Source organism: Callithrix jacchus, chromosome 5 (assembly GCF_049354715.1).
Source record: "Callithrix jacchus isolate 240 chromosome 5, calJac240_pri, whole genome shotgun sequence".
Lineage (NCBI taxonomy): Eukaryota > Metazoa > Chordata > Mammalia > Primates > Cebidae > Callithrix > Callithrix jacchus.
The window spans coordinates 97,136,346-98,277,242 of NC_133506.1; the positions used below are offsets into that span (position 1 = coordinate 97,136,346).

The 1,140,897-nt window shown below is 42.8% G+C and overlaps 14 protein-coding genes, 5 long non-coding RNA genes, 1 other non-coding gene and 6 pseudogenes across 128 annotated transcripts; 12 read left to right on the forward strand and 14 right to left on the reverse strand.

Moving 5' to 3' along the window:
- Nucleotides 1–38,365: 38,365 nt before the first annotated feature.
- On the reverse strand, nt 38,366–68,251 carry LOC103793155 (uncharacterized). The gene is made up of 6 exons (XM_078375423.1): nt 67,984–68,251; nt 67,265–67,575; nt 66,692–67,082; nt 59,719–59,788; nt 42,877–42,992; nt 38,366–38,913 (listed from the first exon to the last, which is right to left on the reverse strand). The coding sequence occupies exons 1-6, from the start codon at nt 68,249–68,251 to the stop codon at nt 38,609–38,611; spliced, it is 1,461 nt and encodes a 486-aa protein (XP_078231549.1). The 3' UTR covers nt 38,366–38,608.
- Nucleotides 66,926–74,713, forward strand: LHX1 (LIM homeobox 1). Its single transcript, XM_002748287.8, has 5 exons — nt 66,926–68,479; nt 70,423–70,649; nt 70,745–71,022; nt 72,422–72,587; nt 72,952–74,713. The coding sequence occupies exons 1-5, from the start codon at nt 68,310–68,312 to the stop codon at nt 73,329–73,331; spliced, it is 1,221 nt and encodes a 406-aa protein (XP_002748333.1). The 5' UTR covers nt 66,926–68,309; the 3' UTR covers nt 73,332–74,713.
- A 4,353-nt stretch (nt 74,714–79,066) lies between these two features.
- Nucleotides 79,067–186,186, forward strand: AATF (apoptosis antagonizing transcription factor). 2 transcript variants are annotated; one of them, XM_002748315.6, is made up of 12 exons: nt 79,067–79,320; nt 80,317–80,508; nt 83,104–83,526; nt 83,994–84,131; nt 118,474–118,588; nt 120,353–120,554; nt 121,071–121,235; nt 122,619–122,702; nt 147,039–147,106; nt 148,986–149,066; nt 158,920–158,991; nt 185,914–186,186. In XM_002748315.6, the coding sequence occupies exons 1-12, from the start codon at nt 79,230–79,232 to the stop codon at nt 186,047–186,049; spliced, it is 1,767 nt and encodes a 588-aa protein (XP_002748361.2). In that variant the 5' UTR covers nt 79,067–79,229; the 3' UTR covers nt 186,050–186,186. The 2 variants fall into 2 exon arrangements, with proteins under 2 accessions (XP_002748361.2, XP_008995254.1); XM_008997006.3 differs by lacking the exon at nt 83,994–84,131.
- Nucleotides 186,187–206,436: 20,250 nt separating this feature from the next.
- ACACA (acetyl-CoA carboxylase alpha) lies at nt 206,437–514,191 on the reverse strand. Of its 24 annotated transcripts, XR_013535729.1 has the most exons (59): nt 513,704–514,191; nt 460,435–460,576; nt 459,249–459,334; nt 437,252–437,298; nt 434,063–434,315; nt 402,936–403,068; nt 401,338–401,476; nt 395,882–395,991; nt 395,031–395,112; nt 393,920–394,018; nt 392,494–392,600; nt 388,196–388,306; nt 381,842–382,051; nt 377,338–377,508; nt 376,203–376,364; nt 375,699–375,862; nt 373,209–373,359; nt 372,363–372,466; nt 368,516–368,597; nt 367,962–368,107; nt 367,097–367,247; nt 365,350–365,484; nt 364,851–364,997; nt 363,867–364,055; nt 362,493–362,593; nt 361,023–361,111; nt 355,055–355,179; nt 347,118–347,231; nt 345,776–345,889; nt 343,757–343,846; nt 341,992–342,110; nt 331,230–331,253; nt 328,460–328,603; nt 327,595–327,691; nt 326,557–326,664; nt 321,561–321,617; nt 321,279–321,323; nt 314,281–314,322; nt 313,056–313,271; nt 312,086–312,241; nt 308,859–309,062; nt 302,432–302,587; nt 300,247–300,393; nt 283,700–283,969; nt 277,650–277,747; nt 273,707–273,827; nt 272,310–272,420; nt 252,391–252,534; nt 251,690–251,810; nt 247,769–247,865; nt 244,620–244,716; nt 243,300–243,435; nt 234,197–234,374; nt 232,225–232,337; nt 228,596–228,759; nt 219,036–219,190; nt 218,208–218,378; nt 210,254–210,390; nt 206,437–208,820 (listed from the first exon to the last, which is right to left on the reverse strand). XR_013535729.1 is itself a non-coding variant. In XM_035300748.3 (58 exons), exons 2-58 carry the CDS (start codon nt 460,534–460,536, stop codon nt 208,697–208,699), a joined length of 7,302 nt encoding a protein of 2,433 aa, XP_035156639.2. In that variant the 5' UTR covers nt 460,537–460,576; nt 513,704–514,191; the 3' UTR covers nt 206,437–208,696. The 24 variants fall into 24 exon arrangements, 22 of the variants coding, with proteins under 22 accessions (XP_035156639.2, XP_035156633.2, XP_054113003.1 ...); XM_035300748.3 differs by lacking the exon at nt 228,596–228,759; XM_035300742.3 differs by lacking the exons at nt 228,596–228,759; nt 331,230–331,253.
- C5H17orf78 (chromosome 5 C17orf78 homolog) lies at nt 471,870–493,900 on the forward strand. 4 transcript variants are annotated; one of them, XM_054257039.2, is made up of 7 exons: nt 471,870–472,036; nt 474,751–474,867; nt 476,099–476,344; nt 487,846–487,971; nt 490,206–490,330; nt 491,098–491,212; nt 493,674–493,900. In XM_054257039.2, the coding sequence occupies exons 1-7, from the start codon at nt 471,979–471,981 to the stop codon at nt 493,751–493,753; spliced, it is 867 nt and encodes a 288-aa protein (XP_054113014.1). In that variant the 5' UTR covers nt 471,870–471,978; the 3' UTR covers nt 493,754–493,900. The 4 variants fall into 4 exon arrangements, with proteins under 4 accessions (XP_054113014.1, XP_054113016.1, XP_078229930.1 ...); XM_054257041.2 differs by lacking the exon at nt 487,846–487,971; XM_078373804.1 differs by lacking the exon at nt 476,099–476,344.
- LOC144582635 (mitogen-activated protein kinase 6 pseudogene) lies at nt 483,186–484,928 on the reverse strand (annotated as a pseudogene).
- Nucleotides 514,192–514,358: 167 nt separating the features above from the next.
- TADA2A (transcriptional adaptor 2A) lies at nt 514,359–586,744 on the forward strand. 13 transcript variants are annotated; one of them, XM_078373797.1, is made up of 17 exons: nt 514,359–514,392; nt 519,142–519,260; nt 523,087–523,276; nt 531,946–532,052; nt 534,650–534,709; nt 544,222–544,313; nt 546,966–547,123; nt 549,290–549,378; nt 552,039–552,111; nt 566,751–566,814; nt 570,020–570,063; nt 574,462–574,572; nt 576,434–576,505; nt 578,573–578,705; nt 579,266–579,309; nt 582,221–582,294; nt 584,448–586,744. In XM_078373797.1, the coding sequence occupies exons 4-17, from the start codon at nt 531,993–531,995 to the stop codon at nt 584,631–584,633; spliced, it is 1,260 nt and encodes a 419-aa protein (XP_078229923.1). In that variant the 5' UTR covers nt 514,359–514,392; nt 519,142–519,260; nt 523,087–523,276; nt 531,946–531,992; the 3' UTR covers nt 584,634–586,744. The 13 variants fall into 13 exon arrangements, with proteins under 13 accessions (XP_078229923.1, XP_054113007.1, XP_054113012.1 ...); XM_054257032.2 differs by lacking the exon at nt 523,087–523,276 and adding an exon at nt 539,348–539,422; XM_054257037.2 differs by lacking the exon at nt 523,087–523,276 and adding an exon at nt 539,348–539,422 and having other exon boundaries at nt 586,351–586,744.
- Nucleotides 521,885–522,301, reverse strand: LOC108591779 (leydig cell tumor 10 kDa protein homolog pseudogene; annotated as a pseudogene).
- Nucleotides 558,548–559,415, reverse strand: LOC103793159 (mitochondrial transcription rescue factor 1 pseudogene; annotated as a pseudogene).
- An 11,066-nt stretch (nt 586,745–597,810) lies between the features above and the next one.
- DUSP14 (dual specificity phosphatase 14) lies at nt 597,811–621,301 on the forward strand. 2 transcript variants are annotated; one of them, XM_003732954.6, is made up of 4 exons: nt 598,142–598,327; nt 599,448–599,509; nt 618,308–618,397; nt 619,981–621,301. In XM_003732954.6, the coding sequence occupies exon 4, from the start codon at nt 620,076–620,078 to the stop codon at nt 620,670–620,672; it is 597 nt and encodes a 198-aa protein (XP_003733002.1). In that variant the 5' UTR covers nt 598,142–598,327; nt 599,448–599,509; nt 618,308–618,397; nt 619,981–620,075; the 3' UTR covers nt 620,673–621,301. The 2 variants fall into 2 exon arrangements, with proteins under 2 accessions (XP_008995263.1, XP_003733002.1); XM_008997015.5 differs by lacking the exons at nt 598,142–598,327; nt 599,448–599,509 and adding an exon at nt 597,811–597,868.
- On the reverse strand, nt 601,006–601,500 carry LOC100406089 (small nuclear ribonucleoprotein Sm D2 pseudogene; annotated as a pseudogene).
- A 1,169-nt stretch (nt 621,302–622,470) lies between the features above and the next one.
- SYNRG (synergin gamma) lies at nt 622,471–720,599 on the reverse strand. 50 transcript variants are annotated; one of them, XM_054257043.2, is made up of 24 exons: nt 720,448–720,599; nt 718,986–719,085; nt 708,658–708,698; nt 704,218–704,336; nt 695,302–695,432; nt 693,927–694,032; nt 693,259–693,370; nt 689,779–689,985; nt 688,266–688,499; nt 687,234–687,311; nt 681,961–682,157; nt 680,898–681,146; nt 678,125–678,258; nt 674,848–674,966; nt 674,573–674,635; nt 663,474–664,433; nt 651,431–652,024; nt 649,570–649,733; nt 648,645–648,698; nt 648,054–648,150; nt 645,415–645,563; nt 628,097–628,207; nt 627,730–627,765; nt 622,471–626,363 (listed from the first exon to the last, which is right to left on the reverse strand). In XM_054257043.2, exons 3-24 carry the CDS (start codon nt 708,692–708,694, stop codon nt 626,232–626,234), a joined length of 4,083 nt encoding a protein of 1,360 aa, XP_054113018.1. In that variant the 5' UTR covers nt 708,695–708,698; nt 718,986–719,085; nt 720,448–720,599; the 3' UTR covers nt 622,471–626,231. The 50 variants fall into 50 exon arrangements, with proteins under 50 accessions (XP_054113018.1, XP_035156660.1, XP_078229887.1 ...); XM_035300769.3 differs by having other exon boundaries at nt 704,218–704,339; XM_078373761.1 differs by lacking the exon at nt 718,986–719,085 and having other exon boundaries at nt 651,431–651,886.
- Nucleotides 715,899–716,764, reverse strand: LOC103793162 (small ribosomal subunit protein eS1). The gene has a single exon (XM_035300785.2). It carries the CDS (start codon nt 716,737–716,739, stop codon nt 715,945–715,947), a length of 795 nt encoding a protein of 264 aa, XP_035156676.2. The 5' UTR covers nt 716,740–716,764; the 3' UTR covers nt 715,899–715,944.
- A 120-nt stretch (nt 720,600–720,719) lies between the features above and the next one.
- Nucleotides 720,720–725,754, forward strand: LOC144582636 (uncharacterized). The gene is made up of 3 exons (XR_013535733.1): nt 720,720–720,750; nt 721,324–721,449; nt 725,569–725,754. It is a non-coding gene; the product is annotated as an uncharacterized LOC144582636 (long non-coding RNA).
- Nucleotides 724,271–753,181, reverse strand: DDX52 (DExD-box helicase 52). 3 transcript variants are annotated; one of them, XM_035300783.3, is made up of 15 exons: nt 753,075–753,181; nt 751,851–752,049; nt 745,042–745,172; nt 743,872–744,057; nt 742,087–742,230; nt 740,648–740,759; nt 739,326–739,398; nt 738,261–738,464; nt 736,150–736,240; nt 733,151–733,273; nt 732,883–733,033; nt 732,630–732,705; nt 730,898–730,969; nt 728,826–728,918; nt 724,271–724,867 (listed from the first exon to the last, which is right to left on the reverse strand). In XM_035300783.3, exons 1-15 carry the CDS (start codon nt 753,159–753,161, stop codon nt 724,810–724,812), a joined length of 1,800 nt encoding a protein of 599 aa, XP_035156674.1. In that variant the 5' UTR covers nt 753,162–753,181; the 3' UTR covers nt 724,271–724,809. The 3 variants fall into 3 exon arrangements, with proteins under 3 accessions (XP_035156674.1, XP_035156675.1, XP_002748362.1); XM_035300784.3 differs by having other exon boundaries at nt 752,960–753,181; XM_002748316.7 differs by lacking the exon at nt 730,898–730,969.
- Nucleotides 753,182–753,248: 67 nt separating this feature from the next.
- LOC128932261 (uncharacterized) lies at nt 753,249–754,459 on the forward strand. The gene is made up of 2 exons (XR_008481904.2): nt 753,249–753,453; nt 753,590–754,459. It is a non-coding gene; the product is annotated as an uncharacterized LOC128932261 (long non-coding RNA).
- A 2,104-nt stretch (nt 754,460–756,563) lies between these two features.
- Nucleotides 756,564–761,778, forward strand: LOC108591574 (putative ribosomal protein eS26-like pseudogene; annotated as a pseudogene).
- A 30,725-nt stretch (nt 761,779–792,503) lies between these two features.
- Nucleotides 792,504–853,394, reverse strand: HNF1B (HNF1 homeobox B). 5 transcript variants are annotated; one of them, XM_035300788.3, is made up of 9 exons: nt 852,876–853,394; nt 847,808–848,007; nt 841,632–841,818; nt 839,321–839,556; nt 817,274–817,434; nt 811,400–811,532; nt 807,157–807,351; nt 805,262–805,380; nt 792,504–793,452 (listed from the first exon to the last, which is right to left on the reverse strand). In XM_035300788.3, the coding sequence occupies exons 1-9, from the start codon at nt 853,217–853,219 to the stop codon at nt 793,432–793,434; spliced, it is 1,596 nt and encodes a 531-aa protein (XP_035156679.2). In that variant the 5' UTR covers nt 853,220–853,394; the 3' UTR covers nt 792,504–793,431. The 5 variants fall into 5 exon arrangements, with proteins under 5 accessions (XP_035156679.2, XP_035156677.2, XP_035156680.2 ...); XM_035300786.3 differs by having other exon boundaries at nt 841,632–841,896; XM_035300789.3 differs by lacking the exon at nt 807,157–807,351 and having other exon boundaries at nt 792,936–793,452; nt 841,632–841,896.
- LOC128932262 (uncharacterized) lies at nt 793,177–795,818 on the forward strand. The gene is made up of 3 exons (XR_008481905.2): nt 793,177–793,306; nt 794,033–794,130; nt 795,646–795,818. It is a non-coding gene; the product is annotated as an uncharacterized LOC128932262 (long non-coding RNA).
- LOC144582637 (uncharacterized) lies at nt 815,242–817,731 on the forward strand. Its single transcript, XR_013535734.1, has 2 exons — nt 815,242–815,415; nt 815,604–817,731. It is a non-coding gene; the product is annotated as an uncharacterized LOC144582637 (long non-coding RNA).
- A 73,007-nt stretch (nt 853,395–926,401) lies between the features above and the next one.
- On the forward strand, nt 926,402–929,096 carry LOC108591780 (uncharacterized). The gene is made up of 2 exons (XR_004743348.3): nt 926,402–927,594; nt 928,791–929,096. It is a non-coding gene; the product is annotated as an uncharacterized LOC108591780 (long non-coding RNA).
- Nucleotides 929,097–950,895: 21,799 nt separating this feature from the next.
- Nucleotides 950,896–959,510, reverse strand: LOC100408271 (TBC1 domain family member 3F-like; annotated as a pseudogene). The gene is made up of 9 exons (XR_013535735.1): nt 959,403–959,510; nt 957,898–957,964; nt 957,656–957,737; nt 956,552–956,637; nt 954,515–954,624; nt 953,256–953,304; nt 952,603–952,723; nt 951,794–951,888; nt 950,896–951,290 (listed from the first exon to the last, which is right to left on the reverse strand). The product of XR_013535735.1 is annotated as a TBC1 domain family member 3F-like (transcript).
- An 11,533-nt stretch (nt 959,511–971,043) lies between these two features.
- Nucleotides 971,044–1,007,479, reverse strand: HEATR6 (HEAT repeat containing 6). Of its 12 annotated transcripts, none has more exons than XM_017972519.4 (21): nt 1,007,242–1,007,479; nt 1,005,560–1,005,636; nt 1,004,651–1,004,758; nt 1,002,483–1,002,623; nt 1,001,905–1,002,020; nt 1,000,960–1,001,074; nt 999,481–999,582; nt 998,492–998,629; nt 996,221–996,528; nt 995,299–995,476; nt 988,732–988,938; nt 988,264–988,363; nt 985,571–985,926; nt 984,668–984,790; nt 984,104–984,190; nt 978,892–979,026; nt 977,609–977,731; nt 976,467–976,591; nt 975,510–975,606; nt 974,242–974,446; nt 971,044–971,980 (listed from the first exon to the last, which is right to left on the reverse strand). In XM_017972519.4, the coding sequence occupies exons 4-21, from the start codon at nt 1,002,540–1,002,542 to the stop codon at nt 971,409–971,411; spliced, it is 3,147 nt and encodes a 1,048-aa protein (XP_017828008.1). In that variant the 5' UTR covers nt 1,002,543–1,002,623; nt 1,004,651–1,004,758; nt 1,005,560–1,005,636; nt 1,007,242–1,007,479; the 3' UTR covers nt 971,044–971,408. The 12 variants fall into 12 exon arrangements, 8 of the variants coding, with proteins under 8 accessions (XP_017828008.1, XP_078229936.1, XP_078229935.1 ...); XM_078373810.1 differs by having other exon boundaries at nt 971,044–973,545; XM_078373809.1 differs by having other exon boundaries at nt 971,044–973,548.
- Nucleotides 1,007,480–1,011,377: 3,898 nt separating this feature from the next.
- Nucleotides 1,011,378–1,015,731, reverse strand: LOC103793164 (uncharacterized). The gene is made up of 3 exons (XR_001911969.3): nt 1,015,606–1,015,731; nt 1,012,543–1,012,691; nt 1,011,378–1,011,578 (listed from the first exon to the last, which is right to left on the reverse strand). It is a non-coding gene; the product is annotated as an uncharacterized LOC103793164 (transcript).
- A 45,538-nt stretch (nt 1,015,732–1,061,269) lies between these two features.
- LOC100415219 (C-C motif chemokine 3-like 1) lies at nt 1,061,270–1,063,114 on the reverse strand. Its single transcript, XM_002748328.6, has 3 exons — nt 1,062,954–1,063,114; nt 1,062,151–1,062,265; nt 1,061,270–1,061,759 (listed from the first exon to the last, which is right to left on the reverse strand). Exons 1-3 carry the CDS (start codon nt 1,063,027–1,063,029, stop codon nt 1,061,669–1,061,671), a joined length of 282 nt encoding a protein of 93 aa, XP_002748374.1. The 5' UTR covers nt 1,063,030–1,063,114; the 3' UTR covers nt 1,061,270–1,061,668.
- A 12,031-nt stretch (nt 1,063,115–1,075,145) lies between these two features.
- Nucleotides 1,075,146–1,076,968, forward strand: LOC100385441 (C-C motif chemokine 4-like). 2 transcript variants are annotated; one of them, XM_002748330.6, is made up of 3 exons: nt 1,075,146–1,075,297; nt 1,075,858–1,075,972; nt 1,076,566–1,076,968. In XM_002748330.6, exons 1-3 carry the CDS (start codon nt 1,075,222–1,075,224, stop codon nt 1,076,651–1,076,653), a joined length of 279 nt encoding a protein of 92 aa, XP_002748376.1. In that variant the 5' UTR covers nt 1,075,146–1,075,221; the 3' UTR covers nt 1,076,654–1,076,968. The 2 variants fall into 2 exon arrangements, with proteins under 2 accessions (XP_002748376.1, XP_008995290.1); XM_008997042.4 differs by having other exon boundaries at nt 1,076,397–1,076,642.
- The last annotated feature ends 63,929 nt before the right edge of the window (nt 1,076,969–1,140,897 follow it).

Genomic DNA, 1,140,897 nt, shown 5'->3' on the forward strand with positions numbered 1-1,140,897 from the left:
AGTGGCTGACCTGGCACAGCCAGCATGGTCTCAGTTCTGGAGAAGCTCTGGGGGCAGCTGGGGAAGGAGGGGCAAGTGGAGTGCAAGAAAAAGAGCCCCAGCTCAAGCCCCAGCCTGCTGATGGCATCAGCTTCCGTCCCCACAGTGCCTGTAAAGGGCTATTCCTCAGGACCCAGGAGTCCCAAACACCAGTCCAAAACCCTACCCCTGACCCACCAAGGGATCTTGAGCAAGTCACCTTCCTTACCTGAGTCCCAGTGTTTTCTCTCCTATAGATTAGAACTGTCTGGGCACAGTGGTTCACGCCTGTAATCCCAGCACTTTGAGAGGTGGGCAGATCACCTGAGGTCAGGAGCTCAAGACCAGCCTGGCCAACATGGTGAAACCCCATCTCTACAAATACAAAAATTAGCCGGGCACAAAGGTGGGTGCCTATAATTCCAGCTCCTTGGGATGCTGAGGCAGGAGAATCACTTGAACCCAAGAGGTGGAGGTTGCAGTGCACCAAGATCATTCCAGCTTGGGCGACAGAGTACAACAAACATTTCCAAGGATGAGGACCCCTCAAGCATCACAAATATACATAACACACTCAGTGATTTTTCACAAAGTTCATGAGCATCCTGGCCAAGAAATGAAACATTACTGACTCCTCAGAAGACCCCTTATGCCCTTCCCAGTCCCTACCTCCCCAAAAGGTAAAGATTGTCCTGACTGTTAACACTAGATTGCTTCCCCTGTTTTCGGAACCTTGAGGCTCCCTTTGCAAACTCTACGAAATGCTCTTTCGATTTTAGTATCTGTGGGAGCCCGCCCCCAAGATGATCTCACCTGCTGGAGTTCACGCCCTTGTTAATTTCCTCCTGCATTGAATCGGGGTAATCTTTGTGACCAATAAAGTATGGCAGAGGTGACAGCGCATGGCTTCCAAGGCTAAGTCATCAACAGCAGGTGGCTTCTGCTTGCTCTGTTGGATCACGGCTCTTGGGGAGCTGGCTGCCCTGCTGTGAGCTGTCCTATGGAGCACGCCAGGTTAAAGGGAACCGAGGCCTCCCACCAGTGGCAGGCAGCACCATGGCAACCATGTGAGTGCGCCATCTTGGAAGCAGATCCTCCAGCCCCAGTCAAGCCTTCAGATGGCTGCAGTTTCCACTGACATATGACTGTAACGTCACAGGAGACGACAGAGAAAAGACGACAAACGTCACTCTGAGCCAGAGCCACTGGCCAAGCTACTCCTGAATTCCTGACCCATGGAAACTGAGAAATAATGAATATTTATTGTTGTTTTAAGCGACTATGTTTTGGGATAATTCGCCTCACAGTAATAGTTAAGTAATACAGGATTCATTGATTGAGCAAACACTCAATGAGCCAAACCCCTAAGGCATTCTGTCAGCCTTTAAAGGAATTCATTTTTAAAATGATCATGGTATCAACTCACACTTTCATTTTGGTCCTTTTGATGAAGACTCAGTTCAGGCTAAGGACTGGCAAGAACTTCAAGGTCCCTGCAGGATCTGAGGCCCCAAGTTTGGGCCAGAGTGGGGAACTCATGTTGACTCAGTTGACTTCTAAAGCTCTTTTCATGCAAAAATCCCAGATTCAGAGACTTTCAGGGGCCTGTCTTACCAGTCCCTGCCTCCTTCCATGTGGTTGGGCAATAGAATGTGATAGTGAGAAACCCAGGCTCCAGCATCAAGCAGGTCTGCGTTCGAAACCCGGCTCCTCCTCTTCCAAATCCATGTTACCTCCTCAAACAAGTAGCTATACTTCTCTGAATCTCAGTTTCCTCATCAGAAAAACTGGAGAATGGACACCTGGCTCCTGGGCTGTCATCTGAAGAGGAGATAACACATAGCTTGTGCTTGTGATGAGGCAGCTGTAATGATCATCAGACCACAGACTGGCTGGGTGCTCTTGGGGGTGTCGGGGGACTGTTCTCCTCTCACCTAGCCTGCCCCTCGGGTGGCCCCATGAGTTTGAAAGGCCAGGTGAGCATATGGCCACATGGCAAGACTTGGATGGAGTGGGGCCGTCTTCCTCTCCCTCATTAGCGTCGCCCGGGGGCCTGCTCTCTCCTTAGCAAAGGCCTGGATGACGAAGGCCACAGCCTATTAATTGCGGTGACAGTGATAAAGGAAGGGGGGAGGCTGCTATTTGTCTTGCCCGTAACCTCTCGCATCATTCCAAGATGAATGAAAACTCATTTTCTGCTTTGATTCAGTCTAATTTCTCTGGGCTCTCTGGGCCTCATGGGGGAAAGGGACTCGCTGAGGAGGAATGGAGGGGAGGAGGAGAAGGGGTCAGAGGTCACAGAGGGAGGAAGATGGGCTCCACTAGGGAACCAAGATCTTGGTGGGGGGAGTGATTAGAGCGTTTATTCATTAAGCGGACAGTGGGCGGGGCTTACACAGGTGCTGGCTGAGTGCATTCACAAACTCATCTGGTGAAGAGGGAATCAGCTACCCACTTCACAGATGAGACAATGGTGGTGGTTGGGAAAAAATGGCTGGCACAAGTTCACACAATCAGTGAGGGTCAATGCCTGGCTTCAGCAGGGAGGGGAGTCTGGCAAGGGCCCTTGCTGGCTCTTTCCCAGTCAGTCAGTTGGTCAGTCACTCACAGCATGGCGTCCCACCTGGATGAATGACTTTATCAGCTGGAAGTCCCATGGAAGGGAAAGGTTCATCCAGGTAGGGAAGCTGCCAGCCTACCTGTCCTTTCTCCCTCAGGGGACGGGAGAAGGAGAGGGGCGAGGAGATGGGGAATGGACCATTGTGTCCATCAAGGAAAAAGACTGGCCAAGAAGGGACTTGTGGAATCACCATTTTCTCTGCTGCAAGATGGAGCCAGCAGTCCCTGTCCCCCAGGACCATAGGGTGGCTGCAGAGGGGGTGACGGGCATGTGTCTGAGGGTGCTTCACCCCCACTACTTCCTCTCTGTCAAAAGGGGGAGGCAAAGCAGTCATCCCAGATATTTGACCTGCTTTGTCCTAGGTTAACCATTTCCAGGGGTCCATCTACCCCTGAGTCCCTGCACCTGCATCCTGATCTATCACCTGGGTCCCCTTTGATGGTCCAGAGGTTTCCTTACCACCTCAGGACACAGCCCTCTCCCAAGACTCAGCCTTTCTCTGACACACAGGACATCAATCTGTGGGCAGAGAGTGCCCCAATTGGCCTCAGGGAGGGTAAGCTGGGAGGGGCAAGATGAGCGGGACCCACAGTGGCTGACCTGGCACAGCCAACGCAGTTTCAGTTCTGGAGCAGCCCCAGGGGAGCTGAGGAGAGGAGGAGAAAGAGACTCAGAGACCCAGAGAGTGGGAGAGGCCTGGGTCTGTGACTTTCCTGCGAAGGTGGCCTAGCAGCCCCAGGGGAGCTGCAGGGACTGTGAAAACAGTGGGGAGACCCGAGGCCAGCTGCCAGCTCATAGGAGAAACTCAGTTCACTGTATCCAACAAGCGTCACGCAACATCCTCCCAAGGCTTTAGGTCACGAGGTGGAGGCACTGCAACTGGGAGTTATTTTCTGATGGTGCAATGCAGGAGGCAGCATGGGCTCTGAAGCCCAGCAGCCTGACGTGAGCCACAGCTCTGCTGTGTGACCTTGGGTAAGTTGCTTTGCCTCTCTGGACTTCACTTTCTCTATCTGTAAAATAATCTTCCTCATATGGTTATCAGTTCACTTACATAAATCGCAGAGAGCATGTGTCTAAGTGGGTTGGTACCAGCCTGAGCCTGGGTTGTGCTCTGAGGGGCTAGAGCCAGGCTAGGAAGGGCTGGTAGAGGTGTGCATGAGAAGTGAGACAGCTGAATTGTGTCCCCCTCACCCCCCACCAAACTATGCCATCCTCCCATCTGCCCCAGATCTGAATTGCAAATGACCTTCCTTTCCCCACCACTCCAGCTGGAGACAGCTGAGTCCAGAGAAGATGTGTCCCTCCCCCAGTAGGGCGCACTAGCCTTGCTCTGTCTCAAAGGGTCTGCAGGCGGAGCCCTCAGACCACAACCCCTTTCCAGGATCCTGAGAGAGGAAGCAAGGCCCAGTTAGAGCCACCTAGCCTGGTATTCAGGGCCTTCACAGCCTGGCCCCACCTTCTCTCTCTGCTCCTGCAGGAAACCTGCTCCATCACCATCCCCATTCCCACCTCCCACCCTTCTCCATAGGCTCAGCCTAAGTCCTATGCTAATGAAGGGAAGATAGAGGACCTTTGTTGAGTGCTTACAGGTACTGAAACAGCAGTGACAGGTGCCAGGCTCTGGGGGCTGTATTATAAGCATCAGCTTGGATACACCTCCTACAACCCATGAGGTATGCACTGTTGAGAATACCATTCTGTAGATAGAGGGACTGAGACTCAGAGAGGTTACATCCCTCTAGCAGGTGGCAGAGCAGGGACACACAACCACATCTTGCTCCCTCCAGAGCCCGGCTCTTAACCATTCCTCTGTCCAGCCATGAAGCAGACCCTGCATAAAATAGGAGAAATGAAGTCAGGGAGCCAGGACCTGTAATGAAGGAATAAAAGTGCTTCTAGAGGTAGTCACTCATTCACTGATTTGATATTTACCAAGCATCTACTAGATGCTGGGCACTCAGAGATCATTTTAATAACGAGAATAACATCAATGGTAATAACATTAGTGATAGTGGTAATGCAAAAACTATTGCTGACGTCTTCTGAGCTCCTGCGTTGTGTTTGGCACTGTGCTAGGTCTTCTGTTTGCAGAACCCTAACCTTTACAGCAGCCCTGCAAGGCAGTTATTATTATTATCGCCACCCTATAGACGAGTCCACTGAGGCTCAGAGAGCCTGTGTCTAAAGTCACTTCGATTTCAAGCATCTGAGCGAGAATTTGAATCCCAGCCTGGCTTTGAATAACAACAACATTCATGAGACTGCCTAGCATCTATTGAGTACTTTCTCTGTGCCAGGCAATCCGCTAAGCACTCAAAACAATCATGTAAGCCAGGTGTCGTTATCATCTCCATCTTAGTGATGAGGAAACTGTGGCTTGGAAGTTAAGTAAACTGCTCAAGGTAATGGACTGAGTGCATAGCACAGCCAGGATTTGGAGCCAGGTCCACCAACCTGTGTGCCTCTGTTTTCCCACACTATCCCTCAAGGAGAAGGCTGTCTAGAGGAAGCTGGTGGCTCTTGAATCAGCATGTGGAAGAAGTGACCCAGCAATCTGGAGCACCCATATTGGATGGCTGTGTATGTGACAAAGACACCTTTTAGGAGAAGCCACTGAAATTTGGGGGTTTACTTATTACAGCAGCCAGGCTTACTTAAAGAACAATATATTCACTCCTGGTTCATACTTTTTTTTTTTTTTTTTTTTTTTGAGACAGAGTCTTGCTCTATTGCCCAGGATGAAATGCAGTGACAATCTTGGCTCACTACAACCCCCGTGTTCTGGGTTCAAGCAATTCTTATGCCTCAGCCTCCCGAGTTGCTGGGACTAATAGTCATGCATCATCACACCCAGCTAATTTTTTTGTATTTTTAGTAGAGACGGGGTTTCACCGTGTTGGCCAGGCTGGTCTCAAACTCCTGACCTCAAGTGATCTGTCCACCTCAGCCTCCCAAAGTGCTGGGATTACAGGCATGAGCCACTGCACCTGGCTGTGGTTCAAACTTCTCAGTGGTTTCCTCCATCTGAAGAATAAAGCCCAAACTCCTGGCCATGGGCTGTAAGACCTTTCACAACCTGGGTTCCACCACCTTTCCCACCCCAACCTTTAAAACTGTGTTCCATCACAGAGCTGCTGTATTCCCTGACAGCATGGTCTTCATACTTGTGGGTGTTTACACATGCTGACCCTCTGTCTCAAGCACTATCCTGCACTTCTCTTTAGAAAATGTTTATTTACCTTTCAAGACCCATTTTCCATATGACCTCCTCACTGAAATCTTCCCTTCCTGTAGCAGAGGATGTTGCACCCACAGAAACCTCCACAGACATGATTATCAGAGTGCATTGTAATTATTTGTTCCTATATCTAATTCTCTGACCAGACTGTGGACTCCTCCAGTACTGGACTTGTGCCCCATCAGTTTTTTTTTTTTTAATCACCTGTGCGTTCCAAGATGCTTACAACATAGAAGGTGCTCAGCAAAGACATGGCTGTATGGATAATCTGGCAAACAAGCAGAAAGTCTAAAGTCTATGCGCCGAGTTCTGCAGGGCTTAGCCTCAGACATAACTTCCTCCACAGAGATGAAACTGGAAAGTCTGTTTCCTGCCCTTCAAAGACAGAGTCCTGGCACGGGGGCTCATGTCTGTAATCCCAGCTCTTTGGGAGGCCAAAATTGGTGGATCACTTGAGGCCAGGAGTTCAAGACCAGCCTGGCCAACATGGTGAAACTCTGTCTCTACTTAAAAAATATATAAAAATTAGCCAGGCATGGTGGTGCGCGCCTGTAATCCCGGCTACTTGGGAGGCTTAGGCACAAGAATCTCTTGAACGGAGGAAAGGGAAGTTGCAGTGAGCCAAGATTGGGCCACTGCACTACAGCCTGGGTGACAGAGCAAGATTTTGTCTCAAAACAAAAACAAAGTAATACAAGCCCAGGGCCCCGGAGGAAGAAGGAATCCTGTGTCCTCTCTTGTCTAAAGTCTCTGAAAATTCCTCCCATGGTCTGAACCCAGATGACCTCTGAGGGCTCATTCTTAGACAGGGGAAAGGACTGAGGCGAAATGACGGCTTCTAGACTTAAGCTGACTCATTCACCTGCTTCAAGTCCTACTGGGAGCAGAAGGCCTGGCCTCAGCCTCCTCCTGGATAATCATGGGCTGTCTCCCGGGTAAAACAGGCCGGGGTTCGAATCCTGGTCCTGCCATTACTCAAGGGACTTGAATATGTTGATCATATCCCTGTTTGTAAAATAGGAAAATACCACTCACACGGTTTTTGTGGAGACCTACAACATTTCTTATTGGTTAGATCTGACATTTTCTAACCTGAGGATGGGCGTCCCAGCCCCAGGACATCCTCTCCTCCTTCCTCCTACCACCACCTCCATCCCTGCTGAGACCCTCCATCTTCCCAAGAATCTCAGCTGCTTCTGCAATGAGTTTGTGCTGGATTTTTTTTCCTTTCACCAAGTTGTGAGTGGGGACACAGCTGAGTCCCTTGGAGTTTCAAGTAAAGAGAGAGTCTGAGACTTGGAGAGATAGGGAAGGGAGGGGGGTGACCAAGAAAGAAAGGAAACAGGTAAGACAGGAACATTTTTAAAACAGAGCTGGCCAGGCAGGGTGGCTCACGCCTGTAATCCAGGAACTCTGGCAGGCCAAGGAGGGCAGACTGCTTGAGCCCAGGAGTTTGAGACCAGCCTGGGCAATATGGTGAAACCCCATCTGGCCAAAAAGCACAGAAATTTAGCCAGGCATGGTGGCACACACCTGTAATCCCAGCTACTCCCAGCTGAGAGGGGAGGATTGCTTGAGCCCAGGAGGTTGAGGCTACAGTGAGTTGTGATCATGTCACTGCACTCTAGCCTGGGCGACAGAGCAAGACCCTGTCTCAAGAAAACAACAACAACAACAACAAAAACCAGAAACAAGGACCAAGACACTCAGGAACACAACAGAGACTGAAAGATGAAGACAAAACGGAGAAAGAGAAAGGAGGAGAGAAGCGGAAGTGGAAAGGTGCAGCACGGAGGAAGTGGGGCGGTCAGAGGGGAAGCGGAACAGGCCGCTGACCAGTCTGGCAAGGACGGGGCCAAAGTGAACACCTCTGGGCCCCCGGCTGAGCATGGCTTTCAGCCTCAGAGGGTTCTGCTGCTGGGAAAGCAAAGCCTCTTCTCCGAATGAATTTGATATTCAATCAATGAAGATTAACTCGCCCAAGGTAAGGAGGTTTTTACATCTGTAAGGAAGTCAAAGACGATTATGCAGATGAGAAAAATTACCCCGAGATGAGGAGCGTCTCATATATGATAATTATGTGAAGGGTAGACTCCCATGCTGATTAGCATATCTCCAAGACCAGACCCAGATGGAGGAGGCAGGAGGAGCAGAGGTCACCAGGAATCCCCCTCGGAGCGGTGGGTTGGAGATGTCCCAGCCCCTGATGGTCCTATCTGGAGAAGAGGACACGTCGCCACGGTAAGTAAAGCCTAACTGGAGCCTTGACCCTGCAGTGTCCATCAAGCTGCCTGGGCCAGAGCAGGGCCACTCAAGCTTTTATATGAGTATGAAGCCCCTGGAGATCCTCCTCAGATGGACACAGGCTCTGATCTGGGGAGGTCTGGGTGAGGTTCTGCTCTTTTTTTTCTTTTTTTTTGAGACAGAGTTTCGCACTCGTTGCCCCAGCTGAGTACAGTGGCGTAATCTCAGTTCACAACAACCTCTGCCTCCTGGGTTCAAGTGATTGTGTCTCAGCCTTTCAAATAGCTGGAATTACAGGCGCTCACCACCACGCTTGGCTAATTTTTGTATTTCTAGTAGAGACAGAGTTTCACTGTGTTGGCCAGGCTAGTCTTAAACTCCTGACCTCAGGTCATCCTCCCACCTTGGCCTCCCAAAGTATGGGGATTACAGGCGTGAGCCACTGTGCCCTGGCTTTTTTTTATTTTGAGAAGTTCTCACTGTTGCCCAGGCTGGAGTGCAGTGGTGCAATCTCAGCTCACTGCAGCCCTGACCTCCTGAGCTCAGGTGATCCCCCAATTCCACCCTCCCAAGTATTATAGCTGGGACCACAGGCACACACCATAGTGTCTGGCTAAATTTTTGTACCTTTTGGAAAGACAGGGTTTTGCCGTATTGGCCAGGCTGGTCTCTAACTCCTGGGTTCAAGTGATCCACCCACCTCGGCCTCCCAAAGTACTGGGATTACAGGTGAGAGACACTGTGCCTGGCCGGGCTCTGCATTTCTAAGAAGCTCCAGCTGATGCCAATGCTGCCAGTCCCCGGCCCACAGCAGCTCTGTGGTTCTCAGCCCTGGTTGCACCCTAGCCAGCTGGGGAACATAAAACGTGGATTAATGCCTGGGGCTCACCCCAGACCAACTCAATTAGAACCTTTGCAAGAAGAACCTGAACACTGGAATCAAAAAAAAAAAAAAAACCTCAATGATTCTAATGCACAGCCAGGATTAAGAACCCCTGACCTGAATGCTGCCTGGAACCCTGAGAAGTCCATGAATCTATTCCAAGTCTCCAGGGACACCCAGGCCCCAAGACCCTCAGAAGCCAGAGGCCTGGGCTGGGGCCAGGGCAGTGGCTGTGGAGGAGGCAGGGAAGAACAGAAAATGGTTGAGTAACACAGCATGGGAATGGGCTGAAGATACCTCACTAGATGTGCTGGGGAGCCTTGAACCACAAAAACCAGCTCTGGTGTATGAAATACCTGCTGTGGACTAAGCCCTGCACATGTGTTCTCTCTGACTCTTAAATGGAGTTATTTTCATCCCAATTTGACAGATGAGGAAGTTAGGCTCAGAGAGGCAGTGATTTCCCCAAGGTTGTAGAGTTGGGATTTGAATCCAGCTGGGTCTAAAACCCTGCCAAACTCAGGCCATTGCCTCCTACCCACCGGGGAGGGCCCTGGGGTTAAGCTTCTCCAGGGAAGTGAGTGGCTGGCCCTGGACCCTAAGGCCTGACTGAGCTAGGGGGTCCCTCCTGGCTGCTATGCCAGGGGAAGGCCAGCCTCAGGTGATGAAGGGGAGTGAGCAAGGACTTGGAAGTCAAATAGCCCTGGGTTCAAATCCTGGCTCTTCTGAGCTGTGTAACCCCAAACAAGTCTTTACCCTCTCTGAGCATCTGACAGGCTCCTCCGTGGCCAATAGGGATGAGAGGACCAACCTCACAGGGTTGCTGAGAGAAGGGGATGAGGCCAGGTATCTCATGTGTGTGCCATGGATTTTCCTCTTTTGAGGGAATGAAGGTTGGCCGAGCCAAGGCTCTAGGGCTCAACAGAGCCCATCTCTTTGGGGCTTTGGCAGGGCTGCCACGGGCTCCTTCTCTCCTTTGGTGTGATGCCAACAGTAACCTAGTGCTTTCCAAATGATGTACCACGCCTGGACCCACGCCTGTGTGAGTCTGCTCTTTGCTCATCACCACTATCCCACCACACGACAGCATCAGGTCTGGTCCCTCTGCCTGAAAGACCTTGGGGTGCAGGCCCCAGCCCTCTCCCATAGCAGATGCCCCATTATCTACTGGTGGGCAGGGGTGGGGACCTCTACAAAGAGAGGCAGTGGGCTGGAACTAGCCAGCACTAGCCAGCCTTCCTGTCCTCTCCCAGGAATTCCCCTCTGAGAACCATCCTGTGTCCATGGCAGCTGAGTGTGCGGTTCTTGTCCACTCATCAAAGTGTGCACTCGGCCCAGAAGGAGCTTCTTTAGTTAATTGCTGTGAAAGCACCATGTGTGTTGTCAGGGAGGAACTTGCCTTCTGAGGGCCTCAGTCTCTAGCTCTATAAAACGGGGACAGTAATGGGTGCTCAGTGAAGGTTCAAGCCCTTCCCCCTCTGAACACACAACACCCCCTCACCACCAACCCCACCCCTGGCGCCCTTTTGGCTACCATTCACTCAAACAAACAGAAACCAGGGGCTGGGCTATACTGACTCAGAGGTCAGGGGGCCCCAGTCCTCACCTGTGTTTCTATTTCCATATAGTTCCCCGGGATCTCTCCCTCCCAGCCAGGCTAGTGGAGGACAAGGATGAAAGGGAGAAAGAAGGGAAAAGAAAAGGGGCTGCAGAGGGGGAAGCTGAGAGCTGCACCCATGTCCCGGGTCTCTGTGAATGCGTTCCTCTGTTTTATGGATCTGTGACTCTCCCTCATCCCCCTGTCTCCCTGCCGTCTGTCCTCCCTCTCTCTCTGTCCATGGATGTGTTGATGTATTTGTTGGGCATCTGGGTCTGTGTAGAAGTGTATCCCTCTAACTTCGCGCATGTGCATGCTGTAGCTGTGTGTGTCTCCTGCTCTGCGTGCGTATGGGTATGTGTACCCTGTCTCTGCATGGATGTGTGTATAGGTCTGAATGTGTGTGTGTGAAGCCGGGGATTGTGTCTGTGTACATGTGCATCTGGACTGGAGTCTGTCGAGGTGTATATGTTTGAATGTGTGTATGTCAGCATCTACGGGGGTATCTGAGTGTGTCTGTGTGGGTGCACATCCATGGTGTATGCAGATCTGAGTGTGTCTAGGTGAGTGTGTACTAGTGTGGAGGGGTGAGTGGGAAGGGATGAGTCAGCAGTGTGTGTGTCTGCATACACCTGTGTGGGTGTGTGACAGTGTGTGTGGGTGTATCAGCATCTGGAAGGGTGGGGTTATCAGCATGGAGGGTGAGTGTGTGCATATGACTGTGTGTATCTTCTCAGTACATGGGATGTAGGGTGTGTGTGTGGGTGTGTCTGGGAGGAATGTACTGGTGCAGGGGGATGTGAGACTGGTGAGTGTATAGTAGTGTGCTAGGTATGAGTACATGTGTGTCTGTATGGGGGTGTCAGTGTATGGAGTATGTGTGTGTGTCTCTGGGTCTGAATGGGCGTGTTTCAGCATGTGAGGAGTGTGCATATCTGTGCATGAATCACTGAGTGTGTCTATCAGTATCTTAAAGCAGGGCCAATGTGTGTCTGCAGGGTGTAGGGGAGTGTGTGGCTGTGTCTGTGTGTGTGTCTCTGTCTGTGTATCTGTGTAAGTCTGCACTTCTCCGGCTTGGCTGGGCCCCGGCACTGTAAATCCATCAACTCTGCATGATTTTGTCAATTCTGACAGCTAACTTCAACATGACGACAAATCTGGCCCCAGAGGATATTAAGCAAAGACACATGAGCCTATAATTTTCTGCTTCCACGTGTGAGATGCTATAATAATCAAAAGAAAATGAGTTTCTAACTACCCCAGCTCTTTGTGCTGTTGCCTTCATGCCGGCTGCACTAATTGAATCACCCGGCACCACTGTATCAATGGTAACTTGGGTATTGGGGAGTAATCAGGCGTGTGGGGGGGACCAGCTTGGAGAGGTGCGGGGGCTTTTGTGAAGGTCCCATCTGCCTCATGCACCAAAGCCGCCAGCCGTCCGCCCGCATTTGGCTGGACAAGGGAGTGACTGAAGGGCAGCCCCTCACCCAGGGAAAGGCCTGGGAGGGGATGCCTGGGGGATGGGGCACCTGTACCCAGATGCTGCAGCTCAGGCCCCTTGGTCCCAGAAGGAGAATTGTACAAAAATAAGAAAGTTCCAGGCTTTGGAGATCAGCCTACCTGGGCTCAACCCTGGCTGATGGCCTGTATGTCATGTGATTTCTGGGGCTTGGTGTCCTCATGTAGAAAGTGGAGCATCTCATCTAACTCACAGGGGCATAAACACAGATTAAGCACCCTCGGTTGCCTTGCGGAGAGGAGGCACTTGGAAGTTGTCATTATTTTTACTGTTACTGAGTGTTGACAGTGCTTTCCCATGCTTTATCTGTTTGTCTCTTCATAGTGTGAGATAAGGCTTATTATCCCATTTTATTTCTGAAGAAACAGAGGCTCAGAGAAATTAAGTAACTTGGCCACTTGGGAGAAACACATCTCTCTCTACGTACAATTGCAGGGGCTCGATCAGGATATATGTGTGTTTTCAAAGGAGAAGGAACAGTCCCTTATGACTTCTAGAAGTCCCCCCAGCAGTCCTGTGACTCACTAAAAGTCATAATCACTCACCCTGATATAGCAGTTGCCATGGGGGCACTTACCGTGTATTAACTCATATAACCCACATGATGAGTTTATGAGGTAGAAACACAATTATCCCTGTTTTATAGATGAGACTAAAGCACAGAGTCTAAGTAACTCTCCCAAGGTCACATGGTTCGTAGGTGGTAGAATTGGGCTTTAACCCTGGGAAGTCGGTCTCCACAGTCCTCATTTTGATCTATCATTTCTCCTTCCTCTTAAAAATCCAGTTGTGCCCCACACCCACTTTTGCCCCTCAAAGTCTTCTAAACCGAATGCTGCATTTGTCCCTAAGGGATCATTCCTCCTCAAGTCAGGCTGCAGAGTGGAATGGAAATCCCTCCATCCCCAACCTCACTGTGCACCCCCACCCACATCAAGGCATGTGGCTGTCTAGCTCAAGCCACCCCATGTGGCTCTCTAGCTCATGCCTTCCACTCTAGCTCCCAGCCTCCACCCCTGCAGCCCCCTTTTCTTTTCCCTTCTTTCTCCCTTCCAACCAAATAGCAAGTGTTTGCCAAGCAGCTGTTTATGTTCCTGGACCTGGATGGAGAACTGAGGGCTTCAGAGAGGAAATTAGTATAACTCCGTGCTTTTGTACAACAAAGCTTGAAGCAGTAGAAAGGGCACAGGCTTTGGAGACAGGGAGATCTGGGCTCTGATTTTGGCACTGCCAACTGACTAGCTGGGGTCCCTTGGGCTTGTGGTTGAACATCTCTGTGGCTCAATTTTCTCAACTATAAAATGGAGACATTTTCCCTCCTAAGATCAGAAAAAGGGCAAATGTGTCTGCTGTTATCACTCCTATTTCACACTGCCCTGAAGATTCTGGCCAGTGCAATAAGACAAGAAAAAGAAATAAAAGACATACAGATTGGAAAGGAAAAATAGAAACTATCTTTATTCACAGACAACATGATTGTCTTCATGGAAAACTCTAAGAATCAACCAAAAAACAAAAACTAGAACTATTAAGTTTAGCAAAATTTCAGAATAGGTCAATATACAAGAATCAATTATATCTCTACGTGCTAACAATAAACAATTGGAAGTTGACATAAAAGAACATTAATCCTACCTCATAAGATTCCTAGAAGGAGTCAAAGGAAGTAATATTTATCTAGAAATATTTAGCTTGTGTGCTTCTTGATAAGCTTTCTTGAGAGGGGAAGAAAGGCTGAATAAGAATGGCATCCAACACCCATGCCCTCTGTCTGCACCAAAACCACAGAGAGGAAGTATTTCTGATGCATCCTCAGTGGTTGTGCCTATTACAAATCTTAGGGCTTTATCCACAATTTGGAAAGGCGGGACCTGGGGAGATGACTCATCAAAATCCGGGGCTCCTGGGGGAACATGTTGTCATGAACACATGAACGTCGTCCTTCGTGGTGGTCTGCCCAGAGAGGGAACAGAGAGCCAAAGCCTGTATGCACTCCTCCTCCTGTCCCTCCACCTGCTCTTTTGTCTCATCTTTATGTTATTCTGCATACCTGCTGAGCTAGACCCAAAATATACAATGCAACCTGAACAAATCTTAGGCCAGTTGAAGCCTGGATCACATCCCAAAGAAACTCTGATAGTCTCCAAAAGCACCGATTAGCAATGAAGGCTTTGCAAAATTCTTGAACAAGTGGCAAGGTGGAGAGAGAAACCCTGTCATACAACAGACAGCAAAACTCTCTCCAAATCCTCTTAAGGCCTGTCTTTCCCCAAAGTGTCATAGGTCATACACTCCTCCACACCTTTTTTCCTTTTTCCTTTGTCTCTCCTAAAACTCCAGCTCTGCTCTCTCTTGCCTTTGCCTCTCGCTGAGGAACTGGATCAATTCTGCTCTGCTCCAGCTTTTGCTGCTAACTTTATGCTTTTTCTTCAGTGAAGCATCTTCCGCTTTGTATCTGTATCTGTCACCTTGATCAGCTCAGATGTGGGAACATGGCAGAAGAAAGGCTGTAAATATTCACATCTTAATATTTTGGTTCCTGCCTCATCAGAAGCCTTCAAGGGCCTCACGGCTTTGTAGCAGTAGGACAAGTATAGATGGCTGGCTACACCACATCACAGTGACGTTCTCTTAGAGGCTGGTCTGAAGTACTATAGATGCAAAGTGGAGATTCAATTCCTTCAACAGGCAGGCATCAAGAGGAGGTGACATTGAACTGGCGCTTGAAGGATGAGTAGGCATTCCCCTGATGGGGGGAAAGGGAAGAGGAGGGAACAGCTAGACTTCACCTCCTCACTTTTCTTCCTCTTCCTTTTCTTCTTCTTTCTTCCTCTTCCTCTTCTTCTCCTTCTTTCTCCTCCTTCTCCTTCTCCTCCTTCTTCCTTTCTTCTTCACTGAGTTTTGCTCCTGTTGCCCAGGTTGGAGTGCAATGGTGCAATCTTGGCTCACCACAATCTCTGCCTCCTGGGTTCAAACAATTCTCCTGCCTCAGCTTCCCAAGTAGCTAGTATTATAGGCATGCATCACCATGCCTGGCTAATTTTGTATTTTTAGTAGAGATGGGGTTTCTCTATGTTGGCCAGGCTGGTCTCAAACTCCCAACCTCAGGCAAACCACCCGCCTGACCCTCCCAAAGTGCTAGGATTGCAGACATGAGCCACCTCACCCAGCCCAGTATCTTCTTTACTACCCATCCTCCCACCAATAGTCTTGTGAGGTGGATGTACATGAATATTCCCATTTTACTGAATTGGAGGCTGAGGTCCAAGAAGAAATGAACTTGTCAAGGTCACCCAGAGAATAGTTGGAGCTGGTAAGACTTGAATTCTGGACTCTGTGGCTTCAAAGCCCTTTTGATGGGCAGGTGGAGGGAGAGGAGCAAGAACTAGCCCCTGTGATGGGAGGGGTGGGGGTGGAGTGAGGAGGCTCTGGCCACCAGGATGTATGGGTGAGACCAGTGAGGTGCAGTCAGTGTGTACAGCACATCACCATTGTGGCAGAGGTGGGAAAGAGTATACATATTTACTTATTTTTGGATAAAACGTCTCTGAAGGACACCCAAGAATCTGGGGACACTGGTTCCCCTTGGGATAGAAACTGGGAGTTGAAAGGGAGAAACAGGACACTGGGGTAGATGTGGAGGGAGACATTCCACCCTCTTTTATGCTTTTTGAAATTTGTTGTTGTTGTTTTGAGATGGAGTCTCGCTCTGTTGCCCAGGCTGGAGTACCGTGGCTCCATCTCAGTTTGCTTCAACCTCTGCCTCCCGGGTTCAGGCAATTCTTCTGCCTCAACCTCCCGAGAAGCTGAGATTACAGGTGCCTGCCACCCCACCCAGCTAATTTTTGTATTTTTAGTAGAGATGGGGATTCACCATGTTGGCCAGGCTGGTCTCAAACTCCTGAACTCAGGTGATCTGCCTGCCTCAGCCACCCAAAGTGCTGGGATTACAGGCGTGAGCCACCACACCCGGCCTGTTTTTTTGTTTGTTTGTTTTTGGGACTGAGTCTCACTCTGTTGCCCAGGTTGGAGTGCAGTGGCACAGTCTCGGCTCTTGTTGCCCAGGTTGGAGTGTAATGGTGCAATCTTGGCTCACCGTAACTTCTGCCTCCTGGTTCTAGCAATTCTCCTGCCTTAGCCTCCTGAGTAGCCAGGATTACAGGCATTTGCCACCACACCGGGCTAATTTTGTATTTTTAGTAGAGATCGCTTCAACTCGGCCTCCAGAGTTCAAGCAATTCTCCTGCTTCAGCCTCCTGAGTAGCTGATATTGCAGGCATGTGCCACCATGCCCAGCTAATTTTTTTGTATTTTTAGTAGAGGTGGAGTTTCACCATGTTGGCTAGGGTGGTCTTGAACTCTTGACCTCAAATGATTCACCCGCCTCAGCCTCCCAAAGTTCTGGGATTACAGGTGTGAGCCACCTCACCTGACCACTTTTTGAAATTTGAATCATGTGAATGTGCTACTTATTAAAAAAAAAAAAAAAGCTAAATTGTTCTTAAAGTACATTTAAAAATAAACATTGCACAGTCAGATTAAAATCCAAACTCAAACAGTCCCCGGCCGCTGACCATGCACTTGAGGGTCACCTGGGGTCTTGGCTGTAACCCCTGTTGTGGCCTGGCTTTGCTGCAGAAGGGATATGTGTGGGGTCTAAGTCAGTGGCAGGGCCCTCGGCTGGCTGCCACCACGGCCACTCCCCTCCAGTCTGATGGGTGAGGAGCTGTCAGACAGAGGAGCGGAGTGCTGCGGGAGAAACGTCCGAGATGGGACAGGACATTTGGGCAGTTGGGGCCGATTTGTTGCCATTTTCACGGGCAGACTTGTGAATTAAATGGCATGAAATTGAGCACAGACCAGGATCCCCCCCAGAGACAGGGCAGCCCCCGCCCAGGAGGGGAGAAGGCAAGGGGGTGGGAGTGGGAGGGGTGGCCCCACTGCACGCTCAGCTGCTTCTGGGTGCAGATGGAGAGAGAATGGAAGGGGGCTGGGCTCAGCTCCTCCTCCCTGGCCCCTCCTCACCCTCAGCTCTCCTCCAAGAAGCAGAGGGTCTGCCCGACCCCAGCGATGGGCTGAGCCTGGACTGGCTCCCTTGTGCCCAAGCACCCCTGGGAGTCGAGGCTGTGGGGGCAGCCCAACCAGACACCCATTCAGGGGCCCCTTGGCACGTCTCTGCTTATCTCAGCACATCTCTGCTACCATTTTTGCTCAGTATGAGGAATGAGGAATAAAGGGAGGTAGAGCCTGCCGCTGCTTCCCTGGGTGGATAGAGAAGCTTTTGTGCCAGGAAGAGTTGGAGGTGGCAAAGCATCCAGTGAGAGGGATGAGGCTCGTGGGTCCCGGCTTGGCTTCTAACTGGGTGGCTCTGAGTGAGTTCCTTATCCTTTCCTCAGCCTCCATCTCCTTATCTGTAATAATAATGATAGCAACCCTGGGCCTGGCGCTGTTCTAAGTGGCTTGTGTACTCTGCAGCAATTCATTCCATCGTGATAATACCTTATCGGGTAGCACTGTGTCACTTACACCCCCATTTTACAGATGAGAAAACAGATCATCTGGCCAGTAAGTGGTGAAAATGGGATTTTTGTTGTCACCTTGGGGAGTTGAGGGGAAGATTACATGAGATCATGAACACATATAGTTTACCCACGGTGTGTGTATGACGAACGTCATCACTGCTGTCATCACTGATCCACTTGCCTGTGGCAGGGGACAGGGAGCTCAAAGGCAAAATCTTTCCAGATCATCTAGTTTACATTTCATGGACTTGACAGATGGAAGACAAAGGCCAGGGAAGGGAAGTGACTTGCACAGGGTCACTTGAGCTGGGCTAGGACTGGAAGGGTTAGTGAACCGAGGCCTTGCTCTCCAGGCCCCTGAGAATATCATGGGGCTCTACCAGTGGGTGAGAGCCTACTTTACTTGCCCATGAGAAGAGGCATAGCCTGGAATTTCAATTCTCCTGGGCACGGCAGGCTCTAAGTTCTTCCTCCCAGGCGGGAGTGAGACCTAGCCCCATCCTGGGTGGGGTTAGGGGAGAAGACTGCCTTGGTCTGCCAGCCTGGGCACCTCCTGCTGGGCAGAGCTTTGCCCCACAATTAAGAAGGATGTGTTTGCTTCAGCGCCAGGCCCCACGAGCCTGTGAAAGCCATGAGGAGCTCTGCAGGTGGCCGGGGGAGGACAGGCCCCATGATGCTTAATAGGACCTAATCTCCGCCAGTGTTGTCGGAAATGAAAATGAAAAACAGCCGCGATTTTGTGGTTTAAAAATTAGCATGTGTGCCTACATCGTAAGCCCCTGGCCTGCATTACCATACAGATTTATCCCCAGCCCAGCACGCGGCCAAAATATGTAATTACACACAGGCTCGGGGTAGAAAAGTTGCTCTCCTCGTTGCTATCTATATAATATGGATTTTTAAAAATGAGAGCTAGGTCTGAAATTTTGTGAGCGACTTACTTCACGAGGTATGCTGCCCATGGCATTGGAGGAGAGGGAAGTTCTCACCCCTCAGCGGTATGTGGGAGGGGTGGGCATGGATATGCCAAGTTCAGAACCATCTCCCCAGAGTGGGGGAAGAGAACAAGGAAGGGAAAGCCTTGCCATGAAGTGCAATGCTCTCTATGCTTGGGTCCCACTCAGTGTTCTCATTTACATCCTCTCCAATCTGCACAGGAAACCTGAAAAGTAGGTATCCTTGTCTCCACTTGAAAGATGAAGACACTTTGGGAGGCTGAAATGGGTGGATCATTTGAGGCTGCAAGTACAAGACCAGCCTGGCCAACATGGCAAAACCCTGTCTCTGCTAAGAATACAGAAATTATCTTGGTGTGGTGGCACACACCTGTAATCCCAACTACTCAGGAGGCTGACGCATGAGAATCACTTGAACCCAGGAGGCAGAGATTGCAGAGAGCTGAGATCAAGCCACTGCACTCCATCATAGGTGACAGAGTGAGACTCCATCTCAAAAAAAAAAAAAAAAAGAAAGATGAGGAAACTGAGGCTGGCAAGTGGTAAAGCCCAGAATTCAAACTCAAGACTCCAAAGACTGTGTACTTTCCAATGTGGCTCCCAACATCAACTGATGAACAGAGACCTTAGTTGACTTCATTGGGGTAGGTTGAAGAGGGTGATGGATGCAGGAGGCATGTATCAGTGTTCAAATATGAAGACTGAAGAGAATTGGGGTCTTCACATAGGGATCGATGGTAGTAAGGGAAAGAAAAACAGCAATCCCAACCATTACCACAAAACTAACACCTAGCAGCTATAACAAATGAATGATTGGTGGAGTGAATGAACCAAAGCCCTAAAATAAAAATTGGCCTCCTTGTTCCTGGTTGGGTGGGGAATAATGCCCAGATACTGAGAGAGAGGAATAAATCAATGTCACAATGTGGGATCAATGTCCCAATCCAGAGTTGGACAGGACAGGGAGTTCCAATGTAGAAATCAATACCCCAGTGGAGATTTGGTTGAGGTCATCAACGTCTCATGTTGGGGATCAATGTCCCAATAAAGAGGTGGTTGAGAGGAATTGATGTCCCACTGTATGGATGGGTAAGAAAGTCAACATCCCAATGTAGAGATCAATGCCCCAATTCAGAGTCGGTTAAGGAAAATCGATGTCCTAATATGGGGATCACTGTTCCAATATCAGGATCAGTGGCAGTCAGTGATATACAAAAGCGGTGGTAACAATGATAGCCAAAGTCTCACCACAGAGATGGGTGGGAGTTCATGTCCCGATGTAGACACTGGCTTGCCAATATGAAGATCAATGGGACACCTATCTGTGACTTCTAGGCTTCCCTTGGAGCTTTTCTATTATTTGTTCTAAAGGGATGATGGTTCCCAGGGTCCCTACTCTAGCTAAGTCCTCCATGGTAGAGAATTTGGGATGGTATCAGCGTCTGCCACCATATACCCCAGCCAGGTTATCCACCGTAGCTCCTCTTGGAGTTCCCGTTGGCCTTCTGTAGCCCATCTCCAGAGACAGCTTGCAAATGAGTCCTAAAGAGCCCAGCAGCCTGGAAGAGGCTACTTACTTTCTAGGGATTATTTCCTGCAAGGAGACCAGGCCTCTGGCTCCTCCCGATTCAGCCCAAACCAGTAACAAGTGAGATATAGTCACAGCCAGTCGCGTTCTCACCCCTTGGCCTGATATGTGTTGAAAAGCCACAGTTATCCATGTTACTTAACATTGCATCTGTCATTTGAGTGATTGCTTCCCCACATTTTACAGCTGAGAAAAGCAAGGCCCAGAAGAGTAACTAGGTGGCCACAGAGAAGTGGCAGAGATGAAACTGGAAGCCTGATCCCCACCTGCCAGCTCAGCCCTTTTCCAGCTGATCAAGGTTGATGTAGCAGAACACCCCTGCTCCTACCCTAAGTGGGTCCTGGGAGTGCGTCCTGCAGTTTAGGCAGATAGGTTCAAAGTATCTCTCCCCACAACTTCCACTTCCCTGCATCTCTCCCGTCACCTCTCAAAGTCCCCAAAGGTCGGAGACAGGACAAAGGTCCCTGTTGCTCTCCAGGGTTGGCAATGGAGTTGAGGGTGAGATGTCTAAAGCCTCCCAGCCTCAGCTGCCCCAGGGGCTTAAGCGAAGGCTGTGATTTTTCTCTTGCTCAGACAAAGGCGGGGCCTATGGCATCTGTCGCTGACTCTTGTGTCTTGCAGCTGCTCTGACAGTCAGACCCAAGGCAGGTGCCAGTTTGGAGAGGGAGGGGCCTGAGCACCCTCACATGCACTGAAACTCCACTTCTTCCTCTCACCCTGAAGAGTAAATGCAGTGACTCCTGCTGCCCTGCCCCACCCCAACAAGCCCACCTTGTCCCTCCAAGACCTAGAGTTTGGGGGATAAGGCCCATATTTGCCCTGGCTCTACTGCCTCTTTCCCAAGCACTTGTCCCGCCAAGCTCTGCTGCCATTGCTTTTGGGCACCCTTGCCCAGTCAAGAAGGAACTGGGGGGAGGGGCTGTCTGGGGATGGGGGATAGGGACCCTTGTGCCTGATGGGAGGTCTCTTACTCAAGTTTCCCTTCTAGGATGAGAGGGTTTTCTGCAGGCCTCTGGAGAGGGTGGAGGCTCCAGTTTTTCAGACTGGGAAGGGGAGAGGAGAGGTATACAAGCTCACAGAGATGAGCAGACACTGCTGGAAGGGAAGAGAGGCTGGGGTATTGTCAGATTAGGTGTGTGTGAGAACATGAGAACACACCCCCCCACACACACAGGCATATTCATGCATATTTTTGCAGATATACATGCATACATATGCACACATGCACACGCACACATGAAGCCATGTCACACGTTGGAAAAGTGTTTCAAACCTAACAGCTCTCTGTGTTCTCCACCTTTTCAAAAATACTTGTTTATTCGCCTATTTATTTAAATCACATTACAACCCCATCCCCACTTTAAAGAAAAGGCGAAATTTTTTTAATTAAAAAAATGTTTGTTTTTAATACTGAACAAAAAAAATGTAAAATGTTTAAAAGAAAATGTCTAAGGCAGCCAAGACTCCTCCATTTGGGCCACTAGCTGTAAAATCTATGACTGCCCACGTATTTTCCTGTTAATTCTATGAGCAGGGAGAATATGGTAAGGGCAGCAGTGGAGCCAGCAGGAGGAAGATGGGGGTGGCGAGAATATCCCTATGAAGAAGAAGATGATACAGGCGAAAAATAATATTTCTGTGCAAGCTGCTTGGTGGGGAGAAATGTAAATTGTATACAGAGATGCTCCTGAGCCCCTCCCCAGTGCAAACCTCCAGACTTCTTGCTCCCGCTCCCAACCTCCCAGCCGCCTCCCTCTTCTCCCTGTCTGTCCCAGGCCTCTCCTTCCCTCCCTCCCTTGTAGCCCCCACCCCTCCCCAGGGCCCCCTCCTCAGATGCAATCCCCCTGCTGTAATTTCTGGGGGAATTGCTTCATCTCGGGTGCAGATATATTTGTGTCAAGGTGCAGCTGCACAGATAGCCTTCCTCTATGCATAGTAAGAGGGTTTCAGAGAGAGAGGTTGTGCCCAGAGCAAGGCCTTATCAGAGCAAGCTGCCTGCCATTTATCTGATTCCCCATCAAATAGGAAAACGGGCCTCAGGCTGCTGCTTCCACTTTCCTTGGGAAAGCCATGGGGGGAATAATAATTTACTCCAATCTTTTTGTTTCCAGCGCTCACCTTCAGCCTGACACAGCCTCTCCGCCATTCCCCGCTTCCAGCAACGCCAGCCTGGGGGTGCAAGGTTGAGCCCCAGCCCCCAAGGGCCCACCCCAGGGACACCCCCAGAAATGCCCTTGCTGGTTGAGTGGACCTTCATAATGGATTGGCACGAGCTGGAGAAGATACCCTTTGGCATCAGGGAGTGCAGTACAGGAGAAGGGGGGCAGAGACCCGGCGGGGAGCAGGGGAGGCTTGGCCTGGCTGCAGGGGGCCTGGCTTCCTTCCCAGCCTCCACACATACACAGATCCCCCACAAGTACTCACTGTGTGTGTGTACGTGTGCGTGCTCAGGCGCCCAGATGCACATGCAGTCCTTGCATGAGGACCTGTCGGTACCTTTATCTGTGTGTCTATCCATCTGTCTGTCTGTCTGTGTCTGGGGAGGAGATGAATGGGGGCTGGGGGCAGTTTCTGTTCTGTGTCACAGACTCTGACCTCCCATCTCAGTTCACAATCCCAGCAGCCAAGAACAAGCCCAAGACAGGATGACAGGGACTGTCTGAAAGGGAGTGAGCCGTGGGGGAGGGAGGGGTCCCAGCCGGGCCTGGCGGTCCGTCGTTTTGCCTCACCCTCCCTGGCGAAGGCAGCTCCAGGGAGCAGCAGGCAGCCCATCTGGTGCAGGAGATGCAGAGAGGTGGGCAGTGGGGAGGGGGCTGCTCCCCACAGGCCGGCCATAAATCACAGTTATGTGGCCAGGGGGCAGGGGGCAGCCGTAGCAGCACACGCAGGAGGAGGCAGAGAGGCCAGGGTCAGGTGCAGCTGTAAATTGTCACCTAAATGCTTCCAAGTGAAGGCTAATCAGAGCATGGTGACAGAACAGCCCCGGCCCACCCTGCCCCAGTGGGCACACTCATGTCTGTGCAAGCACATCCACACTCACAAATACAAAAGCACGCCGGGATATGCTCTGCATACAAAGCAGTACACAAAAAGGTGTCACCTCCATACCTAGATACACAGACACCTGTGCTTTCGACTGCCATGTGTGCCTGTGTTCAGACACACACTCCCAGGCAGTCCTGTACCCATCGTGCTCCTTCAGAACCAAGGACACAAAGATTTACCCAACACCCCTGGGTGAGTGCGCCCAGGCACAGATGGACATAGAGAATGGAGAGCGGATACTGTCCAATGCCTGGGGCTAGCATGATTTGGAGGGCAAGTCCCCCACAGGGAAGACGTTGCAATGAAAAGAGGTAGATGCGCTGAGTGGAACTCGGCCACCCCAGCTCTGGAGCCCCAGTGACTATGCTCTCCTCCCAACCTCTCCCTGGCTGGACCTTCATCCCATTCAGCAGCCTTTCTCTAGAAGGTCATTCCTCAGATGTGAGGAGCTCACACTGCTGTTTGATCTCTGCCTACACCCATGCTGGAGTAAGGCTCTTTCATTCATTCACTTTCATCTCTTAGGCATTGTGCTAGGCTCTGGCAATAGAGTGCCCCACCCTCAAATGTAAAACCTAGTAGAGAAGAGACGAATGAGCAGGTGCTTACAGCACGTGGGAATCCTTGCTGCCAGTGAGGCTAGCCCAGGGCAGTCAAGGCACGGCAGAGGGGGACAAGGGAGCCTTTCTGGAGGAAACTATGTCCCAGCTGAGGCCTAACACGTGGAAGCCAGCCAGGTGGAGAAGTGAAGAGAAAGGGAAGTCCCAACCCTACCGTGGCAGCAGATAAGTAAGGGAGGTGATAGGATGGCCCTTGGCATGTAGTGAGACACCCCACAAGGCATCCACCTCTGAGCCTGGAAACCAGCAGTGAGACTGCTGCACTCCCTTACCTGGACTCCTCAAGGGGCACCCAGCTTGCACCTCCCAGGCTTCCCTGGTGACCTTCATTGCCTGTTCTCCACGCAAAGGCAACCTGACCAGAGGGAGAACTGATAGCTGGACCCAGCCTCTAGCAGATGCCATCATCAATGGTAAATGCTACAAGGCTGAGGAGCCATGAGGGGTGCTGAGAACAAAAACACTGAGCCCCCTTTCCCAGCCCTCTTCTCTCAGGCCTCCTGGACGTCCCCAGAGATTCATCGAAGTCTTAGATTCATTCTCCATGCAGAGACTTTTCAAAGTGTTCAGGGTAGCTCTTTGAGTTCCACAGAGGGCCTGGGATTGAGGGTGATGAAGATGGGTTGAAAAGCAGGATTCTGGGGCCCCCAGCCTCTGTCTAACCCTTCATCTGCTTGCCCCATTGGGCTCCATAACAGGACTGCATTTGAACAAAGAACTCCATGTGGGAAAAGCACCAACCCATAGGACAAAGTCCAAAGATAACCTGGCATTCAGCAACCCTCCAGACTTCCCCTCCCTGCCCTTACTCCTGTGACTCAGCCCAGGGGTCTCCACAGCCCTCAACACTCCCCTGCTCTCTCGTCCCACCAGCCCTCCCACACACACCAGCCCCTGTCTCCCTCCCACCGTGCCCCACCCTGACCCTCCCCCAGCCAAACTCCAACTCCTCGTTTTCATTTCCTAACATGCCTTGAGTACCTGCAACATACACGCACTATCTCTTGTAAGTGTCCCCTAGAGAAGTCTGGGAGGTGTAGCTGCTTTTTACAAATGAGAAAACTGAGGTTCTGAGAGCTTAATCTGCTCAAGGTTACTGTGACCTTAGGAAAGCTGCAGGAAAGCTCATTCTGGGCCTGACCTAAGCCTCCAGGCATAGAATTGTCCCCCTCCCCCTCTCTTCTTTCCCACCCAGAATGACCATGGAGCAGGTGCTCTCCTCCCCTTATTCTTGCACTAAGACTTAGAAGAAGGTGCAGGTTTCTGGAGGTCAATGGCCAGAGGTGAGAAAAAGGAAGAAGAGGACCTAGGCATTCTCAGAAGCAGAGAGTAGGGGCACAGAGCCCTGGCCATGGACCAGATGGCCCCAGGGGAAGGGGTGCCTGTGGGTCACATGTTCATAAAGGGAGGCCTGGCCTGGCCATGATGGCCATTGACATCTTCAGGTATGAGTGTCCGTCTCTTCATTTTTTTTTTTTTTTTTTTTTTTGAGACAGAATCTCACTCTGTTGCCCAGGCTTGAGTGCAATGGTGCAATCTCGGCTCACTGGAACCTCCGACTCCCTAGTTCAAGCAATTCTCCTGCCTCAGCCTCCCGAGTAGCTGGGATTATAGGTGTGCGCCACCACACCCAGCTAATTTTTGTATTTTTAGTAGAGATGGGGTTTCACCATGTGGGCTAGCCTGGTCTCGAACTCCTGATCTCTGATTATCTGCCCGCCTTGGCCTCCCAAAGTGCCGGGATTACAGGCATGAGCCACCACATCCAGCCAAGAGTCCTATCTCTCTTAAGGAGGTGGCTCCTTGCGGTCAGGTAGAATGAGAGAGAAGAGAGCAGAGCCTCAGGCTCTCAGGCATGCTTCCGAAACTCTTGAAGCCCCAGTTTTCTCATCTCCTCAATGGTAAGAATGATATTCATCTGGGAGGCGTAGTATCTGTCCAGGATTGTTGAGAGCATTCAGTGTGACTGCGCCAGGAGCCTGTGCAGTGCAGGCCCTCCACACTTGCCCATGGTTCCCTCCGGCCCTGAAGCATGAGGGTGGGCTATGCGCTTGGTAACTGATGGAAATGGCTGGGTCCAGGACATCACATCTGGAGGTAGCTGGAACTGCAAAGAGCCTCTGCCCTGCACCTGGCTTGCAGGTGACATGGTGTGAGCAAGGAGTCCTTTTTTCTTCCTTTATCCACTGCCTGTCCTCTTTTGCCCTGGGGAAGGACGAGCCCTTTCAGAGTTTAAGTGGATAAAGAACACGGAGCAGCCCCTTCCCAGCTGGGTCAGGGTTTGTCTTCCTATGTAGGGCTGCCCCTCAACCCACACCCCAGCCCAGCCTCGAGAGGCCTCTGATCCCCCTCATGGATCACTGCAAATGGGCCTGATGCTCTCCATTGCCACTGCAGACAACAGCCTGATACAAATTGGCAGGCAAAGGAGGGAGCAGTCGATACGGATTAGAAACAGAGACCTCCCCTGGCCTGGAGCCTGGGGTCCCATTGATCAGCATCTTTGCTGAAGAAGCCAGCTTGGCCAGTGGCCGGTGGGCACCCAGGTGGGGGCCGTGGCCTCAGCCCGCCACCTTACCCCACCACAGAGCCCTGAAGAACGAGTGCACTGTGTAGAGGAAGGAACAGAAAAGAAGGAGAGGCAGGGGAGAAGTGAGCGGGCATCCCAGCCCCAGCCCCAGCCAGCTCCACACCTCCAGCAGATCCAGTTTTTCTTGGTGTTGAGAAAATGGTCAGCAGCTTGTCACACTCCAGTGAGTCTAAACAGCCCTCTGGAAATGTTGTTGAATTAAATCCAAATGCAGAGATATCCATATACATGCCTGCCCCTCCTCCTGTCCCTTCCTGAAACACAAACAGGAAGGGCTGCATACCCACCATGCCATCCAATTCCATCCAAAAGCAGTTGTTGAGTACCCATGTGTGCTAGGCGCTACAACTATAGACAGCTTCATGCCCTGAGGAATAGACATCTCAGAGAAAAGACAAACATGGAAAGACATCATCACAGGGCTGGGAAGGTGCACTTACAGAAGTACAAGCAATGTATAGAGGAAGGAGTAATGAACTCGGGCTGGGGATGGCACTTCTCACAGGAGTTGTCTCAGCAGGGTTTCTAAGGATGAATAGGAGTTTGCCAGGTAAACATGGTGACAAGTAGATTGCTATCATGTTGCCTCCCACCACATCTGGCCACACATTGGGCTCTCCTCCCCTTTGCTGCCTGTGCACTTTCCACTGCGAGTTTCTTTCACTCACAACACCCTCTGTGCTGTTTCACTTGCCTAAAATGTTCTTTCCCTTCATCCCTGACTATTCTCTAGTCAACTGTCAAGGCTCACCTTAAAGAACTATCTCTCCTGAGAGAGCCACACCCCCACACCCCTAATTAGAGACAGCCATAGCATCCTACATCTTCTGTTTCCTAACTCTAACACACTTGTATTTGCTTGCTTGCTCCATGAGGGCAAGGACTATATTGTACCTTACCATACCTGAGACAGTGCCTGACATGTTTCAAGAGCTTGCTTGTTGGTTTGTTTGCTGGCTGGCTGGCTGGCTGGCTGGCTGGCTGGCTGGCTGGCTGGCTGGTTGGTTGGTTGGTTGGTTGGTTGGTTGGTTGGTTGGTTGGTTGAGTGGATGGATGAATGGATGGATAGATGGGTGGATGAATAGATGGATGCATGGATGGATGGATAGATGCATAGATAGATGCATAGATGGATGAATGGATGGATGGATGCATAGAAGGATGGATAGATGGATGGATAGATGCATAGATAGATGCATAGATGGGTGAGTGGATGGATGGATGCATAGATAGATGCATAGATGGATGAATGGATGGATGGATGCACAGATAGATGAATGGAAGGATGAATAGATGGATGGATAGATGCATAGATGCATAGATGGATGAATGGATGGATGGATGCATAGAAGGATGGATAGATGGATGGATAGATGCATAGATAGATGCATAGATGGGTGAGTGGATGGATGGATGCATAAATAGATGCATAGATGGATGAATGGATGCACAGATGGATGAATAGATGGATGAATAGATGGATGGATAGATGCATAGATAGATTCATAGACAGATGAATGGATGGATGGATGGATGCATGGATGGTTGCATGAATGGATACATGGATGGATGGGTGGATAGTTTGTTCAAGAAGCTAAAGTAAAGAGAAATTAGAACTGAAGAGGTATGTGGAGTACAAGGGAGTGGGATAACTATGGGAGAATCATGGGAGATAAAACCGAAGAGTCTGCCAGGGGTGGGATTGTGGAAGGTCCTGTAGCCATGCCTAGTACACATTGACATACAAAGTGAATTCTAGAACCTTAGCAGTATGTTCTGGAGATTGTAGCATCTTTGAAGGGGTAGAAAGTAGATGATACCTTTTCTCCCCGTCATAAGGGTCAAGGTCAACATTTCTATAACAAAAGCCAGGTTAGTAAGGGAAAAGCATAAAATTTATTTAAGCAAAGTTTTATGTGACACAGGAGACTTTGGAAATGAAAACCCAAAGACTCAGAGAAAACTGTCTATTTTTACATTTAGGTTCAATGAAGAATGGACAGCCATGTAGAAATGTGACAGAAAGAATATGATCTAACAGTCAAAGACTGAGTGGGGGAGCCCCACAAGGCCTGTTTGTTCAGATTCTTCTTGGCCTCTCTGCGTTGCATTCCCTCCTCCCTGGTATAGGGCAGGACCCCCTCTGGAATGAGGATCTTATGACCTGCTATCAGACAAGGTAGGTCAGAGAATTTCTTTATGGCCAACTCCTACAGAGAAAGGTGGGGGAGAGGTAAAGTAATATTTCTAGTTTCTATGACCCGCCTTGGAGAAGAGGAATTCTAGTTTCCATGGCCTGCCCTGGGGGAGAAAAGAGAGCAGGAGGAAAAAGGGCAGGAGAAAGTCAGAGAAAGACTTTGTTTCTGAGGTCCCACCAGTGTCCTCCAGTTCAAAGTACTCAGCATGCCAAAGCACCAAACTTTGGGGTATCATTTTCTAAGCCCCAAAACCTTCATTTTACGAAGGAGGAAGCTGAGGTCCAGAGAAGCAGGGCTTGCTATGAATCAACCAGAGGACAGAAGCAATGGCTCTGCTGAGATTATACCCCTGGGCTTGAGCTCTTGGTCTGGGCCCTTTCCATGGGCACATTTAGCCTCCTGTATCCCAGGAGGCATTAGATGTGATAAGATCTTCATGGGTCTCCTAGGTTGGGCCTTCCTCTTTGGGTATACTGCTAAAGGCCATGTGCTATGCTCCCATGCACACAGAACCTGTATCCATCAGAGCAAGTGACTGAAGTGCAACTTAATCTAGTTTCATCCAAAAGGGGAGTATTGGCCTGTGTAACTGGAAAAGGCAGTGCAGTTGATTTCAGGTGCAGTTAGATCCAGGCACTCAAGCAAAATCACCAAATCTTACAACTCTGTCTCTGTGTGGCTACATCCTGTCCTCCTGATGAGTTTCCTCCATCTGGAGCAAGGAGGATGAGTGGGGACAAATGGCATGACCTCATGGAACTGGTAAGATAGAAAGAGGGAAAACTTGTCTCTGTATATAAAATCCCAGCTAAATCTTTCAGTGGTTCCAGCTCAGGTTCAGTCCCTGTGCTTAGAAAAATGGGGCACTATGATTCGGCCATCCTAAATTTCTGGATCTCATGTCCATGCTAGAGGCCATGAGAGGGCATGGTACAGTGATTGACAGCTCATCCAGTGAAATGGGAAGGAGAGGACATTACTTCAAAGGGAAGGGGTGCTGTTCAGAGCAAGGGAGGGACGCTGAGCATCAAAGATAGCCACAGCAGTCCTATCCCGATGCTGGATAGCAGGGCAGCCCCTGGATGAGTCTTTGAATATAATAATAACAGTAAGCCGGGTGCAGTGGCTCGTGCCTGCAATCCTAACACTTTGGGAGGCCAAGGTGGGCAGATCAGTTGAGGTCAGATGTTCAAGACCAACCTGGCCAACATGGTGAAACCCCATCTCTATAAAAATTAGCCAGGCTTGGTGGTGCATGCCTGTAATCCCAGCTACTCGGGAGGCTGAGGCAGGAAAATTGCTTGAACCCGGGAGGCAGAGGTGGTAGTGAGCTGAGATGGCACCACGGCACTCCAGCCTGGGTGACAGAGCAAGACTTCATCTCAATAGTAATAATAATAATAGCTTTCAGAGTATTCTATACAAGTATTCTGCATACATTGTCTTATTTAATCTCATTTAAACTTGGAGAGAGCAGGTTTGAGTCCCAGCTCTGCCATTTATCAGACCCTGGGCTTGTCACTGAAACCTTCTGAACTTGTTTCCCATCTGTAAGATGGGAAGAATACAGCCCATCTTCCCGAAGCCGGAGGGAGGGTTCCCTGGAAACCATGAAGCAATACACAACGTTAAGAGTAGGAAAGTCTCCTGGTAATGCTTGCTCACTGATCCTGGGGACAGACAAGGAACCAGGAGACGCTCTGAGCAAACCAAAAGGCGTTCGGGCCAAAGAAGCAGGGGGCTGACTTCCAGCCTGATGCCCTGGGAGCCCTGGGCTGCAGAGGGCCCGCCTGGCCAGGCCACTCTCCACACAGGTGAGAGGGGTGGAAAGAGAAGTGAATGGGTCACAAGGCTGGGCAGGAAGAGAGGATTTTTCACTGTAAAATGTTCTGAAATAATTCATATTTGCTTTGCAGGATGGTGTTGTGCGCTGTCAGCTCTGTAATAACTTTTTGGCCTTTATTTACTGTTTTGCTTTAATGATTTCATGTTTCTCCAGTGTCCAGAATTCTCAGTGTCTTGGAACACATGATGGCACAGAAGACTCGGGCCATGGTAGGCACGGAGGGAGGGGGTCATGTTCCCCCACAGACCCTGCTAGTCTCCGGGAGATGGCAGAGCCTAGAGCAGAAAGCAGAGGCTGTCAACCTCTGTGCAGAGTTACCTGTGAGCACCAATTCTCACAGCACCCTAGGGAGCTGGTAATATTATCTCACAACACCCTAGGGAGCTGGTAATATTATCTCACAACACCCTAGGGAGCTGGTAATATTATCCCATTTTACGGAAGTGAAAACTGAGCCTTGGAACAATCACAAGACTCACCCCGATCTTGTGTGACCAAGCCAGGATTTAAACACAGGCCTGTTGGTGGGTCTTCAACTTTAGTACATGTAGAAATTACCTAGAGATAATCTAAAATATAGATCCGTAGGACCCAACTGAGAAGATGGAATTCAGTAGGTCTAGGATGGGGCCTGAAGCTCTGCATTTAACAAGGAGCCCAGATGAGCCAGAACCATAGGAACTCAGCGGTGGCTGGGACCACACTAGTCACATAATCAATGGGACCCAGTTCCTCAAGAATTATGGTCCCATGACTGGCCCATTATTTCTCACAAATGTCCCATCAGCTACTCCTGTCCCTCTGTCATTCTCCATCCTGTATCCCCGAGGGCTTGAACTCCCCCCCAACCCCCAGATCTCTAGCCCCTTCTGTGAAGCTGGGAGAAGAAGGGGAAAGGAAGGAAGGGGAGGCTTTCTTGGTTGCCATGGTGATTCTCCACCTCCCAGTCTGTGGAGGGAGGCAGCTTCATTGTGAGCCTCCCGCCAAGGCCTGGAGGGCAGCAAGCTGTCCTGGGCTGGGAGGATGCAGAGGGGTGGGAAGAGGACTCTAGTCACTGGGGAGAGGGGAGCAGGGGAAGATGGGCTGGGGAACAAGGAGGAGGACCCTCGGCCCAGGGCAGCCGGAGCAGAGAGCCAGCCCCTCCAGATGCTGGGGCTGCCAGCCTTCAGCCCAGGGGACGGAGAGGGGTGTGTGCAGGAGCTGAGGCTGACAGGGCCTGATGCTCCCTGAGCCCAGAGCTGGCAGAAGACCCGAGGCAGGTGGTGGCAGAGATGCAGGGACGGGTGAGACAGCTAGCGAGGCTGGCGCAGGACAGAGTCAGAGCCGTGAGGGCTGGGAAAGACCAGGACACAGAAAGGAAAGAAGAGATAAAGAAAAATAAAACAAAACAAGAGAACTCCTCAAGGACCCCAGGCCATGGACTGCTCCCACTCCTAGCAGGGCCTGAGCTGGCACAGCCTGGGGTCCCAGCCTGCTGGGCTGGGCTGGGCTGGCAAACCGGATGGCACAGGCTGCAGCAGAGGCAGATGGAGCAAGGAGGGGCCTGACCTGCGGCCCGCTGGGGAATGGCTGGGATTGTCTGTTCTTTGGAGCCCTCCCACTGTCCCCCAAACCTCCTGCCTCTGGGAGCATGGCTGGGAAACAGGGAGGAAAAAAAAGAAGCAACATTTTGGAGCCAGCGTCTCCACCTCCTCCTGCTCCATGCTGGCTTTCCTTCCCTGCCAGTGGCACGTGCTGCCTGCTCCCAGCCTGGCTCTGGCAAAGACCAGGACGTTGTTGGGGGGCTGGGGAGTGATGGAGGGGAGAAGGTGGGAGAGGCGGGAAAGATGCTAGGAGGCCACAACTCAGAGGGGAGGAAGAGGAAGGAGAAGAGAGGTCTGCAGAGGCCACTGCCCTCCAGCAGTGTTTGTGAAGCAAGCACTTGCTTTGGTGCCAGGCCCCACTGAGTACTTCACGGGTATTCACTCATTGACTCGTCCCAACAGTCTTACTTCATAGGTGCTGTTGTTCTAATCCCCATTTCATAGACAAGAAACTGAGGCAGAGAGGGGTTGAGTGACCTGCCCAAGCGACAAGCTGGGAATCAGCAGGAAAAGGGTTTGAACCTAGGAGAGGTTCCCAGGTCACTGTCTCAGCCACCACACTCTCCTGTCCTTCAACCCCCTCACCCACATGTTGAGTGTTTCAGTATTTTTTTCCTTCTTACCCATCTTTTCTCAGCATTTCTCCAACCAGCCTTTATTCCTTCTGGTGGCGTGTCCCAGTCTGCCTGGGTGTCCAAGCCAGCAACCAGGACATGAGTGGCCGGGAGCAAACATATGACATGTGTGGACACATGGACATACAGACACACATGCACGACTGCTGTGGAGTCCACCGACATGAATGTATGTACACACCCATACAGAACGAGTATGCACATCCGTGTCTGTGTACATGCACATGGGTCCATTCGCACATGTGAGGCCACCATCCGTACCACACCCTGGGTGAGTCTTCAGTGCTCACCCACAGAGCATTCACTGTGGCAAAATAATCCCAAACAATAGTTGAGCCAAAAGAAATCCATTTGGCTTTGTACAAAAGCACTGCTTGGCATATGGGGTTTTTGGCAATACGTTTACCTTTCTAGGTTTAGCTCGGGCTGATGTGGCTTCCTGCATGTCAACCTCTGAAAACCTGCCAGATGCTAGGCCCTCAGCAAGGCACTTCCCAGGAGTCTCTCCACACCTCACAGCAGCCATGAGGCAGGGCTTGCCGTCCCCATTTTACAGATGAGAACCCTGAGACTGAGTGAGTTGCCATTTGCGCAGACTCACAGGGAGAGTGAAGATTCGAACCCCAGGACAGCTCAAGGGTCAGTAAAGCTTGAGTGTCTGCAGGTGGGTTGGTGAGTCAGACATGTGACCTCCCAGGAGTGCTTCATCTGTCTGGAATGTGGCTACCTCACCGTCTGTTCACGTCTGGGCCCCCTCTTCTGTGGCCAGGCTGGTGGGTGTGGAGGGGCTGCAGTGGCTCACGCTGAGCTGCCCTCTAGAAGGCCCCACACAGGGCCAGGTGCAGCGAGGTATGAAAAAGGCTTTTCCCCAGCGGTGACAAACATAATTGCTCAGACTATACAAAGACCAGAGAGACTCATCATCACCACCTAGATACAAGCATATCCATTCCTTCAGCATTTCTCAAGCACCTACTATGTGCTTGGCATTTACTGGACTCTAAAGACAAGGTGAACAGGAATCAAGCTTGGACTCTGCCTTTCTTCCAATGGCTTAGGAGAACTGTTATCAGATGTGGAAATAGCTTTCATTGCATGGCTGAAAAATCCTGAATGCTGTAAGAGAAATGCAGGTGAAAAATGAGAGTCTACTTCCAACTGGGGATATCAAGGTAGCTCTCCTGGAGAAAGAGGCTCCTGATGGGTCTTGAAGAGTGGGTATGATTTGATGCAGTAATGAAAGAGCACTGTTTTAAAGACACGGTTTCTAAAGAGCACAGTTCAAGACGTAGGGTGGGAAGTTGGGAGGTGGACATAGGAAAAGCAAGTAGCTCCATTTGTCTGTGGCAGAACTGTGAAGGGTGTGGTGAGAGGTAGGTTAGGGTCAGATGACAGAAGATCTTGACAAGCAGAACAAAGAGTTTGGACTTTATAGATAAGAGGGAGCCATCAAAAATTGTTGAACAGGGGAAGTCCTTAGGACCTGTTTTATTTAGTCTAATCTGTGGTTGTGGACAAGGTAATAGATTGGAAATATACATGCATGCACACATACATATACACATACACATACATGTACATCCTTAGAAATGTGCCGACATGACGGACACTCTAGTCACACCTATCATCCCAGCACTTTTGGAGGCTGAGGTGAGGGGATTGATGAAGCCCAGTTTGATACCAGCACAGGCAACGTAGTGAGACCTTATCTCCAAAAAATGAGGATCACTTGAGCCCAGGAGGTTGAGGCTGCATTGAGCCGTGATCGTGCCATTGCACTCCCACCTGGCTAATAGAGTAAGACCCTGACTCAAAAAAATATGTACAGACACATATGTACACAAATGTACAGCTAAAAAGCAAAGGATTAATTCCTGAGCCCAGCTATTTTAAAACTCTGAATTGTATTTATTTATTTAAACATGATTGGGTGTGGTGGCTCACGCCTGTAATCCCAATACTTTGGGAGGCCAAGGCAGGCGGATCACCTGAGTGAGGACAGGAGTTTGAGACCAGCCTGGTCAACATGGTAAAACCTTGTCTCTACTAAAAATACAAAAAATTAGCTAGGTACCTGTAATCGCAGCTATTCAGAAGGCTGAGGCAGAAGAATCATTTGAACCCAGGAGGCGGAGGCTGCAGTGAGCCAAGATTGTGCCATTGCACTCCAGCCTGGGCAACAAGAGCAAAACTCCATCTCAAATAAAAAAATTTATATATATATATATATATATATATTTGCAAATATGCTGAAAAATTAAGCTGCCTCTCACCCCATATCCCAGGCCCTCACTGCCTTGTGTCTAAAGCAAGCACAGTGACCAGTTTAAGAGCTTCCTTCCAGAGACTCTGTGTTTAGACAAACAAATATCCAGCTGCATTGTTATTACGTACATTTTTCTGCACCTTGGTTTTCTCATGTAGTATACCTTGGAGACCCTTACACATCAGTACATGGAGGGCTTCCTTGGTCTTTTTAACAGCAGTATACTACTCCATAATAATTGGACATTTACATTATTTCTGCTCTTTTGCTCTTTCTAAAAATGTCGCAATAAAAAATCTTGTCATTTTGCTTGTCATTCATTCAGGCATTTATTGAGCACCTACTATGTGCTGGGCAGCATTCTATGTGCTGTAGATAGAACAAAACAGGCAGAAATCCCTGCCCTCGTGGAACGTGACTTCTAGTGTGCACGTGCCAGTACATCTTCAGGATACATTCCTAGAGACGGAGTAGCCGAATCAAAGCATCCGTGCATTTTAAAAATTGAGTAGATAAAGCCAAATCCCCATCCCCCTAAGACAGATTCTACCAACTTACCCTTGCAATGTATGAGAATGCCTAATTTTCCCACACTTTTACCAACAAAATGTTATCATATATTTTTATCTTTGCCAATGTGACAGGTGAAAAACAACTGTAATTTTAATTTGTATTTCTCTTATGATGAGTGAGGTTAAGCATCTTCTCATATATTTGAGAGGAATTTCAAGGCTGGGCATAGTGGCTCACACCTGTAATCTCTGGTGGAAGGATCGATGGAGCCCAGGAGTTTGAAACCAGCCTGGAAAACAGGGAGCCCCCATCTCTACAAAAAATACAAAAATTAGCCGGGCATGGTGGTATGCGCCTGTAGTCGCCTGTGGAGGCTGACACGGAAGAATCACCCACTGCAGTTAGCCATGATCATGCCACTGCACTCCAACCTGGGAGACAGAGCAAGACTCTGTCTCAAACAAACAAAGCAATTTCAGGCCCTTTCCTGTCAACTTTCTGGTATCTTGGCTCATATTTTTATTAGATTGTGGATATATGTCACACTGAGCTGTGGATTTTTTTTTTCTTATTAAAGAAGTTAGCTTGCCAGGAGCAGTGGCTCACTACTGTAATTCCAGCACTTTGTGAGGCCAAGGCAGGTGGATCACAAGGTCAAGAGATCAAGACCATTCCAGTCAACATAGTGAAACCCCATCTCTACTAAAAATACACACACACACACACACACACACACGAGTGGTGGTGCATGCCTGTAGTCCCAGCTACTTGGGAGGATAAGGCAGAAGAATTGCTTGAACCTGGGAGGTGGAGGTTGCAGTGAGCCAAGATCATGTCACTACACTCCAGCTCTGGTGACAGAGCAAGACTCCATCTAAAAAAATAAAATAAATAGCTCTTTGCCTGTGGTATGAATTGCAAATGTTTTTCCCCAGTTTATCATTTGTTTTTGGACACTGCATGTGATGGTTTTTTTTTAAATGCAGACTTGTAAAATGTGAAATAAAATTTAAAAGGAATTCTGCTCATATACAACTTTGCCTCCCTATGGTGCAGTGTTTGTTAGGACTGAAAGAGATGGGGGCCAGTGCAATGGCTCACATCTGTAATCGCACTGGGAGGCCGAGGTGGGCAGATCACTTGAGGTCATGAGTTCAAGACCAGCCTGGCCAATAAGGCAAAACTCCTCTACTAAAAATATAAAAATTAGCCAGGCATGGTGGCATGGTCCTGTTATCCCAGCTACTTGGGAGACTAAGGCAGGAGAATCACTTGAGCCTGGGAGGTGGAGGTTGCAGTGAGCCCAGACCATGCCACTGCACTCCAGTCTGGGCAACAGAGCAAGACTTGGTCTCAAAAAACAAAACAAAACAAAAAACCTTATATATATATATATATTTATCTCCCAACATAATATTGGGTTCCATTAATAAATGCCCATGGCACATGTTCTGTCCAGGTGCAGTGGCTCACACCTGTAATCCCAGCACTTTGGGAGGCTGAGGCAGGCGAATCATCTGAGGTCAGGAGTTTGAGACCATCCTGGCCAACATGGTGAAACCCTGTCTCTACTAAAAATATATAATTAGCTTGGCATAGTGATGCACACCTGTAGTCCCAGCTGCTAGGGAGGCTGAGGCAGAACCGTTTGACTCCAGCAGGTGGAAGTTGTGGTGAGCCAAGGTTGTGCCATTGCACTCCAGCCTAGGTGACGAGAGTGAAACTCCATCTCAAAAAAAAAAAGGCAACCATTCTAGCAAAGGAAGATGAGAGTCCTATCCTTTTCTGGAGTTCCATCTTAAGAGGTCTTTGGACAAAGGGGAGCAAGCTCAGAGGAGGGTAACCAAGAGGGTGACTGTGTTTTCAATCAAGTCACATAAGGAACGGCAATAGAACTGGCACCTTCGAGCCTAGAGCAGATCGCTGTCTGTGAATATCATCTGAGGCAATGGGACTAGCCTCATGACACAAAACTGGTCCCTATGGTGGAGATTCTGGGAAGCCAAGAGTCAGACAATGGGGCTCTTTTCAAGGCAGAGCTGTCTGAAGGTGGAATAGCCTGTTTTGTGAGGAAGCAGTTCATCACTAGAGATGCACACACCGGAACTGGATGACCACCTTTCAAAGATGCCAAGGTGCCTTTCAAAACTCCTTCCAAGCCTTTGAGAGCTCCTCGTTCTACAAGAATACAAGAAATATTAAAATTTCTCATTTTACAGATGAAGAAAAGGGGGAAACTGACATGCATTGAGCACCTACTTTGTCCTAGGCACTTTAGGCATTTATGACTTGATTTTGAAGGATGAGGATCAGGGAGGTTGGGTGGTTCACCTAAGGCTGCACAGCAGTCTAGAACTAGAATCCACTTCCCCAGACTCCAATTCTAGAGCTCTCTCCACTGAACCTCCTGTCGCTGTTGAATAATTAAACATGTGTTCATTGCATGTTTATTGCATACCTATTCTGAATCAACACTAATGTAGTCCAGAAAAGCATATTTTTCTGGAAAATAACATACAGGATATTTGTAAAGTCATGGGGTCTTTGCTCTGCAGAATTTCACTGCCTAGTGGGCAAGTACAGGTGCCATCTCTGCTTTGCTTGATTTAATGTGAATCGTGTCCCAGAGTTGTGCAACATGGTAGCCCCAGATAGGCTGATAAGGAAATATGAGGCAATTTGGCAAGGTTTTTTTCTCTTATATCAAGCTGATGTCTTCGGTTTTTCAGCAGGCAAGTTTTTAATGAAATCACATACAAAGTGCCATGGGAACACAGAGGCATGATTAACTCTACAGGGAAGTGAATCCAGGAAAAAGGAGGTGATGGCTGAGCAAGGCCTTGAAGGGTATGTAAAAAAATGAAAGGCAGAAGAGCGTATATGTATATTCATGCCACAAACATTTATTGAGTAGTTCCAGGTTTCCAGGGATAGGTGAATAATTCACTGTTGAGTAAGGGAGACAGACAAATCACCAATAAGTTGCTGTAGCGTATAAGTGTAACTGTGAAAACGTACTCGCCAGGCAAAAGTGGTGGTAGCTCCTTCTGGAATAAAGTGAGGGGTCTGGGAAAGCACCTGGAGAAGTAATATCTGAGATTTTAGGGACAGAAATAAATATTTTTTAGGCTGATAATAAAAGGCAATTGGGAAAGAGGGAAAAGCATTCTAAGCAGAGGGAAGGCCATGTGCTAAGTGTCTGACCCTTGAAAGATGATTCACTCTGTCTTCGGGTGCCCAAAGCAGATCTGAAAGGCTTGAGATGAAAATGTTGGCATGGTAGGCAGCCAAGTTGGAGGTGGAATTGACATACAGGCGTTTGGCCAGGACCCACCAGGTTTCCAGATGAGTGGGGAAATGGCATTGGTGTGCATTGGGGTTGAGGAGGCTTAGCAACCTTCTCTTCAAAGCCATGCCCCAGATTGAGAACTGGAAGAGAAAAGTGTGAGCCATAAATCCCCAGCTCCTCCTGCTGTGCCCAGCACTACAGAGCTAGGAGTCTCCACCAGCTCTCCAGTCCCACTGCTGCGACCCCAGCTAATCCAGCCTCCTGGCCCATCTGACACACGCTTCCACTTAACATTTTGTTAGCGACTCTATAAATGAGCTCTCCCTGACCTTCAATCCCTGGCTAATTGCTGGTTTCATGTACAAGACTAGCTTAATTTTACGTGATAATTACCTGAGAGTAGCAATACATATGGCATTGCATGTTCGAAATGTCAGGCCTGGAAATCCACCAAGTGGCCACAGGCAGGGGCAAGGGGAGGAAGCAGCCAGGGGCCACGAGGAGAGACAAAAAATGCAGACACCCAATGCAGACAGAACTCCAGGGAAGCAGGGACTGGCCTCCAGCAGGGTTCAGAATCCTCAGCCGGCCAGTACACCCAGGGCACAGGCCAGAGGAGCGTGCCACAGCCACACGTGCACATGTGCACATCTCGGAGAAACACCAGCCAGGTCAGAGGCATGGTTCATACCCACTTTCGGTCACCCTTTCCACATACGCTCGCTGAGCCCCTACTGTGTGCCAGGCAGTGTACAGGCAATTGCACTTGTTTTAAACTCCCACCCGACCCAGGGAAGGTGGAAACGTGGAGGGTATGTGTGAGTTGTCACAGTTATTTGGGGGATGCTACAGCCACTGAATAAGCAAGGCCCAGGAATGCTAAATGGCCCACACAGTCCCATTCAGTGAAAAATTGGCCTTCCTCTTGCTTGAGCCCAGGAATTCAAGACCAGCCTGGGCAACATAATGAGACTCCATTTCTAAAAAAAAAAAAATTGAAAAACAATTATCTGGGCTCGGTGGTGTGCACCTGTAGTCTCAGCTACTCAGGCTGAGGCAGGAGGATTCCCTTGAGCCCAGGAGGTCAAAGCTGCAGTGAGCTGTGTTCTTGCCACTGCACTCCAGCCTGGGCTACAGAACAAGACTCTGTCTCAATTTAAGAAAACCTCCCCAAATGCCTGTGGTGGCCCCATTGTGAAACACTCTGTTGTGAACCATCACATCTAAGCCAGAACCTCAGCCCAGAAGAAGGCAAGAGTTCTCTGGGACAAATGGGGAAGGAAGACAATGGCAAGGAACTGTGCTACCTGAGAGAGTAATCGAAGGGAACCCAGGAACACGTGGCAGGTGAACTGACAGAGTCCAGAATTCAGAGAAGTCCTCCCTTTAAAAGTGCCATTTCAGAACTAAGCTAGTCCGGGTGCGGTGGCTCACACCTGTAATCCCAGCAATTTTGGAGGCTGAGGCAGGCAGATCACCTGAGGTCGGGAGTTCAAGATCTGCCTCACCAACATGGAGAAACCCGTCTCTATTAAAAACACAAAAAAATTATCCAGGTGTGCTGGCACATGCCTGTAATACCAGCCACTGGGGAGGCTGAGGCAGGAGAATCACTTGAACCCGGGAGGCAGAGGTTGCTGTGAGCCAAGATCATGCTATTGCACTTCAGCCTGGGCAATATGAGTGAAACTCCATCTCAAAAAAAATAAATAAATAAGAAGGAAGGAAGGAAGGAAAGAAAGAAAGGGAGAGAAAGAAACAGGAAGGAAGGAAGGAGAGAGAACTAAGCTAGACACAAAAGGATTAACGTGGCAGGATTCCACTTCCATGAAGTATGAGAGGAGTGAAAGCCATGGAGAGAGAAGTGAAAGGCTGCCAGAAGCTGGGGGTGGAGGGGAAGATGGGGAGTTTTGCTTAATGGGTACAGGGTTTCAATTTGGGATGATGAGAAAGTTCTGGAGATGGACAGTGGTGATGGTTGTGTGACAACGTGAATGTACCTAATGCCACTGAACTGTACACTTCAAAATGGTGGAAAATGGTAAATTTTATGTATATTCTACCACAATTTTAAAAACACAGTGTTTACAAATCTTAGTTGTACACCACCGCCCCCCGCCCCAAAAGGGTCATTTCAGCTGCATTCTGAGGAAGGGGCAGGACACAGCTCATCCATTCATTTGCTGCGCAATAGTTGAACAGCACCTGTAAGGCACAGGTGTGGAAGAATTTCTGTCTTCTGCATCTCAGGTTGGATAAATAAAGCAAGGTCTCTTCCTCATGGTGCTTCAGTCCAGCTAGCAAGAGAAGCACATCTCTCCGGTACACAGGAGAATGAATCCAGAGGGAGGACCAACACAACTCAGTGGAAACACAGCGAGGAGAAAGGAAGTGCACCTGGGAGGACACGGGGAATGAATGCTCTTTGGAGAAGTGGCTATGACATGCTCTAGAGAGGTGGGCAGCACTTGTACAGGCTGACATGGGGGAGAAGCCAGCCCAGAAACTGCCTCTTTCCTGGACTGACTCTGGCCCCAAGGCCCATTTGGGGCAAAGGAGCTATTTACTATAGGAAGTGAAGACCCATTTTTCTCCCAGCACCTTTGGTGCCTAGAACAGCACTTGGCATGAAAATAAGTAAGTAGGAAACGGTATCTGTGTGTGTCTGCACCACGTGCCACACACCTGGGTACACACATCCCCTGCAGAGAGACAGCTCAGGTCCATTTTTCCTCATCACTCCAGGGAACAGGGCAGGGCAGGGAAGGTCTAGGGCCCTATGGTGGTGGGGCAGGGGAACATGGGCAAAGAAGGAGAAAGGGTGCCCCGGGCCCCTGGGAGGGCCATTCTGTGGGATGCCCAGGTGCACACACACTCGGAGGCACACAGGCCACAGGATCAGATAAGAGGCACAGTCCCAGATGAAGGCAAGTTCTAAAAACCCCTTTAGCCTCCTCACCCATGGAACTGTGGACTCCTAAGCTGTGTTGGAGTAAATTACTTGCTTAATGAGATTTCAATTAACAAAAACAAATTAAAATCACTTTGGTAATTAAGCTGCTGTGAACCTCGCCAGCAGCTCTCCCTCAGACCTCAGATTTCCATGGGGAAGGACCTGGGAACAGGGGTCCACTTGGACTCAGGCAGCAGTGCTGCTGGGACCTTGGCAGGGCAGGGGGCTCCCCACCTTGGGGCTTCCACCCCGGAAGCTGCAGCTTCCTGAAGCCAGAGTGGGTGGAAGGGAGGGGGCAGTACACAGCAGGCAACATGGGCTCTAAACTTACATTCATCATCAAAGCCCTGCCACTTGGTGGTTGTGTGACCTAGGACACATTAATTAACCTGTCTGAGCCTCAGTTTCCTTGTCTGCAAAATGGGGTAATACTAGTAACCGACATCATTGGGTTGTGGGAACATTAAAGGAATGAATGCTTGCAAAAATTTAGAGGCTGGGTGCGGTGGCTCACACCTGCAATCCCAGCACTTCAGGAGGCCAAGACGGGTGGTTCACAAGGTCAGGAGTTCAAGACGAGTCTGGCCAAGATGGTGAAACCTTGTCTCTACTAAAAATTACCAAAAAATTAGCCGGGTGCAGTGGCAGGCAGGAGAACGGCTTGAACCCGGGAGGCAGAGGTTGCGGTGAACTGAGATCACACCACTGCACTCCAGCCTGGAGATAGAGTGAGATTCTGTCTCAAAAAAAGAATTTAGAAGAGGGCCTGTCCTACAGCAGAGGCTCTTGACTCACTTTACCCTGCGTGGTGCTATGGAGGATTTCTCTAGCCTTATGATTTGCCTTGTCCTGAACCCCAACCCCTCCAGCCCTTTTCCTCTGAGTTAGGTGAATGAGGATCTACCCACAGAGGCTCCCTTGGAGGTGAGGTTTCTCCAAGTTCTGGCCCACCCAGGCCCCCATCTCTTTTCATCAGAGCCAGCAGCTCAAATCTGGGAGCCATAACACTCATGTCTCTTGAAGAACAAACACTCCTGTCTCTGGATCACAAAATCACCCCCACTCTTCCACATGGGAGGCCTGGAGGGTTTAGTAGTGCTGATATCACTGGCCCCATTCCGCAGATGAGGAAAAGTGCTTGACGGCTTACCTAGTGGCTCGAAGACAGCAGCAGTGCCCAGTGCTGGCCAGAATCCAAGGAGGCCGCATTCGAATGCCATGCTAACGAAACTGTGACCAAGTGCAGCCTTTCTGGAGAGCACAATGCTAAGTGTGTAAGAAATTGAAATGATTAAAGTTTTAGATTTTTTTTGTTCTTAAAAGTTTGTAGCATTTACACTTTTGAAGTTATTAGAGCAAAAACTACACTAAGCCTTTTGGGACAGCAGTGTGTGTGTGTGTGTGTGTGTGTGTGTGTGTGTGTGTTTTTATATATAACATGTTTTATTTATAGATATTAATATGTATACACAAGTACATATACACACACCCCAAATGCCAAATGTCATTTTTCTCTGTGGTGGTAGAAATTACAGATAGTTTTCGTTTACACGTTCATTCACTCATTCACACAACAAATATTTTTATTTTTATTGACTTTTAATTTTTTGAAGACAAGGTCTCACTGTTGCCCAGGCTGGAGTGCAGTGGCACGATCTCAGCTCACTGCAGTCTTGACCTCCTGGGCTCAAGCGATCCTCCCACCTCAGCCTCCTGAGTAGCTGAGTAGCTGGGACCACAAGTATGCACCACTGAGCCCAGCTAATTTTTTATTTTTTGCAAAGACAAGGTCTCTCTGTGTTGCCCAGTTGGTCTTGTGGTCTTGGACACAAGCAGTCCTCCTGCCTCGCCCTCCCAAAGTGCTAGGATTATAGGCATGAGCCATGGCGTCTAGCCAACAGATATTTTTAGTGTCTGTAAAACAGCACAATGAACATGACAGACTTAAATCCTGTCTTCGGGAAACTCATGGCCTGTTGATGAAGATGGACATTGGACACAAGACAAGGTGAATACTATAGAAGAGGAAGGGTGGGGCCGCAGAAGCCCATCACAGAAGGAGGCGATGGAGGGGGTGAGGTCTGCCATAAACATTTAATTCTTTTGTAATTAGACTAAAATAAAACAATTTATACATTTTTTAAATGAACCCCAGGGGTCCCATAACTAGTTAGTAACAGAACTGAAAGTAGAAACTAAAAGCCTTCTGGCTCCCAGGCAAACGGTTTTTTTTTTTTTTTTTTTTTTTTTAATTTAACTGACACCCATAGCCTAGAAAGTTTGAACAGCATCCTAGTCTTCAGTAAAAAATATCTCAAAACTCTCAAAGGAGATGTCGGTCAGAGGTGGTTGTATCATCTATGTACCTCATGTCAGATAGAGGAGATGTCCCCATTCATACATCCATGTCATCCAAGATGTTGGGTACACACACACACACACACACACACGCACACACACACAAAACACCTCTGACTCCTGACTCCTCCTGGCATGCCCTCCTGCATTTGTGTGGCCTTTCTGGATGATGAGAGATGTCACTGGGATCCTGAAAGGCTCACTCCAATTGGCCATGCACACACACCCCATGTCACATGGTACTGGGTCAATGGGCAGTGGGTATCTCACCTCCCCTCATCTCTGGAGGAGTCCCATACATTGCTTGGTCTCAGTGGCCCCAGTCTCCCTGCTGGCTGATGTCCAGTCCCCCCACTGGTTGATCTCCAGTCCTGTTTCAATCCACCCTGACTGGGTCTGCCATGCAGGCACCAGGCAAAAGGGAGAACATCTCAGCACCCAGAACCTCCCACCATCTGCTCCTTCCCGCTCCCTGAGAAGCGCTAATCTCCCAGGGCCTTTCCCCAAAGGCTCCTTTGCCCAGGGGAAGGTGAGGGCAGTTGCCATCCTCTAAGTGCTCAGCTTGGGTGAGGGCTGCTGGAGCTGCGATGCCCTCCACCAGGAGATCCCACTCGATGCCATGCTCTGTCCCCTCCTCCTCTCAGACTTCATGTATCATATTTTGTGCTGACTTCAGACAATCAAGGGAGGAGGACACAGAGTTGTACTTTCCAAGTAGCTGGCAACCCTTAATCAATGTTAATTGGCTCTAATTAGCATATGTTAATTAATGATATTTACTACAAATTAAAGGTATGAGTGTTCCCAGAGGGTTTCCTGTTCATCCAATTAGTGCCAATTAGTTGCAATTAACACGTGTAAATGAGATTCCATTGAACCCAAAACAAACAGCACAGAATCTCTCAGATTCCCCCTTGCACCTTTTCAATCTGCCAGAGGAGGGGGGTGGAGCTTGGAAGGTGAAGGAGAGACAGGAGAGAGACCCTCTAGGCTGATCTCTTGTAGCAAGCTGACCCTCTCACACACCAGGAATGGGAGCAGGCAGAGCCACGCAGGGCAGAGCAAGCCCCTGAGCATGCCCTGCTGCCCCTGGCTGCCCCTAGGGAGGGCTCCCTGGAAAGGGCCCTGGCCTTGAGATGCTCTTTAGAGCTAGTGGCCATCCCTCTAAACCTGCCCCTAGCTCTAAAGTGCATGGCACTTTAACCCAGTGCATGGCACATAATAGGTGCTCAGTAAAAATAAAATTGGGGGCCAGGCACGGTGGCTCACGCCTATAATCCCAGCACTTTGGGAGGCCAAGGTGGGCAGATCAGCTGAGGTCAAGAGTTTCAGACCAGCCTGGCCAAGTTGGTGAAACTCGATCTCTACTAAAATTACAAAAATTAGCCTGGTGTGGTGGTGCACACCTGTAACTCCAGCTACTCAAGGGGCTGAAGCAGGATAATCGCTTGAACCTGGGAGGTGGAGATTGCAGGGATCCAAGATCATGCCACTGTACTCCAACCTGGGCAATAGAATGAGACTCTGTCTCTATATAAATAAATAGGCTGAATTAATAGTTGGTTTATTTGTATCAAGTTCCAATACCTTTAAATATATAAAAGTAAAGGGTATAGTGGTTTTTTTGTTTTGTTTTGTTTGAGACAGAGTCTCGCTCTGTTGCCAGGCACCAGGCTGGAGTGCAGTGGTGCAATCTCAGCTCACTGAAACCTCCGCCTCCCAGGTTCAAGCAATTCTCCTGCCTCAGCCTCCCGAGTAGCTGGGATTACAGGCACATGCCACCACGCCTAGTTAATTTTTGCATATTTTTAGTAGAGATGGGGTTTCACCATGTTGGCCAGCATGGTCTCAATCCCTTGATTTCGTGATCTGCCCACCTCAGCCTCCCAAAGTGCTGGGATTACAGGCGTGAGCCACCAGGCCCGGGTGATTTTTTTAAAGCATGCAGGTCTTCCCAAGGGGACTACCAAGGAGCAAGGTAGTATTTGCCTCTCTGATGTAATTTTAATACAATCTATATATGTCCACAGAGATTTTACTTCACTGCTAATGCTATTTCTTTTTTACTCAACTACTCACTGAGGCCCAAACCTCTGTCATGGTTTGGGCCTCAGAGAAACAGCTACCCTGAACAGTCAACTACTCCCATTAGCCAGCCCGATGGGTCACGTCTGTCATCCCAGCCCCATGGCTCACACCTATAATCCCAGCACTTTGGGAGGCCGATTCAGGAGGATCACTTGAGGCCAGGAGTTTGGGACTAGCCTGGGCTACATAGCAAGACCCCATCTCTATCGTTAAAAAAAATGCCACCTCAAATTCTCCACCACACAGAACCCTCTGTGAAACGTGATCATTTCAGATTGCTTCAGCGTCCCCTTCCACAAAGCAAGGGAGTATGCTGAGATGGCCCTAAAACCCTTTCGACCTGATGTTCTAGGATTTCGGAGGTCCTCTGCAGAACGCTGGCCCCACTTCTCTGCTGATAGGCAACCATAGGAAGCCTTGGTTTTCCTCCTTTGTGGGGGATCTGTCCTATCTGTGATGGCCTAACAGTTCCTGCTTACCCTCAGACCTTTCTCACTGATTCAATGTCCTCTTCCGCCCCCACCCAGACCTTTTCTGGGATAGTGATGAACCACCAGACATGGTCCCCAAGAGATGAAGCCTCAGAAAAAGTTCTCCATCACCCCGATGAGACCAAAGTTGATTTGGAGGCCAGGGGGAGGACCGCAGCCAATGGCGCTTGGTAAAAAGGGTTCAACTGGATTAACTTCAGGGAGGGGCATGAAGCTGCAGGATGGATGTCTGTCCTGAGGACTCTTGGGGCTCACTCTTTCTTCCCTGCCACTGCACCCCACCCCAGGGCCAGTGGGACATGTGGGAGGGGGTCTGGAAGCAAGTGAAAAGGATCCTCTGCTGAGTGCTGGTCCTCTCAGCAAAAATACAACTACCACAGTTGGATGCCTCTCCGGGCCAGGCACAGTGCTAAGCCATTGACATGATTTCCATTTAAACGGGGTGCCATTTGCTCTATCTTTATGTCCACGTGCTGTGGGCATCTTTGGCTGCACCTGATCAGCTTTGGGACTGATGATCAGCCAATTCTGGCCATAGAGCAGGAAGGTTGCAGTACATGATGAGGAAAATGCTGCCCACCATGTCTTCTCCATCAGCGCGCGCGTGCACACACACACACATACACATACATACACACACACACCCTCTTGTGTCTCTTGGCCAGGTGGATGCTCTCTTCTCTCTCAGCCAGGGCTCAGACTAGATCCAGGGAGAGGAGGCTGCCACTAAGAAGGCCACAGGAAAAAAGCTAAAGGAATCAGGTACCTGAGTGGGGCAAATTCTCAGCTTTCTTTTCTTTTTTTCTTTCTTTCTTTTTCTTTTTTTTTTTAAATGAGACGAAGTTTCGCTCTTGTTACCCAGGCTGGAGTGCAATGGCGCCATCTCGGCTCACCGCAACCTCCGCCTCCTGGGTTCAGGCAATTCTCCTGCCTCAGCCTCCTGAGTAGCTGGGATTACAGGCTTGCACCACCATGCCCAGGTAATTTTTTGTATTTTTAGTAGAGACGGGGTTTCACCATGTTGACCAGGATGGTCTCGATCTCTTGACCTCGTGATCAACCCGCCTCGCCTCCCAAAGTGCTGGGATTACAGGCTTGAGCCACCGCACCCGGCCCCCTTTTTTTCTTTCTTTTTTTTTTGAGACAGAGTCTTAGTCTTTTGCCCAGGCTGAAGTGGATGGCACAATCTCAGCTCATTGCATCTTCTGCCTCCCAAGTTCAAGCAATTCTCCTGCCTCAGCCTCCCAAGTAGCTGGGATTATAGCAATGTGCCACCACGCCTGGCTAATTTTTTTTATTTTTAGTAAAGACGGGCTTTCAACATGTTGACCAGGCTGGTCTCGAGCTCCTGACCTCAGGTGATCCACCCACCTCAGCCCCCAAAGTGCTGGGATTACAGGCGTGAGCCACCGCACCCGATCTAAATTCTCAGCTTTCAAAGACAAGAACATTGCCTCCAACCCAGCAATTCTGGGTGCCCATGAAACTCGAGGACGGAGCAAAGGGACACAGGTAAAGTGTCTGCTTTTTATCCCACTAATGCCTCTTGAGAAGTGATATCTCTGTAAAGCCAAAGTTCCTGAGATAAGGTTTAACATGACCACTTTGGAAGGAAAAAAAAACCCTTGGCTCCAGGAATGTAACAACAGAAAATAATTAAGGTCTAATAAGGTCAGTGTTCCACCTTAACACCTTTTCAGTTCCACTTAAAACCTCTACTAATTTGCCAAGAAAAACCAGCCTCACTTGGGTCTTATTATTTGAATCACGTCCTGTCTCTTAATTTAAACGAGAGACTCACATAAGGAATTTTTTTTTATTTTAAATTACAATGCCGACTTTCTTCCAGTTGATTACGGTATATGACTCTCTGTTGGAAGGCCATTATTTTTTGCTATGATTTACAAAGCATTTAAAGCGAAATCAATGTAATAAATATCGAAGTATTGTAATAGATAATTCCATATATCTAACTGGAGACACAGCACAGCCCTGGTTGAGGCAGTCAGGAGATGAGCAGGGTGAGGATGGGGTGGGGGAGACACCTGGTATCCACTCTTCTTTTTTTCTCCCCTTTTCTTTTCTCTGCATTCATTTAGCCAGGATTCACCCAGCCCTCCCTAAGACTCTGCACACGGGACTTGGGACTGCGGGGAGTCGTGGGTGTCCAAGATGCATCCTCCAGAAGCCATGGACTGTTAGGAGAAATTCCTCTGCAACAACCTGCTGGTGAATACTGGAGGCCACCGTGGGGAGGAGGCCACACTAGCACCCTCTAAGGAGCTGTGATGGGAGGAGATTTCTCATCACAGTAGAGGAGAGGTCTGGGTGGTGGTGGAGGGTAGGGGGCAGGTCAGGAAAGGCTTTTGCTAGCATCTCCTTCTTTCTTCTCCCTGCTCTTCCCCTCCTCTTCTTAACTCCTCCTTTCCCTCTTCTTCCCCTCCTCTGCCTTCCTCTCATTCCTGTCTCTTTCCTCCCTGGACGAAGCTATCTCTAGGCCTCTGGCAGCAGCCAGTACCCACTGGCCTTTGACGGGATGAGCTCAGCTCAGGACAATCAGCCCAGCATTTGCCACCATGAAAGCCCCCAAGGAGGGGAAGAGGGTGAAGGTGGATAGGGTGCCCAGGCTTCATCCACCCTCTCAAGCGTGTGACCTTGTGCTCACCCCCAGTGACAGAGCCCATAGCAATGTCTGCAGGGCTGGTCACTTTAAGCCTGCCTGCCCCAGGCCAGGGAGCAAATTTCAAGCTGCCCTCCTTTCTGTGCACCCCCATCTCAAAAAGGACCCAGAAGCAAGGGGCTCCAGCTAGCCCCTGACCTGCCGCCCCACAGGAGCACCCCCTACCCCGCCACTTCTTCCTGGCCTCAGAGCCATAGTGTGTGGCTCACACACCTGCTCCCAGTCGGGCTCTGCCCCCAGGTTCCTGGCTGGATTTAGAAACTCATGCCCCCCAGTGAGGGGGCACACACGGGCCACCAGCTCTGGGTGGGCCCAGATAACACCCGTCCTCCACAGGTGCTGTGCTCCGCTGCAGAGCTACTTGAGTGCTGGAGATCTTAGTAAGTGCTTTGTGGACTCCACGCTGCAGCTCGTGATGTGGTATGGAGAGCCCACTTTCAGCAGATCCCAGAGAAGGAAGATGTATGGTCCCTCGCCGTCCCACCCCAAGCCTGAACCAGCCCCAAGTCCCCAGCTCTGAACAGATTTCACCATAAATCCCAGGAGGGGACGTACAGAGGGAAAGGGAGCAGAGAAAAGAGATTTACAGCGAACTTGCTTCCTGACACCTCTTTGGCCCATCCCATAAAATAACAATATCACCAGATAAATCACACAGTCTCAGGGAACCTCGCCCGTGTCTTTGTGGGGTCTTTGAGGGGAGATGGGGGAACATGGTCAGAGAGGTCCACCCAGCTGTGTTCTCCCTGGCAAATCAGTTCCAGCTGGCCTGAGGAGATTTAATCCCTGGGCTATGTATGGGGTGGTGGGGTAGGAATGAGGTAGGGAAGAAGAAAGTTGGCTATGGATACTCAAGAGACAGCATAGCACAAGAGATTCAGCATGCGCTTCGAGCAAATCCCAGCTCAAATTCCTAGCTGTGTGGCCTCAGACAAGTTGCTTAACCTCTCTGGGCCTTGGTTTATTTGTCTGCAAATTCAGGGCATTTGCATGGAATAATGTATGGTGCTTAAAATACGAGAACTATCATAGACACAAATGTTTTCTCTCATATAGGATACAAAATACTGTGGCCATGTTGCCAGCAGAGGGAATCGAATGTTGAACCCTCCACAGAGACACCACGCTCCCTTGTCCTCTCTGGCTATTTTCTCAGCCTTGGTCTTTGAGCTTAGAAAGGCAGGGCTCTCCATTAACTCACAATGTTTCTTCCTCTCTCCAGGCCTGTTTCCCATCTATAAAATGAGGAGGTGGAAAGTACTTGGTCTTTAAGGCCCAGTCCATTGTTAAGATAAATTCTCAAATCAGGAGCAATTTCTAACCTTAACCAAAGGGAGCAGGCAGGACCCAGACACCGCGGGTGGTGAGGCCAGCTGAGACTGGCATGGGCATGCAGCCCAGGGTGGATGTTGTCACTGTCCCAGGAAGGGACTGTAGGGCTCCATCCAGCTAGTCCCACAACTCTGACCACCCCAAGTGAGAGATTTCTCTGCCTACAGCCTGCATGGCCATGGACACCGCCTGAAGCTAAGGGACCTTCGCCCAGAGAAAGCGCTGTGTTTCCAGAGCTGGGAGCTGGGTGGGTGAGGCTCCATCCAGGCTCATGCGTCATACCTGGAGCAACCTCACGCTTCCCTTCCTGCCTGTGCAGTCCCTCGTCCCAGCAGTCCTCCCCAACCCTGTGTCTTCCCCTCCCTTCAGCATCTCCAGCTATTAAGGATGATGGCTTGGGTCTGGGCTCCAACCTTCCAGCCTCCGCCCTCTCTCTCTCCGTCCTTCCTTCTTTCCTTTCTCCTCCTGCTTTTCCATCTTCTCCTTGTACTTGATTTCCTCCCCTCTCTCCTTCCTTCTCCAGTTCCTCCCTTTTCCTCCTTCACTGTTGGATTTCCGGCCTCTCTGTTTGATTTCTTCTTCCTCTTCACCACTCTTCATTTCTTTCTTTCCATCCTCCTCCCAGTCCTTCTTTCTGCTCTGTCACCTCCTTCGTTTTCTTCTCTCTCTGGCTGACTCAGGGGAACGGAGGTGGCCCTATCTGGAGGGAGGGGTGAGTGTGTTAGGGGTGAGGGTGGCAGGCTTGGGGGGGCAGTGGTCTGGCCTGAGCCCCTCCGGTATTGCTCCAGCCCTAGCTGCAGGAGGATCAGGAGTTCACCCGCAGGGCAGCTGTCAGCGGCTCAGTGGATGGATGAGTGAAAGTGTAGGGGGTGGGAAGGCGAAGTTGCTGGAGAGGGGGCCCTCTTTAAATAAAAATGAAAGGAGCTTGGTGGATGAAGTAACAGGGACAGTTTCATAATAAGCCTTGCCCAAGGCACCTCTGCCAGGGGACCCAGCCCTCCTGCCCACCTGCCTCCAATCCTGTGCCCTGTCCCCATCCCCAAAGTTTCCTTCAGCACAGAGGCCTGTTTGTTTCTCTGATACTTTGGGCAGGCCAGAGAGCAGGCAATCCCCCCACTCAACTCCCCAGAACCCCGCCCTGGCCTTCCCCATCTCCCACTGTGGGGTGGCTGGGATTGGAACCCTGGGCAACCTGCTCACAGAGTGATGTCTGGGCAGATTAGCACCCCAAAGCTGGCAGGGCTATTAGGAGGCCTTTGTGGGGGAGGGGATGGGGGGAGGTGAAGGGGATTTTCCATTCTCTGAGCAACTGGATTACACAGTCAGGGGATCAGGGAAGAACTGCTACTTAAGCTGCCTGTGCCCTGGCTCTCCGCCTCTCATGGGCTCAGCAGGGATCTTAGCAAGCCCTGCCTTGCCTGCTTTTGAAGAATCTTTTTGTAACTTGAATCAGGTTTAGGGGCAAAACCCAGTCTCATCTCCTGCCTAGCCCTGAGCTATTACACCAACCAGGAGCTCAAGAGGGCTCCACTTACCACCACCTCTGCTGAGCCTCACCTTCCACAGAGCCCCCAGGTCTGGAGGCAGATCTGGAAGGTGTGACTCAGAGCAGTGCAGTGACTTGCTCTGAGTCATGCCACGAGTGAAAGGCAACCAGGATAGCTCCCTGTCCGTGGACTGGATTTATGGGAGCATGTTCTCTGCAATGAGCCAGGACTATGCCAGGACTGGAAGGAGCCCAAGACTCTGCTGTTCCCCTTACAAGAAGGAAATTTGCAGGCTGGGCCCGGCAGCTCACACCTGTAATCCCAGCATTTTGGGAATCTAAGGCAGGAGGATTGATTGAGCCCAGGAGTTCAAGACCAGCCTAGATGACATAGGGAGACATCTTTACAGAAAAACGTAAAATTAGCCAGACGTGGTGGCATGTACCTGTGGTCCCAGCTATGTGGGAGGCTGAGGTGGGAGGATCGGTTGGGCCATGATCATGCCACTGCACTCTAGCCTGGGTGAAAGAGCAAGACCCTGTCTCAAAAAAAAATGAAGGGGGTTTGTTGCTGAGTTTTTTTGTCAGCCCAACATGTGTTAGATGATGGGGAACTCCACTCCCATTTGTTCTTTCAGGCTGCAGAAGACCAGACCACAGCGGATGGTGAAGAAGACGAGAAATGTGGAGGAGATTAGGTTGAAAAAGTCCCAAGTCTTAAAGCCTGCTCCCAGCCTTATCACTAACTTGCTGTGTGCCCCTGGACAAACCACCTCTCCTCTCTGAGCTTCAGTTTTCTTATCTGCAAAATGGAGGTAAAAACATCTCTTTCAAGCATTGTCTCGAAGGGTAAATAAGACAAGGTACTAGAACAGCATCAAGCACAGCCCCTGGCACATGTAGCTGTGCCCTCAATAACAGTGGAAGCAAAGTCTTTTCCCCAGGAGCTCGTGGAATCAGAATCTTTCACCCAGGAGCTGTGCCCACTCCCTAGGGTAGGAGGACCTGCTACACAGCCACACAAGTGGTTCTTCCCACCAGGAGGGCAAATCCGTCAGATTCAGCAAGATTGGCCTCCTCGACCTCGTATAAGGTTACTGGGGGGTCATGACCCCATAGCTGGGGTCCACTTTCTAGAAACAGTCCTCACACAAGAGTCCCAAAGACCCCCACCCTAGCCCTGTGTGGCCCCTGAAGGCCTTTTACTGACAAAGTGGTCATCTCTGACCTTCCTGATGGGCCTATGCTCCTTCCAGCCAGAAAATGTCTCTGATCCCATGACCCCTAGAAGCCCTAACTTGCTAATGGTTTTATGATCTTCCCTACAGAATTCTTTTTGCCCTCCATATCCCCAGTCCCTTTCAGTAGGTCTTAGTCAAAATAAACAACATTTATGACCAGAGCAGGATTCAAGGTCTGCATTGCAAACAAATGCAGAGCTCTTTGAAGGTGCCCGGGGAATCCATCACATCCTGGGGTGTGACGTTCCCCAGGCCCAAGGGGAGGTGGGCCCCGGGAAGGGACTCAAGCCTGGGAAGCTGGGCCCCATCAGAGTTTGGAATCTGAGGATCCTGTGCTGCCTCTCCCTCCTCAGCACGAAGCTCATCCTCCATGCAAGAGGAGAAAGGAGGGGAGAAGAGGGACTGGGCATGACATGGGAGGTCCGGTGTGCCCAGTGACCTCTCCTACACTATGTTCAAGGCCCCCTTGGTGGCCAGGACTTGACTCTGTATGTCATCGGGGAGAAGACAAAATGAAAGGGAACAGGGAACATAAAAAGATAAACAGAAACAGGCAGCAAACAGGAGTGAATGAGAGGGTTAGAGACCAAACCCTCGGCTCTCAGGCCCAATCCTACTCTGGAACTCACCTGGACCGAAGAGCTGCCACCATGCCCACATTGGGACAATTTTCCTACAGAAAACTCATCCAAAACTCTCAGCAGGCCAGTGTAACTAAAGGGGGAGAGGGAAAGAGAGAAGCAGGCTCCCTTCTGAGGCCTGAACAAGTGATGACACAGAGGGAAAAATGGAGGCCCTTCATGCAGAATGAAACCCCTCTCCTCCATCCCACCGCACATGGGAGGCAGAAGCCCTCGCCACACGGTTCTAAACAGCCTCCAACAGAGAAGGGGCCCGAAGGCGGCAGCTCAGGCTGTCTCATCTCAGCTTTGCCTTCTGCATGTGCTGTGGATGACAGGCAGTCTTCTGTGGCAGGTGTGGCCACGGAGCAGGTTTGTTTTCAAGGGGGACTGGCCCTGCCTGGGGAACTGTTGGTGGAGAATATTAATGTGGGATTCCCAAAGGCCCAGGTCTGAGAGCAGCTTTCTAGGACACACAGCTTAATGTGTTCTTCAGCACCATGCCAGCGTCCAGAACTGGGGCACTGGCCTGGGGGCTGGTGTTCTCTGATTCACGGCTGAGCTTGGGGGGCAGAGGGAGAAAACTTTCCTTCCTCCTGGAGCCTGTGCCTTATCATTTACCCTGCTAAAAATATTACGCCATCCAACGGGTTGGGTGAGGACCTAGCCAGGAAATATGTGTGGGTAGCAAAGATCACATTTAGCAGGTCCCCACGTATAGTATTTGTATGTGGCATATAATTAATGTTTGATGAGTGAGTCAGAGAGAGATAAATTGGAAAGGAAACAGACACAGAAAGAGAGCTGGAAATGCAAGTATGAGTGTTTCCAGGCTAAATATATTTTGTTTGAAATTATTCTTTGCCTAAACTGAAGGAAGAATAATTTTAATAGCTTTTAATGACCTTGTACAAGTAAATGTAGGTGTTTCAGCAGGGTGCCCTGGTACCCAGCACAGTGTTTTTTGTATAGAGAGTCCTCCAAGGCATAGAGCTTTTGGTCTAGAAGAGCCTTGGAGACCGTCTCGGCCGGTGGGTCTCAACCTCGGTTGAACACAGGATCATCTGGGGAGCTTTACAAAAAAAATAGTAAGATACTAGGGACTCACCTCCCAGAGATGCTGATCTAACTGGTCTGGGGTGGAGCCCAGGCATCTCTATTTTTTGAAAGCTCCCTGGATGATTCCACTGTGCATCCAAAGTTGAGAACTGCCCATCCAGTCCCATTCTTTTTTTTTTTAAGACAGTTTTGCTCTTTCACCCAGGCTGGAGTGAAGTGGCCTGATCTTGGCTCACTGCAATCTCTGGCCCCCAGGTTCAGGCCATTCTCCTGCCTCAGCTTTCCGAATAGCTGGAACTACAGGTGCCCAACCATACCCAGTTAATTTTTGTATTTTTAGTAAAGACAGGGTTTCACCATGTTGGCCAGGTTGGTCTCGAAACCCTGACCTCAAGTGATCCACCTGCCTTGGTCTTCCAAAGTGCTAGGATTACAGACATGAGCTACCCCGCACCTGGCCCCAGGCCCATTATTTACAGATGTGGAAACTGAGGCCTAGAGAGCAGTTTGCCTAGATCCACACAACTAAGTGGCAGCAGAATCAGGACCAGAGAAGCTGATCAGGCATCCTGACTCCTGTACAGCTCTCTAACACATCTGTCAAATGAGCAAATAAAAGGTGGATCCTCCTTTGGAGGCATCTCTGTCTGTAGAGACCAGCTGCCCAACCCCCTCTCCCACTTGTACATTTTCATATTATTTTCATCAGAGGGTAGACAGGCTGGCATCTTGACCCTGATCCTCCAGCCTTCCCATCCTGAAGACTTCAAGGTTCATAGGACAAACACACAGTTCCCAGTTCAAAAACTGTCACTGCTCTGTAGCCATATGGTGTGTGTCAGTGAATGTCAGTGTACTCCCCAGAGTGTGCATGTGTGTATGCAAATGTGCACATGCACACTTCAGTGAGCACACATCCTTCCGGGCACATCAGCACTTGGCAGTGAGAGTACCAACATGTGTACACATAAATATCCACATGTGGGATGATAAGCACGTTGGTGTTAGCATCCGTTTATGCAGCAGGGTAGGCAGGTGTGTGTGAAAATGTGTAAATGTACCAAAGACTTTGAAAAGCTGCCTGGGTGTGCTGCTACATGTATCTGGAATCGTGTACCAGTACAGAAATCTGAATCTCCATTTCTAAAATCTACATTTACATTTACCTGTGAAGGCATGTATATGAAAATATGAACATGGCTGGCTGACCGTGTGACTAAGTGTGACTGGCAATCTGTGTTTGCAGGGTGCAGGTTTATGTGAGAGAGAAAGGCTTCTGCTGTTTCTATCACACTTCCCCTAAGTAATCACTGGGAAATACATGTGTTGGAAAACGATCTTTCATGCTTAAATATATCTCAGCATATATAAATGAAACATGATATTGTGCGGACCGAGATGCTACACATTAACATTGTTTATCATTGATAGAATTAAATAACCCATGCAAGGCCTCAGTAGCATTTCTTACAATTTTATTTAACACTGTTTTGGCCAAGCAGCACTTGGCAAACATACATATGCACTATGGTTTACTGCAACAAATGCACAATTTGTAGGACATAAAACACACACAGGAGGAGTATGACAAAAGAGCGTCGTCTAAAAATTCCAAGTGGCCTCATCTTTCTTTGGGGCTCATCTTATTCCCCTTCCTTCCCCAAACCTGCCTAAAGCCCATCCCGTCACACTTCCCTAGGGGGTCTCTGCATTCATGCTAAAGAGAGATAAAGTGGAGGGTGAGGATTTGAGGTGGGGGAAGAGATAACACTCCATGACCTGGTCTCTGGAATGTGTCTACTCCTCCCCAGTCTGTCAGAGGCAGGCCCAAGCCCCAGCATGTGTTAAAACTAAGACACCAAAGAAAGCATTTTTTATAGATTCTGCAGACTTTCACATTGACTGTCATAGTTACTCATTCAGAAGGAGGAAAAGGAGCATTGTGCTTATTGTACTTATCAAATTGGTAAATCCTTCATTAAAAGATACATAGAAATGGTTGCTTCCTTCCTTCCTTTTCTTTTTTAAGATGGGGTCTCACTCTGTCACCCAGGCTGGAATGCAATGGTGTGATTCTCAGCTCACTGCAACCTTTGCCTCCCAGACTCAAGTGACCTCCCACCTCAGCCTCTTGCCCACTTTTCTTTCTTACGGGGAAACTATATCCTTCCTGGAGCCTAAATGAGAATAACCTTGCACGCAGTTACAGGCCTGCCAGCATACCTTTCAAAATTCATGCTGGCCAATGGACTAGAATGTTAGCTAAATTATGAATGGCCTGAAGGAAAAGAAAAACTAAGAGCTGGAGAAGCTGGGGTCTTCATCTACAAGACCAAACTTGAACCTGAGCAAGATGGTAGGACTACCAATGACCATCTTACTAGCTGAAAATGTAAAATGCTTCCTTCCTTATCAGCCCCTGAGCAGTAAAGAGAAATCACATTTAGTCCCCTGACTAGATGGCACTTGTAGGTCTTTTCAAACTTGCCAAGGACCTTCTTTATCTCCCAAGAGTCAGGCCAAGATCACACAGGGAACCTCAAAGCTCTGTTCCCTAGGATCTGTTTTGTTTTTTTAATTTTTAATTTTTGGAAATGAGGTCTCACTGTGTTGGCCAGGCTGGTCTCGAACTCCTAGCCTCAAGCAATCCTCCCATCTTGGCCTCCCAAAGTGCTAGGATTATCGGCCCGAGCCACAGCACCCGGCCCCTAGGATCTGTTTGTAATCATCCCTGGGTTTACAGCACTACCAAGATTGAGACAAGAAACCCTTTCCTATGCTTTCTTTTCTGTGTTCTAAGTTTCTCCCGCAATTTTTTCTCCTATGGAGACCCTTTAGGACTGTGAATAAACAAGGCCAAGTCCAACTTAAACAGCAATTGGACTTACTCCACCCCCTGCCCCAAATCCTTTGCCACCAGCAATAAGCAGTCATCAGAGCTATCTTTTTAGACAGCCCCCGGCCCCTCTCCAAGGACCTGCAGGGCTATCAGCCAACCTGCTTGGGGGACAGCTGAATGTCAGCACCAGAAAGTATTGTATCATCTTCACCCCGCTGAAGTCAGGAAGAAGGCTCTCCAGAGCCTGGTGCCATGGGCTGTCTCCTGAGTGAATACAGAAGAAAAAAAGTTTCCTAACATTTGGATTCAAAGTAAGAACGGTGAAAAGCACCCATCAGTGTGCGTGCACCCCTCAAGCACACACACGCACGCACATACACACACACCCTGTCCATGCAGACAAAATCATGAATCATCTCCATGGCTGAACGTTTTAGTGTTCAGTAATATTCTCAGAGGCCCAAGGTTTTCAGCCAAATCCCAGGTCTGTGCACAAGGACACTGCATAAATCCCTCCCCTTATGAAAGGCCAGTCCAAGCAGATGGGACCACTCTTAAGTAAACTGTGGAGCCCTCCCTTCATCCATCTCAGAAGGAGCAGCAGGGGCTGGCCCTCCCAGCCCCAAGAGGAGCAGAGAGCAGCAGAGGCTGTTAATTCTTGAGGCTAACGTTCACATCTCCAACTTCTCTCTCTGAGGGAAGTGTCCATTTGACTACACAATCCTCCCTCCCTCACCCTCCCCCAAGGGGAAATCAAATCTTGAAGTCAGACTGGAGGAGCTGCTGCCGAACGCAAGCATGGGAAAGCTAGGGGCAAGGGTAGGAGGCGGTGAGGGGCCGAAAGGCTCCTCAAACCCAGTTTCTTTCCATGCTAAGACTGGGGAAATAACCTCTCGGCAACTCCACTTTCTGATAACCGGCTCATTAATATTTATTAAACAAAAGGTTTTTTAAAAGAAGAAAGGGCCAGATAATTAAACACTCAGCGGAGGTAGATGGCATCAGTTGGGCTTCCTCCACCCTGTTCTCAGTGCGGCCCCCACCCGCAGCCGAAGCCGAATGTGTACCCTGTACCATCAACCTCCCCAGCCCCTGCTCATCTCTCCAGGTATGTCAGGAAGAGACAAGGCAGGTGGATGGAGAAAGAGACAGACTCAGGCACCCCAGGTGCTCACCAGGAAATGCATGGACTGTGAAATTATACCAGGGCTGGACAACTTACCACCACACTGGAACCCTTGGGGTACTGAAATAATTAACTTGCTAATCAGCTATACCTTGCTCTTTCTTTCTTCCTGGAAAAAAACAATTGCAAATCGCCTTCCCATCAGGTTCCCATGTCAGTCACTTGGAGACCAACAATGCTTTTGAAGAAATACACACTCTGCCACCATGTAGACCAAAATGGGTCATATCAAGTCAGGCTTCTCCTCCCCAACCCTTCCCACTAGGCCTCAGGGAGCACACAGAGACATAGTGTTTCTGGAGATGCAGGGTTTTTTTCCCGTCCATGGCACAGATCTTTTCCATCTCTGCTAAGCTTTCTCACTTTCAGCTCTCTTTAGCCTGCTTGCTGGCCCTAAACAGCCAGGATCCATGTGGAGAAAAGAGGATTGATTAGAATCGTAATAACGATCGCTGGCATACGTCCAGTGTTAGTGTGCACAAAGTGTTTTCACACATTATCTCATTCGGTCAGAGGAGGTCAGAGCTGGAAGGGACCTCAGTAATCATTTAGCCGAACCCCTTCATGTTACAGATGAGACAACTGAGGGCTGGAAAGAATAAATGCCCTTACCAAAGGCCGGGGACAGCGTAGCCAGGTCCCCGCGCTCCTTGTCTAGGAATCCTGTGCTGCTTCTGACCCTCTGACAAGACAGAAAGAGCATGGTCACATTTTTGCTCCGCAGTAGATACTAAACAAGTAGATTTTAATCCAAAAATGAAAAGAATAGGACATGAGAATGAATAAAAGCAACTCCTGTAAGAAATGATTTGAGGGGGGCAGCTGGGAATGGGGAAGACAATTAGTCTGAGTCCTGAATAGAACATGTAAATTAACAAACTTCCCCCTCTTTTGTCCCCCTTCATCTCCCCACTTCTCTCCAGGTTTAAAAATATGAACATTATGCAGTTTGGAATCTAAGGCTTAATTTGGCTGCAGGTCCCAGGAGGAGAGGGAGTCTTTTCTTGGTTTCAGATCTGGCACCTATGCTCCCAAGGGTTGGCAGCATGACAGGCTTGTGTGTGCCTATGTGTCCACTCAAGACATTGGATTTAGCAGTGAAAACCAGGCATCTTGATCCTTTCACAGATCAGATGATTTGCAAATTAATGGGTCTTTTCCCCCAAGGCTCTGAGGAGGTTAAAAAAGATTTCTGGTGAAGTGGGGGTGGAAAAATATAAAACGGGGAAAGGAAAGAACACTGAGCTGGGATTCTGTCAGGAAAATACTTCCCTTTGAATGGCGCTTGTGCGTGGACAGGGGCCTCTGTATTTCCATGGGGCTGTCGTGCCCCTGTTGCCCGAGCCTGTTGGAAGGTAAGCGGTTCCTTTGTGTGTTCATTTATTACTAAGCCCAACTCTTTTCCCTCTAAAACTCCTTCTTCTCCCTGTTGAGCTGACCATGCTTCTGGATTTATGAAGAGAGATGTTTTAGCAGAAATCCCCCAGAGTGTCCCATCAGCCCTAAATCCCAGGCCCGCTCACCCCCCCAAGACCCCATGACACACAGCATGCCAACACGGCTTCCTCTTGCCTATGCATTAGCCATCCATTGTGGTAACCTGACATCTCTCACACATAAAACCGTAAGAGAGAAATAAAATATCTGTCTCTTGGCGAAAATAAAGCTTTGCCTCCCTCCTGATGTATAGGATATAAAATAAAGCCTCGGCTCCAATAGTGGGTTTTCCTTATGCCAGAGTTGCCTTTGCACACACGGAGACAATGAAGACGGATGGTTTGGGACGAGGCCCAGCCTCCTGGGGCCGCCTTCACCCTCTTCTATTATAGTCTCTCCCCCCTCCCCGCCTTTTTCTTTCTTCTTCACTTTCTTTCCTTTCTGGCTTGGATTTGCCTTTTATATGCCCTTCTCTTTCTTTCCTCTGGAACTTTATTTCTCTTGCTCACTTTCTTTCTAAAGCTTGAGAGAGACGGTGAGAAAGGAGGCAAGTTTCTCACCTTCCCACCCATACCCGCCACCTGTCCTCACCTCCCCTTCTCTGGACCCCCAGCTCTCTCTGGACCACCAGCCCCTATGACTCATGTTGCTGCTACTGCTTGGGGATTTGCTTTGGTCAAATGTACAAATGTTCCCAAGGGGCAATTAAAAATGTGTTTAGTGGGTGGGGGGAGTGGATTTTTTTCCAGGGAGCTGCCCTTCCTCCCTCCTTTCTCTCTCTGGGCTGGGTGGTTAATAGATCTCAGCATTTCTTTCTTTAGCCTCTGAGGAGGCCAGCAGAGCAAAGCTGCCACCTGGCAGGGGTGAGAGTTGACATTCACTTCCCAAACCCAAGCCTCAAAGCTGCATTACCAGACAGACTGTGGGCATTGGGCCCCTTCCAGCCAACTCAGCTACCCAGGGGACCATCATGTCCCAGGCCAGTCTCCTGCCTCTTCTCCCCAGTCCTGAGAACTGAGGATGCTGTGAGGGAACATAGGGGGCCTTCCCTGCACTCACACAGAGAGACCAGAACTGTTGCCCTCACAGTCACAGAGACATGCCCACCTTCCTGCCTCTCACACACTTGGTGTTCCTTCCCAAAGTGCATAGAGCCCACCTTTCCCGCCTTTGTCCCTGGAGGCCTCCCTCTTGCCAGGTGGCAACTGCGCCCCTCTGTGCTTCTGTGTCTCTCAACCCAAGTCTGAAAGAAGGGGGTGCAGGGTCTGGGCCCCTGTGGGGAACAACAGGGGAGGAGGAGCTTTGGTATTGCAGGGGGGTGAGAAATGTCCCAGGGGCAGGGGCACCTTTCAGCTTCTGAAACTGATCTCCCCAGGTGGAGGGCAGTAGAATGGCTTCAGTGTGTGACCACAGCACCCTAACCCTTTATTAATGCTGCCCAAAACCTGGAGGGGGAAGGAAGGCAGCAACATCTATGGAACTCTGCCCAAATGGGGTCGGGGGGGGGGGGGGGTGCAGGGCTTAGAGCTGCCAAGTCCAGAAAAAAACTCAATCCCAGTCCCAAAGGTCGTTAGCTTTGGGGTTCTCTCTCTCTATCTCTCCGCACTTGATCTCTCTCCAGATATCAGCAGTGACCACCGCCATTAGGTAAGGGAAGAGAGTCAATTAGTGAGAGGATTAATTACTGTGAGGCACAAGCCCCGTTTGTCTTCCTTACTGGGTGTGTGTTCAGACAGAGGAACACGGGCACGCACCCAAATACACATTGTTGTCACGCCGTCTTAGACGTTTTATTTGTTGGATTCCTGCCCAGAGCCGCTTTTCCACGGGCGCGGTCTCCCACCAAACACGCTGCCTCCTTCTCTCCGCACGCGCGCCAGTCCCAAAGCCGCACACCCCCAGACCCGCGGGACGCCCCCTCCGTGCCTACAGGACCCTCGGCTCCCGTCCCAGCCGCCTTCTTCGTGGCTGGGTCTCTTTTCTGGTTTTTTCCTCCACTCCTCTCCGCATTTCCGTGACCAGATGTCTCCTTCCTCTATCCGCGCCTGCTTTTCCGCATTCCATCTCATCTTTTCCCTGGTTTTCTGCCTTTATTTTCTTTTCCTGTCCCTCTCTCCTCACTTCTACGTCTGTCTCTTTCTTCTGTTCTTCAGCTCAGCCTCTCCCTCTCGAGATTATCCACGTCGCGTCTTTGCTCCGTGGCGCGGAGCTGACTTGCATCTGGGACCTCCACGCTTGACCTCGCTCTTCCGCCTGCCCCCTGCCTCCCCGCCCTCCACTTCCCGCCCCACCCCACGCCCAGCGCTCGTGGGAAGCCCGAGTTGTTTACCCAGGCCAGGCACACACCGTGACGCACTGGGCTGCCGGATGCTGCCCTTTCCCGGTCCGGCGGTCCCTGCTCCCCCTTAACCTGCCCAAGCCCCCCTTGCTTAGAAAACAGGGCCAGGCGCAAAGTGTACACTGGAGGAAGGGGCCAAGCTCCACCCCCACAACTTCTCACCTTAAATAGTGCGATGACCTAGGAATCTCAGGCAAGCTCTCTACCTTGGGCTTCCTGGCCGGGAAAGTGGAGATAGTACCCTTCTCTTCCAAGCCTCCGCCCCACCACCTTGCTATACGGCTCAGGGGAGACCGTGATACAAACTCTAAAGTACTGCACAGGAGTAGATCATTTCCATGAGAGAGTGATAGGTGAAATTAAGGGCATTTAAGTCCGGAGAGAACTACAGGGGAAGGAAAGGAGGGAGACTTTGGTGCTCAGATCCGAGTGACCCCGTCCATGCGGTTCCCTGCGTTGCATTACCTCGTCCTCACTGTGTCTGGGCAAAGTTTGCGTGGCCTCTGGGACCGGCAGAGTCCCGAGGTGCTCCGGGCTGGCTCCTTCCTCCCTCCTCCGAGACTGCGTAGCTGGGTGTGTACTCAGCATGGGGTAACCACCTGGAGCCGGCTCCGCCCCAGGCACCTCCCTGCGGGGTCTCATCACTGTTTTCTGGGCCTTGGGCTGGGTCTAGAGCCGAAGGGAGAGGAGGGAAATGGCCAGGGGCGGCCACCACCCTCGGAATCTATAGCAGCCGAGGGTGACTGAGCAGGCTCGGTCCAGTGCCTAGCGTCAATCTGAAACCTAGGGGTATGGGGGGCGGGGAAGGAAAGGAGGTGGAAGTTCGAGCGGGGCACCTTCAGGCTCCCCAAACTGCAGGACAGCTGGGGAGGGCTGACAGAACCCTCTCCAACCCGGGTTCTGACCCGGATCGTCAAGGAGCTTCTCAAGAAGAGAAACCTAGACTGTGAAAGCCACCTCTTAGGCCCTCTGGGGCCGTATCCGGGGGTGCCTGGGAGAAGGGTGGAAAGGACTCTGCAATCACTGAGCTATCAGTGAAAATGACCCCTTCAGCACCTGGTCCAGAATGTACCGGTCCCGGGCGGTGTAAGTGGCTGTGGGGCTGTGGGACTTGGAGGACGTTGAGTAGGAATGCGCTTGTGTAGTTGAGGATGCAGACAGTAAGTGTGGCCGCGAAGATGAGGGGGAAGGTTGGTGGTCTTCGCTGAACGGACATCGGCTTAAATGCAGAGCTGAGCTGAGCGGCTTCGGAGATGGCGAATTGAGAAAGACTGGTCAGTTTTCTCTTCATGTCCCTGCGACCGATTATGTTTTAAAATGAAAGCTCAATGGAAACGAAAACAAAACAAAACCCACCATTAGTCTACTGTGCTGTCCCGGTGGAGGAGTTAAATCTGGACTCCAAACCTAGAATCAGGAGGCAAGAGGCGCACTCTGCGGAGCGCTCCCGGACCCCTTGTAGACGCCAGGGTTGGCTCCTGCGGGCCTGTTTACTGAGCCATCTGGACAACAGGACGAACAGAGCCTGACGCCCTAGAGCGAGCGTCCTGTGCTAACCCTCAACTCCCCTGCCTCGCTGGTCTGCCTGTGGGGAAGAGCCTTCCTTCCCCAACACCTAGCTCCCAAGGTTCTTGCACCCCCAAATGGTTGGGGCAACCCCCTCCTGCCCACCGGAGGGAAGCGACAGGCCTTGGGTTGAGGAAGGGCCGGCAGCCGGTTCCAGCTGTCGCCCGGTAGGTCCCACTGACCGCCCCACACTCCACTGTGACCCCTCTGCTTTGCATGAGAAGGAGCCCAGCTGGGGCGGGGGCGGAGGCGAGCCACCCGGGACTGGGGCTACTATAGGTTCCAAAAAGGGGCGGTTGGGTCGAAGGCGCTGGCGGCGAGAACCAGGACAGCTGCGGGGACCGGAGGAGGGTGAGGACAACCGGGCTGGATAGGCCCCCTCCCCGCAGGCCTCACGCAGCTCAGCAGGCTGGGAGGCGCCTGGGGGTCCGGGCGGAGGAAGTGAAGACCCCGTGCCATACGGCTTCTTTTGGCGTTTCCTGGGATGCCCGAATCCTTCCTACTATCGGTCGGCTTCCGCCGGGAAGTGCCGGGTCCGCTGGAGGAGCGCGAAGCGGAGTCCGAGCCCGCGGAGCCCGCCCGCTAGGTCGGAGAACCGTCTTCTCGGTGCACCGGGACCTGGGAGAGATCAGCGGAGACCGGCGGCGCGCGGGAGCTGATTAGTTCCCTGCGTCCCTCCGGCCCGCAGCTGGCAGCCCACAACTGTATATGCAAGAAGGTGTGGAGAAGGCGTCAGGGTCCCGGCACCCAGGGGTCAGGGCAGAACGCCAACGAGTCGCACTGCAGGTCTCTGCGGCTTCGGTTTCCAGTGACTTGGTGACGCCGGCGGCAAGGCGGGGGCTGCCTGTGGGCCTCGGGGTTGCTGGGCGGTGCGGGCGGAGTCAGCAAAGGGGCGTTGGCAGAGCCCTAAAACCCCACGGTCCCACGGAGCGCAAGCCAGATTCGCTGTAGCAGCTTCCCTGTTCGTCTGAAGAGGGTATTCCATCTGCACAGCGGGACTCCCTGCCAGCCCGGGGTCACTGCGACTGCGCTTCCTCGAGCATTTCCCCCATTTCAGCCTCCGTCTGGTCTGCGCACCGCGAGTGGGGTCCAAAGGCCGATTCCACAATACCAGCCAGCTACGGAGGGACACCCACCCTCCTTGCCTTCCATGTTCGGGCCAAATGCGCCTTCTTAGCACCCCCTCCCCCGAAACACCAAAACGGGGGGCAAAAGTCGGACCGCCCAGCCCAACCACCTTCAGACTCCACTTCAGGAGAAATCCTGGTTAAGCCCACCCAGAACAGCTGTGGTCGAAACGGAATTTGGGGTTTGACTTGAGTGCTCCGAAGAACTAGAGTAACTCTTCCAGGCGAAAGCACTCTAGACCAGGATCTGTCCGCCACCTCTGAGCAAATGCACCCCCAGGGGCGGCGGTCCGGAGTTCCCAGCCAGAGCGGGATTAGGGAGTTTCGGGTTCACCCAGGAGTGAAGTATGGAGGGTGTGGTCTGCTGTTCTCTGGGGAAGCCGGTGCTAACCCGAAGCCTGGACAGGGGAGGACTGGAAGCCGGGCACACGCTGCCCATGCACTGCACGCCCATCTCCTGTAGCCTCTTCCTGGCGTCCCGGCACCCCCTTCCGCCTCCCCTCTTCCCATCACCACGATCACCACCCCCGGCCGCCGCTGGAGCCCCCGGTTTCCCGCAGAGTCGTTTGTTTTTGTACGTTAGAGGTGTCTCCGGATCACAGTTTTCTCACAACTTTCTCGCCAAGATTGCAACTCCTCGCCCGAGGCGCTTCCCGGTCCACTCCTTCCCCCACACCAGCGCCGCGCCTCCGGTCTCCCCACCCCCACCAGGAAACCGCCCGAATCAACTTTGCGAGAGTGCTCTGCGGGAGAAAGACCTTCAGCTCGCCCAGGACTCGGACCCTGTGGACTTTGGATGGATTGGGGGAGGGGGCATAGAAAGAAGGACGGGAGGAGGGAGATTCCGCAGCTAATCGCCTCCTCCCCCTCCAAAGATGTGCGCTGTGCCTGGGACAAACTTCCAGGTCAAGAAAGAAAAGGGGGACAATACCAACAGCCGCTGAATCGCAAAGCCCACCTGTGCAGCGGAGCCGCCTGTGATTCCGGACCCTGCTACACCCCAGCCTTCCACAAGCCTTGGTCTTGAACTATCCCCACTCTGCAGCAGAACTCTGGCCTCTGCCTGCGCATGATTCCCTCTCGCTCTCTGTCCCTTCCGACGAAACCGACGCCTTACCGGAGCAGGAGGGGTTCCAGGCACGGTGCTGCCCGCTGTCCGCGCCGCGCGGGGCCGCGGGTGCCGCCGCCACTGATCCTCTAAACGCGGTCTCCGCGCACTCTCCCGGGCCGGGGGATGCAGAATGGTTTACAGAGGGACCGCGAGGCGCTGATTGGTCGCAGGCCGCAGTGACGTCGGCGGGCGCTGCATTAAGGCGAGGGGGCTTCCAGAGCTCAGCCAACAGCCAGGAGCAGTGACCGAGCCGCCGGAGCTGGGGTGAGACGCGCCGGGGCGGCGACTGGGCCAGGAGACCAGGGACCGAGGGACGCGCGCCCGGGGAGGGCCAGCAACTAGCCGCGGCCCGGGCGGCGATAGCGGCGGTCGGCGCCGAGCCGTTCCAGCCGCCGGCCTACTGTAGCTGCTGCGCCAGGACATTTTTTTAAAAAGCTCTCCAAGCTGCCCCCCTCCTCCCCGACTCCTCCCGCTGCAAAAGAAAAACAAAAAAAGGAAGGAGGCTAGAAAGGAAACCCAGGTTTGCCACCACAACGAAAAAAAGAAGGGGAACAGGAAAAGGACAGAAAGTCGAGCGACTGTGGGGTTAGACGGAGGCAGCTGGAGCGTGGGCCGAGCGATGCGGGTCTGCGCGCCCAGGCGGCCGCGAGCTGCGACTGGAGCCACGATGCACGGCCAGGCGCGGTGAGAAACCAGCCCGTAGTGCCTCCCGAAGGAGCCCGGGCGCAGGGAGGGTCGCCCTGAACACACGGAGGCCTCCAGGCAGGCTAGGGGCCGAGGTGACTGGGCTGGGGCGGTAGGGAAGGAACGAGTGCGCCTGGCTACCTCCGCCCGGAGTCGTCCCTCTCTGTTTTCGATTGACACAAACACTTCTCCAATAGCGGGGAAACCTAAGCAACAACAGCAAGCAACAACAAGATCTTCCTCCCACCCTCCCTTCTCTCCCTCCTCTCCGCGGTCTCCCCTCGCCCCCTCCCCCAGGCCCAGCGCGGGCCCTCGGCGCGTCCGGACCCGCGGTGCGATGCCGGCAGTTTAGGATCCAAAGCTTCTCTGCTCCTTTTGTTCTTTTTCTTTTTTAAAAAAGAGGGGGAAATCCCAGTGGTGGGCAGCCTGGCACGCACACACTCGCCCTCACACCCCGACAAAAGCAGATGCACTTTGACTTCTGACAGCTCTACCTCAAGCCCGGGAGAACTCAGCGGCGCTTTCCTCGCAACCCGAGCTCGCCGAGTCGTCTTCTTCTTCTCCGTTTTTATTTATTTATTTCCGTTCCCGCCTCCGTTCTCGGTGACCTTCACTCCTCCGCGGGCTCTGGGCAGAAGGGTCGGATTCTAGCCCGCCTGAGACTTCTTTTTGTCGTCCCGGGAGCTGAGGTGGCGCCGCTCCGCCCCGGGGCCCTGGGACTCCCCGGCTGCACACTCCACCGAGGCGCCCCCGGCCCCCGATCAGCCTCGTTTCCTTCCCCCTACTTTGATTTCCGGGTGCGGGTTTTGGCTTGCTCGGCCGAGTGTGTCTCCTTTTTTTGGAGAGGTTGGGGAGCTCGTGCCGGTTGTCTTCAGGAGTCATTCCCCGGGCTCTACTTTGCCCCTCTCTCTCTGGGCCTCATCAGACCAAACCAAAGACCATGGTTCACTGTGCCGGCTGCAAAAGGCCCATCCTGGACCGCTTTCTCTTGAACGTGCTGGACAGGGCCTGGCACGTCAAGTGCGTCCAGTGCTGTGAATGTAAATGCAACCTGACCGAGAAGTGCTTCTCCAGGGAAGGCAAACTCTACTGCAAGAACGACTTCTTCCGGTGAGTACTTTCCTCCCACGCCTCTGCTGCTGCCTCCCCGCGGGCCCTTCCCAGCCAGCTTCGGATCAGAGGTTAGCGTGGCCTCGCCGCCCAGTTAGGAGCTGCTTCTAGAGAGGGCAGCCAAGTCCCGCGGGCGCCCGCCTCTCCGCCAGCTGGCGCGCTGGGAGCCCGGGACGCGGCCCTGCTCGCATCCTGGAAACTATGGATCTGGGTTTGGCTGCACGTACGTGCCTAGGAAGAAAGGGTCTGAGCCTGCCTCAGCCCAGAAGCCCCATCAAGCTTGGAAGAGACAGGGCAGCCTCAGGCGTCGTAGCCCGGACTGCTGTCTTTCCCCGAGCCAAGCTCTGCAGCGACTGCATTCTCCAGGCCTTCGGGGTTGTTTGCCCTCCAGGCTGAGCCCAGGTTCGCTCCCAGCCACTATCTTTTCCCACCCTGAGCGGTCTTGGCGGGAAGCGCAGAACCTTTTGCGTGGAGTGTCTGCCCAGTCCGCGGCAGGAAAGACCTTGGCCTTAAGGCAGATCCTGAACGCCTGGGGGGTCTTCCCCAACCCTGGACCTGCCTCCCAGTGCAGACCTGGGCAAATTGCTGCACTGTAGCCTGCGAAGCGTCCGGAGTTTTTTCCTGCTTCCCTGGCTGCCGAAATTGGCCAGTGGTTCGGCTTCAGCCCCAGGCGACTCCGACTCGCGCGAGCTCCGCTCAGTAGCCCTCCTAGGAACTGCCAGCCACAGCCAGCACCCTCCTTGCTGAAACCTGGGGGAAAGCCGAGACCCCCAGCTTGCTGGTGGGGAGACTTCTCTCTACTCCCCCTATCCGTTTAGCATTTTGATTATATTACGTTACACTCACAATTTTGCCGCTCCATCCACGCAAGCACATAAGTCAGCAGCGAAGAACAGGCGCAAATGCAAATTGTAATTTCACCCAAAGGATGTGAAATCTCAGTTTATTCGGCTGACTTGGGGTTTCTGCTTTTCTGAGTTTGTGATCATAGTTCAAACCAGGGAGCAGGGAGGAAGAGGAATTCAAAGCCACTCAGAGCGCCAAGGCGCCCTATCCCCAGTGCTGTTCCAGGACTCGTGGCTGGGTTTGGGTTGGGTGGACCGTGGAGCAAAGCTTCGTGCTCGCTGGTGTTTGGGGAGAACGCATGGACTGATCCTCTGAGCCTCCGCGGGCTGCTCCGGGTTTTCTCTGCAATGACTTGATCATAGAGGGAGGGTGGCAAACAGTACTCGTAGTACCTGCTGCCAATGGGTCCCTGAGGCCTGGCTTCCGCAACCCGCTGCAGGGCGCCCAGAGCCAGCTCTTGTGGCTCCCGCTTTCACCAACTTGCCCCGCTTTAGGCAAGCGCGTGGCGGCGGGGCGTGGGGGGGGGGGCTCTAAGGCCCCTACGGCCATAGCCATGGTGGGGGGCTCTCCGCGGCTATGTTTGTTTACCCACAGCGGGACTAGACCTCACCATCCCCACGTACACGGGTCCTTTTGCGATGAAAGAGAGAAAAGCGGTGCTTCGGGCACGTTTATATGGAGCTCTAATTAGAATTTGACTTTTCTGAATCTAAACGGAAAATAAGTGTCCCCTGTTCCCCTCCTCACAGGTCACTGCCTTGCCACCTTCTTTAGACGATGCTTCTTTTCCCCTGGGATGAGGCTGGGCGTGAGGCTGGGGCTTGCGGGGTAGCTTGGGCCCCTGGCTCTAACCGCTTGTATCTCCTCCCTGACTTTTCCCTGGTGCCACGCTCTCTCTCCTGCTGCCTCCTCACCTGTTTAATCGGAATTCTGCCACTCTCTCTCTCTCTCTCTCTCTTCCCTTCTTTCCCCGCTCCATTCCTCCTCTCCTACTTCCTCCACTTTGGACATCTTTCCCCTCTCTCGCTATCATCTTTCTCCCCGTCTGTCTCCCCTTGTCCCTGGCTGACACCCCCCTGCCCTCGCCCCCCCTGCAGGTGTTTCGGTACCAAATGCGCGGGCTGCGCGCAGGGCATCTCCCCTAGCGACCTGGTGCGGAGAGCGCGGAGCAAAGTGTTTCACCTGAACTGCTTCACCTGCATGATGTGTAACAAGCAGCTCTCCACCGGCGAGGAGCTTTACATCATCGACGAGAACAAGTTCGTCTGCAAAGAGGATTACCTAAGTAACAGCAGTGTTGCCAAAGAGAACAGCCTCCACTCGGGTGAGGCTCCAATTCCCGACTGGCTAGGGCAGGCGGGTCCTGGGGGAGGAAGGCTCGCCAAGGCCCGGGCTTACCTGTCCCTTCCCTCTTCTCAGCCACCACCGGCAGTGACCCCAGTTTGTCTCCGGATTCCCAAGACCCGTCGCAGGACGACGCCAAGGACTCGGAGAGTGCCAACGTGTCAGACAAGGAAGGGGGTAGCAACGAGAATGACGACCAGAACCTGGGCGCCAAGCGGAGGGGACCGCGCACCACCATCAAAGCCAAGCAGTTGGAGACGCTGAAAGCCGCCTTCGCTGCTACACCCAAGCCCACCCGCCACATCCGCGAGCAGCTGGCGCAGGAGACCGGCCTCAACATGCGCGTCATTCAGGTCAGGCCCCAGCAAGCCTCTCCATCCCACAGAGGCCCACACTGCCACTCTGGGCACCCAGGCCGAGCCCAGGAGGGCCCAGAATCCAGAGAGAAGTGAGAGATGGAGTCTGGAGGTGGGGTGTCTAGACACATCCCGACCCTGCCGCACCTGTGAAATGCCTGATGCCTTCCAGCATCTAGAAAGCTCTCTTCCCAGCCCAACAGAGGCGATAGTGGCAGTGGAGGGGGAGGGATGGGAGCTCAGCCAGAGGCTGTTGATACTCAGGAGAGAGCTGGGACCTCTCTTTCTGCACACACCCCACCCCAAACTCGGGTTTGGAAGGGTCAGAGAAGTCCCAGTGTCCACCAGAGTCAATCAGTTCCTCTGCCTTCTGCACAAAGTGAACTCCTTCTAACTCCAGCTTTGTGATCACTTGCTTCAATTAGACAAGCCCCAGATCAGGGACTTCCCCTCTAAAGAGAGGTGGTTCCACCTAGAATCAGTTCTGCTTCAAGCAGTTTGGAGTGAAATAGGGAGGAGAGGCCTCCTGGAGGCAGCTGGGCCTGCGGGTGGAAAGGAGGTGAGACTACTGAAGCTCCAGGCCAGAGGGAGTCTCTGGCTCAGTGCTGAGTATCCGGTTCACCGGGCCTGGATGTCCTGCGTGGGTGTGGGTGGATGTGCCAGCCTGGGAGGCTAACTGTGCACATGCACATTTGTGCAGGTGGAAGGCCCTGAGTCCTGCAGGAGACTGAGAACCTGTGTGCATGGATGAGAAGTTGTGTGTCTGTGTCACTATTGGCAAGAGGCTGTGGATAAGTATGTTTGGCACTGTGAGATGTGCATGGGTGTGACAAGGAGATTGTGGGTTTTGGTATCACAGGCTGTTTCTGTGTCTGACACGGTTGGGGGGAGGGTTGCTGCAAGAGACCGTGAAATGGAAGCTCGGTGTGTGTCTGACGTTATTTTGGAGAGGCGTAGTGTCTCTGTGTGTACAGCCCCGGAGAAGCTGTAACTGTGATAGTGTGACTGTTAGAAAAACCCCAGCTATACCACAACTGCCCCCCCACTCCAGACAGGGCAGCCTGTCCAGGTCCTTCTGTGGGATTCCTGCTCACCATTGGCTCAGGGCCCGCCCTGAGTGGTCCTAGTCAGAGATCGCACTGTCACCACTACCCTATACACTACACTGAGACACACACACACACACACACACACACACACACACGAATCTGTCAGCTTGGCGGTGGAGGTGAGACTGCTGAAGCTCCAGGCCAGAGGGAGTCTCTGGCTCAGTGCTGGGTATCCGGTTCACCGGGCCTGGATGTCCTGCGTGGGTGTGGGTGCTGGCTAGGCCGGGAGCGCCCCGGGATCGGGGGATGGAGTCTCGGTGGCCTCACGCCGCCGCCGTGTGCTGTAGGTCTGGTTCCAGAACCGGCGCTCCAAGGAGCGGAGGATGAAGCAGCTGAGCGCGCTGGGCGCCCGGCGCCACGCCTTCTTTCGCAGTCCGCGCCGGATGCGGCCGCTGGTGGACCGCCTGGAGCCGGGCGAGCTCATCCCCAACGGCCCCTTCTCCTTCTATGGAGGTGGGTGTGCGCCGACTGGCGGGGCGCGGCCAGGTCCGGGAGGGCTTCGCTGGAAGCGGGTGGCTGCGCGGGGTCACTGGAGAGTCGGGGCGAGTAGGGCGAAGGCTGGGAGTAAATCAAGGGGAGGCGGCGGGACCGAGGGCCCAATTCCCGGCCTTGAATGACGGGGGTGGCTAGTAAGGGGCAGCTCCGGAGCTTGCGCCCAGTCTCCTCCCTGCAACCAGGCTCGCGGGGGCGCTCCGCGGCCCGCAAGTTCCGCGAATGGCCTTCCCCAGCCCGCTTGAGGGCGCGCCTTCCCTCCGTGGCGCTCCCGCCCGCCCCCGGCCCGGCCCTGAAGTCCTGCTCCCTCCCCGCCGCTCCGCAGATTACCAGAGCGAGTACTACGGGCCCGGGGGCAACTACGACTTCTTCCCGCAAGGCCCCCCGTCCTCGCAGGCCCAGACGCCAGTGGACCTACCCTTCGTGCCGTCGTCTGGGCCGTCCGGTACGCCCCTGGGTGGCCTGGAGCACCCGCTGCCGGGCCACCACCCGTCGAGCGAGGCGCAGCGGTTCACCGACATCCTGGCGCACCCACCCGGGGACTCGCCCAGCCCCGAGCCTAGCCTGCCCGGGCCTCTGCACTCCATGTCGGCCGAGGTCTTTGGGCCCAGCCCGCCCTTCTCGTCGCTGTCGGTCAACGGTGCGGCGAGCTACGGGAACCACCTGTCCCATCCCCCCGAAATGAACGAGGCGGCAGTGTGGTAGCGGGGTCTCGTACGGTCGGTGGAGTTCGTGGTTGTACAGAAATGAACCTTTATTTAAGAAAAATAGAAAAAAGAAAAAAACATAAAAAGCAAGTCCCCACCCCCTTCCTCCAGCCTCAAGAACCTTTCTCCTTCTGGGGAGACCAGATGGAAAAGGGGGACACGAAATAGGATCCAAATCGGCCTCGAGGTGGGACTAGGATACATGCACTGGCTGCCGAGGTGCAGAACTGGGGCTCCCCAAGGGAAATGCAGACCTCTCCTTACCTCCCACCTGGACCCGGATCCGTGGACAGACCCCGAGGGCTATGCGCCCGGAAGGCAGGCAGCGAAAAGACGACCATGGCAGCGGTGGGCGCGCACAGCCATTGGCGATGCCAGGAGCCGTGGGGAGGGAGGCCGTGAGCGCAGCCGGGTGAGGGACATGAAGCGACCCAGGGCGCTCCCCTGCCAGCCAGGAGGGTTCTAGCTCTGGCGCAGCCCTTATTAGTGTTGTCTCAGAGTTCAACAACAGTGACGACAAACTTATAGCTTCAGAAACGCCGACCTGCCGTGCATCAGGTGGGACTATATATATACATATATTTTTTGTCTATCTGGATTTTTGGTTTTTGGTTTTGCCAAAATTGCAAAATTCTAAATGTAAAGCCCTCAGTATCAACTCTTCTACCTTCACAAAACTACACGCACACACATACACACATACACGGACACACCAGATAGGATGGTCTCCAGTCAGACCACTCAGTAAAATGACTTGAACATCAGCTATACAAGAAAAATACTCTACCTTCACACACACACAAAATTTAAAAAAAGACTATTGAACTAAAAACAGTCAACTGTTTACGTATAATGTTAAATTCAGGAGTTCAGTGTTTTACTAATATATCCTGTTTTGAAACCTCTTGTTCGAAAACAAAATGTTTTGAGCAATCAACCAAAATTGTTCCTTTTCTTTTCCTGTAGATGTTCTGACAGATTTGCAGGGCTTTCGGCTCACTGTGCTAGTATGTAAAAAGGTGTTTACACGAGGCAAAGAGAAAACATGCTATTCAGACAGTTGCCAAATAGAATAATTATAGCACAAATACTGTAAAGGTGCCTGGCACCAGCAACCTGAGAAAGTGTTTTAAAACAAAAAGTGTTACAAGTTTAAAAAAAAAAACATCTTTGCTAATTTTTTGTCCTGTTGAACATTCATGGAATTGTTAATATGACTTATATAGACCCACACAGGTTTTATTTTTGTGTCTTTAAAATAAAAGTCCAAAATATTTAAATTTTATGGTCAAATATGCAGTCAACAGCTGCTACTTTTTTCTTTATATATTAAATTTCTCATATGTCTTTTATTGTTCTAATAAACCTAAGCTTGTGTGACCTCCAGTGCATATTAGACCATTCACTGTATGAAAGAAAACATGTTGAATAAATTTGTGAGTTTTTAATAAAAATAAAAATCTGATGTTTAGATAATTGGTGTTATTTGATGTTTTCAAAGGGGAGCCCTGATAGGGAACTGAAGAGGTCCTCAGAAGCCAGATGGAAAAGAGAGGCAGCAGGATTGGGGTGATATATCTGTTTTTGCCTTGGCTGTGGCTGAATCCTTTTGCTAATGCCAGCCAAGCTTTTCTCTGTGGCTTCCTGCTGTTATTAACTACAGATTTGCTTTCTGTGGATTTAACTGACACCATTGAAGAGATTTTTGCTGATAAGTTAATATAGAATTTGAAATAGAAATCAAATCCATGGCTAAAAAATGAGTGGTCCAGGTCTGTGATTAGGCATGAGATCCAAGGTATTCCCTCTTTCACTCTCCCTGCACATGCAAAACTGGGCTTGTGAATATCAGATACTTGTAAATACATAGTTAGATGTGGTCCTTTTCAGTTTCAATTCATTTCCCATAGATAATCCGGCTTTCTAATTTGGTGGTTTGAAAGGTAATGTAAAATGAATGTACAGTCAGCTAGAAATGAAATACTTTAATCCTTTCACAGAACTGATATGAAATTGTTGTTTTATAGTATTTGTTACCTTTGAAGTTCCCCAGAAGGAAAACTATTTTGCCTGGCACAAGATACATATTAAGTTTCTCTGAAAAATGAACAAAGAAAACGAATATAGAAATAACATTTCAACTGGGAATTGCCATACGTTCTAAAAGCTCAATTCTTTACAGTCCTTCCCTAGACTTGGGAGAAATTTGAATATTTTATCTACTGTGAAATATTCTTATAGATGTGTGTGTTTTAATATCAGATGCTATTAAGAGTTCCAGAATTTCTTTTCCATATCACCTAGATTTCACCCTGGATTATTTTCTTATTTAAAAAGTCAAAGGTTTGACATTAAATGGTATATAATTTCCAGTGCTGTTTTCAAATTTTGTTAAGACACAGCCAAGTTTATCTTTCCTGCAGAGAAGGCTTTAAAATAAGCAACATTTCACTGCATCCATATGATGGCTTATCTAATGGGGGAGGAGGCTATCCGGGAGGAATCTGGCAATGTTCTTTCAAAAATAAAAATTTATGAAATACAAAGGTGAATCTGGAAACTCCTAGCCTCTGCATGCAGTAGATTTCTTTATTTGCTTTATATGCAATCGCTGGATCGGCTTGTTTTTACCTTTTTAGCATTTATATACATTAAATCATAGCTAACTTATTCATTATAGCCGCTACTCCCTAGCCCCCTTTAAAGACAATCATTTAACTGAACTGGGCTCATTGGGAAGCTGCATTTTCCTATCAAGGCTGCTGAATTATTTAGCAGCTTTATTGTGAAATCGGGGTATTTAATAAGAAGCGTTTCGGAGTTGAGCGCACGATGTGGATTCGATTCTTCTAACTCCGTGGCAGTAGCGTGGTCTCTCCCCTCGGCGCGGGATTCTGAATCCTGGCGAAAACCCGAACAGGTGGCAATGCTCAGCAGTCAAATTTGGAGCTGAAGGCTCTGAGGAGGAGGCCTGGAAATGTCAGGGCCTGTTCTCCTCCCCATCAGTGGTGTGCTGCCCCTCTGGCCCTAAGGTGCGGGGACACGCGGCACCATCCCTAGGCGGAGCTCCCGCGGGAGGCATAGCAGGAGGGAAGCGCCACTGCGGTCCCCTCTAGCCTGGAAGGGCAGCCTGGTTTCTCCCCGCGGCCATCTTAAAGCACCACCTCTGTGCCTCCCGCCACCTGCCTTCAAGGTTCCAGCGGCGGGGAGCCACCATCTGCTCTGGCAAGGGAGCTGAAGCTCACCCACCCAACTTCTCTGGGCTGGCTGCCGCTGGAGAGCTGCTCCGGGTGAGGCACTTGGGCAAGTATTACCCGTGGAGAGCCAGGACAGGCATTGCCAGGGGCTGGGGCCTGAGGGTGGACAGCATCTCAGGAGGGGCAAGTGGGAACTTGGTTTTCCTAAACTCTTGAAACTCCTGGTCAAGCGAGCAGACAGTTGTTTGGGACAATTGGAAGGTGTCGCTCCTGCCCATCATCTGCTGTGCCTAATCACCTGCCACTTTGCAGCCCTCAGAGAGCAGGCAGAGGGACTGTCGACTGGGTGTCTCAACGCCTTCTCCGGAGAAAGCTGTTCTGTTGGGGAACTGCTCGACCTATTCTCTTCTGCCTGTTCCTCTGATCTCTAGAGCAGTCAGAGGTTGAAACTCCTTGCCACAGTCCACTCTCCATCTCCTACCCCATCAAGAAGCCCTTCCCCCACCATCTCAAGACACTGGAATTCAGGTAGGGAGGGGCCCCCAGAGGGAGTATTTGAGAGTTTGCTCCATTGTCCCACGCCTCAACTACTCTCAGTTGCATCTTAATTCCTAGAATTATTTCCTCTTCCCTCCACTTCTGGAGTCCTCTTTCTACCTTCAGTATAAGCCCAGGCAAGCATTTGGGGGCCCTGGGATGTGTGTGACAGTAGGACAGTCTTGATTCCTTGCTAAAATGGCTTCCGAAGTCAGTAGGGACCAGGACAGGGAAGGGAGAGTAAGTAAACAGGTCTATGGCATTTTCTGCAGAGTGTTTGCCCAGCACAGCCCCCAAATTGGCCAGCAGTGTCCTGTTTGCTTGACAGCTTAGAAGTGGTCTCTGCACTGCCCCACCTCCCTTTCTCTCTTCTTCCTTCTCTTTACCTTGAAGGCCAGGTTTCTAAGCATTATAAGTGCCCAAAATAGCAAGGGAAGAGGAATGCAGGAAGTGGTTTCTTAAATGTGGGGTTTGAAGCCCAAGGCAATGGCACCTCACCCAGGCCCAAGTAGCACACTTTTGCTCAGGAGGCCCAGATGCAGGCACAAGACTGCAATTAGAGGAAAACAAGAAACTGTCCTCCTAGGCTGAGTTCTCTTATGAATGGTAAAAAGCAGTTTTCTTCTCCTGAGTCCCCTGCCTAGCCTGGCATTCTTTTCCTTCCATATCTGAGGGCAGTTACCCTCAGACAGGTTCTCCTTCCCCTCTGCAGCCCTGGCTGTCTTCATTCTTCAAGAGTCACTTTACAGGGACATGGAGCGGGCTCCACTAAAGTGGTGTCCTCTCATTGCTCTTGACCCTGAGGGCATATGATTGTGAAAGTCAGGAATCCTCTCTTCCCTTGGTTTCCATGGGAGACAGTGGGAAGCTGAGGGTTCCTCAGTGTTCAACTGTGGGATCCAGCTGGCCTGGGTTGTACCCAAGAAGGGGGACTGCCAGAGTGCACCACTAACGTCTCTTTTCTGGATCCTTTTGAGGCAGATTCTGTTTAGAGGATTCTAAGTCTCTACAGGCAACATCCAACAGATACCCTAAGAATAGACCACTTTGTACTCACACTTATCCCTTATTGCTGCTTCTGTTTACATGTTTATCTACCCTCCTAGGCTGATCACGGTGGGGAGAGAATCCAACTTACTTATCTTGTATCTTATCTAGCAGTGCCTGCCACATAGTGGGCAGTCACGGAATGCTTGATGAAGGAAAGAGGATGTAAAGGGATTGTGTTTTTCCGGGTGCAATTACATTTATACTATTAAGTCTATATTTTAAGTCTGCCCCTCTAACAGTAGACCTGAATTTTTCTGCATCTGTGCACCTGTTTAAGGTGTCTGAGTATGCCCTCATCTCTGAAATAGCAAAGATAATCAATACCGAGAGGTGCGCAGTGGAGTAATCCACACCCCACCCCCTTTTCCTTGCTCAGGCAAGGATACTTGGAGAAACTACAGAAACTATTTTTTAGCCACAGGGATTCCTAAGTATTCCCATTAATAAAGACCCCAGCAGTCCGCCGCACACTTACACATGCATATCTCTGACACAGGATTCCTAAATCCTGGCCGCTGAAGGGCGGGAGGTGTGTGCCCGGCCTCAGACTACTCTAAATTGCGAAATGCCAAACATGTTTTGGGTCCCAGTCTCTGCGTGCCCGACTGCGCACCCGCCGTTCGAGTAGCTTACGCTTTACTCCCTCCTCCTTCCCAAATCAGCCACGGTGGGCCACGGCTACGCTACGCTTTATTCCTAAGCGAATCTCGCACAAATCTCGAGGCATATTTTGTTCATAGGGATACTGGCCGCGCGCATCGCAATCCCGGCTCAGCGCCAGAAGCGGTCACGTGCCCTCGCGCGCTTCCCCACCGCCTCTTCTCGCGCGCGCACGCCCTCACACACGCGCCCGCACCGCTCCGATCCCTTCAACCTTCTGCGCGCTTCCGCCTTCATCCTAGCGACGCCGTGGTGACGCACAGGCCCCGCCCCCTCCCGCGCGCCTCCCGGAAGTTGCCGGTCCTGAGCTGTGGGGTGGCCTCCGCGTCGTCTCTGGCGGTGTCGGGGAATCGGATCCGGGCGAGAGGAGCAGGCGGGGAGGGAGCTTCGGGGCCGGGGGTTGGGCCACACATTCACGTGCGCTGAGCGGAGTGGACCGGGACCTGGTGACGATGGCGGGGCCGCAGCCCCTGGCGCTGCAACTGGAGCAGTTGTTGAACCCGCGACCCAGCGAGGCGGACCCTGAGGCGGACCCCGAGGAGGGTGAGGCCCGACTGAGGCAGGCCACGTGCGGAGCGGTGGGCCGGGCCCTGTGGGGCCGGAGGGAGGCCTGGAAGGGGCGTGCGCAAGGCCGCCGGGCTTGTGCTCCTTCGCTTGGCTCAGAGGAACCTCGCCTCCCGCGGGGGTGGCCCCCGGGCGCGGGAGGAGGGCTTCGGCTTCTTTTCACTTGTACTCGAAACTTGGTGCTCGGCCGGGGGGCGGAATAGACCGAGGGCTCAGGCCAGGAGGAGCTGGCCTTCGGGTTCACTTGCTCCAGGGCTGTTGGAGGGACCCAGAGAGTCTGCTAGCAGGTTGGAAGTTAGCTTTGAGGATGCCCTTATACTGGCATTGCATTAGAAAGGGGAAGAAAATCGCATGTTTTTAACTCTGGCTGACCTTAAGAACTAAGTTGGAGACTGATGGAAGGATTCTCTGGTGCTGTTTAAGCCTCTTGAGGTCTCAAGACACTTGCTTCGTGGCTGATGACTGAGACTGCTGTTCTGTAAGCTGATGTTGAGAGTCTAGCTGGGAGTAATCCTGCTTTAGAATTGAGTCGGAAGTGTGAGAAAGGGAGAATAAGGACGGATAAATATGAGTGCTAAACCGTGTCTTAGGAAGATCAGTTGAAGGAACCCGGGGCTTTTTAGCCAGAATAAGCAAAGAAAACTCCCCGAAGAATGGGATGGAGTGAGGGGAGAACGTGATGGCTGATTGAAGACATTGGAGTGGCTGTCACACATGGAAGAGGAATTCAACTAGTTTGATAGGATCCAAGGTATAGAAATATATCCTACTAGTAGATGTGGGGAGTCAACTTTCTGTTTAGAAACAGCAATAAGACAGTGTTCTACTTTGGGAGAGAATGAATTTCCTATTCCTGGAAGTTGGTGGGGATTTTGCAGAGGATGTTCAAGTATGAGATGAATGGGTCGACCAGGGTCCTTATGAAAGTTTCTGCTAACCTGGAGAGTCTGATTACTTTTCCCTCTCTCCCAACAGCCACTGCTGCCAGAGTGATTGACAGGTTTGATGAAGGGGAAGATGGGGAAAGTGATTTCCTACCAGTGGGTAGCATTAGAAAACGGGCATCAGTCTCCCTCTTGGACACAGACAAAAGGTATTCTGGCAAAACCACCTCTAGAAGAGCATGGAATGAAGACCATTGGGAGCAGACTCTGCCAGGATCATCTGGTGAGTAGACATTTTTGCATGGAACTCTTTCTTCCCTAATTTTTTATCATTAAAATCCTTGTCACCCCCTTCCACCGCCATGATCTCAGCAAGACTACTCTGCATCCCCCTACCTGTTATCGTAGGAGAAACTGTTGATTTGGTATTAGAAAGGGTAAGAGGTTACTTCATTTCACTTCATAAGGAATCTAAAGCCCAGAGTGATTAAGTTGCTATACTCCTTATGTTCAGACTAATGGCTCACCCTAAAATGGAGTGACAGAGGAGGCAGTGGATACTGGATATTGGAGAGGGTTATGAGCTGAAAAAGCACTGTGTCTGATGAGCATGTTACCCTCGAATTGCGACCCCTGTCCTTTGGTTTTTCAGGTCTTGCATTGAAGCTCTGTGTAATACTAGTTATTTGTGAAACTCATTTTTTGCCATTGTAAAAAATCACATAATCCTTCTTTTCCCTGCAAAAGAGTTAGGAGTCTGTGTGCTTATAGTTTTAAAGAATTGTAAGTTTCTCAGAGTGGAAGAAAGGGCTAGATATGGTGATTATTGAGAGAATGGCATTTGTTTTCCTTTAGAAAGGTCAGGGGTGTAGTGTTGAGAATCCACAGATAATATAAAATAAACTATCATTTAGGTTATAGTATCTATGATTTAGTCCTTGATGTAGTTCTGGGAGCTCCTGATAAGCTGATTTCATATTCTTTGCCTAGAGACTGATAAAGGGACCAATCATGAGACAAATATAATATTTATCAAGTTCTCACCATGCATCAGGAACTGACTAGCTCTACAATTTAAATTCTAAGAGCCTGGGACACAGTAAGTCCTCACAAAACAATTTTATAACATTACCTGGAATTAGACAGATTTTTATAAAAAATCATCACTACGTGTATCACCTAATTTAATCCTCCCAATCTCCCAGAAGGTTATTACTACTTAGTCCCATTTTACCGATAAGAAAATTGAGGGGCAAGTTGGTTAAGTAACTTTGCTCAAGGTCATATAGTTAGCAAAAGAACCAGGATTCAAATGAAGGCCATCTGACTCCAAGATATATAATTTAGTAAACACTGTATGGATGTTTCTTAATCTGAAAAATGGCATACATTCAAAGAATTTAAGTAACAATTTCTGTTTACTGTTTTGGCACTTAGTTTTTGTGTTTATATTTTTGACAGCTTTGTCTGTGTCTTAAGTTTATGTCTAACTCTTTTTTTTTTTTTTTTTTGAGATGGAGTTTTGCTCTTGTTACCCAGGCTGGAGTGCAGTGGCGCGATCTCGGCTCACTGCAACCTCCGCCTCCTGGGTTCAGGCAATTCTCCTGCCTCAGCCTCCCGAGTAGCTGGGATTACAGGCATGCGCCACTATGCCCAGCTAATTTTTTGTATCTTTAGTAGAGACGGGGTCTCACCATGTTGACCAAGATGGTCTCGATCTCTTGACCTCATGATCCACCCGCCTCGGCCTCCCAAAGTGCTGGGATTACAGGCGTGAGCCACCGCGCCCGGCCTGTGTCTAACTCTTTAAAGAAGTGCTGAAGACCCATCACATTTTCCTAAAATCTTTATTTTATTGAAGAAAGTTTTTGGAAACTCATCCCTGGATCTAAGATTCATGGCTTGCAACACATGGGGATTTTATGTTCAACCATGGAACAGGTTGGATAAACTGTCAAAAGCTCTAAGTATCAGATGATGCTCTAAGCATGAGTAAAACCAGGAGCCTTAACTTGCACTCTGTCTACTATGGGATCAAGATCAGAGTCCTCATGAAAGACAGAGACCCTTCTTGATTTGGTTCCTGAGCAACTTTCTGGTCTCATCTCCCATCACTTCCTGTGCATTCTGCACTCTAGTGCGGTTTCATGTTTTTCTTACCCTTCTTCGTCTCTGAGCTGTTCCTTATGCTTCATAAGTAAAATTATAATGTCTCCTTCTCCACATGAAACCATCCCCCACCTTTCCAGGAGAGTCAGGTGGTTCCATCTCCATATACTGTGTACTAATGGCATTGTCATGTAATTATTGACATGCATATCTACCACTCCTACTAGACCATGAACTCTTTCCTGCAGGTATTAAATTCTATTTGCCTTTCCTTAGCCTCTGGCTCATAATAAGTGCTTAATAAGTATTTAGTAAATAGGGCACATGGGTGTGATAGATTATACATTTTTTCAGATCAGGTTTGGGAAAACTGTTAATTCTCTAACACTAGCTGAAATGTTACTGTTCTTCAAGGGCCATACCAAATGCTAGCTCTTCCTTATAACTTAGCTTAAATTCACTTGCCTCACCATTAAAATGTCTCACTCTCTGGGTTACTGAAATTTTGTCAAAGCACTTCTGATTCTTCCTTAAGTTGTAATTTTGTGAGTCTGTCTTTCCCACTAGTTCCTTTTGTTCTAGTTATCTTTGCTTCTCCCTTAGCATTTTAGAGATTGAAGATGTGTAATGAATATATTTGTTGCATTGAATTGAGTACAATAAGATATTTTTCCTCCTGATGCCACAGTGCTTTAGTTGAATTATTTGGCTTGATATTTTTCTCCAGGTAACACCCATTTTTCTCTTTCTTCCCTCTCTTCTTGTTCAGATGAGGAAATATCTGATGAGGAAGGGTCTGGAGATGGAGATTTAGAGGGACTGGGTCTGGAGGAATCTGATGAGGATGACCTGAGTGCTGCTGAGGAACAGGAGTCTGGTGACCATAGGGAAAGCAAGAAGAGCAGAAGCAGCTCTGCCAAAACACCATGCTTCAGTGTCCAGAGCATCAGTAACTTTGAGAAGTTTACCAAGGGAATGGATGACCTTGGGAGCAGTGAGGAGGAGGAAGACGAAGAGAGTGGCATGGAAGAAGGGGATGACGAGGAATACTCCGAAGGTGAGAGTGAGGAAGAGAGTGAGGAAGACAGGGCCAGAGACAGAAACAGTGAGGACGATGGTGTGGTGATGACCTTCTCCACTGTCAAAGTTTCCGAGGAAGTGGAAAAAGGAAGAGCCGTGAAGAACCAGATAGGTTTGTACATGGTTTTGCTGATTGCCTGTTTTTCAAAGTATCTGCATTTGGTCTACTTTTCATTTGTTTGTTTGGCTATTCTCTCTCTCCTGTGTCCTTTCAATTAGTTTGTGACATGCCCCACTTACCTAGAGGCCTAAAGCCCTCTTGCTGTATGCTTAGCCAGCCATTTCTGCACTGAGCTGCTTAGCTGGTTCTGCTCTAGTACTTCCGGCAACTGGGGAAGATTGAAGAGTGTTTTCTCCTCTCCTTGGGTTTTAGCATTCCCACTCTGCTGTAGCAAATATTTGCTTCATAGATACTGAATTTATTTCCTATAATAGAGAATATTTGTTTCCATGACATAAAAGTGCTAAAGCTGTGGTGCTTAGAGACTGGTGTGGTTTTCTGTTCTTCCCCGCCCCTGCTACTTCACCCCTAGAACATTTTATTATTGAGGAATGGGATTCTCTTTTCTTCTTTCTCAGCACTGTGGGACCAGCTCTTGGAAGGAAGGATCAAACTACAAAAAGCTCTGTTGACCACCAACCAACTTCCTCAACCAGATGTTTTCCCATTGTTCAAGGACAAAGGTGGCCCAGAATTTTCCAGCGCCCTAAAAAATAGTAAGAATACGTATGTCATCTTGAGATGCTTAAAACCACTTTGTCAAATGAAGACAGCTTTGATTGAAGTGGATTAGGAGCTTAAGCCATGTTTATTCTGCTTTCTTCTTGCCTGCTCTTGTTCTCCCCTCCCCATCCCCGTTGGCTTTCTCAGTCACTTCTTTTCTTTTTTTTTTTGAGACAGAGTCTCACTCTGTTGCTCAGTCTCAAGTATGGTGGTGCAATCACAGCTTACTATAGCCTTGGCCTTCTGGGCTCAAGCAATCCTCCCCACCTCTATGATCCTCCCACCTTAGCCTCCCGAGTAGGAGGGACCACAAGCATTGCACCACCATGTCTGGCTAATTTTTAGATATATTGTAGAGACAGTGTCTCACTGTGTTGTCCAGGCTGGTCTCATACTGCTGACCTCAAGCAATCCTCCCACCTTTGCCTCCCAAAGTGCAGGAATTTGAGATGTGACCTACTGAGCCTGGCCCTGAGTTAATTCTTTAAAGCTCAGGGGACACTGTTTGAAAACCCACTGGTGTACAAAGGGAGAGAAAGAATGTCTAACTCAGCTCATTAAACTTGGTTGTATCGTGTGCTTAAAAGATGCCTCGAGAGGTTTTTAAAACCATGTGCTAAGATGATCTTATTTATATCTTTGAGTGGCATAGAGGACTGCAGAGGGAGGAACACATTTTAGAGGAGAGTTACTGAGCTATAAAGAATTCAAGAAGAGAAAAGGAATTGAGAGACTATTTGGTTCCCAGTGTCTTCATTTTACACATGAGAGGATTGAGACCCAGAATGACTTGCCTAAAGTTGCAGAGCTTACTTGTGTATGGTAGAGATGAAGCTCCAGCTCCTCTACCCTATGATGTAGGAGTCTTCCCTCTGTACCACACTGCCTCCTGTGTGCTGCTTGCCTGTGTGCCCAGTGGCACCGAAGGACTGGGCAGAGGAAGATTTAGGGTGAGTGTGCTGTGTTTGGGATATATATATATATCTTTTTTTAAAGATAGACAGTCTTGCCACATTGCCTAGGCTGGTCTTGAACTCCTGGGCTCAAGCTGTCCACCTGCCTTGGCCTCCCAAAGTGTTGGGATTACAGATGTGAGCCACTGCGCTCAGCTGGGGTCAGTATGTCTTCTTTGCATGCTGAGACTTCGTGTTTTCATTTGTTCTTTAAACCTTGTTTTAATTTTTTATTTTTGGTGATGGAGTCTCACTCTATAGCCTGGGCTAGAGTGCAGTGGCACAATCTCGGCTCACTGCAACCTTCACCTCCTGTGTTCAAGTGATTCTCCTGCCTCAGCCTCCCGAGTAGCTGGGATTACAGGTTCCTGCCACTATGTCCAGCTAATTTTTTGCATTTTTAATAGGGACAGGGTTTTACCATGTTGGCTAGGCTGGTCTGGAACTCCTGACCTCAGGTGATCTGCCTGCCTCGGCCTCCCAAAGTGCTAGGATTACAGGCGTGAACCACTGTGCCCAGCCTGAAACTTACTTTGTTGGTATCACGGAGTGGAGTTGGAAGGGACTGAGAAGGATATCTAATTTGGCATTTGCCTATAGGTAGAACCACCTTAAGCCATTCGAGATCAATGTATAGGATTTCCAGGGTAGGGAGTTCAGTGAACGTTTCTCATAGGTGCATACCTGATGTAATTAGGAGTGGCTTCGTAGAGTCCAGTTTTTTTGTTTTGTGTCTTGCCATACTTGAAATGTGCTTCTTCCCCCCTGGGGAGTCTGGACAGTTCTTCCAGAAACCATGTGTAGCCTGTGAGGGTGAGGTAGGCTGTTTATATCTCCTCCCCTGTCTTTGCCTCCTTTCTCTCTCTCAAATAGATGACAGATTGATCGTTTTCAAGTCTTTTGAGGTTTTGGAGCACTTCTCTGCTGTTTTTAGTGCCCTAGTACCCTACTTCCTGTGCCTTTGGAATGAGACCTAGACTGCTCTAGATTAAATGTTTTAAACGTTTCACAATAAGACCTTTTTCATTTTGTTCCTCATTCTTCTTGCTTGAGTCTTTTTTATTTTTAAAAATACATCTTAAAATATAGATATTGTAGGAGTTAGTCAGTGTCCAGTATAATGGACACATATTCTTGGATACCCTTTAATTTATTTTTTTTTATGGGGCAGGGTCTTGCTCTGTTGCCCAGGCTGGGGCAGTAGAGAGATCAAAGCTCACTGCAGTCTCAAACTCCTGAGCTCAAGCGATCTTCCCGCCTCAGCCTCCCAAGTAGCTGGTACTACAGGCATGAGACACCATGCCTGACTAATTTTTTCTTTTTTGTAGAAATAGAGTCTCACTATGTTGACCAGGCTGGTCTCAAAACTCCTGGTTTCAAGTGATCCTTCCATGTTAGCCTCCCCAGAATGCTGGGATTACGGGTATGAGCCATCATACCCAGCTCATTTAGTTTCCTTAATCATTGTAATGTTATTTAACTTGTATTTTGTTCTGATCTTTTTACTCTTTTTTGTACTTAACCAATTGCCTCTTTGCCTCATTGGTGAATCTCAATTAATCTGTCAGTGTCTATTAATCTGACAGGGTGGATTGTCATGGAAGAGGAAGAAGAAAGAAAGTTTGTTTGGTATTACATATTCTAAGAAGGGAGGGTAGGGAGATTTCTACTAACCAGAATTTCTGTGAATTTGAAGAGTAGCTAATTTTTGTCTGTTTCAGTCTTCTTGCGGCAATATGGCATAATATGTTGTATATTCCCCTGTCTTGGTAAACAGAGTTTAAGAAAAAATTATTGGCCAGGTGCAGTGGCTCACGCCTGTAATTCCAGCACTTTGGGAGGCTGATGTGGGCGGATCACCTGAGGTCAGGTGCTTGAGACCAACTTAGCCAACATGGTAAAATCCATCTCTATCAAAAATACAAATATTAGCCAGCCGTGGTGGTGCACACTTGTAGTCCCAGCTACTTGGGAGGTTGAGGTAGGGGAAAATCACTTGAACCTGGAAGGCAGAGGTTGCAGTGAGCCAAGATCATGCCATTGCACTTCAGCCTGAGCAACAGAGAGAGAGAGAGAGAAAATTCTTGGGCACATTACTTCGGAAGACCAATTTATATGGTGCTATATATATAGCTGGTGAATTTGTACCGACCCCAGAACAAACCCTGTGACTTACTGTCTTTAATTAAATCTCTTTTCAATTTGCTTGGTCTTACAGAATAAAGTCAGACTGCCTTGGTTTAGATTTCATCTTAGCAATCGATTAGCCATGTGACCTTGGGCAAATTACTTAACTTCACAGTAAAATGGGGATAATATGGTTGTGAGGATTAAAGGACATAATCAGTAGAAAGCATTAGCACAGTGTCTGGCACACATCTCACCGTAAATGTTAGGTACTAGTATTATCTTCTTCTGCTCAAAGGCATTTGGCAGTGTTCAACCATGTGAGCAATCACTCAATATAGTATACCTGAGCATCACCAGTCTTCAGTATCTTTTACTTTTTTACTAGTATTTAGAGTCTTTATATAATTTAAATTAACTAATTGTTCTGGAAAGTGTTACAGTTTACCAATACTAATAATGCAGTGTTGCCTCTTAAAAGACACTATGGAAAGATGGCTACAGATTTCCTTATTGCCAGAGCCAGCTACTACCTCCTTGAAGTGTTTAACTTTGCCTTGAAATACTTTTCTTTGGCTTGGTGACACTACCTACGCAGTTTGGGTTCTACCTTTCTGATCTCTTCCCTGGCTCTTTTTGTAGCCTCTCAATTTTCATTGCATTTAGAATCCTGTCTTCTGGTTGTGTTTTCTCAATATAGTCTCTCCTTGGCACTGTCACTTACTCTGATAGCCCTTCTGTGGCCTCTAAAATAACAGACTTCCAGCTGTATTCTAGCCCCAGTAAACTCTTGAGCATCATGCCTTTGTGGCTCCAGCACCCGAACTCTACTTTTCAGAAACTAAATGGCTATTTCCTTCCTCTCCACACGCCACCCCAAACACATGAACAGTCACTTTGCTGTTACATGTCGGTAATTTAAACTCTTGAACCATGGAAGTAATTTCAAAGACATCATCTGATGTTTTAGTGGCGGCAGAAGTGGTAAGTCATGGAGTAATCTGAACAAAATTAGGGGTATTCTGTGCACAAAACCATTTGTTTAAAAAAGTTTTCTTTTCCTTTCTTTTAAAATTTTCTACAGTATTAGGAGGTATGTCTTTTATGTTGGTGGCAATAATATGTAAGGAAGAAAGTAAGTTAAGGAAACCTCAGCATGAGTTGTTTAAAACTTTTCATTGTGGAATGTATTAAATTCATATAAAAGTAGAGAAACAGCACAATGAGCCCCCATATGCCTTAACTAGCTTAAGTGATAATCAACTCATGGCCAGTCTTATTTCATCTGTAGCTGTAACAACCCCGCTTACCTTCTGGATTATTTTGAAGCAAATAATGCACATCCCCTCATCAGTAAAATTATAATACCATAATCCCACATAAAAACATTAACAGTAATTTAATAAACATAACTTGCCTGGCACAGTGGCTTACGCCTGTAATCCCAACACATTGGGAGGCCAAGGCAGGTGGATCATCTGAGGTCAAGAGTTGGGGACCAACCTGACCAACATGGTGAATCCCCATTTCTACCAAAAATATAAAATAATTAGCTGGGTGTGGTGGCGGGTGCCTGTAATCCCAGCTACTTGGGAGGCTGAGGCAGGAAAATCGCTCGAACCCAGGAGACGGAGGTTGCAGTGAGCAGAGATCACACCATTGCACTCCAGCCTGGGATAAAGAGTGAAACTTCATCTCAAAAAAATAAACAAAAAACGTAACTGATTTGTGGGGGCCAAATTGTGAGTCCATGTCTTTTTTTCTTCTCTCTTTTCTGTAAGACAGAGGGCCCTAGAAAGAGTATTTCTGTAACAGATACTCACTGTCTTCTTCAGAGTTTGCTCTATAGCTTTAAATGAAGTGATTAAAGGAAGGCTAAACTTCAGTCATAACAAGTTGACCTTTTAGTGAAATGCATGTTATTAATGTATTTAATGAGATGCATTACAGACTGCAGTGAGCACCATGTTTCATTACAGGTCTAAAATGCAGTATCGTTAAAGACCTTTAATAGAAACAATGGTTGACATTTTGATATTTCCCATAAGCAAAACATCCTAGAACGCAATATAATGTAATATAAATACAGAGGAAGTATTAAGATTTTTTACTTGCCTAAGAGTATGAAAACAAATTTCACTATTAACAAATCATATTTTGTTTGTACCCTCTCATTTCCCACTTCATAGTTACCCTCTCATATCTTTGTGGTCCTTCCCCAAGACCCCCAATTATTTTGACTTGACTAGACTAAAATTTTTATTTTATTTTATTAATTTGAGATGGAGTCACATTGTGTCACCCAGGCCAAAGTGCAGTGGCGCAACCTCCGCTCGCTGCAACCTCTGCCTCCTGGGTTCAAGCAATTCTCCTTCCTCAGCCTCCTGAGTAGCTGGGACTACAGGTGCATGCCACCATGCCCGGCTAAGTTTTGTATTTTTAGCAGAGACAGGGTTTCATCATGTTGCCAGGCTGGTCTTGAGCTCCTGACCTCAGGTGATCCACCTTCCTTGGTGCTGGGATTACAGACAAGCCTGAGCCACTGCGCCCAGCGACTAGACTAAAATTTTTGATGGTAATTTGTCCTCAGCAATAATAGACACCTTAAAAAAGAATGTTTTAAATTTTGCATAAGCTATGGGAAATTATGGAGTCTTGATAGATAATATTTTGTTTTTAAAGTTTTGCTTATTTTTAAGTAGCAAAACATTTTTTTTTTTGCTACTTTTGTTTACATGGTTTAAAATTCAAAAATACTAAAAACTATACAGTGATAATCCTGTACCCCTGCCGCCCAGTACACTATCCCATAAGCAACCAATTTTTATCAGCAGAATCTCCCCTTTAACTTAGTTGCCTTAGGTGACAAATCCCTGATCACTTATTTCAGAGTTCTCTCAATTAACACTTTATGGGTTCATGACAGAGTTCTCACAACCATCTGTAGAAGCTTGAAATATTTTTAATTGCTTGGGATGGTTTAAGAATTGCTTGGGACAAAGGCACTTGCAACCTCCTCCAGAAGTGTAACATTGTATAGGCTTAAGGACCCTTATTGTTGCAGACTTCATCTAGCTAAGATGATGTGAATAAGATTGATATTTTTGTTTCAGCCGATGGCTATCATTTTTTAAAATAGCTTCAGTGTTCTAATTATAAAAATATGTCATGCTTATTTCAAAGATCAGAAAATACACAGAAGCATAACAAAGAAAATAAGGATTAGCTGTGATCCTACTGCCCAGAGATAACCATAGGTGTCATTTTGATGAATACCTTTCCAGACCTTTTCACGTGTGCACACACACACATACCACACTTAAAAAAAAAAAAATGGAATCATATAAATATGTACTATTTTCAAGCTTATTTTTTCTACCTAATTCATTTCAGTATATTTAGATGTACATCAGCAGTTTTAGGAGCTACAGAGTATTCCTTTTTATAGAAACAATTTAGTTAACCAGTCTGTATTAATGACTCAAGTTTATTCTAGCTTTTCGCTTGTATAAAACATACTTTGATAAACATCCTTGTACATACATACTTGTGCAGTTTGTCTAAAAGTAGCACTGTCCAGTAGGAATATAATGCAAGACACAAGTAATTAAAAAATTTTTAATAACCGCATTTTTTTAAAGAAATGGGTAAAATTAATTTTAGGTTTATTTAACCCAATATATCAAAAAATTATTTTAATATGTGATCAATATAAAAATATTAATGAGATATTTTGCATTCCTTTTTTCATGTTAAGTGTTTGAAATCCAGAGTATGTTCTATAATCACAGTTCATCTCCACTGGGACTAGACACATTTTGAATGCTCAGTAGCCATGTGTAGCTAGTGGATGCTGTATCAGATTGTACAGATCTACATTCCCTGGAAATGTAGTTGTTGGGACAAAGGACCCATACTTTTTTTTTTCTTTTTTGAGACAGAGTTTTCACTCTTGTTGCCTAGGCTGGAGTGCAATGGCACAATCCCAGCTCACTGCAACCTCCACCTCCTGGGTTCAAGCGATTCTCCTGCCTCAGCCTCCTGAGTAGCTGGGATTATAGGCACCTGCCAACCCACCCAGCTAATTTTTCTATTTTTGGTAGAGACTGGGTTTCACCCTGTTAGCCATGCTGGTTTTGAACTCCTGACCTCAAGTGATCTGCCCCCCTCAGCCTCTCAAAGTGGTGGGATTACAGGCCTGAGCCATGGTACCCAGCCTTGTACATTGTTTTTTTAAAAAAGCTTTTAGAATATATTGCCTAATTGGCCCCCAGAAGAATTGTAACAATATAAATTCTCCTCTGCAACAGTTGTTTTCCTATACTCCTACCTCCAAAAGGTATTATTGATCTGTTTTTCCTACACTGTAGGTGGGAAATGAAGGCAATCATTTCTTGATAAGTTTACATAATACCTGTTACATAATACCATATATTTACATAATACCTGTTAGCGTTGAAATAACATATGCTGTGTTTTATCTTTGTATTAGAGAGTAGTAAGTTCTGTGTAGGAAGACTTTCCGTCCCTTTTGAGCTACAACTTGGTCCAACTTAGTTAATCAGGCATTTATATAATGTAGTGAGTAAAGCTGGATCACAGATCAAGAGCTTTTCCAAAGTCACTAGGTGGTGGAACCAAGAGGGGAGCTTCAGATTCTTATGCACTGATTCTACCTACCCTGAGAAAACGGTCACAGAGCCATGGGAGCTAAGAGCAGCTTAAAAACTACTGATACCAGTCTAGCTAGAAAATTCATTTTACTGTTTTGGGGTTGGATTTCTTAGGAGTGAGAGTTGTCTTCAGCACCAGAAACAATTTTTTTTTGACTGCTCCATAGATAGGGCAGGGCTATCCCATAGGCAGAGTGATCCAGAGTAGCTCAGAAAAATAATTTTTAATAGCAATGAGTTAGGTAAGAAAGTTGCCCTAACTTGGAGTAGCTAGTAGTTCCATGGCAGGATCACTGTGTCACTATATTCGTAGTGAAGTTGTACATATCATTGCACAACGGAGCTTCTTTATACATGCATTTAATTAACTGAGACATAACTATATGTGCCTGGCCAAAAGAAAAAGAGGGAGAGGCTGGTCACAGTGACTCATGCCTATAATCCCAGCACTTTGGGAGGCCAAGGCAGGCAAATCACCTGAGGTCAGGAGTTCGAAACCAGCCTGGCCAACATGGAGAAACCCCGTCTCTACTAAAAATACAAAAAAATTAGCCAGCTGTAGTGCTGGATGCCTGTAATCCCAGCTACTTGGGAGGTTGAGGCAGGAGAATGGCCCGAACACGGGAGGCAGAGGTTGCAGTGAGACGAGATGGTACCATTGCACTCCAGCCTGGGTGACAACAGTGAAACTCTAAAAATGAAAGGGAAACTGTTTATATAGTGCCAGTAATTCTGCCTGCCATTTTATTCATGAAGTATGCATGAAATGGCAGGTGGAATCATTTATTGTCTTGGCTGTTTTTGTTCTTGGGTACCTCTTTAGTGAGCATCAATAAACAGAATATCATTCTAGTGCTTAAAGTTACAGCATGCAATCGTTGTAGGATGGTTCCTAAATAGAATCATCTATGTTTAATTGACAAAGTGCTGTATGGGCTAATGTCCGAGGGGAAAGACTGTGTTCAACTTACTGAAAGGCAGCACAATTAATAAATCCCTTATATATTATGGACAATATAAGGGATTTTCAAAGTGGTTTTGTTAAAACTTGATTTTTTGCTTTATGCTCAGACTTTAGAACCTAATTGCTGCATAAGATGATACTCTATTATTTATGTCTTAAAACCTGTTCTTAAATTGTTTTATTAAAATCACACCAGAATAAGATAAATATACAGAAGCCTTCAGGAAGACAATACTCCTTTGACTGACATTCAGTGTCATTTGTTTTACTTCTGTAATTTTAGATAATTTGTTTATATCTCTGTCTTGATTTATTTATTCTCCAATATGAAAGGTGAGACTGCTGCTAACGGGATTGAGAATTGACTATCTAGCAACATGGTGGGCATACTTGATGAAGTTTGATGGAGTGGTAGGCTTACAGCCTTGACTGGGATGAGTTTGAGAGAGAATGGAATGGCTGGGCACAATGGCTCACACCCATAACCCTAGCACTTTGGGAGGCCGAGGTGGGGGGATCACTTAAGCTCAGGAGTTCAGGACCAGCCTAGGCAACACAGTGAGACCCTGTCTCAATTTTAAAAATTAATTTTAAAAATATGAAATAAACAAAAAAGAGAGAATGGGGAAAATGAAATAGTAAGGTTAGGCAACTCTTTGAAGGGATACTGCTTTCAAGAAGAGCAGAGCAATGGGACATTCGATGGTGAAGGATGTGGTCAGGAGAGGGGTGTTTTGCTTGTTTGTTTTTAAGGTGAAATATCAGCATGTTTGTATGTTGGTAGGAATGACCCAGCAGAGAGGGGGAACTTGATGATGCAGGAGAGAGGGGGACATCTGCTGTCACAGTGTCCTATAGTGCGTGACTGGAGATGGAGTGGAGATGGGCCAGTGCACAAGACTGTTTTAGATAGATGGCAATGTGGACTGTCTCAGTCTGGCAGGTGGGAAAAGAACATAAAAAGAGACTCAGGTGGAGTCTGGGGAAATTCTCTTTGAGTTGTTCAATTTTCTTTGAAATAGAAACCAAGGTCATAAGTTGCGAATGAGGAATGGAGAAGAGGTAGTGGGAATTTTGAGGAGAAAGTATGAAATTGTCATTTCATCTTCTTTCCACTACAGTTTTACATTCTGCCCTGCAACTGCAACCAGGATTCCAGTGCTTTATCTATATGTTGACCCAGAGTGGAAACCCAGTAAACTAGGCTGGGTGTGGTGGCTCGCACCTATAATCCCATCACTTTGGGAGGCCAAGGCTCATGGATCACCTGAGGTCAGGAGTTTGAGACCAGCCTGACCAACATAGTGAGACCCCGTCTCTACTAAACATACAAAAATTAGTTGGGCATGGTGGCAGGTGCCTGTAATGCCAGCTACTCAGGAGGCTGAGGTAGGAGACTCACTTGAACCCAGAAGGTAGTGGTTGCGGTGAGCCAAGACCATGACACTGCACTCCAGCCTGGACGAAAGAGCAAGGCTCTGTCTTTAAAAAAACCAAACCAAACCAAAATAATAATAATAAACTGCATTTACAGTGTAATTACCATGTAAAGAAGGTAGACTACTAGGACAGGGAAGAATTGGAAGATTATATTTTCTTCCCTGTTTTTCAGTCATGGCTCCTAGCCCACTCAAAGGAGAATATTCCTAGTTCAGGTTTTTAGTTGCTCTCCATTACTTGCTTAAAATCATGCTATTTTTAGTCTGCTTCCTATTAATTTATTGTTTTCCCCTTAGTTTTCTAATTTTTTGCGCCCCCCCCCCTTACGGCTCAGTTTTATCATCTCAATCCTTTTTTTCCTTAACTTTAAATCCTGCCATCTCTTGTGTTAAATATTCCATTTTGAGCTGGTTGTTATCTGCGAGTAGTGCACAGCTGTATTCTCAGGCCTCTCTTTCATTGCTCTTCTGGAAAGAGCTACTGCTTTTGGGCTTTCAGGCTCTCTTCTGTTATCTCAGTTTACCTCATCAGTTTTCTGCCAAACATGCATCGAGAGTAAGTTATCTGAGTTCTTGTAGGTTTGAAAATACTCTGCCCTCATTCCTTGTTGATATATTCTTGTTTGATTGGGTAGACCTTTCTAGATTGAAAATTACTTTCCCTCAGAATTAGAAAGTATTGCCTGTACTGGTTTCCTCTTGCTGCTGTAACAAATTACCACAAGCTTGGTGACTTAACAGCACACATTGATTATCATATCGTTCTGGAGGTCACAAGTCCTAAAATCAAGGTGTCAGCAGGGCTTTTTTCCCGGAGGATCTGGGGGAGAAATCTGTTTGCTTGCCTCTTCTACCCTTTGTAGGCGGCCACATTCTTTACCCATGGTCCTCTTCCATCTCCAAAGCAATTCCATCTTTCCAACCTCTCCTTTCCTGACTCTGACCCTGTTGCTGTCTTCTTATAATGACCCTTAGGATCACATTGCACCCACCTGGCTTATCCAGGATAATCTCCCCATCTCAAGATCCTTAATGTTATCTACAGAGTCCTTTTTGACTTTTGGATATTTTACTGACAAAAGCCACTTTCACATGTTCTGGGGTTTAAGATGTAGATAGCTTTTGGGGAGCGTCATTCAGCCTACCATGTGCCTTATTGTCTTCTACCATACCGGTGTTTTCCAGTGACAAGGTATAAATTTTGTTCCTTTGTAGATGACTTATTTTTGCTCTCTGGGCATGTTTGCAGTCGCCTTTTGATTATTTTTTTTTCTGTATTTGTATTTTTTATTGAGGGAGAGCCTTGGTCTGTTACCCAGGCTGGAGTGCGTTGGTGCAGTTATGGCTCACTACAGCCTTGAACTCCTGGGCTGTGACCCTCCCACTTCAGCCTCCCAAGTAGCTGGGCCTCAGGTGCATGCCACCATGTCCAGCTAATTTTTTCTTCGTTTTTTATTTTTTGTAGAGATGTGGTCTTGTAGTGTTCCCTAGGCTGTCTTTATTCTTGATTTTTTTGAAATTGCCTGAAGAAATGTCTAAGTGTGGGTCATTTTTTCTTTATTATGCAAAACATTTACCAGTAAGTATGAAGACTGGGGTCCTTCAGTTTTGCGAAAATCTTTTCTAATATTTCTTTGATAATTTCCTTCCTTCCATTTTTTCTGTTCTCTTAGATTTTAAGCCTGAATTAGTGTTGTATCACTTACGTGTTATTTAACATTTTCCATCTTTTTGTGATTTTACCATGTTTCTGTTCTGAAAGGTTTTCAAAGCCGATTTCCAGAGTAAAAAAAAAAATTTTTTTACTTTTTATTTTAAGCTGCTAAGTTCATGTTTTATTTTATTTTAAGATCGGATCTTGCTGTGTTGCCTAGGCTGGAGTGTAGTGATGTGATCATAGCTCACTACAGCCTCAAACTCCTGGGCTCAAGTGATGCTCCTGCCTCAGCCTCCCAAGTAGCTGGGGCTGCAGGTGTGCGCCACAGTTCCTGGCTAATTTTTAAAAATTTTTTAGTAGAGATGAGGTTTTACTATGTTGCCTAAGCTGGCCTCCCTCCTTAGCTTCCCAAAGTGGTGAATTACAGGTATGAATCGCCATGCCCAGCCTAAAAATTTCTTTTTAAATCATATTTTTAATCTTTAAGGGGTCTTTTGTTTCCTGAGTGTTCCTTTTCTGTATAGTTAATAAGAGTATATTATGTAAATTTAAAGTTTTTTTGTTTTTGTTGTAAAGTCATTTTAATTCCTGGAATTGTTCCTGTCTCTACTAGATTTTTTATTTATCTTGGACATTTTCCTTTTTGCAGGGGAAGGGAGGGAGGGGATAGAGATGGGGTTGCCCACCATGTTGCCAGACTGATCTCAAACTCCTGGCCCTAAGTGATCCTCCTGCCCTGACCTCCCAGAGTGCTGGGATTATAGGCATGAGCCACTGTGCCCTCATTTTAAAATTTGTATCCAGGCTGAGTATGGTGGCTCACGCTTGTAAATCCCAGCACTTTGGGAGGCCGAGGTAGGTGGATCACAAGGTCAGGAGATTGAGACCATCCTGGTCAACACAGTGAAACCCTGTCTCTACTAAAAATACAAAAATTAGCTGGGTGTGGTGGAACATGCCTGTAGTCCCAGCTACTTGGGAGGCTGAAGTGGGAGAATTGCTTGAACCTGGGAGGCGGAGGTTGCAATGAATTGAGATGCACCACTGAACTCACTTGCCACAGAACAAGACTTAGTCTCAGGAAAAAAAAATTTGTTTCAAGTTATAAATGTATACAATTGAAAGAGTTGGATAATTCTAGGAAGCTTGTTATAAAAACCAGTAGTTGGCTGTTTGTGTGTATCATCTCTGTATCATAACCCTTTCCCCTGAAGCAACAATTATATTTTGTTACACCTTTTTCTTTTTTAATTCATGGATTTCTCTAATTAACATGGTTTGTTTCTACTTGATTTTTCAGTTCTAGGCATTACCTGTTGACTCCTCTTTATAAAAATGAAGATTTAGCTCTTACTCCTACCACACTAATGCATACTTTCTGGATATGTTGTTAATTTGTCTCTTCATAGTTATATTGTCATCTGGTTAGATCAGTGTTCCGTATTTATTATGTCTGTAAGTATTTCTCACAGCTGAGCCACGTAATAAATATACTATGATTATTTTCCTTTCCCATACATGGTTTTGCTTTCTAGAGTTAATTATTACATGTTTGTTTGTTTAGTTTTCTATGTAGTAATTCAAGCCCAAACTTTTCTCCTGTTAGCTAAAGCTCAATTCTTAAGTTGCATCAAATATTGTGCCAGTTTATGTTCCTTAAGAAGTCTCTCCCAGAGCTTTTCCACCTGCTCTCATCTGGCCTGTTCACCTTCTCAGGTACCCAGCTGTCATGCTGGGATCTGCCTTCACCATCATCCTGGGGGTTACCTTAGCTTCTTGCTTCTGTGGATCTATCTATTCCAGAGTCTTTCTTGTCTACTTCCAAGTTTTGTTGAATATCCTTTCATAGCTTGCTTAGAAAGGGCGTGTGGGAGGTAAATGATTTTAGACTTCAGTTGTCTGAAAATACCTTTGTTCTCTTATTGTGATTGATCGTTTGTATATAGGATTCTATAGAATGTTACATGGTATTTCAGCTTCTAAAGTTGCGATTGGTAAGTCAGAGCTGTTCTGATTCCAGATCTTGCTTTTTTTTTTTCTTTTTCCTTTTTGGAAACTTTTTCTCTTCAATTTTTCATCCCTCCCTCTCTCTTCTAAGACATTTCCTCAGCTTTATTTTCAGTCCTTTCTATTGAGTTTTAAAACTTTCTTCTGTCATTTTTTTCTTTTTCTTTCTTTCTTTCTTTTTTTTTTTGAGATAGGCTTTCACTTTGTCACCCAGGCTTGAATGCAGCGGCTCAATCTCAACTCACTGCAGCCTTGGCCTCCTGGGCTCAAGCAATACTCCTGCCTCAGCCCTACAAGAAGCTGGGACTACAGGTGCACACCACCATGCCTGGCTAATTTTTTATACTTTTTGTAGAGATGAGGTTTTCCCATGTTGGCCAGACTACTCTTGAATTCCCGAGCCCAGGTGATCTTACCTGCCTTGGCCTACCTAAGAGCTGGGATTACAGGCATGAGCCACTGTGCCTGGCCTCTTCTATGATATTTCAATTTTATTTTATTTGTTGTTTGGGTTTTTTTTTTTTTTTCTTTTTTCGAGACAAGGTTTCACTCTTTCACCTAGGCTGGAGTATAGTGTTGTGTGATCATAGCTCACTGCAGCCTCGAACTCCTGGGTTCATGTTATCCTCCTGCTTTAGCCTCCTGAGTAGCTAGGACTACAGGCGCATGCCATCCCACTTGGCTGTTTTTTATTTTTTGTAGAGATGAGGTCTCGCTGTGTGGTCCAGGCTGGTCTTGAACTCCCGGCTTCAAGTGATCAAGTGATCCTTCCTCCTCAGCCTGCCAAAAATGCTGATATTACAGGTGTGAGCCCCAGTGCCTGGCTCCGGCATAATCTGTTTCCTCCAAGCTGCCTTTTTTTTTCTATTCCTTTAACTCCCGTATAACATATTACATGTTTTTCTCGGATACTTGGTGATCCTTTGAGCTCTCTGTTGATTTTTAAGTGTAGCATACCAAAAAGTTGGGAACTTTGTATGTTGGATGGGGCTTTTAGTGTGTGGTTTCCATTGTAAAGTAATCTATCTGGGCCATTTTGGGAAAATTTCCTGATGGCAGTATCTTTAGATGTTTGCTCTTTATGAGATCAAAATCTAGAGGACTTCCAGTTTCCTGCCTGGTAGCCAACATTCTAGGAGTGAGTAGGCTTGGGGATCTCAACATTCAATCTGCAAATTTCAGCTTAGTCCCCGTTTTCAATATTATGCCTTTGCCCTTAACTATGTCTGGAATCTCCCTGTCCAGAGACCCTCTCTTAACTCTCTTCAAGGATAAACCTCTAAATTTTGGCCTAAGTAAGAAGATACAATATTTTAACCATTCCAGTTGTTTTTGGGCCTGCTTTGATCTCCTTTTCTAGAGGTGCTGGGCACTGCCAATTCCTGAATCCTCTGCATTCTGTTTCTGGACTGCAAGTGGCGTCGCATCTAATTCTTCATTGCTAGCACCCCAGTCTTCTTGCTCAGGTTAGCTAAGTCAGTTATTATTTATTCATTTGCTTTTTCAAAAACTGGTTTATTTAGGTATAATTGACATAATAAATTGCCCATATGTCTGGTGTACAATTTGACATCTGTGTACACCCAAGAAACCATTACCATAGTCAAGATAATGAACATATTTCTCATCCGCAGAAGTTTCTTCAGCTTTTTTATAATCTTTCCCTCCCAGTCCTCCGTTTGTCCCTAGATAACCACTAAATCTGCTGTCATTGTAGATTAGTTTGCATTTTCTAGAATTCTATATAAATGAAATTATACAGTTTGTGTACTTTTTAGTCTGGCTTTTACTCAGCATAATTATTTTGAGAGTCCTTCATAGTTTTTCATGTGTCAGTAGTTCGTTGCCTTTTACTGCTGAGTAGTATCCCATTGTATGGATGTACCACAATTCGTTTCCAGTTTTTGGCTACTACAAATAAATCTGCCACAAACATTTGTATACACGTTTTTATATGGATGTAGACTTTCATTTCTCTTGTGTAACTAAGAATAGAATGACTCAGTCGCATGGTAAGTGCATGTTTAACTTTTACAGAAACTGCCAAGCTATTTTCCAAAGTGGTTATGCCATTTTGCTTATATACCAGTAGTGTATAAGCAACCAGCAGTTGCTCCACTTCTTCATAGCATTTGGTATATTCTTAATTTTTAACATGCTAATAATAATATAGGTAGGTTGCAGAACTGAGTTGCTATCCTGTCTCTCATTCTTTGCCTTTCTTTTGTGGGTTTATTTCTTTTAAAAGGTACTTTCTAAAAAAGTTACTTTAATCAGTGGAATAGAATAGAGTTCTGAAATAGATCCATACAAATAATGAGCAGTTGATGTTTAAAGGTGCAAAGTCAAGTCAGTGGAGAATGTATAGTTTCGTTTCTTTTCTTTTTTAAAGAGATGAGGTCTTCTTTTCTGGAAGCTGATGTGCAGTGGCACTATCATGGCTCACTGCAGCACTGAGCCCCTGGCTCACACAGTCTTCCCACCCTAGCCTCCTGAGTAGCTGGGACTACATGTGTATGCCATCATGTCCTGCTAAATCTTCTTTATTTTTCTTAGAGGTGAAGTCTTGCTATGTTGCCCAGGCTGCTCGAACTCCTGCCCTCCTGCCTTGGCCTCCCAAAGTGCTGAGATTACAGGCATGAGCCATCATTCCTGGCCTAGATAGTCTTTTCAACAAATGGTGCTGCGACAGTTGTGCACTCTTCTTCAACTTTTACCTCATACTTTATATAAAAATTTAACACAAGACGGTCAATTTATATTGACATAAATATAAATCATAAACTATAAAGTGTTTTGAAAAACACATGGGAGAAAACTCTTCATGTCATTGGGTTAGGCAAAGAGTTCTTAAATACAGTATCAAAAACAGAATCCATAAAAGAACAAGTAGCTAATTGGACTAAATCAGAATTAAAATCTTTTGCTCTGTGAAAGATATGTTAAAATAATGAAAAGATAAGCTACAGACCAAGAGGAAATGTTTGCAGATCATGTAATTAATAGTCAGCTAATGTCCAGAGTGTATAAAGAACTTTCAAAACTCAGCAATAAAAAATACCCATTCAAAAAAAAAATGGACAAGAGATTTGGACACTTTATGAAACACAATATATGATGGCAAATAAGCACATGAAAAGATGTTTAACTTAATCATTAGTGTTTAGCAAGATGCAAATTAAACCCACATGGAGATAACCTCTACATACCTATTAGACAGGCGAAATGCAAATACACACCTGACAGCACCAAGTGTTGGCAAGAATATAGAGCAACTGGCACTTTCATACATTGCTGATGGGAATGCAAACTAGCACAGCCACTTTGGAAAAACAGTTTGGCAGTTTTTAAATAAAGCTAAACATATACCCATCACATGAGCCTGATCCAGTAGTCTCTCCTCTCAGGTATCTAGCGTAGAGAAGTGAAGACACATGTTCACCTATAGTCTTGTGCATGCATGTTCATAGCAGCATTATTTACAGTCACCAAAACCTGGAAACAGCCCAGATGTCCTTCAGTGGGCAAGTGGAGAAATAAATTGTACATTAGTCAGCAATAAAAAGGAATAAACTATTGATACATGCAAAAACATGGGTGAATCTCAAAGGTATTATACTAAGTGAAATATGCCTGCCTCAAAAGGTTATATACTTGGAAATTCCATTTACATGACATTCTGGAAAAGGTAAAATTATTGGGACAGATCAGTGGCTGCCATGGGTTAGAGATGGGGGAAAGGTCTGAGTACAAAGAGGCAGCCCCGCTTTCTTCTTTCTTTTCTATGAGTTTCTATTTTCCTCTCCACTAATCTTGTTTCCTTGGAGGATTTTCCACCTGTTTTCCACAGTGACTCACTGTTGAACCCTTCAGCTTGGCTTGATTGTTGTGTACGTTTTGCTTGGATTGAGGGAGGGGGTATATGTGTGCTTATTCCCAGATAACTCTGGGAATATTTCCTATGGTAATGGATACATGATACAGTACTTCTAGGGATAGAGGAATGGGCTACATCAACCTATAGTGTCATTTTTGCTTGAAATATATATATCTTTGATACTAAAACCTTACCCAGAAGAGAATAATAGATTACACAGTCTTCTAGATTTTGATGTGGGTTAGAACTGAAAAATGAGATGTCTTTAAACTCTTTCCTTCTCTCTTTGATAAGTGATATAATGTGGTTTGGACACTCAGAGATTCCTGAGATTCCAGGTTCTGGTTGATGATTTACTGCAAAATTGCTTATAAATTGAAGTAGAAAATGTTTTGCAGACCTGGCAGCTTTCTGGCTTCACACCCATTTGTCACCCAGCATTTCCCTTTGTGTATAGAACAAGAATTAATTAGGCTGCACTGCAGGAAAAGTTTATGGCTATAATTTATATAAGATGAATTTTTTTTTAAGGAGACAGCATTGTTTTGTTACACCTATATACATATAAGTATGTGTGTATATTAAGTATTTTTTTCCCTCTTAAAGCCGTGTCTGTAAGCTTCTGTGGTAAAATTTTTGTTTGTTTGTTTGTTTCTGTGGTAAACATTCTTTTTTTTGCTTAATGCAAGATGGTAGGGTAATAGATGCATTTATTGTGATTGCTTTCAGATGAAAGTGTTGGATTTTTTTGTTTATTTGTTTCTTGTTTTTTAATTCTTTGTCTACTTGTGAGAACACTCAGTTTCAGGTTTGCATTTTAGACACTGGTCAGACTTGTCTGGTTTCCAGAGCTTTGTATTTTTCTATCTCTTGGAAGACTTGGGATTCTGTCTTTCTTAGGGTCTTGCTCATTCAATTAATGTTTTCATAATCAATGCAAGTCAGAACTTGCAATTTGTTCCTGATTTGCACATTAAAGAGCTCCATTAATTAAGAATCCTGGTGTTTGGCATGTTCCCGCAGGATCTGTGCATTATTTACATGGTGAAGGTGCAAGATGCAAGTTTCTCAGTTGTAGGGGCAATTGCAGTTAATCCTGCTTTTTCTTTCTTTTTCTTCTTCCTTTCTTTCTTTTTTTCTTTTTGCTTATAAGTAACAATTATTTCACAACTCATTGAAACTTCTTAGGGATACATTGTACCAAAATAGGAACACATGGTTCAAAAGAGAGGGCCATGGTGAAAAAGTAGAAAGTAAATCCTTTGTTTAAAGGAAAACATTTTCCAGAAGGTATATAACATTTATGAGGTGGCCCCTACTTGGCTAAATGTATTACAAAGGTATAATAATGTTGAGTTGTAATTCTGTATATTATGAATTTGTGGATTTTTCCCCCTTGATAATAGTAGTTGTACTGATAAATGAAGTCGCCTTTCATAACCCACATAATCTCAGAAATGGAGACAAGCATAACCCTATGCTTATGTCAAACACCTGTTTTGTAATATTCCTGTTCAGTTGCTTTTGCATGAAATGACTTTTCAAGAGCATTCGGGTTGTTATTGTTTCTTTTGAAAGCCTTTGTCTAAGCCAGTGGTGGTCTTCATCTTGATGTGTAAGAGAGTGTAAAAAGCAGTTGGAAACATGAAATCAGATCAGTGGTCCAGCAGGTTCCTCCTTTCTAGTTTTAACCATCACTAATGCTTATCTATTCATAATATATTTTCCTAATACTAGCTAGTCTGTCTCTATAAGTATCACTAGAAGCTGCAAAGCATTTTCGAAAATAATAGAGACTTTTTCCCCCCCTGGTATTTATGAAAGTTGCTAAGGGTTTTATGGGACTTAGTTTAATTTGTCCATATGTTCTTCTATTAATTATGTTAAAATGTATATACAGCTGTACATCTTCACTGTGAAAAAAGTGTAAATAGTATAGATATATATAAAGGAAAAAGTAAAAGCTCTCCTCGTTTTCCAGATTCCCACATCTACTTCTCAGGGAAAACATTACTAACAATATATGTACATGTATATGTTTTATACATGTCTAGAAATTGTTGTTAATATGTATATATTTTCCTCCATTTATATTTTCTTCTGTGAAATTTTAATGACAATTTGACAAGGAGAGGAGGTTGGGGATGGTGGGTGAGGAAAAAAAGACACAACATAGGCTGTAATGTTACTTTTGAATTTTCTGGCCGACAGGGTGGCACACAAGCATCTGTAGTCCTAGCTACTTGGGAGGCTGAGGTGAGAGGATTACTTGAATCCAGGAATTTGAAGTTGGAGTGAGCAATAATCATGCCGCTGTACTCCAGCCCAGGCAGCAGAGCAAGACCCTGCCTCTTAAAAAAAAAAACTATCTTAGAGAAAGTCTGTATGTCATGATACCTTAAGACATAAAATTATCTCTTGATTATTATAATATTATAATTGTTATATTTCTAACCTGTCCCCAAATAAGTTTGCTCATATGACCTGCTTTGAAAGTTTGCTGTACATGGACACACGTAACTTTAGCTTGTGTTCTTAGGTAATTTTAAATGCCTTTTATGTAATATTGATTGTTTTGCTTGATGTTTAATTTCAGATCTACCAGTTCCTATTTTTCTTGGGACAGTTGAGCAAATTTGCTTCTGAAAAAATCCAAAAGGCTACTATTTTAAGAAATTCATACCAGCTATTCCCACAGTTTTATACAAGGAAAATATTTACAGGTGGAGAATCTGCTCAGACAGTCTCTTAAGGATTACATCCTAAAGATGAGGCATAGTATATGCTACACAGATGTCAACAGTGGTGAGGGTTGAGGGTAAGGGCAGAGACATTCTAACTCAACAAGTTAAAAAGCATTTCTGGTGTCTCCAGTAAGATGCACAAGATAAAAGAACATGAGTAAAAAGAAATTAAAAATAAAAAGATGGCATTTTGAGAATAGGGATTAATTTTCTTCTGTCTTGATATTTTTATTGTGCAAATACAATGCTAGATGCCAGTATATGCAAAAATAACAAAAGCGCTCCCATTTGTTAATTGTGCACCACCTCCCATGTACTGTACTAAGCCTATCGAACATCTCATTTAGTTCTCACAACAGCCTGTGCAGTAGGCTCTAGTAACTGTGTTGTACAGATGAGGAAATCAAAGCTTAGAGAGAGATTAGATAACTTCTTTTGGTCACATGATTGGTGAGAAGCAAAGCCAGTGTAGAAACTGAGGTCAGCTCTGTCTCCCAAACATTGCTGTTGGCCACACTGCCCAGTCACTGTGCATCTGGTTTAACTTGACTCTTTTATCGGAGGGTTTTCTCTCCTTTTTAAAGAAAAGTATGAGTAACCATAGATATGGAATAAATGTCACAGCTTAAAGGAATGAAGGCAGGAGAAATATGGAGATGAATTTGTTGTAGGACAGAGGTTTAGAGCACCTCTGTTTTATTTTTCTAAAGATGCTGCATGCTGTTTTATTCAGTAAAAGGTAGACTTTCAGGAGATGAGTTGATCTAGTCCTTCTCTAGGTAGATAAGACCTTTTTTAGGTGATAAATAATGGGTTTTTTCTTATGATAAATTATAAGTGTGTAGTATGTATTCATTGTATAAAATTTAGAAAATAGCCAAGCAGGCTGGGCATGGTGGCTCATGCCCGTAATCCCAGCGCTTTGGGAGGCCAAGGCGGGTAGATCACCAGAGGTAAGAGTTTGAGACCAGCCTGGCCAACATGGTGAAACCCTGTCTCTACTGAAAATACAAAAATTAGTCAGATGGACGCACCTGTAATCCTAGCTACTCGGGAGGCTGAGGCAGGAGAATTGCTTGAACCTGGGAGGTGGAGGTTGTAGTGAGCCAAGATTGTGCCACTGCACTTTAGCCTGGGCAACAGAGCGAGACTGTCTCAAAAAAGAAAATAGCCAAGCAAAATTAAGGAAATATTTCTTCCCTAATCCTAGCAGCTAAGAGTTTTTTTGTTTTTTCTTTTTTTAAAATATTTTGGTATATGGTGAATATCTTTTCCACCACTGTTTTTTTTTTTCTTGGTGGGTATGTACTTAGAACAAAAATGGGACTCTATTCTGTAATTTGTTTAGCATTCTATTTTTTTCTACTTAACAGAGATCATGAATATTTTCCCCTGTGCTTAAATATTATTCTATAGCATTCTTTTTAATGATAGCATAGAGTTTCCATTGTGTGGATAGTTTAACCAGTTCTTTATTGTTGGACATTTGAATTGTTTCCAGGTTTTCATTTATATAAATAATGTAATAAACATAATTATTACTAAATCTTTACTCATATGCATGCTTACTTTGTTACATAAAGTAAATTTCTAAATGTGGAATTAGTGCATTTTCTAAGAATATGCAAAATTTTAAGACTTTTATCTATATGACCAAGTTGCCCTCCAGAAAGTTGTATTTGTAGATTTTCACCTTTTTATGTGATTGTCAGTTTTTCTTATTCTTGTCAACATTGGATATAATAATTTTGTTTCATCTTGTCACTTTGACAATTGGTATCTGGGAAATGGTGTCTGTTATTTTAATTTACATTTCCCAATGTTTAATGAAGACAAACATTTTGCCCCCTTACATTTATTGGTCCCTGCTATTTCTTTTGTGAATCGAAAAATTTTGAACTAGTGCTAGAGATGGATGATCTCCTTGTCAGTCAACCTTAATGCCACTGTAATTCTCCTATTTTTATTTCAATCTGTTTCTTCTTGTTTGGTTTTCTGGAGTTACATCTACCTCAGAAGACCTCTTTGTAGTGTTGAAGATCTTTATTTAATCTTAATTGCCTTAAAAAAATAATAAAAGTAAAACTTGTTTGTTGTGAAATGTTATTTTTTTCAGACAATACTGAGTCTACTTCTCCCCCCCAAACAATGCTTAATGAAATATATAACATAGATTGTGAAAGTATTCTTTTTCCTACTCATAAAAGTGTCCTCTAGAGACAGCCATTTTAAACAATTTATCTATCTTCCAGGTATGTATGTCAATTTAAAAATTTTTTCAAAACATAAATGAAATCATGCTTTACATCTTCCCATGTCAATGCCTGTAGGCCTACTTTTTCTTTCTTTAAAAAACATGTTTGTTGTATTTGTTTTTTTTTTCTTTTTGAAGCATTTTAAAGTAAATTACAATCATGCCATTTGCCTCTCAATATTTCTGTGTGTGGCTCTAAAAAAGGAAGATGTTTCTTAATAACACTATCATCTCACCTAAATATTCCTAATCCTATATGTGCACTTCATATTCAGATTACTTCATTTAGTCCAGAAAGTTTTTTTTTTCTTTCTCCAGTCTAAGGTTTAATTCAGGTATAAATAGCCCAAAAAGTTTTTTATGGTTTGGTTTATTTAAGCCACGTTCCATTTTATCCTAATCTTTTCAACAGCTGCACTAAAAGTTATCTGGCTAAACTAGAATTAATTTAAGCAATCCCCTATAAATGGACACTTAAGATGTTTGCAGAAACTATTATAAACAATGCTGAAAATAACATTTTTGTACCTACCTCTTTGCTTTAAAATTATTTCCTTAGGGTTAGTTTCTAGAAGAATAGTAGGGTCAGGAGCTAGGCATGTGTAACACTTGGATACATTTTGCCAGATTGCTTTCTGGCTGTGTCATGCTAACTAAACTCATCAGTGGTGTACACAGAGTACCCCTTCCTCAAGTTCTTTCCAGCATCAAGCAATATCAGAAAAATGTCCCATTGTTTTGAGTTTTTATTTAAAAAATTATTTTTTTTAATAAGGCTAAGCATCTTCTCTGATATACGTGGGCATTTGAATTTTAGAGACTATTAATCCATTTGTTATCATTCTTCTTTCAAATTCAGCAAGTATTGCTTTATCTTGCCTTACTGGACCTGCTTTCTCTCCATGTGATGTGGACTTCCTTTAGTTTCTCCGCTGTTTTTTCAAGTGTGGGAATCAAATTTGGACATGACATTTTAACAGAATCTCACTAGTGTTTTTCATCATGTGATAGTATTGGGAAAGGAAGTTTTGTCATTTTTTTAGTAATTGAAAATTTCATTACACTCTGTTTCCCAGATAGTTTTGATACATAACCCTCAAGGGTACATTGATCTAGAAAGTGAAAACTGTACAATTGTTTTTTAAGCTTATAGTAATGTTTCATTTTCTGTATCTGTAAAATGGTGATTCAATAATAGTATCTATTTCAAAGGATTGCTGTGAGGATTTAAATGAGTTAATACATATAAAGTGCTTAGGTGAGTGTGTGATGGTTAGTAGGTCCTAACTAAGTATTATCTATTAATCTGCATAGTGATAGTACAATCTTTTAAGGGTATAGCTCTTGGGCCACAGTATTTGTTTTCCTCTTCTTGAAAGGGTTATATGTATAAATACAGTACTATACATAACAGTTCTTTGAAGATGTGAAATCTACGTGTAAAAAATACATACCAAGAAAGATATTAGGATTTTATTTTTTCAGTTATTCATTCAGTAACATAGAATCTACCATTTGCCAACACCAGACATACCCAAGTGAGTAGTTAGCAGTTTCTGCTCTCAAGGAGCTCACAGAAAGGTATAGTTATAGAGAAGCTACGGTTAAAGCATATTTAAGGGTTTTTACATAAACACAACCTCTCAACGTGTTTCATTTTGGGTTGGAGAATAAACAACCCTTAGTCTTACTAGTATTAAAAGAAACACAAAACAATCTCATTTTCTGAGTCTCGGTTTTTCAATTTAAGTAATGGTAATTACTAAATTTTCAGGAGAATGCATTGTAATGTGCCTAGCAAAAGTTGTTAATTAGTTTTGTTTTTAAATTCCTGTCTGGCAAAATGGTTTTGAGACACTTAGGAGTAGCCTGTATGTCTTATAGTTGGTATGCTAAAATAAAATCTTGTTTGACCACTTGCCTAACAAAAGGTCAGCTTGTTGAAGACACGTAGTTGATATTAAAGTTAGGAAGTATGTGGTCTACATTTCATTTGCTTGTCAGCATTTAGATTTGGAAACGGTCATGTAATCATATTCTGCCATACGACTTAGGCAGCATCACTCTGAGATGAAGAAAACATTTGTAGAATACCTTTTATGGCCCAGGTGATGTGTTAGATGCTGGATGACAGGCTAAGGCTGCCCCGAAGCAGCTTTCAGACTCAAAAGTACAAAATGGTAAGTCTTGTAACAATATGAAGGATCCTGAGAGAGGAGTGATTAATTCTGCATTGGATCCCTGTTTTAGAAAGGTATTTTCTGAATCTCCATTTTCATCAGTTTTTTTCTAGATCCATACTATAGAGGAAATCTGGTCATTTGGTTAGAGACAATTTCACCACAGCAGAGGCTGCTTTTTTTAAAGACGTGATGTGAAAGAGTCAGACTTCTTAAAAATCAGAGGGGGTTACTTGGATTGTGGTTCTAATTTTATTTCTTCACAGTTTTTTAAGTTTTAATACAATTTTAAATTATAAAAGTAATATACGCTTATAAAATATTCAAACAGTTCAAAAGTATATCAAATAAAAATGGAAGTATCCCCACTCTTCCTGGGTAACTGCAGTAAGACAGTTTAAACAATTACAGAACTTGTAAATAAACTTGGTTTTTAAGTACCTCATATTCTGAACATTTACTCTTTTCTGTTTAAAGGGAGTAAATTTTCCTTTTTGGCAAAGTCCTCACCGGTGATGGAGGTTGTCTAGGAACTGTGAAGTGGAAGGTAACTGTAGTAGATTTCAGAAAGTACATTGATCAGCTAGATTGCTGTGTCCTATAGGGCTTTTTAAGGATTTATTGACACACTTCATCAAGGTATTTGAGAGAGTATTCAGGGAAACCTAAGAAATTCTGCAGTTCTTTTCCCTTCCTTATAAATTCATGCCTGGTCAGAAATTACAGCTTGAGTGGGATGTCCCTCCACAGAACTCAAATGCACACTATCTATCATGTTACTTAGTGTGGCAGTAATGTAAAATGGTAAGAATTTTTTTTTTGCTTCTTTCTGTGAGGAGACTCACCCAACATATATTTCATCATATGTCTTTTTATCTCTCTCTTATTTCAACTTCTACTTACTCCCCCAATTCCCCACATCATTCTCTTAAGAGAAAAAATATAAGTTTGTCCACTGAGTCCTCTTTGTTATTTGATTTAATATATCTTGGGTTGAATGTTTCTCACAAAACCACTTTGCATTCAGAATTAGCCTATCAAGTTGTTTCCTCTGTAGACTCCTCCACAGATCGCATGCCTTTACTGTGGTGCCCACTGAGATATGAAAACCCACGTCTGCTTTTGGCTTAACCTTCTTGATTTTGGAGCATAAGTCTCTATGCTCTGCTTTGGAAAAGTTGTCTTTATGGTTATTTTGTACCAGTAAAAAAAATTCTACTTTTAGTCCACAGAACTCACCAACATACTGGGGCAGAAGTCCTCACACTATTCCAGGTAAAAGCATGGTCCTCATAGTAGCACACACATTTATCTAAATCTGAATATATATACACACATACCTGTATATGTGTATATACACGTGGATATGTAAAAATTCTAGTCGGGCATATGTTGGAAATGATAGTAACTTATCCAAATGGTTGATGTTAAGGAATTTGTAACCCGCAGTCCTGTCTCTTACTGGTAACGCCATTCTGCTTGGGGAATATAGAACAAGCCCAAACAGTAATACTGACAGAATTCGGAATTATGATACAGTGGAGCCTTCACGTAATTCTTTGTTGAAGAAGTTAGGGCCTAAATGTTAAGGCTTATTGTTATTCTGAGTTGATAATCTCTGCCTTGCTTTAATAATTTTTCCTCATGCCTGGGTAGCCCGCGAGTTGCACAATAATCACTCACACAGCTTTGTAATCAATGCCCAAAGTAATAGGATTCCTCTGGCCACCGGCAATTAATAAATTTGTGTCTTTTTTAAAACACTAGCAAGTCGGGCCTGAAATACGACTGACTGGCTCTCCTCATTTGCATATTTATTGCAGTGGAAAAATTCTTACCAGATGATTGATGCTGAGCCTGCCTCTTGAATTCCAAGCAGCACATTATTATGAAATGAAAAATGCCGGCCATACAGTTGATTAAAGTTGAAGACAGTGGAATCGGTGTTTTTTAAGATTGTGGGAGAATTAAAGGCATATTTTAATAGATGTTGACAAGAAGTGAACTAACAAAAGCAAAGCAAAGGATTTGCTTGAAAAGATTTAATCAAACGTCTTTCTTGGGGGATTAATTGCCGGGGATGACTAGTGCAAGTGGCAGGCTTGTGTGGATTTGAATGAAAAGTATTGTTCTCGGGCCAATATATCGTGTGTCATTTTGACCTATAGTTTAGCTCTAGTTCTAGAGTTACTTTTGAAGGAGACAAAAAATGCTCTTGTAATCTGTAAATTCCAAATCAATGTATTTATATGGGGTAATATGAATGTGGGAGTTTGTGTGTACTTGTACATAAATAATTGTAATGTTTACATATTTATTTAAAAACAACTATATAGATATTTGAAAACTGATAAGGTAAGCTTTATTTACTTAATACACTCACTCTTCCTGTTCCCACTTCACCCCATTGCTAGAAATTGTACTTTATTGGTTTATAATCTAATTAATGAACTGTGTGTCCATGCTCAAACTTATTCCCTGCTTACAGTTTTGTTTATGTCAGACAGCCTAGATGAATCAGGGAAAAAAATAAAGCTGTTAGGTGAAAATGGTTTTTAGATTGGTGACATTTTATATATAGAATGCTTGCATATGGGTAGCATATAAATGAATACCTAATATAGGAGACTGTGAATACTATTCAATCCTAGTACAAGCAGAGCTTAAGATTTGTACTATGTGAAAGATGATTTTTGATAGAAATATGTTTTACAGCATTTAAAAAAATTATAAAATACCTTAACATTATAATAACACAGTTACTGTTTTTACCTTATTTCTGTGAGATCCACAAGAATTGATCCACATTTTATAAAGGATCGTCCACATTTTATAAATGAGAAAATTGAGACTCAGATTAAATTGGTCCATTCAGCATAACATGACTAGTTAGTGGCAGTGTCAGTTAAAATTCAGGGCTCTAACCCCCAGTAAAGTACTATTTACATTTATTCTCTACTGAAAATTATTCCTAAAGCTGGAAGCCAGATGCTTAGGATGAATCTTGGTAATATGATGAGGCATATGTCCTTCTTAATCTCCTCTTAAGGGAAAGACCTTTGGAAATGGACCATGTAGGGTAAAATAAACATATATATTCTTGACAGTATCCATTTGTTTTGTGGCCATGTGCCAAGAGGAGGAGGGATGAAAGTATATGAATCTGCTGCTTTTCTTAACTTTTAACTCTTCTAATAATTGGGAGAAAAATTAGAGGTGAGTTACAAACTGTTGATTCATTCTATTTATTATTCATAGAGTTGAACAACTAGAATTCAGCCCTGTATGAATAATAGAGAGGATTTTTAGAAAAAAATTGTTTGTTTTGGTTGGGAAGAATTCACTGTTGGATTTGAGTCTCCAGGAAAGAGTCTTTTCTCACTCTTGTCAGCTCTGGTTTGGAGGAGACCTACCATCTGCAGCAAAGGATTGTCCCATTGTCTCAGGTTTTACATGCCAACTAGAAGGAAATGCAGCCCTTATATTGCAAAGAAATAAGAATCGTGTTCTGTCTTCTAAATCTCTCTATAGGAAGTTGTCTACATATTGGGCCGCTGGTGACATTTACTTTGATAAACTTTTTTTTTTTGGTGGTTAGAAGCGCAGAATTGCAGATTTCATCTCTGGTAGGTCTCTTGACACTTTGATGCATGGTAGTGCTATCCCTGAATGGAGCCTAAACACTTCAGGGCTACTTTCTGACTGGGTGAAGGGGTGTATAAAATGAGAACATATGAGAGAGTATTAACAGAAAGGCACATTTTGATTTACTGATACTGGCTCTCTGCTTTCTTGTTGGATTGATATGCTGCCTAATATATCTGCAATGGATTTTTTAAAAACTGACTTGAACAAAATAAAAAGGCTCGGGTAACTACTTGAAAGTGGCCCTTAAAAGTTGTAGTCTTTCATTGGATGTTTTCATAATTCTTGGGTATGCTACATGTTAGAGTCAGATTCTGACTTGCGTGTTGGGGACAAGCAGCTATAAATAATATAGACAGCTTTGCAGCTTATTCGCTGGGTAGTTCTCGATTTTATTTTTTAGATCATGGACACGTGGTACTTACAGGAATTAAGTGCCAGATACTTTGTTCTTCTTGTTCTTTTAATTTTTTTTTTTTTTTTCAGACAGGTTCTTGCTCTGTTGCCAAGACTTGAGTGCAGTGGCATGATCATGGGTCACTGCAGCCTCAAACTGCTGGGCTCCAGTGATCCTCCCACGTCAGCCTCCCATGTACCTGGGACTACAGGCCTGTGCCACCACATCTGGCTGATTTTTTTTTTTTTTTTTTTTTTGTACAGCCCCGGTCTCACTTCTCACTGTGTTATATAGGTGGGTCTCAAACTCCTGGGCCCAAATGAACCTCCCCTTTGGCCTCCCAAAGTGTTGGGTTTATAGGTGTGAGCCATGGTAACCAGCCTAAATTTTTCATTGTGGTACAAAACATATAACAAAATTTACTGTCCTTACCATTTTTAAGTGTACAATTTAGTAGTGTTAAATATATTCACGTTGTACAACCAATCTCCAGAACTTTTTCATCTTGCCAAACTGAAACTCAATCCATTAAACAACTCCCCATTTTCCTCTTTCTCCAAACCCTGGTAACCACCATTCTGCTTTTCTCTGTGATTTTGACTACTATAGGTACTTCATATATCAGAAATAGTATTTGTCTTTTTTTTTTTTTGAGATGAAGTTTTGCTCTTGTTGCCCAGGCTGGAGTGCTGTGGCATAATCTCAGCTCACCACAACCTCCGCCTCCTGGATTCAAGCAATTCTCCTGCCTCAGTTTCCCAAGTAACTGGGAGTACAGGCATGCACCACCATGCCCGGCTAATTTTGTATTTTTACTGGAGTTGGGGTTTCTCAATGTTGGTCAGGCTGGTCTCGAACTCCTGACCTTAGGTGATCTGCCTTTCTTGGCCTCCCAAAGTGCTGGGATTACAGGCATGATGAGCCACCGCACCTGACCTGTATTTGTCTTTTTCTATCTGGCTTATTGTACTTACCATAATGTCCCCAAGGTTTATCCATGTTGCAGCATGTCAGAATTTTCTTCCTTTTTAAGTCTGAATAATATTTCATTGTTTTTTTCTTGTTCTTTTTGAGTAGGCTCAGTTTGAAGGATTATAGACGACTCTTTTCTATACAAAGATAAACTGGGATGATGGGATTATTTATTATACTCTGGTTTTGAGATATTTTTAGGTGCTTTTTTTTTTTTTTTAGATGGTGTCTCACTCTGTCACCCAGGCTAGAGTGCAGTGGCGTGATCTCAGCTCATTGCAACCTCTGCCTCCCAGGTTAAAGCGATTCTCCTGCCTCAGCTTCCTGAGTAGCTGGGACTACGGGTGTGCACTACCACACCCAGCTAATTTTTGTATTTTTAGTAGAGATGGAGTTTCACTGTGTAAGCCAGGACGGTCTCGATCTCCTGATCGTGATCTGCCCTCCTCAGCCTCCCAGAGTGCCGAAATTACAGGTGTGAGCCACCACACCCAGCCCAGGTATTTTTTTTATAATGGTGGTAAATAGACATGACATAAAGTTTATCATTTTAAGTGGACAGTTCATTGTCATTAAGGACATTCACACTGTTGTGCAACAATCACCACCATCTACCTCCAGAACTTTTTCATGATCCCAAACTGAAACTCCATATCCATTAAACAATAATTCCCCATTTCCCCTCTTCTTAGCCACCGGTAACTACTATTCGACTTTCTGTCTCTATGAGTTTAACTATTTTAGGTACCTCATGTAATTGGAATTATACAATGTTTTTCCTTTTGCAACTGGTTTATTTCACTTAGACTAATAATTTCAAAGTTCCATCTGGGAATTTTTAGTGTTTTTTTGTTTTTTATTTGTTTATTTTTTTTTGGACACGGAGTTTTTTGCTCTTGTTGCCCAGGCTGGAGTGCAATGGTGCAATCTAGGTTTACCGCAACCTCTGCCTCCCAGGCTCAAGTGATTCTCCTGCCTCAGCCTCCTGAGTAGCTGAGACTACAGGCATGCGCCACCACACCTGGCTGATTTTTTTTTTTGCATTTTTAGTAGAGACAGGGTTTCATCATGTTGGCCAGGCTGGTCTTGAACTCCTGACCTTAAGTGATTTGCCCTCCTCGGCCTCCCAAAGTGCTGGGATTACAGGTGTGAGCCACTGAGCCCAGCCTGGTTTTTGCTTAAGATAGAGAGCAACTGGTTGAGAATCTTGGTTTGGAACAAAGGCATTTTGGGTTTTTTAGGTGATAGTTCTGTATTACAAATTCTCCCATGTGGTATGATATGCATACAGAATTTAGAAATGATGTGATCAAAGATCTTATTTTAAACAAGGAAATTATATTTATATGGTTTTCTATGCAGATTATTTGAAGGAATGCAAAATAGTTGTTGGACCATTGAGTTCCTTCTGACTAGTCTCAGATGGCTTTCTCAGGTAGGTTGGTTCTCAGGCCTGATGTTGAAATAGAACGCTGTAATATGAAATTTACATGGAGAACTTGTCTAACTCATGTATTGGTGTCCTACTGATGTAAAAGGTTTGGATATAAACTAGTGAGAGGGCTACTCATACTGGACAGGGTAGAAGCAGAAGCAGAAAAGAAAGAGTAAGACATAAAAATCATTTAACTTAAGTTTGTGTGGGCTATAGTTTGTGTGGAATGTATAATAAAATCGAATGTCAGGATTGTTGAATGGAAGTAGGGATGCTTATGAGACTAAAGTTACGTAAGTGGAAGAGGGAAAGAGTGATAGAAGCATGGCCAGAGATAAATGGGCAATTATTAGTGACAGTAAGAATGGAAAACAGAATTCATCAACTAATTAAGCATCTAGAATAAGAGCACCCAAATGTGAGTGATCCATGAAAACACATTAAACAATGCACAGAGGTTCAGGCAGGGAGAGGTATTAGGTAGAAAAAGGTTCTGTTTCTGACATAGTATGCTGAAGGAGTGATGGAAAAACCCCATGAAGATTTTCCAGTAGTTGCTGGAAATGGGAGAGTTTGATTATAGGAGAGGTGTCTGAATTCTTTCAAAATATAAATGGTGACTCTCAGTGTCTAGTTAGCCCCTTTAGTAGAGTTATTCTGATAGAGAAGGTAAGAATTCTGTTGTCAGAGGATGAGTATTGTTTTTTGGGGGATTTTCTTTGGAGACAGGGTCTCAGTCTGCTGTCCAAGCTGGAGTGCAGTGGCATGATCACAGTTCACTGTAACTTCAAACTCCTGGGCTCAAGCAGTCCTCCCATCTCAGCCTCCCAAGTAGTTGGGACTACAGCACACACCACTATACCCAGCTGGTTTTAAAAAAAAATTTGTAGAGCTGGGGTCTTACTGGGTTAACCAGGCTGGACTCAAACTTTGGTGCCCAAGGAATTATCCCATCCCAGCCTCCCAAAGTTTTTTTGTTTGTTTATTTTTGAGACAGAGTCTCACTCTGTTGCCCAGGCTGTAGTACAGTGGCATGATCTCAGCTCACTGCAACTTCCACCTCCCAGGTTCAAGTGATTCTTCTGCCTCAGCCTCTTGAGTAACTGGGATTACAGGCGCATGCCACCATATCCGGCTAATTTTTGTGCTTTTAGTAGAGATGGGATTTTGCCATGTTGGCCAGGCTGGTCTCGATCTCCTGAACTCAGGTGATTCTCCCACCTCTGCCTCCCAAAGTGCTGGGATTACAGGCATGAGCCACTGCACCCAGCTTCCAAAGTTCCGAGATTACAGGCACAAGCCTTGCCCCTGGCTGAGGATGAGGTTTGTTCTGTATGTGTGGTGTTTTTTTGGAGACAGAGCCTCGCCTTCACTCTGTTGCCCAGGCTAAAGTCCCATGACATGATCGCTTGCTCACTGCAGCCTCAACCTCCTGGGCTCAAGCAATCCTCCCACCTCAGGGTCCGTCCAATAAGTAGCTGGAACTACAGGTACGCGCCACCATGCCTGGCTAAAATTTTTAATTTTGGGCCGGGCGCGGTGGCTCAAGCCTGTAATCCCAGCACTTTGGGAGGCCGAGGCGGGTGGATCACGAGGTCAACAGATCGAGACCATCTTGGTCAACATGGTGAAACCCCGTCTCTACTAAAATTACAAAAAATTAGCTGGGCACGGTGGTGCATGCCTGTAATCCCAGCTGCTCAGGAGGCTGAGGCAGGAGAATTGCCTGAACCCAGGAGGCGGAGATTGCGGTGAGCCGAGATCGCGCCATTGCACTCCAGCCTGGGTAGCAAGAGCGAAACTCCGTCTCAAAAAAAAAAAAAAAAATTTTTTTTAATTTTGTTGTTGTTGTTAGAGCTGGGGTCTCACTATGTTGCCTAGGCTGGTGTTGAAACTCCTGGACTCAAGCAGTCCTCCTGGAAGACCAGTTTTTTTTGTTGTTGTTTGTTTGTTTTTCAGACAGAGTCTTGTTCTGTCACCCAGGCCAGAGTGCCATGGTGCAATCTCGGCTCACTGCAACCTCTACTTCCCAGGTTCAAGCAATTCTCCAGCCTCAGCCCCACTAGTAGCTGGAATTACAGGCACCCGCCACCATGCTCAGCTAAAATTTTTTTTTTTTTTTTTTTTTTTTTTTAGTGGAAACGGGGTTTCACCATGGTGGCTAGGTTGGCCTCAAACTCCTGACCTCATGATTCACCCGCCTTGGCTTGCCAAAGTGTTGGGATTACAGGTGTGAGCCACCAGCTGACCAGTTTTTATTCTAATAGTTTTTACTCATAGACTATATACGTAATCTTGACCAGCTATATTACAGATACATCTTATTGGCTACAAGGAGAACCAGGTGAGAGTATATTCTCAATGCCCACATTTTTAATATACAATTCAGTACTGCAAATAGAAAGTCATTAGCTTGGGTTTTCATATGTGAACAGGAACTTTCCATAGGGATATGTGTTGAGAGATGGAGTGAAAAATGTGGCAGCTCAAACCAGAGGCAAATGAGATCTCCTGGGGGCAGGGTGGAAGGTGGTGGTGGTGGGGATTCCTAGACAAAGTCCTGCTCTTTAGGAGAAGAGAAGGAAGTGCCCAAGGAGCTGATTGGGAGAAGGAATAGTCCAGGAGGTCAGTGGGTAACCTGTAGGAAGATACCTAAGAAACACCACCAGCAGAACAAATGAATGGTTATAGTGACAGACAGGGGAGAAGTTTGGAAACTTAACACATTTAAGAGCCGACAACGTATTGGACACTTACTATTTGCAGACACTTTTCTAAGCACCTTACACACATGATCTTGCTTGTTCCTCACAACAGTCCTGTGAGGTAGGCATGTTGTTATTTCCATTTGGGAATCTATATTTCACAGAGTATTTAGTTCCTGTGTGTATCCTGTGCCTCCCCTTCACTCCCCACAGCCAGAACTCTCAGGAGTCATGAGTTATAGGCATCACCTACTTTGGAGAATTATAGGTAATTAATTGTCCTATTCTCTGTCCTTTATTTCCCAGGTCACAAGGCACTTAAAGCATTGTTGAGGTCCTTGGTAGATCTTCAGGAAGAGTTGCTTTTCCAGTACCCAGACACTAGCTATCTCGTAAATGGGACAAAGCCCAATGCAGGAAGGTAAGAGAACAGAACCATGGAGTTGCTTATTTTCTTTTTGTTTGGATTAGTTTCCCATCATTTATGAAAGAGAAATTCAAGTTCTTTTCAGGCAGATATTAATGTTAGTAATATAGAGTCTCTTGTGTTTAACTTGTGGTCAGAATGGCACATAGTTGGTGATTAGATTTTAGATTTTTGTATTTAGTTGTACCTGATATGCTTTTTGGTCTTAGACAAAAGGCTTGCCTTCTCTTTAGATCTATTGGAATTAGAAGATAAAAGCACTTTCTTTTTTAGAGATGGAGTCTTACGCTGTCATCCAGGCTGGAGTGCAGTGACATGTTCACAGCTCACTGCAGCCTCAAACTCCTGGACTCAAGCAGTCCTCCTGCCTCAGCCTCCTATGTAGCTGGGACTGCAGGCATTTGCCACCATGCCTGGCTGTTTTTTTGTTTGTTTGTTTTTTGTAGAGACAGGTCTTTCTGTGTTTCCCCACCTCATCTTAAACTGCTGAGCTTGAGCCATCCTCCTACCTCAGCCTCCCAAAGTGCTGAGATAAGCATGGGCCACTTCACCTGGCCAAAAGCACATTTTAAATATTAATGCTTAATTAGTGTTTATGAAACCTTCTGTGCCCATATCATAGATTCGAATCACCAGCCGTCTCCTTTGAATAAAAGCCGTTATTTTGAAAGATGGAAAAATGTCAGAAAACAACAGCAAAATAATCATTTTTCCCCCTGAAATTGTTACATTTAATGATTTTCCCCCTTTTGTTTACACCTGCTATGGATACCTGCTTGCTTTTTTTCCCTTGGGCTTGTCTTTAATTTTTTGTCTACTGAATTAGTTAGGAGGGCAAAAAGGAAGCTCACATTTATTGAGCACCTATTATATGTTGGGGTTAGTAATCCAGTGAGTACAATTAGCAGATGGTTGGAGGTTGTATTACATTGTCATGGCAGTTGCATATATGGCATTGCAGGCTAGTTAGTACTAATTCTGTTGCCTACCACTTTGAGTTTTCTTCACATTCAGCTTCTCTTCTATTTGGTTCAACTAATATTATTTATCTTTCCTAAACAGTTGGTTACAGAGAGACACATTTCCCTTATTGATCTGGGGATTGAGGTCATAGAAATATGATTATATGTTTCATTTTCAAAGATTGTTCTATAATAATACACTCCTGGGTTATACACATTTCTAATAATTTTTTTAAAACTTCATTTATTTTGATGGTTTGCTTATCTTTTAAAAATATTTTGGAACTAGTTCTTTTTATATTTATTTTAAAAGTTACATGAGGCTGAGCATGGTGGCTCATCCCTGTAATCCCAACATTTTGGGAGGTCCAGGCGGGTGGATCATTGGAGGCCAGGAGTTCGAGACCAGCTTGGCCACCATAGTGAAACCCCATCTTTACTAAAAATACAAAAAAAAATATTAGTTGGGCATGATTGCGCACAGATGTAATCCTAGCTACCCATGAGGCTGAGGCATGAGAATTGCTTGAACCTGAGAGATGGAGGTTGCAGTGAGCCAAGATTGCGCCACTGCACTCCAGCCTGGGCGACGCTGTCTCAAAAAGTTACACTAGTTTTTGATTGATCTTATGAACATTCTTCTCAACAGTAAAAGCTATCCTCATATCTTTGGTGTTATTTTAAATGGAGACAGAACAGGAGGCCTAAATATTCTCTCTCCTTTATGTGAGCCTAGTTTTTTAAATTTAAGTAATGTTTGTTTACATTGGTCGTAGTATTCTTACTGGTTTTCTAGTGAGGAAATTTCTAGTGAAGATGATGAGCTGGTAGAAGAGAAGAAGCAGCAACGAAAAAGGGTCCCTGCAAAGAGGAAGCTGGAGATGGATGACTATCCCAGCTTCATGGCAAAGCGCTTTGCTGACTTTACAGTCTTCAGGAACCGCACGCTTCAGAAATGGCACGATAAAACCAAGCTGGCTTCTGGAAAACTAGGGAAGGCAAGTGTGTGTATGCATGCATGTATGTGTAAGCTAGGTTGTGGCAACCTGAAGCAATTTTAAAAAATTGGAACCACAGCTCATTTATATGGATGTTGTCATGTTGTAATGGTAATCATTCATTTGTATAGCAAAATCTGCTGAACTTCTGGCACTGGGGTTTATACGATTCAGACTTGGGATTTTAACTTTATTATAATGTTTTATCCTTAAAATTGAGGCCTTATAAGTGTTCAAGTGCTGAAAATACAAAATACTTTAAAGGAGTGAATTTCAAAGCAATAATTATTAAAGTATCAGAAGTTAATTTCTGTGCATAAAAAAGTGATATAACCTGCTTAAGACTAACTTTTTTTTTAAGAACAATTATAGCCACTCACAAACTCAGTCCTTTACAGAAAGTCTCTCCTGAAAAGACAATTGTCTCTCTGGTGACACAGAAAGACGGAGAAACCAATGCAGCTGCCTTCAGCACTGATTTTCTGCATTATCTGACACTGCTTAATGTTGTTGCAGGGTTTTGGTGCCTTTGAACACTCAATCTTGACTCAGATCGATCATATTCTGATGGACAAAGAGAGATTACTTCGAAGGACACAGACCAAGCGCTCTGTCTATCGAGTGCTTGGCAAACCTGAACCAGTAGCTCAGCCTGTCCCAGAGAGTTTTCCAGGAGAACCGGTAATAACTCTGTGATGCAGAGTGATTCTGGGGAATAGTTTCTATGAGGCTAATTAGCTGACAAACTTGTAGCTGTTACCTGTTTGTATAAGACGTTAGTGAGAGAAAGGACAGCAACACTACTTTGCTGGATTGTTGAGAGAAACTTGAGTGTATGTTAGAGGAGAAAGTTTTTAAAAATGGGGCTTCTATCAACTCCAATGTGCCATTGTCTCTTAATTTTGAGTTTGATGCATGAGTCTGGTAGTGGAAGCAGTCATAATCCAGTTTTCAAAATCCAATTTTAAAGCTACTTCTGTAGAAATGCCAGTATTGAAACAAGTGTGTACTTTAGGCTCAATGTTTGCCATTTAGGTACTTTAGAACGGGTCCCAAAGTGGAATAGTCAAATTCTTTTGTTTAAAGGAAACATTTAAATTTTTTTAATTATAGAAGAAATATATACTTAATGCTTTTTTAGTTTATAACAACTTAAAATGAAAAGTAAAATTCTCTACTCTGAAAATTTCACTCCTCAGGTTTTACCAGTATTAATAGTTGTAACAAGTTTTTGTTTCTTTTCTATTTGTGTAACTATATTATATGTATATATATATATATATATACATACATACACACACACACATATATACACATATATATATATACGTATATATACACGTATATATACACACACACATATATGGTTGCCTTTAACTAAATGAGATAGACATTTATGTGTATATAAATATGTAAAATACTACAAGCGTATTTAAAGTCTTGCAACTTTCAAGATCTAATGTATCCTAGATACTCTTTCCATTTGTTACCTAGGGATCTACCTCATTTTCCTAATGACTGCAGGGTATTCCATTTATGGATATGCACTATCATTTATTCAACAAGGGATATTATGTTGCCTCCAGTTTTAGAAACAGTACTACAGGAAAGATTCCTGTACATTTATCATGTGTTCGTATAAACACGTAGGTAGATTTGTTGAAGTAGAAGTGTTAAAGAAAAGACACCGAATACTGATAGATGTTGCCAAATTGCCTCCAAAAAGGCTGCATTAATTTCCAGTCCCTCCAGCTGTGTTCTTTAGTACTAAGTGTTGCCATTCTTAGAGGTGAAAAATAGTATCTTCTCATTCCAATTTACACATACTTAATTAGAATGAGGGTAAATATGTTTTCATATGATTATTTATGGTTCTTTTTCTGTCAACTGCCTGTTAATGTTTTCGCCTGTTTTTATATCGGACTGTTTCATTTTTTAATTTTAAGAACTTTTCATATCTTAAGGAAAACAGTGCTTTGACTATTCTACGTATTATTTATAGTAGCTACATTAGTTAGATAACCTTACTGGGATTTAGTCTTTTCTTACTCCTTGTTAATGTAGGAGATCCTTCCTCAAGCCCCTGCCAATGCTCATCTGAAGGACTTGGATGAAGAAATCTTTGATGATGATGACTTTTACCACCAGGTGAGACTTATACACTCTCTTGTTACAAAAGGGTTTAGCATTTTAAAGCAGCTTATAGAATTCTCTGAACAAAAACGTTGCTTATTTTGGAAGGATAGAGTCAGACAATGATTAGAACTCCCACATTCAAAATTGACTTATGGTGTCATTGTGGATTTGTTGCTTTTCTTCCATTTATGTTTTCCCTTTGAAATGAAAACAGCTATCATTACTTTGTTAGTTGTTGCTTGTGTGTAAAATATCTGTAAAACAGTTTTAGGTTTTTCGTTGAGTCAAGTGGTTTCTTCTTTCGGAGCCATTTTTGAGGATGGAGGATTTGTTAGGTGTTTGGTTTGTCTCATTACTATTAGAATGGGACGTGGAACTGGAGGGCTGGGATCCCAGAGTTCTTGAATTGCACTACTGATTCTATTACTGTTAAATCTTATTCTTAATGTCGTTTTGTGCCCGTTGAAGTCAGTTAAGTATGTACTGAGAATGTCTGCAACTGTTGATTATAATAAGAGTATAGTGCATTGAAGACAGAACTGGTAGAAGTTGAAATATAGTCCAGTTCTCAATATGTTTTCACAGACTCCCTCACTTTTTTCCCTGACATTACTCTCTGCAGGCATGCTGTTCTTTTTAATGATGCCTGCTGGAGACTATTAAGATAGACTAAACATTCGGGCTGTTCTAAAGAACTGAAATAACTTCCTGTATTCCTGAGTCTCTTGATAAGTTATACTTCTTAATAGAGAGTGTGTTAAGCTTGCTGTACCCTTTCTAGCTTAGTGGAGAATCAAGGACTCTGTTCAGCAGTGATATGCCAGTTATTGTTCAGCCATTGTTTATCAAGATAATTTTTTTCTCTGTCAAATTTTTAATGTGCTAACTTTTGCCGAATAATTTGTGACTGCTTGTTGAGGGTTTAGCCATGACTGCTGTACTGTGTATATGGATATGAAGAAAGGGACTTCTCAGGAAAATTACATGTAAAGTCAATATAGAACAAGTGATTCTATATTAGGGATACCTCTGGTTTTGCCCTAAGAAGAGAAATATTGACTTTCTGTTAAGTTTTTAATTCATTCTGTAATGTTTGATAAAATTATTGCCATAAGTAAGTCTTAAAAGTAATGATGAGAGGGTATAGGAAAAAGGATTGGTGTGGCTGCTGCTGTTCCCTGTCAGAAGTCCTGATTCTTTTTTCCTCTTCTCTTATTATATTCATTTGTCAGAAGAGTAAGGAACTCTATTTTGTTCTGGAGTGTCTGAGGAAGTACCTGATATAGGATATTAATGCTGTATAATTGTGTGAGATCACAGGAGACAATCAAAAATGTTCCAGTCCTCATTAATTGAAGTGTACATTGTTCGATGGAAAGTGCATCATAAATTAAATAGGCTTAATAAAATAAACTGAAATTACTGGGGAGAAGTTGCCTCTATTGGCAATCCTTACTCTGAAAAATTTTTTTTTTTTTTTGCCTGGAGGTTCGTTTAAAAAGAAGTAGCATTACTTGATTGGCCCTTCATCCCAATTAATAATTTTAACTTCGACAAATTCTGATTTCAGAGTTATGACTAGTCACATCTTAGCTTTTCCCCTTGCTGGTTAATTGGGGTGCTGGGGTTAATCTAAATTAAAACTTAAACTAATAGAGGTCAGCAAGGCAGCTGAAACACCTGAGTGAAACAAATGGGGCTGCCAGGCACAACTTTATCTTGGCTGTTTCCCAAGAGGGAAGTGGCAGCAAATTGGAGTTGTTTCAGCCTTCTGTAAAGGTGAATGATGGGTGACACTTGTTAATGTACAGCATCTCCGGAAGCATTCCAGATTGCTTTGCTGCTACACCAACTGCTGCCATCCATGCAGAGTCAGTAGGAACTGGACCAGTTGCCAACATCTGGCAGCACAGCAAGGAATGGGTGCAAGTCTTGAAACCCTGCAGATTCTAAATATGGTGCTTAGAACTGTGCAGGCTTTAATCACTTACCACTCTTTGGCAGCAGGCTACGACAGCTTATCCTAGCCTCGTACATCACATTCCGACATCTGCTGAGCTGCAAGGCAGCTGCACATTCATTTTCTTTTCTTGCCTTTTCTCTTTGCTTCCCATTCCCCTTCTTCTTCCCACTCCCTCTACTCTTCAGTTTTCCTCCCCCCTCCCCAATATGCTTCTTGGGAGAGATGATCTATAAAGATTACTGCTTCATTGTGTGCAAGTAATTGTGGTGATGCCAGGCTCTTGACAGACACAAGGTAGCACCTGTTCTGCTGACCTGGTTAATTTCTTCTGTTGAGTGGGATTTGCCAGAGATTGGAGCTGAAGCCAATTCAACGATAAGCCTAAAGAAAATGGCTGTATGTTTTCTGTCACCTCCCAATTAAATTGGCTTCATAAAGTGCTTTCCTTTATTTGTTAGAGCAGTAAGCCTGAGCTAAGGGTTGCATTCAGAAGTAGTTCAATATATTACAATGGGCCTGTGAGTTTTCATTTGTGTATGTGTGTGTGTTTTTTTTTAACATGGTCATATGGAAGAGCTGGGTGGTGAATATAATACATTTCAGTTTTTTTAAAACCATACTTGAAGCCAGACTTTTTGGGTTCATGTTTTGTAAAGAAGAGATTATAGCCACATTGAATTTTAATGTTCCATTGTAAGGGTTTAAAGGCTTACTTGGTTAATTCAGGTGTCTTGAAACTGTGTAAATGCTCTAACTACTGAGAATGATGTGTGGGGTCAGAACACTCCCCCTCTACACACACGTACTCATTCACAGTTTTATTCTTTGTTTCTTAATGGGCTTTAAGTTACTATATAACTTTTAAAATATATTTGTATTATTTAACAGTGGTACGTATGTGTGTGTGTGTATGCATATGAGTTTTTGTATGTTTTTTAACATGGTCATAATGAGTTTCACATATATGAAAACTTACATATGTATGCATATGTATGTATGTGGGCCATAGAAGATAGTATCTGATATCATAAATAATCTTATTTTTAGAGCTGAAAAGAACCTTAGAAGCAACTGAGACCCTGAGAAGTGACTTTCTGATATCATAGAGTAGAAGGCAACACTGGTAATTAATCTCAGGATTTCTTAGACCAAGTCTTGTTCTTTCCATACCTTTATTTCTTAAATATTTCATTATTGAGCCATAAAGAGATTTCACTGTAGTATTATGGTTTTCAGTTTGTTAATAAGTAAGCTTTATTTTCATAGGACCAGAAAAAGTATTTTGTGTTAGAAAGTAATTTTTTTCCTTAGAAGGCAAATGATTTATTGAACTTCTGTTACTTAACAATTTTAATGAAAAAATTAGCTTTATAGTTTTATTACCAGTTTGGAAACTGGAATTGCTGAAAGTTTGAAGTATAGCCAGTGGTGAAGGTTTTATGAGAGGAACTGTTCCCCTGCTGCAGAAAAGTATTGCAGGATTTTACTTCCAAACGGAATTACTTTACATTTGGCCTATTTCTTGTCAAAGCTCATTCCTAAAGGCAATTTCACAAAACATGAAGGTTGTAAATGACCATGAAGGATGAGCCATTCAGAAATGTTTTCAGTATCTGTTTGTTATTGTCATGATCCTATCTGCTACTTTATAACATTAAGTTCTCTTCAGATGTGTTGTTTGTGTCACCGTTTATGGCTTTTGTTTTGTTTTGGTTTTTCATTTTATTTTTTTGTTTTGTTTTAAAACCATCAGATGATCTTTTTTAAAGAATCAGGGAAGGACCAGGATTTGCTAAACACTAGTGGCGTGCCAGCCCCTGGACTAAGTAGATAGGTACTTGGCATGTGTCTTGGTTTAATCCTCACAAGATCCTCATATTGCAATATAACTGCACTTAGCAATAAGCTATATAAAGTGACTGGTTTTATTCTTTTCATATCCCAGATCACAAACTAGTTTCTTGTCACTTCATGAGATATTTTGTTCTGAAAGGACTAATTGAGCCTAGATGTCGACAGATCAATACCTAGATTTCTAAGGGTTCATTAGGATTTTGTATGTTCCTTCTAGCTCTGTTTAGTTTTGATCTGGTTTGTCCCGTCACTTTGAATCTAACCAGGAGTGTCTAGAGAAAGGCATAATAGGTTTTGCTCTTTTGATGACCACTTTGATGGGTTAAATTTCTTCTTTCATTTGCCATCAGGACACGTCTATAACTGACATTGCCACATGCTGAACTTTTGTATCTAAGACATTGGATAATGCCATAAACAAGTAATTACTAATTCAGTGAACTATTAAAAGTCGATAATGTTGAGAAATAGAGAAGAGGCAGGCTTTCTGACAAGATAGTTTAATTTAATTGGTGAGTGATTAATATGGACAGGTGATGTGGTAGAATTATATGCATTTAGATTTCAGTGTGAATAAGAGATGTCTCAAGCTACCCTTATGTTAATGGTGATAGATATTTTTTTATATAGTTCTTGTTTTTATGTATTTATTTTGTTTGTTTGTTTTTGAGGCAGGATCTCACTCTGATGCCCAGGCTGGAGTGCAGTGGTGTGATCTCAGCTCACTGCAACCTCAACCTCCTGGGCTCAGGCAGTCCTCCCACCTCAGCCTCCCAAGCAGATAGAACTATACATAGGCATCACCACACTCAGCTAATTTTTGTATTTTTTGTAGAGACGGGGTTTTACCATGTTGCCCAGGCTGATCTTGAACTCCTGGGCTCAAGCAAATCCCAAAGTGCTAGGATTACAGCTGTGAGCCACAGCGCCCAGTCTGGCAGGATGATATTCTTACTATTGGCATGTATCTTTCCAGTGGTTCAATTAATGGTTAATAACATGTTTTAAAGTCTGATTTGAACCTGCCTCTATCGATGAGTTGTTGGATAATATATGCCTTCTGTTAGGACAGTATTTTGTTTTTAGTTTTACTTTAAAATATTGCTGTTATTTGAGATCTGGATAGTGTTTCTTAAAAGTTTGGTGAAACTTATTACACATAGATTTATGATTATTTTAGAGAGGACATATGTATGAAGTACATGAATTTTAAAATTGTCCAGGCATGGTGGCTCACACCCATAATCTCAGTATTTTGGAAGGCCAGAGTGGGTGAATGACTTGAGCCCAGCAGTTTGAGACCAGCATGGGCAACATGGCGAAACCTTGTCTCTACAAAAGCAAAAAAAAAATGAGCCGGATGTGATGGCACATGCCTGTAGTTTCAGCTACTTGAAGGCTGAGGTGGGAGAATTATCTGAGACCAGGAGGTTGAAGCTGCAGTGAGCCAAGATCATACCACTACACTCTAGCCTGGGCTACAGAGACCCTGTCTCATAAATACATACATACATGAAAATTTTAAATTGAAATTATGATTGAAGATATAGCATGGAATTAGGTTTATTGGGGCATAGTAATGGTGTTTTTTTAAAAACTCAAAGAAAATACCTACTGGGGACCAATTAAATTCCAGTTTTAATAACTGCAAGATTATTTTATATACCATGCATAAGAGTTTTATTGGAACTACATGGTAGTTTCTGCTTCTTTAAGACATTTTCCACCAACAGCGCTGCCATTGTATATCTGTCAATGTTTAGACCCAGGTATGGCATCAATATTAGCATTTGGTTGCTAGCTTGGGCTCACTATTTTGGAAGCTGCACAGAACAGGAAGCAAAAGCCACTTTTTAAATGCAAAGTCTAGAAATTTCATCAAACAGGAGTGTCAAGGTAAGGTGCACACGACTGGCCCTCATTTCTTTCGGCTTTCTTGCTTTAAAAAACATCAGAGCATGACTTTAGTACTACTACTTTGTTTAAACAAAGGTAAAACCTCAGAATGAAGCCTAAAACAGTACATTTTACAGGGCTAGCAAGGAACAAGATAAAAATTGGCTTAGAAGCATTGAAGAAACTTTTTCAAACACAAGTGATACCTGGAGAGTTTGCTAGGCAAATATGTGGCCAAAATTACCCTTTTTATACTAATAAGCTCAGTGTCAGCTGACTGAGTATAAATTAAACACAGGATCCCAGCAGTATTTTAGCGGCCTCAAGTACAGAATTTGGCACTCCTCAAGAAATGGAGACATTACCACTTCACTAAAATAGGCATCGGGTCTCCGTATTAATGTGTTGCTCCTTTAAAAGTAAAGTATAGGAAAAAAATGACTTAGCAAAGAAAGGGGAATTTTCTAGGCATCTTCAAAAATATGTATGTATTGTGAGAAAATCTTCACAATCTACACATCTGACAAAGGACTGATAACCAGATTCTACAACAAACTCAAACAAATCAGTAAGAAAAAAAAACAATCCCATCAAAAAGTAGGCTAAGGACATGAATAGACAGTTCTCAAAAGAAGATATACAAATAGCCAACAAACATGAAAAAATGCTCAACATCACTAATGATCAGGGAAATGCAAATGAAAACCACAGTGTGATACTACCTTACTCCTGCAAGAATGGCCGTAATCAGAAAATCAAAAAACAGTAGCCACTAGCATGGTTGCGGTGAACAGGGAACACTTCTGCACTGCTGATGGGAATGTAAACTAGTACAGCTGCTGTGGAAAACAGTGTGGAGATTCCTTAAAGAAAAAAGTAGAATTACCATTTGATCCAGCAATGTCACTACTGGATATCTACCCAGAGAAAAGAAAGTCATGACTCGAAAAAGATACTTACACACTCATGTTCAAAGCAGCACAATTCATGATTGCAAAATTGTGGAGCCAACCAAATGCCTGTCAGTCAAAGAGTGGATAAAGAAACTGGTATGTGTATGGGATGGAATACTATACAGCCATAAAAAGGAATGAATTAACAGCATTTGCAGTGCCCAGGATGAGATTAGAGACTATTACTGTAACTGAAGCAACTCAGGAATGGAAAACCAAACATCATATGTTCCCACTGATATACGGGAGCTAGCTATGAGGACACAAAGGCATAAGAATGATACAGTGGACTTTGGGGACTCACAGGGAAGAGTGGGAGAGGGGCAAGGGATAGCAGACTACAAATATGGTGCAGTGCACACTGCTTGAGTGATGAGTGCACCAAAATCTCACAAATCACCACTAAAGAACTTAGTCACATAACTAAATACCACCTGTATCCCAATAACTTACAATTTGGATAGCATCTTTGGAGACCATCGAGTCCAAATTCTCTTTTTGCAAGTGAGGAAAATGGAGCCTGAAGGAAGTATGTGACTGTTGTAAGATTACCCACTTAGTGAATTAGGACACTGAAACCTGTGTTCTTGCTCCCAGTTTGATTTTCTTTCTGGCACTTTATAGTCCCTTTTGATTGGACAAGTTTGAAAATTCTTTGAGCATTTAATTTTTAAATCTCTATCTGTTTAGGAAATCTGAGATCTACTATATCTTTTAGCACTCTGACAATTCACAAGTATCAGTTTTATACAGTTGTAAGCTTTATTCAGTTAACATTTATTAGTCTGAGCATGGTGGCTCACATCTATAGTCCCAGCACTTTGGGAGGCCAAGGCAGGAGGATAGCTTGCATCCAGGAGTTCAAGAACAGCCTGGGCAATATAGTGAGACCCTGTCTCTAACAACAACAACAACAAAAGAACACCTTTATTATGCCAGATGCTAGGTTTATAAAGGCTAGTAAGACCAAAATCCCTGTCCAAAGAATTTGTGTTACCTAACAAGAGTGAAGATCTAATTCTCTGTAGTCACAAAATCAAGAGTGATCAGGTATTTGATATAAAAATGCACATGTGGTTCTCTAGCATTCTCACAAACATGCCTCAAACATTCATTAGCTTACTGGTTTACCCTTCAACATATGCATGATCTAATTCTACAGTAATTTCTCTATAACGTGTAAAAGGCCTTATGAGGCGCTATTTGACATAAACATTGGATAATACAAATTCCATATTTTCCAAGAATATAATCATTGTTGGAAGTCAGATTGAGATGCTGGTTTCCACTGATACTTATTTCAGGGTAGAAGAACCTTCAGATTGATGATAGGTAAAAGAGGGTTCATTTTGCTATTGTCTGCCTTTGTGGATGTTTGAAAATTTCTATAATAAAAAGTTAAAGATGAAAAAGTCATATTTCCTTTTTCCTTCCATTCGTCCAACAATTATTTGATTATTTCTGTATATTTATTGAGTAACTACTGTCCTAGGCTGTGCTGTCTAATGTAGTAACCACATGTGACTGTAGATTTAAATTTTGGTTAATTTAAAAAGAGTAAGATAAATGGTTCAACTCCTCAGTCACACTAGTTGTATCTCAAGTGCTAAGCAACCACATGTGCTAGTTGTTGTTTTATTGGACAGTGCAAATGTAGCACATTTCCATTACCACAGAAAGCTCTCTTGGAGCTCTGTTACAGGCTGGAAGAAAACAAAGTTCCTGCCCTCATGAGCATTCATTCTGGCTTAGTGGCAGGATAAAACAGGGAACTACATTGTGACGAATGCAGTAGAGAATGATGAAACGGGGTATGGTGAAAGCGAACCATAGGATAGGGAAGTGATGGTTACTGTTTTCACTTAGGGTGTTTAGGAGATAAATATATTTGAGCAGAGACCTGAGGAAGTGACAAACAGAGCTATGCAGGTGTCTGGGGAAGAGCGCTAGGGACAAAGGGGTTGATGGCAAGTGCACAGACTCTGAGGCAAAACCGAGGCTAGCTTGTTCCAGGAAAATCAGTGAGGCCAAAGTCACTGGGGAACGGTGGGGGAGAAGGCAAGAAAGAGGATGGTAGGAGAGGAAATCAGAGGTGATGGGAGGCCAGGTCCTGTGAGACCTTGTAGGCCACTGGAGCACTTGGATGTGGATGAGATGGGAAACTACCAAAGGATTTTGAATATAGAAGAGTAGTGTGATTTGACTCATATTTTAAAAGGATCACTGATGGCTGTGTCGAGAGTAGACACAAGAGAATACGGGACAGGGTGGTAGACAGGGGACCAGTTAAAAGACTCTAGTGATAATCCAGGCAAGAAATGGCAGTGGCTTAAACTAGAGTGGTTTTGGAAGAGAGAACTGGTTGGATTCTGGATTTATGTTGGAGGTTGAGCTGACACAGGATTTGCTGGTGGATTGTATGTGTTATATGAAAGCGAGTAGTCAGGAATGACTCTTAAGGTTTTGGTCTCAGTAGTTGGAGGTATTAAGTTGCTATTTGCAGAGATGGAAAAAAACAGTGAGAGAAGCTAGTTTGGAAGAGAAATCAGGAGCTCAGTTTTGGTTATATTCTCCCAACCCCTGTGGACCTATATTGGCTTTATTTTGGTTACAGATTAGTTATATTGTTTATGATACTTCTGCCACATTCATGTAGAGTTGTTGAGGGAAGATATATATATATATAAACGTGTATGTATTTGGGGTTCATGGGAAGGTCCAGGCTGAAGGTATACATTTGTGAGCCATCAGCATATAGATTGTTATTAATACCATGAGACTGAATGAGATTACCTAGAAAATGAAGGTAGAGAGAAAAAGAGAAGAGATTTAAAGCCCAAGTCCTGGGACATTCAAACATTTATAGACTGGGGAAATGGGAAGGAGCAACAAAAGTGGTGAAGAAGGAGCAACCAGTGAGCTAAGAGAGAATAGTGATTTTCCAGGTTGCATGTAAAGAAAGTATTTCAAGGAGGGGATCGCTTGAGCCCAGGAGTTTGAAGCTGCAGTGAACGATGATCACACTACTATTCTCCACCTTAACAGAATGAAACTCTGTCTCTTACCAACCCCCTCCCCCACAAAAAAGGTGAATTCAGTATCATCCTGATAACCCAAACCAGACTAAAACATCACAAAGAAAATATTATAGTCCAGGCGCAGTGGCTCATGCCTGTAATCCCAGTACTTTGAGAGGCCAAGGCAGGAGGATTGCTTGAGCCCAGGAGTTTGAGACCAGTCTAGGCAATGTAGTGAGACCCTGTCTCTATAAAAAGCAAAAAATCTAGCTGGGCATGGTGGTTCTTACCTGTATGTAGTCCCAGCTATTTGGGAGACTGAGGTGGGAGGATCTGCTTGAGGTTGGGAGGTTGAGGCTGCAGTGAGTTGTGATTGTGCCACTGTACGCCAGTGTGGGCAACCCTGTTGAAAGAAAAGAAGAGAGAGGGGGAGGGAGGGAGGGAAGGAGGAAAAGAAAAGAGAGGAGAGAGAGAAAGAGCGGGGGTTGGGAGGTTGAGGCTGCAGTGAATTGTGATAAAGAGAAAGAAAGAAAAAGAGAAAGGAAGGAAGCGAAGGGAGAGAGAAAGAAAGAAAAAGAAAGAAGAGGGAGGGAGAGAGGAAGGGATATTGAGGATGTAGTGAATTGTGATTGTGCAAAGAAGGGAGGGAGAGGGGAGGGGAGGAAGGGAGGGAGGGAAGAAGGGAAGGAAGGAAAGGAAGAGAGAGAAAAGGAAAGGAAGGAGGGAGGGAGAGAAAAAAGGGAGGGAGGGAAGGAGGAAAATAAAAGAGGAGAGAGAGAGATAGGGGGTTGGGAGATTGAGGCTGCAGTGAATTGTGATAAAGAGAAAAAAGGAAGGAAGGAAGGGAAAGGAGAGAGAAAGAAAAAAGAAAAAGAGGGAAGGAGGGAGGAAGGGATGTTGAGGCTATAGTGAATTGTGATTGTGTAAGGGAGGGAGGGAAGAAGGAAAGAAGGGAAGGAAGGAAAGGAGAAAGAGAGGAGAGAAAGGGAAGGAGGGAGGGAGGGATAGAAGGAAGTGAGGGAGGGAGGGAGGGAAGCAAGGGAAGGGAGAGAAGGGAGGGAGGGAAATAAATTACAAACCAGTATGTAAAAGTCAGCAAAATACTAGAGGGAGGGAGGGAGGGAGAGAGAGAGGGAAGGAAGGAAGGAAAGAATTACAGACCCATATGTAAAAGTCAGCAAAATACTAGCAAACAATCCTACACCAAGAATTATATACGCTGATAAAGAGCATCTATGAGGGCCAGGCGCGGTGGCTCACACCGGTGATCCCAGCACTTTGGGAGGCTGAGGCGGGTGGATCATGAGGTCAAGAGATCAAGACCATCCTGGCCAACATGGTAAAACCCCATCTCTACTAAAAATACAAAAATTAGCTGGGTGTGGTGGCGTGCGCCTGTAGTCCCAGCCACTTGGGAGTCTGAGGCAGGAGAATTGCTTGAACCCAGGAGGCGGAGGTTGCAGTGAGCCAAGATCGTGCCACTGCACTCCAACTTGGCAACTGGCAACAAAGTGAAACTCTGTCTCAAAAAAAAAAAAAAAAAAGAGCATCTGTGAAAACCACAAATTACATCATACTCAGTGACCAGAGACTGAATGCTTCTCCTAAGAATAGTGGCAAGGATATCTGCTGTTGCCACTTATTCAGCATTATACTAGAGGTTCTAGCCAGGGCAGTTAGATAAGAAAAAGAGATAAAAGACATCCAAATTGGAAAAGATGAAGTAAAACTATCTTTCATTTGCAGATGTGATCCTATGTATAGAAAGTACTGACTGGGCGCAGTGGCTCATGCCTGTTATCCTAACACTTTGCAAGCTGAGGCAGGTGGATCAGCTTGAGGCCAGGAGTCGAGACCAGCCTGGCCAATATGGTGAAACCCTATCTTTACTAAAAATAGAAAAATTAGCCGGGTGTGTTGGCGCACACCTGTAATCCCAGCTACTTTCGAGGCTGAGGCAGGAGAATTGCTTGAACCTGGGAGGTGGTAGTTGCAGTGAGCCAAGATAGCATCACTGCACACCAGCCTGGGCAACAGAGTGAGACTCCGTCTCAAAAAAAAAGGTACTAAAGAAGCCACCAAAAAATTACTAGAGCTAATTAATAAATGAATTCAGCAAAGTTGCAGTATACAAAGTGAATGCACAAGAATCAGTTGTGTTTCTATACACTAGCAATAAATGACCTGAAAAGGAAATTAGAAGAATAATTGTTCTTACAGTAGCATCTAAAATATCTAGGAATAAACTTAACGAAGAAGGTGAAAGATTTAACATATGAAAAATGGCCGGGCGTGGTGGCCCAAGCCTGTAATCCCAGAACTTTGGGAAGCCGAGGTGGGTGGATCACGAGGTCAAGAGATCGAAACCATCCTGGTCAACATGGTGAAACCCCGTCTCTACTAAAAATACAAAAAAAAAAAAAAAATTAGCTGGGCATGGTGGCCTGTGCCTGTAGTCCCAGCTACTCAGGAGGCTGAGGCAGAAGAATTGCCTGAACCCAGGAGGCGGAGGTTGCGGTGAGCCGAGGTCATGCCATTGCACTCCAGCCTGGATAACAAGAGCGAAACTCCATCTCAAAAAAAAAAAAAAAAAAAGGAAAATTATAAATATTGCTGAAAGAAATTAAAGACCTAAATAAATGGAAAGCTATCCTATGTCCATGGATTAGAAGACTTAGCATTGTTAAGATGATGGTACTCCCCACATTGATCTAAAGCTTCAAAACAATCCCAATCAAAATTCCTGTTGCCTTTTTTCTCTTTTTGCAGAAATTAACAAACTGATTCTAAAATTTGTATGGAAATGGAAGGACCCCAAATAGCCAAAACAATCTTGGGAGGGGGGAACAAAGTTGGAGGACTCACACTTTCCAGTTTCAAAACTTACCACAAACCTCCAGTAATCAAGACATTGTGGTATTGGCATAAGGCTTGGCATATAGATCAATGGAATACATTTATAGTTAATTGATTTTCACCAGGAGTACCAAGACAATTCATTGGGCAAAAGAACAGTTGTTTCATTTTGTTTTTTAACAAATGGTGTTGGAGCAACTGAATATCCACATGCAAAAGAATGAGGATGGAGCCTTCCCTCACACCTACACAGAAGTTAACTTACAGTGGATCATAGACCCAAACATAAGAGCTAAAACTATTAAACACTTAGGAAAAACCAGGAATAAATCTTCATTCTGCAGGTAGATCAAGTAACATGAGGGCTGAGAGAAAGAACTGATCTTGGTTTTAGCCAGTGGAAGCCATTGGTGACCTTAACAAGAACGTTTTTGTTTTGTTTTTTTTTTTTTTGAGAGGAGTCTCACTCTGTCCCCAGGGCTGTAGTGCATTGGGGCTCACTGAAACCTGCATCCCAGGCTCAAATGATCCTCCCACGTCATCCTCCCCAATAGCTGGAACACCTGGCTGATTTTAGTATTTTTAGTAGAGTTGGTGTTGTGCCATGTTGCCCAGGCTGGTCTCAAACTCCTGATCTCAAGTGATCTGACTGCCTCAGCCTCCCAAAGTGCTGGGATTACAGGTGTGAGACACTGCATCTAGGTGACAAGAACTCTTTTAGTAGAGTGGTGGAGAGGGTTCAAGAGAGAATGGGAGGAGGGCAGGCATGGTGGCTCATGTCTGTAATCTCAGCACTCACTTGAGATCCGGAGTTGGAGACCATCCTGGCCAACATGGCGGAACCCCGTTTCTACTAAAAATACAAATAATTATCCAGGCGTGGTGGCGCACACCTGTAGTCCCAGCTACTTGGGAGGCTGAGGCAGGAGAATCACTTGAACCCAGGAGGTAGAGGTTGCAGGGAGCCGAGATCGCACCACTGCACTCCAGCCTGGGCAACAAAAGCAAAACTCCATCAGAAAAACAAGATTGAGAGGAAATAAATTGGAGACAATGAGTACAGACAACTTTGAGGAGGTTTGCTGTATGGGAATAGAGAAATGGGACAGCTCCTGGAAGGTTTGAGAGAGTTTTAGATAGGAGATGTATTTTGTATGTGGATGGAAATGATCCTGTAGAGAGGGAAAAATGGACGTTGCAGGAAAAAGGTAAGAACTTCTGGTCAGTACCTAAGTAGGGAGGGGTTGGTGTGACGGATAGAGGGAAGACAGGATGTATGAACACAGTTGCAGGGAGGTAAGGGCTGAGAGCATGTGCAGAGTCCTCATGTGAGTACCTCTGTATTATTTTATGTTATTTTTTATGAATGAAGGAGCCAAGAATGATAAGATGTAGGAGGAGATGGGGGTTTGAGAAAAGAGAGGGTAAGAAAAAGTCACCTCAGAGAGTGAATGGACTAGGAAGTCATAGTTGCACTGTCAGGTAGCTCAAAAAACCCACAGAAGGTTACTGGTGATGATATGAGAGTGAGGCCAGCTTGCAAGATCTCATCTTTTCTCTCACCACATTCATCCATGTGGATGCAGGTACTGAGATTTAACATGGCTGGGGGTTTTGCCGAGGAAGTACAGGTGAATAAACCCTTCCCCACACTTCTGAGATTAAAAATCTGAAAACTCATAGCTTTTGTTTAAGTTTGGCAAACTATTGTGCTAGCAGCACCTGATCTGAATGAACATGAAGCTACGTATAGGCTTGCTTTATTCCCTTTATGTGGGAATATGTATTTTGCTACAGAAATTTTGTGTTTGACTTTGGGGTGCTGCCCCAGACTCTGCTGACACATTTCTGACATATGCAGCGTGTTACCCTTCTAAAATACGAAACATTCTGAATTCCAAAATACACCTATACTTAAAGGATTGTACAACAAAGGGACAGCTAGCAGGGGAGTTCAGGGAGTATATCAGGCATGATTATCCTGATGGATTCTGGAATCTCATTCACCTGAGTAAGAAGGAAAGCGAGCCCAGGAAGAGAAGAAGAGGGATGCTGAAAAGGTAGCAGGATTGATGGTTTATGGATTCTGGGAGGCTGAAGAATTATTGGCATCTGAATGCTAGAGGGAGAATGCTGGAAATACAGGGAGAGATTAGTTTCAGCTGGGCTTTTGGTTCTTAAGGGACATAATTACAGAATACAAGTTAGTACTGCCCTTTCACTTTCTTGTGAATCCTTCTCTAGTTCAGAATGACTTCCTTTTTATTCTTTAAACACAAATGACATATCATATAGTAAAAGAAACCTTGCTAAATAAGGAATGCTAAAAAATAGTAGCTGAGCTGGTATCCAAGAGGATCTATAACCCTTCTTCCTACCTTTATTGTAATGGAGGGGAAGGTACCCACCCAAGACATCCATCTAGCGACCAATGGGCAGAATTTTTGAAGTGGAAACTCTTGGAAAATCTAAACAATAGCATCTTCCATACATTGTTACTTTTAGTATTGACTAGAAAGTCTAACTTGCTGGGTATAGTGGCCCACTCCTGCAATTCCATCACTTTGGGAGGTCAAGGTGGGAAGATTGCTTGAAGCCAGGAGCTTGAGACCAGCCCGGGCAACATAGAGTGAGACCCCATCTCTATAAAAAATAAATGGTAAAAAAATTAACCAAGAATGGTGGCTTACACCTGTGGTCCCAGCTACTCAGGAGGCTGAGGTGGGAACTTGAGCACAGGAGTTCAAGTCTGTACAGTAAACTATGATTGTGCTGCTGCACTCCAGCCTGAGTGACAGAGCAAGACCCTGTCTCTTAAAAAATATATAAAAATAAATAAAAATTTAAAAAGGTTTCCTTAAATTTAAAAAAAGAAAAAAGGGGGGCCAATGGCTGTTGCCTGTAATCCCAGCACTTTGGGAGGCCAAGGCAGGTGGATCAGCTGTTTGAGACCAGCCTGACCAACATGGTAAAACTGTGTCACTACTGAAAATACAAAATTGGCTGGCTGTAATGGTGCCTGCCTGTAATCCCAGCTACTAGGGAGGCTGAGGCAGGAAAATCTCTTGAACCCAGGAGGCTGAGGTTGCAGTTGAGCTGAGATCACACCATTGCACTCCACACCATTGCACTCTAGCCTGGGCAAAACTTCATCTCAAAAAAAAGAAAGAATGGTATAAGTCAGTCACTTACTTCTTGTAAAATTCCTTTTATTTGTTGGAAACAGAAAAGCAAATTGGCAAGAAGTTCTTTAGCATTCGAATTGCTTAATTCTTACTCTGTCTTCACTCATCAGGGCCTAATACTAAGAGTGATTTACTTACACTTCTAGTTAATAATTAGACATTGGGAGACATTATATATCATGCCTAATGGAATATATGGGGTCTGATGAGAAAGTTTTCTGTGTTGACTAATAGATTTTAATCCAAATGGCCAAGCTTAGTGAAATATTATGGCCTTTGAAGTATTTTAGGGCTTTTGATGAGAAAACAATACTGTTTTATTCAATGAATGAATTTATCATTCCTTCCAAATCACAGGCCTTAGCACTAGCTCCCGAGTGGAGGCACGCTGCAACTTGGAATCAAAAAGTGGAAAAACTAATCAAATCCTTAAAGACCAAGGGCAATGAGGCAGAATTAGGCTGACTTTTTCAGTGGTAGCCTCTGGCTATACATTTTCTCTTACTTGAGTAACCAAAAGTGAACTATTTGTAACTTTAGTATTAAGATGCTTCTTAGACTTTATTTGCACATCCTGATTTCCTTTCATTCTTCCCTGTATTGTTCTTGTAAATATTGCACTTCCCCTTGCAAAGGTGGCTGCTTTTCATGCTTGTTGACAAGATCTAGAAGACTGATTGCTACTTGACTTTTTGATTTTAGGAATATTATTTTGAGATAGGATCTCACTCTGTCACCCAAGCTGGACTGTAGTGGTGCAGTCATAGCTCACTGCAACCTCACATTCCTTTGTTCATGTTGTCTTTACATCTCAGCCTCCTAAGTAGCTAGGACTACCTAGCCACCACACCTGGGTAATTAAAAAAAAATTTTTTTTTTGAGACAGGGTCTCACTACATTGCCCAGGCTGGTCTCAAACTGCTGGCCTCAAGCAGTCCCCCTCCCTCAGCCTTCCAAAGTGTTGGGATTACAGGCGTGAGCCAGTGTGCCCAGCCCTTAGAAATATTATTGAATAATCACTGTATGCAAAGGCAGTGTTGGAGCTCCAGGTATTAGGGGTGAGAGTTTGCCTTAGACGTATCCCCTGCCTGCAAGAAGCTTATAGTCAAGCAAACCAGATGACGTTATAAGCATAATAACCAGAATGCTTGGTCATTATCTTATCTGGTTGTAAACATCAGTAACATGTAAACCTATATCTTGTCTGGTTATAAGCATAAATAACCAGAATGCTTGGTGAGGGTGTATTGAAGAATTCAGAAGAGGGAGAAAAATAATTTCAGGGAATTAGAGAAGGCTCCAGGGAAGAGGACATGGCATTTGATCTGGGCATTCAAAGAAGGATAGCCAGGATTTTAGATATTCTGAGTTTGGGAGAAGGCCTTCTACATAAAGGAATTGGGTGATCAGGGATTTTGGGGGAGCTGAGGGTCAGGGAAAGGGAATCACAGGTAGTTCAAATAGAAAAATGGTAAGGGAGAGGATGACTTTTGCTCCAATTTATCATGGTCTAGTTTGGAAAAGTTCTATAGCCAATAGCATACTTTTTCAATGTATGACTTACCATTTTTGTGGATTTTCTATACTTGTTACATTTTTATCCTTTCCCTCTTACTTGTTACACATCTTATTTGTTACCTACTTTTGAAAATCAGTAGAAAAGAAAATTGAATTAGTGTACTTGTTGATTGTTAGCAGCTGTGGCAATTTAGCTGTAGAAGATGATTTATTTTAACTTAAATGGGGTTTAGGGATTATCTATGAACATGATCTGATGTTCACAATATTTCTGTTTATTGAATACTTATGTTTTGGTGAGTGCTTTTATCATCTTCTTAATTCCCAAAACAACTTTATGAGCTATAATTACCACTATGAGGAAACTGAATCTCAGGGAGTTCAAGAAACTTGTCTGAAACTACACAGGTAGTAAGGGGCAGAGCTGGAATTCAAGATAGGTAAGTCAGACTCTTTGGCAGATAGTTACACTTGAACTGTGCAGCACACACTTCACATAAGTGAAAATTGATACCTAGAAGCATTAGATCTTAGAGAGTGGGAGATGGAAACTTGTAACTGGTATTTGACAAGCCTATATCATAGGCCTGTTACACTGTAGAGTCTTGGATGGTGCCAAGATAACTCAGTGGGGAATAGTCTTTGCAACAAATGGTGTTATTGGATATCCACATGAAAAGAATGAAGTTGGACCCCTACCTTACACCATATACAAAAATTAACTCAAAATGGATCATAGACCTAAATATAAGAGCTACACTATTAATTATAAACCTCTTAGAAGAAAACATAGGAATAAAGCTTCATGACCTTGGGTTAGACAATGGTTTCTTAGATTGCAAATCAAAACACAAATGACAAAAGAAAAAATTGGACTGCATCAAAATTAAAAACTTTTCCGCTTCAAATGATACTATCAAGAAAGTGAAAGACATTACAGGAGGGAAGTGAATAAGGGACTGGTATCCAGAATATATAAAGAACTCTTACAACACAATAACAAAAAGACAAATAACCTCATTTTAAAATGGGTTAAGGATCTGAATACACAAATGGCCAGTAAGCACAGGAAGATGCTCTGCATCATTAGCCATTAAGGGAATGCAAATCAAAGCCGCAATGAGAATGTATCACACCTGCTAGAATAATTGTCAGTCAGTGTTTACATAATTATTACTAAGTTAATGTTGTTCTCAAGTGTCTTAGTCTGTTCTGCATTTCTATAAAGGAACACCTGAAAATGGGTAATGTTTTGAGGAAAAAAGGTTTCTTTGGCTCATTCTTCTGCTGCTGGGAAGATTGGGCTTCTGGTGGAAGCCTCAGGCTGCTTCTGTTCATGAAGGAAGGTGGAGGGGAGCTGGCATGTGCAGAGATCACGTGGCAAGGGAGGAGGCTAGAGGACTGAGGCATGCCAGGCTCTTTTCAACAGCCAGCTCCCGGGCTCTAATAGAGTGGGAACTCACTCACTCCCCACAACCAAGGGAGGACTTTCATCTATGCACGGCCCAGACAACATTGAGAGCAAATTTCAACATGAGCTTTGCAGGGGACAAACATCCCAACTATAGGAACAAGTGCCATGTTATGCTTATGTTTTTCTTACAAATTTGTTTTTTCCTTGAGTTAATAATGCCTGTTTTTAAAAGATTTGCTTAGTTTTCTGTGTTAACTATTGCTGTTTTTCCCTATATACTCCACATGCCTTGAATATATAAAATAACCTATCCTTTTGCACCTCCCTCCTACTTTTTTTCCCCCTTGGAGACCTCAACCTAGAGCTCTCTGGGCTCTTCTGGTATGGCTGCACAGCAGGCCTGCTGGCTGGATTCCTGGGACTTGCCTTTGCTTCGTTCCTAGTTAGACTTCTCTTTTCTAATATCTTATGTCTTGATTTTTGTATACTCATTTACTGAAGTACATCTTCCTGTGAAAGAGTACATAGAAAGTAAACTGTTGAATCCTTACATGTTTGAAAAATGCATTTATGTAACTCTCATTATACTTGGTTAATAATTTGGCTGAGGAGGTGGAGGTCGCAATGAGCTGAGATTGCACCACTATGCTCCAGCCTGGGTGACAGAGCGAGACTGTCTTAATAATAATAACAGTAACAAGGTTGTATATGGAATCTGAGTCTGGAAGTCATTTTCCATAGAATTTTGAAGGTACCTTGCTGTCCTGTGCTATCTGCTCTTGCTGTTGACTTGTCTTTTCCCATTTAGATTTTCATTCTTTAATATGTAGGGTGACCGTATAATTTGTTTTCAGAGATGGAACATGTAAGGTGCTAGCCCGACAGCATATTAGGAAAACAGGTATAAACCAGGACTTTCTTGGGTAAACTGGGACATATGGTCACCCTCTTTATATGTAACCTATTTTTTCTTTAACTGCTTAGGATCTATCTCCTCTTTACTCCTGTGCATTTCATGATGATGTATCTTGACAAAGGCCCTTTTTTATTTGTTACACTAGGTCTTCACAGGTGCATTCCTATTCTTTCTTCGATTTTGGAAAATTTTTGGTATTACTCCAAACATTTTATCCCAGCTTTTGTTAGTTAGATATTTGACTTTCTGGATTATCCTCTAAATTTCTGTCTTGTCTTGCAAAAAAGCAAGAAGATCTTGTTGCCTTTTGGTTTTCTTTTTGTTTTATCAGAGCTTTTCATTCATTTACGTTCTTCTATTGGATTTAAAATATTTTTCTGTTTAGCACTTATTTTCCCGTCTTAGTTGTTTTTCACAGTATCCTGCTTTTATCAGAGTATACCCTCTTCCACTCCTCTGGGATATTCATTGTAAGTTTTGGGGCTTTTTTCCTCCTTTTTAAGCATTTCTTTTCTTCTCTGCATTGCTTCCTCTAGTCTCTTTTCCATTTGCTTGGTTTGTGCATGAGGATTCCCTCAGACACAGGCGATCCTTAACTGTCCATATTTAAGAATAAAGCATTAAAGTTTATTATTTGGAATCTCTGAAAGCTGGGGAGAGCTTTTGGCTTCTTCAAATATAATTATGTGGTAAACTGACCTCTTTGTTAAAGTAGCCTTGTATGTCAGAATTTGTATTTGTTTTCTTAGTTTTCTATATGTCTATTTGTTTGTGCTGCTATACACAGACTGGGTAATTTTAAAACAGCAGAAATTTATTTCTCACAGTTCTGGAGGCTGTAAAATCCAAGAACAAGGAGCTGGCAGTTTCTGCAGTTTCTGTTGTCTGGCGAGGCCTGCTCTCTGCTTCCAAGATGGTGCCTTGGTGCTGAATTCTCCTGAGGGAATTCACATAGGAGAAGGTGGAAGGGCAAAAAGGACAGACTCCCTCTATCAGGCCCTTTTAGAGGAACGACTAATCCCATCCACGAGGGCAGAGCCTGCATGACTCAGGCACCTTCCAACACTGTTGCATTGGGGATTAAGCTTTCAACATACGGATTTTGGGGGACACATGCAGAAGACCATAGCAACTTCAAAATCTAATTTTGGGGGTGGGGGAGCAGACACCATTCAGTTTCTTCTAGAAAAGACTCTTCTGCTTTCCTGCCTAGGAAATTATAGCATGGGCTGTTAGTTTTCTACTAAGATGGGCGAAAGGGAGGTGTTTTAGAGATTAACAGAGCTTTTCCCTTTTACCTCATTCCAGGCTTCTTTGCCTGGTACCCTCTACTCTGGACCTTTTGTGGTTCAGTCTTTCCAAAGAATAAAATTTCTTTTCTCTCAGCAAGGGGAGGGAGGAGGTAGAGGTGGTTGTCACTTTGCTCTGTGGGATAATGGAGAAAGCCCAAGTGGTTCTGCTCCTTCTCTTTTTCCCACCTTGCGTGGTAGCTGCCAGAGAGCTGATCCTCACGGGAATTCTGTGGCCTAATACGGTTGTCTTCATCTTCACCTTTATTCACTTTGGGCATTTGGGTGATAACTCCATCTTCTTACTGTCTTGAAAAAATTTATGAAAATATGCACTCATTAGCTCTCCCTTTCTCTTTTTTCTTGTGGGTTAATATTTATTTTATTCTTCAGCTGTCTCTTAGAGGGGTTGAGAATTGATAAACTAATGTGTTCAGTCTGCCATTTTTAGCTGTTAGCTGTTTCTAGGGTGCATTTTTTCTAGTGTAAGTATTACAAATGTTGATTGGATGCTGAATAGTACTGTTAGTACTTTTCCTCTTGTATATTGGTATGGGTTAAATAGCTTTCTGTGGCCGACCTGAAAACCTAACCGTATCTATGATTTTCCTCTAGAACTAGAGGTATAATCAACCCTTTCTGAATTGATTATCCAGAGGAATTTTAACGGACTAGAGCAAAAACATTTTATCTCTCTTTCCATTTTCCAAATCACATAGAAAATTATTACAAATACTAAATCATCATCGTTGAAATACAAAGCTCTAATAATTGTAACCGAAACTTGAATTTTAGTAGGAAAGTTTATTTGTAAAGTTAAAGCTATACAAATTAAAATCAGAAGCAAAATCAGATTCTTCAGCCAGTATCCCTAAAGCTTTTTTTTTATTAGTGAGTTTTTTGAAAACAATTTTCAAATTAAATTTAAACCCAGTGATAGTGGTAGCTGTGGGAAATAGTAATAGCCATGGGAATCATTTGTTTAACTGTATTTTTTGTTGTTCCTTTCTTTTTCTTACTGTGGACACAACAGAATCTTCTGAAATATTGTACTGAATAAACTTGACCTAGCCAGATAGACCAATAAAACAATCTTCCAAGTCATGAATGACTAGGAATAGTCATGCAAAGCACTTGTGTGTGAAAATGCAGCTCAGAATATGTATAGTACACAAAGTGCTTGAAAGTAAATGCTACACCAACTTGGTGTTTGAATTGCAGAGACCACTGCAAGTGTAATAGATCCACTTGTGAGCTCCAATTTCCAGCCTTCAGCAAGGGCCTAGGAAGCTGTCTTCCCGTGTTGGCCCTGTGGTGCTAGGGCAGCCTTCCATGAGTGCTTGCTCCCCAGTGACCCTGACTGCCCAGTCTCAAGGGAGCTGAGATGATTAGGAAAACCAGGAATGGTTGTTGTAATCTCTTGTGTGGCTCAAACAAGGTAAGGGCAATGAAATGCAGTTATTCCATTATTTTCCTTCCTTTTTATTTTTCTTTCTCTTCTTTTTCTTCTTTATTATTATTAACCACTCCGCCTCACTCCCCCTACTCCTTGCTTTTGACAGAATATTGACTAGGAACCAGAAGCCTATTTCTGCTTAGCCTTAAGGGCCGCTGTTTACACAGCAGCGGTGTTACATAGGTTTACTGTGTCGTATGTCTGTGTAACACTGGATTTGGATCTTGTATTTAGCTGCCAGAAGTGACTGTGATGAAGTAGGAGAGATAAACTGATAGATTGGCTGCCAGAAAGATGTTGGGAATCAATCAGATAAACAGGGTAGAGAAATAGCTTGCTGTTTTCTAGTGATAATAAAACCAGCCGCTTCTGGTCCCTGCATTCTTAAACATAATTGCTGTGGTAATAATGTCCAAAATAAGCAAACGAAAAAACATCACGGGAGGTTTTCTAATTGCAAGTGAGATATCTTTTTCCCTTTTGCATTAGAGATTCATCTTTTGGAAGTGAATATTTTTATAAATTTGTTTTACTTCTTCCAGTGCCTACTTACATAAACAAATGAAATTAGAAAGAGACCTGCTTTCAAAGGAATTTATTCCTCTTTCTTCATCTTCTCACAGGCTTCAGCTATTTGATTTGGTGAAATATATCTATTGCCACCATGCCTCACCTACAAAATAATTGCTAATCTTTATGAAGAAACAAGTTTTAGGGTCAAGCCTGTATTATTGTCAGATGATCAGCAAAACTAGTTTATCTTAGCATCTTCTCCTAAATTTCTCTCAGAAGATTTTTGGAATTTTAATCCTATTTCTCTTTCTCTCTAGATAGCACTTGTAGTTTTATTATCGTCATTTAGAATTCTTCTTCTTAGTGTTTAACTTTAAAATCCATTGCTTCTCTTCACCCAGGACTTTAAGATCCAGTGCAGATTCTTAAGTCTGTATGAAAGGTACAGATGTAAATTTCAACTGGGCGCAGTGGAGTCAAGATTAAGATGACAGTAGGAGAATCATATAGAATCACTCCTGTGGAGTTAATTATATGGGATGAGAGACTAGTCCTCTGTCATATATTTTCAGTATACACAAATCACTTTCTTTAGGTTCCCTCTTCAAATTTTTGTGTCTATGAATGTGTTGGTAACATATGTAGTAGCTAAATCACTTAATAGCAAGCTTGGTAGAGTAGCAGCTATAGAAAACAAGAGGATGATGCCCACACTTTTAATTATATGCAATAAAGGCCTTTTGCCTGAGGAAGACCTTCCTGACTGCTGGAGGTTATAGTTCAGAAGTTAACCTTGCACCATTATCCTATTGGTGAAAAGCTGGTGCATTTTTCCCTTTTTGCCACACAGCCCTCCCACCTGACCTTTTAAAGATTCTCCATTAATATTGATGGAGTAGACAAAATTAATTATAAAAGCAATGAAGGGGGCTGGGCATGGTGGCTCATGCCTATAATCTCAGCACTTTGGGAAGCCGAGGTAGGCAGATCACGAGGTCAGGAGATCGAGACCATCCTGGCTAACACAGTGAAACACCATCTCTTCTAAAAATACAAAAGATTAGCTAGGCTAAAGATTAGTAGTGGCACGTGCCTGTAGCCCCAGCTACTCGGGAGGCTGAGGCAGCAGAATCGCCTGAATCCAGGAGGCAGAGGTTGCAGTGAGCGGAGATTGCACCACTGCACTCCAGTCTGGGTGACAGAGTGAGACTCTGTCTCAAAAAAAAAAAATAATGAAGGGAATGTTGCACACTCATCGATCTATTTGAAATGAACTGCAGTACAATAAGTCTTCCAAATGGGCTTCTGTTCTTGGCTACTGCTATAGCCACCTTTTTAAAGATATATAAATATGAAAGGGTTAATGGGAATTCAGTAATGCTCTTGCCATTGGGTTGTCCCTTATTGATTGTAGTTTTAGAGCTGTCACTATGCCATTCAGAATTCCTTCTGTCCCCTTTTAAAGTCAGTTGTACTGGAAGATGATAAATACATCTGTTGCTTTCCTTTTTCCCCTAGCTCCTTCGAGAACTCATAGAACGAAAGACCAGCTCCTTGGATCCCAACGATCAGGTGGCCATGGGAAGGTAATCTAGATATGCTTTCTGTTGATGCAAACGGCCAATATAATAGTTTCTCCTCTTGAGTCCCTTTAATTCTACCTGCAAAGCAATGATTGGTCCTATAATTACTGAAGTTAAGCAAGATAATAAGAGCTAGAAAGACAATGTGACCAACTGTTTACCCTACATTGCCTTAAGTACAATTTGAAAAGGAATTGTAAAACACCTATGTGTTTGTTTTTAGAGTTTGTTTTCCAGAGTTTTTCTTATGCTCTTTGCTCCGTAGTTTGTATTGCGATTGTATCTGTATCAATCTGTTGACCAGTGGATACAAAGCAGCCACCCAAATGTGTGCTCTCAGCTGTCAGAACATGGCACTTTGCACAACAGGTTCCTTGCTCTCAGTCGAATCTGCTTTGTTAGAGTCTGCCCTAATTTAGACCTCCACCCCTTCAGTAAAAGCTTCAGCACAATTAGAAATGGAACGTGGCAGCATTACCCAGATGTCGGGTTAGAATATAAAGTAGTGAAGGAAGGCTCTTGTGTGTATGCTTCATCCTGTGGTTGGGAAATAAAAAGTGCATTTAGAGTGCTACCTAATGAATAGTGTACATTTAAATAGCCATGAGCCATAATTTGCAAAAGCATGAAAGGAAACAAAAGCTGAAAGTGCCAGAATGGGATTCTAGGCAGAGCAGCCTTTCGAGAAAGCAATGAAAAATTTGTGTTGATGAAATAATTTTGAGTAAAATATTTGAATTTTATGGTAGAATGTTGTTGATATTTCGTTTATCTCTGGAATGTTATGGAGAGCTGTTCACTATAAATTTAATGTGATAGAGCAAATTGCATTTAAGTGGTGATTATATTGTACATTTATCTGACTTTACAATAAAATAGATTATGGTAATTAAGATTATATTAAGATTACAGTAATTGGATTTCCCTAGATTTTTTTTTTTCTGATGTTGAGTTTTCGTTATATAAATCAGGTAAGATGACTAGCTGCTGCTGCTGTTTCTCCTTTTTCTTTTTTTCACTTTTGTTCATATGAGCAATTCATGAAGATTTTCTTAGCCTAGTATCCCTTATTGAAAAATTAATTCCTTCTTATCTAAAATGACTGTAGAATATGTGACTCTTTTTTGGATTCTGATCCAAACAAGCCAAGTGTAAAATTGAGACATTCCAGGAAATGTGAAGACTGACTGGATATTTAATAATAAAGAATTATTGTTGACTTTTTTTTTTTTTTAGATGTGGTAATGGTGTTGAGATTATATTGAGAGGAGAAGAGTCCTTATCTCTTCTCTTGTATAGCGACATATACTGAAATATTTATAGATGAAATGAAAATTAACAGTTTAAAACAAGTAAAACAATTAAATATAAACAATTTAAAACAATTAAAAACTAATATCAGTAGTGGGTAATTATTTAAAAATTAGCAAAAATTTAGAAAGCATAAGAAAAAGCACTGGAGGATTACCAAAGGGAAAGTTAGATTTAAAAATTCTTACACTCAAACCAACCAGCAGTTGCAACATTAGTAACAGAACATGCTGCATAACTAAAACATTAAAAAGAAACCCAAGCAGCTATGCTCAGTTTGATGGGTCTGCCTACAGACTGGTAGATTTAGTGCTTGTCACAGCAACTTCAAATACTAAGGAGCATTGTTAACCAAATTTGCTGTAGAATTTCCCAGCTGCCATTTGTTTTTTACCATTGCACAAATCCTGTTCAATTGATTAGTTGGTCTGGCCCCAAACTAGCTTGAGGAACTTGATGTAGGTTGATGATTTCTTTCTGCAGGGTTGTTAGTGAGAAAAATTCCAATTTGTCAATACGTATAACTATTTCTGTTAGTGATGGTGCATAACATTGTTTGTGAATTTTCCAGGCAGTGGCTTGCAATTCAGAAGTTGCGAAGCAAAATCCACAAAAAAGTAGATACGAAAGCCAGCAAAGGCAGGAAACTTCGGTGAGTTACTTGTTGGAAAAATGTCAACATATATTGTATGTGTATCTCCTCTTGCATTTGGGCTGTTAGGCTATGTTTTCTTTTCTTCTGATGATTCTGTTTTTAAGGATCAGGAAAATAAACCAATATTTGAAGGTTTATTGCAACTCAGGTTTTCTTATTCCAAATGGAAATATAGTTTCATTGACTTTTATGCTACTGTTATGAATAGATGGGTGAAATAATGTATGCATTCCTTGAAAGAGAAAAAATAAGAAAACAAAAGTAAGATAGTTGAAATTACATTAATTTTAATTTATATAGAATGATATAAAAATGTTACGGCCAGGCGCAGTGGCTCCTGTACTCAGGAGGCCGAGGCAGGAGAATCACTTGAACCCGGGCAGCGGAGGTAGCAGTGAGCCAAGATTGCACCACTGTACTCCAGCCTGGGCAACAGAGCAAGACTCCATCTCAAAAAAATAAAAAATAAAAATGTTATTGTCTTATTGGTCCATTTTCATGATGCTGTATATGCACACAGTATGTTAAAAAGACATAAATGAAGGACTGCAAGGAATGCTAACAAAGTTATTAAATGAGATGGGAAATAAAATGTTTATGGGAAAATAGAGAAATTTCTGACTTAGGAAAATCCTCCCCTGTGACCTCTTTAAGGAGTTTTGTAACGGTACAGATGAGAAGGAGCAAGAGTAGAAACTGGCATCGCTTTACTTTTAGACTCGGTAACTGTCGTGTATGTGCGTGTGTGTGTGTGTGTGTGTATGACACAATATCATCACACAAAGTCTCAGTATCAAAGAAACTACCTGTAATTCAGATGCACACTGAGAAAATCTTAAACTTGTGTTAGGATAGTTTTAGGCAGATGGTTAATCCCACATCCTTTTTAGAACCTACCTATCATTAAATTCCCTTTAGACAAATGTGTGTCTATCTGACTTTTTAAAGATCTTCAGAGAAGTAGATTTCTCAATTACTTTAATTAACTTGTTTTAGTATTTAACAAAACTCATCAGGAAATGCTTATTTTTCTTTAACTTTGCAAAAGTACAAAGTATAATCAACTTTGGAAAGTATCATCCTTCGATTTAGTGTCTCTTTTTTTCAGTCTCAGGTTAAATTGTTATAATTTGTTAATTTCCAAATCTTCATGGTTCTCTAGGTTCATGTTTAGAGGTTAAGAACATGGATTTAAGAGGCAGACTGCCTGAGTTTGAATCCCAGCTTTAACGTTGATTAGTAATTGCTTTGGGCAAGGCCCTTAAACTCTGCTAGTTTCTTCATCTGTAACGTGAATATGACAATATACAAGCCTTGAAGGGTTGCTGTGAGGACTAAATGAATAGTGTATGTACAGCTATTACAATAGCGCCAGGTACATAGTAAGCACTATATAAGTGTTTGTTGCCATTACTACTGTCATTACTATTGCTATCAGTATTCCAAGGTTGAATCAGTCTCTTTTCCTAGTGTTCATTTATTTGCTTACTGACACGTCTTTTCTGTACCTGTCTCCCCCCTGCCCCCGCTACAAGGATTTAAAGAAGAATGTTACTAATAGTACTTCTAGGTGACCAGGCTGGATGATTACCTTATTCTTTATTTCTGGGATCAAATTTTTCTCCACTACTATACTTTTAAAATTATAATTTTATGAGGACATAAATGTTCTGTAGAAGGAGGAGCTCGAGATTTCAAATCACCAGACTTGGGTTCAAATCTTGTCTCTGTCTGGCAATATAATTTTGGTTGTTTTTTATTATCTGGGCCTCACTTTTCTCATTTACTGTGTAGAGATAATAATCCCTGCTTCAGGGATTTGGTATGGGAATTAAATGAAATCATGTGTAAATATCTGGTACATAGTAGGCATTCAAAAATTTTGATTTATCAGTTTGAAAGAAAAAAACAGGATTTTTTTAAAGCACAGATTTTTATTTTAATGAATTCAACTAATTTCATTAAACTGTTCATTACAGGTATGTGTCAATGCAATAAGATACCTTTGCTTTTGCAACATTTTGATAGCAGTGGAGATTCCCACACATTCCCATATATCCAGAGGTAGTAAAATCTTATTCTGGCAACAGACAAGCAAGAGGCATTGTTTTTAAACAGGGTTAAACATGAAAATATAGTAAGTGGTTTTAGTGTCCTTCTCCTTCCAAGAAGATGGTCATTAGATGGTAGGTGAGACCCAGTCTTCCCTCAGGGAACATTCACAGTTGTCCGTGGTATCTGTGGAGAATTGGTTTCAGGATGTACAAACACTCCCACACCCCCACCCCTGCAGATACCAAAATCCACGATGCTCAAGTTCCTTATATAAAACGACATAGTATTTGCATATAACCTACACACACTCCCTGTACTTTAAATTATCTCTAGATTACTTATAATACCTAGTCTAGTAGAAATGCCATATAAATAGTTGTTACACTATACTGTTTAGGGGATAATAACAAGAAAAAAAATTGGGACATGTTCAATACAGACACAACCATTTATGTCTTAAGTATGTTTGATCGTGGTTGATTGAATCTGTGGTTGCTGAACCCACAGATACAGAGAGCCAACTAGTCTGGAGAGGGTGGCAGACCCTGGCCGACTGAGGTGCTATGTGGGAGCTGCAACAGTAGAAATAATCCTGCAGACTGCTCCGGAAGACTTGCACAAGATATGACATCCTCACTGAGGCTAGAGAAATTAGTAGGCATTTGCCCAGTGAAAGCAAAAAGAATGTGTGCAAAAAGGTTTGTAAGCTTGAGAGATTGTGGGGTCCATTTTGGAAACCGCAGTTATTTTGTTTTGGCAGAGACTTTTGTAGCAAACTGAGATTTGAACTAATTGGTCTGATTCCAGAGCCTGTTCTTCTAATCTTCAGTGAGTTGTTTCACTGGCAGGACCAACTGACCTACATAGGCACCAAAAGTGAATATGAGAGAATAGCAGGAGTGAAGCTACATGCATGTGCTAGATCATGGCCATGTTAAGAATTTTGGACTTTATTCTGTAGACCGAGTCCTTGAAAGATTTTAGGCAGAGGAATATTGTTACCACATTTTAGAAAGATAATTGGCCAGGCGCGGTGGCTCACGCCTGTAATCCCAGCACTTTGGGAAGCCTAGGCAGCCTGATCACTTGAGGTCAGGGGTTCAAGACCAGCCTGGCCAACATGGTAAAACCCTATCTCTACTAAAAATACAAAAATTAGCCGGGCGTGATAGCATGTGCCTATAGTCCCAGCTACTGGGGAGGCTGAGGCAGGAGAATCGCTTAAACCCAGGAGGCAGAGGTTGCAGAGAGCAGAGATTGCACCACTGCACTCCAGCCTGGGCGACAGAGCAAAATTCCGTCTTTAAACAACAAAAAAGACAATTCTAAGGGATTTTCTATAAAGGACTAAAAAGTTATGAGAGCAAGGCCTGGAAGAAATAGGAGATGACAGATTGAGAGACATTTAAACAGGTGAGTAGTTATTACTTAGGAGTGACTGCCCATGAAGAGGTAAAAGAAAGTCAGAAGGCTGGAATGACTCCCAGGGTTTCAGGGAACTAGATAGGTCTTGGTAGTAATCAGAGAGCTGTATAAGAGATAGGCTGTGAGAAGAAAATCTTTTTTTTATTGTTTTTTTGAGGGAGGGAGTAGATTCAGTTTCTGAATATGTTGAAGTTTGACACAACCTTGAGGAATCCAAGTTGAGATATTTTTCAGTTGAGAGAAGGATGTAGGTGTTTATTAGTTGATAGTTTGGCAACAGTTTAATTGCTGTTTCCCAGGAAGGTACAGTGTGACAAGAATGCAGAGTGACAAGAATAAAACCCTGAAGAATGTCAACATATGTAAGATAGACAGGGTAAGAGAAGCCCATAAAGAATGCTGAGGAACAGTGGCCATTGAGGAGGAGGGCAGGGGAAGTTAGCGACAACACTGAATACAGGAAAGTGTTTAGTAAGGGGTCAGCAGTGCCTGGTGCCTCAGAGAAATCACCAAGGGCAGCATCGGTTCATTTGTGATCACATTTCTTCACATGAAATGCCTTTGGTTCTTGAAGAATTCCAGAAACTGCAAACTAAAACTGCATGCTTGAAAGGCCTCTAGAATTTCTTCATAAACTTTTACTGCCTTGATTGGTTTGTTTCATAAAAGCCTTTGGAATCAAATTGATGTGCCATCAAAAGGTTTTGTACCGTTCCAGTTATTAAATGTAGAGGGGATGAGAGAAATAGAAAACCACCACCAGGGAAACCCCATAGTAATATTTTTTGCAGACAAGGTCCACCAATAGATGCTAAAATCAATGGGCAAAAGTTTGAGGAGAGACTATATTTGTATGGTCTTTAAGTACCTCCCTCAAGATATTTGTCCATTACAAAGAGAAACATCGTGGCTTTACAATAATCTAACAGATGCCGCCTTAACCTAGTGTTCAAGATGAACATCACCAGTAAAAAGACGTATCTACACCCCCCTGTCTTCAGTAGAAAGATACAACATCATTTCTGTGGTATTCTTGTCAAAAATGCCCAACCTTAATCTCATCATAAAACCAGCATACAAATCCACATTGGGAGACACTATACCAAATAACTGACCAGTACTCGTCAAGTGTCAAGATAATGAAAAAACAAAGACTGAGAAGCTGTCATAGGTTGCAGGAGACTGGGGAGACATCATAACTAGGTGTAATGTGGGTCTCAGGAGCCTACAATTATTACAGAATAAAAATGTTTTAACGTCATAGATAAGTTTATGTGTGTTGAATTGGTTTGGGTTTTGTCATCTTGTACTCACCTGGCTCTTCTTGAGACCGTAAATGTGAGGATGTGGTCAGAATCATAGAGTGGTCTTTACTCATAGCAATAGCATAACAACTAACATCTCCAGAACTCCCAGGTCAGGCACTGCTAAGCAATTTACATGCAGAGGCAGAAAGAGCACAAGCTCTGGAGCCAACTGCCTAGGTTTGAAAGTCGACTTTTCCATTTCCCAACCTTGAGACTTTAGACAAATTACTTTACATCTCTGTGCTTCAATATCCTCATCTGTGAAAGGAGTATAATCATAGAAGTGACATTTCATAGGGTCGTTATGCAGATTAAATGAGCTAATTCATGTGAACTAACATCCCCAGCGTTACATAGTTAGTGAGTAGCAAACTGGGATTTGAACTAATTGGTCTGATTCCAGAGTCAATTCTTCTAACCTCTGGATGTTGAGTTGTTTCACTGGCAGTTCCAACCCTATACAGGCACCACAATGACATCTTGGCTACCTTAGCATTCTTTCCTAAAGGGTTAAACCAAGGGGCCCCCCAGGCTAGATGAGAATATTATAAACAACTTTCTTGAGTTAGACTTCAAGAACAGACCATGTATGCCAGCTGTCATCACTGATACTAGGTCACACCATGGAGTAATTTTTGCTCTTTTTTTGTGATAGGGTTGTATATATAAGACTTTCAGAAATATTGTAGCAAAGATTAACATTACCTTCTGGAAACGGTTTAAATAATAACACATCATTAGTTTAAATGATACAGCCTGGTCAGACTTGCTAATTGGATGCTAGAAAATAACCTTTAAAAAAATTTGGGTTTTTGGAAATACAGTAATTATAATTATTGATTATCAGTATTCTACTCAGCATTGTAAGTGGATCTAGTTATGATTTAATCAGAAATCATAATGTAAATGGATCAGACTCCCAAGCCTTTAATAATGTGATGTCTTACTTTGTTGGTCTGTTCTTCCACAACAAAATATATTTATCTTTTCTTAGTATGGTTGGTAAAAGGTGATTTAATATTAAAACATGCACCCATTTTCAGTGTACTGATTAGAGGAATCCATTGCACTAAGTATACTAAATAGTCTTTAATCTGACTTCTTTGTAAAGCCTGTATTTCATCATGTAGTTTTAATAGTTATTGATGATATTGTATTAAATGTAAAGATATTCTACAGAGCATTTCTATCTAATAAAAATATTAATGTATATTATATATGCAATTTTAAATGTTCTAGTAGCCACATTAGAAAAGTAAAAAGGTGAACTTAATTTTAATAGCAAATTTCATTTAACCCAATATATAAATATATTATTTCAACAATTTACTATTTTAAGAATTATTAAATGACATATATTCTTTTTTTGTCCCAAGTCTTCAAAATCTCGTTTGTATCTTATGCTTAATTACAGTACATCTCAATTCAGACTAGTCACATTTCAAATGCACAGTAGCCATGCGTGGCTAGTAGCTACTGTATTGCATAACACAACTGTAGGGTATAGTTCACAGTCTTTGTCCACACAGCCAAGTATAGTAGTCATACTTTCAGATGGACACTGAAGTTTAGTGAGGCCTAAGGACATTAAAATATATATGTAATTAACAGTATTTTTGCTTTATATTTAACTAAAAAGGTTGCTCATACGTTGACACAACTTTTGGGAGGGCATTTTGACTCAGTCAAGTTTACATATACATACCTTTCAACTCAGCAATTTTACATCTAAGAGTAATGTTTTGGCTGGGCTTAGTGGCTCATGCTTGTAATTCCAGGGAGGCTGAAGTGGGAGGATTACTTGAGCCCAGGAGTTCAAGACCAGCTTAGGTAAAAGTGAGGTCCCATCTCATAAAAAAAAAAAAAGTATCTATTAGGTATTAGCCAAGCATTGTGGCATACACCTGTATTTTTAGCTACTTGGGAGGCTGAAGTGGTGGATCACTTGAGCTCAAGAGTTTTGGTCCAGCCTGAGCAACATAGCAAGACCTTTCTTTGTCTCTTTAAAAAAATAAAAAAAATAAAAAAAAATATATATATATATAGTATTAATTTTTTTGGTGGTTACCAGAGGCTGGAAAGGGTAGTGTGAAGATCAGGGGAAGAAGAAAGGTTGCCTAATGAGTACAAAACTGTAGTTAAACCAGAAGGAATAAGTTTTAGTGTTTGATAGCACAGTAGAGTGACTATAGTTATCAAGAATTTACAGTATATTTCAAAATAGCTAGAAGAGAAGATTTGGAATGTACCGACAAAAGAAATTATAAATGTTTGAGGTGATAGATATCCTGGTGACCCTGATTAGCTCATTACACATTGTATGCATGTGTCAGAATACATGTACCCCATAAATATGTACAATCACGTATTAATAAAAAACTTTAAAAATTATACATTAATTTTATAATTAGAAGCTAACAAGCAGACTTCAAAAAAAATTTATGCGACTGGACATGATGGCACTTGTCTATAATCCCAGCACTTTGGAAGGCTGAAATGGGAGGATCACTTGAGTTTAGGAATTTGAGACCAGACTGGACAATATAGCAAGACCCTATCTCTAAAAAAAAAAAAAAAATTTTTTTTTAATTAGCCAGGAATAGTGGCACATACCTCTAGTCCCAGCTATTTGGTGGTGGTGGGAGCTGGGAGGCAGAGGTTGGGGGGATGGTTTGAGCCTGGGAAGTCAAGGCTATAGTGAGCCATGATCACACCACTGCATTCCAGCCTGAGTGACAAAGCAAGACCCTATCTCAAAAAACAAAACAGAAAACAAGGTGACATAGAGGCCTTTTTTCATTTTATAAAAAGTGAAGACTTAGACTGGCTATGGTGGCTAACACCTGTAATCCCAGCACTTTTGGAGGCCAAGGCAGGTAGATAAGTCCAGGAGCTCAAGACCAGCCTGGGCAACATGGTGAAACCCAATCTCTACTAAAACTATACGTATTAGCTGGGCATAGTGGTACGTTTCTATAGTCCCAGCTACTCTGGCCAGTTTTTTTTTTTTTTACTCTTTGTAGAAACAGGGTCTTGCTGTGTTGCCCAGGCTGGTCTTGAACCCCTGGGCTCAGGTGATCCTTCTGCCTCAGCCTCTCAAAGTGCCCAGGTTATAGGCATGAGCCACTGTGCTGCCAACTGCATGTGTTTTGTGTGTGCTTTGTTTTTTAACTTTTGTCGGGTTTTTTTTTTTGTTTTTTTTTTTTTGAGACGGAGTTTCGCTGTTTTTACCCAGGCTGGAGTGCAATGGCGCGATCTCAGCTCACCACAACCTCCGCTTCCTGGGTTCAGGCAATTCTCCTGCCTCAGCCTCCTGAGTAACTGGGACAGGCACGCGCCACCATGCCCAGCTAATTTTTTTATGTATTTTTAGTAGAGACGGGGTTTCACCATGTTGACCAGGATGATCTCGATCTCTTGACCTCGTGATCCGCCCACCTCGGCCTCCCAAAGTGCTGGGATTATAGGCGTGAGCCACTGCACCCGGCCCTATTTTATGCCTTTTCTATTACTTTTTTTCTGGTGTAGGGGGTACAGATAGGGGTATTACTGTGTTGTTCAGGCTGGTTTTGAACTCCTAGCCTCAAGCATCCTTCTCCTTGGCCTCCCAAAGTGCTGGGATTACAGGCATGCGCTACCATACCCTGCCAATATTACTTTTATAATGGGGAAAATCTTATCAGTATTATTCTTGTAAAATTTATTTGCTGAGAAAAAGAATTACCTTTGAGAGGCAGAAACTGGGGGTGGTATAATAAATAATTTAATTATTTGACATGTAAAAATGTTCCTAAAAGTTTAAAACATTGTGTATTAAATACATGAAAATATCACATTTTGTTTACAGATAGTGTTTTGTGCTAGTAGAATTTTTTTGGGGGGTTAGATTTTACTTTTTGTATATAGAGAGGGCACATCAAAATGAATAGAAAAGGATACCCCTTTGAATTATTGTTGGTATGATTTGGTCTGTATAAGGTCATATGTTTTCTAGAGAATCTCAAATATATCATACAAAAAAAACTTTTTTTTCCAGTTGGGTAACGTAGCTGATGTAGCATAAACTTCCGTAGTACCTAGATTGAAGATCTACGAATCATACTTACTGTGAACTCAGTTGTGCATCTCCATTTAAAGATGGGGGAAATGAAAGACCCCATGGATTTAGTGCATAGAGATGCTGTGGAATTGCAGCTGCCTTTTCTGACATGGGGAACCAGTGTCAGTGAGTGAGAGTGTTGGTGAGGTGTTGCATTCAGATGCTATACCACTCACTACCTATGCTGCTGCCAGCAGATTACTTTTATGACATCTATTAAAATGAAAAATGCTTAAGTTATATGTAGAGGAGGAAAATGAGGTAGTCAATTCCTCATTGTCTTTAGTCTGGAATTATATTTAAGGTTTGTATATTGCTCAGCAGCACAAGTGTACCTATTCTTTTTTGGGGCTGTGATATAAATGAATCTGTGTTGAACTGTCATTTACAGTAATCTGTATCAGACTTTTCTCCTGTAGCATTAAGGAAAATGGGGGAAACGTACCAGTCACCCCTACATATTCGTGAGTTCCACATCTGTGGGTTCAACAAACCATGGATTGAAAATACTCAGGCATGGGGAAAGGATCATTGTGCTGTACCTCTGAACAAGTGCAGACTTTTTTCTTGTCGTTATTCCCTGAACAATACATTATAACAACTATTTACATAGCATTCATATTGTATTAGGTATTTTAAGTAATCTAGAGATGAGTTAATTATGTGGAAGCATGTGTGTAGATTACATGCAAATACTATGCCATTTTACATATGGAAATTGAACATCCATTGGATTTTTCTATCCATGGGGATTCCTGGAACCATTCCCCTACAGATACCAAGGGATAACTGTAGTTGGTCATCCAACGGCAGTGCTAAGTGCCTATGAATTTTTTTCCTATCCCGCTTTGTAGCCAAATGTTCCAGTGATCAGTTCTGGAGTTTGTTAACTCATGGAATGTGTTTCCTCTACTAGGTTAATAGTTACTAATGTTGCCACCTGTTTGCTTCCTGCTTTATTTAGGTTTCATGTCCTTAGCAAGCTGCTGAGTTTCATGGCACCTATTGACCATACTACCATGAATGATGATGCCAGGTGAGTAATGGATTAATTATGTGTCTCAAATGGCTTCATGACAGCCTGATATTGACCTGTTCTACAGCCTTCGCCCTCTCCGTTTCTTCTTATCAGTTAACCATTTGTCATTCTCATCATAGTAAGGGTCACATCTCTTCACCCTCATAATTGCTGTAAAACCAAACCAGAAACTTGCATAAACCTCAGTTCTGCCTTTGGTGATTTGTTTGTTTTTCCTGTTTTGTTTTGAACTTTAGCCCACCTGCCTGGGACATCTGAGCTCTCTAGGACAGGGCGGGCGGCTTATATGTTTGCTGTTTCTACTTGCAGCTGTTGTGCATATTCTTTCCTTTTGAAAGTGGTTCTAGTGAGTGCTCTGGAGATGTACATATGTTGTATTTGTTGGGGATTGTGAGTGTTTTTACAAAAGATATATATATACTGGCCAGACAAGTAATCCCAGCACTTTGGGAGGCCGAGGTGGGTGGATCACCTGAGGTTGGGAGTTCGAGACCAGCCCAGCCAACATGGAAAAACCCCATCTCTACTAAAAATACACAATTAGCTGGGTGTGGTGGGGCATAACTGTAGTCCCAGCTACTTGGGCAGCTGAGGCAGGAGAATCGCTTGAACCCAGGAGGTGGAGGTTGTGGTGAGCCGAGATCACGCCATTGCACTCCACTTCTGGGCAACAAGAATGAAACTCCGTCTTAAAAAAAAAAAAAAAAAGGATGTATATGCTTATTTTCTAAAGCTAAAACAAGGCCAAGCATGGTGGCGCATGCCTGTAATCCCAGCACCTTGGGAGGCTGAGGTGAGCAGATCACCTGAGGTCGGGAGTTCAAGATCAGCCTGACCAACATGGAAAACCCTGTCTCTACTTGAAAATACAAAATTAGCCGGGCATGGTGGTGCATGCCTGTAATCCCAGCTACTCAGGAGGCTGAGGCAGGAGAATCGCTTGAACCTGGGAGGTAGAGTTTGCAATGAGATCGCGCCGTTGCACTCCAGCCTGGACAACAGAAGTGAAACTCCATCTCAAAAAAAAAAAAAAAAGAAAAGAAAAAAGTATACTCATAATATGACTATTCAGAGATAACCTTTTTAAAATAACAGTTTCTTCTGTATGTATTAATTGACATTCTATAATGAAGAGCTTCCTCTTCTCCCTCATTTACTGTTTATTTTTTCATTTATATCAATATGGACTCATGTTTTCCTATTTTATTCAATGAGTTACATTTATTTTGATGATAAAATTGTCCCAGATAGCGTAAGGGCCTTCAAACTGGCTTGCGTCCTTCAAAGTTGTCTTCAGTCATTCTTTGAATACTTCCTTACTTTCTGGCACCACAAGATGTTTAAGGCTCACTTTAGACTTTTCATCTTCCAGCCCTGAAATTAGTCTTTTTGAAGGAGCCTGGTTCTGTTTAGTAGTTCTTTTTAATGGTATTTAGAAACCAAGATCTAGGTACTGGGGGTGCTCCTCATTAGTGAGTATTGTTATTTCTAGGCCCTGTCAGCATACAGAGATAGAAAATGTATGTGTATACATTCACACATACACAGAAGAACACTTTGAACATCTCACAGTATTTCATTCCAGTTTTTATAAGTTCTCTTTCAGTATGTTCCTGTTTTTCTTTTTTATATAATTGAAATGATATTTGGGAAATATTTTATATACTGAGAGCATTTTCATGTCATTAATTTAAAAATTTTAAATGACCAAATGATATTGTTACAGTATTTATTTAGCCATTCACTGGCTGTTGGACATTTAAATGGCTTTTAATTGTCATTGATGTAAATAATGCTGTGAGGAACATTTTTAAACATATTTACCAAATGAAATTATTGGTCATAATAAAGGCACAGGTGGTTTTTGCTAGTTTTATCCCTCAAACTACATATAACCTTTTTATTTAAGAGTATCTTGTTTGCTACCAGATGCCGTCAGATTCCCCCCCCCCCACCTTGCCTGAAAAGTATGAGATCTGCGAATTTTGGCAAACACTATTATTATTTTTTATTTGGTTTATTCGGTGCTTTGAGCACAAAACAGTTTATGGATGGTTCTGAGTACATTTATATCTAGCTTTGAGATCCCCATCTGCTGTCCTGTGCTTTGCAAGTGCATGTCTAGATATGGCTGTGGTTTTTTTTGTCCGTTTCTAGATCTAGCCTGTTTAAAAATTGCAGAGTAAAATGAGTGCCTCTTAGATTCCCTGTCAGGATGCCATGAAAAAGTTGCATCAAGAAGAAAGCAAAACTAGATTTTGAAAATTAAACCAAACCCTTTAAGGTTACATTATTATCCCAGGCATAAAATGAAACCTGGCTTATAAATTAGTGGCATCTTTTGAACATAGCACTATAAAATCATTCAGAAATCAATGGTATGCCATTCTTAGTTGGAATTTTACTTGAATCCCTTGAGGAGTAGTTTTTCCAGAATCTTATCTATATTCACTCAATTTTTGAAGGTCTACTATTTGCTAGGAATAAAAATTATTTGAATATGACTCTATTAGGATTAATTTGGGTATGGTCTATAAGAAATCTATAACCTGCCTACAGAGGCATAAGCAAATGAAAGTCCATCTTTCTGACAGGATAATTCTAGCGGTGAGAGGCAACTGTTGGCCATGGCTTTTGCTTCTCAGTGGTGTTCAGACCAACATCTCTTGGTCTTTTCCCTGTAGTCCCAAAATGGCTGTTGCAGCTTATGCCATCAAACATGCGTTCAATGCAGGAAGAAGAGGAAAGAGCTGTGCCAGCTTGCTAATAGGTAAATGATGAACTTGAACAAAAAAACAAAGCTAATAGGTAAATGATGAACTTGAACAAAAAAATCCAGCAGATGACATATTTTTCTACTATGTAAAGAGTTTTTACAAATCTCTAAGAATATCCCAATAAGAATAATAGACACAGCACATCAACAAGCAGACTTCAAAATCAAAAAAGAGGGCCAGGTGCAGTGGCTCATGCCTGTAATTCCAGCACTTTGGGAGGCCATGGCAGGTGGATCACAAGGTCATGTTTGTTTTTAATCAGAAAAGTAAAACTTCCCCAGAATTCTCTTCAGCAAACTTTTTGTATTTCACTGGCCAGAACTGTGTTACGTTGCCACTCCAGGTAGAGCAGGCAAGGGAGAAGGGGTTGGGAATGTGTTTGCTGGGTGACAGTGACATTTATAAGGAAAAAGGGGTATTCCTTGTAGACTGATTGCTAATTACCAGCATTGTTCTCCAGCTGGTTTAGCTACTTAAGGAATGTAATAATAGTCTTGTAGCTGGAGAACTGAACATTGTTTTTACCAAAGTGCACGCCATTCTCATTATGTTTTCTAAGGATAGAGAGACGCGTTCATATCAACTGCTCGTGTTTTTGGTTTGAATAGGCCAGATTAACTATGGGTACAGTAACTAGGCATTAGCTCTCTCTCCTAGTATCAAAACTTTTGGAGCCAGTAGGTATTATTAACTTTATCTTAAGTTAAAAAGGAAGCAGTAATAGCTTGTCCTTTGCTTTTCCTTAGTGGAAAAACGAAAGTGGAAATAATCTAGTACCATTCCATTCTGTGTCCCATTTGTACACCACAAATAGGAAGCTTTTATAATTGTTAGAGTATCAATATTACTGCATGCTACTTTTCCTCAAGTAAATAGTTTTGGTTTTCCTAAGTTACACATATATCATTCTTGGCGTGCTGGGGGCATAGAGAATTTTTTTTTAAATGATTTTCAGGTAGTAAAGGACTTTATAAGCATGACTACAGGGCCAGAAACTGTAAGGAAAAATATTAATAGACCTGACTACATAAAAGTCACTGAAAAAGACATCAAAAACAAAGCTAATAGGTAAATGATGAACTTGAACAAAAAAATCCAGCAGATGACATATTTTTCTACTATGTAAAGAGTTTTTACAAATCTCTAAGAATATCCCAATAAGAATAATAGACACAGCACATCAACAAGCAGACTTCAAAATCAAAAAAGAGGGCCAGGTGCAGTGGCTCATGCCTGTAATTTCAGCACTTTGGGAGGCCATGGCAGGTGGATCACAAGGTCAAGAGATTTTGGCCATTCTGGCCAACATGGTGAAACCCTGTCTCTACTAAAAATATAAAAATTAGCTGGGCATGGTGGCATGCACTCGTAGTCCCAGCTATTCAGGAGGCTGCGGCAGGAGAATCTCTTAAACCTGGGAGGCAGAGGTTGCAGTGAGCCAAAATCATGCCACTGCACTCCAGCCTGGGCAACAGAGCAAGACTCCATCTCAAAAAAAAAAAAAAAAAAAATCAAAAAGAAAAATGTCAAGGGCCAAAAATCAAAGAAATGCAAGTTAATATAATGAGATTTATTTTTATTATTTTTTTTGAGACAGAGTTTTGCTCTGTTACCCAGGCTGGAATGCAGTGGCACTATTTGGGCTCACTGCAACCTCTGCCTCCTGGGTTCAAGTGATTCTCCTGCCTCAGCCTCCTGAGTAGCTGGGACTACAGGCATATACCACCATACACACCACCCCCCATTTTTGTTGTCCTTATTCAGTTGGAAAATATGAAAAGGATTAGTAACACCCAGTGTTGATGATGTAAGGAAAAATGCACTTTTGCATACTGTTGTTGGAAATGTAATTGGCAAAATCTTTTGGAAGGACTATTTGACATTGTGTTTCCAACTTTTTTAATTTTTTTGAAATGGTATCTTGCTTTGTTACCCAGACAAGTGTGCAGTGGTGAAATCTCAGCTCCCTGCAACCTCCGCCTCCTAGGTTCAAGAGATTCACCTGCCTCAGCTTCCCGTTGGTCAGGCTGGTCTCGAACTTCTGACCTCAGGTGATTTTCCTGCCTCAGCCTCCCAAAGTGCTGGGTTTACAGGCATGAGCCATCAATCTTGGCCTTGTTTCTGACTTTAAATGTGTCTGTTAACACAGAAAAATCTACTTGTAGGAGTTAACTAAGGAAATAGCTATTAATAGTTACCAAATACATTTGTGTCAAGGATCTTTATTGCTGTATTATTTGTAGACAAATAAAAAAATATCCAAATGACCCAAATTAAATAATCACAGTAAAATCATTCAATGAATTTATTACCTTTTTTTTCTTAATAGAGACAAGGTCTCACTATTTTCCAGTCAGGAATGCAGTGGTGCGATCATAGCTCCCTACAGCCTCCAATTCCTGGGCTCAAGTGATCCTCCCACCTTAGCCTCTTGAGTAACTGGGACTAACAGGTGCACACCACCACACTCCACTAATTTTGATTGTGGTAAAATACATGTAACAGAATGTCCTGCCCTTTTGATTTCTTGTTCCCAGAGACACCTCTGCTTATGGTCCTTAGCTTACCCACATCCGGAAGTAGAAGCCCTTTTCTTCTTAGCTGCTTCTTAGTTCCAGTTTTTATCCTTCCACACATGTGCCTAAATTGGATTACTGCTCAGTGATTTTGCTGGGGGGGTGACCTGTCCAGTTGTGCATCCTTGAATTCCCCCCCCCATATCCCTTTTCCAGTTTGAAATCAGTAAATATGCCCTTGTTTGACTTAAATTGAAACTGGAATGTAGCTTATTAAGGGAGAGAGAGAGAGCTTTAACACAGGGTATTATCATGGTGGAGAAAGAAATGCTATCTTTAAAAGGATAGTGGCATCTTCATTTTGTTTCTCCTGTTTTGTGTTGTGAATAGTATTATCTGTTTAGTTAATTTCTGCTGATAAAAATTCTTTTCTCATGCTAAGAATTTTTCTCTTTGAGGGATCTATTTACAAAAAAAAAAAAAAAAGACAACTTTTAAAATGCGAAATAGCCAGGTTGTGTGCCTGTGTTGCCAAGTTTCCCTTTGGGACATTTCCTTCAGGTAGACGTTGGACACTGATTCAATGCTTTTGGGTCTCCTTTGTTAGTGAAAATCTCATGCAAACCCTGATACTTTCTGTGTGTTGGTCTAGTAGATCTTTACTCTTCTCCATTATGAGGTTTACAGGTGGTTTGTATTGCATGCCTGATGAGCATTCCTAATACTGAAAGAAAACAAAAGAAAGCCCAATTTGTCTGTGTATTATGTGTTTGCCTGCAAAGGAATAGGTTACCATGAGCCTAAAAATGATCCCCGACTTTGCTAAACCCTTGATACTGTTGACACGGGGCAGCTCAGCTCCCAGGACGGCATCATCTCTAAGAGGCAAAGGACCACTTGATTCTGTAGAGATAGAGCTATCAGTGGCCTAAGGAAAAGAAAAGGCTTGGCATCTCATTGGTAGAGAATCCTCTAAGTACAGTATCACCAGCAAGAGCAGATCAGTACTTTACTTGCATGATTTGCAGGCTGTTGTTCACTTCTCTATTGTAGTTATTCTGAGCTCATCAAGAACCTTTTAGAAACTGCTTATATTGCCTAGTGTGAAATCCCACCACGCCCCATGCTGTTAGACCAGAGGGAGTATGATGTGAATATTAAACACTCTGTGTGGCCCGGTGCAGTGGCTCACACCTGTAATCCCAGCACTTTGGGAAGCTGAGGCGGGCAGATCACCTGAGGACAGGAGTTTGAGACCAGCCTGACCAACACGGAGAAACTCCAACTCTACTAAGAATACAAAATTAGCCAGACATGGTGGCGCATGCCTGTAATCCCAGCTATTCAGAAGGCTGAGGCAGGAGAATTGCTTGAACCCAGGAGGGGAGGTTGCAGTGAGCCGAGATTGCGCCATTGCACTCCGGCCTGGACAACAAGAGTGAAACTCCATCTCAAAAAAAAATTCTCTACATATTTCAGAATATCACATGTACCCCATAAGTATATACACATGTTATCTATTAATAAAGAAAAAGAAAAGCCAGTATTGGATACTATAATGGTTTGAATCTGTGTCCCAGGCAAATCTCATGTTGAAATGTAATCCCCAGTGTTGGAGGTGGGGCCTGGTGGGAGGGGACTGGATCATGGAGTGGATTTCTCATGAATGGTTTAGCACCATTCCCTCGGTGCTGTCCTCATGACAGCGAGTTCTTGAGCGATCTAGTTGTTTAGCAGTATGTGGCTCCTCCCTGTCCCCACTGTCTCTCTTGCTCCTGCTCTGGCCACGTGAGGCATCTGCTCCTCCCTTGCTTTCCGCCATGATTGCAAGCTTCCAGAGGCCTCACCAGAAGCTGGACAGACCATGCTGCCTATACAGCCTGCAGAACTGTGAGCCAATTAAACCTCCTGTCTTAATAAATTATCCAGTTTCAGGTATTTCTTTACTGCACTGCAAGAATGGCCTAATACAGATGCAGTCCAAAAATAAAAATAAAATAAAATAAATGCAGATGATCTTTTACTATAGTTCTAACAAAGTGAAGAATTTGGGGTTATGGAAATAAGCATCTGCTTTTTGCCTGTGTTTTTGACAGACCCTCTGAGGCAGACTTTTAAACAAGTTAATTGTCATTTGTTGTATGGATGTAAGTCACTAAAATGCTAGTGTGAAAGAGAAATAAATACTGACTGAGACCCCTGAGACAGGAAGAGATGTGTTCCTCAGAACTGACCACTGACTCAAATTTGGGAAGGGGCATCCATGTGAACCTGCTCTGTTGGCATGGGATTTGGTTGTCAGGATGGAAAGGGTATGGTGACAGCAGTCAGCTTGATGCATGCCAAAGAAAGTAGTTGTCTGCCTTGCATTAAGTGCTGCCTCAAGGAGACATTACTAGATAGACTTAATCCTGGTACTGTCTGTTAAAAGTGTAATTATTGAATTTTTTTAGTAGATTCCCCCCTCATTCCAAAAATGGTAGCAAGATTAGCATTTTGCTGGTACTCAATTCCTTTGCAAATAACTTAAAGAAATCCTCAATATGTACAGCAAGAGTTTCCATTTTAGCTCCCTGTTCTGTCCCCAAAAATAAAAAAACCACCTTTCCCACTCTTTTTGTAAAGCTGCTGGCATTAAAAAAGAACAAGGAGAGGATCCTTTAATGATAAGTACTGAGCACCAAATACATTATTGTTTTACATCTGGAGTTTTTAGAAAAGAAATGTACAAATATAATCCAGCCTTGTAAAGTGCTTTGTCAACATCACTGCCACGTTGTTCTTGAGATGCCTTGGTATAATAGAATTCGTACAGGCAATTTATCTTCAGCTCGCCATTTTTGTCTATGGGTCTGCACCCTAAATATGGGCATATTCTACCACTCTACTGATGATACTCTTTTCCCCCAGTTGGTAACCCAGAGGTTAGTTAAACCATTTCTTGCTCCCCCTTACCTATATTTAATAGGAATATGCACTGAATCATGGTGAGATCGTCTGGCATAGCTTGCTGAGCATTTGAGAACACATCAGCTAAAAACCCCTGAAATACCCTCCATTGAGCGTTTTCTGTTGGTTAAAAACTTGCAGGCAAGAATGGTTAGAGTACAAATGTTTTCTCTAAGGCTTCTTATCTCCTAAAAAGACACAGGTTATTCTGACAGGTGAAACAAGACCGGGCAAATATGCAACATTGATCTAATCAGCAGGAACAAGAGCAATGTTTTAACTGGGGCTACCTTTTACCAGCGTCATTAAAGGCTCCCATTACTCTTTTATTAGAGGTTCCCTCTCTTCCTTATCAGATTATAGAATGAACATAACTCATGGCAGTGATTTGATCTCTTGTTAAAGAGGATTACAGCTTTGCATTACCTCGGATTGACACAGTTTATAATTCGCTTGTTGATTCTCAGGCGGGTAGCACCACACGTTTGACCCCCCAGCAGTGCTGAGGGGAAAGGACTCACATATATCATCATTAAAGATGGTGGCCAGCACAGAGATAGGGGGCACAGGGCCTTCTTCCTCCAGTAATGTCAGAAAGGACAAAAGAAACACTCTCAAGTTCAAACCTAAGGCTTAGGCCAGCATTTTAAAACTGGGTTGGAAAGAAAACACTGCTGTTGTTTCTTCTCCTTTTCCTGATTTGCTGCTGTTTGGTCTCTTATTTTAGAGAATTTACGTTGTCAAAATGAAGCCTTGGCTCCAAGCAGGAGGTAGAGTGATAAAAGCACATCTTCTAGAAAGAGATTTGTAGATGCTGAACAGATAAAGTCTTCCTCAAAACGGGCCTCTTTGACTATAGTTCTCATTTCTGCAGTTGTATTCTCGCCGCTTCTTCAAAGGATTATCCATCCTTTTTCCCCAAAAGGATATTTCACATTCTTTAAAATGTGTGTAAATGTTTCTCTTAAGGAGTTGTTTTAAACTTTTTATTATTATTGGCTTTCTGAATATATTGCAGTATCTTATAGATATTGTATTAATCACAACTAAGTAACCTTCAAGTTACTTGTGAGCAGGTAGGCAATAGCTAAGTTTTTTGACTTGATTTAGTTAGTCACAACTATGTTATAAATGTTTCCCACAGTGATCACTGAGCCAACATTAGATTGCTAAGATACCATTTCTGTTTCTAAGTGCAGTTGTCCTTCACTCTGATTTATCCACTGTAAGTTTGTCCCCTTTGTCTGATGGGCAATGAAATGACATAGAATAATGACATCATATTTCACTTACTGAGCATTTACTATATGCCAGACATTGCCCTGAGCCCTTCACATAACATTTTCTTTTTTTTGAGACCGAGTCTTGTTCTGTTGCTAGGCGCCAGGCTAGAGTGCAGTGGCGTTATCTTGAATCACTACAACCTCCGCCTCCCGGGTTCAAGCAATCCTCCTGCCTCAGCCTCCCAAGTAGCTGGGACTACAGGCGCGCACCACCACACCCAGCTAATTTTTGTATTTTAGTAGAGATGGGGTTTCACCGTGGTGGCCAGTATGGTCTCTATCTCTTGACCTAGTGATCTGCCTGCCTCGGCCTCCTAAAGTGCTGGGATTACAGGCATGAGCCACCGTGCCCAGCCCATTTTCATTTGTTCCTTATTAAAAAAAAAAACAGTGATTGACGTTATCTACATTATATAAGAATATTAAGGCATTGAACAGTTAAGTAACTTGTCCGGTTGAACAAGTAAGTAGTGGAACTGGTATATGCATCTAAGAGTGCAGCCCTTAACCCCCACTTCTATTTCCAAGAAGTTAACAAGCTTTGAGAAATACTTGGGAATGATGTGCCAAAGGGAAGCCCCCACCCCACCCCTAGTCACTCTTTCAAAAACTTCTTTGGGGAGGAAAAAAAACGACTTTGGACTAAAATACTTCCCCCACCCTTTCTTTTATAAGAGAGAGATTTTCTATGCAGGAAGATTTGGCCTGTCAGTAATTCATATTTGAGTGTGAATCACTGGATTCCCAAACCTGGTTTTATGTTCTATCATTCTGGTTACAAAGACTTTAGACCTCATAATTAGCTTTGAATCCTGATCTGGTATATTTAATCAGTTTATGCTTATAATTCTGTTCTCTGCCATAGTCAGGCATCTGTCACCTACTTTTCTTAGAGACAGTATCTTTTTCCCTTATAATAAAATGGTACATGCTTATGGAAGAAAATTTGAAAAACATAGAAAGGATAAAGAAAAATGTGTCATCCTCCTATTAAGAATAGAACATTATTGAAATGCAAATCAAAACTACATTGAGATACCACCTCACGCCAGTTAGAATGGTGATCATTAAAAAATCTGGACATTTTTAATCAACAGATGCTGGAGAGGATGTGGAGAAATAGGAACACTTTTACACTGCTGGTGGGAGTGTAAATTAGTTCAACCATTGTGGAAGACAGTGTGGCGATTCCTCAAGGACCTAGAAATAGAAATTCCATTTGACCCAGCAATCCCATTACTGGGTATATATCCAAAGGATTATAAATCATTCTGCTATAAGGACACATGCACACAAATGTTCATTGCAGCACTGTTTACAATAGCAAAGACCTGGAACCAACCCAAAGGCCCATGAGTGATAGACTGGACAGGGAAAATGTGGCACATATACACCATGGAATACTATGCAGCCATCAAAAACAATGAGTTCATGTCCTTTGTAGGGACATGGATGAACCTGGAAACCATCATTCTCAGCAAACTGACAAAAGAACAGAAAATCAAACACTGCGTGTTCTCACTCATAGGTGGGTGTTGAGCAATGAGAACACACAGACACAGGAAGGGGAGCATCACACACTGGGGTCTGTAGCGGGGATATAAGGGAAGGACAGCAGGGGGTGGGGAGTTGGGGAGAGATAGCATGGGGAGAAATGCCAGATATAGGTGATAGGGAGGAAGGCAGCACATCACACTGCCATGTGTGTACCTATGCAACAACCTTGCATGTTCTTCACATGTACCCCAAAACCTAAGTTGCAATTAAAAAAAGAACATTATTAATACTTTTACATGTTTTCTTATAGAAATTTTTGTGTATGTATTTTATACAGATATACACATGTGTTTGAATCTTTTTCAGATTAACTTTATAGTATAAGCATTTTAATGATATATTTTTAAAAGCATTTTAATAGTATAATTTATTATAGAATATTATCATTGGACATTTAGGTTGCTTGCAGTTGCTTTCCTTTATTTTCAGGTAGTGCTTCAGTGAGCATATATATACAGAAATCTGCATTCTAGGTTTTGCTGTGTCTTTAGAATAGATTTCTCAAAACAGATTTCTTGAAGAAAAACATTTTTCTTTATCCTTTCTATATTTTTCAAATTTTCTTCCATAAGCATGTACCATTTTAATTATAAGGGAAAAAGATACTGTCTCTAGGAAAAGTAGGTGACAGATGCCTGACTATGGCAGAGAACAGAATTATAAGCATAAACTGACTAAATATACCAGATCAGGATTCAAAGCTAATTATGAGGTCTAAAGTCTTTGTAACCAGAATGATAGAACATAAAACCAGGTTTGGGAATCCAGTGATTCACACTCAAATATGTAAACTTTCTAATGATTCTTGATGGGTTATTCTAAGTTACATGACTCCTTTCTTTTCAGCTGAGGTTTATGTCATTTTATCTTTGCTAAGAGGGAAAACTATCTTTTTCTTTTTTCTTTTTTGAGCCAGAGTCTTGCTCTGTTGTCCAGGCTAGAGTGCAGTGGTGCAATCTCAGCTCACTGCAACCTCCACCTCTTGGGTTCAAGTGATTCTCCTGCCTCAGCCTCCCAAGTAGCTGGGACTACAGGCATGTGCTATTATGCCCAACTAATTTTGTATTTTTAGTAAAGATGGGGTTTCACCATGTTGACCAGGCTGAGCTGGAACTCCTGACCTCAGGTGATCCGTCCTGCCTTAGCCTCCCAGAGCACTGGGATTACAAGGGTGAACTGCCGTGCCTGGCCAGGAGAGCTGTCTTTTAAAAATTATTTCCTATTTAGTAATGATAAAAGTTACTTATTGTTTTTAAGTTCATAACAAATGACACCTTATTGAGGACCTGTAATGTAGTAGGCAGTGGGCTATAATCTAATGTTTATTTTCTCATGTAATAGTAAATTTGAAGAATATTAACCATTTATTTGTATCATTTGCAGTTCTGTTTTTATCCTTTGCCCATTTTCTTTCTGAGTTTTAGCTTTCCTTTGTGAATTTTCTTCCTGTATGAATTCTCTACATTATGGTTATATAACATTTCCTGGTTTTTGTAGATTTTTGCATTTTGCTTACCTGTCAATATTAGTGATTTTTATTGGTCACATAGAAGTTTTACTTTTTAACCTAATTAAATACATAAGAACTTTTTCGGGGAATGTTTTTCACTGTTTTGTGATTAGGCAATCTTACCTCTATCCTGGATTGATTACCGTTCACCTATATTTTATTTAATTTCATCTGACTTTTTCCTTTCTTTTAATCTATTTGGAACTTTATTTTAATATATTGCTCAGTGATCTTCACTTTTTATTTCTACTGCCTCTTTTTTCTTCCCTGTAGAGATGGGGTCCTGCTATGTTGCCCCAGCTAGTCTTGAACTCCTGGACTCAAGTGATCCTCCTACCTTGGCCTCCCAAACTGCTAGGATTACAGACATGAGCCACCACCCCTGGCCTTTTTAATTTTCTTTTTTAATTCCCACCATGGACTATTACACTAACAGCTTATTAACCAGTAGTCTCTATTCTTCTCCATTTTGTGTTTGTTTCATGGCCAGATTCACCGTCCTCAGATTTCACTTAGAGCGTGCTACTCTTTCCTCTAGAATAAACCCATACTCTGAAGCCTGCCAGTCAAGGCCATCCATGACTTGTTACCTTGCTACCATTCTCTCCTTATTGCCTATTTCACTCCGTGTTCTGTCTGGAGCAGGCACCTGCAATCCCTGGGGCACACTGTCTATTCCGCATGTCCGTTCATTCTGCTCACTTAGCCTGCAGCATCTCCCACCTTCATCTCACTGTTGTTTCCTGTTGAAATACTCAGTCACGAGGGCACCAGCCTTTCTATGGAGACTTCAGATTCTACACCTCACTGTACAGGTGGCTTTTTCTTCTTTGAACTCATTCTATTTGTTCCTCCCTAACAGTATTTATTACAGTTCACAAATGCACTTATTAGGGTTTTTTTTTTCTTGCTAAGAATGTTCAGTTACAAGTCAAAGAAGTATGCCTGTGTTTACTGTCATCTTGTTTTTAGTATTATCAGGATTTATGTTCATGTATTTGGAATAATATTTTTTAATTTCAATTATAGCTTGTCTTATATAGCATTTTATAGCATTTTAGTATTTGCAAAACACTACTTGAAGGTCTTTTTCCAGTTGTCAGCTTTGTCTAAGCTCAGCAACTGCCTTAGTATTCCTGAGCATGTCATGCCCTCGCTCCTATGCACTGCCTCCCTGGGAAGGCTTCTTTATATGCCATGCTTTCTTTCACATAGTGAAAATAGTCCTCTTGTTCACTAAATTCTTGAGAATAAAATGTTCCTTTTAATTTGTTAATTTCTGAGGACAATTTTAAATGTCATCCCTAACAGATAATTATTTAAATAAACAAAATTAGGCTGGGCGCAGTGGCTCAAGCCTGTAATCCCAGCACTTTGGGAGGCCGAGGCGGGTGGATCACGAGGTCAACAGATCGAGACCATCCTGGTCAACATGGTGAAACCCTGTCTCTACTAAAAATGCAAAAAAAAATTAGCTGGGCATGGTGGCGCGTGCCTGTAATCCCAGCTACTCAGGAGGCTGAGGCAGGAGAATTGCCTGAACCCAGGAGGTGGAGGTTGCAGTGAGCCGAGATCACGCCATTGCACTCCAGCCTGGGTAACAAGAGCGAAACTCCGTCTCAAAAAAAATAAAATAAAATAAAAATAAACAAAATTTGTGTTTTCACATCTGTGTATTACACCACTATCCCTCAGCATGAAATACAGACATACCTGTTGCTGTGCAAACTTAAAAAAAAGTTGGATAGAGGCTTCCTGTCTGAGATGCTTTTAAAGGCCTCTGCATACGTTCATTTAGTTTGCTGTTTAGAAGATTATGTTTGCAACTGTCCTATAAGATGAAGATGAGTTTTTTGCCTCTTTTGCTGAAATCTCTCCAAATTATCTCATTTCTTTAACATTCTCTCTTCTGCTTCCATGTCACTTTGTCTGGGTCCATATTATATATAGCGTCTACCACCAGGTTGCTTCCTAATTATTCATAGGTTAGGTCTCCATGTGAAAGCATCGTGCTGCTTGAGGGCCAACGCCTTATTTTGTTCTTAGCTCATGGCCATGTCGGAAAAGCCCCAGAATGAAAGGTTCTACTCTGGGACTTCTCATTCCCAACCCTTTGCTTAGTGGGTTTTTTTTTTTTTTTGGAGACAGAGTCTCTCTCCTTCACCTAGGCTGGAGTGCAGTGGTGTGATCCTGGCTCAATGCAATCTCCACCTCCCTCATTCAAGCGATTCTTCTGCCTCAGCCTCACGAGTAGCTGGGACTACAGGCGTGTGCCACCACGCCTGGCTAATTTTTTGTATTTTTAGTAGAGACGAGGTTTCACCATATTGGCCAGGCTGGTCTCAAATTCCTGACCTTGTGATCCGCCCGCCTCAGCCTCCCAGAGTGTTGGGATTACAGGCATGAGCCACTTCACACAGCCTTTAAGGTCATTTTTACTTAAGATTGAACCTTGAGAAAAGATCTCTCAAGATTACTCTTACATTTCCATCACATTCAAGAGCGTAGACCCTAAACTTTGTACATGCTATAGGTTTTCTCCTGCTATATACTATATACTATAGGTTTCTCCTGATATATACTATAGGTTTCTCCTGATATATATTATAGGTTTCTGTGCTGTTTAAATCAGGTTTGGTTCTAGTGGCCTTCCTATAAATTATTACAGGTCGAGGATCACCTATGGGGAATTCTTGGGTCCAGAGGAATTTCGTATTTCAGATTTTCTTGGATTTGGAAATATTTACATTATCCCAGTTCAGCGTGTCTAATCGGAAATCTAAAGTGCTCCAGTGAGCATTTTCTTAGAGCATAGTTAGCATCAGTGCTTAAAAAGTTTCAGATTTTGGAGCATTTCAGATTTCAGATACTTGGATTAGGGATACTCACCATGCAGTAACTACGGAACATGAAGAGCACCAGCAGAGCTCTGCAGTGATTTATAGCTTCCAGTCAGTTTTCTGGACTGCTTTCAGGCTTTGTTTTCTTTAAGAAGAAACCATTTTTGGAATGGGTTCTGTAAGTGCATTAACAAAGTATAAAGGCCTGGCTACCTTTTTTTTATTTTTAGTGTTGGTATTAAGTGTCAGCTAAGAAAGGATATTTAGATGGAGGACCTTGCCTGTTATACTTGGAGTTCAAGTTGCTGGCAGCACCTGGCAATGGGAAACTCTCACCAGCCACCCTTGGGCGTGAGGTCTTGAAAGAGCCAAAACCATGCCCCACGCCCTATCATAGTCTCCCTGGGGAGCAGAACACTTCATAAACATTAATTATTTGACTCCCGCTGGGCACTTCCACGTACAAGGTAAATGAGACTGAAGGCCTTTCTTCTACAATATAGATGAGGAAACATCAGCTCAGAGAGGGAAATTACTTGATCAGAGAGGGGTGAGCAGGCGTGGGCCCCAGGGTGTTTGGAGTCTCAGTAACTGACCTGCAGCAGCAGTGGTGGCTGCTGACACCCAAGAGACACAGTCCTGTTCATTTCCCTTTCTGCTTCTCAGAGGTAGGCGTTGGGCCTTTTGTCTCTTGTGTGGAATGTGAAATGCTGCAAAGACGAGCAATTGTTCTTCAATGCTTTCTGCTCCCCTATAAGAAAGAAGAAATCAATACACATTTTCTCATACACATACTTGGCAGCACTCTGCTTCCTCTTCCACAGCTCGGTCCTACAGGGGGAAGCACAGCTATGCAGCCAGACAGACTCTCCAGCGGTCAGGGGAAGAAATGCAAACTACTCACTTTGCACTTAGCAGTCAGGATTTTTAGAGCCACCCATGTAACTGGCTGAGGTAATCAAACTGCTGGCTTCAGGGACTAGTTGGTGAAACTGGCATGGGAGAGACCCTGTTACAGACCCCCTGTTGCTGGCCTGCTCAGTGCTGCTGCCGAAAGCTCACTGGCAGGCGTCCAGGACAAATGCTCCTTTTGCTGAATTTCTCTCTATATTGCAGAGCCAGGGAGGAAGTTCTTTGAAGGGTACTATTAAAAAACAAAAAGTATGGACAGATTGAGAGCAGCCTTTAGAAAAAAAAAAATCAGTTAATAGGCATACAGTCCAAACAAGAGCCCCATCTCAGACTGGATTTTATTTTTTCATCAGAAAATATGATATGGATATCTGTAATTTTGTCTTACAGCTCGCTGTCATTAAACAGTTGTGCAGTATGTGAATAAAAAAGAATTTGCTACCATTATTAGGAGAAATGGCAGCTTGGGTGTCAGAAGAGCCTTGCGAGACAGGAGATGAGTTCAGGGCTTGGGAGTGGGGGAGAGGGCTTGCGGGGTCCTTTGCTCGGAGACCATTAGACTTTTAGAGTGTGTGGGGGGTCACCAGGGGAGCATGTCGAGAGGAGAGAGGAAGCCGAGAGCAGAACCTGGGAGAAGGAAGGCAGAAGACAGCCAGGAGAACACGTGCTCCTTGAATGCTGGGGAGGAGGGTCCGGGCGGGGCAGCTGGCCAGCAGCTGGAAGGGCGTGCTCCTGAGGCTCCAGCCGTCCTCTGTGTCCGGACTCGCATTGCAGAGCTGGCACTTAGCGTTTGCTCACTCAGTAGTTGCTCTTGTGCACTTAGATTGGTACCAGATTTCTAAGCAAAAGAAACCCTCCCAACTTTACCAGAAGTAATAGCAGAGTGCCTTGCTGAAACTCTGTGGGTTGACATTGAATACCCTCACTAATTCCTGCATGTTTTGCCCCCAGAAAAGTTGAAGTTAAGCTAGAGGTGAGTGATGCATCCTGTGCTCCCCCAACACACAGACACACACACTCAAGCCCTGGGTTGTTGGGCAGCATCCTGATACGGATACAAATGTAACTGGAGTGTCAGTCTCACCTTCCATGTGGTTGGAGGAAGTGATTCACGTCTAAGCAGTGAAGCATCCCTGGCTTTTAACAGGAGCTGTTAGAGGGGCTGCTGTTTGAACAAGGAGCTTCATCTTCCTGAAGCCAGCAGTCACAAAACCGTAAACACAACACTGGCCAACTCTATTGCAGGGACCGTGGTGGCTTGACGTTAATATTAAACATCTCCAGCAAGGCAGAGAGCTCTGCAGCCCAGCTCCGGAATAAAAATAAATAAAAATAAAGAGAAACCCTGCTAAAAGCAGTGTGATGATTTGTCGTCTTTCCTTTGTGAGGCCATTTGTCTTCTCTCACATCAAATCTGTTATAAAACAGTCAAACTGTGAAAGTGGAAATCATCCCGGGAATATGGAATATTAATGCGCAGGAAGGAGCGGTCCCCCTTTTGTCTGAAGAGTGGCTCCTCCCCCACCCCCCTTTTTTTGCAAGTCCACTAAGGTAAATTATTTTCTTTAAAATAATATGGAAGATTTGAGGCTGGTGGTAGGGATGGTGGAAGTTAGGAGTGTTTTTCTTCCTTTGTTAAAATGCAGGGGATTTGTAACCAGCTTGAGTAAGGACAAAGCACAAGTGAGAAGAAAACCTGTACTCCGTGCAGTCCCTTTCTCACCCCTGTCCCTCTTCCCTCTCCTCCCTGTTCCCCAGCCTCTCAGTTCCTTTGTTTGGGGCCTGAACCTGCTTCTTGGAACATTTATAAATCTTGAGTCTGTCTGATCTTTAGGAGACAGGCCACAGGCCACGTGTCACCACTTGTAATTTAGAGCTGTAGGGCTAAAAGCTTTTGCAGAGGTTTGAAGGACCTAGTTCTGACCTGACCAAAAGAACGAATTGGAACAGACCTTCTAGAGTCTCCTTCAAGCACTGGGGAGGAGGGTGATGAGAGCAGACACACCAGGTAATTTATGGGCTCCCCTGGCTGGTCGTTGGGTCCACTTAGAAATGAGTCATGTACTGCCACCTTGTGGCAGCTTTGGGTGGCTGCAGTTTGGTTGTTTTGGAACCTTGTGATGAGTTCAGCTAGTGTCCAATTGGACATGATTTGCCTTGTATCTAGATTTAGGTAATTACTGATAGATGAGGGGTGTCTCTCAGTTACTCTTATGTTGCTAATTTGATCCTGTTAAGAAATAAGTCTTAACTGGAAGAAGGTTGCTTGCTTTCCCCTCTACCTCCTTTCTTTGGTTTGTGATTTTTTTGTGGGGGTTTTGTTGTTCAGGTTTGGTTTGGTTTTTGGTTTGGAATTGTGATGAGATTTCAGGAAAGAAGCCCGTGATGCTCCTTTGCTTGCTGGGGGATAAGAGGAGAGTGAGGGAGACCTAGTACCGACTTTTTGGCCTTATTCAGAAGTCCAGGTTTTTCTTCTGTAGTGATTTCTGTGTTTTCTGACTAAATACTAACTCCTTGTAAGCACCGTCTTTTTACTTGGGTTACCTTCCCAGCAATCCAGACTTCTTGGGGAGCCAAGTTCTTTCTTTGTTTCTTTTTTGTTTGTTTTGATATGGAGTCTCACTCTTTGGCCCAGGCTAGAGTGCAATGGCACAATCTTGGCTCACTGCAACCTCCGCCTCCCAGGTTCAAGCAGTTCTCCTGGCTCAGCCTCCCGAGGAGCTGGGATTACAGGCACGCACCATCACGCCTGGCTATTTTTTGTATATTTAGTAGAGACAAGGTTTCTCCATGTTGGCCAGGCTGGTCTTGAACCCGTGACCTCAGGTGATCCATCCACCTTGGCCTCCCAAAATGCTGGGATTATAGGCATGAGCCACCGTAGCCCCCATGCCTTGAGGAGCTAAGTTCTAATGTGTGTTGCCTGTGTGTGAGCCTGTTCCCATGACAAACACAGGGCTGCCCCTACCACACAGCCCCAGGAGGACAGGGCAATTACCTGCCATTTGGATCAGTATGTTTCTCCTTGTAGGTCAAAGAGACACTTCTCAGCTATCTTTCTCTCACTTGTAAAGTCACTGATAGAGAGTAGGACGGATTAGGGTGGGGAAAGCCAAATAAGTGATGAAAGGAGGGTGCCATTTCGTCCCTAGTGTTGGTAGGGAGCAGCCATAATGCATTCACACGGGTCCTCAGCATGTTGCTGTCTCACTCCGTTTCTCATGATCGTAGATGACGATACCATTTATGCAATGGGGGCTTTGCTTAGCGCTCTAAAAACAGTATGTTTTTACCAACAGTATATTGTCACCAACTTACTGATGAGGAAGCCAAGATTCAGCAGGGCTAAGTAATTTACCTAAGGTCCTAGACCCAGTAAGGACCCAAGCCAGAGTCAGAACCAGCTCTGACAGCAGCTTCCAGCCCCTCCGCATTTATGATGCCATGCTGCAGGCCGTGGAACAGCATTCGCCTTGTTCTGTTTAACTATTCAAGATGTGTATTAAGCTGGCTTCTCTGTTTAAATATAGAAGAAAAGAAAGCTGCTGTCCCGTGATCTGTAGACATTTTTAAGAGGAAACTGGAGGAGTGAGTAGACTTTGCCCTTTGACATGTTGGTCTGCTTTGGTTTCTGGCAATTAGAATGAAGGCACATGTTTTATTGGAGAAGGATCCCTTTGTTCGGTGCCATTAGCACGAGCTAAGTGACAGTTGTCAAGCCATCTTTTTCCGAAGACATTTGGGAGACCCTGGGCGTACTGGCAGATAAAACAGAAGAGAGTGGAGGCCTTGGGAAGACAGAGAAGTATGAGTTCAGAGTGCAGGAGAGATGGAGTCCTGCTCCCCTGGCTTCGGCTCTTAAGGGCTACACCAGAAATGTTGGGATTGGCTTGAAGGTTCTGAGGACCTTGCTTCTGGAGCTTTGGCAAAATAGAGGGCTCAGAAGAGTGAGTCAGGATGGCAAGCAGGCTGGATCACAGGAGGAATGGAGGGAACTGAGGCCGCTGAACCTGGAAAGGAACAGATTTAGTTAGCTAAAGACATCAGATAGTTGACATGCTGCCACAGGGAATAGTGGTCAATCTTACTTCTCTCCTGGCTTTAGTGGGACAAGAGCCCATGGCTGTGAGTCCCAGAATGGCAGAATTGGCTTCAGCAGGAGGAAGAGTGTGTTTGTGTCTCCCTAGATGGAGTGGTTTGTCAGAGACACACTTAATGCATGTATTCACCTTCCTGATCTAGCTTCTGCTATGCCTTTCATGTCTTTGTAAACCTCCGCAAAACCTAACAGAGTTCAAATAAGCATTCAAATAGTTTTAATTAATTGATTATACCTGTAGTATGTTAGATTTTGAGGCCAGGAATCCTATACATCTAGTACATGTTTAAGCTTCCACCACACTAAGCAAATTGTTTTCAAACACAAATGTAAAAAAGACAGCGTCAGTACATCACCAATAATTTTAAAAGCACACATCTGTCATCGGCAGCCACACTGGTCAGTGCAGAGCAGGCGTGCATGTGAATCTCTGCACTGACCACATCTGGGCAGATTCTACTCGCAGGGTTTCAGATCGGATCCAGACCCTGCTAGCCGTGAGCGCTGCTGTGATTGGAACCCTTTTCCGACTTGCCTGTCATGTGCTTTCTTCATTTCTCTTGAATCTTCGATGTATATATGGGGTTGAGCTAAGGCAGAAGCAAATGCTACAGCACTTTTATGTGCAGTGTGGGAGAGGTAGAGGGCTAGAAAGGAAAGAAGGGCCAGGACATTCTGGGATGTGTCTTACCTATTAAGAGAGAACCCCACTCCTAAGAAGCAACAAGTGAACAATTTTTAATTAGTCAAAGGCAAATATGTATACCATTTTATTTATTTGTTTATTTTTAATAGAGACAGGGTCTCACTATGTTGCCCAGGCTGATCTCACACTCCTGGGCTCGAGTGATCCTCCCACGTCAATGTCCCAAAGTGCTGGGATTAGAGGCATGAGCCACCACACTTGGCCTGTGTGTCAGGTTTAATCTGGAAAGCAGCAATATTGTCTCCACTGGCTCCTTTGGAAGACTGGTGTGTAATACTTGCTTGGAGACCACGATGTGCTTTGGGAGGCTGCCCAGGCTTCTTCAGGGGGCAGTGGGATGGCCGTACTCTTCCCACCATCCACCTGTCTTTGGCCACAGGAGTGGGTAGGTACAGCTCAGGGAAGCCTTGGAGGCTTGAGGGTTTCAGGGCCAGTGTAGGAGGAGTGCGGTCTTCTGTAGAGTGGATGGTAGAGTTCCTTCAGAATCCCCAGTGCTGCAAGCTACTGACCTAGCAAATTGAAAGCCCCACACAGATCATTTGCAGGTTTAATATGCTCCTTTATACTGTTTGCCCAAATGACGTCTTGAAAGACAGTGATCTGTGTTGCGGTCGGGTGAGGAGTGCACATGTGGAACTGAAGGGAACATTCGGGTCCACGTCCGTGAGGGGCTGCATTCTTACACACATACACCCCCCATTTCACTCAGAGCTTTTAAAACTTACCTGCCACTCAAGAGATTGCAGGTCACAGCTAGCTACCATGTGCATACTTTAAGTCTCTTCAGAAGAATCACATAATAAATAAGCCAAATCTTAAGACAGACACACACATGCGTGTGCACACACACACGCACATTCTGTCTTTATGAAAAATGGCTGCTAATCCATGATCATTTTTTTTCTAGAAACAGGTTTTATGATAATATAGTTAAAAATATTAAATTAGAAAATGCCTCACTAAGGGTTATAAAACCTTACTACACTAGAGATAGGTAATTATCCCCTCTACAGCCTAAATGACAGTTTAAAAGAAATAAAAATGTTAGTGCTCATTACTTGCTTTTGTAGGTTGCAATAAAGGGTAAGTTAAATTTTAATTCAAGGAAGAGCCCCTGCTATCGACCTTCTACCTCAGGTCCAAGTCCTGTTAATTACTCCGGAGGCTGCTCCCCTGCACAAAACCAGCGTAACACATTGTCTGCAGTGCACCCTCCCACTGCCCAGGAGCGTGTGTGTTGGGGGTGGGGGATTACACATCAGTGATTCACATCTTGGTTCTTAATGTGATAGGGAGCAGGAATTATGTATGTTAGAAAAAAAAGTTCATTATGCACATAGCCTTAAGGGGACCTTGGGTATGAAAGTATACACTTACTCTGGAGAATCCGAGGGAGACAAGGCCCACCTGGAGAATTGGTAGTTTAGCTTCTCCACATGGCTAGATCCCGGTTGGGAAGATGCAGCCAGGAGACAGGTTCCTGCAGGAGAAGGCGGTGGCCCTCGGTCCCATGGCACCTTTTTGTAGCCTCGTCTTTAGCTGGAGTTTTGTTTTTCTTGCGAAGGGGTGAGGGCTGTGGACGTGTTTTGCTTTTTTTCAGGATGTCTTTGCCTTTCCCTAAGCACTGAGGCACCCGCCTAGGTTTGAGGGAAGAACTGCTCAGTGCACCCTGCAGCCCAGTCTTCAGACTGGGGCACGCAGAGACTTTCCAAGGGGAAGGTGGACACAGATAGTCAGGAGTCAGTCTCAGGCGTGCGCTTTCCTAAAGCTGTCTGCCCCAGAGCAGGCCTGCGCTTGAGGGCACGGTCTCCTTTTACCCTTGTCCTTCTCCAGCCTTGAAAAGCCTCCCTCCAGCCCATCCTTAAAGTGACAGGGACCTCTAGCTACCACAGGAAAACCTCCAGGTCCCCAAACACAAAGACAGCTGGAAATAAGGGTACAGAGATTAAGAAAGGAAATGCCTAAGGACTGGATGACAAGCCCTGTGCGGGCCGGGTGTTTCCGTGTCTTCATTTGCAGCACAGTCTCAGGAGAACATGAGTTGAATTGAGTTGTCAGTTGGTTGATCATTTGGTGATGAGTCACTATGCAATTTGTGCGTGTGTGCCACATAATTCAGAAAGAATGAAAAGAACGAAAAGAATCAAGTGGCATTGCTGTGACAAAACTCTATCATTCCTATCTGCATGTTTATATGACAGCATTTCTCAGTGCTTATGTCTACAAAAAAAACAAAAAATAGGAATGCTGAACCCTCCTTCATTCTAGCAATAAATAATATTCCTCCATGAATCCATGAACAAATGGAGGGAAAAGCCTCATCCATATCATTAAGGGGTACATTTCCAGTAACATTTTACACAGGTGTGGATATTAAATTTTCATGAAAATTAGAATATATTGTATCATGTTATTAGGATACAATTGTATCGTTGTATCCCAATAATAACTCGATCCAGAGGAAAATGTTAACTACTTAGAGCCTTATAATGTCAAACACTTAAAATGTTTTTATCTCAATTTTGTTGAATTTTGAAAATATCAAAAGTGTTTTTATTTACAGACTAATGTGGCCAAGAAGTATGATAAAGGTGATGGCTAGAAGACACTTAAGCATAGAACCGTTACACTAGGACAAAACTCTATAGGGGAAAAGGCAGATGGAAATAAAATTTTTTTAAAAAAAGGATGCTATAAAATGTCCAAGTTAAAGAGTTTATGTGTCAGGCTGGGCGTGGTGGCTCACACCTGTAATCCCAGCACTTTGGGAGGGATTACCTGAAGTATATCACCTGAGGTCGGGAGTTTGAGACCAGCCTGACCAACATGGAGAAACCCCATCTTTACTAAAAAAAAAAAAAAAAAATCAGTGGGGCATGGTGGCACATGCCTGTAATCCCAGCTAATCAGGAGGCTGAAGCAGGAGAATGGCTTGAACCAGGGAGGCGGAGGTTGCGGTGAGCTGAGATCACCACTGCACTCCAGCCTGAGCAACAAGAGTGAACCTCTGTCTCAAAAAAAAAAGAGTTTATGTGTCACTGTGTTAACTTAAATGAATAAACAGTGAGTATCAAGGCACTATGGCACATAGATTCCGTTGCAGGCATTACAAAAGTTCATATTCTCACAACCTTCTGGTAATTATATATTTTGTAACTATTTAAACTTATGGTGAAAAACCTTATAAAAATATGCAACCTTCCCTTCTCCAACCTAGCAAAGAGGCAGGCCAGCTGCTCAGGGCAGGAGCCAAAGCCAGGATATAGGGGAAGGGCTGAGGCCAAGCTGAACCCCTGGAATCTGCAGCAGGAATGGGGTGGGGTAGCATGGGGGGACCTTCATCCCAGTGGTGCTCCTAGGCCCCAGGGAGGGTCTGCTTTGTCTGTCTCAGAGAAGGGAGTGGAAGAGTCAGCCAAGAGGCTGTTGCCATGTTTTTCATGAGAGACGGTGAGATCTGAGCTAGTGGAAGCCTGGAGGAGCTGTGAAGTTTGAGACACTTTGAAGGTAAAAACGGTCACTAGCTGGTGGTAGTGGGTGAGGAAGACATAAAAGTAGAAATTGCTTGGGGACTTTTAGATTGAAGTAATCCCCTATTCATATTCTGTCTCTGTGAAAATGTTTTAAGAACCCAGACCACTCAGCTTCCCAAGTTGCCTTGCCATGAACAGCTGCATATGTTTGTCAGCTTTGCCCACCTGAGTGTGAAATGATGTTCTATGAAAACATGGGTTTCAGCATTTCACTCTCTGCTCCTGACACGCGAACCCTGCTGCGGACAGTAACTGCTGCCTTCGGCCCCGGCGTTGCACTGATATTGCGCGCAGAGTGGAAGCATTTGCTCAATGGTAATGATGGGGTCTGGTGCAGGCAAGCACGGCGAGGCTGGGAAGGGTATGATTGTGAAGCGCTAAATAGCATCGCGCCTCTGCATTTCCCTCTCATCAAACGTTGTCGTCTTAAAGTCACACTGTCCTTTTGTCATGGCGACTCTCCCTTTCACACCATTTAATATTTTGTGTGGAAATGGCTGGAGAGACTTGTCTTTACTGGCAAATAGGCAGGCCATAGTGTGATGAAGTGCAGCCTGCACCGGGCATCAGGGTGTCAGTGTCACGGAGCTGGTGATTTGGGAGCCGTGGGTTTGCATTTGGTCTGGGGCTGCCTTCCACCTTGGCAGGGCTCATCTGGGCTGACTGAGGGCGAGTCACGTGGATGTGCGTAACAAGAGCAAAAGAGATGGGTGGAGCTCGGGGGGCACCTGTGTCCTTTGTCTGTGGCCTAGGGGCCTGCTGGGTAGTTCAGGGTGAAGCCACCAACACTCTCTTGGGATAAAAATCCTGTAATAAAATTGGAGGCCTCTTTTTTTCTGGCCTGTGCTTTCACTGCCTGTCTGTCCCATGCTCCCCAACATGATGAAGCTAGCTTACATTTGTGGCTTCCGGAGTTTCTTCCTTAAGCTGTTTTTCTTTTTACTTTTTTAAAGCTTTGATACTCTATTACTTTTGCTGGTTTTCTCATTGTGGTGCTTCTGTTTCTATACACAACTATAGTAGGGTGACTTCAAAAAAAAGACCAATGGGTTTTTGGTGTTGAAGCTTTGCTGTTTGAAAGGTGGGGTTTTTTGGTTTTGTTTTCAAAGTCGGATGTGCCCATGCTGACCCTCAGATAATGAGAGCACTTTTAAAAGCTTGTTTTCCTAACAAGATGGCAGGCTATAATTTGAGTTCGATCTTGAGAATATCCGAGCAGGTGTAGATTTCTTCTGGGGCTGCTGACTCCTGGCCCATTACCTCAGCCCTGTGTGTGCCTGACCTGTCTCTGTGAGGTCTACTGGCAGGGCCTTCTGCAGAGCGTGAACATGGATGGCTGCCTCTGTGGCCACGTGCTGCACACCCACCTCCCTGGTGGCAGGGATGTCCTCACACAGGTCTTACCTGCTTGGAACCTCATGGCTCCCTCATACCTCTGCAGGGAGGATCTGCTCTGAATCCACAGGGGAAAGGGTTCTGGAGCTTCTGTCTCAATGATAGGAAAGATCCGTGCCCCATCCAAACCCCTTTCAGGATTTCCAGGCCTTGGCAGATGGCTTTGGCCAGATGTTTGTGTATGTTACCTTTCAAAGCAGGAATAGTGGTTGAAAGTGGTCATTTACTTTTCTTTTTAGGGGCCAAGACACTGGCATGTTACGATGGTTTTAATGTTAAAAACCCAACTTTAGACATAAATTAACCCATCATATGATTTATTAGACTGAGAATAGAGACAGGGCATCTGGGGAGTGGGGAAGAAGCTTAGTTCTCCTCCTCAACAACCGCACAGATGATAGTGATTGGAATCTTGTTGCTGGGTCATTTTTATTGTTTTTCAAGTACTGCCAAGTTCAAGAAAATGTATGAAGACTAAATTACATCCCCTACATCCCATGCCCGATTGAATCCTCCTCACCGGGTGGCGGTCTCCTACATCCTATTAAAATATTCAATCTTGTTTTCTTACTTGAAGAGCCTGTCTGCAAAGGGCAAACTTACAGAACACTCATTCCCTGGAGACAGGGTGTCTGGCCACACTGGACTATTTCCGTATTTTACTGTTTGATTGGGTTTCTTCCTTCTGTTGTGTTTGTGAGTAAGAAGCTGCGGGTGCATTTTTAATTCCATGGTTGTTTTTTCAACTGAAGAAACAGATTGGGGTATTTCCCAGCTTCTGTGTTCCTTTTTAACCTTGAACAGTGAACCAGTGTGTTAACCAGTTTGCGGTGTTTGTCTTCTAGGACAGAGCTGTATCGCTCTCTTTTTGGCCAGCTCCACCCTCCTGATGAACGCCACAAGGGTAGACATCACCCACCTCCGACACCCAGCGGCACCATGGCTGGTATGGCTGCTTGTCCAGATGGAGGAAACCAGTGACTTTACGGGGATGCGCTAGCAGGGAAGTCCCTGGGAAGGTGCTGCGTTCAGAACATGTGCCTGATACGTGCAAGGGCGCCGCCCCATGCCCCAACCCCACCTTTAAACATCACAAATAAAGAGCATTGTTACTGCTACCACCACTTGTGATTTCTTAAGAGGCTGAGAGTCAGTCTGATTTGGCGCTTTAGCGGATCACGCATTTATTGGGTTTTCTTTTTTTCTAGTCCAGTGGCCTCCTCATACAATATCAGACTTCACATTTTCTTTATCCATTCACCCATATGGACATGCAGATTGTTTGCATAGCTTGACTGTTCTGAGTAGAATGAGTGTGTGAGTGCAGATATCCCTTCATTCATTCATTCTGAGGCAGAGTCTCGCTTTGTCACCAGGCTGGAGTACTGTGGCATGCTCTGGGCTCACTGCAACCTCTGCCTCCCAGGTTCAAGCAATTCTCCTGCTTCAGCCTCCTGAGTAGCTGGGATTACAGGCGTCCACCACCACGCCCAGCTAATTTTTGTATTTTTAGTAGAGACGGGGTTTCACCATTTTGGCTAGGATGGTCCCGATCTCTTGACCTCATGATCCACCCTCTCAGCCTCCCAGTGTGCTGGGATTACAGGCGTGCGCCACTGCACCCGGCAGGAATGTCAGTTTATTTGTATATATACCCAGAAATGGGATTATTGGGTCATAGGGTGGTTGAATTTTTAGTTTTTTAGTAACTCTGTACAGTTTTCCGTAACAGCTATGCCAGTCCACGTTCCTACTTGCAGCATGCCAGCGCTCCCTTTACCAACACTTACCTTCCATCTTTTTTTTAACCATGTTTTTATTGCTATATAATAGTTGTACACATTTTAGGGGTTTATCTTTTTGGTAGTAGACAGTATAACAGGTGTGAGGCAATGTCTTGTGGTTTTTCTATGCATTTCTCTAATGATTAGTGATGCTGAGAATTTGGCCATTTGTATGTCTTCTTTTGAGAAATGTCTGTTCAGATTCTTTGCCCATTTTTGAAGTGGGTTATTTGTTTTCTTGTTATTGAGTTGAGTTTCTTATATATAAAGAAAATGGGGCATAGGTGCACAGTGTAATATTATTCGGCCTTAAAAAAGAAGGAAATTTTGACACCTGCAACAACGTGGTTGAACCTGGAAGACATTCTGCTAAATGAAATGACCCAAGCACAGAAGAACAGAGACCACCTAACCGCAATTATATGTGGAATCTACAAAAGGCCGACTCAGAACTGAATAGTAGAATGATGGTTAACAAAAACTGAGGGGGTTGGGGGAGCAGGGTATATGGGGACATGTTGGTCAAAGGGTACAAAGTTTTAGATCAAAGGAAGTTTTTCTTTTTAAGATGGAGTCTTGCTCCGTCACCCAGGCTGGAGTGCAGTGACGCAATCTTGGCTCACTGCAGCCTCTGCCTTCCAGGTTCAAGCGATTCTCCTGCCTCAGCCTCCTGAATAGCTGGGATTATAGGTGCGCGTCACCACACCCAGCTCATTTTTGTTTTGTTTTGTTTTTAGTAGAGACAAGGTTTCATCATGTTGCCCAGGCTGGTCTCAAACGCCTGACCTCAAGTGATCCACCTACCTGAGCCTCCCAAAGTGCTGTAATTACAGGCGTGAGCCACTGCTGGCCAGAGGAGTTTTGAGATCTGTTGTACAGCAGGGTATAGTCAATAACATATTTTTCAGAGTAACTCAGTAAATTTCAAATGTTTTACCAGCTACTCTGGGCATACTGCCTATGGGGTAGCCCTACTCTGCAAGGAGGAGTTTTAAAATAATAACAAATTTAAAAGGTTTAATTTTTTTTTTCTGGTGAGACAGGGTCTTGCTCTGTCTCCCAGGCTCGAGTGCAGCGGTGTGTTGTGATCATAGCTCACTGCAGCCTCTACCCCTCAGGCTCAAGCAAATCCCCTCCCACCTTAGCTTCTCAGGTGGCTGCGACTACAGCTGTGTGCCACCACGCCAGGCCGGGATGCTGCTGAGTGGCTGATGTTTAGTGGTTTATATGGCTCTGGAGAGCAGAGAGGCCCCCAGAATCCTAGAAGTTTTGTAATTTGGAGCCGTGTGCCTACTGTCCAAATACATGGTTGTTTGACTTTTTTTGTCTCCTCTTTTCACCTATAAAGATTGTTCCAGAGTCCGTTTCCACTCTCACCATTCCTAAATCACTTTATTGAGATTAGCTCTGGTGTAAATCTAGCAGGAGGAGATGATTCACTTGTTTTTCATCCAAAGGTCAAAAGCTGGAAATTAAATTCCCATAAGGGCAATTTATTGGCTTGCTGTGGTCAATATGAGTGAAGATGATCCTGAATAAGTAATGTGGGCATGAGTGGCCAGCATGCCGGACTGAACATCTCATGGGTCCTCTGCCCAGCTTGTTATTTAGAGCTATGGGATTAGAGAAGCAATGTTGGTTCCAGGCAACTGAGTTGAGTTGCAGTTACTACTTGGGCTCTTTGTTGTTTTCTGAGACAGAGTTTCTCTCTGTCACCCAGGCTGGAGTGCAGTGGTGCCAACCCGGCTCACTGCAACCTCCATCTCCCAGGTTCAAGCGATTCACTCTGCCTCAGTCTCCCAAGTAGCTGGGATTATAGGCTCGTGCCACCACGCCTGGCTAATTTTTGTAGTTTTAGTAGAGACAGGGTTTCACCATGTTGACAAGGCTAGTCTCAAACTCGGGACCTCAAGTGATCTGCCCGCCTCAGCCTCCCAAAGTGCTGGGATTACAGGTGTGAGCCACTGCGCCTGGCCCTAACTACTTGCTTTAAAAGTTGAGTTTTGGGCCGGGCGTGGATCACGAGGTCAAGAGATCGAAACCATCCTGGTCAACACGGTGAAACCCAGTCTCTACTAAAAATACAAAAAATTAGCTGGGCATAGTGGCACACACCTGTAATCCCAGCTACTCAGGAGGCTGAGGCAGGAGAATTGCCTGAACCCAGAAGGCGGAGGTTGCAGTGAGCCCAGATTGTACCATTGCACTCCAGCCTGGGTAACAAGAGCGAAACTCCGTCTCAAAAAAAAAAGTTGAGTTTTGATATTGCTTAGAAATGTCAAAACCAAGGGACAGATTTTTGTGTCCAGAAACCCTCCATATCATTGCCTTGGTGTCGGGGACTACCACACAGTGCCTTTGGACTGGACAGCAGAAGGGAGGCCCCACGTCACACATCATCTGCATCACAGTTGAGTTTTAACATAAATATTTGGGAGGCCGAGGAGGGTGGATCACACAATCAGGAGTTCAAGACTAGCCTGGTTCAGATGGTGAAACCCTGTCTCTACTAAAAATACAAAAATTAGCCGGCCACAGTGACAGGCGCCTGTAATCCCAGCTACTCGGGAGGCTGAGGCAGGAGAATTGCTTGAACCCAGGCAGCAAAGGTTGCAATGAGATGAGATTGCGCCAGTATACTCCAGGCTGGGCGATAGAGTGAGACTCTGTCTCAAAAAAACAAAACAAAAACATAAATGTATCCGCTGAGCTCAGGATGGGACGGATAGGAAGGAGGAGGGTTTTTTCATCTATATTAATTGGACCTTGGTATGTGGTGACTTTTCTTGTCTCTACAATCACCTCTTTGGCTCTACTGTCAGGGAAATGTTTAATTTTCAATGTGTCTCCAGTTACCCAAAAGATCAACAAAAATAGGAGAATTCCCCCACATTCACTGCTTTCAAAATGATCACCTTTTAAAATACACAACATCCAACATTGTCCATCTAGCCTTGAGGGTTCCAGATAATGCTTGGTAGGACAGCAAGGAAATGACCTCAGCAATGAACTTCCTATGAGCCTGACGCCAACCCAAGTTTCCTAAACAGATAGAACCTTTGTCCTCGTTACTCTGGTAAGAAAAGGATTTGAACAGGTACTTCAAAATACTTGGAGTCCAGCAAGTTTAATTAAAATGAGTTAAAAATGAGAGATGAGAAAAAAGGAACTGACAGAATTTTCTTTCACTAAAGGGAGGCTTGCATTTTAAAATTCAGAAGACCACCCTCCTTCCAGCCACGAATAAATTGGAAACTATTTTAATTGACACGGATACTGCAATTCAACTGTTACTAGAAAGACAGATTAGTTGATTGATTTGCATTTTAATAAAACTAATACTTTACATTTTGGTAGCTAATGCTGATTTTTAAATGAGTTGAGAACAGTTATCAAGAGTTTCAATCCAGAGCCCTTTTTCAGTGTTGACTGAAGCATTCCTCTCTTTTGTGTGGAGTTTGCGTTTATTTTATTTTTGCCCAGCTGACTGCTTCACACGCGACACTCATAAACCATAGACCTTCAATATCTCGCCAATAAGGCGAAGCGGTGAGCTGGTCACACTGAAACGCAGCCACAGCCACAGCCCCACCTGCCCGGGTGTGCACCAGAGATGGGATCTGGGAAGAAGTGCAGTGGGCCTCCCTTCAGTGGACTGAAAGTGCTGAGGCTGGGTTTTTGTCTTATTTCATTTTGTTTTATTGTTTTATTTTTGAGACAGCGTCTTGCTCTGTCAGCAGGCTGGAGTGCAGTGGTGCATTCTTAGCTCACTTGCAGCTTTGATCTTCTGGGCTAAGGTGATCCTCCCACCTTAGCCTCCTCAGTAGCTGGGGCCACAGGCACACACCACCATGCTGGCTAATTTTTGTATTTTTTGTACGGATGCGGTTTTGCCATGCTGCCCAGCTCAAACTCCTGAACTCAAGTGATCTACCCACCTCGGCCTCCCAAAGTGCTGGGATTACAGGCATTGAGCCACCACGCCTGGCCCCACTTGTCATCTTTTGTACTTTGTGGTCCTCTTCTGTGTCTAGAGCCAATCATACAGAATGGCCCCTGTGGTTCTCAACAGGGGAGGAGCCAGGGAGCCGTTTGCAGGGAAGACTTGGTTTTTACTTCTGGACTGTTTGAAATGTTTTACTTATCCTAAAAAACAAAATCCTCATACAGCCACATCTGCCACCCTACATGCATGTATACCAGCTGAGAAGCAGTGCCACACAGTATTCTGCATTTTTTTTTTTTCGAGACAGTCTCTCTCACCCAGGCTGGAGTACAGTGGCACAATCTCAACTCACTGCAACCTCTGCCTCCTGGGTTCAAGTGATTCTCCTGCCTCAGCCTCCCAAATAGCTGCGATTACAGGCACCCACCACCATGCCTTGCTAATTTTTGTATTTTTGGTAGAGACGGGGTTTTACCACGTGGGCCAGGCTGGTCTGGAACTCCCGGTCTCAAGCGATCCACCTGTCTCGGCTTCCCAAAGTGCTGGGATTACATGTGTGAGCCACTGTGCCTGGCATTCTACATTTTAATATTAATAGTAACATCAGATTATTTCCATGTTTTTCCAGATGTCATACTTTCATTACTAACTAGTCATTCCGTTGCAGCCTGTGTCAATATTTCACCAAATCCCCTGTTTGGGGACGTTTACATTGTTGCTAGGTTCCTGCTCGGAACATACAGGATAATAGTACAGGAGAATATCTGTGCATAAAGCTTGTTTATTGTAGTTTTGAAAACTTGTTTTTCTTGGCATCTGTCTTTAGGAGTAAAATGAATCAAGTGAAAGGGTCTGTGTGTTTTTAGGGCTCTTGGGACGTCATGGTGGCGTCAGGGCCCTCGTACACTCCCACTCACCTAGGCCAGGCCGCCTGTAACACAGGGCATCTGGGAGCTGGGAGGACACTGGCCCTGGAGTTTGATCCTGGGTTTATGTCTTGCTCACCAGGGACCCCTTCAAATCAGCACACTCCTCTGGGAGGATTAAAGGGCTGCTGCCTGTAATGTGCTTGGAAATGATACTCCAGTGAAAGATGGTGGAGAAATAGAAAGTGACACCATCATCTCCCTCCCAGGCCCCCAGATTTCACCCGGGCTGCGGGATCACATATAATTTGCTCTCCACGTGCCCTGCTGTTCTCTTGCTCTTGCTGCTTTCAGAGCCTTCATCCTGGGGCCTTCCGGATTGGTTTTTCTTGTCCTCTAGACTTTGGTTTTGGTGTGCAGCCATTTCTCTCCAGGAACACTGGCCAGGCCTCACTATTGAGCATCATTTGGAACCCCTGGGCGTGTGAGAAGATGCAGGAAAGCCAGTCCCCACGCGCTCCAGCAGCTGATCCGGCATCACCAGCTTTAGGATGCAGTTTCCTTTTTAGAGGTCAGTTTCCTGCTCTCCACACGCATTGCTAAAACCCCTCCAAGAAGACCGCCTCTCTCAGTCTCACCATTTAATCCAAAGAGAGCAGAGTTTGAGGCTCAGAATTAATCCAAATATGATGTTGGTTATAAAGCTGGGTGCCAGTCCCCAGGAAGAGAGCAGTCACTCTGTACATGGAATGTGTTAATGCCAAGATCCGCATCTCCCCGGAGCCAGGCACACAAATGAGGTAGGCGCATGCCTCAGCAAAACCTCGCAGACAGTAGAGGTGAAGGGTGTCAGGAAGAGCCTGAGGCTGGGTGCAGTGTGGGTGTTTTTTGCCTGGACCACGGCCTGCCCCTCTGGCGACACCAGAATAATGGTACTCTCTATAAGTGCTGTTCTAGCCGGGTGCGGTGGCACCCAGCACTTTGGGAGGCTGAGGCGGGTGGATCACGAGGTCAAGAGATTGAGACCATCCTGGTCAACATAGTGAAACCCCGTCTCTACTAAAAATACAAAGATTAGCTGGGTGTGGTGGTGCGTGCCTGTAGTCCTAGCTACTCGGGAGGCTGAGGCAAGAGAATTGCTTGAACCCAGGAGGAGGAGGTTGTGGTGAGCCAAGATCGCGCCATTGCACTCCAGCCTGGGTAATAAGAGCAAAACTCCGGCTCAAAAAAAAAAAAAAGTGCTGTTCTATTGCCTGTGTTTAATAAACACAGATGCAACAGTGAGCCTGGCCCAAAACGAATGAACTTTGTTTTCTGTATCTCCGTTGGTGTTTTTACTTTTTTGTTGTTTTGAGTCAGAGTCTCACTCTGTTGCCCAGGCTGGAATGGTGTGATCTCAGCTCACTGCAACCTCCACTTTACAGGTTCAAGTGATTCTCCTGCCTCAGCCCCCCGAGTAGCTGGGATTACAGAAGTGCACCACCACGTCTGGCTAATTTTGTGTGTTTAGTAGAGATGGGTTTTTGCCATGTTGGCTGGGCTGGTCTTGAACTCTTGACCTCAGGTGATCTTCCTGCCTTGGCCTCCTGTGTTTTAAATTTTTATGTATGTAGCTGGGCACAGTGACTCACGCCTGTAATCTCAACACATTGGGAGGCCAAGGTGGGAGGATTACTTGAGCCCAGGAGTCTGACCTCAAGATCAGCCTGGGCAACAAAGTAAGACACCACCCTCCGCCATACAAAAAATAGAAAAAAAAAATTAGCCAGGTTTAGTGGTGTGCACCTGCAGTCCCAGCTATTCAGGAGGCTGAGGTGGGAGGATCACTTGAGCCCAGGAGGTCAGGGCAGCAGTGAGCTGTGATCGAGCCACTGAACTCCAGCCTGGGCAATAGAGCGAGACCCTGTGTCACAAAATAATAACACAATGTATGTATGTGCATGTGTATTGGGGCATTGTGCTAGAAATTAAAGGTTTCCTTCATGAAGAAAACCATTTTCTTTTTAAGTTTTCCGCATTTTCTTTCTTTTCTTACTTTTTCTTTCTTCATAACATTTAAAAAAGAATTGCCAGCAATTTGGTAAGTTCATTAACTAATTCTCTTTTAAGTCTGGGCTGCACATCACCCTGCTGACTGGTGTGGATTCAATTTGTCCAGCAGTTCTGTCGATGGAGCCCTCATTACCCGCTCCTGGTGTGTGGAGGAGAGCCGGGTTGTAATGCAGCCTGATGGCGCCTTATCTAACTTTTGTTTTTCTTGTAGATCTATAGATTTCCTTTACTGTGCTTTCTCGCCCATCGTGTGGGGTCTGCCAATAGGATCATTGCCTCAGCTGCATTTGTATTCCTGAGAAGTTTACTCGGTTTATTTCCCCTCGGTTTATTCTGGGATCTCGGAATTCATTTGTTGAGGTCAAGGATGCCATATTCTCAGGAAAGGAAAATGTTAAAGAATGTGAAAAAAAAAGCAACAGTTGCACATCACTGATAGGGTAGAAAAAAAATATAAGGATCCCAATAGACAACCTGATGGTAACACAGGAAGGGTCCTGCCTGCCCCTCCCGCCCTATCTGCCTCTTTGAGACTGGATTGGAAATGAGCTCCACGTGTGCAGATTCCTGGCCCTCGAGGATGGCCGCTCCTCTTTTCTGTGATCTACCGGTCTCTTACTACCAGGTTCTAAGAGGGGCTTAGGAACACATCGCTAGTGCTGGCGTGGGCTGGTGTGATGTTTTGAGTAGAGGACACGTGTGGATGAAGGCTGGAGTTATGGAGAGAATCCTGGACTAGAAATCAAATCTGCTGGGGTCTGACCTTGAGGAAATCACTTCCCTCGAGGTCCTCATTAGTGATCTGAGCTCATGGCTGCTCAGGACTTTCTCATTCCGAAGCTGCTGTTTCTAAGTAAAAGCAGCGCCGCAGACTTGGGTTTAGTGCGGTGTGAGAATGTTGTTCAAGTCCATTCCTTCAGGTATTTCTTGACCTCTGACTGTGTGACAGGCACTAGTTGAGGCTTAGCAAGGGGCTCTTTCGGCAGGTGACCCAGATTCTAGGTGGTTTCTGCTGCCCTGCTCTTCTGTAGCATCTGTAGACTTGGGTCTCATCAAAACCCGCTGCCCCCACTGCAGTTGCCTCTTAATCTTGGCTGGAACTCCTGGAAGCTCGGGCTCTGGAGCCATTTTCATGCTTAGCATCATTTTCCCAAGGTTCTAGGAAAAAGCAGCCTGGTGGGAGGGCAGGAGCCCCGGTGCTCAAGGCCCTTACATCCTGGGGCTTCAAAGTCTGGCTCTGAGAGGCACCTCCAGGAACACCAGGTGCATTAGGATGCAGGTGTCCTAATACCCAGCGCAAAGCAATTAGCCTGCTGCTCTGCAGTTTCTGCCTTTCCCTGCGAGTGTGGCTCCAAGTTTGTATTCCTTTGCTCACGTGGCCAGCACCTTCCTCTCTCCCCTGGCCTGGGGGCTGCAGGGGGTGCTGTTCCAACTCTAGGAGTGGCCTGGAGCATCTAGACCAGAGCTGTCCAATGGAACTTTCCAGGATGATGGGAAGGTAATCCGGCTGTTCTGTGCTATCCCACATGGTAGCCCCCAACCACATGTGCACTCGCAGTGTGGCTAGCAACTAATGTATGGGACAGTTCAGATCTGTATATTTTCCAACTTTTTGTGAGGCACAGCAAGTGCCAAAATTAAAGATGAGGTAAATGGTCAGCAGGTGGGGTGGCAGGAGCTCCAGCTGGCCCAGGGCTAAGGGGCTCGGTGTCTTCACACACCTGTGCCTGCCCTGGCAGGCTGGGTGGAAGGTCCTGATCTAGACCTGAGCGTGGGCTGGTGGTGTACCCTGTCTCCACCAATTTCTTGGCCCTGAGACCTGGGGTAAGTGAAGGGCGTAGGGAAGAGGCGGTTTTCTGCGTCGGTGTCTAGGGTGATCCTGGGAGCCTAAGAGGCTGACTCAGTCTCCTCTCCTCCTGAGGGACTAGGCTGGGAGCTGACTCCCTGATGCCATAAAATTATTTTCCAGTTTGACTCTTGTGTCCTTTAAAGTTGTAGCACACTGCACTTGGTTTTAAGAGCTAAATGTAAGGCGAATACGGAGCACTTTAAATGTGATAACTCCTAGTTCACATTGTTTGAGGAGATAAGCAGAGAGGAGCAGGTGCTTTGAATTCACTTATCAGCGTTTCTGCAGGCTCCTGTCCCTCCGCACCCCCCGCCGTGGGTGCTGTGATGTTCCACGAGGATCTTGGAAATGGAGGCTTCCCTGGGCTGCAGGGCCACTGTTTCATCCACTCACCTTTCTGGTAAGTTCGGGGCTTTGTTCCCAGGAGTGCTTGGGCCCCAGATGTGTATCTGGGAGGCTCCTGCCAGGTAGGGCAGGGAGAGGGGCCTGGCCTGGGAAGTAACCCCCTGTGACTGGCTCCTCAGGCCTCTGGAGCCCTGGGGAGAGCTTGCATTTTAAGGTCACATCTCCATCCTCCAGGAGAAGGATGGGGGGGGCCGGCCTTAAGTCCTAGTTCTCAGGTATATAATTAAACAGAGATTTTCCTTCCTGAAGGCACAAAAAGAGGCCAAGGACAGCCTAATTGAAACCTCCAGATTGCTTTCTCCAAGAGTGGCCTGAGCAAGTGGGCCAAAGTAGATTTGCAGCTCTGGTTGGTGGGGTGGCCTGAGCCAGCAGGGCCCAGGTCCAGCTGCTGACGCGGTCCACAGAGGCTGGCTGGGGGAACCTCTGCCTTGCTTCTTTTTAGGGTGAGCCTTTGGTTTTCCTGGCCCAATGGTGCAGGGAGGGCACGTGGGGAGCTGGCAACACACACTGGCCACCACTGACAGCTCCTGCTGTGCTAGCCCCCCCGCCGCCTCCCAAAACAGCAGCCACAGTGACTGGTCTCCAGTGCCATCAGAAATGTGCACTGCTTTATCTACGAGCCTGTCCGCCAGGCTGGCTCTTCCAAAGTCGCTCATTACCAGATAAGTGATGGTAAAATAGTGATGCTTTATGAATTGCGGATATGGCTGCTAATTAGGTCCCAGGCATGGGTTTTTATACCTGTTTATACACACTTGCTCCGAGCGGAAGGACTTTCTCATCTCTCCTTGCCTCTCCCCCACCCCCAGAAGAGAATTTCAACTTTAAGACAAACAACTTCATTTACAAGTGTGTCTCTAATTAGCTGCAGAATTAGGAAAGCTGAGCTTTCCCCCATAGATCCGCTCAACCCTCGAGGGAGACTGGTGGAATAGAGAGAATCGCATTTCCAATTATTTTGTTGAATTGCTAATTTAGTTATTGTGCCTGGTGTAATTGTGATGGGTATTGGGTGTGCAATTCAATTTGTTTTAAATATTTGTGGGAAGGCTGATCAGTAATGGAGCTGACCTATTTTGTGGCCCAAATTGAGAAAAAAAGACTAAAACACAACAGCCACAAAGATATAGTTTGTTTCCATTTTTATTTTGATCTCTCTCATCCCTCTTAAGACCATTGATGGAACAAAAGGATTAAATTGAAAGATGACAGCACTTTGATCTCCTCCTCTGAAAGCTCCGCTGTCCTTGGTATTTAGTATGCAGGTATTTGAGGGCAGAGTTTAGGTGCATTCCCGGAGTTGAGTAGTTCCTGCCTCCTAAAATTGCATTTCTGCGTGTGCCTGAAAGTGATTTGAGGCATTTAACTTTCAAATAGTGTGTAAAGTAGTGGACGTGTATCTGCAACAGATAATACAAAGCCATGAGAGCCACAGTGGCGCCACTCCTACTGGGCAGAGTCTGTAACCTTCCCTCCAGGCAGCCACATACAGGGGTTGGTGGCCAGGAACCCCACCCCACCCCACCCCAGGCATTTGCACAAAGCTCGCTCCTCGGGAGCACTGCTCCTGGTTGGTTTGAGCCTATGCAGGTGAGAGGAGGGCTAAGTGACAAGTTCCCTCACAGCTGGCAGTGGCTCTGTGCAGCTCCTTGAAGGCCAAACTCCAGTTTCCCTCTTCAGCCAGTGTCTGGACCGGGAAGGGACGGATATCTGTAATGTAATCTTGTTTAGGTGTCTTTTGGATGCTAAGTCATAAACTCAGCCTGGGCCTGGGCCTGGGCCAGGGCTGTGGCTTGAATCAGAGCTCTGCTGGGACCTGAGGTCACAGAAATAGATGGCAGGATCCAAGCCTTGGACATGTACGGCCAAGGTTGCTCACAGGTGACTAGAACCCCTCACCCTCCACAGCATGCCGCCGGGCCTCCTCAGACACAGGCTAACTAGGGCTTGGTTGGACAAGATCTCAGGGTGGCAGCCCAGAGCAGATTTTGAGAAAAGGTCCTAATAAAATGGGTCATAGATGCAGCTGCTGTAATGAATTTGATCCTAAAGGATTCATTTTTTAACTCGATTAGCTTAGCAAGGTGCCAGGGTTGATTTCTGGGCTTAGCTGCTGAAGAGAAGCTTAAACTTCATTACTCCTATGCGAGAGCTTGTGGGGACCAACAGGAGCAACTCAGCCCCAGGTGGATCCCTTTTAAAAAGCTGATGGCCGCAGCTGCTGATCCTGAGTAGGGGCTGGGTCCCATGTGAGGACAGACAGGAGGGCAATCACTGAACCAGCCAGGCTGGAGCCGAAGAGAAACTGGCAAGCAGCTAGAGCAACTGGGATGTGAGGGGGAGGGGGCTTTCATGGAAATAGTTGCAGAGCAGGAGGGCAGGCTGCTGGGTGTCACTGGTAAGGTCCATGTAGCCGCTAGCCCGTGTGGTGGTGGTGATTTTTGAGATGGAGTCTCACTCTGTTGCCCAGGCTGGAGTGCAGTGGTATGATCTCTGCTTGCTGCAACCTCCACCTCCCTGGTTCAAGCGATTCTCCTCCCTCAGCCTCCTGAGTAGCCAGGATTACAGGTGTGTGCCACCACGCCTGGCTATTCTTTGTATTTTTAGTAGAGATGGAGTTTTGCCATGTTGCCCAGGCCGGTCTCCAACTCCTGACCTCAGGTGATCTGCCTGTTTGGCCTCCCAAAGTGCTGGGATTACAGGCATGAACCACCGTGCCCAGCCTCAATTTTTTTCCTACAGTGTTGTTATTGAGGTAGAATTTACATACCGTAAAACTCACCTGTTGTAAATGTCCAATCCCATGGTTTTTACTATGTCTGTGGAGCTGTGCTGCCACCAACACATATTTAGGTCACTCTCATCACTCCACAAGTTCCCTTGGCTTTGCCGGAACTCCCTTTTCCCAGCCCCGGGTATGACCTTATCTGCTTTCTGTAGCTATAAATTTGCCTTCCTTTCTGAGCATTTCATTGAAAAAGACTCATACCATCTGGAGTGTTTGTAACTGGCTTCTTTCACTTGTCATGAGGTTTATGTCTCTGTTCTAGCGTATATCAGTAGCTTATTCCTTTTGATGGCTGACTAGCCTTCCGCCGCGTGGATATACCGGATTTCCTTCATCCACTTGCTTACTGATGAACACTCTGATTGCTTCCAGATTCGGGCTATTGTGTATGAAGCTGATAGGAGCAATCACAAGTCTTTGTAAAACATGTTTTCATTTCCCTTGGGCCGATACCTAGGCATGGGATTGCTGAGTATGAAAGCTTATGTTAGCTTTTTAAGGAGTTGCTCTACTGTTTTCCAAAGTGCCTGTGTCACTTTACATTCACACCAGCAGTGCACGGCTCCGACTTCTCCACGTTCCCGCTGACACTTGTTATTGTCTGTCGTCCAGTTACAGCCTTTCTGGCAAGTAGTGGACTCCTGTTGTGGCTTTCTTTCCCTTTTGACAAATGATAGTGAACATCTTTTCATGTGTTCATTATTCATGTATCTATCTTCTTTGGTGAAACGTCTATTCACATCTTTTGGTCTAATCTAAATTGAGTTGCCTTGTAAGGATTCTTTGAATATCCTGGATTCAAGTCCTCTATCAGATATATGGTCTGCAAATATTTTCTCCCAGTCTGTGGCTTGTCTTCATTTTCTTCATTGTGTCTTCGGAAGCACAAAAGGTTTTAATTTTGATGAAGCCTAATTTATCAATTTCTTTTTTCTTTTATGGATGATGTCATATCTGAGAAATCTTTGCCTAATCCAAGGTCACAATTTTTTGCTATGTGTCTTTTTGTAGATATTTTATACTTATAGCTTATATATTTAAGTCTGTAATATATTTTGAGTAAATTTTTGCCCATGGTGTAAGAGTCTAAAAATATAACTTTGTGGCTGGGCTCAGTGGCTCATGCCTGTAATCCCAGCACTTTGGAAAGCTGAGGCAGGCGGATCATGAGGTCAGGAGTTTGAGAGACTAGCCTGACCAAATGCCATCTCTACTAAAAATACAAAAATTAGCCAGCCATGGTGGCACGTGCCTGTAATCCCAGCTACCCAAGTGGCTGAGGCAGGAGAATCACTTGAATCTGGGAGGTGGAGGTTACAGTGAGCCGAGATCGTGTCACTGCACTCCAGCCTGGGTCTGGGTGACAGAACAAGACTCTGTCTCAAAACACACACACACACACCTTTGTGCTTGGATATTCGAATGTCTTAGCACCATTTGCTGAAAAGGGTATCCTTTCCGTCATTGAATTGTCTTGACTCCTTTGTGGAAAATCAACTGACTCTGAATGTTAGGATTTATTTCTAGACTCTCAATTATGTTCCATTCTGTTTGCTTGCGTTTATATTTGTGAACGTGTTGAAATCAGGTAGTTCAAGTCTTCCAAATTTTTATCAAAATTGTTTTGAGTATTCTGGGTCCTTTGCATTTCCATATAAATTTTAGAATTCATGGCCAGGTGCAGTGGCTCACGCCTGCAATCCCAGCATTTTGGGAGGCCGAGGCAGGTGGGTCACGAGGTCAGGATATCGAGACCATCCTGGCTAACGTGGTAAAACCCCTTCACTACTAAAAAATACAAAAAATTACACACCTGTAGTCTCAGCTACTTGGGAGGCTGAGGCAGGAAAATTGCTTGAAGCCAGGAGGTCGAGGTTGCAGTGAGCCAAGATTGTGCCACTGTACTCCAGCCTGGGTGACAGAGTGAGACTCCATTTCAAAAAGAAATTAGGATATATCTGTTAATTTCTTCTTTCTTCTTCTCTTTCTTCCTCCTCCTCCTTTCTTTCTTCTGCTTCTGACAGGGTCTTTCTCTTATGCCCAGGCTGGAGTGCAGTGGTGCAGTCACAGCTCTCTGCAACCTCAATCTCCCAAGCTGAAGACATTCTCCCACCTCAGCCTCCTGAGTAACAGGGACTGCAGGCACATACCACCACACCCAGCTAATTTTTTTTTGTTTTTTGTAGAGATAGGATCTCCTTATATTGGCAGGCTGGTGTTGAATTTCTGGGCTCAAGTGATACCCCCACCTCAGACTCTCAAAGTGCTGGGATTACAGGCATGAGCCACTGTTCCTGGCGTAAATTTGTTAATCTCTGGAAAAATGTTTGCTGGAATTTTGATGAGGATTACATTGACACTATACATCAATGTGGGGAGAACCACCATCCCAGCGACACTGAGTCTTCTTATCCATGAACATGGAATATCTTTTCATTTGTTTTTTACTTCATTTTTCTCAGCAGTGTGTGTAAGTTCAGGGTATGTGTCTGTATTTCTTTTGCAAAATTATTATGTATTTTGTTTTTGATGCTATTATCAATGAAATTATTTTCTTAATTTCCAGCCTGAATGATTGCCTTTAGTATTTATACTACTTTAATATCTTATAAAGCTGGTCTGATAACAATGAATTCTCTTTTTTGTGGAGTGTCTTTATTTCACCCATACTTGTTTTAAGGATAGTGCTGTTGGATATAGGATTCTTGTTTGACAGGGTTTTTTTTCCTTCTTGTGGCACTTCGACTATATTAGCCCACTGCCTTCTGGGGTCCATTGTTTCTGATTAGAAGACAGCTGTGATTTATTTTGTTATTCTTCTGTAAATGATAACTTGTTTTTGTCTAGCTTCTTTTAGAATTTTTATCCTTCAACAGTTTGGCGATGAGGTATCGAGGTGTAGGTCTCTTTGTTTATCCTACTTGGGGTTTATTGAGCTTTTTGGATCTGCAGATTCATGTTTTTCATCAAATTTGGGAATTATACAGCCATTATTTCTTCAAATGTTTTTTTCTGCCCCTTTCTCTCTCCTGGCGCTTTCATTACACATATGTTGGTAAACCCACTGTTGCTGCACAGGGGTCTGAGGCTCTATCCATTTTTCACTCTTTTTTCTCTCTGTTCTTCACATTGGATAATTCTATTGCTCTGTGACTTCAAGTTCACTGATTTTTCTGTCTTCCCAAATCTGTGTCGTCCCTCTAATTTTTCAGAATTTCTTTTAAATATTGTGATTAATATATGATTTCCCACTTTAACAGTTTTCTTTTTTTTTTTTTTTTTTTGGGCGGGGGGGAGGAAGGCAGGAAGGAAGGGAATAAGGACGGTAGGGAGGAAGGAAGGGATGAAGGAAGGAAGGAAGGGAGGAAGCGGGGAGGGAGGGAGGGAGGGAAGGGAAGAAAGGAAATCAAGCAATGAAAGAGACATTGCCGACCTGGATCTAGAGGTTTAAAAGTTGATTTCTTTTTCTTTGAGAGAAGGAAAGAAAAAAAAAAATAAGTAAAGGAGAGGAAGAGAAAGAGGGAGAGTAAATGGAAATATTGCTTTATTTTGAAAAAAAGTGGGTATTAATAATGGCCAATCAATGTTTCATTTAAACTTATGGGTAGGTGTGATGTGGTATTGGCAAGAATGTATATTTTGTGTATTTGAAGTGGAGAGCTCTGTAAATATTTATTAAGTTTACTTGTTCTGGATCTGAGTTCGAGTCCTTGATATCCTTATTAATTTTCTGTCTCATTGAATCTAAGTCTCCTATCTGGGTGTTAGGATCGTTAGCTCTTGTTGTTGCATTGATCCTTTTACCACTATATCTTTGTTGCTTTAAAATCTATTTTATCCGATACGAGAATTGCAACTCCTGCTTTTTATTTATTTATCATTTATTTTTGCTCTCCATTTGGTTGGTAAATCTTTCTCCATCCCTTTGTTTTGAGTCTTTGTGTATCCTTGCCTGTGAAACAGGTCTGGATGTAACATGCCGTTGGGTTTTGGCTGTGTCTTTTGATTGGGAATTTAGTCAATTTAAATTTAGGGTTACTGCCATTTGATGTTGACTGGCTGTTTTATCCATTCGTTGGTGTAAATTCTTCTTTATGTTGGTGCTCTTTACTTTTTGGTGTATTTTTAGAAAAGCTAATACTGGTTGTTTCTTTCTGTGTGTAATGCTTCTTTCAGAAGCTCTTGTAAAGCAGGCCTGGTGGTAATAAAATCTCTGAGTTCTTGCTTGTTCATAAAAGATTTTATTTTTCCTTCAGTTGTGAAGCTTAGTTTGGCTGGATATGAAATTCTGGGCTGAAGGTTCTGTTCTTTGAGGATGTTGAATATTGGCCCCGACTCTCTTCTGGTCTGTAGAGTTTCTGCCGAGAGATCTGCTGTAAGTCTGATAGGCTTGCCTTTGTGGGTAATCTGACCTTTCTCTCTGGCTGCCCTTAGTATCTTCTCCTTCGTTTCAACCCTGGTGAATCTAACGATTATGTGCCTTGGGGTTGCTCTTCTTGAGGAATATCTTTGTGGTGTTCTCTGTATTACCTGGGGTTGAATGTTGACCTGCTTTGCTAGTTTAGGAAAATTTTCCTGAATAATATCCTGAAGGGTATTTTCCAGCTTGGATTCATTCTCTCCGTCACATTCAGGTACACCTATCAAACGTAAATTTGGTCTTTTCACATAGTCCCACATTTCTTGGAGACTTTGCTCATTCCTTTTTATCCTTTTTTCTCTAATCTTTTCTTCACATTTTATTTCATTAAGTTGGACTTTGACCTCTGATATCCCTTCTTCTGCTTGAACAATTCGAGTGTTTAAACCTGTGCATACTTCTCGGAGTTCCTGTATTGTATTCTTCAGTTCCATTAATTCACTCATACTCCTCTCTAAGTTGTCTATTTTCAATAGGATTTCATCAAACCTTTTTTCAAAGTTTCTAGTTTCTTTACATTGGGCTACAACATGTTCTTTTAACTCACCGAAGTTTGTTATTATCCATTCCTTGAAGAGTGATTCTGTCATCAGGAGGCGCTCGTTCTCCATCAAGCCTTGTTCCATTGTTGATGTGGAACTGTGATCATCTTTAGAGGGAGAGGCGTTCTGATTTTGAGTGTTCTCAGCTTTTTTACGCTGGTTTCTTCCCGTCATTGTAAATTTATCCTCCTGTCGTCTTTGAAATTACCAACTTTCAGATTAGGTCTCTTGAGTGGACGTCCAGGTTGTTAGTTCCCAGGGCCAGAGCAGCGGCGTTAAAACTGATGGTGCTTTTCTGCCCAGGATTCTCCTGTCGGGCTTCCTTCTTGTTTCCGTAGTAGGCGACTCTGCCTTCCCGGGGCTCCAAACCTCAGTCAGAAAGGGAACCCGTCCCGTTTACTCTGCGCTGAGCGCTGCCGCATCGAGGTGCTGGGGGAACCGCTGCGCCGACCACGAGAGTCACACTGGCGACTCGTGTGTTTCCACCACTGGGGGATCTTCTGCTCCGTGAGCGACCAGACTTTGTCTGAAAGTGTGGCGTCCTCTAGTTCTCTGCGCCTTCCCTGAGAGCTGCAATCCCGGGATGTTAGCAATCGGCCATCTTGGATCGTTCCCAACAGTTTTCAAGTGTATAGTTCAGTGACCTTAAAAATAGTCACATTGTTGTGCAGCCATCACCACCATTGCTCCAGAACAGTTCATCATCCCAGACTGAAACTCTGTACCCATTCAACAATAACTCCCAGCTGGTACAGTGGCTCATGCCTATAATTCCAGTGCTTTGGGAGGCTGAGGCAGGAGGATTGCTTGAGGCCAGAAGTTCAAGATCAGCTTGGACAACATAGTGAGACCCTGTCTCTACAAAATATATATGTGTGTGTGTGTGTGTGTGTGTGTGTGTGTGTGTGTGTATTTAAATTAGCTGGGTGTGGTGGCTAGTCCCAGCTAGTCTCTGCTATTCAGGAGACTGAAATGGGAGGACTGCTTGAGCCTGAAGTTTGAGGCTATAGTGAGCTACGATCATGCCACTGTACTCCAGCCTGGGCAGTGGAGTGAGACCCTGTCTCTAAAAATGAAAACAGTAATTCCCAAGTTCCTCCTCCCCACAACTCCTGGTAACCACTGATCTACTTTTCTGTTTCTGTGAATTTGATAATTTCTGATACCTCATATAAGTGGAATCAAACAACATCTGTTTTTTGTGTGTCTGGCTTATTTCACTTAGCATAATGTCTTCAAGTTTCATCCATGTGGCAGCATGTATCAGAATTTTATTCAGAATGTGCTTTGTTTGTTTTGAGACAGGGTCTTGCTCTGTCACCCAGGCTGGAGGGCAGTGGCATGATCATGGTTCACTGCAGCCTCTACTTCCCTGGGCTCAGGTCATCCTCTCACCTTAGCCTCCCAAGTAGCTGGGATGGCAAGCATGTACCACCATAACTGGCTAAGTTTTTTGCAGTTTTTGTAGAGATGGAGTTTTGTCATGTTGCCCAGACTGGTCTTGAACTCTTGGACTCAAGCCAGCCACCCACCTTGGCCTCCCAAAGTGCTGGGGATTACAGGTGTGAGCCACCATGCCTGACCAGTTTTTTTTTTTCCCTAAAATAAGGGCCCAAGGTTGTCCTACCTGACCCTTTAATTCAATAAATGTGTGGTTTTTTTTTTTTTTTTTTTTTTTGAGATGGAATCTTATTCTGTCACTTAGGCTGGAGTGCAGTGGCGCAATCTTGGCTCATTGCAATGTCTTCCTCGGATTACAAGTGCATGCTACCACACCCAGCTAATTTTTGTATATTTAGTAGAGATGAGGTTTCACAATGTTGGCCAGGCTGGTCTCGAACTCTTGACCTCAAGTGATCCGCCCGGCCTGGCCTCTCAAAGTGGAGGGATTGAGCCACCACACCCAGCCTCTGCTCATTTTCTTTTTAAAAAATCTTATTTTTTAAGCCTAGCTTCATAGGGGTCACTCTTGTGCCTGATGGTCAGCCAATGATTTAGGCAGATGTATCTTGAGCCAGTGAGGCTTCTACCTTCTGCTGATAAGTGTGTGTGTGTGCAGGCTGGTGGGTGGCTGCATATTTAAAAATTCAGCAGTTGTGAAATCTGCCCTGGCTTTTACTTTCTTCTGGGCCCTCTGGCATTTCTTCTTCTTGTGCTCATAGATCCTGTCAGCTAGGGCTATGTAGCAGCTAGCTTGGGCCTTCTCTAAAATCTCTAACAAGGGCCATGTGGCCCAGTATTTACACTGAGTTATCAGAGCATTCTCAACTTCCTGTATGCTGAGAAGAGTCTTCTGAGAAGGACAGTGGACTCTGGGCTTCAAAGCCTTGGAGCTGTTATCCTCAATAAACAGCTGTGGTCTTTCTTGTCCCAACCCTAAAGACATTGTCTTTTGGAGAGGACATTCCCGCCAGGACTCCCATCCAGCTCTCAGCAGGAAGTTTCCCATCCTGAAAATCTCAACAGAAATTAAAAAACTGATCTGCCATGGGGTTCCCGCATTTTGTAGCCTGTCAGAATTTGACCTTGATTCAGCTGATAAGACAGGGCTGGCCAAGGCCAGTTTTTGCTGCCTATCCATCATCTTTATGCATGTTCAGGAGACAAAGGGTGTTAGGTGTTATCGGGCCATGGAGGGGTGTGCCCCATACTGAGCCCCTGCTAAAGCAGAACAAGAGATGAGGTGGCTGGGCATGGATTAAAATGACAAACTAACTCTGAAACAAATGTAGAGGTTTATTTCAACAAAATGTGTAAAGAGTGCGCCTGAAGCTCCTGCTCATCACGGTATGTGTCCATCGAATTCTGAGACAAGTGAAGGCTGTTTTGTGAACGAAGAGAACAGATAATATGGCAGTCTCCATTCAAGCAGGTCTTGGTCAATATCCATTTATACTCCTGCCTCAGTAGCCTTGCGCGTGTTGAGGGGCTGTGGGAATGTCAGACTGCTCATGTTCTGTGGCTCCAACTTGAAAATTCCTCGTCTAGGGTAAGACCTACAGTTCTGGGGATGGGGGAGGAGGCATTACAGGATTCTAGAGAGGAAGCATACTCGTTTGTGTCATAATTTGGCGGGGAGAGGGAGGTAAATGAGGGTAACCCACCCTGCCTCTGAAGCAATGCCTGGACTGGCCTCCTCAGGGATGTGGGACTTCATACCACTTGCAGGTATGTGGGATTTGATTTATTGCAAAAAAGTATAGAATAATCTGGTGAAAAATGCATCCAATTCTTACTAGGTAAGCAAATGACCAACAATGGTCAATGCATTTTCCTGAACTGAAAATTGTCCCCCACTACTCCATGCCCTTTTCTGAAGGTGCTGAACACCCGCACCTCCCACCAGGGCAGCCAGGCTGAGGCTCTGACTCTGGGGGGCTGTCTGCTCCACACCCAGCCATATGGGGCCCGTCTGCAACCCAGAGCCATTGACAAGCCCATCTGCACAACTTCCTCCTGAAGAAGGGGACATGGAGCTCGCTCGTGTGTAAACTACAGGGTTAAGGCTCAGAACTGTAGCTTGTCCAAGAGCGTTCATACCACTGCTTCTCCGACACCTTATCCTCCTCAGTCGTCAGTGAAAAATGCAATTAGTGGCAGGGTGCTGCCCAGCCTGGTTACCTGCCACTCCTGCTTTAGGAACAGGGGAATCAGGAAGTTGTTTTCTTGAATAAACTAGGAGTCGAAAGTAAACTCTACCACCCGAGGGAGGCCCCTGATGCTGGTCAGGAGGGGCCAGTAAGCCTGGAGAACAGCAGCACCATGACTGAGTTGTAAAGAATCTTAAGGACATGTGGATTCTGGGTTTCTGGAAGCCTCCCTCACCGGGAAGGCCAGCTCCTGGTGCTGAGGGCATAGCTGTGGGGAGACCTGCGCATCTGCTGCCTGTCTACATTCTGGGGAAGAGACAAGACCCAAAGAGAACAGACCCAAAGAGAACAGAAATGTCAGTTGCTAGGACAGTAATCCTAGGGAACTAGGAACTAGGGAAGAGTGACTCTGAGGCACCATTAAGCTCTCAAAACCATCCAAGCTCCAGGCTTCACAGGAACAATTTTCCAAGGCCTCAAAACAGACTATCTGGCTGGCTCTCCACATAGTATAAGTAACTAGTTTCTACCAGTGCAGAAAGGGTGGTTCTCTCTGGTTCCTCCTCTGCCAACTCAGGCTTCACTGTCTGTGGGACCACTGGCCTTGCAGCTCCCAGATACATGCGACAGCTAGTCCAGCAGTGATATGCAGGCGAGAGGCAGGGCAGTGACCTTCCCCTTTGTCCTCAGAGACTGAACCCAAGGTTGAGGTCCCCTAAATTAAGAATAACGTGGTCTATTTTCTTTCTCTGCTTCTTGGCTCACAGTTTTGCCCTCATCTTTGAGTTCCCATGGAGCTTGCAGTAGATTTTATGCTGATTTTTCTTCATAAAAGGTTCGTGGTGTAGTTAAACTGGGAATCATTCCTCTCCAGTGCCTACTGTGTGCTGGGCTGAGAGCTGAGGTCATAAACAGTGGACTTGAGGCTTGTCCTCTCCCAAGCCCTCCTCTGCACCTGTGGCTGCGGCTCATGGGGCCAGGAGTGAGAGGGGCTGCTGACTGCCTGGCAACTCCTCATGCTCCCCTATGCTGGGGGGCCAAGGGCCTGTCAGGACAGGAGGTGCAGCCCTGCTTTGGGTAGTGAGACCTCATGGTACATGTCTGTACCTTTCATTGCCTTCTCAGTCCTGTGCAGGGAGTGAAGGACTAGGCCCAGCCGGGGTAATAAATACTGAATGGGGTAGGTGTGATGGGTGGGCTGGAGGGGATTCTGTGATCTTACTCCCAGGATGTCATGCATAACCTAAAACACTCAAGGGGAAGGAAAATGCCACTTTGACTCCAGTGCTGGGTCTCCTGTGCCTTTCATTACAGTGGTTGCAGTTGTAAACAGTAGCTCTAGCCCTTTTCTCCAGGGACAGGGCAGGGATAGGCAGGAAGCTCCTCCTACGTGGAAGGGGAATCCATCGTGGAAAGGATCCGTACGACTTCTGCTCGCTGAGTGGGTGATATGTGTTGGGTCATATGGACGATGGAATCCATGGCAACCTCTGGATTGGCCTGGACCAAGCTGAAAGGAAGATTGGGAATGGTGAAGAAAAGAGAGGCAGAAGCGTCTAGCTCAGGACAGCTAAAGAACTGCCCAGTAAACATCTGTGCACTGTCCACTGCAGACATTTTAGTCACTGCCTCACCTTGTTTCCCTACATTACAAACATCCAGCCAAGGTAGTGCAAGACGAACCTGAAACACTTTGCTATGCTGAAAGAAGAAATTTAAAACCCACAACAAAAACAATGTCACAAAGGCAGCCTGTGTGAAAGGGGCTCCCACTGGCTAAATCTAGGATAATCCGAGCATCAAAATAAGCCCAATAATGAATCATAAAACTTCATGAGTCTATACCAATAATGAATGTAGCAATGAATTGGCAGGAGTAAGGGCTGTGTGGAGGGTTTGCTGGAGTTGGCAAGTTCTCATTTTGCAAGCTCACTGTAAAGACTGCACCAGGCAAGAATCTCCAGAGGGAGATTTTAATGAAAGCAAGATTCTTGCATGGCCTTAAACTGTCTTCCCACAGACTACTTATTAGGTGCAAAGGGGGGAATCAGTAATTACACAGTAGAGAAATGGAGCAACATCTTGACCAGGGGATAAAACTAACGTGAGGAGGGGCAGATGAACCCCATGTTCCCCTAGATGTGGTATCCTGTGAAGGTTCTGGCCAGAGCGCCTCACCTGTATCTCATCATGGGGAGACATCAAACTCAACATCAGCAGTGTTCCACAGATGGTAGATTTCAGATAGTTTTTAATCAGTGTTAAATTTACAAAAGTGGATCATTTTGTGATGGCTATGTAAAGGTACATAGCCATCACAAAATGATCCACTTTTGTAAATACATCCCTATTCTCGCAAATGCACACTGAAATATTTGGCGGTAAAGACCCTGATATATGTAACACCTGTAAGTAGTTCGGAAAAAGGAGAAATATGTACACGTTTGGAAGAGTGCAGGCACACTCACCAGTGATAGCAAGGGAGGGAAAATGGAGCAGGCGAATCAGTACAGATATCACATATAGGTGTGTTCTTCGTATTGTTTTTAATTTCATAACTTTTCCGTACGAAGCCTCCAGAAGAATACAGCTGGCTCTTGGCTGGAGGAGGGGAGGAGGTGGTAACCACCACACATACAATCAGCTTTCCTCCCAGAGCCTTTCATCCAGTTTGAGTATCAGCATTCAGAGCTAAGAGGTGGGCACAGTGAACTAAGCCTTCATTGAGCCGAGATTAATAAGTGCCCCTGGGGAGCAGTAGCTGAAAAAGAATTGGGCTTCAGGGCCAAATCTGTACCTGTGGGTCAACTACAGCTGTCTCAAACAGCAAGAGACTGCAGAGATTGCAAAGTTTCTGCGATCATCTCATGAATTTGTTTGGAAAATTTTTTATTCCAAAGAAATTAGCCCCTTCTCTATCGGAGTTCCCCATGTTGGTCTCACCTGCGGATTTGCTTGAGGACGTAGTCTCTGCTGATGCATTTGATGTTTTCCTCTATCACGGAGCGAACGCCATCCTCCTCTGTCAGCTGTTTCTCCAGCCACTCCACCAGATCTTTATTATTGTCCCACACATAGGCCTGCAAACGGATGACTCTTGGTCAAACACCAGGGGTCAGGCCAGGCCTGGACACCCTGACTGTTCAGGATTTGGGGTGCTTACTCTAACAGCGTGCTCCGTGTCCACGATTCTCCTTCACTGTTGGCATTGTGCAGGACGAGAAGTAGGCCTCAAGGCAGGAGCTGTGCCCCTTCTCCTTCCCTTCCTTTACAGACACAGGTGCACAACTGAAGCCTCCACTGGGCTCTGCCGAGAGCACTGGTGCTCATACCCTGACTCTGTCCTGTCAGACTCTAGGGGCCTACCTATGTGACAAAGGCTAAGAGAATTCAGTGACTTGAGAGAACCAGTTAAAAGCCCAAATTACTTAGTAAAGTGCCACTGAGAGGGTGAGGCTGTTTATTTGGTGTTTTGCTTTCAGAGAAGCTGAGACACATGCCTAAAGTGTAAGTCTCTAGTCCCAGCGAGGCCTGGCAGTCACCCAATCAATTAAGTCTCCTGAGATAGATAGAGTTCACTGTCTTTCAGTGAGGCATGCACTGTGGACTGATGGGAGGGAAGTCTTGTTGCCAGGGTAGAGCCACCAGGTCAGAAACCTATGCCCCATTTTATTATCTATGAGAGTATTCGAAAGGATCAAGACGTCTGTAGCCCTGAAAGTCTCAACAAACTACCTTGCACCTCCTTTTCAAGATAATTTAGCTGAGTATTTCCTAGGTGGTTGACTATATAATAATTCAGGAGTGTGTTAGAAGCCTAATAGCCTTCTCCTTGCTCTCTTCTCCTCTCATTTTCTTTAAAAATCATTTAGGAATCGTTTTGTTAATGGTTTCCGGAAAACCAAGTACCACCATTAGGGCTCATTCATATTTATGTCATTTTGTTTGGGTAATTAAACACAAAGCTCGTCATTTAAAGGTGCGCTATCCTTCTCTGTTATCACTAACGAAGTCGAAGTCAGAATGACAATGAGTTTGGCACTGTAATTTAATAGGTGGGTGCGTTGGGGACTCTGAGGCTTTGAGGCTTGAGAAGTGGCTACAGGAAGCCTGTATACAAGCAAGGTCACCAAAGCCACAGCTGTGACTACTGGGCTGCAGAGGAAATGTTTTCATCACACCCTTCAAGAGGCCTCAAGCAGTACAAAACCGGGCTATTTTCTAACCATCTCATGCCTTCAAATATCATGGTTTCTTTTCAGATTCTCACTTCCTGTCTGTAACTTAGCTGCCGACTTAGTTGTGACTGGTTATTTAATGTCTGTCATTCATTGACTTCTGTTTCCAAAAATTAAGGAGTTCTTTACATTGGAAGGATGAAGGCTCCCCAGGATTAAGGATCAGCAGTATGGCTCTTCTAGTTCTTTGTCTATTTCTTTTGCTGACTCAAATGTGCACAGTTCTGTTTGTGATCACTGATAAGCAGATTAGCAATTCTTCAGCTGGGGTGCTGAACGAGCTCTCCCTCTGTGCCTGGGTCAGGACTCCCAGCATCTCTCAAGGCTAAACTGCCTTGAGAAAGTGTTTTGCGCCTAAGGAAAGGAGGTGCCACATCAGCCCCTATCCATGAGGCAGGGGAAGCACTGCTTTTCCCATAACATGGTCTGAACTCAGTCTGTGACCCAGCTTGCTGCATGCCCCACATGGATGGGTCCCCCTGGACTCCTAAACACTCACCTAAATTTCAACATTTCCACTCCCATCATTGGCAATTTACACTTGTGCTCCATGGTTTCAGGACTTCTACACATTCCCCTACTTATGAAGACTGGGGTAGTTGAGGGGAGAGAAAAATAAAACAATAAATGTTTCTTGGGTTTCTGAATGGGAAAAAAAAAAAGAAATCCAAGATTTTTAGATTTACCCAAGAATCCCAAAGCCTTTAGTTTGGGAGAATATTTAATACTCTTATTAATCATTTTTAATCCGTTTGCTTTTAATTAAGAAACAGCATGATGCTTTCCTATCAACATATGCCAGGGAGCAGATTAATTGTGGCTTAAGATAACTCTCCTTGATTGGTGTAATGTATTAGCTAACGAGATGTCTGCTTCTAACGATGCTTAGACACTACACTGGAAAGCCAGCTACCCTCTAGAGAAAACTCTTCTGCCTTCCCCTCCTGCAGCCAGAGTATGCTAGGTGTTTAAATTAAACATTTTGAAAAGTTCCCAGACAGGATTAGAGCAATGCATTCTGAGTTTTTTCAGATGCTTGAAAATATGGGCCCTATATAAAAGATCTGCTGTTTACGCAAAGTACAACTGGATGACAATGACCAAGCCAAACCCCAACAGACGACAGCCTAATACATGAAGGAAAGGGGTCTCAAATCCTCATCAACTGCATGCTTAGCAAGAATAAACAAACTGATGTACCCATAGTGCCAGTGTTTGTTCTCAACGGACCTGGGAGGGTTACTATACTGTGGTGGGCTAATTTGTTCCACCTGGAAAAAGCAAGCTCCCTTCTACTAGGTTATGGAGTCCACATTTTTTTTTTTCCTAGAAAGGGTCTCACTCTGTTGCCCGGGCTGGAATACAGTGGCATGATCACATCTCACTGCAGCCTGAAACTCTGGACTCACGTGATCCTCCTACATCAGCATCCTGAGTAGCTAGGATTTACAGGTATGCCCCACCATGCCTGGCAACATTTTTTTGGTAGAAACAGGGTCTCGCTGTGTTGCCCAGGCTAGTCTTGAACTCCTGGGCTCAAGCAATTCCCCTGCCTTGGCCTCCCAAAGTGCTGGGATTACAGGCGTGTGCCACTGTGCACAGTCAGAGACTACAATTTCTTGTTTGCTTTCTTAGAACAGTTATAAGACTCATTAATTCCAGTCACCCAGGAGAATAGGCCAACCTTATTCCCAGGAAGAAGCCATTATTACTTCCCTCCTTAAAATTATGAAAATGGATCTGGCACAGTGGCTCATGCCTGTAATCCCAGCAATTTGGGGGGCTGAGGTGGGGAATTGCTTGAGTCCAGGAGTTGGAGACCAGCCTGGGCAACACAGCAAAATCCCATCTCTACAAAAAGTCAGCCAGGTGGGGTGGTATGCACCTACAGTCCCAGCTACTTGGGAGGTGAGGTGGGAGCAGAGGATCACCTGAGCCTGGGAGGTTGAGGCTGAAGTGAGTCGTCATACCAGTACACTCCAGCCTGGGCAACAGAGTGAGATGAAAAAAAAAAAAAAAAAAAGAAAAGAAAATGTGGCCAGTCATTCCTAGTATTCCAGCGTGGACTTAAACAAATGTGATATACTGGGTTGTTAACCTCATGACAGGCCTGGGCCCACATGCCACCTGTCTGCCACTCATCTGTATCAGAACATTTTATAAATGTCAATAAAATATCAATAATTCAACATCACAACAGTGGCCTGTCCTACAATGAGTGTTCAACAGACACTTCCCTCTGCATCAGCGGACAGTATCTCAGGCACTACTCAACCTCACTAATTTTATGTAGTAATTAGTCTATCTCACAACATCTAAATGGCCCGTTTGCAAAGTTTCATTTCTAACATATTGGATAGCTGTTAAGTCCTCCTTAGACAATGGTTCAGAAGGCCAGGGAGTGACCAGGGCACAACCTGATGGATGTGAGCCCTGATTACTATGCCCTACCAATAACTCACTTTGGGAGCTACTTGGAGACACCTCCAGCTAGGGAGGCTCCTCCCATTTCTGCCCTTCTAGACTTTGAGGAAACACGAAGCCTGATGCGGGTGGGAATGGCATACACATCCCAGGGTTTACGCGTATTTTGGAAAGACATTTTCAATACGCTTACACTTGCAAGGCTAAGCCCTATCCAACAGAAACCCAGGAAAGGATGTGATTTTTTTTTTCCAGAGGCTTTAGAGTACAACAGCCAAAGGCCATGTGGGCTACGGTGGCCACCAGACCCCACCCTCCTGTGAGCCAATCCCATCTCAGCTCCAGGCCCACAGCAGGGCCAAGCAAAGCTTTCCAGGTTCTACTTTACCTCCTTCTTGCCTGGCCCTGTGTGAAAAGTTTGGTGTATGAGACTTATTCATCAGTAGCCTGAGGCCAGGTTTTGAGGTCTGGAAATAAGTGACCCTATCAATAGTGCTTTTTCCTCTATGATCCTCACAGGGGCTTCCAATTTCACTTGGAAATCCAGAATAAGAGTGAGTGGGTAGGTGTGTGAACAGTAAGAATGCACCATGGCATCAGGATGTGGACACATGAGAGCATGTCAAACCAAAGAGCGTCTGAGTGCCCACTCTGCTCAGGAGCCAGCCCCCTTTCCACTGAGGCCAATCAGCTGTACATCTTTAAATCAGTCTATGTTGCTATTATTTTTTTAACCTTCCTCTTCTAACATGGAGGCAGGGAAACTAGCATATTCCGAATGTCTATGGAGCACCAGACATTGTGTTCCATAATTTTTCTTTTTGGAGACAGAGTCTCAACTCTGTTGGCCAGGCTGGAGTGCAGTGGCACCAGCATAGCTCACTGTAACCTCAAACTCCTTGGACCAAGCGATCCTCCTCCCTCAGCACCCTGAGGAGCTAGGACTTCAGGTATGTGCCACGACACCCAGAAAATTTTAAAAAAATTTTTATAGACAGGGTTTTGCTTTGTTATCCAGGCTGGTCTCAAACTCCTGGCCTCAAGTGATCCTCCCACTTCAGCCTCCCGAAGCACTGGGATTACAGGTGTGAGACGACACATCTGACCCATACTCCATATTTTACTCATCATGTTATTTAAAACTCACTGAAGCCCATGACATAAACATCACCCCCATTTTACAGATGAGGGAATGGTGGCTTGAATGATATGCCCATGCCAGTAAATGACAAAGCTGGGATCTCAAAGTTTATGAGATTTCAAAACGCACATTCTCATTGTTCCATGTGGAGTCCTAATCTCAATTTTTACTACTGGGGTTTGCGAAGCAATCGATCAATCAGCCTGTTTGAAAAACCACATACTTCAAATTTTGGATTTAAGAATCAAGAGAGAAAACATGCTCAGGATACAAATGTGTGTCACATTCTTATGACCCAATTTAAACTACTGTTCTTGTTATTTTCATCAAGGAGCTGTAGTGATGCTTTGCTTCTGCCTGCAGTGAAACTATGAACCATAAACCCTTCTGTTTTCTACAGTAGGATTGTCCCAGTGGATTCAAACCAACTCCCATAACTCAAGGTAACAGATACCTCTAAGGGAAACAAAAGAATTACAGTGCTCAGTTATATAACATTACCGTGTCTTCAATTTTCTGTCCCAGAATCTCTGTTTTCAGAATTAAGATTAAGAAAACAAATTCTCTGCAACAAGAAGAACACGCAGCATGGCTACTAGATGCCTATCATGAAATGTCTTTTCTTACCAGTAACCAACCATGATAAGGGTTAGAGGGCCACTTCCTGGGGCCTAGCCGGGGTCTAGACTCAGTCTTTGCACTTGAGAAGCACAACACACAATATCTATCGTTTGAAGAACCAAAAAATAAAAGGTGGTTTAAACCATTTCCAAACAGCGAGCAGATTCGACATCACGCCTTCAGAGGCACACAGATGGCTTTTGAACACTGCAACCCTTTCTTCTCTCAAGGGCACTACAGATTTTATCACCCACCCCACACTAAACTAGGTCCTGCTGAGTCTGCAGAATATGAAAGGAGGTTTCAAAGCCACATGCCCTGACATCATAGGATCACCCGTCCTCACGTTCACTCCTCGGCTTTCCTCTCAGAGAGCTCAGGAGAATGCTGCCTTTTGTAGCTGGGCATAAGGGAAATAGCCTCCATGCTCGGCATAGTTGGCTGCCAGTGCCTAGGCAGCCTCCTTCTGAGCTATGGGGCTGGAGCTCTCTTCTGTATGTCAGTTCCAGCCAGGAGCTTGTACATACGTGGCCAACTGTTCTCTCCATTGATAAGAGATGGCAATGACCTATTTCTTCAGACGCTCTGTCCCCCTGGGAGCAGGATGCTAAGGAACAGCTGAAGGGCCTATCTATTTGCTTCATGCTTGGAGGGAAGCTATTCCTTCTCCTCATCCTAGTGCCTACTGAGGCTGGACACATCCATTAGTGACTAATGTGGTAGGGAGGCGGTGCAGGCCTCTCCTGGCCACACTCACACACACACACACACTCCATTTACCTAGCCGGCCACTCTTAACTGGAGAACAACCTCTTATTTTACACTTGCGTGACTTTCAATGCCAACTTCCACTAGAAGCTGCCAGTAGCCACTGACAAAATTGTCTCACTCAATTATGATGCCACAGACTGACCTTAACCTGAACCAAATGTCAGAGAAGGCTGTGCTCCCCGACTGCACATCTGAATTATTTATCCAAAGAAGCTTTTCAGTTGTAAAAAAAAATTTAAAAAAAAGGGCAGACTTAACACAAAGGTGAATCCTAGAAGCACCCCAATTCACTGGCTTTAAAACTGACAGCAAAGCTTCGAGTTCCTCCTTGAGAATGATTAGCAGAGGCTTCAAGCAACACTTTCTAGGCAGAGGCCAGAGAGCCCTTCTTTGTGGACCAGGATGCTTCAGGCTACCACCAGCCACCCAGCCCTCCATCAATACTCTAACCTGGTAGCCACCAAATGCTTTTGATCACATAGCAATGAGAAAGACAAATATATTTTGAGCATATATTACCAATATTCTGATAAAATGTATATATGATTAATCCATCTATTAATTACTAATAAAGGGTTAATTTCTTTTTGTTAGTAAAAATAAATAGAAATAAAAATTCCAACTTTTTCTTCCCATCCTCTACCAAGGAGTGTCTTGTGCAGCCCACTATTCCAGGATCAAATGCCAGTGCTCTTGCTGGGTCATCCTGGCCTGAGTCCTGCCCCATCCCCAACACTGAGGCTGCAGCACCAGGGACACCATCTCAGCAGGGTCACTACTCTAGGTCATGAGCCCTCTCTATGAGATCGCCCCAAGAAAATGCCAGCTTCATAGATCCCTTCACTGCCTAAGGGTGGACGCTTCTCCCATCTCTGATTGGAAGTCAGCAGCTCTGTAGTTGTAGTCATGGCATCGCCTGCCTATCACATCCTGTCAGGCTTCCGCTCTTGGCCCCTCCAATTCCCTTGTCACTCCAGTGCTTAAAATGCCTGAGGGGTTTCCCACAGGCCTCAGGACAAAGTGCAAACTCCTGCACGATCATGCCCCTGCCCCTTCTTCCTACCAGGCACTCAGTCTCTGAGCCACCCTAAAACAGTTACAGGATGCTCCTTCGATGCTTGCTACTCTTGCTTTAGAATGATGCTAGTCCTTCTACAGGAACACTCCTCCTAAGCCCTGACCACCCCCAAATCCAGCCTTTTCCCCTGGTTCATTTCTGCTTTGTTTTCCAGCCTCTGCTGAGCCATCCCTTACTCCACAAGGCTTCTTAGACTCTCCCACATCCTTCTCAGAGAGGGTCAAGGGTCCTCTTTCTGTGCTCTGACTGTGCCCTTTGCCATGTTTAACATGGACCTCTTATCTGTCTCCCCCTCTAGACGGTGAGCTCTATGTGGATAGGAACAACATCTGCCTCTTTTACTATGATGCCCCCAGAACCTAATGCAGTGTCTAGTACACGGTAAGCATTCAAAAAGGTTTGTTGAGTGACTATGAGCTGCAAATATGCCCTACTACCTCTTCTAATAAGATGTCATGGCATGACACGTTAGGGGGAGTAGCTGGGGGAGGAAACAGCTTGGAGCTCTGTTTCCCTTCCATTCCTGCCCTTAAGAGGCCTGTAAACTCTTAGCTGGCGGGCCTCGCAGCCCTCAGGTGATGTGAGGAACTCAGAAAAAGGCTTCTCTGTGAGTGTGCCACTTACCTTCACTGTTCCTTCTACTTCTACAAACCAGCGCCTTAACATGGCTTGAATCTGGCCATCAGTCAGCTCAGGGTTGGCATTGTGGATTTTCTTCTTGACCAGGTCCTCTAGCAGGAGACGCCTCAGCCTCCAGTAGAAGAAGGTACGGGATGTTTTCCAATCCAGGATATCCTTCATGGAGAGACGAATAAGCTTAGTCAGCCCGGTCCTAATTCCTGCTCAATGCTCAGTCTGGAGAGAAACCTACAGGCACAAAAACTGATTCTCCAGGCAAGCCCTTCACAGACCCAAGAGCTGGCTGTAAACTTCTAGCACTTCCAGCTGTCCCCCAGGGGAGAAATGCAGTCACATGCCCTGCTGTTTGCAGCACTGTGCACAGCCCTGGGCCTGGCCAATGCTGATCCCACACATGGCTGAGATGTTCTGGGAAAGAGGCTGTGAGTTCCCAGATAATCAGACTGGGAGAAATTGGTTTTGAGATGGATCAGTCAACTTGCAGATCAATTATGAATTAGCTGCTGCAGAAACCTTGACCCTACAGTAACCCATATCCTGAGGACCCGTCACCAATGAAGGCACATGTGACTCAGTTTCCCACCAGTAAAATGCAGCTTGCCTCCTAAGGAATTAATGGAAGTCTAAATTTGAAGGGTAATAGATATAGAAAAAGCAAAAATATTAAAAATACTGAAAATGTTTTGATCTGCAGAAGTTGTTTTAATTTGGCCTTTGTAGGCTCCCTGCGTGTGAGCCTGTGTGCATGACACACACACTTGCTCGCCTGTGGGCCTCTGACAAGTTGGGAGAAGTGGCAACCCTTGTACTTACGTTAATAACACCCTTCTCCTGCATCCGGCCTGGTGTGTCATGCAAGTCAGCAAACTGCACGGCTACCTGATGGTAAATGGGAATTAGGAATTCCTCCCGCTCCTTCAACTTGTTCTCCAACTCCTTCCGCTCAGCTGTACTTAGCTCTGGGGTGCCTGCAATTAGATACACCTGCCTGTCACACTCTGTAGTGACCAGGAATCTCTGCATAGCAGCAGCCACAATCACAGGAAGCTTAACATCAGCCTGCCCCCACTTCCCTCTGTGTCCTGGCTTTCCACTGTCTTCTCTGCTCTTTGCTGATTAACAGGACCCTACAAGATGTGAGACCAGTCTTTATCTTGCCACAGGAAGCCCAAATGTCCTCTTTTCCCTGTGGCAGTCACAAGTGTGAAGGCAGGATGACAGCCCCTCTCCTATGCCTCTCCCTGAGCAGGTGCAAGCACCCACCCAGAGGCATGCAGCATCTTGCTGATACCACCTTCCCGAGGCCAGTACTTGCACAATGACACCATGCCCATCCCTGCTGACCAGCATCAAAGAAGCTGGGCTATTCCACATGTGGGGTGTGGTGAGGGCACCCCTAAGCTCCAAGCACAAACTAGCAGCTCCTGTTTCCCAGTGTACATGCCAGTTACCTGCTAAACTTGGCAAGGACCTGAATAACTCCTAAAGGTACAAGCCATAGTACTTCATGGTTTCCAATCTCAAGTTTGTATTCGTTTAACCTCTAATTAGTAGAACTCAAGTGAATTAGAGCCAGATGGGTGTGTCTTGTGTTAGCTCAGTGGATTAGCCTGTGGTCTCCCGCCTGGGCTGCTACTGCCAAGGCCAATCCCTGACCGAGTGACAAAGACATTTTACTTCTTGGGCTAAACGAGAAGGAGGATGTAAAAAGAAAAAGGCAGTCAGCAAACCTCATTTGGATCACTGCACACGGTACCCTGACTCAACAGACAAGAGACTTTGGAACTCCTTATAACACTCCAATCAATAGTGTCCCAGTAGAGGTGTTGCTATGGTGTGCTTTTCTTCCTAATCACTCTCAGAATGGGATCTGCAATCAATATGGAAAATTTAGCTGCCTGCCTAGTAAGGAGGAGTAAGTCTAGCTGAAGGAGCAATAGGTGACAGCCCCTGGTGTTAGGGACAACCTGAAGTGCTTTGTCACCAAAGCTGACAAATAAATACATAAGCACAGGTGATAGGATGCAGAAGAGGAAGGTCTATTTCAAGCATGCCTGTCTGGGAACAGGCCTTGTTTTTTACACCACAATGAATCATATGCCATAAACAGCCTTGGGTTGCTGACTGAGCCATAAGTATTATATGTAAACACAGGTTAACAGGAGGGATGTAACTATAGTACTTAGTTTCATTTTTATGAGTTTTTTGGATGCTCAACTCCACCTCTTTCTTTAAGCTCATCGCCATTTTAAAAGTGTGATGAAGGTGCCACTGATCTGCTGCTTTAGGCCCTGGCGCCTCAGCAGCCTTCCTTCCAAAACACCTAAACGGCATGAAGGCACCGGGCCCCACACTAAGGGATGACACAAAGGCCCACGCATTCTAGTGTAGATCTGCCTGGAGGACTGATGGCAGGAAGGCTGAGGGGTCAAGGGCTGGCTAGTGTCTTCAGAGATGAGACATTCTCAGAACACCCTCAGTAGGGAAGCAAATGTTTTCCCTCTTCCACAGAAAGAAACCAAGATTCCCTGGAGAAATAGCTGACTCTAGGGCTGAGGCAGGGAAAACATCAGACGAACCTGGGGAATGTTGTGACAAAAAGCAAGGAAGCCCTCAAAAAATGATGAGGACATGTTAGAAAAATGCAGGAGCCAGTTTTGAATGTGTTCCCACTGGCCAAATCTGGGACAATGAGCACTCAAATAAATAATGATGTTTATTACCAGACAGAATATTTGTGGAATGAAACTAGAATCTACCAGTTCACCCTCATAGAAGTAATTAAATGAGGGAAAAGGGAAAGGGAACGCTGTCTCTTCTAGCAGAAGTGTAGAGGAAATGATGGAATTAGAAAAATCACTGTTTTACAAGCATCACAGTAAATTATTCTGCCAAGAATCATGGATGTCAAAACCAGTGGGTTCAAGTTTGATAAGAAAAAGGATATTCACAAAGTCAAAATATTCCTTACAAATCACTTAATAATTACAAAGGGGAAAATGGTAACTTTATAGATTAACCTAGGGAACAACACCTTAAACAAGTAGTTACATTATCATTACCAGTAGGACAGACTGATACTGTGACTCCTGATGGTGTCCTGAGAAGGACAGAACATGACTTCCGCAACATTCCTGCCCCAAAAGCAGAATCAGAATCTAACCACGGGGAAACAGAAGACACCCAAATTGAGGAAACGCACCCTTAAAAAATGTGAAAATTATGAAAAACAAAGTTCGAAGAATCAGTCCAGATTAGAGGGGACTAAAAATACTTGACAATGATCTCAGGCTGCCCCCTCCAAAAAAGAAAAAAATATCTAAAAAGGATATTGAGACAACTAGTAAACTTTTAATATGAATCATGGATTAGACAGTAGTATAAATGTTTATAGTTCTTGATTTTGATAAATGTATTGTGGTTAAGTATGAGAAAGTCAGTGTTCTTAGAAATACACACTAATATTTATGACTAAAGAAGCATGAGGGCCGGGTGCGGTGGCTCATACCTACAATCCCAGCACTTTGGGAGGCTGAGGTCGGTGGGTCACTTGAGGCCAGGAGTTTGAGACCAGCCTGGCCAACATGACAAGACCCTGTCTCTACTAAAAATACAAAAATTAGCCAGGCATGGTGGCACATGCCTGCAATCCCAGCTACCTGGGAGGCTGAGGCACAAGAATTGCTTGAACCCAGGAAGAGAAGGTTGCAGTGAATCGAGATGGCCTCATGTGTGCACTCCAGCCTGGGCAACTGAGACTCTTTTCTCAAAAAAAAAAAAAAAAAGAGCATGAGGTCCATAGATTACTTTCACATGGCTCAAAGAAAATGCATATGTATTTGGAGCAAGAGAGAATAAATACATGTATTTATTATTTGAGTGTGCAGAAATAATAAAGCAATGGGATCAGATATTAACAATAGGTGAATTTGAGAAAAAAGCACTGTATTATTCTTGTAACTTTTTTGTAAAATTATTATCAAAAAGTTTTTAAAATTAGGCAAGCTGGAAAGGAAAACTTATTCCTGGCTATCCAGTGCATACAATCAAGTCAAAGCTAATATTTATAGGGTACTAGGCACCATTCTAAGTGCTTTATATCTGTTAATTTATTATCACAACCACCTTAGAGACTGGTATTCTTATTATTTCCATCTTACAGGTGAGGAGATGAAGCCCTGAGAACTTAGGTAACTTACCAAGGTCACAAAGCTAGCAAGTGACAGAGCCAAGACTCAAATGCAGCAGTTTGGGTCCCAAAGCTTGTGAACACTGTTATGCTATCTCTTCTTGCTTACTTGGGCAGAAGACAAGTGCTTCAGTAGTAGTGTCCCTTTAATTTCTGAAAGGCTAAGTGATGATGGCGGACTCCTGACTGATATAGGTTCCATCTTAGTCCCAACTCCATAACTAAGACCAGGACAATGTCTCCAATAGTCCTTGTTCAGACGCAATTTCCAAGGCAGGCCTAAGATTTAAGAGTTGCTTCTCTTGTTACTGGGAGTTCAAGAACTAATACAACAATAGGTAAGGTCACAGCCCTGCTGGGAGCAAAGGGATGGCAAGACCACTGACATGGCTGAACAGGGATGAACAGTTCTAGATGCTTACAACATTCTCCCTCTCTGCACTTGAATGCACATATACATGGACCATTTATTGAGCATTTACTGTGTACCAGGCACTGCACTCGAATCTTTCAGGATCCCATAGCTCATAGTCACCAAGCACAATTCAGATCTACACACCTACATCTGCTCAGCTGTTAACACTGCTGCCAAACTGAATACTTTGGTATTACTGAGTGCTTTCCCAGTTGCTTCAGGTACATGATGTCTCATCTTTATGACAACCCAACTTTACAGCCAGGGTATCTATTTTACAGGTAAGAAAATCATGGCTTTGAAATGTAAAGGGACTTCCCAGTGACATCCAGCTCTTTTTTTTTTGAGACGGAGTCTCATTCTGTCACCCAGGCAGGAGGGCAGTGGCATGATCTTGGCTCACTGCAACCTCTATCACCTGGGTTCAAGTGATTCTTCTGCCTCAGCCTCCCGAGTAACTGGGATTACAGGTGCCCATCACTGTGCCCGGCTAACTTTTGTATTTTTAGTAGAGACATGGTTCCACCATGTTGTCCAGGCTGGTCTTGAACTGACCTCAGGTGATCTGCCTACCTCGATCTCCAAAACTGCTGGGATTACAGGGGTGAGCTGCTGCACCTGGCCGCATACAGCTCTTAAGAGGGAAACTCAGGATTTACGCTAGGGTCTGGCTCTCTCCAAACCCTGTGTTCTTCCACATTAAATGGTACTGAAGACTGCCAAGCAGATATCCTGCAGTGGCCACTGTAGGGAAACCACCTGGAGAATTGGTTTGTTGTTAGCAAGGAGTTAAGAGCAAGGCTCAGCACTGGCTGCAGAAGAGGTAGCAGCTATGGGCCGAGGAGGACAGTTTTCTGGAAACCGGGCTTTGGCTTCACTAAAGTTGGAAGGATGGGGGATGCTGGCTTCTGGGCTAACAAAGGTCTTGACCTCTCAATCAAGCTATTCTAGAGCTTTGAAAGAATAACAAAATAAACACTTTTAATGCTCTGGCCCTCCTGAGACTAGGAAGAACACAGGGCATTCCTCCAAAGCCTGCCTTGTTGATTCCTTCAGTAAGGCCTCTGATTATGGTTCAAGACCCACCTCAAAAAAGCATCAAAGCAAAACAAAGACTGAAGTGGAGAATATATGTGTTTTTAAATGCACATGAGAAGGGCAAGGATTTGTGTGCTTTGTTTTAGGGAAAAAGAGATTTTTAAAATTTTATGTTCTAAAAATAAAAGGCTGCAGTTAAGTCAGTTATATTCATGTGTTGCACACCAAGGGTCCCTCTCTCCTTGTACAGCAAAGCAGCCAGCCCCAGTAATGATTTAGGGGAGATTAACAAATATGTCAATGTCTATTTTCTGCTTAATTTAAAAGCGGCGTCTATAAAGATTTTTGACTTCTGAACCCTGTTCTCCTGAAAGAAAGAAGGTAAGAATGAGGAGGGGATAAAGAGTGATTATCCTATCATTGATCGTTTGTCAGGAGCATTTCTTATTCACTGGACTATTGTAAAAAGCTAAGCTCTCGATCAATCCTGTAAGCTCCCTGTACAATTAAATATCTTGAAATGGTTTTCTTTCTTTTCTAGCCAGACTGCAGGGCCGCAGGGTTTTTAGGAAAGCAAGTTGGTGTGTACGTGTGTGTGAGCGTGTTTAAGAATATGGTACAGAGAGAAAAGTCATTCTTTTCTAGAATCCTACAATAGGAAATGGCTGAAACAGGAGGAAAAAAAGGTAGGTTGCTCCCATCCTTTCCTATCCAAAATATAAAGTCCCTGTGCAAGTTGGGAGGATTGCCTGAAGCCAGGAGTTCAAGACCAGCCTGGACAACAAAGCAAGACCCTGTCTCCAAAAAAATGCCAAGTGTGGTAGCTCACACCTGTAATCTCAGAACTTTGGGAAGCCAAGGTGGGAGGATGGCTTGAGCCCAGGGGTTCAATACCAGCCTGGGCAACAAAGCGAGACCCTGTCTTTTCTCTCCCATGCCCCTAAAAATTAGCCAGGTGTAGTGAGGCTTGCCTGCAGTCCCAGAGATACTCTGGCAGCTGAAGCAGAAGGATCGCTAGAACCCAGGAGTTTGAGGCTGTGGTGAAGTATGACTATACTGCTGCACCAGCCGAGGTCAAGAGTATACCATCTTTTTTTGAGATGGAATCTTACTCTGTTGCCAGGCTGGAGTGCAATGGCACAATCTTGGGTCATTGCAACCTCTTCCTCCCAGGTTCAAATGATTCTCCTGCCTCAGTCTCCTGAGTAGCTGGGACTACAGGCGTGCACCACCACGCCCAGCTAGTTTTTTGTATTTTAGTAGAGACGGAGTTTTACCGTGTTGGCCAGGATAGTCTCGATCTCCTGACCTTGTGATCTGCCCGCCTTGGCCTCCCAAAGTGCTGGGATTACAGGCATGAGCTACCACGCCTGGCCAAGAGTGTCCAATCTTTTGGCTTCCTTGGGCCACATTAGAAGAAGAATTATCTTGGGCCACACATAACATGCACTAATGCCAATGATAGCTGATGAGCTGGAAAAAAAATTGCAAAAATATCTCATAATGTTTTAAGAAAGTTTACAAATTTGTGTTGGGCCACATGCAGCCTGCAGACCACAGGTTGGACGAGCTTGGTGTAGGTGAAAGAGGGAGACCTTGTCTCTTAAAAAAAAAGTCCCCATGAAATCCTAAGAATGCAATCTTGTAATTAAAAATTTTAAAGAGTTAAACAGAGAGGAAATGTCACTGATCAAACAAGAAGAGCTGACAATATTGAGATCTTATTATGCACTGGCACTGTTTAAGTACTTTTCATCTCAGTTAATCCTACCACAATACTAAAAGATCAGATGAAGAAACTGAGGCACAAAAAAGATAACTCGCCCATGGCCAAAGCTAGGAAATTGTGGAGTTGTGATTTTGGACTAGGTAATCTGGTTTATAAGCCCATGCTCCTTAAACAAAACAGTTCAAATTGACTTGAAAGTGTCTGCAGCATGGTGGCCTATCAGATGTTCCCTGGGGCCAGGATACCATGAAAAGTCACATTTCTCCTCCATGGGATCAAAAGTGAAGAAAGGCTGGGCATGGTGGGTTGTGCCTATAAAGCCAGCACTTTGAGAGGCTGAGGCAGGAAGGACTGCTTGACACCAGGAGTTTCAGACCAGCCCAGGCAACACAGAGAGATTTTTAACTCTACAAATATTTACAAATTAGCTGAGGGTGGTGGCGCATGCCTGTAGTCCCAGCTACTCAGGAGGCTGAGGTGGGAGAACTGCTTGAGCCTGGCAGGTTGAGGATATAGAGAGCTATGATCATGCCACTGCACTGCAGACCGGCTGACAGAGTGAGAATCAGTGTCTGACAGAAAAAAGAAAAAGCTGAAGAGAAACTCCCAAAGGAAACAAATGATTGCTGCAGCAGGAGGCATTTTTTGCCCAGCCATGACACTTAAGCAGGCCAGGAGAAGGCCAGCCCTAACTTGTGTATGAACAAACTACATGATTGGAGTAGGATTTGGGGGAGGTGACATCTTCAAAGCTCAGAATAAATATCAGACGGGTAGACTAAAAATTCTCTGCTCAGCCAAAGGCCCTAGGTGACCCTGTTGAAATCTTTTTCCTTTTCTGAGCTGAGTTCCTCATTTATGTAACAACAATCCTCATCTGGCATACAGGGGAAATGTTTTATGAAAGAATGTGATATTAAAGTGTTTTTAAAAACATTCTCAACTTTTAAAAAAGTTATACTTGGTGTTGGGCACCTGTAATCCCAGCTACTTGGGAGGCTGAGGCAGGAGAATCACTTGAACCCAGGAGGCAGAGGTTGCAGTGAGCTGAGAGCACGCCACTGCACTGCGACAGTGCGAGACTCCATCTCAAAAATAAGTTATACTAAGAAGGCTATGTAAATTTAAATCCAATTTTAACTTTGATGGGCCCTTCTTCCTTTTCTTAAGAAAGCAATTTGCTTTGATTGGTTCAATACTTATGATGCTAGAGATAAGAACTAGACCACCCTCCCCAGAAAGCTCCTGAACATCTCAGATATTAAAACATACTCCCATCCCTCAACCTTGAGACTTTCTGAAAAATCAGCATAAAAAAGACTGGAATCTTATTAAGATTCAGAAGTACAAACACAAGTAGCTGTTTAAAAGATCTATGTAATCACATTTTCTATGTTGAAAGAAATTTTTCTATAAAGATAGTAAGATAGGGTAAAAAAAAAAATCCTGCAAAACTATTTCTATATCCATAACAGGTGTGTCTTTCTTTACACAAAAGCATTCTTGAAAAACTGCGTAAATCAGATCCTGTTTTAAATGCCTTAAGGGAGCTATTTTATGAGGAACCCTGCAGTGAATCCTTTGGTAAGGCAAATAATCCTTTTGTAATGGGAATAATTTCTCCCAATGTATCTAGTTTTTTTTTTTTGTAAATCCCATTTTCATATATCTGCTTTTCTTCAAAGGGGGCCATACCTATCTAAATATACCCACATTTGCATATTGATTTTAACAGCCATCCTCTCAGGGGATATTTAACCCTAAAGCTCCTTGCAATAGTGTTAGTGCTCTACTGTTCATATTTTTAAAAATCTTTATATTAATAGTAAATCCAGAGATTTCTAAATAGGAATAAAAAAAATAGTGCTGCCCCTTCAGCCTTGTCCCTCTCTGTGTTTCCATGCAGGCATATCCACATAAAAAATCAGGAAATAGCATAAGATTCTCTGAATTCTTCTGGTAGAATAATGCAGTCTTCATTATTCCCCTTCCCTAATTTTCCCTCCCTATGTCTGGCAGGTCAGCATACTGGGATCTGGTCGTTTGGGACCAGGACACATTCTGATGACAGCTTTCTCTTGGGTTCCCTCTAGTTAAACGCCTGCCAGGTCCCTCTGGCCAAACATAATTATGAATCACTGCTTCCTTGGAGGAGGCAAGCCCAGGTGCTTTTATAAATACAATCAGATAAAAGGATCAAACTAAAATGACCCCTTTCTCTTCTCAGAAAATGTTGTCACTATTGCACTAAATTACACCAAGCCAAATAGCTTCTGAATCAGTGTAAGGGGTAGGTTTTCAGCTACTGCTAACGTAAGAGAGGAGGCAAGATCCCATATCTACCTCCGTGATAGAAAGCCTCGTGTTATTTCTCATCAGCCTCCTTACCACAGAGGACACAGTGGCCACAGTGCCAGCAAGGACACTCCAAGTTCAACAGGTGAGAGGCAAAAGGCCATTCACTAAGGCATGCATATTGGAACTTCTTTCTTTCCTACTTTTAACTTTCTAGGCAAAGACACACTTTTGCCTCAATCAACTCTGGCTCTTTTCAGCTTTCAGCCTCTCAAAGATGGACACAACAGTTGGAAAAACACAACTCAAATACTTTGATCACCTCTACCAGAAAGGCAGCTTAACCCTTAAGTCCCCTTAGCCCAGGGAACATTCCTTTTCCTGTCATTCTGGCTGCTAAAGGCTTTGGAGGAAGGCTTTCCTGAAGATTTTTACAGACCTCACCCACCACCACAATGTTCCAAATCTGCACCCGGGGCAACCTTGAGCGCAAAGCACCAGGCCAGGGCCAGCAGCAGTGCTCAGTCCATGCTGCCGCTCCCTGTGGCAGTCAGGGCATGTTCTGTGTGGGCGCAGTGTGGTGCTGTGTGGCAGGCTGCCCAGCTGCCTGGGAATGGGGCTACAACCAAGAACAAGTTCCCCAAAGTGGCTCCTTTGCCCAGGTGCTTGCTCTTCGTACTGAGAGAGAGGGACAGTGGGGAACTTACAATTGCTTGGCTGGACAGTTCTCTCTCCATCTAAATTGATTTGTCATTTCTCTCTGAACACAAGAGGAGGGTAAGGATCCAGGAGAGGACCTCAGGTCACAGCACTCAAGAGGCCAGGCTAGCAAGGCCGTCCCGCTCCACAGCCACTCTCCCTGCTCCTGGCCCTGTGAGGCAGTAGAAGGATGTCAGAGAGAGACAAAAAGACCTGGGAGGGCTGTGGCTCTATTTCCAGAGAAGAAATTTAATTTCCTTAAGGCAACCAAAATGGTAGGAAGTAATTCTCCTTATAACGAATCTACCAAGCCGTGGTTCTGGGAATCAGGGTCAGAACTGGTTCAGCAATGCAACACTCTAGGGCCTGGGCTTTGTTCACTTTTCTTTCTGAGGCAATTCTTCCCTTACTTCGATTAGGAATCAGTATAGGCACTAATTACATATTCTCTGTTATAATCACAGACCTGCAAACTAGTAATTCACTATCTTTCCACCCAAACTAACCATGTAAGATGACAAAAGTCCATTTAAAACAATAAAAATTCTGGAAGAGATGAAGTTAGCTGCTCAGAAGTTAAATTACACGTTCTTAGAGAATAAATAGTAATTATGTTTTTGAACACAGTTAATCAGTGGTGCACTGGTTTGTCTAAGTGATCTGTGAGCGCGCTCCCCAGTAAAGAGGCCGATTTGGGGAGAGAACGGGGACACAAGATAACATCCACTCCTATAGGCTTTCTCCTAAATCAGATTTTCTCTGTGGAATTGGCTTTAGATTACAAAAGGAAAGAATCCTTGTTTAATTTAGTTCAGGCTCAGTATTCAGCTGAGGAAAAATCTGTAGAAATCCCAAGAAAAGGAGAACACAAATAATGAGAATTCCGATCTGGGCTCTGATGTACATTTATTTTGTACATTAGATGATTAACTTTTTGGCCTCAATTTCCCAATCTGAAAAATGAGATCATTTTCACCCACTTTGTGACAAAGAATCTTGGTAGTTGGATTCTAGGCATTGCTGAAGGAGCCAGAACCATTGTGAACCCTAAAGGAACTGGGTTGATAGTATGTCCTATTATATCCAGGCTGACCTGTTTTGTCGCAGATGCATCTGCCTGTGTATGATTTCCCTGAGAGATACGGCTACTACTTCTGTTTCTTTCATATTTCCATATGTGGGATTGAGCCACAGAGAATGCTGGATACCACACATGGCCATCTGTTTTTTCTTTTTCTTTTTGAGATGGAGTCTCGCTCTATAGCCCAGGCTGGAGTGCACTGGTGTGATCTCAGCTCACTGCGACCTCCACCTCCCTGGCTTCAGCAATTCTCCTGCCTCAGCCTCCTGAGTAGCTGAGATCACAGGCTCCCAACATCATGCCTGGCAACATGTGCTTTTTCTAATGATTAAGATGAAAAGATAATGATGCAGCGAAGTAAATGCATACTCATCTGCTCCTCTTATTAGCTAGGTAAAGGTGTGATCTCTACTTTATGGCTGGAAAAACCTGCTGTTCGGAGAAGTTAAATAATTGACAAGACTCGTACTTAGTTATTCTTATTCCCAGTCCACTGCTCGTCTTCCCTAGCTGCCCTAGGCCAGCGCCTGCTTCACATTTAGCAGACTATGGGTCCTTTTTCAAGTGCCATTTTGGTCAAGGTTAAATAAATATGGTTTTCTCCAATGTGGATAGGAAATTGATAATGAGATGATTTGTAACAAATGATTAAACGGCTATCACTTGGGAGTCTCCTCCCTCTCTCCCCTTCATGTGCTTCAAAAGTTAAAAGGTGCTGGGTGAAGGTGGGAGCCACATCACTTCCCTTGAAGAGAAAGAGGCTTCATCCCCACACCTCTCACCCTCCAGCCCTTCTGCAAACAGAGAGAGGATCCCTCTCCCTACCACCCAGTTACTCTGAAGGGATGATAACAGCCATTGGGGGGTTAAAAAGAGGCAGTGAACCCCCAGTTAATGAGTAGGAATTCAGCAGGCAGTGTAAGATAAATGGAGCTCTCTCTGCTTCTGCTAGAGTCAGCATGAACTGCGGCCCTGCGGCTTGTTTGTGGCAAATGGAGTGCGCGAAATATCAAAGGGCAGTGATCCAGAAGAAGACCGACTTTGACAAATTTTAAATTGGCCAGAAAGAAAACCAGCAAAAAGAAAAAAAAAAAAGAAAGGAAAAGAAAAAGAAAGAAAAAAAGGAAAAAAAGAAAAAGGAAAATTATGCAATTTGCTGTGTCCTGCAATTGCAGCATTGCTGCCTTTGTATGGAATTAGTGGAAAAAAAAACAGCAGCAACAATCGCTGGATGCAGGGAGCAATTATTACCCATCTAAGTGAGATGCTTATCAGTGGCTGAAGCTTTTAGAGCTCTCTCTATGTACAGTTGTAAGTAACTTGCTCTTGAGCTGCAGTTACTTTAATTAAAGTGTATGGGGTTGGTCAGAAGTAATTATCCTGTTTGGAAACAAAAGAGAAAAAAATCACCTCAACAATTCCGGGCCGCAATAGATTTTAGAAACAACTTTGCCCATTTCTCGTATGTGTGCATTCCCCATAAAAGGATCAGACTGTGGTGAGTTAGAGTTATTGGTGGCTCTTACCCAATAGCAAACAATGGGACACAAACAGGGTTGATTGTAACCCAAGTCACCATGTTTGGCAGGCAACCTGACTCAGGACTCCAAATGCCTGGATGTACAGTCTCCACAGTGTAGGCAAACGGGATTTTTCTGTCTCTGGATGGTGGGAATACAGTCCACAAATGATACCTTATTAATTAAATTATTATTTGGAACATACATGAGCTAGCATCTCTCTTCTTTACTCCTTCCATTCACTGAGTTTCACTACCTTTTAAACGCAATCTCTGTTCCTTTAGAAGAAACAAAAACAAGCAAAACCAACTGACAAAAGAACCTCGAGCAGTTATCTTTACTAACATAGCAAGGGGCTCAATGGGAGACCTGGGCAGAAAATCATTGTTTTAGAAGAATCTGAAACTCATTTAGACTCTGGACTCAACACAGGACTCCCATGGTTTAGTCCTATGTTCAAATGGCAAATGCCTTCCAAAAGCTCTGAAAACAAATGAGCAACAGAGTAATGGCTGGAAGCATTAAGCACGCCTGCTCTCAGAGCTATTCCTGGCGCAGCTACTGTTTAGAAGCACACAGTGTGCAATCTTTACTTCTATTTCTCTAGCTCATGATGACCCCGGAACACCGCCTGGGTAAAGATTCCTGCTTTTCTATCCCATCTCTCAGAAATGAAGTGAGCTGTCCAAAGAAACAAGCAGAAACAGTCCATATTTAAGTCTAGCATATTCTCTGTCTGGTGAGGCCTGTCCCCAGCATAAACTCTCGCTGGACATCTTAGAAAGACGGGCTTTTTGTACTCTAAGGAAGTATTAGAAAAAAAAATCAGGTGACTTTTGCTTTTTTTTAGGGTTCACTTTCCCTATTATACACACTACTTCATTCTACCAGGGTTCTTACCATATAGAGGACAGTAAATAAAGATTATCATGAATTTGATCAAATGCTTCAGTGCCTCCTCCCCTGGCCTATGAATGCACTCATTACAAATCAGCTGAATGGCTCATTGATTTGCCAGGAGGACAAGCAGACATACCCAATCGCTCAGCCAAGTGGATGTAGACTGGGTCCACCCGACGCATGGTTTTCACCAGATCCTTTCTGCGGAATTTGATTTCTACTGTCCCTTCTGGCTCCAGAACAGATCCCCTGGATCAGAGAGAAAGAAAACAAAACAGAAATAGAAGCACTTTAAAGAAAGGAGACAACAGAATTAGGCCAGTTACAATTTGTGGACCAGGAAATAGCTTCATTATGGTTTGCCTACCTATGGTTAACAGACATCTCCCCAGGGAGAATAGTAGGCACCAGAGAAATGTCTAAGTGAGGTATGAGAAAGGCCTGGCAAAAAGCAATTAAAAGAATTCTCATTACCACACCAGTCGACTTCCATCTCAAAGGGTGAAGAATACAGATTCCACCACCTACAGCTGATAAGAGTAACAGGAATCACATTATTTTCCAGGGAAAAAATGCTGTAGGCACAGTGACAGGGGAACCACCTCCATCACTTAGACTGTACGATGAAGAAGGGCAATGCCCTCTTCTCTTCTCTTCTCCTCTCTCCTACTCTCTCCTCCTCTTTCTCTCTCTCTCTCTCTTCCCCTCCCCTATACCACAGCTGTCAGTCTGCTTGTAGGACACTGATGAGACACACTAAGCCAGGCCAAGTAGGAGGTAAAACCTTCTGTCCAGTGCTATGGAAATGAGCAGAGTCAAAGGTCTCAGGGTTACTTCTATTGCATACTAATGATATTCAATCCCCAGAAACTTTGCCTTAAAACATCTTTTAAAAAACCCACAAATTTTCTAGTTTAAAAAATGTATAGTTAATGTTTACTATGTACATGGCACTATTCTAATTACTTACATATAAATGCTTACAACAATCCTATACTCAGTCTACATCTACTATGTAGTAAGATTCTGTTATTACTCCCATTTTACAGATGAGAAAACTACAGCACGGGAAGTTATGAGACTCATCCAGATATAACACGTGGCAGGACTGGATTTGAAACCACACAGTCTGATTCCAAAGTCTGTAGAGGAATTGTCTCTGATCTGGTATCAGATGAGTTTAGGACTTAAAAATCATAAACCCCTAAGTACAGAATGTAAATAATAAACCCGTTAGCCTAGAGATTTGACAGTGAGACTACTGGACTCTCCTAAGCAGCCTTTGACATAGAAGGCTGAATTTTGGGGGACAAGAGAGAAGCAAGTGGTTCACTAAAATGATTGGAGGTAGGAATTTGCTAGGAAAATGTCAAAGAAATACGTTTTGAAGTTAACTGCTTAGGAAAGAGCTGAGAACAGACTATGAAAGGATGCCAGATTAGATCTGCTTTATTTATGTAGTTTCAGGTACCACCTCCCAACAAGCCTGAGGTTCTCCCTTACAGTTTTTTAAGGTGCTAAAAACACCATGGTCTTCAGCTTCCTAAAATGCCAGAGTGAGGACCTGGACTCTAATGGAAGGAAGAAGCTTTGGTTTGGAATCACAGAATGTGGGTGCTATAGTACACCTCAATGGTCATCCATCTCATTCCATAGACAAGAAACAGCAAAGGGATCGTAAGGACTGCTCCAAGTTTCTCATGGTCAGTCGCGGAGCTGGGTTAAAACTCTGGAACTCCAGACTAACAACTCAGTCCTTCTACTGCAACTCACTTTAAGCTCCCTATGCCATACTTAAGGAAGAGATAGTGAACAGGCACATCTGAACAGCAAATAGGAGGAGAGAATATCTCTGAGTTTGGGGTTACCTGGAAGAGAAGACTTCATGGTAAAAAAAAAAACGGGGATTACACTGAGAGGCTACTCCAGCCTGGTTTCATTCTCATTGCCAGCAGATACTATTTAGAAAGCCTATTCTTCTGAACTTGGAGCCCTTTGGGAAGGGAAAGATTCAAATAAAGTTGCCATGGCTGTAATGTTCTCCAGGAGGAAACCAACAGCTATAGGGTCCCTAAAGGCAGTGAAAGGAAATACGGAAGTCATGTTACCTGCTTTCTCGGTCGGCATACATCTCCATGTGCCGTGGGTTGATGGTGGAGTCAATCACGACCCAGGAGCCACCCCGCAGTTCAGCCTGGGGAGGAATGTAAACCAGCACAGGCTGGGAGCACTCCCTCAAGCTGTCCACAATGTAAGCACCAAACTTCAGCACTTGATCATACATATCTATGGAGGATGAGACAAATTAGAAATCATGAAATTCCTCTTCCTCAAAGCAGTACTTTCAAACACTGTTCAAGACCTCTGGCTATGGGTAGCCTCCTTATACTATGCCTACTGTTTGGTTAACCTGAAGACTAAAGGGAATATCGTATGGACCTGTATCCCATTCAAGACTCTAGAGGAGGCCGGGCGCGGTGGCTCACGCCTATAATCCCAGCACTTTGGGAGGCCGAGGCAGGTGGATCATGAGGTCAAGAGATCGAGACCATCCTGATCAACGAGGTGAAACCCCGTCTCTACTAAAAATACAAAAATTAGCTGGGCATGGTGGTGTGCACCTGTAGTCCCAGCTACTCGGGAGGCTGAGGCAGGAGAATTGCTTGAACCCAGAAGGTGGAGGTTGCGGTGAGCCGAGATTGTGCCATTGCACTCCAGTCTGGGTAACAACAGCAAAACTCTGTCTCAAAAAAAAAAAAAAAGACTCTAGAGGATCTTCGAAAGCACAAGACAGCAACAGAGAGATGCACTGTCTTTCACAAGACACAGTGTGTAAGTCTTCCAGGTTGCATTTCCATTTTATATCTTCCCTAAATTTCTGTGCTCAGGTTTCACCACATTAATTCACAGTTGCTCTACAAATGTTGAGTATTTTTCATGTCAATATGTGCTCTCCCACTACATTAAGTTTTCTGAAGGAAGGAACTATTCTAGCTCTTTTTAGTTCGTCTCATGATGCTTAGCATAGGATGAGCTCTTCAAATGTGCAGCTGACAGAAACTGATCCTTTAAAAATTTTATCTTCAAAAACTGTTTTCATCTTGGTATCCCAATAGTCCAGCCCATTGCCTGAATATAGTTAGTGGTCAACAAATATCTGCTGAATGAAAGAATGTTGAATAAATGAATTAAGATACTCTGGAAAGGCTATAAGAAAGAAAAACATTCTTTAACAGTTGCATTTTTATAAGGTATCAATGAGAATTTTTTTTTTTTTTTGAGACGGAGTCTCGCTCTGTTGCTAGGCTGGAGTGCAGTGACACAATCTCAGCTCACTGCAACCTCCGCCTCCTGGGTTCAAGTGATTCTCCTGCCTCAGCCTCCTGAGTAGCTGGGACTACAGGCGCACACCACCATGTCCAGCTAATTTTTGTATTTTTAGTAGAGACAGGATTTTATCCTGTTGGCCAGGAAGCTCTCAATCTCTTGACCTCGTGATCTGTCTGCCCTGGCCTCCAAAAGTGCTGGGATTACAGGCGTGAGCCATCACACCCAGCCAAGAAAACTTGTAAAAATACTTAGGAAATACCACACAGCCACATGAGAAGAGACCCAATCAGGGCACCATAGTAAGACCCCATCTCTACAAATAATAAAAAATTAGCCAGGCATGGTGGTGCATGCCTGCAGTCTCAGTTATTTGGCTGAGGTGGGAGGATCACTTGTGCCCAAGAGGTTGAGGCTGCAGTGATAATCTCACCACTGCACTCTAGCCTGGGTGGCAGAAGAAGACCCTGTCTCAAAAACAACATAAAACAAAATAGACAAAAAACAAGAAAGGAGCCACTTCTTCATTTTGCTGAAGAGTATGCTTTGTAGGCTGGGCATGGCGGCTCACACCTGTACTCAGAGATCTGTGGGAGGATCACTTGAGACCGGGAGTTCAAGACCAACAGAAGGAGACTCTATCTCTACCAAAATAAAAGAATTAGGAAAGCATGGTGGCACATTCTCGTAGTCCTAGCAACCCAGGAGGCTGAGGTGGGAGGATCAGTTGAGCCAAGGAGGCCGAGACCTGCAGTGAGCTGTGATCATGCTGCTGTACTTCAGCTTGGGTAACAGACTGAGATCCTGCCTTAAAAAAAAAAAAAAAAAAAAAGTACATTTTGTAATCCCTCTGAAGCCAGGAGCAGCCTGAGGAAAAGGACCCATGATGTATACATAAAGTGAGTCCCTGGAAAACTGGATCAGTTATTTATTTCCCAACTTGTTATGCACTTCCCATTTCCCAGCTCACTGAAGTCTAAACATTGCTAAAGTTTTAGGTTTATGAGTCCAGATATTTAATGAGTACTTCAGTGGAGCCACAATAGATCCTTTCTAAACACCAAATAACAGGTTCAACTGAGTTCAAACTTTCTTATCAAAGAGAGGATCTCAATTTGGAATAAATCAATTCTGGGAATCAAAGGCAAAGAAGCATTTTTCAGGAAGTTAAGAGCAAACCAAATAGAAATTGCTTTCATTGTAGTTGCTGGCAAATTAAACTGCCACCTTCTCCAAAGTAAAAATGGCTTAATATACAAACCATCAGTGAGCACAGTTCACTGCAAGGCACATGCTCCACTGCCCCAACCTGGTGTGTCAGTGAATACTTCAGAAATTCCAAGTTCCCCCGAAAACACTCCCTACTCTATGTGGAATGTGTACTCCATGTATATGATCAGAGTGAAGACATTTATTCCTTTGGGAGAAAAGCAAAGACCAAAAAAATTTACTGCTAATTACACAACTGCTGTATGAAGAGCAGGGTATAAAGGACTTTAAGCGCTTTACGCTAATTCTGTGGTTATGAAAATAATTGCTCAGTTCAAATTATTTTAACTAAATTAATTCTTTAGTGGATATTTCAACCAGTGCTACATAATAAAATAATTGTGTAATTAGCAGTACATTTTTCAGTGCTGCCAAGAGTACAGTCTCAGAACAAGTAACAGAAAAGAGTGTCCCTCAACAATATCATGCAAAGAGAGGAAATGGAAGGTACAGATAAAAGGAGGAAATAAAGCAATAAAAGACGGCACAAAAAGTCATTCTACTTGAAACAGAAAAAAAAAGTTAGAGGTAAGTGAAGACAAAGTTTCCAGCCCTCTCACTCACTTCTTCTTGTTAAAGACTTAGCTACAACAAAATCTATCTCTGTATTATAATTACCAGATTGAGATCCCAAAAAGAAGGGGAGACTTTATTTAAGATGTATTTTCATTCATCTATTTTAAAAAATACTAGATTTCATGATATATGCAAACAGTTCTGAATGAAGATGAGTGTATGTGAGCAATGTTTACTTCTGTGAAATGGACGTGGGTTCCTTTTTGGCATCATCATGGCTAGCTTATTGTGTGCCACAGAGCATGATTATGTATACACACATATAAATCACTTAATCATCAGAGCATCCTCTTACTCATATATCCAAGTTATAGGTGAGTAAACTGAAGCTTAGTTAAATAAGAGTGGTAGATATGACTCAAATCTAGATCTTGTTGGGTCTAATGTCCACATTCTACTACTTCATTCTTTTTTTTTTTTTTGAGGTGGGGGGGCACCATGGTCTCGCTCTGTCACCCAGGCTGGAGTGCAGTGGCACAACCTCACTGCAACCTCTGCCTCCCAGGTTCAAGCGATCCTCCTGCATCAGCCTCCCAAGGAGCTGAGACTACAGGTACGTGCCACCATGTGCAGCTAATTTTTGTATCTTTTGTAGAGATGGGGTTTCACCATGTCGTCTAGACTGGTCTCGCTAAGCTCAAGCCATCCACCCACCTTGGCCTTCCAACATGCTGGGATTACACAAGTGAGCCACTATGCGAGGCCTCTGCTACTTCATTCTTACTGCTAGGAGAGACAGCATGAAGCTGAGGTACTCTGCTTTTCAACATCTAATATGATGAGTAAAATAAAATGAGAAAGAGACTTGAATACATGACTGAATATTCCCAACTGTTGCTGGATTTCCTGTATGTTCAGAAATGTTCAAAACTATACTGATATTCTACCAGCTTGTGTGAGGCTAGGATCTCACTGCCAAACAAATATTTTTTGGCCCCAAGACTGTGAGTAGGAAAGGGGCATCAGGCTTTGTTAAAGCTGACGTATTTGGGACTAATATATGGTCTCCATCTCACCTGGAACACCTACCTACACAACCACAGCCCAACCATCAAAACACCCAAAAAGCAGACTATTAAATATAAACAAACACACAAATAAACTCTGTAATCAACACGCTCAGACTGAATTGCAGCTGCCCCAAACCACATATTTTGAAAGGCAGGTTGAAACACTTGGCAACAATCTGACACACAATTGTCTAAAATCCCTTCATATTTAAGAGATAAAGCAAAAGCACAGCCAAGACCAGCAGGGGAGGGGCAATCCCCAGGGTTTCGTTTAGAAATCAGTCTAGAGAATTTTAGCTAGCATAGAATGTTAGACAGCATATGCATATGCTGTCAATTCTCAGGCCCTGAGAAATGCAACGGGGAATGGAAAATACTGATAGGTTCCTCACTGGAGAGGTGGGAGCTTGGAGTTTTCTAGCATGCTGGGCAAAGCACATCTGCATGAATGGTGATCACACAACCTTTGCAGTGTGCTCTCAGCACCCACTAACCCTGCCTAGGGACTTTATTGTTATAAACATGGATAAACCATGGCAGCCACGTGTACCAAAGAAGGGAACAGGGTGGCAGAGTGTTTCCACAGTGTCCCACACTCTTGAAAATGAAACAGATCTTATTGGCTTGAGCAAGATTATCTGTTAGAAACTGAAGGTAAACATTAGGCATACACAAGCTACACATATATAATGTCTCTCCTTCGTTCATTATGACCAGCTGACACTGTATTTCAACATCCAAGTAATCAGAGACTTTAAAATAGACTTTCATTCCAGTTAAAGTTTTCAATGAATTTTTTATTGTTATTTATAACCTGTCCCAGGAAAAAATAATAAGTATAACATGAAAAGCCAACTGAGAGTGACCCTGTAGTACCAGCAGTGAGGCAGCTTAATATCACTGGGATTTGCATCCTATCAAGCTATTCATGCTGAGGCTGGGACCCTGGTGCTAATTTCTAGTAAATTTCACGCTTGATGTCTCCCTGTTGTGGGTCATTGCCGGTTCGTCTAAATAAACTGCTTCCAAATGGCTCTTCCATCTAAATATTCAGCCAGTTTTTATAATTTAATTTTGCATTATGCTGAATAGCCTTCCGGCCAGATAGAGCTCATTGGAAAAAAAGCACCAATACCATCTTGACATGCTTTTATTTATTTATTTATATTTTTACTGCTCGAATTAGACCTCCTAGGCCGACTAGTAAAGAGTTTTTTTTTCCCTCCACTAATGTCAATTTTCAGCATAGCAAGAGCTGTCTCTAATCTTTTCCTACTCATTACACACAATTTTGGAGTCATTTTACCCACAGTGCAGTCGGCTCCTGGCTGTGTGTTTGTGTGCACTGAGGGATGGCATAATTGTTTATTTTCCCTCCCTGCATAATCCCCAGCCAGTATTGAAACCAAAACTGCAAACATCTCCCCAAGGGATGTGAAGAATGACAAGAGGCCCTCAGTTTAGGTCCCTTTACATGAGATAATATGTAGGAAACACCCTGATCTGTATGTCAATATGAAAGGCACTGTTTCTCCCCGCTCCTACCTTCATAGGGATCTCTATCTTCCCCAAAGCTTATTTGTCTTATGCAAGGTATAAAATCAGCACCAAAATTAAGAAGACAGAACTGGCCCTGGTCTGTATCAGGCCAATAACTCATTTCAGACCAAGGGCAGCAGGGAGAGGGAATGGGTACTTGTTGTTTAAGGGGTATAGAGTTTATATTGATGATGATGAAAATATTTGGCTGTAGATACCAGTGACAGTTACACAACACCATGAATGTGTTCAATGCCACTGAATTGTACACTTACAAATAATTAAAATGATACATATTATATATATTTTACCACAATAAAACATGAACTCCTTTCTGAGCTCTTGAATTTCTTTTCACAATAACCAAGGACAGCCCCAAAGTAGAGGGGAAGTAGGTAGATAATAACTTTTCAGGAACCCTGACATTCAGTTAATAGGAATATACTAGTAGATCTGATTCTAGTCTTAGGCTCTAAAATGAGCCAACAGTGTTACCGGGAGTCAGACGGATCCATCTTCCTCTCCCAACTCTGCCATTTTTTTTTAGCTGAACGAGCTTGGGAAATTTACTTAACCTAATTTACATAAATCTTAATTTATGTAAAATGTGGATAACAATATAACCTACCCCTCAGAGGTGCTTGTGATGATTATGTAAGATAATACATGTAAAACTGTTAGCACAAGTTTCTGGTGAAAACAGCTCAATGAATCTTAATTTTTGTTCTTATTGTTACAGGGCTAGCAGCCAATCTGGGCCTGCGCCAAAATAAGTAGCAGAATTGAAGGTTTTCCTAGAAGTGGCACACTGGAACTTTTGAACTCTGAACTGCAGTTAGGATAAAATATCCAGGGTGACACTCCAAAGTAATGTCAGGAAGTGTGCATTCTCAATGGGTCCCCACAAAGAGATAAGTAAGGAGTAATAGCATTGCATTGTCTCCCAGGTCTAACAAAAATATTAGAGCCAAGGAATTTGGGATCAAGTGAAATCTAATGCTGAATGAACCCCATATATATGAATGGAGGGTTTCAGACCCCCCCGCAACCCTTTGATATGCTACTACCATCTTCTTTTGAACGTCCGGGCATTTTGTTTAGACATATGGATTTATCACTTTGTTCAAGACATTTTTCTTGTCTCTGTGAGGCAAAGTCTGTTTCTGACTCATTTTGACTTATTTTTGTTCTCTCAAGTGTCTAGCATAGTTCCTAACCCACAGAACTCAATAAAAATGTATAGGATTGACTTAACCATATACTCTAAATTTCTCATGGTATTTCCATTAATTTATTATCTTGGTAAAAAAATAATTCACCTTGATAATCTAAAAAAAGTAAACAATCATTAATTTGGATGTACAGTCCAAGTCTCCCCCAAGAAAAGTGTAAAATGTGGTAGTTCTCCAGCAAATATAGGCAAAGGTAAGCTTTTCAACCAAAAAAACAAAACAAAAAACACGTACACACACACACACACACACACACACAATCAACCTAGTCTACATTTTGCCAAGGAAGCCTGGCCATACAGACTCTTCCTAGCCAAGTAAGGAAAAATTGTCGGCAAAAATTTCAAATTCCTCTCACCACATAACTGACCATCTGGTAGCTTCCACAGGCTTTTCCTCCTTCACAGGCTGGGGGTGCTTCTGTCCTAAGCTATTTTTAAGTGCCCTATCGAGAGGCATTTTCTTTCTTTCCTTTTTTTTTTTTCTGAGATGGAGTCTTGTTGTGTTGCTCAGGCTGGAGTGCAGTTAGCTGAGATTGGAGGCACAATCTCAGGTGCCTCCCAGGTTCAAGTGATTCTCTGCCTTAGCCTCCCAAATAGCTGGGATTACAGGCATGCACCACATGCCTGGCTAATTTTGTATTTTTAGTAGACAGGGTCTCACTATGTTGGACAGGCTGGTCTCCAACTCCTGACCTCAGGTGATCCACGCACTGTGGCCTCCCAAAGTGCTGGGATTATAGGTGTGAGCCACCACGCCTGGCCATCCTAGGCATTTTCTTTTCTTTTTTTTAAATTGAGACAGTCTCACTTTGTCGCCCAGGCTGGAGTGCAGTGGCACGATCTTGGCTCACTACAACCTCTGCTGCCTGAATTAAAGAGATTCTCCTGCCTCAGCCTCCCAAGTAGCTGAGATTACAGGCACCTGACACTGTGCCCGGCTTTTTTTTTTTTTTTTTTTTTTTCCTTTTTTGGTATTTTTAGTAAAGACAGGGTTTACCATCTTCACCAGGCTGGTCTTAAACTCCTGAACTTGTGATCCACCCACCTTGGCCCCCCAAAGTGCTAGGATTACAGGCATGAGCCACTGTGTCCAGTCAGCATTTTCAAATCACTGTTTACTCCAAGAGTTTCAACTTCTCCCTCCTACTGTTGTTGTTGTTGTTTTTTTTCCAGACGAAGTCTTACTCTGTTGCCCAGGCTAAGGTGCAATGGCGTGATCTTGGCTCACTGCAATCTCTGCCTTCCAGCTTCAAGTGATTCTCCTGCCTCAGCCTCCCAAGTAGCTAGAACTAAAGGCACTCACCACCACGCCTGGCTAATTTTTGTGTTTTTAGTAGAGATGGGCTTTCACCATGTTGGCCAGGCTTGTCTCAAACTCCTGACCTCATGTGATCTGCCTGCCTCGGTCTCCCAAGTGCTGGGATTATAGGCGTGAGCCACCCTGTCCTATTACTTTAAAGAGCCTGGCCCTATCTTATTGCTTTAGAACCCCAAATTCTCCCCAAAACAGATGGAATTTATACTTAGTATACTCTCATACCCTCCAGGTATGTAGTCTCTAGCCTAGCATGGCCATGAATCCTCTAGTCTTGGGAGAGAGCTTCACTACTGTAAGAGGTAGTGTGTTTCCTTTGGCTCTCCCTGTAGTGTCCACAGTGGCTCTACACATTAAGGATTCTCTGTAAATGGTCATACTGGCTGCCTAATTACTTAGCAGTTCCCATAGCATGAAGTAGAGCCTTTATATTAATGGTCTAATATGCTAGAGCCACGGGCTCAGGGCTGTTGTTAGATAATAATACGACATAGCACAAATTGCCACAAAGAACTGCCTTTGGTGCTGAATTTGTTCATTTTCTTCCAGTAAATGCTAACTTCAGTATCTGTCTTGGTCACTGAAGAACATTAGGAAATAACACCAACAAAGCATATGCCCAGAAAAGAGAGACAGAGTCACAATAATTATTTCCCTAGGACCACCAGAATGGTCCAGTATCCACCTGTGAAAGGTAAATCCATAGCAGTAGGTCACCTTGATAACACTAGTAGATTATTCTGAAATTTTGTATGGAATTATAAAATGTACTTTTTTCCATTCAAGTTGTAACTCAAAAGATATCTCGGAGAGGGCAGAATCCCCAAAAAAACCTAGGCTGTTAGGGTAACCCACAGATACTGCCGAGTCTATACCCTCCCTCTGCAGCAGAGTGCCCAGGAATCAGTGATGCTCCCCCAGCCCACAGGCAGGCCAGTCACCTTTCATTCCACCAGAGAAGCCTCTCCAGTTGGCAAAGACCATCAGAGGCAGCCCTTCCCGGTTGAAGTCCTTGATGGCCTGATACGTCTTAAATGCAGAGTCTGGGAACCAAACCTGGCCAGCCTGCTGGATTATCTATTGGGAAAAGTCAAAGAAGACAAAATTAACAACACAGCTCCAGGTGGAAATCTCTTCGAGGTGAACAAGATTTTACTTATTAAAACTGAAAACTAAAAATCGAACCAACAAAAACCGTTGTTCATTAAGATCATGTTTGGAGTAAAAAAGAAGAAAGGATCTTGGATCTTTGACCTTGTCAAATACTATTCTTTTTAAGTTCTGCTTATAACAACTCTTTAGTCAAAAGGGAAGAATGTAGTCTTAAGAACCCTTGTTTGAGGTTTCTCAAAAGCAATTTTAAATGGCTCCATTATGCTACTCCTTAAAGCAAGTCAACTGTACGAGGTCTCCCAGTCCTTTCACTTTTATGCTTAGTATAGCATTTTGCTGTACTGTGGCTAATCAATAGATGCTTGATGTCACACTGCTGAATAGCCTTCTCCCTGGCCTCCCCGATTCTTCACTTTCTGAATGGTGTCAGGATGTGAAAATATAATCCATTAAAAAAAAATGGTGCCAGGCGCAGTGGCTCATCCCAGCACTTGGGAGGCCAAGGCGGAAGGATCCCTTGAGTCCAAGAGTGGGAGACCAGCCAGAACAACATAGCGAGACCTTGTCTCTAAAAAAAAAAAAAAATTTAGCCAAGTGTGGTGATGTGTACCTGTAGTTCTACTCAGAAGGCTGAGGCTGGAGGATCACTTAAGCCCAGGAAGTCAAACCTGTAGTGAGCCAAAATCACACCACTGCACTCCAGCCTGAACCATGGACCATATCTCAAAAACAAAAACAAAACAAAACAGAAAAACAAAGGGCTGTGGTGTTCACAGTTGGCATTAGGGCAGACTTCACCATTAAGTCTAGCTGTAGCTCTTCCACGTGTGTACTCAGAGAATTGGGGACCAAAGAGCCAGTATTATCTCAGCTGCCTTTCTGTAAGACCATCTCCCCAACAAAAGTATACTGTTTTCTAGCATCAACAAGACCACTGTAGAGACTTATTTAATTTTTCAGGCAGAATTTAGCTTCTAGTCCATCTAGAGTCATCTTAAAGTGAGCACATGATGTTCTAAAATCATTCAAGGCTGCTAATGCCCTTCCCTCTAAAACTGATGGGTTGCAATGCTCCTTCTATATCCACAGGCACTACGAAGGGAAAAACCCTCCAAGCACAGGCTCACAGTATACTTGAGGTGACTTACCTTGGCTTCAGAATCCAGGTTTGCTGGATCAGCTGGAATACTTAGTTCTACTGTTCGGGTTTCTACAGCAACAACTCCCACAGGTATTCCTCCTAGCCTGATAAAAAATGAGCCATGTAAGAACTCAATGTATGTCAGCATTATAGCTAGCCATTTGTTTTCCAATCCCACATCAAGACATTGGGGAAGAAACTAGAAACACAGAGACAGAGCATGGGGAATCTGATTCTTCTAGGAGTTAAATGTGACACTCTACAGATGTGATATTTACTCTCTAAATATGGTGGGAAACCACACTCAGAATCTCTCCTATTCTGAAATGTCCTGACACAAGATAAATTCAAACCAAGGGCTGTTCTAGGGGAGCCTCTGCATTTAGACTCAACAGCCTAGCATATATACATATCCCTACCTCTGTGGCTGCCAAATGAAATTTCTCAGTTCACTCTAAAGCATTTCCTTGGCGAAGATGGTAGAAAATGGTCTGAAAGGCAGTAGGAATCTGAGACTTGCAATAACTTTTAATGAGTGCTGATCTTGCTGAAATGGAGCTGTAGTTTTCTATGGAATATTAATAATGTGGTTCCAGATAAGTTTTGAGGGTACAATAGGTCATACTATTGGGCATATGGATAGGGAGTATGTGGGCATGTTATAAGGATGATGAAAAACACATGCCTAGAGTAGGGAAGTGTATCAACAAGACCTTAACTTTCTCCTTCATTGAAAAAGAGCAATGGGACAAGGATAATTTTTAGTAGTAATCATGGTGAAATCTATATTAGAAGTATATATTTAATCTCAAAGCTAGGTAAATTTTAAAAACTGTGTAGGAGCTCAAAGCCTCTGCATCTATACTCCATGATAACCTCCCAATTCGGTCCTCAAAAAGATTTTCTAGGAAAAATCAGAGAGCAAGACAAAGTATAGGGTGAATCTTTACCCTGGAAAATGTGATTCAGTCTTCATTCTCACTGTTGCATTCCTTGGGGTTGGGGCTGGGATGGGTTATAGTCTTTCATTCCCCACAGCATCTCCATAACAAACTTTTCCATGAAGGATGGCCTTTGGTTGTTAAATTGGCTAGTGAAAATGGATTCCTGTCATCACAAGAGGCCTGACAAGGGCCTGAGTGGAGACCACCCACCCCCTTGTCACTTGCCTGCACTGAATCAGAATCAAAAGCCCTCTAGACAACAAGACAACGAGCAGGAGGTACACAGGAGGGTTTAGAAATATTTCTGTTCACAATGATTAACAATCCAACTGGAAACTTGTAATTGCAAAAGCCACCCTAAATCGGTAACTTATAACTTATATATTAGGGCCCATGTGACCTAATAAAGAACATCTTTATCCGAGTATTACAGTTATTTATTGAACTTGAAAACAGCTCAGAACAACTTCTGTTTTCTATTATACTTCATATAAATTTTATCAGGCTAGCACATGAAGATGCTACATCTTGTTTTATAGTGTGTCCCTGGACAAGGTGCCATGGAATAATAAAAGACAATTTACAGCCAATAGCACACATATTCCAAACATACATACCAAAGATGAGTTTTGGCAGCACTTACAGTAACAATCCCAGAAGAATACATTTATATTTATTTCTCGAAATGCCATTGCTTTTGAAAGAAGCTAGAGCTCCATTTGTGTTTTATATACTTGTGAGTATGTGTATGTGTTTGGAGTAAGAAGTCCAGAACTTGTCAGATGGAAAGAAAGGAGGAAGTCAGAGTGAGTGTTGCAATACACAATGGCAGAGCTAACCAAAGCCAAGCTTGACTGATCTTAGTCGCAAACCAATCCCTATTCTTCTAATCATAAGGGTGAAGTATTATTCTCTTATTTCCCATGGGAGGCTCTTAAAGAACTTAACAAATGTTTGGCTTTCTGAGATTTAAAATCTGTCATTTTTCTTCAGACAGGAAAACTGAAGCAGAATAGATGAGAGAAATCTCAAAAAAGTTGGTCTTAGCGTGCTGTGAGAAATCTCTCTAACAAGCTGATACAGGTGCTGAGTATCAGCGTTCTCGCTCCAGTGCATCTCCTACTTCCAGCTCCCCAGTAGGACTTTTACCAGGCACAGAGAATACTTCTCACTGGGACCAAGAAGCCTGGGGTGAGACAAAAGACTTGAGAGTTGAAAGAAAATGGACAGGTAGGCTCTGGGACATTCAGTCTGAGCTGACTCCAGTCCAGAATCCTATTCAGAGTCACAGAGGAAGACCCTGTCTATGGGATTTGCCCTCTGATGGCTCCTTGTCACAGGCAGCTTGAGGCGTGCTGACCTGCTGTACTGAGAACCACAGAGCCTAGAATTATTTTCAAGGCTAGAATCTAAATCTGAACCCAATGTGGCATGTTTGAGAATCTTGAGCAGGTGCCACTTTTCACCAAGATAAGGAAAACTGATTGCCCCCAGAGGAAGGTGAGCTCCAGATTCGGTCCCTCAGCAGCAGGACTCTGCAGTGCAGAGGTAGATTAAGATCAGTTGTGGCAGGTGCTCGTTATAGCTAGGGCTACAGATTATTTTGTGCAGAGCTTGAGGTTGAGTGAAGCACTTCTTAGAGTGGGTATTCAAATTTAATAGAAACTTCAATTTCCCAATTGACAAATATAGGTATCTTAGCAACTTATCCAGCTTATTTTACTCACTCCTTTTTTGGGGGGGAAGGGGGCAATTCAAATCTGATTATAATCCAATACAGTACATTTGTTACTTAAATAATCTCAGTGCCATGAAGAACTTCTCTTCAGTTACATATAAAAGCAGATGAGTCTCTGATTCACTTGTCACCTATTCCTGAAAGAAAATGGTCTTAGGGAGAGGGAAAGTCATTGGTGGGCCCTGGCTATTGTAGTTCGGCTTTAGAGCTCCCAAAGAGTGTTTCTTGAAGCATTATAAAAAGGAAAATGTTGTCAAAATTTGCCTTCAGATGAAATGCATCATTTGAGTGACATACAAAATGGCAACTGAGAACTAGCATTCTAGTTATTCTGCCTTGGTCATGGCTATAATCCAATGTTCTTAGGAAGTTCAGACAAAGAGAACATTATTGGTCTATAGCCATATAGCCATGACTCTTTCCTTTATTTTTAGTCGGGAGGAAAAAGAGCCGCCAAAACAAAAGAGCTCTTACCTGGCTCTACCAACCACCACAGTCTGTGCCCAGGGCTGCATAATCTCTGAGAAAGATCCATAGTCAAAAAAGCCACTCAACCATTGACCTTTTTGGGCTACAGAAGGGAAAGAAAGAAAACAGAGAATAAGGACCGTCAATCCATTGACAGTGTACTGGAACTGACGAATTTAAGGTGGTTTGGGGGATTATTTGGGGGGAGTTTGTTGTTTTCAACTGTATTATAATAGATGGAAGCATTAGGCAGCTGAATGTTCATCTGTCTTCAGACATCATCTCCTATTTCATTTGCTAGTCTGCATAAAAAGAATCATTTATCAGCAAAAACATCATTTATTGTTAAGCGATGAGGTTCAGCTAGCAGAGAGAGTTTGCATGCTTTTAAATAAATAACTTGACTTTTTTGAAGACACTACAAACATTTTTCAAAAGGCAGCCAAGTCATTAAAGATATTTTCAAAATGTCTATTTCTATTTTAAAACTTGCCTTACAATTTTGTTTGATTCCACTGACTTTCTTTTAACCAAAGGCTGAAAACAGCCAAATAATAAGTATTAATTATCAGATAAGGATCCAAATGTGGAGGGGAAAAATAGGGACTCAGTTTCTGTGCTACGAAAGCAACAAGATGTATCTACTTTATTAAACATCTGATAAAATATAATCTTTCTACAAAAAAGGGTCACATATTCTTGACAGATAGTAAAAATACAACAGTTAAGATGCACATACTTAATGCCATTAATCTTCTTTGCACATAGAATTTCCTTCACTGGCAAGCCCCAAAACTTTTAACATGTTAGTTTCAGAAAAAAACTTTTGTTCCACAGGTATGAATGTTTGACCAAAGCCTCATAAAAGCTTCTGCAAATAAGTGTTTCATAGTTTGCCCTCTCAGCTCACGGTTTTCAGTGATTCTTCTAATTTGAACATGGCCCTCCACTCTCTAAAAACCCAAGTCCAAAACCAATTAAAAGTGGAGATCTGAGCAAGCTAACCTCTGCTGACTTAAACAGGATGAAGAGTGTTTTATCAAGACTAAACTTGTAATTACTGTGTTCTACATTCCTTGCCTCTATGGCCCCAGTGTAAAATGTGATCATCCATTTCAAAATTATCTCTCCATCGTGAGCCCAAAGCCGATCGTTTAGATTCTGGTCTCGTGTTGGGCGTCAGTTTGAAGAATATCACAGCACTATCTCCTCTAATAAATGACTTTAACTTTTCACCTAGAAGATATCTACTTTAACTTATCACTGGGAATCATCTGCTTTCTTTAACGCTTCCACTAAATTAAAATCTGAAGTCACTCGATTTGGGAGCGAGTGTTAGCTGCACATAGACAGCAGGATGAATTACTAGGGAGATGATGAAAAAATATTATCCAAAAAACAGAAAACTTAGTTTATCACAAATTTCCTTTTATTCTGTAGCTCTCATTAATAATGGCCAGGATAACGCCCCCCTATACAGACATACTTCTGTTCACCCATGAAAGAGGGGCTCAAATTTTGATGAAGGTTCTAAACCAAATTTCTAGGTTCATCAGAATACTGAATTTTAGCTTTACATTCTTGGATCATTTTCTAATTCTTACTTCAGTAACAGGCATTTGGAACTACAGAATTAACTTCAAGATGGAAATGTTTTCTTCTTTAAAAACCCTCCTGCTAGGGGTGGGAGGAGTCACTGACTATTACAGTTGTGCTTCACAGTCCCCAAAGAGTAGCTCCTACCCACTTCTGATGCAGAACTTAGCAGGCTAAGATGGCTCCCCATATTTCCCAGGAAAACACTCACTGAGTCTTATTCCAAATTCTAGAATTAAAGAGATTCATTTCATTCCCAGTAAAGTCCTGCATTTTAAGACTGATAGGTGGCTGGGTGTGGTGGCTCATGCCTGTAATCCCAGCACTTTGGGAGGCCGAGGTGGGTGGATCACGAGGTCAAGAGATGAAGACCATCCTGGCTAACATGGTGAAACCCCATCTCTCAAAAAATATAAAAATTAGCTGGGTGTGGTGGCACGCCTGTAGTCCCAGCTACTCTGGAGGCTGAGGCAGGAGAATCACTTGAACCCAGGAGGCAGAGGTTGCAGTGAGCCGAGATTGCACCACTGCACTCCAGCCTGGCAACAGATAGACACTCGTATCAAAACAAAACAAAACAAAAAAAACACTGACAGGTAATCTTAGGCTCATGGTATCATAATCTGATCTGATAATATGATAAGGCTCAGTTCTTATCATAATCATGGTACAAAAAGAAGGGGGAGGGGGAGGCGGAGTTTGCAGTGAACTGAGATCATGCATTGCACTCTAGCCTAGGGGACAAGAAGGAAACTCCATCTCAAGAAAAGGAAAAAAAAAAAACAAATGGTAGGGAAAAGATTAGTATGGTGATTTTTTTTTCAGGCTATTTAGTTTTTATACAATAGAAAGCCTAATGTAGATATTGTAGAAAAACAATGTAATAGCTATGTGACCTTATATCAATCACTCGACTTCTCTAATTTTGGTAAGGTAGTTATCACTCTTTACCTATGAGAGGTCGTAACTGCAAAGAAGATAACGAATATGGAAGTGCTTTATAGTCCCACCTGGCTTACAGTGGGTACCCACAAAGGTTTATTAAGTCTTCCTTATGAAGACCTCTTTCTCTTTCAGCAAAATCACAATGACTTTTACACTTAATAAAATACCTTCTGCAATCTCTTCTACTTTTATTTTGTTTATTTTTTTTTTTTTTTTGAGATGGAGTTTCGCTCTTGTTACCCAGGCTGGAGTGCAATGGCGCAATCTCGGCTCACCGCAACCTCCACCTCCTGGGTTCAGGCAATTCTCCTGCCTCAGCCTCCTGAGTAGCTGGGATTACAGGCATGCGCTACTGTGCCCAGCTAATTTTTTGTATTTTTATTAGAGACAGGGTTTCACCATGTTGACCAGGATGATCTCGATCTCTTGACCTCGTGATCCACCCGTCTCAGCCTCCCAAAGTGCTGGGATTACAAGCGTGAGCCACCGCGCCTGGCCATTCTACTTTTATATATAGCCTTTCTTTGAATAGTTGCAGTAAACATGCAAAAAAGAACCAATGCTTCCTCACACAGTTTGAAAAAATGGATTCAAAATATAGCAGAGGGATTTGGTGCACCGCAAAAGAACCTCCTGATAAGTAAGATTTGCTTGAACAGCCAAGTGGACTGACAAATGAGAATGTACACAGAGTTACTTCTTTTTCCTGTTTTGTTTCTAAGTTAGGTAAAATCAGCCCCAAGGCAAAGCGATAGATTAGATATATCTGGAGGGAGGGCTTATTTTCACTCCATGTTTCTATAGAATTTAAAGTTCTGGACAATCTCTTCATGAATAAATGGGCTTAGCTTACAAAGTAGCCTTCTATTAATTAGTGAAGCACGTACCAATACCATTACCAATATCATAAGAAAAGAAGGGCATATGCAGGATGGGTGCTCAGAGCTTCCTGAGAAGAGTGAAGTCATATTCTACACTGAAGGGTCTCAAAGACATTTGCTCAAAACAGAACTGATCAATCTCTTTTGGCTATAGGGATTAGATGACTGAAGATTCTAGTCCTATAATTCTATGATTTTATGGCTCATAATGAACTGTTTTAAAGTCTTTGAACCCATTAAGTAGTAAGTGCTTTAATAACAAAATAACCAGAAGAAATGTTTAGTGACTACATTGCTTGACTCAATGGTGATTGGGAAATCTCATTTTATTTTTCATTTGTTCATGAAGGATTTCCCACCTTTTTCTTCAGAGGGCTCGTTTTCAGGTCTTTCTCGTTTCTGGTACTTAGCTCTGTTTTCTTAGTCACATGCAATTGTTCAGAATTGGATAGTGATTGAAAACAAGGCTAAAAGCTGAGAGCCAGGTCCTCAAACATATACATACTTGGGTGAGGACGGCCTGCTAGCATCCATCGAGGGTCATATGGGGCCTTTGTAGGAACAAACTCGATGATTCTGTCTATAGGATCCTTTGAGTTCAGAAGAGGAACTGAACTGTGCACGCTCTAAAAGAAGATTGGAAGAGAAAGAGCACAGCAATCAGCAAACTACAGTCATAGACTCCAACTCAGCAACAACAGCTATAGACAAAGACAGCAGGGCCCACATATGGAATTACACATGATAGTCCCAATCTTCAGCTGGAAGAATCCTACTTATGTGCTAAGCCCCAAAGAACATGTACAGGTCAATATTCTCATTTAGGAGCCTGGCACAAAGAGGTGTGTTTTGATTCCTGATTTCAGTGTGCCCATGCTCTCTGGGAGGCTCCTCTGAGGAATGAACGGCTATTACAAAGGAGAAAAACCACAATGAGGAGGAACCTTAATATACTGGGATCTGAGCCTCAGGTAGGCTATGAGGGCTTCCGTGGCTGGCAGGCATTCGAAAGGGACCCAGCTAATGAAATCCAAAGACATTTTAAAGGTAGGGCTGTAAGAAAAAGAGAAATCAATAGCTTTCAGAGAAATATTTTATTAAAAAAATTCCTCCACCATAAAGACAAGACCTTAAACACAGAGGCAGTGAGCTATAGCGGAAATGACGGGCTCTGCAGGCTATGAGTGGTGGGTAGGAAGGGCTCACCTTGGGCATGTAAGACAGCCAGTGCAGGACAGTGAAAACCCCTTCAAAGTCATCACACACAGTGCAGTGGGTTACCCCATTGTTGTGCATGATCTGGATGCCCCCGAGCTGGTTATTGGAGGTGTACACTTCCCGCCCGAGGACCTAGAGAAATAGGCAAGAGAAAAGACATTGGTCTCTGTAGAAATAAAGGCATGATCTATTTCACAAGTCTCACTAAAATGGGTTATTTTCTCCACAAAACAGAGATTCCAGTCTCCATGGGTTGTTCTGAGGGACTATCTGAACCTTCTTCCTAAAAAGAAAACTTAGAAAACAAAAAATACTTTTAACAATCACATTCATGGTTGCAATTTAAAAACCGGCAAGCCCCTTTCTCTATACCAGCAACCACAGATAGGTATAGCATGCTTCCACACTCAGCTGAAACTGCAGTGGTGGGTGAGGCTGGGACCCAGAGGCACAGGCTACTTTATCACATGCAAGTCTCTTAGTGCACATACACAAAAAGGTAACATGACTATCTTTCAACAATATTTAGTGAGAAGTCTCAGTTAAAGAAACTCTGGGGACTTGGGTTCCTTGTTTTTAAAAAGGATTATTTTTTCCTTATATTTGATTTTTAATAGGTCGGTGTAAAAGTAATTGTGATTTTTGTAATTTCTTTTAATGGCAAAACCGCAATTACTTTTGCACCAACCTAACGCTGGCCCCCACACACAAGCCTTAAAGCTAGCAAAATCTTGAAGCAACTCAAGATACCTACATGAACCTCTGAGTCTCAAGTCTTCTTTGTGTGCTGGGTGCAGGGCTGTGATTTATACCCAAGCACATTTTCCCTCCTCCTTCCCTTCCAAGGCTCCAGGGAGTTCAGGGCCTCAATCCCTGGTATATCCTTGGAGGAGTTTAACCCTTCTAAGGGCAAAGGGCACCTGCAATCGGAAACCACAAAGTTTCCTTTAAAGAAGAAAAAAAGAGGAAGAATAGATATTCCTGGACTTGGAAATTGTAGGGTTTCTTTTTCCCTTGAAGACTGGTTAATAATTTCTTTCAGGGAGGGAGGTTTTCTGACCCAGCAGATTGAAGCTGGGCAGCCTGATCACTGACTATTGCAAACTGCTGAGTGTGTAGTAATTGCCAGTCATCTAGGGTAGCCCCAGAGAGCTCTAAACAGTTGTAGAGCACTTACTGTATTTTACCTTTTCTTTCTTTCCCCTCATACTTTAAAAAATAACGACAATACAAAATTTCTTCTCTACTTTTATTCATTTTCAGTCTCTGGGGAGAATCTAACAAATTAAGGGCCAGCAAAGCCTGCCTTTATATTCCCATTTTGCCCCTTCTTGTTAGGAGCTTTGAGAGGTTCCCCTGCATGTGGGGTCAGCCCCTCCATCAGGACCCTCCAAAGGTGGAAGAAGCTGGTGACCAAAGTAATAACCTCAGTGTGACCCAGCTGGCCTTGGTTCCATTTAACTTCAGCTGGGAAAGGCATAAGATACTTTTCTGAAAGGAATATGGAAAGCAAAATTGCTCTCAGATTACTGTTTTCCTTGATAAGGAAGAGCAGAGAACAAGCCTTTACAAGTAGTCCCAAGCTGGGCAACATGCTGGCAGCTCCTTTGAAGGAGCCCCGTGAACAGGGGAGACCGTATCTGACCACTGAGTTCTCATCCACCTCTCAGTCCATCTTTAATCTCAGCCCAGGCACTGCGGCTTTCTCATTCTCCTGCTGTCTCTTTCCATTTGCCCTCTCTCTGACTGATACACTGATCTCTCGGTCACTCGGCTTTCTGCTCCGCTGAGTCCATATTACTAATAACACCTCTGCCACGGCCAGTTTACCTCATGAAGGCAGGAGCACATCATTACAAAATAAACTCATAACTTTGACATTCTAGCAAATACACGCCGTTTGTTATTTTTATGGCTTTAGTCTAACAGGCAGAGGGCATTACATACCTGTTTCATTTATATCTTTAAATGCGTGCACACATGCACATTCACACATGCATCAAGAAACAAAACAGAACAAGAAATCCAAACCAAAGCAAATATCCAAAGCAGTCTGTTGATGGGGGAGCCTGGTGGAGGCAGAAACCTTGTCACTTACGGAGGCCACGCTCTGATCTGCCTCTGGTTTTATGGTTGTCATAAACCTGATGGCCCACAACCAGTCCTTCTGGGACAGACTGCCTCTCTACTAGAAGTCTTTCAGTGTGATCAGCAGTATTTTTAATTATTAATATAAAATTGGAAAGGGGGAAAAGGAATAAAAAAGGAGACACTGTGGTGACCCTGAAAATCTGATATTCACAATCTAGGTCAGGAGCAAAGTACTCCTTGTTGCCCAGAAGAGAGAGCTGGGGCCATTTTCTCCTCAGAAACACTATTTTCCTCCTATCTCCAATACCTGATAATCTCCAACCACTTAGAATCTTACACATCTCCAAAATTAGTAAGGGACCGATGAAGAACTATACTCAGAAAAAGGGACTGCTCAGCTGTTTAAAACATACTTTCTTCTGATGTCTTTGCCTCATTTAAAAGTAATCCTCTACCACTTATCCATTCTATCCCGTATTTTTACAAAATAATGGGAGGCAAACTTGGTAGGCTCAGTAACTGAGTACTCTTCCCTTTACAAGCTCAGTTAAAATTTGGATTCCAATGCTTTGGCATTGTTCTGAAAAGGCAGCAGTATTTCTATACCTCTCCTCTCCTAGGTTTAGAAGAACCAGGGCTTAACACAACCAAGAACATTATTTCTGAGCTAAAGGAGTGTTTTTCATGTGAGAAAATTCATTTAATTTCGAAATTAAGGAGAAAAATGACAGAATAGACTAAGAGTATCCCAATACCCCTCTCTAACCAGCCTTATCTTGGGAGATGTGGGGTGGGGTGGGGTGGGGTGGGGATGGACACAGAAATGAAACTGCTCCCCTAACCACAAACAAATACTAGCAATCACAGCTACTTAACAATCCGCGAAGAGAAACAGGGAGCCTCCAGTTCATCTCCAGCACCACATTTGGAGTATGCACCAGTAGAATGAGGGCGCACACAATAGCTCCTGATTTATAGGGGTCGTTGCTGACTCAAGTGGTTTTAATGATTTTAGAATACTTCACAACAAAAGCTCCAACCAAGGAAGCAGAATCTGGGTTAGGATAAAATCCATTCTGCCTAACTCTGAACCGATCATGCTATAACTGTTACACAAACCCTCATCGTTATCTAGGAAGATGAACGGAGTCCACATAGAACCACTGTTTTCTTCCTCAATGTTGCCCTACTGACCTTACACAGAAAAACTTGGGGTAAACAACTCTCATCAACATATTTTCATGAAATAGGTGAGCTGCTTTCAACAGCCTTTTAACTCTGACCTATGCATTTCTTGCCATGTTTTAGTTCCCAAATATATTCCTCTGACATTTCTACCGTACCATACAAACTTTTAATTTATCTGTCCAGCAAGCATCAATAACCACTTAACCACAGGAGTGAGTCAAACACAGGTGAATCTCCTGAGGCCTCTCTTTGTTGCCCTCCAGATCTAAGTGGAGAAGCAGTACCATGAAATATTAGGAATAGGCTCCACCTCCGGGTCCTCTGCCGAAGAGTGCCATGCTGACAAAATTGAGTAAGAGCTGAATCTGAGAGGAGAGAGGATCTTGACTCATTCTCAATATAAACTTAAGCTTCATCCAGCACTTCATTCATTGCAGCTGGCAGACCTAAGAATTAAGGGCACCACATAAAAGTCGGTGATTAGCAGAGACACAATTGCTAAAGGCTCCACCGAAGATGCTACGTAGCCTTTAGAAATGTTGAGACACATAAGAAGTACAAATGAATGCAGTCATACGTCCATGCTCAGGCCTCTGCTGCTGCTGCTGCTTATCTAGAGACACTGCAGACAGCTCAGGTTTACCACAGCTGACAGGCAATGAAAACAGCCTAATATACCGCCTGCTCTCTCCCTTAAAGCCCTTTTTGGAGATCAAGATAAACATGTTCTTCCTTTCCCCCGTGCTCCAGATGTTTGACTGAAGTGGCAGAGCATTGTGAGGTTTTGTGCAAATGAAATCACTATGTAATACTGAATGAGTGCAATATTTACTTGTCAGGATATTTGTCAGCACAGGCATTGAGATTTCCAAGTTTCACAGAGACAACTTAGCTCAATTTTTAAAAAATTGCCTTTGTCCTGACATACACATTATGTTGGGGACCCTTAGACTTACAGGCAAATATTTGCAATCATGTGCTGAAGATGAGAAAAATTATGATGCATATCAATGATGGAATAAAAAATAAAATCTATTCCTTCTCTCCCCCTTTTATTCAGTCTTTCTCCCCTTTTTAAACAATCCTTGGTGGGTCAGAACATCTTCTATTTAAGGAAGCAGGGAATATAAAAGTCCTCCTGCATCTAAGAATTAGGCTACACAAGCTGAGTCCTTGCTGCAATCCTCCCCCTTATTAGGACATTTCCATTCTCAAGAGGATTTGAGGAGGGGTTCTGTAAATTTACTGAGTAATTGTCATCACTGGACTTCATCCATGATTCTAGATATTAAATTCATTCAGGTTATTGATAAATGTTGGCTAAAGCTGAAAGAAAACAGGAGAAAGAAAAGCAGGAGTAGGGGAAAAGTGGCAAAACAGGGACAAAAGAAAGAAGAAAGGATGAGAGAGAGGAAAAGGGAGGGGGAGAGAAAAGAGGAAGGGGAAGAAAAAAATGCAATAGCTCATCTACTCAGTGCAGCTAATATCCTCCTCCCTGACCTGAGAGGACTACATTTTAAAAAGTTGACAAGTAATTCAATCTCCAATTAACAATTTTAAGTGGTGCTGCACATATCACTGTGTAAATGTTTCTTCAGGAATATATCCAAGGGTGAATGGAATTAAATCTCTAGGGAGATGGAACCAGGACCTATGTGACCATGAGGATTATTTGGGGGTTCCAAAATACAGTTTCTTAATACATAGGCACAGGGTTATATATTTTTCTCCCACCTTTATTACCACTACTGTCACTGGCAAAATGGAGTGCTGGCTGGCAGGTGCTAAGCTAGGACTGGGGTAGAGAAGGGGCTTGGTGACATACTGTGGGCAGAGGAGAGAAAAGCTTCTGACATGAGCCACAGTTGGATTCAAGACCATTTGCTAGAAGACCAAAAATCTCTCTATAAGGAGCAAATTATGAAGTGATCAGGTATGCTGAGGGATAAACTGGGGCAAAGGGATGGTGCTGCCAGTGGTAGGAAAAGAAACAATATTCAGCCAAAAAGAGGCTGAATATAGGCCAGAAATAATATTGGAAGACATCTCTTCACTGAGGTGCAGGGCTCACTGGAGAACAGAGGAATGAATTAGACAGCAGAAAGACAATAAGGATTTGAAGGTGAAGTGGATAAGAAGCAGAAATTCTTTTTTTTTTGTTTTTTAAGACGGAGTTTTGCTTTTGTTGCCCAGTCTGGAGTGCAATGGCGCCATCTCAGCTCACTGCAATCTCCACCTCCTGGGTTCAAGCACTTCTCCTGCCTCAGCCTCCCGAGTGGCTGGGATTATAGGCATGTGCCATCATGCCTGGCTAACTTTGTAGTTTTTTTTTTTTTTTTTTTTTAGTAGAGACAGGGTTTCTCCACGTTGGTCAGGCTGGTCTTGAACTTCCAACCTCAGGTGATCCGCCCACTTCGGCCTCCCAAAGTGCTGCAATTACAGGCGTGAGCCACTGTGCCCAGCTTCAAGACTCATTTTAAATGTAAAAGGTAGAGAAGAACCATACAATAGTTTGCTTGCTAAATGTATGAGAAAAAGCATAGGCTTCTAGAGAGAAAGGTGACTGCCAAGAGTAATCACTCACACCAGGGACCCACCAACTGCTCATGTAGGTGGGGACTTGAGATTTCTGATGATGAATTAATTCCAAATAGGAATTTTTTTATATTTATTTTTATTTTTTTGTAGAGACAAGGTCTTGCTAGGTTGTCTAGGCTGGTCTCAAAGACCTGGGCTCAAGCAATCATCTCACCTCAGTCTCCCAAAGTGCTGAGATTACAGGCATGAGCCACCATGCCCAATTTTTTAAAATGTTAAATAAAGTCTGGTTTATTGAGGTATAATTTACATATAGCAAAATTGTCCATCATAAGGTATACAAGTCTGTAAATTTTAATACACATAGTCATATAACCACCACCACAATCAAGATAGAGAGCATTTTCATCATCCCAAAGTCTCTTCATGTTCCCTGTAATCAGTCACCTCCCTCCACCCCTAACAACCATTGGTCTGCTTTTTGCCCCAATTGTTTTGCCTTTTCTAGAATGTTACAGAAAATGGAGTCATACAGTATATAACCTTTAGAGTTAGCTTCTTTCAGTGAGCATATTGAATCTGAGCTTCATGCTGATACAGGTATCAGGTTTTTTTTTATTCCTGAGTAGTATTCCATTTTAGGAAAGTACCACAAGTTGGTCCTTTGTTTGCCTGTTGGTGTACATTTCAGTTGTTTTCACTTTTGGGGGATTATAAATAATGCTACTATAGACATTTGTGTATAGGTTTTTTGTTTTTCTGTTTTTTTTTTTTTTAAAGCCCAACTTTGTTCAAAGTGGCTGTGCCATTTTGCATTCCCACCAACAATTTACAAGAGTTCCAATGGTCCTGCATCCTCATTAACACTTGGTGTTTGTCAAACATTAAAAAAAAAAAAATTTAGTTTTGTCGAGCTGTGGCTTAATTTTCATTTCCCTAATGACTAGTGATAAGCATCTTTTCATGTGCATATTTACCATCTTTTTATTTCTTTTGGTGAAATGTCTGTTCAAATTTCTTGCCCATGTTTTTAATTACTGGGTTATTTTATTATTGAGTTTGAGAATTCTTTATATATTTATTCTAAATACCATTCTTTTATCAGATAAGTATTTTCTAAAGATAGAAAACTTTTAAAGAATCCCTGTTTGTCAGTTGCCTCCTACTGGTTTTACTGAAGAAGCTGTGTGACTGACCACATTGCTCACCAGCGGCCAGCCCCCAGAGTCTGGTGCTTGCAGGGCGTGGCTCTTAAAGGAGAGTAGCACTGACTTCTTAGCTCTGTGGCCTTTTGGTTTGTGTTTTCTCATCAACATCTGGTGGGCAGCGATTTTATTTTTTCCCTTAGAACACATGAAAAGCCTATTATTGTCTTTTAGCTAAATTTCAAGCTTCATGAAAGCAGGAATCATCTTTGTATTGCCACAGCATAAGAACAGCTTTATACCTAACAAGCATGCAATAAATGCATCTGATCTACCACAGTTCTAAGCATTCTATAAAAACTCAACTGATTAATTTAATCTGTTCAGCAAGCTGAACTACTACAAGCCAAGCAAGTCTTTCATATTAGTATTATAATGTGTAGTGGCTTTCTGAAGCAAAAGGAGTGGTTCAATTTTCCTACCTTTTGAGTTTTCCCCAATGTAGATGCTCCTTTCCCTCCCGCCCCCTTTCAAAATTCTTTACATGGGCTAAAATTAAACTAGTAATTCTATGTATTATAAAGTCATATTATGTTAGGAATGCTCTTCTGAGATGCATAAACCTGCTTTATCTATTGAGAAAAGGCATTTTTATCAACAGGTCAGATAGAAAATGAAGATACTCAAAAGTTGATTACATGTTCCAATGGTCTTGACTTCTCATATTTGCATCTTATGCTGTTAGTCAAATTTGGGTGGGTTCTTTTCCTTACCAACACTGATTTCTCAGTTTCTTAGATGTGCATACTATTTTAAAAGGCTTAAATCCCAGACACTGAGACATTATTAAAATTAGGAACCAATCAAAAATCAGTCAGAAAATCTTCAAGCCCAGGCATGGTAATCTGTAGTTCAATCTAAAAAGCTCTTAAAGCTTCTCCTTTCTTAATTCAGCACTCCTGACTGTGTACATAAGCTGATTAGACTGTGTGATGATGGCCAATCTGAATGAGAAGGGACATAGCTAGATTTGGATCCATGTACAGGGAACATTCTCTAGATGATGAACAGCTAGGAGTCAGGTTTCTAAACAGTCTCATTTCCACATCTTTATCATATTCACAGAGCAGTCTGTGCACAGCCAGGGCCCAGGTCTGTCTTCCTTCTAGAAAAGACTGGAGTCCTTGCATTTCTAATCTACCAACATGTAACAGTTCTTGCACTTTTAATTTATGAGTGTTTAGGGGGGACCTCTCTGACTTGGGAACATACTGGCTCGGTCTAATGCTTGGAGATTATTAAACTTGGAGCTATGCTCCAATATCAAGTCTACAGATCTTTTATTTAGAAGATATGGTGCTCTAAATGCACAAAGAGCTCCCTGTCACCTTCACATTAAAGCCCCTAGTGCCTGGTAAATGGAATTATATAGCTGTCATCTCCTTTCCCCAAAGTTTTAAGAGTACAATGGGCTCATTTTTTCACACTCCATCCCAGCTTCAGAACTAAGAGACCTACTTTGTATTGATTTAAGGTCTCAGAAATAAATAAACCTGCTTCACTGCTGTGATTCACAACAAATTCATGATACACTATTGCATGATATATTTCAAGCTCTTGCTCTGGCTCTCTTTTTCCTCTGGTGAGTGATGGGGGAGGTGGGAGGTGGTAGGGAGCTGCAAAGCTGACAGCCTGATGGTTATTGGAGATGGTCGCTGACTGCAAATCCAAGAACAGACACTGTTGGAGGAGTATGGGATTTTTTTTTTTTTTAAACTAGGGGGCAGGGGTGAGAAGCTAATTTACTTGGGCTTCAGGCTGGAGTTGGGGGAAAAGAAAGGTTGAAGAGAGGAGAAGGGCTGACAGACTAGCAAAGCTTCAAGTGAACACTGATCTGCAAAGACAGAGCTATGAATATATGCAGAAAGAGAGAAACGTAAAGAAAATTCAACATATGAAGGTGTAACATACTACTGAATAGAAAATGAAGAGGACGAAGAAACCACTGCCTAAGGAACCATGTGCACAGAGACAGGTGGGCCCTTAGCTTGAGTGCAGGGGCAATGTTTTATTAGAGGCAGACAGTGCAGAGACCCTACATGCCACAAAAAGTATGAAATAGAGGCATTTCTTCCTTCTAATACTCAGGACACACCAGAATCCTGGAGGTGGAAATGGACAATGGATATAGGGTAGAGATATAATGAAGATCCACATGGATGAAGTGAGGCAGAGACTGTTCACTGAGCAAGAGGGTAATACATTCTAGCAGTGTAGCTTTTGTTTGTGTACCCTTCGGGTTTGAGTACCTAAGTCTACACTACCTTCACTGATTCCACCAAACCTTGGACCCAGTGAGTTTTAGCTGGTATCTACAAATATAGCCATCAAAAAGAACTATCCTCCAATCTTATACGAGGATCCTGACTTTTAAGTAGGCAGATGAGGAGAAAGCAGGAGATAATTGGGCTCCAAAGGTACTGCATGACACTGCAGAAGACCCCTAAGGTTCCCAGGGGTACTTCTAAGTGGAATTAAGTTTTGACTGTTTCTTTTGTTTCTTCTACTTATTTCACATTTTTAACTGGCAAAGTTATGAATCGAGTTTCTCTTCTATCTTGGAATAGCATTTTCATTTTCACTACATTTGTTCTTAAGACAAGACCAGACTCTGAACACAAAAGTACATGAGAAAGATTTTGGTTCCATTCAATTTCCAATTGGTCATATCATAAAACTGGGAGTTTCTTTGTTAAATTTGAACACTGTTTTAAAGAGTGATTAATCTCTCTGTACAGGGAAACAGACTTTAGCCAAATATAAAAAATAACTCAAATATGAATATATAGATGAATGAGATTGGTTCCAAAAGTACTGAGCTTCCATTCAGTTGAATGTTTCAAACATAATTGGATGAATATTTAGCAACAGTTTCACAGAGGAGATTCATGCAACAGTTGTGTGGTTGAAATTTTGAGGATCCTCTCACTCTCAACATTTATAATTCTAAAGGCACTTGTGATTGTTATGACATATAATGTTTACTTTTCTGTGATATGGATAAAAAAAAAAAGTTTAAAAATTTTAAATCATCATGCTCTCCAATTTCCATACCTGGTTTCACGAATATGTAATAATTTTACATATCATTAATATATAATCTAATATATAATGCCCTAATATGCAATGACTTAAAATTCCCCACTCCCTATCTATTCACTCCCCAGCCTAAAACAGTTCCCTGGCTACAGATCAATATGCATCTTTATAGCATCACAGAATACTAGATATTGAAGAGAATTTAAGATTAAGAGATCCTCTGGTCTTCTACTTAAAAATGGGGGCTTGGCCAGGCGCGGTGGCTCAAGTCTGTAATCCCAGCACTTTGGGAGGACAAGGCGGGTGGATCACAAGGTCAAGAGATCGAGACCATCCTGGTCAACATGGTGAAACCCTGTCTCTACTAAAAATGCAAAAAGTTAGCTGGGCATGGTGGCGCATGCCTGTATTCCCAGCTTCTCAGGAGGCTGAGGCAGGAGAATTGCCTGAACCCAGGAGGCGGAGGTTGCGGTGAGCCGAGATCATGCCATTGCACTCCAGACTGGGTAACAAGAGTGAAACTCCGTCTCAAAAAAAAAAGGCGCGGGGGGGGGCTTAATTCACTTTATTTTTCTTATGTAAAAACTCTGTGTTGTAGCCACAACTGGAGCCTGGGTACTCTGCACGGAGACTCTGGTGTGGGTATTGACAAGATAGTGAGTGAATTCCTGACAGGAAGTCTTGGTTGGGGGTCAGGTAGCTGTAGGTCTTAGAGATAGCACTAAAGGTGGCCTTGGCGAGGTTCCCTAGGATGGCAGTGCAGCCCCAGGCTGAGGTGTAGCAGTTATCAATACCAGCTATCATCAGCAGCTCCTTGGGCACCAGGGCCAAGATGATGCCAGTGCTCCTGGGTGCAGGGATGAGGCATACCAGCACAGAGCCTTGTAATCTTGCAAGGGATGGTGTGGGGCTTCTTCTCCCAGTAGCCTCTGTGCATGGGGACAATGAAGACCTTGGCCAGGATGATGGCCCCACAGGTGGAAGTGGATACCACCATGGAGTACTTAACACCCAGACCCCCGTGGCCACTGTAATCCCCAATGACAACAAACACCCTGAACCTAGTGCTCCTTGATGGGCAGGGAGAAGAGATAAATCTCCAGGGATTTGATCTTCATGTTCTTAAGCAGGTGGCCCAACTTGGCATCCATTCCTCATCCTTGGCCTTGTCTCCATGAGCTCTGCGGGGCCTGGGCCCTGTTCACGGCCACAACCCCAGCTCTAGATGCCACTGCCAAAGCCTCCAGGGTTCCCCATCTCAGGCACTCCCACATCTGGCTATTTTTTTTGTAGAGGGGGTCTTGCTATGTTGCCCAGGCTGATCTTGAATGCCTGGCCTCAAGCCATCCTCCTACTTTGGCCTCCCAAAGTGCTGGGATTACAGGATTACCATACCCACCTGATTTTCTACTTTAAGATGGGAAATGGATTATGCCTCCCATTTCACAAAGGGAAAACTAACATCTAAACAGATTAAAGCCCTAAATTGCTTACCTAGTTAATGACAGGGAGAAAACTGATATCAAAAGTTTTTTTTTTTTTTCAAGATAGAGTTTTGCTGCTTTTGTCCAGGCTAGAGTGCAATGGTGCCATTTCAGCTCACTGCAACCTCCACCTCCCAGGTTCAAGTGACTCTCCTACCTCAGCCTCCCGAGTAGCTGGGCTTATGCCCAGCTAATTTTGTGTTTTTAGTAGAGACGGGGTTTCACCATGTTGGCCAAGCTGGTCTTGAACCACTGATGTCAGGTGATCCACCCGCCTCAGCCTCCCAAAGTACTGGGATTACAGGCTTGAGCCACCACACCCAGCCATGTTTTGTTTTGTTTTGTTTTGTTTTTTTAATCTAAAGGTTTTGTAACTCCAAAAAGTTTTAGCATATTCATAATAGATTGTCAAACATAATTCCCAAGCCTGTATTCAATACCTTAAACAGGGTCTCAGAGCTTTCACTTTATCTAGAAGCTCTGGACTGGTTGGTACTTGTGGTAGGGTCTCCCAAATTCTTGGACTCTAAGCCATCATACATCTTAGAGTCAGAGGTAACTTCTGTAGTGGAGCTCTGTGTGGTGATTCCAACCTAGAGCACTCAGGACTGCTAGCAGAGTTAGGCACACTAACAGAGTCAAATATAACCTGCTATAGTTTTCTACCAAATTTGAGGACTATGAAATGAAAAACAAACAAAACAATCCCCCCAAATGGGGCTAGATTTACCCATATTTTGTGTATGTGTAGGGAGGGAGGACTTGAAAACTAGGGAGATCTGTCCATTGGGCAATACTTTCTGGGAACTTGTTCATAATGCTAAAGCAAGGACTACTAAGAAAGGAAGCGAAAATGCCCTCTTTAGAAAGGAGAGCTATCCCATCTGGAGCTATGGGAGTGTTGGGACTATCTATTGTGAAAATAGGTAGTTAGGGACTTTTAAAAATGCAAATTGCTAGACTGATCCTTAGAGTGATCATGGGCTATTGTATCAACAAGTCCTTGGGGACTCTCGTATACAGATGACTGACATATATACTACCCTATCACGACCGAACATCATGCCTCTCATGTTAATGGCTTTCCAAAGTGCGCTGATTGTCATTAAATACATCTATTGGGAAAGTCAACACATGAACGTACTGCCACAGTGAGGACTGCCATCTAACATTTACTTGAAGGAATTTTTGCCTTTGAAGAATCAGAGAGCATAGACAATATTGTGTTTGTATTTGCCTTCCAGAGCATGGATAAGAAACTGCAATGAGAAGGAACCCTAAACACACCTCAGAAAAGAGGATGGCAGGGCCAATGTTTTACCTCACTTAATCCTCACAATGACCCTGGTACGTAGATACCATTGTTATCCCCTCTTTTACAGGTAATAAAACTCTAACCCAGAGAGGTAAATAAATTGCCCGAGATCACACAACTAGTAGGTGGTGGAGCCAAGAATTAAACCTGGGCAGCCTGGGTCTAGCGCCTCCATGCTCACAACCTTTTTTAAAAATAAAAATAAAAATAAAAAAAATTGTATTTACTTAGAAGCATTCAGAATGTCAACAAAACAGCTGTAACTTTTTAATTTTTTGCAATTACAGAGTGGTATTCAGTGAACAGGACAACAATTATTTCATATAAGCTGCATCAGAGACAACTGAAGATGAAAAAACTACCATCCCCATATATAACTAATTTGTACTGTGCACCAACAAGAACCTGCTTTAAATTTCCATGCCAATTTACAACCCCCATACTGTACCAGGCAAGGTTAGTGGCTACTGAAAATACCACCAGGACAGGGCTGTCTAAAGACACATTCGGTAGTGTGTTAGCTATACAAAAAAAGACACGGTACAGTTTAAAAACAAATCTTACACAGCCTTATATTTCCTTTTTTTTTTTTTCTTTAAAAGGAGTGAGTTGTATACAGGAGGGTAAAATGCTTTATAGACAAGAAAAAAACCTGTGCTAGAGTCAACTTATTCATCATCATCATCTTCATCTTCCTCCTTCTCTTCCTTCTTTTTCTTGCTTTCTCAGCCTTGACAACTCCCTGTTTTGCTGCAGCAGGCTTTTCTTTAGCTCGATATGCAGCAATATCCTTTTTGTATCCTTCCTTCAGCTTCGCAGCCTTCTTTTCATAAGGCTGCTTGTCATCTGCAGCAGTGTTACTTCGCATCTCTCCCGGTTTCTTCACAACATCACCAATGGACAGGCCAGGATGTTCTCCTTTGATTTTTGGACAATACTCAGAATAGAACAGGAGGCCTCCTGAGTGCATTGGGATCCTTGAACTTCTTTTTCGTCTCCCCTTTAGGAGGGATATAGGTTTTCATTTCTCTTTCATAATGGGTCTTGTCTGCCTCTGGCATATCTTCAAATTTTCTTTTCTCTTTAGCAGACACAGTCTTCCACCTCTCTGAGCACTTAGACTGAAGCATCTGTGTGCTGCTTGACAAGTGTGCACAAAAAATGTGTATGATGACATCTTGCCTCTTGGCATCTTAGGATCTTCTTTGCCCAAGTTTAGTTATTTTTCCTCAGTAAGGTACAGAGTCGCCCAGTGCCTATCTGGCTCTCACTTGCCTTGGCGCTGTCTCTATTGTAACATCTTTAAGTCATATGAAAGTTACAACACTGCCCACCCCACAGTGAGGGCTAAGTAATCTCTCCTTTCCTTCTTGAGCCGCCATGACTTTCATGTTGTGTGTCACAGTCATGGGTGAGCATGGAGACTGTACAGTGCAGGACCCTGGTGTAACAGACAATTTCTACTCATGAGAGAACTCTGGTACTGTGCCCAACAGAGCCAGCTACGACTTTACATTTCATACTGCATAGCTGCAGAAAAATACATATATGAGATCCACAGAGAAATGTGACTTACTTGCACCTTCTCAAAAGCAAGATTAGCAGAATTTGCCCCCCTACCAAACTAACAGCCCTAGTCATACCCATCATATAATTTCTCTCTTCTTGGCAGATTCAGTGGAAATAGGGGCCTGATCTCGCTAAGGGGGATGAGAGTATAGGATATTTTTTTTTTCTAAAGAAGAAGCAGAGCTTTAAAATACCACAAGGAAGTCACATATCACCTCCTGGTGAATCTATCACCTGCCTCTCACTGCCTTTAGCATATAGCTTACCCTCACAGGCAGTTAATGTCCAGAGGACAACCATAAACTACATATTCTTATTTCTCTGCATAGATAATGTGCTCTCTCTTCCCAAGTCTGGGGCAATGGATGAAGAGCTAGTAGGCTCAGTACACACCAGTGTTCCCTTACAGTAGTAGTTCTTCCCAGACTATCTGCCGCCTAACACTATGTTAATCACACCAAATAAAAACTTATACCAGGAAAGGGAGGAAAAAATAAAGCAAAAAGGAAACTGAGAGGAAGAGTGGTGGGGGAGGGAAAGTAAATATGAATATCTCTGCAAATTTCCAGTGGCACTTGGACTTAGGAGTTTATGACTCTGCAATCATCTCAGCTGTTTAAAAGTATACCTTACCAGTTTCCCAAGTACACAGGTTGCTGCCTTTGCCAGGCCAGCATGACTCCCTTCAAGCAGGGTAATTGCCACACCCATCAGGTCTGCCATGCAGTGAGGCATTTTTAGGAATGTCACCCACAGCCTACAGTTCTTAGAGTTATGAATCTATGATGTACACTCTGAGTGGCACGAAATAGCGAGCCCCTAGAAGCTTCTCTTATTAATGGCATCATTCTCACGACATTTGAACAAACAGGAAAATGACTAGACCACCTTCTCTTAGGTTTTATAGACTACTAAGCAAAGAGGGCTCATCTTTCTTCAACACTTTTCTGACCCTGATCTATTCTCTGTCAATGAAACTAAGTCATTTTCCCTTCTACTGTTTTTGCCTTCCTGTCTACAAAATATGGCCCTGATACCATTAGCCCCTTCCAGAAGATAGCAAAGAACCACACAGATATTCTTGACTGTAAATTTCAAATAAAGCCACTTGGGCTACTTCTAATCACCGGCCTACTGCCTTTAGTGCTAATGTCAAATGTGCTTAGTAACACTCAAGAAAATCCAGATACTATATCTCATCTCAATTTGGGTACCATTTTGAGTATTTTACAAATAACTGCAGGCAATAAAGCAAGACAGACATGGAAAGAGTATACACAAATAGTGAGTTCACAGGGGGAAAAGGATAAAAACACAAAGGTGGAAAACACCTTCTGGTTTTGGAACAAAAGACACAGTGGCAAAGGATGGTGTCCATGAATAAAAAATCTAAGTATACAGAAAAACCACCAAAAGTGGGAAAAAAAAAAAAAAACACACCAGAAAATATTTATTTTATATGCAGGTTACTACTGTTGGCTATAAAAAGAAATCCTTTAAAGAGAGTCTGGAAGCAAAAGATAGGAAGGTGTAAACTAATTAAAAACAGGCTAGGCCAGGCATAGTAGCTCTGTCTGCAGTCCCAGCACATTGGGAGGCTGAGGCAGGCAGATCACGAGGTCAGGAGATCGAGATCATCCTGGCTAACATGATGAAACCTCATCTCTACTAAACGCACAAAAAATTAGCCAGGTGTGGTGGCACCCGCCTGTAGTCCCAGCTACTCAGGAGGCTGAGGCAAGAGAATGGCTTGAAACCAGGAGACGGAGGTTGCAGCAAGCCGAAATCACACCACTGCACTCCAGCCTGGGCAGCAGAGTGAGACTGTCTCAAAACAAAAAACAAACAAACAACAAGAACAAAAAAAAACAGGCTAAGGACAGGCAACATCATGTGTATGCTGAGATAGAGTATAGCCATAAAAGCCTGATGCACACATGCAATGTATTAAGTTGAAAATGCATGTCTCTTCAGCTTCATATCTATTAAAGGAACAAACAATTTACAAGTTGCTATATTAGGGGAGTATGATATGTGGAGTGTCAACCTTTTCTCTTCAAACTGAACCATGTTAAGTAAAATCAATGATGGGGTTTAGTGGGTAGGGGAAGGAAGGAGAAAAGCAGGGAGAAAAGAAGTTTTTAAAAATCTCTGCCTCAGCAAAAGTTTTCATTAAAATTTTAGACAAATGATCCCTGTGTCCTTCTCCCTTGCTGCCTGGGGCTCCATGCTATTTCTATGCAAATAACAACCTCGTGGTTTATATCTTATTATTTCCACCAGAGCTGCAGCGACATGACCTGAGACATGTAAGAGGTGGGGGTGGGGGGGAATTGGAGAGGAGAGAGAGAGAGAGAAAGAGAGTTGAGAGAGAGAGAGAGAGAGAGAAAGAGAGAGAGAGAGAGAGAGAGAGAGAGATGGAGTGGGTGTTCACTCAAGTGTGAAAAAATATTGTCAGGAGTGAGCATCAAGAACAAAAAAAAAAAATTGCAGGGATAACGTGTTTATTTCAGTCCCCCCCACCAAAACCCCCCAATCCCCCCTTCCTGCAAACCAGCACCTTTTAAAATTCATTGGGCATCAGGCGATCATGCACAATCCATCTGCTTTCACTTTATCATTTGCATTTCATGCCTCCTGGCTTTTGATGTGCTGATACTTTGATGCAGTCAGGAGACGCGCATTATCATTATTTCAATTTTCAAAGGGGTCAACGGGATCGGCACTTGCACACACAAGATTTTTTTCCCCTACAACCTCTACATACCCCCACTCCTTATTCTTCACCCCAATGTTTAACATAAAGGATGAAGACTCAAAAAGGTGGGGGTCAAAGGTTTACAGTCTAAAACTGTATATAAGCTTGCATATGTCTCCTACATTTCCACTTTACACAGGTACATACTAGGAGCAAAACAGCCAAGGCTTAAGAAAGGAGACTATAATGTTTCAAACACACAAAGACTTTCTCACACATGGACACTCAGGGAGGTACACACAGAGAGAAAGAGTGGGATCTATATGCAAGACAGACACAAAGAGACAAATCAGCACCCACACAGAAAGAGACATGCACTCAGGGTGACTTGCACACACCCAGAGTACACAATACAGAGATACCTACAGAAAGAAAGGAAGAAAGGCAAACAGAGATGAAGAAAGACACCAGCACACACAAAGACAACACGCACAAGGAGTGAGTCAGAGGAAGCCATCTGAGCATGGTAGTTTCCTTTTTCATACCTGATAGGCAAAGGGGCTGATAGGACATTCTGAACGAATCTGCATAAAATCAGTGTCTTCAGCAGCACAGCTCTATACTTAAGGGGAGCTGACGTAAAGACAGTGAAGCAGGCAGAGCAACATTAGGTAACCTCTGTATCCGATCACTCCCTTCAGCTAAAAATGATCATGTCCTTTGGAAGTGAGCATTGTTTGGTAAGTTGAAACTATGGCTTTATTTGTCTTTCCCCCTGTAACTAAGCTTTTCTTTTTACAAGCAGCCCTGTAAGCTATAAAGGTGAAGATAATGAATTTGATTAGAACAATTCAATCACATTTTAAGAAATCAATCTTTAGTGTTTCTTTATGGCACAAATGAAATTCAACTAGCAAGTTTTCTAGCAAAACAAAACCCAACATCTGCTTTTTGTAATATTTTTTGTATATAATACAGTATCTGGGAAGGGGGAAGAAACTCAATATAAGAAGATACATTTCAGAAATTAGCTCTCTGACTGGATATGGGAACATCATGGAAATACAGGTATCTTTTAAAAATTCTCTTCTCATAGATAATGGTACCTAAAATTCTCTTCGGCATTCATCAATATCTCATCCTAACAAGGTATCCAAAAGAACAACTTAAAAAACAAAAACAAAAACCCTTAAGACTCCCCCTGCAATAATAATCTTCAGTAGTAGTGGTTCACAACCTTTATTTCCAGGCCACTCTCCAAAAAGGGAGGAAGACAGCCAAGTTTGCCACTGTTAGCACTGCTGTGCCTTTCCTTAGTGGGGAAAGCAAACCCAGAGGAGGACACAGAGTTCATCTGAACGCAGAGAGCAAGCTGATGGCATCAAACGATTCCTCAAATTTCTGACATCCACAAAATCTAATTAAACAAGTGAAATTATCAACTTGTTCCTAAATGGGAATGATAGAACACTTAGTTCTTATCCTTACACTTCAAAGTCAAGACTTGATAAAAAGTTCCTGCAAGTGTAGTAAACATAATATCCGATACAATTTAGTATATGTATTAACTCCATAAGCTCAATCACCAAATCATGTTAGAGAGAGGAATGGGAAACTGAAATTTTAATGAGGGCCAACACTTTTTGCCAAGAACTAGGTACTATTTTTTTTTTTTTTTTTAAAGAGATGGGGTCTTACTCTATTGCCCAGGCTGGATTCAGACTCCTGGGTTCACTCTATCCTCTATCCTCCTGCTTCAGTCTCCTGAGTAACTGGGAATCTAGGCATGCCCAGAAGAACTAGGTATTTTACTTATGTTTCCTCATTTGAGCTCTGCATTATTTAAAGGTTTAAGTTATTATCCCCCTTTGACAGATAAGAAAGCTGAGGATTTGAGAGGTTATATAAACTGCACAAGGGTGGTCAGCTTCAGATTATTCCATTACATTTTTCTGGCCCGGAAGAGAAAATAATTTTCTTATGCTTGCAAAGATGTCAACTGCATTGTCTTTTATATATTTAGGTATTCTTAGATAGTTTTCACTCTTACGAGCAGTGACCTGCCATTATTTTCTCCCCTTTGGAAGACCTTGTGAAGTTGGATTAAAAAGGCACGAACCTTTCTTTGGAAGGGAAGATAAATCTTTACGCATACTCTTTCCCAGTAATTCATCCATGCATCCATCCACCCATCTTCCCACTCAATATTTGCCAAATATTTCTTCTATGCACAAGATACCACCATTGATGCCCTATTTGAGAGATGTATTCACATATTTCACAAAACCATTAAAACTTGATATCCTCAACACCTAGGCCAGTACCTAATTCATGATGTAGGCCTGAAATGGGAACTTGCACAACTGGAATCACAGACAGCTCAATATGTGAGTATAGTTCTCCTCACATCTTTTACTAGTAGATTAAGAAAAGGAGTGGAGAGGTGGGATAGAACAGAAGCATTCAATTAATTCTTTCTACAAAGATACTATAAGCTCTGTGGAGTACAGGTTTTATATGGTTTGTTCACTAACATATACACAGGGCTGGGAATAGTGCCTAGAAAATAGTAAGTACTCAATATAGTTGATAAATGAAATGAATGAATGAATAAAAAGGTAAGCAAGTCAATGGGCAGAAAAGATGGAGAATGATGGGAAGAGACAGACTGAGGAAGGCATGGATTGAATTGCTTCCTTCCAACCAGGATCTTGAATTAAGAATTCACACAATAATCTTCAATCAGCTATGCATACTTCTTCAAAACCCTAGAAACTTACTTTGTTGAGGGCTCCAGCTCCTGTTAGAATTAAGTGAGAATTCTCAACCTGAATGGTTCTCTGTCCCAGCCGGACAAGGTAAGCCCCAATCCCAATGGCCCGGCACGTCACCTTAAAAGAGAATAAATTCTACATGTCATATATTTATGTCCTCTCTGAAGCTTTAAGAACTAAGGCATATATAAGTAAAATCCACATTAACAGAAATAAACATTGCTTTTTGTAAAGTCTGTTTGATTGATAACATACACACATACACACACACATTTCCTAGTCAAAGAAAAGAAATTCAGTGATTCAAAATTCAGGCTGGGTGCAGTGGTTCAGGCCTATAATCCTAGCACTTTGGGAGTCTGAGGTGGGCAGATCACTTGAGCCCAGAAGTTCAAGACTAGCTTGGGGCTGGGCAAGGCAGCTCATGCCTGCAATCCTAGCACTTTGGAAGGCTGAGGTGGGTGGATTACTTGAGATCAGCCTGGTTAACATGGTGAAACCCTGCCTCTACTAAAAATACAAAAATTATCTGGGCATTGTGGCATGCGCCTGTAATCCCAGCTATTTGGGAGGCCAAGACAGGAAAACCATTTGAACTCAGGAGGCAGAGCTTGCAGTGAGCTGAGATCATGCCACTGCACTCCAGCCTGGGCAACAGAGTGAGACTCCGTCTCAAAAAAAAAAACAACTGACTGACTTTGGCAACATAGTGGGACCCTCATCTCTACAAAAAAATTTAAAAATTAGCTGGTGGCATATGCCTATAGTCCTAGCTACCTGGCAGCTGAGGCAGGAGGACCACTTAAGCCCAGGAGGTCAAAGCTGCAGTGAGCTATGATTGTACCCACTATACCCTGAGTGACAGAGTAAAACCCTGTCTCTTAAAAAAGATTCTCCACTTTGGGAGGCTGAGGCAGGAGGATCATGAGGTCAAGAGATTCTCCATCTTTGCTGACATGGAGAAAACCCATCTCTACTGAAAAGACAAAAATTAGCCCGGTATGGTGGTACACGCCTGTAAGTCCCAGCTACTGGGGAGGCTGAGGCAGGAGAATCACTTGAACCCAGTAGGCAGAGGCTGCAGTGAGCTGAGATCGTGCCACTGCACTATAGCCTGGCGACAGAGTGAAACGGAAGGAAGGAAGGATGGAAGGAGGGAGGGAGGGAGGGAGGGAGGGAGGGAGGGAAGGAAATAAAAAGAAGTTAAACTAAAAGCTAAAACAAAGTGCTAGGTTTATTTGGGAAATTCAGTTATTTATATTATCCTATCTTCCTATTATCATGCATGATTAAAATAAAATTGCTGATGTACAATTTGGGACTGAATAGCAGTGATAGGAGAAAAAAATAAACCTAGCCACACAGCCAGCTCTTCAAAAATTTCACATTCTGGAAAGATTTACCAGGCTGATGGTAATGATCTCATCATAGGCCAATGAGGATTCTCCAGCAATCATTCCAGAACCTCGAAGATTCTCGGCTCCAATTCCCTCTTCTTTCCCAATAATATCTGTTATCTTGTACCTATTGGATATGGTCATGTCAAATTATGAAGGTTAAACACAGTAACAACAAGACATTAAAAGAATAATCACTGTGAAAAGGCTGCTAAGAGAGTATTGAAAGCTTATATTTAATACCAGGGCTTTATGTGCTTTCTTTTATACTCTTCACTCATATGTCTTTCCTTCTTAGCTTGGTGTCTATTTTACCTGGAAGTAATATGGTTTAATAGAAAGAGCAAAATCTGGAATTAAGCAGATAGATTTAAATCCTTGCTCTGATACATGCAGGAGTGTGACTCTTGGGAGAGTAATAACTTCTACAAATAATAATATCTACCTTTAAGGGTTGACAAGAAAGTTAAACTAAAGCAAACAAGGAGAAGGGTTGATGTTATAGATGGCCCTCAGATTTTAGATGCCCTGTCTTACTTTCTAGAACAAGTTTCTGAAAAGCAGGATCAATGTATATCTCTATAATGAGCAATAAATATTATATCAACAATTTTGGACAATTTTACATAGGAAGAAAATATCTAAATCGAGAGGTAGTGAGAATGCTCAGCTCAGTTTCTCAAGTCAAAAATCTTCTAAGGTCAGATGAAGCGAAGGTCAGAATACTGAACTCGCATTCCTGCTCCTTCATAAATATCAGCTACATACACAAGGATCCCTGGATATAGTCCTCTGGAGGGGCAGGTGGAATGTGCGTAGAAGTGAAATGCTGACCAAGTTGTCCAGAAAGCATCCTGTGGATCTAGTGGGAGCTAGTGGGGGTCATTCATCTGTCTTCCTGGCAGGGGTTTAGGAGTGATAGCTGATAATGGGAAATGGGAAATGGGGAATGCAACTAATAAAAGTAAGGAAAAATACAAAGTTGGAAGTAGAGATGGGCATATATTATTTATTGTTCCACGTGTACCCAGAAGGCTTGGCAGTGGGCACAGTTTTATAAATTGAAATAATAAATAAGTATCCCTTAGTGGCTCTTAAACTACTTCCTCCTGCCTCCATATTTTCCGGCTCCCTTCTTCATTTCCAGCCCTCCATCAATTCTTTTTCTTTGCCCTTGCTGTTGGTCTGTGACTTTACATCTCTGCTTCCCAGATTCTGCTGTCTTTCTATTTTCAGCCTTTCCAAATATCCAATAATTTCCTAATTCTTCCTTTTGTCCTGTATCTAGACTATCCTAAAGTTATGTCAGAAATGAAGCTACTGTCCCTTAAGGCGGTTAATTAACTACATTAATTGTATATGTGTGTGTGTGTGTGTGTGTGTGTGTGTGTCTGTTGTTCTTATAAGGTCCATATAGTCAGTCAAGAACCCAGCCAGACTTGCCTGTAACAAACTCAATATTCATAGATTCCAGAAATGAAGAGTTAAAAAATATCATAGGGGAAAATTCCATTCAAAGTAGCAAGAAAAAAATGCAAAATATTTAGAAATGAGCATAACGAAATTGGCAGAATCTCACTGTAACCATATGGTGACCCAAGGCACCATGATGAACTCCCAGAAGCACTACAAGACATTTTAAATTTTTGAGAGAAGCACTATGATATGTGATATCTGTGAACTAGTAGCTTTAGGTAGTTCACAGTAGTTCACAGTTTAATATTAGAATAGTGCTACATTCCTTTTGAAAATGTCTTGTCTTTGCAAAGCTATTTTGAAGTTTCTGTGAAAACTGAACGAAGAACAAGAAGTTAGGGTGGCTATATCCAAGCTGATTCCAAGGTTTGAGATGTTTTGCAGACACAAATATCTCATTAGTAAGTAATTATTTAAGAATAAATTTTTTCAATTTATGTATATATTTTTTCAAATGATTATTAAGTTCTTAGGACACAAAAACTTATTAAGATGTTTACCTAATAAACAGAAATATTAAGTATATCTTATAGCCTAGGGTGCTATAAAAAAATTACTAAGGATGCCATGAACCAAGAAAGTTCGGGAACCTCTGGCAAAACCCATATGAAGAAAACTATCAAACTTCAAAACAAAATAAAAACAACACTCACATAAATGGAAAAACATGCCATGTTTCTTTCTGGGAAGAGTTAGTATTAGGAAGACGTCCGATCTTAAACTAATGTGTAAACTCAATGCAATCTGAATCAAAATCATTATGGAAACAATTTTGGCATTAGAAAAACATTAACCTCTACCCAAGCACAGTGGCTTACACCTGTAATCCCAGCTACTTGAGAGGTTGAGGTGGGAAGATTATTTGAGGTCAGGAGTTTGAGACCAGCCTGGGCAACATAGCAAGACTCTATCTCTAAAATAATAATTTAAAAATTAGCTACAATAATAATAAAAAAAATTAGCTGGGCATGATGGCACTTGTCTATATCCCAGCTACTTGGAAGGCTGACATGGGACAATCTCTTAACCTTAGGAGTTTGAGGATGTAGTGACCTATGATCACACCACTGCTTCCCAGCTTGGGCAACAGAGGGAAACCCTGTCTCTAAAAACAAAACAAAAAAAACTCTCTACATTAAAATAAAAGTAGCCAATGAGACTTGAGGAAAAATAAAGAATGTGAGAAAATTTGCCCCACTAGAATAGCTGAAATAGTGTGGCATTACCCCCAGAGTAGACAGACAGAATAAAAAACGCAAAAGAGTAAATTTTTAATAAATCATATTAGAGCAATTAACATTCTTTTTTTTTTTTGAGATGGAGTCTTGTTCTGTCGCCCAGGCTGGAATGCAGTGGTGCAATCTTGGCTCACTGCAACCTCTGTCTCCTGGGTTTAAGCAATTTTCCTACCCCTGCCTCCCAAGTATATGGGACTAGTTACCAGGCCTAGTTAATCTGTGTATTTTTAGTAGAGAAGGGGTTTCACCATGTTGGCCAGCCTGGTCTTGAATTCTTGACCTCAAGTGATCTGCCTGCCTCAGCCTCCCAAAGTGCTGGGATTACAGGCATAAGCCAACATGCCCATCCAAGCAATTAATATTCTTAAAAATACTAGCAGATAGATTAAATAAAAACGTTCAACTTCACTGGGAGTCAAAAATACAAGTTAAAATAACAACCGCTGTTCTTATTCCATTTTATTAATTGACAATAATCAATGTTGGCAAGGGTGAAGAAAAATTAAAGAGGGAAACAAATCCTATTCTACACTGCTGCCAGGAATGCCAATCTTGGAAAGGCAATTTAAAATCATTGTTTTAAACCCTGAAAAATTGACTTTCTGACCTGCAATTTCACTTCTAGAAATTAACCAACAAGGGATGATCAGAGCTTTTAATTCCTAAAAGTTTATATAAAACTTACATAAATGTCCCTTAAGGGGGTTCAGCCCAGAGATGTGAAAAATTAGAAACAGTCTGAATGTTCAAATATATTTATTATAATAAAATACTATGTAGCCATTAAGCATCATATGCTTAAATAATATTTTAAGAATACCTGAAATTTCCCCAAAAATAATTTTGAGTGAAAAGGATAAATTATAAAAGAAATTCTTGTTATAATCTCAATCACACAGAAAGAAGATATGTCTCTAGAAAAGACAGCAAGAGTATAACATAAATTCATAATCATGGCCTGAGGGTGAGATTGTGGCTAATTTTTATTTTTCTTCATAATTGTTTACATGTTTCAGTTTTTCTAAAATGAATTAAGTATAAATTTAACAACTTCAATCAATAACAAGATTCTTCAGTTAATAAGTGGTAGAGCTGGATATATACCTAAGACGTCTAGATTATGTCATCTTTAATGCTCTGCAAGGTTATGAACAGCTGTGCAATAAGGAAATAAATACCATATTCTCCTTTCTTTAGTCCTGACCAAATTATTCCAATACATATTATATACCTACCTGGATTCTCCTTCATCCTCTACATGTTCACAATGGACAGAGTTGAGAGCACTGACTCTCTTATAATCTTGAGGGGTCAGATATAAATACTTGTATCCCTGTGAAGCATAGTTTTTAACTCATTATTTGCCATTGTCATATAACCAGAAGATACAGCAAAACATACACAATGAAGCTTGTTCCACAGCTAGCTTTAAATTGCCACATCATTTCTTAGGTTTACTGTCTAATAGAATACTAGCACAGACAGTCCTCCTTTGAAAGATATAAGCGCCTATTTTTGCAGTCACTAACTGTCCTTGAAACAAGATACCTTATAACTGTAATTCCAAGTATATTTCATTTTCAACAGGGTTAAAGGGTCATTTTCTGATCTTTAGTGACATCTATATTAAAGATATCAACATGAAATTATAGAATTGTGTGAATTACTATTTTTTGCTCTCTCAAATCCACAGCATCATCAAAATATATACAAGAGCAAGGGATAAGAGAGAATCACAAATCTAGGAGATCCAATATTAAAATCAGAAGTCTAAGCAGTGCTGTTGATAGTGAACACTGAACTCAGATCTTTTGTTTTTTTAACAAACAATTCCTAATGCCCATTTACATTTAAAAAATTATACTAACATTTCATAATTGATTTATATGTATCTATACATACACACATCCACATACAAAGTAGATATACATATACATGGTATATGTGTTTAACTTAAGTGAATTAGTTACTCAGTTAAAAAAATAAGTAAACACAGGGACACATTTTAAATACTATGAGAAATTATGCCCACCATTTAACCCAATAAATTTATGTCCCACAGTGAGCACAACATGGAAGAGACATGAATCTGCAATTGGTCTTGCATGATTTGTGTCAAGAATGCCTGATAGCACTGAGTGTCATTAGCATGTCAGTCAGTACCCATTTACTGAGTGAGTATTATGTACAAGGTACTATTCCAGGCACTGGAAAAACAGGTATTAACAAAACAGACAAGAATTCCTACCCTTATAAAATGTACCTCCTACTGGGAAAGTCAGGAAATACACAAAATAAGTAAAATGAATAATGTTAATGGGAATAATGTTAAGGAAAAAAAATAAAAGAAGGTAGGCAGAGTCAAACTTTTAGAAAAAATAACCAAGGAAAGCCTCACTGAAAAGTGTCATTTGAGTAAAGACCTGAAGGAGCTGAGGCTATGAGACATGAAGATATCTGATGAAAAAGCACCCTAGGAAGAAGGAACAGCAAGTACAAATGCATTGAGGCATGGTATGCTTAGCAAGTTTAAGGAAGTAAAGAGTCAGGTAGGGCCAATGTGTGGAATGGTTGGGAGAGGCAGTGCAAGAAATGAGGGCAGAGTGGTACTGGAAAGCCGATCTATGTAAGTCCTTGTAGGCAACTATATGATCTTTGGCTTTTACCTGAATGAGTTGGGAAGCTATTAAAGGGTTTTAAACAGAGAAAAATTTTGTGATCTGATTTATATTTTAACTGGATCATTCTACATTTTTTTTTTTTTTAAAGCAGAGTCTCCTTCTGTCACCCAGGCTGTAGTGCAGTGGTACAATCCCGGCTCACTGCAACCTCCGCCTCCTGGGCTGAAGTAATTCTGCCTCAGCCTCCCAAGTAGCTGGGATTACAGGCACCTGTCACAATACCCTGCTAATTTTTATATTTTTAGTAAAGATGGGGTTTCATCATGTTGGCCAGGTTGGTCTCAAACCCCTGACCTCAAGTTGATCTGCCCGCCTCAGCCTCCCAAAATGCTAGAATTACAGGGATGAGCATGGCCTCATTTCCACATTCTGTTAAGAACAGACGTTGGGTGGAGCTGGGAGCAAGGTCAGAGGCAGGAAGACCTTTTAGGAGGGTATTGCAATTTGCAGGTAAGAAGAGTTAGACTACTGCTATTGCTAGTAAGTAGCAGTGGTATTGGTTAGACGTACTCAGATTCTGGATATTTTTAGGTAGGGTTGTAAACAAGATTTGCTGTTTAGATGGATGAATGGGGTGTGGAAGGGAATGTGGGGTATGCAAGAAAGAGAGAAGTCAAGATAACTCCAAGGTCATCTTTTTTTTTTTTTTTTTTTTTTTTGAGTCAGAGTTTTGCTCTTGTTACCCAGACTGGAGTGCAATGGCATGATCTCGGCTCACCGCAGCCTCCACCTTCTGGGTTCAAGCAATTCTCCTGCCTCAGCCTCCCAAGTAGCTGGGACTACCGGCGCGCACCACCATGCCCAGCTAATTTTTGTATTTTTAGTAGAGATGGGGTTTCACCATGTTGACCAGGATGGTCTCGATCTCTTGACCTCGTGATCCACCCACCTCGGCCTCCCAAAGTGCTGGGATTACAGGCTTGAGCCACCGCGCCCAGCCTAACACCAAGGTCTTCTATTTGAACAAATGAAACAACAGAGGTACCATCTGTTGAGACAAAGAAGACTGTGGGAAGAACACATTACAGGAAGATTAGAAGCTACAATTTAGGCAGATTAAGTAGAGATGTTGAGTCTGGATATATGAATCTCATGTTCAGGGGTAAGATATAAAGTTGGAAGTTTATCAGCTTGTATATGAAACTTAAAGCTTTAAAAGACTGGATAAGGCTGGGTGCAGTGGCTCCCACCTTATTCCTGCACTTTGCAATGCCAAGACGAGCAGATCACTTTGAGCTTAGGAATTCGAGACCAGCCTGGGCAACAGGGTGAAACCCCGTCTCTACAAAAAACCCACAAAAATTAGCCGGGCATGCTGGTGAACAGTCCCAGTTACTCAGGAGGCTGAGGCTGGAGAATTGTTTGAACCCAAGAGGCGGAGGTTGCAGTGAGCTGTAATCGCACCACTGCACTCAAACCTGGGCAACAGAGTGAGACCCTGTCACCAAAAACAAAAAAAAAAAACAATAAAACCAGGATGAGATCACCAAGGGAAGGTAAACAGGAAAAGAGGTGTGGTCCAGGGACCAAGCCCTTGAATCACTTTTTTCCTTCTACTCTACTTTCTATATTGGCTGCCTTGCCATACCACCAGGTGAGAGGGCACTGGGTCCTGGTGGGGTTGAGAACAGGGAGTCCAGAACTTCTTAGTCCTGCTGCAACCTCTGTGCTCCTGACATGTCTCCATTCACATATTTTTTTATAATTAAAAAAATCGGCCAGACGCAGTGGCTAATGCCTATAATCTTAGCACTTGGGGAGGCTGAGGTGGGAGGATTACTTGAGGCTAGGAGTTTGAGGCCAGTCTGGGCAACACAGCAAAACCTTGACTTTACGAAAAATTAAAAAAATTAGCTGGGTGTAGTGGCGTGTGCCTTTAGTCCCAGCTACTTGGGAGGTGGAGGTGGGAGGATCACTTGTGCCCAGGAGTTGGAAGATGTAGTAGGCTATGAATGTGCCACTGTACTCCAGCCTGAGTGATAGAGCTAGATCCTGTCTCTTAAAAAAAAATTGAGATAAAATTAATATAACATTCAACATTTTGGTTTTTTAAGTTTTTTTGAGTCTCACTTTGTTGTCTAGCCTGAGTGCAATGGCGCAATCCTGGCTCACTGCAATCTCCACCTCCCATGTTCAAGAGATTCTCATGCCTCTCCACCTCTCAGATAGCTGGGAATACAGGTGTGTGCTACTATGACTGGCTAATTTTTTATATTTTAGTAGAGATGGTGTTTCACTTTGCTGGCCAGGCTGATCTCAAACTCCTGACCTAAAGTGATCTGCCTGCCTTGGCCTCCCAAAGTGCTGGGTTACAGACATGAGCCACTGCATCCAGCCAAAATTCACCATTTTGAAATGTATAACTCAGTAGATTTTAGCATATTCAGATGTTGTGCGAACATTACCACTAATTCCAGAATACTTTCGTCAGCCCCACAAAAACCCTGTATCAGATCAATTTCCATATTTTAAAAAAGTTTTTCCATGATCTTTATTGAAGTATAATTTACATGCAATAAAATTTATCTGTTTTAAGTGTTTTAATTTGATGAGTTATGACAAATACTTATGTAACCACTACCACAATCAAAATATAGACTATTTCCATAATCTCCTGAAATACTCTCACATATAAAGACATGAAAGGCAGCAAAGGAAACTGAGAAAGAGGAGCCGGAACACAGGAAGATAAAAAGGAGACTTTAGGGTTGTGGAAGCCAACAGGAGAAAGTATTTCAAGGATGAAGGAATAACCAACTGTGTCAGATGCTACTGAATTGTCAAATAACTAAGGTGAGAACTAAGAATTCACCATAGAATTCAGTAATGTAGAATCACAGGTGACCTTGACAAAAGCAGCTACAGTGGAACGATAAGGGTACAAGCTCAGCTGAAGTGGGTTCAAGAGAGAGTGGGATAAGAACATCTGGAGACAGCAAGAACAAACAACTCTTTTAAAAATTTTTGCCTGTAAAGGGAATGAGGGAGAGATAGTGACTGGAGGGGTGTTTGTATGCTAAAAGGCCTGATATAGCAGAGGGGAAAAAGTACTAATGCACAAAAGAACAGGAGAAGTGTTGATTATACACTTAAGTTAGCAAGAAAGGAGATCAAGTGTACATGAGGATGGACTGGCTTTAGACAGAAGTAGAAACTGTTCATCCAAAGTATAGGAGAGAAGGCGAAGAGAAAGGGCATAACAGATGCAGGTACACGGGAGCTTGAGGAAGTTCTCTTCTCATTGTTCCTCTTTTCTCAGTGAATTGGGAAGCAAGGTCTGATGATATCAGCTAAGAGTGAGGAGAGGGGAAGTGGGTGTTGAAGGTTTCAGGGAAGAGATGTGAAGCCATCATCCAATCAGGAGATTGGTAAACCTGAATTTAAAGTAAGATCAGTCAACAGTCCTATTTTTTTCTCTCCATCAAAGGTCAGCTGGGCAGGTGCAGACATAGGAGCAGAATGGAGAGAGTTGTATTTAAACAAGGCACAGAGTAAACAGAGTGAGGAGATAAGCAAGTTGAGAGAGAAAGTTGAAGGTGTAGAAAAGATGGTGATTATAATGATTAATAAAAGATTGACCTTGGAATTTAAGCTAGATAGGAATGAAATGAGGTGTAAGGAGGGAGTGAAGAACAGAAGAAAGGTGGGAGGATCAACAGGTAAGTTCAAGTCAACAGGTCATGATGATTTCAAAGGATTGTTGGACTAGAGAGAGGGAGTTGCAAAGAGAGGATGGTGGGAGTGGCAAAGAGGGAGAGATACTTGAAATTGAGATTATGGGGAATGAGAGGCTGAGGTGAGGGAACAGGATAGGACCACCAGAAGAAAGGAAGTCAAGGATCCAAGAGCCCAAATTATGGGAAGGATCACCTATGTGGACATAGCAATTACCAAGAATTATCACATGACTAGTAGTACTGGACAGAGTGAGAATGTGCCAGGAACTAAAAGATGCAAAGAATGAGAGAGACTGACCAAAGCATCAGAAAACACTTAGACAAGGAGCAGTGATGGCACAGTCTGGTGACATGAGATTTAAAGATGGGATTTCTTTTCAGAGAGAAGGGAGAGGGGTCTGGAAGCAGTAATGAGGATCAAGGAGGACAGCATTCTCCTTCTGGGCTCAGTGGTACAAAAGAAAAACAGAAATCCGTCAGAACTTGAGATGGCTAACGGGGGAAGAAACGTCTTTAGAGGAGAGACAAGTTTCCAGCTAAGCAAGTAGGTTGGAGCAGAAGCTGAGGAATGTAAGGGATTTTGTGGATGATTGACCATTAGTCCTGGAAGCCACAGTGAAATAGTTTAAAAATATATATTTTTGGTTTAGCGAGTCTCACACTAAATGCATACCTACTATTTCATCTAGTGCTCAAGTAAAGAAACAGCAATCTGTTTATAGCTGAAAGAAAAACCAGGTGAACATATTAAAAAAAATAATTTGTCTCTAACATGGTGTCTTAAGGATTTTCATAAATAATTGTTTATATTTAATTGTTACCATAAGTAATGATTTTTAAACTTAAACCTCTACGTCTCCCCCACCTCTCCACACATGTAGCATAACCATATAGCACCTCGAAGTATTATCTGTTCTTAGTGTGTACCTTGTAAGGGTCCTCAGGGTCTACCCAGGCCACATGAAACATATGACGAATTTCTTCTGCCAGTCCAATTCTTGCTCCACTGTTGGCTGCTACGTAGATGCGTGGAATACCTTCTGCCCTGGCAAGTTCAGAAGCTCTGAGAAATAACAAATCCTCTTGAGGCCCAAAGGATCCAATTCGGTATGTGATGTCATTGCCAATAACAATGATATCTCGGCCTTCTGGATATTCAGGACTTTTAAGCGTCATTTTCCAAGCTACCATACCAATCTGGAAAGGCATAATAAACAAATGATTAAAAGTTTCTTACATGCAGAATTTTTTTCAGGTTCCTTGAAGGTATCAGAATATACCTAGGCACAGCCATTATGTAAAGATATACATTGCTAAAGAGCCAAACTCTATGTAGGAAACTACAATAAACATTCTAGTATACTGCTAAGTTATGTTGAGAACAGCTAGTCTACTGTGTATTTCAAAACTATCACAGTTCCTTCTTTGGGCCTGCTCAAACCAAAATCTAAATGCACTCAGGAAACATGTGGAAGAATGACATGGCACTGTTGATTAAATCTAGAATTCTCCTTTTATTGCCCTATATATACTAAGACACTGATATGGTTTGGATGCTTGTCTTCTCCAAATCTCATGTTGTGATGGATGTGATCCGTAATATTAGAGGTGGGGCCTGGTGCGAGGTGTTTGGGTCATGGGATGGATCCCTCATGAATGGCTTGGTGCCCTCCTCTGCTCTGAGCTCATGCTAGATGGGGTTGTTTGAAAGAGTGTGGCCTTTTGTGGGTGAAAGCAATCATGAAGAGAGTGCTATGAAAGTCTTGGGCACATTACAAGAGTACAAGGTAGTAGATTGCTGCCTGCCCACCCGCAAATGACATAGTATGCAAATCTTTGCACCTAATCATGTCACGCCAAGCCCCACCTCTGGTACTTGGTATCTCAGCTAAAGAAGATAAGAAGTCTTCAGGGAAAATTGTCTATTATGGGTAGGTGTTTGAGAAATCCTCGCTGCAGGTAAAGAAATCTGGCATCTGGCTGCACTACAACTCCTGTAGCAGCATCCACAACATGTACTGGGTACCAGGGCTTCATCACCATGGGCACTGGCATCTAGTGCTAGTGAGACATGGGCCCTCAGCATCACACATGGGCCCACTCCAACCAGATTATAAAGGTGGAGACTGCGGCCAGCAAGTGCTGCCAGCTGGCGGCCAAGCAGTTCCATGACGCCGAGATCAAGTTCCCACTGCCCCACCAGGTCCTGCACTGCTCTCACCCAGGTGTGACTCAAATAAACTCAAAAAAAGAAAGAAAAAAAAAAACAGTGTGGCACCTTGCCCTCCAGTTTTCTCTTGCTTCCTTTCTCACCATGTAATGTGCTGGGTCCCCCTTCATCTTCCTCCAAGATCATAAGCTACCTGAGATCCCTAACAGAAGCCCAACAGATACAGTTGCCATGCTTACACAGCGTGCAGAACCATGAGCCAAAATAAACTTTTCTTTATAAATCACCCAGCATCAGGCATTCCTTTATAGCAACACAAATGGACTAACACAGATACTATTTCCATCTTTTATGACACTTGTTCCAAGAAACCTTCAACACACAAGGAAACAGAAAGAGGATCACTTCTCATGGACTGTACGCTTTTCATGATCCAGGCTCCTTGTACTCTCCTCCAGCATTTGATAGAATCATAGAAACACTCTTTACTGGTTTGTCTCAGGTATGTTCATTCCATTTCTGCAAGAATTTACTAATGTTCAACACTGCATCCTTGTGAGGAGCTCTTGCTTTCTCCCAGCACCAGAAAACCAAAGGATGCAAAGAACTCATCTCTTGCTGCACTATGATATATGTAAATCTCTGCTCTGTTCAGCAGCATCTGGCCAGCTACACAAACAAATGATATTGACTTAAAAGGCAGAGGTGACATGTCTCTTCCCAAACCCTCATAGCCCTCTCCTGTTTTAATCCCCTTCTATATGAGAACTAGTCAATCCTTCTACTTGTGTATTTGCTAGTTCCATTTCTTTTCTGTTCACTCGTACTCTAGTTACAGCTGTAGTTTTTCATGTCTGCCTGTCTGTTTCCCCTATACCTGGATATGCAATGTTTTCCATTCTTTTCCCCCCTTTCTTTCTGTCTCTCGCCCCCCTCCTCGCCACCAAACACAAAGCCTACCAGATAAACATTCCTGGTCCTGCTTAATAGAGCCCAGCCACATCTGCAGCCTTGGTCCCTCATCCCCAGGCTGGTGCATATCACCTCATTGGGGAGCTGGACATCAAGAAGGGCCATTAACAGATGTAAATAGCAGCATCCCTTGAAAGCCACATGCATCACCCAGACTCAACTGGGCCAGTGCTCATAAGCTCTGAGTACACATTCCTCAATCCAATTGCACATCCACTGTAATCAGGCTGGTTGAAGCATTCTACACAGCTATTTGTGATTCTCAGCATTAGGAAATATATATATGAAACACCCACAAATAAATATAAGCTATTTAATATATCATACCATTGGCCAAATACAAATCAAAATGGATATAATACACAGAAAAAAAATCCAATCACTTTGAGATAAAGTATTACTCTACTCATTAAAAACAGAGAAAGGGAGAAAAAAATAGATCATTCAAAAAATAGCACAGAGAACACTCAAATATCAGGATAATTTGGTTGTGGTTTTTAAGAAGCTAGTTAATATAATGCCTGTATGAGGAGAAATATTTTATTAGCCTTTCACATGCCCCTCTAACCCCAAATCTCTTTTGTTTTTCAGGAAGGAAAAGCTATTACCTGTCAATTTTCCTCTAAATGCATTTGTAGTTAGAAAGATTGGGTTTTACACCAAATTTTATGATATATTAACCTTAGCAACCTAGGCCAGAAGCAGTTAGATATAAGCCCTGAAGAATCTACTTCAGCATTTGTGTGCTAATGTAAACACTGTGACCATGTGGCACTGGGCAGGCAAATAATACTCATCTTTCATTACTACCTGGGGACTCTAACTGTGTCACTTGGGCAGTGAGTTCAGCAATTGGCTAAGTCATTATGCTTGCAATATTGACTTCTAATTAGGTGTCAACACAGCAGCACCAAGAACACACTAGTCTTTATCAAAGTCTCTCCAAAGTGTGTTACTCATAGACCACCCGTTCCCATCTTAAAAAGTACTATTACAGCATGGAGAGTGCTATTCCAGGTTCAGTACAGCAAGATTCCTGATTGGAAGACATTCAGTTTTGAAGCAGCATGATGGACAAACATCTAAGAAAGCAACTATTATTCAATTTACATTAAAATTTAGATTTCACTGCTAATCAAAGGATAGGGCATATAAAGGTAAACATGGGCTTTGGAGTCCAACAAACTTAGATCCAAATCCAGGCGCCATCACTCACATTAACTGTGTGAACTTGAGAAAATTATTTAAGTTTACTGAGCTTCAATCTCCCCACATGTGAAATTAAGAAAATAATACCCATGGGGGCCAGCCAAGGTGACTCACTCCTGAATTCCCAGCAATTTGGGAGGCTGAGGCAGGCAGGTCACGAGGTCAGGAGTTCTAGACCAGCCTGGCCAACATGGCCAAACCTCGTCTCTACCAAAAATACAAAAATTAGCCGGGCACCTGTAATCCCAACTACTCGGGAGGCTGAGGCAGGAGAATCACTTGAACCTAGGAGGTGGAGGTTGCAGTGAGCTGAGATTGTGCCATTGCACTCCAGCCTGGGTGACAAGAGCAAGAAAGAAGAAAATACACAAAAACTTTGTCTTTCTCTCTCCTCTCACTCTGTCTGAATCTTACCCATTCCAAAAGTTTCATTCAAATTCCATTTCCTCAGTAAAGCCTCTCCCAGCCTAAAATAATTCCTCTCTTTTTCGATTTCCTACTAAGACCTCTAAGATAGACATATATATATGTTTTGAGACAGGGTCTCTCTCTGTCACCCAAGCTGGAGTGTAGTGGCATGATCTTGGCTCACTGAACCTCTGCCTCCCTGGGCTCAAGGCAATCCTCCCATCTCAGCCTCCTGAATAACTGAGACTACAGGCATGTACTACCACACTTGGCCAATTTTTGCATTTTTCTATAGAGACAGGATTTCACTATGTTGTCCAGGCTGGTCTCGAACTCCTGGCCTCAAGCCATCCTCCTGCCTCAGCCTCCCAAACTACTGGGATTACAGGTGTGAGCCACCTTGCCCAGCCTGAGAATTCTTCTGATAACTGATCATATGCTGCCTAGGATTGCTTTTGGCTTACGATCTTGAACCATTATATCATCTTCTCTAGTGCTTCCCAGGAACATTGCACATAATATGGGAATAATAAATTCTTGCTAGTTCCACAGTCTTTTTACTTTTTTTCTTTCAGTTTAATTTTTTTCCTTAGAGACAGAGTCTCGCTCTGTTGCCCAGGCTGGAGTGCAGTGGTGCAATTTCAGCTCACTGCAACCTCTGCCTCCCAGGTTCAAGTGATTCTCCTGCCTCAGCCTCCTGTAGCTGGGACTACAGGTGCCTGTCACCATGCCTGGCTAATTTTTTTGTATTTTTAGTAGAGATGGGGTTTCACCATATTGGCCAGGCTGGTCTTGAACTCTTGATCTTGTGATGCGCCTACCTTGGTCCACCAAAGTGCTGGGATTACAGGCATTAGCCTGGGACCACAGGCGTGTGCCACCACCATGCCCATATTAAACTAGTACAGAGCCTGGCATACAAAAGCCCTCAAACGATATCTATTATTAACTCAAAGGCAGCCGTTATTATTGTCATGAGGAAACTGAGGCACAAAGGAATTAAGTAACTTGTCCTTATAGCTAATGTGAATTGTTCATTTTTTTTTGAGACAGAGTCTCACTCTGTCGTCCAGGTTGGAGTGCAGTGGTGCAATCCCAGCTCACTGCAACCTCTGCCTCCTAGGTTCAAGCAATTCTCCTGCCTCAGCCTTCCAAGTAGCTGGGATTACAGGTGCATGCCACCATGCCCAGCTAATTTTTGTTTTTTTGTTTTTAAAGTAGAGATGGGGTTTCACCATGTTGGCCAGTCTGGTCTCAAACTCCTGACCTTGTGATCCGCCCTCGTCAGCCCCCCAAAGTATTTATTTTTAAAAAGATGATTTACATACACAAATGATATTTTCTTGTTTTTTGTTTAAGTTTTTAGGGTTTTTTAATTGAGACAGTGTCTCAGGCTGTCACCTAGGCTGGAGTGCAGTGGTACTCTCTGCCCAGGCTGGAAATGCACTGGTACAATCTTGGCATGCTGGAACCTCCACCTCTCGGGTTCAAGTGATTATCCTGCCTCAGCCTACCAAGTAGCTGGGATAACAGGCACATACTACCATGCCCAGCTAATTTTTGATTTTTAGTAGAGACAGGATTTCACCATGTTGGCCAGGCTGGTCTTGAACCACTGACCTCAGGTGATCCACCTGCCTCAGTCTCCCAAAGTGCTAGGATTACAGGTGTGAGCCACGAAGCCTAGCCAAGAAATGGTATTTTCTTTTTTTTTTGAGATGGAGTTTCGCTCTTATTACCCAGGTTGGAGTGCAATGGCACCATCTCGGCTCACCGCAACCTCTGCCTCCTGGGTTCAAGCAATTCTCCTGCCTCAGCCTCCCGAGTAGTTGGAATTACAGGCATGTGCCACCATGCCCAGCTAATTTTTTTTTTTTTTTGTATTTTTAGTAGAGACAGGTGTGGTGGCTCACACCTGTAATCCCAGCACTGGGAGGCCGAGGCCGGCAGATCACGAGAGCAAGAGATTGAGATCATCCTGGCCAACATGGTGAAATCCCGTCTCTACTAAAAATACAAAAATTAGCCAGGCATGGTGGCACAAGCCTGTAGTCACAGCTACTCTGGAGGCTGAGATGGAAAAATCACTTGAACCTGGGAGATGGAGGTTGCAGTGAGCAGAGATTGCGCTACCGCACTACAGCCTGGTGACAGAGCAAGACTCTGTCTCAAAAAAAAAAAAAAAAAAAAAAGCCATGATGTAATACTAACTTAGAAAAGGGCTCAGACTCAGGAGACACATTCTGAGATTCTGAATCTGAATCTAAGAGAATTTGACAGAACTGAGATTCAGCTTTCTAGCCATATATCCTTAGGTAATTTATCAACCTCCCTGTACCTCAGTTCCTTTACTGGTAAAACAGGGGTAGTAAAAATCTACTGCCTAAGTTTGTTGTGAGGATTAAAGACATGTTAAGTCCTAGGACACTGCTGTTACATAGTAAATGCATAGTATGTATGACAACTTCATCAATGGAAAAGAATGTTGGGGGAAAAACACCAAAAAAATAAGAAACAGCAAAATAAGGTGATAATTATTGAGATGATGGGATTGTATTACATTTTTTCCATTCTCCAAATTTTCTTTTTTGCACTTATATTACATTGATAACTTTAACTTTTTTTAAAAAAAAATTAACTGAGAAAAGAAAACTACCAAATTCTTTTTCACTGGGTGATAGGTACATGGGAGTTTATATTATTTATGCCCACTTTAGTGTATGTTTGAGCATTTCTATAACAAAAACAAAAAAAATTCTTTAAGGGGGGGAAAAAACTCACCAGCCTAATCAATTTCCCATATTTTAGAGGAACTAATTCTAGATTTTAATCATATTACAACAGATCTTATTTATATAAAATTTGAAAGAGATAAACATATAAAAATTAAAAATCAAGACTCACTTTAAAGAGAAAGAAATATCAAGAATTATGTTAGTTTGTTGGCTTATTTTGTTTTCTAAAAAGAAATGCTCTGCAATGATGTGGTAGAGTGTAAACATATATATATATAGGTTTATACAATATTAATATCTCTACCTGAGAAGTAACTGCTTCAATGTTTTTCTGGTCTGATGGTTAAATACATATTTATACTTTTAAAGTCAATATTTGTATAATAGACAAGAACAGTGCCTATCAGCTAAATACATATTTAGGACTGTACCACATGTATTACAAACGTACTAAAATCGAAAGCTTCTATTTATACAGAACCTTTCATCTTGAAGGGGGCTAAAGAACTTTACAAACATATGTACATAAAAAGACGTTTGCACTGATAGACAGGGAAGGTATCAATTCACCCACTCGCCTATTTCTTCTAGCAGTCCTGGGTAGGAACACATGGTGTCAACAGATGCAGGTCTGTAACAGCTGCAAAGACATATAACACAATAATCCAGTTGGGATGCACAGTCACTGAGAGGAAGCTTGCAACTTGAGAATAGCAACTGCTCTCCTCCACTGTAGAAGCACCACAGCTACTTCCAGCTTTGTGTTTTTAAATTATTCCCTACCAAACTCAACTAATCACTTGACAAAACTGAATTTGATACTGGAAATGGTTTCTGAATGTAAAATACTTTCTGTTTGATAATGAAAACTAGGTTGAAAAATGTTTCCCCCTGCCCTTGTTAGATTAAAAAAAAAAAAAAAAAAAAGGATTACAACATTCAGGAGAAATGGTTCAAAATATTCTAGCTAAGAATAGCTTCATCTCAAAGGATTAGGTCACTGCTTCAGAAGACAGTCATATTTCCCCCTCATTTAATTAGTACACTGTAAGTTTTTCAGTCAAATTGCTTTCTATAGATGGGTCTATCTATACTATATACACAATGGAGATTTCATACTGGAAATTCTACATTCACTATAAAAGTATACACAGTGTGATAATGTGATTGGCAATGTGACATTCATTGATTTCACCTAAGCCCAAGCTGCCGTGTATAACTGAAGAATAATAACTAAAGGAAACCCTATCATTGAATTCCCCCCCCTTTTGGGGGGGGTCTTCTCTTTCTCTCCAACATTTTTATCCAGGTGAAACCTGGTGAAAATGACATGCCAGGACTAAGAGCTGAAGGAAGATGGAAGAGCTAAGAAATTAACACAAAGGTAGCCTGTAGCCTGCTTGTAAGTGAGCGGGTTTATGGTCTAATGAGTTTCAGACTCAAACGGGCAGTGCCAGCATCTTCTTCTCCAATCACTGCCTCTCTCGTGCACTAACCAAGTGGTCCTAGGTACTTGCTTCAAATTATTTTTTCATTACCATAGCCGTGAATAAGTTTTAAAATATTTAATTTCAGATTATTTTTCATAACAGAACATTCCAATGAGCAGGTTTATTAGGTTTAGGGTTATCGACCTAAGCTAATTATCTTAAAAGTGAAAAAGGGAAGAGGATCAAAAGAGCTACAGTGAAGAAGCTAAGGATAAGCAGAAATAAATATTTGTTTCCCTTATACAAGTTCTAAGGCAGAAAATATTTCTTTGGCTACATTCTGATTCTGGAATGAACATGTACAAGTGAGGGAGGAGGGAATGGGGAGGAGAAAGCAAGCAGAAGAGAACAGTCTTATTTAACTGTTTTTATGTGGGTAAAATGATTTGTGCCACAGTATTTCCATAAGAAGTGGGACCATTATTTTCCTGTAGAAACACATTTGGTTTGAAAAGTATCACTGGACAGGATGTGAAAATCAAACCGAATGAATTATTCACAACCTCCGATCAGAGGTGATCATTATTTCTGATGCTCCAAACAGTGATTAGGATTCTGCCCTGATATGTCATTTTCTCGCTGAGTAACACCAGCGATACAGAAAGGCATTATCTATCTATCCATATATGTATTTTTTCTCCTGGGAGGACCTTGGTTTAATGTTACTATAACAGATAGTGAAAACATGATAATATTAACATTTATTCTGATGGTGCCCATAAATGCCATTAGTCTGACACAAAGTGTCAACACTAATGATGACCCAAAATTAACACCAAAATTGACATCAACATTAATTGTACTATCAGTGTGAACAGAATGTGCAAGTGCACACAGGCACTTCCCAAAGCTGCTGTTGTTACTACAAAATAAAACAACAATATTAAGCTCAACAAAGAAATCTTCAGGAAAAGCTAAGGGGCAAAGCATGCCAGGATTTTGTTTTTTAAGAGTGAAAGACTTATCCATCAATTCTAGCTATGCTGTGGGAAGCAGAAAGGGAATACCTTTGTCACAGTTGCCGTTCTTACATCTCCACACTTTGACTTGAGCTGTAACAATACCTTTCTATGCAGATTTAAACATGGGTTAGGCTGTGGCTGAAATGTTGATGTTATATTTATTATATTCATGCTAAAAGCCTAAAGTTTTTTTGGAAGAGTCTGTGAAAGGTATTGTTCTAATTCTGCTACTGCCAGGAAGATGACTTTCCTGCAAGGCCCTTGTGCAGCAATACAAAGAATCCCAGAATGTTAGTGCTAACCCAGACTTGGGCATCATCTGCATCATAAAAAGGAGAAAACTAAGACTGAGAGAGAAGGAATGTGAACTTGAGTTCCCTTTCAGATACATAACAGAATGTTACCTCTTCCCCCCTTTTGTATCTTGTATGGAATATTAAATCTGTACTTTTAATTATATACTATCAGAAAATAATTATCATAGTAATTTTAACTGTTAGTCTCACAATAAAACATACTTGATGAAATATCAGAAAATACTGTATAGGTCTTAAATTATATTTTTTTAAGCCATATGGCTTAAAATATAATACAGTGGAAAACATAGAAGCCAGTGGTATTTCAGAAATGGGGCCCAGGATTAATTGGTTGATATGGAAATTAACCAAGTTGGCCTACTATAGTCCCAGAAGCCTTGTCCATTAATCATATGAATGAGTGCTGAACTCTGGTGCCCCACGCTACACCTCATCCTCTGGTGTCATCTGTTGCTGTCCTGTTGTTCATTACTGCCTCTGGTTGGAGCTGTAAAGTTTCTTGACATAGGGTACTATATCACATCCTTTTTCAGTAAAATCTTACCACTCAAGACAGGTACAATATGCTGGCAAGTACATTCTTTTGTTTAAAGGCTAGTTATAGACTTACTTTTGAAAGGAACTAAGGAGCCCTCCACAAGTGCTACTTTAGTGAGCCAGTGGATGCATTATGATTTTCAAAGTCAGTTAAGGTTATTAAGCCTCATTTTGCTATAAAAAAAAATAAGTAAAAACTACTCAACCTGATGAGAAATCTCCAACACCAATAATAGTCATTCAGAAGGAATTCTGAGAAGAGTATATACATCCCAAAAGAACAGTGTCAGAAATTCCTTAGAAGTAATTCCATAGTAGAAAGACTTATTTTTCAAAATTAGCCTCCATATTTTTCTAACAAGGGATCCAAATTTGGTTTGGATGATCATTTTAGACAAAGACTTGCAACCAAATATACTTACTTAGAGTGAGAATAAAAGAACAAAAACATATAATTAAAACTATCTTACCATACATCCTATAATATATCTTTCTTTATACTTAATCTCAAGGATTCAAAATTGATTTTTCAAAGGCTTGATGAAAAATAAGGCAAGCACAAATTATGAATACTTACATATATTCATTTACGGACAATCATAATTATACATAATCATATGTATGCGACCCTTTTCTGCTAAGGATCCCAAAGCACTTACAAACATTCTCCTATCTTTAGGGACAGACTGATGGCAAAGACCCTTTTTATAAGTTGAACAATCACTGCATAGACCAAGTCCTGTTTTTCAGACCTGCTTCGCTTAGGCCTATTTCAGAACTCATCTTCAGCATAGTACAATTCAAATATGCCTCTTTTCTAACACATAACTAAAAGACTGACACTGACTTAATTCTCATATGCAGCACAAAAAAGCAAATTGATTTTGAAAGAATGAAACAAAAGAACAGTAAAGTACATCCAAATTAGCATCACATTCATGAAGCTATTTTGAGGTTGAGTAAAACAATGAAAAAAATCTAATGTTAAACTAGAAAAATATTTGGGTCCTGTGTTCATGAGAAATGGTCTACCCTTTTCTCATCCCCAAAACCCATAAGCACATACACACTCTCTATAGGCAGAGTTTTAGAACATAAAGGTTTTCACTAGAATTTGAGTCCAGGATAACCTAAGCGATTCCTTTGAGAGTATGGAAAATGTCAACCAAGTGAATTAAGACAGAGGGTTATGGAGGTTTTTCTAAAATAAGAGGTCCTTTGGGTTAAGAGGTCCAGCCTAAGAACTGTCAAAATGGATCTACTAATTAATTTCTTCTAATCTTTAAGACCTATATAAGCTCACCAACTTTCTTTCCTTACCAACTCCTAAATTGTTTTTTTGATACTCAAATTAGATTCAAAGGATTACAGTAACATGTAAGTGAGGAGCATGGTCAAAATGGTAAGATTTATTTAAGCTGATTAGTAGATGCAGGGGTATTTGTCATATCACTCTGTGTTTTTTTGCAGGTTTAAAATAAAATTAATGAGATGCTATGATTTGGGAGATACAGGATATCAGTTCACTGCCAACAGTTAAACAGTAATTAAATATAGGTATTGGTAGGGCTGAGCAGTTCCAAAACTGAACTCCTAATTCTCACTGTCCCCACCATTTCACCCCTGAGAACATAAAGCAGGACTAAAACCAAAATACCAGTCATGATGGTAGCTAGTCTTTTTTTTTTCTTTTCAGCCAGAGTCTCTGTCACCCAGGCTGGAGTGCAGTGGTGCAATCTTGGCTCATTGAATCCTCCACCTCCCAGGTTCAAGAGATTCTTGTGCCTCAGGCTCCTGAGTAGCTGAGATTACAGGCAACTGGTTAGTTTTTGTAGAGATAGGGTTTCTCCATGTTGGCCAGGCTAGTATCAAACTCTTGGCCTCAAGTGATCCACCCACCTTGGCCTCCCAAAGTGTTACAGGCGTGAGCCACTGTGCCTGGGTGGCAGCTAGTCTTTAAACTTTAATTTACACTACTGTGTAAACCTTCAGTCAACCTTCTCCTTAAAAAAAGATGTAGATCCCTGATGCAAGGTTCAACAGATCTTCAACCAAAGAGTTAAAATTGCAATTGCTTACTGTAGGAACACTATGTAAAGGCTACTATACCAACTGAAAAAAGGACACCAGTGAATCTGCCTCAACAAACAAGGCAATTCAAGAGGCTTGTGAGAATGCTAAGCTGCTGAGAAGGAAAAACCCTGACACCTAGTGCCCACCTGAAAAAATGAAGCGTTAGAGTTACCACAATTCTTAAGAGTGGTAGTGTGCGTAGAGGTAACTATCAAATTGGACTCAATTTTCAATATACTTTTCTCCCAGAAAAACTTTTATATCAAGAATTCTGGTCTTTAGTACCAACCCTTTTTTGGGTATACATCTTGCACCTAATTATTACAACTGCTCCCAAATACAACATCACAACATCGTCTTCTCGTCTGTTTTTCATTATGACAGGCATGGTAAGACAGAATGTTAAAAAGCTGCCCATGTTCTGAAATGGTAAAGAAAAACAGGGTCCTAATTTCTTCTATCATTAAAGCTACTATGGTAACTGACTCTCTAACGCATCTTTCAGCAATGCCCAATTTAGAGATTATTGGTCTAGTTCACAGAACTGATAAACAGAAATAAAAGAATACTAATAACTTATGTCAGAACAAATAAGAGCACAGTCTCAAGAAGGCTGGTATTTTCTTTGTCCTACCAGGTAAAGTTAAGTTGTTCTCTGTCTAGTCCGTTACAGCCCTTGGCTTGATCTTAGCCTGAGCTTTTTAATAATAGGATTTAGTGTGAAAAGCAGCTGCACTCTGGATTGCAAACTGTTACTCAAAATGTTCCCACCTGCAATTATAGCTTCCACCAAATGATCAAAAGAGGTTAGCAAACTGGCAGGAAAATGAAAACAATTCCTCCAAAATCAAGAAGTGGTAAAGTAGAACTGTCGGACAGCTGCATTTCTTCTGTATCCAGGCTCAGCAGCACACATTCATCTAGCTGTGTATTTACATACAGCAGCCATCACTGTAGCATCACAGCAGCTAGAATGAGATCAGTTTAGTCTATGTTGCAATCACATTTTCCTCAATCGTCATCTTTACTTGAAATTATTAAGAAAAATCCTGGACAACTAATCTTTGGAGCTATTTGCAAGTAACGTAGTTCACAGATTTGGTCTACATCTTTTTTATTCCTACTCTAAATTCATACTAAATGTAATGCCATACAAATATGACAAAGAGAAAAATGTGCTCTTCTATACCTTTCATCATGCATTAGGTGGCATTCCTTTAGTTACACCTTTCTTTATGGGGAAGGGACAACTAGGAAAATAGAAAGGGGAGAGTAGCTAATATCATATCAGAAAAGCTCTTTCTCCTGCTCTAAACACAGGCATAAATGTTCAAAATGCAGGTCACATCTCTACTGAAACAGCCAATATTCCTCCTCAAATGGCAAAGAAGTTACCTAAAACTAAATGGAACTGAATTGGTCCAAGTCCTGGTCCCATCACCATTTTACCTGTTTACTGTCCTGGAAAAAAATAAATAAATAAGAAAGAAAGAAAGACTGGCCACCCCTATAGCCAATGATCTGGTAAGTGCAGGTTTTCTGCCTTTGATCATGGAGAAAAGCACCTCAATTCACAGGAAAACTCTGCAGGAATCTCTTGTTTTACCCTTACTCCTTACATCCCATGTGTTAGCTTTCAAACCCAGAAACTCCAATCCTTCAAGGTAATGCAACACCACCCACAATGATGACCTGGTAGAGCCATCACTTTTGGTAGAACACCACATTATGATGATTTAATGTCTATATAGCACCAATGCATTTACATTGAGCCTTGGCTCTCAGAACATTAACAGGTCAATTTTTTATTCCTTTTTTAATAAAACTATTTCTCAAGGCTCTGTTCAGATGCCCATTCTCTTTGGGACAGGACAGATTTGCTCCAAATCTCATCAACATGAGCTCTTTTCATTCCCCTCACATCATTCTTGGGGTAATACGTAGAGTGCCAGGCTCATGACAAACTTGCTCTTTGGCCAAAGAAAATTAAACTGCAATAGCCGAAAGTCAACTTGCCCTGATAAAACTGGGCTCAGCATGAGGAAATACATCCTACTGACACCTCGTCATCTCTTAGGTACAGCTGTCCCTCAGAGTTCTGACTGCCGAAACTCCATCCTAATACTGGTCAGTCTCTCAGTGGACATGATCCATTGTATGTTCAAGCTATTGGTAGCAGAGTTTGATACTAATACCCCAACCTCATTCCTGTCGTGCAGTGCCCTATAATCTAGCTAAGGCCACTGAGTGACTTCACCAGCCATCCTGGGCTAATATTAGTCACTAACTGCTCACAAAAGAACATCAATCTCACTCCTCCCAAGCTCAAAGGCTCAGAAACAGCAAGCTAACACTCAGACTCAATCCTAGTCAATCATTTGACGCAAAGAAAAAGAGAACAAAGAAAATAGGCAACTAAAGAGGGAAAACTGTAGAAGAAGAAAGTGAGAACTGACAAAAACTCAAAATCTTTTGAACAAATACTACTAGCTTTCTGGTTTCAAAACAATTAAAGCACTGGACAAAGGAAAACATGTGGCTCCTATACTAGATCTGCTACTACTTATAGCTCTATCATCCTAGGCAACTGTTTAAGACATATCTATTCCACTAAGGTTTGTTAGGTCTTAAAAGGGTTAAAAAAAACCTTTAATTTTTAAAAAAATTCGTGTGTGTGTGTGTGTGTGTGTGTGTGTGTGTGTGGTCTTTGGGTACAGAGTCCCGTATAATAAGACTATTTGTATTCATACTGGCAGAGTAAACACTACATGTTCATGCCCAGGCAGCTCTGTGCTTGTAATTTCAGCAAGAACAGAGCTCTGTCCCTCTGGGACTTCACTATTCCCCCAGTCTCCACTCGCTCAAATACAGAATGAGAGCAGAAAGAAAGCAGGAGAGAAAGATCATGGCAAGGGGTTTCACACAGCACTGCAGCTAGCTTTCACATGGCCAAAAATCTCATTTTGCGTTTTAATTACATTAGTTAAAACCATTTTACTCTCAGCCCCATGTTCACAAGAGTACCTTCCATTCCTGAAGACGACACTATTCAATGAATCAAAATTTAAGTCTATCACAATGAAGCTTTTCTTTGCTGCTGAGGGGCTCACTAGGCAGATGCTACATGCAGTGGCACAAACCTCTGCTTCAACTTTGTGTGCTGACGAGTATATATCTATGCTTGTCAAAATGTTTTGCATCCTCCCACCCCATCCTCTTGACTTTGCTATTTGTTGAGGCTCTTCTTACAAGTCTGCTACTCTCCATCTGGTCTAGTGCTTGCATCCATCTTGATACCAAATCATCTACTGTTGGCATCCACTGGTATATTACTGAAATAGCCACATACCTTGTACATGTGATGAAATTTTTTGAAAAAGACTGAACAAAATAGAAACAAACTGCTTATCATTTTCAACAGTCTACCCAGTCTATTTATGGTGAACACACAGCTAAAGATTTCTCCTTCAATGGAATGAAATTTAGGTAGGGATTATATTTAAGGTTGAAATAAAAATAGTTCTCTTTTTAGATTTGTTACTGGCGCATAGTTAAAATCAGAAAGAATCATAATAATACATGGACAAGGGTATAAGAGTACAGGGCAGAATATGACTTTATACACTATTTACAGATCACTCTGAGAGAAAGGATGTCAAGACTAAAAAATGCATTATTGGGATAATTATCAAAAAATGGGTTCTCTGGTACATTCTTTTATGTTTAAACCCAATTCTGATTGAGCCCCTTCAAGAACATGTTTATCATGCTCACATGGATTGCACATGGAAAAGACACTGGAAAATGCACTTATTAATATGCATCCAAATAAGAAAAAACATTAGGCAAAACAATACTTTAAATGTTTTCATTATAGAAAATCTCAGCTGGGCGCAATGGTACACGGCTATAATCCCAACACTTTGAGGGGGCTGAGGCAGGCAGACTGCTTGAGCTCAGGAGTTTGAGACCAACATGGTAAAACCCCATCTCTAAGTAAAAAATACCAAATTTAGCCAAGTGTAGTGGTGCACACCTGTAGTATCAGCTACTCAGGAGGCTGAGGTGAGAGGATCCCTTGAGCTGGGGAGATCAAGGCTGCAGTGAGCTGAGATTGTGCCACTGCACTCCAGCCTGTGTGACAGTGAGGCACTATCTCAAAAAAAGAAAATCCCAAATTTCAGACATATACAAAAACAGGGAAAATAATCTATTTTCATGTACCTATCACCTAGCTTCAACAATCAACTCATGACCAACCCTATTTCATCTATATACCCACCCCACACCTCTTTACTTAGAAGCAAATCACTGTATCTGTAAATGTTTTAGTCTGTATCTCTAAAAGAAAATAACATTCCTTTTTATTTTTTTTTAACTGAGTTCTTTGTGTTAAAACAATACTGTTTTAGAGAGCAAAATCACAACACCATTATCACATCTAGAAAATTAATAATTTCTTGATACCCAGTCAATGCTCTCTCTAAAGAACTCTCCCAACAAGACTACTATGCTGCAGTGCTATTTAATGACCACCTCACAGAAAGCTGGTACTAGTGAGCACAGAGATAAGAAAGGGAAGAGGTGTTTCAACTACTTGCCTCATTTCCTCCTGGAAGCCTGTTCATGTGGACGAGCTGACCTTGGTCATCCAATACTAGTTCGGTGTACGTCAGCATGTCAGAAGGCAGAGGAGCGGCTGGAAGGCAGGCCTGAGTGGACATAGACTCCCAGAGTTTGATCAGGGACTAGTGGAGAAAAGAAGTTTGACTGATCAGTGACAATAATTTCAATACAGACAAAAATAATTATTAAGAGTCAATCTGGTTTGCTTTCTTTTCAAAGTGTTCCACAGAGTCTAAACATTAGACTAAATTCTCCAGCTCCCATTCTCAGTTAAGATAGATTTGTAATTATTTTTTACATGTCAAAAGTCAGGCACTTTGCCAACAAACTCAAAATACTGAGTGATTCCAAATCAGCACGAGTGCATTAACAAACAGGAAAGACCTAACACTATCCTAAGAATATTAAAATTAAAAAACTAAATAAGGAGCATCAACCCCTTAAAACAAGGAAAAAGAAAATCTTAAAGAAACTTGACAACAGAGGACTATCCAGGAAAATGACATAACAGTCAGCTAATAAAATGAAAATCCAAGAGGGCCAGAATGAAGTTTCTACTAGAGGTTCCAGGGAAGAAACCTATTTCTAATATTTTTCTTTTTTTGAGACTGAGTCTCACTCTGTCGCCCAGGCTGGAGTGCAGTGGCCTGATCTCAGCTCACTGCAACCTCCACCTCCCAGGTTCAAGAGATTCTCCTGCCTCAGCCTCCCGAGTAACTGGGACTACAGGTGCACGCCACCACTCCCAGCTAATTTTTGTATTTTTAGTAAAGACAGGGTTTCACCATGTTGGCCAGGATGGTCTCAATCTCTTGATCTTGTGACCTATCCGCCTTGGCCTCCCAAAGGGCTGGGATTACAGGCGTGAGCCACTGGGCCCAGCCTCTAATATTTTTCATAGCTATATACACAGGAATTAGCTCACTCGATATGTATGACTATTTGTAAATGCGCAGATCAATTCTGCTCAATTTTGAAAAAACAGACATACCTATTCATTTAAAAATTATGATTTCCATTTCCAACTTCCTATAAATAAATGCCTCGTGAAGTGGGAGCTAGTTCAGCTCTTTCTTTGCTTGCCTCAAAGCAACGTTTAAAGCTCAAATGACTCATGCATACCTATGCATCCTAATCACTGTGTTTATGTCTATTATATAGGAAGAATTACATCGAATGTGATTTCTATTTATAGCACTGGCATTGGGAAACAGAAGCGTCATTCAGCTTTTAGGCTAGCAATGCTATAAAAGGGAAATACTGAATGAAAGACTTTTACAGGATACAGAACTTGTAAACAAATGGTTGCATAAAGGTAATCTCTTATATCTGTGAATAACACAGGAATTCTACATAGACTATTTACTAAGATTACATATATTACTTTACTAAAATTCAAAATGTGGTGATACAGGTAGTATTGACTAGGAGACCTGGAAAAATCCTATATTCATAGATTTTTTTAAAAAAGAATGAATTCAGTATTCTTTTGATACCTTATTTATTGGTTGCATTTTCTACTGGTGATAGTCTTTCCTTGCCTTCTATTGATAGAAGAAAAATCTGCAGCATAGAGATGATTCACCATACAGATTGAAGGAATTTATTTTCATATCGAGGTTCAGATTCATTACATATTTTCTCATGCTAGTTTTTATTCAGCTATAATAAACCTCCCACAAAAGAACTTATACTTTAAACTGTGTACTATGAACTCTATATCCATTGTCTATGCTATCTATATTGATTCTCATCATATTAATCTAGGCTATCAACTAGAAACCAGGGTTATCTTGGAAAATCAGAACTAAAGTATCAGATCTTTTTTAATATCCATAATTTGAAAACAGATTTAGGAAATATACATGTAACTCTTCACACAAGTCACTGTAAACTATCACCACAGGCATATAGTCTTAGTTTAGTCTCTCCTACTCAAAAGAGACTTCTATTCTCACCATTCTTCTCATTAATTCACAAAGAATCATCCAGTTTATGAGTTGGCAGTCACCAACCCTCAAATGAAATAAAAAAGAAAACAGTGTCAAGATATTTCTTGCCCTTTGGAGTGCCCCCTTCTAGTCAAAGCTGTATCTGATGGAAATTCAGGAAAACTTTGCCTCCTTAGAACATGTCAGACCCTCCAGTTAGGCACCTTACCTGCCGAAACATCTCTGGGATATCATATATGTATGTTGTCCCTAAGGATTGCGCCTGGAACCTCTTTGATTGCAGCAGGTCTTTCGTCACATAAGGAGTATTGATTAACATTCCATGCAGTGGTCCCTGTTTGTCTCCATATGCCTGAAACATGATCTGCAGGAAAAAAAAAATGGCATGGGGAGTTAAGAGACAGAAAAAATATCAGACAGCTGCCTAGAGGGGCTTTTTTTCACAAATGTGATTTCTTTGGAAACATTTTTGGTAGGTTGAGTAGCTGAGATATGCCTCTTAACATTGGGTACTTGGCACTCTTACCTCGCCACAGATTAACCAACTCCAAAAAATATATATATAACCAGCCATGCCCCATAACTGCTCTCACTTTTACATTAGTTGGAATCAACAAGAAAGCATGATGCACATTTCACATCTCAAAGACAGACTGACCATGCTAGCCATCTAAAGTCAGCTGAATCTCATATACTCAGAAATGAAGTACATCAACTAACCAGTCTGAGCAGCCCTAGTATTGAAGTTGAAGAACAGCTATGCAGTAAAGATAATTCTCTTCTTTCCCCAATGGCAGAAGGCCAGATCAAGTCTCTACTATATCTATCAGCTGTGCTTTAAGTCCTTTAGTCTACTTGATTAGATGGTACTTCATAAGTATTACTAACTACGCAAAGCCTTCAAAGATTTCTGCCAGAAGTGAATTTCATCCATCCATCCATCTAGTTAATTCTTGTTAGCCCATGAGACATAGCCTCATATTTGATGTATAGTAAAATAACTACATTAAATTATATATTAAAAAACATTTATATATATGTATTTACTTCTCCTCAGGATACTGTTTACAACTAGGGAATAGCTCCTGCAATACCTATATTGTCACATAATGAAATCACTACGCTGGTTTTTTAATCATTTTAACTCAAATATTTCTAGAGGAGTACTTCATACTCCATATATTTAGATAGTTTTATTTGCTTATGAATATTTATAAGGGATGCCATTATTTCAATTCAATTAATATTTATTGAGTGCCCAGAGGTTGTATAACACTAAACTAGGCACTTTATGCATGGATACATAAAATATAAATTCCCAATGCAGTGAATACAAATGGAGACTGGAATGTCAGGGTATATGTATACCTACATATCTATTCAGACTTACAAAATAAGCACAAGTCTACCATTAATGAATAGATTTGTGGACCTGATACATATGCACAGGAATAGAATTAAGTACTTTCCTAAATCCTGGGTACAGTTCATCTGTGAATCCTTAGCCCCTTAGCTCAGAGGAATGAGTGTTCTGCTAATCTGTCAATCAGGTCCTGTTCTGGGGCAAACGTGTCTCAGGCTGCTGTAAAAGCCCAGAGACTGGAGCTCCCAGTCCTCTTCCACAAGGTCAATAGGAAAAGTCACACTATGGGAGGTAGAATTAGTAATGTCTTAGGAATCTGAGAGTGGAAGCAATAATGTTTTAAGAGATTCAAAGTAATAAGTAAGGCAATATGAGAAAATGCACTCAGAGCAGTAAGGTAAATCAAAATAAGAAAACAGTGTAAAAGCAGCAGGTTCCTGGAACTACATTTCTTGTCTGTTGAAAGAGACAAGACTTATAGTTATAGGGTTTGAGACTCAGTTTTGCCAAGCTTTGGGATGAAGACAGGCTGGTCATAGTTAGGCAACATAACTATGCACTGAGGAAGGGGGCTGGAGAAAACAATCTAGGTACATATGTATATTGCTGGCAGAAATTTAAGTGGTACAAACATTTTGGCAGTTTGTCAGTTTTTTATAAAGTTAAGCATATACTCGCTGTGTCCCAGCAATTACATTCTTACATATTTACCCAAGAGAAATAAAAATATATCTACACAAAGATTTGTAAATGAATGTTCACAGCAGCTTTATTAATTACTAACAGCTCAAACCAGGAAATAAAACCCCAAATGCCCATCAACAGGTTATCTTGGAAAATAGGAAAATGAGAACTAGAGTTTCAGTCCTTTTTTAATATCCATAATTTGAATATGGATATTAGGAAATATACACGTAACTACTCACACAAATCATTGTAAACTGTCATCACAGGCATGTGGTCTTAGTTTACTCTCCTACTCAATAGAGACTTCTATTCTTCCCATTTCTCCCATTAATTCATAAAGAACCATCTAACATCTGAGGTGGCAGTCACGAATCCCCAAATGAAACAAATAAAAAGTCGCAAGATATTGCCTGCCCTTTTTTTTAGTCAAAGCTATATCTGATGGAAACTCTGAAAAACCTTGTTTTCTCGGAACATGTCAGAGCTCTCAGTCACCTTACCTGCCAAAATATCTCTGTGAATATTAACATTTTGATAAATGAATATAAACATTTTGATAAATCTTAAAAATGGGGCTGGATCTGGCAGCTCACACCTATAATTCTAGCACTTTGGGAGGCCAAGGTGGGAAGATCCCATGAACCCAGGAATTCAAGACAAGCCCGGGCAACATTGTGGGACTCTGTCTCTACAAAAAATTTAAAAATTAGCCAAGTGTGGTGGTACATGCTTTTAGTTCCAGCTACTTAGGAGGCTGAGGTGGGAGGACTACTTGAACCCAGGAGGTTGAGGCTGTGGTGAGCTATGATTATAATACTACACTCCAGCCTGGGCAAGATAGTGAGACCCTGTCTCAAAAAAACAAAAAATTTAAAAATTCCATGAAATGGAATACTATTCAGAAATGAAAAGGAACATTCTCAAAATCTATGCAACATGGTCCAACTTCAAAAACATTATGCTGAGTAAAATAAGCTAGACACAAAATAGTATACATTGTTTGATTTAAATTCTAGAACCAGCAAAACTATGCTACTCTATAGTAACAGAAAGCAGATTAGTGGTTGCCTGAGGCTGGGGTTGGTGCTTTTGCCTTTGACTGCAAAGGCATATAAGAGAACTTTGCCGTGATGAGATGTTATCTACCATGACTATGATGGTACTTACATGGTGTATTTGACAGAATGAACTGAACTGTGCACCCAACAGGAGTCTATTTTATTATTGTAAATTATACCTCAATAAAGGTGTTATTTATTATTTTTAGAGGCAGTGTCTCACTGTTGCCAAGGCTGGAGTGTGGAGACATGATAATAGCTTATTGCAGCCTCAAACTCCTGGGCTCGAGTGATCCTCCTGCCTCAGCCTCCTGAGTAGTTGGTACTACAGATGCATGGCACCATGCCTGGCTAATTTTCTTTTTTCTTTTTTTTTTTTGGTAGAGACAGGGTCCTGTCTTGTTGCACTGGCTAGTGTCAAACTCCTGGGCTCGAGTGATCCTCCTGCCTCAGCCTCCTGAGTAGTTGGTACTACAGATGCATGGCACCATGCCTGGCTAATTTTCTTTTTTTTTTTATTTTTTATTTTGGTAGAGACAGGGTCCTGTCTTGTTGCACTGGCTAGTGTCAAACTCCTGGGCTCAAGTGATCCTCCCATCTTGGCCTCTCAAAGTGCTGGGATCACAGGCATGAGCCACCATGTCCGGTCTAAAGGTGGTTTTAAATGTTACTATTATTTTTTGAGACAGAGTCTCAGTCTGTCACCCAGGTTAAAGTGCAGTGGCACAATCTCAACTCAGTGCAACCTCCACCTCCCGGGTTCAAGCAATTCTCCTCTGTTTCAGCCTCCCAAGCAGCTTGGACTACAGGGACCTGCCACCACGCCTAGCTAATTTTTGTATTTTTAGTAGAAACGGGCTTTCATCTTGTTTGTCAGGCTGGTCTTGAACTCCTGACCTCAGGTGATCCATCTGCCCTGGCCTCCCAAAGTGCTAGGATTACAGGCGTGAGCCACTGCACCTGGCCTAAAATGTTATTTTTCTCTTACACTGCACATTGGAAATCAATTCACTTAAGCAATGGATTGCCCAAATCTCTTCTCCCCATTATGACTGCCTGACATCAGTGTTCATTACAGCCTATACAACAAAGACTGTACAAGGGAAATGAAACAAAATAAAACTCAAGCCAATCAACCTTACTCCTTATTGGCAAAATGAATAAATGATGTGCTAGGGCAACAGACTGATAGTAATAGGAGTTCCTGAATTTTCAACTATCTATGTAAGTTCCATTTTCTACTATAATGAACACAGTAACTAAAAACTGGCTAAGTATACGTTTTACAAGTTCATGAAAATTTGTACACATTTTATACATCATATACCTTTGACCAGCAGCCATCAAAAATATTTTTTTAAGAAACTAATTTCTGACCCATAGTCTGCTCCCGTAGAACGCTTTGCTTATTTATAATAGCACCGCTTTGTCACAGAGAAACAAATCATTTATGCCTTCTTCCATTGTGATGTACATTTCTTGGGTAGTTTGCTTTTTGTCTTTATATCCATAGTGCCTGACATACTATAAGTAGTCAATCAGTAATAAATGAAAGAACAAATGAATGAATAACAGACATGGTCCTGTATTAAATTCATATAATGATTCATTAAAGAAAAGGAAAAACAGTTTGACAATAAGCACCATGTAGGCATTAGGAGCACCAAAACTGGGTTGGAGGCTGCTCCTTTTGTCATTTTCCACCTCTAGCCACAGGCTTAAAAGTTAGTACTCATGTGGCAGTGGCTCTTGAACTCTCTCAAGTCAAGAGCCTGTAGAAGACCTCTTCTTCAGGGCTTTAAAAATATGTAGGACCCTAGGTAAAAGGGGTTCTCTTTCAGGCTGAAGGTGGTTTGTTCATTCTTTTTTTTTTTTGAGATGGAGTTTCGCTCTTGTTACCCAGGCTGGAGTGCAATAGCACGATCTCGGCTCACTGCAACCTCCGCCTCCTGGCTTTAGGCAATTCTCCTGCCTCAGCCTCCTGAGTAGCTGGGATTACAGGCACGCGCTTGTTCATTCTTTCAGATGCTTATTGTGTGCTTATGTTGTACTAGGAATAATACTAAACCCTGACTGAAGGCATCTGTGCCTTTCATGCTCCTGTGTCACCATTAGCCAGCAAGAGGGAAATCTCAGAGTTTCCTAATAAAGGAAAAGAAAAAGAAAGTAGTTATGAAGAACAAACATATTTATCAAAAACATTAAAATCTCAAGTGGCCATCTTATTTTTCACAAGAATAGACCTGCCTTGAAGCCATTGTAGAAGTTAATTAAAAACATCCCTACCCATAGAAAGCTTTGACTGAAAATGTCTTTAAGGTTGTACTAAAAAAAACATCAAATACAGCAAAAATTATTGAATACTCTTTCTCTTGGTCACCACTCAGGCTCTTGCGCACTCTCTCTCTCTCGCTCTGTTTTTAACTGCTCACTTCTGACACAATAGATTTCTCTAGCCACCTAACTGAGAATCAAAGCACAAAATGAAAGGTCATTCTGACAACTGTATAAACTGAGATTTTTTAAAATTCATCTTCAAAAGACTAAAAAATATATTTTCCGGCTTCTATTCCTGGATTTAAAAAGATATAGATAAAAACAAGAGACACATAATCTCTCCCTGGCACCCAAAGCACGGAATAGACTGAAACCCTTGTTTATGTATACTGGAGCATGTTCATCCTTTAATCAGAAGAAATGCAATTCTTAAATTCAGGCCAAAGCCCTAAAATAATATCCTAGTTCTTCAAAAATATGAACAATGGTGAAGCAACCTAAATTCAGTATCACAGTAAAGAGTCCAAATATTTAGAAACCAAGGTAGGAGAACATTAAAAGGCAATTCTCTGTTATCACAGAATTAGTGTACTGACTCACTTTCTATCTTCACATTCTCAATTTTCCAACCTGAAAATGGGCTAAAATTTGCCACTTTGCTCTTATAGAATATGTGATATCCTGAAACCTTTGAAGGAAAGAGAACAACATAATAGATGGCACAAAAAATATGATAAAAACAGAACCCAAGAGATAAACATGATAGTCACTGATGATGGTGCTCATGCTACTACACTATGCTGAAATTTTCCTTCTTTAACATAGAAGTTGGTGACACAATCTAACAATTCTCTTTCCCTCACTTGCCAATGAGTAGTTTAATTATGGTGAAAATAGGAAGGACATGTCATATCTGAGAAGATTAGATTGCTAAAATAACCCAAGAGCCCTCTAAAACAAGAGCCCCAAACTACAGAATAACCTCTGGAGTCAGGTTCACTTGGCATCTGTTGGTGCTTACCAATACATGACAAATGGCTAAGGTTTTATAACATCCATGATAGAAAACATAGGCACATCTTATAAGGCAGATTAAGTTTTTCAAATTCATACACTCATTTAAGCTCACAGAGGATAACCCCACCAGGTGACCCACTGGTATTTCTGAGTTTGGGTCTTCCATAACAAGGATGAGTGTCTTTTCTGCAGGACCAAGTCAAAACTCTGAGGATCCTGTTTGAGTATTGTACCTGTGCTGTCCTGGAGTCAGTCACTTCCTTGTATAGGCTGATATCCAAGTAATAGCCAGACTCGTTTGTCAGGAAGAGGCGGATGGGAATTGCTTTTCCAGTTGGCGTCAGGCGAATGTTGATTTTCAGTTCTGCCTGGAGGACGCGCAATTTCCACAGGCGACTTCCATACCGCATTACCATGCTCCGCACAGATTCTTCAATCTGACACAGACACATCACCAAGCACAAAACTTAAATACCTTGTAACTAAGACCTGTTTCAGGTCTGCCCATATTTGGGAAAGAAAGACTAAAAAAAAGATGTTGGTTTGTGGAGATGCACACCTTACAAAAAGTGGTCAGATAGTTTCTCCCCAAATCTATTCTTCCCTGGCAAGTCAGGGACAATTTCATGTTGGCTTGGCATTTGAGTGGTTTTCTCTGGCTAACAACAGCCAAATCTCTGCAACTCCTCCCCCTTTCCCAATTATATTCATACTCTATATCAAAAATCTGCAATATCCAAAATTACAAGCCATGGGATTTAAGAGGAAGCCCCAAATAAGAATAAAATCCCTAGTTAAATAGCTATTAAGTAGCATTTATATGCATGGTTAACTATGTTTCATTGCACTTACAGGACTTTAAATCAACACAGCAATTACCACCATCAGCTTTTTTCCATACAATTTTATTAAACTTTATAATATATGTCTCTTGGTAAATTGCACAAATTAAAGAAAGGCAATTTGTAGGTGGTGCTAGAACATTCTCTCTAAACAACGCTTTGAAGCTTAGCCACTGCTAAATCCATCCAGGATTTAAGAAGATGGAGTAGATGTTCCCTTGTTTCTCTAAGTTTTATACCAAGACAGCTTAATAATCTTAGTTTTCAGGGTTAGGTCAGTTATTTTAACCAAATAGCCTTAGACGTGATTTCTTGTTATTTATATGCTAAAGCAAAGTTTTTTTTTTTCCCCCAGTATGGCTGCACAGAACATACTGTGGCTAGAACATGCTATTCAAAATCAATGTTTCCTTAAATAAATTATCTTTCTAAAATGCTTCCTCAACTTCTTAGAAAATCTCGAGAATATCTTACATTCCCTTTCTCTTGCAGTTCTTTTTTTTTTCTTTTTTTCTTTTTATCAGTTTCCAATTGTTAAGTGGGTTTTAACTCTTGTGGTTCTTTAGTAGTATGTGCCACTCTCACAGTTTGTTTCTGCACCACAGAATTTTAAGTTAGAATGAGTTTCAAGGATTTAACTTCTCTATTATCACACTTGCTTGTTAACCAAGAGACATTTATCCATTCTTTTCTGGTGGGAACAAAAGCTAACAATGTTTATATACGGAAAATTGGCAGCTATCTATCATTAGAAAAGCAGTCAGGGCATATGGATGGTTAGAATAAAAGCAGAGGCTGATCTGAAAAACTCAGAGAAAAGATAAGCCACATCTAAAAAAAAAAAAAAAAATACAGTTGTATAGTGTCATAGGCCATGTTTTAAGTCTCCCAGCTCATCAGTCCCAGAATACTTAGGAGAAGTTTTGCTTAAACTAGATGATGAGATTTGAGTCAAATGAGTAGCCCTATCCTTGGCTTTCCTTACAGACAAAAGCAACCCATCATTAGCTTGGAATTTTGAAGGAAAAAAAGTAGAAAACTACTTCTCAGATCTCAAATACTAAGTTCAAGAAGCAAAAATCTACCAGACATGATGACTCATGCCTATAATCCCAGCACTTTGGGAGTCTGAGGCGGGAGGATCGCTAGAGGCCAGAAGTTCAAGACTAGCCTGGGCAACAAAGCAAGACCCTGTCTCTCAAAGAAAGAAAGAAAGAAAGAAAAAAAGCAGCAGCAGCAACAAAAATTCATGCCTACAATTGATCTTGAAAAAGGGAGATACTGGTTCTCCTATCTAAGGTCCATAATATCATGATAGAAAGAGTTAGAAGGAGCCAGCCACAGTGGCTCACACCTGTAATCCCAGCACTTTATGGGTGTCAAGGAGGATGGATCACTTGAGGTCAGGAGTTCAAGACCAGCCTGACTAACATGGTGAAACCCTGTTTCTACTAAAAATACAAAAATTAGCTGTGTATGGTAGTCCCAACTACTAGGGAAAGCTGAAGCATGAGAGTCACTTGAACCTGAGAGGTGGAGGTTCCAGTGAGCTGAGATGGTGCCACTGTACTCTAGCCTGGGCGACAGAGTGAGACTCTGTCTCAAAAAAAAAAAAAAAGAGAGTTAGAAGGAGCAGAAGGCCGGGCGCAGTGGCTCAAGCCTGTAATCCCAGCACTTTGGGAGGCTGAGGTGGGTGGATCACGAGGTCAAGAGATCGAGACCATCCTGGTCAAAAAGGTGAAACCCCGTCTCTACTAAAAATACAAAAAATTAGCTGGGCATGGTGGCGCACGCCTGTAATCCCAGCTACTCAGGAGGCTGAGGCAGGAGAATTGCCTGAACCCAGGAGGTGGAGGTTGCGGTGAGCTGAGATCACGCCATTGCACTCCAGCCTGGTAATGAGGGAAACTCCATCTTTAAAAAAAAAAAAAAAAGAAAAAAAAAAAAAAAAAAAGAAGGAGCAGAAACAGAAGAGCAGCCTGTCTTTATTATATCTGGGATAAAAGGTCAAGTACAAAAATGCCTTATTTTTCTCCCTTAAATTATATAGAATGCATTTTAGAATAGACTCCCAGGGAAGAAAATATACATAATACATGTGAAATTCCTTATCAGCCAAATTCTCTCCCTATAGAAAAACATTCAAGAGATATAGGTTAGACACTTTGAGAAGGTGCATTATCTCACTAAGGTCACCAGGTAATTAACATTTAGTGCACAGAAGCAGTAATTTAGCCAAAATGCTTAGTAACAGTAAAATTAATCATTCCAGGTGAGAAATCATAGGGAATAGTATAAAACAGGACCATTATTATGGCAAATATCATAAAACAGCTGTCAACAAAAGAAGAGAAAGGTTTTCATGTTTTTGTACTGCTTATAAGTGACCAGTAAGCTAACACCATACCACCTTCAGTTTTGAGAACTATTTTTTTTAATGGCTAAATCAAATTTTTGACACTGTCCCAAAACTTAATCTTATAAACATTCTATAAATTCCACAGATTAAGGGCTCAACAGCCTGAGCAAGAGTACCTGTTTCCAAGTCCAAGTGAGATAAATGTGAATGAACTTCTTACACTTGCTAGTGCTGGGAGAGAAGCTAAGGAGAAATGTACCTTTGATGGGTCCATGATAACCGTGGGCACAAAATTGAGGAAGATGTGGTTACAGTCAGTGCGGACATTTGTATTGTTAAAAGCAACTTCCAACTCATCCATGGCTTCCAGGAGCAGCCGCTCCCCTTCATTTTGCAGATATTCAAAAGAAGCTTCCTATACAGGAAGAAAATAATCAGCATTAATGTGTTTTAAAAGAGACAACATAGAAATGGCTCTTATAATCACTTAAGCAGCAGTATGCCATGAATCATAAGGCACCTAGTGAAGACATTGTGTATCTTTCACCCTAGAGTCAGTCCAGTAACCACAGGCAGGGAAGGCAAGGGCCAGATAAAAAGTCTATGTCAGCCCTTCCTCCTTACTCTTAGTGTATCATTTCCTTTCAAGAGGTAGAAATACTGGGCATCCCCATAGCTATAAGCTCAACAGAATGATATTTCACATGTGCCAAACAGAGCTATTTAGAAAGGAAAAGCTGAAGAAAGGGAATGGCTATGGGATATAGTAATAATGACCACACCAGGAAGTGCCTTGCTATATACAGACACTACCCATACCTCTAGACAGGTGTACAATGGGATCACCCCTTTCCTAACTTATCTCCTTATGCTCTATCACCACCCAATTCTTCATGTGATTTTTTTGTTAGTATGCTTTTTCTTTTCTTGAGTGCTATTACGCTTCTGCTACCAAGAAAAATCAAATTAAAGTGGAAAAAAAGCCTTCCTTTTTTATTTATTTTTAGATGCACTTTCTTCTTCGTAAAAAAAAAAAAAAAAATGCCTTTATTATATGAAATATTTACTTCTGTAAACACTGAAAGAGAACAGAAGCCTTGATTCAAAAAATGAAAATCTGATTTTTTTTTTAGGCTCTCTCTCAGCAGAAGCACAAGACCTGATTTTGAATCATGTTTAACTCTGTCCCTTCCCTCAGGGATAACATCCCATTAAACTACAGCACCCACCTTGGTGACCAGATCAGAATGTCTGATGATTGCACGAACAAAGAACCTGTAGTCTGTCACTTCTGTGCCCACTTCCACCTTGGCTGCCCCGAGATACAGGTGCATCTTGTGATTAGCACATGGAATGGCAGTGAGGTCAAAATTTCTCATCCGGTTCAGCTCTAACTGGAAAGCCAGAGCAGGCTCCAGATGACGATAGATGCGATCCTCCTCAAACTGAGTACAAGAATCAGAGAAAAAACAGCTCACAAGAAGCAGTTACAAAACTATACCTATTAAGTGAATGTAAAAGAAATGGCTGAAAACAGACACATAAGCTATGATGTGCTAATGAGCTATGTTCAAGGCTAATGCTATAGTTTACGTAAGATTAGGCACTAAAGTACCTATTTGCTTCCTAAACCTTCATCATTCATGCTTTTAAAGTGGTGATGACATGCATTAAAAACAAAAAAATCTCAGTTTCCTTATAACTCTTATAGCATTTAATGTATTTATAATTCATTTTTATATTAATTACAGACTGCTTCACATTAATATCTACTTCACATGCTAATGTTTTGAGCTTACCCTAAAAGTTTTCTCACTTATAATACCATACAAAAGACATAATACTCAACAAATAAACATCATACAATTTTTTAATTAAAGAGATATTTGGCTTTGGAGCACTGTATCCATAGATTATATAATACTTATATATTTTTTTAAAGTTGCATTTGTATATAACATTATTGTACTGTGTACTGTGTGCTTCAGTGAAACTAAATTATTTTTCTGGAATACAGGTCAACTGAGTGAATGGAGAGACAGTGTCAAAAATATAAGCCAGTAACAGGAAGAAAGCAACATGGTCTGAAGTTTTGTATTTTAAAATTGAAAAAAAATGCACACAAACAAGAGTTGAATATCAGTGAATTATTTTTACACAACAAGAATAGTCCTTTCATATCACATCATTAGGATCATTCTAAAGGACAGGTATGATTTGGAAAGGTTTCACCCTTTGTTGAGTAGCCCAACACATTTGGTTGTTTCCTATACCAAACTCTTTCAGAAAACAATTGGCTTTAGTTCTAAGACACATGTAAGGAAGGCAAAAGGAAGCACAAGTTCAATAAGAGAGAAAAGAATGGCAAGAAGAACATGTGACAAAGATAAGCCACTCTTGGGCTTTTAGGAAAAAAATAGTTTTTTTTTAAATAGGAAATAAGTCAATCCTTACCTTATCCCTTGCTCGGAATGTAAAAAATTTAGGGAATTCTCTCTGTATTAAAGAAGGGGGAAAATGTGTCAGTAGTTCATAGACACGAGTCTTTATAGTATAATAACAGTTTAGAAACATTTAGAAGACAATTTTCTAGAAAACATGCTTCTTACCTAAGCTTAGTCCAGGAAATATGAATGATCCTCTGCATAATCATCACTCTGACCCCATTTCCAAATTTGAGAATCACCATATTATAAACCTAACTTTGGTATCTACCCTCTCCCAGGGGGGAAAAAGATGTATATATTTTAAAAATCTCCCAAGTGAAAAAAAAAATCTTGCTGGGTATTGCTCTTGGCACAACCTGGCAAATAAAACCAATATACCCTATGCTGCAGTCACTGCAATAGTAGTTACTGGACTGATTTCCCAAGTTTCTCTTTAAGAAACTCTTAAAATATAAACTGGTCAGACAGTATAGAGTGCTCAGTCCATGATTTTCACATTCATTCTCAAGTCAATAATTTCAAGAGTTTAAATAATAACATTTGAAGACAAAAAAAATACAAGATGCTACCTTGGTCACTACCACTATATGTATAGGAAAGAATGAGGTGGAACTAGAGAACTTGTAATCATTAGGTCTTCCTGCTTTTTTGTAGGGCATTATACAAAAAAAAAACAACCAATTTACTAGAGCCTTATCAATTAACAAAGACGAATTCAATTAGCAGAGTTCATTAGTTCCTGAAATTTAACTTACTAACACCAAATACCCCTGTTTCTTGGATGGGAAGTTCTACTGGCAGTGCTGGAATCAAGTCATTACTATGTGCCTCTATAGGAGGTTTCATTAGGCATCTTCTTCATTATGAATGCAATATAATCAAATACTTATCAGTACAAGGCTGAGAGACCAGGACTAGCTGCCTACATATCCTGAATGAGCTTTAGGAACTACGAAGGAAACATGGACTGAAAATCTTCGGATGGCAGGCACTCTCATGTGTTGTCCCATCCAATGCTCTCAACAACCTCTAGAGGTAGATGTTGTGACCCTCATTTTATCAACAAGGAAGCGTGGCTCAAGTACATCCTCAGAATCACAGAGCTAGAAGATAAACTTGGGTCTTTCTAATGCCAGAGTCCATCATGCCCTCTTACCTCTCAAGGGCACAGTATTACATTTCTCTTCTTATTATAATCCAAATTCCTTATTTACAGAATTTCTCTTTGATGAGACAAAAACACAGAAATTAAGACTTTAAAAAAGCAGAATGCGAACAAAGCAAAACTCATGCTGTAAACCTATGGTTCTTGAATTTCCTGAAAATTTCTTGAATACATTCCATAAGTATTATACCTCACTCTCACCTTAACTAAAGCTTGCACAGTTAATAAATCTTTTCATATTTTCCTTGGTATTTTAATTGTTAGACTGCATTTAAAAAGCTGCTAGGAGCTCATTCGCCAATCTCAGGGAAATTCCTTTTTAAAATGGACTGAACTTCTCCTAATGAAGTTTTGTTCTAAATATTTCTCTGACCTCCTCCTCTCTGCCACGATAGTGAAGCATATCGGGATGACTTCAAGGTTAAGTAGAATGCATTCAACTAAGGTGTTGGTAACTATCATGCTCACGGTTTTATATAACCTAGTTTTGGTTTTACTCCAGTAAGGTACCGCTTTCAGAACATTACCTAAAAAGTAACACATGCCAAAAAAGGAAGAATAACAAAATCTTTCCATGGAACTCTTTGAAAGAAAAGGCAAGGAAAGTGATAATATGATATTTTAAGCATACACTTTTCTATTCTGCCTGAACTATTACTAGCTAATTAATTAAAATGTTTGTTTAGGATGCCACTTCTTTAATTATGTACACTTGTAGGATCAAAACCATTTCCTTTCAAAAACAAAACAACAGTAATAAAAAAATGCTTTCTTTTCCACTAAACCAATTAAGAAAATTTGTAGTAACTGAAAGGCATATAAAGCAATTTGAATGGAAATGCCTTTAATACAAATAATGAAGAAACTGACTAATTCTTGGCAGAGGTGGGCAATGACTACCAATTAGAAAAACCACTTTCATTATGGTTAGCTAAGAAAAGGCTTTTTACTTTTTTTAACTTCTGAGTAAATTTTTAGCTCCACAGTAAAATCCTCAATTTAAGTATTAAACATTCAGAACAAGAGGCAGCAAGAACCTCTGTGCAATGGAAAAGTGGGACTACCAAGCAATTCTTCGGTGACTTGGAAGTCTGAAGAACTCTTACAGAAAGTTACCTCTTTCGGCATTCAAAAACCACAGAATCACAGAAAACACAGAAAAGAAGAAATCTAAAAGTCTGATCCCATAGTTTTAGTAAATGCCTTTAACCTATCTCATCCTCATACTGCCAGTTTTTCCACTAAAAGCATTCATGCTTATTCCATCATCAATGTATTTGCTTTTCCAGCATTCTACTAGTGTCATGGGCAAATTCATAATTGAATGTACACAAAGAAAAACCCTCTTAGTGTTCTGGTACCAAAAAAACAAAAGAATGCAACATTTCACAGGAAGAAATTATACCCCTGCTGTGTTCTAATCAGCCAACCATCATCAAGACAATCAAAATAATTTGCCCAAATTAGCCAATCAAGACACCCTGCAAATCAGAGAATGTGAAAACCTGCAACAAAAAACATCATAGCTGATTATGATACTAATAATCATGTTAAAAACCTAATGAGATGAAGAAATTGGGAGCTTGCTGATGCAATTCTCTTTTACCTCAACATGCTGAGAACTAATTATATAGACTGTAATTAAAACAAAAACCCAAACCAACCCTTCTGAAACCTAATAGTTGGTCCACTACCAAACAGAAATATCTTAAAAAACAAACAAACAAACAAAAGAACTACTAATTGTGATAACTTTTCATGATAGTGAGCTCTTCCTTCAAGGTCCAAATAATCCAAAATATTTCATTTTGAAGTAGGAGTCACACAATAGTCATAAAACAACAACTCTCTCAGGAGATTTGTAAACATTTTTTGTAAATCCCATGAAATTTTACAAGAACAAAAGGTAACATTTTATTAACAGATGTAAAACTGCTTAATTTAGAATCTTATAATTTTTGGACCTAATGGGGGATAAGAAGTCCTAAAAATTTGTATTTCGATGTCCTTAGCCAAACTTTGCTAAAAAACATATGAAAAGCTTCAAAGAAAAAAAAGGCTTCATATCGCAATTAGACAGCAGTTTCTGGCCGGGCGCGGTGGCTCAGCCTATAATCCCAGCATTTTGGGAGGCCGAGGTGGGTGGATCACAAGGTCAAGAGATCGAGACCATCCTGGTCAACATGGTGAAACCCCGTCTCTACTAAAAATAAAAAATTAGCTAGGCATGGTGGCGCGTGCCTGCAGTCCCAGCTACGTGGGAGGCTGAGGCAGGAGAATTTGCTTGAACCCAGGAGGCGGAAGTTGCGGTGAGCCGAGATCGCGCCATTGCACTCCAGCCTGGGTAACAAGAGCGAAACTTCGTCTCAAAAAAAAAAAAAGACAGTGGTTTCTGCTGAGTTTTTTGGAATTCCAGACCTGAAATGTGAGTGAAACTAAGAGAGAATAAATCAGTAAATTTTAACTAACAGAAAACTGGATGGAGCTGCAGTTTAGATAGCTACAGAAATTCAAGATAACTCTTTTGCATTCAAGGCCTTGATCTTTTTTCTTTTCTTTAACATCTTGTCCATTTTTTCTTTTATTTTTTTATTTTCAGATAAGCATTATGATCTTTTTTTTTTTAACAAGAAGAATATATTTACAAAAAGAGACTTGTTTTCCTCAAACTTTCTGCTTAAATATAAATGTTAGACAGTTATTCAAGTTCCATCATGGGCATTTGATTTAACTAAGTGGTTATGGAAACAGTCAACTCCCAGACTCTTTAACACTGGTGAACACTGCAGTCACAGAAATAATCTCAATTCAGGGTCAAGAGAATTGGGCAGCAGCAGACACACCTGTGGTCAGCTTTCTGGGACGACTGTGGTTTTTTACACAAGTATTACAAAACTACCAAGTATTGTAAATGCTTATAGCCATCACTGGCATCCTAATCAGCATCAAACAATATACACAGCTCTCTAGGAACCTCCACTCTGGCCCTTAGTTGTCTTGTTCTGGTTCTGAGGCAATCTGAAAGATCAACAACTATTTAACAGCACAGCTTGCTTTATTCCACTAACCAATGTTCTTAAACCAAACTTGGTAACCTTCCTCCTCTCCTTGCCCCATCAAGTGCACATTCTCTCTTCCATTCAATAATATAGGGATTTCACAGCATAGGACAGGGATTTCACAGCATAGGACAGGGGAGGCTGCATACATTACAGTGGATTACCAAAAAGCCAGAGAGATCAAGGGATTCATCTCTGACACTCCCAGAAGCTTCCTCTTTTTCACAGTACACTAACTATGGGGCAAGCACACATCAGATGACATGACAGAGGCAAGCATCCTTCATCAATGTCAAGCTACCATTAGCAGAACTCACAGCAGCATCATGACAGTAACCCCCAGATTTGTACAGTTTCTGCCAAGGCTTCCTGGCTATTGTAGATCCTGGATTATGTAATAGATTCTGGATGGAGTTCAGTTTAATAGTTGCCCTTGCCCCCTGCAAAACCACTTATCATTTTTAAAAGGACTAATATAAAAACACCCCAACTCCTCTGCCATTCAATTCTTCAGAGCAAATCTAGTCCACACTTAAACCTTAATGTTCTCTATGCTCTAAAGCAGTTTTTCCTACACCCATGACAAATCAAGTCACTTGATAATTAACTGATTTCCCACCTGATGCCACTATAAATAGGAATCAGACAATGATTGTCAGGGAAGAACCCCCGCTGGCCTCATTTTCTAGCCGATTTTTGCCTGTACATGTCCCTATTCAACCTAAATGCAGAACTATCAGGACAGCAGAGAGGAAAATAAAGTTTTAAAGCTGTTAAGTATACTCTAGATTAATATTAGGGCATATATTTATAACTATACACCATAGATTCAGAGATAAGAGGGTTTTTGTATGTGTGTTACATAAATGAAAAAATGTCAGTGAGAACTAATCACTTTGGTTTTTAGTGGACAGTTTTAATTGATCAGTGTATCTATTATAGAAACCAGTTAATGTGCTACAGATGTGAAGACTCCATCTAAACCATTAGCAAAAAGGAAAACAATTTTACAAATTTGGTGTCATTCCCTACAATACGCTATTATTTTAAAGTCTGTGATAAAAAGCATAGTAACATTTAAGAACCCAGCACAATACTCTTCTAAAATTCAGGGCCTGGCTCTGGCATGTCTACTAGCTCTGATCAGCATCTACCAGCCACAGTGTTTATTCACGGGCTTTCATATTCTATCCCCAAGTATCAATTTTACTCTCTAAGCTCCTGATTTTTCTTCCTAAAGCCCCAGGGTTCTTTTTAAGCTCCTCATACTTCTCCACTGACTCTGTTTCCTATCTAAAGTTATTGATTGATATATATCTACACTCTGCTTGATTTCCTGACATCAATAACACAGGAGAGTCATGTAGTCCACAACATTTCCTAAAGCATTTCAGAAAATCTTAGCTCTCTTGTTTCTCTATAGACTAGACCAACGAGGTGAACTGTATGAAGGAAAACAAAATGTCAAGTGCTAGAAGCCTAATAAACAAAAAGGTAATAAAAGCAGTCACACATAGGTCCTTGAGTTTAGAAAGTCCTTTCCAGAATCTCAAATGCTATCTCCATTGTTGCAAACAGGCAGAGCTTAACAACTAAATTATCTTAATTGCTAAAACCGAACCAAACAGCCCAGGCATAGTGGCTGTAATTCCAGCTTCCCAAAGGAAGCCAAGGAGGGCAGATCACCTGAGTTCAGGAGTTTGAGACCAGCCTGGCTAAAGTGGTGAAACCCTGTCTCTACTAAAAATACAAAAATTAGCCAGGTATGGTAGTACACACCTGCAGTTCCAGCTACTTGAAATGCTGAGGTAGGAGAATCTCTTGAACCTGGTACAGTGAGCTGAGATTGTGCCACTGCACTCCAGCCTGGGTGACCGAGCAAGACTCCCTCTCAAAAAAACAAACAAACAGAAAAACAACAACTTCCTAACATCCTCTGCAATCTTACTTAGCTACATTAGAAACAATTTTTATGAAATATTTTGAATATAATCAGTCATTTTGAAAATGACATATTGATTGCAAACTGGATTTTTGGCCTTACTGCTGTCACTCTACCGGGTATGATCATATGGGTATACCACAGTTCGGATTCTAGGCTATTGACTTAATTCTCTTTTCAATAAAAATTTTAATCTCATAAATATTAACAGTTAATTCAGTTAAATGGCAGAATAAACAACAGAATGTTTAAGTTCTACTTATTTCCTGTTCCTAGGATTAACATAAGACCAAAAAGTAGCAACTTGGCTCCATTAAGGCATTTTAAATAAATCATCATTCTTTAGAATTGAGACTTCTCAGTAAAGAAGCCAAGACCACAAAATGTAACTGGCTGTTCTTGATTATTGATTCACTATGTGCACAGAAGAAATTACTAGTTAGCTTGTTTCTACCTTATTCATCTGGATAAATGCTTATGTCCACTCTTAACTATTTCTCAGAGATATACTGAGAATCCATTATAAGCTAAAAAAAGAAAAGAAAAGAAAAAACCTTCAGCTGGAACACTTGACATAAGAATTTTTAAAATATTTTTAATTAATAGAGGATGGGGTCTCATTAAGTTGCCCAGGCTCATTTCAAACTCATGGGCTTAAGCAATTCTCCTTCCTTAGCCTACCAAAGTGCTGCAATTACAGAGAACTGAATATTTATTATAATAATTTCTAAAAGAAGAGGGACCAAATATCAGTCCAGCCCTTTTAACATATATTCTGTTTAATCAGTGGCAAACAAATAAACAGTAAGTAATTTTTCATTATTGTTCCTTTTACTTACATGAAATCGCCGATCCACCTCATAGTTGACCTGTTTTCTGAAATCCTTTCAAATAAAAGACGGAAAGGAAGGAAAGACAGCAGAAGCTGGCAATTAGTAACAAAATTAAAAACAAATGAGTAAAAGATGATAAAGTACTTTTTTTTTTTTAAATAAAACTTATAGAAAAGTAGTTATTTCTCTGAATAAATTCTAGTAAGCATATGATTGCAATCCCATTTTTCATTAAGTTCTAGCAGCAGTATAAGAAATATTAAAGAGGTACAATTCACATGTCAATACCTTTTGTGCAACCAGGAAAGTAAGGCGCCGGATCCCATGGTCAACCAGGGTAGCTTTCTAGGAGCAAACATGTAAAACAGAAGATAGATGAGATTTCCATTCATTCTAAATTTTATCCCATTCAGTCCTCGTAAGGCTTTAGTACAACTAAACACCCTTTTTGGTTATCTTTATCTTAGCTTAGAACCTTCAAACTTGCAAGTGAACAATTTTCAACCTGGGTCCTAAGACTAAATCTTACGAAATAGATTTTATACTGATTTGGACAAAGCTAAAAGGGAACTTTGTGGAGAAGAAAGGGTCATATGAAGTCAACTAAATTACCTCAGTACTGATTTACATAAAGGTAGACCATGACAAAATTTCTGCTTATAAAAATCATAGTGTTGGGCATATATTCAAATGTAAACATTAATATTAATAAAGAAGCTAAATGAAATAAGGTAGAGAGAAAAGAACTTTCCATAAAACATAAAACATAGGTCCTAAACTGTTTGGATTGTAGATGTTACCTACCATCAGATAGAGCGTTCCTAGAATTCAGTCTAACAAATTGTAATCTTTCAGTGTTTCTAAAAAAGTTCCCCCCTACCTTACATGAAGGCAATTTTTAAAAAGGTTCTCTTTTAAAATTGTTAAAAACAACATTTAACAGGCCTTTAAATTTAGGAATTATTTATATCTCCATCAAGTACAGGCAACTAGTATATTAGAAGGCAACAGAAGGCCAGATGTGGTGGCTCATGCCTGTAATTCCAACACTTTGGGAGGGTGAGGTGGGCAGGGCAGATCACTTGAGGCTAGGAGTTCGAGACCAGACTGGCCAACAAGAGAAAACCCTGTCTCTACTAAAAACAGAAAAAATTAGCTAGGTGTGGTGGCACATTCATGTAATCCCAGCTACTTGGGAGAATAAGGCATGAGAATCGCTTGAACCCAGGGGGCAGAGGTTGCCAAGATCACACCACTATACTTCAGAGTCTGAGTGACGGAGGGAGACAGTCTCCAAAAAAAAAAAAAAAAAAGAAGTAAATAGACACCAGTAGTTTCAAGACAGCCACTTACATGAATTTTGAGCCTCTGAACCTAAGCCTTCCTCTTCCCTATGCTGTTCACGTATCTCCAAAGGCAGGGACAAAGAAACAAATTAATGAACTAAGTAAAAGGCACACGTTTAGAGGTCCCTAACAAAGAAGTATTATGTAACAACAAATAAAAAAGCAACCTCACCAGTTGAATGACCTGAGAAAACATATGAATAGCACAAACAGAAAAATAATGTGGACTTTCACAGGCTACATCCAGACTTAAGTTTGACCACATTTCTTGCTATAACTGTAACCAAGAGATACATGTATAAGCCAATTCTTAATATTCATAATACTATATATATATTTTTTAATTCAAATTGTCTTCCCCTTATAAGGAAGCACATTCCTGGTTTAATTCTTCCAATTTCTTCAATTCTGCTATGGCATTACTGAGTAATAAAATTAATTTTATTAACAGCATAAACAAAAGATAACTGGAAAAATTAATTTTCTAAAAGCAAATAATAAATTCTCAGGCCAAATATAAATAAATTTTAGTTTAATCACATTAAAAAATTATCTGTAATGTCATCACACGCCTTGCTGTAAATAGCCAAGTATTGACACTACAATTAGAAAAAAAATGTGTTGAAAGAAGCGGGGGTTTCTCAGTGTGGTCAGGAACAGAAACAATTCTTCTGACATCAACAAAGATTCCACTACAGTCAAGTCCTTCAAAGACAAGCATCAATAGCTATGTTCTGGCAAGGAAAGAAAATAACTTTAATAATGCCATGATTTAAAATCAAAATTGTTATTGCTTTTAAAATTCCACAAGTGGCTGACAATAACAGCAGAGCAACAGGATTCTGATTACATTGTAATAATGCGGGTCTCACAGCAAGTCCACAGCTATTACCCAGCGATTAGGCGTCAGCACCTGGAGAAACTCCATTTACACTGACTGCTTCAATCTCCTCCACAAGTCATTTACAAATATATGATCCTAATTTCTATGAGAGAAAAAAAGACATGCTGGGACTAGAAGATTATTTGGACAATTTGGATCAACTTATTTGATAGTTTAATGTGTGCTTTAAAAAAAAAACTTTTTCTAAACTGCTAGGAGCATGATCATGAAGTGAAAAACAAAACTAGTTACCACTTCATCTTTTTTTTTCTTAAATTGCTTTTCCTTCCTTTTCTATATATATATATACATACATACATACATATAAGGAGATGAAAATGCCAAATGTCCCTGGATAAGCACCGTCTCTGATGCAGTAAATAGCTTCTCTATGCTTGGAGCGTAAGCATAGTCTACCCTTACCTTTCTAAATAGCCTTAGGCAAAGACATTGGATTTCTCTGTGCTTTAGTTTCCACATCTAGTCAATGAAAAGGGTAATTTCTTATTTTTCATTAATGTTACAAACATATGTAGTGAATAGAAACAAAATGCCCCCCTTTTTTTTTTAAAGACGGATTCTTGCTCTACCGCCCAGGCTGGAGTGCAGTGGCGCAATCTCAGCTTACTGCAACCTCTGCCTCCCAGGTTCAAGCCATTCTCCTGCCTTAGCCTCCTGAGTAGCTGGGACTACAGGTGCCCGCCACCACGCCCAGCTAATTTTTGTATTTTTAGTAGAGACCGGGTTTCACCATATTGGCCAGGCTGGTCTCAAACTCCTGACCTTATGATCCACCCGCCTTGGCCTCCCAAAATGCTGGGATTACAGGTGTGAGCCACCGCGTCCGGCTGAAAATGCCTTTTTAGATCAACATGTGTTGATATATACGACACTTAGATTTGAGGGCAAGAAAAAGTGTCAAGTTGTGGTCAAATTATGGAAAAATACTCAAACATAGGCAATTAGTGCCTCAAAACCTAGGAAGAAACTTTCATAGATTATTATATGAAACAGCAGCAGCCACCACATATAACACTAAGACTCTTCCAGCAAAGATTACCTTGATCACTGGCTTTAAGTTAATACTATGTGGTCACCGGCTAAGGGCAAGAAGGAAGGTAAATTTCTGTCTACAGAAAAAGCCCCAGGCATGTTCCCTACTTTCACTTCTCTGGAAGCACCTTTTCCTCATATTGGCCACTGCAATCCCATAGTTAAAGTGCTATAACAGCATCATGGAATAAGTACTAAGACTCATAGTCATCACAAATCAACCATTTTTCCCCTAGATGTCTACCATTGGCATGACATGATGTAAATAACAATGGCACGAATTGTCTATACCACTGAATTAAATTTTGAAAACATTTACTGAGTTCTTTCTCTCAAGAAAGTCCATGGGCAAAGTGCTGTCCACTCAAAGAGAATACATGGGTCTTGCCATCAAGGACAGTTTAAGAGGACACTTTGCCATCTATGACATCATAATGAAACATAACTGTAGATTATTGTTTCAAGCATGCCTACCCTGTTCCCTCAATTAGACTGTAAGCATCTTCAGGGCTAAGAATATATTATGTACTAAAGTACCTCCATCTGTGCCCCCTAGACCTGGCATCAAATCCTTAAGTTCTAGTATTTGCCCTATCATTTTCCAGCTGGTGACCTAGGGGTCTTAATTTCTCTGAGCTTCAGCTTTTCCCCATGTGTACAACTGGAATAATTCCTGACTTATCTAACCCCATGGAATTGTGATAATATGCAAATTAAAAATTTAGGTAGGATTTTAAAAATATAAATAAAAAGCATTATTATTGCTAAAAAATGTATGCTAACCAATTAGGAATTCAAAGGAGAAACATACACTTTAGTTAGGGCTACTCAGAAGTCCATATCAAAGAGGTGAAATTTGAGACAGTTCTTAAGGAGGATTTAGAAAGAAAGGTGCAAGAAAACTTTCCAGGTAAGAGGAAGTAAAAAAGTGCACCTTAGACAGCAAACAAGGCACCTTAGACAATGAAAACTTATATCTTTTCACAAAACAGCAAAGACTACATGTTAGTCTCTCAAGAGGCTGATGATGTTGAATCTAAAGATACACAGGTATTCTGAAGGTCAGAGAAGTGGGAAAATAATATGGTAAGAGCACATTTAGTACATTTAATTTTGTGGTGGTGAGCAGATTGGAAACTCCTTGGAGGGTAAAAATGAAGGAAGATAAGTAGATCATAAATAAATCTGCTGTAGTGTCTCAGGTGTAAGATAGTAAGGGTTTGAATTAGAGATGGCAGTGAGTTTAAAAACTGAAAAGACGAGTTAGAGAAAGGGTGAAAAAGACTGCAAAGAAAAACTAACAGACCTTGGTGACTGACCAGATACAAATAAATATATACAGATTGTGAGTAGATGAGTAGAATGAAGGAATGTCAAGGCAAAAGTCAATGACATCTGAATGATTGGGAGTAAAGTATGGTGAGGTTGTGAGGTTTTTTTGTTCTGTTTTATGAGAGGATTGGAGAGGGATGAGAAGAGGTGAAGGAAAATGATGGAAAATTACATTTAGACTATAAAGTTTGATGTCAACAGAAGACATCCAAGTGACATAAAATTGAAAGAAAGAAAGGTATATAACTGATATTTTCAAAGGCGGGAAGGGGAAGACATAGAAGGGACCTGAGGGGAGTTGGGCTTAGACATGTGGGAAGTCACCAAAGAAAAATATTTAGTAGGTGATTGAAAGTTCAAGACTGGAGCTCTGAGAGAGATTTAGGAACATAACTTCCCTTAAAAACATTTTAATTATTTGAGGTCTATATCTGTTGACACACAAAGATATTCATTACCTATTATTAAATTACTTTGGGATTACCTGTTATTAAATTACTTTGGGATTCTATCCCTAAAGGCAGAACTAGCCATAGTTCTGAGAGTTATGATAAAAGACACAGCCATTATAAGTGATAGGCCTTAAACTAGCAACTGATAAAAGGACAGCTATGATACACAACCAGTCGGAAAGGGGCCATCACCAGCTTCCACCCAATCAAGAACTTACATTTTGCTGGGTAAATTCTCTGAACATAGCTGCCAGCCTGTCATCCTCAATATCACAGTCAGTTTTGATAGCCACATTGAGAATGTGAATTGGTTCATCCCTGGGAACCTGTGACTCAAGAACACAAGCCAAAGAAATTATGAGGCTGGTCAATACAGATGCAGGTAGAAGTTATAACATTTGGTAGAATACCTGAAAGAGAGATACACCCCACAGGATATTTTGGTTTGCCCACCAGGAGGAATGAGCAAATTGAAACCACTGCCCAACAACAACAAAGAGATTAAAGTAAAGCACATAACTTTTAAAAGATAAGGCAGCAGAGGCATTAGCAACAGGTGGCCCAATCTTTACTTGGCATGAACTTGAAGATCACTATGTCTCACCTTTTTTTTAACCAATAAAATGGGGGTGAAACTATTTACCATATCTCTTCACAGAATGTGAAGGTAAATGAGTGAAATAAGCCATCTGAACATATTCCCACATATTTTCTTACAATTTATCAAACAATGGAAGTATCAAATCATGAAAAAATAACATTGTAGAGAAAGAACAATTTATTTACTGATAAGTGAAATTATTTAATATAAAGACAAAGTTTTAAAACAAAATGCCTATTTTTTTCTGCAATCTAAAGTCCTCCAATTCTCTGAGGACTATGATAGTACCACTAGGCAAAAATATAAGCCATGGCTAAGAATTCCAGCCACTATGCAAAAATATGGTGAGTAAGAATTCCAGCAACAAAAGCCCAAATCCTTAAAACAATATTCAGAGATTCAGAGGCAGCTGCAATGGATATAGCTGAGCGCATTCTATACTATGGACTCCAAAATTAATATAGTTTTTTTTAAGTTAGAATTTATAGTCCACCTGTTTCCCAAAAAACACTTTGGTGAGGAATACAAAATTGGGGTACTATAAGTTGGGGTAAAAAGATGAATTCTTTCTTTTATAATAGTCCAAAGTCAGAAAGACAGTATACAAGTCCCATGTCTGAGGGAACAAAGCAGTCTCCCAAAAGAAACGTTATACCTTATCTTCATCATAAAGAGATGTGTGACCCGCCTCAGGGAATGTGGGGCTTTGGGGTGGGGAGTCAGAGAAGCAGCCCATCACTTCATCAAAGATCCTAAAAAAATATAAGAGAAACATCCACCATGAAAACCCAAGTGGCAGGAAACAAACACTGCCATTGCCAGCTGAGTCTAAAAAAATAATCTATCTTAGCCTGTGCTCAATAGTTAACTGAACAGAATCACCAGTGGCTAGAGGTGACATGCAAAATTTCACCAAGTGGCAGAAATTAGAAGGATGAATTGGTTAAACTTTAATAAACCATATATATATTTTCTTTTTTAAAAAGAATGATCTAAAGCTTTTTGGTTTTGTTTTCTTCATATGTAAGATATGAGTACTGCTGTCATCATCGGTCTTAAAGTAACAAAAAGTGCCTGGAACTGGAGCTGTGACAGACCAATGTAATTACCCCTCCCTCTAGGGTAATGCATCAGTATACATCAAGAGATAGATGCTGAATGCATTTAATCAAAAGATGTATCGTCTCTTGTGGGGCTCACTCTAGTGTTATGTTTAATTTCTCCTGACATTTCACTCATCACAGAGCAGACAGCTTCTTCTGCTAGCTACTCAGGAAAAGATGGTTTTTGTTTTTTTCTGACCAGGCTCATACTACAAGTGGAGGCTTGTAGAATCTGAATGAGAGGTAGAAATGGAAGCATATATACCTCTCCGAGGGCGCATATTCAGCAAGGGTTACATCTTTTTATCTGGCTCATGGCTATTCTGGGGACCTTTATTCACTTTGCAGAAAGCTGAGACCCCAAAACCCAGATGTCCATGACTCCCCTTGCACAGAGAGAGTTCCACAATGACTTACCTGACAAAATCTTCGAAAGTCCGAAAAGAGACCATTCCGCCCATCCGCTGACATGGTGGAGTGAATGAGTTGTCCAACAGCACGTCGCTGACACTAGCTACATGGGTCATGCCATAGTGGTTGAGGTTGGAGGAGAAGGACATTCTAAATGGTAATTCAATCACGTTCATTAGATAAGGAGGGTAGGAGCAAGGACTGGGAAAGTAACAGTAGGGAAAAGGAACAAGGAGAAAGCTCTGAAGTAGGGTCAGGTTGCAGAGCAGATTTGGTTTTTTTACCCACTATGGATAAGGTTGTTTTGCTAGATTCATGTTAACCCTTTCTTTTGAATTTCCCCATATAAACTACATTTTCATCACTCCAAAATTTCTTCAAATAGAAAGCCAAGGACTATTAGGATTTTCCAGGCAATTTTAATACAATTACATTATAACATAGCCAATGAATGAACAGCACATAGGGGTTAAAAACCATCCTGCATCTTCCCCCTCCCTAAAGCATTCCTTCCTTTAAAAGGAAGTAAGCAAGCCAAGTGAGTTGTAACTATGCAACACTTAAGGCATTTTGCTCTCTAGGAACTGTAATAGATTAAGTATTCACAGATATATAAAGGGATAGGTAGATATATGTATGTAAAACAACAATTTTAATTAAGTAATCTGAAATGGTTTAGTAAATAATTATATAAAATAAAATTGTTTATGGTACAGAAACAGGTCACGATCTATAAAAGGAACTTTACTGAGGAATTTGCTTTTTCTTTAAATGGGTGGTAGGGATAGTTATTGGGGTTACAGTTCTCTTTTTGAAAGACAGACATTTTTCAACCCCAAATTGCAAATTTTTCTTTTCATAGTTAAGCACTTCTATACCAAAGCAAAAATATCTCCATTGAAAGCCCTTCATAATTTCCAGCAAGATACAGAAGGGCAGAGCATGGGTCTCAAAGTGTGTGTAAGAATGACAAACAGCTGCTAAACGGAGATGCCTGAAAAGAACTGAACTGATTTGTTCAATCTATATATGAATCTATATATTCCTTGATGCACCTTAGCAGTATGTACTGATAAATAATACTGTAAAGTATTTCTGAATGCTTAATCAGGACAGCCTGTTAGGAAGGACCAAGCTAAAGGATGCCTCCAGGACTTGCCTGACATATTACCAGCATACTGATCTGAAGCAAGTTCAGAGCAAGGTAATGACACTTGAACTTTGGGGAAGTGCCCCCAAAATCTCCTTGAAGTATACCACCTGCGGTGTTGCAGGGGGAAGAGAGACGGTAACATGGACTTGAGATCATGGTACATATTGTACCCTATCGCAAATCATAATAAGGCAATGGAATTCCTTATAGGATGGGAGTGCTGCTCACACAGACTAAAGAGACTAACACTCCAGGTTTTTATTCCTTTGGTGAGTGATTATGGAAAAGGTACATCATCTTCTGACAGTACTTGGGAGTCAAAGGCAAAGTGGGAGAGGAAACCATTGATACCATGAATGAAACAAACAAATGAAACACACATCAAGCAAGTCTTACACATGGTGCTCACTAGAAACTGGGATTCAGAGTTGTATTAACGCAGAAGTGCTATCATCCTCCTCTTTTCTAGGATCACCAAATGCATTTACTAGAAGAGCAAGTTTGTGAGGCATTGTATCTTTTCTACCTGCTTGGCATTAGACAGGAAAGATAAAAGGGTTCCAGACAACATTTAAAGGGAACTCCCTCTGAAGAAGCTAACAAGCTATGTTTGTGGCAACCATGGGGTTAAGTAGCTTTTTCACTCAACTGAACCCCATGGGAAATATTGACTATTCAGTTTCCCCTCGCTACCATGCTTGTGGACCAGGGCGGCTGAAGGCAGGCAGCAATGAGCCAACCCCACTCACCAAGGGAAGATTACAAGACCAATTAAAAGCATTCCTTTTCCTCTCCACATCCAAATTGGGATCCAAAAGCTAAGATTAGTTTTGATTACTTAATATTTTAAAGGGAGAGGGACAAAATAAATGTAAATCTATTAATAGTTTCTTGTGTCGGTGATTATCTACAAAGACCTTGCCATCAACTTATTATTGCTTTTGCATTTTGTGGATTCAATTCCAATCAGAATTGCTATCCTCTCAAACTTGCATTGTGTTGCCTTGCTTGGTTCAGTAGACAGGAGAAACCCAAACTACTAAAATATCACTTGTGTTATGTTAGCCTGGAAACCTCTTCACAGGGCTATATACTTTTCCAATGTTAATCTTATTATAGGTCTGAAATAAAAGCTGACTATTATTGTAACACTTTAGAAAATTAACTAACAAACTGACAAAACATGAAATCAGCTATTTCTGGATCTGCACTCCTCTGAAAGGAGAAGCAAATTCAAGAAACTAGAAACTGTAAAAACTGTGAATAATTTGCCAGGATAGGAGTAACCTTAAGGGTTTCTCCTCTGAAAGCCCCAAACTACACAGAGAACTTAGCAAAACAAGATGTTGCTAGCAAGGTTGAACATAAGGCAGCAAACCCCCTATCACACACAGCTAGACGGGAGCTTCTCCATACTGAGGCTTTTCAAGTAGTGCTTTTTGAACAGCTGAAGACATGTTTTCCAAACAGAAAGAATAATTCAGTATGTCCAAAGGGGAGCTCAGGACTCCCTAGCAGATAACACATTATCATGTCAAGTGTTATGTTATTTTTTTCCTGGTTTCACTATTCCAAGATACATAAAGGTGCTTTTAATTGGAAAAGAAACTAAACATACGGTACCTGTTTAGCGTGGGGATGTTCCCTCTGTAATTAAACAACCACAGTTAGTTACTGATAGGTTAGTGAAAGCCATAATAAAAGAATTGTCAGAGCAGATACAGACCAGTCATGAGGAGCTCCAGTTTGGCAGCTCTGGCATTCAGCAGACATAATTACGTGCTCATTACCCTTCAAACCCCAGGGTGCCTCCAAACAGGCATGCTCCTAACCTACCTCACCACAGCAGCTGTTGATGGAAAGGGTCAAAATGTATTTACCATGGATTTAAAAAATAGCTCTCTTACAAAAAAAATAATGCAGAGTAGTGGTAAAACAGGCTGATGAAAATTAATTTAAGCTATATGATATGGTATATTAACTTAAGCTTCAACAGGAAATATAATTCTTGACAGGATTGATTCTTAGAGACTCTTCTTTCTTGTTCCTATTACTGAAGGTGTAATAAGGAGGTCCAGGGAAGTTGATTCCACAGCTCCTCCTACCTTAATCACTTTTCCAGGATATGTCATGGACCTACAAATTCTCCACCAAAGAAAAGTATCCAGGAATCTGATTTCCCAGCTACCTATTTTAAGTATTTTTAACTGTCCTCTTCCTCCCATGAAGGAGAGCAGGGGAGAGGGTACTGTATTTTAGCAGCTTAAAAGAACAGAAAATTATGATAAATGATTCTATGATCAGAGCAGTATAAGTTGTTAAAATTAATTAATACTTTGTAATTAAATGAGTTTAGGATCATAATGATTTTAGTTTAAAAACTCTAGGCCTCTCATAAATAAAACCTTATCTAAATCTGACTACCGTAGAATTTCCTTATAGAGAATGTGCCAAAATCATGAAAGAAAGACCACCATAAGAACAGGAAACTACAAGGCATATCTCCCACATTCTCTTAGGCCTTTGCCACTAATTCTTTCTAAAAGATTTCCACAACTAAAAAACAAACAAATAAAAACCTTTATTGTCAATGTTAAGTGGGCAAAGTAATACTTACAATTTAGGGGCATTGTAAGGGGGCTGATCAGTTGATATCTTAACCTTCTAACATTCTTTTATCAGCATTTAATCACTGTTGGGGTTTTCTAGCACACAGAGGACTTAATGGGCAGAACATAGTGGGTGGTGCTGATGATATGTGGGAAGGAAGATAGAGGGAGGAAAATGATGCACTTTCCTTGGCAGTGGAAGGAGCAGAATAGACTGAGCAGGCCATATAAATAAAAAACTGTGACATATCACTGCACACAAACTGTATACCTCATGTGATTTGTGAGTAGAAATGCTCTTTGCATCAAACCTGTATCACGGAGTGAATTCATAAGGCAGCAAGAGCAACCTCCGGGTGCAGATACCTGAACCTTTGCTGTTTTGGATTCCTTGGGCCTCTCACTCAGGAGAATGGGCTTTATTTTTTACAAGAAATCCTTAGTTATAATGCACTTGGGCCTGATCAATACAGAAAAAGTATGCACAGGTTCTAGAACAGAGGGAGGTACAGCTGAATAGAAAACTAACTGCAGATGCTAATGAGAATAATCTTCCTTTTAAGATATAAAGGATGCTAAAGAAAGAGGCCACCTGCACAGTTTCTTATCATGAATCTCAGTTCAGAGAAAACTCTGCAACCAAAGAAACCTCAGATTCCATTCATCCAGGTTTCTGGAGTTTAGAAACCAGTATAATCTCTCTCAAATGTTAACAAATTTCTTAATCTAAATGCTTCTGTAGCTACATTCTAATCCCTTTGGGAGTCTTCACAGGATGAAGGCCACGTTTTCAGTAGAAAAAGGCCTGAATTTAAAAGAACACCAATAACAACAAAAAGCCAGGCTTTCTCCATCAGCAACTCTCAAGCTCCTACAGCGAGCCCCCTGCTGCTTTGTTATAAGAATTATGCACCATCTACACAGTGTGGGGTAAAAAGCAAAAACTCCCAACATCTCTAATTTTTAAAGGAATGGTCCCAAATCAATCATGTAAGTAGGTTTAGAGTCAGCTTATCTATTTTGGTAGAAAAAGAATCTGTGGGGATGTAAGGGAGATGGATGGAAGGAAGGAAGGAAGGAAGGAAGGAAGGAAGGAAGGAAGGAAAAACTGTCTATTAACAGGTAAATATTTAGCCATGTCCATAATTATTTATATGTTTTTTTTGGTTTTTGTTTTTTTTTTAAGAAATGGAGACAAGGTCCCACTATGTTGCCCAGGCTGGTCTCCAACTCCTGAGCTGAAGTGATCCTCCTACCTCAGCCTCCCAACGTACTAGGATTATAGGTGTGAACCACCAAACCTGGCCACGACATATTTTTCATCCTATACAAGGGCTATATGGTCAAGTTAAGAATATGACAAATGACAAATGTAGAATATCACACACTACTGTGATACACCAGAAAACTAGATTAACAGACTGTACTCCCCCCCCCAAAAAAAAACGACTAAGAGAAGAATTGCACAGGAGTCAAATATTCCATTTATGTAGCTGAAAACAAAATTTGCCACATTCCACTGCACACCCATCATGCAAAAATAGTCAAATTAGGCCAGGCACAGTGGCTCATGCCTGTCATCCCAGCATTTTGGGAGACTGAGGTGGGTGGATCACTTGAGCCCAGGACTTCAAGACCAGCCCAGGCAACATCACAAAACCCATCTACATACACACACACACACACACACACGATACAAAAGTTAGCCAAGTGTGGTGGCACACAGTGTGCATGTAATCCTAGCTACTCAGGAGGCTGAGGTGGGAGGATCACTTGAGCCCAGGAGGCAGAGGTTGCAGTGAGCCAAGATCATGCATCTGCACTCCAGCCTGGATGACAAAGTGAGACCCTGTCTCAAAAAAAAAAAAAAAAAAAAAAAAAAACCGTCAAATTGCTCAATCAGTGATAAGGCAATCAAGTATATTTTCAAATACATAAATGGGATATAAATTCGCTTCTTATAATCTGCTGTTTGGGCTATTCAAAATACTTATTATAATGAATCTTCATTTACAACATTTGATAAATATTAGAACCACTTTCCTTCTAGTAGCTTAGCTTCATTTTACAGACATGATAACCAAGAAACCAAAGAGGATGCTTTCCAAGGCATTGTTCAATATGGTGTCATAAACCACAATCTAGACCTGGCATTTTCTCATCTCTTCAAGTTAGCATTCCACATCAATATAGATTTTAGAGAAGGACAAGAGAAATTCTGAGGTTCCTGGCATTAAGTCACCTCTGATTTTATTGCTCTGCCTGCCCAGAATGGCTAGAGAGCTTGCTTCAATATGAATGCAAAGTCAGAGTTGCCTCCTGCTAGCTGAACCCTCTTTAATTTAAGAAACACTGACTTCTCTGGCAGCCACAAGTTCTGTGAGCCTTTTTACCATGCCTTCCAGCTGAATTTCATTTGGCTTGATTCTAGCTGGCCCTACATAAATCTTTTATCATATAAAAATGCTCCTGATTCTTTTGCTTCCTAACTTGAAGAAGAAAAAAAAGACCCTATATGAAAATGATGGGGATGCATGCAAACAAGCAATGGTTACATCAAGCTGTGACTGAAAGCCAGTATGGGCAACTCTTGAAATCAGGCAGCAAAGCAGAATCAGAAGAGGTCGGCTGAATAACCTACTAGCAGCCACCTAACAGCAGTACCATAAGAGAAAGAGCAATTTGACTGGCTGTGACCAGTGGTGGTCTCTTTGCGTGACTATATTTCTGCAGAAGAATCCAAATCAAGAGCTGTAAAAACCATCTGAACTATGTATTTCTATTGGCATCTCCCCACCATCTCCTTGCAGTTCAGATGGCCTGATTCTATGCAGGGCTTTAGTTTATGATAAAATGATCATTGCTTCATTCATTTGCAGCCCCTCCAAAGCCCCTTCTTTGCTCTGCTGGAAGATTTTGCTCTTTCTGAAACAAGTACACCAACAGAGATACAGCATATTACTGTTGCCTACTGTATAATTAGCTACAAACCCACAGCACAAAACTACAGGGATTTACAGGTGCCCTGGATTCTGCTTTTCCTTCCCCCTGGTCTCAGCTAGTCTTCCTTGACAAGGGACCTTGGGCTACCCTAATGATATATTGAGAGTTTTAAACTTGACTCTCCAATCTTACAAGTCTAGAGTGCCAAAATAACACAGCAGAGACTAGAAGCTGAGCCATGGATACAGGAAAGCACTTTGGTAAGCACTTAAACCTGCTGAGAATCTTCTCTTTTGCCAGATACTTGTATCTTATCAGCAGACTACCCTGAATGAAGGAAGCAAGCTCTGTAAGATTTCATTTATTTATAGCTCATCCTGGCTTGCTAACTACAACAAGTGATCCCACTGCTGAAAAATGCTACAAGTTGGATGACTTTTGAGTATCTCAGTACTATCCAAAGGAAGGTCTCATCTCTGGGTGTTAAAGATTATCAGAATTCTTGAAAATGGTAGTTGGGTACTGATCAGTCATATGGAAGGCTTCTGATTTCTAACCTTCCTTACAGATAAAAAGAAAGTCCAGAGGCCACCCATTGACAGCTGAACATTGAGGATGGATGCCAAGCAGCCTAAACTCAGCCATGACCAAAACACATGTTATCAGGGGAAAACACAGCCGACCTCTTCTGGATGTAAGACATGAGAAAAGGGAAGTATCTGAATTAAAACATTATAACACAGAAGGCCAAATTCACCAGTAGCGAATAGCAGAGAAGGTGCAATGCAACCTGACTTAACTAAAGCATGGATTTCCATCTACGAAATAGGTGGAAATAAACACCAATAGGTCCTCACCCATTATATATGTACATAAACGTACAACAAAGTATACTTCCATCTCCTGCATCAAATTTGATGCTTCTTATTTGAATCACAGATTAAAGGTTAAAAAGATTACTCATGTTCACTAGTATGTATTAATTATAAAAATCATTTGGAGTTTTTAATTTTGTACTCCCAGACTGTCATATTAAATAGAGCCATACGTATAGCCACAATTTATGGGATAACATACTTTACAAATGTTTGTATAATTATAGCTATATTTTAAAAGATCAAATACAGGTTGACTGAAGAATTTGTTTTCAGATTATTCTGAGGCACTTAATATGCTCAAACCTTAGTGAAATCCTGAAGGTCAAATGATTCAATGAATTGTGCAAAATAAAGACATTCAGGATGATGCTTCAGTATAACAAGCTCTCCCACCTCCAGCACCAGTGAGTGATACTTGGGTCTCTGAATAGGAAAGAAGACAGACACATACAAAGCTTGGGCTCTAAACCCTAAGACTCACTAGAGGAAGAAGGGGAAAAAGGAATATTGAATGATATAGTTTGAGCTCCAGGATTAATTCACGTAAAACACTGGTTGAACTCTCTAAAGGGTGGGCTCACAGAATCTTCAATGAGAAAATTAGGTTCTAGAAGTCTGCATAATATAAAACACTCTCTTAGTACAGAACAGTTGCCCTGAATATTCCTGCACCAAGAAAATAACTTGAGATAGTCACTTCTGCTTCAAGAACATGTCAGGTTAAAAAATGACTCATTAAAAAAAAATCCCCTCCCCTCAAAAAAAAAAATCATGTAGCCTTTAAATGCTAAGAAGGTAAAGGAAACACATACACACACAACATACATGTGTTAGCTTAAATCAGAAAAATCTCTTTAGCTGCTGTTCAAGTGAAGGAAGGGGTAAATCCAGACCAGGAGCTTCCCTGAGTGAAGCTCTAATAACTGGATCCTCTGGTGAATAAGGCCTACAGATGCCAAATAAGTTGGAACTACAGTCTCCAGAAAAAATTTAGAAGTCTTGGGTAGAAGATCAAAAAGAAGATAATATACCTCGACTGAGGCACACCTAGCGAGAAGGATGAAACAGGAAGTCACAAAGATTAGAAATAAACTATTTAGTAATCTGCTTTTTACAAAACAGACCTTTATTGGAGTACTAGAAAAAAAAGTCAAATTATACCAAAAAACAGAGTAACCACATGTCAAGCAATGCAAAATCCTATGATGAATTAAAACAAAAATTAAAATGTACCAAATATGTTACCACTGAGCAACTTTTCAAGTATGCTAAAAACGGGTGTCTTCTCCCCTTTTAAAGGCTCCCCTAGTCGTTTGCGATATATTTTGCCTACTTCTCTAAAAATAAAAATAAGTCCTAAAAAGATACAGGTTTTCAATCCCAACAGCAACTAAGGCATTTGCCTGAAAAACAAACAAACAAAAAACTCTGCGGCTGTCAATTTGCAGACAGAGTGCCATGTTTCACCCCAACCCATGGAGAATAAGTCACAGTCAAAGACAAATTGCATGATTGAGAATTACAGTAAGAAGAGTTATAAAACAAAAACAAGGCCGGGTGCAGTGGGTCACGCCTGTAATCCCAGTACTTTGGGAGGCCGAGGTGGGCAGATCACCTGAGGTCGTGAGTTTGTGACCAGCCTGACCAACATGGAGAAATCCTGTCTCTACTAAAAATACAAAATTAGCTGGGTGTGGTAGTGTATGCCTGTAATCCCACCTACTCGGAAGGCTGAGGCAGGAGAATCCCTTGAACCTGGTTGGCGGAGGTTGCAGTGAACCGAGATCGTGCCATTGTACTCCAGCCTGGGCAACAAGAGCAAAATTCTGTCTCAAAAAAACAAACCAACAAACGAAAAAATATAAAAGCTGCCGGAATGGAATTCTACCAGATGACTCCATACGTAATAAGAGACTGCAGTCTTGCTTTGATATTACAGCTTACTAAGACACTTCTAATGATGTGCTGGACAAATTTTGTCTAATTCAAAAACATCTGGCTAGGAATGTGAAGACCAAGTGAAAGGAAAAAAAATGCAAAAAACTGGTTAAACAAAATACCTGTTTTCTCCCCCAGGAATTTTTAATCTGCCCTAGGTATGGCGGCACATGCCTGTAGTCCCAGCTACCTGGGAGGCTGAAGCAGAAGAATTACTTGAGCTCAGGAGTTTGAGACCAGCCTGGAAACATAAGACCCCATCTCTTTGAGTGTAGGAGGGAGGGGATTGATTTGTTAAACCTCAATTGGGAAAAATATAAAATTCTGCTGTTTTGTATTAAGTAAAATATGAACAATTCATATGCCTTTTCTCTATTCTCACTAATTCTTAAAGCATGCATAAAATATTGTAGTGTAACATTCATAATATCAAGTGTGGATAATTCCTGTAACTACTAAGAATAAGCAACATAAGAATAAGAGTTTTTCCTCTCTCCAAGGGCACTGCCAGTGACATTAAAAAAAAAAAAAAAAGACGACTCAGTGTGACTATCCTAATTACTTTTTGGTCTAAATTGAACTTTCTAATACAGCAGCCACTAGCCATATGCAGCTAGGGAAGTGCTTAAAGTATGGCTAGTTTATATTGAGATACACTGTAAGCGTAAAATGCATGCTACATTTCAAAGACATAGTATGAATAAAAGAAAAAATGTTAACAATTTTTATTACATATCAAAATGGTATTTTGAATGGGTTAAATAAAATGTTATTAAAATTAATTTTATGTTTCTTTTTACTCTTTTAAATGTGGCCAACAGAAAATTTAAAACAACATATGTGACTTGTATTATATTTCTATTTGACAGTACTGGTTTAGAAGTAGTGACTTTCAGTTATAGCTGTTCATCAGAATTATCAGAGGAGCTTTTCAAAGTGGTCACCTATACTCTAATCCAAAATGAATCGGGTCTTGAAAGTCAAGACTCCAATATGTGTATTTTCAAATTACCCCTCAGATAATTCTGAGAATCATTAATCTAGAGGTTAGTGGACATAATTGAGCCTTATAGGTCTGGGAGTGGAATGAATACTGGTAGCCCTCTATAACTTCTTTCTGTAGAATGAGAAACAATATGCTTTTTGCTGCTTGATCAAAACAGAAAAAAGTAAAAGTACTGGAGTTAGGGAAAAAAAGTTAGAAAAGTACTTGGCTCAAAACTAGCTAAATCTAAAAGAGCTTAGATTTCTTTTTAAGATGAGCAGGCCTGTTGTATAATAAAGACTTTGGCCATCGTCTCTGGTTCCTAGAAGAGAGACTAAATCCTTGTAATTTCCCAAGTAATAGGAGTGTCATTGTTATTTATAAGCCTCTTGGATCACACCTGAGTTTATACTAAGAGATGAGATGACTCAGGAGGGGAGCTGGTCACTAGAAAGACCAACTACATGATTAGAGGGTTGAGGGCTTTCAGCCAGCCAGACTTCTGGGAGGAGAGATTGAGTTTAATCATGTAGGCTATGATTTAATCAAGTATGCCTACGTAAGGAAGCCCTGATTTTAAAATACTTTGGACACAGAAGGTCAATGGAGCTTCTTGGTTGGAGAACACATGGATGTGCTAAGAGGGTAGAAACACTCTGATTCCACAGGGAACGAACAGGGAAGCTCTGTGTTTGAGACCTTCCCACACTTCACTGTAAGCATCTCCTACATTGGCTGATCCTGACAATAAAACTGTAGTGCTTGAACTCTGTGAGTTGCTCTGAGGGAATTATCAAACTGAGAAAATTGAGGGGACCCTCAAATTTGTAGCCAGTTGGTCAGAAGTGCAAGTGGCCAGGGGACCCCATTTATGGCCCCATCTGAAGTAGGGACAGTTTGGTTGTGGACTGAGCCCTGAGCCTGTGGCATCTAATTTAACTTTAGATGGCTAGTGTTAGAATTCAATTGCAGTACACCAGCTGGTGTCACAATAAGGTTATAAATCCAAATTGTAACAAAAACATTTGGGGGGAGGGAATATATATCTTATAAAACTAAATTTAACTAGTAAATCTGCAATAACTGAACAAGCTATACTCTGAAATTGAATATATCATTTTATAATCAAACCTGATCATTTGATCCTCAACAAAAGAACTTTAGATCCATAAAAAAACATTAAAGCAATTTAAACATTTTTCTGGTTTTCACAAAGATGATTTTATTTTTCCTTTTTATTTTGCAATTATTTTCACCTTCACAGTTACACCAATAACAATGACGGCAATAACAATAATAATCCAGCAGGTTTAAAATTACACCAACAACCAAGGGAGACTTGGTTCAGGGAGATTACAGGATTACTGTTATGTTCAAGTCTGATCTTTACCGACAGGCATGTCCAGGTGTTGGGAGGGACAGGCACAGAAGTTTTGAAACCACATCAAACTAACCAAGATTTATACTCTTGACATAGAAAGGTGAGTAAGATTTCTTAACAAAGCAGTCAAGAAGAATTTCTCTCATTTTTCAGCCAACATTCCCTCACCAAACTGGACATATCCTCAAATAAAAAAAAGTAGGACAGGGAGAACAATTAAGAAAGACAGGGAGAGTGATGAGGAGGGAAGGAAATCAGAAGCGGCCCTGCAGCCTGACTACAAATCACTGCCCAAAGGAAGAGGTAGGAGAAAGGCAGGAAGAAAAGGAGACTGCCCTGAGAATTACAGAGAGCATTAAGTATAACATGTAGTTCTCTACAATTATTCAAGGAATGCAGGAAAAGAAAGAAGACTGAGTGCTGTGCCCATGTGTGCCATGAGTACTTCACCGCTCACTGAAGGACAACCATTCGTTTCTAGAAAATGAGATTCTGAAATCCACGGAGACAAAAATGTACCAAGAGATGCTTGCTAAATCAAGGATATATGCTTTTCTCTGCCAGCCATAAGGTATTTTTGAGGTAGAGAAGTGAAAGGATATTCTGAGACAAAGAAGACAGGTACTTTTTCTGAAGATGACTCTGCTCATCTCCCAACCTCTGCTGGATCAACAGTGGCATCCAGTGGCCAAAAGTCTCAGCACAGACTTCTTTGTCTCCAGAAAGGGTTTCTATTGCTTTAGGTGAAGTGGCAATTTAGAACAAAACCATTTCTGGTGTCTATAACTAAGGTTCCCCAAAGACACAGTACTTTGTAATACCAAGTGAAGAACCAAAGGCCATAAAGAAGAAATGGAGAGGGGCAGGTTAAGATTGGCTGTGGTATTTATATTTCCTGCGGTATTACTAAAAAGAACGAAAATACAGGAGGGGGTGAACCTATGTGTGGGTGGAATTCCTAGATTTTCATTGCCTTAGAATACTTTTTAAAATATGAATCTATCAAATATTTTCCTTTTAAAACAAAAGCAATTCTGAAATAAAAATGTCCATATGTGCATTTTATTTTTTTAAAAGACATAGGAAGGGAAGAATAATGTAATTATCATGGCTTACTTCAGTAATTTATTTGAAATTAAGAAGTTTGGTTCTGAAATGTAATTTTTAAAAACTGATTGAATTTCAACTGCTAAATTCAGTTGTCTGTTTTAGGGAGATAATGAAACTGGCTCAGGTATAACCTTCCTTAACCCATAGCAAACATATAGAAAAGTAAAGCATTCCACCCAAAATTTTTTGGTCTAATTGCTGATTTAAATCGTTAAAAACAATGGTTTTCTGGCAAAGTTCTAGCAAGTAAAACACTAGTAAATTCTAACTTAAAAAAAAAAAAAACAGCTGTTTCCTCAGTGACATAATACAAGCAAGAATGCATGGAGTAGTTTTAAACTTTCATCTTACTTAGACCATAATTTGTCTCTTTAGATCAAAGAGGTAGGCACCAAAAGGCCCTTCTCTTATGGTTGATATTGTTCATTTTTTGCTCTATATTTCTAACTAAAAAAACATGGAATTGTCATACACATTACTCCCCTTGATTCTCATAATAGACCTCTGGCTGGCTCAGGTGCACATACCACCTCAAACTTACCTGTTTGGATGAGATGTGGGCAGCATGAACTGGAATTCCACCACACAGGTGTTGTCCTTAAGCTGGCGGTGTTGTACGCTGTTAAGTTCATAGGCAATATAAGCCCGTCGAACATACACCTGGTTCAAAAGTAACCCTCAGTAAATAAACTTCAAAAATAGAAATTAAGAAAATAGCCAAGAGAAAGTCTTGAAACGAGGTATCTGAGGCAGACGGTGGTCTGTGGGTAGAGAAGTCCCAAGACCCTATGTATATATATGTATCTTGCTTTAATTAATAAAGCTGGAGTCTTAATACCATACCCACGACTACTAATGAAAACGAAACTAGGCTGCCTCTGCGGGACTCCTACATGCACTACAAACCTTCTTTCATACTAACCTAAACCCTGGAGAAAGTTTCATCTTTAGCAAAAGACAGCATATAGAACCACAACTATTAATCTATTAAGAATGATCATATCAACAGAAGATAAAAGTAAGCAGTGAGAAAAATGAGAGGTGCTGATTTTGAGCCACTTAAGGAGTGAAAACAGAAGACACAAGCAATCACAGTACAGTTCAAGTCTGCTATCTCATGTCTTTGTTTTGTGTCCTCCCTGACATCCCCCACCCACTCAAAATCAGTTTTTGGCAAACCCTGGTCAAAAGCAGTAAGGCATAAGCAGTAAGACATAATTTGATATATAATATCTCAAATATATGAACTTGACTCAAGAGTTAAAGAAACAGCAAAAAAATAAATTTAAATTTAAAAAAAGAAACAGCAATAGGCTGTATCTCTGCAAAAACTGTCAGTCTAACCTCACACATTTCACAGCAAATTTGCCAGGCACATAAAATGCTACCTGAGATTCCACGGCATGGGAAGTATATAAGGAACGTTCTCATCAAATGACATGAAAACACTATAAAACACTTAAATGTTTTAAAACTTCTGGTATTTACAGAGTAGGATAATTTACACTCTACCACAGAACACAAATAAAAAGTAACACAAAAGAGCTGGCAACAGACTACCGTGATGTTATATTACATAAACTCATCTAAAACACTCCTTTCCCTCCATCTTCAAAAAACATCTATTTGGCAGCTTTACAGTGGTATATAGGACCTGCAGTTTTTGTGCTTAATGAGGTAGTGTGCTGTAGTACACACAGAAGTCTTTGGAGTCAGATTAGCCCGAGTTCAAATGAAAACTCTTCCATTTATTATCTATGTGATTTTGGACAAATCTCTTAGCCTTTCAGAGTCTCACTTTCTTCTTACTTCCTAAAGTAATTGTAGAATTAAATGAGAAAAATAAAATACCTAAAACACAGTTCATTAAATGCTATTACTTTCTTTCCTTTAAGGAAGTACTTCATAAGAGCTGCTTGACAATCCAAAACATAACTAAAATCCATTTAATTTGGCCCAAATCACACAATGGTAAGATTACATACGTTCTGATCAGCCACATATTTTCACTTTTTGTGTTACAAGGAATCCTAACTCATTATGAAATGGGAGAATTCAAATACCTGGAAAATAGAAACTTCTGAAAAATGCTGGCAGCTATTTTCCTGTGATTGGAACCTAGAAGCTGGTGATGAGTTCAGATGAAACACTTGAGTAAAGTATCTGAGTAAGCACTTAACTGTTTCAGAGGAAAAGAGACTACCCTTAAGAACCAACCTTAAGGCCAGAGAAACAGAACCAGCATGGCAGCCAAATGGACAGAAGAAACCAGCTAGAAGCAAAAACACATTAACATAAATACTTACCTCCAGAGCTGCCATCCTCACTACTTGGTTGCTGTGATAGAAGAAGTTTGGTAGGACATCAAAAATAGATGTTTCTGACAGGATGAGTTTCTAGAAGACACAAAGACAGGTTTAAGCCTTACATCAAAAGGAGAACAATTTCAATGGACACTATTTGGCATTTGAAGCAGTTAGTGAAACGTAAGAATTATGTCTGAATGCCATAACCTCTCTGTGCCTCAGCTTCCTGAGCTACAAAATGGAGAAAATAATAATACCTATCTTCATTGGGCTGTTGTATTACAGGAGTAAATACACGTAAAATTCTGAAATACTGCATTATTTGTATGCTAATGAAAGTGCTTATGACTATTATTATCTTTTCTGACATTTTTTTGTACTTTCTAAATGTTGTCTTCACTGGGCATGGTGGCTCACACCCGTAATCCCAACATTTTAGGAGGCTGAGGCAGGCAGATAACTTGAGGTCAGGAGGTCGAGACCAGCCTGGGCAACATGGCAAAACCCCATCTCCATTAAAAAATATAAAAATTAGCCGGGCGTGGTAGGGCATGTCTGTAATCCCAGCTACTTGGGAGGCCAAGGCACAAGAATCACTTGAACTCAGGAGGTGGAGGTTGCAGTGAACCGAGATTGCACCACTGTACTCCAGCCTGGGCAAGAGAGTAAAACTCTGTCTCACTAAAATAAAATAAAATAAAAAAATAAATATTGTCTCAATACTCCACTATGGTAAACCCAGATTTGTACTCTAGTTGAAACCCCGGATTTCAACTATTAACCTAATAAGAAAAAACATCCTTCTTTCCCCTCTAGATTCCCCAGGAGGAAATCTTTTTTTTAAATTGCATTTTAGGTTTGGGGGTACATGTGAAGAACATACAAGATTGTTGCATAGGTACACATATGGCAGCAGGATTTGCTGCCTTCCTCCCCTTCACCTATATCTGGCATTTCTCCCCATGCTATCTCTCCCCAACTCCCCACCCCCTGCTGTCCCTCCCCTATTTCCCCCCAACAGATCCCAGTGTGTGATGCTCCCCTCCCTGTGTCCATGTGTTCTCATTGTTCGACACCCGCCTATGAGTGAGAACATGTGGTGTTTGATTTTCTGTTCTTGTGTCAGTTTGCTGAGAATGATGGTTTCCAGGTTCATCCATGTCCCTACAAAGGACATGAACTCACTGTTTTTGATGGCTGCATAATATTCCATGGTGTATATGTGCCACACTTTCCCTGTCCAGTCTATCATCGATGGGCGTTTGGGTTGGTTCCAGGTCTTTGCTATTGTAAACAGTGCTGCAATGAACATTCGTGTGCATGTGTCCTTACCGTAGAACGATTTATAATCCTTTGGATATATACCCAGTAATGGGATTGCTGGGTCTTACAGAAAGTCTAAAGATTCCCCTGGGCCAGATATAACAATGGTATCCTTGTTTCCAGGTAGAAAAATAGAAAGTCATCCCTAAGAACATAATGTTTAAAAATAATTGTGGAAGTCCTTACAATTAGCAGTAAAATTAGTCAATAATCTCTTATAAAATGGGCTTTTTATAAAGCTTAATAGTATTAACATAAAGTTAAAATTAAATGATAGTTTTGTCTCCAGAAGAGTAATTACCTATGTATACATCTGATTCAAATATCATAAATCATTAGAGAAATGGGTGTGTGTATATATATATCAGAAATCAACTAGCCTTGTCACTTAATTCTGGTCTAGAATACTCTCTAGGTAAAGTACAAAGATATAGACTTCAATAGGACACTTCTATGAAGGCAGGCCTATTTGAATTTTAAGCTAAACCACAATCCTAATAGCATTTTTATGAAAAAAAATTCGTAAGTATAAATCATTTTAGAAAGTCAAGGCATGAAACTCCACTATAAAGAAAATCAAAATTAATTAATTGATTAATTACTTAAACTATGTTCGGGAATAAAGGAGATAAGAGTGCAGAGTGGCAGAAAAGGGCTGTGTGTGTGTGTGTGTGTGTGTGTGTGGTGTGTATATACCTGCAGGTTCTCAATGCAAAATTGATGTCCATACATATCAATAGCTGATAGGAAGATAGACTCCACTTGGTTATGGCGAAGCTCATACGATGGCAAATGGGAGGCAATAAGAACCTAGAATGAGAACAAAATAAGAGGCACATGTTCCTCAGGGAGTGATTATTCTAGGCTCCTATTAGGCAGCTCTGATACAAAAGCAATAAATATAAATCTGTAAGTGCAGGCATCACAGATAAAACAGAGACCAAGTAAAACAACTTCTAGGTCCTGTAACATAAAGCCAATGCCACCAAATACTGAATCTTAGTTGACTCTCACCATAATTTGCACTGTGGCCAGTTTCCCATGAGGGGCAAGGGGAAGGGAGAGAAAACAGCTTCAATCAAGTTCCATCAGTGTATGTGATTTACCATTGCAAAGCTGCTAGTCCTGGGGACTGCATGACTAGTTGTTAATTGGGAATCAGGTCTGGCAGGGAGCAGCTGTGGGGAAGGTGGATGCAGCAGAGCTAGCCTTTTGCAACTCTGAAGTCGAAAGAAAGACTAGGAAAGCTGCTTTGACAGCCCCAGGTACTCAGCACCAAGGAGAAGGCGTCAGGAAGTAACACCAATGCACGTGAGGGACAGGGAGAGTGAAAGCAGTGTCACAAACAAACAGTGACACGGTAGGATCTGAATACCCTCAGCAGGTCACTGAGAGGTTCAATAACTTTGAGTAATTCAGTGACATGGATACAATTGTAGAGAAAGCAGAAGGTCACTGAACAGCTTCAAATGCTGCTTCCTTGTCAATGCCCAAGCACTGAAACACAAAGGGAGTGCCAACTCTCGGCTTCCCTGCTGAAACCTTTTGGAATGGAAATGAAGACTGCAGGGTGAAACTAACTGGACTTCTCTGGGGTTGTTCTGATTGCTGCCGCCTAAGATTCATTTCATTATCTCTCTGCTTTCCACACTTGATTATTTCCTGTACACTTAGAAGTTTTCATCTGCTTCTAAGCTCCCTTTGGGAAGTAAGCAATATTGAGTCTATTTCCTTCCCTCAGTGTCCTTTCCTCCACCTGACCCTGGTTTACTAACACAGGGCTACTAGGGAAGGAAGGGAATGATAGCAGGATTTTTTTAATGGGGAAAGGGCTTCTATTTTAAAGAGACTCAGCATTAATCTTTTTCTTTCTCTTTAAAAAACATACCACATGAAAACATTTGTTCTGAGGAAAATGTGACACATATAGAAAATTGCATGTTCTTTGTAAGATGATTAGGCACAAGTTCATCGTGTCTAGGACTGCCGGATCTATGAAAGCCATCCCTTCTTTAAGAATACCAACAAATGTCCTTACCTGGCGTGCTCGAAGTGCTACTTTAGCATTGGTGGTCTTACTGAGTTGAGTGAGCTCTGTGAGAATATTCAGCAGTTCATCAGTGAGAGTAGGGTCCCGGCCACACAACTGATCCTAATTGTTAATGTAAAAAAGAACATAGATAGCCATATTAAAAAGAACAGGTGGACAGGATTTTGAAATGGAGAAAAGGAATGAAAACAAAGTAAAGATAGCTGCATTAATAAGAAAATGCAAACTTCCTGTTATTTTTACCCTAAACAATGTGGTAAAGAAGATCCCAGAGGAAGTTTGGCTAAGGAGAGGCAGCCCAAATCCCTCAGTCATTCAGAATTCCTAACGTGTTTCCTTATAAATCAACACTATACTTTTAACAAGCAGAAGAACTCATTAGAGACCACTAAAAGGGCCCAAGAGGATTCTGAGTGAGAAATAATACATTACGTCTCAAAGTTTTAAATAACAGGGACTAAAGGCCTTCCTGTTTCCTCTCCCATTTTTGAAAGAAGGTAGATATAAGGCAAAAAGAACCACTCCAGTGGTTTTCATCTCACAAACCAATTTTCAGCAACCCAGGAAGATGCAAAACAGAAACACAACAACAACTTATTTATTTATAAATACACACTAACTAAAAACACCATCTCATATCCTGGCAATTCTGTATCCCAATTCATTTCTCTTCTTCCTGTACCAAGAATCATTCCATGATACTTAAACATGTGACTCCTTAGCTGAATTAGAGGGAAAGAACAAGTTCTTACTATAGAATCCATGGTTTATTCACTATTGGGTCCTTCTTCTTCTAAGAAGTAAAAAATGGTAAGAAAAAAATCCCAATCATATTCTGAGAGAAATATCCTTACTGGAGTCCAGTAGAATATCAGTTTATTCCCTAAATTCAGCCATTATCCATGCAACTTCCATCTAAGCTAAAAAAACGGTAAATGCAGTTTTTATAAATGTCTGTCCTTTTCTGAATTTTACAGAGCTACTGGTAGTGGTATTATTAACACCACACCATATAAAATATATCCATTTAGTTACCCCTCCCTCTACTTGGAGTTTTAAATAATTGCCTTGGCTGGGCAGGGTGGCTCACACCTGTAATTCCAGCATTTGGGGAGGTCAGGACAGGAGGACTGCTTGAGCCCAGGAGTTCAAGACCAGCCTGGGCAACATGGCAAGACCCCCATCTCTAAAAATAAAATATAAAATAAAAACTTTTAAAAAGACGGAATTGCCTTTATATTTTAATAAATATGTATTCTCCCCCTACTCCAATGGGACATGAAAAAAGACCAGTCCCCAAGGGGCCTGCTTGTTAATCTTCTCCCCACCTTGATGATCAGTCCTTTTCTTGAAGAACTTCTATTTCACACTTAACCTTCCCTGTCTCAGGGAATCCCTTTATAGACATTTATCACAGCAGTATAAATAAAGGCATGGGAATTTTGGCTGTGGGGGAAAACATACTTTTTCCAAAATCCCTTCCTTCCACATCACAAGGTAAATACTTTTGAAATACTCAATGCCATTATGCTGGGAAAGTTTCTCAAATCTTTTATTTTATTTTATTTTAAAGTAAATAGTATAATGAGATTCTGGTTCCCTAATCCACCAACCAGAGGTCTGCTCTGACTGTCCAGAGTCATAAAACATATGACGGGATTTATAATTACAGTGCAAGTACTGTTTTCACCCATTTAACCCAGCTAATTCACTCATCTGGGTTTATTTTTCTGAGAAAAATAAAAGCTGCTATTAAAGTGAAGATAAATCCAGGATTCTGTTGAACATGTAGCACAGATTAGAGGACCTGTTCTACCTATCCTATTGACTACTGTCAATTTTTAGGCATAAAAAAGAAAGAGGAGGAAGAAAATGCAACTAAGTCTCACCTTTTGCTGAGAACTAATGAGCAAAATAGAATTTCAGAGGAATATGTAAAATTACTAAAAACAGGACCATAAAAAGAAGGGAAGAACTGATAAATAACAGCAGGTAGGGAAACGAAGATAAATTTTTCCTTCCTAAGTCCCTTTCCTAATGTTCTTAATAGAGCAAACATACTCCTTTTCTGAGGTACTTACTTCAAGCATTGGAATGACCCACCAAAAGGCCTAAAAACATAAGAAGTGTACTGGGTAATGCTACAACTCAGCTCCTCTGTACAAAGCCAGATTAAAGTCTCAACATCAAAAACAAAAGCCGGGTTGGGCGCGGTGGCTCACGCCTGTAATCCCAGCACTTTGGGGAGGCTGAGGCAGGTGAATCACGAAATCAGGAGTTCAAGACCAAAAATTAGCCAGGCATGGTGGCACACGCCTGTAATCCCAGTTACTTGAGAGGCTGAGGCAGAGAACTGCCTAAACCTGGGAGGCAGAGGTTGCAGTGAGCTGAGACCTCGCCACTGCACTCCAGCTCTGGGCAACAGAGAGACTGTAATCAAAAAACAAACAAACAACAACAAAAGCCAACACCACAAAATGAGAACAGTAATCACCTCCACAACCTATATCAGATTTCACATGAAATGCATTTCCTTTAAAGGAAATCTAAGTTTACCTTTAGAGATTAAACTAAAAAATTTTTAAATGGAGTTATCCTCTTGCTTAGCTACAGATCATGTTCTAACTTAAAAGACAAAACAAAGCAAAACACGTAAAACCAGTGTTTAAGAAAACACTTTTTCATTTCATCTTTCCACTGTGAGAGAAAGGGAGTAAGAAAGGGCTAAGGGAGAATGAAAAAGTATCTGTAAGAAAAGCGAACTACGGAGATTAGAAAAAAAAAAAAATGTAGGCCAGGTGTGCTCGCTCATGCTGTAATCCCAGCACTCTGGGAGGCCGAGGCAAGTGGATCACCTGAGGTCAGTTAGAGACCAGACTGACCAACATGGTGAAACTCTGTCTCTACTAAACACAAAAAATTAGCTGGGCATGGTGGCGCATGCCTGTAATCCCAGCTACCTGGGAGGCTGAGGCCGGAGAATCCCTTGAACACTGGAAGCAGAGGTTGCAGTGAGCCGAGATCATGCACTCTAGCCTGGGTAACAAGAGTGAAACTCTGTCTAAAAAAAACTTAAATTAATACATGTGAAGTAGTTAGCAAACATACATTATTAACCACTATTTTCATTAGTCTATTCTGACTTGGAAGTTTTCCATTCAAATATTTTCTCCACTGTCATCATGAATACTCAGAAAAAAAAACTGGCAATATAAGATTATGTGTAAAATAACTTTCTTAACCCTGTCTTCTCCTTCACTTAGACATAGCATTCAGGTTCTAAAAGAAAACACCAAGGTTTTACAGAACCATCCATCCTAAGATGCCAACTAACATCCAACAGGAATTTTATTACCCTCTGTCCTAGACGCAGGCTTCTTTTGGGCAACTGGACAAACCAACATCACCATCTAATCCTGGTGAACGTTTTATAACAACACCTTTAGATGGTGTCTAGGTCAGTAGATGTGTTTAGTCAATATAAAAAGGTTTGTTTAAAGAGCCAAACTGCTGATTTGGGGATTACAGGTCACTTGCAAAAATCCACCAACCAAAAGTCTGTTCCAACTGTCCAGAGTCATAAAACGAAGTAAAAATTACTATTCAGCCATACTAGTACAAAACAGTAATTTCTTGCTTTTACTTTTGACCTAGATAGTAGCTAACTACAGGAAGTAGTTTGAATTTGCAGAAATATAACAAACATGATAAAATGTTAAACCCATAGCCAAGGCTGGGCATGGTGGCTCATGCCTGTAGTCCCAGCACTTTGGGAGGCCGAGACCATTTGAGCACAGAAGCTTGGGAGCCACCCAGGCAACATAGTAAGACCACATCTTTAATTAAAAAGCAACAACAGCCAGGTGTGGTGAGTCACGCCTGTAATCCCAGCACTTTGGGAGGCTGAAGTGGGCAGATCACGAGGTCAAGAGACTGAGACCATCCTGGCCAACACAGTGAAACCCCATCTCTACTAAAATACAAAAATTAGCTGGGCATGTTGGCACACGCCTGTAATCCCAGTTACTTGGGAGGCTGAGGCAGAGAACTGCCTAAACCTGGGAGGCAGAGGTTGCAGTGAGCCGAGATCGTGCCACTGCACTCCAGCCTGGCGCCTGGAGAAAAAGCGAGACTCTGTCTCAAAACAAAAAACATCAGCAACAACAACAAAACCACAGCCAAAGTTATGCAGCTGACTGACAGAAGAAAACATAGTCCAACTTGATCTTAGTATCCTAGGCACTGAAAGCCTCTGAGGAAGGCAATTCAAAATGAAAAGAATGTGACCTTATGTGTAATGCCCTCAATACACTATTGCTCACCTGGGTAGGTAGTAATCTCAGTATCAGCAATGAACTGGTAGCTTCTTTAGTCATACCTGTACTTTTTGATATCCCAAAAACGTCATGGGGTTAGTTTAACAAAAAATTGTTAATATCACTCTTATTCAGTAAATGCAGAATCACTGAGAAAGACTTTTCTTCTTTACTTACATATTGGACAAAATTATTTGCAGTCAGATTAAGAGGAGGAAGGCAAGGTGTTGATCAGCATTTTAAATTCTCCCCATCTAAACCAAATCAGGGGTTCATATGCATTGCATTACTCATACAGAAGAATGGTTTATAGTATGTTCATGTGGACCATAACAAAAATAAGTTATAAGCAGGAAGACTACTTACCATCAAAGTGGCTAGAGGATATGTACATTGGCATCTAAACAGCTATGAAGATGTTAACACTTTGTATTTGTACCAATTAGCTTAATCTGGCCAAAGAGTTCCTTAAATATCTCTAAGCAAACGTAAACAATATTCTGAGTCTAAGCTTTTTCCTGTAAAGTTAAATTTAAGCAATAAGAAGAGCTTCCAAAAAATAAATTTACTACTGGTCTTCCAGAGTTTGTATTAAATTGTGGTACAATGTCCCTCTAAATGGAGGAAACCTGATAGGACTTTAGCCTTTCATCTGACACTCTGCTTTCCAGATAAACTGAAAGAAAGAATACCAGATGTTGGCTCAAGAGTCCTTGAGGCAAGTTACCACTGGGCAAGTTATGCTAACACCTGGAAAGGACAAAGGTACCTCTTTGCTGGAGCAGCCCATATCCCATGACACTGACTCACAGAAGGCTTATTTTAGTGATACCTCCCTCCCTGCTTCCAAAGCCCCAGAAATCATCATCTAGCTCAGCAAAGCATACTATCAACATTTCTACTTCTAGAAAGCAGAGAATGGAATGCTGGCCACATAATCATCAATCAAGAAGCCAAGATATGCAAAGAAAGGGGAACCAGCAGAGAACATAAGCTGGGGGAATCAAAGTGCTACCATGTGCAGGTGACATCTGTAAAAGGCACTAAGATTTGCAGAAAGAATAATCCAAACAACCAAAATGGCTCTTACCAGCTACTACCATTAGTGCAGATGTGGGTGAGGAGGAGGGAGAGGAAGGCAGAAAGGGGAGCAGCTAAGCATTGTCAAAGAGGAAGATATGTCTGGCATTCAGTAACATCAGATCAGAAAGGAGCACCGTCTGAGCTTTCACTTATGTTCCCTAAGTCACTGCTAGCTGGCCCTGACCTTTATCATATGAGTTAACTTCTTGATTTCCAAATCTCTAAGATGAAATAAAAACAACTGATTATTTGAAAAGAAATTATTGACATGAAAGCTTACAGATCCTCTTATGTTTACTGGGTCTCATTTTTTTTAAAAGAAAAATGTTTTGACACCAAAATAAGGAAAAGGACAAATCCCGTTTCCTGGTTCACATGTTCAACCGCACTCCTCCTCCTCCTCCTCCTCCTCCTCCTCCTCCTCCTCCCCCTCCTCCTCCTCCTCCTCCTCCTCCTCCTCCTCCCCCCCCCCCCTCCATCCTATTCACGCAAACTCAAACTCTGAAACAGCTCTTTTCTCTAAAGAGCTCAGCCTGTTGGAAAGAAAGTTTGGGTACTATCTATGCAGGTAAGAAGTAATCAGGATGACAAGGCGGGGGAAAAAAAGAACAGCGGCAAGTCACAGTCCCATTGGCTTCTGTCTGTCCTGACTGGCAAAAGCAGAAAGCAAAGCCTCAAACCAGTTCTCTGACAGGGCCCAACGCCTCTGCAGCACCCCCCGTGTAATTACACACTTGAGTGACTGGACTCTGAAGAAAATTGAAGGCCTGAGCTCCGAACAGCTGCCATTTTCTCTCTCCATCACACCAGCGTGATTACTTGAGAAATGAACAGCCCGGGCTCAAAGCTACTCCAGAATTCTCAGAGGAAATATGGCTCTGTGTTCCAATAATGAGATTCTTAAGGCAAGCGTTACTTACAATCACTCCGCAAAAGGAGCGAGCTGAGCCCCTATATCTTACAAATTAGAATTTAAGAAACCCAGCGACAGTCTTGGACGATCATTACTCTTCTGCTGCTCCAAGGATTCTAGGCTTTGGTCTATTTTTAGTGCAGAAAACTGTTAAGTTCTTAAAAAGGTAATCATAATAAAAAGAAAAACTCACCATAATTAGCTTCCTATAGAGGCAAATTCCACCCCATTCTAGGTCCAAACTCATGGATTCTTCTACCCTCCTCATCATTACCCTTTTCTGCCAGAAAGTCTTAGCTTTATCCAAGATTTAACAATGCTCTCATTAAATTTTTTTTTAAAAATCTAAATAGTCTTTCTTCCTTCTTTCGAATGAGAAAAAAAATTAGCAAGTTGCCATAGATAACATTTCTTAGCTGAAACCTGTCACCTGGGGGAAGTTGAAATATTACATTGTGCTGATATATATATTTTTCCCTCTCAAATGTATCTTCTGGTTTCCTCACAATCTAGCTATTCTAGGGTAGCAAAAGCAATGAACTCTCCCTATAATTACCTATTTTTTAAAATGGCTATTCTTAAAAATGTTACATGCTTTAGAGTTAACCAGCTAGGCAGATAACTAAATGAGTGGCACTCTTGTTAATCAGAGATGTGAGGTAGATAGTTTCCCTTCATTCTGAAGTATGAAATAAAAAATGGCTGTGAAGATGTATGTTTCTTTCCTCCATGAAAAATGATGGAAGTAAGGTACCAAGAATGCCAGTTCCACAAAGGGACAAGAAAGAAAACTCTAGGAGTGAAAAGGTGCTATAGTCCCCCAAAAGACAAGCATGCAGCAGCAAGGCAAATGCTCAGGACCACGGGGCGAGGGACTCTAGGAACAGTCCTACTATGCTAATTCTGACAACTAACTCAACCAGAACGTGCTAGGAGTGAAGGACGTGCAAGTCATCTTTAAAATGCCTTCAGCCCCTAGAAATTCCACCCACTGGCCAAATACACATTAGCTCTCCTCGCACTTGCCAGGCTTACTCCCCATTCCTCCTTCCTACTAATTCTTATATTACTTAAGTTACAGGGACAAAAATCATACATTTACTACCAATACAATAATCCGAGCTTAGATTTCAATATAAATAAAAAGGGATCAGTGAAGATGCAGAATACATTTAAATTTCTCTGGTTGGGGAGGAAAAGTGCTGGATTTCTTTTTTTTCTTTTAAAGTTTCACATGAGAGCCATTGCTTCTATCTATGGAAGAAGAGTTAAAATTAAGAGTATACTGGCTAAATAAGATGCAATTTTAAAGCTGCCATCATGATGACCACAGGAAAGGTGAAGCACGGGGCATTTCTAAACAGTTAGGAAACGTAAGTTCCCGTGTATGACTATATGCATAATGGCCAGAATAGTCCTTTTCTCACTAGAGCAGGTTCCTTCAGACCAAGGACAAAGGTACATGTGAGAAACTGTTAATCCACAGCTCAAGCCCCCTCATCCCATAATTACAAAAGGCAGCAGTTTTTTTCTCTGACCACAGCCATCGGAAGGAAAAAATACTTTTTGCATATCATCCACAGTCCTTACGAGTTCTGAAAAATGCTACTCACAATAAGCATTGTGACCAGAAGATTCTTCTTGGTGACTTGAGCGTGAGAGAAGATGTAGTTCAGTACAGTGTTCATGTCACTTTTGTTCTCTTCCCGGAGGGCGAATACACATTTGTCATAGTGACCTGCATGCCACAAAAAAAAAAACTGGTTCTCACCTGTGTATAAATGTTCACATTTACATGCTATTTGTTTTGTACTATCTATAATTTATGAGACAAGCAGTAAGAAGAAACATCTTAAGGATTTTCTTAGATGAATTTGTACAGAAACTGGCAACGTGATTCAGTAAAACACCGAACTAGCGAGTCAGGCAATTTGTATATAAGTTCTGGGTTCGAGGCCTAGCTCTTTTAGCAATTTACTGTATGCTCCTGGGAAAATCATTTTACCTTTCTGGGCCTCCATTTTATTTAACTTTTTAAAAATTGAGGAGATGGATGTGCCTTAAAGACTGAAGGATTGGGAATAACTCCAACCCCAGTCTTACTCTAAACTCCCTTGTGATTTCCTTAGAAGAGAAAGTGCTACTATTTAAAAAGCAATGTAAATATCATTAAACTTGATGATTTTTTTTTTTTTTTTGAGACACAGTTTCACTTTTGTTACCCAGGCTGGAGTGCAATGGTGCGATCTTGGCTCATGGCAACCTCCGCCTCCTGGGTTCAGGCAATTCTCCTGCCTCAGCCTCCTGAGTAGCTGGGATTACAGGCATGCGCCACCATGCCCAGCTAATTTTTTGTATTTTTGGTAGAGACGGGGTTTCACCATGTTGACCAGGATGGTCTCCATCTCTTGACCTCGTGATCCACCCGCCTCGGCCTCCAAAAGTGCTGGGATTACAGGCTTGAGACACTGCGCCCGGCAAACTTGATGATTTTTAATGTCTCCCCCAGAGCTTGAGATTCTGTTTCCATGTTTGACTCACAGAAAATAGTTCACCCTAACCAGTAGCAACAGTTTTAGCTAAAAAAATTAAAACCACACCAAACTTAGAATATCCATGAGAAGTGTGGCTGCTACCCCTGGAATCAACATTTTCTTCTTTGAGTCTTTTAAACAGCTAAGCAATGCCTCGGAATGCCAAATCTAACCCAAGGTATAGATCAAGGAGAACCTTGCATTAAGTCAAAAGGTCTGTAGGGAGACTAAAGTTATGCATATTTTCACTTGCCTTCCATAAGGCCACCAGGGGCAGGTTAGTTCTGAGTAGGAAAGCTATGTTTTACAACAGAAGCATAAGCCTCTGGTACACTTCAGTGATATCTACCATGGGATATAAGTAATATTCAGTTCTTTAGAAAACAGCTTACCTCAGAATTAAATTTCCAAGTAAAGAAGAATTAGTATTTGAATATTCTCAAGGGTCAGAATTTTATGAAATCATGAAAATAGTAAAGGATTATCACCTCAGTTCAGATTCCACATTAAGTTACAAACCAGAACAGTGGCATTCAAACTGCATTATCGTGGTTTCCTAGAATACTTGGACCACCGTAACCAGGCTTTTAACTGTTTTAAATATTCGAGATTGACATAAGCAATTTTTTTCACAAATGAAACTATATTTGAAAAACAATGGACTACAATATCAGAGAGCTGCCAATTTCATAAAAGACACATTCTGACCAAAAGAGAAGCTGCTTAAAAGTTAGCTGTTCTGTATTAATACTTTTCTCTACCAAGACTTAGCTTTGAAGTGACAACACAAATACACTTTGGCAGTAGGACCAGGGGAAATAAAAATAATACATTTACCCAGGGTGATGAGAGACATTAACAGAAAGAAAGCAATGATACTTCTTTTTTTGACTTTGAAGATCTTGCATACCAAGATACTCTTTTTAAAAAATGTTTAATAGGCCAGGTGCAGTGGCTTACACCTGGAGTCCCAACACTTTGGGCGGCTGAGGCGAGTGGATCGCTTGAGGTCAGGAGTTCGAGACCAGCCTGGCCAACATGGTGAAACCCTGTCTCTACTAAAAATACAAAAATTAGCCAGGCATGGTGGCGCACACCTCCAATCTCAGCTACTCTGAAGGCTGAGGCAGGAAAATCACTTGAATCTAGGAGGCGGAGGTTGCAGTGAGCCAAGATCACACCACTGCACTATAGCTTGGGTGTCAGAGTGAGACTCTGACTCAAACACACACACAGACACACAACCCAAAACAAAACACCTAATTATGAAATATATAAAAACATATGGTATCAGTGGAAATAAGCACCCATATGTTATTTTAAAGCAATTAAATTTTAATAGAACATCTTTAGTATCTTTGAAGACTCCTCCACAGAAACAACTACTAAGCTGAATTTTACATTAACTATTCTTTTGCGTTTCTTAACTTTTATCATCAATGTATGTATAGTTAAATTTTCCTGGTTTTGAACCTGAAAACAATGGAATCACTGTACCATTTCTTTTTCTTAACATTGTAGTTTTGAGATTCATCCTTTTGTTCAGTGTATGCCTTGGGCATCCATTTTCACTGCTGTATAGCAACACATGGTAGGGATACTTCGATGATCTACTCTACCTATGTATATTTAGATTGTTTCTTATCTTTTTTGAGATTATGAACAGTGCTGTCACAAACAGTCCTCTGTATGTCTCCTAGTAAACATGCAATAGTTTCTCTAGAGTACGTTTTCTATGAGTAAAATTACTAGGTTAAAGAATACAAATAATTTCAAGTTTATTAAGTACTGACCAACTATTTCCCAAAATGGCAAACCAATTTGTACTTCATGTACAGAAGCAATGAAGATGATGATGTGACTTTTAAATTTTTGCCAATTTCACTGTGGTTTTGGTTCATATGTTTCTAATTACTAATGGGATTGAGCATCTTTGTGTAAGTTTATGTATTATTTGTACTTCCTCTTCTGTAAAATATCTTTCTATATCTTTTGCTCAGTTTTCTATTAGGATGTCTTTAACTTGATGATTCATAGCAATTCTCCAGATACTTCTAATTCTTTTTTAGGTATATACTTTGTAAATATCTTCTCACACTTTATAGCTTATATTTTCAGTCTCTCTTTTTTTGGAGACAGTATCTTTCTCTGTCACCACGGCTGAAGTGCAGTGATGTGATCATGGCTCACTGCAGCCTTGACCTCCCCAGGCTCAGGTGATCCTCCAACCTGAGCCTCCCAAGAAGCTGGAACTACAGGCACACACCACTACACCCAGCTAATTTTTGTATTTTTTGCAGAGATGGATGGGGTCTTGCTATGTTGCCCAGGCTGGTCTCAAACTCCTGGGCTCAAGCAATCTGCCAGCCTCACCCTCCCAAAGTGCTAGGATTACAGGTTTTTCAGTCTCTTTATGGTGTATTTTGATGAACAGAATTTCTTGAGTGGGGTTTAAGTAATCAACCTTTCAACAAAATCTTCCTATCCTGAGATTATAATAACATTCTCCTAAACATTTAATAGCTTCACCTCTTTAGTACATATTTAAGTCTTTAATTTATCAGGAATTGATTTTTGTGTATACGTATAAGATAGAGATTCCATTTGTTTCTTTCCTTTTTTCTTAAAAATAACCCATTGTGCTAGTATCATCTATTGAAAAAAAAATCCATCCTTTCCTCATGATCTATAACGCCCCGTCTATCATAAAATAAGTTTTCATATATGGGTGAATCTATTTCTGGGCCACTGTGTTCCATTGATCTACAAATCTGTCCCTATACCTATATCATACTTTCTTAATTAATATGGTGTTATATTAAATATTGATATCTGATTGAGAGATCTTGTATTTCTTCGGAAGTATCTTGGTTATTGTAAGACTTGTCTTTTATGGAAATTTTAGAATTAGCATTACAAATACCCTAATATAATTTTTATTGAAATGTCAATCTACAGATGAATTTAGGAAGAATCAGCACCTAATAAATAGTGTATATTCCAATTTAAGACCTTGATAATTTATTTAAATCTTCTTTACTACTATAATCTTCTTGATTATAATTTTCTCCAAAAGAGGCTTGCACACTTTTTGTTACATTTACTCCTTAGCATTTCATCTTTTTGGTTGCTGTTTTATTAACTAATTAATTAATTATTTAGAGACAGGCTCTTGCTCTGTTGCCTGGACTGAGTGCCGTGATCCAATCATAGCTCACTTCACCTTTGAAACCCTATAGGCTCGAGCAATCCTCTTGTTTCAGTCTCTTGAGTAGGTAGAACTATAGGTATGTGCCACCCTGCCTGGCTAATTGTTTTTAATTTTTTGCAGCAATGGGATCTCACTATGTTGCCCAGGATGGTCTCAAACTCCTGGCCTCAAGCAATCCTCCTCTCCTGGCCTCCCAAAGTGCTGAGATTATAAGCATGAACCACTATAACCAGCCTGCTATTTAAAGTGTTATTTTTCCCCTCTGAACTGCTTTTCTTCCCCCCCCCCCCCGCCTCCTTTTCTTTCTTTATTGAGATGGAGTCTTGTAGTGATGCCAGGCTGGAGTGCAGTGGTGTGATCTTGGCTCACTGCAACCTCCACCTCCTGGGTTCAAGCGATTCTTGAATAGCTGGGACTACAGGCACACACCACCACACCCAACTAATTTTTGTATTTTTAGTAGAGATGGGTTTCACCATGTTGGCCAGGATGGTCTTAATCTCTTGACCTTGTGATCGCCTGCCTCGGCCTCCCAAAGTGCTAGATCTAAACAACTGCTCTACTGTAAACAAATACAGTTGAATTTTGTATGTTGACTTTTATATTTGGTAATCGTGTTAGATTTTAAATAATTTAATAAATCTGTGAATCATTTAAGGCTTTCCAAATAGACATCCTACCATATCTAACAGTGGCAGATTTATTGCTTTACTACTTTCTAGCTCGTATATCCTTTAATTCTTTTTCTCGTCTTACTGCACTGGCCAGGGCACCCATTATAGAAGTAGTGACAGCAAGCCTCCTTGTCTTATTCCTAATATTAAAGAGAATGCTTTCAACTTACCATAGTGCATGATGTGTCTTGCAGATTTTTTTGTGGATCCCCTTTACAAGATTTTTAAAGTTTAATTTCACTCCTAGTTTCTAATTTAACATCCATTTGTCATGAATGGATGTTAAATTCTGTCAAATGCTCCCTCTCCATACTGTTATCTTTAGATGATGAGCATGTTTTTCCTCCTTTTATCTATTTCATGATAAGTTATATTAACTGACCTTCTCCAGATTGATCAACCTTGCATGAGTAAAAAGGCAACTTGGTTGTAAATTATTATTTTATACATTGCTGGATGCAGTTTGCTAATATCTACATAAGGACTTTTGCTAGTCATGAGTGGTATAGGCTGATGTTAAAGGAAGTGAAAGGGAGCAAATGTTTCAAATTTCAGATAACGTTTCAAATTCTGTGGTGTTTCACTGCCATCTTGTGGCAGGAAGCAATGTCAGCAGTACGCAGCTTTAAAATTTTAGCCAAGGTATTTCACTCTTACAGATGATGTAAAATTTAGTGAAACTCTTCAGAGAAAGCCAGGGATAAAGTCTACCTAAATGATATACTAAAAAGTACTGGAAAATCTGAGCTAGCTCATCCCAGATGCCTCTGGTTCAATTCATGGATTAGCTGCTGCAAATCAAGTTCTTCCGACATGGGTTTTCTCAATTTCAGCCTCTGATGACTCAATCAACTCACAAGATACAAGGTCAACAAGATGTCAACAGGAATGGTAATCTCTATTAGAAAAATTTCCTTGGCCCTTCCTCAGAAGCACACTGGATTACTAATTTCATCAAGCTGTGTTTTGTTGTTCATTCTTTAGTGCTAGTAGATACAGAGGTTTATTTTTTAAGGGAGTGGTAATAGGAGAGAGAGTTTATTAATGAGAAGTATTGGTGACAGGAAAGGGCTTAGCTCTTACATAGTCTGAAAGGGATAGCTTGGGTTGGTTATCAGAATCAAAACTTTCTTAGCTAGAGAGTCCTTAGTAAGAGGCTTACCATTCTGGAATTGTGTCTCTACTCGCAGGTACTGCCGGAGCAGATCCATCACCACAGCCTTCATGTGGCCTCGGATGCCACTTCGGTACCTAGGCAAATAGAAAGTCTCCTCTGAAAAACCTGACAAGCCAACACTATTAAATAATAAACCCAAAGGCCAAATTTACCTCCACGACTTTCCAACTGAACTGCTTTCCCTCTGAATAAAGAACAGCCTGAAATGAACTACAAAATCAACTTACATTCTAAGCCTAAAAGAAATCTCACCATAGACAAGACCTTTTTTAATAAAGAAGACAAGACAACAAAAACTTGCACAACCCCACCTACCAACACCTTGATTCAGTTTCTAACTGCTAAGTAGAAATTATTATCATACTCTAGAATTCGCTGAGATATCTGAAAAATTTATAAGTATCTTAAAATTAAAAGTGCTCTGTGAGGCAGGGTGCCGCAGCTCACATATGTAATCCTGGAACTTTCAGAGGCCAAGGCAGGAGCATTGCTTGAGTCTAGGAGCTCCAGACCAGCCTGAGCAACATGGCAAAACCCTATATAAAAAAAAAAATGAAAACATTAGCCAAGTATGGTACCATGTGCCTATAGTCCCAGCTACTCAAGAGGCTGAGGTGGAAGGATCGCTTGATCCTGGGAGGCAGACGTTGCAGTGAACTGAAATTGTGCTACTGTACTACAACCTAGGTGACGTGTGAGACCCTGTCTCCAAAAAGTAAGTAAGTAAATAAATAAAAATGCTCTGTGACTATCCCTTCAGTATTAATAGCAACAATCACAATTACTTTTGCACAAACCTAATACAATAGGCTCCATAATCTAAGAAAAAAAAAAATGTCATACTGGGCCCTGTACCAGAAGAAAAATTAGGAGCATCATCAAAATGGCAAGGTAAAATAAAACAACACCATTTCTGTACCTTAATAACTGAAGGCCAGATGCAGTGGCTTATGCCTGTAATCCCAATAGTTAGGGAGGCCAAGGTGGGTGGATCATTTGAGCCCAAGAGTTTGAGACGAGCCTAGGCAATATGGCACAACCCTCCTTCTTCTAAAAATATAAAAATTAGCTGGATGTGGTGGTACATGCCTGTAGTCCCAGCTACTCGGGGGCTGAAACAGGAGAATCACTTGAGCCTCAGGAAATTGAGGCTGCAGTAAGCCATGACTGAGCCACTGCACTCCAGCCTGGGTGACACAATGAGATCCTGTCTCAAAAAATAATACAATAATAAATAACTGACAGGGAAAAATGTAGACAAGAAGTCAGAAATATTGAGCATGAGAGTTAGCTCTCAATTCTAAGATATTTAGAAGATACAAGGTACTTTCTAAGATATAAGGTGCTTTCTAATTTCTTGAAGACAAATCTGAGGTAAATCTCTTGGTAACTACTTAAAAGAAAGGAAGGCATGAGCATGGACAGGTCTGGGGATCTGAAGTTACAAGTTACTACCTCTGCACCAGTTGGACAATGCTCTGAGTATTCATAAAGAAGACTTCCCGTTCAGATTTCCGGTTCAATGTAGCTGCATGGCTATCTAGGATGTTGGCAATCTAAGGTATAAAAAAGGGAAGAAAATGAGGCCCAACCCAAAGCATTAGCCTCTATAGCATCACCACTAGGAATCTTCTTGTTATAACATGACAATTCCCATCTCTCACATGTTGGCAGCAGCTGGAAGTTACTGAGCATAGTTTATATAGGGGCAGATTTTATCCTGTGTCAACCTTTCCCAGATGAATTAATGACTACATTACAGAAACTATTACCTTACCAAGATCTGTTCAAGGTCAAGATCTAAACTTCACTCCCCACTTGTCTACCTATACTCCCTACATGTACATCTGCTTTATGGGTAAAGAGTAAAGATACTCCCAAGGTAGTAAGAATGTCACTGAAATAAAACTACCAATAGGCCATGCGTGGTGGCTCACACCTGTAATCTCAGCACTTTGGGAGGCCAAGGAGGGAGGATCACTTGAGCCCAGGAGTTTAATACCAACTGGGGCAACATAGTGAGATGTCGGTCTCTATAAATAATTTTTAAAAATTAGCTGGGCATAGTGGTGCACATCTGTAGTTTCAGCTACTTGGGAGGCTGAGGTAGGATGATCCATTGGGCCCTATGGGGTCAAGATTACAGCGAGCCGTGACTGTGCCACTGCATTCCAGCCTGAGCAACAGAGAGAGACCCTGTCTCAAAAATAAATAAAACAGCCAGGCATGGTGTCTCACATCTGTAATCCCAGCACTTTGGGAGGCCGAGGTGGGAGGATCATGAAGTCAGGAGATCAAGACTATCATGGCCAACACAGTGAAACCCCATCTCTATTAAAATTACAAAATTTAGCTTGGCATGGCAGCATGTGCCTGTAATCCCAGCTTCTTGGGAGGCTGAGGCAGGAGAATCACTTGAACCCGGGAGGCGGAGGTTGTGGTTAACTGAGATAGCGCCACTGCACTCCAGTCTAGCGACAGAGCTAGAATCCATCTCAAAAAGTAAATAAACAAATAAAACTACTAATATTCCTCTACCTTCAATTCATGAAAATACCTCTAATTAGAGAATAGACCAGGAACAAAGCTATATGGCCTGCATGGTCCAAGTGTGCTTTTCTCATAACCACAGATATTTTATACTTCACATACAGTACTTTCACTATTGGGTTTGTACACTGAGGTAGTTTTGTGAGGAATACAATGCTTAAAAGTATACAAGTACAACATCCAAAAAGTAAGAAAGATACAAATAGGAAGGAATCCTACAATATGAACTTGAGCATTGGTAGCCAGAAAAAAATAAAGACAGTGTTAACCTATAAATACCTGCTGGCTGGGAAACTGACAGAGGACTGATGTGATGTTGCTAGCATACTGAGCCATTTCCTTCTTGATAGACTTCTCCACATTGGGGGGAATGCGGCCAGACACACTGGTCATGATATCTTGCAATTCCAGGAGAGGCAGGGAAGGATCTCTGAGGGTTTTCATCAATCGCTCTACCCAGTCTTTTACCTAAAAAGAAAGCATTGGTAAAACAGGACCCAAAGTTAACACAATTCCCCCAAATAAAAAGATATACAGTTGTCATTTAATACATCATGTGGGAAATTGGTTCCAGGACCACCTCTCATATATGAAAATCTACACATACTTAAGCCCTACGAAACCCATGAATATGAAAAGTTGTGGGCTCCATATCCCAAAAATATTGTAATTTTGACCCATGTTTGGCTGAAAAAATCCACAGAAGTGGACCCACAGAGTTCAAAACTGTGTTGTTCAAGAGTCAACTATATCTGAATTCACTATCATATACTACTTTTTTTCAATATAAAATTTATATAATTTTCAATAGAGATAGGGCCTTGCTATGTTGACCATGCTGGTCTCAAACTCCTGGCCTCAAGCAATCATCCCATCTCAGTCTCCCAAAGTGGTAGGATTACAGGTGTGAGCCACCACACCTGGCCAACTATCACATAGTACTTTGAAATTGCAGTGTAAGCATTTAACATTGTCCCATTCTCCAGTTTCTCGAGAGAAAAAAAAAAAAAGGAGTAATCACAACAATTAAATGTGAAGTCTATGACAAGGACAAGAAACATGGATTCTTAATTTCCAGTTTAATAGAACATAGAAAAAAAAACCATGGATTTAAAGATCTCAAGTCCCATAACTGAAGGTGGGAGTTTTAGGCCAAACAGCTTTCTTTTCTTCCCTCTTAAATAATCATCACGAGACTTTCAACTGTTTTAGAGCATAAGTACCCTATTTGTACATCCCTTCTCCAAGAGATGTGATTCATACCTTGCAGCTAAAGAAAGGATCTGGAAGGCAGTATCCATTCATTACATTGACCAGATTATCCAGGACATAATGGAACACTCGATGGAGTTTCTCGCCCCTGAGTGCCGTGCTCTGGATCCGTGGCAGACTACCAGTGTGAAGCTCAGCCTGTCAACCCCAACAAGAGATCAAGTCATCTACTACTTTTGATCTATGGTACAAACACACCACTGCAACTTGAGTCATCATTCAAAATCGAGACATCCTTTTACCATACCCAGCTACCAGGCGGGAAGTCAATGGAGGAAACATTATAAGGAAATTATAGAATCTTAGTATTACAGTAACTCTTGCAAACTCTAGTTCCATAATACTACAGGTACATATACAAGGCATAAGATTAATAGGGGGCAAAGCTAAAGAAAACACTGGCAAACCAAGCACTGAAATCACTTGCCTCTCTAAACCACCAAGTTCTTTAGCTCTTAGAGAGAAATATTTGGAGTGCCTTCCTACTCACCTGCTGAACCTTGCTAGGGTTGTCCAACTGCATTTTGGCTAGTACACAGCCAGGGTCAAGAGCTGCTCCAGGTCGCTTGACGTAATGGATACAGCCAGACTCCACAGCTGTTAAGGTCATCACCATCTTCATTACCTGTAGCGAAAAATAAATTAGAGTCTAATCTGTTTTTACACAGGTGAATGCTTAAAATAGGTCAATTTTTCCCTTAGCATCTAAGTTGGGCCACAGCTAATTCAACCCAGAAAAACATGGGAATTTACCAACATTTCCTAGGGACTATCAAGGTGGGCAGTTAGATAATCTCTCAGTACCTCACTTTAGGAATTAGTAACAGTTATTGACATTCCTCATTTCTTACTTTTAAATCCATTTTGGCATAATTTATGATTTTCCTTGTTTTGTACTTGGAAAGTGAGGAACAATTTAATCTCTTCATACCAGTGAATCCAATTTAAGAAATCCAGGCCAAACGCTAAGAATCATTCTTCACTCCTCTTTCTCCCTTACCTACCAATTACCAACCCACCTGTGTATATCTTCTAAACCTTTCTCAAAAATCTTCCTCTCTTGCCATCTCTTCGGGTAAGGCCTTCTTCATCTCTGGCCCAAAGTACTTCAAAGACCTCCTAAGAGATTTACCTACTTGCTATATACCTCCAGCAAGGTCACTAACAGCAATCATTCTAGAGCCCAAATCTCATCATACTAGTTTTCCACTTAAATTGTTCAGAGATTACTCACTGCCTCTAGGATAGTGTAAACTTACTAGTATATGGCTTATAAGATCCTTCATAATCTCACATTCAAGATTTCACATTACTTCTTTATCATCTTTGTTTGTCCCTCCCCATTAAAGCTTAGTCTATGCTCAAGCCACACCAATACATTTTGCAGTTCCCTAAATACACCGGGCTCTCTTGCTCCTGTCTGTGTACATGCTATTCCTTCAATGTGAAGCACTCTTCCCTGCCCTTCTTCACCTGCTCTATTACTATCTATCTTTCAAAACTAAGATCAAATGTCTCTTCAGAGTATCTTCCCATATAAGCTTACTTTGATTTGGTTTAAGTGACCCTCTGCACTCTATGCTTAGGTCTCTTAAAATTAATCAAATTCATTACTTGTCTGTTTTGTGCCCCAGTTCCATGTATTTTCTCTCGATAGCCAGCAGTTAGCATGCATAACATTCCATAAGTGCTAGTACCTAGTATATAGTTTTAGAGCTAGAGATTCCTCATTTGCCAAAGTGTTTTTATGTGTTTTAAAAATCTTAAGGTTCACACTTCCAATTAAGCCAACTGATGTTTCTTTTTCATTATTTCCATTCTGTTATCTTTTTTCTTTCTTTCCTTTTTTTTTTTTTTTTTTTTTTTAAGAAATAGGGTGTTGACTTGTGGCCGAGCTGGAGTACAGTGGTACAATTACCATTCACTGCCATTGAATTCCTGGGCTCAAGGGATCCTCCTGCCTTCACCACCAGAGTGGCTGGGACTACAGGCATGTGACACTGTACCATGTTAATTTTTTAATTTTTTGTAAAGTCAGGGTTTTACCATCTTGTCTGGGTTAGTCTCAAACTCCTGAGTGCAAGTGATCTTCCTGCCTCAGTCTCCCAAAGTGCAGGCATTACATGCACGAGCCACTGCACCCAGCCTCCTTTCTGTCACTTTCCAGTCTTAGTCCAACCAAGCCAACCTTTTCCTACCCTCTCCTCCCATGAGTCCAGTCCATTCACCAGCCTGACCTCAATCTCAGCATAGCACTGGCCAGCAAACACATGACCTCCATCTTCTACAATGTACTGGATTAACTTCCCAGCAGAAGGTGAGCGCATCACCGATGGGTCATTTTCCTTCTCAAACACACAGGTTTTATTGCCAATCGTGATGCGATATCTAGGAGACAAGTGGAAGTATGTAAGCTAATAAAGCACCTCAGGATGTAAAGGAGAATGGTAGAGAAAAAAAATCCTGAGAACTTTATTTTACACACACACACACACACATCATTCACTGCATCTTTGTTTACAATTCAAGTAACAAAAATTTCCTTCAATAAGAATCAGATTAAGAAAATTATAGTACAACCACATAATGGAATACTATATGACTATTAAAAATAACAAGTACCACCATTTAAAAAAAACACACGCCAAGATATTGATGATGTAATAGCCAATATTTCTTGAACCCTAGCTATGTTGTGGCAATGTTCTACACATTTTCAACATGTTAATTCATTTCATTCTCATATCATAACCAATGTTGAATATTTGTATTTAAAAAAATGTATTTAAAGGAAAAACAATGTGTACATGAATGTAACTTGTATAGGCATATCTAAAATCTCTACTCAAATATATAGGAAACTTTTAACAATGTTACTTATAAAGAAAGGAACTTACTTTTCATTGTCCACATACACTGGAGTGGTAGGGAGACACATTTTTAATTGTAAACACTTTTGTACTCTTGATATTTTTAAGTGCATGTACTATTTTTAACTACAAATGAGTACCAAAAAAGCCTGGAAAAATCCCAAGAGCTAGTAACTAATAAGCAATAAGGCTACTAAGATGACCAGCAAATGGACCTCAAACAGCCACTTACCTATCCACTTCCTCCTTCATATACGTGGTGTAACTGCTGCCATCATAGGACAAGAGCAGTCCACCGTCGCTCAGTCGATGTACATCTACTTCTACACATGAGCCATTCATAATCACCACATAGGAGTTGGGGGACTGTCGAGTCACCTGTAAGGAATGAGAATGAGGGTCAGTGTATCCCTTCCAGGTACAGCTCCAAACAAAATTTGAATGTTTCAAAAATTCAGATAAGAAAGATCTGTCAGGAGGAAGAAAATACATGGCAAATAGCATCAGTGTCTGTGGGCATGGCTCAGTCCTGCTGTGAGCAAAGAGGGCATCTCAGTTGTTTTTCCCAACTGTGGCTGTTCCCTGTCTCTCCTTTATCTTGGTGGCATACGTCAAGTTGAAGAACAAAAAAAGTTTTCATTAGAACAACAAATGCTCCTGACACAAATGATGACTACAATTTTACTAACACCCCCATCCTGCATTATAAACTTTTTCTCCTGCCTCTTAACCTAAAGAAAGATAGCTAAAAATCAAGGTTCAAGCCCCAAATGAGATTCAGCATACCTTAAGTACATATTTGACTCCCTCATAGATAAGTTCAACATCTACTGTATTCAGAAGTGTATGAGCAGAAAGGACTTGACCCCTGAAAGAACAACGAGACAGACACTTACTACAAAGTTCTAACAGTTAATAAGGAAATCTAAAAGATTATCAACTGTACCATTTCCTAGAGTAATAAAAAACTAGAAAAACCTAAATGATCTTTTTTTTTTGAGATGGGGTCTCACTCTATCGCCAGGCTGGAGTGCAGTGGTATGATCTCGGCTCACTGCAACCTCTGCCTCCCAGGTTCAAGCAATTCTCCTGCCTCAGCCTCCTAAGTAGCTGAGACTATAGGCATGAGCCACTACACCCAGCTAATTTTTGTATTTTTAGTAGAGACAGGGTTTCACCATGTTGGCCAGGATGGTCTTGATCTCTTGACCTCATGATCCGCCCGCCTCAGCCTCCCAAAGTGCTGGGATTACAGGCATGAGCCACCACGCCCAGCCCTAAATGATCATTTGTAAGGAATTGATCACATCAATTATGAAAGAATCATATAATGGATTTTTTTTTTAATTAGAGTACAATACATATTACATTTGTCATCTTAACCATTACAAAATGTACAGTTCTATAGTGTTGGGGATATGGACACTATTGTGCAACCAATCTCCAGGACTTTTTCGTCTGGCAAAAGCGAAACTCTGTACCCATTAACAACTCCCCATTTCCCCCTCCCACCAGTCCCTTGTAACCATCGTTGTACTTTCTAGTTCTATCAGTATAACTACTTTTGATACCTCACATAAGTAAAACCACATAGTATTTGTCTTTTTGTGATAGGCTCAATTCACTTGCCCTAATGTCCTTAAGCTCTACCTATGTTTTAGCATGTGTCAGAATTTCCTTCCTCTTTAAGGCTGAATAATATTCTATTGTATGTAGATACCACATTTTGTTCATCCAGTCACCCATCAACAAACATCTAAGTTGCTTCCATCTTTTAGCTACTGTGAATAATCTATGAATGTCACTGTACAAGTATCTCTTTCAGACCCTGCTTTCAATTATTTCAGAATACCCACAAGTGGTATTATCAGATCATATGGTAATTCTATTTTTAATTTTTTGAACAACAGCAATGCCATTTTTCAATAGTGGCTGCATCATTTTACATTCATATCAAGAGTACACAAATGGGCATCCTAATGGGTGTGAGATGATATCTCATTATGGTTTACTTAATGATTTGATTTACTTAATGTTTAGTGATGTTGAACATGTTTTCATATATGCAAGAAAATATACAGACATTAAAAAAATGTGAACTAATAAACACTTATAAAAAATAAGTGTTGGCCGGGCATGGTGGCTCACGCCTATAATCTCAGCACTTTGGGAGGCTGAGGCGGGCAGATCATGAGGTCAAGAGATACAGACCATCCTGGCCAACATGGTGAAACCCTGTCTCTACTAAAGAATACAAAAATTAGCTGGGTGTGGTGGTAGCACATGCCTGTAGTCCCAGCTACTCAGGAGGCTGAGGCAGGAGAAGTGCTTGAACCCGGGAGGCAGAGGCTGCAGTGAGATGAGATTGTGCCACTGTACTCCAGACTAGCGCCTGGCGACAGGGCAAGACTGTCTCAAAAAAAAAAAAATATATATATATATGTATATATATACACACACATATATATATATACACATATATACACACACACACACACACACACATATATATATATACATACATACACACATACACATACTGTTGAGTGAAAAAGGCAAGGTAAAGAACAGTTTCATAGTATGCTACCATTTGAGTTTTAAAAAACCAGAAGGTGGGAAGAAACAACTATTACATGTTGATATGGTTTGACAGTGTTCCCACTCAAACCTCATCTTGAATTGTAGCTCCCATAATTCTCATGTGCGGTGGGATGGAACTGGTGGGAGTTATCTGAATCATGGGGGCAGCTCCCCCATACTGTTCTCATGGTAGTAAATAAGTCTCATGAGATCTGATGGTTTTATAAAGGGAAATCCCTTTCACTTGGCTCTCATTTTCTCTCTTGCCTGACACCATGAAAGATGTGATTTTGCTCTTCCTTTACCTTCTGCCATGATTGTGAGGCCTCCTCAGCCATATACAACTGTTACTCAATTAAACCTCTTTCCTTTATAAATTAGCCAGTCTTGGGTATGTCTTTATTAGCAGCATGAGAACAGACTAATACACATGTACATGTTTATGTCAGTTTAGGATATCTTTGGAAGGTTAGAGAAGAAATTGGTAATATGAATTTACTATAGGGGAAGGAAACTGGGTGGCCAAGGAACAGAGATAAGAGACTTTTCACTTTGCATCTTTTTTGTGCCTTTGAATTTTGAACCACATGAATGTGTTAACTGTTTTAAAGATAAGGATTAAGGTCAGTCGAGGTGGCTCACAACTGTAATCTTAGCACTTTGGGAGGCCAAGACAAGAAGATCACAAGATCAAGGGATCAAGACCATCCTGGCCAACATGGGGAAACCCCATCTCTACTAAAAATACAAAAATTATTTGTAGTCTCAGCTACTTGGGAGGCTGAGGCAGGAGAATTGCTTGAACCTGGGAGACAAAGGTTGTGGTGAGCTGAAATCGTGCCAATGCACTCCAACCTGGGCAACAGAGCAAGACTTCGTCTCAAAAAAAAAGAAAGACAGTAGGCTGGGTGGACGGGAAAGAAAGGGAGAACATTACCAAGGAGAGAAACGTTAACAAGAAAAATTTTTGCTAAAAGTAGCAAAAGAGTGATAAAGCATGGTGATAAGTTGTTAGTTAATTGGTGAATCTGAGCAAAGAAATTATATAATAATATATAGAAATTATTTGTACTATTCATGCAACTCTTAAAAACCTAAAATTATTTCAAAACACAAGTTTTTAAAATAAGTTAAAAACAAAAGCATTTTAAAAGGAGGGAGGGGGGCTTGTAGAGGAAACTGCATTTGACACATTTGTACACCAATAAATAAGAAAACTATTTAACTAGATTAGAGATTATATATTGCAGAACAGAAATAAATAGGACTGGATTGTTAAGAGGGGACAATGTATATAGGGAGTTGAAATTCACACCAAGAGATTTAGATTCGATACGGAAGAGAAACACCAAGCTGCTGAAGGTTTTACTGCATGAGAGTAACCTAGTGAAAGATACTTATCATAGGGCTTGAATAACTCCGAAATCTCAGTTCAATTTTTTACAATTTGTTTCTTTTCTTTCTTTCAGAAACCTCAAAAGGGAATTGATATAAGTCTAACAACACAGAAGGAAATAAAAGTGCCTGTGATTAAAGTGCTTTAAAATGATTAGCCGCTTGGACCATTCCTCTGGGGACTCAGGCAGAGCTTAGTCTCCTGAATCAGCATTAGATATTAGTTTAGCCCCATAGATGTCTGACCCTCTACTTGAAAGAGTCAAGAGGTCATCCTGAATATCAGCCTTAATTATTTACTTCTGAAAGGTGGTACAGGTAATACATGAAATATTTAGGGTTCAATGCTAGGGAGAAATACCAGATTTTTATCACCAGGGTTTGGGGAGATTTGATACTTATTCAGGACAGAATATCTATTGCAGCTGGATTCCAGTGTTTAAAGAACCAACCTGTTCTAACTGTGGCATAAGTTAATGTCTAGAATCTGTCATAAACGTCAATATCCCCTCTCTTTCTTGCCACCATCGTCCATGAATAACAAGTAGCACACATAAGCTTCCAGGAATGGACAGAAGAATAAATGGGTCTTTGAGCTTCAGTCCCTGTACGCAGGACCTTTGGTTAGTTTCTGTAGCCTACAAGAAACAAAGCCTACCTTTCTAAGGAGTGAAGGAAGTTAGAGATGCTATTTCGCAGGCTCACATCTGCCACATGGAGGGCCCCACACACAACCCCCAACATGGTGTCAGGTCGCTCAGCCTGAAAGGAGGAAAAAGGGCAGATCAAATGCATGGTCACTTGGCACCATGGCCTCTTAAATGAAATCAGATTTGTTGTGATGAAATTTGTTGTGATGAAACAGTTATCAATGAAAGTCTCCATTTTCATTGCCCAACTGATTTTTTAGATAGAAATGAACACATTCACTTTTAGAATTTGATTACAGGCACCATTTGAAGTGAAATGAAAAACGACTAAGACTCAAAAATAGGTTTTTGACAGAAATGAATTTAAAAATATACAAAGATTTGGCTACTGATAATCTCAAAGAAAAATAGTGTATAGCCAAAATTTGGACCTTCAAACAATTTATGTGAATCTAATAATTTTATACAAAATCTTGGATAATTTGGGATAGCCCCAGGAATTGAGGAATAAGTGGTAACTCTTGATTTAAATGAGCCCTCTCTCTTCAGCATTTGGCAGAATTTGGTAACTATGGACTAGATTTAACATTAAATGAAGAAAAAGAAAAGTATTTCAATCTCTGCATGCTTCTCCTCAAATATACCTTAGGAAATAATACTAGAACATAAAATGACTGTGTTACACAAGCACAGGAACTATTAGAGTGCTAAAATTACACTGACTCCTAGATTCTTCCAGGTAGATCAAGAACCATTTAGATTAGGATCAATTTCATTTAGTGACAGGGATTGAACGCACAAGTCTATAAAAACCCAGTCCCAGAAGCTGTTTGTGCAAGTAGAGAAATACACACCTGTACTTTTTCTGCTATCAGTCTGTCCAGCCAGCCAGTATCAATTCTGTTCATCTGAAAGCTTTCAGTCTCTAACAATTTGATCAGGTATTCAACTGTAGTTCGAAAGTCACCCCGAATAGACAGCTCCTTCAAAGCCACCACCATGTTTCTGGGAAAAGAACAGAAGCCAATCTGTTTCAGCAACAAACACTTCAATGTTTTTTGATCATTTTAAAGAACTTTCATTCCTTTGGAATCTTGAGAGGGAAGGGAGAGAAGCAGTTGCACAAACAAGGGTGCACATGTTAACTGTGCTCATTCATACACATTCCAAAGAGGAAAATTTGCAAAAAGTCAGTAAACTTATGAATTCTAACTGATATTACCATAAGAGCATCAGGAAATCAGATACATTTCATTATAATGAGTACAGAGCAAATTATAAGAAATTATAAGCAAACTAGCCTCAGCTTTTACTTACTAAGTTTCCCTTATTCCATTCATTTATTGTTAGCTAACAAGAACTAGGGCATTAATTCTCCCTATCCTTATACCTTATTTATTTTATGTATAATTTACATACAGTAAAATATACTTATTTTAAGTATACAGTTCAATGAGTTTTCACAAGTGCTTAATTTAAAGATTTCCATACAGTGAAGCAACTCTCTGGGTGCAGTCATGTATCAGCCTGACACTGCATGTGAGTGTTTTTTAAACTGCATTTTGGATATCTATGCAATGATTTACTCATTACTTTTATTACTTCCCAGTGCAAAGGGATCCAATGTTAGCAGAATTTCAAATACCATAGGGCTTTTCTCTATATTTATGCCCACTGTCTATCCTGCACAGGACAGGCACTTACTTCAACACTTATTACATACTTCATACTAATAAGACATATACTATGGTGGTAAGGAAAAAAGAACATATATACAATAATCACTTTCAAAATATATGGCAGAATATCATCAATGGCAATGAAGATACTTAAGCAAAGTCCTGGAGAGGTTGTAAGAAGGGAGAAATTCACCTCCTCACGATTTTATGAAAAATGTGGAATCTGACATGGGCTAAAAGTATAGCTGATAATTATAACTGTGAGAAGAATCATATTCCAGGTGGTCCAGGTATTCCCCTCAGCCTAAAGTATTATTCTGTTGCCCACCTCTGTTCTCCTTTCTATGTCCTCCTTTGACTTGACTTACTTCTACAAACTTTTCAAGTATCAATCTAGATGTCACTATCTTCTGGGAAGCCTTCCCAGACCCCCTCTAGACTGACTTAATTGACTCTCTGTATGATCTTACAATGAACTTAAATAATCCAACTACCATCATACTTTCTACATTGTATTTTAATTGCCAATTGTCTTATACCCTATGGATTGTAAAGTTTTGTGAGGACAAAGTTACTACTTTGGACCTCAATGACTGCCAGAACCAGTACTTAGTAGATACTCAGTAAGTATTTGTTGAATAGAATGAATGAATAGGCCTGGCACGTGTCTCATGCTCGTAATCTCAGCACTGTGAGAGACCCAGGCAGATAGATCACTTAAGGTCAGGAGTTCAAGAACAGCCTGGACAACATGGTGAAATCCATCTCTACTACAAATAGAAAAACTAGCTGAGTGTGGTGGCGGGTACTCCATCTCAAAAAAAAAATGAATGAATGAATGAATGAATGAACAAAGGAAATAGCAAGAACGATGAAGCAGAGGAAAGAAAATACAGGTTGACAAAATTAGCCAGGCCTGGCAGAGCGTGCCTGTAATCCCAGCTACTTGGGAGGCTGAGGCAGGAGAATCGCTTGTACCTAGGAGGTGGAGGTTGCAGTGGGTCAAGATCATGCCACTGCACTCCAGCTTGGCGACAGAGAAAGACTCTGAATATTATCTAACATTTATGATATAGCAGTTATATTTGCATATGCTGTTATATACTTTACAGCACACTAAGGTCTCTTATATAAGCAATGTAGACAATGTCTTTATGTCCTTTTCATAAAATGAGCAGTATAATTTTATTATTTTAAATGATTGTAAGAGTACATCATGGTGACTATGGCTCATAACAATAGACTGTGTACTTGAAAACTGCTAATAGATTTTAAGTCTTCTCACCAGAAAAAATAAAATAAAAATCTATGATTTATTTGATACCTAGTTTTTGGCCAACGATCTACCTCTCCTCAATAACAATACTGTTCCTGTGGAAAAATAAGATATCTTTAAAGCAATCGATTTTATATATTTATCAAAAATTTTGAAAGGAAAAATACTTTAAAAGGCTCAGAAGAACAATCAGAAAAACATCTGCCAAGCACTACATAATTTAACACAACACGAATGCAAGTGCAATTAAAGATATTCAAGATTTCTTCAAAAAGGTTGTTCTTATTATTACTTTGACTGCGGATCTTTCCTATTCCCATGCTCATACCTTCACTTAAGATTAACACAAATTTATTTTGTAAAATGTAATCAAATGCTATTATACTCACGAAATTGCCTCCTCTCTGTTTTCTCCCCAGGAAAAGCAATGACCGAACTGAGAATCAGCAAATTCATGAAGTCCCCCTGCAGCAGCAACACTGAAATATCCCCAAACATTCTTGTTACTGCGGAAATTTAGTTCCTGAACTGTTCCTGAGCTGGGCTTAAAACCCTGTTACAGAATAAAGAAGGAGACTGCATTATGTTTTGAAGGAAGAGAACATTTATACATTCACTGTTTAAGTTCTTTGTTAATCACACGCAGAAGCAGAAAAGACACAAAAATTATAAAGTCCAAGACCCAGTGCTACAGACCCACTGAAGACTCTATAGTGACTTAAGTGGATTAAATGACCAATGAAACAATGATCATTTACTTATCTGCTCAGAGAAACCTCTGCAGTTCCCTCTCCAGAGAAAGTCCCAAGATATTTCAGAAGTATACGCTCAGATACTATCTCAACATTAAGGTTTATTAAGAGGAGGTATAAACCTTTTAAGTGATGGGTTACCTCATCTGGATTTTCACTAGTGATCCGAGCAGCAATAACATGGCCCCTTGGGCAAGGGACATGTGCAGAATCTTCAAAATCAATGGGAGAATCGCCCCAGGGAGATACCCCGTACATCATACGGATATCTTTGATTCTATATAGAGGAATCCCCATGGCAATCTGAAAGGTAATAAAACACACATCATTAATTTTCCAGTTACTTCCCTTAAAGTGTAGAGGCTAGCCAATAATCTAAAAAATTTTTTGGAGCCACTCCCTAAAACATTCTATTTTTATAACCTATATTCTATAATCATCAACTAAGTTGCTTGAAATACAACATATCACTACAGATAAGTAGTTAGAATATTCTCCACTCCTAAAGAAGTCCCCACATTCCTAATGCAACAGACACGAGTTCCCCTCTGTTGTCATTTCTCTATCATGTAGTGAGAATGAAAATATCCAAGGGAGGAGTAAACGTTAATAGCTATCCCAAACCAGACAGCTAGAAAATCTTAATTGTGTCATAATTATCTCTTTCATCACTGTAAACCACTGGAGGAAGTAAATAAATCTTTAGTCTTTAATAGCAACCCAAAGGTGTTCTCAATGTGGGCAAACAATATTATATAAAAATATTGAACCTTATCATTAACTATTACTGCTTTCCATAATATTTGTTTCCTGGGCTGAGAGAAGACAATAATATTGACAGCAAGCACTTTACAAATTATAAAAAATATGTGTGCTACCACAATCTTGTCAAGAAAAACTTCAACCACCATTCCCCGATGCAAAATTATTTCAATAAAGAACACCAGTAAAAAAAAAAAAAAAAAAAATGAGTAGGGAATAATTACAATACAAAGTTGTGAAGCTTACTATAGCTAAATAATTGAATAAATCATACTATTAACATTTATTTCTAAAGTATGACACATTGTATTAGAAAAAACAGTAACATTCCTATGTCTGTACTACATCAGATAAACCAACCCACACATGTGTAACCCATACAGCCTGAATGAGAAATGAACATTAGGTGAGACTCAGACAGAAGGTGCTTTTCTCTTATCAGACACTGGTTAAACCCATTTTTCAGACCTCTCTGACTTCACTAGGCTCCACAACCTGGATCAGGGAGACTCACCTGGAGCTGTGCTGCAGGGAGATTGACATCAGCCACCATCTCTGTACAAGGGTGCTCCACCTGTAGCCGAGGATTCAATTCCAGAAAGTAGAAGCTGCCATCCTGGCTGTACAGGTATTCCACAGTCCCAGCACTCACATAACCCACCATTTTGGCAAGTTTCACCGCACACTCAAAGAGAGAGAAGCAAAAGTAAGTATCTCAGCGTATCCAACTGCTGAACCATTACAGCCTCTCGCTGACTCAACTATTCAGTGTGTATAAGAGCCATAAAGGCTTTTAGCCACATTAGAGCACATTTCACCCTTTCTGATTATCATACAATATCCCTGGACATGGATGAAAACCTCAATGATGAATTGGGAGAAAAGAGTATTTTTCACTTTGCATCACAAGCAATCACACCCCATCAGACATAAATGCACACAGACAAAAAAACACAGGAAAAGACTCTTGTCCAGTTTCCAGCATGTCCAATGTGCTCCTCTTCTTCCTAGAAACACAGCTAACTAGCTAGAGACTAGATTTTTTTTTTTTGAGACAGAGTTTCACTCTGTTACCCAGGCTGGAGTACAGTGGCATGATCTCACAGCTCACAGCAACCTCTGCCTCCCAGGTTCAAGTGATTCTGAGTGATGCTGCTGCCTCAGCCCACCAAGTAGCTGAGATTACAGGCATGCGCCACAATGCCCGGCTAATTTTTATATTTTTAGTAGAGACAAGGTTTCACCATATTGGCCAGCCTGGTCTCAAACTCGCAACCTCTGGTGATCCATATCCCCCTGGGCCTCTCAAAATGCTGGGATTACAGGCATGAGCCACCACACCCGGCCTGGTTAGTGACTAAGTTTTGACAAACAGGGTATCAGCACTGGTAAGTGATATGCATAACTCCTAAGTCATTCGTGTGTGTGTGTCTGTCTGTCTGTATGTGTATACATACATACATATATATTTTTAGATGCAATCTTGCTTTGTCGCCCAGGCTGGACTGCAGTGGCCCAATCTCGGCTCACTATAACCTCTGCCTCCCAGATTCAAGTCATTCTCCTGCCTCAACCTCCTGAGTAGCTGGAATCACAGGCATGTGTCACCATGTCAGGCTAATTTTTGTATTTTTAGTAGAGATGGTTTTTCATCTTGTTGGTCAAGCTGGTCTTGAACTCCTGACCTCAGGTGATCCGCCCACCTCAGCCTCCTAAACTTCTGGGATTATAGGCGTGAGCCACAACACCCGGCTCTAAGTCATATTTTGAAAAGGAATTGTCTCATTCTCTATTCCTGGCTTTTCCCTTCTTAGTCTCTGGAACATGGTCATGATAGTATAAGCCAGTTTCAATCATGCAGATGAGAACATACTAAGAACAGCAAAAAAAAGAAAGAAAGATGCAAAGTACCTGAATCACAAGATGCCCTCATGGAATAAAAAACTTCCACCAGCCCTGAAAAGCTCATCTCACACTAGGATGGGAGAAAAATAAACTTCCATTTTTTGAAGGTCCACTGTGTTTTTTGGACCTTTTTGTTATAGCAGTTCCTAACTGATAAAGGAATTAAGTACAGGTAGAATGTTGCTGTTTAAAAAAATTAAAATATAAAATGCTAGCTTACCAAAAGAGTAGTAGGTAGCAGAGAAACAAATACTGCAGGCTGGAAAGGCGATAAGTTCCTTGTCGGCATAATACAAGTTATGGTAAACTGTTTCCTACAATAACTTGAAATACTGACCACATACCAACTAAACCTTAAGAAAGATGGTCTGAGAGGGTCAGAGTGTCAAAAAAGCCAACTTCTTTTGTATCCCCCAAAACAGCAAATGAGATTATCATCCTGAAGCAACTCAGTGTCAAAGATCAGATTAAGCGTGCTGCTTTAGTTTCAGCTGGCCCCAAGATAGCCAATATAAAATCAAGGCAAGAGAGACAGGCTAAGCACAGAAGCCAGTAAATAATAGAAGAAAAGTTTCTGTATCCAGAAGAAATCTTTGAGTATGGTTAATCCAACCCAAAGCTGACTGCAAACAAATAGCCCGGAAGCTTAGTAAGTATTTGAAGGAATTGTATTTCTAAACAAACCACAAACCTGGCCTTCAAAAGCCTGCAATTGATGATTGGGATAATGTTTGTGCCCTCAATACTACACAAAAAGGAAGTGGGTTGTGAAAGTTCTGCCAAAGAAGGCATAGTCTCCAAAGCCCAACTTACAGAGAAAACTGAACAGGGAAGAACTTCCCAGAGAATAATATCAGGTGTCTTGAAGGACAATGAACAAGAGATTTACTCACTTATCATACTTCTTTGGAGTGTGCAGTAGCAGAACCAGGGACAGCCAGAAGGTCTAACTGAGGTAGTATTCTACTATTCAGCAGAGAATCATCACAATTCCTACCCAGAAAGGAGGATTTGATAACTGCTATGAACCAATGATTGCTACGTATTTTTCATTTTTCCAAATGGGAGTTATCCTGCTCTCATCATTGTATATTGGGTTTATGGTGAGGGCAGGGGAGGAATGACAAGGGGTAAATAACTTGTATTTTGGGTTGCTGGCCCATGAAAAGTCACATACATATCTAATGGAGAGGAATGTACATCATACAGAGATCTGAAATCACCTCCAGTAATAACCCATCCTGTTACTAGTTATAAGGAAGACTTCAGGCTGTCTTCCTTGGGGAAACCTAAGTGTGCTCTAAGTGTAGGAAAAAGGATGTGAAAGGATAATGGGTAGCCAGAGGAGCAGACTGAGGCACAGATTATAAAACGTCCTCCAGTGACTTTTCTCTACTTCATCATTTTAGGAATAAAATAGAAATTTTTGCTGAGCACATGGTCACCTAGTTAGGGACCACAATACCTAGCATCTTTTGTGCTAAGTATAATTGTATAACTGAATTTTGTCCAAAGGAATGTGAGAAGTGATGTATGTGACTTCCAGATTATGCTTCCATATGCTTGCCCTCCATGTCCATCTCTTCCTCCCAGAGGCTACAATGTGAATATAATCTTGTGTGAATTAATTAGCTCAGTCACAAAGATGACAATGCCCTAGAGCAAAGTTTGGGAACCTTTTTTGGTAAAGAGCCAGATTGGGCAATATAGCCTGTCACAATTATTCAGTTGCCATAAATAATACATAAACAAGCATCACTGTACTCCAATAAAATTTTATTTACAAAAACAGGCAACAGGTGAGAAATAAACCTGTTTCTGGTACCAGCTCATCTCTGAAACTTACACCTTGTTTAAGCCACTGTATTTTCCTTATTTATTTGTTTTGAGATAGCATCTTGCTCTGTCACCCTGGTTGGAGTGCAGTGGCACGATCAAGGCTCACTGAAGCTTTGACTTCCCAGGCTCAAGTGATCCTCCCACCTCAGTCTCCCAAGCAGATGAGACTACAGACATGTACCACAACACTCAGCTAACTTTTGTATTTTTAGTAGAGATGGGGCTTCACCATATTGCCCAGGCTGGTCTCGAATTCCAGGCTCAAGTGATCTGTCCCCCTTAGTCTCCCAAAGTGCTGGAATTATAGGCAAGAGCCACCATGCCCAGCCAAGCCCCTGTATTTTGAAGGCATCTTTATTACAGCAGTTCAAGAGTACATCCTAATATATACACAACATAGGAAATAAACTTCTAACACACATTAAATATATTTTCAAGAATATATTTTGATTAAAAGACAGGGTCTGGACTCCAGAAAAGAATATGTTCAGGTCTTTAAACTAGAGTTATTCCCAAGGCATCCTTCATGACTTTGACAAACTGTTTTCTATACATAAAATAGAATGTATGAACTCAAGACATTTAGAGGATTTCCAAAAACAATAATAGACTTGATTAAATTCAACTTAAGACATGATGATAATCAACCCAGTAAATGAAACTACCTGATTATGAGCTTCTTAAAAAATCAATCATGGCCGGGCCCAGTGGCTCATGCCTATAATCCCAGCACTTTGGGAGGCTGAGGCAGGCAGATCATCATGAGGTCAAGAGATTGAGACCATCCTGGCCAACATGATGAAACCCCATCTCTACTAAAAATACAAAAATTAGCTGGGCCTGGTGGCACATGCCTATAGTCCCAACTATTCGGGAGGCTGAGGCAGAAGAATTGCTTGACACCGGGACGCAGAGGTTGCAATGAGCCAAGATCATGCTACTGTACTCTAGCCTGGTGACAGAGCAAGACTCCGTCTCAAAAAAAAATTAATCACAAGATTAAAAATTTCAAAGCATTTCTCTTCTTTATCCCTAATCAAAATGTTACACTGACGTTTGTTAGAAAGCGTTAACTACTTTTAGAGCTTGACATGTTCCTTGACAATCTCTCAGTGGGAGAACAGTAAATTTTTTTTCTCTAAGAATAGGATATAATTTTATTAATTATTCAGAATTGTTGCCTAAAATCACATTATTCTCAGATTGGTACATGAACTGAATGAAAAATGTTCTGTGTAAGAAAACATAAATTATAAGCCTTTTAATATATGTACCTGTTCCATGTGTTCAAATACTGTTGGAGTAGCAATAGCAGCAGGTGCCTCTTCAATAATCTTCTGATGTCTGCGTTGTACAGAGCAATCACGACCAAACAAAGAGATAGCATTGCCATATTGGTCTGCTAAGATCTGCACCTCCAGATGACGAGATTGTTTGGCTAACCTCATCACAAATATAGGAGATCCAGGAACTTCAGCCTGAACCTGTATTAGAAAAGGGGAAGAAAAAAACCCAATTCTTATATTTTAAACATTCTATTTATCTTGATAAGCTGCTTTGATTTCAACAAGCAGAGGTCCAGAAATGTCAGGGACCATGTTAATCAGCAGAATACAAAAGTGAATAAAATACAGTCCATCCTGTCACCTTTAGTATCTTTAAGATGCTGCATTCTTACATAATCAATATTAATTGATGAATGTGAAAACATATGAACATCTGGTGCATCTAAACAACTAAATATTTAAAAACATAGACACATACACAAATCCAACAGGGATAAAATACTGCCATCCTATATTCTGTACAAACAAATGTACAACTTGTTTCAGACAAGATACTTTGCTGGTTCACATTATATCATATATGGTATTGTTGCAGCCAAGGGACTTCCATCTTTACTTTTGAAGAACATTGCCATTGGGGACAGAATTCTAAAGTGGCAACTATTTTTTTTCTCAGCACTTTAAAAAGAATCCCAATGATTTTTGGCTTTCACTGTTTCTACTGAGATACTGAGATGTCAACTGTCAATCTTATTGCCACTGTTTTGAAAGTAATCTTTTTTCATCAGCTACTTTAAGATTTTCTCTCTTTTGTAGGGGGTAGAGTGGTAGATTTACTCTGATAAACGTAGATGTGGTTCTCTGTATTTGTCCTGCTTAGGGCTCATAGTGCTTTTTGAAACTTCCTTGGTATCTTTTATCTGTTCAAAGAAATCCTTAGCCTTTCTCTCTTCAAATATGGCTTCTGCTTCATCATTTCCTAAAATATTGCTTCTGCTCCATTCTCTTTCTCTTCTCCTGAGACTTAAAGTACATGATGTTAGACCATTTCACTGTACCCCACATGTCTTTTATGCTGTTTTGCCATGTAGTAAGTCATCTCAAAACTCAGTGGCTTGCTTAGAACATCAATCCTTTATGATGCTGTCTTCATCTGGACAGTTCTTCTTCCAGTCTTGCACTTATATACATATCATCTGGTGGCTTGAGTAGGGTGGAACATTCTCACTCAAATGATGGTGATTTATGCTGACTGCTGGCTGGTAGGTCTAGGGAGCCTCAACAGAAATTGTTCATCTTCACTGCATATGGCTCCATTGCATATGACTTCTCATCCTCTAGTAGGCTAGACCAGGCTTCTTCAATGCTATGTTCCAAGAGGGTGAACACAGAAGCTGTATGGCCTCTTGAGGTCTAGGCTCTAGAATTTACACATCACTTTGGCCATGTTCTAATGGTCAAAGCAAGCCACAAAAGCCAGCTAAGATTCAAGGGGTAAGAAAATAGATGCCACTCCTGGAAGGGAGGAACAGCAAAGTCACATTGCAAAGGGTGTACATACAAGAATGGGAGGAGTTATTGGGGCCATCTCTTGCAAACAACTTACTATGGTCTACCCTATGGCCACAATAATTCACATACCTCCCACATGCAAAACAGACTCACCCCCTCCCAAGACCCCCAAAGTCTCATCCAATCATGGCATCGGGCTTGATGTCCTTTTTCTCATGAGTCATGTCGGGAAGAAAATGAGGTTCTTGCGTGCAGCTCCTCAGGTACAGTTTCTCTTGATCCAAAGACCTGGGAACTAAAAAGACAAGTTATCTGCCCCAACACTCCCAATATTTAATGATGATATTGGGAGAGAATAACTGCAAATGAGATTCCTGTTCAAAGAGGAGGAAATGGGAGAAACATAGGAGTCACTGATCCATTGCAATTCTGAAATCTGGATAGGTACATGTTGTAGATTCCGTTACTCCAGGGTCAGGAAATGCTTTTTGCTTTGTTTTGTCTTTTTAGGGTCTAGTTTGGTTCCCTGGGAGTGGGTCCTTAATCCATCACATCCCCTGCTCTTAGCTCTGTCTGCCCTCTGGGCTCCTGACTCCACTCTCTGAGAAATCTCTTTTTATTTGAAATGACAGCAGTTTACAGCTGAATAGCTTTCTGCCTGCTTCCTGTGCATAAAAGTTGAAGTCTCAGAGGTCGCTTTTCATTTTGAACTGTTTCTGGCCCTTTCAGTCCCTTGGTGCATTCATCCACTCAAGTCTCTTGACAACTTTATGGCTTTCCTATGAATCATTTCCCAATATGACACCCAAAAAGACACATCCACAACTCATGTCTGCATAGACCTCTCTATACTTTGGGCATGTCAGGTTCCTGTGAGATAGTACCCTTAAGATACTTAGGGCCAGGTATGGTGGCTCACACCTATAATCCCAGCACTTTGGGAGGCCAAGGTGGGAGGATCACCTGATGTCAGGAGTTTGAGACCAGCCTGGGCAACATGGTGAAACCCCATTTCTACTAAAAACACAAAAACTAGCCAGGGACTGTGGTGGGCACCTGTAATCCCAGCTACTTGGGAGGCTAAGGCAGGAGAATTGCTTGAACCCAGGAGGTGGATGTTGCAGTGAGCTGAGATCACAACACTGCACTTAAGCCTGGGTAACAGAGTGAGACTGTGTCTCAAAAAAAAAAAAAAAAAAAAAAACTTAGAAGCATCTTTCTAGCTGAAAGGGTAATTTACTAGCTAATAATTTAACGATTTCTGAGGCCTTAAAGTCACAGCCACTCTTGACTTGGTCTTTACTCTGAGGCATTTTTTACTTTGCAAATCTTCTGGCAGCTGGCGAGACTGGGAATGAGAAACAATTCTATTTTCAACAAGTTCTGGGTCCTGTACATTTCTGTAAATCCTGCTTGCAAGCAAAATATCTTCTTTAGCTTACCTCTCTTTTATAGTTTCTTAGTATAAGCAACTAGAAGCACTCCACAGACACTTTAAACACTTGTAGAGAGCTCCTTAACCAGAACCATGACTTCATTAAATATATTCTTTATCTTCCAAGATACCTCAGATAACATTCTTGGCCAATTGTTCCATTATTACATGGATCTTTTTTCCAGACTCCAAAAACAATTACTACACTGCTATCCCAGTCTCCCTTAACAGTTCATCATTCCTCCAATTCATGAATGTCCTCCTCACCAATTTTCCAGCCTACACCTATGAACCAGTTTTAAAGTCAATGTCATGTGTTTTACTTTTTTGTTATGACAATAGCATACCTTTAGGTATCAATTTCTGTGTCAATTATCCATTAATACCTAACAAACCACCAAAATCTTAGTGACTTGGTATAGAACCATTTTATTTGCTAATGAGTGTGTGGATCAGCATTTTGAACTGGGCACAAGCGGCAGTTCTTCTAATCTTGCCTGGAATAACTCATGCAGCTACAGTCATCTGGCAGTTCAACTGGGGTTAGATGGTCAAATATGGTCTCATTTACATGTCTCAAATGTGGTCCTGCTGATTGTCAGCTAGTAGGACTAGGAGGCCTTCACTGGGACAACTCATCTCTGCTCATGTGACCTCTCTTTCTCCAGTAGGCCAGAATGGGCTCTTCATATGGTAGTCTGAAGGCTCGCTCTGAGACTGCAAGGGCAACAACTACAAAACCATTTGAGGTTTAGGCTTTAGAAGTCATACGTCACCTCTGCCACATTCTGTTGGCAAAAAAAAAAACAAGTCAAAAGGCCAGCTGAAATTCAAGGGTTGGGAAGAAAAGAGACTCTACTTCTTGAAAGGAGGAGCTACAAAATAATGGTGCACAGTGTAGATACAAAGAAACAGGAAGAGTTATCATGAGCATCTTGCAAATAATCTCGCACATTGCTCTGTTTTTCATCCTTTTATCTCTCTTCATACTTCAATCTGAATTTCCTTCTGATCTACTTACCAGTTATTAATTCTCTTATCTTTTTCCATGTTTGTTTGTTTTGTCACCCAGGCTGGAGTACAGTGGCAGGACCACAGCTCACTGCAGCCTCAAATTCCTGGGCTCAAGGGATTCTCCTATCTCAGCCTCCAGTGCCAGTTACTAATTCTCTTCAACTGCATCTAATACGCTATATTAAATTCCTAAATTATATTGACTTTTTTTTTGAGACAGGGTCTTACTTTGTCACTCAGACTAAAGTACAGTGGCACAATAATTTTACATGTCTATTTTTTTTTTTGAAACGGAGTTTCATCCTTGTTGCTCAGTCTGGAGTGCAATGATGCAATCTCAGCTCACCACAACTTCTGCCTCCCGAGTTCAAGCAATTCTCCTGCCTCAGCCTCCCAAATAGCTCGGATTACAGGCATGCACCACCACACCCAGCTAATTTTGTATTTTTAGTAGAGACGGGGTTTCTCCATGTTGGTCAGGCTGGTCTTGAATTCCTGACCTCAGGTGATCCACTGGTCTCAGTCTCCCAAAGTGCTGGGATTACAGGCATGAGCCACCATGCCTGGCCTATAGCCTATTTTCAACTGAGTGTTTGATATGCTGCAAGAAAAATTAATAGAAATAATTTTTTTTTTTCTAAGATGGAGTTTCCCTCTTGTTACCCAGGCTGGAGTGCAATGGCGCGATCTCGGCTCACCACAACCTCAGCCTCCTGGGTTCAGGCAATTCTCCTGCCTCAGCCTCCTGAGTAGCTGGGATTACAGGCACGCACCACCATGCCCAGCTAATTTTTTGTATTTTTAGTAGAGACAGGGTTTCACCATGTTGACCAGGATGGTCTCAATCTCTTGACCTCATGATCCACCTGCCTCGGCCTCCCAAAGTGCTGGAATTACAGGCGTGAGCCACCACGCCTGGCCAAGACAACACCTTTATCACTTCCTTTATCTAGTATAGATGCTCTTTGACTTACAATAAGGTTATGTCCCAATAAACCTAACATAAGTTCAAAATGTTCTAAGTCAAAATTGCATTTAATATACCTAACCTCATGAACATCATAGCTTAGTCTAGCCTAACTTAAATGTGCTTAAAACACATCAGCCTAAATTGGAAAAATCATCTAACACAAAGCCTGTATTATAATAAAGTGCTGACTATCTCATGCAGTTTACTGAATATTGCACTGAAAGTGAAAACAATAGCTGTATGGGTACTAAAAGTAAGATTTATATTGAATGCATTATCACTTGCACACCATTGTAAAGTTGAAAATTTATAAGTTGAAATTTTAAATTGGGGACCATCTGTATATCAAATCATGGAAGACCCAGCTCATAAGCTTTTTTTTTTTTCCACTCTTGACAGTGAAGCAAGGAGTTTGCAGCTAAATGTTTTAAGAAAAAAAGAGAAGTCAAATAAAAGGTGGCATGGCACATCAGTAAAAGAAGTGCAAAGTAGATCATAATGAAAAAACTGAAAAAAAGGGAAGCTAGGAGCATGAAAAAGGCAGATTTCTGTTCCAATTTTCCATTTTTTGACACGTCATTTACTATGTATTGGTAGGAAAAAAAGAAGAAGTGAGTTAAGTATGTGAGGGTAACTCTGAGGATGAAACAAAAAGAGAGGCCCTGTCTCCCTTTTCTCTCTCTAAGATTCTAAAAAGACATCACTTCTTTGGCCTTCTCTACAACCAGTGTACAGTATGGCCACATCAACTTGGCTGCAAAGCAGAGGGTAAGGCAGAGAGATCCTACATTGAGCTTTCCTGAGTCACTCTCAGTTCTTATATACTGCGGGTCTGCCAGAGGATTCCTGTGCCAGGGTGTGGTGGCTATGCAGCACAGGCTAGAGTATAGACTGCTGGAACAGCAGGCTAGATGGGACATATGATAGAAACTCAGAGGTCTCTAGGCAATGTGAACTAAAGTAGAAAAAAGTCAGTCAGAAAGTCTGGGCCTGGCCAAGCCAAGAGCAACAATATCAGTATCATACCACGATACCACACATTACCTACAAAGTCAGCAGAACAGGGGCACAAAAATACAGAAAGGTATTGATTTTTCTTTGCCATTATGAGATCCTATAAGCCACATGCGCCATGTAAGGAAGAGCTATCTGAGAAACTGAGCACGTTTATATAAGACAGAATAACTCTGTTTGAATTACCTAATTAAATAAAACTTAAAATTGAGTTGGACATTTCATTAACCTTTTTTCTCTGCTAATATGCAGGCAGAAACTAGAGAGAAAGACAATTAGCTATAGACAAAATTAAAAATTAAATATTTTCTGGACATCCAAATTAAAGTATGAGTTAAATCATATATCTCTGGTATACATGTTAGTTCAAACAGACAAACAACAGTTTGTACTCTACCTGTCTGAAGAGGTTAGGGAAGTCATCTGCATTGTTGACTTTTCTAATTCCCTTCCCTCCTCCTCCTTCTGAGGCCTTGATCATTACTGGATATCCAACCTCTTCAGCTGCCTTTAGTTAAAAAAAAAATAGAAGAAACAGTGTTATTACCAGGGAAGGAGAAAACTGGCATTTTCTCCCTTTAAGTCATTTAGTAAGTCTAAATACAGTAAAATAGAAAGATCTGCAAGATATGCTATTAGGTGAAAGCATAAATAGTAGAACAATATTTGTAGTATTACGTTGACCCAAAAGAAATTGCCTTTTTCATAGATTTTAAAAAATGACTGAATATAGGCAATTTAATATGGTTCAATGTAAAGTAATGTCATATAGGTAAAAAACAAAATTATATATGCATTCATACACCCACATATGTAAGTACAAAGAAGTCCAGAGTACATACTAACAATGATTTAGAAAATAAAGGTAGATGTATATAAAACTTTCCTTTTTTACTATAAATATTTCTGCATTATTGGAATTTCTTGCTTATAGTATGCAGGTATCCACATTGTACCCATAATTAAAAAAAAAAAAGACATAAGTTCACTTAAAATAAGCTAATGTGGGGCTGGGCACAGTGGCGCATGTCTATAATCCTAACACTTTGGGATGCTGAGGTGGGCAGATCACCTGAGGCAAGGAGTTTGAGATCAGCCTGGACAAAATGATGAAATCCCTGTCTCTATTAAAAATACAAAAAATTAGCCGGGCATGGTGGCACATGCCTGTAACCCCAGGTACTCAGGAGGCTGAGACACGAGAATTGCTTGAACCCAGGAGGCAGAAGTCTCAATGAGCCAAGATCATGCCACTGCATTCCGGCTTGGGCAACAAAGTGAGACCCTGTCTCAAAAAATATTTTTTTTTGAGACGGAGTTTCACTCTTGTTACCCAGGCTGGAGTGCAATGGCGCCATCTCGGCTCACCTCAACCTCTGCCTCCTGGGTTCAGGCAATTCTCCTGCCTCAGCCTCCTGAGTAGCTGGGATTACAGGCATGCGCCACCATGCCCAGCTAATTTTTTGCATCTTTAGTAGAGACGGGGTTTCACGATGTTGACCAGGATGGTCTCGATCTCTTGACCTCGTGATCCACCCGCCTCCGCCTCCCAAAGTGCTGGGATTACAGGTTTGAGCCACCGCGCCCGGCCTCTCAAAAAATATTAAAACAAAATAAGGCTGGGCGCGGTGGCTCATGCCTGTAATCCCAGCACTTTGGGAGGCCAAGGCAGGTGAATTAGCTGAGGTCAGGAGTTCAAGACCAGCCTGGCCAACATGGGGAAACCCCACCTCTACTAAAAATACAAAAATTAGCCAGGTGTGGTGGCACACACCTGTAATCCCAGCTACTCCAGAAGCTGAGGCAGGAGAACGGCTTGAACCTGGGAGGCAGAGGTTGCAATGAGCTGAGATTGCAACATTGCATTCCAGCCTGGGTGACAGAGCAAGACTCCCTCTCAAAACTAACTAACTAAACAAATAAATAAAATAACCAAGTCATTCCTTTGTCAAAATATTCCAGTCTTTTAAGGTTTTGCTACATTATAAGAATATCTTTAAAATGTATCAGCAGGCCTGGCACAGTGCCTCAGTGTAATCCTAGCACTCTGGGAGGTCAAAGTGGGTGGATCACTCAGGAGTTTGACACCAGCCAGGCAAACTTGGTGATACTCTGTCTCTACTAAAAATGCAAAAATTAGCTAGGCATGGTAGTGGGCACCTATAATCCCAGCTACTCAGGAGGCTGGGGCAGGAGAATCACTTGAACCTGGAAAGTGGAGGTTGCAGCGAGCCAAGATGGCACCACTGCACTCCAGCCTGGGCAACAAACAGAGTGAGACTCCAACTCAAAAAAAAAAAACGTATCACTCCGAAAAAAGAAGATTTCAATTTTTAAACTATATCAGTTGATTAGGAATGAAAATATTTCACTCGCAGTCCCACCTCTTTTAGTGTTTCCTTATCTCTACTCTTATTTATTTATTTGTTTGTTTGTTTGAGACGGAGTTTTGCTCTTGTTACCCATGCTGGAGTGTAATGGCGCGATCTCGGCTCACTGCAACCTCCGCCTCCTGGGTTCAGGCAATTCTCCTGCCTCAGCCTCCTGAGTAGCTGGGATTATGGGCACACGCCACTATGCCCAGCTAATTTTTTGTATTTTTAGTAGAGACGGGGTTTTACCATGTTGACCAGGATGGTCTCGATCTGTTGACCTCGTGATCCACCCGCCTCGGCCTCCCAAAGTGCTGGGATTACAGGCTTGAGCCACCGTGCCCGACCTTCTCTACTCCTTTCTATGCTCATATAAACATCATTAGTATGATGAACTCAATTGCTGAGGATAGATGATCAAAGAGATAGTATAAGTGTGAAGAAAGACTTAAAAAAAAAAAAAGGGGGTATGCCACAGGAAGTCAGTAAGAAGGTAGGCCCTTTAAAAATATATGAAAGTGGGCTGGGCACGGTGGCTCATGACTGTAATCCCAGCACTTTGGGAGGCCGAGGTGGGCAGATCACAAGGTCAAGAGAACGAGACCATCCTGGCCAACATGGTGAAACCCAATTTCTACTAAAAATACAAAAATTAGCTGGGCATGATGATGTGCACCTACAGTCTCAGCTACTCAAGAGGCTGAGGCAGGAGAATTGGTTGAACCCAGAAGGCAGAGGTTGCAGTGAGCTGAATATCACACCACTGCACTCCAGCCTAGCGACAGAGTGAGACTCTGTCTCAAAAAAGAATATTATATACACATATATGAAAGCTTTAGTCACAGGTTGCCCTTCTAAACATTTTAGAAGAATTTTAACACTTTAATATAATATTAAGTAAGGAACAGAGAGGTGGAAAAACAAAAAATACTAAGTAGAAAAAAGTATTATGATTACCAAATACTACATATAGTAAGACCCAAAATTTATAATTATCATACTTATAAGTATAGGAATCTATTAATAAAGATTTTTATTAAAAAGGATGAAAAATATGGATCTGTTAGTATTATCTTTGGATGGTGTGTTTACATATGGCTTTATCAACATCTTTGGCTTTTCAAATTTTCTACCAGAAAATTCTGTTTATAACCAGGAAAAAAAAAAGGGTATTAGTCGATAAGCAAAATAGCTAGAATAGTTCCTTAAGCTTCTACTCTTTTGCAAATTATAGCAAACAAAATTCAGCATGTGCAATTCAATTAGAAATATTAATTCTTATTAAGAAGATTACAGGATGTTTAACTTAAAATGCAAACAGTATAGCAAAATTATTTGAACATTCAGCATCCCTCTTGAATTTATACCACACAAGTTGAACTCAAGCAGTTTATTTTTCTACAACAGCCTCTTTCATTATCTTTCATTATACATGGAGGCATAACAAACATTTTAAACTATTTATAAAAGTGAAAGGGGAACAAATTGGAGGAACTATATGGAAAGAAAAGGTAATGTTGGGGAAAGGATCTCCTTTTGCCTAGGTTCACGTTTCTATATGGCTGGACAATAATTAAGAGTAACCCTTTCAGTCTTTCTCCTTACTCCTTCCAAAGGGAAAAATAATAAATTAAGTGATTGGTCAATTTGGAAGGAGGGACTAAACACGCATAGCTTAGCCTCTTCCCCTATGGGATCAGCCCACTGCACAAAACATATGCTCTTTGTCAGCTCTCAGCCATACAGTAAGCTGAATAAAGCTCTCTCTCTGTAGAGGGAAGTCTGTGGTTATTCAGCACTGCCAGTAACCAGTAGGTGAGTGAGCCTGCTTAACTCTGGTGTTCAGTTTACAAATCTGATTGTTGCTACACACTTAAGCCATTTTCACCAACATCTCTGCTCGTAATAAAGCTGTTTGATCTCTTGCCTCCTGGCTTCTTGGTTCTGAATTCAAGCAGTGGACAAAGTGTGATTGTTTGTTGTCCCCACCCTCCCACACTAACAGAGGGAGGGAGAATCAGCACCTCCCTAAAACTCTGACTTAATCACCCAAGAAATGTTCTGTTCAGATGAGCAGCCTGTTTCAAAATTAATTTAGACTGTTTACATTTAAAATCACTTCCTAATCTATACTTTTTAAAACGCAAAAGGCATATGCAATCTAAAGAGAAACCAGAGTATTCTATACTTTTAAACTACACCTCCCGATCTTACATCCCTAACACCACTTTGGGTATATATCATGAGCCAGGCTCCCAATCTCCACATTTGTGACTATAATTGGTCAGTTGAAAGGTATGACTCCCTGGAGTTAGTAACCTACCTGTAGCCCATCATCCACATCTTTCACATAACCTTTTTCATATAGCTCCTGGGGAACATTTAAGATACGTTTTGAAAAATCATTTTCGTGCCAGTCCACACGAAGACCTGCAATAGACAATAGCAACTTAGGGCAGCTACAAGAGCTTCTGCTTTTGTCAATTTTCTGCTCTATCATATTTATCCAAATCTGAGAGTGGATGAGAGAAAGAAAGATGCCATAAAACCCTGATCAGTTCTTGGGGTTAGCAGGATTTAGCCATAGCATGACCTAGCAACTTGGGTTCTTACGCTGGCAGAGGTCAGGCGAGCTAACGGAGCAATTTATAAAAATGCAAAGACATACGAGACCAAAACAAACAAAAAAGAGCATGGCATACTTCTCACAGCAATTCAGCAGGCAAAATACCTTCAAACTGTGTGTTCAGGCCTGCTCCAGGGCCAAGAGGTCTGGGAAATAATTCAATCTTTATGAGCCCTTAGAAATAGAAATGGCTGTTTTATCGGCCTCAGCAGAGTCATGATTCCATGCTCTCTGAATGTCCCTGTACTCAGGCACAAGGGGAACACTATAGCCTCTCCATTTAAATAAGAACAAATTCAACCTTTTATTTTAAACTATTTGACCCAGCAGATCTGGAGAGGATATTGCAATCTCCCTGGAGAGCCAGAGTGACAAGGGTTCAAATCTATTCAGCCTCAAGACAATGGTCATTCCCATATAAAAGAGGTTTTAGCGTATGTCTGCTCCCAGTGCTTGAGTACTGGGGGGGGGGTGGAAGTTCATATTGTTATCAGCTATAATAACTGATATACACAGACCTCTTTAAGGGAGTGGTTGAGAATAAATCATTTTTTGAAAATTCTTGCCCCTCTGGCATGCCTGGAAGAAAAGTTAATTACTGGCCTCATTTTCTGCATCAAGGGCAACTGAGGTTGAATGGTTTTAAACAGTCAAAGCAAATCATCAACAGATTGTGGGTTGATATCAAGAAAACATTGACAAGTAAACATTGGCAAGTAAACCTAAACTGTTAGAGGTTTTTCCTAGTGACCGGGGCTACTCCCAGGCAGGTCCGAAGACCTAATTCCACCTATGAAGCCTGACGCTGAGGAAAATTCTAGCCTACCCAGAACACACCTAAACCCACAAAACCATGTATGTGTCTTCCCAGAGTTTCTCCAAGTTAACTCACAAGATCACTCCAGATCACATTTTAGCATCTGTGTCCCTCGAACTAAATTTATATTCCTAAGATAAAAGAATCACAAGTGTATTAATTAAGCCAGGAGAGACAAGGTACCATTACTCAACCAGCATTCCATTTCTTGTCAAGTATCCCAATACTTTTTCAAAAAAGTTAAGTCCCAAATATTCTATTGAGCTATTCTGTACTTCAAGATACAAACAAGAATTCAGTTCTTACCACTGCCACTCCAGGGAAGAGTTGGGATACCTGCAGTTTGAGCCACTATGGAAGATGCAATCTTATCCCCTAAAGCCCACATGGCCTGGCTTGGAGGACCTAAAAACAAAACAGGAAAAGAATCCTGACTGTAACACCTTGGACTTATTTCTGGCACATCTAGTTGTCTTGTATTATAGCTATTTATGTATTTGTCTTGTCCTCCCCCCAACCCTCACATCAAGGAGATCATAAATTGATTATGGGGACTATTATGTTGTGACTTATCTTTGTACCATCTATAAAACCTAACACAGTAAGCTTTTGATGCAGAGAGCTCAATAAATATAAATATATGTTGAATTAAATTCTTGACAAATCTAGCTATAATTTTGTCATTCTTCATGATCCAACTTTACCAGATGAACAAAGTCTTCTTTTTTTTTTTTTTTTTTTTCCTTAAGTCAATATCCTGAAATAAGGACTATAAAGCTTTAGGATTCAAGTCTGAAATATTATACCCTCTTTGGTCTTAGGGGAACTCAAAAAGGAGAATCATCTTTAACAAGGTTTACGAAACATACTCTTCATTTTGACACAGAGAAATACTTTGAGCTATATAACCTGTTTTTCTCTCTGCCACAATGACAGCAGAAAGTCAGAAGAAGTCTCTCTCACCAGTAGGAGCATAACCTATATGCTTAAATGCAAAGGTGCTGATTCATATTTAAGGGCACACTGCCAGGGCGTACTGAGTATTCAATTATCTTCTCTATCTAAAAACGGGTTCTTTTCCTGCATGCTTTCTTAAGGTTAGTTGCGAAGTTTTAAAAGGTCAGTGTTTTGGAAACCAAAGCCTTCTCCATATCTCATGAGAAAGGACCCAGGGACAGAAAACAAAATCAAGACGAAGTGAGATAAGCAAGGTATAAGAAATGAAAAAACGCAAGAAATGAAGAGGGTTACTCAAGAGGGTTACTCTGTTAGTAATTGAGGAAAAAGAGAGAGAGAGCGAGAGAGAGAGACCGACCAGCACATGTTAAACAGAAGAAAATCAGACTGTAGAGTCAAATGTGGGCGAAACTGACAAAAAGAATCAGAAAGACAGGAACAGTATGTCAGACAAGCTTACCCATGAAGGCAATGCCATTTTTCAAGAGAAGTTCTGGTAGTTTGGGATTCTCAGAAGCATGACCCCAGCCAGCCCACACTGCCTGCAAGGGAATACAATATAATTCATTCTTAAAATTCATATAAATCCTTCACAAACTGCATGACTCCCTATCCAGGCTGGCCCTATTTCATGAAGTACAATAGTTTCGGAGCAGCCTAATGCTTAATTCAGCTTCTATGCTTGATTGTTGGCAAACATTTTACAGAATAACAGTAAGTAGTCCATTGTGGCAAGGTATCTGAAAGGGCGAAAACCAAGCTGAAATTGATATTAAGATGCAGTTATTCTTGTTGCTCTTTAGGAAACTCAATTCATAACCTAGGCTATACAGGGTGTTTTCTAGAAATACTGGCTATCTTTCACATATTCAATTACATCTTTATTGATTACACTGCCATTTAAGTTTAGAGTTTTTCCTCTTTGGGCTTTAAGGTACCTACTCTAAACTTACTAACACAATGTGACAGGGAAGAAACAGCCTACTTCTTTAATATACCACCATCATTTAGGCTAATATTCCACAAGAAATAGGCAACTTTTACTTACTTGGGATGGCTTGAAGGTGACACAACCAGAATAAATAATCTCTGAAAGACCCTTCCAAAACTTCTGTTTGTATTAGGTTTACTTTCTTTTTAGCCATCCCATTATTTCCATCTTTTCCTTATTTGATTTAGTTATCCCATATACAGACATTTAATAATTTTCAAAAAAGATGCTTTGTAAAAATGTTCTTCTCTGGATATCTCCATGTGCCTAACAATCAAATGGCTGAATTTGGTTTTAAAGGTCACATTGGCATCTCTTACTTGTACTGGGATCCTTTTAGCAATATCAAGAATTAACTCCACATTTGCATAGTTGTTGTTGTTTGGTCCTCCAGGCACTGGCACATAGTGATCTGCCATCTTAATGTATTCTGAAAATGCAAGCAAATTAATAGAGGACACATGATTTTTCTTTCCAGAAATTTAATTGCACAGTGAAACTACGTAAAGGTCAGGGACTAGCATAAGTAACCATAGAACAAAGAGCATTAATAAGATAATTTTCAGGACCATTTAGTTGAAGGCTCTTAGTTTATTAAGTTACAGGCACTAATACAAGTTAATTCTATATTTAGAAGCTCTTATACTAAAACAGGAGGTGTCCAACATTTCACTATGTAATCTTTCTGAGGAATCTTTATGACCTCTGTATTAAGGTTGATGTGTCTGTCAGTTAGTGGCCCAACTGCAATTAACTCTATTCTGAGAAAAAGTTCTAGTCGTGACATCCTTTGTCTTTAACTGGCACTGGACCTAGAGAAAGCCCTTTTCCTAGTGCAGAGCTTGACAGAATGGAGAAAGACAGGACAGCCTGAATGGTTTGCAAACTGGCTAAACAAGAAAGGTTAGTTACAGGAGTATCTGGAAAGAGTTTATCTGGAATACTGATGGTAACAGGTAATTGAAAGAAACTTTAGAAAGATAACCCTTTCTCATATATATTTGTTGTACAGTATTGCCTTTCAAATTTGTTACCTAACATCTCTTTATCTTCCTATTCTAGCAATGACAATTGTAACAGAAGAGTTACCACATGTAGAGACTGTAACTAGCACTTTATATATACATTGTCTCATTTCTCTCATCAACCCTACATATGATACCTGACAGAAAATGATGGCTTGGAACAGTTAAGTAACTTGCTCAAAGTCCATTTCCACCATTTATATATTTATTTTAGCTTTCAAATTTCAACTGAAGCCTCCACCATTATTTATTAACATTTCTTTTATCTTATTCTTTTTTAAAAATTTAAGTTCCAGGATACATGTGCAGGACATCCAGGTTTGTTACATAGGTAAATATGTGCCATGATGGTTTGCTGCAGGGCTTAATACACATCACCTAGGTATTAAGCCCCGCATGCAATGGCAAAGCACATGAACAGACACTTCTCAAAAGAAGACATTTATGTGGCCCACAAACATATTTTTAAATAGCTCAACATCGCTGATCGTTAGAGAAATGCAAATCAAAACCATAATGAGATACCACCTCACACCAGTCAGAATGGCAATTATCTTGTTCTTACTTCTAAAAGATTTTAAGTCCTTTCTAGGAAAACATTCTACTAAAAAAAAAAAAAACACTATAATTTCTTCAAAATTAAAATAGGTTTATTGTTCTCTTTGATTATAGGAGGGAAAGCATGCAAATTATTAAATAATGTTAGATAATACAACAGAATATAACAATACTATTTTTTAAAAGTCAAAATTGGCTGGGTGCAGTGGCTCACACCTGTAATCCCAGCACTTTGGGAAGCCAAGGTGGTTAGATCACCTGAGGTCAGGAGTTCAAGACCAGTCTGGCCAACATGGCGAAACCCCGTCTCTACTAAAAACACAAAAAATTAGCCTGGCATGGTGGCACACAACTGTAGTCCCAGCTACTCGGGAGGCTGAGGTGGGAGAATCACTTGAACCCAGAAGGCGGTGGCTGCAGTGAGCCAAGATCACAACACTGCACTCCAGCCTGGGCAACACAGTGAGGCTCTGTCTCAAAAAAAATAAAAAAATACACACACACACACACACACACACACACACAATTAGCTGGACATGGTGGTGGGCACCTGTGATCCCAGCCATTCAGGAGGCTAAGGCATGAGAATCACTTGAACCCAGGAGGCAGAGGTGGCAGTGAGCTAAGATTACGCCACTGCACTCCAGCCTGGTGGACAGAGTGACATAAATAAATAAATAAAAGTCAAAATCACCTATTGTCCTACCTCAAAGACAACTAGTTTATTATACTTTAGTGAAGATTAATATAAATATACACAATATGTTTAATATTTTTATGGATACCTAATATTTCAATAGCCTATAATTCATTTGACTACTAACTTACTGATGGAAGTACAGATTATTTATAATTTGAAAAATAATAAAATAATGTGAATCCCAGTACAGCTGTTCAATTATATCCACAAGATATGTTGCTACCAATAAAACTATTGGATCAAAAGGTATTCACATTTTCAGACTCTCCCTAGCAACATGGGTACCAAATACTCTCACCTATGTTAGTTATTATCAATCTTTTCAATTTTGCCAGTTTTGTAAGTAAAAAAATCTTTAGCATTGTTTTAGTTTAGATTTCTTTTTTGTTTGTTTTTGAGACAGGGTCTTACTCATCTGTCACTTAGATGACATGCTGGAATGCAGCAGCATGATCATGGCTCACTGCAACCTTGACCTCCTAGGCTCAGGTGATTCTCTCACCTCAGCCTCCTGAGTAGCTGGGACTATAGGCATGTGCCTCTATGCCCAACTAATTTTTGCATTTTTTTGTAGAGACAAAGTTTCACCATGCTGTCCAGGCTGACCTTGAACTCCTGGGCTCAACTGATCCACCTGCCTTGGCCTCCCAAAGTGCTGAGATTACAGGCATGAGCCACCATGCCTGGCCCTCCATATTTTTAATCACTAAGATGTAATCTCTTAATCTTAAGGTACAGTATCTTCACAGATAACGTGAAGAATAAGGTATCAAGGATTTGCATCAAAATAATTGTGTATGGGGGTAAGAATATAGATGAAACTAGATTAGCCATGATTGATAACTATTGATATCGCATGACAAATGGGAAGGGGTTCCTTATTATCTTCTACTTTTACATAGTTAAACACACAGACACACATCAAAAAACACATTCATGAAAAATGCAAATCCTTAGAGGTCCAACACAAACACACAAACACACACACACACACACACACACACTCTTTCCTCAAAAGACAAAGTCTGTGCTTTTGAGGATGGAAAACAAGGGCCTCCTTGGCAAATACTATATCGCGTCTCATAGCCACCTGTAATTTCTAGAAAACCACTTGTGTCGTATCTTTATACATTTGCATATGCTGTTCTGTCTGGTATATCTTTCTCTCCCCCCCCAATTGCTTCACTATTACTAATTCTTGGCTAGACATAATCTCTTTCAGAAAGCTTTCTCTCTCTCTTTTTTTCTTCCCCCCTTTAATACAGTCTCACTTTGTGGCCCAGGCTGGAATGCAGTGGCGTGATCTACGCTCACCACCACCTCCTCCTCCTGGGTTAAAGTGATTCTCCTACCTCAGCTTCTTGAATAGCTGGATTTACAGGTGCCCATCACCAGGCCCAGCTAATTTGTGTATTTTTAGTAGAAACAGGGTTTCATCATATTGGCCAGGCTGATCTCACACTCCTGACCTCAAGTGATCTGCCCGCTTCAGCTTCCCAGAGTGCTGGGATTACAGGCATGAGCCACCCAGCCTCAGAAAGCTTTCCCTTAACCCTGCCCCCAAGAATTAGATGTCTCACTTCTGTGTTCTCACAGGACCCTGTGCATGTTTCTTTTATAGCACTTACCTCATTGTATTGAAATTATTTGTTTCCTAGAAAAAGATCACATCTTATTAAACTGTGAGTCTCTGTGTTAAGTGAATAAATGAATGAATAAATTGGAGTGCCAGGTAGAAATGAATAAGAAAAAGAAATCATGCAAGATAATTTGTATTTATTATAGATGATCCATCTGTACGATTATCCAGTGAAATAAACATTAGGATCTTCCTTTTGTAAGTACAAAACCTGTGGTGGAGAGATGTGAAAGTGTGTATCTAAATGATTTCACATAATAACATGATATAGCTTGAATATGTCCTGGCCAAATCTCACGTTGAATTCTAATTCCCAATCTCGGAAATAGGGCCTGTTAGGAGGTGTTTGGATCATGAGGTCAGCTCCCTGATAAATGGTTTGGGTCATCTCCTTGATGATAAGTCAGTTCTCACTCTAAGTTCATATGAGATCTGGTTGTTTAAAAGTGTGTGGCACCCTCCCCCCATTCTCTGTCTTGCTTCTGCTCTGGCTATGTGATGTGGCTACTACCCCTTCACCTTCCCCAAGATAGTAAATTTCCTGAGGCCTCCCCAGAAGCAGAGCAGAGACCAGCACCATGCTTCCTGTAAAGCCTACAGAATTGTAAGCCAATTAAACCTCTTTTCTTTACAAGTTACCCAGACTCAGGTATTTCTTTATAGCAATCCAAGAATGGCAATATATAATATTTGCTTTCTAATAAATTGGTGACTTCTGTATTTCTAAATAAAATGATATAATAACCTTTCTTTCCTAGGAATAATCATAATATCATTGTCTCAACAAAGAAAGAACATATACAGACTGAAGTATAAAAGAACAACTCTTTTTTTTTTTTTTTTTTTTTTTGGCAGCTTCCCAGTAGTAAAAGGTAAAGAAAATGTAAAAAACGATAGCTCTTCGGCCAGGCACAGTGGTTCACGCCTGTAATCCCAGCACTTTGGGAGGCTGAGGCAGGTGGATAACCTGAGGTTGGGAGTACAAAACCAGCCTGACCAACATGGAGAAACCCTGTCTCTACTAAAAATACAAAATTAGATGGGCATGGTGGTGCATGCCTGTAATCCCAGCTACTCGGGAGGCTGAGGCAGGAGAATTGCTTGAACCCAGGAGTCAGAGGTTGCAGTGAGCCGAGAATGCATCACTGCATTCCAGCCTGAGCAACAAGAGCAAAACTCCGTCTTAATTTAAAAAAAAAAAAAAAAAGATAGCTCTTCACATTATCTGTGGGTACTCTACCTTAAGAGATTATACCTTAGTAGTGACAACACATGGCTATAAAATAAAAAAATTTTAAAAAGTATGGAGAAGAAAGACTACTCACATCTTTCAGCTATACCAATAGTCTTTATCTACAACTATCAGACAGAGAACTATCTGAGTAAAAAGAATATGTAGAAGAATTTACAGAGTGAAACACACTTCAGTCCCAAGAGCTCTCTCCCTCAGGAGAAGGAAAAAAAAATCTCAGGCCAGAGTTTTTCTATAATTCAATATAACTCATAAGGAAAACATTTCCTTCTAAATCTTTCTACTTACATATTCCAAAGAATGTGGCATAACAAATACTTAAACACTGAAAAAGGCATACACTTGAAAGCCCAAATCAACACTTCATTAAATTTCTTCCTATTTAGCCCTAGAACAAAGGAATTTGTATTGAGGTTAACTATCGTGCAATCACATTTATATGCCTATTACTGACACATTTTCAGCAGAAATTATTTTAAAAGGATTTTATTTGGAAGTCCTGTGTTTGGGAATCCCAAGTTAACGATCTCCTACGTAAAGACTATGCTATTCCAGATTTTAGTTTTCAGAGTGATGTTTTCATAATGCATTTAATAACTCACCTGCATTGGCTTTAAGGTCTTCAGGTGTGACCATAACAACAAATCGAATTGCACGTTCATTTCGAAACATTTCATAAGACCACCTACGGATAGACCGCATGCATTTCACTGCTGCAATGCCGTTGTTAGCAATAAGAACCTGGGAGGCGGAAGGAGATGGGAATGGGAGGAAAGGGCAGAAAAAAGCAATTACAGAGGAAAAGAGATGAAAAAATTTTTGTAGATCTATCTTTCTGTGTTAAAGTCCTATTTTCAACCAAGAATTCTTGTTACTGGTCCAGACTGTTAGGAACTGACTTCTCCACGCCAAGCAATATCTTAAAATGTTAGCTAAGCAAATACTTGAGTATGTGCCAGCTAAAATACACTCCTTTCTAACTTCATTTATTTTGAGGGAAAAGTCACAATTGCTCAAATCCTGTGAGTTTATGAATTATTCTACCATACTACAATATCAATTACTAGGGAACAGAAGAAAATTAAATTCAGAGGGATGATGTATTATGAAATGAGGAATCAGGGAAGGCCAACCAGTACAAGGCCATGCACTATTCCCTGTTGCCATGAAATGAGATACCAAGCACTGAACATGTTTAAAAACCCTGGTATTAGTCACTTTTCTCCAAAATAATGAACTCCAATGCCTTAGAATTGTAGAGAATACCTCAGAAAGAATGGTCACTGTTGTAGAAAAATCAAATAATCCTGAGACTTTCTGTAAACAAACCTTTCATCTCCTTACCTGTCTTGCAGTCATGCCTCTGAGGATAACACAGACTAATAGACACATAATCTATCTTTATTGGAAGACTAATAAAAGGATGCTGCTGAAGTAATACTTTTAGGAGTAGAAATATAGGTCCCCATTCTTTAATCTTTTAATCACTGGAAGCTATTTCAACCAAGTCATCCTCTCAGCTCTGACATGGTTTAGATAAAAGTAACACAGAATTACATTTCAAAATACCTGGAATCTCTAAGTATATCATGTGGTATATTCCCTTTAAACATCTCAAATACCTGGTGGAACCCAGTAAGTCACACTGTATCAAACTCTAAGCCTTCTCTTCTGAAACTCTCTCTAGTCCCTTAGCTCTCAAACCAATGCTGTGGTACATTATCTCTCCACCAGGACGCTACAAGTTAATCAATTCCTCATCCCCTGTTGGATCAGTGCAGTCCCACCCTCACAAGATCTTTCAAAAATAACTTTTTTTTTGTTTTGAGACAGGGTCTCTCTCTGTTGCCCAGGTTAGAGCGCAGTGGCACAATCCATAGCTCACTGCAACCTTGAACTCCCAGGCTCAAGAAACCCTTCTGTTTCAGCCTCCCAAGTTGCTAGGACTCAGAAATAACTTTATAAGCACTATTTCAACTCCTTAATTAGCTATGACTAAATTATCCATGGTAAATACATATTACAGAAAAATAGTGAACTTATATTAACAGGATGCTAAGGAGGCAGAAAGGGTAACTGACATAGAGGCAAAGCCTCTAAGAATCTAAATATCAACTGGGAGCAAATCTAGATAACAAATCTAGGCAGGCATTAAACCTTATGTGCTTTTGACAAAATAATTCAGCAAGTTACAACTTACCTTCTCAATCACTTTATTTCCCCCAAAGCGGGTAACAAATTCTGCTGGAGAAGCCACAGTGAAATCTCGTTGAGAATCTATTTTCTTTCGGTCTCGGCCCTGCTTTACTAGGTGCAAGCCAGACATGCTGGACCTTTAGAAATAGAGAAGTCATGAAAATCTATAGATAGGATTTCTTCACACCATCTGTATTTTCTGGAGACCTGCTTTTCACTACCATACCCACAACAGTACTTTCACAATTGCACCCTTGTGAAGACAGCATGCTGGCAGGTCACATATTTTTCAAATACAAGAGAGAAAAGAAAACGATTCTTGCTTGTGGAAATTTAAGGGGAAAAAAAGTGTTCCTGAATAATAAAACACAACAAAGTTTACCAACAGTTGTCGTCGCAAAGAGATAGGCAAAGGACAGAATGAAATAAGAAGGTACAAATAACAGACTCAGAGACTATTAAAGTCAAAAACCAAAAGTTAGCAAGGTTGTTTCTGGATCCCGATCCCGATGTGCAGATGACCTTCACCTCTGTATCTCTGGCTTCCATCTTTCTTATGAGCCATAACTCCACATTTTAAAACTGCCTACTAAATATTTTACCTGAGTATCCCTTAGGTATTTCAAAATCAACAGCTCCAAAACAAAATTACTTAAAAGGCAGCATAATGCCATATTTAATCAATTTTAAGGTGCTACTTGTTTTCTTTTCACTTAAAAAAAAATCTGAGGCCAGGTACAGTGGCTCATGTCCATAACCCCAGCACTTTTGAAAGCCAAAATGGGAGGATGGCTTGAGCCCAGGAATTCGAGACCAACCTGGGCAACATGGCGAAAACCTGTCTCTACTAAAAATACAAAAATTAGCTCTCATGGTGTTGTGGGCTTGTAGCCCCAGTTACCTGGGGGGCTAAAGAAGGTGAATTGCTTGGGCACGGGTGGTCAAGGCTGCAGTGAGCCATAATCATGCCACTGTACTCCAGCCTGGGTGACAGAGTGAGATGGTGGGTGTCTCAAAAAAAAAAAAAATCTCTAAAATTGGTATGTATTTTACAATTGATGCCATATTAAATTGGCAGTACTGCTTTTGTTGTTGTTGTTTTAAGACAGAGTCTCACTCTGTTGCCCAGGCTAGAGTATACTGGTGGGATCTCGGCTCATTGCAACCTCCGCCTCCCAAGTTCAAGCAATTCTCCTGCCTCAGTCTCCAGAGTAGCTGGGACTACAGGCATGTACCACCACACCTGGCTAATTTTTGTATTTTTAGTAAAGACAGGGTTAACCAGGCTGGTCTCGAACTCCTGACCTCAGGTGATCCATCTAACTCAGCCTCCCAAAATGCTGGCAGTTACAGGCGTGAGCTACTATGCCTGGCCAGCAGTACTGCATTTTTTCATTAGTGGTACATAAAATAATAGTGTTTCTAATAACCAATGGCACTTTGGATTAGACAATATACAATAGTGGAAACAGCACAGGCCTGGGTTTACATTCCAGATCACTTCACTTAAATGATCTTTTGCAAATAATTCAACCTTTTCAGCTTCAGTGTTCTCTTCGTAAAATATGCATAATATTCACTGTCCCAGTTATTTACCTATTGTCTTTCAGCTCCAAGCCTACCCTTTTATGCTCTGCTCTGTGACAATGGGGCCAAGATTTGCAAACTTCATTTCCAAGACTCCTTGCTAGCTCCTTCCTGTTCTGTTCATCAAACCGGAAGGCAGAAAGGTAAGAAAAGGGCCTTCCTTCCTATTTCCCAGCTGTTATCAGCATTGCTCCAGCAATAAGAGACTTAATTCCAGTCTCTAGCTTCTTTCAACAGTCTGGTAAAAAGCCATAGAGGTACCAGTAGCAGTGGGTTGTGGCTCTTTGGCAGTCAGAATATCAACCTTGCCATAATCACTCATCCTCTGGACAACACTGCCTGGGCCTACCAATCACCTGTCAAGCCAGGCCTCCTCAAGGATCTGAGTACGAGCTACTCAAAGCTTATGGCCAGAGGTCCAGGCACCAGTCCCCAGAGGACCTCTAACAAACTCCTAGGTTCTGGTAACACTACCTCTTCCCTTTTGTTCTCCCAGCCTTAGGGGTGATAGCTACTTCTTCTAGTTATTAACTCTGGGGTATCTTAGCATGCCTTTTTTTGCTGTTGTTCTTTTATTCTTCCAACACTCAAGAAAGCAATTCTCACTAGTGAATGTTCTCTGTTAATAACACCTAGTGCAATTTCTCTTCCTGGTGACTGCACCTTGACTGATAGACCCTCCAAAAGAGTGTTCAGACAATTAAATATGATAGTGGATATAAGCTCCTTTGTACACTGTTTGATAGACAACTATTTTCTTTTTCTAGTCCCATCTTTTCTTCCTTTCCGCTACAATTTAACCTTGACGCTGCAGTAAGTTATCTTTTCAAAATAAGAAAGTATGATTAAAATCTTCCCATATGCAGCATACCATCTAGCTTTCTGTGCACATACGGTGTTTTACATATACATATATAAATAAGACCAATCTTTCTTTCTTTCTTCTCTGAGTGTCTATATACATAAAACTCAATTAGTGGGCATTTTCCCTATACCTCACATGACTTAGTGTGGCTCTTAACTTGCAAAACCACCACAGGAGCATAACAAGAAGGGACAAGGCTGGGATCACACCTGTAATCCCAGCACTTTGGGAGGCCAAGGCAGGCAGATCACTTGAGGTCAGGAGTTCGAGACCAGCTTGGCCAACATAGTGAAACCCTATCTCCACTTAAAATAAATAAATTAATTAATTAATTAAATAAAAATTAGCCAGGTATGGTTAAACGTCCAGCTACTCAGGAGACCGAGGTGGGAGAATTGCTTGAATCCAGGAGGCAGAGGTTGCAGTGAGCAGAGATCAAGCCACTGCACAACAGCCTAGGTGAAAGAGCAAGATTCCATCTTAAAAAACAAAAAAGAAGGAATAGTTCAGAGTCTAGCAGCTACTTTGCCTACTAAAGGACAACCATAACAAAGGTTATGTACTCTGCTGTTGGCACTCATCTAAAATGCTCTGTACCCTTCTTAGAGATTGACATTTCAAGCTGCTCAATCTAATAAAATTTTCTTCATCCTTTTCTATCCAGGTCTTTAGTTATGCTGCATCTGGACTGGAACTTTAAAGTTAAGAAGGACCATATAGAAAAAGAGGCCCACAAGTAGAATGATTTGTCTAAGATCACAAAAAAAGTCTGTAGCGTAGATAGACCAGAAAACCATGTTTCATGGTCATTTCAATGTTCTTCCAATTATACTATGCAACATATCTAATGATAATAAACAAATGAGGTCTGAAAACAGCACCAGGATACATGTTTTGTTTAGTTTTTTTTCAATTAATTTTTCCTTCATATATTCTTTTTAATTTTTTTATTATTACACATATTTTTAAATAAATAAAAATTATCTTCCTGTCCTTAACTTTGTCATGAACCTATTTCCTTTGGGCCCCAAATCCATGGATCATTATCAGTATCAGTGTATCAGACTGAGCAATAACATGAATGAATCTCAAAAACATCACATTCAGAGAAGGAAACCAAACACAAAAAAAGTGTATACCATGACTCCACTTTTCTGACAATGATACCTAATCTATAGTGCAGAACACTGATCAGTGGGCTGGGGCTGTGGGAACTGACTGCAAAGGGGTATGGGAATGATGGAAACATTCTGTATCTTGATCTTGTAGTAATGGTTACAAAGGTAGATGTATGTGTTAAAACCATCAAAATACATAACTTTAAAAGGTGAACTTGGCCTGGTACAGTGGTCCACATTTTTAATACCAGCACTTTAGGAGGGTGAGGCAGGAGGATCGCTTGAGCCCAGGAGTTCACGACCAGCCTGGGCAACACAGAGAGATCTCTTCAGTACAAAAAATCAAAAAATTAGCTGGGCTTGGTGGCACACGCTTGTAATCCCAGCTATTTGGGAGGCTGAGCTGGGAGATCACTTGAGCCAGGGAGGACTAGGCTGCAGTGAGCTATGATCACACCACTGCACTCCAGCCTGGGTGACAGAGTGAGACCCTGCCACCAAAAAAAAAGGAGATAAACCTTATTGTACATACATTATACCTCAACAAACCTGACTTTAAAACCCTAAACTCATTTAACTGCAGGGCATGGTGGCTCATGCCTGTAGTCCCAGCACTTTGAGAGGCCAAAGTGGGTGGATCACCTGAGGTCAGGAGTTTGAGACCAGCCTGACCAATATGGTGAAACCCTGTCTTTACTAAAATTACAAAAATTAGCCAGGCATGGTGATGCGCACTTATAGTCCCAGCTACTTGGGTGCTAAGGCAGAAGAATCGCTTCAACCCAGGAGGCAGAGGTTGCAGTGAGCTGAGATCACACATCTGCACTCCAGCGTAGGCGAGAGAGTGAAACTCCATCTCAAAAAAAAAAAAATCATTTCACTGTCCACATAAAACAGGTCCATTTGACTGTAAATTATTCCTCAATAAAGCTGGCTTTTAAAGAACTATTACTAATGATATGGAAAGGCAACACAGAGAATAAGGCTAAGGAAGTACCCACATCTTGAAAATCAGCAACTATAGGTATGGCACAATCAAACATTTCTTCATTCGTCCTCATTACCTTCAACCCTCTAGGCACCTCCACTTCGGATCCCACAAGTATTTAAAAATCTGAGGATACAAATGTCAATCAAAATACAAACTATCTGAGGACTGATCTTCTTAGAAATTTCTGTTTCTCCATTACCCCTATATACATTTAGATACCTAACCAATATCATGTGCTTTCCAGCAGAAATAAAATCTACTCTATCACAACTTGGCTTTCTCAACAACAGGAATCCACCACTGCATTATAACATTTTTGTCAGTACCAGTCCAATTCATTCCACTAAATGCAATTAACCTGTCAGTACTCCCAGTGAGCCTTTGCTGATACTGATCCTTCCAGCTCCAACCCTTAAGGTGGTAGGTAACTGAGCTTCCCCTGTGTCACACCAGAACTTGCACTTACATCTTTCCTCCTAATCACACTGGACTGTTACATGAGTTTAACATATCTGTTTTCCCTGATAAAGAAAGAGTGTGTGTTACTTAAGGTCAGATATTTTTATTCATCCCTTTAGATCAGAGATTCTTATTTATTGTTTTATCTCCAGCTCCAAAGGGTACCTGGAACAAACAGAAGCTGCTCAAACATCTTTGGGGTTTTTTTTTTTCCTTTTTTAAGACAGAGTCTTACCCTGTCACCCAGGCTGGAGTGCAGTGGCACAATCTCAGCTCACTGCAACCTCTGCCTCCCAGGTTCAAGCGATTCTCGTGCCTCAGACTCCCGAATAGCTGGAATTACAGGCACATGCCACCACACTCAACCAATTTTTTCTATTTTTAGTACAAATTAGGTTTCACCATGTTGGCTAGGCCAGTCTCAAAATCCTGGTCTCAAGTGATCCACCCACCTCAGCCTCCCAAAATGCTGAGATTACAAGTGGTAGCCACCACACCCGGCGTGCTCAAACATTTTTGAATGGTGATGATGATTACTTATTAATTATTGACAACTACACAAAATAACTACCATTTCTGAGTACTCGCTATGGGACAGATACTATGCTAAGCTCTTTACATGCAAGGCATATTAATCCTGACAATAATGCTGTTTAAGCAACATTTTACAAATGAGAAAAGTGAGGCTCAGAGGGATTAGGTAACTTGCCAATGATCATTCACACAGCCAGAGGTGACGAAACAGATCTGAATCCAACCTTTCCAACTCCAAGCCCTTGAACTTGATCCCCTACAGTACTGCCTTAAGTTACTCTGTATTGAATATGGTCACAGTTAATTACTCACTGTATATTCATGTAAAGAATTACGTTTTTAGAGCAGGGGTATACAATCTTTTGGCTTCCCTGGGCTACATTGGAAGAATTGTCTTGGGCCACATATAAAATACACTAACACTAATGATAGCTGATAAGCCAAAAAATAATAATAATAATTCATGTTTTAAGAAAGTTTATGAATTTGTATTGGGCCTCATTCAAAGCTGTCTTGGGCTGTATGCAGCCCAGGGGCAGTGGTTTGGAAACAGTTGATGGAGAACAAATTTCTTAGATCTTTGCTGACCATGTCTTCCAATGTTTATATATAAGCCCCAAATACATTCCAGCCATACTAACCGTTACAAATCTCAATTCTCTCAAGAACTGAAAGAATGCCTGATAATGTTATTAAATAAATGACTGATATGATTATACTAATCTGAGAGGACATATACTAAATAAATATAGTCTTAAAGTAATCAAAAAATTAAGATAAAATGAAACATGAAGAAAAGGGAAGAGTATTTGCCTTTCAGGAGAATTTTTTTTTGAAACTGTAAAATTTTTTTTTCATTTAAACTGTAAAAATGTGAAGATACTGGAATGTTAATTTGACTGCTCTAAGAAATAATTTTTTAATGTGCAAAATGTAGGATGAATTTCATATATTCGATTAAAAATGTGGTTTGTATCTAATAAGCAAGTTGAACTACTTTTAAGGAAATGTATTATCTATTCAATGGACTGAAAAATAATAGGTAATTTTAAAGAAGGTGAAACGAGCATTTGTAAAGCTCTGTATAACTGTATAACATCATGCAAATTTGTATGATTTTATTTTGTGAATATAGTTTCAACTTGCTAAGTAATGCAAAGAGAGGCAAACACTAAACTTACTACTTAAAGAGAATTCAGCAATTAGACTATATATTGATAGACTTTCAAGGTTTACCCCTGCTGCCATCATGCTGCTTTGACATTCTCAAAGCATCTTGAGAAAAACAAGCTTTGATTCCCCTTGGAACTTTCTGAATAAGTCAAAGTATAAAAAGTCCTCTCAAGGGAAAGCAAGAAGTTAACCAAAAAAAGGCATTCTATAAGCAAGTTAAAAGAAAGATAAGACTTTAAACACAAGCATTTTTCTTTACGCCATCCTGAAAGATTTCAAAATGAAAAGAAGAGAATAAAAAAGGATAAAGAGTACAGGAAAGGCTGGGAGCGAGCATGGCTCACACCTGTAATCCGGCACTTTTGGAGGCCAAGGCGGGTGGATGGCTCGAGGCCAGATATTCAAGACCAGCCTTGCCGACATGGCACATCTTTACTAAAAAAAAAAAAAAAATACAAAAAGTAGTTAAGTGTGGTGTTGCGCGCCTATAGTCCCAGCTACTCCAGAGGCTGAGGCAGGAGAATCGCTTGAATCCAGGAGGCAGAGGTTGCAGTGAGCTGAGATCACACCAGTGTACTCCAGCCTGGGTGGCAGAGCAAGACTCATTCTCAAAAAAAAAGAAAAGAAAAGAAATTCACTCTAGCCAAATGACCAATTTGGCTTCCCAAAGTGCTGAAATTATAGGCATGAGTCACCGTGCCTGGCCAAATTTTAATTTACACAAAAAGTTTATAAATACTCTAGTGCTGGCACTAACCATGCAAAAACAGTAAACAGTATGAAGCAATGCAAACATGTATGTGAAATTTGGCTCCACACTAAATCCGGCTTCATGCTTAACTATATATAAAAAAAATTGGCAAAGTGCAGACCTATTTCTTTACAATACTTATCTTTGCTTTAAGCAAGACTAAGAGCTTTAACTATGAAAATGTTAATTAACCAAATTTCTCCACATCTTTCTCCACTACTTACTGATTTCTTAACATTGTTTCAAAAATAACCTTTTCAAATCTGTAATTTGAACTAACTTTTAGGTAACTTCTGAGTTAGACAAAATTATTATTTTTCTCACTAATCACACAACATTTTCTGGCACATTTTGTGTGCTAATTATATGTCAACTAGAATTCTTATCCTTAGCAACCTGAAACTTTAGTGAAACCCTAAAAAGCAAGAAATCCTAAATCATTAGATATAAGCATTATAGATAAGAACAATTTCACAATTCTTAGAAATTTATTTCTCTATATCACAATTCTTTCTTAATTGGAACTGACCCAGATATTCAATAAGCATCAAAAATAACTTTACAACTTTTTTTGGTTTTGAGACAGAGTCTTGTTCTGTTACCCAGGCTGGGGTGCAGTGGCGCTATCTCGACTCACTGCAACCTCCTCCTCCCAAGTTCAAGGAATTCTCCTGCCTCAGCTCCCTAAGTAGCTAGGATTACAGGCATGCACTACCATGCCCAGCTAATTTTTGTATTTTTAGTAGAGACAGAGTTTCGCCACACTGACCACGCTGTCTCAAACTCCTGACCTCAAGTGATCCACCTGCCTTGGCTTCCCAAAGTGCTGGAATTATAGGAATGAGTCACCGTGCCTGGCCAAGATTTTAATTTACACAAAAAGTTTATCTAAAACATTTATCCCATTCACTGAACTCACGTCCTTCATTTTTAACAGTTTATTTAGATTACTTCTATAAAAGGAGATATTAGACACTATTATTTAAAGTTAGTAGCCAGTGAACATAAACTGCTCACCTAAACCTAAGTAACAGCCTTAAAGTTAAATATATTAGTATTTTTTTTGCCAATAACTCAAGACTTAGCTAACAACATGAAATTACTCTCATTTGTCGGAAAAAAAAAAAAAAAGGCACACAAACCAAGATCATTTTGTTTGAGCTAAGTTAGTAGCTTTACAACCTCCTAGGCCAAACATTGACATCTCAAAATATTTAGCAAAGACAAATATCAAATCCAGACAAAAATGTATTCTGACACTTCTGAAGGCATTTCTATTTTTATTTCATTAATAGTTTTAAAGCCAGCTTGTTTAGTAAAGTTATACTTAAGTCATGTGAACTTGAAAATTGCTTAGACTTATTAACCTTATTTATGAGCACTCTTTTATTTATAAGCCAATTTGGGTAGACACAACACATAAGTATACATATAAATGAACACATTTAGACATATATAGACGCACACAAATGAAGATTCAATGGCTTTTATCTTGGATCCTTAAGCCATGAGATAGCAATACAAGCTTGGGGGGTTTTACTTTGTTTGCCCCAGTAGATAATCCAATGAAGACGGGCCACCAAAATGTCAGATAAAGCAGTTTCCATGGCAGTTTGATACATGCAACTCCAACCCACTTTCCCATTCAACAGCAAACTCCAGATTCCAAAGAATATTGGGGCCAAACAGCACTGCAACTTCGAGAGAAAATTCTAAGGAGAGTTTAATACTAGATGTTAGAACTCTGCCTAGAGTGTCCCCTTTGGAAAAGTTGAGGTATGGAGGATCCCTGGATCATCCCACTTTGGGGTCCAGTCTTAGAATGTCAGACGTCTCTGACCTTAGGTGGGCACTGGTGCCGCTTTGCAGGTTTTCCCTTCAGGGGCGATGACCTACTATGAGGTTTCCTTTTGTCTCTGGATGAAGGCCTCAACTTCCAGCATCCTAATAACTTGATAAGGCTACACTTTCCCATGCTTCCTGTTCCACTAGAGTGATAACCATGAACTGAAATGATGGGAACTGGAGGCTGGGTGGGTTTCTATTGTCCTTAACCAGTAGAGTAGGAGAGGGAAGAATTTAGCATGAGAAAAGGTTTAAGTTGCCTGAAACATGTGCAAGTTTGCCCAAGCTGTGCCACATGTAGGGATCAGTGACCACAACTGGAAAAGATAGAAAAGAGTCCTTCAGAGTGGCCCTGGCCAGAAACCTACAGTTGCCTCTGTGTTTAAGTGCTGCCCAGTAAGGGTCCCAAGTTAGAAAGGTAAAGAGAGAGAGAGAGATTGAGATTCCCTTGTATGGAGCAAGGAAAACAAAGGAGAAAAATAAATCTCAAACTTTGGGACTACCTCCTGGCTGGCTTGGTAAAATATGTTACCAGTGGAGGATGTCCAAGTTCTTGGTGTTTTGAACAAAGAATTGAACACCACACACACCAAAAAAGCAAGGAAAGAATAAAGCAACGAAAGCAGAGACATATCGAAAATGAAAGCTCACAGCCAGGCACACTGGCTCATGCCTGTAATCCCAGCACTTTGGGAGGTAAAGGTGGGGAGATAACATGAATTCAAGAACTTGAGACCAGCCTGGCCAACATGGTGAAACACCCTCTCTATTACAAATACAAAAATTAGCCAGGTGGGGTGTTGGGTGCATGTAATCACAGCTACTCAGGAGGCTGAGGCATGAGAATTGCTTGAACACAGGAGGCAGAATTGCTATGAAACAAAATTGCACCACTGCACTCCAGGCTGGGTGACAGAGCAAGACTCTGTTTCAAAAAAAAAAAAAAAAAAAAAAAAAAAAATTTTTTTTTAAAAAAAAAAGAAAGAAAGAAAAAATAAATTAAAGCACACTCTACAGATTGGGTGCTGGCCCAAGCAAGTAGCTCAAAGGTCTGGTTACAGAATTTTCTCAGGTTTAAATACCCTCTAGAGATTCCTATTGTTACTTGGTGTACATCCTGTATAAATGAAGATGAAGTAAAGTTACAGTCATTTATTTAGGGTACATGTTATGTAAATGAAAAGGATGTTTCTTGTCATAGCTGAAGTGTTTGTTTTCATTTGATTTAATTCTAGGAAGTCCTTAGGTTCCCTGCCTCCAGGTCCTACTCACTTGCCTCATTCTCACCGTGTTCTCACACGGTGGAAGGGGCAAGGCAGATCTTTGGAGACTATTTTATAAGGGTACTAATCCCATTCATGAGGGCTCTGCCCCATGACCTACTCACCTCCCAAAGGCCTCACTTCTTGACATGGTGGTGATTAGATTTTAATATGTACATTTTGTGTGTATATATTACACAAAAACTCCAGCCCAGACTGGAGTGCAGTGGCACAATCTCAGCTCACTGCAACCTCCGTCTCCCAGATCCAACCAATTCTCATGCCTCAACCACCCGAGTAGCTGGGATTACAGGCTCCTGCCACCATGCCCAGCTAATTTTTGTATTTTTAGTAGAGACAGAGTTTCACCATGTTGCCCAGGCTGCTCTAGAACTCCTGGCCTCAGGTGATCAACCTGTCTCAGCCTCCCAAAGTGCTGAGATTATAGGTGTGAACCACCATGCTCGGCCTCAACATATAAATTTTGGCAGAGACACAAACATTCAGACATTATATATTAATATATACTTAAAGAGATATATATACTTGCATATTTTATTTCTATATGTATAGGCATGAGGTTTTATATAAAAACAATGTTATATATAAAACACATTATATATATAATTTTTTTTTCTCTAGACAAAGTTTCACTCTTGTCACCCAGACTGGAGTGTGATAGCATGATCTCTGCTCATTGCAACCTCTGCCTCCTGGGTTCAGGCGATCAAGCAATTCTTCTGCCTTGGCCTCCCAAGTAAATGAGACTACAGTTGCCTGCCACCACACCCAGCTAATTTTTCTATTTTTAGTGGAGGCAAGGTTTCACCATGTTGGCCAGGCTGGTCTTTAACTCGTGATTTAAGGTGATCCACCTGCCTCGGCCTGGGAAAGGGCTGGGATAAGAGGCATGAGCCACCACTATGCCCACCCTATATATACATTTTTGAAATATATATTTACACATGTATATACACAAAAATTTTCGATACTATACATATACACACACACACATATACAACATAGATTATACATAATATATGACACCTCAGTTACTTTGAAAAAAAAAAAACGTTTTAGAGATGGGTTCTCACTGTTGACCAGGCTAGGGTGCAGTGGCAGGAACATATCTCCCTGCAGCCTCAAACTTCTGAGCTCAAGCAATCCTCTGGCCTCAGCCTCCAGAGTAGCTGGTACTACAGATTCATGCCACTGCATCCAGCTATATTTTACTTACCTTTTTTTACCTCTTTGACTCTCAAGTGGAAGTTTTGCTTGGTTACCCTCTCAAAAGGTGGAAGAAATGGTTAAAAAAAAAGGGCAATTATAGAGGTAGTTGGGGGGAAAAAGGAACAGAAAAGGAAAAGATGATCTAAAGACAGATTTTGCCAACTCAAGTGTTTTTTATTTTCTGTCTTTGCCTAAATTTAGTTGAATTTTCAGTAATTTTCTTTAAAATAAAAACTCTACATTATAAAAACAAGCAAACAAACAAAAAAGATATTGGAGGGAGGCCAGGCACAGTGGCTTATGCCTGTAATCCCAACACTTCTGGAGGCCAAGGTGGGAGAATTGTTTGAGTATAGGAGTTTGAGACTAGCCTGGGCAACCTAGTGATACCTCATCTCTACAAAAAATTTAAAAAGAAAAAAAAATTGACCAGGCGTGGTGGTGCATGCCTATAGTCCCAGCTACTTAGGAGGCTGAGGTGAGAGAATCACTTGGGCCCAGGAGTTCGAGGCTGCAGTGAGGTCTTTTATGTCAATTCTCTGCAGGGAGGCCTGAAGAAGGCCCAAGAAGGCCTGACTCATTTTCTCCTCAGCCTGAGTTCAAACGGCAATAAGTAAGGTCTCAAAGTGAAGGAGTTCAGCATCCTCAACAACTCTAGTCTCGCTACATGTCAGAACAATTACAGCAGACACCTCTCCTAGCCCCAGACACACATTTTAAAGTTTTCTGTAAAACTACATACTACAAAGAACCAATATCCTTCCTTTACAGCAGTTGAAGAGACTTCACTGGAAATACTAGCCAAATCTAGGAAGTACATTTGATACATCTGAGGTTACTTTCATGAAATAATAGCACAGCAAGGTCTGCATGGGGTGCTTGTTTTCACCATAGTTATAAAATCACACATGGGCTCAGGGATCTTTTATTCAAATTCTCAATGTAAAATAAGGGTTTAGAAATTCAGGAGCCAATATGCCCCTTTTTATTCATTTTCTTTAAAACAAAATAGCCTTCATTTTTTAAAGATAGAAAAAAAATTATCAAATCAAATAAATTTCAGGTCTTAGCTGTTAGTACCTTACTGGTTTATATATATATAACCCAGATATGGTAGCCTAACACTTACCTTTGAAGCATGTAATATCTTATTTCCTTATTTTCCCCTGGAGAACCCTCCATATCAAGATGGCAAAGGAATGGAAGCCTTTTCTTCAGATTTCGGCCTTGTAAACACAAGCTGCAGTTCCTCCCGCTGTTGCAGCTGCTTAAAACCCAGGAGGACAAGAGATACTATGCCTTCTGCCTACTTCTTGGCCCTGCTTCAGTCAGACTAAAATATTCCTGATGGCCTCAAACTATAGTATTTTTGTCTAATTTGTTCCCAATTTTCCTATTTCCCCACCTTTCTTCCTTTTGGATCTTCTCTCCTCTACACACATAACTTACACACAAAATTAGTTGATTTCCCAAGGGAACTGAGAGGAGCCGGGGAGAAATCTAAAAGCTTGTGTAACTAGAAAGTAGATTTTAGCAGCTCTGCTTCAGTTGCAGTAAACATGTTTCAACAACAGTCACTTTCTTCTGACAGTCAACGGAGAAAAGATCCACTGCCTCTCCTGGCTGCCAGGGGGACATGACAAGGAAAGCCCAGGGCAAAAAGACAAAGTTTACATGAATAATTAAGCCAAGAAAATAATGGGGTCATGAAATCCAGAGGGAGGAGGACAGCATGGTCTAAATAGGTAATTTCTGAGATCCAATCGAAACAAATAATACCAACTATCAGACTGCACATGGGGAAAAGCAGGTCAGGTGGGAAAGAAAGCAAGTAGAAAGAAAACATGCCACTACTAGGGAACTTAGAATCAAGTGTAAGCCTCAATTCTAATTTTCAGGCCAAAGCAGTAGTACATACAGACACCTAAACTAAGGTTTTATGCACCAAAGCTTGAGAAGAAGAACGGAGCTGGTACAAAAGGGATACAGAAAAGATGTGGGTTAAACCCTTAAAAGGAAAAGGGACCCTAACAAATACTTTGGAGGTCTAAACTGGTTTAAGCAGGGAAGAAAAATCCTGCCTAGACAGACTACTTACTGAGACACATATATTATTGTGAAAACAAATTTGTCACAGACAGATCTCTTAAAGAAATAAACATTAGCTGAATGTTATATTGTAACATCATCCTGTTTTTAGCTTTTACTTAAGTAGATGCTCATGATATTCTATGTATTAGGAGAAAAAGCAATGGCAAAAAACCCTAAAGGCTTAGAATCTATAGAATGACACCTTTCTGTGACAAGTCCTCAGGTCTGTACATCAAAGTCATATCTAACCTTAATCGGGCACCATAAAAAATATTTTCCCATCAAAATGCTGGATAGAGCTAGTAAACAATCTGATGCCAACCATGCTGAAAATATATTAAACTTCCAGAAAAACCTTCCAAAACAGAAGTACACAAATGACCTGGAGCATAGATAGAAGTTAATCAGAGAGAAGATAAAGGATGACAACAAACAAACCTTGATCTTAAGGGCATCTGGACAACTTAAGTCGTAAAGACTCAAACTGCCCAAACTTGAAAGCAATTCAATCAGGCTGTAATAAAATATATCCTGTCACATATAAATACATATGTCAGCCAGCCATAATAATAAAATGGAAGTCCTGGTTGTTCTCTGGTCTGTACTTTGCATCATTCCTTCTACAATGTGCCAATGCCCATTAAGTTAGTCAAGTTTACTTTTCCTTTAAAGAACCAAGCAGACACAGAGGAGCCCTTCTATCTTATGTCTCTTCAGAATAACCTGTCTCAAAAACAGAGCACTGCAGCCTTTGTTCAGGACAGTTACAGTAGCCACAGATGAGAAGCTGCTCAATTTTACACACATCTAAGTGTCTACAAAAAGAACTTGTTATACAAGTTCAGCATTCAAAAATGCAAATAAAGCACTAAGTGTAAAATAAGGCAGACTATTTTGCATTCAACTATATCAGAAAAATATACTAAAGAGGCACACTCGGTAATCAAATTTACGCTTCCTTTCACCAAAGGGATGTTTCTACAACAACTAAACACTAACACAGCATACCCAGGTCCAAAAGCAAAGCTAGGGATCTACATAGATCTTTTATGGACACTGCTGCTCACAATCTTTCTTTAATATTAGAATACAAGAAATAAAAAGCCACATTCATTTCTCCAAATTTAAAGCATCCCCATTTTAATCTACCAAGAACAGTGTCCAACATAGACACATACCTGGCACAAAATCCAACTAGAAGCCCACACTGATCCCAGCATTGTAACATGCCAAACACCAAGGATGACGTAGCAGTTTACCCGGCAGACAGTGATGCATCCGCTAGCTTGACTGCAAAGCAGTCTGAGTGATACTGCAGCACACACACTGTGAGAGACTGTTTTACATTGGGGCTTTTACAAGCCGAGAAATCTTGGATATACAATAAGGACTGAAGCTGCCAGATCATATGGTTCATATGGTGAGAGTTTAGTTTTATAAGAAAGTATCAAATTAGCTAAGCACGGTGGCTCACACTTGTAATCCCAGCACTTTGAGAGGCCAAGGCAAGCAAATCACTTGAGATCAGGAGTTCGAGAGCAGCCTGGACAACATGATAAAACCCCATCTCTACTAAAAATACAAAAATTACCTAGGCATGGTAGCGGGTGCCTGTAATACCAGCTACTCAGGAGGCTGAGGCAGGAGAATCGCTTAAACCCAGGAGGCGGAGGTTGCAGTGAGCCAAGATCATGCCATTGGGCGACAAAGCGAGACTCTGTCTCAAAAAAAAGAAAGCATCAAATTATTTTCCGGAGTGGCTGTATTATTTTACATTCCCACCAGCAATGTACAAGAAGTCCAATTTTTCTGCATTTTCACAAACCTTTGGTATTGTGTCTATTTCTTATTTTAGGCATTCTGATAAGTGTGTAGTGACATCTCATTGTTATTTTAATTTGTGTTTTCCTAATACTAATTACTATTTGCATTTACTATTTGGGGTTTCACTATGTTGACCAGGCTGGTCTCAAACTCCTGACCTCAAATGATCCACCCGCCTCTGCCACCCAAAGTGCTGGGATTACAGGTGTGAGCCACTGTACCCAGTCATATTTTCATTTTTTTCCTCCTCTGAGACGGAGTCTTGTTCTGTTGCCAGGCTGGAGTGCAGTGGTGTGATCTCGACTGACTGCAACCTCCGCCTCCCGGGTTCAAGTGATTCCCCTGCCTCAGCCTCCTGTGTAGCTGGGATTACAGGCAGGTGCCACCATGCCCAGCTAATTTTTTTTATTTTAGTAGAGATGAGGTTTCACCATGTTGGCCAGAATGATCACAATCTCCCGACTTTGTGATCCACCCACCTCGGCCTCCCAAAGTGCTGGGATTACAGGCATGAGCCACCACGCCCGGCCTAACCTCTGAGATCCATCCCAGACCTATCCTCTGAGATCACTTGTTATGTTCACTCTGAGATCACTTTTTTCTTTTGAAAAAGGTTGATGACCTCAAAGGGTAAATGGAATTTCAGCAGTCAAGGGGAATGGCATTTCAATAAGGAAACATGACAAAGAGAGACAAAGAAGAGACTGACTGATACACAAACAGAATGATCAAAGGGCAAAAGATGAAAAGTATATGGCATTTTAGGAAACAGGCAATTGTCTACTGCAACTAGAATAAGCAAAGAGGAAAAACACACTGGGTAGAAACAAGACTAGAAAAATGAGCTGTAGCCTGGCTGTGGAAGAACTTGAATACCATGACTGAATGCTTGTAGGTAATTTACCTACCTAATGCTTATTAGGTAGGTAAATTACATAATCTCTGAGCCTGCATTGTCTTCTGGAAAATGAAGATAATTAATGCCTACTTTACAGGACTCACTGTTGTTTGGCTACATAAGGTAAATATGGAAAGCAGTTAGTGCTTGACTCACAGTAAATGCTCAATAAATGGCAGCAAAGGTTGGGGTTTATGTGTTTTCCCATGAAGGGAAAACATTATATATTTTTGAACAGATGTGAAACAGGGAGAGACTAAAGTCAAAGAAAATAGTTAAAGGCCATTGCAATAGACCAGGCTAAAGATAATGAACACCTACATAAGGTCAGTAATGGTGGGAATTGATATAAAAGATATAAAGGCAGCTAGTCCTGGTGGCTCACACCTGTAATGCCAGCACTTCAGGATGCCAAGGCAGAAGAATCACTTGAGTCCAGGAGTTTGAAACCAGCCTCGGCAACACAGCAAGGCCCCATCTTTACAAAAAAATTTTTTTTAAGAAACAAAAATGTATGCATAAAGGAAAAAAATGTAGAGATGACATGACACAATTAGTGGGTCATGATACATTTAGCAGGTCAGGATATCCTGGAACCCAAATTCTATATTCTGAACACTCTGAAGAATCTTTCCTTGATGAACTCCTAGACATTTTCCTGACTAATGGAGTCCTAGTTTCATGTCTGTCATTAGATTTTACTGGGGAGGAGGTTAGAATTTTTACTTACAAAGAATTATCAAATTTAGCATTTTGAGACAAGAACTAGGGGAGTGGTGGGAGGGAGAGCATCAGGAAGAATAGCTAATGGATACGGGGCTTAATACAAAGGGGAGGGGTTCATCTGGGCAGCAAACCACCATTGCACACATTTACCTAGGTAACAAACCTGCACATCCTGCAGGTATGCCCCATAACTTAAAATAGAAGTTGAAGGAAAAGAAAAAAAACTAAAGAAATATGAATCTTGGGAGAAAGAGTACTTAGAATAGTATGAGATACTGAACTATCGTTATTACAACTTCATTTTCATTTCAACAAACAGTAGCTCTCATCTGACAAGGGATTAATAGCCAGAATACATAAGGAGGTCAAACAACTCAATAGGAAAATATCTAATAATCCCATTTTAAAGTAGGTAAAAGATCTGAACACGCATTTCTCAAAAGGAGACATACAATTAGCAAACAGCTATATAAAAAGACACTCAACATGATTGATTGCTTAAACCCAGGAGTCAGAGGTTGCAGGGAGCTGAGATCGTGCCATTGTACTCACTGGGCAACAGAGCGAGACTCCATCTCGAAAAAAAAATCCATTTTAACTGGAGTGAGATGATATCTCATTGTAGTTTTGATTGATCTCAGCTCCCTGGTGGCAACACCATGCCTGGCTAATTTTGTATTTTTAGTTGTGATAGGGTTTCTCCATGTTGGTCAGGCTGGTCTCAAACTCCCGACCTCAGATAATCTGCCTGCCTCCGCCTCCTAAAGTGCTAGGGTTACAAGCATGAGCCATCGTGCCTGGGTGGAATCCATATTTTTTTGTTTTGCTTTGTTTTGCTTTTTGAGACGGAGTCTCCCTCTGTCACCCAGGCTGATGTGCAATGGCATAATCTCGGCTCACTGCAACCTCCGCTTCCCAGGTTCAAGCAATTCTCCTGTCTCAGCCTCCTGAGTAGCTGGGATTATAGGCGCCTGCCACCACGCCCAGCTAATTTTTGTATTTTTAGTAGAGACGGGGTTTCACCATGTTGACCAGGCTGGTAGTGAACTCCTGACCTCGTGATCCACCTGCCTCAGCCTCCCAAAGTGCTGGGATTACAGGCATGAGCCACTGTGTGGGCCTGGAATATTTTTAATAAAGTCTGTTGCACAGTTAAGGAGAACCTAAATGTTGTTTTCCATTTTACAGATGTCTTATTATGTCTGAGCTGTATTTACTTACAACACTTCTGACCCCAATTGTATGGGTTTTTCCTACATCAACAACCAGTTCTGTCCAGACACCAACTGGGAGTCTTACAATTGAACTCATATTTATATTAATTACCCAGAGTTAGCATAGATCCTACAGGTTAAGGGTTCAGTCCCACAATCCCCTACTTCAGATACCAGTTGCAAGTCCCAGCCGCCCATATTTCTGACCAACCAGGTATAAATCGAAGATTCCCATGATCCCTTCCTCAGGTTTGATAATTTGCTAGACTGGCACACAGAACACAGGAAAAGAGTTTACTTACTATTACTGGTTTATAAAGGATACAACTCAGGAACTCAGCAAGAGACAAATAGGGCAAGGTATGGGGGAAGGGGCACAGAACTTCCAAACCTTTCTCCAGGCATACAGCTCTACCGGCACCTCCATGTTTTGACCATCCCAAAAGCTCTATGAACTCTGCTGTTTAGGAGTTTTTATGGAGGTTTCATTAAATAGTCATGATTGATTAAATATCTGGCCACCTGTGATTGCTCAATTTCCAGCCCCTTGCCCCTCCCTGGAGATTAGAAAGTAGAGGTGAAAGTTCCAACCCTCTATTCCTTGGTCTTTCTGGTTACCAGCCCCCCGTCTAAAGCTATCCAGCGGCCCTCAGACCCCAGTCATCCATTAGCATAAAAGATACTTATCAGTCAAGAAATTCCAAGGGTTTTAGAAACTGTGAGGAACCAAGGATGGAGAACAAATGCTTATTTACTATCACAGTATGACATAAAAGAAACTTAATGGCCTGACCTCTGTCTTACCAGCCTCTTCTATTGCACTGATCATGCTGCCCACCTTCCATTATAGTAATAGTCAATGACTTGTAATTGCCTGAATATACCAGATATTTCACTGGTACTTCTGCACATGTTGTCTAACCGACTGGATCTACCCTTCTACACACACACACACACACACACACACACACACACCCTCACTCACCCCTAGCTTTGCTAGCCTTTTTTCTGTTCTTCCTTCAAATCCCAGTTCAAATATCTCTGAGACCTCATTGGACCCCTAACAGAACTCATCGAGCCCACCATAATAATGATTAGTACTACAGTGAGTATTAGAAATAATGTTAAGCACCTGACACAATATTTGGCTAGACATTAATATATCCTATGGGTAACAAAAACCAACTGAAGTAGTGTCATGAGATGAAGATGTGGAGAAAGGGGAAACCTCATACACTGTTGGTGGGAATATAAATTAGTACTGCCACTATGGAAAACAGCATTAAAGCTCTTCAAAAAAACTTAAAATAGAGCTTCCATATAATCCAGCAACTTCACTATTGGGTATATATCCAAAAGAAAGGAAATCAACATATCAAATAGATATTTGCACTTCATATTTACTGTAGCACTATTCACAAAAGTCAAAATTTAGAATCAGGCCAAGCGAGGTGGCTCACACCTGTAATCCCAGCACGTTGGGAGGCTGAGGCAGGTGAATCACTCGAGCCCAGCCTAGGCAACATGGCAAGACCTCATCTCTACAAAAAATTTTAAAAATTAGCTGGGCATAGTGGTGCACGCCTGTAGTCCCAGCTATTCGGGAGGCTGAGGTGGGAGGATCAGTTGAGCCTGGGTGGTCAACGCTACAGTAAGCTGTGATCACAGTACTGCACTACACCCTGGGCAACAGAGCAAGACCCTGTGTCAAAGAAAAAGAAGAAAGAAGGAGGAAGGAAGGAAGGAAGGAAGGAAGGAAGGAAGGAAGGAAGGAAGGAAGGAGGGAAGGAAGGAAGATCTGGTGTTCAACAAATCAGTAGGGTAACTATCGTTAACATTAATCTGTTGAGCATTTCAGAATAGTGAAAATAATTCAAATGTTTCTAGCATTGTGATAAATATTTAAGGTGACAAATATCCCAATTACCCTGATTTGATTATATGAATGTGCCAAACTATCACATGTAACCTGAAAATATGGACCAATAAAAATAAAGTGGGCTCATGCCTGTAATTCTAGCACTTTGGAAGCTCAAAGCAGGAAAATTGGGCCAGGCGCGGTGGCTCAAGCCTGTAATCCCAGCACTTTGGGAGGCTGAGGCGGGTGGATCACAACGTCAAGAGATCGAGACCATCCTGGTCAACATGGTGAAACCCTGTCTCTACTAAACATACAAAAAATTAGCTGGGCATGGTGGGCACGTGCCTGTAATCCCAGCCACTCGGGAGGCTGAGGCAGGAGAACTGCCTGACCCCAGGAGGCGGAGGTTGCGGTGAGCCGAGATCGCGCCATTGCACTCCAGCCTGGGTAACAAGAGCGAAACTCCGTCTCAAAAAAAAGAAAAAAAAAAGAAAACAAAGCAGGAAAATCATTTGAGGCCAGAAATTTGACACCAGTCAGGGTCACAGAGCGAGAACCTGTCTCTACAAAAAAGTTTAAAAAATTAGCCAGGGGTAGTGGCTCATGACTATAATCTGGTGTTCAACAGATCCCAGCACTTTGGGAGCCTGAGGCAGGCAGATTGCTTTGAGCTCAGGAGTTTGAGACCAGCCTGGCCAACATGGCAAAACCTGTCTCTACTAAAAATACAAAAATTTGCCAGGCATAATTTTATGTGCCTGGAATCCCAGTTATTCAGGTGGCTGAGGCATGAGAATTGCTTGAACCCAAGAGGCAGAGGCTGTAGTAAACCCAGATTGCACCACTGCACTCCAGCCTGGGCAACAGGGAATTTGTCTCAAAAAAAAAAAAAAAGAAAGAAAAAAAGATGTGCCGCAAACACATCTTGAAAAATATAAAATTAAATAAATAAATAAATTAGCTGGGCATGTGGCATGCTTGTAGTCCTAGCCACTAGCGAAGCTAAGGCAGAAGACTGCTTGAGCTCAGGAGTTTGAGGCTGCACTGATCACACCACTGCAATCTAACTTGGGTGACAAAGTGAGACTCCATCTCTAAAAATAAATAAGCAAAAAAAAGATAAGTAAAGCAAAATAAAATAAATGTAAATTTCAGGCAAATAACAAATAATTTTTTGTGTAAGTATGTCTCGCACAATATTTGGGACATTAGCTATGCATGGTGGTACACATCTGTAATCCCAGCTACTCGGGAATCTGAGATGGAAGGATCACCTGAGCCTGGAGACGTCCAGGCTGCAGTGACCTATGATCATGCCTCTATTCCAGCCTGGGTGGCAGAGTGAGACCCGTCTCAAAAAAAAACAAACAGCAGCACATTGGATAACATTGAAAGGAGAATTAAAATTTAAAAAATTTTAAAATTAAAAACAGAACAACAAAAAACAATATTTTAGACAGCTTATACTAAAAAATTCATTGTGCCTCTGAAATTCAAGATTAACTGGGTGTCCTATACTGTTATTTGCTAAATCTGGCAACTCTAGATAAATGTACTATGGTTATAGAAGATGCTAATATTAGGGGAAGCTGAGCGAAAGATACATAGGAACTCTCTGTGCTATCTTGGCAATTCTTCTCTAAGTCTAAAATTATTTCAAAATTAAAAGTCAAAACAATTAAGTTTAAAAGATTTTTAGGGCTGGGCATGGCAGCTCACATCTGTAATCCCAACACTTTAGCAGGCAGATCACTTGAGCCCAGGAGTTCAAAACCAGCTTGGACAACATGGTAGAACCCTGTCTCTACAAAAAATACAAAAATTAGCTGGGTGTGGTGGTGCATGTCTGTAGTCCCAACTACTTGGTAAGCCGACGTGGGAGGATCACTTAAGCCCAGGGAGGTTGAAACTGCAGTAAGCTATGATCATGCCACTGCATTCCAGCCTGGATGACAGAGTGAGATTCCATCTCAAAAAAAAAAAAAGATTTTTAATGACATGAGAAAGCGTTGTTATATGGGGAAAAAAAGCAGAAAACAGAGCTGTATATTCATTATAATATCCATATGTACATTTTTAATGACATCCTTAAGCAGTAAAAAAGTACGGAAAGGCCTGTAATCCCAGCACTTTGGGAGGCCAAGGCGGGTGGATCATGAGGTCAAGAGATCGAGACCATCCTGGTCAACATGGTGAAACCCCATCTCTACTAAAAATACAAAAAAATTAGCTGGGCATGGTGGCATGTGCCTGTAATGCCAGCTACTCAGGAGGCTGAGGCAGGAGAATTGCCTGAACCCAGGAGGTGGAGGTCGCAGTGAGCCAAGATTGTGCCATTGCACTCCTGCCTGGGTAACAAGAGCGAAACTCCGTCTCAAAAAAAAATACGGAAAGGAAATATATTAGAATATGAATAGTGATTATTAATGAATAATTGTATTCCTCAGTGTTTTTATTATTTTAAATACTTTTTGGGGATGGGCATGGTGGCACACGCCTGTAATCCCAGCTACTCGGGAGGCTGAGGCAGGAGAATTGCCTGAACCCAGGAGGCGGAGGTTGCAGTGAGCGGAGATCCCGCCATTGCACTCCAGCCTGGGTAACAAGAGCAAAACTCCGTCTCAAAAAAAAAAAAGCCTTGTCATAAATGGTACATAAAATGATAAAATTCATTAAATTATCATCATTAGTGCAATTAATACTAATTGTTATTCTGTAACTATAAAGTGTAGAATAGTAAATTTTCCTTTATTTTTCCTTCTCTTTCTCTATATGCTACCAAATTTTCACTATACTTTCATGATTTCCTAACTTCCTCTGAAACAAGTCACTAGTCACTGTCATAAAAAAGGGCGCATGGTAATGTAATATAATGTGACAGATTAAAAAACTTAAAGAACATAATACATAATTTGTAGTCATGGATTGGATACTTGCATGAATGAACCAGAATTTTGAGGTTCCTTGGAGAAATAAATACAGTGTGTAAAGTAGATTAAAATGTGTTGAAATAGAAAGGGAAAATTTTTTGATTTAAAAAAGATTATAAAACAGTGTATACAGTATAACCTCATTTTATTAAAAAAAATGAATATATACATACATGATGCATAGAAAAGAATCCAAATAGTAGGGAGTATCCTTTGGGTGGCAAATACACAAGGCTTTATTTTTGCTTGCTTGTGTTGTTTTAAATTTTCTGTTCTGCTTTTTTAATAAAGCATTATTTTATTTTATTATTTTTATTTATTTATTTATTTTTTGAGATGGAGTTTCCCTCTCGTTACCCAGGCTGGAGTGCAATGGTGCGATATCAGCTCACCGCAACCTCCGCCTCCTGGATTCAGGCAATTCTCCTGCCTCAGCCTCCTGAATAGCTGGTATTACAGGCACGTGCCACCATGCCCAGCTAATTTTTTGTATTTTTAATAGAGACGGGGTTTCATCATCTTAACCAGGATGGTCTCGATCTCTTGACCTCGTGATCCACCCACCTCGGCCTCCCAAAGTGCTGGGATTACAGGCATGAGCCACCGCGCCCGGCCCAGCATTATTTTAAAATATTTTTTCTAAGCTGGGCACGGTAGCTCACACCTGTAATCCCAGCACTTTGAGAGGCCAAAGTGAGAGCGATCACTTGAGCCCAGGAGTTGGACACCACCCTGGGCAACATGGAGAGACTCTATTTCTATAAAAAAATTAAAAATTAGCTGGAACACCAGGCACAGTGGCTCACACCTGTAATCCCAACACTTTGGGAGGCTGAGGCAGGCAGATTATGAGGTCAAGAGATTGAGACCATCTTGGCCAACATGGTGAAACCCCATCTCTACTAAAAATACAGAAATTAGCTAGGTGTGGTGGTGCACACCTGTAGTCCCAGCTACTCAGGAGGCTGAGGCAGGAGAATCACTTGAATCTGGGAGGCAGAGGTGGCAGTGAGCCGAGATCACGCCACTGCACTCCAGTCTGGTGACAGTGAGACTCCATCTCAAAAAAAAAAAAAAATTAGCTGGGCAGGATGGCACACACCTATAGTTGCAGCTGCTGGGGGGTGTTGGGGGGGGAGAATGGGTGGGCTTGAGCCCAGGAGTTTACAGGTACAGTGAGTCATGATCACACTACTGCACTCCAGCCTGGGCAACAGAGGGAAACCCTGTCTCTAAAAAAAAAAAAATTTTAAATATATGTGAATATATATTTTCTAACTACTATTCCTTTCTAACAAGGCTAACATTTAATTAGAGAAGAATTGCTCAACAGAACATAAGGGCTGGGTGCAGTACTTTCGGAAGCTAAGGTGGTGGATCACTGAGACCAGTCTGACCAATACAGTCAAACCTCATCTCTACTAAAAATATGAAAATTAGCTGGGCATGATGGCAAGCACCTATAATCCCAGCTACGTGGGAGGCTGAGACTGGAGGACTGCTGAACCCAGGAGGCAGAGGTTGCAGGGAGCCAAGATTGCACCACTACACTCCAGCCTGGGCAACAGAGCGCCATCTCAAAAAAAAAAAAAAAAAACAACAACAACAAAAAAAAAAAACTGTGGGCAATAGTCCACAAAAAAAAGCTCCTGCCACAAAAAAGAAAATGCAATGTGGTATCTAGGAGATGATTCCAAACTCATTAGCATACTACCCATTTCTATTCCATGCCTAGTATCATGGGAGAAACTTTACAAATTATTTCTAATTACAAAAGAGTTGAAAATTTTCTAGATAAATTCTTTTGAAGAGTCAAACATCTTATAGGCAATCTCATCTGAATTCTCAATTTTCAAAAATACTGGTAAAGTACTTTTCTTTCTAGATCAGAAAAGAAATAGGGATATAACTCAACTTCAGAGCCCTTCATGAGTGAATTTAGTTTCTCCCTCCAAAGCAGCAACTTGAACTCCAGTGACTCTTATGCTATTTTTATGTATACACAGATAACAGCAAATACTGATTGTTCTCAGATAAAGTTGTTAATCAAATATGCTTCATTTTATGTTTACCATGAAACAAAGGTCATTCAATGATTTGAGCATGTATTTTAAGACACATAAGAGAAAACTGAGATCGAGTTTCAAATACTATTGATATGGGAAAGGGACAGGGAATTGCTGGGTAGAGAAGGGCAGAGTCCCTGGCGAGGGCTCCACCCTTGGCCTGTGTCCATGGACCTAAGAGAGAACAGGCATTTCTATTTTGCATTCAAATGCAATTTGCATTTTCCAAGACCACTCTGGACTGCCACGGCCCCTATCCTGTGCCCATGTAAACCCAAGACCTTAGCGGTCACAGACACAAGCGACTGAACATCGAGAGGAGCAGAAGAACAGACCAGCATACATCAGTAGGCTGGCCAACCTGCAATGGCAGAACGACAAGGCAGACAAAGAAAGAAGAGAGGGACGTTTGGACACCAGGGGAATTCGACGGGGGGTGGTCAGAGAAGAATCTGGTCACTGGGAGGCCGGACACCAGGGGAAGACCACCTTCCCACTTCACCCTCTCCTTTGGGATCCCCATCTCGCTGAGAGCCACCTCCACCACTCAATAAAACCTGGCACTCATCCTTCAAGCCCATATGTGATCCAATTTTTCTAGTACGCTGGGCAAGAGTTCAGGATACTGAAAGCTGTCACACTGGCCCTCTGCCCTTGCGATAAAGCAGAAAGTCTACTGAGATGGTTAACACAAGCCGTTTGCAGAATGGAAAGCTGAAAGAGCACACTGTAACACATGGCCACTTGGGCTTCGGGAGTTGCAGACATCACCCCCAAAGGCTGCCATGGGGCTGGAATCCAAAAGTACTTCCCATGGCCACTGCCCCTGTCCATCTGCATACTCCCCCTAAGGGTTTGAGCAGCGGAGCAACCGAAGGAGCAAGCCACATCCCTGCCGCACATCCTGCAAGAGAGATGAGGGAACTCTCCCATTTCACTGTAACATGAAGTATACACTGAGCAAGGTAGCTCATGCCTGTAATCCCAGCATTTGGGGAGGCCAAGGCCGGACAATCACTTGAGGCCAGGAATTCAAGACCAGCCAGGGCAACATAGCAAGACCCCATCTCTAAAAAACTTGAAAAATTAGCTGAGCATGGTGGTGCACACCTACTACTCTGCTACTCAGGAGGCTGAAGTAGGGGAATCATTAGAGCCCAGGAGTTTGAAGTTAGTGAGCTATGATTGTGCCACTGAGCACTTCAGCCTGGATGACAATGAGACCCTGTCTCTAAACAAACAAACAAACAAAAAAGTCACACATTTAGCATAGGATAAAAAATATTTAAAGAAATCACACTACACTAGAGAGGAAGGAGGTAGATTTTTTAAAAAGAGCAAAGAAATCACACTAAGTGTGACTTAAAAGACCGAAATGTGGAAATAACCTGTTCCAACTGGACTTCAACAAGGAATTCAGCTTATTAGTTGACAAACTGTTTATACTTCTGTTTGGTTGATAGCATGGGGTGAATTTTAAGTATGCAAAACAATCTGACCTCAAGTGACATCAGATAGGAGCAGAGAAACTGCCAATATCCATACAACTAGATGGCTGTTATATACACTGGGTATCAAAATTAAGATGTTCACTGACTGGGCACGGTGGCTCAAGTCTGTAATCCCAGCACTTTGGGAGGCCTAGGCGGGCAGATCACGAGGTCAGGAGTTCGAGACCAGCCTGGTTAACATGGTGAAACCCCATGTCTACTAAAAATACAAAAATTAGCTGGGCATGATGCATGCACCTGTAATCCCAGCTACTCAGGAGGCTGAGGCAGGAGAATTGCTTGAACCCACGAGGTGGAGGTTGCAGTGAGCTGAGATCATGCCATTGCACTCTAGCCTAGGCAACAAGAGTGAAATTCCATCTCAAATTAAAAAAAAAAAGGTCCACATTCGGTCTTTCTTTTTAAATGTTCAGTTAAACACTAAAGAGTTTCAGAAATATATCAACCTGGCTGATATATCAACCCCTAACTGATCTTATCTAAAAATAAAAAGCCAAGTCAGTTGTCTACAATGAAGTCTGTATATTTCCTCCAAGTTATAACTACTTTTTTACTTAGGGTCTTATTTTCAAATGTTTGGGTCACAAAGCTTAGAAAGTGATTCACCAAGCCTGGCATGGTGGCTCATACCTGTAATATTAGCACTTTGGAATGCCAAGGCAAGCAGATTGCCTGAGCTCAGGAGTTCAAGACAAGCCTGGCCAATATGGTAAAACCCCATCTCTACTAAAATATAAAAAATTAGCTGGGCGTGGTGGTGCACACATATAGTCCCAGCTACTTGGGAGGCTGAGGCATAAGAGTATCTTGAACCCAGGAGGCGGAGGCTGCAGTGAGCTGAGATCGCACCACTGTAATGCAGCCTGGGCAACAGAGCAAGACTGTACCTCAAAAAAAAAAGAAAAAAGAAAGTGATTTGCCCAGTTTTTCAGTGGACTCTAGAAAATACATGATGCAAATCATCTCCATCTCAGGAAAGGTCTGTTTGTTTTCTATTTAGGCTCATCCATCATACCACTAGACTTCTCAGTTAGCACCTAAACTTGAGAGAGAGACTCAGTTTCATCTTATATTCATCTTATGTCAATTACTTCATTTGGTTTCAGATGACCTCCAATAAACATGTCTTAGGAATGTATCTGCCCCCTTAATCCATGTCACCCATGAAGGAATTGGCTATTCATTCTAGGAGCTAATCCTAAACTCGACTTAGTCTCTGTTTAACTTCAAGTTCAAAGAGACAAAAGGAGTATCTGAATCAATATCTTCATTTTTATAAATGATTCCACAGAGATAGCATGTACTGTCTAGGGTAATATACCTAATTAGTGGCAGATATCATAACAGAGGTCTTTCACCTATCAAATGAATTTGACTCAATTTAAATCACCCCAAAGGTCACCAAATCCACAAGTGACTTAAGGAATGAATTAACAGAAAATGTTTTTTTCTATTTTGGAACGTTAGCTAGCTGAGGAGTGAATTGGAACTGGCACTGTCTCCTTCCCATGCTGCTGATCACACTTCAATCCACGGCTCCTCCACAAGCTATGGACATGATTTTTGCAACAATAAGGCATGTGAAGAAATTCCAGACACTCATGCCACTGACTACACAGACTTTACGTAAGAGCCATCAAGTTTGGGAATGATTTGGCAATTACAAACTGCCTTCTGATATTACTAGCTAAGTTTCTTACAATGCATTTATCTCACCACTGCCAAACTCAGTTTCCTAATCCAACAAATGGATATTATGTTTCACATAGACTCAAACTGGACAGATTTCTCAAGGTGCTGTGTGGTTTTATGGATTTAGAGTTAAACCAGTCTTTCTCAACAGGGCACTATGACATTTTGAGAAGATTTCTTGGATGAGTAGGATTATCCACTACACCACAGAAGGTTTAGTATCACTGGTCCTTTATCCTCTAAATGCAAGTAGTCTGACCAGTCACAATCCTCCTACACACACTTCCAAATGACCTCAAGACAGAAGACCACCACCACCAGTATTAACCTTAGAGTCGACCATTAAGTAAACTATAAAATAATGTTTACGTAAAGCTCTAATCCCTTTTCCCTGCCACTAAAATACTGCTCTCTATTCCTCTTTTTAACCCAGAGATAATGCTTTGTTCACTAACTCCATAAAACCAACTTTTTCAGATAAAAAAAATAAATAAATAAAATAAAAATAACTTTGTCTGAACTAGTTATCTAATTAAGACACTTATATGGACAAGGAAGTAATGTGGAAAAGTTACTGAAATAAAATCAGGATATGAGTTTGAATCCAAGTTTTCCGGCTATTCAAACTTAGGCAAGTTATTTCTCCTCATTGGGCCTTAGTTTTCCCAACTATTAAAAAGTATTTTGTGGCTGGGTGCAGTGGCTCATGCCTGTGATCCCAGCACTTTCACAGGCTATGATGGGAGGATCACTTGAGGACAGGCATTCAAGACCAGCCTGGGGAACATAGCAAGACCTCTGTCTCTATTTAAAATTTTTTTAATTAATCTTTTAAAATAAAATAAAATGTGTTACGCTAAATTATCTCTCTGGTTTATTACAATTCTAGGAATCTGTGAAGTAAAACATAAGCGACTTGTTTTACACTTTTCTTTTGACCTCCACATAGCTAAGTGAGGGTGATCACTAACAAGCAACACTATGTAATCTCTCAGAAGCCCTGATCCTAAGCCCCAAGGATAACAGAACAATCACATCCAGCCAGATCGCATATGGATTTTATTAGAGAGTCAGTATATTTAGCATATAAAACAGAGCTGAATTATTTTATAACCCATTAATAATGAGGTACCAAGATAATAACAGCAGCAACAGTCACCTTTATTTAGGGTACACCTATAATCTGAATGCTGCTTGTGCATTACAATCACCTGCATACCTTAAAAAAATAAATAAATAAAAGCCCCCAGTTCCACGCCAAACCAGTATCAAATGATTTGAAATCTCTGGGGATGGGGCGTATCTCCCAAGTCTCCCCCAGGTGATTCTGATAAACAGGCAGAACCAAGAACCACTAATCCAGAACCCTTTAATCCAAGAACTGCAAAGCAAATGACCACAGGTTATTATCTCATACGCTAGTTATTTAAATAAATATGAATAAATAAAAACAATCTAGTGTTACTATTTACTGACATTCACAGTTACAGAGAACTGTGTTTCTAGAGAAAAAGGAGAGCTCTATTAACAAACCCTTTATTGGGAACTGGCCTTGCTAGAAACAGAATATAACTTTCTGACAATCTGATGAATCAGTTCAAAAAAACTTTCTACAGCCAAGTGCAGTGGCTCATGTCTGTAATCCCAGCACTTTGGGAGGCCAAGGAGGGCAGATCACAAGCTCAGGAGTTTGAGACTATCCTGAGCAACATGGTGAAACCCTGTCTCCACTAAAAATACAAAAATTAGCCAGGCATGGTGAAGAGCACCTGTAATCCCAGCTACTCAGGAGGCTGAGGCAGAAGAATTGCTTGAACCCGTGAGGGGGAGGTTGAGGTGAGCCAAGATTACACCACTGAACATCAGCCTGAGCAAAAGGAGGAGACTCCATCTCAAAAAAAAACAAAAACAAAAACAAAAAAACTTGCTACAAAGTTGACTACCCCTGGAGAATTCCTGTCAATCATCAAGATAGTTAAAACAATGTTAGTTAAAGTAGTACAAAGACTGAAATTCCTCAACCTAACTCTTACTTACTAGATCTCACTAAAAGACTTAGTAGGTAGAAGTGGCTGGGTGTGGTGGTTCACGTCTGTAATCCAAGGCGGGCAGATCACTTGAGGTCAGGAATTCAAGACCACCCTGGCCAATATGGTGAAACCCTGTGTCTACCAAAAAATACAAAAAATTAGCTAGGTGCAATGGTGTGCACCTACAGTCCCAGCTACTTAGGAGGCAGAATCTCTTGACCTGGGAGATGGAGGTTGCAGTGAGGCAAGATTGCACCAGAGAAAAAAAAAAGATCTAACAGGACATAAAAAATTGGAGGGGAACATACATGATTTCTGAAAAATACATTATTTCTGACTTCCTCAAGAAAGCTTTGAGTCCAGTGACATAGGAAAAGGCAAAGCAGTCTTGGCTGAAATTATATTTGCTCTTTTCAGAACATAATCAGCAAAATAACAAGACAGATTAAATAAGTAGACCATTAAACTCTTACCTTATGTGCAAGGCCAAGCCATCCTGTAGGCTAGAGATCCCCAAATCAGAGAGTGTATCTGAGCCAACAGAAGCAGGTGACAAAGAGCCCTCCTTCTCCTCCAGTAGGTCCAGCTTCACCAGGTTACTGATCTCATCCTCTGAGTTATCTTCGGACACAGAACCAATTATGAATCGAGAGTGCTGGTTCAGTTCCAGAGGTTTGGCCAAGGGAGATGATTCATCCATTATTCCTCCAAAATGAGCTCTTAGAGCTATGGAGAAAATGAAAAGTGAGAAAAGCAGGTTATGAATAATAATCTATATCTGAGGTCAGCCAGAGGTTATATCTAATAAACCACAGCTGAGACTTGGAAGCAAGGCAGTTTGAGAACTTCCTTGGCTATTCTATTTCAGGACCTTTAATTTCTAAGGGAGGAAAATTGAGATCATGATAACTATGCCTATAAATTAAAACTAGTTCCCTTTTCCTCAAAGAAATTTTTCTCAAAAAACTGTAAGCCATTCCTAACCTCATTATCATTTGGCCATGTCCAAGAGATAATTATGATTAATGGGGAAAACCTTCGAAGTAGGCAAAAGCTGCTTGTTGTGATACTGCTATTTTGGTTGTTAGTGGTGAGGGAATGAATGGTAAGGGTTTGGGCAGAGTGATGGTTGTTTGAAATGGTATTTAAACTACGTAATGATCATCTGGTTTCAAACACTGCATATTGAGGCTGCAGTGTGCTGTGATAGCACCACTGCACTCCAGCCTGGGTCACAGACCAGGACTCTGAGTCAAAAAAAAGAAAACAAAGAAAAAAAAAAAAGGAAAGACAACTATAGACATTTCCCTTTTTTTTTTTTTTTTCTTTTCTTAAAAGTCAGGGTCTTGCTCTGTTGCTCAGGCTAGAGTGCAGTGGCAAGATCCTAGCTCACTGCAATCACAAACTCCTGGGCTCAAACAGTCCTCCCACCTCAGCTTCCCAAATAGCTGGGACTACAGGCATGCACTACAACGGCTGGCTACTTGTTTTTTTGTACAGAGTCAAAACATATTGATGTTGCCTAGTTTCAAACTCCTAAACTCAAGTGATCCTCCCACCTTGGCCTCCCAAAGGGCTGGGATTACAGGTGTGAGCCAATGAGCCCAGACTAACATTTCCTGAAAGTGAATTGGAGATTACTTCAGCTGTTATCTTTAAAACTAGAATCAAATATAAAAATAACATGCAACAGAAAAAGTCTGATGTCCAAATTTACTATATATTTCTCCCTTGAAGTATTAGGTCTTTAAAAAAAAAAACAAAAAAAAACTCCAGGCTGGGCACAATGGCTCACACCTGTAATCCCAGCACTTTGTCGGGGAGGGGATCATTTGAGGTCAGAAGCTGAAGATCAGCCTGGCCAACATGATGAAATCTCATCTCTACTAAAAATACAGGCCAGGCCCAGTGGCTCACGCCTGCAATCCCAGCACTTTGGGAGGCTGAGGTAGGTGGATCACCTGAGGTCAGGAGTTTGCGATCAGCCTGGCTAACATGGCAAAACCCCATCTCTACTAAAAATACAAAAATTAACCAGGCATTGTGGCGTGTGCCTGTAATCCCAGCTATATGGGAGGCTGAAGCAGGAGAATCACTTGAACCTGGGAGGTGGAGGTTGCAGTGAGCCAAGATTGCACCACTGCACTCCAGCCTGAGTGACAGAGTGAGACACTGTCTCAAAAAAAAAAATCTTTAAAAGGCTTCCATTATTTTTGGCCAGGCACAGTGGCTCACGCCTGTAATTCTAGCACTTTGGGAGTCTGAGGAGGGTGGATCACCTGAGATCAGAAGTTCAAGACCATCCTAGCCAATATGGTGAAACCCCATCTTTACTAAAAATAGACAAAATTGGGCCGGGTGCAATGGCTCACGCCTGTAATCCCAGCACTTTGGGAGGCTGAGGCGGGTGGATCCCGAGGTCAAGAGATCGAGACCATCCTGGTCAACACGGTGAAACCCCATCTCTACTAAAAATACAAAAAATTAGCTGGGCATGGTGGCATGTACCTGTAATCCCAGCTACTCAGGAGGCTGAGGCAGGAGAATTGCCTGAACCCAGGAGGCGGAGGTTGCGGTGAGCCAAGATCGCGCCATTGCACTCCAGCCTGGGTAACAAGAGCGAAACTCCGTCTCAAAAAAAAAAAACACAAAATTAGCTGGGCATGGTGGCACCTATAATCCCAGCTACTTGGGAGGCTGAGGCATGAGAATCGCTTGAACCCAGGAGGCAGAGGTTGCAGTGAGCCAAGATCACGCCACTACACTATAGCCTGGGTGACAGACACTCCCTCCATCTCAAAAAAAGAAAAAGAAAAAGAAAAGAAAAAAAGGCAGAGGGGGGGAAAAAGGGGAAATGGGAAGGAAAAAGGAAGAAAGGGAGAGGGAGAGGAAAGTTCCAACAGACTGACCACATTGAAGAACAACAAAAGTTACAGCAGCAAAAAGCCTATTTCTTTCACATTTACAGCAGTAAATAGTTAACTTTAAAAATAACAGTAGATCCAAAAAAATAAAATTCCATCACAACTAACACAGAAAATAATGGGTGCCTTCTTCACAAGTAAGCCAGGCACTCAGGTGCAGATTCTTGCTTGCAGATTGAAGTTAGGTGACCACACACAAAACAGAAAATCCACAAAAAAGGCACAATTCTTTGATTCCATGGGAGAAGAAAGAGTTAATAAAACATAGTTCCTGCGCTAATAAGTGACAGTCTTAATAAGGCCAACTTCAAGTTCCTAGCTAAGAAGATCATTAAGGCAGCCTTCTCTAAACAGTTACATAGATTGGAGGCAACTCAGTGTAAACAGCTAAAAATCCTGTCCAACCGCACTGAATAGTGTTTCCCAGGTACAAGCTTACAAACCAACAGAAAAGAGAAGTCAAGTATGGAAAATCACTGAGTAGCTGTCCAGACACTCTAGAAGCTACTCCACAGCCTGTCCCATTTCCACTGATTCTAGTCCTGAATTGAAGAGAGAACATAGTCGAACACTACCATCGTTGGACTCCTTGTTCACTTCAGGTTATCCACCCTAAATCTGCCTATGTTCTTTTGTGGAAGTCAACTTTTAACACAAAAGCCTACAGTTTGATATTTTACAACACGAACTAAATTTTTATCACACTGTAAACAAGAAGGAGTATTATTTGTAACTGACCTCTTATAATTCTTACTGTCTGAGCAGATATCCACCTCCAAAAAGAACTAAAGAGAGAAAAAGAGAGATGTGAAGTTTTTTTTAATAAACCAATTTTTGTCAATTCCTATTTTGCTCAGCATAATACAAAGGTAATAATATACAAAGTATCTTTTTTTGGGTCAAATCTATTATTTAACTTAAAGCACAATTTTTAGCAGTTTGTTATTCAATTCTGTAACTCAAACACATTAAAGACTTTATTGTTTATGAAAATATTAAACAATAGAAAAAGCTTACCATTTCACAAAGTGGCTTTTCCATTTGTATACTCGATGAATCCATTTCAACATTTTCATTTCTAATATTTCATCAAAAAAGAGGCAGTGGGGAGAAAAGAACCACCAGATTCTCTACAATGCACGTAAGCTCTGATTATGCTTCCAAGCGGTTACACTTACCCACAAAAGTTGGGAGCCAGGGGAAAGACAGAGCTCCCATTATACTAACTCCCTAAACTGTAAGGGATCTAGCAACTCTCAAAATCCTGGGTTTGCTTCTTAAGGCCGACAATTTAAATGTATCTAGGATAGAAATTCTCAAGTCTGATTGTTTATGAATCACCTGCGGAGCTTTTAAAAATTTTACAAAGTCTAAACTCCACCCTCTATCTGCTGAATCAGAATTGCAGCTGGAGGTCCAGGGATGCCAACTTTAAGTTCCACAGTTAATGGACACTGATGCAAATACAGGCTTGAGAACCACTGATCTGGGAGAGAGAAGAAAACAAAAGGAAAGAACCTATTACACTGATAAGGAAATCTAAAACTTTCAAGAGAGGACCCCTAAATGACAAGGGACAAGATTTAGGATATTAGGATTTATCCAGTTATGGAGTCTGAGATAGTATCATTTCCTACAATTGAGAAGAGGAAGGAAAAAGTTTGGATCATGTAACCAAAGATGCAGTGAAGCTGGAGTTAAAACCTAGGACCTACTGGGCTCAAACCCTAACTCTACCGCGTATTGTAAGTGACTGCAGATTTGAACAGGTCACTTAATGTCTCTGTATATTTTACAGACAAGCCTCTTCATCTGTAAAAATAAAGTCTTCCGGTCAGTGGTGTGCACCTATAGTACCAGCTACTTGGGAGGCTGAGGCTCAGGTTTGCTAGAGTTCAGGAGTTAAAGGCTGCAGCGTGCTATGATCACACCTGTGAAAACCCATTGCACTCCAGCCTGGGCAAATAATGGGACCCCATCTCGAAAATTAATTAATTAATTAATTAAGTTTAAAGAAGATCATATGACTGCTTTGAAAACTAAGAATATACGAAAGGATTCTGTAAACTATAATGCAATAGGCCAGTGTTTTTCAAAGTATGGGTTACCACCCAGCAAAACATTAAGAAATCAACTTAGCAAGTTATAACCAATATTTTGAAAATGAAATAACATAGAAAATATAAAAATATATCATAGTTTATGAGGGTATCTATAGTTTTGTAAATTTTTGTTTCAGCTATATATAGGTCATGATGTAAATGACATTTATGAGTTGTGTCATAAAAGTCTTAAATCAACCAGATGTGATTGACTCACACCCAGCACTTTGGGAGGCTGAGATGGGCAGATCACCTGTGATCAGAGTTCAAGACCAGCTGGGGCAACATGGTGAAACCCCCTCTCTACTAAAAATACAAAAATTAGCTGGGCATGGTGGTGCAGGCCTGTAATCCCAGCTACTCAGGAGGCTGAAGCAGGAGAATCAGTTGAATCTGAGGAGCGGAGGGTGCAGTGAGCCGAGATCACACCACTGCACTGCAGCCTGGGAGGCAGAGTGAGACTCTGCCTCAAAAAAAAAGGCCAAAATGTTGGGCATGGTGGCTCATGCCTGTAATCCCAGCACTTTGGGAGGCCGAAGCAGGCAGATCACCAGGTCAGGAGTTCAAGACCAGGCAAACCAACATGGTGAAACTCTGTCTCCACTAAAAATACAAAAATTAGCTGGGCATGGTGGCACACACCTGTAATCCCAGCTACTCAGGAGGCTGAGACAGAATTGCTTGAACCTGGAAGACTCTGTCTCAAAAAAAACAAAAAGTCTTAAAGCCACAACTAGTCCTTACTCCTTCACCCCTTTATGCCTTCATCCACTTTATGCCTTCACTAGATAGCAAAGACAGCTAATTAAGTACATAAACCAATGATTCTTAAAACTGTCTCAACTGTTGGAAATTTGATAAAAGCTATGGACCTTTCTAGACAAAAATGTACCCTCATACAAAATTTTCCTTGCATACAGGTTTGGGATTCCTAAACTTCTGCCCTGAATTAGGTTAAGAACTCTTTCTAGGCCAGTCATGGTGGCTCACTCTGTAATCCCAGCACTTTGGAGGCTGAGGCGGGTGGATCACAAGGTCAAGAGATCGAGACCATCCTGGTCAACAAGGTGAAACCCCATCTCTACTAAAAATATAAAAATTAGCTGGGCATGGTGGTGCGCACCTGTAGTCCCAGCTACTCGGGAGGCTGAGGCAGGAGAATTGCTTGAACCCAGAAGGCGGAGGTTGTGGTGAGCCGAGATCGTGCCATTGCACTCCAGTCTGGGTAACAACAGCGAAACTCCATCTCAAAAAAAAAAAAAAAAAGACCTCTTTCTCTCTCCAGAAAGAGGACTAAAAAAGAAGCTGACCTTTGGGGAAGGTTCACATAATTGCTGTCTTAGCTCTAAAACAAGGCCTTTTTCCAGATCTAGTCTGCCTACTCAAAAATTATTTTCTTCATTATATCAAATTGTCAACAATGCCAAATTCTCTTTTATTTAAAAAATCTATCATATAGGCCTTGCACAGTGGCTCATGCCTGTAATCCCAAAACTTAGGGAGGCCGAGGCAGCTGGAACATGCAGTCAAGAGCTCAAGACCATCCTGGCCAACATGATGAAACCCCATCTCTACTAAAAATACAAAAATTAGCTGAGTGTGGTGGCATGTACCTGTAGTCTCAGCTACTTGGGAGGCTGAGAGGCAGGAGAATCACTTGAACCTGAGAGGCACAGCGTGACACTGTGCTTCAGCCTGGGTCACAGACCGACACTCTATAATATATATATATATAATAATATATATTTTTTACATAAATATATATTATTTATATATATGAGACAGATTTGAGTCTCAAATATATATAAATATGTATAAAATATATATTTATATAGAGAGAAATAATAAATGTATAATATACATATATACATATATATATATATATATATATAAAAAAAATGTGGCCAGATGCAGTGGCTCATGCCTGTAATCCCAGCACTTTGGGAGGAGATCACTTGATGGGCAGATCACTTGATGTTAGAAGTTTGAGACCAGCCTGGCCAACATGATGAAACCCCATCTCTACTAAAAACACAAAAATTAGCCAGGTATGGTGGCAGGCATCTGTAATCACAACCACTCCGGAGGCTGAGGAAGGAGAATGGCTTGAATCCAGGAGGTGGAAGTTGCAGTGAGCCGAGAATACACTACTGCACTGCAGACTGTGGACAAAGTAAGACTCTGTCTCATAAAAATAAATACACATACACACACACACACACACACCCCTCTTGAAAATTTTTGTGGAATACTCCCAAACTGTGCCCTATGTTCCTGAAAATGGGGTAAAGCTAATTACAGCAAATGTATTTAAGAGTCAGCCTGGGCCATGCTCAATGTCTGTAATCCCAGCACTTTGGGAAGCTGAGGTGAGTGGGTCACCTGAGGTCAGGAGTTTGAGACCAGCCTGGCCAACCTGGTGAAACCCTGTCTCTACTAAACAAAAAATTACCCAGGTGTGGTGGTGGATGCCTGTAATCCCTGCTACTCAGAAGGCTGACGCAGGAGACTCACTTGAGCCTGGGAGGTGGAGATTGCAGTGAGCCGAGATTGTGCCACTGCACTCCAGCCTGGGCAACAAGAACTAAGCTCCATCTCAAACAAACAAACAAAAAAGAAGTCAGCTTGGGTCAGGAGTGGTGGCTCATGCCTATAATCTCAGGCATTTGGGAGACTGAGGTGGGAGGATCCCTTGAGCCCAGGAGTTCAAGACCGGCCTGGGCAACATGACAAAAACCCATCTCTATAAAAAATAAATAAATAAGCTGGATGTGGTAGAACATGCCCGTGGTCCCAGCTACTTGGAAGGCTGAAGTGGGAGGATCACTTGAGCCCAGGAGGTTGATGCTGCAGTGCCATTGCACTCCAGCCTGGCCAATAGAACGAGACCCTGTCTCAAAAAAACAAAACAAAACAAAAATGTCAGCCTGAGAGATATTTATTTTCTCTTCTTTTTTATTTTTTAGACAGAGTCTCAATCTGTCACCACCCAGCCTAGATGGAGTGGCGTGATCTTGGCTCACTGCAACCTCCACTTCCCAGGTTCAAGTGATTCTCCTGCCTCAGCCTCCTGAATAGCTGGGATTATAGGTATGTGCCACCACACCTGGCTGATTTTTGTATTTTTAGTTTTACCATGTTGACCAGGCTGGTCTCAAACTCCTGACCTCAGGTGATCTGCCCACCTCAGCCTCCCAAAGTGCTGGGATTACAGAAGTGAGCCACTGTACTCGGCCCAGAGATATTTTTCTAAATAAATACAACAGGTTTTACCAAATTTAACATAGTCTCTCTTGAACTCAAATTACAGTGTATTTTCCATGCAATTCTAATAAAGAGGTAGCGATTAGTTTTTGTAGCCACTGATAAAAGTATCCATGCTTATACAACATGTCCTTGCCTCTCAAGTCACAGTAAGTTCACTTAAATGTTTTATTTTCTTCCCCCTCCCCCCCCCGAATTTTACAACCACACTTGAATGTTTTCAAAGAGAATAAGTGAATTTGCCTTTTAATTTTGTCATTTGTTGATGAATTTTTCAATGGATTTTGGTTATTAATTCAGTGATTAATAATTCAGTGATTAATAATAAAATTCTCAGATTACAGAGAATTTTACTCTAAAAACTATTTTAGTTTGTCACAAGTTTTAAATTTTAAAATAAGAACTTGTGTTCCAAATAGTGAAACAGATGCTGATTATTCAAAGATAAATAAGATTTGTCCCTGGCTAAGTGGCTATAGACACCTAAATATACAATTACAGTGATGTAATAATCTCTGAAATCACCTACAGAAAATAGGATATAAATGAAAAGAAAAAAAAGAAAAAATAAATTTAAAAAAATTTTTTAAAAGAAAAAAAAATCTCTAGGCCAGGTATGGTGGTTCACACCTGTAATCCCAGCACTCTGGGAGGCTGAGGCAGGAGGATGGCTTGAGCCCAGGAGTTTGAGACCAGCCTGGGTACCATGGCAAGAACCCATCTCTTAAAAAAAATTTTTTTAAGTTGAAAAAATTAATTAAAAATATAATAATCTCTAGGTGTCAAAACACAAAAGAAGGGTACTTTGTCCAAACAAAATGAAGAACTGGGAAGATAAGCAAGGAGGGAGAGGAAGGAGCATTCCATTTAGAAGGGACATTTGAATGAGAACCAGATGATAGAATATGCAAACTTAGGAGAAATACTTAGATATGAGTGGTTATAACAGAGCTCTTTCAGGAGCCAGCTGGAGGTTTTTTTTTTTTTTTGAGACAGGGTCTCTCTGTCCAGGCAGTAGTGTGATCATAGCTCACTGCAGCCTCAAACTCCTGGGCTCAAGAGATTTTCCTGGCTCAGCCTCCCAAGCAGCTAAGACTATAGGCACATGCCACTACAGTTGGATTTCTTTTTTAAAATGAAGTTTTGCTTTTGTTGCCCAAGCTGGAGTGCAATGGCAATGATCTCGGCTCACCGAAACCTCCACCTCCTGGGTTCAAGTGATTCTCCTGCCTCAGCCTCCCAAGTAGCTGGGATTCCAGGTATGTATCACCATGCCTGACTAATTTTGTATTTTTTAGTAGAGACAGGGTTTTTCCTTGTTGGTCAGGCTGGTCTCAAACTCCCAACCTCAGGCGATCCGCCTGTCTTGGCCTCCCAAAGTGCTGGGATTACAGGTGTGAGCCACTGTGTCTGCCCAACTTCTTTTATTTTTAAAAGAGACAAGGCTGGCCGGGCACAGTGGCTCAAACCAATCCCAGCACTTTGGGAGACTGAGGCGGGTGGATCACAAGGTCAAGAGATCGAGACCATCCTGGTCAACATGGTGAAACCCCGTCTCTACTAAAAATACAAAAAAAATTAGCTGGGAATGGTGGTGCGTGCCTGTAATCCCAGCTACCCAGGAGGCTGAGGCAGGAGAATTGCCTGAACCCAGGAGGCGGAGGTTGCAGTGAGCCGAGATCACACCATTGCACTCCAGCCTGGGTAACAAGAGGGAAACTCCGTCTCATAAAAAAAAGACAAGCCTGAACTTTAGTTTGAGACCACCCTGAACTTGCTATGTTGTTCAGACTGGTCTCAAACTCTTGGGCTTAAATGATCCTCCCACCTTGGCCTCCCAAAGTGTTGGGATTATAGGCATGACAACCAAATTCAGCCACTTTTTAATAGACCAAAAGAATATTTCTTTCTTTTTTTAGACGGAGTTTCACTCTTGTTTCCCAGGCTGGAGTGCAATGGTGTGACCTTGGCTCACTACAACCTCCACCTCCCAGATTCAAGCAATTCCCCTGCCTCAGCCTCCTGAGTAGTTGGGATTAAGGCATATGCAACCATGCCTGGCTATGAGAGAGTATTTCTTTAGGGTATAGTAGTCAGAGAAAATGACATAATGTAATTTTCTGTCCTATTTCCTATTTCTCAGTCTAGGGATATAGAATATTTTTCAAGGATGTAGCTGGTAAAAGTTCCTATATCTTTCAAGAACTTTTTAAAGAAGTCTTGCCAAACTTCTGAAAAAAGATAGTGGGTTGGGCTGATCGCTTGAGGTCAGGAGTTCCAGACCAGCCTGGCCAACGTGGTAAAACCCTTTCTCTACAAAAGACACAAAAATTAGCTGGGCATGGTGATATATGCCTGTAATCCCAGCTACTCGGAGGCTGAGGCAGGAGAATCACTTGAACCCAGGAGGCAGAGGCTGAAATGAGCTGATATCGTGCCACTGCACTCACCTGTAATCCCAGCTACTTGGGAGGCTGGAGGGAGAATCCCTTGAACCTGGGAGGCGGAGGTTGCAGTGAGCCGAGATAGCGCCACTACACTCCAGCCTGAGCGACAGAGCAAGACTCTCTCTCAAAAAAAAAAAAAAAAAGTGTTTTCTATAATAAATGGGTAGAGGAGAGGGAAAGAATATATATATTTGCTTGAAAAGGCATAAAAGCCCTAGAAGTTAAGAAATTAATAACACTAAATTTAAATGACAATTATTATAAAGAAATAAGAAATAACACTGGTTGTTTCAGGTGTGGGGAACGGGTTGGCTATAAGACAAAGGAAGGAGAATGTCACTGTACACCCTTTTGTGCTTTTTTCTTCTTCAGATGAAATCTCGCTCTGTTGCCCAGGCTGCAGTGAGGTGGCACGATCTCAGCTCACTGCAACCTTCACCTCCCAGATTCAAGTGATTCTCCTATCTCAGCTTCCTGAGTAGCTGGGACTACAGGTATGTGCCACCACGCCCGGCTAATTTTTGTATTTTTAGTAAAGATGGGGTTTCACCACGTTGGCCAGGCTGGTCTAACTCCTGACCTCATGATCCACCCACCTGGGAGTGCTGGGATTACAGGCTTGAGGCACCGCAGTCAGCGCCCTTTTGTGCTTTTAAAATGTTGAACAAGGCTGGGCACGGTGGCTCGTGCCCATAGTCCCAACACTTTGGGAGGCCAAGGTGGGCATATCACCTGAGGTAAGGAGTTCTGGACCAGCTTGGCCAACATGGTAAAACCTTGTCTCTACTAAAAATACAAAAATTAGCCAGATGTGGTGGTGTGTGCCTGTAATCCCAGCTACTTGGGAGGCTGAGGCAGGAGAATTGCTTGAACCTGGGAGGTGGAGATTGCAGTGCGCTGAGACTGCACCACTGCACTCCAGCCTGGGTAACAAAGCAAGACTCTGTCTCAAAATAAAATAAAATATAAAATAAAAAAAATAGGCTGGGTGAGGTATCTCAAAATAAAATTAAATTAAAAAATAGGCCGGGCATGGTGGCCCACACCTGTAATCCTAGCATTTTGGGAGGCTGAGATGGGAGGATCACCTGATGTCATGGGTTTGAGACCATCTGGCCAACATGGTGAAACTCCATCTCTACTAATAATACAAAAAATTAGCTGGGCATGGTGACACATGCCTATAATCCCAGCTACTTGGGAGGCTGAGGCACAAGAATCACTTGAACCGAGGAGGCAGAGGTTGCAGTGAGTTGAGATCTTCCACTGCACGCTAGCCTGGGGCAACAGAGTGAGACTCTGCCTCAAAAAATATATAAATAGGCTGGCCAAGGTGGCTCACACCCATAATCCCAGCACTTTGGGAGGCCAAGGTGGGTGAATCACTTGAGGTCAGGAGTTCGAGACCAGCCTGGCCAACATGGTGAAACCCCCATCTCTACTAAAAATAGAAAATTTAGCTGGGCATGTAATCCCAGCTACTCAGGAGGTTTAGGCAGGAGAATTGCTTGAACCCAGGAGTCGGAGGTTGCAGTGAGCTGAGATGGCGCCATTGCACTCCAGCCTGGGCAAAGAAGCGAGACTCCATCTCAAAATATATATATATAAACAACAACAAAAAAAATGTTGAACCACATGAATGTATTGTCAACTTAAGATTTTAAATAAGTTTAATAAAAAGCTTTCCCCAGTTAATTCCATGCTACTCTGATTCTTTATCTCATATCTGTCAAGAGTATTTAGCTAGACAACTGAAATGTTATTCACTTATTTCTTTAGTATGTGTCACTGTGTAATTGACTCTGGGTTATCTCCTGGATGAAAGTGGGAAGTTATTCTCTCTTCTAAAAACAAAAAAATAGAAACGGAGGTCTTCCTATGTTGACCAGGCTGGTCTTGAACTGCTGGCCTCAAGCAATCCTCCCATCTTGCTTCCCAAAGTGCTAGGGTTACAGATGTGAGCCACCATGCCCAGCCTCTTCTAATTGTTTTAGATCCACAACCCTCAACACCTCACAATGCTGGGTAAACCCTAGGCTTTCACAGGCTGCATGGTTTATCAGAATTCCAATGAATATTTAAGTTACAAAATTAGGAGACATAGACTAACTTGCCATTTCAAACATTATCCTCTGGAAACATTTAGAGGCCTCCAGGTAAAATACCATTTTGTGAATTCAAAAAGTTCTAGGATGAATCAATTTATGCTCATAATCTTAATTCATAGAACTGCATTTAGAGAAAGCCAGAGTCTCAAGGAAAAGAAATGGCTCATGGCTATATAATCTTAGCACTTTGGGAGCCTGGGCAACATGATACAACCCCGTCTCTACCAAAAAAAAAAAAAGTGTGCGTAGTCCCAGGTACTTGAGAGGCTGAGGTGGGCAGATCACTTGAGCCTGGGAAGTTGAGCACTGTCCATGACTGTGCCAGTGCACTCCAGCCTAAGTGACACAGTAAGACCCTATCAGAAAGGAAGGAGAAGGGGAAGGAAGGGAATTTCTTCCTTAAGGAAATATTGCTTAATTTTTTTGCCTTCAAGTCCTATGGATATGTTAAGGCATTATACTTTATATTACCTAACAGAGATCTATAGCTGGAGACATTTACAGGTTACAGCAAAAATTCCTAATTCCCTTGTAGTTACAACATCCTATACAGTTTTAGGGAGACAGTTTTAAGTTGAAAATAATAAAGAACTCCCAAAAATCAGTTCCCCCATGACGCCTTAAGCCAGACAGTGAGCTGCCTATAGTTGGAAACTTTCAAACATATATCAGATAAAATATTCTCTCATATTAAGTGGAAAACTGGGGAGAAAAAAGGAATTTTTTCTCCCCAGTTTTTTTTTTACTTTCCAGTACTAAATGTTAAGTTACTGAATTTTGAGATGGAATCAAAGTAAAATTAAACAGCTTGCCTTGCCAGGGCCAGGAATACCACTAAATGCTAACACACAAAACAGAACCCAGCAATTCATCTTGCTACTACTCTACTGATATTACTCTTAATAAACTTAAAAACTAATCAAGTTGGCCAGGTGTGGTGGCTCATGTTTGTAATCCCAGCACTTTGGAAAGCTGAGGCAGACAGATCAACTGAGATCAGGAGTTCAAGACCACCCTGGTCAACATGGTGAAACCCTATCTCTACTAAAAATACAAAAATTAGCCTGGCATGGTGGCAGGCACCTGTAATCCCAGTACTCGGGAGGCAGAGGCAGGAGAATCGCTTGAACCTGGGAGGAGGAGGTGGCAGTGAGCTAAGATAGCACCATTGAACATCCAGCCTGGGCAACAACAGCGAGACTTCATCTCAAAACAAAAAAATCAAGCTCCTATTGATCTACTGGTCCTCAAACAGAGGTACACAGCACAGAACAGATTTGAAATCTGCTTATAAAAACAGAAGATAGGCCAGGCACGGTGGCTCACGACTATAATCCCAGCAGTTTGGGAGGCCAAGACTGGCAGATAACTTGAAGTCAGGAATTCAAGACCAGCCTGGCCAACATGGTGAAACCCTGTCTACAAAAAATATAAAAAATTAACCAGGCATGGTGGCGTGTGCCTGTAATCCAAGCTATTTGGAAGCCTGAGGCAGGAGAATCATTTGAACCCAGGAGGCAGAGGTTGCAGTGAGCTGAGGTCATGTCACTGCACTCCAGCCTAGGCGACAGAGCAAGACTCTAAAATGAAACAAGAAGGCCGGGTGCGGTGGCTCCACCTGTAAATCCCAGCACTTTGGGAGGCCAAGGGGGGCAAATCACAAGGTCAAAAGACTGAGACCACCCTGGCCAACACGGTAAAACTTGTCTCTCTTAAAAATACAAAAATTAGCTGGGCCTGGTGGTGGGCACCTGTAGTCCCAGCTACTTGGGAAGCTGAGGCAAGGAGAATAGTTTGAACTGGGAGGTGAAGGTTGCAGTGAGCCAAGATAGTGCTACTGCACTCCAGTCTAGTGACAGAGTGAGACTCTGTCTCAAAAAAATAAGTTAATATTTTAGGAACTTTATTAATGAGTAGTATACTCTATTTCTATCACAGGGAATAACCAAATATTCATAAATGAGACCTAATATTTCTTTAGGAAGATTCCCCCAGTCTGCTTTTCAAACTTCATGAGTTCATTCAGAATTTTCAAACTTTGCTAGGCATGGTGGCTCATGCCTGTAATCCAAAAACTTTGGGAGGCCAAGGCAGGAAGATTGCTTGAGCCTAGGAGTTCGAGACCAGCCTGAGCATTACAGTGAGACCTCATCTCTACAAAAAAATTAAAAGATTAGCTAGGCATGGTGACATGTGCCTGTGATGCCAGCTACTCAGGAGGCTGAGGTGGAAGGATTGCTTGACCCCAGGAGGTCAAGGTTGTAGTGAGCCGTGTTTGCGCCACTGCACTCCAGCCCAGATGACAGAGACAGACACTGCTTCGGGGAAAAAAAAAAAGAATTTATACAACTTTATCCTATCTGAAATAACCAGTCCTGACATCATGGAATGGTAAACATTATCGTGGTTCCTTATATAAAACAGGATGAGTATGCATGCTAAAAGGATGGAATGAGTCTAAGTCTCAACACCATCAGAAGGCAAGGCCAACTGCGGCCAATCTTTAGGCACTGAATAGCCCTGTTGAAGCCACTTTTTGCTTGCCTCCTTAAACATCCTTAGACAGCCCAATCGTAGCTTGAATAAGTAACAAATTAGTAAGAGAACTGCATCATTAGAGCACACTTAACTGAGATTAACCTGCTAAACTCATAAGAATTTACACCTTACCAATCAGATTTATACTCTGTATAAGTGCAACATCCTCATGACACTATTTGTCATAGTTTCCCACCTATTTAATATCACCTTCGAATAGTCCATTAGATTCAAGTGAACACAGTACTCATTACAGCTTTTCGTTTGTTTCTTTGTTTTTTTGAGACCGAGTCTCACTGTGTCACCCAGACTGTAGTGCAGCGGTGCGATCTCAGCTCACCACAACCTCCGCCTCCCAGGTTCAAGCAATTCTCCTGCCTTGGCCTCCTGAGTAGCTGGGATTACAGGTGCCTGCCACCACACTCAGTTGATTTTTGTATTTTCAGTAGAGACAGGGTTTCACCATGTTGGCCAGGCTGGTCTCAAACTCCTGACCTCGTGATCCGCCTGGCTCAGCCTCGCAAAGTGCTGAGATTATAGGCGTGAGCCACCGCGGCTGGCCTTATTACAATTTTTTAAAATTAAAGAAACAGGCTGAGTGTAGTGACTCATGCCTGTAATTCAAACACTTTGGGAGTCTGAGATGAGAGGATCGCTTGAAGTCAGGGGTTCAAAAACAGCCTGGGCAATAAACCTAGACCACCCCCCCACCCCACCATACAAAAAAATTTTAAAATTAGCTGGGTGCAGTGGTGTACACCTGCAGTCCCAGCTATTCCAGAAGGTAAGGTGGAAGGATTGCTTGAGCCTAGATGGAGGCTGCAATGATCACATCACTGCACTCCATCTAGCCTAGGTGACACAGCGAGAGAATCTCTAAAAAAAAAAAAATTAAAAATAACTGGGAGTGGTGGCTCACACTTGTAATCCCAGCACTTTAGGAGGCCAAGGAGAGCAGACCACAAGGTCAGGAGTTAAAGACCAGCCTGGCCAATATGGTGAAACCCTGTCTCTACTAAAAATACAAAAGTTAGCCAGACTTGGTAGTGGGCGCCTATAGTCCCAGTAACTCAGGAGGCTGAGGCAGGAGAATAGCTTGAACCTGGGAGGCGGAGGTTGCAGTGTGCAGAGATCGTGCCACTGAGATCACTCCAGTCTAGGTGACAGAGCAAGACTCTAACTCAAATTAAATTTAAATTTAAAAACAGTCAAAAATAGACTGGGCGTGGGCTCACGCCTGTAATCCCAGCACTTTGGGGTTACACCCGTCAAGGCGGGTGGATCACAAGGTCAAGAGATCGAGACACCATCCTGGTCAACATGGTGAAACCCCGTCTCTACTAAAAAAAATACAAAAAATTATCTGGGCACAGTGGCGTGTGTATGTAATCCCAGCAACTCAGGAGGCTGAGGCAGGAGAATTGCCTGAACCCAGGAGGCGGAGGTTGCGGTGAGCCGAGATCGCGCCATTGCACTCCAGCCTGGGTAATAAGAGCGAAACTCCGTTTCAAAAAAAAAAAAAAAAAAAAAAAAAAAACCAGTCAAAAATAAAGGCCAGCTTCAGTGGCTCATGCCTATAATCCCAGCACTTTGGAAGGCCGAGGTGGGCAGATCACCTGAGGTCAGGAGTTCAGGAACAACCTGGCCAGTATAGTGAAATCCCGTCTCTACTAAAAATACAAAAATTAGCCGGGCATGGTGGTATGTGCCTGTAATCCCAGGTACTTGGGAGGCTGAGGCAGGAGAATTGCTTTAGCCCAGGTGGTGGAGGCTGCAGTGAGCCAAGATCGTGCCACTGCACTCTAGCCTGGGTGACAGAGTGAGACCGCATCTCCAAAAAAAATAAATTAATAATAATAATAAATAAAATAAAGTGGCCAGGCACGGTGGCTCACGCCTGTAATCCCAATACTTTGGGAGGCTGAGGCAGGTGGATCACCTGAAGCCAGGAGTTCAAGACCAGCCTGGCCAACATGGCAAAACCTCATCTCTACTAAAAACAGAAAAAAAAAAATTAGCTGAGCATGGTGGCTTGTGACTATAGTCCCAGCTACTGGGGAGGGGGGCGCGGTTTAGGAAGGAGGATCGATAGAACCTGGGAGGTGAAGGTTGCAGTGAGCCAAGACTGTGCCACTGCACTCTAGCCTGGGCAAAAAAGCAAGACTCTGTCTCCAAAAAATATTAATAATAAAATAAAATTGAAACAAACTAAAAACCAGTTAAGTAATAATCTGTTAAAGTGGAACATTAATGGTAATTACCTCAATAGTTAATAGGTATTTTTTAGCCAATCAGTCTCTAGTGTTTATTCACTTTTTTTTTTGTAATCTTACTGTTTTACGGGTTTGGAAAGATGCTTGATGCATAGATAGCTCCTATAATTATTAATCTTTAAGAACATGTCAGATAATGACACAACTTTTTTTTCTGAATTACAAAAGGATTCTCCTCTCCTCCCACAATTGAAAATACTAATTTCTAATGTATTATTCCACAGTTTCTATTTTACTTCTTTCCTCAACTAAGACCATTAGGATATTAGCCACCGAATAAAAGGATAAAAAGATTTTAAAGAAAGAAAAACACTAGCCCTAGACCGTTCAGCCAGTTCATGCGATAGGTATAAAAGTTTTCCCAGTCATTGACTGCAAAGTGTTACATAGTGATCTACACCTGAACCTGTTCACAGCACTTTAGAGAGGTCAACATCAGATGAGAGTGTGTTCTCTGAGGCTGGCTTTCACAATACCAGGTCTTCAGCATTACCTCATTATTGAAGTATAAATTTACTAAACACCACCATTTCCCAAGACTTCCTTTTTAAAAAGCAATTTAATCTTATGCTTGATGTATTTATATTATGCACTGGTGAATCAAAACAAAACAAGCCGAGCGCAGTGGCCCACGCCTGTAATCCCAGCACTTGGAGAGGCCAAGGGAGGTAGATCACCTGAGTCAGGAGTTCGAGACCAGCCTGGCCAACATGGTGAAACCTTGCCTATACTGAAAATACAAAAGTCAGCCGGGTGTAGTGGTGGGTGCCTGTAATCCCAGCTACTCAGGAGGCTGAGACAGAATGCTTGAAACTGGGAGATGGAGATTGCCGTGAGCCCAGATTGTGCCATTGCACGCCAGTCTGGGTGACAGAGCAAGACCCCGTCTCAAAAAAACAAATAATTAACACAGATGGCTTCATAAATTAATACTTTACCTTTGGAATCTTTCATATACCCACTTTAAAATGTTTAATATTCTTGGGTTCACATCAGTCCTCCTGTTACGCATTCAGTATTATTGAGAAATAAAGAAACTGAGGCAAGAGAAGTCAGAAGAGCCATTTGTAGCAAGCAGGCATATATCTGGACAGGTAAACTGTGGTGCTGCTCTCTTAGGCCACAACCCTTTTCTGAAAAGTGCCTGTCAAGCAGCACAGAAATCCTTCTCACCCCAGACATCCAGGGCACACCCCTCAAGAAGGGACAAATACGAGTATTCCTCCCTGCTGAGGTAGAAGAGACCATGTAACCAAAGACAGCATGCTTCTCAAATCTATATTACTGAATTGGGAGGGAAAAAGATGAACGGAAAGAGGGAGAATATCAAAGGAAATCAACTTCTGAGACTGAAGACGTGGTTATTAGATTTATCCGATATTAGGAAATTACCGAAACATCGCTTAAGTAGAAACAGAATCAGGAAGGCCTAGGGTATTTTCTTATTCCAGTCTTAAACTCCCAAACAAAAATACCTGAAATTAAAATATTTCTCCTGTCTGAGAAGTTATATTTTTAAATGCCTCTATAAAACCCACAAGCTACTACAAGGACACATGTACACGAATGTTCATTGCAGCACTGTTTACAATAGCAAAGACCTGGAATCAACCCAAATGCCCATCGATGATAGACTGGATTGGGAAAATGTGGCACATATACACCATGGAATATTATGCAGCAATCAGAAATGATGAGTTCGTGTCGTTTGTAGGGACATGGATGAATCTGGAGAACATCATTCTCAGCAAACTGACACAAGAACAGAAAATGAAACACCGCATATTCTCACTCATAGGCGGGTGATGAAAAATGAGAACATATGGACACAGAGAGGGGAGTACTAAACACTGGGGTCTATAGGGGGGAAAGGGGTGGGCCAGTGGGAGGGGGAGGTGGGGAGGGATTGCCTGGGGAGAAATACCAAATGTGGGTGAAAGGGAGAAAGCAAACAAAACACACTGCCATGTGTGTACCTATGCAACTGTATTGCATGCTCTGCACATGTACCCCAAAACCTAAAATGCAATAATAAAAAAAGATAAAAAAAAAAAAAAAAAAACCAAAAGGCCTTACAAGAAGTCCCTAATTTTTATAGCTGACTTCAAGTGTCCATTTAGTGTCCACTCTCCCACTCTCAAATCCAAAATAATGCTGGCCCTGATCCGGCAGGGCCTTCACGCACATTTTCCTGTGAAATCATTGGCCTCACATCAGCTTCCTACATCCCATTTCAAGTAACTTCCCTTGATCAGCGTAGCAAACGAGAAAGAGTAACAACAGGCATGTACATTTACTACGTCCCTCGCAGAGAACATAATAAAATCCTAGGAACAGGAACTGGCAGGGACAACCTGCCTGGCCCTGGCTCTCGCCACGATACAAAGGGACGGAGAGAGCAAGTGAGGCTCGAGTCTCTACACCCCATACCTCACTCTGCAAGAGAGAGAGGAGTTTCAATGCAATCAGACCCAACCCGCAACGCCCCCCTCCCACGTGGTCTTCCCCCTCTGCCGAGCGCCGAATGGAATTGGAGAGGGGTCTGGAGGGGTCACACTGGAGCTGGACTGGAGGGGTGGGGGACAAACTCCAGGCAGAAACCCTCGTCCCTTCCTAGAGGGGCCCTGCACTGCACGCCTCCCAGTTCCGGGATCCGGAGACCCCAGACCTCTCCTCGTCTCTAAGGAGGGGATCTCCAGGCCTCGGAGCTGCGGGGAGGGCTGAGCTGCCCGGCACCGGGTCTGGACCGTGAGGCGCCCGGGCCGCGGGCGGGCGGGCGAGCGGAGGCTGGGAGGCGGCCCCCTGCCTGCCGCCGCCCCTCCCTGGGCCCCAGCTTCTCCAGGTCCTAGGTAGGTTCTGGGCTGGCCCCCACCTCACCTCAGGGTGGTAGCGTGTGCGGTCGGGCGGTCCCGGAGCCCCTGCGTGGAGGCACTGCTGGGCGGGAGGAGACGCCGGTAGCTCCGGCGATGGCTGACAGACGCTCAGCACCAAGCCGGCCCCGCACACGGGGAGGGGGCGGGGACTTCGGAAAGCTGGCCCCGCCCCCGCCCCGCCCCTGCCTCCCACCTCTGCCGGCGAGCCCCACGAGGTGATTACGTCCGGGGTTACTCCAGGCCGTTCACCTCCGACCCCGCTCCGGGCTGCAGCGCTGCCAGGGCCGCCGGGGGGGCGAGGTGCAGGCCAGAGGGCTCAGCGGCAGCCAATGGGAGGGCGGCGCGGGGCGGGGCGATGTGAGGCGATGTCGATGGTCCGAGCGCGGATCTGCCATTCGGGGCCGAGCGGCTAGAGGGCGGGCGGGACGCGGGCGGGCCCCGGGCTGTCGTGGCGCCCCTGGTCGGGCCTTCGCGGCTCCTTCTGCCACAGCCGGGTGCGGGGCCAGCCCCTCGGCTCCACCTCCTGGCAGAGACAGGAGTGAGGGAAGAGGTTCCACAGGCGCCTCGCATCAGAGACCGACAGAGGCGCCCTAAGTGAGTGGCCGGGACTTGCCGGCCTGTAGCGCGGCGAATGGAACCCAGAATCGAGGCGGGCTGAGTGGGGCAGGCGGTGTGCGGGCCCGAAGGGGCCTCGTCTGTTTAATCCTAACCCATTAGCAAGAGATGGGCAATCGTGTCCACCACCTGCCCTCGTCACGCTGACTGGTTTTCAAGCCTGGGCGGGCTAAGTAACCACACGCTGGAACTCCATAACCAGGCCGCCGCTTTACTCCTCAGCCCCTAGGCAGCCCACTCGAAAGCTGTTCCACATGCTGAATCCTGGCGTGTTGAAGAGAAGCCTCAGTAAAGGAAGCTCAGTGAAAAGGGGAGTGTACCAAAGAACCACCGTCTTCTGCTTGCCCAGGGCAGAATAGTTGCCAAAAACGTTCCAGACTTTTCAGATTGGAGAATGCCTCCCGTCCTCTACTGTGGGCAGACGGAGCCTTTGAGAGGAAACCAATCAGTGTCTCTAGTTTTGCCAGTTACTTCATAGCAAGACTTTCGTGGTAGCTGTGTGTTGAAAATTAATAATAACTGGAAGGAGTCCCAACACAATACAAACATCGCGTAGGGACAGAAACAGAGAAAATTGCACTTGAGAAGAATAGGGTGAACCCTAAACCTTTCCAAAGAAGAATTTAACGAAGCACGCAGAATACCTTCTCAATCCTTACACAAGCTTGTGACAAAGGCCAGGAGAGGTGCAGAGCGTGACAGTTTGGTGGGAAGAAGTTCTATGCCAGAAGGTAAAAAGTGAATAGGATAAAAATCCATGCCCCAGGTCAGTTCTTCGGCGGAAGCTGAGGCAGGAACAAGGGAAGATCTGTCAACAGGGAACAATACTCATCTAGGAACCCTCATAATCCCTCTAGGTGGAGCTTCGCCAAGAATTTATCAACCCACTTTTAAATAATAGGGTCAAGCACGGTGGCATGTGCCTGGACTGTAGTCCCACCTACTCAGGAGGCTGAGGTGGGTGGATGGCTTGCAGTGAGGAGTTCAAGGCTGTGCCTGCACCTGTGAGTAGCCACTGCACCCCAGCACTGGCAACGTAAAAAGACCCCACCTCTAAATAAATAATTAAATAACAGGGATTGGAAGCAGAGAACTTAGGAAAGAAGATATGGACTTCACAGAACAGTGATTCATATTTCACAATAACTATATCACTGGGATAGCTATCAGTTGGACAAAGGTGGAGGGGGAGATAATTTAGCAAGACTTCCTGGTTTAATAAGATGTCTTATTTGACAGACTGAAAAAAATGGCCTGGGAAGAGGGAAGCCTTGCCTTTCCATAATAGCACTCTCTGAAGCTCACATGGAGTGACTTTAGAAAGAACTAAAAACCATGAGGTTGCCTCTTATTTTTCTTTTACCTTTCCTAGATCCTATTAAGTCATAGGAATTCTTTCCTCAGGATTTTTTTTTTTTTTTTAAGACGAAGTCTCACTCTGTCGCCCAGGCTGGAGTGCAGGGGCCCAATCTTGGCTCACTGCAACCGCCGCCTTCTGGGTTCAAGTGATTCTCTTGCCTCAGCCTCCTGAGCAGCTGAGATTACAGGCAAGCGCCACCACACCCAGCTAATTTTCGTATTTTTAGTAGAGACGGAGTTTCACCAGGTTGGTCAGGCTGGTCTCGAACTCCTGACCTTGTGATCCACCTGCCTCTGCCTCCCAAAGTGCTGGGATTACAGGCATGAGCCACTGTGCCTGGCTTTTCCCCAGGATTCTTAATGTCATTGATGTTTACCAGCTTTAGGAGCTCTATAAAACCAGGGGTTTACCCCCAAAAACTGTCCTTATGCAAAACTTCAGCAAGCCCTTGCATGTCCCGCTTTTGACCTCACTGATTATTTTAAATAATTGAGCTTTCTGAAGAACTAGCCAAAGAAAGACCTCATAAAAGAGCTAGAGTGGAAAAAAAAAAAGAAGGAAGGATGAGTTAGGATACACCAAGATCACTTACACAGAATCTAATAATCTAATCGTTATCAACAAATGCTAAGACAGCTGGGCAGAGGATGGTCAAAGAACTGTGTCTTTAAGACAGTACGACTGGAATTTCAGCAACCCCTGAGTGTTATGGTGTTGGGTGCATGCCACAACCTGCCCATCCCTACTGTACGTTCTTTAGAGCTGCTCCATGATTTCTTGCTACACAAGCTATTATATCTCTAAGAGGCGGAGGAGAAGAACCAAAGGGTGGAGAGAACTTACTATACCAGACTAACAAGTGGAAGAGAAGGGGATGAGTGGTACATTTCTAGAATCTGATACTAGAGGTCTATTATGGGCTGAATTGTATCTCAAAATTCATATGTTGAAGTCCTAACCCCTAATACCTCAAAATGTGAGTTTATTTGGAGACAGAGTCTTTAAAAAGGTAATTAAATCAAAATGAGGTCATTAGGGTGGACCCTAATCCAGTATGACTGGTGTCCTTATGAGGCGCTGGCTCACACCTGTAATCCCAGCACTTTGGGAGGCCAAGGCAGGTGGATCACGAGGTCAGGAGTTAGAGACCAGCTTGACCAACATGGTGAAACGCTGTCTCTACTAAAAATACAAAAATTAGCCCGGCACGATGGCACACGGCTGTAATCCCACCTACGGGAGAGGCAGAGGTTGCAGTGAGCTGAGATCACACCATTGCACTCCAGCATGGGCAACAAGAGAAACTGTCAAAAAAAAAAAAAAAAAACGCAGATGCTCAGCCCTGTGTGTGTGTGTGTGTGTGTGTGCGTGTGTGTGTGTGTGCAGCAGTGCAATCACGACTTACTGCAGCCTTGACTCCTGGGCTCAAGCGATCCTCCAACCTCAGTCTCTCAAGTAGCTGGGACTACAGGGACATACCACCACACCTGGTTGACTTTTTCTCTTTTAAATCATTCCTAATAATTATTCACCCTGAAGTTCAAGAACAGTTGTTTAAGATTTATCATTATTTTTCCCCTCTTTGCTGCCAGAGTCTGTTGAACAAGGTCTTCAATACCTGTACTCTTAGGACAAGAGTCTTTTAAGTCAGGCTGGAGTTGAATCAAGGGAGGAAAGAAAGTGCCTTAATAGAAAATAGAACCATGGGCCAGGTGTGGTGACTCACGCCTATATCCCAGCACTTTGGGAACCCGAGATGGGTGGATCACCTGAAGTCAGAAGTTCGAGACCAGCCTGGCCAACACAGTGAAACCCTGGCTCTACTAAAAATACAAAATTTGCTGGGAGTGGTGGCACATGTCTGTAGTCCCAGCTGTTCGGGAGGCTGAGGCAGGAGAATCACTTGAACCCAGGAGACAGAGGTTGCAGTGACCCCAGATTGCACCACTGCACTCCAGCTTGGGCAACAGGCAAGACTCCATCTCAAAAAAAAAAAAAAGAAAGAAAAAGAGGCCAGGCACAGTAGCTCATATCTGTAATCCGAGCACTTTGGGAGGCTGAGGCTGGCAGATCATCTGAGGTCAAGAGTTCGAGACAGCCTGGCCAACATGGCAAAACCCCGTCTCTACCAAAAGTACAAAAATTAGCCAGGTGTGGTGGCAGTCACCTATAATCCCAGGAGGCTGAGGCAGGAGAATTGCTTGAACCTGGGAGGCGGAGGTTGCAGTCAGCCAAGATCACACCACGGCACTCCAGCCTGGGTGACAAGAGCAAGACTCTGCCTCAAAAAAAAAAAAAAAAAAAAAGGAAAGGAAAAGAAAATAGAATCATGAAGAGCCCCCTGTCCTGGGGGGTGTCTGGCCATGATTCTAAATTCCGTAGGTAACAAGGTCAGTCAGTGATCAATCTTCAGGAGAAAGGATGGAGGAATTACTGGGATATTATTTCCTGCTGATCACCAACAGTTTATACTCTAATCTGGCTTCTGGTACTGCCATGCTTACACTTATCCTTATACCTTTGTTTATAGTGGCAGACTTATCCAACTTTTCTCCTATTTTCCGAATCTTTCTAGTCCTTCGAAGTCCCATTTTCTCCAATATTTCTTCTCCAGCTTTCACTGATCTTTCTCCCTCTGAATTATTGTAGCAATATGGTCATACCACACAGTTCAGAACTTTTATTTTTTGAGATGGAATCTCACTCTGTCTCCCAGGATGAAGTGCAGTGGCATGTTGTCGGCTCACTGCAACCTCCGCCTCCTGGGTTCAAGTGATTCTCCTGCCTCAGCCTCCCAAGTAGCTGGAATCACAGGTGTGTACCACCATCCCCAGCCAATTTTTGTATTTCTGGTAGAGACAGGGGCTCACTGTGTTGGCCAGGCTAGTATCAAACTCCTGACCTCAAATGATCCACCCACCTCTGCCTCCCAAAGTTCTGGGATTACAGGTATGAACCACTGTGCCTGGCTCACAGTTCAGAATTTAATTAGGATATAATTTTTTGTTTGCATACTGGCTTTAGATTTCCAGTTAAATCTTGAAGGCAGGGACCATCTCTTAAAGTTTGCTACCACCTTTTATAGCTCTTCGAGTAGGACTAGGTATTTCTATTAGTAAGCACTTCATTGACTGAAATAAAGATTAGCTCTGTACCTGAGAGGCCAGTCTGCTCCTGATGCCTGCTTATCCGTCTTCACGTTGTCTCTGAGAAGCAAAGCCTCCAGTGGGATATTTAACTGCTTTACAGATGAACAGAATTCATCAAGAAAGTTAGTACCTTGCCCACAGTTGTGGCTCCAGTTGTGAGATAAAAGAAAAATAAGACACAAAGTCCTTATCTGAGTACTATGTCTCTTTGCTCTGGTTAATCATTCCGGTTTATCCAGAGTTAAGAGCCTGAAGGAACTTCATATCACAAAGTCAGAAAGTGTCCTCAGGGAGGCCACTTTATAAGTCTGGTCCTAATGATGAAAGGTAGAATTGCACAATGAAGAACAGTGTGAATAGTAGAGACTCCCCAGAATGTTTTCACATGGACACAGGGTTTTCACGTGGCATTTCTGCTCTCACTCCTTCCTTATTATCCAATAGCAAACACTTCTAGTCTCTATACTTCAGCCAGTCACCAAATCTTAGCTTCTTCCTCCATAACCCCTCCAATAGGTATGTTTTCTAAATCCCTTTCTAAGTCCTATACCTCATAACTAAAAGACCTGGAGAAACTTTAAAGGGCTGTTTAAAGACAGGAAAATGAACAAGATGATTTGTTTGGGTCTTGCCCAATTGCAGGATTCTGCATTTTATTGTTGATCAGCTTTACGGCCTAGCCATCCCTAACTTCACTTTCCTCTAAAGCCGTGAAGGTGCTCCTGGCGTTTATTTCCTGCTCCTGTCCCTACTTTCTCTTTGGACTTCTCTAGTATCTCCATTATTCCTATATCAGACTCAGGTTTTTTCTGCTACATGTTTAGGCTTCCACCTGTCTTCTACCCTCAATGTCTATTGTTGTTTTTATATATGAAACATAATACATAATAAAATATAACTTAATAATTTTATAGAACCTTTATTGTCAAGAAAAATTGAGCCATCATTCAGTTTCTTTTCATCCTTTAATATCTTCTGTCTTAAAATTTTCCCGTATGTCACATCTTAGAGCAGAAGATTTCACAATGTCCTGTCTTTTTTTAAATCTCACCTCTGGGCTGGGCATGGTGGCTCACCCTGTAATCTCAGCACTCTGGGAGGCTGAGGCAGGTAGATTACCTGAGGTCAGGAGTTTGAGACCAGCTTGACCAACATGGTGAAACCCCATCTCTACTAAAAATACAAAAATTACCTGGGCATGGTGGAGCATGCCTGTAATCCCAGCTACTTGGGAGGCTGAGGCAGGAGTATCTGTTGAATCTGGGAGGCGGAGGTTGCAGTAAGCCGAGATCATGCCATTGCACTCCAGCCTGGGTCACAGGGAGAGACTGCGTCTCAAAAAACAAAACAAAAAAATCTCATGTCCTAGATCTGCAGGTAGAAAGTTATCTCCCAACACAAGTCTTGTTTATCAGTGGATGTATTGTGCTGATGTGCCCAATTTTCTTAACAGGAAAGAAAAAAGAAAGAATAAAGACAACAAAAAATCCACGAAAAGGAAATGAAGCTTAAGTCAATGAACAAGATGGCCATAATGAGCTGAATAACATAGTTTTGGGGGTGAATACAGGCAAGCAAAACTGAGAAGAATTGATTCTTGGCACTGGCAGTGTCAGTCTCAAGAGCAGCAGCGACCCTACCTGTTATGTGCTTATGTGCTCTGTGTTGTAAACAGCTTGAGCTCTTTAATCAGATAGGCCATGCTTTATTTTTTATTTTTTGAGACAGAGTTTTGCTGTTGTTACCCATAGTGGAGTGCAATGGCACGACCTTGGCTCACCGCAACCTCCGCCTTCTGGGTTCAAGCAATTCTCCTGCCTCAGCCTACCGAGTAGCTGGGACTACAGGCGCGCACCACCGTGCCCAGCTAATTTTTGTATTTTTTTAGTAGAGACAGAGTTTCACCTTGTTGACCAGGATGGTCTCGATATCTTGACCTCGTGATCCACCCGCCTCGGCCTCCCAAAGTGCTGGGATTATAGGCGTGAGCCACCGCGCCTGGCCTGGCCATGCTTTAAATCCTGTCACTAATTAGCTCTGTGACCTTGAGGAAGTGACCCCTTTCTGAGCCTCAGTTTCCTTATCTATATATTGAAGATACAAAGCCTACATTCTAAGATGGTGTTTTGGATTAAATGATAGAACCAAAATGTAAAGGTCTGGCACAGAGCTTGGGAGTTAGTAGGCACACAGAAAATATTACTTTTCTCTCCATGTCCCCATCCTCCCATTTCCTATTAGTACTCAGTACAGAACAAAGTGCTTTATGGATCCTCACTTGATTCAGAAATTGTGATTGCCGGGTGCGGTGGCTCATGCCTGTAATCCCAGCACTTTGGGAGGCTAAGGTGGGTGGATCACCTGAGGTCAGGAGTTCAAAATGAGCTTGGCCGACATGGTGAAACCCCTGTCTCTACTAAAAATACAAAATTAGCTGGGTGTAGTGGTGCACACCTATAGTTCCAGCTACTTGGGAGGCTGAGACAGGAGAATCACTTAAACTCAGGAGGCAGAGGTTGCAGTGAGCTGAGATTGCACCACTGCACTCCAGCCTGGGCAAGACAGAGTGACACTCCATCTCAAAAAAAGAAAAAAGAAATTGTGATGTTACTAAATTCATTGCCCCCTGCACCTACCCTGAGCAAGAGTGGAGACCCTGTCTTAAAAAAAAAAAAAAATCAGTGGCTGGGCACAGTGGCTCACACCTGTAATCCCAGCACTTTGGGAGGCCGAGGTGGGCGGATCACCTGAGGTCAAGAGTTTGAGAACAGTCTGACCAACACAGTGAAACCCTATCTCTACTAAAAATACAAAAATTATTAGAATGGAAACTCCTATTAAAAAAATACAAAAATTAGGTGTGGTGGCAGGTACCTGTAATCCCAGCTACTTGGGAGGCTGAGACAGGAGAATCAATTGAACCCAGAAGGTGGAGGTTGCAGTGAACCGAGATCATGCCATTGTACTCTGGGCAACAAGAGCAAGACTCCGTCAAAAAAAATATTCAGTTCACCAGTCCATCCACCCCAATATTTCCAGGTTAATGGAGCATGATCAGGGACCTTGGGATATCATAAATCCTTTACCCTTACTTGGAGGGAGCAAATGACTGTGGCCTGAGCTTCTGAGAACCAACCAAAGGGCTGGCACATGTAAGTATGCCTGCCCTCCCCCTCAGGCTTATTATTGCATCACACTGGAAAGATTCTTTGGCCCCTTTGGCAAGGATGTGTAACAATGGGAACTTGCATGTATTACAAGTAAGAGTGTAATGAGGACAATCCCTTAGAAGACAGTTTGGCATCAATTGGTAAAGCTGTATATACCCTGCATACCCTATAACCAGCTGCTACTTCTGAATTTATACCCTGAAGAAACTTTGAAAACTGCCCCAGAAACATTGTTCATTATGGCTACAAATTGGAAACAACACAAATGTCTCCTAACAGTAGAATGAATAAATAAATTGTGGTACATTCATACAATGAAATGTTACAAAGCAATGAGAATGAACAGATGATTGCCACATGAAGTAATATGGATGAATTTTACCAACATAATGGTGAGCAAGAAAGGTATGTTTCCTGTTACAAAAAACAGGCAAAACAGGCCAGGCACTAGTGGCTCATGCCTATAATTCCAGCACTTTGGGAGGCTAAAGCAGGAGGATTACTTAAGGCCAGGAATTAATGACCAGCCTGGGCAACATAGGGAGACCCTGTCTCACAAAAATTATGAGGAATTTAGCTGGGCATGGTGAAACATGCCCGTAATCCCAGCTACTAGGGAGGGTGAGGTGGGAGGACTGCTTGAGCCCAGGATTTGGAAGCAGCGGTGAGTCTTGATTGCACAATTCTGCTCCAGCCTGGGTGATATAGCAAGACTCTGTCAAAATTAAAACAAACAAACAAAATAAATGGGCAAACAAGCCAAGTGCCTGCCCCTAGAGTCTCAGCTATTCAGGGAGCTGAGGTGAGAGGATCACTTGAGCTGAGGAGTTCAAAGCCTGGGCAACACAGAGAGAGAAAGACCTCATTTCTAGAAAAAAAAAAATATATATATATATATATACATATATATGTAACATTATATATATGTATATATAAATGTACATATATATATATGTAAAACTCATATGGGATGGCAAGAATCTGGATAATACTTTTTTTTTTTTCTGAGTCTTGCTTTGTCACCCATGCTGGAGGGCAGTGGCATGATCTTGGCTCACTGCAACCTCTGCCTCCTGGTTTCAATCAATTCTCCTGCCTCAGCCTCCCAAGTAGCTGGGATTACAGGCACCTGCCAACACACCCCGTTAATTTTTATATTTTTAGTAGAAACGGAGTTTCACCATGTTGGCCAGGCTGGCCTCCAACTCCTGACCTCATGATCTGCCTGCCTTGGCCTCCCAAAGTGCTGGGATTACAGGTGTGAGCTATAGGCCTGGCCCCCTAATTATTTATATTTGAGACAGAGTCTCACTCTGTCACCCAGGCTGGAGTGCAGTGGCTCCATCTCCACTCTGCAACCTCTGCCTCCCAGGTTCAAGCAATTCTCCTGCCTCAGACTCCTGAGTAGCTGGGATGACAGGCACAGCCACCATGCCTGTCTAATTTTTGTATTTTTAGTAGAGACAGGGTTTCACCATGTTGGACAGGCTGATCTTGAAGTCCTGACCTCAAATGATCCGTGCGCCTCGGCCTCCCAAGTGCTGGGATTACAGGTGTGAACCGCCATGCCTGGCTGGTAATATGTACTTCTGATGGTGAGTAGTGACTGGGAGAACACATAAAAGAAAGTTCCAGGTCAGGTGCGGTAGCTCACGCCTGTAATTCAGCACTTTGGGAGGCCGAGACGGGCAGATCACTTGAGGTCAGGTGTTCAAGACCAGCCTGGCTAATATGCTGAAACCCTGCCTCTACTAAAATACAAAAATTAACTGGGTGTGGTGGTGCGTGCCTGTAATCCCAGCTGCTGGGGAGGCTGACGCAGGAGAATCCCTTGAACCTGGAAGGCAGAGATGGCAGCGAGCCTGAGATCGTGCCACTGTACTCCAGCCTGGGGGACAGAGTTAGACTCCAATCCCTCAAAAAAAAAAAAAATTCTGGGGAGACCTATCCAAGATGGCCGATCGCTAACATCTCGGGACTGCAGCTCTCAGTGAAGGCGCGGAGAACTAGAGGACACCACGCTTTCAGACAAATTCTGGTTGCTTACGGAGCAGAAGATCCCCAGTGGAGGAATCACACCGGTCACCAGCGCGACTTTCGTGGCCGGCGCAGCGGTTCCGCCGGCGCCTCGGCGTGGCAGCTCTCGGAGCAGAGTAAACAGGTTCAGAGGACCCACAAGGGCCCCCAGCACGACACCAGAGCCCGGCGCAGCGGCTGTGACAGCACCTTGGCGCGGCAGCGCTCGGCGCAGAGGCGCAGAGTAAACGGGACCGGCTCCCCTTCTGACCGAGGTTTGGAGCCCCGGGAAGGCAGAGTCGCCCACTACGGACACAAGAAGGAAGCCAGACAAGAGAATCCTGGGCAGAAAAGCACCATCAGTTTTAATGCCAGCTGCTCTGGCCCCGGGAACTAACAACTTGGACACCCACTCAAGAGACCTAATCTCAAAGTTGGTAAATTCAAAGACCACAGGAGGATAAACTTACAATGACGGGAAGAAACCAGCATTAAAAAGCTGAGAATACTCAAAGTCAGAACGCCTCTCCCTCTAAAGATGATCACAGTTCCACATCAACAATGGAACAAGGCTTGATGGAGAACAGCGCATCACAATGCTAGAATATTGCTTCAGGGAATGGATAATAACAAACTTCGGTGAGTTAAAAGAACATGTTGTAGCCCAACATAAAGAAACTAGGAACTTTGAAAAAAAGTATGATGAAATCCTATTGAGAATAGACAACTTAGAGAGGAGTATGAGTGAAACAATGGAACTGAAGAATACAATACAGGAACTCCGACAAGTTTGCACAAGTTTAAACACTCGAATTGTTCAAGCAGAAGAAGGGATATCAGAGGTCAAAGTCCAACTTAATGAAATAAAACGCAAAGAAAAGATTAGAGAAAAAAGGATAAAAAGGAATGAGCAAAGTCTCCAAGAAATGTGGGACTATGTGAAAAGACCAAATCTACGTTTGATAGGTGTACCTGAATGCGATGGAGAGAATGAATCCAAGCTGGAAAATACCCTTCAGGAAATTATTCAGGAAAATTTTCCTAAACTAGCAAAGCAGGTCAATATTCAACCCCAGGTAATACAGAGAACACCACAGAGATATTCCTCAAGAAGAGCAACCCCAAGGCACATAATCGTTAGATTCACTAGGGCTGAAACGAAGGAGAAAATACTAAGGACAGCCAGAGAGAAAGGTCAGGTTACCCACAAAGGCAAGCCTATCAGACTTACAGCAGATCTCTCAGCAGAAACTCTACAAGCCAGAAGAGAGTGGGGGCCAATATTCAACATTCTCAAAGAACAGAACCTTCAGCCCAGAATTTCATATCCAGCCAAACTAAGCTTCACAACTGAAGGAAAAATAAAATCTTTTATGAACAAGCAAGTACTCAGAGATTTTATTACCACCAGGCCTGCTTTACAAGAGCTTCTGAAAGAAGCATTACACACAGAAAGAAACAACCAGTATCAGCCCTTCTAAAAATATACCAAAAAGTAAAGAGCACCAACATAAAGAAGAATTTACACCAACGAATGGATAAAACAGCCAGTTAACATCAAAGGGCAGTAACCCTAAATTTAAATCGACTAAATCCCCCAATCAAAAGACACAGCCAAAACCCAACGGCATGTTACATCCAGACCTGTTTCACAGGCAAGGATACACAAAGACTCAAAACAAAGGGATGGAGAAAGATTTACCAACCAAATGGAGAGCAAAAATAAATAAATAAATAAAAAGCAGGAGTTGCAATTCTCGTATCGGATAAAATAGATTTTAAAGCAACAAAGATATAGTGGTAAAAGGATCAATGCAACAACAAGAGCTAACGATCCTAACACCCAGATACATAGAGACTTAGACACAATGAGACAGAAAATTAATAAGGATATCCAGGACTCGAACTCAGATCCGGAACAAGTAAACTTAATAAATACTTATAGAGCTCCCCACTTCAAATCCACAAAATAAACATTCTAGTCAATACCACATCACACGTACTCATAGGTTTAAATGAAACATTTATTGGCCATTATTAATACCCATTTTTTTTTAAGAATTAAGCAATATTTCTACTCACTCTCCCTCTTTCTCTTCCTCTTTCTTCCTCTCCTTTACTCATTTTTTTCTTCTTTCCTTCACTCAAAAAAAAAAAAAAAGAAATCAACTTGTAAACCTCTAGATCCAGGTCGGCAATGTCTCTCTCATTGCTTGAATTCCTTCCTTCCCTTCCCTCCCTCCCTCCCTCCCTACCCCCCCCTTCCTCCCTTCCTAAAAAAAAATAAAATAAAATAAAATAAATTCTGGGGTGTTGTAAAAAAATTACTAAGGTACATTCACTTTGTGCTATACATCATAAAAGTTTACTTTAAAATACATAGGCCAGGCATGGTGGCTCATGCCTGTAATCCCAGCACTTTGGGAGGCCAAAGAGGAGGGATCACCCTGAGATAAGGAGTTGGAGACCAGCCTGGCCAACATGGGGAAACCTCGTCTCTAGTAAAAATCCAAAAATCAGCTGGGCATGGTGGTACATGCCTGTAATCCCAGCCACTCTGGAGGCTGAATCACTTGAACCCAGGAGATGGAGGTTCCAATCAGCGGAGATCATGCCACTGCACTCCAGCCTGAGCAACAGAGTGAGACTCCACCTCTAAATAAATAAATAAATAAAAATACATAGAGTTGCTGGGCACAGTGGCTCACACCTGTAATCCCAGCACTTTGGGAGGCGAAGGCGGATCACAAGGTCAAGAGTTCAAGATCAGCCTGACCAACATGGTGAAACCCCATCTCTACTAAAAATATAAAACTTAGCCAGGCATGGTGGCATGTATCTGTAATCCCAGCTACTCAGGAGGCTGAGGCAGAAGAATTACTTGAACCTGGCAGGCAGAGGTTGTGGTCAGCCAAGATCGCGCCACTGTACTCCAGCCTGGGCGACAGAGTGAGACCTTTTTTTTTTGGAGACAGTTTCGCTCTTGTTACCCAGGCTGGAGTGCAATGGAGCAATCTCGGCTCACTGCAACCTCCGCCTCCTGGGTTCAGGCAATTCTCTTGCCTCAGCCTCCCAAGTAGATGGGACTACAGGCACATGCCACCACGCTCAGCTACAGAGCGAGACTTTCAAAAAAAAGAAATAGAGTTTGATTCCATTTATATAATATTCAAAAATAAACAAAATATTTTTAGTGATACATATATAGAAAGTTTATTGTTTTTACAAAGCATGGAAAAATAAAGATTGGGAGGAAGAAAGAGACCAGAGGACCAGAGGCACAGACATGTAAAGAGCATCCATGATGCTGGCAATGTTCAATTTCTTAATTTGGGTGATGATAACATAGTGTTCACCTTTTCTTTATTATTATTATTAAAAATATACTTATGTTCTATATATTTTTCTGTATATATGATATATTCTACAACTAAAACACTGCTGCAGCCTGGCTCGGTAGTTCACACCTATAATGCCAGCACTTTGGGAGGCTGAGGGGGGAGAATCACTTGAGGTCAGGAGTTCAAGACCCGCCTGACCAACATGGTGAAACCCTGTCTCTACTAAAAATACAAAAATTAGTCAGGCGTAGTGACAGGCGCCTGTAATCCCAGCTACTTGAGAGCCTGAGGCAGTAGAATCGCTTGAACCCGGGAGGCAGAGGTTGCAGTGAGCCAAGATCGCACCACTGAGATCATGCCACCATACTCCAGCCTGGGCAACAGAGCAAGATTCCGTCTCAAAAAAAAAAAAGAGAAAGGAAAGGGAAAAAAAAAAAAACGGCCGTGCTAGTGGCGCATCCTTATAATCTCAGCACTTTGAGAGGCTGGCGTGGGAGATTTACATGTGCCCAGGAGTTCAAGACTAGCTTGGGCAACGTAGTAAGACCCTGTCTCCGTTATGAATTTTTTTTTTTTTTGAGACAGAATCTTGCTCTGTCACCCAGGCTGGAGTGCAGTGGCACAATCTTGGCTCACTGCAACTTCCAACTCCCTCATTCAAGCGATTCTCCTGCCTCAGCCTCCTGAGTAGCTGGGCTTATAGGTGCCTGCCACCAGGCCCTGCTAATTTTTGTATTTTTAGTAGAGACGGGTTTCACCATATTGGCCAGGCTGGTCTTGAATTCCTGACCTGGTGATCCACCCGACCTGGCCTTCCAAAGTGCAGGGATAATAGGCGTGAGCCACAGCGCCCAGCCAAAAAAACTTTTTAAATTTAAAAACAAACCAAAACAAATGAACAAAAAGGCACACAACCTTTACAAAAGAGTTGCATAGTGTGCAGGGAAGGTAATTTTAAAGCTAGAAGAGGTCTTGGAAGCCATTTTGTCCAACCATCTCATTACAGAAACCAAAACAGAGGCCCAGAGAAGGCAAGTGACTTGCTCCAATAGATTTAGTCAATTACAGAGCCTAGGGTAGGCCTCCTGGCTTCCTGTCAAGTGCTCCTCCTGCAGAACCATCCTGATTCATCCATTTGGTCTCAGTTTCTACTCTCTTCCAATGTCTTATCCCTAAACTGCATATGTCATAAAACTCATAATTTTTCCCTCTAAATTTGATGTTTTTGTCGTGAGAAAAGGAGATCAGAAGAGATACACTGTACTCCACTGATATTCCAAACACTTAGAAAATCAGTGAAAATAGGCAGGGCGCAGTGGCTCACGCCTATAATCCCAGCATTTTGGGAGGCCAAGGCGGGTGGATCACGAGGTCAAGAGATCTAGACCATCCTGGTCAACAAGGTGAAACCCCATGTCTACTAAAAATGCAAGAATTAGCTGGGCATGGTGGTGCATGCCTGTAGTCCCAGCTACTCGGGAGGATGAGGCAGGAGAATTGCTTGAACCCAGGAGGCGGAGGTTGCAGTGAGCCGAGATCTCGCTATTGCACTCCAGCCTGGGTAACAAGAGAGAAACTCCATCTCAAAAAAAAAAAAAAAATCAGTCAAAATATCTACGAGTAGAGAAATAGTCTATTAGAAATAATAGAAACATGGATCTATTCTCTACTCTTGGATTTTTTTTTTTTTTTTGAGAAGGAGTTTTGTCTATAGGCATGTGCTACCATGCCTAGCTAATTTTTGTATTTTTAGTAGAGATGGGGGTTTCACCATGTTGGCCAGGCTGGTCTTGAACTCCTGACCTCAAGTGATCCACTTGCTTCAGACTCCCTAAGTGCTGGGATAATGGGCGTGAGCCACTGCGCTGGGCCTACGCTTGGCTATTTTGACTGATTAACTGCAGTTCTTCTGCTTCTCTGTGCCCAACAGTATGGCCTACTCAAATATGCAGGCTGACTTTTTTTGAGATGGAGTCTTGCTCTGTTGCCCAGGATGGAGTGCAGTGGCATGCTGTCTGCTCACTGCAAACTCTGCCTCCCAAGTTCAAATGATTCTCCCGCCTCAGCCTCCTAAGCAGCTGGGATTAGAGACGGGGGCCACCACTCCTGGCTAATTTTGTAGTTTTAGTAGAGACGGGGTTTCACCATGTTGGTTAGGCTGGTCTAGAACTCCTGACCTCAAATGATCCATCCACCTCAGCCTCCCAAAGTGCTGGGATTACAGGCGTGAACCACCACGCCCAGCCTGGGCTGACTTTAGAGCCTCTAAGTTACAAAAGAAAAGGATAGAGTGGAGAGGTGATCAAAAAAAATTCTTGGATTTCATCTTTGGCCAAGCACAAGGTCTCTTTTGGGAAAAGTGAGCTCTTTTGCCACCTTGTGACACTAATGAGAACAGCAAGAACTCAGATCAATTTCTTTGTAATTTCTACTCCTGCTCCAAGGTGGCAGCATTGTACCATGGCATCTAGGAACTAATGTACAGAAAGCTTCAAATAGAGCCAACAGGAGGGAAGGTAATGATAATACCTCAGAGGAGCAGAGAATCACGTCATCATGTTAAGGAAATAGCAAAAATCACAAAACTCAAGGAAGTCAATGGAGCGCCTCTGTCCTAATCACTTCCTCTGCTAAGAGAAGCAGGCAGTTGGGAGGGATGAATAAATATTTACTTGGATCAATAAAGATGTGAAGCATTTATGTTCCGTCTAATCAGCAACCTGATTTATCTGGTCTCTTTCTCACACAAAACTTTTTGAAAAATGTTATCTAGGCCGGATGTAGTGGCTCACACCTGTAATTCGAGCACTTTGGGAGGTCAAGGTAGGCGAATTGCTGGAGCTCAGGAGTTTGAGACCAGCCTGGGCAACACAGTGATACCCTATCTCTACAAAAAATAACCCTGTCTCCACAACAAAATCAGATCAAAGAAGCTCTGGACTGTGATAAAGACCAAGTGGATTTTCATTCTCTTTTGTGCTCCGTCTATCTATGCCATCACAAAGTCCATAGATTATTACACTAGATACTAAAAAATACAATTTTGGAAAAATCTTCAACAACAGTTATCTGTCTAGGAAAACTTTACCAAATCAGACAGTACCACTCACCTACTGTATTTAGCTCTTCCTCACAACCTCTCAGCCCAATGGTCATAGGAATGTTGTCCACCAATACTTCACTATTCAGGAGTGTGAAGATGTGCAAAACTCAGCAGATATGTCTGTGCAAATGTGAATTTATGTATGTAACTGTGAATTCTAGACATCATATGGTTCAGGGCCAGACAGGGCGGCTCACGCCTGTTATCCCAGCACTTTTGGAGGCCAAGGCAGGCGGATCACTTGAGGTCAGGAGTTTGAGACCAGCCTGGCCAACATGGTGAAACCCGTCTCTAACAAAAATACAAAAATTAGCTGGAGCAGTGGTGCACACATGTAATTCCATTTACTCATGAGGCTGAGGCAGGAAAATCACTTGAACCCAGGAGACGGAGGTTGCAGTGAGCCGAGATCATGCCACTGCACTCTAGCATGGGCAACAAAGCGAGACTCCATTTCAAAGAGAGAGAGAGAGAGAGAGAGAGAGAGAGAGAGAGAGAGAGAGAGAGAGAGAGAGAGAGAGAGAGCATATGGTTAAGGTTTCTCAATTTATGGAGGAGAACATTTAGATCCCAAGAAGTCAAGTAATTTTCCCAAGGTGATATAGTTAATAACAAGGCCTGTACTAAAACTCAATTGTTCTGATTCCTAGTCCTAGTTTCCTGCTCTAGTCTAGAAATTATATTACTTACTAGAAATCTGCACATCTTTTCAAGAAAGTATATAAATTTATGTGGCTGTGTAAGTGAGCATGCATGTAAATGTCTACGTGTCTATCTGCAAGTATTTGTTTGTAAAGCATATCAATGGGCATCTATGCCCTTCCTGCTCGAGAAACCTCTAGGTAATTCAGTTCTCTATATCAGCACCAGAAGCGAAGGCAAAAGAAGACCTCTGAGTAAATTATTAATAAGCAGAATTAGCCCTTTCTCCAATCAGCTCTATTCCTGGGTCTTCAGGAAATAGGGTAAAACAATCAGGGTGAAATCAGAGTCTCTCAGGGTCAAACTTCGTTCCAATTGTGATGAAAGCAACTAGAGTCAGGGCTATCAGGGGCTGTGACAGATTAGCAGTGGTCTGTCTTCAATGAGCATGTGCTCAAGCTAACATGGATACCATCTTGGTCTTCAGCCTAATCATTGCATACTATGATGCCAACAAGAAAGGTAAGTAATTCTCTGTAATTCTCCTGGAGAATACAGAGAGAAGCCTAGAAAGTGTTTAGGGGTCTCTTCCACCAGATAGAGATTAGCTAATATCCAGCAAGCAATACTTTCCAGAGGTAATCCCATGTATCCACTCTCCTCTAAGAAAGACTACAATTTATTCATTCCAGAGAGATAGCTGTCTGTTTCATGATGAGAGCTCTGCAGAGAATGTGGTGCACTCTTATGTCTTGTTCATGTAATTAAAAGTCTTTTCACTGTCCGATGGCTTTAGAGTTTCTTTAGAGTTACAGTATTGTTATCACCTAAGATTCCCAAATTCATAACTGTTCATAAGATATTGTCCATATATATATATATTTTTTTTGAGACGGAGTTTCGCTGTTGTTACCCAGGCTGGAGTGCAATGGCACGATTTCAGCTAACTGCAACCTCCGCCTTCAGGGTTCAAGCAATTCTCCTGCCTCACCCTCCCGAGTAGCTGGGATTACAGGCACACGCCACCATGCCCAGCTAATTTTTGTATTTTTAGTAGAGACGGGGTTTCACCTCGTTGACCAGGATGGTCTCGATCTCTTGATCTCGTGATCCACCCGCCTCGGCCTCCCAAAGTGCTGGGATTATAGGCGTGAGCCACCGCGCCCGGCCGATATTGTCCTTTTTTTCAAGGTGGTACACATAAATAGCTAGATGATGATGTTCTTGGGTGGAGAGAGTTGAGGGAAAGGGTGATATGGGGGTGGAATGGCATCATTTGCTGCTCTTTGGTAACTGCTTATTTAAAATATGATTTTTCAAAGTTTCATAAACATTTCATCTCAAAAATTAGCTAATCAAGGCTGCGCCTTGATAATACAAGGCTCATGCCTGTAATACCCGCACTTTGGGAGACCAAGACTGGTGGATCACTTGTGGCCAGGAGTTCTAGACCAGCCTGGCCAACATGGTGAAACCCCAACTCTACTAAAAATACAAAAATTAGCCAGGCCTGGTGGCATGTACCTGTAATCCTTGCTACTCGGGTGGCTGAGGCACAAGAATCACTTGAACCTGAGAGGTGGAGGTTGCAGTGAGCTGAGATCATACCACTGCACTCCAGCCTAGGTAACACAGTGAGACTCTAAAAAAATAAAAATAAAATAAATAAAATTAGCTAATTAGAATTAAGGCCAATGGCACAAGGTGCAGCAATAACAAATTCAACAAATTATAAAAATGTCACAACCGTGTGAATTATGTGACAAAAAGCATAAATAACTAAGACCTATGCTTCTGTGGAAACCTATAGAGAATCCTTGTCCAAGGTCAGACATTATAAATCTCCAAAAGTTTTATTTAATACAAGAAAGCAGATAGAACAGGAGGGAGAAGAGAAAATAAGTGGCGTTTAAGGGAATGGGTTGGTTAGTCTTTCATTAACTTACTAAGTTTTCTTAACTCTATTTCACCTTTCTTTCTCCTAAGGGTAATAGATTGGTACTCAGTATTCTTTTTTTTTTTTAAACTGAGTCTCATACTGTCACTCGGGTTGGAGTGCAATGGCACTATCTCTGCTCACTGCAACGTCCAACTCCCAGGTTCACGCAAACCTTCTGTCTCAGCCTCCCAAGTAGCTGGGATTATAGGTTCCTGCCACTGGCCACCACGCCGGGCTAATTTTTGTAGTTTTTAGTAGAAACAGGATTTCACCACCTTCAACTCCTGACCTCATGATCCAACTGCCTCGGTCTCCCAAAATGCTGGGATTACAGGCGTGAGCCACCATGCCCGGCTGGTACTCGGTGTTCTTTATTCTAGGTCAACAACTACTCTGTATGTATTTGACTGTATTCTAAAGACTTTTTTGAGGACCAGGTGTGGTGGCTCATGCCTGTAATCCTAGCACTTTGGGAGGCCGGGGTGGGTGGATCACCTGTCAGGAGTTTGAGACCAGCCTGGCTACATGGTGAAACCCCATCTCTACTAACAATACAAAAATTAGTTGGGTGTGGTGGTGCATGCCCATATTCCCAGCTACTCAGGAGGCTGAGGCAGGAGAATTGCTTGAACCCAGGAGGAAGAGGTTGCAATGAGCAAAGATTGTGTCACTACACTCCAGCCTGGGTGATAGAGTGAGACTCTGTCTCAAAAAATAAATAAATATCCAGGTGCGGTGGCTCACGCCTGTAATCCCAGCACTTTGGGAGACTGAGGCAGGTGGATCACAAGGTCAGGAGTTCAAGACCAGACTGGCCAACATGATGAAACCCTGTCTCTACTAAAAAATACAAAAATTAGCTGGGCATGGTGGCTCGTGCCTGTAATCTCAGCTACTTGGGAGGCTGAGGTAGGAGAATTGTTTGAACCGGGATCCGGGAGGCGGAGGTTGCAGTGAGCCTAGATCACACCACTACACTCTAGCCTGGGCTACAGAGCGAGACTCCATCTCAAAAATAAATAAATAGACTGGGCTTGGTGGCTCACGCCTGTAATCCCAGCACTTTGGGAGGCCGAGGAGGGCAGATCATGAGGTCAGAAGATCAGGACTATTCTGCCTAACACAGTGAAACCCCATCTCTATAAAAAATAAATAAAGTCTTTTTAGAGAGTATTTAATCTCCCAAGTTGCAAGTTTTACGAGCAGGAACTGCATTCTTTCGTATCTTCTCCTCCATTGCCCAGAATTCTAAAAAGTAAGTACCAGTAAATTCTGACTTTCCCCAATCCTCCCCCAGTTCCCCTCCTCCCCCGCTGCTCTCCCCCAGACCTCAGAGATAGCAGTTGCCAAGTGGAACAGCTGCCTGGGCTCTTCCCAAAGGACGTGAGAAGCATCAAAGAATTGCAAATGCAAGGTAGGGAATGGGTCCTTTTGGGAAAATGATATTGTCGTTCCAAAAAATTTTTACCTTTAAAAGATGTCTCATCTTCCTACTTCCTAGCCCATATCTCAAATATCCTATTTTAAGGATATGTATCCTCCCAAGAGGTTTTTTGGAAACCAATCTTTAAATTAACTGTTATTACCTAAGGCATGCCTATATTACTCAAACGGATGGAGATGAAGAAAAGGAGGCAGCACCTACCCCTTTCTGCATTAAAGAAAATCTATGAGCATTTCTCTGTGCTAAATTTACTGCTGTCACCTAGCTTCATGGGAACCATGGCAGGAAGAAAGGCAGGACTTGTATATTCGTACTATGAACATACACTGAGGCCTGGCACGGTGGCTAAGGCCTGTAATCCTAGCACTTTGGGAGGCCGAGGTGGGTGGATCACCTGAGGTCAGGAGTTCAAGACCAGCCTGGCCATCATGGTGAAACCTCATCTTAAAAAAAAAAAGAAAAAGAACATACACTGAAGAAGAAGTTAATTAAAAGGAGGAGAAAGTACAGCAGTGGAATTTAACAGGAGTCATGAATGGAAGTGGGTTAGCTTGGCACTGTTCAGATTAAAAACCAGCTTCGGCTGGGCACAGTGGCTCATGCCTATAATCCCAGCACTTTGGGAGGCTGAGGCAGATGGATCACTTGAGGTCAGGAGTTTGAGACTGGCCTGACCAACATGGTAAAACCCCATCTCTACTAAAAATACAAAAATGTGCTGGGTGTAGTGGCACAAGCCTGTAACCCCAGCTATTTGGGAGTGGCTGAGGCAGGAGACTCACTTGAACCTGGGAAGCAGAGGTTGCAGTTAGCTGAGATCATGCCACTGCCCTCCAGCCTGGGCAACAAGAGCAAAAGCTTCAAGGTCAGGTGCCCTGACTCACGTGTGTAATCCCAGCACTTTGAGAGGCCAAGGTGGGAGGATTGCTTGAGCCCGGGAGTTCGAGACCAGCCTGGGCAACATAGCAAGACCCGGTCTTTTTAAAAAATTAGCCACTACAGTGGCATAAACCTGTAGTCCCAGCTACTCAAGAGGCTGAAGTGGGAGGATTACTTGGAAATTGAGGGAGTTTGAGGCTAGAGTCAGCCACGGTCACACCACTGCACTCCAGCTTGGGTGACAGAGCGAGGCCCCATCTCAAAAAGCCAACCAAACAAAAAACGAAACCAGCTTCATTTTTCTGTCTGGTTCTTCTTCCAGAAACTCACACAGAAACCAAAAGGCCAACATTCATCCAAAATCAGACTGTAGCTACCCTGCAGTGCCTTGGGTCTGGCAGCAAAGTAAAAGTCAACCTTGTATATTTGGAGAGAAGGCTAAAGGTCAAGCATATTCTGAAGAACCTGCGAATCATTGCCGCTCCCCACAGAAACAGCTCTGCCTCCTCAAGCTGTCACCTAGTCCCCACATCCATGTTTCAGACTGGATCTCTTCTAACAGGCAAAGGTGAGACTGGAAAAGAGGAAGGGGGCAGGCACTAACTTTTAGTTGACATTCTTGAAGGCAGCTGGAGTTCAGTAGCAGAAAGAGCTACAAGGAAATGAATTATCCTCCCCTTGGGCAAATCTACGTGCTCTCTGGGAGTCAGTTTTATAGATCCCTTTTAGCCCTGATACGCTGTGATTTTCACGTGATCTCCTTTTCTGATGGGTCTTCTCTTGCAGTTTTTCAAAATTTCTTTTTTCTTTGAGATGGAGTCTCTGTCACCCAGGCTGGAGTGCAGTGCCATGATCTCGGCTCACTGCAACCTCTGCCTCCCAGGTTCAAGTGATTCTCCTGCCTCAGCCTCCCAAGTAGCTAGGATTACAGGTGTCTGCCATCATGGCCAGCTAATTTTTGTAATTTTAGTAGAGACAAGATTTCACCACATTGGCCAGGCTTGTCTCGATCTCCTGACCTCAAGTGATCTGCCTGCCTTGACCTCCCAAACTGCTGGGATTACAGGCGTGAGCCACCACGCCTGGCCAGTTTTTTTAAAATTTCATTTTAATGCACATAGTAAAATATTCAAACAGTACAGATTTATAGTGAAAGGTAAGTCCCTCTCCTACTCTGGTCTCTCAGTTCTCCAGTTCTCTATCCCTGATGGAACCACTATTATCAACTTATTACATTTCCTTCCAGAGATACTCTAAGAATATATGAATGTACGTATTTTAAAAACATAAATGATAGCATGCCATATACATCGTTCTGCCCCTTGCTTTTTCCTGTTTTTTTCTTTCCCCCTTTGGAGATGGAGTCTCACTCTGTCACCCAGGCTGAAGTGCAGTGGTGTGATCTCATCTCACTGCAACCTCCTCCTCCCAGGTTCACATGATTCTCCTGTCTCAGTTTAATTAGCTGGGATTACAGGTGCTTGCCACCACACCCAGTGAATTTCTGTATTTTTAGTAGAGACAGGGTTTCACCATGTTGGCCAGGGTAGTGTTGAACTCCTGACCTCAAGTGATTTGCCCGCCTCAGCCTCCCAAGGTGCTAGGATTACAAGTGCTAGCCACTGCGCCTGGCCACACCCCTTGCTTTTCCATTTAATAATATGTCTTATAGGTTGTTTCATTTCAATATGTATATATGTGTCCCATAATTTGCCTCATTCTTTTTAACAGTTGTATGTTATTCCACAGAATGTCTCTTCTATATTCTGTCCCCTACTGATATGTATTTTGGTTATTTGCAATCTTTTGGAAATACAAACAGTGCTGCAAACAATGACGGTATATATTATTATTTTATTCTTTATTCTTTTTTTTTTTGAGACAGAGTTTCTTGTTGCCAAGGCTGGAGTGCAATGGCTTGATCTCAGCTCACTGCAACATCCACCTCCCTGGTTCAAGCAATTCTGCCTCAGCCTCCTGTGTAGCTGGGATTACAGGCATGTGCCACCATGCCCAGCTAATTTTGTACTTTTAATAAAGATGGGGTTTCTCCATGTTGGTCAGGCTAGTTTTAAACTTCTGATGTCAGGTGATCTGCCCACCTTGGCCTCCCAAAGTGCTGGGATTACAGGACTGAGCCACCATGCCTGTTTTCCTTTTTTCTTTTAATAAATTATTTCCCCCTTTTTCGCTAGCATTCAGAATCTATATATATTCTTTTTGTGCACCTGCAATTTATCAATAAGATAAATTCCAAGGAGCAGGATTGCTGCATCAAAGGTTTGATAGTTACTGCTTAATTACCCTCTCTAGAGTTTGGTTCCATTATGCATACCTATCCACACAGTGTGAGAATGCCTATTCCCCCACAGCTGCTGGGCAGTGGTTCTTAACCTCAACCTGAAGTTTCTCTGCTTCTCCCTTTCTTCCCTTCTCTCACCCAATCATTTTGTCATATAGTTTCTGATCAATAGATTGGTGTAGGCAGTTCCTCTTTATAAACTGGCAATCCCCTAAAAACTTTAAAAACTAGACTAAAGCTGGGAAATAAGTGGATAGGCTCTCAGGATGTAACACAGGTACAGTAAGTTATATATATGCTAACATGACCTGAATATTTCACTCACTTTACGATACTTTCTAAACTTCCACATTGAAAAATTATGTGAAGAAAAACTGTTTTTTTTTTTGGGGGGGATGGATTTCCACCTCCCGGGTTCAAGCAGTTCTCCTGCTTCAGCCTCTTGAGTAGCTGGGATTACAGATGCCCACCACCTCGTCCAGCAAATTTTTTTTTTTTTTTTTGTATTTTTAGTAGAGATGAGGTTTCACCACGTTGGCCAGGCTGGTCTTGAACTCCTGACTTCAGGTGATCCACCCACCTCGGCCTCTCAAACTGCTGCAGTTAGAGGCGTGAGCCACTGCAACCAGCCTGAAAAACTCTGAAAAACTCAAAAGTGCCTGGTGCAGTGGCTCGCTCCTGTAATCCCAGCACTTTGGGAGGCTGAGGTGGGTGGATCACAAGGTCATAAGTTTAAGACCAGCCTGGCCAACATGGCAAAACCCCATTTCTACTAAAAATGCAAAAACTAGCCAGGCATGGAGGCACACACCTTTAGTCCCAGCTACTCGGGAGGCTGAGGCAGAAGAATCCCTTGAACCCTGGAGGAGTACGTTGTAGTGAGCCAAGATCACACCACTGCATTCCAGTCTGGGAGACAGAGCCAGACACAGTCTCAAAACAAACAAACAAACAAAAAACAAACTCAAAAGCCTCTGGCAGGGTTTTGAGCTTTCAACATTAATGCAAATTAATTCAATCAAATTGTTTTCCTCTTAACATGTGACACCCTGCTGTCCGCAGCAGCTACAATGGGGAATACTGGACTTAAGTCATTTTGAAGTTTGAAACACTCAGGGTGGAGTGAATATAGTGCTAGGCACTGTGGGACTTGGGGCAATTAAGGACATTAGCTCTTAGAAATTGGGACAAGGAAAACTGAGAGATTAAGGGAGAGGAGAGATGCCAAAGATCAACCTGACCTAATTCGAAACTTTGCCTTTGGTTAGCCTCCTAGAGAAAAAGAAACGTCCTCCTTCCTTCATAACATAGCAGTTGGTTCCCACATCTAAAATTTAATCTAATACTCTGTACTATTTGAGCTACGCAAAGATCAAACTGATATTTGTAGTTTAGTTTGGGGAATGAATCATCATTCATGACACACATTTTTATGAAATCATAAAGAATGAATCCCAAACAAATCTATTCATTTATTTATTTAAGATCAAGTCTCTCTTTGTCGCCCAGGCTGGCATACACTGGTACAACCTCAGCTCACTGCAACCTCTGACTCCCAGGTTCAAGCAATTCTGGTGCCTCAGCCTCCTGAGTAGCTGGAATTACAGGCCTGCACCACCATGCCAAGCTAATTTTTTGTATGTTTAGTAGAGGTGGGGTTTTGCCATGTTGGCCAGGCTGGCCTCAAGCTCCTCCCTCAAATGATATGCCCACCTTGGCCTCCCAAAGTGCTGGGATTACAGGTGTGAGCCACTTCACTTGACCCCAAACAACCAATTTATGAGTGAACTTTTGAAATATAATCCCTTCTACAAGTTTGAAACTTCCTATTCTGAAATTAAATCTCCACTGAGTACCAGGAGGCGACAGACCTCAAACAGGATAGAAATAAAAATTAGGTAAATGGTCAAAAGTGATAAAAGAGATGCCCTCTGAAGTTACCACAGTATGGATGAGACCAATCTGCATAGGAGGATGTCTCGGAAACAGTCAGAAGACAGTTCATGAAAATGTCCTCAAGTAAAATAGAAATTTGAAACTGTAAGGATGAGAATGTTCTGCAACACAAATGGTCATCAGAACATATGGGTCAACATGGAATGTAGCAAAATGACTATGTGTTATTATTTATGAAATTTGGACAAGGAAAAGACCGCTATTATCAATACTTCAAAATTTCCGTCTGGTGGAGAAAGTGGACTCATTAGGTCATCTTTTTCCTCCTCTTTCAATCATAAGATCATTCAGTTTGCCAAGCGTTTTCACACGTGCTTTCTCATTTTTATGTTTCTGATCTTCACAACACCCCTGAAATAGGTAGACAAGTATTATTTTACTATTGTCATCTTACAGATAAAAGAAACAAAACACAGAGAGCTTGTGGTGACTTGTCCAAAGTGAGATTATTTTTATTTTTAAATTTTATTTTATTATCATTTTGTGAGATGGAGTTATGCTCTTGTTGCCCATGCTGAAGTGCAATGGCGCAATCTTGCCTCACCACAACCTCTGCTCCCAGGTTCAAGCGATTGTCCTGCCTCAGCTTCCAATTTGCTGGGATTACAGGCATGCACCACCATGCCCAGCAAATTTTGTATTTTTAGTAGAGACAGAGTCAGTCAGGCTGGTCTTGAACTCCCGACCTCTGGTAATCCACCTGCCTCGACCTCCTAAAGTGCTGGGATTACAGGCATGAGCCACTGCACCTGGCCTATTTTTAAATTTTTTATTCTTTTTGAGATAGTCTTGCTCTGTCGCCTAGGCTGGAGTGCAGTGGCCCAATCTCGGCTCACTGCAACTTCCACCTTCCAGGTTCAAGCGATTCTCCTGCCTCAGCCTCCCATGTAGCTGAGATTACAGGTGTGTGCCACCATGAGCTAATTTTTGTTTGTTTGTTTGTTTGTTTGTATTTTTAGTAGAGAAGGTGTTTCGCCATATTGGCCAGGTTGGTCTCGAACTCCTGACCTTGTGATCCACCTGCCTCGGCCTCCCAAAGTGCTAGGGCATGAGCCACCGTGCCTGGCTGAGATTTGTTTGTTTATTTATTTATTTATTTTGCTGGCCATGTTTTATTTGCCCTTTTTCTTCAAACAAGATAACCGAAGATACAGACAGTATTCAATAAAATAAAATAGATGAAACAAATTCTAAGAGACTGCGATGCCACATGCTACATTTAACCTAATTTTATTCATGCTTGCCTTGGGATGGGGAACAGATCATTCAGTAAAAACATACAGTAAAAACAAAATGTCTCATCATGTACAACTTTAAAACTACAATGATGTACCTTAATTACTTCCACGCACACAAGTCTAACATTGGTTTTTATTAAAAAATAAACACAATTTTTTTTTTTTTGAGATGGAGTTTCTCTCTTGTTACCCAGGCTGGAGTGCAATGGTGCAATCTCAGCTCACTGCAACCTCCGCCTCCTGGGTTCAGGCAATTCTCCTGCCTCAGCCTCCTGAGTAGCTGGGATTACAGGCACGCGCCACCATGCCCAGCTAATTTTTTATATTTTTAGTAGAGACGGGGTTTCACCATGTTGACCAGGATGGTCTCGATCTCTTGACCTCATGATCCACCCATCTCGGCCTCCCAAAGTGCTGGGATTACAGGCTTGAGCCACCACGCCCGGCCAAAAAATAAACACAATTAAGACTTCTAGGAGCATTTTATAATAAAGTAATTCCTAATTAATTTTTCTTTGTAGATAGATCAAGCACCTCCAAAATACAAATTCCTATACACAATGAGCACGTTACTTAAAATGAACGCTTAAGTAAATTAAGTACGTGGACGGCCTTGGGATAAGCTGACATAATATATTCAGCTAGGTAGGCAACAAACCATAGTGCCAAACGGAAAAAGTGTATTTGCAAATAAATTTTTAAAACTAAGTTAATTTTTATAATTAAATACAGAAAATATACTGATTTGCTAAAATAAATAAGATGTGATGTATTAACACTTCACTATAAAGAATGCATACCAGAACATTTATAAACAGTGAATGAGTCTTATTAAGAATAGTTTACTGCCAGGCGCGGCGGCTCACCTGTAATCCCAGCACGTTAGGAGGCCAAGGCGGGCCGATCACAAGGTCAAGAGATCAAGACCATCCTGGTCAACAAGGTGAAACACCGTCTCTACTAAAAGTACAAAAATTAGCTGGGCGTGGAGGCACTCACCTGTGGTCCCAGCTACTCGGGAGGCTGAGGCAGAAGACTTGCTTGAACCCAGGAGGTGGAGGTTGCAGTGAGCCAAGACTGTGTCACTGCACTCCAGCCTGGCAACAGAGCAAGACTCCGTCTCAAAAAAAAAAAAAAGAATAGTTTACTACAATAAATGCTGGCTAAATAGAAGTGCATATTGTGAAGCACTATGGATGGTATATGTTTTGCCAAATATTTTTGTTACCTTGAGGTAGAATTTGGTACCAAATTCAGCATTCATTTTCAGTTTCTGCTGGTATCATGTGTTTTAAGAAATGTGTATAGTATGAAAAACTTGGCCGGGCGCGGGGCTCAAGCCTGTAATCCCAGAACTTTGGGAGGCCGAGGCAGGTGGATCACAAGGTCAAGAGATCGAGACCATCCTGGTCAACATGGTGAAACCCCATCTCTACTAAAAAAATACAAAAAATTAGCTGGGCATGGTGGCGTGTGCTTGTAATCCCAGCTAGTCAGGAGGCTGAGGCAGGAGAATTGCCTGAACCTGGGAGGCGGAGGTTGTGGTGAGCCGAATCTCACCACTGCACTCCAGCCTGGGTAACAAGAGCAAAACTCCATCTCAAAAAAAAAAAAAAGAAAAAAAAGAAAAACTTGAAAATACTCAGGAATGAAAAATGTCTTCGGAAAAAACAGATATTTTCATGCAATTATGTACAGTCTCACTGTGTCAATTTCAAGGCAAGATTTGTTTCCTGTAAAACAGATCATTGTTCTATGAGAGAATGTTCTTTACTTGTCTTAGCGCATTGCTTTTGTTTCCTCCTGCGTTGCATTATTTTGCTTTAGTCTTTATTTTTGTGTGCAAATGACATGCCAGTTAAAATGAAAACTATCTCACAAGTAGGAAAAGAAGATCTGGATTTTAAAAACCAAGAACTAATAAAATCCTTACTAAATGGCACCATCTGATTCAAGTAAAAAATGACTTCTACACTAGTAATAAAAAAAGACAAAACACACATTTCATGAAGAATACAAAGATAAATGTCTGCTGAGTGTTTTAGTTCAGATGTTTCAGAATGCTGCTGTATGTTTTGTGAGGAATTTGAGGGGAAGATTTCATAGCAGAAGATGTTAAGGTGGCCTGTATTGACTTGAGTGGTGACCCAACTAGACTGTGAAACTGCGGGATGCCTATGGACTCGAGCTGCTTGTTAAAGAGGAACTCCCCACTGTTGTTCAGAAATCCTTCCTCATTTCTTCTCTCCCCAAGCTTCCCATCCTCTATGGGCTCCATTTCTAGCATTTCAGTATCTTCTTTCATACTAAAGAACTTGTCCAGGTAACTAGTGTAAGTGTTTTCCTTCTCATAGTCCTCCCCACCACTCACAAACTGTCCCAAGAAGATTGGTATAAGTCTTCCAATTGAGCCAAATTTGCCATTCCTTTTTCCTGTTTTTCTTGGCTTACTGACTTTGATATCAAACTTTTCAACTCTAGTTGGGACACTGAGCTATTCAAGTCATTTAATTTATCAACAACATCAGTAGGCTCATGTTGGGAACTAAGTTGAATAGTTCCTGCAATAAAGGAATCAAAATCAAATCCCTGATTCTTTTCCCTTTTCTGGCCAGTTGCTGTGATGCTTCCTCCAGTGCTATCTGGGCTTTAACCAATCCATTCCTTTCACATTTTGATTTGCCTTTCTTATCAGATTTTTCTTTGCTTTGTTCTTTCCATTTGTAAATATCTATAATAAGCTTGGGCTCATAGTAATGGTTAACTTCACTCTCTCTGCAAACAAAAGTATCTAAATATGATGATGACATAGTTTTGTAGTTACAAGTATGGCTACACTCCAGATCACAGTATTTGTTTTAATGATGATCTGGGTACTGCCAACAAGGCTTAGTAGAGTAACTGGTATCAAAAGCAGGATCTTCCAGATACTTTTCCCCATCTCCATCCAAATATTTTCGGGGATCAACTTGTACTTCCTCTTCATCAGTGACATCAGACAGAGCTCTTGGATCAAGCTCAACTTCATCAATATCAAAGTTGTTATGTATAGGCCAATCATGCCCTGAAAACTGACAATCATGGTACCTTTCCCAGTTATTAATGTGACTGTGAGTTTCATCCATAAGCAAAATATCATCAACTTCATCTTCAATATGAAAAGGATGGCTTGAAATTGGCTCATTCATTGGAAAAGAATATATGCTCATGAAGGATGGGAGAGCGCTGCTTCTGCTGTTAACTGATCCTTGGGGCTAAATGTCAAAATTTGTTCCAGGAAATCCAGTGCTTCTCTACTAATTCCTGGAAGCAGCTGAGTTAAAGGTTTGTGTGATTCAGTCATGTCATTTCTAATGTAAACTGGAATTACGCTGAGAAGCTCCTGACGATCTTCCTCATGTACAACAGAAATAGATTCTAAAATCAGCTGCATCTGTTCAAGTTCATTTGCATCTGCAAAAAGGGTTTTACCAGTCAGCATTTCAGCAAAGATGCAGCCTACTGCCCACATGTCATGGCTTTCATGTAATTATTAGGAGAAAGTAAAAGATGTGATGATCTGTAGCATTTAGTAACCAATCCTTCAGAAAGATGACCCTTATGGGAATAATGAGGATCTATGATCTGTGCAAGACCAAAGTCACCTATCTACAGCACCAAGTCTTCAGTATTAATGAAAAGATCTGAGATCTCTGTGCAGTACATTTGCAGAGTGAATATACTTGAGCCCCCATAGCAGCTGATACATGAAAAGCCGGGCATGCTCTTCCAGTAAAGAGCCCTGCTCCAGCACATTAGCCAAGTCTGTCTCCATGTACTCCTGAACAATGTAAACACTGTTCAGCTCTGTAAGAGAGCCCACATCGTCTGTTAATTGGCTTCCACTGGGACCAAGAATTTCAGACACTTTCACAATGTTATCATGATCAAGTCTTCTAATAATTTTGATTTCATGTACATCATGTTTGCCACTCTGGGGATCGGTAAGTACAATTTTCTACATGGCTACTCTTTTGTCACAGTAATTGTCTACAGCAGAAAAAACCAAGCCATTGCCTCCACAACTCAATGGTTTTAAGTCCATATACCTAGAACCCAGATCAAAACCATAAATTGTTCATGAGACTTCCAAATTTCTCTGCCAGTTTGAAACCCTTACTATCGCCTTTTTCTTTTGAATTGCTGAACTTGTGAAAACAAGGAAGAAAACTGGCATCAAAAGGAAAGATCTTTCAAAAAGGAGAAGAAAAATAATTATGCTTCCACAGAAAGATGGTTTCTTGATGTTCATTGCATATGCCAAACAGGCCTTTTGAGTTCCCCTTAGATTTAAAGCTCAAAAAGCTCTACTCATATTGAGAATTAAAAAGATTGCAGGGCCGGGCGCCGTGGCTCATGCCTATAATCCCAGCACTTTGGGAGGCCGAGACGGGTGGATCACGAGGTCAAGAGATCGAGACCATCCTGGTCAACAAGATGAAACCCTGTCTCTACTAATAAGACAAAAATTAGCTGGGCATGGTGGCGTGCACCTGTAGTCCCAGCTACTCGGGAGGCTGAGGCAGGAGAATTGCTTGAACCCAGGAGGCGGAGGTTGTGGTGAACCGAGATTGCGCCATTGCACTCTAGCCTGAGTAATAAGAGCGAAACTCCGTCTCAAAAAAAAAAAAAAAAGACTGCAGTTCTCATGGTTCAAGAAAGGGGCAGCAACTCAGCAGACATTTAAAGAAAACACTCAAGAAACTCAAATGGAATGAAATGACATACTATGCACTCAGATTACTGTGCTAAACAATTTAACATTTAACAAAAATGTGAATAAATATGCACACAATAGGCTTCTATGAACATTCTCCTCATAGTGCAGATACAATCAGTGTTGGACTGGTCCTGAGCAGCATCGTTCTAAGGCGGTGGTAAGCACTATTTCTGTTTTGCTTCTTTTCTTCCGTTGTTGCTATATATTTCAACAGGAAGCCCTGGTGGCTGGCGGTTAACAAATGTCTTCTGTTAGTGATCAGGTGGCTCCAGCTCACCACAATCACAATCAAAACTACTGTCAATCTTACTCTTATACAACCTCATTCATGGCCACACTCAAAATTTGGGCAGACTTCGGGGCTCTGAGACAAGTCGAGTGAGCGCTGCGCGCTATGCCACTGGAGACTTTGTCTGGCTAGCATCCGATATTTGTTTATTTTTAGCTAAAATAGATAAATTATCACTTCAAATAACTGACTAGCACTATGCTAAACATGTTCTTGTTTTTCCTTTTGAATACATTGACTTTATGTCTGTCTCTGCCAATCTCTGCTGACACTGTCTTCCTGATTAAACTGGAATCAGGGATTACTTCTTCCCCTATAATTTCATGTACAGTGTCTATTATGGCCACTGGCCTCTGAGCTAAAGAACTATCATTTTCCCATGGACTTAAGACATGGAAGAGTAATTTAGCAAAGTCAAGTAGAACTTACAGACCTTAATTTAATAAGTAATGACATGAGACTACTAAAAATGGAACAGGAACCACACTATCTGAATTGGATTAGGTCAATTCTGGAGACAAGTAAGGTTATTTCCAGAGTCCAGCTAGACTCCTTCAACCTCCCATCATTTCCACTGCTGGTGTGAATCACATCATCTACTGGACTTTTGCAACAGCCTCCTAACAGGTTACCCTACTTCTACCCTTGCCCACCCCTAGCCCATTCCCAATACAGTAGCCCCGGAGATCTTTTGAAAGTAAAGCCAGGCCAGGCACAGTGGCTCACACCTGTAATCCCAGCACTTTGGGAGGCCGAGGTGGGTGGATCACTTGAGGTCAGGAGTTTGAGAAAACCTGGCCAACATGGTGAAACCTCATCTCTACCAAAAAATACAAAAATTAGCCGGGCGTGGTGGAGTGCACCTGTATTCCCACTTACGTGGGAGGCTCAGGCATGAGAATCACTTGAACCCCGGAGGCGGAGGTTGCAGTGAGCCAAGATCATGCCACTGCACTCCAACCTGGCTGACAGAAGGAGACCCTGTCTTAAAAAAAAAAAATGCTGAATGAATGCAATCAAGGAGTGCATGAAGCTGGGTGGTTTTCCTTCTTCCAGCTCCTCCTGCTTTCCCCAATCCCCTCTCAGAGTAGTTGACTTAGATTCTACTAGACACACTTGCAGAAGTCATGAAGGTTAATTGTGATATTTCACGTTCTTCCTTGGACTTTGGAGCCATCGCTTTTTAAAGAAGGAAACTTTCAATAGTTTTTCCGCCCTCCATCTTTATTATTATTATGACCTAAAGAATGATAGGCAAACAAGATATGGTCCACTCCTTCACTCTGATCCTATGATAGTCACAAGTCTTACGGGGATTTAATCCATATCTCTTATTAGTATCTCTATCCTCATTTACTCTTGGCATAATATTGTGCCCACACCCTAAACCTATGGACAGACAGGTTAATAGGACCACAATTAGAAGTTTACTATCAGCTGGGTAGGGTTTGATCAGGTAAAATCAAATGCAGGATAAAGTTTTCTCCTAAAATTGTCATTTCATCTTTTCTATTTTGTTTTGTAGCTTTTTTACCAGGGATCTCGCAATGTAAAGTCTATCCAGTGATGAGGGCTTCATCAGAGACTTTTTCTACCACTACCCCTTCCATAACTTCTGGGAATAAAGAAGGAGAGAAAACTACAAGTACTGGTAATTTTTCTAGCTTTGAATGACAAAGTACAAAATAAGTAGAAGTAAAACAAGAACAGAAAAAGAAACATTTTTAGCTCCAACGTTAGTCTGAGTCTACTGACATTTTTCTTAAGGTTGAGAAGTTACTGAATGTACATTGAAAAATCATTCCATTTCTTATAGAAAAATACAGCTTCTCGCTGGGCATGGTGGCTCACGCCTGTAATCCTAGCACTTTGGGAGGCTGAGGTGGGTGGATCACCTGAGGTCAGGAGTTCAAGACCACCCTGGCCATCATGGTGAAACCCCATCTTAAAAAAAAAAAAATTGTCCGGGCATGGTGGCTCACGCCTGTAATCCAAGCAGTTTGGAGGCCAAGGCGGGTGGATCACCTGAGGTCATGAGTTCAAGACCAGCCTGACCAACATGGTGAAACCTCGACTTAAAATAAAAGAAAAGAAAGAAAAAAATAGCTTCTCTATAAAGAAGGTCCCAGAAATGTTTGTAATTTGACACTATCAATGATCATTTATCTCCACGCAGATGAGCTCACCCTGTAGCCAGAATTAGGGACAGAAAAAACAGTATTCCTGTAGTAGGTAATTCTAGCCACTGTCTATATAGATGGACTATATTTAAATGCTAAACAATTATAAGAGTGATGACACCAACCAAGTGCTTTGCTCTTTTTCTTTCCTTCCTTCCTTCTTTCTTTTCTCTCTCTCTCTTCCTTTCTTTCCTTCTCTCTCTCTTTTTGTGAGAAAAGGTCTTGCTGTGTTACACAGACTAGAGTGCAGTACACGGCTCACTGCAGCCTCGACCTCTGGGGCTCAAGTGAATCTCCCACCTCAACCTCCTGAGTAGCTGGAACTACAGGTGCGTGCCACTGTGTTTGGCTAATTTTCAAACTGTTTTAGAGACAGGGTCTTGCCATATTGTCCAAGCTGGTCTTAGACTCCTTGGCTCAGGTGATCCTCCCACCTCAGCCTCCCAAAGTGCTGGGATTACAGACATTACCTACCAACCATGGCCAGCCCCAAGAGAATATTTTCATCCTCACTGTTTTTTTTCTTTTTTCTTTTTCTTTTTTAAACTTGCAAACTATGCAAAGAGATTCTCATGCACTACCAGGCCTGGCTAATTTTTGTGTTTCCACCATAGAAAGCATTGTCGAAGTAACCACTGAGCTAAAGCCGGCCCAATTTTTGTATTTTTAGTAGAGACGGGTTTCACCATGTTGGCCAGTCTGTTCTAAGACTCCTGACCTCCAGTGATCTGCCCACCTCAGCCTCCCAAAGTGCTGGGATTACAGGCATGAGCCACCGCACAAAGCCTGCTTCATTGTTTGTTTTTTTTTAGCAACAGCCCTCCTTAAATTGGCCAAGACTCAAATTCTATAAGATTCCAATTTGGGTTACATCCTAGTTTCTACCAGAGGAAAAAAATATGATATTAGTAATAACAAGATGCATATAAGGGCTGGGTGAGGTGGCTCACACCTGTAATTCCAGCACTTTGAGAGGCCAAGGCTGTAGGATCACTTGAGGCCAGGAGTTCAAGCTCAGTGGGAAATATAATGAGACTCTGTACAAAAATTTTCAAAATTAGCTGGGCATAGTGGCATGCACCTGTGGTACCAGCTACTCAGCAGGCTGAGGTGGGAGGATGATTTGAGCCTGGGAGATTGAGGCTGCAGTGAGCCAAGGTGGTGCCACTGCATGCCAGCCTGAGTGACAGAGTAAGAAAAAAAAATGCCTATTAGCCATTTGCTGCCACATTGAGCTTCTGACCCAGAAGCAGTGCCAATTTACATTTCTTCCTCTTATACCCCATAAAAGCCAAGGGAAACACAGGAAAGGTGATTTTCTAATCCCATAAAATGTGTCAGAGCAAAATGGTAGGAACCCTGATAAAGCTGACAGTGAAAGACGTTTAGAACTCCTTGTGTACCCAAGGTTTTTCTTCCTGAGAACAATGTAAGAATCAGCCCTATGTGATTATGGAAAATCTCCAATTCCAGGGAAGGTGACTTATTGGGAAGAGGCTGCAAAAGAGGTTAGAGCAGAGTCCATGATGCTCAGCTCACTCCTATCCCCTCCAACCCTGAGTTTGAATTGGAAATTCAGCCTCTGCCTCTGGGTCAGGCTGGGCCTGTATTATTCTTGTGAGCCAGAAGAACTTCAAGTCAAAGGGTCAATCTCTTCCCTCTCTCAAATTCTCTTCTCTCCCTCTTCCACTCCCCTCTCTCCTAGACACAGATGAGAACCTAGAGAAGAGAAAGAAATGGAGTATTGTGGTCAAAATTCTGATTGCTGTCACCCTGTTGATCAGTGGAATCGCCATTATAGTATTTATAATTTTTGAAGTCCCATGCCCTGTAAGTTTCCTGATGTATTAAATCATTGGACTTGATCTATAAAGACTTTCTTTTGTTACAGAGGCAGCTTGGCATAATGAGAAAAGCATAGACTTTGGCATTGGGATAGATCTGCCGCTGACACTCACTAGCTGAGTGGTTTGGGAAAATTGTTTGACTCTACCTCTTTTTTTTTTTTCTTTTTGAGACAGAGTCTCACTCAGTTACCCAGGCTGGAGTGCAGTAGTGTGGTCTCAGCTCACTGCAACCTCCACCTCCCAGGTTAAAGCAATTCTCCGCCTCAACCTCCCAAGTCACTGGGACTACAGGCATGTGCCACCACACCCAGCTAATTTTTGTATTTTTAGTATAGACAGGGTTTCACTATGTTGGCCAGGCTGGTCTGGAACTCCTGGCCTCGTGATCCACCTGCTTTGGCCTCCTAAAGTGCTGGGATTACAGGCGTGAGCCACCACGCCTAGTCTTGTTTGACTTTTCTAACCTCAGTGGCCTCATGTATAAAATAAGTCTCATGATATATGCTTCTCATAGTAGTGATGAAGATTGAGATCCTGTGTGAAAGGTGGTGCCTGGCACAGAGGTGCTCGCTAAATGCAACTTCCTTTCCTCTGCTGTAATTAGACATTTTCTAGGAAGGATAGGTCCAATAGGACTGAATATTTTATTTAGAAGAGATGACTTCCTTTAAGTTGCCCAACATGGGGTTTGGAAGAAAACCAAATACTACCAGCCACTTAACATTAATACCAGTCATTTTCTCCCTTCAGGGTCAATGCCTACGAGCTAGGGAGCTGTGCCAATGCCAGTGGCTGTGGAGATGGGAAAGGAAGCAAGGCCAGCCACCTGTGACAGATGAATTCAAGCCTGATTCTCAGCCACAGAAGGAAAGTATTCTCCATGTGGTTTATATCATTTGCTTAAAGAAAGTGAGGTAGCCGGGCGCGGTGGCATGTGCCTGTAGTCCCAGCTACTCGGGAGGCTGAGGTGGGAGGATTGCTTGAGCCCAGGAGTTCTGGGCTGTAGTGTGCTATGCCGATAAGGTGTCTGCTCTAAGTTCAGCATCAATATGGTGACCTCCCGGGAGCAGGGGACCACCAGGTTGCCTAAGGAGGGGTGAACAGGCCCAGGTCGGAAATGGAGCAGGTCAAAACTCCCATGCTGATCAGTCGTGGGATCGCGCCTGTGAATAGCCACTGCACTCCAGCCTGGGCAACAGAGCAAGACCCCGTCTCTTAAAAAAATTTTTTTTAAATAAAAATAAAATAAAAAGAAAGTAGGGTAAAGGCCAGGCACGGTGGCTCACGCCTGTAATCCCAACACTTTGGGAAGCCAAGGTAGGTGGATTCCTTGAGGTCAGGAGTTGGAGACCAGCCTGGCCAACATGGTGAAAACCTGTCTCTACTAAAATTACAAAAATTAGCTGAATGTGGTACATGTGCCTGTAATCCCAGCTACTTAGGAGGCTGAGGCAGGAGAATCGCTTGAACCTGGGAGGTGAAGGTTGCAGTGAGCCGAGATTGCACCACTGCACTCCAGCCTGATCAACACAGTGAGACTCTGTCTCAAAAAAAAAAAAAAAGAAAGAAAGAAAAAGATAGGGTTGGGCGTGGTGGCTCACGCCTGTAATCCCAGCACTTTGGGAGGCCGAGGCGGGTGGATCACGAGGTCAAGAGATCGAGACCATCCTGGTCAACATGGTGAAATCCCGTCTCTACTAAAAATACAAAAAATTAGCTGGGCACGGTGGCGCATGCCTGTAATCCCAGCTACTCAGGAGGCTGAGGCAGGAGAATTGCCTGAACCCAGGAGGCGGAGGTTGCGGTGAGCCGAGATCGCACCATTGCACTCCAGCCTGGGTAACAAGAGCAAAACTCCGTCTCAAAAAAATAAAAAGAAAAAGAAAATGGAGTTAATATATAAGTGCTAAATTCATCCCTGAGAGGACCATGAAAAAATATATTTTTTTAATGTGCTGGGAACAGGAAGCTGCTTCAGTTATAAGCAAATGTGGGTAATTTTTTTTATGTCAGAAAATAGGTAGGATTTTATGCTACTGTTTCCCTAACATCAGTCCAGCCATAACACAATAGGGTGCTTATTGAATACCATACCTCGGGGCCCCATATAAACTCAATCAGATCATTTAGATTGGAGTCAAGAATCTTACTTTTAAGATTTTTTTTTTTTTTTTGAGATGGAGTTTTGCTCTTGTTACCCAGGCTGGAGTGCAATGGCGCGATCTCGGTTCACTGCAACCTCCGCCTCCTGGGTTCAGGCAATTCTCCTGCCTCAGCCTCCTGAGTAGCTGGGATTACAGGCATGCACCACCATGCCCAGCTAATTTTTTTTTTTGTATTTTTAGTAGAGATGGGGTTTCACCATGTTGACCAGGTTGGTCTCGATCTCTTGACCTCGTGATCCACCTGCCTCAGCCTCCCAAAGTGCTGGGATTACAGGCGTGAGCCACCACGCCTGGCCACTTTTAAGATTTTTAAAGCCAGACCTGGTTCATCATGCCTGCAATCCCAGTGCTTTGGGAGGCAGAGGTAGGAGGCTTGCTAGAGTCCAGGAGTTTGAGACCAGCCTAGGCAACATAGCAAGATACTGTCTCTATAAATATATATATATATAGCCAGCTGGTGGCACATGCCTGTAGTCCAGGCTTCTTGGGAGGCTGAGGTGGGAGGATCACTTGGGCTCAGGAGTTGAAGGCTGCAGTGAGCTATGATTGAGCCACTGCACTCCAGCCTGGAGAAGAGAGTGAGACGCTGTATCAAAAAAAAAAAAAAAAAAAGAACATTATCATTTCTCCTCAACATTGGAAGAAATAGGCCTAAAGAGAACTACAAATTCAGAATTAGAATTAGGGGGGATAACCACATGGCCACAACCGTGATTAAATGTCTATGAACACAATAGGCTACTAAATGATAAAGGAATAAAAATAGTACTAAGATAACAATTTTATAAACATTATCTTATTTGAGCCTCACAGAAATCCTGGAAAGTAGCCAGGGCAAGTATCTACATTTTACTCATACTTAAGTTGAAGTTTGAAGAGGTTATGTGACACCCATCATTATACAGCTTGTAGAAACAGAACTATGATCCAGATCTTTTAATTACTTTGCTAGTGGGTTATAGGTTCCAAGCAATTATAGGTTTTCATACCTATGTGCACCTTGATCCATATGTTCTCAGGGTAATTACTGATTAACAAAGAGGCAACATCAAGTGCACTTGGAATGACATGGGGTTTTGTACTTAGCCAGCACTTTTCTTGGCACATGAAGAACTATACACTTGCATCCTCTTTTAACTTTCATATTTCCTTTCAACCTCTAGGTTGGACAAGATGCTGCCAACTCATTGAACCCAAAGAAAGCTGCAGGGATCACTGTTATCCACCAGACATACTTCTGAAAAGTTCTGCTGTCTCACACATTGAATGAATGATACTACACAGTCTTCTCCCTATTAATATGGGCAGATTCTTGCCAATTTTACACTCATATCTTCAGCAGGGACACTACAATCAAACAGCACTTCCTGGTTAATGAAGGGAGAGCATGGGCTTAGCAGAGTTACCCTTATGCTCCTGTGTGAGCCACAGCCTTCTGTAATTCACTTCATACAGCCATCAAAATGGATATCTTCCCATCCCCTCAAATGAGAACAAAAAGCCTTCCCTCCAAGCACTATGAATGAACCTTATTGCTCTCATTGACAGATGACTCAAAGACAGCCTTCAAGGAACAAGGCAGCTGTTAGTGTGACACAGCTTCCAACTCCTTTGTTATCTTAGCTGACTTCATGCTCACTGGCTCTCAACTAGCTTACAGTAGGACTCCTGCTCTCTCTGGTTGACGTTTATAAGATTTTATAGTTTCTGCCACTACAGGTACCTATCAACACACTGCTGAAGGGAACTTGACCCTGAACATTCCAAAAGTCTTCCTCATAAGTTATCCCCAAGGGGTTCAGGGACTACAGACCATTAGTAGCCAAGTGAAGTATTCTGACCATCCAGAATTCTTAAAGTGGCTCTGACATTATATCATACTTTAATAGAGAGCTGCATACCGTTTGGACAAGGGTTCCAGAGCAAAATAACTATGATGATGCTGTTTCTCACAGGAGCATAGTTATGAGTCAAATCTAACCTGCTTCAGTAAGAGTTTGGTGAGAAAGTGGAACCAGCTGATCTTGAATCAATGTTCAGATGAAAAAGGAAATGTCAGGAGGGATAAGACAGGGTGAAGCCCTGCTTCTTTTCCTGAGTCTGAAACCGTTTCATTTCATTTTGGTAAAATGTATCTGTTTCGAAGTAATTTTGTTTTCTTAGTTCTCTGGTTAAAAAAAAAAAAAAATATATATATATATATATATATATATATATATATATGTATAAACTGTATCCTTCTTTCTTTTGCTTCAAGTGCTATCCAAAAAGTGATTATCAAAACAATACCAACAGGAGAAAATCTCACTCTAAGGCTCTATTTAGTATTCAAGTTCAGGCCAGGTGCGGTGGCTCATGCCTGTAATCCCAGCACTTTGGGAAGCCGAGGCAAGTGGATCACGAGGTCAAGAGATCGAGATATCTTGATCTCGAGATCTCTTTCACCAACATGGTGAAAACCCATCTCTACTAAAAAATACAAAAATTAGCTGGGCTTGGTGGCGCATGCCTGTAGTCTCAGCTATTCAGGAGGCTGAGGCAGAAGAATCACTTGAACTGGGAGGCGGAGGTTGCAGTGAGCCAAGATTGTGCCACTGCACTCCAGCCTGGTGTCAGAGTAAGACTCCATCTCAAATAAAAAAAATTCAAGTTCAGCCTGGAAGAGACAGAACAGATATAAAGCATGGATAATGAGGACATGTTTCAAAAGTCCCTAAAGAACCCCTGGGCCAAGAGTGGTGGCTCATGCATGTAATCCCAGCACTTTGGGAGGCCAAGGTGGGTGGATCATCTGAGGTCAGAAGTTTGAGACCAGGCTGGCCAAAATGGTGAAACCGTGTTTCTACTAAAAATACAAAAATTAGCTGGGCATGGTGGAGGGTGCCTGTAATCTCAGCTACTGGGGAGGCTGAAGCAGGAGAATTCCTTGAACCCCAGGAGGCATAGGTTGCAGTGAGCAGAGATCGCACCATTGCACTCCAGCCTGGGCAACAAGAGCAAAACTCCATCTCAAAAAAAAAAAAAGAACCTCTAAATTTCCATTGAAAATATGATAGATAAAGAAGAAAGAGCACTGAGGTTGGCATTTGGACGGATGAGTATATTATTTGCATCCTGCCTCTGATCCACAATGTTGCCTCAAGTTTATTTTGCCATTTATGACTTAGTTTGACCATAAAATAGAAAGAAAGAAAAAAATGCCTGCTCTTTCCCAAGACCACTGGTGAGGATGATTAAAAGCATTATATACTTAGAAGCTCTTGATCCAAAACTAATGCCTACATGCATCCTCATCCTTCCCAACCTCATCCACCGCTGAATGTCCCTTAATCCTGAAACACAAGATTTCCCAGGAGATAAAACCTATGGCAAAGTCTACACTCATCAACTCGTCTGCAAGAGTGTAATTGGAGGCTGGGCATGGTGGCTCAAGCCTGTAATCCTAGCACTTTGGGAGGCTGAGGCAGGCAGATGGCTTGAGGCCAGGAGTTTGAGACCAGCCTGAACATCATGGTGAAACCCTGTCTCTACTAAAAATACAAAAATTAACCAGGCATAGTGGTGGGTGCCTGTAATCCCAGCTACTCCAGAGAGTGAGGCATGAGAATTGCTTAACCTGAGATTGTACCATTGCACTCCAGCCTGGGTGACAGAGAAAAAAAAAAAAAAAAAAAAAAAAAAGTATAATTTGGGTAACATTTGTACATTTGTAGTGACTTTACAGAAATTAACAGACAGAATCAAAATTATTTTGCTTTGGGGACAATTTGTTTTCCCTGACAAAGAAAGACCTTTCTGAGGATTTTCTGACTCCCTAATCAGTTAAAAACTTCAAGTCCCATATTCCCTTGCAAGTGAAGATCTTTAAAAACAGAGATGAGAGAGATGGCAGAGGAGAAAGAACTCCTGTGTGGGCTTCGGGATGTGGACTTAAATCTGCACATGGCACCATTTCTAGTGTCACCATTATAGACCAAGTTATACACAACTTGATAAAACACTGTTTCTGTGGAAGTGTCGATTATTCATGTAAAATTATTCGCTGATTCTTTTTTTTTTTTTTTTTTTTTGAGATGGAGTTTCACACTGTCGCCCAGGCTCTAGTGCACTGGTGTGATCTCAATTTACTGTTAACCTCTGCCTCCTGAGTTTGAGCAATTCTCCTGCCTCAGTCTGAGTAACTGGGATTACAGGTGTGCACCAGCACTGCCTGGCTAATTTTTGTATTTTTAGTAGAGACAGGGTTTCACCATATTGGTCAGGCTGGTCTCGAACTCCTGACCTCAAGTGATCCAACCACCTTGGCCTACCAAAGTGCTGGGATTACAGGCGTGAGCCATTGTACCTAGCCTTATTCACTGTTTCTGTTGCAAGTTCTTTCTTATTAACCTACTACACTTTGTTTTTATAATTATTAACATACATTCTCATTATAAAAAATTTTAGAAAATTCTCAAAAGTAGGGCCGGGCGCAGTGGCTCATGCCTATAATCCCAGCACTTTGGGAGGCTGAGGCGGGTGGATCACGAGGTCAAGAAATGCCAGATGTGGGTGAAGGGGAGGAAGGCAGCAAATCACACTGCCATGTGTGTACCTATGCAACTATCTTGCATGTTCTGCACATGTACCCCAAAACCTAAAATGCAAAAAAAAAAAGAAAAAAATCAAGACCATCCTGGTCAACAAGGTGAAACACCATCTCTACTAAAAATACAAAAATTAGCTGGGCATGATGGCACGCGCCTATAGTCCCAGCTATTAGGGAGGCTGAGGCAGGAGAATTGCTTGAACCCAGGAGGCGGAGGTTGCGGTTCAAGAGCGAAACTCTGTCTCAAAAAAAAAAAAAAAAAGAAAGAAAGAAAATTCTCAAAAGTATAAAGAATAAAAGTAATACCTAATCTCTCTTCCCAGAGATAATCATTAACACTGGTTAATATGCAGTCAGTTGGCCGGGCATGGTGGCTCACACCTATAATCCAAGTGCTTTGGGAGGCTGAGGCAGGTGGATCACTTGAGTCAGGAGTTTGAGACCAGCCTGGTCAACATGGTGAAACCCCATCTCTACTAAAAATACAAAAAAGTAGTCAGGCGTGGTGACAGGTGCCTGTAATCCCAGCTACTCAGGAGGCTGAGGCAGGAGATTGCTTGAACCCAGGAGGCGGACGTTGCAGTGAGCCGAGATCACGCTACTGCACTCCAGACTAGGCGACAAATGAGACTCCATCTCAAAAAAAAACCAAACAACAAAAAAAAATAAAAAACTCTATCTGTTCTTCTTGGCTAATATATTACTACCACATTTCCAGAAGTTGTGTTTATTTTCAAGTTTTAGAGGCAACTAGAAACTGTTCCATCTTTTTAAAAGGTCAATGTCACCCCAATACTTTTTGATAGGCCCAAAGATTAAGATAGGTAGTTGCTTAGGGCAAAGAAGGCACATTCAAAAAAACTTCAATTTAAACTTTTAAAGTTATTGCTGAATGACATTAAGTAAACAGCCATATTTGTGTGTGTATTAAAAGCATTGCTCTGTTAGATAGAAACACTTAAAATATACAACAGCTGGGTGCGGTGGCTCACACCTGTAATCCCAGGACTTTGGGAGGCCAAGGTGGGTGGACCTCCTGAGGTCAGGAGTTTGAGACCTTCCTGGACAACATGGTGAAACCCCATCTCTACTAAAAATACAAAAAGTAGCTGGGCATGGTGCCAGGCACCCATAATCCCAGCTGAGGCAGGAGAAGCTGAGGCAGAAGAATTGCTTGAACCTGGGGGGTGGAGATTGCAGTGAGCTGAGATGCACTCCGGCCTGGGTGACAGAGTGAGACTCCATCTCAAAAAATAAAAAAAATAAATAAATAAAATATAGAACAATTTTATATCTGTGTTTTACCATTACTTCATTTTTTAAAATATACCCGTAATCTCAAAAATCAAAGTGACCTGGGACTTTGGAGCTCTGAAAGGCCTGAACAAGACATTAACAAACTTCCTTTTCTGTGCCCCAGGCTAGTGCAATGGTGGTTTCAGTGGTGGTACTGGCCTTAACCATTATTTCCTCATATCTCCCACCCCTTCCTATTAATATAGGACTGTCCAGCACCGTCCAGCAGATTCTGACCGAGAGCACTTTTCCTATGTCTAGAACTAGCCATTTTCCAAGGAAGAGTTGCTACATGTACTTATGACTAAAGGCCAGAAGAAATCTTTTTATTTTTTGTTTGCCCTGGACAGGTTGAGGGTCCTATGATCCTTTCCTCCCTAACCCCCTAATACTCCACTCCCACTCTCAAAAAGTATTCCATTTTCTTAGTTGACACAATGGCCCTCAGGTTGCCTTGAATTACTAATCTTCTTATATGTACTTACTGGTTCTTCTCTGCTTGAAGCCCGGTATCTGTGTTAATTTCTATGTCTCTGTATTACTTTGTATCAACAAAGCACCATGGTCATAGTAGATACTAAAAATATTTGTTGATAATGTCATACCACCAAATGGATAAGCTAAGGGTAGCGTAACTGACTTTCTAGAAGACAATGAAGAAAGCTTTATTTTTACATTGAAGTTGCTATTAGTTACCAGGGAATGCAGACCAGTAAAGGGTCATATTATGTCACTAACACTTGAATTCATCTTTTTAGACTTATTTTCTCTCATATTTCACTATTTGTTCCTTTTTTTCTTCCTCTTCATTACACTTTTCTTTCATCTTTCCTTATTCAATGACCCGACTTGTCAGTGATCAAATTCTAAAAATTTCCCTTAATCTGAATTTCTAGTGAGCCTGGATCCATGTTTATACTGAAATTTCAGATCCAGAAAGTCTTTCCCCTACCCCACCCTCCTTCACTTGGTGCAGTGCAGCAACAGGTGCACCTTGGGCTATAATTCAGGAATTTTCATTGGACTCTTGTCAATTTGCACCATCCAGCGGCTGAAATTGCTAACTGCATCCTCTGAAAGAAGGCAGTGGGCATGAATAAAAAAATGTAAAATAGATGAACAAATCATAACAAATGTGAATCGTGTTCTCCTGCTCCAAGGGGAAAAAGTTACTTACAACAGTCAAATGTCATCCTATTCACTAAATTTTAAAATAGGATAGAGAATGATATGTTTACAGGCTTAGTGTCACAGTCTCTGCAGAAAAAGATGATGCCCAGAAGACTCTCTAAGGATTAACTCAGGACATTTTTGCTCTCTGATGTACTGGAAAAGAAGAATAAACAGTGTAGGCTATAGGATAAAGTCCTTACTGCCCTCTTGAAGAATCAAATATTCTGCAGAAAAGACACTAACTTGAAGACTGATAAATTATACATATGATTATATCAGATAGCAGTTCATTTCTTCTACAGTGAGTATTCTTGGACTTGTTTATGTCTAAGACACACTAAGGAGTATAATTAATAGGCTGTAGTTTACATATATCCTCAACATTGCTAGATTGAATATGCTCTCTAAAGTGGTTATACCAAGTACAGTACCATGCAGTAAAGACAGTACCCATTATTCCATTTTTTTCTCTAACTTTGATATCTAGAATTTAAAAATGTTTGCCAATCTGATGTCTGTGAACTATTGTTACTGTTGTACATTTCTGTATTTAATAGTGTACACTTCCATATTTAATAGTGTGATTGAACATCTTTGCAAGTATTTATTTGCCATTAAGTTTTCTCTTGTTTGTTCATAACATTTCCCTATTTTTCTTTCTTTCTTTCTTTTTTTTTTGAGATGGAGTTTCACTCTTGTTGCCCAGGGTGGAGTGCAATGGTGCAATCTCGGCTCACTGCAACCTCTACCTCCTGGATTCAAGTGATTCTCCTACCTCAGTCTCCTGAGTAGCTGGGATTACAGGCACCATACCCAGCTAATTTTTGTATTTTTATTATTTTATGTAATTTACTATTATTGTTATTATTATTATTTTTGAGATGGAGTTTCACTCTTTGTCACCCAGGCTGAAGTGCAGTGGCACAATCTCAGCTTACTGTAACCTCTGCCTCCTGGGTTCAAGCAATTCTCTTGCCTCAGCCTCCAGGGTAGCTGGGATTACAGGTGCCCAACTCCACATCTGTTTAATTTTTGTATTTTTAGTAGAGATTGGGGTATGTGCCACCATACCGACTTATTTTTGTATTTTTAGTAGACAGGGTTTCACCATGCTTGCCAGGCTGGTCTCAAACTCCTGACCTTGTGATTTGCCCACCTCAGCCTCCCAAAGTGCTGGGATTACAGGCGTGAGACACTGCGCCTGGCCTGTGGTATCACTTTTAATTAAACTCCTCTAACTCCCTCCCTCTGTTCTAGAAAGAAAAGAATCTGATTCACATATCCCTGCTTTCAATGAAATCCTTTCACTCAAATGAACTCATTCTTCCTGGTAGATTAATTTTAAGCCTTTATCTCTAGCTATAGATAATAATAATAGCTAATATTTGATGCACATTTACTATGTAAGAATTAAAGTCTTTGCTTTCTGCTAAAGTAATGTTGGGAAAACAAGTAGGTTGAGGGAGCATACCATTGACCTGAATTCAGAGGAGCATATCCTCTGAATCTGTCTCACCATACACTCTCTTGCCTCCGTTTAATCCGCATACAATTCTCCACATTGTAACCAGTTTTTTTGAGATGCAGTTTCGCTTTTGTTGCCCAGGCTGGAGTACAATGGTGTGATCTTAGCTCACCGCAACCTCCGCCTCCTGGGTTCAAGTGATTCTCCTGCCTCAGCCTCTCAGTAGCTGGGATTACAGGCATGTGCCACCACACCCAGCTGATTTTGTACTTTTTTTTTTTTTGAGACGGAGTTTCGCTCTCGTTACCCAGGCTGGAGTGCAATGTCACGATCTCGGCTCACCGCAACCTCCGCCTCCTGGGTTCAGGCAATTCTCCTGCCTCAGCCTCCTGAATAGCTGGGATGATTTTGTACTTTTAGTTGAGATAGGGTTTCTCCATGTTGGTCAGGCTGGACTTGAACTCCTGACCTCAGTTGATCCACCCACCTCGGCCTCCCAAAGTGCTGGGATTATAAGTGTGAGCCACCGTGCCCAACCTATAACCAGTTTTTCAAAATACAAATTTGATCTTGTTACTCTTCTGCTAAAAAACTTTCAGTGACTTACCACTGCTATCAGGATAAAGTCCAAAACCCTCAAGAAGATTGCCAAGGCCCTAGATAATCTGCCTGCCTGCCTCCCTCCAGTCTCCTCTCCCCTACGCTTCCCCTTCTCTAGCTTCAGCCAAATGGACTAGCTCCTTTCCCGCCAGAACAGTCCTATGCTGTTCTGTCTGCTTGGAACACTGATTGTACTCTCCTCCCCACTTCCCCTTCTTCACTACTGTTAGCCTGTTTGACTTCCTACTTTTCTCTCAGATATTGGCTCAACAGTCACCTCCTCAGTCTGCCCTAAACTCCATCAGGTTTCTCTATACTGTTTTATAGTGTAAATTTCTTTTGTGGTATTCATCTGTTTGTAATTATGTATTTCTGTAGTATTTCATTGATGCTTGTTTCTCTTATAGGGAAACACTGAATCTTACACTGTATTTCTAGGCCCAGGGCTAGGTCTCACACTTTTGTAGGGACTTAGTAAATATGCGCCCTTAATGAAAAAACCAGACAGATGGGGATTGGGTTGGTCCTCTTCCCAGAATCTCTTTGCTTCAAGGTTACAGATACCAGGAATTTAGAAGCCATTTTCCAGGTGCTCTTTCTTCTTTTCATGAGTCACCAGGTTACTATTAAATTCTATGCCTGTCTTTTATCTCACTTAATCCTTGAGGTAGTTACAATTACTACCTGCATTTTATAAAAGTGGAAATTGAGGATCAGAAACTTGCCCAAGGGGTCATAGAGCTAGTAAGTGGCATAACTAGGATTCCGACATAGGTAGGTAACCTCAAAATCTCCATACTCTTAACCACTACTCATCACATAAGCTCTATTTATATCTTTCATGGATATTTCTGTTAAGTGGTTGATCTCTTTCTTATCTATTTCTAGGAGTTGCGTGTGTGTGTGTGTGTGAGAAAGATGGGGTCTCACTCTGTTGCCTAGGCTGGAGCACAGTGGCATGATCATGGCTCACTGCTCTAGGAGCTCTATAAGATGATCAGCTCTTAGTGACATGAGTAGCAAACATTTTTCCATTTATATTTTAACACAGGATTTCTTAATTTGCTGCACAGAAATTTTGAGTTCTGTATAGTTAAATTATTAACCTCTGTTTCTATGCCTTCTGTATTTTGAGCCATAGTAGGAAGATTTTTGCTTCCCCATGTCAAAATTATGTAGTAATTCTCTCACATTATCTTCTAGTACTTTTATAGTTCTTTTCTTTTCTTTTTCTTTTCTTTTCTTTTTTTTTTTTTTTGAGACAGACTTTTGCTCTGTTTGCCAGGCTGGAGTACAGTGGCGCAATCTCAGCTCACTGCAACCTCTACCGCCCAGGTCCAAGCAATTCTCCTGTCTCAGCCTCCCGAGTAGCTGGGACTACAGGTACCTGCTACCATGCTCAGCTAATTTTTGTATTTTCAGTAGAGATGGGGTTTCACCATATTGGTCAAGCTGATCTCAAACTCCTGACCTCAGGTGATCCATCCACCTCGGCCTCCCAAAGTGCTGGGATTACGAGCCTGAGCCACTGCACCCAGCCTTTTTATTTTTCTTTAAATACTTAATTCATTTGAAATTAAAATTACATGGCAAGCACCATAACATTTACCTTTTTTTTAGGGCCTAAACGGTCTTAATAATGCTGGCTACATTCTACCTCCCACCTTTACTGCTGCTTCTTTCTCTTAAATCTACTTCTCCCTTTCTGGACTAAGGGCTCTTATTCTGTGTCTTACATATTGTCATCTAGGTAAGGCACAGAAGAAGGACATCCTTCCTTCTTTTGTCTTTTTCCATTCAGTGAGTTCAAGCAATCCTTTTTCCATCAATCTCTTGCTCACTCCCTCATAATAACTGACCTGAATGTCTCCCTTGGCTTTTTTTTCCTTTTTTCAGACAGAGTCTCGCTCTGTCACCCTGGCTGGAGTGCAGTGGTGCCATCTTGGGTCGCTGCAACCTCCACCTCCCGGGTTCAAGTGATTCTCGTGCCTTAGCCTCCCAAGTAGCTGGGATTACAGGTGCTCTCCACAATACCTGGCTAATTTTGGTATTTTTAGTAGAGACGGGGTTTCACCATGTTGGCAAGGCTGGTCTCAAACTTCTGACCTCAAGTCATCCACCTGCCTTGGCCTCCCAAAGTACTGGGATTACAGGTGGGAGCCACAGCTCCCAGCCTCCCTTGGCTTTTGAATCCACCGAGTTGAACAGTGCCTGTATATCCTACAGGCACCTCAAACTTGACCTATCTGGAACAAAATCTGCCCTTTTCCCTTCATGTCTGTGCTTTGCCCTCTGCTCTCTCTCTGGGTGAGCAGCATTAGTATCCACCTAGTCGACCAAGCTGGACATCTGAGGATCATCTCTAATCCTATTATCTTCCTCTCTTTTCTCCCCCTAATTAATTACTTCTCAAATAACTTAAATCCGTTTCTTCTTCCTCCGTCCCACTCCAATGATTTTCAGGCCCTCATGATCTCTTACTTGGACTGCTAGAACTCTAGGCTTTTTATCTTGCCACTTGTCAATCTACACCACTGGTTGGAAAGATAAAGCCCAGATTAGTGATAGCACTACTCCACAATTCGAAATTGCTTCACTGGTTCCCCATAGCCTTATAAATAAAGTACAAAGCCCTCTGTAGTCCGATCTCTATCTGTGCAAGTTACTCTACCTTAGGAGGGGCCTTCCTCTTTCTTGCTTCCTGCACTCCAGTCACAAAGAACCAATCCAGCCATGCTATTTCATACTTCTGGGCTTTATATAATTTGTTCTTTCTGCTTGGAATTTCCTCCTCATTCTTCTCCAGATTTAACTGATCATGTTATAGAGTTTCACCACTTAATTCTCCCTAAAATAAACTAATCTCTTCTTGGAGCCCTTAGTATCTCTAGCACATCTCTGTTACAGCACATATTACCTTGTATTGTAATGATTTGTGTGCATATCTTTCTCCCCAACTGGACAGTGAGTTGCCTCTTGAGGGCACACTATTAGTGTTTGAATCCCTAGTACCTGGCATAGTCCTTGGCCTATAGTAGGACTCAATACTTACTGAATGAAGAAATGAACAACTAAGAGTCCTCTAGAAGTTTCAAGTAAAAAGCCTTGGTGAAAGTTAGCAGGCTATCGAAAGGCCTCTCATGCTATGTTACAGGCTTAGAAACCCAAATTTTCCACCCAGAGAATACACCCTTATTTAGGAGCAGTATCACTCTAAGCAAGCTCAAAAGTAAAATTGTCATTTAGTTTATTAGTTTATGATAATTAAGAACATCATAGGTACAGAAATTATTAACTTACAATGAGAAATATAATTGTCATATGTACAGAAATACTATCCTTTGCCCCCATGCTAGGCTATAACGTATGTTCTGAATCTGAAGGTAGTTCTGTAGGGGAAGCCGATTCATTCATGCATCATTGTGTAACCCATGCACTCATAAAGGGGAAGAAAAAAGTCCTCTTCTAAGGGGCAAAGAAGCTTAGTCTTTTTATGTACAAACTACATATATATAGTACATAAACATATATATAGTTTACCAGTGATATTAAAACTTTGTCCGGGGGAGGTAAATGTCTGAAAAGGCTCTTTAGGGCAGGTAATAATGATCTTAAAAAGTTGAAAAACAGTTTAATCCCTACAATTTTTATTTTTTATTTTTTTTTGGTGAGATGGAGTTTTGCTGTGTCGCCCAGGTAGGAGTGCGATGTCGTGATCTTGGCTCACAGCAACCTCCTCCTCCAGTTCAAGCCCTTTTCCTGCCTCAGCCTCTGGAACAGCTGGGATTACAGGTGGGCACTACCACACCCAGCTATTTTTTTTTTTTTTTTTTTTTTTTTTAGTAGAGACGGCGTTTCACCATGTTGCCCAGGCTGGTCCCAAACTCCTGACGTCAGGTGATCCACCCGCCTCAGACTCCCAGCTGGGATTACAGGCATGAGCCACTGTGCCCAGCCTACAATAATTATTTTTTAAGAAATCAGAGGCCGGGCGCAGTGGCTCACGCCTATAATCCCAGCACTTTGAGAGGCCGAGGCGGGTGGATCACGAGGTCAAGAGATCGAGACCATCCTGGTCAACAAGGTGAAACCCTGTCTCTACTAAAAATACAAAAATTAGCTGGGCATGGTGGTGCACGCCTGTAGTCCCAGCTACTCGGGAGGCTGAGGCAGGAGAATTGCTTGAACCCAGAAGGCGGAGGTTGCGGTGAGCTGAGCCAAGATCGTGCCATTGCACTCCAGTCTGGGTAACAACAGCGAAACTCCGTCTCAAAAAAAAAAAAAGAGAAATCAGAATAACGGGAGTTAGTTCTAAAATTTAGATATTAGATGACATTAGGCTGATAAGTATCTCTACAATATAGTAGGCTCGAATAGGGCAATGATGCCTGAAATGCACTGGCCAAGGCTGTCTTCCTTGAATGGGCACTAAGCTCCAACTCTTCCACTGCTGACTAACCTTTCCCTTTTTCAGGTTGATTCATTCTCCCTTTGGATATGCTATATATATTCTGTATTTCTCAGAGCCACTCTATCATCTAAAGTAACATTATATATCTCTGCTGTGATCCATTATCTTCTGAGATCGGATAAAGCAGTGGTTAGGGATTGTGGTAAAAGTCTGAATCTCTACCATGCTGCCTACTTACATTCTCTGAGTATCAGTTTCTGCATCAGTAAAATGGGAGTAATAATACCTCCCTTAAAGGGTTTCTTAGGGATTAAATGATAGATTATATACAGAAAGCCTTGAATAGTAGTTATTTTTAGTACCAAGGGAAACCCTGTAGTGTCATTTTGAACGATGTGTTTGTGAATGCATGACTAAGTAGTAAAGGATTTCAGATAAACTGTTGTCTTTGGCATGATTATAGATTCTAGAAAATGAACAAAATGAGCAGGCAAACACTTTATATGTTTGGCTGTGTAAAAATAACCAATTACAGTCATTTATGTACCAATTTAACATGTTGGGCCTAATTATCATGCAACACCATAACAATTACATATATTATTAAATATGCATCAGATTAACCTTGTTGTAAGTTTTTATTACAATAAAAGTACTCACTCTGTACTCTAAGGAACAGTATTATAGTTAATTGCTAATAATGTATAAGTTTGTTCACTATTTATATTAATTAAATGAGACAGCTCCTGAGTTTGTTCTCCATTTGAGACAAGGCTAGATCCTCCACCCTATATTGCAACTACACATTTGTCCTGCAACCTGTGAGGTAACATACATTTTCCTTAGTTTCCTATAGTGAGGAAAATGCTGAAGAAACTGCCAGCAAAAAATAGTTCTGTTTAATTGCCTGTTGTTCTTGAAACCTGCAGGTTTCCAGCAGATAGGAGTTTTTGATTTAAACAATAACACATTCTAATGCTGAGCACTAACCTAGCCTAAAACAAATTCTAAATAAGCCCCAGGATCATCCTGTGGAGCACTTCTAGAATTAAAATTATAATTATATTTATTTGACTCCTACCATGAACAAGATATATACATACATATATCATCACACTCACACCCTTTTTCTTTCTTTTTTTTTTTTTAAGACAGGGTTTCATCATGTTGGTCAGGCTGGTCTTGAACTCCTGACCCCAGGTGATCTGCCCGCCTTGGCCTCCAAAGTGCTTGGATTACAGGCGTGAGCCACCACTTCCAGCCCTCACTCATTTTCTTTCTTTTTCTTTTTTCTTTTCTTTTTTTTTTTTTGGACAGAACAATCATGCCTGTTCAAGTCATTCTCATGCCTCAGCCTCCTAGGTAGCTGGGATTACAGGCGTGCACTAGCATACCCAGCTAATTTTTGCATTTTTAATAGAGATGGGTTTTCACCATGTTGGTCTCACCATGTTGCTAGTCTCGAACTCCTGACCTCACGTGACCCACCCACCTTAGCTTCTCAAAGTGCTGGGATTACAGACATGAGCTACTATACCCAGCCTTCATCACATCCTTGTGAAACTCTTATGAATTAGACATTATTATTTTCATTTTACATAGGAGGAGAAAATAGATGCAGGAAGATAACTTGCCTAAATTCTTTTTTTTTTTTCAGATGGAGTTTCACTCTTGTTGCCCAGGCTGGAGTGCAATGGTGTGATCTGGGCTCACAGCAACCTCTGCCTCCTGGGTTCAAGTATTTCTCCTGCCTTAGCCTCTCAAGTAATTGGGATTACAGGCATGTACCACCATGCCCAGCTAATTTTTTGTATTTTTAGTAGAGATGGGGTTTCAGCATGTTGGCTAGGCTGGTCTCGAATTCCTGATCTCAAGTGATCCGCCCACCTCGGCCTCCCAAAGTGCTGGGATTACAGGTGTGAACCATTGTGCCAGGCCCTAAATTCTTTTTTTTGCAGGATGTTGAAATAGGCCCTAATTTCTTAAAGGTTATAAGGAGTGGAGACAGAATTCAAATTTGGGAAAGTTTCACAGTCCATGCTTGCTTTTCAATTATATTAAACTATGGCAAGTTCTTTGCATATTCCAAACATTTGTCGAGTACTTGTTGGTTGCAAAAGAGTATATAGACTGCCTGTCACCAAGTGATGCAAAATACTTTAGGAGCCTGTTTTGACAGTCAAAAGGTGGAGGCCCTGTACATTAGGCTGAAAAATATGCAGCTAGGCTGCCTAGTAGGCATTTTAGGATTTTCTGTTAAACAGAATCACTTAGCAACAATATATTTCTAGTTCACTTAATTTTTTGGATTCTGCCCAAAGCCTGGTGACTCATGAGGCAGATATTCTGTACTCTGTGTAGATGAGAAAGAAGTCAGTAAGGAGGCTGGGTGTGGTGGCTCTCGCCTATAATCCCAGCACTTTGGGAGGTCAAGGTGGGTGGATCACAAGGTCAGGAGTTTGAGACCCACCTGGCCAACATGGTGAAACCGTGTCTCTACTAAAAATACAAAAAATAGCTGGACATGGTGGTGGGCACCTGTAATCCCAGCTACTCGGGAGACTGAGGTAGGAGAATCATTTGAACCTGGGAGGCAGAGGTTTTGGTGAGCCAAGATGGCACCACTGCACTCTAGCCTGGGCAACAGGGCGAGACTCCGTCTCAGAAAAAAAAGCAACAAGAAAAAAAGACAGTAAGGTGAAGAAGCAGCAGAAGAGATGGCTAACAAAGGCCTTGATGCATGAAAACTCTGTTTAATGGCCATGGCATTATGAAAATCCTGATACCAGCTAATACTTGAGTTTAAATAATGAGATCCAGTTTATTAGTTATGTTTAGACATATTTAGTTTTTTGCTTTATTTTTACAAGTAGTGTTCTAAGAAATATATTTTATTTAAGTTACTTATGGCATTTTGACATATTTTTTGACAAATAAAAATTGTGAACATTCATGACGTACAAAATGTGTTGATAGATGTACATACTGTGGAATGGCTAAATCAAGCCAATTAGCATATCCATTACCGCAACATATACCCACAAATACTTACTTTTTTATGTGGTAAGAACAATTAAAATCTACTCTCTTAGCAATTTTCAAGTGTATATACATATATATATATTTTTTATTTGTTTGTTTTTTTGTTTTTTTGAGACGTAGTTTTTTTGCTCTTGTTACTCAGGCTGGAGTGCAATGGCGCGATCTCAGCTCACCACACCCTCCGCCTCCTGGGTTCAGGCAATTCTCCCTGCCTCGGCCTCCTGAGTAGCTGGGATTACAGTTTTGAGACAGAGTCTCATTGTTACCCAGGCTGGAGTGCAGTGGCACAATTTTGGCTCACTGCAACCTCTGCCTCCCAGTTCTGAGTGAGTCTCATGCCTCATCCTCCTGAGTAGTTGGGATTACAGGCATGTGCCACACACCCAGCTAATTATTGTATTTTTAGTAGAGATGGGGTTTCATTATGTGGGCCAGGCTGGTCTCAAACTCCTGACCTCAGATAATCCACCCACCTCGGCCTTCCAAAGTGCTGGGATTACAGGCGTGAGCCATGGTGCGTGGCCTCAAGTATGTATACACACACACACACACACTTTTTTTTTTTTTTTTTGAGATGGGAGTCTCACTCTGTCACCAGGCTGGAGTGCAGTGGTGTGATCTCAGCTCACTGCAACCTCTGCTTCCTGGGTTCAAGCGATTCTCCTGCCTCAACCTCCTGAGGAGGTTGGGACTACAGGCATACGCCACCACACCCAGCTAATTTTTATATTTTTAGTAGAGACAGGGTTTCACCATGTTGGTCAGGATAGTCTCAATCTCTTGACCTTGTGATCTGCCCACCTCGGCCTCCCAAAGTTCTGGGATTATAGGCATGAGCCATTATGCCCAGCCCTATTTTTTTTTTTAATAGAGACAGGGTTTCTCCATGTTGGTCAGACTGGTCTTGAACTCCTGACCTCAGGTGAGCCACCGGCCTCGGCCTCCCAAAGTGCTGAGATTACAGGCTTGAGCCACCATGCCTGGCCTTTTTTTTTTGAGATGGAGTTTCACTCTCGTTACCCAGGGTGGAGTTCAATGGCATGATCTCAGCTCACTGCAATCTCTACCTCCTGGGTTCAAGCCATTCTCCTGCCTCAGCTTCTGGAGTAGCTGAGATTATAGGCATGTGTCACCACGCCCAGCTAATTATTATTTTTAGTAGAGACGGGGTTTCTCCATGTTGGCAAGGCTGGTCTCGAACTCCTGACTTCAGGTGATCTGCTTGCCTCAGCCTCCTAAAGTGCTAGAATTAAAGGTATGAGCCACGGCCTGGCCTCAAGTATATATTTTTAACTATAGTCACCACAGAGTATAATAGATCTCCTGAATTTATTCCTCCTATCTAACTGAAATTTTGTATCCTTGGGCCAATATCTTCCAATTCCTTCTCCCTCAACCCCTGGTAACCACCATTCTGCTACTTCTACAAGTCTGACTTTTTTAGATGCCACACATTAGTGAGATTAAGCAGTATTTGTCTTTCTGTGTCTGGCTTATTTTACTTAGCATAATGTCCTCCAGGTTCATCTATGTTGTTACAAATGACAGAATTTCACTATTTTTTAAGGCTGAACAGTATTCTATTGTGTGTACATATATATCGCATTTTCTTTATTCATTCATCCATTGGTGGACATGTAGGTTGTTTCCATGTCTTGGTTATCATAAATAACGCTGCAATGGATATGGGAGCACAGATACTGTGACATGCACATTTCATTTCCTTTGGCTATATACCCAGAAGTAGATTATTGGATCATATGGAATTCTAGTTAAACACATTATTTATTTATTTATTTAAAAATTTCTTTTACGTCTTTTAAAAAAAATTTTTAAAAATTACAAATCAACAAAAATTTCTTACCAGGTTATATATAACTATTTAAAAATTTTTAAGGAGGCTGGGTACAGTGCCTCAAGCCTGTAATCCCAGCACTCTGGGAGGCTGAGATGGGTGAATCACCTGAGGTCAGGAGTTTGAGACCAGCCTGACCAACATGGAGAAATCCCACCTCTACTAAATATACAAAATTAGCCAGACATGGTGGTGCGTGCCTGTAATCCCAGCTACTTGGGAGGCTGAGGCAGGACTATGGCTTGAACCCAGGAGGCGGAGGCTGTGGTGAGCCAAGACCATAGCACTGCCCTCCAGCCTGGGCAACAAGAGTGAAACTCTGTCTCAAAAAAAAAATTTTTTTAAGGAACCTCCATACTGTTTCCAAAATGGCTGTACTAATTTATATTCCCACTGAGTGTATAAGGTTTTTCTCCACATCCTTGCCAATACTTTCTCACTTCTTGGTAATAATCATTCTGACAGGTATGAGGTGATATATCATGGTAGTTTTAATTTAAATTTCCCTGATGATTAGTGATGTTGAACATTTTTTTTCACATACTAATTAGCTATTTGCATGTCTTCTTCTTCTTCTTTTTTTTTTTTTTTTTTTTTGAGACAGAGTCTTGCTCTGTTGCCCAGGCTGGAGTGTAATGGCGCAATCTCGGCTCACTGCGACCTCCACCTCCTGGGTTCAAGTGAAGCTTCTGCCTCAGCCTCCTGAGTAGCTAGGATCATAGGCACCCGCCACCATGCCCAGCTAATTTTTGTATTTTTAGTAGAGATGGGGTTTTACCAGGTTGGCCTGGCTGGTCTCAAACTCCTGACCTTAGGTGATCCACCCACCTCAGCCTCCCATGCTATTTGCATCTCTTCTTTTGAGAAATGTCTTTTCAGGCCCTTGCACACTTATCTGATGTAGGGGTCTGAATATTTTCTCCCATTCTGTAGGTCGTCTCCTCACCTTTTTTTTTTTAAATTCAGACAAGGTCTCACTCTGTTGCCCAGGCTGGAGTGCACAATCATGTCTCACTACAAACTCAGCTGTCTGAGCTCAAGTGATTCTACTACCTCAGCCTCCCGAGTAGCTGGGACCACAGATGCGTACTACCATGGCCAGCTAATTTTTTGATTGTTTTGTAGAGATCAACTCTCATTGTCATCCAGGTTAGCCTCGAACTCCTGAGCTCAAGCAATCTTCCCACCTAGGACTCTCAAAGTGTCGGAATTACAGGCATGAGCCACCGCACCAGGCCAGAAACTCTACTTTTGATTCTAACCATAGCAGCTTATCAGCTGAGGACAAACTGTTGGGATATTTTGGTCTCAGTCAATGGCAGCCAGGTTATAAGCCTAACAAAATACAAGCTTCCTTGTTGGGTTCCTAGTACAAAAGTCAACATTTTCAGTTAATTAAGGATGAAAGGGCATGAGGATTTTGCTATTAGTTTGTCCTAAAGGTCAATCTTAAAAAATACTGGTTCTAATCCGGGCGTGGTGGCTTATGCCTGTAATCCCAGCACTCTAGGAGGCTGAGGTGGGCAGATCACGAGGTCAGAACTTCAAGACCAGCCTGGCCAAGATGGTGAAACCCCATCTCTACCAAAAATATAAAAATTAGCCAGGCATGGTAGCAGGCACCTGTAATCGCAGCTATTCGGGAGGCTGAGGCAGGAGAATTGCTTGAATCCAGGAGGCAGAGGTTGCAGTGAGCTGAGATTGCGCCACTGCACTCCAGCCTGGCGACAGACTGAGACTGTCTCAAAAAAAAACCTGGTTCGATATGGATTTGGATATTATTAATATAAAATTCTGGCTTTTTTTTTTTTTTTAAATTCTGGCTTAAAGAGGACAAAAGGTGTTTTTTCAGAGATACTTAGTGAGGAAACAAGGCACTTAGTCATCTTTGCTATGACAGGTTAAATACAAGGTATCCTGAAAACAGGTAAGAGGGCCACTTAACTCAGCCATTGCAGGGTGAGGGGAAGTGTTCCTAAGAAAGTGATGTCTAAGTGAGATAGGTGGTACCTTGGCAAAGAAAAAAATCCTGGGGTTAAGAGTGCATAAGAGAAATGAAGGTATGTCTGCCTGGCTGGCAAATGGAGCCTAAGATGGGGCAGTAATGATAAAGATATAGGAAGACACTAGATCTTGAAGGGCCTTCTAAAAAGAATGACAATACAAATGGAGAAACTACTGAGAGTGAAACCAAACAATATTAATACTTATGTAGGGACAACAGACATAAACCAGGCTATTCTCAGCAAATCAGAAATTATGGTCACCCTACTTGTAAGTCACATTCACGTGCTTGGACTTTCAGTGACAGCAAAGAGTAGGTATCTTCTAAATTTTAAGTGACCTCATTCTTACTTTTGCCTTTACTTGCTCATTTCACGAATTTGTACTATGCATATACCAAAAAAGAATGAAAGAATTCACACAGGCAGAAAGTATAAATGAATTTTTAAAAAGGTTGGGCAAATTTATCAAAGGCAGTCTTCGAAATAGATGTACCAGTTATACGATTTAGATAAACCACGGTTTGAATCCCCTTCCCCAGTACTCTAGCGGTGTGATCCCAAGTTACTTATGTGTCAGTGCCTAGATTTCTTCACCTGGAAAATGGGGATAACAACAGGTTCCTACCTCAGAAGTTTTAAATGAGACCGTATGTGTCTCATTGCTTTGTGCAATGTCACGCATGCAATAAGTACTCGACGACTGGTAGCTATTAGAATCATCATTAACAGCAGTAATAAGAGATGTTGGGACATACCTAGCCCTCAAGATTGACATCAGAGTAGACCACCACATCCTCTCATCATTGCGCCTCAATTTGGGCCTCTGAAGACCAAAGAGGGGATGGTTCTTTCCAAAGAAGACAATTTCGACGTTCCAGAAGCATCGGATCAAAACGCACCCTCTTCACCCCTTAAAATCAGTCTAGTTCATCCACGAGCAGCCCTTCAGGGCCCGGACTGGAGAGGCAACCACGGCTCGCCGTCCCTGGGCCTAGTTCCCTCAGCCTCAATTTCCCTTGCTGCAACAGGGGTGGGGGTGGGGATGTTATCCCCAAACCCAGGCAGTCCCGGCTGAGCCCGCCTCACCGCACTCCGGAGGGGACCAAACGGCCCCACGCGCGGGGAAGCCTCTGGTGACGGGCCACGCGCCCCAAGGGCAAAGTGATTAGTGGTCGGGCTCAAAAGTCAGTCAAGCAGCTCAGCCCCATCCTCCCAGTTCTCAGGCACTGAGACAGCAGCGGACGCGCGGCGGGGGCGGGGAAAAGGCCAAGGGGGCGGTGACAGGGGCGCGGCACCTGGTGGGGCCTCCATGGCCGAGGGGCGGAGGCGGCGGGCGCGTGGCAAGCGGCGAGCTCGCGACCGCGCCGCCCGGGGGCGCGCACGCAAAGCCCGGAGGCGCGCGCGACTGGCGGCTCTTTGGCGCGGAACGGGGGAACGCGGCGAGGTGAGAAGCTAGGCTGTGCAGGGAGGGCAGGTGGCGGGGCGCGAGCCCCGCTAGCGGGACTAGGAGGAAGCGGGGGTCGCGAGGTGCCGCGTGGGAGGAGGCGCGGGCTGCAGGCCCAGAAGGCGGGCGGAACGCGGCTGGCTGATGGGCGGGCGGCGCCGGGCCACGCCGCGCTGTGGGGGAGGGCGGTGCGGGGCCGGGCCTGGCTAGTCCCGCCAGCCCAGCGTCTGAGCAGCGCCGCTGTTCCCCAACCCCGCCGATCCCAGCTCAGCCCTGGAGCGAGTTGCTTTATCAAGAACGGCCACTGTGCGTGATCCCCTGACCAGCGTTACCCATTGAATTTCCTAGTGGGCCCTCCAAAGTAGGTATTTCAGCACCCTGTTAGAGCTGAGGCGCAGGTAAAGTGACCCAGGTAGGTCCCGCTGATAAGAACTCTGTAAGGATTTGAACCTTGCCTCCACAACTCCGGAGCCTGCGCCTTTCCTCCTCCCCGCGTGGACTCCTGCCCGGCACAGTGCTTCACATCCTTCTCCGGTGACTAATTCGAATTTGGCGACTCTTAGTTTGTAGCTAGCGTCAGTGCTTCCTTGGAGGCTGGTGTCAGAATGTGGTCTCTTGTGAAAGGAGGGAAAAAAAGATTTTGTAGACTGCAACATTGTGCTTTTTCGCCCCCCTCCCTTTTTTTTTTTAAACCTAGGCTGGAGTGCAGTGGCGCCATCCAGGCTCACTGCAGCCTCCGCCTCCCGGGCTCAAGTGATTCTCAGGTGTGGACCACCACCACGCCCAACTAAGTTTTGTATTTTCAGTAGAGACAGGGTTTCACCTTGTTGGCCAGGCTGGTCTCGAACTCCTGTCTCTGCCAACCAAAGTGCTGGAATTACACACGTGAGCCATTGCGCCCAGCCCTACTTTTTGTTTTGTTTTTTGGGGGATGGAGTTCAGCCCAGGCGGGAGTGTAACGGCGCCATCTCAGCTCACTGCAACCTCTGCCTCCCGGATTCAAGCGATTCTCTTGCCTCAGCATCAATCTCCCGAGTAGCTGGGATTACAGGTGCCCGCCACCACGCCCGGCTGTTTTTTGTATTTTCAGCAGAGATGGGGTTTCACCCTCTTGGCCAGGCTGGTCTTGAACTCCTGACCTCAGGTGATCCGCCCACCTGGGCCTCCCAAAGTTCTGGGATTACAGGTTTGAGCCACCACGCCCGGCCTCCTGCTGTGCTTTTTTGAGTGTTGATCAGTCTGTAATAACTGTGCATCCTTTACTGGACATCTGGGGGTTTTTTTTGTTTGTTTTGTTTTGTTTCTTTGAGACTGAATTTCACTCTTGTTGCCTAGGCTGGAGTGCAGTGGTGCCATCTCGGCTCACCGCAGCAACCTCCGCCTCCCGGGGTAAAGTGATTCTCCTGCCTCAGCCTCCTGAGTAGCTGGGATTACAGGCATGCATCACCACACCCGGCTAATTTTGTATTTTTGGTAGAGACGGTTTATCCATGTTGGTCAGGCTGGTCTCGAACTCCTGACCTCAGATGATCGCCCACCTCAGCCTTCCAAAGTGTTGGAATTACAGGCGTGAGCCACCACATCTGGCCTGGACAGCCAGGTACCCATGGCCTGGTACCCACAGATAACTACCAAATGGAAAAAGTTTAGTAAATGTTGACTGTTGCTTGATTGCTGCGTTCGTTCGTAGTACACCTTTGATAGAGTGATTTGTCTTCAGAGCTCAACATTTCTTGAGACGATAGCAAAGGGGGACCTACCCCACCTCAAAAAGGAAAAGTTCTTCGACAGCAGCGTTAGCGGATGTTGCCTATGCTTAGTGATGAATTATTCTCCAAGCTAAAAATTACCAGGGTAAAAAAAATCCCTCGGGAAAAACTAAAGATGAAATAACCTTTTGTAGAACTAACATTTATTGTCCACTGCTATATGTTTATTGTATTCCTCCTGTATTCTTGGCATTTTAAAAGCATACAAATATGTGTCCAGTATATTCTCTGCTTTCACTTATTTACATTTTTGAGACAGAGTCTTGCACTGTCACCCAGGCTGGAGTGCAGTGGTGTGATCTTGGCTCACCGCAACCTCCACCTCTTGGGTTCAAGCAACTCTGATGCTTTAGCTTCCTGAGTAGCTGGGATTACAGGCGCCCACCACCCTGCCTGGCTAATTTTTTTGTATTATTGGTGGAGATGGGAGTCTCACTGTGTTGTCCAGGCTGGTCTGAAACTCCTCACCTTAGGAGATTCATACCTGCCTCAGCCTCCCCAAGTGCTGGAGTTGTCGATGTGAGCCACCACACCCAGCCTGCTTTCACTTAATTTAGAAGTGGGGGAAAATAAACATTCAGAAGTAAGCCTAACAGAGTAGAATGTGAAAAATGCCAGATAAAAAGCTGTGAGTGGGCCAGGCACAGTGGCTCACACCTATAATCCAAGCACTTTGGGAGGCTGAGGTGGGCAGATTGATTACCTGAGGTCAGGAGTTTGAGACCAGCGTGGCCAATATGGTGAAATCCTGTCTCTACTAAAAATACAAAAATTAGCCGGGTGTGATGGCAGGTGCCTGTAATCCCAGCTACTGGGGAGGCTGAGGCAGGAGAATCACTTGAACATGGAGGCAGAGGTCACAGTGACCCGAGATAATGCCGTTGCACTGCAGCCTGGGCAGGACAAGAGCGAGACTCCATCTCAAAAAAAAAAAAAAAAAAAAGGTGTGAGTGTACAGAAGAAAGGTTATTTCTTGACTTAGTGTAAAATGTTATTTCCACCTGTAATCCCAGCACTTTGGGAGGCCAAGGTGGGCGGATCACTGAGGTCAGGAGTTTAAGATCAGCCTGGACAATATGGTGGAACCCTGTCTCTATTAAAAATACAAAGATTAGTTGGGCGTGGTGGCAGGCACCTGTAATCCCAGCTGCTTGGGAGGCTGAGGCAGGAGAATCACTTGAACCTGGGATGTGAAGGTTGCAGTGAGCTGAGATAGCCCCACTGCACTCCAGCCTGGCGACAGAGCAAGACTCTGTCTCAAAAAAACAAAACAAAACAAAACAAAAAAAACACCTTTGGGTCAGGAATGTTAGCTCACACCTGCAATCCAAGCACTGCAGCACTTTGGGAGGCGGGAGTAGGTGGATCACTTGAGGCTGGGAGTTTGAGACCAGCCTGGCCAACACAGTGAAACCCCTCTCCTAAAAATACAAAAAAAATTAGCCAGGTGTGGTGGTGGCACATGCTTGTAATCCCAGCTGCTCAGGAGGCTGGGGCACAAGACATGAGAATAAAAAATGAGAACCAAGTGGAGAATGAGAATCCCTTGAACCTGGGAGGCAGAGATTGCAGTGAGCCCTCCAGCCTGGGCAACAGAGCCAGACTTTGTCTCAAAAAAAAAAGACTGTACATTCCAGTCTCTGTCCTCCAAGCTGGAGTGCAGTGGTGGCTCACTGTACCCTCAGCCTCTCAGGCCCAGGCAGCCCACCTTAGCCTTCTGAGTAGCTGGGACAATAGGGATGGGCCTGCCTGGCTAACTTTTTATTTTAATAGATGGGGTCTCCCCATGTTGCCCAGACTGGTCTCAAACTTCTAGGCCCAAGTGATCCTCCTACCTCAGCCTCCCAGAGAGCTGGGATTACAGGCGTGAGCCACTGTGCCTGGACCTGTTATGTACTTGTTGAAAGAGTAAGGAACAAATGTATATTGTAATAGATAGGATTTTTTGGTTTCCAGTTACAGAAACTCATTCAGATTTAATATTAAGTTGAGTTTATTAAAGATAGAGAAATGAGAGAAGAGTTAAACAGTTGGGCCACCTGGGCTAGGGATCTCAATCCCCAGAGCTCATGGACTGAATTCTTTGAAAGAATTCTGGTGAATGAGCTCCAACTGCCTTCTGTCATTTGATGTATTACTCAAGATCCAGAAAGAGACCTGGTTGCTTTATTTAGCTTTTGTCAGGAATGGGAAATGGGGTATTGTGATTGGCAGCCCCACCAGTACCACATGAAATATGGGAGGGTCAGTTTCCCAATGGAAAGAGGGTGGCTAAGGAGAGAAGTGATGCTGAGCAGAGAAAGCTGACAGCTGTTCATTAGAAATATGTAGCATTTGCTCCTCCCACCTTCCTTGCCCTGCAGACCCAGATCCTTCCTCATAAAAAAGAAAAAGAAAGAAATAGGCCGGGCGTGGTGGCTCAGGCCTGTAGTCCCAGCACTTTGGGGCCAAGGTGGGTGGATCATGAGGTCAGGAGATTGAGAACATCCTGGCCAACATGGTGAAACCCTGTCTCTACTAAAAATGTAAAAATTAGCTGGGCGTGGTGGTGTGAGCCTGTAGTCCCAGCCACTTCGGAGGCTGAGGTAGGAGAATTGCTTCAACCTGGGAGGTGGAGGTTGCAGTGAGCCGAGATCGTGCCACTGTACTGCACTCCAGTCTGGCAATAGAGCAAGACCTCGTCTCAAAAAAATAAATAAGTAAAGAAATATGTAGTATTTATAGAGGACCAGGTACTATACTACGTTAACTATATGGATTGTGATATCTGAGGATGACATTTAATAATTTCTCACAACTCTGGAAGGTAGACACTATTATACCCACTTTAAAGAGGAAGAAACAGGTTTTTAGAGGTAAAATAATTTTTCAGCATTACATAGCTAAGATGTGGCAGGACTGAGTATGTTGCATATCTTTTCTTTATCTGGTCCCTTTGAGTGATTTTCTGATCCATGTGCCACTTTTGTTTGTTCATAAGGAGTCATCAAGTTTGGTGTATGTGTCGGCTGGTTCTGAAGTCTTGAAGCTCTGCACTGAGGAAGACCAAAGTAGCACTTGTTGCCAATTAGGGAATGGACCGATTGGGTTCCTTTAGCAGTAAGTATGGTGGGAACAAGTCTCACGTGATTTCTCTCTCTTTTTTTTTTTTTTGAGACAGAGTCTCACTCTGTTGCCCAGGCTGGAATGCAATGGTATGATCTCAGCTCACTGCACCCTCCGCCTCCCAGGTTCAAACGATTCTCCTGTCTCAGCCTTCTGAGTAGCTGGGAATATAGGTGCATACTACCACACCTGGCTAATTTTTTTTTTCTGTATTTTTAGTAGAGATGGGGTTTCACCATGTTGGCCAGGCTGGTCTTGAACTCCCAACCTCAGGTGATCTGGCCGCCTCTGCCTCCCAGAGTGCTTGGATTATAGGCATGAGCCACTATACCCAGCCTTCAGGTGATTATTAATAGCAAACTGGAGTAGAAGTTGGTCAAGAAAGAAAAATAAACAATGAAGTTAGGCAGTAAAGCCCTGTGACTCTGATTCTAAGGGAATTCTGAGTATCGAATTAAAATAAAATGAACTAATACGCATTGATTACCCATTGAACACATGACACAAACATATGATTCTGGGTCTTAGAAGAAAATGAAGCTGAGATGGATCAGGCATAGTCTGATTAACCTGTAGTTAGACCTAGAAAAGCTATGGGATTTCTGTTTAGACCAATAACATGTTTCAGTTACCTTGATCAGAAATGTGTCAGTTGTAAGATAAAGGAAATAGCCTCTCCTTTGATGTGGAACTTATTTCTAAGAGTAAACCATCGTAGAATAATGGAGAGAATTATGGGGTATGTGTGAAGTAAATTCAAGTAGCCATAACTATGGATACAAAAATTATACTGCTCTTTTTCTCCAATTCTGAATATATGAGATTTGACAGAAATAGAAATTCAATTGTTAGATGTTTAGTAGTATCCACATGAGAAGAATCAGAAAAGTACTTTTTGGGTGTTGTTTTGTCTTTAACAATTTCTTAAAGGAGCTCTAATTTATTCTTTAATCACATTCCTAATAGAAATTTAGGAGAGAATGGAGTCCTCAGACACATCTAGTTCAACTCTTTCATTTTACGCATGGAGAAATCTAAATGGACTGCTCCAATGCTGGGAGTATAAAATGAAACTATTCCCCTCAACTCCTTTTCAAAAATTATTGTTAAACTTCTTTTTGGAAATAATTTCAAACTTAAAGAAGTTTCAAGAATAAGAATACAAAGAATACCCATGTGCCTTTTGTTAACCTTTTACTCCATCTGCTTTGCCATTTGCATGCACTCACTCTCTGTGCGTGTATGTGTGTGTATGTGTATATATATTTTTTAAAAAACCTTATTTATTTATTTATTTATTTTATTTATTTTTTGAAACGGAGTTTCGCTCTTGTTACCCAGGCTGGAGGGCAATGGCGCGACCTCGGCTCACCACAACCTCTGCCTCCTGGGTTCAGGCAATTCTCCTGCCTCAGTGTCCTGAGTAGCTGGGATTACAGGCACACGACACTGTGCCCAGCTAATTTTTTTTGCATTTTTAGTAGAGACGGGGTTTCACCGTGTTGACCAGGATGGTCTTGATCTCTTGACCTCGTGATTCACCCTCCTGGGCCTCCCAAAGTGCCGGGATTACAGGCTTGAGCCACCACACCTGGCCTTTTTTTTTTTATTTTTAATAGATGTGGTCTCACTCTATCACCCAGCCTGGAGTACAGTGGCACAGTCATAGCCCACTGCAGCTATATTTTCCAAAGTGCCTGGGCTCAAGTGATGTCCCCACCTTGGCCTCCCAGTGTGTTGGGATTATAGGCATAAGCCACCATGCCTAGCCCAGTCTTTACTATTTTGGTTGCAAAAAGATGATTTTTTTCCCCCCAAAATCTAATGCTCTCTCCACATTTACTAGTTAGCATTTTTAGCTTTTATTTTAGGAGCGGGGTACATGTGCAGGGTTGTTATATAGGTAAACTGCTTGTCCCAGAGCTTTTGTGTACAAATTATTTCATCACTGAGATAATAAGCATAGCACTGGAGAGGTAGTTTTTGGATCCTCTTCCTCCTCCCCCTTCACCCTCAAGTAGGCCCTGGTGTCTGTTCCCCTCTTTTTGTCCATGTATTCTTGGTTTTTTTTTTAAGCTCCTACTTGTAAGTGATAATGGGGTATTTTGTTTTGTTTTCCTGCATTAGTTTGTTTAGGATAATGACCTCCAGCTCCATCTATGTTGCTGCAAAGGACATGATCTGATTCCTCTTTTTTTTTAAATTTTTTTTTTATTTTTAAGGCTAGTCAAGTGAAGCAGTGGGAGTGGAGAAGGAACAAAGAAATCCATAACTGGTTGTGATCAATTAGTTGTAAACACCACTGCACTCGGACCAGCTCTCTTTTTTTTTTTTAAATGAAGATGGGGTTTCACCATTTTGGCCAGACTGGTTGTGAACTCCTGACCTCAGGTGATCCACCCACTTCAGTCTCCCAAAGTGCTAGGATTACAGGCATGAGCCACTGTGCCCAGCCTGTCTGTTCACTTTTTTTTTTTTTTTTTTTTTTTAATGACAAAGCCAGGTTTATTACTCTGGGTTAAACCTGTGGAGGCAGGACCTGGGAAGGAGCATGGGGACAGTTCTCAGTATGCTAAGATCTGCTCATCACCTGCCCATGGGCCAGGTCCTCACTGAAGTTCTAGGTGAGGCCCAGAGCTGGGGGACAGGGTCCTCTTCCTGAGACTGCAGCTTGTGGGATCAATGTCCCATTGTGGAGATGAGGGTAGGGTGTTGGCCTGCACTGGGCCAGCGTCCTCAGGAAGGTGCCTTGTTGGAGGAGGTGGTGGCAGCTGCCCTGTTCTTCTTGGCCGGGGCCTTCAGCAGTGCCAGCTTCTTGGGCAGGCGGCTGCTGGCTTTCATCATCACATCATGTTCGATCTTCTGGATCCCAACTTCTAGGTTCTTCTTGAGCTTCTGCTGCTGCACGACACGCGCCTTCTTGGGAGCGATAACAGACCGCCTTTCCTTGGGCCCCGATTCTTTTCAGAGGCCGCCGCTGCCGTCTTGCTCTTTGCTGGCTTGTGAGTCTGGAACTTGCGCTGTCCTTGTGCCATGTTCTGGCATGCAGCGGAAGAGGCCCTGTTCACTTTTTTTTACTTATTTATTAGTATGGAGACAGGAATTCCTATTTTTTCAATGATTTATGATTTATTAGCATATTTAACTAGCTAGGTTCTTGTTTATTCCAAATTTGGCCACTGGGAATCCCTTCAAATGGGTTCCTACATCCTTGTAACATACCCTCATTATATTATTTTTCTTTTTAGCATCTCCATACTTTTTGGCATAACAAATACTCCAAATGCATCCTATACCTCCCCTGCCTTGGAATCCATACCTGAGGAGTTCTGGTACTTTTACAAGGGAGTAACATCAGAGGCCAGGATCTTTTCATCTGCTAGAATATTTTTGCATCTTGGCCCTTTTGGTTGACAGAACTAAGAAATATATGCATGTTAGGTGCTATATACATATATGCCAGTATCTGTACACTCATACACATTTATATACACATATACTTCTTTTTAGGACATCTTGAGTTCACATTGATACCTCTAATTTGTCATCATAGGCTTCTCTCTTAATTCCTTATTCATATGTCTCAGTGAGAAACCTGCCTCTCAGCATCAACGCAATTAATTCTAGAATCCCCTGCCCTCAACCCCTTGTACTTACCCAACTTCATTGTTTTGTCCTTTAATTCCTTTTGCAAAGATCAGAGGATTTTCTTTTTTTTAAATTTAATATTCTTTAGCAAATATATTCTGTCATACAGAGGACCTTTTTTTTACTCTTACTTTCTTTTTCTTTTTCCTTCTTTTTTTTTTTTGTCTCCCAGGCTGGAGTGCAACGACACAATCTCAGCTCACCACAACTTCTGCCTCCTGAGTTCAAGCAATTCTCCTGCCTCAGCCTCCCAAGTAGCTGGGATTACAGGGATACACCACCACGCCCAGCTAATTTTGCATTTTTAGTAGAGACGGGGTTTCTCCATGTTGGCCAGGCTGGTCTTGAACTCCTGATCTCAGGTAATACACCTGCCTCGGCCTCCCAGAGCGCTGGGATTATAGGCATGAGCCACCACGCTTGGCCTCTAATTTCTTAAGAAAGATAATGTGCCATATATATATATATATATATAATATATATATGTTCTTTTTTGCACTTTTAAAAAAAAATTCTTCAATAAGCACCAGGATTGTACTTTTTTTTCCCCCACTTAATAGTATCGCCTGGAAATACTGTATTAGTTGGTAGAGATTGTCGTCATTCTGTTTTTTGGTTTTTTTTTTGAGACGGAGTTTCGCTCTTGTCACCCAGGCTGGAGTGCAATGGCGCGATCTCAGCTCACCACAACCTCCGCCTCCTGGGTTCAGGCAATTCTCCTGACTCAGCCTCCTGAGTAGCTGGGATTACAGGCACGTGCCACCATGCCCAGCTAATTTTTTTGTATTTCTGGTAGAGACGGGGTTTCACTATGTTGACCAGGATGGTCTCGATCTCTTGACCTTGTGATCTACCCGCCTGGGCCTCCCAAAGTGCTGGGATTACAGGCTTGAGCCACCGTGCCCAGCTCATTCTGTTTTTTATAATTGCATAATACTTCATTGTGTGGACATAGTGTCATTCAAATAATTGCTTATACTTGGATATCTAAGTGCTATTTTGCAATTACATCTAATATTTTAATATATAACCTTGAACATGTGTATTTTTGTATTAGTGCAAATGTATATTCCTGGTAAAAAAATTCCTAGAAGTGAGATTGGTGGTTCAAAAGATAATTGCCCTCTATGTGAGTTGTACTATTTTGTATTCCCACAAGTGATATATAAGAGTGTCTTTTTTGGCTGGGTGTGGTGGCTCATGTCTGTAATCCCAGCACTTTGGGAGGCTAGGACAGGCTTATCATGAGGTCAGGAGTTCGAGTCCGGCCTGACCAACATGGTGAAACCCTGTCTCTACTAAAAATACAAAAATTATCCGGGCGTGGTGCAGGAGAATTGCTTGAACCTGGGAGGTGGAGGTTGTGGTGAGATTGCACCATGGCACTCTAGCCTGGGCAACAGAGTAAGACTGTCTCCAAAAAAAAGGTACCTATTTTCCCACAGCCTGATTAATAAAGTATATTGTCAGGCATTGAAACTTTTGCCAATCTGATGGGTGAGAAATTATGTCAGGGTAGTTTTAATTTTTCTCTTTCTTATGAGTGAAGCTGAACATTTTTTCATATGTTTAAGGCCATTTTTATGTCTCTTCTTTTTCCCAAATTATCTTTGTGTCTTTTGTAGTAGGATTTTTGGTCTTTTATTCTTCCTCTCAATTTTTAGAAGTTCTTTGTATACTACGGATTTCAGCACTTTATTTCCATATGTTTACAAATATTTTCTTACATTTGCTTTTTTACTTTGCTTATGGTGTTTTTGCCAAAAAAGCTTTTTGTTTTGTTTTTATTAATTTAGTCAAGTTTTTTTTTTTTTTCTTTTGAGACGGAGTTTCGCTCTTGTTACCCAGGCTGGAGTGCAATGGCGCAACCTCGGCTCACTGCAACCTCCGTCTCCTGACTTCAGGCAATTCTCCTGCCTCAGCCTCCTGAGTAGTTGGGATTACAGGCACGTGCCACCATGCCCAGCTAATTTTTTGTATTTTTGGTAGAGATGGGGTTTCACCATGTTGACCAGGATGGTCTCTATCTCTTGACCTTGTGATCCACCCACCTCGGCCTTTCAAAGTGCTGGGATTACAGGCTTGAGCCACCGCACCCAACCTGTAGTCAAGTTTATTAACCTTTTATTGCCCCTGGATCTTAAATGGTTAAAAAAGCCTTGCTCTCCGGGCTCAGTGGCTCACGCATGTAATCCCAGCACTTTGGGAGGCTGAGGCAGGCGGATCACCTGAGGTCTGGAGTTTGAGACCAGCCTGACAAATATGGAGAAACCCCGTCTCTACTAAAGATACAAAATTAGCTGGGCGTGGTAGCACATGCCTGTAATCCCAGCTACTCAGGAGGCTGAGGCAGGAGAATTGCTTTACTCCGGGAGGCGGAGGTTGTGGTGAGCTGAGATTGAGCCATGGCACTCCAGCCTAGGCAACGAGTGAAACTCCATCTCAAAAGAAAAAAAATTCTTACTCGGCCGGGCTCAGTGGCTCACACCTGTAGTCCCAGGACTTTGGGAGGCCGAGGTGGGCAGATCACGAGGTTGAGAGATCAAGACCATCCTGGCCAACATGGTGAAACCCTGTCTCTACTAAAAATATAAAAATTAGCTGGGCGTGGTGGTGAGTGCCTATAGTCCCAGCTACTCGGGAGGCTGAGGCAGGAGAGTCGCTTGAACCTGGGATGTGAAGGTTGCAGTAAGCCCAGATAGCCCCACTGCACTCCAGCCTGGTGACAGAGCAAGACTCTGTCTCAAAAAAAAAAGCCTCTCTCGTTTCCTGTCATCTCAGTAAAAAAGTAGATAAAAAACCTTTCTCTTAGGTTAAAAAAAATTTTCAAATACCTTTTTGAAGGACAGTTGGGCTCTGTGTACCAAAAACCTAAAAATGTTAAATAACCGTACCCTCAACAATTCTAGTTCTTTTTTTTTTTTTTTTTTTGAGATGGAGTTTTGCTCTTGTTACCCAGGCTGGAGTGCAATGGCGCAATCTTGGCTCACTGCAGCCTCCGCCTCCTGAGTTCAGGCAATCCTCCTGCCTCAGCCTCCTGAGTAGCTGGGATTACAGGCACGCGCCACCATGCCCGGCTAATTTTTTTTTGTATTTTTAGTAGAGACAGGGTTTCACCATGTTGACCAGGTTGGTCTCGATCTCTTGACCTTGTGATCCACCTGCCTCGGCCTCCCAAAGTGCTGGGATTACAGACTTGTGCCACCGCGCCTGGCCAACAATTCTGGTTCTAGGAAAATATCATCCTGAGGAACAGATGCGAAATGTACATGCAAGAGTCCTGGCACAGTGGCTCATGCCTGTAATCCCATCACTCTGGGAGGCTGAGGTGGACAGACCACTTGAGCTTAGGGGTTTGAGACCAGCCTAGGCAACATGGCAAAGCTCTGTCTCTACCAAAAATACAAAAAATTAGGCCAGGTGTGGCGGCTTACCACTATAATTCCAGCAGTTTGGGAGGCTGAGGCAGATGGATCAGCTGAGGTCAGGAGTTGGAGACCAGCCTGGCCAACATGGTGAAACCCCATATCTACTAAAAATACAAAAATTAGCTGGGCATGGTGGTGGGCTACCTGTAATCCCAGCTACTCAGGAGGCTAAGGCAGGAGAATCACTTGAACTTGGGTGGTGGGGGTTGCAGTGAGCCAAGATTGCACCACTGCACTCCAGCCTAGGTGACAGAGCAAGACTGTCTTAAAAAAAAAAAAAAAACAACAGCTGGGCATGGTGACGTGCACCTTTAGTTCCAACTACTAGGGAGGCTGAGGTGGGAGGATCACTGAGCATGCGAGGCAGAGGTTGCAGTCAGCCAGGTTTACTATTAGGAAATAAAATACATAGACAATATAAATATATCTATATACATGATTTTTTTTTTTTCTCCTTGAGACAGTCTTGCTCTGTCGCCCAGGCTAGAGTGTAGTGGCATGATCTCAGCTCACTGCAACCTCTGCCTTCCGAGTTCAAGTCTCATGCCACAGCCTCCTGAGTAACTAGGACTATAGGTGCGTGTCACCAAACATGGACAATTTTTGCATTTTTAGTAGATACGGGGTTTTGCCATGTTGACCAGGCTGATCTCATTCCTGGCCTCAAGTGGTCTACCTGCCTTGGCCTTCCAAAGTGCTGGGATTACAGGCATGAGTGACCATGCCTGGCATACATGATTTCAAAAAATAAAAATAGTAATGCCCTAACTATAATAAAAGAGAAGAAAATTATTTATACCAAAATATGCAATTCATAATAAAGCAATATGTATCTCAATATGTTTAGATATGATTACGATAGAAGATGTGACTTAAGTAGCAGGTACTTGAACCCATATGTTGAATCACTGTGCATATACAAACGCAGAATGATTCAAGTGTATCGTGTTGGTGACTAAGAAACACCATAAGCTAGAATAACTAAAATTTCTGAACAAAACAAAATATATTATTCTCTAGAGTTAGATACAGTTGCCTTTCTGGAAATTGAAGTGCATATTAAAACTGTCAAAAGTACTTTGCTTTATATATAATATGGAATTAGGTTCTAGGTCATAGGATGTTTTTAATTAACTTGAATGTCTGGTGGGACACATGAAGGTTGCATAGGACACACAGTCAGTTTTTTGTTAGAATGTATTGAGCATTGTAGGATATTGAGAATCCCTGGTTTAGGGGCCTGCACAATGCCAGTGGTGCTCTCTAGTCATTGTGGCAACAAAAAGTTACCTCAAGATTTCCAGATGTCTCCCTAGGGGGGAATTGAGTACCATTAGGTTATATAATATAATCGAGACAATGGAATGTTATTATCCATTAGAAAGAACAAGGAGGTCAGTGTGTATTGTCATGAAAAGATGTCTACAATATACTGTCAAGTGCAAAAGCATGCTACAAAACATCATGTATAATAATCTTCATTTTTCATTTATCTTTTTTTTTTTTTTGAGATGGAGTTTCACTCTTGTCACCCAGGCTAAAGTGCAGTGGCGTGATCTCTGCTCACTGCAACCTCCGCCTCCTGGCTACTTTTTATTATTTTTGGTAGAGACAGGGTCTCGCCGTATTGCCCAGGATGGTCTTGAACTCCTAAGCTCAAGCTATCCTCCTGCCTCTGCCTCCCAAAGTGTTGGGAGTACAGGGGTGACCCACCAAGCCCAGTCTCCACTTAATGTTGAATATATGTACTATATTATGTAGAAGAAAGAATGGAAAAATGTTTTTTAAAATGTTGTGGATGACATGCTTTATAGTTTTATTGTCTGGAATGCTAAGAACTATAAATTGGATTGCTTTTACAAAGTAATTGCTTTCCTTTTTTTTTTTTTTGAGATAGGGTCTTGCTTTGTTACCCAGGCTGGCTGGAGTAGTGCAGTGGTGTGTTCTTGGCTCACTGCAGCCTCGACCTCCTCAGCTCAAGTGATCCTCCTACCTTAGGCCTCTGTGTAACCACCAAGCGTGCACTACTGCACCTGGCTAAGTTTCTGTGTGTGTTTTGTAGAGAGAGTTTCGCTCTGTTGCCCACGCTGGTAAACTTCTGAGCTCAAGTGTTCTGTCCACCTTGTTCTCCCAGAGTGCTGGAATTACATGCATGAGCCACCATGCCCCGCCCAGTAATTACATCTTGACATAAGGATTTAAAAATTACTTTGTGCCTGTAATCCTACACTTTGGGAGGCTAAGGCGGGTGGATTGCTTGAATCCAGGAGTTCGAGACCAGCCTGGGCAACATGGCAAATCCCCTCTCTACTAAAAATAACAAAATTTAGCTGGGCATAGTGCATGTGCATGTGCATGTGCATGTGCATGTAATCCCAGCTACTTGGGAGGCTCAGTCATGAGAATCACCTGAACCTGGGAGGCTGAGATTTCAGTGAGCTGAGATCAAGTCATTGCACTACAACCTGGGTAACCAGAATGAAACACTTATCTCAAAAAGAAATTGACCACCTTGGTCAGTGGCTAATGCCTTTTTTCTTAATAGGATAGCTGGAGGAAAGAGAGAAGCAAGCTTCTATCATTAACAGGAAGTGAGAAAGAGGATAACTTGGTAGAAGTTGGCATCTGTCACTTAATATACAAAGGTTTTGGTTGAGCGCAATGGCTCACTCCTGTAATCACAGTACTTTGGGAGACTGAGGCAGGAGGATTACTTGAAGCTGGGAGTTTGAGACTAGCCTGAGCAATATAGCAAGATTTGTTTGTCTGTATTAAAATTTAAAAATGGGGAGAAGTGGAGTAGCTGCTGTTTCATATACTGAATTTGAAGCTGCTGCCAGGAGCACATTTCTTTCTTTTGTCATTTTCTTTTTTTTTTGAAATGGGGTTTCACTCTTGTCACCCAGGCTGGACTGCAGTGGTGCGATCTCCGCTCACTGCAACCTCTGCCTCCTAGGTTCAAACTTTTCCCCTGCCTCAGTCTCCTGAGTAGCTGGGAATACAGGTACCTACCACCACACCTGGCTAATTTTTGTATTTTTAGTAGAGATGGTGTTTCGCCATGTTGCTCAGGCTAGTCTTGAACTCCTCAGCTCAAGTGAGCCACCCGCTTCAGTCTCCAAAGTGCTGGGATTACAGGTTTGAGCCACCGTGCTCACCCTCTATATCTTCTTAAAAACAATAAAGAGAACAGTGATCATCGCTTAGAAGAGGGAAAGGTGCCTTGAACAATGTTTCTTGGACTTCAGGGAGGCAAATACTCTAACAGAATGTGAAAAATCCTGTCCCAGGCTAAACAAAGCAGATTCCTTCATCTGTCTTCAAAGTGTTTCTTCTCTTAAATTCTTGTGATTGATCATAGAGAACAATTTGGTAGGTTGCTGTGACTCTAGAGGCCCAGTTTGGGGCAACCAGGGACACACATATCTGCATTTTTATGATTTTTGAGAGTTTGAATTGTACTCCTTGCCTTAATATTTTGGAGACATACCACTGTCATTGGAAGTAGAAGATCTGCTGTGTTATGTACTTACCATGGGAGAAAGAAAGGACACTTTCCGGGTTTAAATCCCAACTCAGAGCCAGGCATGGTGGCCTAAGCGTATAATCCACCACTTTGGGGAGCTGAGGCAGGAGGACTTCTTAAGACCAGTGTGGGCAACACAGTGAGTCCTTGTCTCTACAAAAATTAAAAATTTAGCCAGGTGCAGTGGTGCACGTCTGTAGTCCAGCTACTTGGGAGGCTGAGGTGGAGGATCACCTGAACCTGGGGAGATTGAAGCCACGGTGAGCCATGATGATGCTACTACACTCCAGCTTGGGCAACTGTGCAAGACCCTGTCTCAAGAAAAAAAAAAATCCAACTGAAATATAAAGTAGTATATTCCAAGACGTGGATTTAAAGAAGTTTTCTGACGGAGTGTGGTGGCTCATACTTGTAATCCCAACACTTTGGGAAGCAGAGGCAGCTCGAATTCCTGGGATCGCTTGAGCCCGGGAATTTGAGACCAGCCTAGACAACATGGTGAAACCCTGTCTCTACAGGAAATAAATTTAAAAAAAAATTACCCAGGTGTGGTGGCTTGTGCCTGTAGTCCCTGCTACTTAGAAGGCCGAGGAAGGGGTGCTCACTTGAGCCTGGGAGAGTGAGGCTGCATTGAAGCATGATTGTGCCACCACACTTTAGCCTAGGTGACAGTGAGACTCTATCTGAAAAAAAAAAGGAGTTTTATCTAATGCTGCAACTTTTTATTACAAAAAATTTAAAACTTAAAAGAACAACAGCGATGATGATGATTTATTTATTTTTTGGCGATCGAATCTTGCTCTGTTGCCCAGGCTGGAGTGCAGTGGTGTGATCTCTGTTCATTGCAACATCCACCTCCTAGGTTCAAGCAGTTCTCCTGCCTCACCCTCCCAAGTAGCTGGGACTACAGGTGCATGCTGTCATGCCTGGCTAATTTTTTTTGCATTTTTAGTAGATAGGGGGTTTCATCCTATTGCCCAGGCTGGTCTCGAACTCCTGAGTTCAGGCAATCCCCCCACCTCGGCCTCCCAAAGTGCTAGGATTACAGGCGTGAGCCACTGCCCCTGGCCAATTATTTATTATTATTTTTTGAGGCAGGGTCTAGCTCTGTTACCCAGACTGGAGTGCAGTGGTGTGATCTTGGTTTATTGCAACCTCCGCCTCCTAGGTTCAAGTGATTCTTGTGCATCAACTTCCCGAGTAGCTGGACTTATAGGTGTGCACCACCATCCTTAGCCAATTTTTGTATTTTTAGTAGAGACAGGGTTTTGCCATGTTGGCAAGGCTGGTCTCAAACTCCTGGCCTCAAGTGATCCACCTGCCTCGGCCTCCCAAAGTGCTGGGATTACAGGGTGAGCTACCGTGGCCAGTCTACAGTGATTATTTATATGCCTGCTACCTAGATTCAGCAATTGTTAACATTTTCTCAGATGTTCTTTATATGTATATGTAGGTATGTGTCCATTTTATGATTGTGGAAAAATAAGTTTGGAATATTATGAAACTTCCAGTTAAAAATATGTTCATGACTGGGCATGGTAGCTCATACCTGTAATCACAGAGCTTTGAGAGGCCAAGGCAGGAACATTCTTTGAACCCAGGGGTTCAAGACCAGCCTGGGCAACATGGTCAGAGCTCGTCTCTACAAAAAATTAAAAGATTAACCAGGTGTGTTGGCATGTGCCTGTGGTCCTAACTACTTGGGGAACTGAGGCAGGAGGATCTCTGGAGCCCAGGAGTTCCAGGTTACAGTAGGCTATTGTCAAGCCACGGCACTCCAGCCTGGGTAACAGAGCAAGACCCTGTCTCTAAAAATAAATGAACAAACATACATTTGTAAATTTCTCTGCAGGGCCCATATCTACTTAAATGTTGTGTGAAAAGGAACAACACTGCACTGAAGTTAAAAAGAGCATAATTTTTGCTTTTTTAAAATTTAAAATGAGCTCATCTTGTCTCCATGAAGTTTTCAACTCAGCTTACTACTTGTATGGTCATTTGGGGATTTTCACCTTTTTGCACTTAGGCTTAACCATAAGGTGTTTTGAAATGTGTATTTGTTTTCTCTTTGTTTTAGATGATCCCTCTGATAAGCCACCTTGCCGAGGCTGCTCCTCCTACCTCATGGAGCCTTATATCAAGTGTGCTGAATGTGGGCCACCTCCTTTTTTCCTCTGCTTGCAGGTAACTCACTAATGCTAGCCTCCCCTAGCCTGGTTTTATGCTATTTTTTATGATGTAATATTTCAGAGATTACTGTCAACTGCTAAGGAGATCTATACCTTATTAAATCTATTCCTTCCAATCTTTCATTGTACATTTTACCAGTGAAAAGTTGAGAAACAGAGCAGTTAGATGAGTTAGACTGTTGATGATTCCACATCTGTGTTTAAACCTAATACTTGGTTGGGTGCAGCGGCTCATGCCTGTAGTCCCAGCACTTCGGGAGACCGAGGCAGGCAGATCACCTGAGGTCAACAGTTCAAGACCTGCCTGGCCAACATGGTGAAACCCCATCTCTACAAAAATACAAAAAATTTCAGCAGGGCGTGATGGCAGGTGCCTCTAATCCTAGCTACTCAGGAGGCTGAAGCAGGAGAATCATTTGAACCTAGGAGGTTGCAGTGAGCTGAGATCGCACCATTGTACCCCAGTCTGGGCAACAGAGCCAAGACACTATATCATAAAAAAAAAAAAGAAGAAGAAAAGGCTGGGTGCAGTGGCTCACACCGGTAATTCCAGCACTTTGGGGGGCCGAGGTGGGCAGTTCACCTGAGGTCAGGAGGTCAAGACCAGCCTGACCAACATGGAGAAACCCTGTCTCTACTAAAAAATACAAAAATTAGCCAGGCATGGTGGCGCACACCTGTAATCGAGCTACTTGGGAGGCTGAGGCAGGAGAATCACTTGAACTTGGGAGGCGGAGGTTGCGGTGGGTCCTCAGATCACACCTTTACACTCCAACCTGGGCAACAAGATTGAAACTTTGTCTCAAAAAAAAAACAAACAAAAAACCTGATACTTAACCTGTTTTCTTTTTTTGTTTTGTTTTTTTCTGAAACGGAGTCTTGCTCTGTCACCCAGGCTGGAGTGCAGTGGTGCAATCTCACTGCAACTTCTACCTCCTGGGTTCAAGTGAGTCTCCTGCTAGCCTCTGGAGTAGCTGTAATTACAGATATATGCCATCACACCCAGCTAATTTTTTATATTTTTGGTAGAGACGGGGTTTCACCATGTTGGCCAGGCTGGTCTTGAACTCCTGACCTCAAGTAATCCATTTGCCTCTGCCTCCGAAAGTACTGGGATTATAGGCCTGAGCCACCATGCCCGGCCATAACACTGTTTTATAAATAAATTTAAAGTATTGAAATTACAGGAAACAACTGGAAGATTATTCCTTTTGATGACACTGTTTATTGTCTTGTTGAACACTGATCTCTGTACAGATGACAAAGGAAGAAACAATTTTTGTAGATGATAATGGTAGTAATAATACTAATTATAAGTACTTACTCTGTACCAGGTACTACTTTGAGTACTTTATGTGAATTAACCTTTAAATCATTACTGTAATCCTATGAAGTACCTATCATTAGTATTCCCATTTTATAGATGAAGAAATTTAGGCTAAGAGAGGTTAAGTAACTTGTTCAAGGTCACATGGCAAATACCATATTTTATCAGCTCTAAGGCACTATTGATTATAAGAAGTTCCTCAATTTCAGAAATGTTAAAACGTAAAAATGGCTGCTGAAAGTTGTGATTACTTTTGATTATAAGATGAATCTTGATTTCAGAGAGTTTTTTTTTGACACAGGGTTTCACTGTGTCGCCTAAGCTAGAGTGCAGTGGCACGATCATGGCTCAGCACCACTGCTATCTTCTCCCAGGCTCAAGCAATCCTTCCACCTCAGCCTCCCAAGTATCTGGGACTACATGTTTGTGCCACCGTGCCCAGCTAATTTTTTTTTTTTTTTTTTGGGGAGAGACAAGGTCTCACCATGTTTGCCCTGGCTGGTCTGGAACTCTTGAGCTCAAGCAGTCCTACCACCTCAGTTTCCTAGAGTGTAAGGATTATAGGCATGAGCCTACTTCAGAGAGTTTTGATTTTTTATTAAAAAAAATTGAATGGTTTTTAGAGATGGAGTGTTGCTTTGCTGCTCAGGCTGGAGTGTAGTGGTGTAATCATAGCTCACTGCAGCCTCAAACTCCTGGGCTCAACGGTCCTCCTGTCTTAACTTTCCCTGAGTAGCTAGGACTACGGGCACAAGCCATAATGCCCAGCCCAGAGTTTAAAATATGAAAAAATATTTATCTTAGAATGGCTGAAAGACAGTCACAGAGCCAGGATTCAAATTTAGGCTGTGTGATTCCAGGGCATACGCTCTTCTCAAAGAGATGTCTTAGGAAAAAAATCTGTTTTTCAGACTTGTTTTTTCTCTGTAAGGGCCACTGATAAGCTGTGATCATGATTCTACCATTTGATTGCAGCTGCAGACAAGATTAAATTGATCCTTAAAAACTTGTCAAGAAGCGGTGTGGTAGCCCACACCTGTAATCCCAGCACTTTGGAGACTGAGATACAAGGATCCCTTGAGCCCAGGAGTTCAAGGCTGCAGTAGCTATGATGGTGCCGCTACACTTTAGCTTGGGTGACAGAGTGAGACCCTATCTCCAAAAATAAAATTTAAAAAACCCAAACTTGTCGGAAGAATAACACAAAGTACCTTCTGTCTTTTAAGAAAGTAGCTTTTGCTAACTTAGTTTTTCTTTCTTTGCAGTGTTTCACTCGAGGGTTTGAGTACAAGAAACATCAAAGCGATCATACTTATGAAATAATGGTAATGATGAAGTTGCTGGGAATTTCTGTTCTTTTTTTTCAAGTATTAGACTGGGAAGTAGTTTTGCTTTTCTTCCTTTTTTTCTTTTAAGTGCTCTTGAACTTCAGGGAATTGGTTTTCATAATCTCTAACTATCTTTACCTTTTCTCTTTTTCTGAAATAAGTAATTATTATCCAATAAGTTTTTTAGGGTTTTGTGGATCTATCAAGGTATTTGAACACAAAAATAGTTTTACATACTCAGATTTTTGTTTCAAATTTTAAGTATTCAAAGGAAATACTTTTGATATGAGGATAATAGGTATGCTGCCTTTTAGGCTCATTGATAAACATAGGCAATGTGATGTTACTATGTGCTAATGGTATTTTTATGTGGTTCATGTGGACAGTGGTGCTTATGTTGAGCAATTCATTCCCTTGCCTTGGGGAAATTAGTTACCTCTGAGAGTTAAGTTATAAAGTGAATACAGCAAATGAGTTAATACATAAAATCACTGACGAGGCAGACAGGTTTATAAGCCAGAATAAGACTTGGCTATAGATTACTTGTACTGCAACTTTAAAGAAGGAATGAGTGTTTGTAGTGTCCTTCCAAGTGGGTGGTTTAATAGGCCAAAGTGAATAGTCTGCTTGACGGGTATATATGCCTTTGTCAAGATAGTTTTGTTAGCCAGGTGTGGTAGCTCACGCCTGTAATCCCAGCACTTCCGGAGGCCAAGTTGTGTGGATCACTTGAGGTCAGGAGTTTGAGACCAGCCTGGCCAATGTATGGTGACACCCTGTCACTACTAAAAATACAAAAATAGCCAGGTTTGGTGATGTGCGCCTGTAGTCCCAGCTACTTGGGTGTCTGAGGCAGGAGAATCACTTGAACCCGGAGGCAGAGATTGCAGTGAGCAAGATCGTGCCACTGCACTCCAGCCTGGGTGACAGAGTGAGACTTCATCTCAAAAAAAAAAAAAAAAAAAGAAAAGATCATTTTGTCAGTAATCAGAGCATATTAAGCATATAACTAAATCTCCTACTGCAGTTTTCTGACATTTGGCCTCCATGCAGTTTTTCTTATAGGAAAGGATGCTGGCAGCCTTGACAGTTAAAATTTCACATAGTAGATTAATCTATATTAGTTTTCTATTGATGCTGTAACAAATTACCCAAAATCAGATGTCTTAAGACAACACAAATTTGTCTCACAGTTCTGTGGGTCAGAAGATCATCTGGCTCAGCTGGTTTGCTGCACGTTCCATAAAGCTGATAGGAAGATGTTGGCCAGCCTAGGCTCTCACCTGGAGGCCTTGAGGGAAAATCCACTTTTAGGTTCTTTAAGGTTGTTGTCAGAATTCACTGCCTTAAGGTTTTAGGAATGAGACCACTGTTTTGGCGGCATGTTCTCTGCTTCCACAGGCTGTCTGCATTCCCTGGTTCCTGGCCCCCTTTCTCCATTCTCAAAGCTAGGAGCACAGGAAGTCCTTGAGATTGTTGATGAAATCACGGAATCTCTGTGACCTTTCCTATTGCCTTGTCTTTCCTGTTCTGAATCGTTATGAGTGATTCTTCTGCTTTCCTCTTCTACTTTGAGACAGGGTCTCACTCTATTATCCAGGCTAAAGAGCAGTGGCACTATCACAGCTCACTATAACCTTGACCTCCCAGGCTTAAGCTATCCTCCTCCCTCAGCCACCTGACTGGTTGGGACTATAGGCACAAGCCACATTGTCTGGCTAATTTTTAATTTTTTTTGTAGAGACAGGGCTCTTTGTGTTACCCAGACTGGTCTTGAACTCCTGGGCTCAAGCAATCGTCCCACCTCAACCCTCAACCTCCCAAAGTGCTGGGATTACAGGTGTGAGTCACCACAGCAGGCCCTTAACTATGTTTAAGGCCTCATGTGGATTACACTGGGCCCATCTGGGTAATCCAGGATAATCTCTCTACTTTAAGGTCAATCTTTATTCCATCTGTAAAGTCATTTCCCAGCAGTACCTGGTTAGTGTTGATGGAATAATCAGAAAACAGGAATCTTAGGATGAGGGGAACATCTTTATTTTTATTTATTTATTAAAAAACATAGAGACAGGGTTTCTTCATGTTGCCCAGGCTGGTCTCGAACACCTGGGCTCAAGTGATCTTCCCACCTTGGCCTCCCAAAGTGCTGGAATTATAGACATGAGCCACCATACCCAGCCAGGGAACATCTTTAGAATTGGGCCTCTTACAAAACTGTAGTATATTTATTTCCATCTCTTAAAAGTTTAGAAAGGGTGACTCAGCATCTCTGAGCCTGGTTATTGGTGGGGTCCTATTAAAATGTGTTTCTGGGCTTATGATATTCAGGGTCAGATTCTAGGCCACAATCGATCAAAGAACTAGTTAGTGAGAGTTTTTGGGAGCCAACTAGTTAGCCTTCTTCTGTCCATCTCTAAACAATTTCAGTCTTTTAACTAATGGCTTCAGTAATTGTAAGACTTGGAATAATTTTTTTCCCCCTTTAATTACAAAATGAACGGTTAGACTGTTTAAAGTGGATTTAATTTCACCAAGGTTATTAGATCTTCAGAAAGCTGGGTTATTTTTCTCAAATTAATACAAGAATACCTAGAGCCAGAATACAAATTTATTCATTCACATTGTGAAGTAATTCCTTAAGGGATAATTCAGTATAACTTGGGTAGGTTGGTAGTCATGCTTATTCACTGTAGGAAAGCTGACCATAAGCTTTCTTTAGCTATTCTGGGCATTGTATCTTCTGCATAATGCTGAAAGTACTAAGTTTCACTTAAAATCCACTTAGTTCTGATTACATCATCCTTTTCTCACATATTCAACACCCATACAATCACATTTCAGAGTACTGTCCTTTAATTTGGGGAGCTTTTGGGGGTTACTAATACTTCCTTTTTGTGGCCAACTTTATTTATTCCCAGTGACTCTTTCTTTCGATAGGAATGACGACCAGATTTTAGCTTTCTACACAAAACTAGCTTTTTTTTGCATATGAAGCCTCAGATAACTTTAAATGTTTTTCAGTACTTTTGTCATGTCACAGTGCTGTATTTTTGGGAGTTACTCATGCTGTGGTAGGTGGTGCGCGTTAACCAGGATTTTCTGAGTTCTATGCCTATTTTTGTCTTGTAATTCTTAGAACCTTGAACAAGTCAAGGCAATTGTTTCTGCCACACCCTTTTATACCAGTGATTCTTAAACTTTAGTACCTAAGAATTGCCTGAGAGCTTCTATTTTTTTTTTTTTTGAGACGGAGTTTTACTCTTGTTGCCCAGGCTGGAGTGCAATGGTGCAGTCTCAGCTCACTGCAACCTCCACCTCCCAAGTTCAAGCAATTTTCCTACCTCAGCCTCCCCAGTAGCTGGGATTACAGGCATACATCACCACACCCAGCTAATTTTTTTGTATTTTTAGTAGAGATGGTTTCACCACCTTGGGCAGGCTGGTCTTGAACTTCTGACCTCAGGTGATCCACCCGCCTTGGCCTTCCAAAGTGCTGGGATTGCAGGTGAGAGCCACTGTGCCCGACCGGGAGCTTCTTAGAAATGTAGATTTCTAGGCTCTGCTGTGAGAGATTGTGGTTCAGAAGGGCTGAGGTTTGGTCCAGGAGTTAAATAATATTAATCAGACTTTATGTAAAACTGCCTTTTTTGGTGTGTCTGTGGTGTAGAAAGTTTTTATTGTTTATCTCAGAGTAAAGTTGTTTGAGGAGCAATTAACATTCTAGAATACAGTTTTACAAAGAACAGTCTCTTCAACTAATGTGTGAGTTGTCATTTACATGTCTTTTGTACTTGCTGGATTGAGAGTGATTATGAATTTAGTATAGACATAGACTCTGAAATTTCTTTCTTGGATTTTATAATACCTCATGTGCTAGACATATTCATAGTACATGCTTAGATGAAAATGTGTTGCTTATTGGTAGTGTAATTTCACAAATCATAACACATTTTTTTGTCATTAACAAAAGGTATAACGAGTTCTAAGTGCCTGTGTAATCTGAAGACCTTTTGTGTCATTATTTTTTTTACTTGTTATAGAAAACTTCAGATACACACAAGAGAGAATGATATTTGGTTATCTATTGCTATGTAACAGCTATCTCAAAACCTCATCCTTAAAAATAATCATTTTATTATCTCCCACAGTTCTGTGGGTCAGGCATTCAGATTAGGCACAGTGAGGGTGGCTCTTGGTTCCACATGATGTACTCAGGCTGAAAGTCCCAAGAGGCATTTAGTATAGACATAGACACTGCAGTTTCTCTCTTGGATCTCGTAATACCTCATGTGCTAAGCATATTCATAGTATGTGCTTAAACGAAAATGTGGTCACCATTGTAACCAACTACCACATAGTGGTAATAAATTTCTGTTTACCCATCACTAGCTCTTAAAATTATTGACTCATGGCCAATCTTACTTCATCTAAACCATAATCTTTCTAGATTATTTTGAAGCAAATACCCTAGACAGCATATTATTTCATCTTTGTTTCATTAGGTCTCTAAGTAAATCTAGTCATTTTTCGCATTCCCCCAGTTATTTCATAAAGGCTTAATATCTAAAACCCCTGCTGCCCTTTTCACCTGAAACAATCACTGTTCTGATTTTTTTTTTTTTTTTTTTTGAGGTGGAGTTTTGCTCTTGTTGCCCAGGCTGGAGTGCAATGGCGCGATCTCAGCTCATGACAACCTCTGCCTCACAGGTTCAAGTGATTCTTCTTTCTCAGACTCCTGAGTGGCTGGGATTAAAGGTGTCCGCCATTACGCCTGGCTAATTTTTGGTATTTTTAGTAGAGATGGGATTTTACCATATTGGCTAGGCTGATCTCGAACTCCTGACCTCAGGTGATCTGGCCGCCTCGGCATCCCAAAGTGCTGGGATTACAGGCGTGAGCCACCATGGCTGGCCTGATTTTTTTTTTTTTAACAGCATAGATTGGTTTTGCATATTCTAGAACTGCATATAAATGGAATCATACTGTATGTATACTTTTGTTGTTTCTGGTTTCTTTCACTCAGCATGTTTTTGAGTTTTATTCATGTTGTGTGTGTTAACTAGTACATTTGCTACTACCCATTTCTTTGCATTACTGAGTAATATTCTGTTGTATGAATGTAACAGTTTTTTTATCCATTCTCCCTTTGATGGACACCTGGGCCTTGCCCAGGTTTGGGCTATTGTGATTAAAGCTGCAATGAATATTCCTGTATAAAGCTTTCTATGCACATATGTTTTCATTGTTTTTTGGGCAGTGTGGCTCACTCCTGTAATCCCAGCACTTTGGGAGGCTGAGGTGGGTGGATAACCTGAGGTCAGGAGTTCGAGACCAGCCTGACCAATATGGTGAAACCCTATCTTAAAGAAAAGAAAAAAAGAAATGATTGACAAGGTTTCCAAAGCAGTTGTATCATTTTACACCTCTGTTGACAATATATGAGAGTTCTGATTGCTTCATGTGCTTGCCAACATTTGACATTGTCAGTTTCCTTCATTTTAGCTATTTTAGTCAGTGTAGTGTGGTATTATAAGTTTTTTTTTTTAACTTTTTGGAGTTTGTTTAATTCAGAAACAAGTAAGATTCATACATTCTAGTTTTCCAGTTGGTTGCCTCTTACATATTTTCTGTATGGGTTTTCCCTCCCTTTCTCTCATTTCTTTCTTTCTTTCTTTTTTTTTTTTTTTTTGGTCTTATTTTGGAATAATTTTTTGTATTTTTAAAATTTTATTTTCTTAAATATATAGAAAAATAGAGATGGAGTTTTCCAGTGTTGTCCAGGCTGGTCTGAAACTCTTGGACTCACAAGATCTGCCCACCTTAGCCTCCCAAAGTGCTAGATTATAGATGTGAGCCATCGTGCCCAGCCAGTTTTAGGTTTACTGACATTGCAAAAACTATAGATTTTACTCAGGTTTCTCTGGATTTTCCCAAATGTCCTTTACTGTTCTAGTATCCAGTTGGGGATCCCACATTGCATTTAGTCATAACGTTTTCTCCAATCTGTGACAGTTTCTTAGGTTTTCGTTGTTTGTGACCTTGACAGGTTGAAGTGTATTTTGTACAGTGTCTCTCAATTTTATCTTCATAGGTTTGATATTTTATCATGATTAAATTTGGATTATAGGTGTTTAGGTGGAAGATCACAGAGTTGAAGTGCCTTCTCATTTTATCGTATCAGATTAACACTGGTGATGTTAAAAAATGAGCAGCCAGACACAAGAGATGCATGATGCAGGGTGTGTGTGGAAAGGGGCACGGAGCTTTCCTGTCCTCTCTAGGTACACACCCTCCAGATGTTCAGCAGTTTGGAAGCTTTTCTCTCTCATTTCTTATTATTTGTTTGATTTGTAAAAACTGGATTGTTTGTGTTACAGATGTTAGTACAGTCTGGATTTTGTTGATTAATGTGTTCCTCTGTCTAGTGTGTTTCCTATAAATTAGTAGTTACATTTAATGACTACTTCAGATTCTTTTAGGATCATTATCTGGATCTGCTCATTCACCAAGGATTGCAAACATTAATCTTTTAATTCTATCACCCATTTTAATTTATGAGTTAGAAATTTCTTGTTGTTATGTGGTCCCTCTGAATGAAATTTGTACAGGAAAGGAAAGATAAATGGTGATTACTTCCCATTATTTACTATGTTTGAGAATATGCATTGGCTCCTTAGCATCCTCCACATATTTAAAATATTTGGTGTGTTTCAATCCTTTGTGATTATTATCCTTATCGATGCTCAAAATACTTCATTTTTAGGTAACAGGAGCCTCTGTAAGTTAACTTCTGAATCTTTTTGATATGACCTTTATAGTCTTTAAGAGCTTCTTTGCTGCTGGGCGCGGTGGGTCACGCCTGTAATCCCAGCACTTTGGGAGGCTGAGGGTGGATCCCCTGAGGTCAGGAGTTCAAGACCAGCCTGACCAACATGGAGAAACCCTGTCTCTACTAAAAATACAAAATTAGCTGGGCGTGGTGGTGCATACCTATAATCCCAGCTACTTGGGAGGCTGAGGCAGGAGAAACGCTTCAACCTGGGAGGCGGAGGTTGCAGCCCCATTGCTCTCCAGACTGGGCAACAAGTGCGAAACTTTGTCTCAAAAAAAAGAAGAGCTTTGCTTTTTCAATATGACAGAATGTTCTAGTCTGGTCTTGTACATTTCCTGACCCAGAACTGAAATTAGCTTTTTCTTTAACGAGTCCTGGTTCCTTTTAGTTGGAATAGTATTTAAAGACTACAAACTGGGTAGTAGAAGTGCTCATTGCTACTGGGTTGGTCATTTTTTCTAGACTTTTTCAATGAACAGTGTTAGGAAATTATGAGTGAGTTCATAATAAAAGTTTAAATTTAAATATAAGACTACAAGGGTTTTCTTTTTGCTTTTTTTTGAGACAGAGTTTCTTGCCCAGGCTGGAGTGTAGTGGTACAGTCTCGACTCACTGCAGACTCTACCTCCTGGGTTCAAGACATCCTTCTGCCTCAGCCTGCAAGTAGCTGGAACCACTGGCGCACACCACCATGCCAAGCTAATTTTTGTAGTTTATGTAGAGACAGGGTTTTGCCATGTTGCCCAGGCTGGTCTTGAACTCCTGAGCTCAAGCAGTCCACCCACCCAGGTCTCCCAAAGTGCTGGGACCACAGGTATGGGCCAGCACTCCCAGCTAATTTTTGTAGTTTTTGTAGAGATGGGGGTTTCACTCTGTTGCCCAGGCTGGTCTCAAACCTCTGAGCTCAAAGAAATCCACCACCTAGGGCTCCCAAAATGCTCTGATTACAGGCATGAGCTACCATGCCTGGCCAACTACAAGGTTTTTGTATAACCTCACAGATCTTACAGCTAGACTTTTTTTTTCTCCAAGTCAAAAATTACACTTGAATAACACTAATCAACGTAATTATTTATTTGATTTACCTCATAACATATACACATACAGTAATCTCAAAATAACTGTCAATACTAAAGAATGATTTAAGATTTGGCAATTTCTTTTGTTTTTGAGGTATATCCTACTTAGGGATATTTAGTAAAATTACAGTGTTTCAAAATCACTTGAAATAATTCCTTTCTGTGTGTTTATGCCTTCAAATTGATTTCCAAGTTTGTTACATTTTGTGTTTTATTCTTAAGATTTTGAAATTTATTTTTATTTTCATTTTTTGGGACAGAGTCTCGCTCTGTTGCCCATGCTGGAGGGCAGTGGTATAATCTTGGCTCACTGCAACCTCTGCCTTCTGGGGTGTAAGCAGTTCTCCTGCCTCAGCCTCCCAAGTAGCTGGAACTACAGGTATGTGCCACCACACCTGGCTAATTTTTGTATTTTTAGTAGAAATGGGGTTGGCCAGCCTCTTCTTGAATTCCAGACCTCAGGAGATCCACCTGCCTTGGCCTCCCAAAGTCCTGGGATTAGAGGCGCATGAGCCACTGAGCCCAGCCTAAAGTTTAATATTACACTATTTATGTTTTTAAAGTCAAATCTACAAGCAAGGAATAATCAGAAAAGTCTGGCTTCTATCCTTCTTCTTTCTACCCTGTTCTCTTTCTTCCTCCCCATAGGTAACCTTTTTAAAAAAAAAAAAAATGTGTACTTTATTCTTTTTTTTTTTTTTTTGAGACGGAGTTTTGCTCTTGTTACCCAGGCTGGAGTGCAATGGCATGATCTCAGCTCACCGCAATCTCCACCTCCTGGATTCAGGCAATTCTCCTGCCTTAGCCTCCTGAGTAGCTGGGATTACAGGCACGCGCCATCATGCCCAGCTAATTTTTTGTATTTTTAGTAGAGACGGGGTTTCACCATGTTGACCAAGATGGTCTTGATCTCTTGACCTCGTGATCCACCTGCCTCGGCCTCCCAAAGTGCTGGGATTACAGGCGTGAGCCACCGCGCCCGGCGGTTTAATCTTCTATTTAAAAAAATACATACCTATTTGTATTTTCCTCTTAGCTAAATGGGAACATACTAAAATACTTATCTCTACCTCTGTGTTAAGTTTAAAAATGTGTATATATATATATCTGCATGAATTGCATGGCATTTATAGGTGATATGGAGGCCCTTCTAGCTAATGGTGGAAATGGGTGGGAGAGGTGGACAACTAATAAGAATGTACTTTAGGTATCTCTCATCATTCAACCAAAAACTAGTATTACAGCTGAAGTTCCTAGATTCCTTTTTTAGTTTTTATTTTTGAGATGGAGTCTCGCGACGCCCAGGCTGAAGTGCAGTGGTAGAATCTTAGCTCACTGCACGCTCTGTTTCCCGGGTTCAAGTGATTCTGCCTCAGCCTCCAGAGTAGCTGGGACTACATGCTCGACTATGTTTTTTATTTTTAGTAGAGATGAGGTTTCACCATATTGGCCAGACTGGTCTCGAACTCCTGACCTCAAGTGAACTGCCTGTCTTGGCCTTCCAAAGTGCTGGGATTATAGGCATGAGCCACCATGCCTGGCCCCTAGATTCCATTTTTATCTCTGTTCTTAAGCAAAAACTTTTTTCTCCTTAGACCTCAGATTTTCCTGTCCTTGATCCCAGCTGGACTGCTCAAGAAGAAATGGCCCTTTTAGAAGCTGTGATGGACTGTGGCTTTGGAAATTGGTAAGAACTTCATGTTAAGAGTTGTCCTGCCCTAGTGGGCTCAGAAAAGCAGCTGTTGTTGAAGAGTAAAGGAAGGAACCTCAGGAAGAGAAAGTATATATTGCTTTCTTATCAACCCATGATTTAGAGACAAGTTTGTCCCCTTTTGTGCATTATTTTTCCAGTGCCAAAATGGTCACAAGAATATGGGATGTTTTTTTGTTTTTTATGTTTTTTTTTTGAGACAGTCTCACTGTCGCCAGGCACCAGGCTGGAGTGCAGTGGCACAGTCTCGGCTCACTGCAACCTTCGCCTCCCGGGTTCAAGCAATTCTCCTGCCTCAGCCTCCCGAGTAGCTAGGACTACAGGTGCATGCCACCACGCCCAGCTAATTTTTTGTATTTTTAGTAGAGATGGGGTTTCACCATGTTGGCCAGGATGGTCTCGATCTCTTGACCTCGTGATCCGCCCGCCTTGGCCTCCCAAAGCGCTGGGATTACAGGCTTGAACCACTGAGCCTGGCCTTATATGGGATGTTTAGTGGTCCGTAACTGAACCACTTTTGATGTATCAACAATGAAAAGATTGATTATTCCTTTCTGAATAGTAGGGAAGTTTAGTTTCGTTAGTTATTGCTCCCTTCTGATTTTATGCATTTTTGTTGGTTATAGATGCCCTAGTCATTTAAGTGAATTGGACTTTAGCTAGATGGTCATACCTAAGATTGAAGTTTCACAGACTTTCTGATAACATTCTGTGTTTTTAGCTTTCCTGCCTTAGTCCAAGACTGGCTGAATTGAACAGCACTCATCGCTTTTGCCTTAGGGGGCAGCACCACTTAATAATAATACCACCACTTTAGTTTTTACCTTTGGGAACACTTTGATATGGATGATTTTATTTTATGAACTAGATAGTAGAGGCATTATTGAATATATTTTGTCACATATTATCTGAAGTCTAGGGGGTTCAAATGATTTCTCATAATTGCATTGCTTATTATTGAAGGACTCTTAATTAGGTCCTCCCTGTCCTGACTTGGTAGTGTATATAATCTTTCTTGGTGTTCATCAGAATAAACTCTGCTGCCTCCCTGAAGTCCAAGGACCTGAAAAAGGAGACCTGAATTTAGTTCACATTTTGCTTGTATTCATTCATTCAGTATTTATTAAGCATCATAAAATATTGTGTACAATGAGGAATACCAAAGGAGGTAGAAAAGTAATCACTTGTGAGGAGCTTGCTAGTCATCTTTGGCCTAGTTTTTAAAGTTTTGCTTACCATCATCTCTAAAATACGCTAATCTTCTCTGTCTGTCCTCCTAACAAAGAATACAAAAAAAACATAGCTTCTCTACCCACTGTGGGTAAAGCACTAAATTTGGCAATGAGTGGGCTAGAGCTAAGAATTATGAGATGCATTCTGCCTTCAGGAAGCTTATAGTTTAGCAGGGGACTCAGAATATCTGTACAAGTGATTGAAGTACACAAAACAGAATACAGTGATGCCTTAGAGGAGGACAAGTGAAGTGCTGTGGAAAAGAGACCTTGAGGAGAGGACTTCCACCTCTACCTCTCCATTACCTTGGTTCAAGTCAGGGCTTTTTTTATTTTTTATTTTTTTTAATTATTAATTAAATTGAGACAGTCTCACTTTATCACCCAGGCTGAAATGCAGTGGTGCGATCACAGCTCACTGTAACTCTGAACTCCTGGGCTTAAGGGATCTTCTCCTCAGACTCCCAAGAAGTTGGAACAATAGGTGTGTGCCACCATTCTCAGCTAATTTTAAAATTTTATTATTATTTAAAGACAGAATCTTCCTCTATCCCTCAGGCTGGACTACAGGGCATGATCTCAACTCACTGCATCTTTGACCTTCTGGGCTCAAGTAATGCTCCCCACTCAGGCTTCCGAGTAGCTAGGACTACAGGCACGTGCAGCCATCCCCAGCTAATTTTTGTATTTTTTGTTGAGATAAGATTTTACCATGTTTCCCAGGCTGGTCTTGAACTCCTGGGTTCAAGCCTTCCTCTCATCTTGGCCTCCCAAAGTACTGGGATAACAGGTGTGCACCACTGTGCCTGACCAGATTCTTAAGCAAGTTTATTAATTCTCTTGAACCTAATTTTTTCTTATTTGAAATTGAGTTAATAACAATACCCATACCACAAATTTAATACCAGCTTTAACTTAAATTCTGTTGTGAATATTTTTAGCTCAGTGTCTGGCATCTCACAGCAGTAGTAAAGAAATGTTTACATGAGTGTTTTGTAAACCATAACATATTATGCAAAATAAAATTATATTTCTGTATATTTTGAATGTTCTGAAGTCACTTCTTATTATTTACAGCAATTATTTCTCTAGGGCCTAGCTCACAGGAGAATTTACAGGTTTTCCTGTCATCTTTCTTTAAGTGGAAAGGAAAGGACTTCTTAGTCATTATTTCTGTGTCTCAGACTAGCAAGATTTGGAACATCAGATTACACCAATCTAGTCTTATATTTGTCTCATTATTCTGCTGATAGTTTCATGATACCAGTTTAGAAATAGCAGAGTGCAGTCATTATATGGATATGTCTTAAAATATTGAAAGAGCAAATGATGCTTTTACTATTACGTATAAATGAGAGTACTACTTTCTTGTCTCTTTTTCCTAACAATCCTCTAGGCAGGATGTAGCCAATCAAATGTGCACCAAGACCAAGGAGGAGTGTGAGAAGCACTATATGAAGCATTTCATCAATAACCCTCTGTTTGCGTCTACCCTGCTGAACCTGAAACAAGCAGAGGAAGCAAAAACTGCTGACACAGCCATTCCATTTCACTGTAAGTGCCTCCCTGTCTTGATAAGAGACACTTAGCTCATCCTGGGGCCTTGTTTCAGTAGCAGATAAACAGTGATTTGATGACTTGGACAATTAATGATATCATGGAAGATAGGAGGAGTTAGTATGGCAACTGTTAAGCATTAGGATTGGCCTGGCGCAGTGGCACATGCCTGTAATCCCAGCACTTTAGGAGGCTAGGGCAGGCGGATCACTTGAGGTCAGGAGTTCAAGACCTGCCTGGCCTACATGACGAAACTATGTCTCTACTAAAAGTTAGCCGGGCATGGCAGCACACAACTGTAATCCTAGCTACTCAGGAGGCTGAGGCGGGAGAATCACTTGAAGTAGGGAGGCAGAGGTTGCAGTGAGCCAAGATCACGCCACTGCACTCCAGCCTGGGTGACAGAGTGAAACTCCATTTCAAAAAAAAAAAAAAAAAAAAGAATCAGGATGATAATGTGGCAAGGAAGGAACATATTCTAAGGGTCAAGAGTGCTATACAGGACATCAGGGTGCTTGAAGGCAATGTGTAGTTCCACGTACCACGAGTCCTTTGAACATATCAGTTAATGTCAGTGCTTTCTTTTGTAAAATAAGGTGTCAAAAAGGGAATACTGTTTCTGTGCTGCTGTGAGTACAAGTTGTTTTGTAATCCCTTTGAAGAGTTTATAATCATACATACGAGTTACTTAGAGAATACAGTATTTGACTCATTATTATTAATTGCCCCAGTGTCGCTCCCAAGAAGCAATTTGTTATTTATGTTCACTTGGTTGTGGCAGTCAGTGATGGCCAACTTTTTAATCTCGTGGGTCTCTTAATAAAATATAACCAAAAACACGATGAATTATAAATGACCATCTTTCCTGAATGACTCCCAGGGCACAAGTAATGAGATAAGAATGGTTTCCCAGCAGGCGCGGTGGCTCAAGCCTGTAATCCCAGCACTTTGGGAGGCCAAGGCGGGTGGATCACAAGGTCAAAAGATCGAGACCATCCTGGTCAACATGGTGAAACCCCGTCTCTACTAAAAATACAATAAATTAGCTGGGCATGGTGGCGCATGCCTGTAGTCCCAGCTACTTGGGAGGCTGAGGCAGGAGAATTGCTTGAACCCAGGAGGCAGAGGTTGTAGTGAGCCAAGATCGCGCCATTGCACTCCTGCCTGGGTAACAATAGCGAAACTCTGTCTCAAAAAAAAAAAAAAATGGTTTCCCTTCCCTTTTCTCTTTCCTCATACCCTCTAGAAACAGTTTTATAGTTGACTAACTTAAAGGCTGGTGATACCTCCCTTCTTTTTTTGAGAGGTTGCAGTGAGTGCAACCTCTACTCACTGCAGCCTCCACCTCCTGGGTTCAAGCAATTCTTGTGCCTCGGCCTCCCGAATAGCTGGTACCACAGGTGCATGCCATCACAGCTGGCTAATTTTTTGTGTTTTTAGTAGAGACGGGGTTCTGCCATGTTAACTAGGCTGGTCTCAAACTCCTGACCTCAGGTGATCTGCCCACCTCAGCCTCCCAAAGTGCTGGGATTACACGTATGAGCCACGCCCAGCTGATACCTCCTATTTGGATAGCACTTTGATGTTAGCATTTTGTTCTCAAATCCATTAGACCATTTGTTTCCCAACAGCAACCCAGTGAGATGGGCAGAGCAAGTGCTTTTGTTTTACACACTAGGAAACCAATTCAGAGAGGTTAGTTTGTGCAGGGTCATGGGACTAGTGTGTATTACAGCTGGGACTTAATTCGAACTAACTTCCAATTCCAGTGTTTGTTTTTTTATCCCTTTTGGGTTTTTTTTTTTTTTTCTTTTTGCCTCTCAGTTGGATGAGTTTTATAAATTGAGATTAGTCCTAAGGGGGAAGGGAGCTGAAGCTAACAGGGTAAATATTTAGGTTCTGTAATATTAAAAGAAAAAAGCCATGGTTACCTTTCATTTTAGGTAAACAGAAATCAGAAGAAATTTATCTATATTTACTTAAAGGATTGCCTGAGTCTTAGTTTTTCTTTTTAAAAAATCTGTTCCCATAATACTTAATCTTTTTCGCATTTCCGTTTAGAAAAACCATTTTAAGTTTTATTTGTTATTGGACTATTTTTATGTTTTTTTTTTCATGCCAATATTGTATTAGTTAACTTAGAAAACTTCTAAATTCTTCCAGCTACAGATGACCCTCCCCGACCTACCTTTGACTCCTTGCTTTCTCGGGACATGGCCGGGTACATGCCAGCTCGAGCAGATTTCATTGAGGTAGGAGAAATGTGTTTTTAGCACAAAGTAGGAAAAACTTGTTTCTATTCCTCATGAGCCTTCCATCTCACCATAGATTCCATACAACTAAAAGGAGATTTTTTTCAAAGTACTGTAATTTATAGGGCCTTTAGACAGCCACATTTTCTTATGTGAGTGCCTTTTCTCATTTGTAAACATTTTCACATATGGAACAGTAAAAGTTCTTTAAACAAAAAACCTGTTTCTGGGCCGGCCATAGTGGCTAATGCCTGTAATCCCAGCACTTTGGGAGGCCAAGGAGGGCAGATCACGAGATCAAGAGATCGAGACCATCCTGGCCAACATGGTGAAACCCCGTCACTACTAAAAATACAAGAATTAGCTAGACATGGTAGTGCATGCCTGTAGTCCTAACTACTCGGGAGGCTGAGGCAGGAGAATCACTTGAACGCAGGAGGCGGAGCTTGCAGTAAGCCGAGATTGCAGCCACTGCAATCCAGCCAGGCAACAGAGTGAGACTCCATCTCAAAACAAAACAAAATTTTAAAAACCCTGTTTCTGTTGGGTATAGCACAGTGGCTCACACCTGTAATCCCAACACTTTGGGAGCTGAGAATGGAGGATTGTTTGAGTCCAGGAGTTCGAGACCAGTGTGGGCAACATAGTAAGACCCTGTCTCTACAAATAAAAAATTAGCTTGCCATGGTGGTGCATGCCTGTAGTCCCAACTACTTGGGAGGCTGAGATAGGAGGATCACTTGAACCTGGGAGGTTGAGGCTGCAGTGAGTGGTGATCATTCCACTAAACTGTACCCTAGGCAACAGAGCAAGACCCTGTCTCCAAAAAACAAACCAAAAAAACCTCCAAGAAAACCCATTTCTTTTTTGTTTTGTTTTGTTTTTTTTTTTTTTTTGGTAAAAACCCATTTCTTAAGTTGCATCAGTGCTGGCTTCCACTGTCTTAGATATGAAATTTATGTAGTCTGGTTCTTGTACACCTAGGAGCTTTCAAGATTGTACTGTATCAGGGGTTGGCAGACTTTTTTTTTATTAAAAGCCAGGTAGTAAATATTTTAGGTTTTGTATGCTATAAAGTTTCTGTTGTAACTATACTTTGTCATCATTGTGCTAAAGCAGCATGGGATAATCCAAGAAAAATGAGTCTGCCTGTGTTCCAGTAAAACTTTATGTACAAAAACAGGCAGTAGACCGGATAGTAGTTTACTGACTCCTGTCATATATCCACAGGTATATAAAGAATGATGAAATATAAAGAAGCCATGAAATTAAAAGCCATTGAATGTAGCCACATATCTCTTGATTTATCATCTAATTCACAACTTGAAAGATAGTTTGGCCAGGTGTGGTGGCTTACACCTGTAAATCCCAGCACTTTGTGAGGCTGAGGCAGGTGGACTGCTTGAGCTCAAGAGTTTGATACCAGCCTGGGCAACATGGCAAAATTCCATTTCTACCAAAAAAAAAAAAAACAAAAACCCAAAACCAAAAATTACCTGGGTATGGTGGCACATGCCTATAGGCCCAACTGCTTTGAGAGGCTAAGGCAAGAGGATCACTTGAGCCTGGGGGTTTGAGGCTGCAGTGAGCCAAGATCACAGCACTGCACTCCAGCCTGAGTGACAGAGTGAGACCTCGTCTCCAAAAAAAAAGTAGTCCAAGATCTTGAAGATAACTTGAAAGTTTAGCAAACTACAGGCAGTTTTGCTCATGACACCCAGGTCAGCATTTTGTTCGTGACCAGTAATAATGTAAGAACTGCCCTGTAGACTCTATACCCATGCATTATACTCATTGAATAGAATATGAAAAAATCTACCCATTGAACTGTATAAGTAATATTACTGAATAAACAGACCCCTCAAAAGATAAAAGGTAGATTATTAAATAGTTTTCTTACCTAAATACTTAAAAGTCTAATCAAGTTAAATATTCTGAGGAATGAACTGACTTTCTTTCTCTCAGAGACAGGATCTTGCTCTATTTTCTAGGCAGTCTTGAACTCCTGGTCTCGAGTAAACTTTCCACCTATACCTCCTGAATAGCTGGGATTAACAGGTGCATGCCACTGTGTCTGGCTCAGACTAATTTTAGTTTTTAGAGCAATATGTTTAGCTTTATTCCTAAACTCATAACTATTCCAATTTTTTCTTGTCACTACTGCTTGTAAGCCTCTTAGATTTTTTCCCATGACCTCCTATTACCTGTGTCAGTATTGTGGACTTTTACTCTATTTAGTTTTTTTTATTTTTTTGTGATGAAGTCTCACTCTGTCACCAAGCTGGAGTGAAGTGTTGCTGTTTTGGCTTACTGCAACCTCCGCCTCCCAGGTTCAAGGGATTATCCTGCCTTTGCCTCCTGAGTAGTTGGGATTACAGGTGTGTGCCAACATGACCGACTAATTTTTTGTAGTTTTAGTACAGTTGGGGTTTTACCATGTTGGTCAGGCTGGTCTCGAACTCCTGACCTTGCAGTCCTCCTGCTTCAGCCTCCCAAAGTGCTGGGATTATAGGCGTGAGCCACCGTGCTTGGCCTATTTAGTCTTTTTTAACAAGTGTTTGCTTATGTATTTTCTGTTTACTTCTAAAGCATGTCTACTATAAAGACATTAATCAAAGCTGATGGGTTTGGGGTGGGGATTTTTTTGTTCCTCCAAACAGGAATTTGACAATTATGCAGAATGGGACTTGAGAGACATTGATTTTGTTGAAGATGACTCGGACATTTTACATGGTAACAGTTTACTTTGTCAAATGTTTATTGAGCACCAACTATGTGATGACACTGTCTTGGGTACTAGGAATTGAAGGATGAATAAAACATATCCCCTGCCCTTACAGAATTAAAAATCTAGTGGTTAAGTTGCTGAAGTTACTCTGTTGTTGGATTTCGACCACAGTGAGTAAAATTTATGATGAGGGTAAAAATATTGAGCATATAATAGTAGTTGGAAACACCCATTGGTCTTTGTGATCGTTCTTTTATTTAAGTCTACACTAAGGTAATTGGTTAAATGGTCCTCACTTGCCTTCTTAGAAGGAGGGGAATCAGTTTGAATTCTTGGGACTTCAGTAGCAACTGCTAATATTAAATGTTCACTATATTTTATTACCCCAAATTTCCCATAGCAAGAAAAAGAACGGAAATTTCTCAAGAGTTTTTAGGCCCAAATGGGGGATTTCTTGTTTCTCAGGACTGTTGAATTTTCAACACTGCTGAATTCTTTTTTTTTTCTTTTTGAGATAGAGTCTCACTCTGTCATCCAGGCTGGAGTGCAGTGGTGCAGTCTTGGCTCATTGCAACCTCTGGCTCACTGCAACCTCTGGCTCACTGCAACCTCCGCCTCCCAGGTTCAAGAGATTCTCCTTCCTCAGCTTCTCTAGTAGCTGGGATTACAGGTGTCTGCTGCCATACTCAACAAATTTTTGTATTTTTATTAGAGATGGGTTTTTGCCATGTTGGCCAGGCTGGTCTCAAACTCCTAACCTCAAGTGATCTGCTCGCCTTGGCTTCCCAAAGTGCTGGGATTACAGGCGTGAGCCACCATGCCTGCCCTAATTACTGCTGAATTCTAATCTTTGTTTAGCCCTCTAAGGGTTTATGTTAACTCTTTTCCTAAAACTTAAGTGGTAAATGCCACAGGGCTGTTAAGAGTAGATGGTTAGACTTTAAGCCTCTTTTTTCCTTCCATTTTCAGTGAACTACATACTAATATATACTAATACTACATAATAATCCCCAATCCTTTTTTTTTAATTTCAGTTCAGAATTGAATATGCAGATCAGTAATCCTCTGTTGGAATCTGTATTTCCCCAACAACATCATTATTTCTGTTAAATTTACATCCCAGGAGGACATAAAGTAGAATGCTTGTTAAATTATAAATCAAGTTTTTGTGTTGCATGAACTGGTACACTGTCCCTAGAAGGGGAACTTGATTCTTTTCTGTCCGTAGAAGAGCTACCTGGATATTTGTTTTACCAGATCTGAGGTAAAGTAGTAGTCCTCATAAAAAATTTTACCTTAAGAAATTTTTCTCTACACATTTCTTGAGCAATGCTTTTTTTTTTCCCTGCAAAATTTTATTCTTCCTCTTCTCCCACACAGCTTTAAGGAAAGTCAGAGTGATGCAGATTGAACTAAAAGAGGAAAGCTTGAAAGCAAACTACTTTAGCATTCACTAAATCCATTGTATTTGTTCAGTCTTCCATGTCAGTCTCTTCTTTTCAATCCCAGTGACTCATGTTGTCTTTTCTAGCCTCTTGTGGTGTTTCCTTTGAAAGCAGTATGCAGACTGCCATTCAGTATTTCTCATACACACCAGCTTTAATTAAAATGGTACTGTTTTCTGGCTTGTGTCTTTCTTATAGAAAGCCAGACTACTCTATGCAAAAGGGGAAGCTTCATAAATATAATTCTTTTAGATACTGTTCAAAAACACGAAAATTTTGGCTGGGCATGGTGGCTCACACCTGTAATCCCAGCACTTTGGGAGGCCAAGGCTGGATGATCTCTTGAGGCAGGGAGTTCATGACCAGTCTGGACAACACAGTGAGACCCTGTCTCTAAAAAAAAAAAAAAAAGCCCTTAAAACAAATTTTTAAAATTTTGTTACTGTTTTTCCTCCTCCTCCTCCCTGGTTTTTATTTTTACTTATATATTTATTTTTTTAACAAATTTTTATTTTTATTTTGGTTATTTTTTTTTTTTTTACAAATTTTTAAAGTCAACATCTATAATGTTAATCATGGCTGAATCACTTCTCTGGAGCCTAATCCAGGTCTTCATTTATACTTCTCAACATTATTAAGAAAACTAGTGATGGTCGGTATTTAATTTTGTTCTTTGTGGGAGCAGGGCTTGCAGTTCCTTCTAGCGCACTTGGGGTCCTTTTTGTGATTAAGTGGGGATTTAAAAAAAACGAAGCAATTGATTGATTAGCAATTTATAGTTCAGTTAGCTTTTCAAACCCTTAACATACTTAAGGTATTTGTATTCTCCCTGAAGTTTCTATAGCCCTATAAATTATTTTCATTTGAACTGGAACTGAAACATTAATCTTTATACATAGTAGCTTTAACACAACATAAATAATAATTCTTTCCCCCCTTCTCCATGGTAACCTATAAGATGTTTAGATGAGTGTTTTTATTTTTTGTTTATTCTTTTTGAGACAGAGTCTCACTGTGTCACCCAGGCTGGAGCGCAGTAGCATGATCTCGTCTCATTGCAACCTCTGCCTCCCTGGCTCAAGTGATTCTCGTGCCTCAGCCTGTGGCATAGCTGGGATTACAGGCATGCACCACCATGCCCAGCTAATTTTTATATTTTTAGTAGAGGTGGGTTTTGCCATGTTTGCAAGGCTGGTCTCAAACTCCTGGCCTCAACTGATTTGCCCACCTCGGCCTCCCAAAGTGCTAGGATTACAAGTGTGAGCCACCATGTCTGGCCCTAAATCAATGCTTTTTAAAAGATGATAACACTTTAGATTTGGGTATAGTAGCTCACATGTGTAATCCTAACACTTTGGGAGGCCAAAGCAGGAGGATTTCTTGAGCCCAGGAATTCAAGATCAGCCTAGACAACAAAGTGAGACCCTCCCCCCCACCTCTAAACAATAAGAAAGATTATAACATTTTAAAGAAGCTTGTCAGCACTACAGATCAAAGGAATGACTTGCTCATGCCACAGAGAGGTACTTTGTTTACAGCTCTGAGTTCTTACAGTAGCTCCTGTGGCAGCATTACTATGTCCAAGGGCACATTGTCCCTGAGCTGTCTCTCCCAGAACACTCAGTAAAGTGCACTAGGAGCCCAAGGAAATTAGGGAAGGAATGAAAAAGAGCTTTATAAGCACACCTAGAACAGAGAGAGGGGCACAGATTTTGTGGAAATCAGGACACTGATTCAGCCTCAAGCTTGCTTCTGAGTCACTGGGTAATTGTGAGTAAGTCCTTGGAATCTTGCTTGCTATTTCTTTGCATCCTCTGCCATTAAAGAAGTGACACTAATTAGTCAGAGTGTAAATGTCTCTAATGAAAGATGGTACATAATTCAGATTGGTGTTATTACCATTCCATTATACCATTATGCTCTTAACATTGCTGAGCATTAACAACATTCTTTTTATGGTCCCTCCTTTAGAACTACTGGAAGGTTGCAGAATGTGTAGCTGGGTTTTATATTTAAAACCTATCCAGAATATCAGCTGATGACACCAAGACCTTTTCCTCACCCACACAAAGATTTTTGCCTTGAATCATGGAATTTGTTTAATAAATTTGGTTTGCATGGTTCATTAGAGAGTCCTGGGACACAATGGAGGGATAATTAATTGCATTGCAACCATACCAGAAGGCCTTCCGAATGTATTTCAGATGGATACTGCAAGTGAAGCAGTATCCATGGGAAAAAGGAAGTTCCATGATCCCTAATTGGTGTTTATTTATATTTTATTGTTATTTCAATTTTTGGTTCAGAAAGAGAGATACAGAAGAAGACTTCCATCTTAGAACTCTCTTGTTTTGTGTATATTGTGAGATCTCAATACACAAACGTAGTGTAGTTCCTTCTTGCTGCCATCTCTTTCCCTATCTCCTTTCACTTGTAAAAATCCTTCCTAAATGGCCAGGTGCAGTGGCTCATGCCTGTAATCCCAGCATTTTGGGAGGCCGAGGTGGGTGGATCACGAGGTCAGGAGTTCAAGACCAGCCTGACCAAGATGGTGAAACCCTGTTTCCACTAAAAATACAAAAAATTAGATGGGTCTGGTGATGGATGCTTGTAATCCTAGCTACTTGGAGGCTGAGGCAGAGAACTGCTTGAACCCAGGAAACGGAGGTTGCAGTGAGCCAAGATCGCACCACTGCACACCAGCCTGGGCAATAGAGCAAGAATCTGTCTCAAAAAAAAAAAAAATCCTTCCTAAATTTTGGAGTACTCTTTCTCTGAGTTTCTCAAGATCCTAAAATTCTGGTTATAGTGTCTTCTAAGTCATTGTTGTTCCATAACCCAGGCAAGCAACAGATACGAGGAGCTCCTCCTATGTGCTGGGTCTGTGTTTTCAGTACTTCTCAGGGTTGCACATTAGTACAGTTTACAGTACAGTTTACTCTCCCTCTGTCTGGAAAGCTTATTTCAGCAAGTTTTCTCTCCTAGGTATGAATCGGTGAACCCCTTCACCTCCCGCTGTGTTTTTCAAATTGTATTTCTTTGGTGCATATTATTAGCCTTTAAATCCTTTAACAATTAGATCAGAAATCCAGCCTGGTCTGTGGCAGTTCCTTTCACTTGATAGTGATTTCCCTGTTTTATACATAGAATAGTTGAAACATGAATACTGTTAATAATAATTGCTAATATATATGGCATTCACTATTTGTCAGTTACCATTCTAAGCCCTTCATATATATTAAGTCATTTAATCCTCACAAAACCTTATGAGTATTACTGTTATTATCCTCATTTTACAGATGAGGACATTGAAGCGTGGAAAGGTCAGATAACTTGCCTGGAATCATACTGCTAGCAAGAGGTAGAGTCATCTCCAAGTCTGTGTTCTGAATATACTGTACAGTACTTAACTGTCTTTACAACCTTGATTTTTTTTTTTTTTTTTGGTGAGACGGGGTCTTGCTCTGTTGCCTAGGCTGGATTGCAGTGGCACAATTATGGCTCACTGCAGCCTCAGCCTTTTGGCCTCAAACTATCTTTCCACCTCCACCTCCTGAGTAGCTGGAACCACAAGCATGCACCTGGCTAATTTTTAAAATTTTTTTGTAGAGACGAGGTTTCACTGTGTTGTCCAGGCTCAACCTTGAATGTTTGTTGCTGTTTCTTTTTAGTGAGGTTTCACATTTGTTATCTTCTATAGCTTCAACACATTTCTGAGGAATAGGTGTTTTCCTGTTTTAACATTTAGGGAAATGCACAAAGAAGTTAAATAATTTGCCTAATGTAGGGGTGTCCAATCTTTTTGGCTTCCCTGGACCACATTGGAAGAAGAAAAATTGTCCTGGGCCACACATAAAATACATTAATGATAGCTGATGAACTAAGAAAAAACAAAAAACCTCATAATGTCTTAAAGTTTACGAATTTGTATTGGGTTACATTCAAAGCCATCCTGATCTGCATGTGACCCATGAGCTGTGGGTTGGATAAGCTTGGCCTAATGCTTCCTAGTTGCTGACTTTAGCCATTAGATTGCATGATCTTCCCTTCACAAAATTATTTGTGTGCATCTTGGCCAAAAGCTTGGGGAAATGACTTTTAAAAAGTGTTGCTTCGGGGAATACCTGTGTTACAGGTTTCCACGTGTTTGGTTGCAGTAGGGATTTTGATTGGCCTCCCTGCAGTTAAGGCCTCTGAGTTGGTTTTCTTGCCAAGCAAGCAGTAAGTGCCTTCTGTCAAGAAAACAGAAACATGTTGTTAGCTATTTTGAACAATGTTAGAAATACATTGCAGTGGGAAGGAGCTGCCTCTGACTTCTGCCCACTTCTTGAAATATTTTAAGGCTAGCCGTTTGGAAACTTAATCAGTCTCCAGTGTAATCACAGGGAGACTGTGCTTCCCCCAAAGCTGAGATTTCAGGGGCCTTGTATCAATGGACAGGTTATAGGTGGTTTTGGTTTATTTGTTTTTTAATGATTTCTGGTTCTCTGTTTGCCAGGTTATACTGCAGCTTCCAGCTGCTTTAGGTAGACTGAACCAATGATTCTCATTTTTGTAGATTCTGCTTTCTCATTTCTGTTCTGCCGGCTGTGCTGTGGTCCTCCCTAGGTTATTCATGCAGTTAAGATCTTGTAATCAGTTGCTGCTATCTGAGTATGCTCAGAGATAGCTTCAAATATGATTTTTTCTCTGGGAGAATTCCAGTTATCCTCCCATTTGCTTCTGTGTGTTTCTTTTCTTCCTTTTGTTCTCCAGAGCCAGTTGTACAAGTTTAAACTACTTAAATGATCAAACTGGTACCAATTATCAGCAGTATTTATTTAGAGACTTTTTTTTTAAAGAAATAGAATCTCATTCTGTTGCCCAGGCTGGAATGCAGTAGTACAGTCTTTAGCTTACTGCAGCCTTGAATTTCTAGGCTCAAATGATCCTCCTGCCTTAGCCTTGCAAGCAGCTAGGACACGCCACCACACCTGGCTAATTTATTTAAAAAAAAAAAAATTTCTCCCACAAACACTAAACTTTATTTTCATAAAAATATCCTCTTTTTCAGTTGACCCCTTCCTCTGCCACTAGAAAGCAGCTTTATTGCTAAAAAGCAATCCATTTATTTAGACATTCTCTTCTTAGGCAACTTTAAATTTTTCCACCATCATACCACCACTCTGTATTTTTGACTATTCTGCTTTTCTTCCATAATTTTTCCTCATTCAGCCTGAGATCCCCTTTGTAGAATGCATCTTCCACTTTGTTTCTCCCAATATCTAGGCCCATCTTCAGGACAACATCATACCAAAAAGACTGCACTGCTTTTTCCATGGTTTTATAGTCTTTGAGTGTAGTAGGGTCATCCTCAAGCTCCTCTTCCTGCTCACTCATCTCATCATAATCTCTTTCTTCATCAGAGTCTTCTTCATCGTCTTTTTGCAGAGACTTTTAAGTAGATATTTTAGAGCTTATATTACTTTTGAGTCTTATGGAAAATGGAAAAATATATTCTGGAGACATTAAATAGCCCTGGGAGTCTCAGCGAGAAAATATGGAAAGGTTTTTTATAATTTGGTGCATGTAACTTGGTACTAGACAAATAGAAGTATTGATTCTAGGAAGTACAGAGTTTGCATGACAGAGGTGTCCCTCGGAGAACACCCCAGAGTCCAATCCAGGTGTCTGGCTTTCTTAAAATACCAGCAAGCAGCTTGACACTAGTCATAGCCATGGCGTTTATTACCTGTATGTCAGAGCCTTTCATCCCTCCCTAACCCACCTGCAGGGAGTTCACTGCCTGGGGACCACCTTTGCCCATGCCCTTCAGCTTCAAAACAGTTCAGTTGCCTTTCTTTCTTTCTTTTTTTTTTTGGGGGGGGGGGTCCAAAATAAAACCTTAGCTCTGAAAAAAAAAATTGTTTTTGTAGAGACAGAATCTCAGTGTGTTGCCCAGGCTGGTCTCAAAACTCCTGGCCTCAAGCTATCCTTCCACCTGAGCCTTCCAAAGTGCTGGGATTACAGCCCCCCCATTTTTTTTTTAGATGGGGGTCCCTCTGTAGCCCAGGTTGGAGTGCAGTGCTGTGATCTCAGCTTACTGCAGCCTCTGCCTCCCAGGCTCAAGCAATCCTTCCACCTTGGCCTCCCAAGTAGTTGGGACTTACAGGCACACACTACCATATCTGGCTAATTTTTTGGTTCATTTTTGTTGAGACAGGGTTTGACTATGTTGCCCAGGCTAGTATCAAGCTCCTGAGCTCAAGCCGTCCACCCACCTCAGTGTCTCAAAGTGCTGGGATTACAGGTGTGAGTCACCATGCCTGGGCTTTTTAAAAAATTAAATCACTCCCACACAAATCTCAGGAAACAACATAGCATGTTGTGTCTTAGAAAAATCACAGAAATGGGCCTGGCACAGTGACTCATGTCAGTGCATGTAATCACAGCACTTTGTGGGGCTGAAACGGGCAAATCCCCTGAGGTCAGGAGTTCGAGATCAGCCTGGCCAACATAATGAAACCGCATCTCTAGTAGAAATACAAATATTAGCTGGGTGTGGTGGCGGGCACCTGTAATCCCAGCTACTCGGAAGGTGAGGAAAGGAGAATTGCTTGAACCTGGGAGAGGTTGCAGTGAGCAGAGACTGTGCTGTTGCACTCCAGCCTGGGCGACAAGAGTGAAACTCTGTCTCAAAAATAAAAAATAAAAAAATCACAAAAATGTTTTGTTAAAATTAGTAGTAATTTTACTGGCTCTTCAAGACATTTCTTTCCTATTAAATTCATCTTACAGGGTACATAAGTGAGATAAGGGGATCCTGAAATATGGCCAGGTGTGGTGGCTCACGCCTGTATTCCCAGCACTTCAGGAGGCCAACTCGGGCAGATCACTTGAGGTCAAGAGTTGCAGACCAGCCTGACCAACATGGCGAAACCCCATGTCTACTAAAAATACAAAGATTAGCTGAGCCTGGTGGCAGGCTAATAATCCCAGCTACTTGGGAGGCTGAGGCGGGAGAATTGCTTGAACCTTGGGAGGTGGAGGTTTCAGTGAGCTGAGATTGTGCCAGTGCACTCCAGCCTAGGCAACAGAGTGAGACTCCATATAAAAAAAAAAAAAAAAACAAGATCCTGAAATATGGTAAATACTCAGTGTGTTTTAGCTGTCATTATTATATTTGTTTCCCTTTCTGCCTTGAACTGTTGACTTCCTATTCTTTTCTTTCTCTTAAGAGATAGATAGAGTCCACTATAAAACTTGCATTTGGTTATACTCTATGTCAGAGGCACTATCTCTCCTTTTTCTTCCTACCCACCACTTCTACCACATAGGCTTGTAAAGTGCATCTCCACCAGCCTAGTTTTCTAAAGCTCATCGTTGTACAGCAGCTGTGTTACAACACAATGACAGGAATGGGCATTCTATGTTATCTGGACTCTTACATGTAACAACCCTATAAATTAAGGAATATTTCATTTGTAGAAAGAGTTCTGCTACCTAAAAAAAAGAGTATGACGCTGGGAATGGTAGCTCACACCTGTAATCCCAGCACTTTGGGAGGCCGAGGCGGGCGGATCAGGATGTCAGGAATTCAAGACCACCTGACCAACATGGTGAAACCCCATCCCTACTAAAAATACAAAAATTAGCCAGGTGTGGTGGTGTGCGCCTGTAATCCCAGCTACTCAGGAGGCTGTTGCAGGAGAATCGCTATGGGAGGTGGAGGTTACAGTGAGCCAAGATCGTTCCAGTGCACTCCAGCCTGGGTGACAGAGCAAGACTCTGTCTCAAAAAAAATAAAGTTTGAAAACTGTTGCCTTGGCTGGGCGTGGTGGCTCAAGCCTGTAATCCCAGCACTTTGGGAGGCCGAGGTGGATGGATCATGAGGTCAAGAGATCGAGACCATCCTGGCCAACATGGTGAAACCCCGTCTCTACTAAAAATACGAAAAAATTAGCTGGGCGTGGTGGCATGCGCCTGTAGTCCCAGCTACTTGGGAGGCTGAGGCAGGAGAATTGCTTGAATCCAGGAGGCGGAGGTTGCAGTGAGCCGAGATCATGCCACTGCACTCTAGCCTGGTGCCTGGCAACAAAACAAGACTCTGTCTCAAAAAAAAAGAAAAGAAAATTGTTGCCTTAAATCTTGGACCTGACAGTGTTGAATTATTTTTAGTTTGTGGGCAGTTATAAGGAAAAGTAAACCAATGTTTTTTAAATATTTGAACTTGTTAGAAATGAACAGAAATAATCCATGGTAGTTGATTTTTCTTTTTTACGCTTAAACTTTAAAATACTGCATTTCCTCACCTCTTCAGATTATCCAGCTAGGAGTTAGGTTATTTTTGTCTCAGACCCAAGGGAGAATGGCCTGGATAAAGTGCTCCTGGACATCTCCCAGTGATTGAAGTTACATGCATATATATAGGACATCTGCTCATAGCCCAGCATGTAAGATTTTGGTATTGAACTTTCCAGTCTAAGAATATCCTGCAGATGAGATGTAGAGATAGAGTAAGAGAAAGAGAAAAAAAAAAAAGAATATCTTAAGGCCAGGGAGCAGTAAGATGCACAGTAATGAGTCAGTATGGGGTATCAGAATTTATTTCTATTATATTATCAGGGTTGTTATATTAACAGTGCATCAGGATTGTACATTGCTCAATTTTTGTTTGTTTTCATGTAATAAAAGAAATGGTTGATTCTAATGAGCCATTGTGTTCTATTCTCTTACTTGATGGGTCCCACTTTTTTTCTACCCTAAAATTTAGTTCCAGCAGAAGTGTGGCTTCCAATTGTTCTATGGAGGTACCTTCAGGGACCACTTCTAGAAAAGGCAGCTGAAGCTAGAACAGGCAGAAGGAGGTCAGCTAGAGCAGATCTGACTTATCTGTTCCAAATAATATTTTACTTGAAAATATGGTTTAAAACTTACTGTAGTAGAATATGTAAATATGTGTTGACTGGTTTCCCTCATGGGCTAAACTGGAACTTGGATCTCACATTCTTTGGATGAGGAGTGAGATTGTATTACTGTTCAGAGTTAATCAGCATTCCACAGGCTCTAGGCTCTATTTTAGATTGAAGCTTACTACCTTGAAAGAACTGATTTTTGTTGTTGCTGTTGTTGACCAGGCTGGAGTGCAGTGGTACGAATTCAGCTCACTGCAACCTCCACCTCTTGGGTTTAAGTGATTCTCCTGCCTCAGCCTCCCAAGTAGCTGGGATTACAAGTGTCTGCCATTACGCCCGGCTAATTTTTTGTATTTTTAGTAGAGACAGCATTTCACGATGTTGGCCAGGCTGTTCTTGAACTCCTTACCTCAGGTGATCCACCCACCTTGGCCTCCCAGAGTGCTGAGATTACAGGCAGGAGCCACTGCGCCTGGCTGAAGGCATTCCTTTCTAAGAGGAATCCTCAGCAGGTAAACTGGACTGTCCTTTACGGAAAACACAAAAAAGGGACACTTGGAAGAAATTCAAAAGAAAAGAACCTGCTGAGCAGTCAAATTCCAGAGAGCAATTACTGGTTGCATCTCTTGCTAATATAATGGCCAAGGAGAATGAGAAACCTGAAGTTAAAAAGGCTCAATGAGAACAACCTAGCAGACCTGCTAAGGAAGCCAAAAAGGCAAAGTTAGCATCTAAAAAGACCACAATGGTTGCTGGTAAGGCACCCAAACAAAGGCAGCATCTACACAAAAGATTGTGAAGCCTGTGAAAGTGTCAGCTCCCCAGTTGGTGGAAAACAAGTTGGCAGATCAGATTCTTAAATAAAGATTGGACTATAAAAAAGTATAAATTATATTACCTAACATTTGAATAACGTATTTTATTTTTTTCAGAGGACACGTGGTAGGTTATATTGTGCGTTAGAGCCTCTTCTATAAATACATAGAGTAATTAAAACAAAAAACACCAAATGCTCAACTTAACGCAAAGCTTAATTGATAAATTATTAAGACAATGTCAGAATCTATTACAATCATTAAATCTCAAGGTGCTTTCAGAATCCATAGGTGAAAAGAAAGGTTTAATGTAGCATAGTTCTAAGTTTTGCATTACTCATATTTTCTTTTAGCATTGTTAATATCTGGCATTCATTTCTTAACCCTAAGGTCTTCTGGCTGTAAAAAGGCTGTGGGAGTTTTTTGCCTCTGAGGTTTTTAAAAATACACATTTCATTTTCAATTAAGTCAGATTTAGAATATAGGAGTAACAGAGAAAGTAAACATTTAAACAATTTCAGTGTTTCCTACTTAAAACTCTGGAACCAGACTGCTTAGGTTTGGATCTCTGCTCTGTACTTAACAGCTGTGTGATATTGGGCCGTTTGTTTTTGTGTGCATGGTGTATAGGGCATATGAGAGAATGATAGGAAACAAGAATGGGGCCAGGCACAGTGACTCACGCCTATAATTTCAGCACTTTGGAAGGCTGAAGCAGGCAGATTACTTGAGGTCAAGGAGTCCAAGACCAGCCCGGCCAATATGGTGAAACCCCATCTCTATTAAAAATACAAAAATTAGCCTCGCATGGCAGTGCACATCTGTAATCCCAGCTACTCAGGAGGCTAAGGCAGGAGAATCACTTGAATCCAAGAAGTGGAGGTTGCAGTGAGCGAGTGCCACTGCACTCCAACCTGGGCAACAGAGCAAGACTCCATCTGGAAAAAAAAAAAGTGAGTGGAAAGGTAGGCACAATCAAGATGGTAAATAGTCTTATATAATATACAGGAATTTGAACTGTATGTGGATGGGAAGCCACTGAAGAGTTATGAGCAAGGGAATTATACCGTTACACTGTGCTTTAAAATATTTCTCAAGTACCATGTGGAAGGGCTGAGTTCGAGTAAGGGAAGAATGGAGTCAATAAGTGAGTAATGATGCCTCTTACAAGATGGCATCAGGATGACAGGAGAGACAAGATGCCTGAGCTAGGGAATCGGATTAGGGATGAAGGGGTAAATTTGAGAGATTTAAGTGGTAAGTGCTGTATAGTTAAGACTCATTGACTATGGAAGAAAAGGAGGAAGAGTCCAGATTGATTTCTATCTTGGTCAGCTATATTTACTGTGATGATGTTACCCAATCTAGGAGTTTTAGGGGATAGAAAAGGGGTAGAAATTTACAACTGAAGGCCATGCGAGTAATGATATCCAGTAGCAACTGGAGCTAAAAATAGATATTGAGGCCAGATACAGTGGCTCACTCCTGTAATCCCAGCACTTTGGGAGGCTGAGGCAGGCGGATCATGAGGTCAGGAGTTCGAGACCAGCCTGACCAACATGGTGAAACCCTGTCTCTACTAAAAATACAAAACGTTAGCTGGGCATAGTGGTGGGTGCCAGTAGTCCCAGCTACTCAGCAGGAGAATTCCTTGAACCTGGAAGGCGGAAGTTGCAGTGAGCCGAGGTCGTGCCATTACACTCCAGCCTGGTTGATGGAGTAAGACTCCATCTAAAAAAAAAAAGATACTGAGTTTGAAATTATGTATTTTGATGGTACTTGGACCCATAGAAGTAGAGGAGTTTATGAAACTAAGGCGAGGGGTAAAAAGAAAAATGAGAACAGTACCTTTGAGGCTCTGAAGATGAAAGGAGTGGCTAGGGAAAGAAAGAACCAGAACTATTGTATTGATTAAAACTTTTACTATTTATAGCCTCTTTCCTCCTTATTCCCTGTGTCTTTAACATGAGACTAAACCCAGGAAAGGATTGGGACCTGGGAAACCAAGCAGGGCTTTTATACTGGTTAGGCTGCTTGATGGAACTTTTCACTACAGAATACAAAACTCTACACCCGTAACAGTTCCTGCTCCCCAAGTGAAAACTACTCTGGGAAAATGTCTACACTGTATCTTTATTCACATTAGTCTTGTCTTGATATTGTCTCTTATTCCTCTGTAATTATGACCATGATCAATATTTATTCTTTTTTTTTTTTTTTGAGACAGAATCTTGTTGCAGCACCCTGGCTGGAGTGCTGTGGCATGATCTCAGCTCACTGCAACCTCTGCTTCCTGGGTTCAAGTGGTTCTCCTGCCTCAGCCTCCTGGGTAGCCAGGACTACAGACGCATGCCACCACGCCCAGCTAATATTTGTATTTTTAGTAAAGATAGGGTTTTGCCATGTTGGCCAGGCTGATCTCAAACTCGTGACCTCAAGTGATCCACCCACCTCAGCATCCCAAAGTGCTGGGATTACAGGCACGAGCCATCGCACCCAGCCAATTTTTTTTTTTTTTGAGATGGAGTCTTGCGCTGTCACCCAGGCTGGAGTCTTGCGCTGTCACCCAGGCTGGAGTGCTGTGGAATGATCTCAGCTCACTGCAACCTCGCCTCCCGGCTTCGAGCAATTCTCCCGCCTTAGCCTCCTGAGTAGCTGGGATTAGTTACCTGCCATACAGGGTTTCATCATGTTGGCCAGGCTGGTCTTGAACTCCTGACCTCAGGTGATCGGCCCACCGCAGCCTCCCAAAGTGTTGGGATTATAGGCATTAGCCACCATGCCTGGCCTAATATTCATTCTTATGAGCACTCTAATTGATGGAATTTCTAGCACATGTATTACCGAAGATCAGACATTTACTGTATATAGTAATAGATACATAACAGTTAATTCAGGGGTATGTGTGCATGTTTGTTACATAGGTAAACTTGTGTTATAGGGTTTGTTGTACAGATTATTTCATCATTCATGTATTAAGCCTAGTACTCATTTTTCCTGATCTTCCTCCTCCCACCCTCCACCCTCTGATAGGCCCCAGTGGCTGTTGTTCCCCTCTATGTGACCATGTGTTCTCTTCATTTAGCTCCCACTTACAAGTGAGAACATGTGGTATTTGGTTTTCTGTTTTTATGTTAGTTTGCTAAGGTTAATGGCCTCCAGTTCCATTCATGTCCTGGCAAAAAGGACACGATCTCATTCATTTTTATGACTGCCAAAAGCAGAATTATAATCTACTGAGTAATGCCATAAAATATATAAATAGGGAAAAATAACCTTATTATAATTTGCTGATAGAGAAATTAATTATGCTGCAATATTTTTATTCCAGAAGATAAATTTTCTAGACTAGTGAGTGTGGAATAATTAGCAATATGAGGTTCAAAGTTTGGGTAAAAGATATATTTTCGTCTTGGTTTTATTTATCTATATTATATATATAATGTATATATATATGTGTGTGTGTGTGTGTGTGTGTATTTATTTATAGCTCTGAAGATGGCTGTGGTAGATATCTATCATTCCAGATTAAAGGAGAGACAAAGAAGAAAAAAGTAAGTATAAAAAACCATCCTGCCTCCTTTCAGCTTTGGATTATGGGGGTGTGTGTGTGTGTGTGTGTGTGTGTGAGAGAGAGAGAGAGAGAGAGAGAGAGAGAGAGAGAGAGAGAGAGAGAGAGAGAGACAAGGTCTCACTCTGTTGCCCAGGCTGGAGAACAGCGGTACGATCATGGCTCACTGCAACCTTAGCCTCCTGGGCTTAATTGATCCTCCCACCTCAGCCTTCTGAGCATGTGAAATACAGCAATGTGCCACCATGCCTGGCTAATTTTTTGTATTTTTTATAGATACGGGGTTTTGCTCTGTTGGCCAGGCTGGTCTCAAACTCCTGGACTTAAGTGATTCTCCCTCCTCAGCCCCCAAAGTGTTCAGATTGCAGGCATAAGCCACTGTCCTGGCCTCAGCTTTGACTGATTGACTACATATAGCGCATGAGAGAATGCTCCACCTGGAGCTCATCTTTTGACCTTGGAGAAGACTCTTAATCCTCCTTAGACCTCAATTTTTTCCATCTCTCAAATGAGGATAATAATTCCTGTGTTATTTTTGTATCCTCTGTCCTTATCGTTTATTGATGTTATGATGAACAGTGAATAATATGGGTCTACTGTTTAAGGCTCTTTGAAATGAAAGAACAAGATAAAGGCATGAAGACATTATTAAGTTGTTACTTTTTTTTTTTTTTTAATATTTGGGAATCATTCTTTCCTTTTTTTTTTTTTTTTTTAATTTTCTTCTTGAGATGGGCTCTCGTTCTGTCACCCAGGCTGGAGTGCAGTGGCATGATCTCAGCTCACTGCCTCCCAGGTTCATGTGATTCTCCTGCCTCAGTCTCCTGAATAGCTGGTACTATAGTTGTACACCACCACACCTGGCTAATTTTTGCATTTTTAATAGAGACGGAATTTTGCCATGTTGGTCAGGGTGGTTTCAAACTTCTTACCTTACGTGATCCATCCCCCTCGGCCTCCCAAGGTGCTGGTATTATAGGCATGAGCCACCATGGCCAGTCTTTTTTTTTATTTAAAGTCTCACACTCTGTCACCCAGACTGGAGTGCAGTGGCATTATCATGGCTCACTGCAGTCTCCAACTCCTGGGTTCAAACAGTCTTTCTACCTCAGCCTCCCAAGTAGCTAGGATTACAGGTGTACACCACCACACTTGGCTAATTTTAAAACCTTTTTTTAGAAATGGGGTTTCACAATGTTGCCTGGGCTGGTCTTGAACTCCTAGTCTCGAGGCGTCCTACCGCCTTGGCTTCCCAGAGTGCTGAAATTACAGGTGTGAGCCACTGCACTTGGCCTGTTACACCTTTTTTTATCTTATTTTTATTTTATTATTATTTTTTTTGAGACAGAGTCTCACTCTCTAAGGCTGGAGTGCAATGGGGTGATCTTAGCTTACTGCAGCATCTGCATCCTGGGTTTAAGCAATTATTGTGCCTCAGCCTCCCAAGTAGCTGGGATTACAGGCACATACCACCATGCCTGGCTAATGTGCATTTTTACCGTGTTGGCCAGGCTGGTCTCAAACTCCTGGCCTCAGGTGATCCACCCACCTCAGCCTCCCAAAATGCTGGGATTACAGGCATGAGCCACTGTGCCTAGCCCTGTTATGCTTTTTGAATGGTCTTGTTCTAACTGTTCATTTTTTCAGGAGAAGTCTTTCATCTAAAAGGATTTCAAAGAAATTCTGAACAAGTTTCAGGCAGACTGATGATTATTCTCTGCAACATATCAAAAAGTATACATTCAGACTTAGAAATTATGGATCTCAGACCCTTGTTGGTTTTAGAGAAGAATATGCAGAGGGTTTAAGTGTACATGTGTGTGCATATATGTGTAGGCATGTATTTACTGTGACATCACTAACTGTAGACACAGTGGTATCTCAGCAATAAAAAGGAGAGAAGCCAGTTGTGGTAGCATGAACCTCTAGTCCCAGCTACTTGGGAGGCTAAGGTGAGAGGATGACTTGAGGTGAGAGGATGACTTGAGCCTAGGAGTTCAAGGACAGTCTGGCCAATATAGGAAGACACTATCTCTTTTTAAAAAAAAGGAGGGGAAAGGAAAAAAAAAGGGGGACTTGAGAGGCACTCTTGAGGAACTAAGACATCTAAAGCATCAGTCCTCAACCTTTTTGGCATCAGGGAATGGTTTCATGGACAACGGTTTTTCCATGGATGGTGGGGGACAGGGATGGTTTTGGGATGAAACTTCCACCTCAGATCATCAGGCATTGGTTAGATTCCCATAAGGAGCACACAGCCTAGATACTTCACATGAGCAGTTCACTATAGGGATCGTGCTCCTGTGAGAATCTAATGCTGCCGCTGATCTCAAAGGAGGCAGAGCTCCGTCAATAAAGATGCTCACCTCCTGTTGTGTGGCCTGTTTCCTAACTGGTCCATGGCCCAGGGGTTGGGGACCCCTGATCTAAAGTAAAACTTAGTCTCTGCATGTCTGGAGTTAGCTTTCATGTAGTGCTGAAGAAGCATACGCAGTTGTTCCTATGAGAAGCTTCATTGCTAGTTACAAATACCTCTGGTATAAATCAGATTCAAGACACAACCCTACCTGGTTTAAATTCTCTTTTGCTTAAAACACACAATTTAATCTGGAGAGTATTGTAGAACTCAGTTGTTGATGTTGCTATCAAATCTTTTGTTTTATGATATCCTTTCATTAAACATGCACAATGTTTATTTCTAGTAGCATCAAAGTGTTGTGTGAATGTACTATTATAAATGTTGAATATGTGATCATGGTGCCTTTTTACACTTAGCAGATTTCTCTAAAATGGCTGTTCTCAATTATTTCCACAAGCTGAATAGATTAATTTTATGACATGGACAGAGATTCTCCCTTCTGTTTCATCTTAAGTGACAGACATGTTTTTCAGCATTTGTGAGTAGTTATTGATTCATTCATTTATTTATTCATTCAGCAAATAGTCATTGAGAGTCAGTAGAGTCATTGAGAGTCAGTGCCCAAGGAGAGGAAAAACCCGTGATCCCTGAGAGTCTAAAATTGTGTTAGTGATTCACTGACCTGCAGAAGTTTGTGGGAGTGACTTTTTTGGACCTCTGTATTCTACCTCAGAGTGTTTAACATATCTAATGATAGCTGTATGTGGAAAGCATTACTAAATGTGAAAATAATTCTAATACAGAAAATTATTGTGGCTTTTCATTCTAGAATTATAAGAGACCATGGATTAATCAACCTTAGAAAGTTTCAGTGTAAGTATTAGTAGTTTTCCTTATCTTACAATTTTCCCAATATTATTGAATACTTTTAAATAAATCATGTATTGTAGTTCTTAATCCAAGTTGCATATTAGCCTCACCTACGAAGATACCTAAATTCTGTTGCATGCCTGTCACCCCCGACTAATCAAGTAAGAATCTCTGGGTTTGGAGGTACAGGATTTGCATTTTTAAGTCTTCAGGGCAATTCTGATCCATAGTGAAAGTTTAAAAGTATTAATTTGGGGTCAGGCATAGTGGCTCAACGCCTGTAATTCCAGCACTTTGGGAGGCTGAGGTGAATGGATCATGAGGTCAGAAGATCTAGACCATCCTGGCTAACACAATGAAACCTCATTTCTACTAAAAGTACAAAAAAAAATTATCTAGGAGTGGTGGCACATGCCTGTAATCCCAGCTACTCAGGAGGCTGAGGCAGAAGAATCACTTGAACCCAGGAGGTGGAGGTTGCAGTTAGCCTAGATCGCGCCACTGCAGTCCAGCCTGGGCAACAGAGTGAGACTCCCTCTCAAAAAAAAAAAATAAATAAATAAACAAATAAGGAAAATAAAAGTATTAATCTGTAGTCAACAAAACGTGTATTAAAATTCTTTTTGTATAGTAATTACAGTGTGAATATTAATCGTTATCTGGAGTCAAGTTTTGCAAAATATTTTAGATAAGGCGGGCGTGGTGGCTTACACTTGTAATCCTAGCACTTTGGGAGGTTGAGGTGGGTGGATCACCTGAGGTGAGGAGTTCGACACCAGCCTGGCCAACATGGTGAAACTCCTGTTTTAACTAAAAATATAAAATTAGCCAGGCATGGTAGCATGTGCCTATAATTGCAGCTACTTGCCAGGCAGAGGTAGGAGAATCACTTGAACTTGGGAGGCAGAGGTTGCAGTGAGCCAAGATCGTGCCACTGCACTCTAGCCCAGGTGACAGAGCTTGACTCCGTCTCAAAAAAAAAAAAAAATTAGATAAAAATTAACAAAGTGATACCTTTATTTTGCATGGTTGTAGACAGACAAAATAAATGACATTTAATATTATGTGATGGTGATAAAAATAAGCACAGTCATTTTTAAATGCCACCTTGATCTTACTGTGTTGTTGTGGTTTGTTTTTTAAGAGACAGAGTCTTGCTCTGTTGCCCAGGATGGAGTGCAATGGTGTGATGGTATCTTGCTGCAGCCTTAAACTCTTGGGTTCAAGTGATCCTCCCACCTCAGCCTCCTTATTACAGGTTCAAGTTACCTCACCTGGCCCTTATTAATTTAAATATCAGAGATACTTAAACAGAGATACGTAAGTCCTGGTACTTTTTCTTCCACCATGTAGAGTCTGATTCACAAATAAGAAGAATGATATCATAATAACAATTACAATGTTTGTATGAAAATATTTATAATAGTTGTGTGTCATAATATTCTTTTTTTGTAAAAGTGCCTAATGATTGTAAAACATATCCCAGTTTCTAGATTTTTGTAGGGTTATTTCTTTAATAATCCATAGCATTATAGGATTCAGACAGCAAGGTTAAGTGTCTTTTCAATATAAATAAATATCTAGCCAGGCATGGTGGCTTGTGCCTGTAATCCCAGCTACTTGGGAAACTGAAGCAGTGGATCACTTGAGCCCAGGAGTGCAGTGAGCTATAATCATTCCACTGGACACGATTATATTATAGCCTGGACAATAGAGCAAGACCCATCTCTGAAAACCTATAGTATTTAAAAAAATATATAGCCATGGTTATAAATATGTTACATTTTATGTCCTTTATTATTTATTTTTTGAGACAAGGTCTCACTCTAGTTGCTCAGGTTGGAGTGCGGTTCAGCTTTCTGCATTCTCCACCTCCTAGGCTCATGTGATTCTCCCATCTCATCCTCCTGAGTAGCTGGGATTATAGGCGTGTGCCACCATGCCCAGCTAATTTTTTGTGTTTTTAGTAGAGACAGGGTTTCGCTATGTTGTCCAGGCTGGTTTTGACCTCCTTGGACTCAGTCTGCCCACCTTGGTCTCCCAGAGTGCTGGGATCATGGGTGTGAGCAACCATGCCCGGCCTTATTTCCTTTGTTTTCACTTTATGTTACACATTTTTTATAAGTTACTGTAGTGTTTTGAGGATATCAGTTTTAGCAGAGTACATGATCTATACTTTTAATAGTTAAATATGTTGTATATATACATATAATTATATGTATAACTTCTCTCTTTAGGTATTTAGCTTGTTTTCAGTTCTTTTAATCATTACATAAATAATGCTGTGATGAACTTGTGAATAAAGCTTTGTCGTTATTTAGGATTTTTTAAATAGATTTTTAGAAGTGGGATTAATACATCTAAAACTGTGACCATTAAAAATTATTGATGCCTGCTACCAAATTGCTTTCCAAAAGATGGTTGTATGAATATCTGTTTCTTCTAGCAGTGTATGAGATTGCCTATTGAACCCTGTCCTTATGACCTGTGGATTTGCAAAAATAACTCAGGATCAGATTTAATTGGTTGTGTTCTAGTAGCTACAGCAGTAAGTTCTCTATCTGAATTCCCTAGTTTTCCATAATAGTTTGGTTTGTTTTTGACCTTTACTCCTCAAAGACATTGACTGTTGCATAAGTTCTACTTTCAACTGATAGAGGTCAGTTTGACTTCATTATTCTATTAACTATATTTTTTAAAATATAGGGCTGAGGGGAAGCTCTTTGCTTCTGAGAGTTTAGAAGTAGAGTGTGCAGTGTGGTTTCAGAGATATTCAGTTGCCATTATACGGAATGTACAATTAACCTTAATATGGTAGGCAGGGTTTTTTTTTTGTTTTTTGTTTTTTGTTTTTTTCTTAAAATTTAAAAATTGTACTCCGTATTCTTCTGTGTTGTCGTTGGTTTGTTTTTTTTAAATGATCTATGGCTGCTCCTTAAATCAGCTGCTCGAATTTTTGGATAAGAATGTCTCCTGCAGGAGAAGAGATTCACCTAAAAAGATGACTTAATTTAAATAGCTGTCATAGGCCAGGCATGGTGGCTCACACCTATAATCCCAGCACTTTGGGAGGCCGAGGCAGGAGGAATGATTGACCCTAGGAGTTCAAGACCAGCCTAGGCAACATAGGGAGACCCCCATCTCTGTTTGAAAAAAAAAATAAGGCCAACCATGATGGCATGTGCCTGTAGTCCTAGGTATTTGGGAGGCTAAGGTGAGAGAATCTCTTGAGCCTGGGAGGCTACAGTGAACTGTGATTGTGCCACTGCACTCCAGCCTGGGCAACAGAGCAAGACACTGTCTCAGAAATAAAAAATAAAAAAGTAAGCTAGGAAAAAAAAAAATAGCTGACATAAATGAAAGCCTGTATCTTTAAGAGTAGACAGAACTAACCTAATTACTGATTGTCAGATTGAAGTGACCCAAGTAGTGGTTGTAGAGTTCCTGACTGCCTCAGTCTACCAGTTATTGTCAGTTTTACTCTCCATCTTCTTTGCAGATACGTCTTTTGATTAGCTGTTTCGTCAGTAGTGATCCCCAGAGTTGCAGCCCTGGCATCCCTGCAAGATATTTGCATGACAGTTGTTAAATATAACTTCATTAGGACTAAATTAAGTTACAGTAGTTAATTCAGTTTGGAGAAAGGCAAAATGACCCATATGAAGAATGAAAAAATATGTATCTTGCTTGAGGATGTGTAGGTGGGACATGCAAGAAATCACACTTTTCCCAGCAGTGGCAAATCTTCTGGATGGATTTTGTGTCTATAGTTTCCTTGTTTTCCTGTGGGAGTTAATACCATAAATTTTGGCCATAATTGTTCCTAAGCATGTAAGCTCTGCCTATAATTTTCTTGTCCATTACTGCCAGCACTTCCTGCCCCTGTGTGGTTTAAAAGACAGTGAGGTGGCCAGGCATGGTGGCTCACGCCTGTAATCCCAGCACTTTGGGAGGCCAAGGCGGGTGAATCACCTGAGGTCAAGAGTTTGAGACCAGCCTTGCCAACGTGGTGAACCCGTCTCTACTAAAAATGTAAAAATTAGCTGGGTGTGGTGGCGGGCACCTGGAAGCCCAGCTACTTGGGAGACTGGGGCAGGAGAATTGCTTCAACCCAGGAGATTAGAGGTTGCAGTGAGCTGAGATCATGCCACTGCACTCCCGCCTGGGTGACAGAATGAGACTTCATCTCAAAAAAAAAAAGTGTGGTATGGGAGATCGGTAGTGCTCAGTGGTGGAGATGATCTCCAGTGATAACATCCCTGTGGGATAGTTGCTGTGATGCTATTATCATTATGATTTTAGTGTTTTGTATTCTTGGCTTTCCTGTTTGCTTCCTGTCATGGGTAAGTTAGTCACCTTTCATTTCCCATGACACATTTATGTCTTTTTTTTTCTCTTTAGTAATGGAACGGCGGTATCCCAAGGAAGTCCAGGACCTTTATGAAACAATGAGGCGATTTGCAAGAATTGTGGGGCCAGTGGAACATGACAAATTTATTGAAAGCCATGCATGTAGGTGGTTTTTGAGCCTTGAGCAGTATTTGTGTATTTATATAAGTAAGAGAGAGAATGATGTTTTATGTGAAGTTCTGTAAATAAATGGATATTTCTGTCTTTGTTCCCCATTATTACAATGAGACAAATTTGGGACTGTGGGAGTCGCGAAGAGAGGTTAAAAAGCCCTCATGGCTTTCCCCACCGCCCCAGATAAATAATAATTTAGTAGTTTTTCTCCCCACTTTTTATCATGGGTATTTTCAAATATATATAAAAGTAGAGATAATCATATGATGAATTCCTGTGTATCCATCATCCAGCTTCAGTAGTTTTCAACACATGGCCAGTCTGGTTGCATCTTTATCACCCACTGCCTTCCCTCCTGCCCTCAACTGGATATTCTGAAGCAAATCCCAGACGTTTTATTTTGTTTACAAATATCTTAGTACTAAAAGTAGTTTTAAAAATGAGGACAGAGATGGATAGCTTGTGGAGATAGTACTTCCATCGTTCTCTTGTCTTTCTGTGGTATTTCTGTGAGAGCACTACCCAGTTACCATTTGATTTTTCACCATAAAAAATTAAAAGTTGTTAAAATAAAAAACTAAATAAAGAAAAAAAACGAACAAAGAAAATTAAAAGTTATAAGGCTGGGTGTGGTGGCTCATACCTGTAATCCCAGCACTTTGGGAGGTTGAGGTAGGAGGATCACTTGAGCCTGGGAGTTAGAGACCAGTCTGGGCAACACAGTAAAACTCCATCTCTATAAAAATACCAAAGTTAGCTGGCATGGTGGTGCATACCTGTAGTGTCAGCTACTCTGGAGGCCGAGGTGGGAGAATCCCTTGAACCCGGGCAGCGGAGGTTGCAGTGAGCAGAGATCACGCCACTGCACTCCAGCCTGGGCAACAGAGCGAGAGCCTGTTTAAAAACAAAAAAAAATGTTGTTATGGCAGTAAGGCCTAGACTCTTAATATAGACTCTGGCTTATTCTGTACCTTTCATCATGGCATTTGTTCATGTTGCCCCTAAGTTTAGTTCTGAGAATGTACTGGTACTCTACCAAGGCCCTTATTCTCATCATAAAATATTTCTTACGTAGCATTGCAGACATTTATCTGAGCCAGGTTGGTTGTCCTCATCAATCACCTTGGTTGGTTGGCATTCTTTGTGTGACTTGTACCAGGTGACTGATCCTTTACTTCCTGTCCCAGTTTGGGACACACCCCTGGTTTATGTGTCAATCCAAATAACTACACTCCATGGATTGTCCAGGCTCTTCCTTCATTCTTTTAAGCAGCCAAATTTGAATGTTCTATTATTTAATAACCCAAAGAGTACAACCTGATCTGTGTGCTCAGAGGAGGCAAAAATCTTTGGTTTATGGAAAACACAATGCTCTTATGTTCTAATAGGGAAAAAGCTGTAAAGAAATTTACTGGGGCTTGCACACAGAGCTCTTGTCCTTCCCTTGTATCAGGGCCACATCAAGTAATATCAGACAGATTTCATAAAAGAACTTGGTCATGTGGGTAGAACTTTTAACAGAAGATAGAGCAGGCAAATTTGGTTGTTAAAAAAATTATATGTATTACTTTTGTAGACAAACGAATTCAGCCGTTTCACTAAGGTTTCTAGAAGACAGTTACTGCTGCTACCTCTGGAGACCGCAGCTGGAAGACAGCTGGAGTAGGTTTTCCTCAGCTCTTGGGTAAAATTTCTAATGAAAAGTTACCAACAATAGGATTCTTCAAATGAACTTGCCTAGTCTTTTATAATAGGCAGAATTACTGAAAATGCTCAATAGCAAAAGTGCTCACTGATGTTTCTTTTGTTTCTCTAATTTTTTTTCCTTCATTCTTTTTGGGTAAAACAGTGGAGTTTGAACTCCGAAGGGAAATCAAGAGGCTCCAAGAATATAGGACAGCAGGCATTACCAATTTTTGTAGTAAGTATGCTTCAGCTACCTACCGTACCTGAGGGGAAGTCTCTTCCTAACACACGGAAGAAGTACCTGAGTTGTGCATTTAAAAAAAAAAAACTTTCTGGCCAGTTGTGGTGGCTCACGCCTGTAATCCCAGCACTCTGGGAGGCTGAGGTGGCGGATCACGAGGTCAGGAGTTTGAGACCTGCCTGGCCAATATGGTGAAACTCCCATCTCTACTAAAAATACAACAATTAGCTGGGCACGGTGGCAGGCACCTGTAATCTCAGCTACTCATGAGGCTGAGGCAGGAGAATCGTTTGAACCTGGGAGGCGGAGGTTGCAGTGAGCTGAGCCCCTGTCATTGCACTCCAGCCTGGCAACAGAGTGAGACTCCATCTCAAAAAAAAAACAAAAAAACAAGCTTTCCTTTTCCAGAATGTTTTAAATCTTTCTAGTAACGTTTCATCTATTTAATCCCTATAAATACCTTTATATAGATTATCTGAGGTAGAATAAAAGTTGTGAGACAAAGGAAAGAGAGATGCTGTTTTAGATTTAGGATTCTGTTGAGGTTCCTTAAAAAAAGAGAATCTTGAGCTGGGAGCAGTGGCTCATGACTGTAATCCAGCACTTTGGGAGGCTGAGGAAGGTGGGTCACTTAAGCCCAGGAGTTTGAGACCAGCCTGGCCATCATGATGAAACCCCATCTCTACTAAAGATACAAAAATTAGCCAGGTGTTGTGGTGCATACCTTTTATCCCAGCTACTAGGGAGGCTGAGGCACAAGAATTGCTTGAACCTGGGAAGCAGAGGTTGTAGTGAGCCGAGATTGTGCCACTGCACTCTAGGCTGGTCAGCAAAGCAAGACTGTCTCGAAAAAAAAAAAATTTTACATGTAAGGTGTGTCACCCTTTTCAAATTTAATAATACATGGTCTTAGCATTTTTATAAAATAATCAAGCTTCCACTGGCTCCAAGTGTTTACATTCCAGTTTCTTGGGGGTAGTGACAATAATTATATTATTAGCAGGTATCTATGAGTTAGTGTAAAGATTTAATTAGAGATAGTGCATATAAGCATAGCATAGTATCTGGCACACAATAAATCCTCAATAAATGGCAGTATCTGTTGTTTTGCTATCATTGTTGGAGTGAGCTAGAGCATTCCTTCCTTCCTATTTGAAGTCTTTGTGATTATGGACAGCTATCACTTACTACCTATAAGAAATAGTTGGCTTCTTAACATAACCCTGTGGGTACAACATAGCCTTATGGATGTAAAGTTCAGCTTAGTATAATGGTTCGTTAACAGTGGAAACCATTTTTGAAATTAAATTTTGTGTGGAGCCCTAATCTACAAATAAGATAAAAGTAGAATTACTTTGGTTGAATTTTAATGGTTCAAGTTATGTATAGAGTCTGGTATCTGGCAGTGCACTTTCTCTTTACATTAACCTCTAAGATACTCCAATGGTATCCTGGGGCTCTATTAAACTTAGTTTCAATTTTGAAACCCCCACTGGTATAGTATTTTGGAATCTGTGAACCTTTGTTAACATGTAGAAAACACCATGCAGCTCTTCTGTTTAGCAAGATGCATACAGAGACTCTCATAACTAATTTTGGTTTCCTGATATTGGCTGCCTCTGAGAAATATGGAAGGAGTACTACATGTCAAAGAGAACACTTTTTTGTAATTCTAATTGGTTTTTAAGGAAAGGCACAAAGCACTTGTGTCACTTAGAAAAATTTTATAAAAATAGAAAAAACAGGAAGCAAGTATGACTATAGTCAAAGTTGATTACTTTTTGAGGGTGGAAATATGAGCAATTCTTGCTTTCTTTGTACTTTTATGATGATTTTTTTCTCCCAGGTTTCTTATAGATAGAAAAAGAATACAAATATTTAAGAAAAGGATTTCACACTAGGGAAAATCTACTTGGGTCTTAGAGAAATAATTGTGAAAGCAGTTTGCAAAGGAAACAAACTTTAAGAACAAAACTTCAAAACCAGTTTCTCGTTCATTTAGGAAGCCCTTCAGTTCTCCTGCATCGTCAATTGCGGTCATTGTGTTTTCTATACCCCCAGGTGCCAGAACCTACGATCACCTCAAGAAGACCCGGGAGGAAGAGCGCGTTAAACGCACTATGCTCTCTGAAGTTCTCCAGTATATCCAGGACAGTAGTGCTTGCCAGCAGTGGCTCCGCCGGCAAGCTGACATGTAAGTAATTAGTCCAGGGAGAAGGAGCCAGTCTTTCTGGGATGCCTAGGTCTTCTCATGTATTTTTGGGCACTCTAGATGACAGAGTAATAATAATTGAGTAGCTAGAAGAATTCAGAAATATTTTAGCAGTCCATCTCAGAAACAGTGCCATACTGACAGTTTTGAGAAACAACTGACCTCCTAGAATCATACTTTACTACTTTGGTCATATTTTTAAAAATGAGTGAATTTTCCCTCAGCCTTCTATCCATGACTTTAACTCCCTCTTCATATCTAGATATTCACTGGAGAATCATGCTTGTGTCCTTTCCCCTTGAATGGTGTTAGTGGTGTTCTCGATTACAAGCTCTTCTTAACAAATCTGAGGAATTTTTCTTCTCAGAACAGATTTTCTTTTCTGTTCAATATAGTGAGAAGTCTATAAAACATAATTCAGTCTATCTCATTACATTTCTTCAAAGTGACCTATCTGATAAATGGCACTCAGTCCCACAGGGGCTTGTGGAAATCACCTTGTTTGATATGACCTAAGTTTAAATTCCTCTTCTTCATTGTAGCGATTCCGGCCTGAGTCCTTCTCTTCCAGTAGCTTCAAATTCAGGTAATTATTTCTCTGGCCAGAACAAGTCTTAATTGTGAAGTTTGCATTGTTAGGGGCTATGGTGACCCAGCAATCCTTCTTCCTCTGTGGTGTCAGGATGCTTAGGCAGAGTAATGGTAATCAAGTGTTAGCCCAATATATAAACATCAGTATGTTTTCAGAATCTTCATGGCCAGACAGAGACTATCCTCAGAGTGACAGTATAGAAACGGGAAGAAAGAACTTTAGAAAGATAACTTCTTTATTTTACCAGTGTTCATGAGCAGTTAGATTACCGCAGTTGTATCTACCACTGATTTTGAGACTTATTTCACAGGAGATAAATTAAGAGCTTTTTTTTTTTATTTTTTATTTTTTTTGAGACAGTCTTGCTCTGTCTCCCAGGCTGGAGTGCAGTGGCATGAGCTTAGCTCACTGCAACCTCCGCCTCCTGGGTTCAAGTGATTCTCCGGCCTCAGCCTCCTGAGTAGCTGGGATTACAGGCGTGCGCCACTACGCCTGGCTAATTTTTATGTTTTTGGTAGAGACAGGGTTTTGCCATGTTGGGCAGGCTGGTCTCGAACTCCTGATCTCAAGTGTTCCTCACACCTGAGCCACCCAAAGTGCTGGAATTATAGGCATGACCCACTGTGCCCAGACTAAGCTTTTTATTTTTATATAACATGAGCAAAGAAGCATGTGTTATCTGCTAGAAACATAAGGATTTCTAAGCTGGAGACCTAAAGTATTTCTATTTCTTAGTGTTACCTCTTTGAGTACGTCCTATTTTGAGATTAGTATACAGAGCAAGATTAAGCCATATACTATTTGATGATCCTTGGTGACTGAAGGGAAAACAGATAGCCTTTTAGGGGAGTAGCCAAGATAATGAAATCCATGTTTTATTTTATAAGTTTCTTATTGCCAACACTCTGCCCCCAAAATGTAAATACAACTAAGCTAATACCAGCTAAAATAAAGGAACTGGGCTGGGTGTGGTAGCTCACACCTGTAATCCCAGCACTTTGGGAGGCTGAGGTAGGCAGATCACCTGCGTTCAGGAGTTGGAGACCAGCCTGACCAACATGGTAAATCGCCATCTCTCCTGGAAAAAAAAAAAAAAATACAAAAATTAGCTGGGCATGGTGGTACACATCTGTAATCCCAGCTACTCAGGAGGCTGAGGCATGAGAATTGCTTGAATCCAGGAGGGGTGGGCTGCAGTGAGCCAAGATCACACCATTATACTCTAGCCTAGGTGACAGAGTAAAATAAAAATAAATTAATTAAATAAAGGAACTGGCTAACATGATCACAGATTTTTGTTTTCTGAACCATCTGCATGGACTTGTTCATTGTTTATTTTTCTTTTTTTGTGAGACAGGGTCTCCCTTTACTGTCCAGGATGGAGTGCAGTGTGTGATCATGGCTCACTGCAGCCTTGAACTCCCAGGCCTAAGTGATCCTCCCAGTTCAGTTCCTGAATAGCTGGGACTACAGATTTGTGACACCAAACCTGGCGAATTTTTTTTTTTTTTTTATAGAGACAAGGTCTTACTGTATTGCCTGGGTTGGTCTCGAACTCCTGGGCTCGAGTGATCCTCCTGCTTTAGCCTTCCAAAATGTTGGGGTTACAGGTGTGAGGGTCTGCACCCGGCCTCTTGTTCATTGTTTGTTCCTACACTGATGTTAGCCTTTCTTGACCCTTATGTTTAGGCTGAGGAGATCTCTTGCCCTCCTTTATGTTGAGTTCTTAAGGCATCGATGTATTGGAAGCCTGGCATCTTTGATTATAGTCTAGCCTCTGGGGACTTTTGTGAGAAACCAGATAATTTTATCTCCCTTTTTGAGGATTTGGGAGAATCCCTTATGCCTTTTGCTGACATAACAGAGAAGGCTGTTTTCCACGAGAGCAGCTTGTAACAGTCCCTCCCCTTTCTCTGCCCCACTTGAAAAGCAGCCTCTACAAAACTTCAACATTTTCTTTGCTTAACTCAGTTGGTCTATTCCCAGCTGAACACCAATCCCTAACATACATTCAAAACAAAACCAAAAAAGTTTTGCTCATTAAGCTTCGCCCTCTGGCCAGTGACCTCCTACTTGGGTTTCTTTCTCAGGTATGTGAGTTTACCTCAGCCCCTGCTTTGCCATATAATGGCTCATTGTTCCTGTTTGTGGATAGGTAAACAGGGCTACTTTGGAAGGAACAGATATCCCCTCACATAATAAAAAAGAAGGGCCTTTTGCTGGCCTCTCAGTCTTTGATCTGAAGGCACACAGTACTTGGTTAATTACTGTGTTTGCCTTGTACTGCTGGCAGAGTGGCAAGGATTAGGGAATGTCTCTCCTGCAGTTATTTCCATTCATCAGCTGTCAAGGCAGGCAGTGTGTGACCTTTCTTAACTGGGTGACATCTGTTCTTCAGATTTTAGAGTCTCCTATATGGTTAGGAAGAAATAGGTGATAGCCAGGCATGGTGGCACATGCCTGTCTTCCCAGGTAGTTGGGAGGCTGAGGCAGGAGGATTACTTGAGCTAGGGATATTGAGGCTATAGTGAGCTATGATGGCAACACTGCACTCTAGCCTGGGTGACAGAGTAAGACCCCGTCTCAAAAAACTAATAAATAAAAGATAACTACTATGGTGAGTAGTTACATTTGATGCTAAGGTACATGTGACTGTATGTATATTCTAGCAGATTGTAGGTAATTCATGTGCCCTGAATATGTAATTCATTCTTATTTTCAAGTGAATGTTGGGGTGCCCATGTTGCTAGCTAAAGAGTTCTGAGGGAATGAGACAGGATTTCCTAAGCTGAATACAGTGATACTATACCTAGCTGGCCTGGCTACACTGAACTTTTTAATACTTTTATACCTAAAAAGTTGTCGCTCCTATTAAATCTATGCTCTTTCCTTTCTCTATCTATAGGTAGACGGAGTGCACCACCCTTGAACCTCACGGGCCTCCCTGGCACAGAGAAGCTGAATGAAAAAGAAAAGGAGGTAACAAAAAGGAGGGGGCTAGGGGAAAGAGAATAGGGGCTGATTATTCATTTAGTTGTCGTTAAAAATCCTTTATAGGGCCGGGCGTGGTGGCTCACGCCTGTAATCCCAGCACTTTGGGAGGCTGAGGCGGGTGGATCACGAGGTCAAGAGATCGAGACCATCCTGGTCAACGTGGTGAAACCCTGTCTCTACTAAAAATACAAAAAATTAGCTGGGCATGGTGGTGTGTGCCTGTAATCCCAGCTACTCAGGAGGCTGAGGCAGGAGAATTGCCTGAACCCAGGAGGCGGAGGTTGCGGTGAGCCAAGATCATGCCATTGCACTCTAGCCTGGGTAACAAGAGCGAAACTTCGTCTCAAAAAAAAAAAAAAAAAATCCATTATAGAGTTAAACCCGTTTTGTTTCACTCATTTAACATATATGCACAGCTTCAGTGTATCCTAGAAGTCCAAGAACTAAAGAGCCGTTTGTGGCAGATTTCAGAGAATTGCTTGTCACCCTACCACCATTCCTCTTTTGGGGAAAGCACATGTGGTATGTAAATTACATAATAATAGCGACTATCAGCTATTGAGCACTTAGCATTTGCTACTGTACTAAGTGCTTTATATAAATAAAATTGATTTTTTGGAAACCTAAACTAAGTAACTTTTACATGAAAATAGGTATTTCCTATTAGAATGGCCACCTTGAAAAGTTCTAGACCTATTCTAACAGTATAATAATTAAAACAGTTTTGTAAATTGTTTCCAGAGCATGTTTATAAATATAAGGAAACATATAGTCATGTTAATTTTTATTTAAAAAATTTTTTTTAACATATATATATATATTTTTGAGACGGAATCTCGCTCTGTCGCCCAGAATGGAGTGCAGTGGCGTGATTCTTGGCTCACTGCAACCTCCACCTCCCGGGTTCAAGCAATTCTCCTGCCCAGCCTACTAAGTAGCTGGGACTACAGGTGTACACCACCACACCCAGCTAATTTTTGTATTTTTATTAGAGACAGGGTTTCACCTCCTTAGCCAGGCTGGTCTCAAAATCCTGACTTCAGGTGATCACCTGCCTCAGCCTCCCAAAGTACTGGAATTACAGGCATGAGCCACCGCACCCGGCCTGATTTTAAAAATTATGTGACCTACTTTTTCCAGTTGCAATCATTAGACTTGTCTTCATATTGATTTTATTGTTTCTAAAATTTAAATCCAGCCTCATAAGAATCGTCATCAGGAGTTTTCAGAAAACTGTGTCACATCTCTGAAGTCTGTTACTCTTTTGGAGGAATTTCTCTTTTGCTCCTCATATGCTCCTTTTTTAATTCCCAAGGTCAGCCCCACTTCTCCCACCCTATATCATTAGTTCAGTTCAGATAATAAAAAAGGGTCATAGTGTAGGTAACAGTGTTAGTCTTATTTTATCCACCAGGAACAGTAAGAATTAGTTTGGGAGTAGAAGGAAAATGTATGTAGTATCTATGTATTGCTGAAGAAGGTCATAGGCCAGTCTGATTCAAATACTGAATGGCCTGGAATTTCAAGCCTTCTTTTATCCTTCTCCACATATTGATGACCTCAGACTCCTCGTTGCTGAATACTGTGGCAGTTTTCTAGATTTTTAGCAGTTAAAGTCACCTCCTCTTAGCAAGGTCTCTCTATCTCCTTTCCCTTTGAAGTACATGTAATCCCCAAAGCAGGGACTACTGCTTTATGCTGGTATTAGAAACAATGTGATGCACACTTGAGAATCCAAGTATCTGTGCATCCTGCCCTCACTGTGCCCCATGGCTCTTCCTTGACCATTAGTGCTGGGACTGTACCTGGGCATTTAGCGTTTGACTACTGAATGAGCTACGCTGCTCCTCAGGAGTACGTATTTGTAATCTCCAACAAACCCAGGCCCCTGAGCCAGCTGGCACGTGCTAAAGGCTCTCGTAGCATCACACCCTGGCTTTCTCTTCCTGGGTGTCTGTCCTTAGGGAGTGTTCTCTCCACAGAGGAAGTGACTAAATGGAATGTAGTCCAGCCACCCATCAGCTCCTATAAATAGCTGGAGGTTGATGTCACTTTAAAATTTTTTTTTGCTATACCTGCTAGATTAAATTACAAAACTGACAGATGTTAATGTTTATTAAATTTGCCATGTCTTGCAGCTCTGTCAGATGGTGAGGTTGGTCCCTGGAGCCTATTTAGAATACAAATCTGCTCTATTGAACGAATGTAACAAGCAAGGAGGCTTAAGACTAGCACAGGCAAGAGCACTCATCAAGATAGATGTGAACAAAACCCGGAAAATCTATGATTTCCTCATCCGCGAAGGATACATCACCAAAGGCTGATGCTCTAAGGGCTTGGGATCAGAAGTCAGAAGTTTGGAATGTGGTGGATCAAAGGACAATATGGGCATTTTGGAGAATTTTGTTTTTCAGTTGAATTCTCATTTTGAAAAGGGGAAATTTTCATTTTGAAAAAAAGGGGCAAGGACAAAGGAAACCTTAAATTGTATAAAGTCTGCTTTCTTCTTCATCCTGCTTTAAAACACTCCTGTTGTTAGTATTGTGCTGCAGAGTTGTTTGCTAGATAAGCTATTATTAAATGTGAGTGGGCATTCATTCCTAACACCTCTTGTAACTAAAAGAACCATAGTACCTCACATCACAGTGCTGGTAGAAATAGAACTAAATCACAGTCTTTAGTCCTGAGTCCGGCCCAGATCCTTATATTGAGAGGTAAGTTTGCTGATGATCTGCTTTGCCTTCCAACACTGCAGACAGATTTAAAATAAAGAGAAAGGTTTTATAGCATAAGAAAGCTCTCTTCTAAGGGTTTTTAAGTTGACAACATTCTTTTTTTTTTTGAGACAGAGTTTCGCTCTTGTTACCCAGGCTGGAGTGCAATGGTGCGATCTTGGCTCACTGCAACCTCCGCCTCCTGGGTTCAGGCAATTCTCCTGCCTCAGCCTCCTGAGTAGCTGGGATTACAGGCACGCGCCACCATGCCCAGCTAATTATTTGTATTTTTTTTAGTAGAGACAGGGTTTCACCATGTTGACCAGGATGGTCTCGATCTGTTGACCTCGTGATCCACCCGCCTTGGCCTGCCAAAGTGCTGGGATTACAGGTGGGAGCCACCGCACCCAGCCCAACATTTTTTTTGAGATGGAGTTTCACTCTTGACGCCAATGCTGGACTGCAGTGGTGCAATCTCAGCTCACTGCAACCCCCGCTTCCCAGGTTCAGGCGATTCTCTTGCCTCAGCCTCCCAAGTAGCTGGGACTACAGGCACCCTGCCACCATGCCTGGCTAATTTTGTATTTTTAATAGAGATGGGATTTTACCATATTGGCCAGGCTGCTCTTTAACTCCTGACCTCAGATGATCTGCCCACCTGGGCCTCCCAAAGTACTAGGATTACAGGTGTGAGCCACCACGCTTGGCCTAAGCTTACAACTTTTATGAGTAAAGGGGAAGAAAATATTCTTATGATGGTCTTATCCCAGACTGCATCTTTAACTCCAGCCGAGCTTCTGTAATCCCAGCACTTTGAGAGGCTGAGGTGGTTGGATCATGAGGTCAGGAGTTCAAGACCAGCCTGACCAACATGGTGAAACCCCGTGTCTACTAAAAATACAAAAATTAGCCGGGCATGTTGGCACATGCCTGTAGTCCCAGCTACTCAGGAGATTGAGGTGGGAGAATCACTTGAACCCGGGAGGCGGAGGTTACAGTGAGCGGAGATTACAGCACTGCACTCCAGCCTAGGCAACTCCATCTCAAAAAAAAATAAATAAACCAAAATTTTAATGTCTGACTGTGTACTTTGCAGTCTGCCTGTCTAATCTGCAGTAGACTTTTGAGGAAGTGGCACTGGATATAACATGTCTCTGTTATTTTTAGAATTAATTGATTAAAATGTTTTGCTATTTAATTTGTGGGTGTGTCAGATATTCTGGTAACTAAAACACACTTAAGGTGTTGGATGCCCGCCCCATCACGCTGCACTGTCTGCTGACATATGTGTCCTGAACTCACCCTGTTCTTGTCCTGGGTTTCCCAGGATACCAAGTCCTTGAGGATGGAGATGATGCAACAGACCTCAGCTTTGCTTGGATTGAGACTTGAACCCTAATTTCTCAATGGTGAAAGACTAGCCTGCAATAAAAGCTGCTTTTAAAGCAGAAGTAAAGCAGCTTTATATATGGGACTCACTAGATGTGAGGGTGAGTAGCCCCACCACATCTGAAACTTGGTTCTCAAACCTTTCTGCAAAATAACAAGCCAAACGCATAGCCATGGTTATCTCATTTCTGTTAGAAACAAAGTTGTATATAGAAATAACTTGGTCAGAATCTACACAAATCACATTGAATAGCTGACTGATTGTTTAATTCCTTCTATATTCAAACATCTAATTAAAAGGTTGTATGCTTTGTTGGAAGCATCTGCTCAAACTTTTGACTGTTGTAAATATGCATGCAGCTGGGAAGGGACCTCATCTAGGGGATGAAAAATGAAAAAGACACTCTTAGGATCTGAGGGAATTCAAATAGAGGACTTTAATTTTTTTTTTTTTTTTTAAAGAATGACATGTGGAAATGCTCTATTTTCTTTGTATAGTCACATCTTATAGAAAACATTTTACCACTACCATCACCCTTAGTTGGTTGTGACGGGATTGCTGCTTATCCCTGAAAGGTAATTCCTGTTCTGAACAGTTGGGATGCATTAGACATCAGTGTTAGGTGATGTTTGTTGTAGTTTGAAGAGTCTTTAACCTTGATTAAGGAAGGCTTCCTGGGAGAGGTGGGCTTTTGGGGCAATCATATGATAGAGAAGAGAGAGAGAAATGGCAGATGGAAGTGGGAGACAGTTCCACACATGGGGAGGAGGACGATGTGGAGGCAGCAGTGGGTGTAAGGAAAGTGGTGCCAAGAGATTTACTTGTCTGGAACACAAGGGGCAGCTGGGTAGTTAAGAGTGGGAGGATGGTAGGACAGTCTGACAGAAACCTTGGAACCAGTTGAACTCTGAAAAGCTGATGGAAAATCAGTAGACTTCATGAGAAAAATGATATGGTTGAAAATAGTAATAGAAAAATAAGACCGAAGTTTTAAATGACTAGATTTTAGAAAGTAGCGTTATTATTTCTTTGGTAAACCCAACTTTGCAAAGATACATAGCATTGCATCCTTCCTCTTTTCTTCTAGACAGGGTTGGCCATAAACCAGCTACACTGACAGAGGTCTCTCCTAGTCCAGATTGTCTCAGAAGAGAGTTTACCCTGAAACTCAATGACATGAATAAGACCTATTTACTGAAATTTTTATTGCAATTTATTGTTAAAGGTTTCTGCTGGAGTTTTATGCATATTTTTCTAGGTGGTGGGAAATGAACAAATCTCTTTCCATGTAATGACCCTTCTCTGTGCCCGAAGACCAAGACTCTCTCTCTTGAGAGACCAATTACCTGTAATCCCAGTACTTTGGGGGGCGGAGGCAGGCGGATCACCTGAGGTCAGGAGTTCGAGACCAGTCTGACCAACATGGAGAAACCCCATCTCTACTAAAAATACAAAAAATTAGCAGGACGTGGTGGCGCATGCCTGTAATCTCAGCTGCTCGGGAGGCTGAGACGAGAGAATCGCTTGAGCCTGGGAGGCAGAGGTTGCAGTGAGCCAAGATCGCACCATTTCCACTCTAGCCAAAAACAAAAAAAAAAAAAAAAGGGAGAGAGAGAGAGAGAGAGGGACCAATTAATACTAAATATTCACAGTTTATCTTTTCCTGGTCCCGGTTTCCTTCCTTTTATTAACTGTCTTAACTTCCCCCTGCTTTTAAAATCTGAACTCAGTTAAGCAACCAGTCATTGAAAACTTCTCAGCTGGGGATTAGATGGAAAAGGGAGAAAACCAATGGCATTCATCAATAACAACAGAATCCCAGTTTGTAAGTCATTCTAGCTTTAGGAAATGTATAGGTATGTAACAAGAGAAAAAAATCTCTAATGTGAAGAATCAGAGGCCAAATTACATAGCAGTTTGGGAAAACCCATATGTATGAGTTTTATTATTTCTTTGGTAAACCCAACTTTGCAAAGCTTAATGCCTAGAATCCCTCCAAAAACCACTTTTTCGTGCATCTTTAAGCAGACAGTGGCACTGTGTTCTCAAGAGCATTCTGGGGGAACTTCACCCATTCATTTTTAAGGATATCTTTGTGGACCTTCCAAATATACATTGCATTATTCTTGACAACACAAAAGAGTTTCCTGTATCTTATATGTACCTGACTTTTTATTTGTTTGAATTTCTAAAACTTAAATTTAGATAAAAGTTTGATTCAAGAGGTACTGCTGATCTGGAAGCTTTGTTTTCCTTTCCAGTGTGCTTAGCCAAATCCAGCTAACCTCTCCCACATCTGTCAGGACCATCTTTGAAACACTGGGACACTGCCATGTCTGTGGCCTTGTGTAGAAGAGTCGGCCAAGCTAAAAGATTTCTCTTTCAGACACAGGCTGGGTGCTGCAGTGGCTCATGCCCGTAATCTCCCAGCAATTTGTGAGGCTGAAGTGGGAGAATCACTTGAAGCCAGGAGTTTGACCAGGCTGGATAACACAGCAAGACCCTCATCTCTATCCCATCCCCACAAAAAAAACTGGGTGTGGTGGCTCATGCCTGTTGTTCTAGCTACTTGGAAGGGTAAGGCGGGAGGATTGCTTGGGCCTGGGTAGTCAAGGCTGCAGTAAGCCATGATTGTGCCACTGTAATCTAACCTGAGTGACAGGGCAAGACCCTGTCTCTTAAAAAAAAAAAAACAAAAAAACAATACCTAGGCCTTTTGAGTCAAATGTGAGTGAAACAACAGGAGCAGGGTCATGGCAACCTGAATAGTAATAGTCCTGCTGACCCAGGCACTTGATGTGGGAGCGAGAACAATAGTGAAGAGTTTTTAGGCCAGTGGCTCATGTCTGTAATCCCAGCACTTTGGGAGGCTGAGGTGGGCGGATCACTTGAGATCAGAAGTTTGAGACCAGCCTGGCCAACACAGTGAAACCCTGTATCTACTAAAAATACAAAAATTAGCCAGGCGTGCTAGTTCACACCTATAATCCCAGCCTCAGGGAGGCTGAGGCAGTAGAATCACTTGAACCTAGGAGGTGGAGGTTGCAATGAGCCGACACGCACTCCAGTTTTGGCGACAGAACAAGACTATCTCAAAAAAAAAAAAAGTAAAGAGCTTTTAATTAGGGAATTTGGAACCAAAGTAGCCAATCCTTGAAATATGCATCAGAACTGAAGTGTTAGTATGCTACATTTGAGGAAGGAACAAATGAACAGTTTCTGAGCAGCATGGAAAACCAGTTCCTGTGTCTCATGGCAGGGAGTTCTTTTTCTGTTTGTTGCCTTGGCTTCCAGGAGTTAAGGTGTACTGCAATGAAAGGTGTAGTGCAGTCAAATTGCCCTTTGATTTGACTAAGCTACAAATCAGACACATTATTTAAGGGAAAGATGTATTTCACTTGAGTAGCTTGCTATGCATTGTGTACTAGGTTCCCTTCCCTGTTGGCAGTGGGAATAAGGAAATGAAGATAGCACAGGAAGTTACCACTAAAAGGTTAAAAAACCTGAAAACTACAAAAAATTTATTTCATAGATGTAGCCCTGAAGGTCACTGTACTTACCCTTGTCTTTGAAAACTATAGTTTTCACCTGGATCATCCCAAGATTAACAAAGAAAACTCTATAGTTAAATTTTGCTAGCCCAGAGTTGGGCTGGATAATTGAGTCTGATGCACCTATTTTCTACTTTAGAGCAGCAGAATGGATTTCTGTGGCACCAACTTAATCATTTGGTTGAATTAACCTCCTGTTCTTAACCAAGCAACACTTTTTTCATCTTGGTCTGGTCTCCCCTGAGGCTATGGGTGGCAAAAAGCTTCCAGGTAGTTTATAATAAACCTTCCTTGGTCTGGAGTTATGTTGAACAGAATCAGCATCTTAGGAAGTATGGAAAGGAGAAGGCCTCATAGTTGTTATAAGAAACCAGCACTTTCTTAATCAAAGCAGAAATGCTGAAACGCTGTCATTGAATCACCCTTATTCAGTGAACTGACAGCTAAGTGCCAACTCATGACACTTCTAATGTATCTCTCCTTGGAAAGCTATCTGCCTAGTATACTCTCTATTTTTGAAATTCTTTGCAATTACCTAAGCCTTTCTTCCTATTGAACAATATGTAACTATTGATTTGGATCCCTCCCTCACCCCTCATTCTTATCACCCTTTACTTATGGCATTCCTTTAAAACATAAAAACATTAAGAAGTTAAAAACTGATGGAGGCCGGACGTGGTGGCTTACACCTGTAATCCCAGCACTTTGGATGGCCGAGGCAGGCAGATCACTTGAGGTCAGGAGTTCGAGACAAACCCCCTCTTTACTAAAAACATCAAAATTAGCCAGGTGTGGTGGTATATGCTGTAATCCCAGCTACTTGGGAGGCTGAGGCAGCAGAATCACTTGAACCTGGGAGTTGTAGGTTGCAGTGAGCTGAGATCGCACCACTGCACTCCAGCCTGGGTGACAGACTGAGACTCTGTCTCAAGAAAAAAAAAAGAGGCCGGGCGTGGTGGCTCAAGCCTGTAATCCCAGCACTTTGGGAGGCTAGGGTGGGTGTATCACGAGGTCAAGAGATCGAGACCATCCTGGTCAACATGGTGAAACCCCATCTGTACTAAAAATACAAAAAATTAGTTGGGCATGGTGGCACATGCCTGTAGTTCCAGCTACTCGGGAGGCTGAGGCAGGAGAATTGCCTGAACCCGGGAGGCTGAGGTTGCGGTGAGCCCAGATCGGGCCATTGCACTCCAGCCTGGGTAACAAGAGCAAAACTCCATCACAAAAAAAAAAAGAAAAGAAAAATCAGTGGAATCTGGGCTGTGGGCTCTTACCATTTCTGTTACAGTTACTACCAGAGATAACTCCTGGGCCGGGGTGGGGGGGAATAGTGTATTTGCCCAATCAGTGTCCCCTATAAGAAAACTGATGTTTTTATTTCAGTTTCTAATCTTTAGGAAGTTGTCAGAGATGAAAAGGGCAACTTTCAGAGTAATTTAATAGCTTTTTCACAAAATTACTGAAAAGGAGCAAAAAGTTTAGAAATGCCTTGAAGATTCTAACTGAGATGGATGGACTGATTTGAACTTTCAGTAGTAGAGGAGACAGCAGGTTTCTGACCCTGAGATCATAGATATTTGTTTGCTTTGGAGAGGTGGGGTAACAGCTTTTCCACACAATATCCCCTAGTAGGACCCTCTTTTTAGCCTTTTTAAGGGCAAACTGTGGGTGATAAAGCCACTCTGGAGGATGTAGAAGCATTAATCTAAGCTCTAGCCACAGATAGGTGTCAACCCCAACAAGAAAATCTTGGTCTTGTTCTGGGTGTCCATAGCTTCAGATTCAAGACACCTGTCAGATCTAAGACAGGGCATGGGTTTTAACTTCATGATGCAAATCGAAATGCTTTTGAGAGCAAAATCTCCCAGGAGTGCCTCCGCCCTCAGCAACTGTGGAAAAGAAGGCGTTTGTGGGAGAGAAGGGTGGCTATAGACGTCATTGCATCATCCAGATCCCAGCTGTGACCTGGCTCAGAGTTTTCCAGTTAAAAATAACCGTGGCTTACAATTGGGGGGGGAAGTAAACTGTTGCGTCTCCATGGAAACTAGGGGGGTTAAGACAAGCTACAGATTTCTAGCACATGTGGCAAGATGGGGTGGATGTGGGGACCAGAAGCTTAGAGGCCCTCTGATGAAAGTTGATACCCCTATTTAGAGTCCAGGATGTAGCCAGAGGAGACCTGCATCAAGGATTTGTTTACAACAATGTGTACCTCTTGGGTCTGGCAAAGACTTAATTTGAGGCTCTGACTTCCTGTAACAGATTTGCTACTATTTGGCAAAGCAAATGAGCAAGACTGTAGGTTAGATGTTATCTTTCTTTTTTTTTTTTTTGAGACCAGACTGGAGTGCAATGGTACGATCTAGGCTCACCCCAACCTCCACCTCCTGGGTTCAAGCAATTCTCCTGCCTCAGCCTCCCGAGTAGCTGGGGCTACAGGCTTGCATCACCATGCCCAGCTAATTTTTATATTTTTAGTAGAGACGGGGTTTCACCATATTGACCAGGATGGTCTTGACCTCGTGATCCTCCACCTGCCTCGGCCTCCCAAAGTGCTGGGATTAATAGGTGTGAGCCACCGCGCCTGGCCTTAGATGTTGCCTTTTAACCAGTCTGGGAACCTCTGCTACCTTTCCATTCACATTTGGTTCATTCATTTGCATATTTGGTACACCTTCATTTGCATGTTCAGCAGCTTGGTATATATAGCAGTTTATAACTAGAGGGGAAGTCTCCAGGTTTGAGGGCTGATTTGTACATTTACTCCCCTTCAGTAAGACCAGGCTTTCTTTGTTGCATGAGCTTATGCAAAGCATCATTCATTACCTTGTTTGTCTTTAAAGGTAGGTCTCTTATTATTTCTTAGGTATAGTTACTACCAGAGATAAATAACTCTTGAGGGGAGAATAGTTCATTTACCCTTTTTTAAAAAAGGTTTCTTAAAATTTTCTCTTCCTCAAATACATTCTAGTTGTAAAAAAATACTTTTTTTTTTAACACACTCATTTTATTTATTTGTTTTGAGATGGAGTCTCACTCTATCACCCAGGCTGGAGTGCAGTGGTGTGATCTCTATGCAGTCAACCATTTGGGAGGCTGAAGCAGGAGAACTGCTTGAACCCAGGAGGCAGAGGTTACAGTGAGCTGAGATCGCGCCACTGCACTCCAGCCTGGATAACAAGAGTGAAACTCTGTTAAAAAAAAATAAAATAAAGTTTGGCTGGGTGCGGTGGCTCACGCCTATAACCCCATCACTTTGGGAGGCCGAGGCGGGTGGATCACGAGGTCAAGAGATCGAGACCATCCCGGTCAACAAGGTGAAACCCCGTCTTACTAAAAATACAAAAATTAGCTGGGCATGGTGGTGCGTGCCTGTAGTCCCAGCTACTCGGGAGGCTGAGGCAGGAGAATTGCTTGAACTCAGGAGGCAGAGGTTGCAGTGAGCGGAGATCGTGCCATTGCACTCCAGTCTGGGTAACAACAGCCAAACTCCATCTCAAAAAATAAAAAAAATAAAGTTTGTATAGCAAATAACTGAGGAAGTAGGGTTTATTGACATTACTGGCCCTCTACAGCTAAATGCTTTCTTGTTTACCTGCCTGGTATACTGAAAAGATCTGAGCACTAATCTCTGTTTTGGTATTTAGTAATAATGCAACCTTGGGCAGTTTCTTAACACTTAATGTCTAAAGTGTGGTTGGTAATACCTACCTAACTGGGTTTGATGAAGATTAAATGGGCCGGGTGCAATGGCTCATGCCTGTAATCCCAGCACTTTGGGAGGCCGAGGCAGGTGAATCACCTGAACTTGAGTTCGAAATCACCCTGGGCAACAACATGGTGAAACCCTGTCTCTACTAAAATACAAAAAATTAGGTAGGCTTGATGGCGCATGCCTGTGGTCCTAGCTACTTGAGCCACAGCACTCCAGCTTGGGCTACAGGGACTTCATCTTAAAAGATTAAATGGGCTTAAGGTGTGTAACACACCTGGTGCCTCCCTTCCTTTTCCCAGTGAGCCTTTGACATTTAGTTTAACTGCAATCAGGTGTGAGCCAAGTACATGATTTTTTTCTGTACCACCCAATTCACATCATGCAAAAGTCTCAAAGAGGGACATGAATATCTAAAAGAACAAATGTTAAGACAGATGTGCATTTTACAAGGATGTTGTTTATCTTGAAATTCTTACCACTGCATCATTGCCACCACCCTAGGGTTGAATTAAGGGCAAAACATTTCAGAGACAGATTTTAAGTTACCTAATTATCTAGACATGTTGTAATCTTCCCTTTTATAATGCCTGGCCCAAAAAGCTTCATGTCAGTTTACAGGATTGTATGCATACTTTGACTGTAATCGTGTTAACAAAACTAAAAAATCTTTTATAGAATAAAGACCAGAAAGAAATCCAGATGCTAATTGTTGTTAAGTAATAAAATTGTGAGCAATGCTTTTTCTCTGCTTTTTGCTTTTTTTGTTTCTCCTTCCACATTTTCAAGTGTGCTTTTCTTTTTATTTGTAATGTGACAATTCTTTTTTACCTGGAAAGTACATTTTATGAGGACTGTGAAAACTGGAAAGTAGTTCAAAGTATTTTACATTTAATAACATCTAATTAATCCTTATGATAGCCAGATAAGGTGCTATTTTACATCTTATGAAATAGCACAAGCCTTAGGCAGACTTCTGTAGTAGAAGAAAAGTGTTCTGAGACTTCTGTCCTGCTAGTTTTTAAGAAATCTTTTCTCCTAGAAATTCGGTGTCCAGTGTCCCTCTCAAACCTGCTAAAGGACAGTAGCTTAAAGATTTGCTTATCTCAGAAAATCTGCATTTTTATAGCCATCAAGTGCATATAATTTGGAATTAGAGGCACAGGCAAGCAGGCCTTCCCAATCTCTGTGAGACCACTGTTCCCGATTGACAGATCAAAGCTGTTGCCAATTTGTTAATCAGAGGCAATGATACAAATAGAAGATGCAACTATTCATTCTGAAGGGCCCATAAAACTCTGATTAAGGAGCAGTCACTGCCCAAGCAATTAAGGAGAATATTTTTGGAAAGGCACCTCAGAAACCAAGCAGAGCGTAAATTTCTGCCCTCTACTTACTGTGTTAATCAGATCAGCTCTCACTCTGCCTAGATGCTGCCCTGCTCTAAAGCACTGCTTATTTAGATGGGAGTCAGGAGGACCCAAACCGTCCCTGGGCACAAATTGTAATTTAGAGCAGACAGCCTCTAAAATGTTTCTACATCCAAAATAGTTGACACTGCCAGGCACAGTGGCTCATGCCTATAATCCCAGCACTTTGGGAGGCTGAGGCAGGCGGATCACGAGGTTAAGAGATCAAGACCACCCTGGCCAACATGGTGAAACTCCATCTCTACTAAAAAAAAATAACAAAAATTAGCTCCACGTGGTGGCACGAGCCTGTAGTCTCAGCTACTCAGGAAGCTGAGGCAGGAGAATCGCTTGAACCCAGGAGACAAAGTTTGCAGTGAGCCAAGATTGTGTCACTGCACTACAGCCTGGCGACAGAACAAGACCAAAAAGAGACCTCGTCTCTAAATAATAATAAAAAAATTGGCCAAACATGGTGGCATATCTGTACTTCCAGCTACTTGGGAAGCTGAAGTGAGAGGGACTGCCTGAGCTCCTGGAGGTGGAGGCTGCAGTGAGCTGTGATTGCACTGCTGCATTCTAGCCTGAAGCCTATCTCAAAAAAATAAATAAAGACACGTATAAAGAAACATCCTTATTTATAGTCTAGAAATGTGCTGTCCAGTAAGGTAGCCACTAGCCACATATGGCTATTTAAATTTACTAAAATAAAATTTTAAATTCACTTCGTTAGCCGCACTTGCCACATTTCAAGTGCTCAGTAGCCACATGAGGCTAGTGGTGACTGTATTGGATAGTGGAGATACAGAACACGTCCATCATCACACAGAGTTCTGTTGGACAGTGTTGGTTCAGAAGAGCATACCTTCACACTGCATTTTTTGTAGAGGCATGTATAAGCCCGCACTTCCACATTCTGAAAAGGCATAAAGCACCTCCCTACCCCAGGGCCCGTGTGTACAGTCATTAAATGGTCTGACTTCAGCACTTCTACTTAATCTCTAAATCTTTACACGCACATCACACACAACACAAACTCTTTTAGCCCACCTCCTTCCTCTTCATTGACTCTTCATGGTGGGCTTAGTTCCCATAATCCATGAAAATGCCGAGCTCCTTGTCACTGGAGCTTGTTCTAGAAACCTGCCTTCAATGTAACAAGCTGGAATGTGAAGAGGGATGCACCTATCTATGCTGCTGAGTCATTGAATTGACTGAAGGACTAGGGGGTGCAATCCTTTCTTTTAGAGACTTGTTCTTGTATTGGCACGTAAACAAGTCACTAAGTGAATTGATGGAACAATTTTGTGTTGGGAAGATGCTTTTCTCAGGCACGATTTGAACTCAGTGCTTTCCTGAATCTAGCAAAGTATGCTGCCTTGTATTCTCTTAGATTAATTCTACCTAATTTTAAAGTTTTGATTCTCTTTTTATGAAGACAAAAATAAATCTCTCTAGTCTAGGCCTTTTTCGTTTCCCAGGATTATCAGTAGAGCCTTTCATGCTATATTTTTGTCTTGGAAGCAGACAAAACTTTTAGATAGTCCAGCACGCACCGGATGACTCTGAAGCCGGTTGGCCAGTGGAGACTGGGAAGAACATGAAAAAGCTTCAAAGCTTTTGGTTGAGACATCCGGAGATGTAAACCCCAAACGCGATTTTTACTTCCCCCACCCACCCCTCCCCGCAAACCTATGCTTTCTTACTCGTTTGACTGTTCAGCAATTCTGAGGCCAACGCTTTGCAAACGGCGAGGAGCAGGGGCTGGTGAGTCAAGGACTGGGCATGGAGTCAGGACTCTTAGGTGCCTTGACTCACAGCAGAACCCTGAGGAAGTCGCTTTGCCTCCCACGTGTCTCCCCTCACCTGCCAGAGGCGGAGGGGAAGCAGGGCTGTGTTGGAAAAGGTCCGTTTCGCACCGACTAAGGCTAAGGTTGGGCAGACCTGAATTTTAAAAGACCCTCGGAGTTAACAGCAAATAAGCCCTCAGGGAATGCCTGTGTGCCGCCTGCGCTCCGGAGACCCCCCCCCCAGCCCTGCCTCGGGGGCTCTGCCAGTGGGTGTAGGCTCCGAGACTCGGACGGCCTCGCGGCGTGGCGGAAGCAGGCGGAGCTGCGCAAGGAGGGTTGCATGTTTACCTCCCCCGGGTCTCGGGCTGCACAGCTGCCCGTAACTGTTCCAGCAAGGGTCAGCCAGCAGCTGCTGCGCCACTGATTTTCCCTTCGCTCTTTGGTCCCAACTCCCGCACTCTCTGGGCTGGGGAGGGGGTGGGCCGGGTTGAGGTCGCAACAAGCCGCTCGCGGCGGCTTCACACCTGTCTCGAGTTTGCTTTCTCGCCTTTAATCCTGGCCAATCTGAAAGCACCCCAGCAGAGCGCCCCCGCAGCTCGCGTCAAGCCCGGCTCCTAGGCAGATGCTGACGAGGGGAGCGAAGGGCCGCCCGTGTGTGAGGCAGGGGAAAAGACTAGGGGACCCACACTGAGGGGCGCCCTAAGGGTGGCGGCTGCTTCGGGAGCTCGGGGCGCGCCCGGGCCACCCCGCACCGCGCAGAAGCCCAGCGCGCACGCGCGCTTCCCGCCGCCCCGCTCTTCCCCCCCCCTCCCCCGCCCCGCGCCGCGTCTCCCCCACCCCGGGAGAGGTTGGCGGGGCGCAGAGAGCGTGCGCGCGGCCCGCCCTGGGCGCGGGCGGAGGGAAGAGGAGGCGGCGCGCGCGGCGCCCATCCCGCAGAAGCCGGCGGACGCGCAGGAGGACGGAACCTCAGCCGCGATCCGCGCCGCACCGGTAGGGGACCCGCAGGCGTGGGGATGGGGATTGTAGGGAGGGTGTTGGGGTGGGGACCGGAGGGCAGGACTTCGCGCTTCGGTCCCTGGCCGCAGGAGGGACCCGGAGACCCGTGCGACCCCGCCTCTGGAAACTTTGTGCCGGCGCCCCCACCTGCTCCCGGGCTGTCCTCGCTGCCTCGGGGCGGCGCGGGGAGTAGAGGCCGGGGATCCGCAGCGCCCCCCGCCGGCCTTGGGCGCGCTCCCCTTGCGGCTCTCTCGCTGCGCCGCCCCCGCGACCCCGGCCCTGTGAGCACGGATCCAGCATCCTCAGCCGCGCCTCTCCGCCGCCGCCTCCCTACCCCGCGGAGGCCGCCTTGCCCAGCCGGCGTAACTCTCTCTGGAGCGCGCCGCAGATTTTTGCTTCTCTGAGAGGTTTCTGGTGCATGGACAGAAGCAACTTGACTTTCAGCGATGCCAAGTATCCAACTTGAGTCTTCCTCTGCAGTGGTAGATGGATGTGCACGGTGCTAACATCTGTCTTTTTATTTCTCCTAAGTACCCTTGCTTCGAAGCGAAGTTGAGTTGTTGGTAGAGAGGAGGTGCGTGCTGTGGCCGCCTTAAGTGGATTGTATAACTATATTTAGGCGGATGTTGCCAGTGGTACAGCCAGTGTTATGGTAACTGGGCATCCCCGAGGCTGGGAGAGGAGGAGCGACTTACAAATGCAGTTTTACTGTGCAGGGATTTTTTTTTTTTTTTTTTTTTAAACCACCGTATACTTCTATCCAGCAGGACCTCCGGGCATTTAACGTGTGTTAACTCGTTAGCTGTTCATTATGATTTTATAAGACGGGGGGTGGAGAGTATTACTATCCCGTTTTACAGATGTAAAGACGGAGGCGAAGAGCAAACTCCGGGTTCATTGGTAACCTTAAAGGAATAGGGACCAAGAGATTTAACCCGGAGTCTCCTGAAATTCCTAGTTCCTAAGGCCACTTAGAAGTAGAATGGAATGTTGGACCGTCCTTCCTGACATTCTACAGATCACTTAAGAGTCAGAAAGGCCGCGGCCAGACGGCAGCTCCATGCCTCGGACTCGGCTCTGCCACAAAGTTAAGTCACACTGGGCAAGTCAGTTTCTCTCATTTCCTTCCTGCTCTGTAAACCAGGGCAACAAAGGTGCTGTATTTGCAAAGTTGTTGTGCGTGTGTCTGGAAGCTCCACTCCCTGGAGCTGCAATTTGGTGATTGTTGTGGATTCCATAAAGGCCCCCAGTCTTGTGTCCCTTGAGAAACGCAGGGAAGGAGGCACCCCCACAGTGAACGCCTCTTCTTTGCCAGAGACGCCTGAGAATTCACACCAGGGACACTTCACGTCAGGGACTGGCCAGGGCAGAGACTCTGACCTGGGGGAGGGACGAGGGTTGCCACGAGGAGGTAGGAAGGAGCCCTGCACAGGCAGCTTGACACAGGGGCCCTATTCCTGCCTCCAGCTCTGACTCATCTTCTGGCGCTTGGGGGAGGAGAGGTAGTTGCTTGGTATTTTTGGCTTTCCCCCTTAAAACTGGAGAGTTTCCTTCATTCCAAGTCGTTTTCAAGTCAGTGTTGAACGTGTCTGTCCTGAGTTCTCATCGGAAAGCTTTCATATCGGTTGACTGCAGGTATGAATTCTGTAATATTCAATAGAATGGCATAAATGTATATTCGTTTCATTAAAAAAACTAGCCAAGTATGTAAGTCCAGGACGTCCCCTAAGACTTGAATGTCTTTAAAAGGTGAGCTTTAGGGAGGGCTATGTTTGTTCGGTTCTTTGCACTTGGGATTTTAAGGCAAATGGATTAAAAATGCTTTTCCCAAAATCACAAAAAATACATTAACCGTTTTCTGTGACATTTAAAATTTACTAGTAAAGTTAAAGCTTTCTTTTGAATCTCCTTCTCAAAAGTAACTGCAGAGTGCGTCTTTATCAGTTTATATGTATCTTTTTAGACTTTTCTAAGCATTTTTATAAATGTCTGTTTGCACACAGTGGTTTTTGAACCGAAATTATTTTAAAGTTGACTTGTCCTGTTCATAAATATTTGGCTTCTGTCAAGAACAAGTAACGTATTTAAGTACAACTGTTTGTAAAGTTTTAATAATCCCGATAGCGGCGTGGTGGTAGTTCTCACGGCAAGGGACAAATGACCCTTTCTTAAACAACTTCAAAGTAGTACAATCATTGCGATCCTAGGTTTTTACCCTTAGGTACAGAGGAAAACTTTCCTATTAAAAAAAAATCTAGGACTACTAGCGTACTGTTTTGTCTTTGCTTATAAAGAAACATCAAAGGGAGTGGAAAGCAGGGAGAGTTGCTAAAGCAACCAAGGCCTGGGTATAAACTTACAGAGCTAACATTTAAGGTGGCTTTATTATTTATGAAAGCTTTACTTCACCTGGGTGAAGACAAAGAAAGGAAAGGAAAGTGTTAATGTGGGCACCATTCAAGTCAGTAATTTCAGGAAATGGATGGGTTAAAACAAAATTCATGTAATGAGTCTGTGGATTTATAGATTATACATTCACTGAGGACTTTTACCATGCTGAAGGTGCTGTGCCTGAATACAGGGGAGGCAGGCAAGTAAGGGCTGTCTCTGACCTTAGGAAGCTGACTGGCAAATAATGACATTCAGAGAGGATTGGCCAGAATTGTCGTCATGGTTCTGAATTCCTGGAAATCAACATTGGATTTATTTGTGAATTGTAAAAGCAAAAAAAGTGTCTAAAACAAGTGGATAATTTGATGGATTATTTTAAAGAAAACCTAAGTGTAACTGTCTTGTAGGTCAAGAATCTGACTCCACACTCTCCCCTCCCCCAGAGGTCATCTAGCCAGAAACTACCCTTTTATGGAAATCACTTCCTTCTTTTCTATAGTTTTTATCCCCTAAATATAAAGCTGTAAAAGGCAGAGTTTTATTTTGCTTGTTTTTAACTTCTATGCAAACGAAATCAAAGTACTCTTGTGAATCATCCTTTCTGTTCAGCATCACGTGAGAGTGTGTGTGTGTGTATATATATATATATATAAATTATATATATAAACATATATAATTTTTTGTTTAAATTCCTGCAGCATGCTATTTTTTTTTTTTTTTTTTTTTTTTTACCACTAGAAAAAAACACAGAGCTTTATTATTCTCAACATCAGCGGCAGCGGTCTCTGTAGGACAGGGGAGTGAGTTCTGTTGACTGACAGGGATAGGTGGCTCCTACTTGCCGGCGATAAGCGGATTCCGCAGGACCACGATGACCGAGTCCCCACGCAGGAACATCTTGGAGATGTAGCGGTCTTTGTTGACTGGCTTGGACTTCTTCTTGCCCTTGCCGCTCTTGGGCCTCAGTCCACATCTCCTTCACGTTCTCCAGCACCATGTTGCAGTGCCTGTCAAAGGCCTTCACGCGGCCCAGGAGTTTCTTATTGTTGCGGCAGTTGATGAGCACTTGGGTGTTGTTCTTGACGGACTGCGTGAGCACAGAGAGTGGACCCGTGTTAAATTCCTCCTCCTCTCGCTTCTGCAGCTCCTCTGGGGTCATCTCACTCTTGGGCTTGTTGAGGAGGCTCATGTTGGTGGCTAAGCTCTCGGTTCACTCCGGTTTCCTCCGCGTTGCTCAGCATGCTATTTTTAAAGATTTATCCATATTGTTGCCAATGACTGTAGTTGTTTTTGTTTTTTAATTTCTTAGAGACAGGGTCTCTATTGTACACTGTATTGTCCAGGCTGGTCTCCAACTCCGGGGCTCAAGGGATCCTCCTGCCTGGGCCTCCCAAAGTGCTCGGATTACAGGTGTGAACCACCTCACCCAGCCCAGTTAGTACATTTTTGTCTTATGAACATACCACAAATGACCTGTCCACTGTTGATGGACATCTGGGTTGTTTCTGGTCTGAGGCAATTATGAACAGCCCTGAGTCAGGTGTGCATATCTTCAGCTTTACTAGTTGATACCTGGTTTCCAAAGTGGTTGTACCAATTTACATTCCTTCAGTGGTGTCAGCTTTGAGCTTGTAATTCTCTGTATTTGCTGTTTAACCACAATGATGCTCGAATATTTCCTGAATGAATGAATAAAGGTCCCCTGGGTAGTCTGAGCCCTAGCCTGTGATGTACTAGCGTATTACTATTTAGTTGGGTGTTTTGGACTAACGACCCAAACACCAGAAATGATTTTCCCACTGTTTTTGGTTGACAGATAGCTAATAGAATCCTTTATCAATCTTTTTGTTTGTTTGTTTTGTTTTTTTGGGAACAGATGAGTAGTTACGGCAAGTTTTAAATACGCAAAATGAAGTGCTAAAAATAAAAGTGTCTAGTACCTAGCAGTTTTCTTTTAAGGCTCTTGAATGACTCCTACCTCTGGTGAATGCTTTCATTGTGCCCAGCCCTAAATGTGTAGGACAGCATATTGTGCAGGAACCCAGGCCTATCCTTGTTAAAGTACCCTCTGAGGATGAGACTCGCACACTTGTGGACCTGCTTGTTATCCTTAAGAGGCACTACGCATAGACCCTAACTCATACTTCTTGGTAATTCCAAAGTAACCACTGACTCTGTGCTGTAGGAATCAAAGGCTCTGTTAAGTCTTTTAAGTGTGTTTTCCTCCAAATTTTCCAATGGGTGAGAAAGTACAAGTAGCTTAGAGCTGGGTTTTTGTTGTTTTTGTTTATTTGTTTTCTTTTTAAGAGATGGGGTCTAGCAGTGTGGCTCAAGCTGGCCTTGAATTCTGGGCTCAAGAGATCCTCTCACCTTAGCCTCCTAAGAAGCTGGGAGCTTGCAGTGTAGTGTGTGCCACACCCAGCGTGAATTCCTGCTTTCTGAACAGACAGTTGCCAGGTTCAGTTTGATTGCCTGGGTTTAGTTTTGCCAGCTGGATTTAAAGCCTGTGTGTGTGTGTGTGTGTGTGTGTGTGTGTGAGAGAGAGAGAGAGGAGAGAGAGAGAGAGAGAGAGAGAGAGAGAGAGAGAGAGAGAGAGAGAGAGAACGAGCACAAGCCCCCGCGAATGTGAGAAAGGGATGGAGCAGGAGGGAGGGTGTGGGGAGAGGTAGGCAGTTCACCTGAGGACAGCTGTTAAATTCTTGTGTTTGTTAAGTACTTACTGTGTGCCTAGTATTATGTACTGTGTTTCTGCCATTAGAACAGAAGAATGTTCTGCAATTCTGTAGGTTTACAAAAGGGGAATCCTTTTTAGCTGGAGGGGTGATGGAAGAACACTAGCACAAAGACTGAGATTTGCAGATCCTTTTTATTTCTTATGTAAAGTATCTTGGGAAATAGCTAAATCACTCTATTTTCAGTCTTTATTTACATAAGTCACAAAGACTTTTTTGCTCATTATAGTAAAGATTTTTTTTCAGATTCTCTAAAATAATCTTAATTATAGAAACCACATGCGGAGAAATTAGAAGTTTTCAAGAAAAGACACCCAGAGGAGGAGGAGTAAGAAGTCGTTAGTCTGGGAACCTCTTGATCTGAGTGACGGGGGCGGAGCCCGGCTGTGTTCTGTGTCATCCCATCCGCCTTCCTACAGGCAGCTCTTACAGAGGAGCTCCATTTCCCACCTGTTGCAGGGCAGAGGCAGCCTCAGTCTGGGCGAGGAGGCCAAGGGCCGAGGCCACAGCATGCTTTCTCACGTGTAGCCCACCCAGCTCACGTGGGCACATCCCATTCTGTTCTTACACTGACCGAGAACAACCAGTCAGTGTAATTGGGTCAACTTCTCATGCTCTGTGCCATCTTGAAACCTCAGTGGACAAGAAGGTTCTTTTGAAGTTCATATGCAGCTGGTAGGTTGACTTCTGCCTTTGTCTCAGAACAGTTTCAGCATCAATGGCCTAGGGAGAGGTTTTTTTTTGGGCGGGGGGGGGACTCCTTATGTCTTTGAGTGTGTGGGTAAATATGAGAAAACTCCGTGACTAGAGCATGCTACTTCTGTTGACTAGTCAACATTATGTGGCAGAGAGCACCTTCGAAGTACCAGCCTTCCCTGCCTGGGAGAGTGACGAGGAGGTGAACTTGCTTGAAGTTTTAAGGACCTGGTAAAAATAAAATCTGGAAGAGTACTGTCAGCATACAAATTACATTAAATTTGAAGATTTATAATGAAATATTTTGCCAGTTTAGCTAACATTTAAATCTTAGATTTAACTAAATCTTTAAATCTTTGTGTTTCATTATAAAACACAAAACATTGATAATAAAGTCACACTTTGCCACTTCGCCAGGCGTGGTGGCTCACACCTGTAATCATAGCACTTTGGGAGGCCAAGTAGGTGGATCACAGGTGGGTGGATAATTTGAACTCAGGAGTTCAAGACCAGCCTGGCCAAGGTGGTGAAACCCCATCTCTACTAAAAACTACAAAAATTAGCCAGGCACGGTAGCAGGCACCTGTAATCCCAGCTGCTCGGGGGCTGAGGCAGGAGAATCGCTTCATCCTGAGCATCAGAGGTTAAAATGAGGCAAGATCGTACCACTGCAATTCATGTCATCATTATTACTCTTTGGTGATTCTCTCACCAACTAAACTTGTTTTTCTCGCTTCTATATAAAGAACACGGGCAGACTCAGACCAGAGGTAGAGATGGGGCTCGAACTAATAACTATGTGTTGTTAATTTTCTTCTCTTACAAATATTTATTTTTAGAAATTGAAGTCATATAGAAAATTATGCCGGACACAGTGGCTCACTTCTGTAATCCCAGCATTTTGAGAGGCCAAGGCAGGTGGATCACTTGAGGTCAGGAGTTGATCGAGGCTAGCCTGACCAACATGGTGAAACCCCATCTATCTCTAATAAAAATACAAAAATTAGCTGGTGTTAGGCCAGGCATGGTGGCTCACTCCTGTAGTCACAGCACTATGGGAGGCCAAAGCAGATGGATCATGAGGTCAGGAGTTCAAGACCAGCCTGGCCAAGATGGTTAAACCCCATCTCTACTAAAAATACAAAAATTAGCCAGGTGTGGTGGTGAGTGCCTGTAATTCCAGCTACTCAGGAACCTGAGAGAGAGAATTGCTTGAACCCAGGAGGCAGAGGTTGCAGTGAGCTGAGATCGCGCCACTGCATTCCAGACTGGGAGATAGATCCATCTCAAAAAAAAAAAAAAAATAGCTGAATGCGGTGGCATGCACCTGTAATCCCAGCTACTCAGGAGGCTGAGGCAGGAGAATTGCTTGAACCCAGGACGCAGAGATTGCACTACTGCACTCCAGCCTGGGCAACATAGTAAGACTCTGTCTCAAAAAAAAAAAAAAATTATTGAAAGCAAATTAACCAACATCATGACTCACCATTCAAAAATCCTTGGTCATGCTTTATCTTTTATAATGCTCAAAATATTAAGCATTATCAAGTCAAAACTTCCTTGGCCCCTTTTTTTTTCCCATTGAGACAACCATTCCCATGAATTTAGTACATTTCCTTCCAACTCTATTTAAATAACAATTTTACATCAAACTGCATTTTTTTTCCAGTCTCTCTCTGTCCCCCCAGGCTGGAGTGCAGTGGCTCGATCTCAGCTCACTGCAGCCTCCGTCTTCAAGGTTCAAACGATTCTCTTACCTCAGCCTCCTGAGTAACTGGGATTACAGGCATGTGCCACCATACCCAGCTAATTTTCATATTTTTAGTAGAGATGGGGTTTCATGTTGGCCGGGCTAGTCTTGAACTCCTGACCTCATGATCCATCTGCTTTGGCCTCCCATAGTGCTGTGACTACAGGAGTGAGCCACCATGCCTGGCCTAACACCAGCTAATTTTTGTATTTTTATTAGAGATAGATGGGGTTTCACCATGTTGGTCAGGCTAGCCTCGATCAAACTCCTGACCTCAAGTGATCCACCTGCCTTGACCTCCCAAAATGCTGGGATTACCAGTAATAGCCACTGCACCCAGCCTTCAAACTGCATTTTTGATGAATGTCAAAAGGACATAGAAGCCAAGAGTGGTGGCCCATGCCTGTAATTTTAGCATTTTGGGAGGCCCAGGGAGGTAGATGGCTTGAGCCCAGGAGTTTGAGTTCAGCCTGGGGGGCAACATGGCAAAACCCTGATTCTACAAAGAACACAAAAATCGACTGGGCGTGGTGGCTCATGCCTATGGTTTCAGCTATTTGGGAAGCTGAGGTAGGAGGATTGCTTGAGCTTGGGAGGTCAGGCTGCAGTAAGCCATTACTGCACCACTGTGCTCTAGGACCCTTGCTCAAAAAACAAAAAAAACAAAACAAGACTAGGCATGGCTAGTTCACGCCTACAATCCCAGCACTTTGGGAGGCCGAAGCCAGTCAGAGTATTGCCTGAGTCCAGAAATTCAAGACCAGCCTGCAATATGCCGAAACGCTGTCTCTACAAAAAATACAAAAAAATTAGCCAGGCATAGTGGCACACCCTTGTAGTCCCAGCTACTTAGGAGGCAGAGGTGGGAGAATCACTTGAGTCCCAGAGGCTGGGGCTGCAGTGAGCCTAGATTGCGCCACTGCACTCCAGTCTGGGTGACAGAGCAAGACCCTGTCTCAAAAAAGAAAGAAATCTTTACTGGCCCTTATTTGGTACCGTCACATATAGTCTATGTTTAGGGGACAGAACACTCAGATCGTTTCACATTTCACGTTTCTTTTTTTTCCTTTTTATCACATATTTCTTGTTAACAAAAATTGGAGAAGTATTTAGTGTTTTACAGAGCTTCAATTACTTGGTGTAAACTTTCAGCCAAAGATGATCCCAAATGGAAATGAAGTGGAACTTGTTTTGTGTACTAGATTGTATCTTTATTTTTTAAAATTTTATTTAAAAGGTTCCTAGGGAATCCCCTCTCCCTGGCTTACAAATGCATTAAACTAGATTGTATCTTAAATCTAAATGACTACTATATTATTTGAAAATAATTTTTTTTTCAAAAATTGCACTTACAGAGTTTCTTATTCCATTTATTCTCCTAGAAAGCAAAGGAGATAAAACCTATCTTTCCACAATATCAGATTAGTCAATATTTTTAGATTCCTTCTAAAAATGTACTTGCTAGAAATATAAATGTTTAGGTCTTCACTTCCAGAAATTCTGATTAGTTAGGTCTGGGGTGGAGTCTAGGAGTCTGCATTGTAACAGGCAGCCCAGGTGATTCTCATGTGGGACTCCTTGGGACCAAACTCTGAAAAATGCGTCTCCTATACTGTGGTGGTTTTATGACTTACTCATTTCAACCAAGTAGCAGTGTGTTAGTCCATTCTCACACTTCTATGAAGAACTGCCTGAGACTGGGTAATTTATAAAGGAAAGAGATTTAATTGACTTACAGTTCTGCATTGCTGGGGAGGCCTCAGGAAACTTACAGTCAGTGCAGGCAGGAGAAATGCCAGATGCTTTTAAAACCATCAGATCTCATGAGACTCACTGAAGAGCATGGGGGAAACCGCCCCCATGATTCAGTTATCTCCACCTGGTCCTGCCCTTAGCAAATGGGGATTACAGTTCAAGGTGAGATTTTGGTGGGGACACCAGCCTAACCATATCAGTTGGCAAACTTTGTTGTTGTTTTTTTTTTTTTTTGAGATGGGATTTCTCTCTTTGATTCAGTCTAGAGTACAGTGGCATGATCCTGGCTCACTGCATCCTTGAACTCCTGGGCTTAAGCAATCCCTCTGCCTTGGCCTTCCAAAGTGCTGGGATTACAAGTGTGAGATACCACATCTGACCCTTGAGAAATGTGTTTTGTTTTGAGCCGGAGTTTCACTCTTTCACCCAGGCTGGAGTGAAGTGGTGTGATCATGGCTCACTGCAACTTCTGCCCTCCCTGGGTTCAAGCAGTTCTTCTGTCTTGGCCTCCCAAGTAGCTGGAATCATAGGCGCCTGCCACCATGCCTAAGTTTTGTATTTTTAGTAGAGATGGGATTTCGTCATGTTGGCCAGGAACTAGTCTCGAACTTCTGACCTCAGGTGATCCACCCACCTCTGCCTTTCAAAGTGCTGGTTGTATAGGCATGAGCTACCATAACATTTCAGCCAGCCCAGTCTAGAAATGTTTTTTTTTTTTTTTGAGATGGAATTTCGCTGTTGTTACCCAGACTGGAGTGCAATGGCATGATCTCGGCTCACCGCAACCTCCACCTCCTGGGTTCAAGCAATTCTCCTGCCTCAGCCTCCCGAGTAGCTGGGACTACAGGCGCACACCACCATGCCCAGCTAATTTTTGTATTTTTAGTAGAGACGGGGTTTCACCATGTTGACCAGGATGGTCTCGATCTCTTGACCTCGTGATCCATCCGCCTCGGCCTCCCAAAGTGCTGGGATTACAGGCTTGAGCCACCGTGCCCGGCATAGAAATGTTTTAATAATTAGTAATGCGGTCTTCTAAAGGGAACTATTACATTGTCATATTGCATTTCAAGACAGTATTTTTTCAGTAGCTAATTAAAGCCAAGGGAATAACTTCAGGATACTCTGCCTTTGGACCTCCCTCCTGTTCAGCTGAAAACTTGATTCCTCCCTTTGCTGAAGGATGGCACACCCAGTTGCTCTCACAATGTGGTAGGACTGCTCCCTCAGCATGGGAGCGGGGACAGCCTTTATCAGTTCCCTCCATCCATCCAGCTGAAGCAAAAGACTCAACTGTTTACCTCACCCTGCTCAGAAACTCCAGCATGGTAATTATAGGTGCCTTTGATTTGTAAAGAGAAATGGGAAGTTAATTTATCAGTACTTTATAAATGAAGTTATTTGGTATAAAATCACTAACAGATGGGCGGCCGCGGTGGCTCATGCCTGTAATCCCAGCACTTTGGGAGGCTGAGGTGGGTGGATCACAAGGTCAAGAGATTGAGACCATCCTGGTCAACGTGGTGAAACCCCATCTCTACTAAAAATACCAAAAAAAAAAAAAAAAAAATTAGCTGGGCATGGTGGCGCATGTCTGTAGTCCCAGCTACTCGGGAGGCTGAGGTGGGAGAATTGCTTGAACCCAGGAGGCGGAGGTCGCGGTGAGCCGAGATTGTGCCATTGCACTCCAGCCTGGGTAACAAGAGCGAAACTCCGTTTCAAAAAAAAAAAAAATCACTAGAAGATGTGGAATTGGACCAGGTATATGATAAGGAAGTCATCGTAGGGTGAGGGTTGCAGCTCCCTGCTGGAGTTTTAAGGATTCTGATATGGTCCAGTGAGACATCAAAGGGGAAGATGATCAAAGGGTGATTATTAACTACTGAGCTCTTAGTCCTGCAAACTTTATTCTAATTTATAAATTCCTTTTTTGTCTTCCCCTAAAGTAATAATGAACTTGTAAGGACTGAAATCTTAATTTGTGAAAAGACCTGCATTTTCCGAGATTTCATGGTCTTGCTTCTCAGAGGGCAGTAGTAACTTTGACAGTTTTGAGGCAAACTCATACCTACTTGGGTTTTATTGCTGATATGTGATTTTTTTTAAAAAAGCAATTTGCCTCTAGATGTTCTGGCTTATATAAATAAATAAAGTTTCCCGCTTAACCAAGCACATATGATTCACATTTAATTTTTACCACTTACTCCTGGAAAATTTTAAAGTGTTATTTATATAAGCCATTGCCCAAATTGGTTTCCAGTTATCACTAAACAAGTTTAAATATGGTTGCGGACTTTTGCGAGCATGTTCTTGGTTCAGTTTTATTGGATAGTTCACACCCGAAGACCATCTCGTACCACAGCAGTTTAGGATTCTTAGCAATCACTCCCCAGTCTGTAGAGCACAGTCACATCAACCTGACCTTATGGTCCTCAATTCCTTTCTCTGCAGTTTTTATTTTTTTCCCCAATGAAATGCACATTTTGGTAATCTTTGAATGAATGGATCTGTTGTGGTCTGATTGTATGACTAAGCAACAAACGGACAACTCATAGAAGGACAGTTCTGGTCCCAGTGGGGCTACTGATTTTCTGTGTAGAGTCTGGGAAAGCCTCTTCACCTCCATTTACCTCTGATTCTCTGGGGACCACAACAGCAGACTGATACTGATCCGGGAGAGGCTGAGCGGTGCTCACATGGCTTACGTGGGACAGGTGCCCAAGTGTGCTGCCGCAGGTCGAATGGGACAGAATGAGACAGATTCTCACATTTTATTAAGTTTTTAATGGGTTTAATCTTCAGTTTCCACTGTGTATACAGATCACCTGGGATCTTGTTAACTTGCTGGAGCCCATTCTTTAGGTCTTGGAATGGAGCCTGCATTCTGCATTTCTTTCAAGCCTCTAGGTGGTATCGATGCTGCTGGGGCTTGGGTCACACTTGCTGAATAGTGAGGACTGTAGAAAAAGACTGTATTCTCCATTCCAAGTCTAAAAACAAGGAAGCCTTTTTTTTTTTTTTTTTTTGAGACTGTGTTTCTCGTCACCCAGTCTGGAGTGCAGTGGCACGATAACGACTCAATGCAGCCTCCACCTCCTGGATTCAAGCGATTCACCTGCCTCAGCCTCCAGTAGCTGGGATTACAGGCACCGGCCACCACACCTGGCTAATTTTCCTATTTTTGAGTAAAAACGGGTTTCACCGTGTTCGCCAAGCTGGTCATGAACTCCTGACCTCAGGCAGTCTGCCCACCTCGGCCTCCCAAAGTGTTGGGATTACCGGCGTGAGCCACTGTGCCTGGCCAAGAAGGCTCTTTGAAAGGCAAGAATGGGTGGAGAAAAAGCATGGTATGCGATCTCTAAAAAACTCTCCAAGAAACAACTCAGGTGTACAGCACCATTGGCTGTTTTTACTTTGCTTTGATCTTGTTTGCATTGCTGCAGCACCCAGTTTCATCAGTTGTTTCGTTCTCTCAATGGTCCATCTCTTCCTGTTTTTATATGTGTGTCTTATGTCATTTCTGTTAGAAGATAAAATCCGAGCACAGGGTTATGCCTTATGTTATCTGTATATCCCTGCTCTAGTTACTATTGCTGCATAATACAGCTCCAAAACTTGGTATAAAATAACTGTTTCGTTTTGTCAAACAGAACCTGTTTGCTCAGTCTTTTTTTTTTTTTTTTTCCAGACGGAGTTTTGCTCTTGTTGCCCGGGCTGGAGTGCAATGGTGCAATCTTGGTTCACTGCAACCTCTGCCTCCTGGTTTCATGCGATTCTCCTGCCTTAGCCTCCTGAGTAGCTAGATTACAGGTGCCTGCCACCATGCCTGGCTAATTTTGTATTTTACTAGAGATAGGGTTTTCCATGTTGGTCAGGCTGGTCTCAAACTGCCATCCTCAGGTGAGCCACCTGCCTTGGCCTCCCAAAGTGCTGGGATTCCAGGTATGAGCCACCACACCCAGCCTGTCCCTTTTTTTTTTTTTTTTAAAGACAAGGATTGCTCTCTTGCCCAGGCTGGAGTGCAGTGGTGCAATTAACCTGTAGCTTCAACCTCCTGGGCTTAAGCAGTCCTTCCACCTCAGCCTCCCCTGTAGCTGGGACCACAGGTGCACATCACCATACCCAGCTAATTTTTTTGTAGAGTGAGTGTCTTGTTACGTTGCTTCATTTGGTCTGGAACTCCTGGGCTCAAAGCACTCCTTCTGCTTTGGCCTCCTAAAGTGCTGGAATTATAGGGGCCACTGACCCGGGCCTAAAATAATTATTAGTATTATACTCACAGATTCCTGTAGGTCAGGAATTTGGACCTCACTACTAGGGCCACCTTGCTTTTGCTTCACAATGTCAGGCCTCAGCTGGGAGTTTCAGATCCTGAGGGTGACCTGATGGCTGGGAGCTATAATCATAATAAAGCGTCTCTTCTCACATATCTAGTGATTGAGCTTGGTGTCAGCTGGGACCTCAATAGGGATGTTAGCTAAACACCCATCTATGGCCTCTCCATGTGGTAGCTCTTTGGGCTAGTTCAGGCTTCCTCACAGCATGGCAGCTGGGTTCCAAGGGCACTTCCTAAGAGAACAAGGTAGCAGTGCTTATTCTCGGGCTTCAGAAGCATCATTTCTCCTGTATTTGTTTGTTGTTTTAAAGACAGTGTCATTCTGTCTCTCAGGCAGAGTGCAGTGGCGCCATCATAGCCCCCGACAACTTTGAACTCCTGAGCTCAAGCAGTCCTCCTGCCTCAGCCTCCCAAAGTATTAGGATTACAGGCATAAGCCCCATGCCCAGCCTTTACTATATTCTTTAGGTTGAGGCTGTCACAAAGGTTTCTTAGGGTTTAAATGAGGGACATCAGTCCCACTGTTGGATGGGAGGAGTGTCAAGATTACATTGTAAGGGCTGGCCACAGTGGTTCATGCCTGTAATCCTAGCACTTTGGGAGGCTGAGGTGGGCAGATTGCTTGAGCCCAGGAGTTTGAGACCAGCATGGGCAACATGGGGAAACCCTGTTTCTATAAAAAATAGAAAAATTAGCTGGGCATGGTGGCGCACACCTGTGGTTCCACCTAAATGGGGAGGCAGAGGTGGAAGGACTGCTTGAGCTCCTTTCTGAGGTGGGAGGAGGCTGAGGTGGGAAGATCACTTGAACCTGGGAGGTGGAGTGGCAGTGAGCCAAAATCATCATTGCACTCCAGAGTGAGGGCCTGTCTAAAAACAAAACAAAAAACACAAGGTTACACTGTAGGAGTGTCATGTGCGATGGGAGATGCTGTGGCCGTCTCTGGGGAATACATTCTGCAGCAGTCCACAGCAGCACTCAGCAGGGTGTTGACCATGTAGTGTGAACTCAGTGAAAGACTGCTGAGTGAATGAGTGGTAGGTAATTTAAGCACCAAGGTGGGTGAGGACCAAATTCAAGAATCCAGTTTCAGATGTGAACAGATTACCCCATGGTACTGACATAAATGCAGACTTTCCACCTTTTATAGTTATTGATGGTCTCTTCTTGATATCTCTACTCTTCCTGTTGCCAACATGGAGAATCTGTGATTTTATCACATGGAACTAAACTTCAAATCTTTGCATCTGTGTCATAATGCCGGCATGTTTTTCCTGCTTATCTAGTGGACTGCCCCTTTCCTTCTTGGGCTGTGGCATATTCACTACCCAGCAGCTGGCTAGTATCTTACAATGATTGGGCTGGGTGTGATGCCTCACACCTGCAATCCCAGCACTTTGGGAGGCCAAAGCAGGCAGATCACTTGAGGTCAGGAGTTTGAGACTGGCCTGGCCAACGTGGCAAAACCCCCCGACCCCCATCTCTGCTAAAAATACAAAAATTAGCTAGGCATGATAGTGCGTGTGTAGTACCAGCTACTTTGGAGGCTGAAGTGGGAGAATCGCTTGAACCTGGGAGGCAGAGGTTACAGTGAGCTGAGATTGTACCACTGCACTCCAGCTTAGGTGATAGAGCAAGACTTGGTCTCAAAAACAAACAAAAAACGATCAGCTTCTGTTAGCCTCAGCAAATGTAGTGTGAACAGGCTGCCAGTCCATCTGCGGACGTCAAGATGGCTGGCCTGGTCACATCTACATAGGTAGTTGCTCTATGACTACATGTCACAGTGGGGGAATACCTGTGGCTGAATCAGAGTGTGACTGTCAGTCTTTAGCTTTATGTATCTTGTGTGGATTATCCTCATCTCAGAACACTACCTTATCAGTTAATTGATACAGTGAGAAAAGCAAAAACGACCCCTTCGCCAAAGTAGAAGATTTGAGATGTTTTACTGCAATTGCTAAAGCATTCCAGGTGACAAAACAATTTGTAAACATCTTTTACTTCATTTTACTTTAATATGTATGTATGAGACAGGGTCACTCTGGCTGGAGTGCAGTGGTGCAATCATGGCTCACTGTAGCCTTGACTTCCCAGACTCAAGTGATCCTCTCACCTCAGTCTCCTCAGTAGCTGGGATTACAGGCACGTGCCACCATGCCCAGCTAATTAAAAAATAATTTTTTTTTTGTAGAGACAGTGTCTCATTATGTTGCCCATTATGTTGTCTTAAATTCTTGAGCTTAAGGAATCCTCCTGCCTCAGCCTCCCAAAATGCTGTTTACAGGTGTCAGCCATTGTGCCTGGCTGAAATCTTACTTTTTTTTTTGAGACAGAGTCTCATTCTTTTGCCTGACATGATCTTGGCTCACTGCAGCCTCCTCCTCCTAGGTATCTGGGATTCCAGGTGCACACCACTATGCCAGGTTAATTTTTGTATTTTTAGTAGAGACGGGGTTTCACCATGTTGGCCCAGCTGGTTTTTGGTTTTTTTTTTTTGGTAGAAGTGGGGTTTCCCCACGTTGCCCAGGCTGGTCTCCACCTTCTGAGCTAAAGTGATCTAAAGTGCTAGGATTATCATTTTCATTAGTGAATCAGAAGTTTGGGCTGTGGAGGCTCACCTCTGTAATCCTAGAATGGCACCTAAAATGGTGCCACTGTACTCTAGCCTGGGCAACAGAGAGACTCTCTGCCTCAAAACAGAAAGAACTAGATAGACAGTTACTTGATTAGAAAATGTGATTACATAAGCTTTTTAATATAAAAAGGTAACAGTGTAGGCCTCTCCAATATGTACTCTGACCCTCTGAAATTCCTAAACTGAAAGTATTTTAGTCGGAGCAGTTTACAGTCACCTGAAACATCGTTGTGGCCATTTTCTGCTGTTGATTGAACATGAGAAGAAAAGAAAAGTAACTGCTGATACTGGTGGTTGTCTTTTTTTTTTTTTTTTTTAAAGAAAAGTAACCTCCATGGCACTAGGATGGATGCTCTGATTAGGTTGTGACCCCAGGTAGCAATTCTGAATGGCAGGTACAGATGCCAGTGCTGACCAATTACAAGGCCACAGGCTGGTGCCCACATCCCAGGAGCTCTGCAGTGCAGGGAGCAATCAGTTGTCATTAACATTAGCATATGCATTGAGATTAGAGGCCTGCTGGGACTATACTAATTCTGTATTTTGTTTAGTACTTTGTGCTCGATGCTTATTATCCAAAAAGACCAGCATCATCTCTGAGAAGACATTGCTCATAGCTGGTTAAAGACAACCCAAAAAACCCCTGGGGTTGGTTTAGGACAGCTCTTCCCTTCTGTCTTTCACTCCACCCTACCTCCATCCCCGCTGTCCCCCCAGGAAAACATTTTTCCTCCAGGAAGCACAGGGCATCTTGGGAAGGCCAAGTCGAACACTGTAGACAGTGATGTGGACATTCTTCAGCATTCTCCCTGGTCATCTTCGTCCCAGAGACCTTTGCCTTGCAGTGGGATGATATGTTCACTCAGAGAGCACCATGCAATCTGCAATCCCTGAAATCCGGGTCAAACTCTGCTACCATCTCCCCTTTCCTCGTCCCCCAGGGCATGCTTTCTCAGTAGATTTTCATGCACCTGTGATGTAATACATGTGGGTTTATTATTTTTTACCATCCAGTTCTACTGATCTGAGAACTGGACAACTCTAAGGCTTCCTGTAGCACCTGCTCTGGGGCTGCTCCATGCTGAGGCCCCTCTGCAGCCATGGGGACATTCTGTGCACCAAATGGTGTTCCAGGCTGTGGCAGTAGTTCCCTGTTCTGGCGCTAGGGGAAACTGGAGCAGCTCGGCCCATCTGGGCTTAGCCTTTCTGTAAGTAGCACTGAAACACCGTTAGGCAGATCCACGCCCCCTTCCGTGTGTGGCAGGCACTGGCTGGTGGTGTGGAGCACCTCGAGGCAGGTAAGAACACAGCAACGCTGCAGTCACCGCACAGCAGCATTGTGTGGACTTGAGCTAGAAATCCATACACCTTGCATCATTTCCTAGTTTAACTTCTCAAGTTGAAATCATCTCACCCTTTCTCAACCGTTTATTTTCCAACCTGTCAAAGGGGTCAGGAGTGTTTGTCAGAGAAGCATCTATAGCATCTGTGCCCTCTGCATTGCCCTCTGGCAGAAGTTGTTTGCCTGAAACTTGGGACCAGCTTTGGCATTTTAAGCAGGTTGGTTGGCAGAGGTGGACTAGCAGCAGCAGGGAGGGAGCATTGTGTCTGTCTCACTTGGATTCTGCCCCAAGGGCTCACAATCTGTTTCCCTCCTGCACCAAGTACCCTAGCACTGCTCAGTGAATGAGAGTTAACAAAATCAGCCTGGCTTCCACAAGGAACTTGGGCTCCTTTTTGCCTCAGGAGGGCAAGTGGCTTCCCAGACAGCATAATTGGGAGAACACATTGTTCTGTCATCCAGGCTGGAGTGCAGTGAAGCGATCTTAGCTCTCTGCAGCCTCTGCCTCCTGGGTTGCAGCAATACTTTTGCCTCAGCCTCCCTAGTAGCTGCGATTACAGGCATGCGCTACTACGCTCGGCTAATTTTTGTATTTTTACTAGAGAACGGGATATCACCTTGTTGGCCAGGCTGTTCTCAAAGCCCTGACCTCAGGTGATCACCCACCTTTGCCCCCAAAGTGTTGGGATTACAGGTGTGAGCCACCATGCCTGGCCAAGCCTCTCTTAATTAGACGACTAGATAACCTACTCGGAGATTTGATTAGCATCTTTCAGATTTTCCGAGAGAGGAGAGTCATCCCCAGCAGCTTGATGGCCTAATTTTGTGTTTATTACCACAGTGACTTTGCTTTTTAAACCAGTAGGCTTCTGCCAGGGAAGACTCGCAAGTGGCAGGAGACCTGGCTCTGCTGTACAAAGGATGTTCTCACTTCAGAGTTTCTGCCCAGTTCATGTTTTCCGTCCAATACACATGCACACACACAAGCAGTTGCTTATGTGACTGCAGCCTTGTTTTCCTCAGCTGTGATTTTGCCTGTGGACTGCTCTGTGTACTCCCGTAGCATTAACCAGTCATGGGATGTGGGCTCCCAAAGCAGGGCCTGGCCCCAAGTGAGGCGGCGGCTCCCTTCGTAGAAGGGCAGTGTCCGGGAGGGACTTGTGAGCTGTCAGCACCAGCACGCGTGGTGCCTCAGTCTTGCGGGGGGAGTGCAGACTAGAGCCACAGCACTTACCTCTGCAGTAGTTCTCAGAGCTCTCCCCACCTGAAACCTCACCTGGAAAGGGCAAATCCTCCAGCCCCACCCCAGAGGGACAGAATCAGAAGCTGGGGAAGGGTCCAGCAGTCTGTGCTCACAGCCCTCTGGGGGATTCTGAAGCATGCTCAGGTTTGAGAGCTCCTGTATTATAATGACAAATATTTGTAATTGGGGCTGAGCGCAGTGGCTCATGCCTGTAATCCCAGCACTTTGGGAGGCCGAGGTGGATGGATCATTTGAGGTCAGGATTTTGAGACCAGCCTGGCCAACATGGCAAAACCCCGATTCTACTAAAAGCACAAAAAATAGCTGGGCATGGTGGCACATGTCTGTAATCCCAGATACTCGGGAGGCTGAGGCAAGAGAATCTCTTGAACCTGGGAGGTGGAGGTTGCAGTGAGCCCAGATCACACCACTGTACTCCAGCCTGGGCGACAGAACTAGACTCCATTTCAAAAAAAATTTTTTTAATTTTTTAAGAAAATTATTTAAAAATGATAAACATGTGTGTTATAGGACCCAGCCCTTCACTCCAGGGTATTTAAACGAGAGAAGGCATATGTCTACACAAAAACTTGTACGTGGATGTGCATAGCAGCTGTACTCAAAACAGCTTTAAACTAGAGACAACCTAGATTCATCAGTAGGTGAATCTCAGCTCACTGCAACCTCTACCTCCTGGATTCTAGTGATTCTCCTGCCTCAGCCACCTGAGTAGCTGGGCTTACAGGTGCATGCCAACATGCCCAGCTAATTTTGGTATTTTAATAGAGACCTGTTTAAATAAACAGAGCTGTTTAAGAAAAAAACAAACAGGTGTGACAGTTACCTGGGAAAGGAAGGGGAACAGGTGGTAGAACACATTTTTTATGATGTTCGTGATACTTACATTATTACACAAATGAATAAAATAGGAGGGATAGAAAAGAGAACAAAATGAAGGAAAACTGTCAGTTTCCATCCTTAACACCAGCACCACCTGCAGCTAGCATCCCTGGCTGCAGTCACATCTGCGGTCCTGCTGTTCATGAAGCTGTCCTCACTGCCATGTCCCATGTCATTGCTCTGGCCACTTCCATCCCTGGCTTCCTGGTGCCACTGTCCTCCACCTGGTGTTCAGGCATGGGGCTGCTTGGCTCACCTCACTGCACCTGGCCTGTCCGTCCTCCCACCACAGGGCTGACCAACGGTCCACAGAAGAGACTCAAGTCCATGTTGTGTCCTCGCAGCCCAGTGGGCACTCGGCAGTGCCAGACGTTTCACGGATAGGTTGTGGTCTCTGAGTCTCAAGAGGAGATTTGTCTTTATTATTGCCAAACTGTCACACTGTGGGTTATGTGTCATTAACAAAAAGCTGAGATTCAGGCTGGTATTTCTTACTGGTGCAGCCAGCCTTTAAGTGCACATCTGGAAATGTTAGCACATTTTCTACTTCCTAGCTCTTCCAGTCAAACACAAGTTAGCAGTGAAAGCCTGTGAGGAATTCTTTGCAACTTATTGATTGGCTATGTCCTTGCCTCCTTGTCTTCCTGCAGATCTGATTTGTATCCACTGTCACCAGCGCTGCTCACTTAGGACTTTCTGGATCCAGAGCAGGCTCCAGCATCCACTGGACTCTTGAGCAAGTGAGTAGCCCCAGCACTGCCTGCCTGTCAAACCTGGGGAGGCTCTTGTCAGACTGAAATCAGAGCAGGCTTCCTGATGGTCCCCTGGGTGTGGGCAGGCACACTTCCCACTGGGCGCACGTGATAAAGCATTGTGATTTTTTTTTTCTTTTGGTGAGAGGAACTTCTGTATCTAAAATCTCAGGAAACCAAGAACTTCCTTTTCTGCTCTAATATATATGTTGAGATTTAATAGCAGTCACTGGAATAATGAGAGGATAGCGTTGTTTAGATGTTAAACAAAAGCCAGAGGGATTCATTATGGAGCTCAGAATCAAATGGCAGAGGAAGGTGAAGTTATCATTTAGCCACACCCAAGATCAGGTAAAATGCTCATTTAACTTACAGGAACTTTTAAGACTGTGGCCTTCAAATTGCTTGGGATTATTTCCATGGAAATGCCACAGTGTTCACATTGTCAGACAATGATAGAAGACAGTTTTTGGTTTGGGTTTTTTTTTTTTTTGAAACAGAGTCTCATTCTATGCCCCAGCTGGAATGTAGGGGCATAATCTCAGCTCATTGCTACTTCCACCTCCTGGGCTGAAGTGAGTCTCTTGCCTCAGCCTCCCAAGTAGCTGGGACTACAGGCACCTGCCACCCCCGCCCAGCTAATTTTTGTACTTTTAGTAGAGATGGGGTTTCCCCACGTTGGCCAGGCTGGAACTCCTGACCTCAGGAAATCCACCCACCTTGGCCTCCCAAAGTGCTGGGATTATAGGCATGAGCCACCTGGCCCATTCATTCACTCACTCACTCACTCATCCATCTATCTCTCTCGCTCTGCCACCCAGGCTGGAGTGAAGTGGCACAATCTTGGCTCCCTGCAAACTCCGCCTCCCAGGTTCAAGTGATTCTCCTGTCTCAGCCTCCTGAGTAGCTGGGACTACAAGTGTGTGCCACCACACCCGGCTAATTTTTATATTTTTAGTTGAGATAGGATTTCACCATATTATTCAGGCTGGTCTTGAACTCCTGATCTCAGGTGATTCACCCGCCTTGGCCTCCCAAAGTCCTGCCATGAGCCATCACTTCCAGCCTTTTTTTTTTTTTTTTTTTTTTTTTTTTTTTTTTTGAGACTGGGTCTCTGTCTCGCCCTGCCTAGAGTATGGTGCTACCATAGCTCACTGCCTCGATCTCCTGGGCTCAAGTGATCCTCCCACCTCAGTCTTCTGAGTAGCTGGGACTACAGGTATGCATTACTATACTCAGCTAATTAAAAAAAATTTTTTTTTTAAGAGATGGGGTCTCACTGTGTTGCTCAGACTAGTCTTGAACTCCTAGGCTTAAGCAGTCCTCCCAAAGTGCTGGGATTCCAGGTGTAAGCCACCATGCCAACCTTTTTTTTTTTTTTTTGGTGACAATCACCAGAGAGCAGAATTTTACATTGATTTTACATGTTTTTGTCTTAGGTGACTTTTCCTGTTAATTGATAGAAAATGATTTGTCTGTCTTTGAAAGGTGGTACTGTATTAACAAACATGACAGAAGGCTCTGAGGAATCAGTAGCACTTAAAGTACTCACACGTACCTGTATTTTGCAGGAAGGAGACTATAATTTTGTATTCCTTGGTGGAAGAAAATCAGACACTCTGGTGGTCTTGCCTCCAACGATGCAAGTGTGATTGCTGGTGTCTTCATGAGCTCCAGAGGTCACAGCACGCTACCAAGGACTCTCATGGCCCCTCGGATGATTTCCGAGGGAGACATAGGAGGCATTGCTCAAATCACCTCCTCTCTCTTCCTGGGCAGAGGCAGTGTGGCCTCCAATCGGCACCTCCTCCAGGCTCGTGGCATCACCTGCATTGTGAATGCTACCATCGAGATCCCTAACTTCAACTGGCCCCAGTTTGAGTATGTGAAAGTGCCTCTGGCTGACATGCCACACGCGCCCATTGGACTGTACTTTGACACCGTGGCTGATAAGATCCACAGTGTGAGCCGGAAGCACGGAGCCACCTTGGTGCACTGTGCCGCAGGGGTCAGCCGCTCAGCCACGCTCTGTATTGCGTACCTGATGAAATTCCACAATGTGTGCCTGCTGGAAGCATACAACTGGGTGAAGGCCCGGCGGCCTGTCATCAGGCCCAACGTTGGCTTCTGGAGGCAACTGATAGACTACGAGCGCCAGCTCTTTGGGAAGTCGACAGTTAAAATGGTACAGACACCTTATGGCATAGTTCCCGACGTCTATGAGAAGGAGTCCCGACACCTGATGCCTTACTGGGGGATTTAGTGCCACTGGAGCCTGCATCAGCAGCCCAAGCAGGACCGGCATCTGCTCCCTGCCGGCTGCTCCCTCTCCACACTCTACTCAAATGGCTGACTTCTAGTTCTCCCTCAAGTGTTTTTTACACTGGGTGTTCAAATTTATTTTAAGAGATAGGGAGGGGACATAAAGGGAATGCATATATTGCTAGTCACATTTTTTAAATTAACATTTTGGAATAGTGTTTATGAAAATCTTTCGCTTTTAATCATTTTTAACAATTGGAACAGTTTAATAAACTGTTTGGTTCTGCTCTCTTCTGAATCTCATGCCTTTGGCACTTTGGGAGGTACAGGAGGAGCTCAGTGCAAAAATCACTTTGGGGCCTCATTAACCCTTTAGAGACAAACTTTGCCCCAGGCTGCTGACCAGACAGATGCTTAGGGAAGACTGATACCAGCTTCAGTCTCTACTGGATTAGCCCTACTCTTTCCTTTCTCCTCTATTATTTAGTGACTCTGTAAGTTAAAATAAATACACCTTTATTATTTAGCTGTTAAGGAACTATAATGAAGTCTGCTGCAAAAAACTCTCTTGGATCCATGTACCCAGGATTATATTAGCATTATTTTTAATAAATCTATATGCTTAACATACTAGAATTTTTACTAATAATTTCAGGGTATGTGTGTTGATGGAAAAAAGGTGCTCTCCAGTAACTGCTAAAATGTGGCTCTTGTGACAACTGTGAACACTTAATACACCTCCCACCCTGGTGGCTGGGCAGACACACTGTTCCTAGTGTGGGGCTGGTGAGAGATGACAGTGCATGCTCTGATCAGGGGTGCTGGTTTTGGTTTCCTCTTAGTGGAGGGCTCCAAAGCAGCATGTCCTCCACCAGAGAAACTGGTTTTCAATAAAAGGTGCCTTTGCTTGACTATCATCACATACGAAAATGCCCTTAAACTAAACCTCAGAATAAGAGATAAGCAAATAACAGTGGCTTTGTTTAACACTGGGAATGTCACTCACTCCACTGCTCCTGATAATTGGGCAGCACTGCTCATCAGGTACATAGTAGAAGGTGGATGAACTCACCTCTGTCCCACTCCTGGGTGTTTTCCACGTGGTGCCTTTATTCTGGCTGGAGGGCGGCCTGGGATTCTGCCCGTGCGAACCGTGTCACGGCACTGCTTATGTGGCTTCATTTGTCAGGGAGGTTGTAGCTTGCTCACCACAGGACTTCTAGATTTTTGGGGGTCAGTTTTGGCAGGAAACCATGTATATGCCAGTAGCTACATGTTTAGACAAATATCCTCCAGATTTTACCTGGTTTGTGGCAATGGTTTTTTTCAATCTAAAGTCTACCTTTTCTTGCTTTATACCCCTGGCCGCCCATTCTTATAAACATGCATCATTACTCTCTAAATAGGAAAATTAAAATTATTAATAGTTTCTGTGGGAAATCAGAGGAACCAACCAATGCTATAAGATCAAAAATCATCATCATCATCCAGGGAGGCCCTGGCTGCTTTAGTATGAGGCTCAGCTTTGAGTCTGGAAGTTTCTGAATAAGAGCTCCCAAATCACCACTGTCTTAGGGCGAGAAGATACCTGCTAACAGATGTTCTTGGTAATTAATGGAAATTACCTGTAGAATTCCTGGCAAGCAGCACTATGGGGCTGTAACTAAGTTCTTCACACATGGGAAGTCGAATACCTTTGTAATCTAAGTGTGTGGGCCCCTGTTCATCCTGGTGACTTGGCATCTATGTGAAATCAACCCAACAAAGACAAGACCAAGAAAAAGTCTAGTAGCCTGACATTGTTCTACGCTTGTATTTTGGTTAGTGAAGTTTAACAACACTAACTGTTCTGGGCCTGTTCTGTGATTTCAGAACAGACCCTGAAAATATTTTAAAGGTAAAACTTTATAATATCTAAACATATCAATTAGAGCAGTTATTAAAATATAAACAAGGGAAAAAAAAACATACCATCTTTTAAAATACAGGAGCAAATTCCACATCACACAGAAGACAATGCATTTCCCTACAGGCCATAGCATTCACTGGTTAATAAAGCCACAGCTACAAAGTAATGAGATGTCCCACGTGAATAACCACTTAACGTTCACATCAACATATAAATGATGGAATTAAGTAAAAGCTTCATTATAATGATATAAAAAGCATGTGTCAAGTGGCATTTTTCTCCCAACTGTTTCACTAAAGCTTTATTTCCTCAGCCCAGCAAGGAGTGGGCTTTTCAATATTGCTATTTAGTGCACACTTACCTGAAGAAATAAATACCTTAAACATAAAAAATACAGGCGACACACACTGACATTTGCTGGAATGGTCTACAGCAGGCTACAGCGCTCCCTGTCTGAATGGCAAATGTCTGAAAATGTCAGTTTATTAACTGTTCACAAAGGAAGGCATTTGACCTCGAAGGTATTCAGGGGAATTTTTGTAGTGGTCCCTAGTACAGGGCCAGCATTTCATATTTCTGTAACATACAGCCCCTATGATCTTTCCAAAGCCGAAGCACACATTAAACAGGCAAAGAAAAGACACTTTTAAACAAGACCCCCCAAGACTCTTCAACTGTGTATATGTACACAAAATATCCAATTTTTTTTTTTTTTTTTTTGAGACGGAGTTTCGCTCGTTACCCAGGCTGGAGTGCAATGGCGCGATCTCGGCTCACCGCAACCTCTGCCTCCAGGATTCGGGCAATTCTCCTACCTCAGCCTCCATGTAGCTGGGACTACAGGCGTGTACCACCATGCCCAGCTAATTTTTTGTATTTTTAGTAGAGACGGGGTTTCACCATGTTGACCAGGATGGTCTCGATCTGTTGACCTCGTGATTCACCCATCTCGGCCTCCCAAAGTGCTGGGATTACAGGCGTGAGCCACCGCGACCAGCCAAAATATCCAAATTAAACACACACAACCCATATGAAATGCTAACTAGCAACCACAGGAAAAATAAAGCATGGAAAATATCCTAAGATATCCAGTACCTCTTCTAGCTCAAGCATGTCCAGACAAAAATTAAATTACACACTAAGCCATACAAATTTTAAAGGCAAAACATCCCACCAAAAAAAGAAAAGGGCTTAATCGCCATTCAAGCAGTGGGGTGAAGCCACCGACACAATACACAGTATGGAAATAAGTAACCTTGGTTACCGTTTCCAAGGACACAGGGCTCCTGGCTAACGAGAAGAGCTGAGGTGAAGCTGAATGCAGTGCTGTCATTATAAACGTTTATAAAGAAAAGCAGCGCAACAGTGTCCCACACTCCTCGGATCCCCATTGGTGGCATCTAATTAAACATTTCAAGTATTCAACAGATATGAAAGGTACTGAATACTTTTCATAGCAAAAGCTTTTTTTTGTTGATGTCTGCTGAATTTCCCTGTGGCACCTCCCAAGGAGTGACTAAGCCTATCGTCCTTGGTACTAAGGAATTTTATCTGAGGCATTCTGGAATTTCTCAGAAATAGAAACCAGCCCAGTTAACAAGTGAGTTTACTTTTTAAATGTCGATACTAGGCCACTGTGATGGGATAGGAGTCTACAGAGCATTTTGAAAAGTTCCAGCACTATAAATTCAAGCTGGGAAACTTTTTTTTTTTTTTAAGAGACAGAGTAGTCTAGGCTGGAGTGCAGTGGCACGATCATAGCTTACTGCAGCCTCAAACTCCTGGACTCATGCAATCCTCTCGCCTCAGCTTCCCAAGTAGCTGGGACCACAAATGCCCATAGATGCACACCACCATGCCCAGCTAATTCTTTTTTTGTACAGTCGGGGTCTTGTTATCTTGCCCAGGGCTGGTCTCTAACTCCTGGGAAATATTCTTACTGCAAAGGCAGATTCTGTTGTCATAGTTCTGTTATGAAGTTTATAAGGTCAATTAGAAGCCTGCTTGCATTCCAGCTCCATGTGGAGCTGGCGCTGCCCAGGATGAAAGCACCAAGGCCTCTGCAAAAGCCTGCCAAAAACTGTCCCACTAGCCTTGTGGTGGGCAAAGGCTCCAAAGGTGCCACTTCAGAGTGAGCTGTCTCAGTCATGAATGGCCAGAGATGGTATCATTGGGAGCCAGTGAGAAAAGCATTTCTCTTCCCAGTGCCTCTTGTGCATTCGGGTATGCAGAAGGTCAAGCAGAAGCCTCACCAACAGCTGTTTAATGAAAACCTTCTAAACCTTTCTTGAAGAACATGGAAAAGCTGTAAGATGGAGCAAGATAGAATTTATCCTGATGGGGAAAATAAATTATGTAAAAGCAATTATATACACAAACACCTTTTCAGTTTAAAAATAAAAGCTAAGTCTAGGTCAGAGAGCCGAAGCCATGCAGAGGAAAGTAAAGCAGACTGAAAAACCTCTTCACAAAGCGCATCAACAACAGTTCAGAGACGTGTGTCCCAGATCGCTATGTTCTTCCTAGGAATAACACAGTGTTCAGCCACTTGGCTTTTTCCCTCTAATTTTATGCATTCAGATTAAATGGCAAAGAAAATTCCCTACACCGGGAAGCAGGAGCTTTTCCATCTAAAATTCAGTACTATTTCTCAACAGTTTCCTTCTACTTCTTCTAAGTCATGTATCTACCCATAAATACACATCTTGCTACTTTACACTAGGCCAAGAACTCCACATTTTCACCCTGAATTAATTTTCAGGTTTTTCTCAAGATACTGCTGTGAAGTCAGGCAGTGTTGGTCCCTATGCAGTCATCTTTGGAAATTTGGAGACGGGCCACTGCAAAGAGATTTCATCCCACTGCCTTTCTGAATCTCGTCCGAGAAAACTGCACGGTCGCAGTCTTTGCATGTGGCAAAACAGGTTTGCACTGAAGGCTCCTGGAGGGGAAGGGTATTATCCTGATACACAGGATTTGGGCCTCCGTCAAAATGAGCAATCTTCATGACAGCAGAGTGCCCAGGCCTGTTTTGGGAAAAAGTCTTGATAGCTGACAGAAATGAAAGTAGAGAACTGGTTTGGTTATGACAACAAAGTTGGTGAAAGCTACACTCACCTGCCTGCTACAATCCAGGGGAGATGGGCACAGAACATCATTTAATCACAATCTCCCCCTTTTTATTCATTACAGACATTAACAAACTAAATGCAGATAAACGCATTCTACTTCACGGGACAGTACGCATCCTACATAAAAACAAGCACTGGCTTGAAACCATTGCCCGTTCCTGTCCCACAACAATAATTTATTTTTCTTCAAATGTCAGTTCTTCACAGTTTCAATACTGCAGCAGCAAATTATTCCTTAGATCAAGAAAGCTATGGTCCATATTTTAGAAGATCTTAAGAAAAGTAGAGAGAAGTGAGCAAACTTCCGTTGCCATGTGCAGTTTGGGTGGGACAGTTTTACCTCCAATCCCGAAGACCGGCCGTGGGAATGACTGGGCCCGGCAGCGTCCCCCGTGCCTTGCGGTGTTCTTCATCTAGAGTCACGGCAGCCAGCTGTGCAGCATTCGCATTCTAGTTATTGGTCCCTGTCATCCCATAGGGTGTCACAGAAAAAAAAGTTGATGCTTCACAGAGGAGTTGTTCAGAGCAGGTCAGGCAGGATGAGGCCAGGAGGCTTTGGTTCGACACAGTTGATCCAGAAGTTGGCACAGCTGGCGTGATACTGGTGCCCTCCATAGGCCAGCTTGAAACTGTCTGTTTCTGAGTTGAATGCCTGCCAGATATAAACAGAGATGTGGGGCAAGTCAGGCTTTTTCTGCATCTAAGAGCTTTTCAGCAACCAACATGTACATCTCTCCAGGTCACAGAGGCTGAGGCCAAAATGGCACACACACAAAAGCTGACGGGTAGCTATAAGAATTCAAGAGAGAGGTTTTTTACTGCTAATTAAAGGTATAAAAACTGTTACCACTAAACCTAGTTTCAGCAACAGGCGGCCAAATCTTCCATGGAAAAGGCAGACACAGGTTATGGGGCAGAGGGGGGAATCATGATAATGGGAACCAAGGTAGCCAAGGGTTGTGGATAATTTCTGCCCCACACTGTGCTGGAGCAAGCCCTCCTCCCAAGGCTGGCATCTGCCTACAGCATGCAATCCTTTACTTTCCTGTAGCTGAGCACAAGCCTATCATGACAAAAAATTACAGGAGAGTTAGAGAACAACAGATAACAAACAACTCTCGGGGTCTAATGTCATTGGGAGCTAATAACTGAATCTACATTATCAAAAAATCCAAACAGGCATAGAGTTCAAAAATAAAATACCTTGAAATGAATGGGCATTGAACACATAAGAATTATTTCCAGATGAGTAGGCTTACCAGTAAGCTACAGTCAGCCATGGAAAAGTAGTCCATATCTCAACCACTTCCTGGGGTTAGTTTTCTAACACACTGCAAATAAACAACTCTAAAACCCAATTTGCCTTTTTTTTGGAGACAGAGTCTCACTCTGTTGCCCGAGTGCAATGGTGCGATCTCAGCTCACTGCAACCGCCACCTCCTGGGTTCTAATGATTCTCCTGCCTCAGCCTCCTGAGTAGCTGGGACTACAGGCGTGCACCACCACACCCGCCTAATTTTTTTTTTTTTTGATTTTCAGTAGAGACGGGGTTTCACCATGTTAGCCAGGATGGTCTCGATCTCCTGACCTTGTGACCTGCCCACCTTGGCCTCCCAAAATGCTGGATTACAGGTGTGAGCCACCACACCCAGCCTCCAATTTGCTTCTTGTCTGTCAACAGCTAAACAGCTAAATCCTGAAGCTCTTTGATCTCCTTCTGTGTGTCACTACAAGTTCCAGCCTTCCAGAAGTTGCTTATTCTGTTACCTCATTCATCACAGAGAAAAATAATGGCAACAGCAGAAGCCAATTATGAGAAACAAGCATGCAAATAAGACAGAAGTGGACCCACACAGATACATTAGTTGATTAAATCAAACATTATGAGAACAAAAACAACTCAGTGAAGGATTCATGATCGGAACAGTTCAGGATGGCGATGGATGGAATCATCCAATTTGCCTTCCATACTCAAAATTCAGATGGAGACACTAAGATAAGGTGTAACTGGTTCATACTTTTTTAGGATGTTCTTCTGCAGGCTTCTCTTCTTTCTGAAATAATGTTGAAACCATAGGTCAACAAAATTCCCAGAACAGGGCCTCTGGCCTCCAAATACATCCTTACAGGTTCACCCTTTCCTCCTAACCAACCCACAATGCACAGGCTGCTGCAGGCACCAGAGCGGTGTCCATTCTCCCCACAGCTCCCCACCCCCCGCCGCCCACCCTGCTCTCCCGTGTCTGCTCCCATCATCAGCTTTTAGGACTTGAGAAAATCCCCACTTCTGGTCACAAGCTTTGCAATAAAGTGGGCCAGATGAGGTTGTCCCGAGTCGCGTTAGGGAGGCCCTTTGCCATCTGCAAGGGGAGCTACGTGACTTACCCGGCTCCTTGAGTCCACATTTAAGAGGCACACGCCGCAGGCAAGTTCCTGAGCATTTTTAATCCCAGGCCGTAGCATACAGGAGGAAAAATCCAGCGAGTTCTCATCTGGCTGTGAGGATGATAAGACAAACGGGTAAGAAGTCCAGCGAGTCCATGAGCTGTTCGCTTCACACTCCCTTGTCACTCACCCCCAGTAGGTCTGGTGGCAAGTTAAGAACTCTCTAATGCCACCACTACAATCATTAAACTTCCCAAACATCTGAGAACCCACTATGTTCCAGGTGCTAGGAAAGCTGGCACCAGTAAAATATGTCCTCTGGCCTCTGAGAACTCGGTCTTCGGTGGCCACCCAGGGGAGCCAGTGCAGTGCCATGAGTGCCGGGTGTGCTTACTCAGGGGAAGTCCTGAGTGCCAGGGCACAAGGGAGGGGCACTTAGCCCAACCCAAGGAGGGAGGGTCCTGAAGCCAGAGACTGCTTCCTAGAACTTTTTTTTTGAGACAGAGTCTTGTTCTGTCGCCGGCAACTTCTGCCTCCCAGATTCAAGCGATTCTCCTGCCTCAGCCTTCCAAGTAGCTGGGATTACAGGCGTGCCAACATGCCCGGCTAATTTTGTGTTTTTAGTAGAGACAGGGTTTCACCATGTTGGTCAGGCTGGTCTTGAACTCCTGACCTCAGGTGATCTACCACCTTGCCCTCCCAGAATGGTGGGATTACAGGCATGAGCCACCATACCTGGCCTGCTTCCTAGAACTTAGAATCACCTTGATTGAATCTAGATGGGAATTGCTAAGTGAAGGGGATGGGGCTGGGTGAGGTAAGGGAGGGAAGGATATTCTATGCGGAAGCAGCAGCAAGCGCAAAGACCTCTGAACTAAAGACGAGGTATGGGAAGGAATCTAGAGGGTGGGGGCAGAGCCCAGGAAAGGAGGAAGATGAAGTCGCAGCATGAGAACCTTAAGGAAGACAAGGAGCATCCTGGAAGCCACTAAGGGTTCCAACTAGATCATGACAGGTTCGTATTATTGACAGATAAGATACCGCCTATGCTGCAGAATAGGCAATGAATTGGGGGGTGGCAATCGCGGGGCCTCAGCCAGAAGGCTGCTGCGGCAGTCCTGGAGACAGATACTGATGGTCAGAATGAAGGCAGCGGCGGTGCGGAATGCAGAGAAATGGACAGGTGAAAGAGCTGCTAAGGCAGGAGAACGACAAGGCCTGGCTGACTTGTTGGAGGTGAGAAGTTGGAGGGCCCGGGCAGCTGAGAAAAGTCACCATAATGAGACATGTGAGAGAAGGACCAGGCTTGAGGATGGAGGCTGAGGAGAAGAGTTCAGTTTCGTACAAGCTGAGCTGGAGCTGCCTGTGGGACAGCGAAGGCCACATGCTATAGAAGCAGGGGGCTGAATATACATACAGGCCTAGTGCTTACGGACAGATCTGGAAGTCACCAGCTACAGACCATAAATAGAACAACAGCTAATAAGCCCTTACTTTGATGAGCACTATACTAAGCTCTTTACATGCATCATCTAATTCACTCCTAACTAAAAAAAAAAAAAAGTTAAAAGGGTAGGTCTCAATCTTGGAAAGCTGTCCATTTGCTCTGTTGCTCAGGCTGGAGTGTAATGGCATGATCACAGCTCACTGCAGCCTTGACTTTGTGGGCTCGAGAGATCCTCCCACCTCAGCCCCTCAAATAGCTTGGACCACACGTGCGTGCCACCATGTCCAGGTCATTTTTTTGATTTTTTGTAAGATGTCTCCCTATGTTGCCCAGGGTGATCGTGAACTCCTGGGCTCAAGTGATCCTGCCGAAGTGGTGGGATTACAGGCATGAGCCACTGCGCCCAGCCCTGCAGCACACTTTTATTTTTATTTATTTTGAGACAGGGTCTGAATCTGTTGCCCAGGCTGGAGTGTGGTGGTGTCATCTTGGCTCACGCTAGCTTTTGCCACCTGAGCTCAAGCGATCCTCCTGCCTCAGCCTCCCAAGTAGCTGGGACTACAGGTGTGCACCACCATGCCTGGCTAACATACTTTTTTTTTTGAGACAGGGTCTCGCTCTTTGACCCAGGCTAGAGTCCAGTGGTGCAATCTAAGCTCACTACAACCTCTGCCTCCTAGGTTCAAGCAATTCTTCTGCCTCAGACTCTTGAGTAGCTGGGACTATGGGCATGCACCACCAAGCCCAGTTAATATTTGTATTTTTAGTAGAGACAGCATTTCACCATATTGGCCAGGCTGGTCTCAAACTCCTGACCTTGTAATCCACACGCCTCAGCCTCCAAAAGAGCTGGGATTACAGGCATGAGCCACCACACCTGGCCACACACTTTTAAGTTTGATCTGTACTAGTAACATTTTCTCCATCACTTTTTAGCACTGAGGGATTTCCTCAGTGCTTAAAGAACTGAGACACACATAACCCTGAAAGCTGGACAACAGTAAAATTTAAGAACTAGGATGTTTTAAGCATTACCCCTATTTTTAATATAATTTATTTAACTGCAAATTTATATCATTTAATTTGTGTTTTTTGTTTTGCTTTTGAGCTAGAGTCTCACTCTGTCACCAAGGCTGGAGTACAGAGGCATGATCATGGCTCACCGTAGCCTCAAACTCCTGGAATCAAGCAATTCTTTTGCCTCAGCCTCCTGAGTAGCTGGGACTAAAGGTGTGTACCACTACACCTGGCTAACTTCTTTATTCTTAGTAGAGATGAGGTCTTGCTATGTTGCCCAGGCTGGTCTAGAACTTCTGGCCTCAAGCAATCCTTCCACCTCAGCCTCCTGAAGTGTTAGGATTACAGATATGAGCCACTGCACCCAGTCTTCATTTAATTTTTAGTAATAACTACTTAACAAATGGCTCATAAAATTGCTTTTTTTTTTTTTTTTGAGATGGAGTTTTGCTCTTGTTACCCAGGCTGGAGTGCAATGGCACGATCTCGGCTCACCGCAACCTCTGCCTCCTGGGTTCAGGCAATTCTCCTGCCTCAGCCTCCTGAGTAGCTGGGATTATAGGCGTGCGCCACCATGCCCAGCTAAGTTTTTGTATTTTTAGTAGAGACGGGGTTTCACCATATTGACACAAGGATGGTCTCGATCTCTTGATCTCGTGATCCACCCTCCTCGGCCTCCCAAAGTGCTGGGATTACAGGCATGAGCCACTGCACCTGGCCCAATTCCTCAACATTTAACAATCAACTCTTGCAAGCCAGTAAGAACTGGCTCTAACACCCTAGTGCAACAGAATGAAATCTTAGGTGGGAGCCTAGAAGTTGAGGAGTTCCTCCCAGAGGTCTTATCCTTGCTCTCAAGCAGGAGGTGAGATCATCAGCTGGGTCTGAAATAGCAGTAGCCTTGTGAACGCCAAGCAGCAAACTCAGGGTGGTGTGATTCTCTCCCCCAGCACACATGGGTCAGGGTAGGGGTGGAGAACGTGGATGGCTGCACTGATTCTGTTTGGGTTCTATCCACTGAGTATGACTGGAGGGAGTGAGTAGGGATGCCCCATGAACCGTGGAGAGTAAGCAGGTGAGAAAAGCAAAGACAGAAGAGGGTTGATAGGACCACAGTAAAAGAGACAATGTCCTGTCTTGAGAACCAAAAACAAGAGCAGTGCCAGTGAAGACTGAGACAATGGACGGTTGCCAATCTGTCTCAGGAAGTTAGATGTCTGAGTCCGAGGTTGCACAGGCACAGCACAGTGTTTGCTAAGACAGCCCACCATGATGATGCGAGCAGGTGGCTGAAGGGCAGGAGAAACAAGGGCCTGTGCTCCGGGCGGTCAAGCATCTGTGGGCCTGGCATGGTGGCTGTTTGTCCTCATGGATACTGAGGTGACCCAGGAGGATGGCAAATACCTGCCACAAAAACAGCTACATTTCCCATAGTTATTCCAGTCTGAATCACTGAGAAGTTTACACATCATTTTTGAGCAACAACGCAAAATTATATCATCTGTATTTTTCCTCACCAGAAAAAAGATTTCTCCTTATAAAAATAAAAATGTGTAGATTATGTATGATGTTCCCTGTTCCTTTCTAATTTGAAATAATAAACCACAAACTAGCACCACGAAACTTTCTTAAACACATTTGAGCTAGATCCATTGAGATCACAGCTGGGTAAGGAAGAACACATGGTTTTCAAAGAAAAGGTGAGGTGTATGTTTCAACCGTGTGCAGGGGACGCTGATGTACGTGATCATAGTAAACTTACATGGCCTTAGTCAAGTCATAGGGTATGTTTTCTTTTCTTTTTTTTTTTTTTTTTTTTTGAGATGGGAGTTTTACTCTTGTTGCCCAGGCTGGAGTGCAATGGTTCGACCTCGGCACCACAACCTCCGCCTTCAAGGTTCAAGCGATTTTCCTGCCTCAGTCTCCAAATTAGCTAGGATTACAGGCATACTCCACCATGCCCAGCTAATTTTGTATTTTTAGTAGAGATGGGGTTTCTCTATGTTGGTCAGGCTGGTCTCGAACTCCCAATCTCAGGTGATCCACCTGCCTCTGTCTCCCAAAGTGCTGGGATTACAGGCATGAGCCATCACACCCAGCTCTGTTTTCTTTCCCCTCTTTTCCTTTTTAGTGCGACATGGTCACTGTGGTCAAATGCAGAAGAGGCTGGCACTACCACTTACTTGTTCTGCAGTCAGTCATCTGTAAAATGTTAACAATTTCACTTGCCCTACACCTCTCTCCCATTTATATATATTTCAGATAAACATAAAACATGCTCTGGAAGGGAAAAACTGTCTATATTATCACCATTATTCACTTTGACACAAACTCTCAGCAAGCTTTTTAAAGAGGTTAAAACATAGTCTCACCTCTGTAATCCACATTATAGATAGTTACCATGTTATTGAATCAGGGCTATTTGAGAAATAATTAGAATCTGAGAAAACTCTGAGTCCTGAAATCAACCAAGAGAAGCCCCCTAATATCTGTTTACCAAAGGCAAAAGGAAAGCAAATGAAAAGGACATACGGTAATCTCCAATGAAAACCAAGGCTCTGCATAAATGACCCTGTGATCAAATAGCTCTTTCAGCTGACCAAATTAACCTTCCTAAGTACATATGTATAAAAAACAGGATGATTATTGTAGTATAATAGTAACAGTTTGGCACCAACTAATGGCTGTCATTGTATAAGAAGGTATGCCCTCTACAAGTCACCTTAATCATCTCTTTATTTGGCAAGTATATCATGCATTTAGTAAATATTTTAAAATAAATATATATTACATATGGCCTATTGACAATGATAAGTCCTGGTGTCAGACTGAGACATGTAATCCTGAATCTTTAGCCTACGATAAACTGCTACAATGGTGTCCAAGAAGATCCTTGTTTAATTTTTTTTTTGTTTGCTTTTTTTTTTTTGAGATGGAGTTTTGCTCTTGTTGCCCAGGCTGGAGTGCAGTGGCACGATCTTGACTCACCACAACCTCTGCTTCTCAGGTTCAAGTGATTCCCCTGCCTCAGCCTCCCGAGTAGCTGGGATTATAGGCATGCACCACCACATCTGGCTAATTTTTTTGTATTTTGAGCACAAATGGGGCTTCTCCATGTTGGTCAGGCTGATCTTGAACTCCTGACCTCAGGTGATCCGCCCACCTTGGCCTCCCAAAGTGCTGGGATTACAGGCCTGAGCCACTGCCTGGCCAAGAAGATCCTAAGGAAGAAGAATTTGGTAGTAATTAGTGTTCTTCACCAATCTTTCTTTTTTTTTTTTTTTGAGATGGGAGTCTTGCTGTGTCACCAGGCTGGAGTACAGTAGCACGATCTCAGCTCACTGTAACCTCCACCTCCCAGGTTCAAGTAATTCTCCTGCCTCAGCCTCCCAAGTAGCTGTGATTACAGGCCCGTGCCATCACACGCAGCTAATTTTTGTATTTTCAGTAGCAATGGGGTTTCACCATGCTGGCAAGGATGGTCTTGATCTCCTGACCTTGTGATTCACCCATCTCGGCCTCCCAAAGGGCTGGGATTACAGGCGTGAACCAACCTAATCTTTCTCCTTTTTAAGGAATGGTAGGATTGGCCTTCCCTGCCCTCTTTTCAAAATCAGGCATAGCCCTGTAACTTGCCACAGTCAAACTGAGCAAAAGTCAGATGTAGGCCCGGCACGTAGTGGCTCACACCTGTAATCCGAGCACTTTGGGAGGCTGAGGCAGGTGGATCACCTAAGGCCAGGAGTTGGAGACCAGCCTGGCCAACATGGCAAAACCCCATCTCTACTAAAAATACAAAAAAATTAGCAGGGCGTGGTGGTGGGCACCTGTAATCCTAGCTACATGGGAGGCTGCAACAGGAGAATAGCTTGATCCTGAGAGGCGGAGGTTGCAGTGAGCTGAGATGGTGCCACTGTACTCCAGCCTGGGTGACAGAGCAAGACTTTTCATCTCAGTCAAGAGTGTCACCTTCAGGAGGAAGCCTTTAAGACCAATGTGCTATTTTTCATGTTTCCTTGACCCTCCCATGGACACCAGCTATGTTCCACATGGTGGAGGCTCTGTCAACCTGGGTCCCTGAGTAAGGAGGGCATGGCACAGAGCCTCCGCCAACTTGAGATGGACACAGAGCCTGAGCAAGAAATAAAGCTTTGCTGTTTTATATTGCTAAGATGGAAGAAGCTGTTTGTTACCGAAGCATAACCTGGTCTAATTTGGCTGATATAAAGGGTCATCTAACCAGGTTCCATAAGCAATTATAGAGTTTTGGTACTGGCTTTGCTACAACGTCTTGTATAATCTTTCCTACTGCTGCTGTAACAAAGTAGCACAAACTTAATGGCTTAAAACAATGTAAATGTATCCTTTTACAGTTGGGGATTTCAGAAGTCACAAGGGTGAGCAGGACTGTATTCCTTCTGGGAGTTCTAGGGGAAAATCTGTTTCCTTGCCTTTTCTAGCGTCTAGGGACTGCCTCTGCATTCTCTGGCTTGTGGTTCCATCTTCAAAGCTAGCAGGTAGCATCTGCCACTCTCTTCTCTCTGATTCTGTTGTCACATCATTTTTTCTCTCTTATATCCCTATAAGGATCCATGTGACGACACTGGGCCTACCTGGGTAATCCAGGATAATTTCCTCAATGAGAGACCTTTAACTTAATCCTATTTGCAAAGGTAACATATTCACAAGTTCCAGGGCCATGGGCAGCTTTGAGGGAGCCAACATTCTGTCTACCACAGCCACCTTCTGTCACCTGAGGATAGCCATGCGAGGCATAGCAAAGATTCTGTCTCTAGGCTGGGCGTGGTGACTCACGCCTGTAATCCAAGCACTTTGAAGGCCAAGGTGGGTGGATCACCTGAGGCTGGGAGTTCAAGACCAGCCTAACATGGTGAAACGCTGTCTTTAAAAAAAAAAAAAAAAAAAAAAAAAGATTATGTCTCTCAAACATTGTTCAGACTGTCAAGATGACAAAATGCTATCACCATAAAAATAAACTGTTCTCTTGATATGTCATAGCAACAGGAAGCAAGTACTCTGAAATTCACTGGTAAATTTCACATTGAAAGGAAGTACAAAAGAATTCATACTTCACTGAAGTGAATAGTGAAATCAAAGAGGCTGTGTGATTGCCAATTGACTAAAATTCAGGCAAATAACAGCCTTTTCTCTTCTTAGATTTTATATGGCAAAAATTGATTAATTTTATTTTCCAGGACCAAATTCTTTGCTCCAAACTTCAACCCACTTCACAAGATAAAACCTTAGATGACAATTCACTTAAGAGTTAACCTCAGAGTGCATCACATATCTCACTAAAATAGGTGATTTTCACCTCTTGAGAAAGAAGCAGGTCTTCCATCTGTGCCAGGAGGAGATAACACTTCTCCCACAAGAGGGAGTCTTAGCCCATGGATAAAGAGGATTAAGAGATAGCGTAAAGCTTTGCCAGTATAGTCAGCCCTCGGTATCCATGGGTTCCATATCTATGAGAGTTCAACAAACCTCAGATCAAAAATATTCGAAGGAAAAAATAGAACAAAACAAAAATGATATAAATAAAAAATCCAATACAGCATAATAACTATTTACACAGCATTTACATTGTATTAGGTGTGATAAGTAATCTAAAGATTATTTAAAATATACAGGAGGATGCACATGGGTTATATGAAAATCCTAGGCCATTTTATATCAGGGACTTGAACATCTGCAGATTTTTATGTCCAGAAATGGGGGATGTCCTGGAACCAACTCCCCATATATTGAGAAGTAACTGTAATTTCCAGCTCTAATAAACATCAAGGAGTCAGAATTTGGAGTTGAAGACTGTGTACCCTGCCTTCCTTAGCCCAAGCATGACTGCTGTGATGGAGCACTACATTCTGTGACTGTCACTGAAGAAAAGTGATGCAGCTGTCTTCCGATGGGAACAGCCTCAGAGTCTTCATGAGAAGAAATAAGTCATTTTCAATATCTTAAAAGCTGGACGTAACACAGAGTAGGAAGAAGAATGGATTCTGAAATGATATAGATTCACATCCCAGACTTGTCAGTTTCAGTCAAGTTTCATCTTCTCAAAGCGCTAATTTCTTCACCTATAAAAATGATTATACTTCTAATCCAGCTTTTAGAGATGGCCTCTGCACTCCTTGGCTCGTGATCCTATCTTCAAAGCCAGCAGGTAGCACCTGCCACTCGAATCTTCTTCTCTCTGCTTCTGTTGTCACATCACTTTCTCTCATTCTTCCCCTCCTACCTTCCCCTTATACAGACTCAATATGTGATGACATGGGGTTGTTACCAGGATTAAATCAGAATGAATGTAAAGCATATAGCACAATGCCTGGCAGGCCCTACGTGCAAAATATTAATAAATGGTAACCAGTAGTAGTAGTAGTAGTAGTAATAGCAGTAATATGGAATCAAAGGGCATTGCGGCAATATAGTTCATTAAGGAAGTCATTTACCTGAAGTGAAGCAATAATATAAAGCATTACAAAATTCCTGTAAAACCTCAATCATGCCTCTCTCTGATGATTCCCGTTTTGAGCATCTAATTCAGAGTCCTGGGAGTTTGTACAGTTTTGTTACAAATGATTTGAACTACAAAGATGTTGGTTTATGTCATTTACATTTAAACAGCTATTCTTTTTTTTTGAGACAGAGTCTCACTCTGTTGCCCAGGCTGGAGTGCAGTAGTGTGATCTCAGCTCACTGCAACCTCCACCTCCTGGATTCAAGTGATTCTCCTGTCTCAGTCTCCCGAGTAGCTGGGATTACAGGCATACGCCACCATGCCCAACTCATTTTTGTATTTTTAGTAGAGATGGGGTTTCACCATGTTAGTCAGGCTGGTCTTGAACTCCTGACCTCATGATCCTCCCACCTCAGCCTCCCAAAGTGCTGAGATTACAGGCATGAGCCACCACACCTGACTATACAGCTATTCTTATCAGTTCTGTTAGAGTAAAGGCTTCCTCATGACAAGTAACACCTTATACTATTTCTGTGGAATGTGTGCTATTCTTCATGCAGTGGGCAACTTAAGTTTTACAGACAGAGGACATCTCTACCACTTTTCAAGAGTATAATGACATGGTATAATCTGAGTAAAGGAGGATTGTTCTGTCACGGCTAACCTAGTGAAAAATGCAATTATAATGAGAATAACATGGGTAATTAGAGAAATGAATACTCTGGTGTTCATGTACAATTTGCAGTGCATTCCTGTGTTGTCAAGTTAGAAGATTAATTCATCTCTATACCCTTACCTGGTGTCTTAAAAAACAAAAGTCAGCTAAAACCACTCTTTAGCATCTAGACACTGATGGTAGAAAAGGATGCTCACAACAGGAGTCTGAGGGAAGGGCATAAATGCCCAGCCCTTCTCTCCATTTACTTCACATTTGTTTACACTAAAGGAGTCAGGGCCACCATATGTGAACAGGGCAACACTCCTGGTTAGATGGGCCCCAAACCCAATAGCCTTTCTTCAAAATAACAAAATCAAATTCCAAGGAATCTTTAAAAAGGCCCGAACGAAATTAATCCCTGGTATAAAAAATCAGACCAGGGATTATATCTGAGTAGGGTTATGATTAAGAAGGTGCATAAAAAACTTCTGGAATGATGGAGTAATCTACATTTTAATAGCGGCCTGGGTTATATGGGGATAGGCATTTTCAAACTCTTTGAGTAGTATAACCAAGATTTTTGCATCTTATTGTGTGTATATACATAGATGTGTGTGTGTGTGTGTATATATATATATTTTTTTTTTTTGAGACGCATGATCTTGGCTTACTGCAACCTCCGCCTCCCAGGTTCAAGCACTTCTCCTGCCTCAGTCTCCTGAGTAGCTTGGATTACAGGTGCCCACCACCAGGCCTGGCTAATTTTTTTGTATTTTTTTTTAGTAGACACTATGTTGGCCAGGTTGGTCTTGAACTCCCAACCTCCTGATACACCTGCCTCAGCCTCCCAAAGTGCTGGGATTACCGGCGTGAGCCACCACGCCTGGCCCTGTATATATATTTTACCCCCCCAAAAAAATGGTCTGGAGGGTTGTTGAGCATTTAGAAGGTGAGCCCTTGTGCTCATGAACAGATGCAGCAAGCCTGTAGCCACAGGAGCTTGGGAAGATGCACAAAAATGAAACTGGCTTGCACTTCACCTGGTGAGAGGAGCTACCTCAAGAAGTAAACACACGGCAGCAACCCAGGAATCACCCCTTCCTCCAAATTCACAAGCTTGGCAAGTATGCCTGGTCTCTGTGATCTTTTCTTCTATGAGATCATGGCAAGGAGAGAGATGCTTTGTCATCACAGTCATCTTTTCCAGCAGCACTGGGAGAGAAGAGATGAGTGGCTGATTTGGAGGTTTGTATAGAAATCTAGTTTTCAGTGTTAATTGCAATAACTGACTGCCAAACAAAACAAAGAACCATCAAATCTAAATGTAAAGAAGGAAACTTTGAAGTTACTCTACAGTCCTGGGATATATATACAAGGGAAATGTCCAGCAAAGAATTTGACTGTTTATAACAAGTTGCTGTCAGAAAAGACTCCTCGTGTTTGAACTCATTAACCTTTGGTGCTAAAATCACCCCACTCTCCTGACAAAAGCTTTAGTACACCTCTCTGGTTTTACCCACCCAACTTGTCCATCTCAAAGGGGTCATAAAGAATAGAGGTTGAGAAAGTAGACTTCTAATTTTCAGAAAGAACCCAGGCCTCACCAGCATCTCTGCTTCAGTTTCTTCATCTGTAAAAGGGGAGAATAAAATTATCTACTCTTATGATGATATTCAGGCTAACCTGCCCCATATTAGGACAAGGTCAGGAAGCAGAAGGTGGGAATTAGGAAGGACACAGACACATGCTGATCTCAGGTTCACAACTGGTAACACATCCTTCTCTACCCCAGATTCACAGGCACCCTCAGCACACATCTCTAGCCAACCTACTTCATTAGTAGCTGGAGCTCAGAAAGTAAACGCAGAGTTGAATGCATTTCTCTGATCCAGAGGATAATGAACTGAATTCCAGAAGCTCAAAGAAAATTGGAGGACTGCAGCAAACTCTTTCTCCCAAGTTCCTTGTATTAGTCATCACAACAGTTAACCAATCCATTAGGGAACGAACTTGACTCTCATTCAGATGCAAGAATTCTGCCTCTGAATGTAAATACAGAAATAGAGGATAAGTAGTAAACTACCCCCATTCCTTCTCCCCAGCTTCTTTGGTTTGCAGTTTTCTGATTCAGCTGCCTTTTGTGGGTAGTGATGTGTGGTACTATAGTCCTCCTTAGGATAGAAGATGTCTGGTAGCTTGGGCATGATTCTCCCCTGCTACAGGAGAGGATGATGGCAGGGTAACGATGTCAGGCTGCTAGGCAAATTTACTGCAATTAAAATCCCTAAAGTAGTCCGGGTGTGGTGGCTCACACCTGTAATCCCAGCCCTTTGGGAGGTTGAGGTGGGAAGATCGCTGGAGGCCAGAAGTTTGAGACCAGCCTGGGCAACACAGTGAGACCCCATTCCTACCAAGGCAGGTGTGGTGGTGCATGCCTGTAGTCCCAGCTATGGGAGGTTGAGGAGGAAGGATCACTTGAGCCTGGGAGTTCAAGGCTGTAGTGGGCAGTGATCGTGCCATTGCACTCCAGCCTGACAATGTGAGACCCTGTCTCTCTCTAAACAATGAATAAAAAGGTAAATAAATAAAATTCAGTTTTGAGAATTTTATTCTCAAATAAAACAGGTTATCAACCTATCATAACAACTGAAAGGAGCAATGGGCAAGGGTAACAAGGGTATTTATAGGCAAGGGTTTGTGCAAGTGAATGAAGGGTAACAATACATTTCTCCTACCAGAGTAAAAACACTTATTTTTCCATTATAAATGCAACAAATGCTATCTAAAGAAAGTTGAAAAAAACAAAAGAATATTTAAAAATCCAGTGTTGTGGCTGGGCACAGTGGCTCATGCCTGTAATCCCAGCACTTTGGGAGGCCAAGGTGAATGGATTCCTTGAGCCTAAGGAGTCTGAGACCAGCCCGAGCAACACAGCACAAAACCCTGTCTTTTCAAAACATACAAAAACATTAGCTGGGCTTGGTGGCATGCACCAGTGATCCTGGCTACTTAGGAGGCTGAGGTGGGAGAACTGCTTGAGCCCAGGAGGTCAAGGCTGTAGTGAGCTGTGATCACACCACTGTACTCCAGTCTGGGTGGCGGAGGGAGACCCTGTCTAAAAAAAAATCCAGAGTTTCATCACCCAAACATATCCTTAGTATCATTTGGCAGATGTCCTTCAAGCCCTGTAGTAATAGTTCTGTCATTCAAACTTGGTGCTCCTTTACAAAATGGTTGCATAAGATTCTGGGGTGAAGATTCATCATAATTTACTTAACCAATCCTCTAGGTTTGGACTTTCAGGTTGTTTCTGATTTTTCACTTTTACAAAGAACAACTTTGTGCACTTAGCTTGCTTCTTTCTGTGAATTCATATTTAGAATCGCTGCCTTAGGACATTTTCTCAGAAGTGGAATTGAGTCAACTACTCTGAGTGCATATTAAGTCCTTTAATTTATTCAACTTTTACTGTTTACTGAATGTGTACAAAGTTCCCGGCACTGTGCTCAGATAAAGAAGAAAAGATGAACAAGTGCAGTCTTGATCTCTGTCTTCAAGTTTACAGTCAGGAGGAAAGCCTGGTGCCAAACTTCTCTTTCCATAGGTGATTCCACCCTATGGTATAGTTCATATTTTACCACATCAACACTATTAGTATTCAAATAAACAGACCACACAAAAATTGGGCTTAATAAGTAGGCAGGCTGGGCATGGTGGCTCACACCTGTAATTCTAGCACTTTGGGAGGCAGAGGTGGGTAGATCGCTTGAGGCCAGGAGTTTGAGACCAACCTGGCTAACAGGGTGAAACCCCATCTCTACTAAAAATACAAAAACTAGCTGGGTCCGTGGTGGTGCACGCCTATAGTACCAGCTACTTGGGAGGCTGAGGCATAAGAATCACTTGAACCTGGGAGGCAGAGGTTGCAGTGAGCCAAGATCACGCTATTGCACTCCAGGCTGGGCAGCAGAGTGAGATGTCTTAAAAAATATTAGTAGGTAAAAAATGACACCTTGTTTTGATTTGAACTTATGTTTACTAATTGTACCTTCCCTTTTATGAATCACTTCACGTTTTTGCTCATACGTTACTGAATGTTGGTATATTTCTCATTGATTTGTATACTTCCTTTACAGAGCAAAGACATGAGCCTGCCATCAGGATGCACTACTACATCTCCTAGTTTACAATTTAATCTATTTTTTCCACACTTAAAATGACTTTTACTCATACTTTAAAGTTATGTCATTTGGCCTATATTGAGAGATGTAATAAGAAACTACTCAAGGAAACCTGTTGCTTTATTTACTGAAAGGATTTTTTTCTGAAGACAGTGTTGATTATATTAGTTTCCTCTTTATAAGAACCCACAGAAGAAATTTCTTTCTGATATTAGTATCAAGGCCAGGCTCAGTGGCTCATGCCTGTAATCCCAACGTTTTGGTAGGCCAAGGAGGGTGGATCACTTGAATCCAGGCGTTCAACACCAGCCTGGTCAATATGGCGAGACTCTGTCTCTACTAAAAATACAAAAGTTAGCTGGATATGGTGGCACATGCCTGCAATCCCAGTAACTCAGTAGGGTGAGGCATGAGAATCGCTTCAACTCGGGAGGTAGAGGTTGCAGTGAGCTGAGATTGCACCACTGCACTCCAGCCTGGGCAACAGAATGAGGCTCTATTTCAAATAAAATAAATGATATTAGTAGCAAGAATAACTATGCTTCTCCTGAGTGCTGAGTTTGTTTTATGCTATAAACACACTGAGTCATGGAACTGATTATATTGTCTTTACATCAATTCCTAGAAAGTGTAAATCAATGATACAGCCTGCCATTAACAAATGCAAGCACTTTAAAAGCACACATTTTAATGCACTAAACTTCATTCCTGGCTTATTATAGCTTCCCTTTCATTTTCCCTTTCATTTCCCTTATCCATTTATTTAAAAAATTTAAACCAGTTATTAAAATGATGAAGTACAAAAATGTATGGTGTCTGGTTAATAAATTGGAAGGTTAAAAAAACTATAAAACAAAAAGTAGAAAGTCTCACCAAACACTGCATTAGAGCACTAATGAAAAACTAAAGGACACAGCCCTACTTTTAAGGAGCTGCCAAGCTAGTGGGCAAGCGACGAGTAAACACACCATTATCAACAAGCATGGTACATGCTATGAGAAATGAGAGAGAAATGTGCTATGGACACACCCACGCAAGGCATCTAATTTGGACCAAAGGACTCTTGGAATGGCTTCTGGGGAAAATGACGCAGATTGCAGAGGGAAAAGCAGCTTAACAGAAAGAGAGGCCATGGTGATCTGAGGGATAGAAGAGATCTATACCGAGCTTAAAAGTTTGAAGTTGATCCTAAAGACCATGGAGAGTCCACTGTAGGATTTTAAATGGGATTTAAATGACGTGATCAAATTTGTATTTTAGAAGAACAGTCTGGTTGAGGTGTGCAGAATAGATTTGTAAGGGATAAAAAAAAAAAAAAATGGATCTAGTCACCCTACCTACGAGGTCAGAAGTTCAAATGTGATGAGGGCTTGAATTAGTTAATAATTTTTTTTAAAATTTCTAACTTCATTATATTTTATAACAAAAAACACAAGGTTTCTAATTTCATTATGTTTTCTTTTCTTTTGAGACAGAGTCTTGCCACACTCCGGTCTTGTCACTAAGACTGAAGTGCAGTGGCATGATCTTGGCTCACTGCAACCTCTGTTTCCTGGGTTCCAGGTTCAAGCAATTCTCCTGCCTCAGCCTCCTGAGTAGCTGGATTACAGGCACCTGCTACCATGGCCAGCTAATTTTTTTTTTGTATTTTTAGTAGAGATGGAGTTTCACCATGTTGGCCAGGCTGGTCTCAAACTCCTGCCCTTAATTGATCTGCCCTCTTTGGCCTCCCACAGTGCTGAAATACAGGCATGAGCCACCATGCCCAGCCCAATTTCATCATAATTTCTAACTACTATTAATATGTAGGATTGCTATGAATTTATGACAAATGAGATACATTTAAATTTATATTGAATTTAGATTAAAAAAAATTTTTTAATCTACTTATTTATTTATTTAGAGTCCAGGTTCTGAGACTGGTTAATTTTTGTAATTTTGGTAGAGACAGGGTTTCGCCACATTGCCCGGGCTGGTCTCAAACTCCTGGGCTGAAGTGATCCGCCTGCCTCAGCCTCCCCAGAGTGCTGGGATGACAGGTGTGAGCCACCACACCCGGCTGGTTGAATTTAAATTTTTAAAAGAATTTCATTATCACCAAGTAAACATAATTTTATCTCTTTCTTCAAATATTCATACCTCATTTCTTACTTCATTTGCCAGAATAGTATTTTTTTAAAAAATAATTATCTACATATGATTTTAGGTTAGAAAATGAGAAATGATTCAAGGGAACAAGAAAGTTTCGGAAATTATGGAAACTCTTAAAGGCTTTAATATTACAAACCAGAAGCAATACAACAATGGTGAGGATGTACCGCGGAAGACATGTTGCTGGGGTAGCTGGTATCCACCTGGCTATCAGTTCAGAAAATTAAAACTGCTTCCTCCCACATAGCTGCAATCCCATTCAGATGGGTAACAGAGTTCCATGTTTAAAAAAAAAAAAAATGGAATAGCATATTTATTCCAGCTGTGGAAGGAAGATAAACTTTTGACTATTGTGAAATAAAGGATATCATCAGAGACAAATTGAATAGGTATGAATATATAAAAATAAAAGAGTTTTGCCCAATGAAATGTAAAAAAGGTATGGTAACAGAGGAGGAAAAAAGATGATAAAAGTTTACAAGCTTATATATATGCATATAAATCTATTACAAATATGAAATATATAAGGTCAATCATCATATTCCAAGGAATAAATGCTCAAATGGTCAAAAGAGTCCAATCTGTTTATACACAAAGGAAAAAGAAACAGTAAATTGTCATTTGGAACACTGTCAAGCCTCTCAAGATTTTTTTAAAAATGTAAAAAACACCTTACAGAATAACTGCATGCTTGTTAAATTAAGAAACTGATAGGATATAATGTAGAGAAATGTATCCATGTACTTATATATTTCTGGCAGCACTGTGACCAGTACAAGCTATTTGGAAAGCCTTCTAATAAATGTAACAACAGCTACATATGCATGAACGCATGTGTGCAGACACACACACTGACCTCCTAGTCCACTTGGAGGAACTACATCCCCACAAAATTATTTGTCTATTTAGAATAGAACTTCTCATAACAGGGAAAAATTAAGACAACCAAATAACCTAAAAAAGTAAAAAGGGCTAAACTAACTACAGAACGGCAACATGAGGTATCACGTAGCTTTCTGAAAGGAAACATGGGGACATAAATAACTAGAAGTGCAAAGGGAGTCATCTCAAACCAATGCTTTGCAAATCTTGCATTTATTATGTGAATTAAGAAAGGTATAGAGTGAATGTTTTTTTTTAATTGCATCTTTGAGTGAATGTTTTCCTATTCTCTTTTTTTCCTGAGGTTGGATCTTGGAGAGATCAGAAGCCCACCTGGTCCTGTTCAACTGACCACACACCTGTGATCTCCCTCCTCCTCAAATATAACGTGCTCCAGTTGGCACCTTCAGCCTCCAGTCAGTACCATCAAAGGAATATACACTCTGCTTTACAACTTAGGTTTCTGGAAAGGAAAGCAACTGCTGAGTTGTCTCATAGGCTTACTGTGAGTGTGGCGAGTGACATGAAGCCGATTAGGTTGTTCCATACTTTATCGATGTCCTTCAGCAACTGCTGCAGTTTCTCACTGCATACTGCAGTGGCTTTTATCCCCAGCTCCACACGCTTGGTTACCCTGTACACTTCAACAACACCTGGGGGGAATGAGAGAGCAGAGAGTGTTGGCAGTGGAGACAGAGAGGAACCAGACAGGGAGGCATTACTGCTTGCTGGTGTTTGTTAGAAACAAGGGGTATTATATGGACAGTGGTGTACTTACTATTCTTTGGGACCAATCCACCTCTCAATGCTGCTGTATAGCTCGCTGGTAAGAGCACAGACTCTAAAGCTGCACTGTCTGGGTTCAAACCCCGGCTATGCCTCTTACTAGCTACATAACCTTAGGCAAGTCATGTAACCTCTCTGTACTTCAGTTTCCTCATCTGTGAAGTTGGGATGATAACAGTACCTCCTCAAAGGATGGTTGAGAGGATTAAACAGGTTAATATGGTAAAAGGCTTAGAACAGTGCTTGAAGAATGACAGGCAATATGCAAGTTATAAGCTTTTGTTTTTTGGGAGGTTTATTTATGAGTCCATCTGTTTGAATCTGGGAAATCCCAATAAACTGGCTGAAAATGGGGATAGTAAAAATGTAAGAGAATCTAAATGTTAACAGCATCACAAAGTAATTAAGAAACATCTCACCTCTCTGAATCCCAACATCTTACAAACACTTTGACTTCACTTATCTTTTATACATTAACAGGACACAGAGCAGTTCTTTTCCTGTGGTCTCTCAATAGTGGTTGAACCCCTTAAGCAAGGATGAAAGGTGCTAAGTACCTCTACCTTCTAAGGACAGCCACTAACCTGCAATGTGACAGTCACCAAACACATGACCCTGGCCTCTCTAGGTGAACACTGAAAGAATTCTAGGGGATCTTCAGAGTGGCCTATCAGCAGCCCTGTGTACAGCACTACTGCTTTTCTTCTTCTTTCCCCAAGGGAGAGGCAGAAATCACTGCCCACCCTAAGCCAAGTGAGGGGGCTTCTAAGAGAATCTTCCACAGATACAAGGACACTAGAAGAAAAGACAGGTGCCACATTTCCTGGTGGGCATCTGCTTATGCAGAACTGTGCCTGTTTGAACAGGAAAAGATGACCCCGAATGAGGTGGCAGGAGTAAGGCAGAGGCAACATCCCTTCACTCTCCACTCATCCAGTGAACAGTTTCGAGTGCCAACTGTGTGCCAGACACTAGGTTAGGTGTTGGGGACACACTAGTGAACAAAACAGACCAAAATCCTTGGCTTCTTGGAGGTTCATTCTAATGAAGGGAGACAGAGAGTAAAAACAAGTAGCTAGGCACAGTGGCTCACGCCTGTGATCCCAGCACTTTGGGAGGCCGAGGTGAGTGGGTCACTTGAGCTCAGGAGTTCGAGACCAGACTAGGCAACATGGCGAAAACCGGTCTCTACAAAAAAAATACAAAAATTAATTAGGTGTGTGGTGGTGTGCGCCTATAGTCCCAGCTACTTGGGAGGCTGAGGTGGGAGGACTACTTGACCCTGGGAGGCGGACACTGCAGCGAGTTGTGATCATAACACTGTACTCCAACCTGGGTGGCAGAGTGTGGCCCTGTCTTAAAAACAAAACAAAATAAAAAAATGCTGGGCACAATGGCTCACGCCTGTAATCCCAGCACTTTGGGAGGCTGAGATGGGTGGATCACCTGAGGTCAGGAGTTTGAGACTAGTTTGGCCAACATGGTGAAATCCAGTCTCTATTAAAAATACAAAAATTAGCTGGGCATGGTGGTGGGCATCTATAATTCTAGCTACTTGGGAGGCTGAGGCACGAGATCACCTAAACCCAGGAGGTGGAGGTTGCAGTGAGCCGAGATTGCACCACTGCACTCCAACCTGGCCAACAGAGTGAGACTTTGTCTCAAAAAAAAAGAAAGAAAAAAATAATAAGTAACATATGTCAGAAATTAAAGGTAACAGGGCTAAGGAGAAAATCCAGCAGAGAATGGGATTGGAAGTGCCGGGGTGGGGAGAGAGGATATACTTTGGAGAAATGGATGCTAGGGAAGATTTCACGCAGAAACTGACATTGAGTAAAGATTTGAAAAAGATTAGGGTACAGTGTGTGTGGCCTTGGCCATGGGCCAAGCCTGAGCTAGGGGAAGGGAGGATCATCGAAGTGGGCAGAGGCTACCATTTCAAGTTGGACTGACATATCTAACTGCTGCAGATGGCCAGGAAGTTCAGCAATCCATGATGTCATGAAGCGGTATAGGGGAAGAATACAGAGTATGGTAAGGTACTGATGGGAGACAAAATGATTTGATTTTAGTGCATCGGTAGTTCAGATTCTTTGATAAACCAGTTAATACAGATATAATTTTACATTTTTGCTATTATGTATATAACAAGGACTAGGAAACTTAGCCAATAGAGACTTTTTTACGTTAAATAGTTTACTCCCTGTGACTTAAGTGTTGTACCCACAAATGCAGTCGTACCCACTTCTTACTGAAGTCATATGTAACTTTAGAGATCCAGCTTAAAATAATTAAAGGGAAACTGAAAATAATGCAAAGTGCCATGATTTTTAATAGTAAAATATAAAAGAACATACCTAATAAATATTCCATGCCTTGTGCTGACTGAATTACTTCTGTGCAAACAGAACTACTACTGATTCCATTTAAGGTATCATTTGCCTTCTTAATGACCTACAAGAAATGAAATCACATCACCTTACACAACTGAGAAAAGTCATCGCAAATCAATTGACTATTAGTAGAAAACCCAACCAAAAAGCCAGGAGATGTGAAAAAGCATGACTGATTGATGTGTGTATACGACTATGCTAAAACAAACCTGAGAATTTAATTTTATCCTTGAAGAAACAATCCTCCATTTCTTTGGAAGAGAAAAGACAGGTTCTTTAAATATTATTTTGATTTAGGCAGAGTTAATGATATCACTTTGTTATTTCTTAAACATGATGACAGATGAGGGGACAACTGACAAATGAGCCAGTCTGCTATTTTACGTGTGAAGGAAGCCTCACCTAAGATGTATGACTTCCAAAGTTTCACTTTGCCCAAGAACACCCAAGAAAGGCTCTCCTGAAGTTTGCCTCTGTCCATTCAAATGAACCAAGAAGGCAAAATTGCACAGGAGAGCATTTACATATGTGTGAATGCAAAAGTGACCTACTCACATCCAGGGCACTCCCCAGGCACCTCTGCCATTCATATGCATATCTCTCATTTTCCTGTGAATTTTATAAAAAAGAACCGGGTTAAACACACAAAACTGGAGTCTTCTATTGATGACTGTCAATTCAAAGAGATTGGAAGACTTTCAATCACTCTAGTTCAAGCAGTTTATCTTTTTTTTTTTTTTTTTAGACAGGGTCTTGCTCTGTTGCCCAGGCTGAAGTGCAGTGGTGTGATTTCTGCTCACTGCAGCCTCAACCTCCTGGATGCAGGCAATCCTCCCACCTCAGTCTCCAGAGTAGCTGAGACTACAGGCATGCATCACCACATACAGCTACTTTTTGTATTTTTGGTAGAGATACATGCTTTCCAGCAGCTTCCCTCTGTGAGTGTTGCCTCATTTGTTCCATCAGTAACAGTGTAAGCCTTTCTTCAAAGGCACTCAGCATGTAGCTGTCTGGTACAGAAACTGCTATTAAGCCACTGGCTTTCCAGTCCCCGGTTATAATGCTGTGTGTGAAGACGTGGTACACATGCAGGTGTAACAAGGAGTAGGGAAAGACAAGAAGTGAAGTGTGTTGGCCACAGGAGGAGCAGTGTGGCACTAAGATGCAGCAGACAGAAATTAAAAATTCAGAGTATTTTCCCTGTCTCCTCTATTTTAAGATTTCATGAAGATGGTAAGTCTAAGTGCTCAAGAACTCTACAAACACTGCCATCCTCATGAAGTCCCACGAATAATTTTGGTTTTAGGGTCACCGACTACTTTCAGCGGATGCCACACCTTACCCTTCTCTCACTTTAATTACATAGTTCATGTCTTTCTGCCCCTCATTTTCCCCTTGTGAAAGCTGACAGCATTCTTTCTTGGGGCCCTGTGTGCTTGCTGGTCTGTCACCCACCCCCTGTAGAAAGTTCTCCTCTCACCTCCACCTCTCCTGTCAGGTCTTTGTACTTGTCTCGGATGACAGGCAGCGCAGGCTTCTCATTGAGAGTATTGGAACGGTCTCTGAAAGGCTGCTCCAAAGCTGGAGAAGGAGAAGAACGGCTTATTTCTTTATCACCAAGGCTCAAACTCCTCTTGTGTGATCCTGGGAAAAAGGAATAATACAGTCAAAGGTTTTGGCTACTCACCTTAGTTCAAGCAGAGTCTCTTCCTTGTTACCACAACCCTCTTTTTTTTTTTTTTTTTTTTTTGAGACGGAGTCTTGCACTATGGCCCAGACTGGAGTGCAGAGGTGCAATCTTAGCTCACTGCAACCTCTGCCTCCCAGATTCAAGCGATTTTCTTGACTCAGCCTTCTGAGTAGCTGGGACTACAGGTGCACACCACCATGCCTGGCTAATTTTTATTTTTAGTAGAGACAGGGTTTCACCGTGTTGGCCAGGCTGGTCTCGAACTCCTGACCTCATGTGATCTGCCACCTCAGCCTCCCAAAGTGCTGAGATTACAGGTGTGAGCCACTGTGCCCTGCCCACGACCCTCTTGTTCAGATGCTTATGTCATGAGACATCCACAAACACATTTCTTATTCATTCTCTCTTGGGAGCTACGCACTGAATCTTTTCCAGTTCTCTCTTGCTTGGTTTCCCTGACTTGTTTTCAGCATGACTCTTCTCTGATCTATCACAAGTCTTCCATAATGCTCAGTGCAGAATCACTGGCATCTGGAACACAAATGCACCTTTCTAAATATGAGCATCTAAGAGTTGTGTGGCTTTCCAGTCCTTTGTTAGGAAGTTGCAACTAAGCTCCTTCACAGACTCTGAATCCAGCTGAAATAGCAACCCCTTCTGTCAGGATAAGATTAAAGCAGAAGAGGCAAACTTAAATGCCTTCAAAGACCAGGCAAGTAAAGTAAAAAACTGAAGTAGGTCCATTGAGTTAGGAAGAGGTGGGGATGATGGCAAGAGAGAGAAGGACCCATCTATAGGGAGTGGTGCTCTTCAGCTCCAGCTGCTTGTCAACACATGGGAGTGCAGACCTCCTAGTGCCAGATATTATGACTTCTCAAGAAAAGTTAGAAGTCCAGATTGGGAAATCTCGTATCTTTTAAATACTGGCAATTATTTCACACTTAAAAACCTTCTGTGTGGGTCAATGTGACATGCAGGCTGGATGCAGATCCATGGCCACCACAATGCAACCTTTGGATTAAAAGACATTGTCAGCACAGCATGGTGGCTCACACCTGTAATCCCAGCATTTTGGAAGGCTGAGGCAGGCAGATCAAGAGGTCAGGAGTTCGAGACCAGCCTGGCCAACATGGTGAAACCTATCTTTACTAAAAATACAAAAATTAGCCAGGCATGGTGGCACATGCCTGCAGTCCCAACTACTCAGGAGGGGTTGCAGTCAGCCAAGATTGTGCCACTGCACTCCAGCTGAGAGCAATGATATGATATTCCTTCTCAAAAAAAAAAAAAAAAAAAAAAAAAAGACATTACCTGTGCCCAGAGAACATGAGCAGAGCTAATGTGCCTACGAGTGGCTCAAATCCATTTATCTGGCTCTTTTAACACAGTACACCTCTAACCAAACAAGCTAATGAACAATACCTGCATGCTATGCTTGTTTTTAGCCCATAAAGCAGTTATCTGAGGGACACTGATTTTGACTCCAGTCTCAGGGAAATCTTTATTATAGATATCTGTAATTGACACTGATTCCAAAGATTAGAAAATCTATTTCCTGCTAAACCAGGGAGCAACATTTTAGTCTTAAGAACATCTAACACCTCAGTGGGAAAAAACCGCAAAAGTAAAATCTACCTTGGAAGCTACTCACCTTGAACAGAAAGGTCAAAGGTTGCCAGCTCACTTTTGATCATTTCTTCACTGGATTTCATTTTGCTTTGTGAAGTGGCTACTAAGAAGTCAAATTTGCTGATTTTGGGCTTTTCACTTTGAAACTCTCCAAAGTCATCTGAACATTCGTTGGGGGTTTCTTGAGAGGCACCACTGGAAGCTGGGCTGGGACACGTGGCCTCTTGGCTTCGTTCAGCTGTAGGCAGGTCCTGTCTTGTGAAATCTTTATAGTCTCTGCTTTCATATTCCTTTTGCTCAGGGGTCTGAGGAATCATGTCTTTAAAACTGGCAAAAGCTGGGAAGGTTGTCTCTGGAAGAGCATCTTCACTTGCAAAGGTCGTTACTTTGGAAAGAGATGTCATGGTGATGTTTTCAGAACTGCCAAATGAAGTCTCTTTCTTTTGAAGAATTGAGGTCGCTGAGGGGGATCCACTTCCTGCTGAGAGGACAAATGGAGAGAGTTTTCTGCCCTGAGATGCATCATCCCTGTCTGACCAGTCATAGCTTGTAAGTGTGCTCACTGCAAAATTGCTACTGTAGCTTCCAAAAGCAGCATATTTTAAGTCCTCTATATCTGAAAGGGAAATAAGACCCCACAATTAGAGGCAAGCAATTTAGGCAGAATGCCCTAAACTCTGTAGAAGCAAAATGCCTAGCATATTTGATTAGTTTTATACTACGTTGAAATTAGCTAAATTTAGAGTTTGTACTAAAACGAAAGGAGCTGGGCTGTAAAATCTGATCTTAAAAATAAAACCCCATATTAGCTTTGAGTTGACATTTACATTCAGTTACCAAGAACCATTTTCTTTGGCTATAAAAATTACTAAAAAAAAATAGGAGGTTCATCTACCAATGTATATACTGTTTGATATAAGATTAGGGTCATTTAATAAATTGTTCCCTTATAAACTTTAAAATGTACTGATACTCTTTGCCTAAAACATGTCTCCCTTCCTCTTGACTGTTGGAAAATGTGCCTTTAAAACATGGTCATGTGAAATGCACATGGCAAATTAAAAGTTGACAGTTTCTCAAAACTAAAATGCAAATAATGTCATCTTTTAATCACTTATTAGGATTTCTGTCATAATATTATCAATTAGTAGGATTTCTGTCTCAGGCAATGCCAAATATGAGATTTTAATCAAACAATTACTTACCTAGTTGTTATTTTGGTCAAATTGGACGTCATATTGCTGTGATGAAGTATGAGGAAAGAAAAACCAATCTAATCTACTTTATAAAAAACAGAATCAAAAGATCTGGGTCCTGTTGGGCTCCACTTTTTCCTTCAACTATGTATCCACTCCCCATTTAAAAAAAAAGGAAAGAAGAAAAAGCAAGAAATGCTGGGGCAGATGACTGATTCTATAAAGCTTTCCTTTTTTTTTTGAGACAGAGTTTCGCTCTTGTTACCCAGGCTGGAGTGCAATGGCACGATCTCGGCTCACCGCAATCTCTGCCTCCTGGTTCAGGCAATTCTCCTGCCTCAGCCTCCGGAGTAGCTGGAATTACAGGCACACGCCACCATGCCCAGCTAATTTTTTTTTATATAATTTTAGTAGAGACGGGGTTTCACCATGTTGACCAGGATGGTCTCGATATCCTGACCTCGTGATCCACCCACCTCGGCCTCCCAAAGTGCTGGGATTACAGGCTTGAGCCACCACGCCCGGCCTATAAAGCATTCTTAATATAGAGTTAAATAATTTAAGAGGCAGCATAAAACAGCAGAAAGAATGTAGGTTTTTGATTTAGAAAGACCTGAGTTCAACTCTGCTACCTACTACTTGTGTGACACTAGGTAAATGACGCAACATTTCTGAACCTCAGTTTGCTTATCTGTACAATGAGGGAAGACCGTGTACTTGGAAGGACTGTGTTATGACCACCAACCATGGTCATGTATGTAAAAGGCCAGCTCGGCGCCTGGTGAGCAATATATAATAGCTAGTGTCTGCTCAGCATAGGTGCCACCAGCCTCAACTTGACAGTTAATTGCTGTTTTAGGGCCTACAGTAAATTTTCAAAGCAAAAATGAAAAGTCAACTCAGCATTTTAGTGGTGTTACTAGGAGAAAAAGTTTCTTGCTCATTTTTAAAAAGCAAAACCAGTCGACACTGATTAGGTTGGCATAGAGAAGCAGGTTGATGTGCATTTAGTTTCATTGCAGTCACTGTACGTGAGGCAAGAAGGCCAAAGACAAGACTCCCTGTGCCACATATGTGATTTAAAAGGAAAGCGCTCAAAGTTTTGTGACCCAGATTTTCAGAATGAAGTCAATAGGTAAACCGACAGGGAGTCTATTATTCCCTACAGCAATACTGCTCTTTCTTTTACAGCAACACTGCATATTTTATGAGGAGTAAGAGGCGTAAGAGGCTCCTGACATTTCCACAGCTCTTCTAATGGTATACTCCAAATCTCTCTTTCTTTGAGCTCTGTTAGGAAAGGGGTACTAAGTTCATAATAAAAACAAAAAACACTAGCTGTACAAAAAGCCAACCAGCAAAAAGCAAACCATTTTCACAGAATGATGGCGTATTTTAAAATTCTGTGGTACAATGGTACACTTCAAATGTGGTTTATTAAACAGAAGGAAAAAAATATTCTTTTTTTTTTTTTTGAGATGGAATTTCACTTGTCACCCAGGCAGGAGTGCAATGGCACGATCTCAGCTCACCACATCCTCCGCCTCCTGGGCTCAAGTGATTCTCCTGTCTCAGCAGCCTCCTGAGTAGCTGGAATGCAGGTGTCTGCCACCATGCCTGGCCTGTATTTGTATTTTTAGTAGAGATAGAGTTTCACCATGTTGGCCAGGCTGGTGTCAAACTCATGACCTCAGGTGATCCACCTGTCTTGGCCTCCTAAAGTGCTGGGATTATAGGTGTGAGCCACTGTGCCCGGCCTCAGGTGAAAAATTTATAGTTTAGAATGAATGGAAAAGCCTTTAGCCCGAAGCTTTCTTGGTCTCTTGCTGTAGTGTTTTTTGTTTTTGTTTCCCCACTATTTAAAGGGATCAGAAGGTGTCCAGACTCAAATGAGGTGAAATTCAATCAGGGGGTGAGTGATGCAGTTAAATACAGGACTAGTCTTGGGGGGGTACATTCAGAAGAATGTTCGTAATACAAATATTTGTATTATTAGGCCCTACAAAAGTGTTTTTGGGTAACTATACTAGGAACTGCTTCAAGAGTCCCTTGTATTAAAAGGGTAGCAGGCTGGGTATGGTGGCTTATTCCTATAATCCCAGCACTTAGGAAGGCCAAGGCGGGTGGATCACCTGAGGTCGGGAGTTCAAGACCAGCCTGATGAACACGGAGAAACCCCGTCTCTACTCAAAATACAAAATTAGCCAGGCATGGTGGTACCTGCCTGTAATCCCAGCTACTCAGGAGGCTGAGGCAGGAGAACAGCTTGAACCTGGGAGGCAGAGGTTGCAGTGAGCAGAGACAGCACCATTGTACTCTAACCTGGGCAACAAGAGCAAAACTCCATCTCAAAACGAAACAAAACAAAATAGCTGGGTATGGTGGTGCATGCCTGTAATCCCAGCTACTTGGGAGGCTGAGGCAGGAGAATTACTTGAACCAGGGAGTCAGAAGTTGCAGTGAGCTAAGATGGCACCACTGCACTCCAGGCCTGGCAACAGAGCAAGACTCCGTCTCAAAAAAAAGGTAGCAATATTCCTAGAGGCAAATGATAAATTTAATAAAAAGATAGCTCCAGTTCAAACACTGCAACCAAGATATCGCTATGGCAATGGAAAGATCCTTCTATACAATTACGCGACAAAAACATGTCTTTTAAAAAACTAAAATGACTAATAAAATCAGGTAAAAGGCATTATAGGCAATAAAGAATTGCCTTAGCTGAGGTACTTTTAAGCATTTTTAAAATTTCAGGAAATCTTATTTTTATTGAAAGTGATATGCCTGTTGCATCTTGCTTTTGGAGTAACTCCCAGAAATGACTAAATGAAAGACTAGAAAACCAAATGAAAGACTTAAAAAGAAATATTTTATACTTAAAAAAATGAAGAGTAAATATACAAGATTCACTAAAATCAAGCCTCAAAAGTGAGTTTTAAATTCACTTTTGGTTATTCATTGGCTACTATAGTGTGAAAAAGTAGTGCCATAAAGTTTAATTCATATGGACACAAATACAGACGGTACATAAGGAATGTGAGACAGAACACGGCACCCCTAAACTTGGCATTGATAAACAATATAAATACAGGGCAGTATGTTTCGGCATAGCGAATATTTGTAAACCTTTTTCTAAGAAAAATGTGGTACATCCATTCACTGAAGGTAGCTTAAGGCAAGAAAATTCTTCATTTCCCATGTTAATAGTTCTACATTTTCTAAGCAGTCCAGTTATATATTGTTTTATAATTATTAAAGATTATGTAAGACCTACAACATAAGCAATAGAAGCCTTGTTTGAAAAAACATTGTGGAATAACCCACATTTTAGTTTGTAATCACTGAAGCTACTATAGATGGATTTTCAATTTGATAGCTGAATTCTGAAAATTGCAAGAGAAAAAGGAAAAAGAAAAGAGAATGAATGCAATAAAATAAACAGAAAATCACTACTGTATTTCCAGTTGTATTGTGGAACTACGAGGCTGTGCTAGGTTGAACTGCATTTGCACACAGATAATATACCAAATTGTGTGCTTTAATGCATACATTTGTTTGCAACCAGGGAAGTCCTATTACAGAGGTCACAGGAATAAACGTATACAATCTGCTTTCCATCATGGATCTCAGGTCAAAATGTGCATTTCTTGCTTCTGCTGGCAAGTAACCTTATCAGTCTCTTCCATAACCTCTATTCAAATCTCTTTTGAATGGTTGTTGTACATGAAAACAAGGCATTTTTTGGAACAAAGAACGTGGGCTGTGACTACAGGACATAGACCGCCAAGCTCATTCCCTCGGACACTTGGCTAAAGCTCTAAGTATATGGCCAGGTGATAAAGAGTTCCTGGCTTTTGAAGGAGTTTAGAGAAAGAAGAAAGGAGATATACGTTCAAATTCCACTATTCTCATTTTATATAGCAATAAAAATGTTCATGGATTAAGAAAGAAATAACTTTTAATTTACAGTACTGATTTAATCTAAACTTCATTTGCCAAAGCAAACCATGAAATACTTGTACATTTCAGTTTCACTCTACCCTGGGCCCTAATCTACCTTAGGCCCTGTCTTTGATCTACCTGTAAGATCAGTCGTATTCATGTTCTCTATTAACTAAAAAACCTGGTCTGTGTCCTGCAAGTCTCAAACACCCTGATGAATGTTGTGAAGAAAACAGCAACTAAAGTGATCTCAGTATAAGCAGACAGACTGGAAAATGCTGCTGTTTACTTGCCTTCCAGTGTTTTCTAATCTGTATGAAAACCTTCTGTTAGTATTTGTACTGACTCACACAACTCTGTTTTTTAAATGAGTGTTTTTTAAATATGAGTGTTAAAATTATATCCACACTCCCTATAAGCACCTTCAGGTTTCTGTGTTAGTGTTTTAAGTTCAAAAAAGAAAACTGGAAATCCTGTGGATATTTTAAGTCAGAGGAAGTTAGAAGGCCAAGGAATGGTGCCAGGATAAACAGTGGGACTGCTCCAGTCATCAATAAAAATCTCATCAAAAAGACACCAAACGAACACAGAAGATAGTAAGTGCAATTGAGGCCTTTGGTTCTTTGCATTATTTTAGGATTTAGCACAGGCTTTTTGATATTGCCAATGTTCCCTTCATGTTCACTTGGTGATACTTTTTTTTCTTTTCTTTTTTTTTTTTGAGACAGAGTTTTTCTCCTGTTACCCAGGCTGGAACAATCTCAGCTCACTGCAACCTCTGCCTCCTGGGTTCGGGCAATTCTCCTGCCTCAGCCTCCTGAGTAGCTGGGACTACAGGCACGCACCACCATGCCCAGCTAATTTTTTGTATTTTTAGTAGAGACGGGGTTTCACCATGTTGACCAGGATGGTCTCGATCTCTTGACCTCATGATCCATCCGCCTCGGCCTCCCAAAGTGCTGGGATTACAGGCTTGAGCCAATGCGCCCGGCCGGTGATAATTTTTTCTTATGAGACGGAGTCTCGCTTTGTCGCCCAGACTGGAGTACAAGTGGTGCAATGGCTCACGCAACCTCTGCCTCCCGGGGCTCAAATGATTCACCTGCCTCAGCCTCCTGAGTAGCTGGGACTACAGGTGTGTGCTACCACACCTGGCTAATTTTTGTATTTTTAGTAGAGACAGGTTTTCACCTTCTTGGCCAGGCTAGTCTTGAACTCCTGACCTCCCAAAGTGCTAGGATGACAGGCATGAGCCATCGTGCCTGGCCATTTGCTATTTCTAAAATTCAGCAGGAATTTTGATGTGAACAGAGTGACTACAGAACAACAGATATATGGATATACTTTCTCAGGTACTGATACATGAAGTAAAGCACTAACCATATCTTACTTGGCATCAGGGTAAACAAAACAGTATTCCATTTGTTTGTCTAAACCTATAGCATAGAGTTCTACAAGTCTTTTTTGCAAAAGAAGTTTAAGTCATTACATTATATTAAAACTACCTCCCTAAAAAGTAATGTTACTTTGGAAATATTAATTATTCAAATTGTGAATGTATGCTTTACATACAGTTACATTTAATCATTTTCTGCAGCCTGCTCAGATAAATGCAGAAAGGAATTAGAATAAAGTAGTTCTACCTAGACCAATCCAGCATTAGAGAATCTGATTGACAAATTCCTCAGCCAAAGCCATCACGAGACTGGTCTTATAAATAGCACAGGAAAATTCAAAACAAAAAGCAGTTGGCATTATCACTATCACTAGATGGAAGCTAAAACTAAAATCTCTTTCTTTCAAATTTGTTAGCAGCACATATCATAAATAAAATGCAATGCATTTATACAAGGTTTTTGAAACCAAGTATTATTCAACTTTTTAAAGCAGTATGCTCTGGAAAATGCTGTATTTTGAATGGTAGGCCTGGCTTTTCTCAGAGTTAATCTAAACCTCTATATGCAACTTTTTTCTTTCTTAAATGGCATATTTAAGACAGTATTAGTGATTTCTTAGGAATCCTATTCAAAATCCTCATCATCTTCTAGGCCGGGCGTGGTGGCTCACACCTGTAATGCAACCACTTTGGGAGGCTGAGGTCAGGAGTTTGAGACCAGCCTGCCAACATGGTAAAACCTCATCTCTACTAAAAATACAAAAATTAGCTGAGCATGGTGGTGGGCACCTATAATCCCAGCTCTTCAGGAGGCTGAGACAGGAGAGTTGCTCTGAATACAGGAGGTGAAGTTTGCAGTGAGCAGAGATCTGAGATCACACCATTGCACTCCAGCCTGGGCAACAAGAAGGAAACTGTCTTAAAAAAAGGAGAAAAAAAAAAAAAAAAAAAAAAAGGCTGGGAGCAGTGGCTCACACTTCTAATCCTAGGACTTTGGTTGGGAAGCTGACGTGGGTGGTCACCCGACGTCAGGAGTTTGAGACCAGTCTGACCAACATGAAGAAACTCTACTAAAAATACAAAATTAGCTGGGCGTGGTGGGTGTCCTTGTAATCCCAGCTACTCAAGGCTGAGGCATAAGAATCACTTGAACCTGGGAGGCAGAGGTTCCAGTGAGCCAAGATTGCACCACCGCACTCCAGCCTGGGCAACAAGAGTAAAACTCCATCTCAAAAAAAAAAAAAAAAAGAAAGAAAAAAAGAGTCATCTTCAGTGATTTAATTTCCTTCCACAAATTCTAAAAAAGAACAAAGAACTAAAGCTCAAAACATAAGAATAAAAAATGTAAACCATGGAAATATCCCCCTTTCCCAGGGATTTTACCAGTTTTGGGTTTCTAACCCAAGAAACAGTAATATTCTCAAGGTTTTTTTTACTGTTACCATGCTCTAAAATGGAGAAAACATTTTCCAAGTTTGGCCTACTCTTGTTGCTAGATTTCATTAGTCCTTCTAGAAACTTGTTTTCTTAAAAATAAGAATGGTTCAAACCCTACTTTATTAGACACACACCCCCCCCCAAAGTTGTTTCAAGAATTTGCTTTATGTACTATGAATTAAAAAAAAAAAAGGCTGAGGGTTGTTTCATCATACAGAATACATAACTGCAGACCTAACATGCTCGGCAATTAGAGGATGGAGTACCCAAATTCTCTTTCTTTTAGACAGGGTCTTGCACTGTCACCCGGGGCTGGAGTGCAGTGATGTGATCACAGCTCACTGCAGCCTCAACCTCCCAGGGTCAAGCAATCCTCACACTTTGGCCTCCTGAGTAGCTGGGACTACAGGTGCATACCACCATGCCCAGCTAATTTCTGTAATTTTTGGTAAAGACGGTATTTTTGGTTTTGCCATGTTGCCCAGGCTAGTCTTAAACTCATAGCCTCAAGCAATCCACCCACCTTGGCCTCCCAAAGTGTTGAGATTACAGGCGTGAGCCACTGTGCCTGGCTGAGTACCCAATTGCAAACTCAAATCAAATTCCATCCTGAAGACTTCCTGCAATTAATACAGAATACTTTCCATTATGCATATTATCAATGTAAAAACAGTTTACATTTATTGTGCTCATTAGTCCCTTTCAATATTACTTGACGATTTATTTTAAATTAAGTCTATATCTAATTACTAGATTAAGTTATAAGTAGTTATAACTACCTAGCTAGTAACTAGATAGTTATAGTTAACTCTTTCCACAACACTCAACTCTTAGATCTTTTTCCTCACCTTCCTCTGCTCTTCTCTTCAATGTAATGCCTAGTAGAGACAGATTCTCTAAAATAAAATATGATCAGTTTCTTCAAGAGAAGAAACTGCAATAAATGTTCTCTCTCCCTTTTATGTAAAGTAGTGTAAGCTTTACTCTTATTTAAGTTTGAAGTTATATTTCAATTCAATGCCATGTTAAAAATTACATCAATAGAATGATAAGAAACTAAGGCTAAAATGTACCAATACTTTCTTAGGAGACAAGTGTTTGATAAAACAAAACAAACGGAAAACCCTCTAGTCTCAGGATACTACTGCTTTCAACTTGATACCAGCCAGGTATTTCTTTGGTCTAATCCTGAAAAAGTACAAATTACACACATCCCCACACTTTCAAAATATGCCAAAGAATTATTTATTAACACAAGACTTACAGATCACAAAAGAAAGCGATACAGAAGAGCTGGAAAATAAGTCATCAGAATAAGCATGCAGATCAGTTATTTGCAGAGGAATATACTAAAGCAAGTTCGAAGGCACATTCACACAGAAAATGTCTAAATTGAAAAAAAGACATCAGAAAAGCAGCCAAGAAAAAGGGCGCTAATTAAAATACAGATTTTCAATGTCAAAGAAGAGCTACTTTACAGGTAGGTAGGTAGGTAGCTACAGAAGTCTTGCTAACCCTTTGAAAATGTCACCAATGAGGGTCAGCTCTTGCTGCCAACAAAACCATATAATTTTAATGACTGCACGTCAAGATGCTTCAGTGCCAGACAGATTAAATTTGGTCAGGGGAAAAAAGCAGCCTAGTTGAAATTATATGCAGCAAGGGCTCAAAGGGTTAAATGTAATAATATGCAGAGAAATCAGGCAACGTTATCAGTATTATCTACCTTCCATACAAAGAATTATAGCAAGAGTTAAAGAGACAGTATCCCCTTCAGAGTTAAGTTAGGGATTCTAAACAGGATTAAGGTCCACAGATAGCAATATACTAGGTTTTATTCTCTCTTCATCAGCTCACTTCTTTTTTTTTTTTTTTTTTTTTTTTTGAGACGGAGTTTCGCTCTTGTTACCCAGGCTGGAGTGCAATGGCGTGACCTCGGCTCACCACAACCTCCGCCTCCTGGCTTCAGGCAATTCTCCTGCCTCAGCCTCCTGAGTAGCTGGGATTACAGGCACGCGCCACCATGCCCAGCTAACTTTTTGTATTTTTAGTAGAGACAGGGTTTCACCATGTTGACCAGGATGGTCTCGATCTCTTGACCTCGTGATCCACCTGCCTCGGCCTCCCAAAGTGCTGGGATTACAGGCTTGAGCCAACGCGCCCGGCCATCAGCTCACTTCTTATTTCTCCAACAAGAAGTACCTTTAACCCTCAAACTAAGAGCAAGAGATACTGTGGTGAACATGAGAATAAAATAAAACCACATTACATTGAGTAAATCCTTGCCATTTACCTTCTACAATACATTTCTGCAGCAGTTTTGCACAAGAGCAATATATATAGCTCATTGGTCAGACATCAACCCCTTTTAACAACCGCTCTAAAGGGATACTGCTCCTTTCTGACAGGAGGTTTACAGATCAATGGGAGGAAACAATCTGCTTTTAAGAATATCCTCCATCGGAAGAGAGTTGGCTTGAACATTACAGGCTCCAAGCTGAGGATGTTTCAAACATACATAAAAGAACGTGAGCACAGAAGATTAACAGGTCAATAAGAACAAGCTTGGTCAAAAAACCAACTTCCAAATAAAATGGGGGAAAAAAAAAAAGACACCCCAAACCTGGATTCGACTCATTTCATAAAGACAACTAGCTTGGCGCTGTGAAAGAATATAGATTCACTTTCAGAAAAATAGTTTCTAATTAATAACTTCAGAGTCCAAAAGTCTAGTATACATGTTATGTGATTTTTAAATAAAAATCAAATATTGTTCAGAATACAGAGCACTTTGCAACCAACTGCTGTGGCTCAAGCAGCTCATACAAAAAAGAAAAACTAAATCACTCTATCAAACAAATAGCAGCAAAAAAAATAAGAAAATTTCTGAGGAAAAGTACAAAAAAAGAAAGTAGACAGTCAAGGGCCCAGGAGCTCTTAAGACCGCCACTGCATTTGAAAAATACCTTAGCAAGTAGCAACATGAAACATGTAATGTCTCTGCTAACTTGTCCCTGATTCAGCACCCTGTTTAGGAATACCTACAACATTTCCATAACCAAAGGATGGACGCAATTTTGTTTTCCAACTTGCCAATTTGACATGTGCAAAAGCTATAGGACTTAACAATTTCTGCCTGAATCTGTAAACTTGGAAGTGTCTCATGTGTCCCTCTTTAAACAAAACCAAACCCTTCATATGCATAAAACATTTTCTAGAATAATACGGTGGTACTGAGATATTTCTCATTATTAAAAGGCCACAAAATAGGTTTATCTTTCTATATACATATCAAAAAAGAAAACAAAACAAAAACCAGGACACTTGGGAATCTAGTTTTTATGATAGAAGTTAAACTAGAGAATAATCTGCTATATGTAAATCCACACAGAATTTAAAGAGGGCTCCCTAATAAGACGTTTTCAAATATTTTATCAGAAAGTCATAGTTACCCTATCCTAGCATCTACAGATTTGTTACAACTTAATTATTTCCAGTAACAGAGCTATTTGAAAACAGCTCCTGGATTCCACTGACAACATATGCCCTCCTCTTTGCCAGACCCTGACATACAGAACATCCATTTATAAACTCTTCCCTCTTCTTCTCTCAAAGGGATGTGGCAAACTGTACTACAAGTGGTTAGAAATTTTTACTTTTTTGACCTAACAAGAGTTAGTTTCCGTCAATCAAATAGAATACTATACTAACAGCTGCTGTGTATACCCAACAGAAGAAAAAAGGAGAGGGAAACATTGATTTTACTCTCAGAAATGGAAGAACACTGCTGGCATTGCAAAAGTCTTTATCAGATTTCTGGCAATGTGGAGTTCACTTAGCAGTGAGTATCTATGTGCCTCTAACACCAAGTTGGTGCTAGATTTCAAAAATAAAAATATTTTAGCCACCCAATCTAAGGTCTACAGTAGCCATAGTATCCAATTTAATACTGCTTTGGGGAGACTGGCAACAAAGAGGTTATTAGAGATTCAAAAAGATAAAGGGCCAGAGCCTTACTCATGTAAATCAACACCCACGGACTCATCTTTGAAATCTACAACACCATCACCAGAGCAATCTCACCAATTCCTCACCTGCAGCAGGAGGATGCTGGCCACTAACTGTTGGTAAATCCAAAGAGCTATCAGACATGACATGCTTAAGATCTCCTCCCACATCAGCCAATTTCATGTCAAACTGAACAGAGAGTGCATCTTCAGAGTCCTCCTTGCCAACACTGCTGCCACCAATGGAAGGGAGATCCAAGGACTTCACTGACGCAGAGTCTTCTTTGGTGTGTCTGAAAGCCACAGCTTTCTCTCCCAGGGATTTGTCTGAGTTTATAGAAGAAAGTTTGCTGGAGTGGAAGTCAGCAAAATCATCATCACTTTTTCCTGAAGGAGTGTTATCTTTCAGGTCTTCAACACCTAGTCCAGACCCTTCCAGAGAAAGTTGTCTGAAGACATCATACTTGGAAGATGCAGCAGTGGGATTCTGCCCACCTTTCACTGTGCTGCCCATGTTGCTGGTTAGAGAAACAGGACTGGCTTCCTCTTTAAGGGCATCATATTTGTCATCTGCCTTTTGCTCAGATGAAATAGAGCTATTACTGAAAGCCATAAAATCTGCAAAGTCATCCTGCTCCCCAACAGATGCTGGACTAGAATATTCCCCAAAAAGGCTGAATTCTCCAAAATCATCAGCCAAACTAGAAGTCTTCGTCAATGCCAATGCTGTCGATGCCAATGCTGCCGTAGTAGCAGCGGAACCTGTTGGCTGTGGTGTGGAAGCTGATTTAGATGTGCTAAACGCAGCTGAAAAAGACAATGGTTTCTCGCTGCTGCAATTAACTGAGGAAAACATATCAAGGTCTGCTAAGTTCAGAGGATTTTTCACTTGTGTTTGCTGCTTCTGTTGTATAGTTCCTGAGGGGAAGGATGGTGGAAAAGTTTTGTCTTTTGTCGGTGGCTCTAGTGGTGATATACTATCAGCTGTTTTAAAATCGGTGAAACCATCATCAGTTCCTGCAGATCTGAATTCTGGAAAGCTTTCTCCTGAAAGAAAAAATACCACCAAACAAATAGGAATGCTGAACTGAAAACCATAATGCACAGCATATTAAACTGCAAGCAGAATTTTCCTGATGCTTCTCCACTGACTTGACATTACTTAATAATGCTTACATAGTGTAAACCCTATTCAACCACATATTTATTTCCACATTGAAGTCTAGTGATACTGAAATAGAGAGAAATCAAATTGAAAGTTCCTGACAGTACCATTTTCATTTGCTCACGTGTTTAATATGGAATCTCCTCTAGCTCCAGATCCTACAACTGGCTAAAAGCACTGCTCTCAAGACTTTTTGTTCCCACAGCTAGCCAGCCAAGCAGACTGTTGTATAGATACAGTAAGAAATAGGTGCTAGAGGTTCTTGAAGAGAGGCATATTAAAACAGTGGCCTTTTAAAGATAAAACATATTACATGGTAAAAAAAAATCAGAGGTACCAATAAAGTATTATGAAAAATCCTACATCTAATATTTAGGATGTACAACACTTGATTTAACCAGGCACTTTAGGAATAACATTAGATACAGCCGGGTGTGGTGTCTCACACCTGTAATCCCAGAACTTTCGGAGGCTGAGATGGGTGAATCACCTGAGGTCGGGAGTTCGAGACAAGCCTGACCAACATGGAGAAACCCTGTCTCTATTAAGAATACAAAATTTGGCAGGTGTGGTGGCGCATGCCTGCAGTCCCAGCTACTCGGGAGACTGAGGCAGGAGATTCACTAGAACCTGGAAGGCAGAGATTACAGTGAGCCAAGATTGCACCACTGAACTCCAGCCTTGGCAACGAGAGCAAAACTCCATCTCAAAAAAAAAGAAAAAAAAGAATGACATTAGATACTATGATACTATGTGGTCTTGCTCAAGTAAATGGAGGTATTAATTAAAAGGGAACTTTGATTAAAAACTTTGGAAAAAGTATCTACTTACTTGCAAAGTAGGGCACACTGTGAAGCAGCTCCTCCCTATATTCTCTATTGAGCTGAATCTCACAGAAAAAACTCTATGAGCCCTTGAGCTTTTCTAAAAATCAGCTGACTCACCGTATCAATGAGCACTTACTTTTATTTATTAAAATTCAAAAGGATTTGAATAAATACCAACTCTATTATACAAAGTTGTAAAGGATATGATTTAGACTTTATATTATGCTACTCTGAGGATAGGGTAACTGACAGAATTGTTTATTTTTTATCATTTTTTTAAATAAAATTTCTTTTGCCCATGAAACAGCTCTCAGGAGATCCTAAGAAACATGTGTCCAGAAACTGTTTGTTTTTATATTCTGGTTACAGTGGGTACTTATGTAGTTCTAATAAATAAATAGACTTAGTTAAGACACTGATAAAAATTTAGGCCTATGATTCTTTTTTTTTTTTTTTTTTGAGACAGAGTTTTGTTTTTGTCGCCCAGGCTGGAGTGCAATAGCAAGAAGGCATGATCCTGGCTCACTGCCACCTTTGCCTCCCATTCAAGCGATTCTCCTGCCTCAGCCTCCCAAGTAGCTGGGATTACAGGCGCCCACCACCATGCCCAGCTAATTTTTGTATTTTTAGTAGAGATGGGGTTTCACCACATTAGCCAGGCTGGTCTCGAGCTCCTTACCCCATGTGATCCACCCACCTTGGCCTCCCGAAGTGCTGGAATTACAGGCGGATTCACCATGCCCAGCCCAAGGCCTGTGATTCTTAAAAGGTTTATACATTCTTTATTATGATAGTAATGTTATCACTCAGGTACAACATCAGGATGCAGATGATCTCAGTTTTCTAACAGTATCTGAAGGTCTACCATAAAATCCACTAGGCTATGCCAGGTAACAAAAACCACAGATAAGCCAAATGTAAATATAGTTATGCCAAGGCTGGGCACAGTGGCTCACACCTATAATACTAGCACTTTGGAAGGCCGAGGCAGGCAGATTGCTTAAAGCCAAGAGTTCAAGACAGGCCTGGCCAACATGAAGAAACCCCATCTCTACTAAAAAATGAAAAAAATTGAAAAAAATAAAAAAAGGAAAAATTAGCTGGGTATGGAGGAACATGCCTGTAATCCCAGCTACTTGGGAGGCTGAGGAAAAGGACTGTTTGAACCTGGGAGGCAGAGGTTGCAGTGAGCCAAGATCCCATCACTGCACTCCAGCCTGGGGGACAGAGAGAGATTGTCTCAAAAAAGAAAACTAAGGCCAAGAATGGTGGCTCACACCTGTAATCCCAGCACTTTGGGAGGCCAAGGCAGGCTGATCACCTGAGGTCGGGAGTTCCAGATCAGCTTAACCAACATGGAGAAATCTCATCTCTACTAAAAAATACAAAATTAGCAGGGCATGGTGGCGCATGCCTGTAATCCCAGCTATTTGGGAGGATGAAGTAGGAGAATCGCTTGAACCTGGGAGGTGGAGGTTGCAGTGAGCTGGGATCATGCCATTGTACTACAGCCTGGGCAACAAGAGTGAAACTCCATCTCAAAAAAAAAAAAAAGAAAAGAAAAATGAATAAACAAATAAATATAGCTATACCAACCAACATCATTTATTATTAAAAAATATGACTGCTGCTTCCTGGGAGCAGTGGCTCACGTCTGTAATCCCAGAACTTTGGGAAGCTAAGGTGGGCGAATCACCTTAGGTTGGGAATTCAAGACCAGCCTGGTCAACATGGTGAAACCCTGTCTCTATTAAAAATACCAAAATAAATTAACTGGGTGTGGTGGCTCAGGCCTGTAATCCTAGCTACTCGAGAGGCTGAGGCAGGAGAATTGCTTGAACCTGGGAGGCAGAGGTTGCAGTGAGCGAAGATTGCGCTACTACACTCCAGCCTGGCGACAGAGTGAGACTCCATCTCAAAAAAAAAACAAAAAAAAATGACTGCCATTTCTGGAGATTAAAATTAAGTAAATTAAAATATAAGCTTTAATTTCCTCACCCAAAAAATAAAAAGTTAGGGCCAGCCGGCTAGGTGTGGTGGCTCATGCCTGTAATCCCAGCACTTTGGGAGGCCTAGGTGGGTGGATCATGAGGTCAGGAGTTCAAGACTAGACTGGCCAACACAGGGAAACCTTGTCTCTATTTAAAAATACAAAAATTAGCTGGGCATGGTGGCAGGCATCTGTAATACCAGCTACTTGGGAGGCTGAGGCTGAAGAATCACTTGAACCCTGGGGGTGGAGGTTGCAGTGAGCCAAGATTGCGCCATTGCACTCCAGCATGGGCAAAAAGAACAAAACTCTGTCTCAATAAAATAATACTGTGCTTGTGCCGGGCGCGGTGGCTCACGCCTGTAATCCAAGCACGTTGGGAGGCCGAGGCGGGTGGATCACGAGGTCAAGAGATAGAGACCATCCTGGTCAACATGGTGAAACCCCGTCTCTCCTAAAAATACAAAAAATTAGCTGGGCATGGTGGCGCATGCCTGTAATCCCAGCTACTCAGGAGGCTGAGGCAGGAGAATTGCTTGAAGCCAGGAGGCGGAGGTTGCGGTGAGCCAAGATCGTGCCATTGCACTCCAGCCTGGGTAACAAGAGCAAAAGTCTGTCTCCAAAAAATAAAAAAAAAAATAATAATACTGTGCTTGTAACAAGATATATACTTGGATATAGCAGATGAAAGAAAAGCACCAAAAACAATACAAGCTGATTTTCTGCCGTTATAACCTGAGATACTTAACCAATTCATCAGCATAATTCATCAACACCAAGGAATTCATCTAAGAAGAGAGGAACAGCATTCAGATTTCTTGTAATTTATATTTGTAAGATGTACCACTAGTAAAATTCAAGTCAATTTCACAAACTGACAGAAGATGTAAAACTTTTAAAAATCACCCTAGAACTTTAGTATCACTGATATTTGTATTATTTCTGTAAATGTATAGGTGGCAAGCAGCCAATTTCATCACAGCCTAAATTTTTAATGTGTTGCATTGAAGTAGCTGTGAAATTGACAAGTATTGCTTTGTTTGTTTGTTTGAATCACCACAGCAAACTACACTTATTGATGAATTGTAAGCTTTTCCATTAGAAATGCAAGCTGGGTGAAAGGGTTAAAAGGAAATAAAAATGGGCAGGTTTACAATGGGAATCTGTTGGCGAATAAATTAGTCACAGTCAATGGAAGCTTGTCTATCAGAAGGCATATTAAGCATATGATTTCATGATTAGCTTTGTGGTTAATGTCTATTCTTTTTTTTTTTTTTTTTTTTTTTTTGAGACGGAGTTTTGCTCTTGTTACCCAGGCTGGAGTGCAATGGCATGATCTCAGCTCACTGCAACCTCCACCTCCTGGCTTCAGGCAATTCTCCTGCCTCAGCCTCCTGAGTAGCTGGGATTACAGGCACGTGCCACCGTGCCCAGCTAACTTTTTGTATTTTTGGTAGAGACGGGGTTTCACCATGTTGACCAGGATGGTCTCGATCTGTTGACCTCGTGATCCACCCGCCTTGGCCTCCCAAAGTGCTGGGATTACAGGCTTGAGCCACCGCGCCCAGCCCCTAATGTCTACATTCTTATAAGTTTCCCTCTCTGTCATTTTTTAGGCTCTAAAAAAATCTCAAGAGACTACTTTTTTGCTGAAACTTCAATAAAAATATGTCATTTCTTTACTTAATAAAAATATGTCATTTCTATATGTAGAACATTTTCCTCATTCACTTTAATTTATGGCTTAAACTGTGAAGATGGAAAAAGGGAAGCAGTATTAAACTCTGTCATTCAGCTAAGAAACCTACAGCTCTGAACACAATACTGTAAGATTCTTCGTAAGTTCTAAGATAGTGGCCTGATGCAGTGGATCATGCCTGTAATACTAGAGGCTGAGGTGGGCAAATCACCTGAGGTCAGGAGTTTGACATCAGCCTGACTAATATGGAGAAACCCCGTCTCTATTAAAAAATACAAAAAAATTAGCCAAGCATGTTGGTGCATGCCAATAATCCCAGCTATTCAGGAGGCCGAGGCAGGAAAATCGCTTGAACCCGGGAGGCAGAGGTTCCGGTGAGCCAAGATCAAGCCATTGCACTCTAGCCTGGGCAACAAGAGCAAAACTCCATCTCAAAAAAAAAAAAAAAATTCTAAGATGCTAATGTACTTTGATGAAGTCAAGCCAATGTATTTTGTAATGAGTATAAAAAAGGTATGACACCATTTAGGAAAACAAAATCTATTTTCCTAAAATGAACAAAGTTGGCAACTCTACTTGGAAGATGTTAAAATTAAAGTTAAGATAGGAATGAAAGCAAGCAAATGAAAATAAAACTATCTAGAACTTTGTTTAAAAAGTACTGAATTTTGGGCCAGGCACGGTGGCTCACGCCTGTAATCCCCAGCACTTTGGGAGGCTGAAGTGGGCAGATCACAAGGTCAGGAGACCAAGACCAACCTGGCCAATATGGTGAAACCCTGTTTCTACTAAAATACTAAAAATTAGCTGGGCATGGTGGTGCGTGCCTGTAGTATTATCAGCTACTCAGGAGGCTGAGGCAGGGGAATCACTTGAACCCGGGAGGTGGAGGTTACAGTGAGCTGAGATTGCGTCACTGCACTCCAGCCTGAAATTTGGATGGCATGGTGGCTCCCAGCACTGTGGGATGCTGAGCTGGAAGGATTGCTTGAAGCCAGGAATTCAAGACTAGCTTGGGCAACAGAGCAAGACCCCACGGTGGTGGTACACATCTATAGTACTAGCTACTTGGGAGGCTGAGGCAGGACAATTTTTTAAGCCCAGGAGTTGGAGGCTGCAGTGAGCTATGACTGCACCACTGCACTCCAGGCTTAATGACTTAGCAAGATACTGTCTCAAAAAATATATATATATTGAAAAAGCAGGACTAAGGTATGTTATTGCTTACATTTTTCCTATTGTCTATTACAGGGATACACATTATGGTTATTAATATCATATTACACAAGAACCTTCATGTTGAACCATGTACTGTTTACTCCAAACTTGTCTCCGCCCAAGTGTTGATGAAAGCATTGCTAGGTGCAAATGAAAACCTAACAAGTCAAAAGTTCCTCTCAGGTTTATCTCTGTACTCCCAGTGTCTATCTGACACAGGCACTGAGGAACAAATAGCTATTACGTTCTAAAAGCCTGGATGAAACACAAGGAAACATTTCTAGAACCTAACAGCTATAAGGGACTGAATAGTTTTATAAGAGGTGGGCTTTCCTCTTTTAGAGATGATTAAGCAGTACAATTTCTACCACAGTTACCTTTCTTCTATCCCTGACTAGCAGAAGGGTGGAAACAAAAGATTGTTGAAGGGCATCCCAAGTTCAAGCATTCAGTACATAAAGATAGAATGTGGCATTATTCCCAGAAGGAAATTCTCATTAGAGTTTCATAGCATGCATAGTTAAGCTTTGGAGAAGATAAACTGACCTATGGGTTATCTAAACCCTAGACATCATGTTTATAGTGGGATTTAACCGCAAACAAAGTTTTTACATATATAGCTCTCAAATTATCATTTTATATTCCCATGTACTCTAAGTCTTACTATCAGAGATGGTAACCACACATGCATATAAACCCCTCTCTCTTCATCTTTCTCATCGAGTTACAGCCAATCTTGAAAATCTTATAAAGCGGTAATTTAGTTTAACACAAGCAAAGTATAGTAACTGATCACCCATTCTTCCTGGATGAGTGAGCAGATAACTGAATATTGACGTCGGCATTCCTGAACACACTAAGTGAGCACTGTTTGGTTACTGCTTCTGATTGAAATGATCCAGTGTTTTGGTTGTGGCCCAGGCTTTGAAATGCTACTTGCCATTCCCTTCTTTCATAGAGCTCTCACCACTGAAACATGAAGGATTTGGTAAAGTACGAGTTTGGTTGAGTCCTGCTTGCCCCCACTTGGTCGTCTCTGTATGAATCCAATGTTTCATCTGGTTGTTGCTTTTTAAATTACTTTTAGCTGATGTTCATGAAGCAAAGTGAGTATCTACAAGCATGTTACTAGTGGAAGAAAATCCTAGCTAAGAAAGTGCATTTCTGTACAAGAGCTGTGTCATACCATCCTTTGGGCTCTCTGCTGGAAAAGTAGAATCAAACCTTATATAATGTCTTTTTAACTGTACCCTCTAGTATTATAGATGTAAGACAGTACTGTATTATACCTCTGTGAATGTAAAATACCTTATACCTGCTTTATGATATGTAGTAGTAACTATGCCTTAATCAAGTTTTTTTTTTCTTGAGATAGAGTCTCATTCTGTTGCTTAGGCTGGAGTGCAGTGGTGTGATCTTGGCTCACTGCAACCTCCACCTCCCAGGTTCAAGCAGTTCTCCTGCCTCAGCCTCCCAAGTAGCTGGGATTATAGGCATGTGTCACCGTGCCCAGCTAATTTTTGTACTTTTAGTAGAGACAGGGTTTCACCATGTTAGCAGGCTGGTCTCAAACTCCTGACCTTGTGATCTGCCCGCCTCGGCCTCCCAAAGTGCTGGTATTACAGGCATGAGCCACCGCGTCTGGCCTCAAGTTGCTTTTAATAATGCGATTCTGGAATGTTTTCTTTCCAGATCATGAGTAAAAAGCTAAAAAATAACAAATAATAATGGTACCAGGTACTGCAACAATAATAGAAAAAAAAGTCTTGAAAAGTGAAAGACTGGTCAAGTGTGATAATGGCTCATGACTGTAATCCCAGCACTTTGGGAAGTGAGGCGGGCAGACCACTTCAGGTCAGGAGTTCGAGACCAGCCTGGCCAACATGGTGGAACCTCATCTCTACTAAAAATAAAAAAATTAGCCAGGTATAGTGGCAGGTGTCTGTAATCCCAGCTACTCAGGAGGCTGGAACAGGAGAATTGCTTGAACCCAAGAGGTGGAGGTTGCAGTGAGCCAAGATCATGCCATTGTACTCCAGCCTGGGTGACGAGAATAAAACTGTTTTTTAAAAAAAGACTAGTTGTTGCCTTTACAGTCCATAGATTGCTGTACTGCTAACACTTCAAGCCTCGTTGAACAGTATAATAAATCAGAGCAACCACAGCTCTCATTTGACAAGGGAATTTAACCTGTCTTGCAAGCTTCCCGTGAAAGGGAATGTTCTATCTTCAGAAGAAACTACATTGATTTGGAATTTGTCCTAAATTTTGTTTTATTTAATTCTTTTTTTTTTCTTTTTCTTTTTTTTTTGAGAAGGAAAGAAAAAAAAAAAAGGAGTGAAGGAGAGGAAGAAAGGAAGAAAAAGAGGGAGAGAGAACGGAAATGTTGCTTTATTCTAAAAAATGGGTATTAATAATGGCCAATCAATATTTCATTTAAACCTGAGTAGATGTGATGTGGTATTGACAAGAATGTATATTTTGTGTATTTGAAGTGGAGAGCTCTATAAATATTTATTAAGTTTACTTGTTCCGGATCTGAGTTCGAGTCCTGGATATCCTTATTAATTTTCTGTCTCATTGAATCTAAGTCTCTATGTATCTGGGTGTTAGGATCGTTAGCTCTTATTGTTGCATTGATCCTTTTACCACTATATCTTTGTTGCTTTAAAATCTATTTTATCAGATGCGAGAATTGCAACTCCTGCTTTTTATTTATTTATTTTTGCTCTCCATTTGGTTGGTAAATCTTTCTCCATCCCTTTGTTTTGAGTCTTTGTGTCCTTACATGTGAAATGGGTCTGGATGTAGCATACAGTTGAGTTTTGGCTGTATCTTTTGATTGGGAGATTTAGTCGATTTAAATTTAGGTTTACTGCCATTTGATGTTAACTGGATGTTTTATCCATTCGTTGATGTAAATTCTTCTTTATGTTGATGCTCTTTACTTTCTGGTATATTTTTAGAAAGGCTAATACTGGTTGTTTCTTTCTATGTGTAATGCTTCTTTCAGAAGCTCTTGTAAAGCAGGCCTGGTGGTAATAAAATCTCTGAGTTCTTGCTTGTTCATAAAAGATTTTATTTTTCCTTCAGTTGTGAAGCTTAGTTTGGCTGGATATGAAATTCTGGGCTGAAGGTTCTGTTCTTTGAGGATGTTGAATATTGGCCCCCACTCTTTCTGGCTTGTAGAGTTTCTGCTGAGAGATCTGCTGTAAGTCTGATAGGCTTCCCTTTGTGGGTAATGTGACCTTTCTCTCTGGCTGCCCTTAGTATTTTCTCCTTCGTTTCAACCCTCAATTATTTTATTTTAATTGATTGATTGAGACTGTGTCTTGCTTGCTGCCCAGGCTGGAGTACAGTGGCACAATCATGGCTCATGGCAGCCTTGACCTCCCAGGCTCAAGCAATTCTCCTACCTCAGCCTCTCAAGTAGCTAGGACCACAGCTGAGCACCACCACATCTGACTAACTGTATTGTTTTTTTTTTTTTAATTTTTTACTCTTTTTGTAGAGACAGGATCTCACTATGTCACCCAGGCTGGTCTCAAACTCCTGGGTTCAAGTCATCCTCCCACTTTGGCCTCCCAAAGTGCTGGAATTACAGGTGTGAGCCACTGTGCCTGGCATGCCCTACATTTTACAAAATAAATAATTCCCAATAACTGAAGCACATTTCCCTCCTTGTAATTTCCAGAACCATAAGAAGTAATCTTATTCCTCTTCTACTAGATAATCCCTCATTTAGTGCCTATCATGATTTTTTTTTTTTTTTTTTTTGACGTCGAGTCTCGCTCTGTTGCCAGGCTGGAGTGCAGTGGCATGATTGGCATGATCTTGGCTCACTGCAACCTCTGCCTCCCCGAGTGCAAGCAATTCTTGTGCCTTAGCCTCCTGAGTAACTGGGACCACAGCATGCGCCACCACACCCAGCTAACTTTTTTGCATTTTCAGGAGAGATGGGGTTTCACCATGTGGCCAAGCTGGTCTCAAATTCCTGACCTCAGGTGATCTGCCTACATTGGCCTCCCAGAGTGTTGGGATTACATGAGCCACCACACCAGGCCTAAACATGGTAGCTATTATTAAGTTTTTTTGAATTAGAATACTTACAGTTTGAGTTATCTATTATAAAAATCACTCCTATACCATATTGTTTCATCCACTCGGTTTTTTTCTCCTGAACACACGCACACTAACACAAAGGAATGCCATTGAAAAAACCATCAAAAATCCTTTTTTAAATTAAAAATGGAAATAATTTATCCTTTTAGGGACTCAAAAACTTACCTAAAGGTTTATTCTCTGCCGTCTGTTCGAGTTCTCTGAAAGCACTATATTTATCACCAGGATCTATGATAGAAAGGACGGAGCTCAATTAAGGTTAGGAATCTTGAAATCACAGATCCAGGAAGTGAGGCAGATTGGTTTAACCAAACACTCTTAACATGTGGTATAAGCATTTTACACATTTAGCACAGAAGACCACCACTTAAAGATTCATACAATTTAAATATTTTGCAATTTAGCATTCACAAGTTTATGAATTTACCAACTGTTTTTACCTCCAGGTGGAACAGTATTTTCAGAAGACTTATCAGCGGCAATTCCTTTAAATACAGCATATTTGTCCATTGAAGGCAATGCTTTAGTTCCAGAAAGTGGCATCAACAAAGAAGGGGCACTAAAGTGAAAAAGAAACTTTTGATGACCCTGAATTCTTCCCTTATCATCAAAAAGGAAGTTAGAATTAAAATAGCAAACAGGTATTTCATTAAAACTCATGGCTCCTGCTTTAAAAGTGAGAAACTAAATAGTATACATATATACCGCAAAACTAAAAACAATGTCTGTTTTTTTTTTTTAAAAAAGACAAAAAACAATACCCAAACAATTATTTTTTTCCTGATTAAATGAAGAGGGGCCAGAAACATGTTGACTGTCTAAGCATCTCTTTAAGCCATAATAACAATTGGAATGGCATTGGAAGTAGATTATTAAAGGATGACTTCCTGCAATTTTAACTTTACGAACATAAAACTAAAAGTGAACTGATCCACATATATATACTCAATATTTTAAAATAAATCATGTTAACCTTAATATAAATTATCTTCAATGGGTTCAGAGTGCAGAGGTAGAATATTTAAGATAAAAATCTATTTATGAAATGTTGTTCAAACCAAAATGTAAATTGTTCTTCTTTTGATCGTACTGCATTGCCTACTGGCAGAAGTGCATACATCTGATAAGCTGCAGCAGAGTTAATACAATTTGCATTTTTACAAGGATCACATCAGTGGTTCCAGAAGCTATCTTTGTAACAAAACAACAATCACTTCAAAATTAGATAAAGATACTTTTGCCTGTGGACATATTTCTTGCTGGATGGAAAAATAGCGTAATGAGTAGTATCTGTATGGGTAATTCTTAGAAGGCTTAAACACATACTATAAAAGCATTACTTTTTTATTTTTCTTCTTCCCTTATCAGACGCAGGCAGCTCCCTGGAAGAACTACCTTTACATATGAATGACTACATTCCACCACTAGTTCTTGTCATTCAATACCATGTACAAGTTATATAAATGGATTTCTATTGAGTTCTTTGCCCTAGAGCAAAAAATCTTTCCACAGACATTTAAATCTTCTTATCAGTGGCTTACAAGTAAGGTAAAAACTAGGCTCTGGCAGCTGCATGTTAATGGGGTAGACAGTCCTTTAGGACTTAATGCTATCAAATAGTATGATTTCACATCACCACCAAACAGCTGCTATATAACTGATCTTGACAAATGAAATAAATCATCATCTATACACTGTAAGTTGACTTTTTAAAAGTTCCATAAGTAATTAAAGTACAGTTCACCATACAGAATATTACATGGGCATAAAGGCAATTAACATTTTAGGAGAAAAAACCCCAAAGAGTTGAATGATTTATTTTTCATGGGCCCTCCAACTTTAGTGATGGCCATTTATAGCTCATGGGTAAAAATCTTTCTATTAGGGCCGGGCGTGGTGGCTCAAGCCTGTAATCCCAGCACTTTGGGAGGCCGAGGCGGGTCGATCACGAGGTCAAGAGATCGAGACCATCCTGGTCAACAGGGTGAAACCCCGTCTCTAGCAAAAATACAAAAAATTAGCTGGGCGTGGTGGCGCGTGCCTATAACCCCAGCTACTCAGGAGGCTGAGGCAGGAGAATTGCCTGAAGCCAGGAGGCAGAGGCTGTGGTGAGCCGAGGTCGCGCCATTGCACTCCAGCCTGGGTAACAGGAACGAAAAAAAAAAATTAATAAGTAAGTGTCACATTTAATAGAAAGATTTTTTTTTTTTTTTTGAGACGGAGTTTCGCTCTTGTTACCCAGGCTGGAGTGCAATGGCGCGACCTCGGCTCACCGCAACCTCCGCCTCCTGGCTTCAGGCAATTCTCCTGCCTCAGCCTCCTGAGTAGCTGGGGTTACAGGCACGCGCCACCACGCCCAGCTAATTTTTTGTATTTTTGCTAGAGACGGGGTTTCACCATGTTGACCAGGATGGTCTCGATCTCTTGACCTCGTGATCGACCCGCCTCGGTCTCCCAAAGTGCTGGGATTACAGGCTTGAGCCACCACGCCCGGCTACTTATTAATTTTAAAATTATATTCACAGAATTGAAAAAAAAAAAAAAGATCTTTAGGGTAATGAACTACTTCTTGCTGATTAAAGTCAACAAAATTCCATTCACAGTAAGTTATGACTCAGAATGTAATTTTATGCACACTGCAAAAGAATGTTTCATTCCAGTTCTTATTTTAAAAAAACCACTGTAGTCACTGTGAAAGTGTTTATGCCAGTTACATACAGTTATCATCTGTTCCAAACACGAAAACAGTTATTTCTACCCTTTCCTACAATGAAAATACTCAAGTGAGAAAGGCATATTGATTTTACATTTAGGAACCTGTATTCTACTGAAAAGTAAGACTTAAAAAAAATTGACCAAAAAAAGAATTTTGCATTTTCTCTAGTGAATCTATTAGTGTTTTACAATCACTCCATATGACTGTGGTAGATAGTTTTATTTAGTTGCTTACCCTGCTAAGTATATATGTTTCAAAAGAAATATTTTGATCTCAGCAAAATAAACTAACCAACTCCAAACTCCTATACATTAACTTTTGTGAATTTTTATTTATTTATTTTTTTGAGACAGCATCTTCCTCTGTCGCCAGGCTGGAGTGCCGAGGCATAATCAGAGCACACTGCAGTTTCAACCTCCTGGGTTCAAGAGATTCTCCTGCCTCAGCATCCCAAGTAGCTGGGACAGCTGGGAATACAGGGATGCGCCATTATGCTCAGGAGGTGAAGATTAAGGTGGCATTTAAAACCTTAGACAAATGTTTATGCAGCTGTCTATGAAAACAACAGAAATCTGAAGGCTTAAAAGACACTGATGTCAAATATACAAGAAATGTGAATAAATATGATTATTTAGAATTTTGAATTATAGTTCTGTGGAAAAGCAACAGTACCTTACATTACAAAAATGTAAAATTATGTGCTCCTGCCTAAGAAACTTTTCAACAGTTGAAGACCTGCCTTTTAATACAGGAACATGAAGTCATCACTGCACAGGTGCTCTTAGCTATAATACAGGTTTGGCACAGGTAAAAAAGAGTATTGGCAGGTAGGTGTGTACCGGGAGGAAACAGTAGGAGCTGAAGTTTGAGGTGGACAAAGGGGAGAGAAGTTTGCAGAGTATAATTTAATTTTTTTAATTCCTCACGCCCAGTCTTCTTATTATGGATGCCTCTTTCTTAACGATTAAATACAGTATTAAATATATTAAACTCTTTTCTACCTATTTCCATGCTGGGAGTTACTGGTTTTTGAAGAAGCAGGCAACTCTTGGAAATCACTGAATGAGTCATCAAGGGATCCTGACTTAGAAGCATCTTGAAAATCCTGGAAGTCATCTTCTTCTGGCTTTACTACCTAGATTTATAAAGGACATTTAAATAAATAGCACTGACTGGTAAAATAAATACACAACAAATCTCCAAGAGTCAATCTCAAACACTGCCTTTAAAATTTCTGAGTTTAGGTATATTAACTCAAGTGCTCAAGGCAGGAATCCTGTTTTGTAATTTTAGATACTCTCTGGTACAAATGGTAAAAGACTGGTTTAAATAGTTAATCTAGGCCAGGCCCAGTGGTTCACACCTGCGATCCTAGCACTTTGGGAGGTGGAGGCCAGCAGATCTCCTGAGGTCAGAAGTTTGAGACCAGCCTGTCTGGCCAACATGGCAAAACCCTGTCTCTACTAAAAATATAAAAATTAGCTGGACATGGTGGCATGAGCCTGTAGACTCAGCTACATGGGTGGCTGAGGCAGGAGAATCCCTTGAACCCAGGAGGCGGAGGTTGCAGTGAACCAAGATCACATCACTGTACTCCAGCCTGTTTAAAAAAAAAAAAAAAAAAAAAAAAAAAAAAGATAATCCATACATTTTTAAAATGTATAGATTATCAACTGTTAAAAAAAAAGATTATTTATACATTTTTAAAATAGCTTAATTTCATTGGGTTACTGAGCGCCTATCATCTTCAAAAGACCTATCTATAGCTGGATGTGGTGGCGGGCACCTGTAATCCCAGCTAGTTGGCAGGCTGAGGCAGGAGAATGGCTTGAACCTGGGAGGCGGAGGTGGCAGTGAACCAAGATCATGCCACTGCACTCCAGCCTGGGCAACACAGCAAGACTTGTCTCAAATAAATAAATAGAAAAGGTAAAAAAAAAAAAGTCGGCCGGGCGCGGTGACTCACGCCTGTAATCCCAGCACTTTAGGAGGCCGAGGCTGGTGGATCACGAGGTCAAGAGATCAAGACCATCCTGGTCAACATGGTGAAACCCCGTCTCTACTAAAAATACAAAAAATTAGCTGGGCATGGTGGCGTGTGCCTGTAATCCCAGCCTACTCAGGAGGCTGAGGCAAGAGAATTGCCTGAACCCAGGAGGCGGAGGTTGCAGTGAGCCGAGATCGCGCCATTGCACTCCAGCCTGGGTAACAAGAGCGAGACTCCGTCTCAAAAAAAAAAGTCATATAGACATATCATGCATGTTTGCAAATTAAGTGACACAAGCTCATCATAACCAATCACATACATGTATAAAAAGTGAACAATGACTCCTAATCCCACACTCCAGAAGTACTGTTAACAGCTTATCTGTTTTAAAGAAAAATGAGCTTACACGATATTGCTCTATACTTTATAAGAAAGACATCTCCATGCAGTACATGTAGATCTATCTCATTCAGTTTAATGATTAGTTTACCACTGTGTGGATGAACTAAAATTTATTTAACCTTTCTCCTGTTTTTTTGTTTTTAAATTTTTACTCTAACAATGTTACAAAACAAATTCTTGCATATCTTTGCTAATTTGAGTTACTATTTCTTGGGACAGATTTCTAATAATGTGACTGCTGGGACAGAAGATATATACATGCTGAGGTATTTGTTTTGTTTTGTTTTAAACAGGGCCTCCTTCTGTTGCCAAGCTGGAGTGTAATGGTGTGAGCATAATCATAGCTCGCCGCAGACTTAAACTCCTGGGCTCATACGATCCTCCTGCCTCAGCCTCCAGAGTAGCTGGGCCTACAGCTATACACCACCACACCCAGCTGGACATGTAGAATTTTGATAGTTATTGCCAAGTCTGCCTTTCAAGAAGGCTGTAACAATAAGCCTAGAGTGTATTAGTTACGTTTACCCTGCACTTTCTTCTTTACTTTTTGAAACCGAGTCTCTGCCTCCCAGGTTCAAGCGATTCTCCTGCCTCAGCCTCCCAAATACCTAGGACTATAGGCACGTGCCACCATACCCGGCTAATTTTTGTATTTTCAGTAGAGACAGGGTTTTACCATGTTGGCCAGGCTGATATTCAACTTCTGACCTTGTGATCCACTGGCTTCAGCCTCCCAAAGTGCTGGGATTATAGGCCTAAGCCACCACACCCAGCCCAAAATGAGCCAATGGGACACAACATGGTTAAGTAACTCGTCTAAAGACTTGTAGATAGTGAGTGGCACCTGAAGACCAAATCCAGGTCTTTCTTTTTTGAGACGGAGTTTCGCTCTTATTGCCCAGGCTGGAGTGCAATGGTGCGATCTCAGCCCACTGCAACCTCCGCCTCCCAGGTTTAAGTGATTCTCCTGCCTCAGCCTCCCGAGTTGCTGGGATTACAGGCATGTGCCACCATGCCCGACTAATGTTCTATTTTCATTAGAGATTGGGTTCCTCCATGTTGGTCAGGCTGGTCTCAACCTCCTGACCTCAGGTGATCTGCCTGCCCCAGCCTCCCAAAGTGCTAGGATTACAGGCCTGAGCCACTACGCCCAGCAATTTTCAATAACACTAAATATTATATACTTAAAACATTTTTGCTAATCTGGGAAGTGAAAAACTGAAGTATTTTAATTTCAGGTTTAGCAGTTTTCCTGAAAGATAGAACCTAAGAATTTAAATGTGCTTACCATAATCCAACAACCTACTCTATGTATTCCTGGGAAAAAAAGGTGCCCAGATTCACCTTGAGGGATTATTTGAAATATGCACAGCTTCTCCATTTACCTGATTTGCAGGGTAAGTTGGCAGGAAACCACCAGAAGCCTGGGCTGCAGCTCCACCCACTGGTCCAACAAGGTTAATGCCCATGACTGGCTGTCCAAGGCTGAGGGGCATGGAGCCCGCAGGGCCTGACGGTATCACAGTTGTCTGACTCACTGGCGTAGGCAGAGTCAGAGAAAAACCACTTAAAGTTGGAATAGGAGCTGCTGGGAACTGGTTTAAAGCATCAGGACTCATTGCAGGAACGCCCCTCTACAAATGACAGAAGGAAAATGGATTAGGGGATTGTAAACCACACATGATCAAAATCTGGCAAAGAGACAGAAAGGCAAAAATCTGCAGCCTTTGTGTGTTTCCACTCATTCTCTCAAAACTCATGAATTTGATATAAGAAAAAAGGTACCAGGTCAATACAAACCTAACACTTAACAAAGAAATGGCCAACATATATCAGTTCTGACACTTTCTCTTTCTAAGAAGTTTGGTTAATTCTATATGATCAAACCACTTAAAATGACTTTGCAATAAAAGAAAAACTGCTACCGGACTGAGAATGCTTTATCTATACGTACGAAATTTTAGACAAGGACTTCAAGAGACAGAGTAATTTTAGCTATTACTAACTTTCAAGTTCAGAAAATGTTAATATATATAAAAGTCTTTAGGCTGGGCACTGTGGCTCACACCTGTAATCCCAGCACTTTGGGAGGCTGACATGGGTGGATCACTTGAGGTCAGGAGTTCAAGATCAGCCTGACCAACATGGTGAAACCCCGACTCTACTTAAAAATAAAAAAATTAACCAGGCATAGTAGCAGGCACTGTACTCCAGCCTGGGCCATAGAGTGAGACTCAGTCTCAAAAACAAAACAAAACCAAAGTCTTTAAACAAAGAAATATTCACTATTATGTACATCATATAAACTGTACATTTTTCAAGTACTATAAACTGAAAATGATCAAATTTTAATGTACAAGGAGTTATACAACGTAGTAAAAAAGATTTCATATAGTTTCGATTTATATTAATAAAGTTATTTGATCTAACTTAAGAAACACAGTTTACCTGTGTTACTGCTATCATGGCAAGAACGGTATAAAGTTCTTCTTTTGTAAGTTTGCCAGGTGTAGTTCGATTAGCTAAGGCCCATATCTGTCCAAGAGTTTCCCTGGGAAGTCCAGATGACATCAGAATGGGATACAGTTTTGCAGTATCTATTCCAGTTGGAGTCATTGTGGTTTCTAAGATTTTCTTATAGGCATCTATTAAAAGGAAGACCAGATTACAAATGGAAACACATTACAAGTGATTCAGTTTTCGGGGTGCCATTGTTGGTATACAAGAATAATTTTCAAAATGCTTTAATAGAACTGAAGCCATGTCAGAGTCTAAACTGCTTTAAATATATTCAAGTGCAGCTGGGCATGTGGCTTATGCCTGCAATCTCAGCAGTTTGGGAGGCTGAGGCCAGCGGATCATCTGAGGTCAGGAGTTTGAGACTAGCCCAGCCAACGTGGTGAAATCCCATCTCCACTAAAAGTACAAAAATTAGCCGGGCATGGTGGCATGTGCCTGTAGTCCCAGCTACTTGGGAAGCTGAGGCAGGATAATTGCTTGAACCCTGAGATGAAGGTTGCAGTGAGCCAAGATCGTGCCTCTGCACTCTGCACTCCAGACTGGACAAGAGAGTGAGACTCCATTACAAAAAAAAAAAAATATATATATATATTTGAGATATTCAAGTGGAAATGTCCAGCAGACAACTAGAGTCTGGAGCCTAGAAGAGTCTGGAGCTTGGTACTAAAGATAAGGTTTAAGGCTAGAGGTAAGACAATATCTTACAATTTACAGGACTGTAACGAGACAGCATGCTTTAGATTTTACAAGAGAAGCTGTAGAGTAATGATGGTGGGAACAGTTTGAAAAGAGCAAAAGGAAGTAAGAATTATACCGACATCACTCTTTCCAGTAAATTAGAGGTTCTGAGAGAAACCACTAAAGAAATTACTGAGAAACCACTGAAATACAGCCTTCAAGGAAAGACCTGGTTTCGGTCAGGGTGAGGAAGCAGAACAAATGTCTTAAAAAGGGGGGTACAGTTGGTGAGTTTTTGACAATAACATGAATTTTCCAAAGGACCAAGTGGGAAATGTTGTTAGAGATAGGGCAAAAATAATGCCAATATTGCATGGGACACACTTATACTAAAAAATTACTTGCTATTGACCTGAAATGCAAATTTAACTGGGCATTCTGTATGGTTACTTATTAAATCTAGCAAGCTTAGTTAGAAAACAAAAGTAAGTAGGGCTAAGGGAGGCAGAGAAAAATATTTAAAACAAAAAGTTTACATCTGTGATTATGAGTATGGAGTACAGGTTAGTGGGCTCTCTATAAGAACACATATTTTGGTTTGGCACAGTGGCTCATGCCTGTAATGCCAGCACTTTGGGAGGCCAAGGCGGGCAGATCACAAGGTCAGGAGTTCAAAACCAGCCTAGTCAATATGGTGGCTAAAAATACAAAAAAATTAGCTGGGCATCGTGGCACACGCCTATAATCCCAGCTACTTGGGAAACTGAGGCAAGAGAATTGCTTGAACCTGGGAGGCGGAGGTTGCAGAGAGCCAAGATCAAACCACTGCACTCCAGCCTGAGTGACGGAGTGAGACTCCATCTCAAAAGAAAAAAAGAACACATATTTTGACTAGAAAGTATGGGTGCATGTATTTTGAAAGGAGGAGGGGAGAAAGTTAATACAAACTGGCAGAAAATGGATAAAACTCTAACATATACCAAGATCTAGATTTCGCTTGTTTGGCTTGAGGACAGAGAAGAAGAAAAGATGCAAACTGTCTAACAGGCAGTTGGAAGAAAAGCCATTATTTTTATGTACAACTGAATTGTACGTGTGATTTTGGTAACAATCAGCCTTTTGTCATTATGAGTACTGTCAGAAAATGCATTTGAATGAAAACTATAAAACATTAATGCAAGAAATTGAAGGGGACATAAAAACAGAGAAATATTCCATGTTCATGTTTTGGAAGAATCAATGTTTTTAAAATGTCCATACTACCCAAAGCAATGCGTAGTACAGATTAAATGCAATCCCTATCAAATACCAATTACGTTTTTCACAGAAACAGAAAAAATAATCCTAAAATTTATATGGACCCAGAATAGCCAAAGCCATCCTGAGCAAAAAGAACAAAACTGGAGGAATTATAGTACATTACTGTATATTACCTGACTTCAAATTATACTACAAAGCTATAGTAACCAAAACAGCGTAGTAATGGCATAAAAAGAGACACAGAGGCCAATGGAACAGAATACAGAACCCAGAAATAAATCCACATGTCTATGGTGAACTTATTTTTCAGAAAGGTGTCAAGAACATACATTGGGGAGGGTCTCTTCAATAAATGGTGCTGGGAAAAACAGAGGTCCATATGTGGAAGAATGAAACTTGACCCCATCCCACACCAAATGCAAAAATCAAATCAAAATAAATTAAAGACTTAAATCTAATACCAGAAACTCTGAAACTACTATAAAAAAACAACTGGGGAAGACTCTCCAGAACATTGGTCTGGGCAAATACTTGAGTAGTAACCCAAAAGAAAAGGCAACCAAAGCAAAAATGGACAAATGGGATCACATCAAGTTTAAAAGCTTTCGCATTGCAAAGGAAACAAAATGAACAGACAACCCACAGAGTGGGAGAAGAATATCTGCAAACTAACCATCTGATAAGGGATTAATAACCAGAATATAGAAGAAGCTCAAACAACTCAGTAGAAAAAAAAACTAATAATCTGATTAAAAAATGGAAAAGAGGGCCGGGTGCGGTGGCCGAAGCCTGTAATTCCAGCACTTTGGGAGGCCGAGGTGGGTGGATCACGAGGTCAAGAGATTGAGACCATCCTGGTCAACATGGTGAAACCTCGTCTCTACTAAAAATACAAAAAATTAGCTGGGCGTGGTGGCGCGTGCCTGTAATCCCAGCTACTCAGGAGGCTGAGGTAGGAGAATTGCCTGAACCCAGGAGGCGGAGGTTGCAGTGAGCCGAGATCGCGCCATTGCACTCCAGCCTGGGTAACAAGAGTGAAAAACTCTGTCTCAAAAAAAAAAAAAAAAAAAAAAAAAAGGAAAAGAGAACTGAATAGGCATTTCTCAAAAGACATGCAAACGGCAAACAGGTTCATGAAAAGGTGCTCAACATCATTGATCCTCAAAGAAATGTCAATCAAAAGTACAATGAGATATCATCTCACCCCACTTATGATGGTTTTTATTCAAAAGACAAGCAATAACAAATGCTGGTGAGGATGTGGAGAAAAGGGAACCCTCATACACTGTCGGTAGAAATGTAAATTAGTATAGCCACCATGGAGAACAGTATAAAGGTTTCTCCATAGTGGCTGTACTAATCTGTAAATCAACATTCAGAAGCAACGTAAGTGTTCATCAACAGATAAATGGATAAAGAAAATGTGGTACATATATATGACGGAGCACAATTCAGCCATAATTATAACAAAAAAAAAAACTGAGATCCTGTCATTTCCAACAATATGGTTGGAATTGGAGGACATTATGTTAAGTGAAAATAAGCCAGGCATAGAAATTCCAACTTCACATATGTTCATTCATTTATGGAAGCTAAAAATTAAAACTGAACTCATGGAGATAAAGAATAGAATGATGGTTTCCAGAGGCTGAGAAGGGTACTGGGGATGGGGGAATAGGCACAAAAATATAGTTGGATAGAAGGAATGAGAGCTAGTATTTGATAGCACTACAAGGTAGCTACAGTCAACAATAATTTACTGTACACTTAAAATACCTTAAAGAGTATAACTGGAATGCTCATAACACAAAGAAGTAATACATGCTTGAGATAGTGGATACCCTATCTACCCTAATGTGATTATTACAAATAGTATGTCTGTATCCAAGTATCTCATGTACTCCATTAAATATATACTTACTATACATCCATAAAAACTAAAAACTTTTTTAAAAAAGAAAATGCATTTTCAGGATATTTTTCTTTTGAGATGGAGTCTTACTCTATCGCCCAGGCTGGAGTGCAGTGGCATGATCTCAGCTCACTGCAACCTCCACATCCCGGGTTCAAGAGATTGTCCTGCCTCAGCCTCTTGAGTAGCTAGGACTACAGGTGTGAGCCACCGTACCCAACCAAGTATTTTTTTTTTCTTTTCTTTTTGGCTCAGCAGTATAAATATATGAAAAGAAAAAAGCCAGGTGAGGTGGCTCACACCTGTAATCCCAGTACTTTGGGAGACTGAGGCAGGCAGATCACTTGAGCCTGAGAGTTTGAGACCAGCGTGAGCAACATGGAAAGACCCTGTCTCTACAAAAAATACAAAAATTAGCTGGGCATAGTGGCACATGCCCGTAGTCCCAGCTACTTGAGAGGCTGAGGTGGGAGGACTGCCTGAGTCTGCAGAGGTCAAGGCTGCAGTGAGCCAAGATCGTGCCACTGCACTCCAGCCTGGGTAACAGAGTAAGATCTTGTCTCAAAAAAAAAAAAAAAAAAAAAAAATGCAGCCAGGCATGGTGGCTCACACCTATAATCCCAGCACTTTGGGAAGCTGAGGTGGGCAGATCACGAGGTCAGGAGTTCAAGACTAGCCTGGCCAACATGGTGAAACCCTGTCTCTACTAAAATACAAAAAAATTAGCCAGGCGTGGTGGCACACACCTGTAATCCCAGCTACTCTCGAGGCTGAGGCAGGAGAATGGCTTGAACTCGGGAGGCAGAGGCTGCAGTGAGCTGAGATCATGCCACTGCACTCCAGCCTGGGTGACAGAGTCAGACTCAATCTCAAAAAAAAAAAAAAAAGTAAACATCATCTTGCACATCTTCCAATGTGGAAAAAAAAGATGCCACATGGTCTTTTACTTCATATGGTATTACAAATAAGTCATAGAAAGAATATTTTCAAAAATACAAACTAAGAATTCAGAAAATTACATTACATATTTTAGCAAAATTCTTGATAAGTAAATAGCTGAAATATTTGATAATGTCCATTAAAGCATGATAAATCTAAGAAAGCTTTTAAAAATAAAAATATGATGGTTAATAAAACATTAAAACAAAACTATTCTCCTTCATTTATATAGTTATTCCATATATGAGGCAGTCTTATGAAACATGACATTTATTTAATTTCTGTGCTTTTAGAAAAAAACAAAATTCCTTTCGCATATTTTGTAACTACAACAGTAAATACTTACAACTACATTTACAATATTTAAAGCAAAATATCCAGATGGGAATCCTAGGCAAAGAAGCTTTTTTACCTGGAACCAAGCTCTCATTGTAAATCCAAGGAGGCATTCTGGGCTGAACAGGATCCTGTGAGGGAAATACTCCCACACCTAGAAGATAAGAAACATTTATGTATATAGTGGTCCATGGAGAAGATGGGGAAATCACACTGAGTCATGTTTTTTATAAACAGCACTACTCAAAAAGTCACCAATACAATTAAATATTTGGTTCCCTGCCCTCTGATTCAGAATAAAATTTAGTTTCTAAGCAACTATTGTACACTATGTTCTAAAGAGTGAATTATACAAAAACTAAAATGTATCAAATCAATATTCTAAATCATATCAGCCTTGCACCGCTTAACATGTATTACAAATTAAGGGAAAAAACATGACAGATGATAGTTTAAAATTATATCAGATAAATATCAATTAAAAAGATTTAATTGTCCAAGCTTTACTTGCAGCTTTTACTAATGTTTCTTTGTAAAAGTTTCATTCTTTTTTTTTTTTTTTTTTAAACCTACATATGATATGGCTGTCTTAAATATACAGGACTTTTGGGGTCTTTTGTCCAGTAAAATATCCTCCAAAAGTTGGCCTCCTAGGCTGCCTACATTCTAATTTATTTCTGAATTTATAAAATTTACACCTTTTAGGCAGTGGTGCATATGATTCATTTTAGAGAAAGTAAAAGTATATTTTCATTGGTGACTTTTCCAGTTATATTTTAACTTTTCAACCTTTAAGGAAGAACAGAAAGTATAAGAGGAAAAGAGAGCTTTTATAAAATAAAAAGAAAGAAAATTTTAAATCAGAAATGATTCCAATTAAGAAAACCAGTTATCAAAATCATTTTTTAAAAAGAGTAACAGTGTGTTGAAAGAATTCAGAGCAAAATCTTAGGGGTTAATTGGAGAAAGGAATGCATTAAACATATTTCAAGCAAAATTTCGATTAGCAAAATCAAGCAGCATACATTTGAAGATTAATGCTTAAGTTGTTAGCATTTGAGCAACGTTTGGTTAAACAAATTTTTTGCTAAATGTTTCACGAGCTCACCACTCTCTTCAATTGACAGGTTTTGATCTGAAGTCTTTTCTGCCTCTGCAGTAGTGGTGCCACTTACACATCCATCTACAGCACCCCCGTTACTGGCCGTTAAACTGGGATGGTTCTTACTGGAACCTGGGCCTAGGGCTTTGTGGCCAACTTCAGAGGTATTTAATTTAATTTGTTCCTGCCCAGATGTACTTATATCACAAGATACGAGGAGCTTCTCCTCCAAGAAAGGGCCTAAACAAACAGCATGAAGGATTATTTGTATATAACTGTATATGTCTAATCTTCTGAATCATCAGTCTCCACCCCCATATTCTTTTTTTTTTTTTTTTTTTTTTTTGAGACAGAGTCTCAAAAAAAACCTGTAGCTTGTACTACTGCAATCTCGGCTCACTGCAACCTCTGCCTCCCAGGTTCAAGCGATTTTCCTGCCTCAGGCTCCTGAGTAGCTGGGATTATAGATGCCCGTCACCACGCCCGGCTAATTTTTGTATTTTTAGTAGAGACAGGGTTTCATCATGTTGGCAAGGCTGGTCTGTAACTCCTGACCTCAGGTGATTTGCGCACCTCAGCCTCCCAAAGTGCTGGGATTACACACGTGAGCCATGGTGCCCCCCTCATCCCTATATACTAAAGGGAAGGCCCTGCCACATATAATTGTAAACATTGAAATAATTCAATCACCACACATCTGTATAGGACTTGAGAGACTTTAGAGATTTCAGAGAACTTAAATATAATTATCCTACTGTGATTCTGAAGAATTCTATTGAGACAGTGGAAGAGTATACTGGAAGGAGCACTACTACCTTTGAAATCTGACAATCTACATAAGCTAATGGTTTCACTAACTCCTAGGGAGGCCTCTGGCCAGTAACACCATCATCATCTGTTTCTATGTCCATCAGATGAGAAAGTCTGGACTAAGTACATGTCTGCCAAGATCCCTCCCAACACTGTCTCAAGCCAGGATGTGTAGCTGTCTCTATTCATTTTATAGATGACAAAATCTAAGGACAAATTTTTAGCAAATGAACAACCTGGGCTTTTGCACCCAAGTGCTCTGTCACTGAACCAGAAAGAATACTTTTAAAAGAAGCCTTTCCTAGCTTCTTAATCTTAAGAAAATGATATTGGTGAATCTCCCAAACAACAACCTTTGGGAAAAATCAGATTCCTTTTAAAGTTATATCGCAGTTTAAATTGCTCCTAGTTGAGGAGCCAAAGTTTTAAATCACCTTTCTGGAATGTAAAGTCCCCAGAACTTAAAAATCTAGACTCTTATTTTGTTGAATTTCAACAGCAGTCATACATTCATGTACACATTTGCCAACATCACTGGATTATTCTACTTATATAACAGATATAAGTTATGCCAGGATATCTTAATAATATTTTCATTAATAATGCTAAGAGTTACCCGCTTTCGGTATAGTGTGTGAGGTTGAAGCAGTAGAGAAGTAAGAAATTTGCCCAGGGACACCATGTAAGGTAAAAGGCACTGGACTCTGACCTGGAGGGAGAGGCTGTGTCCCAGCCTTCTGTGTACACAACTGGCCAAGTGGGGTGGAAGGGTGGAAAGACTGAAAGGGCTGGGACATGGAAGAAGGCCCGCATGGGGGAACTTCAACAGGCCCCTGCATAAAGTCACTGAATTCTTCTTCATCAAGAAAGGCAGGTGATAGGGAGACAGTTTTAGTAGAATGAGATGTGGGGCAATCTGTAAAATGGAAAATGGCAATGAAACACACAAAAATAGAAACCAACAGAGAAAAAGAAATTAAGATGTAGTACAATTCCGAAAGAATATATTGAAACATAAATAGTGGAGGTGAACAAGAAACAACAAGTAACAATGGTCAAATGGAATTATATGATGCAGGTAAAACACTTTGATGTCTACTTATACACAGTTTTATGTCTTTTTAAAGGGGAGTTTTAATAGCTATTTTGCATTTGGTTCAAAAAAGGCAAAACTAAAAATGTATGTATCTATTCATTTATTTTAGAGACAGGTTCTTGCTCTATCACCTAGGCTGAAGTGCTGTGGCATGCTCATTGCTCATGATCATAACAGCCTCCTTGGCTCAAGCAATCCTCCAGCCACAGCCTCCTGAGTAGCACATGCCACCATGCCCAGCTAATTCTTTCCTTCTTTTTTTTTCTCATAGAGATGGTGTCTCACTATGTTGCCCAGGCTGGTCTCAAACTCCTGGCCTTGACTGTCTTTCTTTCGTTAGATCAGTAATTTTTCCCCTGAGACCATTAATGATTTACATCAAAGTGATGATTATTTTTGAAGTCGAAATGATCTATTTATCTAGATATTATCTTAAACCAATATACATCAGATATAAGAAAACCTACTGATACAGTAGCAAATAAATTTTGGACAAACATATACTATGATGACTAAATTTTATTATTTACTAAGAAATTCAGAAAGAAATAATGCACAATACAAACTTGTAATTTTTGAAATATCATGTCTGATCCACACATTTGCATAGATCATATTTCAGTAAAGTTACCATATGAGGAATAAAAATTACAAAAGACAAGAACTTTTTTTTTTTTTTTTGAGACAGAGATTTGCTGTGATGCCCAGGCTGGAGTGCAATGGCGTGATATCGGCTCACTGAAACCTCTCCTTAGTTTCCTAGGTTCAAGAAATTCTTCTGGCTCAGTCTCTGAAGTAGGTGGGACTACAGGCACATACCACCATGCCTGGTTAATTTTTGTATTTTTGGTAGACAGAGATACACCATATTGGCCAGGCTGGTCTCAAACTCCTGACCTCAGTGATCCACCCACCTTGGCCTCCCAAAGTGCTGGAATTACAGGCATGAGCCACCACACCCAGCCAAGACAAAAACATTAAACACATTACTAAGATGATATTTTCTTGTGAAAAGTATCAACACTAGGATATCATGAAGTGCTGAATCAAACAACCATAGTCAATTTAAGAAAGTAAATCCCCCCTGAAGACTACCTTTAAAAGATCTTGGCACTAAAAGATATAAATGTCAGCTGGGCACAGTGGCTCATGCCTGCAGTCCTGGCACTTTGGGAAGGCCAAGGTGGGCGGATCACAAGGTCAGGAGATCGAGACCATCCTGGCTAACACGGTGAAACCCCATCTCTACTAAAAATACAAAAATTAGCTGGGTGTGATGGCATACACCTATAGTACCAGCTACTTGGAAGGCTGAGGCAGGAGAATCACTTGAACTTGGGAGGTGGAGACAGCAGTGAGCTGAAATCATGCCACTGCACTCCAGCTTGGGTGATGGAGCAAGACTCCGTCTTGAAAAAAGAAAAGAAAAAAGTCAGCCAGGCATGGTGGCTCACACCTGTAATCCCAGCACTTTGGGAGGCCGAGGCAGGCAAATCACAAGGTCAAGAAATTGAGACCATCCTGGCAAACATGGTCAAAACCCATCTCTACTAAAAACACACAAAAATTAGCTGGGTGTGGTGGCACGCGCCTGTAGTTCCAGCTACTCAGATGGCTGAGGCAGAGTTGCTTGAACCTGGGAGATGGAGGTTGCAGTGAGCCGAGATTGTGCCACTGCACTCCAGCCTGGTGCCACAGCGAGACTTTGTCTCAAAAAAAAAAAAAAGGCACTGTGGCTTTTTATTTACATTTAATTATAATAAACCTATTCTACAGAAGCTACATTTAATATGAAGCTCATTAATAATACTATTTTATTTTTGCTCCTTCACATCTATTATTATTTATTTTTAGACTGGGTCTCCCTGTCACTCAGGCTGGAGTACAGTGGCACGATCTCAGCTCACTACAACCTCTGCCTCCCAGGTTCAAGTGATTCTCGTGCCTCAGTCTCCTGAGTGGCTGGGACTACAGGCTTGCACCACTATGCCCAGATAATTTTTATATATATATATATTTTTTTTTTTGAGAAGGAGTTTCACTCTTGTTACCCAGGCTGGAGTGCAATGGCGCGATCTCGGCTCACCGCAACCTCCGCCTCCTGGGTTCAGGCAATTCTTCTGCCTCAGCCTCCTGAGTAGCCGTGATTACAGGCATGCACCACCGTGCCCAGCTAATTTTTTGTATTTGTAGTAGAGACGGGGTTTCACCATGTTGACCAGGATGGTCTCGTCTCTTGACCTCGTGATCCTCCCACCTCGGCCTCCCAAAGTGCTGGGATTACAGGCTTGAGCCACATGCCCGGCCAATTTTTGTATTTTTAATAGAGACAGGATTTCACCACGTTGGCCAGGCTGGTCTTGAACTCCTGACTTCAAGTGATCCTACCTGCCTCGGCCTCCCAAAGTGCTGGGATTACAGGCATGAGCCATGGTGCCTAGCCTGAAATGTCCAATTTTTAAAAAGAATGTGGTAACAATCATGCAAAGGCAAGACTCATTTCAACTGCTAAGTGTTCAAAAGAACCACCACCCCCTCACCCAAATCCCTTTACCCTACTCTAAATAGGCACATTTCTTTTTGCTTACCTGACAATAAATGTTGATTTAAAAACTACGAAGAACTGCATTGAGAAACTAAAATTTCATGAGGAATATTATTATACCTATGATTTTTTTAAATGAGGTATTTTAAGAATTTTAAGTTTCATCACATTAAATAATGAAATCAGAACTAGCTCATAAAAGTTACTATAAAACAATGAGAATTAAATGGTAAACTCCTTTATTACATTTGCTCTGAGTAAATAGGTTTAGTAATGTTTACATATTTATATACAGAAAACTTACAGGTGAAATTGTCATACTGACATTTAATTAGAAGACAAAGAAGTTTTTTTCCTCCCAAGACAGTTGTTATCCAGATTAGAGCTCTTAAGCCATTGTACATTTGAGAACATCCAAATCTGTACTCAGCTTGAAGGAAGAGTTCTGCATTGACTTTTCACACACACATACAATGGCCAGGTAAACAAACAGGGACTACATAAACCACCTTCCAAGAAAAGAAAAATGTAATGCCTCTTAAAACTACCTGGTTTTTTGGGGTGCGATGCTGGAGTAGGGTGCATCTTTGCATCTCTGGAAAATCCATCTAAATTTCCTTTTATGGCTTCCAAAGCATCATCTCTACTCTTCTCTCCTGTCTAAGAGACAACCAATATACGTGTATTTCTTTACTTATCCCTTACTGTGTCTTAAACCCTCTCAAATTAGGAAAAGCACAGATATTCATCTATTTCCAATATTTTTACCACACACTTCTGATAATGAATTCTCCAAGTCAGACATTGGTAAATGATTAAACAATGATACTCCACAGAAAATAAAAACATCAAAGGGCCAATTTATAAATACTTTAGGATAGGCCTGTTTGATATTAAGTGTCCTGTGAAGGCTCTAAGAGAAATATGAAATATCACTGAATTCAGGATTACTGTTTCCCAAGAAAAAGATTACAAACTGCCATGATACCAAAAAAGAGCTGAGAAGATAATGGCTGATACCCTATTCTCATTGACAACAGTGTATCTTTACAGAAAATGAAAAATCCTTCACATTAGGAATTAGCTAAACTAAAATGGAAAGAATCAATCACAGCCTCAGCTTGGGCTGGTGCCCCAGTCAGGAAATCCATTGAATGAGTGAGAAGAAGCAAATTCAGGGTGTGTATGCTCTGGGTTAGAAGTATTCAAACATTACCTTGGGTTTCACACTGCTCAAAAGTCTGAGCTTTTGCTTCTGCTCTTCAAACTGGCGCCTTTTTCTTTCTTCTTCTAAGAGTTTTTGTTGCTGTTCAAATCGTTTTCTGAAGGAAAAATGATCTAATAAAGAACCAGCTCCTGGGATTATATACTGTGTTTTATATTGTTTTTTTGTTTTTGTTTTTTCTTTGAGACGGAGTTTCGCTCTTATTGCCCAGGTTGGAGTGCAATGGCGTGATCGTGGCTCACTGCAACCACCACCTCCAGGGTTCAAGCAATTCTCCTGCCTCAGCCTCTCAAGTAGCTGGAATTACAGGCATGTGCCATCATGCCTGGCTAATTTTGTATTTTTAGTAGAGACAGGGTTTTACCACGTTAGTCAGGCTGATCTTGAACTCCTAACCTCAGGCAATCTGCCTGCCTCGGCCTCCCAAAGTACTGGGATTACAGGCGTGAGCCACCATGCCCGGCCTATATTCAGATATCTAACAGTTTTGGCAATATCATGTTGCATTTCTAGAAGTGTAAATTTCATTGCGACAATCCTGTTTCCTCACTATATTAATTCCAAAATATGTGACATGAGTTGAAAGAATGATTTACCTAAATTATGTATATGAATTTATTTCTTATCTGATTTGCAAGAAGAGGAAATAAGCTTTCGCATACAAAAGTATTCTCAAAAAACAGGGAGGCAAATAAACCTAAGAACACACTTCACTTTGCACATTAAAAAAGAACCTGCTTGGGAAGCTAGTGTCATACAGGAGAAAGAATAACGATCTGGGAATCAGGGAGCTACCCTGTGGGTCCAGGCTTTGCTGGTAACGGTGTAACCTGGACTGACAAGTTACTTCATTTTCCCAGACTTCGTTTTCACTAGATGTAAAACAGGAGGGTTGAATTAGAGGATCTCTAAGGTCCCTTTTGACTCTAAACTTACAATAATGGCATTTTAAAGAGGGTTTTTTTTTTAGACAGGGTCTCACTCTGTTGCCCTAGCCGGAGTACAGAGTGGCATGACCACAGTCTTAACCTCAGGATTCAGGTGATCCTCCCACCTCAGCTACCTGAGTAGCTGGGACTACAGGCGTGAGCCACCATGCCTGGCTAATATTTTATATTTTTTGTAGAGACAGGGTTTCAGCATGTTTCCCAAGCTGGTCTCAAACTCCTGGGCTCAAGCAATCTGCCTGCCTCAGCCTCCCAAAGTGCTGGGATTATAGGCATGAGCCACTGGGCCAGGCCTTAAGAGTTTTAAAGGCAACTTTTGACTGTTTTAGTTTCAAATCTGCACTAGAGAGCATTAGACAATTCTTAAGATAGATGCTATAATGTATCTTTGCAATTCTTGAATTCTGGCGATGTCTTACTGCTGCTCTTCAGCAAACTGCTTCTGCATGTCTGGAGTGTACTGTGGGCCTGGAGGACGCATGCCCAGGAAGGGTGCTTGTCCTAGGTAAGGCATTCCTGCTGCTGGCATTGGTCCCATTGGTATTCCTGCCTAGAAGAAATAGACAAAGGCTTAAAAAACACAATTTCTCCTTTAAATTATCATACAAAAATGTGACTCCCATAAATTCTATCTTAATACTTTTATTTGTAAAAAATATATTGTATTAAAAGATGCTAAAATTGGAAAGCTCCTTTACTATCTAGCCCTTCACTGTCCCAGAGGTGACCACTGCTAAAAGTCTGATAGGTGTGTGTGTATGGAAGCATACGCTCACAAGTTATATTCTTGTGAACTCACTGATCCTCTCTGAGAAGAGGTATTATATCTTACATACTTTCATATTTACAGCAATAGGTAAGAGCCTGGCATATGGCAAACATACCACAAATAAAATTAAATCTGATTTTCCAATATATATGAGAGGATAACGAATATTTTAACATTACCAAAGGCCTAATAGTCAAACTTTTGTAGAAAATGAAAACTATTCAATAAAAAATGATATATTATAGTTTGTTAAAGTGTCCAGAAATAAGAATAACACAATAGCTAATCATAAAATTTAATAATATTATGTTTTTTAGGGACAGGGTCTCATCGTGTCACTCAGGTGTAATCACAGCTTACTGCAGTCTCCAACTTTTAGACTCAAGAGATCCTCCTGCCTCAGCCCCAGAGTAGCTGGGACTATAAGTGTGCACCATTACACCAGGCTCAAAATCTAATATTAAAAATGATGACAATCATAATGATTAAGTGGCTGATTTTTAGTGAGTGAAAACTCTTCTACTACTCAACCTCCCTAAAAAATTCCCCTTCTGTCTCTAACTAAAATCTGTCTGTGAAACCCTCTCATTTGGAGATTGCTGTTTCTCTTCTATATTTGCTGTAAGTGGGGAATATTCCTTCTTGAAAAAACCTGAATACATTTTAATTTCTCACCCATAGACTTCATTTACTATCCGACCTTGTTCATGTCATCTACTGACCGTCAACTTCCCTACTCTTCAGTTGAACACTTCAGACTTTGCTATCTTCCATTCTACCCCTAAACTGCTCTTGCTAACATCAATCATCACCCACATGGCTAACTCACCTAACACTGTGGTCTTCCATGTCTTTAGCCTCCTATTCACAATCAGGCCCAATATACAATTCCAGCTTCCCATTCTGTGGTAATACCCTTCAACTATCAGCACCAAAGACTGCCTCATGTCCAAAATCTGGATGTTAAACATCCTGACACTTGATGACCACCTCATATCCTTCTAGCTCATCTAGACCAGTCATTCTCCTATCTCAGTATCTCCCACTTGTTAATTTTTTTTTCCCTGAGCTAATTTTGTAGGTTCCACCTGCTAATTTTGCCACTTTTCTCATGATCCATCATCTTCATTATGTCCTCACTTCCCTTCTTGTTCAACTTAGATTCTAAGGCTCACTATTAAATGCCCTTGTAAAGATCCTTAATTCCCTTACTTGTCAGTTTCTTAACATGATCTCCTGGGAAACTTCACCCCTGATTAGAATCTACTAATCAACCTCTCCATGCTTATACAAAAACCTTTGAATCTTGCTGGAGAGAAAAACATTGAGGATTCACTTTAAATTCTTCTTTTTTTTTTTTTAGACAGGGTCTTGCTCTGTCACCCAGGTTGGAATGCAGTGGTGCAATCTTGGCTCACTGTAACCTCCACCTCCCAGGCTGCTGAAGTGATCCTTCCACCTCAGCCTCCCAGGTAACTGAGACCACAGACATATGTCACCATGCCTGGCTATTTTTTGTATTTTCAATAGAGATGGGGTTTCACCAGGTTGACCAGGCTGTTCTCCAACTCCTGACCTTAAGTGATCCGCCCACCTTGGCCTCCCAAAGTGCTGGGATTACAGACGTTGAGCCACCACACCCTGCCAGCTTGGAATGCTTCTGCAGAGTTTCTATCACTCTACAGCTAGAGTTTACAAACAATACTGCTTTATTACTAACGTTCTCTATTCTAAATCTTGGGTGGAGATAGCTGTGTGTACTTATTTAAAATCCATAGTATTGTTCTCTTGCTGCTAAAAATTAGTATCACAGTCCTAGAATTAAATTTTTATTTCTTTTTTTAGTTTACCCAAAGTATATAAAATACAAAAGAAACTCCCCAAATAACAGAGATTAAAAATAAGGCAAAGTATTCTACAAAAATAATAAAGAATTAAAGAAATGAAGGTGTTATGCATATTGCCTTCTTACTTACAAACTCCTTTCTTGAGGAACATTCAAATTTACTAAATGGGATTTTGTTTCCCCACTACACCCAGAAAGGAGGCACTAAGTTTTTATAGACTTTTGAAATCTAAGTAAACTAAAAGGTTAAGAGATACTAGTCTTTAATTATATACTGAGTGGATGACATACCAAAAGAAAGAACTCAGAAATCTGAGATACATTTGATAAACTGATGGCTACTTAAGATTTAAATAAGTTGAGAAATATAGTATGATAGTTAAGACTAGAAGTGTAAAAGTGTCCATTTCACTTAGAACCCCAACAGGTTTTGACAAGTTGATCTTAAAATTATACTGAAGGGTGGCCAGGCACAGTGGCTCACACTTGTAACCCCAGCATTTTGGGAGGCCAAGGCAGGTGGATCTCCTGAGGTCAGTTCAAGACCAGCGTGGCCAACATGGCGAAACCTGTCTCTACTAGCAATAAAATTTTAACAATAAAAATTAGCCAGGTAATGGTGGTGTGCACATAATCCCAGCTACTTGGGAGTCTGAGGCAGAAGAATCGCGGGAGGCGGAGGTTGCAGTGAGCCAAGATTGCTGCACTGCACTCCAGCCTGGGCAACAAAAGTAAAACTCTGTCTCAAACAAATAAGATTATACTAAAGGGCAAAGAACCATGAATCAGCTATAATGCTTTAAACAAAGAAGGATGATCCATACTATCAGATATCAATGCTTAGGCTAGATAATTAAGGTATAAGATATATACTGATGTAAGGAAAGACAGATACAGCAATGGGACACATACATCAGCCCACAAATTAATCCAAAGCATATAAAGAAATTTGATATTACAGGAATAATCATACAAATCAGTAAGTAAAAAATGGTCTATTTATAAATGATTTGGGAACAACTGACTACAATGGAACATAATAAAATTACATCCTTCTGCCTCACACTGATACTAAAGAACAATTCTAAGTAGGTTAGAGACTTAATTTGAAAAGAAGGGCCAGGCGCATTGGCCAAGGCAGGCACATCACTTGAGGCCAGAAGTTCCAGACCAGCCTGGCCAACATGATAAAACCCCATTTTCTACTAAAAATACAAAAATTAGCCAGGCGTGGATGCCTGTAATTCCACCTACTCTGGAGGCTAAGGCAGGAGAATTGCTTGAGCCTGGGAGGCTGCAGTTGCAGTGAGCCGAGATTGTGCCACACTCCAGCCTGGGCGACAGGGTGAGACTGTCACAACAACAACAACAAAAAAGAAACTTAAATTTTTAAAAATAAGAAGATACAGGTAGGGAAGAATGTCTTAGAAAAGACAAAAAAAAAGGAATGATTTATCCATCTGACTCAATTTCTACACAACTTGACACTATAAACAAAATTAAAAGAGAGGTCAAAGAGTAGGAGAAGATACTGGAAACACATATAACCACAAAGGATTAGAGTCCAGAATATATAATAAACTCTCAGAAATCAATGAGATCAAAACAGCAAAACATTAGAAGCAACTTAAATGTCTGTCAACAGAACAACACATATTCACTTAATGAAATACCAAACAGCAGCTACTATAAATAAACTTGGCATAATTTTATAACAGGTATAAATCTTGGAGGAAAACAATGTTAAATTTAAAAGTCAAGATGCTGAAGGACACATACGTAAAATTTAAAACCTAGAAATTATTATATATTGCTCATGAATATACAAATATATAAAATAATAAAAGAATAAAAATATGGCCAGGCACGGTGGCTCATGCCTGTAATCCCTGCACTTTGGGAGGCAGAGGTGGGTACATTGCTTGAGGTCAGAAGTTCAAGATCAGCCTGGCCAACATGGTAAAACCCCGTCTCTACTTAAATACAAAAATTAGCCAGGCAAGGTGGTGGGCACCTGTAATTCCAGGAACTAACTACAGAGGCTGAGGCAGACGAATCACTTGAACCCAGGAGGTGGAGGTTGCAGTGAGTTGGTGAGATGAGATCGTATCACTGCACTCCAGCCTGGGCGACAGAGTGAAACTCTATCTCAAAAAACAAAATAAAACAAAAAAAAACCAAAGTATAAAAATATATATGGGAACTATAAACACTGAATTCATGATAGAGATAACAACTTCTGAGGAAGGAGAGGAAGGAAAGTACTTTTCCTTTCCTTTTGTTTTTTTTTTTGAGATGGAGTTTTACTCTTGTCGCCCAAGCTGGAGTGCAATGGCACAATCTCAGCTCACTGCAACCTCCGCCTCCTGGGTTCAAGCAATTTTCCTGCCTCAGCCTCCCGAATAGCTAGGATTATAGGCATGCACCACCGCAATCAGCTAATTTTGTATTTTTAGTAGAGATGGGGTTTCTCCATGTTCGTCAGGCTGGTCTCAAACTCCTGACCTCAGGTGATCCACCTGCCTTGGTCTCCCAATGTGTCAGAATGACAGGCATGAGCCACTGCACCCAGCTGGAAAGTATTTTTCAATTCTTTAAAAAAAATGTAAAGCAAATGTGGCACGTTAAAATTTGATAAAGGTATGATCTGACTACCTACATAAAAAATCCCATGGAATCCATAAAAAAATTTCTAGAATTAGTTCAATAAGGTTGAAGAATACAAACATATACAGTCAATTGTATTTCTATATACTAACAATGAATACGTGAACACTGACATTAAAAAACAATGCCATTCATAATTGCTCAAAAAATCAAAATATTTGGATGTAAATTTAACCAAACATGGATGTGAATTTTATGCTGAAAACTATGTAAGTGCAGATAGAAGGAACCAAAGACCTAAACAAATGAAGAGATATCCCATGTTCTTATGTTGGAAGATGTCACTTCTCAAAGATACCAATTCTCCCTAAATTCATACAGAAGTTTAACACAATGCCTATCAAACTCCAGCAAGAGTTTTTCCAGAGATAGACAGCATTATCCCAAAATTCATATGGAAAGGCAGAGGAACCAGAATAGTTAAAACAATTTTGAAAAGAAGAATGTAGGAGGAATCAACCTTATTGTATAGCTACCATCACAAAGACTGTGTTGTTGGTGAAGGAACAGACATATACGTAAATCAGTGGAACAGAACAGAGAACCTAAAGGAAGATCCATGAGCATGCCCAACTGATTTTTGACAAAAATGTAAAAGCATTTCAATGGAAGCAGAATAGCCTTTTTGATAAATGTTGCTTGGGCAATCAGACCTGCATAGATAAAAAGAGAGAGGTAAAAGACAACCTCAATCTAGGTCTTAAATCTTACACAAAAATTAACTCAAAATGGATCATGCACTTAAAAGTATAAAACTTTAAAAAAAATAGGAGAAAATCTTCAGAACCTAGGGCAAGGTGAATAACTCTTAGACTTACACCAACACATGATCCATAAAATGAAAAACTGGTAAACTGAATTTCATCAAAATTGAACTTTTTCTCTGTGAAAGACCCTGTTAAGAGGATGAAAAGACAAGCTACAGACAAGAAAATACCTGTAAACTGCATACCTGACAAAAGACTACTACCTAAAAGATACAAAGAATTCTCAAAATTCAATAGTAAAATACCAAAAAATGCAATTAAAAAACTGCTTCAATTAAAAGCTATGAAAAGACATTTCTCTGAAGAAAATGTAATGATGGTTAATAAACACATCAAAAGATGCTCAACATCATCTGCAAATTAAAACCATGAGCTATTACAACGTACTTATCAGAATGACTAAACAAAAAATAACAACACTAAATGCAGGTAAGAATGCAATAACTGAACCTCTGATACATTGCTGGTGGGAATGTAAAACAGTAGAGTTGCTCTGGAAAAAAGTTTGGGTGACCAAAAATGCAATACCATGCAACCCAGCAATTGCACTCTTGGGCATTTATCCTAAGAAATGGGGACTTATGTTCACACAAAAACCTTTAGTTGTAATAGCCAAAAACTGTAAACAACCCTGATGTCCTTCAGTGAGAGAACGGTTAAACAAACTGTCATACATCCACACTATGGACTATATTCTGTGTCTCAGCTGTACCAATGTCCATACGCTGGCTGTGTTACTATAGTTCTACAAGTTTTTACCAATAGAGGAACTGGGCAAAGGTTTTCTATTATTTCTTACAATTACACAACAGATTGCAACAGGTTTACACATGTAATCATGTGCTCTATACTTGCCTAGATGTTTGAAATGCTTCAGAATAATTTAAAAATATATTGTAAATCATGAGGAGTGTTTTCTTTTTATGTGTTTTGGGGAAGGGAGTGGTTATAATAATCATCATCGATAATAATATAATAATAATCAAGACTAAATTTCTGGCTGGCGCAATGGCTCATGCCTGTAATCAGCACTCTGGGAGGCCAAAGCAGGCAGATCGCTTGAAGTTAGGAGTTCAAGCCTAGTCAACACTGTGAAACCCCATCGCTATTAAAAATACAGAAATTAGCCAGATGTGGTGGTGCGTGCCTGTAATCCCAGCTGCTTAGGAAGCTGAGACAGGAGAATTTCTTGAACCTGGGAGGTAGAGGCTGCAGTTAGCTGAGATCATGCCACTGCACTCCAGCCTGTGCAACAGAGCAAGACTCAGTCTCAAAAATAAAAAATAAAAAAAAGGACTAAATTTCTATGTTGACTTTTTTATCTGAATCATCACTTTTATCTCCAAAGACTTAAGAGATAACTATAGGAATAATGGGTTTGCTTCATAAATGTCCCTGGTTGGTAAGAGCTACTGAGTTTGGGGGGAAAAATAAGATCTAGATTATTTTTCTTAAAGAACAGTGAGCAGCTTCCAAACAGTATAATGCCTATCAGCAAGATTAAAGGTTAAAGAAAAAGACTTTGGTTGCTTTGTCTTAGATTCATTAATATACACGCTTATGACATTCAGGGACATTACTAAGGCACTAACAACTCTCATAGTTTACTTTTTTCTTGTTGTTCTGCATGTTAGAGACTCTTAAATTGTTTTTGGTTGTTTCAAACTCTAAAAACATTTTTCAGATAATTGTCTAAGTCATAAAATAATGTTTAGTGTAAAAATTAATGATTTAAAATTTGTATCAATTATTAAAATTCAGTAGTAAGCTTAGAAAGTCTTAATTTAAAATACACTGCATTCTATGATAGATTGTTTTTAGTTATTTGCTGCCTTTATTCTAAGAGGACTACATGTCCCTATGTGGTTTACATTCTTCCTGTTACATTCCTCCTCTACTGATGTTAGGACCATATTACTTTTGTGAGCAGAAGTGACTAGTAAACCTCCAAGTGTTAGCTTTAAAGGACATCACAGGGTTTGGTCATCTCTTTTTCCTATGCCAAGAACCTAGGATGTCCTGGCTGAAGGTACTAGGATAAAGAAAACATGAGCAGAGTCAGCACTCTGAATATGTATCACAAGTGAGGAATAAACTTTTGTAAGTCACTAAGATCTGGGGACAGTTTCTGCAGCAGAGCCTAGTGAAAGCTAGTTTAACATGGATTAAAAGCTCAAGAAATATCAATGTATTCCCATTTTCTTCCTTCTAGAGATGGATAAAAGAATGACACTGGACGTTTTCCTGACCCTTTAAACACAAAACAGAAGCTTTATTTGCATAACTGACTTCAAAACAACAACGGTTTCAAATTAAAATTCTGATTGTGAACTCCTATTACTTATTTCTAAGTTATATACATGTGTTACTGTACACAAGTATATACTGTATAACAAAACACACAGCAATAGAAAATGTTAAAGTATTAGGTAAATAAGTGAACTAATGCAGAAACAAAAAACCAAATACCGCATGTTCTCACAAGTGGGAGCTAAACATCGGGTGCACATGGACATAAAAATAGGCTTGACAGACACTGGAGCCTATAAGAGGGGAGAAAGAGTGGGGGAAGGGTTGAAAAACTAGCTGTTTGGTACTATACTCCCTACCCGGGTGATGGGTTCCCTCAGCATCACACAACATAGAACTGTAACAAACCAACACATGTGCTTCCTGAATCTAAAATAAAAGTTGAAAAAAAAAAAACAAAAATAAATAAATAAAAAATAAAGCATTAGGTAAAAATGAAATACAGTATATGGCATTGGCATTAAAGATATGTTAATAGTATAAAAGCAAAAATGCTTTTATAATCTAGCTTTCTTTTTTTTTTTTTGAGAAGGAGTCTCACTTTGTTACCCAGGCTGGAGTGCAGTGCCGTGATGTCAGCTCACTGCAACCTCCACCTCTCAGGTTCGAGGGATTCTCCTGCCTCAGCCTCCCGAGTGTCTGGGACTACAGGCACATGCCACCACACCCAGCTAATTCTTGTAGTTTTAGTAGAGATGGGATTTTGTTATGTTGGCCAGGCTGGTCTCAAACTTCTGACCTCAAGTGATATGTCAGCCTTGGCTTCCCAAAGTGCTGTGCTGGGATTACAGGTGTGAGCCACCACTCCCAGCCTTTTCCCTCACTCTTATGAACACATCTTCATTTTAGTTTGAAGGAAGACATTTATTTACATTTATTTCTAATTGTAACATTAAGTTCTTAGTCTGTAGCTTTTGATATATAAACGTAACAACAAACAATAACTTTGTAAAAAACCAACTAAAGAAGCAAGTACCTGCATAGCAATAGGTCCTTGGGAAATCTGAGAGCTGTAATTCATTCCCATAATGCCTTGCATATTAGGCTGCATGACAGAGACCATAGGAAATCCTTGTTGCTGCATCGGCATCAGGCCTGCTGAAAATGTAAAGCATTATTAAAGTCAATGTGTTTTAAAGTTTATTTTCTTAAAACCGTACCTAAAGGACTTGTTATTTGGCAGAAAGCAGACAGAGTGTAAAGGAAAAAGCACAGGGTTCTGAGTGAGACAGATATAAATATGAATTCCAACTCTATCATTTACTTAGCTGTGTGATCTTGAACAAGTTACAAAACTTCATCTATAAAATGAAGATAATATCTCTTCTACAGAATTAGCATGCATATTAAAAACTAATAGCATGGCCTAATTGGGGTATTCATACCCTTGTGTTGTTACATTCCATACTGAATAGGGCTGACCTGTATAACCAATAGGATACCGTGGAAATGAGAGCATGTAACTTAAAAGTCTAGTTATTTTTTTTTTGACCCAGAGTCTCACTCTGTCATCCAGGCTGGAGGGTAGTGGCATGATCTTGGCTCACTGCAACCTCTGCCTCCTGGGTTCAAGCAATTCTCCTGCCTCAGGCTGCCAAGTCACTGGAACTACAGGCATCTGCCACAATGCCCGGCTAATTTTTACGTTTTTAGTAGAGATGGGGTTTTGCCATTTTGGCCAAGCTGGTCTTGAACTCCTGACCTCAAGTGATCCGCCCACCTCAGCCTCCCAAAGTGCTGGGATTACAGGTATGAGCCACGGCACCTGGACCAAAGGCTAGTTCTTAAAAGACACTGTAGTTTCCTCCTTGTTCTTTTTGATCACTTGCTCTGGAGCAAGCCATTGTCATGTTTTGAGAATACTCAGTAAGATCTATGGGGAATCCATGTGGTGAGGTAATAAGGACTTCTGCCAAAAGGCAGCATGAATTTGCCATCTGTGTCAAACAACTACCTTGGAAGCAACTCCATGAAACTTTCAGATGACTGCAAACCTGGCTGACACCTTTATTGCCATCTCATAAGAGGTCTTGAGCCTGAACCACCCAGCAGAGCTACTCCTAGATTCCTGACCCACAGACACACTGTGAAATAATAAAATGCTTACTTTTTAAAGTTTGGGATAATTTGTTACACAGCAGCAGATAACTAACAAAATAACAGTTAAGGGCACAAATTCCGAGAGTCAATTAGAAATGCCACATACTACTTTGGAACCTTGGGCAATTTACTTCTATGCCTAGGTTTCTCATTTGTACAATTGTTTAATACTTACTATGCCTAAAGAAATGTTATTCTTCTTCCTTTTCATTACATGAATAGGTAACATAACAATTACCACAAAATAGCCATACCAGAAAACTATCATGAAAGTATGTTTTAGGCTAGTGTTTCCCAAACTTTTCCAAGAGCAGAGGTGAATGAATATACATCCCTTTGGGATTTTGATACATACTAAATGCCTACTGCATGCTAGACACACTATGTGCTTGGTAGACAGAAGTGAATAAAACAAAATCCCTACATAGCCTGAGCACGAATTTTATTCTAATTTTGCATTCAAACTACATCCATGTTGGTTCTACCATAAAAAAGCAGCTTTATATCAACTGTCAACTTAAAAAAATTAAAGAGCTAGGAAATTATACCATGTTTATCTTATGGTTTTTGTGTACCTTCCAGGTTATTTATAGTAACCTAGCCTAATTTCAGAAGCACGGACATTCACATTTGTGGGTAACAGTTATTACAGGTAGGCCATTCACTTATTCAAGTATTTGAGGCCTACTCCATATTAGGCACTGTTCTAGGGACACAGCCATGAACAAAATCAGATCTTTACTCTCATGGAACTTACAGTGTAATCCGGACAGACAGATAATAAAAAAAATAAGTACATGTCAGGTGGTGTTAAGAGATAGAGCAAAAAATAAAGCAGGGCAAGGAGGAATGGAGTGGTTGCTATTTTACATAGGGCAATTAGAAAAAGTTTCACCAGGGTGGCATTTCAGCAAAGACCTCAAGGAAATAAAGAACCAAGTCATGTCGAGATATATATATATATATATATTTTTTTTTTTTTTAATTATTATTTTGATTTTTTTTTCTGTTTTTCTCCTGTTTTTAAAACCAGCCATGCCAGTATTTGGGAAGAATATTCCAGACCAAAGAACACCAAGTACAAAGATCACAAAGTGTCATGGAGAATTAGAATACACAGATTGAAAATAGCCACAGTAAAATGTTTTCTGTCTTATTTCTTTGGACTTAAAAGTTTTATTCATTTTAATTGATTTTATTTTATTGCTGAATGGATAACTCAGATACCTGGCATGATATTTCAAGGCACAAAAGTGTACCCAGTGAAAAATAGGTCTCTTTCTTTCCTCTGTCTGCTGTTCAGGTACTCATGATCTTGTGGCCATCCTTGCTACCGGTTTCTTACATATGTCCTCAGAAATGATACATGCATAATTTAAAGCCTTCAAATGACCAAAAAGTCCATTCTAACAAACTGTTAAAAAAAGTCTCCAAACCAATTTCAAATTCCCTAAGAAAAAATATCAGGCAACATTTTGGGATCTCTTCTTTTCCAGTTCCTTCATTCCATATGCAGATTTTTACGTGAAAGTTTATAGAAATGCAAAATAAAAAACCACAATAATGAACATATAACTTTGTAATACCTTCCTAAATAAAGAACCATTTGATCTCAATCTGGGACACATCTAATTACAGATAGCTTAAATAATTCAGAAACATGAACACGATGAAAACTATACAACTGACCCTTGGAAAAACTTACCTGAAACTCAACCACCATCACTGATTATACATGAAGACAAAGCCAGGATGAGCCACTGACCATCTGCTTCTGAGCTGCTCTTTATCTTTTATCTCTACTGGTGACCCAGGAGTCTCTGTTTCTCTAGCAAATCTATGATAACCAATCAACGCTGGCTTTTTAAGAAGAGTCAGTTTTCAGAAGCAGCTTGGTGTGAGGGGAGAGAGAAGATATCAGAGTGGGAGAAATGAGCAGAAAGAATCAAGAGAAAGGCAGATATATTCCTTCTCCACTATTATGTCCCAGCTGCATGGCAGCATAGGTCAAGATTATATTCCTTCACTACTATTTCCTTGAAGATAAAGCCAGAATTGATACTGGTGGGCCCTGGTCTGAGACCAAGAGAGAAGATGTATACTTGGTAGAGAAATTTCTAGGAATAAAACTAAGACTTGGCCAGAAATGGTGGCTTATGCCTGTAATCTCAGTGCTTTGGGAGGGATCACTTGAGCCCAGGAATTTGATACCATCCTGGGCAACATAAGGAGACGCTATCTCTATGAAATATTTTTTAAAAATCAGCCAGGGGTGGTGGTATGCACCTGTGGTCCCAGCTACCTGGGAAGCTAAGGTGGTAGAATTGCTTGAGCCTAGAAGGCCGAGGCTGCAGTGAGCTTGATTGTGCCACTGTACTCCATCTAACCTGGGCGACAGAGCAAGACCCCAATCTCAGAAAAAATAAAAATAAAAACCCAAACCCAAACAAAATCCTGAGACTTAAGATCAGAGTATGTGATCTCTTTTAATTTCAAAATCATATGTTTATAATACATTATTATAATAAGATACTATCAAATAGAGAAAAAATACCAGTGTGAAACAACTAAAGATGTTTGTTTGTTCATTCAACAAACATCTACAGAGAACGTTATTATGTTAAATCAGCATAGTGGGTGCTAGAGATACAAATGAGCATTAGACAAACCTGGCACTAACAATCTAGGAGAAAGACATCAATCAAGTAAATTACAGCTCATTTCATTTTTATCACCTGTTCTTTAACATTCTTGTCCCAAAAGTCTCTTTCACCTCTGAGGTTAAACAATCCATGAGCATCATGTTTATATAAGCTTTGGAGAAATGAAGAGTGATCCTTATTCACTACCCAAATTATACAGTTTTTGAGAAATTTTAAGAGTAGCTGCCATGGCCGGGCGCGGTGGCTCACGCCTATAATCCTAGCACTTTGGGAGGCCGAAGCGGGTGGATCACGAGGTCAAGAGATCGAGACCATCCTGGACAACGAGGTGAAACCCTGTCTCTACTAAAAATACAAAAATTAGCTGGGCATGGTGGCGAGTGCCTGTAGTCCCAGCTACTCGGGAGAATTGCTTGAACCCAGGAGGCGGAGGTTGCGGTGAGCCGAGATCGTGCCATTGCACTCCAGCCTGGGTAACAACAGCAAAACTCCATCTCAAAAAAAAAAGAGTAGCTGCCATATAGGTTTAAGAGCATACAAAATTTTACTCTACTTAGCAGCAACAGAACTTATTTTCTGTTTACTTATTTAATTCCCAGATTCAGAAACACAAGGGTGAAAAATAAACATTCAAAACTTAAGCTTTCACATACCTTGAGGGGGTCTTATCCCACCTGCAACAGGAAACATGAAGCTGAAAACAGAATAAAAATACATCATAATCTTCACATGCACAAAGATTTCAAATAACACATGTGCTTTTTTATATGGACGAAAGACTCATCGATGGGATCTGGTGTTTGATCTGCAGTACAATACTGAACTGCCCAACATCAGTAGATTGAGCATCCATGGATATGCATGTCAGCATGCTAGTGGAGACAGAAACTTATTGAAATAGCAGACACAAGACCCTGAAACTAGTCCTGGCTCTGTCACTGTGTGTCTTCTCTGGATTCCAATTTCTCCATCTATCAAATGAGAGAATTTAATTAGATTCAATTCAGACAACATTTATTGAGTGTCAACTACATTAAATGATGGAATCTTGTAATCTAAAAGACACATATGCAGGCAAATAACTATACCACAGGGTAAATGTGCTAACTGCTATAAGCGAGGTCCAAATTACTAATAGAAATGAGGGGAAAAAATGAATCTGAATGGGCTATATCTTGAGTTTTATGGAAGTAACTCTCAAGCTAAATCTTAAAGGAAAATAGAGGCACACTATATTTTGAGCAAAAGCTTTGAGGCAGAGATGCAGGGATGTTTGGAGAGATGAATGTAGGTTAAATGTTAACTATATGATCCAAAAGTGAGCAGACTGTACAGGGCCTTTATTTTAATTTAAAAAATTTTGTTTTTGAAATGGAGTTTCACTCTTGTTGCCCAGATTGGAGTGCAACGGCATGATCTCAGCTCACTGCAACCTCCACCTCCTGGGTTCAAGTAGTTTTTCTGTCTCAGTCTCCCAAGTACCTGGGATTACAGGCACCTGCCACCATGCCCGGCTAATTTTTTGTATTTTTAGAGATGGGGTTTCACCATGTTGGCCAAGCTGGTCTCGATCTCCTGACCTCAGGTGATCCACCTGCCTTGGCTTCCCAAAATGCCTTACAGGCATGGGCCACGACACCTGGCCAAAGGCCTTTAAAATGTTTAATTTTATTGTGGTTACCATAATAACAATAAAACCTCTGACAACTTCATATAATACTCAAAATAAAATTAAACATTTTGTGGTAACAATTTTATACATAACATAAAATTCTATCATTTTAAGCATTTTTAAGTGTATAATTCCATGGCATAATTAAGGACATTTACAATACTGTACAACCATTACCACTATCCATTTCCAGAACTTTTCCATCATCCCAAACAGAAACTCTGTACCCATTAAACAATAAGTCCTCATTATTCTCTCCCCCCAGCCCCTAGCAACCACTATTTTGCTTTCTGTTTCTATGAATTTACCTGTTGTAGGTAGGGACCTCACACAAATGGAATCATATAATACTTGCTCTTTTGTATCTGGCGTATTTCACTTTGGCAAATACTTTCAAGGTTCACCCATATTGTAGCATGTATCATGATTCTGATCCTTTTTATGGCTGATACTCTACTGTCTGCATATGCCACATTTTGTTGATCTTGTTCTCTTCATGGACATTTGGGTTGTTTCCACCTCTTGGCTGCTGTGAAGTGCTGCTATGAACATTGGTGTACAAAGACCTGTCTGAATCCCTCTTTCAATTCTTTCAGATATATGCCTAGGAGTAGAATTGCTAGGTAATATGGTAATTTTATGCTTACTTTTTGAGAAACTGCTAAACTGTTTTCCATAGCGGCTGCACCATTTTTACCTTTCCACTTGGATTGCAAAAGGGTTCCAATTTTTCCACATCCTCACCAACACTTGTAATTTTCTGGGTTTTGTTTTTGTTACTTTTTTTCTAAGATGAGTCTCACTCTGTTGCCCAGGCTGGAGTGCAGTGGCACAATCTTGGCTCACTGCAACCTCCACCTCCCATGTTCAAGCAATTCTCCCAACTCAGCCTCCTGAGTAGCTGAGACTACAGGCATGCACCACGATGCCGGGCTAATTTTTGTATTTTTAGTAGAGATGGGGTTTCACCATATTGGCCAGGTTGGTCTCAAACTCCTGACCTCAGGTGATCTGCCTGCCTCAGCCTCCCAAAGTGCTGGGATTACAGGCATGAGCCATCACACCCAACCTTTTTTTTTTTTTAGACAAGGGTCTGCCATGTTGCTCAGGCTGGTATCAAACTCCTGGTCTCAAGCAATCCTCTCACCTTAGCCTCCAGAGTAGCTGGGATTATAGGTGACAGCCATGGCACCTGGTTTATTTTCTGTTTTTTTGATGATAGCTATCCTGATAAGTTTGAAGTGGTATCTTGTTGTGGTTTTAATTTGCATTCCTTTATGTCAGAAATTTTTAAGTAGGAGAGTGATATGATCAGAAATGAGCTTTAGGAAGTTATTCTGGTAACAGGGTATGGCAGAGAAAAAGTAAAAAGAACTAGCTAAGAAACTATCACAACAATCTTAATAACAGATGAAAAGTATCCGCCGGGTGTGGTGGCTCACGCCTATAATCCCAGCACTTTGGGAGGCGAGGCGGGTGGATCACAAGGTCAAGAGATAGAGACCATCCTGGTCAACAAGGTGAAACCCTGTCTCTACTAAAAATACAGAAAAAAAAAAAATTAGCTGGGCATGGTGGTGTGCGCCTGTAGTCCCAGCTACTCAGGAGGCTGAGGCAAGAGAATTCCTTGAACCCAGAAGGCGGAGGCTGCAGTGAGCCGAGATTGTGCCATTGCACTCCAGCCTGGGTAACAACAGTGAAACTCCGTCTCAAAAAAAAAAAAGTAAAGTATCATAATGAAAGTAGTAGAAATGGAAAAGTAGAAGTGAATAAAAGATACGTAAAAGAAAGGATCAATATGACCTGGCAAAGGCCAGGATAGGGGAACAGTCGTGCAAAAGCAAAAAGAGCTGAAGATGATGCTGAGACCCTGATCCTGAGTAACTGCAAAGGATGGTGATGCATTCAGTGAAAACAGGAACTCAATATGAGCAGGCTTGGGGAGAAAGGTGACAGGAGTGTGTTCATGAGGAACAATTTAGCAGGCAATCAAAAAAGTAACTCAAGCTCAGGAGAAAGATCTAGAGAAACCTAGTTAGGCTCTTTTTTTTTTTAAATTGAGACAGAATCTTGCTCTACCACCCAGGCTGGAGAGCAGGGGCACAATCTCCACTCATTGTAACCTCCGTCTGCCAGGCTCAAGAAATTCTCCTGCCTCAGCCTCCCATGTAGCTGAGACTACAGGCAAGCACCACCACACCTGGCTCATTATTGTATTTTCAGTAGAGATGGGGTTTCATCATGTTGGCCAGGCTGGTTTTGAACTCCTGGCCTCATAAACTGCCCACCTTGGCCTCCCAAACTGCTGGGGGTACAGTCTTACAGGGAAAACTGAATAGGAAATGCTCATCAAAAACCAAGGAAGTACTTATAACAGATTTACAACCGAGGAAGGACCACATTTCAACAAGGAAGTAGTTGCCAGTGTCTAATGCTGTAAAATAGTGGTGAGAATGAAGATTAAAACATAAATCACTGCTTTCAAAAATGGTGATCTTTGAGTGAGAGTTTCAATACAGAGATCCTAGGGAGAAAAAACAAGAGATAAAATACATACTTAGTGATTGATAAGGTTTTTGAGGAAATGGGATTAATATGCAAAGTAGCAAAAGGGGGCAGAGGCTTGCGGTGATGGATGCCTATAATCCCAGCACTTTGGGAGGCCAAGGCAGGCAGATCATTTGAGGCTGCGAGTTCAAGACCAGCCAGGTCAACATGGTAAAACTCCATCTTCACTAAAAATACAAAAATTAGCTGGGTGTGGTGGCATGTGCCTGTAATCCCAGCTACCTGGGAAGCTGAGACATGAGAACTGCTTGAACCCAGGAGGCGGAGGTTGCACAACTGCACTACAGCCTGAGTGACAGAGCCAGACTCTACCTCAAAACAGAACAAAACAAAACAAAGCAGCAAAAGGGATCTGCTTTGAAAAGGAAGTGGGACTTCTTTCTCTGAGACTGGAAAGAAAAAGGGACAAAACCAAGGATGACTTCTGAGTAAGAAAGGCTCTTAATCTGGGAGTCAAGGATTTGATAAGGAGGTTTCTAGATACCCTTTAGGGAATCTAGTGAATGGCTGGGTCTGGTGGCTCACACCTGTCATCCCAGCACTTTGGGAGGCCAAGGTTGGAGGATCACTTGAGCCCCTGAGTTGGAGACCAGCCTGCGTAACATAGTGAGACCCATCTCTCCAAAATAACAACAATAATAATAAATGAAAGAGATAATAGTGATTCATTTTCCAGAAAGTTTTCAATTTACTGTGCCTAATTCAATCAAAAGAATCAGTATCTATGAAAGTTATAGCCTTATGGAATGAATTTCTCAAATAAGAGATGAAAGAAGAAATCACTCGATTTCATGGTCTGTAGAATGGATGTTGCTTTAGTAGGCAACATTAACTTTCTTATGTATTGCCATCAGAGCTCTTAGGTGACCAGCCACATTGTCAATAAGCAGTAATATTTTCAAAAGAATCTTTTTCTCAGCAGTAGGTCTCAATAATGTGCTTAAAATACTCAGTAAACCATGCTGTATACAGATGTGCTGTCACCTAGGCTTTGTGGTTCCATTTACCGAGTAAAGGCAGAGATTCAGCATTTTAAAAGCCCTGACATTTTCAAAGTGGTCAATGAGCACTGGTTCAACTTAAAGTCACCTTCTGCATTAGGCCCTAACAAGAGAGTCAGCCTGTTATTTAGCGTCAGGCATTGACTTGTCCTCTCTAGCTAGGAAAGTCCTAGATGGCATCTTCGTCTACAGTGAAAATCTGGCCAGGCACAGTGGCTCACGCCTGTAATCGCAACACTTTGGTAAGCTGTGTCGGATGGATCACTTGAGGTAAGAAGTTCAAGACCAGCCTGGCCAACATGGTGAAACCCAGTCTCCACTAAAAATACGAAAATTAGGCCGGGTGTGATGACTCACGCCTGTAACCCCAGCACTTTGAAAGGCCAAGGCAGGTGGATTACCTGAGGTCAGGAGTTTGTGACCAGCCTGGCCAACATGGTGAAACCCCATCTCTACTAAAATATAAAATTAGCCGGGCGTGGCGCGCACCTGTAATCTCAGCTAATGGGGAAGCTGAGGCAGGAGAATCACTTCAAACCAGGAAGCGGAGGCTACAGTGAGCCAATATCGTGCCATTGCACTCCAGCCTGGGTGACAAGCATGAAACTCAGTCTAAAAAAAAACCAGAAAAGAAATTAGCTGGGTGTGGTAGCACACACCTGTAGTCCCAGCTAGTAGGGAGGCTGAGGCAAAAGAATCACTTGAACTTGGGAGGCAGAAATTGCAGTGAGCCAAGATCACGCCACTGCACTCCAGCCTGAACAACAGAGAAAGACTGTCTAAAAAAAAAAAAAAGAAAAAAAATCTATGTTTAGCACAGCCACCTTTATCAATGATCTTAGCTCTTCTGAATAACTTGCTAAAGCTTTCACATCAGCACTTGCTGCTTCACCTTGCACTTTTATGTTCTAGAGATAGCTTCTTTCCTTAAACCTCATAAACCGACCTGTTAGCTTCCAACTTTTCTTCTGCAGCTTCCTCACCTCTCTCAGCCTTCGGCCTTCATAGAATTGAAGAGACAAGGATTTTGCTCCAGATTAGGCTTTGGCTTAAGGGAATGTTAAGGGTGGTCTGATCTATCCCGACCACTCACCCTTTCTCGATACTGGCAATAAAGCTGTTTCACTTTCTCAACATTTGTGTTTCCTGGAATAAGTCTTTTAATTTCCTTCAAGAACTTTTTCTCTGTATTCGCAACTTAAGGTTAAGTGCTGAAAGAGGCCCAGCTTTTGACCTACCTCAGCTTTCAACACTTAACTAAGCTTTATTTCTAGCTTCTGATTTAAAGGGAGAGATGTGCAACTCTTCCTTTCACTTGAACACTTAGAGGCCACTGTAGGGTTTATTGGCTTAATTTCAATATGGTTCTGTCTCAGGGAATATGGAGGCCCTTGGAGAGGAAGGCAGGGGAACAGCTGGTAGGTGCAGCAGTCAGACTACACAAAACATTTATCGATTACATTTGCTGTCTTATACGAGCTGGGCTTGTGGTGCTCCAAAACAATTACACTGATCAAAGATCAGTAACATCAAAGATCACTGATCACAGATTATCATAACAAATAATAGTAATGAAAGAGTTTGAAATATTGTGAGAATTACCAAAACGTGACGAGACACGAAGTGAACAGAGGCTGTCGGAAAATTGTGCTGATAAACTTGCTGGATGCAGGGTTGCCACAAACCTTCAATTTGTAAAAAAAAAGCTGTAACTGCTAACTGCAATGAGGTATGCCTGTATTCAGTTTTAAAAGACATTACTCATATGCTAAAATTGATAAATTTAGGAACAATGAATACATTTAAGGAATCAACCTGTCAAGGGTTTTAAAAATCAGCCTTAAACATGTAAATTAGTCATATGACCTAGTGGCTCAGAAGAATTGGAAACTCGTGTTATAATTTTTCTTTCAGCTTTGCCATAAAGTAACTGTGAAGCTTTGTGCAATCTCCTTCACCCCGTCTGGTTTCCCCTGTCAAATGAGAATTCAGAATCAAGTCTGCTAAAGTCTCAGCTAAGACAACCACATAGACATGCGTAACATACAGATATATAATGGTTACTTTGAAAACAAAATTAAGACTACTGACAAACATGACTTTCTCTAGTAAGAATTTAGCAACTGAGACTGCTTAGTGATCTATGAAAAATTCACATTTTTCTCTGAAATGTTTAGATAACTAATATCAACATGCTTAAATATTGGTTAGGTAAGCAGCTAAGACATTAATAAGACAGCAAAATCTTGGCAAAAAACTGGGCAACAAGGTGACCAACAATTTAATTTCAAAGGTAAAACCCCTAATTCATATATTACTGATATCTCGGTATGAAAGCAGAGCTCTGTCACTTACCTAACTCATGTGTCCCTGCTTTTCAGTTACCTTTGCTACTAACCTAGATTTGACACTAGACCTCACTTCTTAGGCCTAGACTCCTACATAAAAACTTTTTTATTTTTATTTTTTTAATAATTTTTTTTTTTTTTTTAGACTTTTTTTATTTTATTTTATTTTTTAAAATAAAGATGGGCTTTCACCATGATAACCAGGCTGGTTCTGAACTCCCGACCTCAGGTGATCCACCCACCTCAGCCTCCCAAAGTGCTAGGATTACAGGCGTGAGCCACCACGCCCGGCCACAGATAAGACATTTTATTTGCCACACATTTTATTTGCCACTATTATAAGTCTGAATTTTAAACAGATTCTTGGACTGGTGGTTCATATCCATCAGCTCGTTCAACTTTAGCACCTGTCTCATCCCCAGTGGCTTTTCCAGAACTACTGCCTTCACCATGAAGCTCCATGAGTTTTCCCAATTCAAACTTGGGCTTCTTCAGCATTTTTACTTTTCTAACGAAGACATCATGGAGAGGATAAATAGATTGGCAAGCCTTTTCTATGTCTTTCCCAATGCTGTCTGGAATCAATTTATTGACCACTTCTTTCAAGTCATTTGTCTGCACCTCTCGGGTCATGATTTCCATCATCTTCTTCCGGATTTGGCGGACCTGTTGGTGCTGAGCATAAGAGGTCTTCCGTATCTGATTGTTGCGTTTTTTAGTAAAACCAACACAGAACAGACGAAGCAAGTAACCATCGGTAGTCTTGACATCAACATGAGCTTCAATCATTGTCTGCCATTTTTTGACCATGGAACACATTTTGTCACGGGTAAGATCCATGCCATGGAAGTTAGTCAGGCAGTTTTTGCCCTGAACATCTTCAGTAATCAGCTTGAATTTTCTAAATGCAACTTCATCATTCTGCAAATCAGCAAGACTAACTTCAAACACTCGACCCTTGAGGCCATCAGATGCAATTTTGGTTCCTTGGGTCCTGGTGACTAGCGTCTTTCCAATATTTCTTATATTGAACATAGCGGGTGCTTTCACATCATACCAATCTTTCTTAGAAAATGGATCAACCACTTTCTTCTTGGCTCCCTTTTTACCGCCTTTCGTAAGGCGCTTGTTCTTGCCAACCGCCATGGTGCTGCTCAGAGAGCCAAAAGGCATTTTTTTAATAATTTTTGAGATGGAGTTTCGCTCTTGTTGCCCAGGCTGGAGTGCAATGGCGCAATCTCAGCTCACTGCAACCTCCGCCTCCTGGGTTCAAGTGATTCTCCTGTCTCAGCCTCCTAAGTAGCTGGGATTACAGGCCCAGCTATTTTTTTTTTTTTTAAACTAGAGATGGGGTTTTCTCCATGTTGGCCAGGCTGGTCTCGAACTCCTGACCTCAGGCGATCCACCCACCTTGGCCTCCCAAAGTGCTGGGATTACAGGCGTGAGCCACTGTGCCCAGCATAAAAACTTCTTAATGGATCTCCCACCTCCAGACTCTGGTTTCTAATTCATCTGATGCAGCACAAGTGAGAAGCATCTTTCTAAAGGACCATTAAGCAATAATTAAATGGTCCTTTAGCAAGATGCACTCCTAGAGTTAAAACCATGGAATGATTTCCCTGAAACAGAATTTCCTTCAACTCCAGGCCCTCTCTAGTTTGGGTACAGCTCTCCTTTCAGTTTTATCTCACAAAACTCTTCTCCGCCACTCGGAGCTAGTCACCTAGCACTGCAGGTGTGCTGCTTCCTTAGTGTTCACTAGGCCTTCCCATCTCTATGACGATCTCTTGACCACTTCCTCTTCCTGCAACTCTGTGGCCCAACTGAAATACCACTTCTTTGCCTTCAATATAGCTGGAATCCACAAATATTTACAGAATGTTTTCTATGTGCAAAAATGTGCTAGAAGCAGTGGAAGAAAAGATGAGGAAGCCTTCTGAAAGCTTATAAAAGATCAGGAAAAAAGACAAGTTCGCAAATGATAATATGGCCTCTTCGTTCTCCTTTACTTTGTACCACAGTTATTTTGTACATTCTCCAAGGATGAGGACCATGTTTTGATGTCCTTTTAATTCATTACAGCATCAAGAACAGTACCTTACACATGTAGGCATTCAATGACTACCAGCTGAATGATTACAGACTAATCCTGATCTTTCAACTCTTTTTTTTCTGCCTTACTTGATTTAAAAAAAAAAAATTATATTTCTCACCTCTTGGGCAAATTTTGCCCTTTATACAACTCTACTATTTATTCTAAAGTAGTTCATTCAGGATACCAATCAAAAGTAGGCTAATAATAAATTTGGAAAAAGTTATTGTGTTTTGCTTAGCCTCTTAGAATACAGGAAGTATCTAAACAACATGGTCAGTTATAGTTCATGGATTTTCTCCATCAAAGGCGTAAAGTTGCCTGTTCTTTTTGTTCAAATGCACTTAGGTTGCCATAATGTTAGTTTCCTCATAAAATAATTTCAGGGAGGGTGGGTGGCAAAAAGAAAATTAAAACTAAAATAAAATAACTTCAGCTTTTACCATTACTCTCTAAAAAACGTAATATTCCTTTTCTATTTAGAGTATAGCTTCTCAGGCTCAGAAATTTGCCAATATACGTAACATATGTACCATACATTTTTCAAGGTAAGGATCATTTTAATCACTTCTTTCTCTTCCATATGTTATTTAGAGTTTTAAAATGCAGATGTTACTACATTTACAAAGGAGGGAAACTTTAAAATCATTACAATTTCTATCAAAATTCAACCCATATTTATTTAAAAAATTGTGTCCATGGACCAATGATACTCAAATTCTATAAACTAAACTTGAATTTCTGAACTTGAGGTCCTCCCCGCCCCAAAACATTTTTAAGTAAATAAAAGTTTAGGCCTAGATATCAATTCTAAGTTTACATTTTCCGAGAACTTGGTGCCATGATTAATCATATACTTGATCGAGGGTCCAGGGTTCAAGTCCCAAAGGGAAAAAAAAAATCATATACTTGATCAAAGTAACGCCACCCAAGGACATTTTAGAAACTGTCATCACATATAGAAAATAAACAGAGGAGGCCGGGTGCAGTGGCTCACACCTGTAATTCCAGACCTTAGGGAGCCTGAGGAGGGCAGATCACTTGAGACCAGGAATTTTGAGACCAGCCTGGCCAACATGGCGAAACCCCGTCTCTACTAAAAATACAGAAATCAGCTGGGTGTGGTGGCACCTGCCTCTAATCCCAGCTACTTGAGAGGCTGAGGCAGGAGAATCGCTTGAATCTGGGAAGGAGAGGTTGCAGTGAGCCGAGATGGTGCCACGGCGCTCCAGCCTGGGTAATAGAACGAGACTGTCTCTCAATCAATCAGCGAAAATTACCAGGGCATGGTGGTGCGCACCTGTAATCCCAGCTACTCAGGAGGCTGAGGCAGGAGAATCGCTTGAACCCAGGAGGCGGAGGTTGCAGTGAGAGCCAAGATCGCGCTGCTGCATTCCAGCCTGGGCAACAGAGTGAGAGACTTCATCTCAAAAAAAAGAAAAAAAGAAAAAGAAAAAATAAAACAAATAGAGGGGAAATTATTACATGTTTCTTCTTGAGCCAGAAACTGGCTTACACCAAGTACTTATTTTTTTTAAAACTCTCTAATGAAAACAACGAAGAGAACAAAAAACAAAAAGTTTTAAATCTAAAGTCAAAGATGTGCAGAGGTAATGAAAAATGAGGTTGCACACACAGGTGGTTTATTGAACAGCCACTGCTTGTTTTCTGATACATATATATATATGTGTGTATAATCTATATATACACCACCTGTAAGAGGTGATAACTTTAAGGACCTTAGACTTTTGTAGTGTTCACGACAAAACTGAAACACTGCATATATTTTTTAAAAAAACCCAACACTTCGTTTTCCAAAGATAATTTAGGATACTGAAGATGCAAAGCTACTTTACCTCCAAATGTGTGTGCTGTATATGTTGGTTAGTAAAACAAAATCAGAGTAGGTCATTACAGAAGTGGAGTGAAAACTTCCCAGAATAAAATATTTCCTCAAGTGATGATGAACATGTCAACTTGCAAATGTACGTCTCCCTTACGGTTCTGGGTATAAGAACCACAGGCAGTTCCTAGCTGAAATGTGCCAGAGGGCAGATTTGTTTAAGGGCTAAGTAAGAGTCTGGAAGCTTTGTTCTAGTAAATGCGCAACTGCTGTTTAACAGGGCGTTTTCTTTGTTTTTAAATGCCTTTTTAAAAAGGAGACAGACAAGTCTTAAGAGTTAGTATACAAGACAAGAGCTCTGTCTCAAGACAATTACCAATTCAGAGGTCTTTAGATCTTCCTGCTGTTTGTCGCGGGTTGAGGAAATAAAGAGGACAGGACAGTAAAAGGGGAAGAGACAAATCGTCCAGACACACACACCCCTTGGAAACAGTCCTCCAGCTTTGTGAACAGATTTTTGGAGCCCTCCCTCCAACATATCTGGTCAAGTCTAGAAAGCCCGGGGAAAGGGAAGACCCTGGTCGCTTCAGAGGCAGCCAGGACTAGAAGCGGAGTCGGGGTTCCTCACTTACCCCGCCCACCCAGCCGGCGAGGAACCCCCCCCCGCCCCGCCACACTGGGCGCACGCCCGCTCCCCGCTCGACCCCAGGCGGCCGGCGGCCCCAACTGAGCCCGGAACACAAGCGTTGGGCACCCGGGCTCCACCCGCCCCTTTCGGCCTGGGTCCCTGGGTAATGACCCTTCTCTCGCAGCCCAGTTCCAAGGAAAAGGGTCGGAACTGGAGAAAACCGCCACAACCGCCAAGCGCCCCTCGCCGCCGCGGAGGCCAGGGGGCTCCCGCCCGGCTCTTCACACCCACCTGCCTCCCCCGGCGGCCCCTGCGCCGGCTCCCGCGGCCCCGCCGCCGCCAGAACCAGCTCCCGGCCGCAGCGCCATCTTGCTACGGGCCTGCCGCTGCCGCTGCCGCTACCGCTGCGTTCGCCGCCGCCACCTTAGTAGCAGCTGTCAACTGAAGACAGCCACTTCCGGGGCAAACACCAGGCCCCACCGCGCCGCGGACCAGGCGATGGGGCGGGGCTGCGCGCCTACGTGACTCATCCGGCCCTCAAGGAGGCGTGGCGCGCCCTCGGCACGTGACCCGGCGCCGCGATGGGTCCCCCAGGTTCAATTCTAGCTCTCGGGCTGGTGGGGCGGTCGCGGGCGCCTCTCCAAGGGAGCTGATTCATTGCCTGGCAGGGCCCTCTGCAGGGCCCAGCTGGCTACCGAGTGGCAAAGTGCCGTTGGTCCTCCGTTTGAAAACCATGATCTCGGTTTAGTGGTAAGAATAGGCTGAGTCCTGTTTTAAACTAGACGGTGTGACACTGGTGTTTTTATTATTACTCTTTACACACAAGGAACAGATAGGTCCTGAAGGGATAGTCTCACAGCACTGATTAGCGGTGATCAGCTCTCCCTCCTTTCCCTAGAACTCGACAGCTTCATGTTGGCACCCATCACAGACGCTGAAGGCATTTAAAATTTATCAACCAAGAGCACAAAAACCCAACCCACATTTAAAAAATCTCCAAGGTGTACTACTCGTTTGGTTCTGTCATCCTGCCACTCACAGTCCCTTTGTTTTTCCTATTCTTGCAGGCAAGTGCAAAACAGCTTTTCTGGAAGCAGTTCATAATTACTCTGAAGCTATTTTGGCATATTTCTCACTGTGATTTTTTTTTTTTTTTTTTTGATACAGAGTCTCGGTGTGTTGTCCAGACCGTAGCGCAGTGGCATGATCATGGCTCGCAGCAGCCTCCATCTCCTGGGCTCTCACCTCAGCCTCCTGAGTAGCTGGGACCAAAGGCATACACCACCACGCCAGGCGAGTTATATTTGTAGAGACAGGATCTATGTTGCCCAGGCCGGTCTCAAACTCCTGGGCTCAAGCTATGCTCCCACTCTGGCCTCCCAGTGCCAGGATGTGAGCCACGCCTGGCCTGTAATTTCTTTTTGTTCCTCTTCTTTGCCTATTGATTTTTACATTTGCAGGATTCAACTCAGGATGTCAGCCTTCCATAACAACCCAATCTGGGTTAGATGCCTTCCTGTGATGCTTTAGCATCATGGCCTTATATCTAACAGAGCACTTACCACACTAGTCATGTGCTACATGATGATGTTTTGGTCAGCCACAGATAGCAGATAGAATGGTGGGATGAGAAGTGGAGGTGGAAGACAGAGAGACTGATGATCCTAACCTTTTGTAGACCTAGCATAATGTGTTTGTGCCTTAGTTTTTAACAAAAAAGCTTAAGAAGTAATCAGTAAAATTTAAAAAAAAGAAAAAAACTTCTAGAATAAGAATATAAAGAAAGAAAAAATTTTTTTTACAGCTGTACATTTGCATTTTAGGCTAAGTGTTATTACAAGAGTCAGAAAGTCTAAAAAGGCCAGGTGTAGTGGTTCACCTGAGGTCAGGAGTTTGTGACCAGCCTGGACAACATGGTGAAACCATGTCTCTACTAAAAATACAAAAATGAGTTGGGTGTGGTGGCACATGCCTGCAGTCCCAGCAACTCAGGAGGGTGAGGCAGGAGAATCACTTGAACCCAGGAGGCAGAGGTTGCAGTGAGCTGAGATCATGCCACTGTACTCAAGTCTGGGTGACAGAGCAAGACTCCCATCTCAAAAAAAAAAAAAAAAAAAAAATCTAAAAAACCCAATCTGTACAACAAGCAAGACCTCGTCTCATCTCTACAAAAAATAAAAATAAAAAAGTTAGCTGAGTTTGGTGGCCTGCACCGATAGCATCAGCTACTTAAGAAGCTGAGGTTAGAGAATCACTTGGGCCTAAGAGGTCAAGACTGCGGTAAGCCATGATTGTGCCACTAAACTCCAGACTAGGTAACAGACCCTGTTTCTCAAAAAAAAAAAAGAAAGAAAAACAAAATCTTATAAAGTAAAAAAGTTAACAGTAAGCTAATTTATTGAAGAAAAAATGTTATATATATTATACATACACACACACACACACACACACACATATATATATATATATATATATGTATTTTTTTTTTCTTTTCTTTTTTGAGACAGAGTCTTACTCTATCTCCCAGGCTGGAGTGCAATAGTGCAATCTCGGCTCACTGTAACCTCCACCTCCCAGCTTCAAGTGATTCTCCTTGAAGCTCAGCCTCCTGATTAGCTGGGACTACAGGTGCATGCCACCACACCTGGCTAACATTTTTTTGTATTTTTCCTTTAGTAGGGATGGGGTTTTTGCCATGTTGCCCAGGCTAGACTTGAACTCCTGAGCTCAGATGATCTGCCCACCTAGGCCTCCCAAAGTATAAGAATTACAGGTGTGAGCCACCACGCCTGGCCACAAAAAATATTTTTAATAAATCTAGGCTAAGCATGCAATGTTTGTAAGAGTCTAGAGTAGAGTATGTTCCAACTGCCTGTAGCATTCAGGACGCTAATATGCTGTATGAGTTTGTAGCCTAGGAGCAATAGACTATACCATATAGCCTAGGTGTACAGTAGGCTATACCATCTAGGTTTGTGGAAGTATAAAGCATGATGTTCACATAATGATACAGTCACCTAACGATGTGTTTCTCAGAATGTATCCCTGTCATTAAGTGATGCATGACTATATTTTTTCCTTTACCTTATCGCTAACATTACATTGTAAGGGTAGGCACTGTGTTATCAAGCCTGTATTCCTAACAAAATCTATGTTTGTTAAAGGAATATTTATTGTGAATTTATGATGTGTCAGGCACGGTGCTAGGTACTTCCAATCTGAGACATAATTTCATAGATGAAAATACTGAAACTCTGAGAAATTGAGAACTTTCAAAGTCACTCAGCTGGCAAATGGCTTGCACCAGTATACCTACCGCTAGTACATATATTGGGTAGAGGATCTGTTTGCATAAACAAACAAAAAATTCATATTTTTGTAAGTATTTTTATATCCTGTACCAGTACGTCTTTCTTTAAATAAATTCTGAAGATGAACAATTTCTGTCCCATCTAAAATATTCAAAGTCCACCTGTTCTGACTGTAGAATAAAAAGCTACGAATAGAGGAAATAAGTAAGTTGAATTCAAATGCTGCTGAGAATACATCTATGATCACACTGATAACATTCATGTCATTCTTAGGCACCAGCCTTACATGTACAAAGTCAATTTTTCATTCCATTATATAGAACTTATATTTGAGAAAAATCTAATGGCCAACAGTCTCCAACAATAGTCTCCTTTAGCTTAGGCAGAGATCTGCTTACTAGATGAGGAGCCATCAACCGAAGGGAAGATAAGATCTAAGAGAATGAAGACAGAGGTATAGCAAGTAACAGGAATGTTCTTCCTCATCAGGATAAAATGTTTATCAGCATTCAAATAAAATAATCTTAAGTGGAAAGAGACAGGAAAGAACATGGTTAAATGATGGAAAATGAAGCAAGGGAGAAGCTGATCAAGATCTTGTGCAATACTATGACAGCTGAGGTATTATGTGTCCAATACAAGGATACTTAATAGACCAAAGAATTTAAAATCCCAGGGAACTTGAATAACCAGCCACAGAAGAGGCCATCAACAAATTAGGAAATATTAAGAGAACAGCAGGTTTCTTCTTGGTAGATAGTCCATACTACCATCCACAAAAAAAGTGAGGGGTCGAAGGGGTATTTAATGTAAAGGCTTTATTTAGAATTTCTGTTCCAGATGCCTCTCCATAGCATTCATCACACCTTCCTTCACATTTGAAGGGAAAAGTCCTTAAAAGTTCCCCACATTTGGGTGATATTTTTAGCATAAACTTTTGTTCTTCTTTAAGAAGTATCTTTCTGGATTCAAACCATAGAAATGTCAATGAATGTTATTTCAATTGTATAATCATTTAAAAGTCAATCAACTACAGGTGCAGTGGCTTGTGCCTATAATCTCAGCTACTCAGGAGGCTGAGGCATGATGATTGCATGAGGTCAGGAGTTCAAGACCAACCGGGCGACATAGGGAGCACCCATCTCTCAAGAAAAAAAACAAGGCACCTACAAATTGAAATTGACTTGAAAGTTTAGGATCATTTTTCACCAGTCCATGTGCTTGTAGTTGATTTCAAATGTCTGGCACAGGTGACTGTAAGACTTCAAGTATTCCATGAGAAAAACATTCATGCTGGGATCATAAAATTGCATTTCTGGGACACTGTTTTTAAAGTCTGTTTTTAATTTTTGTCTTCAAGAGCTACTTTCTTCTTGCTGTTCTGACCAGTGACCTTTTTCCTGTAAAGAGGAAAGTAAGGAAAACTGAATAAAAAATTCTAGATATATTTACTTTATATAACCCTACCAGTAGTTTAATAAACATTTACTGAAACCTACTGTATATTAAATAATGAGGCACTAGAAACACAAAGACGCATTAGATATGGTCTCTGCCCTTTAGAAAATCACAATCACCAGGCCAGGTGCGGTGGCTCAAGCCTGTAATCCCAGCACTTTGGGAGGCCCAGGCGGGTGGATCACGAGGTCAAGAGATTGAGACCATCCTGGTCAACATGGTGAAACCCCGTCTCTACTAAAAAAAAAATACAAAAAATTAGCTGGGCATGGTGGTGCGTGCCTGTAATCCCAGCTACTTAGGAGGCTGAGGCGGAAGAATTGCCTGAACCCAGGAGGTGGAGGTTGCGATGAGCCGATATTGCGCCATTACACTCTGGCCTGGGTAACAAGAGCGAAACTCCGTCTCAAAAAAAAGAAAAAAAAACAGAAAATCACAATCACCTAAGTGAGGCAGAACCATCACAGTAAACTACATTATTACATAGTATGACAGACAGATTCGGATCCTGACCTTATGAGTTCACATTGATCCAGTGCCTACTAAGTGCCAGACACCGTTACTATGTGCTTTACATGTATTAACTGGGGTAATCTTCCTAACAACTTATGAGGAGCATTCTATTATTATCCTCTGTTTACAGATGAGGAAAATGAGGGACAGAGTGGTTAAGCAACTTGTCAGTCATCGCTGATTGAAGAAAGGAAGAAGCTGATCATGTAATCCCTGTTAGACATGAATCCTATCTGTCTGATCCTACAGCCTAGTGAAGGTTGAATGTCATTAACTAAGCGGTAACAAGTAAAGGAACAAAGTTTTGAGAAAATAATCAGTGTTTGCAAACTATTATTACAGTAATACAAAGTTCTTTGGTGTATATTAACTCATATAATTCCAAATCCCAACTCCACACAGGGAAGTAGATATTAGAACCAGTTCTTCTGGCTCCAAATCCAGTTCCTCCCCACTCCTTGCAGGGGGCCGAGTTTGTGGTACCTGAAGTGAGGTCCATCAGGCCACAAGGATTCAGGTTTGTAGCTCAATGGGGAAGCTGGGGCTGAAGATACAACCTTAAGAGCTATCAGCATAGAGGTATGAGCTGAGCCTAATGGGATGGGTGGGATCATTAAGGGAACATCTATAGTGTTGAGGTAAGTCAGAGTTGGATCCTGATGGGTCTTGCTTGTATGCTATGTTAAGTAGTATGGCCTTTACATGTGAGGAAAATGGAGACACAACCAAAGCACCTTAAGCAGGGGGCTGATATGACAAGATTTATACCAAGTGTCTTCAAAGTCTTAGCATAAATTTAAGTTTTAATGACCTCAGAAGTAGGCTGGTGCAGTGGCTCATGCCTGTAATCCCAGCACTTTGGGGGACCGAGGCAGACAGATTGCTTGAGTCCAGGAGTTTGAGACCAGCCTGGGCAGCATGGCAAACCCCATCTCTACTAAAAATACAAAAAAGTAGTTAGCCATCGTGGCGCAAGCCTGTAGTCCCAGCTTCTCGAGGGGCTGAGGTGGCAGGACTGCTTGAGTCCAGGAGATCAAGGCTGCAGTGAGCCCTGACTGTGCAATTGCATTCCAGTCTTGGTGACATGAGCGAGACCCTGTCCCAAAAAACAAACAATAATCCCCAGAAGTATAAATGCTACAAACTTATTTAATAAAGCATTTAAAGTATGATTATTTAAAATACTGATATATCTTATTAAAATTCAACATAACCACGTCTTATGTTCTAGTTGATTTTTGACCTTTGTAAAAATTTTCATCAGTTGCTGCTCAGTGCCTGAAAGGACAGCACTTGTTATCTTGGCTTTAAGACTATCCAAAGAGTAATGCATGCACAATAGTTCTGATGTGACCCACTCCTCTCCCACCAACAAGAAAAAGACTATTAAGACAGATTAGGTGACCAAGGTAGCCAAGCATGACAAGGTTCTCTACCAGTCCATTAAAGGGTCGCCCAGAAACTGTTTTCATAGAAAATTAAAATTCAAAAATGTTGGCCAGGTGCAGTGGCTCACACTTGTAATCCCAGTACTTTGGGAGGCCAAGCTGGGCAGATCACATGAGGCCAGGAGTTCGAGACCAGCCTGGCCAACATGGTGTCTCTACTAAAAATACAAAAATTAGCTGGGTGTGGTGGCAGGCGCCTGTAATCCCAGCTACCCTGGAGGCTGAGACATGAGAACTGCTTGAACCAAGGACATAAAGGTCGCAGTGAGCTGAGGTTGAACCACTACACTCCAGCCTGGGTGACACAGTGACAGAGCAAGATTCCATCTCGGGGAAAAAAAAAAAGTGAATGTGAATAATTCCCAAAACTGAGAAAGTACAAATGGAATTAAAAGGACTAATACTTTTTTCAGTTTGTAGCACTTATCCTTTCAAGGTTTTAAAACTTAAAAGTACAATAAAATTTTGGGACACTATATACATTGTATATTTGAACTGACCTTTATTCCTCAGAGTGAATGTGAGGACTCTTGTTCCACACATTTACAAAGTACACTCTAATTTTCACGGCTTTGTTCATCCTGTTCGCGTCTCCATGCCTAAATTTTACCTATCCTTAAAGATAGTTTATTTTCTTGAAACTTGTGTAACCACACCAATTCACAATCATCTTTCCCTTCTCTAAACTCCTATTAAAAAACTAGTCTCTATTTTCTTCCATGTACATGAATCTTCTTTCCCTAACTTCAGGAAAGGAGTCTCATTTTATATTCATCTGTATACCCAATCACCACTAAGTACCTTGCAAGACAACTTGGTAAGTGCCTACTGGCTGATGGACACAGTTTGCTTTTTTTTTTTAATGACGTCTACAGAACAGATGTGAGGTAACTGGAAATAAGTATCAGCTTATTTCACAATGGTAATATCCTAGGCCACTGATAGCACTCTCGGGGAAAAAAAACCAATAAATTATAGACTTGGACAATTCTATTAGAGTATATAATAACCTGGTCCTGGTAGAATTTGAAGAGTGCCATTTTCTTTAAACAGTGGAAAGAGTATTACTGTTCAGAATATCTTGGCCTATCCTTATCAAAATACAAAGCTTCCTAGTATTACTGAGCAAAATAAGGTAGCCTGTATGTATGATAAAAAACTATGCTTTAATATCCTCATAAAACTCAGCTAAGATAGCACAAATTTACCCAAGTAATACTTTTTAGAGTTGGTACAATGTGCATCTGCATAAGCCTAAGACTATATTGAAATCCTGCCCAGAATATGGAGCTTCAAGGAAGACTAGATCCATGTGAATCAATGGTCCTAATTATTGACCTTAGTAGCATGTCCTAATGCGGGCTGTGTAGAGAAGGTGGGCAGTACGATTCTAATTTACAGGGAATTGAAATCATATTTTGCAAGATGGAAAAAAAACCAGATCATTAACATATTGATACAGAAAAATTCCCAACATTAAAACAAATTCCCAGATGGGCATGGTGGCTCACACCTGTAATCCCAGTACTTGGGAAGGCTGAGGTGGGTGGATCACCTGAGGTCAGGAGTTTAACAACAGCCTGGCCAACATGGTGAAACTCTGTCTCTACTAAAAATACAAAAAAATTAGCTGGGCGTGGTGGCAGGCACCTGTAATCCCAGCTACTTGGGAGGCTGAGTTAGGAGAATTGCTCGAACCTGGGAGGCAGAGGTTGCAGTGAGCCAAGACCACACCTTTGCACTCCAGCTGGGCGACAGTGCGAGACTCTGTCTCAAAAAAACAAACAAACAAAAAACCAAATCCCCCAATTACAGATAACCTAAAATACAGCAGACTGTAGAATCAATTCTACTTCTAAAAGACTACCCTAATGAAGAATAATGCCTACTATAACTTTATGATGGTGTCAAACAGCCATTTTTCTTACCACATACTTACCGTTTATCCTTAGCTTTTTCTAAGAAACATTTTGGAGTTGTACTAATGCTCTCCCTTTCCAATGGTTTCTTAATCATCTTTTTCTTTTGTTTGCTGAAAGTTACAAAGTAAAAGAGGAAACAAATTAAGTCCAACTTCAATTAGAAGAGCTAAAGCTAAAACTAGCTTTGATCCTTGATCACAAAATTCATTTTTTAAAACCATTTACTGGTTTAAGGTGGGGCTGGATTTATTTTAATAAATGAGATTATTAAATAGCATTTAGAGAGCTAGCTAAAAGAGATGATAAATTCAGTCAACTTTTAAAAAACGACTGATGTCGGGTGGGGTGGCTCACGCCTGTAATCCCAACACTTTGGGCGACCAAAGTGGGCAGATCACCTGAGGTCGGGAGTTCGAGACTAGCCTGACCAACTGGAGAAACCCCGTCTCTCTACTAAAAATACAAAAAATTAGCTGGGCGTGATAATGCATTAATCCCAGCAACTCGGGAGGCTGAGGCAGGGGAATCACTTGAACCTGGGAGGCGAAGGTGTGAGCCAAGATCACACCATTGCACTCCAGCCTGGGCAACAAAAGTGAAACTCTGTCTCCAAAAAAAAAAAAAAAAAAGCTACTGACTGTGATTAAAATATATCCTTATATACTATGTCAACAGGTATCAGAGTTTGACTTTGATCAATTAACTTTTTTTATCAGTTTTATGAACTAAAATAATTCTCAGCATATTTCACTTACACTGAATACTTTTAAAAGAATCTGAGGCCAGGTACAGTGGCTCACGCCTCTAATTCCAACACTTTAAGAGGCCTAAGTAGGTGGATCACAAGGTCAGGAGATAGAGACCATCCTATCTAACACAGTGAAACCCCATCTTCACTAAAAAATACAAAAAATTAGCCAGGCATGGTGGCAGGCGGCTGTAGTCCCAGCTACTTGGGAGGCTGAGGCAGGAGAATCACTTGAACCCGGGAGGCGAAAGTTGCAGTGAGCTAAGATTGTGCCACTGCACTCCAGCCTGGGTGACAGAGTGAGACTCCATCTCAAAAATAAAAAAAGAAAGAATGTGAATACTTAAAATTTCAAGGATAAGGCTGGGCGCGGTAGCACTTTGGGAGGCAAAGGTGGGCAGATCACTTGAGGTCAAGAGTTTGAGACCAGCCTGGCCAACATGGTGAAACCCCATCTCTACTAAAAATACATTTACTAAAAATACTAAAACCCCATCTCTATTAAAACATTAACTGGGTGTGGTGGCGCACACCTGTAATTCCAGTGACTTGGGAGGCTGAGGCAGTAGAACTGCTTAAACCCGGGAGGCGGAGGTTGCAGTGAGCCAAGGCTTCATCTCAAGAAAAAAAAAAAAGGCCGGGCGCGGTGGCTCAAGCCTGTAATCCCAGCACTTTGGGAGGCCGAGGCGGGTGGATCATGAGGTCAAGAGATCGAGACCATCCTGGTCAACATGGTGAAACCCCGTCTCTACTAAAAATACAAAAAAATTAGCTGGGCATGGTGGCGCGTGCCTGTAATCCCAGCTACTCAGGAGGCTGAGGCGGGAGAATTGCTTGAACCCAGGAGGCGGAGGTTGCAGTGAGCCAAAATTGCGCCATTGCACTCCAGCCTGGGTAACGAGAGCAAAACTCCGTCTCAAAAAAAAAAAAAAAATCAAAGGATAAAAAACTGGCAAGGAAATAACATATTGTATTCACAAATAAGCAGTTTTGGGCTGGGCACAGTGACTCATGCCTGTTATCTTGGCATTTTGGGAGGCTAAGATAGCAGGATCGCTTGAGGCCAGGAGTTTGAGTCTAGCCTGGCCAACACAGCAAGACTCCATCTCTACTCCCCCTCGAAAACTAAAAAATATTAGGCATGGTGGTATATGCCTGTAGTTGCAGCTACCAATGGGGCTGAGGCAGCAGGATTACTTGAGCTCAGGAGGTCAAGGCTATAATGAGCTGTGATCATGCCACTACATTCCAGCATGGGCAATAGAGCAAAAAAAAAAAAAAAATAGAATGTATATACAAAGAGACAGAGAGACAAAGATCCAGGTAAATTCAAGGTTGTACCTTAGTAGTTTCTGAAAACCTTTTATGTATTCTGGTACAGGACACCCGGCCTGCTGTATAACATTGGCAACGCTGAAAAAGGAACCCGTAAACATAAACTTGTATCTTGCTAAACTGATGTTTATGTATGTAAACCCTCTGCACAACATAACAGGGAACTAAAACTACACAAAGTAATCCACAAAGTGTTCTGATATATTACCAATTATCACCTGATGTAAGTACATTGGATTACTGACAGAACTACTCACTGGGCTGAAATTAATACACTGATGAATAACTATATATAGCAGCTATTTCAACATTTATCAAGCCCTATAAAGCTGGTTAACTCAGTCTTGGAGGAAGCACTGACTGAAGCCAGAGTCAAGCTTAAATTCATTAAGTGACAGTGCCTACTACAGTGCTGGCACTGTTGCAAGTTTTTGTGTATAGTAACTTCTTCACTCTTCACAACAAACCTGTATAGTAAATACTATCACTATCCTCATTTCACAGATGGAAAGCTGAAGTGCATAGTTACACTCATGTTTGGATCACCAGATTCACATGCTTGGAGTTTCTGAGGCCTCTGGTGGATCTAGGTTGTTGGAATATACCCCTCTACACATGCACATTTGAATCTGTTCAAAGAGATACAATGGCTGACAGGTGGCAGAGCCAAGCTCAGAAAGCACAATCAAAAGCTTTACCAAAACAGATAAAAAGATCTAAGTACAAACCCCCTTTGGCCAAAACTAGATTTCATTTGCTGGAAATATAAAATGTTTAAAGGAAAAAAAAAATAGAAAAAAGAAATGTAAAGTGTTATCAATCATCATCAACCAAAAATTGCTGTAGGCAGTCAAAATGCAGGAAACTCATCTTCTACATGAAAATCTATGATGATGGACTTCAGACCTGATATTGTCAAAGTATATCATATGTTTCTCTGGCTTCAAACGGCCACAATTTCATGATATTAGAATGTGCTACAGTTTTTCCTATATGGCAAACACATATAAAACTAGAACTAAATATAAAACTCTAGCTGCCCCTAAGAGGAATGGGAAAGACGTACCATGGTAAGAGATAATGCTGGCCGGGAGCGGCGGCTCATGCCTGTAATCCCAGCACTTTGGGAGGCCGAGGTGGGTTGATCATTTGATGTTAGGAGTTTGAGACTAGCTTGCCCAACATGGTGGGACTGTCTCTACTAAAAATACAAAAATTAACCTGGTGTCGTAGCAGGCACCTCTAACTCCAGGTACTCAGGAGGCTGAGGCAGGAGAATCGTTTGAACCCAGGAGGCGGAGGTTGCAGTGAGCCGAGATTGTACCACTGCACTCCAGCCTGGGTGACAGAGACGCTGTCTCAAAAAAAAAAAAAAAAAAAAAGAAAAGAAAAAAAGAGATAATGCTGACTGGCTTATAGAGACTCAGGGATTAACTAATTTTAAATTATTCACTAATTTAAAACCTTAATATTACATAGTAGGTAACATCAACTGATGGCTATTGAAAGAGTCCTGTGAGTCTGAAACTTACAATGAATATTCTACTTTGAATATGTATTTCCAAATTCCAATAATGGAAGGGCAAAAACAAGGCCCTTTGATCATTTTTCCTTTCCCAGCTTTCCTACGGCTAAAATTTGGCTAACACTATTATCAGCAGAATTTGGGACAAAGCCATTATCTCTTAATTGAATCCAATTTTGCCAATTTAGTACTAGGTTATTTTTTCTAATTTACCTTCTTAATAATGGTTTATCATCTTCAGTGAAAAATGTAATTGCTTTTCCCTTATTCCCTGCTCTTCCAGTTCGACCTAAGAAAAATCAGACCATTAAAAAAACACATTATTTTGGGATGGAGGCTCTCGAAATTCATTTATAGAAGTCACTGGATTTTCATAGCACTAAGAAAGGAGCATGTGCGTAGGGATTAGCAGAGGTGCTAAGACAGATCAATGGGTGACAGAGGGAAAGGAAAATAGGCAACTCACCTATCCTGTGGATATATTCCACTGAGCTGGTCGGAAAGTCATAGTTGATCACCAGGTTCACACCTTTAAAATCAATCCCTCTTGCGAGCAAGGCTGTACAAATCAGAACCCAGATTTTTCCTGCTCTGAAACTGTGGACAGTGTTATCTCTCTGGTTAACAGAATACATATTAAATTGATTTAGAATGAAAACAGGTACTTCATAAATTTAATGCCAATAATTTAAAATTAAGTCGTTCTGATTTTCAGAGTATACATTTAACTTTACCTGTTGCTGTGTTCTCTCTGCATGAATAACATCCACATTAATACCTTCATATATGAGCTCATGAAAAAGTTCTTTAGCCCTTTCAATGGACTGAACAAAAACAAGAACAGGTGGATTGAAACCCTAAAAGAAAGAAGGCAAAAATTGGCACATATAACTCAACCCAAAATACAGCTGGTCAGTATTTCACAATATGATTGTAGCTCTCTAAAGAACTCAATTCAATGTAGTGTAGTTTCTTGGCCAAATTTCTTGGGCTAGCAGTCTAACCCTGCCTCCATCTTCCTCAACATTCTCTCCAATTAGTTATTTCCACTCAACTTGAACTATATTCTCCATCGTGCTAATTCCAATAATCTTGTCTAATCAATCCCCCTGCGCCCTCCTGCAATAACAGATGCCCGAATTTTGAATAATCATCTCTTGACTTCTGTCCTTCAGAACTTTTTTTGGTTCTGCTTAAAGTAAAATAAATATCTTTTTAATTCACTGGGTTTTTCTGGGTGAAATTAATTTTTATTCTTATGAATTTAGAGGTACAGGTGCAGTTATGTTACACAGATATGTGAAATAAATCTCTTTAATTCATTGGGTTTTTCTGGGTGAAATTGATTTTTATTCTTATGGATTTAGGGGTACAAGTGCAGTTACATTACACAGATATATTGCATAGGGGTGAAATCTGGGCTTTTAGTTGTACCCATCACCCCAGTGGTGTACACTGTACCCAACAGGTGGTATTAACTCATTATTTATCCTACTTATTAACTCATTAACTCATTATTTATCCTCATTAACTCATTATTTATCCTAATTGTGGTACTCTCCCAAGCTTAGTCCTCGGTTCTCAGTTCTTTCAATATAATCTTTATCTTATTGAGTTGAATCTCTACTACTAGCTGTAAACAAATTACCTTTTTACTATATCTGACGTCTGTGTATCCAAGCAAATTAGTTTTAGATTTATACTGTCAAACCCTTACTCTCTCTCAAACCAGCTTCCTATCTTTTTAACTGTTCATATTAGAGTTTCTTAGCCTTTTTATGATGGTTTACACACCTCTTTTGGAATCTAATGAAGGCTAAGAAACTTTCTAACAAGTAACCACTCATTCATGCAAAATCTTACATATAATTTTAGAGGGTTTGCAGACCTCCCAAAGCTCATACATCGCTAAAAATCTCTGGTGTATATTCTCTAAGTGAATATCCTGGAAATCCTTAAATTTCCTAGTGCCAAATGATTTTTTTTTTTTTTTTTGAGACAGAGTCTTGCTCTGTTGCCAGGGTAGAGTGCAGTGGTGCAATCTCAGCTAACTGCAACCTCCGCCTCCTAGATGCAAGTGATTCTCTTGCCTCAGCCTCCCGAGTAGCAGGGAATACAGGCATGCAGCACCATGCCCAGCTAATTTTTGTATTTTTAGAAGAGATGGGGTTTCGCTATGTGGGCCAGGATGGTCTTGATCTCTTGACCTCGTGATCTACTTGCGTTGGCCTCCAAAGTGCTGGGATTACAGGCATGAGCCACTGTGCCCAGCCAATTCTTTTAAGAATATTAAAACTTCGGCAGGGCATGGGGGCTCACACCTGTGATCCTAGCACTTTGGGAGGCCACAGTGGGCGGATCACCTGTGGTCGGGGGTTCAAGACCAGCCTGACCAACATGGAGAAACCCCATCTCTACTAGAAATACAAAGTTAGATGGGTGTGGTGGCACATGCCTGTGATCCCAGCTGCTTGGGAGGCTAAAGCAAGAGAATCGCTTGAACCCGGGAGGTGGAGGTTGTGGTGAGCCGAGATCGCGCCATTGCACTCCAGCCTGGGTGGCAAGAGCAAGACTCAGTCTCAAAAAAAAAAAAAAAAAAAAAGAATATTAAAACTTCTACCCAGGTAGGCTGGCTCCAGAGTCCATGCTCTTAACCACTAAAGCAAACCATTTCTATAGTCACCAGCTACTTGCAAACCTTTCCCTTTCCATCTCCAACTCAAATGTTTCACCACGAAGGCTGCTGCCCTTATTTCTTCCTCATCTCTGACTAACCTAGTTTAAAAGCTTGATTGGTCTTTCAGTCTTTTCCCTTACATATTACTGTTTAACTGCTTTTCCTTAATATTATGTAGCCACATGCTTCAAAAATATCCTGACCCAAACTTTCCTGTAACCTGGTTTTCTTAAATTCCATACCATAAACTGTTTGCCTTAGACAGGTAACTGCTTCATTAGTCTTCATGGTGTTCACTTCCACCTCTTAAGGCTTTACTCAAGCTGCTCCCAGAGCCATCACCTTTTATCCTGAAAATTCTTCAAGGATCAGTTTAGTAGCACTTCTTCTATAAGGCTCAACCAATTCAGTTCACCCTGATGGTTCCATTATAGCTATATGGATGCTTAAAAAAGTACTCCTTAGCCCTTTATGACACTTTATCAGAAACTATCTTACATAAGTATATTTATCTTATCCCCCTAAATAAGACTAAATTCCAGGGGCAGGGCTTAGGAGATTTATTGTATTGTCCAGCAGTGACACCTCAGTACTTAACTTTTTAACTATGGCTTCTACTCAGTACTTACTGAAAGCATACAAACAGAAAACCCCACTCAGTGTCCTTCTATGCCCTAGTTCTTCTATAAGAAACCAGCAGAGGAATGGAGAGGGCAAATGTGGAAAAATGAGATTCTCAGGGGGCATCAGGAAGATCATTCCCTTGCCTACTCTGAGCTGCAAAAAGACAACTTACCATGTTCTGAGAGGCAAGCTTCTTTCCCTTGGGATAAAAGTTGGGACAATATACTTCTTAACAATTTACTGCTGGATTATTAAATACGATGCAGGATGATCATATCGTTGGCACAATGTACTTTCTTATCAATTTACCAGTGGATTACTGAATACAAGGCAAGATGATAATGATACAGTGCTACCACTGTAATAGCCTCCCACCAGTAAGATAAGACTTGGCGAACTTTACCAAAATTCAAGAAGTTAATCCACATATACCTTTTTAACAAGTTCTCTCATGGCCAGAAGTTTTCCAGTCTCAGATCCAACAAAAAGAAGCTCTTGTTCTACAGTTTCTACTGCAGAATTCCTGAGAATAAAATATATCTTGTAGTTTGTAAGAGGCAATTTTTGCTTACCCCTGACGAACTCTAAATAAAAAAATTTACACACAACTCCAACAAAATCAACTTTTCCATTGTCAATAAGTACTTAATTATTTATGCCTTAACTTGAAGATAAAACTGTTATTTTTAAATGCTTTCTTCTAATTTAAAAAATATCTTAAAATGCCACCCATTAAAACTTATGTTTCAGTCATAAATTTTCATGTATTTGATTACTTAATTATAAAAAATTTCTAGCCAGGCGCGGTGGCTCAAGCCTGTAATCCCAGCACTTTGGGAAGCCAAGGCAGGTGGATCACGAGGTCAAGAGATCGAGACGATCCTGGTCAACATGGTGAAACCCCGTCTCTACTAAAAAAAAGATACAAAAAATTAGCTGGGCATGGTGGTGCGTGCCTGTAACCCAGCTACTCAGGAGACTGAGGCAGGAGAATTGCCTGAACCCAGGAGGCGGAGGTTGCGGTGAGCCGAGATCGCGCCATTGCACTCCAGCCTGGGTAACAAGAGCAAAACTCCGTCTCAAAAAATAAATAAATAAATAAAATAAAATAAATAAAAAATTTCTAATCGTAAAATTATTGAGTAAAATAATGAAAACATTTTAAAGGTTATTATTACATATGGTTAAACTTTTTTCATAATGATTAGCAAAGATTTATTTATAGATCGATAGTTAAGGGTGAGATACATTAAGGCTTTATACCCTATAAGATATTGCAATGTACTATAGTGTATCATAAATATTTTTCCACTCTATTATCTGCCTTTAAATTATGTTCATGGTGAACTTATTCTGCTTTCCTCTATTTTTTTTTGAAGTGGAGTCTCTCTCTGCTGCCCAGGCTGGAGTACAATGGCACAATCTCGGCTCACTGCAACCTCCACTTCCCAGGTTCAAGAGATTCTCCTGCCTCAGCCTCCTGAGCAGTTGGGAGTACAGGCGTCCGCCACCACGCTCAGCTAATTTTTGTATTTTTAGTAGAGACAGGGTTTTACCATATTGGTCAGGCTGGTCTCGAACTCCTGACCTCATGATCCGTCTCAGCCTCCCAAAGTGCTCGGATTATAGGCATGAGCCACCATGCCTGGCCTCCTCTATTTTTTTTTTTTTTGAGATAGTATCTCCCTCTGTCACCCAGGCTGGAGTGCAGTGGTGCGATCCTGGCCCACTGCAACCTCCACCTCCCAGGTTCAAGCAATTCTCTTGCCTCAGCCTCCCAAGTAGCTGGGATTATAGGCACGTGCCACCACTCCCAGCTAGTTTTTATATTTTGGGAGAGACAGGGTTTTGCCATGCTAGTCAGGCTGGTCTCAAACTCCTGACCTCATGTGATCTGCCTGTCTTGACCTCCCAAAGTGCTGGGATTACACGTGTGAGCCCTTTCACCGGCCGTACTTTCTTCTTATACACAGGAATTTTAGGTTTAAAATAGAGTATTCTTTACTGCTCCCCTGGCTACATTTTCACTTAATTTGGTATTACAAACACTTTTTCATATAGTTACAGTCTTCCTACATCATTTCCAGGGTTATATAATCCTTCAAGTAGCAGTATCATAATTTCTTAAAACTTTTTTTCTATCACTGAGCATTTATAACATGCTCCCCAAAGTATTTTTAAAAGGAAATATAAATCAAGTGGCTCAGTAACATCAGATTCTTCCTCTTTGGTCTATTTATTTAAGCCATCAAAGAAACTGAATCTTCTACATAGCCACAGAGCTCATGTTATACTCTGTGGATGGGAAAAAAACACACCTGAAAGCATGATGACAGGAATGTTAATATGACCATATAAGAACCTCCTTTTGGATTACTCTAAAATAGAAGATCCTTAAACATTCTCAGCTTAAAAGAACACATTTCAAGTAGTAAAACTCTCTCCCTTGTTAGTCTCAGGCCAAGAAACCTATCTCCTTCAGTTTTAAGAAAAGACTTGTATTTAAAAAAAAAATCAACGGGATAATGTTGAAAAGCAAATACCTTGCTCCAATGGACACACTGATGACATTGTCCAGGTTGAGTTTGCACCACTGTTCAACATCATATGCAAAAGTTGCACTGAACATAGCTCTTCTGACCTTATGGGATGTGCAGGCCAGGAAGATGGAAGCCAGCTGGTCTCTGAATCCAGTTTTGCCATCTTCAAACAGTTTATCTGATTCATCTACTACAAGCCACTCAACACTATGAAATAACAAAACAACTTAGGCATATTGAACTGAAAAATCCAAGACACTTCACTGCACCGTGGGGATGGCGGACACATGAGGAAGTCAAACTATGATGCTGGTTCTCAGATCCACTTTATCATACCAGAAAAAAAAATAAGAAAATTAAGCAGGTGATATGGTTTGGCTGTATATCCCCAAACAAATCTCATCTCGAACTGTAATCCCCATGTGTTGAGGGAAGGAGCTGGTGGGAGGAGATTGGATCATGGGGGCAGTCTTCTCTGTCTGTCTGTCTCTGTCTCTCTCCCTCTCTCTCTCTCCCCGCTGACTCTTTCTCAATCTCTCTCGTCCCCCCGCCCGCCACCATGTAAAATGTCCCTTGCATCCCCTTATGCCATGACTGTAAGTTTCCTAAGGCCTCCCAGTCATGCCCTGACTTGTGAGTCAATTAAACCCTCTTTTCCTTATAAATTACCCAGTTGTAGGTAGTTCTTTTAGAGCAACACGAAAACGGACTAACAAAGCAGGAAAAAGGTAAAAACAAGATAAATATAGCTCAATGTATCTATTCCAATAGCCTCAAAGATACGTTCCATTAAGGACAATAGAGCTTTTCATAAACTTCATTAACTCCATCACCATTGCTGAAAGACACAAAAAGGCCTAGGGGAATTCTGTACTAACTGCTTATCAAAATGTGTAACTTTCTTCCAGATCAGATAGTTCTCTTTTCTATGAGTTTTAAAAAAATCATTATTCTTAGTGAAGGGAGCAAATAGCAAGCTCCAAAGGGCAAAAATATAAGCAGTGGAAGACAAAATAGAATCAACTAAGAGAAAAACATACATGAAAGACACGAAAATACCATCTGTACCTTGTTAGGTCAATTCCTGGGGGATCTTGCTTTAATAAATAGATTAGTCGATTTGGAGTAGTCACAAGAATATCTATAGGAAAAACAAATAGTAGAAATTGCAAAAACAAGACTTATCCCTCTTGAACTCGCAATTAAGCTTCCTCAACTTCAGTTAACAACCTGAGTGGGAAGTAGTCATAGCCAACAACACAAAACTATTATATCCCTACTTTCCTTTGGGTATATTTGAGCAGCCTTCTCAACTCTTTTTTTTTTTTGAGATAGGGTCTTGCTCTGTCACCGAGGCTGGATGGAACACAATAGCTCACTGCATGCAACCTTGAACTCCTGGGCTCAAGAGATCCTCTGGCATCAGGATTCTGAGTAGCTGGGACTACAGGCACTGCACCAGGCTAATTGTTTTTTCTTACTTTTATTTTTTATAGAAACAGGGTCTCCCTATATTGCCCAGGCTGGTTTCGACCTCTTAGGCTCAAACAATCTCCTTGTCTCACCCTCTCAAAATGCTAGGATTACAGGCATGAGCCACCACACCCAGCCTCCTCTCAATTTCTAAGAGGCAAGAACAATCTGATTTTTCAACCTTTCTTTTACCCCAGCAAAATCCTTTTTTTAAAATGGAATTTTATGCAGAGGCCCAAGATTAAAAACAAAAAAACAACCAAACAGATGAAAGCTTTGCTCCAAGTGGATGATGTCAAAAAACAAAAAGAAAAACAGATGAAAGCAGATTCTCTGGCTGATAAAGGGTGGGTATGTAAACCATTCTTTTTGTTTTTTTAAGATGGGGGTCTCACTCTGTTGCTCAGGAATACAGTAGTGCAATCATAGCTCATGGTAGCCTTGAACTCCTGGACTCAAGTGATCTTCCCGCCTCAGCCTCCCAAGTAGCTAGGAGTATAGGTGCGCACCACCATGCATGGCTAATTTTTTTTTTTAGTTTTAAAATTTCTTTTAGGGATGGAGTCTCGCTATGTTGCTCAGGCTGGTCCCAAATTCCTGGCCTCAAGCAATCCTCCCACCTCAGCTTCTCCACACCTGTAGCTGGGATTAGAGGCATGAGTCACTTCACCCAGCTATGCATGCCATTCTTATCTGCCAGAGTATTTCCATGGCAGATTAAAAATCAATGGTATCAATCAGAATTTTTCGGTCTCAGCACTGTTACCATTTTGGACCAGCTAATGCTTCATTGCAGGGGACTGTTTTATGCATTGCTGAATGTTTAATAGCATTCTTGGCTATAGACTAGTAGCACTTCTCCCCAGTTGTGACAATTAAAAATGTCATGCTCAACATCCCATGCATGAATTCCTTACCAAACTTCTTAGATGATTTAGGTCCAAATTTCTTGGCTGCCACTACTGCTTTGTGGATCATGTGTATCCTGAATCCTGTTCCCTCAGAAATTTTTACTAACTCTCTATGAATCTTAAAAAAAAAAAAAAAGATAAAAACATTAGCTGCTAACATACTTGGACAAGATGTATACTCTCTTTTACATGATTAATAAATCTATTACCAATCCATGAATATCTGAAATTAAACTCATAATAATCTGTAAATTAACCTGAAGTCTCAGCATTTTGAAACATCAGTACCTAATACAAGTCACTAATCTCTTCAGGTGGAGTAAATTAGTTCCCAGTTGGGACTAGCCAAGATTGTACCACTGCACTCCAGCCTGGGCCACAGAGCGTGACTGTCTCAAAAAAAAAAAACAAAAAAAAAAACAGTACTATTACAAGACGATTTCATACTTGATATGTGTTTTATATTAAGCACACTGGGAGGGTGGAACTGATCACTGGTATAATTTTCCTTTCTCAAAAAAAACTGAGATGAGTCAAGCACAATGACTCATGCCTATAAACCCTGTACTTTGGTAGGCCAAGGCGGGAGGATCACTTGAATCCAGGAGTTCAAGACCAGCCTTGGCAACATAGGGAGACCTTGTTTCCACAAAAAGAAAAAAAACTAGGTGCAGTGGCATGTGCCTGTAGTCCCAGTTACTCAAGAGGGTGAGATGGGTGATCTCCTGAGCCGGGAGTTTGAGGTTGCAGTAAGCCATGATCACAACACTGCATGCCAGCCTGGGCAAGAGTAAGAATCTGTGGCTAAAAACAACCAAATAAATAAATAAAAACCAAAACTAAGATCATTTTTTTTTTTCTTTCTTTCTTTTTGAGATGGAGTCTCACTCTTGTCGCCCAGGCTGGAGTGCAGTGGCGTGATCTCAGCTCACTGCAACCTCTGCCTTCCAGGTTCGAGTGATACTCCTGCCTCAGCCTCCTATCTGGGATTACAGGTGCCTGCCATCACACCTGGCTAATTTTTGTATTTTTTTTTTAGTAGAGACAGGGTTTCACCATGTTGGCCAGGCTGGTCTCAAACACCTCAAGTGATCCACCTGCCTCGGCCTCCCAAAGTGCTGGGATTATAGGAGTGAGCCACCATGCCCAGCCAAGTTTTCATTTTTTTGGATGAGAAAATTTCAGTAGCCTTTCAACTTCAAAGATCCTAAAGCATTTACCAAAGAAGTGTAAATATGAAAATCACAGTGAAACTTACAGAAAGACTTAAAAGACTTGCCCATATGGAGTAAGATCCAGAGCACTGTGCTATGTAGAGAATACCTGATCATGACAGAAGACATGGGCCTTACTCTTTTATGATCTTTTTATTACCTTCAAATAAGAAAGATCACTGAAGTAAACTAAACACCAATCACATTCTCTTCAAAAGCTACAAGTCATACCTGGCTGGCAAGTTCTCGTGTTGGTGATATAATCAGGGCTCTGAAGCCTTTATTTGCTGTCTGTTTCAGCTGCATTAAAATAGGAATGCCAAAAGCTAGTGTTTTTCCAGATCCAGTTGGAGCAGAAGCCAGAAGTTCCCGACCCTAAAATCATAAGGCATATTAAATATTACAAAGAAAAGTACATAAACTTTTCAGAGCCTGGTCAAATAATGCTACCAGCCATAGAAATAAAATTTTACATAATGAATCCAATCATTCAAGTCGTATTTGCTTTCCTAACATCATCCATCCATGCCACCATCACCCCAACAAAGTTTCTGAGCATTGCCCCCAAATTCCCTTTGAATGGATGTAAAGAATGTGGATAACTAAAACCCAAAGATAATCCATAACCTAAGTTATTTCAATTTTTCTTTTCCATTAAACTATTGTCAAAATAAAATTATAAAACCAACTGGTATCCTGGTTAACATGGTAAAACCCCGTCTCTACTAAAAAAAAACAAAAAACAACAACAAACCAACTGGTATCTGTATTGCTCAATTACTAGGGAAGGTTTTATTAAACAACAGAGTGGCTAAAGGTCAGAAATAAAAAATGGCAATGACCCGAGAGACAGAGTATTTATAGGAGACAATTTTCAAAAAGTCACTGTGATTTTTAAAGCTTTAAACTAAAGCCATGACAGAATCTTAAACAAAAATTAAAAGCAAATATACTAAAACAGGAGTCAACAGCATCATTTAAATGTATGAATGTATTCTCATTTCAGCTCTTGAAGAAAATGAAAAGGACTAGTATAGACAAAAAGGTATCTTATATCCTTTGAACTGAAGGCCATCTCAGTTATATGGGGAAAAAACCAAACTCTTATTGCTATAAAAACAAACCTCAGAGAAACTTATTGTCCAAAAACCTAAGTTAATTCATACTTCTATCGACGAGTGACTGGATAACAAATTGTGGTATATTCATACAACATAATACTACTCAGTAACAAACTATTGATGTATGTATGCACGAATCTCAAAAGCATTACACAAAACAAAAGAAACCAGAAATAAAAGATTAATGTGTGATTCCACTCATATAAAACTCTAGAACAGGCATAAGAAATATAGCAGCAGAAATCAAAACAGTAGTTGCCTCTGATCAGGGGTGGGGTGAAGACTCAACAGAAAGGGCACAAGAAAATTGTCTGGGGTAATAGATACGTTCTACATCTTCACAGGAGTGGTGGCTACACAGGGTTTGCATTGCTGAAACTCACTGGGCACTTAAAAATCTATGCATTTTTTTGTATGTAAAGTATACTTTGGAAAAAAAAATAAGTCAGGTTATATTCAAGAACTTTAGAAAGCATCTGTATTTCTGGAATAGTTCCTGGGCATTATAAACTAAATAAATAACGAATAAATAGAACATAATTCCCATTCTTCAAGGGGTTATACAATAGGAAAATGAAAAAGATAAGTATGATGGGGCAAATACACAGTAGTGTAAAATGTAAAATAAATGTTGCAAGGAAAAGAACACACCAAAACCATGGAGAATAGCTGTGTAGGGCAAGGGTACTGGTAAAGGAAAAAGATCACATCCAGGTGGAGTGATCAAGATGACTTTTATGGAGGCACAGGGATTTGAGATGAACCTTAAAAGCAAGTAGGCAGGATTTTAACAGGGGAGGTGACGTGGAAAGACAGATTTCAAGGAGAGAGGGAAGACAATGAACAAACACACAGAGGAAGGAATGTCACAGGCATTCTAGATCTTCATACTCACATGCAGCATAACTGGGATGGCTTGCATTTGGATTGGTGTAGGCATTTGGAAACCTGCATCCAGAATGTTCTGAAGTAGTCGAGAATTGATTTTATATTCCTGATCAAGTTGCTGAAATGTAGCAATTGGGTCAGGAAGATCGGTTCCTTGGACGTGAATTTTGTGTTTATTCCGCAAGAAGTTTATCTGAAAAGTGAAGTAAAGAGGCCACCACAGATATGGCCAAATAATTATCTTCTCAGATGTTATAAAGCAACATTAACAGTTTCTGGGATACCCTTTAGCAGCATATTAAACTTTTTAGTTAAATCCAAGCCCCAAAATATCACAGATATTAGGTATAATTCATGCCCTTTCATAGAAAATATTCATAAAATATCTATGCTTTCTTCATATTAATGTGTTATTATCATAATCATAACTTCTAACCTTAAATAAACTTCCAGAAAACAGGCATTTAATCCATCTACTATTTTAATATGGTGGTTATCATAAAGTATCAATGCTTTTTGATGATTTACCCTGAAACTCTACTTTTTAAAACTGAGTGCCAAAAAGTGGAGTCTAGTAGTGTTGATTTGGTTTGTTTCCCCAGTCTCTGGTCCAGAGACAGTCAAATTCCGGTTTCTGGGTTACTGAAGCATTACCATAATAATTCCTGAAGTGACCTGAAAATACCTCTCCATCAGGAACATGGCATGTGTACAGCAGATAGAAAAAATGTATATTTGTCATTTCTTCCATATCCTACTCCTCATATTCCCAATTCATAAAATACCTTTTTTAAGAATGCTAACCCTCTAATCTGTGTCAGAGGAAATCCTTCCAAACCAGTGAGCTCAATACAGAGAAGAAAGGGAGCCACATTTTGTTTATTGAAAAAGGCTATGACATTTTAAAAATTTAATTCTAAACATATTATCAATCCTGAAACTTGAGCAGGTCAAGAATTTTATATATTATCTTTAATTTTAAACTTTAAAATTTTCAGCTACAGCACAAATGCCTACTTTGCTTTACATTTTCATTAAAGTAAAATCTAAATGAATGTAACTAACCTTCTGTCTTAATGAAACTATATTCACATTACCAACAGAATGACCCAAGTCCAGTGAATAAGTCATTAGGTCAGAAAATATACATACTTTTGGTGCCAAAACATTTTCTAACCTTTTCCTTTCTGAGACGCTCCAACTTTCCTGAAGTTAGTTTATTTTCTCTTTGAACTTTTTTGTCTTCAATCTTTGCTTCTACAGATGACATCCACTGTATAGTAGCAACTTCGTCTTGGGAAGTAATTTCTATAATATATTTTTAAAAAGTAAAAAATTTTAAGTTTAGGCAAAATAGTGAGGGCCCATCTCTTTAAAAAACATTTTTTTAATTAGCCAGGAGTGAGTGGTAGTGCATGCCTGCAGACCCAGCTACTCAGGAGGCTGAGGAGGAGGATCATTTGAGCCTTCGAGGTTGAGGCTGCAGAGAACTGTGATCACACCACTGCATTCCAGCTTGTATGACAGAGAAAAACCCTGTCTCCAAAAAAAGAAAAGGTTTTAATCTTGGGTGTATGTGTAGCAAGCAGGCTACACCTTCAAACTAAAAAAAGAAAAAATACAACTGAAAAAAACTAGATAAGAGAAAGTAATAGGATGTATAAAAATGGAAAGGAAGAGGCAAGTTCTGTGTTGGTATGATAAAGAGCTCTGAAGCTCATTATCTTCCCTTTGCTGGCTGTTTCAGAAGTGTACCGAGTATACTTGAAAACAACAGGAGATTAATTGAAAAGCCACTTAAACAATAAGAAATTTCAATAAGGCACCCAGGTTCTCTATATGCAAATAATCAACAACTAAAAAATAAATATGATGAAAGATCTCACTTAAAATAGCAATAAATGGCCAGGTGTGGTGGCTCACGCCTGTAATCCCAGCACTTTGGGAGGCCAAGGCAGGTGGATTACCTGAGGTCAGGAGTTCAAGACCAGCCTGGCCAACATGGTGAAACCCTATCTCTACAAAAATATAAAAATTAGCTGGGCATGATGGCAGGTGCCTGTAATCCCAGTTACTTGGGAGGCTGAGGCAAGAGAATCACCTGAAGCCAGGAGGTGGAGGTTGCAGTGAGCCAAGATTATGCCACTGCACTCGAGCATGGGTGACAGAGCATGACTCTGTCTCAAAAAAATAAAAATAAAATAGCAATGAACATAATACAATACTTTGAGCTACTCAGTATTATAAAGACAGCAATTCTCTCTAAATCTATGAAGAACACTAACCAATTACAAGTAGTGACAGGATTGTTTTGGGGACTGGACCAGCTGACTTAACAATTTGTATGGGAGAATAAATATGTAAGAATCACCTAGGCCAGTTGCGGTGGCTCACGCCTGTAATCCTAGCTCTCTGGGAGGCCGAGGTGGGTGGATCACCTGAGGTTAGGAGTTCAAGACCAGCCTAGCCATCATGGTGAAACCCCATCTTAAAAAAAAAAAAAAAAGAAGAAGAATAACCTAAAAAATTAAGATTAATAAGCAAAGACTAGTTCTACGAAATTGCTTAATTTCTTTCAACTTCAGTGAGGTATAAATACATACAATAACCTGCATATATTTAAGGTATCTAATTTGATGAGTTTTGACATATCTGCATACCCCAAAAAACCATCACCACATTCAAGGTTATTTCTATCACTTCTCCCCTTATAATTCACCACTCCATGCATAGGCAACCACCAATTTAATTTCTGCCACTATAGACTAGTTTACCTTTTCTGGAATTTTATATAAATGGAATCATGTCATATGTACTAATTTTTGTCTGGCTTCTTTAACTCAAGACAGTTATTCTGAAATTCATCTATGTTACAGCATGTATCAACAACTTACCATTTTATTACTAGGTAGTATTTCATTGTATGGATGTACAGTTTATCATTCACCTATTGAAGGACAATTGGGTCATTTCCAGCTTTTGGCTATAAGTAATGTTGCTATGAACATTTGTGTACAAGTCTTTCTGAAGATGTGTATTTTTCTGTCTCTTAGGTAAATACTGGCAAGTGGAACAGCTGGGTAATATGTTAGATATATGTTTAACTTTAAAAAAAAAAAAAAAACACCCAACTATTTTCCAAAGTGGTTGTACCATTTTACCATCAATGCTGTGAGAGCTTGTTTCTGTACATTCTTGCCCAAACTTGGTATTGTCATTCTTTTTATTTTTAGCCATTCTAATGGGTATGTAGTAGTAATAAATTCTGGTTTTAATTTGCCTCATGGCTACTGATGTTGAATATCTTATGTGCTTATCACCACGTGTATATTTTCTTTAGTGAGTAGATACAAGTCCTTTTGTTTAATATACATTTTGCAAATAGTTCCCATCTGTTGCTTGCCTTTTAATTTTCTTAATGTTATCTTTTGAAGAATGAAAATTTTTAGTTTGATAAGCCCAATATATCAGTTATTTAAAAAATTTTTGTTGTTGTTGTTCTAAGGAAACTTTACATATCTCAAGGTCCCAAAGATTTTTTTATGTTTTCTTCCAGAACTTTGTTTTAGATTTTAAACTTCAGTCTGAGTCATTTGAAGTTAATTTTTTCTTACAATGTAAAGATAGGTTTGATGTTCACTTTTTTCCACATGGATCCAGCACCGTTTGTCAAAAAGACTTTCCTTTCCCCACTGAATTACATTATTACCTCTGTTGAGAACTAACTGACCATATATACATGGGTCTGTGGACTAGCTATTCTGTTTCACTAATCCATAAATAAGGGGATCTTCAAAAAGTTCATGGAAAATCCATTATTATGAAAAAACTATGCAAAAACTTCAAAATTTTTTGCACCGAAATAAACTCATACCAACTTGTTATAATACGGCTGAACTGGATCTAGTCTGAGACACTAAGAAGGAAATGACAGCAGTTTGAAAAAAGCAACATGAACTCTGCTTAAAACTGAAGCAAGAACAAACATCAAATTTACGGTGAAAAAAATCACTGATACTTTACGAAAAGTTTACGGGGACAATGTCCCAGAGAGATCAGCTGTTTACAAATGGAAAACCTGTTTTAAGAAGGAACAAGATAATATTGAAGATGAAGTCTGTAGCAGCAGATCACCCACATCAATTCATAAGGAAAAAAACTGTTCATGTCCTAATTGAAGGACTGTTGATTAACAGCAGAAACAACAGCCAATATCATCACAGGCACCTGAACTGGTTTGGCTTACACCATATACGTATTTTTGTTCTGTCACCCAGGCTAGAGTACATAGGCATGATCACAGCTCACTGTCAAACTCCTGGGCTAAAGCAATCCCCCGCCTCAGCCTCCCAGGTAGCTCCTGGGTTCAGGGCAATTCTCCTGCCTCAGCCGCCTGAGTAGCTGGGATTACAGGCATGTGCCACCATGCCCAGCTAATTTTTTTGTATTTTTGGTAGAGATGGGGTTTCACCACGTTGACCAGGATAGTCTCCATCTCTTGACCTTGTGATCCACCCGCCTCGGCCTCCCAAAGTGCTGGGATTACAGGCATGAGCCACTGTGCCCGGCCATCTTACTTTTTTTTTTAAAGCCTACAGCACCCAGTATTCCCAGGTGGTCTCCCACCCAAGTACTAACTAACCAGGCCCGACCCTGCTTAGCTTCTGAGATCAGACGACAGGGCACGTTCAGGGTAGTACAGCCGTAGACCACCCCAGAAATTCTTAATGAAAAATTAGTTGAGCAAATTTTCCATTTGATGAGTGCCAAAACCACTGCTCCAAAATCAGCTGCAGACAAGAGCAGAGATTTCAACAGACATTTTAAACAAGTGGGATCAAGGTCCTAAAGCATTTCTTTGAAGAACTATAACAGAAAATGAAACATGGTTTTACCAGTTTAATCATGAAGACAAAGCACACTTAAACCAATGGCTACCAGAAGGTGGAAGTGGTCCAGTCAAAGCAAAAGTGGACCAATCAAGAGCAAAGGCAATGGCAACAGGTTTTTTTTGGATGCTCAAGGCATTTTACTTGTTGACCTTCTGGAAGGCCAGAGAATAGTATCTGCTTATTATGAGAATGTTTGAAGAAAGTTAGCCAAAGCTTTAGCAGAAATTTCTAAAAAAAAGTCTGCTGGAATTCTAATTGGGATTGCAATGATTCTGTAAATTACCATGGGAAGAAAATATTGAGTTGCCCAAAATATTGGTATGCCTCACCACTCTACTGGATTCTGTAATATATAAGGTCATAGAAATTAAAATAAGCTAGTATTGGTGTACATCTCAGAAACAGAATAGAAGAGGTCCAGAGACAGACTTGAATACATATGGAAATTAAGTTTACAATTAAGGTTGTATTAAAATCCAGTGGAGAAAACATGGATTATCAACATATGGTAGTAAAACAATTCATCAACATGAGACAAAATGCCAATGTATGGTATTAAGACAATTATTCAGACATCTGAAAAAAATTCTAGTTTCCTATAAATAAAATCCCATAGGGTCAAAGAGAAACCACAAATAAGAAAACATGGAAGTTATTTATTTTGAGACAGGGTCTTGGTCTGTCACCTGTCTGAAATGCAGTGGCGCAATCTTGGTTCACTGCAACCTCTGCCTCCTGTGTTCAAGTGATTCTCCTGCCTCAGCCTTCCGAGTAGCTGAGATTACACGTCTAGCTCATTTTTTTGTGGTTTTAGTAGAGATGGGGTTTCACCATGTTGGCCAGGCTGGTTACAAACTCCTGACCTCAGGTGATCTGCCCACCTCAGCCTCCCCAAAGTGTTGGGATTACAGGTGTGAGCCACTGCACCCAGCCTAGAATTTTTTTTTTTTTTGAGATGGAGTTTTGCTCTTGTTGCCCAGACTGGAGAGCAATGGTATGATCTCGGCTCACTGCAACCTCCGCGCCCCAGGTTCAAGTGATTCTCCTGCCTCAGGCTTCCAAGTAGCTGAGATTACAGGCAGCTGCCACCATGTCCAGATAGTTTACTTTAGTAGAGACGAGGTTTCACCATGTTGGCTAGGCTGGTTTCAAACTCTTGACCTCAGGTGATCTGCTCACCTCACCTCCCAAAGTGTTGGGGTTATAGGCATGAGCCACTGCACCCAGCCTAGAATTTTTAAAAAACAAACGTAATGCACAGAAGGCCAAAAAGTAAATAAATAAATAATGACATAAGACAATCTGGAAACATTTTTGTAAACATAATATGCTAGACATGGAGCTAATTTCCTCAATATACAGTGTTTAATAAATTAAGAAGAAACAGATGAACAATGTAGTACAATAAGGGTACAATGTACATGAAGACACAAATTTACAAAAAGAGAAATTTCTCATACCTTGCTGGAAAGCATCACAAAGTAGAATAACTTTTTTTAAAAAAATTTGTTCCCTTCATGAGACAATTGATACTAATAGACCCAAATCATTACTAACTCACAAGCTCTTCAATTTTCTAGTTAAAAATAGATATATGACTACACATTTATCAAAGATCTATGGCCTAAATACATTTGTTGCCAAAATGGTTAAAGTATAGATGTATATTTCTGGTGGCCCAACATTTGAATCTTTTTCCTAAGTTTGTGGCATGTTTTTTTTTTTAATTAATGTTGGTAAAAGGTTTTATCAAACTTCTCTGCAGCGAGGAAAAAAGAATGACTTTTACTGCAGCATTGTTAATAGCAAAAGCATACAAATAATGCGCTAAATCCATCACACAGTAACATGTCAAATCAATCATGGACCATCCCTACAATGCATGATGGGCTACTAAGCTGTGTTGCAATGAACAAGGCAAAGTACTTTCTACAGATGCAATGTTTCTGGTGGATAAATGTATTGGTTAACTCTGCAATTCCACTTCTAAGAATTTATGGGACAGATATACATGCAAAGATAAATTGAATGACACTGAAAAACTACAACAAAAAGGTGAAAACAAACTATAAATATCCATTGCACAGAAACTTGCTCAATCAATTTTGCAATACACAATGGGATACATGTGTTAAAATGAAGAAGACAATTTACTTTCTACTGATTTCAAACAACCTCCAAGATACATTGTTTTTAAAAAAGGGGAAGGTAGTAGGAGAGGTTCCCAACAGTGTATATGCAGTAATCCTGTTTATGAAGTATATAAAATACTACACAGAATTACTTGTTTTCTTCCAATGAGGCATAAATACATGGGAATAGAGTATACCCAGAAAAATACAAAATAAATTAACAGTGGTTGCCTCCGGAGAAAACAAGGGACTGAACATAAACAGTAGGAATGAAAGTTACTTTTCATCATTGTATAACCCAAGTGTTTACAAAAAAAAAAAAAGGTAAATAGCTAGGAAAGTTAATATCATAGATTTTCTTTTAAAAAAAGACAAATAACCCTAACAAAGACAAACAACCCTAAATAACCCTTTTTTAAAAAAGACAAATAACCCCAAGACAAAAAAACCCACACACACACACACACACACACACACACACACCAGTCTGTGGAAAATGGACAAAGAGTAAGAACAAACAATTCACAAAAGGTGAAATGTTAATGTCCAGTAAAACATACAAAAATATGCTTGACCTCTGCTGTTACCAAGAAAATATAAATACAAAATAGTTTCATTCATTAGCTTGGCAAAAAAATTAACACCAGCACTGACAAGAACATAGGAAGTCATTTTGTAGCACTTTTCAAAGAAAGTGTACATACCCTTTCACCATATAATGCTACTTTTGGGATGCCATTCTGCAGAAATAACAGTACCTGTACAGAAGGATTTATGTATAAATATCTTTACTTACAATTATTTTTAATGTAACAATATTTCTAATGGCAAATACCTGGAAACAACCTGAGTGCCGTTAACTGACAAATGACCTTATTATCTGACTTGTAACCACAAACCCGTATTATTTTTATAATTGAAAAAAATTAAAGAGAAAAAAGTAACAGAAATCAAACACTAACCTGAAGTCATCGTCTTCCTTTTTTTCTTGCTTTGCTCCCTCTTCCTTTCAGTTAGGCTCTCTTTTTTTACCTCTTCATTTTGGGGCTTCTGATGTGCTTGTGATGTTCCACACACACCTGGGACAGACTTCTTGTTTCCAAAAAAGTCCAGTTCCTGCAGCATCTCCAAAGAGTTGAAGTCATATTTCCTTTTTCCTATCTAAAACCAAAAAAATTTAAAATGAAACCTACTGACAAGAATACCACTGCTTTCATTCAAGCAAGACTGGCAGTAAAGTCATGAGTCCGGTGACTCTCCATCTTTTCTACCCTTTCACCAAGTATTTGTCTGGGCAAATGGAACCTGAAGAGACCTTCTCTGACCTCATAATAGTAACAAATTAACATTAGCAATGAACACATACATGCTTACTAAATGTCAAGCAGATTTCTAAGCATGTTTATACATATTAAATTGCTTCATATTTACAACTCCACAAGGTAAACAGCAGTATTACGGATGAGAAAACCAAGGCATTCAGAAATTAAGTAACTTAAGGAAGTTCTCAAAATTAGTAACTGGCACACTTAGCGTTTAGACCCAGATAATCTGGCTCCAGAGTATATACTCACCAGTTAGAGAAAGAAGAAACATGTCACACACACATACGCAAGTCCCTAGCCCAAACAGCAAAGTGGACATTCAAGATTTTCCCCAAGTGGGCCCCAACTGACTTCCCCTGATTCATCACTCACTACTTCTCTAGGTAAGATCCCCCATTTCTAAATCGCTCTTCTCATTCGTTACTAAAGCCGTGGGGCTGAAGCAATAAAAAGAACCATGCCCAGTACAACTATACGCAGCCAAACCAGACTTGGGGAGACTACAGTGAGAGAATCCGTTTTCTCCATTTTCGGTTGTTTCTATTTTCGAAATTCCTTTCTTCCAGGTTCGGAGAAAAAGTTCCTTTTGAAAGGAGGATTCCCACTTTGCTTTGAATAAGAGGGAGGAAAGAGCGTTTCCGTGCCAGGCCCAACTAAGTCTACAACAGGATAGTTAAAGAGTTTATTCAGAAGGCTTGAACGGACCAGGTGTGCAGGTAAGCTCAACACAAAAGGAAGGAAAATACCCCAAGGATGGTGAGAGCCAGGCCACGGGTGTCCATGTGCGCCGGCCTCCCCCAGCAGCGGGTTCGTTCACGGATTCCTGCTCCTTGTCCGGCCTCGGTCCCTTGGGTACAGTACCTGGAATCGGGCTGCGTCTGCCGAGAAGCGTCTCACGTCGAATTTGGCCCCCGCGCAAAGCCGCCGAAAGAGATCGTGGGCATCCATCTTTACCCAGAAAGCTCCGCGGTTCTACGGCGTCTGCGCAGACTACTTCCTGTGCCCCACGCAGCGTCGGAAGAGGGCGCGAGTGTCAGTGGTTCCTGGAGGCGGAGCCTGGCTGGATGAGAGACTAGGCCCTTTAATTATATACTCCGTCATTATTTATCCTTTTTTTTTTTTTGGAACAAGGTCTCGCTCTGTCACCCAGGCTGCAGCGCAGTGGCGCAATCGCAGCCTCGAACTCCCGGGCTCAAGTGATCCTCCCACCTCGATCTCCCAAACTGCTGGGACCATAGGCGTGTGTAAATTCTTTGAAAAAATATTTATCAGTATCCTCTTATATTGGGCACTGTTCTAGACTTTGAGGGACACTTGAGTAAACAGCATCTTAAGATTCCTCTTCTCACGAAGCTTACTTTTTTTTTTTTTTTCAGACGGAGTTTCGCTCTTGTTACCCAGGCTGGAGTGCAATGGCGCGATGTCGGCTCACCGCAACCTCCACCTTCTGGGTTCAGGCAATTCTCCTGCCTCAGCCTCCTGAGTAGCTGGGATTACAGGCACGCACCACCATGCCCAGCTAATTTTTTGTATTTTTAGTAGAGACTGGGTTTCACCATGTTGACCAGGATGGTCTCGATTTCTTGACCTCGTGATCCCCCGCCTCGGCTAGGTAAACCCAAAGTGCTGGGATTACAGGAATGAGCCACCGCGCCTGGCCCGCTTACATTTTAGTAGGGACAACAGATACTGTTAACAAATAAGCACAATTTCTGTAAAGTAATAAGTGCTATGAAACAAAAAGGTGTAATTGATAGAGGAAATGATGGGGGAGCTGAATTAGCGAAATTCACTCTGTTGAAGTGTTAACTTGAGCTAAGAGGAAGCAACCTTTCCAAGATCTGGAAACAGCATTCCAGATACGGGAAATGTGACTGAAGAAGGGAAAGCATTTGGAACTTGAGAGAATAGAAAGAATGCCAGTGTGACTGGAGCCAAGTTGCAGTGCGATCGAGTAGGACACATAAGGTTGGAAGGACAAACAGAAGCCAGATCTCAGAATCTTGTAACAAGGTCACGGTAAGGAATTTGGACTTCCACCTTGGGAAACTATTTGAAAATTTTTATGAAGAGAGGAACATGATTTAGTTTATCACATTTAATTTTTTATATTTGTTGCATTTGTACAAAATTATTTACTGCTTCTCCCTCTTCTGGAATGTAAGTCCCTGAGCACAGGGATATACTTTGCTTTGCTGTTGTATCCCCAGTTCCTGTTCACTTTCAATAAATGTTTGGTGACTGAGTGAGTGGATGTTTCATAAAGGATAACACTGGCTATTAGAAAAATGGACCATAGAAAAGCTAAGAGTGGAAACAGATTAGTCAAAGTAGAATGATGAGCATAGCTTGTCTAGCTTGGCATCTGTGCTGAGAGAGATAAATGGATAGATTTGGGATGTATTTTGGAGGTAGAGCTAAATAAACATTCCTGACGGATTTTATGCAGAGTGAGAGAAAGGGAAGAATCAAAGATCACTCCTAGTTTTTTGGCTGAGGAGATGGTGTGCCATTTACTGAGCTAAGAAAGCCTAAGAAAGAAGGGCTTTTGGTACAAGTGAGTCATGGAGAGTGGAATCAATTGTTATGTTTTAGGCAGGTTAAGATATCTAGTTGACTTTAATTGGAGACATCCAAATAGGTAGTTGGTTCTGAATCTGTAGCTCAGGAACAAAAATTAAGGCTAGAGAAATTAATTTGGAAATCATCAACATATTAATGGTAAAAGCAGTCACACCATGTAAGCATTTAACTATAAAAATTCAGTATGTATTTGACCAAAGAGAATGAGAAATACTGGAAATTGTATGGGTGAGTTCCTTACAATCAAGGAAAGCAAGTGTGAGGTTAGCATGAGATGGGGGATGTGAATCTGCTGTTTCTCAGATGGGTTCAGTCCCTTACTCCCCATTATAGTCGGGGCTGGCGGCCTTGCTGTCCCAAGTGTGGGACCGCAATTCCTATTAAAAATAAGAATTCCCCAAATACTTCGTCTGTTGCTCAATAAAAATAATTTATCTTCGGCCGGGTGCAGTGGCTCATATGTGTAATCCCAGCACTTGGGGAGACCAAGGTGGACAGAATACTTCAGCTCAGAAGTTTGAAGCCAGCCTGGGCAACATGGCAGAGCTCCATCTCTACCAAAAATTAAAACCTTAGCCAGGCATTGTGACACATGCCTCTAGTCCCAGCCACTTGGGAGGCTTAAGCAGGAAGACTGCTTGAGCTCAGGAGGTTGAGGCTGCAGTGACTTGTAATAGTGCCACTGAGTTACTGCCTGAATGACAGAGTGAGACCCTATCTCAAAAGTAAATAAATAAATAAAATTAATCTTCTCAACATATGAGGAAAAACTTAATTGTTGGGGCTTATTAGTGTGCTGTTCGTCAGTTTGGCACATAAATATGGCCACAGACATATATAAAATTAACATGTATAAAATGACAACTACCATGCTTTATGGATGACTTAGAGAATTAAAAAAAAATTCAACTTTATGAGATTTTTTTTTCTTTATGATCTGATGTAGAATCTAATCCCTTTGTAAGTGGTAACAAACCCATCTCCAAAAGCATGAGCATGAATGTGATCACTTAGAAAAAATGTGTGAATAGAGAAGAGAAGGGGACCCAGGACAGACCACAATTCCTATTAAAAATAAGAATTCCCCAAATACTTCGTCTGTTGCTCAATAAAAATAATTTATCTTCGGCCGGGTGCAGTGGCTCATATGTGTAATCCCAGCACTTGGGGAGACCAAGGTGGACAGAATACTTCAGCTCAGAAGTTTGAAGCCAGCCTGGGCAACATGGCAGAGCTCCATCTCTACCAAAAATTAAAACCTTAGCCAGGCATTGTGACACATGCCTCTAGTCCCAGCCACTTGGGAGGCTTAAGCAAGTGCTTTAATACTTGGAGATCAGGTGGAGGAGGAGACACCTGTAAAACAAGAGTCTGAGTAGAAGCAAGTGAAGTAGCAAGCAACCAGTGAGGTAGGAAGACCAGGAATGTGGTGTCATGAAAACCAGAAGGAAGTTTCAAGAAGGTAGTGATCAGCTATTTCAAAGGCTGTTGAGAGGCTGAAGACAGAAAAGATCACTGCATTTGGCAATGTGGAGGTCCCTCGGGCCCCTGATAATGTCAATTTCAGGGACATTGGTGAAGAGAGATGACTGGTGAAGGTGGTGAAATGGAGATGGATGAAACCAACTCTTCCAAGATTTAGCTGAGCAGGGTAGCAAAGAAGTTGAGTGGTAGCTATAGCCAGATGTGGATTCAAAGGAGGGTTTTGCTTTTGGTTTTTGATGTTTTTAAATACGAGTGCTAGGAGATGTTTGTAAACTGTATCGGATGACCCAGTGGAAAGGTATAAATTGTTGATGCAACAGAGAAGGGAGATTATGGAATGGGGGTGGAATGGAATTTTATCAGGGTATGTTGGAGGGCTGGGGAGAGAAGTGACAGGAAATAATATTCTCTAACAGTGGGAAAATGAACTTACTGAAGAAAAGCAATAATAATTCTGGGCAATGAATGCCCATTTGAGGTTCAGGGCAATTAATTTAAAAGGAGACAAATTAGCATGATTCAGCTACTTAAATAAGGGTGTGAAGTACGTAGTGCTGGATTTGGCCAGGGTTAGAGTTTTCCCAGGTTGGCATCATGGAAGGTTATGACAGAATTCTGCCTTCCCAACTCCAACAACAAAAAAGTGACTTGGATTGATAGTTCAATAGAAGTTTAGCTGCCTAAAACTCAAGAAGGAAGAGGAAGCCACTAGGAATAATACTCTATGTTACGCTAACAACCCAACTTGCTGCTTTCCTTTCAGAAGAAAGAGGAATTATATTGAATGTTGAATACTTACTATATTCTTTACCTTCGTGAGCATGGATTTGGAGTTAAATAGGGCTGAGTTTAAATTCTCCCAGCTGTGATTTGTGATTTGCTCACATTAATCTTTCTGGGACTAATTTCTTTATTTGTAAAATGAGGATCATGAAAGCTACTTTGGAATTGTTCTGAAGTTAAGTTAGGCTCATAGGCAGTGGTATATAGCGGAAGGAGTGTGGGTTTGGGGCACCAGAAAGGCTTATGTTTGAGTCCAATTGTGTCATTTAGTAATTTGATAATCTTGAATGAGTTATTTCACTGGTCTGTGGCTCAGTCTCCTTGTTGGTAAAATTACAAAAAATTTTAGGGATTATAGGATTATAATATCTACCTTGAGGTTAGGAGTAGCATAATTTTTAATCACACAGGGCTCAAAATGGTTGAGATGGGTCAGGATACTAGATATGTATAAAATCCTAATATGTATATAGATACTGTAGTTATTGTATAAGGCGTTTGGAACAAAATCTCAGACACAGTAGATTCTTAATATTAGTTTTTTCCATCTTTCAGTTCTTTCTCCTAGAGAAATAGTTCTTGACCCTCACCATACATTAGAATCTTCTGAAGAACTTAAAAAACAAGAGACCAAGTGCAGTGGCTCACACCTATAATCCCAGCATTTTGGGAGGCTGAGGCAGGAGGATCATGTCAGGCCAGGAATTTAATACTAGCCTGGGCAACATAGGGAGATTCCATCTCTACAAAATATTTTTTAAGAACTAGCCAAGTGTGGTGGTGCACCTGTAGTCCCAGCTACTAGGGAGGCAGAGCTGGGAGCATCATTTAGCCTGGAAGGTCAAGGCTGCAGTAAGCCATTATCACACCACTACACTCCAGCTTGGGCAAGAACCTTGCCTCAAAACAAATAACAAAAGAAAACTGAGTCCCATTCCCAGAAATTGTGTTTTAATTGCTCTATACTGGTTCCCTAGCCTGCATTTTTTTTTTTTTGAGATGGAGTCTCGCTCTGTTGCCCAGGCTGGAGTGCAGTGGTGCGATCTCTGCTCACTGCAACCTCCGCCTCCCGAGTTCAAGCGATTCTCCTGCCTCAGCCTCCCGAGTAGCTGGGACTAAATGCCCAGGCCACCACAACCAGCTAATTTTTTGTATTTTTAGTAGAGACGGGATCTCACCATGTTAGCTCGGATGGTCTCCATCTCCTGACCTCGGGTTCCGCCTGCCCCAGCCTCCCAAATACGACTGGCCTACGCTGTAATTTTTGAAAGCTTCTCAAGTGATTCTAATTATAGTCAATGTTAAGAATCCATCTGCTGGAATTATATTTCTGAAGCCCAAATGTAACCATATTGCTTCTCTGCTTAAAAACCTCTTATGAGGCTGGGTGCAGTGGCTCACATCTGTAATCCCAGCACTTTGGGACGCTGAGGTGGGAGGATCATGAGGTCAGGAATTCAAGACCAGACTGGCCAACATGGTGAAATCTCTTCTCTACTAAAAAATACAAAAATTAGCTGGGCATGGTGGCTCATGCCTGTAATCCCAGCTACTTGGGAGGCTGAGGTAGGAGAAATGTTTGAACTGGGACCCTGGAGGCAGAGGTTGCAGTGAGCCCAGATTGCACTACTGCATTCCAGCCTGGGCTACAGAGCGAGACTCCATCTCGAAAAAAACAAAAACAAAAACCCTCTCATGATTCCCCATTGTCTACCAAATGTAGTCTGAACTATAACTTGTATATCAGGCCCTAAGCAGTGGTTCTCAATGTTTTATCCTGCTTCAGCATTCTCAGGAAATATGACTCCCTCCCATAAACAGCTTCAGCTTGTGTTCAACTCAGTCCTATCACTTAACCATCTGTGTGGCCTTGGGTAGTTTATTTATCCTCTCTAAGCTTTAGTTTTCTCATCTCATTTTGGCTTTGCTTCCAACTCAGAACCTTTGTACTTATTTCTCTTTCTTCTTGGAATGTCCTCTCTTCCATAAGGAGTTCTGGAGAACTCCTTACATTCTTCAAAACTCAGTTGACATGTCCTCTCCTGTGTGAAACTTACCCTGAATGTCCCCTCCTTGACATAGTCCATCTTTCTTTGAGTTCTCGAGCCACTTTGTTAAGTACCTCTATTTTAACTCTTCCTATTGCATTGAAATAATGTTTCCATATATGTCCACAGAGTCTGAGATTTTTGAGGGCTGTTCCTGCATCTCATTTATCTTCTTCTTTTTTTTTTTTTTGCTTTCCATGGAGTCTGTTTCATAGTAAGCAGTCAGTAAGTCTAGTCTAATTAATGAAGTGAAATAAGATAGACAAAGATCCCTGAAACTGCCAACCTTAATGAATTTTGGAATGGACCTTATGTCTTTTACTTGGTGCTTTGTGATAAATTTTAGCTGACTGGATGAAAGAAGACAGAGGAACTGTCATACTTAGACCATTTCATACCCTCACAATGTCCAGCTGACTTATTAAAGGACCATTTGCTCCTGGGGAAAAAACAAAACAAAACCATTTAGAAGCATTGTCAACATAAGCGGTGAGGAAACTGAATCATGGTTTTGTATAACTGGAATTCCTCTAAAAACCAGTATGGTCTGACTGGTAGACACACATGGTTTCTCAGCTGTAGCAAGTGAGAACACAAAGTCTGCATAACACTGCAGTGGGAGCTAGCTGGGATAACTTGTTGTGAACAGAGCAATCACTCTATGCCCTAAGAGCATGTTTTTGAAAACTTTTTCTCCTCCACTCCTTACTTAGTGTTCAATAAACTTGGTGGTTGTTTTTACAGTGTTTCTGGAATGGACTAAGGCTTAGGGATCCAAAAATGAACTAGACACAGTCCTTGGTCTCAAGTAGCTTCGAGTTTGCTAGGGACAGAGAACTGTTTTCAAACAGAGCTAGGAAATTCTCTAGGCACTGCAGTATAAGTTATAGGAAGTGAGGGAGTAAGTTGCTCTAGGGTGGCAGGGTGGAGTGGGCTTTGTGGAAAGTTAGAAAAGACTTTGTAGAGAAGATAAAGCTGGCATAGCCTTCACAAATAAAATGTTGACCAGCTAGACAAGACAGGTAAAAGTATTTAAGTAGAGAGAAGAGCAGCAACAAATGTAAAGAGGCATGAAACAGCCTGTTGTGTTTGGGGAACTACTAGTGGCTCCACAAAGCTGGAAGTGGATGTTGCAGCAAGAAATGGAGCTAGACAGGCAGGTAGGTACTAGCTTGTGAAGGGCGTTTTCTATACACTGACTTTGAACTTGATCTTGTAGGCCCTGAGAGCCATTAAAGGATGTTAAGCCAGTTATATACACAGTTTTTAATTTAATATTTATTTATTTAGAGACAGGGTATCATCATGTTATCCAGGCTAGAACGCAGTGGTACAATCATAGCTCAGTGCAGCCTTGCCCTCCCCAGGCTCAGGTGACCCTCCTACCTCAGCCTCCCTAGTAGCTGGGGCTACCGGCATGTGCCACCATGCCCAGCGAATTTTTAGATTTCTGTAGAGGTTTCACCATGTTGCCTAGGCTGGTCTTGAACACCTGGGCTCAAGCAGTCCTCCTGCCTTGGCCTCCCAGAGTGCTGGGATGACAGGCATGAGTCACTGTGCCTGGCAGTTTTAATTTTAAAACATCACTTTAGTAGCAACACGGAAGAGAGATGAGTCTTGGAGTCCAGGACAATATTGAATTAGTAGTTAGTGAAGGAAGAAGGCAGTGACTGTGGGAAAGGAGAAAGGAGCAAATCTAAAGGACATTAAGGAGGTAAAGTGATTGGATGTGGGAGGACAGCAGGAGAGGGAGAAACCTAAAATAATTCCCAGGTCTCAAACTTAGGTGACTGAGTAGGGGTGAGCCTTTTCACGGAAAGGGGGAATACTGAAGGGCTAGGTTTGCGTGAGGACTATATATTAATAGTAAGTTTAATTCTGAATACATTGAGTTTGAGATTTTTGTGGGACACCTGAATGAAGCTCCTAATGGTTATTTGGAAGTAGGAATTATTATTTCTTTGCAAAGGGAGCTTGGCACTTCTGATCTGCAACTTCAGGATCCTTTTTTTTTTTCTTTAACTTTTTTTTTAACCTTTTTTTTTTTTTTTATAAAGATGGGGTTTCACCATGATGGCCAGGCTGGTCTTGAACTCCTTACCTCAGGTGATCCACCCACCTAGGCCTCTCAAAGTGCTAGGATCTTAATTTAAAAGTGAGTTGTCCTCTCTCCAGTCCATGCCTCCAAGACAACAAAGGAAAGAAGGAACAACGGTCATGCCACAAAGGGCTGTGGCCATGTGCGGCCGATTTGCTGCATGAACTGTGCCTGATGCATGCCCAAGGACAAAGCCATTAAGAAATTTGTCGTTCAAAACATAGTGGAGGCCACAGCAGTCAGGGATATTTCTGAAGTGTGCGTCTTCGATGCCTATGTGCTTCCCAAGCTGTATGTGAAGCCACATTACTGTGTGAGTTGTGCAATTCATAGCAAAGTAGGCAGCAATTGGTCTCGTGAAGCCTGCAAGGACCAAACACCCCCACCCCGATTTAGACCTGCAGGTGCTGCCCAACGACCCCCACCAAAACCTATATAAGGAGCTGAGTCCTTAAAGACTGAAGATGGACTATTCTCTGGACAAAAATAAAATGGAAATTGTACTTAAAAAGTAAGTTGAGGAGAGGGTGATTGGTATGCATAACAAACCCAGAAGCCATTCCCACAGTGAGACATAAACCTTGCTTTCTCTGGGCTGAGTTTTCAGTTTCAAATTCTCAAGATTTACCAATAGTCTAATACTTTAGAAATCCAAGTCACGTACTCAAGAAATCCAGATTCTTACATTTTTGTACTTTTTTTTTGCCGCCAATAGTCAACAGAGGTACTCTTTAGGCTACAATGCAATGTAAGTGTACTACTCAAATATTCCTTTAATCAGGACAGAATTGAAGTAAATAGTGCCAGGACCAATGCTGACCTCACGGTGGCACTCCAGTCTTGGAATAAAGGGCTCTCTGGACTTATTAACCTCCCAATGGACAGTCCACATTGAAGTGAAGAGTTGGCATGAACTCTGGGTCCATAGACCCTACCGTTTAATTTCCTAAAGAGAATTTACCAAGGAATTTGCTTTTCTGTTTTAAAATCAGCTCTGGCCTAAGGCTGGATCAATAGAATAAGTGTATAGTATGGCAGAAAGTCTCTATCTATAAAAAATTTCATCAGGGTTCAAAACTAACCAAAATAATATCACCATTATTGTCTATTAATAGCTACCATTTATTGAGTGCCTGCTGTGTGCCACATTCAGTTCAGGATACTTTTCAGATCGTGTGAGCTCATTGAACTCACAACAGCTCTACGAGGTTGATATTACAGTGTTCTTATTTTTCTGAGGAAGAAACTAGGGCTTAGAGACATTAAGTAGCTTGCCTCTCACATCATATAAGTAGTAAGTGGTCATACTGGGTTTTGAACCCAATCTGTGTGATTTATAAGCTTGAACTCTTTAAAGAAGGCTGCATTGCCTCATATTATTGATGCTAAGATACAAGCAGCAGTTAATGAAACTTGGTTTTCTTCAAGTATAGGCTATTTGGCATGAGGTGGTTTAAATAATATCATATTTAAGGAAATCTAATGAGGGCCCCTATTGTGAATTTGTGGCCTCTTCGTGAAACTCTTTGCCACATTTGAGAAACAGGATATTTACATAATCACCAAGTATGTCCCACAGGGTATTTATTAATTACAAAGAGAAAAATAGAAAACTTACAGTGGAGCAACCTGGAAGATGCCATGTGAATCAAATGGTCACAGTATAAATGGTAACACGAAAGTGGTAAAATATCAGTATGTGCACCATAGTGATATTCTTTTGCTTTTCTTGTGGAAGAGACAAAGGGACGAGGGAGGATTTGCTGACATTATTGGTCAGGAGTGGAGTAGAGGATGAATTCCTATCTTTGATCTCTATCTGTGAAAGCCCAGATCTCACAAAGATTTCCAAATGAAACATTTACCTTTCTAAGGCGTAGAGAATTATTTGTGAATCCTAGACTCTATACGAGGAAAGGCTCCAAGAAAGACACAAATAATAAAATTCTAGAATAATGTTATAGTACTGATTGTAGACTAAGGGGAGTGGGATTTGGTTGTCCTACTAATAAATGCTTAATCAAGAGTATATGATTTATAAATCATATTTGTAAAGCATTTTTTAAAATGCCTTACAGACTTCAAAGTCCTAAAGCTTCTCTGCATCTCTAGGGATTAATATCAGCATTTTGTATATTCTCAGCTTGAGATAATTACCAATCTGCCTATTTTTTTAAGGAACTGTCTTCTAGTGAGAAGGAGAAGATGTCTGCAGAAGCTTTTTGTTCAACATGTCAGTATTTGCATGATTTACAGTGTAATTAACCAGGCCTGTAGCACCGGCAGACCTGCTCCCTTCACTATTCATCATGTTTCCAGCAACTTCAGATCATCAACTCTGCTGGGAGGAAATATGTCCTTCTTAGAGATGTAAAAATATATCCACAATCATTCCCACAGGCAGAATGTGATCCATCCTTATGTATTTATTGTTTCTCATATCTAAGGGATCTTCCCTCCATTATTTTTGTACAGCATTACTCTCGGAACTAAACTAATTAAATAAATACAAGGTCAGGCATAGTAGCTCATAGTTACCAAGAGCACTTTGAGAGGCCGAGGCAGGTGGATCACTTTGAGCTTAGGAGTTTGAGACGAGCTGGGTAACATGGCGAAACCCTGTCTCTACTAAAAATACTATTTTTTTAAAAATACTTTAAGTTCTGGGATACATGTGTAGAAAGTGCAGGTTTGGTACATAGGTATACATGTGCCATGGTGGTTTGCTGCATCCATCTTCCCATCATCTACATTAGGTATTTCTCCTAATGCTATCCTTCCCCTGGCTCCCCATTCCCTGATGGGTCCCAATGTGTGATGTTTCCCTTCCTGTGACCATGTGTTCTCATTGTTCAACCCCTACTTATGAGTGAGAACATGTAGTGTTTGGTTTTCTGTTCTTGTGTTAGTTTGCTTAGAATGATGATTTCCAGCTTTGTCCCTGCAAAGGACATGAACCCATCCTTTTTTATGGCTGCATAGTATTCCATGGTATATATGTGCCACATTTTCTTTATCCAGTGTATCACTGATGGGCATTTGGGTTGGTTCCAAGTCTTTGCTATTGTGAACAGTGCCACAGTAAATATATATGTGCATGTGTCTTTATAGTAGAATGATTTATAATCCTTTGGGTATATACCCAGTAATGGGATTGCTGGGTCAAATGGCATTTCTAGCTCTAGATCCTTGAGGAGTCACCACAGTGCCTTCGACAATGGTTGAACTAATTTACACTCCCAACAATGGTGTAAAATTATTCCTGTTTCTCCACATCCTCTCCAGCATCTGTTGTTTCCCGACTTTTTAATGATCACCATTCTAACCAGTGTGAGATGGTTTCTCCTTGTGGTTTTGATTTGCATTTCTCTAATGACCAGTGATAATGAGCTTTAAAAATACAAAAATTAGCCAGGTGTGGTGATGCATGCCTGTAATCCTAGCTACTCGGGAGGCTGAGGCAGGGGAATCGCTTGATCCCAGGAGCTATAGATCGCAGTGAGCCAAGATTGTACCAGTGCACTCCAGCCTGGATGACAGAACGAGACTCTGTCTCAAAAATAAAAAATAAATATAAAATCTAATACTACTTAGGAATAATTCTGTTATTCAATTGCTTATAATCACCAGCACATATTTGTTAAGGTATAATTGTGCTGGGTAAAAGACAAAGTCTGTTGACTCAAAATTTAAAACAAAACACCTATATAGACAAATAATATTATTGCAAAACTACTTTAAGTCTCTGTATTAAAACATTACAGGTATCCAAAAAACTTCAAATGTGTTTACTTTTGGCTCAGTAAGCATTCTAAGTATTTACTCTGAATATACACCTATGGCAATACGAAAATACATATGCACAAGTTTATGTATTGCAGCATTGTTTGTATTTGGGAAATAATTGAAACAATCTAAATTCCCATATGGTTCTCTAGCAAGCAGGCTCAGGAAAAAAAATGTCTCCTATGAAGAAGAGTGGTTGAATAAACTACAGTACAAACACGTAAGAGAGTACTATACATCTTTAAAAAAGAATGAGGGGCCAGGTGCAGTGGCTCACACTAGTAATCCCAACACTTTAGGAGGCCAAGGCAGGTGGATCACCTGAATTCAGGAATTCAATTCCAGCCTGGCCAACATGGTAAAAACCCATCTCTACTACAAATGCAAAAATTAGCTGGGCATGGTGGTACACGCCTGTAATCCCAGCTACTTGGGAGTCTGAAGCAGGAGAATTGCTTGAACCCAGGAGGCAACAGTTGCAGTGAGCTGAGATTGTGCCACTGCACTCTTGACAGCAAGAGAATAAAGAAGATGTCTGTGAACCAATATAGAATGATTTCTAGGTTATATTATTTAGTGAAAAAGGTAGAGTACAAAACAGTGTAGTTGCTACTTTTTGTGTAAAAAAAAAAAAAAAAAAAAAAAGGTGAGAAAACACACACGACTGCTTTTTTGACCAAAAAAGAAATTTGGGAAGAATAAACTGGAAAGTAATGAGATTAGCTACCTACAGGAAGTGGGTGGAAATAAGGAGGAAGAAGTGAGGAGGCTGCGGACTGAGTGGAGGGGATGAGGACTGACATTTTTCTTGAATATTTCTTTTTGTACGGTTCTATTTTTTGGAACTATGTTAATGTTTATATACTAAAACACACATGAAAATGCACACACACAAATGGGGTGAGGGGAGAAATACTAAAATGGAATGCAAACAAATCAACCTAACAGTTTCAAGTGAATGATATAATCACCCAGAAGACCAGGTGTATTGGTGGGGGGACTAACCCAATCCAAGCAACTTCAGAATACAAGTGTTTTTACAGTATATACTCTCAGATGAAAGACTAAATGAACTGCAAATGAAGATTACATTTTAGATTTTTTTTTTGCAGTAGAGGATGCCTTTTGGTAGCAATTCTAAAACTACTTCTGTGTATTCTGGAATTGGGCAAATAAGTAAATATATTATAGATAATGAAATTCATTTTCTTCACAGAGAGAAGAGAGTTGCAAATTAGAATGGGACAAAAGTAGAACGAATCCTATAGTGTTGGATTAGACTTGGAATGACAGTGTAAAACTCTTGTTTTTTAAGAAAAGTATTGAGTATGTTTTGACCGGGTGTGGTGGTCACACCTGTAATCCCAGCATTGAGAGGCCAAGGCGGGCAGATCACGAGGTCAAGAGATCAGGACCATTCTGGCCAACATGGTGAACCCCCGTCTCTACTAAAAACACAAAAAATTAGCTGGACATGGTGGCGCACGCCTGTAGTCCCAGCTACTCAGGAGGCTGAGGCAGGAGAATTGTTTGAACCTGGGAGGTGGAGGTTGCAGTGAGCCGAGATGATGCCACTGCACTCCAGTCTGGCGACAGAATCAGACTATGTCTCAAAACTAAAAAAAGGTATGAGTATGTTTTTATTGTGTACATATAATAATATACATATGCATGTATATAATCCCTGACTCTATTCACTGAGAAAGCCCAGAAACAATGACACCCCAAGAGCAATGAGCACACCTGTCACTTAGATCTTGATTTTTAAATTTTGTTCACTATTAAAAGGAACCAGAGCTCCTTGGGGAATTGGCCAATTCCAGGGAGGCTAGGGCTGGGGAAGTACAAGATGAGCCTTGCACATCTTATTAAGTAAGTTAGAAAGTGCTCTGTTGCCCAGGCTGGAGTACAGAGTTATAATCATAGCTCACTGCAGCCTCAACCTCTTGGGCCCAAGCAATCCTGCTACGTCAGCCTACCAAGTAGCTTGGACTGTCATCACCCACCACTACACCTGGCTAATTATTTTTATTTTGTAGAGGTGATGTCTCATTATGTTGCCCAGGCTGGTCTTGAACTCCAGGCCTCAAGCAGTCTTCCCACCTCGACCTCCCAAAGTGCTGAGATTACAAGTGTGAGCCACTACACTTGGCATGAACACAATTTTTAAGAATTGTTTTTTTTAAAAGATATCAACCTGTGGCTGGGCGTGGTGGCTCATGCCTGTAATCCCAGCACTTTGGGAGGCTGAGGCCGGTGGATCACAAGGTCAAGAGATCGAGACCATCCTGGCCAACATGGTGAGGCACCAGCTACTCATCTTTATTATAAAGTATCATGTAATTAGTATCTAACAGCCATTATTTTCACAATAAAATGATGCTATATAAAATCGATAAATAAAAGTACCTATTTCTACGTGATCTTGTAGTAGAGTTAACATATGTGATTTTTTTTGCCCAATAATATGTCTGAGTTCTACTGATTGTACTGACGGTCAAGATAATGACAGCATATATTGTATCCCATGAGTGATGTAATTCAAATAAGCTTAATGACAGATAGAGGAAATGCTTGCGTTTGTTTCACTCCTATAGTCCCGATAAGGGGTCTAGTTTGATTAGGGTAACACCAGCTTGTATTAATGGCATGAAGAATCAGAAAGTTTCACTTTACTTTGCCATCATATTTTGATAGCAGATTGACTTAATAAAGCTGGGATTCCCAGAGCACTGAGAAAAATATCTCTGAGGCATCTTTGCAAAGTTATTCTGTAGCCTAGGCTGAAATACTATGGTTATATCTTCCTTGGGACGTCCCGTATTTTAATTTCGGAGCAATTACAGAGCATTGTCTTCCATGCCATTTAGCTACATACCGCCCTCTTTCTTTTCACTGCTCCAGAGTACCTGGGATTCTCTAAGGTAAAAGCAATGGCTCCCCAGTGAAGGAAGAAGAGAAGGGGGAAAAAAAAAAAAAAACAAGCAAAGGCATTTCCCTGGGTCCTTGGGTAAAGCAAGGAAATCTAAGACAAACCTGATGGGATGAAGGTCTTTTTAAAAACTTTTTTAGAGATGGCATCTTGAATAATTGTCTTTAGTTTCATTTAAATATCATGATGAATTGGCTGCGAAAGAGGATGAGGAGGAATGTGAAAGGATTTGCATAACAAAGAACCATAAATCATCTCCGGTACAGCAGATCCCCTATCACTCAGCCTACGGGCTTGTCAGAGGAACTGCAGCGAGAAAGATAAGAGAGAAAAAGGCCTTCCAGCTTGGGGATACAGCATCCCCCAAGTTAGCAAGACCCCAAACCAAGTCTTTCCTGAAGTATCATTCATTTACTCATTTTGGAAATATCTGTCAAGTGCCTACTACGTGCAAGGCACTATTCTAGTTGCCATTAGACTGGGAAAGTGTAAGAGAGTGGGGTAGTAGCACTAAGATGATTAGGATACAGTCCCTGCTTTACTATTTATTAGGCATTTTTGTTTTGTTTTGTTTTCTTGAGATGGAGTCTTGCACTGTTGCCCAGGCTGGAGTGCAATGGTGTGATCTTGGCTCACTGCAACCTCCACCTCCTGGGTTCATGTGATTCTCCTGCCTCAGCCTGCCGAGTAGCTGAGATTACAGGTGCACACTACCACACTTGGCTAATTTTTTGTATTTTTGGTAGAGATAGGGTTTCACTATGTTGGCCAGACTGGTCTCGAACACCTGACCTTGTGATCCACCTGCCTCGGCCTCCCAAAGCGCTGGAATTATAGGTGTGAGCCACCATGCCCGGCCTTTATTAGGCAAGGACCCAGCTCCTTTAACATTAACATTAGTACACAATTAGGGTATGCCTAACTTGATTAAACAGATGTATTTCTGAACGTTTCTGGCATTAAAATGAATGTCTAGCAAGTGAATCTTTACATTCTTCATAAATCTGTCCCTGTAACCCTCAGTTGGAATTAATTTTTCTCCATCCCTGTGTTCCTGTAGCTTTCTTTGTATATATACTCCATCTTCCTCAGTAGGCCTGTTTGAGGCAATCGTCATGGAGTGGAAAGTGGAAAGAGCATGGGCTCTGCAACCACACAGGCTCAAATTAGAACTCCAGCTCTGCCACTTCGTAGTTGTGTGTGATCTGGGTTACTTTCTCTTTTAAAAAATATTTTGATTTCCATAGGTTTTTGGGGAACGTGGTGTTTGGTTACATGAGTAAGTTCTTTAGTGGTGATTTGTAAGATATTGGTGCACCCATCACCAAAGCAATATACACTAAACCCGATTTGTAGTCTTTTATCCCTCATCCCCTTCCCACACCTTCCCCTGAGTCCCCAACATCATTCTTATGCCTTTGCATCCTCATAGTTTGGCTCACTTATAAGTGAGAATATACGATGTCTGGTTTTCCATTCCTGACTTACTTCACTTAGAATTATAGTCTCCAATCCTATCCAGGTTGCTGTGAATGCCATTAATTCATTCCTTTTTATGGCTGAGTAGTATTTCATTACACACACACACACACACACACACACATATCTCACAGTTTCTTTATCCACTTGTTGATTAATGGGCATTTGGGTTGGTTCCACAGTTTTGCAGTTGCAAATTGTGCTGCTATAAACATGCATGTGGAAGTATCTTTTTCATATAATGACTTTCTCTGATCTGGGTTAGTTGTTTAACCTCTGTAAGCCCTGGTTTCCTCCTCTGTGACATGGGGATAATAGTTCCTATTTTGGGGGACTTCATAAGTATTAAATGAAGTAAGGAATATCAGTATTTAGAAAAATGCCTGGAATATAATAAGCATTCAGTTGTTAATCATTGTTATTAGGTGTTTTATAGATGATCATCTTATAGTCAAGGAAACCAAAGCTCATAAAGGTTAAATAACTTAAGTACTGTACTTTGTAATTTGGAGGAAGTATAACATTGGATTTAAGAACTCGGGAGCCAATGTGTACCTTGTTCACCTTCCTTTTCTGTCTTTTACTATTTATACAGCCCTGAAGCAATAATTTAATTACTCTTGGCTTTCATTTCTTTATTTGCAAAATAAGGATGATGACCGATCATCTCTCACTCACTACTTATTATGAGGATGAAATGAGATGATATTGTAAAGTGCTTGGCATATAGCATGCAGTCAGACTACTATTATTACCAGAAGTCACCTAGTGGCCAATTGGCAGAACTTGGATTTAAATCTAGTGGGTTTGACTCTCAAGCACTTGCCTTTTTCTGATAAACTCACCACCAGCTCCATTTCTGTCTGAGCTGAGATTCTGAAGAGTTAGCAGATGCTATCAACAATTCAATGAATTTGTTGATTTTCTCTTTTGATGATTGCTTTATATTTCACAAATATATATTCACATACCCATAATCTTGGAACAGCTTCCCTCCTCAATCAATAGAATATGTATAATTTATATATATATATGTGTGGATATATATATATGTATATGCTGTATATATATTTTCCAACCTCATAAAGGAATAGCCAACATCTCAAAGGAACATACTGCTGCCTTCACCCACATGGACTTTTCAAAACACTTACTTTTGAAAGAAATGATCACCCTAGAGGAAGCATTATAGGGAATTTCTTGCAATAAGGAGTAGTATCAAAATTCGTTTGTGGAATACAACCCAGGTTAAAAGGAAAAGCAAGGGCTTGCCTTCTTCCTCCCTGCAGACCCTGTCTTGGAATACTGTCCCTCCCCAGCCCCAGGAGGGGCAAGAGCAGAAGGGTCAAGGAGTGGTGACCAGGTTAGCAACAAGGGCAACAGAGGGAGGAGACAAAAGAGCACAAAGTGGAGGCTGCTGGCCAAATGCCTGAGCATGTTTCCTTGCTGAAAGAGAATGGCAGGACAGCGACTCAAACTGAGAGAAGAGGGTGGAGAGGGAAGAGGACAGCTAATGGATGGGGTGGCCCAGCAGGGGTCAGAGGTCATGAGGGCACACAGTGAACTAATTGGCCACTCTGCATATTCACTTTCTGCTTCTACCTTACAGCTGGGCCTTGAGAAAAAGGCCTGGGGGTGAAGCTGGCTTTGTAGATTTGAGGCCAACTGGTGAAAAGCAACAGAAACTGAAAAGGGAGACAAGAACTCTCTTTCCTCCTCTAGGAACATCTGACCAGGGGCAGGCTTTTGCAAAAGAAAATATTAAAGATTTCACTTCATTCATTCATACATTTGTTCATTCATCATCATCGTCATCTCCACATATTAATTGGATGCTCCAAGAAATGTTACCAGATGGGGAAGGATTACAGACACCTTTAACTTGGAATATAGATGATTAGAATTAAATTTGGGCTTTTGAGATCATCTAGTTCAGCTCTTTTGTTTCATACTTAAGCAAAAGACAAAAATAATTTGCTCAAGCTCACAGGAAAGTAGCAGAAGAGGAAGCAGAGCTCAAGTCTTCTCACTCCAAGTTCAGAGATGTTTCTAGTACACACATCTGAGAAACACAGTAAATGAAAACTTGTGCTGACCTGTGTGATTAACAGCTCAGCCTCTGGGTCAGACTGGGCTACAATGCTGGCTACTAGCTCTGTAACCTCAAAACAGTTACTTCATCTTTGAAAGAATCAGTTTGTAGAAGAATAGGATTGTTATGTGAATTAAGTGTGGTAAATGCATGTAAAATGAGTACATGCTTTACAATGACTATGACTATTGCAATTACTTTAGAGCCCAGTATAGACTGTGCTTTTGATGATAAACATGTAACACAATGAACACTTCTCTTCCCATATAATCTCTATGGGCCTGCCATCCCAAGATGAAAATTCTCCTTCCTTCTCAGTTAAGAGACCCATGAAGATAGGAGGGAAACTTTAGAGGCCTCTCTGAACCTTTTACAGACAGAGCTGTCCACATTTGGAATGAGCCAACTTTCAAAGAGTCAGTACCTGGGAAGGGCTAAAACCAGGGCCAGGCACATAGTGAGCACTCAGTAAGGGTTAGTTGTTGTCATTATTACTGGGAAGGAGGGAGTTCTTTGTCACTGCACGGGTTCAAGCATAAGACTAGCTTACCCTTTGTCAGGAATGTTTAAGGGAGATTCATGCATTGGACAGAGTAAGCTAGGCTCAGTTTTGTCTGTTATTTTGCTTTCCAGAGACTCTTTGTTTTACCTTCTTCAAAGGTCTAGCTGCATTAAGCGAGGAAAGGAATCTGGGAACCTAAATGTTTTTAAAAGATTTCTATCAGGCCAGGCATGGTGGCTCACAGCTATAATCCCAGCACTTTGGGAGGTCAAAGCAGGCAGATCACTTGAGGCTAGGACTTCAAGACCAGCTGAGCAACATGGCAAAACCCCGTCTCTACTAAAAATACAAAAATTAGCCAGGTGTGGTGGCACATGCCTGCAACCCCAGCTACTCAGGAGGCTGAGGTGGGAGGATCACTTGAAGCTGAGAGGCTAAGGTTGTAGTGAGCTGAGATCGCACCACTGCCCCTCAGTCTGGGCGACAGAATGAGACTGTCTCAAAAAAGTCTTTATATTTCCATTAGTCTTTATATTTTTCACTCCACTTTCATCCTTCTTGTCTGAGGTAACTGGTAGACTGTTGTGGAGGGAATGTTTGTGTTTCCCCAAAATTAATATGCTGAATACCTAGTCTCTGGTGTGATGGTATTTGAAGGTGAGGCCTTTGGGGAGTAATGAGTAATTAGGTTTAGATTAAGTCATGAGGGTAAGATTCTCTTGGTGGGATTAGTGTCCTTCTAAGAAGAGGAAGAGAGAGAACTCTCTCCACAAGCAAGGAAAGGCCATATGAGGACACAGCAAAAAGGCAGTTGTCTGCAAACCAAGAATCATACCACTGCACTCCAGCCTGGGTGACAGTAAGACCCTGTTTCAAAATAAAAACAAAACAACCCACTCCCAAGTGTCTTAGCCATTCTTGGCTCTTTTCTAGTTCGTATTTTAAGATTAGTTTGTAAGTTTTCTATATAGTGTATACAAATATAAATATAGCCAAGTTGGGTTTTTTTTTGGTATTGCATTGAATTTATAGATAAATTTGGGGGAGGATTGACTGTTTTTATAATATTGGGTATTTCTGTTCACAAACAAGGTATATTGTTCTATTTATTTAGGGTTGCTTTTAAGTCCTTCAATAAAGTTTTATAATTTTCTTAATTTGGGTTAACATTTCTTTTATTAGACCTATTGCTAACACCTTTTACTTTTTGTAGATATATAACAGGGATCTTTAAAAATTACATTGTCTAGTTAGATTTGTAGGTGTATAGGAATGCTTCTGACTTTTCGTATGTTGATTCTGAATTCAGCAACCTTGCACACTCCTTTCAATAGTTCTGATAGCTTGTCTATACATTATCTTGGATTCTCTATGTAAACAATCATATTGTCGGCTGGATGTGGTGACTCATACCTATAATCCCAGCACTTCAGGAGGCCGAGGCAGGCGGATCACCTGAGGTTAGGACTTGGAGACTAGCCTGGCCAACATGGTGAAACCTCATCTCTACCAAAAATACAAAAATTAGCTGGGTGAGGTGGCAGGCGCCTGTAATCCCAGCTACTCAGGAGGCTGAGGCAGAAGAATCACTTGAACCCGGGAGGCGGAGGTTGCAATGAGCTGAGATCACTCCACTGCACTCCAGCCTGGACCACAAGAGCAAAATTCCATCTCAAAAGCAAACAAACAAACAAAAAACCCCAATCATATTGTCAACAGATAGCAACAATTTTATTTTTTCCTTTCCAATCCTTATGGCTATTTATTTCCTTGCCTTATTGCATTGACTGGGATAGCCAGTAAAATGCAATGAAATGAATTAAGGTGGTGAAAGCAGATAGCTGTTACTTTAAGGGACATGCCATCTTAACAGGGATATATCACCAGAACGATTGGCTTTAGAGATATGCTGTGCCTGCTAGACCTGTACCAGCAAAATGTATATATCTTTGGTGTTCAAAATGTGTATACCTTTGGTGTTTGAGAATAGGTATTTCTACTCTCATTTAATAGATAAAGAAACAGAAACTAAAGAGGTAGCAAGGTGTGATAGCTCACGCCTATAAACCCAGCACTTTGGGAGGCTGAGGCAGAAGGGATTGTTTGAGGCCAGCCAGGAGTTTGAGACCAGCCTGGGCAACATAATGAGACCTCGTCTCTACAAAAAATTTAAAAAAGAAAAGAAACTCAAAGAGGTAAGTAACTTGCTTAAGACCACACAGTTAATAAGTGGGAGATTCACACCTAGATCTTCTGATTCCCAGTTGAATGCCATTTCCATGATTCCACACTTCCTTCCAGTTAGTTACCTGATAAATCTGTGCTAATATGTGTCTATCCCAGATAACATATTGCATTTTATCTTATTATTTATTTACTTACTTATTTTTTTTTGAGGCAGGGTCTTGCTCTGTTGGCCAGGCCGGAGTGAAGATTGTGGCTCACTGCAGCCATGAACTCCTGGCCCCAAGTGATCCTCCCACCATAGACTCCTGAAGTGTTGGGATTATAGGTAGGAGCTACTCCAACTGGCCATAGCGTGCATTTTAAAAGAGATACTTCAGAACAAACAATGCTTTTACCCATTTAAATGACTTAACAATCGGAGTTTTAGGCAAGTATCCTATTTTGCCTAAACAGAAGACCCTGCCTATTTATAATTTTTAAAAAACAGATTCATTGCCTCTTAGAGTTGAATGGCTTCTTGTCTTATCCAACCCACTATGTAATGCAGTTATCCCTGTATTGCATCCCTGACAGATCATCCTGCAGCATTTACCAACTGCCAGGGATGGGTTCACCTCACCAGCAAGCTGTTGAATAATTCTCATGTGAATCCACCATCTGCCTACTGATCTTGAGAGTTATGTTTTCTCTTCTATATAACAGCTCTTCACATACTTGTTAGCTTCTGAGACTACCTGTCTTTAGGATGTCTAGTTGTTATCTGAATGAGATAGTTTTCAGACTGCTCACTATCCTGGTCATTCTCCTCTCAATGCTTTCTATTTGGTCAATATCCCTCTTCAAAATGTTGTCTAGGCCGGGTGCAGTGGCTCATGCCTATAATCCCAGCACTTTGGGAGGCTGGGAGAGGTGGATCCCTTGAGCTCAGGAGTTTAAGACCAGCCTGGGCAACATGGCAAAAACCTGTCTCTTACAAAAAATACAAAAATTAGATGGGGTCGGGTGTGATGGCTCATGCCTGTAATCTCAGCACTTTGGGAGGCCAAGGTGGGAGGATTGCGTGAGGCCAGGAGTTCGAGATCAGCCTGGGCGACATGGCAAAACGCCATCTCTATAAAAAAATACAAAAATTAGCTGAATGTGGAGGCATGCACCGGTAGTCCCAGCTACTTGGGAGGCTGAGGTGGGAGGATTGCTTGAGTGGGGGAGGGGAAGGTTGCAGTGAGCTGAGATTGCACTGTTGCCTCCAGCCTGGGTGACAGAGTGAGTCTCCGTCTCAAGAAATAAGGAAAATGATGCCTAGACTTTTAAGATATAGTCTGAATGCAAACAAAGTGTGATTCATAGCATCTGGACACAGTTACTTCTATTGATACTGTCTAGATTTGTGTCTTTGGTAGCTATGACACACTGCTGATTTGTGGTGAGTTTAAGGTTAATTAAACCCTCCATATATTTTTTTCCTTGAACTGCATTTTGGAATATGCTATTTGTATGTTAAAAAAGAGGAGGAAAAGACTTCTGAAGACAGGAATTTATATATCCTCACTAAAGTTTAATAATTTGTGCTGTTGCTTCATAATTAGCTATCTAAAAATTTGACAAAGCATGCCTTCTGTATAGAATGAGGCCTGGACTTGCAGAATGCAAGGACAGATTGTCCTGCATTGTCTAATCATTCAGGCCAGAAGCCATGGAGGTATATTTGTTTGTTTTTAATCTTTCATACCCTATACCCTTTCCTGCAGCACTTTGGAGCTCTCCAAGTCAGGGCAAAGTCTGTGGGGAAGGAACCAGGAGAGAAATTTACTCTGTTTTGGAGACAAATGGGGCAGCACCTGCAGCTTGGAGGCTGCCAACAGGTTACCAGGAAACACCTGCTTGGTCAAGGGTAGGGAAAGTCATTAGGACTACTGTCCCAGGACAGGATAAAACTCTGTCCTCAAATTTCAGAACACCACTGGTACATAGGGAATTTTACAAAAGAGTTAAAATTCAATTTCTTTTTTTTTTTTCTTTTTTTGGAAATGGAACTTTGCTCTGTCACCCAGGCTGGAGTGCAATGGTGCAATCTCGGTCCATTGCACCTTCGCCTTCTAGGTTCAAGCGAATTAAGTATTTGTCCAAGGCACACAGCTAAAAGTGGCAGAGTGGGATTGGAGCTCATGCAGTCCAGCTCCAGTGCCCCTAACCACTATCCTACGCTGTCTCACTAAATTGTGGAGGGAGCTGCAATGAATATCTGTGTGGTGGGCGGCGGGGGGCAGCCCCAGTCCTGTGTTTTTGTCCATGAGCTGTTCTTTGCCAGATGATTTCTTATTATAATTACCAAGAACATCATTACTTTCTTTCTTTTTGTTTTTGGGATGGAGTTTTGCTCTGTTGCCCAGGCTGGAGTGCAATGGCCGATCTCGGCTCACTGCACCCTCTGCCTCCCAGGTTCAAGTGATTCTAGCCTCCCGAATAGCTGAGACTGCAGGTATGAGCCACCACGCCTGGCTAATTTTTTTGTATTTTTAATAGAGATGGGGTTTCACCATATTGGCCAGGCTAGTCTTGAACTCCTGATCTCGCGATCCGCCCACCTTGGCCTCCCGAAGTGCTGGGTTTATAGGCATGAGCCACTACACCCGGCTGAACATCATTACTTACTTTCTTAGGACAGAAACTTCCAGTAGGTTTTAGCCCCTTTCCAGATGAGGAAACGTAGGCTCGGAGTGTTAGTGTAGCCAGGGTCACATAGGGAGTAAATGACAGAAACAAGATGTGAACCTAGCTCAGGGTGACTTTAGTGTCCAAACACCTCCACTTAATCTACACTGTCTCTGTGGTGGGGCCAAATCTTCAGAAAAAGCTTAGACACTCTCCATTCCCTCTCTTGCATGGGATAGCAAACACATGGGCACCCTTCTTCAGGGAAAAAATCATGATAATCATTACTGAAACAACTTGTGGAAGATCCACTGGGTGCTGGAAGCTATAACGTGGATTTTTAAACTTCAAAGTGAGGATCCCTGAAAATATGAGTGTTTAATCATCAACTTAGCAGAAGTTAGCTGAAGGGTAAGTAAGCCTCTTGTCCTAAAATAGATTTCTTCATTTCTTGTTTGTTGTTGTTGTTATTGTTTTTGAGATAGAGTTTCACTCTTGTTGCCCAAGCTGTAGTGCAATGGTGCCATCTTGGCTCACTTCAACCTTCACCTCCCAGTTTCAAACAATTCTCCTGCCTCGCCTCCTGAGTAGCTGGGATTACAGGCATGCACCACCATGCCCAGCTAATTTTGTGTATTTAGTAGAGATGGGGTTTCTCCATGTTGGTCAGGCTGGTCTCGAACTCCTGACCTCAGGTGATCTACCTACCTCTGCCTCCTAAAGTGCTGGGATTACAGGTGTAAACCACTGCACCCAGACCCAAGGATGCTTTCTTAGGTCAAAAGGGAAAGCATTGTTGCTGCCCCGTGGCCAGGCAAACAAGTTGCTGGCTTTGAAGTCGCAGGGGGCATTTGCTCAGGCTGGAGTTGGGAGTCTGAAGGAGAGGCCTGCAAGCCTAGCTGTGTTTGTGAACTCCACCTGCCTGCCCGGGCCTGGTGTGTTTGATGTCTCGGGAGAAGCAGGAGGAGGGAGGCAAGTGCTGGGGGTCCTCCGAGGGACATCTTTCAACCCCTGCTGAGTTTGCCGTCCTACCTGGTCTGAACAGAAGGAAGACCAGTCCCACATCCAGAAAGGCCAGTGACAGGCCTGCAACGAAGGGGACAACTAGTTCCCTCCCTTCCAGGTGGTTTGCAGGAGTGTGGCCCAGGGCAAATTGGAGAGTGGGCTGCTTCCCTTGGGCACTGTCTTTATTTAGGTAGCATCCACTGAGAATGAAAGTCAAGGGAAGACTTAGAGAAAGAGGCATCCAGAGGCAACACTGGTGCCTTGAGGAGCCACATCAGCTTTTTCCACTTTGCCCCGAGGTCCCCAATCACACCTTCGCCAGGTGCCCCTCTGACTCCTGCCCTGTGCTCCACCCTCCTCTCCACTAAAGCAGCACGAGTGGGCAATTTGCCATTTCTCAGCGACAGACAGCTCAGAAGCCTTAGGTAATGACCAGAGGCATTGCCCACCCACCCCCTACGCACATTCAATGAACTACACTAATGAAGAATCCATGGAGTGGGGAAGAAAGCTCTAGAGAGCAGGAGCCTGGGTAAAACAATGCTTGCCTCTCTGGGCTTGCCTTGCCCCAGGATTTCACTATGTTCCAAATGTTTATTACCTTTCAGGATTGGGCCATGGGAATGGGATAAGAAGTAAAGCATTCTTATTAACCAGTTCCATGTCCCATACAATATTAGCCATGAATAGCTCCACCTCTCCCCCACAGCTTCCCTATCAGCCACACTCTAACACCCCCCACCCCCAACACCCTTCTCTAGTCTGTCTCTGTCTGCCTGCTCCCCCAACCCCTGACATGGAGCAACTCAGAAAGAGCTTGTTTATGATAAGACCTTGAAATCTGGAGTTATAAATCCTGTCCAGGGCGGCCGCCCTATCTCTGTGCTAATGCTTGTGGTGCCGAAAAGAGGCTCACCTGGTTGTGACCCATTCCCTCTTACTCCCTGGAGTTCCCTGCTCCTCCTCTGCAAACACAGGACAATGAGCAAATGGGAGTTACCTGTTCCAACAGGTGTTAGCTGGGCCTCACTTTCCTACAGGGTGATGAGAAGGTCACCCTCTGACCCACCCACGCTGGGCATTCCTGTGATTGTGAAAGCCCACCTTCGAACATGACCCCCCCCAATCCCCCTATGACTTCGGCTACAGGAGACTGGCCCACCTCAATGGCTTTAGAAGTCTCCACTTTAAGCTACTGAGTCCACCAACTAGAGAGCAGGCAGTGCCTGCACTGTCTAGAGGGCCCTCGTGTGGCCTCTTCATTCTGTACAGGCCTCAGTCGTGGTATTTACACCATCTTGCAGTTGGCAGTTGTTAGCCTTCCCTACTAAGCCATGGGCCCTTCAGGGAAGAGACTGTTTCTGGTTCATCATTGAATTCCAATGCCCAAAAGACTGCATAGAACATAAACATTTGCTAAATGACTAGGTGATTGGTGTCATCACTACCACCACATATTTCTTCAGGGCATCTTATGTGCAGCAACTCTCCTAATCAGCAGGGATACAAAGATTAATTGGACACCATTCCCACTCTAAGGGGCGTATGCTGCAGTCGGGGAGACCCAGTGAAGCTTCACTTCCCTGGAGGTCAGAGGAGGAGGTGGATCTGGGGACCCCAGGAAGCTGCTTTGATAACCAGAGGCCTGGGGTCTTGGGAAAGTTTGCCCAGAGTGAACTTCCTGCAGATGCCAGAGTATATTCCAGAGTGGAGCTGGTAACTTGCCACCTAACAGTGTGTGGAGTCTTTTCCTTTATGATTTGTGTCTTCCTCTCAAAAATGGGAATAAGGCCAGGTGTGGTAGCTCACGTCTGTAATCCCAGCACTTTGGGAGGCTGAGGCGGACAGATCACCTGAGGTCAGGAGTTTAAGACCAGCCTGGCTAACATGGTGAAACGCTGTTTCTACTAAAAATACAAAAAATTAGCTGGGCATGGTGGCACATGCCTATAATCCCAACTACTTGAGAGGCTGAGGCAGGAGAATCGCTTGAACCCAGGAGGCACAGGTTGCAGTGAGCTGAGATCCCACCATTGCACTCTAGCTTGGGCAACAAGGGGGGAAACTCCATCTCAAAACAAAAGAGGAATAAAAGTAATTTCTAGTATCTCCACTTGGAATGGATTTTTCAGCCCTTTAGCTCTGGGAATACAAGAAGTGAAACTGCCCCCCACTGGGCCCTAATAGCGTGTGGGCACAGCATGTTAGCTGTGTCCCATGCTATTTAGTTTGGGCTGCCCACGGATTTGAGGCCAGAGCTGCCTCCACACTCAGGAGGAAGGAAAGAGGAGGTGGAGACGTCTGTCTGGAGTTCAGTTCATCTCAACACATATTTACTGAATGCCTCGTCTGTGCCAAGCATGCTGGACAGTGGGAATAGAGAAATTAACATCGAGGGTATAGCTCCTCCCCCTTTCAGACAGGACTGATCTCTCTGAGAACCTGCAAGAAGGACAGCCAGTTGATTTGTTGGGGACTGAGAGTCAGCCCACATGATGTGAGAGGCTGTTGCATCCCAATGCCATTGCCTCATGGAGGGGACCTTTACTGTGTAGAGTGGGGGCCTAGCTGTATGTGTGAGCAGTGTGGTGCAGTGTCCATGGGTGGCATTTTCTGTGGGGCTCTTTGCAGTCAGTGCTACTGAAGCATTTCATATGAAGTACCATCATGGCAGAGAGTGAATTTACACTTCACAAGGGGCGTGGGGTTTTAGATCACTGCAAACAGAAACTTTCTTCAAAGCCCCATGTTTTATCTTAAAAGCACCTTTAAAGTTTCTATTTTCTACCATAATTCATCAGTTTGCTTTTATAGAAAAATGCAGCTAAAATTTCTTATCTCTGAATAAAACGGACACTCCAGGAAGATGAGCTATCTTTCCAGTGACTTCTTGCAACCTCTGGCTCAGTGCCCTATTATCCCAGTTTGAGAAGCTTGCCTTTTGGGACATCAGGCCAAAATGTACCACATTCAGGTTACGACCCCAAAGTGACTTTCGAACACATTTACATGGCCCATGCCCTTGATCTGGAAGCACTCTTCCGGATTTGTCCTATGCTGCCCTGGTCACACACTCCTTCAGTCTGACCCCACAGGACCATCCCTCCACCTCTGGGCTTATCCCGCCCCCTACCACAGGGTTTGGTGATCAGGTGGCCAGTGACCATATTCCCCAGATGTCTGGGGCAGTAGTCATAAATCTTTTTGTAGTCTCCTTCACAGAGAATGAGTAAGGCAGAAGCAGCAGTGAGCATGGGATCCTGAGGGGAGTTCACAACTAACATGGTGGGCGTGGTGGCTCATGCTTGTAATCCCAGAACTTTGGGAGGCCAAGGCAGGCAGATCACCTGAGGTTGGGAGTTCGAGACCAGCCTGGCCAACATGGTAAAATGCTGTCTCTGCTAAAAATACAACAATTAGGCATGATGGCGCATGCTTGTAGTCCCAGCTACTTGGGAAACTGAGGCATGAGAATAGCTAGAACTGGGGAGGCAGAGGTTGCAGCGAGCCAAGATTGCACCACTGCATTCCAACCTGGGCGATAGAGCGAGACTCTGTCAAAAAAAAAAACCAAAAAACAAAAAACAGGTAATGCAGATACTTGAACTAATTATCTATCTAGAGGGTCCTGGTCTAGGGATTGTTCTTGTAACTGCTTTGGTAGCTTTAGCACAATACCCCACTTAGTGTTCCCTGACACAATTGCTTTATCCATACAAGGAAACTAGGAGTCAAGGCTACCTTTTATCTGGTGATGTAGAAGTAGTTATATGATCCCCAGTCCATATAGGTTTGTTATGGATTCACTGCATTAGTGTTTTTTTGTTTGTTTGTCTGTTTTTGAGACAGAGTCTCCCTCTGTTGCCTAGGCTGGAGTGCAATGCTGTGATTTCGGCTCACTGCAACCTCTGCCTCCCAGGTTCAAGTGATTCTCCTGCCTCAGCCCCGAAAGTAGCTGGGATTACAGGTACAAAACACCACACCCGGCTAATTTTTTGTATTTTTAGTAGAGACAGGGTTTCACCATGTTGGCTAAGCTGGTCTCAAACTCTTGACCTAGGTGATCCATCTGCCTCGGCCTCCCAAAGTGCTGGGCTACAGGCATGAGCCACTGTGCCCAGCCGTGTTTTTCAATTTTTTAAAGAAGTGTGATGCCTTCATTTTTTTACTCCGACATTAATGCATTTTCTTATTCATTCAACAAGTCTTTACAGAGAACCTACTATGCTTCAGGCACTGTATGAAGTCCTGGAGATACAGTCATAAGCAAGAATGGCATGGTCTGGGTCCCCTTAGAATTTACAAGTGGGAGACAAAATTAAACAAATGGTCTTCATGGAAGCAAACAAAACAAGTTCAGATGGGGCAAGCCCAGGGCTTTCTGCTGCTGACCGCTCCTGGATGTTCTGCTCAGTAGCCTGAGAACACAGTTGGTAGGTCTTGGACTAAGTCAGGGATAACAACAGATTGTCTACGATTCCTCATATGGAAAGTAAAAACAAACATAAAATGAAATTCACCTCCAAGTCCCTCCACCTGCTTGACTGCCCCAGAGAAAATGCACCAAACCCTAAGTGTGCAAACCACTCAAGAGTGAGGAAATTCATTATTTCATTTAGTCTTCACCTCAGAGCTGTGAAGTTAAGTGCCATGATTCTCTCCATTTCAAAGATACAGAACCCGAGACCTTAGGGAAGAGAAGCTCACCTGGCCAGGATGGGAGTAAGATGGAGTTTACAAATAGGGTGGGGAGGAGGAGTGTTTGGGGCATGACTCTCAAGACAGGGTCTTATTTTGTCACTTAGGCTGGAGTGCAGTGGCATGATCTTGGTTTACTGCAACCTGGGCTCAAATGATCCTTCCACCTCTGCCTCCCAAGTAGCTGAGACTACAGGTGCATGCCACCATGCCAGGCAAATTTTTGTATTTTTTTGTAGAGATGGGATTTCACCCTGGCTGGTGTCAAACTCCTGGGCTCAAGCAGTCCACCTGCCTTGGCTTCCCAAAGTGCTAGGATAACAGGTGTGAGCCACCATGCCTGATGTCTCTTGATTCTACTGAACAGTGCTGGGCTGGAGGCTTGCAGTGACTCTCCAGACAGACCCCTATGGTTCTGGGGACTCTGCCACTGCCTCTTATCTTTCCTCCCCATGGCGCATGCAGATTTGATTGCTCTAGATGCTAAAAACTCTGGACTCTAGAACTCAGCTAAGGAATTCCAGAGCTGGTGGAACAATGGAAATGTGGGCAATGTATCTGAACAACATACAGCCCAACCTCTTCTTCCCCAGACTGACTAATGACCCCTAAGCCAGTGAATGGATTGTTCCTAAGAAACTTGACATGGCTTTGGCAACTGACAATCCTGACAGAGGATTGTCACTTCCACCCTTTGCCTTTGGAGTATCTTCATCTAAGCCTTTACTGTCCTTAAAGGAAAATCAACTGAATTTGGAATAAGCAAGGTTGTATGGCTAATCATGTTTAGAGTCACCTTCCTATGACATTAAGGCCTCCAGGAGAGTCTCTGCAAAGTCTGTGAGGTCTACTTCGTCTATTGAGAGTGAGGAATGTGTTTATTCTTCCAAGGGGCAAAGAGCCCCCACTCAAAATGACGCTGCCACATTGTGTAACCAGGAACGTGGATTGTTGCTGATGTAAACAGATGGGCAGGGGCAGACCTGCGAGGAGCCCAGGCCTCTTTTTCCCAGAGGTGTTTCTTATGAATGGTTGTGCCCAGTGAAGCAATTTCCTGCCTTGTAAACTGCTGCCCACCAAACCACATCTCCTATCTATCGCTGCCTGGCTCTGGGTCATAAAACAATTCCCCAGAAACCAATCAGAGCCCGATTAGGAGACCTTGAGTAACAGGAAAATTACCCTCCACCTGCAGACGTAATGACACTTTGCAAGCTAGTGGCTTTGCAGTTTCTGAACGTAAACATCACATGCTTTACCCCATGCCCTACCTCTGCTCATCTGAGATGTGGGGGCTACATATTTGATTCTCAGGCCCTGGTTCACTCTGCTGAGGCACTGGCTGACCAGTGACCCATTACCTTGACCTGACACCCTGCAGCCTGGAGAGCACATTTCACTCTGTCAGATCATGATTTACAGAGCCAGGGCAAGAGAAGTTCAGGCAGGGGTCTCAGGCATGCAGAGCTGGATTGGGGGAATCAATGAAGACAGAAGATTTGGACTGAAACCATGAACTCATTGATTTGGACATTTGCTTTATTTTGTGGGTTTTCAGTCCGGAATGTTTCCTCCACTATCCCCTGCTCCCCATCTGCATGGTGAACTGTCACTCATTCTTCATGACACAGTTTACGTATCTACCAAGGAATCTTCTCTGATTGCTATCCAAGCAGAATTTATTCTATTGTCTTATCAGGACAGCTTCTAACACCTACACCCTATGATTGAAATCACTTGCTAAGATGTCTGTCTCCCCGGCCAGGCTGGGAACTCCTTCAGGGCATTTTAGAATTCCCACCAGCTACCACAGTGCCTGACTCAAAGTCAGTGTGCAAAAGAGGTTTGACCAATGAATGAGCACTCACACTCAAGTGCGGTGTCTGCCTACCACACTTGTATATTTTGCATATTGAAAATATACAAATAATATAGTCAAAGGAATGAAGTCTTGGGTTAGGCTGATAGGCATAACATAAGATCTTTGTCCTTAAGGAAGTTTGCAATCTAATTTTCTTTCTTTCTTTCTTTCTTTTTTTTTTTTTTTTGTAATGGAGTCTCACCCTGTCACCAGGCTGGAGTGCAGTGGCATGATCTCGGCTCATTGCAACTACCGCCTCCAGGTTCAAACGATTTTCCTGCCTCTGAGTAGCTGGGACTACAGGCACGTGCCACCATGCCCAGCTAATTTTTGTATATTTAGTAGAGATGGGATTTCATCATGTTGGTCAGGATGGTCCTGATCTCTTGACCTCGTGATCTGCCCGCCTTAGCCTCCCAAAGTGCTAGGATTACAGGTGTGGCCACCACGCTTGGCCCTGCAATCTGATCTTCTTTCTGTGAATAGTAGGAGTATTTGCAGATGGTATATAGAAATTAGACCCGTGGGCAGGCATAAATGTGGGGTTTGTTTTCCCCCTTTTTGGTGCCAGCTCAAAGCTGAAATGAGTTTGAGAGGTAAGGCTTGTTTTACCTTAGCTCTCTCAATCATTTCAACTTTCACTTTTAGTTGAGTACCAAGCCACACTTCCAACTATCCATAGTAATACACTAGCTATAAAACACCACCCAGGACTGCCATTTTCATCTCTTCTTTGCCCTTGTCCCCAGTGATAGAAGTAGTACTGATGACTTGCTCCTTCCTTTGAATCTTGGGAGGCCCCAGAGAGTGATGGTGATAGTGATGGTGGGAGGTGTGTATCAAGGTCATTTTCCAAACATAAAACTAGTAAACTTCATGATACACATATACACATTCATTCATTCAAAGAATATTTACCAACTGCCAATGTGTGTCAGGTACCAGATGCTGGGGACAAACCAGTGAACAAAACATCACATCCCTGCTCTCACAAAACCTATATTCTGGTGGGAAGAAGAAAGTCAGTGACTGTAGAGAAGTGGCCCATTGTGCTATCTCATGATATCTTCCTGAACTGGATGCTAATTATGAACATTTATTGAGCACTTTCTTATGTACCAGGCAATGGGCTTTATGTATCTTCTATCTCATTTAATCCTCAGACAACCCATTTTTAGGTAAGGAAACATTCAGAGAGGTTAAGTTGCCTTCCAAAGATCTCACAGCTAGTAAGTGGTAGAGCCAGGATTTGAAATCAGGTTTGAATGACTCCTTACTCTGAGCTCTTAACCACAACTCTATACAGCAGTAGTAAATATTTACTAGATTAACAAATGATTAGAGGAATAGTTAACCCTAACTACAGTGGCAAACTATTTTTTTGTCTCCATGATACAAACATGAGCAACATGTTTAAGTTTTTCATTGACTTATTGATTCAAGCTGCTCCAAAGTGTGGCTCCTGAAAGTAGATTTTATAACAATTAAGAAACAAGTGCCTCTCTTGTTACCATCCATGTTTCCTGGACAAGACAACCTATTTTATAAAAATAATGATGAATTATAAAGAAAAAGGTTGTACAAAAGAAAGTATCACCTTAACTTCTCTTTTCTGGCTTTGAATGTCTGGGTTTGTGATAAAGTCTCTGCATTAGGCTGAATAATGACCCCCAATGATATCAGGACCTAATCCCTCCATTCTGTAAATTTTACATTAAAAGGAAAAAAAGATCCTTACAGATGTGATTCAGGAAGATTATCCTAAGCAACACAGTGGGCTGTGAATACAATCACATATATCCTTATAAGAGGGAGGAAGAGGAGATTTGACACAGAGGGAAGGCAATGTGACCACAGAGGAAGAGATAGGAGGGATGTGGCTACAAGCCAAGAACTGCTAACAGCCAATAGAGGCTGGAAGAGTCAAGGTAAGACTCTCTTAAATTTTGAGCTTCTGGAGGGAGTGACAACCTGTTGACACCCTGACTTTGGTCCAGTGATATTGATTTTGGAACTCCGGCCTCCAGAACTGTGAGAGAATAAATTTCAGTTATTTAAAGCCACCACATTTTTGGTAATTTGTTACAGCAGCAAGGGGGAACTGATAGAATCTCCTACAGGAGGAATCAGTATGGAAACAAAGTCTTTAGCAGGCAGTGCAGGTGATTCAGAAACATTCACTCCGTTATCTTTTGGGTCAGGATGCCCAAATGAAATCCTATCTTGGAAAGCAAGGTAAAGAGCTACCCATGTAAATTTGAATCCACCTCCTCCCCCACCCTCCCCTTTTACCTTTCTCTGCTTTGTTTTTCTTTCTAGTATGTATCAACACGCATATATTTGTTTATTTAGTATGTATTTAATATATTGTTTAGTTCTTGTCAGCTCCCTCCCAGTTGAATGTAAACCCCATCGGGAAGTGAACTTTTTTAAACTGCTTTTCTCCCCACACCTAGAAGAGTGTGTAGCATATAGTAAGCACTTGATAAACATCTGTTGACTGATGTGGTTTGGCTCTGTGTCCCCACCCTAATCTCATGTCAAATTGTAAATCCTAATATGGAGGTGGGGCCTAGTAGGAGGTGATTGGATGATGGCGGTGGTTTCTAACGGTTTTAGCACCATCCTGCAGTGCTGTCTTTGCTAGAGTTCTCACGAGATCTGGTCTTTGACTGTGTAGAAGCTCCCCCTTCTCTCTCTCCCTCCTGCCTGCTATGTAAGACGTGCTTGCTTCCGCTTTGCCTTCCACCATCATAGTAAGTTTCCTGAGGCCTCCCTAAAAGCAGAAGCCTGTACAGCCCACATAATCATGAACTGATTAAACTTCTTTTCTTTATAGATTACTCAGTCTCAGATATGTCTTTATAGCAGTGTGAAAATGGACTATTACATCGACCAAATGAATGTCACGTAACTGAAGAGCCTGACATCATATTAGGGATATGATAATATCACATCATAGTGTAACATACTACTAAGATGTTTCCTAAGGTAACACTTTAAAGTATATAACCAAGACAGAGCCTATGTTTGGGTAACATTGTTTTTCATTTCCTACAACAGCAATTTTTTTTTTTTTGAGACAGGGTCTTGCTCTGTTGCCCAGGCTGGAGTGCAGTGCTACAATCCTGGCTCACTGCAGCCTTGACCTCCTTAAGCAATCCTCTTGCCTCAAGTTCCTGAGTAGCTGGGACCACAGGTGCTTGCCACCATACCTGGCTTTTAAAAAACATTTTATTTTTAGTAGAGACAAAGTCTTGCTATGTTTCCCAGGCTGGTCACAAACTCCAGGGCTCAAGAGATCCTCTTGCTTTGGGCTCCCAAATGCTGGGATTATGTGTGTGAGCCACTGCACCTGGCTGACAACATTAATTTCTATTTTCTACTTTGTTTAGGGCCCAAATCTTGGAATTATTTTTGACCAATTTCTTTCTCACATTCCACATATAAACCATCAGGAAATTCTGGTATCTTCAACTCCTCTACCTTCAAAATACACAATCAGATTACCTCTCATCACCCATGCTTAGATTGTGATAACTTCCTGATAGTCTCTTTGCTGTCACTCTTGGCACTCCCTTCCCTGAAAGCTCAGCAGTCAGAGGGATCTTTTCAAAACGTAAGTCATAGCTTGTCCTTGTTGTATTCAAAATTCTCTGTTGGCTCCTAGCTCATACAAAGTAAAAGCCAAAGTTCTCATCACAGTTGGCAGAAGTCCTTGCAAATGGCCACAAGGCCCTTTGTCATTGTGCCCCTGCACCTGCTTACCTCTGTGACCCAGAACTTTCCCTCTAGCTGCTCTGCTATGCATTTCTGTTCCTGCCTCAGGGCCTTTGCACTGCTGTTATCTCTGCCTGGAATGCTCTCCTCCCAGATGTCCACATGGCTCACTCAGCAAACTTAGGACTCTCAGACATCATGTTCTTAGTGGCCACTCTCTTCTTCCTTGAACATACTGTTTAAAATGACTGCCAGGATGGGCGTGGTGGCTGACACTTGTAATCTCAGCACTTCGGGAAGCCGAGGCAGGTGGATCACCTTTGGTCAGGAGTTCCAGACCAGCCTGGCCAATATAGTGAAACCCCATCTCTACTAAAAATACAGAAATTAGCTGGGTGTGGTGGCATGTGCCTGTAGTCTCAGCTACTTGGGAGGCTGAGGCAGGATAATTGCTTGAATTGCTTGAACCTAGGAGGCAGAAGTTACAGTGAGCTGACATTGCACCACTGCACTCCAGCCTGGGCAACAGAGTGAGACTCTATCTCAAAAAAATTAAAAATAAATAATAAAAATAAATGGCTAGCCCACTCCCAGTATCTCCTTTGCCTGCTCTAATTTGCATATATTTTAAAAAATCATCTGACACACGTACATACACATACATATATTCATACATTTATTTGCTATCTCCCTGACTAGAATGTAAGCTTCATGAAGGTAATGATTTTTATCTGTTTTGTCTACTGACATATCTCCAGTGTCTAGAATGATAGTGCCCGACAGGCAGCAAATGCCAGTATTTCTTGAATAAATAAAAGGGAAATATCATTTTGGATTTTATGTTTCCAAAAGCAAAGTTATACACAGAAGATCTTGTAATAGCAGCTCAGGAAATCAGACATGTTTTCGGTATACTGGAATTTTTTGGCCTTTTAAAAAAATTAGCTTTATTCATGTATTACCTTCAACCTTCATGATTAATTAGGGAAAATTTAATAAATCAGTTCATTAATGATGTCAAGACAGTATGGCACAGGAAAGAAATCTTTCTTTGGGGAATATAACAGTGTGTATCTGGTGAAAAAATAACAGATGGGGCAAAGAAACATGTTGTTTTCGTGTTGCGTGACCTGTTGGCATAAATGTATATATGCAGATCGTGTGAAGCCTGCTTTGGTGTCTTCTGCTTTTGATGTTGTCCCCCTCGTATTTGCTTTGTGGTCTCTCCCTTAGAAAGTGTTTTCTCTATAGGCATGCACCCAGGGAAAAGAAATATTCATCCAGGCACGTGCAAAGTCCTGCACACTCTGAAGATTCATTTGTAAAATGGTCATGTTATAAATCTCGGCAGACAATCCAGTATTTGTCCAGCCAGAGTGACCTCTGCACTCAGAAGAGGAAGGGGAGGGGGTAGGGAGGAGGGACCTAATAGGCTCTTGGTTCAGCTGGTTGCAATTTCTCATAAACATTCAGCCTGTGTGATGTTATTGGGATATTTTTGAAGTGTTAAGATGTGGATATGTCATATCTCATTTTCCAGAGCAGCTTTGGATGGCGTGTTTGAATTAATTCATAAGTCAAAGGGGGCACACCGACCCTGGTTTTTCTTGGGCAGAAGTTAGCTTCTACCTCTTCCTGACCCTCACTCTTCCTTGCTCACTGGGCTCCTCCTCCATGATCCCCAACCCACTTTTTAGAACACAAAGCCAGTTTTAGTTCTGTCTTCCTGGTGCTCTCTATGGCCCTCCCTCCCATTCATGTAAGCTCATCACATTTTAGCTCCTTCTTTTCTTAAGGAGGACAAAGACTCTCCCTAGTTAAGCCTTTCCCTTCTCCTCAGGTCTCCCCTTCCCGACTCAGCCTTGGTTTACCACTTAGATTTGCCATATACCATAGAAATGAGCAACAACATTTGACTAATTATTGGTGCTTTTTTTTTTTTTTTTTTAACCAGACATCAAGTTGGTGATGAAGTTATTTGGAAATATCAACCAAGCCCCGAAGACGACACAAGACTACAGGAGAAGGCGCTCTGGGATGAGATGATTAGTATCACACAATACCCATTGCATATCCAGTTCTAAGTGTTTAACATATATTAACCCTGTTACTTCTCAAACAACCTCATAAAGTAGGTGCTACCATTATCATCCCAGTTTCACATAGCAGGACACTGAGGACCAGAGACGTAAATGGTGGAGTTGGAGATTCTAATCAAGGAATTCTGGCTTCAAAGATAATTCGAAGACTTGCCCCCAACTGTGGGCCAAGAGCTCAGATTCCCTGACTGTCTGCATTGTATTCTTTCTTATCTACCTGAATTCAGCAGCTGACACTGCATTGTCTCTGCTGTTGGGGGACTATCCCATAACTGCTTAGCATTGAAAAGTTTAATACAGGTTCAGGCAGGTTTTCAGTGCTGATTTTATTTCCTGTCCATGGATGTTAAAGTGAAATTTGCCTTTCCCTAGGCTAAGCCTAGAAAGTGACAGCCTGCTGTGATAAAAATGGAACCATCTCTCTATAAGCCTGGGCTCAGGGCATGAAGAGACACTCTGGAGATTGTTGTTCCATCAGGTGCTGGGAGGAAGATATGGGGGTTGAAGCTTGCTAACGAATCTTCAGAATATGTGATTCCCCTTGGTCTTTGTATAGCCAGTGGAGGGAAGTCCTTGTTTGATTTGGAAAGGTGGAGCTAACCATCCTTGGGGCTCTCAGTTGCCAGGGTCAATTGTCTGCATATCTTGGTTCAAATAGGATTTGGCTAGAAAAAGTCTCTAGAGATAGGCCCCAACTACACCCATCCTCCCTGTCTTCCATCTACACCTTTGCCCAGATGACTTGTTAGGTAAATATGACCTTCTGGCTTTTCAGGGTTATTACAACAATGCAAGATCTTAAAATCTACCAAAAGCAGACGCTTGCTGTTCCAGAAACAACACGAATCCAGATATAGGGCTTCAACTGGGGCTGGAGCTTGAGGCCTATGTTCCTTTCCTCTTCCAAGAGCTCACAGGAACCATCCAACAGGACATCTCAACTCATGAAAGGGGATCCTGGCCTCTTTCCACATGCAGTGCTTGCTCTTGTCCTCAGCCACCTCAACCCAGTCATGAACTTCTCTCTTGACTGTTTCAGTCCAAATTACATCGTTAGGGGAGCCAGAAATCAGTTAAAGTCAGTATTTCCAAATCTACCCACTCCTGCTCTGGGAACATAGTAGGTACTCAGTAAATCCGCCCAGTTCACTGAGGATTGAATCTCCTACTACAATGGAATTTTGAAAAAATCTATCACTCACAGTCTGGTTAGCACAATCTTTGCTTTCACTTTCATTGGGACATGCTGTGCCTAAAAGCGAAAAACCACAGGCCATTAGGCCTTATGCTGTTTGGCAAAAGAGGAAACAGCAAAGAAGACAGGTCCATCTTCCTTTCTCCTGGAGTCAGCACTGAATTATTTGTGGCAAAGTCCCTGCTGGTGGAGTTTCTGGGCCTTTGGTTTTTTACTGTTTGGACTATTTGTATTCCTTAGTATCCCTACCAGAGACAGAATCTTGGGCAAGAGGTGACATCCACAAGAGCCCATTCTCTTAGTGACTGACAGCCCCAGGGAAGGAAAAGGAGGGCCGGAAGAAAGTCTGGAGTTAATGCTTTAAATGAGGTTAAAAAATTTACTCACTGGGTTGTCATTCATCCTACTTTTTTTTTTTTTTTTTTTTTTTTTTTGAGACAGAGTTTCGCTCTTGTTACCCAGGCTGGAGTGCAACGGCGCGATCTCGGCTCACCGCAACCTCCGCCTCCTGGGTTCAGGCAATTCTCCTGCCTCAGCCTCCCGAGTAGCTGGGATTACAGGCACATGCCACCATGCCCAGCTAATTTTTTGTATTTTTAGTAGAGATGCAGTTTCACCATGTTGACCAGGATGGTCTTGATCTCTTGACCTCGTGATCCACCCGCCTCGGCCTCCCGAAGTGCTGGGATTACAGGTGTGAGCCACCGTGTCTGGCCTTCATCCTACTTTTTGTCTGTTTCTATCACACAGGTCACCCACCAAGAATTGACTCTACGATTTTATCCCTGTGAGTTGCAGGGAAGAAAAGGGTGCTAGCTTCTGCTCTGGCCAGATTCCTTCTGAGTGACTTGGGGAGTTTTACTGGGGAATCAATTCTCCTTTACCTCAATTAGCAGTAAAGCCTACATGAAGACACTGGGAACCTGACAGCAAGAGAAGGCCACCTGCCTCTCTACACCCCTAGATGACACACTTAGTGATCCCAGCAGAGTACACAGAAAACTCCAAAGAGACCAGGGGCCATGGGTTCATGGTGGAACCATGGCAGGAAAAGTATCAAAGACAGAAATATGTGACTCTGGGCAATGATAAAATAAATCATTTTAATGGAAGGCGTTCTGAGACTGCAACTTTTTCTTTTACTATGAAATAGTTTCCCTGCCCTGGGGTTTCTTAGGGAGTGCACGGCTGAACTCCCACCCCACAGAAAGCTAGCATGTTACTCTGACACACTACGTTGAGCCCCTCCAGAGATCCAGAGGTGTGCCTTAATGTCAGGAGACTGAAGTTAGCTGGTAGTCAGTTTAAGGTATTTCATCCCTGTGAGTGTCCAGGCCTGAGGGAGGGGACAAGGGGCTTCACTTCCCACTTAGGGTGTTTCTCCATGAGGGAAAAGAGGGGACAGATCACTTTTGAAAGTTTGACTCTGACCTTCACAAAGAAAACTAATAGTTTAGTATTATGTACAGGGCAGAGGGGAGAGGACACGGAGGGGAAATTGCACTTGATTATAGTAGTTTATAGTTTACAGCCATTGGACAAATTTACTTCTTTAAAAGAAATCTCAAGATCATTTGGGATGGGGTGGGGGAGGGAGTCTTTGGATATTTACAGTGTGTTTGGCTCAGTTCAATAGCACGCGTCCTCCTCTCCTCGTTTCAGTAACAGATTCAAGTTTTTGCATCAGTTTGTTCGATGAAGGATCACAACGTAGAAACAACGGCTTTCTTGCTTCCTCTTCAGCAGTTCCTTGTCTCCCACCTCCAGGACAGACAGGAGTCCTTGACATTGAGAGGCATCGTGGCAATACTGCATAGAAGGGAAGCTGGGCTTTGGGCTGCGCCTCCTGAGAGTGGATTGTCTGAGGTGTCAGCAGGACGCCCGTCAGGTAAGCAGGGACCTCTCGCAGGTGCTTGTCAGGTCACTGGGCTTTTCCATGGCAGCTGCCCAGAGGGTGATGGTGGGGAAAACAGGGTCCTTGTTGCTGTGCACAGAGTGAGTGATGTGTGGGCATCACCAGGCTTGCAGAGGACACTGCAGAGAGAGAGGAGGGATAATGCTCAGCTGTGTCATTTGGCAGGGACATGGGCCATTAGTTTGGCTTCTCCAAGGGAGTTGATGCCCAACTCAACCAGCAAAGAGCAGCAGGTGGAGGGCTGGGGGCCTTGTGTATGCTCAGTTCTGCAGTTTTCATCCTGAGGCACACTTCCTGCAGGAAAACCTGAGAGCCGGCTTTCCTGGCCACTTCAGAAGACAGAAGCGAATCGTTGGGGACCTTGAAATTGTCCTAACTTGCTGACCTGAATCCTGAAGTTGGGCTCCTCTTTCTGTGACAGTGGAATTTATGGAGTGCTCAGTGTGCTTGAAAAGGCAGCTGGATGATGAGCTCTTGCCTCTCGTGGAAGCAAGGGTCTCTTCCTAAGACCTCTAAGAGCAGAGGTCTCCTGTGCTAATGCTTCTCAAACTTTAATGGACTCACAAGTACCAGAGAGCCTGTTAAAATGTGGATTCTGGTTCAATTCTGATTTATAGGCCTGGGGTGGGCCTAAGAGTCTGCATTTCTTTCTTTCTTTCTTTTTTTTTTTTGAGATGGAGTTTTGCTGTTGTTACCCAGATTGGAGTGCAATGGCACGATCTCGGCTCACCGCAACCTCTGCATCCTGGGTTCAAGCAATTCTCCTGCCTCAGCCTCCCGAGTCACTGGGACTACAGGTAAGTACCACCATGCCCAGCTAATATTTGTATTTTTAGTAGAGATGGGGTTTCACCTTGTTGACCAGGATGGTCTTGATCTCTTGACCTCGTGATCCACCTGCCTCGGCCCCCCAAAGTGCTGGGATTATAGGTGTGAGCCACTGCGCCCGGTCAAGTCTACATTTCTAATAAGTTCCCAGGGTGTGCCAATGCTGCTCACTAGGGCGGCAAGGCCAGAAAACACACGAGAAACTGACCACTCACACCACTCATCAGGAAAGGAGTTTTGCAAATGGCAAAGTGCTTTCTATGAGTTTCTTACTTTGGGCTAAGAAATTCATAGGACCAGGGAAAGGATCCAAAGGCTGAAGGCCTCTGAGGCCATCCTTGAGGATGAGCCAGGGCAGGAGACCCCAGAATGGCTGGATAAGGCCTCAGGAGGAGCCACCTCACCCACTTCGCCCTCAGTACCTGGGCCTTATTCATTTGAAATGTCATGGAGCGTCATTGCTCTCCTTTTAACTTCTGGAGAGTCTCTTTTTGCCTCCCTCTGTCTCCTCTTTCCTTTTTGCTTTTGTTGATATCTAAGGTTCTGCCTTTGACTTAGTGGCTTATTATCTTAAGATCCCCCCCAAACACACACACAAACACACACACCCCAACACCTACCAACACTGCTAAAGGCCACTGTTACCTCCTTGATCAGTGCTCCAACGATGACCCTATATGAGGATACCATTATGCTATTTGGCAGATCAGGAAAACAAGGCTCAAAGTGAGTCAGTGAATCGTCCAAGGTTTAAGAACTAGGAGAGTGTGGAGCACAGCTTCAAACTAGCTGTGTAGGTGGTCACTCAGAGTGTGCGCTTTCTATCATGCTAGGAGGTGAGGAGCCTTCTACTAGGCTTTGTTCTCTTTGACAAGTTACTGTCTCTGTGCCTCAGTTTCTTCCCCTATAGAATGGGAGTTGCTGTGGGATTGGATGAGTTGACACCTATGGAGTCCTGAGAGTGGTCCTTGGCACAATTGTTATGAACATGGGGTTCTTCAGCCCATGCTGCTCCTCAGTGCTCTTAAGAGTGGGGCTGCAGGCCGGGTGCGGTGACTCACGACTGTAATCCCAGCACTTTGGGAGGCCAGAGCTGGTCAATCACGAGGTCAGGAGTTTGGGACCAGCCTGACCAATGTAGTGAAACCCAGTCTCTACTAAAAATACAAAAATTAGCTGGGCACGGTGACGCATGCCTATAATCCCAGCTACTTGGGAAGCTGAGGCAGGAGAATCCCTTGAACCCTGTTGTGAAACAAGATCATGCCATTGCATTTCCAGCCTGGGCAACAGAGCGAGACTCTGTCTCAAAACAACAAAAAAAGAGTGGGGCCGAGCAGTGCGTGCACGTGAGGAGACAGGCTTCTGACCCTTCTACATTCTTGAGACATTGGTCAGGGTCCTCTGATACCCTTTGCCTCCTCTTCCTCCCCCCACTCTCGAGTCTCTTTACTTCCCACTATCAGCCTTTTTCCAATTTTCAGATTTCAGGTGGAGGAGAGAGAAAATGGCTTGTGACCTTGCAGGTTTCAATAGAAGAGCAAACAAGAAGGGCAGATAAGGAGACGCCAGTGAGATTCTATGACCTGTCATTAGGGATGGGCTTCCCAGCTATCAAATGTTTGCTCACATAATAAAATGGTGGCAGAGCCCAAAATGTTGTCAAAGGAACTGGAGTTATTTGCCCCCTTCAGAGTCTAAACACAAACATCTGATAAGGGGTGCACTGTGGTCCCCTAGAACTGGAGGCCCAGCACACGCAGCCCCATGGGGGCCTTGCCCAGAAGATCTCTAACTGACCGCGGGGACCTCCTTCTGAAAGGTGTGGTAGCTGTGTCAAACGTGAAAGGCATTCTCATTCTAAGAGGATTTGTTACATAATAGTAAGAGCGAACATTATCGGGGTCCTACTGTGAGCCACGCACCATGCTAAGGGCTTCACAAGCATCACTGCCGCGAATTCTTACATCGACCCTTTGAAGTAGGTGATTATCATGAATTCATTTAACACATATTTGAGTGCCTATTGTGTACTTAGTACTTTTTTAGACACTGGAGATGCCGCTGTAAACAAGACACTGTTCACTTCTTCACAGACTTTACCTCCTAGTGAAGGCTTTGAATAATAAACAAACAAATGTGCGCGCGCACACACACGTGCGCACATGCACACGTGCACACGCACGCACACACAACTTTAGGTGGAGATGAGTACTCCACAGAAACATAAGCATAGAGGTTAGGATAGCTTGAGGAAAAAGAGATTAACTTAGATGAGGGAATTGGGTGAGGCCTCTGAAGTGGTAATATCTGAGCCGAAGGAAATGAAGGAGCAAGCATGTAACAATGCACAGAAAAAGAGCTCCAGGCAGACACCACAAACGCAGGAGTGCTGGGGTGGGATGCTTCAGCTCTGGCACAGCTAAAGCTGCGTGGGCAGTGGAGGGAGGAAGATGGTGAGAACTGCAACACTGGAAGTAGCATAATTACATGGGGTCCTGTACGTCTGTCTCTGTTTTAGTTTGATTGTAATGGAAAGCTACTGGAGAGTTTTGACAGGGGATCGGCATGCTTGATTTTTCTTTGTAAGAGATCACTCTGGCAGACAGACCATAGTTGGGCAAGTGTGGAAGTGGGAGATGGGCAAGGGCCATCTAAGGAGACTGGGGAGAGACAAAGGAGCCTGGGCTGGGACTAGGACAGTCCTGATGGGAGTGTGAGAAGAGGTCAGATGTGGGATATATTCTTGGTCCCCTAGTAGAACTTACTGATGGACTGGATGTGATGTGGAGAGAAGAATCAAGGATACGCTCAGCTATCTCACTGGAACAACTGGTACCAGTCTTGGAAATGGGGAAGCCCATGGAGGAAGCAGTTTTGGTAGGATGAAATCAGGGCACAAAGAAGACTTCCTATTTTAGGCATGTTGAATTCGAGAGGCTTATTAGATATTTTAGACATGCATGTCCCTGCTGAAGAAGCATGGTTTTGGGAATGGGCACTCAGTAGGGAAGACTGGACTGTAGACAGAATTATAGGAGCCATCAGTGTCTACACTTGTCCGAAAGCCATGGGACCAGAGGAGATCACCCAGGAGTGAGCATAGACAAGAAGAGGCCAAAGAGTGAGGCCTGGGCCCTCCAACACATAAATGCTGGGAAGGTGAGTTGCCAGCTGAGGAGATGAGAAGTGGCTAGTGCTGTAGGAGAAGAACCAGGAATGGTAGTATACTAAACTCCCATGGAAAAAAGCAGGGAGCGATCAGCTGTGTCAAAGACAGAGATTGAAAAGTAACCACTGGATTCAGCAGCATGGTGACTTAGTGAGCTGGACATGGTGGGGTGTGAGGACAAAAGCCCGTCTGCAGTGATCTCAAGAGAGAACTGAGGGTGAGGAAGTAGAGATGGTGAGGACAGGTAAGTCACTTCTATGATCATGAACTTATGTGACATTTGTTGTAGCTCCATTACTTAAAAGTCATGATTATAATTCTGGTTTTACAGATGAGGGAAATGTGGTCTAGAGAGGTTATAAGTTGGCCAGGGTCCCGCAACAGCAGAGTTTGTGCTCTTCACCTCTATGTAGATCACTTCTTTCAACCCCCTCAACAGGGGGAAATAAATGCCCTTTGCCACTGAAAATCCCTTTCCCAAACTCAGAGCCACTCAGTGGTGCCAGCAGGGGAAGTCAAGAGTGACCCAGCTTCCATGGGCTGGGTGTTTCCTTTGCGACAAGCACCGAGGGAAGTGTTTTACAAGTCTTCGTACAGTTAGTCCTTTCAGTGATCCCATGAAAGAGGTATCATTATCTTCATTTTACAGGTGAGCAGACAGAGGCTCAGAGAGGTTATGACATTTCTATGAGGTCATACAGGTAGAAAGTGGTAGAATTGTGAGCCCAGATTGATGCTCCCAACCATCAGAACACTGCTTCCCCATCCAGTGAAGAAGTCGGGAGAGGGCTGGGTGTTGTGGCTCACGCCTGTAATCCCAACACTTCGGGAGGCCAAGGTGGGCGGATCACAAGGTCAAGAGATCGAGTCCATCCTGGCCAAGATGGTGAAACCCCCTCTCTACTAAAAATACAAAAATTAGCTGGGCGTGGTGATACACGCCTGTAATCCCAGCTACTCGGGAGGTTGAGGCAGGAATATTCCTTGAACCCGGAAGGTGGAGGTTGCAGTGAGCCGAGATCATGCCATTGCACTCCATCCTGGATGACAGAGTGAGACTCCATCTCAAAAAAAAATAAATAAATAAAGTTGGGAGAGAGGGAACAGCTGAAGGGGACAGATGATAAGGCTGCCCACCTCCCCCTTTTCAGCACCCTGACTAGTTACTGCTCTGGGGGCCCTTTCTTGACCGTCCCATAAACTAGGAAGTCAAGCAGGGAGAGAACATTGTGGAAACAGGAGGTGGCTCACAACCTGCCCACACTTGTTCTAACTGAGGTCAGTGCTTGCTGCGGTCTTGTTTCCAGTCTAGTGGGGCATTGTTAAACTCAGGCACAAACCCACTCAGAGATAACTTGCCAGCACCCAAGAGTTCAGGAGGAGGGAGAGGTATGTGCTGTGGAAGGGACAGATAGGCAGTAGCTGCAGAAGGATTCTTCACAGTGAGAGGTCCCAGCCTGGAGTTCCTGACCCGTAATCCCCAAGGCCCTTGGGGCATGTCTGCGTTGACAACAGGAAGTACTGGAATTAGACAGATACAAGTACAAATCCTAGCTTTAGCCTTATACCTGCACAACACTGGGTTATTATGGATGCTTAAAAGTGGATATTGGAAGGTGAATGTTGTTTAATGGGTTAGGAGTGAGAAAACCAGTCTGGAAGTCCAGCTCTGAAATTTGTGATCTGTTTGAACTTGGCCAGATCCATACCCATCTTTGAACCTGTTTTCTGCTTCGTAAATCAGGTATAAAAATAACAACTTTGCTGAATGGGTAAGGGGATTCTCCAGGAAACGTAAGCTAGAAAAGCATCTGGGGTGCTGCTTGGAAAATGGAAGCATCAAAAAATACGAGTTCAGCATTCATTCATTTGTTCATTCACTCATTCACTCATTTGTTCATTCGTTCTTTCTTATTTACTGAACATCTGCGATAGCCCAGGCATTTGGCTAAGTCCAAAGGACATGGGTGCTTTGAGAGGTCCTGAACTATTTGCTTTTTTCCAGGGAAGTGGGTGAGCGAGTGTCTGTGTATCAGCAGGAGAATGGGATCTGGAGTAGGACGTACTTAAGAGATGGTAGTAATCCTGAGACACTGTCTTGTCCCAGACTCCTTTGACAGCATGAAAACCAAGCACTGAGTTGGACATTCGGAATCACTAGGCTGGGTGCGCAGTGGCTCACACTATAATCTCAGCACTTTGGGAGGCTGAGGCAGGTGGATCCTGAGGTCAGAAGTTTGAGACCAGCCTGGCCAACATAGTGAAACCCTGCCTCTACTAAAAATAAAAAAATTAGCCAGGTGTGGTGGCACATGCCTGTAATCCCAGCTTCTAAGGAGGCTGAAGGGGGAGAACTACTTGAACCTGGGAGGTGAGCCAAGACCATACCACTGCACTCCAGCCTGGGTGACAGAGTGAGACTCCGTCTCCAGAAAAAAAAAAAAAAAAGAAGCAAGAGTCACTGGAAGGGGAGAAAACTATCTCCTAAAGGATCACAGACAGGAAAGAAAACAGGGAGGGAGCTACCACTTTTGAGTACTTAACTATGTACGAGGTACTCTGTTAGGCACATTGAATATTTTGTGAGATGGGGATGGGATTTTTCCCATTTATAGATGAAGAAACTGAGTCTCCTAGCAGAGAATTAACTGCCCGAGGTTACATACCAGGGGGTGATGGAGCTGAAATTAGCTCAGGTCTGCTGGCGTTTCCTACCACTGTACACAGTGCCTCTAAAATAGCACTGCTCAGGATGTGTCCCTTTGACCCGAGCAGGGTGCATGCTAATTGCCTGGTCCAGTGCACACATCAGCAAGTAAAATGCTTGGAGAAGCCCTGCCCAGTGGCATTTAACTTTGTGTAATCCAGCAGTCCCCCCAACATATTTGACCAAGACATCCTTCTCTCTCCTCACTTGTATGTCCCTGATACCTAGTGATATGGTTTAGATGTGTGTCCCTTCCAAATCTCATGTTGAAATATGATCCCCAGTGTTGGAGGTAAGGCCTAGTGGAGGTACTGGATCATGGGTGCAGATCCCTTATAAATGGCTCAGTGCCATCCCCTTGGTGATAAGTGAGCTCTTACTCAAGTTGGTTCACACACGATCTGGTTGCTTGAGAGTGTAGGATCTCCCTTTTCTCTCTCTTGCTCCTTCTTTCACCATGTGACATACCTAGTCCCCCTTTTCCTTCTGCCCTGACGGTAAGCTTCCTGAGACCTCACCAGAAGCAGATGCTGGCACCACACTCCCTGTACAAGCTGCAGAGCCATGAGCCAATTAAACGTATTTTCTTTGTAAGTTACCCAGCCCCAGGAATTCCTTTATAGTGATGCAAATGGATGAACACACAAAAATGGTACTGGGAGTGGGGCATTACTATAAAGATACTTTAAGATGTGGAAGCAGCTTTGGCAACAGGTAACAGGCAGAGATTGGGAGTTTGGAGGACCAGGAGAAGACAGGAAGATGAAGGAAAGTTTGGTATTTCTTAGAGACCTGTTAAGTGATTTTGACCAAAATCCTGATAGAAATATGGGGAGTGAAGGCCAGGCTGATGAAGTCTCAGATGGAAATGAGGAACTTATCGGGAACTAGAGCAAAGGTCAACCTTCTTACACCCAGGCAAAGAACTTGGCTGCATTGTGTCCATATTCTAGGGATCTGTGGAAGTTTGAACTTAACAATGACTGCGTAGGGTATCTAGTGGAAGACATTTCTAAGCAGTAAAACATTCAAGAAGTGGCCTGGCTGCTTCTAACAACCCATAGTCAGCTATGGAAGCAAAGGAATGATTTACATTTGGAATGTTGGAATTTACGTTTAAAAGGGAAGCAGAGCATAAAATTTTGGAAAATTTGCAGCCTAATGCTATGGTAGAGAAGGAATTCAAGTGGCCTCTGGAGCAACAACTTGCTAGAGAGATTAGCTTGACTAAAGGGAGCCATGTGCTACTAGCCAAGACAATGGAGAAAGGGCATGGAAGCATTTCAGAAATCTTCTAGGCAGCCCCTCCCATTACAGACCCAGAGGCCTAGGAAGAAAATACGATTTTGGAGGCCAGACCAAAGGCCCTGCTGCCCTGCACAGCCTTGGGACACTGCTCCCTGCATTCCCGCTGCTCTAGCTTCAGCCCTGGCTCAAAGGGCCCCAGGCACAGCTTCGACCACCACTCTAGAGGGTGCAGTCTATAAGCCTTGCACAGAATGCAAGAGTGAAGAAGACTTGGCAGCTTCCACCTAGATTTCAGAGGATATATCAGAAAACCTGGGTGCCCAGGGAGAAGGCTCTTAAAGGGGCAGAGCCCCCACAGAGAACCTCCATTATGGCAGTGCAGAGGGGAAACGTGGGACCGAAGCCCCCACACAGAGTCACCACCAGGATACTGCCTAATGGAGCTGTGGGAATGAGCTTGCCACCCTCTAGACCTCAGAATGGTAAAGCCACTAGCAGCTTGAAACCTCAGCATGGAAAAGCCACAGGGGCAGAGCTGTCCAAGGCCATGGGAGCCTACCTGGCATGCCAATGTGCCCAGGATGTGGCACATGGAATCAAGGATTATTTTGGAGCTTTAAGGTTTAATGCCTGCCCTGCTGGGTTTCAGACTTGCATGGGGCATTATCTCTTTCTTTTGGCCAATTTATTTCTTTTGGGATGGGAATATCTATCCAACACCTGTACCACCACTGTATTTTGGAAGTAAATATACATATAAGCTCATAAGTGGAAGGACTTGCTCTTGAGTCTCAGATGAGACTTTGGACTTTGAGTTAATGCTGGAATGAGTTAAGACTTTCAGGGACTATTGGGAAGGAATGATTGTATTTTGCAATGTGAGAAGGACATGAGATTTGGGAGGCCAGGGGTAGAATGATGTAGTTTGGATATGTGTCCCCTCCAAATCTCATGTTGAAATGTGATTCCCAATGATGGAAGTGGGGCTTTGTGAGCACAGCATCATAAATGGCTTAGCATCATCCCCTTGGTGATGAGTTAGTTCACATGAGATCTGGCTGTTTAAAAGAATCTAGGGCTAGGCATGGTGGCTCACACCTGTAATCCCAGCACTTTGGGAGGCCAAGGTGGGCGGTTCACTTTAGCACAGGGTTTGAGACCAGCCTGGGCAACATGGCAAAAAAAAATGCAAAAATTAGACGGCCATGGTGGTGAGTGCCTGCAGCCCCAGCTACTCTGGAGGCTGAGGTGGGAGAATTGATGGAGCCCAGGAGGTTGAAGCTGCAGGGAGCTGTGATTGTGTCACTGCACTCCAATCTGGGTGACAGAACGGGACCCTATCTCAAAACATAAAAATGAATAAATAAATAAATAAAAAGAGCAGGGCCTCCCCCTTTTCTCTCCTGCTCCCATTCTCGCCATGTGATACGCCTGTCCTGCCTGCACCTTCCACCATGATTATAAGCCTTCAGAGGCCTTCAGCAGAAGCAGATGCTGGCATCATGCTTCCTGTATAGACTGCAGAACCGTGAGCCTTTTAACCTCTTTTACCCAGCCTTAGATATGTCTTTATAGCGACACAAACAGACATCGCTATAAGCCATACATTTGAACACACCAGCAAAGAATTTGAAATCCCTTTTGGAATATAAGACCTTAAAACAAAAAAGATCAGAAATGCCATCAGGTCTCTTTCAGAACTCACTTCTGACCCTTTGCCTTGGGAATAGAGTTTTTACAAACTGTCTCCACCTTGGGTACCTTCTGCTGTCAGGAGGCAGCACATTTACCCCCATTTAACTTCACTCTGCCTTTCCCATTTCTCCTTCTCTTTCAACGTGTTGGAAGAATGTTTCCCGACTGGAATATAGCAAGTGAGCTGACTTTCTTACTCTTGTTCCCGACCACAGAGATAACAAGAGTGGCAGCAGTTGCCATAGAATTTTAAAAATGGGTAGTGGAAGGCAAGCATTTGGAGTCAAACACCAAAGCCTAAAGGTCCAGCTCTAGAGTTTATCATCTGTGTGACCTTGGGCAGGTCACTCTTCATCTCTGGGCTTTAGTTTATTTCTTTGTACTTAGGAGGTTGTAGTAAAAAGGAAGTGATGAGATAATGTTCATGAGAAGTATAAACTGTAACATGCCACATGAGTATTTTTCATCCTTACTGAGTGTAATAATCATCCTCATCATCACAGAAACGAGTCTATTGCCAGACTCCTGAAATATCTGGGGATATGGAGACAACGTCACAGCATTCTGGGAGGCCACACATGCAGCTTCAAGGTCTGCTGGCTCCTCTGTCCAATGGAGAGGAGAAGCCAGTGTGGGGCTGGTGCAGCGTCTCAGGGAGCATCTTAAAGTATTTTGATTAAGAGACCATTTCCTGAATTCAGAGGACTTGTTTCAACAAGCAAGCATCAAAGTCAACTGGGGAAAGACAGGAATAATTAATCATGGTCCTGTCTGGGGCTGACCAAGCGGCAGATGGATTGATAAACCTTTCAAAGGGGAAGGTATTCCCAAGGAGGGCTGCTGCGCCTGGCTGCCCCCTGATTGAGATTTGTGAGCACAGATAAATGTTTTCCCTGCTCACTACAAAGAGTGGGAACTCGCACGGGAGTCGAAGGGCAGGGTAGAGAGGGGTTGTCCTTTCATCTTCTATTGGGTGAGAGAAGAGTAGCAAAGCAGGTCCCACATACCTCTCCCTCAACCCCGGCCCCAGAGCCCAGCTGCCCTGGTTGTGTGTATGTTTTAGTGCCCAAGACACCAGGTATTTAATCTACACCACCTTGCTGAATCCTTAGAACAAGCAGATGTTACAACTCTCACTTTAAAGATGAAGAAATAAAGGCTCAGGGAGGTCAACGTCACCAACCAAACGGCAGAATGAGGAATAGAACCCACCTGCTCCACTATGCTCTAGGGCTGGGAGGAGTTTGGGGCAAAGGAAAGAACAGAGAACCCTGATCCCATGAAGGAACTTGCTGGGAAGCCCATGGCAGTGGATGCAGTGTGATTTGCAGGGCTCAGATGAAAAAAAGATCATCAACGAGACCAAATTCTGCTGAGAGCCTTTGACACGAAGTTCAAGGTTGTCACCTACTTATCTAGTAATCAATAGAGGCCAAACAGTTCTCACATTGCACAGACCCCAGCTACTAAAAGATCTCATTGTGTTACTCTGGAATCTTCACCTGTGTTCAGACATCTTGTCCTGTTTTCTAACTCTCGGGGTCTTCTTGCAGTCCAGCAGTGAGCCTCGCCATCAGCCACCTGTCTTTACATCACCTCTATTCGGAGGTGGGACTTAATCATCAACTGAAACTGTGATTAAGCCTCCGGATTCCCCACTTTCAGTGCACTAGGAAGTTGATTCTAAATTTCTTGATAAAACCCCAAGTGGATGCATACCCCTGGAAAAGCCAGGTTGTCTACTGGGGAGTCCCTATGGGTTGGCATAAGTGGGTCATTCCCAGAGCTTATGGCATTCTGGGTCCAGGGGAATCAGCCTCAGGACTCCTGACTTCCTACTCATTTTCTCCACTGACTACTTTGTGGATCCTCAGGAATCCCTCTTGCAAAGCATGGACCTCAGCAGGGGATCTATTCTCTTGAGCCCTCCTTGGAAATACCTTTTCCATGGACCATTGCTCATTCTGTTAGGGAACACTCAATTTCAACGCCTAAGCGCTCTATGTCATCTAGTCTCCAGTGACCTATCAAACTTCTGTCTTGGTTTAGTGCTCTTATTGGGGAATCTGGGGCAGCAGTAATGAGCCCTTTCAACCTGTGGCCTTTTTTTTTTTTTTTTTTGCCCTGGGACTTTAAGGATTCCCTTTGCAAGTAACAAGGAGCCTCAGAAGACCAAACTTCTTCTGACCAAGTGCATGTTTGCCACACCCTCTGCACATCAATAGCCTTAGTCATATCCTCCCCACACCCCAACCCCCACAAATCCTGCTGGCATTACCTGTTTACTTGAAGACATGTTGGTGAGTGTGCTGATGCTGCTGGTATCTGTGACCACCATTGCAGATGGAAACCGGGAGGTGTGGGAATACTGGGGAGGTTCCTGCTTGTGTGCATACACTGAAGAGAGAATGAAGACAGAATCAAGGTGCATACCCAGGCACATACAGAGCTACAGAGCCCCCATCCCACACCACAGCTAGGCAGATAAAAGGGTTGGTGGATTTAAGTGAGGATTTTTTCATATTAGTTATCTATAAGATTCATGTAATTTTTAAGTCACATGACCAACTCCTGAAAGCATGTGGATGCTTGGCCGTGAGGGAGAGACCAGCCTGTTCTCAGAATATGGGGCCTACCAGAGAGGCCTCTAGTACAGAACGGGGGTAAAGGTCACTGGCCATTGCCTCAGCTTGCCCTTCTCATGCAGTGAGGCAGGTTATTTCCTGGTCCAGGGCATCATGGTCTCTCTCTTCATGGGTGGCCAGGCCTGCTGGGCCTCAGCAGCCTACAGGTCCTTGGTGACCACTCTCTGACTGTCCCACCTAGGCCTGACCACTGAGGAAGCCTGGCCAGGCGAAGGGATTGGGGCAAGTGGGGAGCACATTGCCAGGCTCTGGGAGGTTGGGAAGTGGGGCACATGTGGTTTCAGACTCTACTACAGGCTGTGGCATATTTTTAGATGCCACTAAAATGTGATTGGAATGTGAGATGGTGCTCAGAAACCAGCTCCACAGGCCCGGGTGGAGATTGAGCCCTGAAGATAGAAGGCTAAACTTGGCTGTTCTCTTTCAAACCCATAGCTTAGCTGATGCAGCTAGGGAAGAAATACAAATCTCTTTCACCATCCTTGCCTTCTAGGAGTCTCTTTATAAATAATCTTTATAATTCTTTATGCTTACCAAAGGCAGTTCAGCCCTATGTTTATTTCATCTTCACAGTGACCCTAAATCCATACTATTTCCATCTTATGGATGAAGAGATTGGGCTCAGAGTGGCTAAGTAACTTGCATTAGGCTACATGGCTGGTAAGTATCACAGGCAGGATTTAAATCCAAGTCTGTCTGATCTAAGACTAGTGCTTTATACTGAACACTTCCTTGGGGTTTCTGAAGCAGAGAAGCCATGATTCCTTCCCAAACTCCTGTGTCAGGGGCTGCAGCCAGACCTGGCCAGAGGACTGGAAGCCTGGGACACAGGATGGAAGGCAGAGAAACTGAGGCTGGGATTGGATGGGAAATAAGTGGTTGAGAGGAGGCTTGGGGTAGGTATAGAAATTGGATATGAGAAACAGTCTTTGTGCAGGCATGCAGGGTAGTGGGGAGGAAGAGACTCTAATGCCCAGGATGGTGTGCCCCTGGTAGATTTCACTGGTGTTCATGGTTCTTGATTAGAGGTGTTTGGGGTGTATAAATTGGAAGACATGGGACTCTAGAAGATTCTTCTATTTTGGGGAAGGCAAACAGGATGCAAATTAGATGCCAACTCTGATCATTTGATAACGGCTGCTTGGAAGTTTGGATTGCAAAGGCTAAGTTGATGTTCACTGGGAAAAGGTGCTGGTGGTTTAAGGGCGCTGTCTTTTCCAGAGGTGTTAGAATGGGAAATTGGGCTGAGTGTTCCACATGCTGTCTGTCTCCAACTCCCCTTCACCTGTAGGCCTACACTTTCTTCTCCAAACCTTTCCCTAGTGATCTCAGGGGTAGAGAAGAGGACTAGAAAAAGTACAGCAACACACAAGAGTTATAGTTGAGAAATAGTTTTGGTTGGTGGATCATAGGCGGGGCAAAGTGACCAAACCAATAAACTTCTGAGAAAGTTCAGGCCCAGAGAGAAAAAGTGGTTGGCCACTGAGGGTCCTTAGTGCTCCCTCCCTCTACGTGCCCATGTCCTTACTGTGTGAGTTCTGTAGCTGAGTCACAGCAGCCATGAAGGGCTGCTGGGCCATGTGGCTGCCTGGGCTCTGCTGCATGAGGGGCTGCTGGTGAGGACTATGCAGCTGCTGGGAGAACTGGACGGGCTGCAGGGCTGCCAGGCTGCCAGCCACACTGTTGATGACAGGGACACTCTGTGCTTGGGAGGTGTTGAGGCCTGTGGGAGCAAGAGGAAAAGATCAGAGACAGTGCCTGGGATGAGGAGAGGTACATGGATGTCATCATTTGAGCCCCTGCTCAATGTACCAGTCACAGGGCTGAGCCTGTTACATAGGAGATTGCACCCGAGGTAAGTTTAAGAAACTGAGACTTGGAGAGGTTAATTTACTTGCTCAAGTTCCACAGTGAGTTGTGGGTTGGAGATGGGTATTAAACAGATCTGATTGAAGCCTCAGAGTCTCCCACAGTCATCCTGTGACCTCCCAAACTTAGCTCTCTTGAGGTTACCAGGGCTTTGGAAAAGCTGGCTCTTCTTGCCCACTCCATCCATGCCAGGCTGTGTGGCTTGCCCTGGTGCCCGCAGGGCAGAGTTAAAGGTGTCTACACTGAGGCACAGGTTATTGCCAGATCTATCTGTCCAGTAGAGGGCAGGAGTGTGCAGGAACCCAAATTTTGCTTAAAAACAACTTCCATAGTCCCAGAAGTATGAAGTCCCCGAGACCCTTATTTAGTAGACTGTACAAAGAGCCCGAGAGAGGTCAGGTGCCAACTCTCTTAACTGTAACAGAGAGTGGAGAAAACACTGGACTCAGCCAGTCTATGAAGTGAGCATCTCTTATCTGGCAGCATAGGGCTTGTGGCATTAAAAGGACCAGGTTTTAGAAAGAGGAAGTAGTGAGTTTAAGGCTGACTCTTGGCAGGTACAGTGGGTCTTGCCATGTTCTGTTCTGGGGATGTCAGGGCCCCTGTGACTTGGAACTGAGCCTGTATCCTGAGGCCTCTTTAGAACCTGGGACAGCACTGTGAGGAATGGATTCCCTGGTACCCACGCTCTGTCTCTCTATCTGAGAGTGACACTGAGGAAGACAGCTAAGGTAGAGTTGGAATGGAGACAGGACGATCAGGAGAGAAGACACGGACCTACTTCCTGGGTCTGCCTATGTTCCCGTGATCTTGCTTTCTGGGAAGTTGGGGGAAGAATAGGATGAAGAAGGAATCCAGAAAAAGGTCTGTTTTAGGTGGATATGGAAGCCTAGACAGGCTTTCCTGAAATGGAGAGGGTTTCATAAGCAGGTTTGTGGGAAGTCTTCAATGGAGATAACACAGAGTCCTCAACAATTGCCTACTCGGAGCTTTAGCTGATACTGTTATCAGAAACCTAAAAGGCGAGACCTCCGAGCAGAAAGGACAGGGGGATAATCCCACTCCTTGTTCTCTTGGGTGGGGGCTGGGGGGTGTGATCCTCTGATCACCCTCAGAACAGCACTGTCTCCAGTCCCCCAGGGGGTTCAGCATCTCCTCAAGCCAGCATCTCACCAGATACCTTGATTACCTTGTTTCCCTTTCCTACCTCCTGCTTATGGTCTCAGTCTCCCAGGAAGCTCCATGGGTTTGCTCTTTCTGAGAAATCTCTGAGGGCACTGCTGCTTCTCGTTTTGGGAAATCACTGCCCAGAAAAGCAAATTATCCTGTGTAGAGTGGATGACATTTGAAGACATAGTTCTGAAACCTGCACGTGCTTCAGAAGTCATCTGGGGGAACTCTTTAACAAATACACATTCCTGAGCCCCACCCAAGACCTAATGAGTCAGAACCTTCAGAGGTGGGGCCCAGGAATCTTATTTTCAATGCAGTTTGTGATCCTGACGGACTGAGAGCCACTGATGTCATTCCAGCTCCCTCAGTGGGTAAGTCTTGACCTTTTCATCTGTTTCTGTTTCTGGGCACTGGTTCTTGCTTGGGAAGTATGCTATTCAGTCAGAGGAAGAGAATAGGATAAAGAGATGAGAATGAGTAGAGAATAAGGATTTGACCCTGCCAAATAATCTGTTACCATCTTCTCCACGGGCTTCTGCAATTCTGAGGCAGGGCCTGTGGTACTCAACACGTCAATCAGTTAAAGGAGGATGTCTGCAACCAGTTTCTCATCTTGACGCTCTGTAGTGTATTCTCAGCAGTTTTCTGGTGATTGTCACCATTCCTCATGCTCTGTTTACCCCAAGTGCACACAGATATGTACACACACGACCCTCCTTCTAAAGTCAGTGTGCACTCTGGTGTACCCTGTCTAAACAGGAGATTAGGAAATTAAGGATCGTTGTGAGATGAAAGAGAAATATAAGTAGAGGAAATTAGGAGGAACAAAACGGAAAAATATAGACTAGCCCCAGGCAAAATTTTAATTCAGATAGTGCCTGAGGGAATATATATATGTGTGTGTGTATATATATGTGTGTGTATATATATATATATATATAAAACTATATGGCAGTGAAAGCTTAGCATGGGAAGAAAGAAGGTAAGTGGGACAGTTTATTATTTTGGTTGTAGAAATAAGGAAGTGGAATATCTTCCCCATGGGGCTTTTAATCAAATCTTCTAAATTGCAGGCAAGCTGGTTTTAGGTATCTTATCTCATTCTCAATCCAAACTCTGATATTAGTATAATTACTATATTCCATATACCAGAGGGCCCAGTCAAAAGGCAGTACATTTAAAATGATCATTTATATTCTGAATCCTCTAAATGCTTCTCCATTCCCATTTTCCTTATGCCAAAATAAATGCACTGTGTGGCAATTTCCAAGAAGCTAAGGATAGAGTGAGAGCCACATATATTCATTCAATAAATTTGTTTGCCTCCATCCTGTTCTGACCTCAAAGGATGCATAAGTCATTCTCTTCGGAAGTGAGAATCCAAGTTCCAACGCTAGTTAGAGCTGATTTAGGGAGAGAAGAGGAAGGAAAGAAAGGGCAGAAACAAAACAAAGAGGTGGCCAACATGGGCCCTAGACACCATGAGCAAGGTCAAGAGGACAATGGGGTGACACAAGGTTGAAAGAAAGCTGACCGATGTGCTACCCTTAGATCTCTCCCAAGACGTCCCAGTAATACGTCCAAGGGTCACAAGGATGGTTTTGAGAAACAATGACTTGGCCTGAGCTGTCATGGTGAAGCTGAAAATATGCTGAATACTCATCGACATGAAAACTCTCAAAGAGACATCCACACCCACAGTTCACTTCAGTTTTCTCATGCCTCGGGATGGCCCATCTATGGGAGGCCACAGGCTTGCTGTCAAATATGAGCCTCCTAGAGTTGGAGGGACCTGATCTATCTCCCTGTCTTCAGGCATGTGCCAAAACAACCTATTTCTCCTTAAAGTTTTCAAAGCTCTCAGATACAAAGACAGCTTCCGGGTCCTCCCTTGGCATATTTTCTCTGCTGGCCAAGGAGGTTTCATACATCACACAAAATTCCCTGTTTAGAAGGAAGCCTGTCATTCTTACTGCATCGTCACCAAACATAAAGAACCTCCTAAAAAACCTACCACCTACTTAGTGATAGAAATGAACTCAAGACAAAGTATACACTATTTTTTTTTTTTTGAGACGGAGTTTTGCTCTTGTTACCCAGACTGGAGTGCAATGGCGTGATCTCGGCTCACTGCAACCTCTGCCTCCTGGGTTCAGGCAATTCTCCTGCCTCAGCCTCCTGAGTAGCTGGGATTACAGGCATGCGCCACCATGCCCAGCTAATTTTTTGTATTTTTAGTAGAGACGGGGTTTCACCATGTTGACCAGGATGGTCTCGATCTCTTGACCTTGTGATCCAGCCACCTTGGCCTCCCAAAGTGCTTGGGATTACAGGCGTGAGCCACCGCGCCTGGCCTAAGTATACACTATTATACATATTCGTGCTTTAGAGATTTACAAGCATGGTCATATTTACTGTCATTTGATCACTTCAACAACCTATTTTATAGATGAGGACAGTGAATCTCCTAAAGGTTCAGTGATTTGACCCAGGATGCACAGCTGCTAAACTGTGACCAGGATCTAAATCCATTTCATAATTCTCTCTTATTTTAGGCTAACCAATCCAAATATCAGATTTAAGGAGACAGATGAGAAACTAAAGAAGTTAAACCAAATCTACAAGTTGTGGGTGAGTTTGAAGACCTATAGTTATTTTTCACCATATTAATTTGCTTCCCATTTTTCTTCTCCCTGACCCCAAGTTTTCTGACCAAGAACAGAACTTACTTTGTGCAATTGCCATGACTCCAGAGAGGGGTGTCATGATGAGGTTTTGAGATTGCTGGGGATTATGGTGGGAGAGGCTGTGGATATTCGTCAAGGTGCTGACCGGGGGCAAACCTCCTCCTGAGACTGAGATCTGAGGGAGAGAAAAAACAAGAGAAACATGGATGGACGTGGACTACAAAGAGCAGTTTCCAACACGATGTGACTTAGCGATTCCTTGGCCTGGCTAGTTCTCAAATTCATTCCTTCATTCACTCCATAACAATTATTGGCTGGGTGCAGTGGTTCATGCCTGTAATCCCAGCACTTTGGGAAGCCAAGGCAGGAGGACTGCCTGAGCTCAGGAGTTTAAGACCACCCTAGGCAACATGGTGAAATCCCATTTCTATGAAAAAAGAAAAAAATACATAATTATTAAGTGTCTCATGTGGGACAGACACTATTCTAGGTGCTGAGGATAGAGCAGTAAGTAAAACAGACAATGCTCCCTGCCCTCGTGGCACATCTATTGTTGACTGTCTGAGTTACTAGGCAGCTTCAGAATTTACTAAGCGTTGGGGGAGAATAGCCATTTTAGAGTATCTCTACTTTTTCCATGTCTCCATTACACATAACAAAAATTTTTTTTTCTTTTTTGGTTAAGAATCCTATATTGTAATCACCATTATATTTTAATGATAGATTAGTATGAGAAAGCTACTGAGTTTTGTGTATTTACTTGGTACATGACCCACTTCATTAAAACCTATTAGTGTCTTTTCCTCATTGATTTTTTTCCAAGTATGCAATTGTAATACAAGATCTAATGCTAACAGGGTCTTTTCCCTGCTCGTACTGATATGTCTACATGTCCTACTGCATTGCTTAGAGCTTATAGTATTAAACAATAATAGCTATAATGGATGTGCTTGTTTTGCTTCTGACGTTATCAGTACTGTTGCCAATGTTTTCCCATTAACTATAATTATAATTTAAGGGTGCTGCCAGTTTTATACACATGTGTACTTTTTCATGATAAATAAGTTTACTACTTATAGTTTCAAAATATTTTTTTTTCTTTTTTTGAGGTGGAATCTAGCTCTGTTGCCCAGACTGGAGTGCAGTGGTGTGGTCTCGGCTCACTGCAACCTCCAACCTCCCAAGTTCAAGTGATTCTCCTGCTTCAGCCTCCTGAGTAGCTGGAACTACACGTGCTCGTCACCATGCCTGGCACATTTTTGTATTTTTAGTAGAGATGAGATTTTACTGTGTTGGCCAGGCTGGTCTTGAACTCCTGACATCAGGTGATGTGCCCACCTCGACCTCCCAAAGTGCTGGGATTACAGGTATGAGCCACTGTATCCAGCCTCAAAGTAATTTTTAAAGTTATTATTAAGAAAGGACTGGCCCATCTCATTCTGAACTAACCCAGGTGTGGCATGCTTGAGAGCCTCAGGAACACTGAGAGGCGCTTTAGGGTTAGGACACACCAGATATCGGAGTAACTCAACTTTACTTCTTCCATCTTCCACCTCCTGGAGCTCTCCAGACTGCAGGTCTCACACCAGCACCCAGGTAAGATGCTATCTCCTACCCTGCCCTTCTGGTCAACCCCATAGCGTCCAAGGTTAATTTGGAAAAGAAAGAAAGCAAAAACCAAACAGGTTTGTTTGTATTTTTAAAATAAGCATCAAGAAATGAGTTAGGGTTCACATGACCAAGAAGGAATTCTGACCACATCAAACAAGAGAGAACCAGCCTGTTTGCCGGACTTGTTTTTCATAACGTCAGAGTCATTAAAAAAAAAAAAATCATAACCTGCCCTCAGACTGAATCTCCTGGGTAATGTAGTTCCTTTGGAGAAAGTCAACCAAGTGATAGTAATTTCTCTGTCATTTCAGCATTTTGTTAATGGTGTAAGAGAAATGTGGAAGCCAATGATAAAAAGAATTTAAATGTGTGTGGCTTTAGAATTTGGAAAGTGCTTTCACTGATGTCCTTAACTGATAATAACACAAATAGGGCAGGCATTATTACTATCAGTCCCTACATTACAGATTAAGAAACTGATCTTCAGAAGAGTTGAGACTATTTCTATGTCACTTGACTTGTAAGTGAAAAAGCCAGAATTCAAATCAAGTTTTGCTGGAGCTTAAATCTTACCCACTTACTAAGTTTGGGCAACCTTGATCAAGTTATTTTCCATTCTAAAATGCAACCATTATTAAAAAAAATTTTTTTTTTGAGACTGGTCTTGCTCTGTCACCAGTGCTGGAGTGCAGTGGCATGATCACAGCTCACTGCAGCCTCAAACTCCTGGAATCAAGCGATCCTCCCACCTCAAACTCTGGAGTAGCTGTGACAGCAGGCATGCACCACCATGCCTGGATAATTTTTTTATTTTTTGTAGAGACAGGGTCTTGCTGTGTTACCCAAGCTGGTCTTGAACTCTTGGGCTCAAGCAATCCTCCTACCTCACCTCCCAAAGTAGTGGAATTACAGGCGTAAGCCACCATGCCTGCTACAACCTCTGTTTGGCTCCTGGACTGAAGGAAGCTAGGACACTGCTAAGGATATCAGTGGTGATCCTTACATGATAATTTGGAAAGCCTGAATTATATTAATGCTGTCATGGTCTCTTCACTATGCTAGGTGCTTTATGTGCTTGTAATCTACAAGGTTGGCATTATTATCCCTATTTCATAGATTAAGGATACTGAAGTTTAGAGAAGCTAAGAAATGTGCTCATGTGGTAGAATTGGGGTTGAAAGCCGGCTATCTGCCACCAAGGCCTGAGTTTTTCACAATTAGGCTATATTGCTTGATGCTGTGAAAGCATCCACTATGTGCTTTTCTTTTTTCTTTCTTTCTTTCTTTTTTTTTTTTTGTTTGAGACAGAGTTTCGCTCTTGTTACCCAGGTTGGAGTGCAATGGCACGATCTTGGCTCACCGCAACCTCCACCTCCTGGGTTCAGGCAATTCTCCTGCCTCAGCCTCCTGAGTAGCTGGGACTACAGGCACGTGCCACCATGCCCAGCTAATTTTTTTTGTAATTTTAGTAGAGGCGGGGTTTCACCATGTTGACCAGGATGGTCTTGATCTCTTGACCTCGTGATCCACCCGCCTCGGCCTCCCAAAGTGCTGGGATTACAGGCGTGAGCCACCGCGCCCAGCCCTCTTTCTTTTTTTTTTTTTTTTAAAGGCTCAGCATGCACATACTGCAACCCTAAACCTGGCCAGTTTTTTGTGAATGCATGACATTTGGGCAAGGGGGTGGGTAGGGGCAGACAGTACAACAGAGAGTTCAAATGGATTGGCTTGATTTCCAAAACCTGTCCTTGGGGAAAGATTTCAAGGCATCTCCTACTGAAAGTCAGCATGCAGAGACTGTCATTCCTAGAAGAGGGCTGATCCAAAGAACAATAGTGCCACAAGCAATCTTCACATCAACCCTATGACATAGGCATCATTGTCCCCCATTTTACAGATGAAGAAACTGAGGTTAAGCAATTTGTCCACCCTACTGCTGGTGGATGACAGAGCCAAGACTTGCACATACTGATTCCCTCGCCTGCATTCTTTTTAGACATACTCCACTCTTGCCCTGGTGGTCCAAGATCCATGATGGACATGTTATTATATTAACAAGAAAACAGACTCTTGAATTTGGGCATTCGATGATAGTGATATAATGTATGCACTAGGGTGTTGGAGACAAGAGAAAAGCAAGTCCCTGCAAACAAGCTTCCAGTTGTTTGCTAGCGTTGAGGTGCGCAGTCTTGGTCAATCATCAATCCAGTAACATACTGCCCAGTGAAAGCACTGTCGAGCAGAACAGGAAGCAAAAAGTGTGTCTGCAGGCTGCATTGAGAGCAGCCCTGGCCTGGGTGAGGCAGCTTGCCTTTTAGGAGGAGGAGTGGCAGAGCTCAGGAAATGCCCAAGGACCTGCAAGCAATAAGAGCTGAGACTTGGAAGGCTTTTCCACACTGAGAAGTCAAGACCTCTTCCGCAAGACCCCCTTCTCCAGGGAAGTCCAGGTAACCTTAACCCTAACTTGTTTGGGACACTCTTGAGAAGTCGTAAAGACTTGTTTGTGCCTCTCACAGGTAACTGACACAAATGGTCCTTTATATGGAGAAGAATCTTTCTTAAGGGTTAGGTGGGAGTAGGAGAAGGGGGCTGCAAAATGCCTCCCCCAGGAGTGCCCTTTCATCTTTGTTTGCAGAGGCTACGTGCGACCGGGGAGACCAGCTCAGGTCCTCTGAAACCAGAATTGGCCGGGTCACTGCTCCCTTCAGAAACCACACTTTGTTTTTCCTCCAGGGACCCAGGGACTTGATCACCTGTGACTCACCATCTCTGTGTTGCCTACACAGCACACACGTCAAGATCTAAAATGGCCTCTGCACCCTGCTACCCTCACCCATTCTGGCCCCTACTCTGGGAATGTGCACGGCTCCACCTTCAGTTTGAAATTCAGGAACCTGTGGCTCCTCCCTCCCCTGAAAAACAGAGCTTTCCATTCTCCACCCTTGCCAGCGTCGTAATGCTCCTGTTCTCCCACAAGCCACTGTCTCCTGCACTTGTGTTGCTAGAGGATCAGAACCTAATTCGAATTAGAACCTAGTTTGTTTTATTTACTTATTTATTATTATTAATTATAATTTTTGAGACAGGGTCTTACTCTGTTGCCTAGGCTGGAGTACAGCGGCATGAACTCGGCTCACTGTAACCTCCGCCTCCCAGGCTCAAGTGTGCTTCCTGCCTCAGCCTCCCAAGTAGCTGGGATTACAGGTGCAAACCACTACTCCTGGCTAATTTTTGTATTTTTTTTAAATAGAGATGGTGTTTTGCAATGTTGTCCAGGCTGGTTTCAAACTTTCTAGCCCTCAAGTGATCCCCCTGCCACAGCCAAGTGATGGAATTATAGGTGTGAGCCACTGCACTGGGCCTAGAATCTAGTTTGAAGTAAAAAATTCAAATTCAAGTTGTCCATTCTTCACCAAGTGTGCCCAACTTGCCTCTGGGTGTCGGGCTGCGGTCATGGATTTAGAAACCTTCATTTAATGAGAATGATATTGACATTAACACAACAACAATACTGCGATTTATTGACTATTTCCTTTGCCAAATGCTGCAGAGTATTTCTCATATGTTATCACACTCATGCCTCCAACAAGTCTGTTTTTACCACACCCACTCTATAGATGAGGAAAAGAGATCATAAGTAGTTGAGTAATCTGTTCGAGGCTGCACAGCTATTAAGTGCTGGAGCTGGGATTTGAACCTGGGCAATTGTAACTTCAAAGTTGGTGTTTCTCCCTCCCTAAGCATTGCCCCACCCCATCTACCATTTGTGCTGTGATCTTCGCTGTCATGGCCTACCATGTCTTTCACCGTTCCAGTTCAAGAAGCTGCTCCCCATCGCCTCCTATCCACTACATGCTGACTTGCTAATGGGTCTCCTTGTTTGTACCAAGGGGATGGTAAGGAGGAAGAGGGAGACTGTGTCAAAGTGAGGTGCTCTCTAGGTTAAAAAATTGACTTTGGAGGCCTTGGGGGAAGGGATGAATGAACATTTTATCAACACAAATGTCATTGGCAGCCCCAAAACAAACAGTGTCCCACCAGGCTTGCTCCTTTATGAGGCATTCAATCAATAAAATGAGAGCAGAACTCTGTCAGATTTATTGGCTGGGTTCAAACCGAACACCTCTTCTACCCGCCAAAGACTGGGTCACCAGCACTACCTCTCCTTTCCAACTCTGGACAGCCCCCATTTTCCCCTGTGAGGCTACAATGGTTCATTGTTTGAGGCAGGCCTTGTGAGAAGTTGTGTTTGTTTTGCCTCTTATCTTATCAGCTCCAGAGCTACAATGGCCCAGGTGTACTCACCATTTTACCATCAGGTGAGAGGAGATTGTGGCCCGGGTCCAGGCTGGCTGGGGAGACTTGCTGTAAAACCGACTGGCTGGTCACCATGGCGCTGTTGCCATGGTGACTGATTGTTGAGGAGGAAGTGACCTCATTGTTTCCCTGCTGGCTGTAGCGCACTCCTGCAAAACAACACAAACCCAATCGGGAACATTAGTGCCACCAGGGTCCTGGAACGATGACTCGGCTCCCCTTGTTTTCAAGGGTGGGTGATAAGAAAATAAAGTTCTTTTCTCCTTCCCTGTCCACCCACAAGAAATATCAGCTGCTTTTCTCCAGGGTAAGCATGGTATGTTCTCTATTTAATTCTAGAATGTAAGCTCCATGAAGGCAGGACATTTTTATCTCTTTTGTTTTGTTCATTGATGTATCCCCAGTGCCTTGGCACTGAATAGCCACTCAGTAAACTTCTGTTGAATGAATGAATTACTGAATGGATTCTGTTTGCCATTGCTTCCACACAGTTCTTTCAGGATTTGGGGTTGAGACTAGCCTTCTCTTCCTGCTGGCTGGAGTATTTCTTTTATTCTTCAAAATGTCTTCTAGAAATGTGTCCCTGGCATCTCTCATGGTGCTGCAAAGTATAAGTAGACCCATGTGATAAAGAAGAGGCCCTTGTCCAGCAACCCTTGAAAGAGCTTAGGTATCAGTCTCTGCGTACCGCCTTTGTGGCCAGGCCCAAGAGGTCAGGGGCGCGGACACAGGCAGAGCAGGACAGGGATGAGGCTGCATCTAGGAGCTAGGCTCTGGAATTCACATTCCTTTTGTGGGGTTCCATTTGGCTGCCTTCCAGGGCACAGGGAAAGGTGCGTCTGCCAGGAGGTGAGGCAGGCAGCACACACAGACAGATGTGGATGTTTATTAAACCACTGGAGTTGGCTCTGCAAGGGAAGGGTAGAACCAAATGTGTTTACAGCCTCACTGTTCTGACCCTTCCTCTTGCTCAGGCACTGACATGGAGGTCTGCTCTCAGGAAAGAAAAGTACTGGACAGAGTACTTTTGGCAACTGAAGGAAGCCAAAAGAGGGCCAAGAACCTGGGTCCATCCAGTTTGCAGGTGCAAATCCTGCTTGATGTGCCCATGAAATAGCTAAGGACAAGGTTGGGGGTACATGGAGCCTCTTGCCCTAAGCTCAGTGCTTAGAAAGACTATGTTTTTGTTTTTTGCTTTGGATTTGACAAAAAGGTTTGGAGGACCCTGTACTGCAGAGACCAAATACTCTAGGCATGGAACAATCTGGAGAAGCAGACCCACTCTTTAGCTGCACGTCTTCTTTTGCCCAGTTTCCCAAGATGAACCATCCCTGTATACTGATTCTGTTGCTGTTCTTTCATCCACCCATCCTCTGCCCGAGCTAGAGCCTCACCTTCCAGAGGAGGCTACAAATTCCCCCAGGGGCCAGGCACACTGCCATAATCCGTGTCATAATCTGCCTCCCATTCATTAAGATGAAGCTTACCAAGATGAGACCAGATGAGCCCTAAGCCAGTTTTCCTCGGATCTTCCTAAGGATATTACCCAAGGCTGACACGACCTAGAGCTTAAGAGAGCTAGGGAAAAAACAAACAAGTGCTCAAGCTGGATTCTGACTTCAAGAGCAATGTGTCTGAGTATGCAGTGGCTTGATGCAGTGTAACTTGTCTTGATGCTTGCTCTATAACCTTTTCTAGTGGCCATTTTCCCCATTCTTTGAATCGAGGAGCTGCTAGTGGGGGAGTGGTGACAGTGGGATGGCACTGGAATTGGTAGCTATTGGTTTAAGGCACTACATTTTTTGGAAAGAACTGGAACCATGAAATTAAAAGGAGGGACAGCGTCCAGTTCCCCAAGTCAACAGCTTCTGCCCAGTCCCCTGTCCTCCTGTGCACCTATTTGCAGCCCCCAGGTCTCCTGTCTGCCATCTTGATGCCATCACATTGGATTAAGTGAGGTCTTCTTTCTTCACTCACATTTGCCACCCAGTTCCCAGCAGGATGCTTCCAACAGTTCAAAGTGTTGTTACATAGAAGAAGAAAGAGATTTGAGCCTTATGAGCTCTGAAGGCAGAGCTAGATCCAGTGGAAAAGAGGGAGGCAGATTTCACATAAATAAAAGGAAGAATTTTCTATCAAGGAGGGGGAAATGGGAAGGCTATGGACTCTGCAGCTAAACCAACTCAGGTTCAAACCCTAATGTTGCTCTTAATAGACCTGTGATCATGGGAAAATTACTTTCCCTCCCTCTCTGTTTCCTCTAGAAAAATAGAGAGAATGCATCTTCAACAGGGCTCTTTTAGGTTTAGAGGTAACATCTACACAGTTTCTTGCAAAATGCCATATAAATAGTAAGTGTGGGTGGGGATACTGTGGGGAGGAAGCTGGAGTAGGAATGGACCCCAAGATATTTGCCCTAAGATTCTAGAATTCTTGATAGCCTAGGACAGATTCTAAACATTGAATTGAATTATCTTTCCATAGAGAACATTTTTCAAAGAATCCTACCCTGGCAGAACCACTGATGCTTTGCCCTGGAAGCAACTTGGGAGGGAGGTCTGGCCACTGCCCTCTTGCTCCTTTCTTTTGGAGGAACTGGACTTCACCCTGTTTTTCTCCTGCTTTCTCTGACTCCCTAACCAGCTATTTACCTCCCCGAGAGGCTCTGCTCCTGAGAGAGAGGTGATAACGCTGGGAGTCAGGTGTGTTTCTACCTCCCAGCCTGTCCCCATCATTGATTCAGTCTCAAGTCAAACAGTCTCTGGATTTACCCTATTTAATTTGGCTGACGGAAAAGGGCCAGCCCTCTGATGATCAAATATGGGTCACTGGGAGGCTTCTCCCCTACCAAAGGCTACGCAATTATTTATTTAAAAATAATTAACCAAGGATTTCCGCAGGAAACAAAAGCCTTCTTTATAAGGGAGCATGTCAGGAGAGACTCAAGAGCCATTTGTTAGAATCCAGGCAGCATATCCCAAGGCTGCTGTGGTTTTCACACTTTGTTTTCTCCCCAGCACAAGTTTATTACATAAGAAACATAACGGTGGAGCTGCTCTGTTAAAAGACAGATGCACCTAGACCTCTGAATGTTCCTTTAAAAGTCTCTGGTGAAGTGACAGAGGACTGGCTGGGAACTGGGGGATCCCTGTTTTAATCTCAGCTCTGCTATCAATTTCTTGGGTGAGTGCCAGCTTCCTCATCTATAAGCCAGAGGACTGCCGATTGTGGGTGGGTGGGGCATTGTCACAGCAGTGTGATGGGAGCCAGGCAGGAGGCTGCTCATCAGCCCCAGATCCACCTGCAACTGTTCCCACGATGCTCCTCTTACCAAGAATGTGGCAATCACTGGCCCCTGAGAGGGTGGCTGTAATCAACCAGCCAACTTATGGGGGGCGGGGTGGGAGTGCATCACAAGGTGTACACCAAAAATAGGTGCTGTTGTTAGAGGCAGGAGAGGCCAGTCCTCATATATTTCAAAAACTCAGAAGAGCACTTGAAGTGAGAACAAAAATAAGTGTAGGCTCTGGAGCCAGGTGACCTGGGTTTAAATCTTGGCTCTACCCTGTAAGACCTGTGTGACCTTGAGGAAGTTACTTAACCTCCCTGAGCTTCAGTTCCTTATGGTTAACAATATCCACCTGTCAGGCCACTGGGAAGACAATGGAATGAGTTAATGGATGTCCAAGTACCCAGATCATCCTGGGCATGTAACAGCTGCTGAAAACATGTCAATTCCTCCTACTTTGGAACTATCTTTGTTTAGAAGACATTTTTAGGAAGGTTCAGGTCGTGCCACTTTATCGGGCACCTGCTGTGTGCCAGGCACTGTGCTAGGGAGCATTAAGAAGTAGAACGACATCTTCCCTTCTTCCTTCACCAACACAAGTTCTTAAAGTGAACATATGACAAGGGCTCTGGTTTAATGTTGATTAACCAAAGATGCCAGGTTAATAGCCACCAGAGGACCTATAGGAAAAATGACAGTGACAGATGATAGCCATTCACCTTCCACTTCCTAGCTCAAGCCACTAATTGGCTCTATCCCCGCTGTTGGCTCTATGAACCACAACAAGTGTGTCCAGCAGCAAAAGCCATCCAAGGTGGAGTCTAGAGACATCCCTGAGGCCCTGGTGAGTAGATCATCTACTTTCTCCTGTTCCTAGGCATCAGCATCATGGGTCTTGGGTTATTTCTGAATTCCTAACAGCATATGGGACAAACACAGATCATTTCGTTTCTATCCAATATGACTGGTCAGAATGTCAAAGGCATGGCCGAGGTGCATGGTTCCAAGAAGCCAGCATTCTTGCCCTGCCTTCCTGTGCCAGCACCATCTCCAGGGTTTTCACACTGCTGCAACCTGGGATTTCTTCCTAAAACAAAATCATACCATGCCTCTGCCCTACTTGGAAACATCTGATAGCTCCTCACTGCTTTCCAGAAGAGCCCTAACACCTGAGCCTGGCAGAACTCGGCCTTTGTGACTCGTCTGTCTTATCTGCATCATCTCTCATCACAACCATGATGCGCTTCTCTTTTTTTTTTTTTGAGACGGAGTTTCACTCTTGTTACCCAGGCTGGAGTGCAATGGCGCGATCTCGGCTCACCACAACCTTTGCCTCCTGGGTTCAGGCAATTCTCCTGCCTCAGCCTCCTGAGTAGCTGGGATTACAGGCACGTGCCACCATGCCCAGCTAATTTTTTGTATTTTTAGTAGAGATGGGGTTTCACCATGTTGACCAGGATGGTCTTGATCTCTTGAGCTCGTGATCCACCTGCCTTGGCCTCCCAAAGTGCTGGGATTACAGGTGTGAGCCACCGCACCCAGCCGATGCACTTCTCAAATGGCCTGGCCATCTCCTGCTTCTGCACCTTTGCTGCTCCCTCTGCCTGGAAAGCTCTTCCCTTTTTCTCATGTCACATGGCCTTCCTGGAGCTGGCTGCTCCATCCTTTGTATTTTACATGCACTAGGCAGAGATTTAGAGCAGGAGTCGGCCACCCTGCACTCTGACAATATGTTTACTTTTCTTTCCCTCTTAAAGAAGAGATGAGTTTTTACTTGTTGCATCCTCACAGCCTAGCAGACTGCCCAAATACTATGAATATTTATTGATTGAAGCAATGAAACCCCAGAGACTTTGCGCACCCATGCCCCAGATGAGCATCACTTCTAGCAGAAGGAGAAAATACAGTCAGTTCTGTGTTTATTGTATTGAAAGTGTAAATCTGTTCCAACTCTATTGACATAATAGGGGATAATTTGAGTGTAATGTGAATTTCACATTTGCAAAACACTTAGTGAATGCAGAAACCTGCATCCAGCTGAACGGAACCACATAGGAGAATACTAAAAACACTCCTGTGTGTACAAATATACACCGCAAACATCTGTCAGCCACCTCACGCCACTGCGGGCACTGGTGAGGCACATCCATACGATGTTCCTCCCATTTCAGATAACCCTTTCTCCACCATTTTATAGTAACTCACAATCCGCAGCTCTTCTAATGCCCACTTCCCTAAGAAAACTTGCCATACTTATTGTTGTACAGCATTGATATATTTCTTAACTATTTAACGGATATAAAACTCTGGTAATCTTTTTATTGGATTCTTATCTTTTAAAAGTGTGTTGGCTGGGCATGGTGGCTCATGCCTGTAATCCTAGCACTTTGGGAGGCCAGGGCAGGTGGATCACTTGAGGCCAGGAGTTTGAGACCAGCCTGGCCAACATGATGAAACCCTGTCTCTACGAAAAATACAAAAATTAGCTGGACATACTGCTGCGTGCCTGTAATTCCAGCTACTTGGGAAGCTGAGGCAGGAGAATTGCTTGAACCTTGGAAGCGGAGGTTGCAGTGAGCCAAGATCACGCCGCTTCACTCCAGCTTGGGCAAGCAGAGTAAGACTCCATCTCAAAACAAAAAAAAATGTGTCGCTGAGGAAGTTTTCAAGTGTTGTGCTTTTTAAAAATTTTATTTTAGAGATGGAGTCTCATTCTGTCACTCAGTCTGGAGTGCAGTGGCGTAATCTCAGCTCACTGCAGCCTCCACCCCCGGGCTCAAGTGATTCTCCTGCCTCAGCTGGGACTACAGTCTCCCACCTCCATGCCTGGCTAAGTTTTTATATTTTTGGTAGAGATCAGGGTTTTACCATATTGGCCAGGCTGGTCTCATACTTCTGACCTGAAGTGATCTGCCTGCCTCAGCCTCCCTAAGTGCTGCGATTGCAGGTGTAAGCCACTGTATCTGGCCTCAAGTGTTGTGCTCTTAATTCTGTTTTTCCCACAAGCCCTGTGGTTCTTATCACATGGGGTTCTTATCATTAGCAAAGTGTGCTGATTTTTAGGCTGCATATGTCAGGTTATATAGAACCAACTGTGCCTGTGTGTTCAAAGACAAACAGGACTGGCTTACAGGAGGACTCCAGAGAGGAGCTGTCAGGGTGTCATTCCAGAGAGACTTTGCAGAAACCTGTGCTTCAGGGGCTTAGAGCTACAGCTTGTAGAGCCCCTGGTGATTTAATTCCACTCTAAGAGCTTCAAAAAACAGCTGAGACCCCAATTCCACAATTCCAGAGATCAACAGGGCACCAGCTTCTAGATTCTTTAACTATCAATCTCTCTCTCTCTCTGCCTTAACTCTGATGATTCTGGATCAGTTAACTTTTGGGCTCTGGCATTTTTGTCTGTGAAATGGGCATACAGATATTCCTTCTTCACAAGCCAGAATCATGAATGAATAAAAGAATGGCAGAGATGCATCAGTTCTGTTTTGTAAACAGAAGAGCAATGTCAACCAGGAAAACATGATCAGAATTGCTCTTTTAGTAAGAAGAAAGGTGGAAAGCGGGGATTCCTGGGCAATGTGGGGCTCAGTTTGCCCATGATGTGGCCTTTGGCACTGAAGCCTGGGAGTTCCTTTCACTGGGCTCTGCGAGCTGCACCCAGAATCTGGTGGGATGCCTTTCACCCTTGACATTTCAGAGCCAACCTCCCATCCATGATAATGCAGGAATGTTCCTCTGGCTGGTGGACCTCTGCCAGCAGAGTGAGCGTCCCAGCTACCAACAGAGTAAACATTACTCAACTCGCTGGGGCTCTGTCACACACATTCTTCCCCTGTGTTTCTAACCTCATGCAGAGCGCAGCCCAACCCTGTTGGGTCTAGAAACTGGGAATTTAAACTCAGGCAGGAGAGAGCATGTGAAGGAGAGAGCTCGTCCAAAAGGAAAGAACTATGTCCATAAATTATGAGTAGATAGAGCCGTCTTTTCTATGAAGGCAAATCATTATGTTGGAGAGAGGATAGGGAGGGTTGGGGCCAGGTTTGATGGACCAGTACTGAGTCCTGGTAACTGCCTTTTCCCTGAACACATTACTTTTTTTAAGGACAGAGTCAGAAAGACAAATGATTCAGTCTCGTGAACTTCTGAGATGCTCATTTGGAAGAAAAGAATGCGAACAATTCCCTGGCTTGAAACTGAGAACTCCAGAAATGAAAGCTTTCAAATGAGTTAGCATTGCTGCCTCAGTTTCCTTTTTGTGGCACAGGACTTTTGCTAGTTCTTATTAATATTTCCTCCTCTGTGAGGATAAAGATCAATTTTTCCAAAGAGTTTAGAAGATTAAAAATCTGCAAGTCTGGAAGAAGAAGCTGATGCAAGATGAAAGCAATTTAAATGCTGGGCCGGTTTCAATTCTGGATCCCTTTCTACCTAACATGGCTTAGTTAGGAGCTCAATTCACAAGAGGAGAAATACAGACAGGGCTGCGGGGACAGTAAACATTCTTGACTCAAGGAGTAAAAGTTGAGTGATACTCAAGGGAAGCCCACAAACTGGTTTTCTTATTTAAAAAAAAAATCAAAGCAAATATAACCAAGAAAAGAAAAAGAAAACAATCTTTCATCAAAAGCACCTTGGCTGAGAACAGAAGCTGATGTGCGTGGTGCACCTGAAAAACTGCACGCGTGGGGAGGTAGAAGAGCAACAGAAATTCCGCGTGTCCTCCGCCACAAGATCTACCTGTGCCACCACACCTCATCCTTACTAGAGTGGCAGTTTCTGCAGGCAAACATCAGGTGGTTTGCAACGAATACTTCAGCCTGAAGACTGCTCCTTTAGGTGAAAGGAACCAGCCTGGCACTTGAGAACTTGGGCAGTACTCACATCTGAGAGTATGTTACTCCCGTCTGCTTCTCAATGTGTCACAGGCACCCACGTGACAGAGTGGAAAACTGATGTTTAGAGAGGACAAGGTTTTTGCATTACCTCTTTCTAGGGGGTCTCCCAGCAAGTCAGTGGTATTCCAAAGCTGACCCTTCTCCCTCTTCCCCATAAACCCCAAATGGGCTCCAGATATGTTAAGCCTCCCCATCATGACCCATTAATAGCCCGAAATGATTTTGCAGGTTTGTCTTCTCGTTCCTTGGCTGCATCCCTCACCGGAATGTCAGCCCCATGAGGGCAAGACCTTGTGTGTAGTCTCCATTTTCTTCTTGACATAGAGTCATGCTAAACATTCAATAAACATTTGTTGAAGGAGTAAATGATGAATGAATAATCTGTGCTTCTACTCTGACTGATGACTCCACATGCCTTTCACCTTTAGGCTCCTGAATTGAGTAGTGGTAAAGTGACTGATGTATATCCATGTATCCTCTAAATCTCCCAGTTTTTCTTTTCTTTTTTGAGACAAGCTTCTAGCTCTGTTGCCCAGGCTGGAGTACGGTGCACAATCCAGCTCACTGCAGCCTTGACCTCCTGGACTCAAGGAATCCTCCCACCTCAGCCTTCCAAATATTTGGGACTACAGGTGCATGTCACCATGCCTGGCTAATTTCTTCTTCTTGTTATTGTTATTGTTTTGTAAAGATGGGGTCTATGTTGCCCAAGCTGGTCTCAAACTCCTGGGCTCAAGTAGCTCTTTTACTTTGGCCTTCCTCTACCAGTTTTTCTATGGGCAAGAGAGGCAAGCATTCTTTTTAAGGAGGAAGAGAGAGGGAGAGAGAGATTCAAATATAATCAAAATTGAAGAAATAGTATTGATAGACTTGGGCAGTTTCACATTTGAAGAACCGAGTTTGGGGGCCACTGGGTTGATTTGGGAATAATGACAAAAGTCAATTAATGGAAATTTACTGTGGCAACATGAATAACTTAAACGCCCTTCTTTCCGAAGAAACTAGGGTAAAACTAAGAAGGGTTAATGGTGGTCATCATTAGCCCCAAAGGCTTGGGGACAGACACTGCCCTTCTGCAGTCTGACTCCTGATGTTTTCTGAGCGGCTGCCTTTGCAGGCAGAGATAATATGGCTACAACAAAGGCCTCTAGGCCTGGCCAACAAGGAGAATGGTGATGCTCCCAGTGGGTCTGGGCAAAAGGAGAAAGGCTATAAAGCCATGTGCAGACTGAGCCACTGGGTGTCCACACAAAAGTAAGGTCCTATAAATAGACATCTGTATTGTGACTGAAGGGCTAATAAAATTGCCTTAGAAAACAGAGGTTTTCCACCACGGCCTATTCACAAGCAAGACCCTACTGGGAGATGATACCCAGGGAGAAGATCCTTTGAGGCCCGGCAAGTGTCAGAGCTGCCTTGTGATAGGGATTTGCCTGGCCAGATCCCAGCCTCTTCATCACTGTCACAGAGGGCATCTCCATCAGTATCATTATCATCATCATCATCACCATCATCATGACAGATAGCCGCTGATCACGGGCAGGCCTAGGGAGGCTCGTCCCAGGGAATACCAGGTATTGGGCACTGAGACAGGAGCACCAGCCAACTGCTTAGGGAGCACTACCAGAGACCTGGTAGCTGCCCAGAGTGGGGCAGTTCTGTTTCTGTCTCTTCAGATCATTGATTTGCGGTAGTCCAGCCCCTTTTCCAGACCTCACTTTGCTCAATGGAAACAAAGGAAGAGGAGTTCTTGCTCTTTTCTTGCCCTTGGGATACTGGTTAGAGATGATAAAAGTAGTAGAACATTAAACTAACTAGCAGAACTAAATTACATGAGTAGACTAGTTTACTAGCAGAACATTAGGGAGAAAGTCATGATATGTTCTTTGAAAACTTTCTAGTAGCATTAAATGTTGACATTAATTTGTGAACTGTATTCTTAAGCAGTGTTAAAGGGGTGCAGCTGGGTGACATTGTTTCTAGAGAAGAGAAAATATGCATATATATATATATATATATATATAAAATTATGTAGCACATACATACTATATAAAACAAAACTAATCCCATGCCCAGTTTAATTCTTTTTTTTTTTAACTCCCCTTCCCCCATCCCAGTTTAATTCTTAAACTGAATACCAAATTTATAAAACGGAGGATTTCTGCATATGCTTCGACGGGAAGCTCTCAAATAGATATCTTTATTTCACAAATACATTCAGTGTCTACCATGTTCCAGGCACAGGGCTATGGGCTGGAGACACAACGGTGAAGAAATCCAACTCAGGTTTAGATGTTGGTACAGCCCACAATTCTACCACTCTGAATACCTGCATAGAGAGCAAGGTGTTCAGAGGCTTCAGAGACCTCTTCTTCATGGTAAGATTAAAGTTTACAAGTAGGGATGCAAACCCTCCAGTTCCCCTGGCTGTAGGGCTGTAGACAATGAGGAAGAAAGCCTGCTCATTTCTGTCTCCATCATAAAACACCTTGAGATAAATGAAGCACTTTTGTATCCATCACGCAAATTGATGTTACACAAATAGGAGATGCTGTTTAAGGGTTTTCCACCCTTGCTAAACAAGAACTCACTTATGCTTCATGGCCAACGGAGTCCACTGGGTGCCGACCAGGAAGAGGCACCCACAGTGGACCCGGCCAGAAGGCATGGGCATGCCAGCTGCCATTCAAAGGCCCCGAAAGTGTTAACCTCCAGCAGTTATAGGTGTCTAGTTTATACCCATTATAAATCTGTTTATTGTGACTGGCTCCACCCAATCTGCTGGTGTTGTAAAGCTCTAATGATCCCTAATAAAGGTGGAAGGCTTCTAACAGCACACAGTTCCTGAAGTGGGGAAGGAGCGAGGGAGTAAGGGAGAGAAGGAGAGAGAGAAAGACAGATGATGAATTTCACAATAAAATATCACAATGGCAAGCCTTCCTCTGCACTTCAAGCTGCAGAGTTCTGGGCCCCAAGACTGGATACAACACACGGTCTCCAAACAATAGCCTGACAGAGTGAAAAGGCCCTCATCCCACACCCTCATTTGCCAGAATCCCCAGGAAGTGAAATGATTCACCCAAGGTCACCCTTGCTCATTGGTGGCTCTGAACTCCTGAATCCTAGATCAAGGCCCTTCACGCCAGCTGCCTCTCCTTTCCCAGTTTAGCAGGGGGCCATGAGAATTACCTTCAACCCCTTCAGAACTCTCCTGCTCCATCTGGCCTAGTGATGTCACCCCTGACTATGCATCCAAATCTCTCTCTCTCTCTTTTTTTTTTAAGATGGAGTCTCTTTCTATCACCAGGCTGGAGTGCAGTGGCGTGATCTCGGCTCACTGCAACCTCTGCCTCCTGGGTTCAAGCAATTATTGTGCCTCAGCCTCCCAAGCAGCTGGGATTATAGGCATGTCCCACCATACCCAGCTAATTTTTCTATTTTTGTAGAAACAGGGTTTCACCATGTTGGCTAGGATGAGCTCGATTCCCTGACCTCGTGATCTGCCTGCCTTGGCCTCCCAAAGTGCTGCGATTATAGGTATGAGCCACTGTGCCCGGCCTCTCTATTTTTTCAAGACAGGGTCTCACTCTGTTACCCGGGCTGTAGTACAGTGGCACCCATGGGCACAAAGTGCTGAATTTATCTAAAGGTGTTTTATGGATGGAGACAGAAATAAGCAGCCTGCTCTCATTGTTGTCTACAACCCAACTGCCATAGCTCACTTTGGCCTCAAACTCCTGGGCTCAAGTGATCCTCCTACCTCAGCCTCCCAAGTAGCTGGGACTATAGGCAAATCTCTTAGGGCTTTTGTCAAAAGTGCTGATGCCTGTGAACATTTCATTTCTCAATCGTGATTCTAAAGGTGTGTGTGGGTGGAGGGAGCCATATGTATTTCTCATGAGCTCCCTGGATGACTTTTATGTGGTCTGGAGAGAGATTTGAGAACCACAGATCTTGCCAATACTTAGTTCATTATTTCTGATGTTTCAAATGACAAGCAGGTTCATGGAAAAGAAAATCCTTCCAGGGTGAAACAGCAAGGCAACACCCTTGTCAAGAACTCAGAGAGAACCTAAGCTCTTTCATTCTCTCAACACCCTGAAGGTTCTGAGTCCATTCGATAATACTGTAATGGCAGCTAAACTTCCTTGCCAGGCACTGTGCTTGGCACTGGGTGTGTCTGATCATATTTAAGCCTCACAACAGCCCTAAGGAGATAGGTATTGGGGCAAAGACACTAATAACTTGAGGCCACACTGCCAGATAGTGACAGAACCACAACCCAAGCCAAGCCTGATTTGGGTGCTATACTTGGCTACCCAGACACACCCACCTGAATCCAGTCCTGAGAAAGGACTGCCCATAACCAGCCCACCTTGGCTCAGGTAGACTTCCCTTGGGAAAGTTGATACGCCAAAGACCATCTACATGGTGTTTCTTCAACTTGGGAAGAACATACAAAATACAAGTCCTGAGGAGACTGGCTCTTGACTTCCCAAAAGCACTGGAGACATTGAGTCCCCACTTGCCAGCTGATTCCTCAGTGGCTGAATTCACACAAGTGTGCTATTGCAGAGGCTGCTGAAGTCAGAGCATAGGGTAATAGGAAGGTACCTAAAGCAGACGGATGCTCACAGGTTGAGGGGAGTGGTTTCCAGAAAATCAGCCCTTAGGAGCTTCTGAGGTTTCCCTTTGCTCACTGTGGGGTTGTGTGCATCCTCTCCTTCTTCATGCCCCTTCGCCTGAAGTTTGGGGGAACTTCCCTTCTAAAAACAAAGGGCATTAAGCTTCCCAGATGCAGCCTCCACTGGGAACATCCCACACCCCCTCTACCTGGCAGATTCCCAGGGCTAGTTACTAACAAGCAATACACACGAGAGGGGTACTCACAACTCCTTTAATTAAAAAAAGAAAAATGCCCTATTAGGTACAGGAAATTCATGGTCATCTTGAATTCATGAACATCACGAACCTAACCTCCTGCTACATAGTCATGACCTTCCCCTTAGCCCCCACCAATCCATGGTCTTCCCAGCTTCCCCTCACTGTTTCCTGAATTTGTACCAATGCTTTATGGTACTCAATATGCCTTATGGTTGTCACAGAGAAGTCCTAGGAGGAGCCGGAGACTGCGTCATACCCAATGAGCTACAAGAAGCCAGCCTGAGTTTGGTGCAAACATCAAGATGAATATCTAGTTAGAGATATTCAAATCCTCTAAAAATCAAGATTGAGGCTGGGCATGGTGGCTCACGCCCATAATCTGAGCACTTTGGGAGGCTTAGTGGGGTGGATCACCAGGTCAGGAGTTTGAGACCGGACTAATATGGCAAAACCCCTGTCTTTGCTAAAAAAACAAAAATTAGCTGGGCGTGGTGGTGCATGCCTGTAATCCCAGCTACTCAGGAGGCTGAGGCAGGAGAATTGCTTGAAGCCGGGAGGCGAAGTTTGCAGTAAGCCGAGATCACACCACTGCACTCCAGCCTGGGTGACATAGTGAGACTCTGCCTCAATAATAAAATAAAATAAAATAAAGATTAAATGAAACCTCTAAGAAAGACAGGGAAAGGGGGGGGGCGAAACTAAAAAACCAAAAAATGAAGAAACCACCCACAAGCCTCTGCAAGGAATAATAACAGCTACTATTTATGAGAGCTTGTTACGTAGAGAGTGTTTCACGTATATATTATCTCATTTAATTCTTCTAGCGTCTGCATGAGTGGGTGTTTCCACCCCTCGAGGGGCAAGCACAGAGATTCCAGAGACTTGCCCAGGTTCACACAGCAGTAAGTGGCCAAGTTAAGGTTGGAATTCAGGTCTGCCTCCATAGCCTGCAATTTTGTCGCTGTACCCACTGGATTTAAAAGAGCATTTCCCCGTATTAGATGTCAAGGCTGGCAATGGTGAGGCAAATGACACCAGTTAGGAGGCAAAGGGGAGTTAGTGGCTAATTCACTCCCACTACTCGAAGTGTGTCCCAGAGCATCCTCTTCAACAGCACCTGGGAACTTGTTGAAAATGCAGAAACTCAGGCCTCACCCCAGGCCTACAGAATGAGAATCTGTGTCTTAACCGCCCCGCCCTTCTCCAGGGAGTTAACATACACTTTAACATTTGAGAAGCTAAATTTGAGAACCTTAGAGTTGGTTCTCAAATGTAACTGTACATTGGTATCACTTGGAAAGTTTTCACTACTGATGTGTAGTCCCACTCACAGCCATTCTGACAGGTCCAGGGTGCAGCTTGGGCACTGGGAGTTTTAGACACTCCCTCAGGTGATTCTAAAGTGTGGCCACGTTTGAGAACTATTGTCCTATAGTGGGGTCAGCAAACTGGTCTCTTGGCCAAAGCAGCCTGTGTGACCCACAAGCTAAGAATTGGTTTTAAATTTTTAAATATTTGAAAAAAAATCAAAGACAATAGGATGATATGTGAAAATTATATGAAATTTAAATTGCAGTCCCCATACAATAAAGTTTTATTGGAAGACAGTGATGTTCATTTGCTTCCATGTCTATGGGCTACGGCTGTTCACAGCCCACAGACTGCAAAGGCACAGTTGAGTAATTGCAACTGAATAGTTTAAAATACTTAATATTTACTATCTGGATCCTTACAGAAAAAGGTTGTAAATCCCTGTTCTAGAGTATTTGTGAATAGCTAGGATAATAACCTTGGTTGACTGATTGATTTGACTTTGTGGGCTGCATTCCTTTTATATATATAATTTCTATATGTGTATGTGTCTGTATATGTATAATACATATATACGTATGTATTTTTCTCTCTCTCCTCTTCATTTGTGTTTGTACTTCCCACTAAAAAGTGGGTAGAGGCATAAGGCCAGATCCTATTTCTTTCCATTAAAGCAGGGAGCTTCAAAGGCCTTTGCACAGATCTCTGCCTCTCTCTGCACCTGTGGTGCTTAATTCTAAGTTCCTGTCACTTCCCATCAAACCTTCAACAAACAGTTTCCAAGAGCACTTCTCCCATAAGCTGCAGGCCAGGGCTGTGTGCTTGCAGGCAGCTTCCTTCCTCCTCAGAACTGACTGGAGGCGGCAAGGAGTCCTTGAATCCTCTAAGGATCCTTCAGGGGGATTAGGCATGACCAGCAGGGCTGCCTTTAGGTGATAGGACTCCAGTATCTCTTGGCCCCTTTGTGCAGAGGCTTGGAGCCCCACCAGCCCAGCCGCCCAGTTTCTTTGTATGCAGACCAGGGTTGGTTCCTATCAGGGGAAGGCTGACAGCAGAATACCCTGAAGTCTAGGCCTCTTAATCTCATTAATATCCTGATTGTCTTCCCCAATCTAGTGGCAGCCGATGGGGTGGTACCCACAAGATAAAATGACCTTCAAATTCAAGAGATAAAATGGCACTCAGATAAAGTCCCTAAGACCGGGAGAATACTGGAACCACCCACGTCCATGCTAAACCTTAAGTCAGTATGAAAGTGTTTCCTACAATAGCAGACATATCAAGGCAGGATTTGTCTCTTTTCTGAAGTAATCTGCAACTTAGGGACAATGGGCCTTATTCACTGAGAGGAACTTTGCCACTGAGATGAATATTTTTACAACAGCCCTCATAAACCCCTCCCGGTGTCTGCTGCCCAGGGAGGAGGCGGAGCTCCCAGAGGTGAGCTGAGGTACTTGCAGTGTCTCAGAAGCCCCATTAAGTTGTTAAGGCATTTAGTAGCCCAGACAGTGCTGACTGCAAGGGCAGTTCAAATCCCCACACAGATGGGGATGGGGTCGTGAAAGAGGGGTCTTTGATTTCTTGCCTGGGTAGGGCACAGAATCCACCTTGGTCAGGGGCAATGGTTGGGGAGGAAGCAGTAAACTAGCCAGAATGGGAGACTCCCACCCTTACCCCACCTCTTTGGCCATGATCTCCCAAAGCCTCGGTGTCATTCAGAGGGGAACTGTAGGAATGTGGGAAAAGGAACTGGGTGGGGGGTGCTGTATGTCTCTCTCTCTCTCTCTCTCTGTCTGTATGTGTGTTGGGTTTTGTGCCTGAAAAGTTCTTACATCTGCATAAAGCAAAAAGAGACAAACAGTGTGCAACAGCTCAAAACCTGTCCCCAGCACTTACTAAGAATATGAACTTAGGGACATTCCTTCCATTCTAAATAGTTCACTTTCCTTGATTGTAAAATAAAGATGACTACCGATGGCTCCAACCCTGCAGGGTTGTTATGCAGGTTACATAACATGATGCATGGAAGAGCTCAGCCCAGGGCCTGGGACCCAGGAAGTTCTCCATTGACACTGGCCATTAGAATTACTCTGGTTGAGTCACTACCTTGCCACTGGACACTTTGGAGATTTCCTTGGGTCCTGCAGAATTCAGTGCCAGGGAAAACAACAGCACTCACACAGGTACCCTGGCCCAGAGTTTGGCTTGTCTGAGACCCAGGGTTAGATTCCTGCTGGTAACCTGGGAGAGGTGCGAAGGGGGATGAGGGAGAGGCAGGAGGCAGGATTCTGTTTTTCAAGCTCTGCGCCACGTCAGGGAAGTCAAGTCCACTGGGCTTGGAGAGGGAGGAACAGAGTTCAGCAAGTGGGAGGAGCAGCAGCCACAGAAATACGTCTCTTCTTCAGTAAAGGGACCCCTGAAAGTCCTCCTGGAGAGGCCTCTTCTCTTCTTTGTGTCTCACTTTCTTTGCAGGAGAATAAGTCCCCCACTTCCCTCTCAAAAGGTGACACAAGAGTGAGTACATCAGCCAGGCGCGGTGGCTCATGCCTGTAATCCCAGCACTTTGGGAGGCTGAGGAGGGCAGATCATGAGGTCAGGAGTTCAAGACCAGCCTGGCCAATATGGTGAAACCCCATCTCTACTAAAAATACAAAAATTAGCTGGGCATAGTGGCACGTGCCTGTAATCCCAGCTACTCAGGAGGCTGAGGCAGGAGAATTGCCTGAACCCAGGAGGCGGAGGTTGCGGTGAGCCGAGATCGCGCCATTGCACTCCAGCCTGGGTAACAAGAGTGAAACTCCATCTCAAAAAAACAAAAACAAAAACAAAAATTAGCTGGGTATGGTTGTGTGCACCTGCAGTCCTAGCTACTCCAGAGGCTGAGGCAGGAGAATCGCTTGAACCTGGGAGGCGGAGGCTGCGGTGAGCCAAGATCGCACCACCGCACTCCAGCCTAGGCAACAGAGTGAGACTCCATTTAAAAAAAAAAAAAAAGTGAGGACATCACGGGTGGGAGAGCGGAGGCTAATGAATACCTTTTACCCTTCCTCTCCTCCTCAAGGCGGTGGCCAGGTGAGCTTGCTGCCGACTAGAGCAAAGGGCACAGGGAGCAAGGCCGCCACAGATCACACCGCAGATACCACAGCTCGGGCCAAGGCTAGCCGAGCTTCCATCCCGCACCAACTTCCTCCCCCTCCTCCTCCTCCCCCTCCTCCTCCTCCTCCTCCTCCTCCTCCTCCTCCTCCTCCTCCTCCTCCTCCTTCTCCTCCTCCTCCTCCTCCTTCTCCTCCTCCTCCTCCTCGAGCCAATCAATACAAGCACCAGGCTCCAACCAGTCCTTCTCCTTGCTGCCACCCTGCCCTCTGACCTTTTGGGGCCTTTCTCTTGACTCATCTCCAGAAGGGAGGTAGAGGCCATCACTCCGGGCCTGCTCAATGGCCTCAGAATGGGCTGTCATGGGGCCTATAACCAGGGACAGCTCCTGCTGGCCGAGAGCTGGAATAGGGGGTGGGGGCAGATAAAGGCCTTCGAGGCCGAAGATAAATGGCTGCCTGCAGCCTGCTACAGTAACTTCAGGCCCCCAAGAAGAGCAAACAAAGGGTGCCCCTGTGACACTCCCTGGAAAGATGAAGGCCCAGCAGCGGCAGCCAGGCTGGTTCAAAGCCCCAGCTTAATTGTCAATTAAGCATGCATAAGGGAGACAAAGCCATGACAACCCTGGGCCGCATGCTGGTGTGTGATTGTAAAGCCGGGAGGGCAACACTGCAAACAGCTGATTCTGCTGACGATGTGTTTGCAGGGCATCTTGTAACCAATCAGCCGCTGACAGAGGCAGAGTGCTCCTCCTGCCACCCCCATTGTGCCGGACATTCCAGGACCAGGGTCACACCGTGGTCATCGTGGGCAAGTGGGCCACAGCGTGGGAAGCATGGCCGGGAGGGAAGGTGCTGTTAAAGAAAGGGTGCTCTTCCTCTCCACGAAGAGGGTCCCTGGGAAGCTTTGTCTCCAAGGTGCTGCTAGCCCTCCTGGCTCAGGTGCCCATGTTTGGAGAGGGGAGAGTGTGGAGAGTGAGTGTGGGGATTGGGGCCTTGTTCCCCCCAGCTCAGTCTTTGGGGTTGCTAGTGCTGACTGTGGATGTTGGGCTCTCCTCAGCAACATGGAGCTTCTTTCTTTACTTAGACGGAGTCTTGCTCTGTTGCCCAGGTTGGAGCGGAGTGGCGCGCTCTTGGCTCACTGCAACCCTGCCTTCTTGGTCCAGGCAATTCTCCTGTCTCAGCCTCCCAAGTAGCTGGGATTACAGGCAAGTCTGCCACCATGCCCAGCTAATTTTTGTGTTTTTAGTAGAGATGGGGTTTCACCATGTTGGTCAGACTGGTCTCAAACTCCTGACATCAAGTGATCTGCCCACCTTGGCCTCCCAAAGTTCTGGGATTTCAGGTGTGAGCCACTGTACCCAGCCCATAGAGCTTTTATTATATTCTGCATGCAGTTACATTTCTGGCTTGGCTAGTGACCATACCCTGATTGTGGTCACTGAGGTGGGAAAGGCCATGCGGCTCCAGACAGATGCCACCTGAGTGCTGGGCTACAGTCTGCTGTCTACCTGCATGCATTACTCAGGAGCCCTGTCAGGGGGGCACATGCCATCCTGGCAGCCTGAGATGGGGACACACATCTTCAACCCCAGCATCCTGCATCCCAGGCACCTTTGTTTCCAGTCCCAGGGCCAGGACACATCTCACTACCTCTTAGGGGAATGCCCTGGTGTGTGAGATTAAAAAGAAAATGGGGCCAGGAGTGGTGGCTTATGCCTGTAAACCCAGCACTTTGGGAGGCCGAGATGGGCAGACCATGAGGTCAGGAGATTGAGACCATCCTAACATGGTGAAAACCCGTCTCTACTAAAATTACAAAAAATTAGCCAGGGGTGGTGGCACATGCCTGTAGTCCCAGCTACTTGGGAGGCTGAGGCAGGAGAATTGCTTAAACCCGAGAGGTGGAGGTTGCAGTAAGCCCAGATTGCGCCACTGCACTTAAGCCTGAATGACAGTGAGACTCTGCCTCGGAAAAAAAAAAAAAAAAAAAAAAATGGATTTCTGCTGCCAGCCAGTCTTCCCACTGCCCTTGTTGAGAGTCATAATGAGGGTAGTATGGGCTGTTGGAAAAGGTGTCTTCATGCATTCACTCCTTTCATCCTCACAGGCACCCTGTGTGGAAGGTCCTATTTCTCCCCGTTGTAGGCAGGAAACTCAGATTCAGAGAATTATGTGAATTAGCTACAGTTATAACCTCACTGGTTAGAACCCAGATTCATAACTACACCCAGAGAAGCCAGTCCTTGGGCTTGGAATAAGACTATGCTGCGGAGGAACCCAGAGTGAAAATTAAGGCAGAGGGGCTGGGCAGTCTCACAACTGTAATCCCGGCACTTTGGGAGGCCAAGGCAGGAGGATTGCTTGAGACCAGGAGTTCAAAGCTGTAGCGAGCCGAGGCTGTAGTGAGCCAAGACTGTGCCACTGCACTCTAGCTTGGGTGACAGAGGGAGATCCTGTCTTTAAAAAAAAAAAGCAAGCAGAAGAAAGGCAGCCACTGAGAATATTCAGTGTCCCATAACTGTTCCTCCAGAAATTGTAACAGGGTCTCCCAGTCCACAGAAAGATCCACAAAGCCCCCAAAGAAAACCTCCATCTGCAGCTGGTTCTGGGGATTTGACGCTGACCTGGTATCTTTCCTACCAGACAATAAACCCCCAGAGGGCAGGACACACAGCTCGTACTTGGTAAGCTCTCAATGCATCTTTGTGCTGTGGGAAAGTCCGGAGTGGAACCAGCAGGCCTGAGCTCCAGTCCTTGTTTTGTATCATTGGGCTGTCGCTCTGGCAAATCACTACCTCTTTCTGGACCTCAGTTCTTTGAATTCTCTCCAAATTCTAATAGTACATGATTTTTAGAAAGATCCAGACTTCAGGGGCACCCCAGAGAGTCCACTTCTGTGGTACACGCCCTTCCTAGACTGCAATCAGAGGATGACACAGGCTGTGTTTTCTGCCCACCCTGCTGGGTTTCCAGTATCTGCTCCTCACCCCTCCAGCCCCAGCCCTCTGGGTCTCCCTTCAGCACACAGGATGCCTAAGCCAGCGACCCTGTGGTGACCTCAGCACAGCCCCAGCTTGTCAGGAGGCTGCTGGGCCTTTGTTTGGCTTCCAGGCTCCCTGACTTTGGTGTGGAGATCACAGGTCCCAGCACAATAGCCATTGTCTTCTCAATAATGCCCCTTGCCCCAACCACGCCTCCTGCAGCTCCCAGCTTCAGCTCTGCGGATCACTGTGGTGGGCAAGCGATCCAGTCCTACTCGGTGCCGGCCACGTGCCTTTTGCCACAACCCTCGGAACCCTGCTTTGACTTTCCCCAAAGGGGCGAAGTTACTCTGCAATCTGGCCAGTCTTTGCCTAGGGGCTTCTCTGCCTCTTAGGTAACCCAGACTTTCTCCCTGTGTGCTTGACCCCTTCTCCTCTTGGGAGTGGTACCTAGAGAAACCGTCAGTGCTGGCCCCAGCTCCCAGAGGCCGAGACGAGGCCATGCCATGGGGGGGCACATCAGGCATGGAACAAATGCTTGTACACCACGCAGCTGGTGGCTCTGAGCCTGTCTTGGTGGCTTTGGTCTCCTCAACACTTGGGTCAGCTCCCAGCCCTCAGGCCTTTCCCATCAGAAGGGCAAGAAGCAGGTGAGGGAGTAACAAGTTTCAGAATCACCCCAGAGTTAGAAACAGCGTTTGGCTTTCCTTTCCCAAGCCCCTTTCTTGGAGAAGGCAGGAGACTGTTACACTTTGTCCTCATGGGCACCACACAGACCCTGGTGAGCACCCCAATTTAGGAAGCCAGCTTTGCCTGAAGAATGAAGGACCAAAAGAAATGCTCAATTACAGCCTGTGCCTAACACAGTGCTCAGCATATAGGGGTGCTTTCCCCCAAGGAGGCTGTAGGATTCCATCCTGACAAACCCAAACCCCACGGCAGAGGCATTCGAATCCAGCCAGGAAGCAGAAGCACTCAATCAAGCATGTCGGAGCAGGTACTCAGTAAGTTTTGCACAACTCATCACTGCAAAGATTTCAAGTGACTGACACCCCTAACCCTGAAGACACACAGAAGCCAACAAGCAGAGGCCACCAACAGAGTGGCCATCCCCAAAGGCCACTGGGCTTCTCCTGAGGCAGCCGGACTGAGCAAGGGGCAGGATATAGCCAGGGATGGAGCAGGTGGCCAGAGTGCCATCCTCCAACACAGTGAGCCATCACCAGCCCTCTGCCAGTGGTTTGGACCTGGCACACCCATAAGGCAGCCTCTTTGGTGTAGAATGACTGCTGAGTCAGCAGCCACACAGGGAGAAAAAGAGGGAAGAAGACAAATAGGGGAAAGGGCTCCCTGGAGGCTCAGCGAGCCCTCACAGAGCAATGGCTGAACCAGGAATTGGTGGATACTGACCAGAGCCACACATTATTTCCAGGAGAATATTCTGGCAATGAGAGGAGAGCAGCCCTAGCATCATCCCAAAGCATTTGCTCCTCTGAAAACCCTTAAACAGGATGAGATCTGTGGGGAGAGGCGGGATGGTCGGGTTGCCGAGGCAGTGAGGCCCAGCCTCTGCTTACCTGACAGCTTGTTCGGAGGAGAAGTGCTGGGCTGGTGGTGGGGGGAGCCGTGGGAGAGCAGAGGATTCAGGCTGTGCGTCTGGTTGGAGCTATAGGCGTCCATGGCCAGCTTCTGCCGGAATGCCTCCTCCTTCCTGCGGTTTGCAAACCAGTTGTAGACACGGACCTCCGTGACCAAGTTGGAGCCCAGACCGTGGGCTTTGGAGGGGGACACCCCTCGCTGCAAACATTCTGCCCTGAGGATGGATGGAGGGGAGATGGTGAGTGAAGGTGACCGGGGGACTTGGTGGTGCTTGGCCACAAACACACTATCAGTCTTGGTTGGGAGTGTGAAGAGGCTGTGGGCAGGTAGAAGGCTGGGGAGGAGAAGCCTACACAGAGGAAAGGCCAGTCCATGGAGCAATGTGATGAAGACGGCTGGAGGGGGCCTGAACGCAGGGACAGAGCAGCCTACGCTGCCTTGGGAGTCAGGGGCTTAGGCTTTGGTGTGGCTCCCAAGGAGAGAGAAGAGAGCAAGCCAGGGACAGGCAGTCCAGAGGAAGGTCAGATGAGGCTTCCCGACACCTCCTTATCTAGCCATTCTTCCCCCCATGCAAAAGGCAAAGCCCTTCGCTGGCTCTGTCAGAGAGCCTTCAAAGCACTTTGAGAGGATTTCTGGTCTTTTGGGGTTTGAACTCCCTGAAAGAGTGCTAGGAAGCAAGATGCCTCATCCCCTCCAAAAGACAGGCTGGGTGGGGTACAAAGCAGGGCACATTGATATGGCCAGTCTCTAGCTTTATCAGGGCTGGTCAAACCTCAAACCTAGATGTGAGAGATTCTTAGACACTACTGGGTACTGCAAGTCATCTCATTAGTCGGGGTACGGAGCACAGCCTGAGGACTCAGTGGCAACACAGGCCATGTGCTCTGCCTCCCTGCTGCCCAGCCTGACCTCCCTGGCTGCATCCACTGCCAAGGCCAGCCCAGCCTAGAGACAGAAAAGGAGCACACAGGCCTTGGCCAGACCAAAGAGCTGAATTTTTAGAAAGTCAATACTGGAGTCAGGAAGAACAGGGCAGGAATGAAGTAAAAATATTTCCCAAGACTTTCTAATAGTTTTTTTTTTTTTTAAATAGCTGGGCACTAGAGCCTGTAACCCAACTACTTGGGAGGCCAAGGCAGGAGGATCACTTAAGCCCCATTCAAGATCTGCCTGGGCAACAGAGCAAGACCACATCTTAAAAATAAATAAATAACACATAGTTTTTTGGTTTTGTTTTTTTAAAAATAGAGATAGGGTCTCGCCATGTTGCCCAAGCTGGTCTCAAACTCCTGGGCTCAGGCAATCCTCTCGCCTCAGCCTCCCAAAGTGCTGGGATTGTAAGTGTAAGCCCCCATGCCTGGCTGGTAGTTAACATATTAAAAAAAACTCTGTTGAGTCAGTGGGGACAGAGTGGACTGAACAGACCTGACCAATTCTTTTTTATTTTATTTTATTGACCAATTCTTACTCTCCTGCCAAGTTTCCTTTTGAACCACTGCATGTCTGATAATTGCTAGAGGCCAGGTCTGGAGTCTGTGGCTAAGGGACTGTATGGAGGTCAAAGACACAATTTTTACTTCACAGAAATCATATTTTATATCAGCATTCTCCAGAGTATCTTCCCTAGAATAATAATTCATGGGGTTGTTTGTATTCTACCAAAGATTCCATAGCTAACAACCAATTCAACAAAGTGAAGTGGGTTCCTTAACTACAGGGCTTCTCAGAGCCTTTAATATATTAATGTATGGACCGGGCACAGTGGCTCATGCCTGTAATCCCAGCACTTTGGGAGGCCGAGGAAGGCAGATCATGAGGTCAAGAGATCAAGACCATCCTGACCAACATGGTGAAGCCCCGTCTCTATTAAAAATACAAAACTTAGCTGGGCATGGTGGCATGTGCTTGTAGTCCCAGCTACCTGGGAGGCTGAGGCAGGAGAATCACTTGAACCTGGGAGGCGGAGGTTGCAGTGAGCTGAGATCACACCACTGTACTCCAGCCTGGGTGACAGAGCAAGACTTCGTCTCAAAAAACCAATCAATATCTATATCTATCTATATATATAAATGTATGTCATGACTTTCTAAGTGGAAGTATCCATATGATGGTTCTCGTATTTATTGATTAAGAAATTGATATTGGGGGTTCTGCGGGACATACTTTGGGAAGCTCTGATTTAGCCACACTTATCTAGATAACCACTGTCTCAATATCCCAGGACCGAGGGGATGGATCCTGGGTCCATGTGCTTGCCCACCTGCCCAAATGAGCTTTTGGTGGTATTACCTGTTGCATTCCTCCACTAAGGCCTCTCTCTCTTCCTTGCTGGGGTTCTTTTGCCGATCGTAGGCCTGGTACAAGATTTGCTGGGACGCGGGCCCCCATTTGAACCGGTTACGGCGCATCTTCTTGTTGGTAGGCTCAGAGCAGGCATCATCGGACTGCCCAGGCCCATGGCTCTGTTGACTGAACTCTGGAAAGAGAAACAGCAGCTGATCCTGACTGCTTTTGTCTGTCATATTTCCAGAACTCTGGACTGTCTGGTTGAATTCTGAAAAGAGAAAGGAGTAGATTTGATAGGGTCTGTAGTCTTCACTCAGCAGACAGACAGACAGACAGACAACAGACGAAGACACCTTTATTCCCCTCAACTAACTAAGTTCTGCGATCTGCACTCACTGCAAGGGGAACTGCAGAGGGAGGCCTCAGCACTGGCCCTTACTGCCTGCCTCAATTGCTCCAGCAAAGCCACTCTTTTCCTTTCTTTGAAAGAGCTCAAACATAGCCAGCCATTGTTTTAAGAAAATTATTTTTTTTACCCTTTGGCTCACTGGCCCTCAGACATGAAGTAATGCTCTACATCCTGAACGCTTGTATTTTGATGTCAAGTTTGGGAGCTCAATCAAGTCTCATGTCAAGGGGAAAATCGTCCAAAGGTACAATTCACACTTGTACAAAATATTCAGAGGCTGTAGCTAGCACTCCTCATCTCTCCTCCCTCGTCCTATATCCTAGGTATCTACATTATAAAGTCAGATTTTTGGAAAAAAAAAATCACTTTCACGATTTTCACTTCTAAAGTGAAAATTTCAGAATTTCACTTTAGAAGTGAAAAATTGTGTGTCTGACCTCTATACAGACCAGGGTAAAACTTTTCCTGAGCCACAGATTCCAGATCTGGCCTCTACCAATTGTCAGACATGCAGTGGTCCAAAAGGACACTTGGCAGGAGAGTAAGCACTGGTCAGATCTGTTCAGTCCACTCTACCTCCATGGACTCAACAGAGTTCTTTCCATATATTAACTACCACCCAGGCACAGGGCCTCACATTTATAATCCCAGCACTTCGGGATCACACTTTGAAACAAATATAACTGGAGCTTTGTATTGGAAAGAAAAGATGTGCTTTAGATTGCAAATAATTTCAAAGGCTATAAACGCAGGACCTGTCTGGGAGTGGTGTTTAATTAGCTGGAAATGATGCTCTCTGCCTGTCCAATTCCCTGGGTCCAGGCGTACTGTGACCCTCAGGAGATTTTTGTAGAATGAATGAGAGAGAGCCAGCAGCTTGGCCCAGTGGTGGTGCCTTAGCCTACATGGTTTAAATGAGATTTGCTATTTACATTACTGAAGAAGAAAGCTTTGCTGTCTTCGTCTTCACATCTGCATGTAGCAGGGCTCATCAGGGGTGATTATTTCCATTTTACAGATGAATAAACATAGAGGCTAAGCACTCTGCTGAGCAAAGACACATAACACATTCATTTCCTAGCTCTGGGTCCCTATGTTCTGGATGTTAATGTCTTTTTTTTTTTTGAGATGGAGTCTCGCTCTGTTGCCAGGCTGGAGTGCAGTGGCAAGATCTTCTGCCTCCTGGGTTCAAGTGATTCTCCTCTCGTGTACAGGGACTACAGGTGAGTGTTAGCACACCAAGCTAATTTTTGTATTTTTAGTACAGACAGGGTTTCACCATGTTGGCCAGGATGGTCTCTATCTCTTGACCTCATGATCCGCCCTCCTTGGCCTCCCCAAGTGCTGGGATTACAGGTGTGAGTTACCATCCATGGCTATTTTCTAGTATTTTTAGTAGAGACGGTGTTTCATCATGTTGGCCAGGCTGGATTCGAACTCCTGACCTCAGGTTATCCACCTGCCTTGGCCTCCCAAAGTACAGGGATTATGGGCGTGAGCCACCGCGCCTGGCCTTGATGTCTTTCTCAGTTCCTGGAATTACTCCTGCAGGTCACAGAGAATGGAAGGCTACCACCTCCCTTTGTGATAAGTTCTGGATGTACCATCATCTACATCCTATCCTCATTCCTTTGGACAACTGGATCCAAAATCCTCAAGGTTCAAGTCAGACAATTACTTAATGTTTGAAACTCCTCTACAATCCCCCACCGAGTGGTTCTCCAGTCTGTATGCCTCCAGCAGCTGGGGACTTATCACCTATCTGAGGCTCATTTCCATTTAGGTCCACCAGGAGGAATAGTTAGGGCCCTAACCAGCCAGGACTTGGGATCCCAACTGCAGATGGTGTTGGGCTTTGTTTAACTGTGGACTGACTGTGTCACTAGGGGGCCTTTGATTTGGGCCCATTCACCTTGGAGGTTCTTAGGCCACCTTAGGGCTCTGTTTTCAGTGGCCCAACAACGCCGTTAGAGACCTGAGAGAGTCCTTGCCAAACTTACTAGCAGGAAGTCACTGCTGGTGGGGATCATGTGGGGCCCCAGCCAAGTTGCTTAATTCCCTCGTCATCACTTACACTCCCCAGCTGTGGAATGAAACTGACTGAAAGTTTGGGGCACTAACTTGTCTTTTAGAATATCTATCCCTAGTCAGGATGATGGCAATGTTGGCCCAAATTCCTGATACTCTCTTTTTTTCAGACAAGGTCTTGCTCTGTCACCCAGGTTGGAATGCGTAGTACGATCATAGCTCACTGCAGCCTTGACCTCCTGGGCTCAAGCCATGCTCTTGCCTTAGCCTCCCAAGTAGCTAGGCCTACAGATGCACAAGCCATCACACCTAATTAAAAAATATATTTTTGTAGAGATGGGGTCTCGCTATGTTACCCAGGCTGGTCTCAGACTGCTGGCTTCAAGTAGTCTTCCCACCACCTCAGCCTCCCAAAGATTGGGGTTACAGGCATGAGCCGCCATGCCCCACCTGATTATACTTTTCAAAGTGCTTTCGCTCTGCTATAGTTTTTGGTTTAACAGCAGTTCTCTAAATGCAGTTACTTGAGGGGAAATTAAAGGGGGAGAAGGAAACGTTTTCTGCTCAGTGAGGTCTGTCACAGTGTCTCCTCTCCTCCCTGTGGGCCTGTGTGACACCGGTGGAGTCATCAATGGCAAAGCCAGTGTGGATCGTCCCAAGGGCCATGAGTTTTTTTTTTTTTTCATTTAATGTGAACAGACACAATAACGGTGACATTTATTGAACCATGGCTATGGTGAGGTATTGTGCAAAATCCTCTAAATATATCCCTTAATCTAATTCTTACAACCTCTCCATGTGAGAAGTATGGCCATCTCCATTTTACAGATGAAGAAACTGAGGTTCAGACAAGTCATATAGACTTGCAGCAGGAGCCTGGACCTGAGCCCAGCCTGCAGGCCTTAAGGCTCCTAACCACCAGCCTGTGTATCACCTCTCACTGAAAACAAAACCCAAACCATGCACCCACACACCACTCAGATCTGACTTGCATGGAGGTGACAAAACTGACTGCTGAAGCTTTGTGTCTGGTGGGTGTGAGACACTCACAGCTGCTCCGTAGTGTGGGGCCTGCCTCAGTCTCTCACCTGCCCTTTGAGGAAGCAGCAGCCTGAACAGTGTTCAGAACCCAGTATGTCCCCCAGTCAGCCAGGTGGGCTTGCCTGTGGGTGCTCAGAACTCTTCAGGTTCCGCTGACCTCAGGGGCTTGGCTCTAGCCCCTCCCAATTTTTGGAGAACTAGGCTCCCACATATACTCCCTCTAGCCACCACCGACCATTCTCTACTACCCTTCAGATTAATTGGGGTTGGGAGAGGAAATGTTCATTGCCCGTGAAAATTACTTGGAGAAGTTGGCTTCAGGAGCCGCTTTGGAGGCTTGGGGGCCAGCCTGGACAAAGCAATTCTGTGCGTGTAGAGGGCCCCATGAATATTATCATTTGTTATTTTCAGTTTTTCAAGGAAATTTGTAATCATGTATCATTTTTCTTTTCCTCAGGAAAAACTGTTGCCCAGGCTGGAGTGCAGTGGCGGGATCTCAGCTCACTACAACCTCCGCCTCCTGGATGCAAGAGATTCTCCTGCCTCAGCCTCCTGAGCAGCTAGGATTATAGGCATGCACCACCACACCCAGCTAATTTTTGTATTTTTAGTAGAGATGGGGTTTCACTGTGTTGGCCAGGATGGTCTTGATCTTTTGACCTCGTGATCCACCCTCCTTGACCTCCCAAAGTGCTGGGATTACAGGTGTGGGCCACCGTGCCTGGCCATCACATATCATTTTGTATTCTCTTCCCTCTACCTCCTTCTCCCCACTCCATTCACTTGTGTCCCTCTTTTATTTCTCTTACTTCCTAATTCTTATATCATACTTGCATGCCTTATATTCATCATTCAAGACATGATTTGAATGTCACCTCTTCTAGGAAGCCTTCCATGATGTCTCCAGGCAATTTAGCAAATCCTCTGCTGCCCCTTGTGTATATCTTTATAATAGCTCTTAGAAAGTGAATGTCATTATTTACTCAAACATCTTCACTTCTTCACTGGATGGCAGGTAAGTCCCTGGAGAAAATAATCTACATAGTCCACAGCTCAGCATAGTGTTTGGTGCATAATAGGTGCTTGTATAATAGTTACAGAATGAAGGAACATTTCTTAAGCTTTATATCTCATGTAACTTTAAAGCAAAATAACAACAATCTCTTGGAGAGACTGTTGTATTTGTAAAATGTCCCTTCCTAAGCATCTTGAGAAACTTTCTGGACCTCTGTCTTTTTAGAAGTTTCCAGTCTGCCTTTCCTGCCTCCTTCTCCTTTCTGAAGAAATTCTCACTGAACTTAGAGAGGCAGCTCAGACTGGAGATGCAGCATAAAGCTTCAGTTAGGCAGGGCCCACGGGTTGTTGGGTCTTTGGAGACAGTGGCTCCTGAGAATTTTTTGAGGCTTTCCAGGAACTACAGAGAGTTGCTTCATGTCAGGAACACAAATTCTTAAAGAGCTAGTCATAAAGGATGGGGGTGAGGGCAACCCATACTTGGAAAGGTCTCCTGTGGTAAGCAGCAAACAGCCCTCACATTGCTTCTTCTAATCTATTCATGTAATGCTCCCAACAAAACTACAAACACCACAGTATGAAATGAACACCTAAAACCCTTCCTTTCACCATCCCAGAGACATTGAGACGATAAATACTGAAACAATCACTTCAGAGCAGTGTGTAACAGAAAACAAGAGTAATTTCAAGAAACAAGAGGGAAAAAGCCCAACCCAGAAAGTGGTGGAAACTGACATCCTGATGAAGACAGAGAAGCCTAGATAAAGTCAGAGGATACTGTGTGGGGAGAGTCAAAACTGACACAAAATTTTCTTAGGAAAAGGACTGGATCAAAATATGAAAGTGTAATGTCAAAGAGTACTTTCCTCAAATACAGACAGCATGTCATTCCTACTCTTGTGATTTGAATGCAGTTCACACTTCCCTAGACTTACTTCAAAACCAAAAGCTTTCAGAATTATTGGATGGAAGAAATCTTGGCACAGAAAAAAAAACTTGGGGATGGGAATGGGAATGACAAGAATTGATGCGCCGGAGTTCCAAATGCAGACATTTTCCAGTGCCCTGCCTTAGCCAGAAGTAGCTTCTTCATGAGAAGGGCCACCAGCTGAGGTTCCCACACTATACCAATTTTGGTAAATGTGAGTAAGCACCTTAAATTGCCTCAGGACTCAGTCCCTCCCACTATCCCCCAAGAACAGGGTAAAGTTCTGAATATACCTCTCTATATAAATGCCTTCTATTGTTTATACTTTTTCCAGAGAGGAGGAAATTAACAGTAATAGTAATCAATATTATTGACTGCAACAAAATGTCTTCTTTGGAAATTGACTGATGGTCATGTATCAAGGGGAGATGCTCGGCTTTTTCTGGGGGAAGATATTACACTCTGTCAACTACTTGGTTTCAAAGAGAAGGATGTTGGAAGGAGGGTCCAAAAAGTTTAAAGTACACTGCATACACTGACAGGCTCCTCAGAGCAACTGGCTGGGTAGCAAAGGACTGTGACCGAAGAACATGACAGAAGCCAATCCATTGTACAGTGACCACCAATCTACCTGCTAGCTTCCTCATATCTGCCAAGTGCTCACAAGGCCTTGTTGATAAAAGGAAACTGAGGCAGCCCATGGGGCGAGAGGGCAAAGGTCATTTCAGGTTGAGGCAGAGGCAGAATGAAAACACTTACGTCGGAGGATCTCTCGTTGCTTCCTGACGTACCAAGTGTACAGGGCGGCACGCTTCTGGGTCTTCATAGGGGTGCCCTTGTTGAGATGCTGGGAGAGGTGTGACTGGTTCAGGCCGGTGACATCGACCACCTCCCTCTGGGGGATGTTGTGTTGCTGCATGTAGCCCTTGATCATTTTAGCAGCCCTCCAAGGGTCCTCACTAGACAGACAAGCAGATGGTTAGGGTGCTAATCAGGGGAGAAATATTCTCTTCCTGGGGGTGTTACCTATACTCTATGCAAAACTCTGAATTTTCCACCCATCTAAGCCATGACTTTGGCCTAGACATTAGGCCAAAATAGAAGCTAAACAGAAGAGAAGGTGACGACCCCTGTACAGTACACCTCATCCCTTGCTTCTGAGTTTAGCAGGGAAAAGAAGACTTTCCATCTTCAGGAATAAAAAAGCACCATCACCACTCTCTCTTATTAAGCAAAAATAAAGGCTCTTTCTGGTAGATGTCTTTTAAAGAATAAAAGAAAAAAGTAAAAATTTTAATAATAATTAAAAAAAGAAAGCCTGTTTTATTTATTTATTTATTTATTTATTTTGAGGCAGAGTTTTGCTCTTGTCACCCTGGCTGGAGTGCAACAGCCTGATCTCAGCTCACTGCAACCTCCGCCTCCTGGGTTCAAGTGATTCTCCTGCCTCAGCCTCTTGAGTAGCTCCCAGGCACCCATCAACACACCTGGCTAATTTTTGTATTTTTAGTAGAGATGGGGTTTCACCATGTTGGCCAGGCTGGTCTCAAACTCCTAAGGTGATCCACCTGCCTTGGCCTCCCAAAGTGCTGGGATTACAGACGTGAGCCACCGCGCCCAGCCATTTTATTTTGCTTTCTTTCATTTTCCCAGAATGTAGGAGACTTAAAGGGCAGGAGGCCGTCGGGAAAGTGGGGATGCCATTAGCTTGGGGCTGGACTCACTGATCCTACAATGAAGTGGGATAGTATCAGTTTCTGAAGTTGCCCAATTTTAGCTTCAACCTCTCCTACATTATTTTCCTTCTTATAAAACAGAGGTAAAATATGTGTGTTCACCTTCTGAGAAGCAAGGAGGGTGTCTCAGCCAAATAGTAAGTAGTTTTCAGAGTTTTAGAAAAGTTTTCCAAAGTACGATGTCATACATACCTCCTTGGGACTAGAGGATCACACACTGAGGTGAGGCAAGTAAAGTTAAAAAAAAAAAATCCACAGCCCCGCCTCCCAAATAAAATCTAATGGGCTAATGGGGACAAATAATTTCAATTTCTGACATTAACAATTTCAGATGCCTTGTTTTCCTGTATTATCGGGTTTCTCACAAATTTCAAGCACAGGATAAGAACATGATTATACTTTTCATTTCTCATAAACACAGGTGTGCAAATTGCTGGTTTCAGCACCTTTGAATTTTATTTGTTTAGAATGGTTTCAACTTTGCTAATATCCTTTCTTGCTATTGAACAGGTACTTTGGAAAGAGAATTTAAAAGTAGAAATTAGGAAAATAGTGTGCAACACAGAAGCACCAAAGAAGCAATATGTACACATTTACCATTTATTTAGAACAGGTACGTATTTAACTTACAAAAGCCAGCACCCCATTACTGTATGTTGATGTATGTATGAGCCTGATAGAACATTTAAAAAAAAAATGAAGAGAAAACTAGCTTCAGGTGAAACAACAACAAAAAACCGGTGTAAAATAGAGGCTGAAATAGAGACAGCATTGCAATGTAATAACCAGTTTTATTTCCAAATAATGTCTTTAATATTTCAAATAAAATTAATTTTGCTTAATGAATAAAAATCCAGTAATTGAACATATTTTGTAAGCATTTAGGTAGCTGTGATTATTTTAGCAAGCCTTTGACATTAAATTCGTGAGAACACAGGCTTTGATAGAGATGTTTTTGAGAAATGCAAACTTTTTATATTAATTATATATAAGAACAAATTTCTGAAATATTTATAAAGGTACTTTCCGAGTACCCAATATAAGGAAGTAGCAACAAGAACAAAAAATGAGAAAATGAGTTACAGTTTAAAACGTGGAGAATTCACATTAAGAGGAAAACAATGTAATAAACGTTTTAGACATATCCATGTAAACATCACAGATCATTTAAAAGCTTATTTCTCGTGAATATTTCCACAGATATTTTTAGGGTGGAAAAACACTTTCAACCGTTACGAAGCTTCGAACCTTAGGGGAAAAAATGCATTTTAAAAGTTAATATTGCTTTAGCAAATTCTTCGGCTATTTTTCTTTTGTTTAAATGCCTTTACCTGTGTTCATTTTGTGTGCCTAAGAAACCTAGAAAAATAGGGTACTGTCCTAAGTGGGAATGGTTCTGTGGAAATAGTGAATTAACTCAACAATCGGGAAGGGAAAAAAAAGAAAAGCCCAGGAAAACCTTATAAATGATGGTAAAACCTTTAAGCCCGACTTAAAGGACAGTGGGGAGTAAGATGGCGCAGTTATACCTTTACAGCTCTCACAACCCAGAATTCACGTGTGTTCACTGGGAAGAGTCGGGAGAGCTGGTTATTTTTTATTTGAAAACCCAGCTCAGGCTCAGGAGTTCCTAACAGGGAGAAAGGCACGGGTTCCAAGGAGCTCCAGCGGCCATTGTGTCCCGAGCGCAGGTGTCAAACGTTGGCCGCGGCGCCCGCAGGGTCCGTCCTGCTCGCTCCTTCTCAAACAATGACTGCTTCCCCGGAGCAGAGAAGCCTGGACCTCTGTGCAGTCCGCGGCGCGTTAGTTAAGGAGCCCCAACTTCGGCTTCTCAGAACGCAGCCCACTTTCCAGACGCCCCCGGTGCGCCCGTCTCGAGGCCGCGAGCAAAGCCAGAGCCCGCCCGGAGCCCGGGACCGGGAAGCGCGCAGCCCGGACCGTCCTTCCCCGCCGTTCTCTTCCAGGAGGTTTACGAGAACTCCGGGAACTCCAAAAACGCGACTTCGCTTTCTCTTTGCTGTTCGTCTTAAGGGAACACGGTGGGCAAAATAAGGGAGCGCGTGTGCTCGGGGCTCAGGAGCCCACTGTGCGGTGAACTGGGAACCGCTAGCGATTTCTTGAAAAATTACTTTAATTTAAAGTCCGGCGCTCCCGGGAGCGGGGGAGGAAAGGCGGCACCCGCTTCGGACCGGAGATAAAAGCCTCCAGGTCGGTCCCGCGTCTCCAACTTGGCAGGGGTCTCCGGTTCCCCAGCCCTCTTCCTTGCCCTGCTGGAGCCCGGAGCTTTGGGGAGGGAAGAGGGGGGCTAGGGTCTGAGGACCCTGGGCCCGGCCTGGCTCTCCGCCTGAGGATGTAGGTGACCCTGGGGCTCCGTGGACGGCTCAGGCTCTCAAAGAGCCCGGGTCAGGCGCCGCCGGGCTGGGTGCACGCTGGGAGCGGCCAGCAGCCCCGCGCCCGGGTTTTGATTTCCTTCCCCCTTTAAGCCGCGTTTACAACTTCACCAATGAATAACCCGCCTCTCTTTTCAACCTAATCACGACTCTTTGTGTATCTTTCTGTTGATGATTTATAGAAATAAATTAATAACACCCCAACTCCACGTGCTGCAGTTTATGTTACGTCTCAGCTGCGTCCAACCCGGCGCGGGGCCCGGTGCTGAGGTGCGCCCTAGGTACTTCCAGCGCCACGGGAGAAAGCGGACGCCGGCGGCGGGGCGGGAGGGCCTAGGCCCTGTGGCCCCCAGTGGCCGGCGGTGGGAGCCGGTAGTCCGCCAGGCCCGGAACGACCTCCCGGCCGCCTTGGCGCCCCAGCCGCTCCTAGGGGCCACTCGCTCGACCCCTCTTAGCCTCCGCGACTCACACCTTCCGGCGTCGCGGAGCTATCTGGCAGGGGTTCTCTCCCGGTCAGGGAGAAATCGCCTCCGGGCGAGAGAGCGGCGAGGGAGAAACCTCAAACCTATAAATTATAGCAAAGTATGTTTTGGGGGAAAAAAATCTACAAGTTCCCCTGATTGTTTTGGCTAGAGGGCAAAACGCCAGACCCTTGGATCGCAAATTCAAATGCAAGGTCAGATCCCACCCCGAACTGCCGCTCCAGACGTGCGGCCGAGGCTTAGGCTCGAAATCGCGGCGCTTCAGTGTCCGAGGCCACACGATGGGCTTCGTCCTAAAGCGGAGTGGCCAGGGAGCGACGTGCGTTCTCAGGGAACCGCTGGGTTCCTTAGATAATTAGTAACCAGCTGTCAAAGAGGGCAGTCGGGGAGGACCCACAAACGATCCCGGCCCCAGGGATAGATCACCAGCCAGCCTGACCTCCCGGGGAGAGGCTGGGGGTGGGCAGCGAGGTCCGGAAACGCCCTCCTTTCTCAGACGGAGACCAAATCCTCTTCGACCTGAGGTCTGAGATGCGTTCGCCCCCGCACCACCCCGCTTGCTTTCTTCTGCCCCGCGCGGGTCCACCCCGACCCTACAGGCAACATTCCCTTTGCAAATCTAAACCCGCGTTGGGGATCCCGGGCAATTCCGGGCCTTGCATGGGCGCTGCTAACAAGCGTGCACACCAGAAACTCGCCTCCCAGATCCAGGCCCTGGATGCCGCCTGTCTCTCGGCAAAGAACTGCAGGTCACCATGCAGGTCAATGCGTCCGAGGCCGGCTTGCGGCTTTCTAGACCCGGGGCAGCGCGCAGGAAAGTGTGCGGCCTGGGGCTGGTAGCGGCGCGAGCCTCCGCTCCCGGGAAGTCACAGCAGTTTTCACTGCACCCACTCGCACCTTCAGCCGCGTGGGCAAACCTCCCGGCAAAGGGTTCCGCAGCTCCAGTTCTCCCCGGGCGAGCCCCAGCCCCGCGGGGAAAGCCCCTTGGGTTCCGGATTCTGGCCTGGGCCTGGGGAGAAGAAGCCGGGTGGGCGGCAGGGTGGTCCGGCTAAGGGGTTGAGAAGGGTCCATATGTTGGGAGAGAAGCAGAGCGCCCCCCGGGGGACTTCTCTGGTGGGAAAGGGGCTTGGCCAGTGTGGTCCGGCGCAGTGTCACTCACGCCCGGGGCCGAGGCTCCAGGGGGTTCGGGTGGGTCCTCGGCACCTAACTCTGCGCCTACCTGAGCATCCGGTCCACCTCTGCCCGCTGCTCCGCCGCCTCCTCGGTGTTAAGCGCCTGCAGCTCCTTGAGGATGGGAGGGGTGTCATAGTCGTCGCCGTCCTCGGAGCCCTCGTCGCCGGACAAGCGGCCCTTGGCATGGCCGTTGGTGAGCGTATGGAAGACCGGCTTGGTGTCCGGCTCGGCCCCGCTGCCGGGGGACAGGGGCAGCGTCTCCAGCTTCACCCCGAAGTTCGGGGATGGCAGCAACTCCTCCAAGGCCTGAACCAGCACCTCCTTGGTGACCCCGGAGCTCAGCAGGGCGCTCAGGAGTTCTTGCTGGAGCGACGTGAGCTTGGACACCATTTTCCAAGGACGGAAAAAGAAGGGGGTGAGGGGGTGGGTGGGTGCAAGAGAGGAGGGTGGAGGGGAGTTTCACAAGCAAACCCCAAATCCTGGAACCCCTCCACCCTTCAGCCTTCAGACACCTGTTACTCCCCGGGGTCCCGGAGTCTCCTCCGAGAGGAGTCAGAAAACTTCTAACTTGCCATGATCGCCACCATTAGGCCATATAAGATATGCAAATTAGTGGGAAGGGCCCAGCTTTCGGCTGGATGCAAATGATGGTGGGGAGGGGGAAACCCGGAGAGAGGCAGAGCCGGAGGGGCAGATGCGGAGAGCCGGAGACCCGGGCCAGGAGCGGGTCTTTACCAGGGTCCACTGTACTCATGCTGGGGGGCTGGAGACCTTCTTTTACTTGTTCTGCTTATCAGCCAAACTTAAGGTAACCTTTGGACTTGTTAAGCCAGTGCCTTGCAGCCTAGGCGCGGGGCTTTTCCACCGGTTCTCAGTTCTGCTTTAGTCCAGAGTGAAGACACTACGCTTCGGGGTTCAGGTGAGAGACGGAGGAAGCTGGGGTGCTAGTGGAAGAAGGCGACGCAGGAGAAAGCGAAGAGTAGAGACCCTGGATGCATCCCAGCCGACGCAGATGGTGGGCCAGGAGAGCCCGCAGGGCGGAAGAGAAACTGACCACTTGAGAAGGGGCGCGGAGGCCAGAGGGGAGGTGAGGTGGCCTTTGGCGGGGTGAGCGCGCCCTGGAGGGACTGCATTCATTTCCGCCTTAGTTACTGGCTCTGCAGGCCCCAGACCCTCCCAGGCCTGGTCTGGCGGTTTGGGTTTGCAGAACTGCCCGCCAGAGAGCGTAGACTAGGGTGAAGGAGGCCGGGAGGACCCTTGGAAGGAGACACCGACTAATTGATGGGCAGAGGGAGTAGCCAAAGTGGAGCACCCCCAGCAGCCGTGCTGCACCGGCGCCCAGCCTGGCCACACAGCTGGGGAGCTGGACGCCTGGGCCTCGCTCTCCGGTTTAAACCCGGATGTCAAGTCGCCTCCGCCTTGGGAGAGGATGGTGAGGCAGGATGGTGAGGCCCTAGAATGGTGAGGCAGTGAAAGCAAAGCTTGACCTATAGCTGGGTGGACACTTGCAGCCGAATGTCCCCCGGGCCCACTCATTTCTGGTTTATTTGCAGTTCCTGAACATTTGCGGTTCCCTAGGCCGGGGAACGCTCTGCAGACGCGGTCACTGCAGCAGTGGCAGGTATCTTTTACTCCTAGTAGAGAAGGTGTCGACAGAGCTGCTGAGGGAAAGCAGGTTTTTTTCCAGTTTGGCCTGGGCCAGGAAGGAAGCCATAGGCCTTGCAGCTCTATTGGAGCTTCACCTGCTTCCCTCCTGGGCACCCGCAAGAGAGGAGGGCGGCAGGAGGCGCGCTCAAACCTGCAGGCTAGGACCTGACCTGTAGAAGAATGGGGGAAGGGGCTTCTTTTCTTCCAGCACACACAGACCTAAAGCTTCTGGGCAGAGCATAACGCTTCCCCTCTGGGAGACTCAGCTTCCTCATCTGCAAAAAGGAGATACCACTGATACCTTTTTTTTTTTTTTTTTTTTTTTTGCGGAGGTGGCGGTTGTGTATATTGAGTGAAACCACTTGTGCAACCTCGTGGTCTAATAACGTGGTTCAACACTTCCTGGTCTGGGGTGACACGAAACCAGTTCCCAGTAATAAAATTGAGTTTCTCTGGAAACTTAGGGTTTTCAGAATTGGAGACACAGTGCTAGGGTTGGAGGGATTGGGGGACTAGGGTTTCAGAATCAGCAGAAAAATTGCAAAGGAGTTTCTAAGCACATTTTCCTCCCTCTCCCACCCTTGAAAGATAACCAGGAGGAAGTAAGGTTAGATTAGGGATAAAGAGGAATTTCAGCAGGAGGAGGAAGAGTCTAGCAGCTTTCATCTGCTTATGGACAGGACCAACTCTCCTAGGTGTGCAAGGGCTGATGGTGTAATTTATCAAGTCAGGCTGTTAAGGAGCTAGGATGCCTCTTAAATACAGGCTCTGCTACAGGTGCCTGGGCCACTTGTGTTGGGAGCCAGAAGAAGCAGGGTGGTTTTGTGCATGGAGCCTGGGGAAGGTTTATACTGATTTCAGCCCCTCTTTCCCTGAGACAAGCAAACGCCAAATTCAGGAACCCCTCCATCCTACAGCCTCCGGATACTCGTTACTCCCCAGGGTCCCAGATGGAGTCATAACTTCATGAAAATGTTGGCTTTTCATTTCACCTTCTTTCCTTCTAGTTTGTTATGATAGGTGACAGGTCTTTGCCTCTCATAATTCTGCCCAATGGAAGAACATCCTCTGCCTACCCAGCTTGCCTCGAGAAGGATAATGAAATATTCAGAGTAAATGTCCCTGGAGAACAATCTCTTTTTCTGTCTCTCACTTGCTCTCAGGATAGAGCAAGTGTAATGATCAGTTTCTGTGTTAAGCTGGGAACACCCACTTAAAAAACAGCAATCACTTCTGTTGTAACAAAAAACTTTGATTGGCAGTTCCAGCTGCTGTGTGCCCCATCTGACTCCCAAGCCTCAGTCTCTCTCAAAATTCAGGTGTCAGCAAACCCATTCATCCCCAAACCCCAGCTAACTATGTGAATGTGCAGGAAATTTCACTCAGTGGATAGGACAAACTTCCTATGAATGTCCAGGTATGTTTCCCAGGTAATCTGGCTGTTTATATCCAGGAATTTCCTGTAATCCTCCTTCCTAGACCCACCTTGTTATATGCCACTTGGTGCAGTGTAAGTGCTCATCAAGTAATTGTTCTGAACTATAGATCTTCAAACAGATTCACCAATCCCTTCATATGGGAATTTAAAAAGAGATGTGTAAAGTAGAACAGCAGATAGACTTTCAGAATGCAGGTCATAAATGCTAAGTGAGCTATCTTAAAAAACTTCAGTGAAACTTCCCCCAAATAGAAGAAGATGGAGTAGGACTGAATTAACATCTGTTTATGCTTCACATAGAATAAAGTGGTAATGGACTGATATAGTAACTCCATTTTAATGATGGAAAAATAATCTATGAGAGAGCCTCAGGTTGCTTGTAGCCACCTTAGCAAATTAATAAAGGAGTTGAGATTGAGGCTCAGAACTTTTGAGCGGGGCTTTAGGATGAAAGAGGAAGGTCTCCAGCTGTCATTGCTTTGGGAGATGAGAAGTTGAAGGGGGATTCTTTGGGGAAGAGGTGGAGGATACCCAGCAGAGAGCAGAAGGCAGGCTTTGGAGTAGTCAAACAGAACTAAACTTGAACCCAAGATCTGATTTACCTGCTGTGCGACTTTGGGCATGTCACACAATCTTTCTGATCCTTAGTTTCCTCTTGTGTAAAATGATAATAACACTCTCCTGTGCTTGTGTAAAGATTTGACGAGTGTGCAACTACAGGTTCCTAGAATAGGGTGGGCTCTCATGCATTCAGAAAGAAGAGGCACATCTTGAAAACATGCTGAGAACTAAGGCAACTGATGTCTTCAAGCTCTTATAGTCCCAGCATGTTTTTAAGAGCTACTGAATTTGAAGAGACCATATTAGTTTCATCTACTCAAACTAGATAAATTTGCAGTTCAAATCCCAAGGGTTTTTTTAATGGGAGGGGCAACCCCTGGTATAAAATAAGTTGAAACCCAGTTAACTCGTCACTCTCTGAAGGCATTCTGAGCGCTGTGCTCATCCTTCCACAGATTGGCAAATGTGGCTCCTGTGAACTCATTTCCCCTGGAACTTAGCAGCACAAGCGGTATTTCTTTTCTGATTTGTGCATGCAGTCTTTCCCCTACTTTTTGCGGTTGCACTTCTTTGTTTACAGAAGGGAGATTCTGGTCATTTCCACCCCCTGCCACTCCACTCTCCCAGGCTTTCTCATTGGTTCACAGAGTATCTAGAAGGCCTCAAAATGAAATCATCTCTAGAGAAAAACATAAATAACCCCCTAACCTGGTCTGCAGGAGGTCAGGGGCCTTCTTGTTAGAGAGCAGTGTTGCAACCTGGAGAACATTCTAGACTTCAGGCTCTCTAAAGAGCCTGAGGTTCTTCTTCTGGCTACAATACCCCTTTCTGGGTGATTCACCTCCCCTAATGTTTTTGTGAACACCTTCTCTGGGTCTCTGATTCTACCTTTGAAAAATGGCCAGTTGGTTTGGATGACCATTCAAGTCCTCCAACTTTTTTATGATTTGAAATTCCTAAAAGGTCTTACATTATTAGGGTGTCTACTTGCAGGCCTTTGGGCAGATGGGTCAAGAGCTTAGGCCAGACCTCTATGTAGTAGTGGAGATGAAGCCTTGACTAGCCATGAAAAAAAAAATACACCGCAGAGAGCAAACCCCATGAAGGGCAGGCATCTTTTCATGTCTTACTCCTCAGTGCCTGGAGAGGAGTGGATGCATGGTAGATGCTCAAGAAAATACTTGCTGAGTAAATGAACATGTGATTGCCTCTGGACAATACTGTTAAAAAGAAATACTTGCCAGGTGTGGTGGCTCACACCTGTAATCCCAGTGCTCTGGGAGGCTGAGGTGGGAGGATAGCTTGAGCCCAGAAGTTCAAGATCAGCCTGGGAAGACCCTGTCTCTACAAAAGTAAAAAATAAAAATATGATCCAGGCATGGTGGTGTGTGCCTATGGCCCTGGCTACTCGGGAGCATAGCTTGAGCCCAGGAGTCTGAGGTTCCATTGAACTATGATTATGTCACTGCACTTCAGCCTGAGTGACACAGTGAGACCCAATTCTCTAAATAAATAAATAACTACTTTTACCAGACGCAAAAGAGTATGTACTGTGTGATTCCATTTATATAAAGTTAAAACACGGGAAAATGAATCCATGGTGCTAGAGGTTTCTGGGGTGCTAGAAAAGGTTCTACATTTTGATCGGGATGGTGGATCCTTCACCAGGGTATACGTGCGGGATTTGTGCATGTTGCCATATGTAAGTTATAACTTAGTATAAAGTAAATTAAATAACTCCAAGTATAAAATGTAAACAGTGTAAGTCATCTTACCTCCCTCAACGGTTTAGAGTTGCTGTTCGGTCCTCCAGATTTTTTCCTATTCATCATTATAGTTAATCATCATTAAAGTCTATAGCTTAGTATATTCCAGGAGTCAGCAAACTTTTTCTATAAAGGACAAAATAGTAAATATTTTATGCTTCCTGCACCAGCTAGTTTCTGTTACAACTACTCAACTCTGCTCTTATCAACAATACATAAATGAATATGTGTGGCTGTGTTCCAATAAAACTTTATTTACAAAAACAATTAGCTGGCTGCATTTGGCCCATGTGTCACAGTGTGTCAACCCCCCGATAAAGCACTTATGCCACTAGAAGTCCACAGATCCAAAAGGGACCTTAGAGTCTTCCCCCTTTACTTCTTCCTCTTTGGGATAAGGAAGCAGATTCAGAGAGAATAAATTACTTTTTCAAGAAATGCAGCACAGGAACCTGGGAGAATCAGTTTTGGGGTCAGATGGGCCACCTGCTTTCTGGGAGTGTGTGGGCATAACTTTGGGCAAGTTAATAAATTTCTTTTATTGTCACCAGAGGTAAACGGCAATAATAATGGAATTCATACCTTATAAGGTTGTTGGAAGAATTAAATAAAGTTACACAGAAGAACAAGTTATGTGCAGTTGGCACAGACGGGGAACACATTGAGTGCAGCACATGGCTCAGAGGACCCCTCGCGTCCTCCCTCCCTTCCTTCAAAATGCAACGTTTCAGGTCCAAGTTCACTAATACCACTGAGTGTCTGCTCTGCCTGGAGCACTCTGGGGAGCACCATAAGGAAATAACAAATGGATACGGGAAGATCCCAGATCCCACCAGTCACTACCGTCAGCTTCCTTTCTAGAAACCCCTTTTGGCTCTGAGCTTTTTTCCCCAGACATGCTGCTATTAGATGATCATTGCCAGGAAAACTCCTAAAGGTAAAGATCTCCCTCTCATTTTGATTCAACAACCCACATCCTTCTGCTGGGTCATTTTTTAGAAATAAGGTATTCCCAGTAGCTTGTAAAAGATTAAATTAAAAACCGCCAACCTAGTATGATATTAAACTAATAAATACTACACCTACCATAAAGAGCCTTTGCTCCAGAGCAACCATCTACTCCTCTTTCTTTTATCACAACATCCATGAAAAATGAAATTGGCTGTGGGCCCAGCACAGAGAAGGTGCCCTGTGAGTGTTTATTGGGTAAATGGTGGGCCTGGCACATGGTAGGTGTTCCATAAATGTTTCTTGAATAAATTATCATGGGCTAAGCTATGGTGTTTAGGAAAAGAAGCAATAATCTGTACTGAACTTTTCTGGAAACTGTTTTCAGATTAATACTTAAATAAGTATTATTGAGGTGCCCTACCTACACTCCCCGCTTTTTCTTCCTCACAGACCTATGAAGTAGGCAGTATCCTCCATCCTTGCTTTAATGATGAAGAAATGGAAGCTCCATTGGCCCAAGGACCCACAAAGGGTTAAGGAGCAGCACTCCAGACTTACATGGAGGACCTCTGGATCCCATGTTAAGTGCCTCATTTCTGGCACTTTGACACCTTCGAAGCCCTGAAACAGATGGGGGCACGCACAGAAGCACCCTAAAAAGTCTCAGCACACAGAGAAATCTTGTGATTGCTTTAGAGGGGGTGAGAGAGAGGAGAAAGGAGAGAGAGAGAGAGAGAGAGCAAAGTCTTTCCGGTCAAAGGGGATACCTGGCACACACAGAACTATGCTATTGTACAGTATTTTAGGGTGTGCAAAGAGCTTTCCTCTTTCATTTGATCTTCAAGAGAGTCCTGCAAAAAAAGCAAGGCAGGCATTACTATCCACATTTCACAGATGAGGAAACTGAAGCTCAGAGGAAAAATGACCCCCAACTGTGCCAGAATCACCATCTGAGACTTCTGCATCTAGAACCCAGTGTTTTCTCCAGGACATTGGGTTTATATAATGACAAGATCAGCACAAAGCACAGCCCAGGAACAGGGACCAGGACTAAGAGGAAGACACAAGATGCTCCAGTTTCCACTCCCAATGCCATGCTCCGGTGAGGCAAAGGCTTTTTCCTTCTTCAAATATAAGGGTTCCAGGAAAGAGCTTGGCCTGTGTGTCAAGAGCCTCTGTCCACTTGATGTTTTCCTGTTTCTCCCCACCGATGTCTCTTCTCCAATTCTAGAGGTCCTTGTTGCAGAGCAGGAGTGAGTTCACCTCACGTCACGCAGCCTACTGCGTCTGGTTGGGAGTGCTGTCCATGACTTGTGCCTTGGGCATGAGAGTTACCACTCAGCCTCCCAGTAAAGGATGACTGAGGTATCCTTTTGTGCTCTGGTAACTACGCCCTGTTCTCAGGCTTGGGTGTGAAGAGTCATGCAGGGCTGCTGGGTCAATACAACAAACATTTATGGAGCATCTGCTCTGCGCTGGGCATGCAGTCAGTGTCTGGCACTGCTGGAACCACCAGATTCACTTCCTGCTCTAAGGGAGTTGGTTATCCAGACTGAGAGACAAGACATGGACACACTTACCTCTATTGCTAGACAGAGTACAACTGGCTTCATGATCGCACTGTGCTGATTGCTTCACACAAAGCATCTCATTTGCTCCTCATAACTGCCCATGAGACAGTATTATTATTACTATTTTTAGTTTTCTCAACTGATGCTTAAACTGTTGGAGTTGGACAGAGCTTGTTCTGCTCAGATCAGGTTGAGATTCAAATGCCCCTCTGCCTGGCTTTCTGGACTAGCCAAGAGGCAGTAGCCATAGGGAACAGCATGGGGCTTGGAATCAGCCTGATCTGGGTTGAAACCTGTCTCTGCTGCTTTTCAGATGTGACCTTGGGTAAGCTGACACCTTGAATTTCAGTTCCTCATCTGTAAAAAGGAGGACAGTGTAGAAATTGGCAGGCCAGATAGTATATGTAACCCCCTGGCACAATTAATAAATAGAAGCAAATGTCAGCAGCAATAGGGGAACCAGCAAAATTTTGTGGGGGCTCAGGGCCCTTGAAAAGTACATAGAATTTTGACATCAAGGAGAAGCCAGAGAACATTTCAGTCAGAAAGAAGAGCTGAGCCAAGCATGAAAGCAGGTAATAGGGCAGTGGGGGAGGAGGGCAAGCTGGGCTGCCTGGACCACGGAGGAATCTTGCTAATGATGACCCTGGGAAGTTAGGACAGGGCTGGTCATGAACAAACATTGAATGCGGGGTCTGGGGGGTCTCATTCTCTCCCCTTAGGCAATGAGGCATCTCAAAGTTTTCAATGGGGTATGAGCCATTATTTAATTTTTTTAAAGAATGCTTGTAACAACAACAATAGCAGCTACTATTGTGTAGCTACCTCACTGTATCACTGTGTGAAGATTTACACTGTAATCTCATCTGATCCTTAAAATTATCTGAGGTTACTGTTTTTGTTTTGGGATGGACCTTAACCTGTTGTCCAGGCTGGAGTGCAGTGACATGATCTCAGTGCACTGCAACCTCCGCCTCCCGGGTTCAAGCGATTCTGGTGCCTCAGGCTCCCGAGTAGCTGGGATTACAGGCATGCGCCACCACGCCCCGCTAATTTTTGTATTTTTTGTAGAGACAGGGTTTCACCATGTTGGCCGGGCTGGTTTCAAACTTCTGACCTCAAGTGATCTGCCTGCCTTGGCTTCCCAAAGTGCTGGGATTACAGGCGTGAGCCACCGTGCCCAGCTCCTTATTATTTCCATCTTACAAAGCTGAGTGAAATGGTTCAATATGAAGACTCTGGAGTCAAATAGCCAGGATTCAGATTTTGGACTCACAACTCACTAACTGTATATGTGCAATTTACCAAACCTCCCTGGGGCTCACCATTCCCACCTTTAAAATGGGGATAGAGGTAGCATTTACTTTAACAGGGAGGTTGTAAAGAGTAAATGGCCAATACATATATAAAGCAATTAGAAGAGAGGCTGTCAATATGCTCTCAATAACTCTTATTTGATGATGATTGCCCAAGGTGACACACTTAGAGAGAAGGGGTCCCGGTGGGTTCATTGATGGAGACCCTCCAGGGAGCCTCTGCCCACAGGAGGTGAGTGTCGGTGTTGTGGGACAGCGAAGAGGGAGGAAACCCCGGCGGAGATGAGGGTCTCCATGCAAGGAGCCTCTTCAAAGTTGCTGATGTGTGTCCCTCAGCTTTCACGCAGCAGGGCTTTAGGAGGAGTGAGTCACAGCACACACCACGTGAGTCACAGCACACACCATGTGCAGGGCAACAGGAAGGTTCAGATAGAATCTGTATAAGGTTAAAAGACCCTTCTCTTATTCAGCCTCTCCCCACACTTCCCCTGCCACACCATCCTCCCTACTAGCCCCTATGGCACCTTGCTAATTTCCATTCCTCTACCTGTTCACCTGCAACTTCCTCCACCTGGAAGAGCTCCTTCCAGCCAAACCAGACTTTGCCACTTCCCTGAAAATGTGGTTGAAAATTCATAACCTGCTGAAACCTTTCCCGATTAGCTCTTTTCCTTCTAATCATCCCCCGCAACCCCCTGCCTATCCCTTCTGGGATCAGCTGAGAGGCTCAAGTCCTTTGAGAAACCCCACCTGACCCTAGTGGTTCTCACCTGGGCATGGTTTTGACTCCTATGGGGGCTTTGGTAATGTCTGGTAAGGCCAGCTTCATGAATGTGCTTGGGGTTTAATGCGTTGTAGTTGCCATCTTGAAATTCTTTTTTTTTTGGAGACGGAGTCTCACTCTATTGCCAGTTTGGGGTGCAATGATCTTGGCTCACTGCAACCTCTGCCTCTCAGGTTCAAGCAATTCTGCCTCACCCTCCAGAGTAGGTAGGACTACAGGCATGCGCCACTACGCCCAGCTAATTTTTGTATTTTTAGTAGGGACAGGGTGTCACCATGTTGGCCAGGATGGTCTCGATCTTTTGACCTCATGATCCACCAGCCTTGGCTTCCCAAAGTGCTGGGATTACAGGCATGAGCCACCATGCCCGGCTGCCATCCTTTGAAATCTTTGACTTTCTGTTTTGTAGATGAAGCCTGATGGGAAAACAGCACGTATGCCAGGGGCTTAGAGTCTTTGTTCATGTGGTCCCCCTCCCCCACTGCCTCCTTGCCTTTCTGGCATGGGTTTCAGGCTCCAGCTCTCCACCTGTTGGTGCTCCTGGCCTGGCTGGGGCTCTCTCTTCCCACTCAGCAACCACCACTGCCCTCTGTGTCCTTAGGGGGTCTTCATGTGGGTATGGAGAGGTTGAGATAGGATGCTTTTGCTGCATGGCATCTCAGAGTGGGGCATGGCAGTGGCCATCCCTGACCCAGGCTGGCAGTGTCATGAAGCATTAGGCAATAGGCTACGTGGCAGGGGGGCATGCTTTTTACCCGCCTCTGGACCAAGGGTGTCTTGTGCCATGGTTATAATGCCCTTGGGGGTTGTCCATCTGCCATGGATTGGAGCAGCAAGCTGTAGGAAGGGTTCCCTGGTTTGACTTCCGCGGCTTCAGAAGGACAAATGCATGGCCCAGTGGCTGGTCAGAGCGGGGACATGGCAGCTGGTGGGTTGCATGTGTGTACAGAGTCACCCTGCTAGTGTTTGTATCCCTAGGGAATGATAATACTTTATATCTGAGTATCTTCAATGGCACTTTTCCTCTGCTTTATGAACGAAGGGTCCCACACTTTCCTTTGTGCACTGGGCCTCACAAATTATGTAGTTGGTCCTAACGTCTAGAGACGATTTTCGTCGTCATGGCTGAGGGGGTGCTACTGGCATCTTAGTGGTTAGAGGCCAGGGATGTTGCTAAACACTCCGCAGCGCACAGGGCAGCCTCCCACAGCAGGGAGTCATCTGATCTAAAACATCCACGGGGCCGGGCGAGGTGGCTCATGCCTGTAATCCTAGCACTTTGGGAGGCTGAGGCGGGAGGATCTCTTGAGCCCAGGAGTTCGAGACCAGTCTGGGCAACACAGTGAGACCCCGTCTCAATAATTTTTTAAAAATATCCATGGGGTTGAGGTTGAGAAACGTGGGGTTTTGTATTCTTCCTTTCTGTTCCTAGTGCCCCCTGTGCTGATTTCTATCCTAGCTCTTTGCCCAGATTGTGGAAATGACCTCATCACATGTTTAGACCAGAAATTCCTCAAGGACAAGGTTGATTTCTTACCAATCTCAGATCCTTAGCACCAGGACCTAAGGTGGTGATGGGGCAGAGTAATTCTAATACTGACTATACTGGCAGACAAGCTGATGAACTTACTTTATCATACTTTAACCTATTGTTTTGTGTGTGTTGGAAGTAAAAAACCATTTATAGCTGTTCTTGAGGCATTACATGATTGCTTTATCTTTCCTAAGTGGATTATAAATCCCTAAAGCACAGGAAATAAACCTCATATTTTTTTTGAGATGGGGTCTCGTTCTTGCCCAGGCAGGGGTGCAGTGGCAGGATCACAGCAGCCTCCACCTCCCGGGTTCAAGTGATTCTCCTGCCTCAGCCTCTGGAGTAGCTGGGATTACAGGCACCCACTAACATCCCTGGCTAATTTTTGTGTTTTTGGTAGAGATGAGGTTTCACTATGTTGGCCAAGCTGGTCTCGCATTCCTGACCCCAAGTGATCCACTTGCCTTGGCCTCCCAAAGTGCTAGAATTACAGGTGTCAGCCACTGTACCTGGCCAGGAAATAAACTTTCTAAGCCTTCTCTGTTGCTCAGTGGTGCTTAGAACAGTGCACTGTATGCAGCAGGTGTTCTGTAAACGCTCCTTACTAACATCTTTTTCTCTGTTCTGTGTCTACCTTTCTGCATGTCCAAGGCCCATTTATTAATTTATTCATTCAATAAACATCCATTCAGAATTTACTATATGCAAAATACCAGAGATTTCAAGATGTTAAAGATACAAGTTCTATTCTCAAGGAGTTTAGTCTGGCCAGGGAGTTAGAAAGTGTTTTAACTCCGTGTAATTAAGCATCACAGTTGTTGTGAAATTAGCCTTCAGAAAACTAATGATCAAGAAGAGAAGAGAGAAAATACAGTAGGATTCTAATTTCACCAGAATTAGAAAATTCTGTTTCTATCAGAGTTCTCAAGCCTCATTTGGGTTTCTAATTCGGACCTTTGCAGCAGTTGGTTTGTTCATTCAAGTATGTGTCTGTGTCAGGCCCTATTCCAGGTACTGGTAATGCAGCCGTGAACGAAACAGACAAAGCCCTTGTCCTCCCAGAGCTCACCTGCCAGCAAGAGCCAGGGACGGACAGCAAGTCAATCCGTGGTGTATCACAAGAGGATGTATGATCGAGAAAAATGAAAGGGCAGGGGACAGTGAAAAAGAAGTGTGCGGAGCACTGCTGTAGGGAGGGATCTTCCTGAGGAAGGAGTTTCAAAAGTGACATGTAGCTGGAAATCAGCTCGGACTTCTTGGGATGCTGGTTCACTCCACCCACCCTCCTGTACAGGCCCTATGCATGCCCAGAAATCCCCTCTGAATTGCAAAGACACTGACTGTGAGTAGGAATGAGTTGAATGAAGTGTTGCTAAGTTTTTAAAAGGCTTTTCTTTAAAGCATTTGTGTGAAAATGTTTTCCCCAAGTTACTCCTCTCAGTTAAAAAAAGAGTTTGAACATTTCATTTCCATTATTTGTATGAATGAATGAATTAACTTACTATGTGTACCATACTAATATTTCATGCTCATTATAAGACTAACACAAGAATGCAAAGTATGGAGTTAATAATAAATACAAAAATAAGGCTGGGCATGGTGGCTCACGCCTGTAATCCCGGTAGTTTGGGAGGCCGAGGCAGGCAGATGACCTGAGGTCAGGAGTTTGAGATCAGCCTGGCCAAAATGGCGAAACCGAGTCTCTACTAAAAATACAAAAAAATTAGCTGGGTGTGGTGGCAGACACCTGTAATCCCAGCATCTTGGGTGGTTGAGGCAGGAGAATGGCTTGAACCCAGGAGGCAGAGGTTGCAGTGAGTCGAGACCACGCTGCGCCATTGCACTTCAACGTGGCAACAAGAATGGAACTCCGACTCAAAAATGAAATAAGAATCCCAGCACTTTGGGAGGCCGAGGCAGGCAGATCATCTGAGATCAGGAGTTCAAAGTCAGACTGATCAAAATGGTGAAACCCTGTCTCTACTGAAAATATGAAATTAGCTGGGCATGGTGGTGCATGCCTGTAATCCCAGCTACTCGGGAGGCTGAGGCAGGAGAATTGCTTGAACTTGGGAGATTGAGTTGCAGTGGGCTGAGATCTCATCACTGCACTCCAGCCTGGGCAACAAGAGCAAAACTCCATCTCAAAAAAAAAAAATAGTAAAATAAAATAAAATAAGACCCAAGATTTTCATCCTGTACCCTCAATACATTAGCTTGTGCACCCCCATTTGGGGACCCCTGTTCTAAAGTTGAAAAGTACTAAATTCTATTTTATTTTTAGATAAGAAGAAACTCAGCTAGAGGTGACCAGACAGACACCTCTCAGGAATTTTTTACGATTTGGAAAATAATAAGGGGAGACTGATTGGAGATATAGGAGGAGAGAGAAAGGAAAGAAGGAAGAAAAGAAAAGGGGGATAATGAAGAAAATAAATAAGAGAAACTTTTTTTAAAAAAGAAAGCAAGATAAAAGGGAAGGAGAGAAGTAAAGAAAAATGAAGAAAGAAAAGAAAAGAAGGAAGGTAAGAAGGGGAGAAGAGAAAGGTAGAGGGAGAGAGGAAAAGAGAGAGAGGGAGAGAGGGAGGAAGAGAGGAAGAGAGGAAGAGAGAAAGGCAAAAAATAAAGAAAAAATACCCCAGGACACCACTGGATAGAGGCAGTGCCTGTGCTCAGACCTCTTACTGTTGTAAGAATGTTCCGTCACAGTCCATAGGCTGGACCTTGGCCTCTCCACATGTTCAGAACTACCAGCTAATGCAGTGGAGATTGCTTTCTGGTCCATCTCTCTTACCCGATAGCCGGTTCCCCTTCGTGGCCCTCACTTGGCGGTGGTGTCAGGAGTGATGTGGAGGCTGACCTTTTCCCATCACTGTCCTGCACACCTCATTAACTTCCCCCTGCAGCTGGGGATGACCATTATGGAGTAGAAAAGCTGACAGGTTTTTCAGAGAGCAGAGCAATGCAGTTTCCCAGAAGTTCCTGACCTGGGAGTTCTCTCCTATAGGGTACGGGAGATAATCCAGTTTATGAAGCCATCAGAAGAAAGTCATGTTCCAAGCTCTTAATGAACCCTGAATACTTTTTTCTTTTTAGACCCTTCCATTAAAACGAAGGAATGAGACAAGGTGCTTCCATGAAGAACAAATCAAGGAATACAAAATAAAATGATAGAACCATAACAAAATGATAGAACCATAACAGTACAAGCGATGTTTTCTGAATGAAAGTTTTAAATTTTGGCCAGGTGCAGTGGCTCACGCCTGTAATCCCAGCCCTTTGGGAGGCTGAGGCTGGCGGATCACAAGTTCAGGAGTTTTAGACCAGCCTGGCCAATATGATGAAACCCCATCTCTACTAAAAATACAAAAAAATTAGCCAGGCATGGTGGTGCGCACTTGTAGTCCCAGCTCCTCCTTGGGAGGCTGAGGCAGAAGAAACGCTTGAATCCAGGAGGTGGAGGTTGCAGCAAGCCAAGATCATACCACTGCACTTCAGCCTGGGTGACAGAGGGAGACTCCGTCTCAAAAAACAAACAAAAACAAAAAGAAGAAAGTTTTAAATTTCAAGTTTAATCTAGCCCTGCACAGAAGGCATGCAATATTTGTTGAAGGAATAGTGAATTTTCACGATAATTCTGTGACGATGTAAGGTGGACAGGATCATCATGGAACCAAGGAGACTGAGGCCCCAGAATTTAAGGGCCCATGGTCATACAGCGAGTGAGCGTCAAAGCCTGTCCTCCATGGTCACAGGGCACTGCTTCCATGCAGACCTTTTGTTTCGTTTGGGAAGATCTGTCACTTGTCTAGCTACTCTGATGAAGTCATTGCTTTAGGGCAATGGGATTGAGTTTAAACATAATTGAGCACCTACAAGAAGGCAGGCATGTGTTGGGCATGGGGCAGCGGGGCGGGGTATAAAGCTGCAAAACTGGCCTCTGCCCCAAGGAAGCTCACAGCCCATGACAACTGCAGTGACCCTTAAGCCTGTCATTTTCACTACTGTCTTCCTTGTCTTGCTATTGAATATTATTGTCATCCATGTGAGCATTCCCTTTTTAAAAAGGCTTTTAGTTTTTAAATTACAAAACTAATCAATATCACCATATTATCTAGCAATTCTATTTCTGGGTCCAAGCCCCAAAAAATTGAAAGCAGGATCTTGAAGAGATATTTATACACCTATGTTCATAGCAGAATTATTCACACTAGCCCAAAGGTAGAAGCAACTCAAGTGTCCATTTTTTTTTTTTTTTGAGATGGAGTTTTGTTCTTATTGCCCAGGCTGGAATGCAGTGGTGTGATCTCAGCTCACTGCAACCTCCGCCTCCCAGGTTCAAGCAATCCTTCTGCCTCAGCCTCCTGAGTAGCTGGGATTACAGGTGCCCACCACCATGCCCAGCTAATTTTCATCTTTTTAGTAGATATAAGGTTTCATCATGTTATCCAGGCTGGTCTTGAACTCCTGACCTCAAGTGATCCGCCTGCCTCAGCCTCCCAAAGTGCTAGGATTACAGATGTGAGCCACTGGACCCAGCTTTCAAGTGTCTATTGAGAGATTTTATATATATTTATATATTATATTTATATATTATATATATTAAGTATATATAATATATTTATATATATATAAATATATTATATATAGAGAGAGAGAAAGAGAGATTATAGTACATATATATGTTTATTCATTCATCTCTCAATAGACACAATAATTTTCCATTGTAGATATGCATATCTAGTATATATACATTGTATGTATACATGTACGTACATATATACATACAATGGAAAATTAGCCTTAAAAAGGAAGCAAATTCTGACACAGGTCTCAACAGGAATGAACCTTGAGGGTGTTATGCTGCTGAAATAAGCCAGTCATGCAAAGACAAAAACTGTATGATTCCACTTACATGAGGTATCTAGAGTAGCTAAATTAATAGAGACTGAAAGTAGAACGGTGGTTTTCAGGGGCTGGGAGGTGAGGGATGGGGAGTTACTGTTTAACGGGTACAGAGTTTCAGTTTTGTAAGATGAAGGTTATGGAGCCGGATGGTGCTGATGGCTGCCCAATAATGAGAACGTGCTTAAAATACTATTGAACTGTACATTTAAAAATGGTCGAGACAGGCGATGTGATGTTATGTGTATTTATCATAATTTAAAAATATCGAATAGACATTTTGATAAATTCAAATAATCAAAACTTACTAAAGCAAAAAGAAAGTCTGCTTTCCTGCCTGTTTATCACCTGCTTCCCAATCTCCTCTGTTTGGGCACTTGCTCTTCAGTTTATTTGTTTCTTTTGTACTGTTTTGCCTGCTTGCACAGATGTACACACACACGTGCATATATGCTTTTAAAAGCCAAAACAGAATACTGATTCCTTCTTCTCCCTTCTACACTCCTCAAAGGGAGCCAAGAGGAGCAGTTAGGAATGTGGGTGGTGGGAACAGCTGGCTGATTGGAATTTCCATTGCACTCCCTGCTCACTGTGACCATCCACTAGTGATTTAATTTCTCTAAAGCTCAGTTTCCTCATCTGAAAAGTGGGATACTATTATTGCTGGAACTTAATGATGAAAAGAATGGAAGGTGTTGGCACATAGGAAACACGTAGTCAGGGCTGGCTGGTTATGCGCCTCTGGAAGTTTCTTCCATAACGTGGACCCTGTGTGTAGTCAGGGCTCAAGGAAGTCTGTAGCAAGAGGAGGAGAGCGAAAGGGAGAACCTCTCAGCGGGCATTATGCTCATGCCTAGGAGGCACATATTATCTTCCCCAAAAGGTCTAGTTAAGAAGAGTTATTGGCCAAGTGAGGTGGCTCACGCCTATAATCCCAGCACTTTGGGAGGCCGAGGCAGGTGGATCACTTGGGCCAAGGGGTTCAAGACCAGGCTGGGCAACAAGTGAGAACCCTTTCTCTATAAAAAAAAAAAATAAGCCTGGTGTGGTGGTGCACCCTTGTAGTTCCAGCTACTCAAGAGTCTATAGCAGGAGGATCTCTTGAGCCTCGGAGGTTAAGACTGCAGTGAGATGAGATCACGGCACTTCACTCCAGCCTGGGCAACAGAGTGAGATCCTTTGAAAAAAGCAGCAACAGCAGCAGCAGCAGCATTATTCTGTTCTTTCCAGTAATGAGAAGCAGCTGTTACACGGTGGCTATCCTCAAAATAGTAGATCTTGGAAGTGAAAACTCATCATATAAACTTCTGGGTACAGTGACAGAGCAGAATCCCTAAAGCATTTAGGACCTGTGGACAAGTGACTACAGGAAGGTCTTGGGGTCATGAAATATGTGCAGCACATGGGGTCCAGAGATCTGAATTCAAGTTATACCATATATATATATATATAAAACCTTAAGTCATACACACTATACACTTTTTTTTTTTGAGGCAGGGTCTTACTCTGTCACCCGAGCCACAGTACAGTCTCGGCTCACTGCAACCTCCCCCTCCTGGGCTCAAGCAATCCTCTTACCTCAGCTCCCCAAGTAGCTGGGACTACAGGCATGAGCCACCATGCCTGGCTAATTCTTGTATTTTTTGTATAGGCAGGTTTTCACCATGTTTCCTACGCTGGTCTCAAACTCCTGAGGTCAAGCAATCCACTTGCTTCCACCTCCCAAAGTGCTGGGATTACAGGCGTCGGCCACTGTGCCCAGCCTCAGTTTCCTTCCCCAGAAAAGGGCATTATGTCATGTATCTTATGCGGGTATTGTGAAGGTTAAAGCAGAATGTGCATGCAGAAGTGCTTTACAAACCATAAAGCTCTAGGTGGGTGTAGATGACTGAATTTTTTTTTAAACTTTAAGTTCTGGGATACATGCGCAGAACGTGCAGGTCTGTTATATAGGTGTACATGTGCCATGGTGGTTTGCTGCACCTATTAACCTGCCATCTAGGTTTTAAGCCCTGAATGCATTAGGTATTTGTCCTAATGCTCTCCCTCCCCTTTCCCCCCACCCCCCGACAGGCCCTGGTGGGTGATGTTCCTCTCCCTGTGAAAGACTGAACTTTTATTTCAATGGGTTTGTGTCAGTGTTCTGCTATACAGTACTGTAATCCTTTTTAACTTTTCAAAATGGAAATATCTTTTCTTTTAGTTCTTGGTAATATATAATCATTGTAAAAAATTCAGGCAAAATGAGAAAATGCAAGTTTCTTTAATCTCAACTGCTGATGACACTTTCTAATTCTTATTTATTTAAAGATATCTCAATATATTAACTGAAAAAAGTTTCAAATATTTTTGTAGTATGATCCTACTTATGGCTTAGGAATTACTGCCTATTAAATATTAGTGATAAGAATAAACACGCAATATACTACATTAAGATTATATGATCTTTTAGAGACTTTTATAATTTTCAAATTCTATCAATGATTGCTAATGATCCTTTATGTACTATACAAGAATAGAGTACTAGTTAGAATTTAGGTTCTACATTGGTAAAAATGGAGATAATATAAATGCAAATTCATAATCTGAGTGAAGATTAAGTTAGATAATGCACAGTATCGTCTTAAAGCAACATAAATGTTAGCTGTTATGATTATCAATAACATTGAGGTTATTTTGTTACTTGCTTTTGCTAAAGGACCTGCTTACTGATGACCACAGGGTAGTTTATCTGATTAACCTGTGATTACTGGGGATCAAGTAGAAGGTTTTAGGAAATAAGACTGTTAATTTACAATGTTGGGAGGTGGTGCAGAAGTAATTATGAAGACTGTGGAGGTTGGAAGCAGTGGGTGAGGACACGTAGGTAGACGGGCTGGGTGATGGCTGGGGACTTTCTGATCTGTGGTATCTGGCTATGGCTTCTTTGGTCATATGCTTTAACTACTGTTACTGAGATTTTATGTGCATTTCCCTATACAAATCTTCAGTGCTACTGTCAGATTGCTAACATGTGAGGAGATAGTGCTGGCTTTTTTTCTCTGACAATGACCAGAAACTTACGGTATGAATCATGTCAAAATTCCACAGCATTTTTTTCTCTATTTAATCTAACTCCAAAGTCTTTTCCCTACCCCTTATTAAAATTTAAATGTTGTACATACAACACTTGGAACAGAACAAGAGGCACAGGATTTTTTAAAGTTTAAAAGTTACTTTTAAAAATAACATTTTCTAAGGGAATTTCTTCTGTATCTTTGTAAAGCTATTAACACACACACACACACACACACACACACACACACACACACGCCCCTCTCCCAGCTGTCAATGAATGGCATAAATAACAACTGTTACTTTAACCACAACAAAAATGTGTTACTTCTTAGGTTGTCTTTGAGGTTTTCCTTTTAAAAGCTGTTTCTAGGAGCCAAGCTTTTTTTTTTTTTTTTCTCCCTAGGATCACTGCTGACTGACTAAGGACCTCAGGCTGTTTACGTGGGAGAGCTTTAGACATGGTTATTTGTATGGCATTGTATCAAGGCCTTCAAATATTTGCTGGGAGGTTTGGTGGAGAATGTCTAGACCAGTGCAAACACTGCAGGCCCAGAGAAATCCAGGAAGCTCAAGGAACCATTCAAGAACCCTGTCTTTATCCTACGGTCATCACAAGGAATTACAAGGAAATCTTCTGAATCTTTGTCAGCCTGGATGAGCCCATCAAAGAGGGTCCAAGTCAATAAAAGATCTTGATTTCACCACTCCTGATTTCATTCATTCCGCAGCGATGAAAAGGGGAGTGGAAAGCCACTGATCTTAAGGGTCGGGCAAGCTTCATATCAGCCCAACATCTGCCACTCACTTGCTGGTTCACTCTGGCAAGTCACTGGCCCTCTCGGGGCTCTAGTTCTCTTAGTTTTAAATGAAAGTGGTTACGTAAAAGAATGTCTAGGCTCCCTTTCTTTGATCCTATCTATCTATTATGTAACTTTCAGGTGTAGTCATTGAACTAGGTCTGCAGTAAAAGCTACAAAGAAAAAATTATAAGATGAGATCCCTTGTCTCAAGAAAGTTTGATTGGATGTTTAAGCCTCTTTTATTATTTCTCAGCTCCTAGGAGTTTTTTGGAAGCACATAATCTGACAGAGTGTATGCGGCCTCAGGCAAATACATAATAAATCATTTATTGATATTACATCACAATACAAGATAAAACAATATCATCTATGTTGCCAGGCTTTGAGTCCACCCTAAACTTTTGTACAGGTGGCCAACACACAAATAAATACACCTATAATAACAGTTATTTTATGTATAATGAGAGCTATAATATATCGGTCTCCTACTGTGTACCTAGCTCTCTGCTAGATGCTTTAAAAGCCTTATCTCTAAGATAGGCAGTGCTATCTCCATTTTACACATTAGAAAACCAAGACTTTGAGAGATTAAGAAACTTGCCCAACATTGGCCGGGTGTGGTGGCTCATGCTAATCCCAGCACTTTGGAAGGCCGAGGTGGGTGGATCACCTGAGGTCAGGAGTTCGAGACCAGACTGGGCAACATGACAAAACCCTGTCTCCAAAACAAAACAAAACAAAACAAACAAAATTAGATGGGCATGGTGGTATACGCCTGTAATCCCAGCTACTTGAGAGGCTGAGGCAGGAAAATCGCTTGAACCCAAGAGGCTGAGGTTGCAGTTAGCCGAGATGGTGCCACTGCATTCCAGCCTGGGTGACGGAGCGAGACTCCGTCTCCAAAGAAAAGAAACTCGCCCAACATCATGTAGCTAGAAAGGGGCTGTAGTTCTTTCTGTTCCAAAGTCTAATCTCCTTTCACTGTACCTCTGCCCCTGGGTGTAATGTTTTGCATTTTACAAAGCATATATATGTGTACACACACACACACACACACACACACACACACACACACTGGAATTTTGAAGATGACTAGACTGAAGCACAGGCTGATTAAATGATGTGTCCCAAATCCCTTCTCTAGAGGTTGGCAGACAAGGGACCTGAATGAAGCCAGGTGCTCTGACTCAGGAAAATGTTCCCTCACCTGCAGCGCTGCTTGCCGCATGCCCCGGCTGACACGATTTTGTAGGATTCCTTAACTCTCCTAGGTGGGGCAGGCATGCCACACGTCCCCTCCCCACATTGTTCATACGCTGCTTCCCATTTTCTTGCTCAACCCTCTTACAGTCTCTCTCAGTTCCATACATGGGCATTTCATCTTTCTAGCTGCTCAGGCCCCAGAACAAGAACCAAGGACTTGTGCTTTTCTCTTAAACCTGTGTCTACTCCTTCAACAAATCCGCCAGCCTTCCTTCAACATAAACCCAGGATCTGACCATTTCTTGGCACCTCCATAAGTTTCCTCTCGGTCACGCCAGGCATCTTTCCTGTCATCTCATCTGGTCCCTCCGTATCTTCGCTTGCTCCCTACAGTCTCTTCTCCACACAGTAGCCAGAGGGATCCTGTTAAGTCAGAAGCCACATCCTACCCTTCTCTGCTGATAAATGCTCCAATGGCTTCCGGTTTCACTGTGAGCAAAAGACCTATGAGATGGACTTGACTCCTGCCACGAGGCCTCCTGGCTGTTCCTGGAACACATCAGGACCACTTCTGCCCCAGGGCCTTTGCACTTGCAGTTTTCCTGCCCTGGGACCCTCTTCCCCAGATGTCTGCAGAGCCCATTCCTCAGCTCCCTCAAGTGTGTGCTAATTTGCCATCTCCTTGGGGGGCTTCCCTTGCCCACCTTTATTCAAACTACGGCTCATTTCCTATGTGATGTTTTCCAGCCCCACTCTGGAGCTCTGCCTCCTTTCTCCTTCTAAGCACTTATCACTGTCTGGCAAACGATGCATTGAACCAGTTCATTTTATTTGTCATCTATCTCCCCAAATTGAATGTAAGACCCCCAAAGGCAGGGTTTCATTTGGAGAGGGCAAGTTCTGTTTCGTTCACCACCATAACCCTAGTGTCTACAACAATGCCTGGCACTTAGTAGGTCTCAATACATTTTTTTTTGACAGTCTCGCTCAGTTGCCCAGACTGGAGTGCAGTGGTGCCATCTTACCTCACTGCAACTCCTGCCTCCTGAGTTCAAGTGATTCTCTTGCCTTATCTTGCCTCAGCCTCCCAAGTAGCTGGAACTATAGGTGTGCACCACCATGCCTGGCTAATTTTTTGGTATTTTGGTAGAGAAGGGGTTTCACCATATTAACCAGGCTGGTCTTGAACTCCTGATCTCATATGAGCCACCCACTTCAGCCTCCCAAATTGCTAAGATTACAGGTGTGAGCCACCGTGCCTGGCCCCAATACATGTTTTTCAAATGGATGAATGAAGGATATTCATTCCCTGTCCCCTGACAGGTATTAGGGCCTCATCTCTTCCTGATCTGCAGAGTAGATCATTTTTTTAAAATTTCAGGCATATGTTCACTCTTCTGAGGTGTGGTATGACCACTCATTTCTCACTGACTCTCACCTAAGCCCAGTTCCTACCTAAGATGCTCTCTGCTGAGGCTTGGGTGAGGCTGCAGTCATGCCAGCTTCTGCTCTCATCCCACATTCTTTGAGTCTAATGAGGAAGCCTCCCTCAGGTGCCATCCTGGACTGCTTCCTAAGATGCTGCCTTCACAGACAACACTCTCAGTTTCAGGAGCCATCCAGCTGTTGAAGGTAAACCATTCAACTTACTGAGTATTAATTATTCAAATGTGTCTGGTTGTATGGGAGGCCTTCAGCCAGCAATGAAATGGATGGTAAATCAGGGTGAGGGAGAAAGTTCATATTAATGGTACACCTTTCCCCATCTCAAAGGGGTAAATACCCTTGAAGGTGTCCCTGTGCTTCTGGGTTGAAGAGCGTATAGGAGCATAGGAGGAGAGAAGGCTATTCAATTTGTAATTTAAAAAAAAAAAAAAAGAAGCCGTTTATCAAAGTTTCTGCTTGAAATATTTAGTAATAGAACTGCCCTTCAAGGTTTCCTTAAAGGTAACATTGCTGATTAAAAAGGAAACATTCTCTCCCATTTTGCATTTAAGAAAACTGTCACACGGAGTCGGGTGGTGATTCTCAAAGGACAACAGCAGCCCCTTGTATCAAGGGACAGTCATGTTCACCTCCACCCACCAGAACTGTGTCCCAGACTGTCTCTGGAGGAGGATGTCATCATGAAAGTTGCCTGCCATCGAGAGAAAGAAAAGGAAATGAAACTCACTCACCACTCAAACCCCAAACAGTGCTGGGTCAGGAGTGAGAGCAGAGCAGGCAGATCTGGGCAGAACATTAGAAGTAGCATCGGTGTCCCAGCTGGGTCAGCCTTTAAAGGTCAGTTAGGACAAACTCGGAGATCACCTGCACTTGGGAAAGCTGAGGTGCGGAGGGGATGAGTGACTCCGGGGTCCCAGCCATGCAGGGAGTTAGTGACTTAAAAGCAGTCAGAATTCTGCCACCGTGAGTCTCCACATGGAGCTATGTCCAGGGTGCTTGAATGACCATGGCAACCCACTGCTTTTGTACCCTTATGTTCCACTAGATGAGGAGACAGACCCATAAGAAAGAAACAGCAATGAGGCCAAGGAGGCCAGGGAAGATATTTAATGTGGACCTTCACCTGTTGGCTTGAGTTCACTTGAGCAGGACTTTCTGTTCTTTCTCTCTTCCTTTCCTTCAGTGTCACAGTAACTTTATAACAATTTTGTCTAGTCCCTCAGGAAATGGTCTTGTGAACTTGAAAAACAAATGCCTAAATTCACTGAACCAAGTTAGTTTCTTGTACTGTCTCTTCTGTTCCATGCCAGTGTTTCTGCCCAGAAGTGGGGTCGGTTTGTTCAGAGTGGAGGGGAAGGCAGAGATTCTGTGGACTCTCCCAGAGTCATAGCTTAGCAATGAGAAGACAGGGATGCATAAGACAGTCTCCCCAAAGTAGACTATCCCAGTGTTCTCAGCATAGAGCAGGTGCTTAGCAAATGATGGTTGCATTGTGTTATTAGGTGCCATGCTGGAAACCTATAGGCTGCCAATTTTACAACAGACCTATGGACAGGCATATTGATCACCCAACTACTCTATGTCCAGATTTATCACTGGAGTTGTCCAAAAGTCAAGAGACATATAGCTTTACTCTCAGGGGCCTTGAAATCTCATTGGGAAGCCAGTTCTATCACACATAACATACCTTGAGCAAAATACAAGACAGTTCCGTAAAAGACCCTGTAATATTGATGAAATTGTAGAGAGAGGATTTAAAAGCCAGCTCGCTCCATCATCACGCCCACGTAATAATAATGATAGTAATAGTCATAGCTGCCCTTTTTTTAGCAGTTGACTGTAGTTACTACCAGGCACATGCTAAGCACTTTAAATATATCATCTCATTTACTCTGCACAACAAATCTACCAGTACTAATACTATCTCCTTGTCCACGGCCACATAGCTGAAAGTGTAGAGCCAGAACACATCGACTTTTTCTATGTGGATTTGTAAAAAAAAAAACAAAAAACCAAACCAAACCAAACCAAAACAAAAAAACAAAACGGAAAAGTGTAGAGCCAGAATTGGAATCTGGGCGCCTTTTACTAACCCTAACCCTAAAGCCATGTTCTTAGTGTTGACAACCACAGCCCATCCTCAGCCTCTGTAGTCCTCTGTGTGTAGGTGGCTCCTTGAAAGACGACTGTACCTTTTAAAGTCTCTCTCTGCAACCTCTGGACACCAAGTTCCGGTCCAGATCAGTGGTCCTCAAACTCTCGGACACCCACCACATAATAGAGGGTCCTGATGAGTGAGAGAGAAAGGGGAACTGCTTGTCATCTGTGGCCCATTTGCGTCCACCCACCCCTGGAAGTGAGGGGCACACGTGAACCCTGTCCCCACGTTGTCACTCAGGTGGAAACAAGTTGAGAACCCCAGTTTTTGGGGTCACCCCGATTGCTCCCGTCTCATTTTGCACTTTCCCTTCCTGCTTTCCGTGGCTGGCTTTGCTCTGCTGATGTCTGTCTTAAACCCCAAGCATCAAATAATCTCTCAAACTCAGCCAGCCAACTCTCCTTCATTTTCCCGGAGTCTCCAGGGTTCTCCCAGCTCCTGAGCCACTTATTTTTCCCTGGACTTGTTCCGATGTCCTGAGTGCCAAATCATTGGCGCCGCCTTGTGGCTATATCTGGGAATTGCAGCTCTCCTGCTCGTAAGGACAACTGGGTCCCCAGAAGGTAGGTTTCTGTCGTATCCTTCTCCCCCCGCTATGCTCACCGCATCTCCCAGAGTGGAAGTACCTTAAGTTAACAAGCCCACTTGACATCCTCAAATTACCACCATGCCTTCAGGGTATGTGAACATTAAAATCACCCCGGTACTACTACTGCTTACTGCCACCACTCAATTCCCGCCACCATGACAATTACCCTACCCTACAACCACTACCACCACTACTATCACCACTTCTATCACTGTTAATATCACAACTACCACGACAACCACTACAGCCTATATTAATACCACAAATACTACCACTACATGACTAATGCTACTGCCACTGCCACCACTAGTGCTATCGCTACAACCACCATTATGCCATTGCTATTCCCACGATTAATACGGTTACTACCACCACTACCACTATTAATACCACCCCACCACTGTTTTTTTTTTTTTTAAGAGACGGTGTCTCGCTCTGTTGCCCAGGCTGGAATGCAGTGGTGTAATCATAGCTCACTGCAGCCTTGAACTACTCGGCTCAAGTAATCCTCCTATCTCAGCCCCCAAATAGCTGGGACTACAGGTGCATGCCACCACACCTAACCAAGTCTTAAAATTTTTTTCCAGAAATGGAGTCTTGAACTCTTGCCCTCATGCAATCCTCCTGCCTCGGCCTCCCAAAGTGCTGGGATTACAGGTGTGAGCCACAGCACCTGGCCACTGCTATTCCTATTAATACCACTCCTACCATTATTAACACCACTCCTACTACTGCCACTGCTCAGACCATTCCTACGACTGCCACCACCACTACTACTATTGCTATTGTTGCTGCTGTCACGGCAGCTACTGAAGACTTACTGTGTGCTTGGCTCATAATATTTTCCTTATCTCATGTAATTCTCACAGCAACTCTTGAAGAAGGAAATACAATTATCCTCATTTTACAGATAAGATAACTAGGACTTGGGAGTCCTTTGAATTGTCATAGTCCCCTCTGCTAGTAAGAGGCAAATCAGGAGATGAACCCAAATTGTCTGGCATCAGAGCCCATGCATTTAACCACTAGTGTGAGGAAGCAACATTGGTTTTGGAGTTAGGGAGACCTGGGTTAGAATCCCCACCTTGCTGGGTAACTGGGTGAGTCGCCTTTGTAAGATGGGTTTTCCACTTGCATGGATAGGGTTCTTCAGAGGATTAAATGAGATGATATATATTGGGATGTCCAATCTTTTGGCTAGCTCAGGCCACATTGGAATAAGAATTGTCTTGGGCCACATATAAGATACACTAGCACTAATGATAGCTGTTGAACTAAAAAAAAAAAAAATCGCAAAAAAAAATCTCATAATGTGCCAGGCACGGTGGCTCACGCCTGTAATCCCAGCACTTTGGGAGGCCGAGGCGGGTGGATCACAAGGTCAAGAGATCGACCATCCTGGTCAACATGGTGAAACCCTGTCTCTACTAAAAATACAAAAAATTAGCTGGGCATGGTGGCGTGTGCCTGTAATCCCAGCTACTCAGGAGGCTGAGGCAGGAGAATCCCAGCTACTCAGGAGGCTGAGAGGAGATCACGCCATTGCATTCCAGCCTGGATAGCAAGAGTAAAACTCCGTCTCAAAAAAAAAAAAAAAAAAAAAATCTTATAATGTTTTAAGAAAGTTTATAAATTTGCATTGGACTGCATTCAACACTGTTCCAAGCCACATGTGGCCCATGGGCCATGGGTTGGACAAGTTTGATATGTATGAAATATGTAACAAAAAGGCTGCATGTAATCGGCCCTGCCTCCCGGGGAACCTGGCAGACCTGTCTTGTGAGTCTCCGCTCACAGCCAACAATAGGTCCTCTGCAAGAACCTAATGTTGGATAACTCACTCTCCACCCAGGCCATACAAACTACTTGTTAATGATTCATTCATTCATTCATTCATCCACATATCTCACATTTATTGAACATCTCCTATATGCTAGGCATGGTGCTTGGGCCTGGGGATGTGGTCACAGCACTTGTGTCATCGGCCCTACTGGAATTTTCTGTGTGCCAGCTACAGGAGACGCAAAGAGCAGTGTGGAACAGTTGAGGCACAGAGCATCTGGTGAGCTTGGAAAAGGGGGTAAAACAAGAAAACCAATGAGTAGGCACAATGAGGATTAAGATAAACATCTTAGGGGATTAGGGAATGGATAGTCCCATCAAAGGAAAGAAACATCCCACTGATGGATGGATCGGGCAAAGTCTGGTGGCATCAGTTGGAAGGAGGGGAAGGAAATGGCAAAGGTAGTGGCTGGAGGAACATCCAGGGTAATTAGTTTTTTCAGTGAGGGGCCACTGGACCTCTTGCTCATCCTTCACTATTTAGAGAGCACTTCTAATAACCAATGATCGTCTCATAGCCGCTTCACTGGAGTGGGGAGGGCTGAACCTTAGCAGTTCCTCCACAGTGGAGGGACAACCATGCAAAAATACCCCCACTGTAATCAGGCTCTGTGCTGGACTCCAGTCCCCACCACCGAGAATGGGACTCCCATTTTACAGATGAGAAAATTGAGACTCAGAGACATTCGGTGACTTACTGAAGTTACTGAATGCAGAAGTCAGGATGCAAACCTGGGTTCATCTAGTGCCAAAGGCCGTGTTCTTTCCATCATGCAACACTTTTCTTTTTTTTTTTTTTTTGAGATGGAGTTTCGCTGTTGTTACCCAGGCTGGAGTGCAATGGCGCGATCTCGGCTCACCACAACCTCCACCTCCTGGGTTCAGGCAATTCTCCTGCCTCAGCCTCCTGAGTAGCTGGGATTACAGGCACGTGCCACCATGCCCAACTCATTTTTTGTATCTTTAGTAGAGGCGGGGTTTCACCATGTTGACCAGGATGCTCGATCTCTTGACCTTGTGATCCACCCGCCTCGGCCTCCCAAAGTGCTAGGATTACAGGCTTGAGCCACTGCGCCCGGCCGAAACACTTTTCTTTTATGGAGAAGGCTGGAAGCCTGGCAAGCTTTCACTCAGATCTGATCATGCAGGTAGAAGGCTGTGTCCACCATATAAAGGAGGCAGTGCTTAGAGCCACACGGGGTGTTGAGAGGAGTGGCTCACACAGACTTTGGGATGTATGGTGTGAGAGGCTGCCGCACACAGCAATTGTTGTCAGGCAGTCCTGGGCTTGACTCTCAGCTGGGCAAGTTTTTTTTAACCACATTTAAAAATGCTACCCCAACGATTTCCCTCTGTCATCATGTTTTAGCTGTTACACACATTTTAATGAAAATTATAATTATACTGTAGGTTTAAACCTTGGTTTTCTCATCTGTAAGTCAATAATGTCTATTATAGGATTGTTCATGCAGATGAAATCAACACAGGAGGAGCTCCACAAAGCACAGGCATACAGGTAGTACCCAATGCATGCTTTTTTGTTTTTTTTTCTAGAAGAACTTAGAACAATGCTGAGGACATTGTTTTAGGACAGTGCTGGGGTGCTCAGGATGTGGCTGCTTCATTTTTTCTGGAGCCTGATAGAATCCTGGCCACTGTACCCCTAACTGATATAGTCAAGAGGGTGTTTCATGAGCTTATGAATTTTTATAAGGTTCCACTTTTGCAATTTCATGTAATGCTTCAGTGCCATTGGACACGTCAACTCCTGACCTTTCAGTTGGTGAGGCACTTCCCATAAACAGAGCCATAAAGCCCACTGGCTTTCTCCTTGGCCTGTGAGTTTGTTTGGTGCTCTCCCTCTCTCCTTCACCATTTGAATAGTGATGTCATGATTCCAACATCCTCTTACCTCTACTGAAAAGGACCTAGCAGTGACTCCCTCCTGGGTGCTCAGCAACCCTCTGGGGGGAAGTTGTGGTTTCAGCAAGGTGCAAGCATCATGAAACCGAGAGAGAACTGGGAGGGCGGAGAAGTCACCCAAAGGTAGGAGAGAGAGAAAAACGCTCACATGCTTTTATTCAGTTCAAGACAGTGGTCAAGTCGGTCTTTTTTTTTTTTAAGGCTTGCTATTAAGACATTAGTATAACACCATTTAAGGAAATATAAATAGAATAAAGCACCCACCCATTCCCCACACCAAGTGCTAGCCCAATTATTTCCCTTTACAAGTGATCACTTTTAAATGTTACACATATTTTAATAAAATTTATAATCATACTATAGTTTTAATTAAATTTAATCTCCTCGAATGATGTTATTTCAGGAAGCCTTTTTCTTTCTTTTTTTTGGAGATGGAGTCTCGCTTCGTTGCCCAGGCTGGAGTGCAGTGGCACCATCTCAGCTCACTGCAACCTCTGCCTCCTGGGTTCAAGTAATTCTCCTGCCTCAGCCTCTTGAGTAGCTGGGATTACAGGTGTGTGCCATCATGCTCGGCTAATTTTTGTATTTTTAGTAGAGACAGAGTATCACCATGTTGGCCAGGCTGGTCTTGAACTCCTGGCCTCAAGTGATCCACTTGCCTCAGCCTCCCAAGTGCTGGGATTACAGGCGTGAGCCACCGTGCCTGGTCCAGGAAGGCTTTGTTGACACTGCTGCTTCTTCCTGCTTATTATGGAAGCTACTGCATTGTGGCTTGTTCCTGGGACTCAGTGCTCCAGCATCTTGGCTGCAAGCAATCCCAGGGGTGAATGGAGCAGGCAGAGATATCAGAGTCACAAAGCCTTGGGTTCAAGCCTTGCTTCTGACACTTACTACTCATGTGACCTTGGTTCCATTATTGCCTTATGCTTTGAGCCTGTTTTCTCATCTGTGAAGTGGGAGGTCACACAGACGTGGCAGAGTTACTTCGAGGTTTAGAAGTAAAGCAGGCCGGGCGTGGTGGCTCATGTCTGTAATCCCAGCACTTTGGGATGCCGAGGCGGGTGGATCATGGGGTCAAATGATCGAGACCATCCTGGTCAACATGGTGAAACCCCATCTCTACTAAAAATACAAAAAATTAGCTGGGCATGGTGGCATGTGCCTGTAATCCCAGCTACTCAGGAGGCTGAGGCAGGAGAATTGCCTGAACCCAGGAGGCGGAGGTTGCGGTGAGCCGAGATCCCGCCATTGCATTCCAGCCTGGTAACAAGGGCGAAACTCCGTCTCAAAAAAAAAAAAAAAAAGAAGTAAAGCATGTAGAGGCCTGGCAGAGAATTTCTTCAGCCAATGGTAGCTGTTCTTAGAGTTGTGCTGTTGTTGGATTGTTCTCGATGACGCCATGATGGACATCTTTCTTAACATCTCTTCTTTTGACTTCTCTTCTGAGGAAAAGTTCCAGGAGTGGGATTTTGTTTTTAGCCCGACGGTATGGACATTTTTGTGGTTTTTGACATGTATCACCAATTTGCCTTCTAGAAAGCCGATACAAATTCACTTAATCATTGGCAATGTAATTAGTGTTTGATGCAAAGCTAGTAGCAAAAGAAGGTGAGCGACTGGTGATGTTAGTAACACAGGTCAGTAATAAGTAGTTCTTTAGGAAACAAGAGGCTGCAGTTTGTGGAATTTTTGATGTTGGAAGCTAGAAATTTGAAGACAGTATGGAAGTAATGGAAATTAGGCTGGGTATTGTGACAGCCCAGCAAAGGGCAGCTATTCATCATCTGTGTGTTTGTTAACGCATATACTCCTATAGGGATGAAGTATTTGATATTAAACCACGATTCTTCCAAAATTTATATCTGGTTTAAAACCTAAAGTGAAAATTCTGCCTAAGTCTTGCATTTAGGGTTAACTCTGTCGCTCTGATCACTGCCTCTCTAGTTCTTTTCTTGGGGAATTCATTAAACTATTCAAAACAAGTTATTCTAATTTTGACTTTTTTTTTTTTTTTTTTAGATGGAGTTTTGCTCTTGTTGCCTAGGCTGGAGTGCAATGGTGTGATCTCAGCTCACCACAACCTCCACCTCCTGGATTTAAGTGATTCTCCTGCCTCAGCCTCTTGAGTAGCTGGGATTACAGGCAGGTGCCACCACACCCAGATAATTTTTGTAATTTTTGTAGAGACAGGGTTTCTCCATGTTGGTCAGGCTGGTCTTGAACTCCTGACCTCAGGTGATCCACCCTCCTTGGCCTCTGAAGTGCTGGGATTACAGGCGTAAGCCGCCACACCTGGCCCTAATTTTGACTTTTATAATACACTGAAACTACTGGCTCACTCGGTCAAACAGTAAACCTCAGTGCCCATGTCCTATTTTCATATTGTGTGGGGGTGAAGTTCAGGGCTGTGATGTCTTCATTTATATTTTATGTTTTCTGGCACATCTCTTGAGTGGAGTGGACAGAACACTGAGTTGAGAATTGCTTGATCTGGATTTGGGGACTGATTCTCTCATTACCTCACAGTGTAATTTGGGGGCAAATCGCTACTCATTCCCCAGATTCTGATGCCTTCCACAGTGGAGACTCACTGCTAGGACGGCCATGTTCCTGGTGCCTGATGGTTTACAGCTTTGAGCTTTCAAAAATCAGTTCTGAAGTTCTCTGTGACAATATGCCAAGGGGATTTAATAAGAAAAAAAATTCCTATAATTAATTAATTAATTATTTTGATATGGAGTCTTGCTCTGTTGCCCAGGCTGGAGTGGAGTGACGTGATCTTGGCTCACTGCAACCTCCATCTCCTGGGTTCAAGCAATTCTCCTACCTCAGCCTCCCAAGTAGCTGAGATTACAAGTACCTGCCACCACAGCTAGCTAATTTTGGTATTTTTAGTTGAGATGGGGTTTCACCATGTTGGCCAGGCTGGTCTCGAACTCCTCAACCTCCCAAAGTGCTGGGATTACAGGTGTGAGCTACCCTACCAGCTCATTGCTGTATTTTAAATGCATTAAAGATACCCTATGGGTATTTGCAGCCCAGGCCTCTCTTCTCCCTGCTGGACCTTGGTTTTAGGCAACTGTTGAGATCCCTCCTTCTCTGAATGTACGCCCACCCCATGATAACATTGAGGGTTGCTGTAGCTCTGCTGTGCAGGCCACTGCTCTGCCTCTGACAGTGCACTGGGTTAGGGCCTGTGGATTTTGTAGCACTCCACTCAGTTTAACTGCTTTCTCCTTGTCAGTCTTCAAGGAAGAAAGGATTAAATACACAGAACTGGAGAGCTGGGCCCTTTGTGTCAACAGAATTTGTGTGGCCCCTTCAGAGAATGTCCTTTATTTTTGTTCTCTTTCCTAGCCCATCTCAAAGAACTCTTTGGGAAGTTCAGGGTCAGTTTTGGTGTGCCGGTGTCACCGGGGAACTGTGCAGACCCTGGGCACCACTCAGCTCTAAGCAGGCTCGGGGACCCCATCTCCATTTCTCTGGTAGGAAGTGACTCTGGCCTGAGGGCCCTAGACACTCTTTATAGTCTGCATTCATTGCCAGTGAAAGAAAAGTGCCCAGGGCAATAAAATTAAATGTAGATGAGATTATTACTGGAATAGAGTTTTTTTTCCTCTTTAAAAATAAAAACAGCAGGTTGGTGGCATTAGAGAAGTGTAGTGAAGTGGCTCTCTAGAACAACACCAGCTACAGGTATGAAAATTTACTGGCAGATGGCCAGCCCCTGTCATTGCAATTTGTCCCTTTTTCAACACCATGCCAATAATTCAGGAATTTGCAGCCTTTCTAGGATGGTTTCTCCAAAGCAGGTGGACTCAGAGGGACCAGAGAGGACCCTGACATCTGTGCAATGTAATCTAATGAAATAACCTGATGTACTACTTATGCTGCACTGGCATTTGTGGGTACGTAAGAAGATGGGGTTCCCTCACCCATGAGGAAGCACGATTTAAGGAGGTGGTCTTGGCAGAGTTTTGCTTCAGAACTCAGGGAAAAAAAAAGTCAGCATTAGTCACTAAAGAGGGAAGTGGTTGACCTGCAAAGAAATATACTAGGGCTCCTTTTCTGTGGTTCACACAGGGAAATAATTTGTTTCTCCTTCTCCTGTGCACCTAGAATAATGTGTACGAACAGAAAAACTTTCACCATAACTGTAGCGTATTTTCTTGTAGTCACTATGAGCTTTGGGAGTCTGGGTGTTCCTTTCTAAAACTTTGTTGTTCTTTTAAACTCACCGTCTCCAACCCCCGCATCGATTAGGTCTATCACACTGTGTCTGGTTGTATTGGACCCTTGCTGGTCAAATGTGGTCCATGGACTAGCATCACGGGCATCATCTGGGAGCTTGTTAGAGATCCAGAACTGGCTGGGCACAGTGGCTTAGCCCTGTCATCCCAGTTCTTTGGGAAGCTGACGTGGGTGTATGAGGTTAGGAGTTCCAGACCAATCTGGCCATCACGGTGAAACCCCATCTCAACTGAAAATACAAAAATTAGCTGGGTGTGGTGGCAGGTGCCTGTAATCCCAGCTACTCTGAAGCAGGAGAATTGCTTGAACCTGGAGGCGGAGGTTGCAGTGAGCCAAGATCACGCCACTGCTTTCCAGCCTTGGTGACTGAGTGAGACTCTGTCTCAAAAACAACAACAACAACAAAACACACAGAAAGAATGCAGAACCCCAGGCACCGCAGATGTATATGTAGAGATGTCCTCCTACTTCAGCCTCCTGAGTAACTGGGACTAGAGGCATGGGCCATCACACCTGGCTAATTTTAAAAAAGAAATTTTTTTGTAAAGATGAGATCTCTCTACGTTGCCCAGGCTGGTCTCAAAATCCTGGGCTCAAACAATCCTCCCACCTCAGTCTCTCTAAGTGCTAAGATTATAGGCATATGCCACTATACCTGGTCTATAAAATTTTTTAAAAGAACAATTTTGGTGGGTTTAAAAATAAAATGAAAACAAATTACTAGGACACAGTAGGGTTTTGGGAAGGGCAAATTAAAGTGTCACAAAGTTTTATATATTCATTAATTTTAGACGAATTAGGACAAGTATTTATATTAAAAATTTAAGGGTTCCCACTAAAAGAGTAGAAATAGAACGTAAAACTTTCAAACCAACTAAGAAAACTAATATAATCAATTGGCAGAATGCAAAAAAAAAAAAGAAGAGAGAGAGGAGAAAAGAAGTAAAGGTAAAAAGAAAACACAAAATAAAATGGCAGAAGTAAATTCACAAATATCATTAACACAATGATTCTAATGGAGGCAACTTCAAATTTCTGCACACACACTTGATGCCAGGTACTGTGCTGTGCCCTGAGGATACAAAAATAGATAAAAACTTCTGTCTTCAAGAGCTTATGGTTTAGTAGGGGGTGGGGCAGGGCTGAGAGTGAGGCTAATATCTTGTTCTATTGTGCTTCTCATGTACTGAGCTTTTTTTTTTAAATAACACATTCAAGGTTTTTGGCAACCCTGCATTGAGCAACTATATTGGTGCAAATTTTCCAACCGCATATGCTCATTTTTTTTTTTGTCCCTGGGTCACACTTTGACAATTCTTACAATATTTCTAACTTTTTCACATTATTATATATGTTATGTTGATCTGTGATCGGTGACCTTTGATGTTACTGTTGTAATTGCTTTGGGGTACCACAAACCACACCGTATAAGATAGCAAACTTAATCGTTAAATATGTGTGTTCCGATTCCTTCACCAACCAGCTGTTCCCCCATCTCTCTCCCACTCCTTGGGCCTCCCTGTTCCCTGGGACACAATATATTGAAATTAGGCCAACTAATAATCCCTGCAGTGGCCTCAAAGTGTTCAAGTGAAAGGAAGAGTTGCATATCCCTCTTTTCAAATCACAAGCTAGAAACGCTTAAGCTTAGTGAGAAAGGCATGTGAAAGCCACGAGCACCAAACAGCTGAGTTGAGAAGACAAAGGAAAAGTTCTTGAAGGAAACTGAAAGTGCTACTGCAGTGGACACATGCATGATAAGGAAGGGAAACAGCCTGTTGCTGATATGCAGAAAGTTTGAGTGGTCTGAATAGAGGATCAAACCAGCCACTACATTCCCTTAAGCCAAAAACTTTGTCAGGCCCAGAGATAGGGTCCTTATTCTCTTCAATTTTGTGAAGGCAGAGAGAGGTGAGGAGGCTGCAAATTTTGGTTTGAAGCTAGCAGAGGTTGGTTTATGAGATTTAAGGAAAGAAATCATCTCTATAACATAAAAGCGCAAGTGAAGCAGCAAGTGCTGATGGAGAAGCTGCAGCAAGTCATCCAGGAGATTTAGCTAAGATCGTTGATGAAGGCAGCTGGACTAAGCAACAGATGTTCGGTGTAGACCAAGCAGCCTTCTGTTAAAAGAAGATGCTACCTGGGACTTTCATAGCTAGAGAGAAGTCAATACCTGGCCTCAAAGCTTCAAAGGATAGGCTGAATTCTCTTGTTAGGGGCTAATGAAGTTGGTGACTTTAAGTTGAAGCCAATGCTCACTGACTATTTCAAAAGTCCTAGGACTTTTAAGAAATATGCTAAATCTACCCTGCTTGTGATCTAGAAATAGAATAACAAAGCTTGATGACAGCACACCTGTTTACAGCATGGTTTACTGAATATTTTAAGCCAACTGTTGAAAACTACTGCTCAGAGAAAAAGATTATTTTCAAGATATTACTGCCCATTGACAATGCACCTGGTCACCCAATAACTCTAACGGAGATGTACGAGGAGATGAATGTTGTTTTCATGCCTGCGAATACAACATCCATTCTGTAGTCCATGAATCAAGGAGTAATTTTGACTCTCAAATCTTATTTTTTAAGAAATGTATCTCATAAGGCTATGGCTGCCATAGATAGTGATTTCTCTGATGGATCTGGGCAAAGTAAAGTGAAAACCTTCTGGAAAGGAGTCATCATTTCTAGATGTCATTAAGAGCATTCATGATTCATGGGACAGGGTCAAGATATCAACATTAACAAGAATTTGGAAGAAGTTGATTCCAATCCTCATGCATGACTTCAGTGGAGGAAGTCACTGCAGATGTGGTGACAATTACAAGGGAACCAGAATTAGAAATGGAGCTTGTTCCCTCCTCCCTGCCTCTAAAAAAACAGTGGAGCCTGAAGATGCCATTGAATTGTTGCAGTATCATGATACAGCTTTTTACCCATATATATGATACTATCTTCTCAATTTATTACCAATTGTAACAAACATATAATCAAACTAGTGCTCCACATGGAAGACACCACAGAAAAAGACACAATAGAGACTGCCTTGCAATAAGAGGTACACATTCTTTCTATAGAGATGGAGAAATAAAAGAACAAATCTAGTTGTCTAAAAGACAATTCTCTGTACACATTTTATTTACAGTTTTGTTCATTGCCTTAATATGAACTGGATCGCTTTTTCTACTTGAGCCATTTTAACCCCAAGCAAAATAACCTAAGTAATACATTGTTAAAATGCAGCATAAAAAGTAGTTTTTTCTAATTCTATGTAGAATATCAATGGCCATTTAATGGAAATAACATTGAATCAATAAATTACTTTGGCAGTATGGCCATTTTCATGATATTGATTCTTCCTATCCGTGAGCATAGAATATTTTTCCATTTCTTTGTGTCCTCTCTGATTTGTGGTTTGTGTTTTCCTCGAAGAGGTCCTTCCCTTCCCTTGTTAACTGTATTCCCAGGTATTTTATTCTCTTTGTAGCAATTGTGAATGAGAGTTCATTCATGATTTGGCTTTCTGCTTGTTTATTGTTGGTGTATAGGAATGCTTGTGATTTTTGCACATTGATCTTGTATCCTAAGACTTGACTGAAGTTGCTTATCAGCTTAAGAGCTTTTGGGCTGAGGTGATGGGGTTTTCTAGATACAGGATCATGTCATCTGCAATCAGAGACAGTCTGACTTCCTCTCTTCCTATTTAAATATGCTTTATTTTTCTTTTACCTGATTGCCCTGGCCAGAACTTCCAATACTGTGTTGAATAGGAGTGGTGAGAGAGGGCATCCTTGTCTTCTGTCGGTTTTCAAGGGGAATGCTTCCAACTTTTGCCCATTCAGTATGATATTGGCTGTGGGTTTGTCATAAATGGCTCTTATTGTCTTGATGTATGTTTCATCAATACATAGTTTCTTGAGAGTTTTTAACATGAAAGGGTGTTGAATTTTATGGAAGGCCTTTTCTGTGTCTATTGAGATAATGTGGTTTTTGTCTTTAGTTCTGTTTATGAGATGAATTATGTCTATTGATTTGCATATGTTGAACCAGCCTTGCATCCCAGGGATGAAGCCAACTTGATCATGGTGGGTAAGCTTTTTGATGTGCCGACCTACTGGATTGGGTTTGCCAGTGTTTTATTGAGGACTTTTGCATCGATGTTTATCAGGGACATTGGCCAGAAGTTTTCTTCTTTTGTTGTATCTCTGCCAGGTTTTGGTATCAGAATGACTCTGGCCTCATAAAATAAGTTAGGGAGGAGTCCCTCCTTTTCAATTGCTTAGAATAGTTTCAGAAGAAATGGTACCAGCTCCTCTTTGTACCTCTGGTAGAATTCAGCTTTAAACTTGTCTGGTCCTGGGCTATTTTTGGTTGGTAGGCTATTAATTACTGCCTCAATCTCAGAACTTGTTATTGGTCTACTCAGGGATTCAACTTCTTCCTGGTTCAGTCTTGGGAGAGTGTATGTATCTAGGAATTTATCCATTTATGGTAGATTTTCTAGCTTATTTTCATAGAGATGTGTTTAGTATTATCTGATGGCTATATTTCAGTGGTGATGTCCTCTTTATCATTTTTCTTATGTCAGTTTGATTCTTCTTTCTTTTCTTCTTTATTAGTCTAGCTAGCAGTCTATTCATTTTATTAATTTTTTTTTCCAAAAAACTAACTCCCGGATTCATTGATTTTTTTAAGGATTTTTTTTTTTTTTTTGTATTTCTATCTCCTTCAGTCCTGCTCTGATATTGGCTATTACTTGTCTTCTGCTAGCTTTGGGGTTTGTTTGCTCTTGGCTCTCTAGTTCTTTTAGTTGTGATGTTAGATTATCAATGTGAGATCTTTCTAGCTTTTGCTACAGCATGTAGTACTATAAATTTCTCTGCTAACACTGTTTTAGCTGCATCCCAGAGATTCTGACATATTGTCTCTTTGTTTTCATTGGTTTCAAAAAACTTCTTGATTTTTGCCTTAATTTCATTATTTACTCAGGAATCATTTAGGAGCAGGTTGTTCAATTTCAATGTAGTTGTGTGGATTTGAGCGAGCTTCTTAATCTTGAGTTCTAATTTGATTGTGCTGTGGTCTGAGAGACTGTTATAAGTTCAGTTCTCTTGCATTTGCTGAGGAGTGTTTTACTTCCAATTATGTGATTGATTTTACAGTAAGTGCCATGTGGTGCCAAGAAGAATGTATGGTTCTGTTGGTTTTGGGTGAAGAGTTCTGTAGGTATCTGACAGGTCCACTTGATCTAGAGTTGAGTTCAAGACCTGAATATTTTTGTTAATTTTCTGTCTTGATGATCTGTCTCATATTGGCAGTGGGGTGTTAAAGTCTCCCACTATTATTGTGTGAGAATCTATGCAAATATTGATAAATGGGATCTAATTAAACTAAAGAGCTTCTGCATAGCAAAAGAAACTATCATCAGTGTGAACAGACAACCTATAGAATGGGAGAAAATTTTTGCAATCTATCCATCTGACAAAGGTCTAATATTCAGAATCTACAAGGAACTTAAGTTTATAAGGAAAAACCAAACAACCCCATTAACAAATGGGCAAAGGACATGAACAGACATTTCTCAAAAGAAGATATTTATGTGGTCAACAAACATAAGAATAAAGGGTCAACATCACTGATCATGAGAGAAATGCATATCATAACCACAATGCGATACCACCTCACACCAGTCAGAACGGTGATGATTAAAAAGTCAAGAAACAGCAGATGCCAGTGAGGCTGTGGAGAAATAGGAACATGGTTACACTGTTTCGCATAAACTTAGTTGGTGAAGAGGTGGTAGAATTTGAGAGAATTGACTCCAATTTTGAAAGGATATCTACTGTGGATAAAATGCTACCAAAAAGCACTGCATGCTACAGAGAAATCTTTTGTAAAAGGAAAAGTCAATCTATGTCACAAGCTTCATTGTCTTTTTTTCTTTTTGAGACGGAGTTTCACTCTTGTTACCCAGGCTGGAGTGCAATGGCGCGATCTCGGCTCACCGCAACCTCCACCTCCTGGGTTCAGGCAATTCTCCTACCTCAGCCTCCTGAATAGCTGGGATTACAGGCACGCGCCACCATGCCCAGCTACTTTTTTGTATTTTTAGTAGAGACGGGGTTTCACCCTGCTAACCAGAATGGTCTCAATCTCTTGACCCTGTGATCCACCTGCCTTGGCCTCCCGAAGTGCTGGGATTACAGGCGTGAGCGACCACACTTGGCCCGCCTTATTTTTTTTTTAATTGCCACGCAACCTCAATGTTCAGCAATCGCCACCCTGACAGTCAGCAGCCATCAACAGAGAAGCAAGACCCTCCACCAGCAAAAAGATTACAACACACTGAAGGCTCAGATGATTGCTAGCATTTTTTTTTTTTTTAAGAAACAAAGTGTTTAAAATTAGGGTATGTACTTTTTAAAAAGATGTGATGCTATTGTACACTTAACAGACTACAGTATAGTGTGACCATAACTCTTTTTTTTTTTTTTGAGACGGAGTTTTGCTCTTGTTACCCAGGCTGGAGTGCAATGGCCCGATCTCGGCTCACCGCAACTTCCGCCTCCTGGGTTCAAGCAATTCTCCTGCCTCAGCCTCCTGAGTAGCTGGGATTACAGGCACGTGCCACCGTGCCGAGCTAATTTTTGTATTTTTAGTAAAGACGGGGTTTCACCTTGTTGACCAGGATGGTCTCGATCTCTTGACCTCGTGATCCACCCGCCTCGGACACCCAAAGTGCTGGGATTATAGGCGTGAGCCACCGTGCCCGGCCCGACCATAACTCTTACATGCACTGGGAAATCAAAACGTTTGTGTGACTCACCGTATTGCCATATTTGCTTTATTGCAGTGGTCTGGAATTGAACCCACAATATCTTCAAAATATGCCTGTAAAAACAGTAATAGCTAAGTGTTATGATAAAGGAAACACAGAGTGCTATGGAGCTAAAAGAAGGGGCATCTAGCTTAGCCTGTTGGGAGAGGGTCAGGAAAAACTTTCTGAAGCTGGTGACCCCTCAGCTGCACTTTGGAGGATGAGTAAGTAGACAAAAGGGGGCTGGGCACGGTGGCTCACACTTGTAATTCCAGCACTTTAGGAGTCTGAGGCGGGTGGATCACAAGGTCAAGAGATCCAGACCATTCTGGTCAACAGGGTGAAACCCTGTCTCTACCAAAAATACAAAAATTAGCTGGGTGTGGTGGAACATGCCTGTAGTTCCAACTATTCGGGAGACTGAGGCAGGAGAATCACTTGAACCCAGGAGGCGGAGGTTGCAGTGAGCCAAGATCGCGCCACTGTACTCCAGCCTGGGTGACAGAGTGAGACTGAACTCAAAAAAAAAAGAAAAGAAAGAAAGAAAGAAAAAGGGATAGGAAGGGTGTACCAGGCAAATGTAACAGCATGTGCAAATGCGCAGAATTGCAAGAGACCATGACATGTTCTGGTCCAACGTTATTCTGTTACAGATGAGGAACTTGAAGGCCAGAAAAGCTGAGGAGACTGCCCCAAGGTCACTCAGTGAATTAGTAGCCGGATCAGGATTTGCACCCAAGACTTGCGTTTCCTTTTACATTCGATTTTCCACTGTCCCACAGTGCCTTAGGCTTGCAGCAGGAGGTTCTATGACTAGAGGTTGTTGAGACTGCAGCCAACTTTGAAAATGAGCTGCATGTGGGTGTGGGGGCTGGATCTGTCTCCGGCCTATCCCTGGCTGGAGCCAAGCCAGGAACTTGGCAGTTTCCAGGGCTGAGCCACCCAGCTCACCCCAAGAAAGCCTCGGCCTCCAGCCACGGCACTACCGCAGGGTTTAATCATTAACTCCAAGTTCATAGGGCTGGAGCTGGAATGCACAGGACCTGGGGAGCAGACTGGGTCTCCAGGGAGCTAAGAGAAAGTTGGCTTTTGAGGTGGGAGGGGACCAAAGTTTAGAATGGGTTTTTTCATCCCTGAATGGATCCATGCTCTGGCCTCAGGAACAAGGGCACTTGCTGTTACTCTCAATTTTGTTGGAGTTTAACACACGTTGTTAGCTTCATTTCAGGAGTTCCTTTCAATTTTGTTCATAGCAGATTGTGCTTCCTCAGCCACATCCCTCAGCCTGCATTCATTTACCCCACTCAACTGTGATGCCCCCTTGGAGGGCAGGACTCAGGGCCTGGCACAATCTGGCACATAGTTGGTGCTCATTAAATATATGCTGATTGATTGAATAAATGAAACCCTAACTCTGCCTAAAGGTGTCCCAAAGCACATGCCTTTTTAAAAAATTAAAAGACATAGAAACCTGGCTGGATGCAGTGGCTCATGCCTGTAATCCCAGCACTTTTGGAAGTTGAGACAAGAGAATCACTTGAGCCCAGGAGTTCGAGACCAAACTGGACAACAAAGTGAGACTCCATCTCTATGAAAATTAAAAAAAAAAAAAAAAAGAAAGAAAAGAAAGAAATGGTAACTGATTTTCCTTTAAAAGTTCAACAGAGGTTCACAAACATCCCTGGAGAAATCCTGTGCTATCATAAAATAATCTAGCACCATGCCGAGGTCTGCTGTTCTAGAAGAGATGGATTGCTCCTTTCTTTCTTTTTTTTTGAAATAATTTCAACTTTTATTTTAGATTTGGGGGGTACATGTGCAGGTTTGTTGCTTGGATATATCGATGACACTGAGGTTTGGGGTATGAATAATTCTATCACCCAGGTAGTGGGCATAGTATGCTACCTTAGGTCAAAAAATGACCTAAGTTGTTTCTCAGCCCTTGCCTTCCTTTCTCTCCCCTTTGGAGTCCCCATGGTCTACTATTCCCATCTTTGTGTCCGTATGTACCCAGTGGTCAGCTGCCACTTATAAGTGAGAACATGTAATATTTGGTTTTCTGTGCCTGCATTAATTCCCTTGGGATAATGGCCTCCAGCTGCATCCGTGTTGCTGCAAAGGATGTGATTTCATTCATTTTTATGGCTGCATAGTATTCTATGGTGTGTATGTACCACATTTGCTTTATCCAACCTACCGTGGATGGGCACCTAGGTTGGCTCCATGTCTTTACTATTGTGAATAACATGTCAATGAATATGTGAGTGCATGTGTCTGCTTGGTAGAACAATTTTCTTTTCCTTTGGGTAGATGCCCAGTCATGGGATTGATGGGTCGAATGAATAGTTCTGTTTGGGATGTTCTTTTTTTTTTTTGAGACAGAGTCTTGCTCTGTCACCAGGTGCCAGGCTGGAGTGCAGGGGTGCGATCTCAGCTCACTGCAACCTCTGCCTCCCAGATTTAAACAATGCTCCTCCCTCAGCCTCCCGAGTAGGTGGGACTACAGGCATGCACCACCACACCCAGCTAATTTTTGTATTTTTTAGTAGAGACTAGGTTTCACCATGTTGGCCGGGATGGTCTCCATCTCTTGACCTAATAATCCACCCACCTTGGCCTCCCAAAGTGCTGGGATTACAGGTGTGAGCCACCACACCCAGCTGGGATGTTCTTAAGGAATCAGTGTGTGGATGACTGCAGAGTCTGTGAGGTTGTGTTGGCATTCTTTCGAGAGGGGTGCTATTCAGATATGAGGCCATGTTTTATTGAGGAAACAAAAGCCCAGTGGAGGTCAAATTCCAGCAGCATAATAAAGGTAAGTGCCTCTTTTGATTTCTGAAAGCTGTAGCCTACAATGGGAAAGACTGCATTATTAGTAGCATTGCTAAGCCCTGGAAATGCACCTTTAAAGGGATTTCTGGATTCCACAAAACAAAACTTCCCCTGGAAGGTGAGGTGCCAGTGGCAGTAAAATTTTTGTTCCTTTTTGGTGAACCCAAGTTTCCTGATCTGTAAAGTAGAGATGGTCATCTCGTCTTCACACGGTGCTTGTACTGGTTAAATGGAATGAGGGCATATGACAATCTTGGCACCTAGGAGATGCCCAGTTCCAGTGCAAATGATCTTCTTTCCCTTGAAAGTAAGAATACTGAATCAATATACAGAGCCAGAGATGTGGAGATACATTTTGCTCTTAGAGGCCATGTGTGTGGTGCCCAGTGACTTGGAGACAAGTGTGGAAGGGAAAGAATCACTCTGTGGAATGCTGGCTTAAAATGTAAATGTGTGTGAACGTGTAGCAAATGTGTTGCTATAGCTAGCACTGGAGCATACTGGGAGAAGAAACCTCCCTTGTAAGAATAATCGCTCTCCTGGAAAGTGACTATTGGTTGGAATTGAGCCATGAAGGCTGCTGACTCTCACCCTACCAAATTCTGTGTCACCTCAACATCCTGGACATGCTGGGCATGCAGACTGGCCAACGTCAGGGAGCCTCTTTCTGTACCAGCCTCTGGGTTCTTTTTTAATTTGCGGGTTAGTGGCTAGTTCGCATTTACCTGTGTTAGTACCTGTAGTTGTCAGCGTTCTGTAAGTTCTTTAAAGTTCTAGCACTCAGTGATGATTATGTCAGAGGAGAAGTTAATTCAAGAAGGACCTCAGGCTTGGGTTCCTCCAACTTCCCATCTGCCCTTGGTCTCAGCACCAATGGAAAACAAATGGCTTTTGCCAGGAATCGAAAGACTCTGAGCTGCTCTGGCCACCTGATCTCTTTTTTCCTTCCCTTTATCATTTCTCTCCTCTGCCCTAAAAACTGAGATGAAATGAGAAGTAAATTGCCAAGGGAGATCCTCTCCTGGGGCAAATTTCCTGTCTTTGCTTACGGGCACGGAGACCCTGAGTGGGAAGGCCAGTTGCAGGGCACTCTCCCAGAACCAGCCCTGGGGTGACAGGTGCAGGCAGGATCCATGCTTTCTTGGGGGAGGGGAAGGATTGCAAAAGAGGAGGAGGAAGAAAGGCTGTGGGAGACCCCAAGGGCTGCCCCTATTTGCTGAAACTGTCAGCCTCCACCAAGTCTAAGAGAGAGAGAGAGAGAGAGAGAGAGAGAGAGAGAGAGAGAGAGAGAGAGAGAGAGAGAGAGAGAGAGAGAGAAAGTGGGTGTGGGGAGAAAGAGACAGGGAGGGGGAAATCAAAGAAAATTGCAAAAGTCAATGGCCTGGAACTAGAGGCAGCCTCAGCAACTGCAGTGTGACTTTGATTCCCCTATCATAACCCTGAATTAAAAATTCAGGCAATTATCTGCATGGCTTCCTTCTGATTAGAACAAGCCGGAGCCTCATTAATGCATCGGCACAGAGGAAAGCCATTAGGGTCTGTGAAATGGAATATTTCTCTGAGAACAGGTTCCGCTTGATGTAGAATACCCAGCAAAAAGAAATTTCACACATTTTTGAGCTCAGAGTCACAGGACGGCACCCTGCTTCAGGGCTGCAGACCCCGCCACCACAGTCGTCACCTCTCAGCTGGCTCTGGGTGAAAGCCACCTTTGTTTCGCAGCCTCTCACTGGCACCTCCATCCACTGCACTGTGTGGAGGGAGGATGAAGGAGCTGAGGGGCTGAGGGGCTTGCTGAGTGCTGAGACACTGAGTCAGCCTTCAGCCTGGAGCCCCAGTTTCAAAGCCCTTGAGCCATGGGGAGCACAGGAACTTCTTGGGAATTCACTGCCCTCCTCTGCTAGAAGAACTAGAATAGAAGCAAGTTTGTCGAGGACAGTGAAGGTCCTAGACTCCAGAAAAGGTCAAAGTATCTGCATAGACCCCCAATTCTTAGTACTTTCTTCATGCACATGGTAATTTGGTCATCCCAAGATGGCCAAAGCAGCATCTGGCGAAGCTCAGTCAGCCTTGGAAGCTTGATGCTTAAGAAAGGATGAAGGAACAGGGTGTGGTGGCTCACGCCTATGATCCCAGCACTTTGGGAAGCCTGAGGCAGGCAGATCACGAGGTCAGGAGTTTGAGACCAGCCTGACCAACATGGTGAAACCCCGTCTCTACTAAAAATACAAAAATTAGCTAGGCATGGTGGCTCACGCCTGTAATCCCAACTACTCTGGAGGCTGAGGCAGGAGAATCGCTTGAATCCCGGAGGTGGAGGTTGCAGTGAGCCAAGAGTGTGCCATTGCACTCCAGCCTGGGCAACAAAGTGAGACTCCATCTCAAAAAAACAAACAAAAAAAAAGAGGGTGAAGGGTTGCAAGCCACCTTTTATTTGTGGTCCAGGGTGTCCTTTATTCATCCCTTATTCTGTAAGCTCCAAGCTTCCAGAAATGCAAATCTATTGCCCAGTCTCTAAGTGGGTGAATATCCCTACAGTATTTGGCATTTGGAAACACTCATGCACCGCTCCCCACCCCACAGTGGAACTTCTAAAGGGGCAGCTTTCTTCCCTAAATGACTGTATTGCTTTTGGGGAGACCCAAGAATGGTTTTCCAAACAAGTACCTTTGCAGCCCTAGTGAGTTCATCTCTTGGGAGAGTTGGGTTTGACTTCACTTTGTCTAAATTTTCTTCTAGTTAGTGGGTAGGTCTTGGGCTTCCTCATTTCAGACGTCTTGACATTCCTCCAATACAGTGATTCTCAGACACCAAACATTAATCCTTAGCATGAATAACAAATAATCCCTTTAGGAGAAAAGCCAATCTTATACGGTAAGAACTGAAAAAGGTGAAAACGTTTCTGTAGGAAGAGAACTAGTTAAAAGTCGATAGGATGCCGACCAAGAAAATGTTATCCTTCAAACGGTGTGAGTAAGCCACGTTCTTCTCCTGGCACACCTGTTAACTATTCAGTGTTAAGAACCAGGGCTAAGTGTCTAAGCTGTGAACACGGCGCACCTGTGATTAGTGTAATGGAGTCCCCTGTAGCACTGATGGAATTTGTATCAACAGCGCCCCCTACTGCACATGAGCAAAATTGGACAACCCATAGTAATTTAAGTTTTCAAAAGTGTTTTCAGCCAATCCCACGTAAGAAGGGTACATTCCTGGTCATCAGGGAGTTTTTATGAAGCATATTTTCAATACTGCAGACGGTTTTATGGGTGAAGGCTCCTAGAGTTTATCTCACTCTCTAACACAAACAAGATGCTTGGTGATTCAACCATGCCATTTGTGGGCTGTGAGCATCCGTCTGTCTAACTCTTAGCTGGACTAACACTCGACACAGTCAGACGTACTCGAGAATTACTTGTGACTTCAGATGATCCCATGTAAAGGGCTAACCTAAAGGCCACCCCAAGTGTCTAGGAGGTGGGGGGGTTATCTCTCTTGGCTCACGTTGGTATGGGAGTGAAAAGAGCTGGCCAAAGGTCAGGAATGTAGGCCTTCCAGGGAGGAAAGCTACCCCACTGGCTCCACAGAAGAGGCCTCCTTTCTGCCACTGGAAATGGTCAAATCCCAGCCTTTAGTGCTGTAACACTATTCACTAATTCTTTTATATTTTAAACATAGATGCTCTTCCCAGGCAAATCATTCCTTGCCCCCCAAGATCACTCAGCTACTTTTGTAATTTGTCAGTCTATATTCATATGACGAACATTTTCCAAGTAATTATGATACTCTATACATTGTTTAGAACAGAGTGGCAGCACCAAGCAGACGACAGATGAAGAATTCCCTGCTCTTTGGAGCATGCATTCTAGTTGCAGGCATAGATGATAAACAGAAAGGTAAGCAAGGGTGTCAGAGCTGGAAATGCTGTGATACATGATCTTGGACAAGGAGGGCAGAAAGTGATGGGGGGCTAATTCGCACAGGTGGTCAGGGGAGGCCTCTCTGAAGAGCACGTTGGGAAATCTTTTGAATCCTCCCTGCCAATCTCTTTCTTTTAAAACTAGAATTGCCTCTCCCATTAAACATTCCAAGTTAACTCTCCCTGTCTTTTGACTCTCTGTTCAGCTCATCTCTGCTCAAGCTTCTTCATCTTGCAAAGAGACAGGATCATTATCTCCTTGAGGACAAGGGCCCAGCTTCTATTTCTTTGGCTTGCTACCAGCGTGAAGAGGAAGGAAACAAACAAACCCTTCCTAGGTTTTGTTTGGCATCCACCACCGCACCCAGCTAAATTTTTGTATCTTTAGTACAGACAGGGTTTCATTATGTTGGCCAGGTTGGTCTCGAACTCCTAACCTCGTGATCTGCCCGCCTTGGCCTCCCAAAGTGTTGGGATTACAGGCGTGAGCCACTGTGCCAGCCCATGATCATTAATTTTTTATTGAGAAAAAATAATCTGGATTTACCTGACTTCTCGCTTATCTAAATGGCAATTGGGTGACCATCTCTCATATTTGCCTGAGAGTGACCTCATTTTAGGACTGAAACCCCTCAGTCCTGGATTAACAAAGATACTCTAACTGTCCTGGACAAACCCTAAATGCCGGCGACATCTCAGATAGAGCTGTCGACCCAAGGGAGTGTTGGGAGATTTTTTTTGGATGGAAAAGGAAAGGTACTCCTTTGGAATCAGAAGAGCTCACCCGTCTAGGGAGGAAATATGACATGAATTCCTCCCAGTGCATTCTGTTCTCTGCTCAGCATTGGTAAGCCTGGCCCCAGAGACCCTGCAGAGAGAGATGCACCCTGCCTGGAAATGCCTCATTGGACAAGGAGGCATTGGGAGGGCAGAGAGGAGAGGACTGCTGCAAATAGGTCCACGTGGCAAGTCTGAAAAGTCTTCACATCTTTCCCATAGAGTCCCTTGATTTTGGTCAGACTCTAGACTCCCACAACAAACCCCTGCTGGGTGCACAAGGTGAGCCTGTGTCCCCTCCTTCACCAAGTCAGCCTACCTGTGTGGGACACTGTGGTTTTGCTCCCAGACAAAGGAGCAGCCTCTGGCATAGAGACTCCGCCCCGGACACATGGAGCGGCCGCCAAGCCTGTTCGCCATTTTAGTGGTGTTTTCAAACCACGTGGAGTTGGCTCACTGCATGCCTAGCATGTTTCCAGTTACAGAGAATGTAGCACAGCCTGTTCTGCTCCTTGCGGGCTGCTTCGAGAGCTCAGCGGGGCTGCGGACATTTGGCCCTTCAGGGTTGGGTTCGGAGGCTGCAGAGCTCCTTGCACAGGTGGATCCCCGGGCAGCCGGCCGCTCTGCATGGCCGGGATGGAGCTTCTCAGCCACACTCCTCACCCTGGTGCCAGTGCCTCTGCCTGGCCACAGCCGTGAAGAATATCCTTCAGCCTCTCCTTTCCCGAGAGCTGCAGGGAGGATTCCTTTTAGACACGTGGGGTGGAAACATTTCTTTACTTCTCAGAAATGGATTTCTTCTTTCCCTAGGGCACAACGGACAGCTGGCTTGGTGTAAAATGAAAATGTGGGGCCCTGAGAAGTCAGTGTCCCCTTTCCATGCACTTGCTGCCCCACCCACAGTGGACAGGAGACCCCCAGGAACTGCAGGCTCTGTGCTGGGGCATGCTTGGTACCTGGATCTTTGGTGGACACGAGGCGCCTGCCAAGTTTGCAGCCAAAGGTGACCTGGTGCTGCCAGCCAGAGGTGAGGATGGCCACCACCTTGTCCTGCACCAAGACATCTTGGGACACACACCTGACTCCTACCCTACTTATGTCCATGCCCAGGTCCCTGTGGCAGGGCAGAGAGTGATAGCAGGGTGCTGGCCTCCCTCTGCTGATACCTCCCTGGGTGGAGGGTGGTAACTGTTGCAGAACAGGTGGGGAAGGGGAGGCAGGGCGAGTGTAAGCCACCAGGGGACAGGGAGGTGGGAGGCAGCAGGCAGCAGGAATGGACTGTGAGCAGAGGCTCCAAATCCCATGATATGCTCCATGGGGATGTCAGGTTTCACTTACAACACACAAATTCAAGGATAAAATATTTAAGAATTTCAGAATGGCCACCTCAGAGCATTACCCCCAAGTACAGGGCCCTTTGGAGGGCAGGGCCTTGTGCAACTGCACTGGTTGCAGACACATGAAGCCGGCCCTGACAGCGGGCATTTGCTTCCTGCACTTCCTCTGGGTAGCTCAGCGCCAAAATGAGTGGCTTGTTTTGGATAACTATGGAGGACCTGGGGCTTGCATAGCACATTCCAACTTTGCTCGCATCTTGATCTTCAGATTTTTCAACATTCTGCTGCTTTTGACTTTTGCTTCCCATTGTCTTATGCATATATTAAGAGGATGTAATATTATAAAAAGTTTCAAATCCTTTGTCAAGTGAGAGAGGTAATAAAAAATGGGATATTTTCCCTCTTAACCTTTGCTTTGGTTCTCAGTGTAAAGAGATTATTTTGGAGATGGAAGGGCAGCTGGAATACCTGCACCACCACAGCTAATCTGATTAATTGAGAGGATGTTTACAAATGTAGAATAAAATACAATGTTCATCCACCCTTGACAATTCATGTGTATGAAATTGTTTTCTGATAGTGATGGATTTGCAGGGAGCCAATCACACCCTCCCAATCAATCTCTTGTGCAAACATTTTAGAAACACCTAGCCAGCATCTCATTACAACATTAAGCAGTTCCTGTATTATCTATTGCTGCATAACAAATTTCCCCAAAACTTAGCAGCTAAAAACATTTATTATCTCATAGTATCCAAGGGTCAGGAATCCAGGAGCAGATTTCCAGTGGGTGGTTTCTCATGAGATTGCAGTCATGATGTTGGTTGGGCTAGAATCATCTGAAGGCTGGATTGGGGGTGGAGATTCAAGATGGTGCACAAGCTGTTGGCCAGAGGCCTCAGTTCCTCACCATGCGGACCTCTCCATAGGCCGCCTGAGTGTCCTCATGACATGATAGTCTGCATGACCTGGAAAGAGTAGTCCAAGAAAGAGAAAACTAGAAGGAAGGCCCAGCATCTTTTAAGATCCAATCTCTTGCCATCGTCTTCTGGATTCTATTGGTTTACAGCAAGTCATTAAGTCCAGCCTGCACACAAGGGACGGGAGTTAGGGATGATGACCTTTTGGAGGAAAGAGTACCAGAGAATTTGTGGACATATTTTAAAACCACAGTTTCCCAAAACATTAAGTGGCTGGACCATAAATGAATTTCCACAAAGGTTGGTTCTAGTAATCACACAGTAGGAAAAGCTTGGACTGTGGGTCAAATCTGAGTTTGAAACCAGGACTTGCTTCTTACTAGTTTGTGGGATCTGGACAAAATGATACTCTCTGAACTTTAGTTTCTTCATCTGTAAAATGAAGATAATAATAGTAATTCTTTCACAGAGTTATTATGAGATGACCCTGCAGGGTTGGATCCAAATTGTATGGGGCTTCCTTTAAGGAAACAGGATGCAACATTATAATAAGTTAGGTACAAAAGGAGCATTTATTTATAATTAGAAGTGACAAAAATAATACATTTTAAAAGCCAACAAATAGCATACATATCACAAATCCAAAAAAAAATTAACTACCCAAACAAAGCTCTTTCAAATATTTTCTTTCCTATGAAATCATATCCTTTGGAGTGATATGGATGAAGCTGGAGGTCATAATCCTAAATTAAAAAACAGAAAACCAAATCCTGCATGTTTTTACTAATAAGTGGGAGCTAAATATGGGTATGCATGAATGTAATGATGGAAACAATAGATGCTGGGGACTCCAAAATGGGGGAGGAAGGATAGGGGGATGTGGAAAACCTACCTACCCAAACCCCAGCATCACACAATGTATCCTTGTAACAAACCTGCACACATGCCCCCGAATCCAAAGTGGAAATATTTTCCTTCCTACATTTTCACTGAATACTCTTTGATCACTCCCCACAATGACAAAGATTTTGTAATATTGTCCATATTACAGAAGAGAAAGGTAATTCAGCCTTTTAATAGCACGGTTTATCAAAAGTTGGTTTCGATTACTGGGAGCTTATTATTCAGCGTCACTAATCATGATTTGTAATGTCATGCACATTTTTAGAACTGTTGTCAAATTTGGGAAAACCTCTTTGAGGTTTCTTTTATTTATGAGCTCAGGGTATTTCAAGTCAATTGATCTTGGCTCACTGCAACCTCCCCCTCCTGGGTTTAAGCAATTTTCCTGCCTCAGCCTCTGGAGTAGCTGGGATTACAGGCACCCCATTAGCACACCTATTAATCGGGGCCACAGGAGGGGCTTGAAGCTTCAGCTTCTCTGTAAATCCTCTCCTGGGAGCAGGTCAGTGTGTGCAGGGACCTGGCCTGCAGTAGATGCACAGGAAATAGAGGAAGCTTGGAGACACCCCTTATCTTCCTGCTCTGTTGCCTCAGGTGGAGTCGGGGATTTCCCACCTGGACTTCAGCTTCCTCTTTCTCCAGTGCCCATCAGGGCCTGTGAGAAGGTGGTCATGAAAATACACCGCTTGTTATGATGCAGTGGAAAGAACCCTGGACTCAGAATAAAAAGCGCTGGGTGTGAGTCCTGTCTTTGTCACTTATCAGCTGTGTGACTTTTGGCAAATTACCCAAACTCTTCTTCATGTCTGAGATGGGCATACCTGTGCCAGCCTAACAGTTGTAGAAATGAAGGGCAGGATATAAGTAAAGGGGCTTTGCAAATTGTAAGGCAATTTTACTAACGTAAAATATTTTATTTTGGTACCTGAAAGAGTTACTGAGGAATCAGATGGAATACTAACCAATGCCTTTGAGCATCTTAAATTCTTTGTTCTCTGTGGCCTAAAGGAATGGGAAATTCAAATTGCACTTTAATCAAAAGGATGGTAAAATTGCCCATGATTTCCACAAAAAAATGTATTGAGCCCCATATGTTGGCCATAATTTCTGCTAGAGATGGGGATTTAAAGACAGATTAGACACAGTTCTGGCCCTCCAGGGAAGGTAGCACTGGTAGATGGAATTCCAGAAGGGTGTGTGGAGGGTAGATTCAGCCCCTGAGCCTTCTAACTTTTAATTGGGACCTCCCTGCACCTCTGTGTCTCCTTCTGCAAAGGGGCACCACTCTCTGTGTGAGCAGATGTGGAAACGAGTGAGTTAAAGCTGGCAGATCTTGGAGGACGCTTGGACAGGTGTCTGACAAAGCCATCAGAGGGTTGAAGGGAGCTCCTTTGAGACTGGCTGTTCTCCCTGGGGAGTTTTCAGGAAGCTTTGAAGTGCCGCCAGGACAAGGGAGGCCACCCCATCCTGGAGGTGCATTCACTTATAATTTACTCCTCCACGTAAGCTCTGGAACTCCACTCTCATAATACATCACGCGCTCCGCCTCACTCTGAGTAAAGGCAGGCTGACAGAGGAAAGGGGGCCAGAGGGGAGGAATCACTAAATCAGAAGGTCCCTGGAGTGGATGGCCTGCAGACACGATTGAGTCGCCTGAGTTTCTCCCTTTAGAGTGTAAATATTTCCAACTAAGATCACAGACTCCCTCATCATAAAATCAATAAAACCACAAGGGAAAATGATCTCCTGCATGACTGCCCTAGAGATATCTGAGAGTCCTTTCTCCTCCTGCAGAAGAACTGTTCCAGGGCTCAGGATTTGAAATCCAGGCAAGGGTCCTGAGAAATTGAGGGGGAGGGAACATCAACTGGGTTAGGTGCAGGACTAGCCTGTTCTACTGCAGAATTTAGAACAGAAGCTATGTTCTGCAATGGGTCTGTGCAATACCTACTGCAACATGAGAATTTCTCTTAAAGTCAGAAGACCTGAGTACAAGCTCTAGCCCTTCTAATTTCTGGCTGAGTGTCCCCGGGCAAATTAAGACTCTCCGGAAGCCCAGTTTCCTCACCTAGTAAAAGGGGGATAATAACGCAAGTTCTGCCTATCCTATTTGGGAGGTAACAACATTGAAAGAGGCGTATTTATGGAAATGTTTTGTAAATTATCAAGCTCTTGATAAATAATGTGTTTTATTTATGAAAAGATAAAAAGCAGGCTGGGTGCGGTGGCTCACGCCTGTAATCCCAGCACTTTGTGAGGCCAAGGCGGGCGGATCACAAGGTCAAGAGATCCAGACCATCCTGGTCAACATGGTGAAACCCCATCTCTACTAAAAATTAGCTGAGCGTGGTGGCACATGCCTTTAGTCCCAGCTACTCGGGAGGCTGAGGCAGGAGAATTGCTTGAACCCAGGAGGCGGAGGTTGCAGTGAGCCGAGATCAAGCCACTGCACTTCATCCTGGTGACAGAGCAAGATTCTGTCTCAAAAAAAAAAAAAGGAAAAAGATAAAAAGCACCAGTTACGCTAATGAATCTACAAGAACTCCTTACCCTGTGACAGAAGCTGTGGCTTTAACAAGGGGATAGTCTGACTTATGTGATTAGAAGGGCTAAAATGTGACTGATTCAGAGAAGACTAGATTCAAACAAGGTCAGCACAAGCCAGCCTCTCCCCCTCTCCTTGCTCTGCCTTCTGTGGTATTAGATTTGGCTTCATCATCCAGCTTCATGAGGTCTTGTGGTCATAAATGTCCACAGTGACTGCAAGTCACACATCTTCACATGATGCCATCCAGGGGAAGAGAGGTCTCTCTCCAGTAACTTCTCTTGAAGACAGATGGAGAGAGGAGTGAGAAACTCTTCTTTTTCCAGACTTAGCACACGTATCAAATTTCACTGGCTCTCTTTATATAGCTGGGGATAGGGCATGTCAATTGGCTTGAGAGAATCAAGGCCCATCCCTAGATTTTTGGGTAGGACTGGGATGCCAAACCAACTACATTTGGAAGAGGCTATTTTTATCAGAAGACAGTGGATGCGGGGGTTGCAGAAACAACGTGTGTCCAGTCCAGTCTACCCCCTCTAGCTGCCCAATGGCCACACTCACTTCTATCTCCATACACATGCCTTCAAAAAGATCCACCCTCCACACAAAACACAGTCAACCTCTTTCGCTCAAAGAGACAAGCCATGATTTTATCCAGTTCTGGTTCTCTGGGCGATGTGTAGTCCTCATACATGGAGCTCTTGATGGTCCCCTGTGGTCCATTGAGGTTAAATGGTAACCTCCAGAACTGAGGGTTTCTCCCCTTTTTTGACCATATAACTTCTTGACATTGCCATGGCATTTGTGAACTGTCAAGGTGCTGGTGGGAGTGTCTTTTAGCATGCCAATGCATTATAATTAGCATATAATGAGCAGCGAGGCCGACCAAGGTCACTTTTGTCACCACCTTGGTTTTGGTGGGATTTGGCAGGCTTCTTTACCACATGACGTTTTATCAGCAAGGTCTTTGTGACTTGTGTCTTGAGCTGACCTCATATCTCATTCTGTGACTAAGAATGCCATAACCTCCTGGGAATGCAGCCCAGGAGGTCCCAGCCTTGTTTTACCTAGTTCCTATTCAAGATGGAGTTGCTCTGGTTCAAACACCTCTGACGGTTTCAGTCTAATCTTCTCTCTTTGTTGGAAGACCTTACTGAAGAAGTTGTCAGCACACTCCAAAATTCAAAACTTTTTTTTTTTTTACAATATCCTTTAATGTTAAAACCTCAGGAAGCATGTAGTCTGAATCTCAGAACTTACTAGGCAATGGCTTAACCAGTCATTTACTATAACTTAACGAAGAACTACTAAATTCTCAGATCAAGTATTTCTTTTCACTCAAATGTCTTGGCTTAGTTTTGTGACATCCCACTTCTGGAATTAGATTCTGTAACAGTTAGGAATCTGTTGGTTGGAAAAAAATTGCAAAACATAAATATGTTGGAAGGCTCCCAGAGGCTTGAAGAATCATCAGCAGACTGGAGAGCATGGCTGAAAAGCTCGGCAGCCATCACTCGAAGGACTGCCTGGTCAGCGTGGGTCAGGGTGGTGTGGTGTTGTGGCCAATCCTGCTTATTTTCTCTCTGCTCAAGATTCCAATCCCAGGGAAATAACATCAGATTGGTCAAGCTTAGGCCACCTCTCAGCTAGGAGTAAGGAGAACCACCAACCTATGCCTGGTGCAAAAGAGGTGATTCCAATAAAGGAAACTAGGATGCTATTAGGGAGGGGAAGTCAGTGTGGAGCAGGTCTAATCCAACAGGCTTCCCTTGGTCACATGGCACTGTAGATGTTCCATTCAGTCATGGCAGTTGGATCAAAATGAGAATGAGTTAGAGAGTCCTACAGGAAGTCAAATAGTAGTTAAGACTTAGGTTGTTAGAAGTTAAAATGTAACAGAATGACATTTTTCTTGAATTAATGCTAGTTTGGGTTTTTACAAATCTTTAAAACTTTTTTTGTTTGGTAGAGACAGGGTCTCCCAATGTTGCCCAGGCTGGTCTGGAACTCCTGGGCTCAAGCAGTCCTCCCCGCTCGGTCTCCCAAAGTCCCGGGATTATAGCCACCACAGCCAGTCTGTTTTGTTTGTTTATTTAGGTATTTGTCTCTGAGGGGTAAATGCAAATGCATCCAGCAGCCAGCAAGGCAAGGCGTCCTCAGAAGCTAGTGATGTACTCCCTTACTCACTCACCCATTTAATTGATCACTGAATGAACACTTATTGAACAGTTTCTTACTCCTGGGCAATGTCCAGCAGCTAAGTAGATACAAGCATAGATGACATAATCTCTGTCCTCAGGCGGCAATGAGTGACAGTAGTAGCAGAGATATTTTAGTCTACTTAGAAGGCATGGTTCAATGTGAAGGCTCTTAAGTCAGACGTTGAAGAGTACAGTGTTGGCTTCGAATCCTGGCTGTGTGACCTTGAACAAGTTACATAATCTCTTCAAATCTGTTTTCTCATCTCCACAATGGGGATAGTTACTAATTCAAAACATCATAGGATCCATCAATTCTTCTCAAATTGATTTACAAATTCAATGTGATTTCATTCGAAATGGAAATCGATAAGCAGTGGGAGTCTAAAGTATGCATAGAAATGCAAATAGCCATGATAATCTTGAAGCAGAACAGAGCTGGAAGGATCATACTACCACATATCATGCCTTGTTGGAAGCTACAGTAACTAAGATAACATGGTATTGTGGACCAAGAATAGACAAACGCACACAGAATAGAGGGTCTAGAAGTGGACCGACATGTATAGACCACTTGACTTACGATAAAGAGAATATTTCAGAGCAGTGTGGAAAAGATTTTTTTAGATTCTTTTGTGTATGACTTATTTCACTTAGCTACTGTCTTCAAGGTTCATCCAAGTTGCAGCATGTGTCGGAATTGCATTCCTTTTTAAGGTGGAACAATACTCAATTGTATGGATATACCACAATTTGTTTATACATTCGTCTGCTGATGGTCATTGGGTTCTTTTCACCTTATAGCTATTGTGAATATTGCTGCTGTGAATTCTGGTGTACAAATATCTCTTCAAATCCCTGCTTTCCATTCTTTTGGGTATATATGTAGAAGTGGAATTGCTGGATCATGTGGTAATTCCACGTTTCAGTTTTTGAGGAACCACCATACTATTTCCACAGTGGCTGCACTCTTTTACATTCCTATCTGCAAAGCACAGGTTTCCAATTTCTCCACATCTTTGCCAACACTTCTTATTCTCTGTTGTTGTTGTTTTTTCAAATAATAGCCATCCTAATGGGTATGATTCTGTTTTTCAAATTTACTTTTTGCAGTGGTAAAAACATCTCACGTTGGCTCACTATGATGACTATACTTTGAAATTTAACAATTAACATTAAATGAGTACTTGTCATCTGCTATGCACTGAACAGGATTCCTTAATTTATTATCTTATTTATTTCCCACAACATCATTTTTTGGCAACCTTTCTATTGAACTATAACATAAATACAGAAAAATGCACAAATCATAAATGTATACATTGACAAATTTTCACAAAGTGAATATATCCATGTAACCAACACACAGATCAAAAGCTAAAAACATTACCAGTGCCTCAGGAATCTCACTGTTGCCCTCTCTCAGTTCTGTTCAGCCCCCACTACCCACCCACTCCAAGAGAAAGCAAAGATAACTAATAACTTTAAACTCAGAGATTGTTTTTGCTTATTTCTGAGTTTTATATAAATGGAATAGAATATAAAATCTTTTGTATATTGCTTTTCTTACTATGTATATGTTTACAAGGTGCATTCATGTTGTTGCATATAATTTATTTATTCTCATATTAAATAGTGTTCCATTTTATACCATAATTTACCCCTTCTACTTTTGAGAGATATTTGGGTAGTTTCCTGTTTTAGGACATTACTAACAGTTCTGCTGTGAATATTATTTTGGTAAATACCTTTTGATGAAAATATGTGCACAGTTCTATTGGGAATTTTTCCAGGTGTGGAATTGCTAAGTCATAGGGCATGCATGTGTTTTGCTTTAATGGCAACTTCCAAAGGAAATTGATAAGTATACATACCCAGGACTGAATATGAGTCCTAGGAGCTCCAAACACTAGCTGGCATTTGATATCATTTGTCTTTTTCATTTTAGCCACTCTGATAAGTGTATAGTGATATTATGCTTTTAAATTGCATTTCTTGGAGGAATAGTGAAATTGAGCACTATTTTCATATCTTTATCAACCACTTGGATATCTTCTTTTGTGCAGTATTTCTTCAAATATTTTGCCCGTTTTTCAGTATGTCTTCATTGTCTGCCTTTTTCTTATTAATTATCAATGTTCTTTTTTTTTTTTTTTTTTTTTTTTTTTTAGAGAGAGAGTTTCCCTCTGTTGCCCAGGCTGGAGTGCAGTGTCACAATCTAGGCTCACTGCAACCTCCACCTCCTGGGTTCAAGCGATTCTCCCGCCTCAGCCTCCTGAGTAGCTGGGATACAGCGTGTGCCACCACGCCTGGCTAATTTTTGTATTTTTAGTAGAGACGAGGTTTCACCACGTTGGCCAGGCTGGTCTTGAACTCCTGACTTTAATTATCTGCCTGCCTCAAGCCTCCCAAAGTGGTGGGTTACAGGCGTGAGCCACTGCAACTGACCAACATCTTTATATATTCGAAAAATGGGTCCTTTATGCATTGCATATTGCAAATATCTTTTCTCAATTGTCTTTTTACTCACTTCATGATGTCTTTTGATGAACAGAAGCTTTAAATTTTAATCTAGTTCAGTTTATTAAGTTTTGTCTTAATGGTTAAGGCTATTAGAGTCCTGCTTAAGAATCTGTCATCCTACAAGATCATGAAGATATTTTATGTCTTATTCTAGAATATTTATTAGTTTTTCTTTTACATTTAGATCTATAAGGCATCTAAATTAATTTTCATGTATGGTGTGAGGTAGGCATTTGAGATTCATTCTTTTCCCACATGCAGAGCCATGAAAAATGAATAAAATTGTGAATTTGGCACAGTTCAGATAATACTAACTCCTTTTTGAACTATTCCCACAGAATCTCAATTAGATTTTTTGTTTTTTTGAGCTGTAGGTTTTAATATGTTGCCCAGGCTGGTTTCAAACTACTGGGCTCAAGCAATCCTCCCACTTCAGCCTCCTGAGTAGCTGGGATTATGCTACTGTGCCTGGCCCAGTTAGATTTAATGAATGAATTATCTTAAATTAACTCAATATTTTTAACACATCTAGTGTTTGCCAGTTTAGCTGTGTTGGTAAAGAAAGTCCTCTTTGAGAGAAGACATTTGAGCTCAGACCCGATTGATGAAATGAAGCTAGCCACAAGGGCACTGGGGGAAGAACATTTCAGAAAGCGGCAAGAGGTAGGTAGGTAAAGTTAGGTATGTTCAAGGAACAACAAGAAGGCCAGTACCACTGAAGTGTGATGCCCAAGAGGATGTGAAATACAAGATAATTCTTGTGAATGGGAGAGCAAAGGAAAGAGAACCAGACTGGGATCACCAGAAGATAACGGAGCGATGCTTTCAAAGTCTTGAGGGAAAATGTTTTTCTCAACCTAGAATTCTTTTTTTAAAAAAGTCAATAGTTTTTTGGGTACAAGTGTTTTTTGGGTATATAGATAAGTTATTTAGTGATAATTTCTGAAGTTTTGGTGCACCCATAACTGGAGCAGTATACGCTGTACCCTATATGTCTTTTATCCCTCACCCCCCTCATTCCCTTTCTCCCCTGAGTCCCATGTTTGTTATATCCTTGTTATACCTTTGCATCCTCATAGCTTAGCTCCCAATTATAAATGAGAACATATGATATTTGGTTTTCCATTCCTGAATTACTTCACTTAGAATATGGCCTCCAGCTCTATCCAAGTTGCTGCAAAAGACATTATTTCATTCCTTTTTATGGCTGAGTAGTATTCCAACGTAGCATACATACACCATATTTTCTTCTACACCATTTGTTAGTTGATGGGCACTTAGGTTGGTCTCCTATCTTTGCAATTGTAAATTGTGCCTCTATAAAAGCATGTGCATGATGTTTCTTCTTTATATAATGACTTCTTTTCCCTTGGGTGGACACCAAGTAGTGGGATTTTTGGGTTGAATGGTAGTTCTCCTTTTAGTTCTTTAAGGAATCGCCACACTGTTTTCCACGGTGGTTGTACTAGTTTACATTCCCACCAGCAGTGTAGAAGTGTACCCTTTTCACCACGTCCACACCAACTTCTATTATTTTTTGACTTTTTCATTATGACTATTCTTGCAGGAGTAAGCTGGCATCTCATTGTGGTTTAAGTTTGCATTTCCCTGATTATTAGCGATGTTGAATTTTTAAAAATATGTTTGTATGTCTTATTTTGAAAACTGTCTATTCATGTCCTTTGTCCACTTTTTGATGGGATTATTTATCTTTTTCTTGCTGATTTGAGTTTTTTTAAATAGATTTTTGATATTAGTCCTTTGTCAGATGCAAAGTTTGTGAATATTTTCTCCCACTCTGTGGGTTGTCTGTTTACTCTGCTGATTATCTCTTTTGCTGTGTAGAAGACTTTTAGTTTAATTAGGTCCCATTTATTTATTTTAGACTGGGTATAGAATTTAATTAGGTCCCATTCATTTATTTTTGTTTTTATTGCATTTGATTTTGGGGTCTTACTTATGAATTCTTTGCCTAAGCCAGTGTCTAGAAGAGTTTTTCTGATGTTATCTTCTAGAATTTTTATGGCTTCAGGTCTTAAAGTATTTGATCCATCTTGAGTTGATTTTTGTATAAGGTAATACATGAGGATCCAGTTTCATTCTTCTACATATGGCTTGCCAGTTTTCCCAGCACCATTTATTGAATAGGGTGTCCTTTCCTCAATTTGTTTGTGTATGCTTTGTTGAAGATCAGTCGGCTGTAAGTATTTGACTTTATTTTTGGGTTCTGTCCATTGGTCTACATGCTTATTTTAATACCAGTGCCATGCTGTTTTGATGACTATAGCCTTGTAATATAATTTGAAATTAGGTAATATGATGCCTCCAGATTTGTTCTTCTTGCTTAGTATTGCTTTGGCTATGTGGGCTCTTTTTTGGTTTCAAATAAATTTTAGGATTCTTTTCTAGTGCTGTGAAGAACAATGATGGTATTTTGAGGGGAACTGCACAAATCTGTAGATTTCTTTTGGCAGTATGGTCATTTTCATGATATTGATTTTACTTATCCATGAGTATGGGATGTGTTTTTATTTGTTTGTGTCATCGATGATTTCTTTCTGCAGCGTTTTGCAATTTTCCTAGTAGAACTTTTCACCTCTTTGGTTAAATACATTCCTATGTATTTTCTTTTGTTTTGTTTTTGCAGCTTTAACCTAGAGTTCTATACCCAGTCAAATTATCTATCAAGAATGAGGTCAGAACAAAGGCAATTCGGATGTATAAGAACACATAAATTTTACCTCAAAAGCAGATTTCCTTAGGATTTTTACATGGGAATCTACTCCAACAAGGTGAAGACAGGAAGAAGATAAAGTCAATATAGGAAGACAATAGAGTGAAGGGCAACAATAAAAGCTGTGCATCTTCTCCGGAGAACAATTGGCTCAAACTGGAGCAGGTATGGAAGATTTTTTTGAGTATGTTTAGCTTCTTCTTGTGCCCCTCCAATCCATAATATTGCTCAAGCGAACTTGGTAAAGTTTTAGATTATCTTTCCCTCTCCGTTGAAAATCCTTCAATGGCTCCCATTAGTTTCAGAATAAAATCCAAGCTTCAGGTGGTGAAAAGGGCCGTTTGATACTGACCCCTGCCTGCCTCTTCTGTCTCACTTCTTAACTACTCTTCTTGGCCACTTCTGCCCTCTGCTCCAATCACTGATCTTTTTACAGATTTCTTAAGACTACTTACCGCATCAAAAATGTTGCATCTGCTATTTTCTCTCTGCAAGGAAACAGTTCTTCCCATACTTTCCCCGGCAGATCCTGCCTTGATTTTCAGAACTCATTATTTCAGGAAAGCTCCTTGTGTTCACTTTGTGCTCACCTCCATCCACCACTGATTTAAGTCCCCTTGGTTGTACCTCTGTGACTTTCCTATATGACTCACCTCTAGTGCCAATCTGTCTCTACATAATTATTGATTTATTTATCTGCTCCCCTCACTTGATGATAATCTCCTTGAGAATAGGAACTGTGTAACCGTGTCTCGATTGTTGTCGAAGGTTCTATAATGGCTAAGTACTACAGCTTCTTGGCAGCCAGACTGCCTGGGTTAAAATCTCAGCTGCATCACTTGCTATGTTATCTTGGGAGCTCTCTGAGTCTTGGTTTTCTCACTTGCAAAATGATGTGTTATTTTCATTTGCAGCACCTGGCACACAGAAGATGCTCAACAGTGTGTGAGGAATGAATCCATGCATACAGGCAGAGTTCCTGGGGATGGGAACCTCTCAGCAGGGGAGTTAGGATGACTCACTTCAATCAATCTTGATTCCTACCCTCCCTTTCCAAGTAGGAATGCTCAGTTTCCTCTAGAACCGTTATGCCTTGAGGATTGTGAGCAAAATCTGAAAAATGCCGGTTCTTTTTCTTTGCATGTTTATCCATGTGTTGACCTAAGGAATTCAGGATATCTCACAGAGCAAAAATGTCAAAATCGTGTCATTGCCTGACCATTCTTATGTGGTTGTCTAAAGAGGATGTTACTTTAGGACCTAAATTTTCCTAGGTGTGGCTATGTTAGTTAATCATTACTGAGAGAAAGCAAAGGGATCGTGTACCTATTCTGCAGATGAAAACCTCATGATCTTCTCTAAACTTCCCTGGGCCTAATGACTTACACGACTCATCAGGAAACTACCTAGAGGAAGTCCCTGACCCCCAAGTGTCCCCTCTTCACCAGCAAAATGAATATTCTCTCTCGCTCTCTCTTTTTTTTTTTTTTGAGATGGAGTCTTGCTTTGTCGCCTAGGCTGGAGTGCAGTAGCGTGATTTTGGCTCACTTCAACCTCTGCCTCTGGGATCACGTGATTCTCCTACCTCAGCCTCCCCAAGTAGCTGGGACTACAGGTGCATGCCACCATGCGCCGCTAATTTTTGTATTTTTAGTAGAGGCAGGGTTTCGCCATGTTGGTCAGGCTAGTCTTGAACTCCTGACCTGAGGTGATCCACCCACCTCAGCCTCCCAAAGTGCTGGAATTATAGGCATTAGCCACCTTGCCCAGTGAAATATTCTCTTTTTATTCTTAAGCTGGAGGCAGAATTCCTGTGGTGCTCTACTTGGAATGGGTTTCTAGAAGCAAGAAAGTCGATTCTTCTCAATGTGTTCACAAGTTCTGGAGCATAGCAAAGAATGAGTTGTATCATCTATGTTTTCTCCCATGTTGTCTATTCCTGCAAGCAGTCACTTTGCTGGAGAAAGAAATGTAGAGTTGAGACTGAGCTAGCTGACCATCAGGCCTTCCTTGTCCTCTCAATAGAGAGTAATCAGATATCAGAGCAGGCTCCAACTGTGAATCTTTTAATACTAATGCTTCCAATCTGAGCTTCTCCAATTTTCTTTTTCTTTTTTTGTCTCCCTATCCTATACTCAGGGACCCATTTGTACACAGGTAGATCTGTGGACCACAGCTTGGATCACAAAGCAGGGACAATTTTCTAGAAAGCATATGGAGTGCAACATTGATTCAAGGTGCAATGCCCTGAATTCAAGGTTGTGTTTCAGCTTTTCTGTATTCAAGATGCTGTAAAGATGGTTCCTTCTTGGCTGGGTGAGGTGGCTCACACCTGTGATCCCAGCACTTTGGGAGGCCGAGGTGGGCGGATTACCCCCTCGGGAGTTCAAGACCAGCCCTACCAACATACAGAAACCCTGTCTCTACTAAAAATACAAAATTAGCTGGGCGTGGTGGCACATTCCTGTAATCCCAGCTACTTGGGAGGCTGGGGCAGGAGAATTGCTTGAACCCAAGAGGCAGAGGTTGCAGTGAGCTGAGATCACATCATTGTACTCCAGACTGGGCAACAAGAGCAAAACTCTGTCTAAACAAAAAAAAGTCTCTTCTTGTAGACAGCTTGTGGTCAAGCACGTCAAGCCAACGCATATACAGAGAGAGCTCAGAATGCAGATTAAGTAGCTTTTCTTCTCCACAAGTTATTAAACTTGAGGCTGGCCGAGGGCTGCCAGCTATGGGCAGGAGGTGCAATACCCCCCTTTACATATGTGCCACCAAGTTTTGATCAACATAGAAAAATTAGTTTTCTTACAAATGATTACACTCTTCCCTATCAGATTGAACATTGAGGTTCTGTGCCTCGAAATAGTGTAGGTCCAACTTACTTTAAGATCTAGACGGCATAGGGCAAGGTTCCATCAAGCCATTGCCAAAGAAAGCAAGGGAGTTTGCTGGAGCATTCGAGAACTTTGCCTTGATTACATAAGAAGTGTGTTCAGGGCAGGAACACAATGACCTGGGGCAAACCAGGGAGTAGTGGGTTCCTTGTGAAGGCTTTTGGACCCGGAAGACTTTGTTGGGCTGTAGTTGTGACTGTGTTGCCATAATTGCTGGCTTGTTTCCTGTGTCTTTGGGTCTTTTGAGCCCTCCAAGCATGCCAGCTAAAATTCTAGCATTTGAAAAAGCTGAGAGTTATCGCCTCATCTACTTATTCCCTGCAGTCCCCTCCGATTCGAGCTGCCAGGTAGAATTCAGGACATCCAGTTAAATTAGAATTTCAGAGAAACAACGAGTAGGGTTTTTTTTGTGTTTGTTTTTTGGTTTTCTTTGAGACGGAGTTTCACTGTTGTTATCCAGACTGGAGTGCAACGGCAGGATCTCCGCCTCCTGGGTTCAAGCAATTCTCCTGCCTCAGCCTCCCGAGTAGCTGGGACTGCAGGCGCGCACCACCATGCCCAGCTAATTTTTGTATTTTTAGTAGAGACGGGGTTTCACCTTGTTGACCAGGATAGTCTCGATCTCTTGACCTCGTGATCCACCTGCCTCGGCCTCCCAAAGTGCTGGGATTACAGGCATGAGCCACCGCGCCCGGCCTGGGTTTTTTTGTTTTGTTTTGTTTTTTAGCATAAGTATGTCCCATGTGATATTTAATCTAAAATTCAAATTTAACTGAAAGTCTTTGATTTGATTTGGTCAATCTGGCAGCCCTACCGCTGATTCCCTCTAGTTATTGCGACAAATGCAGCCCCACTTCTGGGCTAATGTTTTGTAATGTGCGCCATCTAGTGGTGACATGAACAGGAGGACACGAAGAAACCAAGAAGCAACCTGAAATCATGATGGGATAAAGTTGAAAAGAAAGAACTGTAATTTTTTAAATTTTTAAAAAAATTTTCTTTTTGGATGTGATGTTTGTGATGAAATCAACAACATTAGCTTGTCCAGTGAATATTTGAAATCCCTTGTAAGTCATCAAGGGTTTAAAAAGCAATACCCACCTGGCTGAGGCCTTGGGCTCCTCTGTTAACATATAAATGCTAATACACAGTGCTGGCCTCAATCTGTTGTGGTTCCTATGGCTCCAAGTGATTAGTTTACAATAAACACGTGGTGCCCAGCACTCTATCAAGTACAATAAATGTCAGGTTGGCGCAATTCTATTAAACTCAACTGGGCCTGGAGAAAGACACAAGAAGCAAGTATTTCCTGTTTACTATTTTACTGGGGTGGGGTGTATGGTTAAGTGCCCAAGGAATTGGCAGCACATAATGGGTCTCTCTCTGGCTGCACATTGGAACTACCTGGGGTTGTTTGTGACATACCAATATCTGGACCTTACCCTCAGAGATTTGGAAGTCACTGGTTTGTAGTGGGACTCAGGATTTTTTTTTCTTTTTTCTTTTTTTAAGTTTTCCAGAAAACTTTTAAATAAACCCAGGGTTAAAATGCCTATTAGCTGAAATGGCCCAGACTGAAAAGAGGTGTGATCTTTGAACAAGTGAGTTAATTCCTCTGAGTCTCCGTTTTCTCACTGGTAAATAGGGAGAATTTAACTAACCTGCTAGGATCCTTAGAGAGAGTAAATATTGAAACACATGCAAAGCATTTAGCCTGTAATAGCACTGAGTAAATGTTGTTCTTCTTCTAGACAGGAGGCTAAAGGGGTAGATTCCTACCACTCTGGAGGGAGAGAATCCAGATCTGGGATGAGCTCTACAATCTGGTCATAGGGGCCAAATGTTATAGGAAAGAGAAGGGGTATATAAGTTCTGCCAGCTACCCAGGCATAGGAGTGAATGGGGCTTCAAGGCCTTGACAAGGAAGGCACAGCCTTGGTGAATTATAATCATCTATTGTAATAGTAAGGCCCTGCCTATAAAAGTGGAAAACATAGATAGCATGGAGCAACATAAAAAAGAAAATATAAACCTTAGCTCCAGAGAAAGCCACTATGAATATCTGATAGTATTTATTTCCAGTTCTCTCTGTAGTTTCTGCTCCCCGCAACTGGCATTATTTTGTATACAGTTTTGTAAACTGGTTCTCCCCAATAGTTTATCATTATATCAAGATCATTTTCCAAGGTCATTAAGTATCTTTTGAAACACCGTTTTTAGCAGCTGCATCATATTGCATTATGTCAGTGGTTTTCAAGCTTGAGTGTGCCTCAGAACCACCTGGCGAGCTCGTTCAAACACATTTCTGGGCCCACCTCCAACACTGTTGACTCAGCAGGTCTGGAGTGGGGCTCTGAGATTCTGCATCTCTGATATGTTCCCAGGTGCTGCTGCTGGTGTCGGTCCAGGGATTATACTTTGAGAACCTCTTGTTTATAATCTGCTTCCCTGTCTGCCATCCCCTCCAAATGCAGGGTTGGGGGCGGGCAGGGACCATGACTTAAACATCCCTGAATTGAATGCCCTGTGGCTAAAGCAGAGCCTGTCACTTGGTGCCATTCTGAGTACAGGGTCCTGAAGCCAGCCTGCTGAGGGAGAGGAATTAGATCTACCCTCTGTGGCCCCGAGGCTGACATGAGCCCTAAGAATGGAATTAGCAAGGAAACTGAGTCTGGCTCTGTTGTTTCTAGCTAGTCAACAACAGAACCTGTGAATGCCATGCATTGTAATGCATTCTCTGTCACCAGAGCTATTTCAGCAGCAGGTGGTGATGGCTCAGGAATTTTGCAGAATCTGAGGGTGAGTAAGAAACTCCACTGTCCACTTTAACCTTAAATTTCTGTGAGTCTGCGTTCAGCAAAGCAAAAGAATGGTGAGTCATTTCTGGAGACTTCATGGGAGAGAGGATTGGACCCTAAAGGGTGGGCAGGATTTAGAAGGCAGACAAGGAGAAAAGAACCTCCAAATGGTTTTTGGTCAGTGGTGGTGGTGGGGTGGGGAAGCTAATTGATGAGTTAGGTAAAACAAACTTGGCAAACCTGGTTCCTAGAACGCCTGTGTGTAATGCATCTCCCTTGATTTTCCAAAGAAATTCAACAGTTAATAGCTAGCCAAGATCAGAGCTATTTTGTGCAGAGCAGTTGCTATTGCTGCTACTTCTTTTCCCTCCCCCTCTGCCTCCCCCTCCTTCCCCCTCATTCTCCACCTCCTTCCCCCTCTTCCTCCATCTCTTTAAACTGTGTTTCTACTTCTATGGAGTGTTAAAATAGTGCATTCCTGCAGAGCTGACATTTTAATAAGTATAAATTGAAATCAGACTTCACAGGAAGCTTGAGATATTTTAGGGCCAAAATCTCTTTCTCGGCCCATCCACTGAGGCTGATAGGTTCTTTATTGTATTTTGTTTTATTTTACAGACAAGGCAGAAAGGAAGAGGAGTGAGTGTCTAAAATCCAGTCTGTTGTTCTGTGATTTTATCACAACATACTCATTACAAAACAGCATAGAAACTCTATTTGCAATTTAACCCAGGATAAAAATCCGGGGCTCAATTTGCTCTTTGAATAGGTTTTAGAATAAACTGCAGGATTAGAGACAGTTTTTTGATGAAAAACTTATTTTCAAATACTTTCCACATTTACAAGGTATCTTTACAATAGTAATTGCAACAATGAAAAACAGTACCTGCAGTTTATTGACTGTCTCTTATTTGCCAGACCTGAATCAGGATGCTGTGACACATAATCTTCGTAATCTCAAAATGACACAGTGAGGTGGGCACTATATCCTTATGTTACACAAGAGGCTCAAAATGTACCTTCCTAAGATGAAATAGCCGGGCTGTTTTTACATCCAGCTTTGTCTGCCTGCAATTCCTTTGCTCTTCCACTTCTGATCTGCCAAGGCTGCAGCGCTTAGTTGGGTAGATTTCTTTCTTCTCTAAGCTCATTTTTGTGATCGAGAGCTCTCTACTGAGTCCTTTCTATATCTGTGACAGATATCAGCCAGAGGACTTAACACACAGGCTGGTCTTGAACTCTCAGCCTCAAGCAATCCTCCCACCTTGGCCTCCCCAAATGCTGGGATTACAGTTGTGAGCCACTGCACCTGGCCAGAGAGGCTACCCATATGGACATTTCATATAAATGGAACCATGCAGTATGTGGTCTTTATGTCTGACTTACTTTAACTTAGCATAATGCCTCCGAGCTCTTCCATGGTATAGCATGTATTACTACTTAATTTCTTTTTATGGCCAAATATCCCATTGAATCCATTGCATAGAGATACTACAATTATCCATTTATCAGTTGATGAATGGTTCTACTTACTTTTTTCTTTTTGAGACAGGGTCTCATTCTGCCATTAAGGTTGGAGTGCAGTGGTGCCAGCTACTTAGGAGGCTGAGGCAAGAGAATCGCTTGAACCTGGGAGGCAGAGGTTGCAGTGAGCCAAGACTGTGCTATTGCACTCCAGCCTAGATGACAAGAAAAAAACTCCATTTCATTAAAAAAAAAAAAGATTTACAGAAAAGATGCAAAGGTAGTACAGAGTTTGTGTATCTCATACCCAGTTTCCCCTACTGTTAACATTTTACATTACTCTAGACAAGTTCAGGATGGTGTGGCCACAGACTTACATTACTGTAGGACATTTGTGGCCACAGACTTACATTACTGTACTACATTTGTGGCCGAAGACTTACATTACTGTAGGACATTTGTGGCCCTAGACTTACATTACTGTGGGACATTTGTGGCCACAGACTTACATAACTGTAGGACATTTGTGGCCAAAGACTTACATTACTATGGGACATTTGTGGCCACAGACTTACATTACTGTAGGACATTTGTGGCCACAGACTTACATTACTGTAGGACATTTGTGGCCCTAGACTTACATTACTGTAGGACATTTGTGGCCCTAGACTTACATTACTGTAGGACATTTGTGGCCCTAGACTTACATTACTGTAGGACATTTGTGGCCACAGACTTACATTACTATGGGACATTTGTGGCCACAGACTTACATTACTATGGGACATTTGTGGCCCTAGACTTACATTACTGTGGGACATTTGTGGCCAAAGACTTACATTACTGTAGGACATTTGTGGCCCTAGACTTACATTACTGTGGAACATTTGTGGCCACAGACTTACATTACTGTGGGACATTTGTGGCCACAGACTTACATTACTATGGTCCATTTGTTGCAACTAAGGAGCAGCATTGTTACATTACTGTTAACTCTATACTTTATTCACATGCCACTAATTTTTCCCAATGACCTTTTCCTTTTCCCAGATCCCATCCAGGGTGCCACATTGCACTTAATCATCGTGTCTCCTTAGCCCCATGGTGCGTGACAGCTTCTCAGGCTTTTCTTGGCTTTTGGTGACAGTTGTGAGGAGTAGGGTTGAAGTTCTTTGTAGAACATCCTTCCCTCTGGCTTGGTGTGATGTTTTCCTCCCGGGTGGGCTGGGGTTACAGTTTTCTGGGGGAGGAACACCCTAGAGGTAAATAAAGCTGCCATTTTAAAATTGCTGCGAGGTGCCCTGAACTAAGAAGGGAGACCAAATCTACCAGGGTTATTCAGACAACAACTCAGAGAAATCTTACTTTTGAGGTCTTTAAATGGTAGCAGTGGTGTATAGAAGGATTTCTTGGAAACGTTTTCTAAGGAAGTTGTTTGTTGCCTATCATGGTGGTGACTAAATGAGCCTTTATCTGACATACAGGTAAGACTCGACATTTGTCTTTTCCTCCCCATCAGCTTTAGAGTGTGGCCTTGGGTGAGTCAAGCCCTCTTCCTTGGCCTCTGTAGAATTAGGAAGTTGGAAGTAATGACCTTCAGGCCTCTTCCCACTGTGATGGCTTATGCTCTAAGGGGTAGCCCATAACTCCCTTCAGCATCTGTGAGTTCCGAAGTTGGGCTCCCCTCTGCCCCTCTATCAGTCTCAGGTTCTTTGTATTCAGGTGATTTGTGCCCCTAGGGACATGCCCCACCTCAACCCCCTTTCCAAAGCCTTCCTTGCAGACAAACTCATGCACACACACATGTACAAGCCCTAGATGTTTGCAGCATGGATCTGCACTTTGAGTGATGCAGTCAACATTGCAGGGTGGTGGTGCCCAGAGCCGGACCCCTGCCCTGGCCATCCCTGCAGCCCTGCTGACACAGCGCAAGGGCCAGAGTGGCCAGGGTCACAGGCAGACCTACACACCACACCGTGCTGGAGGCTCTTTCACCCCAAGGGACTGTTTTGGTTCAGCAGCTCCTGTGGCTTGAGTAAGTTAATCACTGATGACAAGAGATTAATTTATAACTGGACAGCAGACAAGATAGTTCAGGCTTTGGCGGGGTGGCACTGAACTGTGGCATGGGGCATTGCTCAGAAGACACCTGGGTCTGCAGCTGGTGCAGAGGCTGGGAACTTCAGATCCACACTGGTTCCCCAGAGGCTGCCTGGTCCAAAGAGAGGGACCACGTGCTGAGGACGTCCATTTCTTCTCTCCAGCCTATTTACTTGTTGTCCAAAACATGTCCAGTCAACAGGCAGGCCCGTTAGAAAAGTCCAGTTACGAGAGAGCACTGGCATGCCAAACCCGCCCAGGCCCGTTGGAGGAAGAGGAATGAGGACAGAGAGAGGCAGTCATGGAAAGATGTGGAGGGATGGTTGGGAGCCTGGAGTGAGAGCTCATTTCTACAGCCCGAGTCACCCAGCATGTGGATTCTCTTGCTCCAGCTCAGGCAGGGCTCAGGCAGGTGTTTGAAGATCTGCCCTCCCATCCCACAGGCATCGCCTCTGTCATTTCCAACCTTAGCCTTCTCATTCTGGGCTCAAAAAAAAGATGGAAGTGTGGCATGATGTGTAGGCCTCCCTGGGGCCTGACCTCCATGCTCCAGATACTGCTTTTATATCAAGTAAAATGACCCTTCTCTGACACACTGGAGATGCGTGGCTGTAGATATTGGTTGTAGGGGCTACTATTTTTGCCAGCTTCAGCATCTCCTATATCCAGCCAGGACAGTTTGGAGTTCTTAAATCAGGCCTATTTATCAAAGAACCTGCTGGCAATACTTCCCTGATGGCCACTGGACCCCATGAGCCCATAGTCTAACTAGAAAGAACATGAGAAAGATGGAGAAGGGGGGCTGGACATGGTGGTTCACGCCTGTAGTCCCAGCACTTTGGGAGGCTGAGGTGGGCCAATCAAAAGGTCAGGAGTTCGAGACTAGCCTGACCAACACGGTGAAACCCTGTCTACTAAAAATACAAAAATTGGCTGGGCATGGGGGCGCACACCTGTAATCTCAGCTATTCGGCAGGAGAATCGCTTGAACCCAGGAGGCGGAGGTTGCAGTGAGCCAAGATCATGCCATTGCACTCCAGCCTGGGCCACAGAGCAAGACTCCGTCTTAAAAAAAAAAAAAAAAAAAAAAAAAGAAGGGAAATGGGACTGAACATCGGATAGAAGCCTGGATGAAAAATGGGGTTGCAGAGGAACTCCTCTGGGGGCTGCCAAAATGTGGGCTTCCTACTTAAAAGGGCTCAGGGAGCCCAGTTGAGTGGTGGGTGACTTACGCTGGGTTTTCCCCCAGGAGTGGATTCTTGTCATTTGGATTCATCCCTGCTGCCCTGCCCCCATTTGTTTACCCCACGTGCAAATGTCTCTATCTCTGTCTTTGTTTATGTCTTTCCCTTGATGCAGAATGCCCTTCCCAGCCATCAAGACCTGACTGGGACGTCATTTGCCCTGGAAAGCCTCCCAGGATCCTTCTCTTTGGTCCCTGTGCTTCTTTGTATCTATTGGAACAGTATCTGTTGAGTTCTCAGTTCTAATAGGCTGATTAGTGTCACCTGGGGGACCTTGTTAAATTCATAAATCCTAGCCCTGAATCACAATCTCTTAAGGTGAGTTTTGGGAAGCTGTTTTCATTGGTCTTCATATGTGTTTTGGATGCCTGGTCAGGGCTGGATATGTCTGTTCTGGTCTGTGTCTCCTGGGCCTGGGTACAGAACTTACCTCGTGGTGACCACATGTCACTGTGTCCAGACAGCCTCCTAGGCCTGGCAAAAAGGGATGCAGAGTGCAAGGCCCACACCCTTTAATTCACACCATTTTAATTCATTCACAGTTCCTGCTTCATGTCCCAGACACTATGCTGGGTCCTGGGGGTACAAGAGCAAAACCCCACATAGTTTGCCTTCACACTTTTAGTCTAGTATTGGGGGGACAGAGGTGACTCTAATTCCCTACGCTCACATAATTTAAAGTGCAGCTTGAGTGTTGTAAAGGGAAAACAAGAGTGCTCAGATAACCCGCAGTGGGGATTCTGGTGCAGGCGGGGAAGTCAGGGAAGGCTGAGCAGAGCGCTAATGGAGGGACAATAAAGGAAGGGAGGGGTTGGAAAGGGTCTCTTACTGGAGTCTTCTCAGAACCATGTTCATTTAGTCCAGCTGGGAGGCATTAGGGTGTAAGCTCCTCTGCAGACACCCAAGATGGTTTCCAAAAGGAGCTTCTCCCCATGCTTGCCCCACCCCTCAGCCTTCACTTCTGCTTTTCTGCCATCTGCTCTGGCTCTGAGCCTCTGGGAGCTGATGTGTTTATTAACAAAGATAAGACCCATTTTTCTACACTGGGGGCTGCCTGCTAGCGTATACAGGCAGCCTGTACTAAATTGCCACAAGGTGCACCTCCATTTGAACTGATGTAACCCTGCGCTGGACACATGACTTGGCCGGTGGAGCTCAGGCTGGATTTAAGCCGCAACTCATGCCTCTCCCACCCCCTCTTGGCCCAGTGCCCTTGCGCAGTGAACAACTTGGACAACCTTCTGTAGTGGCCCTGCTTCAGTCTCCTCTCAAGCAAAAAGTTCTGGCTTCTTGGCTCACCCTCACAGCTAGAAGATTCCTTCATTTCAGAAGGAGATAATTACATCTTCTATGGGCATAAATCTGTTTGGACATTTAGAGAAGAATTTATATGTCTTTTCTGAAGGACTGGGTGTTTTTCTTATCTAAATTGAAATGACGATTCTTTTAAATATGATCCAAGAGAGTCCTTTCATATGGTAATTCACACACACTCTGGCTGATAAGCCCTAGACTTGGCAAATGGTTCAAAGCAGAATTTGGGTTCAGATAAGGCGCAGGGATGCTTTTTGATCTGATTTTCTTCTAGCTACTGAAATTGGGAGAATTTTGGCCTCTGAGTGGCAGTGGACCTCAAAAAGCCTGGTAAAATAAACTCTTTTTTTTTTTTTGAGACGGAATCTCAACCTGTTGTCCAGGCTGAAGTGCAATGGCGCGATCTCGGCTCACTGCAACCTCTGCCTTCCAGGTTCAAGCGATTCTCCTGCCTCAGCCTCCCAAGTAGCTGGGATTGTAGGCACACACCACCATGCCCAGCTAATTTTTTTTTTTTTTGTATCTTTAGTTGAGATGAGTTTTCACCACATTGGCCAGGCTGGTCTTGAATTCCTGTTCTGTGATCCACCCGCCTCAGCCTCCCAAAGTGTTGGGATTACAGGCATGAGCCACTTTGCCCTGCCAAAATAAGATCTTTTTAAAGAAAGTCTGAAATACCTAGAAAGGGAAGAGAAGTCCTTGCCATACTTAGCTTTAGAAAAAAGAAGCCTTTTCACACACTAAGCAAGTCAGAGGATCTGAGCTGGAGTGGCCCTTGAGAGGTACCCCATCTAGATTCTTCTTTTTACCCTTGGGGAAACTGAGGCTCAGAGAGAGGAGGTGGATTCACTTAGGTCCCACAGTGAGTGGGACAGAGCCAGGATCACACCTGACAGGTGCTTACTTCTGCACCTGAACCCTGTGGGTTGCTGTTCCCCCACAGAGTGGTGCCAACAGGGTCTGCTATGAGGATGGTGTAAGCTCAAAGGGTGACTGTGTGGGAATGGTGAGAAGGGGACATCATCTAGGACCAGAAGTCATGGTGTCTCCACAAGCCCAGTGCGGTCCATCTGCTTCCAGATACGGAAAGCTGCTTCCCTACTTAAGTGGGGTTAGGGAAAAACATCATCTGTAAGAGATGACACTAGGAATAGAGAGAGAACTGGGAATGAAGACACAGAAGATGGAAGCTGATCTTAAGGACACAGACAAGTATGTAAGTGAATCACAGGCTGTTTCACAGTTTCACCAGTGATGATGATAATTGGCTTTGGGTTGGGGGAGGATTGGTCGTCAAAGTGACATCCTCTTTTAGGTGCCTTATCTTTCCATGTCTGACATCTGAAAAAGCATTTTCAGTTGTGAGGATAAGATGAGCCCATGGGTGCTCAGGAAATGACAGCATCTCTTGAGACACTGTCTTCTCCTTTAATCCTTTCAGGAGGTATGTCTCTCCTTATCTCACAGATGAGGAAACAGGGTAAATTTCCTGCCCAAGTTCACAAAGCCCAAATGCAGTGAAACTCAACTCTACTGGTTCTGGGCCATTCCCCCCACTTCACCTCACAGTGCCAGGCTAGCTTCTCTTAAACTTACTGTGAATTTCTGTCACTTTCAGCTGACTCTCCCTTTCCTCCCCAGAGGACCTGGAGCAGACAGGATCCCTGAATTCAAGTGCATGGAACAGAAGTGTGGTGCCTTGCCTGTAAGCTCTGACTTTGGGAGACACGTGTATTGGTAGCTTGAGCATTTGAGAATGCTGGAAATGGGGGTCCCTTTTCCAAAGCTGTGAGATCAAGGGATATTCTGAGACCACACCCAGGGTTGTTTGTTTTTAACTCTAAAACCACCCTGTTTTCCATTGGCCAGATCTCCATCAGCTAGCCAGGACCCTTTTCTGATCCATACCCCAAAGTCAGCATAGACATCTCTAGCCGAAGCTGTTCCTTGTTCTGTAAGTAACACGGTTCCCAAGGAGACCATGGCCTCTTTCCTTCGTCTCCTGGTTGCCGCACTTCTAGTGACGAAACAGGGGCAGTGTCAAATGAAGACCATCACATTTTGTGAAACTGTCCTACAGACTAGGCAACTGTGAATTTTTCATCAATATTGATTTCTCTAATGAACTGCAAGATGATCTAACTCCCAACATGCAGAATTCAACATTTCCATTCCCTGTTTGTTAAGGGTGCAGGTGAATATGAAAAGGCAAATTCAAAAGGTGAACTTTCCTAACTATGAAGGGCACGCGCTGGAGCCTGAACCTGCTGGGAGCCAGAAGACCTGCATTTTGGTCCTGATACCCTCCCTGCTGCCTGTGTGCTCCTGGGCAAGCTGCTTAACCTTTTGGGGCTTACATGCTTGCTAAGGATTCTTTCAGTGCAAATATTTTATAAACACTGAGAAAATGCAGTTCCTTTGCAATGCTAAATTTCACACATTCTTTGTGGCCTGTGATACTTGATGAGTTTAGAATTTCCCTTGTTTGGAACAGGGATGGGTATTTAATCCTTGAATCCTTTCCTGCTGTGGCCCTGAGTCTATGGGTCTGGTAAGTCAATCATGCTGTAGAGTCACAAGCAGTTTACGTTGTAAAAATACTTCCCATTTGTGTAAAATAAAAGCCTGAAGATGGAGTGGTATTTCCAAACTCCACTGAGTTGGAGCCTCAGAACTAGAGAAATGGATCACGGACTTAGTCCAGCACATACTTCTGCTTTGCTAATACCTTCCGGTTTTGTCTAGTACCACTTGGTAGTGAAATATCTGTTCTGGGTCTTTCCAAGGACAACCACATCCGAGTGGGGAGAAGGCCAACATCTGGGGTGCTGGAAGGGTAGGGTGGCATGATTCAGATCAACAGGGTTGACGTTCCACTGTCTCGCTTCACTTGCACTGTAGCTACCAGTTCTGGGACTTCTCGGTTGACAGATGTGGAGACCCAGAGTCAAGGAACGAAGTACCCGAGAACCCCTGGGGAATTCGACATAACCAGAGCCAGCACCTGGCTGCCATCATGCCCAGTCTAAGGCGGTGTCACTCGAGAGGGCTTCCTCTCCTGATGAATTAAAGCTGATTTGAAGAGTAAAAGAGTCTAAAAAACATACCATTATCTGAAGAACAACTTTAACACATGTAAATAGAGGCCCAAAGATTTTTATCTCTATTTTCAGTTAAATACAAATCAAAACCCAGCATGTTTTCGAACACTACATCGGACACTTATTTGTATTTCCTGAAGCCACCCCAGTGAGCCACTCTGAAATAAATTAAAAAGAATGGTCAAAGCTGAATGCACACCGAGGTTTCCATGTGCTCAGCTCAGCAGATTCAGGTATGACCCCTACAGAGCTTGGACTCTGAACGGGAACTGACATTCTCTACGCTCAGCGACCATTTCACACAATGAATTCATCTGTGTAATTGTGCCTGGCTGTCCCCAGATTAACTCCATGTTTGCATGAAGATCAAAATGCTTACTTTTCTTCCATTTCTGTCTTATCTGGGGAGGCATTCATGCTTGGAATTTCCTGGGCTTTTCTTTTTTAAATCTCGTGGAGAGATTGAGAGTGTAAGGGGGCAAGAGTAGGGGGTGAGGTCGGAGTGGGGGATTGCCTTTCATTGTTCTTTTTTTGAACCAACAATTGGCAATTATTCTTCACTGTTTTGGTGTTCTCTTGTTAAAGGCAACTCAGACCTCAGGGTAATAGCATTCTTGCCTGCCCCTAACATGAGCTAGAATTCTGCATCATTTAAAAAAAAAAAGAATTCACACCAGGCATGGTGGCTCATGCCTGTAATCCCAGCACTTTGGGAGGCCGAGGTGGGTAGATCATGAGGTCAGGAGTTCAAGATGAGCCTGGCTAAATAGTGAACCCCATCTCTACTAAAAATACAAAAATTAGCCAGGTGTGGTGGCATGCTCCTATAGTTCCAGCTACTTGGGAGGCTGAGGCAGGAGAACCTTGGAGGCGGAGGTTGCAGTGAGCCGACATAATGCCACTGCACTCTAGGCTGGGTGACAGAGTGAGACTCCGTCTCAAAAAAAAAAAAAAAATTTGATTGGGTTGTCAGTTACATACATAAAGAGTGTGCAACTGAAGTACCTACCTCGATAATGACTTATGTCTGCTTTGCTTATACCTTCCGTTTTTGTCTAGTACCACTTAGTGGTGAAATATCTGTTCTGGGTCTTTCCAAGGACAACCACATCTGAGTGGGGAGAAGGCTGACATTTGGGGCACCGGTCAGAGGGGGGGCATGATTCACATCAACAGGGCTGACTTTCCACTGTTTCACCTTACTTGCACCGTATCGACCAGTTCTGGGAGAAATACTGGAAGGCACGCTGCACCTTTTTTCACAATGGGATCAGCAGGTGAGAGCAAGACATTTGAATGGGGTGGAGTGTTTCACTTAATCATTAGCACTGCTGACATCAATGAAAAACAAACAATGAGCATCATTGGCATGGGCACCTACACTGAGTGAAAAGGAGGTCAGGTTCTTAGTAAGCTTTATGACGAGGTAGGGGACAGATGGGATTCAAACCGGAGTGGAGGAAGCAGTGTGGCTTGTATTTCAGCTGCAATGTACAATTGTTTTTGTGGTCAAAGAATCCAAACTGCACCGGCTATTTTAAAACAACATCAGGACTGGGCACAGTGGCTCACGCCTGTGATCCCAGCACTTCGGGAGGCCAAGGCGGGGGGATCACGAGGTTAAGAGATCGAGAACATCCCAGTCAACATGGTGAAACCTTGTCTCTACCAGAAATACAAAAAATTAGCTGGGCATGGTGGTGCGTGCCTGTAATCCCAGCTACTCAGGAAGCTGAGGGAGGAGAATTGTCTGAACCCAGGAGGCGGAGGTTGCGGTGAGCCGAGATTGCGCCATTGCACTCCAACCTGGGTAACAAGAGTGAAACTCCATCTCAAAAAAAACAAAAAAAAAACATCAAGAGGGCAGAGGTGTGTTTTCCAGCATCCCAATGGGTGCCAGGAGACAGCTTTGAGAACAAACACATCTTCCCTTGAAATAGGAAGCCAACTATTTACTTATTCAAGTAATGCTATAAAAAAGGCTTTATAAGTTGAGTTGCAGCTCCTGAGCTTTGGACTGACCGCTAGACTTGTTTCAAAAAGCTCTTCCCGGAGGAAGAAAAGTCCTGAGGTTCTCAGGTCAAGCCCTGGTTCCAACAACAATTTAAATCAAGTAAGAGCCTCCTTGGCAGATAGGTTGAACCAGCCCAGGCAAACCCCATTCAGACAGCTTCCAAACAAAGGTGACAATGTTACCATTTCAGCCTGAACACACACCACAGCCTGGTTTCAAAATTCATTCTGTGAAATGTTACAAGTTGGACAAGCAGAACTATGGCATTAACGGGACCCTAACCAAAATTCATGTATTCGACTCATTGGCTCAACAATTATTGAGTGGGATGTGCCAATATCTACTGACTGAGAATGTGTAGTATGGCTGCCTGGCATCATTAAATGTGAATGTAAATGTGAGAGCAGCTGGTATGGTTGTGCTTTCTTCACAAATTTTGTTCAGCTATGCAGGGTCAGGTGCTAAATAAGTGGAGAGTTGGATTTAACCAGGTTGTGGTTTTGGCAAAGTAGCGTGAAGTGAAGGAAGAGAGAGTTGAGGATATGCAAGGAAGTGATGGAGAAGAGTAATTATGGGATTGAAAAGTGAATTTTATTTCACCTTTTTTGAGACAGGGTCTCTGTTACGGTGCAGTAGCATGAGTATGGCTCACTGAAGCCTTGACTTCATGGGCTCAAGTGATCCTCTCATCAGCCTCCTGAGTAGCTGGGACCACAGGTGTGCACCACCACACCTGGCTAATTTGTGTATATTTTGTAGAGATGGGTTTTCACCATGTTGCCCTAGTTGGTCTCGAACTACTGGGCTCAAGTGATCTGCCTGCCTTGACCACCCAATGTGTTGGGATTACAGGCGTGAGCCACTGTGTCTGGCCTGAAAAGTGAATTTTATTGAGAATTTTTTTTTTAATAAGCAATAGCCTTGGATCCAGAAGACTTGCATTCTAAGCCTAACACTGCCAACTACTAGCTGGGTGATCTGAAGCAAATCACCCTTCTCTGGGACCAACTCACTTCTATAAAATGAGGCAGCTGGACAGGAGGTCTAGGGGATAGAGAGGCTCTGTATATGGTTGAATGTAACATATGAGGTCTCTCCTGCTGAAGGTCATGGGTCCGTGTTTCTTCCACAGGCTCCCAGTAGAAGAGAGGTCACTGATATTTCAGGGATGCAAAGAGAAACACTTGCAGGAGGATTCCTTCTCTTCTTTATATTGGCCTCTGATGTTATTTTCTATTTATTTATTTATAAATATATTCTATTTATTTATTTATCTATTTGTTATTTATTTTGTTATTTTCTATTTATTTATTTATTTTGCTCTATTGCCCAGGCTGGACTGCTGTGGCACCATCTTGGCTCACTGCAGCCTCTGCCTCCCAGGTTCAAGTGATTCTTCTGCTTCAGCCTCCTGAGTAGCTGGGACTACAGGCACAAGTCACCTCACCTGGCTAATTTTTGTATTTTTAGTAGAGATGGGGTTTCACTATGTTGGCCAGGCTGGTCTCGAACTCCTGGCTTCAAGCAATCTACCCTCCTTGGCCTCCCAAAGTGCTGGGATTACAGATGTGAGCCACTGTGTCCAGCCTGGCCTCTGATGTTATTAATAGTTTCTGATCCTGTGGCTAGAAGGGAATTCCAAAGCAGGCGAACCTTTCAAACTAGAAGCGACCAGTGATCTTTGGTTCTGAGCAAATTTCAGATGGAGTGTGGTGGAAAGATGACATTGGACTGAGAGTTGGGGACTGGATCCTAACCCAACTCTGTCACTGTTCATCAGTGCCTCCCTCCTTTCAGCCCTCAGCATCCTCCTCTGTGTAATGAGTGACATTTAAGTTCACTGAACTCTAGTCTGGCTTCCACCATTTCCCTGCACAGGTGGCATGTTCGTGCCCCCTTCGACTTGCCTGGCCTGTTTCAGACTCAGGACTGGCACAGCATTGGCAAGTTTATGGTGTCACAAACCCTGAGGCATAATTTGCAAATAAATGATGAAGACATTAAAAATACTGCATGCAAATACCATGATCTTGAACAAAGACAGGACTTTGGAATTGTAAGAGGAGTGGAAAGGCATTGATGGTACAAACAGCTGTTCTTGAGTTTGAAAGCAGCTGGGTAAGTGACTGGCAGACTCTGGGAGACCCACTGGTGCCGGGAACACTGCACGGCACTTTCCCCAGGTGTTGTATCCTAGGCAGTTCAGTGGTAGGTGGGCAAATCATTAAAAACAAATCAAATGTCTAGTGAGAAAATAATTTTCGTTGTCTTTCAATCTTCCTGAATCCTTTGAGGAGTCTGTTGCTAGCCTAGGCTTACTTTCAAACCCTTGTAAATCTGTCCCTCCTCCCTGAAAATACTCTCCCTCAGCCCCTGCTTTTATTAAACAGAGCAAAAACAGGTCTTAAGCTCAGAAGGTTTACCAGTTTAGAATTTAATGATATTGTTTTGTTTTATTGCATTTCTTTTTGTGATTACTTCCCATTAAGGGCATGTGACATTATTTTTCTGTTTAGAGTGATTTATAATTTTTCTTGAAATACAGGTATTCAAATTTTAAAAACTGAGTTGATTTCTATAAAAATATTAAGTAATGGTGTAGGTTCTATACAGATATGACACTATGGGACAGATGGTTCCTGGAGTTTGGGAAACATTGACCGGCAGCGTTCCCTAACCTGGCACTACTTAGGGGAGATACCTCTGAACACAATAGTGTTTGTAATGCCATTTAGATCTACTGGGTTCTGATAACTCATGAGCTTTTTTTTCTTTTTAAATAAATAATTACCTTTTCTTGATCACTATTATATAAAACTTGGAAATAAAGAAAAACATGTAGAATAAAAAGAGAAAATAAAGAAAAGCATATAGAATAGAGCCAGGCGCAGTGGCTCATGCCTGTAATCCCAGCACTTTGGGAGACTGAGGTGGGCAGATCACCTAAGGTTGGGAGTTCGAGACCAGCCTGACCAACATAGTGAACCTCGTCTTTACTAAAAATACAAAATTAGCTGGGCATGGTGGCACGGGCCTGTAATCCCAGCTACTCGGGAGGCTGAGGCAGGAGAATCACTTGAACCCGGGAGGCAATGGTTTCAGTGAGCCAAGATGGCGCCACTACACTCCAGCCTGGGTGACAGAACAAGGCTCTAACTCAAAAAAAAAAAAAAAAAAAAGAAAGAAAGAAAGAAAAAAAAGTACCGATGTCATTAACTTCAGTCTGGGTTATTTGCCTTTCACGAAAAGGTCTCAATAAAAAGATTCTGCAAAATCACTTCTCTCAACAGCCTAAAATGCTTGTTTGTAGCAGAGGTAGGAAATTTTTTTTTTTAAGACGGGATTTCACCATGTTGGTCAGGCTGGTCTTAAACTCCTGACCTCAGGTGATCCGCCCACCTTAGCCTCCAAAGTGCTTGGATTACAGGTGTGAGCCACCACGCCCAGCCGGAAAGGTTTGACTAAACATCCCTGACATTAGAAAGAAACGCAACAGGGGCTCACGCTTGCTGGTGTACACGATGCGTGGGCCAGGAGCCGTGCTGAGGGCCTGGTGTTGTGCATTTCCAACCTTTCCAAGCAGCTGTCCCTATGATGGGTTACACAGAACACTGGTCCTGCAGGATGCTGACAGGTATTCCTTGCAAAAAACAGTTCTGTTGTTTGGAAAGGGCTGTGTTAATGAAAGTGAAACCTATTCTTTTGTTATTTGAGAATTCCCAGGATGAGGACAGATATTCAGCATTTGCCAAACTCACTTGGCAATAAAACCCTTTTCCATCTCATAGGATTGACGTTCTGAAGACCAGACTTTGAGACTCACTGCTGACAACAACCTTGCCATATAATATTTATCTTTATACCTCACAAATAGGAAAACTGAGGTCAGGTAAATTGACCAAGATCGTGCAGCTAGTTATTCAAGGACTCAGGATCAGAACCTACAGCCACCTGACCTTAAATCCATGTTCTGTTCCACGCTTCCCCAGAAAGGGCTCACACTGTAGGGTGCCTCTGACCCAAGCGTTGAGTGCCTGAAGCTAGAGGGTGAATATTAAATCAAGATCAGAGCTTGAACAGAGAATCCCACACTGACTATGCTGATCACAGAGACTGGGCCATACTGGAAACTGATGCAAGGCGAATAAGCCAAGGAAATGAGGAGCCTGGAAGCTGAGCATGAGGAAACCAGTTGGGATGCATTTCCAGGACTGCATGGACTATGGTGTCATGGAATCAGCTGGCTTATGAGGGAACGGGATTCATCTCTTGTACCTGGGGTAAGGTGGAGAGAGAAGGAGGAACAATATTCTATCTGAGGGCTGCCCAAGCCTCTCCTCTTATTACCTAGCAGCTCTTGACTATGTTAATTCCTCATGCATCCCACTATGAAGTCATCAAGTATTCCTTTGTCTTCCATTGTCCCCAGAGCCTCAGCCTGGGCTGTTTGCTACTTGGGCTGTGCTTTTCAACAGCTTTACACCCTCTCCATGTGCATCATTCTGGCTTCAGAGGAGTGGAAGAAATGGATTCTGATAACACAACAGATAAGAGCTAAAGCACTGCCAGTCCATACACTCAACAGAGATTCACGTCCCAAGCGCTGGTCTAGACACCGTGGATACGTTAGTGAGCCCTCCTGAGCAACTTCCCTGCCTCGCGGCCCTTCCCGAGGGAGAGATAATGAGCCAGATAAAGGAGCCAAATGTTACATAGGGATCTGCAGTAAGGAGAAAAGGGGGAGGGCATGACGTTTGAGACTGGGGAGGCCTTACTGAGAAGGGGCATTTTAATTTCCAACACAGCCCTCTGAGCTGGGAAGGGACTCGACATTGGTTGCATTTCTGGCAGATGTCAGGCGTTGTGCACTTGTAAACCCTATAATTTCTCTTTCTCTCTAACAGATGAAGAAAGTGGGGCTCGAGAAGGCAAGTCATTTTCCTCATTTGAAACTGGTTCTGACACCGCCATATCCAGCTAATTTTTGTATTTTTAGTAGAGACAGGGTTTCACATTAACCAGGCTGGTCTCAAATTCCTGAGCTCAGATGATCTGCCTGCCTCAGCCTCCCAAAGTGCTGCAATTACAGGCATCAGCCATTGTGCCCAGCCCAAATATTTTCATTACCTTCCAAGAAACCCCACACTCCTTCAATATCACCCTCCAGTTCCCCCCACCCCTGCTGCCATTTCTCCTCATTTTTGGCAACCACTGATCTATGTGCTGACTCCATGGGTTTTCCTATTCTGGCCATTTCATGTCAATGGAATCCTACAATATTTGTCGCTGGCTTCCTTGACTTAGCATAATGTGTTCCAGGTTCATCCATGTTGTTGCCTGTATTAGTATTGCATTATTTTATAGCCAAATATGATTCCATCGAATAGAGATACTGCATTCTGTGTATCCATGTATCTGTTGATGGGCATTTGGGTTGTTTCCAGTTTCAGGCTGCTATAAAAATGCTCTGGACTGGGTGCGGTGGCTCACATCTATAATCCCAGAACTTTGGGAAGCCGAGGCAGGTGGATCACTTGAGGCCAGGAGTTCAAAAACAGCCTGGCCAACATGGTGAAACCCTATCTCTACTAAAAATACAAAGATTAGCTGGGTGTGGTGGTGCGTGCCTGTAATCCAGCTACACGGGAGGCTAAGGCATGAAAATCACTTAAGGTTGCAGTAGGCTGAGATCGCACCACTACACTCCAGCCTGGGTGACAGAGCCAGACTCTGTCCCCTTGCCAAAAAGGAAAAAATAAAATGCTACTCTGAACATGTGTGTACATGTTCTTGGATAGACATGCTTTCATTTCTGCTGGGAGTGGGCTGCTGGATCATGTGGTTACTCCATGTGTAACCTTTTGAGGACCTGCCAGACTTTTTTTTTCCTTTTCTCTATGAATCCACATCCAACTCATGACTATGGGCTGTGTTTCTCCCTCCTGAATCTGTGCTCACCTGCATCTCCATGGAAACCACCTCTTCAGTTCTTACCTGGAAGGCTACAGTGCCTGTTAACGGGGATCCCTCTCCACTGGGTCACCCTCAGCTACACAGGGGAGGGAGTGTCCCTTTCCTGACGCCCAGGCCACACCCCAGCCTATTGCAGTGGTGCCGCTGGAGGTGGGACCCAGGCATCAGTGCTTCCCAAAGCTCCCCAGGTGATTACGATGCACAGCCAAGTGTGAGAACCACTGCACCCACTTCCTTCTGATCCACGCTTCATCACCTGCCACCCGAGTGCCTTTGCGACAGCAAATCTGTGTGATCTGGATTCTTCTTGAAACCCCTCTGTGGTTCTCCACAGCCTCCACAATAAAATCCAAGTTGCCCAGGATGCACACGCCTGTCAGTGACCTGTGTCCCCCGCCGCCTGTCTTGCCTCCTTCCTCTCCCTGACCCACACTGCACATGCCATGCTGAGTTACATGTGTGCCTGCCCATCCACACCTCTATGCCTGCATCTCCATGGAAGATGCAGGGACAGGCTATTCCCTCTTCCTGAAGTGCCTGTTCCCAGGTTTCATCCTCCTCTAGAGGAGCAGTCAGCTTTCCCTGACTGCTATCCCTTGGTGGGCTGCGTGGGACCCTCGTGCACAGCCCCAAGCAAGCCCCTGTCCAGACCCTCACTGTAACTGTGTTCACTGGCCTCCAGTCCAGGAGTGCCTCAAGGCCAAGGCTAGGGTATCACTCATCTCTGGATCCTCAGCCTGTAGCTGCCTGACTCATGGTCGGTGAAGAATGAAGGAGTAAATGAATGCACTGGCCTATGTAAGAGCCGTGACCAGGTGCAATCCTACCAGCTGTGCTCTCCCGAGTCCCAGCAATAACCCTGGGGGCAGGGAGCAGTCCCTGCTCAACCCCCGGGCTGGACCAGCGAGACTCATACACATCCGCTCCCATGGGGACATCTACTGCATTTCCCAGTCTCAGGCTCAGTGTGTTTCATTTCTCCAGACATGGGCTCCAGCAGGCATCAGCAGCAAAGGAGAACTGGGTGGGACAGTCCTCCTTGAAGCTAAAGGCAAAGTGTCCCAGTCCAGAGATTAATCCTGTAAATCCACTTTCAAAAGGCTGAGTAAGGTGGGACAACCCTGGTTCCTTCCTCGGCCATAAATCTCTAGGCTCAGATGGTAATTGCCGCCTCTCTTGACAAAGCTGAAAAGAGCATGGACAGGAAAGGTCCTTCTGGTGGGGTAAGCCCCACCTGTCTGCCACCCCTGAGCTTTGCCTCCCTTCCTGTATGGGCTTTACTGCCTCTGTGAGGACCTGTTGGAGGTGGCATGGCTTGACTGCCAATGCCAGAGGCTTCCATAAATATTTGTCCTATAAATACCCAGGCTCTGTTCTGCTCCTCAGCCTGTGCTGATGCTGTCTAATTTCCTGTGAATGAATGGAGCACTGTAAAGGGAGTCCAGGTCAGCTACCCCTGTGTGACTGTGCAAGACTCACCTCCCATCTTGAGGAGGCAGTGGGGTGGGTGGACTAGATGATCTTGGAGGCTGCTTTCAGCTCTAAAGCCCAAGTTGCTCCTGTTTTTATTTTTTTTTACATGGATTCTTCGTCTGTCACCCAGGCTGGAGTGCAGTGGCGTGATCTTGGCTCACTGCAACCTCTGACTCCTGGGTCCAAGTGATTGTCCTGCCTCAGCCTCCAGAGTAACTGGGATTACAGGCGCCTGCTGCCACGCCTGGCTAATTTTTTTGTATTTTTAGTAGAGATGGAGTTTCATCAAGTTGGCCAGGCTGGTCTTGAACTCCTGACCTCAAGTTATCTGCCTGCCTTGACCTCCCAAAATGCCAGTCGCTCTTTCCGATCCCTGTTTAAGAGCAAAGCTGTGTGAAGGTTTTTCTTTCAGGTCCTGAATTATCAGGAAAACCATGTTTGGAAAGACAAGAGTCAGGTATAGTAAAAAATAACAAAGTTGAAAATAATGACTCTTTGTGTTTTGATTTCTCCTGGATCCTGCCTCTCTCTGTCCAGTAACAGAGCAGTGCAGGGAACAGCATTGGAAACAGACCCTCCAAATCTTTAATTCCTTTCTGCCCCATCCCTGACTATCAGTGTCATTGGGGTGAGTCATTTTTCCTCTGTAGGCCTCGTTTGCCGGTCTGTAAAACGGGGATACTTAATGCCTTCCCAATTCATTCAACGGAGCCGTGCAGAGAGTTTGCCATGTGCCTGGCCAGGTGCTAGGTAGAGAGACAGGTGATTAAGGCAGGACGCTAACTCTTGAGGAGCTCACGGCCTGGCAGGGAGGCAGCTGCGTAAACAGGCAATCGGGGTATACTGTGGCGAGTAATATGGCAGAAATCAGAATAACCATAATGATGAGCATTCATTAGGTCTCACTGATTCTCGGCTCAACTGTCTCCTAGAGGCCTCATATGCATCATTTCACTGACTCCTATAACAACCCTACGAGCTGAGTGCTGCAAATATCCCCATCTTACAGGTGCTCAGGGACAGCTCCCCAGAGGAAATGATGTGTCTATCTTTGGGACCTAAAGTGTGCGTAGGAGCTGGGCAGGCAAAGTCCTGGGCTGGCAGCAAAGACCCTGCCCACATGTGGCCGTGGTTCACACAGGTGGGCAAGGGCTGGTAGATGGCAAAGGGGCAGCAGCCAGGAGGGTGCTGAGATGCCAGAAGGGGTAAACAAGGAGCCTTGGAGGGTTAGCTTGTGTTGGGAAAGACCCGCTGGTGGCTGGTGAGACAGGAGCTGGAGACCTGCAGGTGTGCCGGTGCCCACGGGGCCCTCTTGGAGACTCTTGTCAGTTCAGGAAAGAGCTGAGGGCCTGGAGGTCAGGAGGGATGCATGGCTGGCACTAGCTGTCAGGGGCAACCGAAGCCAAGAACACAGTGTGTCTCGGCAGCCTCCTGAAAAGGCAGAGCCCTGTGTCGGCCTGCATGCCAGCTTCAAGCCCTAGGCCTCAGCCCTTCCCCTGAGCGACTCCAGCTCACAGCTGCCGCACACTGCTGGTGGCCTAGAAGAGGAGAGCCGCTATGAGGCCTTCCTGGCCTGGCAAGGATGCCTCAGAAAGATGGCCGGGCCAAGCCTGAGGAGGAAGATCTTTGGCTTTATAGAAAAGAAATGCCAGGGATGCTTGTTATGTGGATAAAAGCTCTTTTCTTCCCCTTACAGCTTATATTTGTTTCCTGACATATCTTCAACACCTTAAGTCCTCCAGAGAATTGACTACACCCCCATATTTCAAGAGAGTAACGATCTAAGTAAAAAAATCCGTGTGCATTAAATAAGCCATTTCTACATATTTTAACAATTAGATGAAAAAAGCCAAATCTACCTTTAATTCAATTTGGCAGATTTTTTTTTTTTTTTTTTTGACAACCACAAGGGGCCCTGGCATTGTGCTGAATTCCATTTGGATATAAAAAAATCTTTTAATGAGCAGATATTGAGCAACTAACACACAATGAGTGAGAGGGGTGCCCGGGGAAGGAGGCGGGGCCTCAGCCCATGGGAGTGCCAGAGTCGCAAAAATCACTGTCATCTCTCTAAGCCTCAGTTTCTCGACTGCATAATGGGATAATATTATCTGGTTCATAGACTTGTTGGGAAGAATAGAGACAGTCTTTGTCAAGTGCCTGACAGGATGCCTTCCACTGTGGCTACTGTGGCCTAATCTGGTCTTCACAATGAGGAGTGAGTAGGTATTTGTAGCTCAGGTTACAGACCAGGAAATGGCTCAGAGAGGAAGGTGGGCAGGGCGGTGGAGAGAACACAGGTTTTGCAGGTAAATCTATGTGGGCTCAAGTGCTGGTTCTGCAGTTTACAAGCTGTACGATATTGGGCAAGTTATTCAATCCCTCTGAGTCTCACTTTTTCATCTGTAAAATTCGAATGATAGCACGTTTCAGAGGGTCATTCAGAAGATTCAATTAGATAATACAGGTGAGGTGCCAGTACTCTGCTTCAGCACATAATCGGTGCTTAACAGATCAGGGTAGCTAGAAAGGGTGACTCCTTTCCCAAAGCTGCATAGCTATTCAAATCCAGGCCTGTCTGACCTCGGAGCCCAGGCTCCTCCCAGCACAGCACCCTGTTGACTGGATAAGCAGCTTGTTGACCAGGTGGGAAGTATCAGAACAGCTTCCAGGAGAGCTCCAGTTATGTATAAGTTGCCCATGTCGGCTCTCTCTCGCCAACTTCCAAGTTTTGTTTTAATTAAACACACTACACACCAGGTACTTAATGGAGAGAAGAGATGGCACCTATTTCCCAACTGCCCACTGTCCCCTCCCTGGTCTCAGGACATGACACCAGCATGGCCCCAGGTTGGATGGGATTTGCAGGAGTTACTATGCTCATGGTCTTCTAGACCTTGGCTCAGCTGCGAGGGCCTGCATTTTTCCTGCTCTGGGAAAGCTGGAGACATGACATTGGGTGTCAGGATGACATTGGTCACTGCAACACCAATGACCCTTGTGGATGACCAGGGCTCAGGCCTTCCATAGTTCCTCCCCCTTCCCCTGCTGTGAAAGCAGGGCCAACTCTTCCCAGCTCCAAGGCTGTGACCCAGATGTCAGGGCTTACCACTTATTAGCGTATTTCTTTCCTAAGTCCTATTTAGAGGAATGAGGGTGTAGTTAACTTTAGCCCAACTGCTTTATCGTATCTAGGAAAATGAGTTTAATATGTGAACAGTTTTTCTTACTAGGTCTTGCTAACCAGTTATCATTAATCCAGGATATATTTTAAACTGAGACATACTTTCTGAACCTTAGATGTCGTTTCTTTCCAAAAAAAAATTACAACAAAATTTCTGCAGAAAAGTTTCTACTAAAAAGGCTAATATTATTTTCCTTTGCTTTCCTTCCAGTCCCAAAGGTGGATCGTTATAAACAGAGCCTTATGAACTACCCTACACAGACATCCAAGTGGAAATATCCAAGAGGTAGCTGAAAATCTAGGACTTGAGTTTAGGGCTGGAAATGTAGACTTGCACCGTGGTGGGTAACGCTGTAGGCATCGATGCCATCTTGTAGTTCCTCTGGAAGCTGACCCAGGACAAAGGATTTGGAAGCAAGCAGCTGCTTTGGGAGGTGATCCCTTCCAAACACTGTCGGAGAGAGAAGTCAGCTAGGGAAGTGCCAGCAGTCGATATAGGGTCCAGTTTCAAGCCAGCTGCTGCTGTGGGCCACTGGGCTTCTTCCCAATGAGAAGCTCAACAGCTCTGTCCAATGACTTCTCTCTCCTTTCCCACAAAACATCTGTGACCAGCAGCTTTGCTCAACCTCCCCATTTCTCTGCATCTTTATATAGCTTCTCCTCCTATGATAACTCAGAGGAGCGGATATCGCCCCCACCCCCAAACCAATGCCTCCACTTCAGCTCTTCATCTAATTCCTTCCTACCCCTCAAAAATCCTGCTTGGCCAGAGGCCCCCTGCCTTTCTCTACTCCTGTTCCCTCTTTGTTCTTGATAATGCTTTGCAACCTGACTTACATTTCCCCTTCTCCCTCCCACACACTGAGACTCAGGGGCTTTACTGAGATGCTTTCCCCAGAGGATCCTTCAAGTTGCCGGTACACGACTATCCTCCTTGTTTCAGAAACGGTCTATCATCATTCACTGCTAAACAATTCTCATCTCAACATGTAAGGATAATCACAGCTATACAACAGAGTTGTGGTAAGGATTCGAGGTTACAGAAACTGTCTAGCAGAGCCTGGCACAAAGAGGCAGGCAGTATACAGCAGCAACCAAAAACGTCACCAAGCTTAATTATTGGAGTTTGCAACCTATGGGTGATCAGGGCAGAATATGACAAGAAGGAGAGCTGTTAGAGGCAAGAAGTGACTGTGGATGACTTGACACCGAGGTGGGAGACAGAACAATTTAAAAAAGCAGCCAGGAGAACAAAAGAGTATGAGTTTGGGATCATTTTGCAGAATAGCAAGAAGTCAGTGCCATCAGAGTTATTGAGACTTCCCAGTCTCTTAGACAGTTATGGTGATGGGCACTCTTTTTTTTTGGGGGGGTGGGGTGGGGACAGAGTCACGCCACCATGCCCAGCTTAGTTTTGTATTTTTAGTAGAGACAGGGTTTCACCATGTTAGCCAGGACGGTCTCCATTTCCTGACCTCGTGATGCACCCACCTCGGCCTCCCAAAGTGCTGGGATTACAGGCGTGAGCCACCACTCCTGGCCAGTGATGGGAGTTCTTAAGGATGATGACTGTAGTTACTATGAAGACCTAGTTCCACAACCATAGAAACATTTTTTCCCTCTTAAAGAGAAAGTGTTGGTTTTAAATGTCAATACGAAATGTTCAGTCACAACTGGCTGCAGTTGACATTCCCAAGCAAAAGCGGCGTCAAGCCCTATCCAGCAGAGGAACCAAAGCAGAACCAGTGTTGGGTGGTTGGCCATCCCACCACTGAACTTTCTGCTGCAAAGTCAAAGAGGGTCGGGACTAGCTAGAGAATAGAAGAGCAGTGGGAAGAGTAACTAGGAAGCCCACAAAGACCTGCAGGAATGAAGGACATGGGCACCGAGGCAGTTCAAAGCCGTGGGGAGACGATGTCTTGATTATTAAATCAATGGTGCAGGGACGATTGGCTAAGGGCTTGGAAAGCCATAAAGTCCCATCTGTGCCTTACATCATATGTCAAGATTCAACATCTGAAGAGTTACATGTCAATCAACCAGAAATTAGAAAACATTCAACAAGAGACTCGGTTAAGTGATTGTATATTAATACAATGGACTTTCATATAGTAATGAAACAAGAACAGAAGAGTAGCTGTTTGGGATCATTTTGCACAACTGCAAGAAGTTGGTGCCATCAGAGTTCTTGAGACTTCGCAGTCTCTCAGACAGTTGTGGTGATGGGTGTTTTGTTGTTGTTGTTGTTGTTGTTTTGAGATGGAGTCTTGCTCTGTCTTGAAAGTCATGGTTTAGAGAAATAGTCAATGCTCATGACCTATTAAGTAAAATATTAGGCTACAAAAAACATATAGCTCCAGGAGCTAAGCAAGAGAGCCACCCCACCCCAGCCTCTTGGGGCTGAGGCAAGGGCTCCTCTTTTTTCCACAAAGCTAGAATGGGGACCCTCTGGGGGCCTAAGAGGTGGCCTTTTTCTTTTCGTTTCTTTTTTTTTTTTTTGAGATGGAGTCTTGCTCTGTCGCCAGGCTGTAGTGCAGTGGCACGATCTCAGCTCCTGGGTTCAAGCATATCTGCTCGCCTGAATTAGGCTCTCCAGGAAGGGGTTGAGAGGGCATCTGAATCTTGGGGCCCAGCCCTGAAGCCCTCAAACTTTCCCTGCCTACTAAGGGGCCCTCAGGAACAATGCAGAGCCAAGGAGCTGTACAACCGCAGAGTCCAGTGTGCCCATCAGTGTGTGATGGAAACAGGGCCCGAGAGGGCAGGTGACCTGCCCAGGGCCTTCCAGCCCTGACACAGCTGAAACTAGGATCCACGTGCTCCCTAACCCCAGATTACTACTAGGTTGATATCACACTTTAAGGGAACTGGGGTGCTGGGCTCACACAGAAGAGGTCTTGCTAGCTGCCAGCCTGGAGCTCACCCACCTGATGTCCACCCCTTCAACACCGGTAGAGGGACTCACAGGCACAAGGGTGGGACCTTTTGCTGCAGACACAAAGCACACTACCACCTGAGGTCCAGGGTCATGATTTCAATCCCACCAAGTGCCCATCAGCCCTTTCCCAGGTTGCAGGAAAAGCAGGACCCCATCCCCCACATAGTACCTGGCCACATGCTGCTCATGAAGCCTTGTCTCCCCATCTTTAGGAAGGCTTTGTGTGTGTGTGCAGGTTTTTGCATGCACTTGTCGTAATGCATCTTCACAGCCCTTCACATGGGTTTGATTGTCATCCCTATCTTACAGGTGAAACAGGTTTCCAGAGTCTGAGTAGGGTGCCAAGGCCCGGAAGGGGTGATCCAGGACTCAGACCCAAGTCCTCTGACTGCCACATTCTCTGACTTTCTGGGGGTTGGTACCCCCAATCCCTTCCCTCCTGGTCTGTTGAAGACTCAGCAGAGACCCCAGGTGGAGGCTCAGTAAGCTCTGTTGTGTGATAGGGACCAGGGGTCTTGTCACTGTCCTGACACCTTATCCTCTAGCTGGCTTTGAAACCATCCATGCCACTTTGGGCTTCCCCAGAGGCACCTGACCCAGCCCCACAATTCAGCCACCCCACCCTAGCCTCTGGGGGCTGAGGCAAGGGCTCCTCTTTTCTCCAAGAAGCAAAATGGGGACCCTATGGGGGCTTAAGGTAAGAGGTGGCCTATTTCTTTTTTTTGAGATGAATCTCGCTCTGTCGCCAGGCTGGAGTACAGTGGCATGATCTCAGCTCACTGCACTCTCCACCTCCTGGGTACAAGCAATTCCCCTGCCTCAGCCTCCTGAGTAGCTGGGACTACAGGCATGTGTCACCACATCGGGCTAGTTTTTTGTGTTTTAGTAGAGACGGGGTTTCACCATGTTGGCCAGGATGGTCTTGATCTCCTGACCTTGTGATTTTCCCACATTGGCCTCCCAAAGGGCTGGGATTACAGGTGTGAGTCACCATGCCTGGCCCAAGTGGTGGTCTATTTCTAAAGGGTCTGGTGTCTGGGTAAGCTCTGGGTATCTTCTCCTTTGCTTTAGTAGTGACATGGCAAAACTCTGTCTCTACTAAAATTACAAAAATTAGCTGAGTGTGGTTACTCACACCCGACTTTGGCACGACTTTTGTTGTTGTTGTTGTTGGCCTCATTCAGAGAGGAGACTTGCCAGCCTCTCTGAAAACTCGGAAGTGATGAATGACAAAGCTACAGGAGGCTGTAAGCCCCTCCTAGCATTACTTCCTTATTAGGCACACGGGGAAACTGAGCCCCAATGGGAGGAAGGGGCTTGCAGGGACACGGCTGGGACAAAAACCTCTAACTCCAGACTCCAGTCCAGGGCCCTGTACTGCTCAGGTTGTGCAAATGGGGCTGGTCCCAAAAGATGGTCCAGGCTGATACTGGGAGGCGGGGCCCACTGGCCCCGCATCCAACCCAGCCCTGGTTTCCATCCCGGGCGGGCACTCGCCCACAGGAAATTTCCAGACCTTTACCAGGATTTCAGAACCGTTCTAGACCCCCTACAGATAGATTGTCTCTCTGTTAAAGAAAGCACTTTGTGGCCAGGCGCGGTGGCTCACTTTGGGAGGCCACGGTGGGCAGATCACGAGGTCAGCAGATCGAGACCAGCCTGGCCAACGTGGCAGAACCCCATCTCTACTAAAAATACAAAATTAGCTGGATATGGGGGTACACGACTGTAGTCCCAGCTACTCGGGAGGCCGAGGCAGGAGAATAGCTTGAATCTGGGAGGCGGAGGTTGCAGCGAGCTGAGATAGCGCCACTGCACTCCAGGGAGGCGACAGAGCAAGACTCTGTCTAAAAAAAAAAAAAGGACTTTGAGAAGCTGCAGAAGCTCTCAAAGCTCTGCCTTTGACTCTCAACTTTCCTCTAGTCCATCAGCCCCACAAAGACAGGAAATCTGATGCCAACAACAACAAAAAAGTCTTGCCAAAATCGGGTGTCAGTAACCAGGGGCCGCCAGAGGCGCCGCATCCAACCCCGCCCTGGTTTCCATCCCGGGCGGGCACTCGCCAATACCAGAGGGCCCGTCTTCCAGCCTGAGACGGTCACCTCCTGACCTCTAGTGGCGAGTGCGAGGAACCGCACCCTGGCCAGCCTGCCCGCGGAGTCCCGGGCAGCGCACGCCCTGCCTATTGTTCCTTCTCAAACCAAGTGAACCTCCCGCTGCATGGATTGTTTGTCGTCGACGCAGACTCTCGCACTCTGCTTAACACGGTTTTGCTACCAATGCGGCAGCAGACACAGTGTCCTCAAACTGCAGCCCCACCACGCCATTTTTGTACTTTCGTCTGACCCACCCGAAGGTGTCCTTTTTAAGTCTTGTTAATATTCATAATGACATATAATCCAAAGTAAATGGAAACGTCATATTGCGATTGCATTGCCTTGGCGAGACTCTCGTCTTAATAAATTTCGAGGGGGCGGGGGCGGTGTTTCACGCCCGTAGTCCCAGCACTTTGAGAGGCCAAGGTGGGAGGATCGCTTGAGACCAGAATCCAGATCAGCCTGGCCAACAGGGAGAAAGAAACCCGGTCAATACCAAAAAACAAAAACAAAAACAAAAAAAGCCCCACAAAACCAATTAGCGGGGCGTGATGGCACGCACGCTAGTTCTAGCTACTTGGGAGGCTGAGGTGGGAAGATCCCTTGAACCTGGGAGGTAGAGGCTGCAATGACATTCCAGCCTGTGAGACCGTTTTAAAAAAAAGGATTTGTAGGGGTTGGAGGGGAGGGTGTAAAGACAGAGGAAAAGGCAACTGGGACTTACTCAGGCCATGGTCTTGTTACTTTCACCAGGAACCCATTTGAGGGAGCCCCCAAGTTACAGATGGGGAAACTGAGGCCCAGAGAGGTTAAACTACTTATGCAGAAGCACACAGCTAATCAATGACAGAAGCAGGATTCAAACTGAGGCCTCCCAAGACTTTTTGCACCAGGACCAGCCGGCCATGCTGTTATCCAGTCATTCAACAAACAGCTGTGGAGTATTGAGATGGGTCTGTTTTAACACTAACCAAAGTGGTTTCAGTCAGAGCCAGAGGAATTACTACACAGCCAGGCCTACAAAAGCAGTCCCAAGAAACAAGGCGGAAAAGGTAAACAGCTCTCCTTCTTCACTTTTACGCTGAGAGCTTGTGCTCTTCCCACAGCTCACCTGCAGGCAGGGTCGGGGAAGTTCAGAATTTCATAGAATACAAAAACACTGAGAGCAAGACGTAAGTGAATGGGATGTGTTGGTGGAAATTCTGTCATTGCAACTTCACTAGCAGCTTTGTAAGCCCCGAGGCTATTCTCCACAGCCTCCTTCCTGTCCTTTCCTGTGGCAAATTCTGCCAGATACCTGTGGGAGTTCCCTTTCTTAAACAAAACAAAATATTTAAGGCCGGGGCGATGGCGCACACCTGTAATCCTAGCACTTTGGGAGGCTGAGGTGAGCAGATCACCTGAGGTCAGAAGTTAGAGACCAGCCTGGCCAATGTGGTGAAACCCCATCTCTACTAAAAATACAAAAATTAGCCAGGTTTGTGGTGCACAACTGTAATCCTAGCTACTCGGGAGACTGAAGCAGGAGAATCACTTGAACCTGGGAAGCGGAGGTTCCAGTGAGCCAAGATGGTGCCACTGCACTCCAGCCTGGGTGAAAAAGTGAGACACCATCAAAATAAAATAAAATAAAATAAACCAGGAATAACAATTTTTAAAGGAAAATAGCTAAACATTGTTCTATATAAAATATATGAAATGTGACAAAATACATGTAACAAGTGTACTCCTATAATTTTAAGCACTCTCAGGAATAGCTGGCTTTGTTTCATTTTTTCCTTTGACATTTCATATTGTTTTGCTTAATACAAGCAAAAGTCCCACAGATTTTAACTGAGGAGACTCTAAAAATCAACACAATTATCACTTGATAGACTAGAATTAAGCAAGTGGTTCCAAGAAATGGCACAACAGTGTTTAATCACAAAATTTCTATGTAAGCCATTCAGACAGCACTGTGAAATGTATGGGTGTTTGGGGGAAGGGAATGGGATAGGTCCCACGAAAGCAAAAGAATATAAATAAAGCAAAAGCTGATGTATTGTTATAATAGCCTGACCATCTTTTTATTCCAGCATTATCTATCCTTCTAACACTAAACAATTATTTTTAAATAAAAGTTGAAAATAGAATACATAGAATAAAGTCATGATTCTAAAAAGGCCAACTTTTAATCCCTTCTAGTATAGAAGCTACATTTCACAATAGAAAACACTGGACTTGCCAGCGTTAGCTGCTGGAATGAGGCGTTTGTCCAGTACATCCAGAATGTCACCACAGATTAAGCTCAGTCTCAACCTGAAGAAATAAAAATAATTTTTTTAAAAATCAGAGGCTGGGTGTGGTGGCTCATGCCTGTAATCCCAGCACTTGGGGAGGCTGAGGTGGGAAGATTACCACGTCAGGGGTTCCAGACTAGCCTGGCCAACATGGTGTGTTGAGAAGTGCTGAGTGTATTATAAAATTAATATTGTTTGCTAAGAAGAACGATGGCAAGGAAAACCTAGCCACCACCCCTAGTGGAAAACTGCTTGGGGCATTCCAAAGCAGCAAACAGTATATGTATATCATACACTGGTTAAAACAATTCTTTAAGTACAGGGTATGTGACTCTGCCCCCGTGGCTCCCTCATGGAGAATACTTTCTAGTTTGTCCTTGATCAGTGGTAAGCAGGCACCAGCTGCCCACCTAGTTTATCTTGGTTCTATAAGAAAACACAGGACACCTGTTTGTGAATAATAATCACCTGTTCAGAGAGACCAGCGTTCTGAAGAGTTCTCTCTGAACAGGTGATTATTATTAATAAACAGAGTTCTTTGCTTTCTACTCCAAGACTTTCACTTGTCCATACCCCTAACTGTGCTGCTATGTACTAGATGTCTTAAATTGTAATACTCCACTCTTGGCCCTTTTTCTTTTTTCTTTTTTTTTTCAGATGGAGTCTTGCTCTTGTTGCCCAGGCTGGAGTGCAGTGACCCTATCTCGGCTCACTGCAATCTCCACCTCCTGGGTTCAAGCAATTCTCCTGCCCTGGCTAATTTTTTGTATTTTTAGTAGAGACAGGGTTTCGCCATATTAGGCACACTGGTCTCACACTCCTGACCTTAGGTGATCCTCCCACATTGGCCTCCCAAAGTGCTGGGATTATAGGCATAAGCCACCTCGCCTGGACTTTCTTTCTTTCTCTTTCTCACTTTCTTTCTTCCTTTTCTTTTTCTCTCTCTCCCTTCCTTTTCTTTTCTCTCTCTCTCTTTTCTTTTTTTTTCTCAGAGTCTCACTCTGTTTCCCAGGCTGGAGTACAGTGGGTGATCTTGGCTCACTGCAACCTCTGCCTCCTGGGTTCAAGTGATTCTCTTGCCTCAGCCTCCCAGGTAGCTGGGACTACAGGTGCCACGCCAGGCTAATTTTTTGTATGTTTACTAAAGATGGGGTTTTGCTGTGATAGCCCGGATGGTCTCCGTCTCCTTACCTCGTCATCTCACTTTCTGTCTTTTCATTCTCTCTCTTTTTTAATGTATGTATCTCATCTAAGGTCAAGAGATTGAGACCATCCTGGCTAACATGGTGAAACCCTGTCTCTACTAAAAATAAAAAAGTTAGTTGGGCATGGTGGCACACGCCTGTAGTCCCAGCTGATGAAGGTTGCGGTGAGCCGAGATTTTGCCATTGAATTCCAACCTAGGAGACAGATTGAGACTCCATCTCAAAAAAAAAAAAAATGTTTTTTCCACTCAGGTCAGTGCCCAGTAGAGCTGGTGAGTCAGTAACTGTGGTTCCCCCGCCTTGCCCTCTCCCTCCCAGGCTCACTTGCCACCTGCCCTGTAATTCCCTTCCCTGTTTTCTTTCATGTGTTTGTTTACGTGCCTGTCTGTTCCACTGGAATCAGTTTCTCAACAGCAGCACTATTGACAGTTTGGGCAGAATCATTCTTTGCTGTGGGGACTGTCCTGTGCAGAGCAGAAGGGTTAGGAGCAGCCCAGTCTCCACCCCACTAGATGCCAGTGGCACCCTCCAAGCTATGACAGTCAAAAATATCTCTAGACATTGTCACATGTCCTCTGAAAGACAAAATCACCTCTGATCGAAAACTGCTGTGCAAGAATAATGACCACCCAACTTTTCAGAGCAAGATCTACAAAAGAAACACTTTGTATGTGTATATACACACACAGGACGTGAAACAACTTCATTAAATCATTCTTACCCTTACAGTGTCCCACTCTAATATATTCTTTTTCTTTTTTTTTTATTGAGACAGGTTGGGGGCTCAAGCTGGGCCCTTTGGGGCTTCAGTCCCCAGAGTCAGTAACCCTCCCCATCAGGGTGGCCTAACCCCTCTGGGAGGCTGGGTCAGACAAGGTCTTGCAGCTCCTCATGGGAGGGCACTCATTTCAGTGGGGACGTGGCTTCTGGAGAAGGGGCTTGCCCAGGGCTTGAGACTTCCCTGAGCCCTCTGGAGTTGGGTCCTGGCCCAGTCTGCCCATGAGGATGGTCCTGAGTCTCATCCTCTGCCCTGGGATGACCCCTCTTGGGCAGAGGTTCTTGCTGTGTGTCCTGCGGGGACCTGCTTGAGCCTCCTGTGGGCTGGGGGTAAACTACACCCCTGGGCTGGGGAAGCCAGGCACTGCAGGGCAAGGAGCGTCCCTGAGCCAGGGCCTCGTTGTGCTTCCTTACCCCATCACTCAGCATCCAGAGAAGCCAGCCTAATGGGGAACCCTGTGTGACTAGTCCTTCCTTGTCCTGATTGGATGAACAGATGTGCTCAGGTCCCCTGGGCTACTCTAGAAACCTCCCTCTTCCAGGGCCCTCTGAAGACGCCTCCCCAAGTGCAGAACACTGGGTGGTGTCCAGGGCTCCCCACAACATGGTCTCTTTCCTGCACTCCTGGGGACACACTGCCATTAGCCCTGCTCTGCGGGAGCCAGGCTCCAGTCCCTGTGCCTCTGTCTCCTCCAGGGCTGGAAATAAAACCCAACTCCCAGGCCACGGAGAACCCCACGTCCCAGGTCAGGCCCTGGCTGTGACTCAGCCTGTCACCAGCCCCAGGAGGGGCTCCATCTCCCCTGCTCCTCCAGCCCCACATGATGCAGGGCCTCTGGGGAAGAGCCGAGAAGACCATAAACTCACCAGATGCCACACAGTCTTGGGTTGTGATGTGGGTACCACGTGCTCCTGATGGTCTTGCAGCCCCTGGACTGTCCCGCCATTTGAGCTATGGAAAGCTGAGAAGCCCCCAACCCATCATGAAATCAGAGCCCTCTCCCAAGATGTGGAGTGATCAGCTGAAAGACCTGGGCAGCTGCAGAGGCCCCCACTCCCTGAGGCCTCCTACCCTCCCATCTGCTCACCCTACCATGCCGCCTTGGGTCTGGGGAGGAGGAGTGGGACCATCCCCTGGAGCGTGGCTGGAGGTGCTCCTTGAGGCCTCCTGGGCCAGGGTGCTGGGAAGGCAAGGCTGACTTTGAGGCCATGATAGAGGGCGGCCAGAACAGAGTGGGTGCTGAGCTTCGTGGTTGTCTCTTGAAAGTGGCATCGGGCCAGGGGACACGGGATGGGGAGATGCTGCCATCTGGGCTAGGTTGGCCCATTTGTGCGCACCAAGGGTAGCTGGAGCCTGGGCAGCTGAAGGGCAGGAAGACTCTCAGGGAGGGGAGAGTCAACTGCACAGAATCAGAGCCGGAGGGCGTGGCTCCAGGACACAGAGGGCGGCCATGGGGAGGATGAGATGCCCTCTGCTGATGGAGATGAAAGGCATCTGACTTGGGCTCTAGGGGTCAGCCCTGCGCTCCTGTGGGACCCTCAGCAGAGGCATCCTAAAGACTCCCAACAAGCTGGTGACACAGGAAGGTGCCTTCACTGAAAGTCAAGATCACCTAACCAGGGTGGCCATCCCAGGGTCTGGCTGCGTGAGGCTTGAGGGGCAGCTGTCCACCTACCCTGCGGGGAGTGCCTCTCACTGGTGAGCAGCTGCGCCAGTGCCCAGAATGCGTCCTCCTCAGGTAGATAAAGTAGGAGTAAGGCGGCCACATGGCTCAGGTCTCTGCAGTAGCCCACCTCCTGCAAGAGCCAGAGTCACCATGGAAGGATATCACCTGGGTACTGATGTCACCTAGGAGGACTCATGTCATTGGAGAGGGCAGAGATGACTGGGGAGGCTTCCTTTGAAGAAGAAGCTTCCTCAGGATGCCAGTTCATTTCATTTCATGACAAGAGCCATGTCCATCAGGCACTTCAGCAACTTGTCAAAATGTCTCCTGAGAGCACCGTCCTGCATCCGACACCACCAAGGTCCTGGGCTTTGGGGCAGCCCCAGAAGGAAGGTGTCATTTCTTGCTCTGAGAAGTGGTGGTCAGGCCCAGGTGACACCAGGAGTCAGGTCCCTGACTCCTTTGTGTCTCAGTTGGAGACCCCTTGAGACCACCCCCCTTGCTTGGAGGTTTATGCCAGCGGTGAGCTAGTCATGCCCTCTATATCCTGGTGGATCACAAATACTGACTTTGAAAGAAGCAATGACACCCCCAATAGATACCCACGCCGATGAATAGGGTAATATGACCCAGGAATATGGTCACTGCCCGGGAATACTCACCAGGTTATACTCTGAATACGCCAGCAGGATGTGGAATCATTCCCACCACCTAGGAAACAGAGAAAGGGGGCTTTTGTTTCTTTTGTGCAGATGCTGTTAGTTTCACTTTGTCTACAAACTCTAACAACAAATCCCATTTCAGGTTCAGATGATTCACCAGATAAGCAGTGAGCTCCTCAGGGCCTTTGACTGTTTAAGAAAGGTTTCAGTAAAGTCCACATCTGTGAAATGCAGATATCCCAGTTGGATGGTGAGTTGACTAATCATTTTGCTCTGATTTTTTTTTCAGTTTGTACACACGCCAGTTCAGTCTTTGGGTGTACAGTTCCGCCACGGTTCTAACCCAATGTGCAGAGTCTCCTGGCCACCACTCCAGCCCCTCCTGGAGCAACTCCTTCATCCTCTAAGTCTCCCCTATTCCGTCAGCCTCTGGTCACCCAGACCGGTTCTCAGTCCCTCTGGTTTGGCCTTTTCCAGAATGGCCTATGAATGGGAATCCTAGTGGTAGCTTATTGTTTCTGGCTTCTTTCCCTTAGCAGAATGCATCTAGGAACCACCCATGTTCCTGCAGACATCACTGGCTTGTTCCCTTTTCTCACGGAGTCTTCTGTTTGAAGGGAGGACCGGCCTTTCTCACCCCATTCTCATGCTGAAGGTTGTCCCCAGAGGCTCCGTGTGTGCGTGATGATGAATGAAGCAGTGAATGTGGCATGCAGGTTTCATGTGGACGTCAGTTTCCAAGTCAGTGGGTTCAATATCTGTGACACTTTGGGGACATGAGGTTCAAGTTCGTTGAGCTTTGTGAGCCACTGTCCAACTGGCTGCCGAAGTGGCTGTGCCATGTCACATTCCCAGCAGACCTGGATGAGAGTTTCCAGGATTCTGAATGCCCCCAGCATTTGGTGCTGTCAGTGCTGCCTGGGGAGGCTCATGGGCCCTCCATCCTGCTGCTCTCCCATGGGTGCTACCATGGGTCCCCATGGTTCAGGGAGAGCACTTTTCACCTTTGTGCCTGATTTTGTTTGCTGCCCTCTGTCTCTTTAGGATCTTCCTAGATTCTGGCCCCACATGTTCCAGCCTGGCCCAGGGCTTGGAACCTGGGAGCTGCTCGGTCCATGGCGCTGGCTGCTCTCTGGGCCAGGAGAACCCTTGGCACCTCTGTCACCCTCCTGGGTGACCCTGGCTTCTGCTCTGGGGAAGGCCCCATCCCTCTGGTTCACCCTGTCTCCACTGGGACCCTGTGGCTCCCATGGGCTTACTTGAGGCCATATCGCTCCCGGAAAAGAATGTGTCTTCTGAGTGTCTTCCTCACATCCAGGTTGATCTGGTGCACCTGTTCACAGGACCTCTTCCCCTTCTCCTTCATGAGCTGTAGGGCAGGGCCAAGAGGAAGAAGCAGCCTCAGAACAGACGGAAGACTCCCTGCCCCAAAGGGCAGTCATCCCACAGTCAGCACTTCCAGAAGGAAGGAAAGAAGGAAGATTTCCTTCTGCAGAAAGCTGCTTTTTGGCTTGTTTCTGAAGCCAGAGAGGGTCCCCAAAGCCGAGCTGATCTGTGGTGCCTAAGTTGCTGTCTGTGCCCAGGATGTGCATCTGGCTAGCTCACACACCCTCCCCAGGCGGGGCTTGATGTTCGTTCCCTGCAGCTGAGACCTGGGCCCCTGACACGGTCTGGCCTGTCTGTTGTGCTCTGGCTTAGTGTACCTGGTATTTGCTGGGTTTCTTCCCCTTTATGTGGGGAGCCCGCCCATGTAAATGCTTGCAAAGCGAGTTTTACAATACAAGCGGTTTGAGCCCAGACACAGGGCCTCCTGAAGGAGTGGAGTAGAGACAAAGGGAATCTATTTAAAAGATAATCAGATGTTCGAAACCAAAAACTCTTGCAGTCACGAGGAACAATGTCTCCATGTAAATGTTCTTTATGAGCACCAGGAATGACTATCACCTTTTACAACCACTGATTATGTATCTGCCATCTTTATTGTGTAGAGTAGGTCATCTAGTGATTTGCATTTCCTCTGGCAATGGCGTAAACCAGAGCCTGGAAAAATGTATATACACTGAGGCTTTGAAAAATAAATTCGGTGTGGAATAAGAATTCCACACCCCTCCTGACCCCGCTTTCTGTCTATCTTTATTTCCCGTGCACTCCCCGACTCAGGTTTGGAACCTCTTGCTGGCCAAGAGTGACCCCCAGACCTTTATATCATCAATGTTGAGGAGGACTGACCACACCTGGCCCCGGATGTTCATCGGAATCCCTTTATAGACTCTTCCAACCAGCTGTGGGCAGAAAACAATCTGGTGACTCAGGCCAGGGGCAACCCCAGAGAGGACGAAAGCCCGAGGTTCTGGAAATCATTGGTTTTGGCCCCATGATTCCTCGATAGAGGTGAGGTCAAGCTGGGACAGGTCTCCCCTCCAGGACGGAAAGAGTGTGGATGAGCACTCAGAGTCCTGAACTCTGATCTGGACCTATTCCTTCCTTCAGGTCACCAGGAGGCTTCCCTAGCTTTGAGCTCTGGGTGGCCCCAGCCCTAGGTTCAGACTCCCTCCCAGCAAGGTGACACTCTCACCAACAGGCAGCAAAGCTGGCTACCAGGTCTGCGATCCTCTGCATGAGGACAGTGTGACACCCGCCCTCTGAGAGGCTGATGGTGCCAGGCCACAGCCATGGGTGCCTGTCCCCTGTCCCTGCAGAGAGTGGTTCTGGGGCCTCTCCCTCCACACATTATTTTTTTGCTGTTCTTATATTTCTCCCATTCTCCCAGCATTTCCATCCACTTATCTTGCATCTCAGCTCCTGCTGCATTTGCTGTCAAGTGAAGAACGTTGGAGTTAGTGGAGCTGCCAGGCTTCCCAGAGCGGCCTGTGGATGCTGGGTCTTGGACTCTGGAGCCCTGGTGGGACCCAGCTGGAAGGAGCCAGGGAAGGGCAGACCCTAAGGGCTAAGAGCCTTTGAGCAAATGAGCGCCAATGGGCTGGCCTGGGGTTCCTGGGATGTGCCATCCTCAGGCCACAAACACACCAGTCATAGGTCAGGTCCCAGCCTCTAGGTGGGGTTCTGACACAAGTGGGCAGCCACCCCCAAGCCACAACTCTGGTTCTCACTTTGGAATTTCATCAAACTGCCAGAGGTACAGTGACTTGGGGTCAGGTCCAGCAGGGAAGCTGCCCCTCCCAGTGACAGTGTGTTGCTCCCACCCGCCCCTGCCCAGGCCTGCTGCCTCCTCTGCCTCGCTGACCACCTGCCCAGTCCCCCTGTCCCTGGATAGCCCCCATGCATAAGGATCTTACCTTGGCCTCCTGGGTACTGACAGGGGGCAGCTCCATCTCACTGTAAGGCAACCAGGTAGAGCTGAGGACTTGCACAGGGCCTGGAACTATCAGTTTGGGAGCTGACCCCCAGAAAGAACTGGCTCTGTCCCCATCCAGCTCAGGGCTCAGCCCAGGAAAAGGCACAGGGGAGGGAGGACAAGGGCTTTCCTGTGGGGCTGACTCCCGGGAAGGGCCAGGACCTGGGAGAAGAGGGAGTGCAGGGCCAGCATGGCCGGGGTTACTGGGGCCCCTGATGTGGGGGATGGTCAGGCTGCATGATGGGGTGCCCCAACACGCCCAAAGCCCTTGCAGGGTCTGACCTCCCAGCGTCCACCTGCCTCTCCGTGCACCTGAGCCACACACCCTGCATTTTAGAAGTGGCACGGCTCATAAGCTCCCTCCCACCCTTCCTCCCCGGGGATCCTCTATCTCTGCATCCTATGATCCCTGAGGGATGGGCGCCAGGCTGGGCTCCTCTTACCTGGCCCCAGATCCCTTCCCAGCACCAGACCCAGGCTCTTAAGCCACAAGCTCTGCTGCCTCCCTGGACTCACTGTAAGATGCCCAAAACAAGGCCCTGCCCATCTTCTCCCCATCCCCCTAGGGCCACAGCCCCCACTGTCCCCATGCCTTTCTCCCTTTTCCATGGGGACAGTGAGGGCTGTGGCTCTATGGAAATGCAAGAGAAGAATGCCGGACAACAGGCCTGAGGCTGGGCCAGGCGTCCCCTCACCCTGTGGCCACAATCCTTGGATCCCACTGGGGTTGTCTCCAAGTGGACAGGGCCAGACCCTCAGGCTGCTCCCCTCCTCTTATACTAACTTGGAGACAGAACTGCTGAGAGCCCAGCGGCCTGACCCAGCCCCCTCCCCATTCCCACCCACTCCGTGGATGGCCCTAACCTCTGGCCTAACAACCCCAGGCTGGATCTGCAGGGAAGCCAGGGAGGAGGTCTGACCCTGGAAAGGAGGTTGGCCTGACTTGGGGAGACATGGCCTTCCTCAGAAAGGCCTTTCTAAAAGCAAACCCGCCCCTGAGCTGGGTTAGGTGCTTTAGGGGCTGAGGGGAGCACGGAGGACTCACTGCACAATCCCAAAGCGATGAGTGCGGTTGTATATTTCAACAGGCTCAGGCACCATGTCCGCTGGCAGCCAGCTTGGTGTCCCTGCAACCCAGAGGGAGCCTTGCTGAGGGGTCCAAGGTAAAGGGTACAAGGGCCAGGGGTATTAGCCACTCATCCCTGCCCTGTGTTCCTAGGGAGCCCAGGACCCTTTGAGCGGGGCGCACTGGAAGAGGCCTCCCTCCAGGGAGCAGACCAGCTGTACCTTCTCATATTTCATGATGTTGTCCTCTTGCTCCTGCAAAATATCCTCATCCTCTATCATGTCCATCCTGTGAGACAAAATTGTTACCCTGTACCCGAGAGCTTTAGAGAACACCTGAACCACTCCCGCCGGGCTCCCAGATGCTGGCTGGCTGTGTAATTCCCATTCCACCACCGCTGCTAGGTGAAAAGGGGACAGGCCCAGTGGCCCCACCTGCATGGGTCTCCGGAGTCTCAACCCCCACGCAGGGGTGGGCATCTTCTCAAGGACTTGAGAACAGTGGGACCTGGACAGAGAATCCCATTGTCCCCAAATGCTATGAAATGGGCACACATCTGCCCCAGCAGGTTGAAGGGTGTCCCCCTACCAAGGGTGAAGGGCCCATGATGGGCTATTCTAGGGATGTGGATGCAGACTGAAGGTCAGGGACCAGAGGTCTTTGTACGATCGGTCTCCTGGGATGCTCAGGGACCACAGAGATGCCCAGTTTCCCATGGGGAACAAGATCTCTCCTGACTGTTCTGTTCTACTCCACTCATCACTTGAGCTACCATGGCCCTTCAGTCTGACCAGTGAAGCCGCTTTAGGAATAACAGCAGCTGAGCAGAAGGGTGTTTGGTTTGGGTGATGAAAATGATCTACTATGTGCTCGTGGAAACCATGTCTCTGGGGGAGGGACAATGGATGCTACCATTCTGAGCTCTCCAGACCAGAGGGGGCTCCATCTTCCCGGGTCACTGAGGAAGAACAGTGGGTCCTTGGTCCTGGAGAACACTAGAAGGACTCTCCCTCCTGGGAACACTCGGGGCAAAAGGAGGGTGAGGCCTGGAGAGGACCAGACAGAGAAAAAAATACTTGAGGAGAACCCCAGTGCCTGTACTCCTTTGAACAGGAGGGTAGGTAACAGACTCCCTCCAGCCAGCCCTCCAGGGATTCATCATTTTCCACAACTGCCCAAGGGCAGAAGGCTCCCTATGCCATCCTGGACAAGGGACTGTGTGTGTTCAGTGGGTCCCACAGCGACCAGCAGGACCCAGCTTAGGCCACTAACATGTTCTCAGGACCCTCCCATCCTCCTCACCCACAGTGGATTCATCCCAGTGGCTCTGCCAGGGCCAGGCTCTGCCCCATCAGGATCGGAAACCCAGGACAGATTTTAAGATCTAGGGCAGGGAGGCCACAGCATTCAGGCCTGAAGTCCAGACCGGCACAGGGCAGGACTGAGAGCAAAATCCAGGGTCACGTAGGGATTCCCAAGATGATTAACGTCTCTCTGACCCCAGACATCTCACCTATCAAATGGGTACATTTGGGAACAGCACCCACCCTACAGAGCCACCATGAGGACGAAAGAGACAATCGTTTTCATGGGTAGGGTAGAGTGGGTACCTGGTGAGTGCTCAGCAATGACCCTCCTCGGCAGCTGCTGCACAGAGGCCAGCACCACCGCAGTGTAGCCACTGTCCCAAAGTCATCACGGAGGGAAGAGAGCAGGTCACACTCACCTGATTCTCATGAATCAGCTGGCCTGGGTTATGCCTCTCAGGTAGAAAACCTTTGAGTACACAGAGGTGCTCACAGATACCACTGTGTGTGTAGCTGCTATAGAACACAGAGGCATGCTGGAGAGCAGATGGGTGCTAAGCACTGGTGACATTCTGAGGTCATGGCACGCATCACAATGGGGCCTTGCCCAGGTCAGCAGGGCCCAGAGTCCTCCACTGCCTGAGGCCTCAATATGCCTGTGTGCAATGTGTCTGTGCATGTGTGTTCTCACATTTATGTGGGTACACAAGTCTGTGCACATGTGTGTTGCTTCTCTAGCCAGGCCTGGCTGCCCCACTCATGCGTGTACCCAGTTCCTCATCACTGTCACCCCCGGGGCTCAGGGCCAGCATCAGAGCATCCATGGGTGCTCCCCAACCTCATCCCTCCCCGCCCATGGTGGTCCTGGGATACACATAGGAGTGGAGGGAAGTGACTGCTGCCATGGAATCTCAGAATCAAAATGCTAACACTATTACCTAATGGTCTTTTTAGTATCACAAGTGTCTTTTTAGCATCTCTAATAGTATCTCTTTTTTTATTACTGATATTTTAATTGGGTGTTTCTCTCCATGCCCTTGGCTATTCTAGCTAGAGGATCCTGTGGGGAACGTGCCCGGCACACAGTAGAAGCTCACTCTCCTAGACAGGTACTCTAAATGTGGCTCATCTGTCACCCAGGGCCTAGGGGATGCCAGATTCCAGGGGCCAGAAAGAGCTTGGGATAAAAAAAACATTCAGGGGGAGGGCTTTGACCTGGGCTGAGTCTGCCTGTGCCATTCAAACTGGAGAAAGTCCTGAGACAGGGCGTCCACATGCCCCAGGGCAGGGCCCTCCTGATCGACACCTGCTCCCCTGTACTCATTAGCAACCTCACTCATTCTACTCTGAAACCACTGTTGGCCTTCATATTCGGGAGCTCTGAATCTGTGGATTCAACCAGCAGCGGATGGAAAACATTCAGAGAAGAGATAGGATGGCTTTGTCTCTACTGAACATGTGCAGACTTTGTTCTTGTCATCATTCCCTAAACAATACAGTATCACAACCATTCATACAGCATCTACACTGTATTACACATCATAACTAATCTAGAGATGGTCTGCTGTATACGGGAGGATGTGCGTAGGTTATATGTAAATCCTAGACCGTGTTATAGCAAAGACTTGAGCATCCATGGAGTCTGGCATCCCCGGGGACCCTAGAACCAATCTTCCCTGGATGCCACGGGATGACTGTGTATGCTCAGTCAGGAAGGCTTCTCATTGGAGGAAGGGCCCAGTTCAGGATAAACAGGGACATCCTCCCTGGACTACTGTCCATTCATCCATCCGTTCATCCATTGGCCCAATGACAGCCCTAGCAAGTGGAGACAACAGAAAAGACCAGCTCATGTCGTCCAACTTTGAGGTCTTGGAAGAAGCTGCACCAGTTTGAGAATAGGAGGTCAGTTTCCTCCAGGATCCAGAGAGCACATCAGGCAGCCTCGGGGTGAGGAAAGAAGTCCGGCCTCTCCAGCAGCCACACAGGCCCGCAGTAGGATGGGGCTGGACTGGCCACATGGATCCCTTGGCCCTAATGAGGGGAAAAGCCAGACCAGGGGGCAGAGGAGGAGTGTGGGGGCAGCTGGTGGCCTAAGGAGAAGGCTTCTCAGGGAAGGGGTCTGCATTAGTTGGTTTTCACACTGCTATAAAGCAATACCTGAGACTGGGTAATTTATAAAGGTAAGAGGTTTAATTGATTCAAAGTTTGGGAACATTAATAATGGCAGAAGGTGAAAGGGAAGCAGGCACCTTCTTCACCAGGCGGCAGGAGGGAGTCAGTGGAGAACAAGGAAGTGACACACTTTAAAACCATCAGCTCTCCTGAGGACTCACTCACCATCAGGGGAACAGCACAGGGGAAACTAACCCCAAGTCCAATCCCTCCCACCAGGTTCCTCCCTTGACACGGGAGGATTTGGGTGAGGACACAGAGCCAAATCTATGAGGGTCTCGGTCTGTCTTGCAGCTCCCCCGGGGCTGAGGCTGAGTGTGGATCTGCTGGCCCTGCTCTGCAGCACTCAGGGCTCTGCCAGCGTGCCCCCATCTGCTGCTTCCTGGAGGTGCTGGCTGCTTCTTCAGGGGTGGGTGGATCTGCTCTCCTGCCACTCCCTGCAGGGCCTTGTGGAGCCCTGGCCATGTCCTCGGAGGGTAAAGGCAGGAAACCAGGCTCCTTGCCCTTCTTGTTGCTTGGGTGACAAGCCTGGGGTCATCACTAGGTCCTGTCACTGCCCCACTTCTAAATGGAGAATATTTTGGCAAATCTTCCTGGCAGAGGCTGGGGGCTCATCCATGTTACCTTGTCTAACCTTGGTAAAGCCAAGTTAAGACATCTGGGCAAGCAGACAGCAGAGTGGCCCCCAGGAAGGGTAGGTGGAGGGTGCTGGCCTTTGAGCTTGCCTGGATCGGGGTGGGAGCGGGGAAGGTTACCAAGAAGCAGGGCTCTCAGGGCTAAAGTCAGGAGGAGGTGGTAATGCTGCTGGGGGGACAGGGGGTGTGGCTGTCTTGGGGTGGGGGATAAGTGACAGCCAAGGTTTGTCAGCCCGCAGACGGCTGGCTGTCTCAGGGACCAGGGGCTGCGCAGCTCAGTGGTTGTCCTTGGTTTTTGGAGCCAGGGAGAATTCTGGAGCCTGGATCTGGGGCAGCCTAGGGGTGGAGCTGGTGAGGGGCACAGGTAAGGGCAGGACGGCAGGACGGGAGGCCTTACCTGGCAGGGTGCAGAGCAGGAAGCCGGCCTGGGACTGGTTTGTAGTTGGTTGCTCCCATCCCCACCCGCACCCTCACCCCCAACCTCCTCGACCCCCACCCTGGTACAGGGTCTGGCCTGGGCTGGTGTCCTCTGCTTTGGCCTCAGCAGATTCCAAGACCGATGCTGGCATTCCCTCGGGCACGCCACTTGAGCCAGCTTTCTTCTGCAGTTTCTGCTTCCTGGAGTGTGGGGCGCCTGCCCAGGAAAGCATGGTCACACCCCACACCTCTCATTTTGAGGGTGCAGGGAGGTGACGGGCCAAGGTCCTACAGCCCTGTGTGTGTGCCATGAAAGGTAGCCTACGAGTTCTGCCTGTGTGTGCCCATCCAGGTGGGCCCCAGGAGCCTGAACAGTGGCAGGCAGGGAGATGAAGAGGGAGAGAGAAGTGGAAAAGAAGGAGAGGGGGAGATGGGGAGGAGGGAGTGTGAAAGAGATACACCCCATCTGCGGGGCTGCCTCTGGGACGGGGCCTGGCTCCGTGGCCCCACATGCATCCACTGTGACATGGCTGCTCTTCCAAACCCAGCTCTCTCGCCTTTCCCACCATGTACTGGAGTGCAGAATTCTGGGAATCTGGTGGCCTAGCCTGCGCAGGGGGTGCCTGACTGCCATGTTTTATTCTTACAATTCATATACATTTGTTTATTGTAGCTCAAAATGTTTGCATTGGGTCATGTTTTTTGATACATTTCACTTGCAAATCTTTGGGCCACCAGAAGTTCTGGCATGTTTGTCCAGTGGTTCTGGTGGTCCCACCTCTGTACTCAAGACACCCATGGGGGCCAGGCTGGGGCGAGAGGCACTGCCACACTGGGACGAGAGTGATGCATGCTCTGTCCTTCAGACCACTGGACTGTGATGGGGCCCCTGCTGCTGCCTCTCCGCTCCTCCACCTGCAGGTTCCTGGGCACGCTGAACAGCCACACATTTGGCCAGAAGCGAAAGAACCAGTGGGCACTGCCTGAGGCAGTGTCACTGTGCTGCCCCTGGATTTTGTGCCCAAACAGGTAGCTTCCCTGTCCCTGACCCCGCGTCCCCACCAATGCCTCCACCCAGACCTCTGTGGGGCTGCCCTCCCACAGAGCCTGACTTCTGTCGATGACGGGGGTGGGGAGGGCAGGAGGCTGATTCCAGGTCAGGGAGCTGTTAGCAGTGCTGGGATTACAGTGTGAGCCACCACACCTGGCCTTGTATCAGATTTAGCACTGATTATATTTTTAACTATTGTAAAGTTGGTGTGTCCTCATTTCGGAATACACTGGTTCTCAAAAGAGTGAAGATTACGACAGCCTGAGTCTCTGTTTTTCACAAGTTCCCCAGATGATTCTGAAACACACCAGCTTGAGGCCCCTGTTGGTGCACAGTGGAAACTTGTGGTTCTCACACTTGGCTGCAACAAGAATCACTTGTGCAGCTTTTAAAACTCTGAGGGGCAAGACCATACTCCAGACCACAAAACAGGGCTGGGGTAAAGGGGGCTGTTCATCAGTAGTTTAAACGTCCCCAGGTGATTTTAATGAGCAGCTAGGTTTGAGAACTAGTGTCCTAATGGAAGCAACCTCATTTACAGGTGTATCCCTGAGCCTGGGAAACAACTCCCGCAAAACCTTGGGTCTGAATAACTTTGTGTTCTCTGTCTCCATCTGGTGGTCATTCTACTACATTGCTATTATTTACCTGTACAACTTGCGATCTTGTCCATTTAAGAAAGTTTGCCAAAAGAATCAAAAAGAACCAAAAGACTTGAAATTCCAAGAAATAAAAATAGCCACAAAATATGCCAGTATAAATAATAGAATGGTCTAAGAGTTACAAATGTGTTTGAATAATGCATCTGAATCTTTTACAGTACTTGGCAGATAAAAAAGCAGTTAGTAAATGCTACTTATTCCCATTATAATTAAAACATAAGTTAGACCCCATCTTTCAGGTACCAGTGATACATTTTGAATGAATGGTTTTCATTCAATAAAAAAACATATTTAGTCTTATTATACCTGGAATACTCTTGGCAGTGGTGAACAGACATGGTCTGCATGGTCAGAAAGAGATGTGTGTGTGTGTGTGTGTGTGTGTGTGTGTGTGAGAGAGAGAGAGAGAGAGAGAGAAAGAGAGAGAGAGAGATTATTATTTTAATGAAAAGACTGTTTGGGGATATACTGTTCTATGAATTTTATAATCCCACCCCAATCAGGATTTCGAACAGTTCATCACTTCCAAAAAACTTCTCATGCTTCTCCATCATGGCTTCGTTGCCTCACCCCAATCCCTGGCCACCAACTGACTTGTTTTCTGTTCCTGTAGCTTTGCCTTTTCCATAATGTCCTGTAAATGGAATAATACAATATGTGACCTTTTCAGGGTGCCTTCATTAACTTACCAAAATTTCCTTCCTTCTGCTTGTTTTAGGTTTATTTTGCCTTTTTTTCCTTTAGTTTATTAAAGCTGAGGTTTAGATTGTTGATTGGAACCTTTCTTCTTTTCTAAAATATCAAATGCTACACGTTTCCATCTCAGCTCTTCTTTAGCTGCATCTACACATTTTGATTTATTGTATTTTCATTTTTCTTCAGCGTATTTTCTAATTTTCTCCTTTCCCTTGAGACTACCTCCTCTGATCCATGGATTACTTAGAAGTATGTTATTTAATTTCCAAATATTTAGAGATTTTTGTCAGTTGTTGATCTCTGGCTTAATTCCATTGTGGTCAGAAACCATGCTTTGTATTATTTCAGTTCTTTTAAATTTGTTGAGATTTGTTTTATGGGAATGGAGCAGTGGCGCATGCCTGTAATCCTAGCACTTTTGGGAGGCCAAGGCGGGTTGGCATATTTGAGCTCAGGAGTTCGAAACCTGCCTGGGCAACATGGTGAAACCCGATCTCTACCAAAAATACAAAAATTAGCCAGCTGTGGTGGCAAAAGCCTGTGGTCACAACTACCCGGGAGGCTGAGGTGGGAGGACTGTTTGAGCCTGTGAGGTTGGCCTGCAGGCAGCTGATATTGCACTACTGCACTCCAGCCTGGATAGCAGAGCAAGATCCTGTCTAACAAAGAAACAACCAAACAAAAAAGATTTGTTTATGATCCAGAATGTGATCTATTTGTTCTAATGATTACTGACAAAGGCAGGCTGGGTCTCCAGCTATAATTGCTGATTTGCCATTTCTGTTTTCAGTTCTTTCTGGTTTTGCCTCATGGATTTTGAAGCTGTGTTGTTAGGTATATAGATGCTTAGGATTGTTATGTCTTCTTTGAAAATTGACCCTGTTATCATTACGTAATGTCCCTCTCTATCTTTGGCAAATTTCCTTGCTCTGAAGTCTGTTTTGTCTGATGATATAGAGCTAGTCCAGATTTCTTTTAATTAGTATTTGTGTGATATATCTTTCTTTTGTCCTTCCATTTTTAATCTACACTATTTACTTAAAATGAGCTTCTTATACATATAGTTGAGTCTTGAGGTTTTTTTTAGTTTCTTACATTCAGCAGTCTCTGTCTTTTTATTAGCATATTTCAACTTTTTAAATTTAATATAATTGTTGGTATCTCTGGATTTATGTTTAATATTTTATTGTTTGTTTTCTATTTGTTCTCTGTTTTTCCCTACATTTTTCATTCCTGTTTTGACTTTTCTGCCTTCCTATGGATTATTTGAATTTTTTTGAATTTCATTTTAATTCACTGATTTTTTTAAGCATATCTTTTTGTTTAAGTTGAAAATGTAGTTGCTTTAGGGATTACAAAACACCTAGCTTTTCATAGTCTATTTAGGATTAATACTTTAGTGCTCAAGTGAAATGTAGAAACCTTACTATCATATAGATCCCTTTGTCCCCTTTTATGTTGTAATTTTTACATTTATTGCATCTGTAGTCATTGAAAATTCCATCATATTACCTTCTGCTTTCACTGGTTACACATATTGTAAAGAACTTAAGATGATAAAGATAACCTATTATATTTACCAAAATATTTCTCATTTCTGTTGTCTTCATTTCCAAAGTTTAAAATTTCCCTCTGGTGTCATCTTTCTTCTGTCTGAATAAATCCTTTTCCTTTATTTATAGCAGGTCTGATGGTCACACGTTCCTTTAGGTTTTCCTCAACTAAGAATGTTTTATTTTGCCTTAATTACTAAGAGATATTTGTGTTGTATATAGAATTGTGGCTTGGAAGTTCTTTTCTTCCAACCCTTTAGACATGGTCTGCTGATCTCTGGTCTCTGTGGTTTCCGAGGAGTTGTTTGAATAATTGCTCCCCTACATGTGATGTGATGTTTTTCTCTGGATGCTTTTTAAGATTTTTTCTTTTCTTCAATTTTTAGAAATTTGATTATGATTTGTCTGGCCATGGGTTTCTTTTATCTTGCTTAGGGTTTGCTGAGATTCCTGAATCTACAAGTTTGAATTCAGCCAAATTTGGAAATTTTTCATCCATTATTTCTTCAAATATCTTTTTCTGTGCAACATATTTCTGCCTCTCCTTATGGAACTGCAATCACGAAGATGTTAGAACTTTGTGTATTGTTCTGTAAATCTGTGAGGCTCTCTTCTTCTTTTTCCTAATATTTTTTTCTCCCTCTTGCTCAGATTGGACAATTTCTGTTGATTTATATTCAAGTGTAGTGACTCTTTCATCTGTCATCATTGTCCTCCTATTGAGACTAATTCAGTAATTTTTAAAAATTCCATTTGTCTCATTTTTCAATTCTGAAGTTTCCATTTGGAGACTTTATTTCTATCTTCTATCTCTGCTGATACTTTTTAAAAATTAGTTTCACAATGGTTTGTCTTTACTTCTTGGGATATGATTTTAATATATAATTTAAAGTTTTTGTCTCTGCCAAGTGTGGTGGCTCCCACCTGTAATCCCAGTATTTTGGGAGGCTGAGGTGGGCAGATCGCTTGAGCCCAGGAGTATGAGACCAGCCTGGACAACATGACGAAACCCCATCTCTACTAAAAATACAAAAATTAGCCAGGCATGGTGGTGGGTGCCTGTAATCCCAGCTGCTTGGGAGGCAGGTTGCTGTAATCCCAGCTACTCGGGAGGCTGAGGTGGGAAGATTCTTGAGCCCAGGAGTGTCTTCAGGAAATTGCGAGGTTCTCTGTTCTTTACAAGTCAAGTAATTAGGGACGATATCATGAACATTTGAATTCTGTGTTATGAGAATCTGGGCCATGTTGGAAGCCTATGTTTTTGCTTTAGCAGGCAATTGTCCTGGTTAGGTTCAGGATCCTACCTGCCTCCTGCGGGTTGTGGTTCAGTGTCAGTTAAGCTTCAGATCCGTCCCGTGTGTGCGCCACCCAGTGGCAGTGGTTTGTCCCACAGTTCAGTTCTCAAAGCCTTTGATCGGATCCACACAGGTAAAGCCTGGGTGTTAGTTAGCCCAGGAGTTTACATACAACTTTAAGGCATTGCCTTCTTACGTTCCCTCATTGCTGAAATCTCAACACTTTACAGATCTGTTTAAGTCAGGGTTTTAACTGTACTGCTCTGCCCTACAGTTTCTGTGGCTGTGTCTTCCTCCACGGCCAAGCATGGAAGGATGTAGAGAAGAAAAAAAGCCATGGGTATGCTTCTCTTGCTGGTGGGACCCTTCTTCCCCTGCCAGAGAGATGAGTTTCCTTCCCTTGAAGTTTTAGGCACCTGCCTGGTGTGCCACTGTGCAGTGCAATTGCCTAGGTTCTGGTGTGGAGAAAAGCAACAGCAAACAGGACTTCCCTGCTTTCTCTGACATATGGGGTGCTGCGCTCTCTGTCAGGAACTGAGGCTCAGAGCTCTTTGTATCTGCATCTAGGATGCAATTCCAGGTTTTGGCAAATCTTTGAGTCCAGGCCAGGGGATCCCAGAGGGGGAATAAAATGGCAGATTGCCCCTTTGGTGGTGTTTCAAGTTCTCTTTTGCTTCCTTGATCTTCCTGCTACTAGTTTGTTTTCAAAGCTAACTGCTCCATGCCTGTGGTCCAGGATTCACGTGGGAACAAGATGGAGTATGACTGGAATGAGAGATGGATTTTTATTTAAAAAACAAAAGCATAAATTTTATGACCACTGGTAATTTTTTTTCTCACAATCCTTGCATAAGCTTGGTTAAATTTATTCTCAGGTATTTTATTATTAAAATTTTTATTAAAAATCAAATTGGTTATTGCTGATATATAGAAGAGCTACTGATTTTGGCATATTTACTTTGCAGCCAGCTGCCTTACAGAACTTTTATTGGTTTCATTACTTTCTGAATTGATTTTCTTGGTTTTCTGCATTCAATAATTTGTGAATTCAATCACTCAGACTCTTTTTCTGCACACAATGATAATTTTAAAGCTCTTTTAGAAAAAAAACTCTGAAAATTTTTATTTTGGTTTATTGAATCACATGGCCATTAATTCTTGTACAGTATTAGGTATATTGGTGATATCATTCTTGCCTGTCTTGGTTCTGAGTCTTTTAGGGAAGTCCCTGTTGAGACAGATGTATTTTATTATGCTAATGAATTATCTTTTTGAACTTCTTCTGCCTACTGCTCTGAAAATTCAAGGAAATAAATACCTGACATTTACTGAGTGCCAGAAGCTGTTCCAAGAACTTTCTATGTATTAACTAATTCAATCATCACAACATCCTTACGAAGTAGTCACTTTTATCCCCATTTTACAGATGAATAAGGCATGAAGGGGTTAAGTAACTTTCACAGGTAGAAAGCTGCACAGCCAGGATTTAAACCCAAGCTCTTAACCACTGTACTATATCAATGAAACAAAGGCTGAATAAGCCAGAGTATTTCATTTACTTAGCTCTTACGCTGGAAAGATGGTGAGGTTTTGCTCATGGCCTTTATTCATACACAAATGCCAAAATCAAGGACACCTTTGCATCAGTGCTCTACAGGAGGTTTCTTTTTTTTTTTTCATTCAGAGAGAGGGTCTTACTCTGTTGCCCTGGCTGGAGTGCAGTACTGCAATCACAGTTCACTGTAGCCTCAAAATCCACAGCTCAAGCAATCCTCCCACCTCAGCTTCCTGAGTAGCTGGGACTATAGGTGCACACCACCACAGCCAGCTAATTTTTATTTTTTTTTTGTAGAGACAAAGTCCCATTACATTGCCCAGGTTGGTCTGGAATTCCTAGGGCTCAAGTGATCCTCCTGCCTTGGCCTATTGGGATTACAGATATGAGCCATGGCACCCAACCTCAGAAGAGGCGCATTTCTTGAGTTCTGGAAGCAGGTAGGAATTAATGGTTTTATTTTTTACTGGTGACAAAAAAGGTTCAAAAAGCAAGATAAGCAATGTCTCATAATGCTGTAGTCTAATGGACAAAGGCCCTAGTCATCTGTGCCTGAATGACTCTTCCTCCCAATTTTTAAGTAGTTAAAAACTAACTTAGAATTTGGCATTCTGCATTACAATTATGAATCAGTGGGACTATCTGCTGGTTTTCATCAGCATAAGCTGTCTTTATTATCTGCGGCTTCCTTTCCCCACAGCAGCTTTCTAGAGGCACCTGCGCAGGCATCTGAGAGGAGCTCCTGTCCTCTGGTGTCTGTATACCTGCAATGCTGCAGAGAAGAGAATCAGCACACTGTGCCTTGGTTCTTCTTCTGCACATGAATATTAACATCCACATCAGGATTTGGAAACCTTTACAGAGGCTAAAGTTTTAAAAAGAAAATGAATGGGATATTATTCAAGATAAGCAAAAGATGAGTGAATCATCAAATGAAACCATGAGGCCACTTCACAAATGTTTTATAAAAAACTCACCTGAGAAAACTCAAAGAATCATAGTAAGAAGCTATATATGCCATATTTTTCCTCTTCTGAAAATGCCAAGAAGCTACTACTACGATGTATTCAAGAGAAGGAAGTTCCAAGATTCATCACAGGGTCAGGTGGGCTCGACTTAGTTTCCTGGGCCCTCTATAACACTTCATGTTCAGAGTCATCTCCAAAGCAATTTAAAGGCATTCAATATGGGTGTCTTGGCTGTGCTTACAGTCTTAATTCTTTGGAAATTGATATTCTATCAATGGAAAACCGAGCCTTCAGTGAACTTGAATACTCTGTTCCCCCATCAGTGCCCAGAGAGCAGTTTCTGAGCCTCCAACAGCATATCAGAGGCAGGAAAAGAGCAACTAAAAGGCAAAGGAGAAAAACGAAAGACACATGCCTTTAAGCATGTATTTTAAGCTAAATACGATGATTAAATATCACCAAAACCCATTTTTTGTATCTTAATTGTCCCACATCAAAGATAAGTATGGAAAACTTTAATTTGTTCTTATATATCCCTAAATTCCTAATTGAAATCAATTCCAATAAATTGTAGGTGCTCAATAGAGAAATGTAAAATTTAAATATATGTATTCAGTAGAAATTACTTTCATAACTTTTGGGGGCATTAACAAATTATAATTTAAAACCCCTCTTTGGAACCAACTAAATTAACCAGATCATCTTTTCTTAAAGGCACAAATTAAGAGGTGGCAAAACAACTATCATTTAGTGTGTGGGCTCACATTCTCCAAGAGGGCATGAGGGAATTTAGGAAGTCAGTGTTGTGGCCTAGGCTAAAGGGCCCTGCTTCCTGGGAGTTAACTCTGGTTATTGGACTGTGGGAGGGGAGGTGTGGCAGAGAAGGCGGTCAGCGGGAGCACGGGCACTCCAGAAGCTCCGAGCAGCAGCTCCTTATCAACTATGAGGAACTGTCAGTAACCTAGCACCCTGCACAGCTGTGCCAGTACAGACTAGCTGAACCGCAACTCTGCTTGCAGCTTTCTAGAAATTCAACTTGGTAACAACAGGAGATTGTGGTCACTTCTCTTTAGTTTATTACACAATTACAGACATAATATACAATACTCTAATTCCTAAATCCTACTTTTTTTTTTTTTTTTTCTGAGACTAACTGTACTCAAAGCGCCCCCTGTCTGCTTGGCTCATAATACAGCCTGACTCCTGGGCTCCTGGATGCACAGGTCAAAGGTTCCAATAAGCCTGACCATGGCCAGTGCTGTGGAGCCACTCTGTGAAAATTTAAATCACTGCTAAGTCATTCTAAATAAATAGTGAATGGATTGTTTCTGCCCCTAAGATGAAATGCCACATATCTTTTTCTCAAGCTCAGGTCTTCCTATTGCCACCTTCGACATCTATAAAGTATGGTGGGATCTTCACTGATTTGTTAATCCTGGGAGTGCCCCTTGTGATCCAGATGAGTCAAAACAAACAGCCAGGATCTCTTCTAAAAAGCCCATGATGGCCCTTCTGGCTGTGTCTCCAGTTGGTGCCTGGACACTGCCCATGTGCTTCAGGGCCATTTTGACCATTTGGTCTCTTTCCTGTAGGCTGGGGGGTGCTCCAGTGTCCTCTCCCTCTGCTCCTGATTTTAAGAACTGTAGGATATAGGATTGGACCATATTCCCATTCAGTTCAAGGGTTTTTTTGATACAAGGCAGATCCAAGGCACTGGCCAAACTCAGGAGGTGAATCAGTGCCTGGCAGATTTGGGTCCGTAGGCTGGCACAGTACTTGAATTCCAAAAAGTCTGTGGTGTCTTCGCTCTTCTGTAAGGCAGTGACCAATGCGTTCCAGACCTGAGCATACTGGTCAACAGACCCATACTGCTCTCTCTTGCCCGGGACGGAAAGGGCAGCAGCAGATCTGATGCGCACTTTGAAGTTCTTGCATGAGGTCACGACTGATGTCAGGGCGTTGTAGGCCTGGGAGGTCCATGGGGCTGTCCCTAGAAAGAATCCAGTCATTAAAACATATGCAGGCTTAGAAATAGAGGGGCAGAAGGAAGCACAAACACTAGTGCTCAGGACGGTCATTTTATGTGTTCACGTCATTCTCCCAATCATCCTGTAAGATCAAGGTGGCGACTGACTGTAGAATTCTAGGTAAGTGCCCAGGTGCCAATCCCCAGACCTCCCTTTTTCCCTGTTATCAGCCTGCCACATGCTTAGAGCCTCTGCTACCCAATATAGGGCCTTTGGCGATCCAGAAAAAGGCTTTTTCTCTGGGAGGATTCTGTCCCATGGGGTAAGGCTTCGTGGCAGAGCATGGACTGAACTGCAACCCCACCTGTCTTCTCAGTTGGGCACTTCTGAGCAGTGTGCACACCACACACTGCATGTGGCAGCCCTGTTCATGCAGCAAAAAGAATTATTTCCTCACTCGCAACAGCATCCAGACACTGCTCTGGCCATAGTAAATCACGCATTTTATTGCAAAGAAAAAGAAAACTTACAATTTCAAGAACAAGACGCCCAGATTTCTATCTTTTCTCCATTCTTGTAGGCCCTAGGAAATCAGCCTGCTTTCCTCTTTACCAGAGCTACTGCTACCCACTCCATTTTGGGGTGTCTTTACTCCTCAAGATGGGTGACAGAGTAGAATGCAGCTTCTCTTAACTCTCCCAACCCTTCCCTTCTTCTCTGTTGCCTCCGAAGACAGGCAAGCAGGCCCTTTCTATTTGGTAGATGCCACTGCCATTGACAATGGGCCACTGCTAGAGCTATGAGACCCTCACACTCCAACCTGTCAGTCACAGTCCTTTGTCAGTTTCTGGCTCCCTTTTCTTTTTTTAAGACGGAGTTTCACTCGTTACCCAGGCTGGAGTGCAATGGTGCGATCTTGGCTCACCGCAACCTCTGCCTCCTGGGTTCAGGCAATTCTCCTGCCTCAGCCTCCTGAGTAGCTGGGATTACAGGCACGCGCCACCATGCCCAGCTAATTTTTTGTATTTTTAGTAGAGATGGGGTTTCACCATGTTGACCAGGATGGTCTCGATCTCTTGACCTCGTGATTCACCCACCTCAGCCTCCCAAAGTGCTGGGATTACAGGCTTGAGCCACCACGCCCGATTCTGGCTCCCTTTTCTTACGTGGCTCCTAATAGCTCTGCTATAGATGCTTTCTAGTTCGCAAACTTCCTGCCTCTTTGGAGCTTCTCTTTCCTTCCAGGTCATGCAGTCCCCTCTCTCCAGGTCAACTTCTCTCTCTCTCTCTAGTAGGCTGAAGACAAGAGCCACATAGGAAGGCAGGTAGGAGCCAACTACCATTGAGGTGCCCTGGTTTCAAGGACCTCTTGGCTCTCCAGAAGGCAGATATCCACCTCAGTGAGCCCCAACCCCAAAGGTCACCCTTAGGTGACTTCCTCAGTGGAAGAAGCCAGGAGGCTACTTCTCCACGTGCTCCCAGCTGATTGGCCTGCCTGGATGCTCTGGGCAATAATAGGGAGCAGAGCCAGACTCCCCTTGCTTGATGCATGCTCTCCTCTCCGGGAAGACATCCTTAGGTTTCAGATCTTCTGAGAGAGAGAGAGAGAGAGAGAGAGAGACGCAATAAAGTGAATGCTGGCATTCAAAGTGAGCAAGATTTGGAGGCTCTGATCCATACAACTAAGCAGCTGCTGGTCCTGAATGACACCTCTAGGTGCACGGCACACCACTAATTAGAAACAGATGCCCTCCTTACATTTATTAATGGCATCCACTCTGTACACAGTTCATATGGGATTTCCAATTTATATCCCCTCTCATCCCAGTTTCTTCCTTTATTTTTTCTTGACTTTATTAAAACAATATATGCTACTATAGACAATTGGGAAAAGGAAAACAAAAAATTCTACTCATCCAGAGGCAATCACTGTTAATAATTAGGACAATTTCCTTTCAGTCTTTCTTCTATCCATCGATTGAGATCATTCTGTAGAAATGACTTAATACCTATTTTCGTTTAACATCAGAAGTATTTTTCCAGATTATCAAATTCTTATAAGTAATTTTAAATGGCAATAAAATATCCCATTATATATCCCATTATATATTACCTATAGGTAATGATGTATTTCAATGTTCCCCTAAACTTGTTTTCAGTATGTCTCCATTTTTTCCTAATACTATGACAAATAACATGTGACTAACGTTTTTAACAACAATGTAGATTGGTGTGTGCTGTCCCAAGAGGCTTTCCACCACAGAGAAAAGGGAAACTTTCTTACCTAATGGAAGGGCAGGATTTTTAAATACATTTCCCATTGCATAACAAGCATTCCATCGGACTTTCATGGCAGCTTCTGTTAGAACAGTGGAAATTAGGGCCTGGATAGACTCCTCAATGATTTCTGCAAATGTGGGTTTTTCTATATGAGAGGGCTGCAGAAAGTGAAGCAAATTTCCAAGGGCCCGGACAGCATTGCTTTTTACCTAGAAAAAAATGTAAAAGCTTTAGAAATCTGTTAAGCTGAGAGATGTTTCTAAAAGTCTGATTTCAGCTTTAAAAAAAACTCAGGAGGTCCTAGACTTCTTAAAGCAAGTCCTTGGAACTCTGCAAGGTCTTGTCTGGTTAACATTCTGAACCATCAGAAAGGTGAAGGTTCTACAAAACTCTTCTGATTATTTAATTATTTTATTTAGTGTTAGGACCTCAGAGAGAGCCGTCTTCCTTGTTTTACTGAGATGGAGTATAAGGACCAGGGACAACAGGACAAGGCTGGTTTACAGCAAGGCAAGGAGGAGAAGCTAGGTTCCATAATTCCAGTCCAATACTTTTCTACTGGACTAGCCCACCAGAATCATTTGGGGGAGGTTTTTCCTTTTGTTTTAAAACCAATTCACAGGCCCTGACCTCAGAACTTCTGAGTGAATTACTCTGGATAGGGCTTCCTGGGTGATTACCAGATTTTCAGAAGTAGTATTAAAGTGAGCACATAGTATGGGTCACGTACTGTGCTAGGTGCTTTAACATAAGGCATCTTTATATTCAGTGAGGTATATGCCACGACCTCCATGTTATAGGTGAAAAGCTGACCTTCAAAGAAGTTACATATAATATATCAAAGTCACCCCATTACTAAATGGCAAGCCAGGGACTGAATCCATGTTTGTCTGACCTAAAGTCCAGCCCTATGCTTTTTAAACTTATTAGTTTAACAGGTAATATTCAAAGCCAGGAGCTACTCATCTTTCTGACTTGCCAATTCTACTTAAAGATTTTTTTTTTTAAAAAAACAGTTAATTTTAAAAAGAACTTGAATATGTCATATAGTATGATGATGGGCACTGATATTTCTCAGGAGGCAGGAGACAGTAAAGAAACTGTACATGTGTGGAGTGGGCCATTTATAACCCTAAGCACACCCTCAGTTTGAACAGGGGTAACATTTGGTGGGATAGTCTGAGGAACATCAAGACACATGAAGCCACCACACTACAGCTACAATCCATTAAGTATCTATTTGAGAGATACTGGGTTTTGTTGTGAGTTCACCTTGTCTTTATCCTTGGATGCTTCTATAGCTGATCGTAACATTTTCAAGAGCAGAAGACCAGAGAACTCTTCCTGGAAACTTGGGTCTGGTGTTTCCCTGTTCCACCCAAAGCAGGCAAAACATGTTAAAAGGTAAATACACTTAAATATATACATATAAAATATATTCACTTAGTATAACCATACAAAATTTAGGAAAACAGTTGAACAAATCTGTTTAGATTATACCAAGAAACTTACAGTATGTATCTTTCAACCTGATAGTCCCACACCTAGGAATGTCTCCAAAAAAATCTCAAAATCCAGATATCATGCACAAAAATATTCACTGAATATAAAAGCCTACAAGCATAAAGCCTAAAACGAACGTTCAGTAACAGAAAAATGGTTAAATCACGATCACAAAGTGATAGTTATGTAATCAGACATAGGATTTATAACAAGTCAATAATAAAAGAGAATGCTTACACATTTTACATGTCACTCACACAGTGAAATAACAAAAAGCAGGACACTTGTGCATGAATAACAAGCTACCTCGGGGAGGGAGCCAAGGTGTCAGGGTAGAAGAAAGGCTTCACACCGAACACTGCTTTGTACTATTTGGATTTTTTTTAGTCTGTCAATATATTACTTTAAGAAATTTTTAAAAATGTATTTTAAAAGTACAGTAACCATTACTAAGGTTTTGCTTTTATGTTTTCTATAATGTGGACATAGTACTTATATCAGCATACAGCATTTTAAATACATACATGTCTTAATATATTCCTAATATATGTTAAGAACAGCTTATTAATTTTATTTTCTGAAGGAATATAAACCAAAACAAAGCAGGAAGAATGACTGCATAATATGGGGGAACTACTGCTGATTCTTTCATAGTAGCGATCGAAGACATTCTCTTGGGACCTTAGTCTTAGAAATCAGCTGTGGAAAGCAAGCTGAGCCACCTACATGTTGACAATCAGAGTGTCTGTCAGGTTGCCCAGGGACCAGGCTGCTTTGGCCCGAACATTCAGAGACTTGTCTTCAAGTGACATCAATATTGCATTTGCTGTGTCTGCAACAAATATGACATCCTGTAAGACAAAACAAAACACTGCTCTTACTTTAGGAGGTCATGCTGCTACCTTTGAAATTCTCAAACTTCTTTTCAGATAAATCTATAAGCATTCACAGCAAATTTCTACTTGGAAATCAAAATTCATCTACTCAATCAATGTACTGTTCTTATATTTTACAATTTGGACACTCAAAAAAAAATCCCAGAAGAAGCTCCCATGATTTTGCTATGTGCCATGGACATCCGAGGAGTCTATGGATTTTGCTCTTATGAACACTCTGTGCTTGGTTGATTATCATCTCAGGAAGTAATGTTCTGAGAAAGAAATGCATTTCCAAAACATATCCTAGGTACTACACACCTCCCAGTGAGATAAATGTCACAAGTAAGAGAGAAAGAGGGTATTATTTCCTTCTTAGTAAAAACTGTATCAGCTTTCTAAATGATGACTACCACCTGGTAAAGCCTCATTTCATTTTTATTGGATCATTCATTAATTTAAACATGTATTGGGCACCTAGGGTCCCAGCCAGTATGCTAATTAAAAATAAATGAACTAGGCATTACCATATATATGGTAATAAATATATGTGGTATATATAGAGTAATGCCTATAGTTGTTTATATATAAAGAATATAAACACTGTTGGAGTGTACTGGTGCGATCTCTGCTCACTGCAACCTTCACCTCCCAGGCTCAAGCAAGCCTCCCACCTCAGCCTCCCAAGTAGCTGGGACTACAGGTGCGAACCACCATGTCTAGCTAATTTCTTTATTTTTTGTAGAGATGGGGTTTCACCAAGTTGCCCAGACTGGTCTCAAAGTCCTGACCTCAAGTGATTCACTCACCTTGGCCTCCCAAAGTGCTGGGATTATAGGCATGAGCCACCATGTTTTAGTAGCAATTAAAGAAATCAGATTACAAAGCAATTTAGTTTCCTTTACCATTCAATACAGGAGCTCTATATTCACAAAATAGGGGTGCCGTGGACTACAAAAGGGGCACAGAACAGCTAAATAGGCTCACTCTGACCTGTCTGAGACAGGGAAAAAGCACATAGACTCCCAGGGCCCGCGAGGTTGCAGCTTTCACTAAGCGATTCTTGCTGTCATTCAGCCCGAGCAGCACTGTGATGCACAGGATCTGCCTGTCATTCTGCGATGAGAAGGTTGACAAGGGAAAAATGAGAATGAAATCACTATAAGCCAAAGGCTTCCATGAAAGATGTGAAATATCTGTGTCTGAGACCATAATCAGGAGTTGAACACCACTGCGACCTTGACGCTACCCTGGTAAACAGCAGGTTTAATTCAGATTCCATGATTACCTGAGCACCCACTTTGTGCAAGACACACACAGCATCTCATCATGTTTAACCTTTATAGCCATGAGAATTAGGTCATTTTTATTCTTTACCTCATTAAAGTTGCCTTCTTTATAGAAGCTAATTTATGTAAATTAGAATAGACACAAATACCACTGAGGACTAAAGAAAAAAAGCAGTCTGAATTCTGCTATGATCTGAATGTTTATGTTCTCCCCAAATTCCTATGTTGAAATCTTCACTCCCAAGGTGATGGTATCAGGAGGTGGGGCTTTTGGGAGGAGATTAGGTCATGGGAACAGAGCCCTCATGAAACAGATAAGCACCTTTATGACTGAGGCCCCAGATAGCTGCCTTCCGCCATGAGGACACAGCTCATATGGTGCCATCTGTGAGCCAGAGAGTGAGCCCTCCTGAGGCATGAAATCTGTGTCTGTCAGTGATTTGATCTTAATTTCAGCCTCCAGAACCATCAAAAATACATTTTTGTTCTTTAGAAGATACCCAATTTACGGTATTTTATTGTAACAGCTCAAAGAGACTAAGACAAATACCATATGTGTTGGGCACAAATCTAAGTATTTTCACATACTTTGCTGTTTTTCACATGACTGCCATCTTATTGATGATAACACCAAGTTTTAGAGGTTAAGAGTCAAAGAGCTGGCAAGTCGAAGAGCTGGGATTTAACTCAAGGGTTTTTTAACTTTGGATATGAAATCTTCCTGAAATCTCTCTGCCTTCCAAACTTCTGCTAGCCTTGCCTCTACCACCCACATTCCAATGCACAGGGGGTAACAGCTTTCCTGATATATTAAGGCTTCAAGTTTTCCTACTTGCTGTTCCCCAGTGCCCTCATCCCCAACTCAGGTAGAACAAATACCTTTTCATCAGAGATAATGCTGAATACTGGTTCAAAATGTAAAACAATCAAATTCTAGCTCTGGTGCTCAAGCCATGATTTAAGGGTGAGAAAACACCCTCATGTTACCGGCAGATTGCTGAAGGCCTCTGGCAAGATGGAAGACAGGGCATCACAGGCACTCGCTTGGAGAGTTGGGTGCTCTGAATTCTGCAGGGCTCTGGGTAAAGGACCATTCAGCATCATAGTCCAGAACATCACCACCTGGAATGGAGGTACAGGAAAAGCTGCAGCCCAAGACATGACAGGGGAACCAACTCGAAGCTAAGCAGAGCAGAAATGGCCTTAGTAGTGAAACACCTTTCCTTAAAGTAGCAGCTTTCTGTAAATGTTTTCATTGGTTCTTCTTCCACAGTGATGAAAAGGGCTTTAGAAAACAACTGCAGTGTGTAAGCCTTCCATTCAATACCTATTGATTAGGAGACTGCAGGCTGATAAAGTTAGGTAGCAACAGTGATAATAATCAAGAGGAGGCTGAAGATGGTGATGACCGTAACAGCAATAGCAGCCACAGCTAATGCTGTTCAGAGCCCATTTCATGCCAGGCATTGTTCCAAGTATCGTATAGTTACCGACTCATTTCATTCCTTGGCACAAATAAATGGAGCCTCTATCATTATCCCTACTTTTTCACACAAGGAAACTGAGGCTCAAAGAGACAATACAACTTGCTAATCAGCAGCAGGGATGAACTAGAATTCAGATCGGTTGACACTCAGCTAGAGCTTTTTCAACTACTTTGCAGAGTCTGTGTGATAATAAAATGTAATACTCTGTGTAAGGTTTCTAGCACGGGGCCAGGTACACAGTGGACACTCTTAAACTGAATAGCAGGTTCTGCTTTAAGCACTTTGAAGAACTACCTCATGTCATAGCCTCTAACATAGCCACGTATAGTTTCCTTTCCATGCTTTATACATATCCTGTGATTTCATGTTCATTTGCTAATCTCTGTGGTTTTCGTATGTGTTTTGTTTCTGTTCCATGGACCTAGACCTGGGTTTTGCTGTATATTTCATGCACCAGTTCTATCTTTCTCCTACTTTAGTTCCTAGAAACCCAGTCTGGGCCCTCCCTGCCCTACCCCAGAATAATGTGGACAGAAAGTGGTTGCCAATCTCCAGGATGGCCCACAATTACACTTACCTACTAATATTTACACCCTTTTGTAGTCCCCTCCACATTGAACAGGCTGACCTGGGTAACCAATAGGATGTTGTGGAAATGACAGCATCAAACTATTTCTAAAGCTAGGTCACAGAAAGCATTACAGCTCTGGCTTGCTTTCTTTCCCTTGGATCACCTGCTGTGAAGGAATCTGGCTGCCATGTCAAGAGGATATTCAAGCATCCCTCTGGAGACGTCCTCACAGGGAGGAAATGAGTTGAGGCCTTCTGCCAACAGCCAACACTAATTCGCTAGGTATACAGGTGAGCCACTCTGGAAGAAGATCCTCCAACTCCCTCAAGTCTTGCAGCCTGTCAGTTGACTGCAACACTGGGGGCATCTTGATCCCAACCTCACACAACAACTAAGCCAGAATCACTCAGCCAAGCCACTCTTAATTCCTGATCCACAGAAACTGAGAGAAAATAAATGTATACTGTTTTACGTTGCTAGATGTTTAAAGTTAATTTATTACTCAGTAATAGACAAGCAATACAGAAAACTTTCTTTCTTTTTTTTTTTTTTGAGGCAGAGTCTCGTTCTGTCACCCAGGCTGGAGTGCAGTGGCACAACCTTGGCTCACTGCAACCTCTGCCTCCAGGGTTCAAGTGATTCTCCTGCCTCAGCCTCCTGAGTAGCTGGGATTATAGGTACGTGCCACCATGCCTGGCTAATTTTTTATATTTTTAGTAGAGACAGGGTTTCCCCATATTGGTCAGGCTGGTCTTGAACTCCTGACCTCATGATCCACCTGCCTTGGCTTCCCAAAGTGCTGGGATTACAGGTGTGAGCCACTGCGCCTGGCCATGTCTTTTTTTTTTTTTAATGGATGAACAATACCTTAATGTGAACAGTCAAAAGATTTGGCCAAAGTCACCTGTTTAACAAAGGGAGAAGTCTGGATTCAAACCTAGTTCTGTCTGATAGCAAAGCTCAACTCATCTCCCTGCGCCTGTTATATGAAAGCTTTAGTGGCAGTCTAAGGCAGGACTAGGGTTAGAATTTTTAATACACTGCAAGGATGACAGAAATTGTGAAGGGAAAAGAATAGGCAAAATGAGGAGAGCAGAGGGAGCAAAGACCACCAGCACTGAGTTGATTTTGCTTTTGGCACTAAGTAGAAGGCTTTTTTGGTGGGTCACATGCCCATCATCCTTTAGAACCTTTAGGGGTAGCAGAAACAACCTGAAATCACAGGAATTTAACAGAATCATGGTGGGGTGGGGTGGGGTGGGGAGGCACAGGTAAAGGAATTACCTACTATGTGTTAGCATCTGTACATGTCATTCTATTTTTCAACAGCCTTGTGACTGAAGGGTTATGGGTTATTATTCCTCTTTACAACTAGGAAACCAGGCTTATAATCACATATTAATTAAGTGGCTGACATGGTTTGGATGTATGTCCCCTCCAAATCTTATATATTGACATGTGACTTCCAATGTTGGAGGTGGGCCTAGAGGGAGATTTTTGGGTGATAGGGAGGATCCCTACTGAATGGCTTGGTGCTATCCTTGTGTTAATAAGTGAATTCTTACTCTATTGGTTCATATAAGAGCTAATTGTTTAAAAGAGCTTGGCATCTCTCTCTTGCTTCCTCTGTCACCATGTGACACACCTGCTCCCCCTTCACCTTCCACCATGACTGGACACTTCCTGAGGCCTCACCAGAAGTAAATGCTGGCACTATGCTTCTTACATAGCCTGCAGAACTGTGAGCCAGATAAACCTCTTTGAAACATAAATTGTCCAGTCTGAGGTATTTCTTTATAGCAGCAGCAAAGAGATTTAAACAGAAAATTAGTACCAAGGAATGGGGTGTTGTTATCAAGACACCTAAACATTTGGAAGCAGCTTTGGAACTTGGTAACGGCAGAGGTTGAGAGTTTGGAAGGCTCATAAGATAGGAAGACAAAGGAAAGTTTAGAACATCTTAGAGACTGATTAAATAGTTGTAACCAAAATGCTGATAGAAATATGGACAGTGAAGGCCAGGCTGAGGAGGTCTCAGATAGTAATAAAAAAAGTATGGAGAACTAGAGGCAAGGTCACCTTTGTTACACCCTAGCAAACAGCTTGGCTGCACTGTGTCCATGTCCTAGGGTTTTGCATAAGGTTAAACTTAAGAGTAATGACTTAGGGTATCTGCTGGAAGAAATCCTAAGCATCATTCAACAGGTGATGTGGTTGCTTCTCACAACCTATAGTCAGACATAGGAGCAAAGGAATGACTTAAGGTTGGAACTTATCATGAAAAGGTTAGCAGAGCATAAAAATTTGGAAAATCCTGTAGTAGAGAAGGAATTCAAGTGGCCTGCAGAGCAACTACTTGCTAGACATATTAGCATGACTAAAAGGGAGCCAGGTGCTAACCAAGCTGTTTTCCCATAGCCAAGACTATGGGAAAACAGCCTTGAGGGCATTCCAGAAATCTTTGGGACAACCCCTCCAATCACACACCCAGAGGCCTAGGAGAAAAGTGGTTTTGGGGGCCAGGCCCAGGGGCCCCCTGCCCTGCACAGCCTTGGGACACTGCTCCTGGCATCCCAAGCCTTGGCTCAAATGGCCCCAGATACTGCTTGCTTTGCTGCTTCAGTGGGTACAAGCTGTAAGCCTTTAGCGGCTTCCAAGTGGTGTTAAGCCTGCAGAGGCACAGAATGCAAATGTGAAGAAGGCTGGGGAGCTTCTGCCTAGATTTCAGAGGATTCCCTAAGCCTGGGTGCCCACAGAGACAGAGCCCTCACTGACAGCCTCTACTAGGGCAGTGCCAAAGGGAGATAGGGGGTTGGAGCCCGCACACAGCGTCTCCACTAAGCACTGCCAATGGAACTGTGGGAATGGGACCACTGCCCTCTAGACTGAAGAATGTAGAGCCACTGACAGCTTGTACCCTTAGCCTGAAAAAGCCAAAGGCATGGGACTCCAACCTGAGAGCAGCCACACGGTCTGCACCCAGAAAAGCCACAAGGGCAAGGCTGCCTTGGAGGCCCACCCCTTGCACCAGTGTGCACTAAATGCAGGACATGGAGTCAAGGACTGTTTTGGAGGTTTAATGTCTATCCTGTTAGGTTTCAGATTTGTGTGGGGCTTGTTGCCCTTTCTTTTGGCTGATTTCTCCCTTTTGGAATGGGAACGTTTACCCAATGCCTGTACCACCATTGTATCTTAAAAGTCAGTAACTTGCTTTTGATCTTACAGGCTTATAGGTGGAAGGAACTTACTTTGAGTCACAGCTGAGGTTTTGGACTTTTGAGCTGATGCTGAAAAGAGTTAAGACTTCGGGGAACTGTTGGGAAGAGATGACCGTATTTTGCAACGTGAGAGGAACATGAGATCTGTGGGAGCCAGGGACAGAGTGATATGGTTTGGATGTGCGCCTCCTCCAAACCTCATGCTGAAATGTGACCTCCAACACTGGAGGTGGGTCTAATAGGAAGAGTTTGGGTCATGGGGGTGGATCCCTCTTGAATGGCTTGGTGCTGTCCTTGAGGTAATGAGTTCTCACTCTAAGAGTTCGCATGAGAGCTAGTTGTTTTAAAGAGCCTGGCATCTCCCTCTTGCTTACTGTCTTGCCATATGACATGCCTGCTCCCCATTTGCCTTCCACCATGATTAGAAGCTTCTAGAGAGGCTTCAAGACAGGTAGATGCTGGCACCATGCTTCTTGTACAGCCTGTGGAATTGTGAGTCAGATAGACCTCTTTTCTTTACAAATTGCCCAGCCTCAGGTATTCCTTTTTAGCAACACAAAATGGACTAATACAATTATGTTCCCTAAATTTGATCACCTGGCTTTGGATAAAAAATCCTTGGCTCTTTCCACCATTTTAGTTTGTCTCTTGGGCAGGCTGAGTAACCAGACTAGGTTTTATGGAAAAAAATTAGTTTTGCCATTGCTAATGTTACACATAAGCCTACCACATTCTAAATTGCAAACAAACTGAAATGTGAAAATAAAACCTATTTATACTGGTTTCATGTTTTCCTGGATTATAAAATCTAATTTTTGACACTGGAAGAAACCGTATCATCTACTCCACTTATTACTGAGCTTCAAAATAAAACTGCAACTGAAACACTAATAAAAGAAAACTATGAATAGACATTTATTTACCAAGAAGACTGGTATTCTCTGATCAGGTGCTACGGTAGACTCCGGTTTATACTGCTGTATTAAACCTGTGCCCAGTTCTTCCAGAAGCTGCCAAGAGAAAAGAATTATCAAAGCAGAGTATTAGAACTAACAACTTAACTTTAGTTTGGAGATCACCTTGAATCAAGGGGAAACATAATTTGCAGCTAATTTTCTTTCTTTTTTCAGTCACTCTTTTAACAGAGGCATTTTTTTTTTCTATATCCTGATTGGAAATAAAAAGGATGAAAATAACTTCATCTCTTCCCCCCGAGCCAATCTTCAGAGGCTGTGCTGTTACACTTGCACAGTCTCCCTGTGCATTCTTTCAAGAGGCATTCTTTCAAGGACTAAAATCAACAGCTATATATTGTTAATGTGTTACTGAATTAATTCTTGGGGTTTACATGTAAGAGCTGAAAACAGAAGAATGTATGTCTTCCTTACATGAAAACCCTTTAAGAAATCTCAGAATTGGAGGACATGTGGCAGAAGAATATAAAGTGAAGTAAAGGAAGGATTTAAAGTGAAGAGAAGGAAAATTACCTTTGCTCCATGAAGCTGAATGGATGGATCTGCTTCCCCCATGCACTTGCAAATCACCTCTCCAAGCTCCATCAAGTAGACTTGAGTCATTGAAAAGTAGCCCCTTGCCAGAAGAGCCAATACCTGCAAAGAGAGCATGGAATTAACCCTCTAAGACCCAAGTGCAAGGCTGCAATATCCAGAAAAGTGTTATTAGATTTCAGAAACAGGGCTGAAATCTACTGAATGAAATTAAAAACCATAATCTTTATTTCATAACATCAATTGACTGTATCAGTTTTATGGTGCTTTAGTATAGGACTGTTTGTTCAGTAATGTAATCTCATTTAAGTCTTGAAACTATTCTTTAAAGTAGGTATTAATTGAATTTTACAGCTAAAGAAACTAAGCCTGACAAGGTTAAAGGACATGTTTCATGTTGTCCAGTTAATTAGCAGCAGACCCCAGGACCAGGCCTAGTCTCAGATCATATTTGTATACAAAAAGCAAACTCTTTTATTTAGGATTTCTTCCTTAGAAGGAACAATTATTTTGTTTCTCTAAGCAGATACAACACCAAGGAGAAGCTTAAAGAGAATTAAACATTTAAGTTGCAAAAATCAAAAATTAATTGTGTAATTTTTCACAGAATTGTTCTACAATCTATTACATCCACCTGTCATATAATGATTGGAGTAAAATAATTTGCAATCAAAGAACAAAAAGGAATGAATCTGCTCTTTTACAACCAAGGAACACCTCCCGAAAACAAAACAACAACAAAAACAAATACACCACCCATACCTAAAATACACCTCCCACCAACATGACTGATACATGGCTTGGTTTTACCTGCTCACTCCTCACGGTCACTCTGAAGAATGGTTACTTACATTTCAGAGATGAGGAAATGAAACCTCCTACCTGCAAGGCCTCCAGTCGCATGGGGGATGGTTCGTAGGTGCTTCCTGCTGCGTAGCCAGCATCGCTACCTGAACAGGAATCCTCTTTGGGCAGTATGACAGTGGAAATGCAGAGTCGAATGAGCCAGCAGGGCTCTGAAGACCCCTTAGGTGAGCTAACTGATGTTTCTTCCAGAGAGGGTCCTGCAGGGGCTTTCTTCCACCAATCAGGAGGGCAGAGGTGAGGGGTTGCTGAATTGCTATTACTGAGTCCAGAAGAACACGGCTGCTGCAGAAGTAGCTGGACTTCAGGTAAAGGTGCATGGGTGGACACTATAGCTCCCAAGAGTGTGAGACTTGACACACGAACATTAACATCTGTCAAAGGAAAGCAGAAGAAATTTATCACCATGGGAACAGCTACCATAAAGATGGTAGTTATCCCTGCAGGCAATTAAGAATTAGTAGTTCCTTGTGTAACCTGAATCTAATTAAACTTCTAGACCTCATTTCCAGTTTGGAAATACACGGGACAGGAGAATAAGTTAACACCATAAAGAAACCATCTGACAAATGGAGAATGTGATTTATTTTGTTACCTTTGGTGACAGAACTTAGAGTTTACAATCTATAAGACAATTGGCTTGTATTCTTTTGTAAATCAGTTTGATATAAAAAAATGGGTGGAGGGACTCTAGATTTAAAAAGACTCACAGTGACATAATAACTAAATTGCAATGCATGCACCTTGAATGAACCCCAGATTTTAACAAGAAGCTATTTTCAAAAAACTAAAAGCTTTGTGTCTAGACTCACTTTTTTTGCATGTGATATCCAGCTGTTCTAGCATCATTTGTTGAAGAGTGCCTACTCCTTTGTTGTAGATCAGTTGACTTTATTTATATGGGTCTATTTTGGGCTCTCTATTCTATTCCATTGATCTGTTTGTCTCTTCCTTGGCTAATAACATTGTCTTAATTACTGTAGGTTTATAGTAAATTTTGAAGTCAGGGAATGAATGTCAGTCCTTCAGTTTTGTTCTTCTCTATCAATATTGTGTTGGCTGTTCTGGGTCTTTTGCCTAACCACATAAACATCAGAATCAGTTTGTTGATATCTGCAAAATAACTTGCTGGAATTTTGATTGAGACTGCATTGAATCTATAGATCAAATTGGGAAGAAGTAACATCTTTACAATATTGAGCCTTCCTATCCATGAACATGGAATCTCTGTCCATTCATTTATTTCTTCTTTAATTGCACAGTTTTTTCATACAGATCTTAAACACATTTTGTTAGACTCATACCTAAAAATTTCAGATTTTGAACATTTTAATGAAAAAAAAAGTTACTTGAGGATAAGATCAGATACTTAAAAGGAACCTCTGAGACATGGTGCATTCTCCTCAGCTGAAGATGCAGATAATGAAAAGCTGGTACAGTGGAATGACCAGGGGTTGTTGAAAACAACTTGGATTGTTTTCATCTTACTTCTGCCATGAATGTGATGGGAAACCTTAGGGTAAGACTTATCTTTCTAAGTCCCTTTTTTATACATTGGTGTAAGCAGTGAAATGGACTTAGTTACATATCATTATCTGATTTGAGTCCTCATAAAAATCTTATGATGTAGTTATAATTCTTGCTATTAGAAAGAAATCAGGGTTCAGAGAGGGCCATGGCTATCAGATGGCAAAAATAGGGGTGGGCTCCAGACCCTTGGATTGACCTCAGGTCCCATGTTCTTCCCACAAAGTCACAGAAAACATCCACTCTTCCTTTCTTCTTATAATTCTGCCTGAAAAGCTGAACTCATTAGAATGTGGTCTGATCTGAAAGCTTGCAAACAAAAGAAAAGAAATCTTCAAAAGCAAAGTATTTATAGCACATATACATCATGTATGGGAGGAAATAAGAAATAAGACTCTGCAGTTAGTAAGGATTTGAAGTTCTGGAATTTTATCTGAACTTCACTGGAAATAACAGTTTTTCTTTCCCAAAAGTAGATAATATCTATCTATCCGTCTGTCTGTCTGTCCATCCAACCATCCATCCATCCTTTACCTACGCCTAAGGGATATAAACTATTATACACCTGAGGGGGGCTGCCTGCACCTGGCTCAGCCCTAATTCTTCCCCCCCTCGCCCCAAGACAAAGTTTTCACTTCTTGTTACCCAGGCTGGAGTGCAATGGCACCATCTCGGCTCACCGCAACCTCCGCCTCCTGGGTTCAGGCAATTCTCCTGCCTCAGCCTCCTGAGTAGCCGGGATTACAGGCACGTGCCACCATATCCAGCTAATTTTTTTGTATTTTTAGTAGAGACAGGGTTTCACCATGTTGACCAGGATGGTCTCGATCTCTTGACCTCGTGATCCACCTGCCTCGGCCTCCCAAAGTGCTGGGATTACAGGTGTGAGCCACCGTGCCTGGCCTGCTCAGCCCTAATTCTAAAGGGATACTCTGGTCACTGCCCTGAGCATTAAACAGGCATTAAAATTTACAATTAATTCTCTAGCTCTCTTCCACTGTGGCTTGAGGGGTCAAAAGTGGGATTCTTGCAATAGCTAATACTCTGAAAAGTTGAGAAGAGTAAGTAGAGATCTCTTAGGAGTTGTAAAACTGTTCTGAATATATACATATATCTAAATATTTTTGCTAATACTCTGCATCTGATTGATAAAAAGAAGCAATCAGTTTTAAGCCACTACTAACCTTTGTGGCGGATATAAGGCTTTATCTGGTTCCAGACTTTGGTCAGCAGGCTGAGTTTTAGACGATTATAAGGTGCATTTGATACTAAATTTGCAAGGCACTGTAAAACACAAAAAGCAGCTCATCAAAAGGCTTGATTAAACCACAGCATAGAAACAAATTTTACAGCATTTAATTTAAAAAGTTTTCACACAACTAAAAATCAGTCCTTTTTTTTCTTTTAAGTAACACTTGCATTCTCCTTGGTACAACTAAAACTAAAGTTGAAGTATTTTTAATAAATCATTTATTAGGACATACAGAGATTACAGATAAGATCAGACAAGTAGGTACAGACTTCCAAATAGGGTATTTTTAATAAAGTTATTAGTTAGTTATATTTTAAGTCAAGTCACTTTTGGGCTATTAAAACAGTCTACAAAATTAAAACAGAGAAGCCCCCTCTGGAACCCACAGTTGGTACATTACCTTAATTATCTGAGTAAGGGTCTGTGAGGATGACTCTGCCACCAAAGCTAACAAAAGACACCTGTGCAACTCTCTAATGCTGGAAGCGATCATTACGGAGAAGGGGGTAAAAGCCCTTCTGTGGTCACTGGTATCTTCAGCAACAGAAAGAAACTGCTTTGAACCTTCCAAGATGGCAGATAAAACTTGCAGAGCACAGGCACGTGTCTGAAATTTTGGGATGATGCACATTGATTAGTTAAAAATCAGGAGTCAGATTCCATTCTTTAGATACATACTTAATTTTCAAAGTATATGGAATCATTTCAGTTGGAAGAATAAAGGCAATGGGATTATCTGTTAGTTCCTAAAAACTAGGCCACTTGCATCCCACACCAAAAAAAATCATCTTTATTTTATTTTTATTTTAGGGACACAGTCTCACTCTGTCAGCTAGGCTGCAGTGCAGTGGCGCAATCATAGTTCACTGCAGCCTCAAACTCCTGGGCTCAAGCAATCCTCCCGCGTCAGCCTCCCAAGTAGCTAGGACTAAAGGTGTGTGCCATCACACCTGGCTTAAAAAAAAAAAAAAATCCAGGAACACATTGCTATTAGGTTTCTTAGAGTAAGAAACAAATCCAAGTTACATCATACCACAAAGATCTGAAATCCTAAGTATGAGAATAATTTAAGGATTAGAGGCCTGGTTTATTCAAGCAGAATAAGTGAAAAGTCAGAACTAAACAGCCCATGGGGTAGAAAAAAATACACGTACCTAAAGTATGTTTCATTTCAAAGTTCCTGAGAACACTGTGCCTCATATTCCACTGTGAAGCATGTGTGCTCAATGTTAACTTAAATAGGACTTTAGGAACTTTGTGTACATACAACTTGGCAGGCATCGTTAGTAATCCAACTTTTAGACACAGTCTTAGGCACAGGAAATAACACTGCCTGGAGTGACAGCATTTGGCAATTAAAGAAAGGAATACCATTAAATACAATCTTATTAATGGAAAGGACATGGACCACGTATTTGTTAGGAAAGGTGTCGCTGGCAGCAAGATTTTCTTTATAAGGTTGAAAGATGACTTTCAATTGGTACTCTGATGATTTTGCATTATTGAAAATCAGAAATGAAAAAAAGCCCAACTTAACAAAAAAATGGAATACAGGTAACAAGCACAGGACTATTAATATGAAATAATACTGTATTCTCTTTGGCCAGATCATCCAAAAATGAAAATTAACATTTTCAATTAAAAAAAAACCAGAAAATCAACAATACAATTCTAGAACCTAACCTAAGTAGTTACTCAATATGAAGCGTCATCTGAGTTCGGAGCAAAAGCAAAAAAGATTTTCTGGAAAGTCTTCAATTATATTATCTCCAAATGACCAGGTAATAAGTCACCAGGCAGTCCTTTTATAGAGTGGAATCGCAGAAATCTAGACTTACTGCTCTGCAAACAAATTTGAAGTACAGTACCATCAGACTTCAGAATGAAGCATAATCCCCTAAGGTAGGACATTGACAATGTATTAGGAAACCGTGTGTATGTGTGAAAGAACAAGAGAGTGAGAGCACGAACACAAGTCAGCTGATCCAAGAAGGACTTAGATCAGGGGCTGGCAAACTTTTCTGGGCGTGGTGGTTCATGCCTGTAATTGTAGAACTTTGAGAGGCCGAGGTGGGCAGATCACAAGGTCAGGAGTTCGAGACCAGCCTGACCAACATGGTGAAACCCCGTCTCTACTAAAAATACAAATATTAGCTGGGCGTGGTGGCATGCGCCTGTAATCCCAGCTACTCAGGAGGCTGAGGCAGGAGAATCGCTTGAACCTGGGAGGCAGAGGTTGCAGTAAGCCAAGATCACACCACTGCACTCTAGCCTAGTTGACAGAGAGAGTCTCCATCTAAAAAAAAAAAAAACAAAATAGCCAAAAGTACACATTTTATATTTTAGACTTTGCAGGCCAGTTTCTGCCACAACCACTCAACTCTGTGATCATACCACAGACACATACAGGAATAAATGTGGCTAATGTTCCAAAAAGACTTGATTTATGGACAATGAAATCTGAATTCCATATAATTTTCACATATCATGAAATATTATTGTTTTGATTATTTTGAAACCATTTAAAAGTGTAAAAACTGTTCCTAGCTCACAGGTTATACCAAAACGGGCAGCCAGATTTGGCCTAGAGGTCATAGTTGGCCAATCCCTACTAGAGGCTGGTCTGAACTCTACAAGATAGATCTTATGCTAAACCTTCATTTCTTTAGAAGACACTTAAAAACCCACAATTCCAACAGCTCACAAACCGAATAAAATTAAAAATTGAGTTGTGGAAAGAAACAAACTAATTTCAAAGAGTCAAAAATTTTAGCACTATTTTGGCATCTTAACAAACGAAAACGAATGTCATTGAAATTGGTTATTTTTTTCCACTAAGATATAAAATCTATATAGAAATTTGATATTATATCAAATTATACTTTTCACAGTTCTGAGTTAATTTCTTTTAAACTCTGTTTAACATATCTTTGTTATCATTGTTACTTAAGATATTGAATCTGGTACATGTTTTGCTTCATTTATATTTATATCAATGTTTAATATCTTCTTTACCAGTTCTAATCAGCACTTTCAGCAGAGATTACTAATGTGCAGGCAAATCATAATAGGTGTAGCTCTCCAGAGAGCTCATTTTGTTTATTAAGTTTTTATTGTCTGAATATTTAAAATGATGGATGAAAGGTGTGCAGTCTTACAAACGTCAGTGTGCTTGGTTTTACTACTGTATAGTTTCATCTCCTTGGACATGAAGGCTTGCCTAAAGCTAATAAAACAGAAAGGTACTTTTCCTTTTTTTGCTATTTAAGAATGTAGCAGAAATGTTTGCTGAGGTAGCTTAGTCAATCCTAATTTTTTTTCCTCTTTATGTGTGTTAGGTCTCAGAATATTTCTGGAAGGGTGACAAAGAAGTCCCTGATGGGAGTGGGTACCATTGAAGTTTCCATGCAGGGCACCTGGCTGTCCACGTTTCAGGGTTAATTATATTAGATATCACTCCCAAAGTCAGTTGTCTTTTACGTAAAGGCATTTCAACATTGTGTCAGGGACTCTGGATCGGAAGTTATCTAAGTGATATGGTTTGGCTGTCTCCCCACCCAAATCTTAATTCCCATGTGTTGTGGCTGTATCCCCACCCAAATCTTAATTCCCACTGGGGTGGGAGGTTATTGAATCCTGGGGGCCGGTCTTTCCCATGCTATTCTCGTGATAGTGAATACGTCTCATGAGATCTGATGGGTTTATCGGGGGTTCCCACTTTTGCTTCTTCCTCATCTCCTCTTGCTGCCACCATGTTAAGAAGGGCCTTTTGCCACCCACCATGATTCTGAGGCCTCTCCAGTCATGTGGAACTGTAAGTCCAATTAAACCTCTTTTTCTTCCCAGTTTCCAGCATGTCATTATCAGCAGCATGAATACGAACTAATACACTAAGCAAAGACTGCCTGTTCTTGGCTGGCCGTATGAGAGAAAATTTACCACTCCATAACAGTTAACAATTCCAATCTTTCATTCTCTTTTCTAGTTATACTATCTATCATCTAGATTTTGATTTGTTTTCACTTTTTATAGTTATCCAAAAGAGCATCGTCATCATTAAATAAATCATCATCATGAAATTTGTAAATCAGGATAATTCTCAAGGTACCAAGACAAAGGTTTGCCCTGTAATTTGTTCCTTAGACAAAGTCTTGAAGATATTCTCCATAATATGCCTTTATAACAACTAAGAAAATCATATAAAAGAAATTCTTAAATTAGTCCTGTTCTTTTTATTGATAATTTGCTCTGTCCCTTTCGGAAGCATATTATAAGATGTGCTTTCTGAAGTACATTTCCAACATAGAAGTGTGATTATTTCCTAAGTACCACAACACTGCCAAATCCTAATAGACATTTCTAAGTTTTCTTCTCCCCAGTTAACCATTCTAGCATATTATGTTTCAAATTCCCAAAAGTAGCCTCTGTTTATTGTTGGCATTCTGACTGGAACAATCTAATCACCTTTTCTTCTGTCCATTTCTCTTTGGAAACTTTCGTAGTAAACCAGTTAAAGCTGTGCTTCCAGTTGAGTATGCCATAGGTCATATCAGACCTATCATAAACTCAAAACTAATCACTAAGCACTTCAACGACAAGATAAAGTATTGCTGTTTTGTTTAATCCTGGCTAAGAGGAAATCCAGACATCTAACTCTACATGCACAAGGAGCACCTGAGATGACCACTTGGCCTGGAGTCATGGCAGCTCTTTTAATCTGGTCAATCCAGAATGCTGTTCCATTCTAATCAGATAATCTATTTTTAATTTTAATGCACATAACTTTCTAGAAGGCTTTATTTAAAAAGCCTGTCCCACTGACATCACCTATCACAACACTTTCTTCTAGCGTGTGTCTTGGTACACAGTTAATTATACTATGGACAGACTGTACAGGTATGCTCCAAGCTTTGTTGTAAACAATAATCACCACACTTATTTACACCCTTCCAAGCTAACGCTTGATTAAAAAAAAAATCTCTTAAGTACAATCATTTCACTTGCCATTATATTGAACTAATTTAATTTATTTCATCTTTTAAAATCCTTTTTAAGTAGGATGACTGTTTTATTTTTTTCATTTCTCCAGGATTTTCAGGTGGCTTTTTGTACTGGATCTAGGACATCTCCAGAAGGAAGTTCTGTATCTTTCTTCCTCAGTACATCTCTTGCATTCACCAAGGTTAAACAGCAAGAACATGTCTAAAAGGTACTTAAATCAAGGAGATGGATAAGACCACTTTGCAGTGTGTGAAATTTCTCATGGCATTTAAAGTGAAATGTAAACATTAAAAAAATGAAGATATAAATATCATGAAATTATTCCAATTCATTTTTATCAGCGATGACCTCATAACCTCTTGGTATTCATGTTCCAAACCCCCACGTCCCACATCCCCTTGGCTGGGCAGCTTCGATGCAGGTGATGAAGCTGGACGGCTTCTTGCTCCACGGCACCATCTCCTGGGCCACTGCTGGCAGCTCCCCTAGCTGAAGAGTCTTCAAACATACATTTTCAATATTTTTAGTAGTTTTTATTTCAGTTACTCTAATGGCTTCATTACTGATTTATTTGCCACCACTCATTTTCCATTTTTCTCCCAGGTTCTCTTTCACTATTGGTTTAGTTAATTTGTAAAATATCTGCTGATTTAATTTTTTTAGGATCATGAGTATTTGAAATACCCCACAAGTCATTTTTGTGTATGTGTAGAATTGAGGCTAACTTATTTTTCTTTACTTGTAAAAGCTTCTGATGGGTCATCCAGAAGTTTTCTTACATAGTAATTAGTTACTCAAGGAGATGACTCATTTGGAATTCCAAGGTATTGTGGGTTACCACCCCGACCCCTTAAGGAATAATCTTAAAAATAGGAAAGGAACAATATGCTGTTGGCCTAATTAAAACTTCTCTCTTTGTGGGTAGTTGGTTACCTGAGGACACCCAGATGCCATTCAGCATGGCTTTTTAATGTCCACTATTGTAAACAGCAGTCTTGTTTCCTTACTTGGTTAAGTGGCTAACTTCTGGAGAGGAATTAACATATTTAAGCAGAGGCAAATATCTGATCAGTCATGAGATATCTTGCTATATGTATCCATGCCTACCAAATAGTTTTTTCCTCTTTTTTAAAAATAAATTTTTCTCATAAAATATGTAAATATTTATTACATATGATTTGAAAACTATGGAAAAGTTCCAAGAAAAAAACATTTGGGATCCTGCTATAATATATAATTCTATATCCTGTGTTTTCGCAGAACATTTTGAGCATTTTTCTAAGCCTTATGCATCCTTCAAAGCCATTATGTACCATGATATTCTACTGAGTTGTTTAAGCCATTTTTGAAGTTTTCTTGCTATAAATACCACAGCAATCAACATTTTCATAAAAGGAAGAGATGCATGGCTGCTTCAGTGCAGTTCAAGGGAGACATCCAAGTTATAATTCAGTGTGCTCAGGCTTCAAGCAAGCCCTGGAGCAGGAAGCGACCCTACATGGTCACCCTCAGCGCATTATTCACATAAGCCCACTTTCTATTTTCCTGCTTCTCTAGTGGTTCTCAAGTCAGAACTTGGGTCAGTGTTACTGAGAGCTGTATTCAGATCAGATAGGACAAGGCATTAAGCGCAGAGGCTCACGCCTGTAATCCCAGCACTTTGGGAGGCCCAGGCAGGAGGTCAAAAGACGGAGACAATCCTGGCCAACATGGTGAAATCCCGTCTCTACTAAAAATACAAAAATTAGCCGGGTGTGGCGGTGCACACCTGTAGTTCCAGCTACTAGGGAGGCTGAGGGAGGGGAATTGCTTGAACCTGGGAGGCGGAGGTTGCAGTGAGCGGAAATCGCACCACTGCACTGGTGACAGAGTGAGACTCTGTCTCGAAAAACAAAAACAACAAGAACAACGAGGATCTGTACATTTTTTCTTCCTATTATAAAGCTTAGAATTAAAATTCTCTTACCTTTGGAGAAGGATCTTTTAATGTAAGAGTCATCAAGGACACTGACTGTGGGCTTCCAAGTTCAGGCGTATCGGGAATAAAGGCTGACCAGTAGCCATAAAGAACTTTCTTTTCTATAGATTTTATAGTAGAAAGAAAACAAACTAAGGCTCCTTGGCGAACTTTGGCTTGGTAAGACCTTTTACATCCAAGAGAAAAAAGAAAAAAAGTTTAAACATAGTTTTTTTTAAATGCAAACATGAAATGGTATTTATTTACACCAATTCAAATGATACCTTCAAAAATTAAACATTCTAAATAATCCCTAAGGATGTCAATGTGTTATGAAAAACTTTTCTTTCAAACTACAATCAAAACATGTTAAGACAACTTGTTTCTTTAACAAGTTATTAAGGCTGACAATTAAAAAACACAACTAGAGAACACGAGGGCAACATTTTGATATCAGGAAACTAGTGTTAGACACAAAACACTGCCAAGTATCCATCCACCCATCCAACGAATATCTGTTGAATGACCTAGGTATGTCCCAGGCATCATGCTAAGGCTGGCAGACATAGAAAAGACCCTGCCTTGACAAGCTCGGCAGTGGGGGGAAGTTAAGGAAGTAATTATAATAATAGATTAAGAATAACACTAAAGCAGAAAAGGGTTCCCAGGGAACATGATTTCTGAGCCCATATCAAAGATGAGTAGTAGTTAGCAAGACAAAAAGGCACAGAAGTCAAGAATATTCTAAGGAGAGTAATGACATGTGGAATGGCAGATCAAGAAAGCAAGTCATGTTCAGAGTAACGTCATGCCCCACAGAAATGAGGCTCTTCAAGTTAAATCACATGCAGCAGTCAGGTTTTTCAGCAAAGCTATAAACTTACATGCAACTTAGAATACAAGGTATAAAAATGTAACAAAATACTACTACCTCATTTTACTCTGCATGCCTCCTTCAGCATCAGAATAGTCTGACTCACTACTGCTGACCCTTTTCCAACTGGAAGAACTGAAGGGTGAGGAGACTCCATCTTTTCCTGCAGTTCCACTTCCATCTAAAGGCAAACTCTGGACACCCAGGGAGGAGGGACACCAAGTATTCCCTTCATGCAGGTTCACTCTGCCTGTGCCAGTGACTGGGGCTGCCTCTATTTCACCACTGGATTCCTTTTCCTCCTCCTCCTCCTCCTCTCCTTGCTGGATTTTCTTTGGTTTTACTTTGGATTTTTTCTTTTTATTCTGATTTTAGAAGCAAATGAAGACATACATAATAGCTACTTCAGAATGGCTTTTAACTGAATCGTTACTTCTTCATTTGAAAGTGACTAAATATGTCCCCAACATGTAGTTTAAAGAAGACAAGAGAAAAGAAAAAAGTGGAACTTCTTTAATACCCTAAGCATCAGGCACGATGCTAAGTACTTACTCTCTCCTATAAGAAGGAAGGTATAAGATACATGAGACAGAGTAAAACATATGGCCTGGGTTCAAATTGCACCTCTGTGACTTGGGGCAAGTCATTTAGCCTCTCTGAGCTTAACCTTGCTTATCTGTAAGTATGAGGCCAATACCACTTACCTTGCATAGGTGTTGTGAAAGTATTCAGCCTTCTCAGCTGGAATTCCTCAAGAGCATTAAAGCCTACAGAAAATGACTTGAGTGTCTATTTTATCAGTTCTCCAAATAACATATATAGCTAATACGACTCTACATGCCTGCACAGGAGAGACGGTAATCCATTACATACAATGCATATTTTGGGGCCTTGGGTCTCCAGAGAAGTAGATTCTAAGTAGAAGCCAGTTTCTTTCTTTCTCCCTTTCTTTCTGACATCCAACTATCTCTGGAATCTTGTGTCTTTCTCCACGTTCTCAAAGTCTGTAGCATTGAGGAAGGAAGTTCCCATTACTTTTACCTTGGACTACTTACTGTGGCCCCAGATCCATACTCTTTTATTTGCTACCACAGTGATTTTTCTAAGATGCAAATCTGATCACATCATTCCTCTATATACTATTCTTTAATGAATCTCTATTGCCTACAAGATAAAAACCCAAACTCCTCAGCCTCCTGTACAAGAACCTTATCATTCAGCCTCTGCTACACAACAGCTCCACTCTTCCTCTCCCCTTTCTGAAACTCTAGACTGACTAGTTAACGAATGGGCAATATATACTCTCATTCTCTGTTTCTATGCACGTTTTGTTTTCTCTGCTTGAAACACTCATCCCTCCTTCTCTGTGCTGCTACTCACTCTGAAATCTCTGTTTAGCTACCACATCTTTTAAAAAGCTTCCTGTTTCTCCTCCATTTAGACTGGATGGCCTCAATGTGTTCCCAGAGTACTCTGTGAATATTCTGATGAGAGACACAATAATATTGCATTATAGCTGCTTATTTATCCATCTTTGTCTTCTTTCTCAAACTCCTAAAAGCAGCCAGAGTCCATATTCTTAATGCTTAGCGCAGTGTCTGGAACACAGCAGATGTTGGGTAAATGCTAACTGAGTGAATGAGTGAAATCATTTCTAATGAGAAGCATTTTGATCAGAAATTCACACTTCTGGATGTGAATCCTTGGCCATCCATCTGTATGCTCCAGGTTCTCCAAGTGAAGCACGAGGGAGATGGCAGCTATCTGGAAAGGCTGGGAAATCAGGTGAATGTGAGGAGTGTGAAGATGGAGCGCTGACTGGTAGGTGGGCTTCTAATGGTCTAGAGAAGGGCTGGCAAATTATGGCCCAAAAGCAAATCCAGCCCAGCACATAGCTTGCTTCTGTAAATAAAGTTTTAGTGAAACACAGTCATGCCCATTCATTTACATTGTATCTATGGCTGCTTTTGCACTATTACAATAGAGTTGGTAGTTATGACAGAGACCTAAAGTATTTACTAGCCTTGCAGAGAAAGTTTAGAAAACGTTTGTTGACTACTGGTCTTGAGCATCGTGGGGATGAAAATGCTTGGTGTGGGGTATAAAGTGAAAGCTCATTTTTATAGCTATTAGACTGACTACACCTCTAAGAGGTATAAGATGTTTTAACTGGTACTGTGAGCATCAGCTGAATTACGCTAGCAACCCTAAAATGAAATAAAATTCAAGGTAGGCTTTTAGGGTAGTAGTGATGAAAATTACAGAAAACACACACAGCAATCTATTAAAAATAAGCCACAACTTAAATCTAAATAAACATAAATGTACCAAAGTTGGTCGAGAAGTACTGGATTCTGATTGCTGTGGTTTGATAGGTGTTCGCCCATCATACTGAGGAAGTGGAGTTGGGTATAACACCGTGGGCATCTCTATGTTTAGTCCAGGGAGTCCATGAAACATGGATTTCTAATAATGATAAATAAGGACACACACACACAAAGACACACAAAACAAAAAAACCATTAATCATGAAACAGAACCATTCACCATGTCTGGATCAGAACACTAACAGATTAATGTTTAAAAGCCAACTAAGGAAATAAAAATGGGACAGAAAATAGATACCTCGAAGGCATAGGGCTTAAAGAAGAGCTTAAGTTGATCTGGCCTCCAGCTGGATCTGGTTTGGTCAGACCAGATCAGGTCTGGTTTTAGTTTCCTTATTTATTTATAAAATTTATCTATATCTATCTATAATTTTTTAAACCAATTTATCATTTTTATTTACCTATCTCCACATCTAGCTATCTATCTCGCTTTTTGATGTAGGAGCAAGGGAATGGCACGAGGAAAGAATTGCTGCTTCTTACTTCGCTGGCTGAAGAAGCTGGGTCCCCAGATGCTGGCCTGACTTTCTGACTGACTAGCATGGTTGGAAGCTGCCCACTGACACACGTCTTGTTTGACCTGCCTACTACTTGGAGGAGAAAGGCAAGGAGAAGCACTGGCTCTTCTTGCAAGTACAAATAGGTACGACATAATCTATAATTAAATCTTCTACAGGTAATATCCCCCTACCTATTCCCTTCCTAAGATTCATAGATAATTTTTAAATTTTGACACATTTATTAAATGGAAATTTATTATTTTCTGTTCTTATTAAACATCTTTGAATATGAACACTTTGGTCTACTCTCTTAAAATATATGTAAGAACTTTGAATACCTTAAAGTTAACCTTAGAATAAGGATGTAAAGTGGTCCTTGTACCATGGGTTGAAACAGGAAAGAAAATGATCATATGAAGACTTGCCTTACCTTTAGCACAGCTAAAAGTGCTCCAAGTTCATCAGTCTGTGTTAGTTTCATTCTCCCACCATTTAGAAGTGACTGTATACCTTTTAAAGCATTTTGCAACAACTAGAGGGGAAAGGGAGACCCAGTTAGAAGGCAGAATAAAATCTGGTTGTCCAGGAATCGACTTACTAGCACCACTTAGGATGGAATAGAGACAGTCTCTGGATGATAAAAAAACCTTTAGACACACACACATATACACAAAACAGAGATGAAGATCCAAAGAGACCTGATAAACTACCATGAATTCTTTTCTAGAAGAAAAGAGTAATGAAGTGGCCTTAGTGTACATGTTTACAAATCAGTATGTACAAATGGTGAGTAAGAAAAAAAGAGAAAAGATATTTAGCAAGAAAAATGTGATAAGGGATAAAAAAGAGATAGCACAGATCAGAAGTGGGAATGCTCTGTAATATGGCAACCCCAGCAGCTCTTAAAGGCAAAGGGATGTATGTGGGAACAGATGATGAATGATAAAAACTTGGTTTCTGGAGGGCAATTCTGACCAACATTGATTTCTTAACTCAGTAATCTCAATTCTAGAACTCTGTCCTTAAGAAATACTCCCTACATTGGGATGATGTGAACTGTAGCCTTGTTTGAAATAGCAGAGGAACTGAAGAAAACTTCAATTTTGATGATTGTAATGATTATAAAAGAAGCCCTCTGCTAAATGTAAAACTCAACAACAGTAACAGCAGGCCCTTTGAATGTTTTATTTCATATACTTCTCATTAGAACCCACACTGTGGTTATATCAGTCCCTTTTCAGGGAGGAACATGGAGGCCCAAGAAGTAATTTGTCCAAGGTTTTCCAGCCACAGCTGTTAGAAAGGATAAGGTATATTAACAGGTACTGAATAGATGTCCCAGAGATATTAAGTTTTAACAAAACTGGAAAGTTACAAAACAGCATGTTAAATATGATCCCATTTAAAGTCGTAAAACACTTATTTACATATAGAAAAAAAAATCTGAGGGCACATAGCACAATTATCTTCAGTGGCTATATCTGAGCAGGAGACTAGAAGAAACTTTATCTTACATTTATAATATTTGAAATGTGTTACTCTAAATTTAAAAGATGTTAACAAACTGTCATTTGCATATTTTTTAAAAAAGAAATAAAATATCGCAGATATTGTTAAACTCTCTCTTCCCCTTTATCTCAAAGACAGTTGCTAGCCTGCAACTGTATTGCTTTTATACTCAGAAGAAAAAAGAATAGTTTCCTCTAAAAACCAAAACATAACAAATAAAAAGCTTCATATAATTTAAACTGAAATGGTATGATTTTAGTCTTTTTAGGTTACAAACATTTCATATATGTGTATTTCTCTAGACAAAGCTAATAGTGCAAATTAAACTCGTTAGTAACACTCTTCCACTCTGCTTCTAGACACATCCACAACATTCACTAGATAGTGACAGTCCACTTACCATGCAAAATGTGATATCATCCATATCAGATGATTTTGGAGACTGTAAAATAGTCAGGAAAGCCTGGAAACAGATATTTTGGTAGGGCTCCTCCAAATACGGCTGTCCTGGCACACTAAATGCATATAGAGAAAACAACTCAAACTCAGTCTCCTTTGAAATGAGGCTTGCAAAAGACTAAGAATTAAAAATAGCAGTAATACAGACTATTAGAGTTGGAATATACCCTTGAATGCAACTGTGCTATGGAAGGTGATTATTTGGTTAATTAGTTACTGCTGGGGGACAGGCACAGGGCTAGAATGAATATGGAAGAACAGTGCTTTCCATACAGAAAGGTTACAGATGTTTGTGGGAGAAAAAGTATGGAGAAAGAAAAACCTTGTTTCAGTTCTGCTGTTCAGTCCTAAGAGGGAAATAATGCAGACAGGTTCTGTCAAGCTAGAACCACACGGCTGTACCTGCCTTCCTACTCACTGGCCAGCACTGTGCTATGCAGAGACAAGTTCACATTTGTGCTGCTCGTTTTCTATTGCTCACTGTGAGAATCTAGGGCGAGAAGCTGGGTCTGTTTCCACCTTCTTCAAAGAAAAGAAATTGCCCTTTACAGATACATCTCACCAGTGCTTAAATCTGCATGAATATATTCTTCTAAAAACTCAATACACTTAGAATGTATGCCAATAGGAAACAAATTTGAAAGGCTGCACATTATATTACTATTACCATATTTTAGGAATATGGTCCTAGTCTATTTTTTCCTTCTTTACAAACAGTATTAAAATTAACAAACAATATATGATTTTATTAGTAAAGTACATGGGAAATGCAAAGTTAGTTATTTTTCTAAGCTGGCTCTGGCTTCAGGCAGAGGGAACTACCTACAAAGGACCCAACAGAGGCACTATCTTATTACCATTGAGAAACTTGACTGGAGCCACGTACCTGAGACATAAGTTTGCCATACAATGTACTGCAGCTCTCCTGACTTCAGGATCAGACTGAGCCGAGCCACTCAACTTCAGTAAGAGTCCGGTCTTGCCTAGTAGCTCCGGGAGGTACTAAGACAAAATAACAGTCAATGTAGGTCAAAGAAAAGCCTCTAGGAAAATATTACGTTTTAGACAGATTTCTTCTTTTTTTTAACTAAATGGCAGTTAAGCACCAAAACACTGGCTATTAGGTAAATGTCACCGATGGATCTGCAAAGATATGGCAAAAAGCATCAGTAAGGAACATTACTACCAGCTTAGGTAGCTGCTGATGCTCTTTAGTGTGGCCACATAGCTGATGGGTAACGGTAATAATAAGAATAATGGTTACTACTTACTGAAGGCCATGAACTTGACAAGTATTTTCTCACTTCATCCTCAGGGTAACTATTTTATACATGAGGAAACAAGGCCCAGAGTGGTTGAATACGAAATGCTAGAGATTAGTGGCAAGATAGAAACCTGAACAGTGTTGGCTCCAGAACCTGTACTCCTAGCCTTTAAAAGGAAACATAGAACAGCTTAACCTACCTTTTGACATTTTGAGCCATTGCAGTAAACCAGAGCTGCCAGGGCTTGAAGAATTTCCATGTATGTCCAGGAACTACACTGATGAATAGCTGAAATAGTATATGCCAACAGGAAATCCAAGTGCTGTTCGTCAACAATTACCTAACAGGAGAGGAAAAAATATATATGATCTAACTTTTAAAAAATATTATGCTTTTATGGACATGTATGCTCACCTGAATCAAGCTATATAAAAGTGAGAGTGTGTATCTGTCATTTATGTGTCAAAAGGATCACCTCTAAAGGGCCTGAAAGTTTGATCAACGTAGGGGCCTTCTCCCTGTCCCAAGAGGCCTTGCTCACTTCTTCCTCTTTAGTATAAAGTAGAACTTGGTAAAGTCCTTGTAACTTTTCCTTGAACTAACCAGACACTGGTAGCTGTGAATACACAGATATAAGTATTTCAATGCACTGAAATCTAATTCAATTAAACTGCCTTATACATAATAAAGACTCAACCAATACACAGTGAATCAATATAAAATGATGTGAGAAACACACCATGGAGAGAGGGCACATCCCTGCCGTCAAGTAGCTGATAATCTTGTTGGGACAGATCAGGCTAATCCAAGTATCAATTCATGAACAATTGAGACAAACTGTCACCAAATGCTAGAAAGCTGGTAAACGGTTACAGGTGCCACAGGTGATCAGGAACATCTCCAATTGCCAGTGTTACAAAGAGGATACATGTGAGAATAGCAAACATACAGATGCTACCCCATATTAGTTTGAAGGATTCTAATCTGAAAACAGGCTTACTCCATGCAGCAGACACTGTTGGTTAGGTACCAGCATCCATTTCTTCCTTTCCTGCTGGCAGAGTACTAATTTAATTTGTATGTCCACTTCTCCCAAGTGAGACCCAAGGGTAAACACTAATGAGTTTAAGAGAGTGGGTCTCAACCTGGAGCAATTTTTAACCCCCAAGGAACATCTGGCAATGCCTGAATACATTTTTGACTGTCACAATTGGAGAGGTGCTACTGGCGTCTGGTGAGTAGAGGCCAAGGATGCTGCTCAACATTCCACAATGTGCAAGATAATGATGTGAGCCAAATATCAATAGTGCTGAGTTTGAGAAACTCTGATGTAGGCCAATTGTGGCTGCACATTATAATCATCTAGGGAGCTTAAGTCTGCCTCCAAGTGATTGTAATGTATAGTGAAGGTTGAAACTACTAGCTGAAGCCATTCATAATAAGATCATTCTCCTGCTTAAAGACTGGTTTAGAGAGGTATTTATATGACCTAAGTCTCTCCAGCAAGATACTGGTAGTCTATTAGAGAGTTTTTGGGACAAGTTTCCTTACTCTTAAGTCTAAGTGACAAAACATAAAATATAGTTATTTAGCTTCTACTGAACATTAATCATTTCTTTGGCATGGGCTGCCCAGAATTGGCGAAGCCATCTTATGACTGTTAGAGATGCTAGCTGAGGGTAACCCACGTGCTTAGGATGGTGAAGGGAAAGATGAACCTCTCATTATTAAAGGCTATATATGCCTCCCTTGGGACTTGGGACATGTGATGATTCCTTTTTCTTTTTTTAAAAAAAAATTGTTTAGTGACTCTGGGATGGCTTTTCTGTTTCTTGCAGCCAAAAGCATCCTAATTCACATAACGTTAGTTGATATGTTTTGTGCTCTTAAATATATTCACATACTCAGGTGGTGACAGTCTTAAATAAATAAGTAGGGTCTTTTTATCCTGGTGCCCCCTTGGCCCCAAGCTACTTCTTATGTTTTAGAAGCATCAAAAGTAGACCACAAAAATGGTAGCTGCAAGTGAGTGGAAAAATATTGATGGGAAAGAGGTAGGGGATGATTTCAATTTATTCTTAGATGTATTTTGTTAAAATATATCTTCCATAAGAAATTATAAGGTTGGGGGGCCTGTATGATACTGGTTTACTGAACCAAACCGAAAGTCATACTTCTAATAGACAAACTTCTAAAATTCTACAGAATAATCTATTCTTGGATCAGAGTTATATTTATTTTAAAAGCATTTTTATTAAGGCATTTGCTTTTCCTATAGCATCTCAAAAAAACAGCCTATCATATCTACTACAGATGTGGTATTTTAATCAAAGTTCATGATCTGATTTCTAAAGTTACACACATTACCTGTAATCTGTTAAGTAAATGGTGGATAAGCTGGGACACTTTGCTGACAAGATGATTCTGATTAAGAGGCACCAGTTGGCAAGCTTGGACAAGAAGAGCACTAACATCCTACCAAAAAAAAAAAAGATAAGGAAGTGGTAAAATACTTATTAGCCAAGTGAAGATCCTCAAAACACAGCCAAATAAAAAATAAAGGTGAATATTCACATTCAAAATGGGGAAAGAAAATGTGAGGAAGAAGGAAAACAATGAAGTGACAGCACAAAAATACGATGTGCTAAAAAAGGAAGGAAAAGGCCAGGCACAGTGGCTCATGGCTATAATCCCAGTTCTTTGGGAGGTCAAAGCTGGAGGATTGCTTGAGCCCGGGAGTCCAAGACCAGCTTGGGCAACATAGTGAGACTCCATCGCTACAGAAAAAAACTTTTTAAAAGAATTAGCTAGATATGGTGGTATGTAGTCCTAGCTTCTTGGGAGGCTGAGGCAGGAGGATGGCTTGGGCCCAGGAGCACATTGAACTATGATCTTGCTGCTGCACTCTAGTCTGGATGACAGAGTGAGACCTTGTCTCTTAAAAAAATAAAAAAATAAAAAATAAAAAAATACGGAAAAGATTCAGTATGGTTTTGGTCAGACTGAAGACTCTGGTCTCTATATATGTAAAGACAGTAAAATTAAATAACCAAAGAAAGGCCTCTAGGGTATAAAAGCACAAACTAAAGTTAAAAATATCAAAAAGTAACTGAACCAGATTTTCAGTGGCATTAGAAAAAAAATCAGACCTAACACTTCTATGGATTTTATGCATAATTAAAGAATTATTAAAAAAAAAAAAAAAAGAGGGACCTATGTGCAAGTCACTCATTCATCCATTGATGTTTATTGAATGACAATGTTCTGAACACCTACTATGTGCCATGGTGTGTTAGGTCCTTGGACTCCAAAGTAAAAACAAACATGTTCCTGAACCTCAAAGAGCTTACAACCTAGTGAGAGAGAAAAAAACACAACAAATAATTAAAGTAACATGAATTAAGTGCTGAAAGAATAAACTACAAACTCTGTCCAGAAACAGTAATTAGGGAGGCCTTGCGGAGATGACTGTAAAGCAGAATCTGGAATGATTTGAAGAATGAGGAGACATTTGTCAGACAGGGCATCTAAAAACACTGCAAGCAAAGTAGACAGAGCATGCAAAAACCTGGAGATGTGAAACACCAGTAGGTGCCTGAAGAACAGCAAGTTTTAAATGACTGCACACAGGAACAAAAGGGGGAGTAACAGGAGAGAACGGAAAGGCACAAAGTTTTGTTGCAAAAGTATCGAATTACACAAATATAGCAAAAGCCCCCATGACTATTGCCTTAATCTCAATCCGCTTCCTAATGACATACTCAATTATTCTGTTGTGAATTCTTTTAGACCTTAGCTTTGCATATATAAACACACATATTTTAAAATCCCTCCTCCAGCTCCGTATTGATCTCATTCTGTATGAATTGTCCTGCAACTTGCTTCAATCATTTACCAATATGTACTGAAGATTTTTCCAAAGCAGATTTAAAATTTTGTGATCAATTTGGAGAGAAGCTAGACAGGAGGCAGGAGATCAGTTAGAGGAAACCAGCGAACAATCCAGGTATAAGTCACCTTGCCTGAAGTCTAAGGCATTGGCTATGGGAATAGACAGGAGGGCATGAACTGTGAAATATATATGAGACACATTCTGAAATATGTGGATTGGAGAGGGCCTGGGATGAAGGAAGAACCAATGTTTATGTCTTGTGTGACTTGGTGGATTGTGAATGTGTGTGTTGGAAGGTGGGATGGGCTGGGGACGGGAATGTGTGTTTGGAGCTAATGAATTTCATCTTTAGGAACTGTCTAGTTTGAGATGCCTGTGCAAGCAGGCAACTTGCACCACCTCCAGCTTTCCTACGTAGGGCCAAAAGGCCCTGGTGTCAACAGTTCAGAGAATTCATTAATTTAAGGCTTGATGTATGTAAGATTACTCAGAAAGACAGCAGAGGGGGAGGAGCTAGTGTGTAGGAACAGAAAACGTTTTTTTTTTTTTTTTTTTTTTTTTTTGTGGCAGGCAGACTTTTCGTACACTGGATTTTTTAAGAGTTTCAGTATTTTCATAGGCAAAAGAGACCTAATACTACCCACGTTCTAAGATTCCTTGAATTGCCCGTGGTAACTTACAGCACGTTATCCGTGTATCCTGTACGCAATAAACAGTAGTATTGCATTTTGACAACAAAGTGTTCTGGATGCACAGAGAGGGAGTGGAGGAGGGTGCGGGGGCATGGAAAGGTGGTACCAGAGATGACACCTGAGGCATTATTAGAGCAGAAGTCCTCAAGTTGGGTTTTGAAAGACGCGAGTGTGCCAAGCACCACAAGGTCTTCCAAACGGAGAACTAAGATGTGCCACGGTGGGAGTGAGCATGCCAGCCCGAAACTAAATCATCAGGCGCAGGGATGGGAACAACAGAGAAAGGCGGGCGGAGGCAGCCAGCTGGGTTCCCGGAGGGGTTGGGCCGGGGCCAGCAGGAGCCGCACCCGCTCTCTCCCAGGGTCGCCGCCTACCTCTGGAGCCACACAGCTGCCCTCGGTGTAGTTCTCGGAGATGAGCTGATCTAAGAGCAGGTGGATCTCGGTGCGGGCGGAGCTGCTGTCATCCGGGCGCAAGGCGCAGAGCCTGGCAGACAAACGGCGGAACCCATTGCCTCGTTCAGGGGTTGCATCCCGCGGAGCTTCCCGCGGCTGCCTGCAAGGGACGGAGCCCGCAACTTGTACAGCAGCCATCTTTTCTACGTAGGGTCTCATAGAAATACTTCCGGGGCATCCTCCCGCCCCGCGCGCTAGTTACGGAAGTACCGTTTTTAGACGAGACTGGGACTCAGAGGGGTTTCCATCCCCTCTGAGTCGTACCCTGCAAATACTTGTCAGAAATTGACTTGGAGATTTTTCGCCGGCCACACCTTCTTGATCCCTGACTGAAAAGTGATTTGTCAATTTGTGCTTCCAGAAAGTTTGTTCTTGGGCAGGGCTGAAGTTACTCTGTTGAGTACTAGTTTCAGATTGGGGCTGGAGTTGGAGAGGTTGTGCTGTGGATGGCAGTAGCAGAAACTGCTAGTTCTAAGACATCTTTCTACTCTTTCAGAATCTTTCCCCAGGCACAAAACCACTCGGAATAAAGGCTACATTCCCCAGCATTCCTTGCAGTTGGCTGTGGCTATGTGATTACAATCTGGCCAGTGGAATATAAGGGCAGCTTTCCCTACTTAAGTGACAGCTAGCTACACTTCTTGTTCTCTTTTTCTCATGGATCATGAGGCACCTCGCCCCACTAGAAGAGTACTTTTGGAGTTCAGCTGAATTATATAAAATATTATCTGCCTAAGGATGGCTGGGTTGAGATGGGACTTAAAGATTTTTTGAAACCTTAAAGTCAAGAAGCTGGAGAATAAAATGGACATTTAAAAATCTGTATTCAGTTAGTTTTCAGTTATCCAGGAAGTAAAGGCTTGACTTTCAGTTAGGCAGATTGGGAAAACCATCTCTAGGGCCTTTGAGTTATGCAAATATAAAGCAAATCCTCACCCCTGGCTCTTAGGGAAAACCTTGAAGTCACCTGAATGTATATTTTATCCTGAGAATAAAACATTTTTGTTCAGCAATGAAAATTGGGGGTATGCTTTAGCTGAGCTAGTTTTCCAAAGACTTTGGGCTTAGGGAGAAATGTTATTTTTTTTTGTTTGGATTTAGATTCCATTTTGCTGGTATATTATTTCCTATTCTTGGACTGTGTATATATGTGTGTTGTATATATGCATACTTGTGTGTATTCATGTAAAGAAATTTATTCAAGCATTTGTTCAGAGATCAGAAGCTAAAACCTAGTCATTGGATATTTTAATCTGGGTTCCCTGAAAGCAGAGCCTCAGATGAGGTTGATAGGTGAAGGATTTATCCAGGAATGAACAGGAAAGGAAGGAGAATCAATACCAGTATGTGCTATTGAGTTGGCCATTGCAAGCGGTGACTAATTGTTCAGTCCTCAGGAGTTTCTGAGAAGCCTTGTGAAGCTCTCAAAACCCTTCTCCAGAGAGGGACAGAGAGGAGAAGCACTTATCTGTCAGCTTTTGATCTCTGTTATCAAAGTTGCCCACCAGGCATTAATTCACTGGTGTTCCTGTGTTGAGCGTGCATCTTGCTTGGTTCCGGCAGGAGTCCTATGTTGCATAGTCAAAGAAGCCCTGAGGCAAAAGTAAGGAGACTAGGGTGCATATCTGAGGCAAGGCTCTTACCGGTTATACCTGTGCTAAGCTAGTAGATGCCTGAGATAAACATTGCTGTAGCAATGGCTAGAATAAGAATGTAATACCAAGAGTAGGTGAAGTAGTGCTGAAGAGATATCTAGCACATTGGGCTAGAAGAATGTGAGGCCTGGTCATTTCCACAATGGAGGTGGTTTGAAGAGACTGTGGGAAAGATATGGCTTTGGTGTGGTCCATCTTAAGTTGCGACATGGATGACATGCATAGTGTGTCATTCAAGGTGGAATGGCACAGGAATTGTAAAATACAGCATACTGATGCTGGTCTGTTGAGTTCCAGTAGAATATACCCTTGTGGATTAGTGTAGTTCCTTTAAGGAAATGGACATCTCTACTCTGCAGTGATCATCAACTGAAGGAAACATATCTCAAGCTCTGAGGGAGGGCTTTGAAGGCACCCTGCATTGGCTTGAGTTTAGAGAGTAGCATTCCTACTCCCACCTCCTACCCTGAAACTGTGGAAACACAGCGTGGCAAAAGCTTTCTCTCAAGAAAATCTCCTGTCTCCTCCTAAATTCTCCATGTTTTCATAGTCCTACAGTGACTGAGGGGCTTTAAGGGGTGCTAAGCACGTTCACAGTCATTTCCTTTGTTAGATTCTGCATCGGATGATCAAGAACCTCAGTGGAATTTCACTCCTTTCATGTTTGGAAACCTCTCAGGACTTCATTTTTATCCTTTCATGAGAGTCTGGTCATTATAACTCATGTAGGCTTGCATGCCCCCACTTCACTCTAATTCACATCTTTGATTATTTCCTTCAGAAAATTTACTATAACCTGTAGTTATCTTGTTTAGTTGCTTACTTTCTCATTTATTGCCTCCTCTAGAATGTTAACTTTATGAGGGCACAGATCCCATTTTTCTCATTCACTGTTGTATCCCAGGGCTAGCACAGCCCCTGGGATGTGGTAGGTGCCCCCAGAATACTTGTTGACAGAATGAATGAATTCACTATTTATTCAGGGTCCCTATTTGCCATTGGTTGATGTGAAAATCAAATGGGATTTTTGTGATATGCTTTGTAAACTCTAAAGTTTTATACATCTTAGCATCAAATGAAGTAGATATGATTATTTCCCCCTTTTACAGTTGAGAAAATGGTGCCAAAGAGTATAAATGGTTGGTCAAGGCTCCACAGGCAGCAAATTGGTTGAAATCAGATTGTAGTGCAGGCTGGCTGTGATTGTGAAGAACATAGATGAGAGATTTATAAACCCATTTTGTTTTACCTCCCACATTTTGTAATGGGGAAAACCAGAAGAGAGGAGCTTGATTTCAGTATCCAGGTGACATATTGAACCAGGAGAGGCTAGGAAGGTGGCTTGGCCTTGGGTTCTGTTTCAGGGTCATCAGCCTGTTTGGTAAATAGTAGTCCCCACTTACCGGTAGTTTCACTTTCAGCCTTTTCAATTACCCGTCGTCAATCAGTATGAAAATACGAAATGGAAAATTCCAGAAATAAACAATTCATACATTTCCACTTGCTGCTGCTTTTAGTAGTGTGATTAAGTCTTGCGCCACCCCAGTTTATTCTGCCTGGAATGTGAATCAGCCTTTAGTCAAGCATATCCACGCCTTATATGCTACCTGCCTGTTAGTCACTTAATAACCGCCTCAGTTATGAGATTCACTGTCGCAGTGCTTATGTTCAAGTAACCTTCATTTGGCTTAATATTGGTCTCAATGCATAAGAATAGTGATGCTGGCATATTGTTATATTTGTTCTATTTTATTATTAGTTATTGTTAATCTCTTACTGTGCCTGATTTATAAATTATAATTTATCATAAGTATGTATTTATGGGAAAGAACATAGTATATATAGAGTTTGATATTATCCACGGTTTCAGCATCCATTGGGGGTCTTGGAACATATACCCCATGGATTAGGGACACTACTGTGCTAATAATCGTTATAATTGATACTTACTGAATGCTTTCTATGTATCAGCACTGTATGTGACCCTCTTATCTTTGTAGCTTTATGAGGTACTATTTTATATATATATATATATGAGTAAACTGAATCACAGAAAGATGAAGACTCTCACTGAAGTCCCCATGGCTGTGTGGTGGGCCTGGGTTTGAAATTCAGAGTCAGGGCTCCTGACCACTATGCTGTAATGCATAGGCCTTATGTGGCATTTGACATATGATTATACTTTAGGCACTGACACCTATCTGCTATATGACTTTGCCCCAAACCTCAGTGTCCTCAAATGGTGGTGATAAGAAGTACAGTCAAAAGGTTGTTAAGGATACTTAGATAATGCCTGGGGAGAATTTAACATGGTCCTTGTCGATAGTCAATACTCAACAAATGTCACCTGTTCTCCTCTCCCGCCTCCTCACCTTTAACCAAATAACTAAATATAATGAGTGCTTTTAACAACGATGATTTATTAAAAGGAACAACCTCTCTTCCCTTCTTCCCATATTCCTTGTAGTCTCCATCCACAGGCTTCCCATTTTCATCCATCTTCCTAGTTAAGGAGCTCCAGGCAGTCACATCTTGGAAGATAGGAACTCCAGGAAGGGATGATGATCTTAGAGAAAGATGATCCTTAAAATAACTCTTCATCTGAGAAAAAGACAAAAAAAATTAGCCCGAGACCTGCTGTTTGGGGGACCTGGGTCCACAGAATACAATCAAGAAGGAACAGTTCCAAGTTTGGAAAATCACACCTGCAAAGAGCCAGCCAGGCCCTAAGCACCCAAGTATTGCAGATGGATTGGCCAAATAATCTATTCTGAACACAAAGGGTTTTATTTAAAGCATATGCTGATTCTGTTGTGTTCAATGAAACTTAATTTAGAATCAAAACTGAATTATGGTAGCTTTTTATTATGTATTTTTTTCAATTAATGGCTACTGAAAACAAATAAATTATCATGTGAGGCCCCTGAGATATTTTCACAGAAAAGAGGTTCTTATAAGTCAACATGGCAATGTACATCACAAACTTAAAATGAATATACTCTTTAGTCGTCAATTTTACGTCTTAGAATTTGTCCCAAGGAAGTTAATAAGTGTACATACACCAATTTAGTGTTTGTTACAATCATATTCATAATATCAAAATAAGAAATATCTTAAATGTGTATTAATGGAGGTTGCTAAGTATATGAACATAGATGATAAACTATAGGCTATCAAAGATGATGGGATAGAAGCATTGGTATTGACATTAAAAGTTGTTTGGTAGCTATTTTTAAGTGAAATAAAAAGTAAAAATAGACACAAGATTATCTCATTTTTATATAAATATTATATATTTGTGTGTGCGTTTAAAATATGCACCAAAGTGTTAGACAGACATTGTTTTGAGATGGGAGATTATGTGTGACTTTTATCATTTTGCTTAAATAAATAGTCTGATTTTTCTCCAGGACATGCTGGGTTAGGGAATTATTTTAAAGGTCTGGAAACCCAGCCTGTGATGGATGCATCTTTTTCTTGGGAAGGGTGGGGGAAGACGGAGACAGGTAGTTTTCTCTCCTACTCATTTCTGGGAAGTCCCATTGAGGCCACGTGCACAACCTACCTAGACTGAACAGTGTTTGGGAAAGCAGGGAGGGCCTGGTGTTTCAACCCATCCTTACTGTGCAGCACACACATGGCCACACCCATTGCTGATACAGTGCTCTCCTGGGTCACAGTCCCAGTCACCGCTGCAGCGCTCAATGCAGATACCTGCGGAAGAACAGATGGGCTGAAAACCACCATACTTTTGGCACAGGTGCTGTGGAGAACAGCCCTTGATTGAGAAGTCGATTCCACATTTTTCTTTTCATTTAATATGCAATATAACTTATTACTTGCAGAATAATACTCATTAACATCTTATATATTCTAGTTAAAAGCAATGCATTCACATAACCTCAAAAAAGTAAGGCCTGCTTTAGAGATGGGGATAATTGTGTCTTTGGAGGGGAAGTGCAAAGAAGCCCACTTAAATATCTTCACTTTCCATGCTGCAGGGAATTGAGTGGAGAAGAGACTCACATTTACCAAGTGCCATCGCAGGTCCCTTGCAGTCACCCCATGCAGTGAGCCTTAATAGGCCCACTTTACAGGTGTGGCAACTGGGGCTCACAGAAGTGACTTCCTAATCAGTGGGTACAGAAGTGAGATTCAACTCAGATTTGCCTAGCCCCTTGGTCTGAGCACCTTCTGCTGTCCCTCATGGTGAAGCTCATCCTGACATAAGTGCAAACCTCTAAATTTCAAGGAGCCGTTCCTGACCTGAGTGGAGGCTCCCAAGTTCCCAGAACCTCAAGCTCTTTGAGGACCAATGAAATAGGTTCAAAGAGTTGGTTAAGACCGCACAGGCTTCTGGGAAAACACACAGAACTCTGGATGGATGGGTACTGTAGTTTGATAGGCTACTCAGCTGTTATCAGGAATTTCTTTACCTGATTATGTCTCTGGATCTTTCTGGGAGTTTTCTCATCTGTAAAAAGGGGCCCCTGGATTCAGCAGGGTTAATGAGTTTTATTCTCCATTGTCAACTTTAGTCAATAGAAGTGGCTGTCTGATGCTGTGTTGAGAAGGCTCAGACACCTTCTCCAGACTGAAAGAGAAAGGGTGCTAGGACTGATTAGCAGTATCTGAGGAGTGCAAGAATGGGGGCTGGCGGGATATATTCCATGTAGTTGTAGACCTCAGAGAAAATCAATACTATCCCCCCATGCTTCCTGTAGCTTTTGTTGATTTGTGGTGAGAAGGCTGAAGCCCCCTCTTCCCCACTCACAGCAGTGTGACTTGTTAAGTCAAAAATATATACTTATTAAGTATATATATGTTGACTTCTTACTATGTATAAAACAGAGGAAATTAATTATTCAGCAAATACGAAGATGTAAAACAAACAGCTTAGAGTCTAACAATATGGATAAGACATATTCAAAGTACTAAAAACAAAGCAGTATGTGACAAGTGTCCCGAGAGAGGTGTAGCCGAAAAATTAAAGCATCTCAGCTGGGCATGGTTGCTCATGCCTGTAATCCCAGCACTTTGGAAGGCTGTGGTGGGAGGATCACTTGAGTCCAGAAATTTGAGACCGGCTTGGGTAATACAGTGAGACCCAATCTCTACAATTTTTTTTTTTAATTAGCCGGGCTTAGTGGCACATGCCTGTGGTCCCAGCTACTTGAGGGGCTGAGATAGGAGGATCACTTGAGCCCAGGAGGTTGAGGCTGCAGTGAGTCATGATCATGCCACTGCACTCTGGTCCAGGCAACAAAGCAAGATCCTGCCTTAAAAAAAATACTCAGAGAAGATGGCATTACTTCAATTAGATTAATTAGAAAAGGTGAGTTTTGAAGTGCAGCAATGTTTTAAAGACAGAACTGAGGGGCATGGGTGGAGTGTTGTGAGAAGAAAGAAGGATTACCAGCAAAAGTTCACAAGGGAAACCGCAACAGAGCCAGGATTAGGGTGAGGCAAGTGAGGTGCCTAGGGCACGAGATTCCAGGAGGCCGTTGCCCAACCCTGACGGTGAGCACCCTGGGTACCTCATCCACCTCATTCCTCACCCTGACATACAAGGAACAAAGGCAGAATGGTAAATGGAGGGCTGGGTAAGTGTTAGGGAACAACTGGAAATGAAGCAGGAAAGTAAGCAGGGGACAAAGTTACAGGGCCAGGAAGATCTCGAGGGCCTTAGGAGTTGGATTTCATTTGCTAGATCAAGAGAGGGGTGTGATTGCTGTTTAATTAGGAAGATTATTCTGGTGTGAGAACCTAGAATGGAATAGAATTCAACAAGCTCCTGGGGTGGGCCAGACGGAGGTCATTGGGGTTGGAAATACTGTGTAACAATGGGAGGTGGCAAGGGAAGGAAAGAACATATGTAAGAGACACTTTCAGAGAATGAACAATATTTGGCAACCAGTTTAATATTGGGGCAAGGAGAGCAAAGAAGAGAGGAGAGTAATAACTGAACCCAATAATGTGTAGAGAAGAATAAAATACCGTGGAAGATAATGCAGGGGAAAAGAAAGTTTGAGGACCGAGGTGGTGGCAAGCAGTGTCAGACATTACAGAGGTTAAAGACTTGACAACTGAGGAGTCATGAGATTTGTCCACAGGATCTGGGAGAGACATTTCAGGATAGTGATGGGGCAGGGGTGGAGTGGTCAAGGAATGACTTACAGGGAAGTGGGGGCAGAGAATTAAGATTACTCCATTGAGAATGTTGGTGAAAGGAAAAGAAGAGATTGAGATGATTAATGTTTAACATGATTAAGAAAATATTCTCTCTAGGTGATCCAATTTACTTGTAGCAAGAGAGAAAGAAACTGATGGAAAGGGAGATGGTGGGAGTCAGAGGGTGGGTGATGAGGGGATGAGAGGAGAGGTGCAGAGTCCAAATGGAGCAGTGACCCAGGGAAAGGAGTGGGAGAAAGTGGAGGTGGAAGAAAAGAGATTCTGTTCTGGGGAGTGGAGTAGCGGCAGTGGGGGGTCCGTGCAGTGGCCCTTTAAGACCTTTTCTTCTCTCCTTCTTCCCCTCCCCTCCCCAGCACCCGCTGGTCCCTGATGTGCTACTTTCTAGCCCCCCTCATTCAAGGAAAACTGAACAGAGCTGTCTTCTGCCTGGACTCACCATAAATCTCCCGCGGTCTCAGCGCAGCCTGAAGCTCTTGTACCTCTAGGCTGAAGATGATGAGGATCACAAGGAGGAGGAAGGCTGCCAGCTTCATGTTGCTGTTGGATGGCCTTGGAAAAACACAGCAGGGCTGAGAGCAGCTGAAATTTATACTTTCCACCTGCTGAGCTGGAATGCAAGGCCAGGGGTGGGACTAGGGACGGCAGAAACCTAAGCCCTGCCCAGAAACTGACATGTCTGGAGAACACTCACCCACCCTGTGTGCCCTGGGTCCTACTATATTACCTAAGCAAGGCTCCGAGCCACAGGAACACCCTCCTCTGACAGACAAATAAGACTCCTACAGCCGGTCGCGGTGGCTCACGCCTGTAATCCCAGCACTTTGGGAGGCCGAGGTGGGTGGATCACAAGGTCAAGAGATTGAGACCATCCTGGTCAACAAGGTGAAACCCCGTCTCTACTAAAAATACAAAAATTAGCTGGGCATGGTGGTGCGTGCCTGTAGTCCCAGCTACTTGGGAGGCTGAGGCAGGAGAATTTCTTGAACCCCGGAGGCGAAGGTTGCAGTGAGCTGAGATCGTGCCATTGCATTCCAGCCTGGGTAACAAGAGTGAAACTCCATCTCAAAAAAAAGAGACTCCTACACTAGGTTGGATGCGGTGGCTCACGTCTGTAATCCCAGCACTTCGAGAGGCCAAAGCAGGAGGATCACTTGACTCCAGGAGTTCAAGACCAGCCTGGGCAACAAGAGCAAGACCCTATCTCTACAAAATAAAATTTAAAAAAATTAAAAATGAAAAAGACTCTTAAATCAAAAAAGCTGTGAGTAACTGAGAAAAAGAGGTGGGGGTGGGGAGGGTGGAAGGATGAGTATTAACTTTTATTATGTCACTCATTTTTGACATAAGTATTGAATGTCTGCTCTGGGCCAGGCATGGGCTAGGCATGAGAGAATTCCAAAGAGAAATTACCATCTAGGAGCTAGGTGCCAGGTAGCAAGGGTGCAGTCTGCTCTTTCTCTTCTTTCCCGACCCCAGCGCATCCTCTCACCTCCCACCTACAACTTCCAGGCCTCGCACCTCTGGAAATGAGGGCAGGGAAAAATAATACAGAACAGGCAGGGGTGCTCCCTTATCACCTGTTGGTGGTGGAGAGGTGCCCTCAGTCTCCGTCTGCCTTGGTCTGATTCTCTCTCCTGCTGGGCTCCTATAGGTTTTTGCCTATGGGAGCTATGTAATTTTCTTGGGATAAAGCTCTGCTTTATCTCATCCAACTTCATTTCTGAGAACCCACACTTCTGTTATGCATGTTAAACTCTCCCGGGATGTCTCTCATCCTGTAGGTCTGGGGCAAGAGTGGGGGTGGGAACATCGTGAGCAGTGAGGTTTTATTTCCCCCTCCTCATAGCACTCCGAATCTAGATGAACAATTTTCTTAAACACACACTCCCCTTGTTTTGTCTTGTTTTTTTGGTGGAGGGGTGTAAGGGGTAGGGAGACATATGCCCTCTTCCCTCCCCAGTGACAAGGATGTGAGGAGACATGTATAACTTTTGGCTATGTGCCCTGTGTCCCACGAGATACCTTATATAATGTGAAATAAGGAGGATACCTGGGCTGGTTGAGGGTAGCGAGACAAATGTGCAATCTTGTGAAAGGCCCCTGGGCCACTTTCTTTTTTTTTTTTTTGAGACGGAGTTTCGCTCTTGATACCTAGGCTGGAGTGCAATGGTGCGATCTCGGCTCGGCGCGATCTCGGCTCACCGCAATCTCCGCCTCGTGGGTTCAGGCAATTCTCCTGCCTCAGCCTCCCGAGCAGCTGGGATTACAGGCACGCACCACCGTGCCCAGCTAATTTTTTGTAATTTTAGTAGAGACGGGGTTTCACCATGTTGACCAAGATGGTCTCGATCTGTTGACCTCGTGATCCACCCCCCTCGGCCTCCCAAAGTGCTGGGATTACAGGCTTGAGCCACCGCGCCCGGCCTGGGCCACTTTCTAAAATTGACTTCACTTTAGAAAGTAGAGAACTTGATGTTTCACTGCTGGTTCCTAATTCAGGGGCTACAGGGAGAGACCCACTCTGTTCTACTTCATGTATCACAGTTCCTGAAATGCTACTAGTTAGACGTCCTTTGGGCAAACAAAGGACCTTTTGACCTTTTCTGCAAATCCTTGTTTAACAAGACCCAGCCTAAATATCACCTCCAAAACTTTCCTCAACCCCCACTCCTAGGACAGTGACATTCTTTTAGTACTTATCTTGTCATAGAACTTATCAGACTATATTGCAATTAATTATTATTGTCATTTTCCATTTCTCTCCTGTATCTTGATGGCTAGGAGGGGGTCTTATTTATCTTTTGTCCTCAGTGCTCAATAATGGGATTTATTAATTCCTCAATAATGTGTGTTTTGAGGAGGATGAGCAGTATTCAGAGAGCTATTGTAATTAGAAAGACACCTCATATGCTTTCCAGTACAGATAGGCATTCTTATTGCCATGCCACAGTTGAGGAGAACAAGCCACAGAGAGTTTTAGTAGCCCCAAATAATAGTTAAATGGCAGAACCACAATCAAACTCCAAAGACAGTGATCTTAACTTAACACATTACTGTCAGGCTGCATCCAAATTCTTAGAAAATAGTTTGGACTCACCTCTGGGTACAGATACATGAGCTTTTGAGGTCACAGAATTCTGCTTTATCCCGTGTGGCACTGGCAATCATGATTTCATTAGCATAAAAAAACTGCTTTGAGCTAAGCAACTCACTCTAGAGGCTTCCGAGTGCTCGATCCGATTAAAAGTAGGTATCATCCACCCAAAACTGTTACTTTGGCTTTAAGTGAGCCAAAGTATGTGGCCCTTATTGCTGGCTATTTACTAAGACTGTTTCAAGGTTGTGAAAATAAGCCTGATCCAAGTGTAGGACAGGGGCTGAGAGAGAGGACCCCAGAGTATGACATATCTGGTTTGCATCTGGCTCCACTACTTGCTAGCTGTGTGACCTTGGGAAAATTAACTTCTCATTCTGAGCCTCACTTCTCTTTTCTGTAAAGTGGGGATCATAATTCTTACTTCAATGTTGGACAGAACAAATCACCATATATGTACACATCCATACCCCTGGCACAGAGCCCTCAGCACTAGCAGCTACTATTCTTATGAATTTCTGTGAAAGGGGATGCATGTCTTTTTATTCCCTAGAGCAGGGCTCCTATAGACAGCTCATGCAAAAGTGTATCATTTCATTAAGGAAATATTTCAAGATAAAGACAAATCAGAACCTGTCCCTATTTTATTCAGCTGGATATTGTAAACTGAATCATGAAGAGACTCTTAAGGCCTAAGCTAGTATTACTGTCACTTCCATAACTCTGTGAGGGCTCATGATTCCCATATGGAGGTCAGGAAGCTTAGTATGTGACCAATTATGCCTAAAGAATCATTAGCCAGGGGAAGGTCAATAAAATCACAATCATATAATTTCCTCACAAGGTGACAAAGAGCATAGCAATTGTCTACAGGGGACTGTCACCACCCAAAGGGCTCCTGCTCCCAATGAGAGCCTTTACGACGTAAGAGGGTCATTATCAGCAATGACTTGTGAGTACTCAACTGTTCCAAATATCAGCTCCGCTGCTCCCAATGCTCTGAAACTAGAGCTTGAGACCAAGGCCTCGGTTTCTGGGAGGGGCCTGCAACAGACAGCTAAACACTACAATAAGCGTGTGTCCTTCCACCTACACCCCTTCATCTTGTACCAGATCTAGATAGTGTAGCAGCTAAGCCTAAGAATCTGAGCTCAGGCACATCCTGGGTCATGACACGGGTATTTGGAAGCTTAAGCCCCAATAAGAAGTTGACCTTTCTGGATTCTATAGACCTGTGCTTAGCAGTAAGTGTTTCCAAACAAGCTCTCTAAGCCAAGGGAAATAGCTTCTTCCTCCTAATAATTCACCTGGACTCATATCCTGACTTCAGCTTAGTAGCTGTGTGACCCAGGACAAGTTATTCAACCCCAACATCCTGTTGCTGGGTGACATTTCCTTAGATGACAACACAGATGGGCAGAGATGGGCTAGGATTTATGTCTTCCTTCCCAGCATGTACATCCTGGGTCATGACATGGGTATTTGGAAGCTTAAGCCCCAATAAGAAGCTGACCTTTCTGGATTCTATAGACCTGTGCTTAGCAGTAAGTGTTTCCAAACAAGCTCTCTAAGCCAAGGGAAATAGCTTCTTCCTCCTAATAATTCAGACTTCTAAAAAATGGTGGCCACTTTGAATGACAGAGAAATGGAGAAAGGAGAAAGGAACTAGCATATGCTGGGCACTTCTATGTGCCAGATTTTAGCCGCCCCCCTGCTCCCGCTAACCATCTACTCTCTCTACCTCCTTTTAAAGGTCAAAAACAGTATCAGAGGTTGTCTTCATTTCACACATGGACAGACAGTAGCTTGGCCAGGGTTATACAATTTAATTCCCCAAGTCTTTCTGACTTCAAATCCCAAGCTCTCTCCCTCACAAGACCGTTTCTGACTTTTCCTTACACACCCCCATTTACCAGATTTTAGATCCAAATATTAATGTTACAGGGCTCAGGTCTTGGCCTAGGAACAAGGACTGGCATTCTCTCTTCTTCCCCTAGTCTTCACAGAATTCCTTATTCAGTCACGCTATCTGAAGTGTTAACAAGTGGAGACTTCCTAGGGTAAAAAGCCTCCTGCCATGTTCAGATGTGGGGGAGATCCCGTGTTTGATTATAATAACATTTTACTTCCTCCTTCCAACTTGAAAAAAACTGGAGACTTCTTGTATTACAGATTCTCAGAAATGTTGATCCATCTTTTGTATCTAAGTTTTTATTTCTCCTTTTGCAAAAGCTACTATAAATATCAGCTCTGCTGCTCTGTAGGCTCTGAATGTTCAGAATGACATTCACCATATGAGGATGATTCTGTGGAATGCTTGACCACTAAGTTTGGTAAATAGCTGGTCAGTCTTTTTCACTTTAGCCACCGTTGGGGAGGCAAGCCTCTATATGAGTGGCAGAGGCTGGCTGGCTCTTTACCAGACTTATTTCTTCTTTCTGAGGAAACGGTAGCTTTTGTTTCCTAGCTTTCTTTGCCGTTGGTTTGCTACAGCCATGCAATTGAGTTCTAGCTAATGGAGTATAAGCAGAAGTGATACACTTCATTTCCAGGGTGAGGCCCCTAACTCCCTTGCTCCCCATGCACAACCTTCCACTCTCTTCTTCCTACTGCAAGCACGGAGCACAAAAGCAAGTTCTCTTGGAAGCTACGTGTTGAAGCTGGTGAAGACTACAAGATGGAAGGAGCCTGGTCCCGGAATCACCACTTGAAGGAAAGCTGCTTGCTGTTCAGGTACACTAGTTTTGGATTTCACACAGGGAGGGACAACCAGTAAGGGATAACCAGTTACACCAGTAAGATTTGGGTTTATGACCCCTTAGCTGACTGACAGAACAGCTGACCCTCTTATGATCCCCTAGCTGACTGACAGCTTCTTGAGAATGATTATTTTTAAGTCACTGAGCTTTGGGACAACTTACTTTTGTTGCAGCAGCTAATTAAGACAATGCAAATTCTCATTAGTTGGATCACATTGACAAGTCACTCTAACCCCTTTCTTCTACCAACACCACCACGACCACTACTGCTGCTGCCCTCCACTGTACTCCTAAAGAGAGTGGCTGCTTTTGTGGATCCTTAATTTCTTGAAGTCACTATGTGGAAGCCAAAGCAACTCCATGTTGGATGCTAACCTGCCGTGTTGACTTCAGATTAACCTCTGCTCAGGGAAGGCCATTAAGATTTCTAGTTTGTCTGTTATTCCTTGTGTAAGAGCACATACTTACTGTAAATCAGGCCCTTAGGTCAAAACAGCTTTGATGTCGTCATACTTTAATTGTCCTGCACATCACTTCTGAATCACATATACCCTTTCCCTGTGGTATATAAACCCTGGGTCTTCGGGATAATGGTGCAGGGATCCACCATCTCGTCTCTCTGCCACCAGAGGCACAGATAAGGCTTCTGTTTGTAAGTCCCTATTAAATGTTAGTTTCTAAGAGATAGCATTTGTGAGCCTCTTTCTTCAGCCTCTCGGCTTCCTTGTACTTTGGGTTAGGTTTGCATAGATCTGCCTGCCATTGAACAACTATTAATTTTTTCCGAAGAACAGCAGTATTACAGTTGTGGAATATTGAATGCTATATTTGTATTACATTAGGGACTGCCAACTCATGCTGTATTTCAGATGTAATTTCACGCCTTCCTGTAGGCTGGGGAGGCTGGAAGACTTTGGGGTTACATCAGTGTGTGTTTTGTTGGCACAGGAGAAGGGAATATTTGTGAAACTTGGGGTTTCAGCATGAAACTGAGAAAGGGAAGCTCAGTGAAAGGAGAAAAGGGGTAGAGTGGACACATTGTTTTGTGTTTTTTTTTTTTGGAGTTGGACCAGCCTGAAATAAGTAGAGATTTCTGGGCCACCAATGACTATCCGTTGCACAGATCCAAGCATACCAGTCAGAGAGCATCGTGTAGCTTTTAGACTCCAGGGACACCACAAGCCACTGTCAAGTGAGAGGTGCTATTCTTACAACCCTGCAGAGAGGTCCCCTTTTTATTTGTCAAAGTTTTGAGAGAACCCAAGACCCACAGCCTTTATTTTAGGGACTCGGCCTCCTCATCTGTAAAATGAGGGAGATAAAAATGCCAAGCTTACCCCGAAATAACCCCATGCATATATGATCAACTAATCTTTGACAAGCGCATCAAGGATACACAGTGTAGATTCTTTCATTCCTTTGCTTTCTTAATAGACTTGCTTTTACTTTACTCTAAAAAAAAAATACGCAATGTAGAAAGGAAACTCCAATAAATGATGTTGGGGAAAGTGGATATCCACAGGCAAAAGAATGAAATTGGACACTTGTTTCACATCATATGCAAAAAATTAGCTCAAAATGGATTAAAGATTTAAATGTAATATCTGAGGCCATATGACTCCTAGATGAAAACATAGGGAAAAATCTTCTTGATATTGATCTTGGCAATAATTTTGTTTCAATATAACACTAAAGCACAGGCAACAAAAGCAAAAATAAATAAATGGGACTACATCGAACTTAAAAGGTTTTACACAGCAAAGGAGACAATGACAAAATGAAAAGGCAACCTATGGAATGGAAGAAAGTATTTGCAATCCATATATTTGATATGGGGTTAATTGAAAATATGTAAGGAATTCACACAACTAAATAGCAAAAAATAATAAGTACATAAATAACCCAATTAAAAATAGGCAAAGGACCTGAATGGACTTTTTTTCCCCCAAAGAAGGCATGCAAATGGCCAGCCAGTATATGAAGATGTGCTCAACATCCATAATCACCAGAGAAATGCAAATCAAAACCACAATGAGATATTGCCACATAGGACAGGATGGTTACTATAAAAAAGACAAGAGATAACAAGTGTTGGTGAAAGTGTGGAGAAAAGACAACACTTTATGCTGTTGGTTGAATGTAAAGTGGTATAACCTTTATTGAAAACAGTATGGAGTTTCCTCAAAAAATTAGAAGCAGGACTACCATAAGATTTAGCAATCCCACTGCAGGGTATATACTCCCCAGAATGGAATTAGAATCTTGACGAGAGATCTGTGCCCCACGTTTATTGCAGCACTATTCACAATAGCCAAGATATAGAAACAGCCTAAGTGTCCATCAAGAGATGAATGGATAAATAAAATACATATGAACAGTGGACCATGAGCCATTAAAAGGAGAAAACCCTGTCATGGATAAACCTGGAGGATATTACACTAAGTGAAAAAAGCCAGACACAGGAAGAGAAGTTTTGTATCATCTCACTTACAATGTGGAATCTGAGAGAGTCAAACTCATAAAAACAGACAGTGGAATGGTGGTTGGCAAGGGCTGGGGGTGGGGAAAATAGGAAGCTATTAATCAAAGGGTACAAACTCTCAGTTATAAGATGAACAAATTCTGGAGATTTAATGTACAGCATAGGTGGTAATGTAATGGATGTAATAAATTTGATTGTGATAATCAGTACACAGTATAAGTATGTACATATATGAAATTATGTTGTATGCATTAAATATATATAATCCTTGTCAACTAAATTTTCCTTTTTTTTAAAGACATGGTTTTGCTCTTGTTGCCCAGGCTTGGAGTTCAACGGTGTGTTCTCAGCTTACTGCAGCCTCCGCCTCTTGAGTTCAAGCCATTCTTTTGCCTCAGCCTCCTGAGTAGTTAGGATTACAGGTACCCACCGCCATGCCCAGTTAATTTTGGCATTTTTAGTAAAGTTTCACCATACTGGCCAGGCTGTTCTCCAACTCCTGACCTCAGGTGATCCACCTGCCTCGGTCTCCCAAAGTGCTGGGATTACAGGCATGGGCCACTGCACCCGGCCAACTAAATAGTAAAAAAAGTTTTTTTTAAAGCCTAGGTCACAAGAATTCTGAGAGTTAAATACAATAGCATATCTGAATGGGCCTGCTACAGAGAAGGTGCTTAGGTTTGTTTTGTTTTGTTTCGACTCTGGCAGATGTAGACTTATTGTGAAAAAATGTAGAATACACTTGTGCACAATGCATTATCTATAGGATGACTAAATATCCTGCATACATGCAATGTCATTCTGTTCTTCATTTGGCAGATTAAAAAAAGCAGAACCAGCCTTCTGGTGGTCACAAAACATTTTGACATGAGAAAGTCTCATCATGAGCAATTTGGTAATGTACATCCCAGAGCACGCATGGCCTTTGACCCACAGCTACTGTGATGTCATGCCTCACAATTAGTCCTAAGGAAATCATCAGAGATGTGTAAATAGGTTTCATTCCAATAGCATCCTCTGTAGTGGTATACAACAGGGACTGGCAAACCATGGCCAGAGGAGCAGGCTACATCTAATCCACTACTTGTTTTGTAAAGTTTATCAGAGAACATTCATGCCCATTTACTTACAAATCTCGTATGGCTTCTTTCTCTGCGACAGCAGAGATGAGTGTTGCGACAGAAACCTATGGCCTGCTGAGTTACAATATTTACTCTTTGGCTTTTTGTTAAAAAAAGTTTGCTGACTCCTGGTGAGTATATTAAGAAAAAGTTGGAAAAACCTAAATCTTCAAGAATGGAGAATTAGAAAGTAAGATGTGTTGTATATAAGAGAGAAGGTGTGTGCGTTCATTTATTTGTAAATATATTCTTTGGAAATAATGTTGTCAGCATATGTATTTTGCAGGTCTTAAAAATGTTCAATATGTAGTATTAAAAAAGAGGCAAATTATAAAATGTAGGCAGAATGCGATTGTGTATTTTGGTCATACACCTACAGAAAAAGATGCTAGGAAGCCTGTGGACCAACATGCTAAATGTGGCTCTTTTGATGGTGGTATTACGGATTTTTAAAAATCTTCTTGGTTTTCTGTAGATTCTGACTTTCCTCTAATGAGTGTGAATAAATATGCATTTCTTGAGGAATGTAAAAATAACTTTATCTTCCCAGATTTCTAACTGAAAATGTTGGAATAAATGGTCCTGGGATAGATCTTTCCTTTGAGAAGGGCAGAGGGGAAGCCCTGGGGATTCAGCTGGGTTTCTGTTGCATTTCTAGTCACACACAGTTGTGAAAGGCCAGTGTTTTCTATAGCCCAGGAGAGACTGGGTAGAGGAAGTCAGGATTTAACTACTTGAGGGACTGGGGAACAGATGTGCCCACAGCCCTTCCTGACTCACTGTTTCCCCTTTCCACAGTCCCCGTCTTCTCTTCACTGATGCATATAGATGCCTGACCAGAGGAGAGACTTAATTTTCATCCGAGGATTATCTGTCATGTTGCAGTTCTGAAATTCCCATAATGTTTAAACTAAAACACAATTCATTTCATTATCTCCACTGTGTATGGCTTGATAGAAATATATTCCATAATGTAGAGCCTTAAATCCAGATAAAACATAAGGAATTTCTATTCCATGTTTGTATGATCAATGTTAATAATATTAAAAAATCCAAAAAGAAGCTATTTCCTATATTATAGCATGAAATAAATATGTTGAATGATTTTCTTGGTATGGGCGAAGGCGTAAGACTGAGGAGAGTGCCTGTGGGGAACAGTGATGGGAGTCCTTCCTTAAGGGATGGGTTTTATATATGTCTTTTAAAATAGATGATGTCATTAATAAGTTATCTGTGGGCATCATGAAACCTGTTTACAATGTACAACTTTATGAGCTTGAGAGTTGGTGAAACACTTTTCTGTTTAAAATTTTATTTGACCCTCCCCATTTATGAGTATTATTAGAGTAGTTCCAGTAGTGATGCCTCAGAAGAACCAGGAGGTAGAGTGTTGTCTAAAATGTGGACTCAGGAGCCAGACTGCCTGGCTGAGCAACTAGCCTTGTCAGATATTGGCAAGTTAATTAAGTTCTCAGTGTTCTTATCTGTAGAATGGGGATAATCATAGTATTTCTCAGGGTTATATTAAAAACTGGAAAAGTTAATTTTGTCAAGCACTTAGAATAGTATCTGGTAAATAAAAGTATTTATAAAAGTAAACCCTATAAAAGTGTTTACTCATTAAATACAATAATCTGAAACCATTAGTGTTTTAAACATTTGTGGCTGACTTGAAAATATTTAAGAAAATAAATACTGTATTTATCATCTTTGACCTTATTTTACCCCTAAGACTTTATTGTACAGTAAACATTTTCACAGGTAGACAAAAATATTACCACAAAATCATGTTTATTAAATCAATCTGTGCAAAAGGAAAAAACATTAGGCAAATAAAATGGCCATCAAAATTGGTATCAGTTAAATGAATTATGGTAAATCCATTCATTAGTAATCATATAATCCAAAAAGAGTCGCATTTATGTGACATGGGAGGATCCACAACTAAAGTCAAATGCTAAGATACAAAATGTTATGCCCAATAAAATACTTTCTCTGAGAGAATATGTGTTAATTTATGCAAGTGGCCCTAATGTGGAGGGTTTGTGCTAATTTCATTGTGCCTCACAGATAGACCTGGGCTCTCCCACTCATTATCTATGTGGCCTGGGGTAAGTCATTTAATGCTGTAAGCCTCAGTGTCTTCATCTGTCAGACAGTGATACCCTGACTACTCTGCAGGGTAACTCTGAGATTTAAACATGATGATCTCAGAAAATGCCTGGCAAACAGTAGGAGCTCAGAACTTGATGTTTTTCTTACACCACACCCGGCTACTTTTTCTTTGTGTTTTTAATAGAGATGGGGTTTCGCCATGTTGGCCAGGCTGGTCTCCAACACCTGGCCTCAAATGCAGGAGTTGGAGATCCACCTGTCTCGGCCTCCCAAAGTGCAGGGTCAAATCTCTTATATCCAGTAAAACAGCATCACTGGGTCAATGGATATCATGTGACTGCCTAACATTTTTACATTATAAAAGGTCCTCATGAGGCCATTTGAAAGTATGAATCAAAACACTTGAAGATGTGCAGAGCCGTGGGTTTGGATGAGGCTTGTCAGTGGACCTCCAGGATGAAGACAAAAGTAATTGTGCAATTTCTAGTAGAATGATTTGCACTTCAGATCTTATTTATTTGTCAAAGGACCCTTGTGAGGTAGGAATTCTTAATCCCAATTTGCAGAAACCAAGACTTTGGGAGCTTGAATAACTGGCTTGACACCACAGAGCTAGGAAAAGGTGGGCATAAGATCTTCACCAAGTCTTACTTCCAAAGGAAGATTTGAAAAGAAACCTCCTTGTCACCTGCCAAATCTCTGTAGAGCCAGCAGCCATGTTCACACATGAAACGAGACAATGGCAATAGCACCAGAATAGCTGCCCCCAGACAGATGTCCTCATGAGCTCAGCCCTGCAGGATGGGGCCACTAGGCCCTGCTTAGGGGAAAGGAGCGGGGTTTGTAGAGGAAGCCCAGCCAGCCAGCCAACCAGATAGGAAAAACCCAATTGGGAAGAACTTGTTTGCTCTAGCTGGGCTTTGCTAAGAACAGGAAAAGATGAGTCTGGACAGACAGAAATGGTCCCGAGTGGAGAGCCTGTCCACGAGTGTGACTCAGGGTGTGGTCAGCAACTGCCACACCAGGACACACAATATGCAAAGATGCTGGCTGGTTGGTTCTTAAAGATTTTGTGCCTTGAGAAAATTAAAAGGATGCAGACATGGGAAGAAGGTGGCTCTTTGAAAGTGCTTCATGCAAGGATGCAGTATTGCATGGTGGAAAGCGGTCTGGTTTTTGAGTTGAAGAGACCAGCCTTGTCATTTATTTTTTAACAGATCACTTCACCTTCTGGGCTCTAATTTCCATGTCTATGCAATGAGAGTAACATTATAATTAAGTTATAACAGAAAATAAAATCACAGGTATAAGATCTCCCCATACTTTCACCTCATCCACTGTAACCGGGGCTGACATGTATGATTTTATAGGTTGTGCACTGAACAATTACATCTGGTGGCCAGGATGAGTGGGACCATCATCCATCTCCAGTGTCTTTTCTGAAGTGCTAGACCCACCTAGAGGGAGAGGCACTTTTCCTAAATAGGATAAAGGTGCTGTCTGTTTACCCATGGGACTCTGTCTACTGGAAGGGGGTCTTTTTCTCATTCTCACAGAAGCATCATTTGAGCTAGTGGTGGTCTTCATCCAGCCTGCCATGATTTTCTGCATTCTACTGCAGGCTGTTAAAATATACATTTCTCACTCTCTATAGAGCTGAGGCTGTGATTTTCCTGTCTGGAACCAACTACTCTTTAGTACAAAATTGGGAATGATTGTAGGCATGAAAACCTAATGGGACTCTGTTTATTCTGGGAATACGGTAGAGATGAATCCTGCCTGGGATGTGGGAAAGGAAGAAAGCCTTTGACTCGCCCCTTTAAGAGAAGGGGCTTTTGACAATGTGGGGTCTTTATCTTTTCTGAGCTCCTGACTGCAACTGATGTTTTACAGGATAATACAATTTGGAAGGTCCAACTCCCAGGGTGACCATTAACTCCAGCCCATGACTCAAGCACCCCGGGAAGCCAGGGTTGGAACCCACAGCCAGGCATAGGTCTGGCAGTGCAGGTTCAAGGGAGCCAGTTTCCTAAGCCTGGTGCATGTCAGGCAGAATCAGACAACAGCTGTCCTGAGTGTGCTGGAGCTAGGCAGTCCTGGAGGCAAAGAATCATACACAGAAAGGAGCACCCGAGAATGCCCTCAGGCTAGGAGGAGAAACTCACATGACTGTTGTGGAAAGTGTGGGTTTTAATGTACAATTTTTCTTTCTTTCTTTTTTTTAATTGCATTTTAGGTTTTGGGGTACATGTGCAGAACATGCAAGATAGTTGCATAGGTACACACGTGGCAGTGTGATTTGCTGCCTTCCTCCCCTTCACCCTCATCTGGCATTTCTCCCCATGCTATCCCTCCCCAGCTCCCCGTCTCTGCCATCCCTCCCCTATTCCCCCCAATAGACCCCAGTGTGTAGTGCTCCCCTCCCTGTGTCCATGTGTTCTCATTGTTCATCACCCGCCTATGAGTGAGAACATGCGGTATTTCATTTTCTGTTCTTGTGTCAGTTTGCTGAGAATGATGTTCTCCAGATTCATCCATGTCCCTACAAAGGACAAGAACTCATCGTTTTTGATTGCTGCATAATATTTTGTGCCACATTTTCCCAGTCCAGTCTATCATGGATGGGCATTTGGGTTGGTTCCAGGTCTTTGCTATTGTAAACAGTGCTGCAGTGAACATTCATGTGCATGTGTCCTTATAGTAGAACGATTTATAGTCCTTTGGATATATATCCAGTAATGGGATTGCTGGGTCAAATGGAATTTCTATTTCTAAGTCCTTGAGGAATCGCCACACTGTCTTCCACAATGGTTGAACTAATTTACACTCCCACCAGCAGTGTAAAAGTGTTCCTATTTCTCCACATCCTCTCCAGCATCTGTTGTCTCCAGATTTTTTAATGATTGCCATTCTAACTGGCATGAGATGGTATCTCAATGTAGTTTTGATTTGCATTTCTCTGATGACCAGTGATGATGAGCATTTTGTCATATGTTTGTTGGCCTCATGTATGTCTTCTTTTGTAAAGTGTCTGTTCATATCCTTTTCCCACTTTTGAATTGGCTTGTTTGTTTTTTTCCTGTAAATCTGTTTGAGTTCTTTGTAAATTCTGGATATCAGCCCTTTGTCAGATGGGTAAACTGCAAAAATTTTTTCCCATTCTGTTGGTTGCTGATTCACTCTAATGACTGTTTCTTTTGCCATGCAGAAGCTGTGGAGTTTGATTAGGTCCCATTTGTCTATTTTGGCTTTTGTTGCCAATGCTTTTGGTGTTTTGGTCATGAAGTGCTTGCCTACTCCTATGTCCTGAATGGTTTTGCCTAAATTTTCTTCTAGGGTTTTTACGGTGCCAGATCTTATGTTTAAGTCTTTAATCCATCTGGAGTTAATTTTAGTGTAAGGTGTCAGGAAGGGGTCCAGTTTCTACTTTCTGCACATGGCTAGCCACTTTTCCCAACATCATTTATTAAACAGGGAATCCTTTCCCCATTGCTTGTTTTTGTCAGGTTTATCAAAGATTGTATGGTAGTAGGTATGTTGTGTTGCCTCCAATGCCTCTGTTCTGTTCCATTGGTCTATATCTCTGTTTTGGTACCAGTACCATGCTGTTTTGATTACTGTAGCCTTGTAGTATAGTTTGAAGTCTGGTAGTGTGATGCCTCCTGCTGTGTTCTTTTTGCTTAGAATTGACTTGGCTATGCGGGCTCTCTTTTGGTTCCTTATGAAGTTTAAGGTAGTTTTTTCCAATTCTGTGAAGAAGGTCATCGGTAGCTTGATGGGGATAGCGTTGAGTCTGTAAATTACTTTGGGCAGTATGGCCATTTTCACGATATCGATTCTCCCTAACCATGATCATGGAATGTTTCTCCATCTGTTTGTGTCCTCTCTTATTTCATTGAGCAGTGGTTTGTAGTTCTCCTTGAAGAGGTCCTTTACGTTCCTTGTTAGTTGTATTCCTAGGCATTTTATTCTCTTTGTAGCAATTTTGAATGGCAGTTTGTTCTTGATTTGGCTTTCTTTAAGTCTGTTATTGGTGTATAGGAATGCTTGTGATTTTTGCACATTGATTTTGTATCCTGAGACTTTGCTGAAGTTGCTTATCAGCTTCAGGAGTTTTTGGACTGAGACGATGGGGTCTTCTAGATATACTATCATGTCATCTGCAAATAGAGACAATTTGGCTTTCTCCTTTCCTATTTGAATACACTTTATTTCTTTTTCTTGCCTGATTGCTCTGGCTAGAACTTCCAGTACTATATTGAATAGGAGTGGTGAGAGAGGGCATCCTTGTCTAGTGCCAGATTTCAAAGGGAATGTTTCCAGTTTTTGCCCATTCAGTATGATATTGGCTGTTGGTTTGTGGTAAATAGCTTTTATTATTTTGTGATACATTCAATCAATACCGAGTTTATTGAGGGTTTTTAGCATAAAGGGCTGTTGAATTTTGTCAAAGGCCTTCTCTGCATCAATTGAGATAATCATGTGGTTTTTGGTTTTGGTTCTGTTTATGTGGTGAATTACATTTATAGACTTGCGTATGTTGAACCAGCCTTGCATCCCCAGGATGAATCCTACTTGATCATGATTGATAAGTTTTTTGATTTGCTGTTGCAATTGGCTTGCCAATATTTTATTGAAGATTTTTGCATCTATGTTCATCATGGATATTGGCCTGAAGTTTTCTTTTCTTGTTGGGTCTCTGCCAGGTTTTGGTATCAGGATGATGTTGGTCTCATAAAATGATTTGGGAAGGATTCCCTCTTTTTGGATTCTTTGGAATAGTTTCAGAAGGAATGGTACCAGCTCCTCTTTGTGTGTCTGGTAGAATTCGGCTGTGAACCCATCTGGACCTGGGCTTTTTTTGTGTGGTAGGCTCTTAATTGCTGCCTCAACTTCAGACCTTGTTATTGGTCTATTCATAGTTTCAACTTCCTCGGGAGGACACAAGTGTCCAGGAATTTATTCATTTCTTCCAGGTTTACTAGTTTATGTGCATAGAGTTGTTTGTAATATTCTCTGATGATGGTTTGAATTTCTATGGAATCTGTGGTGATTTCCCCTTTACCGTTTTTTATTGCATCTATTTGGTTATTCTCTCTTTTCTTTTTTATCAATCTGGCTAGTGGTCTGTCTATTTTGTTGATCTTTTCAAAAAACCAACTCTTGGATTTATTGATTTTTTGCAGGGTTTTTTTGTGTCTCTATCTCCTTCAGTTCTGCTCTGATCTTAGTTATTTCTTGTCTTCTGCTAGGTTTTGATTTTTTTTGATCTTGCTCCTCTAGCTCTTTCAATTTTGATGTCAGGGTATCAATTTTGGATCTCTCCACTCTTCTCATGTGGGCACTTATTGCTATATATTTTCCTCTAGAGACTGCTTTAAATGTGTCCCAGAGATTCTGGCATATTGTGTTTTCTTTCTCGTTGGTTTTGAAGAACTTCTTTATTTCTGCCTTCATTTCATTGTTTATCCAGTCAATATTCAAGAGCCAGTTGTTCAGTTTCCATGAAGCTGTGTGGTTATGAGTTAGTTTCTGAATTCTGAGTTCTAACTTGATTGCACTATGGTATAAGAGACTGTTTGTTATGATTTCAGTTGTTTTGCATTTGCTGAGGAGTGATTTACTTCCAATTATGTGGTCAATTTTCCAGTAGGTGTGATGTGGTGCTGAGAAGAATGTATATTCTGTGGATTTGGGGTGGAGAGTTCTGTAAATGTCTATCAGGTTTGCTTATTTTAGGTCTGAGTTCAAGTCCTGATTATCCTTGTTAATTTTCTGTCTGGTTGATCTGTGTACTATTGACAGTGGAGTGTTAAAGTTTCCCACTATTATTGTGTGGGAGTCTAAGTCTCTTTGTAAGTCATTAAGAACTTGCCTTATATATCTGGGTGCTCCTGTATTGGGTCCATATATATTTAGGATCGTTAGCTCTTCTTGTTGTATCGATCCTTTTACCATTATGTAATGTCCTTCTTTGTCTCTTTTGATCTTTGTTCCTTTAAAGTCTATTTTATCAGAGATGAGAATTGCAACTTCTGCTTTTTTTTTTTTTTTGCTCTCCGTTTGCTTGGTAAATCTTCCTTCATCTCTTTATTTTGAGCCTTTGTGTATCCTTGCATGTGAGATGGGTTTCCTGAATACAGGACACCGATGTGTTTTGGCTTTTTATCCAATTTGCCAGTCTGTGTCTTTTGATTGGTGCATTTAGCCCATTTACATTTAGGGTTAATATTATTATGTGTGTATTTGATACTGCCATTTTGATGCTAGCTGGCTGCTTTGCCCATTAGTTGATACAGATTTTTCATTTTGTTGATGCACTTTAGCATTTGGTATGTTTTTGGAATGGCTGGTACTGGTTGTTCCTTTCTATGTGTAGTGCCTCTTTCAGGAGCTCTTGTAATGCAGGACTGGTGGTGACAAAATCTCTGAGTACTTCCTTCTTCGCAAAGGATTTTATTTTTCCTTCACTTATGAATCTTAGTTTGGCTGGATATGAAATTCTGGGTTGAAAGTTCTTTTATTTAAGGATGTTGAATATTGCCCCCCCCCCCCCGCTCTCTTCTGGCTTATAGGGTTTCTGCTGAGAGATCTGCTGTGAGTCTGATGGGCTTCCCTTTGTGGGTGACCCGACCTTTCTCTCTGGCTGCCCTTAGCATTTTCTCCTTCATTTCAACCCTGGTGAATCTGACGATTATGTGCCTTGGGGTTGCTCTTCTTGTGGGATATCTTTGTGGTGTTCTCTGTATTTCCTGGACTTGAATATTGGCCTGCCTTGCTAGGTTGGGGAAATCTTCCTGGAAAATATCCTGAAGAGTATTTTCCAGGTTGCATTCATTCTCTTCGTCACATTCAGGTGCACCTATCCAATGTAGGTTAGGTCTCTTCACATAGTCCCATATTTTTTGGAGACTTTGTTCATTCCTTTTTGCTCTTTTTTCTCTAATCTTGCCTTCTCATTTTATTTCATTGAGTTAATCTTTGACCTCTGATATCCTTTCTTCTGCTTCGTCAATTCAGCTGTTGAGACTTGTGCATGCTTTGCGAAGTTCTCGTGTTGTGGTTTTCAGCTCCATCAATTCACTCATATTCCTCTCTAACTTGTCCATTTTTGTTATCATTTCCTCAAATCTTTTTTCAAGGTTCTTAGTTTCTTTGCATTGAGTTAGAACATGTTCTTTTATTTCATGGAAGTTTCTCATTACCCACCTTCTGAAGTCTGATTCCATCATTTCATCACACTCATTCTCTGTCCAGCTTTGTTCCCTTGCTGGTGAGGAGTTGTGGTCCCTTGTAAGAGGCCAGGTGTTCTGGTTTCAGGTGTTTTCCTCCTTTTTGCACTGGTTTCTTCTCATCTTTGTGGATTTATCCACCTGTCATCTGAGTAGTTGCTGATTTTCCGATTGGGTCTCTGAGTGGACATCTGGATTGTTGATGATGAAGTATTTCTGTTTCTTAGTTTTTCTTCTAACAGTCTGGCCCCTCTGTTGTAGGACTGCTGAAGTCCACTCCAGGCCCTGCTTGCCTGGGGCACACCCGTAGCAGCTGCGGAACAGTGAGGGTTGCTACCAGTTTCTTCTTCTGCTATCGTTGTCCCAGAATGATGCCTGCCAAATGTCAGTCTGATCAGTCCTTTGTGAGGTGACTCTTTGGATATACGGGGGTCAGGGAGCTGCTTGAGGAGACAGTCTGTACTTTACAGGAGCTCAAGTGCTGAGCTGTGAGCTCCGTTGTTCATTCAGAGCTGCTAGGCGGGTACGTTTAAGTCTGCTGCAGCTGAACTCATAAAACCCCTTTTTTCCTCAGGTACTCTGTCCCGGGGAGTTAGGGCTTTATTTATGAGTATCTGTTGCACTGTCCTGCCCAGCAAGGAGGCAGTCTCGTCACTGCCTGCCTGCAGAGGCTATACTGAGCTGCTCTTGGGTCTGCCCTGTTGCCATGGGCTCCGCCCTGCTGCTGTGTGTAATTCCCTGCAGTCCTGTTTATATGGGTGTGGTTAGAACTGCCGTGCAATGGTGGCCCGCCTCTGTAATGGCGGACTCTCTTTGTTATGGTGGGTTGCCTCGGCAACGGCAGGCTGCATCAGCAATGGCAGAGTACCTTCGTAGGGGTGGAGTGCCTCGGTAATGGCGGACGCCCCTCCCCCACTGAGCTGCACTGTCCTGGGTCCAGCTGTGCTTGCTGTGAAACTCTCAATCCCAAGCATTTCCAATTGCAGTTTTTTTTGTTTGTTTGTTTTTGTGGGGGTGGGATCCGCCGAGCCTGATCGCCTGGCTCCCTGTCTCAGAGCCCTTTTTTTTTTTTAAGTTGAATGGTTGACTCTCTCCCAGGTGTTCCAGTCACCTGCTGAAAGGGCACTGGGATCTGTGTGACGTCCCGTGCGGCGACCCACTGTGCCGGTTGAAACAATGTTGCTGCCCGGGAATCTCCTGGCCTGGCTTTATGTTTAAGTCCCGTTTAATCAGATGAATGTGCTAATCTGCCTTCCCAGATCTTCAATTGCTGGTTTAACAGGGCAACCAGACCAGTGTACTTTGTACAGAGTGCCACTGTGCTGCGGTGCTGGCCAAAACAGCCGTGCCGGCCAAATCAGCCACGCTGGTGACCTGTGGGGCTTCTACACCTCGGAATCTCCTGGTCTGTGGGCAATAAAGATCCATCTGGAAATGCGGCATCCACTCACCCTCTGCGCTTTCACTGGGAGCTGCAATCCTGAGTTGCTCCTACAGTGCCATCTTCTCTTCTTCCCCATAGAAGACTCATTATTATAAAGCTGTCAGTTTTCCCCAAATTCAACAATAAATTTAATACAATCTCATTCAAAATCTTATAAGGACTTTAAATGAAAATTGATAAACTGATTCTAAAACTTATATGAAAATTCCAAAAGGTAAGAATAATCAAGATAATCTTAAACAAAGTTGAGGGACTTAAGCTACTATTTATCGGGATTTATGATAATGTGGCAGTAACTGCAACAGCAGTGCAAGATACCAAATAGACCAGTGTAACAAAAACACACCATCTCATAATTTATGACGAAGCAGTCACTGTAGTTCAAGAGGGAAAGAATGCTTTTTCAGTAAAGGTAGCTGGATTAATTGGCTTATTCATATAAACAAAAGGAAACCTTGACTCCTACCTCATACCACACACACAGAAATCTGTTCTAAATGGATCGTGGACCTAAATGTGAAAGAAGAAACAATAAAACTTCTAGAAAATACTGTAGAAATAGTTTCATGATCTTGGGATAGGCAAAGATTTCTTGTTTGTTTGTTTGTTTGTTTTGTTTTTTTAAGATGGCATTTTGCTCTTGTCCCCCAGGCTGGAGTGCAATGGTGTGATCTAGGCTCACTGCAACCTCTGCCTCCTGGGTTCAAGAGATTCTCCTGCCTCAGGTTCCGGAGTAGCTAGGATTACAAGTGCTCACCACCATGCCAAGCTAATTTTTGTATTTTTAGTAGAGATGGGATTTTGCCACGTTGGCCAGGCTGGTCTTGAACTCCTGACCACAGGTGATCCATCCTCCTCTGACTCCCAAAGTGCTGGGATTACGAGCAGGAGCCCCTGGGCCCTGCTGATTTCTTAAATATTACAGAAACATTACTGATCATAAAGATAGGTAGACAAATTGGATCTCATTACAATTGGGGACTTTTCTTCATTGAATCACATGATTGAGAGAATGAACAGGGAAGCCCCATTGGAATAAAACATTTATAGCACATACATACAACAAACTGTTAGTATCCAGAATCTCTGACAAGTCCATAAAGACAACACAGACAACCTAATAGAAAAATGGGCAAAAGGATTGAGTAGACAATTGACAAAGGTAGGAGACCTGCAGTCTCTCAAGGCATTAAAGGAAACTCAAAGTAATATATAGTCTCAGTGGTAAAGGTCTAATAAAATGTATGGCCGAAGGACACTTTGTTAAGATTCAATCTGTAAGATTTAAGTTGGTTCTTAGTAGGTACTTTGAGCTATACACAATAGCTTCTAAAAATTTTAGGGTTTTGTCTAACAGATGCCTCAACTCTCAAAGAAGAGAGAGACCTGTTCACAAAAGAATCATGTTAGAGACTTTTGGGTCATGGCGATCTGAACCAGTTTCATAGGAAACCTTTGAGGTTTGTAAAAGAATTGTATGTTAAAGGCACTACCACTCACACTATAAGACAAAATCATTAGAAAACTCTTGGCCTTCAAATTTCTGCAGACAGGCAGCAGGATGAAATACGTACTGTGCTAAAGGTTCCAAGACATTTTTAGGTTCAATGTTTTGCTAGGAGGACTCACAGGACTCAGCATATAGTCGTACTTTTGGTTCTGATTTCTTTTTTTTTTTTTTTTCTTTTTGCCAATCTGTTTGAGCTTATTAGGTTGCTCAGGTTAGCCTTGAACTCATGACTTCACCTTCAAATGAGCCACAACCTCCGGCGGGAGCCACTTTAGCTCCCTTTCGTTCTGATTTCTTACAGTAAAAGGATACAAAGCAAAATCATCAAAGGGAAAAGGTGTATAGGCAAAGTCTGGAGGAAAGTAGGGGTAAGCTTCCAAAAGTCCTCTCCCAGTACTGTCACACAGGAATAACTTCATTCCTTCTGCATCGAGTTGTGACAGCCCACGTGAAATGTTGTTCACCAGGAAAGTTTGCCAGAGCATAGAAGTTGATTTTTACTGGAGGCGTGTCATATAGGCACTCTTTCTACCTAGCATGTACCAAAATTCCAGACTCCCAGGAGTAAAACATGTTTCAGCCTAAACCATACTGTTTGCTGAAAGGTTTAGGCACAGGGAGCCAGTCTTGTCATTTAGGGAAAATTTTGTATCAGCGTAGGGAACTGTTTAACATTCTAGTTCCCAGATGTCAGCCAAGGGCCAGCTTTCCAAGCATGCCTTTCTAAGGACTACAATCTCAGGCCAGCTAGGTTATCTTTTCTGCATAGCTAATCAGATGCAAGTGCAAACTTGGTGGTAACAGCAATCTCAGTGATTTCCCAGGATTGAAGTTACTATGAGCTGAATTCTTGTGTCCTTCCCAAATCCGTAAGAGGAAATCCTAATGCCCAGGATCATGGTGTTGGGAGCTGGGCCCTTTGGGAGGTGATTAGGGATTAGGGGCAGAGCCCTCATGAATGAGACTAGTGCCTTTATAAAAGAAACCCCAGAGAGCTTGTTCTTTCCTTTCACCATATAAAGACACAGCAAGAAAGCACATCTATGAATCAAGAATCAGGCCCTCACCTCACTGAATCTGCTACCACCTTGATCTTGGAGTTCCCAGCCTCCAGAACTGTGAGAAATAAATTTCTGTTGTTTATCAGCCAACCAGTTTATGGTATTTTGTTGTAGTAGCCCAAATGGATTAAGACAGCAGCATGACTTTTAAATTACCATTTTGGCCATGGTGGTGGGACAGTTCCAGGGGGATTCCTCTTGACATGCTCTATCATAATAGCCCTCACCCCATCCATCGGGGAGCAAATGTGAAGTTTTTCCCAGTGTTTAAGATAACAATTACAAGTAAGCACTCAAGACCTGAGAAAGTGACCACAGGAAGAGTTTGTGGAACCACTGGGCTCACTGTGAAATGGGCAGAAGCTAAAACTCCATTCAACACCTGATTTCCATAAGCCTGTGCTCCTATCACTGCAGGAATATTTTAGTTCCCAAAGATCAGTGTCAGATCACAGCAGTGTCCAGTCATTGCCTCAGAGCCTGGGTAGTTCCCTCTCTCCAGTGCTAGGTCACCTGTAAATGATTGCAATCCCATTAGATAAGCACAGAAGGAAATTTTACAGTACTCACTTGTGGCAATGTCCCATGGTCCTCTCTTAGGAGGAGCTGACTTCCTCCTAACTCAAAGGGTTCTGGCCTATAAGCTGGTTGGTTTTGGTTTTGGGATAAGAAGCCATTCCTTTCCAGTATAGTGGTTCATAACATATATCTGTTCCCTAGACCAAGAAGTTGTGTGCACTCTCTTGTTCTCTTGCTTTCTCTCTCTGTCTCTCTCCCTCCCCTCTTTCCTCTTCTTCATCTCCTTCTTCCTGTCTCTCTTTCCTTCTCTCATATAGATCCACAAAGGCAGTAAGGGGCATGGAGATTCCATTGAATGCTAAAGGCCTGACAGACTGCTTGGGTGATTCGGCTAAAGAAAGCAAGGCCATTGTCGGATTGGACGGAAGTAGGCAGGCCAAAATGGGGAATGAGATCACTTAACAGACAGGAAAGAATGGCAGTGGCCTTTTCGGTTTCAGTGGGGAAGGCTTTAATCCACCCTGTAAAGGTATCCACCCATACAAGAAGATATTTACATTTTTGGACACAAGGCATACGAGTAAAGTAAATCTGCCAGTCTTGCTTGGGGGTAGATCCTTGTGAGTGGGAAAGGGAGGAGGTTTTAAAAATCCCTGGGGGTTGGTAGAGTGGCAGATGGAGCACTGAGATAGAATTGTTTTAAGGATGGGCTTCCATGAAGGGAAGGAAATAAAATGTTCTAAGACACAGACCAAAGGCTTATATCCCACATGAAAGTGGTTATAAAAGGAAAAGAGGATAGAGTGGGCTTGCGGCAGGAAGAAGGAATTTTCCCTGATTCAGAAACTGACTGCCTTGAGTGGAAAGTGACTGGTATGTTAAGGATTCAGAAGAGTAAGTGGGAGTAATTGATGAAAAAGAAAAATAGTGTCCATTATGAAGGGATAACTGTGTATTTGCTGCCTTCTTAGCTGTTTCATTGGCAAACGCATTTCCCTGGGCAATGGGATCTAAGGTTTTTTGGTGTCCTTTACAGTGGATGACTCCAGCTTTGGCTGGGAGGAGAGCAGCTTTGAGGAGAGCTTTTATTAAAGAAGCATTGATAATGAAAGATCCCTGTGTATTAAGAAAGCCCCTTTCTGCTCATATGGCAGCGTGGTGGTGTAGGATGTGGAAAGCGTATTTAGAGTTAGTATAGATATTTACATGCAGTCCCTTAGCTAGAGTAAGAGCACAGTTAAAGTAATTAGTTCAGCTTGCTGCGAAGTGGTAGAGGGAGGGAGTGTGGCAGCCTCAATGATAGATGAGTGGGATACAATCCCATAACCAGACTGAGTGGGCTTTGAAGAACTGGCATTAATAAACCAGGTGTGGTCTGGGTCTGGAATGGGAAAGAGAGAAAGATGTGGAAATGGGTAGGATGCTATATGTATTAGGGAGATACAGTCATGGGGTTCAGGGCTTGTGTTGATGTTTAGCATTGGATGAGAGGCTGGATTAAAATCAGGACCATGTGTAATAGTCACAGTGGGAGTTTGAATAAAGAGTGAATACAGTTGGATAAGATGTGGGGCAGATAACGGATGTGGAGGTTGCAAAGAGGATACTAAAGCCTGAAGATTGTGAGAGCTGCAGCGAGTGAGTGAGGTATAACCCGTGATTTGGACAGCCTCAAGAAGGAGTAGAGCAGAGGTAGCTGCCGCACGCAGGCATGAGGGCCGACCTAGGACAGTAAGGTCAAGTGTTTACAGAGGAGGGCAACAGGATGTGAAGCTGGCTCTTGTGTAAGAACTTCAACTGCACAACCCTGAATTTCAGCAGTGTGTAAGGAAAAGGGTTGGATTGGATTTGTGTAGCAAAGAATGGGTTAAGGGTTTTGTACAGGTAGTTGGAAATAATAGGGGCAATTATGTGGAGCAGCCAAGGGAGTAGGAGGAATAGGCAGAGAAGTTACATGAGGTACCTTGGCAAAGAAGGTTACTTATTTACTTTAGAAGAGAGTTAAGGGTGGGAGCTGGGGGTGGAACCAGGAAATGTCTTGGCACACAGAATGGAGGAAGAGGAAAGATGGACAGGAGCAGGGCATGTAAGTTTCCTCAGGAATTCGGGTGAGTTTTAGAGATGCTGAGGAGAGTATAAGGGTTTGGCATTATGGATGGATGGGGAGGTGGTGCTTCACACCCTAGGGTTAAGGTTGGGGGACATAATGGGAACTACTGAGGAATGTATGGGTTTGGGGAGGAGGGCAGCAATGAGGCGTGGCTGTAGCCCAGGAATAGTTAAGGAGGCATATAATTTTGTTAGGCTATCTTGGCCTAACGGGAACTGGATAAGCAGGGATGATTGGGAAGGAATGTGGAAAGAGGTACTGGCCTAATTGACACCAGACCTGGGGAGTTGTGAGAGACCCAGAGGCCTTGCCGTCAATTCCCACAACAGTTATGGAGGCCAAGGAGGCAGGTTAGTGTGGAGTGGGTGGCCCCCGTGTTGATTAAGAACGGGATGGATTACCCTCCACCGTAATAGCTACCCAAAGCTCAGTGTCGGTGATGGTCCGGGGGGCCTCCAAGATGTTTGGGCAGTGTCAGTCTTTAGCTGCTAAGCAGAGGAGCAGTGACATGAGTCAGACAGCCGGACTTCCAGTGGGTGCCTGTACATATAGGGCAGGGCTTAGGAGGAATCCTGGGCTGCAGGCATTCCTTGACCCAGGGGCCAGGTTTCTGACACATGAAGCAAGGTCCAGGAGGGGCGGCTGGACGCTGCAGTCTGGGTGCTTTGAAGTCTGTGAGCCAGTAGTGTGGCAGAGGGAAGCAAGCAGTTTAGCAGGTGCCCAGACTAAACCTTGTCTGTACCTGGGGTGAATCGGTCAAAGGAGGCATCCCCTGCATTGATCCATCACCTACTTCGTTCAGTCTACAGAGACTTTTCCCAGCAAGAGACCTGCTTCTGTAAATGGCTCTAGAAGTAGAGCTTCTTGGGAGAACTGAGGGAGCTCTGCCACTTCCTCACCCTAGGAACCAACTAGACCCAGAGTCTGCATCTTGTTAATGACTGGGTTAGGCCTCAGTTTTCCCAATCAAAAATGGGTCCTAGCCCTATCCTGCCTTTCAGATCCAGATTAGATATCTAAGTCCTTGGAAAATAGCCCAGAACACTTTGAAACCCTTTGTGAAGTTCTCCGATTTTACTTAGAGAATCTTAATCCACAGGAATTAAGTGATATGGCTTAAATGTCTGTCCAAAGCATAGGGAAACAATTCTAAAATGAAGAAAGGACAAGGGTCAAGAGAGTCTCATGGGACAGAAAAGACTTGTGAGCTGAGGGCCATGGGGAGGAGATGGTCATCAATAAGGGCACCAAGGGAGACCTGTTCAGTGTTGGGCAGGCTGAGGGGTGTGCGCAATGTCAGTACAGGACTGGGCATTCACTGCTGCCTATATCCTCCTGGGGTCCATGCTGTGTTCCCATTTCTTTACAGGCAACTCTGAACCATGAGGAGCTGGAGGCTGGGGATGACCAGGGGAAGATGTGAAGTGCAGGGTGCCATGCTCTGAGTTGCACATGTTGGGTTACCTTGAGTCCCCCAGAGGTTCAGGATGTACAAGAACAGCTCAATTGCTCACTTCTTGGGGCCGAATGTGCAGAAATATTTTGACAGTGAGAGAAGGTGAGATGTTAGAGTTGGAGTCATATGTACATGGAGAGATCTTCAGATTAATGTTTCTTCCACAGAGCAGATCTCTAGGGCTGTGCTGCAGCTCCTCTGACCACATGGTGTGATGTAAATGGTGATGCCACAGTGTTCTGGGCAGCACAAGTCACACTTAAACCACACCCTGGACCATTACATCGTGTTAATCAGAATGCTTCTAAGAAATGGTTAACTCAAGAGGGGGACGTCAAGAATTGATGTCACCAAGAAGCCAAGCTTAGGTTGTACCTTCTGTCAAGAACAGCTCTATTTGTGAGTGGTGCTATGGTCATTTCCTCCTATGGAACAGATATTTCTAGTGTTGTGTTTTGATTGCACAGAAGTGACATATAAGACAATGCCGCAGAATCTTGAGTAGCTAGAGTTGTGTTTGATCCAGACCCAAATGGGCAGAATGAGATAGGGAAAGTCTGGACTACAGGAATAACAAGAATGATGGGACCAGTCTTTTAACAACTGTTTGATTCATTGAACATTCATAGGTCCCTACAATATGCTATCATTGGGTTTGACGCTGGGTGATAGACATGAATATGCATTAAATATGGGATATCTATATAAATAAAAAGCCTTAAATGCCCTTATTTTTCCCCCAGGAAGCCTATAGCTAGGAAAATATCCTCTAGAGTAACCTCACTTAGGGATAAAGTTTTTTGAATAAGATGTTTGGCACAATTTATAACAATGAAAAATTGGTCAGGTTCAGTGACTCACACCTGTAATCGTAGCACTTTGGGAGGCCAAGGCAAGTGGATTGCCTGAGGTCAAGAGTTAGAGCCCAGCCTGGCCAACATGGTGAAATCCCGTCTCTACTAAAAGTACAAAAATTAGCTGGGCATGGTGGTGCATGCCTGTAGTTCCAGCTACTCAGGAGGCTGAGGTAGAAGAATCACTTGAATCTGGGAGGTGGAGGTTGCACTGAGCTGGGATCACACCATGTACTCCATCACGGGCAACAGAGTGAGACTCCATCTCAAAAAATAAAAAAAGATAAAATGGAAACCAATCCACATATGGTACAGTTGTGCATGATAATATCAACGTACTAGGCTGGGTAAATTAGGTAGCTGTCATGTGCTGCGTAACAGTGATTTCGTCAATGACAAACTACATATGTTATACAACGGTGTTATATAACAGAATTATAAGATTGTAATTCTGTATTTGTACTATACCTTTCCTATGTTTAGATACACAAATACTTACCATTACATTACAGTTGCCTACAGTATTCAGTACAGTAGTACGCTTTACAAGTTTGTAGCCTAGGAGCAACAGGCTATACCATACAGCTTAGTTGTATAGTAGACTACACCATCTACTATGGTTTGCATAAGTGCACTCTGTGATATTCCCACAATAACAAAACCAACTAACAGCAAGCTTGTCAGATGTATTCTGTCATTAAGTGATGCATGGCTGTATAAATAAAAAGATATAAAATTAAAGTCTATATCATGACAACAGTACTGTCTTCCCTCACCAGATGCAGTAAGAAGAAGGAAAAAAGCAAACAGTGCTATCATAATCCTAGAAAAAATCTGCACTGGAAATAAATATACAGAACTGTTAAAAACAAAAAAGTGGCTAAGTTTGGATACTAGAATTTTTCCTTCCTTTGACGGATTTTTATTTTCAGATTTTGCATCAGAATTCATATATGCCACAATCGGGAATGTGGAGGAAAACTCGCACATTCTCACTTCCATTTGCCTGTTGTCTACCCAGCATCGAGATCCTAAATGAGTTTTTATTCTTTTCTGTATTTTGTGTGTTTCCAAAATTAGCTTTTACCACTTTTGGGTGCGATCTATAGTTCACACTACAAATCACATAGAAAGCTACTTGAATTAAAAACACTAGTAACATTGCTTTTTCTGTGTTCCTGTGAGACCCCCTCGTAAGCTTGAGGATGAGACATCGTGAAGATGTGATGACCAAGAAAGCAGCAGCCATTTTGTGACCATGAGGAGATAAGCTCAAATAAGAAAAGCCAACAAAATCATGGGGAAAGGGGACATGTTTTAAGAAGCCTGAGTTCTTGATGACATAATTGCACTGTTAAATTCTGGGAGGACCACCTGTTTAAATGTATGTATATGTGTATGTATGTATGTATTTGAGACAAGGCATTGCTCTGTTGCCCAGGCTGGAGTGCAGTGGCATGATTACAGCTCACTCTAGGCTTGACTTCCTGGACTGGAGCAATCCTCCTACCTCAGCCTCCCAAGTACCTGGAACTACAGCCATGCCCAGCTACTTAAAAAACTTTGTAGAGACAGGGTCTCACTATGTTGCTCAGGTTGGTCTCACATTCCTGGGCTCAAGCAAACCTTCCACCTTGGCCTCTCAAAGTGCTGGTATTACAGGTATAAGCCATCATGCCTGGCTCTAATTTATTTACTTTCTCAGTTTTGAAAGATTAATTAATATTACAAGAGGTGAATATGCCATAATTTATTTAGTTGTACATCATCTTTTAATGGTTACAAATATGCTTTTGTGCATCTTTATGTTTATAGCCATAGGATAGAACCCTGGCAGAGCACCTTGCTGATCGAAAGGTAACAACTCCTTAAGGCTCATCATTCAAATCGGCCCCCAGTTAACCCAGCTAACCCAGGGACTGGCATATTGTAGAGGTTCAACAAGCCAGTGTCTGAAAGGCAGCCTCATCCTTGCCCCTCTGGTAGCATTTGTAAGGCTGGTTGCCTAGCCGGGAGCTCGGACATGCCCATCCCTCTCCCCGCCTGAAAATTAAGTCACCAGAATATGCCCATCATCTAGCTCTGTCTTGGAAATCCCCTCTGCACTCTGCACTCAACCCGGCCCTTGGAAATCCCCTTTGCACTAGGCACCTAGCCCACCCTTGGAAAGCCCCGCCAAAACCTGCCCAATAGCACATTGTCCCCTCCGGAAATCCCGCCTACCTACCTATAGCAGCTTGCTATGTCCATGTCCTGTTTCTCCACAGCCAATCAAATGCCTTCACTCCCTATAAAATCCCACGCCCAGAGGAGTCCGGTGTGACTTCCCTGGCCCCTTTCCCCGGCACCACAGACCTCGCCCGGAGGCGAATAAATTGGCATTTAATTCTCTTGTGCTGGCCTCAGTTTCCTCATCTTTAACTCAGTGATAAATCTCACAAAAGAATCAACCTTACAGCATTTCCTGAGTTCTGCTCTCTCCACCCAGGGCATGGTTTTCTCTTGGGTTGTGCTTCTCACAATTCTTTGGCGTTACCATCCACGGCACATCTATGCTGTTGGAAAAGCTGGGGAGGCTATCAGAAGGTTCAGCTCCATGGGAGAAAGGCTTTATCTACAGATCTGCCTTTGTGAGAAGGCATCAGCTAACCCAGTCTCAGGGTGACACCAACTTCTCACCCCCTCCCACTGTGGAAACCATTTCCCCACCAAGGGAGTAACTAAACTATTCTTGCAAATATCTGAACCTTTGTGGTGAGCTGAAGCTCTCCTGGTTTGTACAATGCACAGCATGACACCAATATCATGATTAAAAATTTTCCCCTTCAGAGAGGGTCAGGTAAAATAACTAATGGGTACTAGGCTTAATGTCTGGGTGATGAAATAATCTGTACAACAAACTCCATGACATGAGTTTGCCTATGTAACAAGCCTGCATATGTACCCCTGAATTTAAAAGTTAAGAAAATGAAAAAAGAAAACAAAATTCCTCCTCAGTCTCCCCACGTTTATATCTTCTAATACCCCAAGGCTGCCTGTAAAGAGAAGAGATGGCTGAGACCCCAGGAGGAGGCAGCAGCTACAAGTCCTGAGTTCAGCTCTACCCGGTTGCCAGGTGAACTCACAGTATGCCCAGCATCCTGGGGACCCCCGCGGCTGCCCCTGCTGTCCTTTTCTTCACTGAGGCCCTCGGTCCCCAGACCTGCTATGCCTGTGTGAGTTGTCTTTTGCTCTTGTGCCCCCACTCTCTGGCCATGGCTTGGACCCCACTGCCCAAGTCTATCCCTGAGATCTTCAAGTAGAGAACTTCAGAGGAATTTCAGGGACCATTTCCCGAGGAGAATTTTTCTTCCTAAGGGGTTTCAGCAATTCTATTCTCCTGCTCTGGAAGACAGGGACAGTGAGTCCCATTCCATGGATGAGAAAATGGATGCCCACAGGGATTTTGACAAGGTAGAGGATTTGGGTCCAATGGGTTCTCAGTGGTATGGCCTTGGCTCTCCTTAGGAATTCAGATGGAACTCCCCAAGGAGAGATGAGATGAGAAATAGTTTGTTCAGAAAAGTAAATTTCCAGTAGAGAGACATAGAGACCCAGAACCAAGACAGAGAATGAGAAAGAACAAAAGAGAGAAAGATGCAGAAATTAAAATGTCAGGGAAAAGAAGACATGCCAACGTCCTTCTGGATCTCTTTGTCCCCACATCCCCACCCCAAGCAGTGCTATATCCTACTTCTCCCTGACTCTCAAGGAAAGGGACCAGGGGCGGCTGGCTTGACTTCTGAACAGTGACTTGGGATCTTTCTGTCCCGTCTCTTGCAGTTGATACCACCTGCAACTGGTTCTGCTGCTTCTCCTACACCTCCCGTCGGGTTCTGCAAAAATTCATAGTTGACTATTTTCCGACCAACCGCTGTTCCTTCAATCCAGGTGTCGTGTAAGTGCCAGTGCTCCTACCCAACCCTCGAGAGAAAGGTCAGGAGTTCTGGGGTGAGGTCTCCTCAGAGTACTCAGCTCTCTAAGGGCCATCAAGATGCTGGACTCCAGGGGAAGCCCCTGCAGTGTTTTCTGACCTGGCCTGGGGCCCGCAGAGTCCTGAAGGACCACCCCTGGGCAGAGGGAAGAGATCAGAGGTGACAACAGGAGTTGGCTTTCTGAGGACGCCCACCTGAGACACTTGGGAAAGGCCTGTGAACCCCAAAGTTAAGGGGAGATTTTACAAGAATGAGGACAGGCCCTGAGATGCCTGGGACAGAGAAGGATGGAAGGGCCACAGGATTCCCCTGCTGAATCCGGCAGTGCTTAACGCTTCCTCCCTTCTCCACAGCTTCCTAACCAAGAAAGGCCGGCACATCTGTGCCGACCCCAGTAAGGAGTGGGTCAAGAAATACATCAAACACCTGAATGCTTCAGGGGCTGCAGAAGCCGCGAGGACTCAGTGACTTGGTGGGGCCAGGAGGGAGCAGGAGCCTGAGCCAGGGCAAGGATCCCACCACCCTGGAGACCACCTCTTTTGAGAGTTCCAGCTGCTATGCCCAGCCACATTAACTTTAATTTATGCATCGTATTTCATTTTGAAATTTATTTCTGTTATTGAACTGCATTATGAAATTAGTATTTTCACTGACATCTCATGACATTGTCTTCATCCTTTCCCTCCAACTCTTCACACATTCACTATGTGGATCAATCAGTGTGATTAGCTTTCTCAGCAGACATGGTAACATATGCATCAAATGACAAATGCTTATTGAATGGTTTTGCTCAGCACCACCTTTTAATATATTGGCAGCACTTATAAAAAATGTAAACCAGCATTATCCTTGTGATGACTCTATCGATTTCATTTTGCCTAATCACAGATTGACAGGAATTCTGGGGAAGGAGTAGGGAAATAGGAAAAGGGGCAGAAACCACAAGATAGGGACTGAGTACTTCTACAGTCATGCCAGACGTTTCCCTGGAGATACTTTCCCGAAAAGTTGAAGCCGACACTATTATTTTATAAACCATATCGTAACTGAAATGCCATAGAAAAATTTTCTACCTAAATGAATACCAAAATGACACTGCGATGCATATTTATGCACACGAGCTCATTTTCATAAATAAAGCTTTCCTCAGAATGATGGCTAACATCTGTTGAGGCCTTACGAAATGCTGGGTTCTGGGCTATTTATATTAGTGAAAGTCTAGCAAACACCATCCACATCCTAGCAAGGACTCCTTACCTGGAAGTTGGCTGAAAGCCTTGGTCGTGTTATCTTTGTTCTCCACTCTGCTTTTGGGGAGGATGTTTTCCATGACTACCTGAGATGTGGCTGGAGTTGGGGTGGCCAGATTTAGCAAAAAAAAAAAAACAAAAAAAAAAACAGAATGGATACTTTTTTAGGGTAAGTACATCCCATGCAATATTTGGGACCTACTTGTATAAAGAAATTATCTGTTCTTTATCTGAAACTCTAATTTAACAGGGTATCCTAAATTGCATCTGGCAACCCTCCAAAGAAGGAATGTCGCTTATAGAGGCATCTATGTCCTGTTGGAGGTGTCTATTGATTGGCTTAAGTGTAGAACAGGGCTTCTCAACCTTGAATTCACATTAGAATTGCTTAGGAGAGCTTTTAAAAATTCCAGTGCCAGAGCCTCACATCCACAGTTAAGAATTTAATTGGACTTAGGTGGGGCCTGGCATCAGTAATTTAAAAACTCTCCAGGGGGTGTCAGTGCATAGCCAAGTTTGAGAATCACTGTTGGTGTGTGCTCATAGGGTGTTTTTAGCCAGCCTTAGGGTTTCAGCGGCAATGCAACTCCATCCGAATTTTTGAAGGCATCTGATCTAGTTATTTTGGGTTCATTCCATTGGATGGTTAATCATAAGCAGAGACTCTATCAGATACAGTTATTTCTAGAAGTGGGTTTTTAATACCTCTCTTCCAGCACAACACTGAGCTCTGTGGTCATCTCTTCCACCGCCGAAAGGCTCCCCGTTGTATTGACAGCGCATTGCCCCCTGCTGGTGAAACGATGCCACAGGCGTGAAGGCCACCCTCTTTAGCTCCCAGCCTCTGATGAATACAGCTGCACCTTCACAAAGATCATGACTGTTCATTGTGATGGTTAATTTTATTCGTCAATGGGGCTAAGCTAAGGGATACCCAGATAGCTGATAAACATCATTTCTGAGTGTGTCTGTGTGGTGTTCCGGAAGAGATTAGCATCAGAAAACTAAAGACCTGCCCTCACCAATGCAGGCAGGCACCATCCAATTCACTGAGGTCCCAAACAGAACAAAAAGGCCAAGGAAGGGTGACTCTGCTGTCTGCATTTGAGCTGGGACATCCATCTTCCCCTGTCCTCTGACAGCCACGCTTCCGATTCTTGAGCCTTCAGACTCAGACGGGGACTTGTACCATCGCCTCCTCTTTCTGACCCCTTCTCAGGTCTTTGGACTTGCACCAGGACTGACAACATCTGCTGCCTTTGTTCTCAGGCCTTTGGACCGAATCACACCACTGGCTTTCCTCGTTCTCCAGCTTGCAGATGGCAGAACTTCTTGGCTTCCATAATTGTGTGAGCCAATTCCCCTAATAAATATCTCTGTATTATATCTGTATCAACATTGATCATTGATAGAATATATATCTATATTCGTAGAGAGAAATAGCCTATTGTTTGCGTTTTTCTGGATAACTGACTAATATGTTCATTTTATCATCAAGATAAATGTTTACAAGGAGGGATCTGAAAAGGAGGTGGACAGGGCTGCTTCGGGACCTGCTTTCCCGTCCTGCCTAGTCTTTCACCGCCTCATTTCGGCTTATGTTAACATTAGCTTGGAGTGGAGAATTCTGCTCTTGTAGTCCTGCAAGCTCCACATCACTGGATTCCTAATCAGCTTGGTTTTCAGGCAGCAAGCAGAAAATACACTTCTTTTAAAAACTACTTTTTTTCCCCTTCTCTGCTATCGGAATCAGTTTCAAAGTATGTTAATTTATTTCCTCATGGGTCTTACTAAGACTGATGCAAGAAACAGTCTCCAATACCTTGAGTTTTCCTTTTTGTTAAAACCTTGGCTGGCAGATGGCTTTAGAATATATAACAGGCCATGGGGTGACCAGCTGTTTTGCTAACTAGAGGTGTCCCCATGTTCTTTGACCTTAGCTACTACCCTCAGTCAGTTCTATATTTGGGCACCTATTACTTATAACATTGCAGTCAGTCTGTATTAGTTAGGGATGGTTTAAGTCACAATATGAGAAAAAATAACTCCATCTGGCTTAAATGATAAATGGAACTTCTGAGTTCACATAACTGAACCTTCAAGAAATAAAATTAGCTTCAGGTAAAACTTGATTCAGTGGTCCTTGTTTCTCCATAGACTATATATGTCTTTCTAAATTTCTGATCTCCCTGCATTTGAGAACTCCATTCTAGAACAAAGTTACAATATATTTTGTCCTAGTTACTCTATTGGCAGAATAGCTTCCAGAAACTTCCAGAGCAATGTGGATCGTGAAGAGAATGTCAGTCTTCATATTTTGAGCCAGGAGCCTGAGGTCCACTTTTATTGGTCTGGCTGGCTTGGATTAAGAGCCCATCTCCATCTCTTAACCCAGGGATCAGCAAATTGGGACCTTTGGGCCCAATTTGAATGACTACCTGGTTTTGGTTTTTGTTTTCCTTTGAGATGAAGTCTCACTCTGTTGACCAGGCTGGAGTGCGGTGGTGCGATCTCAGCTCACCTCAACCTCCGCCTCCCTGGTTCAGGCAATTCTCCTGCCTCAGCCTCCTGAGTAGCTGGGACTACAGGCGTGTGCCACCATGCCTGGCTAATTTTTGTATTTTTAGTAGAGACGAGGTTTCACTATGCTGGCCAGGCTGGTCTCAAATTCCTGACCTTGTGATCCCCCCACCTCTGCCTCCCCAAATGCTGTGATTATAGGCATGAGCCACCGCGCTTGCCAACTACCTGTTTTTATATGACTTGCAAGCTAGGAGGTTTTTACATTTTAAGTGATTGAAAATCAAAAGAAGAATATTTTGAGAAATATAAAACTTGTATGAAATTTGAGTTTTAGTGTCCATAAAAAAAGTTTTATTGGAATCCAGTTGGACTCCTTTGTTTGTGTATTGTTTATAGCTACTTTCACACAACAAAGCAGAGCTGAGTAGTTGTGAAAGAGACTGTTATGACCGACAAAACCTGAAGTAGTTACTATTTGGCCTTTTACAGAGCAAGTTTGCCAACCCATATCTTAATTAATCTTTATGGCTTAGGGAAGCCACAAAGATTTACTGATTTGTTTGAGCTGATCAATGTCTATAATAAGCAACTTTGATGGGCTTAAAATTTCACAAACTACCAGGGGGTTGCTTTTCCAAAGAGTCATTTAAGGTTGAAAGAGAACCCAACTAGTATCTACCAAATGTATCTATAAAATAAATATAGATACATTTCTTATAAAATAAATATGTGGTAATATAGATATAGGTATGGAGATACACGATTGGAGTGTATATTCTGTATACATAATTTTACATTAATATCATAGACACCTTTCATTTTAGTATGTATATCTACTTCATTCTTTTCAGTAATTTCGTGCTTATTTTGTGGCTATACCATGATGGTTTAAACTATGCATCTTTTAAAGAATTTATTTCTATTGGTTGTTTTTACAAAGAGAGCTGCAAAGAACAGCAATGTGCTAATACTTTGTGTCTTTTTGTTTGTTTTTGAGACGGAGTCTCACTCTGTCACCCAGGCTGGAGGGCAGTGGCGCAGTCTCAGCTAACTGCAACCTTTGCCTCCCGGGTTCAAGCAATTCTCTTATCTCAGCCTCCCAAGTAGCTGGGATTACAGGCATCTGCCACCATGCCTGGCAGATTTTTGTATTTTAGTAGAGATGAGGGTTCACCATGTTGGCCAGACTGGTCTCGAACTCCTGACCTCAAGCTATCCACCTGCCTTGGCCTCCAAAGTACAGGGATTACAGGAGTGAGCCACCACGCCTGGCCCTAGTTTGTTTCTTTAGATAGTGTTTCTTTAAATAGATTCCTAGAAATAAGACAGATTGAAGAGTATGTAAATTTAAAATTTTTCTACAGACTGTCATTGCTCTTCAAAAATGTTGATTACCAGTATTTCACTTTTTGATACTAAAAAATAGATTGTTTAAAACACACAAAGTGGTGCTTATCAAAAGGTTAATATATTTTGCATTTCTCACAAGTATGTTGCATTTCTTCCTGTTGCATTTTACAGCAGGAATCCCGACTCAGTCTAACTTTCTTATACTTAAAAATATAACGTAGGCTAGGAGTTAGCAAACGTTTTCTATAAAAGGCCAGATAGTAAATATTGACATCTTTGTGGGCTATATAATGTCTGCTGCAACAATGTGACTTCACCTTTGTCTTGAGAAAGCTGTGATAGACAGTATGTAAAAGAGTGGGGTGGCTGTGTTTCAACAAAACTTTATTTAAAAAACAGGGGTCATGTTAGATTTGTTCTGAGGACCATAGTTTCTTCACCTCAATCTAAGCAATCCGTCAAATAATTCTGCATTCACAATAGAAGTCTTGTTATATATATTGTCTGACTGTCTTTCCTTTCTCTAATGTTAACCACTGATTTTGTGGAGCATGGATTCCAGGGAAATAATACCCAGGCAAGAGGTCTATTACCATGTGCATCTTATTTCTAAAAGAGTGGTTAAATTCTTATTGAGGCCAGGCACAGTGACTTATGCCTGTAATCCCAGCACTTTGAGAGGCTGCCGCAGGCGGATCTCTCAAGGTCAGGAGTTCAAGATCAGCCTGGCCAACATAGTGAAGCACCATCTCCACTAAAAATACAAAAAAGAGCTGAGTGTGGTGGCATGCACCTGTAATCCCAGCTACTTGGGAGGCTGAGACAGGAGGATAACTTGAACTTGGGAGGTGGGAGGTTACAATGAGCCGAGATCACACCACTGTACTCCAGCCTGGGTGACAGAGTGAGACTCCAACTCAAAAAAAAAAAGTCTTATTGGCAAATTCAGTAGTTTTTGGTCTTTGGTCTGCATATATATCACTTGGGGGTTTGGTAAAAATCTAGATTCCCACATCCAAACCCAATTCTCTTGTGAGCATTTTATTATTTATTTATTTATTTTTTGTTAATCAATGAGAGCTTGTAATGTTGCTCAGGTTGGCCTTGAACTCATCGCCTCTTCAAGCACCAGGACATCTGGCCAGAGCCACTGTGGCCCCCGTCTTGTGAGCATTTTAATCATCTATCCCAGGTGGCCTTGAGATGCTCATAGATTTGCATATTAGTTACACTATTTATTCGCTGCATGACCATGGATAAGTTGTTCGAACTCTCTGAGATAACAGCTCCTCTTCTGCCAAATGGGAATATTAATAGTACTTAGCCCTTGGAGGCATTGTTAGAATTTGAAGGACAATGAATAATTTTCAAGAGAGCTTGATTTGTGAGAAAAATAAACTTAAATGCATGAATATATATATCAAGCATGAATTTACTTAGTGCATGTGTTTTATACACTGGGTGCATAATATTTTATAAAATAATCATTGTTTTATAAAATAGTGTTTCATTATTTGGGGAGAGGCATTATTGCCATTTCCTTCCTGTAGACTTCCCCTCTTCAGATTTTTCAACTCTTTCCTCCTCCCATCCCACCCCCTTGTTTTGTCACAAAACAAAGCCAACAGAATCACCAACATTTTAAGACTGGTTTACTCAAAATGAACTCGTTATTTTACATAGTGGAACCCAGAAATGTTAAATCATGTTCTATAAATATTTATTGGTTGACAGGTTTGGAACAATGTCCTGTAGAAAAAGCTGAACGTAACCACCCACCTTGTATGAGAGCTGCAAAGAACAGCCATGTGCCTGAGTATGTGTCAACCACTGTGTGACTGTGACTGAAGGGGCTAAGGAAGGGGTGTAGAGAGTGTTGTGGAATCCCTTCCAACAAGCAGTCAGGGACACATAGAAATACATCACAAAAATTAAACAATCTAGATAAGTTAAAATGCATGCTAAGAAGAGTCCCAGGGTGTTATTGCTTAGGTAGGGGCAGGCTCAGGAATTGAAGAGGTCCTTAGGGCCCGGGTCCCTGCTTCCTAATCTGCCCACAAATGTAACAGTGTCTTGTTGCTTCCAGGTCACTCAGGAATTTGACTCTGAAGTCAATGATTCACTTGGCACCAGAATTTGGTGGGGTTGGCACAGACCTGCTAGCTTCAGCCACTTTCATTCTGAAAGCTGTTAAAAAAGACAGAGTTGTAAAAATTGAGGAATCAGCAAGGGAATTCCTGGTCCCACGCTGGCTTCTCCTCTCTGCCTTGGCAAGCACAGGGCCTTTCCATTTGCTCAGGACTCTTTGCCCAACCTCAGCTTCCTAGACCTTTCCTCAGTGGCTCAGGGGGGCTCCTCAGGCAGCCTCCTCCTGCTAACACTTCTTCCTCTCTTCCGTCTGCCAGAGGCAGCTCTTCCGTGGTTCCATGCAGACCCCAGGTCAGACCAGAAAACACCCCTATGGCCCTTCCCTGTGTCCCACCACCAGATAAGGCCTCAAAGCCTGGGGTCCTCAGGATAGCTCTCATGTAAGCTGGTGCCCTTGCAGGCTACCCTCCTCCTAGTCCTGCCTCTCTCTAGAGACAGGCAAGAGTACCAGCCCTTACCTGGCATCAACTGTTAATTTCACAATGGCCATCTACCATTTTGCTAGGGGTCTTCTGAGGGTCATAGAAGAAGCAGCAGATGCTTGGGTGCTTGGGGACCTGGGCATTCTGAGGGAAGGAGCAGCATGACCCTGAGTCATTTTTCACTGGGGACAAGTGAGCCAACTCCTACCCGGTGATAAAATCAGAAGGAAGTAGATGGAGACAGCACTGTTCAGGGGATAATTTGGGGATGAGAAGAACAAGAAGGAAGTTGGGGATTTGGGGTGAGAAGAACTGGCAGGAAGTTGGGGATGTCTTGTGTCACCATGTTTCCCTTGCGTTTCTGTTTGAGTCTTAGATTTGGTCTCCATCTCCCTCTGTAGGAATTGCAGCTAATTAAATAATCTGCCTCTTATTCCAGCTCTACTTGGGGAACATAATATGGTCTAAGAAGAGATTTTTCCAGCAAGAGACCATCTCTGCAAATCACCTGTGAGGCAGATCTGTGACGATTTTGTGACTCAGCTGGCCACTGAAAAGCCATTATAGCTGGGTTCTGCCCCTTATTGAAACCTACTCAATACTCTCCTTCCCTAAGTAGGATAAGATCGTACTCTGCTTTTAAGGTTTGTAGAATAGACAGTGAAAACTCTCTAGGGAAGACAATCTTCCTGAACATATAGCCCAGGGTGTTTTGAAAATCACTTAGGAAACTCTCTGTTTCACTTGCGAACCTCTGTCCTTGGACTTTGGTGATGTGCTTTGACCCCAGCCAGAGAGTGTGGGAAACAACAGCAAAAGGCAGGAGGAAGACAGACTCGAGAGAGGAGGCCCGGGAACAGGGGACCATTATGAGTGAGGAGGATGTGAGGGCCCAAGAGTATGAACAGAAGAGGACAGGGCTTGGGCACTCAGTCGCCAGCCCCCTTCTCGGGTCCAAGCTGTGTCCTCTTCTTTTACAAGGTGAGCCCTGAGTCATGAGAAGATGGAAACTGGGGCTGATGCGAGAGGATGTTTTTAAGCACAGTGCTGTCTTGTTGACTTGCATATGCAAGGGGGTCTTGGGTAACCACAGGGCTCAGGGTATCTGCAAGAATAGTTTAAGGGTTCACTTGTCTTGGGGCTGTTTATGGGGAAGTGGTTTCCACAGCAAGAGGAGGTGAGATAGTGGTGTCACCCCTGGACCACTCTTAGCTAGTTCTTTCTCACTAAAGCTCTGTGGTCATAGTTTCCCCTGGCAGAGCAGAAACTTCTGTGTTATCCCACAGCTGTTCTAATGGTGTAGACTTGACTTAGGCAATGATGCCGGGAGTCCTGAGCAGCACAACCCAACTTAAACCACACACAGATGGACAGAGCTGTATTAGTGAAGCCTGGGCTACAGAGCAATGACAGTACAGCTAGGCTTTCAGACATCCAGACTGTTCATTCAAGGCAGATATGCACTAAGCAAAGGACCTAAGGATGTGTTCAATATGGGTGCTAATATGCATAAGGAACCTTGAAATAAGTGTTCTTAGCCTTTGACCAAGAGGGTCCATGTCTAGGTATCTATTCTCTGTAGAAATAAATTCAAATATGAAAAACAGAAGAATGCATAAGTGTATTTGGCCCCTAGCATATTTATAGCATCTTAAAATTGGACCTAATTTAAATTACCTATGATATGGAAATGGCTAAGAAAATTATGGTATCTTCCCTTGATTGACTATTAGGCGGCCTTTACAAACAATGCAATGATACGAGAAATGCTTAATTTATGGTGAGTTTAAAAACCTCAGGATGCAAATCGGCTTATTTTAATCATGATCCACCTAGCATTTAGGATGTGGTCAATCCCACATCATGTATTTTTGTGGGTGCAGTTCCCAGGAAAGAGGAGGAATAAAAACTGCAAGTATGAAGTGCCTTGTTGGCTTGCAGTCTTCTTGTCTACCCCTTTGTCTATCCACTATGTAAAGACTCCCCTCTCTTCCTTAATATCGGCAATTTCTATTGATGACTCATGTTCTAAGAATTCTCTCCCCTCCTCCTGCATCCTCAGTGCCCCATCTTTGGCTGGTATGAAGGAAGGTGTGCTTATAGCAGGGCCAGTTCTATCTTTCTCAGTATGTTCTGGAGTGGGCATGTAGCCCCATTTTCTAGTAGTTACCTTGACATCATGAAGATCTTTTATGTCTCTTTTGCTCTAGATTTGGGCAATAGTCATTCATTGGGCAACAGGAAATAACACAAGTCAGCATCTTCTTAAAAATAAAGTAATTCAGGAAGGTGGACAACTAATAGTTTCTAATCTAGAGAGCAAAGGAGAAGAAATGTTTATCACACACAAGGTACTAGTGCCTTTTACTAATCGAGACAAAAATTAACAGGAAAAAGACAAACACATTATAGTGAAACATGTTTTCATTGTTAGTGAAAGACAAATACATATAGTGAAAATGTGAGTTTCTGGCATCAGGAAACGTGGAATCAATGCTGGTCATTATCTATTCTGCATGTTTCCTGATGCCAGAAACCCACATTTTCTCAGGGGAAATTCTTCCCCTTAATTCTCAGGCTTTAAGTTTTTGTAAAATTCATTAAACCCAAAGATTCAACTTAGGTGCCTTGATTAACTTAAGCTATCAATGAAACCCATCCCCACGACCACAGCAATTGGTTAGGAATTGGGTTCCTAAGTCTGTCAAATCCGAAAGGGCCTAGTGATGCTTTTTCCAATGGAAACACAGACTCACTCTTCCCTGCAGACAATGAATAAGGATTCACGTAACACTGGCAGGTACTGGCAGCCACCCAGGGCCTCCCACAGGAAAGGCAGATGAGAAAAAGAAGCAAAGCGAACCCATGAGATACCACGGGGCTGCTGCGTCCAGCCTTGCTTGGCACTAGGGCCCCTTTTATACCTTACAGTCTTGGAGCCACAAGGTGCATTTACTTAAGCCTCTTTGAGTTTGGTTTGCTTATTTGTTTCCTGCCTGGAAACTGTCAGCCTCTTGAGAGATAGAGAGATCTGTATCTGTACAGAGATATGGGATCTGTTAAAAGTCACAGGTCCTGACTGAAGTGTGAAACTGGCTGAAATGAGAAAGCAGGAGGTAATTCGGTGAGGACCTTGTCAAACGGAAGTGATTCTTAAAACTTACATGCATCAGAATTGCCTGGAGCCTTGTTAAAACACAGTTTGCTGGGCCCTAGTCCATGAAGAAGTGATGTGGGGCTGAAAATGTGTGTTTACACCATGTTTCTAGATGATATTCACGATGCTGTCCTGTCTGGGCACTACCTTTTGCAATACCCATTAGGGGTATTGCACATGCTGGTTGAACGATGGTCTGTCTTATTTTGGTGCTAAAGGCCTGTGCCAAATAGTAAGGCTGCAGCGTTAAGGAAATTGATAGAAAACTCTGAATATTGGAGTTTAGTAGCTATGTATTATATTGGTAAGGTCCTTTAAGAAAGAGTTTAGGTTACTTTGAAATGGGATCATTTGAAATTGAAAAAGGAAGAAATTCAACTTGCTAAAAAAGGCCCTTCCAACCTGTTGACTGAGAACCCAGTAATCTGGAGACTTGAAGGGCTGTAAATGCAGGATTTTCTACTCTAAGATAAAGTTAGCATGAGCAGAGACAGGAAGATGAGAGACTTAACAAGGCCAAGGGTCAAATATTCATCACCTCCGCATGGGCCAAGATGCAGGCAGAGGTCTGTCATCAGGGGCTGGGAGGTAGGGGTGACAACCGTGGTGAGGTCTGTGTTAGAAAGTGCACATCCCCAACCCCAGTTAAAATGCAAATGCAAACTACGTAACTGACAACCTCTGCTTCTGGCTACCTAGCCCATAAATTGATCAGAAGCAAATAGTAGCCTATGAACATTAGAAGGGAGTCACATTGCCAGAGAAACCATAAGACTGGCTCCAAACAGTCATTGATTGCACAATACCTAAGGCAACCTCACGCTAACTCACACAGACAGGAAGTCAGCAGTCTCCAGAAAGCAGCTCCTCCACATTGCACATCTTAGATTGTCCATGGAGGACATTCCCCCAGGGGAAGAGCTAGGGACTGCCAGACAGGTTGAACTGCTTAAAAATGGAATTCCCATTCTCCCATTCCCTAACAGAGATCTTTGTTCAACTTGCTCTGCTTGTATAACACTTGTATTTAGGGAGTGTTGGGCATGATTAAACTTCATTTAGTTTTGGGTTTCTGGATCTTGAGAAACAATTCAGTGCAGGCAAATTTTGTGTGCCCCTATATCTTTTTCCTGAAAGCCAATAAAAAATAAATGATGACACCTTCGCTGCATTTATGGGGACAAAGACTGCTCGTGTGTGTGTGTGTGTGTGTGTGTGTGAGAGAGAGAGAGAGAGAGAGAGAAAGAGGGGGAAGAGAGAAAGAGAGAGTGAGAGAAAGCTTCTCCAAAGGATGTGTTTGCTGCTGTACCCTCATTATATGAAAGCCATCATGGCATCAAAACTCTGTAAGCCAGGCTGAGCTCCACCCTCTCTGCATCAGCTCGGAATCCCTACCAGAAGGTGGTTGTGATGGGTAGAATATCACCCATCAAAAAATAGGGTAAGATGAGACCAGAGAGGTAAGCTATGCAAGCTAATTGGAAAATAACTCAAAGGTTTTTTTTTTTTTTTTTGAGACAGAGTCTCGCTCTGTTGCCAGGCACCAAGCTGGAGTGCAGTGGCGCAATCTCAGCTCACTGCAACCTCTGCCTCCCGGGTTCAAGCAGTTCTCCTGCCTCAGCCTCCCAAGTAGCTGGGACTAAAGGTGCGTGCTACCACACCCAGTTAATTTTTGTATTTTTAGTAGAGACAGGGTTTCACCATGTTGGCCAGGATGGTCTCAGTCTCTTGACCTCTTGATCCGCCCGCCTCGACCTCCCAAAGTGCTGGGATTACAGGCTTGAACCACCACGCTCAGTCCATAACTCAAAGTTTTAAAAGTGCAGAATATAAAAAGAAAAAACCCTCATTCTTAAAAAAATAAAAACCAACTCATTTCCTCAAAGAAATGGCAACTATTTGATGTGTATCTTTCCAGAATTTGCCTATGTAAATATACATGTGTATATGGCTTTTAAAAATAAAAACAAAATAATATCCTTTACAGATAGTTCTGTAGCATATATAGAGAGTATATATGAATATACTGAATGTAAATAGATATACCTTTTGCATGCACTATTATGGACACTTTCCATAGACACAGATGTGTGTGATTTTTTTTACTGACTGCAGAATATTCCATTGATGGACATCTTAGTCCTCTACTAAATAATCCCCTACTGATGACTGTGTGCATTTGCTTGCTCCTTACCAACCATACTGCAAAGAATCTCCTCATGTCTACATATTCTTATCTTTTGGCAGCATTTCTGTAAAACAGATTCCTAGAAATGGGACCAGGTCAAATGGGATGTAGGTCACATAATATGTGCATTTTCATATTTGCTAAGTAGTAGTGTTGTTCAGTTACGCTTTAAGGAGTTTGAACACTACAATTCTAAACATGTTTGGACACAAAAATTAGGTTATTTTAAACAAAATGAAATAAGCATAGCTCATTTCACAAATATTTTGAATTTCTCTTCCTTCTGCAAAAAGGACCCTAGCTTAGTATGCATTTTTGTACTTATTATGCAAGCAATCCATCTGTTAAATAGTGTACCTTTCACAGTAAACTTATAAACAGAATTCTGCTCCACACAGAAGCTGGTTATCTTGCCCTTTTTAAACATTAGCTCTTTATTTTGTAGAGTGCAGATTCTAGAGAAATAATGTATAATACACCTGCTGCCATATGCAGATAGTTACCACATTTAGAAAATAGTGGTGAATTCTGTCGACAGTGGGTCTCAGTCATTAGCATGCTATGGAACACTTCACAAGCTTGATGAAAATGTCAGTTCCCAGGTCTATACCTAAAGATGCTGACATAAGTGGCTTAAACGGTCACTGCTCAAACACTGTATGTCAACTCAGAATCCTGACCAGAAAGTGGTTGCAGTGCGTGAAATATCATCCATTAAAGAATAGGGTAAGATTTGAATATGGGTGGATCATCTTTCGGGAAATAACTTGGTCAGTGGCTAAGAGCATGGTCTGCAGTTCAAGAAAAGCCCAATTTGGGAACTCAGTTGTACCATTTACATGCTGTGTAACCTCAGCCAAGTTGCCTAACCTTTCTGAGCCCTGGGATACGTTTCTGTCAAATGGAGATATTAATAGTACCTAAGCTGTACTATTGCATTGGTAAAAATAAATGAACAATGCATAAAAAGCACTCAGTAATGTAGTAACAATGCATAAAAGCACTCAAAAATGTAGGTAATTGCTATTAAAAGCTTGATTCATCATGAACAGGCAGTTCAGAATACTCTGCTTAACGGTGTCCATTCAAGTAATAAATTCTCCTAAAGCAGAGGAACTCTCCTAGAGCATGCATATTATAATTTAACTTATAACGTATTAGTAGTTTCAATGTTCCCGCACTGTGCCCCCATTGTAAAGTGGATGACTCTGTGCCTACTCCCCATCTCTCCCAATTTCCCTCCATTGCACGTCTTCCTAATTTTTGCCTATGATTCCTCTTAACTGGTAGTTTTGACTTGCCAGAAAAACAAAACCAAACTCAATACTGGCTTACCTTTTAAAAGAGCATCTTTATTATTTCAAATATAATAACAAAAGCATCTGATTCACATTTGTCAGTCTGGTGGCTTTGGTACCATGTCTGCCTACAGCAGGCCGATGACAGCCACCTGGTTTTCACCAAACACATTGTGAGGGAAGGGGGAGGGGACAGGGGAACTCTCAGAACAAACAATCACAAACATGCTGTGAAATTGAAAATAAATTATAAAACTAAATAGTATAAATAAATTAAAGTTTAAGTTAATAAGAGTCCCATAGTGTGGCTGTTCGGCAACAGTCAGTCCATAGGAGAGGTAGCTGCGGAGGATGCAGGGATGTTCCCAAGTCTCAGGTTCCTGCTCCCTACTGGGCCCACGGAGGTTGCTGGGCCTCGAAGCTTCTGGCCCCTCAGGCATTTAGCTCCAGGTCGCTGATGTATTTCTGGACCCACTCCTGGCTGGGGTCAGCACAGACCTGCCGGCCTCTCTTGGTTAGGAAGCTGTGAAGAAGGGAGGAATTCAGCAGGGCAATCCTGGGCCCACCATGGCCCCTTCAACCCTCTCTCTGTCCTGGGTAGCTCGGGGTCTGCCTGCTCTCTCAGGAACCCCCTGCCTATCTTGGTCTAGAGAGCTTCTCTCAGTGACTCATGGAGGCGGCCTCAGAGGGTCCTGCTGCCTCCTTCTTCCTGTCCCTTTCCTCTGAGCTGGGGAAGCCCTTCTTGACTCTGTAACACCCACCCCACTCCAGCCCCAAGTCAAGTCACACCTTGGAGCCCTAGCCCTGATAGGCTCTGGAAGGCTGGCCCTTTCCAGAATGGCCTTATGGCCCATCTTTGCCTCGCCCAGACCCTCCCTACCTCCCTAGAGGTGAGCAGGAAGACTGGCACTTACATGACACCGGGCTTGGAGCACTGGCTGCTGGTCTCAAAGTAGTCAGCTATGAAATTCTGTGGAATCTTCTGGGAGCTGTAGCGGAAGCAACAAGCAGTCGGCGTGTCAGCACCAACTGTGGAGAAAGGAAGAGAATGGGTCCGAGGCACAGCTCACAAGAAAAGGCCAGGTAGCTTCTGACCCCCAGGCGGGTGAGGAAGGTAGGCTTGCTCAGACCAAGTGACTGGAAGGCATTTGGGCATTTTTGCCGAGAACTGTCTCTGTCTTTGATTCTGTCTATCTTCTTCTTTCCCCTGGACTCTTCATAGTGCGTTCTCTGTTTCCCTGTGTGATCCAGATACCTGAACAGACTGTTCTCTTAGCTCTCTTCAGAGAATGTCTGGTTCAAGAAGTCATACCCCAGCCCAAGAGAAGCCTTGGACATCTCTTGTAAGACATTCAAGGAACAGAGCTCTTGGGAGATCTAAGGTAAGCTGGAGGGTGAATAACAGACCTCACTGGGAAGTAACCAGCCCTGGATTCTGCCTCTTGCAAACTGATTTGTTTTGAGCCCTGCTTTTCTATCTGTACAAGGGACTGTAATTCCCCTGCCTCTGCCTAGATTCTCATACCTGGAGACTAGGATGGCTAAGACCCCTTACAGAGATGAAAAATAAAGTATTGAAAAGAAAGACCAAGATGTTTTACAGCCCTTTAACAAGTTCTCTCTTTTCTCTTGGGGTCTCTCAGGCCACAAGAAAAGACTGATGTGGTCTAACTGTGGCCAGAGAGTGGTGATAGCCGCAATGACAACATGGACTCACGTGGTACAGAGAAGACCTGGCTGCAGAGAGCCATGGCGCAGAGGAGGATGGCAAGGGCAGCAGCAGAAACCTTCATGATTCTGAGCAGGTGATGGAATGTGGGCTCGAGCGTCTGCAGAACCAAGAAGGGACTGGCCACTCTCTGTTGCCTGCGTCCTTCTGAAGTCTGAAGCCATCTCTTCTTCTCTTTATAGGCAACCCTGGAGGATGGGGAAATAGAACCTGGGGGTGAGGAGGGAAATTTTTAAGCATAGTGATGCTGTCATGCTGAGTGTTGCATAATTCAGGGTCCGTAGTGACCACAGGGGCTCAGGATATCCAAGAATAGCATCTCTGAGCTATTTTCTCTCAGCTCTCAACTCATGACTGATTCCAGCTTCATGAGGAAATGGTTTCTCCTGTGAGTGTGAAGAGGAATGCATGTCAAGCCTATTTTTAGCTGGTCCCTTCTCATAAGAACTGGTCTATGCATGAACTCTCCAGCCCCATTCCTTCCCACAGACCTCCAATTCTGCTTTCTCAGCTGCTCTAACCACAGGGATAAGGTCGATGGGCTGATGCTGTGGAAGGCTTCACAACCCTCCCTCCTCCCAGAGGCAAGGAACTGAATGAAAGTTGGGGAATCGAAAGCATGAAGTCACGTTTCAGTCATTTGTCTACTTTCTAGTCACAGAATGACTAGGGCACTGGGTTAAACACTAGTTGTGGATCACAAAAATACTTTAGAGATGGGTGTCAATATGTCAAGTGCCTAGAAATATTTATAGCTATTAACCAAGAAAAACATTTCTAGTAAGGAGTTCCATGGAAACAACCCAAATATGGTGCCACCTTCGAACATAAAGATACCTGATCTAGCATCATTTTTAACTCTAAAATAAGCAAACCTAAACTTTTTTGTATCGGGGAATGATCAAATTATGATATATCCACTAGATGATGTATTATTAAGTCCCTAAAATGAATGTAGTGGCACAAATATGTTTAGAAGATTAACGGTTAAAAAAAAAAGCAAGATACAACATTATACAAAATTTGAAGGATTGTTCAAATATATATATATATATATATATTTTTAATACCAATCCTAGACATGGAAAAAATAAAAAGGTTTGGAAATACATGGCTTAAAGAATGAATAGTGCTTATATTTGTGTGATAGATCCATGGGTGATTAATTTTCTTATGTTTTTTCTTTTTCTGAATTTTTCTCATTTTATTTAGTAAGACTGTATTACCTTCTTGGTCAGCCCACAAATTTGTGAACTAATTTTGTTTTATAACATTTACAACATCACTGGCTGGAAAGTGGGTTGTTTTCTCAGATTTACAGTTCTTTTCCAAATTGCATCTTTATCAGCACCCTCAATTGTTGTCAGTTGTTTAATCCGAAAGAAATTATTGATAAATCTGCTAAAGTTTCTGTTCAGTGGCCTTTGTCAAAATGAAGTCTTATTTTCCCAATTTTTTGAACCATTTTAAGGATCTTATACTATATTTACATAAATCATGCCAAACTGAGGCAGGTTTCTCCTTATTCTTTTCAATATGTAATTTCAGTGGTGTGGAAAGGTCTCTACCTTCTCAACCAGATTATATGCTTTTTTTTCTTTTCCATATTTTATTATTTTATTCTTTCATAATCTATCAGCATACCTCACTTTATAATGAGAAATAGATTTAGTTGGTTTTAATGGCCTTTGTTTCTGAGCTGCTCCTGGTCTCATGGGGGCAGGTAGAGTAGTATGTGGACAGGTAATTGTAGCACTTAGCATAGTATGCTAAGACTCCTAGTAGAAAAAGAAATGAAAGCTCAGAACCCCACAAGGGGAAGAAGTGACCTTCCTCCAGAGGGTGGAGAAGTCTTCATAGAAGGGATGGAACTTTAGTTGTGTCTGGATAATTGCCCTGGATTTAGGCATCTATAGAGGGGTGGGCAGTGGAGGTCTAGCTGATGCAGAGTCCTGTGTGTGACATTACGGGCTTGGAGGAAAGAGGGGGTGCTTCAGTGGAGCTGCAGAGCAGTGGGGTGAATATGGACAATAAAGCTAAATTGGGACCAAACTAGGACAGGCCTTGGATTCCCCCAAAGGGGTTAGAATTGATATGTTTGATACTAGAGAATAATGGAGGACAGAAGCCAAGTGGGACCACCCCTTTGGAATTCTGTCCTTCCTAAGTGTCTACAGAGTTTAGGTCTTTTAACACACATGAGCTCTGTTTCCATCCTTCCCCAATGAGTGCTAATGCCAGTCTTGAGGTAGGAGAAGCAGAGGCAAGATCAGGGGCCATGATAGGTTTCACTGGAGTTTTGGCATCCACATATCTTCCCATATTGCTACCAATTCCAAATAAAGGCAACTTTGCCACTTGTTTCATTAGAAACCTACGTCACAGGCAATGCCTCCTTCTCACCCCACCCTCTGCCTCCAAGCTCTTGGTTGACACCCCAAATTGCATTCCCTTACTCACTTCTTAGGGGAACCCCCACCATACTCGTGATTCCGTTTCTGAGAGCTGGCTTCTATGAGTTGAGGAGAGTGAGAAAAGGAAATGGAAACTGCTGAATCAGTCAGTTTTCTGATAAGGGGCAACCTCTGCCTCTGTGATTACGACCCAGTGTGTTCTAATTAGTTACCAACGTAATTTGTTCTTCAAAAATCTAGACCATGTCCTGTTGATTTTATTTTAATTTATTTTCTCAAGAAGTTTATAGTTTAATAAAGGCAATGTGGGAGTTTGAAAACAAACTTTTATTTCGTGCTAATGATAGATTAGTAACTACACAAATTTTAGCTCACAATAATATTTATTGAGTGATCACCATCTGCAAATTTCCATACTAGGGATTTACATGTTTGAACTCTTACTCAAAACAACCCTATGATTTAGTTACCATGATACTTTCTCAGCTGAACAGGTGAAGAAACCTGTTCAGCTGAGAAAACAGTTAAGCAATTTTCCTGTGGCCGTAAAGCTGATGGCTAGCAGAGCAGGGATTCACATCCGGGTAGTCTGACTCTAGGTACCACATGCTACACGTCTTGTACCACAGCTTATTATATTTGATCCTCACAACAATCCTATAATGGCAGATTTTTTAAAAGTGTTTTCTCAGATTTTAGACCAACTTTAGGCCATGTCTTGTTGGTTACTTTAAACCAAATCCTAGCACATGATGATTATAACATGATGAACCTCCTGATCTAGCCTCTATTTCTTATCATTGTGTTCTTTTTAATAAAGATGATTTATTGAATATATAATTCTATCTCAGTGTTTACATATTTGTAAGACTTTCCCTATCAATCCCCAAACCAGGAAATAGCCCATTGCTATGTGTTTTCGCTTGGATTGAAATACAGTCGCAAGCAGAGCATGTGCTTAATTTATATATGTTGAATGAATAATGTAAGGGAGGCATAGGATGGTTGAGTTGGGAGGGTCTTAGACATTTTCCAGGTGGCAAACTCATGTTCCCAGTTGAAATGACATGTCCAGGGTCATACAGATGGAATTGGTCGGTTTTATATTCTACTGTCTGTGTTATTTACCAATGTATCTCCAGTGATAACCACAATGCCTGATATATAGTGAAGAATAATAATATATATTTGATGACTAAATAAATCACTGATTTGGCTAACAATATGTGTTATGCCTGAACTCTCACTATGGAGTTGAAATACTAATGGGAAAGGTAGGATAAAAAAGGCCATGGTGAGAGGGAGGAGGGAGAGGATGAGGAAAAATAACTAATGGGTACTAGGCTTAATACCTGGGTGACGAAGTAATTTGTACCCCAAAGCCCCATGACACAAGTTTACCTATGTAACAAACCTGCACATGTATCCCTGAACTTAAAAGAAAACAAACACACACACACACACACACACACACACACACACACACACACACAGAGAGAGAGAGAGAGAGAGAGAGAGAGAGAATATCAATATACAAAAAATTAGCTGAGTGTGATGGCACATGCCTGTAGTCCCAGCTACTAGGGAGGCTGAGACAGGAGAATTGCCTGAACCCGGGAGGTTGCAGTGAGTGGAGACTGCACTCCAGCCTGGGCAACAGAGCGAGACTCCATCTCAAAAAAAAAAAAAAAAAAAAAAGAGAGAGAGACAGAGAATTGAGGGTGCTGATAAAGATGCAATTTGGAAAAGAACTGTAAATTAAACTCATATGAAGTTTTCCGTAACTTGAATCTAAAAGGTTACGATTTGCTTTAAAAAGAAAGAGAAAGAAAGGAGAGAGGAAAGAAAGAGAAAGAAACAAAGAAAGAAGAAAGAAAGAAAGAAAGAAAGAAAGAAAGAAAGAAAGAAAGAAAGAAAGAAGAAAGAAAGAAAGAAAGAAAGAAAGAAAGAAAGAAAGAAAGAAAGAAAGAAAGAAAGGAAGGAAGAAAGAAAGAAAGAAACAAAGAAAGAAGAAAGAAAGAAAGAGAGAGAGTGAAAGGCTATGGTGTCACAGTCTTGATCTTTGGGAAACCGAGCACCCAAGATTCCTTAGGTGGTGGTGACAGAAATTAGCCAGCAGTCAACATTGTGGATCCTTCAGCATGGAGGGAGTTGATTTGTGTCCCAGCATTCTGGCTCATTTCAGCCTCTGTGAGGCCCCACGTCAGTCCAGCAGAGCATCCCAGTCCCGAGTGCAGGGAATCCTGGCTGAGCAGTTTGTCCTCTGCAGTGTCTTTGCCTTGCACCACTCCACTGGCCTCCCCACTGTGTGCTGCTGCCTATGCTTTGAGGCTGGGCATTGCTTTCCTTCCAGATTCTGGTCCTGAGGCTCCAATTTCCTGAGTGTCACCCTCTGCTATCTTCTTTGGCAGCAGGTGCCCCAGGGATGGGTCCACTGATGATGACACCTTGTTTGGCCCAGCTTTGGCCTCCTTTTCTCATGTGTGGTCTTCATGGTCAGGTTGCAGCAGGTGTGGGCCCCACCTTTCATGCCGGCAGAAGCAGCACCCTGGACTCTACTGTCTAGCATCTTAGACAGACAATGTCTCATTGACACAGCCCCTTCTTTCTGCAGCCAACCCCTGTTTCCTGCCCTAGTCCTTGTCATTTTCTCTGGCCATTTCTTGCATGTGTGCAGTAGGTCAGGGCATATGTCTTGGTACTGGAACAGCTCCCTCCCCCCATCCCTTGCCCCTCCTTCCATATTCTCTACCCAATAAAAAGTGCCTCTTCCTATCAATCTTCCAAGCTGGAAAGCTGAAAGATTGTCTCCTCTTTCTCTGTCATCCATACCTATTCAATCACCAATTCTAGTCTACATTCCATTTTACGTGCCTCTGCCTCTCACCATTCCCACAGCCTCTGTCTTAGGTCAAGTTCTTATGGTTTCTCACCATGACAACTAGAAGAGGGTCCTGGCAACTGTTTTTTCTTCTCGTTTTGTCATTTATGTATTTATTTACTTACTTATTTTGAGACAAAATATCACTCTGTGGCCCAGGCTGGAGTGCACTGGCTTGATCTTGGCTCACTGCAACCTCGGCTTCCCAGGCTCAAGTAATTATTGTGCCACAGCCTCCCAAGAAGCTGGGATTACACGCATGTGCCACCATGCCCAGCTAATTTTTTTGTATTTTTTGTGGATACCAGGTTTTACCATGTTGGCCAGGCTGGTCTCAAACTCCTGACCTCAAGTGATCTGCCTGCTCAGCCTCCCAAGTGCTGGGATTACAGGTGTGAGCCACCATGCCTGGCCTAGTTTTGTCTCTTTTTAATCTATCCCATCATACAGCACCCAATATAATTTTGCTAAAGCTCAAATCAGTCTCTCTTTCTCTCCTTTTAAAATCTTGCAAGCATTCTGCATAATTTCTGGCATGAAATGGAAGGTTCTCTGTAACCTGACCCCTGTCGACCCCTTTGGCCTCATAGCTTTCCATGTTCAGACTTCCTGAAAACCAAGACTCAGCCTTTTTGCGCTACCTGTGGTTTCTTAAATGTGCAGCTCTCTTCTCTGCTTTTAATGAAAGAGGCATTGACTTGGTAAAGCACAATTTTCCCTTCTTGTAAACCACAGGGCAGAGTGAAATACTATGAATGTGGGCACATTCCATGACAGTTGCCGAGATTAATATTTAGAACAGTGAAGGGAAAACACTACATAATTCCCCAAATTTTCTTTTCTTTTCATCTTTCTTTTTTTTTAGACGGAGTTTCACTCTGTTGCCCAGGCTGGAGTGCAGTGGCGCAATCTCAGCTCACTACAACCTCTGCCCCTCCTTCCTCTCCCCCCGGGTTCGAGTGACTCTACTACCTCAGCCTCCTGAGTAGTTAGGATTACAGGTGCCCACCACCACACCTGGCTAATTTTTGTATTTTTAGTAGAGACAGGGTTTCACCATGTTGGCCAGGCTGGTCTCGAACTCCTGACCTCAAGCAATTGCCCAACTTGGCCTCCAAAAGTGCTGGGATTATAGGCATGAGCCCCCAAGCTGTGGCCTGCAATTCCCCAAATTTTCTAAGAAAAAGAGAGAAATCCATGGATCTCGGTGTTCAAAGACATGCAAAATGCAAAACAGAAAAGACAATTTACATCAGAATAACAGAAACTGGCTGTTATGCTAATACAGCACACTTCCCTTTTCTGATTTATTCATGTTCTAAAGCCAGACATCTCGGCTTCAGTTTCAAATCTGTTGTGTGTCAGCTGTATATTTTTCTATAGGTTACATATCTCTCTGTGCTTCAGTTTCCTCGAGTGTAAAAGCAGATAATGACAGCATCTACCTCAGAGGGCCACTGTGAGGATTAAATGCATTAATATCTTTGAAAGGCATAGAACATTACTGGTTCATAGTACGTGCTATGTTAAGTGCTATCTACTGTGATTACTGTTACCATTTTTTTATTATTGAAATATTTTAATACATCCATTTTAATCAAAAATAAGTGCAGGTCTCTTGTTCTTTGTCCCTGTTTTTGCCTGGCTAATTTCAGTTCAATCTCTAATAGAGAAAAGTTAGAGCAACTTAAATGGACTAATGTGACTAGCAGAATGATTAATTACAACTTTTGGTGTATCTATGCAATAAAATACCATGCATATATTTATGCCATTTTTAAGTAATATTTAAGTTTGTAATGACACAGAAGAAAATTAAGTAACAATAATAAGACATATTAGTATATGAAAGAATAAAATGTAAAATGTAAAACTAGGTACAGAATGATAGGGCAATTTTAATTTCCTAAGTTATGCTTCCCTAAATTTTCTCAGTTTTGTACAATGACCATGTGTATTTTCTGTAAAATATGCTGAGGAAAATGAAACATACCAGGACATTTCAAGATCATGTTACTGCTGTGGCTGCTGGTCCTGCTTGCAGCCTGGGAAGCTGAAGACAATGTGACAAGACAAATGTAAAAATGCCCAGAATGGAGTTATGAATATAGTGGTGGTCAAGGTTGTGGAGGGGAAACCTATATATGACTACAAGTAAGGGGGAAAAAAGGGCTTCCCTGCTCAGGGGTGAAGGGTGACCATCGGAATGCCCTCTGAATGGAGCTCCCTGGAACCACGGATGACCCTTGCTGTCACTTCTTGCAGTTCTGAGCTAAAAAGAGTTGAGTCCAAGAATAGTATCCATTTTGATAAAACTACTGGAGGTGTGGGTTGAGGGTGGGGGAGAAGGGGAAGTACCACACTTTCAGGGCTGAGGAATCACCTTTCGGGTGGAATGTCAGAACAATCAGTGCATTCATATTTGTTTTACTCACTTGGCTATATAGTGGTCCACATCTTGAGTCCATATTACTCATCGCATCCCCTCCGTGGAGGTAAGCATAACACAGTTTCTGCATCAAGGAGCTCACTTTCTAGTTGGAGAGGCAACTTACATAAATAAATATGTGTCAGGTGGTAAGAAGGAAGTAGTTCAGACTGTAGGAGTACAATGAAGGATACAGAATTTACTTGGGAAAGAGGTCAGGGAAGTTTCTCTAGAGCAGATAAGCATTTTTTTTTTTTTTTTTTGTCATGTATTTGGGAGTCATTTGTTATAATTCTTTATCGGCTCCCCTTGACTTTCCAATTTCCACATTTGCGTTCCAGGAGTTCTAAATGGCACCAGTGCCTAAATCTTGGTGGGGGTAGTGAATATGGCTAAGCAAAATGATACAAGTCCTTTTTAATCTCATTGTGGACTTCCATTGGTACAGACACAGTATTGTTGGTAGGATCTTCATGAAGATCCCTCAAAACATTTTACCTCCATGAGCCAAAGATCAGATCAAGGCTAGGAAACAAAAGTCCATAGACAAACTCATTGTACAGCGCAATAATGACTAATCACCCATTTTTATTAAGCATCATTTTCCTAAAGCCCCAGAATGGGCATCCTCCGAATCTCTACACTTTGCTCATTCAGACAGCTGCTCTAGTGGGGATTGAGACTTAACTTGGAACTACTCATCTACAGCTGAGAGACAGCCTTCTCCATCTGTCTGTCTTTCTGACACTGTTTCCTCCTCTGACATGACACTTAGCTTATTCTACCTCTTGGGATGGTTATTTCTGTCACTGTCAATGCTGTCACTAGATATGGAACTCTTCGAAGGCAGGGACGGGGCTTCATTCAGCTGTCTTCCCTGACAAACAGCAGATGGTTAGTACATTGGGTTGATTCAAAATGTCATAGGTAATGAAGTCTGTGTGGATCCAGAGAACATGAGACACATTCTGCTTCCCTTAAAGTAAGGTCCTTGATGCGTGAAGATGAAACTGCACCAACCAGCAAAGACCAGGAGAGGTACTAACACCTGTGCTATCAGGGAACACGGAATGTTACAGCCAGGGGTGAGGATCTTGGAGTAGATCAGAACATTTCAAGCAAGAGCTGTGCAAAGAAAAGGGGACGACAGAGAGAACAGAGGGGAACAGTGCAGCTTGTGTGTGAGGGTCAGGGAGTGAGGGAGAATGCGGAGGAAGGATGACCTTGTACTTTAACGACCCTGAAGTACCTAGGATGCTGCTCCAACCCGTCCTATGGCTCCCAGATGCTGTAGGTCCCTTTTGTTCTTGACTTGTATTTTAGGTTCAGGAGTACATATGCAGGTTTGTTATATAGGTAAATTGTGTGTTGTGGGGGTTTGGTGTACAGATTATTTCATCTCCCAGGTAATAAGCATAGTATCCAATGAGTAGTTTTTTTATCCTAGCCCTCCTCCCACCCTTCACCCTTGAGTAAGCCCCATGCCTGCTGTTCCCTTCTTTGTGTCCATGTGTACTCAATGTTTAGCTTCCACTTATAAGTGAGAACATGCAGTATTTGGTTTTCTGTTCCTTTGGTAGTTCATTTAGGATAATGGCCTCCAGCTCCATCCATGTTGCTGTAAAGGGCAGAATCTCATTCTTTTTCATGACTGAGAAGTATTCCGTGGTGTATATATACCACCTTTTCTTTATCCAGTCTACCATTGATGGGTATTTAGGTTGATTCCGTGTCTTTGCTCTTGTGAATAGTGTTGTGATGAACATATATGTGCACATGTCTTTATGGTAGAATGATTTATATTCCTTTGGGTATATACCCAATAGTGGGATTGCTGGGTTGATTGGTAATTCTGTTTTAAGTTCTTTGCGAAATTGCCAAACTGCTTCCCACAATGGCTGAGCTAATTTACATTACCACCAGCAGTGTATAAGTGTTCCTTTTCTCTACAACCTCATCAGCATCTTCTGTTATTTTTTGACTTTTTAAAAGTAGCCAGTCTGACTGGTGTGAGCTGGTACCTCATTGTGGTTTTAATTTGCATTTCTCTAATGATGGGTGATAGAGCAGTTTTTGTATGTTTCTTGGCCACGTGTATGTCTTCTTTTGAAATGTGTCTGTTTATGTTATTGCCCACTTTTTAATGGAGTTGTTCGTTTTTTGCTTGTATATTTGTTTAAGTTCCTTATAGATTCTGGGTATTAGACCTTTGTCAGATACATAGTTTGTAAATATTTTCTCTCATTCTGTAGGTTGTCTCTTTACTCTGCTGATAATATCTTTTGCTGTGCAGAGTCTCTTTAGTTTAATTAGATCCCATATGTCAGTTTTTGGTTTTGTTGCAATTTGCTTTTGGCATCTTCATCATGAAATCTCTGCCAGATCTTATGTCCAGAATGGTACTGTCTAGGCTATCTTTCAGGTTATCATATTTTTATAGTTTTATAGTTTTAGGTTTTACATTTAGGTCTTTAATCAATCTTGAGTTGATTTTTATATACGATGTAAGGAAGGGGTCCAGTTTCAATCTTTTGCATATGGCTAGTCAGTTATCCCAGTACCATTTAAGGAATCGAAAGTCCTTTTCCCATTGCTTGTTTTTGTTAACTTTGTCAAAGATCAGATGGTTACAGGTATGCAGCATTATTTTCTGAGCCTCTATTTTGTTCTTTTGGTCTATGTGTCTGTTTTTGTACCAGTACCATGCTGTTTTGGTTACTGTATCCCTGTAGTATAGTTTGAAGTCATGACTCCCTCTTTTTACTCTTCTTTTTTTCTCTCAGAGAAGAGCAGGTAACAATGTGGGGTTAGGAATGAGCATCTGGGTGAGCATAGTAGAGCTAAAGGCTAATAGACATCTTGATCCAATTATCCTCATTCCCTTCATTTGCCCAACTTCACACACTTCTGTATTCAGGGTCTTTGTAAACTTCACCTTCTGTACAGGTGCCTAGTAGCTGTCAAACCAGTCGGCTTAACATGAACATGGGCATTCCCTGTGGATTGGCTGGGACACACTCACATCCTTAGATTACACATTTTGTCTGTAACATAGATAAACTCATTACTAGGTGTACAATTCTGTTTTGTTTTGCTTTGCTTTGTTTTTGAGACAGGGTCTTGTTCTGTCATCCAAGCTGGAGTGCAGTGGCACAATCACCACTCACTGCAGCCTGGACTTTCCTGGGGGTGATCCTCCCACCTTAGCCTCCTGAGAAACTGGGACTACAGGTATGCATCACCACTCCCAGCTAAATTGTATTCGATGTTTTTTTTGTAGAGACAGGTTTCACCATGTTGCCCAGGCTGGTCTCAAACTTCTGGGCTCAAGCAATTCACCTGCCTTGGCCTCCCAAAGTGCTTGGAATACAGGTGTGAGCCACTGCACCCAGCTCAATTCTGTTGTTACACTAGAAGAACATTCTCTATCTGGGTCTCCTAAACTTGATTCTTCCTGGTTTCTTTGAACTGTCCTTTTATCGGTCCAAGAAAATAACCTGAACTCTTTATTTCTCCTCCATTCCCTCCTTCTCCTAGGACAGACTAGCTCAATCCCTTTCCTGAATTAAGTCCGAATACAATCAGTCTTTGAGTGTGGAATCGCTCCTAGCAGTCTATCAGTGAACAGTTTCTTTGTGGTCACACTCTATGTTTATTCTGGAGACTACAGCATGGAAAGAAAGTGGACTTTGGAGCCAGGTGAATCTTGATTCAAATGTTGGCAGTGCCACTCATCAGCTGTGTGGCATTGAGAGCATCAGTGGACCACTCTCTGACCTCAATTGCCTTATCTATAAAATGAGATTACACACCCCTGCTCAGGGTTACAGTAGGATTAGATATAATATGCGTAAGACAGCTTTCCCAGTGCTTGGCATTGGTAAGTGTCCAATAAGAAGTTACAAATGTTCCTGAGTCACTCTACTGGGTCCCTCTGCATATCCAATGCTGGACTCTTCATGCCCAAGGAAACATACAGGGCACAAAAGTCAGTGGCACTCAGCTCAGCAGAAGAAGGCACAAGAAGGGTACGGGGGAATCCTGGCTCCCCCTTTGTTCTTAGAACCAAGCTTGTGGCAAGCCTGGAAAGACTGACATGCATCCTCCAGCTTCTGGGGGTGCCAACCACCAAGAGCAGCACAGTTCTTGTCTATAAGCCACTTGTAGCAGGTGTGAACTTTTTATCTTTTCCCCTGGGGTTTGTAACTCTCTCCCGAGTCTCGGTTACTGCCTTTGGTTGTACCACTTCCCTCTTCTTCCCCCCTGCACCTCCCTCATCTTTCCTCTATGATGACATCGCCCTGGGGAAGAGAAGCTGAGAGGAACTCATCGCTCAGCTAGCTTCAGGAGCCATGACATCATCGCTACCATGGAAATTCCACTCACTCTTCAGTGCCCCCACATGTGTCCCAGGCCTCGGAGTCCCTATAAAGAGAGGTTCCCAACTCAGTATCAGCGCAGGACACAGCTGGGTTCTAAAGCTTCTGAGTTCTGCAGCCTCACCTCTGAGAAAACCTCTCTTTCACCAACACCATGAAGCTCTGCATGACTGTCCTGTCTCTCCTCGTGCTAGTAGCTGCCTTCTGCTCTCCAGCACTCTCAGCACCAAGTAAGTCTGCTTTTGCAGTGGCTATTTCTAGAGTCAAGGTGTAGGCAAAGTCTTTTCTTCTAGTTGTGTCTGGTCAAACAGTGGGATCTGGGGATGGGATAAAAGACAGCTAGGACGATTGTCATGTAGTCTGCTGCCAAATGTAGAGTCTAGTAGATATTCAATAACATTCAAGTTCCTATTTTCTTAAGAATTAGCAAGGAGTAGAGGAATAGGAAGGGCTGGAAGTCAGACTGTTGAATTAGCTCTGCCTCTAATTACTTGTTCAAGCAAGCCCTGTCCCTCTCTGTGCCTCAGTTTCCCCATCTGTCATATGAAGGGAGTGAGATGTGTTCTGAGACTGAATCCAGTTCCAATCTTCTAGATTTCTTTCCTGTCCTTCTCTGAAGATCCACTATTCACAATAAGACTCCTGCTCAGGTTAGGTGGGAATGGATACAAGGAACCATATTTGAGGTTCTGGTAGCTCCACAGATATGCTCAATGACGATGCAAAATTAGAAGCCAAAATAAACAGCTCCAAAGTGCAGTGTTGATCTCACCCTGGCCTTTCCTTTCAGTGGGCTCAGACCCTCCCACCGCCTGCTGCTTTTCTTACACTGTGAGAAAGCTTCCTCGCAACTTTGTGGTAGATTACTTCGAGACCAGCAGCCTCTGCTCCCAGCCAGCTGTGGTGTGAGTATCAACCCCTGGGCTATTCTGGGAGGCAAGGGTAAGGGCTGGATTTTAAAAGGAGGTCTGTTTCAGGGTGGGGGTGACTGAGCGGTGGGGAGGCAGCTCTCAGGACTGAAGCCTTCCCTGAGAGCAATGAGGACACAGGTCATGAACTCACTTTTCAAGTGCTGAAGGCAGCTGGGTGGGAGCCAAGAGAGAATGGGGTTCCTGGGGAGGAATTTATCCAGTGGACAGGAGAGCAGGGGAAGTCGGAAAAGTCACATGAGATATGGACCGATTTCTTAAACCATGCTAGAAAGACATGTGGAAAAGTCACTGCCAGGCTGACAGGGAATGGGGAGATCTATTCATATTGATTGCAATGCCCATTGGTTCCTAATCTGGGCAACCCCTGGGGCCCACAGTTAAATCCAGTGGGTGAAAGTTACAGGGAGTCTGGTTCCAGTGCTGCCCCAGGAAGGATCCCATCCATCAGAGCTGCCCTGCATGGACCATGGTCAGGCAGAGGAAGATGCCTACGACAGGCAAGGGATAAAGCCAGATGACTTCAAAGTTTCCATGGGATTCTAATCTGTCCACTCCTTGTTCTACAGATTCCAAACCAAAAGAGGCAAGCAAGTCTGTGCCGACCCCAGTGAGACCTGGGTCCAGGAGTATGTGTATGACCTGGAACTGAACTGAGCTGCTCTGGGCTCAGAGACAGGAAGTCCTCAGGGAAGGTCACCTGAGCCTGGATGCTTCTCCGTGAGATGCATCTTCTCCATCCTTACGACTCCTCTCCGCAGCTCCTGTTCCTTCTCTTAATTTAATCTTTATTATGTGCTGTTTTATTGTATTAGGTATTATTTCCATTATTTATATTGTTTAGCCAAAGGATAAGTGTCCCCTATGGGGAAGGTCCACTGTCACCGTTTCTTTGCTATTGCAAATACATGGATAACACAGTTGATTCCCTGTGTTTTCATAATAAAACTTTAAAATAAAATGCAGACAGTTTCTTTGTGATTTTAATTTGATTTGGGGGTAAAAGGAATTGCCTGGTACTATTGGGAGGGACAAAGTAGTTTCTCAAAACAGTAAAAACGAGCAATTGCTGAGTTTTTAATATGAGCTCTGGGCTGAACACTCTTAATACATGATCTCACTGCATACTTTCAACAAAGGTTTTAACATCCTTATGAAGGAGGGACTGGGTGGAGTGATTTGCTGAGGCTTGTAGGTCTACTTGGGGAATGTCATGAAAGAATCCTCCCCAAAATGATAGCTTTATAATAAGGGTTATCATTTCAACATCTTGAGGGGAAGTCACAACAGAGGAAGCAGCACAACAAAGGGGAAAGAAGAGTGAGAAAAATGACTTCATCATCTTATTATCAGCATAACTTTGGGAAAGTCACTTTGCCTTATTAGGCCTCAGCGTTCACACCTGTGAAATGGGGATAATATTAAACACTTTGAAGGACTGTTATCAGGTGATATGTAAAGCACCCATCCTGGGTCCAGGCACTTGGAAGATTCTCTCCTTCCCTCTCTGAGCCTCAATCTTTTCACTTGAAGTGGACCTAGCAATTATCAGAGTCATGAAGATCAGATTAGTTGATGGATCAGCACTCTAAAGCCCAATCTAATGTGAGGTGGTGTTACGAGGACTGAAGGATGGAGCCTGGTTTTGTTTGGAAGTGTTGCAGGAGTAACTTAAGCCACTTTGTCCTAATAATCCTTCCATCGGAACTGCCTATTCCATGGGTCAGAGACAACACGGCTCTGAAATAGAATTACATGCACAGTAAAGGCTGATCCATGGGACATAGACTTGTTTTCTACTAAAGCTAAAAGGAAACTTTAGACCATATGGTCCAACCCTCCCATTTTATAGAAACTGAGAGCCAAGGCCCGGGCAGTAACTTGCCACATGCCACTCAGCAAGTGCATAGCAGAGCAGGACCCTGGCCAGTGCCAACTCCCAGGCTCACGCCCTTTCCTGCACACCTTCCCTGGTGACACACCTCTGTGGTCCTCAAAAGGGAGACCAACTGAGTAAGGACAAGGCAGAGACTACCTTGAAAATCATTTGAGTGTTCTTAGTCCTATGCAAATGTAGAATTGGGGCACTGTACCTCTCTGGGGTCAACATACACAATTCTCTGCTTTGTCCTGCCCTTAGTCACCCTGTCATTCTAGAACCCCAGTGGAAACCTCCTTCAGATTCTGCGGGGACTGAGAGAAGGAGGTTAGGGGGAAGAGTTGATCCAAAACAGGTGTGAGAAGAGGCTAGCAGCAAAGAATGTGCCTGGCCATAGTTTCTGCTTTCATTTGCTTAGATCTGAGCTGTTTAATATGTTAGCCATGGCCAAAGTGGCTATTTAAATTTTCATTACATTTAACTAAAATGAAATAAAATTTAAAATTCAGTTCCTGAGTCACACTAGTCACATTTCAAGCGGCCTCATGTGGCTAGTTACCATGTTGGACAGCACGGATGATGGACTTTCTGTCCATCATCACAGAAAGTTCCATTGGAGAGCCCTCCCCTGGAATGTTCTCAGAGCCCAAAGAAAGTGAAGGGAGGGGCAGTTGGGGTGGTCTGGAAGATCAGGGTGTGGACATGGAGAAAGGTACACAATTCTATTCTGAAGGGACAGGATGGAAGAGAGAATGGACACTCTCAGGGCCAGAGACAAGGATAGATCACTATGGTAGCTGAATAATGGCCCCCAAGATGTCCACAGCCTATTCCCCAGAACCTGTGAATGTCACTTTATATGGCAAAAGGAACTTTGGAGATAATCAAGTTAAGGATCTTAAGATGGAGTAATCACCTTCAATTATCTGGTCAGTCCCCAAATGTAGTTGTAAGTGTCCTTATAATGGGGAGGAAGAGAAAAATCTGGCAATAGAGGAGAAGGCAGCAATGTGACAACAGAAGCAAGATGCTATGCTGCTGGATTGGAAGATGGAGGAAGAGGCCAGAAGCCAAGAGGTGTTAGGATGCAGCTGTAGAAGCTGGAAAAGGCAAGGAAATTGTTCCTCCCCCAGAGCCTCCAGAGAGAATGAAGTCCAGCGAAGCTGATTTCAGACTTCTTTACCACCAGAACTTTAAGAGAATAAATATGTGGTTATAAGACGCTGTTTGTGGTAATTTTTTGCAGCAGCAAATGAAAACAAATACAACCACCAACTGACGAGTCACTGATATGACCCCCAATAGCTCAGTGTGGCAGGAAAGGGAGCATTTAGAGGGTGAGCCAAACCTCTCTGCAGGAGGAACCCAGGGTGATAGGGACACCCCTCAGGGAGATGAACTATCATGAGGAGAGGCATCCCAAAGGGAGACCTGTTTCAGCAACTGAGTTCTGGGGCTAAGGCTTGACCCAGAGTTCAAGACCCTTAGGAAGTGTGCCTCTTTTTGAGACGCCTAATGTGCTCTGAGGGGTCCTAGATTCCTATCTGGGAAAGAGTCCATCCTCTTACCTGTCAGATGCAGCCCAGAGCAGAGCCATGACCTGTCTCTGGTTCATTACTAGTGAGCAAGCAGGGTTAGGGCAAGAATGTCGGTCTCCTCCTTCACTGTGGAGTCCCTTTCCCACTCCTCCCTGCTCCTTAGCAAATGGAAAGGGAGAAGCTCAGTTCCACAGAGGCAGGACCGCCAGGGAAGGCTGAAGGAGGCCTGGGCAGCCTCATGAAGAAATGCTTCACCAGGAATTACAAACGGCAGCATGGAATCCTCAAAGTGGGGCAATGTGGGACTTCACCTGTTGCACAATATGAGACTGTTTTTTCCTTTCTCCTTTTCTCATACAATTTCCTTTTCTCACCCTGGGCCCAGAGGGCTGGAATCTGCTTACTTGATGTTCCAGTTGAGGTTTCTCCAGATTTCTGGGTGGGGGCAGAAGCCAGAACAGACGAAGCAGCACACTTGAAAGGAACTATGGATTATGGAGCAATTTCTAGACATCCAGCCTGTTCTCCTACTCCTTTCAGTGCCCACCTGCCCCAGCTCACTCTCCAGATGGGAGTCTGTTTCCTTATGTACATATTCCTTTAGGGCATGTTCATGCAAACATGTCCTTATCCCCCACCCCACCTCAACGTGGAACCCTCCATCATGCTCCCATTAACACAGGCATTTTCCTCCAAGGAGGCCAGAAGCCAAGCAAGCAGAGGCAGGGATCAAGGGAGCAAGATGAGCTGAGGATGGTGACAAAGCCACAGCTCTTCCTGGCAGCTGAGACCAGCGACCAGGTGGCAGTCCTGTGCTGCAGTCTGCATTCACCCTTTACAGACTTGAGGGACTTAGTGCTCTCTCTTTCCCACCTATCTTTACCTGTTCTCCCTTCTAAACTCTTTTCCTCTTGGGTTCCTGCTGAGTCTAGCCTACAGGAAAATGGATGAAAAGAATTGAGAGACAAAATTGTGGCTGCATTTTTCTACCTTTTAAAAAGTTTCATTTTTAGATACAGTTGACGCTTTGTATATGTGGGTTCCACTGGTTCCATGCCAATGATGGGTGGAAAATGTTTGGGGAAAAAAACATAATAGACCAGCTGTGGTGGCTCACACCTATAATTTTAGCACTTTGGGAGGCCAAAGTGGGAGGATCACTTGCGCTCAGGAGTTCGAGACAAGCTTGGGTCACATAATAAGACCCTGTCTCTACAAAAAAAAAAAATCCAGATTAGTTGAGTGAGATGGCACATGCCTATAGTCCCAGCTACTTAGGAGACTGAGGAAGGAGGATCGCTTGAACCCAGGAGGCAGAAGTTACAGACAACTGAGATGACTTGACTGCACTCAAGCCGGGGAGCCAGTTGATCCCAGGGGACCCAAACTGTCACTGTGATCCTCCAGTTAATGTAGGGGCTTATGAAGGTCAGGTAATTAATGGAGTTTTAGCTCAGGTCCAACTCACAGTGAGCCCAGTGGGTACCCGGACTCATCCTATGGTCATTTTCCCAGTGTCAGAATGCATAATTGGCATAGACACAATTAGCAGCTGTCAGAACACCCACACTGGCTCCCTGACTGGTAGAATGAGAACTATTATGGTGGGAAAAGCCAAATGGAAGCCATTAGAGCTGCCTCTATCTAGAAAAATAGTAAATCAAAAACAATATCACATCCCTGGAAGGATTGCAATTAGTGCTACCATCAAGGACTTGAAGGACGTAGGGGTGGTGATTCCCTCATCCCCTTTCAAGTCTCCCATTTGGCCAGTCCAGAAGAGAGACAGATCTTAGAGAATGACAGTGGATTATCATAAGCTTAACCAAGTGGTGACTCCAATTGCAGCTGCTTTACCAGATGTGGTTTCATTGCTTGAGCAAATTAACATGTCTTCTGGTAACTGGTATGTAGCCATTGACTTGACAAATGTCTTTTTCTCCATTCCTGCCCATAAGGCCCACCAGAAGCAATTTGCCTTCAGCTGGCAAGGCCAGAAATGTATTTTTACTGTCCTACCTCAGGGGTATATCAACTCGCTGTCTTTCTGTTATAATTTTATTCAGAGAAACCCTGATCACTTTTTGCTTCTGAAAGATGTCACACTGGTCCATTACACTGATGACATTATGCTGATTGGATCCAGTGAGCAAAAGTAGCAAACACACTGGACTCACTGGTGAGACATTTGCATGCCAGAGGATAAGAAATAAATCTGACTAATATTCAGGGACCTTCAACCTCAGCAAAATTTCTAGGAGTCTAGTGGTGTGGGGACCTGTCAAGATACTCTTTCTAAGGTAAAGGATAAGTTGCTGCATTTGGTTCCTCCTACAGCCAAGAAAGAGGCACAATGCCTAGTGGACCTATTTGGATTTTGGAGGCAACACATTCCTCATTTGGGTGTGTTACTCTGGCCCATTTATCGAGTGACCTGAAAGGCTGCACGTTCTCAGTGGGGTCCAGGAGAAGGCTCTCTAACAGATCCAGGCTGCTGTGCAAGCTGCTCTGCCACTTGACCCAGCAGATCTAATGGTGCTTGAGGTGTCAGTGGCAGATAGGGACGCTGTTTGGAGCCTTTGGCAGGCTCCCATAGGTGAATCACAGCAGAATCCTCTAGGATTTTGGAGCAAGACCCTGCCATCTTCTTCAGATAACTACTTTCCTTTTGAGAGACTGTTACTGGGCTTTGGTGGAAACTGAACGTTAGGCTATGCGTCATGAAGTCACCATGCGACCTGAACTGCCTATCATGAACTGGGTGCTTTCTGACCCATCTAGCCATAAAGTGGATTGTGCACAGCAGCATTCCATTATTAAATGGAAGTGGCATATATGTGATCCGGCTGGAGCAGGTCCTGAAGGCTCAAGTAAGTTACCTGGTGACATGGCTCAAATGCCCATGGTCTCCATTTCTGCCACCTTGCCTTCTCTCCTCCAGCCTGCACTGATGGCCTCATGGGAATTTCCCTATGATCAGTTGACAGAGGAAGAGGAGACAGATGGTTCTGCACAGTATGCAGGCACCACCTGAAAGTGGACAGCTGCAGTACTACAGCCTCTTTCTACGACATCCTCGAAGGACAGCAGTGAGGGAAAATCTTCCCAGTGGGCAGAACTTTGAGCAGTTGTGCACTTTGCATGAAAGGAGAAATGGACAGATGTGCGATTATATACTGATTCATGGGCTGTAGCCGATGGCTTGGATGGATGGTCAGGGACTTGGAAGAAGCATGTTTGGAAAATTGATTACAAAGAAATTTACGGAAGAAAGTATGTAGATGAACCTCTCTAAGTGGGCAAAAACTATGAAGATATTTGTATCCCATGTGAGTGCTCACCATTGGGTGACCTCAGCAGAGAAGGAGTTTAATAATCAAGTGGATAGGATGACCCGTTCTGTGGACACCACTCAGTCTCTTTCCCCAGCCACCCCTGTCATCACCCAATGGGCCCTTGAACAAAATGACCATGGACTTCCACTCACCAAGACTGACCTGACTATGGTCATTGCTGAGTACCCAATTTGCCAGCAGAGACCAACACTGAGCTCTCGATAGAGCACCATTCCTTAGGGTGATCAGCCAGCCACCTGGTGGCAGGTTGATTATATTGGACCTCTTCCATCATAGAAAGGGCAGAGGTTTGTCCTCACTGGAATAGGCACTGACTCCTGATATGGGTTTGCCTATCCTACATGCAATGCTTCTGCCAAGACTACCATCAGTTGACTCATGGAACGCCTTATCCACTGTCACGGTATTCCACAGAGCTTTGCCTCTGACCAACGCACTCACTTTATGGCTAAAGAAGTGAGGCAGTGGGCTTGTGTACATGGAATTCACTGGTCTTACCATGTTCTCCATCACCCTGAAGCAACTGGATTGATCGAATGGTGGAATGGCCTTTTGGAGTCACAATTACAATGCCAACTAGGTGACAATACTTTTCAGGGCTGGGCCAAAGTTCTCCAGAAGGCTGTGTATGCTCTGAATCAGCGTCCAATATATGGTACTGTTTCTCCCATAGCCAGGATTCATGGGTCCCAGAATCAAGGGGGGGGGAAGTGAAAGTGGCATCACTCACCATCACCCATAGTGATCCACTAGCAAAATTTTTGCTTTCTGTTTTTTATTCTGTGGGCCTAGAGGTCTTAGTTCCAGAGGGAGGAATGCTGCCACCAGGAGACACAACAACGATTCCATTAAACTGGAAGTTAAGATTGTCACCTGGACACTTTGGGCTCTTCCTGCCTTTAAGTCAACAGGCTAAGAAGGGAGTTACAGTGTTGACTGGGGTGATTGCCCCAGACTGTCTAGATGAAAGCAGTATACTATGCCACAATGGAGGTAAGGAAGAGTATACTTGGAATTCAAGAGATCCATTGGGCGTCTCTTAGTATTATCATGCCCTGTGATTAAGGTCAATGGGAAACTACAATAGTCCAATTCAGGCAGGACTACAAATGACCCAGACCCTTCAGGAGTGAAAATTTGGGTTATTCCACCAGGGGAAAAAAGCAGGCAGAAAAATGTGAAAAGGAGAGATGGGCCTAGCCTCCCAGCCTACATCCTTCTCCCATGATGGATGCTTCCTGCCTTTGAACATAGGACTCCAAGTTCTTCAGTTTTGGGACTTGGACTGGCTCTCCTTGCTCCTCAGCTTGCAGACAGCCTATTGTGGAACCTTGTGATCATGTAATCTATCTATCTATCTATCTATCTATCTATCTATCTATCTATCATCTATCTATCTATCTATCTATCTATCTATCTATCTATCATCTAATCTGTCTGTCATCTATCTTATTAGTTCTGCTCTCTTAAGAGAACCCTGACTAATTTACTTGACACTTGTTTTTGGTTTTGTATATTGGCTTCACAGCACTGAACAGGGGACTCCATTTGTGTGGGGACTGACTTGGATGGTAACATATCCAGTTCCTTTTCCTAGAAGCAACGATTAACTGCTACCACTTTTTTATGAATGCATCTGGAGATTTCCCACCTTTTAGAAGTGTCAGAGAATGGAATAACAAATGCAATAATGGGGATTGTCCAAACGATCAGGGCCTTAGGCTTCTAGCCTTTATCCTGCAAGTACTTAGACCTCTCCTCCTACAGGTCTAGATTTACAAAGCTCTTGACAGCTGCGCTCAGAGACAAATTGAATTCTAACATAAAATACTTCCTTGAGATTTGAAAATGCTACCTTCTCTCCCCTTTACTCAGTTCCCTAAACAGGGGTTGCTAGAAACCTCCTTGGTAAGTTTCATAAGATTTTCTGTTTCATGTGATACTTATAAATTTCATAGTCAACAACTTTGCTGTGCAAAATAATGTAACTTTATTTTCTCCATAATTAAACTTAACTTTTCAATCTCAATTTCTTTTGGTGGCAGAAATTTAATCTGACCAACAAAGTAAACAAAGTTGCTTGCTGCTGTTTTTTTTTCCTGTTGAGAATCTTCCATCTCCCATCCTTCTTCCTTTTCTCCCCTCCAGTTCTTCCCAGTATCCCCTGCATTCTGGAAGGCTGGAGTGTGAATAAGCTGTCAGGGGATGCAGGATTCTCACTCATATTGGTCCCTGATCCCTGCTAGCCACTGGTGAGGTGCATTTCAACCTTTCTGGTCATTGCTGGGTCACTTGTCCTGCCATGTCCTCCTGGGTCAGGGCTGTGACTCTGTCCCCTTTGTCCCACCCTAAGCTTCTCTGAGCTACCAGGCCAGGGGTTTCTTGGAAAGACTGGTGGTGTTCCCAGGCACACCTCCCTCCTGCTCCCCTGCACCTATAGTCCTCCCTCTTCTCAGGCAGGGTTGATGCCCTATTGGGGTCATCCTCAGATGTCTAGCTTTCTGGCTCACATCTTTTACTTTATTCTCCCATGAATATCTATCTGCTTTTCTCTCAATACTTAGGAAATTAGCTCTTAAAAATTATAATTAATGTTTTTAAAATGTGTATATTAAAAATGGTATCATCTTTATCCCCAGTTTCTTTGGGGGTTTAACCTTAGGAGCACCTTCTCCCTCCCACACTCAAATCCTTTTCTCTCAAAAAGTCCAGATCCTGAAATGCACTTTCAGAACTATTATGTCTGTTATGAGTTAAAAAATATGTATACTGAGGAACTCAACTGACTTGTTTGTTTAAACTCTATCCACCCTCCTCTGCAGGCAGTGAGTATGGATGATAATGATTGCTGGCAAAACAGGGAAGTGGTAATGAAGGTTAGAAAGCCAGGGGCTGGGGACACTTGTGCTGCCAGGATGTTGTCTGAGCAGTGATGCTGCTCGTGGTGAATTCGCATTCACCTCCAGATGGGTTTCTGGCTTTGCTGGAGAAAAGCTTTTATTGAGTGTCATTAGTACTCTGTCAAAGGTGGCGGGGAGGCAGGGGAATCTTTCCTTGTTAGGAATCAAATCAAGAAACCCTCTCTGGGGAATAATATAGAGCTATGTTCTTTCTAATGTGATATGATAGCACTGAAAATTTGCTATTGCTTTTATGGAAATGATTAATTCTCAATCTATGTCACGAAGATTCTCAGCCCTGATTGTGAGATAACAGCATTGGGAAATGGGCATCACTGCATGAAGTTGCTACCTCTTGTGAAGGACTTCCTGGTGGCTTGTGTCATTGTCATGGGCTTCAATTACTAGATTGCGAATCCCACACCTGGGGGAGGGAGCTGGAAGGCAGGGTCCACAGGGTGGCCGTGGAGAGAGGCTCTGTGCAGCTGAAAAGAAATAAGCTCCAGGGAGGGCTGGAAAAGCAATGAGATCAGCTCAACAAAATTCAGTGCAGCCACAGCTTTTAGCTGGAGAGCATCGACAAGCTGTCTCAGGATGAAAAGGGGGTTTTAGTGAAGAATATCACCTGGGCTAGAGGCTCATAGGAGTCCTTCAAGACCCGCTAAAGGCCATGTAGGAATTACAGCAAGCCATAGCAGGATGGCTTTCAGTTTCAGAAGGGCTGGACCAACTTGGAGAGTGATGCGTCTGATCCAGTGCATTGTTCGAATGAAGGAGGCAAAGGAGCCATGTGAGGAACCCACAGAAGGGAAGGTCACCAAAAAGGGAAATAAAGCTGTAGCTTCCAGACACCTGAGTAAAAAAAAAAAGACCAGAGTCAGCAGCTCCAAGCCTTCAGCTAGCCTCAGCCTGGATGGCAGGATGCTGGCTAAGGTGCCACAGGGGAAGAAACAGGCCCAGCAACAGCGAGTCCCAGACACCAGTTCCCAGTTCTGAGGTGGCTTTAGATTCAAAGGGACAGAGTGAGAAAGAAGAAGCCGATGAGATCCAGGTGGTCACTGAGGAGCCTTGAAGGAACTGCCTGGCCAGGAACAGGTGGTGGAAGACCTGTGGAAGGCACTGGTCCACACTCCGCAGGTGCTAGCTGCCCTGTTGGCAAGCCAGGAAGCTTAGGAGACTATAGGGGTGAGCAGAACCAGCCTGTCCTCCCCGACAGGCAGGAGGAGGAAGCTGCCAGGGAAGGGAGAAAGCAGCAACCACTAGGAGGAGATGATGACCACAACATGGATGAAAATGAGGCCGAATCAGAAGCAATCAGGCAGCCCTTATAGAGAACCATCAAAACGTGCATGCTTTTAATGCCAAAGATCAAAAAAGAGACACCATAAGTCATGACCAACTTTTCATGATCAACATTTCACATGGAATCTCATACTCTGAATCTAAATGGAATCACACATTTCACATTAGAACTGAGCAGAGATCACTACCAAATATTCGTGAGGGACTGAATACTCAAAACCAGGAAAGGTGCTAAGTAACATGTACGTATAGTAGAGTTGTAGTCAGTACTTCATTAGAAAAAAACGGAACTGTCTTTAAGACAGTTTTTGGGGGGTGCTTTTGGGGCATCTAATAAGATGCCAAATTGGTCAAAGTCTTCTGGTTGATAGGTATTTGGTGAGAAGATCAACACCAAAGGTAGAACACAAGCTCTCTTTCAAGTAGGGTGACAGTGGTGCTTGTTTATCCTGGAGTATAATTTTGTGTGGAAAAAAAAAGCAGCCTGAGAAAGAGTCCCTCTTCTGCTGTGAAAGAGAGGCTGGTTCACAGTAGAGAATTCTGGGTTCCTTCTGGGGTTCTCCTCTTCTCCCCACATGGGGCAGAGTGCTGTTTCAAGCCCATTATTCCTGTTCTCACTGGCATCCACTGAATGACTGGCAAATGCACTGTGCGTACCCATTTCTGACCAATGGCCTGGAGCAGCAATCTCCAAACCCCAGGCCACAGACTGGTACTGGTCTGTGACTTGTTAGGAACCTGGCCACACAGCAGGAGGTGTGTGAAGGAGGAGTGAGAAGCTTCATCTGTATTTACAGCCCCTTCTCATCGCTGACATGACCACCTGAGCTTCCCCTCCTGTCAGGTCAGAGGCAACATCAGATTCTCATACAATTGCAAACCCTATTACAAACTGCACATGTGAGGGATCCAGGTTGCACACTCCTTATGAAAATCTAATGCCTGATGATCTGTGACTGTCTCCCACTACCCATAGATGGGATCATCTAGTTGCAGGAAAACAGCTCAGGGCTCCCACTGATGCTACATTATGGTGAGTTGTATAAAATTTCATTATTTATTACAATGTAATACTAATAGAAATAAAGTACACAATAAATTTAAGGCACTTGAATCATCCTGATATAATCCCCCACCCCATAGACTGGGGACAAATTATCTTCCATGAACCCAGTCCCTAGTGATGAAAAGTTTGGGACCCACTGGCCTAGAGAACTGACTGTTTTTTAAATTTTTATTTCTATTTCAATCGCTTTTGGGATACCAGTGTTTTTTGTTACATGGATAAATTATAGAGTAACGAAATCTGAGATTTTAGTGCACCCATCACCTGAATAGTGTATCTTGTACCTAATACGTGGTTTTTTTTATCACCCTCTCACCCTCCCCCTTCCTAATCTTTAAAGTGCATTATATCACCCTGTTTGCCTTTGCATACTCATAGCTTAACTCCCATTTACAAGTGAGAACATATGGTTTTTGGCTTTCTGCTCCTGTGTTACTTCATTTAGAATAATGGCCTTTGGCTACATCCAACTTGCTGTGAAAGACATTATTTTGCTCCTTTTTATGGCTGAGTAATATTCCATCATATACATATACCACATTTTCTTTATTCACTCATTAGTTGATGGGTGCTTAGGTTGGTTCTACATGTCAGCAGTTATGAATTACAGAGCACTGTTACCACAGACATGATTCACAACAGTTTTAAACAAGTATAAATACATAGCTATTTGTGTGAGACATTTTTAAAAGGCTACTTGTACAATAGCCCTTGTCATTTTTAGTGTACAAAACACTATTAAGTGATTTATAACTTGAACATTTCTGATCTATACTTACTTTGCTTCCTATGTGTGGGCTAAGCAAAAACTTCTCTATTAAGTACATATTGCCAAGAAAAACCATGAGTGGATTAGGCTTTTGACAGAAATGGGCCAAAACTCGGCATGCCTGCCACAGAGCACAGTAGGGAGGCACAGCATTGTGAGATGATTTGTCATGGAGAGATCTGTGCCTAGTTCACTAATAGAGTAAGAGAAAGAAAGTTAATTGATGTTGATGGATTTATACAGTGTTACAAATCGGGAATGTTTAGAAAGGCAAGAGCAATATAATAATTGTTTTTGTCATGATTTACATATTTAGCTTGTGGCAAATGACTCACAAAACTAATTTAAAAATTGGTTGACGTTAATTTTGAAAATGACTACTTAAGGCATGGTCAAAGACTTCATGACTGAAACAACAAAAGCAATTTCAACAAAAGCCAAAATTGACAAATGGGATGAAATTAAACTAAAGAGCTTCTGCACAGCAAAAGAAACTATCCAATCAGAGTGAACAGGCAACCTACAGAATGGGAGAAAAATTTTGCAACCTATCTGTCTGACAAAGGTCTAATATTCAGAATCTACAAAAAACTTAAGCAAATCTACCAGAGAAAAACAAACAACCCCATCAAAAAGTGGACAAAGGATATGAACAGACATTTCTCAAAAGAAGATATTTATGGAGCCAACAAACATATGAAAAACAGCTCACCATCCCTGGTCATTAGAGAAAGGCAAATCAAAACCACAATGAGATACCATCTGACACTAGTTAGAATGATGATCATTAAAAAGTCAGGAAACAACAGATGCTGGCAAGGCTGTGGAGAAATAGGAACACTTTTACACTGTTGGTGGAAGTGTAAATGAGTTCAACCATTGTGGGAGACAGTGTGGAGATTCCTCAAGGATCTAGAACCAGAAATATCATTTGACTCAGCAATCCCATTACTGGGTATATACCCAAAGGATTATAAATCATTCTAGTATAATGACACATGCACACGAATGTTTATTGCAGCATTAATTGCAATAGCAAAGACTTGGAACCAACCCAGATGTTTATCAATGATAGACTGGATAAAGAAAATGTGGCACATATACACCATGGAATACTATGCAGCCATAAAAAAGAATGAGTTCATGTCCTTTGCAGGGACATGGATGAAGCTGAAAACTGTCATCCTCAGCAAACTAACACAGGAAAAGAAACCCAAACACCGCATGTTCTCGCTCATAAGTGGCAGTCGAACAATGAGAACACATGGACACAAGGAGGGGAACATCACACACTGGGGCCTGTCAGGGGTGGAGGAAAGGAGAGGGAGATTATTAGGACAAATATGTAATGCATGCGGGGCTTAAAACCTAGATGACAGGTTGATGCAGCAAACCACCATAGCGCGTGTATATCTATGTAACAAACCCACACATTCTGCACATGTATCCCAGAACTTAAAGTAAAATTAAAAAAAAAAAAAAGAAAATGACCATTTAATCATAGTTCCCAGTGATAACAATGGCATTAGGTTTGAGTTGAGTTGGTTTCCAAGATTTACAGTAAATAGGCTCTTACCACTTGTGAATGAAAGATTGCGTTAATGACTTTCTTCCAGTGAGGCTCCCTGCAGGAAAAATGGAAGAACCCACACAGTTTGAGATGCAGGGGCCTCTCTGGGCTTCAGAGAGAAAATGGAGCCCAGAGAAGTTATGCAGCATCCAGTTGGTGAGCCATAGCACCAGTGCTCACAGCAGGCTGTGCCACCTCCCAGCGCCCTGCAGGCACTGAGGGCAGGCCCTGTTTGCATGCATATGTGGATCTCCAATTTCAGTGTTCTCTGTGTGTGATATCTTTTTACCCAGTCACTAAGATTTAATGTTTCCACTCAGAAAAGGCAACTGAAGAAGAGCATATTAGTCAGGATTCTCTAAAGGGACAGAACTAATGGAATAGCTATCTATATAAAGGGGAGTTTATTAAGCATTAACTCACACTATCACAACTGGCCATCTGCAGGCTGAGGAGCAAGGAAAGCTATAAACCGAAGAACTGGGAGTCTGATGTTCGAGGGCAGGAAGCTTCCAGCATGGGAGAAAGAGGTAGGCTGGGAGGCTAGGCCAGTCTCTCTTTTCACATTTTTCTGCCTGCTTATATTCTAGCGATGCTGGCAGCTGATTAGGTTGTGCCCACTCAGATTAAGGGTGGGTCTGCCTTTCCCAGCCCACTGACTCAAATGTTAATCTCCTTTGGCAACATCCTCAAAGACACACCCAGGATCAATACTGTGTATTCTTCAATCCAATCAAGTTGACACTAAGTGTTAACCACCACAAAGAGTATGAATGTAGCTCTATAAAATCTTCTCTAAGTCCTTTTCCAACCTCCCTTTGTGTGCCACTCTTGGGGATGATATGAATTCTGTCTTGTTTTCCAATTAATAACATTTCTATTCATCTCATATTTAATTAATGTGCATGGAGTTACTGAGAAGTAAAAAACGCTGTTAGTTCAACTTAAAAAAAAAAAAAAGGAAGTAGGAGAGTGAGAGGAGTTACCTTGTAGATGCCTCAAAATATTACCTGGCACATGCTTTCAGTAACACAAAAGGCAAACAGCCCCACCTGTGTTAAAGAGACTTCCTTGGACAGATCTTTGCAATCTGACTTCTTAAATTTCACTGTCTCTGACATATCTGTGTCTTATACTGGGTGACACTACATCTTGATGCTCATCCTCAGTTTTTCACGAAACAGGACAAAGATGTAATCTGATCAAGGTCTGGGGCTGCTGTGCAGTTAGCTATTGGAAGGATTTGACAGGAATAGGAAATGATTCTCTGCAAGCTAAAATTGCAGGAAAAATAGAATTCCAGCATATTCAGGACTCTAAACACAGAAGCCATTTCATGCCTAAGGTCTCACATGCCAGCCTGGAAAAAAAAAAAAAAAAGGAATAAAACTTTGATGGCTCCAGATCTGAAGGATGAGGTTTGTAAACTGAGGACATCCAATGACCCAACAGACTACAGGGGCTTCAGGAAGATGATAGGTATAAAGTACAAGCTCAGGGCCTGACTGACAAGCACATACTTAACAAAAATCAAGTATTGTCATTATTATTCCCTCCTTAGCAATCTTTCAGCTAAGTTGATTGAAATGCATGCCTCAGCAAAACTATTACAGGCCACGGATACCCGGTGCTGCATACTGGAAACTACAAATGCTAGAGGAGCAAACACCAGGGTGGTATTGTCTTACATAGCTTCTGCTCATTAATTTATCTAATTGTTGTGAAAGTTCTTTGCTCAATACTCTCAGCTGGGGCAGGTCTCAAGCCAGGGGGAGAAGGGAAGTAACTTCAAGAATACACAGTGAGAAATATTCCACTAAAAGTTTAACTTGGGAAAGCAAGGTAACAAATGTATTGGGCTAATGTGTGAGAAGTCAGTGTCTCTTTCACTATGGGTGAAGTGTAAGTTGATAGTCTTTCTGGAGAACAACTTGGCAATACCTTCCCACTGTGCAGCCTGTGCATCCTTTGTATTTCCACATATAGGCATTCTGGGGAAATACTGATGTATATAAACCAAGAAACATGTACGAAATTGTTAGTGTAGTATTGTTTATGATAGCAAAAAGAATAGAAGCCACCTAAATGTTCAAGAATTAGAGTTTGAGTAAATAAAATATGAGCCATTCATGATGGAGTTTTAGATAACAGCTTTTTTTCAGACAGGGTCTCAAAAAAATGGGACTCATAGTTTTAGTCCCATTGTGCCACTCCAGAGTGGTGGGCATGGCAGGGTAAAAAACCAATTAGGAAACTGTAGGTATATGTAAAATAGGTGAAAGGTGGGGATCAATTAGAGGAGAGTGTGCCAAATGGGAAGAGAGGTTCCCAATCTGGTCCATGGATTTATCCAAGACTTGTAGCTTGGCTTTCAGGCTTTAAGCTATCTTTGGCTGGAAGATGGGGTTTTACTGGAGACCCACCCCTATTTGCCTAAGGATTCGTCTGCCTCCTGCTGCTGTCACTGCTCCATCTCCTCCAGATGCTCTGGTCCCTTCTTCAGACTGAGTCATCCTTCCTAGGTGCTGGCACTTTAGCACCTCCAAAGATTCTGAGATTCCAATGTGAGCTAACTTCTAAGGGTGTCCAGTCTGATCCCTTCTCTTGTCTTGCCTAGTATTTCTGTGCTGCTAGGGTATCTTGTCCAGGCACCCCATAGATGGTCATGAAGTGCTTGCCCCAGCTCCAACCACCAAGGACAAATCAGGTTTTGTATTCGCCTCCTTCCTTGACTGTCATTGGGGTTTTACCTCCACACCTCTATCTCTGAGATTCTGTAATCTGGGTAGGAGAGATGTCAGGTGTCCTACTCAGGCCCCTATGGAAGATTTAGTGTTCTTCTCTTTTTATTTTGTTCTCTCTTTAGCTTAGCAAGCAGCCTTTTCTCTAAGAATCTCTTAGTACAGAGCAGAGTTCAGAGACCACTAGGCATCAGGGTGAACCCTGTCTCTCAACCTTCTAGGGCTGCAGCCAGCTTGCAACCTTTGAACACCCATCTTCTCAGGGAGTGACTTCACTACTCACCTGTTACTGCCTCTGCAGTTAAGGGGCAGACTGAATTTCATATCTGCATAGGGATCTCAGCTGTGGGGGCTGGTTAGTGGCTCCCAAGCACACATTCACCATCTCTCCCAGAAGCTCTTCAAATCCTCTTGTCACTGAACTTCAGGAGGCCCCACATGGGCCCCAGCACACTACACCTGACTTCACAGCTTACACATTCACTCTGGGGTTCTAAATGACACATTTCTTTGGCCACTTTTCATAAAGGTACCAAGAAAACCCATGCCACATTTGGATGAGCAGGGTGCTAAAAAGTATTCTTGAAAGTCTCATGTTTGGCCATTGCATCTCCAAAAAACACTGCTGTAATTAGAGAGAAACCAGCTGTGAGATAGAACAAGAACTGGCTCACCTGGGGGCACTCCCTGAAGACCTTGTATTTGTGTATCCTTCCTGCCCTACTGTCTCTGCTCTGCCTTCCTTTCTGGTGACACTGAGAGTATAAATTGTTCCATGTGGGTGCAGCACAGCAAAGACTAACTGGAAGGAAGCACAGGCTTTGTTTTGGTAGCTTTTATCACCATGAGGATGATTGGGCCTGTGCTGAGTCCTCCTTTCAGGAGTGGGTATGCTGAGGTGATCCAACTGAGAGGAAAGAAGTATCTGAGCCCAGCCATAGACCTGGGGATGGTCTGACACAGAGGCAGGTGGTGTGCACACTGCGTTCTTCAGACCCACTTCCTTTGACCTACAGGAGTGATCACCCTGCATTTTCCATCCTTCTTATCAGATTGGGTTGGGTCTGATGGAAGCTGGATGTGGAGAGTAGGGTCACTCCTCCTGGTGAGAGATGTGCCCTCCATGTGGGACTCCAACGGGGAGCAGCTCGGGGGTGAACACAAGGTATATGCAGGGTGGGGAGATGGCTGGCTGTGAGCAGAGATTTTATAATATCTTCTTATGAGGTGGAAAGAAGGGGATTTTGACAATGCAGATTTCAGTCCTGCCAAGACTCTACAAACTTCAGAACAAAGAGAACATTCTCCCAAGGGCCAGACTGTGAAAATGGAGTGAGAGAGGAACTGAAGAAGCTGAGAGAAGAACCCAGAAGCATGAAAGAAGAAATGGGAGTCCTGCTGACAATGAGGGCTCCTCATTGGCCAGCAGATCGGCAGGCTGGTATTGCTGGCCTCTCCAGCCCGCCATGACGTTATCACATCATTCTGACCCTGCAGGACAGGCACAGCTGCTGTCTTCCTTACAGCTACAGTCTTCCTGAGACTAAGTGAGAAAAGAACAGAGCACAGCCAGAAAGCCTTTGTCTTATAACCCAGTGTCCTATGTCTTGCTGGATTTGGTTCATTAAATCTGATTCATCCAGACTATCTCGTCAAGTTTGTATCTTTCTTTGACATCAGTTTTGATCCTCAGATGTCTTGGAAGCCCCCAGAAGCTCATGCTCCCCTGGGGATAACAGTTTCTGTGGCAATTCAAGTGTAATTTAAGGGAAAGACTAAAACAAGGGAAGTCCTTACTTGGGCCCTTCCTGGCAACCTTGATGGGGGATGGGGCCCATGGAACAGCCCAGCCTCTGTCTGTGGTACCCTGAGGCTTTTCTGCTCTGGGCTTTAGTGCCCCTTCTCATGCCAAAATGAACATGCTCAGATTTCTCCCCAGGACTGCTCACAGTCTTTACGGCCACTGTTTGGAGTTCCAGGGAACACCCAGAGAAGCTATGAGTAACCTCATAAAGATAGAAGCAGAGGGTCCTTGCTAACTGCTGACCTCGTTCCCCAAGAGAAACAGTCACACCTATGGTTGACTCTAGGTTTAATGGCTGAGAGAATAAACACAGGCACACCTCAGCGTATTGCTACCTCACTTTGCTGCACTTCACAGATATTGCACTTTTTTACAGACTGAAGGTTTGTGGCAACCTTGCATTGAGCAAGTCTATCGGTACCATTTTTTCCCAGCAGAATGTGTTTACTCTGCGTCTCTGGTAATTCTCTCAATATTTCAAATTTTTCATTATTGTTATGTGTTATGGTGATCTAATCTGGGGTCAGTGATCTTTGATGTTATCATTGTAATTGTTTTGGAGTACCACAGACCATGCTCATGTAAGACAGTGAACTTAACCCATAAATGTTGTGTATATTCTGACTGCTGCACACACCAGCCGTTCTCCCATCTCTCTCCTTCTCCTCAGACCTCCTTATTCCCTTAAACACAAAAATATTGAAATGAGCCCAATGAATAACCCTACAAAGGCCTCTAGGTGTTCAAGTGACAGGAAGAGTCTCACACCTCTCACTTTAAATCAAAAGTTAGAAATGCATAAGCTTAGTGAGGAAGGCATGTTGAAAGCTGAGACAGGTTGAAACCTAAGCTTCTTGCATCTGACAGTCAAGTTGTAAATCCAAAGGAAAAGTTATTGAAGGAAATTAAACGTGCTACTCCAGTGAACATATGAATGACACAAAAGCAAAACAGTCTTAACTGCTGATATGGAGAAAGTTCTAGTGTCCTAGATAGAGGATCAAACCAGCCATAACATTCCCTTAAGCCAAAACCGAATCAGGAGCAAAACCCTAACTGTCTTCGACTCTATCAAGGCTGAGAGAAGTAAGGAGGCTGCAAAAGATAAGTTTGAAGCTAACAGAGATTGGCTTATGAGGTTTAAGGAAAGTAGACAGAGATGTACACGTCATCTCCATAACATAAAAGTGCAAGGTGAGACAGTAAGTGCCGACGGAGAGGCTGCAGCAAGTTATTCAGAAGATCTAGCTAAGATCGTTGATGAAGGTGGCTACACTAAAGAACAGATTTTCAATGGAGAGAAAACAACCTTCTGTTGGAAGAAGATGCTATCTAGGAATATTTTATTGCTAGAAAGAAGTCAATGTCTGGCCCAAAACTTCAAAGACCAGGCTGACTCTTGCTAAGAGCTAATGCAGCTGGTGACTTTAAGCTGAAGCCAATGCTCATTTACCATTGCACAAATCCTAGAGGTCTTAAGAATTATTCTAAATCTACTCTGCCCATGCTCTAAAAATGAAAAAATAAAGCCTAAATGGTATCACATCTGTTGACACCATGATTCACTGAATATTTTAAGCCCGCTATGGAAACCCACTACTCAGAAAGAAAGATTCCTTTCAAAATATTACTGCTCATTGACAATGCACCTGGTCACCCAAGAGCTCTGATAGAGATGTACAAGGAGATGAATGCTCTTTTCATGCTTGCTAACACAACATCCATTCTGAAACTCATGGATCAAGGAGAAATTTTCACTTTCTACTCTTATTATTTTAGAAATTTATTTTGTAAGGCTAGAGCTGCCATAGATAGTGATTCCTCTGATGGGTCTGAGGAAAAGAAAACCTTCTGGAAAGGATTCACCATTCTAGGTGTCATTAAGAACATTTGTGATTCGTAGGATGAAGTCAAAATATCAACATTAAGAGGAGTTTGGAAGCTTATTAAAGCCCTAGTGGATGACTTCAGTGGAGGAAGTCACTGCAGATGTGTTAAAAATAGAAAGAGAACTAAAATTAGAAGTGGAGCCTGGCGATTTGACTGAATTACTGCAATCTCATGATAGAACTTGAATGAATGAGAAGTTACTTATGAATGAGCAAATAAAGTGGTTTTTTGAGGTGGAACCTACTCCTGGTAAAGATGCTGTGAACATTATTGGAATGACAATGAAAGATTGAGAATACTGCATAAGCTTAGTTGATAAAGCAGTAAGAGGGTCTGTGAGAGGATTGACTCCAGTTTTGAAAGAAGTTCTGCTGTAGGCAAATGCTATCAAACAGCAATGTATGCTGCAGATAAATCTTTCATTAAAGGAAGGGTCAATCAATGTGGCAAACTTCATTGTTGTCTCACTTTAAGAAGTCAATCATTGGCCAGGTGCTGTGGCTCAAGCCTATAATCTAAGCACTTTGGGAGGCCAAGGCAGGTGGATCATGAGGTCAGGAGATCAAGACCATCCTGGCTAATACAGTGAAACCCCGTCTCTACTAATAATACAAAAACTTAGCTGGGTGTGGTGGCATGCGCCTGTAATCTCAGCTGTTCAGGAGGCTGAGGCAGGAGAATCACTTGAACCCAGGAAGTGGAGGTTGCAGTGAGCTGAGACTGAGCCACTGCACTCCAGCCTGAGCAACAGAGCAAGACTCTGTCTCAAATAAAAAATCACCACAGCCACCCCAACCTTCAGCAACCACTACCCTGATCAGTCAGCAACCATCACCATGGAGGCAAGACCCTCCACAAGCAAAAAAAAAAAGAATTGTTGAAGGCTCAGATAATTGTTAGCAGTTTTAGCGCTAAGTATTTTTTAGATATAATACTATTGTACGCTTAATAGACTACTATATATTGTCAACATAACTTTTATATGCACTGGGAAACCAAAAAAAATTCATGTGACTCATTTTATTGTAATATTTGTTTTGTTGCAGTGGTCTGGAGCTGAATCTGCAATGTCTCCAAGATATGCCTGTAGTTGGATGAATTCCCTCCCTATATACTCTTTCTCTAACTTACATAACTGTAAGTTACACAAGCCCCTTTCCTTCCCCTTCCACTTGGCGGCTGGTTGACCACAAGAGTACACATTCCCTTCTCTTTCTCAAGGAACAGGCTTTGTTCCCCTCTCTTTCTCAAGGGACAGGATCCTGCCTTAGTCTAACCCTGCTTAATGAGATTGTCTATTTAATTCTGAGTCTTAATATTTGTAATCTAAATTTTCTGAAGGTATTAGCTATATCCTCCAAGTTAGATTTTTATTAATGATAAAAGTAGTATTTTGTCCCTCCTCTGCTGACTCCTTTGTCTTACTTCTCATTTGGTTCAAAACTTGGGCAGTGATAAAGCAGTGTTATTTTTGGCCTCTCTCAAGAATGGAAACAGTGATCTTAATTGGTTGATAATTTTAATGACAACTGCCCTTTAAGGTGTGTTCTCTTTACTAGAGCTAATACATGCATCTCCTGGTATCTGGAATGTTGCCAGTGATATGTCGAGATATTTGAAATTCTAAGCAGAAACATCAGAAGCAGAAAGTGAAGTGCTTTCACCTTGCAGGGCTATCAGTACACTTTTGCTATCTTGCTTCATGGTCAGTTACCTCTGTGGCTCAATGACAGAATCCAGATTACAGTGACATTAACCACTTCACCATCCCATTCAATATCCATCTGACCTGGTACATTTACGGCATTGTGCTGACAGGGCCTGGAGACAGACGAGGCAGATACCCTAGATGTTTTGGTAAGTCACATTAATTTCTTGGGATGAAAGATAAACTTCATAAAAATTCGGGGAATTATCACCTCACCAAGGTTCTCCGTGGGAGATGAAGGATACCAGTGGTCTAAAACTTCACAAAATGTTAGCTTTGAGTTATGCCAAGAAAAAATCAATGTCTCTCTGGTTGACTCAAACTGAAATTTCTTACTCTTGGCCCTCATAAACCAATATATCTTTGATACATAAAATGTTTAGAGTTGTTCAGGAATGCTGTATAGAGCTGGAAAACCCTGATAGGAGAATCACAGTGAAAGCCCCTTGGGTTTTGAGCAAATTCTTGTTCTCTCTGGAAAGTACCTACACTCTTCTGTAGAACTAGCTACTGAATTCGGAAAAGACTGAATGCCCAACCATTCTTGTGTGCTATTACCACCCATGTGAGCTGGGTGTTACCTGATTCACTTAGCCATAAAGTAGGGCATGTCCAGCAACACTCCATCAAATGGAAAAGCTAAAAGTGTGACTGGGCCTGAGCAGACCTCAAGGCAGAAATAATCTGCATAAATAGGTTGCTCACACTCTTTGTGTATTTACTCCTGCCTCAATGTTATCTCTTCTAGGTCCCATGGTGAGAGAAGAACTCTCTTCAATTACTCCCAGTATTAGTTGATTCTGGGGCAGGGAGGACTGTGAGAACATAGCACCCTTTGAGCATTTGGAGGAGTTCACAGCTCTGGGAGCTAACCACGCAAAACGTTTTTATGCAAATAACTGAAACTGACTCTACTTATTGGAATATTAAGAGTAGTTTGGTAGTTCTTTGTACTTAAAATAAACATTTTAAAAAACCAAAAAAAAAAAAAAAAAGAGTAGTTTGGAAAATTGATAGGAAGGTTTGATAGGCAGCAAAGTTCTCCAACAATAGAGAATATAGTTATGTCCATACAGCAAGAAGACTCTGACATGTGCCAATACTATATTAATACCCTACACACTCACCACCATTGCTGGACTGTTGGCTGCATCAGCACTGCTGGGAATATTCCCGAACTCTACCTGCATATTTGTAAATTCCCTTGGATTCAAACCCTGTCTAATATAATGCAGGTACTGCTGCCTATGCCCCTGTACTACTACTCATCTTGCCCCAAAGGGAGACACTCATCTTGCCCCAAAGGGAGACAGCCCAATACTTGTTATTTTCATTCAGCTCCAAGCCAGTCCCTGAGATGCTCCCAGGGAAAATAACCCTCAGGTCTTCCTTTGGATAACCGCAGGGAGGCAGAAATTCTTCTGACTATTCCAGGACTTCTGGCCTCCTTATCTGAGCTCTTCTGTTGTCCTGGCTTCCCTGAACCATGCTTAGAAACACGCTAAGCAGTTAACAAGAGACAGCTTGATCCTGGACATAGCCCCGTTGTCAATACAGCTGTCCAACTGCCGTGGACTTTGGGGCTTATTTCAGTCTGACAACAGGGTGGGTGGTTGGGGAAGGGAGAAAGGAAAGGAACCAGCAATCATCGGGCAGCTGCTATGTGTTACATGCCTAAATAACAAGAAGAATATGAAAAGGTCACCATGCCCAAGTGCTTTCAGTCTAGTTAGGGAGATAAAGCCATGAAACAAATTAAAAAGCACCTAACAAGGGAACAAAGGTCTGAGGAAGCAGTGCAGAGCCAGCAGCCTTACCAGGAAGAGTCTTCACAGAGGAGATAATAATCTGAGCTAGATCTTGACAAAGAGCAGGAATTAACAGAGAGAAGAGGATGAGTCAAGCAGAGGATGTTGGGGACCAGCCTCAACACTACTTGTGGGTATCCCAAGTCCCAGTGGTGACGAGGGAGTGAGAAAAAGAAAGACAAAGACATAAGAGTAAAGTTTCAAAGTATGGGTCCAGGGAACCAATGCAAATGTGGAGACCACGTTGGCCCCAAGCTCTGGGCTCCACCTGTATTTATTAGGTGTACAATCTCTTCATTCTCTTATAGCAGGTGGTGGGGAGAGGATGGCAAGAGTATGGGGTGAGACAGCTGGCGGAGAGGGCAACCAGCAGATTTTCATGCATCATAGTTGCCCATGGTACACATTGAAGGCTGATTTGCTTCTAAACAATACTCCATTCAACCAACACTCGTGTGGCAGGGCATTCATGAGTTCAGGGAGAGTTCACATGTGAGGATCTGGTAGGTAGGTAGTGCGTCATCATGCATTTAATAGCACACATGGTTTTTCCAAGAAAGCTAAACTGGTACACTCTGTTAACAGCTGATTATTATCAAGGTGCAGCTGTAAGGAAGCAGAGTGAATAAGGCACCATCGAGTCTGGCCACATGACAGACAATGCATCAAAGGAGGTGTTATCTCCCAAGCACTGTGCATAGAGCAACCTAAGCCACCCTGTTTTCTGGGAAGGAGGGCAGAGAGCGAGGCTTTCCTGTTATCTCTGCCACCAGAGGCTTTCCTTCTTTACAAGCATCCTTCTGCAAAGCCCCTTCTGGGTCTTGTGAGCAGGGGTGGCATTCCTTCCCAGAGACCTTGCACAAGCTCTCTTTACGAGACTCTCATGCAGGCTCTTATTGGGAGGAGTAGTGGGGCAGACAGCAGAGGGTTCCTGCTTTGAGGCCCCCTACAGCTTTCCACAGTTCGTTTGTTCCCAGAAGGCCAGTTCTCTTAGGTCCAGTTCACCACCCGTATCATGCTTTTACAAGGCACAAGCTGCACTCATTGTTTAAGAATTACAATATATAAAATCTGTCAGTGTATAAACACAGTGCATACACAGCAAAAACAAAATTAACTCTTAAGTGGAAATAGCAAAGTTCTGCCCTTGGCTGTCTCGGCCCACACAGGAAGCAGCGATCACATCACTCCTGATGAGCCAAAGCTATGGAGATTTAGAGCATGGGAGGATGTGGCAAGAGAGTCCCCATAGGGTAGTGGCAAGGAGAAATCTGCAAAAGGAGGATCAAGACAGAGTCTGAAGCACCTTGAACACCCCACATGGATTCAAATGGGGCACCATTGTAAGCGTTTAAGCAGGGAATGGCTCATGAAATTCTGTAATTTCACGTCAACAGCAGTGATGACCATGCACACAGAGGCGCAGACCTAAGAGTTGCTGGCTGGGCGCGGGGGCTCACTCCTGTAATCCCAGCACTTTGGGAGGCCGAGGTGGGCGGATCATGAGGTCAAGAGATTGAGACCATCCTGGCCAACATGGTGAAACCCCATCTCTACTTAAAAAACACAAAAATTAGCCAGATGTGGTGGCACGCGCCTGTGATCCCAGATACTTGGGAAGCTAAGGCGGAAGAATTGCTTGAACCCAGGAGGTAGAGGTTGCATCAGCCGAGATTACACCACTGCACTCCAGCCTGGTGACAGAACAAGACTCTGTCTCAAAAAAAAAAACAAAAAACAAAAAACTGTTGCCAGGTCACTTCTTCAGAAGATCCGTCACCCATCCCCAAGCTCTGGTTGTTCTTCATCCTTGGAACTACAAACCTGGAAGAAATAGCCTTATTTTAATTATTCAGTTTCTGACATTTCCACTGGTAAACTTTTATCCAGAAACTCTTGATCCTAAAACTCTTATCCAGAATAAATTGTTCTGAGACTTTTTACTATGTAAGTTCTCTAAGGCGCCCTTTCTGGACTAGTGGTATCATAAATAGCACAAAAGTTGCATAAAAATAATAAGGCACACGCATGTGGAGGCCTGAAAGCAATTCTGGGGATTTTAAGAAGACAAAGTCCCTCAAGTCTCTTCCTACAACCTTAGTGGCATCTGGATATTACTGCCATCTGGTAAGTGGGGCTTACCCTCTGCTTAGCCTCCATGGGAGGAAGAAGATCCTATTAGTCTATTTTCATGCTGCTAATAAAGACATACCTGAGACTGGGTAAATTATTCTAAAAAGGTTTATAGACTCAGTTCCACATGGCTGGGAAGGCCTCACAATAATGGCAGGAGGGGAAGGAGAAGCAAAGGCACATCTTACATGGCAGGAGGCAAGAGAGAATGAGAGCCAAGTAAAAGGGGTTTCCCCTTACAAAACCATGGGATCTCATGAGATGTATTCACTAACAGTATGGGGGAAACTGCTCCCATGATTCAATTATCTCCCACCAGGTCCCTCCTACAACACGTGGGAATTATGGGAGCTATAATTCAAGATGAGGGGCACAGTTAAACCATATCAAAGATGTAGGGTAAACTGTATGGTAGACTGAGGGAGCACCAAAAGTGGGCGTCAGAGCTGGGTCTTAAAGAATGAATGAAGAAGTCAGCTGGTGTTGTGAATCACACCTGTAATCCAAGCACTTCGGGAGGCTAAGGCAGGCAGATCACCTGAGGTCAGGAGTTCAAGCCCAGCCTGGCCAACATGGTGAAATCCCGTCTCTCCTAAAAATACAAAAATTAGCCAGGTATGATGGTGCATGCTTGTAGTCCCAGCTGAGGAAGCTGAGGCAGGAGAATCTCTTGAACTCTAGGAGACAGAGGTTGCAGTGAGCCAAGATTGTGCCAATGCACTCCAGCCTGGGTAAGGCTGCCACCACACCCAGGCTGAATACTGATTTTTATTAGTTTTCAGATAGTCTGGGAATCAGCAAACTACAGCCCACAGGCCAAATCTAGCCACCTCCTGGTTCTCCTGGTTCTCCACATCCCATGAGCTAAAACTGATCTTTGCATTTTGAAATGTTTAAAATACAAGCAGACACATATACTAATAATATTTAGTGATATATAAAAGAATATGGAATTCAAACTTTAGTGCTCATAAAGTTTCATTTGAACATAACTACACTCATTAGTTTCATATTGTCCACAGCTTTTTTCCAACTACAATGCCAGAGTTAGGGAGTCACGACGAAGATTGAATGACCTGCAAAGTCTAAGGTATCTACTCCCTGCCCTTCATAGGAAGTTTGCTGACCCTAGTCTAGATCCAGAAAATAAAAAAAAGAGATATAGTTTCAGAAAACTACAGTGTATGATATAACACAAACGGACATTTTCCATTTTTAGTAGCATTTTTTTAATCCTTCCACAAAAATATAATACGTGAATCAGAAAACAAAACAATCAAAAACTCAGACAGAGATCAGAAAACAGCCCAAATATGTATCCTGACTTTAATTCAAATATGTGGCCGAGCACAGTGGCTCATGCCTATAATCCTAGCACTTTGGGAGGCCTAGGCAGATGGATCACCTGAGGTCAGGAGTTCGAGACCAGCCTGGCCAACATGGTGAAACCCCATCTCTACTAAAAAAGTACAAAAATTAGCTGGGTGTGGTGGCACACACCTGTAATCCCAGCTATTCAGGAGGCTGTGGCAGGAGAATCACTTGAATCCAGAAGGCAGAGGTTTTGGTGAGCTGAGATTGTGCCATTGAACTCCAGCCCAGATGACAGAGTTGAGACTCTGTCTCAAAAAAAAAACTCAAATATGTATCAGCTCAAATATACATTCCAAATGATCTTGACATTAACCCAAGCATTAAATAGAAATATTATCAGAATATTCTCAGGACAAACACACATACACAAAAATGCATGCAACTATTGGTCAGATGATAGATAGGTAGAAGTACAATATCTCTAGAAGAGAACCCAAAAAATATAATGGTGGTCCTTTCTGGAGAGATAATGAGATGGGAGGTATTAGAAGTCAGAATGGAAAGTCAGAAAGGGGAGGAAATTTTCATTTTTCTTTTCTCTTCTTTTTTTTTGGCGGGGGGGGATAGAGTATCACTCTGTTTGCCCATGCTGGAGTGCAGTGGCATGATCTCAGTTCACTGCTGCCTCCATTTCCCAGGCTCAGGTGATTCTCGCATCTCAGCCTCATGAGTAACTGGGACAACAGGCACGCACCACCAAGCCCAGCTAATTTTTTGTATTTTTTGGTAGAGATGGGGTTTCGTCATGTTGCCCAGGCTGGTCTTAAACTTGTGGACTCAAGCAATCTGCCTACTTTGGCCTCCCGAACTGCTGGGATTACAGATGTGAGGCATCGTACCCAGCCAGAAAATTATTACTTTTCATTGTAAACTTTTATTTAAGTTCATACATTTTCATTTAAAAAATCACAAATAGAATCTATAGAGGCCCAAATCCACTCACATCAGGAAAGACATTATCAAGACAGATTATGCATGATACTTTTAAAGCAGACGGAAGAGTTGTCATATTCCATATTGTGCAGAGATCTAAAACGGTTTGTAAAAATCAATTAAATCACAGAGATAACTGAACTAGGGGCAACAGCCCCAACTATACTGAAGATAAAGAGAACTCACAGCACCTTCAAAAATTAGATATCTCACAGAAATGGCCACTTTGCTCTTGGAATGGAGGGCGTGAGGGGTGGAAAGAGGGTGACCTGGAGGAGTAGAGATCACAGTCATTTTACAAAACCCACATGGCTGATGGAACAATGGCAAGGAGGTTTACCATCCCACATCAAGCCTCCCATCTCCCAGCCATGGTCAAGGTTGATGTCATACATTCCACAAAGTCAGCCTCACAGGATGTGAATGTTCCCATCAACAGCTATGCAAAAGGAAGCAAAAGTCTTTACATTAAAGGTGGCTGAACAAGACTGTAAGGAACCAAAAGTCATTATGAAATGTGAATTTTCAGGTTCAAAATGTCCCTCTTGCCAAGTGAGCGCTCTACCATTTGAGCTAATCCCCCACCGCTCAAAATGTCCCTCTTATGAGTTAATTACATGAATTGGATGGGGAATTGGTTACAGGCAGTCTGGGGTACTCATGTCAGAGAAATGGAGGAAGTGGCTTTCTACCTGTCTTCTCCAGTCAATACCTCACAGGACTTCTGAGCCCCGTGAGGAGAGAAGCAGCCTCCCCATCGCTGTCCAGAACATGATGTGACCAATGGAGTGAAGATTAATGGACACACAGCACCATCCTGTCACCTAGACTGTCCACATTGGGGCCACCTGGAGAGAGTGTCCTGCTGCACAGGGTGGCATTCCCGTGAGGACACTGGCAATGGTGAAGTGGGGGCAGTGATGGGTCTCCAGGTTCAAGTGGCTTTGCAGAGAAGCCATATGAGAAGGACTTGAGTGGGCTTGTTTGAGCATATATGGAATACCTCCGGGATTCCAAGTATGTGGGCAAGACTGGGGAGATGGGGCGGAGGCAGATTGGTGTGAGATGGGAGTAAATAGGCAGCCAAATGTGGATATAAATAGAACCTCTTGGTGACTATAGCCTGGATCAGTCCCCAGTCCTCATGGATTAGACCTGAACCAGTGGTGGGGCTATAGGGCTGCAAGGAAAATGACCTCTTTTCTCTCTTCAGGATGGTTAAGTCTTGCAGCATTGAGGTTAAAGGTATGTGTCACATAGGGGAGTGGAAGAAGAGGCCTTTTGGGTTGTGCACAGTCTTAGCTAGCACACTGAGGCTAGAAAAAAAAAAAAAGAAATGACATAGGCAATGAAAAGAAAGAAACAATATTGTCAGCTGGAGATTAACATGATTGTGTATGTAGAAAAATCTATGAATCTACAAAAAAAATTCTAGAATGAATGAATGAATTTAAAAGATTGCGGGAGATAATAAATTATGCAAAAGTTAATTGTAATTTTATATGCTAGAAGTAAGAATAGTGGAAGAATAAAATTATAAAAATACCATTTACAATAGCATTTAAAAATATTTAAAATTTAGGGGAGAAAATCAAATGAAAGATGAGCAAGTTCTATATACTGAAAACTACAAAACACTGCCAAGAAAAAATAAATAAAATCTAAATAAATGGAGATTTATACCACAATGACAGACAGATTCAACAGTTTTAAATGTTCATTCTCCCCAAATTAATCTATAGATTGAACTTATCTCTATCAAAATTATAGTAATCTTCTTTTAAAGACTGAGACTTATTCTAAAATTTATATGGAAATGAAAATGAGCTAGACTAGCTACAACAATCTTAAAAAGGAAGACAAAAGTTAGAGGATTCACATGATCTAATTTCAAGATCTGCTGTGGAACAGCACTGCTCAATACTGTGGTATTGTCATCAAGAGTGTAACGTTATTTCTTTTGTCCAGTGCCAAGTCCAAGGGCGGGCCTCTAGCATCCTGATAAGGCAAGGTTTTTCCACAGTTTTTCCTGGCTGTTCTCTGCACCCTGGAACGACAACACTAGAATGAAAGGATCCACAATGGGTCTAAGTTAAAGTTTGATTTCTGAAGATTTCAAGGGGAATGCTAGAGTGGCTGATTTCTAGAATATTTTTCCTGAATGAACTCTTGACGTATCTTTACACAGTCTGGGTCCTTCTTACTGTTAAGTGTGTGTGCTGCAATTCTTAAAAATCAGCATCCTCCCAACCAGCACGCACTCACTGACAATACAGGCACCTGGCTCTGGACTAGTGCAGGCACTATAGAGAGAAAACAAGATTCCAGGAAGCCACACCTTAAAGATGGAAATCTGGGATAAGTTATCTCTGCTTCTTGTGTTTAAAGGCAGTAACGGCCACATTGCCAGTGGAAAGTAGGATACAGGTAGTCCAGGTCACAGATTGGCAAGATAGACACTGAAATTATCACCTATAGTTGTTTTGGATGAAATGCCTTTTACAGGGAAGTCTTTAGGAACCCAAGGAGCTCTCAAAGTAGAACATTATGGTGGTTATATGGAGTGGGATGTTGCCTTGTAACTGCACTGGAGAGTTTACAGAAACTCCCCCACCCTCGTTCCCAAGCAGGTAAGCCCTGACTTTCCCCACCTGGCCTGTCCAGGACTGATTAAGCATTTGATGCTATCTGGATTTTCACAGAGAAATGTGAGTGAAATACCCCTGAAGGCCCGAGGCCTCCTTCTCTCTTGCCCTTCCTGAAGCTCAGGTGATTCTCCCATCTCAGCCTCATGAGTAACTGGGACAACAGGCACGCACCACCAAGCCCAGCTAATTTTTTGTATTTTTGGGTAGAGATGGGGTTTCATCATGCTGCCCAGGCTGGTCTTGAACTCGTGGACTCAAGCAATCTGCCTACTTTGGCCTCCCAAACTGCTGGGATTACAGATGTGAGGCACCGTACCCTGACCCTTTACCCCCATGTTTTCAATAATGAGAATCCTCAAAAGAAAAATCATTTCATATTTCCCAAGATGCTCATTATAGTGAAGTCAGATATATATAACAAAGAGATGGTAGAATTTGCCCATAATCTCATTACCAGCAGATAAACATAGTTACATGTTTGGTCATATCCCTTCATACCTTTGATCCAGGGTGTGTGTGTGCAAAATAATCAAGGCATCACACTCTACATAATTTTGAACCTCCTCTTTTTTTTCATTCAACAATATACAATAAACAGCTTTCCCTGTCACTGGATGTATTTCTACAATTTCATTTTCCCCCAAAGCTTCACATCATTCTCACCATGTGGATAAACCATATTTTATTTACTAATTCTTGACCAATGGAGATTTAGGCTTCAAAAGATTCCCTGAGAATGAAATCTTTTGATGCACAGTTGGTTTCCTCAGGAAATATTCTTTGAAGTGTTTCTGGGTGAAAAAGCATGGATTTTTTTATATTTTAATTTTAAGTTTTTAGAGATCCCTAAAAAATTAGGAATCCCCATTGCTGAGGCTGGTCTCAAACTCCTGGGCTCAAGCTAGCCTCCCACCTCAGTCTCTTAAGTAGCTGGGATTGGAGACATGTGCTTGGCCAGCATGCATGCTTTTTTAACTCTAAAAATACATTGCCAAATTGCTGTTAGGAGGATACAATTTTTTATGCCAAAAAGTTTGGATCAACCTCCAACTAGTGGATATAGTTTAATTTTTCACTATTTGACAGTAGCTATAATTTCATATGAGTTTACAATTTTTTTTTTTTTTTGAGACGGAGTTTCACTCTTGTTACCCAGGCTGGAGTGCAATGGCGCGATCTCGGCTCACCGCAAACTCCGCCTCCTGGGTTCAGGCAATTCTCCTGCCTCAGCCTCCTGAGTAGCCGGGATTACAGGCACGCGCCACCATGCCCAGCTAATTTTTTGTATTTTAGTAGAGACGGGGTTTCACCATGTTGACCAGGTTGGTCTCGATCTCTTGACCTCGTGATCCACCCGCCTCGGCCTCCCAAAGTGCTGGGATTACAGGCTTGAGCCACCGCGCCTGGCCGTGAATTTACAATTTTAAGTCACATACGTTAAAAAAACAAACAAACAAAAAAAAAACCTGTTTTTTTGTTAAATATTTACTTGTTTGGAGGGATGTTTCAACAATCTTTTGTAATAGCTGGAATCCCCCAGAGTGGGAAAAGGATGAATGAAACACATATTTGGCACCCTCTTTGTGTCAGGGCTTTTCAAATACATTGTTTTTTAATCTTGAGAGGTTTTTGTGATGTGCAGATTTATAGCACCCACATTTTACAGATGAGGAAATTGAGGAATGAACAAATTTTTTTTTCTTTTGCTCACCTTACCATGATTCCGCTCTACTCTCTCCTTTAAGTCGCTGGGATTACATTGCAAATGGTGACCTCAGGAGGCCACTGTAGCTAACAGTGTCCCCCAGTTTGCAATAAAGACTGTGTCATCCTCTCCTGCTGGGTTCAGAAACAAAGCCTGGGAGGGCGTCAGGCCTCTTGCGCCCTCTACTGGCAATCGCTGTGCAGTGCATGGGTGGAAATATCTGTAAATTTCACATCTGCATTTACTCGTCATATCATCTTTCCGAGGTAAATATTATTATCCTTATTTCAAATGCACGGAAACTGGATCTCTGAGAGGTGAAATGTGCTCCACATCAAGCAGCTGGTAGATGACAAAAGCTGATCTTTTCGCCGCCAAAGCCAGAATGCTTTTCAGCACCGCATGCTGCCTCCCTAAATAAAGTCATCATGAGGAGCCGCTGTCCGTGGCTCCGCATTTTCCTCCAGACCACTCAAACTATGAGGTAACAGCCAAAAAAATATACCAGCATCTTTGCACAGAGCGGCCACGAGTGCGTCCTGCTGTAGCAGCTGCTGACATTCACAGGACCATTTCTTCTAGCTCAGACCCAAGCGTTCCTGCTCTCTGCCAAGTAAAAACTGGAGCCAGCAAATTCCGTCCCAGTGGGGTTTTTCCATCTTTGGCTGGCTGGCGCGACTTCCTCCACAACCACTCTCTCGACCTCTAAGCAGGAGCTAAGTGAGACATGAGAACATGGGAGCTTCCGACTGGGCCAGCTATTCCTGGGGCCGTCATCATGGTCCTTGCTCATGGCTGAACATCATGGCCCAGCCCCACAGAGGGTGGCAGCAGTATAGCCTTGTGAGGGGGGTTGAAGTCAGATAGACTCGATTCAAACCCTGCACCCTCCTTTTCCTAGATCTGTGGCTTTGTGCAAGTTAATCAAACCCCCAGAGCCTCTGTCTTTCATCCTAAAATGGTGATAATAGTTTCTACTTGTAGGGTTGTTCTGAGATTCGAATAAGATTGTACAATCACTTAGCTCTTAGTGCTCATTTACTGAGTACATAGCAAGTCTTCAATACATGGTAGTGTGAAGTTGGCACTAGATATGCACCTTCTCAGTGTTGGGTGCCAGCCCCAACTCTGTAGGTGGGTGCCCTTAGTCCCGGCAGTGATAAGGGAGTGAGAAATAAAGCCAAAGGCAAGAGTATAGTTCCACAGTATGAATCCAGGGGGTCAATGAAAACTCGTGTGGGGCGGGGGGCAGGGGGGAGGAACCACATTGTTCTTGAGCTCTGGGCTCCACACAGTTTTATTAGGAGCATTATCTTGTTAATCTTTGCGGGGGTGGGGGGAGCCTGCGTCTGCAGCATTTAATAGCAAATGTGGTTCTTCTAAAAAACGCTAACTTAGGACACTGAGTTTTATCACCCATTGTTTATCAAGGTGCTTCTGCACAGCGGATAAGGGGGCACCACCAGGTCTGACCACACACAATGCATCAAGGGGCTTTTATCTCCGGAGCATTTCGGACACAGAGCAATCAGAGTTACTCCATATTCTGAGAACATAGGCAGAGCCCGTGGCGTTCCGGTTATCTCTGCCCCTCAAGGCTTTCCAGCCTCGCAATCTCCCATCTGCAAAGACCATCCCAAGTCTTGTGAGCAGAGGTCGCATTCCCTCCCAGAGTTCTTGCACAAGCTCTCTTTATGAGACCCTCATGCAGACCCCATGTTGGGACGAGATCGTGGGACCAAAGCAGCCTTTCTTGCTTTGCACCACACAGCAGCATTCCGCAGTAATAAAGCACTCTCAGACGGTCTTCACTATAGGCCTCCCGTTACCATTTGATTTCTGTTTTTACTGACCTTAAACCATTTTTATTTTACTGCACCATAGTTTGGAGTTTTCGTAATTCAATATTTGATCCATGGCACAAATCTCAGTATATAAAAAGCAAAGCAAGCTTGTAATCATGTAACTAGAAATAACACAGGTCTGCCCCTGGCCGTCTTGGCCCAAATCTCTGAACCTCCCTCCGTAAGTAAGGAACAGTAGCATTGTGTGGGGGTAAGATCCTGAGGTCTGGAGTCAGACAGACATCCTTTGGATCTGGACTCTGCCACTTGCTAGCCATGGGACCATCTTGTGACCTTGTGCCTCCTCTCTGTGGACCTCAAAACAAGTTTTTATTCAAAGCCCAGGGCCCTGCCTAATATTAAGGCTTTCGATACATATTTTCAAATTGCCTCAAGAGGGCCCTTTTTAAAACATCAAGTCACGTGACTTGTCTAAGGCCAGGTTGCTACAGGTGGCTTGCAATCCAAGTTGGCTGAACCTCCAACTACATTCTCTTTCCTGTGTACTGTCCAAAAGCAGGGAGAGTTTTCTGCCTCTGGAATTCTCTATGTACAGGTGTCACCAGTTGTTTGGTTTGGTGGGATGAGGGGGAAGTTTAGCAAAACTGGAAAAGTGAGAAATAACAGAAAAAAGAGAAGACGCGCTACATGGTAATGTCATCAGGCTTCACAGTGGAGATAGCAGCCTAGAAAGCCAAAACAAATAAGAACATTATAACTTAAACTATCATTTATATTTCTTAGAATAAAAACAGCACTTTATATGAACCAAAAAGCAAGACCTTCCTTCATATGCATCTTTACGTTTTAAAAAAATAAATCAAGCTTTCTTAAGAAAAATTAAGCTGGGCGTATTGTCTCAGGCCTGTAATCCCAACTCTTTGGGAGGCTGAGACACTAGAATCACCTAAGCCTAGGATATCGAGACCAGCCGGGGAACACAGTGGGATCCCATCTCAACAAAAGAATTTAAAAATTAGCTTGGCATGGTGACGCACACCTGTAGTCCCAGCTATTCAGGAGACTGAGGTGGGAGGATCGATTGAGCCCAGGTGGTGGAGACTGCAGACTGCAATGAGCCGTGATAATGTTACTGCACTCTAGCTTCAGTGACAGAGTAGGAAAAAAAAAGAAAAAAGGAAGTATAACTTAAATTTATTGAGAAGTTAATATGAGTTTAAAGAACTTTCATGTATTGGCTCATTTTTTTCGTGAAAATATCAATGACGATACACCATTGTTGCCCAATTGGCAAATGAGGAAACAGGAATCCAGAGAGTTTAAATAATCTCCCACAACTATATAATTAGCAGTGGTGGGATTTAAACCTGGGTCCATGTCCTATGCTCTTAATTATCAGATCTCTGCCTCTCAAGATATTATTACACCTAGAACAGATTTAACTTGACATTTCCTGTTCCATGATGTGAGCATTCTGGTTCTAATTAGCCAGATCATCCTCTTAGGTAGACAAAAGTAAAATGACTCATAAACCTCTATCTATTACCACATCTTCGTTTTTCTCCTGCTTATCAAGCTAAAAGTCAGAGTGCAGGCCATGGCTCTCTGCTTGCCATCCCTCTCCCTTCACCTTCCCCTACCCAGGTACTATTGGGTCACATCAACAAATAAGTAGCTTGTGTAAAATGTAACCAGATGACGAGAACTCTCCTTCTTTCTTTGATGGCACCTCCAATCTCCACAAACTTTTCCCTTGAAGTTCTCTCATTTGCCTTTATGGGAGCAGCAGAGATCACAGCTCTGCTGTGAGCCAATACCATTACCATTTTATTGATCATGGCTCACTACAGCCTGGATCACCCAGGCTCAAGCGATCCTCCCACCTCAGTCTCCTGAGTAGATGGAACTACTAGAGGACTATAGTACTCCCTGCCCTGAGCTATGATTCTCTCCTCTCCCCTTTCTTTATTCTTTTTTTTTCTTTACATCTATAGATTGGAAAAATGGGGAGAAACTTAGGGCTAGTCCTGCCATCTCCAGGGAATATTATCCCTGGAGGTGGTATGTTACGGTTTTTTAGAATAAGAAAATAGCTTTTTGCAGCAGAATAAATCCCATTCAGTATCTTGTTAAATTACACAGAAAATTCCAGGAAGACAAAGAGGGCAGTGAAACTGCCTAATGCTGAATAATAAAGAAAATAATTACTCATTAAATTACTCCAGAACTTTGCAACTTTGATAGAAAATCCACATCCACTTCCCCCTATTTTTAAAAAAGATATGTATAACTTATATAAAAGTTAACCTTTTTCATATATCAGAACAAATTCATAAGAAAATAACAAAACATATTACATACTTAAGTATATTGAAAACTGTAATTTTGCTTCTAAATGAAATCAACATTTTCCCTTTCCCATTATCCTTCCTTATTAGAGAGTTTAAAATGGAAATCCAGAGGAGGTCATGGTGGCACTGAATCCAACAGGAGTCCAGGGGTTTTGGGGCACAAATGAAGAGTGAGCTCTATTCCAAGTCCTCCTCTATGCAGACATGATCCAGGCTCCACCCACATTGGGACCTTTAAGTTTGCTCCCTCTGCCTTTCCAACTATTTGTATCTCTATGTCCAAAGACTTGTACACAGATGTTTATACAGCTTTATTCAAAATAGTCCCAAACTTTATTCAAGATATAACCCAGATGTCTGACAAGTGGTAGATGAACCAATTGTGGTACAGTCAGTTCTGCTATAACATGACACATGCATTCCTAAAAATCACAACCTTATGCAAAAGCATGCAATAAAACCTATAGAGCTTATGGGGAAAATGAAGTTGAGTATTTGAACACTCAAATACTTCATCAGTGATATATTTTAAAAATAGAAATAGAACCCTAGTAAAAATGGAAGCAACAGTTTTACATGTGCTAAGTAGTTAACATAAATACTACAATAAATATGGCACTTTACCATGAAAACGACCTGATATTTGCTTTCAAAGTGGAAGTCAGAAGGGCTGCAGCTTGTCAGTTATTGTGAACTGGTAAAAGAAAGTTTGTCTGGTTGAATGTGATGGCTCACACTTGTAATCCCAGCGTGTCAGAGGCCAAGACAGGAGGATCACTTGAGGCCAGGAGTTTGAGACCAGCCTGGGCAACATAGTAAGATCCAGTCTCTACAGAAAATTATTTAACGGTCCTTTAGGGGAATGTGATTGACTACAAAAGAAACACAAAGGAACTTTCAGGAGTGATGGAAATGTTACCAGTTTTGATAGTGGTGGTGGTTACATGACTGTCCATTTCTCAAAACTCATCAAGTTGTATACATAAAAATGATTAATGGTATCTGTATTTAAATTATATGTCAATAAACCTGACTCTTTGCCACTCCCCCAACACACAAAATTAGAGGGCTGCAGATCTGGGGGGCAGGGATAAAGCAAATTGAACTAAACTCCAAAAAATAATGCACTGAACTTTAACTTTCAATAGCTATGTCTGAGTTAGCATCACAGATTAGCATTCCAAGGAGCCTCAAATGCAGAGCAAGCCTGAACCCATCTGCCAACTCTTTCCTACAAGTCCCTGCCAAGAGCATAGTTAGCATACTAAGGGCTGGGGTCAACAGAGCTGAGAGAGAACCCCTTGAGTTGTGTGGGGCCTCCACTAAGTACAAAGCAATTACATTCCAAAGGCAAGAGGAACAGGAAACAGAAAGGAGTTCTGTCTATCCAAGGTTCTCCAAATTTTCATCTACTGAAGATAGAGGGCATGGCAGGAAATCTGAGATAAATCCATCCAAGGCACTCTAGGCTATTGAAAATAAAGGGTAAGAAAGCTAAGAGGAATCATTCTGGAACACTTGAGCTTTCAGCTACTGAAATCAGGTGCAGGAGAGTTTAAAGAAATCCCCCTGGGGGCATTTCAGCCCTTCAAAATATTTAAAGTAGCTGCCTTCCAAAATCTGTGTTCGAGCAAGGCAAAATCTCTTGAGGTGCAGAAAGCTAAGAACAGGACTATAAAGAGAAATTACCAGTGGCCCCCAGTGGGAAAACAGACTGTAATTTTTTTTTTTTAATTTCCTATGGTTCAGAAAGCTGGCAACACGAAGAGAGCTTAAGAATCTTGCCAATAATCAGGTCCCAAGCCTTGCTGAAGGGAAAGTCTTAAGCCTGTCCTCAAAACATTTAAAGCCCAGTGCAAATTGAGTCAAGCTAAAGCTGTAACAAAGCCCAAAATCTAGCTCAACTACAGATTAGATTGAATCAGTCCCATACTCTAGCAGCCTTAAAGAAGAGGAATGCCTATTCTGGGTGAATTATTTGCTTTAGTCCTTATTGTTTCTCTATACAAAATGTCCGACATGTAAATTATGCGACATGTAAACAAATAAGAAAATGTAACCTGTGATCAGGAGAATGTATAGTCAATAGAAGTGGAGCCAGAGATGTCCTGGATGTTAAAATGATCAAATGAGGACTTTATATATATATATATATGGTAAAAATGATGTGTATATATATATATGTATATATACACACATCATTAATATATATATATATTAAGTCCCAATTTGATATATATATGGTATATATATATATGGTGTATTTATATATGGTATATATATATATGGTGTATATATATGGTATATATATATGGTAAAAATGATATATATATATTAAGTCCCCATTTGATATATATATACCATATATATATATATATATATATATACAGTAAAATGATTAAAGATTTGATAGAACAGGTGGCCAGTGTGAACGAAGGGATGAGAATTTCACCACAGACACTGAAGCCTTTTAAGAGAACCCAAAAAAGCAAAGCCAGAAATACAAAATAATATCTGAAAAATGGTTGCATTAGCTAGGCTAACAGCAGAGTAGACCAGGCAGAGAGAAAGATTGATAAACTTGAAGATGGGTTGATAGAAAATCTAAAGTAAAATACAAAAAGAAAAATAATGTTGAAAATAAAAAAGAGCACATCCAAGACACATAGGAAAATATAAAATAAAGCAACATACATGTACTTTGAATACCAGGCAGAGAGAAGGGAGAGAATGGGAAGAAAACAATACTTGAAATCATAATTGACAAAAGACATCAGACTACAGATTCAAAAATATTGGAAATCTCAAGCAAGATAAATCAAAGAAAATGACAGTTAGGCACAACATAAGCAATGGCTGAAAAGGAAAGAAAAAGTGTAAACCTTAAAAGTAGCTAGAGAAAAAAAGATACATTACATATAGGGAAACAATAATACAAATGATGCCTGACATTTCACCACAAACAATGGGGACAGAGAAAATAGAAGAATATCTATAAAGTCGAGTTAGAATTTCTATGACCAACAAAAATAACCTTCAAAAATGAAGGCAGGAGCTGGGCATGGTGGCTCACACCTGTAATCCAATACCTAGGGAGTTCTAGGTGAGTGGATTGCTTGAGCCCAAGGGTTAAAGACTAGCCTGGGCAACTAAGGGAGGCTACATCTCTACAAAAAGAAATTAAAATTAGCTGGGCACGGTGGTGCATACCTGTGGTCCCAGCTATTTGGGAGGCTGAGGTGGGGAGATGACTAGAAGCCCAGGAGTTCGAGGCTGCAGTAAGTCTTGAACATGGCACTTCACTTTAGCCTTGGTGACAGGAGACCCTGTCTCAAAAAAAAAAAAAAGAAGACAGAATAAAGACATTTTTAGACCACAAATATTATTAAAAGAAGGTCTTAAATCTGAAGTGAAATAATATCAGATAGAAAGTAAGATCTGCAAGAAGTAATAAATAGAACCAGAAAAAGGAACTATCTAGTAATATTAAAGATTGTATTTTAGCATCTTTATATAAAATAATATTATACGACAATATGAACCATTTAAACAAAAAGAACATTAGTGGGTTTTTTTTTTGTTTACAAGACAACAAAAGTACAATCCATAGGATAGGGAAAATTGCTGAATACTGTGCTAAGAGCTTTTTATTATTTATATTTATAAGATAGTATAAAATCATTTATATTTATTTCTAAGATAGTATAAAATCAAGTAAAAATAAAATGAGATACTAAAAGATATTTGATTTACAAAAAAGTAAAGAAAAAGAAAAGGAGCAAATAAAGTAAAATTTTAAAGGCAAAAATATAGAAAAATCTCAAAATAATCATGCTAAGTACAAAGAAATATGTACTACATTATCTAGATTATAATCTACAGTGATAGAAAGCAGATCAGTTGTTGACTCAGAAGGAGTCAGTAGAAGACAGGAATTATAAACAGGTATGAGGAAACTCTCTAGGGTGATGGACATAGTCATTATTTTGCTATTTTACTGCTGTAATTCCTTTTTGATTGTGAATTGTGTTGTTTACTAAATATTCTGGGAAGACACATGGCCTTCTCTTGTCTCCCTTCACCTTTCCCCTTCAGTCACAAAGGAATTGACTTCATTTCATTGGCTGCAATGAGCTGTCTAGGCAGACATTGTAAGAAATTCATCAAACCAGCACATATTGATTGACTATCAGTAGCTAGTTCTGGGTTCTGGCTTTGAAAGATTAAAATCTTCTCTCCTTCCTTCCTTCCTTCCTTCCTTCCTTCCTTCCTTCCTTCCTTCCTTCCTTCCTTCCTTTCTTTCTTTCTTTCTTTCTTTCTTTCTTTCTCACTTCCTCCCTTCCTTCATCCCTCCCTGTCTCCTTGCCTCCCTGTCTCTCTAGCTCCAAATTTAATTAACACTAAGTTTCAGAAATATTAACATTAGTGAAGATGTGGAGCAACTGACATGTACACACTGCTGCAGGGAGTGTGAATTTGTCCTCCCACCTTAGATAATACCATTGTCGTCTTATTGTAGCAAAGGTGTGCACAGCTGGTGACCTAGTGCTCACACTCCTAGACAGAGCCACAGATACCACTGCACATGCACTGCTGGACACATACACAAGAATACTCCAATCAGTGCTGTTGGCACTAGCAAAAATAAAAGGGGCAAGTGGAAAACAAATCATGGTATATTCGTACACCGAAATATTACCAGGAATGAAAGCAAAGCAAATATATTACAGCTACATATAGTAAAGAGTGTAAATAGTGTGAATCTCAGGAGCATAATGTTGAGAGAGAAAAAAGCTATGGAATAAAGTATATAATCATTCCATTGATTTAAGTTTGAAAATGGCCCAGCGCAGTGGCTCACACCTGTAGTTTGAACACTTTGGGAGGCCAAGGTGGGCCAATTGCTTGAGCCCAGGAGTTCAAGACCAGCCTGGGCAACATGGGGAAACCCCATCCCTACAAAAAAAGTACAAAATTAGCCAGGCATGGTAGCATGTACTTGTAGACCCAGCTACTTTCGAGGCTAATGTGGGAGGATCTCTTGAACCCAGCCAAGTGGAGGCTGCAGTGAGCCATGATCATGCCACTGCATTCAGCCTGGGTGAGAGAGTGAGATTCTGTCTCCAAAAAAAATGAAACGAAGTTTAAAAATATATATTATGTTAGATTCAAATCTATATGGTGAAACTATCAGAAAGGCAAGAGTATAGTACAAACAATATTCAGGAGAGAGATCATTCTGAGGAAGCAGGGACCACACCAGGCATCAGGTACAAGGATGCTTGTATTCCTACTCTTTATTTTCATTCCATATTTTATGTGTAGTCAGTATCAAATATATATAACTATGGGCCAGGCATGGTGGCTCACACCTGTAATCCCAGCACTTTGGGAGGCCAACGCAGGTGAGTCACCTGAGGTCAGGGGTTTGAGACCAACCTGGCCAACATGGTGAAAGTTTGCTTAATCTCACAGAAGACTCTAGGCATCTTGTTTGAAGCTGAACATTCAGTGCTCTGCTCATTGTATGTATTCAATACATATTTACAGAATAAATGAATGAGTAGATGAATGAATTAATGAATGAATAGAGTTTTGACTGAATAGTTGGAAGGGATAAAGCAGAATATGTGGTCTCCAATTTTTATTTGTTCATTCTCTGTCCATTATAGTCTAGAATGGGGATAATTCCTATAGACACAAAGAAATCAAAGCCCAAGATGGGTGGCTTTCAGTCCCTTGGCTTGGATGACGTTCTCTCTATCAGCTGAGAAACACGTGATAGAGATTGATGATCTTTGCGGATTCTTGGGAGGCAGAGGGGTTGTGGAATATTGAAGATGAGAAAATAGCAACTAGCTTTCCAAAAAGGAGGAGGAAAGAAAATAGACAATAGACTCCATCGACTTCAGAGTGGTCAGCTGCCTCTAGTCTAGGCAAGATTCTACATATTCCTGTGCAATTCTTATTTTTAAAAACCTCTTGTTGGCACTTCAAAAAGGAAGTAGTCACTGCAAGTCAGCATGGTGCAGTTAGGCCAAATCAAGCTGAACCAACCCCACTTCCTTCTCTGGAAGCAATGGACATCTGGGGAAGGGTGTTGACAGAGGGCCTGATTTCAACAGTCAATAGAAAATACCCTGGGATCAGCTGGGGAAACAATAAAATTTGGGAAACAGACTGGGCTGGATGGCTCATGCCTGTAATCCCACCACTTTGGGAGGCTTAGATGGGCGAATCACCTGAGGTTGGGAGTTTGAGACCAGCCTGACCAACACGGAGAAACCCTGTCTCTAAAAAAAAAAAAAAAAAAAAAATTCAGGAAACAGATACAGTCATATGTCACTTAATGATAGGGATACGTTTTGAGAAATGTTTCCTTAGACAATTTCATTCTTGTACAGACATGATGTACTTACACAAACCTAGATGGTGGAGCCTATAACACACCTATACCATACAGTGATTGCTCTTAGGCTACAAACCTGTGCAGCATACTACTGTACAGAATACTGTAGGCAGCTGTAACACAATGGTAGTATTTATGTACCTACACATATCTAAACATAGAAAAGGTACAGTAAAAAATAAGGTAGTATAATTTTTGTTTCATGTATTGCTGATGAACAATAATCTTATAATAAGATGTGTAGTAGCCTATACCATCTAGGTTTGTGTAAGTACCTGATGTTTGCACAATGACGAACTTGCCTAACAAAGCATTTCTCAGAACGTATGCCTGTGGTTAAGTGTCATATAGGCAGTCTGTCACTGATAGAAACATCATTATGTGGCACATAACTATATATACTCTTGCATGTTCCAGTGTGCAAAAACAACTTTCCTAAAATAAGAATAGTCTAATAAAAAATAAAGCCATAATTCTTCCCATGCCTCCTTGTCCAACTCTAGCCTTTCTCCTTTGAATAAGGGAAGTTGAGCCAGTCAAGCAGGACTGCAGCTTTGTGGGGAGGGTGAATGTTGCTTAACGAAACATGGGAGGCAGATCTGGATAGCGGATCTTGTCTCCAGACAACTCCTCTCCTGTAGCCTGCTCTTTCGTCTGTCCCTCAATGCACCAAGCCCATGGCCACCTCAGGATCTTTGCCCTCGTTGGTCCCTCTTCCCATTGATCTGTGCAAGTCTGGCTCCTTCTCAACAAGCAGGCCCAGCTGAAACGACACCTCCTCCAAACAGGCTCTGCAACCATCTCTTTAGGCAACTCCCCAATCCTCAGGTGCTTGCTAGCACATCACCCTGATTTATTTTTGTCCTAGCCTTTAACTCAATCTACCTTGATTGTCTGATCCCTCACTAGAATTTGTATACCTCAAGGGCAGGGCCCTTGCCTTTCTTGTCTGCCTTCATGTTGCTAGGGCCTAGAAAGTGCCTGGCACAGGCACTTCCTGTAATCCCAGAACTTTGAGAGGCTGAGGCAGGTGGATCACTTGAGGTCAGGAGTTCGAGACCAGACTGGCCAACCTGGTGAAACCCCATCTCTACTAAAAATACAAAAATTAGCCAGTTATAGTGGTGCACACCTGTAGTTCCAGCTACTTGGAAGGTCAAGGCATGAGAATCGCTTGAGTCAGGGAGGCAGAGGTTACAGTGAACCAAAATCATATCACTGCACTCTAGCCTGGGCTGTAAAAGAAAGAAGAGGGCTGGGCGTGGTGGCTCACGCCTATAATCCCAGCACTTTGGGAGGCCGAGGCGGGTGGATCATGAGGTCAAGAGATCGAGACCATCTGGTCAACAAGGTGAAACCCTGTCTCTACTAAAAATACAAAAATTAGCTGGGCATGGTGGTGCGCGCCTGTAATCCCAGTTACTCAGGAGGCTGAGGCAGGAGAATTGCTTGAACCCAGAAGGTGGAGGTTGCAGTGAGCCGAGATCGCACCATTGCACTCCAGCCTGGGTAACAAGAGTGAAATTCCATCTCAACAAAGAAAAGAAAAAGAAAGAAAATGTCTGGCACAAAGTAGAAGCTCAATAAACATCTATTAAATGGAAGAACATCAGCCATCAGGGAGGTCTTGATATGCACACATAAGGAAAATTCCATTCACTTAAGTTGTTTATGTGACACATTCCTCTCAATAACTATGGAAAGCTTTAAAAGCTTAATTAAATGACTCAAAAGTTCTGGAACTTACAGTTTGTGAGTAGTGGATTCCAGGATGAAAAACAGTGCCTGTGACTAAACTGAAAGCTCCTGTTCTTTCCATTAGAACAGGGTCATTTAAAAAAAATAGCAGAGGAATATAGTGAAACAAACTTCACTTGGAACCTCTTTATATAAAACTGATAAAAATACAGGTGCTTCAATAAAAACCACAATGAGATTCCACCTCATACCCATTAGGATGGCTACTAACAACAACAACAAAAAAAGAAAATAGCAAGTGCTGGCTGGGATGTGGAGAAATTAACACTTTGTACATTGTTGGTGGGAATGTAAGATAGTTCAGTCTCTGTGGGACTAACATGGCAGCTTTTCAAAAACTTAAACATAGAATTACCATATGATCCAGCAATTCCGCTTCTGAGTATAGCGGAAATAACTGAAAACAGGGTCTTGAGGAGATATTTACTTCCTCATGTTCATAGCAGCATGATTCACAATAGCCAAGAGGTGGAAGCAACCCAAGTGTCCACTGTTAGAGGAACAAAACATGGTAGATACAGAAAATGGAATATTATTTGGCCTTAAAAAAGAAGGAGATTCTGGCACCTGAAAACATTACAGTAAGTGAAAAAAGGCATTCGCAAAAAGACAAATACTATATGATTCCACTTACATGAGATTTCTACAGTGGAAAGTAGAATAATGGTTGCCAGGGGCCGGGGAAGGAAGAAATGAGGAGTTATTGTTTAATCAGTACAGAGTTTCAGTTTTGCAAAATGACAAGGGTTTTGGAGATGGATGTTGGATGACGGTAATGATTGCACAAGAGTATAAATGCACTAAATGCCATTGAACTGTCCACTCAAAAATGGTGAAGAGGGTGAATTTTATGTTATATATATTTCAGCATCATTTTAAAAATTGGAGGGGCCAAGTGGCCACATAGAGGGGAAAGTGGCAGCACACATCTCAGTGCGACATCATGTCTCCAGAGGACCTATGCAAGACATGCAGCATGTGGATGGCACTCTCTATACAAGCAGCAGGTACCACTGGATCATCATGGTGAAGGGGAGGAAGGACTAGATAACAGCTCCAGACAGAGCAGCATGCAGAGGCGCACACTGTGAATTTTAGTTCCAAATCAACTGCAAGAACAAACCAGCAATCCTGAGAGGATCCACAGACCCTCTGAAGGAAGAGCACTGCTCTTACAGGACCCGGGACATACCCCAAATACTGTGAGTACCCTGACTGCAGAAGTGGAAAAGGGAGACACTCATCTCCCAAACACACATCTGCACTGGAGAAGCTGAAGGTCTATTTGGGGGAGAAGTTTCCAACTTTACCTAGAGCTGAGTCAATTTAGAGAGCCGAGCAAAATACAGAGGCAGAGGAAGCAGCAGAAAGGCCCTGGAAGCTCGCTGGGTCCCCAAGCAGCCCATTCCTGCCTGGCACCACAAGGATCCATTGTGGAGGGTGGCCAGAAAAGCAGAGGGTAAAACTCTACAGGGAGAAGGAAGTCTCTAGCTAAAGTTACAACCATTTGAACGTGGCAAGAAGCCTCCTGGCCAGAACTCGGAGGAGGTCACAAATCCAGCGTGCAGACTACACAGGCTGTGGGAGAACCAAGCCCTTTTCTTCCACAGCTGGAAGGCGGGTAGCCTGGGGCAAGTTCTGAAGCCTGGCTAGCCCACATCCTGGAAACAGACTTGGGGCTGTGGGGGCGTGGAGGCAGGGGGACATAGTGGGAGTAAGATTGGCCCTTCAGTTTGCATAGGAGCAAACAGTCCCATCAAAAAGTAAGCTAAGGAAATGAATAGACAATTCTCAAAAAAAGTTATACAAATGGCCAATGAACATATAAAAAAAAACTCAACATTACTAATGATCAGGGAAATTCAAATCAAAACCACAATGCAATACCACCTTACTCCTGCAAGAATGGCCATCATCAAAAAATCAAAAAACGGTAAATGTTGATGTGGATGCGGTGATCAGAGAACACTTCTACACTGCTGGTGGGAATGTAGACTAATACAGCCACCTTGGAAAACAGTGTGGAGATTCCTTAAAGAACTAAAAATAGAACTACCATTTGATCCAGCAATCCCACTACTGGCTGTCTACCCAGAGGAAAAGAAGTCATTATTCAAAAAACACACTTGCACAGGCATGTTTATAATAGCACAATTCACAACTGCAAAATTGTGGAACCAACCCAAATGCCCATCAATGAGTGGATAAAGAAACTGTGGTATATATATATACAATGGAATACTACTAAGCCATAAAAAGGAATAAAATAACAGCATTTGTAGTGACCTGGATGAGATTGGAGACTATTATTCTTAGTGAAGTAACTCGAGAATGGAAAACCAAATATTGTATGTTCTCACTGATATGTGGAAGCTAAGTATGATGATGCAAAGATATAACAATGATACAATGGATTTTGGGGACTTGGGAGGAAGAGTCAGGGGGCAAGGGATAAAAGACTGCAAATATGGTGCAGTATATACTGCTTGGGTGATGGGTGCACCAAAACGTCACAAATCACCACTGAAGAATTTACTAATGCTACCAAATCCACCTGTGCCCCAATAACTTATGGGAAAAAAAATAAAAAAGAAATAGCCGGGCGCGGTGGCTCAAGCCTGTAATCCCAGCACTTTGGGAGGCCGAGGCAGGTGGATCATGAGGTCAAGAGATCGAGACCATCCTGGTCAACATGGTGAAACCCCGTCTCTACTCAAAATACAAAAAATTAGCTGGGCATGGTGGTGCGCACCTGTAGTCCCAGCTACTTGGGAGGTTGAGGCAGGAGAATTTCTTGAACCCAGAAGGTGGAGGTTGCAGTGAGCCGAGATTGTGCCATTGCACTCCAGTCTGGGTAAGAAGAGCGAAACTCCGTCTCAAAAATAAATAAATAAATAAATAAATAAATAAGAAATAAACTTAGCTGCAATTTGCACATTAAAAAATTGGAAAAACCTACAAGGGCTTAATCTGAATTTGGTGGGGTAGAGGTATGTGCAGCCAGGTCTGCCCAACCTCACAATAGGCTAAACACCTCATCTCTGTTAGAGCTGAAAATCCCACATCCCAGGAGCCCCCTGGATCCCAGGCAAATCAGGATGGCTGGTTTCCTTACCTCCTAGTACCAAATCTTTGTGGTGTCCCTGTGCAGGGACCCTGCAGCACAAACTCAAGGGTGGCAAGATACAGTTGTATTCTATGGAATTATTTTTGGGGCACAGATCCTCCCATGGTACTGTGAATGGTGTCCTCTAGAAGTTGTGCCAGTGGGTGCTGCCCTTGAGTCAGCTTCAGGGAAGGAAGTTGGGGGAAACACCTGCATCCTGCCCTAGCCCAAACCATGTGGACACAGGCTCATTGCCTTGACCTGGGCTTCAGCACCAACCAGAAAGAACTGATCTCTCAGCCCCAGTGCTCAATGTGTTATAGACTACACAGACAGCCCTGTGCACCTTCCTTGGTTGCCAAGGTCTGATTGAGCTGCATGAGGTCATTCCAGCCCACAAACAAATTTAAAGCGAAGTCCACCAGAAGAGAGTTTTTGGAAGAACTCTGTCTTGAATAGTCACGGCAAACTTCATAGGGCAAGTTCGAGAAAGTGGAGAGAACGGGGCAGTTCCATGCCGGATGGTTTAGATATGGCTCCTCCCCTTAGCTATCTGGGTTCCTTGGCCCTGTGAATCCCAATTTTGAGGGGAAAAATAGATTTTCAGTTTGAGTTTCATCCTAAATTTTATCTCATACAAAGTTTAGTATGTGATTCATAAAAGGAGAGCAAGAGCTTATGTGCTTTTCTTGGAGGTTTTAGGTTTGACATATTTGATTTTATGATTAGCAGAGAAGGGAAGTTGTAGTTTCCTGATAATTTTATGTTTTTCTCTGTGAGAAATTTTAGGTCGAGGCATTTATATAGGAAAAGACTATTGATGAAGCTAAAATTTGTCTTACAGATACAGGAAACTATACACAAATACTCATTGAAGCTTTACTTGTAATAGTCCAAAAAACAATCCAAATGTCCTTCAATGAGTGAATGCTTAAACAGACTTCAGTACATCCATAACATGAAATACGACTCAGCCCTAAAACAAAACAAACATTTCATACACACAACAACTTGGAAGGATTTCAAGGGCTTAATGCTGAGTGAAAAAGCCAATATCAAAAGTCACATATCATATACTTCCATTTATTTAACAGTCTCAAAATGTGTGGCAGGAGACTATATGAAAGAGTTGTATTTGGTTGCACAAATCTATATGTGTGACAAAACCCATATAACTATATGACAAAGAGAAATGACTGCATGTAAAAATTGGTAAAATTTTAACGAGATGTGTTTTGTTAATAGTATTGTAGAGGCTGGGTGCGATGGCTGGATGGGCACAGTGGCTAATGCCTGTGATCCCAGCACTTTGGGATGCCAAAGTGAGCAGATCACCTGAGGTTGGGAGTTCAAGACCAGCCTGACCAATATGAAGAAACCCTGTCTCTACTGAAAATACAAAATTAGCCGGGCGTGGTGGCACATGCCTGTAATCCCAACTACTCGGGAGGCTGAGGAGAATTATTTGAACCTGGGAGGCAGAGATTGCAGTGAGCCAAGATGGCACCATTGCACTCCAGCCTGGGCAACAAAAGCAAAACTCCATCTCAAAAGAAAAAAAAAAAAAGGTAATCATGCCAGGTACTGTGTTTGTGCTTTGCATACATTATTTCTAATCTCACAACTACCCTGCCAGAGAGAAAGCATCAGTCTCCTCTTCACAGGTGTGGAAACTCATTCAGAGGGTAAATGACACTTGCAGCCAAATGAGTTAGTAATGTTGATGAAGAAGTTCAGTCCTGGGACTTGGAATTGACATCCTGGCTTCAGGTCTCAGCCAAGCGCTTAACAGGTTAACACCAACAAGTTCCTTAACGTTACCAAGCTTTGTCAAGTTTATCTTTCTAATGGAACAAGGACATCAACCTCTTAAAGTTTAGGGGAGAATTAAATAACACATTATATAGAAAGCACCTACCAAACTTAGAAGAGGCAAAACTCCACCTCCATTTGCTTAGGATCCCACCTGAACTCAAGAATTAAATTGACATATGATAGATTTATAGGAGAAAAGTACACAAATTTAGTTAATACAAGTTTTACGTGACATGAGATCCCTCATAAGGAAAATAAACCTAAAGAAGCAGTTAGGGTCAGTTACTTACACACTAAATTGGACAAAAAAATAGGAAGTTGTAAAATGTGATAAGACAAAGGGGCTGGGCTAGGGTAATAAATTGGGAGGAAAAATGGCTAAGGTGATAAGGTTTGTTTGTACAGATTTCCCATGGCTCAGAACATTATTTTTCTTTCAGTATAGGGAGGACATCTTTCACATGGGCATTTCATTTCCTGCTTTTGAGGAAGAGAATAAAGGTCAAAATAAAGAATGATCTTCTTGTACCTGCTGGGTTTTGTTTTTTTTTTTTTTTTACATTGCCTTTAATTTAAAAGAAACCAGACCAGCGAATTTTGGGTGGCATATTCTTAACTCCTTCACAAATAAAGATCCTTATTTTTCTCCTACCAAAAAAAGGGGGGGTAGTGGGTTTGGTCAAGCAAGAGCGAGGTTCCTGGTAGGGACAAAGTGTCGAGTGGGTTGATTATTCACTGATGATGAAGAGCTTACACAAGAGAAAGGGCAGATTCTGGTGGCTGTGCGTAATTTAGTGTTTTGGCTTTAGGTCTGTTTCTTATCTGAGTGAAAGGCATTGTCTCCCATTCTGGGGGCACAGAGTAGCCTGTCTGAGTCTCCTGGAGCATGGCTTAGTCCTACTTCCACCTTCTTCTTTCCAAATATAAATGGCAATATCAGTAAATGTTGCTATATTTCCTGGAGGATCCCATGCAAGTATATGATACATTATTATCTGTCTAATTCATGAAGTGTGTCCCAAGCCCATCATCCTGTGAGTTTCACTTCCCTAATGAGATTCAGTGAGATGGAGCTTGTTGAGAGAAGCACCAACCCTCAGAGCACCTGCCAGGTGTTGCAGACACAGGGAGAGGTGGTGGAGGGCCAGCCTGAGGGCTTTCTGGCCTGAGCTGGAGTCTACCAGATGGAAGCAGTTCCCAGTAAGTGGAGCGGCTCGTTGGGGAGAGGAAGGAGAAGGTTGAAAGGAGGCTGCTAGAAGTAGGGTGGGGTGGGCTTGGGAGTCCAAGCGAATGGAATCAGTGCTGCATTGCCCAACAGGCAACCAGCAAGTGCTCAGGGAATCAACAAATAATGCTCTTGAAAGAATCCAATATTTGCAACTTCATACACATACACAAAGATCAAAGTGGCTATTATTTACAAAATCAGAAGTCGTGTATACATTCTTATTATTTTTCAGTTAGTAATGGGTATTTGAAATTACATGCTCATACACATTATAACCTTTTTAGAGCCTAGGACCACTCGGGTCTTGCTCTGGTTGGAGCTCATCCCTTGGGAAGGAGTCAAAGGCCCCCAAGTTGGCTAGAGACTGGGAGAAAGGTGGGATGCTCCCTCTCAGCTTTTGCATGCTTCCATGTTTAATCCTTCTACCTCTTGTCTCAGTTTAGACAGCGGTAAATGTGTCACCTGCTTGGGTTCAAGGTAAACGTTAGTTCAGGGTTAACCGGATGAGCTGAAACACTTAGCACATGGAGAGAAAGGATCTAGACATGGCCAATCTCACAGCTGCAGCCACTACATGGTAGCTGTCCTGTCCTGAGATTAATCCCCAGTCATGCTTTTTCCCTGATCTCTTCCACTGTGCTGAATTCCATTCTGTTCTCAAGCTTTTCTCTGACACCCTGTCCGTGGGGTATGTGGAGGTTCAGGGATCCAGTGAGCTGTTGGTAGCAGTATTAGATGTTGATTTGTGAACATGTTACTTGAGCTTTGGAGAAAAGAGGGATATTATAAGACCCAGCTGGATCATCGGACTCCAGCAAGTCAGGCAAGAGAAGAGGGAGTTGGCATATGAAGCAAGAAGCTTAAAAGGACCCAAGAGATGGGGACTAGGGCCCCTATATGTGGACTTTGGATGGCCTTGAAATAACATGCAACATATTAGATATTGATCATTCTGCTCCTTAAAAGTTAGGTTGTATGGCCAAACCCCAAACTCAAATACTGATTTCTTACTTCTAGGCATTTGCCTCTCATGGTTCTTTCTATCCATGGAGTTTGCAATCTCCAGTTTCTCTTCTGCCTTTTCTCTCCTTCTTGCTTTCTCTATCTGCTTTTCAAGATTTCTGTCAAATGCTACATATTCTCTGAAACCCCATCATCCTTCCAGACCAAAGTGGCCTATCTCTACCTCTTCTGGTGCCCCACAGCCTGTGACACCCTCATTCCACACTTATTGGGCACTGCTCCCAGTGCTAGAGATACTGGGATAACCTAGACATGTACCATCTCAGCCCTCGGGAGCTTACATTCTAGGGGGTGGGATGGGAAAGGGGCAAATGATCCTCAAGTGAACAAGTAAACAAAGTAGTTTCCAATGGTGACCAATGCTTTGAAAGACCTTAAACAGGCTACGTTGTGTGATTTCTTTAGGGAAGATTGGAGGAGGCCTCTCTAAGAAGGTGACAATCTGAGCCCTACAAGATGAGGAAGATTCAGCCATAAAACAAGCCAGAGAAAGAAAGCTTCCAGGCAGAGAAACCAGAAAAGGCAAAGGCCCTGGGGTTGGTATGTTCTTCAAATGGAAAGAAAGCCAGTGTAACTGGAAGGTTAGAGAGGACAGCAGACCTGTCAGAGCCTTGTAAGCCAAAGGTTGTCAGTAGACGGGCTTTAGAAAGAGCACTCTGGCTTCAGAATGGAGAACGGGTTTGAGGGGAGCAAGAATGGAAGGAGGGGGACCAATTAGGTGACCTTTGCAATAGTCCAGGTGAAAGACTGAACTAAGGCAGAGGCACTGAGAATGGAGAGGTGGCAACAGATTGCAGACATTCTTTGACTGTCTTATTTATAGACACATGAGTGCAGGGGACAGAGGGGTGCTGCTCAGTTGTCTTCTGTCCCTCATTGCCTAGTATGGCAGGGACTCAAGGACATTTTGTAAATTTCAACCCCAATTCAAGTTAATCCAGGGGCAGAGCCTGTGCAGTATTCCTCTCCATGTGTCCAGGCAGTCACCAGATTATTTCCAGCTCCCAGGGTTGCTTATTCTCTAACAAGTCCTGCTCCCTCAAATCTTGCCTGGCTGCCAAGGGAGAAGTACAGATCATAAAATTCAACCTCATCCCTCCCTTCCAGATCCTGAGGCTTGTCTTTTACTCTATGGCTTTGTGAAAAGCAGAAGCAATAATCCAACAACATGTCTTCTTAAACAAGGAAGTATTTTACTTTTAAATGGAAGGACACAGTTATCAAAGGGTCAAAGATCAATTCAAGGCAGGGATGGGCTAGGTGCATTGGGGACTCTGCTCTTTTCTTTGAACCTTCGGATGCCCAAATACAGGAAATGTCAGTGCAAATAAAAGAACAGAAAAGAAAAGGTTGGTAGAAATTTGACCGGTGTGCTTGTGACTGCTTAAGATGACGCTAATGCCTGAAGCTGACCTGGCCATGCTTTAAAGGAAATGAACCCAAGGAGAGGCTTTGGGGGCCTGGAAGGGAGCTTCTCTGTCCAGTGCATGCCTAGGAGCAGCCCTAGATGAGGCCACACTGCAGACTCCCACTAACCTTTTGGTTTGAGTCTCACACTCCCAGGAAGAAAGACAGATGCCTCATGATAGGCATAAACACAGCCCTTGTGTATGTGTCACTGATACCTTGAACAAGGACAACTTTGGGAAAAAATTATACAGCAGCTTTCATTTTGGTCTCCCACTGTGTCTTTAAACTAATTTTGAGGGCTCGTTCTTCCTCTGCCCCTATATAAAACACAAGGCAGAATCCATGATTTTTCTAGTTGCTCTCAACTAATACCAACCAGTCCCCGACATGTGCTAGTACTTCCTGCCTCAGGACCTTTGCACAAACTACTTTCCTTACCTGTGTCTCCCTTTTCCTCACTTTTCAACTTAGCAAACATTGCTCATTTTATAATTCTCAGCTTAAATACTGCTTTCTCAGAAGCATTCTCTGGGACCCCAATATATTCTTTTCCATTGTGTTGCTTATCACAGTGTGTAAATATATGTATATTTGTGTGATTATTTCATGTTTGTCTCCAAGAGGAAAGTAACATAATCTTTTTGCTCTTTGTGTGATACTCTTGGTGGTGAGCAGAATGCCCATCACATAGTAGATGCTCAGTAAATTTATATTAAATGGATGGATGGATAGATGATGGATGTATGGATAGGTGGACAGATGTATAAATAGATGGTTGATAAATGGACAGATGCATGGATGGATATACTAACAGGAAGCTCCCACTGTTTTACCTTTTGCCTCAAGTTCCAATATGGCTCGGCACAGCACTGTTACTGGTCCTATTGTTATTTAAATGTTTTTGTGTTTTGTTCATTGTGATTTTTTGGCAGTAATTTTGATTTTTTAAATAGTTCAATAAAATATTACTTGTTTATAGTTCATTAAAATATTACCCAAGGGGTGTCCCCTTGGGTTTTGGACACAAGGCTAGTGCCTCATTTCCCACACCCTAGTCCTGACCTGCCCACAGTAAGCACTTAATGAATGGTAATGATTGTTAAGGAATTACTGCTGTATCAAGAAGAACAAGATCCAATAGGACAATCACAGGCTTTAGAGTCAGGCAAACTTGGACTTCAACCACTGACCTTGGGAAACTTAGGTTCCAACTGCTGAACTTGTGGGTGAAAGAAACCATCAGGGCCTGACAAGGGAGGAAGGCTGGGTACTTCCCAGGGGAGGGGCAGAGTTCTAGACACCTGTGAGGTGCACAGACACAGAGAGAAGCTGACCACCTTTTGGCCTGGGCTGAGCCTTCAAAGAGATGGGGGAGGTTGTCCCAGTGGGTAGAGAGGGGCCAAGTCTGGGACAGAGAAGAAGACAGAGGGAACTGCCTGAAAGAATCACATGGATCATGGTGGAAGACAATGGCTCAGGTGTGTATGGGTTCTTGGGGAATAGGGAGGGAGCAACCCCTCGGAAAGGAGACTTGCCCTAAGCCAGAAGTCTCTAGGATTCCACAGGGAAGGTAAGAACTTGAACAGAGGCTCAACTCGTCAACTCCTCAGACTGGCACCTCATCAAAAGGTGCAACACATTAGTGCCAACTGCACAGTGCCTAAAGCCATGACTATACAGGGGACCCAGTGCAAAATGAAAGTGTGGGGCCCCTTGCTCAAAAACTGTTAACTCCTAAACAAAGACAGCAGCAGAGCCTGAAACCAGGAGCAAGGCCCTGTTTAAGTGCACAGGTCACATGCCCATGATGCCAGCCCTGATCTGGAGCTCACAGCACAGTGGTCACACTGCAGTTGTGGCATCCTGGGTCAGGATGCAGCAGGAGCAGAGCCCGAGGCTCCTACCCCATCCTCTCACCTCTGCCAGCCCTTGGGAATTTCTCTGCCCAGAATTTAAACCCAGGCCCACTTTTTCTGAGCTCTTAATGTGCCAAATTATGATTCCCTGCCCTCTGGGAGTCCAAGGAAGCCATGGGCTCCAGGCGTCAGTGTAGATTTGGCATCAGAGCCTTGGAGAAAACACCAAGGGCTGTTCCGTGAAGACTGTGCTGGACACAGCAGGAACTTGAGTGGTTTCTTTGGGCCCTGACAGGATTCGGAAGTGAAGGAGAGGAGAGTCAGAACCACGAGCAGGAAGCCAGAAAGAGCCCAGGAGTGAGGAATGAAATATTCTTTATACTTTGAGTCTCATGTGACAGAGAGCTCTCTCAAAATGTCCTCTGGAGAAACCAGAAATAGCTTATTGGCTCATGAATTCAGAATGAATGGCAGGCATACAGCTCAGGGAAAACCAGCCCCAGGGAATGCAGTTCCACAGGATCCTGGTATCAATGGCATTGCTCTTCTGAAGGCAGACCATAGAATCGTCACCTCCTGAAGGAGCTGTTGCTCTTCTGTCATTAGAATCTGAAAAATCCCCAGAAATGACCCCAATTGTCTGACTGGGGAGGTGGGTGCACATCTATTGCAAAGGAGCAGGTACTGTGATTGGCGAGAGCCTCATAGAACCTGATACCTACGTGTGCAGAGCAGTTCCCCCAAAGAAGAGTGCATCTTTCCAGAAGAAAGGAGGGTGCTGAGAAAAACGAACACATGCTCCCTACTTTACTTAAAAGAATAAAAAATATTTAATCACAGGACTTGTCTTAAAGTATTGATAACCATGCTAAATGTTAATCGTTCCCTTGCGCATTTATCCTAGAGAAATGATGACCTACGTTCACACAAACAAAGCAGTACATGAATGTTCATTGCAGCATTATTTGTAATAGCCCAAAACTGGAAACACCCAGATGTCCTTCAATGGATAAATGATTAAACAAACTGTGGTTCAACCATATCATGGAATACTATTGAGCAATAAATGAATTATTGGTACATGCAACAACCTGAAGGAATCTCCAGAGAATTCCGCTGAGTGAAAAAAAGCCAATCCCAAAAGGTGATATACCATATGATTCCATTTACATAACATTATTAAATTAACAAGATTATAAACATGGAGAACAGATTAGTGGATGCCAGGAATTGAGGAAGGAGTGGGGTGTGTGGGAGGGAGATAAGTGTAGTTATACAAGGGTTATATATGGGATCCTTGTGGTAAAGGAACTGTGTCAATGTTAATATCCTCTTCTATATTGTACTATAGTTTTGCAGCATGTCACCATCGAGATAAAATGGTGTCAAAGTCAAACAAAATACAGAACCCTGGGGGCAGAGTTTGCAGTGAGCTGAGATCATGCCACTGCACTCCAGCCTGGGTGACAGAGCAAGACTCTGTCTCAAAAAAAAAAAATAGATCTGAATTTTAAATGCTTTATTTGGGATGCAAGAATTGCAATTCCAGGCATACACACTATCTGAGTAGCCTTTAGTAAGTCTAAAGACCAAAGTCAAATCTAGAGGTTTTATTAAAACAGAGAAGTTACATATTGTTTTGCAAGAAAGTTCATTGGCACTAGTAAAGTTTTAGGAAACTGGCAAGTCGTGATTGATGAGTGACAGCAGTGGGTAAGAGTAACTAGTCTTAGAGTCACAGCAGGTTGTTTCAGTAGCTACTAGATAAAATGGGTTTCAGGATAGCACAGGCAGTTTCGCAGCCAGGCTTGCGGAGGACTTCATTCTTAGAGCAATGTTATATGCCCCAGTCAGGCTTGCAGAGAATCACATTATTAGACCAATGTTATATGCCCTCAGTGCTTCTCCCCCTGGCATCTCAACTCTGTTTTAGTTGGGTATGATAAGAATGACCCAATTGTATGATCAAGTTTTACTCTGGGTAAAGAGTATACTACCTGGCCAGATCCGGTGGTTCATGCCTGTAATCCCAACACTCTGGAAGGCCAAGGTGGGTATATCACCCGAGATCTGGAGTTCAAGACCAGCCTGACCAACATAGAGAAGCCCCATCTTTACTAAAAATGCAAAATTAGCCAGGCATGAAGGTACATGCCTGTAATCCCAGCTACTCAGGAGATTGAGGCGGGAGAATTGCTTGAACCCAGGAGGTAGAAGTTGCAGTGAACTGAGATCATGCCAGGAGGCAGAAGTTGCAGTGAGCCGAGATCATGCCATTGCACTCCAACCTGGGCAACGAGAGAGAAACTCCATCTCAAAAAAAAAAAAAAAAAAAAGAATACACTACCCAGGATCTCTCTGTATTATTTCTTACAGTTGCATATGAATCTACAATTATCTCAAAATAAAAAGTTCAATTTAAAAATATTAATGATCATGCTTATGTGTACCTTATGTGTATACTGTAGACACATCCAAAATATGCCTCAATTTGATCATTTCTATGCCTTTGTCTTAAGTGGTGAGCTCTATTATCAGAGAGACCTTGGTTCAAATCCCAGCTTTGCCCTTTACTACCCATGTGGGTATATAGCAAATACTAGCGAATTACTTTATTGCTGTATATCTCTATAGCTTCATGCAGAAAAAGAGATAATGACTGTACCTATTTCACAAAGTTGTAGTTAAGATTTAATGATATAGTACTTGTAAAATATAAAACACTAAGTAGCCTGTGTCTCATTGTAACTATTTACTATTCTCACTACTCGCAGTTACAGCTGACTGGAATCGATTCTTCCTCCCTTCTCTGCCTTTTGAAGCAGTATACAGTCTCTGTCCTATTTTTGAGACCTGGGTCAAATGCTATTCCTTTCAGAAATGCTTCTCTTCATCCCAATCCAAAGAGATGTATCTGGACTGCCTTTCAAATCCCCATTGGGCACAAAGACTCCACAGCTCTGGATGGCAGAAACTTCCTCAGTCCTCTATCTTACCCTAAGTAGAATAAGGCATCTATACTAATATTTATGTAGTCCTTCTGTAACAAGTATCTAGCTTAATTAAAAGCAACAAGCCTCAGCTGGGCACAGTGACTCACACCTATTAATTATCTTAGCACTTTGGGAGGTGGAGGTGGGAGGATCACTTGAGCCCAGGAGTTCAAAACCAGCCTGGGCAACATAGCAGGACCCCATTTTTATGAAAAAAAAATTTTAAGTTAGCCAGGCATGGTGGTGCATGCCTGTAGTAATGGCTATTTGGAAAGCTAAGGTAGGAGGACCACTTGAGCCTGGGAGGTCGAGGCTGCAGTGAGCCAAGATAGTGTCACTGCACCCCAACCTGGGTGACAAAGAAGACCCTGTCTCAAAAAATTTTAAAAAAGCAACAAGCCTCTTCTTGAATAAGGACCTATTACTTTTGCATTCAGCAAATGTACAAAAAAGCTAAATCTATCCTTATGGCCCAAAGGGAGGATTATCAGTTAGCTTTTGCTGCATAATAAACCACCACAAAATGTAGTGGCTCAAAACAGCAAACAGCTATTCTCATAACTCTGTGGGTCGGATGGATAGTTCTCCTGATCTGAGCCATCTCAGCCAGGATTTGAAGGCCTAGGATGACCTCTCAGCGGGGACCTTTCTCTCCATGTGGTCTCTCCTCCTTTGGGAGGCTAGCATAAGCTGGTACACATGGTATTATAAATGTTCTCTGCAGCAAAATATTAATAGTGCAAGTCTCAATGCACCAGCACTTTTCGGGCCTCTGTTTTCATCACATGTTCTACTGTCTCATTGTCCAATGAGTCACGTAGCCAAGACCAGATTCAGGGGAAGGGAATTCCCAAGACCATGCACACTGGGTGGTAGGAAGTATTGCACCCATTTTTACGAATAGTCTATCAAAGGAAGAAATTAGTTAAATATTTAAACCAAGATCTAATTTCAAATAACCAGTTTGAGTTAGGAGAAACATTTGATGCAAAACTGAAAGCAACTTATTTGACTTGGTATGACCAAATACAAATACAGTGGCTGGTATACAGGAATGGTCAGAAGATATGTAAGGGATCCCATATGGCCCAAAGGGAGGATTATCAGTTAGCTTTTGTTGCATAATAAATCACCCAATAAATCTTTGCAACCCCAGAGCAGTTTCAATTGCATGGCATAGTGCAGACTTCAGCTACAAGCATCTTTAGGGAGATGTTGTTTGAATTTGTTTTGTTTCTCCAAAAAGAACCTGGGCCCAGTCTTACACATCAGGCGAAACAAGAAGATGAGTTGGCAGGCTCTGTTATTCTCCTTATTGCTTAAGAAGAAAGTTTTTCTCATGTAATAGGCCGTTTATGATCACCCACAAGGATTCCCGGGCAAGATAGCCAAATAGGCACAGCTTCAGTCTGCAGCTCCTAGTGAGACCAATGCAAAAGATGGGTGATTTCTGCATTTCCAACTGAGGTTCCCAGTTCATCTCACTGGGACTGGTGAGACAGTGGGTGCAGTCCATGGAGGGAAAGCAGAAGCAGGGTGGGGCATCATCTCACCTGGGAAATGCAAGGGGTTGGGGAACTCCCTCTCCTAGCCAAGGGAAGCCATGAGGGATCATGCTATCCAGCCCAGATACTATGCTTTTCCCATTATCTTTGCAACCTGCAGACTAGGAGATTCCTGCGGGTGCCTATATCACCAGGGCCATGGTTTTCAAGCACAAAACTGGGTGGCCATTTGGGCAGACACTGAGCTAGCTTTGGGAGTTTTTTTCACACCCCAGTGGCACCTGGAACACCAGCAAGACAGAACCATTCGCTCCCTTGGAAAAGGGGATGAAGCCAGGAAGCAGAGTGGTTTTATGCAGCAGATCCCACCCCCACGGAGCTCAACAAGCTAAGATTCACTGGGTTGAAATTCTCACTGCCAGCACAGCAGTCTGAAGTTAACTTGAGATGCTTGGTGGGGGAAAGAGCATCCACCATTACTAAGGTTTGAGTAGGGAGTTTTCCCCTCATAGTGTAAACAAAGCCACCAGGAAGTTTGAACTGGGTGCAGAACCCACCATAGCATGGCAAAGCTGCTGCAGCCAGACTGCCTCTCTAGATTCCTCCTCTCTGGTCAGAGGATCTCTGAAAGAAAGGTAGCAGCCCTAGTCAGGGGCTTATACATACTCCCATCTCCCTGAGACAGAGCACCTGGGGGAAGTGGTGGCTGTGGGTGCAGCTTCAGCAGACTTAAACATTCCTGTCTGCCGACTCTGAAGAGAGCAGCAAATCTCCCAGCACAGTGCTTGAACTCTGCTAAGGGACAGACTGCCTCCTCAAGTGGGTCCCTGACCCCTGTGCCTCCTGTCTGAGAGACACCTCCCAGAAGGGGTCGACAAACACCTCATACAGGAGAGCTCTGGCTGGCATCTAGTGGGTTCCCCTCTGGGATAAAGCTTCCAGAGGAAGGAGCAGCAATCTTTTCTGTTCTGCAGCCTCCACTGGTGATACACAGGCAAACAGGGTCTGGAGTGGACCTCCAGAAAACTACAGCAGACCTGCAGCAAAGGGGCCTGACTGTTAGAAGAAAAGCTAATAAACAGAAAGCAATAGCATCAACATCAACACAAAGGATGCCCAGACAAAACCCCAACCAAACATCACCAACATCAAAGACCAAAGGTAGATAAATCCATGATGAGGAAAACAGTGCAAAAAGGCTGAAAATTCCAAAAACCAGAATGCCTCTTCTCCTCCAAAAGATCACAACTCCTTGACAGCAAGGGAACAAAACTGGACAGAAAATGAGTTTGATAAATTGACAGAAGTAAGCTTCAGAAGGTGGGTGCTAACAAAGTACTCCAAGCAAAAGGAGCATGTTCTAACCTAACACAAGGAAGCTAAGAACCTTGATAAAAGGCTACAGGAACTTCTAACTAGAATAACCAATTTCGAGAGGAACATAGACGACCTGATGGAACTGAAAAACTGTTAATAAAATAGACAGCACGAGAACTTTGTGAAGCATACACTAGTATCAATAGCTGAATCCATCAAGCAGAAGGAAAGATATCCAAGATTGAAGATCAACTTAATGAAATAAAGTGTGAAATGAGAGAAGAAAGAATGAAAAGGAATGAACAAAGCTTCCAAGAAACACGGGACTATGGGAAAAGACCAAATCTATGATTGATTAGTGTACCTGGAAATGACAAGGAGAATGGACCCAAGCTGAAAAACACACTTCAGGATACTATCCAGGAGAAATTCTGCTACCTAGCAAGACATGCCAACATTCAAATTCAGAAAACACAGAGAACACCACAAAGATACTCCTAGAGAAGAGCAACCCTGAGACACATAATCATCAGATTCACCGAGGTTGAAATGAAGGAAAAAATGTTAAAGGCAGCCAGAGAGAAAGGTCATATTACTCACAAAGGGAAGCCCATCAGACTAATAGTGGATGTCTCTGCAGAAATCCTACAGGCCAGAAGAGAGTGAGGGCCAATATTCAACATTCTTAAAGAAAAGAGTTTTCAACCCAGAATTTCATATCCAGCCAAACTAAGCTTCACAAGTGAAGGAAAAATAAAATCCTTTACAGACAAGCAGATGCTGAGGAATTTTGTCACCACCAGGCCTGCCTTACAAGAGCTTCTGAAGGAAGCACTAAATATGGAAAGAAAAAACCAGTACCAGCCACTGCAAAAGCATACCAAAATGTAAAGACCATCAACACTATAAAGAAACTGAATCAACTAATGTGCAAAAACACCAGCTAATATCATAATGACAGAATCAAATTCACACATAACACTATTAACTTTAAATGTAATCAGGTTAAATCCCCGATTAAAAGACACAGACTGGCAATGAATAAAGAGTCAAGACCCATCAGTGTACTGTATTCAGGAGACACATCTCACATAGGCTCAAAATAAAGGGACAGAGAAATATTTACCAAACAAACACAAAGCAAAAAGAAGCAGGAGTTTCAATCCTAGTCTCTGATAAAACAGACTTCAAACCAACAAAGATCAAAAAAGGCAAAGGAGGACACTACATGATGGTAAAGGGATCAATGCAACAAGAAAATCTAACTATCCAAAATATATATGCACCCAATACAGGAGCACCCAGATTCAATAAAGCAAGTTCTTAGAGACCTACAAAGAAATTAAGATTCCCACACAATAATAGTGGGAAACTTTAACACCCCACTGTCAATATTAGACAGATCAATGAGACAAAAAATTAAGAAGGATATTCAGGACTTGAACTCAGATCTGGACCAAGTAGACCTAATAGACATCTACAGAACTCTTCACCCCAAATCAACAGAATATACATTCTTCTCAGCACCACATAACACTTATTCTAAAATTAACCACATAATTGGAAATACACTCCTCCGCAAATGCAAAAGAACATAAATCATAACAAACAGTTTCTCAGACCACAGTGCAATCAAATTAGAACTCAGCATTAAGAAACTCACTAAAAATTGCACAACTACATGGAAACTGAACAACATGTTCCTGAATGAATACTGAGTGAATAACAAAATTAAGGCAGAAATAAATAAGTTCTTTGAAACCAATGAGAACAAAGACACAACATACCAGAATCTCTGGGACACAGCTAAAATAGTGTTTAGAGGGAAATTTATAGTACTAAATGCCCACATGAGAAAGCAGGAAAGATATAAAACTGACACCCTAACATCACAATTAAAAGAACTAGAGAAGCAGGATCAAACAAATTCAAAAGCTAGCAGAAGACAAGAAATAACTAAGATCAGAGCAGAACTGAAGGAGATAGAGATACAAAAAAAAAAAAAAAAAACCCAAAAAATCGATAAATCTAGGAGCTGGTTTTTTGAAATGATTAATAAAACAGACCGCTACCCAGACTAATAAGAAAAGAGAGAAGAATAAAATTGACATAATAAAACATGATAAAGGGAATATCACCACTAATCCCATAGAAATACAAACTACTTGCAGGGCGCAGTGGCTCAAGCCTGTAATCCCAGCACTTTGGGAGGCCGAGGTGGGTGGATCACGAGGTCAAGAGATCGAGACCATCCTGGTCAACATGGTAAAACCCCATCTTTACTCAAAATACAAAAAATTAGCTGGGCATGGTGGTGTGTACCTGTAATCCCAGCTACTCAGGAGGAAGAGTTCTGTAGGAGTCAGAGGTTGCGGTGAGCCAAGATTGCGCCATTGCACTCCAGCCTGGGTAACAAGAGCGAAACTCTGTCTCAAAAAAAAAAAAAAGAAAAAAAGAAATGCAAACTACTGACAGAGAATACTATAAACACCTTTATGCAAATAAACTAGAAAATGTAGAAGAAATGGATAAATTCCTGGACACATACACCCTCCAAAGACTAAACCAGGAAGAAGTCAAATCCCTGAATAGACCAATAATAAGTTCTGAAATTGAGGCAGTAATTAATAGCCTACCAGCCAAAAAAAGTCCAGGACCAGATGCATTCATAGCCAAATTCTACTAGAGGTACAAAGAGAAACTGATACCATTCCTTCTGAAACTATTCCAAACAATAGAAAAAGAGGGACTCCTCCCTAACTCATTTTATGAGGCCAGCACCATCCTGATACCAAAACCTGGCAGTGACACAACAAAAAAGAAAATTTCAGGCCAATATCCCTGATGAACATTGATGTAAAATTCCTCAATAAAATACTGGCAAACCGAATGCAGCAGCACATTAAAAAACTTATTCATCATAATCAAGTAGGCTTCATCCATGGAATGCAAGGCTGGTTCAACATACACAAATCAATAAATGTAATCCATCACATAAACAGAACCAAAGACAAAAACCACAGGATTATCTCAAAAAATGCAGAAAAGACCTTCAATAAAATTCAAGAACACTTCATGCTAAAAGCACTCAATAAACTAGATATTGATGGAACGTATCTCACAAAAATAAGAGGTATTTATGACAAATGCACAACCAATATCATACTGAATGGGCAAAAGCTAAAATCACTCCCTTTGAAA

Coding starts and splice junctions, on each gene's coding strand:
- LOC103793162 (XM_035300785.2), bottom strand. CDS start 716,739: ATGGCGGTTGGCAAGAACAAGCGCCTTACGAAAGGCGGTAAAAAGGGA.
- AATF (XM_002748315.6), top strand. CDS start 79,230: ATGGCGGGGCCGCAGCCCCTGGCGCTGCAACTGGAGCAGTTGTTGAAC. Junction 80,509..83,103: donor GACTCTGCCAGGATCATCTG/GTGAGTAGACAT, acceptor CTTCTTGTTCAG/ATGAGGAAATATCTGATGAG. Junction 84,132..118,473: donor TTCCAGCGCCCTAAAAAATA/GTAAGAATACGT, acceptor TTTATTTCCCAG/GTCACAAGGCACTTAAAGCA.
- LOC100385441 (XM_008997042.4), top strand. CDS start 1,075,222: ATGAAGCTCTGCATGACTGTCCTGTCTCTCCTCGTGCTAGTAGCTGCC. Junction 1,075,298..1,075,857: donor TCCAGCACTCTCAGCACCAA/GTAAGTCTGCTT, acceptor CTTTCCTTTCAG/TGGGCTCAGACCCTCCCACC. Junction 1,075,973..1,076,396: donor TGCTCCCAGCCAGCTGTGGT/GTGAGTATCAAC, acceptor AGTGGGTGAAAG/TTACAGGGAGTCTGGTTCCA.
- HEATR6 (XM_002748326.6), bottom strand. CDS start 1,007,460: ATGGCTGCTGTACAAGTTGCGGGCTCCGTCCCTTGCAGGCAGCCGCGG. Junction 979,027..984,103: donor AGAGAATACCAGTCTTCTTG/GTAAATAAATGT, acceptor CCTCCATTCCAG/GTGGTGATGTTCTGGACTAT. Junction 977,732..978,891: donor AGGCCTTCAGCAATCTGCCG/GTAACATGAGGG, acceptor TTCTCATCGCAG/AATGACAGGCAGATCCTGTG.
- SYNRG (XM_008997017.5), bottom strand. CDS start 720,524: ATGGCGCTGCGGCCGGGAGCTGGTTCTGGCGGCGGCGGGGCCGCGGGA. Junction 682,158..687,233: donor CAATGAGAGCTTGGTTCCAG/GTAAAAAAGCTT, acceptor TCCTTTTAATAG/ATGCCTATAAGAAAATCTTA. Junction 681,147..681,960: donor CCATGATAGCAGTAACACAG/GTAAACTGTGTT, acceptor TGTCATTTGTAG/AGGGGCGTTCCTGCAATGAG.
- DDX52 (XM_035300783.3), bottom strand. CDS start 753,161: ATGGATGCCCACGATCTCTTTCGGCGGCTTTGCGCGGGGGCCAAATTC. Junction 745,173..751,850: donor AAGGAAGACGATGACTTCAG/GTTAGTGTTTGA, acceptor AATATATTATAG/AAATTACTTCCCAAGACGAA. Junction 739,399..740,647: donor TAAATCATCTAAGAAGTTTG/GTAAGGAATTCA, acceptor TTTTTCCTATAG/ATATTCTTGTGACTACTCCA.
- HNF1B (XM_035300786.3), bottom strand. CDS start 853,219: ATGGTGTCCAAGCTCACGTCGCTCCAGCAAGAACTCCTGAGCGCCCTG. Junction 805,381..807,156: donor TCAGCTACAGAACTCACACA/GTAAGGACATGG, acceptor TTCTCTCTTCAG/TGTATGCACACAAGCAGGAA. Junction 793,453..805,261: donor ACATGTCTTCAAGTAAACAG/GTAATGCCAGCA, acceptor CTCTCTCTGCAG/TGTCCTCTGCAAGCCTGGTG.
- LOC100415219 (XM_002748328.6), bottom strand. CDS start 1,063,029: ATGAAGGTTTCTGCTGCTGCCCTTGCCATCCTCCTCTGCGCCATGGCT. Junction 1,062,266..1,062,953: donor CCAGGTCTTCTCTGTACCAC/GTGAGTCCATGT, acceptor CTTTCTCCACAG/TTGGTGCTGACACGCCGACT. Junction 1,061,760..1,062,150: donor TGCTCCAAGCCCGGTGTCAT/GTAAGTGCCAGT, acceptor CCTTCTTCACAG/CTTCCTAACCAAGAGAGGCC.
- ACACA (XM_035300748.3), bottom strand. CDS start 460,536: ATGATCTCGGCTTACTGCAACCTCCGCCTCCCAGATTCAACAGATACT. Junction 312,242..313,055: donor ATTCTGATCTGGTCACCAAG/GTGGGTGCTGTA, acceptor CTTCCTGTATAG/GAAGCTTCTTTTGAATATCT. Junction 219,191..232,224: donor CCACTTGGCTGAGCGATTGG/GTATGTCTGCTT, acceptor ATCTAATTGCAG/GCACCCCAGAGCTAAGTACA.
- C5H17orf78 (XM_054257039.2), top strand. CDS start 471,979: ATGGATACCATCTTGGTCTTCAGCCTAATCATTGCATACTATGATGCC. Junction 474,868..476,098: donor CAAAGAATTGCAAATGCAAG/GTAGGGAATGGG, acceptor TTCTTCTTCCAG/AAACTCACACAGAAACCAAA. Junction 476,345..487,845: donor ATCTCTTCTAACAGGCAAAG/GTGAGACTGGAA, acceptor TTTGTTTTGTAG/CTTTTTTACCAGGGATCTCG.
- LOC103793155 (XM_078375423.1), bottom strand. CDS start 68,251: ATGACTCCTGAAGACAACCGGCACGAGCTCCCCAACCTCTCCAAAAAA. Junction 67,576..67,983: donor TGCCCAGAGCCCGCGGAGGA/GTGAAGGTCACC, acceptor GTTGTTGCTTAG/GTTTCCCCGCTATTGGAGAA. Junction 67,083..67,264: donor TGCCTCCGTCTAACCCCACA/GTCGCTCGACTT, acceptor CAGCTACAGTAG/GCCGGCGGCTGGAACGGCTC.
- DUSP14 (XM_008997015.5), top strand. CDS start 620,076: ATGAGCTCCAGAGGTCACAGCACGCTACCAAGGACTCTCATGGCCCCT.
- TADA2A (XM_054257032.2), top strand. CDS start 519,236: ATGGACCGATTGGGTTCCTTTAGCA. Junction 544,314..546,965: donor GACTGTGGCTTTGGAAATTG/GTAAGAACTTCA, acceptor ACAATCCTCTAG/GCAGGATGTAGCCAATCAAA. Junction 552,112..566,750: donor TGACTCGGACATTTTACATG/GTAACAGTTTAC, acceptor ATTTATTTATAG/CTCTGAAGATGGCTGTGGTA.
- LHX1 (XM_002748287.8), top strand. CDS start 68,310: ATGGTTCACTGTGCCGGCTGCAAAAGGCCCATCCTGGACCGCTTTCTC. Junction 68,480..70,422: donor TGCAAGAACGACTTCTTCCG/GTGAGTACTTTC, acceptor CCCCCCCTGCAG/GTGTTTCGGTACCAAATGCG. Junction 71,023..72,421: donor TCAACATGCGCGTCATTCAG/GTCAGGCCCCAG, acceptor CGTGTGCTGTAG/GTCTGGTTCCAGAACCGGCG.